Source organism: Bemisia tabaci, chromosome 5, assembly GCF_918797505.1.
Source record: "Bemisia tabaci chromosome 5, PGI_BMITA_v3".
In the NCBI taxonomy this organism is placed as follows: Eukaryota; Metazoa; Arthropoda; class Insecta; order Hemiptera; family Aleyrodidae; genus Bemisia; species Bemisia tabaci.
In genome coordinates, this window is record NC_092797.1 from 3,060,722 (window position 1) to 3,868,878 (window position 808,157).

Consider the following 808,157-nt stretch of genomic DNA (forward strand, 5'->3'; position numbering starts at 1 on the left):
TAACGTGCATTTTGATGTACATATTTTAAACGCTACACCTTGTGAGAGATGCAAATTCCATCCATTTATCCGCGATATTTCACACATTGTTTCGTAACTTTCTGATTCCACCAGTGGCGAGGAAGGAGGTGTCATAAAAGTTCCACTCATATAGGATTACTCGTAGAGTCGAAAGCGAAAGTGCCGATTGGACGAGTTTTTCTTCATTTCATCATAAAAAGGCACTAATCAATGTTATTTCTTTTCAGGGTAGAGTGGCACATCCGCCCCTTAATTTTTCTATTACTTGAGGAGAGAATCTGGTAACCAATACCAGGAGACCCAAGGACTTCTATCTCCTGCGGCAAAACTATAAAATTATAATTGAACCCGCTTTATGCAAGAATTTTGTAGAATTTATCCATACACAAGGCTCATTCATTTGCTTTTTATAGCAAATATGTTTTACAGATTAATAAAGATATTCTGTTATTCTTTTTTTCTTCTGACTTACTTCGTTAAAAACAATAGAACTCTTTTTGGCTCTCTCATTACGTAAGTTGAAAGATTCAAATTTTAAGCATTCGTGAAAAAAAAATCGGTAAAATTACCAATTTTTCCAGCTCATGTAGATCATTAGGAATTGTCGATGAATACATATGACGCGGTCTCAGTATATTTATCGAGTTCTTAGTACTATTTCAATTTTTTTTACTTTTTATTTTTTTTCATGATCTTCTTTATTTTGTCGGAAATATAATGAATTTCTTGATGAACGGTCGAACAACCGAAAATTGGGGCATTTTTTGATAAAAGGGCGTAAGAGACTTCCAATGCTACCAAGATTGCGCGAAGTAGTTTTCAGTTGTAAGTAACTTTTCCGACAGTTCTGCTATGAATTTTTCCTTGTATCTGCTTCAGCTTTCCCCTCACTTTTGTAAGAAAGTAAGTCGACTGTGAATAAATCTCATCTGCCGCAAACACTTTAAAACATTGCACAATCTTAGCAGCATTGCAAGCCTTATACGACCTTTTAGTGAAAAATTCCTCAATTCTTAGGATCAATATCCTTCGGATTTATCAACTTAAAAAAAGGGGAAATTGAAGGTATTATACGAGCTGTGCAAGCACTAAACCTATTTTGAAGCTGCTAGTTTTTTTGCGATCCTAGGTCCGGGAAGCAGAGCATATTTGACGAGGGTGTCTGACAAAATATTGGACCAGAGGGCTCATCAAGTTTGCTCAAAATTAAACTTGATTAAAGTTCCTAAATGCGAGGATGGTCTCTCATTGCCAAGCGTACAATAAAAGACGACGTTGATTTTTTTTAACCAAACCTCAATCATGATGACCCCAAAATATCATAAGAGCTGGCAGCCATGTCCGGAGGGTAAATGCTCAGTTGCCTAATTGTCAATACAAACTATTAAGTATCGTTGTGAAATTTGGATATTTCTGATTCGTGCGATTGCGCAACGTTCGTCTCTGGTGGGTCGAGCACGCCCTCAGTATTTACTCAACGATTATTCGCTCATGAAACCGTGCTCTTCAGATTCGCGGCACTTGATGGAAAAAATAAACAAAATAACATAAAGTGGAAATCACGGCCCGCTCTCCCATTTTTCCGCCCTTCCCGCCAACTCGCGTCGCGGTGCTCAAATCGACTACAATTTTAATTCAGGAACTTAGAAACTTCAGAGATTTCTGGCTCATTAGAAGTACAATATATAGATTGTGGGCTGTTTGGAACGGGAAAAAATGAGTGAAAGAAGAGGAAATGAAAAATTAGGTGAAAGAAGTACAGAATAAAAAGAAACGAGGGGAAAGGAAATTAGTCGTTTTTAAACAGCTTGTTTCGTTAGGAATCCCGATTTTTTTTTTTTTTTTTAGTATGACTAAGGGGCTTTTAAGGGGATATTTAACACAACATTACAAAAAGTACGATTTTTTGAAAGCTGGGGTGAAATAAAGAGCGCAATTCTGGAAGAAGATCCTTACAAAGGATGTAAATCAGTTGTCACTGCAAAAATTACGAATTGCGGAGGAAAAATATCAAGGGAGGTTAGCTTAACGCTGGTCAAAATCACGAAAACTTTTTCCCTGGTGATTTTTCATTGTTGTGGTGACAACTCATTTGAATCCTTTCCCAGGATTTATTTCCAAAGTCATACTCCATACTTTTACTTAAAACTCGGAAAAATTGTACTTTTCGTGATCGATAATGCTATGCCAAAGGCGTCTTCAAAGATCCTTTAGTCATAAGGTAATAAACCATTCGGGGCCCCCCAGGAAAAGGAGCTAAGTAAGAACAGTGAATAGGACCCTAAATTTTGCAATAGGGAATTGATATCTCTGACGCATTTTAAGAACAACGTATGTGCCGCTATTAATATTCTTATGCAGACAGATGATTCATCTCTCTCTCCTCTTCGTCTTCTCTTTTCTTATTTTTCCTCGTTCCCCTCTTTTTCCTTTTTATTTTCTATAATCTGTATTTCTCGCACCTACTTTTCCATTTCTTTATCTTCTTACTCACAACTTCATTCTTCCTCTTCTTCTTCATTATCTCCTTTATCTTTTTATCCTTTTTTTTGACATTTCTTCTGGGTATTTTTTCTAACGCAATGCTACATGAGCGGGGTGCGTGCTTTCTTAGCTTGGTAGAATAGTGAAGAACTGGCGCAGTAGCTATTTTGCAAGCTGGTAACATCGTTTTTCCTCAATTTAAATCAATCAAAAATATCGGTTTGGGCGAGGCAAGTTGTCTCACAAACATTCGATTGTTATACATAGAATTAAATGGAGAAAAAACAGCGTTTACTCTCAAGAATCCTCACGGGACTGGTGGCACCTCGCAGTCCCAAGAATTGTGTAAACGTAGCTCCACATGGTCCTATTTAAACTCCACGGTTCTACCATTTATTTTTCTCCGTCGAAAAATGACCCGAGAAGGAGAGGCAGTGGGTCAACTTTTTTTGTTAATACCGAAGGAATGTGAAAATCCGGTGAGATAAGGGTTATTTATTGCTTCATTACTGTCACTCCGTCAAGGCTCTGGGAGCACACGGAACATCCAACCCCTTTCTTAACCGTGAATTAAATTGACACTCTTGTAGCCTCTTATTTCACGCCCACGCGAGTACGTTCGAGCGTATTCATTCATGAATCAGACGCCCAAATAGATTTTTATTCTGTTCGACCTCTTCCTTACGATCAAACGGAGAGCATCAAATCGTCGCTTTTCTGACGTAAGGGCGTATCTCAATTTCCGCATGAGCCCCCAAAAGCGTGGATTTAAATGTAAAACAGGACTCGCGATAAAATTTTGATACGCTCTTACGTCAGAGAACCGACGAAATGGGCTTATCGATGCATTTTCCAGCCTTCTGATTGGCCACTACTGCAAGTCTGAGTTACCTATTTCGGGTTCTCAAGCTTGATCGTGGGAAGATACTTTTGAAGGTGTGTTCCTTATGAGAGTTCAAATAAATGTAAAAAAATCGATATTCAGAAACGAACTGCCTCACCCCGAATCAATTTCTAGAGTGGATTTAGATCCAGAGAAAAGAGTGTTGCCAATTCGCAAGAAAAACTACTAATCAACGAAGATTTTATCTTCATTCGTTGTAAGTTTTACGAAAAAGTTTATGAGAAAATGGAGGATTTGCAGTTAGCTGAAATTTGATGGATTTTGTGTTTAAGTGGGAACTATACTGAATGAACTAAACACCACCCGAGAAAAAATGGATCATTCAAGCTCATTGAAAAATGAACGATCCGGATCATTCAATTTGAATGAGTTTTTCGTCAGCTCATTCAAATTTGAATGATCCAGATCGTTCACTTGATCATTGAATTTTAATGCGCCCGAATGAGCTTGAATGATCCTGATCATTGAATTTCAATGAGCTTGAATGATCCGGATCATTGGATTTGAACGAGCTTGAATGATCCGGATCATTGGATTTCAACGAGCTTGAATGATCCGGATCATTGGATTTCAACGAGCTTGAATGATCCGGATCATTGGATTTGAACGAGCTTGAATGATCCGGATCATTGGATTTCAACGAGCTTGAATGATCCGGATCATTGGATTTCAACGAGCTTGAATGATCCGGATCATTGGATTTCAACGAGCTTGAATGATCCGGATCATTGGATTTCAACGAGCTTGAATGATCCGGATCATTGGATTCCAATGAGCTTGAATGATCGTGATCATTGAATTCCAACGAGTTTGAATGATCCTGATCGTTGAATTTCAACGAGCTTGAATGATCCTGATCGTTGAATTTCAACGAGCTTGAATGATCCTGATCGTTGAATCCCAACTAGCTTGAATGATCCTGATCGTTGAATCCCAGCCAGCTTGAATTCTCCTGATCGTTGATTTCCAGTGAGTCAAGGTCTCGGTCTGATGAGAATCTATTATAAAAAGATTGTAAATAGTATAGAAGCAAAAGTACATGGGTATCCATTCTCACTTTGCAGTTTTTTTTTCAACAGAAAAATGAAGGGGAAAAAACCAAAAAAACATATGATGATAGGAAAAGTTAAGAAAACACAGACTCACCAGAAGTTTATCCAATTCCTCCAGAAGTAAGCTCATCCTCCGCCCTATTACAGCAACAGTGTGAATGTAGGTACTATAATAAAAGTAGTTTGAAGGTGAACATTTTTGCTACAAACCATCTCCCACACGCTGTCAAGAATTCAAACCACACAACAGTCATTGTGGGAGAGGCTCGTAGCTTTGCCGCCGAGTTGCAGAGCTGCTGCGGGGATTCTTTCCATCGAAAACTGAAAAATTTAACTAAAATGGAACATATTAAATTAACAGCATAACCAGAAAAATGTTGAATTGAAGAATTAACCGCGCGTTTAGAATTGCATAAGCGATGTCGCTGTTTTACTCTGATTTAAAAGAAAGAAACAAGCAAAAATTACATTGGGATACAGGGGTATAAAATTGGCTTTGTCTCTGAAATAATTAATTTACCTTAGATTGTGCTTTGAAGTGAAATAAGGCAATAGTACTTACAATTTTGTGCTTGCGTGTTTGTTCAAATGAAGCGTTATCGATGGAGAAAATATTGAAGTAAAATTGTGTCCTCGGAACAAAAAGCAGTGCATTTGATGGCTGGAGCACAACTCACAAGTACAAGGTAAGTTTATACTGATAACTTGTTAAACAGTCCAGCGAAAAAACAATAAATACATAGAATTTAAAGCAACACAGACGAAAAAATCTGAGCGGCGACACGCTAATGATACGCAGGCAGCAAGACTGATCAGTACCAAGTGGCGAATACCGCGACCCCTCGGCCTTTACAGGTTCGGGGGTGGAATTTCCATCTTCCTTGGCTCAACGGTCATCTTCTTTTGTTTTCTTCACGCAGCAAACGAGTGGTGGGAGGCGGGGAAGTAACGGCGTTGCCACATTGCTGAAATATTTTCCCATCCTCCTGTCTTAAGGATTGCTATGATAATGTCAATTTCTCGTCTCTTTTTTTTTATATTATCATGTAAGGCTCATTTTTTTTACTGTCATAAGGCTAATCTTAAGAATTTTCAGAAAAGCTAGTGAGAGAGGCCCTACTTTCCTCGAAAATTGAAATCCTCTGTTCTGTAATTTCTCTTCTATGTCCGCTTTAAATTCTATTTATTGTTTTTTCCCTTGACCGTTTAACAAGTTATCAGTATGATGTTACCTTATACCTGTGAGTTGTGCTCCAGTCATCAAATGCACTACTTTATGGTCCGAGGACACAATTTTACTTCAATAAAATTCTCTCCATCGATGACACTTCATTTGAACAAACACTCAAGCACAAATTTGTAATTACCTACTGCCTTGTATCACTTCAAAGCACAATCTAAGGTAAATTAATTATTTCAGAGACAAAGCCAATTTTTATACCCCTGTATCCCAATATAATTTTTGCTGGTATCTTTCTTTTAAATCAGAGTAACAGCGACATCGCTCATGCAATTCTAAACGCGCGGTTTATTCTTCAATTCAACATTTTTTTTGGTTATGCTGTTATTTTTATATGTTTCTTTCTAGTTAAATTCTTCAGTTGTCGATGGAAAGTATCCCTGCAGCATTGCCGTGCTAAGGAAGAACGCCGGATGAACATCCGAGAGTTGCCAAATTTCCCTTGATAAAGCATGTATTTTTGAAAATATTCATGTATTTTTTTTTTCTAGAAAAGTTCAGATATTTTAGATTAAATTGCGTACAAAATTGTCTAAAAATTTTGGAAAGTAATATTCGCAATTTTCCTAGTAAATTTGGTTTTTATCGGAGGAAACTTAGCAACGTCTGAAGGCTAATATGGCGTTTCTTTCTTAGCACGGCAGAGCAGCTTTGCAACTCGGTGGCAAAGCTACGAGCCTCTCCCATCATGACTGTTTTGTGGTTTGAATTCTTGACAGCATGTGGGAGATAGTTTGTAGCAAAAATATTTTCACCTTCAAACTACTTTTATTGAAGGTACATTCACACTGTTACTCTAATAGAGCGGATGATGAGCTTACTTCAAAAGGAATTGGATGAAATTTCTGGCGAGTCAGTGTTTTTGAACTTTTCCCTTATTCCTTCATTTTTCTGTCGAAGAAAAACTGCGAAGTGAAAATGGCTACCCATGTGCATTTGCGTCTATACTTCTTACAATTTCTTTATAATAGATCCTCATCAGACCGATACTTGAATATCCGAATCTGCTGAAGTGATCATATCATTGTGGTAGGTCCCAGAGTTTGACCCGATTGAGTATTTATTAAAGTTACATAGCAAAATTATATTAATGTAGAATAGTGGGAGGTAAAAATTATCCAAGTGACCCAATCAGACGCTGGCATAGTAGTGGCTTATTCAACTTTAATAATCTGGATCGTTGACCTAATAAGCTTGAATGAGCTAGCATGTTGGGCCGTTCAATTTTAATGCTCTTAATGATTCAGCTACGATAAGCCTGATCATTGGCCCAATGAGTTTGAATAAGCCGATTAATTGAATCATTCAAATTGAATGATCCTGATCATACAAGTTGAACGATCCAACAAGTCGGCACATTCAAATTGAACGATCCAACCAGTTGGCAGATTCAAGTTGAATGATCCAATGGGCCAGCGTATTCAAGCGCATTGGGTCAAAGATCCGGATCGTTCGACTTGAACGATCCGGATCATTCAAGTTGAATGATCCAACGAGTCAGCGCATTCAAGCTCATTCGGGATCATTGATGCTCATTGAAGAATCATTCAAACTCATTCAGGATCATTGAAAATCGAACGATCCTGAATGAGCTTGAATGATCCATTTTTTCTCGGGCAAGATTCCCTCGGTTCATTAATTGAAAAATAACTGGAGAATATATGACAAAATGATCTAGTCTGCTAGAATTCATGCGTTTTAATGGGAACTGCCGCCAGATGACGTCACTGGGCAGTGAATTTTCTCACTTTTAAATCTACTTTTAGAATATTTCCCATATTAGAAAAAAAATACAAAAAATACTGCGAAATTAGCTCTTTCAGCATTCTCAGATGAAGCATCAAAAATTTGCGCACACATTCTCTATTAGACAAGATTTAAATGCGTTCTTCGCTCTTAAGTTTATTTAAAGACGAGAAATTGTCACAAAAAGATAATTGTCCGGAATACTCCCGCAACTGCGGCTTCTCCAAGCGCGAAACGCACGAGGCAAGGCCGATGGGCAGTGGCGCAACGGCGGATTTCTCGCTCTATAAATCCGAGTTGGAAATCCTCCTTTTGATCCGGGGAACGGGGAGAAAGCCCCGTCTTGCTCTTATTAATGCGTCGGCGATTCAAATTTTAATTACAGGCCGAAGCCCTTCATACTGGACGAGCAGCGCCGTCTTCCGGAGCAGCCGTTCCCTGTCTGGAAATAACCTGCCTAACGTCAGGGCATCCGTCAACGTTCCGAAACCAGAGCTTGAGAGCTCCAGATCCAGGAAACGGTAAAGCTCCGCCGAATACTCACAAAGCTTAGGAGCTTTCACCAAAATACGCTTACCGGTAGAGATACATGATACCTTGTGTAAAAATTAAGCCCACTGAGAAAGAATAAACAGTGGAGCCGAAAAGTATAGGTAGAATCCTGAAAAGTTACCCGAACAGGGTGATCTAAAAGTCCCGCACCATCCCCCTAGTCCTTAGGGTTCTTGCCCCTTTTAAGGGTGGTCCCTTTAGAATATTGCGTTCTCAAGCGTTCTCAAAAGTTGTTTTCTTTGACCTAGGAGCATGCACTCACAAAATTTCAAGTCCCTATCTCAATATTTTCAAAAGTTACAGTGGTAATGCTTGGTGTTGGTGAAGCGAGACTTTTGAATCAATCTGTAAGTCGATAGCCAAAATACGGAACCGCACATCTCCGTGTGTGAGTTGTGACATAGCAGACTTCCTTCCATACTTTCTTTCCCCTTTGGAGGACTGGTCAACTTAATGCTTGGAAAATTCCTCGAGTGTTCTTCTCTGTTAGCATGAATAGTTTGTATACATTTGAGGCTATAAAGTATTATTTATCTTCGAAGAAATGAAATATGAGCGGGACTTTTGAAACATCGCAACGGTTTCGCCCTTTAGCCATCGATTTAGACTACATTTCATGATGAAAAAACCAATTCCTCTCATTCATGACAGCACCCATCTGCATAAGGAAACTAATGGCACGGGTATTTTTTCTGAAATGAACCAGATATTCCAAAAAATGTCCGATAAAGCTCTTTGTCAAAGATTTTTACTATATTCGGCATGACCGGATTTACCTACTTGCCGCCCATGGGCCACCTGTATTTTGCCGCCCTCTTCTCATTCATTTTGAAACATCAATAAAAACCATCAAGTGAACGTGCCGGAGGGAGAAGGGTGCATAAGACGCGTTCACTCGTGTTGGACATATTTTTTGCGTAAGCCCTGTCAACACTACTAGCAAAAGTTCACGGAACTTCGCGAGAAAGCTCAGTTCCGTAAACCTATCTCTGTGGGGACAAGGCCTTTCATTTGTAAAAAATGAACTAAAAAATTAAGAAAAAACAAACATAAATGTTGTTTAATAATTTTTACTTCCGCCGCCGTGCCGCGCTGACCACACTGTGTTTGGCGCAATGCGTGAAGTATTCATGTAGTCTTGTAGGCACTATGCGTTTCACGCCGCGCCGACCGCTGTTGACCGTGCTGTGTTTGACGCAATGCGTGAAGTATTCATGCAGTCTCGTAGGCGCTAAAATGTGTTACATGCTGACCGCCGCGTCGAGGGCTTCTCCTTTTCATCTCAAGTCCTCGTCATCATTTCTCTTTGCGCCGCGCCGCTCCAGGCCAAATTACGTGTTTGGTTTCTCTCTTAACTCAACTAAGTAAAGGTACGCAGTCTTTTGTATTACCGAAATACGACAAAATTAGAAATTAATGAACTCTCAGGAAATGAGAGATTTTGTCACCTTTTCTTGTTTGTAATTTTTTTCTGAATCCGATTTTTTCGTACTTGCATTTAAAAAAATTGCAAAATTCGCCGCCTCCTAATTTTGCCGTCATGGGCCGCGGCCCATGTGGCCACCCCCTTAATCCGGCCCTGATATTCGGCAGAGAATTCTTTACTGACGAGGTGTATCCCAATGGGCACAAAACGTTTTGACAAGGCCGAGAATGATCACTTGATAGCAGAATAACAATCCTGCTGTTACACGATATGTACACGACGGTAAACCGAATTACCGCGCATTTAAGTGTCCATGTCTCAACGACGTCAGCGAGATGTGAAGTGGATGCCGTACAAAAGTTGAGTGCCGTTTGATATCAGAGTGTTGAATTTTCAGTGAAGCCCCAAAAATCAAGATGACACCCGATAGGAAACGGGTGAAAAGATTGTCACGCTGCGCGACGACTCGACAGCCTCGGTGCGGTCGAGCTAAAAGCTCAAAGCCCGAGGGCGTCCGTCGTTTTACGCCCACATATTTACACAATGGGCACTTATTGAGAACAGTAGGTATCGTTGGCTCAAAGAAACAATAAGTATCAATTGGACTACATTTTGCAGGTAGGACCTACAATTTCTGGCTCAGCTTTGAAAACACTTGTGCGCGTAGGGGAACTACTGGTACGTACGTTGTTTCTAGACTGAGCCACAAACTGTAGTTCCTAATAAGCCTATTGCAAACTTCAGCTAGAGCTAAAAGAGTTGGATCGCATTTAGCAAAAAGAACCAGCGAGATTACAGTGTTGTAAAAATGTTGCTTCTTCATAACTATCTAAAAAATCTCCCAGAACAGCAATCAGCTTTGACTTCCCACAAAAAAAACTGTTAATTTTAAAGAAAAATAATTGTGTAAATTTTAATATTGTTATTATATTAAGTATTTTTAAAAGAAAAAGAGAAATTGCACGATGTCGAAATCACTTTAATATCACGGGTTCCTTTTTGCTAAATGCGATCCAGTTCTTTGTTTAAAAAAATGCCTCAAAAATCACGATGAGCGCATCAAAAAAGTCTGAAATGCACTCCTAGCTTCACAGTCTGCTTCAGAAATACTGTGTTTTTTAAGCTCCCTGCTTCAAAAACATACTTCGGCACAGACGAACATTTCGTAGAAGAGGAGTCGTTCCATCCAGCTCTTGCGCCACTGTGAAGGCCTAAAAAATGAGAGCCAATCAACGATGAATTCCTTATGTAGTATGAAGACTATCGTAACGTAACCGAAATTGGACGCATTTCTGCCAAACGGAACTATGTGCATTAGGATATGAGCCCTGAGACCCTTAAGAATATATGCAAAACAGGGCTCACGTCATACTGCACATAGTTCCGTTTGGCAGAAATACATCCAATTTATCCTCGTGTAGGAAAGCGGATATTTTGGCAACGCTGCTTGGAATGTTGAAGTACCGGGACAATTATCCGTAACGTCCTTTGCAGGAAAGACGCATGGGCACTCATGCGCGACTACGCACGCGTGTCCCTGGAGCATCTGTCCCTTCGAGCATCCACCTCCCGATCGACAACGAAAAAAACAGTTGGTCGCCAAAGTAAAATGAAATTAAATGGCCCCAAAACAATGAGTCGGTGATGGCTCGCCGGGCTCAGCCCCGAGACCAAAAGGATCGCTGTTGTTGTCAAAGCAAGTCGAATACTCGCACTTTCGCTCACATTGCACGCCATGGAGGAAAAAGGGCCTAAGTTTCGAGCTCACTCTCTCAGCGCAGGGTGCCTCTTAAAGATGAAAACCATGAGTCAGAGCACAAACCATGGTTTTTCATATTCTCATCGAACACGCATGCTATTTGGACCGAGTTCTTTTAGAAGGGAACCAAAAAAAATTGAGTTAGGAGTTTTTTTGAGTTCCACTAGTCCTGGATACTCCCCTGCCAAAAACTCAGATTTGAGAAAAAAAAATTGGTCGGTGTTAAGAGGGGTTAAAGTTTATTTTCTACATTGAGCCTTATGGAGAAATAAAACTTCAAACCTCTTTTTCTCAGTTTCAAATTTATGTGGGATGGTTCCTTTCTGTTAAATTCGGCCCATTCGACAGTCATTTTATACTGCTAAAAGTGACAGCACCAAGCGGTCATGTGGAGGAAGGGTGTATAAACCAGAATCTTACATTTTTGTATTTCTCGTCTATTTTCTTCAACCCTTCTCGTGTGATCCTGGTCTTATTACAGAGGGTATATAAAATGGAGAATTAGCATTAAAAAAAAATTATATCTGAATCTGAGAGTGCTTACTGAGATGCGATCGCAGTATTTTCCATAATTTTTTTGTATATAAGAAATTGTAGAATAATAGAATTAAAAGTGAAAAAATCTGCCGCCATGTGACGTCATCAGGCGGAATTTCTCGTTCAAATACATGTATTTTAGCATATCAGATCACTTGGTTATAACTCCTCTAATCCTAATCATTCATTTTAGAAACTAAGGATATCCACATGCTCATTGTCACCCAGTAGTTTCTACTTAAACACGCAATTTACACAATATCTGACACCTGCAAATTCTCTAAAAAAATCGAAATATTTTCATGTTTACCGAAAGTTGACTTCCGTCGGTTACGCCCCTCTTCAATGACCCGTTCAATTCTGTCCTCGTTGGACATGGGCGGCAACGTGGGAGTGCATGTTGCAGCCCCAAGCCGCGGAGGGCGCAGCCTAACGACTGCTGCTGGCTGAGAGCACGAGCTATGGGTGGTTGGCCAGGAACCGGAAACGGTGTCTTTGAGGCGCGCGCGCGCACCGGAAACGGTCTTATCAGGGGCACCCAAGAATGGCCCAACCGGTATCATCGCTCTTCGGAGCTGCTCGAGCCTCGAGACAACTCACCGATAGAGGCGTCCCTCGCCACAGCCTTGCCACGATTAACATTTTATTATGCATAAATAAACGTATGTCGTCACCTTCCAGGCAAAGTATCACAAGCGCCATGCGACGTTTAAAAATTTCCGCCGCCATTTTATTTTTTTACAGAGAAACGTTCAACGAAGCTGTCCGAAAATTGCACGAGTTTTCTATTGTGCTGCAATGAAATTTCATGTGTAAATTATCCACAACAGATTCACCAATGAAATCTTGCTTCTAAATTGATCAATGGCGGCGTAATTTTTAAACGTCGCATGGCGCATTGGTGATGACATTGCTGGAGGGTGGCGATGTATTGCTGCAAATGAGCTATGTTGCTCACTCAAACTTATGCTCATGCTCATAGTTTCTTTTAGCATACATAGCGTCCAATCATATGAATGGAGAGTTTGCGGGTGTATGAAATGTAAATTCATGTTTAAAATGAAACCACTAAGAGAACTGAGCACAATGAAATCCTGGTTTCTAAATTGACTCCAATTATTGGATGAAATATGACAAAATCACTTAATCTGCTGAAATACATGTGTTTTCAATGGAGTATACCGCCAGATGACGTCACAAGATGGCACATTTTCTCATTTTTGAATCTATTTACATACAATTTCCAATCTCAGAAAAAAATTACAAAAAATACTGCAAACTAAGCTAGACTACTTAGAAGAATCAATAAGATTTACTGTCTGCAATTTCTCAATCCCGACGTACGTGTTCGATGATAATATTTCAAATCGTATTTTTTATTCTTATCCATGGTTTTTATCCTGAGAAATCACCCTTTGCTGTGAGAGATGGCGCGGAAGTGACACCCTTTATCCACCAATAGGTAGACATTCAAATGTGAAAAAACATGTTTAGAAGAGCAATTTTGGTACAATCGCTCGATAATGGGATGCGTCTTCCCTTAAAGAATTGTATTCCGCCGAAACTAACTTTCTGAAAATCTGGCGGCTTTAGTCTTTTTCAAATAAGCCGTTCAACTAAAACCGATGAGATACTCAAATTGCTGCAAGCAACTATTACTGCTCCTGAGTCGCTTACATTGCCTACCAGCTTATTGAAGGCGAACCGGTGATAATGAGCGCTAAACACGATGAGTGCATTAATTAGGCACCTTTGGACGGAAACTGAAACTGATGAATCGCTCAAACTGCTACAAGCAACTATTACTGCTCCTGAGCCACTCACATTGTCTACCAGCGTATTGAAGGCGAACTGATACGAATCACGTGCTCAAGTAGAATATCGTTTTTTCTTTGCGCGGAAAGTTTGAGTTTATTCATGGAAAAGCGTTAACATCTTGGTTGGGAGTTAGTTTCATTGATTTTCGTCGTGTAAATCGCGCTCTTTGAACAATTTTGATGAGAAAACATGTGTTATAATACTTAACGTCGCACCTTGTTTAGTGGTCATTATCATCGAAACTTCACGCTCATGAGAGATTTTTATGCTCGACGCGACGGATGGCGCGAGGATGTAATTTTAGCGTGAAGAACCATTTGCGTCCCGTAACATCCGCTCTTCTTGAGGACCAGACGATATTGACGGCTTGGGTAAATATTTGAATCAGATTTGCCGATCTCCCTTCTATTTCATTCTTTCCCATGCGGAAAAAGCAAAAATCTATGTATCCATACGAGATAAACTGACAACATCGACTGGGATGCTGCTACCATTTTTCCCACGGCTCTGCCCTGCTAATCCGAAACCACATAACTCCATCAAGAATCTAATGTACACACGCGGTTTCCGATTAGGGCGGCGGGGCTGATTGGCCATGGTTAGTCTCGATCAGCTCCGCCACCGATACCCGGTCTTCTTTTACTGCGTTGTTGCCGTTTCAACGAATTAATTGTTTACTCTAAATGAGTATTATCAAGTTTTCTGCCCAACTTTGCACTTTGTGTGGGTACTATCATACACTGAGAAACGTGCAATTTATTACAGAAAATGAATGGATGAGAGTGATGTTGAATGAAAATTCCCCTCGGTGTAAAATTGAGTGTTCCTAATCTATGAGAACGAGAGCACGGTGGCTTGTAGGTTTTTACAGGAGAAACACACACTGAACTTTTGGCAAATTAATAATAATAATAAGAGATTTTTCATGAATTACGTTAAGTCTTAAGAGCATGGGTCTAAAGTTTCGTGGTGATACGCGAAAAACCCCTTTTTCAAAGAGTCTTTGGGAACTGAACAGCAAGCGCCAAAGACGTTTCCCGATCACTTAAAGATCTAAGTTGAATTCAGTTTTTTTTTCGATCAACTGACTTGTTCTATGTTTCGATGTATGATATGTATTAATGAATTACTCCTAATAACCTGTTTTTTAGTTTTCCATCGTCATGTTCAATAGTGTGCCTTCGTAAGTGAAAAAACCAAATTTCAAATGCAAAGACGTAGAATTGTATCAAGAGGCTTAAATTCATTTTTTTCAGTTCATATTAAAAACGTGATTACTTAGAGAGAAAGTAAATAGTTTCCCAGGAAAGATACATTTAGTTTTTTTGAGTATCACACTTACGCTGAAAATTAAGGAATCCGCGTTAAATCCTTGATCTTGTTTAGTGCCTCAAAACATCATTACGTACCTGCAACACATAGAGATACAAAAATATTAGTCACGTAACTAGGAAAAGTTGTCATTGATGTAAAAATGGATTTAAGTCATTGAAATCTGTAGGTCTACCTTCCTGGCCGATATTCTAGTTTTAAGATTAGCTTCACCTAAAGTTAGGATCATTTTCCATTCATCAATTTGAAAATCTAGCCACAAAATTACAAAAATGGCAAAGTTTCTTCTTTGTCCCACAAAATCGTCAGTTTGCAGATAGGCGCTATTGTTCCTTAATCATCGATATCCAATTCAAGTCAATTTCTCATCTTCTAATATTAGAAAACGTCATTTGCAATCATATACTGATTAAATCTAACCTGGCAATGAGGTTCTTTAAATAAATTATTCAATGTGTGCTCCAAAAACCGAAGTCATAAAATATTTATTCGTTTTATTTTCGCATTGAGGAAAATCCTTTCATCCCGTCCTGATCGGACGTGAGAATCAATAAGATTCTCGACTCCTAGGTACCACGAAACCCATTGACCGCTGATTAGTTTCTTAAAGAACAATCAGCGAACAACAAAGGGCAATACACGTGAACCGCTCCCATAAATCGTTACGTCACATAAATCTGGCCAAGGAACTGCACCGGACTGATAAGATTTTTCTTCTTTCTTTTACAAACGAGTAACATTCTCTGTCAAAAGCTTTAAAAAATCACCGCACGTAGTCTCGGAGCCGAGCTCTGACTTAAACCCTTCTCCTTTCAGCTTAGTTTTAGCTGGAAAGAAAATTCCTCGGACTTGGAACTTCGAACTTGGATTGATGAGAATTTTTTTTTGCTCTGAGGTTAGACCTCGAAGGGAAATACTCTGATTTCTCCTGAAGGAATTAAACGTCCTCGTTTTTATCAATCTACTTAATTTCGCCGACAAGCTAAAGCTTGTGGTTTCTGGTAGTTTAAAATTGACACATATTATCGGTGAGAAGTCTGATGGATTAACATATTGATGACGTTATCAAAATTGGTCTACATTTTACAATACGCAACACTTTTTTGGGCTTATCCCAGAGGCAACATTTCGTTTTTTTCCCAGTCGATGGAATGTAAATCCATTTCAAGGTTGCAAAATTGACTCAAATAATTCAATTTTACGTATAAATAGAATATAATTGTGCAATGTGAATTCAAAATTTTCCTGATTTTTGTGTGTTAAGAAGAAAAATCAGTCATTCTTAATTAAAATTTCTGAGAGTTTCCTGGCAACAATACAATTAAGAGTGGGCATTTTGCAACTTCGAAATGCAGTTATGTTCTTTCGTCTAGAGGACGAAGATATGAGAGAAGAGGTGGCCCAAATTTGGCAATGTCGGACTTTTCTTGATCTTACCCCTGAAATTGATTAATTTGATTACCATTGGCGATCCCCTTATCGAAATAATTGGACTGCATTTTCTACTAAGGGATCCCTCACCTTTGGCTCATCGATTTAAATATTGCCCCTCACACAAACAGTGGTAGAACACAGTTAGTAGAAAAGGTAGTCCAATTATTTCGATAAGGGCATCGCCGACGGTATTATTTGTCGTGTGCCAACAATTGAAGGAAACCATATAAAGTGCTCAAGCAAGCCAAGAATATCCACATGGACTGGTTTGAAATAATAGGTAAGTATTGCACAAGAGCTGTTTTAGCTCATCTCACAGTCGAGCAACTATTTTAACTCCGATGTAGACATATTGCATATCCTCGCAATTGAAGGCAAATCATACATCCAGACATTATCGCATTTGAACCAAGTACTGCAGAGGAGCTGTTTCACTTCATCTCCTGATCGAGCAACTATTTTAACTTCGGTGTACGCATATTGCCTATCCTCGCAATTGAAGGCAAATTATACATCCAGACATTATCATTTGAACTACGTGCTACACAAGACCTGTTTTACTTCATCTCACTACCAAGCAACTATTTTAACTCCGATGTAGACATATTGCCTATCCTCGCAATTGAAGGCAAATCATACATCCAGACATTATCATTTGAACTACGTGCTACACAAGACCTGTCTCACCCCTTCTCACGATCGAGCAACTATTTAAACTCCGATGTAGACATATTGCCTATCCTTGCAATTGTAGGCAAATCATACAACCTAACATTATTACCACACAATCATTATCAACATGAACCAGAAGGGTTCTAAATGAACGTGGTGAGTCTACACAGAGCGCATACATTCGCTTAGCGATGATTGTAAAAAAAGAAGGAGTTGCCTTATGCACTATTGATTTTGAATTGCTCTTAATATGAAGTAAAAACATATTTTACAATTTATTCGAGAAATATTTATCAATGAAAAGTGATTGCCCCCTAGGCCGATGATTTTATTTTAAAATACTTCCTGGGTAGCTTCGAGAAGTTTTTTTATTTTCATTTTTGCCTCGAGACGAATTTTACATCATTGCTACTTACATACTTATTCCCGTGCTTGTTTTTCCAATCAAAGAGTCACCAATCACGTTGACCACCACTCAGATCAGAGGATAAAAAAGTATCTCCGATGGTCCCAATTTTCTCAGCACATCTTCTCTATTTTCCTTTGAGGCTGAGCTGGGGACGGGAGGGGGGGGGCAAATTAGGAAATTAGGTCCTTCTTTCCGCGAAGGACTGCACAAAACTCCCACGAACTAACTCAATTACGCATCAATCAAAAAAAGCGCTCATACATGAGCAAAGACTTGCCAGATCGGACACTTGAAAATAAGAAAAAAATAAAGGATCCGATCTTAGACCAGTATTCTTACAAGTTAACAAAGCTAGCAAGCGGAGAAAAAAAAAACTCATTTATGTCTTACTCCGTAATGTAAAACCACCGAAGAATATGTCACGCATGACTCCTGAGGCGCAAAAAGCATCGGGGGATTCGACCGCGAAGAGAGAACTACACTATTGCACTTAGATCTTTTTTTAAAATTCACGAATTATATATGCCTAATTTGCTCAACGCCATCCAAATCATACATACATTAGAATACATTTTGCGATGAGGAACTACTATTTCGGCCTTAATCATAAAAACATCTATATGAACTTAAAATCTGATAGCACATACAGGATTTCTGCTGGTCCGGAAAATCCGGAGGCGGCACTTACATTTTGAAGACAATCCGGAAGTGCTGAATAAACACGGAAATCCTTAAAGAAAATCCGGAATGTTCCGTTTTATACCACGCGTGTTCTTTAAGCCAGCTTGGAAAGTATGCAATCCCTTGTGCATTGCAGTCATTGCACATTGATTCTTGTTGTAGTCTTTGCCCGTTAGATTGCGCTTCATGTCACAAATAAGCCTTAAATTTTGTAGCTACCTTATTTTTGTGGCGGGCCGCGTGTTAATTTCGAGAAGCACACAAAGGTGTACTTTTTCCCGTTGAAAAGGTACTGAATTTTTGGGCAAGGACCGGAATGTACTGATTTCTGCCAATTAGTTTTAGTAAATACCTTGCACTTATGTTGTTTTCTTAAATTAACCAAAATTAATAGTTCTTTACTAAAAAAATGTAGTCCGATTCATGTGGCAACGCGGCAGTCGACATTGGTCACGTCTTAACATTTGATTATGAACACCTCCACCCGGAGCGCTGCCGGCGGTGATTTTTCAACCTTCATCGCGGCTCCCATTATTCAAATTGGCCCGGAATGAGCTGCAATCCGGCCCGGTGCATAGGGTCCCGCAAACAAAGGGCAAATCAAGGGGCAAAAACTTGATGAAAAATGGGAATGCAACAAAAACGCGGCCACGGGAGTGTGGTCCGGAGCGTGAACCTCTAGCGGACGAAGACTTCTCGGGGGCCCCAGCCTGGATGGTGCGCGGCGCAGCCCCCGGCCACTTTTAGGAGAGTAACTTTGGCTCCACCACGATCTAGCCTTCTCTGTGGAGCATTATTTGGATTGCATTTTGCAAAAAGGAAACCGAGAGCATTCCAATGTCGCTAAGATTGCGTTAACTTTTTTACCTTACAAATATGAACTGATCATCTAACAAGTTTTGTCTTTACTCCCGATAAACTATGAATCCAAGACGAACATTGCCTTGATAAATGTAATTTTTTCCATGATTTAAGTCATTTCTTGTTAAGAATGTAAGTTGCACAATCCTAGCAACATTGGAACGCTCTTAGTTCCTTTCTGCAAAATGCAACACATTTAATAGAGGTAGGGTGAACATGTGGGATCCATTCTTGATTGAAATCGAGTTTTTCGTGATTTGAATTGCTCAGCGACCATGTTGCAATGCATTAAAGGAGGTTGAAACCACGCATCGTCACTTTGCTGACAAAAGGACATAATTACACCTAGAGATGAGCCCGGGAAAGCATTGCGTCATAGATAGAACAGGGTTCATTGCAAGATGCAGCTACGTCCTTATGTCAGGAGGATGACGATATGAAGTCATCTCTGTGTGAATGGGCCTGTTGCAAACTTTTGCTAGAGCAAAAATATGAGTTGTTTTTTTCAGTGAATGTCTCAAAAATCACGATTTTCGACATTGCACTCCTAACATCACAATCTGCGCAAGAAATGAGCGCTTTTTTGAGCTTCCCGCTTCAAAAACGATACCACGGCACAGGTAAACATTTCGTTCTATTCAACCCTTTCGCAATAGCAATACCCAACATAGCTGACGTTTCCGTGCGCAAATCGCAATCCGAAAGCAAATGTGTCAATCAAAGCGGATCTTTATCAACGCGAAAAAATCGTGAGTGTAAACACGCTGGGTTGTTACCAAATCGTTAGAATCTCGTCCAGGCACATGCGTTTTGGCGGATTGGCGTCGGCCATGTTCAATTTTGTGTAATATCCTAGTGCATAGGGGTTGGACGAAACGACACCTCTGACGAAATGTTCGCCTGTGCCGTAGTATCGTTCTTGAAGCGGGAAGCTCAAAAAAATGCTAATGTCTTACGAAGATTGTGAAGGTAGAAGTGCATATTTGGACTGCATTTTGCAATTTGGAGCTATAAATTCTGGCGCATCTGAAAAAACACTTATGTGCATAGGGAAACTAAAGGGACATAAGTTAACCGGGCCGGAATTTATAGTTCCTAATTGCAAAATGTAGTCCATTTCAAACTTTGCCAATGCGCTCATCGTGATTTTTGAGACATTAACTGATAGAGACATCTCTTATTTTTGCTCTGGCAAAAGTTTGCAACAGGCCCATTGCTCTACCTTTCTGGTTCTGAGGATGACTAGGGAACCAAAAGTCCATTGTCTCTCTTTTACGGTTCTCTAGATGCAGGCCTTGACGTGGCAACCCGGCTAAGTCGGACGGACGCACCGGCCGGATTTTCCGCGGCCTCACCGAGGCTCCAGACTCGCTCCTCTTTTCATTTTCATTTTCTCGGGCTCCCGTGGTCCCCGTCCCGAGCTGTCCCGGGGGCCGGGGGCCGGGGGCTCCTCTAATTCGATCGATCCAGTTTTTTTCCTCCCCCCCCCCCCCCCCCCGCTTCGGCCGCTGCGCTTCTTTTGACACGCCGCGTTAGCTGTAGGTTTACTGGAAACGCGGTTAATCGATGACGCAGCCACCCGTAACTAAGGATAAACATCGCTCATCGTTTGATGTTTGATGACGCCGTTCGCGACCTGGGTCCCGGCTCCGAGGGCGGGAAACCAGGTTGCCACTTTTTCTGATCCAATCTCAGGGTTGCAAGTTTGGGGAAACTTCAGCTTTCTCCATCCGCTCCCTCTACCCAGGATAGCAAGCTTTCATGAAAAATAAAATCTTGGAATTTCATGTGAAATATTTCATGAAATTCCAGATATTTATGGAAGATTTTGAAAAATACCGTTTATGTTTCGTAAATGTAAAAATTGTGATTTTCTTTTATTTTTGAGTACTTGAGTGCGAGTTACATACTCCATCCCCTTAAAAATATGAAAAATTTCACAGCCTCGTGATATTTCATGAGATATTTCACTGAAATTTCAAATTTGTCATTGTTTTCTTACTTTTAATGCCACCCTGCCCCCACCCTCACTCCCCAATAATCGAAAACATTTGGAAGTAACCATGAAAAAATTTCCTGACGTTTTCCCGAATTTTTTCCTACAAACAGTAAAAATCTCCGAGAGACAAATTCTGAAATTTTTTAACTTCTCCCTGCATTTCCAAACCTTTCTTTACGCAAGGCTAGAGCGCTTGGAAGATCAGCAAAAATAAAATATGTCACACACGTAATTAGACCAAATTAAGGGCTGCAATGCACACTGTGCTTGTGTTCGGCTCTCTATCGTGAGCGTAAGGGCGTATCTCAACTTCCATATGAGCCCTATTTTACGTATAAATCCATGCTTTCTGGGGCTCATAAGGAAATCGAGATACGCCGTTACGTCCGAAGAGCGACGATGAGAATTAATGCTAAGTGGATTTATGGAATACATATCGACGGTGAAACTACCAGACCACTATCTCAGTTTGTAACGTTGCAGACTACCTATCAAACTTTATTTTATAAATGGAAAACTACTAAACGTCAATTCGTGATAACTTTCAAGATTTTTCTTCTCTGTGCGAGGAAAACCCTCTAAAAATTACAGGTATGATATTGACTCGTTCTCCTTCAAAAAAATAAAATGGAAGTGAAGATTTTCCAAAACCGCAAACGAGATACGTGGTTTGGTGGTTCTGACGTCAACATACAGAATTTGCATAGTTCATGGTTCATTTATGCCCACATAGTTCCTTTTCCCATAATTATGTCCGATAAACCATCAATATCATCCCATTTTAATCGTTCCATGTTATGTATCCTCAAATCGAAATATTCCACCGCCACGTACAAAATTTTGTGACTTTCCGAATGTATCAAAATTTCCAAATTTTCTTAGTCTCCTATGAGTCTCACACCCCTAATTATATATTCATTTCACAATATGACAAGTATTGATTTTTCTGCACGGTCTGGCACCCACGGCCGGAAAATTCCCTTAATAAAACGTTTACAGTGGATGAAGAGGGAAGGGGTGTCGTTAACGCCCGCGCGCCCAAAATCGGGCCCGGAGAAACCGTTCGCTTTTGAGAGCTCATCGATGGACGCCGCGCAGTGGGACCGCGCGCGCTCGTTTCAAAGGAAACTCCCGGGGGACGGAGGCAATTTGATTGGTGACGTCATTATAAATAGCCTAGATCGTTACGTCATCCTGGTCTATTTCAATCATTAGGGCGTTACCACGAGCATCCTTTGAGGTGAGGCCTAATGCTGAGTAATTGTATTGCCGGCGCAATATGACGGGGAAAGAGAAGGCTGGTCGTCACACACAGAGCAATACAGCCGCGCTAAGGAAGAACGCCGTATGAACCTTCATGCGTTGCCGAATTTTCTATGATAAAATACACATTTACTGGAAAAGTTATGAGTGCTTTCCTTCGAAATTTTCCGAGAACTTCGTTCGCAATTTAATCAAAAATATCTCAAAATTTCAAGGAAGAATTTGCGTAATTTCTTCGAATATACATGTTTTATCCTGGGAAATTTGGCAACTGTTGAATGTACATACGACGTTTTTCGTTAGCACTGTGGAATGTATAAGGGGGGGGGGGGTAAAAAGATCTATGAACCACACAAGCGATTTGTAATTTAGGGGCTAGGTTAACACTAATTCTGGCTCATCCATCTGCATGGGGAAACTGATGCCGCATGCGTCATTTCGAAAGTGAGCCAGAAAGAGAAGGTTCCCTACTACAAAACATACTGTGTTTAGCAGGAAGGAACCAAGTCACATCACACCGAAAAAAAAATTGAAGTTGATTTAACATTCTAGATGTAAAAAAGGTGTGCGAGAACTTGAGAAATGCTGAATTACCCGCCACAGCAGTTAGTTTTACATCTTAGCATTGCTAAAGTAACTGCTGTATCGGTTAATTCAGCATTTTATAAGTTCTCGCACACTTTTCTTACATCTAGAATGTTAAATTAACTTCACTTTTTTTTCGGTTGCCAAATTTAACCGAGCAATTTGATTTTTTACCATTAAAAATTCATTCTCTTTGTTTGAGTACTATTGGAATTTGAATTCTTAAATTGAATACTATTTTATTGGAACGCTGATATGGGGCGTCTCTATTCACCTCTGGACATGGATGGGTCACCTGGGTTTTTCTTCCGAGATTGAACAAAGAACGAAACTTTAGCTTCTAGATTTAATAGTTGTGACATAGCTCCGTTGACGCCTTTTTTCCGGACAAAGAATAGTGGTCGGCCCGTTGTGCGAGTTGCATCGCAAATCTGCCGTGGTGTGGGAGCGAACCGTAAGTGCGCATTCTGGGATGAGCCTCGATACACATAAAAGCATGTACTAACCATAGCTCATACAGAAATGGACTTACGGCTTTCTTCCGGAACGGAGGAGAGATTGAGTACTCTTCATCTGCTGTACTGAAGAAAAACGCCTCGAGATCACCCGGGCGTTGTCGAATTTCGCCCAGTAAAATATTTATTTTCTAAGAAAATCGTTAGTATTTTTCCGTCAATCTTTCAGATACTTTAGACTGAATTATGAATGTAACTCTCAAACATCTTGGAAAAAAATTATTCACAAAGTGGCCTTTAAAATTCGTCTTTTATCAAAGGCAAATTTGGCATCGTCCAAATACCCATACGTCGTTTTACCTTAAAATAGCGAATCATCATCGGGCAAGCGTGGGCGGGTCCGCTTCCTGCTTGATTGCGGATTCGACTGCATTTCGCAATGCGGAAGTGTAAAAACTCATGAGCCGTCCCAAACACTATCAACGACGGGTGCCGAGGCTCATGACTTCTCGAATTTCCGCCTGTTTGCCAGTTTCGATCCATTTCAACGGAGCTCAGGTGACAATGATGACTGGTTCAGCGACCTGCCGATCCGTGTCATTCGGACGTCCGAGGCGTCGCGACGCCGGAACCACCGCGTCGTGACGCTGGATTAATCGCCCCGATTAACCGCTGGCACACTCCCGTATTATTCCCAAAATATCTCCTGTTAATCCGTTTTCAACAAAGACCCTATATTTTAAAGACCCCACACTATCAATCTAAGCCATGTACACGGGAAAAAACGGATTGCTGATTTAACGATTAAATTGTTAAAAAATATGTCCGACATGTTTCAAATGATCATTTTACAATGGAGGGAAGCTAATTTAATCACGGGGGTGGCTGAATTAGCATTTTTTTTTAAAATTGTAAAATCTACATTGGCTTCCAGGACTTTATGTCCACCTACCTTTCGTCGATTAAATAAATGTCCACCGCTATTTATGTCCACTAAACGTTAAGTCCAGTCTTTATTAAGTCCACATGATTTAATGTCCAACCATGAATATGTCCAAAATTGTCCAAATTGTGGACGTGTTATGTCCACATTTTTTTCTTCTCATTTAAATGACATGGACCACCTCAAAAATAAATGCATACTACTACTACCTTCATTCTTAAAACCATTTCATTCATGAATCAAGTCATGAAAGAGAACAGACTCTAGGAGCAGATAACAACATTTGTTCACGTGTACAGTGTACAGATATGATAAGATGGAAACCAAAGCGGGAGCCTAGGAAACGCTCCAATGCCAAAATAAACATTTTTCAGTAAGTTCGTTGTCAGTAAAAGATGCAGTCAAAATTGAAAGTCCTCTTTGACTAGTTATTTCGTGCGCCTTCAATTTTGTAGGATACTGTGCAACGCCTCTGACGCGAAATAGTTGCTTCAAGCTTTGCGGCGCGGCAGGTAACCAGCGTGACACGCGCACAGGCGCCTACAAACCTAACGGGATACTTCACGCGTTGCGCAATGCGTGAAGTATCCCGTTAGGTTTGTAGGCGCCAGCGCGCGTTCTGCACTGCTAACACGCCGCGCCGCTCTGTGTTAGGCTCTAATATTTAAACTCGCGGAGTCAGCGTTTTTCAACTCATGATTTTGAAATGTTTGCACTCTCTGCATTGATTATTCCCTTTTAAACTGATGAAAAAGAAATATGTACTACTGGAAAATATAATGTGTTTTTTGTAAATATTAGTGATTCCGTGTCAAATTTAATGATTTCCAAAGCATTCAAATTTATTATTTTATGTTAAGGGCTTTTACGCTGCACACACGCTGCAACACAGTTGTTGCAGCGTGGTGTAAGCTCAACTAAACGCTCTAAATTGGACGTATTTGACTCAAGAAGCCTAAAGGTAATACCTAAGGGTGTTGCGGGACTTTTGAATCACTCTGCATACTGGTTGCGATATTTACTCGAGACGTATTTTTGGGGTTATTCCAAAATATCTCTTAGTCTATTGGTCACATGATCTGTCATAGCGTATAATGTGACCTTCGGAATTTTTTTCTAAAATAAATGATTCAAAATCCAGAAAGTGTCGATTTATCGATGAACTATCAAATCGTGCAAGTGCAAGAAATTATACATTAACACTTGAACGTTTCCTTGAAGCCGGAAAGGAACCGCGGATAATCCCTTGAATGGAAGATTCTCGCGATTGGTCGCTTGACGAGCGGTTTTTTGCATGTGTGGCGAGCGCGAGAGGGAGGTTGAATATTGCACCGAGGGCGGTTTTGGATAAATCCGGTATCTTATTACATTATCAGTGTCGACACCGACGCAGCGATCAATCACCTCCAAGAAGCACCGTTGTCACAATGTCAGAACAACCCCGAAAATTTTTGCTCAAGCAGCCCCTTCATTGACAAAAATGGTTGAAAATGTCGTAAATAAAATGAAGATTCTGAATTCCGTGTAAAATGTTTTTAATATAAAGAAATATTTGTAATATCCCCATATAACCCATTTTCGAATAACCCTTCCCTTGTGGAAAAATGGTTTTAAATTTCTTCAACGTAAAGAAACTTTCATCAGTTTGCTTTTGTTTTGAAGTAGGTAAGGTTCATATTTTTGGAGAACCAAAACCAATTTACGAGTGTTTTTCCCCTTTAGAATCGTGTATTTTTCCAATAAATTAGAGGAAATTTAAAATTTGACTCCATAAAAAAGCTATTTTTTGAAAAAGGAGTGGATTTGTGAGGCTTTCTTTAACTTGAAGAAAGTTACATTTCTCGTCGTTGACACGGTTACGTTTCTTCGCAAATTGAAGAATAAAAAAAAAAGTACTGCACTTGCATTCAAGTAAGTTTTTCACTGAAAGAATGTTTTCTTTGAGGAAGCAACACTTATCTTTCTACTAATGAAATTTGCATCTTTTTTTGAGTCGAATGCATGTTTTTATGAATTAAAAAAAATAATAAAAACAACTTCTTTGAGCCATTTTTTTAGTGTGTGTTATGTGCTTGCCCGTGACGGATTTGGCATCCTCTGGGCCCTAAAAATAGTTTTGAGATCAGATTTATTTCTCCATATATTTATTTTCCATGCAATCCGCTAGTCCACAAAGGCGGCGAAAGTGTGGAAACGTGTTGAAAGTCCGGGTAATGGGCCTGTTGCATGCAAGAGATACAGCCGTGCAAATAGACTTTTTAGAGGTTAAATGACACGAAAATTACGATGGTCACATTAAAAAAGTCTGAAATACACTCCTTACTGCGCAATTTGTGTTGTTAGGAACGCGCTTTTTCAAATTTCCCGCGTCTGGGGGCAGTTTTCTAACGGAAACAATTAACGGCAACTCGCGGCTATTTCCGGTCAACTAAAACTGACAACATAACCTACAAATCGGAGCTCCGGACATCGTGAAATGAAATGTAGAAGGATTGCGTTGGATATTTAAAAGTTGATCGATTTGGTTACCGCATGAAACGTATATGGACCACTATAGGAGATCACGTTGGGTTTGTAAACAAACTGAAGGAAAAAATAACAACAACAACAACGACTCGGCATCTTCCGGAAATCACCGAGCCCGCCGTTTGCTCGTTTCCGGTGATTAGAAAATTGCCCCCAGACGCGGGAAATTTGAAAAAGCGCGTTCCTAACAACGCAAATTGCGCAGTAAGGAGTGTATTTCAGACTTTTTTAATGTGACCATTGTAATTTTCGTGTCATTTAACCTCCAAAAAGTCTATTCGCGCGGCTGTATCTCTTGCATGCAACAGGTCCATTTAATTTTGGATACATCGTTTATCGTATTCAAATTTGGCCGAGAAAAGCGTCTCCCCGCTGGCTGACCAAAATGCGAGTTACTCACCATGGATGTCAAATTTAGCGGTTTTCTTTTCTCTTGTGAACCGCGTTTAGCAAAAGGGAACGAAGCCACATGAGCTTTTGCCAAAAACCGAGTAATTTAATTTTTTGTAATCAGAGCTTGAGAGTTCCATATGCAGGAAACGGTAAAGCTCGGCAGAATGCTCGCAAAGCTTAGAGACTTTCACCGAAATACGCTTACCGACAGAGATACGTGACACAATTGGTAAAAATTAAGCCCTTTGAGAAAGAAAAAATGTCGGTAACGCCGAGGAAAGGACCACGTTCAACAAAAAGGAACCAAGCCACACCAGCTATTACCAAATTGAACTGGGAAATTTGATTTTTTACGAGAGAAAGTTTGTGCGGACTCTTTTGGAAATTTGAAGATTTTATTTTCGTACTATACAGAAAATTCAGTGAAATTTGCTCAAAAATCCTCACAAACGTTTCACATAAAGAATTTAATTGTCCAGTTAAAGGTCTTACCAAATGTGGCTTGGTTCCTTTCTGCTTTCCGCGGCCCATTTTAAATAGTGAAAAATCGACCCAATCGTCCAATTTGCTCACTTCTATCCATTTTTCCCCCTTCATTCAATATTCAATGCACGCACCTCGCATTGTAAAGTTGGCGACAAGGCGCAAAGACCCTTCCGCTGAACACACATACAAGACAAATGATACGGCCCGTAAGGATATGTTAGTAACGGTGATTGCCTATCGCAGTCCCTTGTCGTTCAAGACCCGGCTCCTTTGCTTACGCGCTAACGACTTGTAATTTTTTATCGCCTATTTGATGGACGATAATTTCCCCCTAACTGCATATTAGGGCTTACTCGTGAGCCTCTATAAGGTTACGCTCCGACAATGTTGCCAAGCGCTGACCCAGAGGAATATGCCACCGCATCTGGGAGAAGAAAACTTTTTTTCTAAATGAACGTCAACGCGTATCTCGTTGTTTTCTGGACAGAGACCTAAAAAATAATGTAGGGCAGGAAATGGTCATTTCGTTTCGTTTTATGGGCTACACTCGGACAGACAAGAGCGTATCTGGTAAAGGTGAAAGTTATAATTTTTCGAAATGACGTCAGTTTTAGCAGAGAATGCTCGTACCTGCGCGTGCAGTAAAATTAGTGACTGTACTTGGATGTGTTTCAGATAGGCAACTAAAATAACTTCCTGGCAAAGCGGAGAGTATCACCAAGATTTGAAGGTGCTCTAACCCGAATTCGTGTTTTTAAAGTTTTTCGCGATGAAAATTTTACTAAGTCGATGCGAATTATCGCGATTTGACGAGTCAACACGCTTGCCGTCTGCGTATTTCCATTGATTTCTAGTAGTCTGCAACAAAAACTATAGTACTCCCAACTCATTTTTCCCCCATAATGTAGCTTGCTTAGTGTCTGTTAAATTTGGTCCACATCGATGCCTTAGGAACAATGCTGCTTATCCTCAAGCTGACACTTTTAAAGGGCGGAGGGAAAAATTCGCCATTTTTGTAATTTTGAGATTAGGTTCGCCATTTTCGTAATTTTGGGATTAGATTCGGAATTTATTCATTCGTTACGGCGTTATTACAGCGCAAAGTGGTTCATCCGTTTACAGTTGTAAAAACTGAAAATATCAGCTCGCGTATTTAATACTTCAAAATGCGGCAAAGTCGGCAACTTGTTGTTGCCCAAATATTCAGATACACGGTATTTTTCCTTAGCCCTCGTTATGGTATTTGAGTTTATAGGTAAATTTGGAGTTAAATAACTAATTTCAGTTCAAGAATAACTCAAGAACTCAGCTACACGATGGCGATGAAATAAAATTTCCCTCTATCTCTCAACGTTCACGACGAGCCTCCAACAGTGCGACTTTTTCACCCACCCGCAAAATCATCACCGGCTGATAGTGCAAGCGCCGATGCAACTCCGCTGAAATTCGGAAACACTCCTAGCATCATGTATCACGACGCGGCGGAGATAGCGCGCCGAAAGGAAACCATTATTCAAAACACTCGTATGCACAAACGAGTGTATTAGGACGCTGAAAGGCGGGCGTCAAAAGATAAAAGCTGCGGCAGAAAATAATACAGCCCCCCCCCCGACCCCCTTCGAAAAACCCTCAACCCTCGTTGATGGAAGGTTGTTGGATTTTTTTTTATTTTTGTTTTTTCGCACTTTGCCGCGGACCGCTCTCGGCAAGGAATTAGGTCAACACGTCCTTTGGAAAATCCGCGGGCACGGGCTATTGTGGCCAGACAGACGGGATGAGATGACTGCAAAAAGGTGAGAAAACTATGTTGCCACGTGAGTGAAATATGTTTCAATCAGGGGGGCGTTGCGCGGCCTAGACCACTGCAGCTGCCTCGTAGGGAATAAAAACGTGAGTTAAAATTCGAAAATTTAAGGGCATACATTACTGAGAAAAACCCACGGCTTATAAACCAATTATTAGTGGTTCATATGGAACACCACTAATAGTAGTAAAGACAACATATATAATAATAGCACTTACACCATAGTTATGGTATGTGCACCTGAGTACGGTACGAGATACTTTAGTATGGCTCATTGACCGAGAATTATTGGTTCATTTACGACTACTAGTGGTGTTTCATATGAACCACTAATTGGTTTTAAAGTTATAGATTTTTCTCCATGAGCCGGCATTTTATATTAACAAGAAAAGTGGAACACTCCCTGGTAAAAATTGGCAGTAGAATCTGTGTTCCAAAATACCATAGACCTACAGCCGGCTGTAAGATTTCCAATAGCTTCTATAGCCGGCTACACAATTTCTTATAGCCTTTAACAGCCGATGGCGATTAAGCAACAGCCAGGCGATAAAGTGTATGCTAAACGTTACTAATTACGGATGCTAGGACTTAGTGAGCTTTTGGACTACTGCTCTCTTTTTGGGCCGTAGTATCTTGATTTATTTTGCGAGGAAAGCTCCGTACTTTTGATGGATGCCTGCCATTACTAATATATTAGAGCGCCTTCAGTTTCGTATGATACTGTGCAATACCTCTGGTGTGAAATATTTGCTTCAAGCGCCGTGGCACGCTGCGGCGCGGCAGGCGGGCAGCTAGCGCGAAATGCGCTTTGGCGCCTACAAACCTAACAGAGATACTTCACGCGTTGCGCAATGCGTGAAGTATCCCTGTTAGGTTTGTAGGCGCCAGTGCGTCGCCGCTCCGCTTTGTGTTAGGCTCTAATATTTAATCTGGCGGAGTCAGCGTCATTCAACTCATGATTTTGAAATTTTTGCACATCCTGTATGGATTGTTCTCATTTTAATTGATGAGAAAAAATGTGTATTATAGGAAAATATAATGTGTGTTTTGTAAATATTAAGGTGGTTCCGTATCAAACTAAATGATTTCCAAAGCAAATGGTTTTCTACACAATGCTTATAGCCTATTATAATCGATGGCGAAAAAGCAACAGCCAGGCGATAAAGTGTAAAGCCCGGCGATAGGAACTATAGCCCGGCTACACAACTTTTTATCGCTTCGTATAGCCCGGCCGTATGATTTTCTCCGCATTCTACAGCCAGCTGTATGATTTTCTGTAGCCTTCTTTAGCCGGCTATAAGAATTCCTATGGTTTTTTGAAACGTAGCTCTTATCGCCAATTTTTACCAGGGATAAGTAACCTGGCGTGCGATTGAGATTTTTTAGTTCGTGCTTCTTTGGATTACATTGACCGAAGATTCGAGTTTCATTGACCGAATCTTCCAATTTTATCGATCGAATCTTTGAGTTTCGTCGATCGAATCTTCGAGTTTCATCGATCGAATCTTCGAGTTTCATCGATAGAATCTATGAGTTTCATCGACCGAATCTTTGGGTTGAATATTTGCAATAACCTCGTTGACAGCCAGGATCGAACCTGGATAGCAGCGGTGATAATTCAGTGCGCTAGCCACCCTCAAGTCGCAATCTCTGGGTTATACCGATAAAAAAAGAATAAATGAGCTCAACAGAACACGCATTTCATCCCCAGATGTTTCAGAATAACCAAAAGTTGAAGTGATTTAACGAAATATTTGGTCGAACAGCCAAGTCCTTTTGGTTGACCAGACCGAAGAAAAGGTAACTCGAAGTAACCCGAAGAAACCGTAAAGACGAGAATTTTAACTGCGACCCATTCGTCACTTTTCTGACATAGGGTGTATATCTATTACAAAATGAGTCCTGGAAAGCATAGAGTTTTGTGGGGAACACGCTCACAAGGGTATTGAGATACGCCTTTACGTCAAGGAGCCACGAATTTTGCGACGACATCGCTCCGCGATCCCGGATCATCAATAAGACGTCGCTCCTTTGGCGTATCCCGATTTTTGCATGAGCCTCAGAAAGCATTTATTTACATGTAAAACAGGGCTCACCTGAAAACTGAGATACACCCTTATGTCAGGCGGGCGATGAAGACTGCAACACAATCGACCGTCCGTGCAAGCAGCACTATCGAAATTAAAAATCTTTATCAGAGGTGTTGACCGAGTTTCCTTCGAGGGATCCTAGGACTTCTTTATGCTGAAAGGAATTATGTGAAAATGAATAAAATCAAAAGAATTTATGTAGCACGCAAACCCTTTGCACATATTTCCTTTTGACGTATGTACTTTTCACGTAGGTCCTTTTAGCATAAATGCGTCTTCTTCATCACCATTATACGTCGGTAAGCGCGAGGTTTTTTCCTGTCACCAAGAGAAACGAGCTGGATTTTTGGACCACAAGACCGAGGACAAAAGCTCTAAAATAAGGTTACACTGGTTGTTTCGTCGTGACATTGCTGTTCCCTTGATTTTGCAATGATGGTCTCTTTTTCTTTACAGTGGTTTTCTGGTTGAAAAAAATGAATTAATGTACCGTATGTTTCTTGCTCTCTTCGGTATCTGTTCCTTAAAGTTTTTTTTCAACAATTTCTCAGTTTCTTTCATTTTCTTTCTATTTTTAAGTTATGCTAGGTCCTTTATTTGAGAATTTTTCAACCTTGCAAAAGTGTCGGGCTAGGGAGTTTGCACAGCTCCATGTTTCAGACTTTCTAAGAATCAAATATTGAGGCCGCAGGAAGTCTGTTTTTGCTGATCCAATCGTTAGTTCTGTGAACATTTTGACGTCACCATTGGCATCTTAATCCGGGATCTGCTGACTTAAAGTCAAGCTTGCTGACTACCATGCCGACATTAATGCCATTTAGACTCCATTTTGCAAAAGAGAACTACCATTTCTGGCTCACTCATAAAATCACCTACATGCATAGGGTGGCATTGGCACATCCTTTTGTTTTAAATGAGCCAGAGGTGGTGATTTCTTTTTGCAAAATGCAGTTCATTTAAACTGAAGTCCAAACAGTTGTGTTTCACTTTGACTGTTTCTATCCCCTCTTAATACCATTTGTTACTGTTCTCACCTCGTACCACGCAGGCTGCATGGCTTAAAATTACTCGTAACTACTCGAACTATACATTTCTCAACAATTAAGCACCATTTAAGGCTCATCTATAAAAGTACTTATCTGCATGAAAAAACGAATGACACTTATATTGCTTCTAAAATGAGCTAGGAATTGTGGTTCCTCATTGCTAAATGTGTGTTTCCTCCACAAAATGAGACTTGGTACCTTATTTTTAACTCAGTCCCATTGGATTGCGTTTCGCAATCAGAAAGTCCTACCTCTGACTTGCCTATAAAAGTACATATGTATACCTAGGGAATCGAATGGCACACGTGTTGATTCTAAAATGAACCATGTACATAGTAATTCCTAATTGCAAAATGTATTCAAAATGAGTTACGAGTGATTTTAATGATTAGTCCTAAGTGCAATCAGTTAGTTACTTCCGTCATTCCGTGTACGTACCTCTATGTCCTGCATTCAATTGATATCCCATCTCTCCTATTCTTAAATGAAAACCAAAGAGTTGAAAAACAGTTGGCGAACCCACAGAAGTAATCAAGACCTAACAGCCTCTAATTTCCAATATTAGCTATTCTACTATAAAAACGTGTATATATAATGAACGGAATCAATTTCTTCCGGGCACACCTCTAGTTTATTCAATTTCTCCGATTCTGAGGGCCACAATCCACGTAATCCATGCATTGTCCACGGCTGAAAGTCCTCGTCAACCGCCAAGATACCATGTAAATGGTGGAGTGGAACCCTACAATTATTCCTCCGTGATAAGTCAAAAGAGCGCATCTCCGTTAGGTTTCACGCAGGTTGTTGCGCGGTTCTCGGGTAAATGGGCAGTATCGCCCTCTTCGAAACCGGAAGTCTGCAATGGAGGCGTACTTGAACCAGCATAAAGCAAACAGGGTCGCGGTAAAGGGATTCGGCCAGGAAATTAAAAAAGAGGGTCCCATTATCCCTTTCTTCTGTGTGCCGAAATAAAATAAAGTACTGATAAGGCGCCGGTTCTCAATTTTGTCCTTTTGGGCGACAAGTCTATTCACATTAATAATAAGTGATGCAGGGCCGTTAATTTGTGTGGAATAATTGATTAATTATGGTACAGGGTGTTTATCTGTCCCATATTACATCACTGCAGCGGAATCAATGGATGGATGTTTGAACTGACCAAGGAACTCCGCCATAAAATCTCAGGAAACTTAAAAAAAAAAAAAAAAAAAAAAAAAAAAAATCACTCGCGCTGCTTTTCTGAGTAAATTGGGTTTGTTATTTTGGAAGTCACAGTGAGACGTTTTGCAGTTGATAAAATAGCATAAAGGTAATAATTTTCTCCCGGGGCCTTTGAATCTTTACAAATTTGGAAAGAACTGAGGTCTACTCGAATCGAATCAATCAACACATTACCTTCCATACGTTCTACGATGCTGCAATAATTGCCTTCGTAAATGCTAATTTTTAAGAGGTTCGCCTGAAGGATCCTAAGAGTTTCATAAGTTTGTTACATTAGAGGGAGGGGGAAATTGTTGCAAAGCAAGCATACAGATTATTTGCCAAATATTACAAGATTGTATTCAGTTACGGATTTAACCAGCGTTTTTATCTTCTTAATTCTTTATATTTCGAACCTGGAGGTTCGAGTAAACTGATTTCGATGTGAAAAATAATCATGAATTCTTCACTAATATAGAAATTTTGAAAAATTTTGACGTGTTCAATTTTTTGGCCGCGAATTTTTGATGGAAAAACGTGCCTTTAGAAAGTTTAATTTTCACCCCATACTGCTGTAAAAAATACTCCAAACTGGGAAAATATGGAACTGGCCAAATATTTTCTAAATATCGGAGCTCTTATAAAGTCGTAACTCCAAGACTCAGAAAAATTCTAACCCAGTTCCCATATTAACGCAATTTGAAGAATTTTTTCTATCATCATTATCATTATTTTTCTTAAAACTGTGCACCTAGTGGTCCATTCTCTCTTCATACAGGTACTTAAAGTAATATTGACGATTCTGGCACCTCTTAGGAACGAACTGGCACCTGAGCAGTGGGCTGGCCGCGAAAAATCATATCACGTTTTCCGTGTCAAATGGCACGACTCTTTGACAAAATAATACCCAAGCCCTCCCCCCCCCCTTCCCGGGAGAACTTTCAAGACAAGCGCAATGCAAACCGCGAGACGGCCCCAACTTTGAACTTATGCCGTGCAGCTCGGCGCTGCGCTGTGGCCGCATATCAGAAGCCAGAGTGCTGGCACGCCACCTCAAATATTGCACTTTCATCGAAAATGAATCACGCTCCATCTAGCGCGGGTTCAGGTGCCACCTTGCCAAATTTCTATTTAAAATATACATATTTTACTGAAAATTCATTACAGGTATACGAGATAAAAAGCGAGGTATGGCGACGCATGTTGCAAATAAAGCAATCCACACGATCAGTGCATCTCTCTTCCAATGGGGATTGATTTTTTTTAATGCGAGTCCAATAACGTGAGCTGTATTCGTGGGATGTCTGCTGTATGCCTTCATTTGAAGCACGTAGAACTCAGTTTGGGTCCTCCTTATTCAAGGATTATTACAATGAACATTAGGGGCACACACATTTTCATTTACGAAAAATAATCAATGTTGGCTATAGTTGTGGCTGAAATCTAATTTTTCGGGTGGAAACATAATTTATTGGATGAGCTAGCCATTTCTAATTTAATGATAATTGACCCTTACTTGTGATTGATCCGAATTTCCTCGTGGTTGGGCGGCAATTAGTTGGGGTTTGGACCGCTGCTTATTGTGGCTGAATTGAGGTCTAGCCACAATTAATTAGAAATGACCATCTCCTTCAACTATTATTACCTATTAGGCCTCGACCACGTACGATCTGTTTCTTTTCCGTGTTATATATATAAAGTCGCTTTATAACGCACTCTGGCGTTCTGCGACACCCAAACGCCACATATGCCTGTCTTCCCAGAGGTTATCGGGCAACTGACAACGCAACATCTCTTCGTCAACGCCCTGCCGCCAACCCTTTACGGGACGTCCCCGCCGCCTCTTCCCAGGTGGTACCCAATCCAAAACTTGTTTGGGCAACCTCTCCTCCGACATTCTTTGCACATGTCCATACCAGCATAACTGCCTGGACATGACGTCGCGCACGATATCTTTCTCAACCTTCATCACCTGGCGAATTCTCTCATTGCGGACACGGTCCCGTCTCGAAATGCCGGCAGATCGCCGCCAAAAATCCATTTCAGTTGCCCTCAACATTTCTTGCGTTCTTTTCGTCAAAGGCCACACTTCACTACCATAGAGCACGATACTTTTAACGATGGCGTCATATATCCGGTGCTTGTTTGCCTTTGAGATGCTCTGATCCCAGAGCACCCCGTTCAGCATCGCGATGGCTCTCCTGCCCTGGATGATCCTGTCCTTAATTATTTCTTCTTATTTCTTTTCCGTGTTGCTGACATAAATCAAGGAATGTTCATATGCACTACAACTTTCCACCACTCGCTACTCTTTTTACGCGGAAACCCGCATAAGTTCTCCATGTGATCTTTTGCGATTCAAAACAATTTTACCTCATAGCCATCAAAAGCGAGGGGTTTATCACACAAGATTTTTCGTCACACGCAAACAAATACATAAACTACATGGTATTTGTGAGACATACTTGGGGAATACTGCACTGCGGAAAACTCAAAAATTAATTTTGCTTCCGCAGGGTAAATATTTCAATCTTAAAATTTACGAGCAATTCGAATTCTCAGCTTGAGTTCAATTCCCAACAATATCTCTTCGATTTATAACCACTTATCATGGATTTAAGATAAACAAAACACTATGTAGTTCAAAATTGGCTCATGAATTGTAAACCACATACACGAGCCTCTTATTTATGGGGTTTGCTGAAAGCGAGGATGTTGGCCTGGTTTTGAGTTACAGCCGGTAATAGCTCAAACGTACCCCTCCTGCAGAGATACTGTAATCTGGATTGGTGAATTTTCGGGATGAGTACATGTATCTTGCATGAAGCCATCTGATGTGGATTTGGGAGCATGTAAATTGGCAATTAAAACAACTACGCTCTCTCCAGGCAAGTGTTCAAAATAGTTCCAGCGTTGCCACATCAACCGTATGTTTGTGGTTGTGCGGAAAATGAAAATATACGCCTCACAGGAACATATTGCAGTGGCGAGGCGTGAAAGGTCGATTATCGATATTTCCCCACTTGAAACTAATTGTAAAGAATCAATTATTGAGGTGTTCGTTGCGAACATCCTGTTAATCGATCCTTTTTCGTAGGTTTAAATGGCAGAACAATCGATATATCACAAAGCACGCCACACCACTGATGTAATGCAGTGCAGCGGTTGAGCACAAACCGTAAATGCAAAAGCTTGGCTCTCCAAGTACACCCCCCAAAAAACGGAAGTATCAAGCCATTGCGTAGATTTTAATGGGTGGCCTGAAACTTTATCTTTCACTCGCATAAATATTCTACGTTCAGCTTTTTTACCGAAATGCAGCCTGGTTTTTTTTCAACATTTATGCACTAATAATTTACAACCCTCACGCGCTCGGCATTTTTGTGTATACTACCGCCTTTCGTGGCGAGACGGTGTGCCTGAACCCTTTCTTTAATAAATACACACTGAGGGTGTGAAACTTCCAAACCACGTAGTTTGATTTGCGACGTTGTAGACTTCCTCCCATGTTTTTTTTTTGTTAAATAAAAAACTGCTTTTAACGTCAATGCTTAAAAACTTACGAGATTTTTCTTCTCTGTACGTAGTTAATTTCGTGAGAACTTTACGGAATAATGATGATTTGTTCTGCTCTACAAAATTAAAATGAAGCCTGAGATTTTAATACACCGACAAACCAGAGAAGTGGTTTAAGGGGTTCACGGTCGATATTTAAATTACAAAAGACAAAATTAGAAAATGAGCCACCAATAAATGTAATCCTTATAGACAAGAAAACTGATTTGCTTCGTCAAAATTTTGGGGACATGAGACCATGAAAGACAGTACCTAGCTCAGAGCAAAATTCGAATCTGATCGAATTCAAAGTCAATTTTTTGTTCCAACCATTTTTACAGCCGCGTTCCTGGACTAAGTTGTTACTGAATGATAAATTTGACGTAGCATCCATACAGAAACCATCTCTGGCAAAATATTTTTATCAGTGCACCCTAGTTTACAAGCTCCTAGACTTTAAAAGCCTCGGCATGTACATAGAACTTTAAAATAGAAAACATTGGTTATCCATTGGTCGCATCCTGGTTTAGCTGTAATTTCAGCTCCTAGAAGTTCAAATATTCGAGATTCTGGTGCTGGATGCTTCGCCACGCGGTTAATTTTTTCTATGATATGGTCGAATGGTCACCAAATTTAAGAATTGATTGCTCGAACTCGTACAAAAATATGAGAGACACGATTACGATTTGGAGCGCCTTCAATTATGCGTGATACTCTACGCCTTACTTTGGAGTTAGTTTAGTTGCCTAGCCGACCAACTTCCAACTCTGGTCACATCGTAGTAGCATTGCGGATGATCCAGGATGAACGCGCGGAAGAAGTGGCAATTGGCGATATCAAACGTCGGAATAATAAGGGGACCTCGCTCCCGGAGCAAAGTGGGAGCTTCAACTTCCATGTAAAGAAGGACATATTTAAGCTAAAAGGAACTAAGTGAGTAGGATTTGTGTACAGCATAGTTCTTTTTAGCATAAATACATCCAAATTTGAAAAAAGTCCATCCTAGATTGTATTATAATCAGGTTCAGCTCCAGATTTGTGACGCCCGGGAAAAAATTGCGATGGATTATTTGAGAAAACGTCTCAGAACAAAAACTCTTATCTGTCTCCCAAAAATCAATCCCGTTCAACTTTGGAAGACCCTGTACATTGGGACTTAAAACCCACATGATAAATATTTTATTAAGCTAATTTCACTCCCCCTCGTTCCCCCTTCTTCTCTATTTTGCCACTCTCTTTAATCGGTTCGGGGAAGGAGGCGTGCCACCAATGCTGCTGTGCTACCAACGTCGTATGAACCTTAGGCGTAGCCAAATTTCTTCTGATAAAACACGTACTTTCTGGTAAACTTACAAATATTTTCCTTCAAATTTTACAAATAATTTTGCCTGCAATTTCACCTAAACTTCCTGAAATTTTCAAGAAAAAATATTCATAATTTTCCTCAGTAATAAACATTAAATTGAAGGAAATTTGGCAACTCTCGAATGCTCATACGGCGTTCTTCCTTAGCACGACAGAATGCCACCACCCTTCCCCCACCCCATGGATCCGCCACCGCATCTTTAATGCAAATTTCCTAATGAAATAATGCTCTCATTTACAAGAGATTTTGGCAGCTGCGCCCGTAGGAGTAGTGTCTAATGGATGATTCGGTTTAGTTGGGCAAGCTGCGCTGAAGCATCACGGGCAATGTTAACGAGGGCGCCACTAATTTTGTTGTCATGGATTCAATTACGCCGAATCCATTAGCTCTTCGTAAGCTTCCTCCGGCAGGGCGGATAAATATTTATTTTCCGAAATTGTTATGAATTAAAATGCGTGTTGCGTTGCGTTACGGAAAGTGTCCAGTATGAATAGCTTCCGGGCCGTTTCATGATAGGTTAAGGAAAGGAGCTGGCTTCCTTGCATGTTTTCTCTACAAACACACCAACTTGTTGGGAACATCCCTAAACTAGAGCACCGTCAATTTATAGTTTTTCGGTTTATGCTATACCCTACATTACCGATCCTTCCTTTTTCCTGAGAAATTTTAAGAAAAATCACCTCAAATAACATTTAAAATGTTTAGAGAAAAAAAAAGTGTTACTATAGAGGGGCATCCCTTATGTGCATAAGAAAACTAATGGTAGACACGTCGTTCCTAAACTGAGCCAGAAATTGTAGTTCCTATTTGCAGAATTGAATCCAAATATTCGATTCAATTCCCATTGAATAGCATTTACCAGACTATAATTCATGCATTACTGCTACAAAAAATTGTTCGAAAATTTTTGATAGCGTTTTCTACTCGTGTTTGCTCCTTATTATTCAACATCGTATACTAGGAGGACTGCGCGAAATGGAAGCTCCACAGAATATAGAAAGCTTCCTCACTCCTTCGTGCATGGATGATGTGTGTTTCGGTTTTTTGGATAGCTTTGTGTGTCCACGTAACAAAAACTGCCTTGAAGTTAGTTCGGAGTTAAAATTAGGTGCAACAGAAGCGTGAATATTCAGCTTGTAGAGGGCAAAACCCAGAAGACACAGGGGACAAAAAGTGTTTAAGTGGCTCTGACATGAATGCAGATTATGCATCATGAGGCGAGAGGAATGTTTACAAATTTATCTCACATTGTTGTCGTCCTCGCATTACCTCGTCTGCTTTCCGTCCTCTCTGTGAAGAAGACTCCAGGCTGACTCTTGAAATTGATAGACAAAGCCATAGACAAAGAAGACAAAAGGGATATGGAATGTCCTATGGAAACGTCTGGTTTCAATGCGGTATAAGGGTGGTAATGGACTAACCAACGGTAGCCCATGAGAGATCCTGTAGCTAGTCCATAATTTTTTCCTTAGTCTAAAACAAGCACCCAATTGAACTGAAAGAAGCACTGACATTTTCTTCTGTCTTCTTTGCCTATCGCTTTGTCTATCAATTTCAATAATTAGCCCGCTCGTTAATATGCGCTAATTAGGAACCCTTGGAAAACAGAGTGATTTATTTGTGGAGACGGTTTGGGAAGGAGAAAGAGGTATAACCAATAGGTTTATGGCAACAAGAGAGATCCTACATATAGTTCATTCGCCATTTTCCCTCTCAGTCCATAAGAACCATCGTTTCAACCAAACGGATTCCTGTATTTTCTCTACATCAATTTTGTCCATTGCTTTGTCTGTCAATAATCAGCCCTCAGATATACACGAAATGTATGTGTCGAAGGCAAGTAGTTAAATCAGGCATTTTGTCAAATGCCCAAGCAAATAGTCAAATATCCTTGCTTAGATTGAAATTTTGATTTTTTACCCTGATAAATTAGCTTAATTTTTTTTAGACAAAATAATTCGTTGCTCCTTTAAGAAAGAATTCTCTGTAAAAATATGCAGCACACAATAGTATTTTAAACGATTTTAAGACCCTGAATGCACATTTTTCATAAAATTTCAGCACGTCATAAAACATGGAATTTTTAAAATTTTAACATTTAAATGGGCTAAAGGCATGTAAAAAGGAAGGAACAAGGAGAGTTCGCAGATTTGAAGAGTTAATCTTCCTAAAATATTGAAAACACGTGAACTCCTCACTCTAAATTTCCAGAATTCCGTAAACTGTCAAAATTTGACTACCGACCTGGGCATTTGATAAAATACCTGATTTGACTAATTGCCTTTGACATACGTTTCATTTAGGAATTTTTCCATAGTTCTTTGGAACCAGGGTTGGCAACGGCGGACGGTTCCGTTGCGTCGAGGGTGCACGTACAAGTGCATTGTGCACGGAGACCGCGAGTAATCGGGTGGACTAATCAGTGTGAAACACACTACAAAAACGGGGAAAGGAGAGAAAAAAAGAAACAGAAAAAACCCCCGCTCGGACACATCCGACCGCGATCTCAAGAGGGGAACAAAGTCCCGCCGCTAACCGACTTCAACAACTGTTGTTTACGAACACTTAATTAAAAAACACATACGATTGCGGTCCCCGCGCGCCGCTGTTTTCCACGCCGCTGCACCCCCCCCCCCCCCCCCAGCGTGCCCCGGTGAGGGACTACTAGAAAGCGCGACCGGAATTAAGGCGGGGGCGGGGAGGATGCATTTAGATGCATTTCGAAGCGGTCAGTGATGATGAAGATACAAAGTCGGTCAAACTATGTCCGACAGGCCGAAATAAGTATACAGGGCCGGGACTATTTTTTTTTTTTTTAGAAAAAAGTGAATCGCGAATAGCTTTGACCTCAACTAGATTTTCATTTTCTCTTGCATTATTTTCGATGTTGAGAGGAGGTATTTCGGGATCGCGAATAGAGATTGAACTTTATATTTGACACTAATTCCTACGGAGGGATGGATTTCAGACTTAGTCTCGAATTGATGTTGTCAATCACAGGGAAAAAAATGCAAAAGCGCGGTTTTTGGATTTCGCGTGACGAAAGGAAAGTCGCCGTTGGAATCGAAATCCCCATCTCCATGTGCCACCCGAAATTTTATTGAAATCGAAATTTTTTTGGATTGTTACGGAATTCTACAAATATTATTATTTTTCCAAATTTTCCTAATTTTCGGAAAATGTTGGAAGCTTTATGTTGGTTTATTTATTTTTTTTTTTTTTTTAACCAAAGCTTTCCTTGGATATCCCAGAATGTACGTTCGAGCATTTTCAAACTTTTTCAGCAAGTTTTAGGCTATTCACGTCTTTGAAACAGTTAAAACATTTAATATAAATTGTGGCAAAGAAATCGTGGCTGCTGAAAATAGTTTAACCAACCGAATTCTTCCGCCAAAACCATTCAAATTTTGGAGAATTTTAAAAACAATTAGGTTTTAATGTTATTTGAGAAAAACACAGATGACTAAAGTTGAAAAATGTGCATTTATTCCCATCGCAACGTTTTAAAATCTTCCACTGTTTGATTTTTTCCAAAAAAAAAACCTATCAAAAATATTTTTACAGTTGTTCTATAAATACGTACTTTCGGCTGCGTGAAAAAGATTAAAGAAAATGTTAAAAAAATGATTTGTTTACTTTTCAAAAGAATAAAATAAAACATACACAATGATTTGCATTATCACAATTGGAGAGTGGTCTTGTTATGCTGCAGCTATATCAAAGCGGTTTCCTAGTGCTAGAATACCTTTATAATTCAGATAAAATGTCTGAAACGAATTTGGGCGTGTTTGTCGCTGTTTTATGGCTCCATAGAAATTTCCAACTCCGAGCGAAAACTGCTGGGGGTGTCGCAGGTCGAGAAACCGACTATAAAGGATTCTCAAATGCGAGGAATAACTTTTGGCAAAACTTGCCCTAATTCAGTGGAGGTTAAGAGGTTAACTTCGGGAGTGCAAAATCGCGGTGGCACAAAAGAGAATGTCAACGGCAGACCCACTACTCTTGAATGAGGAGCCCGTCAAGTGGGTACAAGTGGAAAACATGAAACGAAGAAAGGTTCAAGTAAATACAGGTGAGACTTGAACTGCTGCCAAATTGAATAATATTACAGTATCTCTCTACTAGGTGTATGAAAAAAGTCTTCATGTGTTTGAAAGTTCAGAGAGTATCTGAGCAATATTTAGCAAAAGTAATCAAATCCCTTGAGGGAGACGAGGTGCGCTCGTTAAAATGGCTGGCGATATTCTAAATTTTTTTCGTAAAAAACGGTTTTTCAAAAGTTAAAGGTAAACTTGTGTTCGCTCTTTTCCAGAAGAAAATGACTGCTGAAATTATTCAAAACCGCTTGAGACTACAATGTTACACGTTATCCAGTGCCGATTAGTAAGTTTTAAATTATTTTTAATAATCTGGAAAGATAAAATTAACAGTTTCGATAAAAAAAGAAGAAAAAATCAGTGTCATTCAAGAGCTGAAGATAAAGGTCTCTTGTTCTTGAATGAAATCACGCCTGCGTTCAAAACTGTGGTCAAGTTTTTGAAATATTGTAAGAAACTATCACAAATAATACTTGGAAAAGAGACTGGTTGAATCAATTTGAAAATTAGAAAGTACTTTCAGCATGAATTATCATCTTCTGAAGCTTATACCTTTGAGGGTAATTATAACGTCATTTTTGTGTTGCCATCTCATCTATCTTTCATTTTTCATTCGGGGAACTTGCAAAACTCACGCTGCTTTTTTATCCTAAAACAAGGAAGGCAAAAAAGTCCTAACGAATTTACGCGAATCTGAATGATGAGAATTAACGATGGTGAAGAAAAAAACTGAAGCTGTGCAGGAGGATGAGCGGTAGAAGAAGGCTGAGGCTGGAAAGAGAACAAAGGGAACAAATTGTAATTTCATTAAATTAACATTGACAAATGAGCGTTTTGATGAAACGCTGGATGCGCGAATTTTATTACTTTTTACTGGGAACACTCAGGTCGTCTCTCGGAATTGGAAGTTTTATGAATAAGAAAAGTGCAAAAATCTCCTTTCTCACTGAATTTATTATGGAAGAAAAATAAAACGCGAGCGTTTGCGACGTCTGTACTTCGCAACTTCTGAACCATTGCTATTGCCATAAACAAGACATTTCCGCGATATTTAAATTAAAGCTATGGTAAAGTATCGATTTTTAAGTTGTTCGTCACGAACAACCTGTTAATCAACCCTTTTTCTTAGTTTTAAAGGACAAATCAATCGATACATCGCAAAGCACGCAACGCCACTGAGTTGAACCCCTCCAAGCTCCCCTCCTTCGTCTACAAGCCTGTTACCAAACTTAGAAAAGAAGATCTTTACCGTCACGTATTGGTTTTTCCCCCCTTTTTTTCTCTTTTTCTCTTTTGCATGTACATTGATAACAGTATGATGACAACTCGCAGAAATCGCCACTTAGAGGAGGATGACCCACAAAAATGACAGTGAAATCAGTCGCCCGAGTGACTGGTTCGTGCCCAGACGACCACAGAAAAGTATTTACGCTTTTTTGTCAGGAGCGACAAAATAGTCACCCATCTGACATAAGGACGTAAATGCACTTCCCGATGAACCCTGTCATTAATATTAATCAATGCTTTCCCGGGCCGGGCTTATCTTAAAGTGCAGTTACGCTCTTTTGTCAGCCAGCGACGAAGTGTGCCAAGTGCCCAAGCATGTCACATGTGCTAAACACGGCGCTCCCAGCGACACACTTATGCAGAAAGCACTTAACTACAATGGAAACTCTCTGCAGTTACGTGGTTTTTACATTTCGGGGGCCCACTCGCCCACGTAGGGCGATTCGCGAGGGGCCAGGGTTGTTCGCGTGGGGAGAGGGAAGGGTGAAAGGGGGGCGCTATTAGAGCAGATGATTCGAGAACGGCGTCACATTAAATTTAATACGGGCGTCGGCAGTTTTCGGAAGCACGGAAAGTTTGATGACGATCCGCCTGGCGCCATTAACGCTCATCATCACTCCTCTAATGTAAGAACATACTTCAATTTTGACATGAGCCGCGGAAAGCATTCGGCGATGTAGAAAATATGGTTCATCTGTAAAAATGGTTAAGTTTTTATGTAAGAGAGACGACGTTTTACCCATCGGCCCAACTCCTCGGCTTATAACTTATGGAGGACACGTCTCAAAGTTACCTGGCGTTTGGATTATTGACCGAGTTGAAACAAAGTCAAGATCGAAAGGGTTTGAGGGATGGGGAAGTCGGTGGGGATGATTGGTCGTGGGGAAAGTGATGAAACGGGTGGTGCCGATTGGTCTCAGGGTGTCGAGAAATATGAGCTTCGAAACAGGGAGGGATAAGGAATGATGGGTGCAAAGTAACGAAAACGAAACCGACATTTTGTGTTACATGGTAGAAAGATCATAAAGTAGCCTAAACGTCCGGTTAATATTTTTTGATTAGATTTTCTTTGGGTTGAATGGGCCAAATCCTTGGATTGAAAATTGCGATCTCGTTGAACCAGGTACGAACCGTCAGGATTAAACCTGGATAGGATATTTACAAGTCGCAACCTTTGAGTGAATTTAGTGAACGAGAGCACATTTGTTCAGCAGGACAATTTTTTCGCCCCTCGGATGTCACAGGGTAACATTCGGTTTGGGTCGATTTAACCAAGAATTTGGTCGATCAACCAAGTCCACTATACACAGAAAAAATGGTATGCTGTTGTAGCACCTAGGATGTTAAAAATGTGATGTGATGTGTGATGTGATGAAATGTGATGATCCTAAGATGCTGCCTTCATTGCCCACGCAATTGAATCTGCATTCACAGGATGTAAAGTTAACTGCGGGGCAATAAAAGCAGCATCTTGGGATCACCAGACACATTTTTGACATCCTAGATGCTAAAACAGTATATTATTTTTTTCAGTGTAATAAACACGCTGCATTTGCGGTTTACTCTAAATTAGAAATCCTTCACATTCACTGACTAACTTAGCATAACAGCATATTCTCGCAATCCTCCCTAATGTCAATGGTTACATGCACAGCACAGAAGGCTTTTTATTGGGATTGGTAAATCTGACCATATTCACCCCTATTTTAAGCGCTTGGGTAGCTCTTTAAATTGTCTCCATTAATTATCCATGGATTGCACAAAAATCGCAGCAACACGGCGTCGAGTCTTATGCAGCTGGTGCGCCAAGAGCAAGGGAAACGGAGGAAAATGGGCGTGGGAACTTGGTCACAACCTTTGCCACGCCGAGCCAACAAATCGACAGAATATCCTCAGGGTCTCAGTTGAAAATAGATGATAAATTGCCCGATGTGGCAACTGAGTCGGGAGCGGCCTGCATTTGATTTTATGCGCAGCCCGGCGAGAGAAAAATGAATCAAAAGCCCTCTAAGCTTTCCATCGATGCCAATTTTTTTCGTTCAAAGTTTCATAGTAGAAATACGCCTCTTAATTTGATGACACTGACAATAAAGTAAAGTATAGACTTTGACGTTAGATCTTTTTAAAAACCGCAAACCGAGAGGATTTTGGCTTGAATTCAGTCCTATGAAGGCTAGGATTTCGGTAATTTGATGCTCAAATCCACTTGAAAAGAACCCTGCACATTTAAGGACCTAAATGATAGCTTTAAGAAGAAAGAGAGTTTTCCCATCTAAATTTCTACAGATAGGTCCGTTTTTCTTAACTCACACTAAATATTTTGAATCATTGTATAACTCGCGCATATGCCAATAGTTTCCCTGCACAGATAGGTGCTTTTATGGATGAGTAAGATACAGTATAGTTCCCTATGGAAAAATGAAGACCATATAAATGCCAAAAGTTCTTCTGCAGCGACAGGTGATTTCATGGATGACCAGGAAATAATAATAATTCCTTTTATTGCAAAATTCGACCCATGTGTCCCTTTTTTCAAGTTCTATTTCGATGGGAGCTCAGAAAGTTGCTTTATTCACTCTTCTGTCTTATTCGAAAGATTATTACCTAGCTCGTTTATTATGCAGAGGCAAAAATACGGTGCATGTGTGATTCTCATCATCGAGGCAAAAAAAGGAGTAGGGTATAATTTCGGATGAATTCAAAACGAAACGTAAGTTCAGGAGCTGATATAAAAGAATAAAAAAGATTTACGACGCGAGATAGCTTACAAGAAGCTCCAATTGAAAGAAGCACAAAACAAACACTAGCAGAAATAAAAAATTCGCGACTGAAATTTTTTGATATACGTCGTAAACCATGGCAAAATGAGCTGGGCCAAAGCGAGTGAAGCAGATTTTGCAGACCCGTGAAAAAGCGCGGAGGTAAAAAAACTCATGAGCCTTGACTGCCGTTCGTAGCTCAGAAAGCTAGGACTCATGATTTTTCGGGATTCCGCTTTTTCCGCACGAGTCGACTTATTCGCCAATAACACGAATCCCGTAAATTTTACGTGGGTTCTTTATGAAAAACCACACCCTCTCTGGTCGATCCATCCCCCGCGAATGTTCCAACAGCACGGATGTATGACAGTGGCGTTTCGTGATTTGCGATGCATCGATTGATCTGCCATTTAGACCTATGGAAAAGGGTCGATAAACAGGGTGTATGTAGCGATCACCTTAACAATCGATTCTTTACCATAGCTTCAAATAGGGATACATCGAAAATCGATCACTCGCTCCTCGCCACTGTGTATGACGTAAACCTCGCGCCTGCAGGTATAATATAAGCGAATCGTATTCTTTCATCAGTCGTGATCGTTTTTTTCATGTCAGGCTTCTGGGTCCCGGAAATGAGAAATTCTGCATCCCAGTTTTCTAAAGAAATTATATATCAATGATGGCTGAAGTCGGAAAATGCGTATCCAAAATTGCAAGGTTGTAAGTTTGATTTTTTAGAGGAAATCTAGCACACATTGCAATGGGTCAGTTGTGCTGGTCATAGAATCGTGTTTTGATGCTTGATTATCGTACATTAGCTAAAAATAATGAGATCCGTCCAAACAGCAAACTCATGCCCTCAATAATAACCGAGAAAAGGTCTAAGAAAAATTCAGTTTATGACGTCATCCACCGCGGCAGGTAATGACACCCTTGCTCTCATCTGAGTTTCATGTTGAGTAATTGGTGCAAATGTATGTCTCACTGATTGATGAAAGCAAAGTAGAAGAAACGAAGGGTGTCACTACCGCGTTGGATGATGTCCTGAACCGAATTTTTCAAAGCGCGATATCTCTGTCAATATTGAAAAGTTGCTGTTCAGATAATTACTTTTATTTTCAACCAATCTACAAGAATCAAGTCCCAAAACACGATTCTGTGACTAGCGCAACAGACCCATTAGGTGCGATTTTTCCTCACTCTCTCTATAAAAACGCACGCAAAATTTGAAGGAAACCTTCTGAATCGTTATTCTTGGAGTGCTGAAAGAAAATTTAGTCGGCATTTTGGACGAGAAAAATTCATATTGTCGGTAATACTGCCAACCTACGCATCTCTTTTGCAGTGTTATAAATTCTCTACTTCTGTGTTACATTGTTTTAATAGAAAACAAGTCAACATGATTCCTTGAAATTTTTACAGAATTTTTTTCGCATGGAGAAGAAAAATCGCGGAAATTTTTATGAATTGACGTCGAGTAACTTTCCATTGAAAAAATAAAGTCTAAGAGGAAGTCTGCGACGTCGCAAACCTAAAAACTTGGTTTGGGAATTCCACCATCGATATGGACAGAGTATTTTTTGCTTCATTCCTGACATTATAGACAGTCCGGTAAAAGCTGTGAGAGCCGACTTCAATTATTATTAGAGTCGCGGTTTATTTTTATGAATGCTTGGCAACCCAACCACCAGCTGAAATGCCAGACTGCACTTGACTCGAGGTTGGTGACTGAAATCGCTTGCCATAAAGCGTTGCCAATCCAACAATTTTTAGTCGAAAATGAAAAGGGAGATGACCCCAGGGAAAATTCTGACGAAGCCGACACCCAAATCGGCGCTCCTCTGACGCGAGGGCGTATCTGTATTTTCGCATGAGTCCTAGAAAGGATGGAGTTATACGGAGGGCTACGATAGGAGTGCGCGAATGCCCCCTTATTTACCTTTTTGGAGATGCTTCGGATTGCGCGAATTTTTCAGATACCGACTGCACTGCGTTGGGCGCAATGCGAGAAGTATTCACGCAGTCTTGTAGGCGCTAATATGGGCTTGACGCCGACCACACCGTTTGGCGCAATGCGTGAAGTATTCTTGACCGTTTGGCGCAATGCGTGAAGTAATCTTGAAGTCTTGCAGGCGCTAATATACGTTTGACGCTGGCCGCACTGTGTTCGGCACGATCATTCGAATTCGAATACTCGTGGCATCGAATAATAAAGCTTAAAAGTCCTACGTTGTGTTTCGACGATGTGTGAGCATTCCAACGTTGCCTCGTTTCTCCCGATTAAATATTTTTTCTGAGAAAACTTAGGAAAGTTCTTTACACCCCAGATCATTATTCGATATTTTCACTTCATTTATCTTTAGAAGGTAAGATATCGATGACTTGTCAACAAACTAACCTAAACTAGCGTTAACATAAAAATGCGTTTATTTTCCAACTGTGTCCTGTTTAGCCAAACTTCTAACTTAAAGAAATTTCATTTTAAATTCACGCATTTCTGTAGCAGATGCTAAGGTTTCTTTTCGCGCAATCCTCATATATTTTCTTAGACCTTTTGCGCAATCCAGGATTACCGATACGGAAGGCATGGATCACGTGGAAATTGAGATACGCCTTTACGTTAGAGGGGCCACAAAATTAGTGAGGAGTTTCTACGCATACGTTTTGGAGGCACTGACTCTCAAAAGAAATGTAGTTTTTAATGGAGATGTTGCATGTGTGAGGAATTTACGATTTGGCCATTGATTCTTATGTAAAAGATCGCAAGAAACACGATGGTGCCACTCTGAAATCAACTCCCAAGCTCAAAAAAAGCTCTCAGGTTGAAGCCAATATGGGAGGGATATCCCACACTATCCTGAGAGTCCACCTCTACATCAAGACGAACTCTCCATGCAAAGATAGGGAGCAAATATATCAGCAGTGATGCCGTGTTTTCAGTTTTAGAGTTCCCAAATAAAGTGGCAGCCCTGTTAATGTACTTGCTCCCAATCTTTGCATGGAGAATTTGTTTTGATGTAGACGTGGACTCTCAGGATAGCGTGGGATATCCCCTCCATTTTGGCCTCAACTTGAGAGCTTTTTTTGAGCTTGGGAGTTAATTTTAGAGAAAACCAGTGGCATCATCGTGTTTCTTGCGAACTTTTACATAAGAATCAACAGTCAAATCGCAAATTCCTCACACATGCAACATCTCCATTGAGGTATTTTTTTCGGTAAAAGGACGTATAAGGCTTCTCTTTTTTTATCAATTCCATAATCATCCCGGTGGTCCTCGCCACTACGATTCGAAAGAGTGGTAGCGCCTAGAGTAATTTCCGAAAGTATCCGTGAATGAAATTAGGTCTGGAATGGGGCTGCGTGACATTGACATCGAGAGAAATAGGTCGCGGCTAGCGAGACTTAATCCCGGTTAACATATCCGCTGCGAGGCATTCAAGACGCCGGGAGGAAATTGTTCAGTTGAAAAGCTCGCTGTATTAAGAAAACAATTGAGGGATTGCACGAGACAACTTGATTGGGTGGAATGAAGCATCCGAATCGATGTTATGCACAAATGCCTTGTTGCCGCTCCCTTCCTGTTAGACATTTTGGAGAAAAACCCGAATTATACTGCCGTGCTAAAACGCCGAATGAGCCTTCAGGCGTCGCCAAATTTCTTTTGATAGAATACAAATTTACAGTTAAACTTATGAATACTTTTCTTCCAATTTCGTGGTAAACTTATGAATGTTTTCCTTCAGATTTTTCAGATAATTTTACTCGCAATTCCAGCGAAAAGTCCTGAAAATTTCAAAGAAAAATATTTATAACTTTTTCCAAAACTGAGCATTTTATCGAAGGAAACTTGTCAACCCTCAAATGCTCTTACGTCGCTCTTCCTTAACACGGCAGTATAGCTTGACTGCATTTAGCAGGAAGGAACCAAGTCACATCAGCTATTGCTAAATTTCATTTTTTACAAGAGAACGTATGTGCGCATTCCTTTAAAAATTCAAGGAATTTACTTCGCACAATGCAGAAAATTCACTAAAACTTGCAGAAAAATCCGCACAACCATTTTTATGTAAAAAAGTCAATTGCCCAATTAAATTTGACAATAGCTGATGTGACTTGGTTCCTTTCTGCTTAACGCAGTCTTGTTGACTCCTGGGGCTGATCATTGAAACTGATAGAGAAAGCGATAGACAAAGAAAAAGTAGAAAAGATGGAAAATGGAGCACTTCTATTGGTTGTAACTGGAGGTTGGTATTAACTATGGAAGAATATGACGGACTAACTGTAGGTCCCTCGTGGATGGCCGTTGGTTACATCAATTACTTACATATTTTGTCTATTGCAACCATCCGCTTCCATCAGCAGGATCGCTTCGTCATTTTTTCGTCTCCCATGTCTATAATTTCAGCGATCAGCCGACTTTTTTCTTTGGTACAATTTAACCACAAAGCTCCCGATGTGAGTCAATGATGGTAGCGAAGTGTGAATAACCAACCGTCCATATTAGAACAACAGAAACTATCTGGAAGTTGCAAACTCCTTAATAATCGATAATCGCACGGAAAAAAAAATTGCTGATTCAACAATTCAATTGCTAAAAACAGTGAGTGCAATGTTTCAACGCAGATTTTACAACAAAAAAATGCTACTTTAACCACATTGAAAACTAATTTAACCACGGGGGTGGTTAAAGTAGCATTTTTTTGTTGTAAAATCTGCGTTGAAACATTGCACTCACTGTTTTTAGCAATTGAATTGTTGAATCAGCAATTTTTTTTTCCGTGCGATCCTTTTCTATAGGTTCATCAATCGATTCAACGCGAACACGGCACGCCGCACAATGGAACGAGTCAACAGAAGAAGTCTGACAAAATCTGGAAACTTTGAAAGCTTAATTAAGTTTTCGAAAATATGAAACAAAAAAGTTTAAAAGTGATTCCGTTGGTTTTTCGTGAAATTTACTTTCAAAAGCACCTCTTGATATTGACTTCATGACAAAAGAAACATGAAAATTTGAAATTTCTTCAACAAATTTCATGTTCGACCTCTACTGTTGGTTCGTTCTACTGTGCGCCACTGTGGATCATAGACTTCAAAGGCTCAAGCTTTAATGGCCAATAGTAAAGATATGCGAAACCCATACGTCGTAAATTGAGACGTGACGCGAAGTAAAATCTGTTGTGTTTCAAAATAAATCCGAAGTCAATAAAATGGCGTGTTTTTCACTGCGACGAATGACAGAGCCCGGGGGCTCAATTCGGTGGCGGGAAAAAACTAGGCGGGGGCGGCTGACAGCTCTGTTCATCAATTAACGGGGAGGTGATTTATATCGCTTTTATTTTTACTTTTTCCGTTCGATATTGTGAAAAATGTTTTATGTCCGTGCCCCACCTAATTGAGCTATCAAAAAAGAATTTAGTGTTTTTGATTTTCCACCCGTCGCCCGGTGCATATTCAAAATAGAATTCAATTTCGAGTTTCGTAAATTGGTGATTTATGCTCCTTTCCTAACGTTTAGTCAAGTTCATTTCTGAGTGAATTTATCGATTGCAAAACGTTTTGTCATGATCCTCAGGGGTGGGGTCTTGATTGAGTTAAGATTTAACTGCCCATACGTTGCCTAATTATTGAGATCAAAACTTCGTTTCCCTTACGAAAGAACGTAACAACATCTGAACGTTGCCAAATTTCCTCTCGCGAATTGCATTTTTCACGAGGAGAATCTTTGGCATTTCAAACTGAAAATTTTACTGATTTTATTCCTGATCTCATGCAAAAACCGGACAAATTTTGAATAAAAATTGCACATGTATATTCCTGTAAAATATTTTATTGTTTGAGTCAGTTTTGCAACCTTGAAAGTGAGTTACGTTAGTTCGTTCGGCAAACGACAAAAAGTCTCTTCCCAGAGCAAAATTGACGTTTTTTTTAAAAAAAGAGCCAAAAATAGTAGTTCCCAATTCGTCGCTTGGCTGACAAAAAGGCGTAACTTCAATTTGAGATGAGCCCAGGAAAGCATTGAGTTATATGGACAACAGGGTCCATCGTCAAACGTAGTTACTGCCCTTTTGTCAGGGAGGTGACGAGTTGCAAAATGCAGTCCCTTCTAAGGAAACTACGAATAACTAATTCGGGACTACATATTCATTGGAAAGTAGCCTTTCCGCCTTGTTGAAATCTTCGCTCTTCGGACGCAAGGGCGTATCTCTATTCCCGAGTGAACTCTGTTCTCTATACAACTGCATGCCCTCCAAGGCTCACGCGGCAATAGAGATACGCCTTTACATCATAGGAGCGACGAAATGCTCACAACTTATCACGGAATAAAAGTAACAGATAATATTAAACACGTGCCACAAACCATCCCGCTTCTCTTTAAAAAGAGCTTTCGGAATCCTTAGGGTTCGTGCTAGGAGTGAAATTCCCACGTTACATCTTCTCCTCGGGATGAGAATGATAAGCGCGCTGCGATTTGAGAGGGGTGAGAGGGTGAGAGGGGTGAGAGGGCGCGGCGGGGAAGAAAAGTTATAAATTAGTTTAAACGTGAAGTTTGGTGTTTTGAAGTCTTATTTGATAAGATGTTGCCGGAGGAATTCGCGAGCACCCCGAGTATTTTCAGATTCGAAAACATTTTCTTCTCAAGCTCGCCTCAGGTCAAACAAACGCCCAACTTTTACTGTCAAGAGCAAACAAGACTTAAGCATCCTTCCAAAATTGTTCGCGGGAAGAATCGTAATTATTTATCAGGCAATAGAAAATAATGGAATTTTAATATGCGGTGTGGTAACACCGTGGAGCAGGAAATCCTCTCCGTCTCTCATTTCCACTGTTTTGGGTGAAAACATCGTATCCAACGATGTTTCCCTGGTGTTTGGTGCTGATGATCCTGACTCTTTCACCGTTTTTTTCTCTTTTCGGCTCCAGGAAAAAGTTTTAGACACTGGATGTTCTCTCTCTCTGTGAAATTTTTGACAGTTTTGACTCTAACATAAATTAATTCCGCAGATGATAATGAATTCTACTAGACTGAAATTTTGCGTTTGAAAAAATTTGACCCGACTGGAGTTTGTGAATTAACTAGGAACATTCTGTCACGAATTATGACCAGACTGAGGAAAAATATTATGTTCAATCTAACCATTATCCTTTTTGAATCCAAAAATTGAGGCATTTTCCGACGATAGGGCGTATGAAGTTTTTAATGCTGCTGAGATGGTGCAATTTTTAATAGGGTTTGCGACAGATAAAATATATTCACAGTCGACTCACTTCCTTACAATAGTGTGGAAAAACTCGAAACAGACTCGGAGAAAATTCATGGTAGAATCGTCGGATAAGTTTATATCAGATAGAAAACTACGTAACACAATCACAGCAGCATGGAAAGTCTTATACGCTCTTTCAGCGAGAAGTACTTCAATAATTATAATAAGTCTAATTTTGGAAAAAGAAGGCAAGAGCAAATATTTTGAAACACCTTAATCGAGGGTAAAGGTTTTTCTCTGAAGATAGCAAGAACTATTTTTAGCGTCTTAAATGCAGTACGTCATGTTCCTCCAGCCTGAACTTAACCTAGAAAAAACATGGCAGCTTAAACCATTGCGCAGGTCCGAGGCAGAGGGCTGAAATTTCCCTATCTCTGCCGTATCCGTTTTGCGTAAAAAGCTAGTTTTGTCCCGCATGTTTCATTCCGACATAAAGTTCATCTAGTCGCGGACCGCAGGGAAAAAAATAATAACTGTATCCATTCAACTATCCCCCGTATGTACAAGATACTCTCCAAAGTTTTTATTTAATTTTTTTTCTCAGCTCAAGCAAACACATAGCTCAAGCGAAACTAGAACAAAATAGAGAGAGGGAAAAAATTCAGCGAGAGGCTGTAACCACAACTTATGTACATTGGAGAGAAATCCTGAAAGCTGTGTAACATTCATTGAAGACTGAACATCATTCAAGTACTATCGAAAGTCGAAAGTTGAGCATTTTTTTAAATCGAATGTCCGCAAATTGACGATTATAGACGGCAAACCAGGTCTATTCGTAAATTTTAACGGTGATATTAGACTTAATATTTTAGAGAGTCAAACTTACGGCCCTTTGTGCAAAAATGTAAGTTTACCATCAACAAAATTTGAGCACTGACCAACAATCCATGCAAGTTATGTTTTTCATGTAATAAATGATGGACTGCAAGGATTTTTCAGATGCTGAGGTAGACATTTCACCGATGAAACGTTTATGTTTTACGCAAAGGCAAAATGATAATTCTTTGACTAGAAGTCTGATTGAAATGCTAAGTTTTCACGATTCAAAACAAGCGTTTAATAAACACTGGTTGTCGGCTCAATCCGAAATTGACAACTACAATGTGTTAACATTTAATTACATTCTTCTTGGCTATTCATTATGTTTTCATTCGAGGCGGGTCAAATAAGTAAGCAAGTTTGTATTACTACAGATACAAGCAGAACTGAAATCACCTTACATAAACAAGAAACAACAATTAATATCGACAAACATCAGCAAGTATGGGGCTGGAGGGGTCTACCCCCCCCCCTCTCCCAGAAATTTACTTTGCTCCCTCTTGAAAGCTGAGGGGTTTTAGTAAATAATTGTTTGACACATAATTAATATTTGAAAATTTAATTCGAATTACATGTTGGTTATGCAGCTCAAAAGTTTTCAAAATTTTCCAACAGAAGCCCCCCGAGTCCCCCTTTGGAGATAGGGTACTCCCACGAACCCCCTTTTGGAGCTGAGGGAGTCCCACAAATCATTCTTCAGGGGTTTTTGTATTGTCCCCTAGATCTCCCTTGATGATGTCTTTCCACTTCCCTCCCCCCATCCCTTCCCTCGCAAAGCTCCTAGTATGCCCCAAGTCGACGAAAAAGAAATTAAAGAGAGAGGGAAAAAATTGATCTCATCTCACCTTTTATTCGCTCCACGTGTAGGTAAATCAGAAGAACGAGTGTGAGAAACTTCTTGAGGCTGATATCACTTAAACTTTGAAAAACAAAAACCATTTTGGCGGAAACTATACACAAAACCAACAAACAACAAAACTAAAAACAAGGCCGGAAACTCGTCAAAAGTCGCGATACCATTCGCGGAACTTTCTTTCCTAAGTGAAAGAAAAATGAAACAGGTACAAGAAAAAACAGAAACGAGCTTTCAGAAAAACGTGGTTCGAAGGGGTAGGAAGTTTCATCGCCGAACTAGGACCGCACTCATCTCGACGTCACAGAAGGGTTGAATCCCTCGAAAGATGGGGCCTCCGAAGATTACGCGAGAAGGTAAGGTTAGGGTCGCTTCGGAGCGGTAAACAAGCGGCGTGGATAGGAAAGCGCGCCTCGCCCGCTTTGAAATCAAGCGCTTACTGGATTACGAACCATGTTTTGAGCCAGCGTCTGACAGTGCCGCGACACTAGCGCTCATAACTAGTACTAAATAATCTGATATGAATTTCCGCTTCCCTTCCTGAGACACCGCCGCATTTTTTACCGCTCTTTCTCGCTGCCCCTCGCGCTTTCGGTGCGGTGTTTTCGTTAGGGCTGATTATAGCATCTCATTAGGAAGTCACTGCTCAGCGGCAGTCGAAAGGCGAGCGTGGTGCCGCGGTAATTCTTAAATCGAATCGGTTTTCCGTGGAGAAAAAGCACCGTGCTCGGGAACTGGTTAAGAGCGACTCAAGCGTTTCGACATACGCGGTTGAAACAAGAGGCTTCATTAGGAAAAATGGAAATTAACCATAAATTAAAGAGGAAGAAGCAAAAAAATAGAGAGAAAACTGCGGGCATTTGCGAAACAAGCAAGTTTGCCTTCATGCCAGAGAAATAGACATTTTTTAAAGTATTCGTGTTTGCAAATCATACGCATGCACGAAGAAAAAGCAAAATGCAATTTTGGAAGTGCGAGCTTAGACCTATCAGATGGTCAATGTTGAATGGGTGTAAAATGTTGAATTTCAGAGTGACGTAATATATGAATGGCCCTTTACTTTAGCTGCAGATTTGAGAACAATTTCTGATTACTAATTTTTATTGATGCTTGCAATTTGAGGAGGGCAACAAGGGTATAGACGAGTTTTCGCGTATTGAGCCACTTTCGTGACACTCTCCACCGGTGACATAGTCATCCTCTTTTTTTCGTCAAGATTTGACCCAAAAGACGATGCTAGAACAGATGAAAATTATGACGGTTTGTGACCTATGTTACGGCTATGTTTTCGCCTCAACTCAATCAATACCCTGGTAAAAATTGGCAGTAGAATCTGTGTTCCAAAATACCATAGACCTACAGCCGGCTGTAAGATTTTCATTAGTTTCTATAGCCGGCTACACAATTTCTTATAGCCTTTAGTAGCCGATGGCGATTAAGCAGCAGCCAGACGATAAAGTGTATGCTAAACGTTACTAATTACGGATGCTAGGACTTAGTGAGTTTTCGGAATACTGCTCTCTTTTTGGGCCGTAGTATCTTGATTTATTTTGCGAGGAAAGCTCCGTACTTTTGATGGATGCCTGCCATTACTAATATATTAGAGCGCCTTCAGTTTCGTATGATACTGTGCAATACCTCTTGTGTGAAATAGTTGCTTCAAGCGCCGTGGCAGGCGGGCAGCCAGCGCGAAACACGCATTGGCGCCTACAAACCTAACAGGGATACTTCACGCGTTGCGCAATGCGTGAAGTATCCCTGTTAGGTTTGTAGGCGCCAGTGCGTCGCCGCTCCGCTTTGTGTTAGGCTCTAATATTTAATCTGGCGGAGTCAGCGTTATACAACTCATGATTTTGAAATGTTTGCACATCCTGTATGGATTATTCTCGTTTTAATTGATGAAAAAAAAATATGTACTAAAGGAAAATATAATGTGTGTTTTGTAAATATTAAAGTGGTTCCGTATCAAACTAAATGATTTCCAAAGCACACGAATTTCTACACAATTTCTTATAGCCTTTTATAATCGATGGCGAAAAAGCAACAGCCAGGCGATAAAGTGTAAAGCCCGTCGATAGGAACTATAGCCCGGCTGCATAATTTTTTATCGCTTCGTAAAGCCCGGCCGTATGATTTTCTCCGCATTCTACAGCCAGCTATATGATTTTCTGTAGCCTTCTTTAGCCGGCTATAAGAATTCCTATGGTATTTTGAAACGCAGCTCTTATCGCCAATTTTTACCAGGGTACAAGTATTTTTCATACCCAGCTGAACGAATGTTCATTTTGGACACTAGTCATCAATTTACGTATGAAGTGTGGAATTATTTGTACATAGGTAAGTGTTGTGCTGAATTAGCTGAATTACACGGATTCAAATGAAAAGGAACTATATCCATTCTGACATGAGCCCTGAGATCCATATCAGTATGACATGACAAGGTTCACGTTAAAATGGAAATAGTTTATTTTGATTTAAATACGCTCGATTTATTTTAACTTATTTTTAATATCGTGAAAAGGTTTGGTTTCCGTAGAGAGCTCCTCCAAGTCTTTTTAAATGATTTTTTACGAGATTGAAAGAAAAAAACTTAAAAACTTAAAAAAATCAGGTGTGAACAAAAACAGGATATTTTTTCAAGGAAATTGGCACGCAGTTTTAATCTGAAATAAAAGCTCCATAAAAAAAGGAAAGTTTCGCGACATTTCAGTATTTTCTCGCAGTTTTTCATGCGAACGGATAGCTGGAAGGTAGGAAATTGCTACAGGAAGCCAATTCCCATCCACCATCCAGAGACAGAGAAAAGAAAGTTGAAGTTTTCAATGCACTACACCCCAGCTCTCCTTGGGCTCTTGAATGTAAGCCAGGTGCTAACGGAAATAAATTCAACGAGTCAACAGCAAACTTCAGCCCCTCCCACCCTCCCTCACCTCGCGACTCATTTTCCCTCCTTTTTCCACGTTTAAGCGGAAAATTATGAGCTCCGAGAGCGGAATAATGCCTCAATTTTTCTCTGATATAAAAACAAATCATGAGGTGGAACAATTGACGTGAAACAGGATTATCTGATTTGCCCCCTCCCCCGCCTCTCGCCCTGTTTTCTTTTCTCCCGGAGTGACGTCATAACTCCTCCCGGACAGCCACTCTTTCAATTTTAACGGCGCCCCCAAGTTAACTCATTAATGTAAATGAACATTAATTTTCGACCGGGAAGAATTAAAGGGTGGTCGGGGGGCGAGGGGGTGGAAAAATATGCTGGCTGGAATCTATAATGCAATTTGCCGCGGAGCCTTTGCAGAATAAAATATGGCAGTTTCACTTATTTCGTCATTTACTTAGCCGACCTAGCTGTCTCGTTTATTTTCCGTCCCTTTTCCCCGACCTGGTGTTTTTTTCTCGTGGCTTTGCTACTCTTGTTTGACTTTGTGCGACGTTCTTCATCCCCCGCCCGCCCCTCCTCCGACTAGGCTTCAGTCTGTCTGTATTTCAAAGCAAACTGTGTCATCATTCAAACAACCTTGCCACATCTTCAGTATAAGTTGGCAATATTGGAATGCTTCTGATCAAAAAACGGAAATTGTGAGGCTGATACTGAAATCCAGTTAATTTTCTTCTTTCCTTCTCCGACTTTTCTATGTATCTCTTAAGGTGGTCATAGTTTCTAAAGGACCGCTTCAGAAAGAGCTAATACTACTACCGCTGCTACTATTTTTCTTCCTTTTTCTGTCTTCCTCTTCTTTTTGTTTTTTTCTTCATGTTATTATTTCTATGCTTTTTTCGTTTTTCATCCTCTCCTTGACTTGTCTCTTCCTCACCTTTTCCCCCTATTTTCCATCCTACCCTTCTTTCTCTTTTCTATTTTTTATCTCTCTCTCTTCATTTTTTTCCTCTCAGTTATGGAACATTTCTATTTGTACACAAAAAAGAAACGTTCATTGAGAACTAACTAACTTTTTCCTTCAAAACTTTCAGTTGCCTTAAACATAAATGAAGCAAAGTTCCGTTGTTCTAAAAGGAATTCCACGCGCGATTTTAAAAACATAATTTTTAACACTTTTTCACGCAAATTGAAATTTTTTAAAAAACTTAAACTATAACTATAAAAACTATAATTTTTAAAACTTTGGAACTTTTTTGAACACTCAATAGAAACCCATTTGGATCCAAGAAGAAATATTTTTCATGTGTTACCGTCCCTCTTTCCCCGATGTTTAGCTCCTTCCTAGGTATTGTTCGTTTTATTCTTCTTTCTTTGCACTTAACTTTGCTTAATTTTTTTTCTTTATGTGCTTCACACCTGTTCTTTTCTGTGCACTCCCATTTCTTTAATTTTTCATGTGCTTTTTTTCCGTTCCCTTTTTCCCTTATTCTTACCTCTCTTCCTCCTTCATCCCATTAATTTCTTACGCTAAAAATGTGCAACATAATTAATTACTTAAAACAGAGTTTAGGTTTCAGTCCCCCGTCAATCCACAAGACACAACGTTAATGCACATGCGCAATTCATATCTCCTGTATCCCTGGGTACACGACCCTCTGAAAAGCCTAACATTTTTCATAAATAATGACAACGCCGCCATTAGGATCACGCAACAGGGCTGTAAATTCGCTCGGAAAAACTCGCCCATTTACTGGGATTTGATACGGAAAAGTTCTGATTTTTCACCCGCCATTACAGCTATGTGAGGCAGGAGTGTGATTGTGCCGACCTAATGTTGCTGAAGGAGCAGATAAAGATTCTCCTGCTTTCTCCTCCATTACTTTGTGACGATCCCTTTGCCGGGATTACGGCCGTGTCTAATGTTTCCCGCTTTTCCACAAAAAAGGAAATGGGACGGATAGATATTCGAGGAAAGCTCGGCTTTGAAGCGCGGCTCATCCAATTGTCCAAAGCTTTGGTTCGGCTGCACTTCGCAACTATTTAAGTAATCAAAGGAAACTGGGTTGTTGCCTAATGAGTTTTGTGAGGTTCTCCGAACTTTTCAAGTCTTTTTTCCGGAAATTGTCCGCGTTTACTTCAAATGAATTTGTACTGAGATGACACAGTGCTCGCGATTGGTTCGATTGAGAGGATTTCTTTTCGCCCTACTTTCCGAAACCTAGTTTGTAAAGCACACGATTTTGAGGTGAATATACATACGATCTTCCAATCCACCAATTTTTTAACGAGATCCAACGAGAATTGAATTGGTTTGTAAGATAATTATTTATAATCCAGTTTTTATATCCAATTTAAGAAATCAAGAACTAATCTTAAAATTTTAAATAAAGTAAATGTGAAAAAGCTGTAAATATGTTAGCAATTTTTTTTTTAAAAAAAAAAAACTACTCCCGATATACATGTAATATACTCGTAAACCAAATTCATACCCTTAATTTTGAACAAAAAGGTTTGATTTTACGTGTCTGATTCATTAAGTTTCCATGAAAAGTTAAAATGAAAAAATATCAACAATTAGTAAATGAAAAAGCTCTCAAAAATGAATCCATTATACCACGCTGCTTAGTTTTAAACCATACAGATAATCAGATTAATATTAACATCAATACAGCAGTTAAAATATTATATTACATATTAAAGAATGGTTGGTTTCTCCTGTTCCAATAGCGAGTGTCCTGGTACGATCATGGTGTGATTGATTTGATCACTTTCTTCGCTCGATTTTTTTGCCTACATCTTCGCGTGATACCAACAGCACGACACCCGTGGTCGAATAGTTGCGCTGCTGTGATTTGCAAACACAATTTCACAAGAAATCAGAGCTAAATGCTACGTAACGTTGCACCCAACGCATTGGAAGGTAAATCTTAAATTTGGAATGCTAGGAATAGCATTCCTTCAGCATTTTCTCCGTCATTCAGTTTTTTCGTGGCTCATAAACATAATGGATAAGATACTTTCTTCAACCCGTATTTTATAAGACTGATCTCTCCTCGATGTTATTTTTTTTAAAGGAGAACAAATTGACATCATTCCTCGAAGCTTTTGCAGAATTTTCTTCTCACAGGTTAGAAAAATCACGGCAGTTTTAAAGAATTGCCGTTGAGCAGTTTTCCGTTTACAAAATAAAGTATGAAACGAAGTCTGCGACGTCGCAAACCGATTCATGTGATTGCCGACTTCCACCGTCGACATGTGTTATTGTGAGGGCATTCATCTACTAGATGCATTTCCTAATATGAAACAACCCAGTTCTTTATTTTTGCTCAGAAACAACTCACCTGCCTCTAATTGCCATGTATAACACACATTTTTTTATTTTTATTTTTTGTGAACGTATCCTGGTCCTTTTCACTAAAACTCTATTAACTCTATCCACCCCAAATTTTGGTCGTTTGCCCTATTCCCCTCAAGCACCACTTCCACGCGGAAAGCACTACGAGTACGGGCCCCAGGGTGTGCCCAGTTGTGCGGAAACAGGATTCGGCGTGGGGGCTCTCTTGACTCTTGACGGAAGGGTGACGTAGAAGGAAGATCGACCCGAGGGGGGGGGGGGGGGGTTAAGGGGGCTACGTCATCGGCCTCGCGCCAGGTAGCGATAACAGGTGGCGAAGTAACGCGGCGGCGGTGTTGTCTCGGAATTATGCTAGACTGGCCAAGCAATGCGGTTATTTCCGTTTATTCCATTTTCTGCCCCCCTCCCCCCCAACCCCCAGCCCCCCGCCCTCTCATTCGCGCCCCCGCACCCGCGCAACCCCCGGTGGCGGCAACCGCTGACATGACCGCGGCTCACACTTTTGCGGCGTTGCCGATTGGCACGTGCGTCATGAAAAATGATATTCTTCCTCGCGCTCACTTCTCAATTTGACTACATTTTGAAGTCAGGAAGCACGATTTCTGGCTCATCTGTAAAAACACTTATGTGCATCGAAAAACTTACGATACGTACGATGTTTTTAAGCTGAGTCTGAAATTGTAGTTCCGGACTGCAAAATGAAGTCCGATTGGTCACTCTACTATGCCGAGGAAAAACGTCGTATAAACATTCGAGAACTACAAAATGTCCTCCAAAAAACTATTCATTTTATAAAAAGATGTGGATTTGCTCTCCTGAAATTTTCAGATAATTTAGATCTGACAGTGGATACATTTTCTGAACAATTGAAGGAAAAACATTATCAGATTTCTAAAAAAATTCGTAGTACTTCGAATGAAATTTGGCAATGTCCGAATGCTCATACACCGATTTTCCTTAGTTCAGCCGCATTAGGCAAGTATAAAATAGAAATAAACGACGGATCGATGGCCAAAGTGGAGAACCACGTAATCCCATTGCGGTATTTTAATATTCCCGCTTCTATTTAACTTTTTCGAAGAGATACAATCTAACTTCATAGCTCGAAACTTTATGACAGAATACACTGCAAACAGAGAAGGAAACCAAAGGCGGTTTTCAAGAGGTTATGTCGTTTTCCGAAGCAATAATGAAGTATGGCTGGAAGTCTGCAGCGTCGCAAACTAAGATACTTCGTTCGGGACATTCATCGCCGATTTGTGAGGTTGTAATGTAGGTGAAAATGTGGCGAAATGGGGACTTTGTCGTCGAGTGCATCGTGATTTTTGAGCAATCTCACGCATGAGACACTTTCCTCTCCAGTGGCGAGGCGTGAATAATCGATTATCGATAATTTACCAATTGAAGCTATGGTAAAGAATCGATTATTGAAGGGTTCGTTGCCGACACCTTGTTAATCGATTCTTTTCCATAGGTTTAAACGCAGATCAGTCGATGCATCGCAAAGCATGTCACGCCTCTGCTTCCCTCAATTCTGGCAAAAGTTTGCAACTGCAGTTTTACTGAGCTACTTAACGTAACTTCATTACTCAAACTTTGAAATTCACTTTGGAGTCTGAGACAGAGCAACATCATCACACCAAAGAATTTGTCTTCGTTTTACATGTAGGACAGTCTCTTAAGCCGCTTACCCAATTTTGTTGTATTTATGCTATAGGAACTTTGTAAAAGTGAAAAAAGAAAAAAAGCGAACCACGGAGCATGCAAATCCCTAATAATGTTTTTGTACTATGTCCCTGCTAGGAATATTTTTCATATATTTTAATTCTTATAGATATTCTGCGGTGCTTGGATAGCTAGCACGGCGGGATCCACCATAGGTTTTTGTTAGACGGGCCTGAAGTTCAAAAAATCGTGAGCCCTGGCTTTCGTTGATCACGTAGGATGCTGGGGCTCATAAGTTTTTGGACCTACGCCCGTCTCACAGAAACTGATTCGATCGTACTTCACAATTCACTAACGTCTAAAAGCGGGAATACCGTGAATTGAAATTTGGGTCGGTTAAATTATTTGAAATTTTAGGGGTGAAGAATATAGGGGTGTAGTCTTCACAGACAACGCCTAAGGGTCGAAAAAATATCTCAAACCCGGTCCTGTAAATATCTATTCGACCAAATTTAATGTTCAGCTCTCATTCTTAAAAACACATCTGTATCTCCAACATCTTGAAGCAAAGTGATTCTTGTGAAAAGAATTATGCAAAGTTAACTCGAGCATAGTTAGCTAAGCACTTTTCTTAATACAGTCTAGTGGTTCAGAAATGAGAAAACGAATTGTTGCGAAATATGGTTTTCGTGCGAGTGCACCCCAAAGTTAAAACGCGCTCAAAACTCATTCTCGGTTTATCTCGTCCCTAGCGTACGTCACGTTGGGACATCATGGTCGAAGCATTGCTTCTACGCGCCGGAAATAAGAATGACGTCCATAAGTCCAGTGATGCCGGCTCACTTAAATTATACTGTATTTTTCAATAAAGAACTACTATTTCTAACCCATCCTTGCAAGTCCCAATCTGCCTAGGAAAATAAAAGGCACATACGTTGTTGCTGAAATGAGTCACGAATAGTAAGGGCATAGTTCCTCACTGCTGAACATGGTCCACCTACTTCCTAATCCCTTGACCCAATTCAACCAAAATTTCTCCACACTGAAAATTTATTTCCCCCTAGAAGTTCACAAATCCGACCGGATCTGAGCAAAAGCACCATATCTTCCACTCGAAAATTCTCCTCGACTATTTCCAAAAACTTAAACCATGTTTTTCTGCAACCAATTATTTTTGTCCTGGAACTTTAGAATTCACATCTCTCAATTTTTGAGCTTTCAGTCTGACTTGAGTCAAAAATTCCAGATTTCTTTCCTGCATGCATTTGCAAGTAGTCACGGAAAATGTTCTCACAGAAGAGGGTCCAATTTCACACAGATCCTGTCACAGATATACACAGTTAAAAATTTCCGTGTTGGGTATTACTCTTAGTTGTTACTTCGCCTTTGTTTCAGATTAACGCAAAGGACTTTGTTACTCAACACAAATTTGTGTTAAGTCGACCCAAACCGTAGGTTACTCTGGAACATTGGAGCGTGAAGAAAGTGTTCTGTGGAACTTATTTTCTCTTGTGTTCCTCCCCGTCACTCAGACGTTGTGACTTTTGAGTGGCTAGCGCTTTAGATTACCGGTGAAGCGATCCAGGTGCCTTCCAGGCGGCTACCACGCAATTTTTTAACGAGGTCGCAGATTTTCAACACACAAATTTAGTCGTATCAACACAAAGATTTGGTCGATTTGACACAGGGAAAACTCACACCAAAAAATTAACCAACATTAAACTTGTGTTACTTCGTGTTTTATTTCCTGTATTAACACAAAATGTTGGTTGCTTTTTCTTACCGTGTATTTTATTGCACATTTTAGCGTGGTGCAATTTGGCAATTGAGCCGCCTAAAAGGGAGTAACTCGTGAAATTAACACACACAGACAATAATCATTTTTTATTCCCCAACTTGGGGAGCGGGCGCAGTCGGAATATTAGCAGTAAATCAAGAGCAGCTTCGGCGAGAGCAACCTCCTTGCCGCCACGATATCTTACTAAGTTTATGAAAAATGCAAACACTTTTTGTCGCCCGGCGTAGATTAATTAGCCGATTATATTCTGCCCCGTAAAACGCTTAACAATCTAATAATAGCGTCGCGGGATTTACACAAACTTTTAGCGCTTTTTCAGCCCCCTCAACTCGTCGTCCCCGGACGAAGGGACGTAACTCCATTCCAATGTTGCCATATCGACTCAAACGATCAATTAATTTTGCAAAAACGTACTTGTGCAATTTTCATCCAAAATTTTCTGATTTTTGCATCATATCTGAGGAATAATCAGTGAAATTTTTAGTTAGAAATGTCCCGATTTTTCTGATTAATATGCACTTTCCGAGAGGGAATGTGGCAACACTGGAATGGAGTTACATTCTTTCATGAAGGGTGCGAAGAACTGTAAACTTCTGCGAAAGCTGGATTCTGGTTCGCTAGTCTCGACCAAATTGGCCGCACATCCAGTTTCCTAACTTCCATCGTCTGTGGTGGGCCCAAGGCTCTGAATTAAGAATTTAAACTTTTACCGCACAAAGTGAAATTCCGTTCTCGAATTAAGATTTTCTGATAACCCTCCTCCACCCCAGCATAATCATGACTTTGGGGTTTTCCCAAGATTTGTATAAGGTTTTTCTTTCGAATTTATGAGATGTTTCATTTACGATGCTTTTCTCTTTCATCTCCAAAACAAAGATATCTTCGCTTCTCGGGAGTGAAGGCACAGGGCCGGATTAAGGGGGTGGCCACATGGGCCGCGGCCCATGGCGGCAAATCTAAGGGGCGGCAAAAATTTGAAATTTCTTAAAGTGTAGGTATTAAAAAAAAATCGGATTCATAAAAACAAAATTACAAACGAGAAAAGGCGACAAAATCTCTCATTTCCTGGGAGTATAGTAATTTCTAATTTTGTCGTCTCTTAGTGATACAAGAGACAGCACCTTCAATAAGTCGAGTTCAGAGAGAGAGACCAAACACGCAATTTGGCCTGGAACGGCGCGTCTTAGAGAGAAATGATAACGAGGACTTGAGATGAAAAGGAGAAGCCCTCGGCACGGCGATCGGCATGTAACACATATTAGCGCCTACGAGACAGCACAAATACTTCACGCATTGCGTCAAACACAGTGCGGTCATTGCGGTCAGCGTGAAACGGATAGCGCCTACAAGACTGCGTGAATACTTCACGCGTTGCGTCCAACACAGTGCGTTCAGCAGCGGTCGGCGGCGGAAGTTAAAATCATTGATCCACATTTATGTTGGTTCTTTCATAATTTTTTCGTTCATTTCTTATGAATGGAAGGCCTTGTCCACACAGAGATAGGTTTACGGAACTTAACTTTCGCGCAAAGTTCCGTGAACTTTTGCTAGTAGTGTTGACAGGGCTTTCCCAAAAAATGTGTTCAACACGAGTAAATGCGTCTTATGCACCCCTCCCCGCTGACACGTTCATTTGATAGTTTTTATCGAGTTTCAAAACGAATGAGAAGGGGGCGGCAAAATACAGGCGGCCCATGGGCGGCAAGTAGGTGAATCCGGCCATGTAAAGGCATATAACTATTTCCACATGAGGTCTTCGGCCCGATTGTAGAAATTATGTCGATACGACAAGTCAAGATATAGCCCTATCTAAACCATGAAATACATCGTATTTCGATGCCTTATCGTGCTGCTTTAAACTTTACAGAATCATCCCTCTGTAACGCACGGACTACGGAGGGACAATATGGCTACTTTTTTTTCCAACTTTTACTCAACTCAACGATTTTTTCTAATTGAAGGTCTATATTTTAAAGGATACATCATAATTCGGTAATTTTCGGTCTCAATTCGAACCTAATACTGGTCTGAACATAGGTCTGAAAATCGATTTTGGCGAGAAATGTGAGTTTTGTGTGTTTGAAGGTCAAATGCTGAAAAATCTGCATTTTTATCGACCTTAGTCAGACCCATGTTTAGGTCAGTGCTGGACATGTAGAGCGATCAAAAATGACCAAATTATGATGCATTCCGTAACATGCAGATTTTAATGAACAAAAAATCGTAGATTTGCAGAAATTCAGAATGGGCTTACGACCCATATCGATACCCCTCCTTTAGATGAAAAATCACGTCTTGCAGTGATTTAATTACTTCCCTGTACGTAGTGGTCTATAATGTGACGATGTATCCGTTTTGCTTTTACTCGGTCATAAAGTATGTGTCGGGAATGATGCAATAATTTCCAAGACACAGATTTAAACACCCGCTGCACCGCCCAGGGGGTGGTGTATGAGTGATTCAGGTGAATTTGTCGAAGTTCATGTGCCTCACCCAACTTAAAATCACTTCGGCGCATAACTGTTGCGCACATTCGTCTCGCAGGAAACTCAACTATAGACTTCACGTTGTTTGAAACAAAATGTTTCTCCCACCGAAAGTTTCTGCACTCAGAAAAACGTGTCCCTCGTCAAGCAGCAGTTTGTTACGCGGGGTATAAGTGAGCGTTGTTCGACGATTCTCGCAATCGCGTTTGGTGGGAAACTTAAGTCAGTGGTACCAACTTTTTATCGAGAGTTGACGGTGATTCATTGAATGAGTTTGATACAGTTCTATTATCCGTTGTGAAACACTGTCGTCTCTAGATAATTTGTAATTCAACGGAATGAGAAATTTCTTCAAACTGGAAATGTTTTAAATTAACAGGAATGCATACTAAAGAGGGTTAACAAGGAAAGTGTAGTAAAAAGGAGGGAGTTTCGATGAAAGTGTAAAACAATGAGTTTAATTAAGTTTAAATAAAAATATTTTAGATTAAACTCTCTGTTTAGGGAAATTAATGGCAGATGTTTAATTTGAATTAAACCTAAAAGAGTTGGCTCTTTTTTGTTAAACTCTGTACGAATAAATGTTTTGAGGATATTTGTTTTTTTTTTTTTTTTTTTTTTTTTTTTTCTTGTAGATAATAATGTTATGAGAGATTTATCCCTAATATAAACATTGAAACTTAAACATGATTGAAAATCTCGACAAATTAGAACTTTTTTATGTTTTTACATCCTTAATAGAACATGGATGATTGTTCTATCTCTTTTACCTATGCTTCTCTTTCTCTCTTCAACGTCGTCTGTTTGGGCCCTAGTTGGCGAAAAGGAATAAAACACGGTGAGTACACGTCATAAAACTATGTTTTTTGAGAAAAAATTAAATTACAATTATAGAAATACAAAACCTGAATCTTGAAACTTTCGAGGAGCTTTTAACACAATTCATTCCATATTTGATCAAATGAAAGACGCGGTAATTTTTATTTCAATGAAGCAAGTGAATACAATTTTTAAAAAAAAATTGCGTACTCATTTGCATCAAAGAATGTTGATTTAGAACACGTGTCAGAGCACCAGGTTCTATCCTCAGCCGTTAACCAACGCAGCGAAAATTTCATTCATTCTAACTTGTTCTGACCTCGTTTATGGTTTTCCATCAATAAAATAGCCCTTTGTGCTGGAATGATGATTAAAACATCCGAATGTAAATTATAAGCCTCAATTTTATTCCTTCCGGGAAAACTATGTCGACATACCTTTCGTTTCCCTTCCGAGTCGGGGGCGCTGTTTACGAGGAAGGGGCGTTAGCAGCGTGGGTATCAAAGTCTACACAGCCCCTATTCCAGGTAACCTACGACCTCGTATTTTACATGAGGAACGGCCCATCCGACGCGAATTAAGCTGAGCAGGGAAGCGTATTTCTTCGCTCTTGCAACTTTTGTGGAAAAGCATGGATGGTCTCAATAAGAGCCAAGGAGAATTTTAAGTTTCCCCTCAAAACTGGCATATCAAGACCTATCGCGTGTCGAGGAGAGCAACCTTCTACGGGTTTCTCCAATTTTACGGTCATAACGAGCTTGCCAGTGCTTCAAAATTGTATTTAAAAAAGGGAAATTTTCTCAATGTGGTTTCTTTAAAGAAATATTCGCCTTGAGATGTAGGTAAAAAGTATACGGTTCTAAGAGAAAAGGGGAAGTCCCCAGCTTTCGGTTGACGCCATAGAAGTTTCAACCGAAGTATCGAAGTACTTTTCATGCATGACCTGAACTTTGGTAGCTGGACCTTAAGTTTTTCGATGCAGGATCCGAAATCTTTAGAGCAGTGGCCTGGCGTTCTTTGCGATGTATCCATTGATTTGTCATTTAAACCAATGAAAAGAATCGATTGACAGAGTTTCCGCAACGAACACCTAACTAATCGATTTTTTACTTAGCTTCAAATGGGGAAATATCGATAATCGATCAATAATGCCTCGCCACTGCTTTGGAGATCTATATGACCTGAACTTCGAACCCCATGCACATGGTAGGGGTCTGGTTTGGAAAATAAATTAACAATATGAGGCATATCGAATGAAATGGAAAATAAAGCCTTTAAAAAATGATCAAAACTATATTCAGTTCAAAAAATTTAAAAAAAATATATTCGAATTCAAGATTTTTTTTCTCAGAAGAGGCTCCTTAGCTTTCAAAACACAAGTTCTTATAATTTAATCGAATATTTTTTTCGTCATCGATCACATAATTTTTCACAATAAAAACCTTCATTTAAGAAATTCATCATTGATAGTTTTCCTTAGTCAAAGAGATGTTTCTTTAAGTCAAAGAACCACAGTAACATTGTATTTCTCGAGTTCGATTTTCAAAACTCCAGGATATTCGAAACAATTTGTACACTGCAATCTGAAAAGTTACTGTAGAAACCCTTGTTCATGGTTCTTTCCCTCTGTTTTCTTACACTGAAAAAAACAGTTCTGTTCACAGGGCTCCTGTACTTCTTTTCTAACAGTCGCAGAAGCTTCCGTTATGAGGACAGAGTACTCTGTTCCCACGACTAAACTTCTGTTCTTACATCAGAAAAATTCTGTAAGTGTTACAAAGAAACTGCAGGAGCCCTGTGAACAGGAGGTTCTGTTGTCAGTACCTTCTATTTTTTTCTGTGTATGTTCTGTGACCTTCGAATTATCCGAACTTTTGGTTATTCGTCTCCTTAATTGGACGTATTTCTATCAAACGAAACCATGAGCATTATGACGTGAGCCCTGTTATGGTCCTAGGGCTCATGTCTTAATGCACATAGTTCCGTTTGGCAGAAATACGTCCAATTAATTGTCTCCTTGTCTAATGCGATCTCAAATTCCAAATATTTGATAGATTCCAGCCTGCGCACCACACACCAATAATGTAAATTCACTGAGGAAGGATCGATCAAAAAAGAAACAAGCAGTTCCAACGCCCAAGCGTTGAAGGGCGCTTCTTTGACAAAGCATATTACTACCAACTTATGTACCCGAAGGCTGGCGAAGATGGAATTTGAAGAGGGATTCTTTATACGCAAAATCCTTCAAAGCTACAGATCGACCGCGAAGATCTGAAACTTCCCACAAGCACTTTGTGACAAGCGTAAGTTGGTGGTGAATGGAAACATAAAGGATCCACTGTAAATCAGACGACGGGAAAGAGCGGCGGAACCTCTAAAGCTGGTGCGTCAACGCGATCTAGCGGACAGCGGCGTCGCGACGCCGCGAGGTAGGGCGCGCAGGTCGCGGGGGAGCGGGGGGCCGCGTGAAGAGGAGTTCAGCCAGGGGGAAGGGAAGCGCGGGTCGCGGGGAAGAGAGGGACCGGCCGGCCGGCGGTGACATCGGCCATGGATGAAAATATAGGCAGCGCTAATGTCTCCGCTAACTGGAGTTGGGGGTCCTTATTCATTCTCATGGTCCATGACATAACCTTAAACCTTCCGCTCAATGCCGCAAACAGCTGACGTGTCGATGCTGCGCCAATAAAATGAACCAATCACAAAGTAGCACAGTAATACGTCACTAAAATGAAGAGATCACGTGACTGTTCGTAATATTTTCAAATCGATCTGAAAGTACTGCCTCGGATATAAGTATTTAAAGCATTAGGAGGCCCTAAAATACTTTAACCAGGTAATACGTTCGTGCGAGATTGTTATGCTTAAAAGCAAAACATTTCACGAAAACTTTTACGAATACCAGATGCAGAAAAAAATCAAATTTTCCCGGGTGTACCAGAATGGCGTCATTACCCATAAGGCAAAAGGGCATGTAGTATAGTACATGTTACATCGGGGGAGTCGAACGGTTGGAAAGGGCGCATCTGGTACCCAGAAGCGCCCAACAGAACGAAATAAAAGCGAAAAAGTAAGTCACGAATAATCTTCTCATCTGGATAACGAATCCTGGCCGCGCCGTAAAACAAATGCACAAGTATCGCTGTGTTTGAATAGCAGGAGAGGGGATCGCGACTAGGTTCTGAGGTGTATGTGTACTTAGGATAGCTCGTAAAGTTCCCCTTGCTTGATAGGCCACATTACGTACCTAACGAGTAGTTCGGTGTCACTCCAATTATGAAGGCGAGTTGGTTTCATTTTACTTATCGTCGAGTATTTTATTCCAGTCACGTTAGCGTGTTCCATCGTAGAAAAAAAGTAGTTTGATATTTCTGCGTTTGATTATTTCAGCAATAGTATTTTTTTGTGTTGCTAATATATTATATTCATCTTTGAAACATGTGCAAAGTGGAAAATGCACGTGATGTTCAAAGATTTATTTAAAATCATTAATGTCATCAAAATTGCGACGTAAAAATACGCAATTTTGACGTAAACATAAATTCTTCTGTCATTATCGCAAAAATGACAAATCAGGGTTAGTATATCACCCCAAAAGCACTCAGTTCCTACAAATCACTTGAGAAAAATCCAAATGTAATGTATTTCAAACTGATCATAGAAAATAACATTATATAGTGCAGGAAATTCTTAGTTTTTACATGAGCACGATTGTACCTATTCTCTTGATCATAAAATTACAAGCATGTCAAAAATAATTCAGCACTAATATGGTACTCTTTTGTCGTAAAGCACACTGAAATGAGCTTCCGGCTCAATTTGATCCAGAGAGACTTAGATTTTTTTGGCAAGTGAGTTTCTTTACGAACACAAAACATGCAAATTTCTTACGAGAGAACTGTCTGAAACTTTCAAAGTGTTCACTTTATTGCTCATATGTGAAATCTTGTTGAATTTACACGAATTGTAAAACATAATTTTTTACAGTGTCTAGCTGTCCAATACAACCACCAAGCATAAAACAGCCCGGTTAAGATTGAGCTAAAAAGTCAATATTGTTCTGGCTACGAAGTCAATATTGCCATAATATTGCAAAATTTATCAGGCATTATATTTTCAGGAAGGATCTTACATGAATTTCCAAAGGATATTGTTCAAATCTAAAAACAGTTTTTTAAACAAATATTATCATCTAAATCTTGAAAAATGATCAGAGTAAAACATATCTGGGATATGCTTTTAAAATATTTTAAAATACTGTAACAGCATTTTAGTAGGTCTTATGTTAGTCTTAGTATCCTACTGAACGTTCAAAGAATACCAGAAAAATACTCAATAAATTTGACCAAAACACTACCATGATGCATCTCTCTGCCCCTGACTCATTTTGCCAAGATAAAGGAAAACGACTTATGAGCATTCGAATTTTGCCACATTTACTCTTTGAAAATATTTAAATTTCCAAGGAAGTTTTGAATAGTTTTTGCTGTCAGTCTCAATCAAATTATGGACAAAATTCTCTAAAAAATTGAAAGAGCAATTCTCGCGAATTTTCCCAAAAATTTGTGATTTGTCAAAGGACGTCATATGCAACGTACTCAGGCCCACTCGACGTTTTTCCTCAGTACGACATCTTTATTGACCTAATCCATTTAAGAACTTTGCACATAAATATTGATCGAATGTTGCCTAAATAATTTCATCTAAACTGAAATTCTACCTCACAGAAATTGTTTTGGTAATTTCTGCCTTTTGCAAAACCTCCACCACTCGACCATGCACCATCACCTTACCCGAATCAAGTTTCCGAATGAATTGAATCTCGGAATGGTGCCATCGTTTGCCTCTCACCCACGCATTCTACCACGTTAGTGAAAAACATCGTATGAACCTTCGTGCGTTGCCAAATTTCCTCTGATAAAATACTAATTTATTAGGAAAGTCTTGAATATGTTTCTTCTCATTTTTCAGACAATTTTGTCCACAATTTAATCTAAAATATCTGAAAATCGCAAGAAAACTATGCATAAATTTCTATTTAAATCTAGTTTGTATCCCGGGAAATTTGGGAACATTCTAATGTACATACGTCGTTTATCTCTAGTAAATAACACGACGGTATTAGGGTCAAGATAAATCAAAAGTGTCGGCAGGCGTGTGCCGGTTGTCAGTCTTGGGCGTTTTCAACGCGCATATTAAAATTATTTACACCATCCGTTCATAATATGTAGTCGACGCGGTCCGGCTTTCAACGAAGCCGCTTACACCTCGCGAGGAGAGTGATGACGTAAATATGTCCGGAATCCGTGTTATTTGCGCATCTCCATTGCACTTTTTCGAATCGTAAGCACGGAGTTTGCCGTTTGGCATTGATTTCCACTCAGATATTTGTGAAATTCTTGATATGTTGCAAGCTTGCATGATTGAACATGCTCAGTTCAAATTTTCCAACTTTCGTGGAAGCAGAGTAGACTTCATAACAGGCCCAACGTAATGCCGAGTTGAGGAAAAATGTCGTATGATCATTCGAAGTTTTACCAAATTTTCCTTGATACAAATTTACTTTGGAAAAAACTCAGGTATATTTTTCCTTGAAAGCACGATAATGTTTTGTTTATGAACACAGGTCTAAGCTGATACCAACCGCGCAACTATTCGAACTCCAGAGTAAGTTTGTGGTATCACGCGAAAGTGAAGGAAAATCTTAGCTGTTCGCCTTCCTCAAAGTACTGACTTTTATGAATGAATTTATTATGCTCGCAACGTTAATTGCGAAAATCAAGCGAGCAACTATTCGAATTCCGGAGTAGGTTTGTAGTATCAAGCGAAATTGAAGGAGAATCTTGCCGTTTTGCCGTTCTGCCGTTCACAAATGACCGACGTTTCTGGATGCTAAGATATTTATGAAAAAATGCGAAACTCTTCCTGTCTTTACGAAATCGCTGGAAAATTTGGACACATCCTTTGATATTGAGGTGAAAATTGCGTAATTCTTTAGGTTTTTACAAACCCGTGGAAAAAATACCGTATTTAACGCGGTACTGAGAAAGGTCTTGTACATGTTCTCATTTCAAAACCGCTGAATTAATCGTGCATCTTTTTAATGTTCCCGGAAATTTGCATAAGAATGTTTCATTTATCAACACTGGTCTTAATTTAGACCGAGCTTGCATTGCACCTAATCAAATCCTGGAGTAATATACGTGGTATCGAAAGATAGAGAAGGAAAATCTGAGCTTTTTGTCCGTCTCAAATTACTGATATTTGTTAATTTCTCGTATTGTTAAATTCGAAAATCAAGCGCGCAACTATTCGAACTCTGGAGTAGGTTAGTAGTATCACTCGAAATTGAAGGAAAATCTTAGTTTTCCGCCTATCTCTACTTACTGACGTTTATGAATGCCGCGATATGCATGTGAAAAATGAGTAATTGTTTGTTTTTACACAACCACCAGTGAAAACGCGTATTTGACGCGACTCTGCCATAAGAATCGCGAATAATTTCAAATGCTTTTACAAAACCGCGGGGAAAATCATGTGGTGCCGGTATATTTGGACGCTATCTTGCCCGCAGCTAATCTTTCGCGCGCGTTTTGAATGAGAGCTTGAAATACGCAAGCGCGATATTGTTTTACGTGGATTATCATAGTCGAAAAAACCCGTTATGATTTCTGTTTAGTAAATTGGACTCTTTTCTTTTCAAAAATTGAACAATCAAAAATGATTGAACAGGCTTATTGTGACTTAAAGTCGCATTCATCCCTTCCCTTCAGAAAAGATAGGAAGGAGTCAATTGGTAAGGCAGACTGTGTTGAGAGAGGCTTTCTGTACACATGGTATTTATCCGAGTCGGGTATGACATTTTTAACTTTCCTCGCCAGAAAGGGTTTTGTTATCCGTGGCGTGTCATTTCTGTTTCCTCAAGATTGTGACATAGCGAACGTGCCCAGCATTGAGTGGTCCTTTTTCATCCCTTCGCTGGCCCTGTCTCCCTCCACCCATGCTCCTTTTACATATGCCTGTCACATTAATGCCATCGCTTAACTTTGCCCCCGATTCGTACCCCCCCCCCCCCCCGCCGCTTTCTTTTACTCTAGTTCTATTTCCGCAGCAGGTTTTTCAGCTGCATCAAAACTTCGAGAAACTCGTATTTGAAATATTCTTGTGAAACTTAATTGTCAAATCCGGTTTGGTGTTTGCGCTATTCTTTGTAATGGATTCGTCCAAAGTTTTCAGTCTTTTGAATGTCTGTTTACGGACATTTTTGCCATTTTTACGGATTTATTTGGAATCAGCCTGACTGCATCTCACGTTTCATAATTGAATCTCATTTCTTTTGCTTTTGTTTTTTTTAAAATAGAGAAGTAGACTTGTTAATGTCTTTACATTTACTTTGTAATGGCTTTAGCTTAAAAGGAATATACCTATTCAGTTTTAAATTTTAGTGTTGCCTACTTTCCTGTTCAAAAAACAAAACATTAAAACAAATTAGACGACGTCTGATGCTGATGTTATGAGGATTATTTTTGTCAAATTCGTTCAATTAGTGGTAAATCTTAAAAACTTTTTTTTTGTGTGTGGAAATGACTGCTCTCAACAGTTTCGCAAAGTTTCTTTCATGAAATACGTTTACAACATTGAATTTAAAGTATGATGGCATGAAACTAAGGCTACTCTCGTGAAAAAACGCCAAGTCATATCAATGTTTTAAAAATATGAGTAACTTTCAATTAATTAAATTTGACAATTTCTGACTAGACTTAAATGAATTTCGCCTTTGACTTACGTAAATTTGATAGCATTGGACAAAGTGGGGTACAAATGTTACGAAATGAGCGATAATTTGTTTCCATTGTATAAAACGATGAAGTGGAACTGATGAAAATGTATTTTATCAAAAAAGAAAATCTGTAAAAATCGCCTTCCAAAACACAGAAGTAAAACTTGTTCTTATCAGGATACATTACAGGGCCAACTAATTTACTATCAACTACTTAAAAGTCTCATAGAACATATTTTAATCAAGGTAAACAAGGAGATCAATTTAAACCGTAAATTAATGGGCTACTTTCTTTCCAACACCTCAATAATCAAAGAGATATTCTCATATCCAACACGAGTACAAATGAGTGCACGGTGACTGTTTCAAACATAGAAAATAATGAAATGTAAACAGATTTTGATGGGCTTTGTCTATTTCCAATTTCCATATTAATTGTGAAAGAGTTACGAGAAATTCAATACATTATTTGTAGAATGGGGACATTTTCGAATCATCTGCAAGCTTTTGCCCGTCCCACACTGCAAGCTAATTTAGATCTTCATCGCGATTTGATTAGTTAGTGCATATGGTGATATATTAGGGGCTGAAAATTTAATGAGCACAGAAATGCGCCATGCGCTTGGAAAAGGCATATTTTGATTGAAATGTCGAAAATGAACGCTTTGCTCTGTGCAGTATGCTTGGTCATCAATACCTGTTCTTTAGGTCCTACCAATAATAGAAGGAGATTCCCTTATCCGGAAAGGTTGCATAGCTTTAAAACATGCACAAATGCCTCGATGGAATTCTTCATGCATTACGACTGTCCGTATATTGATAGCTGAGTCAAAAAATATGGAGCTACATTTCGTTGTTTCAAACACGCCACGCCACACAATGGAACAAGTCTTCGGGAGAAGTCGGACATGAAATTTTGAACAAAATTCGTAAAGAATTACGTTTATCTCGTCATAATTTTAATTATAAGAGGTGTTTCTAATTGAAACTTATACAAAAAAACCAATGAAACTTCTTTCAAAACACCTACAATTCATATAACTGAAGATATGCGATTCAGAAGTTTTTAAATAATGTCTGACCTCTCCCATTGACTCGATCCACTGTGCGCCACTGATACTTATTTGAAAAACTATATTGTTCAATAATTTTCCTCCATTATAATTAATGCGGCAAAAATCTGCAAAGTTGCATGTTGATACACGTGTTTGTTGACTCCCACCGATGCAATTCCATGAATAAGTGATCTGAGGTGCCGTGGCGACACGCGTGGTTTTCTAGCTCACTACCCATCGCAAACTTGACCCAAAGTTGGTCCCTTCCAGAAATTAAATTAGTGCGACGTTGTCAGATCTTCCGAAAATAAAGGTCTCATTGCGCTGTTTTCTTCACTGGATCCCATTGGATCCATGCACGACGTGGCGAGCTGTAGGGTGACGAAAATCAAGGAATTGAGCATGAATTAACTGGTGTCCCTACAGGCACATGATCCCGAAAACTGACGCGATCAAGTATTAAAAGGTTCTGAGAATTGCGAGGTTGCTAACGTTTCGAGACTGGATGATGCGTTGTAATGTATTAGTCCTCCGCGTTACCTCGAGTTAACGCGGAGGACCGCGTTACCATGATAAGGAGGATCGCCGTGCCAACATTTAACTGTTGCCAAGTTTCTTTTCGTATTTCTTCTTCTTTTTTTAAGAAATCAAGTATAATTTTCATTGAAATTTTTAAATGTATTATATGTATATATTGAATACATGGAGCAAACATAATCACTGACTATTCTCGCAACTTATCTCGATAATATGAATGTCTTTAAAAACCGGGGAAACGGGAAAATATCAGGCAATTCAATATTATCAGGAAAAATCACGAAAATGTCAGAAACATTGGTTAGGGATCAGGGGAGTGCGATTCTGAATGCGTTAAGAATTTTTTAACCATCATGCAGTTTATGGCTAGAGGAAAACACAAATATTCAATTCTTTAAATATGGACGATGCAAACTACCAGACCACATATCTCGATTTGCGTCGTCGCAGTCTTCCTGTCATTCTTTATTTTTTAAAGCGAAGACTACTCAACGTGAATTTTTTAAAACTTCCATGATTTTTCTTTCTCCTGATGAGAAAACTCTGTGAAAACTTCAAGGAATGATATTGATTTGTTCTCCCTTAAAAAGAATAAAATCGGAGCGGAGATTTTTAAACGCCACAAACGAGATCCGTGGTCTGGTAATTTCGCCGTGGATATGTTCGTGTGTAAAATCAAACAACTGTCACTTTATTCGCGCAAAAAATCAGGAAATTGCTTTTGAAATATTATGGCTTAGTTTAGGAACAACGAATGTGCCATTAGTTTCCCTATGCACACAAGTTTTTACAAATGAGACAAATATTGTAGTTCCGAATTGCAAAATGAAGTCCAATTGGAATTACCTAACCTTTTTTGTAAGTCACACCTCCCAGTTTAGAGCAAAAACTGTTGCAAGTGAACGCAAAATAAAGTTCTGCGTTGATTAATTTTTCCCCATTTTCATCACATTATAGACGCTCTTGTTTCTGGAACATTCTGGAAAAGTTCATTTAGAAATTTCCTCTCTTTTTCGCCCCTCCCCAAAGGGTTTTGGGTCAAGTATTTTTCTTTTTTTGAACTTTTACGGACTTTTACCCCTCCCTTCCCCAAAAAATACATCCTCACAGCGTTCTTTTCGTTTCTTATTGTTTACACAATTTAATCCTTTTTCATTGTTTTGTAGTCTCGAAGTTTCTCGAAGAACAGAACAGGGATTTTCAAATCCTGTTTATAATAAAGACGTCCCTCCGCCTCAATGGAACAAAAGGGATGCATTTTTGTCCTTTTGTTCCGTAAAATTCGGGTTCCCCGCCACAGGACAACGAGGAAATAGTTTCTAAATTACATCCTAATTGCAGGAGGGGTCAGCAGAGGGGGGTGGGAATTTTGGAGGTGGCTACAGACCAACCGAGCTTACAAAAGGAGACCCCTTCCCTAAAGTTCAATCAGTGTGAGTTTAGAGGAGCGAAGAAGTTCCATGGGTGAACAGGTCAGAGGGTCAGTGGTTCAGTGGCTTAGTTGTTAGTGGTTCAGTGGTTCAGTGCTTCAGTTGGTTCAGTGCTTCAGTGCTTCAGTGCATCAGTGATTCAGTGCTTCAGTGCTTTCAGTGTTTCAGTGGTTAGTGATTTAGTGGTACACTGCAGTCAGCAACCGGAATTCCAACATTTGTAGTAACTCAATTTGGATTAAGCTCCTAATATGTAAGTGAACCTTATAGCTTACTCATACCTTCTATTTTTATACACTTGAAATTTTGATAGTTTTAATTTTAAATTTTTTATTTTTCAAATTTTTATTTTTCCAATTTAAACATTTCAAATTAAATTTTTAATTTACAAATTTCAAATTTTTAATTTTCAAATTTTTAATTTTTATTTTTCAAAGTTAAATAAAGCAGTCATTTTTCAAATTGAAATTTTTTCGCTTATAAATTATAAATTTTAGGTATATTCTATAGTATTTTATCATTACTACGGCCGTACCAGGTTTAAATTTTTATTAATCATCGTTTTAGGTACTCGTATTCTCAGAAAAAAGATAAAGGAAAAAAGAAGGTAAATAAATAAAAAAGAAAAGGAAAGTAATAATATTTTATTCCAATTCATTCGAATTCTATGGATCAACAGTATATTAAGGTGATTCGATGGACGCCATATTTTGTGTCAGAACGGCATGCGATATATCGCATCAATTAGTTCCATTTTTTTAGGTACTTGTCATTTTTCTCCAATTTTGAGATCGCAATTCTGTTGTCAGGAGACTAAAGTACTCACTTACCAATTTTAACAAAGAAATTCAACGTAATAAAGGCGTGGTTTTTTTTTTAGAGAGAAAATATCGCATTCGAAAGCAGTTTCGATATCAGTATCGAATGCGATGTTTTCTCTCAAAAAAAACCACGCCTTTATTACGTTGAATTTCTTTGTTAAAATTGGTAAGTGAGTGCTTTAGTCTCCTGACGACAGAATTGCAATCTCAAAATATAGAAAAATGACGAGTAGCTGAAAAAATGGAACCAATTGATGCGATAAATCGCATGCCGTTCTGACACAAAATATGGCGTTCATCGAATCACCTTCATTGTTTTCCTGCAATTTGCACAGATCTACACAACCAAAAAAAACCCTTAGATTGTGAAAACTTTCTTGAATTCTTGAGTAATTTTCAGCGCTTATTCTGAAAAAATAAACGAGAATCAACCCTCAAAATCGCAGATTTTTTAATAGAAGTGAACATTCGTTTGGTTAAAGTTTAAAAGTAATCAATCAAAGTATTTATTAATTGGACTGCATTTTGCAATATGGAACTATAAATTCTAGCCCGGTTTAAAAACAACGTATGTGCCATTAGTGTGCACTATGCACATAAGTGTTTTTTCAGATGAGCCAGAATTTATAGGTCCAAATTGCAAAATGTAGTCGAATTGTCCAATCGCTCTCATGCTTTTTGACTTATATTATTGCTATTTTTCTTTTAGGTCATTTTTTTGCATTCTTGAATCTTGAGTAATTTTTAGCGCCTAGTCAAAAAAATAAACGAAATCAAAATCCCAGAATTTTTAGAAGAAGGTCATATTTGCTAGGTTAAAATTGATTAATAATCAATTCAATTATTCATTAATTTCCCAATTATTTTCATGCTTTTAGACTTTTAATAATTCTTTTTTTTATTTTTGTTTGTTTCAGGTCATTATTTTGCATCCAGAATCGCATCAAAATACATTGATTAAATAAAAAATGCGCAACTACACCTCCACGTTTGAAAATCTCCGATGGTGTTCCACTTTCAGAAAAGAAAAGTAACCGAGGAATCTCCCTCAAATTCTCCGTAAATATTATAGAATGAGTGAAAAACTCATATTAATGAATCTTAATGAAAACTGCTGATTAGTTCTGGTTGAAAATAATAAAACAAGAGCAGAGATTTGCGACGTCACAGTCAAAGATAAGTATTTTCAACCTTCAGCTATCGATATTCGAACTCTCGTTAAAGTTTTAGTAAAAAAAAAATTGCGCACAGGCTATAATTTTAATTTACATTAGATCTTTAGCAGCTCTGCTTCCTTCATTTTTCTATTTTTCCAGATCGGCAAAACAGTAATGAAGTTTCCGGCATTTTGCTTTTTGAATGAAATCAACTTATTTTATGGGACTAAATTTTTATTTTTCCTCTTCAAAGGCTTCATGCTAATTTTTCTTTCTCCTTTCTCGTGTATTTATCTCTTCTAAATTGACAAGAGACAGGGTCAGAGCACAAGCTACTTTCAGCATACTGATCGCGGATAAAATTGCTTTACAGAATTGGTAGTTTTTCTCAAACATCATATATTTTTCTCTCCGTGTTTTTTTCAAATCTTTATCATGTTTTTTCTTTATCTATTTCTTTTTACATCGATAAGAAACGAACACAGTGAAAGTTGTTTCATCTTCTTTTTTTTCTTTTTTTTTCTTTTATATATTCTAAATACCTTAAACTAATTTTCCATTTTTTCTTCTTCTTTCAGATTGGCAAGAAACGGGTGCAGTGAAAGCAGTTCATACCTAATTTTATTTTGCTCTCTTCATTTTATTTCGTAACTACCTCTTATTAATTTCTCTTTCTTTATTTATTCTTTCTTCCATCTTTCATTAGCGTCTCCTCTGAAGACCCAGATACACCTGCGAATTAGAAGCGCTTGTTGAAAGTGAAACACCAATAGGAAAGGAAGATTTTGATAGCTAGACGTCGAGCGATTGAAATCCCGGTTTCCTATTGATGTTTCACTTTTAACAAGCGCTTCTAACTTGCAAGTGTATCTGCCACTTTACACCATTTGCAGTTTAAGTACATATTGTAATTGGACGTATTTCTGTCAAACGAAACTATGTGCCTTAAGACATGAGCCCTGAGACCCATAAAAATACATGCATAACAGGGCTCACGTCATAATGCACACAGTTCCGTTTAACAGAAATACATCCGATTGAAACTATTAATTCTTTTTCCCTCACAAAAGCACTTATCTGCAAACTGCTAATATTTCTGAAATAAGACAAATAATCAATTCCTCTACTGTACAGCATGGTCCAATTTAGACGTATCATAAAGTCACATTTTGATCATTGAATCGCTCATTAATGATGTTTGATATTTTAAGTATTTAAAATCAGAACAATTATAATTGGACTGCATTTTGCAATTTGGAACTATAAATTCTGGCTTATCTGAAAAAACACTTACGTGCATAGGGAAACTAATGGCACATACGTTCTTTTTAAACCGGGCAGACTTTATAGTTCCAAATTGCAAAATGCAGTCCAATTATGCTGCGTTCAAAAAGCCACTTGAAATGACTAATTATTTGCTCACAGAATAAATAGCTCAGGAGAACAAATAGCGTAAAAACAATTGCACTAAGGTGATTCGATGGACGCCATATTATGTGTCAGAGCAACATGCGATATCGCATCGACTGGTTCCATTTTTTCAGCTACCCATTATTTTTCTCGAAGTTTGAGATCGCAATAATGTTGTGAGGAGACTGAGGAATTCACTTAACAATTTTGACAAACAAATTTTACTTAATAAAGCCGTGGTTTTTTTAGAGGAAAAATATCGCACTCGATACTGATATCGAAACTGCACTCGAGTGCGATATTTTCTCTCTAAAAAAACCACGCCTTTATTACGTTGAATTTGTTTGTCAAAATTGGTGAGGGAATTCTTCAGTCTCCTGACAACAGAATTGCGATCTCAAAATTCGAGAAAAATGACGAGTGGCTGAAAAAATGGAACTAATCGATGCGACACAAAATATGGCGTCCATCGAATCACCTTAAGTTCCAAATATTTGCACGGAATGAATTTAGCATTAGAAAAGAGGAGGTATGAGTTTTGACAAATATATTAAGCAAAAATCAAAACTAATTTGTTATAAAAGTTTTTATTTTCAAGTTAGGTTTAGGTTAAGAACTAATCATTCCTTTTTTTTCTTCTTAGTCTGTTTCAGGTCGGAAAGAAACGAAGAGGATGGATGCTCCGCATGTTGAGTCATTGAGGACGGAAGTAGTGCCCTCCTAAATGTGTATTATTTCCATATAATTTAGAAAGTAGTAATTACTAGTATGATTGAAATTTTATCCAATCAATTTTTAATTAATTTCATTCATAAAATCCATAAAAATAATTATATTTTAAACGTGTCGTATCCTTAAGATGATTCAACGGACGCAATTTTTTGTGCCAGAACGACGTGCGATATATCGAATCGATTCGTTCTGAAATTTCAGCTACCTGTCATTTTTTTCGAATTTTGAGATCGTTCTTCTGTTGTCATGAGTCTGAAGAATTCATATTCCAAATTTGACAAACAAATTCAACGTAATAAAGGCGTGGTTTTTTTAGAGGAAAAATATGGCATTCGATACTGACATCGAAACTGCACTCGAATGCGATATTTTTCCTCTAAAAATACCGCGCCTTTGTGAAGTTGAATTTCTTTGCGAAATTTGGTACATGAATTCTTCAGTCTCATGAAAAGAGAAGTGCGATTTTAAAATTCGCAAGAAATGACGAGTAGCTGAAATTATGAAATGAATCGATGCTATATATCGCACGTCGCTCTGACACAAAAAATGGCGTCCGTCGAATCACCTTAACTTGAATGCCCTCAGCTGTTTAAAGGGATATAAGAAGTATTTGCTATTCCTTCCAGTTCTGCGCATGGTTCTCATTTAATTCAGTCAAATAATATTGCATTTAACTGGGAGAAATTAATCTGCATTACGCAAAAATAAATTATCTTTTTCGGTTCACCGTAGAAAAAACACGAGTTTCATTTTTCCAACATAAGTAGGTGAATTTTGAAGAGCCAAGAATATTAATTTTTTTTTTGCGTAATGCAGTTCAATTACTACAACTGAATGCAAACTTGTAATTGGATTACACTTTGTAATTGGGAACCATTATTTCTTGCCAATTTTAGAAATAACACACATGCCATTGGTTTCCCTATTCAGATATGTGCTTTTATGAGAGCTAGAGATAGTGGTTTCTCATTGCAAAATGTGATCCAATGATGTTGCAAGTCCAAAGAGAGTATGAAACTGCAATTTAAATTAAAATTTGGAAAAATAACGTTTGATTCATTATGGCATAATGCATCGACTAAAATCTTGGCGAGAGAGAACTGGACACATTTAGGCTAGAAGCAACTATGTTGCAGGCAAATCCTAAGCACATAGTTCCTTTTAGCATACATGGGTCCAACTAATTTAATTGCTGATAACAAGAAAACTTCTAATTATAATGAGGGGTTTAATAGAGAATTCTAAAAGCCAGTTTTGTCACCCATTGCAAACCATACTAATAACTCTCGATTTATCTTGTTTGTTCCAGAAGATGCGGCAGAAGAAGCGGGGGTTTTGGGGGAGGGCTCGCTGAGGGGGGAGATTCCCGGGGAACGGGGGGTTCGTGGGGTTGGGAAGAACCGCGAGACGAGGATTCCCAAGGGGGGGAGGATTCCCGGGGAAAGGGGGGCTCGTGGGGTTGGGGGCGGAATCGCGGAGTAGGGTTTCCCAAAGGGGGTTCCCGGGGAGAGGGGGGACTCCGTTGGGTTTATGTAGGATCGCGGAGCAGGGTTTCCAAGGGGGGAGGGGCCGCGGAGTAGGATCACGGGGGGAGGACTAGGGTTTTTTTTTTTTTTTTTTTTTTTCTCCGCGACTGGCTTGCTGAGATCCTCCGGGGCGTTACGTCCCGGGGTCTGCCGTCGCCGGCAGGGGCGCCCGCCGGGACCCCGTGGGTCCGTTGGGTGCCCCTGCCCCCGACCCCCCGCGAGGGGGGTCACTTTGCCCCCCCGCAAGGGGGGGCTTTTTGACCCCCCTCGCGGGGGGTCGGGGGTGGGGGCGCCCAGCGGACCCTTATGGGGTCCCGGCGGGCGCCCCTGCCGGCGACGGCGGCTCCGGGGCGTTACGCCCCGGAGGATCTCAGCAAGCCACGAGTGGAAAAAAAAAAAAAAAAAAAAAAAGGGAGGAGGTGGGAAAGGAACCGGGACGCTGGAAGCCGGGGTTGGGGGAGGCCGCTGCTGGTGGACACCGTCGTACCGGGATCGTCGCATTTTTTTTTTTTTTTTTTCCCCTTCTTTTCTTTCTTTTCTTTTTTTTATTCTCTGTTGCAGGTGCTGCTGCTGGGTGCCATCGTACCGGGATCGTCGCATTTTTTTTTTTTTTTTTCCTTCTTTTCTTTCTTTTCTTTTTTTTATTCTCTGTTTCAGGTGCTGCTGCTGGGTGCCATCGTACCGGGATCGTCGCATTTTTTTTTTTTTTTTTTTTCCTTCTTTTCTTTCTTTTCTTTTTTTTATTCTCTGTTCCAGGTGCTGCTGCTGCTGCTGGATCTTCCCGCAACCGAAGGTAAGATACTGTTTTATTCCTCCTCCATAATCAGTTGCGGAGGGCGCTACTTTCGTCTTCTGCGGGCACAGCTGTTTTTAGGAGTATCAAAAACGGCATGGAGAAGTGACAGGTGGAGATGCATCGGCGTTGGTGAGTGTATTTTTTTGTTTCCTCTTCCCCTTTCCCTCTTCCTCTTTCCTCTCCCTTTTCCTCTTCCCTCTCCCTTTTCTTCTTCCCTTCCCCGTGGATTAGGGCTCTTGGCGACACCACGTTAAAAAAAACGCGCCGTAAGCTCTACCTCCAGGAGCAGCACCGTATCCTCTACCTGATCGGGCTTTCCTAAGGTGGTGTGGAAACGAGCTTGTCAAAATATGTTCCTCTATTCCTCCTCTGAGTAAGTAAAATCAAAACCTGAGAATCTTTTCATCAAGTGCTTTTTTATCTTTTTTATAGGGAGAGCATAAATTCAAAACCTGGCAAGTGCCCCCAGGTGTTGCTACGATTGAGCACCAGTTTCTATAAGGTCAAAGTTCATAGAACATTTCTTCACTAAAATTTAATGAAGGGAAGTATTCAGGTCCTTTTACGCTACGGAGCAAGATGCACAATTTTAGCAATACCGGATGACACTTTCCAGATTTTGAATTTCCACTCTTCACGTATCAATGGCTAAAGGCGAAAAAGTAAAACCTCAATTGTAACGCTTAAGGTGATTCGACGGTTGTCATTTTTTGTGTCAGAGCAACGTGCGATCAATATATGTTCAAATATGTTGTCTGAGGACGCTATTTTTCCGCGGTGCGTTGTTTTTCTCCTTAACTGCTTCTTCATAGACACGGTTTCTTATGCTTCAGAAAAAAGATTAATAATTCTTGTCTAAAACTTACTACACCCTCCAGATGAGCGCCCCTCGCAAATGTTCGGTATAACGAATTTTAATGTCGCAAAGAAGGGCTCCGCGTGCTCCAGATTTCGAGTGCAGCAGATTTTTTTTTAAATTTTTTATCGAAAGTGCAATGTTTAAGAATTTTTTTGGCGGAGAGTTTGGTTTGATACAGCAATTCCATTGGGCGTGGGAAATTTTTGAAAAGAGCATGAAAAAAATGTTTAAAACTCTGTCAATCACTGGAAAATTGTCCGATTTACATTCGGTTTGGACAGGGTGGCTTGTTTTTCTGCGTAAAATTGATTTCTGAAATAAAAAAGTAGGGGTGCCATTTGAAAAGTTCGACTTACGGGTGGGGCACCCCCCGCCCCGCGCCCCTCCCGCGGTTTGGGAAAATGTCGAATACGCCAAAAGGTGTCCCCCTTGATATAAACGAACACGTCTTTTACCGTTTTTCGAAATTCCGACGCGTTCGGCAGATATTCAAGGTGGCTCGTTTTTCGTGAGACACCCTGTATAATTTGGTTGAAAAATGAGAATCCCGCATATTAATTTGAAGACATCTAAGAGCACTTTTAGTGGACACCCTGTTATAGGAATGCACGTAATGACGAAGCACACTATTCTGCCCTGTTAAGGAAAAACGTCGTATGAACATTTTAAAGTTGCTAACATTCCTTCAATATAATATTTAATTTTGAAGAAAATTAAGAAAATATTTTTCCTTGAAATTTTCAGGAACTTTAGGTGCAATTGCAAACAATATCATCTAAAAAATTGGAAGAAAAATATTCCTAGGTTTACCAGGAAATTCGTGTTTTATCGAAGGAAATTTGGCAACGCCTAAGGGTTCATACGGCGTTTATCTTTGGTATGGCAGTATTCTGGAGTCCTGGAGGCCTCGACAATCCTCCATTGCTTCCCGGAAAGTCCGGCAACCTGGACGAGGATTTCTTTCTTTTGTCTCCCTTGCCGATATTTTTATTTGCTCTCAGACTGCAAACTCGCCATCGACTTCTTAATTTAATCAAGTTCTCGGTGAGCTGTCTCTTCGACAAGCGGGATCTATTTTCGGCCGGGATCGTTTCTTCACTTGGTCCCCGCAAGATGACCATAAATTAGCCCCCAGTTTGTCCCCTATGCCGCCGGGCCGCGGATCGATTCATGCATCTGTACTTTCCGCTCCGGGGTTGCCAGTTCGAGGCGAATTCCACTTCCGCGTTCACGACTACAAGATTTTTACTTAAATTCACCTTTACAAGAGGACAAAACTGATCGCGGTAGACGCACGAGTCGTATGGACAGCAAGTTGGAAAACAAAAGTCGAGCTTATAGCCAATTTTACAAATATTTGCAATGATTGCGACTCAGGCCATGCTTTAATTAAAAAAAAAAAAAAAAAAAAAAAAAAAAAAAAAAAGTGCAAGAGGATGTTAATATATTTACAAGTTTATGTTTTTACAATTTTTCATTGCAGATATTTGTAAAATCGGCTAATAGCTCAACTTCTGTTTTCACATTATGAGTAGCCGAAAACCGAAAAACTTGTAAGTTGGAAATGTAGCCAACGTACGTTAAAAATCCAGAAAACTGGAAAACTCAATACAGAGGGAAAAAGCTCATTCGAGCACAATTTTCCCTCACAGAGATACGCCGTTTGGTGCAACACCACCCTGGTAAAAATTGGTGATAGGATAGGAGCTGCGTTTCAAAATACCATAGGAGTTCTTATAGCCGACTAAAGAAGGCTATTGAAAATTATGTAGCTGGCTGTAGAGAGCGGAACAAATCATATAGCCGGGCTGTACGAAGCTACAAAAAAGTATACAGTCGGCTAAGCTATAGTTCCTATCGCCGGGCTTTACACTTTATCGCCATTGGCTAAAAAAGGCTATAAGAAATTGTGTAGAAATTCGTGTGCTTTGGAAATCGTTAAGTTTGATACTGATAAAGTTAAGTTTGATGCGTTAAGTTTGAAAATGAGATAATCCATACAGAGTGTGCAAACATTTCAAAATCATGAGTTGAAAAACGCTGACTCCGCGAGATTAAATATTAGAGCCTGACACAAAGCGGAGCGGCGACGCACTGGCGCCTACAAACCTAACAGGGATACTTCACGCATTGCGCAATGCGTGAAGTATCCCTGTTAGGTTTGTAGGCGCCAATGCGCGTTTCGCGCAGGCTGCCCGCCCGCCCGCCGCGCCGCAGCGTGCCACGGCGTCTGAAGCAACTATTTCACACCAGAGGTATTGCACAGTATCATAAGAAATTGAAGGCGCTCCAACATATTAAGAATGACAACATATTAATTTTTAACTAACATCATGGCTTGATCTTCATATGGAGTAGAAAAATCGCTGAAGACGTTCACTAGTTTTTAAAGTGGAATATAAAATACGACAAAAAGTCTGCAACGCTGCAAACCAAGATATGCATTTTTACAGAATCACCATCGATACACGCTTTTAATATGTAAATTTTTAAAAAGTTTAATAACATCCCAAAAAAGTTTTATGAAAATCTTTTAAAATGATATCCTGAATAGCCAACGACTCCTCTACCGCTGACGGATATTTTTGGACGCCATCTTGGCTCTCTCGGTGAAGTGCATTTAGTTGAGAGCTAAAGATGCGCAACCTTGCACTTTTTTCCATGCTTTATAATTATTGAAAAAAATCTGAGAAAAATCCTGTAAACTAAGTGCGATCTCTACTTTTCAAAAATGCCAGAATCGAAAATTACTGAAGAAGCTATTTGTTTGAAGCTATTGTTCTCTCTCGGTGAAAGCTGCACATTTAAAGTCGAGGAGTCTTCAAATGATGCATGCACAATCTGGCAACTACGCGGAGACTTTTATCACAAGCATTTCATTTCCCACTCAAAGAGTGCAGCGCCGAGATGCTCTTAAGTTTACCGCTTTTCGTGTTGAGTATTTTATTGCTTCGCCAGTGACGAACGCCTTGCAACAAGGAGCTCATGCGTTGCCATTTTGTCAGTTTTTCGTCAAAGCATGATCAATTTTATCTCGCCACCGTTTTAAATGAATTTGAAAAGATATCAACAAGTGGCAACCTCGAATGACATCATCTGAAGAGCCATTGGACGCTATACGTGTAGGTCCTTCCAAATTTAGCTTCGCTTAAATTTTTGATGAAACACTGAAAAGTCAAAATTGGAGATTCTAATTCGGAGAGTTTTAATGGATCGTATTCGATGCACAAAATAAGCGATTTATCGCTGAGCTTGTATCGATGTCGATTGGTTCAACGTTTAATCAAAGCCTCAAAAGTCCAGCAAGTAATCTGTGGGAACGGAATTTTGTGATTGATTTTTGACTCTTATGTTTGTAATATGGCAATGAAAAATGAAATTGGCAGACACTTCCTATTTTTAAGCTTTTCTATCTTAAAAGAAGTGAAGCTTTTTTTTTTTTTTTTTTTTTTTTTTTTTTTTTGAGGTTATTGTTTTGAACCAAACGATACATCAAACCACTATCAAATACAATCCAACGATTCCGTAATCAGAGGTAGCTGAATCAATCGGATTACATTCTGCAATAAGGAACCACTATTTCTGGCTTCTTCATGAAAACATCTCTCTGCATAGGAGAACCCATATAGGTTGTTTCTGAAATGAGCCAGGAATAGTGGTTCCTTATTGCCAAATATAATCCATTTGTAGGGATCGCTCCTAGCGCCCATTTTTAATCCACTGTAATTTCTCATATAATTCCGAATGCCTCTCCGGCACTTCTAAGTTATATTTAGTTGTATGGATCTTGTCCACTCCTCTAGTTTTGTTTGCTTCTACAAGCGATGTTTGAAGTACGTGAGGAAAATTGAACGTTGCGTTTAACTGCCTCTATAACCGGAGAGCTAAAATCGAGCCAAAACCCAATTACCCTCATTAATTGAAATGGAACCGTTTGATAAAGAGCATAGAATTTCCATCCGTGTTCGACGTAACGGCTCCCATATGCGCCTGCCTATCCTACATGCCTCATGTCCACCGCTGACGTAAAGGCGTAACTCAATTGCAACATGAGCCCTGTTCCCCGTATAACTCTATGCTTTCTGGGGCTCATATGGAAATAGCGATACGCTCTTACGTCAGAGGAGCGGCGATGCAACATGTGACGTCAACGTTGCAGTGGCGTAACATATTTTCGATCCCCCCTCCTCCCCCCCCCCCCCCCGTAAATACCATCATTTGACAAAGTAAGGTATTCGACATAATTTCTCAAGTATCGACTGTTAACTTTCAGCGTGATTCTAAATCCAAATCATCATGATATTTTTCGTTTTTACAAAATGGACTATTTTTCCCACGTGATATAGATGCATGGACGGTCAGCGAAATAAACCGAAGACGCCTCTTAACTTGTGTCACCGCGCGCTTGCATTCGTAATTTAATTTCGCGATGCTGAGCTGCCTCCTGCTTTGTGGCTAGTAAAATATCTTATGAAAAGTGAGCTAGCCTCCAGTGAACGAGAATGAATAAATTCACAGCAGAAAGACCGCACCAGATGTCGCTGCAGAGAAAATGAGAAATACTGCCTTGCTGCCAAAGTGTGTCTAAATCATCAGAACTCTGTTTTTTTATTTTTTCTCATTTTTCAAGTGACCGTTTTTTCGTGTTGATATCACCAGCTACAGGAATTGGACAGTAGTAGCTGTTACAGGAACAAGCACATACTTTTATAGACGAAAATTGAAGTAACACGAGATAGACTCCGACTGCACTCGAGTTCATTTTACCAAACTCTATATAAAGTTCAGTTTAGTTTGTAAAAGTGCAGTTACATGAACTGAGAACGCGGTCGCGTGAATCGAATAGTAGGTTACAATAACCAAATATCCCGGCCCACGTGACATGTCGTTCTACGGTTTAGATGGCCAACCTATTAGACCGTGGGCCAGCAGGGGGTAACCCTCCCCCCCCCCCCCCCCGTGGGAATTTTGAAGATGGTGATTTTCTTGAAGCTCTCAACTAGTAGAATAAGATTTTCCTTGTTTACGCGAATTTTATCGTGGTGGGGGGGAGTAGGCCCCCCCTAAACCCCCCAAAATTGCTCAGAATTCCGACTTTTCCGCGAATTTTCCCACTTTTACCCGAAAAGGCTTGATTTTAGGGCAAAACTCCACATAACCATTCTGAAAGCTCGTAAAATTCTGGTCTAGAAAAGTCTTAAGTGACTTTGACCAGGACCCGCGGTCCCCCAAAATGGGGGGGCTTAAAATGTCAAAATATCTCAATTTTCCGCGAAAATGACCGTTTCGCCGCGATTTCTCGCCAATAACGCGAAGAAGGTTGGTATTATCGTAAAATCGTTTACCCCTATAATAACAGAGCATTAATTTTTCATTCTAAGGGCGGCCTAACCCCTCGTGGGGGGGAGGGGGGCCCCCCAGCAGTACCCACCCTATAAAAACCGTCAAGATTGGCCGCTTCCTTGAAGTAGCGTTATGCGCAAAAATGGGCGGCAAAATGAAAACAAGTAGCGTTTGTTCTGAGAGAACATCAATGTGGATTCTTGTGGGGGGTGACAGGGGGGAGGGAGGTACATCCTCCTCCCTCCCCCTCCCCCTCCCCCCAAAAAATAATCACGAAAAACGTTAATTAAACGCGAAAATTCCACTTTATGAGACGACTTCAGGGCTTGTCATTGACACGCTTACACTAACATAATTTAACGAGGGGGGAGGGGAGAGGGGGCCCTCCCCCTCCTCTCCCACCCCCTCCCCCTCCCCCAAATAAATAATCACGAAAAAATTTAATTAAACGCGAAAATTCCATACTCTAAAAGGCGACTTTCAGGGCGTGTCATTGTCACGCTCACACTAATATAATTTAAAGAAGGGAGGGGGGGGTGTTAGACATCTTAGCCTCCCCAGCCAACATTAAAAAAGGGTGGGGGAGGGGTAATTTACAAACGTTACTTACTTAATAATAGGAGGGACGGGGAAACTTAGCTGCAGTAGGAGAATTTTAAGATTTGAAGGGATACGGAATTAAATCAGGGAACGTAGAGATACTATTTTATTTTTTGGAAATGACTGAAACTGAGGGGAGTTTATTCATAATTGACGGAAATGTACATACTTAAGCTTATGTCAACATTTTTGAAACGTTTGGAGAATAGGCTTAAAGTGTATTGGATCGTTTGCCAAAGTATTCAATCATTCATTTGGTCATAGACAGAAACTGCAGTGATAAATTCATCAAAAACATTAAGCGATTATGGGGGGGATTAAGGGATACTTTTTTACGAATGGACCCCCAACCAAAATACCCCGTAGTTTGAAAAGTAATTTAGGCAAGTGTAAAAACAAGAGCCAGCTTATCGATCTATTCTTAACTGAATGGAACCGAAAGAAATACACCCAATATACTCACTGGGAAAAGTATATTTAAGGCATGGAGATGGGTCTAGCCAGTTTACCTCCGCTGACGGTGTGAAAGTTGACTTCATCTTGCAAACTCAATGAAAATCAAACCAATAAGAAGCAAACATTCAAATAATTTTGCTTTTTTCCGAGTCGAACTATCTTGATAACTATTCGTCAATCAGAGTTCACTGCAGTATCTGTCTGTGACCAAATGAATGATTGAATACTTTGGCAAACGATCCAATACACTTTAAGCCTATTCTCCAAACGTTTCAAAAATGTTGACATAAGCTTAAGTATGTACATTTCCGTCAATTATGAATAAACTCCCCTCAGTTTCAGTCATTTCCAAAAAATAAAATAGTATCTCTACGTTCCCTGATTTAATTCCGTATCCCTTCAAATCTTAAAATTCTCCTACTGCAGCTAAGTTTCCCCGTCCCTCCTATTATTAAGTAAGTAACGTTTGTAAATTACCCCTCCCCCACCCTTTTTTAATGTTGGCTGGGGAGGCTAAGATGTCTAACACCCCCCCTCCCTTCTTTAAATTATATTAGTGTGAGCGTGACAATGACACGCCCTGAAAGTCGCCTTTTAGAGTATGGAATTTTCGCGTTTAATTAAATTTTTTCGTGATTATTTATTTGGGGGAGGGGGAGGGGGTGGGAGAGGAGGGGGGAGGGCCCCCTCTCCCCTCCCCCCCTCGTTAAATTATGTTAGTGTAAGCGTGTCAATGACAAGCCCTGAAGTCGTCTTATAAAGTGGAATTTTCGCGTTTAATTAACGTTTTTCGTGATTATTTTTTGGGGGGAGGGGGAGGGGGAGGGAGGAGGATGTACCTCCCTCCCCCCTGTCACCCCCCACAAGAATCCACATTGATGTTCTCTCAGAACAAACGCTACTTGTTTTCATTTTGCCGCCCATTTTTGCGCATAACGCTACTTCAAGGAAGCGGCCAATCTTGACGGTTTTTATAGGGTGGGTACTGCTGGGGGGCCCCCCTCCCCCCCACGAGGGGTTAGGCCGCCCTTAGAATGAAAAATTAATGCTCTGTTATTATAGGGGTAAACGATTTTACGATAATACCAACCTTCTTCGCGTTATTGGCGAGAAATCGCGGCGAAACGGTCATTTTCGCGGAAAATTGAGATATTTTGACATTTTAAGCCCCCCCATTTTGGGGGACCGCGGGTCCTGGTCAAAGTCACTTAAGACTTTTCTAGACCAGAATTTTACGAGCTTTCAGAATGGTTATGTGGAGTTTTGCCCTAAAATCAAGCCTTTTCGGGTAAAAGTGGGAAAATTCGCGGAAAAGTCGGAATTCTGAGCAATTTTGGGGGGTTTAGGGGGGGCCTACTCCCCCCCACCACGATAAAATTCGCGTAAACAAGGAAAATCTTATTCTACTAGTTGAGAGCTTCAAGAAAATCACCATCTTCAAAATTCCCACGGGGGGGGGGGGGGGAGGGTTACCCCCTGCTGGCCCACCACGGTCTATATTTTTATAGTGCTGCATTCGATTTAATGGACCCATTTTTTTAGAAATTAGGCATATCGATGGCTAAAATGCGAAGCCACGTATCTGCATTGCGATGTTAAAAAATATCCGCTCCCATATTGTTTTTTGAGTAGAGACAAGCAAAATGTATAGCTTGAAATTTCAACAAAATATTCTACTAACACCACTAACAATAAGAAAAAATCAGGGAAGTGTCCGAGAAATTACATTGATACAAACATAAGAGTCGCTCTCACAGCGCTCTCCGACGCTCTGCGACGCCTAACCACTAGAAAACTCGGTTCTCTCACAGGTCATCAGGGAGTTTATTACATTGATAAGTTTCAAAAAAAAAAAAAAAAAAAACAAGACAGTATGACGTCGCAAACGAAGATACGTGGTTTTACACTTTGGCCATCGATATCTTCTTATTTTTTTTTTTTTTTTTTTTTTTTTTTTAAAAAAAGAGGATGGTCAGCATTCAGAGGATAGTACCGTGAGTTTCATGAACGTTTTACTTTAATGATACATTATTTTGGAATAGAATCCAAAACAACTTCTTTCACACGGAATATATCATTCTTTGCGTAATAACATGCCCGTCGAACATGCCTAGATTTTATTCAAATAATGCATAGTAAACTCACAAAATTTGAAACCTCGGCGTCGATTGGTTCTACTCTTCAAAACAAAAACATAAGAGAAAATTTTGCGACGCAAAATGTAGTTAAGATGATATCGGCTGATACTGTCTGAATACTTACACATATGATAGCGGTTGCTATCTTTTCAATCCATCACTTCTGCCCTTCCCCCCCCCCCCAAAAAAAAAATGAAGTAACACGAGATAAACTCCTGAATGAATACAATTTGAATCGGTTCCTAAACTGAATACCTCCTGAACTACTCAGATGACGTGTGGGTTACATAGGTCGACTCCGGAAATAGCCACTCTTGCACTCTCGCGTAACGCGGGTTGCATACTTCGACGTGATACCCGTTAAAATAGCCGGATTGAAGCGTAGCGTCGGGAATAGCCGTTTGAATTTCAGCTTTTTTGCGGCTCTAATTGAGCCGAAACGCGCGAGTTTTATTGGCAGTTGAGGGTAATTACAGGCTCTGCTGTCGTTCAATCTCGTTTCGGGGAAGTTTCCGGGCATGTGATTAGTATGCTCTTGACGGAGCGCCCTCCGCGGGCTAGGGACGGTGTCGTTGCTTGCTATGCGATACATCGATTGATCTGCCATTTAAACCTATGGAAAATGATCGATAAACAGAGTATTCGCAAAGAACTCCTTGATAATCGATTTTTTACCACAGCTCAAATATGAAAAAATCGATAATCGATCATTCACGCCTCGCCACTGGCAGGGGACGAGGGGGTGACTGCATCTCCGTCACCCCCTCGTGCATGTTTTCAAATTACTTTTTCTACCGCATTAGGAGTTGAGTAGGGTGGTCATCCGCCTGGAAAGTTTATGGCGTCGTAGAGGTTATGTCGATGAGATTCGAAATGCAGCATTCACACTATGAGAGCAGATGACTTATCGTTATTGCAGAATTGAAAAATGATCCGTTCAGAGGAGATGTGTAATGTGACTTTGTTCTCTTTCGAGGAGACGATTTGTGATGGAGTTATGCAGGGCGGTTTTTTTAAAGTGAAAACTCAAACTGTTCAGCTCAGCGAAAAAAGCAAAAAGGGGTCGAAAGAAGTCGATTTTCAGTTTTCAATGTTGAACGCTCTCCATTGCCCTCAAGAATATCGGGTCCATCCCACATTTCAAAATATGATAACTAAGTAAATCATCTTGTAAGTATTTAAAAGGGATCATCTTTGAAGCTGATAACTGGACCGCAGGCTCCATTTGAAATTTTCTGAAATTTGCGAACATTTTGTTTTAAATTGACATTTCCGGCTGAATCATGGGTTTTCCCAAGAATGCAGCCTCTCGTCCCTTCCGGACTCTACAATTGCCGAATAAGTTGCTTTTTCAGCACTTTCCTCAGTTTAAACCCAGGACAAATATTCACATTTATCGCACAATCTTGTAACCCCACTGGACTCGAATCGAACGGCAAAAATCCCTACGAGGAAATCTAAAAGTTACTGGAAACAAAACTTAGTCTCAAACATGTTCGGCACATCAATTTAGATAAATAAGAATGGGGGTTATAAGCAAACTATACGCGAAGGAGCTAAATATTTTTGTAAGGGCAAGAAACCTTTAGTAAAACTTAAAACACTCAGAGGCAAAGTTCATTATTTCCTTACACGGAACGATAAACATTTGCTCTCGTTTTCCTGCGGAAAATTTCCTCAAGTTTTCTTGAAGACTTGAGGAAATTTTCCGCAGGAAAACGAGAAATTTTCAATGACTGGTCAACAACAAGAGCTTTATCGAAGGAAACATCCTTGAATTATGCGAAATATTTTTCTATTGTCAAAATCATGCTGAATACCTACGGAGTGTCTTCTATCCCAAGTAGCACAAATTGCAATGAGCTGAAATTACATAATAAAATTATTGCTACAGCGTCGAAGCGCTGTGTATGTTGCCTATTTATTGATAGAAAGGACACGGCTTATTGAAATTTATTGTGAAATTATTGAATTACTCATTGATGAAATTGAAATAAGTTCACTATATTCTATTCACCATTAACTATATTCACCGAGAGAGTCCAAATCATCGTTCATTGGTTTGATGATCGAGTGAGAAAAATGTGGGTTCTTGAATAAATGGAATTAATAGTAGTGGTAAGTATAGTGGCAAAATAGGAAGCGAACCCAAAGTAGACGATACCGAGAAGACCATAGTGATTAAACGACGAGGACTCAATCTTACCATGTAAGTATGATCTGACTGCTCCCAAAGCGAAGGAATCAGCTATGACAATCAGGGCACAATGCGCCTTCAAAAAGGATAGCTATGCCACCATACTCCACTCACTTTCCCCGCGCTTGTGTAGTTGCCTGCTAGCAAGGATGAACTGAGGCTAAAAACCATGGACTTGGACAGTGGACTGCCTGTGCGTATAATCGCTGAGTCGTCTTTTCACTCTAAATTCTGACTGAGCGATCCTTCTTTTATTCGTTTTCTCTATTCCTCACACTCTATTAAGTGAAATCCGAGTAATCCTAATACTTGTATGTGCTTTTTTTTATCTACAGAATTTAAAAAAAAAAAAAAAAAATGTAACACAGCAGCAGTTAACCCTGTAATTTCGAGGATGACTTGCTCGAACTTTAATGCAGTTAAAGATTTGATTCGATATGCTCGATTGTGATAACTTACGAAAAATTCTGAAACTTTCATATGGTTATTGACGGGTGAAGTTGGCGAAACGCGTAAGTTCTATGTATGTGTCCAGTGCATTCCTATATCGTCGAACTGAACCCGGGAGTTGTCCATGTCACGCATGCTAACGAGGCAAACACTTTAGAATGTTCTTTCAAACGGGCAATCTTCGTAAGGTTTTAGCATTTCAGTTGAAAATTACGAAAAAAATAACGTAAAACATAAAAAGCTGCTGGAAATTTGTATTGTCAAAAAGTTTCTTCGCGAAGTCTGCGTAAAGTAAATTAAAAATTTAGGACGAGAAGCGAGAAGCGATCCTTAGAACGGCATTAACAAGACTCAGCTTAATTGCATCAGTCGTTGTCCAATTTAATTTAATGTCTCAATTTTAACAGAGAATCTCGCAACACATCGTAACTTGAGATTCTGTGACTTAATTATAATGGCCTAATAGAAAACCCGCAACAAACCTAGAGACATGTTTTAATCGGCACGCGGCATGCTGATTACTTTGAAAAAAATAATATGCTGTTTTAGCATCTGGGATGTCAAAAATGATCCCAAGATGCTGCCTTTACTGACTCACATCCTATGAATGCAAATTCAACTGCGAGGGCAATTAAGGCAGCATCTTAGGATCACCAGACACATTTTTGACATCCTAGGTGCTAAAACAGCATATCATTTTTTTTCAGTGTAGTTGCCCGAGAGGAAAAATAAACAAATGAAACACGGAAATAAATTAGAGCACTTGAAATGCAGTTTGGCTCATTTCAGTTAAATCGTACTTCTTAAGCTTACCCCAAAGACTTTGATGTCCATCACCAAACCATACAGTGATCAGCCCTGAGCAAATGACATCGCAACCATATCACCAAATCCTTCTCTCCAAGCTTAAAGCCATTGTCCCCGGCGTGTTTGTTCGCTCAGCGCTCACTCAACTCGTTATTTATTTCCAGCGGGACTCAAAGGCGAAGGAGATAAAGGGGTAAGGGAGAACGGCAGGGATAGAAGGAAGATAACGGGGATCGCAGGGGGAGGGGGGCGGTGGCCGCATCCCTGACCGCGGAGGGGGGAAATAGAGGGGGGCGAGTCTCCCTCGCTTCGCTGGCAAGTTTTTATCATGCTTGATTGCTACTTGAATGGGCTAAAACAGTGTGATAATTACGATTTTCAAGATCCAGTTCCTCGCCTCCGCTCGGCACCGAATGAAAGCTATTATGACAAACACTGGGAGTGATTCGATCGGTCTCTTTTTCTCTCGCCGGTGGCGGTAATCTCGATTTACGAGTTCCCGAGACGATTTGCGGGCGGCGAAGACGGATTTAGAAACCTCCTCCGCGCTCCGCCCTTTTCGCACTCGCGAGGATTAATGGCGCCGGGTCAAGGTCACGCGAGGGAGGGTGTCGGGGTCCTGATAACGGGGAGGTCTCGAAAATAAAACACTTCAAAGAGAGCGATGCACACAGAGGAAAAACTTGGGTCGTCCGAACCGAATAGCTCAATGGCGAATTTGCACCAACTATTTTTTATTGCAGTATGCGTGCGATCCGAAGTTTAGGTCATATGGATCTCTCAATGTTTTACGTAGCAATGTATACAATGTAGCAATGTATACGTAGCAACGAATTAAGTAGCAATGTATACATTGACAATATTTGATTATTAAGATTGCTTTGATCTAATAGCTTGTTATCAATTGTTACCACTGAAATCTGTTACCTTGTTTGAAATTAAATTATGGCCTGTGTGATATCGATTATGTGACCCTGATGATGAAGCGTTTGCTTCGAAAAGCTTCGGTCAAAGTTTATTAATTTTTTTTTTTTTTTTTTTTCTAATTTACTTCTGAATTACGCCTACATAGAGTATTAGTATTTACTCCCTCAAGATGCTTAATGATCTGCCTTCGCAATGTTTTTCATAATTTTTTTCTGATAGGGGAATCGTAGAAAAACAGATGTGATAGAAAGAAAATCTGCCGCATTGTGACGTCATCAGGTGGTATTTTTCATTTTAGCACGTGTAGTTTAGCAGATTAAGTCATTTGGCCAAACCTTCTCTAATAATTGTTCATTTTAGAAACCAAGGATGTTCTCATGCTCAGTTCACTCAGTAGTTTCTTCTTAAACATTAAATTCACATAATCCCGAACACCTCTAAATTTTCCATTGGCATTTTAGCTCAGAGGATTTATTTTCGGAAAAGCAATCTGATCGCTTCAGTTGACGGAAATGAATTACAGTTCTACACACCTATCTTATGTTTTAATTATTTAATATCTAATGGATTATGATGAAATGTTTTTTTGTGTTCCAGGTGAACCTATTTTTGGTGTTTTTGGTCTACTCCTCTCCTTGTACGAAAATGCATCTTCGGGTCAGTTTTTTGTAACATGGAGAAATAATTGTTAAATCAGGATTTTGATCTTTTAAATGGCAAACACGTTTCCTCATTGCGAAGCGAGGTTCACGTCGATGGCCAAAGTGCAACCCTGGTAAAAATTGGCAGTAGAATCTGTGCTCCAAAATACCATAGACCTAAAGCCGGCTGTAAGATTTCCAATAGCTTCTGTAGCCGGCTGTACAATTTCTTATAGCCTTTTATAGCCGATGGCGATTAAGCAACAGCCAGACGATAAAGCTTATGCTAAACGTTACTAATTACGGATGCTAGGACTTAGTGAGTTTTTGGAATACTGCTCTCTTTTTGGGCCGTAGTATCTTGATTTATTTTGCGAGGAAAGCTCCGTACTTTTGAAGGATGCCTGTCATTCTTAATATGTTGGAGCGCCTTCAATTTCTTATGATACTGTGCAATACCTCTGGTGTGAAATAGTTGCTTCAGACGCCGTGGCACGCTGCGGCGCGGCGGGCGGGCAGAGAGCGCGAAACGCGCATTGGCGCCTACAAACCTAACAGGGATACTTCACGCATTGCGCAATGCGTGAAGTATCCCTGTTAGGTTTGTAGGCGCCAGTGCGTCGCCGCTCCGCTTTGTGTTAGGCTCTAATATTTAATCTCGCGGAGTCAGCGTTTTTCAACTCATGATTTTGAAATGTTTGCACACTCTGTATGGACTATTCTCATTTTAATTGATGAAAAAAAATATGTTTTAAAGGAAAATATAATGTGTGTTTTGTAAATATTAAGGTAGTTCCGTATCAAACTTAATGATTTCCAAAGCACACGAATTTCTACACAATTTCTTATAGCCTTTTATAGCCAATGGCGATAAAGTGTAAAGCCCGGCGATAGGAACTATAGCCCGACTGTATACTTTTTTTATAGCTTCGTATAGCCCGGCTATATGATTTGCTCCGCTTTCTACAGCCAGCCATATGATTTTCAATAGCCTTCTTTAGTCGGCTATAAGAACTTCTATGGTATTTTGAAACGCAGCTCCTATCGCCAATTTTTACCAGGGAAAACCACGCAACTCCAATTGTGACGTTGCAGACTTCCTGCCATACTCTATTTATTATTTCACTTTTGAAAAACTAGTCAACGTAATTTCTTGAAAACCTGTCTTGACATTTCTGTTCTGTTCGTAGCATATTCAGTAAAACTATCAAGTTACAAAGCAGGCTTCGTTTCTTTGGATAGAAATAAATAGAAGCGGAAATTTTGAAGCATTGCAATGGAGATGCGTGGTTTTGCACTCGTGCCACGAATATGTAAATTGAAAGAAGAAAACTTTGCAACGCAGGGCGTTAAGAGAGTCACGTACGTCATTTGCTCGACATAAATATGACGTTGTCAGATGGGTTGTGAAACTCCCGAGAGATTCGAAGACGAGTTCGCGAGGGATTCGTTCGATTGCGCTGAAACGCACAACATTGCCGGAAAGCGGGGCACAAAATTTGGCACGTACTCGGCACATTTTTCTTGTTTTATTATGAAAATCTCTTGTGTCGCACAAAACGCTTGCCCGACATTCACGCATGCTAATCTTGTGTCTGTCTACAATGTTCCCACCGCACCCGAGCCCGGCCCGGCACCGTGGATCAAAAACGCACCAACAACATCAATGGCATAGCGTGCTTTGCGATATATCGATTGTTGTACCATTTAACCCTATGGAAAAGGATCGACTATCTAGATATAGCTCAATAATCGATTCGTTACCATTGCTACAAGTGGGAAAAAATCGATAGCCAATGATTCACGCTTTGCTCCCTCCATGTCGTGCTCGGCGATGGATTGATTAACTGCCATTTAAACCTATGGAAAAGGATCGATAAACAGGATATTCGCAACGAACACCTAATAATCGATTCTTTTCCACAGCTTCAAATGGGGAAATATCGAAGATCGATCATTCACGCCTCGCCACTGACAAACACTCCAGAGCGTGGAGGAGCGGGGTTTTGACCCAAGGTGAATGATTATTCTCAGATTGACTTGTCACCTCATTTGAGGCGTCCGATGTTTTGTGACATTTCGGCATTTCAAATAACATGTTTATGTTTTTTTCTAAGAGGACCAATAATTGAATATGTGAAAATGGAAGCACGCCGACATAGAAACTTGAAAATGACCAAACTTGATTAAAAGCTTTCATAAGTTGGTCACTTGCTTGGGCCTTTAAAGTATCCCAAATTAATTGTCCTTCGGTACTTGGCCTAGAAGCTTTTCTATGGCCAACTTTTTCACCAACTGCGCAGTTTTTTTTTGTTTTTTTTTTTGTTTGTTTTTTTTGGTCTCTCGAACATTTTCATTTTTCCGAGTAGGTCTGTTTTCATTTTCACTGATTCAATTTTCGTCAACTGGAATCTACTTTCGTGGTCTTTTTGATATGGGGGTTGTTCGTTCGTAGAATTGGAGCATATGATGCTACTCTCAATCAGTGGGAATGGTTCACTGGGCAAGGTACGAGCTTGAGCATCATGACAAATGTTTTCTCTCAAAAATTGCAGGAGCGTAGCGTGATTGGCGATGAGTCGATTGATCTGCCATTCAAACCTATGAATATGGATCGATCATCAGGACGTCCGCAACAAACACCAAAGTTGTCGCGATTCTTTACCGGAGCTTCAATTGGGAGAATATCGATAGTCGATTTTTATGCTACGTCTTTGTCGAACTGAACATTTTGGCTACCCGGACCGAAAACTTCAGTGCTCCACGTCAACTCTACCGTGCTAAGGAAAAACGCCGCATGAACATTCGAGAGTTGCCAAATTTCCTTCGATAAATGTTTATTTTTTAGGAAAGTTATGAATATTTTTCCGATAAATTTTCAAGAACTTTAGGTATAATTGCGAATCAAATTATCTGAGAAATTGGAGGAACAATATTTACAAATTTTCCCGAAAATTCGTGATTTACCAAAGGTGACAACGCCCAAAGGTTCATACGGCGTTTTCCCTTAGCACGGCAGAACTGATACTCATTCGTCGCAAAAGGAGTTTTCTCTCTCTGTTCACGATCCAAGACCTTTTACCTGGAAAGTGAAAATCCGCCGTGAATTTTCCACTATCGAAATAACGGAAACGCACTCACTTCAATCCTAGAAAAGGACAGTAAATCTGCCGTAGATTCCAGGATAAAAAAAAAAAAAAAAAAAAAAAAAAACTATTTATTCCTCACTCCTCGCTTTTCCACCGAAAGCTCCACCCGGGCGATCAGGGCCTCTCTCGATTCCGATCCCTCACCGAACCGCCGCACAGTGGATCAAGTCAATAATTAGAGAGGTCGAATGCGAAATTATTAACATGAACTGCGAATTCCGATGTTTATTTCGTAACATCTCAAAGTTCAAATGGTGCTATACTAGAAAAAAATTTCACGAGGACACCAATGGAGTAACTTTCAGAACTTCAAGGTTTGGTATAAACGGAGTCATAAGCGTTTAAAGTTTCCGCATTTTGTCCGACCTCTCCAATCGACTCGATCCACCGTGCGCCCCCCCCCCCTCCTCAGAGCCCCGTGCACACAGCCCCGGGAAAAACGGCGAAAGTCGCGGGAATTCATGGGTCCGCAGATCGAAGTGAACTTTGATTAAAACATAAGGTCCGGACGACGAATTCGCCGGGCAGGCGATGAAATGGAATGGCGGAACTTGGAGGGATCGAGCGGGGGAAGGGGCCAGGAAGGGATCATGTCAGGTTGAACCTGTCGCCCGGGGCTGCTCCCTTATTAGGTCCTGCTCCACTGTTCTATCGGACTTCTCTTCAAATAATAGTCGGCTCGTGAATGGCTCTTCAAACACCATCTTTTTATGCAGCGCGGAGGATGCCCCGCGTTTCGACCCTCTTTCAACGTAAGGCGTATCTCTAATTCCAGCTGAGCCCTGTGGGCTGATTATTGAAATTGATAGAATAAACGATAGATAAAGATGACATATGGAGTGTGGAGCGATCCTGTTGGTTGAAATGGGTGGCTCCTATAGACTAAGGCCTTGTCTCGACGGCGCAACTGTTGAGGGAATCAGGTGCAACTGTTACGAGTTTGTTGCACCAACCGAAGTTCCCTGTCTCCATGTACAAGCATGTGTTCCTGGAACCTTTTAGGCGAGAATATTTGAAAAACATTAATTTTTTTGGGTTAAACGATGTTATTTGAGGTAACTGAACTGATAATTATGAACAGGAGGTGAATATTTTGCGTTATTTCGACCAGGTATAAAACAAAAAACAATTACATAACACAGATATGGATAAAAAGAAAATATATTTGATAACATTTTATTTTCCTGCTGTAGTGATATGCTACAAACGAAAATATAAAATTGATACTGAAATGTGTACAAATATCTCTAAATAATAACCGCTCAGAAATAAAACACCCGTAATAAACTCCCGCTTCACGTGTAAGCAGCGTTTATCAATTCAGAACACAAAGGTAAACAACTGTTGAGGTTCCAGGTTTCTGACCTTGAAAGTTTCACTTATAAGAGAAACATTTTTGAGACAGTCCCTTCCTTCAACACTTGCGCCGTCGAGACAAGGCCTAATGATGGACTAACTATAGGGTCTCGCGTGGGTTGCCGTTAGTTAGGCTGTTACCTACCTCCTTTGTCCATTGCAACCACCCACTTCCACCAACAGGATCCCTCCATATCCCTTTTGTCTTCTTTGTCCAAAGCTTTGTCTATCAATTTCAATAATCGGACCGCTGGAGATCCTGACCGCCGACAGAACTGAACTTTATAATTCGGTGAGCCGTGGGTTAGGTTGGACTAGGTTGGCTAGTAGGACTGGAATGGGGTCTCTAAGCGATGGTCGGTTCAATTTGTGGACATACGGTCTTAATAGACCTCATGAGAGACCTTTAAACATATTTCTTCCTTTTCAAAATGACTGTTGATTTAGACATACCATAGCATATCTCGGGCAAACTTAACCTTAATTTATCTCGAAATTCAAAAAGAAAAGGCATCTAAAGTGTAAACGCGAAACAACTATTTGCGCAAGATGGATGTCCACATTGCATATGAAAAATGTAAGACGCGATGGCGTGAGTCGTGAACTCGCAATGCTCTGCTATCTAGTTTGATATCTATGCTACTAGTTTGAAGCACCACTTCGAATAAGACAAACGCAAGCAAACACAACATGGAAATAAAGCGAGGGAAAAGATGAGTGTTAACGACGGCGCAGAGATACAACTATTCGTACTTGATGGACGTCCGTGCTGCATCTAAAAATTGAAGGCGCGATGACGCGAAGCGTGAGCTCTCAATGCTCTGCTATGTGCCGTTAATGAATTATCGCTCAGATTCGAGAGGAAAGTTAAAAAAGAGGCCCGAACACATCTCTCCTACCTTCGGCTGCGTTACTTAAGTAGTGCTTGAAGCACCACTTCGAATAAGACAAACGCAAGCAAACACAATATGTAAGTAGAGCGAGGGAAAAGATGAGCGTTAACGACGGCGCAGAGATACAACTATTCGTACTTGATGGACGTCCGTGCTGCATCTGAAAAATTGAAGGCGCGATGACGCTTATGCTGACAATGATGTGAACGTGAACCTCGAAATACCGTAAACTTTTGCCACTTTGCCAAAATTTACTGCACCCCTCTCCACGGGGACATATCACATTACGCCCCTGTAATCAGCCAAGGCTTTACGCCCTCAGATGCGAGCCAGTCCGACCCTGGCGGAAGGAGAGTTTTTCGTTTATTAGATTATTTGACTTTTTGGATGATCGAAAATTCATTGATCGGTTCCGGTCCGAATCAAAATTGATCGATTTATCGTAAATATGCGCATTTTGAAACGAAACATTTTCAAAATGACATCGTGTATCCAGAGATGCCCACCGGGGTTCCCAAGTGGAAATCACCACTTGTGCGAAATAGAGAATCAAAAATCATATACGCTGAACATTTTCGATGATAACGAAGCAAATACCTGTACAATTTTTTTTTTTTTTTAGTTTTTCCCTGAAATCTTGCTTTTCCTTAAAGTGCTCCATTATGAAAATGATAAAAAATAGAAAAAAGAATCGTAAAATATTTAGCTAAACTTACCTCAAAACTTTCTCCAATAGGAAAATTTCTCTTGATTTCAAAATTAAAAAATTGTTGTGCAAGTTGTCTGGATGTATGAAGATGGCCGATTGAGAAATTAGTTGTTGGACGTTGAGATACCTTCTTCCCATTTTCAAAACTAGGTTTATCTCTTTTCCCGGCTGAGAGTGCCTTGAAGGCCCCGCAGGAACTCCTACATCCCGGTTGGAAGAGGAAATGACCATCAGCTTCTTCCTGCAAAAATTTTAAGGAGAAAGCAAATCTGTAACAATTTGAAAGAACTAAGGAGGAAAGATTTATTACTGCAATCCATTAAGAGCGGAAAGAGGAAAGAAGCCAAACAAAGCACACCAACACAGCGATGGTTTCGTGCATGTTTTAGTCCAAAGTAGAGCATCAAAGTCTGACTATTGGAGTGCAGCGTTTCGAATGTTGAATTAGCAGACCAATACCAATAAGATTACGCACCTCGTAAAATATCAGTAAGCAACTGAATGATTTAGTAAGGTTATTCCAGATAAATAATCATGTTAAATAGGAAAAGTAGTGTATTTTTATTCCAGACTAACTGTGCGTGCTCGTGGATTCGCCCAACATAAAAAGGATATGGGTCAATGAAACCCACTTTTGTCATTCGTTTTCTGAGAGTTCGGGGTGGATTATGCTCCCGAGGATTTTTCAGATTTTTTCAAACCATAAATGGCAAAAAATAAACCGTTTTGAAAATGCCAAAGATCGGACTGGTCGGATTTTGACTAGCTTTTTCTCCCAAAAGAAATTATTTTTCGAACTTTTAAAAACTATACTACAGCCCTGCAAAAATCTCCTGCCATTAACCCATTGATGCTAACTGATTATATGAAGGCGCATTCCAATGAGAAACATTAATTAATAAGTTTGGCGATAAATGAACTGCAGTTAGCAGTAGCAAAATCGGCGAAATTTGGTGAATATAATGGTTGAATATATCTTTACACGTTTTGATTTTGTTATTTATTAAGTGAAAAGCCCGTGAAAGGAGGCGTCTAAAGAGGCGATTTTAATCTTTAAAAAAAACCCGCACTGGCGGAGTTTTCTCGTAACTCTCATGCAGTTATTTCGGAAATCATTTGGATCGCATTTAGCAAAAGGGAACTAGCGCAATTATTGCAGTATTCTCAAAATTGTGCGACTTCTAATATCCTTTTAAAAATACTCATTTTATGTACATTCTGATGAATTACACAATTATTTTCCTTGAAAATTAACATTTTTTTGGGAGGAAGCCAAATATATTCGATATTCTTGGAGATTTTTTAGAGAATACTGACGAAGCAACATTATAACAACACTATGATAGCACTGGCTCCTTTTTGCTGAATGCGAGGCATTTCGCCTTTATAGGGTCATTTTCGCTCATTTTTTAACATTTCAGATGTCTGCAGTAACATCATGTAGGTTGAGTTATGTATCCTCAGAAACCAATCTATAACTTTTCACTGTGAACGAATTAAAACACATTGGAATAGAGTCCGCAATCTTAAAAATCATCGTGACGTGAATAATCAAGTACTCTTGCCATTTGAATCATGGAATCTAGCTTAAAGTCCTCAAGAACCATAATCGCTCTTTAACTATTATGATCGATATATCGCATTTTGCATTGAATGCAAAAGTCCAATTAAATCAAAGTTACTGTATATTTCATTTTGCTAATTGTTGTTAAAACTGTAAATTTGACTCATGCCAGAGCTTTTTACTATAGGCTGTATGCATCAAAAATTTCTTCCATCAATCAATTAATACCTCAAACCCAAATGGAGTTAAGAAGGAACCACGCAACCGACCATCCTAGGTCCTGCAGGACTCCTGAGCGCGCACTCTACACCTCGAACCGGGGAACGGTGTCGCGGAGCAGCGCTAGCGCCCGCGGCGGCCGCGCTCCTAACTAAGCCGCCGTCTGCGCGATGAGAAGGGTTGCAAGTTGCATCTTCGTTAGTTTGATTCGATGCTCCGCGGATGCGTGTCGCGCCCGGCTTTCCTCCTCCATCGCGTGTTCGTCGAAGTTTTGTTTTGATCGCGAAACACGACATCCCGGCCTTTGCGCGGACACTCACTCGGTGATAAATTGTGCTACTCCTTTCTCAATCCAAGCTTTATCTCGACTATCTCGCGTGTTCAATTAATAAGACCGATGTGTGAATTCATTCCGTTGATCGGATGACAAGTTTGTGAGGTGTCCCGTTGGGGACCCAAGTGTTTTTGCTCAAGTGTTATGCTGTGAATGTATATTTATACTCTTGGTGTTTTGAGTTGTTTCCCGGGGGTTTCGTCATGAACGAGGTTTCACCTGTGCGAATTTGATGTTTTCCAGGGTGTCAAGTGTCGCGTTCCTGGCGGTTGGATTGTCTTGCGAGGGGTGGAGTGTTCCTAGGAAGATGCATTCGGCGCTCCGATGGTGTCTCGCTGCCACCTGCTTCCTCCTGTCTTCAGTGCAAGGTAAGAAAGTAAATCTTGAGGACTTCCGTGCATGATTTTTTTAATTCATTCCGTTTCCCCTCGACCGGTGGAACGGCTCGTTGCCCGGCTATCGCAGACTAATTAAGCACTCGGGTTTTAGTGCATTTCCTTTCGTGCGGTCTTCGGCCGGGACAATGCACGCTGTCGTGTGGGTAAAAAACGAGTTGGCAGTGTTCCCACCGACCGATCGCCCCTGTCGGCCGTCTTGCGTCTCGTCTAATCAGTGCAGTGGCACAATTTCGCCTTCTTGAAAGCCCTCATTTCCTGTGGATGTTCGCCTGAACACGGCTCAAGCAACTGGAACTGTCGCTTGCATTGCCGGCTACTTTCAGGCATGAAAAATATTGGCAACAGTGCCATTATTCTGCCCTGTCACAAATTCATCTTATTTAGTGCATAGGTAAATAAATAACAAGGTGGTTGAATTGTCTTGGGTACTACCTACAAACTATTCTACGGGAAAATCAAGGCCATGATATTCCTGAAATTTCAATCGGAGTCAAAATTTTGAGCTCTAATTAGACTCTGATTGAAATTTTTGAGCCTTCATTTCCCTGGAGAACAGTGTGGACTTAGCACTATACACCCACCTTGTTACACATTGTTTGGGCCACATTTTTAGTGGTATTTTATTGTTTATTGTTTATGAGTGGATTTTACAAAAGTCAGTGGTCTTAGGTGTACAATTCGTCGTTTTTTTCACGAAAAAACGTAACTACATTTCAATGCTGCCAGATTTTTCCGCGAAAACTGCAATTTTTACCAGGAGAATTTTTCAGAATTTCTGACTGAAAATTCCACTATTGTACCTCTGATCTTGTGCAAAAATCAGACAAATTTCGATGAATATTTTGCAAGTTTAATCCTGTTTAAAAACTGAATTGTTTGAGTCAATTTTGCAACCTTGGAATGGAGTTACGTTTTTTCGTGCGAAAAGGACGAATTGTGACCGGATCTGTGAAAAGGGACTTCATCCTTCGGAAGAAAATTTTCTTTAGCCTCTTTCAAAACCTTCTACCACGTTTTTCTATCCACCAATGAATTTTTAACATAGAACTTCAGGACTCAGATTGATGGGTAAAGCACGAAACCACGTATCATCATCGCAGTGCTACGAAAATTCCGTTCCCATTTTATTTTCTTGAAGAGAAATAAGCCAACTTTTAGCTTGAAATTCGTACACGATATTTTCCTAACAGAGAGGAATGACTAAGGAAGTTTTCAAGAAATTACATACAGCTTTCCAGAGGAGAAATTAAGCATGACAGGAAGTCTGCAAAGTTGCAAACGGAGATATGTGGTTTTGCACTTCAGCCATCGATAAGTATCCCTTCAATTTTTAAGCTTCCAGGATCGAGCTTGCATCAAATTTTCCAGATTTACTCTCTCCGTGCATTTGAAAAAAGTGAAAAGTTAGGGAAATGCGACGGTGAAACTATGCACAAACGCGTATCTAGGTTTGCGGCGCTGTAGAATTCCTGTCATAACTTATATTTCAAACCGAAACATACTCGGTAAACTTCACTTCTTTTCTTGGGAATTTTCTCCCGTCTAGTCTGTAAACGCCCCGTAAAATCAATAGTCCATGATAATTTTCTAGTTGCCGCCTTTAACAACTCATTCAAGTAACCAGGTAATTTAATTGCAGTCCCGTTTCAAACTTCTCTGAGTTTTGCAGGGGTTGAAAAATACTGCGACTGATGCAAATATATTTGTGGCAAACTCGTGATTAGCTGGAATTCTTTATCGCATCCTCGCTTGACTGCCGTTACTTCCCTTAGCCTTGATTGTGATTCTCTCATATCATTTGTTATGATACCCGCCATTATTTTATCACTCGCAACTCGGTGATCCAGGATTGCGCAAATTTTGCCCAAATAAGGATTGCAAGGATTGCGCGAAAAGAAATGTAAGGATTGCGCGAAAAGAAATGTAAGGATTTTCGCCAAAAATCTTTGACCAATTTGCATTTTCGCAATCCTGGACTTTCGAGAAGGGGCCATTTGTTCGTCATTTGCGCAATCCTATGGAAGCCGCGCAACGTCTAATGAGTGCGACGGATACAACTGTCCTTAAACGTGCAAAGATTCTCTGAATTGAATCCGTCTCTGAGATGAGAATCATAAAATCCAGTGTTTGTGTGTCAAGTGATGCTTTCGTGGAAGAGGCGACGATGTGAATCCTCTGAAAATTCCATTGTATTACTTTCTTAAAGACTAAAGAGTCACTTACTGAACAAAATTCAATTCTAAAAGTTTTTTCCCAGCCGGGAACTTACATGTTTTCATTATTTTTCCGCGTTATCATTGTATACTTCTCAAATCACTTTCGAGTGGAAAAATCTTGTAATATGCGCTTTGCTCTTTTCTAAACCTCTTCACATTATCAATGCGTCAAAGGGCGTCACTGCTTGAAAAAACTCGGCCACTATCAGGAGCTAATACCTTTTTGATACCCGGAACGCTGCATTTAACTCGGATTAACATTACATGCACAAAGGAGGTAATGAATAAAGTGGAATGGTGGAGGATAATGATAGACTCTTTGATCCCAAAGCGCTCGCTTGTGCAGGTTTTAAGTCAGTCATCCTTGTTTTCCCCACTATTAAGAGTCGCAAAGGACGCCCGTTTATAGACCCGCGGCAATTGCGGGATGAATTCCCTTATAACTCAGAAAATCAAATAGAAACTGTTTTCAGTGTTTTATAACCGTATTTTATATACCGCCTTCTATTTTTTTGTTTTATATATTTAAACTTGTCACCGGCAAACAGTCAAATCGGGCATTTTCCTCAATACCTTTGCAAATGGACCGCGTTTAGCAGGAAGAAACAAAGCCATATCAGCTATTTACAAAAACAGAGCAATATAACAGGTATCTTACTTGAGAACGTTCGTGCTCATTTTTTAAAAACTTTTTTTAAGGAATTTGCTTTGCACTGTGCCAAAAATTCGCTGTAGCCAAGAAATCCGCACAACCTTTTTCGTAAAAACTAAAATTGCCCAATTGAATTTTACAATAGTTGATGTGACTTATTGTTAGTTCCTTCTGCTTAACGCGGTCCAAATATTCTTACTTTGATTGAAATTCTGAATTCCTTGACCAACTTTGGATAAAACAACGATGTGTTATTATAAAGAAGAATTCTGCTCTGTAAAATTTGGCATCACACAATTAGCTGTAGTCCTGAAGAGAGCATTTATCTCTGAATTCCAGGCCATGTCGTAAAATTTACAATTTTTAAAATTCTAACAGTCAGAATACATGAAGAGCATTTGGAGAGCGAAATAGGTACGAGAAAAGTTCTTAAACTTGATGAATTTTTACTTTTAAGGAGTTGAAAACTCCGGTGCTCTTCGTCAATAAGTACAAAATTTGTAAAGTGCCTTTTGACTATCTGCCGAGAGATCTGATGAACGGTCTGATGCGAATACTAGCCTGCGGCAGATGCGCTAATGTGTTTGGTGAACCAACCATGATAAATTGGAATGAGATACCTTTGCGACGAGTCCTTGAGTCCCATTAGTTTCACTGAGCATACTCGTAATTTTACTCATGAGCCAGAAAAAGTGTAACTTTCCTTCTTGTAAAATTTGGTCCCCAAATATTGTTCCGAGATCGAAATTGTAAGATCAAAATGTAATTTTACAGCTCCCTTTTGCCCATCTCATATCTCCCCCCCCCCCTTCCTTCTCCATTTCCACCCCGAGCTTCAAAAATAATTTTTAAAAATTAATGCCGCCACGGAAAAGTAATCGGTGTTCCGAATTATTATTTCTGCAGCAACAATTTATTTTCTGGATGCAGTTATTGAAATTCCCAGAAAAAAGGAACATCGGTCAAAAATTCCGCATATACTCTGTCTCTCGCATCGTATTTACCCTACTTACCAGTCTCGTTTTCGATTCGAGTTGAATTGAGTTGAGCAAATTGAACACATCGGAGAGCAGTCCAATTTAACTGCAGTGAACTTTGATCCTTAAAGACATATTTTGTTTGGACTAATCGCACGATAATCCCTGGCTAGATCATTGGCCGGATAGCGTAATCCGGGCGAAAGTTGCAGTGGTAGCGTGGATTTGACAAAGGGAGACAGGTACATTGAGATATTCAGCGAGCCGAAATGAACTTGTCAAAAGTACCGCGATTGCATCACGAAGCCCGGAAAAGTGAGGCAAGCTCGAGTTCCAGGCTGCCAAATTTAAAGGCACCAAAGGCCCTGTCAAATAGGTTTAGAAAAGCGTCTTTTTCCTGATACAGGCACTCACTTTTACTCCATTCCAAGGCTGCAAAATTGATCCGAATAATGATTTATTTATTTTTGGTCTAAGAAAAAATTTACTTATTTTTACGCACTCATACGCACTCATAATGGCTCCTTATATTAGGTTGGAATGGCGATCCTGTCCTCATGACCAAGGAATTTGAATTTCCTAAAAGCAAAAAATTTTATGATAAGCGATTTTTTAGCCATTCAGCCATTCTCCATTACAGTCTTCTCTCCTACTCGCGAATAGTTTGCCATTCCCCCACGAAAGAACGTAACTACTTTTCAAAGCTGCCAAATCTCCCCTCGCAAGTTAAATTTTTCCCTGGAGAATCTTGGGTGTTTCTAACTGAAAATTTCACTGATTTTTCTTCTGATCTTATGCAAAAATCAGAGAAAATGCTGGACACAAATTGCACGGTTACATTCTCTTAAAAAATTGTATGGTTTGAGTCAATGGGTCAGTTGCGCTGGTCACAGAATTGTGTTTTGATGCTTTGTTCTTCCAGATCAATTAAAAATAATAAGATCTCTCCGAACAGCAACTTTCTTCGTTGGATATTAACCGAGATATCGCGCCTTGAAAAACTCGATTAATAACGTCATCCACCGCGGTAGTACTTACCATGTTTTGCACTACCGCGATGGATGTCGTCAAAAACTCGACTTTTCAAAAGACGATATCTCGATTAATATTCAACGTAGAAAGCAGCTGTTTGGACATATCTTCTTGTTTTTAGCTAATCTACAAGAATCAAGCATCAAATCACGATTCTGTTTCCAGCGCAACTGACCCATTCGGCAATCTTGGAATGCAGTTAGGCTCCTCCGTCCGGGAATGGAAGATGGCGCCCCCGTGTGGCGGGGGTCTCGATGGCAACTACGCGGGGTGTTTGCGCCTTGCGGTCGGGCTGATAAAGTCAGCATCGGGATGATTGACAGGGAGGTGTTAAACAAAGGGCACGCTGCAACGATAGCGCCCAACTTCAATCCGACGCCGGCCCGGCGCAGCGCTCCCGCACTCAAATCCGTTTCGCCCAATCACCACCGCCGATTCCCTTCGACACTATCAATTTGGCCCACTGTTTTTGGCGCTATCGCGGAAACCCCGTTTACCTTAGGATTAGTACTTTAAAATACTGCCGTGCTAAGGGAAAACGCCGTATGAGCATCCAGGCGTTGCCATATCTCCATGAATATAAAAGCAAATTTACTGGGAAAATTCTGATTATTTTTCTTTCAATTTTTCAGAGAATCTTTTTTTTTATGACGATTGAATCTAAAATATCTGGAAATTTCAAGGAAAAATATTCAAAAATCTCTCCAAACAGACGTGTTTTATTGGGGGAAAGTTGGCAACTCTCGAAGGTTCATACGGCGTTCTTCCATAGCACGGCAGAGTAACCCTGTCAACAGGGGTGCAGAAAGTAGTCACTCGACCAATCGCGGAGCAAATTTGAAGGTACTTGAAAAGTGGTAAAAAATGTGAAGGCACCTGGAAAGGGGGATGAAAATATAAAGGCATCAATCTGCTAAGCGCATGGCTTTTTGTGAAGGAAACTTGGTAAGTAACTCGCTTTCTTATGCGAGGAAAATAAGTAAGTGCGAGCTTTTATGCGAAGGGAACAGTGCAGTGTGCAAGCATTTTGCGAACAGCTGTAAAGGTGAAGATATTTCTGCACGCCTGCCTCAGTGATTTGCACATCACAGTGAGAAAAATTAAAACCAAAATTTTGTGTTGATAAGGGAAAGTAGAGCACTAAGCAACCTAAACGTGTGTATTAAAAAAATTCCAATGGTGAACCACTAAAATACAAGGCGCAGATGCCTGGAAAAAACCCATGTAGGTATCATTCTCAGTTTTCACATTGTGATCATGCTTTCGCTAGTTCTTACACTTTGTGATGAAGAGCGCTAAAATTAGACCTTCCGTCGAACAGGTCCAGGCGGTGTCAGGGAAGTTTCAGTAATGAATCAATAACACCATCGGTAATTCTATACGCTGTGGATTATCTTGGCTCAGGGCTTAAACACTAAAATTAAAAGCCTCGTTGACCCGATCCCGGTGGACTTCAGTTCAAAACTGGATTAAAGATCATCCGAGCAGATGTAGTATCTGATCTGTTGATAACACCAATTTGTGCCCCGTGTACAAGTGTAAGAAGATCCAGGACCCTGTTTGCACTTGTTTCACTAGCTATTGATTTCGTCATTTTCTCCGGAGTAAGTTGCCTCAATATGAAATAGAAAGTTATTGGAACCGTAAAGATGAATGCGTGCGATAGAATAACACTGTATATTTTTATAGAATTTGTTCCTATTACTGTTTTTTCTCTTTCTTTCTTTCTTCCTTCCTTCAATCGTCTCTGACTAAATATTTTGATCGGTCAAGTGCATCTGTATTGTGTAAGACACATTTCAAAATGGATATATGCATCGAATTTTTCTCCGTCTTACCTTTTGTCTGTCTCTTATTCCTACCATCTTCTTCCTTCCTTCTTCCTTTTCTATCCCTCCCCAAACTTATCAAGGAATTGTCAAAATTGCGCGATAACCAAAAATGACCAATTTGGTGGCTAGTTAGGTATAGTTAATTCACTATGACGATCAGCTTATGGGTATGAAGAAAATATTCTACGATTTTGACAAACTTCAAGGTACCTAGTCGCAAACTCTCCCTAAAATTCTTAAAACTCTCAATATATTTTCTTCCGTAGCTTGGACTTTTGCAATGGCAAATATTGTGTGTGAATTTTCATCACAATCGGCAAATGCAATCCTTTGCAATAATTCATTTTTAAAGTTAAAATGTTGAATTTCACTTGAGGTCGGCAAAAAAAGTCAATTTTTATGATGCAATGTTAAGGATCGCCTTAAACTTCCCTTAATCACAATGTAAACTAAATCAGGCCTCCTTAAGAAAAGGTGCTGCATGATTCAGGAACGACTGATAAAGATGACCCTTTGGCATTGATTTAGATTCTAAAGCTTTTCGAATCAAAGCTCTTTGGCCCAAAAGTAGACGCCGGGGCACACAGTTCCCGCATTTTTTACAGTAAGCAGAACACATTGAGAGCATTCCGGAAATTTTTGAAAGTTTGGCAGCCGCTCGACGCAATTTGTTTTCTGGCCTCTTCGACAGTGACAGTGGCTGTAGTGACTTTGAGATTCGAAACATTCCGCAGTTGATTTCAACCCGCCTCCGGTTTCAAAGACGCCTCAGCTCAAGTGTTTTATTTTTATGAAGCCTTTGAACTTCCTCACTCGACTAATTTGTTGCGTCATAACACGGAATTAGAATCGAGGGGTTGCGTGGTTTGCCAACGAACCCGTTCGGAAAAGTTAATTTTAATCACCTCACTTTCATCAAAGTAGCTAAATATTCGTTACCGACGATGCTTTTTGTCCGGCCATCAATATAAAGACGTGTCGGCCATGTTAGATTCTCTACAGGCACTATTCGTGCATCTTTCGTTTTTTTAGCTTTTAAAACTGAATTTTACGCGTAAACTCTACGCTTTGAGGGGAGGCTTTTTGGGTCACTGGACGACTTGCTCCAAAGAGAGGACACGAAACTCAATTGCATTTTCAAAATTTCGACTCATCCCTGTAAAAAGATAAATGAAGTTGATTTTTCCGTCAAGTTCATAGAACTTTAGACGGAGGTAGAAAAATTATCAAAGTTAATCCAACCCTGTCGAGCTATTACTTTAAAGCAGATTTCAGTCAGAGTCAAGACCATCAAAACTTCGATTTACCCTATAATTTTTTTCTCTGACCTCAAATTGAACCGCAATCATCAGCTCCAAATTCGATCAATCATCATTGCCTCCTCGAATTTCACCCGCATAGGTGGATCCAGACACTTCAAAAGGGGGTCCAGGGAGCGCTTCCCCCAGAAAGTTGTCGTAATTTTAAATTATCTAATATGCAGTTCAAGTCAATTTCGTCATGAAAAATTACCAAATCCGAGCATCCTTCATTTTTCCTCCCTCCGTCCCTTCCTTTTGTCTACCTTCTTCAGGGTGTCTACAAGTCCGGAATTTTCGGAAAGTCCGAAAATAGTACCGATCTTATTAAGAGGGTCCGGAAGTACTGAAAAAGTGCGAAAATTCCGCCTAAGGTCCGGAATTTTTTCATTTTTTGGTCATTTTTGTCTCAATTTGCACGATAAATTCAAATTTTTGACATTACTCAAATGGAGGTACTAAAAAGTACTGAATTTTACTATTGAGGAAGTACTGAATTTTTTGGGAATGCACTGAAAAAGTACTGTAAAAATATTGATTTTTGGCCCACCTGTTTTAGTAGATACCTGTTCTCTTTTTCTTCCCTCTATTCCAGGGCGTGCGTCCCCTATGCCCCCTGGACATCTATCCTCGGCTTCCTCATTCAAATTGTATCCGCGTCCCCGATAATACCCCAATTTTCACCCCTAAAATTCATTCCCAGGTCGATGAAACCCTCTCGAGCGGTCTGTCACGAGCGACTGGATTTAAAAATAGGTTTCGATAGGTATTCACGTGCTTTGACGGCGGCAGCGCGTCGCGCGTCGCGTCGCGGCTCGATTGAAGACGCAGCCAGACAAGCTTGGCCGAAAAACCGCGGATCTCCGCGAAGGTGACGTGCGGAGTTAGGTTGTTTTGGGAGGTGTCGGGGCGGCGACCGCGCCAACCCGACCCGCATTCGGGTCCACATTCGCAACCGCACTTACACTCACTTCCACGCTCGCTATTTTCACTCTCATTCCACCCGGCCCGGCCGGCACCAGCCAAGTTCAACAGTCGCCGCAGCAACAGCGCCAGCCGCACGCTCCGATGCCGATTCTCGCGATTAATCATCGATGGATCCAAAAATGCAAAACCACTTAATTCATTTGCGATTTTTCACGTATTGAGCCTTAAGGAATTGGCTAAGAAGCAAGCAATATTCCCCTTCGATTCGATTGATATGCAATATTTCCTTCTTGGAAGTTCAAATAGTTGTATCTTTCATTTTGGAGCTCCTGCAGCTTTCAGTGGAAGACGAAGTGAACACCGTCATTTGAAGATCAACTGGACTGCATTTTGCAATTTGGAACTATAAATTTTTGCTCTTCTGGAAAAGCACTTATGTGCATAGGGACACTAATGGCACATACTTTGTTTTTAAACCGGGCTAGGATTTATAGTTCCAAATTGCAGAATGTAGTCCAACTGTACAGAGGTGAACTCCTCTGTAGTCGTGAATTTTTCTCAACCTTAAGAGGTCTTTTCCCAAGTGCTAGAGCCGATTTTAAACAAGAATGAGTAGTGTCATCGTGTTTCACGACATTTAATCGGAGTCTAGATCAGATGTCTTATTTCGCCTTCAATTTTGATGATACTTCAAGCACATCTATAAAGCACGAATAGTGGTATCAAAGACCCGTGTGAGTTCGAGAGACTTGTTCTGTTTTCATCTCTTGATTTTCCTCATCTCAACGGTATTTTTTCGGCATGTGATTTTTTAATGAGTTTTCAAGGTGTTCCTTGTTTGTCATCCTTAGTAGGTCTCTAGGTACCTCTATGTTGTCGTATTTTCTCGTCCCCAGACGCAGAAACGTGCATTTTAATTTTGCAACGTTTCCATTCCTTGGTGGCATTTTTACACTAGGTAGACAACTTTTTGACATTTGTAATTAAATATTTCACTCATATTTCTATAGATCACACGCAAAAATCAATACAATTTTGGACAGAAATCACACCGTTACATTCTCTCAAAAAATGAAACATTTAAGTCAATTTTGCAACATTAGAATACAGTTGAGTTCTTTTGTCTGGAAAACGACAATTTTATTCACGACAATGTTCAATTTAACGACAATTTTCAACCTGTTCAATACAAATTCACCAAAATCAGTAAAAAAAAGTCAAAATTGTAACATATTAGGCAGGAAAATGTCCTCCTCCTCCACCCTCCCGTCCACAAATGGTATCTTGGTCCCTTTTGATCGTCAGTCATACCGAAAGATTAAAAAGTCGATACTCACACTCAGCAGCTTAAAAAATTACCCCCGACGATCCGCCTGTTCTCATTTGAGCCCCCTGGGCGGACTGTTTAAGCCATGATCTTCGGCTCTGAAAAGCGGAGGAAATATTTTCCCGCGGCGGCACTCCGCCCTCGCACGCCCCTTTATTTGAATTTTTAATAAAACGTAGGTGTCTCTCCGTTGCTTTTTATTAAAATGGAGGCAATTTTTCACGCTTTATCAAGATGGGTCCTTGTATTACCCTTGGCAGCGCGTCGGGCGTCGCCCCGGAATAAGGGTGAAAAGGCCCGGGAACCTCAATTTACCGGAACGTGCGAGGTGTTCGAGCAAGAATGCGAGCCAGGAATATACCCACCACTTCCATTTCATCCTTCAAAGTGCTCCTAGCCATGTCCTCTTTTCAGGGATTCTTCCAGTGAGCTGATTATTGAATTTGATAGACGAAGCGATAGACAAGGCATAGGTAAAGAAGTCAAAGAGAAAATGGGTCGATCCCTCCAGGATCAAAGAGAAAAAGGATCGATATTAACTGTGTTCGCCGGTGGTCTGGAAAACTAGGAAGTCGGGGAATTTGAGACGACTCAATAAACCTGAGGAAAGTCACGGAATTCACACAAAATCAGGGAATTATAATAGAAGTTACTTAGTATCTTAAACGAAAAATAACAGTGAAAAGTTTAATTCAAATGCCAGGGAAAGTCAGCATCCGAAAATTTTAGAGTCATGGAAAAGCAAAAATAGTCAGACTATGTTCGACTCTGCCGAGCTGAGGAAGAGCGCCTTATGGGCATTTAGACGTTGCCAGATTTCCTTCAACAAAACTCGCATCTTCTGGAAACTTCTTCAATGTTTTTCCTCGAATTTTTCAGAAAACTTTTCGCAATTTGATTCTAAATATTCCTGAAAATTGGCAAGAATACTTATGACTTTCCATGAAAGGAAATTTGACAATTATCGAATGTTAGTTACGCCCGTTTCCCCAAAAATATACGAGTCCAAAATGTGCTAAAGATGTAGAATAAAACAGGAACCTGGCTTGTTCTACCAGAATTTACCTTTTCATTAATAACGAGTAGTTAAAATTTCTAAGGGGCTCGCAAGTAGTTCACTTTTAAAAGCTCTAAGCAGCTGCTTTCTGTCGCGCTGGAAACTATCTCTCACTGCCAAGCGAACCTCTCCCCTCTCCTTTCTCCACCCTCCCCAACCCACCCCCACGCTTTCATCTCGACTTCTTAATCGTAATTTCGTGCGAATAACTAAGCGAGCCTCTTTAGGTAACTTCGATCGAGCCGCCCCCTTTTTATCTCCCCCCTTCCACCGCCCCACTCCCCATCAAGCATACCAGGAGTTAATCAGAGCACGAAGAAAACTTAGCCCAGAACTTAAAAATGGAAAAGTTTCTACCTCTTCTTGAAGTTTTACAGATTTTACACACTGCTTTTTGATAATTCGTGTTAGGTCCGCGCGTCTAGTTTGGTGAGAATATTTCGTGCCATGGAAGAGAGCAGAATGTACAAGAAAGAGGTTTTTCAACTTTGTGTGAAAATCAAGGAGGAATTTTGCGCATTTCGAAGCTATTTCAATGGATAGTGAGCTTATTACTGATATTGATAGACAATGGACACAGCGATAAACGAAGGAGACACAGCGATTTTATATGTTGAAACGTTAACGTCATCTGCACAGCGATTTATGATACAATTATATGAACTTCTGTGTGAGCAGCGAAGTATCTCGCGAAACTGAAGGCGTTTCCGACTGGTCACAACAGTTTGACCGTCAATTAATTGACACCAGTCGGAAACGCCTTCAGTTTTGCGAGATACTTCACCGCCCACACAGAAGTTCATATAATTGTATCATAAATCGCTGTGCAGAATCCTCCGATTTTTGAACATTAATGAACGATATAGCGTCTCGCATTTCAGAAAAACCTTTATGGTAACTGGCAGCATTTTTATTCCTTATACTTCAGGAACTGTTCGCGGAAAGTTTCGTAGCGTCATGTTTCTTATCTTCTCAGTGAAGAAAATGTGGAAAATAGGAGTAGTTGAATCGGTGTTGGGAGAAAGCGAAATTTCACAGGATAAAAATTGATTGTCTTGTCAGTAGGACGACTACAAATTTTCTGGAATGTTCACAAGATAGGTCAACATGTGTCAAGTATATGGAATTGCACCCCTGCTTAAGAAAATGAGCGATAAAACTTTCAAAATTTACTTTAAACCATTTTAATATTATTTTAAAATGTAGCAGTTTTCCCTCATTTTCTTGGGAAAAGGCATAAGTCCAAGATTTAAAACTATTCTAAAGAGGTACTAAAAATTTTCCCCCTGAAACATTTTTTAAGTATTTTAAAAGGTGCCATTTGTCCGAACGTTTCACGCGACCCGGAATTTTTTTCTCACTCGTTTTCGAAAAATTTCCTCACTCAGCAAAATTGTTCAAAGTAATGACTTTTTTTTGCTCTTCACTCTTAGTCTGCTACAAACGTCTCCTAAACAGTCGAAAAGATCGATAAATTTTTCCGAATTTTTTCAGAAATTTTTTTCGATGTCGTTCTGGCCAAAAATTCCTCACTGATCACACGATCCGCGAATACCTGTACTCGAGAAGTTTTACGTGTTTTAGTAGAACATGGAGGTATGATCTTTAGATAAAGATAAAAATTTAGAGACATTTTTTTTTTTTCGGATATTTCCGGGATTTCGTTAAATTCCGTGTCTGAATTTCCGGGGATTTAAGCCACTGCTCGTGGCGCGATTTTCCGTTACTCGAGCAAGGCAACCGACGGAAAGTGAATTCCCAAGACAACAAGGGGTCACTTACCGGGGTCTGTGATGTGGGTCCACGGTTCTCCCATCCGTTGAATACTAAATAATGACCCGCGAGTCAAGCGACAAGCGCCTCGCTTTGCCACCGTCCAGAATGAAGAAGAATCAAAAGAAAAATAACTTACTTCCTCTGCAGCGAGATCAGCTCCCAACGAGCTACCTCCTCCATGAGATCAAGGTGACTTGCTCCGTAAAATGTTTGATATTGCAATGACAACCCAATTTTTTTTACTGTCTCAACTAGGATTTTTTCTCTGATTTATTTTTATTTTTTCTAATTTTTTCATTGTTTGGATTTTTATTTTTTATTTTTTTTTTTAAATTTAAATATCTGGGGGTCCTTAGTGACCTGTTTTCGCGTCTTATTAATACTCTCTATATGTATATTTGGTATGGTTCTCTAATGGTATATTTTTTATCCCGAAAAAGTACGCCATAACTTAAATTTTTCTAAAATTTATTTAATTCAAAAAGGATTAATCCTATATAGTGCAATGGTCACACACATTTTCGATTTTTTTTTTAAATTTATATGTTAATCCTGAAGGCCATTGACCCCTCTGCATCAGTGGTCAGTTACTTAACTTCTCCATTTTTTGTTGGTTTTTTAAAAAAAAATAAACAACGAAAAAATAACTTGTACCTATGGTAGAGAATTTAATCGCTCCGGATCTGTTAAAATTCATGAAAATGTCCGAACTATGCAGTATTTCTGCAAGATGTAAAATTTGGTGCTTATGAATCACGGGAAATTATCCGATTTCTGGAAATAGCATTTTTAGTAGCTTTTACCGAACTATTTTCCTTTTTTTCGTACTCGCTCGTTTCCTAGATTTTAATCTAAAGAGGGCTCGTTGAAAGAGGCCAAGACGACGTTATAATGCGGGTGTTCTTCAGTCGGCATTGTCAATCCGCACAAAATTATTTACATTTTTCCCTAGAAAACAATGTAATATATCTGAATTTTTGATCAAGAATGGCAACGTTGTATCTTAGAGCCACTGATCCGAGCAGAGCTCATCCGGCGACACCTGACTACGCGACAACGTCCTGGGTCGCTGCGCTACGTTGCCAATTCGCGAGAATATTTATGCATTTCATTTTCTTAATAAAAGCCGTTAATAAAATGAACGATGATGATGATGTCGCACACCAAAAACCAATATTTAACTGATTTTGAATCAGTTAGAATGAAGTGTGCCGCGCACCGACAACTAACTTCTGGTTGACCATAAGGCCAAAATGAAGGTTGATGTAAGACAGGATCTCCACCCAGGTGATCTTAAAGGAGTTTCAATGGTATAGCAAGTACAAAAATAAGTACAGGAAGAGAAATTAATAATAAGAGTCAGAGTAATCAAAATTAATCCAACAGAAAACTCAATATTCATAACCTATATCTAAAATACGTATGCTGAAAATAGTGGAAACAACGTTATTTGAACCGCGTTAAGCAAGATTGAAACAAGCCACATCAGCTATTGTCGAATTCAATTTTGTACATGAAAACGGTAGTGCGGATTTTTGTGCAAATCTCAGTGAATTTCCTGCAAAGTGTGAATAAAATTTATTGAAATTTTCAAAGAATCCGCACTAAGAACGTTCTCTTGTAAGAAATTAAATTGCCCAGTTAAATTTACCAATAGCTATCTATAGTTTGGTTCCTTTCTGCCAAACGCGGTCCAATTCTGAAGGAGAAGGGATGAATTCCAGTTCTACATGTTTTTTTTTTTTTTTTTTTTTTTTTTTTTTTTTTTTAAGGATGTGTGTGAGGTAAAAAACTTAGGACCAAATTTTATTGAAAAATCGTTGGATAACCGCCGAGCCCTAGATTTTTACGGAAGTACAACTCAGCAAGTATACAACTCAATCAGAGTTGTAAACGCCACGCTACGCATTACACTTTTTTCCTTTTTATTGAAAAAAAAAATCGACCCCCCGGTCAGCAACACGGGCGACCGACAAAGGTGTTTTCCTGGCCAGTGAATCGGTTAACTAGTGTGTTTTCAAGTCGGAGTCCAGTTAACCGGCTCGCGAATTCCTCGCTTCGGCTGCCGAATTGGACCCCGCAGGTCCGCCACGCTCGTTTTCAGTTCTAATCTGGGATTCCGCGGGTTTGGCAACGTCGCTCTCGGCACCCCCGCGATTTCGTGGGCCCCGCCGCGGGGGCGCCCCCCCCCCCCCCCTCCGGCGGGAGGTTATCGGAGCGCGAGAAATGGAGCTTTGTTCCTGTAGGCAAATGAATGAGGTGAAAAATGAAGATGTATTAATCGCCGAGGTCGGACGGCGCGGCGCAGCGCGGCGGGTGAGGAATCGGCCAACTGAGGAGAATTGACCGAAAATCATGGTCCCAGAACCTGGAACAACGAGGAGGTACCGAGGCTACTAGGGGAACGAAAAATCTCCGGAAAATAATTTTATTTGCAATATCAGGAAAATCCAACTTGAAATTTTAGTACGACCCTGCAAAAAGAACATGTCGCGATCCTACTGGTTGAAACGGGTGGTTGTTTTAGACGAGGAGGAAAATGATGGACTAACTGGACCGCGTTAATCAGAAAATAACCAAGCCTCCATCAGCTTCAGCCTTTAATCGGGCACTTTAATATTTTTCATAAAAACTGTTGAACGAATTTTTTTTGGCAAATTTCAGTGAATTTTCTGTGTAGTACGAAGCAAAGTCCTTAAAATTTTGAAAGGGATTCGCTCAAAACTTCTCTTGTGAAAAAATTAAATTGCCCAGTTGAATTTGGCCATAGCTAATGTGGCTTGGTTCCTTTCTGCTAGACGCAGTCTAGATATGTAGGTTCTCGCAAGGGTTGCCGTCAGTTAGTCTATTCGTAACCTCCCATGTCCACTGCAACCACGCGGTTCGACCAATGGGATCGCTCCATGTTCCCGTCTTCTTTTTTCTCTACAGCTTTGTCAATCAATTTCAATAATCTGCCCGCCAGCATTTTTCCTCTTCTCCTAGAGGAGATTAATCCTTTATAAAATTGGTGAGCTGCGTCGACCTGGTGCTTCAGTAGCACCCGAAAATGGGGAAAAAATTAAAATATTTTATCTTAATCTCCCATGGAAAATCCAATTTTTCATCATGGATGCATTTTAGACACTCTTTTCAAATAGGGAACAAGCAAGAGAAAATTTAAGTCTGAAGTAATAGTAAACGTGATACCCATTGTTATGAAAAAAGCAGCTCAAATTATTTCTTCCTTGTATATAAACAGCTCAAAATATTTATTCCTCATCGGTCCTATCAGACGTGCTTTTCGCAGCTTCGTCAATCAATTTCGTTTTCGTAACAAGTTCGTATACTCGGCAGGATTATTCCAAATACAAAGCCACAAACTGATAATGAATTTATTTTTATTAATTCCAAGAAATTCTCATTACGATAGAAAGTATGGACCAGTTTACAACGTGTCTTTATTATCAATTTAAAAAGAAATCTCATCTCTCAACCTCGATATCCCTGCTGAAGGAAAATTTCAGTGCATGGCGAGGCGTGAAAGATCGATTTTCGATAATTCCCAACTCGAAGCTATGGTAAAGAATCGATTATGAAGGTGTTCGTTACGATCTTCCTTTTTATATCGATCCTTTTCCGAAGGTTTAAATGGCAGATCAATCGATATATCGCAAAGCACGCCACGCCACAGGAAGGAAAAGTACACGAAGGTTCTTGGAATGAGAGAAACGTGTATGAGCCAGATTTCTCAGAATTTTAAAATCCATTGCGGCAACTATATATAATTCTAAGAAATCGTCAAAAGTCTTTTAACCAAGGGAGCTTGTATTTCTATTTTACGAGGATTTTTAAATGATAATGGAGAGAATAAATCCCAGTAGGTTTCTGTACTTCAAGATGAAGTTCTGTGGATAATATACCCGACCTACGTATAGATTAAACTTAAGTTCAGGGTGGAATCTAGCATCTCTTGTGAGGGATTTAGGGCGTCTCCACGAACAGTTCTATACATCTATGCATTGATTATTTAAAATAGGTCGAGGGAGCTCAGTAAATATTATAAGAAGAATTGGATTTCACTTTGCAAAGAGGAACTATACAATTTCTGACTCATCCGTAAAAACACTTATGTACATAGGGAAACTGATGGTCAGACGTTGTTTCTAAACTGACAATAAGCCAGAAATTGTAGTCTCGAATGGAGACTTTGCAGGAGGTGTTTGAAATTTTGTGAACTGAATGAACTGAGGATGAGAACATCCGTTGTTTCTGAAATGAACAATAATTAGAGTAGATACGACCAAATCACCAAATCCGCTGCAATATATGTGCTTAAATGGGAAATACTGCCTGATGACGTCACACGGCGGCATATTTTCTCACTTTTCGATCTATCTTTCTACAGTTATATATCGCCATTATCGGAAAAAATAATGACAAATACTTCGAACGCAACTCACTACGCACTATTAAATTGGATGCAGCAATAACTTTTTGTGCGAATTCTTCATTGCCAATTTTAGTCCAACTCGTCGCTCCTCTGACGTAAGGGCGTAACTCGCTTTCTACATAAGCCCTGCTCTCCGTATAACTCTATGCTTTCCAGGGCTCATCGAATTAGAGATATGTCCTTACGTCAGAAGGGCGACGAATTGTCCTAGAAGAACGGCGCTCAGTGGATCGAGTCAATAGGAGAGGTCGGACAAAATTTGGAAACTTTAAACACTTATAACTCCGCTTATATACAAAACGTTTAGGTTCTAATTGTGGTTCCATTGGTTTTCTAGTGAAATTTTCTGTCAGAGGCACGCCTTAAAATTAAAAATGTGACGAAATAAACATCCAAATTCACAGTTTTAGTCAAAAATGGCTTGCCTTACCTCTCCAATTGACTCTTAATCCACTGTGTGGCGGGTCAATAAATCGAGGTAACCGAATTTATTCAAATTCGTCGGCGACTCCTTTCGTCAACGTAAACGCGGCGGCCGCACCTCTCGGATTTAAACGAATCAGTGAGGTCTGTGGCGCTCCCTGGTGGAAACGGTCAATCAGGGCGAATTAGAGAGACCGGGCGAAGTGAAAACTGAAAAGTGGTTAAGAAAGCTTTCAGTTTGCCGAGTTAATATTGGAGTACACAATTCCCTCATTTAAACTGACAAAGAAACGCGCGGCGTTTCCCGGCTCCTGGCCCGCTCGACCAGCAGTTTTCATATTTAAATACCGCACGCCGCCGCCAGATAGCGCTTCCGACGCGTTTACGACCGTCAACTCGAGCCAGGCGAGATTTGTGGCGTGGCAGTGGCGCCCGACCACACTAATAGCATGAAGGATTAAATAAACTTATATTTTAGGTCAGCTCTCGAACCACCCACCCTTGATCCCAAGTACCGAATCTGCTTTTATTTGCTTCACTTGCGATACGCCACCCCCTCCCCAACCCCTTCAACCCTCAGGCTCAGTTGAATTCAGAGCGGGCCAAAAAATGGAGCTTAGTTCGTCTACCGGAAGTTGCTGCTGAGATAGGGATGGGAAAACATGTTTTCCTCTCTAACATGTTTCATCAAGTTTATCAACTTGAGGATTTACACAATCGGAAATATAATGAGAACAAGAGTGCTTTCTCTGAAATTTTTCCTGGGTTCGTGATGGAAGGAGGGTGGGGTGGGACTTTCGAAGTTAATGAGAGATTTTCAAATATACAGAAAAATGTTCAAAAGTTCAAGTTAATGCTCCACAAGTAAAAAAGAAATCAGGCCGAGGAAAAATTCCAGGAGATCCAGTATTTAGGTAGTATACAGTTAAGATACCCTCCTCTGGCATCTTAGCCCTATAGTCAGGGAAATTCACCAGGTCAGGGAAATCAAGGAGAAGTTGAGGCATTTGATGGGAAAAACTGGAATTTTGAAACAAAAAAAAGTATGGACTTAGTCTGACCATCTTGTATTCCAGGTTAATAACAGAAATGAAAGTTATCTTTTCTTCAAACGACTAAAATATAAACTTGCTTGCATTTGATAGCCCACATCGACGTGCAGTGTGAGAAATATCCGTATTTCTTTCCCGATCGAGACCTCCAGTAGTATTTCACCGTCATAAAATATCGGTGAATTATCGGAGTTTGGAAGTGGCAGGCGTCATAAAAACGTTGCAGCTTTCAACACTCAACAGTCCGATTGCCGTAAAAGTGACTAGCGCGAGCGATGACTTGGCGGTGATAATGGGCGGAGAATTGAGTATGACTAAAACGGTAACATTTGTTGACTTGACAGTCATATTAGCACTGCAAACGTCGACTCTTCGCTCTCCGTCGCGGACGTCTATAATTTATGGTCCCATGAAAATTGGAAAGCGTGCCACTCTCTTGCGCCTTCCATCGGACAAGAAGGAAAGACCTTGAGTTTGGCGAATTGTTATACCCAACCAGAGACATGAAAAATATGGATTGGTTGATCCATGTTATCTAGATTCTAGAATTATTAACCATGCTCATTCCCTGATTTTCCTGATTTTGAGGAGCTAGTTCCCTGATGGGAAACCGAACTTTTCTCCCACTTCCTGGATTTGCTTGTGATTAACTGCACCATTTCCGGAGCTCCAGATATGAGTATCGATGGTTCTTAATCTCATAGCCGATTTTTTGACACATTCAAATTTTTAATTCCAGATGCGTTCTAGGTGTTTTTATATCTGGTCAACGAAAACCTCTTTATTGTTCTGATAATACATATGAGGATTCGAATATTTCATTCAAGAGGTCAAAAATGGCAACCCAGGTGTAATGACATAAACTCTAAGCGGTAGAGGACGAGATTCTCGATTTCTATAACAGATTTCCTAATTTACCCTAAAATTTTTAATTTTCGGTCGGATTCGCACGCTATACTCGATCCGACCAGATCCAAAAAATACGCTTTTTTAGGGCCTAGAAGGGTACCAAACTATAATTTCGAATTACTCGTTGTTGCACACGTTCATTCCAGTTTGTATATCCGTCAAAGATCACTTGAATGCGAATTTAAATGATGTTTCACTTCTCGATCATTTTTGACTCGCACACTCTTCATATATCATGTTCTGTGTCAATTTTTGAAACGACTGAATTTAATTTTTACGGCTTTCATGGCTTTTTTACGGCTACCAGTCTACGGCCGTAAATATTCTCATGCAGAGTCGTTAAATCCATTTTTTTATTTTTCATAAAATACAACTTAAATCATGCGGATATGCGCGTTATTGTAGTTTGATCATCTGTATATCGAGGATACTTTATGCCCTGTAAAAAAACACGCGTGAACTGAGGAGGGAGGAATAAAAAATCCAACTTCCGGACTTCCTTGGGAGTATCTCGTCGTCTTTTCTGAGGATCCACAAAAGGACCCTCTCTTGCTCTCTGGTGAGAAAAGCCGGGACATTCAAGTCTTTATCCTCGCGTCTCCAGTCCGCATTCACTCCGTCTAAACCCTTTTGAAGGATAGCCTTCAGGAAGACGTATATGCCGAATTTCTCCTCCATGTATGACTATCATGTTTATTTATTCGAAACCATTTCTCGGTTACCGCGTCAAACGAGGGCATTGAATTTTTCTCTTTGTTTTCTTTTTTTCTAACAACCTGTCGTCAGAGCATCGATTTATTTAAAATATAGCCAAAGCACGAAACCACGTATCTCCGTCGCGGCGGTGTTTCATAATTTCCGCTACTATTTTATTTTTTTGCAGAGAAGCAAGCTAACTTCCTAGCTTGATTTGCACAGATTCTTCTGAAAAAGGAAGAAAAATCAAGGAAGTTTTCAAGACATTACATCAAGTATCAGTTTTCCAACGGGAATAAATTACCACAGGAAGTCTACATCGTCGCAAACGGATATAGGTGGTTTCGCACTTTGACCATTGATGTATGGAGTAATCATTAAGATATATGAGTCCAGTTGAATATTTGGACCTCAAAGGCTGAAAGTAGTGTTAACATCGTGTTGATTTAAGAGGAAAGATACGTAGGTCTGAAGTGGTTGCATATTATTCATTTGAAAAGCGCATTTACAGAATCCACAGGTTGGCTCTGCTGTGCACTTATTTTTCAAGTGCCTCATTATGAGCAGCCATATTCACCACCCTGAACTTAGAGTATGAAAAAGTTCCTATATGAAATATTTGAACAGTCGATTTATTTTGGCAATCTTCCGGATAAATATTTCATTTATGACCTAGCTGGTGCGCTTTTGAAGAAGAAAACCCTGATTCAAGAAACGCTTCCTAGATTCAGAGAAGGCTATGAATGCACTTTTGTGCTCATCAACTATCGAAAAAAAATATCCCAATTTTTCAAATATAATAAACTGTAAAAGCCCTATGTCTAGGAATTACACGTTTTTCGTATTGCTTTTTGTGATGATGAGAGTATCTTGTCGCGTAAAATATAATCGAGGATTTTTATTATCTAGCTTTTTTGATAACGTGTCACAAGATTAAATGAAATTCGCCGCCCGCCCCTCCAAGGGACAGTCTCGTCACCCTGATTTTTTAGTTTAATTGGCAGATTGAGGGGGTTGAGGGCAACGAGACTTCTCCTTCCCCATCTTTTTATCCGAAAAGAGACGATGGGTAGTGAAATAGGTTAAGTTGTGTGAAAAACACCACTTTTTGGGTCAGGAACGTGGGTCAGAATCGTTGACGACGTCGGGAACAGGTGGCTAATTTGGGTCACATCGACGGAAATCTCCACCAATCCCGCCAACGCACGGACATTGTGCTCCCAAAAGCTGCGCTGGATCTGAGCCTTATTAAAATAATGGAGTTCGGTTACCCCGCGGCGAAGTGGTGGTCGAGGCGGGGCGGGGGTGCTGAGGAAACAAAAAACCGGGGCTTATTGAAAGTTTGTCGCGTGCTCCGCTCCAAGTACCCGCAAGTTCCTCCTAAAGACGGAGCGAATGTGTATCCCGGGTTGCCGATGCATCAGGCGATCTCCTTGTTTCAGTGATCTAGATCGTATTCCCTCCTGCGGGGTGCACACTGCACAGTACCTGTTGTGTCATCTAAGAAAGAAGTATACGTAAACATTTTTAAGAAACTGTATATTTTTGTGTTGAGAGATGAATGGTGTTGCAAAAATCCTTCGTTTTGCATGAAATTCTCACCAATCATAATCGCGCTTCCATAACTTCGGTTCCAAGGACTTAGGATCGTAATTATCCTCAGTCCTCGAACACCTCCTTTCCATAGGAAGCCTCTTATGCTGCCGTGCTAAGGAAGAACGCCGTATGAACATTCGAGAGTTGCCAAATTTCCACCCATAAAATGTTTATTTTTTAGGAAAGTTATAAATATTTTTCCTTGAAATTTTCAGATCTTTTAGATTAAACTGCAAACAAAATCTTCTGAAATTTTCGAGGAAAAATATTCACCATTTTCCCAGTAAATTTATTCTTTGCTGAAGGAGATATGGCAACGGCTGGAGGCTCATACGGCGTTTTTCCTCAGCACGAGAGCACGAGAGCATGGTTTTAAAGGGAGGTTTAAGGAGATTCGTGCCAGTGAGCGAGCCCCTGACGTTTCTCCTCCAACCAGGGGGTACGCCCTCTGACCGCTTCGCAGTTCAATCCCACTCATTTGATATTTTTTTATAGAGTACGACAAGCTCGTCGAAAAAAACTCGCGTTTAAGCAGTTGCGCGGTGTGACCTACGCGTGACGTCATGAAGCCTCCACCGATGGCAACGATGTCGCGCAGTTTCGGTGCACTAATTTTCTATTCAAATACTGCTTATAGCACGCCCGGGCCGGGGACACCCGTCTCGGCGGAATACGGAATGCGCAAACCACAGGGGTGCGTCGTCCCCCGAAGTTGCCAAAACCCCCGACTCCCACCGCCGAAACTCAAGGAAAAACGCAGGCTCTCGATGGAAAATCGGCATCGTTGCGCGCAATATTATTCAAATCAGGGAAGTTTATAAGTTTCGGGAAGTATCAACTCGTGAAGAAGCGCGATGCAAGCGCCCCGCGTGGAGTCCTGGGGAAGCTCGCCGCTATTTGCTTTGACAAATCATATTTTCCACGCATCGGGCCCTCAACTCTGCCTCTCCGCGCCTCGCACGCAAGATACCCCCTTCAGTGGCGTGCCGTGCCGCACAGTGGAGCAAGTAGATGGGCGATGTCGGATATGAAATTTTCAACCAAATCTGCTATTTTCGTCACATTATAAATTTTAGATCATTTTTTAAAATTTTAAACTTTTAAAATTTGGATTTTGGGTGTAACTTCTTCTATAGACTGAGCTGTCGCGACCAAATTTCGGGAGTGCTATAAAAATTGTGGAGATAAATGTTTTCAGGTTTTTGTCTCTTGTTGAATAATACCACTTTGGCACACATCCAAAAATTCAGCAACATTTTGATCACTGTATTGAGTTACGCGAAAACCCAGCGCATTGAAAATAATTCGGAGGCCTAGAACAAACTGCACCCTTAGATTTTTTGACCCCCCTCTCTCCCCTCGCCACGCTTTAATGTCACATAGATCTCTATCTGAAAGCGTGTAAAAACAAAAAAATTAACACTCCTCTCGGCTCTCCTGTATTTTATTAACAACCACCTTTGTCATGAACTTTAAAGGAAATAAATAAAACAAAAAATCCTGAGTAGCATCAGGTACCACTTATTAACGCCTTCTTGGAAAGCTTCTTAGCCGTTTCTGCTTTATCCGCCTTAGAAAGACTAGGGATTTCAATATAAAGAAGATACTATGCAAAACCAAATCGTCTTACAATTCGGGAGAATTTAACTATGAGCGAGCATATGGGAGCTTTGTGAGTAGACTCGCACCTCATTCCTCACCCCTCGATTATCAAGTTTAATCGGTTGTTTTTATTTCAAACGGCTGCGTGAGCGCTTCGCACGTGTATCGCTGATTGCATTAATTCGTCTAATTCGAAGTACACTGTTTTCTTAATCCCTCCGCCCTGCCACACACGAACGTGTTTATAGCATGACGGGAGCCCTTCCCTGTTTTTTTAGGGCCCGCGGCATCCCAGATCGCCCCTCCAACTTCGAGGCTCGAGCCCTATTTCGAGGTGCTCGCTTTGGGGGAGGTTTTTCCCACCGATCTTCTTTCCTTATCAAAATCCGTAGTTTTACTCACGAAGAAACCCAACTAAATTTGGATCACATTTTTCAATTAGGAACTAAATTTCTGGCTCATCCGTGGAGAATTTGCTTACAAAAATTGTATTACTTCATCTGAGTGTGCTTAAGGAGCCAAGTTCACAGTTTTTTCCATAATTTTTTTTCTGACATGGGAAATTGGAGAAAAATAGATTTACAAGTAAGAAAATATGCCGCCCTTTGACGTCATCTGGCGGAATTTTTCATTTAAATACATGTATTTTAGCAGATTAGGTGATTTTTTCGTAATTTCTACAATAACTGTCCAATTTAGAAACCAAGGATATCCTCGTACTCGGTTTTCCTAGCAGTATCATTTTAAAGATGAAATGCACAAAATGTAAGACAACCGCAAATTCTCTATTGGCAACATCGTTTTTCTCCATTTAAACCAATGAAGATGTATCAATTCTTGGAGCGGTTCGGTATTAATTCCGACCAGAATCGATAATTTAACATGGATTTAAATGGAGGAGATCCGATGTTGCCAAATTGCTATATCCGCTTCTGATTCGTATAAACGCACATACATGCTCATCGCTCAAGGTAACTAGTGGTACATACGTTGTTTCCGTAGAAACAGTTCATAAACTGGGACGGAAATTGTAGTTCGATGATTGCGAAATGCAGTCCAAATGTGTGATTTGATGGAAACTGGGTGAGAACGATCGGGACGCGGCAATGCGATTAATGGGAATCCGAAATTGCACTTTCGTAAACTCATCTCCTTGTAAATTGACGAATGGAAGATTCTGTGTGGAGACGTGGAGCCCGAAAGTAGAGCAGAACAATTTCTCAGAAGTACCACGCGCCGATGCGAATTCGAGGAGACATGGAACTTCGGAGCTTCTATTGATTTAAAAAGATTGAGTTCAACTGAAATTCTCATGGATTCTATCACTATGTACTGGAAATAGGTTTTAAGCTCAGCACACGATTTCATATTTGATTCAGGGAATTTTTGTGGCTGAAATTGCGGTTTTTCTTTTTAGGTCAGAGAGTATCAATCGGTGAAAGGTGCTGATTTTAGAAGAAAACTTAATTAATGTACCAGCTAAATCAGTGAAATATATAGTATTATTATAAATATTTTATCGTTTTTAACCTTGGAATCATTTTCTTTGTTACAGGTACGTTGATTTCATGACAATATTTCCGCTCGTCAAAATCTCAGTTTCTTAGAAGTGAGGTAGGTTGTATTTAATATTTATTTGAAACTTTCAATCTGTCAAGCACCATGATACAAGATAGAAGTAGAGTTGACATTTAGAGGGAATGTAGGGCCCATCGCGCCTCAATAATCCCTCATGGACTCATTTTTGAAAGCTTTCTTTGAACTTAAGAGTTCGTTTCTCTTTATAATTTCCAAAAATTTCGGTAAAGTTCCCGGACCCCTTCTCCGCCCCCCTCGTTCGCGCTGTACGGATCTGCCTATGGCCTAAACTCCGTATTTTATTAGTAACTATGGCAGCGCCGCATTAAAATTGCATAATCTCGAAAAGGGGGCTCTGAGAATCCCCGAGCGTGGCATCCCCGCTGCAGCCGAATGACGAAGCATGTTGGTGTCGAAAGCAGGGCTGCCAACTCGAGCGAGGCACCCCCGGAGCCTCGCGCCCTCCCACCCCGCGAGCCGCGACAGTTGGCAGGCCTGGGCGTGAGGCAATATAGGGGCGCGGGGCAGCATGGGAAAATATCATCAATACGAATTTCGCGGCTGTCCGGAATGGCTGCCAACCGCGTCAATGAATACTCATTATTCCGCGGGGGAGGGGGGTTGTGTTAGCGGGGGTTGAAGGGGCGGGGGTGTTGTTCATGACAAGACGGCCAGACAAAAATGAGGCGAATCAAAACAAGAGAAGGTCAAGAACAATGGGGCCCGGAGGGATCGCATCGCGTCGCGTCGCATCGCTCCGGGAAACGGCTGCTTTCATAAGTTGTGCGCGTCGTCGTCGTATCGTTAGCGTAACTCGATTTCAACTTGAGCCCTGATCTTCGTATGACGATATGATTTCTGGGGCTCATGTGGAAACGGAGATGCGCCCTTCTGTCGGGGGAGCGATGTAAATGCCTCGAGTTTTCAAGCTCTGCTTCGAAACGGCGAATTCTTCACGCACTGCATATTTCGCACAAAAGGGGAAAGGGTGGATGTAGTTTATGGAGAGAGTGCGGATACTACATTGTCGCAGTAGTGATTTAAAAAAAAAAAAAAATTCTGAACACGTCGTGTCGCTTAGCGTTCAGTGAACAATCCCCGAAAATCCGAAAGCTTCCTCCCTCCGAAAGAATTCTGTAAGCTCCAAAAATCTGGGGATCCAAGTGCGCGGTGCATTTGAATATTTCTCCGTATCACGGACAGGTTGCTAAATTGACTCCAACGATTCAATTTTTAGCAAGAATGTCCCTGGACATTTTTCGGTCAAAATTGCTCTGATTTTTGCATGAGATGAGAAGCAAAATCAGTGCAATTTCCAGTCAGTAATGCCCGAAATCATTCTGGTCATGTGCATTTTATGGTCATAGACTCTGAAAAGTCACGAATAAGTCAAGGAATTTTGAATTTAACAACGTCATCCAACGTGACTGATTCTCTTTACCTCCTCAAATTTGTATGCGTTCAAATCTGACACATGAAAGCAGCCTCTATCTATTATATATCTTTTTTCAAATATCTCAATGCGAATAGATTTTTTTCGTTCATATCAAAAATATAGGAGAAAAAACGGGAAACAAGGCTAAAATAGGTTAAAATAAGCTAAAAGAAGGTTTTTAGCCTAGTTTCCCGTTTTTTCTCCTATGTTTGTGATATCACCATTGTCACGGCTGCTGTTTTAGAAATTTTAACCTATTTCTTTCGTTTAAGAGCGTTCAAGTACCTCGTCTCTGATCACACCTCCGATGGTTATTAATATTAAGGCATACTGGTAGAACACTTTCTTCGGACCCTTTTTCTAATCGATTCGGGGACGAGGGCGCTTCGGCCCTCGCTCATCACTCGGAAAATATGTTTCCTCAAATAGCATCCAGTCGGAGACGAAGATCCCGGTATGAATATTAATCGGGGACAATTAAAAGGCCCCCCCTCTCCCCGCCGCACCTCGGCCGGTGCCGTCTCTTCGGAGACCCATTAAAATATCGATTTAGCGAGCGTTTTCACACCGTCTTAGCAGCGTCCCGTTTCGCGGATTTTCCTCTCGAGCGCTTTACATAATTTGATCCGCGGAATTCAGCGCGCGGTTTCCACCGGCGGCAGCCCCCGTTTCCTTCGCCGCTTCCCAGAATGTTCCCGGAAAGGCGTGCATAGCCAACAGGGTCAAAGTCAATGTTTACGCCCTCTTATTATTTAATATGACGTGTGCATTTGAGCTTTTAAGTTCATTTTTGAGGGCGGGTTTCCGTGGGTGTGCCTGCAAGGAAAATTTTCGGCTGCAGAGCCCTGGTAGGAAATGGGCCTGCTTCCGGGGTGTCTTCTAGCCCGGAATTTTTGGAAATTCCGGAAATAGTACTGAGTTTTTAAGGGCGGTCTAAAAGTACTGGAAAAGTGCAGAATTTCCACAGATCCGGCATTTTTCCTTTCATAGCGCGCATGTATTTTAATAAGATCTGGAAAGTACGCAATCCCTGCGCGTTGTTTTTTAGAGTAGTATTTGCGTGCATGATCAGGAGTGTGCAGTTAGTTAATCTTCAAGCCATCAATGAATTTTCGTGTCTACTTCATGTTTGTCGCAATTCGAACGAAAATTTCAAATTTTTCAAATTTTTTCGAAAATCGTCAAATGGTGACACTAAAAAATTACTGCATTTTTCTGCTGAGGAGGCACTAAATGTCTTGGGAATGTAAATTTACTGAAAGAGTATCGTAAAAATACTGCTTTTTGTCCAGCCTGTTCTCCTGTTATTACATACACGCAAGTAATACATACACAATTGACTCGTCGTTAGTCAGGATTTTCACAAACGTTGCATTGTCCGTTAATCGGTGGATTTAACTTAAGATTTGAATGCAACTATTCGTGCTTAACGGATGTGCGTATTGCATATGGTAAAAAATGAAGGCGTTTTGGCTTTGAAGTTCACGGAGGCAAATATGGGTCTATTGCACGCAAGAGGTACCTGGTACAGCCAAGTGAATAGACTTTTAGTTGTAAAATGGCACGAAAATTACGATGGTCACAATATAGTCTGAAATCCACTCCCTCGTGCATAATTTGCGTAGTTTGGATCACGCTTTTCGAATTTCCCTCGTTATTCTGTGCCAAAACATAGAACCGTCTTGGAAAATTCAGGGAATTTTGGAATTCAAGATAACGTCAACCAACTTGTTGCTTCAACGAGGTGGAGAAATAGTGCTGGGTCCCCACCATATCACGGGGAAAACAAAGCCAAGTAGTTCCAAAAATTCTTCAATTAGAGCCACAAAAATATTTTTTTTTTGCTCATATGAGCAAAAGTGTAAGAAATTAGTGTTTTTTTTTTCTTGTTTTCCCCCTCACTTAGTTGCTTTTAGAGTATCTTACGAACACTATGAAGCAAAAAAATCCGAAAAATCCACCCAATTCCAGAGCGATGACGTCCGTAGTTTTGAACGCGTTATTGTGAGGAAAAACTATTTGAATTTTTCATCTGCTGTGCTCGGATTTCAAAATCGTCGGGTAAGAGTACAACTTTACGCCCTGAATTGGAACAGAAATGAACGAAACCGCCGACTTTTTTATTAATTTTTGGGATAAAATGCTCATAACTTATTTTTTGGACTCCTCGGAATACAGCTCTTCTATCAAAAAATAAATTTTTAAACATTCATCCGATTCGATCAAAATGACACTCACAACAATTTGCCTGTCATGAACTACTTTTTTTAGTTCATTTCAGAAGCAGCACATATGTCATAAATTTCCTTTATGCAGATTAGCGCTTTTGATGCAGATTGGTCCGAATATTATCGACCAGAGTTTTGTACCGCTGTGAAGCAGCTTCTTGAAAGCACAAAGCACCCGCCTTGGGTCGTGCTGCGTAGCGGCCCGGGGACAACCCCTATTCTGTACTTTCCTAATCCTAGCCATCCAATTACGAAAAAAAAATACCTAGGGCGTACGCTTCATTAAAAAATTCACATCCACCGGTGGAGCGAGCACCGCGTTGGAACGTCACGCAAAATTTCCTATGCGCCGCACATTGGAACGAATCTGAGAAGATTCGTTCTGACCCTCTTGAAGAGATTCAAGAGGGTTCAGACATGAAACTGTTGGCTATAACTTCAAATTTTGACGTTTATTTCGTTACATATTATATTTTAAGAAGTGGTTTTTCAAGGAAATTTTATGAAAAAACCAATGGGACCACTTTAAAACGTCTACGTTTTGTATCGATGAAGATTTTCACGGTATTAGAGTGTCCATAATATGTTCGACTTTTTTCACTGAGATTCGCTCCATTGTGCGCCACGTTGATACCGAAACGCATGCGGGGGAAGCCGCGGATTAAGGTTGGCAGGTTGTGCGATAAAATGAGGATATTTTGGGAGAAAGTGACGATTTTTCAGCATGATTTGGCGACAATGCCGGGACTGGAACGAACGCGACGTTGAACTAAAATAGCCATCACTCATCCGATAAAGATGCAACCCGAGTTGATTCCTGGGCGGGCGCCAACCCCTCTCGGATTTAGCCCGGATCACTCTTATCGTAAATTAGAAACAAATTCGAAAAGAAAAGGAGACGAACGGAAAATCGGAGCCACCGCTCGCGCTCGAGCGCCGGCTAGTGCAGATTTTTCGTCGCTCGTCTGGCGTTAGGGCGTATCTCAATTTTCTCGTGAGCCCTATTTTACATGTAAATCCATGCTTTCTAGGGCTCATGTGGAAATAATGATATGCTCTTACGTCAGAGGAGGGACAATTTGCCAGCGGCTGGCAGTTTTGGCAGACTCCGCGTCGTACAGCTGTGGCTGAGGATCGGATGTCCATCGCCGGAATTTGCAATGAAATTGGTCCGGATTTTAGGCGAAAACTGGATTTCGATTATGGGTGGAGAATCGAAACACTTTAGTTTTTTGGCTCATTCTGTGTTACTTTCTGTTAATTTTTTTGCGTCAGGTCGACCTAAAGGACTTGGTTTCTTAACACACTTTTGTGTTAAATCGACCCAAACCGTAGGCTATTCTGAGACATCGGATCATGAAGAAAGTGTTCTGCCGAATCTCTGTACTCTGGTTTTCCTCCCAGTACCCATACTGCCGTGCTATGGAAGAGCGCCGTATGAGCCCTCAGACGCTGCCAAATTTCCTTCGATAAAAGCCGAATTTACAGGGAAAATTGTGAATATTTTTTTCCAAAATTTGCTGTCAACTTCGTTCGCAATTTAATCTACGGGTTTCTTCCTTAGCACGGCAGCATAGATTGATTTGCAAGTTGCTAGCGTATTGGACTACCACCGATGTAATCCAAGATCGATCCTGGGGGCTGGCGACTAATTTCGAACGAGGTCGCAGATTTTCGACACCAAGATTCGCTACCTCAACCCAAAAATTTAGTCGATTTGACACAGGAGAAACTAAAACAAAAAATCAACCAACAGCTTGTGTTACTTCATGTTTTACTTTCTATATTAACACAAGATTTTGGTTACGTTTGTGTGGATCATCTTTACTTTGTTAATCACCATGTACAGTAATTTTCATGGTGAAGCCAGAGGAAATAAGAATCAGGTAAATTTTTAGTCCCTCTACTCGTCCACCAAGAACCTCAACTTTCTATAGCCAGGGTGTCTACAAGTCCGGAATTTCCGGAAAGTCTGGAAATAGTACTGATTTTTTAAGGGTTGTCCGGTAGTACTGTAAAAGTGCGGAAATCCCACCAGGAGGTCCGGAATTTTTTCGTTTTTTTTGTAATTTTTGTCGCAATTTGAGCGGGAAATTCAAATTTTTGAAATTTTTCGAATTTCGTCAAATTGAAGGTACTGAAAATGTACTGAATTTTTCTGAAATGCAGGTACGGAATGTCCTGGGGATGTACCGAGAAAGTACCGTATAAGTACTGATTTTTGGCCTGCCTGTTTTAGTAGCCACCCCGATATCCTCCCTCAATTTGGCAGCGTGGCCCGTAATCACGCACAAAACGTAGGGAATTATCTGTTGGTTTCCATTTGCCGTGCGTCCGTCGGGCGTCGGTTTCCGGGAGTCTTGCCCGCGGCTAATTTATGGCGACTTTTTGTCGTTGTTTCCCCCCGCGAGACCCCCCTCCCCCTCCTCCGGACTCGGACTCACGAAAGCGGCAATTAACACGGCCTCGTTTGAGTGAAAATCTTATCGGCCGCCCCCGCCCCCGTCCCTGGCCCCTGCACGCCGACGGAAGCAACCCGCACCGCACTCGACCACCGAAAGCTCGCCGCCGCGGCCGCTCTTACATGGGTTTCCATGTCGTGTCGTTGCCGGATCGTGCTGGAAAATTATTTATCTCTGCGGAATATAAAGTTGGGTATGAATTTTTCTCGGCATAATTTGGCAACGGTGCTCTGTCGAGGTCCTGACTCTTTGCATTGCTGTTGTAACGGGGTTAGAGAGGGCATGCACCGAAAGCTACCGTCTTATTACAGTGGATCGAGTCAATGTGAGAGGTCGGACATTATTTTTCGGTCAAAACTGAAAATTTTGATGTTTATTTGATCAAATCTGGATTTTGAAGGGGTGTCTCTAAGAATCAATTTCATGAAAGATCAATGGAGCCCTTTTGAAACTTCTGCAATGTATATTAACGATGATGTTTAAGCCCTTAAAATTTTAAAATTATGTCCGCCTTCTCTCATTGACTCGCCCCAATGTCCGTTCAGATTTATAGTACCATCAGAATTATCTCACCAGTTCGCCTTCAATAAGTTGGTAGGCAATGTGTGCGGCTCAGGAGCAGTAATAGTTGCTTGCAGTATTTTGAGTATTTCGATTTCAATTCGAGTCGCTTATGACGGTACTTCGCGTTCACTCTCACCAAATCGCCTTCAATAAGATGGTAGGCAATATGAGCGATTCAGGAGCGGTAATAATTGGTCTTAATGGTGAAAGTCATGAGTAAGGGCACAAACTATAATTTGCAATAATGTTATTGAACACAAGTACCTAGTGCTACTCGTCTGTCATATAATACTGCTGCAATTGACAATGCTGAGCGATTTTGTGGAAGAAGGGCATCCGCACCAAAATACAACACAATTTTATTTTTACTGACCATGTAATTTTTCTTTCCGATTTCCTGCGCTTTTTTTAGTTGAGGTATGTCTACATTTCGGGACCCTATGAGTCCATTCCTCAAAAGAAAAAGTTACCAAGTAAGGGAGAATGAAATCCGATGACCCTTTTCATTGAAATTCTATTTCTTGCCCAATTTCACCGACCCTGCTCATGTGACCATGATCTTACACGGAGAAAAGAACTTCGTGCGTGGGACCCGAAGTTGAGGTCATACGGATCTCTGAAGTTTTCAGATCACGTATCTAAAAACTTGAGGTCGAGCTGCCGAAGTTCGGGTCAGACATCTGAAGTACTTCGATATATATCGAAGGGTTTGGGTCACACATCTGAAGTACCCCGGTACATATCGAAGTGCCTCGATGTCTAACCCGAACTTCGGCAGCTCGACCTCAAGTTTTCGGATGCGTGATCAGAAAACTTCAGAGATCCATATGACCTCAACTTCGAGTCCCATGCACGAAGTTTTTTTCTCCGTGTATTACAGATGAGCATTAGTTCATTTTTGAATAGGCAAAAGAATTGTCGACGAAATCGAGTTGTTTCCAAATTTTATCGAAATTAGAATACTGACGGATACAGGATACACCCTTCTTCAACCAACCCGTTCAATTTTGTCTCCCATCTCGGCAGCGCACCTGCGTATTTTCAGCACGTGGCTTCACATAACCTATTCTAACGTATTGTTAGCCCGTGAAAACTTACATGACGCTAGTTGCGAAATGTTTCGCGGAGATGAAGAGTGGGTAGCTCGTTGCTCGCCAGTGCAGTCGGTTGCAAATCAAATGCATGCTCACGATCATCGGAACCCTCCCGATCGGGGTTGAAATTTCGTTTGGCGCTTTGGGGGAAACAATCCACTTGAACGTACCCAGAATGCATTATTCAACGCTGGCGCCCTCCTTACGACTGGACAGGGGCTTCGAGCGCGCTCCTCCCACCGCCCTAACCTCACCAGCACCGACCAAAGCGTTTAGTGACCATCATATTTTTTCTCTTAACCACTCGCCAGCACCGTAACCCAATTCCCGCGGTAAATTCGACGGTCGACCCTTCTTTACTCAGCGGGAGAGGTGTAGCCTTCAAGTGGCTGTTCGCGGGTCGTATCCACACTGAAACAACGGAACACGCCTCTAATTTTTGACTTTGTCATAACCTTGAGTTCATGTTCGAATTTTCTTGTACTTGAATATCCTTGGGAAATTTTACAAGTGAGAATGCTTGGTAATATTTAAATTTTAAAGTATATTACACGTTTTGTAGGTATACGATCGGTCGTAAGATTGACCTTTTTTTGGTTTTCTATTGCAAATTCTGCAGTGTTACGTAGCGTTATTAATTTTCTTGTGCAGATAGGTGGTTTCATGGATGAACCGGAAATAACAGTTCCGTACCGCAAAATTCAGTCGAACTAAACTACATTTTGTAATTAGGAACTACAATTTTTGGCTCATCCGTGAAGAAGCATATGCCTTTCGAAAAACTAATGGCACATACGTTGTTTTTAAACTGAGCCAAAAATTGTAGTTCCTAATTGTAAAATGGAGTTCAACTGTGAAGCACGCAAATCCCACGCACTCTTGTCCTTTCAATTTGGTCCAAATTTTGCGGTAAGAACTGTTATTTCTGACTCATTCCTTGAAAACATCTGTCTGTGTAGAGACACTGATGGCACGAATGGTTTTTCTAAAAGTAGCCAAATTTGATTAGTTCCTTATTTTTTTAAAATGCAGTCCATTTCCTCTTTATCGTAAGACATAATAAATAACTTACATTCAACTTACGAGAGGATATTTCCAGTTTTAGTGTTCATCTTTTAACCGTTTTTGTGCATCTTTGAAGACACTTGGAGTTTTTTTCAAAAATGATTTGGAAGATCCTTAAAATTCCTTAAGTTTACAAATAAACTCATTCGAAACTCTCTCAATATTGAGTTTGAAATGCTCTTTTGAGCCCTGAGTGTATGAAAGATATATTGCCTTTGCGTAAGATTCGTAATTTTTGGACGCCCTCCTAAACGACCCCTTGCCTCCCAAAATGCACTGAAAATAGAATGTCCCCAACATGTTCCAAGCTGGTCTAACAACCAATAACAAGTGTTAAGTGACCCGGTGAGGGACAAGTTCGAGTCGGGGTATATTGTCCCGGCTACCCGCAGGGCCGCGAGGCCGCGACCCTCCGAGTAAGTGAAAATTTAGCTCGACAAGAGAATACGTCTCCCAGTGATGATTTGAGACCTGCGACACCCCATTCTCACTTCCTGCAATGAAATAACAAGGACTGCCCCAGAATAGGACGACACGCCAGACCGTAACTAGTTTTACAAAGGCATGTAAACATCCCTGTAACGCTGGCGGATATTAATATCCAGGCACCGAGGGAGCCGCGACCCTGGATGCCGCTCAGCCGCGAAAAGTGTCGCTATTCCAGGGATTTCGGCAGAGGAAATATGTTTCAGAACCCTCCACTAATTATCAATAATGCAATAATGTTGTCAGGCAAGCATTGTTTAGCCAGTGTGCAAACCCTTTTAAAACGACAAAGTTTTTAAAAAATAAAAATGTAACCGAGGAAGGAAAAAGTTTAATTCGGAGGTCAATACAATTTTCCCTTTAATGGGGTGGTTGATGAATATTCTTTGAGCATACGATAAAGTAAAATACGGGGGACAAGGTTGTTTTCAAGAAAATACGTAGCTCTCCAGAGAAAAAATGAAATATGACAGAAAGTTTGCAACGTCGCAAACGGAGGAGACACTTGGTTTCTCTTTTTGGCCAACGCTTTATGTATAGTATTATCATCTACACGATCTTTCCAATGTCACATCAATAATTCTTGGGCAAAATAACAGAAATCCTTCTAGCAATCCGAAAGGAAATTCACTTTTCGGCCGATATTATTTGACCAAAATTTCTTAACTTTTTCCAGCCTTATATTTCAAGATTTTCTGGGGAAACACCGCTTTACTTTCGAGAATCTCGGTTCTTGGTTTATTTCTCGGTGGACGTTGAGTTTTTTTGCGCACATCAAACTGTATCTTCTCGAAGTAAAATAGCGCTTCACCAGAAAATCTTGAACTGGATGGCTTGAAAATGTGGATAAATCTTGTTAAAAAAAACTTTATCACATCTTACTTCAACTCAGCTTCAACTTCATCTCTGTATCAAACATTATCTTATTTTTATGGATTTATATTGTTTATATTATTTATAAGAGGTATCGTAGTTCTTTTAGCTTACATGTGTGGTGTACTTGTCATTGAAAAAATTACTAGAACCTACGAATTTTATATGAGATTCATCTGAATTTTAGTCTTGGCTATTCTACTTACTCAAATTATTAAACTCGATTTAATTTATTTTTCTATTTGTAATGGTTTATCTTAATTCTTGGATTAATAATTAAGATAGGAATGTTTTCCTTTCACTTTTGGTTTTCCAGGGATTTTTATTTATTTATTTTTTTAAATAAAAATGGAGATGCCAAAGTTTTACAACACTGTAATCGCTCCGGCAACCTTCTCGTGTCCATTTATTACAAGACACATCCAGCTAACGATTATCCGCGAGGGATAATTTACCATCCGTCGATGCGCCCCTTGTTCGAGATTTCGCAACATCCCTAATATCTCATGCCTGTACTTTGAAACTTTTTGTTCTGGCCCCCTCAAAAATCAAGCGAGCCGATTCCGGAAAACGGGACTAAAACTAACGACCGGAGCATTCCTGTTGGTTTTGGGGGGAGCGCGCACAAGAGCTTCGTGCGTTACGAATGAGCTTAATGTCCCGCCAACAATAGGCCTCATCCCCCCTCGCCATCGCGACGGAAGCGACGGGATCGAGAAAGCCTCCCTTTCCTCCCCTTTCCCTCCTCTCCCACCCCCTCCCTCCCGCTCCGACCGCGGGAAGAAGTGACCACGGGGTTGCGATGCCACCAAGATGAAGATGTCACGAGAACTGGCTTCGGTTTCGTTTTATGACGATTGTAAGCTTGTATTCATCTGATGACAAAAAAAATGGATCCATTAGACGCTATTAGTGGTGACATCACCATAGGGATTCACCATTATATGGAATTGGATCCAAACAATAACGATGACGTTACCTCTTTCCATGCCACGAATGAGAATAAATCGATTTATATCGTTTTTCTGTGACGTGGCACTAATAGCGTCTGTAACAGTGCTGTTGAATGAAATCTGGACCACTTGATGGGAAAATAAAAAGTGACGATTTTAAAAAATTCAAGTTGTTCAGTTTTCATGTATTTTTCAACAGATGCTTCCCTTATTGGGCCCCATAGGTTTATATTATGAAGAGAAGGTTAAGGAAGCCTCAAAATATTATCATGTATCGAATAATTTTTGCCAACTTCGAAAAAGCTGTATAACATTAGGAATGGATCTTTGCAAGGTATTACAACGATTTGTCCATGCAGGAAGTACAAACAAGGGATGAAACTTCTATGATTTTGATGAACTTTAAGGTAGGTGCAAGCCTACCCTAAACTTTATAAAACTCGCAATGTATCTTCCGTATTTTGTATTTTTGTTAGTGGCAAATCATCATAATTCCTCTCAAGGGCCCATTCCCAAAGTTTCACAGCTTAGTTTTACTCCAGGTCAGCAAAAATCGTCCTTTTTATGATGGTATGTCAAGGATCTCCGTAAACCGTCCCTAAACGCAATGTAAACCATAAGGGGCCTCCCTAGGAAAAAAGCTGGGTAAGAAACGACTATTTATACGGCCCTAATGCCCTAGGGGCAGGTGGCTTTCTATAACTCAACTTCACCATTCTTACTCTCGCTAGTGGCGAAGCGCGCTAAGTTTCCAAGTCTAAAAGTCTCGGCTCATAACTAACGATATCTTGATGCTGATTTCAATTAGACCATACACGAGGCCACCCCACCCCTCCGCGGAGCAGGAATCCCGCCGGTCGCTGGTGCAGGAGCCCCGGAAGTGTTGCGGGAAGGGATGGATGCAAATGAGAGAGCGATCGAGTCGGGTACAACGCGGGCCCGGGAGAAGATGCCTGGGTCGGATCGGGAACGGGGCGCCTCGCCGCCTAGCGCCACCCCCAATCTCGATACGCACGTTTCATTCATTCCACGGGAATGAATCACCAGCCACCCACCCTCCCGCGCCTTGCCGGATTTCGCGCTTTTTACCCCTTTGAACCCTCAGGAAAGGGCAGTATGTGGACCTGTAATGTTGAATACAACCTGCTGAACACTGGAAAAAAAACACATTGGATCTAGAGTCCAGACTCTTAAAAACATCGACAAGAAAAAATACTTTTGATTCAAGCAGATTTCAGCTTAAATCAAGAACCTAGCCTCTTAATTTGAGCGGATTTCCTTTTGATTTAAGCTGAAATCTGATTGAATCAAGAGTTCTTTTTCATCGTCAATGTTTTCAAGAGTCTGGACTCTAGATCCAATGTGGTTTTTTTCCAGAGAAGGTAAAAGGAATAGGATAAAATTTTCGGGTTTTAATATTAGTTACCGAATGTTAGGGATTTCAGGCATACTGAACTGCTTTTTAGCAATTTGAATTTTTTATTTTGATTTTTTCGGTACAATTTTAAATTTGTTACACATATGAACCCTCTGGAAAGGGTAGTAAATAGGTCTGCAAGTATTGGGCCGCATTTAGTTTTGTACTGTGTTTTGGGGCGGTTTAAGGAAGTCCTCAAAAATACCATCACATAATTGCGTACAATTTTTGCCATCCTTGGATAAAAGTCAGCAGTATAACTGTGTAAATGGGTCTTTAGAAGGGATTTCAAGCATTCATAATCATAAAAAATTAAAATGCGAATGAAAATTCGTAGAGGGTTTTGAAAATATAAGGTAGGCTCGCACCTATACACCCTAAAGTTTATCAAAATCATAGAATTGTTATATCCGCTTTTTGTACCTTTTGCTGTAGCAAATCCGTGTAATCTATCGCAGGGATCCATTTTCAAAGATATATACTCCTGAATTTCATTCGAGGTCGGCAAGAATTATCATTTTTATGATTACATTTTGAGGGCGTCCTTAAATCTTCTTTAAAAAGCGACCATGAATACGACCCTCAGATCCAGACTATACGGATTACGGAACCAGGGAACAATTTCCATATTCATTCGTTTTTTGAATGGTTGAGTTTGGCAACAAGGGAACTTTAGAAATTAGGCACGGGATTACTGGAACATTTCCGTGACTGGATACCCTCCCCTTCCCTCCCACGGGGCATTCCCTCAATCGCGCCGTTTTGCCCACCAAGTTATTTATGGTCGCTCTTAGTTTTAATTTCTTTAATTTACATTACTTCCTTTTTTATTAAAAGTTTTATGTCTAATACCAAACGGGAATACGGATTCCTCCCGTCTTATGCACCTCCACTGCACTCCACCCCTGCTTTTGGACTGTACTCAGACATTGTTGTCTGAACGCTATCGTAGATATAATAAACTATCGTAAGCATCGGAATACCATCACGAGAACCAAAGTAAAATAATATTAATGACATTCTCGCTGTGTTCGAAATATCTTAAAACTCATCAGATGTTGCCATTAAAATGCACAAATATCTCTCTGGTCTGCCAATGATACTTCCTAAGAAAGATTATACTTTTTGAAGAGTTGAAATTCAAAATAATCCCCATGTCATCATGACGTTATTCATCGGCATCGAGTTGATCGTCGAAAGTTGTGGACGAAGAAGTCAAAGGGAAAAATAGAACGAAGGTGGAAAATGATGAATCGACAATAGGCTTTCTTGTGGGTTGGCGTTACACGGAAAAAATTGATCCCTTATTTAACAATTCAATATTTAAAACAAGTGACTGCAATGTTTTAAATTTACATTTTACTACATTGGAAAGCTAATTTAATCACGGAGGTGGTTAAAGTAGCATTTTTCCGTCGTAAAATCTATATTGCTCAAAAAGTTTCCCGGTAAAGAGTTCACAAAGTGAAAATACGTGAATAACACAAAGTGCAATCATAGCAACCGCTGGTGGTATCCAGGATGTTTTGAATCTCTTCCTTCATCTCAAAATGTTCCACTATATAAAATAAGAATTCAGGCATCTCAAGATATTGTTCTTCGTCAAAAGTCCATACAAAATTATCATATCGAACATTTTCAAATCCTCTTTTTTCATATCTAATGGAGTCTGCAATCAATTATTAAACTCAAAGAGAACTTCTGAATGAAACACTCGTAAAGCTAAAAACCACTCAGCTTGAGGTTTAGAATCTTTTTCATCAAAGAACCCTCCGAGATAAGCCCCTAATTCTGAAGAAGTCAAGCTTACGGCACCTATTTTATTTGTGATAATTGAATAATATTTATGAAATGACGAATTTATACTGCGTTTGTCAACTGTGCCTAATCAAAGTTTGATCGGAAAATTTATTGGGGGGCTGCGGAATAACAGCTTGGCGGTGCGTGGATTTTATTGCCACCAACGCCTAGCGAGTGTTATTTATCGATTGTCAATAGCTAGTGGGTGCAACGAAATATTCTAATCCTCGCCTCCTCTTTTCGCCCCTTTTTCCGAATTTGGAATCGAGTTCCTCGATGAGAAGGGGTGCCTCTGCCCTTTTACTTTGCTTTGCTACTTGTAGTCAAGGTTCCTCCCTTTTTTCCTCGGGATTGGAGCTTTAGATTCGCTTTGAACTTCGAAGAGGCTGTTTCTTTATACTCAGTTTTGAAAAAAACAATCTGGCTCCGCTCTGTGCAGAGGAAGGAAAAAGAGACGCTAACCTGCAGCCGAATCCATGAATTGTTGAAGAATCGGGCTACATCTACTTACTTGTACATAGACTTCTCAGTGACATGGTGTGAATTGCAATTTATCGATTTTTATGCCGTTCAAACCTATGGTAAAGAATGGATTATTAAGGTTTTCGCTGTGAACACCCTGTTTATCGATTTTTTCTATAGGTTTAAATGACATAACAATTGATGTATCGCATAGCACGCCACGACACTGCTATTTTTTGCAAATCCACACCTATCTTCAATGAAGTTTTTTGTTTCGTGAATGAGCTAGAAATAGGAGCTCCTAATTGCAAAATGTAGTCAATTTAGACCGATAGGTTTATTTTCTACCTTAAAAACTAGATCATCTCTAACTTAGAGTATTTGGACTGCATTTAGCAAATAGAAACTACAATTTATGGCTTTACATTAAAAACGAATATTGTATCATTAGTTTCCCCAGGCCCGTACAGATGAGCCAGAAATCGCAGTTCCTAATTCCAAAATGTAGTCCATGTACTATTCCCAACTCATTTAAAAAAAAACAACGTAGGTATCTCCCATCATAGCTTCCTTGTGCAGATAGGTAATTTCACCAATAAGTTAGAAAAAGTGGCGTGGCGTGCTTTGCGATGTATCAATTTATACCTACCGAAAAGCATCGATAAAAACGGTGTTCGTAATGAACACATTCACGATCAATTCTTTGCCGAAGCTTCAAATGAGGAAATATCGATAATCGATCATTCACGCCTCGCCACCGGTTAGACATAGACCGGTTGGTTATATAGTTCGTATTCCTAAAATGTGGTCCAACTTCCTCTTCCACCCACAAAAAAGAGAACGAAAAATTGCGTTTTGTCATAACGTAATGGACCCTTCAAGCCTCACAACAATCCGAATTATCAAAGGACCCTTATATACGTCCACTGGTTCAGGGAACTTTCACGCATCTCAAACCCTAGCAAACTATCTGATTGAGTCCTTCCTGTATTATCACCTTATCACCCCCCTCTCCGTAAGGACCCTACCCCACCCCCCACCCTCTCCAGGGAGAGCCCACGGGGGCGAAACATGGGCGCGTATCTCAATAAAACAGGCCGGGGCCCGATCTCGCTGCGTCTTGATTTATGTAGACGCACATAAACCAAATAATCTACTTAGGGTCAAACCGCAAAATGAATGACACCCCCGAAATCCAAATCCGCGGCCTTATCCTTATCTCCGCCGCGCGAGTGCCACCCCTCCTTTTTCGGGGCCGAACCCACCCTTTTTAATAAATTTCCACGGCGCGCTCATTAAAACCACCCCCGAACATTAAATTAATGCTGTTTAAAATAATTCATTCCCGGTCGCGGCATGCTTTTCGATATATCGATCGATCTGCCGTTTAAACCTATGGGAAAGGATCGATTATTAGCGTATACCTTAATAATCGATTCTTTACCACAGATTCAAATGGGGAAATATCGATAATCGATCATTCGAGCCTCGCTACTGATTCATTCCCGGTCGCGGTGAAGATATTGCCGCCGATCGCTACCTTTATCGTCGCTCCTCGTACTTGGGGTGGATTTCAATTGCAACGTGAACCCTGTTCTCCGTATAACTCTATGTCATCCAGGGTTCATGTTGAGATAGAGATACACCCTTACGTGAGAGGAACAACGTTATGTCCACGATTATCCCGCAGATAGAGATCTTAATGTCTCGCTCGAACGTTAAGGAGGGTTGCCTCCGTTGCCGGCTCGTCTGCAATAAGGGTGTTCATCCCTTCGGAGGTCATTTTCTCTGTATTTGCCGATTTTGATTTTGCAACGCTCTTCGACTTCAAGGAGGGTGCGGGCGTCGGTAAATTACGCGATGGACCTCGCTGGATTTTTGACCCCCTCTTTCTCTTCCGGGCGATTAAAAAATTTGTTTTTATGATTAGAGGTTGACCCGGTTGACCTCATTTTAAATTAACACAGGTTTTTTTTCAGTTTTCCTTTTTTTTTTCCTACCCTCGAATAGGCGCAGTCAAGTCGAATTTTTCTGAAGATCAAATCGTCTGATATCACCCCCCCCCTTTTTTTGCGAAGTAAAATTGGAATAGATTTCGCAACGAGGAACAACTCAATTGTGAAAGAACTTATCTGCATCGTGGGAAGTAATGGCACATTTGTTACCGTAAAAACCACGTATTTTATCCAATAAGATCTAAGACCCCTAAAATTTTCCTAAAACTTGATATCTCGATAGAAATTCACGGATGCATTCAACGCTAAAAATTGTATGGATGATAGCCATTTTTTCATGAGTTCTCGTCTATGAACATTGATTATGGCCAAAATTCGAACATTGATCATCGCAAAATTCAGAAAAAGTTAGACTTTTCCTGAAACATATTCTCGAATTCCTTTTCTCCGTGCTTCGTTCTGTTCGTTCTCAGACGTTTGCCCCTGATTCATCGGTCCATTCCATTTGATAATCTTTGCAATCGGTAAACAAGTAATCATCATTCCATTTCTAACTCTGTGAAGGTGTAAAATACTGGAGCCAATCAGAAATGAATTCTTTAAGTCTCAACTCTCAGTATGGGGGACTCTATCAAAGACTTGACAGAATCCGGACCAAGGTTGCCAAGTTGTACAGTACATCAAGTGAAATGGGGTTTAGCGCTGATTTTTTCAGCACCATCTGTCAACAATGGCCCGGGCGGTCATACAGGAGCTTCTTGAGCCGAACTGAGGCGGAACCGAGAGTCCTGTCTCTTCTCCCTTCTCATCCCTGCGCTAATGTGTGACACCCCTCCTGGATCCTTGCCCCCTCCACCCGTCCCTCGCGGAGTCCTGGGCGCGGACTTCTTTTCATTCTCTTGAGCAATACGCTCGCCCAGCGACGCCCTTTTTAGTGAGCATCTCGTAAACTTTTTATTTCATTCATTCGGGCTTTGATTACGTCACATTACTGCCGAGCGGAAACCGCCGACCCTTCGCAGGTTCGCCATGGCACTTGTGCGGTTTTTGACGGGACGCGATCGTGTCCGCGTTTTCTCCGCGGTCGAGGAGGGCTCCAAGTAATTAATTTGGGGTTGGACGTCCGTCCGAAGGGGGAGGGTGTCCCGCCCGTAAAAAGACGATGATTCGTTGAGTGTTACGGCCTTGATAATGGGCGCAGACGATGATTAGGGTTGTTTTATTCGCCGCGCTTTGGACTTCTATCGATCACCATGTCGGTGGTCTCGTAGAAGTTCCTGAAAACGGTGACGCATGGCGATGTCCATCTTTTAGACCATATAGAGTATGTTTTGTGAAAAATAATCGAAAATAATTCAATTTTTTCTTACTTTTTCTTTGTACCGGACGATGTTTGTCTTTTAAAAAGGGGTTATTAGACAAGGTCTAAATCACAATACAAATCGGATGTAACGACCCTCTAGGGACCGGCTTTATTTGGTTGTCAAAGCCAATTGCGTCATTCAACGCGGTGCCGACAAATACATCGAATCGATGGATCTCACAGTCAGTGCTGACGTATACGTCGCTGTGATCGACGTCTATGTGGTGTCGCAATATCCAAGTTATATGAAAAATGATAAAAATTTACTTTTTTCTCAACAACATCTTAAGTGGATAATGATTTTACACAGCGAAATGTTCGGAAATCGACTCCTAAAGAAGATATCTGTAACAAATCATCTTTATACAAATCAGATCAAATTAGATTATACATAATGGCATTGTATGTTTGTCTTCTCATCTGTGTGCATGTAATCATAAAGTACTTTTACCCTGTTTCAGTAAAAATTCTAGGCCTTGTCTCTGATAGTTTCTCCGTGAATTTGAAGAGATACCATGTTGCATTTAGTGTACTTTATTGATTCATACATTGTCAATGTCTCAAAGCTCATTTTTTTATGTTTATGTTTCTTATGTTCCTTATGTCTTCTGTTTCAGGTAAGGACTATGGCGAAATTCTTCTGACAAATATTCCTCTGTAAGAAAACATTTGGCTATTCCTTTTGCATCCATTTCCTCTTCGAGAGGACCTTCCAGCTTAAAGCCCCTAGGAATTGAAAAATAGCAGTGCTTTGACTGAAACAAATTCCAAGTCCCGCAGCCCCTAAATTCTCTAAAGTCGCTCCTCTAACGTAAGAACGTATCTCTAATTTCACACGAGCTCCAGAAAGACTCAAGTTACACGGAGAACAAAGCTCACGAGGAAATTTAGATACGCCCTGGCGTTAGCGGAGTCCCGAATTGTCTCTGAATTTTCGATGAACGTATATCGCCTTGGAACTGTAGTCACGTTCTTTCGCATACATTTTCCTCTCGAAAAAAATTTTAAGCGTGAACTCTTTTGAAATAAAAAATAGCAATATCTTAGCCAAAAAAATTCAAGGTTTCGCAGCGAAATCCCCTGACTTTATCGCTATTTTAAGGTAAGGACGTATCTGTATTTCCACACTGGAAAAAAAACACATTGGATCTTGAGTCCAGACTCTTGAAAACATCGACAAGAAAAAATACTCTTGATTCAATCAGATTTTAGCTTAAATCAAGAACCAAGCCTCTTAATTTGAGCGGATTTCCTTTTGATTTAAGCTTAAATCTGATTGAATCAAGAGTACTTTTTCTTGTCAATGTTTTCAAGAGTCTGGACTCTAGATCCAATGTGTTTTTTTTTCCAGTGCATACAAGCTCCGGAAAGACTTGAGTTACACAGAGAACAGAACTCACGAGGAAATTGAGGTACGCCCTCAGCCCTTACGTTAGAGGAGCCGCGAAATGTCGCCGACTTTTCGAGGAACTTGTTATGGAAACCACAGTTATGCTCTTTCGTCTTGTAGCTGACGGAATGTTACCCGGGACACAGAGAGTATGGATTGGAGGCCTGCGGCGGGCGTGGGATGAGGAACGAGGATGTTGGATGTTGGCCGCAGTTTGATAAACACATCAAGTCGGGCTCGGAATCAGGGCCGGGGCCGGGGAGCATTGGCTGAGTCAATTAGTTTTTGTTTCCCCGGGATTCGCGATTCGGCTTTGGCTCGGCGTTGCAATCTTGCATCTTGCAATGCGGGAGGTATTTTAATTTGATCCGGAGACGAGCCACGAGCGCCAGAGCCAGAGCGGGCCCAGATATAAATGAAGTTTAATTAGTCGTATTAGTCTCCTCCTTTTAATGAACCCACCAAACATACACTCCCTTGTCGTCCCCCAGACAAGATCCACAATTTCGCTGCCTCCAGTGTCTTCCTTGAATTGTTTTAAGGTTTGTGTAGCCTGAGAAAACGAAAATTCAAAGGCTGTCAAGTGTAATGTTCAGAACACTGAAAAATATGGCCGGAACTACATGTAAGAAGTAGTAAAATAGTGCTGGGCCCACCACACTATTTAGTTGGGAAAGCAAGACCTAAAAGTTTACAAATGTCAATTGGAATCAAATTTGTTAGCTCTGATGAGTATCAGTACAAGATTGAGGGGAGCTGAGGCAGATGTATTGGAATATTTGACTGGGATCGCTTGCACTGGTACTTTTCATGAGAGCTTACATTTTTGACTGTAATTGACATTTTTGAACTCTGGCCTTGCTAACCTCGCAAAATGGTGTGGACCGAGCACTTATTTACCACTTCGTTACGTAATTTTTAGCGTACTTTACAATTTCGATCATTATGGATGATAATTGAGTGAAGTGAAATACAAAGCGGCATTTCACGAAAAATGCAATACACTCATAAAATTTTTTAAATTCAACTAATTTTTTAGAATTTACAGTTTCCCGTAGTAGAAGCTCAAAGTGGCTCCTAAACTTGATAAAATTTGCAAGTACTCGAAGTAAAGTTCATACACAGCAAGTTTTACAAGTATCATGATTCCGAGAATCTTGCCCAGTTTTGAAGTTGTATCTCGTTCTTGAAAGTTGAATTGGTTGTCAAAAATTGAACTTTTTGCTCGAAAACAGCCAATTTTTAAACACACGTGGCACAACTTGACTGTGAGCGTATATATGCACATTTTCCAAGCATCTGCAAGAACCATAGGCACTAAAACTTAAGAACTAAGCCGAATTTTCAATATTTGAAGAATTATAGTAGAAATATTTTAAAAATTAGCCATTCAAGGCTGTTAGAGCATTTCAAAAGTTCAAAGAAAAAACCATTTCCAACCATGATACAATGAGGTTCTTTCGAGGGTTCAAGTTTGGCCATTCTGAGGCTGTCTGCCGATATCCTTTACATTTTCCTTGTGCTTAAAGGCTTCCAAATATCTCCAAACTCTTCTCTTTCCACATTTCCACGCCAAAAAAAAAAATGGTGAATACTGGAGCGACACGTGTGGGAGGGACCGCTGGAGGTGCCCGTGAGTAATCCAGTAAAACCATCCGTGAAATTCTCGTCCGAAACTTTGCGTAAGTTGAGACGACCCTCCATCCAAAGTTCTCCGCCTCCTTGTCTTCTCATACTTAGCGTTGAAGAATTGTTGCGTAGATAATCCTCGCGGATTAGCAGCGCCCGAAACTTTGAAGAGATTGAAACGAACTTTGAAAGTGGCACCGAGGCGATCGACAAACACGCCCCACGCAATACATAACTTCAAAATATTCTATCCTCTACCTACGAAGCGGGGAAGTTGTGCTTTGGGTCCTTGGATTTGGGACTTTTCTCGCATTGCACGCTGAACTTAAGCCTTAGCGCGACCCTCCTTTCCCTTTTCATAACTCGGTGTAATGAATCTAGACTATCTTTTCTGTAGGTATCAAGTTGAAAATTTTAGCATTTGAGCATGGCTTTTTACCACTTTTTGTGTCATATCCTTTTATGTGACGTTTATAGGCCAAAAATGTGAGATTTCGCGTTTTTAGGCATAGAGCAGCGGGCTCATCCAGAAACTGTCTCCAATCGATAGTTGCATTATGCATGAAAATCGGATCGATATATTTCAGATCAGTCTCGATCAGTCGCATCACGTTTTAAACACTCGCACTTGTATCCCTCAGTTTGCTTATCGAAGGGACAGAAGTTAGTCTGTACGGTAGCAGATGTAATCAGGATACTCGAATCACCAATAATTAATGCACTAAATCTTAACTTAAATCTAAATCCGGGTAAATTTTTCTGTTTTGTTTTTTTTCAAAAAAGGAGGAAAAGGAACGAAAATCCAACTCAACCGTTCCGCATAAGCAAGCATCCCATATCCTTTTAGAGGCCTCGTCAGGGCTAAACCCGCGAGACACAAGAGAGGGGTAAATCCGTCGCTCCTCTGACATAAAGGCGTATCTCGACTTTCGCATAAGCCCTCAGAAACCATAGATTTATATGCTAAACAGGGCTCATGTAGAAAGTACAATACGCTCTTAAATCGGAGGAGCGAAGAATCGTCTAACCAACGCACAGAAAGGGCGCTTCAAAGACGATTAAAACAAGGCGCATTAAGGGCCCAAGATATTCTTCTTCGAAAGTCTCCTCGGGGGTGGGCTCCGAGGGGGAAAGTTTAGAGGGGTGAAAGTCACAGATTCGCCCCCAGTCGCTCGGGCCGTCGTGGAGCGTAACTCGATTTGAAGCACTTGTGATTTGATTCAGCAGAATTTTTTCTGCAGCAAGGGCAGGGGCACTCGTAAGCTCAAATCAAGCGTTGACCTGACCTTGCGCCCCCCCCTCACCCCTTACCCCCTTCATCCCCCCTCGGCGGCGGCGGCGAAATCCGTCGAGAGTGCTACTCGGCGCGGCAAGAATACGAGATACGTCCCCGTTGTCAGATTGGGGATCCTCAGGGAGAGAAAGGGATAAACTCGAGACCGAGAAAGAGGGTGTAAGCGTTTTCCGGAGGCATTTTCTTCGAGTGGGATAATTTGAGCTTTATTGCGAAATTGAAGGAAGGAGGGTCGCCGCACGTTTTTTTGAAATATTCATGCCGCACTACAAAATTGTCTGTTTTGGGTTAAAACGCGTCAGGCCTTTTTTGGGGGAGTCTTGAATTCCTCTCTCGCGATGTGAAATTTACTGATGCTAAGGTACACTTTTTTCAAGTTCTGCAGGATGGATTTGCAATTTTTTTTTTTAATTCCTCAGACTTCCTTTTGGTTTCGAATTAGAGGATTTTTGAAACTTCTATATGTTGAAATTTTTTCGTCGAGTTTTTAAATAAAATTCATGAAAATTTCACTCGAAGGGCTCTTTAGACTGATTTTATTTTTCTTGAGGAGTAATTAGATAATAACCCTTTCGAATGAACTTAGGAAAGAAGATTCGGGGGGAAAAAAAAGAAAAAAAGTTTCTTTAAAATCTATCCAATATATCCTGTGTGAAGTGTACCATAAGGCCGAAAAATTTTGTTTTGAGAATAACTTGTTTAAAGCTTTGTATATACATAGCAATGGCGTTATAGGGTGCCAGAATTTCTCTCTATCCATAACTTTGTATAATTGATGAAATCACGCTCAGATTTAAAATATAAAGAGGGGGGGGGGGGCTTAGTCCTGAATTACAGTAAAATATTGAGTATATGTAAAATTCGACCCGACGAAAAACTGAAAAAACTTTTGTTTTTCAATTGAAATTATTCATAGTTGTCATAGTTGCTGTCCTTTAGTTATCAGAACGTTAAGCGTGAAATGGACCGTCATGTATGAATATCCTATGAACACCAAACCATAAATCCTCGCAGACTTGCAAACGCAAGACCGAAAGAACGCGCCGAAAAGCTGAGCTATTTCGTCCAGCCATCGGATCGGCTGAGCTTGGCGACCGAGAGGGTGGGGGAGGGGGTTGTCGAGGGGTGATTCTGCGTCGCATCGCGTCGTGGACTCGAGGATACTGCGGTGGCAGCAACACTTGTCTATCGCCCTCAACCAGTCAATTATGTTAATCAGCCCCCCCCCCCCTTCTCGACCCCTCGACGTCCCCGCCTTCATTATTCATTGCCCTCGCATCACGGGCACATCGCCGTGCTGATTGATTTCAACGCCACTCGTTACCGCATCCATGCCGTCCCGAGTCCGTATCGGTGGTGAAGTGTGAACCGTCGACTTTCGATATACTCCAATTCTAAGCTATGGTGAAGAATCGATTAACAATGTATACCCTGATAATCGATTCTTTGCTATAGATTTAAATGACTCATCAATCGATTCATCGGAAACCACGACATGCCGCTATTTTGCGATCTCTTCCCACGAGACCATGAGGGGCTTGGAGGACAAGGCGCTTAAGTGCAGTTTTTGCTGTTTCGAGGAATGCGTGCTGGAAGTTTCAAAAGCATGATACTTACGGCGGAAAGAAAGTTCAAACTGATCTATTGATGCTTAAAAATTGGAATTTGGGAGCAAATTTTTTACAGAATATGCATTAAGACTAGTTGTACTTTGAACCATTAACATCTCATTTTTTTTCAAAATCTGCACTTACGCGCCTTGTCCTCCGAGCCCCTCATATATTTTAGAGACCCGCGCACCTTCAATTATAGGCAATGTAATCGAGTGTAAATTTCGGAGGTTTCTTTTAGTCCGATGATAGTTGATGGGCAACTTTATTACCCCGAAAAATTGGAATTTGAACACCTAATGTACGCAGCGGGCTGATTTTTGAATTCGATAGACGAAGCTATGGACAAAGAGGCCGAGAGGGAAAATAGAGCGATCCTATTGGTGAAAGCGAGTGGTTGCAATGGACATGGACAAGCGACAAAAGGATATAAAAAATAAAGTATTTAAACCTAAGGCAATTCACGAGAGACCCTATAGTTAGTCCATCGTTTTCCTCACATTCATATCCAGCATCCATTGCAGGTGCAATTCATTTTACTGCATCCATTCGACGTCCAACGTTAGGCAGCCTCCGAAAGCTCAAAGCTCCTACGGCTTTTTTCCTCGGCGTCTCCGGAATCGGGACTTGCGACGCGATTTCTGGACCCGGAACCGGCGCTCGAATTTTCCCGACGAGTGCTCTCCCCCGGGGGGTGCGGGACCCCGGAAGTAGGGCAGGAGCGCGGCGGGAAATTGACGAGTCAATACGCGGCAATTTGAGCGGGCAATTTTTTCGGCGGGGGCTCGCAACGCCACGCAACGCAAGGCGGTCTCGTTTGGACGGAATTGTTGAGATCGTCCGAGTGCTTCCAGCTTTTCGCATCGGTGCCCAGAGCCACGGAGCTGGAGTCTTCGTCCGCCGCCGCACAGTGGAACTTGTCTACAAGAGGGGTGAAACATGATTTGGAAATTATAAACGCTGTCTCTATTAGTAAGGAAATTTCAGTCAAATATGGATTGTATTTTGCGAAACGTAATCATGAACGCAATGCAACCCCAATTTATTTAAGATTGTGCAACTTACATTCTTTGCGAATAATGTTCTGAAATCATGCGAATTCAAAATCACCGATACCTGAAGGTTAATTAGACGTATTTCTATCAAACGGAACTATGTGCATTGTGACGCGAGCCCTGTAATGCATATATTCTTATGGGTCTCAGGGCTCATGTCTTAGTGCACATAGTTCCTTTTGGCAGAAATACGTCCAATTTGACCTTGATCTTTAAGTATCCGATTAATATTTAATATATTTTTTGGACATCTCTGGGTGATTGGGGGTTTTATGTTTTTACTATCAAATTTGGATTACTTTTTTTAGAGTTTTTTTGTCTATTTTGTTCAGGCTTTTCTATTTTCTGTTTTGTCAACACTTGATGGTGGTCCAACTATAGGGTCTTTTTGGGTTGCCGTTGCTTAGCCTTTGACTTATTTTCTTTGTCCAATGCAACCCCTTGCTTCCAATATTATGGTGGCTTCATTTTCCCTTTGTCTATCGCTTTGTCTATTGATGTTGATAATCAGCCCGGTGTGCGGCGCCACCGCCGTTGGGCTTCACTTCCCAAGCGTCCACCCGCCCCCGGCCAGGGCTCCCGGCGTAGGTCGTAGGGGCGCTCGGGTTTCCTGGCTAGTTCTCAAACGCGACTAGGATCAAGGATGTAGGTCCTCATTAACATGGAAAACGGAGAGAACCAGGAAAGACAGAGTTATTTGCTAAAAATGCCACGGGCAGCAGGCAATTGGCAGAGAAATTCGTGAGAAGAACTGGCTGAATATGTTTCCGTTTACCGGATGGTTCTCCCCTGATGTAAGCAGAATTGCAGAAGTGGAATTTGGAGAAAGCAGGGAGCTCATATTTGAAATTTTTGAAGCAAAATTCGTCAATTTGATCTCGTCAATTCGTCTATGTAATTCTTCAAGATTGTGTGAAGCTTGGCTGCGTCGGAAAAGCTGTGCTTGCCCACGTTCTAGAAAAATGGAAAGGAGAGAAAAAAGAAGAGATGGGGAAAGGAAAATGGAAAGAATGGAGAAGAGAAGTAGAATAAATAGTGAGAATTCCTAATAGATCAGAACGAGGAGAAAGGAGAGGGAAAAAAGTCAATTGGAGGAAAATAAGAAACGAGGTGGAGGAGAGTAGCAAAGAGGTAGGAAAGAGAGAGCGAAGAAGAAGAAAAATGAAAGGCAAAGGAAGCATCTGTCTACTTAGGAACATTTGGACGCCATTTTGCAATGAGGAACTACAATTTCTGGCTCATCTGTAAAAACACTTATTTGCATCCATTATGTACACTTGTTACATATTAACCCGGTCCAGAAATTGTAGTTCCTCATTGCAAAATGCAGTCAATTTAGAGTACCTACGACCTCTCTATATGGTGATCCAGAAGTTTTGCATCACCAGCTTTACGCATAGCCCCTGTAACTTTTGAATAAACTGAAATAGAGACTTGATATCTTATGATTGCTCCCCGGTCAAAAGAAACAATTTTTCGGACCCCCCTCCCCTAAAAAGAAAAAATTATTTAAAGGTACCACACTGTAAAGCGGCGAGAGCCTTGGGTAATGCGTAACTTTTGGATCATCCTGTATAACGAGCCAGAAATAGTAGTTCCTAATTGCAAAATGCAGTCTAGTTGTACCTTATTTGAATGTCTCCGGTTGGGGGAGACGCTGCGGCTCGAGGTTAACGGACCGAAGACGAGGACCTAGGAGTGTGAGAAGCCGGTGAAACTGAGAACCCCTGCTCTATGGACTCCTAGGAGTGCACTTAGCTTCCTCGAATGACTCCAAGCAGCAAGGAGTCCAACCGGCGCGGCGCGGCCAGCCGCTCAAGGTTGATGAAAGCACCGAGCGTGTCCCCCCTCGCCCGCCCCCCACGCCCCCAGGCCTACACCTGTCGCTCCCCCATTCATCCCTCCACCCCCGCAGACCCCCAGGACTCCCGCTAGTCCCCACGCAGTTTTCCCCGCCCCCGTCGCCGCTCTAAATCAATCGCCTTTTTTGTTTGCTTATTTTCCCAAGTTTTTTCCTCCGGTCCGACTAGATCCGCCCGGTTGCAATATTGAGCAAGATCTCCTTTTTCTAGACGTGGAAGAGTCAGGGAATCTCGCAAGCAGCGTCCAGCAGAATAGAATTTAATTATAAGGGTAAAAATATAACTGAAAGTTTTATTTTAATGTCAGTAAATTCGAAAATTTGAAGATAGAGAATTGGGAAATGAAGAAATTGTGGAAACCCTGGAATCAAAAGCTGAAACGTAAAGGAAAGAGTCAAGTTCAGTTTTGGTGGAAAAAAACTTACCTACTCGGTTACAAGGACTTAACATTAGCTCATATGGAACTATAACGTTTTCAATCCAGGTAACTGAATTCAGTCCCATTTTGGTATATCAGTCCCAGATACCGAACTTTCGTTCAACTCTCCGGAGTCGGTCGTAAAGAACAAGAGTATGGCTAACAAAACTTTCGGTTCCTCTGACGGAGAATTTTAGTTACCTGGACTGAAAGCATTGGTTTCCTCTTTGGACCGAAGTTTTATTAATGATAAATCGTCATGAGCTGAACCAGCCGCCAGCGATATAGCAAGCTCTTCGGAGCAAAGATTAGGGTAATTTAAGTTTCAGAATTTCCTCGTTTCCGGAAAAATGTCGGCTCACTTTAGAAACAACGTAAATGCGATTGGTTCTCCAATACAAGTACGTACTTTTAAGGATGAGCCGTAAATATCAGTTCCTGATTGCGAAACGCAGTCAAATTATTATCGGGCATGTTTAAAAATCGAAAGCTGTAAAATTTTGTCATTTGCTGATATTTGATTAAATGCCTTGGCATTTGGGCTTTACCACCTCGGTCTAGTAACTATATTCATAGTCTATTTGCTTTTCAAGCTACGAGAGAGGAATACTTCAAGACATTTCGACAACAAGGCACAGGTCTTACGTCTTTTCATTGAAGATCAATCAATCTCAGTTCAAAGACCCAACCAGTGTTGTCAGTTTTCAGCAAAATACAACGCTGACACTTGGAAAGTGCTGGGAAGTCGGATATTTTCACGAAGTTTCGGCAACGCACTATTTGAACCGGTTAATCGAGCGAGAATTCATATAATTAGGGTCACACGCGCTTCCCACCTTAGGCAGGGTCTACGTGAGTATTTTGGACATGGCTAAAAAATCGTCACGCTCGGTGTGGGTGACAAATTACGTCAGTATTGATTATTCGGTCGTTGCGTCCATTTTATTTGCGTAGAAATAAACGGTCAGAAAACTGAGATTGCGTGTCTGTGGTTCGGCCCATGCGGAGTGGTTAGCTGACCGGTCATCCAACCCTCCAAATTGGGATGAATCAATTACTCTTGTCGCGAAATCGTGTTTGGATCGTCGATTCTCACAGATTGACAAGAAATAAACTGGAAAACATTTTGTAATAAGGAACTAGTAATTTTAGCACATTCATAAAAGCACCTATCTACATAGAAAAATCAATGTTACTTATGATGTTCCTTACATGAGACAGAGATACTTGCTCCTCATTGCAAAATGTGATTCAACTGTCAGTATTTGAACTGCATTTTTTTTCGTATAGACCTACTGATTGTGGTTGTTCAATCTCCTAACTTTCGATGACATTCTAGAGGAGTGAGAGGCATTTCCCACCGATTCCCTTTTTTTCTACATCTTGTACTTGCGAGAATATTAATCATCGATCCAATATCTCACAATCTGATTTGGTAATCAAGGTTCTCTTTTACAGTAAAACGATACTTTCAGCCGCAAAAAAGAATAAGAGGAGGGAGTGGGCGAAGAAACCGCCCGCTGGGTCAGGTTCCCCGTCATAACACGACAAGCATTTCATAAACGCAAATAGTTCTAGTTACTTGCCATGCAAGTTGTGGTTTTTTAGGTATCTCATTTTCTTCAGAACCGAACGTTTCCAAAATGCAATTATTCCTCATAACCAATATTGGACTTTCAATACTTCATATAAAGGGACCTCTGAATCAGAAAACGAGCCTAAAACATTAATACTTTATTGCAAAATGTAATCCAATTGTTCATTATCCTGACAAAAGAACGTTTATAATATGCCCCTCACAAATTATATTTATACCAGGAAAATTTTGAGCAAAAATTTAGCTGATTTTTCTTCTGATTTCATGCAAAAATCAGACAAATTTTGGACAAAAATTGCACAGAAACACCCTTGTAAAAAATGTAATCGTTTACTTCAATTTTGGAACCTTGAATTGGAGATACGTTCCTTCCTTCGGGAAACGACGAATTTGACGTATTTCTTTCAAACGGAACTATGTGCATTAAAAAATGAGCCCTGAGGCTCATAAGAATATATGCATAACAGGGCTCACGTCATAATGCACATAGTTCTGTTTGGCAGAAATACGTCCAATTATGGCGCAGCAGCCTCTGAACTTTTGTTATTTTGACTTTCCTCTCCCAGATTTCTGTAAAAGATACTCTAGACTTTATCAATGGGGTGCCTTGGCCCGAAGAATGCTTTTCTGTCGATAATACAAGTGCACTGTCCGGTTTCCAGTCGCTCAGATTTGGCGGTGAATGGAACTGACCCTTCCAACGGAGGGTCGAAAACAATGTCTCCCGACGAAAGGCCATCGACAAGCTATTTTAATAAAGCTGGATTGAGAGGTGGTCGTCGGTCGGTGGGAAAACGACGCTGGCGTCTGATAGCGTCGCGACGACGCGATGCAACGTTGCCACATCGACCGATTTCCCGCTACATCGTCTGCTGATTCTGTTAAAAATCGAGGTTATAATTTGAGTTTTGACCTCTCAAATTATGATTTTTGAAACCGGGTTTTTAAAAGCTTTTTAACATTGTTTTGGAACAAACATTTTAAGTGTCAAAGCAGATTATTTTAAGAAAAAGTGGAAATTTTGTTCAAAAATCATGGAATGTCGGAGAATTGGGAAAGTTTTGGAGTCAATGAAAAAGCAAAAATAGTCGGGAAAAAATCAGGAAAAGTGAGGGAATTTGAAGATGAAGAAATTATGGCAAGAATTTAGGTGCTCTATGCCAGAATGGTTGTGGTTCGACAAAGGGCAGCGATGGTTAGGTGTCGTAGAAGAGCGCCAGGGAGTGCCATAAACCGACTTATATGTACGTGGAAATTATGGCATCCCTATTCATAGCTTAAGTTCTTTTGGTAGCTCGAAGCGGCAACGGGGAGCAGGTTGTCGCGGTAGCAAGGATCTAGGAAAGGGAGCGTGTGAGAGTAGGAGAGGTTCCCATGAATATTGGGGAATGTGGAATTAGACCACATCAGTGTCAGTCCACGCTGAATACGCGCGGCGCGGTGCCCACCAGCCCGTGGTCGCCTCGCTCCATGCACTGTGCCCATCTCCCTCGGCCAAAACCGCGCCTATACCCACGGCTTTTTATTGGAGTTGCGTCGTTTTGGCTCAGTGTGCCTGTGTACTTCACACATGTCTTGTCCTTTTCACGCAGGTCAATCCACTCTTCGAAATTTTTTAGAGGATCCTATCGCTTAATCCCAGGTGCACGTCGGTGCGTCGCGCCGTACACTGGAACGATTCAATCAGAGGTCGGACAACGCATGTGGAAACTTTGAAAGCTCATACTTTTCTTTATTACAAAAACTTAGAAGTTTAAAGCTACATTTTTTCTTTAATTATATTTTAAGGAGCACCCTTAAATTAAAATTTTGACGAGATAAACATCAAAATCTCCAGTTTTAGTATAGAATATCATGTCCGACCTCTTACATTGGTTTGTTCCATTGTGCTCTGCGTGAGTTTATTGCCTTGATGCAGAGACTTCCCGCGGATAAACAAGAATATTTTAAATACCTTATCAAACCCTAGTCTATTTTTTTATTTTTAAATAATGTTAGAACAGTATGTCCAGAAACTTGTCTTTTGAAAGACTGGCGTTGGGTCACGTGCCAAACTTTCGCGTTAGAGTAAATATCGCGCGATGATCGCTAAGTCTCCGATAATTTCATGTATTGATGAGTATAAAAAAGAAGAACTCCTCTTTTTGAACCAGGAAAAAATTAAATAATGAGGGATTTCGGATTCGAACACCGTCCATTCTCCATTGCAACCACCCGCTTCCACCAACAGGACAGCTTCATCTTCCATTTGTCCATTTGGTCTTCCGCTTTGTCTATCAATTTCAAGAATCAGTCCGCATAGGAATTTTTGAACCTTTATCATCATTTCGGTGTTAACTTTCTCCTTGGTTCTGTATTGAATATTTGGCAAGAAAGAGAGGTGCCAAAAAGTTGAATGGGAGAAAAACGAACTGCGTAATACTGCCGTGCTAAGGAAGAATGCCGTACGAACATTCAGGAGCTGCCAAATCTCCCGTAATAAAACATGTATTTTTGACGACACCCATGCATATTTTTCCTTGAAATTTTCATTTGTTTTAGATTAAATTGCCTACAAAATTGCTTGAAAATTTTGGGGGAAAATATTCTTAATTTGCCCAGTAAATTCGGTTTTTATTGAAGGAAACTTAACAACGTCTGAAGGCTCATACGACGTTCTTCCTTAACGCGGCAGAACAGTAAGCAGCAGCCAATCAACCGCACGCAGAGTGGATTTTAGACGTTTCAATCGACTCCTCTGTATTTTCTCACATACAGTATCGCTGCTCTTCTGACGTAAGGGTTTATCTCTATTTCCCCATGAACCCCAGAAAGCATAGGGTTATACAGAGTATAGGGCTCAAGCGGCAGTTGAGATACGCTCTGACGTCAGAAGAGCGACGTTACGTTAGCGGTGCATTGTTTTCGGGGCGTAGCGTAAGGGGTCCTAATTACGGCCGCATTGTGGGATACAGAGCAAGGAGAAGTCTCCAGCCACCCGGGTAGCTGCGGAGCAAAGGAAAAACGCCGTATGTACATTCGAGAGTTGCCAAGTTTCCTCTAATAAAATGGTTATTTTTGAGGAGAGTCATGAATATTCTCGCTAGAAATTTGCAGATAATTTGGATCTAATTGCGAATTAAACTTCTTGGAAAATCAGATAGAAAATATTCAAATTTCCCTGAGAAAAAAGATATGACAATGTCTGGTGGTTCATGTGGCGTCCTTTCCTAGCACGGCAGGCACGTCTTGGGTAAGTTTGACAATCAGTGCTTTTCTGAGTTTCGGATGAATTTCGTGTCCAGTCCGCCGTAGAAGTCTCATTCGGTTTCCGTCGAGGATGGTCAGAATTCACCAGCTCCGCACTGTCATTAATGGCATGATTTTAATTTTCAGTGTTTATTTGCCAGCCATAAATCTGATCGAGTGTAAATCAAACGACTAAATAGGGAGAGACAATTTTTCAAATGTGTTTAATTGTCAAATAATAGCCCATGAGAAATTTAAGGCTCCATCGGCCTTTCTTTTTCAAAAAAGAAAAAAGAACCAATATTGTCATTGTTAGATTACTTTCATTCTCCTTTCCTGAATCCTTTTTTATGTTTTCAAATCTCTAACGTGTATTTTTTTCTGTTTGTTTTAGGTCAGTTCACCAGAAATGTACTATCGATGACTTTTCGAATTACCTGTTAGTCTCCTAACTAAAACAAGCAAGTACGTTCTACCTCTAAAATGTTTACGTGTGGATCAAAAATAAAAATTAAAGAATTGGCATACCGTTTAGAGAATGGAGGCAAGTGACTTTCCCAAAAAAATTGAGTCTAGGATTTTTCAAGCTTGGCTAAAGTGCCTTTTCGAATAAACTTAAAGAGTGGGAGACAGGAGGAGAGAGAGAGGAGGGGGTGAGACAGAATATTTGAGAAACGACCAGTTCGTATTTTTTTGACCTCCAAACTGCTTCAACTGCACAGTAATTGAAATGGAAATTGACTGCCTAACCGAATGCACGAGAATGATGCTTGATACAACTATATTTCAACGTCCAAGGAGGTAAAATTGCATACCCACTGAAACCAAGGCGAACACCGTGTCCTTCGTTGCCACGAGGATGTGTGACACAATAATTATTCCAACTTTTAAATTACATAACCACTGAAACCAAGGCGAACTTAATGTTATACGCAAATTCTCTCCCGAGTCCACTGGTTCACGAAAAGCATACAATAAATTCCATAGAGCACAAGTAGTTGCACTAAGACATAATTATTACCATGGCATTTTTACAGATTGTATGAGGCACATCGGTTAATTTTTTCCAGCAGAAATATGAAGCGTTGTTGACATGGTGTCTAGCATCAGGAATTTTCCGATTTTCCTGACTCAATCAGGATTTGAGAAAATATCGGTCGTAAAATCAGGATTTGAGGAAAGTCGGCCGTCCGATCGGATTTTTTTTTCCGGATTATTTTCGTGAAGTAACATTTGCCTTGCCTGAAGTGATGACGTTAACTGACCTTGATTGACGTGACTGACTTTGCATCCTTACGCAGAAATTTTAATTTTTCTTAAAAAAAAATCAGGATTTGGAAAAAGTATGAAATCAAATTTAGCAGTCAAAAATCAGGATTTCATCAGGATTTTCCGAATTGAAAAAAAAAACAACAAAAAACTAGACAGTGAACACCATGTGTCGAAGAAATCAAGTGTTTTCATGTTTTTACGAAACTTAACTGTTGACGGTTAATACGCCACCTTCTTCAAGTGACCATTTCACTCACGTCACACCTGGACGCGATGACCGTTGTCCCTTGGGGATGAAAAGGACTTGTTGGCCCCTGAGAAGGGATCCGGTGACGTGCGTTTGAACTCGACCACGTTTCGGGAGTGACGGAAAATTTCATACGTCCGCCAGTTCGTTTACACGGCTCTTAACCTACATTTCCCGGTCGCGCTTCGTCGAGGACCCTTCGCAACCCTTTCACCTCATCCTCTCTGTCCTTTTTTCGTCATGATCGGCGGGTTTTTGGAAGATGCAGCATTGTCACTTAACGCATGGGAATTCCCTCACAGTCGGAGATTTAATCGTGGAATTTTGGATTTTTTTCTACGCGTGGCAACAATGGGAGAGTATCACAAAATTGCATCACCGCTCCAGGAATTTTTGAAAAGAGCCCTTTACGGGTCGTCACCCTTGCCGCGTCTGTCCGTTGCCAAAACTGTGTCGGAATAAAATGATTTGTTAATGTGTGATCGTCCTTACTGCTGCGCTAATAGGACGTATAAACATTTGAGTGTTGTGAACTTTCCTTCATTAAAAGCTTTATACTCAAGGAGAGTTATGCATCATTTCTCTTGTTTTTTTCTGATAATCATCTGACTGAGAGTGAAATTCCCTGAAAAATTGGAGGACACATAATCCAAGATTCTTTTTTTAAATTTGTATTTCATCAAGGAAATTCGGATACGTCTGAAGGCTTCTTAGGCATTCTTCCTTATTAGCACAGTAGCCTCGTAAATCGATCGTTAATGCAGATTTTTCAGAGGTGTAATTCCTGTAAAACGGTGGAAAATAAGCTCCTTTTATGTTAATGGGCCACTACACAAGGTGCTTATTTATGCATCATGTTATACGTTTTCTCTTAAAAATTTTACTTCGCAAAAAGTAACTTTTGTAGCGCGAAGCGGGTTTTACGTGGAATTTTGAAGAGGAATTATGTATCAGAATGCTTAAATTTGTACCTTGTTCACTGGCCCATTCCTAGGGATGCAAAAGTTCTTGTCTCTCCTAATTTTACATGCTCAACCCCCTGTTTTGAAAACCCCTTTTCCCTAAATAATTTCAATGTGATAACCTTTTCATGGCTCTGTACGCATAAGTTGCCAAAAAAAACATGCAGTTTTTACTGCGGTTTTTCGCGAAAAAAATCGTGATTATCTCCGTCATTCCATTTTTAACACCGTTTTTGGGGTCCTACCATTTTCGCTCTCATTCCCATATTTGCACCACCGTTTATTTCTATCAATTTCTCTATAACTGTGGGAAATAAACTTATTTTACGTAAATCCGTGGGTCCATTTCGTCTTGGTGGAGTGTTCATATCTTTTTGTTTCGGGTTCAAGAGTGTATTTCCACGGTGTAGCCGGCTAGAGTTGAGCAAGTCCAAAGTTGAGCAAACTTTTCTATGGCTCTCGCGCCCCTCGCTTCCCTGGCTTTGGCTACGTTTCAGTGGCTCGGAAAATGTGGACTTTTTGAATTCTTCCTTTTCCCAACTATCTCTATCTCTCTTCCTCTTTCCCGTTTTCTCCGTCTCTTCTGTGCTAAGCGATGCGACGTGGAAGTTCGTGACCAAGATGTGCGTCTTTGTTTTTAGCCGCTCTTAATTTATTTGCCGAAGTAGGTTAGTGGATTCTTTTTTTTCCCCGTCCCGCCCGACTTTTGTCTTCCCTGAATAAATATCTGCAATGAAATTAACCTTATTTAAACTCGATCCGAAGTGCATTTCGACGAAGTTTGTGGGACTCCAGGGAATTTCACCTTCCGCCTCGCCCCCTTTTCCCGATGACAATACCTTCGATGTAGAACTGGAGAGGAAACCGACCGACTTACAATAAACGAGGATCCGCGAGGCTCTCCTGCTCGCCTTTATTTTATCAGGGGTTTTTACGATCTCGCTGTGTACCGACTCTGGAAAATTGCGCTGAAATTAAAAAACACACTGGAAAAAAAAGAGAAAAAAAAGACACATTGGATCTAGAGTCTAGACCCTTGAAAACATTGACAAGTAAAAATACTCTTGATTCAATCAGATTTAAGCTTAAATCAAAAGGAAATCCGCTTAAATTAAGAGGCTTGGTTCTTGATTTAAGCGAAAATCCGATGGAATCAAGAGTACTTTTTCTTGTCGATGTTTTTAAGAGTCTGGACTCTAGATCCAATGTGTTTTTTTTTCCAGTGCACGTATCAACGGCTGAGGAAAAAAGCGCCTAGCTGAAAATTTTGGCGAAAATGAGTCCGGGACTTTGCCGCATTAACAGTATTAAATACGCAAGAAGATTATTTTAGCTCTTTCCAATTCTGTATGGTAGCGCTATGATGACGCTGTAATTTATAGAGCAATTGCGAACCAACCTCTGAATTACAAAAATGGCAAAGTTTCCCTTCATCCTTTGAATTGGTCAGTTTGTGTCGGTGCCTGGATTTAAGATTTTGCAAATGGCTTGTCTTATTTGATATTTTTAAACCCATACCATTTTTGGTATTTTTTAATGGTTAGTCTTCATTGCTCTTTACAGGATTTTCTGAAAAATTTCGAACCATCGCATCTGCTCTCTCTACTCTTTTAATAAACTTACAACCATACGGGACGTTTTGAAACGCCTCAAGCGAAATACGTGTTTTTTGTCTTACACTATCTATAAACCGTCTGTTTTAGTACTTTTAGTCGCAAAACAATATTATTAAAGTGTAAAATTCAAAAGTAAGAGAATAAGACAAACGCAAACAAACACAACATGGAAATAGAGCGAGGGAAAGGATGCGCGTTTGACGACGGCGCAGAGATACAACTATTCATACTTGATGGACGTCCGTGCTGCATCTGAAAAATTGAAGGCGCGATGTCGCAAAACGTGAGCTCTCAATGATCTGCCTTACGTTGTCAATGAAGCGTCGCTCTGATTCGGGAGAAAAGTTTAAAAAAGGCCTGAAGACATCTCTCCTACCTTCGGCTGTGTTATTCACGTAGTGCTTGAAGCACCATTACGAATAAGACAAACGGAAACAAACACAATATGGAAAAAGAGGGAGGGAAAGGATGCGTGTTTACGACGGTGCAGAGATACAACTATTTGTACTTGATGGACGTCTGTGCTGCATGTGAAAAATTGAAGGCGCGATGACGCGAAGCGTGAGCTCTCAATGCTGTGCTTCACGTTCAATTTTGCAATTTTTACTCCGTGCGAACAATAAACTTTGAACCTGAAAAAGCGTGAGTTCTCAATGCTCTGCTATATGCTGCCAATGAGGTGTCGCTCAGATTCGGGAGAAAAGTTAAAAAAGAGGCCCGAATACGTCTTTCTTGTCGTCGGCTGTGTTGATACTCGTTCTTTCTTTTTTTTCAGGTTCTTGCCTGATTCTTTGCACTTACTGTTCTACAGCGTGGACAATTCGATAATTTTTATAAGTGTCTATTTTCGAGGACCTAAAAATAATATAATAAAAATCCAAATTAAATAAATAGGTGAAATAGGAAAAAGCAAAAAGGCATACAAGATAAAACGGAAGCACTCGTGCGCCTCTATTCGGCGAAAGATCACGCATTCGTGTTCCCGATTTAAAGCGTCGTTGTCGAATTTCTTCTCTCGATTTTGAATAATTTAATCCACGTCGAAACCTGACAAGTCTATATAACGATGCGCTCTGAGCTTAATAAGAACGCGTGTATTATAGAGCTCAAAAGATAATAGAGATGTTCGGTTTTAATCTCGATTTAAATTCGGTGGCGGCGCGGCAGCGATGGGGGTGAGATTTAAATTTTACGCTCGCTTTTTTCTGCCGTTCAATTAAGTATTTAGGAGGGTTAGCTTTGGATACTGTTTGCACTGCTCTCGCTCTCAACTGCCCCAAATCGTAATCGACCCCGGGTTTTTTTTTTTTTTTTTTTTTTTTTTTTTTTGCCCGGAAAACATCCTGACTTGTTCGATGTCTATCAGACACCCTCTGGCGTGTACCTGTGTTCGCCGGGTTGCCGGCATGTCTTGTCCCTTGTTACTAATCCTTGTTCACTTAACGTAAGGGTGTAATTCCAATTTTAATAAACCACCAGACAAGATGTGAAGTAAGCATCATGACGTATGTTTTCTCATCAAAATTTCACGATTTTAACAACAAAATATACCGAAAGAAATTTACAACGAAGATACTCATGTTTTTCGATGCATAAATTCGAGCTTCCTGCTCATAGAAAATGCCTTTATCTACTTCGCTACCATCTTTAAATCTTTGCTTGGCTTACAAAAGGGCGTAACAACAGCATTGAGTTATAAAAACGGCAGAGTTTATTGCGAAGTGTAGTTACGTGCTTATGCCATGAATGCCTTGAAACATACAATATACGCTATGCCTTTCGCGGTCAAGCTATCTCGATGCTGTAAAAGTTATATCTCAGAGAAAACTGCTTCGACTTTTCACTGTCTTGAAGATTGTCAGAGGAGCAGCAATTTTAAACAACATTAAAAATAAATACAAACCCCCTACCATTTTATGCTGCAAAATTGCTGCTCAGGCTTTGGGAATAAAGACACTTTGCAGCATAATCCGTCGTTCTGGACGAAAGAACGTAACTTCATTCCAAGGTTGCAAAATTGAACCAATTAATTCGATTTTTTACAAACATGCACCTGTGCAGTTTCCATCCTAAATTTTCTTGATTTTTGAATGTGATCATATGAAAAATCACAGAAATTTTCAGTAAGTTATGCCCAAGATTCTCCTGGTAAAAATTAAATTTTTGAAAGGAAATTTGGCAACATTGAAACTTAGTTACGTTCTTTCGTGGGGGAACGACGAATGATGAGAACTTCTTATTTATTTTTTTCTCCACAGTCCGGCAACTGTTTCGTTCCCTCATCTCTGCCCCGTCCTTCTGCTCCGTTTATTTGTGTTGTTTACTTTTTGTTGATTTTTTGCCCGATGTTTATTTATTTCTGCTTTGATTCGGAGCGAGGCCCCGTCCGAGGAAGAACCACGTAACTCGAATGTAAAATGCGCGTAAAACTGCGGGTTTTGCTCAGTCGTTTCTAACTCGCGCCTTATTTTCGCCCTTTGATCCTTCTTAGCCCCTGATCATTAGTAAATTAGGGCACGAAACCGTCGTATGAATACACTTTTCGAATTTTCACGGGATTCCTTCACCTGACATATTTTTTCGTGTTTAAGCTAATGCCTTTGAGTGATAAAGCCCCCGTCCCCTCTGCAGGGTCTCCACTGGCCTGGAAAACTTGAAGAGTCACTATTTTTTCTCACCCAGAAATGGGCCTTTTGCAAACATCTGCTAGAGCGAAACGAAGAATTCTTCTAGAAAATGGCTCAAAAATCACGAGGAACGCATCGAGAAAGTCTGAAATACACTCCTAACTTCATAATCAGCGAAAGAAATATGCCCTTTTTGAGCTTTTCGCTTCAAAAACGATACTACGGCACAGATAAACATTTCCTAAGAAGAGACGTTCTATCCAATCGTTGCGCACTAGGATGCTGTGCAATATATTCAACATGGTCGACGCCAAACCACGAACATGTACAAAACCAGACGGGATTTTATCAATCGGCGTGTTATATATAAATTGTCCTGCGTTGGTAACCGTCTGCGACGTTGCAGACTTCCTGTCATAATTTTTTTTTCTCCCGCAAAACTGGTCACTGTATTTCTTGAGAACTTTTCTAGTTCTTACTTGAATATTCTGTATGAATTTCAAGCTAGAAAGTTGAATTCTCTCCCTTCGAAAAAATAAAATTGGAGCGAACATTTCGAAACACCGCAATGAAGGTACGTGGCTCCACACTTTGGCCATTGAACAGCACATACGAGAAAAATCAATCAGTTTAGCCGAAGTTTCAGAATATCATCTACAGGTGAAATCCTAAAGATTGAAACATAATGATAGCTAAGGAACAGTACCATCCGCAAACTGTCAAGTTTGCAGGACAAAGAAGATACTTCACCATTTTTGTATTTTTTGGTTAAATTGCTAATTTTTTTGTACATAACATCGTCTTTACAGCGTTCCCTTGCGGAATCGGAAAAAAACTAAAAAATCCACGTGCGTATTTAATATACTGAAAAAAAGTTTGGCAGAATTTTTCATTCCCTCACGCTGTATTTCACACAGCGTGAATTCAAAGTCGATTTTGCCAGAGGAATGTTGACGTATACTAGTATATAGTAACGTTTACCTTTTCTCTGGCAGAATTGACTCTGAATAATTGACGCTGTGTGAAATACAGCGTGAAGGAATGGTAAATTCTACCAGTTCTTTTTTTTTTTTTTCAGTATACTGGCGAACGCGGCTAAGTCGCTAACTCACTTTCGCCAAGATTGTTAGTTACGCGGTATTGTGCCTTAGCCCTCTACATATAAGCAAGAGTAGATCAAGTTGACTTCTTAGCGATTCTTGTGGCATTTCAAGCTGTGGCCTCTTAAGAGTATCCCCCGCTCACAAAAGGAGGAAATTTTCTCTCCGCAATAGGACCGCGAAGCCGTTTCAATTTGGGGCTTAATTTTCGACACCCTTTAGAGGGTCCGGCGGCGGAAAAGGGGAGAAAATATGGTGACGAGGGTGGACAAATGAATAAGCGAGAGGCTTAGCTCGTTTTATGACTATTTCGTCGCGCGTGACGCTCGCAGACCATTTACTTATCGCTGATTGCGGACATCATTTGGGCACACCAACAACCCTCCCCGCGGCTGTTGCCACGTCTAAGGGGGAGGACCCTGGATCCGGTGGACGTCATCAAGCTCATGTCATACGTCCACGTCGCTTTCATCTAAGAGAATCAGTATTTCACGAGTTCCTACAGATTGTAGCCATCAAAGTTGAAGCTCTGCATTGGTTCAAATTGGACCATGAAGTGCGGCTCGGTTAAACCAACGTATAGGCCCATTAGTTGCTCCATTTGATAGTAAGTGTTTCTTCAGATGAGTCAGTATTTCAGAGTTCCTAGATTGTCACAAGAAAGACCATTACCTTGGACGTATCAATATTACTAAAGTGGGTGAATGGATCACTAAACAAGGCACAACATCTAAGAATTCTGCTATCAAGGGGGAAAAAATTGATGAGGTAATTTCCCGGATGTTAAAAATCTGCGCGACAACTCTTGAATGTTGATATGAACGCTACGGTTGTTAATTCAACGTAGCTAGGATGTTACTTTAACAGCCAGAGTGTCCAAAACAACATCCAAGAGTTGTCGCGCAGATTTTTAACATCCTGGATGTTACTTCAGCAAATTTTTTTTCCGTGATGTTTCCTCGTATAAATTCACGTTGACAACGATTTGCGCAACGGAAATAGCTTATATTAACTCCAGATCAAGATAATAACTTTAGCAGCACTGGTTACGTAAAATTTGAATTTCCCGCTCTTCCCTGTGTTTTTAGAAGCGTAAACAACGTGCAACAGCTGAGCCGAAGCGCTGAGATCAAGGTTGCTATATTTTCATACCCTAAAGACTGTCACAATGACGTTTAGTGAGCGATTTAACTCGAGTAGATAATAGTTTTTTCTGTGCGCGAGAAGCTTGAATTCATCCACCGAAAAACTTTAATATCTTTATTAGGTGTCACTTTCAGTGGCATGGCGTGTTTTGCGATGTATCGATTGATTTGTCATGCATACCTATGAAAATACACACAAATTGATGCAAAAGGTGTTCGTTTAAGAATCGATTCTTTCCCATAGCTTCAAATTGGAAAATATCGGAAATCGATCACCCACATCCTCGCCACTGGTTCATTTCAGTGATTTTCGTCGTGGGAATTGCGTGTTCTCCGTGAATTTTGATGAAATATCATGAATCATAAAACATAATTGGATTGAATTTTGCCAAAAGAAACCAAGAGCATTGCAATGTTGCCAAGATTGTGTAACTTCTTTTGTCTTGGAAGAAAAATCTGATCATCTATAAAAAAATTTCTATTTTACACGCTAAAACCTGTAAATTTAAGACAAAAATGTTCATGTAAATGTCATATTCTTTCACGATTACAGTAGTTTTATGGGAATGGTGAAGTTGCACGATCTAAGCAACACGGCGTTCCTCCTGGTTCTTTTTTGCGAAATGCAATCCAATTTGCACCTTGTTCATTGGTCCATTTTTACCTGTTGATAGGGCCCTACGGGTCGTCGAAATCTCGTGAAAGAAGCCCGTTTGGCAACGGCGGGCGGAATGCCCTCCACGCTGACGACCGCGAAATCGTCTAAGGTCCGTCGCCCCTTCGGCGGGTCGTTGTCCATAAGCCTCCCCCGCCACCCCCAGATCCGCGCCCCAACCGCATATGTTACCCTAATGTCCATTACAGGATTGCTCAGTTTTGCGGTGCGCATTAGGAGTAAGACAACAGGCCGCCACCGCTCAAAGGCGACCCTCGTGACTGACAGAATCTGGGCCCTTCTATCGGAGACCATTTTTGGGGCCATAAACTGAGAAATTAATCGACTCGGCCGCCATTCCCACTGATTAGATCTAATTTGGATCTTGATCAATGCCACGACGCTCCCCATTGAGCGCTACTATAAGGAGGTCGTGGAGGTCGTCTCGAGGTCCCACGAGAAAGGTGAAAGCCCTCCGTATTCCGAGGATTGACGTATCCTAAATTGAGGAATTCCTCATGTTTGGGTAGTTAAAAACCTTAATAAGATTAGGGGGATGTTATTATGAGATTAGAGCCTAAGGGTCGTTTTCACAGTTGGACGTATTTATGCTAAAAGGAAGTATGTTGCACGCAACCCTATGCACATAGTTCCTTTTAGCATAAATACGTCCAATTTTTCCTTAGACAACTCCTTTCCTTACTTTCCGGAAAAAATACTCTTGAATTCAGTGTCTAGACTCTGAGTAAACTCATATCAAATTTTTAAGCATCAAAAGGTGAGTTTGAACATACTTTCTAGCGTAAGGTTTCGCAAGTTTTCACTTTGAAAATTGTATCACGTATACTTCTTGAATTAAAATAAATTGCAGTTATGCGTTTTGACTTCCAGAGCCCCTCGATTTTACTTGAAAAAACAAAGCCCTAAAAGGATTTCCTCAATGAGAAATTAACAGTTTTTTTTTAGAATTTTCGATTTTTTTTAAAAAAAAATGTTCGTCGTTCGCCCTCTCAGAAATGAACGTACCTGCGATTCAATGTTGCCAAATTCTATCTTGTAGATTACATTTTTACCAGGAGAATTTTGAGCACCTCTATTTTTCATCGATTTTTCTTCTAATCTCAAGCCAAAATCAGAAGAATCTTGGACAAAAATTGCACACGCATATTCTCGTAAATAATTAAATCGTTAGAGTTATTTGGACGTATATCAAACGGAACTGTGTGCATTAAGACATGAGCCCTGAGACCCATAAGAATATACGCATAACAGGGCTCTCGTCATAGTGCACATAGTGCCGTTAGGCAGAAATACGTCCAATTTTGCAACTTTGGAATGGAGTTGCGTTTCCTCGTCCGGGAAACGACAACTTATTCCTCCAAGCTCTCAATTTTAGGTACTTTAGAGAGAGAAAAAAAAAAAAAAACACAGCCCAAAAGAATTTCCTTAACGAACATCGAAACGGTTTTTTAATACTTTTTGAAAATCGCTTTTTCATAGTTATTGGTTATCGTCACGAGGGCTATCGTCTCGGTTTGTATCTCTCGGATCGATAAAAACGCGGATTCGGCGGGAATTTTTCGTCGGGGCTGGGGAAGACGGTGAGCCGGGCGGGGGCGGGGGCGGGGCGCTCCGGGGACTTTGAAGACGCGGATCCCGTTGTTTCCCGGGCTCGGAATTGTGTTTGACAGGAAACACGAAAGCTCGCGAGGTAAAAAAGCGGAGGAAAAAGCGCGGCGAGGCGGGCGAGCATAATGCAAGCGCAGCGCTTCACACACGCGCCGACCCGCCGCGACGCCAGATTTGGCCGGAAAACCGAATTCCGGAACCGGGGGAGCGCGGCGTCGGGGGTCCGGTCCGGCAGGGGGGCCGGCGTCTCCCGAGTCGGGCCAAATTGATTCATAAAGGGCTCACCTTTTTACATAATGAAGCGAATTCGGAGCCGGGCGCGGCGGGTCGGGCGGGTCGGGCGGGTTGCATAAGTGCCGCGGCGCGACGAGCAGATCAATGCACCAGTATCGGGAGTGCATGCTTCACCCGATCCCGCGGATGGCTCCATTGTCGGAGGACCTCTGTCGAGTCGGAGATGCCGCTAATTGCGGCTTCAAGTCCTTTTCGGGTCCATGTCGCAGTATCGATTTATCGATGAGGATCGATTGGGATTGGCGAAGGAATCGGCGTTTTCCTCTCGAAAGAAAGTGACTTCATTTCAGTGTTGCCAAAATCGTTCGCCTCTGGCGTAAGGACGTATCTCAATTATCACGTGAGCCCTCTTTTGCACATAGGCCTTTGAATGGAGAGCTCAAGAGCAATATTCAAAGAGTCGTGAACTCGCAATGCTCTGCTCTAGTTTGAAGCAACTTACAAATAAGACAAACGGGAACAAACAAGATATGGAAATAAAGCGAGGGAAAAGATGAGCGTTAACGAGGGCGCAGAGATACAACTATTCGTACTTGATGAACGTCCGTGCTACGTCTAAAAAATTGAAGGCGCGATGACGCGAAGCGTGAGCTCTCAATGCTCTGCTATATGCTGTCAATGAGGTGTCGCTCGGATTCGGGAGGAAAGTTAAAAAAAAGGCCTGAAGACATCTCTTCTACCTTCGGCTGTATTACTCACGTAGTGCTTGAAGCACCATTACGAATAAGACAAACGGAAACAAACACAATATGGAAAAAGAGGGAGGGAAAGGATGCGTGTTTACGACGGCGCAGAGATACAACTATTCGTACTTGATGGACGTCCGTGCTGCATCTGAAAAATTGAAGGCGCGATGACGCGAAGCGTGAGCTCTCAATGCTGTGCTTCACGTTCAATTTTGCAATTTTTACTCCGTGCGATCAATAAACTTTGAACCTGAAAATAGCGTAAACCTGTGCTGATTTGCCAAAATTTTCTGAACTCCTCTCCACGTAGGGAATGCCCTACCAGGAAATATCACATTACGCCCCTTTAACCAGCCAAGGGTCTACGCCCTCAGATGCGAGCCAGTCCGACCCTGCTGTGAAAACTTCGAAAATGATATTGATTTGTTTTCCATGAAAGAAATACAATCAGACCTGAGATTTTCAAACACTACAAAGTGGTCTGGTAGTTTCACTGTCGAGATGTGTGTTAGAATTATTCGTAAATTTTAGCTGTACCCATTGCTTCATCGGGATCAATCAATTCCGCAATCCGAACATTCCGCACTCATGATTTACGGAGAAGAAAAATCCACGTTCACATTCAACCAAGGGAGACCCCCAATAACTGAAAGCCCCTACCTCAGTCTCTTCACTACCTTTAGAATAGTGTTGTGAAGTTGGATAAATCAGAAGAAGCGCATGTGGGCCATTCAAAACCCACCATATCCACAAATGCTGGAGTCCATTAAAACAATATATTCAAACCTCATCGAGTACAAATAATTTTTCAGGGGTCGCGCAGGTATCATAGCGGGCCCGCGCCCTTTCCCCCTGAAAAGCGCAAATATTTTAAGGGCGACCCCGACCCCCGACCATAGGTCAAACATCTCGCTCTATTTGTCCGGCCCTCATCATCCCTCCGTTTCTATTGACCGTATCTCCTTTCCTTTCATTACACAGCGCAGTGCGTCAGGTTTCAAAAGCTTAAACATCGCTAATTAAACCCAGCGCCTTGCCGGAAACCCAGCCTTTCATGCACATCCCGCTTCTCATAATTCTCCATTAAAAATCAATTTTGAATCCCTTTTCATACCTGCCCCCCGCCCCCTCAGGAAGGGGGGGGGGCGTAGGAGCGAGGGCTTCCGTGCCGAATTTCATCCCCGCTTCGGCTAATTGTAAGCCGGTAATTGGTTCCCGGAACAAAGAGAAAAATATTTGCACGGTATTTTGCTCATTAATACGGTAGCGGGCGCGGCAGGGATTTATCGGGGCCGCCGGATAATTCGCTGCGGTAGGGATAACTGTCAATAACCCGATCAAAAATTAGCCTTCGGATTATCCATTATGATCTCGAGCCCCGTAACTTACGATGAATACACGGTCTTTTTTTACAATGGGCTAGTTGCGCTATTTACGAAATGGGCTAGATTGAAGCACAACGTTGCATGGGCGTTATCAAATAAAATAGCTTTCTACATCGTAACTATGGCCCTTCGGCGCACAGGCTTAGGCATTTTAAAGTCTATGTTTCAATAAAGATAATTCCTTTTGACTTAACTACACCGGAAAAAGTGAAGTTGATTCAACATTCTGGATGCATAAAACGTATGTGAGAACTCATAAAATGCTGAATTGCCCTCCACGGCAGCTAGTCTTACATTTTGGCATCGCTAAAATAACTGCTGTAGCGGGTAATTCAGCAGTTTTCAAGTTCTCGCACACTTTTTTCACATCCAGAATGTTAAATCAACTCCACTTTTTTTTCGGTGTTTGTCAATACATAGATGGATCCACGAACAGAGAATTCGCATTTTTTTTTTATTCAAGAGTGATGGAACCAAGCTATCAAAAGTAAATGAATAATACGGAAATTTGACCCTCTTGCCCGGAAATAAAGTTTCTACACTCAGTCCATAAAAGTTAAAATTTCGTTTCCTACGTGAAAATAAAGAGAGGGAAAAAATTGAAGAAAACAAAACTATTCAATCTGCGGAATTATATTCATTTGTTTCCTCTTTTATATCGCACGTAGAGACGCGGATACCGCTATTGTGGCTCCTGTGGGCCCGCTTTTGCCTATCTCGCGGCTCGAAGGCGACTTCACAAGACGTTGTCGCACAAGGTTTCGTGACATGGTGTGCGGATACCACTATTAAGGCGTCTGTGGGCCCGCTTTTGCCTACCTCACGACTCGAAGGCGACTCTACGGTCATTTACACGCACCATATAAACTGTATCAAGGACCAAGAGGATGGCTCCAGGCTCCCCTGGCGATAAGTTACAGAACCGAGCTGCAATTTATTATTGGAGGCTAAATCTGGAAATCCACCCCAGTGGCTGTTGCGTCGGATAAGTGGGGATTAGAATCGCGGCCCGGGGAGCGAGGGGTCGGAGGGTCAAGGGATAGGTGCGGCGATCGACGACAATGCGACACGGGACACGCAAATAAGCCCTGGGCACGGCCCTTTCAATAGTTTCAACTCGAATGAAAAATGTATTAATCTCCTCTCCACTTGAAAAATTAATACTTCGGAAGAATGGGAACGCACGACCCCGACACCGTTGCCATAGTTGGGTCTTTCAGGTGGTCCTATTGTGGAGCGCCCTGTGTTTATTGCTTTTGTTGGCTGTGGCTTTTGCTTTCGTCTCGTTTGAATACGCTAAATAAAATGTCCAAAACTTGTTCATCATAGAGAAAAATCATACTTTATGAAGAGGGAATGGACACTTAGTTTTATTTAACCGCAATAAACGGGTAAAACGGGCACATGGGTATAAAAACAAAGTAAAAAATCAGTACGCCTTCAACTAAAGAGATATGCAAGTTGGGCTACTCGGGAGTTAAAATAGTTGTATCGGCCAGTTTCGCTCCTTAGCGCGTGCTCCAGCGATCAACTCATGTTTTTTCTGAATATTTTCCGTTATAAAGCCGTTTTTATACTTATGGATCTTATTTTTTCAATCAGAAATTTCGACTAGTAGTCGCCCAAACAATTACTCCATTCTACATTTTCAAATCGTCGTTTTAAAAAGAAATGTCGACCAAGCTACCAAGTAAGTTTTGATTAAACGCGCATCTTCTGAAGATACCTATCGGTCCACGACGATGCTCTCTTTCTGACATTCAGAATACCAAGGATGAAGCCAATAAACTGGAGAACTGGTATTTTAGGCAGTTCAGTCGTCATTATAAAACAATACATCGAGGTGACGAATCTAAGAACAAGCTAGCATGTTGAGCTTTTAAACCTTCGAAGATCAATGAATCAATTACTCTGAATCATTATATTTGTGAATTCCAAAACATTTTCATTCGTGTCCGACTATTGCGTTTTTTGAGACACAAATACTTTTGTCAATCCATTCCCTCCCTCATACCGGAAGATCTCCACTTAATTGCATAATATCAATCAACATTCAGTCGCTTATTCTTACAGTCACAGGGGTTCTCCCTAAATAATTAATTCGATTTACTTCGTCCCAGACTTTTTTCATCTCTCATTCTTTTGGCTCCCGCATGAAGATTCTTTAACAGCTAGTGTCAAAACGCTCGTTCCTTTCTCTGATGTATCCCGCACAAACGCGCCGTTTAACATTCAAATCCAGCTCAATTTGTCAACGTCAACCTACGGGGACATCGGAGCCCCGGCGCTCAAAAATACCCACTACAACCCTCCATCCCTTACACACACTCATCGTCCCCCACCCCCACCCCGGAAGTTCCGGGGAGCCCACCCCTTTCCCGGAGCAAAACATCAAGTGTCACTCCTCAGACAGCTTTTCAAATCGTCCGATTCCGAGTATCGCGCACTGTTGCCACACCGACCATTTTCCATTAAAAACTCCCGTTGAGAGACGATCCACTTGGAGCGAATCGGCAACAGCGCAGGATCGATGCATTTCCTATTCTTCCCCCAACCCCTTCACTTTCTTTCGCTTAAATTGTTCGCCATGAATAAATTATTCGGAATACTGTACCACTGTACGATTCGAAATTGATACAAACCAGAACCCCCGCCCCCGTCCAAACCGCACCCGTTTACAAATTGCTCTTTCGTCTTTCGGGGTTGTTTTTCTTTTTCGGGGCGTCAAGTTAGTGTCGGCTCGCTCACCCTCGGACAAGTTTTCTGCCGTCCTAAGGAAGAACGCCGTATGAGCACTCAGGCGTTGCCATATTTCCTTTAAAAAAACGAATTTACCGGTAAAGTTATGAATATTTTCCTCCAATTTTGAGACAATTTTGTTCGCAGTTTAATCTAAGATATCTGCACTGAAAAAAAATGTGAAGTTGACTCAGCATTCTGGATGTATAAATAAAGTGTGCGAGAACTCATGAAATGCTAATTAACAGCTACAGCAGTTACTTTAGCAATGTCAAGATGTAAAACTAACTGCCGTAGCGGGTAATTTAGCGTTTTGAGAGTTCTCGCACACTTTTCTTACATCCAGAATGTTAAATCAACTTCCCTTTTTGTCGGTACGTTTGAATTTCCAGGTAAAATATGCATAAATTTCTTCAAAAATACATGGTTTTTCCGAGGAAATTTGGCAACTCTCGAATGTTTACACGACTTTCTTGCGTAGCATGGGAGTTTTGACGGGATCGGGCCTGGAAAGTGTCTCGGAGTGACCCCCGTCGAGAAAGGGTTAAAGTTTTCGTGATGGATTATTCATAATGTTTGGCGTGTCCGTTTTGTCGAATCCCTTGTCCCGCGCGACGCGACGCGCGACTCCCGATTTAGAAAATTCGGGTGAGGGTGCGGGCCGGCGCGGGGACATGGCTATTGTCGCGTCGCGGTGCTCAACAAAAGGGTTTTTCACTTTTTCCTCAATCGCTTGATTGAAATGTTTACGATGGAGGCGATTGATACGTCCTCCTTAAAGCCCATCAGAATAACAAGCCTGAGACAATATATTTTAGTGTCTCCACACTCACAATCGAAGCACTTCAATCGAGAAGGCACAAGTTAAATGCGTAGGCCAGTGTTATTCTTCGCTTGATGGTGGTTGATGAGTAACTTGTCGAGCAAATCAAAGGAAATGAATGGAAAACATCAATGGAAATCAATCCTTATCAATCAATGGAAAGTGTAATGATGACTGATGAATGACGAAGTTTATTATAATTGTGTGGTTCGCTCTATAGGCCTTAAAAAGTAGCAATGTAGGTAGAAATATGACTGAATATATGGTTTTATTCAGGAAAATTCCTCCTCGGAAGTTTTTCCGCCTGGATTGAGATTTATTCTCAACTGAACGCTGGCTCTTATTATAGAGTAGCACCTGTGCACACAGATCACGCACTCTTCAGAAGTGAACCGCAAATTTTCCCAGAAATTCTCGTTAAAATGGTCGGTATTTAACCTCTCTACGGACCGTTCAACTCTCGCTAAGTGATTGATCGCCCCTAAATCGGCTCATTCTTAGAAAATCATTTCTATTTCCAGGGTAGGATCATACTATGTTTGCATGATTTACATTTGGTGGATTTTAATGAAATGTTCGTTTTTTTTTTGTCACAGGTAAGAACCATTCTTGTTGTTTTTGGTCTACACTGCACTTTTCATACAGGAACGCGTATTCGGGTAAGTTTTTGTAACACAGCAAACTAATTTTTCAATCAGCACTGGAAAAAAAAACACATTGGATCTGGAGTCGAGACTCTTGAAAACATCGACAAGAAAAAATACTCTTGATTCAAACAGATTTAAGCTTAAATCAAAAGGAAATGCGCTCAAATTAAGAGGCTTGGTTCTTGATTTAGGCAAAAATTCGATTGGATCAAGAGTAGTTTTTCTTGTCGATGCTTTTAAGAGTCTGGACTCTAGATCCATTGTGTTTTTTTTCCAGTGTAGGCTTTTGATATTGAAAATGATAAAAACATGTTTATTTGGTGACATTTACCCACCCCAACCCTTGAATTATATAATCACCTCAAGTCCGGAACACTGCAACCTAACGAGAGGGAAATCATGTAAGTGTTCTGAAGAAAATTCTCAAACATGTAAATCAATCTCTGTCGCCCTATGATGCCATAGTGGTTCAATTTATTTGAAAAAATGACAAATCAGTTTTTTTTTAAAAAAATACAAATGAAAGACTGAACATGTTGTGAAATTGTACACAAAGCTATGAGCAATATTTAAAGAAAGAAGAAAATATTTTACTTATTTTATTGAGAGGGTTTTTGAATGTATCGACGGTGGAAGTTGGCAATCGCATAACTCGGTTTGCGGCGTCACAGACTTCCTGTCATACTTAATTTTTTAAACGGAGGACTACTCAACGGCAATTCTTCAAAACTGCCGTGATTGTTCTTCTCTCTGCGAAGAAAATTCTGCATGAACTCCAAGGAATGATGTCAATTTGTTCTCCTTTAAAAAAATAACCTAGAGGCGGAGATTTTCAGATACCGCAAACGAAATATGTGATTGCGGACTTACGCCGTCGATATAGTCACTGTTCAGGGTGTCAACAAGTCCGGAATTTCCGGAAATAGTACTGATTCATCAAGGACGATCCGGAAGTTCTGAAAAAGTGCGGAAATTCCGCAAAAACGTCCGAAATTTTTTTGAATTTTGTGTCATTTTTGTCGCAATTTCAACTTTTTGTAATTTTTCTAATTTTGTAAAATGTAGGTACTGAAAAAGTACGGAATTTTTCCGTTGGAGGAGGTACTGAATTTCTCGAGAATGTACTGTAAAAGTACTTATTTTGGACCAGCATGTTTTAGTAGACACCCTGCCGTAGATAACTGCGTTTTGCCTAACGACATGAAAATATCTCGGTAATGGAGCATCGAATCCAAAAATGCGTCCGACAGGGCAATTCATTGCAGATGCGACAAAGTGAAACTAGCCCCGCGGGTCGCGGGTCTGTGAGTCACCTCTCTCCCGGCTTTCGGGCCAGCGGTCAGCGACAATAAAATCGAGTGCGTTCCGGAAAAATCGTGGTCGACGCAACTGCGGCCTTTAATTGTGGTCTGCGGATTAGTGGCTTCGATCCTGATTTACGACGCCGTTTCCCCCGCGTCGATGATATCCGGCCCGAGGCCGACCCTCCGAATATTCAACAGTCAACTTTCCCGAACGCCAACCGGGCTCCATCAATCATCGCTAATCCGCTCGAGATGCACTTGCAGCACACAGTCCAGAGGTAAGAGTACCCGGCTCTTCGTTTCCAAATAGTGCTGAAAAAACGGCCTTTCCCCCAATGAACCATGTATTAAATATCGAAATTAAATCGCACAGCATGGCAACCGTGGCTCAACTCTATGCTGGAGTCTTTCATCTTCGCTTGGGTGGTCAGCGATCCCCCCTTCCCAGGGAAGTTTTTTTTTTTTTTTTTTTTTTTTTTTTTTTTAATGATTTAACTATGCACTGGAAAAATTTATCGGTCAAATGAACGGTTTGGTGCTGCATATCACCCCCAACTATTCGGTAAGTCGCAAAAATCAGAATTTAGCACCGACCCCATGCGAATGTCTGCATAATAGAGAATTTACAGGTGTCTGAAATTTGATGGATTTCGTGTTTAAGTGGTGTTGAAGACTACTGAGTGAACTGAAGACAGGGATACCCTTGGTTCATGAATCGAACAATTATTGGAGAAGATATAACACAATAATCTAATCTGCTTAAATACGTGTGTTTAAATGGGAAGTGCAGCCGGATGACGTCACTAGGTGGTGCATTTTCTTGCTTTTAAATCCATTTTTATACTTTTTCCCATATCAGGAAAAAACTACGAAAAATACTGTGAAATCAGCTCTTTAAGCACTTTCAGATAAAGCAATAGAACATTTGCATGCAAATTCTCCATTGTAAGATGATGTGAGAAATCAAGTTCGCCTTCAACTCGATGGACGCAATTTGAGCGGCTCGAGAGTTCAAATAGTTGTATCACGCATTTTGGTTCAGCGTGATGTCCTCACGTTAAAATCTTCGTGTTTTTATGGACCTTCGCAGCGAACCGTCCAGTAACTTTTACATGATTCTCCTAGCAGGAAAATATTTTGATAGTGACCTTGAGTTAAGTTGCAAATTTAGAGTCTGAAGTGCCACTCTCGCGCTAATTTCGGTATAACTGAAAACGGGAGTGAGAAATCAAGTTCGCATTCAGTTTGACAGAATGTAAGCACCACCCTTTGCGACCAATAGGATCGCTTGATTTTCCCTTTGTCCTCCTTGTCCATTGCTATGTCCATCAATTTCAATAATCAGCCCGCTGATGCACAGCCCCTAATTGGTCAGCTTGATCCAAATCAGCCATACCATTGGCGGAGAGCATACATTTTTTTAAATCAGTACATCGCAAATCAGACCACGAGACTCGTGTGCGAACAGATTTAATATTTTCACGAAGAGTTAAATGTATTGAGTGTAAATTTTGAAGAAGTCAGTCATTATAATACAAGTCCTTTGGACCGGACTCCCCCCCCCCCTCCGGCAATATTGTATTTCCTATAAAATAACTTTTGATAATAAATTCGGCGTGGCCCGCTCTTGGAAAAGTTAATTGACGCTACAGAAGTTAATCGAAATTCTTTTTAAAGTTCCCTCCTTCGTCTCGTGATGCTCAAGGCTCCATTTAAAAGATTCTTAGCTGCAAGCAGATGAATTCTTCGGATATTAATTTAAGGGATTTCCCTAAAATGTTCATCATCGAGATCATAAAGCGCGGCTAAAGATATTGTACAAGTTTGTCAAGTGTTTGATCCTGTCCCTTTTAACCTTAAGATTTTCAATAATTAATATGCTTGAAAACCCGACTTGAAGCAAGTTATCAAATGATCTTTCGCCTGTCACCTATGGATGGATCATGGATATAGACTAATCTGATGAGGACATTATGTTGAGTTGGTTGAAGTTTTAACTTGCAGATATTTTTTTATCTACCTCCAAAGGTAATTTTGAGAAAAAGAAAAGATGCGTTCGGCAGGCACAACGCACTCCTCAGTGTGTCGTCCATCGCATCATAATTTTATTGGACTACATTATTTGCAATTAGGAACTTTTATTTCTGGCTCGTTTTAGAAACAACGTATGTGACATTGGTTTTCCTCAAATCACAGCTTTAACGATACAGATAAAAACTTTAACAAATGAATCAATCAGAAATTTTAACTCTTAATAGCAAAGTGAAGTCCTCTCACAATTTCTCCACAGCTAAAGTTTACCATTTGAATGTTCTAAGTCAATTAGTGCGATTCTAACCATTGATCTTGAAACAGCTGCTTCAAACTATAACACTTCAATTTAATATGCTCCACCAAATGATTTTTATCGACTCCTTTTTTCAAATTAATGTGCCACTTTTGTTCGTCTGAATCGTTCAAAAATATAGCATGTGCCAAAATTTTCAATTTTTTTCCTCTATGCCTTTGCATAAAGTTAAGGAAATTTTCTCCCGGAACACAACGTTCCTTTTTTTTCAGATGAGGTCACATAATGATTTTATACACAACTTTATGAATTTATAAACTCCTTTGAAGCGCTTCGCGCCTCAAGCATTACGCATTACTCGTTCCTATCATGATTTTATATGATAGAGGAAGACATGTAAATTATGCAATGAAATACTCTATTATTCTGTCGGATAATTAGACAACATTTTTCAATTAAGAACTTCAATCTGGCTCATTCGTAAAAACACGCATGTGCATACGGAAAATAATGGCATATACATTGTTCCTAAAACAAACCAGAAATTTTATAGTTTCTGAACGAAAAATGTAGTCCAATTTCACCGCTATTATCGGCAACAGTGTGACAGGGGCTTCATCGTTCATCCCCGCAATCGCAGACGCAGCGGCGGATCGCGGCGAGACGGGGAAAAATGCAAGCTCAGGTTGATGAGAAAATTGAAAATTTGAGAAACAAAAATAAACGCTTTAAGTCTTTAGCTGGAAGACGTGTTGTTACCAAGCAACGTCCGACGGCTCATCCCGTCCCGATACCCGCGCCCCGCAGCGGAGGGGTGGGGGCGGGGGTAGGTGCAGCCTCGGTTTAAGTGGTCGTCCCTAAAGGGTGGCCCGGATAATAACATACAACTGCGCGGAGCGGGGGATGATCCGGAATCCACCCTTCCGCGCCGAGGCAGGGTCGCAGGGACCGAGGGAGGGGCCCGAAAATGAAAAACACACGATGTCATTAGTCGTGCGAGTTAACAGATTTATTTTAGCAAATCATGCCCCGCTTCAAGGGGTGTCCTGCGTGAGGCCGCCGCTGCGTTGCCGTGTCCCGGAGGTACGTTAGGGGTAGGTTTTTAATAGGGGTGTCGGGGGTTTTGTGGTGGAGATTTGGCAACGGTGTCGGGTGTGTTTGCAGTGGCGTATCGCGAGGGAGCACGCGGCACGCGTGATCCTGGAAAGTTGCTAGGTGATCGGAGCGTGCGGGTCCTGAAATGTTTCAGATTTAAAGGTGAGGGTTGGGATTCACAGTTTCGCATGTTTGTAATAACACTTCATCGCTTAATTTTCAGTCGAAGATGACGTTCCATGAGGAGCCTCCGTTCAATACTGTTAGGGAGCAGCTAATAAACAAAGTACACATTTCATCATTCCGATACTTGTTTCTCACCTTGGAAAAAAAACACCTTGGATCTAGAGTCCAGACTCTTAAAAACATCGATAAGAAAAAATACTCTTGATTCAATTAGAATCTAGCTTAAATTAAGAACCCAGCCTCTTAATTTGAGCGGATTTTCTTCTGATTTAAGCTTAAATCTGATTGAAACAAGAGTCCTTTTTCTTGTCAATGTTTTCAAGAGTCTGGACTCTGGATCCAATGTGGTTTTTTTTTTCCAGTGCACCAAAAATTTCACAGACACAATTTGCGCAACGGGAATAATTACTGAAATTAATTCCTAACTAAGATACCAAAGTTTTCGTTTCACATCGGTTACAAGAATTTTGATTTCAACTCGCAACAGCAAAGCCGAAGCACCGAAATCGAGGTTTCCATATTCATACCGCAGAGACTGCCACGGTAGCGTTTAGTGCGCGATTTGACTCGCGGAAACTTGTGTTGTTTTTATGCGCGGGAGGTTTGAATTTACGCATCGAAAAATGTTGAAAGTTATAGGAGTTAGTCTAGTAATTTTCATTGCGCAAATCGTGTTTGCGAGCCATTTTGGTTGAGAAACATGCATCAGGATGCTTAAATTCGTACCTTGTCCACTGGTCCAACCGTTCTTCGCTTGCCTTGTCCGTTTACCTCGCCCGAACAATTGAAGTGGTAAGAAGATTCCAGGATACATCATGTTGTCTTCGATACCTCCTCCGCAACCACCTTTCCCTTCCTGTTTCGCGCTCCATCTCATCCGAACACGAACACAAGTTTACACAGAAATATGCTAATTTCCACGAGGTTACCAAAAACCTCGTATTTGTGCATCATTTACATTGCAAATACGAGGTTCTTGTCGACCATGGTGGAAAAGCGTATTCACGTCCGGCGAAACGGCGACACCGCGCGGCGCCTCAGCCGCAATACGAACACGTTGGGCTTGATTGCGATTGAAAGTAATTAGCGGGAGGAAGATCAGCCGGGCCATTGTTTCCGCAGTCCTCAACTCTTGATTACTTTTTTCGCTCTCGGTTTCGTCCGGCCGTTTTCGAGGCTCGAAAATCGACGCCATGCTAAATTGCCGAATGAATGGTGTGTTTGTGTTGTGCACGAGGGTGTTAGGTAACGAAATGCACGGCGCTGTGTTCGTGTGGGAAATGTCGTAACCACGTTCTCATCAGCCTCCCGAAAGGAGCGGTTTTATTTGTGATGCATCGGAACGAACAGTGAATGTCTGTCGCTCCTGGGCCTCTTCTTAGATAACTGCAATTTGATACTGAAGGATCGCATATTTGAATCTATTGATCTGAAGGAGGTGGAAAAATCATGTCTCCAAATGCAGTTTTAACAATGACAACACAACACACAATAAAATAAACCGCTTTCAAAAAGAGCATCTACATACATAATCTTTCAATCTTTATCTCCAATCACAGATCTACTCCCCTACAATCAACAGAAATACAAACCCACTTACATGCGATGAACCCAATGTTACAACCTGCTACTACAAACTACTAGCATAGTTCCTTTTAGCATAAATACTTCCAATTTGACTTAAGATAGCACAATAAACCCGTATAGATCATCTCGTCTAAAACCACGTCCTACCAACATCTCATTCCTCAAAATCATCCCGCTCTTTTCAACTACCCTTCCTTTTTTCCTTATCCCCACCTCTGAAACGGGGTCACCCTTCCGTTTCTCGGAGGCGCGAAAATCGTGTAAAAATCCGACGGCGGAAAAAAGTTAGCGAACGGGAGACCGAGGAAAAGGGGAGGAGGGGGGGGGGGGTAAAGTTGGAGACTTAAGCGATAAATAAGACACAGAACTGCGAAAAAGAATAAGCGATAATCCGGCCGGAATGTGGACCACGGGGTGAAGCGCTCTTGAACTTTTCTCCCGGGCCGGGCGGGGCGCGGGCGGGCGGCGTGGGGCACTTTTAATCCTCCGCGGTGAGTAACAAAAGTATGAGCTCCTCGAGAATTAACTGATAAACTATACGTATACGGGGTGTTCCCAGCTTAACGCGAAAAATGTCAGGCCGCTATTTTTCGGATGTTAATACTTTTTCTAGTATTTCTTCTATGTCTTGTTTTTTGCTCTTTTTCTTTCCTCTTTTTCTGTCCCTCTCTCTCTCTTTCCCCTTCTTCCTTTTTTTCCGTCATCGACTAATTCTGACAAACGCAACACCCCTGCAATGAGCTTGCATGACCAACATTTTGATTATATTTTTTCAACTAGAATCTACTATTTCTCGCTCTTTTTACTAAAAAAAAAAAAAAAAAAAAAAAAAAAAAACATACGGACTTAATTCTACATCAAGGAACCACTGTCTTTACCGTACGCTTAAGGGCTATACACCCTTGAAAGGATTACCTTTGGTTTAATAGAGAATAGTGGTGGTTAGAGGGGTCGTAAAGGGGACAGGAGCACTATAAAGCGACGAACAAGAATGTAACTATTATTTTAGGCCCATTTTAAAGATAACGTATGTGCCGTTAGTTCCCCTATGCAGATAGGTGCTTTCATGGTTGAGCCAGTAACACTGTTTTGTTCAGTGGCGTAGACAAGAGGGGGAGTGTCCAGGGGGTGTGCCCCCCCCCCCAACCTCGTTAATTGTACATTTTTTTTTACTTTTGGAGGGTAGACACAAAATATCATCAGGGACGTACACAAAATAATGTAAATTTACTGTCACGTTACTGAGTGGACCCCTCCCCTCCCCCCTTAAATAATTCCTCATTACGCTACTGATTTTGTTGGCATACTGCTGAGTCCATAGACCATCAGATTCATCATGCATATAGGAATGAGCTAGAAATAGTAGTATGTATAGAAGGAGCTTTCCGAAAAAAGAGGTTTTGGCGAAAAAACGCTTTCACGCCGGTGAAAAATGCATTTAATGTTTCCATAATTACTTTCTGACCACTAACGGTGATTTACACCGGAGCTTGGACTCCAATTTTCGATGTGAGTCATAGTCAGTATATGGATACTGACTATGACTTCCATGGGGAAGTACGAGTAATGAAAACAAAACTTGAAAAAGGCATTCTTCTCAAACGTAATTTTCGGCATGGACCCTTTTTCGGAAAGCTTCTCAATTTCTCATCGCAAAATGTAGTCCATTCCCTACGTACACTGCGAACACTCTGTAGACTGTTTTCGTACAGTTTATGTACCCAGCAGGGAAAGGGGGGTGGCGAACTCACGGTGTTTCTGGGTAGCTTTTTATACAGGCCGGGACCACACGTAAATCCGCGCGGGTGACTTTTTCTCTTCCTCCTTCTTTCCTCTTTTTTTTTACTTCGAGCGGCCGAAAAGAGGAGGAAAAGTCGAGTCGTAGGTTATCTGCGGTGTTGGCGCGAACTTGAGCCTATTAGCGCCTCAGTATACCGCGGCCCTGTTTACTCTGCTCCGCGGATTCCGCTACTTAATAAATAATACATGACATCCCGTTTAGCCCGCCCCGGACCCCGCACGACGCGACGGCTTCCTCAACCGCCGACTTCGATAGGTCTCGCCTCCTTCGAGCCTCGCAAACTCGGCCCGTTCTGCTGTGTAGCTGCCCATTCCGGAATTTTGAGCCCTCGGACGTGATACTATCCTATATTACTAAATTTTTTTCGTCGGGCACTATGGAGAATTCGCACACCAAAATTTTAGTGCTTCATCTGAAAGTGCCTAATGAGCTGAGTTCGCAGTATTTTTCATAATTTTTTTCTGACATGAGAAATTGGAGAAAAATTGATTTAAAAAGAGAAAATTTGCTGCCTTGTGACGTCAACCGGCGGTATTTCTCATTTAAACACATGTAATTTAGCAGAATCGGTTATTTTGTCATATCTCTTACAGTAATTGCTCAATTTATGAATCAAGGGTATCTTCGTGTTCAGTTCACTCTATAGATTCTACTTCAACACGAAATTCATCAAATTTCAGACCCTTGCAAATTCTCCATTCTGAATGTCGGACGAAAAGGCATCCATCGTTTTGATAACTGAATTGCTTGTCCTAAAAGTTATATCTGAATATACTGGAATTTTGCTCTCTCGTAAATGGTAACTTAGCTAAAAATGTTTTTTTGCGAAAATTGTTTGCTGATTTTGAGACTGAGTAAGTGATAGTTCACTTGTTAGAATCTTACTTTTGATAATCATTTCCCATCCCTGGTAAAAATTGGCGATAAGAGCTGCGTTTCAAAATACCATAGGAATTCTTATAGCCGGCTAAAGAAGGCTACAGAAAATCATATAGCTGGCTGTAGAATGCGGAGAAAATCATACGGCCCGGCTATACGAAGCGATAAAAAATTATGCAGCCGGGCTATAGTTCCTATCGCCGGGCTTTACACTTTATCGCCTGGCTGTTGCTTTTTCGCCATCGATTATAAAAGGCTATAAGAAATTGTGTAGAAATTCGTGTGCTTTGGAAATCATTAAGTTTGATACGGAACCACCTTAATATTTACAAAACACACATTATATTTTCCTTTGATACATATTTTTTTTCATCAATTAAAATGAGAATAATCCATACAGGATGTGCAAACATTTCAAAATCATGAGTTGAATAACGCTGACTCCGCCAGATTAAATATTAGAGCGGAGCGGCGACGCACTGGCGCCTACAAACCTAACAGGGATACTTCACGCATTGCGCAACGCGTGAAGTATCCCTGTTAGGTTTGTAGGCGCCAATGCGTGTTTCGCGCTGGCTGCCCGCCTGCCACGGCGCTTGAAGCAACTATTTCACACCAGAGGTATTGCACAGTATCATACGAAACTGAAGGCGCTCTAATATATTAGTAATGGCAGGCATCCATCAAAAGTACGGAGCTTTCCTCGCAAAATAAATCAAGATACTACGGCCCAAAAAGAGAGCAGTATTCCAAAAACTCACTAAGTCCTAGCATCCGTAATTAGTAACGTTTAGCATACACTTTATCGCCTGGCTGTTGCTTAATCGCCATCGGCTATAAAAGGCTATAAGAAATTGTGTAGCCGGCTATAGAAGCTATTGGAAATCTTACAGCCGACTGTAGATCTATGGTATTTTGGAACACAGATTCTACTGCCAATTTTTCCTAGGGATGGCTTATTTTTTCTTATGCATTATTTCATTACCTAGAAAATTTTAGCCTTTCTTAACCTTTCCTTTTAAATTTCTCCCTCATTTTGATCAAATCCTATTTCATGAACTCTAATATCCCATTCAATTTCAGCCACGTCGAGAAAATCTGTCAGAACCAAAGAGAACTTCTTTTGTATTCCTCGTTTAAATAACCGCAAATGTTTTGAAAAAATCATTTAAGAAGTGCGTAGTTGTTTCAAAATCAGACGTATTTCAATCAAAAGGAACTATATCGATTGTCACACGAGCCCTGTCATGCTTGTAATGTTATGGATCTCACGGCACCTATCAGAATGAATATAGTTCCTTTTGATTTAAGTACGCTCAATCAGTCGATCTAAAATAAATCATCTATATGGAACATATGCCATGATTTTTCCGGAAATATCACGTAGTATGTCCTTTTGATTGGAATGGAAATTTGTCCAAGTTTGCAAAATTGCTCTCCAACACAGTTAAAATTGAAACTCATCATGTCCCCGAGAAGCTCAAATTAGCAATTCTTTCTATTAACAGGAAGAAGGAAAAGGAAATATTTAAAAGTTTTCCCCGCCAAAAATTATCTTCACTGGAAAGAAAACACGTTGGATCTAGAGTCCAGCCTCTTAAAAACATCGACAGAAAAATACTCTTGATTCAATCAGATTTAGGCGGCTTAAATCAAGAAACAAGCCTCTTAATTTGAGCGGATTTTGTTTTGATTTAAGCTTAAATCTGATTGAATCAAGAGTCCTTTTTCTTGTCAATGTTTTCAAGAGTCTGGACTCTAGATCCAATGCGTTTTTTTTCCAGTGTTTACTTCTTCCATTTCTCCGCAAGAGGTGATTTAAATCCCCTGTTGGGCAGCTACCGCGCCTTGGTCGGCAAATCCTTGCGGGAGCGAAGCCCCGGCCATCTTCCAGAGCCTGGTGGGCTGCCTCCAGACCCGAGGTGGGGTTATTAATTGGCGGGACCTTCGTCGGCGCTGGCGCTCACCTGGGGCCGGAGCCGGGCGAATGGCGAGGCCGCGACGCGGGCAAACGGCGCGGAATGATGTCGTCAAAGTGGGAGGAGTCCTCATCGCGGGCCTCCAGCCGCCAGGAGCAGGTCCCCGATTGGGAGACCCAACCGCCCAGACAGCCTCTTCACCCGAGAGGATGCTATCGCGCCACGCCAAGGGCCGAGGGTCTCCACGCAGTTGGAAACATGTAAATCGATTTGCGATGCGTTGCCAAATTGCAAGTGATCGGCTGCGTCGTTAAAGCGGTGTCTCCTACCTTGAATTGAAAATTATAGAAACTGATTTCACTCAGACTCTATACTAGAAATAAAGACACCCCGGGGGATTATTGAAATTGATAAACAAAGCGGTAGATTATGGAGACAAACGGATAAAGGGGCGAACCCACAGGCCTCCATAGACGATAAAATTCGGGAACTAACCCCCAGTTAAGTGTTGGGAGTCATCTGTCTACTTCATATCTTTTCAAATGATAACTTACAATTAATAGAAATAATTCTCGCGGTGAGAAATGATGAATGATGGTTGAATCGAAAAAGTGTTGACAAATTTGATCGTCTATCGAGGCCTGATTATAGTTGAAGCTGGTGGTTATTATAGACTAAAGGGGGAAAAGGGTCTCTCGTGGGTTGCCGTCAGTTGTTAGTCTATTTCACTTACCTCCTCTGTCTATTAAAACCGCCTGCTTCCACAAAGATGATCACTCCATTCTCTCCTCATCCTCTTTGTCTATTGTTTTGTCTATAAATCTCAATAATCAGCCCGCAGAGTAGCAACTGTTTGCTACGACGTCTGACAAAGCCTCCAGTGGGGTCTATGACTAAACATCCAAAGAGAACAAGATCGACAAAGATGGGAGAATGGGAGTTTCGTGTTTTTCTGGTTCGCCTTCAATTTTCCAGGTAGGCCACATAACATCCTTAGAGCATTAATAGTTACCTATTCGACGCCTTGTGACCTCTTTTCCGTTGGGGTGAGTGGATGGACACTAGTTCACGTATTTTCGTGTACTTAGTGGTTTTTTCGTCTGCGTTAGGAGTTTTAACCTCCGACTTTTAACAGACTCCGACTATTTTTAATCGCGCAGAACATTAAACTTAACCATAAATGTTACAAATTAGGCCCCATTTGACGTTTTTATTTTCTGCGGTGAGTCTGATGGCTCCTACTAAATTTTTTGGGGAAAGCAGACCTTTTCTAGCAACTATGCAGACAATGTCACCGAAGTCCTCATACGATCAGCGAATAAATCGCTGAATTTGGCAACGGGGATGTCCTCCTGCTCGGGTTGATCCGAGCGGAGGGGGTGGGGGGCAGGCGGGAAATCTGGCCAATTGAGGAAGAGCCTCAAATTGCCTCGTGAATTTTAATATTCCGCCGAGTGCGGCATGGCAGGAGGGTGTGGAAAAATTAGGCGTACTCCCGTCGCGCCGAGAGGCGAGGGAGGAGGGGGGGGGGGGGGTTGCACCCAAGGAAACTCGTGAAACGTAGCCCATTTAATTACGCGCCGGCTAATCTAATCGCACTCGATACAATTCGATACTTTGGCCGCGCCGCGCCGGGGCTTCGAGGGGGAAAAAATACCTCGATCCTCGGGTCTAATTACGCGAGTTTATTCGCAGCGTGAACCTCTGATTGCCAATTTTCGGGGACTCCGCGCGTGGTTGTCATGCGCAAGAGGGAAATTAAAGTGAGGTTAGAACCGCCCCCAACGGCCTGGGGATCAAGTGAACTTCCGCCATACTCCATGCCGTATGCGAAGTCAAGCAGTAGTAAATCCATATTTTTGGGTAAGTCCGCTGATTGCGAAGTATAATTCGCCACCCGCCGATCTCTGCGAGACCAATATCGAACGGAAAAATTTATTTGAAATTATTATTAATACAAACCACCTAGTGCTCACCCCCCCCCCAAAAAAAAAAAAAAAATTAACCCCGAAATTTTGAATACGTGTCTGAACCTGTCGGATGTTTTCCAGGTCTGAAAAGTGATAATAGGTTCCAAATCGTCCTGTAAATGTAAATCAACGTTTTTGGTGGCCTAGAGACCGCGAAAAAGACAGAAAATTTTCAACCATAGGCGGATCCATTCACTTCGAACGGGAAGGGGGCAGTGGGAAAAATGGTCCAGGGGGACCCCCTCGAAAATTTTCGAAATTTTAATGCATCTAACATGCAGTTTGAGTCAATTTCCTTCCTTTTTTTCTCCGTTCCTTTCTCTTTTCTTTCTCTTCTTTTTCTTAATTTTTTTTTTTTTGGGGGGGGGGGGCGAACCGAGGGAGAGACGTACGGGGCGTACGCCCCCCTGGATTCGCCTATTTGCTTTTCAGCGACCGAGGAAAGTCATACTTAGAATGTGTCGTGGAGCAGCGTGCGATTTGGATCGAATGCAGAGAAGTGGATGGAAGGAGAAGATTATAAATTCACCGATCAGTATTATAAAATCGCCGGTACGATGTGTCGTTTCTGAAGTGAGTGAGGAAAGTTGTTTCCCCCGTGGTGAACTTTGTCCATTTGAAGATTAGTTTCGGGCGGTTAAATTGGCAACGGGTGTTTGCCGGAGCTAATCGTGTTTATTCGGCGAGGAAAGACCAGTAAACATTGATGACGGGCCGAGGCAGAAGGACCCTCGTGCATCTGTCCACCTCCCGTCGCTAATGACGTCACTACTGCATTACTAATCGAATTTGCTTGGCTCGCGCCGACTTTTTCCGGTCGCGCGCAGTTTCGATTTCCGCTTAATTTTTCGGCGAACGCCTTCAGGAGATTTCCATCAGCCCGGGCACATTCATGAAAATCCTCGTGAGAAATGAACCGAGTTTATCAGAAAGGAACCAACCCACATTTTCGAAAAAATCGAGTTAAGAAGGTTTTTGAGTTCCACTGGCCGTATAACTTCTCCCGCCAAAAAATGGAAGTCGAAAAAAAGAAATTAGTTTGTGAAGAGGGGCATAAAAGCTTATTTTCTGCATTGAGCCTTATGGAGGAATAGAACCTCAAACCTCTTCTTCTCAGTTTCAACTTAATATGGCTCGGTTCCTTTCAGATGAACTCGGTCCAAATAAAGAAAGTGTCCATTTTTAGCCTCATATTTATCGAAAATTTCAAAGTGAGGCAGCGAGGACACGCACTCGAACGGCGACGAGCACTCGAGCGGGCGTAAAAGGAGTGACTTGGCGGCCATAAATGAAGCGTATGCCCTTGATCGAATCAGGTATCACACCCTCAGCCACGCAATTTCCATAACATTCGCTAACTGAGGGGACTTTGAATTAAATTAAGAGCTCAAGGGTACTAGGCTAACAAGACCACCGTCTGACCGAACCCAGCCGAAGCGACGCGATGCAAGGAAGTGCGCTCTAGGTCCTCTGCAGCTTCAAAGTGAATGAATTTCACTGAATCTGGAGACCGCAGCTTCCGCGCCCCGTTGCCTAATCGGCGACTGCGCCCATTCAAATACAAGGAAATTATCGACGTATATCGCTATATCTATTATCGATTGTTTAACATTGGTTTAAATGGAGAAAAATCAATAGTGCCAACTTACACGGAAAAAAGGATTACAATCCCAACCATACTTCTAGCTGATTTTGGCGTTAGTGATTAGGGTAGTTGCATTATCCAGAGGTATGGTTGAGTAAGCCAAAAGTGTGGTTGGATCAACTATACCTCTGGCTGGTGCAACTACTCTCATGACTGGCGCCAAAATCAGCTAGAAGTATAATTGAGATTGTGATCATTTTTTTCAGTGTACGCGATGAATTTGAATAGTGAGAGGTGAACCGGCTCTCCCTAGTAGGCTGATAAAAAATTATGGCGATTTTCATTAGAAGTATGGTAAATTCTGGAATTTGTCTACTTGATTTTTGACTCTGTGATACTAAAGGGTAAAGTTCACCGAGCATTTAGGAGCACTTCATCTGGCTACATCATTCTTGTAAAATCCAACGTATCTTTTGCGGTGGTTCAAACCGAAACAATTGAACCTCATGTCCAAATTCAGAGTGAGTCAATTTTAGTAAATCCTTATAATTTTGCCATCCATAAGTCATAAATTAATCAATGACTCAGAGAACACTAGAAAACTATATTGCAAGAAACACTTGGACGCATTTTTACCACCATGGAGCGAATACGTCAAAGGTCATGTGTTTGTTTTACAAACAGTACCATCGAACTGCGACATGGCGTAGCCTGTAAATCAGTCTATTGCCGCACGGTTAACTCTGGCGACAGGGTTCCCCGTGGTATTATTTTTTAAGAAAGCGTGTATTGATCATGAGGACATTGCGGTCACGAGGCTCAGGTCAATGTAGGGGTGGAGGGGTGGTGTCATGAAACCTCGAACATGGTGCAGAAGTGTAAAAGATAGGGTTGACGTGAGGTTGCCAAGTTTCGAACAAAATCAGCACTAAGGAATCGTAAGCAATCCAAGATATATTCAGTGAATGATGACATTATTAGTAACCGAGAATAATAGCTTTGTTGTACCTACTGAGAAATTTTCAAATTTCGAAAGATAAAGGGTTTTTATTTATGTCTTTACTTTAATGGACCACTAGGAAGGGAACGAATTTAAGCGTTCTGATACATATCTACTCTTCAAAATTACACGTAAAGTACGATTTGCGCAACCAAGAGTGAAAATTTTTCCAGGTCTCCACAATTTTCTGTAACGGGTTTACGTGAGAAAGTAAGCACAATGCGCAGATCAAAAGTTTTTTAAATCTCTGAATGATTTTGGATTTGTGCAAAAGCCGCTTTATTCTACAAGATTTGAAAATATGAACCCTTTCGAAAAATAAAATAAAATAAACTCAGCCTCCACAAATTTTAGGGCACTTCCACTAAAAGGTCGGATCGCGATTACGAGACCTAAAAACAGCCTAAGCGTCATTAGTTTCCCTATGCAGATAGGTGCTTTTACAAGAGAGCCAAAAACTGTAGTACTCAATAGCAAAATGTGACCCAATTTCTTGGTAAAAAGTTACTTTCGACGATGTTTATCACTAAAATCGTGCCCTACGCAAAATGGATCGCATTTAGCAAAAAGTAACCAACGCGATTACACTGTTTTCAAAATCGTGCAACTTTTTCTTTCATTTTAAAAATACACTCAAAATATGTACAATATTAAAATTAACACCTATTCTCCTTTAAAATCAACAAATTTTTGGTGAGAAACAACAACTATTTGCTATTCTGAGAGATTTTTCAGAAAATTATGAAGAAGCAACATTTTTAAAACACCGTAATCGCGCTGGTTCCTTTTTGCTAAATGCGATCCAAATATCCTCCTACATTTGGATTACATTTTGCAATAAGGAACCACTATCTCTGGCTCTTCCATAGAAGCACCCTCCTGCATAGGGAAACCAATAGCATATATGTTGCTTCTAAAATGAGCCAGAAATAGTGGTTCCTTATTGCAAAATGTGGTCCATCGGAGGTCGCGCAACGCGGTAAGGCGCAAAAATTTCGTGGCCGTTCTACGCGACCAGGTGGACGTGGAAAAGAGCTCGACGGTGCAGTGGTGGCGAGGTGAAAACTAATAGGAGCTATTGAATTACCGGTCGGCGCGAGGGCTGAGGGCGCGACAGGGATCCACCCGCCCGGGGGGCGGGGGGGGGGGGCGAAAAAGGACGAAAAAACCCGAAACAAAACCACTTGATCATCTCGCCGATCGCTCACGTCGCCCACCGAGCTTCGCCGCAATATCTTCCTTGTCAATTCCACCCTGTTGCACGCTTGCACTCGGATAAGACGCTGGAGTCGCACCAACAATAGAACTGCATTTGGACTGTAAAAAGGTTTGTGTGCGTAGGGAAACTAATTGAACATACGTCGTTTCTGAACTGAGCTAAAAATTGTAGTTCTAATTGCAAAATGTAGCCCATTTTGCTTCTAGGAACTACAATTTCTGGCTCATCCGTGAAGAAAATTGTGTGCGTAGGGAAATTAAAGGGACGCACGTTGTTTCTAAACTGAGGCAGGGGCTGTTGTTCCAAATTGCAAAGAGTGGTCCGATAAACCAAACTACGCTCGAGGCGAAATCTCACTCAAGTCGAAAATTCTCTCGGTGCACACACATCGTTTTATACATATGATTATGACGAAATTGTGACCCTTATCGTGGAAAAAAAGCTACCTTAGTTGAAGTAAATTCAGTTTCAGTCATTCGACTAAAGAAATTTAAAACTTATTTCGATAGTTGTAAAATTTGGAAAAATTAGCCAGAGAATTACTTATAAATGACTAAAAATAGCTCAATCCGAAATTTTGAGATTCATTTGTGCTCAGCTGTTAAGCTGATAAGAGCTAAAGCCGCTCAATCCGAATTTTTTGTCGACAGAGTGACTTAGCAAGATTTCACTGTATTAAAAAACAGTTAATGTACGATAGGTAATAATATTTCGTACCCAGGAAATTCGCACACTCGATCATCAATACAACATAAAACTAGACACTATTTGGAAGTGGAAACTACCAATTCTGGCTCATCCGGTACGTTCCTTCTCGAGCAACTATTTTAACTCCCAAGAGATCAAATTGCATACCCAATGAATTGAAGGAACTTTGATTGAATCCACCGCTTGTCGTCCAATTGAAAGCGCCGCGCGTTGATGCTGGCAGTTTCCTTCGTCACGAGCAACTATTTTACTTCCCGAGAGTCAAATTGCATACCAAACTAGATGAAGGATTTTTGAATGAATTTGCCCATTTAAGCATCATTATTATCCAACTGTTCAACCAAAATATGAGAAAATTCGGATGTCAACAACTTTTCTTATTTAGAGAGCTTGAAATTAAGTGTTAGAATGGTTCTTCACTATTCTAAAGAAACATTCGGAGAGATTCCCTCCCCCTTTCATGTTATATAATTATTACACTGAAAAAAAAGATTTGTAGAATTTACCATTCCTTCACACTCCTCCACACAGAGCGTGAATTCAAAGTCGATTCTGCTAGAGGAATGTTTACCTGTACCGGTATATAGTAACGTTTACCTCTTTTCTGGCAGAATTGACTCTGAATTGACGCTGTGTGGAAGCGTGAAGGAATGGTAAATTTTACCAATTTTTTTTTCAGTGTACGGAAGGGGGTGGTGCAGTACCCTGCAAATGCTGTGCTATAAGTTGTACCGTTTGTGTTCGCGTGGACAGCTTTTCTTTGAGTACAACATGGCAACCCTAGTCTTTTCCGGAGTCACTGTCTCCGCAAAACGACATCAGCTCGAGGGGTATTTCTCCCCCCGTGAGGGGTAGGGGGGTTCTGAACGCCCCCTCCCGCTTTCTTTTTTCACTATTTTCCTTCATTGCATGAGTATTAAGAAATCTAGCCTCCGGTCACGGGACGTGCGTGTTGGTGATTTATTTTGGCCTCGCGTTTTATTTGACCTCTGATGGCTCTGTAATTCGCTCACTCCATTTCCAAAAAAAGTTTGCTTTCATCAAACTTATCGCCAGATTTTGGAAAATTCATCGAGTTTTTGGATTTTTCCAACTGCCGCATCCCGTCTAGGAGAAATTTTAATGTTCACTGTTTAATAACCGATGGTTAATTTTAACCGGAAAGAAGAAAGGAAAAAAAAACCCATGATTTATTCTAAATTTAAATCCAAATGAATTTAAGTGATTATTTTCCTGTTTTACCGTATTCCATTTAATAACTTATAAAAACATATAGAAACTTATAAAAACATATAGAAACTTATAAAATCATGTAGAAAAAGAAACTACTGAGGCAAAACCTCCTTTTAGGTGAAGTGTTTCACGATTACAGCACTAAAATTATTGAAGACGCAGAATGAATCTAATCAAAGAAAGTTTCATTCAAATCGAAACCAATCAGATAAAGAGGGGATGAGGGAAGAGGTAGGCGATAATTTTTTACTTAAACACCGACGAATCCATGACTTTTACCATGCACTCAAAAAAAAAACTACGGCCGTGGGACCCGGTTGCTCTGAACACTGGTGATCCCGGTGTTAACGTGCCGTTAGCCAGCTAGTACCGGACCCGATGGCCGATGGCCCGTGGACCCCGCGCGGCCTTCGTGGCCGTAAGACCGGATAGGAGCCGAGCGTAAGTTACGGGTTTCAGGATCGGAACCAACCGCTTCCACGGCCGTTGGCAGTGAGGTGAGATTCAGTTTTCGGGAAATGGCGTCACCATCAGATTAAAATTGAGACGGCTCCGTGTAAATTCGCAGAAAATTATAATATTTTACGTCAATGTTATTCAGTGCGTGAATTTAAAGTTGCCGCCAGCCTTGACAATATTCGGGAGCGATCGAGCCACCACTCAGCGTTGTTTATTGAGGTTAGAATCCAGTCACTAAATTGCTTGGTCATTGATGGTCATTGCTCATTCGTGTGTTCGTTTTTCGTTTAATTTTGGAGGTTTCCGATATATTTTCTTGATTCTGTGTGGTGCACGATTGATTCTAAAGTTCTGTGTGATAACGCTTGTCAAATACTTTCGGAAATGCGACGAGAGTTAAGTGAAAATTGTCAGTTTTGGTAGTACCTACGCACTGAGCTCATATCCTCTCCCCCTGTAAGTTCGTTTGCAATTCACTTATTTTCCCCATACTATACTAAGGGAAAGAACTTAAATTAAAGAAAAGCAATCAATTACCTGCCACATATCTTCCCACAGAGTAAATTAGCGCCACACTAAAATACTGATAATGTAGGCACGAGAATGTCCATTTATTGCTGACTGTAACATTCTATCATCACTTTTGCTTTGTTCTGCCTGTGTAAGAGGATACAGTTTTTATTCAATTTCGATCTAATCTCTAACTCATAGATGTTTTCAACTGTGAGTAGTATTGCAGTCTCTGACATCTTCCCTCTCTGTTACAAAAACAGCTGTTTGATAGCGGAAACTGTACAGATCCCATCCTGCGCAGATTATCTGATACACGGAAAAAAAAGATTTCCTGAATTTAAGTAAACGCGTCTACTTGGATTTTTTACTTATTTCAAAACGGGTTTGACTTGGAAGAAACTAACGGTTTTCTTAATGTAAGACAACATGATTCGCTGAAACAAGCGAATCGTGTTTTCTTAAGTAAAATAAACGTTGTTTTAAAATAAGCCAACTTTTGCTGAATGAAGAAACCAGTTTCTTTAAAATTAGTAAACGGGGTGAACGCCTTCTGAGTCTGGCCGTTGCCTCTTTTTAAGTCAACAGCATGCTTGGTAGAAGAAAATACGTTGTGTCGAAAGAAGAAACCGGTTTCCTCAAAATTAGTAAACGGGGCTAACTCCTTTCGAGGCGACCGGATGCAATTAGCAATACGCCCGTTGATTTTTTACAATTCAACAGTTTGCTTGGTACAGTGAAACACGTTGCGTTTAAAGAAGAAACCGGTTTCCTCAAAATTAGTAAACGGGGCGAACGCCCTCAGCGGGGGAGGATGCAATAAGCCAGACGCTGTTGCCTTCTTTTAACCCAACAGCTTGCTTGGTAGAAGAAAACACGTTGTGTCGAAAGAAGAAAACGGTTTCCTCAGAATTAGTAAACGGGGCGAACGCCCTCAGCGGGGGAGGATGCAATAAGCCAGACGCTGTTGCCTTCTTTTAACCCAACAGCTTGCTTGGTAGAAGAAAACACGTTGTGTCGAAAGAAGAAAAACGGTTTCCTTAGAATTAGTAAACGGGGCGAACGCCCTCAGCGGGGAGGATGCAATAAGCCGGACGCTGTTGCCTTTTAATAACCCAACAGCTTGTTTGATGAAAGAAAACACGGTACGTCAGAAGAAGAAACCAGTTACCTTAAAAGTAGTAAACGGAGTGAGTCCCTTCCGCGGGGAACGGATGCGGCATGGGACATGTGCGGTTGCCTACTTTCAATATAACATTTTGCTTCGAAGAAGAAACCAGTTTCCTTAAAATTAGTAAACCGGATGGTGACGCCTCCTATGAGAATGATACATGCAATTGCTACCAGATGCCGTTAGCATCTGCTTAAACCAACACCATTTATGACGGAATAAAAGGAGACGAAAGTTAAAAAATCAAGATGCCCATTATATTTGTCTACAAAATAATTGTTCTTTAGGGAGAAATTCATTTAATGTGTCCTTTGAGAAATCACTCATATGCTCGGCGTCGACAAAAAATTAAATAAATAAAGAAGTAAAGAAGGAGAGGAAGAGGAAATATTTGCGTTGTTTTAAATAGATCGCACTGTGCATTTGAAGTTTTAATTTTTATTTTTAAATGAAGGGGGCCTCATAAAGAGGACTTAAATACTTAAGTAGATTGAAGCCGGGAGTTTTTTGCATTGCCTCAGTTCAGTTTCATCGGACAATGTATTTCCTCACACTAAAAAATCGCAATTTTTTTTACTTATTTTCTTCCTTACTTTTCCTGTCCTGATGAATGAAAGATCCTTCGCAGATAGAATTAAAAAGGGTCAAATAAAATGCATGCTTATGCTAAGGGCCGAGGAAGAAATTAAAAAATGTGGAGAGAATCATACTTTTCAGCATGTCACCCACCAAGTTGTCAGATGAAGATAATCGAATAACTCTGCTGCTACGTAGTGTTTACACTGTTCAATATCGATTTTCCCGGGTCCCTTTGATTTATGAACGCAACGATGGAGTGGATCGAAAACAAAATACAGTTTTTTCTGTATTTTTGAAAGGAATTTGCGAGTGCAAAATTGTTGATATTTAAAAACTTTTGATTCATTTGTGTCCGGGGAAATTTTGGGTCGAAGGGCCTGTCGGGACCGATCTTTCCGCCCCCCCTCCCTCCACAGTCTTGTACGGATACTCATAAGAGCTCAACATTTGTTACCGTTATTGAAGCATTTGACCCTTTTTACCTTGTTTCCCTGCAAAATAGGGTGGATCCAGCACTTCTTTACCACCTTCCTATCAACTTTAGAGAGTGTAACGAAAATGAAGTGCAGCTATACAATAAAATATTAGAACGTCACGCGTGTGATTATGTAAACTGAGTAAAATATAAGAGTAATCGAAGATTGAACTTTTTTATGAATAAATTGTGACTGTCCACGGAAAAAGATGCCTTAATCCAGAAAATCTCAAAGCATATTTTTCAAATATTATTTTTTAAAGTAAGGAATTAGAACTATTAATGTTTCTTTTATAGTGCTCACCTTCTTCCTTTTCCGCCCGATGTGAATTAATTAGAACGATTGAATAGAACTATTAATATTCTAATTGAAATAGAAAAGTCTAATAAATGGTCCAGAATAGTCTTGGATATTATAATCGAATTGAATAGAACTAGTAATATTTAAAAAATGTAACAATCTCAGTCATCAAAAATAAAAAGTTATTGTGTTACAAACATTTTCGAAGAGTTTCATTCTTTATTCTTATTTTTTTAAAGTCAGCGATTCTTCAAGAAAAAATGAAGAGAGAAAATTTTAAAAAAGGCGCATTGCTTAAAATTCTTTTTAAAGAGATTAAAAAATTAATATAAGATGGGAAAAGAAACAAAAATAAACGTAAAAAAAGTGACAACAGTAACACGCGTATTTCTTTTTTGCTCCAAATTCATCTTTTCGGGTTCAAAAAATCTTAACCCATCAGGTCTCACGCATATTTCACTATCACAATAATGGTGAGAGCCTAAGTCAATGACTTATATAGTGTAAATTCGGCCGACGTAGACATAAGCCCCGATGGCTAAGTAGGTAGGGTGTTAGGTTCGTAAACTGTAGGTCTCAAGTTCAAATCCCGATAGGTAGGCCAAAATTTGCAAGTCGGTACTTGCCATGTCGAGTCTTCGATACTTGCAGATATACAATTGAAAATTTTTTTCATCAAAAATTCGATAAATTAAACCATTTTTTGCTATTATTGAACAATAATAATACATATGATATGGGTGCAGTGTGCATACCTGCAGTGACTATTTACTAAATTTAAAACAAACACATTGGCTAGAAATAAGTAAACACGCCTGGGAGTTAGGCAACATCCATTTATGCCGGGCGTCCCCGTTTACTAATTCTAAGACAACCAGTTGGTTTCAATACAATAAAACGCGCATTCCCGTCCAACACGCCCGTTTACTAATTTTAAACAAACCATTAACTTGAAGCCAGTAAATGCACGTGGGAGTTACGCAACTGTTTCCTATTTCTAAGTAAACAGTTTACCTAGATCAATACGACGGATACTCACTTCAAACCAACGATAATTTCTTAAATTTAGAAATATTTTCACGGCATGGAATGTTTCCTTTTTTAAGTAAACGCTTTCTTCTTTTAAGGGGACGTGGAGCGTTGGATTGAGAAAAACGCTATTTCTTGATCCAAGGTAACTCCGTTGTCTTAGTTCAAACCTCCGTTTCTTGTCGATACTTTTTAAGTATCCAGTTTACTTGGTCTAAGACGGCTTCGCCTTGTATTTAGGAAACATTTTTTTCAGTGTAGTGAGAGCAAGCTCGAACGTTGTTGCTGTGAATAATCTCTCCGATTCCATATCCTAATTCTAGGGAGCTCAGTGTTACTGTAATAGTGGTAAAATTTTGTGTTAATCGCGCTTCAGTTTGCTGAAGGGAAGATCTATAATTTTAACAAGTGTGACAATTTTTCGGTGGTATATTTCTTCGCTAATATTTTGTGGAAATTGTATCCGGTAGTTATTGCGGAGAGTTATATCTTGAAGTTTTGTCAACTTTTACTACTGAATTTACACTTTGAAATATTCTCAACCTCATTTTCAAGATTCTGAAGCTCTTCTAGTCTTAAGGAGTAAAAATCTGTAAGTACCCAGACCTACGCCTGTGGTTTTCCTTTGTTAATCATTTAGGTGATTTCCTACTTTGCATTCGTATTTTTTATTGAGGGATGAACCAGGTTTTGTTTTTGACAAATGCTGAATTCTCATTGAGTGAAAGTAATTACATTTATTGAGAACGGGCTGCCAAGTGATAAAAATGATTTTTCAATTTACATTTTTCGCTGCAATGAGTTTTAGCAATTTATCATACCTTGGGCAGTCTGTTCTACATTTAAAATAGGTAGCAAGAATTTTTGATCTATCTACATTTGTTCCTTCCAGTGCTTCCCAGTGCTTTATTTATTTCTAGGAAGGCTTGCAACATTAAAGTTAGGTTTTTGAAAATTTCTCTTGATATCTCTACACGATGAATAAGCTAACATTCATATGCTGATTTTCTTCTCAATACGCATCATCTCTTCTCTAATTTTCATCTCTTTTCTCAAATTGACTTGCTGAACTATCAGCCAAGGAGTTCAAATCCCTCTTGATATCTGAAACATGATCAACAAGCTAACGTTCATATGCTCTTTTTCTTTCTCAGTCAGTGAATTATTCATCACTTTCCTGAAACTAAATTGTTATGAACTATCAACAAAGAAACATGTACCTATTTTAAAAAGAAAGGAAGAAAAAGAAATCTTGTTCAGAAATTGACACAAGATAATTCATTCAAGGTTTAAAATTTTGCTGGAAAGTTTTACTTTTCTATGTACTTTAAAGGTGAATTTTCAGCTGTAGTTCCGAAAAAATCCACCACGTCGCGGACAGCGGCGGCGCGCAGAGCTCCGGCCGTCCAGCCCGTAAGTAGCGCCGAGAGCGCAAGCTGCCTATGCCGCTCGAGGCCGCGACTTACGGTTTTCATATCCGTAGGACTCCGCGTCGTCCCCGCTCGTAGCACTCCGGTCGTCAGGGGCGTAGGCGAACGGTAGTGCCATATAGCCCATCCAGTCCGTGCTCCAGTCCGTTGCTTCTGGCCTCCACGGCCGGAGCTTTTTTTGAGTGTGCTTTGAAGCTACTGAAAGGACACAACTTTAAAATATTCTAAGCAGTTTATGAAATTCCACGAAATATGACTTAAATACTTAATTTTAGCCACGCGTGTGTATAAAAATTTCAAGCCCATTTCTATTGAAATATTCTCTTTCCTCTCGAAAATGCGCTGGAAATGGGCCTCTAGACTATATAGGTGTGAATTAAAGCAGTACGTCGCATGTTTTCTCCTCAAAATTTCTTTGGGGAAACGAATCGCACAATACGAAGCCTGGAAATCAACTTTGGTACAAGATATACGTGTTTACAACTCACATAGATTGAATGGAAATGGTATAAATTATGTCTTTTCTATAATCTAACTTCCGTTTGATCTGTGTCAAAAATACTTGAAAGTATCTATCTCGTCAAGAGGTAGAATTTGAAACTCCCAGTCGTGTGCATCGTTTTCTACGTATTTTTTTTTTCAACTGTGGTTTGCCTATTCTACAGTTTGACGCATAAAAATTCGCTCGTGGGTAAATACCGAGCAGCAGAACTTGAAAGTGAAGTGTTTTCTTTGGCAGGACCACGCGATAGACGTGAAAGAGAAATTGCAGTTGTCAAAAGAAACGGCTAAGTTTATTTATTATCGTTTCATTTTTGCATCTAAGCCTCCACGATCATACGCTTTATGAAGTAATGATCTTTGAAATTTACCAAGCAGAAAATATTTTACACCTGGAAGACATGTCGTCAGTTCTGTGTGCCAACTTCGATAAAATTCAGTTGTATTAGTTTGGAAATGGATCCATGAAAGGGATTACAAAGATTTTCCTCTACTAAAAGTACAAAGTACGGCAGAAACTTTTTTTTTTGCCCTCTGCCATTTTACCAATATGGCAGCATTTGGACATTTCGGATGTTTATACGGCGTTTCTCCTTAGCACGGTAGAATACGGAACTGCCATACTGGAAAAAAACACATTGGATCTAGAGTCCAGACTCTTAAAAACATCGACAAGAAAAAGTACTCATGATTCAATCAGATTTAAGCTAAAATCAAGAAACCAGCCTCTTAATTTGAGCGGATTTCCTTTTGCTTCAAGCTTAAATCTGATTGAATCAAGAGTCCTTTTTCTTGTCAATGTTTTCAAGAGTCTGGACTCTAGATCCAATGTGTTTTTTTTTTTTTTTCTCCCAGTGCACCTAGTTCCACTCGAAATTTTTACAAACCTATATTTCGCACTTACTATACTCTCCTCTACAGCATGGGAGCGAATGCAGAGCTCATTCGATCCACCCCTCTCTCAACAATCGTTGAACTGTGAATCGATGGCCAAAACTTGGCAGCGGCCCCGTTCGTCTTGAACTCAATCAAGTTCAAGATTGACTCGTCTGTTGAACGGAAGCTCGCGGGGAGACAGACTCGAGCGGCGCGATCGGTGCCCGAAAACGGGGAAAGTGAGGGAGAAACCGAGTAATAGGCATGTTTGCTGTTGATTTAAACGGTTTTAATTGTGCGTTCGTCAAAGGTAGCCATGCGTGAACTCATCTCCGACGTAGCCAACCTCGCCATTGTTGTCACGCTCACGTCCTCACGTCCTGCTTGACGGAGAAGTTCTTGTGCACCACGTCACGTCAAGGATCTCTGATCGAACATGCGTCTTCGGGCAAGGGAGTATATTCTAATGTCCAACTAAAAACCGGAGACATAGGCTCTCCATTGGAATCTTGGCAGTGGTTGAAGCTTTTGCTTCGAAGAGAGTCTATCGTCAGGAAAAACCGGAAAATATCACTCAGGAAGTGAAGTTTTTGCCATTGCATGAAATACATGTTTAAAGTCTCAAAATAAAATGGTTTCTTATGGCGGTAAGAAAGTTCAAATTCACTTTTTGATGCTTAAAAATCGGATTTTAGTAGTCAATTTTTCTTTGAATATATTTTCAGATTAGTTTAAGATAAAATCATTACTATTTCCATTTTTTTAGTTGAAAAGTGCACATTTTCGACATTTCCTTCAATCAATAATAATGGTCGATTTTTCGCTTTTTTCCGATTATGGGTATTCTTCTGGATTTTGGATTCTCGTTTAGGACCCACTTCATATGAAAACTCCGGCGAAAAAAATTTCCGCTCTCAAAACCGCATAAAAATGCCAAATCGTCCCTCCTCTAATGTAAAGGTGTATTTCAATTTCTACGTGAGCCATGTCCTCCCCTACGCCTCTTCGCGTTCCAGACCTCATGTGGAAATAGAGATACGCCTTAACGTCAGAGGAGAGCGCCGAAGTGACTTGACTATAGCTCAAAACATTCATTGTGCGTTAACATGTCCCGTTTCGTTTTGGAAATAGAGACACGCCTTAACGTCAGAGGACCGACGAAATGGCTGGACTATAGCTCTAAACTTCCATTGTGCGTAAACATGCCCCGTTTGGTTGACTCCAAGAAATTATGGCGGAACTTTGGCAACTGCGCCGCGAGGGCGCGGGTGCTGCGCTGTCAGCCCCCCGGTACATCTTGGGGAGCGATTCCCGGAGCCCCTACCTGGTCGGCTCCTCCGGCTCCCAAACTTAACCGCTGAGACCGGAAATCGCACCGAAAAACTGAGTCAGTAGTTTTTTTGTAACCCTTCCTCCCTTCCTCCCTCCCTCCACCCCCTCGGCGCACGCTGTGGATCCCCATACACCTCTGTCTCCTTCCCGGATCCCTGAACATTCCCTCGGATGCGGAACCTGTTCCCGGCCCTTAATTTCCATCTCGCGATTGCATCGTCAGCGCTCCTTCAACCCTTTGTCTTAATGATGATTTCCGTTGATTTCATCTCTCGTTTCCCGCGAATCATACGCTCGAGACCACCACCATAGGACGATCCAGACGCCATGCTCAATGCTGATTGCTGATCCTAAAACGAGGACTAGAACCAGAGACAAGAGACCCTCCACTAGTATCTTGGCCATGGTGGAAGCTTCTACTTTCGGAATTTCAGCATTCTACCTACACGGTCGATGTTCAACAACGTGTTGGCAGTTTCGTTTTGCAAACAAACCAAAGTTTGGGAAACTTGTTTGACTCATGAAATGACGCCACTCGAAGCTCATCATCCACCATGTAGGTAGGTCAACAGCCGAAATTAGGGTGATGACTGTTGCTCCCTTAGCATTGTCCATAAGGAATTGTTGAATCCCTGAAAGTAAATAAAGCTTCTACCTGTCGCCAAGAGGCCAGTGGAGGGTCTCTTGTCTCTGACTAGAATACATTTGAATCGGCCTGTGCGAAATAGTCCGATGTCCAATACAGTGTTTCAGAATTAGAGTGGACGCTTTCGTTGTAACTTAAAGTCGCAAGATGGTTTCAGACGTTATGAATGTAGAGCAATATTACAAATAATCTCTTAAGTATAATTAAACGTCTCCGAAAGAGATCGATCTTATTCCTCATTGTCGTAGGGCAGAAGAAACCACCGCAATTATGAAACAATTGTATTGGACAACGGAGGTCTTCGTTCTGCATGAGGCGATTCATTTCGAACGGGCCTGTTGCAAACTTCAGCTAGAGCAATTAGCACAGTTGTTTTCTTAAAAAATAAATAGTTTAAAAATTACGATGAACGCAACGGGGAAGTCTGAAATACAATCCTAACCTTACAATCTACGTAAGAACTATGCGTTTTTCAAGCATCCTCTTTCAAAAACTATATTATGACAGGTGAACAACGGATTCGATCAACGTAACCCAAAGAATAACTAACCAAATAATATTGATCTTACGTTTAAGTTACTTTGTTTTCTTTTTCTCATATTCATAAAAGTTTTCGGTTGCTTTTCTTCTAGGTCCTAGGTCGTTCTAGACCTTATAACGACGTATCGTGCAAGCAATTGTATAGGTCAAAATGCCTAATTACTATTTGGTTTTTTTAGGAAAATTTCTGCGTGGAATGTTTTTTTGCCGTGCACTGAGGTCTATTCTTAACTAGAGGCTCCTGTTATACAGTACATCACCTGTGCGGACAAATCACTCACTTTTTATACATAAGTAAATCGCAAATTTTCTCAGAAATTCTCGTTTTAATCATCGCGGTATTGAACCTCTAAACGCAATGTTCGTCTCTCGCCGGAGTGATCGAACGTTCCTATAAATCGACTCATTCTCTGAAATTCATGGAATTATTCATATTTTTATGCTAGGATCATACTATGTTGTTGGGATTGAATCAGGAATGAATCGATTTATAGAAACGACCGATCTTTCCAGCGAGAGATGAACGACGCGTTCAGAGATTAAATACCGCGATCATGAAAACGAGAATTTCTGAGAAAATTCGCATCTGAAAAAATTCCATCTAATGGATTCTAATGAAATGTTTTTCTCTCTTTTTTGTTGCAGGTAAGATCCGTTTTTGTTGTTTTTGGTCTACTGCTCTCCCCCAGAAGAGAACGCATGTTCGAGTAAGTTTTTTGTGACTTGGAAAAATAATTCCTTATCAGGCTTTTGATCTTTCAACTGTCAAAAAAATTCATTCATTTTATATTATCTCAAGCCTTGAGTCATAATAACCTCACGAAAGTGAAATTTCATTCTACGGATTGAAAAAACCTTCCGCCATCAGGGCGAGTAACTAGACCAGCCAAGAATTTATAACAATCTTCAATTTGTCGAGTCATTTACTTGTTGGCGTGATTTTACCTGAGCAGATTATTGTTCATCTACTGCCTACTGCGTTCAGGACGCATACAGCCGTGTAGGTGCTAATATGCGTTTCACGCGACCGCATTGTGTTTGGCGCGATGCGTGAAGTATTCACAGGGTCTTGTAGGCGCCAATACGCGTTCCAAGCCGACAGAGCCGACCCGACCATACTGTGTTTGACGCAATGCGTGAAGTATTCACACGGGCTCGTAGCCCTGCTATTCAATGCAATTTAACGATTAAACCGCTACTGAGTGTTTTGGCGCTATTATTCAAACGGACGGAGTTCGAGGCAGTTTCTTGTCGCCTGATTGTTTGTGCCAATGCACGAAGGCCAAAGCCCTGTACAAAGCAAAAAATTCAAAGTGAAAATATAAAAAGAACTTGTTACTGAGATGGAGTTTTTGCGCACATTGTCATTTAAAACGCGCTACATAAAATCCAACTAATCTTCTTATCTGGATTTACATATGTATCGATACTCTTAAATAGAGAAACTAAAAGTGCATTCCTCACTGGGTAATGCTCTTGTGTTAGGAGAGAATAAAGTTTCGTTCCTTTAAATTTTCAGATACTAACATTAAACTGCGAATAAAATTCGGTGAAAAATTCGGAGAAAAGTACACAAAAATTTTCCAGGAAATTCGATTTTATCGAAGGAAATTTGGCAACGCCTGGAGGCTCATGCGGCGTTTTACCTTAGCACGGCAGTGCACAACGTCACGAGTAGAAATACGTGCTTTTCCAGTCCCTCGTCGATAGGTCGTTTCATCGTGGGGGAGGCGCGGCTGGGCCCTGGAAACGGCTCTTGGCTGGCTGGCTCCGTAAGGCACTCGTACGGTGCGATGGCGTAATTGCACGATGGAGTAATTGTCACAGACATATAAATACGCTGCGCGCCTGCGTGCCGCGATGCCTCGCATCGTTCCGGAAACTCATCAAATTTTCCGCTAGACTGCGCTGCTCACCGTAACACCGTGCACCGGCTCATCGGGTGAAAATCCCTTCCACTACAATCCACAGGTCTCATTGCGGCTAAATCCACTCGTAACTCACACTCATTGTGACACCACTTTGCAGCAATCAATAGTCACTGATGAGTACCAAAATCGTCCAAATGACTGACCTGATCTTCAAAACGTTGCAATATCGCGGCTCCACAGAATTTAACTTCAACTCGTTCACGGAAAATCTCTCCACTGCCGATGGTCATCAAATACTGCCGTGCTGGGGAAGAACACCGTATGGACATTCGAGAGTTGCCAAATTTCCCTTGATAAAACATGTGTTTTTTATAACATTCATGCATATTTATTTTTCCTTACAATTTTCAAATATGTATGATCAAAGTACGCACAACATTTTCTGAACATTTTGGGAAATAATATTCACAATTTTGTCCACTAAATTCGGTTTTTATCGGAGGAAAATGGCCAACATCATGAGAGCTCATACGGCGTTCTTCCGTAGCACGGCAGAATAATATGCAGTCGTTTCTTGAAAGCTGTGGCAATCCGATCCGTAAAATCCCCGTCTTTAATTCCCTCCTCGTGAATGGTTAAAGTATAAACTGTGAGAGGTCGATTTGCAATTTGATGAACCTTTACGTACGAGATATTGCGTTACTTTAAGACTGGTCTCAATAACCTTCAAGCAGGCTGATTATTCAGATTGATGATAGACAAAGCTGTAGACTAAAAAACGACGGGGACATGGTGGATCCTATCGGTCGAAGCTTCCGAAAAAGCTGAGACTAAGGAAACTATGATAGACATAGAAATGCGATTTATAAGAGGTTGTTAATTATACTTTTAGCCATCATCTTTCAAAATTTGAGCTCATTTGGTTGAAATCTCAAAGCAATTAAGGTACTCTACAAGATTTTCCACTAATTTTTTATTTTATCCGTAAGGTTGTAAGAGCAGCGCGTCCAGTGCTATAGCGACGTTAATTATGAGCCGTTTCGTTTTTATGACCAATAACACGGTTGCCTAAGCCGAAAAATTTGAGGTCTAATCAGGGCCCCGCTCATGTCACCGATTTTTTTTTCCCCTGTGCAGTCGTTGTGAATATACCACCTTTACGTAACAGCACAGTCAATATCATTCTCACAAAAGCTCCGACGAGAAAATCAAAATTGTGCAGCGCTTCATGATACTCCTTGATCATCCGTCAATTTAGAACCCGCGCCGCTTTCCAGGAATTCCGTCTATCCCCGCTTTTTCATCGCTTTTTTCGTCTTTTCTGACTGAAAGAACCTTGCACATACGCTCAATGCGTAGCGTATTCCTTAGAAATTTAATTTCCGATTGGCCATAGGACTCGGGACTCAAAGCAGGTTACTAAAAAAGCCGTGCGGCCCCGCTCGAGGGGGGGGGGGAGGGAGGGGGGTTGTTAACATTACCCCTTTCTCGTTTACAACATGTTCCGCCTCGACCTCCCCGCGCGAACAAAGGGCGAGCGCGCAATGCAGGCTGCCGACCGGCCCTCACTGCAGGCGCATTTTGTTCCGCAACAAGAGTGTGCGGCGGGCTGCGTCGGGCCCCTGTTTTTCATCTGTAAGTAGCAGTTAATGACGATAAATGATCCCGTCGCCGGGGGCCCGGGGCCGGGGGGGGGGGGGGGATCGGCACGCAACCTGGAGTTGCATTCAATTTATATTAGTTTGAAACTAACTCATTAATTCAAATCTCGGCGAGGAAACATCAAACCCAACCCTCCCGGAACAACGCACGCTTTGTCACCTCTCCTTTTTTTGTGCCACCCCCGCGGCCACATCAGAAGGAATCCTTGCGCGCCCCCGTTCGACCTATCGCCCGGCCGCGTCGCAGCGTCGCGCAACTTTTTGATACGCCGCGAAGTTTTGTTCGCTCGTCTCTGTTATTTTTATTAAACGCGGAGGCCTTTTTTTCAGCTCGGGAGCAATTTATAAGCCCTGAATCCCCTAATTAGGGCCCCTCGCGTGTGCTAACTTTTGAAATGGTGTTTTATTGTTTCTCTCCCCCCCCCACCTCTTCACCCTCCCCCCTCTCCCCACGTTCTTGTTACGTTTGTTAGTGTGTTTCAGCCCCCTTTTTGTTTCCTGCGGTAGCGGATTTTTGAAGCGACGCGCGAATGGCGTACGCTTTGACGCGCACGGATTACGTGGAAGAGAAGTCGGAAAGTGCTGAAAAACCAGCCTTTTCCCCCTTTAAAACGCATGTGAAATATCCACTTTTTATCGCCCAGTCTGGCAATCTCGGCGGAGGAGTTAACGCCGTTGAAACAACGGCTCATTATTGTGTTTTCTACGTATTGGCACTTTCTCTGTCGTAGGGAACTGTATTCGAAAATTAACAAGCTGACAGGAACTTTAGTTTTTTTTTGTCGCGTATGTATTTTTAGACCAAGGCGTATGCAAATGGCAGCGATTCTATTCATAGAATTACTTTGATGCCGGTTCCTATCTAAGAGTGAAAGTACGGAAAATCGGGGTATCGTTGATTCAAGAATACATTGCAACCCCCCTACCCCGAACCGCCTGCCATCGCTAACACCCCCACCACCCATTTTCAGGTTTCGCTTTCGGGGCAGAGGATTATTCTCGTACGAGATACACTTTCGATTAAAAAAAAAAAAATTGATGGCCTCTTATTTTTTTTTCGTTCTCCTCCGCCTCCCCCTTTTTTAAAATAAAAACTTTTTAAAAAATAAAATAATGCTTAAAAAAGTGAAGTTTTTCTCGAAAACTTTCACGAATCAACTTTTTTTCTACAAATAATTATCATGCAAAATGACTAGACACAGTATTTTCCCGCAGGACATATTTTTCTTTTGGTCAAGAAAAACCGTCGAAGTTTCGAAAAAAAGAAAATGTTTTATTTTAAACATATTGTTTTTTCAATGTATGGTATTTTACGAGATGAGGCAGTACGAAACGCAGCCTCATACCATGTTCATGAGGTCTAAAGCCAGACATTTCTCACGAGAGGGTCCCTTTTGATGGTTGAATATGCCCAAAAATTGTGGAAAATTAACTTATCTGAGGAAAAATTTTAGGTCATGTTTGTGGTGTACATCCCTCCGACACCCACTCTATTTTTGTGGTTTTACCTCTAATAATAAAGAGAGATAAGACACACGAGTCTCATCGCTGTTTCGAAATGATGAGTTTTTTAAAACCAAGTACTGACTGCTGAAAAGTAACATTTTTTTTAGTTCTGTAAGTATACGAAATATATTACAGTTCCGTGTCCTATAAGAACGCTCTGAAATCCAAGTTTTCATCTGCGAAGTAAATTGGATTTGTGTCAAATCGGCATTCATGGAAGGGTGATTATACAAGTCGGCAATATTGTTTTTCCTCAATTTAAATCCATTGGAAATATCGATTTTACCGACGTGAGGCAAGCTGCCTCACCAAGAATCGATTGTTTCACATGCGCTTAAAGGGAAGAAAATCAATTTTGTCAACTTTCAAGAATCATCATTGCATGCTTGCCGAGGGAGGATTTAATAAATCGTTCAAAGAGTCAAAATTTATTCAGACAATATTACTTAAATAATAGACTCCCTCAAATGTCATACAATGTCATATTCGGTTGCAATGCAATAGGAGGGGTGGAAGAATATCTTCGTTAATAGCAGGTTTGAATGCATCAGTTTGCATGTGTTTGCCGAACAAATACCAGCTATAAATTTCCAGACCTGGTCATAATTAAATCTAGCAGTTGGAAAGTTTCACATTAATGGCATGTTTTCCTCATGAAAAAGTTCACTTGCATTCACGGGGTTTAAGTTTCCGTCAAGAGCAGTTTTCTGAATCACCGAAAAAAAAGGAATCTTAAATTTGCCGCCAAGAAGTATTTTTTTTCTTGAATCAAGAATTTTGCTGCTTAATGTAAACTACTTTTCTGCTTAGCCCGAGTATTTTTCCTTGTATCAAGAAAAATTCAGCGTAAATGAAGATAAGAAAAATTCTTGGCGGCAAATGCAAGAATCGCATCATGCTTGAAACAAGCACAGTTTTTTTCAGTGATATGGTCGTGAGGACGTTTCGTCATAATCAGGTTTCATCGTGCATATCACATGTGAATTTGTGAAAGCATTCCAATTAAAGTCAAGCCCAGGACCTCATAGATCCCAAATCTGTGGAAATGCGTTGTTTCGGCGCTCTATCCTCTCGAGTTCACCTTGATAGGCTCGTATTTGGTACAAAATATCTTTCAATGGTTTTGAATGTGATTGCGGCGGGTGCGTGCGTCTTTGCGTGAAGTAATATTGTGCTTCCTTCGAAGTCAGGTCACATTTGAAAGCGCAGCTCCAAGAGATACTACTTTTTCTGGGATCATGACGACAATCGGGGCTCCGAGCTTTAGGACAGACCTGTAAGAGCGGAAAAATACTGAGTTAGAGATGTTACGCTCTTATACCGCTGCGTTGCCGTGCTAAGGAAGAACGCCGTATGAACATTTGAGAGTTGCCAAATTTTCTTCGATCAAATGTTCTTTTTTGAGGAGAGTTATGAATATTTTTCCTCAGAATTTTTAGGTGAAATTTCGAACCAAATTATCTAAAAAATTGGAAGGAAAATGTTCATGAGTTTCAATTCAGGAAATTCGTGTTATATCAAAGGAAATTTGGCAACGCCCAAAGGTTTATACGGCGTTTTGCTTTAGCGAAATCAAACCTCCAATACTTCGACACAATCAGCATCTTTCACGCTATAATTTAAAACCTATGAGTAAAAACCTTAAAAAAAATCAAGTTCTTGGCAAGTTTGATCAAAACATTTTATCTGATAATATCTGGCAACTATCGAATGCTCATACGCTAATTTTTCTTAGCGCGACGTGGGCCCCGCGACTCGAACACATGAAATTGAAAAAAATTGCACGCAATGTGCACTCTGTGCAGTCCAAAGGCCAGACCATAATTAGTGACTAACTCGTGACACACGTTTTTACTTTCTCGCTCCCCTAGGGTAGAGAGGAAGTATTGTCATCCTCCAAGAAAAAAAAAAAAAAAAAGTTGAAATTTCATCATTTCTAGACGTTTTAAGGTCCCAGGAGTCAAAATAACCATACTTGAAAAAATGTGTGTCCGTCCGTCCGGCGTCCCCCAAATCTGTCTACAGCGATATCTCAGAATCTATCGGTTCGATTTCATTCAAAATTCTCACAGAACACCATATTTATGGTCTCCTTATGCACGTCCAACGATTTTGGGGTACGCTAAAATTTGGGGGGGGCTAGGGTCAAATTGGGTTAAAGGTCCATTTTCAGCAAAATCACACGGAAAGCTCATTTTGAGGGACCGTAAATTTTGAAAAATGCCTTTAATTCTTTAAAAGTGGGCATCAAGCACATCACCTGGGTCATTAATTTAAGTTCCTAAAAGATCTTTGGACTAAACTCAAAATTCAAGGGATTACGAGGCCCAAAATTAGGGCACTTTGCTCCGCGACATCACACAAACAACTCATTTTCAAAGACTGTAAATTTGAAAAAAAATGCCTTTCATTTCTTCGACAGTTGGCATAAGAGCACCACCTGGTTCAATAATGTAAGTTCCTATGAGGTCTTTGGACTAAACTAAAAATTGAAGGGTTACGCGTCATATAGCGAGGAGAGCACTTCGGTCACACCGAGAGCTCATGGACTGTAGATTTTGAAAAAATGCCTTTAATTCTTTGAAAGTTGGCTCAAAAGCACCATCTGAGTCATTAATTTAAGTTCCTAAAGGATTCTTGGACTAATCTCATAATTGCAGAGGGACCGATAGGAAACGCTCAATTCTCTGATAAGTGAGTCGGAACGCTTCTAGATAATAGCAGCAAACGCTTTGAGTCAGGTGAAACCCAGGAATTCAAATGCATTATATAATGCATCATATACTATTTCCAAAATTACTCCGTAGGTATAGACCAAGCAAAATTAGACAACTAATTAGGTACTCACAATATATCAAAGGTACTATGAATCATCAAGCTAACGCCAAGAACTGACACTTAGATCTTTATTAAAAACTAATATGTTTTTGTTAATGAATTTAGAATCCCGGCAGATTCCATCTTTCGCGGTTCCTTTTTACGAGGTACTAAGCACAAATATAATATAATAATACGGCACAAATATGACTGATTTAATGCTCTTTACTTAATAAAGGAGGTTATAAATTGTTAGAAACCGAGGTTTGTTGACAGCAGCAAGGAGATGGCGCTCTCAGCGCTCTCTATTGTTTTCGCTTTGAATTACAGGGATACGCAGTAAGGAGATGGCGCTCCTGGCGGGCGTGTGGTGAACCTTCCAGCAGGTAGATTCGCCCGCCAAATTTAAAATTTGGGAGATGCTAAGCGAAAACCGTTTAGTTTTAAGACTATTTGAACATCGAATAGTCATTCTACCCATTCAAGTAGATATTTGATGGCTTTTGACCGTGCTTAAGGAGAGATTATAATATAAAATCGTATCTGAAGTATGATGTCAATGAATCTAATGGATCCTAATGAATCGTAGAAAAGCTAAGATTTTTACGGATCGCCATCTTTGACAGGAGACTTTGTTAATCAATTACATATTTAATTGAAGATGCCTCATAAAATGAACAAGTCGAGTCCGAATATATGAATTCATCACATATCGCGAAGACATTTACAATAAAGTTCAGTGGTTTGAATAAAAATTTCATAACTAATATCCTGTGATCAAAATTCCAATCAAACTTTATGATATTGTAAAATTGGCAGTATTTTTCTAAATATTCCAGTAAAAGTGTCTATGCCGGCGCGAAGCGCCGGCTCGAGCGAGAAAGTCCCGTGCGGTCCCCGCACCAATCCGCTAAGCGGATGGGGGGGCGAAGCCCCCCAAATGCCGGCGCGTAGCGCCGGTACGCGGCGCGAAGCGCCGCGCATAAATTGGCCGGAGGCCAATTTTTTCCTTTAAAGTCGATAGCCTTACATGCATCCACGGTGTGACGCATGTCAATAATCATGTGGCAGACAATCATTGTCCGTGTTTTTGCAGATTTATGTGGTCAAAACTTGTATCACGATTTTGGTTGCAATGGTCAAAGGAAGGAGCTAATAGACTAACCATACCGACAACTCACGAGAGTCCTTTTAGTTACTCCATCATTTACCTCCTCAGTCCATCCAATATGATCTCTCCATGCTCATTATGTTCTCTTTGTCTATAGCTTTGTCTATCAGTTTTAACAATCACCTCGCAGGGTACATATGGAACAGCATCAATCAACGGAAATTCATGCAGCCAATGGGCCAACTGCGGGCTGATTGTTGAAATTTATAGACAAAGCTATAGACATACAAAACAAAGAGGATACGGAGGGATCCAATTGATGGAAACGGGTGGTTACAACAAACAAAAGAGGTAGGTAATAGACTAACTAATGGCCCCCTACGAGAGACCCCATAGTTTGTCCATCATTTTCTCCCTTAGTCTGTAGGCGAACCACCCACTTCAACCCCTATGTCTTTTTCGTCCATCAATTTCAAGAATCAGCTCGCAGGAGACTTACGAGGTTATGCAATGTACTAGTGTGAGTGATCGTTTTACCGAGGCTAAAGAAATTAGGCATGACACAACTCACATGAGACTTTACTCCCTGCGAGAGCTGTTTAAATGCCTTGAAAGCGTCTTTGCAATCCCCAATGGCGGGGGCTAGCATTCTTCTCTCACCGGCCCTGCAGGAGAGGAGCTTGTACTTGCATTGATCCTGGTTCATTATGGTTGTCATTTTCTCTATAAGGGACTCATCGTCAGCATTCAACTGGAAAATGAAGAAAAGAAAAGAAGATAATTATAAAAAGAAAAATTCCCAACTCGGAACACATGCGAACCGAATTTTGGATGGACTTCACTCACGTTATTCAATTTTTCGCACAATAAACTGCTTTTTTCCGCCAAGTTCAATGCGGAAGGATGGCAATGTGAACATTTTCTACTAATCCAGCAGTACGAGAGCTGTTCGTACCTGTTGCAGTACTGAGACAGACGCTTCAATGGAAAAAGAACGGACACTAAAGGAAATAATTTTTTTCCCCCGTTATTTTTACGTCTTCTCGTGGAAAAAAATTAATGGAGTGGCTTCTAGTTTCCTGGGTGTTTGAGATCTCCATAATTACGGAGAGCGCATATTAGATATCATACTACTTGTGATATCTTTTAAACTAACATGAGGCATGCCAGTTGAATTGCATTTTTAAAAAAAAGGAACCAAGAGCATTTCAGTGTTGCTAGGATTGTGTAATTCACATTCTTCGCAATTAAATTACTAAAATCGCTCAAAAAATTAACAAGGCTAATTTTCGTTTTGATTTTATAATTTATTGGAAGTAAGGGTGAAACTTGTTTAGATGGCCAGTTTATATTTGCAAGGTGAAAAAAGTGCACAGTCCCTCGTTCCAGCGGCGTGTGAATGGTCTTCGTTCCTTTTTGCAAAATGCAATCCAGTTATAACTAGTTTTACATCAAAATCTACTTCTACCGATTAAATTTTCTGGGAAACAAATACAATCAATAATCTAATTTGTTTTATTATAATTCTTTATTCGCGTACAATTTTTAAAAAATGAGATAATGTTGTCTCCTTATGAGTAAATATAATGTATTATTAATGTAATTATATGTTTCATGCAGAACTATGTTTCTCTTGCGCCACGCAGACATAGTTCCCATGCATTCGTTGTATGAAAGTATCATAATTGCCTTTCTCAGACATATCCATGATTCGCGAAAAATGTCAAAGAAATTGAATTCATCACAATTTGTTTCAACACGGGATCGTTTTCGAACGGGAAACACTGAATATGAATGCGAGTTGGACTTCATAAATACGTTACGCTTACAATTTAATTTTTCAATTTTATTTTCAGTATACCCGTAATGTCCCCTGGTTATTAATTCCCCATTTTAAAAATATTCATGACGGCGTCTCCGTGCCGTCGGGGCTTTTACGGGATGCTGAGCTGAACTCATTAATGAGTGAGTTCTACTGATTAGTGCTAAAAATTCCCTAATTGATAAGGATTTTTCGCCCTACAACCCCAGTTTAGTATTCCAGTGCGTGTGCCTCAGGTGAACAGGAACACCCTCCCTCTTAGTCTTACACTGATACTGTTCAATTTTTTTACTCCAATGAAAATTTTGTAATTTTTGCAAAAATCACAGTATCATCTCGAAGTTTTTAATTTATACCACATGGTGCGCACCCTGGCCGCTACGCGGCCCAGTCCCTATGGAAAGATTTTCCTCCTCTGAGGACCGCTTGAGGGCCTCCTTGGGTTAATTTGAATAGAACGGGCTCGTCTAGAGACTCCTATCGTGGAAATCGGCTACGTAGATATTTATAGCGAACTGTGACCAAAAAAAGAATATTTGCATTTTTTTGAAATGCGATGATTCACAACTTTATCACGTAATATAAAAATACTCAAATCATATTTGCAAAACCTAAATAAAGTGGGATCATCTAGTCACAATCACCCGCCGGAAAAAGATCATACGAATCTCCCGAAAAGAACTGAAGCGCAAACTGTGGCAAAAAATGAGATTCCGAGGGGTCAGAGAGCTTTCAGGAATGATTTTGATTATAAATGCAAAAATCAGTTTCTGCAAACACTTCATTCTACAAATCAGTCACCGAATTCGGAAAAAGAAAATTTGCATCGCACAGTGTTTTTAAAATGATTGGAACACATTGAATTCCATTTTATTTTATTTATTTTTTTTTTTAATTTCTTTATATTTATTTTTTTTTGTGTGGAAAGTTTGGAGACCAGATTTTATCCTCCTCAAAAACCATTTGTAGTTTTAATGCAATTTAATGCCACAGAGGACTGAAGCCAAAAAAACGGTTATTGCTTTCCCGCAACGCTATGCAATTAAGATTTAAACCGGTAAAAATTATACAGTTATCCTCTGTTTTACTCACTGTTATCGGGTGATCAAAAATCAATATGAAGAGGAGAATCAGCGATCTGAGGGAAATACCAATCCCCATTTTATTCTCAACGCGTGAAGATGTCTCCGTGGGTCGCATCCTCAGGTCCATTTCACCAGCCCCCCCACTTCCACAAAATAATATGAAAAATATGCCATCGTTTTGTAAGTGTTTTGTAACGTTTTGTAAGTCTAAAAAAAAATTTTGTAAGTCACTCCAAATGGTTCAAATGGATAACTTCATTTTGGGGGGGCTGGAGAAATGGTATCCCCCCCACTTCGCGATCGATAAATTCTGACAACGCCAACGTTTTGTAAGTGTTTTGTAACGTTTTGTAAGTCCAAAAGAAAATTTTGTAACTCAATTTTTAGGGGGGATACGGCTACCCAAAATTTTGGGGCCAGCCCCCCCACTTCGCGATCGATAAATTCTGACAACGCCAACGTTTTGTAAGTGTTTTGTAACGTTTTGTAAGTCCAAAAGAAAATTTTGTAACTCAATTTTTAGGGGGGATACGGCTACCCAAAATTTTGGGGCCAGCCCCCCCCCACTTCGCGATCGATAAATTCTGACAACGCCAACGTTTTGTAAGTGTTTTGTAACGTTTTGTAAGTCCAAAAGAAAATTTTGTAACTCAATTTTTAGGAGGGATACGGCTACCCAAAATTTTAGGGCCAGCCCCCCCACTTCGCGATCGATAAATTCTGACAACGCCAACGTTTTGTAAGTCCAAAAGAAAATTTTGTAACTCAATTTTTAGGGGGGATACGGCTACCCAAAATTTTGGGGCCAGCCCCCCCACTTCGCGATCGATAAATTCTGACAACGCCAACGTTTTGTAAGTGTTTTGTAACGTTTTGTAAGTCCAAAAGAAAATTTTGTAACTCAATTTTTAGGGGGGATACGGCTACCCAAAATTTTGGGGCCAGCCCCCCCACTTCGCGATCGGTAAATTCTGACAACGCCAACGTTTTGTAAGTAAGTGTTTTGTAACGTTTTGTAAGTCCAAAAGAAAATTTTGTAACTCAATTTTTAGGGGGGATACGGCTACCCAAAATTATCAGGGTCAATCGCACCGTTCAAATATCCCGCGCAAAGACCACCGGATCTCGCCCGGATCTTTCCCGCCTCCGTGCCATGTTGCCGCAAGACCGTTTCAGTGGGACAGAGATAAATCGTGTTCCTACGCTGCTTAGGGTTACATTAGGTCAGGTTATAGATTTTCTTCCCCGATTTTTGTTCTCGCTGTTTTAAGAGAAGCGTATATTATTCAGCTAAAATTAAGAGGGGTCAGGTTGTTTACATTTCATGGGCACTTGGAAATCCGGTTGTTTCGCTTTAGACAGGAGATGGACCAATGAACATGGTCTGCATTAAATAATTAACGGCACTTATTTTCTCTTCAAAATTTATTGTAAAAAATGATGCACACAACGAGAGGTTCGGAAAGCAACCGCCGAACGGGATACTCTTTAGTTTTTTAAGTCAAATCACATGATGGTTCAACGGCACAAATGATGTCCTTTATATTTTTTCCCTGAAAATAATGTTAACTGTGAGCACTTATTTCTTCTTCAGTTGCTCATTTCTGGACTCCAAGTCGTGCGATTCGTTTTATACTTGAAATTTTGAAGTTGGAACGCGTTGCGTGGTGTTTCAATTTATACCGTGTACAGTGGTCTATTGTTTGACGGATCCGGGTCAGGGTTAGGTTTCCTTAACATTTTTTGAGGGTAGGTCGGTAGCTTCCTCCCAAGAGGAGAAAACCAATATTTAAAAAATCACTTTCGTCTAGAACCTTATTTTGTTACATTTTTAGTATTATGAACTAAAACCACTCAGAGAAAACAATCACTGTCATTCATAGGCGGAACAGGACACTTCAAATCGGGGATGGAAGCGGGAGGCCAGCGGAGCTTCTTTCAGAAAATTGTCGAAATTTAAAAGAATTTAAATACAGGGTGATCCAAATGGCTCTTCCACCCCCTGTAACTTTTTACCTTATAGAAGTACTGATTTGAAACTTAAAGGATGTGCCTAGGTAAAAATGAGCTACTTATCGGTCCCTTTCATCCTAGGGTTTTCAGGGGGACCCCTTCGGAAGGTGGGAGGGAGAGGGAGGGAACGGACCCCAACTTTTCGTTCAAGAGAGAAGACCATATTCGCGATACCTCGTTCGAAGGAACATAATTAAAGAAAACTTTTTACACAAATCCGAAGTCATTTCCTCAGAATGTTTCAAAATGGCGGCCTGTTAAAAGTTCAAAATGGCCGAAAATTGGCACCGGTTCTTCGTCCATGAATTTGCGCGAAAATCAGCGACGGAGAGTATTTACGTCAGATTTTTTTTTTTTTTTTTTTTTAAAAAAAGCCAAAATTTTCGAAATGGCAGCTGCATTAATTTCAAAACGGCCGTAAATTGCCAACTCGGTTTTTTGCTGATGGATTTGCTTGAAACTTGTAGCCCAGAGGTATATTGGCACGAGATTAACAAATTTGGAATTTGATTTCTAAGGGAAAACGATCAAAAAAACCATACAATATTTTCTCACGGTTAAAAGGTAACGCCTTTACATATTTATTGTATCACAAGAAGCATCTAAAAAGCACCCAATGCTTCTTATGATACGGTGAGGATGTAAAGGGGTTACCTTTTAGTTGTGAGAAATTATAGCACGGTACTTTGACAGTATTCTCAGGCGGTATAATACCTCCATGACCGCTTCTTAGGTCAAACAACTACAGCCAAACCTCAGAGAAACCATTAAAAACTCGACAAGAAATTTTTTCTCACGTTTATCTTATAATTCACTTTAACAACCAAAATTTGCCTCAATACGGGCCTCGTGGGCCTCAATTAGTCATTCTAGGGGCAGACGCGAAACACAAATTGCAGTCTAAAAAAAAAATTTCGAATATTTTTTTTTTCGAGAATTATGTTTTTAAGCGTTTCTGTAGAGCTATTTGTGAAGGACAGACTTTTCGGTCAATTACAGCCAATGTGGTTCGAAAAATAAAAAACCGTCGGGCCCCGTAGACCCGGTTAGTCATCTAAGGGTTAAAGAACCGGAGTTCTCCATTCTGCGGTTTGCGAGTTTTCCAGAAATATTACTCAAGAATAAGACGACCTTCGTTCCTACATGCCTAATTTTATTTTTCACCAATGATAAACTTAAATTGGACTACATTTTGCAATTTGGAACTATAAATTCCAGCCCGGTTCAAAAACAACGTATGTGCCATTAGTTTCCCTATGCATATGAGTGTTTTTTCAGATGAGACACAATTTATAATTCCAAATTGCAAAATGCAGTCTAATTACTCCTTGAAACCGTTCGTTGCTTCCCACCGCTTTTTCTCGTGAGCTACACATAGAAGAATATTGCTCGTCAATATTTATCAGTTTTAAAGTTGAGGAGAGGGTAGGTGTCCAAACTTTTGGGGTCATATACCCAGCAATTTCTACCTTTCAATATTTGAGCGAATCGGGATCCGTCAAACAATAGACCTCTACACACGGTATAAATTGGTTATAATTAAATATTGGTTTTCTTCTCTTAGGAGGAAGCTACCGACCTACCCTCAAAAAATGTTAAGGAAACCTAACCCTGACCCGGATCCGTCAAACAATAGACCACTGTACACGGTATAAATTGAAACACCACGCAACGCGTTCCAACTTCAAAATTTCAAGTATAAAACGAATCGCACGACTTGGAGTCCAGAAATGAGCAACTGAAGAAGAAATAAGTGCTCACAGTTAACATTATTTTCAGGGAAAAAATATAAAGGACATCATTTGTGCCGTTGAACCATCATGTGATTTGACTTAAAAAACTAAATAGTATCCCGTTCAGCGGTTGCTTTCCGAACCTCTCGTTGTGTGCATCATTTTTTACAATAAATTTTGAAGAGAAAATAAGTGCCGTTAATTATTTAATGCAGACCATGTTCATTGGTCCATCTCCTGTCTAAAGCGAAACAACCGGATTTGCAAGTGCCCATGAAATGTAAACAACCTGACCCCTCTTAATTTTAGCTGAATAATATACGCTTCTCTTAAAACAGCGAGAACAAAAATCGGGGAAGAAAATCTATAACCTGACCTAATGTAACCCTAAGCAGCGTAGGAACACGATTTATCTCTGTCCCACTGAAACGGTCTTGCGGCAACATGGCACGGAGGCGGGAAAGATCCGGGCAAGATCCGGTGGTCTTTGCGCGGGATATTTGAACGGTGCGATTGACCCTGATAATTTTGGGTAGCCGTATCCCCCCTAAAAATTGAGTTACAAAATTTATTTTTGGACTTACAAAACGTTACAAAACACTTACGAAACATTGGCGTTATCGGAATTTATCGATCGCGAAGTGGGGGGGCTGGCCCCAAAATTTTGGGTAGCCGTATCCCCCCTAAAAATTGAGTTACAAAATTTTCTTTTGGACTTACAAAACGTTACAAAACACTTACAAAACGTTGGCGTTGTCAGAATTTATCGATCGCGAAGTGGGGGGGCTGGTCCCAAAATTTTGGGTAGCCGTATCCCCCTAAAAATTGAGTTACAAAATTTTCTTTTGGACTTACAAAACGTTACAAAACACTTACAAAACGTGGCGTTGTCAGAATTTATCGATCGCGAAGTGGGGGGGCTGGCCCCAAAATTTTGGGTAGCCGTATCCCCCCTAAAAATTGAGTTACAAAATTTTCTTTTGGACTTACAAAACGTTACAAAACACTTACAAAACGTTGGCGTTGTCAGAATTTATCGATCGCGTAGTGGGGGGGATACCATTTCTCCAGCCCCCCCAAAATGAAGTTATCCATTTGAACCATTTGGAGTGACTTACAAAATTTTTTTTTAGACTTACAAAACGTTACAAAACACTTACAAAACGATGGCATATTTTTCATATTATTTTGTGGAAGTGGGGGGGCTGGTGAAATGGACCTCGCATCCTCGGCGAAAGCACTCCACAAACTACTGAACTCTCGCATGCAAATTCTCAAATCGGCGCCTAAGCCGTAATGGGCCCGTCCTTCTCGGTGACTCACTAGTACAACGTTTTTATGGACTAACCCTCTATACAGCACGGTGGAATCGTCACCACTGAAATTACTCTCGCGTTTCAGTGACAGACGAGAGATGTTATGAGAAATAATTTTGAGTGATAGCTACAATCGTCCCGCACCAGTTGTCTGGTGAACGTTGAACATAAACTTTTTTCAGCAAAAACGCTTAATTATACACACAGTTTGGCTCTTCCAGTGAAAAAGTCATGGAGGCCAACAAAATACAGCGAGGGAAAAGTCGATACAATTAAACCGAGATTTACTTTTCGCTGAACGCAGGTGTGATTTATCGAGAGACATCCCTTATCGACCATGTAAAATACATTTTTTGCCTCCCTCCCACCTATTTATCCGTAGATCCGTTCATTTTTTAGGTGAAAAATTACCACGCAAAGATGGCCTCGTTTGCATTATCGGTGTTACAATATTTCCAGGCCCTGACTTCGGTAAATTAAAGCAGACATTTTCTCATCAGGAGAATTTTTCATTAGCGGGTCGTTTATTGAAATTGATAGACAAAACTATAGACAAAGAGGGATCCTATTAATGAAAGCGAGAGTTTACAATGGAAAATGAAGGTAGAGGTAGGTAATAGACTAACTAGAGGCAACCCGCGAGAGACCCTATAGTTAGTCCATCATTTTCGCCCTTAGTCTATAGGATCCACCCATTTCAACAAATAGGATCGCTCCATACTTCCTATGTCTTCCTTTTCTATCGCCTTGTCTATCAATTTCAATAATCAGCCCGTAGAAAGGGGTCGGAATACGTACATTTTCAGGCGTATTGTGAGCCATCAATCATTGACTGCGTGAAGTTCATTTTTTGTCTCTCTCACCCACCCTGCCTGCTTGTCCAGGATGAGGTACAGTGGTATTTTTTCCGATCACTTTCTAGGTTAAATATTCATCACGCAAAGCTGTCACCATTAACATTACTCGGTGTTAAAATCTTTTCAGGCCCTGACTTCGATGAAGGGCGCCAGAAATTTTTTTATCAGAAAGGCGTCAGAAGTCAGACAACTTCGTAGTCTAAATTGCCGGCTGTCTGGAAAATTGTGAAGGTCAGGAAAATTCAGGAGATATTCGCGGCGACCGAGGAAGGTCACAGATTGTTGTGAGGTGCATTCAGCAGAAGTGATTGTAATTTAAAGGGGGAAAATAAAAGTGAAAGTTTTATTCGAATGTCAGAGGAGTCAGGGAATCCAAAACTTTTGGAGTCAGGGAAAAGCAAAAATAGTCTTTGTTTTCTTTTAGAGAAATACCATCCACTCCGTCGTCTTCTTCGCGGAAGAACGGAACTGCATTTCAATGTTGCCGAACTTCCCCGCGTGAATTGCGTTTTTACCCTGAGAATCTGAGGCATTTCTACCTAAAAATTTCACTGATTTTACCTCTGATCCCATGCAAAAACCAGGAGAATTTTGGAATAAAATTTGCACATGTACATTTTTTTTTTTAGAAAAGTTGAATTCTTTGAGTCAATTTGGCAACCTTGGAATGATTTTACGCTCCTACGTGCGGGAAATGACGAATTCTTCTGCGACTTGAAATCACGAAGAAAGAGCATTGCTTGTGAAATAGCGTTGCTCCTCTCGCATGAGAATAGACAATGAACCTGTAACGCGTTCATCATTGGTTTTAAAGTTCTAAAGAGTCCCTTGTTTCCTTATCGCGGTGAAGAGGTCGGCAGATTTTTATTCGAGGAACTTCCGGAGTGGCGGGAGGAAAATTCAAGGCAATTTCCGGCGGTTTATTAGTCGGAGGCACTCCTGCCGCCGCGCTAAGTAAAAACGCCGTATGAGCATTCGAATGTTGCCAAATCTCCTCACAGAAAATCTGTATTTTTGAAGAAAGTTATGAATATTTTCCCTCGAAAATTTCAGACTTTCTAGATCGAATCATGAACGAAAAGATTCCCTGGAAGATCAGAGGGGAAATAATTACAAAGTCTCTTGAAAATTCGTGATTTTTAAAGGGAATCTGACAACGCCTGATGGCCCATACGACGTTGTTTCTTAGAGTCATCGTTAGGAGAAGTGGGTCGCCGCGCCGGCCGCCGCCGCCACCTCGGCCGCCGTCGCGTCGCCACGATAATCAGCCCCGAAGCTCGCGAATTTGTCGTCGTAAAATTAAGCGAAATTGAAGGCAGTAAAAAGACCTCCCTTGAGTTATGACACGAGAATTTGTCATGAAAATAACTTTTTATGTCGCCCCCCCTACCCTCCGGGGCGGCGGCAATAATAAAACGAAAGGCGAGGTGAAATAATTACTCCTGAGCCACCGTCGATCCGTCGAATCGCCCCTAATTTTCCGACGTCTTCCCGCGGCTCCAGATCGCCCGCGAAACTCGCGGATTTCAAATTTTTCCCCGCGGCAAGGATTGACATTTTTATACTAGTCGGGACGTCACCGCAGGGGCTTTCCGTCGCATCCAATATACTGATTTATTGGCTACATCATTCTTGGCAGGGGTGCAGAAACTTCCAAGGGTTCCCCCAAAATTAATCTAAGTTCTCAAATTTTAAGTTTTCGCAGCATTTTGCCCGACACATAAAGTAATGCGGTCGACAGTTGGGTTCCTTCAAAACAGCGCGGTCAACAGTTTGGTTCCCCCAAAAACAGCGCGCTTGAATGTTTTGTGCCCTCAAAAATAGCGTGCTTAAAAGTTTTGTTCCCCCAAAACCAGCGCGCTTGACAGTTTGGTTCCATCAAAGTAGCGCACTCTACAGTCAAGTTCCCCCTAAACCCTTTAGAAAAAAAAAACCTCCCAAGGTTCCCTCAATTTTTTCATCCTCCCATGGGTTCCCCAATTTTTCTCGTCCTCGCACGGGTTCCCCCATTTCACGCGAACGGCCGGTCGCATGGTTGGGAAGTTTCTGCATCCCTAATCTTGCGATGCACGACGTATCGAGCCGTAATTATGTTTCCAACCATATTTCTAAACCATTCTTGATTCAGAACACTGAAAAAAATCGCGGGGGCGAAAACCATAGTTAGGGACCGTCCCACATTGGGACGAGCCATTACAGAAACGGGACATTCACGGTAAAAATGAAAATCATTAAAAGCAAGAACCAAAGGTGTAGAAGTTACCTGGAGGGTCTAAACTTCCAGAAAACGAAGATTTTAACGATTTAATTGAGGAATATTCAAATGACAGGCGTAGAGAAACGCGTGTTTCGGAAAGATGAAAAAAAGAGGTAAATGCGCACGTATACAAAAGTTGCTCCTTTAGCTTCCGAGATGATTTTAAATGCAATTTTTTGTTATAACAATTGAATACAAACATAGACTATTCGTTTACGTCTTTGGTGATGATTACTTTTTACTTCCTGGGGGTCAGAGAGTGAATTCAAAATCGACTAGTCTTAAAACTAAAATTTAAACTTCAATTAGAGTTTTAAAAAAATGTCCAGACTTGTCCAAGAAACGTTTGCAAATCGAGATTCTACGTATCCTTAGCTTTCAGAATCATATTAGTTTTCATCCGACTTCTTCCGACTTTGGAAGTTACAAGGGAAAACATGAGCGCGGTTCGCTTAAAACGAGCGCTTTCACAGGCCAATTGACGGTTGAGGTTGAGTGCAACGGGCTGCGTTGCTGGCCGCCGCGCTGCAGCTGCGTTGCTTATCAGCTTGCTGCAATGCTCATTGATATCTAGGATACTGATTGCTATTGTCTTTTTTTGTAGACCGATTTTTTATTTTGAATTTGCAAAGAATCGGATGATGTCGTGATGGAAACGGTGCTTAGAATCGAGGCTGAAATTAAAAATTTAATTTCAACCAAAGTAGACAGTTTGACAGTATGTCCCATGATTTGTATTCCACCATGTTTGATGGGAAAATTTGCAATGTGTAAGTGGCAATAAATCCTCATCTCATGAACGATATTCAGAAGTACAGAAAAGCCCTAAGAAACTCGGAGTTTTCTAAGTATGAAATTTTGCCTTGGCATCTCAAAATTAGAACTTTTGAGTGTCTGTTGCATATTTCTTATAATCAGGATTGAGAAAATGGCACTCCAAAACAGAAGAAGAAAAAGTCCTTGAAAAAAAACCGAAAAAACAGCATCTGTGTCAAAGAATGATAATATTTGGGAGCAACTTATTCGTTTATGATACTCGGATTAACTTTAATATCTGCCCATTGGTAAACTCATTCCCCTATAGTCAAATATCGCTGCGGTTTTTGCGATATCTAGGTAAGAAGATAGTGGGGGTGGTGTTTATTCTTAATAAAAGGATTTCTCAATTTCAGAATGAGTGAATTCATTTTCTTTTTCAATGAAAAAAAGCAAACGACACGCGCGTTAATCTCTACCATAATCATGGTAATCTGTTTATAAAATAGATTAAAACAGAGACTTGGCAACACCATTTTTTGGGCAGGATTGTCACTATGAACCAAATACTGAGCATAATATTGGATTTCTTTTCCCAAAAAGATCGAAAATGTCAAGATTTGAGAAGATCGGCGAAAAATTATCGTCTAATGTGCGAATGTCCCGTTTTGACACCATTTCGTCCCACTGTGCGTCCGTAGCACTACCGTCCATTTGTGGGCTCAGAGGCTCGGAGTTCTGGGTGCTGGAGCCGTAGCTTCAACTCTTCCAGGTGCGGAGTCTGGAGCAACGTCTTCACCACCCGTAACCTCTGGCCTCTCAGCCCGCAACGGACGGAAGTACCACGGCTTCTACTCCCCCCCCCCCCCAAGTTTTCTTCAGTGAAGGAATTGCTCTTGATAGCAAACTCTACTAACTATTCGTCACCTTCCAGGCAAAGTATCACAAGCGCCATGCGACGTTTAAAGATTTCCGCCGCCATTTTATTTCTTTACTGAGAAATTGTTGGTTGAATCTGTTTGGAAATTTCACTAAATTTTATCGGCAGCACAAAGAAAATTCAGTGAAATTTTCGGACAGCTTCGTTGAACAATTTCTCCGTATAATAATAAAACGGCGGCGGAAATTTTTAAACGTCGCATGGCGCTTGTGATACTTTGCCTGAAAGGTGACGATTTCTCGTATGGAGTTTTCTGTGTTAATGTTCCGAAATTTTCCCCTCGGACTCGGTCTGAAAATTTTTACGCGTGGACTTGCTGCTCCTCGATAAAACGGCAGCTGAGGCTGGACTACATGCGGTGAGCCGGAGGATCATAGCGCACACTCCGTCCGGAAACGGAGGCGACTCGTGCGTCCACCGGTGGCGTCCCGAACTCCCGAAAGACGTGACGGCCCGCTCACACCTGGCGACCGGCGACCGGCGTCGGCGCGACGCGTCGCGTCGCGCCGACGGAGGACACCGCTCGCTCGTGCGGAAACCGCCCGCCCGTCCGCAGACAACAGTCATTACGTGTGAATTTGGAGCCCCCCCCCCCCGGCAGTAGTTTACCCCGTCCCGGAAACGTGACTTACCTGATGACAAATTTGTTTTCGATCCCGGCCATCGGAATCGGGCCCGGGAGAAATATCGTCCTCGTCGCGGTTGTATGGGCTCGCTTGCCAAGTCGGTGGCCGAGGTGCGGAACTATTGCGATGTTTCAAAATGTTTGCCCCTATTTTGATCTTTTGGAAAGAAACAAGTTCACTTTATAGCTTGTTTATGCAGCACACTGGAAAAAGGTCTCTTGGATCTACAGTCTAAACTCTTCAAAAAATTGACAAGGAACAATATTCTTGATCCAATCGAATTTTTGCTTGAATCGAGACGAGAGCCAAGCCTCTTAATTTAATTTAAGCGGCGTTCCTTTTGATTCAAGCAACAATTTAATTGAATCAGACGTAATTTTTCTTGCCATTTTTGTTTAGAGTCTAGACTCTGAATCCGAGAGACTTGTTTTTCAGTGACATTCTGCCAACAGAGCATGAAAATGAAGGAAGTTCCAAGGAATTACGGTGACTAGTTTACGGAAGGAAAAATAAATTTTGACAGGGAAAGTACAACATCCCAAAGGGAGATATGTGGTTTCCCACTTGGGCCGTCGAAGTAGCTCGGGGACAATGTGCGGTGCCTTAAGATTTGGTGTTCAGGGTGTAGAGGAATTGGGGACTTCCAGGAGTTCCTGGGAGAATATGAAATTTTTTTTAAAAATTAAGGAATTTGTCGAGACATCGATCTCAAAACCACGGAAACGGTGTCCTAAGAATGTAGTGTCCAAGCTTGGAGAATTTAAGAATAACCGGCATTCCGCGAGAAGAAACAAACTCGCGATAAAATGAATTCATTCGCTAATCGCACTGAAAATGCTGGCTAAGCCAAGATCCTCTTCAGCGAAAATTTTCGGGAAAACGCTATAACATTTACATGCTGTTACATTACAGAGGTGTATTGAAATGGCTGTACCCATCCCTTTAAGTGCAATACACACATTCGTCTTCGTGAACTCTGAAGCCAAACAATACCGCGTAACTGACAATTTTTGCGAAAATGAGTCAGCAACATGTGCCGTAGGCTACCGTAAAACGCGCAAGCCGATACTTTTAGTTTTCCAATTCTGTGGGGGAGCGCTGTAATGAGACTATTGTATGAAAAACATGCAAATCCAACCTCAAAATTGCAAAAAAGGCGATGTTTTCTCTTCGTCCTGCAAAATCGTCAGTTTGGAGGGACGCTGTATTGTTCCTTAGCCATCAATGTGCAACACGCACATCCATTCGACACGAATAGTTAAGTATTCAGGTCTCAAAATTGAATCCATTAACGAGCAACGCAAGATCTGCGAACATTTTTTCTGACTATGAGTCAATTTTATGCTTTTCAGTTTTTTCTTGACCTGCGAAAGTGTTTCTCCATTAATTCCTGTCTGAAAGGAACAACAGGTCTGCTCTTTTCAACAGGTCTGCCGTGATAGCGAAGAGAGCAGTAAGTGCAAAAATGAATTTTTTAGGGAACGGGCTCAGACGCGTCTGAGCGGAAAATTTTATTGAAAGAAGCCTCCGTTCTTTGTCAAATTGCCACTAATCATCCAGAAGACTCCGAGAAAATCGTTTTGATGATTAAACATCGACTGATTTTATTTCAATTACATAAAAAGGGTACTTCTCATTTTCATGCCAGGATATATTTTTCGGCAAGACAGCCGTAAGTATCATCTTCTGCATGCTTTCGTGGTTGCGTTTTGGACAGACGACAAACGCATTTTCAGGTAAGAAATTGGCAGAGGAGGGCGGCTTTTTACTTGAAAGCAGTGTTTTCATTTGCTCTCTGGAGGAATAATGACACTTACTGCTGTCTTGCCTGAAACTACGTCATTTTTTGCGTACTTACAGCTTTCTCATATGTCTCGTTTTTGTACAGTTAAGATAAATTTTCCTGTTTCAGTTATTTCATTAAACGAGACTAGATGAATTTTGAAGATTTGCAGTAGCGTGGCGTGAAAGAGCGATTATTGATATTTTTCCCATTTAAGCTATGGTAAAGAATCGATTAGTAAGGTGTTCGTTGCGAACACGCTGTTTATCGATCCTTTCCCAAAGATTAAAAGGCATATAGATCATTCGATATATCGCGAGCCGCGCCACGAAAAATTTGACTCTTACTGCTCTCTTCGCTATCATGGCAGAAGGTGCGCATTGGAAAAAAAACCATGTTGGATCTAGAGTCCAGACTCTTGAAAACATTGACCAGAAAATGGACTCTTGATTCAATCAGATTTAAACTTAAATCAAAAGGAAATCCGCTCAAATTAAGATGCTTGGTTCTTGATTTAAGCTTAAATCTGTTTGAATCAAGAGCATTTTTTCTTGTCGATGTTTTTAAGAGTCTGGACTCTAGATCCAATGTGCTTTTTTTTCCAGTGTGGTCATTACTGCCAGTCGCGGGAATTTTTCTGCGGCACGATTTGGAGACGGTGTCCATTATTGGCGACTCATGATTCGAGCTCCGGTCATTGCATGGCCCAGTGACGGAACGAGGCGACGTATGACTGAAAGCAGATCACAAGCTCCCGTTCCCTCCTTCGCTCGATAGAAAGCGCGTAACTGCAACGAGAACCCCGCGGAGTTACGTCGTTTTGGCTGGAGTCATGCGGAGCCATCCGCGTGTCCAGCCGCTAACGGAGATTCATCGGGGCAATCTCATCCTGATGGATCGAAATCGATTGATCAGCTTTCTAGGTTAACCATAGAACCATACCGTTCGGTTCGCGCCGGCTCGAGGTGTCGAGAACGGCCTCAGGCTAGTTTTTAGCGAAAAATGCGCGGTCTTGCTTTGTTCTGTACGAGAGTGCTGTCTGCGTTTTGGTTTGAGATACGGTAATGGGTTGGGCAAAAAATTAGATCTCAGACCTGTCGAAGAGCTGTATAAAAGGTCATTAGGATCATATTTACGTCACGGAGTGTCAGGTCCTGTCATACGCGAGAGTTTTATTTTTATTTTAGATTTTTATTAGTTTTATTAGATTTATTTTTATTTTATTAGTTAGATTTTTATTTTTTCTTCGAATTTGGCCCTGCAAATGCATATCGACGGTGAAACTACCAAACCACGTATCTCGTTTGCGGTGTTTAAAAATCTACGCTCGCATTTTATTTTTTTGAAGTAGACCAAATCAATATCATTCCTTGAAATTTTCACGGAATTTTCTCCGCACGAAGAGGAAAAATCACAGACATTTTCAAGACTGGACGTTAAGTAGTTTTTCATTAAAAAAATAAGGTATGACAGGAAGTCTGCGACGTCGCAAACCGAGATACTTGGTCTGGTAGTTTCACCGTCGATATAGAATTGATGAAAGTAGGAATTCATTTTTCTTCGTGACAATGATGCCTCCAAAATTATAGTCTGACGCCAATCAGAAAACTTGAACAGTAAGTTTGTACTTTCGGCGTACAATTTCTTTTTTGGACATATCTACGCTAAAATAAACTGTGTAAACAGGATTTTCGCGATGCACAGTTCCTATTGATTTTACTGATTTACACATAGTTTCTTTTAGCACAGATAGTTAAATAGTCCAATTGACATTCAAAGCTGTCACGAGTACATACTATTATCCTCTTACTTTTCGTTATGTCTTATGTAAGTCAGAAATTTTAAATCTTCTGATATATTTGTACTAAGTGTGAGCAGAGTATACGGTAATGAAATGTTGAAAGTATACAGTATTCTGATTACTATTCTGGAATTCTCAAGAACATGCAGCAAATTCCAACGAAAATGCACACAATCAATAAGAACGATTTAAAATTTTGTCAAAACCACGATTGCACTTTTTCTGCTTCTGTACCGCGAATTTCGATTACTAGCATGTACGTTAAAAGGTCATAATTGAAGGGGAAAGAGAAGGAGAGAGATCAACTTCCTTTGCATTGCGACCCTCTTTTTCGGCCAATCTTAATGAAGTTGGATCAATTTTAGGTACTTTTTCGAGCTCTTGTCGAAATTTCGTAAAGTTCACCTCTGCCTGTATACTTTCACCCCTGTCCCACAAGTTTTGACCGAAATGTCGCCTCTGTCCTGAAAATTCCGAATGGAAATTTTCAGAGTAGGATTTCCATGGCATCTGGGACAGTGCGACTTATACACCTCGGTACAAGCGCGGGAAAAAATAATTAGGATCGGGAGGAAACCCCAACACCAAACGGGGGTGGGGGATGAAGGAGGGGGAGAGGGGTCGAATTCGCGATCGAGCGGGTTTCTCTCACCGGTCAGTGAAAATTAAATTAAAATTCTCGTTGAATGCGTCCATAAGATAAGGCAGTCGGCCCTCACCATCGCCGACGTAGCTTCGCACAGTGGAGCAAGTCGATTTCAGAGATAGAAATTTAAATTGTTTGCTGAAACCACACATTTTCACGTTTATTTTGTCAAACTTTACATTTTAAGGAGTGTATTTTGGAGATTTTACGAAAAAACCACCGGTACCTCGCGTTAAACTCTCTACGTTTCGTATTAAGGAGAGCTTTTAAAGGTTTCTCGTTCTAATCGACCAACCCTATAGACTCGCTCCAAACTTGCATATTCTGAAGTTTAATTGTCCTACTAGACATTTTAAGGAGTGGATTCAGAAGGAAATTGTGCGATTAAACCATTGGGACTATTTTTATACCCATACAATCCATACATCTTATATCAACGAAGATATAAGTTTTTAAAGTTTCCAAATCAATCACATCATATCCGATAATCCTTATTAACTCGCGTTCCAAAATTGCAGATTTTCACGTTTATTTCTACCTATCGTAATTTTAAGGGGTATTCTCTGATAAAAATGTTATCCCCCCTCCCCTTTCAAAAAATATTTTGAGCCCACTTTTAAACCTCTGCGTTTTTATATCGACGAAGATATAAGCTTTTAAAATTTCCACATCATATCCGACCATCCCAATTGGATTCAATTTTTTAATGAGGAACCACTGTCGGTGGCTCGTCCTCAAAATCACCTTTCTGCATAGAGAAACCAATGACATATATGTTGTTTCTCTGAGCCAAAAATAGTGGTTCCTCAACGCAAAATGTGTTCCAATAGAACCGCTCCGAACTTGCAGATTTTGCTCCACTGTGCGCCGCCGCTCGGCGAAAAAGGAGGACGAGAAGGGGGGCAGGGGAGAGGAAAAATTATTTCAGCGAACCACCCGATTCAATTTTTCTCCCGCTGGATTTTAATATACAGAGAACTATCCCGGCCAGTGGGCTTTTCCCGGGAATGTACTCGCCTATTGTTTTTCTTAAATGTTCGGGGACCGTCGGGTCGTTGCCGCTCTTGATTTTTTCCTTTTTTCCGCCAAGTGTTTGACCTCATGTTATTTTTTTCTCGTCAGGAAAAATTAGAATCGTAACGTAATGTAAAAGTCCTCAGACAAAATTGCTAGTCTTTAGGCAGAGCTTCTATTCGTACTTTCAAAATTTTGAATGGGCCCCATTCGCAATCTTAAAACTCGGATTTTGCACTAGATGCGTCTTGTGAGCAGCATTTTAAGGCCTAAACTTTCAAGCGCTGGAGAAAGTTAATTAAATGAGAAAAAAAACACTGAGATGTGGCCCGAAATTGTATGTAACAAGGTGGAGAGATGGTGCTGGGTCCACACCATTGCGCGGGGGAAAAAAGCCATGAAGATTCAAAAATTATAATTATAGTGTCAAGAATAACTTTTGTAAAAGTCAATTAAAAGTCAGTTAAATAAATAAGTTAATACATTTTAAATTTAAAATTTAAAAAGAATTAAATTGAATCTACGATTTAATTAAAACTTTAAATTTTAAATTTGTTAATACATTTTTTAAAAGTCAATTAAAGTCAGTTTTTTTAAAGTCTATTAATTTTTAATTCTAAAACGTTGAGCAGTAGGTGAAAGAAAGTGATGAAATTTTCCGATTAGAAACTCGTTTCACTGTGCTAGACAGATTCTGTCTTCTCACTCTGATTCAATTTTCTATTTGCCAGATATGAGCAGAAAAAATCCATGACTCATCCAATTAAAAATTTAGATGGTAAACTTTTCTCATGAAGATTCCGTAAAATTTTGGCGTCTGTTTCCAACGCGCAGTCGCGCAGTTTTCTTCCGAGAAAACCCTGTCGAAGTGCCAGGCCCTCGAACGCTCAAGTTCTGGGAGCCAACATGGTTTCGCACGCGATTTTCGTCGAACCACTTTTAACCATGTTAAACCCGGGTTATTGAAATTCTGCGGATGAAGTATTACCAATTTATGTTTCTCCGTATGCAGTTTAATGACGCATCACCTGTGCTTGAGAGGACATTTTATTCGGCGAAATTATTATGTGCATTCGCAAATGTAATGTTAATTTGTCTGATATTGACGGCGAGATTCTCAGAAAGCGGATGATCGAGCTGGGTCAAACACAGACAATTTTGACACTTCACACGATAACCTAGCAAATGTAACGTTTACTCATTTGATATGGACAGCAAGATTCTCAGAAAGTGGATGAGCTGGGGAAAACACAGGCAATTTTGACACTGCACTCTGAATTATAAAATTCCCTGCTAAAAATGTTCCGTGTGGATGATTTCCATGAAGTTGATTTCCATGAAAAAATGACACGGAAAAATGGAACAGGAAATATTTCCATGTGGCTGATTTCCGTGTGGCTGATTTCCATGTGGCTTATTTCCATGAAAATTTTTCATGGAAACGAAATCACTTCCGTGAAAATTTTTCATGGAAACGAAATCATTTCCGTGACAATTTTTCATGGAAAGAAAACCATTTGCATAAAAATGATCACAAGAAGGTTTCAGTACCATCCAAATTGCTCACGGAAATTAAATAAATCTTAGAATCAAGACAAAGGAGACAAGCGTCCCAATGGGAACACATGATATTTGGACCATGCAGACATGCTCAGTAAAATAGAAAATGAACAAACAACACTCACCAACTCGCTCAAATCTGTAATCCACTGGGTCAGAAAAATCCACTTGAAGACAATGAATCCAAATTTCCGATTAGAACTGGTGCAGGTACGAAGGAACTTTTGAAAACACGATGAGTGCATTGTAAAAATATCTAAAGCACTCTTTAACGTAAGAGAAAAATTAGCACCATGAGTTACTAGGTGATCAATACAGAACACCACTCTCAGAAAAGCACTGACACAACACGATTTTTCAGTTTAGTTTTAAAGGAGAAAGCATTTTTCAAAAGCGACATCATAGATCCACAGCTTAAATAATTTCACGATTTACTACGATCATTGATGATATTAAGGTAGCCATCGATTCTCTACCCGACGTTCCTTCCACACATGACAGGAAACATCTACAGGCATAGAGCAAATGGCACTGAGCAGCAATGTACATCTGATAAGGCAAGCTCTTGGAAGTGTCGATCTGCAAAAATACAAAGCGGGAGACAGATCATCAAATTGATCTACCTATGGTTAATGGCCGTCCTTGGAGACAGACAATAAACTACGTAACAATATATCAACCACCTTTTGATAACAGAACGAATTTAAAATGAGAGCAAGACCCTTCCTTATGGAGGGAGGGCCAAGAAACATTTAAAAACGGAACATTTTACTACTGACAGGTCTGAGCCACTGAATAAAATACATTCCACCAGTCAATAAAATTTTAAATGTTGATGGATAACCTGATTGCCAGTATACATTGAGTTGAAACATCTGATACGTAGAGCGGTTCATTCTCATAGAAGCTTTCGTAAGTAGTTCCAGATAGGTACTTTAAAATTAGACACCGGTCAAATGTAGTACAAGAGAGGAAATGGGTGCAACAAAACTTTAATTGTCCTTGATTCTTTTGAAGACACAAGGAAAATGCAGGCAGTATGAGGATGTTCCAACAGCACTCGCCTGCAAGAGTTGGGAAGTTTCTACTTGTGATGAAGTCTGCGGATAATAAGATTTGCACTTAGAGAGTGCAACAGAAGATCCACCATCTTGATTCTGGTCTTTCCCTTCAATGCTAAATAGATGAAAGATTATCTCCCTTCCCACGGAAGGAGTGGATAGATTTATTAGACGTACACTCTTCGATCAACTTCGTAACCACGGTTAGGAATAGCACATGGTAGTAAATGCATTCGCAAACCAAGAGAATAGAATTCACAATTACCTCGCTCGTTAGAACATATCGACTGAATCGTAAATCGGCAAAGAAAATTAAACTCGAGTTACTTGATCAGTATAGCTTGACATGACAAATGTGTAATGTAAGTACAAGGTGACAGGCTCATACTTAGGTGTGTCCGTCGTCAAGAATTGAAAGAGAGATAATTTACCTGTGTTCGATGAAACTGAGTATAGTCAAGTAGACGCCGATATTACAATCGATTCTTCGTTAAGAATCATGAAAAGTAGATCAAATTAAGTTTTCATTTTGAAATTCACAGCATGGCGTGGCTTGGCTGGCTGGGTGGATTGAATTGAACAATGGTCCGGAGTTCCGAGTGCGAGTTGGACATCGAACAGTTGGACGAGGGACCATTCCGCGGTTCCGCCTTTTGCCTTTTTATCGAGGTTGCGTATGAAAATGAGTGAAAATCAGCCGCTATAATGATTATAGAAAGCCAGTTTTTGTATTTTAATCCTTTTGAAAACATTTGCCTGATAATTATTTAGATAATAAATAGAACCCTGGAAGTATCGGCAAGGAACGATTATTCCAGGAACTAGGAACGTCTTCACAACAGTTAGGTTATATTTATCTCTCACTCTCACAGTCTCACATCACCACATCACCTCAAGTAAGTAATTTAATGAATAATTTTTCACTTTCACACCTTTCACAAAAGAATCAAGGACAATTAAAGTTTTGTTGCACCCATTTCCTCTCTTGTACTACATTTGACCGGTGTCTAATTTTAAAGTACCTATCTGGAACTACTTCGGAAGCTTCTATAAGAATGAACCGCTCTACGTATCAGATGTTTCAACTGGTTTCAACTCAATGTATACTGGCAATCAGGTTATCCATCAACATTCAAAATTTAAAATTTTATTGACTGGTGGAATGTATTATATTCAGTGGCTCAGACCTGTAAGTTGTAAAATGTTCCGTTTTTAAATGTTTCTTGGCCCTCCCTCCATAAGGAAGGGTCTTGCTCTCATTTTAAATTCGTTCTGTTATCAAAAGGTGGTTGATATATTGTTACGTAGTTTATTGTCTGTCTCCAAGGACGGCCATTAACCATAGGTAGATCAATTTGATGATCTGTCTCCCGCTTTGTATTTTTGCAGATCGACACTTCCAAGAGCTTGCCTTATCAGATGTACATTGCTGCTCAGTGCCATTTGCTCTATGCCTGTAGATGTTTCCTGTCATGTGTGGAAGGAACGTCGGGTAGAGAATCGATGGCTACCTTAATATCATCAATGATCGTAGTAAATCGTGAAATTATTTAAGCTGTGGATCTATGATGTCGCATCTTTTGAAAAATGCTTTCTCCTCTAAAACTAAACTGAAAAATCGTGTTGTGTCAGTGCTTTTCTGAGAGTGGTGTTCTGTATTGATCAGCTATTAAATCATGGTGCTAATTTTTCTCTTACGTTAAAGAGTGCTTTAGATATTTTTACAATGCACTCATCGTGTTTTCAAAAGTTCCTTCGTACCTGCACCAGTTCTAATCGGAAATTTGGATTCATTGTCTTCAAGTGGATTTTTCTGACCCAGTGGATTACAGATTTGAGCGAGTTGGTGAGTGTTGTTTGTTCATTTTCTATTTTATTGAGTATGTCTGCATGACAGATGTCATCCATTATTACTTTGCATGATGCATATTTAGCTGAAAGATTCTCTTTACACATGCCTAGTGGAAGATACATGTGGGTTTGGAACTGCTAACATGCGAACTTTGAAAAACTACGCTGCTATGATATAGAAAATCCTACAAGTCCAAGAAGGTCTATGCGCTGATATCAATTACATACTGACATATACCCGTCAAACAAGTTCCCATGGCTGTCATAGATGGCCTGCCCACAAAGTATGTCTGAAAGGGTGGCCCTAATTTTCATCAGGGAGCTTTGAGTACACCATGTACTTTTTAAGATTATTGTGCTTATTATTGCTTTCACTTGAGTGTAGATGTAAGTACATACTAAGCTTTTATCCATCATACATTTTGGCACATTTCTTTAATTATTGAGCTTCATAAAATTTCAGGTACTTGATTTTCAGGGGCTGAGATCGAAATCATATCATTAAAAAAAATTGGTTCCAGCAATTCTTTTCAAATTCTTTACAAAAAAATTTAGAGGATTTAATAACTGAAGATAAAAACATAACATGCTAAACACTACCTTCTGATGAAAAAGTACTTAAGTGATGACCAAAATTGAGACTTTTTTCGATCACCCTGATATGGGGATCTTCTTCACCTCCTTTCTAAACATACGCCTGAGAAGAAAAAATTTGACTGCTAATTCAATCCGCAACAATGATCGTATAGCTCTTCTTTCGGTTTTTTCCTTTTTCCCTTCATTCCCCCCCCCCCTTCCAAAACTTAAGATTTTTCCTTTTCATGTCATAATGAGCCCATAGCAAAGAAGTTTTCAAAAATGATTGGAATTCACGAAATTTCATTTTATGAAGTTACATATAAAATCTTGCATCTCTGGTTTGAACCGTATACCGAGTATAATTCCTTGGCGCGCACCTTGCGGAGCGCCTTCAACATCGTAGTTATGCTTCAAACGCGACACTCACGCTCCGATGTGTAATTTTCGCATGTTGCGCATGTCGGAGCGTATGTCCAGTTTAGAATTGCCCAAAAATTGAAAGATTTTAAAGCCGCGAAATTCATGTTTAAATCCGCAATTTTTATTTCCATGCCGAACTGAGAAGGGGATTTTCAATTCCATGAAGGCTTGATGGAAATGACTTGGTTTCCGTGTGAGTTGCATGGAAGTGTTATGAGTTCCATGTCGAGCTCACAAGGAAATATTTTCATTTCCATGAAGACTTGATGGAAATGACTTGGTTTCCGTGTGAGTTGCATGGAAACGTTATGATTTCCATGTCGAGCTCACAAGGAAATGTTTTCATTTCCATGACGGCTTGATGGAAATGACTTGGTTTCCATGTGAGTTTCATGGAAACGTTATGATTTCCATGTCGAAGGACATGGAAGTCAGACGATTTCCATGAAATCACATGGAAATCGGGTCATTTCCACGTGAATCCACATGGAACATTTTTAGCAGGGTTATGATCGCCTTTGCTGTATTTCCAGCTATAGAATAAGTTGGAAAAAGTTTTTGGAACGAATTATTTGCCTGGAGGTAAAACTTCAGAGTAGATCCAAAAATTAATCATTATTTTAATCGCAAAATTTGGTCCAAATAACGGTTCCGCCGGTCAATGGCATGGCTCTAACGTTGATTTCTGTCCTTTTAATTTCGGTATCACCAAAGGAAAGATGGGAGCTATAAAAAACTCGAGAATATTATGAATTTTAGCATATCGAAAAGCGGTACTTTTTTGAACCAAATTGTCAGTTTTTTTAAAGCAAATATATACCTATTTGTACATTATTGTTGCTTCGCTTCCAAGGGTCATAGTGCTTTACTTATTTTCCAGTTAGAAAGGCACTGTTACGAAATCTTCAGTTTATACAGAGGTCCCACAATGGATCGAGTCAACAGGAGAGGTCGGACAAAATTTGGAAACTTTAAATGGGAAAAACTCCGTTAATACAAAACTGAGAGGTTCTAAAAGTTGTTCCATTAGATTCCTTGTGAAATTTTCTTCCAGCAGCTCCCCTTAAAATTTAAATTGTAACGAAAAAAACATTAAAATTTGCTGTTTTAGTCAAAAATTTCATGTCCAACCTCTTTAATTGACTCGATCCACCGTGGGCCCCCTTCAAACCGGAACCACAATACAATTTGTAAATACCCGCGATTCTATCAAACGTCCGGATTCCCAGAAAGTCAACTGAATTGGAACCCAACCCAATAGGAGACGAATTCATTTTCAATTAATTCACACCCCCTTAAAACGAACCTTATGAATATGATCATCGGAGGAGACGTAAATAATTTTATTTAAATCAAATCGAGTCAAATCAAATCTTCTCCCCTCGCAAATTCGAATTCCCAGTGGAAACTTCCACGCGTCATCCGCGCTGCCATTTCCAGCCTTCCCACCGCACAGTGGAACAAACGAATAAAAAAGATCGGACATATGACATTCTCTGCTGAAATTTCAAATTTTTATGTTTATTTCGTCACAAATTCGATTTCAAAGTGTGTGTCTGATAGGAAAATTTCACGAAAAATCCAACGGAACTACTCTTAAACTTCTTTCTTTCATATTTTCGAAAATACTCGTAAAAGCTTTCAAAGTTTCCAGATCTTGTTCGACCTCTACCATTGACTCGGTCCAGTAAGCGCCGTGTAAAATTATCAAAAGCTCTGTGACCACCTTTCCCATCATTTGTTGTATTTTTTTCCAGTTATCTAAAATGTCAACGACTTTTCCACAATTAGCAGGTAAAAAATTCTAAATGAGTTCGTTCTCTCCACACGCTCTAATAATGGCACAAGTTCTCATTGGCCTGAAGTGGCTTACTGTAAGCGTGGCGTGCATTTTGAAGGTTGGTTTGAGCGACGAACAAGGAAGGGGAATGGGGTTTTAGGTTTAATTATAGCTGATCCAAGTATACTATGTAGATAGGTGTTTCACAGCATGGTGTCTTGTCCAGGACCTGAAAAACCCGAGAATTTCCTGGATTCATCAGGTAATGGAAGCTATCCGGAAAAATCAGGCAATTTCTCAAGGAATTGATGTTAAAAACGGAATTCTCTCTCAACTTCGAGGTTAAAATATTCTTAAAATCGGCGATCTGTTCCAATTTGGCTTTGAAAAATCAGATCAAAGATGAAAAGTGGATTTTTCTGCAAACTTTGGAGAAAATCTTATTTTTTAAAAGAAAGTCAAGGATATTAACAAGTAGAAACCCGGAGTATACGAGGAGTCATAGGAACAAAAAGGGGATTATCAGAGATGAGAAAAATCTAGAATTCTAGACACCTTATTTTACAGATGAATTTGAAATAGTAGTTCCGAATTGAAAAATCTGGTTAAATAATATCAAACATTGGAGAAAATCTTGTTTTTTTAAAAGGAAAGGGAACTCAAGTGAGAATCCTGAGTATCCATCTTGGTATTTCTCCGAGGAGAATCAGGAACAATAAGGGGATTTTTACCAGAGACGAAAAAAAAATCGAGAATTCTAGACACCGTATTTTCAGATGAACTTGAACTGGTAGTTCGGAATTGGAAAATTTAGTTGAATAGTGGCAACGGTGCTTCGCCTTTGTTTACAGGAGCATTCTTTATGCTTCGGATGCGCCGTGCAACACATTGCGAGCAGAACTTTTGTTGAACTTTATAATGGAATGCCTCGCTCGCTCGGGTAGCCGGGCGCCGGGTCCGAACTCTGCCGTGCCACGCAAAAACACCGTATAGGCACTCGAATGTTGTCAAGTTTCTTCTTTGAAAATATTTAATTTTGAAGAAAATCATGAATATTTTTCCTTGAAACGCTCAGACTTTTTGCATCAAATTACGAACGAAATCCTGTGAAAAATCGGAGGAGAAATATTCACAAATTTGTCTAACAATTCATGATTTGTCGAGGTAAATTAGGCAACACCTGATGGCTCATACGGCGTTCTTACTTAGTACGGAAGAACTCGAGATAGGCTTCCCGCAACGCCTTTCCCCCGTATCATCGCACTCGTGTTAATGTGTACTGTATACCGTGCTTGCCAATTAAAATTGAACAAATTTATGCTAAAAGGAACTATGTCGCGCGTAAAACCTACGCACATAGTTCTTTTTAGCATAAATATATCCAATTGAAGAAAGTTACGAGTCGAATAATTATTCCTCTCTTTAGAATTCGAAAGAAAGGTTACGTCGATTGACGTTAGACGCACGTTAGTTTTTTGTGAATATTGATGACTGAAGTCGAAAAAATATGTATTTTAGATTGCGACGTTGCGAATCTCTGCTTTTATTTCATTTGAAAATAGTGTCGAGAGATTTGGAGTGTAATGCATCCCAGACCGTGGCACATTTTGCTCCGCATCAAAGTAGAGTTACTGCGAGATGATTCAATTCGCTTCTTTTGACCTCTATATACTTTCTCACGTCGTATTCCTATCTAAATGTTTAATAGTGTATTCACAATCAATCAAAGAAACTTGATAAAGGAAAATGGAGCTGTAGCATCAAAATAATCGGTGGGGTAAACTCTGAGGCAAGATTTTAAGATAGAGCATGAAGATTATTCGAGTGCGCCACCATTGCTGCACGTATGATGGCTTCTTGCCTACCTCGAAAATTGAAGGAAAAGTAACAATGTGGACCGAAACAGCGTCACTTGAATCATGGAACACTCGAGCTCGTAGCATTTACTTCCAACATCCATTTTAATTCATCCGCCAACTGTGACACCTGGATTATTCCAGCAGGCTGACCACCACTTAACGCAAGAAAACGGTTGTCAGCTTCATTCAATTTTAAGTAGCTTCGCCGACGACTCTCTCGAAAAAGAGCCTAATTGCCGCGTGAATTACATCTCACTTAAGTCCTTCTTCCAGCGAGCCGTTTACTCTACAAGCAATTTTTCAAGCTACGATCCGACAGTCTGTCCGCCGGGGGAGGGTGGGGGGGGGGCGATCGACAAGCGAAAAAGTTTCCAGAGGAAAAGCGGAAAAAAAAACTCCCCAAGATGAGAAGAGAGCGAGGGGGTGGGGGTGCGAATTTTTAATCAGATAATTGAAATGGGTGTCTAATTTTACTATCCGTGCACTTTCGGGAGGGAGCGCATTATCCCCGGGATAAAAGTATTTATGCAGTCCCGCTCCGACGTTGGGAGCGAGGGGAAGGGGAGAAGGGGGCCGGGAGTCTAAGCTGTTTTACACGCTAAAGCTTTCCCGTGATTGTCGACCGGGATCGGTGTCATCGGTGCAGATTCGGTTCGAGTAACGAATGTGTTTACGCTCTTTCATCGCTCCGCGCGCCAGCCGCATCTGCCCGGCACCACCTCCGTGCAAGCGATTTGCCCCGCGTTGCCATGCTCGTTAGGATACTACTACTGTTACTACTGTTACCGGCATATAATCAAATCAGACATTTGATAAAATGCCTAGGTAGACAGGCAAATTTTGACAGTTTACGACATTTTGTAAATTAATGATGAAGAGTTAATAAATTTGTATTATTTTGGATAAATAACTCATCGAATCCTAAAACTCTTGTCTCTTCTTCTTCAACTACTCCTCGTGCATATATTAAAAAGTAAACATTTTGAAAATTCTGTATTTTATGACATGCTGAAAATTTCCTCCTAATTCCTCCTCTTGAGAGATTACAACTTGGACGTTTTTATTCGAAATGGAACCATGTGCAAGTGGAAAGATGGGGTATGCTTGTTAGTGCTCGGGCCATAAGAATGAATGGGAATTTAAATGCGCCAATGACGTCAACGGCAACGACCGAGACGCGGCACGACGGGGAGATCGCGATCGGTGGCGGGACTCATGAGCCCTGTCTGCAAGGCTCTTGTCACATGCCCACGGCTCACGAGTTAGCGCTCAGCTCCTTTTGATTTAATGTCAGATACCGCTATTCCATTTTCTCAAAAGGAGCTATATACCTTTACATTATTTCTTATCCAGCTCACCATGAGCACACCCCATCTTCCACTTGCACATAGTTCCTTTTAGCATAAATACGTCCACTTGTGAGTGGCTAGCGTATTGGACTATCATCTATCATCAATGCTATCCATGCGGATACTTTCTCTTACTCTGCAGGGTTTATGTAAAAAAAAATTCTGCTTCACCTAAAAAATCGCACAAAATTCGATTTGAGCCCCAGGAACAAGGAAGGCGGCGTGTGGATGCAGGTATTCAATTTGACGATAGGATGGGGAGGGGGGTTGCCTCAAGGGTCCGGTGGCGGGGACGGCGATGGAGCGGGTCATCATCGGATCGGGGATCGCATCCCGGCGGGTGATTAAGTGGCCGAATGGCCGAGTCCCCGAATAATGGGCCTCATCTCCGCCAATGGAGCAGTCGTCGTCGTTGTCGTCAAAGCACCCTGCCCGCTGCCCGGCTCCCCGCTCGAGGCCGAGGTGGACGCGATTCTATTTGCCCACCGCAATCCCCGCTTCCGCCCCCCCCCCCCCCCGACAACCGTCGTTGTCAAACAGACGTTACCGGCCCACAGTGGATCGAGTCAACTAGAGAGGTCCGAATCGAAATTTTTGACTGAAACTCCAAATTTTGACGTCTCCTTCGTCACATTTAAATTTTTAGGGGTGCATTTTGGAGAAAATTTCACGAGGAAAACAATGGGACCATTTTTAGAGCTTCAAAATTTTGTATAAACGGAGTTATGAGCTTTTAAGTTTCCAAATTTGTCCAACCTCACCTATTGCCTCGATCCAATGTGCGGCCCCCGATTGTTCGTTCCTTGTACAGATCGGACGAATCGAGGAAATGGAAACTGTGGAGGAAGTAGAATTGACGGGCATTGCGATTTCGCCTTCAAGTTTCAGAGTAGGCAAGATGGACTAATTCTTCATTGATTTGACCGAAAAAGTATCTGAAAGTAATCGATTCGAAAAAATGAAATCAACGCATCCTGGAGAAAGTGGAATTGGCGCGTTTCGTGATTTCGCCTTCAATTTTCAAGGTACGGAAGATCAACCAAGTCCTCTTGGTTGAGCTTGCCTACCTTGCCTTGCCTTGCCTAAAAACTTATCTTCAAGTAACCCAAATTAATTGTAAGCTTGGAAATGTTTAACTGTGTATACAATCGTAACTGAGCTTCGAACTTGAAGCTAATGCCATTGCTCTCCAAATTCGACGAACCAGTGAGTTATTGTTAAAAATGATAGAGAAAGCAATTGGTAAAAGAGGACCAGAAGTGAATGAAACAATCTCTTCGATCGAATCCCCACCTCAAAACAAGGGGTTGACAGCAACTATTTTAACTTCTAGGAACGCTAATTACCTATTCGAGTAATTGAAGGCGCAATGAGATACTCCTTTATTGTATGACAAATCCATATTTGTTATGGTTGATTTCCAACCCCATCGAGTGGCTCATTTTAATAAACCTCTACAAAACTGCAAGATGATAGTTGAAATCGATTTACAAAACTCTAGATTAAGAAGGCACAGGGAAAAGGAAGCAATCCAATTGGTTTAAACGGGTGGTAATTACAGACTGACAATGGGAAATGATGGACTAACTTGTCGTTTCCAGCAAGAAAGAACGCAACTGCATTTCAATGTCACCAAAGTTCTCCTCGAAAATTTCATATTATTCAAAATAATCTTGGGCATTTTAACTACAAATTTCACTGATAATTTCTTGGATTTCATGCAAAAATCAGGAAAATTTGGGATAATAATTGCACAGGTAAATTTTTGTAAAATACATCAATCGTTTGAGTAAATTTGACAACCTTAGAATGGAGGTACGTCCTTTCATCCGCGAGACGACGAACTGGATTACATTTTGCAATTAGGAACTATAATTTCTGCGTGGCTTCATCTGGGAATAGCGCATGTACCATTAGTTTCCCTATATACATAAGTGTTTCTACAAATGAGCAGGAAATTATAGTTCAGAATTGCAAAATGTAGTCCAACTGTAGTGTCCCTTGTGGGTCGCGGATAGTTAGTCTATTACTTACCACCTTTCTCCATTACAACCATACTCCCTTCCATCAATAGTATCCTCTATTTTCCCGTCGTCTTCTTCGTCTATAGTTTTGTCTATCAATACCGATAATCAACCCACATTAATGCCATCATTCTCCAAAGTCTGCGCACCAGACCAGACCAGTCGAGCCGGGGCTTGTCAAGTGCATTGTTGCAGTAGCGGGGCCTGTCACGGAGCGATCAATCAGGGCCGAACGAGGAGTGAGAAGGGTCGGCGATAAATATTCATGGGCATAATTTTTTATTTAAACTGCCCTATTGCCTCTCCACGAATGATTGATCCGGCTCCTTGGCCACTGTTTATTAGCATATTTTCAATTACTTCATCACCGGAGTGCTCCCTCGCTCTGCTTTGCTTTATTTAATTAGCAGTAAGTATGCTTTTATGACCTCATGCGCGGTCACCACCCGCCACCCCCCTCGCCCGCCGTCCTCCCGCGATCCTGCGTTGCCGCAAGGACAGGGTTTCCGAATGAAATTTCACGAGTCGGAAGGATTGAGATTTCGGCGGAATGTCACGAGGCCTCGAAATATTTGGACGTGTTTCAGCTAAACGTAACTATAGACGAGTCGGAAGGATAGGGTATGCTCCAGAAAGCTGGATAAGGCCCTGTCCACACGAACGCAGTTCGCGGAACTTATTCCTCGAACTGCTCAATTTCCGGAGCTTATTCCTTGAAACGAGGCATGCTGTCCACACGAGTTCGCCCGAACTGGAACCGGAACTTCAATAAAACTATACAATTATCGCAAAATAATAGATTATTACGGCCGCCAAAGTAACAAAAATAAATGTCAAGACATGTAAAGGTCGTAAAAAACGAAAACAAACAAATTCACATCGAAAAAAACATATGTAGAAGCTCGGAGTACGGGGAAGTTCCGGGTTTTGGAGGAATAAGTTTTTAGCTCAGCTAAAACTTGTTCCGGGAACAAGTTCCTCGGAATAAGTTCCGCGAACCGCGCTCGTGTGGACAAGGCCTAAGAAATTCTGTAAAAGTGGGCGTGATTCCTTTTGAGGGAAATGGAAAAGCGGGATTCGACATTCTACCAAACGAAATTGAGCGCTAAACGTATGCGGTATTCATGAACCGTGGGCATGGGCAAAGAGCGTTGTGGACAGGGCTCATGAGTGAAAGACGACATTAGCATGATCGTATGTGACTCCACCTTTTATCAATTGGACGTCAATTTGCAATTAGGGACTACATTTCTTACTAATTTGTAAAAACGCATACGTCTATAGAGAATATAATGGTACGTACGTTGTTTCTAAATCAGCTGAAATTTGTAGTTCCTAATTGCAAAATGCAGCCCAATTGTATTCTTGCGAATGCGAATTCTTGTAATGCGTAAGAACTTGGCGCTTGGATAGAGTTTATTGTTCTTTAAACAGCAATTGGATTTACCAGGGAAATCGTGATTTTCAAACCCTAGTAATTAAGCCATCATCCGTTAGTAGCCGCAGGATATTGCTTTATACCTCGTAAGAAAACGTTTTATACCTCTTAAATTAAAGGAAAAACCGTCGAACCCCTCCCATTCCGAAACAATGCCAACACTATCGTTTACCCATTTTCCGGGTACAAATTGGCAACAACCCTATCGCTTGAAGCCTTCTACCACTTGGTATAGAGCGGGCAGAGGGAAGGGGGCTAAATAAATCTGCTCTCAATTTAAATTTAACGATCCCTGAAGGGATGGCCGTGTCCCGGGCCGGGGGTAGCGGGATTGCGCCACATGACAAGTTTTCATTATTAATGTCTGCTACAGTAGTTTCTTCCTTTTTTTCGCTCTTGTCCGCGTTGTCGTCGTTATTTTTTCACCCCATGTTGCGGCGTGTAACACTGTAACACGTGCGTGCCCTGATGAGGCACTTTTAATGTCTCGCGTGACTGCGGCGTGTTCAAGGTCGCGCCAATGCGGCTGCATCGCAGAACTCGGGTGGGTTGGTGCGTTTCCCGCTGGAAAATGGCGAGGATGGCCTATCTAGCAGGGTGATTCTACGTTGCAATTTAATCAATGAGAATGGAAACACACCGACTTAGAAAGTTGAATTTGCCCGATTTTTATTGATGATGCCCAATTTTCTTAAAAATCATTGAAGATGGCGCATTTGCGCATCGACGTCAACTTGGGCCTTTAAACTAAAAGTGTCCTAATGTAATTCATTGTCCTTTAGCTTCAAAAAGCTTTAATCTATACCACCTTCTGTGCCTACCTCCTAGAAGTACCTTTACCTTCTTGGAGCAGTTTTCAGTCCTCTTGAACCATTTTCATTTTTCCGAGTTGGGGTGTCTTTAGACTCACTGATTCATTCGTGGAAGATTACACCTCCTAAGATTCTTACATAAAGAGCCATGCACAAAAAGGGCCAAAACGGCCCATTTTTGGGCCCTCGAAATTGGGGTCGGAGTGAGGTTTTTTTTCATCCTTAGGGTGACCCTTTACACATACTAAAATTTCAGATTGAGTATACGCACCGTTTCCGAGTTATGGGGGGGCAAGTCCCCGATTTTCACCCATTTTTGCAGGTGTTTTAATGTCGAACACCGGCTGTTACGAGGTACCAGATCTAGATATTGAAGCGCGGTTTGCGGTGATTTGTTCAGCTATTCCTGTAGTATTTTTCCACATCTTTCACAAAGCCCCAAATGGTTTTTCGGGGAGGGGGGAGGGGGGCTTTATTCATAATATCACGACCGTTAGCGCATCTTACTGACTTTACTTTGATCTCTTCTCTCCACGCCGCGGTCATGATGGTATTTTCTGTTGGGGATTTTTCTTCTTCTTTACATTTTACCAATTTTAGTGTCCTTCCTCCCTTTTCCCCTTTTTACCCCCTCCCCTGCAATCCAAACACTTCATCTCAAGTGCTTCTTCCCGTAAGGCAGATGACAGGGTCATATGTGGGGGATTATTTTTCTTTCAGGACGATTGATAACTTTGACCCAACTTACTTCTCCTTACCCCTGTATTATTCCCCCCCCTCTGGCCTGCTCCACTTTACTTGAAGCATTTTGCTCCCTCCGCAGCAGAAATGACGATGTTTCTGGCAAATAATTTTTTACTTATGTTTAGGTACTGAAATACTTCTACTGAGGCTCACACGCCATTCATTTACGATAGGTATTATGAATGCTGTAAATAAATCTAATCTATTTACTATTTATTTTTCATCTACCTAAAACATTTTTGGTGAGGCGTCAATTGCTGTTGAAAAAGTAAATTTTCGTGCTTCAAAATTGGAAGAAAGCGGAAGAGAATGTACCTAGGACAGAATAAATCAAACATAGAAGTGGAAAAGAGAAACGTGAAAAATATGAATAAGAAAAAATTATTCACAGAAAACATCGTCATTTCTCCTGCGGAGGGAGCAAAATGCTTCAAGTAAAGTGGAGCAGGCCAGAGGGGGGGGGGGGGAATAATACAGGGGTAAGGGAGAAGTAAGTTGGGTCAAAGTTTATCAATCGTCCTGAAAGAAAAATAATCCCCCACATATGACCCTGTCATCTGCCTTACGGGAAGAAGCACTTGAGATGAAGTGTTTGGATTGCAGGGGAGGGGGTATAAAAAGGGGAAAAGGGGGGAAGGACACTAAAATTGGTAAAATGTAAAGAAGAAGAAAAATCCCCAACAGAAAAATACCATCATGACCGCGGCGTGGAGAGAAGAGATCAAAGTAAAGTCAGTAAGATGCGCTAACGGTCGTGATATTATGAATAAAGCCCCCCTCCCCCTCCCGAAAAACCATTTGGGGCTTTGTGAAAGATGTGGAAAAATACTACAGGAAAGCTGAACAAATCACCGCAAACCGCGCTTCAATATCTAGATCTGGTACCTCGTAACAGCCGGTGTTCGACATTAAAACACCTGCAAAAATGGGTGAAAATCGGGGACTTTGCCCCCCCATAACTCGGAAACGGTGCGTATACTCAATCTGAAATTTTAGTATGTGTAAAGGGTCACCCTAAGGATGAAAAAAAACCTCACTCCGACCCCAATTTCGAGGGCCCAAAAATGGGCCACTTTGTGCATGGCTCTTTTTATTGTAATTTAAATTATAACAAGGTTGGGTGAATTTCGTCCCCTCTAACCATTTTGTATGTTTTGTTTCAGGTGAGAAAACAATGCTGTCCTGCAAAATTTCCTGGTTTTGGTTTTTGGTATGTTGCTTTTGTCAGTAGATATGTTGTATTATAGCTCCCTCAAACAACTACATGATTCTGTGGTCCAGCCATAAGCAGTCCGTTTCTCTGAAAACTTGAAATATTTCCAAAAACTTGAGATGAAGAAGAGGGAGAAACATTTGTGTGTGTAGCAACATTTATAACACATACGTTGTTCCTTAAATGAGCCATATGGCCTGGTTACACGCTCAAATGTCCGTCAAATTTCGATCAAAATGATGACCAAGATGGCGGTCGAGAGTTATCTAGATGATGAGTAAAATTAATTAAAAAAGCGTGTTGGTTGAAATAAACATGAAATGCACGGTTGTGTGGAAATCAGATGAAGGATGAGCCCTACAGTTCCATCATCAACCATCAAATTTTTGCAGGCCGCAGAAATTTAATGGTAGATGGTGCGCAGCAGTCACCATTTGATCGAAAATTGATGGGAATTTGAGCGTGTAACCAGGACATAAAATATTAGTTTCTAATCGCAAAATGTAGTTCAAATTTCCCTGCGGATCTCAATAAAAGCGAAAGTTCGTTTGACCCAGGTGGAGGCGCGGTGTGCAACGTCCCAGTGTCGCTCCTCTGACTCAAGGACGTATCTTTATCTCCGCATGAACCTTGAAAAGCATGGAGTTACATGGAGAACAGGGCTCACGTGAAAATTAAGATGCGCTTATACGTCAGAGGAGCGACTTAGTGTCGGCGCCCGAGATGTATTTTTGGCGACAAGCAACGTCGTCGCCCACCACCCACAACCGACCGGCCGTGACACCTCTGTTGCAAACTTATCAACGGACTGTAAAGTTTAGCGAGCTACAATTAGGCTTAGTCATGGAGGGGAAAATTGGAGCTGTGAATTCTCGCCAAATCTTGCAACCTTGTACGGAACGTCCACTTGGCATCTCTCCTCGGACAATTTATGCTGGGAATGACGTCATCATATCGAGTTGTTACGTACCGCCAAATTCAGCCGGGTCCATCGCTCGCAGATGCAAAATTCAGCGACGTTGCCCGATTGGGTTGGAATATGGAAAATTGACTACATTATGCAGTGAGGACTGACGGTTAGTCGGATCGCGAAGAGCAGAAGGGAACCAAGGCACATCAGCTTTTGCTAAATTTAGTTGAGCGGGCATTTTGATTTTTTACATGACAACGATTGTGCGGATTTTTGTGCAAATCTCAGTGAAGTACTGCATAGTAAGAAGCGAATTCCTTAAAATGTTTACAAGAATCCGCGGAAAGTTCTGTTGTAAAAAATTAAATGGCCTAGTTAAATTTGGTAATAGCTGATGTGGCTTGGTTCCTTTTTTCTTAACGCGGTCCACTTTTCCCCCTCAAGAAAATTAAACATATGCAGATATATGCGGTGTCGCATTTGGCAATATGCTTTCTCAACTTAAGCTTTGTACAATTTTTCGAAGTTCTCATGACGCGTAGGCCTTATATTGGACATTTTCTCGAAAATAAGACCTCTATGGGGATTTTTAGAGTAAGACGATTTTTCCAGCATTTTAAATCCTTCTTCCCAGGACCCCATTAGCATCCCTGTAAACAGACTGTACAATAACATAGTTCGTGACGTTTTGAAAAGTTATTGAATATACTTAATTTTTTCCTATCTTTCTCCTTTCATCTTTTTTTTAAGTCTCAAAATCCTCGTAGAGTAGATCCATAAATTCTGGGGAATTGTAAGAATGCGCATGAAAGTCTCAGAATGTTTTGTATTTTTGTGTTTCTCTCCTCAACCAAATCTGCCCTCACCATGCAGACTTCCAAAATGTCGAATTTTGACTCATATCCGTAATCAAGTCTGCTGTGCATGTAGGAAACAGAGCGCGAGTGGTTAGAAAGGAGGGAATTTCTATTTTTGCTTTTGGGAAACTGGCATAACCATATAATTAACATTCCCCCTCATCTATGCAAAAATTGACGCAACCTCATCTATAAAACACCAAATGTGTATCTGTTTCTCCTTTTTATGGCTCAGACGCTGTAATTGGTCCAGCAATGAGAAATTAGAGAGGGTCTCGTCTAAAAATGTGTCTGTAAAACAGTTCATTGGGCAACGAAACACAGTAATAAGTCATTAAGGGAGGCCAGGCATGAAACTTTTGACTAAAATTGCAAATTTTGTCGTTTACTTCCTTAGCTCATCAATTTAAGGGTTGCCTCTTGGAGGGAGTTTTACGAGAAAACCAATGGAATCACTTCGAAATCTCTATGTTCCATATCAACAAATGCACTTACCAGAAGCGGATCCAGCAATTTAGCAATACCGGATTTCCTCCATTTAAACCTATGTTAAATAATCGATTCTTGTCGGAGCATCTGCCCCCTCAAAGAATCGATATATTTCCATCGGTTAAAATGGAGCAAAACGACGTTGTCAATTTTCTGGATCCACCAATGATACTCATTTAATAAGCTTTTAAAGCTTCCAAATAATGGCCAATCGCATTTTTTGACTTGTTCCACTGTGCGGAGAACGAAACATACCATAACAAACTAGCCTTTCCTTTTTCTAAGGCGGGCCTCAAGAAGCTCGAGATCCGTCTGGCGCTGGAATAATTACTCGCAAAGAGGTGAAATTTGAGTCCTCCCAATTGAGTGGTGAACGATGTTAGCTGAGGCAGCTGTCATACGTCACAACGTCTGTTAGTCTTTTCCCAAGAACGAAACGTCATAGCACGTCACCACTTCATTCCACCCCCGAGAAAGAAATATTTTATTCTAATTTCTCTCGAGCAGTCGAGAGAAAAATAAACTGCTTTTTTCCACCTTAAGAAGAATTTTCCCCAAGAATTTACCTTAAGTCACTCTTTAGTATGGACCTCTCGACAAAGTGCCTTCTCAAGCATTATTATGTATTTTTTCTCATCAAGATTTCACGAAAAACACGATTAGTACAACGAAAATTACTGACAGTAACTCCTAACCAAGATACCGACGTTTTCCGATGTAGGAATTTGAACTTCCTGCTCAATAAAAACTTAATAGACTCGAGTTAAATCGCACAAAAACGTTACTGTGTCAGTCCCTGAGGGTATCACAACTTCAATATCGGTGCTTCGGCTTAGCTACTGCTCATTTTTTACAATTTGGATGCAGATTGGGAAAAGAAAGTTGCCCATGGAGAGCCTGCCAAGACGATTGTAGTGTGCGATATCATTCAAATACAGGGTGATCCAGGATTAAACGTCCAGACTGCATAAACGTGTTCTATGGGTCAAAATGAGACTTTTTTGTCAAATAAAGTTTTTATCAAGAGTGCCTTCAGTCGGAGATGACCCCTTTTCCTATCCCTCAAAAAAATTTCGGATAGTAAATCCTTTTTTCTGAATTTGGCAACGGTTTTGAATCGAATCTCATGAAAATGTGTACTTCTTGGTACTTTTATGCCCTGAATTCATAAATCATCTAAATAAAATCGAAATCTCAATTTAAAGAGGGGGTTTGAGAGGGTCTCGGCTCTTGCAGTCTGGCCTTTTAACCCTGGATAACCCTGTAGACCATTCATTCTTGTCAGTGGGGAATTCAAATGGAATGCTAAATAAAAATTTGAAGTTGAAACCCGTTAATTTCGTTGCGCGAATCGTTTTCTACGTGAAAATGTTATGAAGAAACGTACGTCAGAAGGCTCAGATATGTGCCTTATGTACTGATCCATTGAAAAAGTGCACCTACTGTTTTTTCGTTTTCTGAAAGCTTCTGCCTATTCTGTTCTTCTCCTTGCGGTTGCCGCGGTAACCGAAAATTAGTGGGTATCTTGTTTCTCCGGTCATGAAAGCCGCTAATTTTCCAGCCGTTTCGGCAAAAGTGGATCCCGTGCAGACAGTGCGGTGTGGCACGGTGCCAGTTTATCAATTGTCATTCAGATGCTTCATTTTCTCCGGGCGTGAGCAGAGCAGTAACCTGTCCCATTGCTCGTTGCCCCCGCGCCTTCAGAAAATTAGAATACCTCCCGTCGTAACCGTATCGCCCGATTAATTGCTCGCCGCTCCTTCCGTTTTTGGAACGCAACAGGTCCGACTCCGTTCCGCTTTGAGATTTGATGCGCGGCGAGTAGCATCGGGTCGTTCAGCGATTTTGCCAGCATGGCGCCTCTATTTTGACTCACTGTTAAGTCAAGTTTCAGATCCTCAACGGTGGTTGGAATATTGAAATTGATAGACAACTTGAACCATGTCATGTGCTGAATTTTTCCAGGTTTTCTTAAACACCTCACGTCGCCCCCCAGCCCCCCTCCCCCAAAAAAAATAGAATAAAATAAAAATAAGAATAAGAAGAGAAAGAAAAAACATGGCTCTTTTTGAAAAGTGCTCCGTTGATGAGTCAAAAACCGCTCTCAGTGAATTGAACTTTCCAGCTCTCGAAAGTGATAATGTGTTTGTGTCATGAAACACGGAGACATCGCCGCACAATGAACTCGGAACGATATCTTCCAAACTTGATCTGCAAAAAATAATTCAAGTACCTATTTTTGATCCCGACAATATAGTGAATTATAACTTAGCGTTTAGTAGAAAGGAACCAAGCCACATCAGGTCTTGCCAAAAACTGGGCAATTTAATTTTTAATGAGAGAAAGTTTGTGCAGATTTTTTTGAAAAGTTGAAGGAATTTGCTTCGTACCAGGCAGAAAATTTGCTGTAATTTTTACACAAAATCCGCACAACCGTTTACGTGTTAAATTCGGCAATAACTGATGTGGCTTGGTTCATTTCTGCTTAACTCGCAGTCCAAATATCCCGTTCAAAGAAACCAGGTATTCCTGTTTGAATGATCGGTGTCCTTTCAAAGCCCAACATCCCGACTCGCGGATCACTGTGCACCGTCGCGGTGGACACGGACGCTCGGAAGGGTCACCAAAGCCCCCCCCCCCCCCCCCCCCCCCCCCCCCCCGGCCCATGGCTCCCTCCTGTTGCACCATCCTCTTTAGCTGAATGACAAAATTATACTCCATTAACGGCCCCGGAATCGCCCGTTCACTTAGATTACGATACGCCGAGGCCCGCTCCACGTCCACGCTATCTCCACATTTTGACCCCCCGCAGCCCCCCATCCCCCCGACCCTCCAGCGTCGTTCTGTAAGTCTTACCTCTATACTCGGTGAGTTTCGTCTCCTCGTTGGTTTTTATCCTCTTCGACGACCGCGGAAAGTCTCTGTCCGCGTCACACTTTTTTTAGACGTCCGAGTGACTTGTAAAATAAGAATACTAGGAGGCTACTCCCTGTGGCCGCTACGCGGCCCAACACCCCGTTGGCGCTTAGCGCTTTCGAAAACCCGCTTCGCGGCCCCTGTGAGTTAATCTAAGTGTAGCAGGCTCATTCAGAAACTATTTCCTGTCCAGGGTGTCTACAAGTCCGGAATTTCCGGAAATAGTACTGACTTTTTAAGGGGGTCCGGAAGCTTTGGAAAAGTGCGGAAGTTCCACAAGAAGGTCCCGCATTGTTCTAAGTTTTTTCTCATTTTTGTCGCAATTTCAGCGAGAAGTTAAAAAATTAAACACGAGAGAAAATGAGGCAAGTGAATTATAGTGTAGCTAGATCTGGTTAAACGGCGACTCTGCAGGAGCGAAAATATGAAAATGGTGATTGAATCTCCTAGCCGTTGAAGACTGCGAGACATCTTTCAAAAACTGATTTAACTTTATTTTCTCCCGCTGTCATTCTTGTACCGCCCGCACAGTGGATCAAGTCGATGGGAGAGGTCGGTCACGAGACTTTTGACTGAAGTCGCAAACTTACTTTTTATTTTGACAACTTTTATATTTTAAGGGGTTTTTCTAGAGGAAGATTTTACGCGAAAACCAATGGAGCCACTTTGAAAACCTCAACTTTCGTAAAAACGGTGTTAAAAACTTTAAAGATTTGTCATCTTGTCTTGCCTGTTCAATTGACCCCATCCACCGTGCGCCGGATCTGTCAAGTTTTCATTAAAATCTAAAAAAATTAATGTCAATTTATGTTAACTTACGTTTAGGACGTTATTAATTTGTGTCATCCCCCTCAATGAGGCGAGGGTGAGAATGTTAAAGGTTCGACTCACAGTTCATTGAAAAGAAACTATTCTTCCACGACGAGAATTTAATTTTAAAAAGTCAAAAGCGAAAGAGAATGCCCGCAGACTAGAGCACAAGGGTGGACTTATGCTCCGTAGATTGTCGACGGCTCACAACAAGACGCGGACGCAATCACAAACGGGTTAATGAAGTCAAAGCGCGTCATAAAGTAAGGTCGACCACGGTGACACCGCACAGTGGTACGCTACTCTCGGAGAGTTCGGATATAAAATACTGTAACAGCAAATTTGTATGTTTACTTACTCTGTTAAGATTTAAGGGGTGCTTTTTGAATGAGGTTTTGTGGAAAACTTCAATCATCCATGTTTTGAATTGTAAGGACGATTAAACGCTCAAAGTTTTCATGTCCAAGGTGTCCATAGACTCAGCGGGAAAAAAAATCCTTCACTTTTCCAGGTTTCCTAACCAAACTGATGAAAATTCCCTAATTTTTCACATCGACAATTTTTCACGCGTATGACTTACAATCAAGAATTTTCGGCATTGATTGCACTGCGAATGACAGAAGCATGTGAGCGAGCTTCTCCAGGTGTCGATCGAATGATACTGTTCGATTGGATCGCATTCAGCAAAAAGGAACCAGCGCGATTCCAGTGTTGTGAAAGTGTTGCCTATTCATAATTATCTAAAAATTCTTTCAGTGGAGCAAATAATGTTGGCTTTCACGAATAATTGTTTATTTTAAAGGAAAATAATTGTGTAAATTTTAAAATTGAACATATATTAGGTATTTTTAAAAGAATAGGGGGAGTTGCATGATTTTGAAAACACTGTAATCGTGCTGGTTCCTTTTTGATAAATGCGATCCAATTTATGTTACCTAACACAAGCATGTTTTGCCTTTTCCCATAAAACTTCAATTTGAATCCAGAGATAAAAAATTCTTGGCGCCAAATTCAAGAATCATCATGCTTGAGCCAAGCACTTTCGATTTCAGCGACAGTGCGGCGGCGGCTATCTCATCACTATTGCGGAGCGAATACGTTTTCATTACGCGTTTGCGTTGCGTTGCCGGCGGTATAATCTTGCGCTAAATATAAACCACGTACTTACATACGGTTTTAATTGCAGTTGTGTGGGTTTCTTCCCAGCTCGGCGGTTGTAAGAGCGAGAAACGGCGGTAAAGAAGGCGCAAGGGGGCGCAAAAAGGACCGGGATAAAAGGGGCAAACCACCCCCGCAAAAGGAGCCATACGTCGCGTACACGGGATCACAATTCCATTTGCACGACCCGAGTGGGCGCCAACGTTCGTCGCTGTAACTCTATTTTAACGTGGGCCCTGTCCTCCGTATAACTCTGCGCTCCCCGGGGCTCATCTAGGTATAGAGATACGCCCTTACGTCCGACGAGCGAGGCTTTGAAGTCCTCGATTGCTGAAATAAATAGGTAACCCCTAAGTGAAATCACCGAGTCAAAGATCGGAAGTACACCTTGTCGCCAAAGCAACAGCTTCTGACTAAAACAATTCTTTATATTACAAAAATGTACCTGTGCACTTTTTAACCAACTTGTACTATTGATAATAAATAGATACTCTACGAGTAACAAGTAACATCCAAATTGTCATTACAAAGCAGCGCATACCAATCCTTCTTACTGGGAACGCTAGTGCACTTGGTAAAATGGACGTGAGAGACTTGTTCGGCTCCCGGTACGGTAGGAGCGTGGAGCTCATGCACCACGGTCGAGCAGTTTTTTTCTTTTGAAAACACCTGTCTCGAGCAGAACTCGGAACGCCGCAGAGGAGCCTCCAAGCCGAGAGGAATTATCGTTAAGAGACAGGAAACTGCAGACAATTATCATACGAAGCCGGCTATGAAATGGAGGGTTTTATATTTTTATAATTATCTCGCAAAGGCCCTTCACGGAGGTGTTCACTCGTATGTGACCCTCATTTGCCGGGTCGCCCTCGAAAATCCCGCAGCCTCGCTTTGAAGTGGATCCACAATGGAATCGCTCATTCTTGAAACAACTTAAGCGCCAAAATTAAAATGCGGGGTATATATACAAAAAAACTTCCCAATCAATCCGTTTTAGAGATCATTATTGCAAAATAAAACGTTTTTAATCGATTAATCACATTATTACATACTATAAGATTTTAGATTGGTCGATTCGTACAGTTCTTACCGTTTTTCCTGCCATTTCATTTCTGGCACTTACGTCTTAGTCTAAGGATGACCAATTCATGGTGCTGGCAAACGTCATACAATAGTCGCAATCGATCCATGGATATTTCTTGTATTTTGAAAGGATCCCTATAAATATAAAAAATAGTGCTACCCTATTCTGCCGAGTTAAAGAAAAACGCCGTATGAACATTCGAGAGTCGCCAAATTTTCTTCACTAAAATGTTCATTATTGAAAAAATTTATGATTATTTTCCCCTGAAATTATCAAGAACTTTGAATGAAATTGCGAACAAAATTATCTAAAAAATTGGAAGAAAACCATTCATAAGTTGACCGGTAAAGTTGTGTTGTATCAAAGAAAATTTTGCGACGTCTAAAGGTTCACACGGCGTTTTTCCTCAGCACGGCCGTATTGTTAATTGCGCAGTTCACTGCCAAAACTTTCTTGTTGAAAAAATACTAAACAACAATTTGACAACCACGTAATAGGGTACCACGGGGGTTTTCTCGTACCCGACAGATAGAGCGCAAAAATACCCTTAGCCCCAGCAGGCAACTACGATTTTCGAAGGGTGCGTGGCAACGGCGATAGGTTGGGGGTGGGGGCGTGAGGGGTTGTCTAGGGGTTGTAATCGTGAGAATCAATGAGGAATCCTTGCTGAGAGCCGCGGTCCCATTCATAGTATCACCGGCTTGGGGCGGCGGCGGCGGGCGGCTCTCATCCGAAAACAATTAAAGACGAGGAAGTATGTCCGGTGTGTGTCGCCGTCCCACGAAAGAAACGACCAACTCCGCTTTGGATTGAGCCTCGAATCGCGTAAGGGCGCGGGCTAACCGCGGTCCAAGTTCGATCGGAGTTGGCGCCGTCTCGCGCTGTGGCCCTGAGTCGGGGCTTACGGGAGCATGTCTCTGCACTGTAATAGTGCCGTAATGAAGAGGCTTTGCCGTCTGTCGCCGCGCCGCGCGCCGCGCGCCGCCTTATTTTTACCACGCCACCCGTGGAAACCACCCTCTACTCGAGTGGGTGGAAAACGGCGATCCAATCGAACTTTCACACATCGATTCCTGGGCCCCGCTCGGAGATGCAAGTGAGTGGTAATGCTCCACTAGGCACGGTGAGAACGGACCCTTAGATGGATTGCATTTTGCAAAAAGGAACCACTAGCATTGCAATGTTGCTAAGATTGTGCAACTTCTTTTGCCTTGGAGGATAAACCCGATTATCCATTAATAGTTTCTATTTTACTCGCTAAAAACTGTGAATTTAAGACAAAAATTACCATCTAAATTTCATAGTTTTTCACGATTTCCGCAATTTTATTGCAAAGGATGAAGTTGCACAATCTTAGCATCATTGCAATGCCAGTGGTTCCTTTTTGCAAAATACAATCCAGATAGGGTATGAATATGACTGCATTCTGCAATTATGAACTACGATTTCTATCTGATTTTAGAAATAACATTTGAACTTTTAGTTTCCATGTGTGTATAAGTGCTTTTACGGATGGACCAGAAATTGTAGCTCCTAATTATAAAATGGACTGTTTCTGCGAAACAGAACGATGTGAACTATGACGAGAGCCCTGTTATGCATGTATTCTTATGGGTCTCAGGGTTTTTGTCTTAAAACACATAGTTCCGTTTGACAGAAATACGTCCGAATGAGATCTGATTGAAAACAAAATATTTCTTGGCGGGGAATGTAAGAATTTCTCCTTCCAGTGCATTGCGTGGTTCCTATGGCAAGAATTAATCGTGGATCTGGGATTTTGAGAGACACAAACCTATGTTGTAGCTCTTGTAAATGAGAAAATGTTATCTCAAAATTACAACTTTGTTGTAATAATTTTTTCTGAAAAAATATTAATAAAAATTTGCAACATCATGCCACAGTAAGAGTAATTCTATTTTCAAAAAACCAAAAATGCGTTGTTACGAACAAGTAACACATGTAACATGTTTGTAACATGTTGTATAAGTTACATGTTGTAAGAAAGATGTTTGAATAAGTAACACCACGCCATTAGAGGCAATAAAAGCCCTCAATACCGCGCACTCGGTGAAAGAGCGAGGACAATTCTCACAATAGATGACGCTTAAACTCAGAATCAGCCCCGAATGTAACGAGAAGAAGTGGATGTTTTTTACGCGGGTGGCTGGATGTATTGGATGCTGAGGACATTATGTGAGCCCAGCGCGAGGAGCGGACGAGGGCAGGATGAATGACACGCCAAGCACCATTAAGAGCCAGACCCAGTAAGGAAAACACCGTGTGGCGGGGTGATCGGGTGGTGCTCCTGAGTTAAGGCTAAAGTCACGCCGGTAAGCGATTCCTACCCCGATTTTTCAACTTCACTTGACACACTCTTCCAGTGTTGTCGCATACCGTCGAAAACTTTCACAAACCTTTTGTTCCCACTTTTTGGGTGAAACGCACTGCGGGATAGCGGGGAGGGTCGTAACTCGTAAATTTTTTAAATCGAGTTGTTTTTCTCAAAATAGATCGTACTCGGTTGTTGTTCGATGTATAGTTTGGTTCAAAACAATAGAACAGAGTCTCAAACAAAAATGTTAAGATTTAACTTGGAAAAGCTGTAGATGAGAAAATTCCTGACTCTTTCACTTTTAATGACCATTTTATACCCATACGTATCAAAAATCTATCAAAAAACCTCGCTCCCTCAGATTACTTAATTGACTTTTAAGGCTGTACAAACATGACGAACCAAGCTATATCGGTACAATCTCACCTGTTTGATGTAATCGAATACGATCCATTCTACTAATCTTTCAAGCGACAGAGCATGCGTCATTGCTGCCGATTCTCTGATGCGACTATTCGTGCTCCAAGGAGGCGCGGGTTGCATACGGAAAAATTGAAGGCGCGCCGGGTTTATTAGTGTGCTTTGCATTGCACGTAGTAGGCATACGACATGATGTGGTGGCTGTTTATTGAAATGGACTTCATTTTGGGATTGAAAATTACTATTACTGACTCATTCGTAAAAGCACTTTTCTGCCTAGGAAAACTAATGGTATACAAGTTGTTTCTAAAATGAGTCAGAAATGGTTCTTTCTTGCAAAATAAAGTTCAAATCACTGATGCAGCTAAAACCGTCAATTTTTTCAGTGAAGTTACACGTGGCAGCCACTGAGACGGGATAGTTTCGGGGGGCTCGACGCACGATCTGGGGGCAACGCGGTGGAATTCCTCGAGTCGGGCACGCAATTCGTCGTTCCTCAGACGTAAGGGCCTGTCTCGATTTCCACGTGAGCCCTGATTCACGTACAAATCCACGCTTTCCGGAGCTTATGAGGAAATAAAAATACGCCTTTACGTCAGAGGGAATAGTAGCGGACGCCTCGCGGATGGAAATTGATTCGTTTTCGATTTCCAGAGCCCGGGCCCCGGGTTCCCCCATTTTAAGCTCGCACAAAAGCGACCTGCCTTTGTCCTTTCCACCCGCTTTGAACTCGTGTCGCTCCGAGAAAGCTACAAGTCGCCCAGGGAAGCAAATAGCTTTCCACACACGCTCCGCTTCTCCAAAACCGATTTTCGATACTTTTTCTCACCTTTGTAACCCCCCCCCCCCATCACTCTACACTTTTCTCGACCCCCACCTCCTTCTTTTTCCGCCGTGCCCTCCTCCGCGAAACCGCTGCGGTGTGGGCGAGAAACGCGGTATCTTGAACGTGGAGTCTTTTCCGGTTTTAGACGGTCCATTGAGGGATGAGCCGTTCTGATACGACGCATTTAGAATCTTGGATTGTGTCTGTCTGAAGATGTGGATAAATGGACGACATAATGCGGTAAGGATCTACTGTTTCTGACTCATCTTCGAATCAACCTATGTGCCACTAGTTTCCTCATGTATTGTTTTGCAGTTTCTAATTGCAAAATTTGGTCCTAACGGACTAGGTACATTATTTAATTGGGATTTAAACCATTTCTGGCTCATTTTAGAAAGAATATTTGTATTATTAGTTTCTCTCTAACGATAGGTGTTTTTGATTGTGAACTAGAAAAATTTGCTCTTAATTCCAAAATGTAGTCCAAATGAATAAACCTTTCAGCTGAAAATCCTCTCTTAAATCACGATGAGATTATGATGTCTCAAATTCTTTCGTGGACGCCAGCAATAAAACCATGTTGCAGTACGGAATTTCTAGTTCCACCTCATCTTATGTAGCAGGGTCGGACTGGCTCGCATCTGAGGGCGTAAAGCCTTGGCTGGTTATAGGGGCGTAATGTGATATTTCCTGGTAGGGCTTCTCCTACGTGGAGAGGGGTGCAGACAATTTTGGCAAATCAGCACAGGTTTACGATATTTTCAGGTTCAAAGCTTATTGATCACACGGAGTAAAAATTGCAAAATTGAACGTGAAGCAGAGCATTGAGAGCTCAAGCTTCGCGTCATCACGCCTTCAATTTTTCACATGCAGCACGGACGTCCATCAAGTACGAATAGTTGTATCTCTGCACCGTCGTTAAAGTTCATTTTTTCCTTCGCTTTATTTCCATGTTGTGTTTGCTTGCGTTTGTCTTGTTCGAAGTGGTGCTTCAAGCACTACTGAAGTAACACAGCCGAAGGTAGGAGAGATGCGGCAACTCTCGAATGTCCATACGGCGTTTTTCCTTAGCATGGCAGTATAGTGCCCCGCTCTCTCCGAAGCGCTTCCTTTTTCGTGAGCCCCCGATCTCCGTGGCACAACGAAACCTAAGGTGGAGCTAAGACTCACCTGAACCATCATTGCACTGTAGCATCGACGTCAAGTGTTTCCATTCCTTCGTCTCGCGTACCCTTTCTCTCGCTCTGTAAGGCATCGTTCAGTCGCTAATGGCCCACGCGAAAAAGGCCGTTTCGAACGAGAACAGAAACATGCACCGGGAATAATGGGCATTTCAATCGGCCCATGCTCAAACCTAACAATTTCTATTTTTGACGAGGCGTATGTTCCGTGAGAATGCTTGTATTCCATGGCTCTTCCGGGAATGGATTTGCTCGGTCTCTATCGTCCGATTATTCATTTCTTCGAGTTGTATGTTGCACTCGCTGAGTTTGAAATTCTTGCGTCGCGTCGTCCCGTTTCGGATATTTTGAATTTCAGCGAGACAAAGAACGCGGGAGGGTTCTATTTTTCCTCGCTTTTGGGTCACCTGGGTTGTGTTCAGCAGAAAAAAAACTCACGCAAATACAGTGTTTCCAAACTCGTGGATTTTCTTAATCACTCGAAAAATATGTTTCTTTTTCCTTCTTTATCGGGTTGTATCAGTATAATACTTACTTTTCCTTTTTCGTCCGGAAGGAAAAGTGAAGGAAAGCCCGGAAGAAAGGAAAAGTGAGTATTATACTTTGAAAATACTCAAATAAGTGTATGCGTAGTGATAACATAAACAGGATAGTTTTCCTTTAAAAATCACAATATACTTAGAGAAAAACAAAAATTATGTGTTGTCTAGGCATGTTTCGTATGAAGTTGAGGATTCACGGTTTTTACAACACTGCAAAGGAGCACACTGGGAAAAAAAAAAAAAAAAAAAAAAAAAAAAAAAAAAAAAAAAACACATTGGATCTAGAGTCCAGAGTCTTAAAAACATCGACAAGAAAAAGTACTCTTGATTCAATCAGAATCTAGCTTAAATCAAGAACCAAGCCTCTTAATTTAAGCGGATTTCGTTTTGATTCAAGCAAAAATCCGATTGAATCAAGAGGATTTTTTTTTTCGTCAATGTTTTTATGAGTCTGGACTCTAGGTACAATGTGTTTTTTTTACCAGTGCATGTGAAAAGTCAGAGATTATTCCTTATTCATTGCTTTGGTTGGGGAAACATGGAACAACTCGGGCCTTTTATCCTACCAAATGTATAGACTCCCTAATTCCTATGACAATATTTAATGCTCATGAGAAGTATTTCTTCGGCACAGCCGTAAATATCAAGATTTCTTCAAAATTACGGAAGCACAAGGTCTCGGCTGTCCCTAACGACTGTATCCTCCGGATGCGTCCCTTATTAAGTGAGATAATCCCGGTGGCACAATGATCTGGTGGCACCGCTGTCCTGGAGCAAGGACCACGTAAGTTCAGTAAGAACCCGAAGTAGAAACGCGGTTTTGCTGAGCAGAGGAGGGCAGGTCTCCTGATCAGATACCCCTAGAAACCTAGTTGGATGGCGTCTCGGCGTTATAATCTCTTCATTCAAGTTACCAGCTCGATTCGATCATAATTGAGAGGGCGTTCCGTCCCAGCACCCCCGTACAATTACCCGCGTTGCCGCTTTTATGTCAAATTGAAAGGAGGGCTTCTTCGAAAAGAAGAAACGCTCGATAGAATCAGTGAGTACGCAAAGAAAACAGTTCTGTTTTTTTTCCCTTTTCTGCGGCTTACTTCTTAAAAAACGCCGAGTGGACCTCTTAATCATTGTTTATTAAGTTTGAAGTACTTATGTTTATTAAGCTTGTTAAGTTTCACTTATTCGTGAGAACAAATGTTTTTAATTTAGCGATTGAACTTCCACTCTGTGGCATGATGTCGTATATTGTCATCAATGCATCCTTTTTTGAAAAAATCATCATACTGAAAATTCGAGGAGAAAATTCGGGACTGCATAGCCGTGTCATATAGATGTGTATATCTCTATACGAAACACAAAATTAATTCATGCCATAGAAGTTTAATTGGATTACATTTCGCATTAAGGAACCACTATCTCTGACTCTTCACTGGGAAAAAAAAAACCACATTGGATCTAGAGTCCAGACTCTTAAAAACATCGACAAGAAAAAATACTCTTGATTCAATCAGATTTAAGCTCAAATCAAGAACCAAGCCTCTTAATTTGAGCGGATTTCCTTTTGATTTAAGCTTAAATCTGATTGAATCAAGAGTCCATTTTCTTTTCTATGTTTTCAAGAGTCTGGACTCTAGATCCATAATGTGTTTTTTTTCCAGTGATCTTTGAAAGCACCATTCTGCGTAACGAGACCAACGGCATACATGTTGTTTCTAAAATTCAGCAGAAGTAGTGGTTTCTCATTGCGAAATGGCTTCATTCTTGCTAAAAGGAATTATGTTACACGCAAATCCGATACACATAGTTCCCTCTAGCATAAATACGTCTAAATTTGGTCCGATTGGACTAAACTTTGCAATTGAAAACTACAATTTCAGGCTCATCTTTAAAACACCACCTGCATAGGGATTATGGCGCGTATGTTTTTTTCTAAAATGAGCGATAAATTGTAGTGCTCAATTCCAAAATGCAGTTCAATTCGTCGCTCCCCTGACTTAAGGGCGCATCTACATTTCTGTATGAGCCGCAGAAAGCATGGATCTATGTGTAATACGAGACTCTCGTGGCAATTGAGATACGCCTTTAAGTCAGAGGAGCGACGAATTTTGACAAAAACTGTAGATTTGGGGATATTTTGGACACATTTTTGATGACCACTGCCCATCCGAACCTGAAATCTGGCTAAAACCAAATCGGCAATCCCAGCACCGAAAAATCCGGCAGCTGCGGCCCTGAATCTGGACCTGATGGAAACGTTGCAGTGCGCCGTGCCCTGAACGTTCGAAAAGTTGGTCCGACAGGGCGGGGGGGAGGAGGGGGGGCTAAAGTGGGGGTCGAGAAAAGTGGTCGCGGATCGTTGGTCGGAGGCTATCTCTTCATTGGTGTCCGACTGTTCATCTCAACTCCTCGGCTCAACGGTAATTTGTGACTCACGTCGTATTATTGTGTCGATATTCGATTATTTATCGGTTTAATCGGATACTGTCCTCCGCACTCAGAGTTGCCGAACTTACGGATATTGTACCGTTTTTGTGTTCCGTAATCGTTCTCTACCGTGCTGAGAAAAAGCGGCGTTCAATAACTTGCGTGTTGCCGGATCTCTTCCTAGATAAGTAAAATGTTTGGAGAAAATGGTGAATTTTTTTTTTTTTTTTCAACATTTTTCTGAAAATTTTAATTGAATCGACGAAATGAAAACACCAACCCGGAAGAATGAAAATGTTCAAGAGGCACAAAAAACTGTACAGTATATAGTTGAAGAAGTTGGTCAGAGAAGATTTTTGGTGCCAAAGGACAAGCACCTAGGGACACTTTAAAGGCCCAAGTTGACGCAGATGCGCCTTCTTTAATGGCCTTTACTCGTATGGAAGTTGGACGTCTTTAATGTAATTTTGGTATTTTTTAGTTTCCGGGTTGGTTTGTTTTCATTCACTCAGATACAATCCCAGTTTGACCTAATACACCTGAAGATTTCATTAACTGACATGCGTTTTAATTGTGTGATGTCTTGTATCGATATTTTTATGTCATGAGAAAACAGAGAGACAAACATATTGAATCCACGCATTCGCGATTCATCAGTCCCAGTACCGAAATGAAGGAAAAGTGCTAAGGAAAATTGTGCTTGAGAATTTGAATGTTGTCATATTGCCGCTTACAAGGTTTATTTTTGGAAAAACATGTCAATCAAATTTTCATGTACAGCCTATAAAATTACAAATGAAATTTTTCCTAAAATATATTGAAGAAAGATCCCCAAGTTTTTAAAGTATTAGGTATTTTTCAAAAGAAATTCCGGAACTTGCGAATCTTCTCAAGGCCGACTCCTAGAGCATAACAGACCATGGCAACGCTGTATCACCCCTTCCCGTCGCCCATCCTGAAAGTCATTCAAGCTGTTTCGTGCGCGATAATCTTTAATTTATTTTTCATTCAACTAATTTACCCATCGTCCCGCAAGTCTTTTTATTTCTTTTTTAATATTCTATCCTCCTCTCCGGGTAGTATTACCCGGTAACTGTCTCATCGCCGCTTTCAGAATGCATTAACGCCGCAGCAAGCTGAGTTCCTTCTTTAAACCGCCAGAAGTCTAAAAACCCGAAAGTTCAGACATTTTATGGGGAACCCTACCTTTACTCTTTGCCTAATAGTTGCTCTAGGCACTTTTCATAACTGAGACAACTGGTTTTCATAATCGGCTTAGGTTGTGGCAAATCGAACATCTGTAAACAAATATTTAGACTATTCATCATGGCCTGCGGTAAATTTTGCCTCTATTTTAGTCATTACACAAAATATTGATCAAAAGGTCATGTGAGGAGCTTCAGATCTCAAATGGACGTAAGTAGTGTTGCGCAAAACAGCTGAACTCCACAAGGGAAATACTCAACGCAAGCTTTTGACTCTCTTGTGGCGTCACCTACGGGTTGATTATTGAAAATTATAGACAAAGCCATAGACAAAGCAGACATAAGATACATGGAAAGATCACATTGGTGGAAGCGGGTGGTTTTAATGGACAAAAGAGGTAGGTAATTGACTAACTAACGGCAACCCACGAGTGACCCGACAGTTAGTCTATCATTTTCTCCGTTTGTCTATCGGAACCACCCATTTAAACCAACAGGATTGCTCGATACTCCCTCCCTATGTCGTCTTTGTCTGTCGCCTTGTCTATCAATTTCAATAATGAGTCCGCATCATTGTCTATCATTTTCTCCGTTTGTCTATAGGAACCACCCATTTTAACCAATAGGATCGTTCCATATTCCCACTGTCTTCTTTTTCTATAGCTTTGTCTATAGCATCAAATTCAATAATCAGTCCACGGGGCTGATCATATAATCAACCTACATCTTCTTACCTTGTAGACTCTAAATGAGGGTTTTCTTTGCCCGAGTCACGGTTTTTTAAGGGAGCAACAGCGCTCGACGGGGAGACTGCCGAAACAAAGGTGGGTCCCAGGGCGCGGAAGTGATAAAGCGGGAGAAAGGAACGGATGAAGAAGGGTGAATTTTTAAGGGAAAGAAAAGAAGAGATGAAGACGAGGCGATAAGCGAAGGTGCGTCGCCGTCGGAGCCAAGACGCGGGGGCGCGGGTGGAATGGAGGGAGCGGAAAAAGAAAAGGAGTCTGTGAAAGGAGCTAATCAAAATTAAATGAGGGGCGGGTGGATGTGGAGGTGCAAGTGGAAGTGGATGAAAGGTCAAAATCTGATCGCAAGGTCGGTCGGCTCCTGAGCTGAGCAACTTGGGATTCCGGTCTAAGATGCGAGTCATCCGGTTTTGGATATGCGTACTGCGTAGGGATATCATGAGGGACCCCCAATGCGAGGATATTCCGTTTCCGCAAAATAATATTTTTATGAAGATGACCCGCTCAATGATTTGGATTTCTTCTGTGGAATTGAGCCGAGTTTTGGGGGTATGCTAGTTTAGGGGCATGCCTCAGCGGAAACTTTCCGGTCCCGGAATCGGAAACTTTCATTGGAAAGTCTTCGCACTGGAAAAAAACACATTGGATCTAGAGTCCAGACTCTTGGAAACATTGACAAAGAAAAAGGACTCTTGATTTTATCAGATTTTAGCTTACAATTAAATCAAAAGGAAATCCGCTCCAATTAAGAGGCTAGTTCTTGATTTAAGCTTAAATCTGATTGAATTAAGAGTATTTTTCTTGTCGATGTTTTTAAGAGTCTGGACTCAAGATTCAATGTGTTTCTTTTTTCAGTGCGGGAATGACCGCTTAAAATATACTTTTCTATACTGACAATGAGTGAAAAATTAACCCCATAGTTCAAATAATACGGAAATTGGAACACAAAGTAACCCTAAGCCTCTGGTTGATTCCGCGGTTTGCCGGTTTTCGCCATGGTTTTTATGGTAGGACTAAATTTTTCAATTAGAAACTGTACACTCTCTGGCTCATTCCCAAAAGCATCTGCCTAGGCGAACTAGTGGCGTGTTGCACACGTTGATTGTGGAACGAGCCAGTAATGGTAGTTTCTAAATGCAAAATATAGTTCGATCCATTGACCCTCGATGTGTTCATGAACTCTTTTTCGCTCAAATATGGTCCATATACAGACATGCGATCCGTATATGGTCTATATTTGAGCGGCTATGGGTTTAATCATGGTGCGCACGATTTATTCGTCCCAATGTTTTCTCTGGTAATGAAAAACATATCAGTCTCAGGATCATCGAATACATAACGAATGATCATGTGTGTTAGGTACCAGCGAGCCTCACTTTAAAATGCTTTTAATTTTCTGTTGCAGGTAAGCAGCCTTTTTCTAGTACCATATTGTCATTCGTCCTCAGTCATCTGCGGTGAGTTTCGTCTGCACGTTTTTAACGATGTATTTAAATCCGTATGAGAGTATCAGAGACTCTAGAGAAAATGTGGATTTCACTTTTCTGAGCATGTTTTTTTCTGAAAACATGAAAAAAATAAAAAGAGGAAGGAGTTACAGTTGTACCTCGTCATAACGTTCCTCGAAATAACGTGTATTCGGTATGAACTTTCATTTTTTATGTTCTCGATCAATGGATCCGTTCGTTTTAGCGTTTCTTCAAATGAAGTTTTTTTCCGTAAACAATGCTTTTCCTAGAATTTCCCCTTGTCATCGTGATCACGAGATCCAACTGTGAATAATAATTTTACAAAATGTAACTCTTGTAATTTTTACCCAGACGAAATGGAAATTTCCCTTAAGGTGCGGATAGACAAACCCTCCTTCCATAGAGTCGTCCGTGCGTCATCTTTTCACCGACCTTTTTTTCAGTTCATCATCAATGACAACGACCCAGCAGCAACTCTCGGCCGACGAGCGATGACGAAAACAGAAGTTACGTTTCTTATTTCGCAGCCGTCGCCTCCGAGAGCAACGAGGGAGCGCCGCCGCTGCTCTAGGTGTTTTCGATTAATTTCAAAGCCGCGATTTTAAATTCACCTCAATTTGCCTCCGCGGTGACTGCGGAGCCGGGGGCGCGGGGGGAGGGGGGGGGGGGGCTCCCTTTGATCTCGCGGGGTCCCGGACCGACCCCTAAGCGAGAGTACTTGGAGACCATTCGCGACACCTTTGACAATGACAACTGCCAAGATCAGGTGTTGATTACGTCTCTTTTCATTCCTCCGTCCGCGGGAAAATAAGGGACGCTTTCCCTTCCCTGTTTGTCTAACGCCGTTTCAATCACATTTTTAACCGCTTTTTCGAGCCCGCCCCCTCCTCCTCTCCTTCTGGCTGAGGTTATCTCATGCAGGGTTGCCAGAGTGTGGAAAATTTTAAACCAGGAATAGGCCACAAGGCAAGATCCGAACTATAGGAAAAAAACATCACATCACGCTCCCTTTCCAAAATCTTACTTGGTAAGTGTGTCACACACCAGGGAGTCGCTTGGAAACAACTCCACCGTCCTGAAGTAAAATCCTTGTTTATTACTCGTTTAAGTTCAATGCACTGAAAAAACAAGTATCACAATCGCAATTATACTTCTGGCTGATTTCGGGGTCAGATGTATGAGAAGTTGCTGTAGCTAGAGGTATGGTTGATGCACTCACACTTTCGGTAAACTAGCACCTCTGACTGGTGCGACTACTCTTATATTTGGCGCCAAAATAAGCCAGGAGTATAATTGGGATTGTGATTATTTTTCTTCCGTGTGAGGAGTTAATAAGTATTTTTAACACAGCTCAAATTGAATATCAAATCATGTATGATCAATCATCAAATGATGTAATTTTTATTTTCCCATTTAATCAATGTTCACTGTGAACCGAACAATCGGAAAATAATAAAACAGGTTGGTTAATATAAGGAGTGCAATACAAAGTATCTCAGGTACACGGATACTTCCGCTCTATGTGACGCACCGCAATCCCGGCCCTTGTAAATTTAGAGGGAGAAATAGGTCTGTTTTAATATAAGTTCAGAAATTTGGCAATGTTCACTTTATTTTCGCATTCATGCTTTTTTCCATTCTTTTTTAATTCCTTGTATTCTGAACTGTTTGGAAAAAATGTTAAAAGTCTACAGTGATATTCAACACAGTCAGTGAGTTTTGTTCAACATTTTTTCCTTAAAATTTACTTAAAAGAGTTTCCTAATACGGACGTCTAAACAGGTTTTTAAGAGTTTTTTTAAAAAATGTTTTTAAAGGTCATTGCTTCCAGGGTTCCCACGAAAATCGGTTTACTCGTGGGATAACAGTCTCGCGAAATAGGTAAGGTAATTCAAGGCGGCAATTAAGGATAAAAGGTCACGACGAAATTTGAAAAAAGGAAACATCGGAGGGAAAACCCGTTGAAACTTAAATTGAATTAGATTGAGGGAGCGAAAGAGGTGAGAAAAAGCAAAAGAGGGAACTAGTCTCTAAAGTCAGGCGAAAGCTCAAGAGAGGAAAGAGGGCCATTTCCATACTTCCAGTAAAGAAATCTCGACAGCAGTTTTATCATTGAGGGAAACAAGACTCAACAATGATTAACATAGTCGCTTAAGTAAATAAATATCCTTAAATTCCCGGATTTTTTCTTCTTTTTTTAATAAACAACCTGGGGAAATTGCTTTCGCGCGAGTCGCGACATTGTGAATAAGGAAAAGAGCTGCTGCACTTCTTCCCGTTTTTTCATCTGTACATACCCCTCTTTTTTCTTCCACGAAAAAAATCTTCGCCGGTTGTCTCTCCCGCGCTTAATCTTCAAATATCCAACGCGACATGCTATTAAAAATGGAAACAATTTGGTTTTAAAGTGGCCCACTTTTTCACTGGACCTCGCTGTCTTCCTCCCTCTCTAATTTTAGTTCCCGGTGCTGTTGGAGGCATATTTGGGAAAAATGCTTTTACTCAATCTTTATGTCCGGATTTTGAGTTAACTGGAATTCACAATTTGACGTATTTCTGCCGAACGGACCTATGTGCATTAAGACATGAGCCCTTAGGCCCATAAGAATATATGCATAACAGGGCTCACGTCATAATGCACATGTTGACAGAAATATGTCCAATTGAGGAGCATAGAGAGCAAGGCGCGTAAATGCAATTTTTGAAAAATATTAGGTATTAGTGACTTCAACTGAAACTAGTCACAAAATATATTCTATGATTAAAAACCCTTAAGCATAATATGTTTTTGAGGAGGCCAAACTTCAAAACATCTCGTAAATTGTTCTAAAATGTATTAGTTTACACAGCCATCCGTCTTGTATCTGGTGTTTCTGAAACCTTTGCTTGTCAAGGCTTTGGGGCCATCCTAAATTATACGTTACTTACTTTAGCATTTTTGACCCCCCGCCCTTCCTCCTTTGTAACGCTTTTGCGACGTATATGGATCCTATCATTGCCTATCATTTACCCCATGCTTTAACACGTAAAAACAAAATAGCGGGTAATAGGACAATTATCCAAAGTCCAAAGTATAAAAATGTCCAAAGTCATTAAAGTCCATATCTAAAACAAGTCCAAATATCTGGAATGTACATGGAATTACCGACAGGTAAATTGTAATATTAATTAAGACTCACAGTAACCGGCCGTCTTGGGCATTTTTAATTTTGGCGATGGTGCCGCCACTGGACATTCCAGATACTTGGACATTTTTTACTCATGGACTTTTCATATATTGGACATTCTTTTACTCTGATCATTTGTTTTTGGACATTCTGACTTATCACCGAATAGCGTAACGGTCTCCTCGACCCCCTCACTCCTAGAGCGTGACGTAATTCAGGGACAACCCCTCGGCCCAATTTGACAACTACTTGGCTCTCGGGCGAGATTTCGCGAGGATAACGCGTTTAATTTCCGAGTAGTCCTATTTTTCAAATCCGGGCGTTTAGCAATTAAATACTTTAATCGTTCCTTTCATCCACTTTACGGCGCGGCAAGACGGGGGAGTCCTCTCAATTGTCGACTGCATTATTTTAATGACTGTAAATCTCGGCTCCCGAGTTGAATCGGGAGGGGGGGGGGGGGCTAACGTCCCGGGGCCGGGAGCGCCCCGGAGCGGCGGCGGCGACGAACAAGTTTTCAAACGGGGAAAGAGCTCGCTTAATTCACTATTCATAGTTTAATTAATTAATGTTTGCCTTTGAAAAGGAGCGTTTGCACAAAGTCGTGGTGACAGGAGCGGGAAGTTGCTACGGATCTCCCCGAAGAAGTTCGGCCATGACCATCCGAGTAATATCCAGGGGAGGAACCCTAATCCACCCTGTGCTGTGGGAGTAACATGCATCATGTCCCGATGCCACTTGAATATATTTTCACTGGAAAAATGGTATGCTGTTTTAGCAATTAGGATGTCAGATATGTGTATTCTAAATGAAACCCTAATACACCCTGTGTTGTGGGAGTAACATGCATCAGGTTCCCGATGCGACTTGTATGTATTTTCACCGGAAAAATGGTCTGCTGTTTTAGCGCTTAGGATGCCAAAAATGTGTCTGGTAATCCCAATATGTTGCCTTGCCTGCCAGCACAATTAAATTAGCTTTCAGCGGATGTAAAATTAACGATGAGGGCAGCATCTTGCGATCACCAGACACATTTTCGACATCCTAAGTGCTAAAATAGCATATTATTTTTTTCAGTGTTGGGCTGGTCATCATGTCAGAGATGCAGCGATTTTTGACGAATCCAAGGGAATTTGTCAAAACTTGGGAAATTTGTCTCTCTTCATCCTGAAATGAACGTATTTCTGTTAAACGAGACTAAGCGCCAAATTGAGTTCCTTTTGAGGATTTTAGAATCCCGGATAGCGCGTTCTGTCAAACGGAACTAAGCCTCATGGAAAATCATTGCGAGTATATGGACGGAACGAGCATCGCGTTCCGCAACAACCGCCAATCCAAGCCCCCCTCTCCCTTCCTCCCCCTATGGCGCTTAGTTCCAATTGATAGAAATACGTCCAAATCAAAGTTTTGTCAAGAATCAGTAGTTCGTGATGCCCTGCTTTTAAAAAAATAGACGCGAGTTTACTTTTCCCCGAACTTCGGATTTTTAAATCATATCAATTTCCACGATTATTATTAGATAACGAATCCAACAATATACCGCGACAATTAACTATGATTTTAGTACGAAGGAATATAAATCCCGTAAGGGATTTCAATTAATAATCGCAAAAAAGAGAATTAAATTGGAGCACCAAATGGATAATCCGAAATATGCACATCACGCATCCTTGTGGCTTAGGCACTCTCCTAGAACTCTCGGCATCCGATATCCACCTCCCTTGTCGCTCGAACCACCTAATCCTCAATGATATTGATAGCTCGTGCAAAAAAAAACTTAGGTTTTTTTTTGAATTCGGAAACTTGGGTAGTTCATCATCTAGAAGTAATTGAATTACTTCCGCGAGACAGCTATGAATTTTAATGCATCGGTGTTCGGCAGACACATCGGAGGGTGCGCCGCGCCACGGTCGCGATGCAAAACGCAACGCATCAAACGAGGCCTCGATGCCAAATCGAGTATTTTTTGTGGAAAAGATGATTCGAGTCTTGTTTGAACGGGAGCTCAGCAGGAATGATGAACGGTGAATAAATAGTACGTAATAACTGAAAGGTGCGCGCGGCGCGCAATTTGGCTTGGGCATGGGGGTCCCAGGGTACAGAAAACGCATATGAAAATTTGGAAAGGCCCAAAAGAATGTGGAAATATAGCAATGTGCCAACGGTTTTCCATCCGTTTCCAACAGATTTTCAGATCATTTTAACCTGGGCCATATTGCCTTATTTTTATAGCTTTTAATAAACTTTAAACAATTTTGATGTTTTCAAAGGAATTAGCAGGAAAAAAACGTCATCCCTCTTGAAAATAATAGGGAAAATTTGAAGAAAACCTACGAAATATCTGCTTTTAAGACCATAAACTCACGGTTTTCTTTTGTCATGAAAGTGATTTTCGGGAGTCAGCGGTGTTTGTTGCATCTTGGCGGTTGATAAGAAAAAAGGTGAAATTGTAGATCGATAATATTCTCTGTTTGACGGTCAGCAGTCACCAACGGATAGAGAAAATGGTCAGCACGTCACTCATCAATCACCATGAGATGGGCTATCTTGTTGTTCACCAAAATTAACTTTTGTCTCAACTAGTGTTTTGATAACCAATGTAGAATATTGAAAATACTTCGATTTCAACCATTCTGCAAGGATTAAAAAAAGTCTCGTGATCTTTCGAATTTTGCTCAATGTTTTGTGCTAAGAAGTGTTAAGCATATTTTTACTTCAATTTTTCAGGTGTTTTTTTTTTTTTTTTTTCTTTATTGAAAGAATAGAGGACTACATGGTATTAACTCTATTTCTTATAACTAGGAACTAAGAACTACTTTTACAATAATGGGTAGGCTGGTACGACACCGGCCCTATCTAGATTACAGAATGTACAGGTGCTGTACATTACGATTGAGATAATTGGTGAACTCAGGTGTACTCAATTAAATTGATAGTAAATTCTTGGCCATATTCAGTGAAATAAATACAAGTCTCCTAAAATCCGTTGCTGTCGGAATAAAATTGAAAACGTCTGATTACAATTTCGATTTTTTTTCTTAGGAAGGCAGCTTAACACCAATCTCTATATTCGGTTATGACGTCATTAAATTTTTTTCGCTTGTGATTTGGCAACACCGAGACCACCGCCCGCTCAGTCAGAGCCGTTCTTACGGGGAATCAATTTATCCGACTGTCATCGTAAATCTGGTCACGTGGCCTGGCCGGCAAAAGGGTTGAGCAGAGTCATTAAAAGGGTGTGCAACGCTGACGCCAGAACGCCTACAAAAAATCCGCCTCGTTTTCGCGTGACATCATCGTCTGACATACAGTGATTTTTTCGCCCAATTTGGCACCGTCCGGATCGTAAGGTCAACTGGATGGTCCAAATTTCAATTACTCACCCTTACGCCGCCTTCGGAATCCTGTTTTTGCGTGCTCGGTGAAAATTGCTCGACAGCACCCTGATTGTCTGACGGCTGTCTCATCCCCCATTCCAGACATTGACCTCGGTTAATTTTAGAAGTAGGGAGTCACACTGAAGTATCATCACGGAAAGTTTCTTGATTTTACTAACTTTAAACTTTTATTATAAGTACACCCAGCGATTCAGTACTGCCGTGCTATGGAAGAACGCCGTATGAGCCATCCGGCGTTGCCAAATTACCTTTAAAAATAAATCACGAATTTTCAGGAAAATTTGAGAATCTCTCTCCTCCGATTTTTCAGAGGAGTTTGCTCGTAATTTGATCTACGAAGTCCCACAATTTCAAGGGAAAATATTCATTACTGTCTTCAAAATAAATATTTTAAAGAAAAAAGTTGGCAACATTCGAATGCTTACACGTCGTTTTTACTCAGCACAGCAGAGTAGGTCGATTCTCTGAAGAGACATATCTATTTTGAAGCCATTGTGAGGATTATAAGTTTTTTTGGATACTTCTTTGGAAATTCTGAAACATTTCTTTAAAACCATTGATTTTACTGACCAGCACACTTCAAGAATTCCTTAGAAGTATGATTAGAGGGTTGAGGAGGGAAAGTTTCCATTCTCAATTCGTTTGTAGGCCCAAAAGTTTTCTGTCTATTTTTGGAAATCCTTGGAATCCCTCGATTTTCCTCTATTTTACTAATTAGAAACTTAGAATCCTCTATTTTACTAATCAGAAATATGTTACAAGTCTCGAAATCCTTAATTTCATTTCAAAAGGCTATCAAGAGTCCTGATTCACATGAAAACATCGTGCTTAGAGCATCCTCTTCAAGGCGTTCATGTCGGCGCCGCGCGGCGACATGAAGGCCATCAATCGCACAATTCGCTTCCAGCGGCGAGGCGTGAATGATCGATTATCGATATTTTCTCATTTGAAGCTGTGGTGAAGAATCGATAATTAAGATGTTCGTTGCGAACACTCTGTCTATCGATCCTTTTCCACAGTTTTAAACGACAGATCAATCGATAAATCACAAAGCACGCCCGACACTGTTCGCTTCCCGTCTTCATTTCGGAGAAAGTGTGGGAGCGGAAAAGGAGAATAGGTGTGCTTCAGAGTCCCCTCCCCTCCATCCTACTCGAGCAAAGAGCGCGCAATTCGATGCAGCACAGAGCCGCTACCGGAGTAATATGTAATAATTATGAAAAAATCCCCTCCCATTCAACTGCGTGCGCTCGTCGGAGATGTAGTCAAACTATGCCGCAGTCGTCGGAAAAATCAGGCCTCGCAGGTGGAAATCACTCGATTTTGCAGCCGACGAGCGCTTCCTCCGTACTGGTTCTCATATGTTTAATGAATAAACGAGCCTACGTAAACCGGTTGCCCGATCTCCGGGAAATTGCGGATTTCTCCACATAGTTGAAGAAACGTTCAAACGTCTAAAGTTACCCTCTGATTTTGCGAATTACGTTCTGGACATAATCGATGTATTTCAAATTTTAACGGTTTGGTGGATTATTTCGGAAAAATCTTAATTTTGATCTCCAGATCAATCATTGAAGAATGTTCATGCTGAACAGCAATCCTCCAAAATTTTGAATCGAGGTCGAAATTATATTGTCTTGAGTCATCTATCAACATTGAAATCGATCTTACAATTGGTATCAGTACTTTAAACTTTTTTTTAAGATTTTGGAGGAAAATTTTCTGCACGAGCATTCTTTAAAAATTAATCTGGATACTAAAACTCGGATTTTCCCAAAATAATCCCTCAATATCTGGTACCAATTTGAAACCTTTCAATCATATCCAGGACGCATATCGCTACAGCTGAAGACTGACCTTAACAGTCGACGTTCGGAATTTCAAAACTTGGTAAGCAGAATTAAGTGCTGCTAAGATTGTAAATGGTGTTCATCAATTTGAGCGTCGTAGCTTACACTTCGACTGTTGTCATGCAATTAATTAATGTATCACATATTCCACAATAAACTATCACAACTCCTTTTGGTTGAAGAGCATAACTGTCGTCAATGCCTAAAATTAAGATGGACACTATCACACAATTATCTTATTCAGACCACGCCTAACACCAGCAGGAAATTACTCAACACGCCTTCAGTTATGCTTGCATGCGATACGCACAACCACTCATCACGTATAGCTTCATTCAGGCGTTCGCATGAGGAAAGCCAAAACGCCTTCATTTTCCTGCACGCAACACGGCCAACTATAAAGCACGTATAATTGTATCCATGCGCAATGTCGATTTAGTTCGTACTTCTAATCCACTGTATGATGTAATTTGAAGCGATCAATAGCGCCTTATAAGGCAAGCCAAAACGCCTTCATTTTTCTGCACGCATCACGGCCAATTATAGAGCACGTATATTTGTATCCATGCGCAATGTCTATATTGTCCGTACTTCAAATCCACCGTAAGATATAATTTGCAGCGATCTTATAAGGCAAGCAAAAACGCCTTCTTTTTTCTGCACGCAACACGCACAACCGTGGAGCAGGTTTAGTTGTATTCATGCGCAACGTCGACTGAATGCGTATTCCTCGGATCGAACCTTCAAGAGTTTTTTTCATCATCGATGGAATGTCAAGACGTTATTGGTCCATAAAAATGACGGTTTTTTCTCCATGCGTGTGTTTTCTGCACACATCGGCAACAACGCAGCGTACGCGCTCCGATTTCGAGGAGATGCATTGAAGGGAGCCGGCACTAATAACTATTAAAATTAAAGTCTGAAAGGAGGGAAGATAGAAAAAGTGCGTGAAATTAATTCATGCTCGGAGAAATTTCCGACGAGGAACGGAATCCGTGAGATTCTGCCGAGCGCCATCCTCCTTCTCCCGCCGGAAGTATCCGTTTAATGATTTCTACTCGTGTGTCGCCAAGTTGAGGGAGCGCGCCGCGCTATCACCCGCGAAGCCCTTCCCATTTATTTACTCATTAGTATTCGATTAAAATTGACTAAACACCCGCATTTTTAATTTCATGTCCGCTCACGAGGCAGAATCATCTTCATTAAATTTGTTCGTCGAGAGCTTCAAAGCTGTTAAATCTCGATATAACGCTTTTCCTAGCAGACTGGAATTATTCTTTCAGGTAACGTCAGGAGAAGGGTATGGATGAGGGTCGTTTTTGAGCCCAACCCAGGTTTCCTCAACTCCATGATTTTTTACTCATTGAAGGTCTATTATCTTTGGAATGCATCAGGATTTGGTCATTTTCGGGTCGAATACTGGACTACCCGAGGGTCTGAAGGCCGATAATGATGGAAAATTCGCGTTTCTGATCGAATGCCGAAAAATCCGCATTTTCCGCCAAAATTGACCTTCCGACCCATGTTTAGGCCAGTATTTGACCATAGGACTGAAACCGGAAATGACCAAATCATGATACATTCCGTAATATATAGACCCTCTGTGAGTAAAAAAAAACGTACTTATATGAATCTTAACTACGATCGTAGCGAAAAATGAAAGTTTTGCGGGGTTGCGGCCCTAGCCGAATAATCGACATTTTTCGCCAAAATCGGCCTCCAGACCCGTGTTAAGGTCAGTATTAGACTTAAACGGAAATCAAAAATGACCAAACCAGAATGCATTCCGTAAAATGCAGACCCTCAATATGCAAAATACGGTGAAGTTAAGCAAATCCAGCAGGAGTGGTCCCAAACTGGCCCTTATCGATACCTCTCCCGTTGTTAAAAAGTTGAAATCGTCGTCACGCAGTTAGAGTACCTATATAAAGAGAGTATGGCCACAGGGCCCCATGGAGAAGGTTAGGACCCAAAAATGGCGGTGCTTTGTTTTGGTATTTGAGGATGGAAGGGGAGTCATTGCCAACTTTTGACGGTTATCACCAACCGCACTTGCTGCCAACCTTAGATCTAAAGTAATTTTTAGATCGCTGACATTGAAGTCTTCCCTAGGCTACGTGTTTGTCTCCCATGTGGCCTCGCCGCCCTTTTCCCGTAGCGTGCAAGTGTTGCACAATCCGATGTGCAACACATCCGATGCGCCCTGTTCCAACACGCAAAATCGAGACGGTTTCGGATGTGCGTTTGTCGAGGTGCGTGCCTCAGCATAGTGCGCCTTCAATTTCGGATGATACTTGGAGCACCTCTCCGAAGTTGGTTTAGTTGCGTGACCTAACCGAACTCAATAAGGATTGAACATTGCGCTATCTCTGTCGCATTCGGATGTGCGTTTGTCGAGGTGCGTGCCTCAGCATAGTGCGCCTTCAATTTCGAATGACGCTTCGAGCACCTCTGCGGAGTTAGTTTAGTTGCGTGACCTAACCAAAGCCAATATGGATTGAACATAGCGCTATCTCTGTCGCATTCGGATGTGCGTTTGTCGAGGTGCGTGCCTCAGCATAGTGCGCCTTCAATTTCGAATGACGCTTCGAGCACCTCTGCGGAGTTAGTTTAGTTGCGTGACCTAACCAAAGCCAATATGGATTGAACATAGTCCTATTTCTGTCGCATTCGGATATTCGCTCGTCGAAGTGCGTGCCTCAGCTTGGTGCGCCTTCAAAACTGGATGATACCTGGAGCACCACTCCGAAGTTTGTTTAGTTGCGTGACCTAACCGAAGCTAGAGTACCTATATTGAGAGAGTATGGCCACTGGGCCCCATGGAGAGGCTTATGACCCAAAAATGGCGGTGCTTTGTTTTGGTTTTTGAGGATGGGAGGGGCGTCATCGCCAACTTTTGAAGGTTATCACCAACCGCACTTGCTGCCAACCTTGCAACATCTAAGATAATTATTCTTGAAAATTGCACACGATTAGCTTTAAAATTGTGTAAAGAAGTCGCAATAGTGCAATTGGGTAAATTTTTCGTTTCGATAAGCAAAGAAAACTACATTTTGAGTCATTTTGCATTACATCAACTTATGGCGTCCGCCATTTTTGGGTCCTAAGGGCTCCATTCAGCCTAAGATGGCTGAGCCAATCAGAGGTGGTAACACCAGTGGCCATACTCTCTCAATATAGGTTCTCTACACCCAGTATCACACCTTTTAGCGAATTCAAGTCGGAACGATCGTCCTTCAACCTGAGGGATAGACCCAGTCCAGCGAGGCGACGATTCGAACGACCGCGGTCGGAGGCTCGAGAATCTGCGTCAAAGGGACAGCGGGGCCTTTTTCCGGGGGATAATTCGCAAAGGACAAGAGGCCGGGGCCCGATTCGGAGAGCAGGAATGCACAAAGCTCAGACTGTTAATCACTCCGACACCGGCCTCCTCAACTCCTACTCCCGAGATAGCAGTAAGCGCATGCTGGGGTGAGCCTCGAGACGCATCAAAGCATGTGCTAACCATGGCTCATACAGAAATCCACTTACTCCTCTCTTCGGTATCCGGTGGTCTACGTCCGGGTCTCGGCCGATTTTCCGACTCAGTAGTTCCTCTGATCGCCGCGACGAGGCCCTTGACTCCTCCACGCTCGTGCCAACCTAAAACCAGAACAGAACAACCTAAGTTCATCCGAAAACCAGGGATGCGTGCGCGGTTTTTCATTAAAGGCCAAGGATTGGCTCTCCAGAATTAGGCCAATCACGAGGAGCTCGGATTCCGTTCGGCCAGGGGGTGTCTTTCAGGACACCTGTGCTCCCGTACTAAGGGAGAACGTCCTATGAGTACTCAGATGTTGCCGGATTTCTCCCGATGAAATGCTATAATTAAATGGAAAACTTTTATTATTTTCAATTTTAATAGGGGTGGAAAATTTCACCCGCAACTTTTTCCGCTGGTTGTAAATATGGACTTCTAGACATGATAAAGAGAATTGGACACCAGGGTATGTCTTCTCATCAACATTGATCAAAAATGCATTAAAAATGTCAGTTAATTGTGTTTCCAAAATCAAATGATAAATAAGGAAATAGTACTCACAATGCACATTAGGGATAGAAGATTCTCCCCCGTTTTCAAAAAAACCAAAAATAAAGTACATCTATTTGGTCACTCCTTTAATAATGCATTTTTTAATGGGGGAAAATTGGCAACATATGATTGCTCATAAGACGTTTCACCTTAACACAGCAGTGTGAAACGAGGCTAAATCAAAGAGGAGGATTTCAACTTAAATGATTTGGACGCAGTCATGCGTTTTAGGGTTGTGCCTACGCATTTTGAGCAATGCTCGTAAGAGGTGCGGTCTTTCCCAGCCATTTCTACCCTTGAACGGACCAATGAGACATTGTTAAATTACATGTAGAGTACCTTTGTAGAGAGGCAATTGACACTTAGCGCCACAGAAACTGACCCATAGACCCTTAAAACAGTGGAATCGATCGCAGGTAAAATCAAAGATGAGAATTCCGCCTTTAATGAATTGGATGCCATCGGCCACCGTGCATTAGAATCGTGTCTGTATTTCAAGCACAGCCTCCTGAAAAATGCGGTCCCAGTCATTTTCACTCTAGAATGGACCAATGGAACGTCGTTGCACCATGTGTAGAGAGCCTTTGTTGAGAAATTATGGACATTAAATTCCACGAGGACTGATTTAAGGCCCAAACTGGTGACGACTGAACAGAGATAGGATTATCACTGTCTTCTGACAGATACTGTCTGCTTTATTAAATGGACCTTACTTTGCAATGAGAACTAAAATTTCAGGCTCATCATAAAAGCGCTTACCCGTATTGGGAAACTTATGTCACATTTGCTGCCTTTAAAATAAGCCAGGAATTTTAGTTACTGGTTGCAACATGGAGTCCACATGTTTGCCATATGAATTGCGAAACACATTGCTGAGGATACAAACAGAGGGTAATTGCAAGGGTTGAAGCTTTAAGCGTAGAAGTTTATCTTTGTCACCGAGAGGCATGTCTCTATCTTGTTTTAGGTTATTGTTCCCATCATTCAAATTAAAATACCGCTTATTTTCCGGTGTCTTGCACAAAAATATCTCAAAATTTCGGCCTAGCTCATCATTATCATTCCCAACGCTTTCCACATAGAATGCTGCAAAAAAGTTTCAATAACCTCTTCATGCAAGAGTTTGTGAAGAACCGTGGGAACATTTTCAAGAATCGTGGGAAACAGGGGAAAACCTCTCAGTGTCAAAAAGCATTTGCGGTAAAAACAAGTAATGAAAGTTAGCGGTAATCCACGGGAGGATTTTTAATTCAGTTTAATGAACGGAAAATCTCAGTCAGACTAAGAACCAATCCAAGAACTTTCACAAAGACAGACGGAGGACATCGCGCTAACCCGCGACTAATCGTTCCATCGCACCGATTGCGTGATGGATTGTCGTTGCCGTACCGGACCGAGTTTATCAAAAAGAACCCAAGTGCATGGACGGATTTATAAAAGCACCAATCCGTGTTGGGAAATCAGTATCATATACGTCGTTTCTGAGCTAAGTGGAAAACGTTAGTTGCACTTGATGGATTGTCGTCGTCGTAACGGATCAAGTTTATCGAAAACGATCCATTTGCTGGGGTGCATTTATAAAAGCACCTATCCGTGTAGGGTAATCAGCATTATACACGTTGTTTCTGAGCCAAGTCGGGGAAGTTGGTCCCTTTCCGCTGCACTCGATGCGATTGTTTCCCGCTACCTCCATCACAGAAATATTAATTCCTCAACGCGCTTCGGATCCTGAGGAAAGCTCGGATTTCCGTAAACTTTCTTTTTTCCGGCAGGGGTAAACTTTTGATCGGTGCCCGGGCATCCCAACACTCCGAAGCCATCGAATTCAAATAAGCTGTAACACGGACCGTTTTATTAAAAGAATAAAGCGGGGAAATTTATCCGACTAGTAGTCCACGCAGCGCTGTTGCCAGATGTCCCGATCAAATATTCAAGTTTCACCAGAATCAAGGCATCCGATTACGAATTCTGATATTAGGATATGAGATATGGAAAGTTATTTATTCGCACGTTGCATCTATTTATCATGATTAAGAATACAGGAATGGTCAGCTAAAGATGCATGTTTTATTTTAAAATGAAATATTTAATTTTCAAAATTTTAATTAAAATGAAATATCTTCACCTTCCGGTCGGAATATCACGAGCGCCATGCGACGTTCCAAAATTTCTGCCGCCATTTTATTTTTTTACAGAAAAATAGTTCAACAAAAGTGTCCGAAAATGTCACTGAATTTTCTTTGTGCTGCCGATTGATAGGATAAGGTAAGCAATGTTGTCAATTATAATGTTTAATTTTCCCCCAAAAAATATGATGTCTTTTCGCGCAATCCTTGCCTTTTTTTCTTCGCGCAATCCTGCCATTATCAAGGGATATTCGCGCAATCCTTGAACTGCCTTGAGCCATCGCAGGCTTTTTTTCCCCTGAGAGAGACACGGAACTCAGCAAAAAATTGAGTTGCACATTCATGTCAATCGTTTATATCATGTAGTTGCGTGATAGAAACTCGATTTAACTAACTTGGGCCGTCGCAGTCTTATTTTCTGCTGAAAAGAGCACAAAAAATTAAGTAGGCAATCCAAGTTCTAATTCAAGTTTCTATCACTTTGTCTACCGCTTTGTCCATCAGTTTCAAGAATCAGCTCGCTGAGAAGACCTTGGAGACTCAGTAATTTCCTGTTCTAAATTTTTGTGGCCCCTTATCACTATCTTTTTTACGATGAATTGATGAATTATACGAGGTAAAATCATGATTTTCCAATACGATTCGGCGCCAGAGAGTGCCGACTCGGAATACGAGAGAGACAGAGCAAACAGAACTGTTGGAAATTATAATTCTTGCCGAGTTTCGCGGAAGACTTCGGATCCGGCGAGAAAAAAAAAAGTTCCCGATACCAAGCTTTATTATATTTTAATTTCCCGGTAGAACTAAATGAACGGGGAACGAGCGAATCGCTTCCGGGGAGGAATTTAAGAGTTTTGATAACGGGTTCGAGGATGCACTCACGGAACACCTCTTAATGTTTTTAATCCCGCCAAAACGGGAGATCAATTCGCAGCCTTATGGAAAATCCCCGCCGGGGAAACGCCTTTTTAAAACGTTAAGGTAACCTTCGGTGTCAAAATGAGTTTTCGAGCGGGGCATTTGAGAGAATGAAAAAACAGGTAAATATTACTCTCCGAGTGAAATATTCTGTATTTTTTCTGAATTAAATGCAGGAAAGTCAAGAAACAATTTACATCAAATATTTTTAGCGCAAACATTTCTTAATTTTTCCATTAATCCCTTCTAGTTTTTTTTTCGTTTATGTGAAAGATTTCCGTCAAATGAAAGAAAAAGAAAAGCACCAAGCACTTCAAAATAGATCCGACAGTGGATGTTGAATACACACAAAGTCGATGTTGGCCTAAATACAACTATACCTGCTCCGTAGTTGTGCGAGTTGAAGGCGCTTTGGCTTTCCTCATAAGAGCACTTCAAATCATATGTTACAGCGGACATGAAAGGCGCGTCACGTTGACACTGCGTTTGGATACAACTATACGTACTCCGTAGTTGTGCGTGGTGCGTGCACGAAATTGAAGGCACTTTGGCTTTCCTCATAAGAGCACTTCAAATCATATCTTACAGCGGACGTGGAAGGCGCATCACGTTGACACTGTGTTTGGATACAACTATACGTACTCCGTAGTTGTGCGTGTTGCGTGCACGAAATTGAAGGCGCTTTGGCTTTCCTCACAAGAGCACTTCAAATCATATCTTACTGCGGACATGGAAGGCGCACCAAGTTGATACTGCGGGTGGATACAACTATACGTGCTCCGTAATTGTGCGTGTTGCTTGCAGGGAAATGAAGGCGTCTTGGCTTTCCTCATATGAGTGCCTAGATGCAACTAAACGTGATACGTGATCGGTGTTTGTGTGTATTGTCCGCACGAAAATATGACGGCGTTTTCCTTTTTTCTGCACTATTCGCAATAGGCGCGAGTGGTCGCGAAGCCAAAGCTTTCCCCTACTTTTTTCAAGTTCCACGCATCCAACAGTCAAAAACGCCAACAGACCGTTCAAAGGACCAGACGCCGAAACCGAATGACATAACCGCCGCGAAAACGTAAGAGGATTTCAAAATCCGTCGCCAGATTTCGTTCATCCCGCGACAATCTATTACATTGATGCGCGCCAACCCTTGCGCTAACCAGGCAACCCCGTTGACACTGGACACGGACACAACTATTAGGTCTTCGTCTGGGGTCCCCACCCCGTCGGCGGCGGCGTTGGGGGGGGGGGGTCTACCACAAAATCGGTCTCGGAGTCGTATCCTCATAAACAACAGCATGTTAATCTTGTTAATCCATCGACCAGCAAATCACCTATCGCATTACGCACTATTTTGTTCGGCTGGACCCTCCGACTTCGCCCTGGCCCTGGGGCCTCCCTTCCGGAAACCGACCCCCCCCCCCCTCCCAAACGGTGAGTTTCCTTTCCAGCGCTCACGCTCTGCGAATATTTATACTTTCCTGTACTTTTATGCCTTGAAGTCATAAATGATCTAAAAAAAAATCGAAATCTCAATCTAAAGAGGGGGTTTGGGGGGTGTTTCAGCTCCTTCAGCCTGGCCGTTTAACCTTGGATCACCCTGTATTGGAGATTCGACACATCGTCACCTTCCAGGCAAAGTATCACAAGCGCCATGCGACGTTTAAAATTTTCCGCCACCATTTTATTTCTTTACTGAGAAATTGTTGGTTGAATCTGTTTGGAAATTTCACTAAATTTTATCGGCAGCACAAAGAAAATTCAGTGAAATTTTCGGACAGCTTCGTTGAACAATTTCTCTGTAAAAAAATAAAATGGCGGCGGAAATTTTTAAACGTCGCATGGCGCTTATGATACTTTGCCTGGAAGGTGACGACATGAGTTTGCCTGGACTCCTCCTGGAATGTTGATACGGTGTGTTCCTTAAACGCGACAGAACTGGGAGGGTTAAGTTGGCAACGACCCGAGCGGGCCAAGAGGCTCGGGAGCGATAAAAAGTACTTGTTCGGCTAATGCGCCCGTGTTTTCAGGCCGCGGTTTTTGTGTTCCCCGGGCTCCGCGCCCGCTCGATATTCGCTCCAATTCTGTTTTTTCTCCTTCTCGGATGATTAGCACCTCCGCGCTCCCTTGTAACGTCACCTTCCGGCCGAAGTATCACAAGCGCCATGCGACATTTCAAAATTTCCGCCGCCATTTTATTTTCTTACAGAGTAATTGCTCAACGGAGCTGTCCGAAAATTTCACTGAATTTTCTACGTGTTGTCGATAAAATTCAGTAGAATTTTTCAGACAGATTCTACCAACAATTTCTCTGTAAAACAAATAAAATGGTGGCGGAAATATTGAAGCGTCGCTGTACATAGTGCATGTACTTCCGTTTGGCAAAAATACGTTCAAGTGTCCCTTGTTTTCTAGTTACCGTCGATGAAAAATGAATCCTGTATTATCTTCCATGAGGACCCCAGAACTTGAGCAATAGGCGAATCAGCCAATCAGAGACGACTCGTGAAAGTAAGGGGTGCCATTCGGCCTGCAATTACCAATTAAAATTGCTTCTCCTGTTTTATGTTTGGTTTTTCCTCCGGACAGTGTGGCAACCTCTGGAAGGAGGACGCTGAGGGAGTAATCAATCCAGCATGCGGGAATCCAGCGTCCTATTTTTCGCCTCCAAGACGGAGACGGCCCTACTTGTCTCTTTGCCAAGAATTTTGACGCTAAATATTATCACCATTACTTATCCACTCATATTGAAAGCAGCCATAAACTCCTGATCGGGCTTCGAGCATCCACCCACGCCACGCCGCCGCCGCGACGCTCTTCGATACTTCCGCTCCTCGCATCAAGCATTACCGCTTCCCTATGAAGTGTGTATTAACTCGTTAAGAGTGTAAAAATAGACTCTATTTGTGCTACGTAACATTAAAACGATTCATATCGATTTATTCTCATTATTGGAATTGCAAAAGTTTGTGTCATATTTATATTTGTTATTTATTTATTTGGAGATTTTTTGGCTCCTATTTCTTTTATGAGATATATTGGATGCCACGCAGCCCATAACAATATATACAATATTAACAATCGGTCAGATCACTGGTCACAGAATCGTGTTTTAATGATTGATTCTTGTGTATTAGCTACAGATAATAAGATTTGTCCAAACAGCAACTTTCTACGTTCAGTATTCACCGAGCTATCGCCCTTTGACGTCATCCACCGCAATAGTGTGACACACTTGGTTTCTTCCGACTTGCTTTCATCCGAGTTTCACATTGAGTCACCAGTGCAAATGTGTGTCTTGCTGACTGATGAAAGTACGGTGCAAGAAACCAGGGGTGTGACTACCGCGGCGGATGACGTCGAAAACACGACTTTTCAAAGGGCGGTACCTCGGTTAATATTAAACGTAGAAAGTTGCTGTTTGGGCAGATCTCATTATTCCTAGCTCAACTCAAAGAATCAATCATCAAAACACGATTCTGAGACCAGAGCAACTGACCCATACAAACAGCTGGTAACACAGGATGATTGAAAATTATTAATACAGACTCGCGGCCATGGCGCCTTCAACATTGCGCGATACATTACGCATCACCAGGAGGTTAGTTTAGTTGCTTAACCAAGTAATTTGCAGGATTCCTTTTTTTGCGATCCATTTTAACTACCTGAGGCTGCGATTCCGTCTGGTTGGGCCAAGCACAAAGCCTTGATTAGGAGAAAGGAGTGCAGTGTGATCATAGGTGAATCCAGGGGGGTTGTAGGGGGCGCACGGCCGTACGCCCCCCCCCTTTTGCCGAGAAAAAAGGGAGAAAGAAAAATGAGGGAAAAAAGGGGAGAAAGAAAAAGGGAAGGAAGGAACAATGAAAAAAGGAAGAAAGAACGCTTATTCTTCGCAAATATTCATGACGAATTTTACTCAAATTGCGTATTAGATGCTCTAAAATTTCGACAATTTTCTGAGAGGATCCCTCGGGGCCCCTCTGACACCCCCACCCCACCAGCCGTTCGAAGTGCCTGGATCCGCCCATGAGTGTGATGGTACGGTCTAACTTCGTTTTTTCCGTGCGGAAAATTCCTTTCGAATATTTCCTTTCGATCCGGGTATGACGTCAAGTCACCCCGAAGTTGGAGCCCGTAATTTACGACGGGAAAGCCTCCCTACAGTTTTTAATTAAAGTTGGGGGAATTCCGGGCCCGAAATGCAAACCGGGGGCGGATTCGCACTCCGAGTTAAGTAGGTTAGCAGTTAAGTTGATTGATTTTGTTCCCTGAGCTGCGGCGGCGGGAGAGTAACTGAAACTCAACCGCCGTTTGAACAGTTTCAGCGAGTTCGGGAGGGGGCGAGGAGAGGGGCGGAGGTTTCGCGCACCGGAGAAAATCCACAAAAACGCAATTACAGCTGAACAACGGAGTGAACTCACTCTTGATCAGTTACACCGCAGTTTTGCGGGTTGCATCGCGCAGCCGAACGGCGCGGCGTGCGGGAGATAGCGTGCGACCGACGCTTCATTTTCGGTGGCGCTGTGCTGTGAACGAAGCTAATTCTGTCGTTATTTTCGGGAAAGTTCATTGTGCAGGCCCCGAGGTGGAGAGAGTTGGGTCGTTCATGAACCGTTGGATATTCCAGAAAGGCGAGTTTTCTTGGCTTTACCAATTTCCTTTCTTTTCCTCGACTTTTCAAGATTTCTGAAATGAAAATTTTCCAACCTCTCTCCGATTTTCATAGGCTGTTGAGCATAAATGTCTGCATAATCTCTTGTTGATTCGACAATGAAAGAAGCGAAAAACTTACACGATGGCCATTTCGGCTTACACCATTGTCAGGTGTTAAAACAAGTTTATAATGAAGACATGCACGAAAAACGAAACGAAATTATATTTACAGTTGTGTTGATAAACTCGGAAAATCACAAAAAACTATTATTGAGTCGCACAAAAGGTAGTTATGTTGAAGAGATTATTGGAAAGAAACTCACTTATATGCTGGAGGTTACCATGTATAAATAAGAGCGAAAAGCAAATTGAGTAGCCAACAAAAACCTATTAAAACAATAACTGAATCCGGGGAAAATTGCTGCAGAATATGAAAGATTAAATACAGAAAAGCAAGTTAATCACAAGCTCATTCTCAATTTGAAAAGATAGCAAAAAGTTTTGATTCGTCGTGACCAAGACAGAAGAGAGAAGATTATCCCGAGTCACAATTTTTTGCTCTTTTTGGTTAAAAATGAGTTTGTAATCAACTTTTGAAACGATCCGTTTTTTTGTATGTGATCGTTTGTACACTGTAGCTGCCTTTCTTGGATTAAGTTGTTATTTAAAAAAGAAAAAGAAGAAGAAAAAGAGAGAGAAAGAGCGAGGAAAAAAGTGTAAAGCATGCAAATCCTGCTTCTTTTCATCCATTCACTTTTACATACTCCTACAAGCATAACTATGTCCAATGTAAGGTTTTTTATTTTTTTATTGTGTTTTTTATTATCGAAAAGCAAGACCTCCAATGAATAGGTTACCTTGACGTAATCATATTTTCCTTCTTATTCTAAACGGATTTGTATTATTATTCAACCAAGATAAATCTCAAATTCTGGGGGGAAAAGTCTCACCTCTCCTCCGAATTTGGGGGTGTTTTTTCGTGGCAAATCGTGCAGGACCAATGTTTTTGTGGAACAATTTAAATCAATTTAACTTTTCTCTTTCTCTCTCTCTTTCTGTATCCCTGACTATTTAATTTTGTTAACATTACAAAAGTCGATGTTTCAAGTGTATGATCCCGCACACAAATGAAATAAAACATATTCGTCGGTCTCTTTTCGTCCCTTCCTAAGCTGGAAAAACGCAGCCGACACATAATGCTCCCGACAACATCAGAGATAAGAGCACAATAATTGTCGCAAGACGATCGTCTAAACTGTCTTAACGGCGTTTTGAACGAGGCTTAAATCAAAAGAACGGAGAGGAAATAATGACATCAGATGGCTGGAAGTTTCATTGAACGTCTTGGAGCACTTGCTGGAGCCTTAATCCAACCTCATTTATTACTATTGTTTTCATCTTCGCGTTTTTCTCACTTAAGAGCATAATTGTCTAGTCTTCAAATCCATTACTCTCCATTTTTTCGCCTCTCTCCATTTCCCTAATTTCCCCGACTGCTCCGGGCTGCGCTGAATGCACCAAGAAAAATGTAGGTTCCGCCAGGCGAGTCTCCTCAAAGGGGGTTATCACAAAAAAGAGGGAAGCAAGAAACATAAAAGGAATAAAAGTGAGAGGCAAAAAGGGGAAGATTACATTTGCAATGTAGATAGCACTGGCAAAGGCAACTCTTACCTACATAAAGGTTTTCCAACTCAGCTTTTCGCCGATCCATCTTCTTAAATACAATAATAAATCTTGAATGAAATACAGTCTTCGCAACTCTTTTTTCGGAGCAACAGTATGTTGGGAGCTACTCTCCAGCTGGCAATCTATAAAGTTTCTTATAATCTTAAAAGGCAAAGAAAAAGTAGCAGCTATAAAAATTAAACGCGGCTCTTAACGCACTAGGGTGTTATTTATTTTTTTTGCCCATAACAGGCGCTTCTAATTATAATTTGCTTGATTCGCTCTTACAACATTCTTATCGATGAAAATTCAGCCCAAAAAACGGTTGGTTAATAATTATTTTTCCACGTTGGTTTTCAGCCGATTATAATGAAACTAGAGGAATTTATGACGTGGAAAGAGCTCTTACTTTCTGTCATAGACGCCTCCAGTCTCTGATCTCATAATAAAGAGGAACTATTTCTCCCTAGAGTTGCGACATTCACCTTCCTCTGAAATGAAGTGGAGTTTATTTGGTAAAAGGGTGGTAAACGTGTGTCTAGAATCAATTTCCAATTTTCTTCTTTTCTTTTTTTGACCCCCTGTTTAAAGGAATCGAAATGGTCATAATTCAAAAAGAAAATAATGGATCTAAGAGAAAACTTTAACCATAATTTTTTGGGTAGGTAACGGATTCATTAAGTTTATATTACTACTTTTTTCTGTTACGAAATCAACGATTCCGAGACCAAACCCGTTTTAGTTTTTGGTGTGCAGAATCGTGCAGATGCAATCCAAAAAACCTCAAATTAACAATCAAGCCAGGCAACCGTGAACCCACGTTGGCAAATCTTCGTACAAATCACAAATGAACGGAATTATGACAGTTAAAACGGCGAATTTTCCATGCTATCAGGCAGCTACGTTCCACGTTTATTACCGCGTTAGCTTATGAGACGACTGGTCGCGTGATCTGCCCCGCGAATTGAGAACCACTCAACTCCACAGAGAAGCGCAACGTCGTTAGGTGTTTTTTGTTCCTTACCACCGTGATGCGATATGCATATTGCATACGTCTCGGGCGCAACGACGCTGCGCTGCAGGAGACGGGGCCGCGTGTATATCTCCTTAATGGTCCTCCTACATCACCGACGGCGTTGTCGGATTTCACGGATTACTATCGCATATCCAGCGCAAAAATGTATAAATTTCGCTGAATTTTGCGCTCAGCGTGGCAGGGTAGTAGAATCAAATGAATTCGTCCGCAAAATCTCAAGAGAAATAAAGAAATTTGGCAACCGTGGATGTTACCTGCGACGCGCCTCGAGAGTGAGCTGTAAAGGCATCGCTCATTCCCGTTTGTAAGTGCAAAATGTGCCCGGAATAAGAGCTCAGAACTAAAGTGCTAAGGAGGAACCCCGTATGAACTTTTGGACATTGCCAAATTTCCGTCGATAGAATACTGTGGCGGCGGGTCAATTCACCTACGACGTCTAACGACAATCGCGGATGAATTGATCCGTCAAACTCTCACTCAAAAACCGAGAGCTCCGCACCGGCACTTTTCAGCGCCGTTCGTAGCTTCGTGGATTTGAGCGAGGGCTGCCTAAAATGATTGATGGGGACGATGAAGGATGAAGAAAGAAGAATGTGAAATTTAGCTTCACTTAAAACAACCGAGCATCAAATAAACTCTCTCAATAAAACGCTCTCGTCCTTCTCGTCGGGAGGACCTTACCGGACTGCCTGACCACAGTCCGGTCGCGCGCTGGTTGCCCGAGAGCGCAACTAGCGGCCCCCTCCCGATCGCCGCTCGGCACCGCGCATGTGCGCCGTTCGGTGCTTCTCCTCTCTAGCGGCAGCGGGGAGTATCACATACCTCCCGCTCGACTAAAGGAAATCTTGCACAAGATTTCCTTTCTATTTTATTTGATGCTTTTTTGTTTTCTCTATTTATTTTTATTTTTTTTTTCAAGAGTAACAAAGAAAATAATCTTTTTTAATAACAAAGTTTACCGTTAAATTACATACAATAGGAAAAAAAAGAAAAAGTTTACATTACATTTTTAATACAATTTTCAATACAAATTTACAAATACAATTTTCAAAAAAATTTGAAATGTTTATTATACAATTTAAATTGTATACTAAAATTCCTTTTTTTTTTTGAAAATTGCAAATGTTTACAAGGAGAAGAGAGGAAAAAAAAAACTTTTGACAGCTTTTTCAGTGTCTTACACTGTTCAATTACATACAATGCAATAGAAAAAAAAAGTTTACAATACATTTTTAAAAAAGTTTACAATACAATTTAAATTTTATAATATTTTTTCTTTCTTTTCTTTTTTTCGAAAAAACGGAAATGTATACAAAAAGAAAAGGAAAAAATACAAGAGACAATTTTCAGTGGCTTTTTGGTGATTTGCTGTGTCCTCTGAAGTTTCTATCATGCGACATGTCTGTTCTATTTTTTTGGAAAATTGTTTTCGGTTTTCCCACATCCATCATAATATCTGCTCCTGTGCCCATTTTCTTCTTTATTTCTGTCAGAATACTGATTTGTCGCTTTGACCGCATTCACCTGTTTTTCGAGCTGTATATTTTTGATGAGCCGTGATAATTCATCCAATTTGCTTTCCAAATCTGAAGTTTTTTGTACAATATTCGACTGAACAGATGGTTTATGGGCGGGTTTTCCTATGGTTTTCGCTTGTTCCACTTTTCTGACATTTTCACGCAATTGATGGATAGTCTCATTTTGAAGTAGATAGACTTTTTCTGCCATTTCCGGTCTAAATCCACTTATAATTATTTCAATCAATTCCTTGTCGGTTAATCTATCCCTTATTGTAGAGGCTAGGTATAATTTTTTTTCAAGATAATCTCTACCACTTTCGTCTTCCGTTTGCACTCTTGTCTGGAATTCCAGAAGATCATTCCCCAAATTTGTCGTCTCTTTAAATTCTTTGACAAATTTTTTCTTAAATTCCTCAAAGGATAAAGTTCCTAGATAAGTTCTATTGTTGATGTACCATAACACGTTTGCCTTTTCTAACGCAGCTGCTAAACAAATTTTTTTATGATATTCGTCCCATCCTGCTATCTCCGCATATCTTTCAATTTGTTTCAGAAACTCGATCGGTTCTTCTTTTTTGAATTCGGGTGTTCCTAATTTCGGCGGTTTAACATAAATGGACGGCTGATTTGCAAAAAGGTTATCAACATTTCTAGGATAGGTAAATCTTGGAAAATCATAAGCTTTCTTAACCATTTCCTCGGGACATTGTGTATGTGTGTGATAAAATGGATTTTGTGGCAGAGGGCGAGAGTACTGACTACCCAGTTGATTCATTTCGTACCATTCGGGTCTGCGGTTTTGCATTTGGCTCAATTGATCTCCTTGTTTTTTATTTGCTTCCAAACTTCGCTCAACGGTTTCTCTTAGTTGAGCAATCTCTCGATGTATTTCGCCAACTTCTTGTCGTGTCTGGCTGAGTTTTTGTCTAGTCTCAGCAATTCCTAGCCCAATTGTTGCCATCTGTTGAGTTTCTACAAAAGAGTCCTGAAATGTGAATTGACTGTCTATTTCAAAGGGATTTAGAGTTACATTTTTGTCTGGGTATGGTTTCGATGTTTCAGCATTTTGTGTATTTGATTTCCGAAGTTCATCCTCTAATGTCTGCTGATTTTTTGTTCTCCTTAATACCTTTTCCAATTTTGATAAAGTATTTAACGAGTTCTCTAAGGGAGTTGTATTAACCTTTAACGTGCCGTCCTTTAATTTTGCCAACGCATCCGCAGCGTCTTTTGTGCGGGCATACACATATGGAATTCCAAACGTGGCGAGTTCTTGCTCTAACTCATCCCTAGTCATCTTGCTACAATGCTTGGAATTCCTAGATTGACTCAATGGGGGTAACTCACTCGAAAAGTTATATTTTCCTCCTTGGTTTTCTAAACCCAAATTGTGAGTCAAATTTTCGTATTCGATATCTAAATCATCCTCTAAACGTGGTTTAATTCCAAGGAATTCTACCGTATCCACTCCACACAGCTCCTTTTCGGCTGAAGGAGGTAAAAGAATGTTCAATTCATCTGCCAGAAAGTTTAAAATTTTCTTAGTGTCGATTCGTTGTAATGCCAACAACACATTGATTTTGTCTTCTGTAAATTGCAATTCAGGTAGTTCTTTCCGAATGAAGGGTAGAAATTTTCTCGATTCTACTGTGATATCCTTTGCTTTTTCAAATTTAAAACACAATTTTTCTTCCATTTTTTTTTTTTTTTTTCAAAAGAATTAAACGCTCGAAAAGAAAAGTGAGAGAAAAAATAAAGATTTCCTGTCAACGTGGCACTCCAGCACACATGAGAAAAAAATTAAGTGAAAAAAAAAACTGCAGTGATTTTTCAGAGCGCGGAAGGGATTTCCTCTATTAGCGTAGCAAAAATGAGACAAAAACACATACAATTTTCCAGAATCTAAATGTGACTCAAAATTTCATGAGACCAACACATACATTTTTCCGGAATTAAATGTGATTTAAAAATTCATCTTCTACTTTACCGTAGCAATTTTGAACACTTAAACTTATATGTGCTCAAAAAGAGAGAAAAAAAAATAAAACTGTGAAAATGAAGCTTGTCTGGCAACGTGGCAAAAAAAAATGAAAATGAAAAAACGAATCCTTCCTCTTTTTAAAAAGTGATCTTCTTGGCAAATAATCAAAGATTTCCTTTTCAGGTTTTGAATAACCTTCTCACTGATGTAGGATCCTGTGAGCGCATAAGTTTCCAATCGCAAACGTAACGTGACGATTCACAAGAAATGACTGGAAATATTCCCCTGCTAATATTAAACCTTTTGTCTCCAATTCACAAGCACTCAAATTCTGTTCTTCTTCAAAAGGAATGAATATGTGGGAAATTTGCACATTCACTCCACTTTGGTTCTCTTCTAATAGCCAAGCAGCCACTCCTAAATTCGTAGTGTCGCAAACTACAGTGATATCGTTTAGTGGCATTTGTCTTGACAAAAAAGAAGAGAGATTTCGACAAAATATAAGTATGTGAGCAGCAGGAAAGGGGGGATCTAAATAAATCAATCGAGTTCTGAACTATCGTGATTAAAAAAAAATCATCAATTTGGGATCAATATTACATCGTTTTCGTGTACATTGGCTAAATGTAGAACACGATGCAATTAATCTCCCAAAATGACCCGTTTAACTACCGTGGCTAGGTGTAGTTTCGGTTATGAAATAACTGTCGGAAAAACAGATCATCAATTCGGCATCGATTTTACATCGTTTCCGTCCACATTGGCTAGGTGTGGAACGCGATGCACTTTATCTAAAAGAATCATCAATTTCGCATCAATATTACATCGTTTTCGTCCACATTGGCTAGGTGCGGAACGCGATGCACTTTATCTCACGACCTTGACAGATCGAGCGTACTCCGGATCGCCCAACCTCCACCATGTGGCGGCGGGTCAATTCACCTACGACGTCTAACGACAATCGCGGATGAATTGATCCGTCAAACTCTCACTCAAAAACCGAGAGCTCCGCACCGGCACTTTTCAGCGCCGTTCGTAGCTTCGTGGATTTGAGCGAGGGCTGCCTAAAATGATTGATGGGGACGATGTAGGATGAAGAAAGAAGAATGTGAAATTTAGCTTCACTTAAAACAACCGAGCATCAAATAAACTCTCTCAATAAAACGCTCTCGTCCTTCTCGTCGGGAGGACCTTACCGGACTGCCTGACCACAGTCCGGTCGCGCGCTGGTTGCCCGAGAGCGCAACTAGCGGCCCCCTCCCGATCGCCGCTCGGCACCGCGCATGTGCGCCGTTCGGTGCTTCTCCTCTCTAGCGGCAGCGGGGAGTATCACAATACGATATTTTTGTGTGTGGCGGATACCCTCCCCTTTTAAGATATCAACCATCGTAGGAAACTGTCGAATATTTGTAAAAGGTGGATAAAATTTGAAGTAATTCTAATAATAAACGGACCGTGTTTAGGAAACTTGTTGGAAATTTGCTTCGTACTATGCAAAAATTCACTGAAATTCGCGCAAAAATCCGCACAACCGTGTTTTGTAAAAAATTAAATTGCCCAGTTTTTGGCGATAGTCGACGTGGCTTGGTTCCTTTCTACTTAACGCGGTCGTAATGACGTCAATGAATGAAGGTTTGGATTTGATCGACATGAATTGACCGAATAAAAATGTGAATCGATTGATACCGATTCGATCGGTAAATTATGAAAAAGCCGGTGTCGGTTCGATCGACATGTATCGATCAAAAAATAAGAATGTGAACCGGTTGACGTGATTGGATGGCAACAGTCGTAAATCGACTGAAAAACCTGTAATCGACTGAAAAACCTGTAAATCGACCGATAAACCCGTGGATCGATCGATAAACCCACTAATCGATCGAATTTTGTCGATTGAACCGGTGTTGGTTAAATCACGATGATCGAATCCATACCCTTCTCAATGATTCCGGCAAAGAAATGAGGATGCTACGTGCATTTCATTGATCGTGCTGTCGAAAACTTACAATAGATTTTTAAACACCCATATGTGTATTTTTGACCCCTCCCCTTTTTAACGCAGCTTAACGCAGGCTCATGCTCCTCCCCCCTTCCAAAGAGCGTTACGTAATTTATGGACGCTCCCTAACTTACTACGAAGTACATCAGCGATGGACGTAAAGCCCGGTTGAAAATCTGCCGTGCTATGGAAAAACGCCGTATGAACATTCGAGAGTTGCCAAATCCCCTCCAGTAAAATCTTCATTTTTAAGGAGAGCTTATGAATATATTCTCTTGAAATTTTAAGGAAATTTAGAGCTTATCTCGAATAAAATTCTCCCAAAAATTGTAAGAAAGATGCTCTGAGATTGCCCTGAAAATTCGTATCTTGTGAAATAAAATTTGGCAACGCCTGAAGGCTCATACGGTGTTCTTGCTTAGGAAGATAGAAATCTTGAAACGCGAGCGCGGGTTGAGTGAGCGGATTGCCAACTGCAATTAATGATACAATTAATTAAACGAGACGCATGCCTAAAAGAAAACAGGGGTTTTTAAATAAAAAGGAGCGGGGAGGTACGTACTTATCGAGATTACGGGACGGGGCGTCAGGGATATCCCACCACGGCGGGATCCTCAGAGGGAGAACCGGTGAACAAGTAAATTAAGTGATTATAATTTACAGCGGCTAAAGCCATCTTCTATCTAAATCCATCTTCTATTTCAAAAGCTTCAAACGTTCCAACCTTGATAAGTCTCGTTTTAATATTATTACGTCAGACGGGAGAATGCTCCACCAAGTGTTTTTTTTTTTTTTTTTTTTTTTTTTTTTTTTTTTTTTTTTTTTTTTTTTTTTTTTTTTTTTTTAACACACTCCGGCTTGTTTTTTTCTCCCATGTGCGATCTTTTCAGTGAAATTGAAACCATTCGTCATGTATGAAGTTTATTTTTCACGAGAATTGAGATAGGACAAGCGCTTGACATGTGATATTTGCTCTTCTCTTTCTTTTCTAATTTTCGCGGGCCCAAATCTTGTTGGCCACATGGAAAAAGAGATGATATGGACTTTTCCAATTTATTGCGGTAGTATCCCAATTAATTGTGGAAGTACCCCAATCAGTTGTACTAGTATTCCAATAAATTAGTTCACTAATCCAAATGTTGTGGACCTGCCGAAACTTGAGTTGCGTTACTACCAAAATTTAATTAGAAATGTTCATATCATCCAACAACTCTCGGCAGTACCACAACATTTGGGAATAACCCGTAAAACTTTTTTCCGTGCAGTTAATAAATTCACTCAGTTTTCTTTCTTTTCGACAAATCTTTCCCTAAAATATAAAATCATTAGAATTACGCATAACCCCTGAGGCGCGAAGAGCTGTAGAAGGGAGGTAGAAGGGGGGGGGGTTAGCTGCGCAGTCTCTTAAAAAGGGGTTTGACGAATTTGGTAGGGGAATTCCAACTGTTTTCCAAAGCACGAACGATGTTTCTAAAAAAAAAAAGCCTCCAGACAGCGTAATCTCGCGCTGTATAGCATCCCTGGACTTCGTGTTAATTTTAGTCCAGCAAATAATGGACATGCAGCGAAATATTGAAAAGCTGTTATCAAACCGTCCCAAGCGCTCACTTGTTGCAGCGTCGGCTTTGTCATTTTCAACGGGAGGCTTCAAAAACGCGTTTGCCTAATTACTTTTTAAGCTCGAGATTGAAGCTCACATTAATCGTATCCTGTTTTTTTGTCTCTTTGTTCCAGGTGAGCTTTTGCGTCCTACTGATTAGCTGATGGAAATTCACTTATCTCCGGTAATAATTTGACAACGATAATTTTCACATTAGCATGATTTGCTCCACACCCATGCACAGGCACACTCACACCTCCTGTGTGTATTCCCTTTACCCTCAAGGGCCGCATTCATAGTCGTTCATATCATGCGATTTATCAATTGATCTGCCATTTAAAACCCATGGAAAAGGATCGATAAACAGGGCTTTCGCAGCGAGCACCTTACTAATCGATTCTTTACCATAGCTTCAAATGAGGAAATATCGATAATCGATATTCACGCCATGTCACTGCTTCCCGTAGGATGCCTCATATGGTTTACATTGTTACTAAGAGAGGTTTAAGGTGAGCATTATAAAAAGGGCGATTTTTGCAAACCTCAAGAAAAATTCAGCAGTATAACTTTCGAAATGAGTCCTTGACAGGGATTAGAATGATTTATCACTGTAAAAAATACAAAATACGAGAGAATATGAATCGTGCTAGTTTTGTAATTTTAGGTAGGTTCGGACCTACCTGAACGTTGGTCAAAAGTATAGCATTTTTTCCTCCGTATTTTTGAATTTGGGAGCAACAAATCATTGTATTTCCTTCCAAGGATCCATATCCAAATTAATACTACAGAATATCACGTCATTTCTTAGGCAACGTGTTGTCACGAAATAATAGAAATCGCTCCGGCCGATAGATATGACAAGTTCTTGTAAAGTCAGGGTAAATCTAGAAAAGTCAGGGAATGTAGCCCAACTCTGAAAAGTCTGAGAATGTAACCGTGGGACCTTCATCTCGCTGTAGTCAAAACAAATCGCGTTTTTCAATTTTAAGGGACATTTTGTTTAGTTTTTTTGTGAAATTATCTTGATTTTTTATATTTTAATTTTTTTAAGAGAACAGTTGAAAAGGATAAAAAGTGAAAATCAAGGTTTTTTTTTGGAAATTCATGAAAACTTGTCATTTTGTAAAATTTCAAAACCTAAAAATATGGAGAGTTATTTAGTTTATTAATGACTTAGAATTCGTGAGATACGATATGTCGCCGGCCGATGGATTCACTCGCGGAATTGCAACCGAGAAGCGTTCGAGTTTTTTTTCCAGGCACGCGTCTTTGAGAGTGCGACCAGGAGCTCGGGAAAGGGTTGAGCAACCGCAAACGTGAACAACCCCTCAGATGACGAAGGGGATGATGAGAGTCCGAGCTCAAAGGTGGTTATTTTTCGGAATCATTCGAACGCCCCGCCGTAAGTGGAAAAACATAATGCAAATGAAGATGAGGCTCAAAGAGGCCGCGCGCACTCTCGCCTTTGCTCTCGCCGCTCCGGAATGAAAGCACCGCCACGTTAAGTGAAAAACCGCGTAAGTTCAACGGGTACTGAGCGGAGCTTCGCGTTTTTTAAAGGACAACAGGGTATGGGGTTGCAAATGAGGCGAGGGTGTGAGGAGCAGACCTAAGTCGTTCACGAGTACGCGGCTCAAGATGAGTGATTAAGGATCAGACGCCTATGATTTGTGTCATGAGCTTCGGTCGTAATTTGCGATCAACTTGACGAATGGAAAATTGAAAAAAATTGAAAACGTCCTAAGTGCCGTCAGATGGGACTGAGATTTCTCCCTAAGCAGCATTTTCCAACAGAACAATTATGCGATATTTTGAAAAGTCGCGATTTCTTTTATGATTTTTTGGCGATCAAATCGCGAGAATCATCAACACCTGCGGGCCGATAATTGAAATCGATAGACAAAGCGATGGACAAAGAAGACATAGGGAGTATGGAGCGATCGTATTGGTTGAAATGGGTGGTTTCTATAGACTAAAGGAGAAAATGATCGACTAACTATCGGGTCGCTCGTGGGTTGCCGTTACTTTGTCTATTACCTACCTCCTTTGTCCATTGCAACCACCTGCTTCCACCAATGGGATCCCTCTATATCTCTTTTGGCTTCTTTGTCTATAGCTTTGTCTATCAATTTCAATAATCGGCCCGCTGGGCGATTATCCTCAATCTTGTTGCAATTTTATTTCCCTGAAATCAAGTTCGATAAAATCGAAATTATATCTCAATTTATCACGATTTTTTTTCCCGATATCAGCAGAATATTCTGCTACCCTTGTATTTTAACACACACACACGTATTTTTTATAACTCGTATATACTTGTCTGATCTAAAAACCAAGGATATTTTCATTCTCAACCCACCAGGTAGTTTAAATATTTAATGTCCAAATAAGTCAACATTCCGACCCTGCCACCACCTCATTTTAAAAAGCGAACATGTCGCATAGTGTGTTATTTCATACCTCATCCAGAGGTTCATTTCTAAGAGTGTGCAAAATCACAAGGAATTACTAGAACCCTGACTGACCCTCTCGCCTCATCGGGGTGGCATCGATTTTCCATGAAGCGAACGACCGGACGAGGACGGGGTGGCTCGGGTGGCGAAAGTTCCGAAGTTGGGTGGCTCGTTGGAAATTAAAACAGCACAGGTTAAGCGTGTCTCGGTGACCGGGGCTTGAGGAGGCCGGGCCGGGCGCTCAACTTTTCTCATTTCACTCCATTCACAAGTTTCAATTTCACGGCGCGGAAAATTCAGTCCTCTTTATCCGTATTGAGTCGCTAAATCGACCGCTCGGCCGCAAACCGGACCGGACCAGACCGGACCCGGCGCCCAACTCTTTTGAGGTTTCGTCGCCAGGAAAACTAATATTGAAATTCCTAATATCGCCCACGCGCTGCCAAATCCCCGGAGCTTTCTCGTCCATGTCGGTTGTTCATTCGGCAGGAATGAAGTGATTCTGACGTTGCGTTCGGGTGAACGCCGCGGCAAACGGATAAACCAACATGTATACTCAGGGTTGCACGAAACGTATGAAAGACTGGAAATTTCAGTGAAATATTTCATAAAGTTTTACGAGGCTGTGAAATATTTCATATTTTTCAGGGGCTAGAGTATGCAACCTAACTCGAACACACAAAAATAGAAGAAAGTCACAATGTTTACTTTTTGCGAAACATGAACATGAACCGGTGTTTTTCAATATCTTTCATCAATTTACGAAATTTCATGAAATATTTCTTGGAAAATTTCAAGATTTTATTTTTCATGAAATTTTGCCACCCTGTGTATACTGCCGTGTCAAGGAAGCACGACGTATGAACGTGCAAGAGTTTTCGAATTTCCTCCAGTCGAATGTTTATTTTTGGAGAATACCTCGCATTTTTTTTTTAAATTACAATCCTCAGTTATTTTATATCGAATTTAAAGTAAAATTGTCTGAAAGTTTGAAGAAAAACATTTCAAATTTTCTCAGTAAATTTACTTTGTATCGAAGGATGTATGACAATATCTGAAGGCTCTTACGGTGTTTTTTCTCACCACGGTAAGATATTAGTGTGACCGAATTTAACGTTCTCCTCAACCTCCCTCCCCCTAGAGCGTTACGTATTTTACGAACAACCTCAAACAGTATATTTGAACTTGCAGGTTTGTTTTCTTGAAACAAGGCAACATACGGAGGTTCGTCGACCCGGGATTTTTGGGTTACGGTTGTGCATTCAAAAACCATACTGCCCGCGCTCGCAACAAAGCAGAAGCTCACTTGAAACAACCCTCTATGAATTGCCGGTCATTCACGAGCAATCTCCGAGCGCACTGCGACCCCCGGCCATACGTGACGTCATGCCGTCCGTGATTTTCAATGCGCGCTCCTCCACGCTACGTGACCGAAACGTCAAGCAGGGAGGTCGCGACGTCAACGGCCGGACTCCGCCACGGAAACCCGGAAATTCGATACCGAAAACCCCGAACTGGCAACGTGTATCCCACTTTACCTGATTAAACCCGCCGGCTGATTATTGAAATCAGTAGACACAGCATTTGCCATACAGAATTTAGAAAATGAAATTTCCTGAAATCCCCCTGATTTCCCTGACACACTTGAATAGAATTCCCTGAAAATTGCAGATATGTCACATGTTTAAAAAAACATACTTCCAGATATTTTTCGGGCAAAATTTGTTGTTCAAAGTGACGAATCCCTTCTAAAAAGCAAATAAAGGTGAATTAACAAGTTTTCCCTGATATTCATGTCATTTTTTCTGACATTTTCGTCATTTTCCCTGCATTTCCAAGTTTTCCCTGACTTTTTAAATTTCCCTGCTATTCCCGGTTTTCCCGGGATACCCTGACTGTGGCAACCTTGGATAGCGAGAATTTTATTGCATCTGCAATTGGTTGTGTAATTCCTACAATTAAAATTTTATTTGGACCTTTACGTAATTGTAAGTAACCAATCATTTTTCGTTCTAATAATTAATGTAAAAAAGCCGCTTTCCGGGCGGGCGCGTGAAAATGTGGAAGGAAGGAAAATTTTAAGGGGCCGAAAGTCGGAAATCAAAGGAAAACAAGAGAAAAACGTCATCTTTTTTTCAGATTGGTGGGAAATTTTGTTGAAAACCGATGAGAAAATTGTGGAAAGCCGGCCGGCGGGCGCGTGAAAATGTGGAAGCTTGGAAGATTCTGCACCCCTGACTGTTTGTAGAATGCCTATGTATACGATCCTTAGGGAAAGACTTTCGGTTTTTTGGTTTTTTTTTTCGTTTTGTTCTGTTCATATTCAGCTCCAACTGAAACAACATGTAGCAACGAGTGGTAGAAGGATAGGAGGGGGTGTGTGGTGGGGAGGGTGAGGGTGGTGGTGGTGGTGGTGGTGGAAAAATGAATCAATCAGTGGGTCCTTCATTAGCATGAGCCACCATCCGCGGCGCAGTATCAATATTCAATGACAACAACAAACGATGGCCGCCGCCGCACACTGGACCCAGTCAATCAGAGAGGTCGCTCGTGCAATGTGTAACCAAAACTGAAAATTTTGATGTTTATTTCCTCACTTTTTAAATTTTAAGGAGTGTTTCCACAAGAAAATACAACGAGGAAACCAATAGAACCACTGTAAGAACCTCACAATTTGGTATAAACGGAGTTAAAGCTTTTAAAGTTTCCAAATTTTGTCCGACCTCTCCTATTGACTCAATCCACTGTGCGCCGCCGCGTAATTAAAGTCCTCTCATATTTTTAGCCGCTCCCGTTTTCAATCACACCAAGCCGCGCGGCTAAAGCTTGGGGTTGCTCTGTTTTGTGTCAAAAGGCAACCATTTCTCATCGTTTTCCTGGTACTTCTATACCGTTTGACAAACTTTCACCGAGAAAAAAGTGCGGTATGAAGATACTGAACTTCGGTTCATATTGCGGGACTATATATTTTTGGATTTAAGAACTACAATTTCTGGCCCAATTTAGAAAGAACGAATGTACTATTAGTCTCCCTATGCACATAGATTTGTTTAAGGATAGCATAACATCAAAGTTGTGAGGATTCTTTGATTTATATCGGAAACTCCCATGAGGGACATCGCTGATTGCCTCAATGTGTAAGAGAAAGAGCGTTATAAAATCTTTCTCTTACAGAATTCAGTCAGTGATTGCCGTCCGCTATAGTGGTTTCTGATATAAATTTCAACGATTCTTCACAAACTTGATGTCACACTACTCACTACTCAGTATGAATGCTGTTACACGTAATGGATCAGGTTCCTGCGGCATCAATTCGCACTTTACGATAACTATTGCTGCTCGAAGACAAACCGTGAAGAAGCACAACTTATAAGTGGTGGATCTCGTCCTTTATCACTAAGAATGACCTTAAGCAGGAGTTAAAATTCTCAGAGCAGCGCTTGGATGCAACTATTCGTGTTTATGGGATACACGGGTTGCATGCGTGAAAATTGCAGGAGATTTTCAATGAACAATACACAACATGATTACAAAATGTGTATATTACACACACATGTATTGTGTATCACGCATGATACACAATATGATTTTACACTACTAAAAATCGTTCAACAATTCCGTTCAAGGGATGTATGATATCCCTCTCTGGGTCAAATTGTTTCATTAACTCAATGGAAATAATTATTGTTAAGAGCAGCATTTTCCCAGTTCAGTCAATACGGATTATTCTCATTAAAACTACCCCATACTCTAATAATTTAAAGTTTGCGCTCTGAGTCATGACTCATGACACAGCACATTTAACACAAGTTAATAAAAAACCCAAATAATAAACCAAAAACTAACAAACAAATACATTTCCCCCCGCCGACCGTACAATAACTTCCGAACTCACGGGCTTCAGTGTCGGCAGCAGAGAACTCATGTGTGGTGCAAAGGAAGAACGCTTTATGAGCATTCGAGAGTTGCCAAATTTTTTCCGATAAAATGTTTATTTTTGAGGAATGTTACGAATATTTTCCTTTGAAATTTTCAGGAACTTTAGATGAAATTGCGAACAAAATTATCTGAAAAGTCGGAAGGAAAATTTTCACAAGTTTACCAGGAAATCCGTGTTTTATCAAAGAAAATTTGGCAACGCCTGAAGGGCCATACGGCGTTTTTCCTTAGCACGGCAGACATCATCCTCGCCCCACTTGTTGAGCTCGACAAGCGAGAAAAAAAGCTGAACGGAATTTTTTCGCAAAGGCCCCGCCGACGTCGGACCTCGCCGGACTCTCGCGTTTGCGGGGGCAGGAGGGGTGGTTGGGGGTGGCGAGGGGCAAACTAGCATCATTTCATCGCGCTAACATCATAACTCAAATTTAAATGAGTGCGTCTGGTTTTTTATGGCCCGGTAGACACCAGACAATCATCGGGCATCCCTTTATGCAAACATTCCCTTTGTTTATAACGCTCTGTCGTTTCGTTTCACTCGAAATCGGGATTAAGCGCCAGCTCCGCACAGTAGATCGAGTCTACGGGAGAGGCTGGACACAATTTGGAAAATTTAAAAGCTTATAACTCCGTTTATGCCAAATTTTAAGGCTCTGAAAGTGGTCCCATTGGTTTCCTTGTGAAATTTTCAGTTAGAAACTACCCTTTAAATTGAAAATATGACGAAATAACACAGAGAAAAAAAAGGAGGTGTTTGCATCTTGAGGTTTGTTTACCCTGTGACGTAGGTCGGTACAACCTGGCCAAAGAAATCCGGAATTTGAAATATGAAAAACGGACCATTATGTCCCATTTTTTTTGCTGGAATCAACTCATGATATAATTTCAAGCACTTTTTATAGCATGACTTTTTTCCATAAATTACACCATTTCAAAGGTAATCGATGATAAAAGTCGCTGTGCTGACTTACGTCATCAAAAAAATTCCAAGATGCCCGAAATGCAAACAAATGCAAACTAACATTGAATGTCATATGCATAATTGAACATAAGTTACTATGACTCTCCAATTTCTGTTTTTTTGACGCTTAGAACATATTTTAACATGGTTATACCCTCAAAACGGGACGAGTCGATATAAAAGTTGTTGTTATAAGAAATACGTATTTTTAATTAACTTACAAATTATTCTCAGTTACAGTCGAACATTGATAGAAAAACATATTGAAACAAAAAGTCAACAGTTACGAGTTTTTAGAGACAAAATAAGTGGGAACCTCACAACCTTTCCCGCTCCCTTTTGAATGACGAAATAAATATTAAAATTCGCTGTTTTAGTCGAAAATTTCATGTCCGACCTCTCTAAATGACTCGATCCACTGTACTCCGAGCGGCGAACGCCTTTCGTCGCTTCGTCCCGCTAAAACCGCGTAACGAACTGTAAGGATCACGGGAGGATACGTCGTTTTTTCCTCAGCGCGGAGGCATATTGCTGTCCGTCACCGCGCTAATGAAAACATTTCATCAACTTGTCCGAACATCGATTGTTCCACGAGGTTTTTTGTTCGCCAACCACGCGCGGTGTCCGTTTCAAACGACTCGATTCGCTCAGATTTTTTTTTTTTTTTTTTTTTTTTTTTTTTTTTTTTTTTTTGCGTCTCCCAGATTTGAGGTTTTGAGTTTGTTTTTCGAGGCTTAAGGAACAGTACCGCCTAACTGACTTTGGCGAAAATGAGTCAGTGGCTTTGCCGCATACTACTGTATTAATTGCAAAAATCGGTGTTGTTAGTTTTTTCCAATTGCGTACAGGAGCGCTGAAATGAACTTAAAAAATGGTAATCTAACCTCAAAACTACAAAAATTCCGAAGCTTTTTTTCCGTTCCGCTGAATCGTCAGATTGTAGAATAAGCGGCATTGTCCTGCAGCCTTCGTTTCTAGCGAAGAAGGTAGAAAATGAAATTAAACTAGATTTGAGTTTTATGAAACAAGCAAATATGAGCTTTGCGGTGTTGCGGCAGAGTCGGATCCAGCAATTTTGCTACACCGAAGTTCTCTATTTAAATCTATGCTAAATAATCGATTCTTATCGGAGAACTTGGCCCCTTCAAGAATCGATACATTTCCATAGGTTTAAATGGAAGAAATCCGGTGTTGCCAAATTGCTGGATCCGCCAATGTGTTGCGGGGGCTAAAACGAATGTGCGTCTCTCCACCTGCATTCACGAGCATACCTGCCGCAGGCAGTCAGCAATCGCCGGAAATTTGCCAGTGGAATGCGCGTTATTTCGTCAAATTGTATTTATCCGCATTGACATTGTGTAGAGAATAATTCGAGTCGAGTTTTGTTTTACTTGTAAGCCGGGAATTCAAATTTGCTGTCACCAATGTTAATAATTAAAAACATTAACATCTTTATTAGGAGTTGATTTTAGTAATTTTTCCTGCGCAGATCGTGTTTTATGTGAATTCCGGTCAAGAAACACGAAGGCCGAATATCTGCACCGCACAAAGTACATTTGTGGTAATTTTTCCGATATCGTTGCCGCGCAAAATCTTTTTCGCACAATCAGATCTCAAACATCTGGTAACATCGCACAGCAGCTGAGCAGGACATATCATGCTCCCTCTTCACAGAGTACATAGAGTCGTAATGTGAGTGGGAGAGCCATATTTTTCTCGACGTTGCCACATACTACAGAAAATCATTTGTGCGATAATGATTTTGTGCGGCAACGATAATCGGAAAAATTACCACAAATGCACTTTGTGTGGAAAAGATAGTCAGCCAACACGAATCAGAACTGCAATCTACCAGTAACTGCTAATCGTCAAAGGCATATCAATTCAAGGTAATTTGGTTAAAGGGTATCCCTGGGTAAGGGTACCAAAATGCAACTCCTCAAGGATTTTGAATTTAATGGTCTAAACGTTTTTAGGACCTCCTGGAAAGGGTTTAGACCATTAATTCAAAATCCGTGAGGAGGGGCATTTTGGTGCCCTTACCTAGGGATACCCTTTGAATCGATTTTAGGGGATTTTTGAATGTTCTGCCTCACCTCCTCCAATTTTTGTGCACCTCACCCGACGCCCATGAACCAGGAATTGGATGGAGTACCGCTGTCTAGCGGGTTGACCACAAGATTTCCATCGGGCTTCGAACTCGATATCAGAGTTGGCCACGCTCAATTCGTCGCCTTCCTGATATAAGGGCGTAACTGCACTACACGATGAGGCCCTTTGTCCATATAGCTCAATGCTTTCTCGGGCTCATCTCAAACTGTGGCTACTTCTTTTTGTCGGCCGAGCGACGAATTGTTGGCTGGATCTCGGCTGTGCAATGGTCGTTTAAGCGTCGCGTCGCGGCGTCGCGGCGTCGCTTGTTGACAATAACGGTAAAGCACGTCTCTCGTCTTGGGCCCGTTCCTCATCGATCCCATTGAAATGGCTTTTTAAATACTTACTTAAACAATCAAATCCCGTTTTGCATGTGAATTTATCACCCGCCGACCGCTGAGCCAGAAACCGATGCTACGCGCTGTTGTCTGATTGTGTGATCATCTGAGTCTCATCCGATCTGCCTTGAATAGTTGAGAACCTACCAAATTTTCCTCTGAATTTCAAATTAATGTCATCGAGTGGAGAATTGGCACAAAAAATTCGTATTGCCTCATCTGAGATTACTTGTACTAAGCCGAAATCACAATATTTGTCATAATCACAGGAAAAAAAGTCGCTTAGACCAAGAGTCCAGACTCTTAAGAACACTGACAAGAAAAAATTCTCTTGATTCAATCGGATTTTTGCCTAAATCGAGAACCAAGACTCTTAATTTAAGCGCATTTCCTTTTGATTCAAACAAAATTCCGATTGAATCAAGAGTATTTTTTCTTGTCATTGTTTTCAAGAATATGGACTCTAGATACAAGCGACTTTTTTTTCCAGTGATTTTTTTTCTCATATGGGAAACTGTGAGAAAATGTACCGACCTGTGACGTTATCAGGCAAAATTATACATATGAACACGTTAAGTTATACACATATTTAAGTTATTCAGTCATAACTTCTCCAAAAATTTTTTTCCGGAAAAACCAAGGATATTCTTGTGCTCAATTCATTTAGTTGTTTACTACCTTTAGTAGTTCCACCTAAACATGAAATTCATCAAATTTCAGACATCTGCAAATTCTCTATTGGGAATTTGCTGAAAATATCTGTTCACAAATTAACTAAATCAAAAAGAACCTAGGTTTATTATGACTCCTTTTCATTGAATTCTATTTTAAATAGTTCCTTTGAGCGAGCATACACACGTTTAGTCTGGTGAAATTTAGTCAATATCCACGAAATTTCTTTAATTTGGGCAATTTTCTCTTGCAAATGAGATTTCCGAAGTCGGAGAGCGCAGTTTGCAAGAGAGTCACTTAGCACTCTTTAAATGTAGGTAACAGAGAGATATGAAGACAGAAGAAAATTTCACTCGTGAGATGTTATTAATTTATTTATTATCTATTTTTTCTTAAATTTTTGTGTCAGTTTTTGGAAATACTTCAAACTTTTCACGGAAGTAACCCTCGGAAGTCTTTAATTTTAGCGAGTTCATGAAGTGTTCTTAAGAGTTTTTTTATTGTCATTACAAAATGCTACTATTGACTCGAAGTATATGGACGATTTTCATGAAAAAAGCAAGTACGACAAATGCAACCATATCGCATCATTGGTCTTACTGCCAATCGTTCAACGCAGTCACTCTCACCAGCGTCCAACTTTAAAGTTGAATGCATCATAACTTTCGGCGTGCAGCAGAATGAGATATAGTTCGGTAACGTTCATCATACTATTATCATCGCTTTATTACTCGATATTTTCAATTCTTGTGTTTTTAGAGAAATTTGGCAAATATGGCACAGACCAGAACCGCGAGGCGAGGCATAACCAATGACTGATTAAAGCGTAGCGTGTTTCGTATCGGTGAGTGATATTTTCGGAGAATCGTATGTCTCCCGAAGCGCACTGCGCATGCGTCCTTCAACAAAATTTTTCCCAATGGTGTCTATGAGGTCCCCCGATGTTTTTCCTTCTATTTGATCCTCCCAAAAAAATAAAAATTCATTTTCGTACAAAAATTTCGTCCAGATCCAAAATTTCACAACTCTCGAATGTTCACACAGCGTTCTTCCTTAGCACGGCAGCATATGGTTCAGGTTCGATCCTTAGCAAGATTGCAAATTTTACACCCGAAAATGAATGTGACCTCGATGAAAAGCCAACGGAAATATATCAGTCGACCTTTTCGGTTGGTTTGTGTCGCAGTGGCGTAGCGTGAATGATCGAGTAGCCGAACCTCGTTTATCGATCTTTTTCCACAGGATTAAATGGAAGATCAATCGATATATCGCAACACACGCTACGCCACTGTTGTGTTTTACTCTCAACACAAAATATAGGTTACTCTTTCTCACTGTGTAGAGAGAATCTCGAGTGCCAACCACCACATCGTCCAAAATCTCCACAAATTAACATATCTTGGAGCTGTGTCGATCCGGCACACGGCGCGCCAACTTCTAAATCACAAATCACCGCGATCGGAGGAAACGGAGGGAAAAATCGGAGCGCCAGGTGCCGAAAGATAATTTGATCAACTCGAGAGGCGGAAGGCGGGATTCCGGAAGAAAAATTGGAAGGAGGAAAACAAGGCGAAGAGGGTGCCACGCGCGAAGGGTCAAAAAATATTACTAATGACATTCAGATTGGTTTGGAAAAATAATGAGGGTGGGTGAAAAGGAGGAAAAGGTGGCAATCATTTTAATTTACATGAAAGACGCCGGCCCCATGCAAATGGGTCCTCGCGTCGAGAGGTGTGAATCTTGGGGGGTGTCACGCGCCGCGCGTCGGGCTGGGGCGGGGGTGCCGGCGGGGTGTCGCGGCGATTAGGGGGTGCGTTGCAGCGTGTCGCATGTGGTCTTGAACTTCTGAAGTCATCGCTTGACGAGTGAATGATGAGGCCCGCTGAAACCGGGCTGAAACCGTGTCGAGCCTCCGCCGTTGTTGCAGCGAGAAAAATTGTCGAGAAACGATTTCCTCGTTTCATACACGGAAGAACGTTATTGCATTTCCACGTTGCGAAGTTTCCACTTGAAAATTGGATTTTCCTCGGGTATCTAACTGAATTGATTACGGTTTTGTTTTCTGAGGAGGGGTATCGATGAGGGCCGTTTTTGGGCGCACCTTGAATTTTCTCGACTGGACGATTTTTTGCTGATTGATGATCTATGTTTTACAAAATGCATTATGATTTGATCAGTTTCGGTCTCTTCTCACAGAGTCCGAGTTAGAGTCCGAGGGCTGATTTTGGCTAAAAATGAGAGTTTTGTGGATCGGCAGTCAAATGCCAAAAACTCGGCATTTTTTCCCACGAAATTGGCCTTCAAACCCTTGTTGAAGTCAGCGTCAGACCTGAGAAGAGGCCGAAAATGGCCAAATCATGATGCATTTTGGAATATATAGACCTTCAATGAGCAAAACATCATAGAGTTGAGGAAATTCAGCTTGTGTGGACTAAAAAACGGCCCCTATCGATACCCGCCCTCCTTACATTAGAGAATCAGCAAATTTTCGGACAAAAATGGCACGGTCGAACCATATTTGGACGTATTTCCATCAAACGGAACAATCTGCATTAAGACATGAGCTCTGATACCCATAAGAATACATGCATAACCGGGCTCACGTCACAATGCACATAGTTCTGTTAAACAGAAACACGTCCATTTTGCAAACAGGAACTGAACGTTTTAGTTCATTCGAGAAGTTCATAAGAAAAACCAATGGCACACATGGATCGCATTTTGCAAAAAGGAACCAGAATCATTGCAATGGTGCTAAGATTGTGCAACTTCATCTTTTGCGATAGAATTACTGAAACCATGAAATAATATCAAATTTACATGATAATTCTTGTCTTAAATTTACAGTTCTTAGCAAGTAAAATAGAAACTGTTAATGGATAATCAGGTTTTTCTTCCAAGACAAAAAAAGTTTGCACAATTTTAGCAACATTGCAGTGCTCCTGGTTCCTTTTTGCAAAATGCAATCCACATGTTGTTTCTACAATGAGCCAAAAATAGGGGTTCCTAGTTGCAAGGTGTACGTCTGATCCCCGAAAAAATTAGGATCTCCGTTGGTCCCTTTCGACGACAACGCTGCATCTCTCAAGCTGCGGTCCTGGAGGGCGCGGCGGAGGCCTTGGAGATAAACAGTCCAGAAAAAGCCCTGATTAAATCATCGAGAGGACGGCTCGGCTGTGTTTTTCACACCTATAATTAAATGTGGGTGAAAACAGGGCCCTCGACTCAAAGGAGACCGGAGCACTAATGAACCCTTGTAACACGCCCTCCAAGAGCTCCACCGCGGCTCAGCGGTAACTCCGAGTTGAACCGTTCAACGTCAACTTGTCACCGATTCCGTCCGCTCCACGCGGGGGCCCGTGCTTTTTGCCGCACCCGCTTCGCGCTGCCGCGTTGAGGGAAAACGCCGAATAGACTGTTTTAAAATATTTAAAAGGACATAATGTACCGTACAATGATAGGGTCATAAATTGGACTGAGTTAAGCAGAAAGGAACCAACCCACATTTTGGAAAAAATTGAGTTATGAGTGGTTTTGAACTCAACTACTGTTCTACTATCTATCGCCAAAAATTCAAAGTTTTTGTTGGAGCAAATTTTGCAGAAATTGAACTTGAAGTTTATCTTTTACATTGGGTCTTATGCAGGCGCCAAACTTTAAACCTCTTTTTCTCGGTTCGATCCCGATGTGGCGTGGTTCCTTTCTGTTTAACTCCGTCCAATTATGAAATGCCTAGAAATTATTTAGGCCAGTTCACTTTTAAATATGCAACAGCAACAAGGCAGTCTGATACTAAGCCTCTGGTTTCTCCAAGCCGAAGTCGCAACTCCTGTGTCCATCAAGTGAAAGAAGAAGAGTACATTAGTTTAGCAAGACGATTGGACTACATTTTGCAATTAGGAACTACTTTTCTGTCTCATTCGTAAAAACACTTATGCGCATAGGTTAGCCAATAGTAAATAAATTGTTTCTAAACTGAGCCAGAAATCGTTTTTCCCAATTGCAAAATTTAGTCCAGTTGTGAAAAGGAATGTTGCTCTTTTTCAGAAATGTGGTTAGTTGTTCATTAGTATAAATATAAAAATATCAATTTCGAGATGTTGAAAAAGACTTCCTCATATAGACTGAAAGTTGAACATCTGAAACATTCGAAAGTTGCCAAATTTCTCCGGATAAAACATGTATTTTTTAAAGTTATGCATATTTCTCCGTGAAATTTTCGTATATGTTAGATCAAGTAGCGAACAAAATTATCCGAAAATTCGGAAAAATATGTTCAAAATTTTTCCAATCAATTCGGTTTTTCATAAAGAAAGTCTGGCAACGTCTAAAGGCTCATACGGCGTTTTCCCTTAGCATGGAAGTGTATGCATCATGCCATAAGTGCGTCCCGTAGAACTAAAACTCCTCCAATCCCTTTCTTCTCACTACTCCGGTGCTTTTTTTTTTTAATCGAAAGTTCAATCGGCGACATTGTTCCTTTGCGCGAGAAGAGCCGTCAGGCCGATCGGCGAGACCGCTAATTCACTCGAAACTCGAGACATTAATTTAATTTTTTAAACAAATTGAATTTGCGAGATTTTCCAATTAGCGCAACGCCGTTTCACCAAGTTAATCTTCCACTCTTCCGTGGAAGAACCGCCCGAGACGAGCCCGCCGTCACTGACAGCCAACGCACAGAGAATCGAGTCAATAGGAGAGGTCGAACGAAATTTGGAAACTTTAAACGCTTATAACTCCGTTAATACAAAACTCTGAGGTTCTGAAAGTGGTTCCGTTGGTTTCCTCGTTAAATTTTCTTCTCGGAACACCCTTTGAAGTTTGAAATTGTGACGAAATAGATGTGAAAACGTGCAGTTTTAGTCAAAAATTTCATTTCCGGCCTCTCCAATTGACTCGATCCACTGTGCGACAGAGAGGTTCTTGCGATGCCGTGCGAAGGATAGACACAGCACGAACTTTCGAATGTTGCCGGATCTCACGAAATAATATTGAGTTTCAAGAACAATTGAGGAGCTTGGAGGACAAGGAGCGTAAAATCAGTTTTTGCTATTTTTAGAGATACCTACGTGTTTGAAGTTTCGAAATTAATTGGATCCCTACGGTAGAAAGAAAGTTTGAACTGACTTTTTGATGCTTAAAAATTGGAATTTGAGAGCGAATTTCACACAGAATTTGCAGTAAGACTAATTTTACTTAAAATAATCATTATGTCAATTTTTCCACAACTGCACTTTTGCGCCTTGTCCTTAAAGCTGCTCAATTCTGAATATTTTCTATCTATTATAGGCAACCAGCAATTGTCGGTAGTTTTCAATCCACTGATGAACGTATAGAAAACATGAAATCCACAAATGAAGGAACATGATTAGAGTACTAAATATTTTGCGTTTAATGTATATAGACCCTTTTTTCCCTTAAAAACATGGTATAGTAGCGGGTATACTTTGGAAAACGTTCATCGAAAACTATGACCCTACAAGAGTTCAGATCGGACACGCACCTACACTAACACCGTGACGAAGTGTAGAGTATATCACAAGACATAAAGTCTAGGATCCAGATAAACCAAAAAATACCACGAGATTTCTCAGGGAATTAAAATTATTCAAGATTTTTGTCAGGAAATCGGTGGCAAAATCCAAGAATATTCCCCCCTTTTTGCTTCAAAATCCAATCTGATTGAATACTCTTATGCGGTCCAATTTCGCGAAAGAACCAGATGGAAAGATGAATCAGTTTATCTTCCTCCGAACTTTTACCTTGAGAAAATCTTGTTTTTTCAAAATGATTTGAGCAAAATACCCAAGTTTTTACCTGGGAATTTTTTGTGAAAATGTACGAATAAACCAATAACCAAGAATGCTAAACCCTCTGTTGTAGATTCAAAAGTTAATAAAGTGGATTGCATTCTGCAAAAAGGAACCGAGAGCATTCCAATGTTGCTAAGATTGTGTATCTTATATTCTTTCAATAAAATTACTGAAATCACGCAAAAAATTAAATTTACAGAGGTAATTTTCGTCATAAAGTTATAGTTTGTTGGGAGTAAAGATAAAATTAGTTAAGATACTCTGTGTATATATGCGAGGCAAACAAAGTTGCACAATCTTAGCAACATTGGAATGTTCTTTGTTCCTTTTTGCAAAATGCAATCCAAATGATCTGCAAAATTGGAAGGAAAATATTCATTAGCTTCCCAGAAAATTTACGGTCCATCAAAGGACGTTTGGCAATATCTTGAAATCCGTACGGCGTTTTTCCTTAGCTTGAAAGCTCGTTGAAGCCAAAGCAATTAATTACGGCATTAAGGTCCCGGATTCACTTTGCATGACGCCACCCCCGCATCGGCTATCGATATTCTCCCACTTTGGGCTATGACAAAGAATCGATTAATAAGGTACACCCTAACAATCGACCCTTTCCATAGGTTTCATTGGAAGATTAATCGATTCATCTCAAAGTGCGCCACGCCTCTGATAATTTATAAATAGCCGCATGTTCCTCACACATTGGAGCCGGGCTCCACTGTCGAAACGAATTTTTCGCACGGATATGATTTCATCCGGAATTTATTTTTGTCCCAGATGAAACTCCCTCGGATATATTTAGCGGCGAACGGCTCGGGAACATTGTTAGTTTTAGAAGAATCCTCGCAGCGTTCTGATTATTTAAAACGATAGTTAAAGCTATAGATAAAGAAGACACATGAAGACAAATGAAGCTACCCAATACGGTCAGAACCTCTAACCTAACTTTAAAATTATCTTAATAACTTCACTATTGTGCTAATAGCCGATTTAAAAATAGTGAATATAATAGTTAATTAAAAAGTAGGGCGAGACGGGTGATTATTGTTGTGCTTACGTAACTAAGGGGGGAAATGATGGACGAACTTTAAGGTCTCGAATGGGTTATCGTCAGGTGGTCTAATACTAATCTCCTTTTTCCGGAATCGACTCACAAGAAAGACTCACTATAGGAAGAGGTCAAGAATTGGACAGAGTTTATCAGAAAGGAACCAACTTAGATTTTCAAAACAATTTAGTTAATTGAGTTATTGATCTTCACTAGCCACATATTTTCTCCTGCCTAAGACTGAAAGCCTAAAATCAAATATTTGTTTGTGAAACGAGGGGTTAAAGTTTATTTTTTACATTGAGCCCTATGCAGGAATAAAAATTCAAACCTCTTTTTCTCAGTTTTAACTTAGTAAGGGTTTGTTTCTTTCTGATGAACTCGGTCCAATTGAGCGTTAGCAGGAAGAAGACCTTACCTGTTCAGGCCATCGAAATTCCACGAAGAATACTTAATGGGCATTTTGAACTTTTTCGGATTCAATTCATTAGTAAGAATAATTGGATTTATCTGCAACAAAAAAGTCTATCTAAATCAGGAGGCCTCAGAAAAACCCCGTATCTGTTCAAATGGCGGTAGGAGGGTTGACTTCTACAATTAGAGTTTAGAAATTAAGTGTGCAATTAGATGCCTTATTGCAAGTGGATGACCAAGCAGCAAACAGTAACTAATTTGTCTGGAAGAGAGAGAGAATTTTTTCCACAGTTTTCCATGTAGATAAAATGCTTTGCGCAATGCGTCTTCGCTTGTGGAGCATCATGTCTATCTATGATACAGTTAAAAATCCTGAGCTGAGATGAAATAGAAAAACTTAAAAATCATGATTTTACGGTCACTTAATTTCCCCTGCATGCGAATCGGCATCAAATGGATACTATGCTTACAATTTCGACCATTAAAACTGAAAAAAATAACATCAAAATGTAACTAACATGTCTCGCTCAATCTTTGAACTTCATTCCATCATAATTAACCGGGAAACAATGACTAGTGAACATGTCGCTGGCAAAAAAATAACGCGATCATGAAATAAGCTTGCTCCATGCATGGAAACGCTCCGTTTTTTCCTCCCCCTTCTTTTAGCCACCGCTTTTTACGACTCCGAACTATAAACTCGACACTTTAACTTCTGTTTCCCCCATCCACCCCCACCACCCCGCCACCCTCATCCAGTAAATTTCGCAACTACTAAAAAGTTGACGATTATGACTTTTTGAAGTTGGAACTTGGGCTATTAATATTTTCGCTTGTCACAACAATGTTTCGAAAATGTAGGTTCCTGTCTGCGAAAATAATGCTGTGGCGAGTGAGGGAGCAAGTTGCGCTGCTCGCGACTTCTGCCGTCCTCAGAAAAAACGCCTTATGAACATTAGAGAGTTGCAAAATTTCTCCGGATAAAATATGTAATTTTAAGGAAGTTATGCATTTTTCCCCGTGAAATTTTCAGATGATTTAGATAAAATTGCGAACAAAATTATCTGAAAATTTTGAAAAAATAATATTCAAAATTTTTTTAGGAAATTCGGTTTTTATTATGGGGAATCTGGCAACGTCTTGAGGCGCATATGGTCTTCTTCCCTAGCGCGGCAGACTTGTGAAGTCTCATTTTACGCTTTTCAAGTTCTCCGTCGGTGTGGGGTCGCGAAACGGCGTGATTCGAGGTAAATGGTCCTAAAGGGAGCCATGCTAAAAACGCTCGATTACGGATAATACTCCGGTGAGAGGAGACGTAATCTAACCTATAACTTCAATTCGTTTTAACGTCGGACGAAAACAGTCGAGGGTAGTTTTCTCTCGGTAGGGAGGAAAAAGATGAGTAGAGTTGAAAAAAGTCATGGAAGCATTTTAGTATCAATGATTTGAGTGCCATCGAGCTGAATGTGTGTGGACTTTAGCTTGCATATCGAGAAGCGAAACATTCTGGGATTCAATAAAAACGCGGATAATCTCTGCGTAAATCGAGAAAAACATCAAGGAATATTTGTGGAAAACTGGGAATCTATTTTCTAAGACGATCCGTCCATTCAAGGTGGCTTTCACACGGAGAAAAAAAACTTCGATTAAATGAGTAGTTAATGATGGTACATGTATTTTTGATCCGGGCTTCGGAAAAAAATATATTTTTTCAGGAGAAGAAAAAGGATAGTGGGAAGGCACAGGAGTTTCTATGGACTTACCCCCTTAAAAATAAGGAAATATCAGGGAATTAGATAGTTAAAGTGCTGGTGAATTGACTGTCTCAGTAGCGATCCTTGCAAGTTGCTTGAACTGAGTTTCGTTCGTCTTAATTCATGTAAAACAACCGAAATGTATTCTGCTGTGTTAAGGAACAACACCGTATGAGCCTTCAGACGTTGCCAAATCTTCCTTTTTTAATATTTATTTTCAAGGAATGTTGTGCATATTTTCCTTGGAAAATCTCAGATATTTCAGATACAATTACGATAAAAAATGTCTGAAAATTTTTAAGAAAAATATTCAGAATTCTACCAATTTTTCCTTTTTTTTCTTTTTTCTCCAAATCTAAGTGATTATGACTGTAACCGAGAGCTTTGACGGCGTTGTGCCAAAACTCTGCAATATTGTGGCAGGTTGTCTCACCTGGAATCGATTATTTTAATGGATGAAAATGAAAAACCAGCGTTGCCAAATTCCGAGAATCCCTGTTAATCCATGCAACAGGTGCAGGCCCGGGAAAATCGGAGCTTGACCCGAAAACCTGACAGCACCGCCGTAAATGCTGCCTAAGATGCACCACGATCCTGCTTTTCCCGCTGAAAAAGTGTCGCTGAAAAGTCTTCGCGACCAAGAAAACAACGGCCTTTCAGCTCTGTAATCCCAGGAAGTGCTCGTCTCTCCAATCAATAGGTTATGACACTGCGGAAACTCGGACAAAAAAGTTTGACAAAACCGCGCTCCTTTTACGTAAAAGCGTATCTGCTTGTTGAGTCGAGCCCTATTTTCCGTATAACTCTATGTGTTTTAGGGCTCATGTAGAAATTGAGATAGGCTCTTACGTCAGAGGAGCAACGAAAAAAGCTTCAACGGGTGATTGAGCGTCGCGTGAATTCGGGGTAACGAGGATAGGTAAATGAGGGCTGAAAGGATTCCTGCGCTAAGGAAAAACGACGTATTGACTTTTGAATATTGCAAAATTTCCCCCTTAAAATATTTATAATGAAGAAAAATGTTAAAATATCTCTCTTCAAAAATTCCTGATCACGCCGCACAGACTGAATTCTTTGCGAATAAATTTCTTTTACTAAGTCAGGGGAGAAGCAATTTGTATTTTTCGTAGAAACTGTAAATTTAATCAAGATAAATTCGCCAACGCATTTTTTGAAATACGATGCTTTTCTTTAACTAGTAGATTGAGAGAGCTCTGTGTGACAGAGTTCCTGCAAATCTGGGACCGCATAAGCCGCTCCAGTAAATAAGTGCTGAAAGGTCTCCTGGCTTGCTAATAAAAAAAGACGCAACAAAATTAAAATTTTGCCAAAATGTTTCTGTAATGTGTATATATATATTTTTTTTAAAAGTTATGTATCTTTTTTCCAAAAATACTCAGTTAAACAACATAAAATTGCATATTAAATTCTGTGAAAAAGGAGGGATTCTATCAAATGGCTGAAAATCCACATTTTCCCCCAAATCGCCCCTAAAAAACATAGTTAGGCCAGTACTAGGCCCAAAAAAAGACGAGAAAAGACCAAATTACCATGCTGTCCGTAAAATATAAACAAAGAAAAATCAGCAAAATCAGCAGTCAAGATAAGCAAAAATATTGTAGAGTTGAGAAAATTAAGATAGGGTATGGTCCAAAAGAGGCCGTTTTTGATAACCCTCCTCTAGCAAAAATTATTCGCAAGTTTCTCAGAAAATTGGAATATCCTTAAAACAAACTTAGCAACATAAGATTAGATGTACAATTTTTTCCTTGAAGCGGAAGATACGGAGATCTCTTTTCAATGGAGTTTGTACAACAGTATACGAATTCGGGATTGGGGAAAGCCTCAGGCTGCCGGAAGGATTGCTAACGCGATGAAGAAAAAATAATGACGTATGAAAGTTGGCAAAAAATTCGTATTTTTGAGAATTAGCTGACAACGCTGGGAGGAATATGCCCCAGATCCCAGGGCGCGATGAGGTGGTTCCGGGGGGCATTGTCCTTGCCGCTGAGGTGTCGAAACTAAGGTTGCATGAATCACAAAAGCCCTCCTCGTGGAATTAAATTCATTTCACATAACGGAAAAGCTCTCTGTAGAGGGCGAAAAAAAAGAATAAAAAAAATGATCAGCTTTTTTTTATTTTATTTTTTTATTTTTTTTTACGGGGAAAACAAAATTCTGTTACAATAACTTCGATCCATACGGTCTATAGAATTGTATAGTAGTTCAGGTGTAACCGACGAGCAGCATGTGCGAATAAAATATCGATGGTCATAGTGCTGAACCACGTTTCTCCGTTTGCGATGTTTCAGACTTCCTGTCATTCTTTATTTTTTCCGTGGAAAAGTATTTTTCGTGATTTCTTCAAAACCTCCTTGATTTTTCTTTTATATTAGCAGAATTAAAAAAAATTTCAAAGCTGTAAAGTTGGGGTTGTTTCTCCTCGAACTATTAAAATAGGAGCAGGCATTTGGAAACACCGCAATAAAAATACGTGGTTTTGCACTTTGTCAATCAATATACAAAATCTAGAATAGAGTTACGGCTCTTTTGCTTTGGACGGCAGACCAGTACTCTGTCGTGCTGAAAAATGCCGTAAGTACCATTGAGAATTACCAAATGTCCTTTAATACTTTCTACATTTTTGAGGAGAGTTATGAATATTTTCTCTCGAAATTTTCAGATAATTGGATCTAATTGCAAATAAAATTTCTCTGAAAAATTTAAGGAAAAATATTCACAGGTTTCCCCGAAAATGTATATTTTAACGCGAGGAAATTGGCAAAGTCTGATGGCTAATACGGCGTTCTACCTTAGCACGGCAGTACTATGTTTCTCCTTAGCATGGTATTACTGTGCTTCTCCCTCACTGCCGTGCTAAGGAAGAACACCGTATGAACATTCGATATTTTCCAACTTTCTGCGGATATAACAAATAATTTTGAGAAAAATTATTCATACATTATTTCTTATTGATATTTTCAAATATTTTAGATAAAAATGCGAACAAAATTGCCTGAAAAATTTGACGAAAAATATTCCCAATTCTCCAAGAAAATTCTGGTTTTATTGAAGTAAATCTGGCAACGTCTAAAGGTACATACGGCGTTTATCCTTAGCACGGCAGAGCGGGCAGCATAGACGAATCTGTTTTATCGAACGCGACTAACAGAAGCACGCCTCAACATCGCAGAACGCTCACGTACAGTAGGCAGGATCGCATCTCCGGACGCGAAAACGGCATGTCTCACCCGCAATATCGCTTCATCCAATCAATGCGCGTTTAAAAAATGATCCGTTGCCGCAAATTAACTCATCATCCGTCGCTCGATTACCAGCGCGGTGCCCCGTGGCCAGAGACCGCAATAGCTCATATCCGAGTTGCCTCGGCCTCAGGTATCAAGAGGCAACTGTACCGGGAATTCCCTCGGTATTGAAATCTGGACGGGGATCGGAACGCGTACCGCGCTGTCAACCCCTTCGGAGGCGCGAGGGGATGTGGAACGCATGCGGTTAAAATCAGGACCTCGGATCGGTCTCTTCTCCGATGAAAGTGAAATCTTGAGTTAACTATCAACGGCCGGATAGTTCGCTCAGAATCAGCGATTTCGAGTTGATTCAACGGACGGCGACAATTCGCTCAACCTCCTCGATTTCAAAGTCTTGTCCAGGCTTTGAATGGTGGCTCTAATTCGGCCGCGTCTTCTTGTGTTTCATTTTCGTCCGTCCGACTGACAAAATGATGCATGAGTGCAATGACATCTACTTTTTCTACGGCATTTCATCATTCCTTCTCAAATTTCCTTAACTGTTTATGCTCGCTCATTTCTTTATATATTTAACACAATAGGCTCCTTACAATTATTATGTGTCATAAAAATTCACGATCGTGAAACGGGTTTACCGCAGGGAACGGATATTGAATATCTTGAGGCTTATTCAATTTAAAAAAAAAAAAAAAAAAAAAAAAAAAAAAAAAAAAAATTGCTTAAATATTATTAGACAACATTACATTGTTTTATTTTAAACAAATGTTTTGATTCCTAATTAGTCAGTCTACAAAAAATTGCTTTCAATTGATTTGACCATAATATCAATGATCAACGATCATGGCGTATTTTTTTATGTTATTTACCCGTCGCTTTTACAGTGCTCCCGGCGGCGCTTTGCTACACCTAAGCGCCATCCTTGTCTATCGGAATATAGGTCATCTGGTAAATAGATCCTCGAAATTTCATTTTGAATGCCACCAATCCAAGATTTTGCTGGGCGTCTCCAATACGTTTCCTTCCAAGAGGAAATCATTTCAGTACCTCCTCAGGCAGTTTTTCATCCGCCATTTGTTAAATATGACCATACCAGATAACCTGATTTTTTTACACGTAAAAGAACTAAAAATTTAAATTTTCCCTAATTTAGTTAAAAGAGGAGGGTGTAAAGAATAAATGCAACTTCCCCCATTCGCAATTTTATCGCGAAAGCCTGGGCAGATCTTAGATTTCGCCCGCAAAATCAAGCGTATCCAACCCGCACTCCGCAGAGTTGAAGTAGTTGCATATCGACGGTGAAATTACCAAACCACGTATCTCGGTTTGCGACGTCGCAGACTTCCTGTCATACTTTATTTTTTAACTGAAAAACTACTTAACATCCAATCTTGAAAATTTCTGTGATTTTTTCCTCTTTGTGCGGAGAAAATTCCGTGAAAATTTCAAGGAATGATATTGATTTGGTCATACTTCAAAAAAATAAAATGTGAGCGTAGATTTTTAAACACCGCAAACGAGATACGTGGTTTGGTAGTTTCACCGTCGATATTTGGTTTGAACCCAACTTTGTACATAAGTATATTCATCGATTATGATATGCTCCCGCAATATTCAATATAACGAGGGTATATTTCGGAAGGGGATCTCAGTTAGTTTATGTACGTCATTTTATTTGTGATGAGTTTTCTTTATTAACTGAAAAGCCCGTCAGGAAGTTAGAACACGGGATGTTCTCGGATATTTCCAATCCAAAGAGAGTAAAGGAAATGAATTTGAAAAAAAAAAAAAAAAACCTGAAAATCGAGTTACTTTAATTAATTTTTTGATGTGGAGAGGGATTGGAATTATACTTAGACCACTTCACTTGGATATGACGAGAGCCTAAAATGTTAGTTCAAAAAGAGAAAAAGAAATAAAAAAAAATCGGAAATATAGTCCCAATTGTTCAATCTTCTTCGCTTAACCGCATACCATTGTGCTTTCGATTTGTTTGTTGCATTACGTTTCTTCATGATTTCTCGATACTTCACATTAGACACTAATCCCCGTACGTTTGACCGCAGAGCAGCGAAAGGCGGACCCTCTGGTATTCTACTGTACTTAATAGCGAAGAGATAGTGACTGCAAACATGAAATTTTGATAGAACGGGCTCAGAAGCGTCGGACCAGAAACTGTACTGAAAGAGGCCTCCGTTCTTTCTCAAATATCACTAATCGTCCGAAAGACTCCCAGAAATTGTTTGGATGATTAAAAAATGACCATTTTATTTCAAATTCAATAATAGGGTTGTATTTATTCGTCATGTTGGTGCCTGAGTTTTAGGCGATAGAAGCGATCAATGCTATGGCGGAATTAAGTACCGTGTGGGCCCCACGCACGAGTGAGCGTTGACATGCTACTCGGTTCCGGCCCGTCACTAATGGATGTTGATATACCGCTAACACCGAGTTTAACATTAAATACTCAACAATTTTCCTGTACAGACTGCACCCCTAAAACCGTTGTATAATCACGAAATACACTCGACCAGCAGTCAAAGTGCATTTAAACTGAAAAATTAAAAAACTGCGACATTGACAACCCCTTGTATAAACCATTTCTAGTCACCGTGGTCATTTTTTTCTATACATAGACATAATAGACTTCTGATCATCTTGCGAAGTTTAACAAATGGTGGGCTCATTAATGAAATGTTCCGTTTAAACAGCACTAGCCCATTTCCTTGATAACATTCAAAATTTGGACTAACTGCTCTCTCCGTAATCCAAATACGCCTTGCTGTACCTTTCCCAACCCAACAATACACTCACTTCCTCAAGCCATATCATCTCCCAACTTGATCCTGTTTAGGCGTTGTGTGGCAGTGACAAAAAAAATGGCAGCTTTAGTTCTGATAATTAATTGATTTGCTCTCCTCATAAATATTCAGAATACCAAACATTTTTTCTCCTGGTGAATAATTGACTTTTTGATTTTTTTTTATATCACTTGATTGAAAATTTTATGCAGAATCCGAATACATTGATGAAAAGTTAATCCCAGAAAATGAGAAACAAAAAATTTTCCTTGACTTATACTTTAGTTACCCGGCAAGAGCATTCTGGGAACGGGAAGCGACGCAGGCTGAATGAGCCTTGCCGCGGTGCGAATGCGAAGGGTATCGGCGAGGACCTGCCGTGTTGCCATTCACATTGTTCGCACATTACTTTCATCCCCTAATGACTGATGAGAGATGTCGATTGAAACTCCATCTTCATCCAATTCCAATCTCTGGCTAGACCGTTGCCGTTGCTGTTTTTTGATATTGGGCTAGTGACAATTGATAAGTCCTTTAGAGGCATAGTTCCATTTACAATGTCTCACCACTGTTGTATTGACCAACTTTTGGGTTGTTTATAGCGTCGCTTCTTTGACGTTAGGTGTACCTCGTTTCTATATGAGCCCCAAAAGCATGAACTTATATTAACCGCAGCTCACGAGGAAATTGAGTTACGCCCTTCCGCCCGAGGAGCGCAATATCTTCCACTTACTCAAATTTTCTAATTTTCCCCTTGAATTGATGTCTTTTCCGGAGGACCTCACAGAAAAAGAATGGTTTTAACATCATTTTTGAGAGTCCAAGGTTTTTGGGGTAATGTGGCTCATTGCGATTCCGCAAATTATGATTTCTTTACGATTTGCTATCTCTGTTATGTGCCTACGACCTGATTAACAGACACATTGCGTGTTCGGCAAAACTTTTTTTGATTAATCTTACTGGAAGCGACCAAAAAATTCTCAAATTGTTGACTAAACCTCGACCAATGAAGTAGGCTGAAAATTCTATGCGTTCAACGTGATTCGCAAAATTAAGCAATTTTTCGCTTTGGTGCTCACTCGAGTGATGATTCAAATTCCCACGAAAACAGAGATGTGTTCCGGTGCACTTCCTTACGAACTTTTACGTGACGGCAACGAAAAATTTCTCAATTTTTAACGAGCCTAGTGTATAATCTCTCAATTGGCTCATCAACAAAATAGGTAAGCCCAACACTAGGTAGCATTCATGATTTTCCGTCATTCGGTGCCTACTTCAGTAATGATAAAAACATCACCTCAAGGAGAATTTTTTCAGCATTTTCTCACGTACATTGACGCACACGAAGCTACAAAATATCTTCATGATTTTGAAAATCCCTTTTTTTCGAGAACCAAGAGCAACTTTGACTTTTGTAGTGGGGAACTTCTCTCCATAATCTTTAACAGGTTGCATTGAAAATACCCACCATCCTCACTTGAAATTCACTTTTATCTTCAATGACCTTAACACCTCGTTTTGCAACGTCATTGGGTTTTTCAAATGGAAAGAAGCACTTAAAAAATGCCCTGATCTGTTTAGTATCGGAATCTAGAATAGTGCATTGTAGATTAGCACTGGGCCCATACTATTCTGCATGGATATATATCAAAGTCAAATGGACTACATTTTGCATTTGGAACTATAAATTCTAGCCCGTTTAAAAATAACGTATGTGCCAGTAGTTTCCCTAAGCACATACGTGTTTTCCAAAGAGGCAGAATTTATAGTTCCAAATTGCAAAATGCAGTCCAAATATTCGACAACATTTTCATTAAAGAGAACCTTTAATATGAGTATCAGTGTACGACTGAGACGGTGAATATTCACTCTGGCTGATACATTGGAATACAAAGCAAAGTCACGCCGAGGATCCATATTCGGGCCAGATTCCATATCGATTTGAGTTTTGTTATACTTCATCAGTTGGCCACTTAAGAGCCATAAATTGGCTTCTCAATAATCTGTGAATTTGCCTTCTGTTATCGCGCTAGGGTCCACAATACCTGTACCGAAACTTACGTATCCCTGTCCTAGGCATTAATGATCATCACTTACAGCAGCATCAAAGTGAAAAACTGCTTTCTTCGCGAATCAAGTTGGGCGCATAGGGTTTTGGCTTTGGCCCATTTTGCCCGCCGCCGGATGCCGGGCTTTTCAAAATTTTTAGAATTTGTTGCAGTCTTGCCTGTCAATTTAGCATACTTGTCATATACATACAAAATACTGCGGTATATTTTTGAGGAATCAGCCAGTGAATTTTTAACAAAAAATTAACAGCCAAACAATAGCCAAAACATATCTGCATATTAATCGACAGCCAAAAAAATCTTCGATTCATATAACAGACTATGGCAAATTCTCAAGAAACATACTTTGCGGAAACGAAAAGTACAAAAATTGCTTGTAAGATACTCCTCAGACACCGCTAATAATCATTTTTCTCCATGAAACCATCTTCCCGAAAATTACTTATCATCAGTCATCGATTCAGCGGGTAATACCATGAGATTTTACACAACATTGAATGAGAGTCACTAATACTTCCACGTGATGTAATTTAATAAAATGAGTCACGCACCGCGCCCCCTCCATTCCCTGAGAAGTTGTCAAAATTATTAAAATGAAATAAACTATCTTTATAATAACCAAGATCTGTCGCAAATGATTATCATAAAATATTTCTTTAAACTTAGATAACTGAATTCCTGATCTCTCGATCATGCGATGCAAAATCCGTCGCTTTGTCGCAGGCCCCTTGACTTGACCAACCAAGTCGCCAAATTGAGCCCAAAGATTGAACATACTATAAAATCGAGATGTCCACGAGCGCGTCGTCAATTAAGGAAGCAGGACTTCATACTGCTTCGCGGCCGTCATTTCATCAAGATCGACGGAAACACGGAAAGGAAAAGTTAAAAGTGAAAGGTAATGTATGCGGATCGTGCCACGGCCACGGAGAAAGGTCGCGAACAAAGATCATTTGACTCAATGGAGAATTTGCAAGGGTCTGAAATTTGATGAATTTCCTGTTTAAGTGGAATCCTTTGAGGAACTGAACACGAAGATACCCTTGATTCATAAATTGAGCGATTATTAGAGGAGATATGACAAAATACCGATTCTGCTAAAATACATGTGTTTAAATGGTAAATGCCGCCAGATGACGTCACAAGGCGGCGCATTTGTCTCCACTTTTTTAAATCAATTTTTCTCCAATTTCCCATGTCAGAAAAAAATTATGAAAAATATTGCGAACGCAGCTCATTAGGCACTTTCAGATGAAGCAATAAAAAAATTGCGTGCAAAATTCTCCATTGCCCACCGCGCGCACGGTTTTCCAGGGTGGCGTCTGACCAGATTTCGGTCAAGTCTAGCTCTCGTTCACAATCGAGGCTGTGGCTGTTCGCCTGGAATTAAAAGGCCAAACTGGCCGGTTAATGCGGAATTAAATGCACAAACTGACACATGAGCAGCCGGCCACTGTCATTTGTTGAAGGGATGCATAACGTCACCTACCTGACCATTTGGCGTAATTGCACTCTACAATGAACCCTGACTTCCATACATTTCAAAGCTTTTTCGGGCTCATTTCAATGTGCAGTTACGCACCTATGTTAGCCAAGCGATGCATCGTCCTTGCATAGACCAAATCGTGCATTTATCCAAATGGACCCATTTTACTGTCGGGAATATACCAACTTTTGCTGTGGTTATACTAATCTCTTTCTGTCGCAGAAAATATGCTGCCTCCGCAAGCCTTGAGCTATAATATAGAGTAAAATAACGAGAATAAAAATATTTGAATAATTGTGTGATCCAGTAACCGCAAAAACTTCAAATTAAGCGCAAGAAGTAAAATATGACAGAAAAGCTTCGAAAAAAAGAGTTGCCTCAAATTATTGTTTAAAAAAACTGTCGAAAAAGAGGAAAATCCACGAATTTGTGTCATGTGCTGACGTGTATTCTAATTTCTAATAGGCAGCTCACGTTGAACTCGATGGTTTAAGAAAAATCAACCAAGGACTGGCTGTGCGATCAACCACAAATTTGTATATTTTAGTCGTTTGCCAGACATAAATTAAGTTAAGATTTGTTATTGTTCTGTGTTCACCTGCTCAGAGACTACATATCGATGCCTAAAGTGCGAGACCGCATATATCTGTTTGCGAGATTCTAGACTCTCAGTCATACATTATTTTTTTCTTGTAAACTTATAGTCAACGTAATTTTAACAAAACTTCTTTAATTTTTTTCTCTGTTGTTTGGATATTCTGTATAGATATCAAGCTATGAAGTTGACTTGTTCCTCCTTAAAAAAATAAATTATAAGCGAAGACACCGCGATGGAGATACGTGCTGTCACACTTTAGCCGTCGATATGATATGCCTCGATATTTCAGAGATAAGTGCATCACGTCCGGTAATGGGGGCGGAGGCGGAGGGCTGATCTGATGGAGGACCCGTCTGATAGATTTTTTGTGAAGCGAAAAATTCGATCAAAATACTACACCATGAGAAAATAAAGAGAAAATGTCATAATCTACGATTTAATACGCTTTTGCTGATTTATTTAATATGGTATCGCCGTCGAGAGGGAAGTGCGTCTACAGTTTCTCTTGCACATTTCTTGGGCCATGAAATAGTCTCAGTGGTACTATTAACGCCAAAATTGTGTGTATTTGATCACTGTGCGATTAGGGATTGTTCAGAAAATACGTAACGCTGAACTCGGAGTTTCCGAACCTCCCCCTCCCCGCTTACCTAGCTTTATGACGTGGGCCCCAATCCTTTAAGATGTAAAAACAAAATTGTCTAACGCTCTCTCCTCACTGCTGTCATAGCGTAGAGAGCAGTAAGGGTCAAATTTTCGAAATCAAGGCTCCTTAAAAATTCGTCTAATCCATTTAGATGAAATCACAGAAATAGCTAAAATAGGAAAATTCATCTTATTTTCATGGAAACGAGACATATGAGAAAGCCGCAAGTGCGCAAAAATGACGTAGTTTCAGGCAAGGTAGCAGTTCTGCCGTGATAGCGAAGAGAGCCGTAGTGCAAACATTTTCGAAATCGAGTTTTCTTCAAAATTCGTCTAAATTCTTTTAGATGAAATTACTGAGACAGCTAAAACACAAAATTCATCCTAATTTAATGAAAACGAGACGTATGTAAAAGCCGTAAGTGCACAAAAAATGACACAGTTTTTTTTCAAGACAGCCGTAGATGCATGAAGCCAATGAGAACAGTGCTTTCCAGTAAAGTGCCGCCCTCTTCTGCCAATTTCTAACCTGAAAATGTGTTTGTTGTGCGCCCAAAACGCAACCACGAAAGCATGCAGAAGATAGCACTTACGGCTGTCTTGCCTAACAATAACCTAGCATGAAAATGAAAAATACCCTTTTTATGTAATGGAAATTAAATCAGTCGATTTTAAATCATCCAAACGATCTCTAGGAATCTTTCGGACGATTCGTGATAATTTGAGAAAAAACGGAGGCTTCTGTAATAAAATTTTCCGGTAACATGCCTCCGACCCGTTTTACCAAAACTTCATTTTGGCACTTACTGCCCTCTTTGCTGTCAACGGCCCATCACGATGACACACATTAATCACCGCACCTGTGGGTACTGAAAAGCAATATCGTGATCTATTAACTCAAAGGCTCCAATGAATCATCATTTTCGGAAGTGGCTGAAATCTCGGGGATGGTACTTAATATATTAAAGGGAGTAGTACTATTATTGTGGGTATAATTAGGCCGGGGAAATAACCCGAAAATGACGCGAGGTAACAGTGACAAGGAGCGTATTGAGAAAGGTGATTAAGTGATGGAGGTGTAAGGTTTTATTCCTCCGCGCACTTCATTGTAAAAGAAAACTTTTAATTTCTGTGTTCGCAACGAAAGTTTTGTTTCACATGTATGTGAATCTACAAGTCGGGAGAAAGAAGAAACGCAAACCTACCGTATCTTTTCTAAAACAAGAATTTTTTTTCCCCTAGGCTCTGTCAAATTTTTCGCAGGAAATATCGATGAGACTTTTCTTCCCAATAAATTAAAACCAATAATTCCGAAATGCGGTCAGGGTAGAGAGGAGGGCTCTACACTTCTACAATCAAAAGTATAAACAACACTATGAAGATGATTTGACCTAGTAAAAGCGAATACGTGAGGCTTTTTTCACAAACTCTTAAAAAATTTGTCAAGAAGTATTAATTAGAATAACACTTTTGGTATATTTTTAAAGGAAAAATGCTTCAGGACTTTTACATAATAGATCTCTGAAAAAGAAGCCTCCCGTGTTTGAAGCATTATTATGATTTTTTTCTTTCAATTCTTTCAATTCTGGTTAAAACCAGATTAAGTAAAAAGTTACAGTTAAGTCACATGTTTCAATTTCTTTACTGATGTAATTTCAATTATTGATATAATGGTTCAAAATTGCACACTAAAAAGGGCTTTATTAGAACTACTTTTAAACAATTTTTCTTGTAATTGTCTGTTTAAAATTTACGAGTTTCTCGATGCGAAGATCATTTGAGAAGAAGAGAAGGAGGAGGAAGAAGAAGAAGAAGGAGAAGAAGGAGAAAAATAGTAGGATTGTAATAATAGTTAGAATAGATAACGCAGTAGGAATGGAAGCGCCGCGCCGCGCAGCGAGGTAGCGGTAGTCTGATTTACGCGGGAAATTCAAATATCGGATAGGTTGAGCGAACTTGCCGGGGCCGGCTAGTTAACTCCAAAGACTGGATTTCGTATATCATTGCCGGGCAATGGTATTTAACTCAGGATCTAATGATCACCCCCGGATCGATCCCTCAAATGTCAAGATTTCAACCGCATTGCCGGCCCGTCCCATCCGACTACCTGAATTCTGATCGCAGAACAAAAGAAAGGGAATCCCATTCAGATTTGAAGCCAGTGCCCGCGATGAATCGATCCGGCCTCTCGACACTTGACGTGATACGTGCCTTTATGAGCTATCGAAGCATATCATATGCAGTCTCTGCCCGTGGCAGGAGAGTGGCTGATGAGCCAAGTCCGCGGCAAAGGTGATCCGGATTAACTCGGCCCTGGATGGTGGATGGTGGATGGATAGATGGATGGGTGAGAGTGTCCCCCTTCCCCCCGCGGAAAGCCCCCACCCGATCAGGTGGAGGGGGGGGGGGGGGTACGGCCGGCCCCGGCAGAGACATCGTGGGACCCTCCGCGCCCGGAACCACGCTCCGCTGAGCGCCGGCAAGACGCTCCAGCTATGCGCTGTAAAAACCGCGAATCTCCACATGGTTTTCCTTGGATTTAGGGGGTTTTTCGTCCGGAGGGTAGAGTGTGGCATGCCGTTGCGGGTGCCGAGCTACAAGCTTCGAGTCTGCAACGCTACTCACCCGCACCATGTTGCCAGATATTCCGATAAACTTGTAAATTAAAATTTAATCGGGTTTTGGTAGAAGGGGCTGTGTTAAACCCATAAGTCCAATAACGAGCTTAAATCCGTAATGGCTCGAGCACCTTATCGGGGTGTCGTAAGATGAAACGTCCAGACTACGGGAGAAATAACGAGGTTTTCCTCCATGGGGTTTTCACCGAAAGTGCCCTCCAGTTGGAGCTGTAAACGTATGGGTCCCTCAAATTTTCGGGAACATTTTCGTTTTTTTGGATGCTGGTGACAGGTTTGGATCAAAAGTCGAGGAGATTAGGTATTTGCCCTGATGTTTAGTGCTTAGTTCTTTCATGTCTTCAAAAATGTATCAAAATCTCAAGTGAAGTGACCGTTAGACCTCCATACACTGAGAAAAAACTATGGTTTATAAACCTATTAGAGGTAAATATGGAACACCACTAATAGTAGTACCTCTACATATAATAATAGCACATATACCTTAGTTATGGTCTCTGTACCTTAATTAGGTACAGAGACCTTAGTATGGTTCACAGACCGAGAATCATTAGTTTATTTACGACTATTATAGGTGTTCCATATTTACCTCTAATAGGTTTATAAACCATAGTTTTTTCTCAGTGTAGAATAACTATAAATTTGGACACCGAGAAAAAAAACACGGTTACTCCATGGTCACACGGGATTCTACGGTAGCAGAACCGTGGACTTTGGTAAGATTCTTGTTGAGCATAGTAGCATAACTTCGTAGTAGAATTATTGTGCTCATAGTAATATCACGGTGGACACGGTAGCATCATCGTGATCATCATTACAATTATCAAAACCCTCGGTTCTACTATCGTGGAATCCCGTGTGACATTATTACCGTGGTCACTGTAGAACGACCTTGCTTTTTTTCACCGCGCAGACCAATGAGGGCAGCCAAGATTTCTGGCACTGAGAAGATACAGATGGCTCTTTCTATAATCATAGAGGCATCCCCCGACGAAGCGGGACACACTGGAGTGAGTCGAAGGGAAAAGTCGGACATAACGTAAAAACTTTAGAAGCTTCATCTTCGTTAACACGAAACGCAGAAACTTAAAATTGATTTTTTCGTACGATTTCCTCCAAAAATAACCCATTGAAATTGACAATTTGACAATGAGAAATCAGCAAACATCAAAATTCGCAATTGTAATCGACAACTCCATGTCCGATTTCTCCCTATAGCTCGTTCCAATGTGTGGTGTCTCTGAAGAACCTCGATCGGAGTGCAGTGGATTTTTCGTAAAATTCCTCTGAAAATCGCCGATTGATATTCGCACAATGTGACAGACTAAACATCAAAATTTTCAATTTCAGTCAAAAATTTCATGTCCAATTACTCTTAATGACTCGTTATGTCGTGCAATGTCTCAAAATAACCACAATCAAAGCGCTGTGGTTTTATTCGTAAAAATCCCCTTCAAAATCACCCTTTAGCATTCACAATTTGACGTAATTTATTTTTTTTTTTTTTTTTTTTTTTTTTTTTTTTTTTTTTTTCCTTCAGGGACATTCCCCATCTGACTTTATTCAGTTTTAATGTGATACAAAATAAATGAGTGCGCATATAATAATTGTTTACGTGGTGAATTTGACGTAATGAACATACAAATTTACAATTTTAGTCGCCAAATTTCATGACTGATATTTCCTAATGGCTTGTCCTATTGTGCGGTGGTAGGGAAAAACGCCGTATGCACTGAAAAATAAAATCTCGGTGTATTTACTAAGAAAAGGATAAAATTACCAAGAATTCAGGGTTCTATTTGATCCCAGTTTTTTCTTGGTAAAATTACCCTTTATGGAATTGGTAATTTTACCGAGAAATCTCGGTAAAATTATTGAACTTCCTCGATAATTTTACTGGACCTTGGTAAAAACGCCAATATTTTTTATCGACTGTGGTAGAATTACCGAGGTAAAATGGCAAAGTTACCGGGAATTGATTACCAATAAAAGTGGTATTCTTACCTGAAAAAAACAGTAAAAATACCGGTTTTTAGGTAAGCTTACCAGTCTGTCTTGGTAAAATTACCAATAATTGGTAAAAAAAGTGAGATGGTAAAGGTACTAACGGACCTTGGTAAAAACGCCGAGAATTTTTTTCAGTGTGAACCTTCAGGTTTTGCCGAATTTCCTTTGATAAAACGTGAATTTTCCTGGGTAAATTAATGAATATTTTCCTCCCCATTTTTCAGATAATTTAGTTCGCAATTGTATCTTAAGATTATGCAAATTTCAAGGAAAACATTCATAACTCACCTAAATAATAAACATTTTATCGACGGAAATTTGGCAACTCTCGAATGTTCATACGGCGTTCTTCCTTAGCACGGCAGTATTGTGTGGTTTCTCAAAATAGCCACGGTCGAAGCCCAAAGCGGGCAGTAGCTCAATTTTCGCGGGGGAACCAGCGCCGCGCATCTTGCAATTTTATTTCGTGTGCATCCTGCGAAAACAAGGAGGAAGGGGGGGGGTCATAATTTATAAGCGAACACAAACTTACCTCAGGTGCCCCGGTTAATGGTTCAATTGTGCTTCAGAGCTGGGGTGTCGTTGAATGGTGCCGTTTCCGTCGCCGCGTTGTGCGCTGCGCTTCCTTCGCGGCCGCGCGAAAGTCCGTTGTCAAATCAGCCGAGAGCAGAACCGGACGAGGACTTTCTACCTGTCAAATTCCAGAGGAAAGTTGCCGGGCAGTAATTATGGATAAATGCTTCCCGATGTTTTTATAGTCTTCTAGGGCTGAACTCCTAATAGTGAGAAAAATGTGATTTCGTATTCAAGAAAGGCAGTGGCGCACGGTGAATCAAGTCAATGGGAGAGGTCGGACAAAATTTGAGAACTTTGAAAGCTCATGACTCCGTTTTTACAAAATTTTGAGGTTTTATAAATGGCTCCATTGGTTTTCTCGTAAAAGTTTCCTTACGAATCGCCTCTCAAAGTTTAAAATTTGATAAAAGAAACATCTAAATTTGCGGTTTTAGTGAAAAAATTCATCTCCGACCGCTTCTATTGATTCGACCCATTGTGTGGCGTGGCGCGTTTTTTGATAAATCGGTTGATCTGCCATTTAAACCCATGTAAAAGGTTCAATGAACAGGGTGTTTCTTAATAATCGATTCTTTACCATAGCTTCAAATGGAGAAATATCAAAAATCGCCGCGCTCAATCACGCCTGGCCGCTGAAGAAAGGAAACCGTTTTTCTGAGAGTGATTCGTCGAGCTCAGTGGCGTGCTTTGCAATATATTGATCTCTTTGCCATTTAAACCTACGGTAAAGGATCGACGGTTTGAGTGTTCGCAACGAACGTCTTAATAAATCGATTCTTTACCAGAGCTTCAAATGGCACAAACACATAACATCTGTGGCATTGTGTGAATGTATATTCGCGGGAAAAATGGATCGCTGATTTAACAATTTAATCGTCAAAAAATACGTCCATCATGTTTCAAATGTACATTTCACGTTAGTGTAAAGCTAATGTAACCACGGGTTTGTTAAATTAGCAATTTTTTATCGTGACTTCTTCATTGAAACATGTCGGACACTTTTTCTAACTACAAAATTGTTAAAGCAAAAAGCAATTTCCTTTTTCCCCTGTTTCGCAAAATTCTGTAATTAAGAGTAACCCACGAGAGTAGTTAATCACTAGTTAATCCTTTATTTTCAGGGATATATCTTGTACGAAACATGAGGATCAGAGAGTGATCCGCTGAATCCTAGGATTGTTTTGCCTCGCGACAACAGTGGAGCGACACGAGGCAAGTGCAATCGGACGTATCTCTGCCAAACAGAACTGTGTGCATTAAGACATGAGCCCTGAGACCCAAAAGAAATATGCATGACAGGGCTCACATCATAATGCACATAGTTCCATTCGGCAGAAATACGTCCAATTGTAAATCGGGCCCCGGGAATCGAGAGCGGAAATCTCTACTTTTCGACAATTTTGAGGTTATGGCTGTAGCCGTCGCTTCAGAAGTATTTTATGATATTCGAGGGAAGCTCGTAAGTTTTATGCCCTAATCCTTGGTGTCTGGCTGAGAAGTTAATAGAATTATCTTCCGGGGCGCATCCAGTATTTTATCCACCGCCACGCCTGCAGCCGGGTAATGCTCACCTCTATACTCATTTTCATGTTAACTTCCACCGACGATTGCAGTAACGAAGCCTGAAAAAGCAGCCATCGATATCTCACCATTTGAAGCCACCATTTTTTATTTTAAAAAGTCGATCATCAAGGTTGCGAACGCCCTGAAAATCGATTCTCTTCCACTGGTTTAAACGGCAGATTGAGCGATTCTTCGCAAATCTCGACACGCGACTTGACAATTTTACACCACCCCCCTTCCCCCCATCAAATCCCATATTTTATTCGTTTGAGGTATTTTTCTTTTAATAGAGAAGACTCCAGGCGCGTGGTCTGATCTTAGGTTTTTTTTTTTTTTTTTTTTTTTTTTGTTTATACATTTTTTAGTATCACAACACGATTCGGTAGTCGCAAATCCACCAAATATTTTCCGTCATACAAAATGTAGAGCCGACTAAACGTGAAGAATTTTCGACCTATTTTTAATTATTTAAAATGGTCAAAAAGTTCACCCAGTGAATGATAATGGAGTAAACATTTCTCTCCTGAGCAACTAGTTTGTGCTTAGGAAAGGATACATTCCTCTCCTAAGCACCAATTAGTTGCTCGGGAGAGAAAACATTTCTCTCGTAAATAATTAATCGATGCAGAGGAGCAATCGGGCAATTTAATTTTTTGCATGAAAATAATTGTGCGGATTTTCTTGCAAATTTCAATGAATTTTCTGCATAGGAAGATTTGCCAATAGCTTATGTAACTTGGTTTCTTTCTGCTAAACGTGGTCCGAAGAATATCGAAGATATTTTTGCTTTATTAAAAGTCGTTTTCAAATCTGCAGCTATACCCCAAATATATCCCTTTAAATTGATCCGATGTGCATCTAAAAATAAGCGCAAGGATTTTCTCAGTTATGGGTAGGAGTAAGCAACGGAAAGACCGTAAAACAGAATGCGGAAACATGAAAGCGAGGAGAGTTATTCGAATGTACCAGCAGAAGCACTGCCGTGCTAAGGAAAAACGCCGTATGAACAATCGAGAGTTGCCAAATTTCCCTTGATAAAACTTGTATTTTTGACATAAATCATACATATATCTCCTTCAAATTTTCAGATATTTTAGATTCAATTGCGTACAAAATTGTCTGACATTTTCGGAAAATAATATTCGCAATTTTTCCAGTAAACTCGGTTTTTATCGGAGGAAATTTGGCAACACCTGGTGGCTCATACGGCGTTCTTCCTTAGCACGGCAGAGCTGCTCCCTAAGCAGTTGCAAAATGCACGTGTCCCGTGCATAAAACTATGCCGAAAGCCCATAACTTTTTGGCGTGTGAATAAAACATGCCGCCCAACGCCGCGCCGCGCCGCTCCTTGCGAGAGAGCCTTTACTCAAGTCACTACCTTTTTTCATCACCTTATCCATATCCATAATAAGACGAAACAAGGAGGACAAAGACTTCTGCTGTAACTGTATTTGGACCACATTTTGCAATGAGGAGCTACAAATTCCGGCGATGCGTTAAGATGCCTGATTAAAAAAAATCTTTCAAAATTATATACGCGCACTTTCATAAGTTTTTTAAAAAAAAAAATCAATAATGCTGTTCAAATTTCATGACGATTGGTCGTGAAATCGAATCGTGAAAAGTTCGAGTCTAGTTTGTATACTGCCCCATCGCCCATTTTTTACCCCAAACCCAACGAACGAAGTACAGCTTGCTGATATCTCCTAATTGATTTCATATGTTCGTCAAGCGGATCAGAACGAAAGAAGGACTCAGCTGGTGGCATTTTAGCCGACAACCGACCGGGCGCAATACAAATCAGATTATGTTTAATCCTTAAAAGGGTTCCCTTCGCGCAACCTACTTTCAGATTTACGAAAAGCTGTCTAAAAGGGAACAAACACAGAGCGGGGTGCGGCAAAGTCTCACCGGCAAAATTGAACTCAATATTCGCAAATTCTATTGAATCAGGTGCAAGTGAGAAAAAATTCTATCCTCGGTATTTTTATTCATTTTTCGTTTAAGTCAAATAAAAGTATGAGCCTTTTTACCAGAGAAAAGAGCGAAAAATCCCAAGCGTGCGGTAGACTGAAAATTGGAAGCCGCAGGACCGCTTTGTGTCGTACTTAAATAACTCCTGAAATCTGGTGAGTATGCAACCAGCCCCGCCACCGAGTTCGATTAGTTGCTCGTCTGATATCGCTTTACCATTACTCGAATTTCTTCCAATAGACGAAATTGAAAAGATATAGACTATAGAGAACGTTGAAATGATTTCTCAGTGAGTACATTTATGATCAATATTTATATCTTTGTATAATTTTAGACGTTTTGGTGTCGAGTTTTTGGCTTTCAGTCCGCAGCACGCTTCAAAGTCCCAATTACTTAGATTGAGATCGGAACTCAAATCGATACTCAAAATTATTGTAGCATCGAGTGATTTATATAGTCCAGCTTTTCATCATTTGTATAATACTTCAATGCGAAGGAAAAACGGCGTATGAATATTTAATAGTTGCCAAATTAGATTAAATTGTGTACAAAATTGACCGAAGACTTTGAAAAAAAATGTTTAAAGGTTTCCTTGAAAGTTCGCATTTTATCGGAGGGAATTTGGCAACGCCTATAAGCTCATACGGCGTTTTTCCTTCGCACGGTAGAATAGACCTGCGTCATTTTGTAGTATAGTCGTGAAGCGATTAATAAGTTTTTCTATTAGCATATTTACTATCGAAAAGTTTACTCCAAAATATATTATGCTGTGTTTTAAACCACCTTCCGAAGCGCACCCTGTATCACCAACGAGCCTCGTTTGTCTACCTATCATCGTTACCCAAAAGTGTTGGGCCTATAGAATATTTTATCCCCAATTTAACCTCAATAACTTCATCTCATCGATAGAGACCAGAGACCAAAATTCGAATTTGCACCATAGATAGCCGACGGTTAACGACTTAATCCGTTCCCGATGACGATGAATCTCCATAGAATAAGTCAATACTGTTTGACATGCGAGAGGGGAACATCAAAGCCAGATAATACTGCCCTTGCTAAGGCAAAACACCGTATGAGCTTTCAGACGTTGCCAGATTTGCCTTACTAAATACCGAATTTACTGGCGAACTTGTGAATATTTCCCCCCGAATTTTTCAGATAATTTTGTTCGCAACTTGATCTAACATATCCAAAAATTTCGCGGAAAAATATGCATAACTTTCCTTTAAAAATGCATGTTTTATCCATGTTTATGCATGTGTTAGGAATTTGGCAACTCTCGGATGTGCGTACGGCGTTTTTCCTTAGCGTGGCAGAATATGTTCGGGAGGATGCTAATATGCATAGCAAGAATATCGGCGCTGGGCTGTTGGCTGTTTGCTGTATCCAGTATTCCAGTGTGAGGCTGTGAGGTGGTGATCAGTCGATCGGAACGTCGTCGCCGGTTGGACCACATCGGATGCTGCTGTTTCTTCTCGACCAGATGTCAAATCGGGCGACAAACCACCAGACGGTGTAATTATTAGGGCATCGTAAGGGTTAGTTCATCGTTGCAAGCTCAAGGCTGACGCTGTGGGCGTTTTTGCGAATGAAAAACAGTTTGTGTTCGATTTAAGGAAAAGGATTTGAACTCAAATCCATTCTTTTATCCACAAATGTTTAAATTGAAGAAATACAGCAACATGTGTGTGTGTGTGTTTTTTTTTGTTTTTGTTTTTTTTTTTTTATTTGAACGTATATGGAAACGTGGATTTCATGGATCTGAGTATATTTTTCATTTGAGCCTTTTTTCGAGCTGGTTAAACAAATCTCACTTCAAGTTTAGGAAAATTTATTCATTTTTCGAAAGACTTCATTATGAGTGATATACTTCATTTTTATATCAAAGAAGGCGTAAGCTGCCTTCGCGCAAGTTTGATTTGTAATGTTTGAATATTAATATGCAGTGGTATAAATAACTCAATTTTGGAATTTTTGGCATTAGGTCTCATTTCCTATGAACAATGAAACATTTTTGGTTTCTGGTTCCATTTTGAAAAGCTCACTCTGCGTATAATACACCTTCAATTAAAGTTAGTTCTTTTTTTTTCTTTATGATTTTGGCAACAATGGAGAAGACTCTACGATGAGATCAGCCCGTGAGAGATTCCCATCGTCCAATTTCGCGTGCATTTGTCAAATCACCCTCGTCCATGGTCAGCGGTGAGCAAACAATACCTCTTAGTTTATCAGAAACCGCGTACATGTAGTCCATTTCTATCGATTTTACGCGGTTTTTTCACCAGGGTAAAGTGCACCTGTTTAGTGTATTACTCAAGAGCGAGTATACAGTGGCTTGAAACTGATCGGTCACTCGCACGTCACAAGGAAACAAAACATAAAAATCATTTTGTCGAAGAGTTCTGGTTGCATCACGAATACCGAAAAGTAGATCATTGGGCCAGTTGCATTCGGAAATGATGCACTGCAAACGGAAGAGTTGTATTACGTGGGGACGTGAGACATTCATGCTGGATCGTATTTTATGAGGAACGGTACAGCAGCATGATGATTACATTTATGCCAATATGAGTGATGGTGTTCTTAATAGAATGCTCAGTCCCCAAAGTAGATACTGACCAACCTACTTATATTACTCAAGTAGTTTGTAGACAATCTCCGCATGATATTTCACAGTGAAACGTTCTACAAAGTAGAAAATTCAATGTGAGAAATTAGGCTCATCCATTTAGCGCATTGAGCAAGGTTAATCCCCATAATCACCGCGGTTGAAATAAATGTGTCCTATTAGCCAAGTTATTGACTCAATTTAAACAGAGATGTTAGTCCCTCTGCCGCATTTGTGATTTCTGGCGGGAGCATATTTTCCCGTAAATCGTGCTGATTTATGGTTTTGGATTTTTTTCTGTATGTCTCGGACCGCAAATAAACTCTGCGGACCAGGCAACAGTGCCTATGAAATGAAGCTCCAAGAGCCGTGACATTTCATCGTCTGCCTACTGCCTAGCGATCAGATTGAATCCGTAACGTTCAATCACCGTATTTGCATTATTAATGTTTTGTACTTGCGTATGTCCGCACAAAAGAATTTCCCCGCCTAAATTTGTGTAGACGTATTAATTCGATCGCCAAGGACCTTGAAACTGAGTCAATAAGAACTGCCTGTAATTGATGGTGTTAGGCGTGCAGGCTCATCCTGTCAATCATTGGATCATCACCTCACCTTTATTTTATTTTTTTCCTTCTAAATTGACGTCTATGGAATATTGAGTGCAAGCTGGGAAGTTATGGAGCATCGTGGGACCCGTTGGCGGATACAGAAAATTGGCAAAATTTGTTTTCTCCATTTAAACCTATGGAAATGCATCGATTCTTGGAGGGGCCAGGTGCCCTGACAAGAATCGATTGTTTAACATAGGTTTAAACGGAGGGAATACAGCATTGCCAAATTTCTGGATTCGCCTCGCATGGGACCAAAGGTTCAATTTTTTTTATGACTTGGTAAAATTATCACGGAAAACTTGAAAAACGCGTGCATACTGAGTCATTCACTGAACCACGGTGAGCTGAAGTTAGAGATGTTAGTTAATATCTTCCTAGTAAATTGTGATTGCTGTACAATTTTATTGAATTTCAGCCATGAAAATAATAATAAAGCTGTATTAAATCTGATATGTATTTCTTTCCACGTAAAATAATCTGCAATTATTGAACTAGTGCTACGGGCTGATTCTTGATATAGATAGACAAAGCGATTATCAAAGAAGAGGACGGAAAAATGGAGGGAACCTAATAGTTGAGACGGATGACTACAATACAGAGTTGCAAAGGTCAAATTAAAAATTCATCAACTTCATGAAATTTCGATAAGTTGTGAAAAACATGAGAAATATTTCCAGGAGCTGGGTGTGCAACATGCACTAAAAAAACACATTAAAAAGCAAATACAAGTTGCCTCTCATTAAATTTTGCGCTTAATTTCAAAAGCTATTTTTCAATATTTTTCTTATTTTTCTGAAATTTTCTGAAATATTTCTCATATTTCAATATTTCATTTTTCATGAAAAATTGCAACCCTGCTAAAATAGAGTAAGGAGTGATGGACTAACTAGGGGGTTCATCGTGGGTTTCTGTTAGTCAGTATGTTTAAATTACCTTCGTTCATTGCAACCACCCGTTTCCACCAATAAGATCCCTCTATTTTCCCCTGGTCCTCCTCGTCCATCGCTTTGTCTACGAATTTCAATAATCAGCTCGTAAAGGTAGAACCATGCACCCGTTCCGGAAATTTGAAATCCGAGCCCCCGGGGGATGCAGCCCCTAATTCGGGTCGCATACCCGAGAATTTTTCCGGACAAGCGAGTCGAGGGGAAAATTCCCACGGCAAGTGGGGAAAAAAGGGTTACGCCGCGGCGCACATACATTAACCTTCCCGCAGCGAACAACGGAGAGGAATCGGAAACTTTTTTAATGAGTTCACTTTATTTCCCCGTTTATATTAAGAAAATTGTCTTATTATATTTATGGCAAACAAGGGGAGAGAAGGACGGCCGGACGGCGAGGGGGGATAGGGGGAGGGGGCTTAGCCGGAGGAGCGCGGAATCGAGGAGGAACAAGAGAAAAATATCCGCACTCTTAAAAAGTAAACCTTTTTTAAAACTCCGGGAAGAGCGAGGTAAAAGCTTTATGTAACACAATTACTTATGCTATTAATGTAATAAGTATTTTAAAAGATCCAATTTAAAGTACGGAGCTTTTCCCTCCCTTATTTATTTACCTTCGCCGGCTCTCCTCGACGCTATATAATACACTATAGGAACATAAGTTCGAGAGTTTTTATCGCTCGCCGGTTCCCTGCGAAATCCAACAATGTATCTGTATTATTAATAGTGGGGGACGGCTCCCGTAATTGTTGCTTTTTCGCAGCCGCACGGTGGATCGAGTCTATAGGAAATGTCAGACAAAATTCCGAAACTTTAAACGCTTATAACTCCGTTCATACAAAGCTTTGAGGTTCTAAAAGTGGTTCCATTGGTTTCCTCGTTAAAGTTTCTTCATTAAGCACCCCTTGAAATTTAAAATGTGACTACTCAAACATCAAAATTTGCTTTTTTATTGGAAAATCTCATGTCCAACTTCTCTGTGTGACTCGACCCACTGTGAGACGCTCCGGCGGAATCACGTTCCGAAAATCTCAATTTGAGCCGGGCTTTAATAACTGCGCCGAGTGCCGGTAGGAATCCCGGCTGAAATATTAAAAGCGCCGTTATTAAGGCAGACGAATCCGCGAGCCGTCGCAGAATGGAACGCGTCAATAGGAGAAGTCGGACAAAATCTGGAAACTTAAAGCTTATATTTTCGAAAATATGAAGCAAAAAAGTTTAAGGGTAGCTCTAAAGGTTTTTTCGTGGAATTGCATTCCTGAAACACCCTCTGAAAGTGAATCTGTGACGAAATAAACATGAAAATTTGAAATTTTACAGGGTGTCTTACATCAGGATTTCCCCGCTTTTCCCGATGCTGTCAGGATTTGGTGTTAATCAGGACTTAATCCCGATTTCATCAGGATTTTAGGAAAAATCGGTCGTAAAATCAGGATTTGAGAAAAGTCGGTCGTCCGATCGAATTCTTTTATCAAGCTATTTATGTGAAGCTAAAGTTTCTCCGCCAAAAATCAGGATTTAAAAAAAATTATGAAATCAGGATTTAGCAGTCAAAAATCAGGAAAAATCAGGATTTCATCAGGACTTCCCCCAATGATAAAAAATAGACACCCTGTTTTAGACAAAAATTTCATGCCCGATCTCTGCTGTTAGTTCGTTCCACCGTGCGCCGCCCGGGCAGATCGCGTCGAATTAGGTTAATAAATTCTTCAGCGCGACATATTTTCGTGGCCCTAAACTGGCGGAACAAATTGGAGTACATGTAGACTGAAATTAAGCCACCGAGCGATTAGTGTTGGTCTTGTTTTAATTATTCTCGAGATGATTACGGGGGGCTGAACTAGTTTTCAGCGCGAAAGTGGGTCGTTAAAGATGTCACGGCTCAAATCCTGGGGAATTTTTTGAAAAATGATTTTCCCGGGTTCGTCTAATTGCGGGAAACTTCGCGTCGCGGGGGTAATTCCCTATTAGCGGTAGTTTTAAATGTCATTAGCACGTTCGGATATTATCTTACGGAGCCAAGTCAGTTCTGTCGTCGGAATTACTTCGTTAGAGCCTCACTGTAACAAGTTTCGTCTACTAGTGACGTTCTCTTGGGGATGGTCCTTCGCAACGTGGAGAGAACGATCCGCGTTTCGAAAAAGTTGAGATAGTGGTGGATTCCCATGGAAACTGATACCCTTTATTTTGAGCGGTTCTTCACTACAACTTCAAAGCCCCGAAAGTTGAGTTTACAGATTTAATGATCATCTTATTACCTAGTCTTACTAGATTTACAGACTCATAGGACTAACTCACACGGTTCCTTTCAAGGAAATACCAACCCACGCAGTTTCGTGTAAATCATCCCTATCAATCTCACATTAGGGCGGCTTAAAGATATTGTTAAATAAATGCAGAAATCTCAGAAAAGTTGAACTTTAACGTTTTTTAAGTATCACTACAATAGAATCTATGTCGATGATGAAACTACAAATATGCGTATCTTGGTTTTCTGCGTCGCGGACTTTCCTGTCATTTTCTCCATGAAGAACTACTGAACGTCATATTTTCAAAATTTCAGTGAGAGTTCTTCTCTTTTTATGAAGAATATTTTACGGAAACTCCAAGCCATGATGTTGATTCGGTCTCCTTTTAAAAAATAAATTAGTTGAGAAGATTTTGAAACGCCACAACCTAGATACGCATTTTTATAGTTTCACCGTCGATGTGTAGAATAATGCTTTAAGTTCACACTATCCTAGGGGCACAATGAAGCCTAGGAATTAGGATTGTTGATGACTGAATCCTCCCCTCCTCCCACAGCTACACTGCCGTGCTAGGGAAGAACGCCGTATGAACATTCGAGAGTTGCCAAATTTCCTTGGATAAAATGTTTATGTTTGAGAAAAATTATGAATGGTTTTTCTTAAAATTTTCAGACACTTTAAATCAAATTACAAACAAAATTATCCGAGAAATGGGCAGAAAATTTTTCAAAAATTGTCCTGAAAACTAGAAATTTATCAGAAGAAATTTGGCAACGCCTGAAGACTCATATGGCGTTCTTCCTTAACACGGCAGTGTGTGCTGATAAACTTTTTGAATCCGTGTTTAAACATTAATTTTTTTCCATGAGCGTTTTGATTTTGGTTTCTCCATGAAATTGAATGGATGACGCAATACTCCACAACCGTCAACATCTCATCCTGCTACAAACAGCAGTCCTCTTACAACCCTCTTTTTGTTCGCTCAGTTATTGTCGAAACTCAAATGTTACAAACTTTTTTCCCGTTTCGTTCCTGTTTGAAATTCTCCGTTTTGCATTCTAACACTCTCCGGTCAAAAGACTCCGAGAACGAAATGAATCACGAAGGGGTTTTTAATTAAACATTTAATGTTCCGAGTTGTATTTCATCCGGGAATGTCCATCCATCCCGGCAGCAATTAGCGCATCTGAAACATTCGTCTTGTTGTTATCAGTTCGTCAGTTTCGGGAGTTTCAAAATTCGAGACGAAGACAAATGAGTTTGAAACGCAACAAAGTTTAGGCGTAAAAACTCGCCATGAAAACAGGAAGTCAGACACGTTGCGGAAGTTGAAAGCAGCGGGGGCGGGGGGTGAGGGGGGTGAGGGGGGTGAGGGGTGGTGAAAAAATGTTGCGCCCGAGCACAAGAACGGAGGTGAAATTAATGATGAATGTAAGTTTGTAACGAGTATAAGAGCCATATCTTGACAGTCAGATGCATGATTTTGAATTAATTACGGAGCGCGCGAATGGAACAAAACGCAGTGGCGTTTTCGGTCAAAGTTGAGAGTTGGGACAAGGGAAGTTATGACCGGGAAGTTCTGCCTTCTTTCACGCAGGCAAACTTTCACACTTAATAATTTGTCTAATTTGCGCCGGTGCCGAATGGAGGTTCTTTTTTCAACTGGTAATTTTCTGGTTCTGTTCTTACCACCCTGTAAGGGAAGTTGTAAACCGGCGTCAATTCCAGTATTCCCTGCGTACACTGAAAAATCTCCCTCTTTTCTGAAAAAAGTTTGCTTCATTATGATAAATTATTAATTATTCAATAAATTATTAATTGATGATTGAATTGATTTGTTTCAGGTGCGTAATCTTCTCATGCATGTCTCAAATATTACTCAATACTAAATGGCAGTTATGTGAGTAAATATTGTTTATACGTACATTTTTCGTTTTCTGTAATCATGGAACTTTTTTCCTTCAGAGCTTAAACGAATTAAAGCTCTAAGACAAAGTGAATTCATCAAAATGAAGAAATCTGAGACATTTCCGTTGTTCTAGGGGACAAGGAGGCTACCGCGCCACGTGAAATATTAGTTAGGGTAGCGGAGGTTTTTCCTAATAAAATTGTGTAACAACCAAAGAAATATATTCGCGACAAAAGTTCTGTAGCGAGAGGATACTTTCATCACCATTGAAATTTTACTAGATGAAATTATTTAGCCTTAACAAGTCTATGCAGTCTATGTTCTTCTTGTTTCTCACTTTTATTTATTTTTTTCCCTGAATAAAGTCCTCTCAATCAAACGTTTCTCGTGAGAATTAATAAAATAGACTTTTAGGGGATGTCAATAATCCTAGCAGTTTTTATATCATATTCAGGAAGGTCAACTAAAGGCACAGATTCTTCATCCCCCATGAGCTTCTCCGAAGCTGAACAGAAGAAAACCACTTTATAACCTCCTGCACCCCAGCGCCCTCCATAAACAGAGCTACAACGAAAGTCCCATTAACATGGTATTACTAGTTTCAACCGTAATGAAACTTCCCTCGTTGCAGTTCTAATGTCCCTGCAGTGTTGCCAACAAAAATAGAAATCTAACCCTTCCTAAATTTTTCATTAAATTATCCGTAACTTCCACCCTAAAATCTCAAAATCCCGCTAGATCGTAACCAGGGTGAGCCAGCACAGTGCTGCGTCTAATTTTAATACTGTCGTTGGTGAAAGTTCAGGATTTTTCCGTGTTTAAGTTGGCAATGCCTGGGGCGGTTTGCCCGTCTTGGAGCAGTAACTTATAATTACGACCCTTGGACTTAAATCACGGCCAGCCTTTTCGGTGCTCCGCTGACCTAACCCTGGAGATTGGTTGCCACAGCATTATCATATTACTGGCTCGTAGCGTTGCACCGGTTTCTGTTGTGCTTCGAGTTATGGGTTTCTCAGCTCACCCGCAGACAGTACCGCAACCTACATTTTCTCCGGAAAATCATCGAGCGACGAGACAATATTGCGCTGAGCTTTTGACTTTTATACAAGGTGCTTACATATAGATTATTATAGAGGTGCAGTTCTACAAGTATCAAAATAATTTGTGCTCGTCTCTGTGAAATGGACCTCAGTGCACGATGACCGATTTTGCCAAATGCTAAGTAACAAACAAAGTTAGTGGAAAAACTCATGTTTTTTAATAGTGAACATTACCATCGGTACTCGGTAACACGCAAATTTAATGGAAAAACTATTGATTTTAATAGTGGACAATACCATTGTTAACTCAAGTTAGGTTGTATCAGTTGATTCAAGAATAAGTAGGTGCTCTGGCCAAAATCCATTTACCGATCCTTGCCAGCTAAAACAATTAATTTCGATCGTTTGACGAAGGATTTTTTTTTCTCAATGATCTCATACCTACAGTTACTGTCAGAATAATGAATTAACTCCTAGGAAAATAAGAAACGCCTCTTCACTGGGAATTTTGCACTACGTCTCAAAATCGCAATTCACTAATTCCATTGTAAAACGCCGTCCCCGCCAAGCATATTCATATTAATCACGCCACATTCCTGCAAAAAATCCATGTCGGATCTCAAGTAATTTTTAGATCGCTGAAAGTGAAATCTTCCCTAGGCTACATGTTTGGCTCCCATGTGGCTCGCCGTCCTTTTTCCCGTAAAATGCACGTGTTGCACAATCCGATGTGCAAGACATCCGATGCGCCCTGTTCCAACACGCAAAATCGAGAAGGTTTCGGATGTGCGTTTGTCGAGGTGCGTGCCTCAGCATAGTGCGCCTTCAATTTCGGATGATGCTTCGAGCACCTCTCCGGAGTTAGTATAGTTGCGTGACCTAACCGAAGCCAATATGGATCGAACATAGCGCTATTTCTGTCGCATACGGATGTGCGCTTGTGGAGGTGCGTGCCTCAGCATACCTAATGCGCCTTCAATTTCGGATGACACCTCGAGCACCTCTCCGGAGTTAGTATAGATGCGTGACCTAACCGAAGCCAATATGGATTGAATATAGCGCTATTTCTGTCGCATACGGATGTGCGCTTGTAGAGGTGTGTGCCTCAGCATACCTGGTGCGCCTTCAATTTCGAATGACGCTTCGAGCACCTCTCCGGAGTTAGTATAGTTGCGTGACCTAACCGAGGACAATATGGATTGAACATAGTGCTATTTTTGTCGCATACGGATGTGCGCTTGTAGAGGTGCGTGCCTCGGCATGGTGCGCCTTCAATTTCGGATGACGCTTCGAGCACCTCTCCGGAGATAGTTTAGTTGCGTGACCTAACCGAACCTGAACTTTTTTAAAAATTACCATCAGTATTTATTGGTAGCTTCAAAATTCAGAATTATAACCATCGCTTATAAAGTAAAAGTACGAGTGAAAAAGCAGATGACTGAGTATTCTGATACAGTTATAATATAATACCTCTAGAGGGAGAGGACACGCAGGTTAGGGTCAAAATGCCCTTATCACAGGGAGAGGGCCGGACCGTTACCTCCAACCCTTCTCTGCAATTCCTAAGATATAAGAGAGCCCCTGACGGATATTTTAGGACAAAGTTGAGGGAACTTTAACCTCCTACACCCCCGGACCAGTTCATGATCAAAAATAGGAAAAAAATTGAAAGTTTCGAAGCCTGGTAATTTCGCTTATACTTAATCAGACATAACGCGTGGACGTATGCAAGGATTATTGGAAAAAACATTTACTTTTTTATAATTCTTCCCCCACCGTTGGTTGCTTTTACGATCCTTCATGCTTTCGCGATCGAGCATTGTGCGACCCATTTTATTCTTCCAGAAGCCGATTGCTTCGCTGCTGAATCGCTGTTGTATTTTTTAATCAATCGCGTTGCGCACATTTTTTTTTCCACCCCGGGAAACGACTGCTCATAATGCCCGACTAAACAGAGAGCGGCTGTTGGCACTTGGATTTCCGCCTGGTGGGCGTGGCCCTCGATAAATACTGTCAGGCCGGTGTTTAGCGCTGGAGATTAATACCGTGTTTTGATAATTGAACACGACCGCACGCGGGGTTTCGAAACTGTAAGGAATCCTCCGATATTACCATATTGCCCAATATCGTAGCCGCTTTTAAGACTAAAATGTGGCTACCCCTGTCAGAAGACTACCTTTAGCTTTCCCGCACCCGTTTCCCGAAGGCGTTGTCACGTTGAGTCTCTTTCACGAATGCTCTTTTGCAAAAGATCTGTGAGTCAGCAAGTAAACGCGCTGTATTCTGTTTGACATTAAGTAACTACGAGGGCCTCAACAATGCAACCCAAATGTCGCGAAAACACGCACTCGAGCCTTGTGTTTTTACGACTTTTGATTTCTAAGATGATGACGAACTCTTCTGCAGGATAAATGGTGTTTTTAAAACTTCGTTTGGAAAATATAGAGTATAATTATAACTTATAGATAAGAGTCCTCCTATTATTGGTTATGGCAACTGCCAATTGGGGTCTATGAAATACTACAAGTAACAGTGGTATTTCTAGCACTACGTGATTAAAGTTATCCCATATCGGTATGAGTATACTACATTTTTGGTTATGGCTTTCACCAATCAGCAGCTCGTATGAAACACCACTAATATATATAGTAATTTTGACCGTACATAGTTTTTTTTCTGTGTACCGAAAATTTCCGAAATTGTAGACCCGGCCGCCGCGAGTTACCTGGCACCTACGCCCTGGTATCATTCCGGGAAGAGCCTAATTTTAATTTGAGTAATTTATGTCGTCGGAGTAACTTTATGGTTGCCGTTTTATGATCGCAGCCGGTTGGTTCCCCCGGCGCTTCCGCCCGTACGGCCCGGCCCGGGCTTTCGACTGTATTTATTTACGTACCCTATCGCTCCCCCACCCCGCCCCGCCCAAGAACCCGCCCCTTGCCACCGGCAACCCGCACATCAATTCCATTAGAGGCGCGACTCGGAAAAATCATTTCATTCCGTTAATGTTTTTCGATCAATTTGCACTCCTCGTTGTCGGCACACGAAATTGAATCCGTCCGTATTAAAACCGCGTATGTCCACCATTCCACTAGCCCTAAAGTGTATGTATTATTGCGGAGTGCAAGGTTCGTGAGGAAATGGACTCGAGTGGTTTCATCATGGACTGATTCGATTCGGCAGCGACACGCCTGTTTCAGCCCTTTCATTCCGTGTCTTTTTAATAATTGATAGTGCGATCTTCGACTCGAACATCGTGTCGTCGTGTCTTGTTCGGGTTTCGAGGAAATTAATTAAAGGCTCTCGCTTTGATGACTGAGCTTTTATGGCGCGGGACTGTGACAAGGACCTAAAAAGGTCGTTTTTATCGGTGGAGTGGGATAGTCCGAAATGAACTAAGGCTAAAATTATTTGGTTCCCGTCTATAGAGTCGTGATACGGTTAAGTATATGTCAGAGCTGTAAAGCACGGTGTCCGAGACCTCGAAAGAGAGGCTTACCTTTTACTGATATTGGTAACAACACCTGTAAATTGATATTTATTTCGCCTGAAATTCGGTGCTTATGCAATCTGAGATACGCAGGAGTTGATACAGTTGTATCACGAAGAAATATCCGCGAAATTCTTAATCAGAGGAGTCCAATTGTTTTCTAGTTTAAAAAAAAAAGAGTTGCGTGCCAGACTTTTACAATTTTCGAATGTAGTTACGTTCTACCGTCTAAAGAACGACGACATCGACGGTGTAAGTCGGCAATCACATAACTCGGTTTGCGACGTCGCAGACTTCCTGACATAGTTAGTTTTTTTTAACGGAAAATTACTCAACGGCAATTCTTTAAAACTGCCGTGATTTTTCTTCCCCGTGCGAAGAAAATTCTGCAAAAACTTCAAGGAATGATGTCAATTTGTTCTCCTTAAAAAAATAACACAGAAGCTGATATTTTCAGACACCGCAAACGAGATATGTAATTGCGGACTTACGCCGTCGATACGCAACTTTCCCGCGAATTTTCCAAGGTTTCAATTTTCATCGTTATCAAGGCGGAGGGAAAAAACAGTAGCTCTCTTTGATGTCCGGCAGTCGAGGACCTTTTTCTTCCTTACGAGAAGCGAGCGATGAAAATAATGACCGAAACTCAGGGAAACAGTGACGTTATTCAAAACCTAATCGGTCGGAAACGCTCGTTTGTCAATTTTCAAGACGCGACGAGACACACCGCATCGCCGAGAAGGGATACTTTCGTAAATAAGTAGGTAATTCCGTTCCTCTTTGAAGGGTCTTTCGATTTTCCCGCTAATCTCCAATAATGCGTCCGGACCGGGGGTAGGGGGAGGGGGGGGGGGCTCCACTCTATCACGGGGTGGTCCGCGGATTGAATCTGAGATCAAAAGCAGCTGAGATTTTGTTGATAGAACGCATTTTTTCCGGGCGGCGGTTGTCAGTTGCAGCGGAGCGATTAAAGGCCACGTGAATAATGGAGCCGCACCAAGGAAGAACGTCGTATGTCCTTTTAGATGATGCCAAATTTCCTTCGATAAAATATGCATTTTCAGGAAAGTCTGTTAACATTTTTCTTTGAGGTTTTTTAGAGAATTTACTCCGCGACCAGATCTAAATCATCTAAAGATTTCAAAGGGATGTATTCATAACTCTGCGTAAAAATGAACGTTGTATCGGAGGAAATTTGGCAACTCTCGAATGTGTATAATGCGTTTTTTCCTCAGCGCGGCGGAATGGTTGACGGAAGCCAAGATTACGTTTCCCCGCCGCCGGAAACGGAAGAGGAATCGCGGATTCCAGGACTCAAAATCCGACTCCGCAGTCCACACGCGACCGCTGTCCCACCGTCCTGGAAGAACGCCGAATGAGCCTTCCGACGTTGCCAAATTTCCTTCGACAAATCACCATTTTTCGGGAAAATTTGTAAATATTTGTCGTCCAATTTTTATGAGAATTACATTCGTAATTTGATCTGAATAGTATGAAAATTTCAAGGAACAATATTCATAACTAACCTTAAATCTGAGTATTTTCTGAGAGGAAATTCGGCAACATTCGAATGCATTTGTGGCGTTTTTACTTAGCCTGGTAGTGCGGGAATGCGGGTTTACTTCCATCCTGTCGGTCAGGGCTTTTAATTTTTTGGTTGCTCCGAGAGAGTCGGCATGAGTTTTCCGTCCGTAGTGTACTGGCCAGCGGAAAGCGCTCAACCACTGACGGTGAATCCTTAATATTTCGCTCTTTTCGTTGCACCCACATGCGAATAGAAAGTAATTTGCGTTAGGCAAAAGTATACATGAATTGTAAGGATACATCATTTGGGCTACACGGAAAAATGGATTGCTGATTCAAAAATTCAATCGTTAAAAAAAGTGACTGCGATGATTCAAATGTACATTTTACAGTAGTGGAAAGCTACTTTAACCGTGGGGGTGGTTGAAGTAGCAATTTTTTTGTTGTAAAATGCACATTGAAGCATTGCAGTCGCTTTTTGTGACTACAAAATTGTTAATGAGCAATTTAATTTTTTCTTTTATGGTCGTAGAATCGTGTTATACTAGTTTAAAGCTTATACACGATTAGAAAAAGTAACCAGAATTAAATTTAGATCAAACTAAGGAGTTTATCTCAACCATTGTTGTCGTTCAAATCGGGTTCTGAAGGAAATTTTGATAGAAAACATTTAAAATCACAATAATGGTGAAACTCGTAACCATTGTCTAGTGGTCTATGCTGCCGTGCGAAGGAATGACACCAGTGGCGTGGCGTGATATCGATATATCGACTGATCGGCCATTTAAACCCATGGGGAAGGATCGATAAACAGGACGTTCGCAACGAACGCCTTAATAATCGATCCTTTACCATAGCTTCAAATGGGGAAATATCGATAGTCGATCATTCAAGCCTCGCCACTCACCGGGAAAAAAAACACATTGGATCTAGAGTCCAGACTCTTGAAAACATTGACAAGAAAAAGGACTCTTGATTCAATCAGATTTAAGCTTAAAACAAAAGGAAATCAGCTCAAATTAAGAGGCTTGGTTTTTGATTTAAGCTTAAATTTGATTGGATCAAGAGTCCTTTTCCTTGTCGATGTTTTCAAGAGTCTGGACTCTAGATCCAATGAGTTTTTTTTTTTTTTTTTTTTTTTTTTTCCAGTGTTGACTGACACCGTATGAGCATTCGAATGGTGTCGAATTTCTCCTTAGAAAATGTGGATTTTTGAAAAGGGATATGAATATTTTTCCTTGTTATATTCACACACTCCAGATCAAATTACGATGCAGATTCTCTGAAAAATCGCAGAAAAATATTCACGAATTTTTCCGGAAATTTGTGATTGGTCCGAGGAAATTCGACAAAGTCTGAAGGCTCATAGGGCGTTTTCCCATAGCACAGGAGCATGCCTTGACGACGCAGATTTCCTTCGAAGAAAACTTTGTGTGGATGAAGTGAGGAGGTTAAAATTGAGGCAGGGACTAGACGGAGGGATGGTTAAAAGAAGTCCTCAAGAAGCCACGTGGAAAGGGCTCCGGTTCGGGGATATTGCCAAGTGCAAAATCGAAGCCTGAAAGTCCGGCGTGTCCGCAGACCGGACTTATTGATTGAATAGGTTGCATGCCTCCGGGACATCCGTCTTTGTTACAAACCACCTTCCTCGCTTTCGTACCTTCGCTCTCGCTAACAGTCGTTGACGTGCCTGCCTTTTTTTGTTGTTTTTTCGCAACGCTCCTTCTTCAACCCTCGCACTCCCCCGTTGCCAAGGTGAGGGATCTAAACGTGGACGATGTCGTGCTAAGATACAGTGCAGTAAGTGCGAAATGGCTGTCTAAGAGAACATGGAGTGTTAACCTAACACCGCAAAGATAAGATCAAATCATACTCTCCAATTTGAAATCAGAGTAATGCATAACGCTTAACGCCTCAGGCCATTTGACAGGTTGGATCGTAAAGCGGTCGGGGGCTTTCATGAAGTGCGTAACGCACTTTTTCGACACTTTAGACCCCCTTCTCCCCTTCTTGTAAGGCTTTTCTAACGAGGCTACTTTTCTTAACATGTAAAAACAAAAAAAAGTCACCTGAAGCCCCCGACCACCCCAGCGTTACGTATTATGTAAACTGACCCTTACATTAGAGACCCTGCCATCTCCGTTGGCGTGACAACATTTTGAGAAGTTCGGGGAAATCTTGAAAAATCGTCGATTTAATGCATTTTTGCGTGAAAGGGTAGAACATGATGGCATCAGACTTTAAATTTTACCAGCATGTTTTCATTTTCGTAATTTTGGAATGACTCAACTGATAGCCACGTTTTCTTTCAGCACATTCCCACTGTTTCTCTCAATGTGTATTGTGAAACCATTTTCATTTCCAACATTCTCGCGGAATCTGGGAAAATTCAGACCCGTTTCACTTGATCTTCACTATCGAATTTTCAGAAATAGACGGAGAATTCGATTGAACCAACCCAAATTTGAAAATTTGCGCTCTGTCTCAAATTTGACGAAGCCCCGCGGGATCTGAGCCGGCAACTTAGCGAAAGTTTTTCCTCTCAATAATCTCCCCTCCTTCGAAAATCGGAACAATAAAAGCTCCGTTCAACTCTTGGAAGAACTTTCATTATTTTATCCTCTTTGAGTCTTACCTTCTTTCCTCGAGGGAGGCAAGGTAACGCAGGGACACGATGGCCGCGGGTGGGTCGGAAGTGTGTGACACTTACTTGGAACTAAGTATAATGCACGTATATTGACACTCATCCCGTTCCATCCCTGCTCTGCATGCGCGTGTTTTAGTCTCCTCTGTCCCTTTGAAGGGATTCTATACCCTCCGAGAACGCATCTGAGAAGGCCCTGGCCATTTCTTGCCCTTCGTTTCCGCGAATTTTCCACGGAGATTCTTTCTAGTATCTCCGTTGCCTCGCCTTTTTCTCGCGTTCCTTTTTTTCAGAGGGCCACTCTCGTTCCAAGGAGCAGGTTCTCCATTTGTTTTCGGTGGCTGTCCAGGACTTTTCTTAATGCACTTTTTTTCGTCTTTTTGATTTTTATGCTAAGATTCATTCTCTTTTTGCGATCAACTAAGTGTTTCGGGTTGATCCATAACAAATTCGGTGTCTCATACATACATGGGGACTTTAATTGCATGGTTAAACTTTTTTGTCTTCTTTTAATTTTTTTTCTTCGACGTTAATTTTGTCTTTATTTGGCCCTTTACAGTCCGGCAAGCCGGGCAGAGTCCACTTCAACTGCTGGAATACAGTGGCTAGGAAACAAGTATGAATGAAATCTGTTCCTACTAATCCATTCGTCAGTTTCGTGAAAATTTGTCACCAGATACCGGGATTCGATCTTAAGACCCTTTGGCCTAAAAAAAAGGAGAAAATATCGATTGTATTTCCTTGAAGTTTCCAGATATTTGGATCAAATTAAGAACAAAGTTGTTTATAAATTTGGAATTAAAATATTTGCATGTTTTCTAGGAAATTCTTGTTTATTAAAAGAGGTTTGGCAACGTCTGAAGGTGTATACGCCGTTTTTCCTTAATACAGCAGAATGCAACCACGTCGCGTTCTCCGACGCGAAGTTCAAACTCCATCGAAAATCGATACTTCCGCGGGTCTCCCCGGGTGAAAAACTTCCTGCGGGCGGTCAAACTAAGTTGCCCGTCGCGGATGAAACGGCCCATGTCAAAACCGCGTAAGTCCGTATCCGACGAGCCCGAGAATACAAGGAAATTTATGAACACCGAAGCGTAGTGGAAAACGAAATCGCTCGGTTTTAAGAGGGATTAATGGAAGTAAACAAGGACATTCATACAATCCTCGGCTGTGGGGTAGTTCATAGTCTCCCGGACAAAGAACGTATCTCCATCCCAAGGTTGCAAAATTGATTCACAAATTAATTTATTTTACAGAAATGTGCGTGTGCGATTTGTATACAAAATTTTCGCATGGAATCAGCGGAAGAATCAGTGAAATTTCCAGTTAGAAATGCCCAATCGTCACTTTCCGGCCGAATTATCACAAGCGTTTTGCGGCGTTTCAAAATTTCCCCCGCTATTTCATTTTTTTACCGAGAAATCGGACGTATATATGCTAAAAGGAATTATGTACATAAGTTGTGTGTGCGACAAAGTTCCTTTCAGCATAAATACGTCCAATTGTTCAATGCTGCAGTCCGAAAATTTCGCTGAATTTTTTTTGTTCTGCCGATAAAATTCAATGTTTTTAAACAGATTCAACCAACTTCAGCATCATTCGAACTCATGGAAATGATTTTATGAAGCCATCAGTAGTATTGAAATAATACAATTTTTACAGAAATATTTCGGACAATTTCACAATTAATTTCACATGAAATTAATTTAATCGTAATCGTAATCACTGTGATTATAATCACAGAACAAATCTAAACAAAAGTATGTCAATCATACTGATAAAATGATTAAACTAATTATCTTTGTCTTTACTATAAACGATTAAAAATAAAATAAGATAAATGAATAAAAAAAAAAGTTCTTCAGATAAATGAAGTTCAAAAATATAAATCCATTTCTCTGTAAAGAAATAAAGTGGCGGCGGAAACTTCGAAACGTCGAATGGAGTTTTTGATACTTTGGCTGGAAGGTGACGCAATATCCTCTTGATCAAAATGCGATTTGCGAGGGGAAATCCGGCAACATCGAAATGGAGTTACGTCCTTTCGTCAGAGAAGCGACGATTTCTGTGCTTGACACGATGGCGAAGTAAGGTCGCGGCGAAGTTTCGAGCTGACCGCGGGCCGCGAAGTTCATTGCAGTCGTCACCGGGGGAGGGGGGGAGGGGGGGGAGGGGGGGAGGGGGGAGGGGGGAGGGGGGGAGGGGGGGAGGAGCAAGTGCTTTAAAAATCGATAGACTCCCTCGGCGGCGATTAGACAGGAGAGAGGAGAGAGATACTATCAGCGTGGGGTGACTCGACGAGGAAGTAAATATTATGTTTTACTCTCGAGTAACCTGTAAGTTCAAAGGCTTTCCTTGTTCACTTGCTCACCGGTCCCCGGCTTCGGCTTCTGAGCATGTTAGATTATTGAGTTGACAATAATATGGGCCTATGCACAGCTGCGTTGTCTCATTGCACTCCATTTTCCAATAAGGAACTCAAATGTTTCCGACAGGGAGGACCCTATCATCTGGCATCCTATGCACATGCCCATACCGGACGAGCTGTTTCACGGGGAAAAAGTACCACAATCCCAACTATACTCCTAGCTGATTTTGGCGCCGTATATTAAGAGCAGTTGCAAAATCCAGAGGTATAGTTAAGTCGCCTAAAACTGTGGTTGTATTAACTATAACGATGGCTGGTGCCTTTACACCTCTAGCCAGTGCAACTACTCTTATGATTGGCGCCAAAATCAGCTGGAGGTATAGTTGAGATCGTGATGATTTTTTTTTCAGTGTTCGTGAAAATACCATGCACTATGTTGTTGGGTTCCCCGTAGTAGAAAACGTAAATCGTGAATGGATGGAATAAGGCAGGAAATGAGGAGATGCGATTTACCGGAGGTGTTTTGGCAGGATCGCTATCAGTGGTGGTTGGGTGTCGTAGAGTGCACGGAAGCTTTATAAGAGCGGCATGTTATAATAATAGTAGTAACTAACATTTTAGCTCATTTTAGAAACAAAATATTCGCCATTAGTTTCTGTATGCAGATTTGTGATTTTATGAATGGGTCAGAAATGTTCGTTCCTAATTGTAAAATGGACATTTATATACAAAATGGTACTATGTGCAAGTGGAAAGATGGGGTGTACTCGATAGTTGAGTGTCATAAGATTGAATGGGAATTTAAATGCGCCAGTGACGTCAGTGACGAACGAGAGCCGCACGACGGGGAAATCGTTAGCGGGACACTTTAACTCATGAGCCCTGTCCACAATGCTCTTGTTACATGTCCACGGCTCACGAGTTGGCGCCCAGTTCCTTTCGATTTAATGTCAAATCCCGCTTTTCCATTTTCTCAAAACGAACTACATATATATCCACTTTTACATTGTTTTTTATCCAGCTTCCACTAGCACACCCCATCTTTCAATTTGCACGTAGTTCCTCTATAGCATAAATACGCCCAAATGACGTCCAAACGAGGAGCTTACCTGTAAAACAGCCCATATCAAATAATCGCGTCTGGAGAAAATGCATTTGAAGTTTTCGTCATTACTCTCTGACCACTGACCGTAATTCACATTGGAAATTGGAGCGCAAGCTTCGATGTAAGGTACAAGTCACAGTCAGTGGCTCAGAATTAATTATGGATTGTCAGGGTGTCTACCGGTCCCCAAAAGTCCCCAAAGTCCCAAATGATACCAGATTTTAGAAGGGTGTTCCCGATATCCCCGAAAGTCCCCAATTTACTTGTTCAGGTCCCCAAAAAATGACAAAAATCGTCCTAAACACCGTAATTTTCAAATTTTCCCGCCAGTCGCGGCGGCGTGATATAACCAGGAATAAAAAACCGAAGTGTTACTTGGTTTTCATATATTTTCATCGGTTTAACATGGCTTGTACAATCAGTCGTATAAAATACGCCTTTTAACGCTCCAACTAGGTCCCTTTATCTTACTTTTTCGAGGGGAAAAGTCCTCGATTTTCTTGAAAAAACGCCCCTGAAAGTCCCCAATTTCAGTTTTTTATAACTGGTAGACATCCTGATTGTATTCCATACTTATTTCCTGATACGCTCGTCGTGATTTTTTCGCTGCAAGAAACAACCCATCCTTTTTACTCTAGCTGAAGTTTGCGACAGGCCCATTGATTTAAATTGCGGGAAAAAGCGTCGGTCAAGTTGGAAAAATCGGCTCTGATTAGGAAACGGAGCAGAAACTCAGCAACTGCGCTTTCTGGCAGGCAGCAGGGATCTAATCCCTCCCTGGAATCGTGAACGTCCCTGTATGTACATGACGACTGACCTCACGTCGGTCTGCTTGTCCTGTTTAAACGCCATGAAAAAAAAAATACGCGTTTGTAGGGCTGTGTCGCAACAAATAGACGCACACGATATCGATGCATGTAACATGACAGTGTGGGTTTTTGTCCATCGGTGCCACATGGAAGCATTATTATTCAATGATGATATTTATACAACTGTAAGGGCTCTTTTCATCGCTGTAGTAGGTGGTGTTTGCTGAGTTTTGATTTTAAACTGGCTGCTTTAAGACTTTTCACGTAGTTCCCTGAAATCAGATGTTACTTTTCAAGAGTTCAGCGGGTCGATTGTTGAATCGTTATCAAATGACCTTGATCGATAACCCCCTATCTTAACAATGCTATATATCGATAGCCCCCTATCTAAACAATGCTATATATCGATAGCCCCCTATCTTAACAATGCTATATATCGATAGCCCCCTATCTTAACAATGCTATATATCGGTAGCCCCCTATCCTAACAATGCTATAAATCGATCAAGGTTATTCGATAACGATTCAACAATCGATCCGCAGGCATGAGAGGTAGTGCTTTTGGGATAGGATGATAGATATCTCAGTGATGTTTCATTTTTAATAAAATGATCGAAATTTTTGAAAAGCAGTAAAAGCTGTATTAAAACTTTTAAAACTTTTTTGAAAAACTCATTTTTAACAAATTAGTGGACGCGTGAGTTTTTCAAAAAAGTTTTAAAAGTTTTGATGTCTCATATCACTGTAAAAATGTTAGTGGACGTCGAAGGAAGGGAGGCCTCATAATCAACTTTTTCGGCTGTTGAATGCATGTATGTATGTATGAAGAGGCAAATCAAAGGCAGATTTGACATTTCTGAACTAAGTTCAAAAATCAGATATCTCTCAGGGTCATTCCAGACGAATGTTTATTGATCTCAGCTCACATCCTGAACCCGTTTTCTCTTTTTTTTGCATACTGTCAGTAGTTGTATTGCGGAGAATGTAAGTGGCACAATCTTAGCGGGATTGGAATGCTCACGGTTCCTTTTTGCAAAATGCAATCCAATTTCAATAACCTCAAAAGCAAAAGTTGCACTCAGTTGGCAACTATGAACTCCGAAGAGCAGATACGATTACGGTGCGTCACCGGTGGAAGTCTGATATCGGCATCTCAGCCAGCGTTGACTGATCTCGTCTTCTACATTTGCAAGCTTCAAATAATTATCGAGCATACCCTGTTTATACATTTTTCAGCTAATTGACAACACTGTTCAAGCAGTTTGTCTTGATCCCCTATAAATGCCCCTCCAGGTTTTGTATGGTTGTTGGGGCCGGGGGTGCACTCAACTGTACCGTCTAGTTTTTCTGCTCATTGTTAAACGTAGGGTAGGTAGTTCATATTCCGGCGTTTATGCTCAGATTGTGCTGCTTTTGTATGGATGCTTGGTGAACCTGCCCTATGAAGTCTAGAGCTGTTTCGTCTCAGGTGTATCAATCGTGCAGAAGCTTATACAGATTCACACCATCAATTTAACACTTTCCCACGGATGAAACTATTAGAAAGACATAATTAGTGATTTTTGCTAGGGGGAAAGGTATTCCTTGTCATCATCCGTGAATCTCAGGCGAATCCTCAAATCAGGCGTTTGTCGGTCAAATGGAGAATGGACTATATTTTGCAATAGTGAACAACAATTTTCGTCTGATTTTACACACAACGTAAGTGTCACTAGACCTATGTGGATAGTTGCTTTTCTGGGTCAGCCAAAATTGGTTCATTGTTTCCAATATACAATTTAGTCAAATTTAGACCATTTAAATGCAAGTCAATAAACCTACATTCATCGATATATGCATGCTGCTCTGCACTTGAAATCAGTCATTCATAAGCGGATATAAAAGAGGGAAAATAGTGCTTGCACCTTGCAAAAATCACCTCTTGTCGATACCTTTTTTTTATTCATTTTCGAGTAAATTACGATTTGTACACACTTTTTTTATATCTAATCAAACCATACATTTTAATTTTCTTCCAAATTATTTTTTTAAAAACTTGATTTGATCTTTCCATTAATTCTTGTACGAAAGTGATCCACTGGATTTAAAATCTCGCCACCAGTTAGACACGGAGCGTTTCGTCGTCTTACGAGCGTCTGTGTACACGCCTTCAATTTTAAGTCCATGCAACCTTGACCAACCGCCGAACACGAATAGTTGGATTACGTGTCAATCCCCCGCAGATTATTGCCCCATGAAACAAACTGGAATTTCATTGCTCCGCGAGATGCGGGGCATTGCAATAAAACTTATGTTGCGGGGCAATGAAACAAAATTTTTGCAATCCCCCGCAGGAATGAAATAAAATTGTTTCAAAGCCCCGCACCAAGAATTGTAGAATTTTTTCCCCCGCAGATTATGTTATTGACTTTTGATAACCTCACCTGGTGAAAAAAACCATCAAAGTCAGCAAAAAATTCCTAATGCCATTTTTATCACTTAACTAGTTTCATTTGACAGCCCTCCCTCTTATAATTGGTTGATATCTCATCAGTTTATTTTGCAAGGAAATAATATCCATTCAGCAGTCCAGTCCATTTATTTGTAAATATATGAGTGGACGGCAAAACTTGCATGCAACAAAGGAATAGTATGAGAAAACTCACCACCGAATGCATCGAGCTCTCCAACAAAGGTAAGATCTTTAAATTTCAATCATCCGATATTGTAAAACACTTAGAAGTACCGAAATTCACAAAATTCTCAACACTTCCAATGTCCTTTTTATTCATAAAGGAGTCAATATACTCATTGAAAATTATAAACTAGCCTTTTTACTTTTTGAAAGTAAAGAGATAAAAATCTTACACAGTGCTTCTGCTGTTTCAAGCATTTTTTAACGTAAATTATCAAGATCTCGATGATGGGATTTTGCTGCTAAATCTCTGTTAATGACTGATCATATGAAGAAAAAACAGTCAAATCACAGAGTGCTAGTAGCTTTCATTTTACCAGGTTGGACTCCAGGAAAGCAGGCGCAGGGTGGATGAATTCTAAAAAAAAAAAATTACATAACAGGCATTAATGACTTTGTTCTCGTTGAACAAAAAATTTCAAGAACTGACAAAAGACCCTCGATAGTTTGGTATGTTGAACGACATGTTAGATGTAGATTTTAGTGAGTCCGGAAAGAAGGAGACTTGTGGGTAGACATGAGCCGAAAAGTGTTTTAGTGGCCATCTGGAGGTTTGTCTGAATTTAAAAAAGAAAAAACTAAGTTTTTTGTCATTATAGTGATGAATTTCAATTATTCCTGGAAGTTTCTTTGCCTCTTTTCTTTTAGTTTTTTTTCTTTCTTAGTTCAAAACATTTCTTCTTTTTTTCAAAATGAAAGTCCGGTTGCAGATTTCCTACTTAAAATAAATTAAAATCTAGTGTTTAACTATTATCCAATATTTTTACACTGTGTTCAAAATTGGTAAACATCGTGCAATTTAAGAGCCAGAATCTCATCTTTCAAAATTGGGTCAATTTTTTCTCTCTCTCTATTTTAAGTTTTTAAATCACATACTGACTAAAGGCAGAACTAACATCTCATTTGGAAGGAGCCTGCAGCCCTTAGATATCAAAACTACATGCCAAATTGCATTGGTTAATCCTTTTAAGAGAAATTTTATTAATCCCTAGGACTATTTTTCCCCTTATGACAGATTTTGAAGGTGCTGTGGCTGAGTATGTGACTTGAAAAATCCAAGGGGAAAGTAAATTGATGATATAAACCTTCTCAGGAAGGAATCAGTGTAGTTTGAGGTGTCCATCATTTCCAAACTACATGCCGAATTACGTTCAATAAGCCCTTTGAGAGATATAATTTATTTACCGCTAGGAGTATTCTTTCCCTTTTGACAGATTTTAAAGGAGTTCCTGTAGCAGTTAGTAGTATGTGACTTGAAAAATGGGGACAAAATATTTTAGGTCTCTATTAGCCAAGAAGACCATCTATTCAAAGTATCAGCAATTTCTAAGTGGGTCATGCATAACCTCTCGCTGCTTTTGCATGGAATAAACCTTACAAACTGAGAGAGTTTTAACTTATATGGGGCGAAGCTGTAACCAGTAATTTTTAGATCTGCGACCAAACAAATCCAAGAGGAAGGGGCAAGAGATCGTATTAGTCAACGTCATCCATCAATGGCAATCATGATGTTAGATTTGATATCTGGTTCACAAGAAATGGAAGACCTTAAGCTACACGGACTTGTTCTTTCTGAGTATAGGTTTCCAGCAACACTCACTTTACTTTCCTCTTGGCTGTTCAGTAATGCATCAAACAGTTCAAGGCCTGACAAAGACATTTTTAGCTGAAGGGTCCAACAATGACTCATCTTGTTGTTCACCAGCCAGTGAAATGTTCCCATAGTTTAGCGGTGAAGCCCCTAGAGTGAAAGTCTCAACCTAAACCTGTTGTCCAAAGGCTATAAGTATTAGGGCCTTTGAAGGGTTTTAATTTTTTTTGGCTAATGCATTCAAATTTGTCCTATCCATGTTGAACAATAGAAGGGAAGTATCAAAGTTTAGAGATACAAGATATCCAAAGAAAGCTCAAAACAATGAGATGATGAATCGAAGAGGAAGACAACCAAATATATCACTGATTTGTGGGGGATATTATTTACGCTGTAAGAGCGACTAAAGAGCTTACCATTCATTGATTGCAGGGTGGCAAAAACACATGCTTGCATTTACTAAGAACTTCACCTTACTGACTTCGCCGAATTATGACGAAAATAATTTTCTGATTTCGCAAACAATTTTGAAGACTTGAAACCAATTTCAGCCAAGAAAAAGTAGGAGAAGATACTTTCAGAAATTAGAAGAGGAGTGAAATGAAATAACCTAAAATTAATAACAGGATTGTTTTGTAAACATCTGCTGCAGCGAGGCTGCCAAGTTGATGGGAAGAGTTTCTAGATTTCACCGATAGATGCGCTAGACACGCTTAACGAGATCGTAATTCTGTGAAAGCACTTATCTACAAAGGGAAACTGATACCACATAGGTTGTTCTCATGTTCGATTGTCTAGTAGTACAGTCCAATTATGGAAGGCTGACCTGTATTTGCCTTTTAGTCCTAGCCTTTAAGTGATTTGTCAAGCTCTCTGACGTGGTCGAACTGGCATGCGATCATGCGATACAGCGCATCGATTAAGTCCAAAATCTCTGTAACAGAGGCGTGCGAAGGGGGGCCGCCCCCCCCCAGAATTTGAAATAGTCTCATTTGCCCCCCCCCTCCCCAGAAATTCTGGATGGTGTAAAAACACCTTCTTTGATGCACGAATAACTTGTTAAATGCAACAATTTGAAAGTATTTTAACCTGTAAATGCATAAAATTGGGTAACTTGGTGTAAAAATTGTAGGAAAATTAGCGCCACGGATACCTATAGAGATGCGCTCAAATAGAGTTAAAATTTCAAAAATATTCCCCCTTCCAATGGGGGGGGGGGGGATAGCGAGTAGTGCGGGAAATGATCGATATTTATCCCCCCCTCAAAAGAATAAAAATAATTTCAAAGATCCCGGAAATTCTCATACTAAACTTAATAAATTGAGAATGTCTGTCCTTGAAACTAGATAGTTTCAAAACTTTAATCGGCCGCCATTTTGAAATGATGTTAGACAGATTTGATCTTCCAGTATGCGCAATAAGCCCCTTTTATGCCAATTCTAACCATATGGACCGAAAAAACGATATTTGAAAATACTGACCCCCCCCCCCCCCCCCCCCAGCACCGTGACTCATTTTTCTTCAATAAGAATTCTCCCTTAGTGCAATGAACTATATGGAAATACACTGTATTTGGGTTTTTTTTTTAATGTTAACCCCCTCCCACCCCCTCCAAAAAAAACACGTGCACCAAAAAATAAAAATCCGCATCACCAAATAAGTGCTGAATAAGAACTAAAGAAAGCAAGCTGTGTTCAGATGCGTACATTTTTTGCGCCCGGCTTGTTTTTTCTTCCTTACTAATGATTTATCGCCTTTAAAAGTGTTTTTTTTCCGATTCCTCGTGAAAAATAGTGCATATTCGTCGACCCGGATGGGCTTTTAAACAATTAAAACACCCCCGTTCGTCAGATAAAATTGAAAATGTTCATTGCGAGAATTTAAGTATCAGAGGATTTCCCGCTAAAAAAATCCCCGCGATCTCAGTATAGCCAACCTCATTAAAATATTACATCCATTGAATCTCTAAATTTTCACTTTATCTACGACTAAGGGCTTACTAAGATCGACTTTCATTAATAAGCTGAAGATTTTTGGCATAAACTTGTTGTTTCTTTGTAGAATTAAGTGATGAGCTGATGAGCTCGGCAAATCGTATGGTGCACATCTGATTTGGAAGGTTGGGAAAGCAAAAATAACAGTGGAGCCAAATTGGAGGTAATGGGCTACAGATAGATTTTGTAATTTCAACACAAATGGCATGTACTTACTGCGATTACAGTGAGACGTGTCAGTAATAAAGTTAAATTTACATTAGTTATGTCCAAAGTTGACTTATTACCTATTAAAGAGCTTTTAAAGGAATTACCATATGGCAACAGCGAAACGAGAAAACATCAACATAACCTAAAACTCTCTGCGTCATTCGTAGCTTTCTAAATACTAACTTCATGCCGGCTGGCCCGAAACTCAGTGTTTATAATTATCTGGGCATTACTTTTCTGTTGTGATAATTTAAAATCAATTTTTCAACTCTTCCTCGTTTATGGTCCTTATTTTATACCCACTTCGAAGGAAATCTAAGCTTCTTCATTCTTATGAAAGAATTGATAAGTGTACTTAGAAACTGCAACTAGTTTCGCAACGACAATTCGAAATTCTTCTGAAAAGACTGGCATTTCATGCAGTTTCTGATGGTAAGCAAGTATTCCTTTTAATCAAGTATCTCAAGTTCAACATGAACATAATAATAGGAATCTGATGTTTTGCACATCGTAAGTAGATACTCCCTCTGGCAGTCGATGTACCTATGGGCAGTGCAAAGACCATGATCCCCACTAGATGATACAGTGTTCTGATTCTGTAACTTATTGCAAGCCCTGGAATTGTACAGGCTATGGTGCAATGTGGCATACATCTTGATGCCACAATAGTCCTCAACAGAAATCCGAAAAGAATGCCTGTGGCTGCACCAACACATGCTCAAACGCTTTTTTGCAAGCTTGAAACTGTATAATGGCTGGTACAACCTGCTTAGAAGTCCAACCTTAAGTTGACCATCCATTGATTTTTAAGTTTAGATGGTAGTTATCTTTATAACAGTTAAAAATCAGTTGGCAGTAAACATAAGGTAGTACTTTAACCAGCCTGTGGCAGATTTCACCTAGATGAAAGAGACTTGAAATTTGCGATCATACCTGGTGCATGGTGCACACACTGTAGTGCATTTTCCAGATTACTATGGTGATCTTGAGCCTGATGCGCAGATCTGTGGCACATCGCACCATAGCCTGGTGATTTACCAATTTTGTCAAACGTTCAGCCTCAAATGATTATGAATATTGTGTGGAAAATGCCCATCTGCGAATTTTGGGTTCAATTATAGATTATCTGGAGTGAACTTCCTGAACCCTCACTTCCTAACTCTATCACCTCTACTGCTACGCTCATGCCCTACCCCTCCTCCAATCAATGAATCTCTCATTAAGTTCCTGAAAATGCTCAGTAGCGCAAATCGACGGTGTAAGTCCGCAATCACATATCTTGTTTGCGGTGTCTGGAAATCTCCGGCTCTATGATATTTTTTGAAAGGAGAACAAATGGACATCATTCCTTGAAGTTTATGCTGAATTTTCTTCCCACTGAGAAGAAAAGTCTCGGCAGTTTTAAAGAATTGCCTTCGACTAGTGTTCTTTTTAAAAAATAAAGTATGACAAGAAGTCTGCGATGTTGCAAACCGAGTTATGTGATTGCCGACTCACACTGTCGTAATACTTCGAGTGTGATCGAGTAAATGTAGGTTTACATGAATCCAATTGTAGTAGATACAATGAGATTTTCCTGACAATAAATTACATGGTTTAAATATTGACTAAGTCACAGATAAGATCATAAAAAGCTGAAGGGATTGCTCCTAGAAGCTGAGGTTGGGTTTTCAATTTTCACTATGCTTACCAGTGGTACTTATCAGTCAATTGTCAAACATTAGGTTTCAATTATTTTAAGTAGGAAATCTCTGTGACGGGACTTTCATTTAGGAAAATGAATTGAATATTAAAAATAGAAACGCAAGAAAAAATTCAAATACAGAAATTTACCTATCATACCTAACAACAAATTTATTCTTTATTTAGCATGACTTAAAAATCCAGCAGTCACTTATTTTTGCCTCATGTATGCCCTCTATCTGTTGTTCTCAATGTTATGGATGTAATTTTTTTGGTCACTCACTTCATTCTGTATCCAACATGCCAAGGTGTAAACATTTCAAACGATGGAAGCTATTTTGCAATTTCTTAAAATTATTTGTTCAATGAGGAAATAATCACTAATGCCTGTTTTTTTATTCTTTTTTTCTAGAACTTCTTTACGAAGTGCTTGGTTTGCTGGGATCCTCATGGAAAAATGAAAGCTACTAGCACTCTGTGATTCAACTGATTTTTCCGCATTAGATCAGTTATTAACAGAGATTTAGCAGCAAAATCACATCATCAAGTTCTTGAAAATCTACCTTAAAATTTATTGAAAGATTGACAGAAAAACAATGCACTGCATCATAAAAGTGCAATCTCCTGGAAGGCATTTGTTTCAAAGAAATTTAGCATGTAGGATTTTTTTTTATTATTATTACTTTCTTCCAAAAGTACGAAGACCAGTAATAACTTTGAATGAGCTTATTAACTTTCTTATGAATTGAAAAAGAAGAAATTGGAAGTGTTGGGAATCCTGTGAAGTGCGATTCTGAAAGTGTTTTTAAAATATAGGAGGACGATTGGAATTGAAATATCTTACCTCTTCAGGAGAACTAGACACAGTGAATGGTGAGTTGCTGCAAACTGTTTTTTTCTTGCATGAAGTTTTTAGAAGAAATAGACCAGGCTGTTGAGTAGAAACTCCAAGGAATGGAAAATGTCGTTCAGAATTTTATGATGACTTTGAAAGAATCTAACTTTATCAAAAATCAGCAATTTAATTTGCGGGGGAATGAAACTCTAAATTTTTTGGTGCGGGGCTGTGAAACAATTTTATTTCATTCCTGCGGGGGATTGCAAAAATTTGGTTTCATTGCCCCGCACTAATTTTTTAGTTGCATTGCCCCGCGCAACAGCAACAGGCTGAGTTTCACGGGGCAATAAACTGCGGGGCATTGCTGTGATACGAATAGTTGTATCCATGCGTTGGTAAGGGCGTTAAGCTCCTCTGTGCCGGCGAATGGATCAGTGCACGTCTCAAAATGAAGTTTTCAGGAAACTGTTTAATGCAGCCCCATTCTGAACATTTGATAGTTCTGATCGCAGTGATCTTTTCGGTAGCACACCATTTGCGTTAAGACGAGTTTTTCCCGGAGTTAAATAACGGTGAGACTGCATAAAATTATCCAGCCGGTTGTGGAATGTCAAAAGAGGAACCATGAACTCGGTGATCAGAATTATTTGGACGCATTTGAATCAAAAGGAATTATATCTATTGTGACATGAGCCCTGCCACGCATGAGTTCTTATGAGCCTCGAGGCTCATGACAAAATGGATAAAGTTTCTTTTGTATTAAATACGTTTATTTGCGAGGCGAGGCGGTTGTGAACGCGTGAAAAAGGGAGATGCCGGGAGGGAGGTCACTTCCTTCGCTGCCGTGTTTTCCTCGTCATTCTTGAAAAACTGGCACACACCATGATCAGCAAGTCAGGAGAATGTGCAATCAGATGCGACAGTGACTGCATCTGTGCAAGCAGTGACGTGGCGAGTTATACGCTCCAATCGCTCTTTGCATAAATGCTGTTGAAATAACGACCGTCTCATCATCTTTCTCTGATAAATTCAGCGCAAAAGGTGAAGATTTAAGATGCGTACCAATCGTGAATACATGCTGAACTCTGAAGTTTTTTTTAAATTTTTTTATCGGAAACTTACAATTGAAAAAATTCACTTAGTCATCTACAGACTGCCTTAGTCTTTACAAATTTGATCTCATCATGAAATAATCGAATATAAATATTGGCTTTACATAGAATGGAGATGTTGCATGTGTGAGGAATTTGCGATTTGATTGTTGATTCTTATGTAAAACGTCGCGAGAAACACGATGGTGCAGCTGGTTTTCTCTGAAATCAACTCCCAAGCTCAAAAAAAGCTCTTAAACTGAGGCCAAAATGGAGGGGATATTTACGCTATCCTAAGAGTCCACCTCTACATCAAGACAAACTCTCAATGCAAAGATAGGGAGCAATTGCTTTGACAGGTTGAATCCAGCTTTAGAGTCCCCAAATAATGTGACAGCCCTGTCAATGTATTTGCTCCCTATCTTTGCATGGAGAGTTTGTCTTGATGTAGAGGTGGACTCTCAGGATAGCGTGGGATATCCCCTCCATTTTGGCCTCAACTTCAGCGCTTTTTCTGAGCTTGGGAGTTGATTTCAAAGAAAACCAGTGGCACCATCGTGTTTCTCGCGAACTTTTACATAAGAATCAACAGTCAAATTGCAAATTTCTCACACATGCAACATCTCTATTTTCGTCTGGGAAACATTAACTGGAAAATTTGTCTTAGTGTTCCTTTAGTTACTCTTTTAAAGCGGAGGATTTTGAGTCTCTGTGGAAGTATTATTAGTGTTCCATCTTCATTTTAAGGTCAACTCGTAGTTCCCCACTAACCTCACCATACTGACACTGTTCCCATGCGCAGACTTCGTGGAGTCCCTTGAAAATGAGTTTACTCTAATGAGACGAGAAATTCGCCCATAAACTGCAGAGGCAGTTATCACAGAGAAGAAAGAGGATTCCAACACCTCCAGTCTCCCAGAAACAACAGCACGACGCCACTTGCGTTGATAGTGCCCTCTTTCTCACGAGCAGTATTTATCCCTGACCTTCGATGAATTGCCGTGTCGAGGAAAAACGCCGTATGAACTTTCGGACGTTGTCAAATGTCTCTTATACAATACTTTTTTCTGAAAAACTCGCGAATCTTCGTCTCTCAATTTCCCTAGAGGATTCTCTTCGTAATTTTTTGAGTTCCACCCAATTTCAATCACAATAATTTTTCACAAATTTTCTTAAATGTATCAATCTAATTCGGTAGATTTGGCAACATTCGAATATTTACACTCATCTCTTCCATTGCATAGTGGTGAGCTCGAACTTACTTAGTTCTTGTCGCAATTTTCACAGGTTTTTCGCAACATCTTCAACGAACTCTAAACTTAAGCCAAACAATGGTCCTTTAATATGTCTCATCTCTCTTTCCCATTCGCGATTCATCAGTTCTTTTCACCTTCCTTAATATAACGAGATCTCTTATACTGTTGATTTTGATCAAATGTGTGAATGAACCGCATTTTGCAATAAGGAACTAATATTTCTGACTATTTTTAAATACACCTACCTACGCAGGAAAACCATAAAAGCATGTGTATGTGTTGTTTTAAAAGTTGCAGTATGTATTTGGTGACCAGATCAAAACTCCATGCATATATACAAGTGTATAAATCGTCACCCTCTGGCCAAAGTATCACAAGCGCCATGCGACGTTTCAGAATTTCCGCCGACTTTTTATTTTTTAACAGAGAAATTGTTGGTTGAATCCGTTTGAAAATACCACTTAATTCTATCGGCAGCGCACAGATAAAAGTCAGTGAAATTTTCGTTGAACAATTTCTCAGTAAAAAAATAAAAAATCGGCAAAAATTTTGAAACGCCGCAAAGCGCTTGTGATACTTTGCCCGAAAAGTAACGAATATGTCCACTTCATAGGATCAAAATTGAATCAGTGAGAACGAAAGTATATGTACACCAACTCGGTAACTCGAAAATGTTCTATTTTCATTAAAGACAGTCATTTTTCATTAAGGTCATTGAAGTTAGCATATCTGTTCCAACTTGGACCTTTAAAGTGTCCTCAAGTATCCATCTTTCGGCACCAAAAATATTTTTCTTAGACTAACTTCTTCACCTACTGTGCAGTTTTTGTGTGTCTAAGTATCCATCTTTCAGCACCAAAAATATTTTTCTTAGACCAACTTCTTCACCTACTATGCAGTTTTTTGTGTGTCTAAGTATCCATCTTTCGGCACCAAAAATACTTTTCTTAGACTAACTTCTTCACCTACTGTGCAGTTTTTTGTGTGTCTTGATTATTTTCGTTTTTTCGAGTTGGTGTGTTTTCGCTCTCCCTGATTCAATTTCATCTTCCAGCTCCTACGACCACATTAAAAACGCGAAATCATGTGTGCAAGAGCTTTCGCGCTTTAGCTGCAGTGCAGACTTTTCCGCGCCGCGGCAACTGCCGGAGACAGGGGCATGATTCCGTTATCGAGGCCTTGGGCCAGGAAAAAGCTCGAGTAAACGGGGCACGATCGGCGGGTGAGTATCTCGTCGGGCAATTTCCGAAACACTCCCGATTTTAAACACGGGAAAGTTTGGTCGCTACGGAGGCGAGCCGCGTATACCTCCGCCAGGGGTCGGCGACTGCGGTTTAAAATTTGTTATCTTGGCAAGTGTAACTTACTTGTTTGACTTCCCCGTTGCACTTGGCCGATCGAACGCTTTAATTACTCCTCACTCCGATCCCACGCCAGGTTGTCGGCATTCTCTCAAGTCCGCTTTATACTCCTTGCTAAAGAAGAACACCGTATGAACATTTGGGAGCTGCTGAATTTCCCTCGATAAAATATGTACTTTTGACCATTTGTATGCATATTTCCTTTTAAATTTTCAGGTAATTTAGATTAAATTGCGTACGAAAAAGTCTGGAAATTTTGGAAGAAAATATTCACAATTTTCCCAGTAAATTCGGTTTTTATCGGAGGAAACATAGCAATGTCTGAAGGCTCATACGACGTTCTTCCTTAGTATTGCATACTCCCGTGTCAAGAAAGAACGTAGCACTGCAAGCTGATATTTATAATGCATGGACAAAGTGAAAATCAACCATCACAATGAGAAAACGCGGATCTGTCATATCAAGGAAAGAGTTTCTCGCCGCGCCTTCAATTACTCGAATAGGCAATTAGCGCTCCAAGGAGTTAAAATAGTTGCTGTCAGCCCCTTGCGTTGCGATGTGCGATTTTACCTGCGCTCATGTGGCTGTGTCTCATGAGTGCAACAGTGGGCTAGTTGTTGAAATTGATTGACTCAGAAGACAAAGGGAAAATAAAGGGATCTCACTGGTTGAACTGGGTTTCCGGTATTTTATCAAAAAAAGGCATCCTTCAGTTTTTATACGACGTTCTTCCTCAGCAGACATATGGAGAGGGTTAATTCTATTAATTTCGTAATTTAAGGGTTGTGGCCTGAGCAGTGGCGATTTTGCAAGCTGGCTACATTGTTTTCCTCCATTTAAATCCATTTTAAATGTGGATTTTAGGTTAAGCAATAAGCTGTATCATCACGAATCGTATGTTTTACATGCATTTCATTTGAGGGAAATGATTGCTACTACCTTCCAAGAAATCCACTGAGGTAAGGAGTACATGCATAGATTTTAATTTTTAACCATTGAATATCTTGCTCTGAAAAATCGGTCTGAAATCAGAAGTAACTTTTGTTTCTTCTTTTTTTCTCTTTTCTTTCCTTTTTTTTCGTTAATGCATTTTAAACCAAAAAAAAAAAGAATCTTTGTTCTCGTAACTATGACAGCCTTGAAAATCCAATTCATAGTAGCCAAAGCTTTCAACGAAGAGTCTAACTTGCCGAACGAAAAATAATTAAACGGCGGCACAGGCTTAAAACCCTCTTCCTCGACCCCTCACCCTCGCGGGTGGGCGGTGAAGAGCAAACCCGGAAACCAGAAAAACACGAATACACTACTAGGAAACGTGTTAAACAAGTTTCAGTATTCATAAAGCCTTTCCAGCTAATCAAATTGAGAGGCAGGTAGCATGCAAGCCTCCTTCCCAGCCCGAGCTCCGAGATAAAATTCGGAGACGGACCCAAGTTTCTGCAACACTTCTTTCAAGTTTCCCCGTCAAGTTTTTTTTTGAAAGTTCGTGGCTGATGAATGAGGGCTCATTGCCGGCTGTCACGCGACCGACCGAACTTGGAATTATTCCATTAGACGGTGGTGGTTAAAGTCTGATAGTTTCTAAGGCAGGCCGACAAGACTTAACGGCACGAAATGGGCCATGTTGGGCTGACGCGATAAAAGGTGGCTTTTCCCTTCGAGAAACTGATGTCGGAGGCCATGCGCTCCAGGGCTGGATAAAAATTTTGGATAAAAAACTCGCATTTTGTCGGAAAAATTTTCATCGAAAATGTTAGCATTATTTTAAAAATATTCTTTAAAATGTATTGTATCTCACAGTCATGGAGCCTGATTTTTTTTTAAAAGAAATGATGGGAGGGATGCGGGTTTTTATGATCCCTTCACGTAACACGCGTTTTTGTGAGCTGTGCTAAACTCTTGTCACCAGACAAAAACGCCTTCAGTTTCGGGCGATACTTCACCGCTCACACCAGAGTTAAAATATTTGTATCTCAAATTACCTTGCAAAATCCTCCAATTTTCGAACATGCATATATATTGTCTCGTATTAAATAGGAAAAACCTTCATGGAAACTGTTAGCATTATCAATACATCAGAATGCTCAAATTCGAACCTTGTGTAGTAATCCATTCGCGCATTTACCCAAAGAGTGTTGAATGCGATTTACGATGAATAAATTAATCTGTCAATCAGTGGCTAGGCGTGAATAATCGATATCTTTCCCATTTAGAAGCAATGTAAAGAATCGATTTTTGAGTGTCCGTTGCGAAAACCCTCATTATCGATCCTTTTCCATGGGTTTACATGCGGATCAATCGATGTATCGTAGAGCACGTCATTCCACTGGATTCTCTTGGAAAAGGATCGATTTCCTCAACCAACACCTTAGGAATCGATTCTTTGCCGTAGTTTCAAATAGGAATATATCGATAGCCGACGGGATTCAGACACTTGCTGCTAATTTGATACTGATCCCCGGGCCGGTGAAACGACCTAGCTAGGGTTCCCGCGGCGGCAGGTATCGATTCCGAGCGAATCCCTTCCGACAATCCCAGCGCCGATGTCCTCCCAATCAATTGATTTAATCTTCTGTTGTCTCAACTGCCAAGCCCCGCGCCCCCCGCCCCCACCCCGTCTTGTAATTACCAGAAAAACCGCTTCCCGCCTGTCACGCTCGCGCGACAGTCTTCCTTTAATTACAGCTTTCCGTCGTCCAGCCCTGCCAAATCGTCGCTCTTCTGGCGTAAGGACGTATCTGAAACTCAGCATGAGCCCCAGAAAGCATGGATTTATATGTAAAACAAAGCTCACGTTGAAATTGAGATACGCTCTTTCGTCACAGGAGCGACGAAAAGTGTCCCTCAAGTGGACCAACACTGGCGCGATAAGGGAGAACGACCTATGAACTTATGAGAGTTACCAATTTTTTTTTTTTTTCAATTAGATGTTTATTTTAAAGAAGAGTAATGAATACTTTTCCTCGAAAATTTCAGATAATTTAGATTTGATGATGAATTAAATTCCCTGAAAAATCCAAAAGTTCTTCCCGGAAATTTGTATTTTATCACAGGAAATTTTGCAACGTCTGAAGACTTATAAGACGTTTTTTCTTAGCATGGCAGAGTAGCTCTAAAATGTGTGGTTTTTCAGTTCATCTAGAAGGTCGGAAAGAAAGTAGAGAGAAGATAAAATTGTCGACATTCTCAGGAGAGATTTATTTTCAAATTGTATTGTTCTCTGTCTGTATTGTTCTCTGTCTTGTATATGTCTCTCTCCATGTAGGCGTTTTGTGTCACGTAAAGCATCTCTTGAACTCCCTCCCTCCCCTCAGATACCTCACCCAGGGACGCAATTTTTCTTGAAAAACAAAATCTTGAAACTTCATGTGAAATATTTTATGAAATTGCAGAAAAATATGAAAAATATTGAAAAAAATCTTTCGAAATTAAACAATGGTGACTCTGGTTTTTGCTTTTTGCTGTTTTTTTGTGCTTGTTGCATACTCAGCCCCTGAAAATATGTTTCATATTTTTCACAACCTTCGTGAAATTCCATGAAATATTCCGCGGAAATTTTTAATATTTCATATTTTTCATTTCACCCGTGCAACCTTGGCTTCACGCACTTTATGAACTAACCTTTAAAATTTCCAGGAAAGTCTTTAAAAGCCCTTGATTTTGGTTTTGAAAAGATATCATTGACCTTGACCCGCATTCAATGACCGATTTTGTATTTTACAATTACTTCGTCCGTTAACTTTACAATCCAAGCATCTCCGTTTGAAACGAATAACGAAGCGAAAAGAAGAAAAAACTGAATTTACAATTCGACGATTCCCGCAAAAAGCCGCGGATCCGATACTTCGGGACAGATCGTCGCCCGGCTGCCAGAAAGTCGTAACTCAATTTGAGATGAGCCCGGGAACGCATTGGTTGTAATGCCTCTCGGGCTCATCGCGAAGTGTAGTTACGCCCTTTTGTCAGAAAGGCGACAAGATGACTCCGAGCTCGACAGCCACGACTCGGTCCATTCAAAGTTGGCGCGGAGCAAAGTTCAGCAGTTTATGATTTGAAACAGATCTATGTTTTGGTCCGTCGGGAACTTATCGTCACCCTCCAGACAAAAAGCGTAACCGCCCCCCAGTTGAGCCCCACCGCACGTATAATTCAATGTTTTTCGGGGCTCACGTTGAGATGGAGATACGTCCTTTCTGAAGAAACGTATTTCTCCGTCGAGCTCGTTTTGAACTTACGACGAATCGCAGTGAGGGAATCCAGCCGAGAAAACTGGAGCAATTTCGAGTATAATTTTTTCCCCGGGCATTCGTTCTCACGATAAAAAGTGTGATTTTTCCGAGGAAACGCACTCGAAGCCGGCGAGGGAAAAGTTTTCTAATAAACACTCTCCGTTAAAAAGTAGGTTTGACTTGTGGAGCGCCTTTGAAGAGATCGTTGCTTTCTTTGTGTCGAATCATCATCAAAGAGGAGCCCGGGCAAAATAAGAAATAGTGGAGTGCTTAAGATCCAGTTTCCCCAGTGAAAATTTACGAAAGCGCCTAAGTCGATCATCGTGCGAGCTACGGGAAGCCCGAGGTCATATGGGTGACTGTGAACATTGTAAAGTGCACTTATGTTCTTTTTTGTTAACGAAATGACGTGGGAGAAAGGAAACTGGAAGTCGGCGACGACTTGATTGTGAAGGCAGAAACACGTTTACAGTCGGGTTGGTTCTCGCTTGAATATTTTAGCATTATAAGAAGTTGGGAGGCGGCACCTAATTGAAAAATAATAACCTCAGAAAGCTAGGTAGCTTTCTGCTAGAGGAGGATCCGAATTGACTTTGAGACAAAGGCCGTGCGACGGAATAATGACGCTCGCAATCAGTTTTTGTCCTAAAACTCGTGCCGGTCGACGCTTGGCGAGATGGAAAATTTTCAATTTTATAGTCACTCGGAAAAATTTCTGACTATCTCGTTTAGAAATCGTCTCTCAAAAAGGAGGTAGCTACAGTTGTCTTTTAAGTAGCAACGAGATAAGTAGGGGACACACTACTATTTCGCCTTCAATTTTCGACGCAGAATAAAACTTATCCCCCGTGGAGCAGTAGTCATGTTTTTGGAGAAGTTGCCTCTTTTTTTCCAACCAAGAATCTTGCCTCGCAGTTAACATGTTAAACTTCACCTGATAATTTTGATGTTAGCTTTATTTAAAGGCTAAAACAATTTCTAAAAAAACTCACCACTTTTACTGTAAATCTGTAGTCTTTCAAAAATTGTTTTGGCCTTTAGTATACTTTCATTGTTTGTTTTAAAATATTATCATTTCGCTTTATTTGTATATCCAAGTTCTTACGAACTTTATCGTCACCGGAAAAGGAATTTGAGTCCGTATAGTCGTTGTCAGAACGTGGAATCGAAGTAGACTTGTGCTGAAGTTGTATTTCTTCGTGCATGAAACTAATGACTTTTCGTCCCAATCTTGCGACGATGTCCATCGGAAGTTCAACGGAAGCATAGGAAGCTCCATCCAGACCGAAGAATGTGAAGTGGCCGTTTAAAAATAAAACGCACCGAGACAATAGCGCGGATATTTTTAAGACTCTCCGTAGCACGACCGAGGATATTTTTGGGGATTGGTGACGTCACTACCAGGACTTGAAAATTTAATTTAGTCGAGCTTACGACGCCAGATAAGATGACTTCAGGTGGGAAAACCGCGGTGTGATCTCCCAGCTGTTGACAGCTTATCCCAACCCCGAACGAAACTCAGTTTGTCAGACTTTGTAAGCCGTCTAGATCGCTTGACTTCCGAGCAACTTTGTAAGATTGCAAAATCGCATGGATTTACCCGGTGGACAAGCGGAAATAAGAATCGATTCAAGGCTCAATCCTTGAACTGAGGGAACTTTCAAGTTTTTTTCTATCGATGGGACTTGGTGAGCAAAAAGTGGCGTGCTGAGTGCAGTGGCGTGGCATCTTTGCGATGTATAAATTGATTTTCCATTTAAACCTATGGAAACCGATCGATAAACTGGGTATTCGATCGTATGGGAAATGCCGCCGGATGAAGTCACTAGGTGGTGCATTTTCTTACTTTTAAATCTTAAATATCAGAAAAAAATTCTAAAAAGTACTTTGAAATCAGCTCTTTAAGCACTTTCAGATGAAGCAAAAAAAAAAATTGCATGCAAATTCTCCATTGTAAGATGATGTGAGAAATCATGTTCGCCTTCAACTCGATGGACGCAATTTGAGCGACTCGAGAGTTGAAATAGTTGTATCACGCATTTCGGTTCAGCGTGATGTCCGAATGACCAGTGACTTTCTGAAAAAATACTTTGAAATCAGCTCTTTAAACACTTTCAGATGAAGCAAAAAAAATTTAGCATGAAAATTCTCCATTATTAATTAAAAAATTGTTTTCACTGAGCAGTGATCCTGAAAATGAAGAGGATGAACGTTCATAGGTTTTCTCGTGTGAAACTTTTCTTGCGAGTGAAAAAATCGAAAAATCCAAAGTGGAGTTACGGGTTTTCCTTCTTTCGACGCCTTTGTTCGCTCGAGCTCTCGTCGAAGAGAGTCAAAAGATACGCGACTCGAAGATGGCGGCATTATCGCCTATTTCAATAGCGTACTTACCGCCATTAACTTACTTTCCCCTTGCCTACTCTCAAGTCTGTATCGCCCTCGGAGCACCGAGCTGAATCGTGTTAAGGACGCATCGTTTTTTTCTCACCCGCCGTACAGCGGGACGAGGTAATGTAACAAGTCGACATGATTTCAAAACTTTGAAAGCGTAATTCAAGGTAACCATAAACATTGATATTACTAACTGTATCGTGGAATCACTTTAAAACCTAGCCAAACATTTAAAACCGAAGTATCAAAGATAATTAATTACCACTCGTTTAATTGTAAATCAAAGAAAAGGAGGAAACCCAGCAATCCCTAGACCATAAACAAATACAATCAGGTTTTTAAGTAAATCTATCAGATTAAATTTAAGCTGATTGATGTAAAAAGCGCCGTATTTATTTAATAGATTGACTAATCATCAGAGTATACATTTATAACTTATAAAAGAAAAAGAAAATAAGTTTAATCTAATTCTTAGTCTTTAAACCGCGTTTTCTATCGGCGATTCTAGGATACAGGTAATAATGTCCGTGTTTATGGTTATTTTGGGTCGCTTTGAGTTACGAGTACTCTTTTTCGATCAGATTAACAAGGGAACTTAGTCGATCGACCAAATTCTTGGTCAAATCGACCGAAACCGTAGTTTACCTTGAGATATTTGGGGATGAAGAAATGGTCCTGCTGAACTGATGTACTACCTCCTAAATTTAGTCAATGTATATCGTACTTGTAGAGGTTGCTCTACATCTTTGAGTAAAATTTTTTTGAATAAACGACAGAAAAAAATGCGTATGTACGTCTCGAGTGAAGAAATAGCAAATCGTTTTGCCCTTCGACTTTCGATGTTCATTCGGGACGTAATTTTAAAGCTATTACAAAATTGTCCTCTGTAAAATTTTACGCATAAATACCTAGTGCACTATGCCGGGATATGGTTTGACAGGGTACTCAGAAATTCCCCAGAAATATCCTAATATCTGGAAATTATCGATCGATTGATCAACCATCGAACCGTCCTCCAAATTGGACGTATTAATGCTAATGTAAAAGGAACTATGTGCATAGGGTTTGCTTGGAACATAGTTCTTTTTAGCATAAATACGTCCAATTATTGAAGAGCCCTCTCAAGAAACATCTCCTAAAATTTAAAATGTAACGAAATAAACATGAAAATTCTAAGTTTCGTCGAAAGTTTCATATCCGACCGGAGTCTGTGTGGGTTGTTCCACTGTGCGGCGCCGGCTCCGAAATCAAGAATGCAAATGCTCGCAGTGCGATTTTCTCGCGATACTTTGAGGAGCCGACTAAATCTTAAATTTCGAGTTTAATCTCAAAAGCGCGCGTTTTCCCACCGCGTTCCCTTCAATATCGGCCCCCGCCCCCCTCCTCCGCGCCAGCTTGCACTTACTTCTGTGTTGTACAAGCAACTTTATCGAGATGATTGCGAGGAGGGCACGCTCATGCGAAAAGAAAAATCCTCATCAATTCGGAAATGTTACGATGCAAGAACGACGCCTCAGACCTTGTCAGCTCTGTTGCCGTTCTTGTCCCCAATTTTTTTCTCTTCTTCATTTTTGCTTTTTGATTTTTACGTTCTTTTTGGGGAAAAAATGAACAGACAGGGTATTAAGCGCACTGAAAAAAAAGATTGGTAGAATTTACCATTTCTTTACGCTATTTTTCACACAGCGTCATCTCAGAGTCAATTCTGCCAGAAGAAAGGTTGACGTTACTATATACCGGTACAGGTTCGGTTTTGAATTACGCTGTGTGAAATACATCGTGAAGGAATGGTAAATTCTACCAATCTTTTTTCCCGGTTTGTTAAACATTCACTGCAAAAAAGATATCGCAATCTCAACTATACTTCCAGCTAATTTTGGTGCCAGTGTGAAGAGTCTAGTTACACCATACCAGCAAAGACACCAGTCAGTGGTATAGTTCATCCAACCACACTTATGCTGACTGTGAGGGCACCAACTAGGGTTATGGTTGATCCAACCACATTTTCTGCCGACATAACCATACCTCTGGCTTGTGCAACTACTCTAATATCTGGCGCCAAAATCAGCTAGGAGTATAGTCGGGGTTGTGATACTTTTGCCCCCTTATGATAAGTTCTCGTGTGAAAATTTCAAGTAGAAAAATTTTATTAAATCAGATGTGTAATATCGGATATTTCACAAAGGAATCCATGCTTAAATCGCTAATTTCCGACACATGTAAGGGCTTTATAGTGTGTAAGCATCATCATCCCTCCTTTGTAGGTTTGAATTCTGGAACCTCTAAATTTTCAGTGAGGAAACGCTACGGGGAAGCTTTTTTTACGTCAATGGCGGCAACGTTGCAATTACGCTTACGATCGGGAGATAAATTAATTCCGTCGATCCGGGAAAGGCGAAAGGAAAAGCTGGAACGAGCGTATGAAAAGTTCCGGGCTCTAACAACTTTAAAAGCTCCGAGCGAGTAAACAATGTCCGCCGACCGCGCTCCGGTTACGCAACTGAAATGACGCCGCTTAATTGTGGAGCAGCGAATTTTTGCACTCCGCTCAACCTCCCTCCCGGTGCGGGGGCGCGAAGGCTAATCATAATGGTCACGGCAATCATAATTGAGGATTGAAACGCTTGTTTACTGGGTTCGGAGGGTACGTTGCCAGCAGTCGCGTTTTCCGACTGGAAAGAGCTCGCAGAATTGATACGGAACGGCTTGTAAATTGGGTCGCATTTAGCGAAAAGGAACTAGCGCAATTACAGTGTTGTGAAAATATTGCTCCTTAAAAATAATAGACAAATCTCCCAGAATAGGAAGTAGTTTTTGCTTTCCACTAACAAATCGTTCATTTTAAAGGAAAATAATTGTGTAAATTTTAAAATTTTATATGTATATCAAGTATTTTCAAAAGGAAAGAAGTAGTTGCACGGTTTTGAAAACACTGCAATCGCGCTGGTTCCTTTTTGTTGCTAAATGTGATTCTATAAAATTGAGGTAAGGAGCTGTTCATTTAAGCAACGCTCATGGGGCAGCAAGCGTTTAGGAGAGCGTTACCATCATTTTATTATTGCATGTGAAAAGCATTACAAGGGTGGAAGGGGGGTGAAGAATTTCGAAAAAGTGCGTTACGTAATTTATGAACGCTAAACTGAATTGCTCCTCCTCCGCTTTCAATTTTTGACGCTGGCTAAAAACACTCTTGGTGCAACATTAGTTATCTATCCGAGGATTTGCATCTTGGGTTGTATACAAATGGCCGGTTTATTTGAAGAGGGGCTTAGCGCGAAGTCAAATTTTAGGAGAACATGGAAAACCTTGATTTCTTGGACGATTCTTCATATTTCTGCTCAAAAATATTACCAACGCATCATCTGAGATAAAACTACGGTCAAACTAGTAGGGTCGGAGGAATTGGGCAAACAATTATAAATTTTTAAACTTTGGTGGAGTGGCGGATGACTGTCTTGAATAAAATTACCAAAACATACTGATCTTAGGCCAAAAAACGAACTTCCATTTTTTTTTCACACCAACGCAGTGACTTGAATTTTCCCCCTGAATCTAGCAACATTGTAAAGAAGCCCGTCTGCATCCTTTGAAAAAAAGCACTGGATCACGAAAATTTTAACGAATACCCTTCAGGTTCCCTCACTGACAAAACTCCTCGGCCCTTGTTTACGGAATGTTTTTGCTTTGATTGCCTTCACTTTGCTCGTAGCGTTTGACTCGTTTCTTCTCTGCTATCACAGTATGAGTGTGGGCAAAGTAACAATTAGTGCTTCACGTGTGAAATTTCCCTGACTTTGTTCTAACTTTAAAATTGCATAAACACCGCTTTTACAATCAACCCTTTTCCTGTCAACCATGAGAGATGCCTTTCAAGGATCGAACTTGGTTGGAAAAATTAAAATCCTGCACAACTCGTCGTTCCCCAGACGGAACAACGTAACTGCACTCTCAGATTACCAATGGGATAACTTTAGATATAGGTCTACAAATTCATCCTAAAAAAAGAACCAGTCATCAAATTTAAGTGGAAAAAGGAAAAGAAAAAACGAGTGTTAACACAGCCGAAGATAGAAGAGACATAATCGGCCTTCTTTTCTTAACTTTCCTGCCGAATCTGAGTGAAACCGTATTGACAGCGTAGAACGGAGCATTGCGCGAGTTCTTGTTGCACGTCATCGCGCCTTCAATTTTGCGCACGCAACACGGACATCCATCAAGCACGAATAGTCGTATCTCTGCGCCGTCGTTAACGCGCGTCCTTTTCCCGGCTCTCTTTCCATGTTGTGCAGGTTCCGTTTGTCTCATTTTTAGTAACACTTCAAAGGCTACGTGAGCAACACATTCTACGGTAGGAGAGACGTAATCGGGCCGCGTTTTTCTACTTTCCTCCCGAATCTAAGCGACGCAAAAACTCATCGACAGTATAGAGGAAAGCATTGCGACTTGACACTTTTTCGCCTTTCGCCTTAGGAAATTCTGATGTGCAAAGGAGCTCCAAATGAACATTTGCGAGTTGCAAATTTCCCTGGATAGAACATGTATTTTTGAAAAAAAGTATGCGCATTTTTCCTTGAAATTTTCAGACGTTTTACCTAGATAAAATTGCGTACAAAATTGCCTGAGAAAATTGAAGGAAAATATTCAAAATTTTCTAGTGAAGTGTTCATCCTTAGCACCGTAGAATTGTCAATAGCATTTTTGTTGGTTCTCCCTAAGTTTAAATGACTTGGATTTAAAACTCGTCATTTTCTAGAAAATATAGTTTACTTTATTGTATATTAGCTCCAACATAAAAGAATTTAGCGAACCAACTTGTGTGAGTTACGTGGCATTTACCAGGTAGGTCCTGCTATCCTACCCTCCCCGTCTAGGAAAGAGAGGAAAAAATACCAATTTGCTCTGAGAGTAAAATTTGCTTATTTCATGGAGGAAAAGAAGAAAAACAGGAAAAGAAAAAAAACTCGTTGCTCAAAAATATCCGTGCAATTATATGGTAGCGACACTATAGTAACGAACCACCTGCGTGACACTCCTAATAAAGAGCACCGGGTCATTACTTTGATTTTTCTGTGCCCGCTCTGGGACACGTATAAATGTCAGTGTAATCGACGGAATCGAATGGCAAAAAGGGGTCGAGAGATGGGGCGGGAGGGTGGCACGAAATAATGCTAAATTAGGGGAGCGCGTTGACAAAAAGGATGTAGTTGATAGCGTCACCCCTGCCAAGCGGAAAGTCGTAAACGTAATTAGTCCCATCCTTAAGAGTAGCGCAGTACACGCATAAAGGGCCAACCTGCGTTTTTTGTCATTTTTATTTCAACCTTTTCGGGGCGTTATTACGCACGGTAGGTTGCGCGATTGAATTATTCGGACTTCGTACACCCAGAGACAATAAGACCCGTTTCCATAGTGGTTCCATAAACAGCTTTTCATCAAGGGGCCTCTTATGGTTAACATTGTGATTTAAGAGAGTTTGAGGATATCTTCAGCATACGATTATAAAAAAGACAATTTTAGCAATTCAAGTAAAATTCAGTGATTAAACTCTGGAATCGAATCCTTGCAAGGGATTACAATGGTTTGCCACTGCAAAAAGTACAAAATACGGGAGAAAATAATCTGTGACTTAGGTAAAATTTAAGGTAGGTGCGAACTGTGAACCTACCTTTAAATTTACGTACAACTCGCAATATATTCTCTTCCGTATTTTGTAATTTTTTTTCAATCAAATCGTCAAATCTTCGTATTCTCTTGTAAGGATCGTCTTCCAGAGTTTGATTACTAAATTTTACTTGAGAACTGCTGAACTAGATAGGAGCTTGAAGGACAAGGCGAATAAGTGCAGTTTTTTTTTTTTTTTTTTTTCGTGAAAAATGCGTGTTTGAAGTTTCGAAATTTCATGGATCCTCATGGCGGAAAGGACGTTTAAACTCACTTTTTGGTGCTCTAAAGTTGGATTTTAGTTGTGAATTTTCCACAAAATATACTTTCAAGCTAGTTTTAGTTGAGCTCATGAATATCTCAATTTTTTCAAAAACTGCACTTATGCGCTCCATCTCCTCCTAACCGAACTCAATTGTCCTTTTTATGATACTATGTTCAGGATTCCCTCAAACCTTATGGGGCTTCCTCTGGACAGGAGCTGTTTACGTAACGACTATGAATCCGTATTTATTTGATTTTAGTGATTTTTTTTTATTTTAGTTTGATCCCCTTGATTTTAGTGACCTCGCACTACTATCTCCCCGCATAATGTAACGATTACTTTTGGATGTCAACGCTCAGATACACCTAATAATGCGATTAATGACTCAAGTGTTGAGCAATTGATTTACCCAACCCAATTCACCACTTCGAACCATCGAGCCTTTTCGATGCCACCAGCCTTTTTCGCAAACCCCGTCAACCCACGAGTGATAGCCCAATTTTGTCGGCATCCTTGCCCGCGTGCCTTTCGCGCTGATTTTTCATTTTATTATCGGCGCAGCAAACATTTCACCCGGACGACTAATCTGCCCGCCGGAGTGTGCAGATGTGACTCGGCCGCGCGCGCGCGGGGGTGGAAAGTTGCGCCGCCGCTACACCTAGGACCCACCGACTGTCTACTCACTACTCGGAGCGGATTAATTTATTTACGTGCATTACGCCGGAAAAAAATGTTAACTCATTCATTACCGAACCGTCAAAATGTGCGCCGCTGTAAAATCAAGCTCGACACGGGTACTTGCAGGGCCGTTTTTTTTTCAGTCCAGCCCCCCCCCCCTTCCCCCCCCCCGGCCGACTCTTTTTGTGTTATTAATAACCTGATTTTTCTCTGTTTCGCCCTGTTTATTTATGCCCGGTTCTTTGTTTTTTTTGTGTTTTGCAGGTGAGTTCCCTCCAACCTTTGAGCTTTGCCAAGCGCTTTTCCGCTCCACTCGGACTTGGGTGAGTCGCACCGCATTTGGCGGAAAAGGAACTAGCTTTTTTTGGTTCGTTCACGGAAACTCGTATCTGCATAGGGAATCCGACGGTATGTACGATGTTTTTCGAGTTGAGCTATGGGAGTTGGTCCTTTTTTGCATAGTGGGATCCAGTTGTTCAAAAGTCCGACTCGGGTTCGTTTTCCAGTTGAACTGTCGAGCGGCTGCAGGTGTTATCAGAAACTACTGCTTGTGATAAGTGGGCTCATATTTCCAGGAGCGGGATCAGTATGCAGGCCAGTTTACTTTAATGGACGGAATGACCGGATAGGCATAGTTTTCAATGGTCGTCGATCAGAAGAACTCAACTCCCGAGGGAAACCTAATTCAGATTAGTTTGTTTTTTCCTATTTTTCCTCTTTTTTTTCATATAAAAGTGCCAGCACGGATCGTTCATTTCAGAAGAGATTTGTCCTGAATTCATTTGCACGTTGCGTTTGCTCTCGAAATGCGAGAAAAACTCGCCCCGTTTCCCGGAACTTTTCCATCGCTGACCCATAAAAGGGATCGTGGGCTGGACCCGGACCGTTTACAAGAGAGCAAATATGAAGGGGTCGACCGAAACTAGTAGATTGCGAATCACATATGTAGGTTTGCAGTGTTGCAGAATTTACGTCAGATTTAGTTTTAACTTGTGATAATAATTATCTTATTTCCAATAAAATTGCCATAATTTTTCCTCTAATTTTGAACAATACAAATATTCTGTGAAAATTAAGAAGTATTAAGTTGATTAAGTTGGCTCGGTTTCCTTCGAACAAATAATGTAGGAACAAAAGTTACAGATCATTGCAATCCTAGTACGTGGTTTTTGATCTCCGCTTTACTGCAGTGCGAATGCCTCAATCGAAACGTTTATACAGTCACCAACGGAGTCATGTTAGAGGCCGGTAGAGCAATTAATCCTTCTGTTTTCAACTTTTATTTGTAACATTCTTTAAGGGTTGCTTTTAGGAAATTTTTTAAAGGGTTAAATACAGGGTGTTTTTTGGAGTTTAATCCGCTCCTATGATAACAGGCTTTGTCTCCCCTCTGTTATCATTGTACTACCCCTATTTGGCTGAAAAGACTTGCATACTGCAGATACTTCTGATAGTATTGGTACCATCAAAAGTACGTGCACAGATTTTCAGTTACAATTTTAAAGAAGCTAATAAAAAGCACGATTTTAGTGCTCTGCTGTGCTTGAAAAAAATCACATAAAAAGGCACGAAATCTAAAACACCGCATTCCGAGAAACGGAATTTTTCCAGTTTCACCATCGAAATATGTTTCAGCTCTACTATTAAAATTACACGCATCAGCTCGACGAAACTTTAATCCGTACCAATACCCGTCGCGGGCGAACCGATCCCGCGGAATCACACATTCGCGATTTTCGCAAAACTCACTTTGACCCATTTCCACCCCTCCGCGATCGCGAGTCGCCCGAGCCCTGCACAAAGGGACCCGGGACCGTAAATGAAGATTCACTCACCCCTCCGCACCCCCACCCCGCACACTTCAAATTACTACGCTCCTTTTTTCCCGCCGAGGTCATCCGTGTAATGCCGAGCTAGAAAAAGTTATCCGCGCAAAAGTTCAAGCAACTTTCTTGAAGTTCGCTCACATTCGACCGGCACGGAGCCGTAAATAATTACCGCGGATTTTTTCCCCTCCCGCACCTCTCCTCGCCCCCCTCCACCCCCACGGTCGGCCGAGCCGAATTAATTTAGTCCCCGAGCGAGGCTCTCTCGCCGTGCCCGGTGCACACACTGAATATCATACGGAAGAAACCACGTGCGCCAAGTTGTCTATGTCACTAATTGAAGGCGTTTGTAAAGTAATTTTCCCTCCCGTGACGTTTACCTACTTGAGACGCGACGAGTTCTCGACCGGGCGCCCGTCTCGCTCGGCTGTATCTCGTTGCCATGTTGCCATGTTTAGCAGCGTAAATTCCTTTATTGGATGGTTCGACGTTTATCTTCAACTTTTTTTTATTTTTTAAATCAGGTGTATTGACGTTTTCCACGTTTATGAGTTTGGGTTGGTAGCCAAGTGCTAGAAATAATGCAAAAAATGTTTTCAAAAAACACTTACATTTTATTAATAACTTTATTTATACCAAACCACCTTTTTCCACGTTATTTCGTCACCTTCCGGCCGAACTATCACAAGCGCCATGCGACGTTTAAAAATTTCCACCGCCATTTTATTTTTTTACAGAGAAATTGTTCAACGAAGCTGTCCGAAAATTTCACTGAATTTTCTTTGCGCTGCCGATCAAATTCAGTTAAATTTTCAAAAAGCTTCAACCGGCAATTTCCCTATAAAAAATGAAATGGCGGCGGACATTTTTGAACATCTCATGACGCTTGTGATACTTCGGCCGGAAGGTGACGATTTGTGAAAAAATCCAGTCCGTCACGCTGCTTGGATCTGACTCACCAATCAGCAATTGCTGTAGTAGTATGTTAAAATCAGCGTGTGCTCAGGTGTTGACAACCGGCAATGAACCATCAAAGCGTTGCGAATTTAGGCGTGAGAAATATTCCTGATTTCTGTCTTTTGCAAAATTGACGGAGCGAGGCGTGAACTTGCAATGTCCCGCTCTGTGATACCAATAAGGTGATTCCGGAGAAAAGTCATAGAAGGTGGTCTGAATACGTATCTCCTATCTATAGCCCTTACCTGTAGCCCTTAAAGTACCCTTACAAAATAAGACAAACGGAAACAAACCATAAGGAATGAGGACGCGCGCGTCGATGACGGCGCAGAGATACAACTATTCGTGCTGGATGGACGTCCGTGTTGCATCTGCAAAATTGAAGGCGCGATGGCGCAAGGCGTGAGCTCGCCACGCTCCGCTCTATGCCCCAATGAGGTGTGTATCAACCTTAATTCGGGAGAAAAATGTAAAAGGAGGCCAGATTATGTCTCTCCTGTCTTACACTGCAGTGTCTCTCGATCTTTTTTCTTTTTCCCTTCTGACGTCCGATACGTTTTTTAGAATGTATTTGCAGACACATATGGACCGCTTTAAACAGAAAGGAACCAAGCCACAACAGCTATTGCCAAATTTAATCGGCTAATTTAATTTTTTTAATGAAAACAGTTGTACGGATTTTCGTGCTAATTTCAGTGAATTTTCTTCATGGTACGAAGCAAATTCCTCAACATTTTCAAAGGGATCCGCACCAACGTTTTCTCGTAAAAAATTAAATTGCTCCGTTAAAATTGGCAATAACTGATGTGGCTTGGTTCCTTTCTGTTAAACGCGGCCCATAGCTGAAGCTCGTAAGCTCCTCGTAAGTTCCAAGTGGGAATGTATTTATGGTCGATTATTCACGCCTCATCACTGTTCTCAATCCATGAAAAAGGTTGACGCGGCTGGATGCGGTATCCACCTTGGTTTCCAGAGATCAATTTTCACGTAAATCATAGAGGCTTGGTCTTTCGACCAATCTTAAGTATTACCTTAAATTCTTTCAAAGTTACAAAATTCAACTTCCAGGTCTTGCAACGCAACGGAACCGATGGCTATGAAAACTCTGAGATCCCTTTCATAAACGTAAAAACATTTCATTTCCTTAACAAGGGACATACCTTTCAAAGTTTTATATACCAATTGCAACGTCTTTTTTTACAAAAACTCACCTTTCCTCAAAGATGTGGCACCGCCATCTCCGGAAGTACGAATCACCGGCCTGCCAGGACTTACAGTTTTGTCGTCAAAAGATATTTTATTTCACTCAGTTTTATTCTAACTCGAGTTTTTTCTTCTGTATTTAATTCAACCCTTTGATAAAGTTGAGCATCTGCGTGAGTTAGGTCCTCTCACGAGATGAAGTAACTTATTTTCTATTCTTACAAAGGGAAAGTTTAAGCTCGTCCCGCTGTGCGCGACACTCACACGAGAAGTTTCCTGAATTCGGCTGAGAAACTATACCAAATCTTCTTTCAGCAGTTTCAGCCTCGGGAGGAAGAGGAATTCTCTATTCGCTTACGATGAATAACAATAATATTGCATACCTATTAACTTTGCATCGTCATAATTGTGAAATAAGGTACAAGTTTTCCACTGTTGCTTGGGGGTTGAATTAATTCAATATTTGATTACTGTTTACTGAAAGCCTGCACCAAGATTTTCTTTAAAAAAAAATAACTCTCTTCCTTTTCATATTAAATTACTTACAGGAGAGAGTATGGTTTTTTGGTAATATTTCTCTCCTCGTGCTCAGTTTGACTACATTTTGCAATGAGGATCTATCCTGGCAAGTATGAAAGCGCCTATCTCCATATGGAAACTAAACGCACATATAGTGTTTATAAAAGGAGTCGGAAATAGTAGCTCCAAAGAGCCTCCCAAAATAAGAGCTGACTTTCGCCCCTTTTTCGGTATTCGATTCGATCATCAAATCAAGGTTTAAGTGGAAGCTTATACTATCAGAAAACTCAGGAAAAAATTTCAAGATGAGTATAGAAACCGTTTTCGAGTTACGGGGGGGGGGGGGGGGGGCAAAGGGGTCAAACTCCGACCTTATTTTGCGCTATTTTCTTGTTGCCCTCGGCTCTGGCTCCTTAGGTGCCAGGTGGGCAGCCCTCAGGGGATTGGGCCTGTTGGATGTCAGGTGGGTCAACTCCGGAGTTTTTTCTCCCTAAGAATATCGAATGACATAGCTGTAATTCGTACCCCGTTACCTGAAGTCAATGATTCGCCTTCAAATGGCCGGGTATGCAAAATGACTGCCGTGACGCGCGAATAGTGGTATCAAAATTTTTCATTAAGTTTACGGATTGATTTGAAGGCGCTCTTCTGTATCCATTGTGAGTGGCCTTGTATAATGATGTTGACCAAAAAGTTCATTATTCTGGGTTTAAAATTGAAAATATTTGATATAAGTGATTGATATAACGACTCGTTAACGTTAAAAATCGATTCTACAAGAAGAAACACGCAGGTGTCGGTGTACTACAGTCATATTAGGTGCATTTAGTCATCCATGAGTCAAAAATGAACAATTTCAATTTTAAAAAAATCGCCGATTTTCCGTAAAGAATCTTAAAAAATCGATAATGTGATGTGTAATCAACGATAACAACCCCGTAAACACTTCAATTCAACAAGTAAATAGCGAAAAATAAGGCCGGAGTTTGACCCCTTTGCCCCCCGTAACTCGAAAACGGTTCCTACACTCATCTTAAAATGTTTTCCTGAGTTTTCTGTTATTATAAGCTTCCACTTAAACCTTGGTTCGATGGTCGAATCGAATACCGAAAATGGGGCGAAATTTTGGAAGGCTCTTTACGCAATGTCGTCCAGTTCATCCAGTTGTTCCGATGTGGACTGCGGTAAGCAGATAATAACCGAGTCATATCAGCTATTATCAAATTCAATTAAGCAGTTTTTTTTTTTTTTACATGAGAGATTTCATGTGAAATTTAATCTTTTAGTGCGCTTTGTACATTGATTTTTGGCGGATTTTTGTGGAATTTTCAGTTAATTTTCTGCAAAATACGAAGCAACATCCTAAAAATTTTCAATGGAATCCACACAAACGGTCTCTTGTTAAAAATTAAATTGCCTAGTTAAATTTGGCACTAGGTGATGTGGCGTGGTTCCTTTCTGATGAACGCGGTACATTTAAGAATGCAGTTCTTCAAATCTAAGATACTTGTAAATTCCCCATCGAACCACTCAATGTTCAAGAGATCCATTTAGTTTCTTGCTCTTATTGAATGGCAACCCTGCTCGCGGTTATGTCTGGGCTGAGTTCGGCCCGCGGGCCCAAAGGAGCTCATCGCGGAAATTGAAGGCACAGCAGTGGCACTTGCGCTGCTCTCTCAAAACCGCCATTTAATATGCCTCCGCGATGAGGGGAAATTGTGTGGGAAAGAGCATCGGAATAACCCCATCGAGAAATATCGCGGAAGCTAGGCTTCGCGAATTCGCTTCGACTGTTATTCCTTCAAGACCAGAAAAAAGCGAGATATTGTATTAGAATAGAGAGAATAATGTGTACTTTTTGACTGCCTCAGAAATGAGGTCATTCTATGTTATGAGCTGATATGAGCGATTTCATGAGAAAAATGCGAATTTAAGTTTCGCGGAATATTGAAAATACCCTAAGTAGCATTGAAATAAATGGACCGCGCTCAGTAGAAAGTGCACAAGCTGTATCAGCTTTTGCCGAATTCAACGGAGCGATTTCATTTTGTACAAGAAACTTTTGTGCGGATTCTTTGAAAATTTTAAGGGATTTGCTTCGTGCCATGCAGAAAATTCACTGAAAGCACAAACATCTGCGCAAACGTTTTGTGTAAAAAATCAAACTGTCCAATGAAATGGCAACAACTGATGTGACTTGGTTTCTTCCTGCTTTAACGTGGTCCAAATTGCAATTGCATGGGAAAATTATTGCTAATGTATCAAAGTATTTTGTGTGGTGTCTATAAACAGATTTAAGTTACTCCGCTTCTTAAAATTCATTTCAATTAAAATAAGATACAACTTTTATTCCTTAAAAATTGCCTACCCTGCTCATACTCGTACATGTGACTCATTTTATTGATCGTTTAAAATTATCTTTAATTGACTGATACTAGAAAGTTCAGATGGGTTCAAAATCAATCGTTCCTTGTGATGGCTATCACTCTCCTTTCTCCTTATGTAAAATTTCCCCGAACTGCGTTCTGTTTTTAATATAATTCTTTCAACGTGGTTTTTTGTGTGTCAATGTTGCCAGTTTATGGGTAAAGTAGTAACCATAGAAAATTGGCAACAAATTCCTACCCCTTCCGTAAAAAAATCGACACAACCTGGTCTTGAATATAACTCCACGATCAGGGCCTCTTAAAAGTATTCCAATCCTTTTACAACCCAAATTAACCGTAAAATCGTTTGACAACGTTGCAAAGCCAAGTCCTTAAAACTTTAAAGTGGACCTATTTAATTTGCAGGTGGGAATCAACTGCTCAAAGAGATCCGGGGAGTTTTACAATCAATTATTTTTAGCCTTCCAACATCCGCGGGACTTACGGAGCCATTGTCATCTGGTACCGAAAAATCGAACTCTCCCGCGAGAACTTTCCGAAAACCTCTCGAAAAGTGGCAAGAACGTCGAAAGGTTGGTAAAATCGACACGCTCGAGCGCGCAAATTCAAACAAAATTAAGATTCGAACATCAAACGATCGCCGAGTATTCTGATTCGATGCCCGCCCCACCGCTGCCACATGAGTCGCTCTGCGTTGTTGCAGGTTAGGATGAATGGCCGGGAAATGGTAGAATTGGCAGCGTGGGGCTTTTCGTCGGTGTTTGCCTGCAACAATCGTCTTGTCGCCTGCAGCCAGTTCTGGGAGCTCGGGAATTCCCTGATTTCGTTCTCGAGTTAATGAAAATTCTTGGCATTTTTCGCGAGCGCTCGCCGAAATAAATTGAGCGCGAACGCAAGCTGTTTTTGAAGTCGGGATTACACGCTTCGTTATCCCCCGAATTTGAGCCGCCTTTGTAGTGCCTGTCCTTTGCATCTTTGTTCCTTCCTCCGCGAATAAATTCGGCCCGGAGGGAATGCCGGCTCCCAGTATTTAGGCAGCGTGGGAACTCTGTCCTCCGCGAGGTTGGTCATTTGATCGCAACCCAATTCTCGAAAATTTTGAAAAGTTACTGATCACAACATTAAAGTTTACTAAATTGTACCCGGTTCAATCCGGAATGTCATTCATAATCGTTTAACTTTTATTTTCATTCAGTGCTCATAATAGAGGTACAGAGTCTCCTCTGGGATCATAGTATTGGTTAGCCTTACTCCGCCTCAAACTTTGACTTTTTTCCTGAGAGGAACTATGTGACAGTAAATTAAACCATAAGGTACTATGTGCTTAGAATTTGTGTGCTACCTAGTTCCTTATGATTTTATTCATTATCAGACAGTTCCCAATACGTCCAATTTCAAAACCTCTTCACTAGCTGTCGGGTTTCATATTAAAAAGCAAGTCCAACAAGGAACTTGTCGTTCCTTTGCAATGATGAAAGTACTATTTCTGGCTACCATCTCGATTAAATTTTACTTTCATTGTTTTAACTTAAGATGCCCAAAACTTGACGATGACCAAACGATGACCCGAGGCTTGTTAAAAACGCGTGCCTCGCGGGGTTAAGATATAGGTCGAAAAATATAAATACATCTAATTAAAAAATATGGGGGAAAAGAGAAAAAAATCTAGTGCCAACTCAGCTGAAGATAGGAGAGACGTCTCTTGGCCTCGTTTTCAACTTTTCCCCCGGACCCAAGTGACACCTTATCGGCAGCATCATAGAACGAAGCATTGCGAGTTCACGCCTAGCGCCATCGCGCCTTCAATTTCGCAGATGCCACAAGGACATCCATCAAGTACGAATAGTTGTATCTCTGCGCCGTCATCAATGCACGTACGCACGTCCTCTACTTAGCTCTATTCCCATACTTTGTTTGCCTCCGTTTGGCTTATTTGGTGTGGTTCTTGAAGGGCTACGTAACAACCCATTCGAAGATAGGAGAGACGTATTCTGGTCTTGTTTCTTAACTATTCTCCCGAATCCGAGCGACATCTCATCGGCGGCTAAGAGTTCGCGACTCGCGCCATCGCGCCTTCAATTTCGCAGATGCCACAAGGACATCCATCAAGTACGAACAGTTGTATCTCTGCGCCGTCATCAACGCACGCACGCTAGCTCTATTCCCATACTGTGTTTCGCTTATTTGCTGTCGTTCTTGAGGGGCTACGTGAGCAACTCACTCGAAAATAGGAGAGACGTAATCTAGTCTCTTTTTTTTTCAACTTTTCTCCCGAATCTGAGCGACATCTCATCGGCGGCTAAGAGCGGAGCATTGCGAGCTATGCTCCGCGCCTTCAATTTCGCAGATGCAGCACGGACATCCATCAAGCACGAATAGTTGTATCTCTGCGCCGTCATAATCTTGTGTCCTTTCCTTTGCTCTATTTCCACATAACATTCTGTTTCATCCGTTTGTGTTATTTGTAGTGGTGGTTCAGAGACTATATGAGCAACACAGTTGAAGATTCGAGGAAACTTTGTTTTTAAAAAAAAGTCCCGGGGATCTGAAGGGTTAACGGGGATGAAACAGACACGTAACACATTTTTATTCCAACTTTCCCCGTTTGATGAACAAGCGACAACGACGCCTGGCACCGACTACACATCCCTCAAGAGCGTCGCTCAAGACTCATCCGCTTTTGGGCGACTCATTTCCCGGCGTCGGGTGTTGTGCCCCCGGGCCGGCTTCCAGATCCTCCGCCCGGGGCGAGTTGTCTCCGCCGTTAATTTCGCTCCCGCCAACATCCAACATCCAACGCGATTAAAACACTTTTTTCTTCCGCCCGCCCACGCTTCCTGCCTCCTCTCACCTGCTGGCTCCAGCGCCGAGATTCCAGTCACCATCCTCCGAGAGAGGCAGCTTCCGCATGCCTCGAGGCAGACGTTTTCACACTCGAGAAAGAAGGAAAACGTTTCTGGTGGCAGAGTGACGAGTTTGTAAAAAGTCAGGAGAAATCTATAGGTTTTCTTAAACGCCTCGGAAAGTAGAAAGCTCGAATATGCATTAACTAAACCACATTTCGCAGTTAGAAACTTTAATTTCCTGCTCAGTCCAAAAACAACGTATGTGACATTAGTTCCCCCATGCTGACACAATGGCACACTGACCAAGTTCCACACTGGTGGGTTATTGACCCTTGAAGACGATCGCTGTTGATCGCGGGAATTTCGCATTGTTAAAACAATGACATACTGACCAAGTTCCACACTCATGTATAGAGAGGTCATTCACTCCTACAGTTTCTCACTGCTTGTAACATGCCGACCGCCATAAGGTGACCAAAAACAGGGCACGGCAGGGGTATTTCTAGCGGGATGATAATTGAAATTGAACGTACTTCTGCCAAACGAAACTATGTACATTAATACAAGAGCCATGAATTTCATGAGGATACGTACATAACAGGGCTCACGTCATAATGCACACAGTTCAAATTGATAGACAAAGAAGACAAACGGCATTGTAGTTGAAGTTGAATTTCTACGGACGATTTGTTTTGGGCGGAAAATCCAGATTCAAGACTAGAAAGAGCAATGCAATCAGTCGATCACATTTTACTTGCTACCGATACATTCGAGTTCATTCGAGGGATTTGTCTCAAAATCAGTTTTTTATTTATTTTTGGCAAGGGATTTATTTTTCATTTTAATTTTTTCCTTTCGAGTAAGTTTTTGGAACTTTTTGATGATTATTAGTCTTAGTGGACCTTGGGAATTCATCAAAGATTTTCGCCTATCTTATACTTGATTAAAAGGAAGTGACACGTCAACTTCCTCGACCGGATTTTTTGCCCGAAAATGTTTTTGAGGGTTTTTGTAGTTTATAAGAATATACGCGTAACAGGGCTCAAGGCTCACGTCATAATGCAAACAGTTCTGTTTGGCAGAAATACGTCCTATTAATCTCTATCCAAGTGATGCTATTAATCAATAATTATAGATGTCGTTTCATTGAAAATCTTTATCCTTGCAGTGATTTCATCGATCAAGGTCATTTAGACAGAATTATGTATTGAGGAACTACAGTTTATAGCTCATCGACAAAATCACCTATCTGCATAGGAACATTAACGGTACATACCGTGTTTCTGAACCATGCCAGAAATAGTAATTCCTATCTGCAAAATGCAGTTCATTCTATAACGGTTCAACAATCCAGGTCCAGTTTGGCAACGTTTCGCGGACGCAACGCAAAGTCCTAAGAGCAATAACGCGATTATACCGACGACCTTCGCTCCCCACTACAATCTAAAGTTTCATTTTGATCGTTATTTATCACTATCCACCCCCACCGGAGCCCCCCTCCCCCCGCCCCGTTGGAGCCGGTGCCCCGAAATCGAGACAACGAACCCGCGTCCCGGGATTAGCATATTGGAAAGTAAACTGATTATCCACCCCCCCACTACCGCCCCCTCCCCCCGTCCGATAGCCCGCAGGTGCCGCCTCGGCCGAGGCTGAGCCGTGCTCATGAACATAATTAAGCAAACGGCATTGCGATTGCGAAACGAAAGGCAAATCTTCCTCGTGGATCGTTCGCACGCTGTTCCCGGACTCGGAATTGAGTTCCGATGTGTGACGGGATTTTCGCTGTAATTGCTTTCACGGCGGAATGCTGTTCTGGTATCGGGGAAAGAGCCTGTCGAAAAAGGTCTTTTTGTGCCCCTTTTTTAGGGGAAACTCGAGGGTTTTCTTCAAATGAGGCCTGCATGAAACCTTATGATGATTTCTGATTTGGGGGAAAGAGCCAGTAAAAAAGGTCTTTTTGTGCCCCTTTTCCAGGGAAAACTTCGGGTTTTCTTCAAATGATGCCTGCATGAAACCTAATGATGATTTCTGAGGTCGGGGAAAGAGCCCGTCGAAAAATGTCTTTTTGTGCCCCTTTTCCAGGGGAAACTGAGGGGTTTTGCTCAAATGTGACCTACATGAAACCTTATGATAAGACGACTCTCAATGATGTTTTATTTTGAACTTTCTTGTCTTGTCGAAATTTTAGAGCATGGTTTCTAGGACCTCGAAAAAATGGGAATCACCGGAATTTATCAGGGAATAAAAAACGTCCGGGAAAATGAAGGAATTGGTGCTGGAAATCGGGAAGTTCTTCCTTCTCTGTTTTGAGATGTAACGTATCTTAGAAATAATGTTAAGGAAGAAATACACGTATTTTAGAAATAACGTGAAAATGCAAGAGAAAAGAGGAAAACATTTCGTAATTTTCAATTTGATAACGATAAAAGCACTTTACCCGATGATGTATAGTCTCTCACAAAATCAGCACTCCTCAGCAGCAACTTTAGACAATCAAATTTGTCTGTGAATATCCTGATGAAACCCATATTTTGCGTGAACATTAAAAAAATAATCTCAAAATTGTGTTTTTACATGTATTCCTCTCTTCGGGAACACATCAGAGACTGTCATCGTCGCCAACGCCTGCAACAACTGAATACAACTATTCGTGTTCTGTGGTTGTCCTGGCTGCATATTCAATCAATTGAAGGCGTTTGCAGACCTTCTGAACGCACGAGATTTCATGTGTCTCCACGCGTAATAGGTGATTGTAATTCGACCAATGAAGCAAAAATCGAAGATTTTGATCAAAGGTAGCAATCATGGGTGGAAGAGAGCGTGGTCATTGAAACATAAGAAGGTATTTGAAGAATGTATGTTCATTTTAACCAAGGTGTTGGAATAGCAAGACGATTGAAGGTGTAACATCTCTTTATGTTAAATAACTTCACCCAGATATATTTATAGGTAAGATGGAGTATAACGCGACAAATATCTTCATGATTCTATCTTACAAGACCATCGCTATAACCACGTACCGATCATTCTCACAACGTGTTTTATTATCGATGTACGTCCTGTAATACTTTGTCGCTGATAGCATGTCCTTTGAACAAAAAATTACATTTCAAAATTTCATCTCCGTACGTATCGCTCTCATCGATGTCACGACGGATATGCATCATTCATAGCCGAGCAGACGAAAATCGTGCACACTTTAGATCCGACGGCTTCATACATATCATTTCACAGATGGTCGAATCCGTCCGCATCATTCGGGTCTTAATGATTCGTCATACGGATCGGACCTCACAAGTTTATGGGCTATCGATATTTTTCCATTTGAATCCATGGTAAAGAATCGATTATCGAGGTATACCCCAGGATTCGATTTTTTCCCATAGGTTGAAACGGCAGATCAATCGATACATCGCAGTGCACGCCTCGACACCTCCTCGCCGTGCGTTTGACGTAGCCGGCATCCGCAAGTGGCCCTCATGACTCCGGGCGCCGCTCCCGGGAGATGGAGAACAGCAATCAGCGCCGTTTAGGAAAAACCACGTATCCGTATCGGGAAACAGTGTTGAGATACGTGGTTTTGGATTGGGGCACGTCCGTGCCGGTCGCTCATTGCTCTATTTCATCGTCCGCTGGAAGAGCATGTTTTCATCACCATTCCAAATGCGCTCCTAAAAATTCATAGCCTCTCGTCGGGCGGGACGGGGCGGGGGAAGGGGGGTGGCCCGGGATGACCGCAAAAAAGGGAAAAAACGAAGGTAGATAAATAAAAGGAACGAGTGTTCCGATGTCGGACTTGATTTCAATTCCGAGTGCCCGATCGATGGTGTAATGTCTCCGTTGCCGGTTTCGCCGGTCCGGTCCGGTTCGGTTCGCGGGGTGTCTACAAATCCGGAAAACCGGGAATTATCATCAGGCCAGGGAAATCAGGAAGGAGTCAAGGAATTTCACAGGGGTGCAAATTATTCTAGGCCTTCGCAATTTTCCAGAAGGCCTCCGTAATTTTCTGCGACGTGTTGGGTTTCGCAGAAATAGGTCAACACAACACGCTGATCAAAATTGTGATATATTTTTGGATAATTTTAGGATGTGTGCCAGTGTCCCATCATTCCACAAGAGTTGAAAATCTGGAGACCCTCGAAAAGAAAATAAACAAAAGAAACATTTTTCCTCTCTCGCAGCCTTTTCAATTTTTAAGGCGAAATTGTTGAGCTTGCTTCACTTACAAAGATATCTGTGGAACTAAAAGTAACTGAAAATAAATGGATCTAGGGAGTTTTTCACCAGTTTATACCACTTTTTGCAGGAAGTTCTTGTGCGCCCCATTTTGAAAACCCCTTTTTCCTCAGAAATATCAAAGAGATGATGTTCTTATGACTCCGCACGCGTAAATTTCTCCGATTTTTACCACGGTTTTGCGAAAGAATCGCTATATTCCCATCCTGCCCATTTTTAAGCCGCTTTCGGAACCTCCCCATTTTTGCATGGAACCAATCGCGTCTCGTCCGGTCGTGTCACATGGTCGAGAAGTTTTTACACCCTTAAAATTTAATCTCAATGTCTTTAAAGACCCACTAAAAAAATCCAAGCGTTTGATTAAATATACCGAGCTCAACAAAAAGAGACTCCGTATGTACATCGTTAATGAATATTGTGCACGATTATCGAAGGACCTACATAGAAGAGAAACAGTAGCAAATATTTTTTTCTTGAGGTAAGCCAAAGAAATCGATTCCTCTCCACTGAAGTTGGCCCATATCGTCGTTATCCTCGCGAAAGAACGTAACTCCATTTCAATGTTGCCAAATTTCCCATCGCAAGTTCCAGTTGAACCCAGCAAATCTTCGGTATTTTTAACTGGAAATTTCCCTGATTTTTCCTCCGATCTCGTTCAAAAATCAGAAAAAATGTGCAACCATTGCGCAGGTATATACCCGTAAAAAAGGAATTGATCACTGGATAAAAAACACATTGGATCTAGAGTCCAGACTCTTGAAAACATCGACAAGAAAAAATACTCTTGATGCAATCAGATTTAAGTTTAAATCAAGAACCAAGCCTCTTCATTTGAGCGGATTTCCTTTTGATTTAAGCTTAAATCTGATTAAATCAAGAGTCGTTTTTCTTGTCAATGTTTTCAAGAGTCTGGACTCGAGATCCAATGTGTGTTTTTTTCTTTTTTTTCCAGTGATTGTGTCAATTCTGCATACTTGGAATGGAGTTAAGTTCTTTCGTCAGGAGGTGACGATATGAGCCCAATATGAAGTTAAATAGCTCTGGAGGGTAGAGGACAGATGCGAAAAAAGCCGGCAATGGTGCTCGACATACTCAATTTGCTCATATCACGAGGAGCCGGAGTTTGTCAACCTGCCAAAAATCATCACCCGAACCCAATACAGCGCAAAATAGTCAACCTGCGATACCCGGGCAATCGATGCTCTTGCTCTCCTCCGGAGTTTTGTTCCCTCGCTTTTTATCATCTTACCTACCCTCCCTCCCCCTCTCCCGGCCTCTCCACCCTCGTTCGCACTTCTGCCTGCCGCCTCCCCCGTTTCCTGCCCGGAACACCCTCGCAGGAGTTGTTATATCTCTCTCAAATCCTACACGATTATCTTGCCTTTCAAGTTTTCACCCCGCCCCGCCCCCCGCTTCCAATTTCCCTCCTCTCGAAGAAAGTTGATTTTGAAAGCGTGAGCTTTGTTAAGTTCTCCCACGCTTTAATGTATTGGTCTTTTTGAGCGGGGCGATTATTGAAACTGATAGATAAAGCGATAGATAAAGACGACAAAAGGGATTTGGAGGGATCCTATTGGTGGAAACGGGTTGTTGCAATGGACAAAGGAGATAGGTAATCGACTAAGTAACGGCAACCCACGAGAAACCCGACAGTTAGTCTATCATTTTCCCCCTTGGTCGATGAGAACCACCCATTTCAACCAATAGAATTGCTTCATACCCCCTATGTCATCTTTGTCTATAGCTTTGTCTATCAGTTTCAATAATCGCCCCGCTGGTCTGTTTGATCTTATCAGTGGCGTCGAGTATGTTTCGATTATAGATTGATCTGCCATTTAAACTCATGGGAAAGGATCGATAAACAGGGTAATCACAATAGACACTTTAATAATCGATTTTTTACCACACATTCACATGGGGAAATATCTAAAATCGATCATTTTGGACTGGAGTATAGGACTTTTTTTTATTTTTTTTTATTCTTTCTTTTTTTAAACGAAGGGCCGTGTTCTTTTTGTTGCGATGACATATCTCCTTAAAATTTTCACGAAGCCATCCAGTCGGCCAGGTGGCCTAAGTTTGATTACCTCAGGGAATGGTTAATGGAGGCTGGGGTATTATACGTGATTTATTAGACCTTCAGGCTACTTGAAAATTTTAAAAAAATTATGAAAATAAAAAAATAAAAAATACTCGATTGATGTGAGTTTTGAATCGATTTTGATGAGCCAATGAAGAAGTTATCCAACACGTCATCGTTTGACTCGTAACATTCAAACTCGTGACTAATGCGTATGAGCCTGCGGAGGTGTATTACTACACGGGAAGCTGTTAACCCCCGAACGATAAGTCATCGGTCAAGTATTCTGTGTCATCGATTAGGTGCTCCAAGTTATTGGAACGATCAACGGTGATGTCATTAATGGCGTTATGAATGACCTAATGAGGGTCGAATGACTGAGAGGAAAAAGTTTAAAAAATAAAAAAACTTGCATCACTCTGCATTTTAAATGAAAGTTTTGGCGAAAAGATGAATTTTTCTCATCCGGGGAAAGGTATACTAACATGTTTTGTCTTTTTTCTTCGTTTATTTTTTTCTTCAAACCTTAGTTGTATCAACTTCGCGACTAATAGAGGGGGTTTAATTTACTGATTCTTCGAGAACTGTGGCCCGTCGGATACGCCGCAAACGGACCTTCCTCACTTTGTCATACAGCCACCGTACCCCCACATTCTCCGACATCCAGAGATCCAGAGAATCGAAATCACGCTCGACCCGGATTCCCAGAAGGAACAGCGAATGTAGATCGCATCTCAACGAGGCGGCTCCTCGCCCCTGCAATCTGCGGGCAAGCAACCCGCAACTCGCCTCCGTGCTCCGCGCCCGGCGAGGAAGGGGGGCGTGCGTTCCTTGAGTTATTACGATCCTTGTTACGGATCCCGAGGGACTACTCCTCGTCTTTTGCCCATTTTTCTTCGCCTCTAATTGTCGCCTCTGGATAGACCCACACTCCGCTACTAAGCAATAACAGCTTTGACTCTCATGAAAACCGCGAACACATACGTGGTTCTTACCGGACACGCGACTCCGAACACACGGGTCCCGGGATGTACTTACCGAAAGTTCTTCATACGGAGGAAAAACGCCGTGTGAACATTTTAACGTTGCCATATCTCTTCACATTAATTGCGAATTTTCGTAAAATTTGTAGATTTTCCTAGTGATTTTTATAAAGTAATTTCATGCGGAGTTCAATCTCGTATGGTCGTAATTTTTTAAGAGAGGTGTTCCCAAATTTTCTCGGAATTGAATGTTTTATCGAGTTAAAGTTGGCAAATATTTGAAGGCCCATACGTTGTTTTCTCCTCGTACGACAATTCATGACTTGAATCTTGACGCGATTTGCTCAGTGCGGAGTCTTGACGCTTGATCAAAACCTGCTCTGATTGGACCTGACATTGAATTGAATTCCCTGTTGAACAGGAGAGAAAGCGGGGCTTTTTCGAGGGCTGCAATGTGCTTCTTTCAGCCAAATTACAAGTAAAATGCTCCATCAACATTTCTAGAACTTCAAAATGAATTTATTTTGTTCCCGATGAGTTGCAATCGGTTCGATCTTAGTCTTTCGTTAAAAATGTTGTAATCTTAGCTAAATTAAAATTTTTTAGCAGTCTTGTCCTCCGAGATTATATTATTTACTTCCGACTAATATGACCGACAATGTTACGGACCTTAAAATTATTGAGTATACTTCTTTGAGCTGGTACTTACATTTGGTTACTTCTCTCTGTTGCAGGTAATTTGAACGACGATACTCAATGCAACCTTTTCCATGGAGTGTTATGAAACATTGTCCAAAAATCAGATACTTGAATGATGGTTGACGTTTGGTGAGTAAAGTATGGGCATATCTCATTGATTTGCGTTATTACACCTAATATTAAACACGCGAGGAGAACATCATGCCAAAAAAGGAATTCACCGTTGAAATACATTTCAAACCTAACATTAGAAGTCCAAAAAATCTGCTATTTAATTTCTTAGTGAGCAAAATTGAATCAGTTTCTGTTGGACGAGTGTAAGTCCAATAAATCATAAGGCAAGTGCAGTTTTTAAAAAAATTGAGAGATTCATGAATTCAACTGAAACTGGTTTAAAAATATATTCTGTGAAAAATGTTCAACTAAAATCCTACTTTAAAGCATCAAAAAGTGAGTCTAAACCTCTTTCCTGCCATGAGCCTCCATGTAATTTTGAAACTTGAAACACGTTTTTCTTGAAATAGGAAAAACTGCACCTATGCGCCTTGTCCTTCAAGCCCTTCATTTCAAGTTTCCAAAATTCCCATTCCCAAATTGAATTTTCACCAGAAGACTGTCCGGCATATCTAACACAAAATTTTACCAGCTTTTCTTCTAATCACGCATAAAAGTCGTAATTATTCTTAGATTCGCACCTTGTCTAGTAGTCCATTTCCACCCTCAACCGGCACAGTCGGCACCATCCAGCAACAGCGCCGAAGATCCCGGGTGGAGTCATGAATTAGATTAAAGGAACATTATCGGAGACACGGGTGCCAACCTGCACGCACCACCCAGTGCAGCCCCAGCGATCGGGCTCACATCGGATTCCGTGCCCACCCAACTACGCAGTCGAGGGCTTCAAATTTTAATGAGCTATTGTGATCCGTCTTCTCCTCCTATCGATTGTCGAGTCCTTATTGAAATGACTTTCATTCGACAGATAGCGTCGCCGGGATAGGGATGTATCGATAGAGGGGATTCGATAGCGGTTCGATTATCGATCCGCTGGCCGTGTCTTCGCAATTAGTTAACGTCTCTGATATTTCGTCGTAAGCTGATTATGCGGACTCGCAGAGCAGAGCATCCACCCGCGGAGGAATCAAAGTTGGCGATCGATTCCCGCGCCATGATGCCAAATCGTGCTTAATTTTAAATAAGGGTGATTCTATCAGTTGGCAACACCGTTTTTCCTCAATTTCAAGTCTATTCTAAAAAAAATCCACCAGCGGGAACGGGCCGATTATCGAAATTTATAAACAAAGCTGTAGAAAAAGAAGACAAAATGGGTATAGAGGGATCCTATCGGTGGAAACGGCTAGTTCCAATGGACAAAGGAGGTATATAGGTAATAGATGAAGTAACGGCAACCCACGAGAAAATATTTTTCACTATTTTAAAATTACCACGACCTATAGTTGGTCTAATTTTTTCTCCCTTAGTCTGTAAGAAGCATTTCAACCAATAGGATCGCTTCGTATTCCTTATGTCTTCTTTGCCTATCGCTTTGTCTATCAATTTCAGTAATCAGCCCACTGGGTTGATGTTTTTCACTGGAGAGCTGACGAGGCTGTCAAAAACATAGATTCGAATGGAAGAAGATCGAAATTGTAAAAATCAAGATTTTTCTATATTTTTTGAAGAATCGATGGCCAAAGTGCAAAACCACGTATCTCCGTTTTCAGCGTTGCAGACTTTCTGTCCTGCGTTTTTTTTTTTTCGTCGGAAAACTGATCGATGTAATTTTTTTGAAAACTTTCTTGATTTTTCTTCTCTTTATGCAGAATATTCTGCATACATTTCAAGCTCTTCAGTTGGCTTGTTTCTCTGTGAAAAAATAAAATAGGAGCTGAAATTTTGAAACACTGTAATGGAGATAAGTGATTTTGCACTTTGGACATCGATATTATAAATCATTAGAAATTCCAAATTCTTGAGAAGCCAATTGACTTATTTTTGCCAAAAAATCGGCTGAATCCGAAATGAACCATATGTTTTCTCTTTCCCTTGTTACTTTGTCCGTAAGAAATGTAAAAAGGATCCTCGGACGTCGATGGCGTCTGATTGGCTGACAAAAAAAAAATCAGATGTTCAAGCACTTCTTGAATTCAATACGGGTTCCTATTTTCTTTTTGATCAAATATAAAACGAGCCACAGGCAAGAAATTTTCAGCGTAAATTCGGTAACCGGGCGAAAACTTCTTGAAAGCGGTGACAAATGTTTCTTTGGCGAATGCAAAAGGTCAGCGCCTCGACGCGGCACCCTCTCGCTCCGTGGACCCCGAGACCCTTTTTCTTTCCCGACTCGCCCCTCGGATCTCGACGAGCGAACTTCCTTTTGCAAGGGAACCCTTTTTAGGGACGAATTTGGGCAAGTCGCCCCGGATACGGCCGCGAATCATACGAGCGAGGGATTAAAATGTCACCCCCGGCCAGGGCTCTTGGCCCCATCCTCTCGCATCCAGATTAATTCAACCGTTAAACTCTAAAAAAGCGTAACTCTCTTTGCTTTATTTTCGTTTTTACGATCCGAATGTTGTGTATTTTAATGGTTCAATACGGTAGTTTAGTCAATGTCGCCAGATCAAGGCCCATTCTGCCATGCTAAGGAAGAATGCCGTATGAGCCTTTAGACGTTGTCAAATTTTCTCAGATAAACATGATTTTTCAGGGAAATATGTGAGTAATTTTCCTCTTTCCCAGAGAATTTTATGGGTAGTCAATTCTAAATTATCCTAAAATTGCAATAGAAAATACTCGCAACTCTCTTCAAAAATGAACATTTTATCGGAGCAAATTTGGCAACACTCGAATGTGCATACGGCGTTTTTCCTTGGTACGGTATTTTGGTGCACTCGATGATTCGGTCGAAAATAATTCAAGCGTTATATTCTCAAAAAGCCATTCTCGGATTGTTGGGTCCTTGTTTTTTTACGATCGAAATGTCTTATTTTTTTTAATGTTTGAAAATATTGGTTTTTTGGATGTCTTTGCGGACAATCCATCATCGTGTAGTTTACTCGCTTCGAGTACTTTCCGTCAAGTTTTACTAACACTTAAATGCCTCCTTTGAAGATTCTAAAGGGTAAAAAAAAAAAATATAAGAATAATAAGAAGATGATGAAGAAGAAGATAGAGTAAATATTGAAGAGGGAACGAAAGGAATAAATGCAACTCTGAAGAAATGAACTAAGAAATGAAAATATCATTATTCATCCTTACTTTATGCTTGATTTTCGAACAGCAACTATTCGAACTCTCATGTAGGCGCATTGCAGACTTCGCCAGTTGAAGGCGAAATATGCGCGGCTTGTGACCGAGAATCTGAACCTTCATCACGGAAGAGTTACAAATATGTAGTTGATATTTTTAAGACCGTTAGTTGTTCCTGCACTCACAGCCAACGTTATCAGGGAAAAGAACCTAACTGTCCTTTGTTTTCCCGAACACTTGGATTCATTTAACTAGGCACTATCCCTTTTAGAAATTATCTGCAGGCCGCTTATGGAAACTTATAAACAAAGTAATAGACAAAGAAGTTGAATAAAAAATGGAGCTATATAATGGTTGGAACGGTCTCTCGTTTGTTTTGGTTAGTTAGTCTATCACTTACCTCCTTTGTTCGTTGCAACTACTCACTTCCACCAATACGATCCTTCCATTTTCTCTTCGTTTTCTTTGTCTATAGTTTCGGTCATCAATTTCAACAATCCACCCGCCGAGTCTGCTCGTTTAGAAATGATCAGGATTGATTATGTTTATAAAAACCGACAAGAATATGGAGGTAACTCCATCTCGAATTAAACTGACCTACGCTCATCTTCTCTCCATCCGGAGAAGAAAAAAAATCCCGAGAAAAGAAGACGCGTAGAAATTGAAAATAAAAGTGATTCTGAGGAGAGCGGTTCGCTCTGTGCCAGGAGCATCTGTCCAGATTCTCACGAGGTTGGAGTATTCATGATTCCTCATGCCGGCGACCGGGTTTGCCAAACTGTGCAATTCAATGAATACTTCATAAGGACCACCAGAAAAGGTACACATTTCATCATTTTGATGTGGTTCATCTTCAAAATTTCAGATAAAAAACGATTTACACAACGAAAAATGCTGAAATCAATTCTGAACAAAAGTATCAACGTTTTCATTTAGAATTAGTTACGAAACATTTGAATTTCCCACCCACATGATAGCTAGAAAACAGTTTTGACAGGCACCTAGATTTGGCAATGTTCTTTTCCCACCCTGTGTTTTTTAAAGCGTAAAAAAGACTTGCAGCAGCTGAGTCGAAGCGCTGAGACTGAGGTTGCCATGTTTCTATTATTGCAAGGACTGATGGCTGTCACGGAAACGTTTAGTGTGCGATTTAAGTCAAGTAGATTTTTGTTTTTGTATGAGCGGGAAGTTTGAATTTATGCGTGGAAAAACTACAATATCTTGGTTGTGAGTCACTTTCAGTAATTTTCTCTGTACAAATCGTGTTTTACGTGAAACTTTGATGAAGAAACTTTTAACACAATGCTTGAATTCGCACCCTGTATAGTGGTCCATTGGGTAATTGTTAATTTTTGGAGTGGTGCGGCAATGGTGCGGTTCGTTCATCCGAGGCCCTGCCGCAAGAAAATCCCATCTGGGGCGGTGGAAACAACAACAGTGAGTTAGCGGTCAGATTGACGCCTTCGCTTCAGCCTCGACCGCGCGCTGTATCGAAGTTCATCGGATTCCGTTCCATTTCCGGACGTTGGAAATTGGGTCGTTTCAGGATCGAGGAGGACCCGAGACCTTTCTTGAAACGTTGTGTTACGGAGACAATATATTTTAGAGATTCAACACTAACGATCCAAGCAATGTAATCGAGTGAGACGGAGGTTTTTTCGGAGATCCACGCCAATTTTCGTCTGGTGATGATTGATGAGCCTATTGTTGGGCAAAAAATCAAGTGAAATTCCCCTAATGGTGACTATTGAATGTCGGGGTAAGCGCATTCCTAGAAGAGATTTTGCTAAATCGGTTGCCCATTGGTCATGAGTTATCATTACGTGAACCTTAGCTATGGCTTTGACTTCCGATACGACTTTTACACTGTAGGGAGGGTGGTGTGGGATCTCTAAAATTTATTATCTCTGCTTGATTTTTTGTCATCTTGTGTTGTGGAGTGATTAGAGATGCGAACCTTCTTGCCGAAAAGAAAGGCCAGCTCAGGATAATCATATTGCACCGTGACAATAGACAAACGCACAATGAGTTCGGATGACGTAACGCATAATTTCGCTGCACAATAACTTAACACCCGCAAAAGAAGAGGCTAAAAACATTTTCGCGGTTTCGTGATAAATTCAAAATTTTGATTGAAAGTAATGTTGTGAAGTGAGTGTTAGAGATTTATTTTTTTCAGAATTCACTCACTGGAAAAAAAAGTCGCTTGGATCTAGAGTCCAGACTCTTGAAAACATCGACAAGAAAAAATACTCTTGATTCAATCGAACTTATTGCTTGAATCAAAAGGAAATCCGCGTAAATCAAGAGGTTCGCGGCTCTCCAGTTCAAGGAAAAATTGGATTGAATCAAGAGTATTTTTTCTTGTCAATGTTATTACGAGTTTGGACTCTAGATCCAATGTGTTCTTTTTTCCAGTGAATGTTGATTTAAGAGATAATTGGTCGTAGCGGGGAACCAGCGGGACAAGCGCCATGGCGCCTACAAACCTAACGAGATACTTCACGCATTGCGCAATGCGTGAAGTATCCCGTTAGGTTTGTAGGCGCCAGTGCGCGTCGATTCGATTTACATGGAATTTCCCGTTAGGTACGGAAAGTTAATTTTCAAATGCTGATTCTGAGTAGTTTCACGCCGTTTTTGCCGGATTTGGACTCTAGATCCAAGCGACTTTTTTCCAGTGCTTTAAAGCTGCAAGTTTCATTCATAACTGCGTTGCTTTTGAACATAACTGAAAATGTTAATTTTTCACCTGCAAAAGCTCCTTCTAAGGTCATCGGTTTTATGTTACACAAATCAATGGCCTGTTTACGTTTATTCCTCAACTTAGTTTATGACTTTCTCGAGAAATCCCGCACAGGAATAGCCGATTTGAATCGGAATCCGCGACATATATCGCAATACCATAGACTTCGTGATTTCCGATTTTGCCATGCAAACATTAAGGAATCGATCGATAGTTATCTGTGTGTTTGTAGGCTCCCTCTGGTTACCAGTTCAAATTTTCGCTCGGGCGTAATCCGGATCTCAGCTCTAAGATGCTCATTGGGCGTGTATTATGAAGCATTCTGGAACCGGAACACGGCTCAGGAAGCCCCACTGCGCGGCGGGTGGTGCAACTCCGGGCGCTCTCAAAATTTCACAGCCGAACGAGCGGAAATTGTGTGGATCAGTTCGCTCGATGGGATTCTCAACTTGATCCCGAGGTTGCCACAGATCTTCCACGGAAGGCTAGACGTTGTATCGACCAAAATTTACTTACAAATCGGCAGGATGTTGCAGGTCATATTTTACTCCATAATATAAAATCATAAGAGTAAGGCATAACGCCTGAGGTACGAAGCGCTTGGAAGGAGGAAGGTCAGGAGATGTGACCCCCTAGTAATCATATAATCATGTAAAGTCTTATAATATTGCCATATTTTCATTTCGATCGTATAATTATATGACAGTATAAAATTGTCATATGTTTTTTGCGTGACTCGATGAATCTTTGATAGAGTCCTTGACAAATAAGTTTACTCACTTTTAGACTGTGACAGACGATCGTCTGACATTACTTTTATATGTAAAGTAAATGCAAGGAGCCAGGTGGAGAATCTTCTACCACAGTCTAAAAGTAATAAGTCAAAGTAAATAGTACAAGTAAACGTAATCAGTTCACGCACTTTTTTGGCGTGGACTCTAGCCTCTAAGGGAATGAACAGATCTCAATTAGAGAATCAGTACTTGTATCTTCCTAAGATTGTAATGTCATAATTGAACGTAATTTAACTACATTTTGCAATGAGGAACTGCTGTTTCCGGCTCATTGTAGAAACGAATTTTGTAGCAATAGTTTCCCTATGCAGGTACGTGTTTTTACAGATGTGCCAAAAATAGTTCTTCCAAAATGCCATTCCATTACAAAATGTAATCCAATTGTTTTTATAGCACAGTTGTCGAGAACGGTGGAGCTGGCGAGAACGAGACTAAATCGTCACTATCATAGATATTGGCTGTCTGTTTCAGTTTACCCCTATGATTGCCGGGTCAAGGGTGTTTCGGCGAGGACGCTAGGCGGAGGAGAGTGTTAGTTACGAGCCCTCGCGGCCGATCTAGAGGCATCTCTCGATGCACTTTGATGCCTCTATTATCGCCCCGCGCCAATTCACACTGCAGCACGGGACTCAATTTGATAAATTTGCCCTGCGAGGCCGCGAGTATAGGGTCTGAGCTACATGCTCTGTCTTCTGTCTCATTCTGAAAGCAAGCCGGTTCTCTCAGAGACGCCAGTTTCAATGTCGTGACCAGAAGACCTCGATAAACGATCGAATTCCGAACCGATCCCGATCAAAATAGATCATTTGATGACTGTTGGTCACCGCGCAAAAATTTCTTTTTGGAGGAGCAGTACCTTTCATCATTTCTTGCCGCACAAAACATTTTTGCCAATTTTTCCTTCGAGAATGAAGTTGAGTAACGATTTTAGGACTGATGACTCCCAACACTCGGATGGGAATTGGTTCCGTAATTCGATCGACTATCGAGGCCTACGGGTAACATTTTTTGTGGAGCCCGCAATAATGTAAAAGTTACCTTCGGGTATCAACGCTGAGATTCGCTCGACGATGACTTTTGATCACAGAGTTGAGCACCAGGATCGGAATCCTCACCTAATTTGCAAATCGCATAGCAAAATGCTCACACCGACATTCACCATATCATATAATTGAGGAAAAACTTCGTTTGAACATTCAAGGGTTGCCAAATTTTTCCCTAATCAAATGTTTATTTTTAAACGAGAGGTATGTATATTTTATCTTAAAATATTCAAATAATTTCGTACCGATTGCGAATTAAATTCTCTGAAAAATCAAAGGGAAAACAAATGAAGATATCCCTGAAAATTCGCATATTATTCGCATTATTTCTTATATTTATTGCAATGATTTACTATGTTTTTTTATTTGTTTCTCTCTTTCATTTTTTGTGCTGAATTAATGGTTGTTATAGTTGCGTCTTGTTCTTGTTTTAATTTATGTCAATGTATTTATGTTATTACTTTTTTTTCTTGTATTGTCATCAGTTGAATTTAATTTTATGTTTGATCCGGCAGAATAATCGGGTATCCTAATTTGCCGGGTAGATTAATGTTTTAAATTGTAAATTTGTTAAATGTAAATTTTTTTATTTTATGTTTCACATTTTGAATAAATATCTTATCTTATCTATCTAAACAAAGTAACTTTGGCAATCCCATAAGGGTGTTACGGGGTTTTTCCTTAGCCCGGCGCGGAACGCCAACAGCGCGGGAGGAGCAGTTAGCAGTGGGTTTGCGAATGGCGTAACACGTCGCGTCGCAACAAGATAATTTAATTTGCGAATTCTTTACGAGCCGCGCCGCCCCGACCGAGTTCCGCGTGAAATATCGCCCCCGCAACTTCCCGGCTAATTTCCACCTTTTTCCCGCCACCACTCCTGTGTCCTGCACCTGTGGATACGCCCGTGTTTTCCTGGTCCTCAGAACTTGGATTTACATGTCCGGATTACGGTCACGTCCAACACCCGGGACAAGAGGAAAACTGTTTCGGAAGAAGCCAAAAAAAAACTCAAAAAAAAAAAAAAAGATGTCAACCAGGATGTTGGAAAATTGTGCGTGAGGGCTTAAATGCTGCTTTAACTTAAACGCTAAGTGTAGCATTCGCATCTCAAGATGTTTTACGGCTTTTTAATAGGACGGCAAGTTTTATGAAACTTGGATTCAGGTGTTTGGATTACGTGATATCTAGCAGACGGGGCAAGCGAGAAAAATGTCCCGAAAAAATATGTCAACTAGAATGTTGAAAATTCTGCGATATCTCTTGAGGAGCTGGTTCAACTTTAAAACGTTAATTCAATGCTCATTTCATGCTCAGTATCTTTGAAAAGTCTGTGCATAGTCGAGAAAGGAGACGTATCGATAAGAAACGATTTTGGGCTCACCCTGAATTGCCTCAACTTTACGGGTTTTTCCTTATTGAAGGGCTACATTTGAAGAGCTGCATCCTGATTTCGTCATTTTCGGCCTCTTTTTGAGTTTAATATACTGTTCTAAACATTGGCTGAAGACTGCTTTTGGCGAAAAATGTGGGTTTTACGATCGAATGCCTGAAACCTACATTTTTCGCCAAAATTGTTCTTCGGTCCATGCATGTTAAGACTGATATGAAACCAGAAAAAAAGCCAGAAATGACCAAATCATGATACACTCCGTAAAGTACAGGCTTTTTATAAGTTAAAAATTCTACAGTTGAGAAAGTTCAGCTAGGATGGGCCCAAAAACGACCCTTATCGATACCCTTTCTTTTATTTCAAAAACCATGAAAGGTTAGAAATTTCGAAATCCAAAAAAACTTGTCTCGCTGTCTCGGTTGAGGCCAGTAAAACTAGGAAAGACGTTTTGCCCGCTTACCTTTATTTTTGATGAAAAACTCACATGGTTCTTTGTTTTCATAGGACAAATAACCCGAAAAATACGACAAATTTCCACGCTGAAAACTTCAAATAATTATAATTGTGAGAGTACCAGACGTATGTTCTTAGAATCACCTCAATTTTTCGATGGCTCAACAACTCTGTATTTCAAGCGTCGCCTTATCAAGCGACAAACAACGAGGAGCTAATTCCCGCGACTTTGAGTCTGCGGAGCTTAAAAGGAACGTCACGAACATGTGACGTCGAAAAGCTCCCCAGTCCGCCCTTCTCTTGGGTCGCACCAATTTCCTGTCGATTCAAAGTGACTCGCTCCCAGGGCGGACAGATCTAGACTCGAAGAGAAATGATCCTGAAATTCGCTATTCTACGTCAACACGCGCCCTCCACCGTATCCAAAACTCCACCGGTCTAACTTCAACAATGGACCTCTACAGAGTTTACAAAATTACGAACCACAATGTATGTTTCCCGAATAATACAAACATAATGTACATAAAACAAACAAATTAGGCTTCAGAATTTAAAATTTAAAACAGGCCTTCGGGCTGCATCCTGTTAAATGCAGTTCCAACTTGTATACACGCCAATAAACAATCTGTTCCTCATAAAAAAAAAATGTATGTTCCCCAATGAAATTTTACGCAGAATTTGATGACGCATTCAAATTTTACAAATTCAACTCGAAAGTTGGAAAATAACGGGGTTTTTCACGTCAATTTTCACTTTCCGCCCAGAGGAAAATCGGATTCTACTCGCCTGAATCAAACACCAAAGCAACATTGGTATTTTTACGATGAAAGGTTTATTTCTATGCACTAACTTTATTGGGACAAAATTAAATATAACCTGTATCAAAAAAATGAGGGAATGTATGCGAACTAAGCTTGTAGTTATTTGCCTGACATGTATGTTGATTTCAAAACCTCGAAATCGTATTGAAATCAAAATCAAACTTAAATGAAAATTTAAAAATTCATTTTCCAGAACCCATCGGTTTCTCTAATTTGAATGTTCTCCCACGTGTTTTTAGAAGATGTTCGTTCTCGCAAAATTGATCCAAAGAGGCTTTAGACCCTACCAAATCTTGTAAGTAGGGATCTATGTTTTTTTCCGTGTTAAAAAGTGTCGTATTCGATTCCACGGAATGAATGAGCATATTATAATCGCGCAACTTAAACCCATCATAATTGGTTCCTGGAACTCTTTTCTCTTTTATTGTTTTTTTTCTGCAGATGAATGTGAAATAAATATGAAAAAAAATGAGCAAACGGATAAACAGATAGCGTGAAATAAAAATGGTGATGTCTTTAAAGGAACTTTGAATCGAGACCGTTCTTGCGTTCAAGGGTAATCAACCAACCGCTCTATTATTACGCGTTTATTTATCTCTGCTCGCTAGAAATTAATAAGCAAAAAGAATGGTGAAGGATGGAGAGAGGGGGAGGGAGAAGGAGCGAAAGCGCAAGACGCAAGGGGAGGATAACAAGAAATTCAAGCGGGAGAGGGCTGGAAAGTGGATTCAAAGAGGGTTTGATCATTAGAGGAGCACAATAGAAATTAAAAGCTCAAAAATAAATAAATAAGTTAAGTCGTGATGAAAGCATCGGAGGAAAAAAAAGCGAGAATTACGTAAACGAGTGGTGAAAATGGAGTCACTGCCTGCTTTTCTGAGAACCTCGCCGCATCGACTTGTGACATGTACAAACGGTGTTGCCGAATTTAATTTAATTTATCCGTTTCATCAATATCAAGTCTCTCTCATTGCTCCACGAAGGAGGTATTGATCGTGAAATAAAAAAGCTCGTATCTTTATCGCTGCGTTTTAATATCTCCGCTGTGTTGTATCTTTTTAAGTAAAAAACTCTGAACGGAACTGATTAAAATTTTGTGCAAAATTGTCCGTTATTAAGATGATAAAAGTCAAAGCGACAACTTTGTTTAATGGGGTAATTATAATTATTTCTATAATGATTTCTTTTGATTTTCAGGATTTAATATTGAATATAGAAGAACCAGATTTATAATAATCTTCCTTTCAGAATATTGTAGTATTTTAATTATAAGATCACTAACTATTTTTATATTTACTAATCTAGAGCCAAATAGTGCAGAATTTTATGTTAGATACATAGCTATGTGCTTTATCTTTGTATGAACTCGAACAACTTTGCCTCGATTTCGATACGACAAGCTTATAAAACTAAACTGAACCCAAATTCTTCCGTTAACAACCCTTATTTTGGTCAACCAATATTACTCAACCAATCGCAGATGCAATGAAGTTAATTTCTAAGGAGGTAAACATAAATCATAGTTCAAATCTTGGTATATATATATTAGCTCCAATACTTAATATCATCTGCTCATTAGTAACATGAGTTGTTTTTCCACTTGAATATTCATTTAATTTTATGAAAATAGCAGTACTGATAATACTAAGATGTATAGCATTTAGTGTAGTAACTATCATAATAATAAGATGATCATCAAACTCGAGCTATTCCTTTATTGGAGCTTTATATCCTTGAATTACTAGAAAATATATTCCTAATAAGATAGATATTATTAAGTTAATTCTTGAATTTTTAAATCTGTTTATGGTTAAACTATAATGAGCTCAGGTAAATTTTAATAATAAAAATGAATTAATGTCTAACTAAAATCTAAAACTGGAATATTAAGTCATCAGCTTTGATAAAAATCATTAAGTAATACCAACAAGTTAAACTATAAATTAAATCTTTAAATTTTAATTTATTTAAATTTATTTTGCCAAATTTAACTAGAAACAAATATGTTTTATATTCACTATAAGTAACTAAAACCTAATTATAAATTTTTATTTTAGTTTTAAAGTTAGAAATTAGATTAAATGTATATAAACTTAAAAAACAGATTTAGATTTAACTCGAAACAATTTTTGATTAAAAATAGTAAGAATTCTAAGGAAAAAATAGCATCCTCTTTTCTCGATCATTGGAGGTTTCAATGGCTCTATTTACCAGAAAAGAACATGGGAGCACTTATAAAAGCATAAGTTAGTCTAGAAAAATCAGTTATAGGTATGTAGCGTCAAAAATAAATCAGATTAGTTTATGAACTAGTATCCTAACTTTTTCCTCCGAAACTAAGTCTAACTCTTATTCCATAATCTGGATCTTTAGTTTAAAGTACTTAAGCATACCACGAAATACATTACCCCATCCTCATTTTACGAGAAACTTGTTGAATTTATTTTACTCGTCCAAAATCAACTTGTAACTGAGGAAGTAGCGTGAAAAGTTTACATCAAAATCAGTGAATTCAATTTTCTTCCTTGCGAAAAAACTGAAATGTACTCAGATCTAATCGGCTGTTGAAAACGAACAAGTACGTCCGGTGAATAATCTGATTTCGTCCTTTGAAAAAGCTTTTTTCTCTTATGATCCGTGGTATTTTCCAGAATAGTTCAGCTCATCAGAAAGATCATCTAATCTCATACCAAATTACAATTTTGTAATATTGTCGACTTCAAAAGACTTTAGTTTGCCAGCTAACCGGGAGTTTAAAAAGACGATCAAATGAGACACTTATTCTTCCGTAAATAAGACACATGCGAGGGTTTAATGTGACCATCGTAATGTAGATGAGACAAAACATGTTCTGTATTGCATAATTTCCGCTTCCGTATGGTGGTCCATTCCAGTCTCAGATCTGTGCGTATTAATCTCAAGAGGTACCATATCCATTGTCACATGAGCTCTGACATGTGTATATTCTTATACATATCAGGGCTCATGTTATAATGGATATAGTTCCTTTCGATTTAAATACGTCCATGTATACCTCTCTCTCTCTCTCTCTGTTTCAAGATGGCTCCATCAACGGAGGTGCTTTTTATGACGGCGCACTAAAAACGGACGGCCATGAATGCAACGGCCCTAAATTCACGTAAACGCTAAATAATTTATGCAGCGAAACCGTGGAGGAGACAATGCCTCCCGGATGTGTGTCCTGGCTCAGAGGAATCGCCTTCGCACACCTGAGATGCAACCCGCACGGCACGTCTCCGGCGCTGTTATTAACGGCTCCTCGCAGTTTGTGGACACCTTCGCGAATGTCGGTTTGTCTCGGCTAATATTTAACCGAAGGCAAACACGGATGTGTGTCAACATCTAAACTACAAAAACCCTCAAAAACATTTTTCGGGCAAAAAATCCGGTCGAGGAAATTGACGTGTCACTTCCTTTTAATTAAGTATAAGATAGGCAAAAACCTTTGATGAATTCCCAAAGTCCACTAAGAATAATCTATCAAAAATGTCCAAAAACTTACTCGAAAGGAAAAAATTAAAATGAAAAATACAAAAACAAACACAAAAAAACCTTGCCAAAAGCAAACAAAAAACCGATTTTGAGATAAATCCCTCGAATGAACTTGAAATCACAAAATCGGTCGAGGATGTCAACTGAAATTTTCCCCCCTTCAATTATGAGCTCTGCAACAAGCGTGACTCGCTTGAACCTTTTCATACACGAGCCGCACGAATTCAGCTCTTCTTCTCTCCTCTCCTTCCGTCCATGGACAGAGGTCCAAAATTTTTCGGATTTACTGACGCGACCGGCTGCGGCTCGATGCTCTCAGTGAATCGGTGCCTTCTTATCCCTGAAGTCGGCTTCAAGTCGGTTGCATGCAGTCGACCCATTTTTCCATAACCACATGTTAGACTTTTTCGAAACATGATTCACCTGAAACATGGATTTTTTTTTAAGGGAGCTTACAATTTGCTTTGGACGGTAGGTAGGTTGAAAGTAATAATTGTTCTTATACTCTATCAGTTAAGTATAGGATACATCATGGATGACATTTCAACGGACACGTTGGGTCCGGAGAAGTGAGGGGATTTCTGAATCGCCAAATTATTAGAGGAATAGTTATAGTGGAGAGAAGTTGAGTCCCCTCACGGAATGAATCCCACTTAAGTCGACAGGTTGTACGTGTTTCCCTCTACCTTTTGTGTCATCTTAGTAATCCACCCATGTTTACGCATCAAGCCGCAGCCGGTCGCGTCAGTAAATCCGAAAAATTTTGGACCTCTGTCCATGGACGGAAGGAGAGGAGAGAAGAAGAGCTGAATTCGTGCGGCTCGTGTATGAAAAGGTTCAAGCGAGTCACGCTTGTTGCAGAGCTCATAATTGAAGGGGGGAAAATTTCAGTTGACATCCTCGACCGATTTTGTGATTTCAAGTTCATTCGAGGGATTTATCTCAAAATCGGTTTTTTGTTTGCTTTTGGCAAGGTTTTTTTGTGTTTGTTTTTGTATTTTTCATTTTAATTTTTTCCTTTCGAGTAAGTTTTTGGACATTTTTGATAGATTATTCTTAGTGGACTTTGGGAATTCATCAAAGGTTTTTGCCTATCTTATACTTAATTAAAAGGAAGTGACACGTCAATTTCCTCGACCGGATTTTTTGCCCGAAAAATGTTTTTGAGGGTTTTTGTAGTTTATATCAGGTCGTTTTTGGGTGGATTTCTTAAAGCGACCTCCTCATCTCCCCTTATAGTCGCTCCTATCCTCGCCAATCAATTTTAGACACAAGATTTATTCAGATGATTTCCTTTGTCCGTTTTTTATTAGTGGTACAATTTTTTTTCTTGTAACCTTTGCTATGAGACCTTGTAAAAAAGAAGCATCATTGAAAGATGTCTGGCAAAAGTAACAAGTTCTCGTCTTGCAGCTACTTTCCAGACTTTTTTACTCAGTCACTACTTTGATGCGTGTAAGTTTCAGTGTCATAAAAAAAATATAAAGCAACCTCCTCATCTCCCCTTATAGTTGCTCCTATCCTCACCGACTACCATTGGACAAGGCAGTTTATGGATAATTCTTTTTGTCCATTTTAAGAACTAACAGTGAAAGTTTTCTTGAACTTTCTTAGAAAAAAGGCAAATGAAAGCAGCTTTCGGTCTGTTTGCGGCTGCTTTCCAGAATTGGTTTCTTTTTTCTTTTGCCAGTCCTTTCTCCGTAACTGCGACTTTATTCCATGGTAATTGAGAGGAAGTCTGTGTTAAACGGATTAGTATGTAATTGGGTTGATAAGACTATAGGGATGCAATCTTTCGGTTTTTTCCCAACATTCAATTACTCCGATGCTACAAACTTTTCTTTCTCATACTTCTCCCTCACGGTTGGAGCTTGGTGTAAATTAAGAGATACGCGGAAGAGCAGCCTTGATTGCTACACCAATCGTAGGATCTTATGCTCTCATCGTCCGCTTCAACGTACTGTCCAGCGGTCTGAATTACAGTTGTGTAGTGTCCAGACTCGATACTCGAACCATGGTGACGGACATTTGCGTGTAATTCGTACCGATCTGCCCCGAGGGTAAGATTTTTTGTCGGAAGCTCTGTCACTTGGAATCTATCATTTTTCACGAAAATACCTTCCTGAATTTCAGTTGTGCGGAGAATTTGAATGGCCAACACATTGCCTGGGTTTCGTACGACTGTGCGGCTAAAACATTTGCCCGAGCATCTTTGGCCATCCGCTGATATATTCTCACAGCGGATGTCATCGTTCGGAGACCAAGCGCTTAGGGCGGAGTAGAGTCCCTGAATATTACTTTGCAATCCTCGTATTGGCATGGAAAGGATGTATTGGGTGGACTCGATAGGTCTGACAGTGCTGCAATCTGCACATTTCAGCTCTAATACCTCTGTGAACTTAGTACTATCCATCAACGCAGCGTTATGGAGAATCAAGTAATCCATGAATTCCCTCGCACATTGCTGCTGAGCGAGCATGAACTTTTCATCCGTTTCGATACGAACGGTATAAGCAGAAAGCAATCCTCTTCGATAGGTATGATAAAGATTTGCAAGGTCTCTCAACGCACTGCGGCTGGGATAGTTTATCAGAGCAGACCTCAGAGGTTCTAAACTTAACAGAGCTTGTAATGTTGCATTAGCGTAACAGGACACTTTACTCCCATTTTCTGGCATGTTTTGAAATCTTGGGAAAGTAGACAAGTCCGATTTCTGGGCGAGGAGAGGAGGAGCATGGGACCTCTTCGGTGCGTCCGAAAGGGGACCGGCAGTGGTTGCATTCGGAGCGACATTTTTACTCCTGGACTCTGTTGAGGCGATTGTAGCGTCCAACTTCAGTCGCTTTCGAGCTGTTTTGTCAGATCTTGTCTGCGGTGGAATTTCCCCACCTCGTTTGGCGACAGCAGAGGGCGCTGGGGGAACAGTCTTGTCCGTAGCATCCTTCACCGGAGCAGGTTTTTTCTGCCTCGGACCAATATTGGATGGGTCCACTCTGCGGTAAAAGAGGAGCTGAGCATCGACAGACCCTTTCGGCCATCTTCCTACAGCGACGTTACAATCGTCGGCTGATATGAATTTCCTGCCAGACACGACAAGAGCATCGCAGTGGCCTGTTTCGAAATTCGGGCCGTGATGGAATAATGCTCCATGCAACCTGTAGCGATGACCACCGACTGTGATAGTGGTCGTCTGAAGCGCCGGTGATCGAAATTTGGTGTTTTTCACAAGCCTTCCGTCAGGTTTCTTTTCCCACAGTGGCATCTCTACGAAGAGTACATCTTGCAGTTTCTGCAACTCCGAGCACTGAACCTCGCTGTTTCTCTTGCAAGTAGAGCATGTTGAGTTCGAAATGGGGGACCAAGAGAGAATATTTTCTAATAATTCCGTGACCTTGTTCTTGTTCTGTCCCGTAGGTGGTAATCGCAGAATGTACTCGTCCAAAATGTCGACGCTCTTGGTGTCGCAGGTCTTGCATTTTTTCTGGATTATCAAAGCGAATTTGCACATCCCTTGCAAGGTTTCACTCCTCTCGACCAAGGCGTGCAAGAAGAGGGAAGGATTTTGCTCCTGTTTCTCGACAAACCGATGCCCCAATTCTTGGCGGATACCTTCGGAGGAAAGCGAAACTTTTTGTTTAAATTGAAATTGCTTGGCGACAGCTCGCAAAGAAGTCATTCCACTTGAGCTCCGCAATGAATTTCGCACAGGCTCGTAGCTGAGTAAGCATTGTAGATTAGCGTTTGCAAAGCTCGAAACACCATCGCTGTTTACGAAGGCTGGCCAATGAGTGGCGGACGCTCCCTTTTTGGGAGTGGGAGAGTTACCGTAAATGTTTGGGGCCTTCGCATTTTTGGGTGCCCATTGATTATCCGGGAGGTGTTTATTTCTGTGCGTAGAGTACTGCATGACCAGATGTTTTAAGTGAGGAGTCATCTGTCGGAGTCTATTGTACTCAGCGATAGCCGCCTTGTGGGCTTTGATTTTCTCTGGATCGAAGTTGATCAAATGTAAGCCTTCCAGGGTTCTGACCCTGGACAGGGCAACGTAAGATTGTCCGGCGCAGAAGATACGATTTCCAATATCTGCGATGACCGTATCCATGGACATCGCCTGGCTTTTATGGATCGTTCCTGCGTAAGAGAGTCTTAGAGGAAATTGTTTTCTATGAACGAATATGCCTGGCTGTAGTTCAAACTTCCCCACTTCGGGCTCCCGCATTTCCAGGGAATCTTGTTCCGTCCGCAAGGTTACAGCTCTGGGGCGCTTGTTCGAATCGACAACTATATTCTGTGCGGCTCCCGTTGTACCATTCACGAAGCCTGTGGGAACATCCATGTTTTTTGTCAGCATGACTTTGGCGTTCTCTTTGATGACAATCAGTTTTTCTAAACCAGCTGTTCGGGTGGCATCTTCCTCCAACTTTTGAAGCTTGGCGAGCGCTCTGTTCTTGTCCGTCAGTTTGCACTCGATCGAGTCTTCAGCGACGAAATGTATCTCTTCTCCCGGTAACTTCGAGAGTGCTTTTCGGTTTAAAACGTTGCACATTGCTTTTTCGGGCATGAGACATAGTCCCTCTTTTTCTTTACTGAGAACAAAAGATGCCAGTTCATCCGCTCTCTCATCGGGATCGGAACTCTTGAAGGAAAACAAGCGACTGCGAAGAGTCTCTTGATTTTCAGCGGTACAAATACCGAGACGTGCGTTGTCCAACAGTTGGCAGAATTCTGGGTTACTTTGTTGCCGCATGTTGATCAGGAGCTCGTCGTAGTCTTTGAAATATTCCGTCCACAAGTTGATGTTGACGCCACCGGAGAAGTGCTTCTTAAACTCTCGATCGGTCATTTTCTGGAAAATGAACCGCCCCTTCACCGGGCTCAGCTGAAGCAAGTCTCCTACGGCTAGTATATTTATGCCGCCGAAGGGAGCTTTTTCGTGACAGTCGTAAATCTCGGACAGTCTCAGGTGTATCATCATGAAATTCATACTCGAGACCATGGAGATTTCATCGATGACTATGAGAACTACGCCCTCCAGTTCTGCTCTCAATATCTCCAGAACATGATCGGAGAGGCGAGTGTATTTCAAGCTGTCGCCGTGCTCTACAGGCAGTTGAAGCAGCCTGTGGACTGTGACTCCTTTGATTTCGGATGCAGCTGCACCAGTAGGTGCCGTCAACGCAATTTTTCTCTTCAATTCCTGCTTGACCCACTGGGTGAGAGCTTTTATCAAATAGGACTTTCCAGTCCCTCCAACACCGGAGACGAATTTCCTCATCGGGTCCTTCGCCTCGTAGTCGTCAGGATTTTTCTCGTGACTCGTGACGTATCGAGACAATCTTCCTTTTATATTCTCGTAGACTCTACGCTGATCAGGGTTCAGCTGCGATTCCAGCCATGCCAAATCGTGCTCGGGCTGTAAATTTGCAGCATCATGGAAGTCTTGCATTGCCCGTTGCGCTTCCACGCGTCTGAATTCCAGTGCCTCAGGACCTAGCAAGTTGTCGTCCGGCAGTTCTGGATTCTCTTCTCCGAACTCTCTACATTTGGCCTCTATGAGTTCGGTTACTGCATCATGGGCAGCGATGATTTCGGAGACCTTTTCATGGTATTTCATTGCCTCCTGAAGGGTGTGTTTTTCAGCGTCGAACGCCTCCGTATAGGTGTCGTACTGACCTTTCAACGCACCGATTCTTCGCCACGGTTTGAATAGCAACAGTAAACTGTAAAAATACTGTTCTGGCTTTTGTTTCGGGTCGCATCTGTAGTGCTGGATGATGTGCGGTCGCTTCCTTTTGCGCACATATTTCTGCCCGTAAGGATAGAAGGTAGGGAGTGGTTCTCTGATCGGTCGACTCTTAACGATGTCCCAATATTTCGCATAATCGTACAAACAGACGTCGTTCATTTCGCACGGTCTGTTCGGATAGTGGGTGTCGATTATACTAGGACAGAACACGTCAACATCGTTAGGATCCATCTTTTCTATCTCTTTTTTCGGCTTCACCCTCCTGCTGCGAAGGATACTGGTATCGACCCATTTGAAAGTTGTATCGGGGTCTGTTCTGTAAAGCGGTATACTCATTAAAGTATCAGCAGCCTCGAAGGCCCCGCACTCGCGGTTCGCCAGAGATCTGAGCCCGTAATTCCACAGACTTCGGTTCACATCTTCGACGCTGGCAATGGAGTCGAAAACGTCCGTCATGTGACTAGTCTCAGCTTTGGTCTGGTACTTGGAGATGTACTTGCCAATTATGGCGGCTTTGTCACCGACGTACTGTAAGTCCATATTGCCCACCCAAACGAGCATAGTGGCAGGGTTATAATCATTGATACGTTCGGCTCCGTTCGCACGAGGCAAATCGTACAGTCTCGAATTCTTGACCAGATTTCTCCTACCAGCTATAGCGGTAGGTGCATCGCGCAGTTCGAAAGTAGACCGAGCGGCGCGAGGGAAATCAAAGCGGCATACTGTTTTAACACCGTTTTTATAAGTCTTTTTCCGCTTGCAGTAATTGTTACAATGGTGTTGCTGGTATTTAGTGACCTTGGCATGTAACGTTGGGAAAGTCTTTTTGTCCGGAATTTCACAAGTAATGTGATCCTGGATGAACTTGGCTACCTCTTCGCTGGAGGACTTGCCCAGCACCGGTGCATCTTTCACCCAAAGGAGGGTATGCCAATGTGGAGCTCCTCTGGTTTGATATTCCCTGCGCCAAACAAAGTGTTCAATGACGCCCAGAGGTCCTCCACCGGGCTCTGCCAAGAAAGCTAGCATAGCCGATAACTTCTGATGATAATACCTACAGACAGGACCTACATCACCTGCGATGAGACCTGCTGCCTGTTTGGTGTTTTTTTCATCTCCGTCGAGTTCTTTCAAGTACGCCTCGAGATCTTTGTCATCGTAGTCTGCCGGTGCCAAAGTGAGGAAGAAAGTGGGCGGCCCATACGTCTCGATCATTGATAAAATTTCACTGTGGGGCTTTTTCCAGTATTCTTCCGTGTTCCGTACTCTACTGAAAACACTCGTCAGGTCCTTACTGAATTCTCCTGCCTCCATTTTCTTCAGAAACTCCGAGGCGGTCATATTACCGTGAACCACATTCAGAACCTGATAAATGCCAGCCGCCAACTCTCGCATGGTGGCTTGATTTAACAGGTAGAAGAGGTATTGCGTGTTTTTCCTGAACTGAGGTTGCCGATGGAACAATTTCGCATGAACGAAATTCGTAAAGTCGACTTGGACCTCTCTGTCCACTTGGAAATAGTTTTTCCCATCGGGGAACAAATCAGGAAAACACATCGCATCCAGCTTGGCACTTCTCGAGTTAACGCTGGGCTCCTGAATTTTTAACATTTGGTACAAATCTTTGGCGCGATGATTTTCTCTCTTACCGTAAATGGGAAAAATAGTGTAAGGAGCATAAAACTCATCCTCTTTGTCCCGCTGGGTAAGCATGGCAGCTATGTTCTGCAACGGTGGCAGCGAATCATTCAGGCGGTGACCAGGTCGGAGAGGTCTTTCTGGACCTGTTTCCTCGGCTTCGGCTCCGACAATCTCGTCACCATCGATTTGGCCTTGCCCAGCGTCAAGGGAGACGTTCGATTCTTCAAGAAAACAAGCAGGCTCATTATTGACTTCTTGATCGGCATCCGCGTCCGGATAAGAAGTGTCTGCCTGCAAGAGAGGTTCTTCTCTGGCAAGTTCGTGATTCAGAGAGTCGCTCCTCTGCGGAGAATCATGATGTTGCGGTGCATCGGTGGAATTATTTATTAAATCCTCTTCAACATTCAAATCCGCAGCAAGGACATCTGCCGCGTTGATTCCTGTTGAGTCGTGAACAGCTCTTTGATTGACGGACTTTTCTGATAGATTCCTTGCGCCATGCTGAATGTTTTGCGGCTCGTCATCAGAGATCTCTGTGTCCAGACTAGCTTCCGACGGTGCAGGTTGTGCCTCATCGGATTCCGAATCGGGCTCATCCGGATCAGAATCTGCATCAGGTTCGTCCGAACCAGAGTCTGGATCAGGCTCGTCCGGATCACATTCGGCATCAGGCTCGTCCGGATCAGATTCTGCGGTTGAGCGATCTCTTCCCGCAGTGCTTTTCGGAGCCGTTTCTGTGTCTGGGAGGTAACGCAATAGCTCCTCAGCCGATTTCGGTATTTCGACTTTCTCGTACAACGGATTATTCTTCTTCAGCCACTGTAAAGCCCTCAAGACGTTAGTGACGTTCACCACGGACTCCCAGACTTTCCTGTTTTTGGTGGGAAGACCTCTCACTAGAATGAACAATTCTTGGTTGGGCAAAGTTGTTTGCCCTGACTCTAAAACTCTTTTAAGGGTAAGTTCTAAGGGCAGCGGCAAATGGAAAGTCCTCCCCACAACCTTGGAGGTTAAGTGGGCCGACGGTATTTTCCGGTTCATTACCGTCCCCGCTTTGACCACAACTTGGAAGGCTTTAACGAGTTGAATGAACATTTTCTCGAAGCTGTTCAAACATCCAATTTCTGGTGGAATCGGAGGAACTTCCATTTGATTGATGGATGCGATCGGAGGTATGGTGTTGTTTTGTATTTTCGAGTGACAGTAGTCACAGATCCAATCGCAACACGCATCTGTTAGTACCGCGTATGCGAAAATCTCCAGCCACGTCTGATTCTCGATCGGCTTCATCTTCTCGACGGACTTTAAACTTCGCAGATGCATGAGCCTCTCGCAGCACAAGCAGTAGTTTCGCGGGAGGTCCTCCATTAATTTCTTATGGGCTTTAAAGCTTTTTTGGAACTTAACTTGGATTTCATCTTCGGAAACGAATTTTTGTCCGCCCACTTCGAACTCTCCGCCTTTTAACTTCGCTGCTTCTGCCACAGCGGCCAACTCGGATACGTTTCCGTTATATAATGCAAAATCAAGGTCGTCAATCTTATGCAAGAGTCGTTTTAGGGTTTGCAACTGACGAAGTAATGATCTTACACGAGGGTAATGAGGCCCCAGGTTCTGCAACACGACGAACGGAGCTCCTTTACCGTCATCGAGTCTGCAGGATAGCGTATGGCCTGATTTAATAGGGCTCTCAACGCACACTCTATTGGAGCAATCATTCATACTCACGATAAAAAGGACTATTGCCTTTAAAACGACAGACTGAGATAGTTCGGAAAGTATTTTCTTCACTTTATTTGTCGCATCTGCCTCGTTCACTTTACAGACATCACTTTCGCAAGGCCACTTATGAGATTTCCGCGCATTTTCCCAGTATCGAAAGACATTTTGAACAACGCCTTCGTTATCGAAAATGAGGGGACCACGAGCTGAAGGGATGGCCTTGTAAGAGAGCTCATTAAAATAACTCTCAGTGAACGAGGTATGTTGTTTGGGGCCCAAAATGGCGGCACAACAATCGTCTTCTTTCGAGAGATTTCTAGCGATGGTGAGTCGAGTATCGCATTCAGACACCAACTCTTTATGAACACTTTTGAACTGAGCGAGTAACCTTTTACGATGGATCATACACCATTTAACCAAGGTCTCGGCTTCCATCGCTGCGCTTACTTGAGAGCCCTTTAAACGAGAAGAGATATTTTTTTCTATCATACCCTCGGGAGATTGGAGTATGAAGACATTCCTTCTTAATTTACCTCTGGAGTAAACTTTGAAACTTTTGAAAGTTTTATTGAAAATCGGTCGGTTAATCCTGGCTTTCGGTACATTCCTCCGGAACGTAGAGGGCCTCGAAAGTCGGGCTGCTAGCCTTGAAGGATGATTCCTCTTTGAAACCGAAAGTGGCTGCTCACCGATCCTGTCAATCGAACAAGTCTGGACAGGCCCTGGTCGAGGTGCAGAGGAGTCAGGATTCTCGATATTCTTTTCCACCTCCTCTTGAGCGGTGGTATTTCCTACTCTTATCGGTGGAAAGTTATTTTGATTCGGAAGATCATCTTCAGGCGGTGGAGCAGCATTTTTACGCATGGATGCACCGTTACCTTTAGATGAAATTCTTCCTTTTTTCTTTCTACCAAGAGAAGATGATTTCTGCTTGGAGCTACGCTTTTTTTTATTCTTATCATCGTTGTAGCGTCTGAGAAGCCCTGCACTGGAAAATGCTTCCGACACATTTTTGGCAACTTCCTTGCGAATCAGAGCGTACTGCTTTTTGTACCACCGACTTTTTCTGGCTCCCCAGAAATGCAGTTTTCGCTTTCTTTTTGTTGGCACCGGAGAATCAACTCCAATAGAGAGAGATTCATTTCGAGCTACAGTTTCAGATTCACTTTCTGAAGTGGAAAGTGAATGTTCTGCAGCATATGACTCGATGAACTCTTGTGCGCTGAGGTCTTGGCTGAGAGCGACAGCCTCAACCCCAGAATCCATAGATAAGTCCGTACCGGAAAGTTGGACTACTAAATCATTTTCATGCTGATTTAGTAGGTCACAGCTTTCGGAATTGGACAACCTAGGTTTTTTCTTCCGGGGAGATGCTACGGTGACGCAATCAAAGAGTTCATGGCTGGAAGTAACAGCCTCATCTTCAGAATGCATAGATATTTCTGGGCTGGAAAGTTCGACAAGAAAATCATTTTCTTGCTGACTTAGTTCATCGTACCAATCGGTATTTGTTAACCTAGGTCTCTTTGCCGGAGGAGATGATACAACCGAGCCTTCTTCGTTACCATCGGCAGGCACAGAGAGAGAGTCTGCTGAGGGAACGGCTCGGACTCGAATACCCCGATATTCTCCTCCTATCCGCGTTCTTATTTTCTTCATGAATCGACAGATAGGAGTAAGAGGCTCTAAACTAAGATGCTCTTGACCACTCTCCGTATGAGGAGGTGCATGGGGTACATTGACAATGTCACACATGGTGGAAGCACGAGGAGCCTGGGGTTGAACATAAGACCCAGAAATTGGGTGGCTGCTCAACTGATCCTGGAGGCAAACAGACGCCAAATCAGGAGAACAGTTGTAGTTGAGGTTTTGACTGACCTGAGTTTCTGGACAGATCATTGGAGGAGAATCTCTCGGCTCCCCAGCAAGAGAGTGACTACGAGTCAACTTTAGGAGATGAGGCGTGGCCTTCTCACTCAAAATTGAATCATGACAAGTACGGTCATTATTAACGTTAGTTTCATGTCCAAAATGGAGTGGTATTTCGTGAGGACACAAACCATTATCTGATATGTTGTCATCTGCAATTTCTGGAAGGCTGACATATCCAAATTTAGCACCAGAGGCTCCTTCCAAATCGCAGGATGGTGAATCATCTTCCCGTTCAGGCTGATTTTCGCCTTCGGTAGGATCACATTTTGAAAGAGCCTTTCGTACTTTATCGTAGGCTCTTTTTCTAAAGGATTTTTCAATAGTCTTTTCATCAATTCCCTGAATTAACAAAGAGGTTGAAAGAGTATTGCAATCCTGATCGTTAGTACCTGTAGGAAACACAACATCAGATCGCTTAGCAGCATGCTGTGCCTTCCGCTTGGCTTTCAATCGTCGAGCTTTGCTTGGCATTGCAATAAGTGTTAACTACCAAAATATAAGAGGTAGTGGGTGTAAAGAGCAGGAAACTCAAATTACACAAGTACGGATAATCTGCATAAAGAGTGAAACTCAACTTATGCGATGAGAGATAATGCGTATGAAGAGCGAACTCAACTTATACGATTAGAAATTATTTGCATAAAGAGCGAACTCAACTTATGCAATAAGAACTGGTGAGTGTAAGGAGCAAGAAACTCAAATTACACAAGTGCAGATATTTTGCATAAAGAGTGAAACTCAAATTATGCGACAGGAGATTCTACGTATAAAGAGTGCAATACTCAGCTTATACGATTTCAAAATATTTGCATGAAGAGCGAACTCAACTTATGCGATAAGAACTGGTGAGTGTAAGGAGCAAGAAACTCAAATTACACAAGTGCAGATATTTTGCATAAAGAGTGAAACTCAAATTATGCGACAGGAGATTCTGCGTATAAAGAGTGCAATACTCAGCTTATACGATTTCAAAATATTTGCATAAAGAGCGAACTCAACTTATGCGATAAGAACTGGTGAGTGTAAGGAGCAAGAAACTCAAATTACACAAGTGCAGGTATTTTGCATAAAGAGTGAAACTCTTCTTATGCGACAAGAGATTCTACGTATAAAGAGTGCAATACTCAACTTATACGATTTCAAAATATTTGCATAAAGAGCGAACTCAACTTATGCGATAAGAACTGGTGAGTGTAAGGAGCAAGAAACTCAAATTACACAAGTGCAGGTATTTTGCATAAAGAGTGAAACTCAAATTATGCGACAGGAGATTCTACGTATAAAGAGTGCAATACTCAGCTTATACGATTTCAAAATATTTGCATGAAGAGCGAACTCAACTTATGCGATAAGAACTGGTGAGTGTAAGGAGCAAGAAACTCAAATTACACAAGTGCAGATATTTTGCATAAAGAGTGAAACTCAAATTATGCGACAGGAGATTCTGCGTATAAAGAGTGCAATACTCAGCTTATACGATTTCAAAATATTTGCATAAAGAGCGAACTCAACTTATGCGATAAGAACTGGTGAGTGTAAGGAGCAAGAAACTCAAATTACACAAGTGCAGGTATTTTGCATAAAGAGTGAAACTCTTCTTATGCGACAAGAGATTCTACGTATAAAGAGTGCAATACTCAACTTATACGATTTCAAAATATTTGCATAAAGAGCGAACTCAACTTATGCGATAAGAACTGGTGAGTGTAAGGAGCAAGAAACTCAAATTACACAAGTGCAGGTATTTTGCATAAAGAGTGAAACTCTTCTTATGCGACAAGAGATTCTACGTATAAAGAGTGCAATACTCAACTTATACGATTTCAAAATATTTGCATAAAGAGCGAACTCAACTTATGCGATAAGAACTGGTGAGTGTAAGGAGCAAGAAACTCAAATTACACAAGTGCAGGTATTTTGCATAAGGAGTGAAACTCTTCTTATGCAACAAGAGATTCTACGTATAAAGAGTGCAATACTCAACTTATACGATTTCAAAATATTTGCATAAAGAGCGAACTCAACTTATGCGATAAGAACTGGTGAGTGTAAGGAGCAAGAAACTCAAATTACACAAGCGCAGGTATTTTGCATAAAGAGTGAAACTCTTCTTATGGGACAAGATAAAAAGCGCAGTATAGAGAGAAAGGTCTCAACTTATACCATAGCAAAATATGTGTATAAAGAGTAAAACTCAACTTGTGGGATCTTGCCCACAAATGGATTGGCACAAAGAAGAGAGTCTTAACTCATATAAAGTAGGAAAAATAGGTTTCTTTTCCAGAGAAACGAGGAGACACGTTATCCAAGTGTTAGAAAAGGGACTTGGAAAGTTGAGTGTACTTCCTCTCTCAAGCAAAATATGGAATGTAATAAAGCTTAGATATTTTACCTAATTAACGAAGGCACAAATAATTAATAGATCACTAATAGAATTAATAGACTAGAAAGAAATGGCACAGTGACACAGTGTTCACTCAAACTTCACTAGAAGGAGATGGAATGAGGAAAATATGATGAAATCAACGTGTCGTTTTATCTTATATGACAAAACGATAATAAAAAAAGTACGAACACCGTTTGAAATGCACCAACAAGAGTAGATTTTTCTTTATTTAAATCAAAATTGGTTAAAATGATTTTTCTTTGTGTGAAAATGAAAATGGATATAATCTTAAAATCAGTGATCTGAGTGATCAGGTTATGTTTTGTTCCTGTTGTTGGTTTCTATTTGCTGTCTTGTTCGTTCCGCGGTTCAACAATGGGTTCAACAGAGGAAACGTAAAAAAAGGAGCCAATCAGAAATTGATTTCGAAAGACGCTACTCTAGTTAGGACGACTCGAGTGTTCATTGGTTGACGAGAAACTACGTCATTAACAAGGTGGCAACCACAATCGATTTTTCACTGAAAGATGTGTAATAATTGATCAAACGTTTACAGAACTGCTGTTGATCTACATAATGTAAATAATGAATAATAATGTAATCATCGTAATTTTTATTTAAAAAAAAGACGCCAGATTAAAGATCAGGGGGAAAGGAGCCCCTTGAACCTATGTGTCGCGGATAGTGTGTTCCGTTGGTTGGAAAAAGTTATGTTGGTACCAAGTCGTGAGCTGTCTACGTCATTTTCGTTTTGGCGGACTCTGAATGTGATGATCGTGGAATTTTGAGTCCTTATTTTTACTGAACTTCAGACAGTGGGAAACGCACACAGAACTGTTGTCAAATTAAATGATGTTTCTAATTATTAATAATGGAACTATCGTGATCTTTTTATCCAAAGGATTGACGCCAGATCACGGATCGGTTGGGAACAATTAAATCTATGAATCGCTGCGTTGCAGCTAGTGTCTTTTGTCCACCCAATAACAAAAAATTATGTTGGTACCTGCACTTGGTATAAAGATTGACAACTGACTTGACCTATTTAATTTATTATCTTATGTGTTCTTAATGCAGTGAATAAGTCTGGAGATCTAAGTATTGGCATGAGTTCATTAGAAAAAAAGGCTCATCTGAATGTGAGAGGCCAAAGCGGTACTTACGGTCACCATACCTGGGTTCGTAGGCTCACCCTCGTACCTACTGAGACGGCAATCTCCATCTCTTGATCGGAGGATATGCCGCACCTAGTTGGTAAGAGTGGAGAGGCATTTATGATTACATTGATACCATGGGGTCTAATTGTATTTAGCCTTGATTAACACGATCACACTTATTCCAATGGAACTAGGCAGGAACACGTACCTACGAATCTTACTACTGTAGTCCTCGTAACAGATAAGCAATTTATTCCGTTACGCTTTTGAACAGAGGAAGAATGGACGCACCCATTTCACACAGTAATCGATGCAAGAAAATGAAGCCTTCATTGTATTTTTATCATCAACTTATGAAATTATGAGAATAAAACGGGTACATACCTTTCATTAAAGACCTTGTTATACATTGTTGGGCAAAATGAAGTTTCTAACAACTCCTGACGCAAAATCAAAGAGACTCAGAAGAAACCAATTTGAGCAAATGCTCACAGTCAAAGACCTTTGATTATGTGACATTAAGTTGACCTATGATTGAACTGTTCCGAAAAGGGATGGAATTGTGCCTCACATACTCAGGTTCGCAAGCCACGCGTAACAAGAACGGTAGAAGAGATAGGAGGATTCCAAGATAAATCATGAAGGAAACATGTTCTTAATGTAAATAACATACACTTCAGAGAAGCATAATCACTCCAGTGCACATAGGTTGATGGCAAGATATAGAGCGAATAAATTTTGGTCGACGTTCAGTGACAGTCGCATGTGAAGGCCGAGGCTCATATTCCAGTAATTTTTAGACTTTAGTAGTGAGAATACATTCTGTGATGTAAATGCTGCTTCCTTTGGAGAGTTTGGCACAATTTCGGTGTAATTTCGTTAACATAATTTACCTGAATTACATCTATCGCTTAGGTCAGGTACTGACATCAACAAGACGACATAACCTCACTTAAAAATTTGTCACATTTTCGTTCAATAAAATAAAGATACCACTTGAACATTTTAAGAGAAACTAAGGTAATAGAATATCGGGCTCCAGTAGAACACGTGAGACGTAATAATATGAGTATGTAAATATAGTAGTTAGCATCTACAAAGAATTAAACTCTTATCCAAATTAGGTAAATCTATTCACAACTAGTTAAAGTAAAGAGGTTGGTAACGACCGACCAGAAATCACTTGAGATTTTTAAGAAACCAATGAAGTAGTGTATCGGGATAAAAGTGGGCGTAATAATATAAGTGTGTAATATTAGTTAGGATCTAAAATGAATTGAACTTTTAAATTAAATCTGTTCATTATTCACAAATAAATACAGTAGATGGAGGTTGATAACGACGACAGGAATTTCGTTCCCGAAACTCGGACGAACCTGAACAGAATGAACCAATGGCGTTGAACCATTATATTACTGGTTTTTTTCTAAATTCAAAAATTATAGCTAAAATTTTGAAGGATGTAAGCGGATGCTGGATTATCCGTGAGATAAAGCGCTTTTTTATGTGGCAAAATGAAATCCTCACATCTTCACGGAGTGCCCTTTACATAGGCTCCATTACAATCTGCGGCCGGGTAAGCGAGAAATCTGTTGTTAAAGATGGTCATGACGGGCAGTTTAGTCGTATTTTCCGTAATTTCTCTTTTGGTTCACTAGGAATGTTAGAAAACTGTAAAAACCCATGGACACGGTAACATGACGATTCTTTAGGTACCCACTTTTATGGGTCTAAGGTTTACCGTTATCGCGGAATTTGAGTGACTTTCTCAGGACCCTGGATTCTTGAAATTCAAATTTCCCGGCAAAGTAAAAAGTAAAATTTTCCTTGTTTTGGGTCATTAAGTGCTTATAACTTTTTGAAAACTCGATGGATCTTAATGAAACCCTTAAACGCCATCCGGCTAACTTAGCTGCGTCCATAGACACCAAGATCGTTGGAATCCGTGCCGCCGTTTGCTCTGAATTCCATTCTAAATCGAATCAATTTTCAGATTAAGGGAGTTGCCTGTGACTAAGAGTGTCGGCCACCCGTTTGTTATCGGGACTTTAGTAGGACGTCATTTTCCTCGACCGGGGGTGGCTACCGCCACTCTTGATACGCTGCCGTGCTAAGGCAGAACGTTGTATGGATATTTCGACGTTGCCAATTTGTTTCTGATGAAATTTGAATTAACTGAGAGGAACGTGTTCATTTTTCACGGACTTGAACGGGTTTTTAGGTGAACAGCGTAACTGTCAAAAGCCAGGTTTTGAGAGAAATGTGAAAAAACTTGATTTCTACGAAGATTCCTCGTATTTTTTACCAATCGAATAGAAGCGGAGACATTTTTTAAAATATACGTGGCATTTAAAATTCTCATCGTTGACTTAAATGAGAAAAACATGCCGTGTTAAGAAAAAACGTCGTATGAGCCTTCAGTTGTTGCCAGATTTTCTCTCAAAAATACGATTTTTCAAGGGAGCTCGTGTATATTTTTCTCCCAATTTTTCAAGGAATTTCACTCGCAATTCAATCCACCATATCTGAAAAATCCAAGGAAAAATATTCATGAAGTTCCTCAACAATGAATGTTCCAAAAAGAAAATTTTGGCAATACTCGCATGTTCATACGACGTTTTTCTCAGCACGTCAGAATACAGCGAATGAATTGAAGAAAATTCGTAATTAGATCAAATTGATAGCCAAAAACTTAAAATCGGGAGCTTCATTTCTAGAAAAATACAAAATAAATTAAAAAAAAAAAAAAAAAAAATGTGGGTTTTTTCAAAATAAAATTGATCTTCACACGATGTTTGTCATTATATTTTCAGCTCGGAATCGCCTCACCTTTTCATGTGGAGGAATCTATCGGAGCTGCTACATGAGGCAACCCGTGCTCGACGCGGTGTCCTAATCTGTGTCTTGTACCGCCGCTAACACCTCTCCCCCGCCCCCACCCTCCCATGTGTGAGGCATACATATTTTATGCTGGGGTTTGTTCACAGGTGAATTTCGCGCAGGCAAAAGCGGGTCTTGAAAAACGGTCGGCGACGCGCTGGGTGGGAGCCGAAGGAGGGGTTCCGGGAGGGGGGGTCGTACCTGATAAACACCTCCGGGCAAGGTGTTCTTAAACTGCGATAAATAAATTCGGAATGTCTCGTGAAAGATTTACGGTCCTCCTAAATGTGCCGCCTGGATTTAGGCCCGCGTCTTGTCCTGGGTCCTCACATGCGTTGCCGTTTTGGCGGGAAATACGAACAACACCGACTCTCGCAGGTTCGTAAGACTTACTTTCGTCCATTGAGATGCGTGCAAAACAATCGATTTTTATCCAGGTAGGTTGCCACCTCTGGAATCGATTAGTTTATTGATATTCACCGGAGAAAAAAATAGTTTTGCGGAATTAGCGAGAGCTGCGACGGAATGGGACTGGCTATTTTTCAACGTCTGAGCGTTGACCGAGGGTTTAGCCGTTTAGATTTGGCTACGCTGAGAAGGATTAGAATGTTATCTTTGAGCCATGACGTTCACGGAGTTTTTAGTGGCCGAAGAATAAGGAGGGGAAACTAGGAAAATAGAACGAGAGTTTAATTCGGCGGGAAAAGCAGAGATACACAGGAAATGGAAGAGACTCTATCAACACAGGGAACTTAAGATATCTGAAGAGCAGGGATTTATAGTAGAGATTCTTCACAGCATTATTCGTTTAAGAGCTTTGAAGTTTTAGCTTATAAAATGGTTTTAATGCTGATTTGTGCACATTTCATCTGCTCTTAAACGCATGACAAACCTCGCGTTCAAGAGGTTCTCCTTCCCTACACAAAAATACGCGCTTTGATCACGGCGCAGAGATACAACTATTCGTACTTGATGGATGTCCGTGTTGCGTCGACAAAATTGAAGGCGCGATGACGTGAGGCGTGAACTTGCAATGTTCCGCTCTATGCTGCCAATAGGATGTCATGTCTCAGATTTGGGCGCAAATGCGTACGATGTGTTGACACTCGATTTTTTCACTTTTTTTTCTATTTAATGTCAGCGTTATTTTTTTTAGGATGTATAATAGACACATATCTAAAGCTCGGATGTACCGGTCCTAGGCAACCCGCAGGGCACATTTATTTGCAAGCCGCAGGTAAATTTGAACCGGTTTGGGCATGTGAGGGTTAAGTTTATACTTAAAAAGGAACTATGTAATTAAGAGTACACTTAAATGGCTGCATTCAGTATTTAAACCGCGCAAAGCCTAGCTCTTTTTCAAAATCTGTGATAACAATTGGGATACCCCGGACGAAAAAGTGAGAATTTATCAGATCCTCTTTTTCACGCTGAACTCGGTTTCAGTGCGACCCCACCGAAATTGTTGGGCGTCACAATAACGGTGGATGACACGCACCCGCGCGTCCTTTGACCGGGCCTGGAAACCATTAATCTAGGCGACGCGCCGCGCCGCGACGCATCGGGGCGTCAAAAGGCGTCGCCGAGAGTGATCGCCCAGCGCAGCGCCGCGCCGCAAATGATAATCCGAAATCAGTCATATTATAATCAGTGTAATGTGACCGGGAGGGGTTGCGTTCGCGCTCCCGGCTGGAGCTTCGGCACGTTAGACCCCGTCGTCGGAGGGTAATTGATGGTGGCACAAGGGCGCACAGTGGAGCCTTTTAACTATAAATAAAATATTATACGTTTTTTCTGTCACATGTTGAAATTTTTTACTGTAAATACACATTTTTATAAGTATATTTCGTCACATGTCGAATTTTTTGACTATGAACATAGATTTGTTAGTATATTTCGTCACATGTTCATCTGTATGTTTGTTTTCGTCAAAGGAAATTCTACGAGGTAACCAGTGAAACCACTTCTCGTTGGTTTCCCTCCGAAAGATCGTAACTACCTTTCAATTTTGCCAAATTTCCCCTCGCAGTTTGCACGTTGCTTCGAGTATCTTGAACATTTCCAACTGAAAATGTCACTGATTTATCCTCAGATCTCATGCCAAAATAAGACAATTTTTGTCTAAAAAAAATAAACAAAAATAATTGCATAGGTATTCTTGCGACAAAATTGAATGGTTTGATTCAAACTTGCAACCTTAGAATTGTGTTCAATTCTACGCGTGCATATCGTCGATGTGAAAAGTCGGGGGATTTTGTTCATTTTGGTCGGGAAAACCCGTAGAAAAGACGGGGAATATTTTCACACTAAGTATGTTCCAGTTATATACATCAATGACGTTGTACGAATGATAATATATTAAAACCCATGTTTATTGGTTCAGAATGTAAGAGTGTTCTAAGGGAAATACCAATTAATCTTTTTCAAATACCGGAAATAAAATATAGTATTCCTATGTCTTTGTGGTTAGTTGAAAAAGCTTGCAAAGTTTTTATATCGTGTCTGAATTTCTCATCGACCCGTTTCACTGTGCGCCGTCCCGGGCCCGGGGTGTCTGATCATCTCGAACGCTAAATTTTCGTCTTTTCCAGTATTTAACTCAATAAATTTCTCGAAAGTACATCAATCACGCGTGTCAGCCGAGCAAAAAGCGTTTTTTCATTCATTTGTCTCGTTAATGTCACCAGCACACGACCGTCTAGCGTCGCTTTTTGCCTTTTCTTCGTCGGCTCTTAACGGCGTTGACCTCGCAGATTCATCCCCGTGAGCTTAGCAGCGTCGCGACGTCGCAGGTAATCCTCGCCAAGCGTCGTTAGCGCCTTTAGTCAATAGGTCATCAGGTCAACCGCTGGAGGTTTTTGTCTCATTTCTCGTTAGTGCGAGAGAGAGAGTTACGCGTCTAGGTGCGTATCATCCTCAATCATACTCGAACTGAAATCGAATCTGGATGGCAGCTTTTCACCTAAAATTCATCACATAAAGCCAATGGACCAGTTAGAGACAAGGTGCGAACCTAAAAATTCTAATACGTGTTTCAACAGCAAAATATCATGTAGAATACGACTCGCGCCATGAATATTATTGAAATTAACTCCTATCTAAGATATGTAACGTTTTTCGTTACGTAAATTCAAATCTTTTGCTCATGAAAAAATAGAAGTCTGCGCGAGTCAAATCGCGCTCTACACGTTACCGTAACAGTCTCTGCGGTATGAAAAAATGGCAACCTCCATTTCCGTTTGCAGCTTAGCTGTTGCACGTTGTTATCACTTTGAACAGCATAAGGAAGAAGAAACAATGCTCGATTAAGAAGCTTGCCAAATAACCGTTGTAGTACGCGATTTCATTTAAAGATACCATCGTTTTTCATGTAAGTGGGGAATCTCCGTAACAAAAATAATCTTAAAACATTAATATCTTAGTTAAGAGTTCATTCCGGTAATTTTTTAGTTAAATTAGTTTTTCACTTAAATAAAATTCAATCGGAGGAATCACACATTCACTTGCTTTTAATAGTAGTAAATAAGTGTAATAAATGCTAGCCTGAAGTAAATAAGTGTCATGATGCAACCCGCACAAAAAATTCGAAACATAATGTATTAGAATTCTTTAATTCGCACCTTTTCTATTGGTCCATTCAAGAGAGGAAGGTTGGATTAGAATCAGAATGCCGGTTCTCACTGCAGAATTTGGTCCGAGCATCAGGCAACACCATGGCTCCGGAATGCAACACGAGAGGAGTATATTTGCCCGGATACACATTCATACTGTTGTGTGTCGGTGCCGGTGCGATACTCTAAATATGTAAATATTTCGTCTGTGTTTGATTTATGAGTGCCAGTCTCGCCGGCTTCGATCTCAACTTACTTCCCCGTCTCGCCACTCACTTCCTCAACATCGCCCGAGATGTTTATCTTCTCTAATTAGTCAAAATCACACGGATGCTCCGTGCAATATTGGCATGCGTCTTTCCCTCATCAATTTGAGGATTAGCCGACAACAGAAGGAAATAGTCTACTGTAATATATCAAAGAGCTGACAACTAAGATTTATAGGCGAAAATATTGTTTCAGCTCACGCATATCGCATATGTTACTGTATAGGTACAAATTTTCACGAAATAGCCCGAGAAAATGACAATGAAAAAGCAAGGGGAAAAAACGGGAAACAAGCCTAAAAATATAAACACTGAAAACTCGAGACGTTTCGGCTCGAAACTGAGTCCTTTTCAGTCGGAAAATAAATTAAAATTAAAAAATTTCGAAGAAAAAACTTGAGACCTACTTACAAATACACAGATAAGACAAAGTTATAGAATAAAGCGATCCCATCGGTGGAATCGGGCGGTTGCGGTGAACAAAGAAGGTGAGGAATAGACTGACCAACAGTTAAGATACGCGCGTTGATGACGGCGCAGAGATACAACTATTCGTGCTCGATGGATGTCCGTGTTGCGTCTGCAAAATTGAAGGCGCGATGGCGCGAGGCGTGAACTCGCAGAATGCTCCGCTCTATGCTGGCAATGAGTTATCGCTGGTATGAAGTTAATACCGGTTTTTTTGTTGAGTGAATTGTGCTTTATGCGAATTTTTTGAAAGGTAACATTACAGAATACTTACATTTGGACTGCATTTTGCAATTTGGAAATATAAATTCTGGCTCTTCTGGAAAAACACTTATGTGCATAGGGAAACTAATGGCACATACGTTGCTTTAAACCGGGTTAGAATTTATATTTCCAAAGTACAAAATGTAGTCCATGTGTACCCTGTCTAGTACCACATTTCCGGCGGTAAAATTCCAGGACCTTATAGCAACGGGGTACCAGTGGTGAGGCGTGAATCGTCGAATGTCGATATTTTCCAATTTGAATCTGTGGTAAAGAATCGATAATTAAGGCGTTCGATGCGAACCTTCTGTTTATCGATCCTTTTCCATAAATTCAAATGGCAGCTCACTCGATACATCGCAAAGCACGGCACGCCACTGCGGGGAGCCCTTGACGAGGTTACGATAGCGGCGTCGGAGGAGTAGATCGGAGCATTAATTTACCCCCTCAATTTCAATGATTACAAAGCAACTGGCGACTCAATATTCTCCGCTTTGGGTCGAGGGGGTCGCTTCGTGGCGGCCGGGGATATTGATACAAATAGCTATTGCATCGGCCACCCCTGGGAAGGGGAAGGGGAAGGGGAGGAGCGGCAGGGGGCTGCTCTGCCTCTAAGTCAGATAAGCGAGTAGCCAGATCAGCCGATTATATTCCGGAATTGTCCGCCGAGTGTGGGTCGAGTGGAAAGTCAAAACCTATCGAGAACCATCGTTGAGAAAATAGGTTTCATAAACATTCATGGTTGACCAACACAAAATGTTAGATTTTATCATTTATTAATTTATTTATGTAATATTCGCACCTTAGGTGTTATGCATTACACGGTAAGTGCCGAAGGTACTCTGAAAAAAAGATTGGTAGAATTTACCATTCCTTCACGCTGTATTTCACACAGAGTGAAGGAATGGTAAATTCTACCAATCTTTAAGTCGATTCTGCCGGAGGAATGGTAACCTGTAACGTTTACTTTTCTTCTGGCAAAATTGACTCTAAATTGACGCTGTGTGAAATACAGCGCGAAGGAATGGTAAATTCTACCAATATTTTTATTTCAGTGTAATCAAGATTCCGTCATTAAAATTACTAAGCCTTAAAAATGAGATCACGAAAGAGGACAAGTGAATAGGTAAAACAGTTTTTTTTTTTTTTTTTCTTTTTTTCCAATTTTTGCACGTATATATTTTAGCTTTTTTGTGCCCATTTCTTTCGCAATTCTCTTCAAAAAGTGTATTAACAAGCAATTTTTAATCAGAAGGAAAGAAAAATACAGAAGAGGAGTTAAAGGAAAACGAGGACAACAAAAAAGAGAAAACGACGAACAGGAACGAGAAGAAAAGCAGTGACACACTAAAAAAAAAGTCTGGTAGAATTTACCATTCCTTCACACTGTATTTGACACAGCGTCAGATTCAATTCTACCAAAAGAAAGGTAAACTTTACTACATACTGGTACAAGTTACCATTCCTCTGGGAGAATCGACTTTGAATTCACGCTGTGTTAAATACAGCTTGAAGGAATGGTAAATTCTACCAATCTTTTTTTTCAGTACAGGAAGGAAGAGGAATAAGCAAAGAAGGTGAGCAAGAAGGAAGGGAGGCATGCGCATTTGTCAGCGTAATAACATGCATAGCAAATACGTCGTTTCTTAAATGAGCCAAGATAGTAGTTAACAATTGCAAAATGTGGTCCGAACGTACTCCGAGACCACGGAATGACGATAATGCTACTCGGAGAAAAATCGAAAATATTGCGCGGAAGAAAGTAATAAACATACCTCATCCCTCATACTTCCTCCGATTTGTCTTCATTTCAGGTCTCTCCCTCGGCGCGGAGGGGGCGTCACTTAGGGTCGCTGACTCAAGTCTGAAATTATTGCTTTGAATTCATTTAGACAAGCCTCTAATTAGTGTTCCAATCGTGGCTTTCGTCGTAAAAGACCTTTGCAGTATCATCCGAGCGCCACAATAGCCCCGACCTCGAGGAGGGAGTAACTTGGAGGGCGGGTGGTGGAGCCCACCCTTTTTGATGATGCGCTAATTCCACCTTTTACAGCCCTGAGAAGGGTGTCTTTGTTGCGATTTGCATGACCTTCAAGGAATTCACCCTTTTATGATTTCTCGGGACGGCGCCAGGGACACGATAGACGTCCCAGCGATTACTGTCCCTTTCTCTTAGGTAGAGTATTAAGCCAATATTGTCGTAATGTTGTCAACCCTCTATTAGGGGCCAGCAAAAACAGCGGAGCTCCACTTCAGTTGTACAGATGTTTTTTAAGACAGAATCTATCTTAAGAAGAACGCCCCTCAGCAGGAATATTATTTTAATCTCCCAAGATGCTTACTTTGCACCCGCAAACCTTATAGAGTGTATTTGGAAGGAAATAATAAGTAATTTGAGATTTGATTTGTCTTATGTAGATTTTCTATTTCTTTCTTCAAAGAACTTGCTCGATCGATCAAATTTTAAGTTAAATCAAACTAAACCGTAGGTAACTCTGAGACGCTCAGGGATGAAGAAAGTGTCCAGCTAAACTAATTTCTTCCGTGCTAAGGAAGGATGCCGTATGAATATTCGGGAGTTGCCAAATTTCCATCGATAAAATGTTTATTTTTTAGGGAAGCTATGAATATTTTTCGTTGAAATCTTCAGGAACTTGTTTTAATTTGCGGACAAAATTATCTGAAAAATTGGAAGGAAAATATTCATGATTTTATCAGGAAATTTGTGTTTTATCAAAGGAGTTTGGCAACGCCTGAAGGTTCATACGGCGTTTTGCCTTAGCACGGCAGTAATGTACATACACTGGGAAAAAAACACATAGTCTTTTTCTGGATTTTCTGTCAGAAAAAAATAATAAAAAATATTTCGAACTAAGCTTTTTAGGCTCTCTCAGGTAAAGTACTGATAAATGTTCATGCAAATTCTCCAACAATCAAATCCAGTGTCTCCATAAAGTTTGCTCGAGCAGGTTACCTGATAATTTAAAGCAATACATTTTTCCCGTCAGTATACCTCGGTAAATGTCATCGTAAAATGAGTTGAATCTGATCTCTTTCTTCTTCCATTCTACCTTTCGGGATATGAAGAATTTAAAATCGCAAGAAAATCCGGCAAAAACGGCGTGAAATTACTCAGAATCAGCGTTTGAAAATAAACTTTCCGTACCTAATGGGAAATTCCATGTAAATCGAATCGACGCGCACTGGCGCCTACAAACCTAACGGGATACTTCACGCATTGCGCAATACGTGAAGTATCTTGTTAGGTTTGTAGGCGCCAGTGCGCGTGTCACGCTGGTTCCCCGCTACGACCAATTATGTCTTAAATCACACATTGAATCTGAGTCCAAACTCTTGAAAACATTGACAAGAAAAAGGACTCTTGATTCAAGCAGATTTAAGCTTAAATCAAAGGAAATTCGCTCAAATTGGCTTGGTTCTTGATTTAAGCGTAAATCTGATTGAATCAAGAGTATTTTTTCTTGTCAATGTTTTTTCCAGTGTACAGAGATCGCGACTTGCGAGTTACTAGCGCATTGGACTCTCCACCCATGTGATCTAGGTTCGCGATCCTGGCGTTTTGCGCCTGAATTTTAACGAGGTTTGCAGTTTTCAACCGACAGATTTGATCAATGTGACCCAAAGAAATACTAATCAAATTATAGCTCAGGGCACTTTGTGTTCTACTTCCCATTAGATCACCAAATGTCGGTTACTTTTCCTAACCGTGTACGGAAAACTTCAATCAATAATTTCATCGGGAAAAATGTTCAAAAACGGACGGTCCTGCAACCTCCTTATCACGACTGTGCGAGTCCGCATACATTCATCTTCAACTGATCCTTTCTGTGAAAAATAAGGAAGGAAATATATAATAACTAATCCTCTTCTAATGAAGCAGGTATGGCTGAAAGGGTGACGGCAACAGAGGGATATTTTTTGCAGGGACCTTTTTACCTTTGAACGATAATTCCGAGCGTAGCCTCCGATGAAGCCCGTGAACGCTATCTGTTATGCGTGTTTTAATCGAAATAAGTGCTTGTCCCAATGTCCCGCTCGCCGGTCGGTCCAAGTTAATATTTCATCCGACGTCTTTTAGGGCTTAAAGCACAGGTTCCAGTTCGCGCCGAAAGCTTAGAGTTGCAGAATTTTTGAATGGGACATTATCAAGTTTCATCTCAACAGGCTCAATTCTAGTGACGTCTCCGCGATGCAAAAATCCTCGTGAAAGGACGTCGAGAAATGAGGCAGTGAAAAAGGTTCGAGGTAAATCCCATACAAGATATCGCGAAAAACTGAGCCGTGTAAAAAAAGAAACAAATTGTATGGGACAGATTTTTACTAAAGCTGACTTTTTTCATGCAATCTTTATTCACAAAATTTGTTTCACTCGTATTATCATTTCTATATGATTTTTCTTTTCTTCAAAAAAATAATTTAAAAGTTAGTTCAAAATGATTCTTATTTTAAAGAAAATAACATATTCTGGCATAGAAATCAGTCGTGAAGCCTGGATTTCTTATTTTATGTAAAAACACAAAAACCGTTCATTTTTTTTGTACGTGCGGATAAGTGAGAATTCATCAAAATCGGCATTTACGTACAGTAAATACGGTTTCTAAATGTGTGCAAATTCGTTTTGCTACTTTAAACGCACGCTTATTTTATTTTCATGTAAGTAGACGCAGGTATATGCAGTTGTTAAAAATTATTGAGCAGGGAACTTGAAAGTCTCCAATAATTATTAAAATAGTTGTAAGTGAACAGTGGCGTAACGGACTTCCGCTGGGCCCCCCCGCAAAATTTTTTCTAGCCCCCCCCCCCTCCATGTCGATAAAATTCCAAAATTATCCCCCCCCCGCCCCTTCCCATTGTTTTGCCCGAGACATCTCAAATCACGGACTTGGAATGCCTCACCCCTCACCGTCCCGGATCCCTACCCGATTAAATGGGGCCCCTAAAGGATCAAGGATCTAAAGGGTGGCAGGGGCCCAGCCCAGGCCCAAGGATCTACAGAGGGGTGTAGGCCCAAGAATCAAAGGGCCCCCAAGAGCCTTTACGAAAAGTGACAAAAAAAGAAAAAATGTTCAGTAATCACTGAGTGGACATTGGAAGGCAGGGGCACTCCAGCAAACAAAAGTTAGGAACAGTCCGAAAGAAGTATAAAATACCCCGTGCTAACAATAAAAATCAGAGGAAGAACCCATCTCGTAAGTAAAGGCCCATAGTTTGAAACCAAAGCTAAGCATCAAAAAGAGAGAGTGAAAAAAAAAATTGACGGCCGAGGGCCCCCTTGGCGCCTGGGCCCCCCTGCATAGCAGGGTCTGCGGGGGCGCCCGTTACGCCACTGTAAGTGAAGTATCCATTCAGTGAAGGAAAAGAACTTCAAAGACAAAAATCATCACGTTCTACCGACCATAAAAAGTTTGATATAGTTTTGAAGCTGGATAGTAAGGTTTTATGATCAATTTGCAGGGGCAATTTTCGAGAATTAATTTTCAGAGTTTACCCTTGGACTGTGCTATAAAAGTTTCAAATGTTGCAATAAATAATTATTCCTCATTACATTCATGAAATTCTCGATAAGTAGTCCGAAGTAGTGTTCAATCGAGGAATTTCGTCTGATTTCAACTCCTGAGCCTAAAATAGAACACTAAATCATGGGTTAAGACCAAGCAGCAGTATAATTTTAAAAAAGCTGATTTAGACTCATTATTGTGTTTGAGTTAAAATCCTATCGTATATGATTTTATATAGCTGTACTTCAGCATCGATATCTTCTCTCATTTTTTTTCACTAATCGACCAACCATGTGTTTCTAAAGATGTACAGCAGGAATATTTTAACTAACATTCCCGCCGCGCTTGAGTTATTTCTTGGCACTGTATCATTCGCCAACCCATAAAATAATGACATCTGATGCAATCTTCAACGGTTAGTTTTTATTTATGCTCAATAAATGGAGGACAAACTGGGTGACTTCATATATTCACATGTATCTGCATCTTGAAGCGATTTTGATCTCTTAAGATGACTTAATCTTGCGGTCTGGTATCTTTGCTCCTCTTACAATTCACTGTTGCCAGATTGTGCTGAAAATTCGGCACATTTCCCAAATTAACAGAACGTAAAGGATCCAGAATTTTTCACACAACTTGGGAACCTTGTCTGGCGGAAGGGTGTATCTCAATTTCTCCGTGAGCCCTGCTTCACATATAAATCCATGTTTTTCGGGACTCATACGGAAATCGAGTTACGCCCTCTCGTCACACAGTGGATCGAGTCAATCAGAAAGGTTGGACATAAAAGTTTCAACTAAAACTCCAAATTTTGATGTTTCATTCGTCAATTTTTAAATTTTAAGGGGTACCTCTGTAAGAAAATTTTACGAGGAAACCGATGGGACCACTTTTAAAACTTCAAAGTTTTGTTCGAACGGAGTTATAAGCTTTAAAAGTTTCCAAATTTTGTCCGACCTCTCCAATTAGTTTGTTCCATTGTGCATCAGAGGGGCGACGGTATGTGAGTATCGTTGACAAGAAGCAGACAGGGCCGATTTTTGGGGCGTGAATGGGCGTCTTTCGGGAGATTATTGTCTCGGCTGACAGACAGCTCTGTTCTAAATCATCGACAAATTCAATTTATCGTGAGTCTCCTGTTCTTGTCGCGACAAATCTTTATTTGTGTGTCATCTCTGAGACGTGTATCATAGGGCGAACTGAGGAACTGGCATTTTGTCTCATGCTCCGATATTTTGAAAAGTGTAATATTTTCAATTCTAGGAATGTGTGAATTGGTAGATTTTAAAATGCACAAGGTCCAAAAATTCAAATTTTGCAGGGAAATAAGTGAAAACCCAGGCATCAAATGGGCTTCATTTTTCCATCAGGAGCTGCAATTTCTGGCTCAGTTTAGAAACACCGCATGTACCATAAATTTCCTAATACACACAAGTGATTTTACGGATGAGTCAGAGACTGTGGTCTTTCTTGATTGCGGAAAGTAGTCCAAATGAACAACAGCAAGGAAAATTAACGATTTTGCATGTGTGTGCAGAGTCGCAATTAATTTTAAGCATCCTGTTTAATTTGTATGAATCGATAAGCAAATTGAATCCTGAAAGTGTTAGACTTTTGTCCATATTGACTTAAGACCGTCAAATATAAACATTATATACTTATTTTTTTTCAAATTTCTTTATAATAGTTTTACCTATTGTAAAAAAATATTTTTAAACCATCAACTGGTTCAAGTGTATTCATTTCCTTTCATGACACGATTTATTCCTCCTCAAGCTGTCTCATATATATGAATCATGTTTGTTCCAGGTAAGAATCATCACCAGATATGCCTACAAATTGAACTTTTTACAAAAGCTGCTGTATGTATGCGTCATATTTGCTTTCATGGGAGCAGGGACCTTCTAGCGCGCGTCAGACATCATAATTAATATCATGTGAGTTGAACATTCCTTTTTTTATTTTTCTCAACGAGACTGCACGTATAACCAATTTTAGTGAAATTTTTGGAACCATTTTGGAATAATTTTTAAGTGTCAAGGATAATTTTTTTATAACCTGCTATGCATATGCTCATAGAACGTCAAAATTGCAGACACGTCAAAAAATAATTTACGCAAATATTACTCTTAAGACAAAAAATAATTTTAAAGAGTCCGGGTAAAGAAAGCTCTAACAGACTTAATTTAAACAGCTTTATGGGCGCTGACGCTCAGACGAGTGAAAGACGAATCGAAGCAATAGAGGAAAGGAAGAAAAATTAATAACGAAACGATTCATACCTGTAAAAAAGCTCCCTTTCAAAGTACTCGGCTTCCGAAGCTATTTTCTCTGGCTTATTCATTTTCGTTTAGATTTCCAGCTGTGAGAAACAGCGCGCATGAAGGAAAAGGGGGGGGGGTAACCCGAATAATTATTGTGTTCGAGAGAAAATGCCATTTCTCTTGATTTATTAAACGGGAACTGTTGCCGTGAAAGACACCAGCAGCCGGAAGCTGAAAATGAAGTAAAGATAGACAATGCGAGGTAATGCTGGAAGGGGAGGGTGGGGGGTGCCTGCTCCAGTAGATATAATTTGAAAAAAAAAGAGTCTAATCCTCTTTTTCTTAGATACTTACCTGGCGGTAAGTTCTTCCGTTGAGATGGGGAGGGGTGTGGTATTCTTTTGAGAAGGAAATATACTCTTGAATAAAACGCACGATTAAACCTATTTCAGTTCTGAGTCGAAACTGGGTCAAATCTCGATTATATTTTCTGAATTTATCCGTGTATTCGCATTCCCAGAGTAGATTCAAACACACACAGAAAATTCAGGTGTAAAAAAATTTGGCTCGGAATTAGTTTCCGGATTTACACATTTTTTGGATTAATTTTAAAAGACCATATGCCAGCTCAACACATTTTATTTAAAAAAAAAAAAAAATTAAACACACAAGTAAGTTGGTATTGAGGTCACGTTAAAACATTCATTTTGCCAACGCAACGGGATTGCATCGTCAAATTTTCAGTAACTGGTCATTGCAGCATGAATTTTAGTGTGCATCACAACATGATTTCAAAGTGAATAAAATGGATCAAGTCCAAAATTACTGTGACTTAATTCAACTTGATGTTCGTTTGAAGTTCCTTTTCGTTAGCTATGCTCGTTGCGCGAACCGTGTTCGTAAAATTTTTAAGAAGAAGCAATGAAGCATGCATCAGAATGCTGGAAGTTGTACCTCATCCGGTGGCCCATTAAATCAAACGGAACCATGTCCATCGTGACACTTCGGCACATGGACCACATTTTGCAAATAGGGTCACATTAGCAATAGAGAAGGAGAGGTAGAATAATATATATATTAATCATTAGCAATAGAGAAGGAGAGGTAGAATAATATATACATAAAGTAATATAGTTATTAATATTTAAGTGCTGATATAAAACAGCACTTAAATATACTAAATCTATAATTAAAAAATATATTAATCATTAGCAATAGAGAAGGAGAGGTAGAATAATATATACATAAAGTATTTAGTTATTAATATTTAAGTGCTGATATAAAACAGCACTTAAATATACTAAATCTATAATTAAAAAAGATATTAATTTCTGGCTCATCCGTAAAAGAACATATGTCTATAGGGAAACTGAGGTACTTACATGCATTGCTCTTAAACTGAGCGATTACAGTTCCTAATTGCAAGATACAAGCCATACATTTATGTGGGTCTCAGGGCCCAGGTTACCATGGAGATACTTCCTCTTGATTCAAACACGTCCAAATTTGTACTCGTTTTCTTTGAAATTACCAAAATATCACTTAAAATATATCATCCATGACACCCTTCAAATCTCTCCTCCCTCGTATCAACCTTTCTCATCCACGCTTTCATCCTCGTCTCGCAGGGCGCTGCCCGAAAATCTCTAAAGCCCGAGGGTGGGTGCAGGGTTTTTTGCCGTGTCGCGGCGGTGTCGGCGGCGGCGCTGCTGAGGTGATCCCGGGAGCAGGGATCCGGGACAGTAAAAATGAAGTCGGAGGGACACGGAAACAAAAGAGAGACACGTTTCAAAATACATGAGCTCTTATCTCGCGAATCCTTCAGAGAGCGCTGTCGGTCTCTCTCTTTTTTACGAATTCACCAGTTTTCGGGACGAGGACGGAGTCGGGGGTCCGGAGGAGGAGGAGGAGAGACTACCCGGGCAGGAATAAAAAAGTAAGACGAAACGGTGTTACTATTAGAAGATGAATACATTTTCTTTCTCATTGCTGTAAGTGGGTTTTATGTCACGGCGAGGTATCTGCTCCATGGAGAGTGGAATAAAGCCAGACTCAAGTGAGTTGCAATCGCCCTCTGTTGCCGGGTCCTCCCACGGTCCAGGAATATCCATCATGAACATGAACATGGCTGACGTCGAGTGCCAAAGTGCGAAACCTCGTATCTCCATTGCGGTGTTTCCAAATCTCTGCTTCCATTTTTTTTTTTTTGGGAAAAAATCAAGTCAACTCAATGGCTCGATTGAAATTTAATTGGAATGCTCTACTGAGAGAGCAAAAAAATGAAGGAAGTCAGGTCCTCCGACGATCGAAAAGTATGCATCATGGAGGTAAACAAGGCTGACATCGATGGCTAAAGTACGAAACCTCGTATCTCCTTTGCGGTTTTTCAAAATCTCTGCTCCTATTCTATTTTTTTGGGTAGACACAACTCAACTATAAAGCCTGACCTTCATACGGATTATTCTGTTAATGAAGAGGGGGCGTTAAGGAAGTTGTCGAAACATTATGTTGACTAGTTTTCCAAAGGAAAAATAAAGTATGACAGATCTTCTGCAACGTTATGAACGGAAATGCGTGGTTTTGCAGGTTGTTCATCAATATGTCGTTATCTAGGCTGACAAGTTCACGAAAAGTTCAGATAAACATGGAAAAGTCAGGGAATTTTCCCAACCTTGAAGCGTCCGGTAAAAGTCAGGGAATTTTGCAGCAGAACGTTGGCATTTTTACCTCCAGTCAGAACATTTTTCAAATCGAAGAGACTTCACGCTAAAAATAGTTTGTGAAAATAATTTTAATGAGAAATCATGCCCCGACCCCCTCCAAAAAGTCAGGGGATTTCATGTTCAAAACCCTTGAAAAGACAGGGAAAAGCCGGTGGAGTTTGGAAGCCAAGAAAACCTGTCACCTGTAATTCCAAAATGAAACAAATGCTAATCCAACGTTTGGCGTTCAATATATTGGTTCATCTAATTTGTTTGTCAAACCGGGCATTCGCTTCAGGAACCGAATCTCTCTCACTGTATAGAAATTCGACTTAATGGACCGAAAGTTTGATTTGACACACTGAAACTTCAGCAAGACAAACAATAATGTTCGCTGTCCGGACCGACTAATTTAATCTGGTCTAGAAAAAGCGTTATCGGAATAAACTCGAGTTGAAAACAACGCCTGGATGCAACTATTCTAACCCGATGGATGCCCGCATTGCATGCACAAAAAATTGTAGGCGAAATGGTTTATGCTTACAACAACGACGGAGCGAAAACTACTAACCTAACTTTGGTTATTGTAACGGAACTTTTTTTCAGTATACAGTCAAGGAAGGACTATGTGCCCTTCAGCATTCATGAAACCTATCCTTTTTTACGATACGGCTCAATTTGAAATTCAATTTCGCCGTTTTGTCGACGGGGTCTGTTCTTGGTGATGGAATATCAGTTTTGATATTCACCACTTAGTTAGATTCAGCACAACCATTGCAGTGGTTTGAAATGTCTGTTAAAATGAATTTGTCATGTAAAAAGGAATTGAAGAATCATTAGTCGCCGAGCGTTTTGTGGAATATAGTTGTAGGGCCAAAATAAAACTCCACGTGCAATTCTATGGCAAAATATACATTTTTGTGTTATGAAATAAATTAGGATTGAAAATTAACACCATCTAATGCCTTGATGGCGTTTTCTCTTCACTCATTTTATATGGCACAAGGCTATTGATTGACCATAGTTACAGCAGATTCGTTGGCTTTTTGAAATTCTCAAAAAAATGCGAGTTTTTCCTTTTTTTATACCGTAGATGAGTAGGAAATTATCAATAACTCATGCATTTTTTGGAATTCTTTTTTGGCAATTGCATAGCTGCATAAGTAAAAGAACGCAAAATCCATTTTTTATGTCCTGAATTGCACGAAGCGGCCTCTCGTTCTAAGTATGCTAAGCATTCAACTTCAATGCGGTGAACTTCACTACCTTCTCGTTGTGGCAGGCAGTTTTCGTAAGTCCTTAGTTTCCACACTTACGACTTATATAAAGTGTTCCGAGCTCTTTAACTATTTTCTCTCTTTTTCCCTTTTTTTCCATCGACGAAGCATATTTTCCCAAAGGCGGTTTTTTTTGCTCGGTTGAACGGTTCCAAAGGATCTTGTTATGCGACTCGCTCCGTCGTCATTGTAAGCGTAAGCCATTTCGCCTACAATTTTTTGTGTATGCAATACGCTCATGCATCGAGTTAAAATAGTTGCGTCCAGGCGTTGCTTTCAACTCAAGCTTGTTTCGATGGCGTTATCTCTAGACCAGAACTAGGAAAACGCCTGATATTTGTGAAACATTTCAATCGCCGTAAAGATAATCAAAATTGCATACATTTATAAACGCATGAAAATTTATTTTATTCATTTTTTTCTCTTGCATAAAATCGTGACCTCTAACTAGCACATGGATTTGGTAATTATTGTAGCTTCTGATTACAAAAATCAATCTTTCCGCTTCTGCAACGTGATCGTAAATTAGAAATAGACACATTAATTTTAAGTAGTCTATCAACGTAAAGTTTAAATTGCACATAGACTCAATCGCGCAGATGTGCCCGATCATAGCTTTATCTTTTTGCAATGTGAGGTCGTTTGTAAAAAAACAAAAAACCAAAACACAACAGACAAATTCAGTATAATAATACGAATTATTCAAAACAAAAGGGAAATTAAAAGCTTCAAAAAACTACGAAGCAACAATCTTTGAACATTCCTTGAAGTAAGGACTAAAACTCATACTGAATAAATGCCGAATACATCGAGACCGGATTCATATTAAAGTTGTAGTTTCATTCAGAGCTTTCGATAAAATCGAAACTAGACACTCTTGATTGGAAGAAAATGTGAAGATGAATTTCAAGAACGTTGATAGCGTCATCAAAAGTATCCTCTTTTTCAAAATTAGAATCAAACTTTTTTGACTCCCAGGCTCTGTAAACTACAATCGCGCATAACAGTTTCAAAATAAATTAAGCAAAATCATTATAGTATCATTCTCTTATTTAGTGGTTTGTATAATTTCGCGGTTCTTAACTCATAAAGTGTATAGTACTTCCCACAGAGGGGCTACATTTTGCAATTGGGACCTACAATTTCTGGCTCATCCGTTAAGATTTTTATGTTCAAAGGAGAACGAATGGTGCACACGCTGTTCCTATACTAAAAGAAAATTCAGTTCTTAATTGAAAAATGCAGTCCAAATATGACCCCTCATATGAAGTTAAAGAGATAAGCCTCTGCTAAAATTATAAAATTGGGCATTTTCGTGATCAATTATGAGGAGTTATTATTTCGTACAATGTATAGATCCCTGCACTACTTCCAGCTCTATTTGTTTCTAATTTTGCAGATTTGATATTGAAGATAACGGAATTTTTTTTATTTTCCTCTCTCATTGAATGCTTGACTGAATGATGTCTTTTCCACCAATTTGAGTCTACAACTTTGGGGTTTTTTTTTTTGTTTAAAAAAAAATCTTACTCTAATATTACAAATAAATTTGGGCTCTTTATGATACATCCTCGTAAGTCACCACTTCATGCAACGCATGAGCATGTCCTCGGGTATAGGTCGAGGAATTTTCAACGGCAGTCTGGCAACAAGGGAAGCTCTTCCCCGTAAAAAACGATCGGAAAGTTCAAGCGCGTCAGGAGCGTAAAACCCCGTCATTTGTCTCCGAAAAAAGTTCACCGACTCAACGGTGTAAGTTTAAAAAGAGAAACGTAATAACAAAGGGAAAGACATTGTTTTTAATCTTGAAAGCCACGGGTTGGAAGTTTGCATGGCTCCGCGCCACCCGCCACCTCCTCGGTGCTGTATTTACGGCATGCTAACCCGGATTCCACTTTGAAGTATGTGGGAGCCTCGTGCGGAAACTTCGAGAGGAAGTCTGATTTTTGGTTCTCTGGCTCCGGTTTTTGTTCCAGCTGAAGATCCTCAACGTACTTCTGCTATTAGAAAGAGCCAAGCCTTGCATCTATAAGGAATGGAGTCATTTTTTACTGTGTGAATGCATATCAGGGTGTCTATAGTGTCTACCGACAGTATGAACCGTAAAACATCAGGAAATGATGTCATCATGAAAATCAGACGAATATCAGGATAATACCGTGAATCAGGAAATTTTGAGTTTGTCAAGCATTTTTCAATGTCATGCAGTTTCGCACATACAAAACTGAAATACTGTTTTGTGATATCAAACGATTGCCAATTCATACGCTAAAAAAGTGAAGACATTGCCTCTAAAATATTAGGGAAATCCAATATGAAATTTTTAGTGGACGTCCTGGTTAAAATTAATAGCAAGCAAACTTAAATACTCAAAGGACGACGCACCGAGAGAGAAAAATCGTATGGAATACTGTCGAACTATAATATTTACTTTGTTAAGTATGGTGCTTCTGACAAAATATGTACTGAGAAGCAAACTTCTCTAAGATTTCAACTGTTACATTTTATGACGATTCGACAATCTGAGTCAGAAGGTAGTGACAAAAAGTGGGAAGGAGTTGGTCAAGATCCGACCGGTGGCTCTCGGTGACTAAAATGAAACGGGAGGGATGCGGCGTCCTGCGGGAATAATATCGGAATGATTGAGTGGAGTCTGCTAAAGCGTCACTGATTCTTTCCACTCCTTCAACTCCGTCTTACCTTCCCGCGAGAAAAAAGTTTTAAGCGCCGTTGTCGCGCATCCCCATTCGTGCTTTCTTCAAGAAAAAAATCATCGCTCAAATGGAACACCCTCTCCAATAGACTGATTCAATGACTACGTCATTCGCTATAACATCGAACTCTTGTTTCAAACCAAAACAAACTAACATAATTTTATGTACGAATTCTTCATGAGTTAATTGTATTAATTTATTAAAATTTAGTCATTGACCTGTCATAAAGCAACTAAAGACCCATTAAACAGGAGAACTTTCGATTTTAAAAAACACCTGGTCCGTTTTACCAGGTTCTGTGTTTGTATACATTTGAGCCAAGGGTTCGATACTATATCGAATGACGTAGCCACTAAATCAGTTTACGGGCATCCAGTGACTTCATTTTAGCCAAACATTGGCGTATTATTCGGCGAGGGACAAAATTCTAGATAACTAGAAAAATTCACTCAAATCGACCAGCGGGCTGATTATTGAAATTGATAGACAAAATTATAGACAAAGAAGACACAGGGAGCACGGAGGGACCCTGTTGGTCGAAATGGGTGGTTTGTATATGATGGACTAACTAAATGGTCTCTCTTGGGTTGCCGTTCGTTGGTCTGTTGCCTATCTCCCTCGCCCACGACAACCTCCCGCTTCCACATGGATAAAAATCTGTGGCTCTTTAAACTTATCAGTGGCTCATATGGTACATCACTAAAAGTCGTAAATAAAGTAATGATTCTCGGTCTGTGAACCATACTAAGGTATCTCGTACCATCACTAGATATCTGTGCTATTATTATATGTTTCCTTTACTCCTATTATAGTGGTGTTCCACATGAACCACTGATTGGTTTATAAGCCATAGCTTTTTCTCAGTGCAGTAGGTACCCTTCATATGACTTTTGTTTTATGTCTATAGCTTTGCCTATCAATTCCAACAATCAACCGGCAGACCGTCTGAAAAAACTCCAACCTCCAAGCTGTCGCGGGGTTTATTCCAAAGTATGAAAGCCATAGGTAACCACTACTTTAATCCAATTCTTCGAGAACAATGCTCGCCATCCGCTCCCGGGATCGGCGAGAAATAAAATGCAAATAGAGTGATAATAAGATAAACCGATCCCGTCACCCCCCTCTCCCCGCAGGGCTCACCGAAAGTTTTCGCGACGGCCAAACTCGGCGACAAATTTGAATCGGGGAGTTCGGGGACTCGTCCAACTTGGAGTCCCTGCAATCCCTGGCGCGAATTGATCGAGTTTTTCCCAGGTGCCGCGCCGCACCTGTCGCCGGAAAAATCCCCACCGGAAACGGCGGGATTCCCGTTCAATTTGGCAACCGCGCGCCTCAGTTCGGGAGCGAGGGAGCCGATACACATCTTCGACTTACTTACCCGGAGCCGAACTTACATCTCAGACGTGTTAACTTGTAAACCGGCGTCGCGGTGCCTCGAAGCTACCGCACCGGGCAAAAACAACGTATCTGTACGACGTTTGTCGCCGGACAAACGCGGTTTTTGGTTCGTAAGCTCCGAGGCGGAACTGAGACTATCGTTCCCGGTGAAAGCGCGTATCTTAAAGGCTATTACGTTGGACTTACGAGGTTGTGTTTTAAGGAAGTGAAGGTGTCCTGCCTCCACCGCAGCGCGTTTTCGACAAGTTGCGCGTTGAGGCTTCTCGACAGTTCGAGTGTTTAATTCGTTAATTAGAGTGACGGGTATTGTTTTATCGCGATGGGATCCTTCATACCGCCTTGGTTTCGTCTGCGTGGAAAGTTTGCGCTCGTCAAATCGGGATTTCGTCATTCGGCTTACGAGATCCAGCGTGGTGAGCTGATGAACTGGAAAACAGTGCTGAGGACAGCGGAAAGAAAACAGTCTTTTTAAATAAGATAATTTGTCAACATTCTTTATTTTTTTAAATTAAGTTTCAGTCAGAGTTAATGAGATACTAATGCTGATGATAATGGTAATGCTATAAGTTAGTAACGTTTTTCGTGATCTTTGGTCAACTCATTCCCGGATTCCTTTCCTAAAGTCCCTTTCTGTTCCTTGTCGTCCCCTTAGTTCCCTGCGAGCTGACTATTGAAATGGATAGACAAAGCTTTAGACAAAGAATACGGAAGGAACATGGGAGGATTCTATTGGTGGAAGCGGGTAGTTGTAATTAAAAAAGGAGGCAGGTATTGGACTAACCAATGGCAACCCACGAAAGACCTTATAGTCAGTCCATCATTTTCTCCCTCAGTGAATTAGAACCACCCATTGTAACCAAAAGGATTGCTCGATACTTCCTATGTATTCTTTGTCCATCGTTTTGTCTATCAATTTCAATTTACTCCGCTGGTCCAGTCCAGTTTATAATTTTTGTAACTGATGAAAGGGTGATCTTTTTGCCATAATTGACATTCATGAAGTCCAAAACCGGGAGCCAATAGGAAATGGATTCTTCCATGACTCTACGGATGCTTTAAAAGGTCCGGTTAAATTCATCCAATTGGACGTATATCTATCAAACAGAACTAAGTGAATTATGACGTGAACCCTATTATGCTTGTGTTCTTATGGGTCTCAGGGCTCACGTCATAATGCAAATAGTTCTGTTTGATAGAAATACGTCCAATTTATCTTAAAGACGTTAGAGCGGCAACCCCGACGTCCAAAAAACCACCCTCCACCCTTCCTGCATCGGTGGCGGCGAGGAAGGGGATGGAGAGCCGGCTCTGGAGCTAACAATGGTGATAAGTTCATTTTCAATACATTTATATTGCAAATGATTTGTTGGCACGAGGCTGAGCTGCGGCGAATCCGCAATCGCTATTTCCTCGGCGCGGTTGCAGTGTCTTAGCGGGCCTAGCCGGCAATTTATCTTCCCAGCATCCGAGGCCCCCCCCCTTCTCCAGCGCTAAGCCACCGTTGTTCGAGATTGCGTTTTGAATGAGTGACGAGCCCCCCTTCCCCCCTATCCCCGCGTTCCGGGGCGTTTAAAGCTGCCACGTGCTAGTTCTCCGCCTCCGATTCTTGCGGACTGATTATTGAAATTGATAGACAAAGCTATAGACAAAGACGAGAAAGAGAACTATCCTATTAGTGGAAGGTGGTGGTTGCAATGGAGATAGGTGGAAAATGATCGACGAACCAAAGGGCTCCTCGTAGGTTGCCGTTTGTCAGCCAATTACCTACATCCTTTGTCCATTGCAACAACCAGCTCCTACCATTAGGCTCCTTTCACATCTCGTTTGTCTTCTTTGACTATAGTTTTGTCTATAAATTTCAATAATCAGCCCGCTGCCCAGCGGGCGATTTATTACAATTTATAGACGAATCTATAGACTAACGGGACAAATGGAAAATGGAGAGATCCTATTGAAGGGAGAGAGCGGTGTCATTAGACATATGAGGTGATCAATAGACTAATAAACGGCAACTCCTGGGAGACCATCTACTTAGTCAATCATTTTCCACCTTTGTCCATCGCAACCACCACCCTCCACCGATAGGATAGCTCTTTTGCCCCTTTGTCCTCTTCGTCTATAGCTTTGTCTATCAATTTCAATAACCAACCCGCAGTCAAGGTACACGTCTCTTGGCAATACTAGAGCATCAGTCATTAAAAAATATTGAATTTGTCGATTGAATGAACCGATGCTTAAGTTATTACATTAATCTTTTATGAAATCATCTAATCAATTTTTATCAAGAATTTGTTTTGTATTTACTTTCCAATTAACTTCTAATCTCTTATTACCTTCGTGTCTATTAAAATATCTCAAAAAGAATCAAGAGAAAAAAAATTCTTAGGAAAATTCTAGGAAATTCTTGCGAAGATGTATTGCTGGCAGTAATAGAAACGCCCGGACTGGGTACAATTATTTTAACTCGGTGGATGTCCGTGTTGTATACACAAAAAATTGAAGGCGGAATATCTTTCGCTTGCAACAACGAACGACGAGGCGAAAAATTGGCATGATCTGTGGGAATGGGAACCACTCAGCCAGACACGAGTCCATCACCTTCAGTCGAGAACTTGATAATCTGGTGAACTTCGGTGAAAATGATTTTACACTATGTAGTATTTCTTCTTCTGCTTCTGCGTTTAATTTTATTCAGTATTATACCATATAAATTCTTGCCATAACATCAAAGATTATAGGGCGATACAAGTTTTGTACATTTAATTCGCTTCTCAGTAAATTTTTTGCCCATGCGCTAAAATTGGGGGCGATTCTCAAGTAAATGTTAATCAATATGTATTCAGAAACCGCAATCTTTTTTCAAGAAGTTACAAGCTAATTTTTTGAGCAGTTTTTTCGGTACATGGGTCTATCTTGACAAAGACGGTCGGACATGAAAAAACATTGTAATGCAACACATAAGAAGCATTTTGCCTGAAAAAAAAATTGAAAAAGTAGTCGATCGGAGATACGACGTTTTTCATGTCAGACGGCTGAATTCCTATGAAAACAGCTGGAAATCTCGGCTGGGAATCGAACGCGGCAGCCCAGCCCCGCTCCCTGGGAGCTCCGAACGGGGAGGAACGCGTCTTTGCAAGGTGGTTGACTGCTTGCTCATCGCTCAAACGCTTATTGTCAGCCGAGTTTACCACAAGCGCCGCCAGATCGCACCACCGCCGCAACTTCCACCCGAAACCGCGTATCCTCATACCATTCCCCATTCAATTTGGGCGTTCTATGGTTTCCCGGCCGGGAATCGCGGGTTTTCGGGGGCGATCCGGCGGCGGGGGCATCGATTTTCCGGAGTGTGTGCTCCGTGCACGGCGCGCGGTATTATGACGGGGTAATGTGTGAAATGTAGATAATGTGTCCCGGTTCGGGCGTGTGTCTTCCGCTCCGATTCAGCTTCCTCTGTCTTAGTTTCGACATCAAGCGAATTTCGGTCTACGGCTCCTTGCGTAATTGAAAGCCCCCCCCCCCCTTCGCTTCACCCCCCACACACCTTTACCCCCCTTCCCCGGCGACGCTCCATCGACTTCGCGGTTTGGGCTTCGGTGAAAATTTGACCTCGAGTGGCCTCCTAGAGGGATGAGCCATTGGGCAGGGTCAGGAATTACACAGTTACGATGCTCCATCCTGGCGGCTCGTGCCTCATAGGCTTGTTGCAAACTTCAGCCAAGGGCAAAAAAAGAGTTTTTTCTTATATAAGATGACTCAAAAATCACGATGAACGAATCGGAAAATTTTGTGAAAAACGCGGTTTGCGATATGCGCAAAAAATATGCGTTTTCCTAAGCTTCCCGCTTTAAAAAAGATACTGCGGCTTGGGTGTAAAGACTTTCCTGGTGCGCTCACCGTGGTTTTTTAGCCATTTCTTTTTACTCTGGCTGAAGTTTCCAACAGGCCCTCTATACGGTTGTTGCCTATTCGCCTTCAGCTGCGTCTGCAGCAGTTGTTGTTACAAGCATGTTGTGCGTGCTGATTTCAGCCTATTACATAAACGACTCTCTGAAGGCGTTTTATGTGCATGTAATTCGCCTTCAGCTACGTCTGCAGCAATTGTTGTCAGGAATATGTTGTGCGTGCTAATTTCGGACCATTACATACATTACTCTCTGAAGACGTTTTATGTGCATGTAATTCGCCTTCAGCTACGTCTGCAGCAATTGTTGTTACGAATATGTTGTGCGTGCTGATTTCAGACCATTACATATGTTACTCTCTGAAGGCGTTTTATGTGCGCATGTTATTCGCCTTCGGCTACGTCTACAGCAATTGTTGTTACGAATATGTTGTGCGTGCTGATTTCAGACCATTACATATGTTACTCTCTGAAGGCGTTTTATGTGCGCATGTTATTCGCCTTCGGCTACGTCTACAGCAATTGGACCATTCTCTTTTCATTTTCGCCTCAAATCAAATGTTTAGCAGTTTCTTTGTCTTGAGTATGTGGTCCTGAATTCATTCAAGAGTTAGAAGTTCACCATTTATTTAGTATTATAGCCTTTTGACCTCTCAAGCTTTACCGATATGATCTCATGTAGTTCGAGGTTTCTTTGGCCCAAACCAAGTGATTACACATCTGATGTGTGTCTTATGGCTCTTCAAATTCGCAGTTTAGAACTAAATCAGAAACTACAGTTACTTAATCCAGTTCTGCTCTCTTGTTCAATGTTTGTCATAAGTGTTTGTTCGTGTCTGTTCTTTATAAGTGACCACTGTAGTGCATATACACAGTTATGCTATCGGTACAGGTATTATTTCTTGTTTTCTACAGTCAGGACTTTCTCTTAAGCGCAATAATTTACCAAAGAAATTCACCTAGTTGCGTAAATAATTTGGTGTATAGATATTCTGTTAATGTCTCCTTGCGGTGATGCAAAGTTTCTGAGATCTGTCATAAGTGGATTTTGCATTTAGACGGTCACTCTTGTCTGATAAAATTACTGCTCTACTTAGCAGCTTCAAATTTATACTTTGATCTCTGATTCATCACTAAATGACACTCGTGCGGTGTCATTTATCTTTAATCAGTTCAAAGCTATTTCGACAATGAATCATCAAAGGTCCGATCGAAGAAGGAATTTTCTTGTGAGTGCTGTGGCTGAACCGACATCTCAACTCAACTTTCAAAAGCATCAACTCATATAAATTTATCAGGAAGTGGTAATGGTAAGTGGAAATCATGGTAGTGCTCGCTTCTTTCATAAGCAAATTGTGCGCTCAAAATTTCAAAATCTACTCACCTGCATGTATATTTGAAGAGGAATACGACATGATATGTAGCAGGCTACACTTCATCTATGAATAATACATAAATTGTTGTTACGAATTTGTTGTGCGTGCTGATTTCAGACCATTACATACATTCCTCTCTGAAGGCGTTTTATGTGCGCAAGTAACGCACTCTGTTGGAGAACAAACGAAGTAGAGATTGAATGAATCTCTCAATCCCTATACTTTGTTTGTCCTCCAACAGAGTGCGTTACTTGCGCACATAAAACGCCTTCAGAAAGTAATGTATGTAATGGTCTGAAATCAGCACGCACAACATATTCGTAACAACAATTGCTGCAGGCGTAGCTGAGGGCGAATTAAAAACAACTGACTAATTCACGTTAGGAAGCATTTTCAGGGATGTACAAAGTTCTCGATCGGCCGATCGCGGAGCAAATGTGAGGGCACCTGAAACGGGGTGAAAAATGTGAAGGCACCTGGAAAAACGGGTAAAATGTGCTGACAGAAGACATACCTATAGCCTTTTAGCGTAGGAAACTGTGTAAAACGCTCTATTATGCGAAGAAACTAGTGAAACGCGCAAGTTACATGTTGACAGTAATGTGAAGGCAACCTCCAAAATGTGAAGGCGAAGGAATTTCAACACCCCTGTATTTTATCCCACATTTCTTACGCAGATACTAAAGTTAGGAGTATATTTCAAACTTTTTCGATGCCGCTCATCGTATTTTTGAGCCATTTTCTGTAAAAAAAAAATAGCTTTCCTTTTTGTTCTAGCCGAAGTTTGCAACAGGCACAGTACAAGTTTTGCTCTTGGCGGCTACCACCTTACTTTTAACGATGTTGAAAATTTTCAACACGAAGATTTGGTCGGTTAAACTTGCTACTTTCTGTGATGAAACATGTATGGTCATACTGTTGTACTGGTCGTAGAGCTGATACTGCCCCGTCATAAAACAATACTTCCGCTATCACGACTAAAATTTTACTCGACGTAGAGTCACGTCATCCCACATCAGACCACCTTCAACGTGACAAAAAATTGCCCAGAAGACAACGTTTATTGATCTAAAGAATCCATTTTTCTCAGCGTGCATTTACGTTACAATAGTTCTTTCACTCTCTTCGACTTTTTAACGTTAACAACACTTCCCTGCCATGGGCGTCCTTCTTGAAGTCAGTCTCTAATTATTAACAGTGCTCGAAAGTTTTACGAAAAATACGAATTTGAATTTTCACATCGTGTATAATTTCGACTCTTTCAAAGCGTGAAATTTCAATTAAGGTCCCGGATAAGATTGCGCAGTTCATCGAGAGGGCGGATTGACTGATCGGCGAAAAACGCTGTCACTTGGCGAAACAATTAATTGGCAGTTTCGCAAATTGCGTTCCGAAAATTACGAAACTTTTTATTCGCACCATGGCTCTCATTAAGCGAGCTGCGACTCAATCTCAACTTCCCGCGGGAGGTCACTCACCCGTGGCTCGATTATCGAACGACCTGCTCGACCGATAAATAACATTGCTAAGATAGGGATATATAAATCGAGATAATGTGATATAACGACTCATCAATCGACCCGAGATTCAACTGTTGATGGAGGAACGCGCGCGGAATATGAATCGGAAAAAATGGCGATGGTCGGGAGCTCGCTGAATTCGGGGGGCGGGGGTGGGCGGAACGGGCGCCTGGGAGTTATGCAAATCGAGTCCTTAAATGAAGTTCAAAGATTATTAACAGGTGGACGCCCCGAGAAGACAAAGAAAGAAGAGGATAAGAAGAAGCACCGCTTCGCGAAAAGTCTGTATGAGCAATGAATAATTACCCGCTTGGAAACCCCGCCTCACGCGCTGTTGCCAGTGGCGAGTGATCGAAAGGTGTCATATCGATAGTTAAAGTGCGATACCACGTATGTCCGTTTTTGACGTTGCAGACTGCCTATCATACTTTATTTTTTTTTGGAAAACTTATCAACGGAATTTCCTGAAAACTGCCTCGGAGTTTTTCTCTCAATCAGCAGCATAGTCTGCACTGATTTCAAGCTTTTAAGTTCGTTTTTTTCTCTAAAAAACTAAAGAGGAGCTGTAATGTTAAAACATCGCATATAGAGATACATGGTTTTGCACTTGGGCCATTGATATGAATGGATTGAACCGGTATCAACCTGATTTTTAGACGTGCCTCCCATAGGATGCTTGTACGACTTTTTTTTTTTTTTCCCCAAAATGACTATTGATTTTGACACATCATACCATGTTTTGAGCGCATTTACCCTTAAATTTCCTCGAATTTCTTAAGTGAGAGACGTCCCAACGCGCATTGGTGACAGCGCCGAGGTGCGACTATCCGTGCCTGATGCATGTCCAGTGTGATGCATCTACAAAATTGAAGGCGCGAAGCGCGAGGCGTGAACCCCCAGTTGTAAAGCAAATCCGAATAACTTTATGATTTCTTTTCTTTCTCTGTTTCAGGTCAGTTTTGGTTTTGAGATGTTCCTACGCTAGATTGGCGTAACTACCGTAAGTGTTGCATTAGTTAAATACCAACCAACCTAACTACCCACCTTACCAATACCACCAACTTACCTTCGTGAGTGATGGCCATTTAAACAGCCCCCATAACGCGCTCTGATGACGGCGCAGGGATACAAATATTCGTGCGCGATGGATGTCCGTGTTGTATCTGCAAAATTGAAGGCGCGGAGAGTGCGATGCGTGAACTTGCAATGCTCCGCTCTATGCTGGCAAAATTAGGTGTCTCTCAGATTCGGGGGAAAGTCACCTATCTTTGGCTGTGTTGATACTAATTTCTTTTCCATTTTCTTTCAATTTGACGAACGATTTGTTTTCCTTCTTTATAATATGTATTTTGAACACCCATCCCCATATCTAAAGCTTGAATGCACCAGTCCCATAGAACCCGCGGTGCACGTTGTCTTTAGCAAACCTCGAGTCAATTTTACCCGGTCTGAGCACTTGAAGGTGGTTGGAAAAATAAAGTGGACAACGTAAAACCAATAAAAGTGTAAAGAAGGCTTCATCCTCGCTTAAATCGAATTGTAGTGAACTTTAGAAGTACAAAACTTGGCAACGATCAAATCGCGCCTTCAGCACTTGAGGAGCAATTTTGCTTTTTCGCCTTTGCCAATTCACAAAAACAGACTTTTGAAGTGTGAGCGCGAACGCGCCAGAATTTCACGAGTTTGGATGGGGGGGGGGGGGGGGCTGGGGGCTCCTTAAACTCTCGCCCATCTCAGACCCAGACTCCCCAAGTTGTATTTAAAAGTTAGATTCCTCCAAGATTTGCTTCCTTACTTTTAATTTTCAACCCCCTCATCCCTGCTTCTTTCCCCAGCCCCCCTACCCCTCCCGCTCGAACAAGAGCGGTGTCAATAGGCTAATTACGAGGTAGGCAGGTCGCACAGAGCGGTCCGCGAACTTCTGAAGAAGTCGTGAAATTTTTCATTTCCCGCCGTCTTTCATTTCATTTTTCCCATTTTCGCAGGTGATCGCAGTTGGCCATATCGGCGGTTGTCTACTGAACGAGAGATTCTTACATGGTTTACATAATTTGATCTATTTGCTTGATTTTTGACCTTTTCACGCGAGAAAATGACCTTAATGAAATCCCCAAAACTGAATTATTGATGTCCGTGCGTAGGAGAGTATTCTACTTATATCTATTTCGTGGGGTAGTTTTACCTTCAAAAATGTCAAATCTATGCTTGAGGGGGCTTGGAGGAAAAGGCGCTTTAGTGCAATGTTTGCTATTTCAAGAAATACGTTTTTGAAGTTTCGAAATTGAATTGATCCTTATGGCGGAAAGAAAGGTCAAACTGACTTTTTGGTGCTTAAAAATCGAAATTAGGGAGCAAATTTCTCACAGAATATGCATTAAGACTAGCTTTACTCGAAGTCATGAATATCTCAATTTTTCCAAAAACTATTCTTATGCGCCTTGGCCTCCGAGCCCCTCAATTGAAGTCATGTCCACGCGAATCGCGCATTAAGAAGTGTATTTCCGTCTTTTTCACTGTGACCATCGTAATTTTAGTGTCATTTTACCCTCTTGAAGTCTATCCACACGGCTGTACCTCTTGCATGCAACTGACCCATTTGATGAATTTCAAGATTCTTGTCAGTACCAAGAACTATTTACAATATCTCGCCACACTTTCTGAGAACCGTCGAATTTCTCATGTTCCCTCGAAGGGTTTCGAGCATCCTTCCTGCGGCTCATTCAAAGCATCTTGGTTCGTTTTGTCGTTAATCTTCCGCTTTGCCTTTTGCATTATTATTGCTTTCTTGCATTTAAGCGAGATACCCGTACCTGCGGAGTGCGGCTGGCTGAATCGGCTTCGGCGAAGCAATATCAAACGAATATCCTCCGTCAGTCTTCCCGCGGCTTCGCGTCCGACTTTAATGCAGGCGGTTTCGTCGAATGGATATTTCACGCCCGCCGCTGATGTCAAATTTGAATAAATTTGTTAGGCACAGGTGCCCGTTCACACAAAAAATTAGCAGAATAGTGCTGAGTCCACACCATTTTGAGGGGAAAACAATGCCAAAAAGTTTGAAAATTTGAATTAGAGTCAAAAATGTTGAGCTTAAATCGTTTTTACATAGTCGTGTTAATTGCATCTTGAATGAGAATCGGGGGCTACGCTGGGGAGGTTAAATACCAACGATTTTTCAAATTCCGATCTGGCTCGGTATTTTTTCTTTTTTTTCTTAATAGGTAGTAGGGAATCGCATATCGAATCAAACAGTGGCGTGGCGTGAATTGCGATGTATCGATTGTTCTGCCATTTAAACCTATGGTAATGAATCGATTATTAAGGTGTTCGCTGCGAACACCCTGTTTATCGATCCTTTTCCATAGGTTTAAATGGAATAACAATCGATTTATCGCAAAGCACACCACGCCACTGGAATCAAATCAGACCAACGCAACAATGCTCCCTCTGCAACACTACACAAAGTGGCAACCCTTGGAGATTATTATTGCGCCGCGCCGTATCTCTACATAGAGAATTGTACTGGATATAGAGATGGCCTCTTCAATACCGACTCGGTGTTCTTTATTATCATAGTAACGCCAAGATCACCTAATGAAACCTCAGAAATAATTGTAGAAGCATTCAGTAGCAATAAAGTTTTCATCGCAGAAAATGGCCTAAAGTAGTCTTTCAAGTCAAAAATTATCGACTCTTTCGCAAGAAGTACTCTTTTGCCAAGTTCAGTTAGGCATAACTTAACGACCACTGGAAAAAAAAACACATTGGATCTAGAGTCCAGACTCTTGAAAATATTGACAAGAAAAAGGACTCTTGATTCAATCAGATTTAAGCTTAAATCAAAAGGAAATCCGCTCAAATTAAGAGGCTTGGTTCTTGATTTAAGCTTAATATATCTGATTGAATCTAGAGTATTTTTTCTTGTCGATGTTTTTAAGAGCCTGGACTCTAGATCCAATGTTTTTTTTTCCAGTGAAAAAATGGCGGATTTAGTAATTAAAACTTTCTGAAAGCTTCTATGATTTGCCATCAGAAAACTATAAAACACTAATAAGATGACGGCGAAAAAGAGGTGTAACGCGAACAACATAGTAAAATTCAACATTTTGCCGAGACACCGGCAACAGTGGCACTAATGCCGTATTTATTGCTCCCAAGGTCTTTGATTCGGATGTCCGAAGCCGTGTTCGATGGGTCTTTATGAGGATATTCTATTTGAATGGGCGGCTTATCTCCGGCATCAATTAGATGGCAAGTTCTCAACTTTAGCCGGGCCGGGTCCCTTGTGTATCGCGGAATTTCGGGCCGACTTGGGTCACCTCTGACCCCGGGCTCAATAATTTTCGGACCGGTCTCCGGGTCCTTTCCCGGGGTCGACACTTTCGGCCCAAGTTTCCAGTTGTTCGCGAAAGTGCATCGGGAAAGGAATCGGATATGCAAGCTGTTCGGTGGGCCTTTGCGACCCAGTTAGGATGAAAACATTCCGGCAAACTAGGTCAATATTTCTGCAGAATTTTCCAATTTACTTCGTAAACTAGAAGGTACGCCCCCTGAACGCTTCGCGGTCCAACCCTCTGAAGCACTTTGCGCCTCAGGAGTTATGCATGACGCCTAACTGTCGTGATTGTATATTATGGAGTATGATTTTTACTCAATACTGAGGGAGCATCAAAAGGATAATATTACTGACTTTTACAAACTATTTTTTTAAATGTTTTATTTTAAATATTCAGTATTATAAAAAGTTTTGCTGCAATATCGATTTGGTACTTTTTCATATTTTTTATTACAATATCTATTCAAGAATCAATTAAATATATTTTAAAATATTGTTACTTGAGAAGTGATTTTGAAAATATTCTTCAAATATTCACACAATACTCTATGAAAAACTATTATAACTGATACTATGACTGATTCTATTAATATAATACTTTCTCAAGAGATGTTACACCCACTCGGAAAGAAATAAATTTCTGATTCAACAATTCAATCGCTAAAAACAGTGAGTGCAATGTTTCAACGCAGATTTTACAACAAAAAAATACTACTTTAACCACATTGTAAACTAATTTAACCACGGGGGTGGTTAAAGTAGCATTTTTTTGTTGTAAAATCTGCGTTGAAACATTGCATTCACTGTTTTTAGCAATTGAATTGTTGAATCAGCAATTTTTTTTTCCGTGCAGGAAGAATAATATTATTGTGAATGTATTGGTTAAATGCAGTTGGTTTAGCTAAAAGGGTTCGACCGACCTGGGTAAATCGTGAAGTTTTTAGGTGCATTTTTGACATCAGCGAGAAAACAGTCCTCACATACTCGTACAAAGGTCCCTTATCTACTGTGCGGATGATTTTGGTTCAAATTAGACAAATCACAGTTTTAACCCGCACCATCGGGTGAGAACGAACTGGAACTATTCTTTCAGAAAATTCGCATATAATCCTTATCAAACTCCTTTAAATTTTTTCTATAAAATTGATGATAACGGGACCAAACTTAGACGGAGCTTGATAAAATGTCAATCAAGTTTTTACTTTATTGAACTTTGATTATCAGTCAAATTTGATGATTCTTATTCTGATGAAAATTTCAGATCTTTGCTTGACTCAATGTTGAAAACTAAAGGTTTTACCTGTTCAACTCCTATATTCACTCTCCGCCCTCTTTCTCGATATATTCCTCGTATCAGAACTCGATCGAAATACTCGTTCGTAAGGATTAGCATTCCAGTCTTGGAATCCCTCTCTAACCAGGAGTGAGGCATGAATGATCAAGTATCGATGTTTTCCTATTTGGAGCCATGGTAAAGAATCGATTATTAAGGTGTTCGCTGCGAACACCCGTGTATCGATCCTTTCTCATAGGTGTAAATGTCAGATCAATCGATTTATTGCAAAGCACGCAACTCCACTGTCTCTAACCTCTTCAGAACGCAATCCGCTCGAAAGCTCACCGGGATAATGAACGATCCTGACATTTTCTGAGGCGGTCCCGTCTTTTGCGCAAAGGCCGCAAGAGGCCTGATCCAAAACCTCGCCGCTGAACAAGTCTTGTTACCATTACGCGGATTAGGCCATTAACGAAGAGCCGCTCAATACAAGTCACAAACCACGCAACTCGATCGTTAACCCTGCGAGGATAGGAGGTTTTTGCGGAGCGCGGTGCGACCCCATCGCAGGATGCTCCCAATTTTCCGGGCGGAATTGTATTTTCTCCGGCGGCGCACAACAATGGCCCACAGGCGAGTGGCCCCATTGTCCGCCGTCCGTCGACCGATTACAAATACCTACAAATTGATAGCAATTCCCGCTTTATTGGCTACTTTCAATTTTTCACCCATATCTTTTCCCCCCTCGCCGAGTGCCACCGACCAATAAAAATACCGGCCCGCTCGCATCGCAACCCCTACGCATTACGTAAGGTAAAAAACATCAAAAGTTGCGAAATTGAGCGAAATATTGTTGGAATTAGAGTAGAATAATTTTGAAAGATAGCCTGGTGACCAGTATTTGATATGACTGGAAAAACTTGCAGAATTCAAGAAATTTTACCTAGCCGTGATAATTAGTGTTACTAGCAAGTAAACTAGCAAGTCAGAAAACGTTTCTATTGAAGCTTGAATTTTACACCTTATTGATGATTTTTCTACTCAATCTCTTTGAATGCATAATTCAATCGATTATACATTTTAAAGTTGGAGGAAAATTACAAAATATGCCCTTGCGATCGTTTGTGTACGATGACGATATCCAAGGTTGTTTCGTTCAATTCTACATCTTTTCTTCCTAGGATCCAACAGAACGTGATAGTGAAAGAGCATATTTCGGTCCAGGGTTCCCAACATTTTATTTTTATAAATTTTCAAGGGAGCTAGCAAGAAAAACGTTCTGGAGCTCTACACCATAAAAAAAGTCCGACAATTTGAAATTACAATCTATCGCTCCTGATACGTCAGGTCCACGGTATCCCACGATCGAATTTGCTCAGCATAATATATTTTCTTGAATCTCCAAATATTGTGACGTATTTATCTTGAATTGTAAGGGTGTTAAAAAAACTCCGTCATCTTTTACGTCCGGAATACTGATGCATACCTCTACCTTACTTGAATCAGTGAGAACGAAAACACACCAACTCGGTAACTCTTAAATGCTCAATTTTCATCAAAGAGAGTTAGTTTTCATGAAGGTCATTGAAGTCAACGCATCTGTTTGAACTTGGACCTTTAAAGTGTCCTTAAGTACTTGTTTTTCGGCACCAAAAATCTTTGTCTTGTGCTAACTTCCTCAATTACGGTGCAGTTTTGCGTGTGTCTTGATTATTTTCATTTTTTCGAGTTGGTGTGTTTTTGTTCTCACTGATTCACTTATCTCTTTCACAAGAACTTGATTAAGATACTGTCAATTTTTATTGTCATTAAGTTATCTTCCTATTGGAGAATAATTGACTTCTTGCGCTATTGTTTTCAATGTTCTCATTCCTGTCGATAATTAATTTTTCACTCTTCCCTCCTTACCACAAAAGCTCTCAAAAATTGAGTGCCCCGATCAAAATTTGACAACGCAGCGATCTCTCCTCCGCCAGGAATAAATAAGCTTTACATTTGAAGAGATAGTCGACTACGGAACGCTAACTTTAATGGTCCCCATTATTTTCTGCAGCTAAGGAGAGCCCCCCTCCCGGCCCCTCCACCTGCAGTCCTCTCTTCCTCCCGAAAATAATACGCCCTTGTTCTCCGCTCCTGTATAATAAGTAGCGAGCACTTGCGACTCTTAATCAGTTCCCATTTCGCAAAGTTGATAAGTTGAATCGAGGATGAGCTATCCGCCATGGTAAAATCGCGCAACTTCATCAGATTTCTGGTGTAGATAGACGGTTTTTTCCTAGCGTGGAGGAGTTTTTGGGTTTCGGCGACCCATCCTCATTCCAGACGACGAATATCGAGCTACCCGAAATTTATACTGCACGCGCTGGCACTTGTCTTGACTTCTCTAGCAAAATCACTCGAATGAGATTTTGGAATAATTATCAGAATCCAATTTTATCCGCATGTTGAGAAATTCCTAAATCCTTGGAACCTCCTTGAGAACACCCTTGACTTTCCAAACTTTAAGTGTATCTATAGTTTCAACGAGCACAGTGATGAAGACAGTCTGTAGAATTGCCGAGAATACAATAAAGTTTTGGAGAAAAGTTTTAAAAATTATTGGGAGCGTAGTTAAGGAACGCGGAGGATAGATGACTTATCAGATATTTCTGATTTTCCGTAACTTCCGGGCAAAAGATTGTCCCTCTTTTTTCTCTAGATACTATACACCACTTACACTGACAATGAGAAAAATGTTGTAGTTAAGTATGTCGTTACAGAAATTCTCGTTGACTCAGCTGGATATCCTCTCTCAGCGGCAGGACATCTCTTTTAAGTGAGAGGGATGCTACTTAAAACAAGGAGTTTTCCGGTTGTTTCGAGGAGAAATTCCTGGCCTGGCATATCTAACAGGAATCCTGCTAATCCAACAGAAAATTGTTCTCGGTGTATCTGTATATTCCCAGAAAGAGCGCAGAGGCTAAGGGATAGGTACGTCACCTCTTCACATTTTTCATCATTTTGTAACATTTTTTGCGCCCAATTCACCCGTGTCTTTCGTCTTAAATGTTATTCAATCCAAAGATATTATCGATGATGCCTAGACTTACACCTTAAAAAATACATGATTTGCTCGTGTCAGCTGCATTGATGTTGATTTCCTCCACCCGATATTCTACCAAATCCACTCTCCCCACTTTAATCCTCTCTGCGTGAGAAGTAAAAACTTTTTGATTTTTTCGTAAGTCACGATTTCATTTAAATTCAAGCCTCAATTTGAAGCGCATAATTTTGACGGCACACCTCATCAGCCCATCTCGTCTAATTTTGTCACATAAAGCTCGCGCTTCTATAATGAATCAATTTCTGAAAATGTGTGATGTCCCCTTACCATCGATGACTGCGTCTACAATCAATAGAAATCGAAACTCGATTTTTACAATCGGCTGATTTTATATGATTTAAATTGAAATCGGATCGATAAGTCCAACGTTTCCGATATATCGCTGTTCCTGCGGAGCGTGAACATTTGCCTAATGAATTCAAAGGAGGGCGAAGACTACATTTAAATCATAAACAGGGGGAAAATAAGACGTTTCCTCTTTCGCTGTTTATTTTGATCCGTTTTCGCGGTTGAATGATCAGTGGTGCCACCCCTCGCCGAAAAAAATCACCACCACACGGAAATATTCAGACATTCTTGATCAGATTGGCAACCCTGCGGTCGGATTCTGAGGGAAAAGGCAGTTGTGAAGATAAAGGGAAATAAATACCATATTGGTTGAGGAACAAATCCCCGGGAAAAAAATAAATAAATAAAAAAAAGTCAAATAAAGGGGCGGGGGAGAAGTTGGAGGCAGATAAGATCCCGGGAGCCGGGGTGTGGGGTAAACCGCTTTGCAGCGCCTACGGAATCGGGGAGCGGCAACCCCCGCGACACTTTTTATTGAATAAACGTCGCCGAGCCAGACTGACGCGGGCGTGACCCAAAGTTTTGATAAACACTTAAACGCAGTCAGACGTGGAGGCCTCTGTATAGTTTCCGTGCGGCTTCTTTGGAGGAGTTTCGGAGGGTTAGCTTGTCTCACTCTGGGAAAAACATCTGATTCTCCCGTCGGGTTGTCTCCATACGAAATAAGAGATATATCGTCGATCCCCAACGAAGGAACGTAATTCCATTCTAAGGTTGCAAAATTGTCGCAAACGATTAAAATTTTCACAAGAAAAAGCCTGTGCAATTTTTTTCTAAATTTGCACTGATTTTGACATGAGATCAGAGGAAAAACCAGTGAAATTTTCAGTAAGATATTTTCAAGATTCTCCCAGTAAGAATACAATTTTCAAGGGGAAATTTGGCAACATTGAAATGTAGTTACGTCCTTTTGTGAGGGGAACGACGTTATGTGTGTACGATTCAGAACCTTGGGTCGTTTTCAAAGCAGAGAAAGGTGTCGTCGAAAGAGTTAGGGGTCTAATACACGTAAGCAAACTTTCTAGGAAAATGAGTTTTGTCCAGTGGAATTGAAAAGCGGAAATTAAAGTTTTCGACGAAACATATGCCGCTGAATCCCGACGAATGAGAGGCGATCAGTTTAATTCATTCCATCGCCAAAAGAGATTTTTACTTTATCTATTTGCAGTTAAAGTTAAGTTGCATTATGTAAGAATTAATGCCGTTGAGAGAGACAATAGTACATTAGTTCAGCAGAACACTATGTTCATCCCATGATGTCTCAGGAAACCTATAGTTATTTAACAAAAAATGGTCGATCATCCAAGTCCATATGGTTGACCGAAAAAAGAGTAACTCAAGTAACCGTAAACACGGACATTTTTAACTGTATACGTTCGATGTTGAAACATCTTTAAATCAGCAGGAACACTCATCGTGTGCTTTAGCTGGTTTTGGACGAACGTGGTCAGAGAGTTGTGAAAATTATTAACAAACATAACTCAAAACCATCGCGCCTTCAACGTTGCCCGATACTCCACGCATCACCGCGGAGTTAGTTTAGTTGCTTAACCTAACCAAACCTAAAACATAGCCTAGCTCTCTGTTTTGCAGTGTCAATCCATCGCGCCTTCAACGTTGCCCGATACTCCACGCATCACAGCGGAGTTAGTTTAGTTGCTTAACCCAACCAAACCTAAAACATAGCTTAGCTCTCTGTTTTGCCGTGTTGAAGAAGGACGCTGTATGAGCCTTTAGGCGTTGTCATAGTTCCTTCAATATAAAACGAATTTAATGTGACAATCGTGAAAATTTTTCTTCAAATTGTTCAGACAATTGTTTTCGCAATCTGATCGAAAACATTTGGAAATTTCAAGGAAATATATGCACATATTTACTCAAAAATACCTTTTTCTCCGGGAAAATTCGGCACTCTCGAATTCATAAGCAGTTTTTCCTTAGCACGGAAGTGTTGTACTCATTGCACTGTATTGAGCGGTGACTTTGTCAAGTTCACCTTACGACAGTTCGCACCCTAAGAACGTCTCAATTTCCAAAATTTTCTCGGGGCTTTCAGATTCTGTATTGAAGCTGAGGGGGAGTCCTTGGGTGCCTTTTCGTGCCCTCCTACACATAAAATTCCTAGTCCTACCCCAGACTCATTCATTTGCACGTTATTAAACGTGCTTGAATAGCTAGGAGGCGCGAGGAATAGTGTAAAATTGATGGCCGGTTTCCTTTGAAGCGAGGGCGATGGTGATAAATAGTTGACAAGTTGTTGGGACTAGTTGTCGGCGGCCGAGGCCGAGGGCCGAGAGGGCAAGACAGAGATTATTAATGACGCGGGCGCCCGGTTTGGGAACCCGGCACGCTCTCACTCTGACTCAGTTAAAATAATCTTTGCTCTCGCCAACTACGCCTCGGGGAGGTATTTGTCCCAACTCCACCGATCCTCCACAAAACTTCGGGCCCAAGTTATGCCTCCTTGCCAAACTCCCCCGAAAAAGTGAAGCATCTACTGTTAGAAATCTCGGAGCTTATTTCATTCTCCTGTCGTGATGTAAAGAGAGCCGTCTCACAGTGGATCGAGTCAATAGGAGAGGTCGGAAAAATTTGGAACTGTGTTTATGCAAAATTTTGAGGTTCTTAAAGTGGTTCCATAGATTTCTTCGTAAAATTTTCTTCTAAAAGCACCCCTTGAAATTTAAAATGTGACGAAATAAACATCAAAATTTGCAATTTTAGTCAAATATTTCATGTCCGACCTCTTTCTTTGACTCAATCCACTGTGAGTTTGTGCAGAAATGAAATTTTGAGAAAATGGGCTCTGAAATGTCTGAGCGGGAAATTTTATTTCAAGAAGCCTCCATTCTTCGTCAAATTTCCACCAATCATCCGAAAAACTCTCAGAAATCGTTTTGATTACGGAAAATTGACGAATTAATTTTCAACCATAGAAAAAATATCTTTTTAATTTTCATGTTAGGTTAGTGTCAGGCAAGACAGCTGTGAGTGTCATCATCAAGTGCTTTAATCGTTGCGTTTTGGACGCACAACAAACTAATTTCTAGGTTAGATATTGCCAAAAAAATACGGCTTTTGACTCAAAAGTACTGTCTGATTGGCTTTTTAGCGGTATAATGCTCATTACGGCTGTTTCACCTCTGAGGCGATGTCAATTTTTGCGCACTTCCGGGTTTTTCATGTGTCTCGTTTCCACACAAATAAGACAAATTGTGCCGTTTTAGATGTTTCAGTGATTTAATCGAAAAGATTCACCTGTTGGGTGAATTGTTTTTCTCGTGCAATTTTGAGGATAAAACATACTGCGCCCATTACGCGCATCAGGTTACCTGGCTATATTTAGTTCCTTTTGGTTTCATCAATTCGCACATTGTTACCTTCAGCATAAATTTGCCCAATTTTGGTTCGTTTATTTGGCTGAGGTTCTTTTTCCTATGCACGCTCACAAACAGCTGTGTCCGATCCGTGAGTAGATTGTACTTGAAAGGGGCAAATAGTAGTTTGAATCTGGCAACATTGTACGGTCGGAGAATCAAAGCAAAGCACTGCTCCGATGGCTATCATCTTCCGAGCGGAGCTCCCAAGTCCGAGGATCCGAAAGCGTGTCCCTTCTTTTTTATGCTCCGCATATCCCTGTCAAATTTCAGTTTCTATGAAATTTGTTGTCGTTGACTCCCAACTTTGATCAGTTTTTTCTCTCAACCACTGCACCCAGCATGGAGTCCTGCAGTCAAATCTCTCCAGCAGTTGCCATGTCTATCATAATATGTTCAATGTGTCCTCATGGCTGTAATGGACGATTACAAACCGGTAAAAAACGGGTAAATTATAACATAACAACGTAACATTTTATGATACTATTCTATCGGTCATTTTCAAAATTTAGTACCGAGGGAATTTTTGAAAACTGTAAACTTGTATCTCTTATCAAGAATGTGAGATCGTGATAAGCTTTTCGGCAAAGCCACTTTCAGCCACGATCATGGATTGGTCCATATTTTTACTATTTTTTGGCTCGTTTTAAAAACAGCGTATGGGTTATTAGTTTATTCATGCAGATAAACGATTCTATGGATATGTCTATGGATGCGCCAGAACTAGTAGTTCTTATTGCATAATATAATTAAATCAAATGAATATCGAGAAGACATGCTGACAACAACATTGTGATGTTAGGTTAAACAGGGAACAGTGAAAATCAAACAGTGAAGCACCTATTTTTTTATTTTTAAAGAAAGTTTCATAAATTTATTGGCGATGATTATTTTCAAAAGTGATTCTAGCACTATGATAATAGATCGCAGGATGTAACTGATGTTCACGTTTAGGGGGGAAATTCGCCCGATATTGTAATCTAAACTATGCTTATGCAGAGGGGAGAGGATTAATTAACTTAGCTCTTGAAGGCCAAACGATTCAGAAAACTGAAGTTTTTGGTATACGAACTGAAATTATTTTCTTGTGGAATAACTGAAAATTTTTTTCCATACGAGGGTCATCGATTTTCAAATTTTTTTTTGTTCGACCCCCAATGAAACACTTCGGACGTGTCATTTTTAGCTCCTCGAAGCTTTTCATGATTCACGATTCTGAAACAAAAAGCTCGACCTTATTTCGTCTAATAATGAAGGCAGTTATAAACTAAGCGTGGGGAAGGGCAGAGACCCTGTTTTTATCAATAAACTCAACGTTGAGATTTCGCTCACTTTCGGGGAGCCTTCTCCACACATTTTCCGTAATTCTTTGGCACAAGCGGCAACGCTACGGATCTCACTTGTCATTACGCTCCGCTGGACACTTGTCATCAACGTCTCCAATCACCCCCCCCCCCCCCCTTTAGTGCTTAGCCCCCTCCGCCCCTTGCGAGTAGTCGGACACAAAGGCCACTTCACGACTGACATTTTTTTTTCTTTTTTAACGAAGCTCACATTTGACAGTCTTCAGTTGCGCGCCACGCGAGCCTCTCTCTAAAAGTCTGACAAGCAGCACCAGCATTATGAATATAGGGCAGATATTCCCAATCTCAATCGCTTGTAACCATAGGCCTTAATGTTTCGGTATTTATCACCGGTAATCAGCAAACGCAATTTTATTCCGTTCCCGCCCTTTATTTGAATTTCAAACTTGTCCCAACTTTGCCGCCAATCCTTCTGCCAATAGGAGAAGTGGCTTCATATTTTGCCCCTAGTGCTCCGTCTTAAGTCTTTGGCCAGAAATCACCCCTGAACAGTATTGATATCTGCTCAAGTATTTTCGTTTTGGGCTGTCTAGTATTATTTAAAATATATTTATATGCATTTTTTCCTAATATTCATGATCTATTCGCTAAAGCATAGAAGAGCAACTCCTCTTTTAGCCATTTTTATAGCTGGGTTTGAATCAGCCGGTGAAATGGACTAAATTTTGTAATAGGAAACTACTATTCGAACTATTTCTGTCTTATTTTAGAAGTGACATATGCGTCATCAGTTTCTCAGTTCAAATAAGTGATTTTATGATAAACTGGAAATTATAGTTCCTTATTATTGCAAATTATATTTGCAATAATGTAAATACACAAATTGGAATAATCGCGATAAAAAAATAAGTAAAAAAGAAATTGATTAAATGGAGTGTCTGTTGTGTAAACTCTCAAGTATAGATTATTTTATGTTGCACCACCGATTTTGGACACGTAAATATCATTAATAGACCATCAATACCGTAATTTTTTTTTTGGAGATTCTAAAAAAACCTAATTCATATAATTTGAGTTCACTTGCCATGAGACATTCTATTCTCCTTTAAAATCATCGCAGACAAATTGAGCAAAGCTTGAAAGATAATTTTGCTCCAACTTGGCAGGAGTGTAATCTGTTCTGCGGGTTGCCGACGAGTGTCATGCAGGGGAGCGGGGCGGGGAGCAGCTTCGATTCTAAATTGAATTACAGTGCTATGCGCTTTTGAAGCTTAAGCATTCGAAATCTCCGCTAATCCGAAAACACTCCACGCGCTAGGTTTAACGTTTCTATCGTAGAGGTCTATCATAGTTCAGTCCACCGCTTCCCAGCCCACGATCGCAACGTGTTGACGAACCTCATGCCCGTAGAGCTTTAAGGTTATAGGTCTTGACCCAACCTCGTTCTCTATTTCCTCATCGATGTTCAATCCAAAATTAGAAATTAAACTCGTCGTAATAATGATTTAGTTGCGGTAGTCACAAAATTGCAGATTGATGGTTTGAGCTTGTACAGATTGGATAAATAGAATCAAATTTATTCTAAGGCCAAGTTTTTACGTCCACCATTGACGGAACTATCGCCCTTGGAAAAACAAGGTGGACGACGTCATCCACCGCGGTAATACGTAACAGGTGTTCTCCACTTTAGATTACTCAATGGAGAATTCGCATGCACAGCTTTTATTGCTTCATCTGAAAATGCTTAAAGAGCTGATTTCACAGTATTTTTCATAATTTTTTTCTAAAATGGGAAATAGTATGAAAATAGTTCTAAAAGTGAGAAAATACACCGCATAGTGACGTCATCTGGCGGCATTTCCCATTTAAACACACGTATTTTAGCAGATTAGATCATTTTGTCCTATTCTAAATAATGGTTCAAGTCATGAACCAAGGGTATCCTCGTGTTCAGTTCACTCAGTAGTTTCCACTTAAACACGAAATTCATCAAATTTCAGACACCTGCAAATTCTCCATTGGACGTATTTAAATGAAAAGGAATCATATTCGTTCTGATATGAGCCCTCAGATCCGTATGAATACATGTCTGAGAGGGATCATGTCACAATGGATAGAGCTCCTTTTGACTTAAAGGCGCCCAATTAGTAATGCACACATTTGCATTGGTCACTTGACTTAAAACATGAATGAGACCAAAGTGGAAGACCGTGGTATACACCACCGCGATGGATGACTTCATGCTGTGTTTTTTTATATGCTCATTAATATCGGTCGTGAAAACTTTTTGTTTGATCGGATTTCATAATTTTCTACTGATCTATAGTGTAAAATCCTCAAAACACGATTCTACGACCACCGCAACTGACCCACATTGCACCATGAGTTCAGCCACTTTGGATTTATCAATCAAGGATGTACACATTTGCACTGTTTGCTTCACCTCAAATACGAATAAAACCAAGGTGGAAGCAAAATATCGACGGTGTAAGTCGGCAATCACATAACTCGGTTTGCGACGCCGCAGACTTCCTGTCATACTTTATTTTTTAAATGGAAAACTACTCAACGGCAATTCTTTAAACCCGTCATGATTTTTCTTCTCAATGCGAAGAAAATTCTGCAAAAACTTCAAGAAATAATGTCAATTCGTTCTCCTTTAAAAAAATGACGCAGAGGCGGAGATTTTCAGACACCGCAAACGAGTTATGTGATTGCCGACTTTCACCGTCGATATAGTACTATCGCCGAATTTAGTTTCACGCAGAGTCTCTGGTGACTATTTAGCGACGGCGCGGCGCGGCGCGTTGCCTGATAACGCTCTCATGAAGACGCACTGGTTCCTCTGTGAGCGCGTAGTCACTAACACAGACGCACATGAAACACACACAGACATTTCCACTCATTCACCGTGAGAATTCACGTTTTTGGCTCTTTGGAATGTAAACAAAGATTCGTAATGACGTATCGCGCATCAATTCCAATTCTCACTTGCCTCTTGTTCTTGTGACTAGAGCAAGGAAGAAAGGGCCTCATTCCAAATTGTCCGTTTCAACCTTGGCCTGATCTTCGAAATATTTTCAAAGTTGATAGAGGATCTCCTCCCGAGTCTAAAACACTGACGCATTTTGAAATCGGACGATCACGGAGGGAGGGGGAGGGGAGTCAAAGTAAAAAAATTAAACTCGCATATCTCGCTAACGCTTTGTCGTAGAAAGTTGATATTGGTCTCAAAATGTAGAGAAAACCACCAGCTTTCAGGCGATAATTACAAAATTGGTCCATTTTGGAAATTTCATCCATTGTTGTTGAAGTTCAAATGTTCAGTTTTTCACCTTTTTAGCTGCGACGTTGAAGGAATCGCACAAAAAGTAATCTAACTATTTTTTGATGAAAGTAGACCGTTTAAGCTTTAAAACAAGCACAAGTTCATCCTGGGGAAACAAGTTGGAGGAGAGATATGATTTTTCAAAGTGGATGTGGTACACTTGGACCTGGTTTGTTCCGAGTCCCAAGATCACCAAATGCCCCCAAACCAATCACGAATTGCAAGGTTGTGCATTTTTATACCCCATTATAGCTAATTCCCGAAGAAAATTATTAAAAAAGAACAAAATATCGAGACATATGAATGTTACAAGACTAGCCTCAGCTGACTCTCGCTGCATCAACAAAATTTCATGCTTCTTTTTCAAATCGTTTCTGTAGGATGGACTTAAATTTAAAAAGCTCAAATGGTACGATTTTATTAGCAATTCCTCTTTTTTCCTCTTATTTCTACCCAGCGAACCGTTGAAGGTAAACATACATTGTTTTATGATCGAAAACTTTGATTTCCCTGTATCCATTGCATATCACTCATTTATCCTGATCTTGTCATTTTTGACGAATGATTTAATCTAGGAGTGACCGATAAAGGTATCGCCCCAGCTAAAAATTGAAAATTTGAACTACGGCAACGTGACAGCAATGGATGACATTTTCGAAATGGACCAATTTTGTCATCATTGTCTGAAAGGTGGTGGTTTCCTCTATATTTGGAGACTAAGATCATCGCTTTACGACAAACCGTTCACGAGATATGCGAGTCGAAATATTTATCTTTGAACCCTTTTCTCTCTATCCGTACTTGTTTGATTTCAAAAATCGTCGGTGTTTTGGACTCGGAAAGTGATCCTCTATTGCGAAAAATTAAAATCGCGATGGCTGAGTCGTGAGGCGTGAATTCGCAATATGTTCTTCTCTAGGCTGTTAGTCAGATCCGCGAGAAAAGTTAAAAAGCGAGGCCGGATTACGTTTTTCTTACCTTCGACTGCGTTGCTCACGTAGCCTTTAAAGCACCACTACAAGTGAGACAAACGAAACCAACACAATAAGGAAATGGAGCAAGGGAAAGGACTCGCGTTGATCACGGCGCAGAGATACGACTATTCGTGCTTGATGGATGTCCGTGTTGCATCTGCAAAATTGAAGGCGCAATGGCCCGGGGCATGAACTCGCAATGCTCCGCTATGTGCTGCCAATGAGGTGTCTCTCAGATTCAGGGAGAAAAGTTGAAAAAGAGGCCCAAATAGATCCCTCCTTTCTTCGACTGTGTTGATTTGATACTCGATTCTTTTTTGGAATGATTTGCAGACCAACATCTAAAGCTCGCGTGAACCAGCCCCATCCAATCTGCGGGGCAGGTTTTGTTAGGAAGCCTCGCAATTTGACCCGGCTTCAGCATTTAAGGGTTAATAAAAATATCATTAAAAGGACTGCACCTTCCTCGCAAAAAGTCAGTATTCAACATTGGATCCAAAATAGGCCATTCAGTCTGTGAATTTCAATAAAATTTGGTTAGGCTATCTCACAAAGTTAGGCTTCAATTGTTCGGTCACGTCTGAAAATATTCTCATTTCCAACAAAATTATTGCTGAATGGATCTTCCTGCCGTATATACCTGATGCATTTAATTGATTTGTTCCTATCTCTTTTTTACTTGCCTTACTGAACACCTTGTCCTTTGCTAGACTCAACAATCTTTTTCCCTCTCTCTCCTTCAAAATTTCACCTTGTACTAACTAGATTGCATGTTTATACAATGAAAATACAAAGAAAATACAAATGCATGAAAATACAAAGGTCGATTCGGGGTCAGAAGCAAAAAATAAGACATAGTAGCTCAATTATAGCTATCTGAATAAAATGATTTTCTGTCCTTCCGGACTCAAAACAACGGATCAGTTTTATATAGGATTCGTGGGTGGATAATGCCATTTTGACCGGAAAACTCTCATCAGAAAAAGGGAGACATGTTTTTTGGACATGCGGTATGCAATACATGTCTGGCTAGTGTCTATGTATCCTTGGCCCCTAAATTCAAGAATTACTTCGGTTTATCTCGATCATACATCAATTTCCAGAAAATCAAATTTTCCTTGGAAAATTCATTTTTAAATAATCCCAATTTGCCTGGAAAATGGCATAGACAGGGACAAACCGAGGTCATACTTGGACCCAGGGCTGAATATTACACGAGAATTCGCTAATGAAGCATTCATTTTTTTTTTTCGGTGTATACTTGTGTAATCTTTCATATTCAACAGCGGACCAGCTTTGCGTCATTTTCAAACTTCCTGCGCGAAGAAGTATATCCTGAATTAAGAAGTCCTTTGGAACAAGGGTGTGTACTCAAAAAGGTAGTTCCGCGGAAATCGCATTTGAAAGTTCAGAAGTGCATAGCGTTGGTACTAGCCAATATCTTCGCACGAAATTTAATTAGTTTGAAAGAACAAGTCTTTGAGAGTATACTTGCAAAAACGGAACATTGTGACTACATTCCCCTATGATCCCTACAAGATAACGTGGATCGTTGTGTAAAAAGGGTGGGGGGGGGGGCACGACTTTTTAATACACTATGTATATTTCCTGAAACTGGGAAGAATCCAGTTTCAGAAAACGCGTTCTCCCGAAAAAGGGCGGATGCGCGCATACGCCTTTGTCCCAAAGAACTCCATGTAACCTACCGGCACGGCGCGGCGGTGTCTAGAAGAAAAAAATCAGTTGCACCTCATGAAATTTTAGCTCTACTTTCGAGTGATCGCGGTGTTGCGCTGTCTATTATGGGTTTGCACCTATAGATGCTTGTCTGAGGGATATTTTCTTGAAAAAGTAGCAGATTTGTCAATTGTTCATGTGCCTCCGTTTTCCTCGTCGGCATGAGATGAGATAGGTCCAGTCAGCACCCGATATCTCCGAAACGCGCTTCGCCGCGCTGCGCCTCGTCGCACAGTTTACATTTGATTTGGAGCGGCCTATGCGTGAAACTAAATTCGGCGATAGTACATAGAGTCGTAATGTAAATGGGAAGCTGGCGCCATGTTCTGCTCGACGAGTTCCGAGCCCGGAGTGCGGGTCATTTTTTCGATACATATTCGATCCAAAATGGCGGTGTGGAATACGGCCGGGCCCCCGTGTATCGCAAACAATCGATTATGTATCGAAAAAGTGACCCGGCGCCGCACAGGAGTCTCGAAGTTCCGGACCTGGAAATTGCCTAAAAGTGGCGCCAGCTCTCCCTCCTACATTACGACTCTATGTGCGCAACTGACCCGTTCTCGCTCATCTTTCCCCCATTGGTATCCATTGTAAATTATCGATTCTGCGTAAGGTAGTCTGCCTCGATATATTTCGATTGTTCACACGCATTTAAATAGGAGTAACCCGACTCATGAGCTTGACAGGATGAGTCGAAGTTCGGCAGCAGCGCTTGGGCGAGGACACAGCCACGCAGCGTGGGACTCGAAGACATCTGGTGGCAGTTTTGCACTCGACTGGCTTCCCGCTCAAAACAAATTCGAAGTCTTTTGAGGTGTAAAGCTTCACTGATTTCATATAACTTTAAGGTCTCTCCCGCCTTAAGCCTCCCTCGACCCCCCTCCCCCCCCGCCCTGCCGGCGTCCCTTAAGCCGGCCGGCGCCCCACACCCCGAAAGCGCGGGCACTTGTTCATTTGGAGCGCCCAAGTCACTCAGGGCCGCGATGGTTCGAGGGTCTTGATTTATGGCAGACGGACGCAGATCTAGAGCCACCTTTTTCAATTAGAGCTGAGCATGGAAAGTAAGAGACTGTTGGAATCGTAAGTATGGCTGAGGTGGGGTTAAGACTCAAGGTGAGACCTTGTTGTCAAGTTTCAGTTTTCGGAACAAGAAAGCGGTCGCAGAGTATATGAGCTGTGCCCTTCTATGCTAAAGAAAAATGCCGCACGAACATTCAAACGTATCCAGATTCCTCGTGATAAAATATTTATTTTTGAAGGAAATTCATGAGTATCCTTTCGTAAAATTTTTTAGATACTTCATATCAAATTGCTGATAAAATCCTCCGAAAAATTGGGAGAAATACATTCAAAAATTTCCCCTGAAAATTCATATTTTATCAAGGGAAACATGGCAACGATTGAAGGCTCTTACGGCGTTCTTCCTTATCACGGCAGTATCGATTCATGCTTCATGCGGCCTTGGAAAATACTGGAATACTTACTGTGGAGATACACTGTAAGAAGAAGTAACCGAAATTTTGTGTTAATGTGGAAAGTAGAACGCAAAGTAACCTGAACGTGCGGTTTCTATTTTTTGTTTTCCGTCATTCTCCGGGTTACGTTGACCACATAATATTTGTGTCACATTGATCTCACATTTGAGTTGCAACCTCCTTAAACATCAGACGGGAATTAGGATCGAACCTGGATTATATTGGTGATAGTCCGATGCCCTAGTAACTCAGAAGTCGCAACCTCTGCGTGACTGTCCAAACTAAATAAATTACCTTTTTTTTTCAAAAAAAAAAAAAAAAAAAAAAAAACCCTCTGTGTGACATCGAGAGAAACAAGAGTGCATTTAGGGATTGCGTGTGACATAGTTCTTTTTAGCACAAATACGTACAATTGTCCAGCGGGACACTTCCGCTCCATCCTCAGATATCTCAGAGTAACCAACTTTTTGATTTATTTGACCAGAAAGGTCGATCGACCAAGTTCTCTCGGTTGATCTGAACAAAACAGAGGTAACCCAAAGTTACTACGAACACTAAAATTTTGAACTATGTGCACTCGACGATACAACATATTTTAATCAGCAGCAACACTCATCGTATGCTTCTGCTGGTTTTGAACGTAGTGAGAGAGTCGCGTGAATATTATTCACTGTTTATCACTCACGTTTATCGCGCCTTCAACACTGCGTGATACCCAACGCCTCGTCGCAAGGTTAGTTTAGTTGCTTAACCCAACGAGACCTATCTTAGCTTACCTCTCTGCTGTACTTCGTTGAAAATCAAGCGTGACTCGCCAGGATCGAACCTGCGACTCGATTGTTGAATCGATATCGATCGACCATGATCGATGAAATGCATTGCTAAGATAAGGAATTATCGATTAGGATCGTTCGATATCGATTCAACAATCGACCCGCTGGACGGCATTGGTGATACTTCAATGCGCTAGCTATCGAGAGGAACAAGTGCACATTAGTTCAGCAGGACACTTCCCTCATCTCCAGATGTCTCAGAGTAACCCAATTTTAAAAGCATCTTGAATCGAGGATCGAGACTGTACTTTTTCAAGACACGGAGGGGAAAACCGAAGGAACCGGTCTTTTGCTGTCGTTTTCAAGCTCGTAGTTAAATTTACCAATAATGAGGTCATGGCGGTGCACATCATTTCCTCGCCGAAAAATTTATGACCAGACGAGCTGCCAAGGTTTCTTAACACTGAACAGCGCTGCACTTGTCTTATTGGAGCTTCCCACCGCACACCGAAGTTCGATCTATCGAATCGATCGATAGCACATCGCCAAAAGCCTGAAATATATCGAGGTCAATCGATCATTTGCAGTTATCGACGCTCCTATATCGAGACCACCGACGCAACCTGATTCTTTAACGAGTTGCAACAAGGAGAATCGATCATTTTTCTCCGGTAAATTCAAACGAAGTACCCCCTCGTACGACCGCCATTTTTTATCGCCGTCCTTATCACGAGTCCTCTCCCCGGCTCTTTTTTTAACGCACCCCCCCCCCCTCCCGGGGTACATTATTTCCCCTATTCAGCTCGTATTTCTCAATTAATCTTTCCGCGGTCCAATTTGGCTTATTATCCGAGCTATTTGGATTCTTTTGTCGTTCCGACGTCGGAGATAACTGCCAATTCCGGGTAATTTTTCCCCGCTCCGAGTACTTATTTCCTCCCCTCTCTCGGACTTTCGCGGTTCGTTTGCCTAATCAAATACGACGAGACGGACAGCATTATTGGTCCAAATATGTTGAATTTTCCAGCAGCCTGATTATTGACATTTTTTGTTTGTCGGATCGACATAGATGACATAGGTTAAAAGGCGGAGCGTGATTGGTCGGCTATGTCTTATCGCTGCCTTATCGTGCCTTTGTCAGGTGGAATGATTGACATACTGTCGGAAACTTAAGAGGTGCCGTTAGCTTGTCGATCATTCCACCTGACAAAGGCACGATAAAGCAGCGATAAGACATAGTCGACCAATCACGCTCCGCCTTTTAACCTATGTCATCTATGTCGATCCGACAAACAAAAAATTTCAATAATCGCCCCGCTGGAAGGAAATACGTTATTTCCTCAGAAATTAATGAGAGGTTGCCTCTTTGTGGAGCAAACCCTAATGGGATTCAGCATAAAAAAGAAAAATTCTCTAGGGAAATGGGGATTCTGAAACGGGGTTTTTGAGTTGTATGATTTTTGAAAATCAAGTACATTCTAAAGGTTTTTGCTGGCATCAATGAAACAATCAAAACTTTCATATCTCGTAGAACTCAGCATGCGATGAATTAAATGCTGTAAAAAAAGATGTACCTGAATTTCTAACGATATAAATCGGTATTTTCCGTGAATTCCTAATCTTTAGATATTCTAGTGCTCTATGTTTAAAAATTAATCAAATTGGTGTAAAAATTTAAAGTATATTCAAGTAAAATAAGATTATTTTAACGATAATTCCGTAATTAGTCCTCAATCAGAATCACGCCTTTAGTTTTTGGTTGAATTTTGTATTCAATGATGAAAATACACGATACAATTGTTTTAGAGTCAAAGTAGCGTAGCCTCTCAATCGTAGGAAAACTTGGTTTCTCGGTCGTTACAGCTTGTAGTATGACTCTAAGCAATTTGAAATGATCATAACGCAACGGAAAGTCATCGTATAAGAGCGTAATAACACTTTTTTTAAAGTACGAAACCATATTGCTCAACGAATATCTTGCGTCAATCAAGTTAGGTTTTAGTTCCTGGTTCCCCGAAACGCGGGTCACTGGGGCAAAAAAAAAGGAAGAAAAAATGGCCGATTGAAGACTAGATTTATGATTTAGATCAGATTATCACCCTGAAAGTAAAAAAGTAGGAAAATAAACTTTAGACTCCTTGGAAGTTAGAGAAGCGAGAGGTTTGTTTTATCGACGATGCCGCTTCCCCGCGAGACAAAAAGCGCATCTGGAAAACTATCGGGTCCCGATTCCCGCTAATGATAGCGATTTCCGTCGCTCAATCATTGTCCGGAGTTTTCGACTGCCCATAGCATCTCGGCTGCCTTTTAAACGGCCGGAAAAAAGGGGGAAAACTTTCGATGATTAATATCCCGTTTTCGGCGACTCCTTTGAAGTAGCTCCCGGAAAAAGTTCACTAAATTGGATCACAACGGATTCAACCTAAATTATCCCCATCAAAAAGTAAGAGGCTTCAAACTTTCCTAGTGACTCGTAGGAGCGGTTGCCAAATGGTTGATTCAACACCGATATCAGCGACAGAGCACAGGGGAGAATTTCATGAGCCGCCCTGCGCCGTCCGCAGCGCGCATCTAGCGTTGAGAGCTCACTAATTACTTCACACGACCAGTGTGTAATTTTAAAAGTCGAAAATTTAAAAAAAAAAAATTAAACGCTGTACGAGTTTCTCTCTCCCCGCAAGAAATCGTTCACCTCCCGCCCGTCAGGAGCGCCGGCGTGCTGTTAGCGCGGAAAGCGCACTGACGCCTACAAACCTAAATGACTACTTCACGCATTGCGCAATGCTTGAAGTATCCACTTAGGTTTGTAGGCGTCTGTGCGCGTTTACGAGCTGACCGCGCCGCAGCGTGCCATAAACTTGCCCACAATTAATAGGTCAGGGTGTTAAAATGTAGGCAATTTTACATCAAATTCGAAATTCGAAATCTTTCAATCATTATACAACTTATTTCTTCCTATTCTTGAGTTTTGGACCATAGTGGGTCCACACCATTTCGAAAGGAAATCAAATTTTTGGAACTTCTTGCCTTTGATTTCCCCGTGAAATGGTGTGGTACCAGCACCATTTCACCACCTTCTTACATACAGTATTCGGGCCACTTTTAAGTGTTTTTTCCTCATTTTTATTTTCACCAAACCGTATTGCGTATAACAACTGCGTACTGAAAAGATCAGTAATGACCAAATTTCAAGAATTGAGTTTTCATTCTCTCAATTTTTATTTTTTCGATTTTCTCGTGTTTCTTTCTCAGCAATACAGATGGATGCGAATTAGGTGCTTATTGCTTAAACCGAGACTGGATAATACACGCCATCAGGCTATCGCTCATCACCAACCAGGAGGGAAAAGGCCGCGAAATCGGGGTAGGTTACATTAACGACTTTCACGGTACGTAAGCATTCGTGCCGATGGGCTCGACCCCACTCACCCACCACTATCATCAACGCGTCAGCTGAGACCCCCCTCCCCCACCCCCGCGACCCCCACCGCCCTCCCTCCGCCGAGTTTAGCGGAGGTAGTTCTTGAGAAGATTTGCGGAGTAGACGTATTATTCGGAGCAAACTTGTGATTCCATTGTGTATCTTGATTAAGTTGGGCATGCCTCCCCCGCTGCACCCTCACCTCCCCCCCCCCCCTCGTTACGCTCAGATATACGGCCGGTCGTGGATGCGCGGATTTGTTGTTTAAATTAGAATTAAGTTATTGTGTTTGCTACAATTTGTTAGTTGCAATTAATTGCGCTCATTCAAGTCTCCGCTAGGCGGATTTTCCGAGCGCCCCCCCCCCTCCCCCAGCCCTTAGCGCGCGCTCCCTCATTATCCGCCGCCACGTATCGTGCTAAGGAAGAACGCTGTATGAATATTCGAACGTTGCCAAATTGCCCTCGGTAAAATGATCAATTTTGAGGAAAGTTACGATTATTTTCCCGCGAAATTTCCGGATATCATAGATTAATTTGCGATCGAAATTTCCCCAAAAAATTGATTGAGAATAATCGCAATTTTATTTGAAATTTCGTGGCTTGTCGAAGGAGATCTGGCAACGTCTGAAGGTTCTTACGACTTTTCGTCCTTAGCATGGCAGCGTTCACGAATTTTAAACTTTCTCCTGGCGGGAAAAAGTTGGGCCGCGCGCGCGCTTTCAAAGGCGCCTTCCGTTTTTCCGGGGGGTTCCGGGGCCGTCTTTGTCTCCCCCGGCGAGGCGCGACAAAAGGCCGCCCCCCCCGCGGCCCCCCTCGAATAAATTAGCCGGTCAGGATCCCCCGGAATAATGGCCGACTCGTCACATTCATTATCGCTGCCCTTTGCTGCGACGCGGCGTTCGAGAAACTCGAATTTCGGCGGGTTTTCGGGGGAAGTCTGTTCCGCCGCGGTGGCAGCGCATCGATGCCAAGTAGTGCTGAAAATTCACCAATTTTTCTCTATTTAACCCCGTATCAAATTTCCACATTTTATAGTAATATCTGGCAACGATGGGCGGCGCTGACACGCAAAATCCTTGTCCGCATTTCTTAGCGCCTCAGCTTCGAACTTCGTCTTCTATCCTTCCTCTCCCCCTCCACTCCTTTCCCTGAGATAGCATCTACTAATTTCAATGGCGAACAAACATAACTGACTGCCAACAAAAGGGAATGAGACTCGCGATGACGTTAGAGGATTACAGCTATTAATTGACCGCCCGGGCTTGCTTGATAATATTTGAACGGATTAAACTTGAATCAGCCTAACTATTTCCAATGTTGCCTAGTTTCCCTCGATTTCTTATTTATTCTTCAAACATAAAACTAAGCAACACAAGAACTTGAGCAGCGTGAAAGTTCTAAATGTTTCTTCTCTTGAAAGTGTCAAACAGTGGCGAGGCGTACACGATCGATTATTATCGATACTTTCCCCTGTTTTGAAGCTATGGTAAAGAATCGATTATCAATCCTTCGTTTATCGATTTTATTCCATGGATTTAAATGGCAGATCAATCGATATGTCGCAAAGCACGCCACGCCACTGCCGCCAAATTCAAAGCGTCCTGCGTGTCTTGTAAATCCGTACCAACAACCTCAAACGTAAGTGGCTTTGTTCTTTGCGCTGCAAGTACTCCAACTTTTTACTTTTCTTTAAAAAGAAAGAAAAAGAAGGAAAAAACTTTCCGAACTGTTTGTTTTACGGCGCACCTTAATAAGGTTCTCGGCTCCCTTGCGGAGTGCCGCTAGCCTTTTCTGAAAACTTTCGAAAGAAAATCTGTCACCGAGGAGAGTTCGTTAATTAACACCCTTCGAATCAATCCGAGTGTTGCTTCGAATTCTGAGTGGTGAAGACGGATTTTTTTGTTTCCGCAATAATTTTAGAAGCGATTAAGCGTACTTTCGTGCTTAGGAAGAACGCCGTATTAGCCTTCAAACGTTGCCAAATTCCCTTTGATAAAGTCATGAATTTTCAGGAAAATTGTTGAATATTTTTCTGCTGATTCCTTAAAGAATTTTGTTCGTAATTTGATGTCAAGTATACGAAAATGTCGTCGAAAATATTCATAACTTTCTTTAAAAATAGATATTTTCTGAGAGAAAATTTGGCAACATCCGAATGCTCATACGGTGTTTTTGCTTAGCACAGCAGCTTAGGCTGGAAACAGGCATCGCGAGAGCGGCAAGCGGCGAGGGGCGGGAATTCACGAAAGAAACTTTTAAGTCGCGACGCGCCACGCGAGGCTTTGGAAAGTATTTAAATTTAATTTTTTTGCTTTTTGCTCTCTAATGTTTTTAGAAAGCGACACAGAGCAGCACTGAGTCGAAAAAACACTTTCGGAAGTGAAAAAAAAGCAATTTTCATACTTTTGCTCGGATCCCGGTCCGCATTCCCTCAATTCATCCGTGCTCTCTGCATCTACGTTTTGGCGGTGTAATTCTCGGTAATGGCATCGCGCAGCTTCCTTACCTGGACGTTGCCGCTACGTCGAGAAAAGTGACGGATTCTCTATGACGTCATCGCGCAATCTTTGCCCTGATTCGACGTTTTCCTCACAAGAGACCGTAACTACATTTCAATGTTGCCAAATTTTTCCTCACAAATTGCATTTTTGTACGAGAGGAATTATGAGCAATCCGAAATGAAAATTTCAGGAACTTCTCGTTTGATCTCATCAATCAAACAAATTTTGGACAAAAATTGAGGCGTTGGGTGCATAAATGGCATTTCTTGGTTGCGTGTCAGAATCATTGCTAATTTATATTATCGAGAGGAAACTATCCAGTCATCAGCGTATCATTCATATTAGCATTGTGAAATTATAAAAAAATTCAGTTAAAATTTTCAACTAATTCCATAAATTTACTCCCGTCATAATGGATGAAACGTTAGAGGAGGTTCTGAGACTTCGCAACCGAAAAATGCCCCTTCTGCACCCAGCGCCTCAATTGCACAGGGACATTCCATTAAAATAGCGAATTGTTTACGTCAGTTTTGCAACCTTGGAATGGAGTTACGTTTCTTCGTCCAAGAAACGACGAATTTTTTTATAAGATATCTACTTTCGATTCAGTGGCGAGGCGTGAATGATCGATTCTCGATATTTCCCCATTTGTAGGTATGGTAAAGAATCGATTATTAAGGTGATTGTTGCGACCACCCTGTTTATCGATCCTTTTCAATAGATTTAAACGGAAGCTCAATCGATATATCGCAAAGCACGCCACGCCTCTGTTCCGATTTTCTGTGCATTCACCTCTAGGTTAATCAATTGTTGAAGGGAGTGAACTTTTTTTACTCGTGACGTAAAGTGAATTTGCTTCCCGCTGATCCAAAAAACAAATGTAATTATTTAGTACACAAAGAAGACTGAAAGCATTGTCCCCTCAAAAGTTTAAACCTGTCAAAAATATTCCGAGTTTCCATTCTCCTAACCTACATTTTCTTTGAATGTTTCACCCGCAACACACAGTCAGGTCAAAATGTCTGGCAACTGTTCTGAATACTCATTTATGCGTAGTTAACTTGTGACAAGGAACTTAGCGAAAATTCTTCACAACATTTGCAGCGTTGCCGGTTGCCGCAATTGAATGAAAACTTTCTTAATTTAACGATTCAAATATCGTCGCTCCTCTGACGGAAGGGCGTATTTCCATTTCCACATAAGCCACGGAAAGCATGGAGTTGAATGGACGACAGAGTTCACGAGGAATTGCAGATACGCCCTTCGGTTAAAGGAACGACGGTTTTAGATGATGTTAGAGTACCTTTATAGGGAGGGTATGGACAACTCGAAAATTTGGAGGTTAGGTTTGATCAGGTCATGTAGCCCTTGGGACCCTAAAAGGCAGCCAACCTATGAACTCGAATTATCCAGTGGTACTAATTCAAACTCCGAGAGTAGGTACACTGATCAAAAATTTTAAAAGCACGTAAAAACTTTTATTTCGTATACATTTTTTTAGCTTTGCTAGTTATTTGTGGGGTTTTTTTAGGGGGAATGGGGAGGGGGTCATATTTCAAACATTCGGGTTACTCTAATCCAATTTTCAGATTGAAAAATTGCAACCTTATTGAAAACGAAGCACGAAACATCAGGATTCAACCTGGATCGCAATAATGATAGTATACTGCGCTAATTACTAGCAAATCGCAATCTCTGATTGCGAGTGACGTCAACAGAGACAAGAGTCCATTTGTTCAGCGGGGCATTCTCTTCATCCCCAGTTGTTGATCAAAAGATCGATTTAGCCAAAAATTTGGTGGAGAAACCAAGTCCCCTCGGTTGATCAGATCGAAAAAAAAGTAGCTCAAAGTAACCTAACGTAACCATAAATGCCAACAATTTTAATCGCACAAGACGGTCACACATGCTTTTCTCACCGATTCCGATATATCTAAGCAAGTTTCGGCAACACCGTAGCTGAAAATCGAGATAATAAGAGTGCGGCGCGCAGTGCACGATTCTCTCACCCGTTTAATCGTGTCATTCATCATTTCGCTTTTCTTCTCGCCGCTTCTCCCCCCCCCCCCCACCGTGCCCCGCTCGCGAAGTCTCGGAGCGAAAAAAAGGGAAAACTCATTATTTTTACATTATTATTAAATTTATGTGAAATTCGTGTTTTATCGCAATATGTCGAGAGGCCTTTGATTTTGCCCCGCTCCCAATTCGGCGGCCCTCATCCCTGTCATCCGATTTCCCGCCCCGGCTGGATTTGACAGCTAAATTCAAATTGTTCTGTTTTTCCTTCTGTTACAGGTGAGATCCCGACCGAAATTCCAATTTTTGCTCCGTGGAATGAGCTCTTGTTTTCAGGCATTGTGAGTCCTTTTTTCATTTTCTTCCTTATGCTTCAAGTCCTCCCTTCCCTTTTTTTAAACAGCTAATGCCTCTTATCTTTCAGTCCTATTTCTAAATGGCGTTTAAGATTAAAATACTCACGGAGTCTGATGAAAAACGTTGCGTGTCACCTAATTTTCTAACATGCTATAATTTTGCACACGGAACTTAAGTGACTCAATGCCTCAAAATGTTTTCTTAAGTATCCTCTTTGAGATGATAGCAAATTGGGTGGCATGGATTGGTAGATAGGCTGATCCTCAATATTGCCGTTCCAGTCATACTATGTATTCCTAGTTAATTGTGGATCTGCATGATCAACATACGTGATACAATTATATCAACCTCTAAGTAGTGCAAATTGCATAGCCTCAAAATTGAAGGAAAACTAGGTTCCTGGATCGTATTAAATTCACTCGCTCGCTTCATATGATTGCATTCCCACTCCTTGCATGTGCCTTTTATTATTATGAGCTCTTACTCAATCTTATTCTAACTGCATCGTTTTACTCCGTAGGCAGATTATGATTACTCCCGTCCAAGAAAATTTCATTTTTCCTGAAAGAAAACGTGATGCTTCGATCCGCGATAATTAAAAATGGGGGAGGGGGTATCAGTCGAGCCTTACGTTATTTTTAGAGGTGACGGGGGGTAAGGGATGCTTTACGGTGCCTTACGAAGGGGAAGAGGGTCTAAAAATGGGAAATAGTGCCTTTTGTAATTTATGGATGGGCGCCTTAGTGGAATAGTTCACTCTGAACCTTCAAGGATTGAACTGACCAGTAATTCACTGGCCGAAGTCAACACTTAAAACGATGGGAGACGGTGGACGCGAGGTGTATCTCGCGTGGCTCAGGACCATAAATTGTCTTTCATTGTATGAAATTATCTTTGATTGGCCGCGCCCGAGCATAATTTACCGCAAACATTATTGCGAATTACTGACCACTTTGTATTTTATACGACTGATAAATGCTCGCATAAAGTACTCTTAATTCGTGACAGCTCGATTTGCAGCTGGTGTGTGAGAGGAGAGTTTCCGTCAGGATCAAGATTACTCGCAACTTGCTCCGTCGTGTAAAATTGCAAGGCGCACGCCTTATTTCACTCCGTCTCGTGTGGGTTTGAGTACGCTCGAATGTGACTTGATTTCTCTAGAATCCTTCGTTGTACTCAAAAATACTTAAATTCGAAAAATTGTGACTAAAATCTTTCTCTATAATGTGTATTTTTATGTATTTTGATTGGGTGAGCCAAGCAATAAACAATGTTGGTACAACAACACATTGACTCACCCAATTTAAATATGTATTAATTATGATGTTGCTAAACTCACAACTTGTTCAAAATTACTCTGTCAAATAATTAGGATGTATGTGGCAAAGTGTAAAGGGTGTCTCAAAGTTGAAAGAAAATTTTTTCAGAATCGATTTTCGGGATCAAAGTTTGGGCCAAAACCTCGTTTTTTCATTGTGACGACAGTTATGAATGAAAATTGGTACTTGTAACTTGTTTTACGTGCTAAACACACTTTGATCACAAATAACCAAAATCGTATTTTAAGTGAGGGTTTTGGGGGTTTGGATTTTTTAAAGAGGGTTTTTAGGGGGCTTGCTATCGAAGCATAAAATCTTATTTTAATGCCAAAAATAATTTTCAACTTCGAGACACCATATGTAGTGCACTGGAAAAAAAACATTGGATCTAAAGTCCAGACTCTTGAAAACATTGACAAGAAAAAGGACTCTTGATTCAATCAGATTTAAGCTTAAATCAAGAACCAAGCCTCTTAATTTGAGCGGATTTCCTTTTGATTTAAGCTTTAATCTGTTTGGATCAAGAGTCCTTTTTCTTGTGAATGTTTTGAAGAGTCTGGACTCTAGATTCAATGTGTTTTTTTTCCAGTGTGCAGCTATTCATCGCGTGAATCAGCACTGATGATCGCTGATCCTCCACGGCCAAAAGTTAAACCGAAAAATCCGCGTTCATCCATCTCCACTGCAGAGGGCTCCAAGACGCTAGGCAAAGTTTGAAGAGGTTAGGGCGGGGGTGAGAACCCCCGGCTACAAAATCAAAGACCGAAAGGGAGCTCGGATGCATCTCAGCGGGGGAGGGGGGCGGGGGCACTTGAGGAAATAAATCCGCGAGAAGGAGGAGGAGGAGGAGGAGGAGGGAAAGGTGAGAGACGGAAAGCAAACATCAATAGGTCGGTGGAAAAAGGACGCGGTGGAGTGAGTAGTGAGACCCATGGGCCTCGTCAAGTTGACGCGGACGGAGGCGGTAGATGGATGACCGAGCGGCGAGCGCGGCGGGTTGCGTCGCCGCCGTGTCACGGCGCTCCGGGCTCCCGCATCTCCCGAGGAGCCCCCGCCCGCCCCGGCCCCGTCGAGCGCATCACCGTCGCGCTATCCAGATGCCAGCCCGGAGATACGACTCGGCGCACTGTTGCCGAAACCATTTTTACATCAAGTTTCAGCCCTTTAAAACACCAAGTAATCGGCCACTAGACAAGGTCTGAAGTAAAGGAAACACTGGAAAAAAAACACATTGGATCTTGAGTCCGGACTCTTAAAAACATCGACAAGAAAAATTACTCTTGATTCAATCAGAATCTAGCTCAAATCAAGAACCAAGCCTCTTAATTTAAGCGGATTTCGTTTGATTCAAGCGAAAATCCGATTGAATCAAGGTCTTTTTCTTGTCATGTTTCAAGAGTCTGGACTCGAGATCCAATGTGTTTTTTTTTTTCGGTGAAACATCACTTGTCTTTTCTTGGATGCCAGGTGAGCAGCCCGCGGGGGGTTGGGCTCCTTGAATGTCAGGTGGGGCAGCCCCCAGGGGGTTGGTCGACTTGGATGCCGAAGGCGGCAGCCCCTAGGAATTGGGCGTCTCGGATGTCAGATGGGGCAGCCCGTAGGGGTTGGGCTTCTTGGATTCCAAGGGGGGCAGCCCTGGGGGGTTGTATGTCATGGATGTCAGGTGGAGCACCCCCGAAGGCTGTGCTTATTGAATGCCAGGTGTGGCACCCCTGGAGGTTTTTTCTCCTTAAAAAACACGTATCACACTGCTGAAATTCGTACCCTGTTGCGCGGGTCAATGATTTCCCTTCAATTGGCCGGCTATGCAAAATGACTGTCGTGACGCACGAATAGTGGTATCCGAATTTCGCATTAAGATTACATAGTGGGTTGAAGGCGCTTTTCTGTATCGTATCTGAGTGGCCCTGTACAACGATGTTGACCAGAAATGTTCAGAATTTTGGAGTCTATAATCGAACCGTAATTTTGAAAAATACCCGAAGAACATGATTGCACGTTCCAGCATTACCGACTTGTCCGTAAAGTCCCATATAGGTACTCCATTTCAGACAAGCAGTATCCTAAAACCTCGCGAAAACCTTACGGGTCGAATCAGGAGGAGTCGTGACTCAAGAGTTTCTATCTTCACAATGCAAAATGGATCACCGCACGACATTCGGATTTAATCATCCTGATCAATGTTTCTCCTTCACAATTTCACGTCGATTACGATTTGCGCAACGGAAGAATAAATCGTAAAAAATGCGAGCCCCACTGGCACGCTCAAAATCAGACGTCAAATTGAAAAAAGAAAGAAATCGAGTTTCAACACAGCCGAAGATCGGAGAGATGTAGTCGAGCCTCTTTTTCAACTTTTCTCCCGAATCTGAACGACACTTCATTAGCAGCATAAAGCAGAGCATCGCGAGTCCACGCCTCGCGCCTTCAATTTTGCAGATGCAACACGGACATCCATCAAGCACGAATAGTTGTATCTCTGCGCCGTCACCAGCGCGTGTTGAGTTGTCTTTTTTATTGCTTTAATTCGCACCTTGTCTGGTGGTCCATTTACAGATGTTAAAGTAAACTTGTCCTAGGCTTTACTGGATAGATTCTATGGGATGTTTTGCAGGTTTGTCTCCTCAGAAATGTATGTCCCCGCGCTACAACCTTTGTCATTCTGCTTACCCAATTTGACTAAAATAATACCCATGATATCTATACCTTCTTTGGTGGTTTTTTTAAAAATATTTTTCAAATGTTCCGGACAAGGTTTAGTAAAGCATAGCCCGAGATATGGGCTGGAATGAAAGGGAGGAAATCTCAGACCAATGTTCAGACATTTGGACGTATTTCTACCAAACGGAACTAAGTGCATTAAGACATGCGCCCTGAGATCCATAAGAATACATGCAGATCAGGGCTCACGTCATAATGCACATAGTTCCGTTTCACAGAAATACGTCCATTTGGAAGGCGCGCCGAGACTCGAATGCTCTAGATTTCAAAATTAAGAAGTTAAAATGTTTTTTTCATCAGCTGAATGGGCATTCAGGAGAACAAGACAATTTTAACCGAGAGTTCGTTCCTATTTTTCTTATTTTTTATTTATTTATATCGCGCAATACATCTCATAAAATGAAGGAAAAATAAAAAATTGTCGAATCGGTATAAAACACTCCTTTCAAGAAGGCATCAACCAAAATGAAGCTCCATTCTGGAACTCAAATGTCAACTTTTTAATTTGTTTGTTATCTCGGATTGCGTCGTTATTTATAATTTTTTGTGTGTGAATATCCTGCGGCTTCTCCATTCACATCCCCGACAGAAACTCGAGGGCATGACTTTTAAAAATCCCCGACCGTAAAACGAGAGCGTCTTTAAACACACTTTCTGCTTATTGCAGATCGAGGAGCACTGTTTCTTCCTCGAGGAGCAGCGATTCCGAGCGCTCGAAAGCATTCAAAACCCAACTTTTGATCATTACGTGACGCGAATGTTGGTGAAAACTCCGTTTCCGAATAAAATGAACCGCGGCCGTGTCTTGACACTCATCAAAAAGTTTCGCGGGAAAATAAAAAGGAGCTAAGCCGGAAACGGGCGGTAAGGAAACATGGAAGTGTGGATGTTCTCCGTTCCCTTTTGAAAGTTGCTACAGGGTGCTTTGTTGCTCGCAAGAAAAATTTTGAACTCTTATTGCCGAAAATATAGATTGAAAGACGATACGTCAGTTGCGCCAGTCTCAGAATCGCATTTTGATGGTTTGAGCTTATGGATTTAGCAGAAATTAATAAGCTCTGTGTATGTAACAACGTAAAATTACTCAGAAACTACACAACTGATAGCCGATTTGTGTACTTAACCCTCATACTATGACTTTGCAATAAAGAACGAATATTTTTTGCTAATTTTAGTAACAACTTATGTGCTATTAGTTTCCCCATGTAAATAAATACTTCGATGGATGAGCTGTAAATATATCGACGGTGTAAGTCCGCAAACACGTATCTCGGTGAGATATCTCACGTACGAAGAAAATTCTGCAAAAACTTCAAGGAATGATGTCGCTTTGTTCTACTTTGAAAAAATAAAATTAGAGCGGGGATTTTCAAACACCGCAAACAAGATACGTGGTTGCGCGCTTACACCGTCGATATGTAGTAGTTCCCTATTGCAAAATGTACAGTATAGCCCAATTAATTCGTAATCATGAGCCAAAAATCATTTAATTTTAGCTCATGAAGTTGCTCGTCAATTTGTATTTAGGCGGAAAACAGCGTTGACTTCTATACTTAACTTCTGCCTCACCCGATCAAACCGTCGCGTCACTCCAATGATGAAAGGGCGTATTCGATTCCCACATGAGCCCCAGAAAACATGGATTTATATGGAGATCAGGGCTCAATCGGAAATTGAGGTACGCCGTTTTGTCACAGAAGCGATGAACATTTCTTCGATTGCTTGTCAGAAGTCAGATATTGTCTTTGATCCAGATACGCGTTTTTGTACTCTCGCCGTCGTTGTATCTTTCCAAGCGCACCGACAGGAGTCTTAGGTGTGACGGTCGGTACCGATTTCGTGAATTTTGAGATCAATGAAGAAGACAAATTAGGAAATGGAGGATGAATAGACAATCTTATGCTCACCTCTGAAGATGCCGTTTGAAAATAAACGGATTTCACGATCACTTTGATGCTCGACAAACCGAGGCTTCGCCGGCTGCTTTTCTTCGTCTGAATTAAAAGCGCCCGCGTCGCCGCGCCGCGCAAAGAGCAAGCGAATTCTTCCGCAAGAATTACGTATCCTCGCACAAACGAACTCTAAAACTTAAAGTGGGAAACAAACAGCACGAAGAGTTAAGTAAATCTCCGTTCTCTGGCGCGTCTTAAAAGTTGCCGTTTGACGGGATTGTAATTAGCATTTGAAACGGTGTAATTTACATCGAATTAGGACTTCCCTTTCAACGTCCGTTGCCACGTTTACGGCTAGACCGTCTTGACACGGTGAAATACACGACATTTTCCGTGGGTGAAAAACTAGTCTTACCATAGAAGCCGAGTTAAGTGGAATTTGGGGATCCACCTGACCGCTAAGCTGCCTTACAAACCAATTGCATGGCACTCCGTGGCTCCGTGCCCTGAAAAGGCTGCTTTGCTTTAATTTTAAAAAGAGTGTGTCGCAATCTAAACATTTGAAGAGAAAGGAAGCATATGAAGGATGTTACCTATCGGCAGACAAAAAATCATGGAGATCCGTAAGGTAGATTTCTAGCTGTAACTATGGGGTTTATAAACGAAAAATAAGCCTGCAAAATCACGTTTAATTTGCATAATCGCGTGAAAAAGTAAGCGTTTTCGTTGGTTCATGGTGAACTTTACATGCTTTTCGCAAAATTGCGGTAATTTATACGTAGAGAGCCATAAAAAAGTCCTCTTTTTGAAATTAGTAATGAAATGAGGGCTCTTAAAATGGTAATAAGGCCAATTTGAAAAATGGGAAGGCTAAGAACTTTCTGCATCATTCCCTGGTCTGGGTTCAAAATCAAAATGTAAAACCATCCAGGAAAATTACTTATTCCATCCTTTTTTTCGCGGTGGCAACAGTGTAATGTTAAAAAGTAAGTATTTTTATTAGTTACCTTTGACTGTAAACGTCTTAAGATTTACGACTGCCACTTTTTACCTTTCACAACGAGATGTTGAGAGTCAGACCTGGTGGCCTATATTTTTTTCTACAGGTCTGACCGAGTTTTTTTAATTAAGCGAAAAATTACCTTTTTACGAGCATGTCTCACTTTTTTGCATAAGAAATCACGTGATCGATATTATGAATTCCCTGAAGGATTTGTTAGTTCGTGACGCGTCAAATTCATCGCAGTGAAAAGAATTCGGGGAGAAACGCTAAAATTCATGCTTAAATTGTGCAATGCCGCTAGGATTAAGCATTGTCATCTTTTGTCCTGTAAAAACCTTCCTCCCTATAGTAAATGTTATTTTTGGTGTACAAGAATATTGCAGTTAAGATACGTGACGTAAGTAGCGATGAAAAAAATTCTTAAAATACTATTCGTAACCGGAAATTTTCAGTTTTTCCGCTTACATCGTATTTTTTTAGACAAAAAAATAAATCAACGTTTTAAGCTAATGTTTTTACCCGATGATTGTGAAATGGTAACAAAAAATGCGGCAAAAAATTCTAGCTACAATATTAATGTTATCTGTTTAAAAAGAAGTTACACGCGGAAATTTTGTAACGCTGTAATTGATTAACGTGGCTCTGGACTTCACCTGACTGTAAATTGCAAAAGGGTCGCTTCAATTTTCAATTAATTGAAAACCGAACTGCAGTTCAGGAAGTGAGATCGCTTTTTAAAGACCAGGATCAAACGCTTCTTGAGGTCGTTAAATGTGACCATTAATAAGTTCTATTTCTTTTTTACGTACTTTTATTTTTAAAGACGGTGGCGGAGATTTCGCGCTTTTATCGCGAAACGGGAAGCAGCGATCCTTTACGAATATAAACCGGAGAGGTAAATCCCAGGAGAAAGCGATGAAAAGCCGCCAATTTCATTAAGAATAATGGAAGGCTTAAAGAATGGCAAAACACCCAAGTTAGAGCAGCGAAGGAAGCTCGTCCAACGCAATGACCAATCGTTAATCAGCCCCCTCGAGTGGGTATACAGGGTGTTTCTCGATTAATCAGTCCGACTTCAAGAGCATATTATATGGTTAAAAATCAGTCTTTTTTCCTACATTAGAATTTTTTTTTCAAAGTACCTTCAGTGGAGTTACGCCTCCCTTCTGAAAATGTTTACGGAAATCATGTATTTTCCTCCCGCCCACAAATATTCGTAGGAGTTTATGACTCAAAACTCATGAAAACTGGTCACTATCAATAAGTTTTAGCGTCAAATTCATGAATTGCCTCAAAAACATCGTTTTTAAGGCATTACGTATATTTGGAGCACAGTATTTCAAAAATGGTCATAGATTTTTTGATTCCCCACGGCTTCGTTTTGAGAATTCGTGTTGATGCACGGAAAACCAAGTACTTGATATTGAAATAAGTGATTGAGTATTGACTTCGATAGACTAAGCGATAGACGAAGAAGGCAAAGGGAAAATGGAGCGATTCTTTTGCTTGGGACGTACGTCCTCTATAGACTAAGGGGGAAATGGCGGACTAACCGTAGGGTTTATCGTAGATTGCCAATAGTTAGTCTATTGATTACCTCCTTTGTCCATTCAAACTACCCGTTTCCTCCGTAGGATCGCAGCATGTTCCCTTTGCCTTTTTTGTCTATTGCTTTGTCTATCAATTTCAACAATCAGCCCACCAGTACCGACGTTCTCGACAGTAGGATTCAAATTTTGGTGAGCTGAATCGAAATTCGGTTTTCCGACCGAAAAGGTTCGCCATTCGATACGAACCAAACTTTTTTCTCCATCCAGCGGGTTGATTATTAAAATCGATAGACTCTATAGACAAAGAAGATATAGGGGGTATGGAGCGATCCTGTGGATTAAAATGTGTGGTTCTCATAGACTAAGGGAGAAAATGGTGGACTAACTGTCGGGTTTCTCGTGGTTGCCGTTAGTTAGTCCTTATAGTCCGTAGTTTAGTCATTAGTCCGTAGTACCTTTGTCCATCGCAACCACCAGCTCCCACCAATAGGTTCCCTCCATATCCCTTTTGTCATCTTTGTCTATGGCTTTGTCTATCAATTCCAATAATCGGCCCGCCGTAGTCGTTTATCGTTGCGACACCCTGTATATCCTCGAGAGTATCCGGGGGTAATTAAGCCAAGGAAATAGCCGGCCGCGCCGGTAATGATTTTAAACGAACTTGAACCACCGCCATTTGTAGATATATCGCCGGCGTAACTCGCCCGGAAAACCGCGTCCTTGCGGCTTGCCCCGCGGATTCCAAGGAGCCGTCCGGCGGGGGGGGGGGGGGGGCGCCGAAGTTCAGACGGTGGCCGCGAAAGTCGACGCCCGGACAAATGGAGGTAGGCAACCGGCGGGGCTCCGGTGCAACGCCGGCGGCGGAAGTTGAATAATCATGTGGGCAAGACGCCCCTGACGCGCCCTTTCATCTTAATCCATCACCCCGCGTAACGCGCCCGTTTAAATCTTACCGCTTTTAACTTTTCTCCCCCGGAGCCCCAACAGCGTTGCCGGATGGCGGCATTATCCGCGCTGTCAGCGCGGGAAAACGCATTGTTTTTGGCCGCGGCGCGGCGCCGCCGTCGACATTCCTCTTAAATAATAAAAAAGAAAGGAACTCGCTTCTCGGAAAGGGTCGAGGGGCAGCCGAACACTTTTAACAAGTTTAATCGACCTCAAAATCCGCTCCTTGTCTTAATGCAGATACAGTCGAGTCGCGCTCTGGCCGTTTCGGTTCTCTCGTCTTTCCGTCCTCTTATTTTTCCTCTCCCCTCCTTATTCTTATTCTCGGCTCCTTAGTTTTATTCTTCTGCCAGCTGGGATGCGATGTCGGTCTCACCGGTTTCGATGGACGAATTTGAAACTTTGCTCGCCCGGAAGGAGCGCAGATGCTGCAGCGAGCCACGTGGAAAATTCGCGTCTGATCGGAGTGTTGATTAGTGAGTAATGAGACTTCTCTCCGGTGTTGCCGCCACTGCCGTTTTCTGATCTCGGGAGTTTTTTCTCGAAGAAAAGTGGATTGCATTTTGAAAAAAGGAACCAAGAGCAATCCAATGTTGCTAAGATTGTTGCCAAGACTTGCATTCCTTGCAATAAAATTACTGAAATCCTGCAAAAAATTAAATTTACAGGGTAATTTTCATATTGAAATTACAGTTTATTGGAAGTAAGATAACGACGGTGAAAGTCGGCAATCACATAACTCGTTTGCGGTGTCTGAAAATCTCCGCCTCTACGTCATTTTTTTAAAGGAGAGCAAATTGACATTATTTCTTGAAGTTTTTGCAGAATTTTCTTCGCATTGAGAAGAAAAATCATGACAGTTTTAAAGAATTGCCGTTGAATAGTTTTCCATTTAAAAAATAAAGTATGACAGGAAGTCTGCGACGTCGCAAACCGAGTTATGTGATTGCCGACTTGCACCGTCGATAAACTTGTTTAGATGATCAGTTTATATTTGCGAGGTAAAAAAAAAAAAATGGCACAATTTTTAGCAACATTGAAATGCTCTTGGTTCCTTTTTGCACATGCAATCCAAGTAATGTTTCCAATAAGCCTGAAATAGGGCGGTTCCTTATTGCAAAATGTGATCCAATTGACGGAAGAACCCCTAAAGCATCCTCCGTCTTGTAATCGTTATGTTTTCTAAGATTTCTATCTTTTTCTGTCCATGAATCTTGCGTAATTAATATCAAACTCAAGCTGTAGATATTGATGATGTGTTTTATGCAAGATGTAGGATGTACAAACATAATTGAATAATTTTTGCAATCGTGCGTGGTAGAAAAAAATGTTAACTTCCATCATTTGTGGACATGGATTTACAAATAAACTTCATTTTGCAGTAAGGACCCACTTGCGATAAAGTATCTCTGACTCGTCCTAGAAAAAACGTCCTTGTCACTGTTGTTTCTCTGCGTAGATAACACTTTACGGAGGAGCCAGAAATAGCTATTTTTTTTATTTTTTATTTTTGTGCAAAATGCAATTCAAATGACAGTGAAACTAAAGAAAGTCTGTGTGTACGCAAAATTTACAGGTTCCTGGTTAAACAGCGCGGTGTTTTAGAAATAAAAAGGCTTGATTCAAGTAGTTGTCGAATTTGCCGCTAAGAAGAGAACTTCTTAAATCCGAAGGAAAAATGCAGCGAGGGAAAAAAATGCTTATCCAGAAAAAAATCGTCTGTATGAAAAACATAAACCTGTTTGATTCCAGCGATTCATTTCTTCATTCAACATTAAATCGTATTGACGGCAAATTCGAGAATATCTTTAAATCAAGTCACTATTTTCCTAGTGTGCGTGCAGTGATTTTAATGACACCAGAATTTCTATCAGATATATTAGTAAATCACCGGGTGGACATGTTCCGAAGCTCAACATACTTTTCGGATTATCGAGCGATTTCAAATCGTTGAAAATTTCTTTCAGATCATTTTTTCGGGTCCTTACTAACTTTTGCCGCCTCGATCGGAGAACCCCGAACCCACTAACGTAAAGGGATCTTAACGGCGGTGAGATGGAATAAAATATGAACGGATACTCTGGAGGTGCTCTATAAATCATTCACATTTTGAGAAGCAATACCGGGTAAAAATCCATCACGAGATAAGTTCAGGGGGACGGGGATCCTTTGGGGTTGAAGCGGGGGTCGGTGGAGGGGGAGGGGGGGAGGTTAACCCGGCGAAAGAAGCGAATGTGTGACGGGACGTCTGTACAATTCAAATTACGCGAACTTGCCAGCCATCATTCATCATTTCATGACAACTGTCGCACTCTTCCAACCCCGTTCGTGACTAATTTCTCTCCTTTCCCGGTGCCGGCACGGTCGCCGATTTTGCTAAGATTCCTACTATGCTTTTTTCCCCGTCTCGTTTAGTGGGGTAGTAAATACTGGGGGCACGCCCCCTGGCCGCTAGGCAGCCCGCGCCCTCTAAAGCTCGCTTCGCGAGCCTTCGCAAGTTTATCTTACTAGAACGGGCTCATCTAGACACTCCCTCCTATTCGGACCACATTTTGCAAAGAGGACCTACTATTTTTAGCTCATTTCAAATACATGATATATATGCCATTAATCTCCATTAAGATATAAGTGTTTTTATGAGTGAGCCAGAAATTCTAGTTCCTTATTGCTAATATGGTCCATTTATAGCCGTTATAATCATGAAAGTCGACTCGGTATACATTATCAGAAGAAACTATGACAAAAAATGAACATTTGCATTGTTTAAATGGGAGAATTCATAGCCCCATCACGTTTTACAAAAAAAAAATCTGGGTCTTATTTTCAAAATCTGAATGAAGCTGGCTCATCACCTATAAACAGTCGATAGTTGAAAGTAGAATTTAGGAGTCAGAGAGCTTGGTGAAGAAATTATGATACCTTTTTTAAGAGACACAAATGAGACTTGAACATCCCTTTATCAATCGGTTCAGCCATCTTAAGCTTTCGTAATCTCTCCCGAATCGTAAAAATGGTGAGTGTTATAAATAGATGCAGGGTAAAACGCACCAAAGTAAGGAATAAAAAACTTACCCACGTTTTTAAACAGCGATCACGTTAGGTATAATTTTTAGCTCCATTATCGGTAGTTTTTCTACTTGTCAAAAATTCATGTGTAAAATGAAATATTATAGACGTAAAAATAGGAATTGGACTTCACCTTTGGCATTCAGTTCTCTGTAGGCATAAAACTTGAACAAATAGAAACTGTTTGAATTTGAAGGTTCTTCTCGGAAGGTAAAAGATGTCGCAAAATCCTGGCAACATTGCAATGTCAATAGCCCTTCAACGCAAAAGAGACTCTAAATAGAAATAAAATTCCTCAATTTTTAATTCAAGACCTGCTCTTTCAGACTTTGTAATTTTACGAAGACTCCCAGTCGGAGGAAGAGGCAGAGTAAGTGATTGAAATTTCCAGTGACGAGAATTTATGGGCCAATCGTCTATAATAGTTTAGCTCCGTCCTTTATTCGATTGTTGGGCTTAAAGTGAAAATAAAAAACACACGGAGAGACCAAAAACCCCTCACTTTTGATTCGATCAATACTCACGCGATGGGTACTTACTTCTTTCCTTTTGTCAAGGATAGGTAATCTTTTTTCCGGTTGACCCTCCTCGGAGCCCTTTGCCCGCTTTGATCATCTTAATACAACCCTGAAAAGGTATCCCGAAAGACTTAAGAGGTTTCTAGTTTATTATTTTTGTTGCAAGCGCATGTTGGAGCTTTGTTGTCAACAAAGTTGAGACTTTGGCCTTTGATATTCGACATCCATGAGGTCATCTTAAACATGAGCTTCACTTTCTCTGTATGCACTCTCTTTTTAAGCTAAGATCAGAAAGGACGGTTTATTTCCTTCTTCCTCTCTTATTCTTTTCCCCTTTTTTTTCAACGAAATAAGCTTTTGCGTCCTAGCCGAAGGACTAACTCCAGCATGTCGTCGTAAGTAGACTCCTTGAGCCGAGCGTAGGTTTTGAGTCTCGAAGTACGGAACCTCCCTAACCCAGACCTGACCCAACCTCCTAACCTTCTTGGCCTAAACCTGGCCTAACTTCTTGATCAGAAATCTCGTCTGCTAAGTTAAGAAAAAAGTTGCATGAGCGTTCAAACGTTGATTAATTTCCCCATGTGAAAAGCATTTGTTTCTTAGAATAGTTATGAATAATTTTCTCTCAAGTCTGGTCTCCTGTGGTGTAGTGGTTGTAGCGCTGGTCCTCTGACCAAGAGGTCCCGGGTTTGATTTCCAGCCGGGCGCATCTTGAATCTGATTGTCTCAGGCAATGGTCATCTGGGGCTAGGGTAATATGCATAAGATTAGCCGTGTGCGAGCTGCTTGAAAATTGGTTTTTTTAAAAAAACAAAATTCAAAGTAAGTCTGCAATGAATTGCATAGCGAAACTTTGAATTGGAACATCGTTGTAAAAAAATAGTCGTCTATCTGCACAAAAACTTCAGGAAGAACCCCATATCCTCTGCAGGCGGAGTTATGTCTTTTAATCACCAAGCCCTTACTGAATGATATTCATTTTGAAAGCAAAGGAGTCTAGAAATCAAAATTGACCAACAACGACTGTTTTTTTTCAATTTAGGTGAACTTATTATGAACAGCGTGTTTTTAGACCTAACTAAGGTTTTAGCTTTAGTCGGGGATGTATTTAGAAACTCCTCTTTTGATCTCAAACTCTTCAATTCTAAAATATTTAGTTCATCCTCTAAACAGATAGGTCCTTTCGTAACGCTCCGACTGTAGATTTGTAGACTTATTGTTTATTTATCTGTGTGTCCTCCTTGGACTCCATGGCTTGTGTTAAATGGCATCTTTTCTCTAAACATATCGGTAAATGTCTCGAAATTAGTTTCCGCCTCATTCGTATCTGTCTTGAGTACATTTTTGACCATCTGAAACGTTGATTCTCCACTCCTACAACATTCAGAATCGTCCACCGCTCAGATGAAGACCCACCCTCCCGAAAGGGAAACAAAGCGGTCCATCAACCCCCTTTTGTAGGGCTTTTTAACGACACCAATATTATGTGCTTGATGAGTCATCGCCTCATTATTTTAGCTGACGCAATAACTCGGTCCAATCTAAAAGCGGCAGCTTTTACTTCCTGATCCGCGAAGTGGGCACTAAAATCTCGAGATCGTAAAATCTGCCCCGCTACCAATATTGCATCGGTCACATTATGACGTCATCAACCCCTCCCGATTCAAAATCTACCACTTACAGCTTGGTTTTTGTGACCCGTTTATCGAGGAATTCGTGGATTTTACACCCGGTTAGTCAACTATGATGGATGATATGAAGCGCGCGGCAAGAGTCCGTGCAGCCGTTATGTTCAATCATTAAAAAGAGATCATAGTTATTGCTCTCAAACGCACGTTGAGTGACCGCAATCAAAAAATTGACGAAGCCCGAATGTCGACGTGAAAAGATGTGTTCGATTCCAAGTTTCTAATCCCCCTCTCTTTTTCTGTCTTGGATTTTAATTAAAAAATCAATCATTGATAATATTATGAAAGGTATTTTTGAAATTTTTTATTGAAATTTGGATCTTAATGAATGAGGTTCTGCGTGGGGCATAATAATTGTGTGTTATAAAGTATTTACATACAAGTTTTTGTTCATTAATTATGTAAGGAACTAATTTCATTGAATTAAATGCTTTAGAGCGTTGTGCTTTATATCACACTTTGCCCAGAGGCCAATTTCGATATCGTCAAAATCCAAAATCTATTAATTCGCAACTGCAGGACTTACATTTTGGAATAAAGAACTACTTTTTCTGACTCATTATATAAACTACGCATGTGTCTTTAGTGTTCCTAAGCAGATAGGTTATTTCATGGATGAGCTAGAAACAGTAGTTCCTTTTAAAAAATATAGTCCAACTGTTCTTCGAAATTGCTCATCAGTAATCAGTCACTTGAGCATGCGCTCAAAGTTCAGGCACCCATTCTTACATAGGACTAGATTTTTCAATTAGGAACTATCATTTCCAGCTGACTTAAGTACTAACGAATGTGCCATCAGTTTCCCTTTGCAAATAACTCCTTCTAAAAATTATCCAGAAATTTTAGCCCCTGATTGCAAAATGAAGTTCTATTTTCAAGTGAGACACATTTGCAGAAATCACGATACCTAAGACTTTTGCCATGCAGGAACTACTTTTATCAGCTAACTTAGATACTAACGTACGTGCCGTCAGTTTCCCTATGCAAATACGTCGTTTTACAAATAAATCAGACATTTTAGTTCCTAATGGGAAAATGAAGTCCTATTATTCAAACGAGACACATTTACAGAGAGCTCAATAGCTTAGGATTTTCGCCGTGCAGCGAATTCGTTCACGAAGTTCCGAATACGGAAGACTTAAATCCATACCTGCGGCGAAATTTCCGTTGAATCTCAAGAGAGCGAACCGGAAGAGGAGTACGTCCGAGGAATCGGTGTCCGCACCGTTACTTAACTACTGTTCTAAAGCACCGCCTGAAGTGCGCCTGGAAGTTGATGAATATTCATACGTATTAATTTGATAATACGAAAAAAAAACCGCTTCGAATACGATACGGTTTTGAATTCAATTCCTCGCGAGCCAGTGTCCGACCATCCCTCCCCCTCCCCCGCGACTCTTGGATTGTCACCCGCGGGGCGTCAGTCTTCCCAGGGTTGTAAAATTTGTTCATTCTATCGCTGGTTGGTTTTACTCATCGACGATATTGGAATTGGAGGAATTAGTGTGAAAACGGCCGGAGGAGCAAAATCGTGGTTCCACAAAACAGCGATTGGATATTTCATTATATTACCAGTTTGGTACATTATCAGGTACAGTATTGGCTGAGGTCGAAAAAAGTTAGTCACATCCTCAACTTCAAGTCGGCACGAAATACAGAAAGATATTGTTGGAAATGAGCAGTAACAGAAATTAAAAAGTTGTACTTGGGCCATTTTTGCAAAGAACGACTGATTTGAGCAGTAAATTTTGTGTTTAAATGCCAGAAACTTGAGCTGTTTTTGCATAGAATCACGTTTAACCTATGTGGGGTAGTAACAAAAAAGAAAAATACGAAAGGAAAACTTGAATTAAAAAAAAAAAAAGTCTAATAATGACAATTTGAATAATCCGAAAAGTTGTTCTCTGCAAAAATGGCCCGACCTCGCTTGTGAATTTTCAAGATCGATGGATATTCAATCTGGGCTAAAAATTCTAGGAAACGCCTTCAAGCAATCGAACATTTTACGGAGGAATTTCACCCACATATTTGGATTAATTTCTGCCAAAATGTCTGAAAAATTTTGATCTTAGAATAATTTACACTTTGCATAAGCACATATCGACGGTGTAAGTCCTCAATCACGTATCTTGTTTTTACGGCGTTTAAAAATCTCCGCTATTATTTCATTTTTTTAAAGGAGAAAAAATCAACATCATTTCTTGAAGTTCTCGTAAGATTTTCTTCGAACAAAATATGACAGGAAGTCTGTAATGTCGCAAACCGAGATACGTGGTTCAGAAGTTTCACCGTCGATATGGTAAAATGCCCGATATGAATACTAGCCAACGGCAGACACATTGAATAACGCAATAATCACACTCTGAATGAATCGATGGTTGAATATCTTCGGCACTGGCACGCCAACGCCGAAACTTCGCAACAGAGACACGATTCGAACCATCCGTGCTTCGTAGCATCTCACAGTTTAACGAAATGAAATCACCCGTTGGAGGTGTAAAGGGGGGCGTATTCAGCACAACCACCCGTCTCTTGCAGTTAACAATTTCAACTGAGTCCGTAGCCCGTGGGCATCGGAACGTTTAAAATGTATGAAGCAAAATTACCTGGTCTTCTACGCGGTCACCTTGCTGGGGGTGCATTTCGAACAGCGCGAACGGTCCACACGCTCTGTTTTAATTACAAAAATTAAATCTTAGAGATGGCGATGAACATGCTCTGAAAGAGCTCTGAAAGAGCTCTGATTCTAGCCTCCGGCCAGTGGTTTCATGCTCGCCGTTACGTTTAACCTACCTCGCAAGCTTTGTTATCTGCGTAATGTGGGTTTCCTAGGAAAATGATTCACATCTTTGGAGCAAAAATAACAACATTTCGGACGCACAAACGAGTAAAATCCAATATGAAAACAGACCAAGAGCAGTTCGTGCGTTGATGACGGCGCAGAGATACAACTATTCATGCTTGATGGATGTCTGTGTTGTATTTGCTAAATTGAAGGTGCGATGGAGCGCAACGCTCCGCTCTATGCTCGCTAATGATGTGTCGCTCAGATTTGAAATCGGTCATTTACGAAAGGGCTTAAACGCTTAAAAATCGAACATTGAGTTATTGGCGGATTATTATTGCCTGGACATAGATGCTTGCAAAGCATCAAACGAAAAATCGTATTTTTAGGGCCTAAAAAAACCATATGAAAAATCCGTTCATTTATAAAACGGCTCAAGCGCCACTTTGTTTTTTTCCTTTTACTCGGTTCAAATATATTCCACAAACATTTTTGAAACAACTATATTCAAACCTCAAATTGCTCTTTTTACACATGAGAATTTTTCCGAACTCAAAGATTAAGAACGGGTTTTAGTAAAAACTTTTTATCGTTTTTCGCGAATTCTCATTTTTGGCGCTTGAGCCCTCTTGTAAATGACCGATTCATTTGGAAGAAAAGTTAAAAAACGAGGCCCGGCAACATCTCTCCTATCTTCGGACTCGTTACGAACGTAACCCGTGTAGCACCACATCAAATAGGACAAACCGAACCAACACAATATGGAAACAGGGTAAGGGAAAAGTCGCGCGTTGATAACGGCGCAGAGATACAACTATTCGTGCTTGATGGATGTCCGTGTTGCATCTAAAAAATTGAAGGCGCGATGCGTGAACTCGTAATGCTCCGCTCTATGATCTAAGGATATTTGGGGGAAATTCTAAAAATGAGGCCTTAATACGTTTCTTCCGTCTTCGGCTGTATTGGCACTCGAGTTTTCTTCTTTTTTTCAATTCAACGTCTGAGACTTAATTTTGGGATGTATTAATTTTGTAGATCTATATCTATAGCTCGCATTTACCGGTCCCATACAACCCGCTGGACCTAAGTTTTTAGCAAGTCTCAGGTCAATATGACCCGCTTTTGATAAGCTACAGTTACTGTTAATGTAGACGTACATGCTTTTGTTCTGTCTCACTCATCAGTTTTTTCTAATTTCCTCGTTATTCTGAGACTCCTGTTTCTTCTGAATGGTCCTGTACTTTTGTTTAGCTATTTGTACATGTATTTTGAAAAGAATGAAGGCTGCCCCGTGCTTCGTAACATCCAGAGAGCCAACTGAGTCACATTCTCGCCCGAAGGTGTGCATTAGTGCCGATTTTTCCGCCGTAAAGGTCGGCTTTTCCGCATTGATACCCATAAAAGAAGAAAAAAGCGTCCTGTGAAAAATGAAGCCCTATCTACTGCCATGCTAGAGAAAAATGCCGTGTGAAAATTCGAGAGTTGCCAACTTACCTCCGATAAAATGTTAATTTTTGTAAAGAGTTATAAATACTTGTTCTTTATATTTTCAGATAATTTAAATCTGATCGTGAATTAAACTCTCGCAAAAATTCGGAGAAAAATAATCACTGATTTCCCTGAAAGGTCATATTTTATCAAAGGAAATGTGGCAACGTCTGAAAGCTCATACGGTGTTTTTCCTCACACGGTAGTAATACTCGACACAGGATCCGCGAAAAAAGTATGAAAGCCCGAGTCCTGAATTCCTGGCGAATTTGAGCGTCCCTCACAATACGCAGCGGCGGTGCAAGACGGCACAATGCCGTAACACCGCACACTGTGCTCCTCTGACGAAAGGGCATATCTCCATTTCCACATGAGCCACGGAAAGCATGTATTTATATGTAACACAGGGCTCGTGTGGAAATTCAGGCACGCCCTTACTTCAGTGGGGCGACGATAATGCTCTGTTTTCAATAGTTGGGCCTAGCTCCTCGCCCCCCCCCTCCGCGAGAGGGCGCCGTGGGTTCCGGGACAGGGATGAGACCCCGGTGGCGGGAGGGGCGAGTATTGTGAACGCATTGATGCCCCGTGGGTCGACGGAACCCTTTCTCCGCGTGTCTCTCATAAATAATGCTTCAGCTTCAGGATTTGTGCATTTTCTGCTTTAACCCCTTTTCAAGACTGTAAAGACCACCTGTATTTACCCAGATTTCCAGTCCCGCACGCGCGAGGCTCTTCCTGTGTCCGCCAATACAGGGTCCTTCGTCGGGTTCGTCCGCGGTCATTTTTCCAATCCGTGTATGAGAATTCAATGTTGCGAATTGGGGGCCAGGGGATGAGACCGCTTACCTGACGAAAGCGACTATGATGATTCCTCGGTATATAGTACGCAATGCTGATCTTTTAGTTTCTTCCAATTCTTTATGGAAGCACTGTAATGACTCTGTCATGTACAGAAAAATTGCAAACCAAACCTTAAAATTACAAAAATTGCGAGGCTTTTTCTGCGTCCTGTAAAATCCCTGAATTTTTCCTTAGCCATTGAAATGTTCTCTTGAATTTATTCGCGTAGATTGTAAGGCCCAGGGTGACAAGTTCTTGCAATAACACTGGAAATACCATTCCGGAACTTAAGCTCATGTGAAAAACCTAGTTATTCAGTCGGATAACTTATGTTTTAGGTGGCGCGAATTACATTAGGCCCAAATAACTGAAGTCTCTGGTAAAAACATGAGCCTGCGTATGCCTTTTACAAAAGCTTAAGTCACCTTAACTAAAGTTCGGCCCTGCCCTCCGATGGAAAACTTCGGTCATCTGAACTAAAAACTTTGGTGTTCCGTATGGATTGCAAAAGTGCAAAACCAAGTATTTTTTATGGTAATATTCCGAAATTGTCGCTCCTTTTTAATTTTTCCAACGAGAAACAAGCTAATTTTATAACTTGAAGTTCATACAGAATAGTCTGCTAACAGGCAGTTTCAAAAAAAAAAATACGTTGATCAGTTTCCCAGAGGAAAAATGAAGTATAACGAGAAGTCTGCAATGTCGCAAACGGTGTCGCAAACGGAGGTACGTATTTTCACACTTGGCCATCGATATGAGCCGAAGTTTTCTTTCTTCGTGTGGAAATGAAATCGGAACTTTACCTCAGTAAATGGCAATTTTCCGTTGAGATAGCTGAGTCGAGTAGGTAGAGCTGCATTTAGAAACACCCTGTAGACCGTCCCTGAGAGCGCAACTCACACATACGTGCGTAAATACAAGCAAACAGTGCAAGGGAGCACTCATCCTCTATTCAGTATTCCAACTGTTGTTCAAGAGGCAATGTTACGTTGCGTTTTTGAGTCGTTGCGTCGAGTGGCCATGTATTGCGGGTTGCGGGGTGGACGGGGCAGGGCGGGCGGCGGGCGGAGGGGGTGTACCACTCTCTCGAGTATCTAAGCACGAGGATCCTCTCCAAAGCTGCCAATCAACCGCGAGAGTCGCGGGATAACTCCAGTGTTGCCAACTCGTCCGATGAATATGAACGGATTTTACGAGAAAGTTTTCGCCACCGCTCTCCCTCAATGGACGACCAGACAAGGTGCTACCTCAAGATTTATGATGCATGTTTTCATAAATTAAAATTTCACGTAGAACACGATTTGTACAATGAAAATGTTATAAAGTAATTCCTGACAAACATATTAAATTAAGTTTTTCTATGCTTCAAATTCAAACGTCCCGCTCATGAAAAAAACAATCATCTACTGAAGTTAAATTTCACCCTAGACGTATCTGTGGCAGTTTCTGCAGTATATGACTATATGGCGACCTCAATTCAGGCGCTACGGCTCAGCTGTTGTCCACTGTTCACAATTTTTCCAACGCATATGGGTAAGGAACACTCTTTGTTTCGAAGGCTGCCAATTTAATTCTAGTAGACTCTGGTTTTTCGTGTGAGCGGGAAATTCAAATTTCTCGTAACAAACGTTAAATTAAAACTTTATTATCTTGCTTGAGAGCTTGTTTTAATAATTTTCATTGCGCGAAATGAGTTCTGTGTCAAATTCGGTAAAATTTTAAATACATCAGAATGCTTAAATTCGTACCTCGTCTAGTGGTAAATTGACCTAGAAACATTGAGGAAGTTACAGGGAAAAAATAAGAGGTTTGGGTTAAGTTCCAACTGACGATCCGGACATTTTCAATTGGACGTATTTCTATCAAATGGAACTATGTGCATTAAGACATGAGCCCTGAGACCCATAAGCATGTGTGAATAACTGGGCTCACGTCATAATGCACATAGTTCCGTTTGATAGAAATACGTCCGAATTGTGGTAGTACCTCAATAAATTAGGTTATTTACCCAAGTGTTGCGGTACTCCCCCAACTTGAGTTGCGGTACCACCAAAATTAATTGAAAATGTCCATATCATGCAACAAATAGGGGTATTACCACCGTTTTAAGGAATTATACCTCTAATACTTTTTTCCCTTGTGGTTTATCATTTTATAATGCAGTGTACAAAGCTCGTATATCTTGAAAAGTTTTTCACTTTCTGACACCATTGCACCATTGACGAGAGCCCTCGCTTGAAGCTTTGCATGAAACAGGTGTGTAAATTTATTTTTCCCACCCTCACTGCATAGCTGGAATCAATTATTGGCTGCCGCCTCTGAAAATCATTTTCCCGTATGCACGTAACGCGAAGTGTAAACTTCCTATTCGGCGGTTAAACTTCCGATACATGGACCGAACGTTTACTCCGGGTGATGGAAAATAAACAAGAAACAATTTTCTTGCTTCCATCTAATCCTTGTCTGCCTTGTGATGGGTATATTATATGTGCTTCCATGTTTTGCGGGAGAATAGTCAGATCATGCATATTGCGAAGTGCTTCGGTAGATAGGTGAGGCATATCATGCCTGAAAGTTCAGCGGGCAGCCTATTGATTAATAGACAAAGCGATAGATAAAGAATACAAAGGGAATTGGAGCGATCCATATTGGTGGAAGCAGGTGGTTTCAATGGACGAACCAGTTAAATAATAGTCAAAGTAACGGTGACCGACGAGAGGAAAGACCCTTATAGTTAGTCCATCATTTTCTCTCTTATTCAAAAGTCATCTGTTTCAACCGAAGGGTTGCTCTATTTTCACCTTTTCTTTTTTGTCTTTCTTTTTGTCTTTCAATTTCAATTATAAGCCCACATACCTAAAGAGACGTAAAAAACTTGTACCATCATAACTTATTATCCTCTTTGACGTTAATCGCTATAAATTTTCTAACTTTCATCTCAAAAACTGTTCCTTTACTTGCGCCGCTTTGTCGCTGCCAATTTCGGCGACATTGCAGTTGAGAAAATCATGATTATGTATGAAATCATAATTTTATTCGGAATTGGCCACTAGACGAGGCCTTAACAAGAAGAAAAGTCAAATGTACTCTCTTCATAAAAGTCCGGATGAATTTACGAGAAGTCCAGAAATCTGCCCCTAAATGAAATATTAAGAGCCGTTTCTAACATAGATCTAATGGAATTTAAATTATTCAAATGACGTCATTTTTATCTTTACCATTCAACCATTGTCGATTGTAAACGCTTAAATCCTGTTCAGAAATCAATTTCCAAAATGCTGGTGTTTGGCTAATTTTTTTTCGTGAAATTTGCAGTGATTTCACGCTGCTGAGGACTTCGATCCATACCTTGCGTAGAGAGGCTCATTCAATGACAATTTTATCGATAGGATAAAGCTGAGTGATATCGCTGTGAGATCGGATAAAATCGTTTTTTTCATCCCAACAATTTTACAATTTAGCAACTAAGGCACTAAAATTTCAACTTTTTCGTTGACATGTACTTCTTGGGAGGGACGCTGAAAGAATAATGGCAACATTGGTTGACCTGGAACCTCTTTCGCAGGAAGCACCTCTGAATCGTAAATCCCCACGGAGCCCCTAACCGAGCCAGTCCATAAATGGTATCCTTTATGCGTGTTTTAATCGCAATAAGTGCTTGTCCTCCTCTTCCGGTCGCTCGAAATTAATATTTCATCCGACATCTTTGGATCCTCAATCCCAGCTTATTCCGGTCCGCACCCAAAACTCAAAGCTGCACTTTTACGCGAATAAACGATTCTGTTCCTCATCTGACAAATCTAATTAAAGTCAATCCTCCTTGGGTTAGAGCTGGTTATAGGTCATTGAACTGGAAGAGTAAAATTCGAGTGAATTAAGGTATAGCAAACGCACACCTCAGAATTACACTTATCGTTAGATCGATGCTGATGAAATGGTCAAACCGAAACTTAATTCCAGAATAACAATTAATTATCGAAGAATATTTTTAAGTGAAATTTACAGTTGAAGTCTAACTAATCTAGAAGGCAAATACGCGTATGATGAAGTCTGATTTATGTTAATAAATTAAACCCCACTATATTCCTCTATACGAGTTTACGTCACAGGCAAATTTTCTGATCCGTCATTGTGTCCATTTTGCAGTAGATTTGTCCAATTTTGTAAAGAGTCTCCCTGAATTTCGCCCCTTTTTCGGTATTCGATTCGATCATCGAACCAAGGTTTAAGTGGAAGCTTATAATAACAGAAAACTCAGGAAAAAATTTCAAGATGAGTATAGGAGCCGTTTTAGAGTTACGGGGGGGGGGGGGGGCAAAGGGGTCAAACTTCGGCCTTATTTTTCGTTATTTTGTGGCTGAATTGATGTGTCTACGGGGTTGTGGTCGTTGTTTACACATGTTATACACACCGGTTCCTACGCATTTTTACACGAAAAATGGAGTTTTAATGTTCACGAGACGATCTATTGATCGGTTATATCGATTTCTTAAGATTATTTACGGAAAATCGACGATTATTTGAGATTGAAATTTTTCATTTTTGCTTCATGGATGACAAAATGCACCTAATGTGACTGTACAGATGAAGGATACATTTCCGGTCGATTAGAAATAAAGATTTTCGATTTCCGATCAAGTGAAACTTTGGGTGAAGAACACATCCCGTTGATTGTGGTAACCGGTCGGTCAGATTTCCAGGTGACAGGTGCGCAGCCCCCGGCTTTGGCTCCTTAGGGGCCTGGAGTTTTTTCTCCCTAAGAATATCCAATGACATTGATGTTATTCGTACCCTGTTGCCTGAAGTCAATGATTCGCCTTCAAATAGCCGGGTATGCAAAATGACTGCCGCGAGGCACGAATAGTGGTATCAGAATTTTGCATTAAGTTTACGGCTTGATTTGAAGGCGCTCTTCTGTATCCAATGTGATAGGCCTTGTACATTGATATTGACCAAGAAGTTCATTATTTTGGGTTTTAAATCGAGCCGCATATTCGGAAAATGCCGAGGAATATTATTTTGAAAAAATAATAAGATTGTGTTTGGTCTCTACGTCTTATTTCAAAGAAGAGAGCGCAGGCGGCTGGATCCAATTGTGTATTTGAAGTCCCTTGGTTCGGTCATCGTATTCTGAAGCGAAACTGAAAGAGTCGCCGTTTTCAAGATCGCAGCATACTCAAAAGCGGTTGTAAATTTTCAAGTTGACCATGTTTTTTTTTTTTTTTTTTTTTTTTTTTTTTTTTTTTTTTTTACGAAATAATAATTATTTTTAGTTCAATTTCGGGAGTCAACTTAAGAACGAAATTTTAACAAGTATTCTCAATGAAGGTAAAATGGAACCTAATTTATACAAATGACGTCGTTTGTATTATTTCCATGCAACCAATGGTAATTGTAAACACGCATAGGTATCATGTTTAGAAGTTATCTCGCGACCTTGCTTCGTATGATTCGTTTTCCTCTGAGATTTTGAAGAGAACACTTTCTGTATAGTACGTTGAATCAAAACCCATTATCTAGACGCTCATTCCGTATTAAAGTTGGTGTTTTTACACAGAATAAAATTAAATGATGATTTAGCATTTGAAATGCCGATAAAAGTGGCCGATAGGTTTCAAATGCTGATTTTACAATACAAAAATGCTAGCTCAACCTTTGAATTTGTGAATTTAACTGTGGATGTAGTTAAGTTAGCATTTTTTTTAAAAATGTAAAATAGACATTTGATACTTTTTGGACATTTTTTTAACAATATAAATGCTATATCAACATTTAATTTTTTTTCGTGCACGCTGCACAGGAGCTTGAACTTTAACTGGAGTTCTATTGTGCGGCGGACAAAATGCTGCGTATCAAAACTTACTCATAAATCGGTGGACGACAAGTTAATGGGAATTCCGGCCGGAGCGAGATGGAGGGTTCAATCGGGAGCCATGACAATATGCGAGAGGCATGAGGGTGGAACAGGGCTCGGAGAGAGGGTGTGATTGAATTGGGCCACCGACGTTGACAAATTTTTCCAAAATGTACACAAATTTCACGGAGACATACATGCAACGTATTATAAATGCTCGTTCATGAACACATCGATGGCCAAAGTGAAAAAGCAAGTATCCTCATTGCAATGTTCCAAAATATTCGCTTATATTTTATTTTTTCAAAAACGAACAAGCCGTCTTAATAGCTCGAGCTTTTCGCAGAATATTTTACTAACACAAAAAAAAATCAAAATATTTGATCAACAATACTGAAGAAAAAATAAAGTATGACAGGAAGTCTGCAATGTTGCAAAGGGAGACACGCGGTTTTGCACTCTGGTCACTGATGATTAAGATGAGTGCCCTTCTGGTATAGATATCATGATCTAAAATTGCAGCTCCAAGTTGCTATTCTACCCGGTTTTATGTTTGTTTTTGATTTTACTCCTACATCTTAGTGTAAGTATCGAACACCGATTGTAATTGCTCGTACTTTTCACAATATGAAGAAGATTCAGCTTTTGTTTAAGTTCGTAGTTGTCTTTCTGAAAATACGGTTTGCATGTTGTAAGAAACACAATTATAATTAATTGGATCCAATTTTTGTATTAAGGCACTCCTAAGCCTCAGACTGCGTGCCATAGACTTGAAAGGCCCCAAGTGCAAAAAGCAGATATCTTGGCAACGCTGTTCTAAGTGCAGCATCTCGTTGGAGCCCCGAAGTCGAAACGTTTCAATATTGTAATTTGCAGATAGAGATAATAAGAGTTATGACCAGATCACTGACGAACAGGCCCAACGTCCAGCGGCCGCGAAACCTCTGCCACGAATCGATGCCTTTGAGTAAATATTTCATGCCCCCCCCCCCCCCCACCCCTCCACCCGACTTTAGCCCTCGCTCACCCAGTTTGACACGACCCCACCATTTGCACGCAGTGAAACGGCTGATGAACTTCTAACATCCAAACTCACAGAAGTGAAATCCATGCAGTACGAGAGGATTAAAATGTTTTCTTGGATCGAATGATATTGCGTGTAAACAGTGGAGTTGTTTTAGGTTTCTTTTTGAGGACCAGTTATTGGAAATTGTTGTTCAATACATGTATTTACAGGTGCTTTGATGATATGCTACATTCCAATAGAGTTGTGGAAGTGTGTATTAATTGAGGCATGCAATATAAATTTACGATGCTCTTCAAATCTGGTAAAAAAAAAGTAACCGTGCCGATCAGTGACGCCCGTTTTATCGTGCTGAAGAGAAAAATCGCATTGGCTTTCACACGTTGCCAAATTCCTTTTTAGAAAAGGAGAAGTTTTAGGGAACTTATGAATATTTTTTCTCCAGTTGTTCAGATAATTTTGTACGTTTATTAATATGAGGATAACGCATCTGCAAAGAGGGTTATTCATATAGGCGAAAAATGTACCCAGCCCGGAATGTACGAAACTTTGTGGGCTGATAGTACTAGTTGAGAGAGGCTTATCCCTAGCTCCGTTTTTGCAGGAACCCCAGGAAACAGCGTTGCCATTTTTTAAAGTCGTAACCTTCAAACATCCATAACTTTCGGAGAAATGCAGTTACAGAGCTCGTATTTATACCAAAAGATGCAAAAAATTACGTTCTATCGACCTATGCCAAAGAAATTTTAATTTGACTCCGTTGTTGCCACGTTTTGGCCATTTTATTAATTTTCGTAATTATTTAAAAATCACGTTACCGCCTAAAAAAGTGTTTGCGGTGGTGAGGATTGAATAAAAACATGTCAGAATTATTGTTCGTTGATTCCGCATCCATTGATATATTATACTTTTCTGAGAGACTTAGGGAACACGAGTTATAGCGATTTGAAAATTCGGCAACACGCCCGATACCCCGATATTGACGCTCGTTTAGGTACGTTTCGCAACTCCGTGTTAAAGCAAAACGCCTAGACCAAACAAAATTCGAAAAGTCAGTTCATGTTTTGCGCTTTTTTGAAACTTTCACATGATTTTTAGGAATTTAAGTAGCGGCGGTGTTGCCGGTTTTCAATGAAAACCACCGCTGCGATCACAATTTAAAGCAGTACTCATTTAATCTTATCCAGCTACATTTGTTAACCTAAACTGACCATTTGCGACATGGTGTTGACAACATTGCCTAATTTCCGTCGGAATTCGCGTAGAGGCGGGGTTGCCAGTTTTCATAGAAACCGCCACCGCAATCAAAAAAAAAAAGTATTACTTCTTTGATCACGTTCAGCCTTATTCTGTAGTTGGAATTGTTTATTTATCGAATCGATGGTTTCCTCTATCTCTCAGCAACGGCAGTGGTGCCTGACAGTGCCGAAATATCGATATTGTATAGAGATCAAGAGCAATGGATCTAGGCCCCTCGCCAAAACTACTCATCGGACCGCTTGAGTGATTCGGTAGCTTTAATTTCGATATCTCGTACTGTCGGCCACCACTGCCGTTGCGGAGAGATAGAGGAAACCATCGATTCGATAAATAAACAATTCCAACCACAGAATAAGGCTGAACGTGATTAAAGAAGTAATACCTTTTTTTTTTTTTTTTTTGATTGCGGTGGCGGTTTCTATGAAAACTGGCAACCCCGCCTCTACGCGAATTCCGACGGAAATTAGGCAATGTTGTCAACACCATGTCGCAAATGGTCAGTTTAGGTTAACAAATGTAGCTGGATAAGATTAAATGAGTACTGCTTTAAATTGTGATCGCAGCGGTGGTTTTCATTGAAAACCGGCAACACCGCCGCTACTTAAATTCCTAAAAATCATGTGAAAGTTTCAAAAAAGCGCAAAACATGAACTGACTTTTCGAATTTTGTTTGGTCTAGGCGTTTTGCTTTAACACGGAGTTGCGAAACGTACCTAAACGAGCGTCAATATCGGGGTATCGGGCGTGTTGCCGAATTTTCAAATCGCTATAACTCGTGTTCCCTAAGTCTCTCAGAAAAGTATAATATATCAATGGATGCGGAATCAAACGAACAATAATTCTGACATGTTTTTATTCAATCCTCACCAACCGCAAACACTTTTTTAGGCGGTAACGTGATTTTTAAATAATTACGAAAATTAATAAAATGGCCAAAACGTGGCAACAACGGAGTCAAATTAAAATTTCTTTGGCATAGGTCGATAGAACGTAATTTTTGCATCTTTTGGTATAAATACGAGCTCTGTAACTGCATTTCTCCGAAAGTTATGGATGTTTGAAGGTTACGACTTTAAAAAATGGCAACGCTGTTTCCCTGGGGTTCCTGCAAAAACGGAGCTAGGGATAAGCCTCTCTCAACTAGTACTATCAGCCCACAAAGTTTCGTACATTCCGGGCTGGGTACATTTTTCGCCTATATGAATAACCCTCTTTTCTAGGAAAAATATTCACAGCTTTTCAAAAATTGAAATATTTTCTAAAAAATCTGGCAACGTCAAATGCTCAAACGACGTTTTTCAATAGCATAACAGCATATTTTCCACGGAATCAAATTTTATTATAGAAACAGGGCATATTCCACAAAATCTTCCAGGAAAGATATGCACAACTTTCCTAAAATTGAAAGATTTTCCAGGAAAAAATCTGGCAACGTCAGAATGTTCATACGGAATTTTTCCTTAGCGTAGCAGCATATGCTCTACGGAATTCAAATTTTATCATAAAAAATCATGATCTATTCAACAAATATTCGATGATAATCGTATCGTGACGCCCACAGTGCGTTGAGACTTCATACGTATCAACCGCATGGCCTAATTCTACGTTCCGGGCGGCCCGAGCGGGGACTATCGCGGACGAAATCTGCGGAAAGTAGGTGAGGCCTAATCAGTAAAATGTACACCCGACGAGACATATTACACCGAGTGATTTGCACTTGACATGCTCATGCACCAACCAAAAAGCCCCGATCCGCCACCCTCTCATCGGACGCGAAAGCGGTTTTTGCGGTGCGCTACTCAATTGAAACAGTGCGATGAGCACGAAGGGGGGGGGGGGGGGGGGGCTGCACCACCGATCCGCATAATTATGATTCCGACGATCACTGCGTACGATTTCGGCGCCCGGTCTGTTGCCGGATGGGTCCAAAGGCTGCCTGAGAACGAACGCAAAGTTGACGCGCCTTCGTTTTTTTGCGCACGCAATGCGCACAACAGGGGAGGGAGTTTGGTTGCGTTCTTGCGTTCGTTCAGGCGTCCTCTTTAACGCACATAACTTGTTCAGAATATGCCAGTGCACCTTCATTTGTTTTGCTCTTGCAATTTGCTTATCACTCGAGGATTATTGATTGCCTTCCTTTTTTGGCGCATGCAATGCTCACAACGGGGGAGGGAGTTTGGTTGCGTTCTCGCGTTCGTCCAGGCGTTCTCGTTAACGCACGTGGCTTGCTCAGAAGCTACGCACAATCAGTGCGCCTTCATTTTTCTTGCTGCTCAGAAGCTACGCACAATCAGTGCGCCTTCATTTTTCTTGCATGTTCAATTTGCTTATCATTCGAGGATAATTAGTTGCATTCCAGCATTCATTCAGGCGTTTTCTCCAGCATAAACTATCTGCTAGGTATCAGTTAACAGCGTTTGCACGGAAAAAATGAGACAGGGGTTGTTGAATGATGCGGACATTTCCGATTAATTATGGTAATACCCCAATGAAGTAGGTTACTAACCCAAATGTAGCGGCACTACCATGATTAATGGGAATTGCCCATATCGTCCAACCAATTAGGGTAGTACCACCACTTTAGGGATGACCCCCAACACTTTTTTCGTGCTAAGTTCCTTCGAATTTTAGAGTATGCAATGTGTGTAGCTATGAAATATGAAAAAAGTTGCATTCAGATATATGTCGGTCAACGAATTCTGGTATTTGTCGGTTCGGTTACGTAAGCGCAAAACTCGTGATTTTTGGAAGGACTTTTGGCAACGTCTGAAGGCTCATAAGGTGTTTTTCCTACGCACGACAAAACAGTCCTCAAGAGTAGCAGTTTAGGTATAAGAATCAAGCATCTCATGGAGGAGGAAGGAAAAAGGGAAGTTAGAGACTATTAATTTTTAAACATAATAGTCATATGGGTACCCATAATTCTGCTGTGAAACGCCAAAACGCCGTAAACGCAATTTTACATTTTTTGGAAACAATGTATCATAGCAGAAAAACTTTAGTGCCTTGGGACAATGTTTTTACAGAATTCTTTCGCAAATAGCATCAAAAACTTAACATGAAAATTTGAGGTGTATGGGTAAAACCGTTTGTATTTTATAAAGTGTTAAGTTCCAAAAAACGAGGGAAAATCTCGATAGATTCACGGCGCTCTTGCTTAGCACGGCAAATTTAAGTTATCAACGCCACAATACTATCTTCCTCTTCTATACATTTTAGACATTATTAAGGAGCTGCACTCTTATCAGCCCTTCGTCTTTACAACGGCAGCATGTAGATAAATAGATCAACATGTAGATGTGTAGACAAACGTAAACTCATCAAACTACATCAAGCGTTCGTGCAAGGAATCCTATCCGCTTGTCGAAACAACCCGAATGTAACAGTCCGTAAAGAGGCAACGACGTGACATCCGACTATCAGTTTACGCAAGGATGGCACCTCAGCTATGCACCGTGCGGTAGGCCCTCATAATGTTGTTTGCTCCGATAATTAGGCGGCCTTTTATCGTCACCTATATGACTTAATGACCTATCTCGATTTCCGCATGCGTCCTAGAAAGCACGGATTTATATGTGATCAAAGGCTCACGTAGAAATTAAGATGCGCCCTTACGATAGAGAGGCGACGTTATGTGCACGACTACATAATATGCATCGAATTGGGTCGACATGGACGTTTGTGCAGATCAGCAGGCTAGGCCATAACCACGCAACTCCGGTGAAAATCGCATGTAGATACGCGGTTTTTTGATAGATAGCCGCGTCTGTTGCGATCCTTTTGTTTCGGGTGGTGATCGGAATGATGCGGATGGCTAATTGGACTGCATTTTGCAATAAGGAACGAAAATCTCTAGCCACCCATAAAAGCACATATCTGCACGGGAAATCATAATGGCTTAAATGTCGTTTCTGGAATAAGCAAGAGATTGTACTTCTTTATTGCAAAATGCAGTCCAATCGGTTTTAGTCTCTGTGGTGGAGTTTTGTCTTCTGGACTGATTCGAGGATGTGTGTCTTTGGTAAAGGTACATATGTATGCAGACTCTTACACTCAAATGAATACATTGTATTTAAAAGAAAATTTCTCATATATCAAGATAAAACGTATAATGAAATTGGATGATTCCTTAACACCCCGAAAAATTTTATTTCACTGCGTAAAATTTGATCGTCTTAGCTCTTGATTGATTCATAATTTTTTTTTTTTTTTTGAAAAAAAAAAAAGTTTTGGCTTCACATTGAACTGCCTCCCATAATCGCACCACTCCTAAAAATAAAACAATTCATTGTTCCTATTTATAAATCGAATGAAAACCGAATATCTAGAGGCATTCTCTCAAGCAAGTTAAATCCATCCCATATGAATATTCCTCTTACTCTACCTGAAGCTAAAGTTCTGCGATTGAATTAAATGTAGGAATATGGGTGCCTGGCAAAATAATAACACTCCTACTCTCCCCCTTCCTAAAAAATTCCCGCACTTTTCATGCTGCCTCGGTGTGGTTGATTATGTTTTCAACTCATTTGAAATGCAAATTTGTAATTGTAAAGTAGATTGAATCAGTGCCTCGCTCTGTATTTTACACACACATGCTCTGTCCTGTAATCAGATGCAGCATCCATCATCAGCCAAACAGGTGTGCTTTATTTCAAATATTTTGTCGATGGTTTTTACTGAAATGAGCATTCATCCAGGCGGATTATTGAACATATTGACCAGTGACGTGGCGTGAATGATCGATTATCGATATTTCCCTATTTGAATGCGTGGTAAAGAATCGATTATCAAGGTGTTCGTTGTGAACACCCTGTAAATCGATCCTTTTTCATAAGTTCAACTGACAGATCAATCGATTTATCGCAAAGCACGCCACGCCACTGATATCGACGGTGAAACTCCCAAACCCTGTATCTCGGTTTAAAACGTTGCAGATTTGTTGTCATTCTATATCTTTTCAATGGAAGACCGCTCAGCGTTAAATTTCAAACAATTCAGTGATTTTTTTTTTCTTAGTACAAATAAGCAAACTCTGTAAAAAACTTCAAGGAGTAATGCTGATTTGTCCTTCTATAAAGAAGTGAAATAGGTGCGAATACATTGAAGCACAGAAAACTAGATACGTGGCTGGGAAGTCTCAACGTCTATATGAATTTTATCCAAGTTATGTTTCATATGAACTTCATAAGATTCTAAACGTAACAAGTGTCGGAATTATTAGGTTCTAAAACTTTAATAGAAGGGAACATTAAAATCGAAATTCTTCGGGAAATAAAAAAAAATGCGGAACCAAAAAAAAACTTATTTTTTTTCTTTTTAGAAGTTTAAACCCTGATCGTATCTGATTTATCTTCGCAAAGGCGTTTCTATCAGATTTTTAGGCGTAAGTTTTCCAGTTGTTAAGCGAATCCTAACAAAAGTATAATTTTTTCTTCCTTTGTTTCAGGTGAGTTTTGGTTTTGAGAAGTCCCTATGCCAGAGATTGGCGTATTTACCGTAAGTGACACATGATTGAAATACCAACCAACCTAACAACCTACCTTACCAATACCTGCAGCTTACTCTCGCGAGTGATGAACACATAAGCAGCCTACCATAAACGCGTTGATGACGGCGCAGAGATACAACTATTCGTGCGAGATAGATGTCCGTCTTGTATCTGCAAAATTGAAGGCGCGATGGCACGAGGCGTGAACTTGCAACGTTTCGCTACGGGTTGCATATTAGGTGCCTGTTATCGCTCAGATAGACAAAGGAATGGACAAAAAAGAGAAGAGGAGAATGGAGGAATCCTAATGGTTATAACAGGTGATTGTTTTAGACCGAAATGGAAAATAGTGAACTATCGGCAACCCATTATAGTCGGTACATTATTTTTGCCCTCGGTCTACAAGAATCGCCGATTCCAACCAATAAAATTACTCCATTTTCCATTTGTCTTCATTGTCCATCATTTTGTCCATCAATTCTAATAATAAACTCGCTGGAGTTGCTTCAAAGAGCACTAAGCAAATACTCTTGTGGGAGGTATAACTAGGCGCAGAGATACAACTATTCGTACTTGATGGATGTCCGTGCTGCATCTGCATAATTGAAGGCGCGATAGCGGGAGGAGTGCACTCGCAATTCTCCGTTCTATCTGTCAATAATGAGGTGTCCTTCAGATTCGGGTGAAAACTTAAAGAACAAGGCCCAATTACGTTTCTCCTACCTTTGGCTGTATTGACAGTCGATTTCCCCCGCTTTTTTTCAATTTAATTCTTTTTATACCATGTATTTGTAGACATCATTTAATGATCGTAATATACCGATCCCATACAATCCGCGGGCACGTGTTTCATAGCAAGTCTCGGGTCAATTTAACGGGGCTTGGGCGTCTAATAGGGTTTACCCTCTTTTTCTTTCTCTTATTTTTCTTCTTCGTCCGCTTTCTATTTTTCTTCCCCCTATTTTTCTTTATTCTACATCTTTTTTGTTTCTTTTTTTCTATTTCTTTTTCGTTTTTTATTTTATTTTCGCTCTTCTTCTTTTCTTCACACGCTTCTCTTTTTTCTCTATTTTTTGGTTACATGTATATCACAATGATTAAAACGAGAAGGAACTCCTTACGGAAGTTACGTTCCGAGGAAACAGTCTTGGAAGCCCGGTGATTATGACAGTCGTGGCTGCGGGAGTCTTGATGGCGGTGGCGTCGGCGGTGGAGTTAGCGAGTTGAGGGTTGAGTTTACACTCGACCGATGAACGCGGACCGGGCCGGTTCTGCTGCGGCGACAGGCGAATTGCTATTGGCGCAATTTGTAACGAACGCTAATCCAATCAGCCACCGATTCTCGGCCCGTGCTCATGCCAACTTCCACAATTTTGCGTGTCCACCAGCCGTTCACCGCGTTGCCGCTTGCGTGCTCCGGACGCAAGAGCTTTGCGCCTTCTTTCTGTTAGATAGGCCAAAAATACACAGAGTATTTGCACTTTGTCGATTGTGATCTTGGTGACGTGTGTGCACCTTTCACACGGACCGTGATCATTTACGTGCTCATTGTAATACGCCAATGACTACAGTGCAAAACCACCTATCTCCGTTTGCGACGTTGCAAACTTCCTGTCATATTTTATTTTTCCTTCTCAAAACTAAGCAACGTAATTTTTTTAAAACTGCCTTGATTTTTCCTCTTTATGAGCAGCCGAATCTGTATACATTTCACGCCATGAAGTTTGCTCATTTCTCTTCGAAGTAATAAAGTAAGCGTGGATATTTTGAAACACCGCAATGAAAGTTCGTGGTTTCGCACTCTGGCCATCCATACGCGTCACCAAAAAAGGGAAGAGAAAGATATGAGAGGAAAAGAAGGAATAGAAGGAAGAAGAAAAAATATGAATTTTTCTGTTAAAAATTTCCTCATCAGGTTTACATTTGAGACAACCAGATTACCTTGTGTCAATGGAATTCTTGCTACAGTCATCTCTTTGACTGTACACTGGAAGAAAAAGTCGCCTGGATTTAGAGTCCAGACTCCTAACATCGACAAGAAAAAATACTGTTGATTCAATCCGATTTTTCCTTGAATTGAAGAGCCGAGCCTCTTGATTGAGGCGGATTTTCTTTTGATTCAAGCAAAAAGTCCGATTGAATCAAGAATATTTTTTCTTGTCAATGTTTTTAAGAGTCTGGACTCTAGATCCAAGCGACTTTTTCTTCCAGTGTATTTCAAATTTTTCCAGTGTGATTTACGTGTTTTTCATTTTCGGTAATAAATGTTTTACTCCTAAATTTGGCATCCAGGATTCTCATTTGAAGTAAAATAAATCGGCACGGCGCTGCGCGCGTCTCCCCCGGCGCGGATCCTCGCTTACGCAAATGTCTGCTCGGCTGTTGACAGGATTAAAATGTACCTGCGTCTTGGATTACAAAAGCAGAAGCGCTACAAGTTCATCCGCGCTCCTGTTTTTCTGGCTTTTTCCCCGTCCAAAATACGCGTCTCCTTAATTTTTGACCCCACCCGACGCCGACTCCTCTCCAATATCCGCCCCGGATTTTCTCCGATGCGCGGTTTCCAGCCGGAGCTTATGATGCAACTTCGCCGTTGCCAGATGGGGCTGAATAATCAGCAATCTTCGTTCAAACCTGTGTAAAGTATTCACATTTTACCATACAGCCGGCAACCTTGAACTAACTCGAGTCCCTCTTTGTCTCTTTCAGTTAGCTGCGTTTGATTTTCGGCCCTTGGTTTCACGTGAAGACAAATCCTAAACGAAAGCCGCTGACTCATTACTGAAATTGATAGATACAGCGATAGGCAAAAAAGAAAAACGGAGAACGGAGGGATCCTTTTGGTCGTAACGGGTGGTTGTTTCAGACCAAAGTGGGAAATTTTGGTCTCTAACGGCAACCCATAGTCAGTCCATTATTCTCGCCCTTAGTCTGCAAAAACCACCGGTTCAAACCAATAGGATTACTCCATTTCCCCTCTCTCTTCTTTTTCCATCAGTATGTCTATTAAGTTCAAAAATCAACTCGCTGCTGGAGTTGCTACAACGAGCACAAAGGTAATACTCTTGTAGGAGGTATAACTAGGCGCAGAGATACAACTATTCGTACTTGATGGATGTCCGTGCTGCATCTGCAAAATTGAAGGCGCTATAACAAGATGCGTGAACGCGCGATGTTCCGCTTTATGCTGCCAATGAGGTGTCACTCATCAGACTTGGGAGAAAAGTTGGAAAACGAGGCCCGAATACGTTTCTCCTATATTCGGCTATGTTGGCAATACATTTTTCCCCCTTCTATTTCAAGTTGACATTTGTACGGTGTATTGGTAGACCCATATCTAAAACTCATAGGCATTGACCACGCACAACCCACGGGGTATGTGCTTAAAGCAAACCACGGGTCAATGTGACCCGCCTTGGGAATCTAAGAATTTTTTCAGACGTTTAAACTTACATTTATAAAAACGGCACTTTTGTCATTGAGGAAACTATCTTCGGAAGGCAATATTCAACTTTAAACGTCGTGTCTATCGCTAAAGCACATTTAAGATCAACCAAAAGTGACACTTTACGAACTTTTTCATGAGGATTCGTCAGAGCTTTTTAGTCAACCGGGTGCCTTTTCCCTCGTTTATCTATTTTGGAAAAGTGTGGGGTTCTGAGAGGGATTTTTAAGCAAACATTCTCCAATATGACAACGTTTTTCTTAGCTCCCTGAGTGGCATTTCGTGTCTAGACCGACGCACCTGTCATTTTTCGTCGCCCGGCACAGACGGATGCCTGCAAATTTCGTCGTGGAATCTGAATCTGCGTGGAAGTTTTTCACTCGTGAATGCGGTTTAAGTTCGCGACAAGGCGGTCGCTTCTCGTAACTTTGTCGTCGTTTCCGTTGCCAAATTGCACGCCATCTTTGGCGCTGATACAATTGGATACACAATTTGATATCATCACACAAAAAGGTCGTATCTACATTTACCCTAATTTAACAGATCCTATTAATTTAGCGGATGAATTTTGCTTCAATTAAGTTGTGCGAAGGTTGCATTTGGACTTTTTTCCGCCAAATGGAATGAGAGACAGGTGAAAGAGAAAGGGTATGCTTTTCCATTTCCCCAAAAAGAATCACGCCCTCTTTTTCATTGTTATGCAAGATTCTTATGCAGATTTCTGGAGTCCATCTTTAGCACTCGTCTATAGTTCCGTTTAGCATTAATACGTCCAAATGCTTTTTTTTTTTTTTTTTTTTTTTTTTTTTTTTTTTAAAGTTATTAGAGATTTTTAATCCATTTTTGAAGATTCTGCAACCTTGAATAAGCATCGGTTTAGGGTTAGTACACATCCATGATCCAGACTCTCAAATTTTCAGGGATTGAGACCGAGTGGAGTCTGTTTCTGAAGATCCTCTCGTCAGTTCCTTGAAAGTTTGTCGTCGTCACCGGGATTCGAACCCGGGACCTATTGGTCGAGTCAGATGCACTGACCGCTAGGCCAACCTGGCCGGCCGTCTAAATGATCGATTCCACTAATTTAGGAAAATACATCTTTTTTCATTCAAAATACGTCGAATTTGAAATGGGGGTGAAATGAGATTCGGCAACTAGGTCGGGGGGCGCGAAGGAAGGCGACGAGGCGGGTTTGCGGTCCCTGGAGAGGCACGTGCCACTCAAAATTAGTCGGCGGCTCCGGCCGTTTTAACTCTCCGAGTCCCACAACTTTTTCACCGCCAAATTGTTTCTCCCAGCCTCAATTTATCCCGCCGTTTAGTCTAAATGCTAATGAGCCCAATGTTTTCCTAGATACTCCGCCGTCGCTCCTCCAGACCGCTCTTCCAATCTGACGCCACGTCTTTGACGTTTGCCTTTTAACGTCAATCCGTCCTTTCCCAAAACAAAAGCGTATCTCCGTGGCTAGCTTGAAAAATTCACTCAAATTCAATTTTTTATAAGAATTTCACCATGCCATTTGTTACCTACCTCAATTTGTTTATTTTTTGTGGTATTTCGAAGAAAACCCGGTGAATTTTTCAGCCAGGAGCGCTCAACAGTCTCCTAATAAAAGTAAAATTTGCGAGAAGAAATGTTGCATCGTTGAAATTTAGCTACGTCACTACGTCTGAAAAATGACGTCTTTCCTAAGTGCTCTGTTTGATGTTGATTGGTTTAGTGGCACCATCGCGACATTTAATTCAGGACATTGGGGTAGGAATTAAAGAAATGAGTTACGGGAAAAAACATTTCCCGCAAGTTTTGAGTTGTGAATGGCACTGGATACCGTTTGCAACATAATCATCCTCACCCACCGAAAAGAAATAGTTGCATGCAGGCACTGCGATGTCGTTAACATCTTTTCCTGCATAATGAACATTATGTTACGAGAATGTGCCGTAATCTTCTCGCACGTATGCAACACGTCTAGGCATCCATTAAATGGACAGCATTTTGCAATATGGGACTACTATAATTTCTAGCTCACCCATAAAAGCACGGTGCTTTAAGCACCTATCTGCATAAGGAAAATAATGGCACATGTTTCTTAATTAAGCTAGAAATTGTAGTCCCTATTTGAAAAATGTAGTCCAAATAGAAAGAGTTTCATGCGGTTGTTGTCTTTGACATCCTAACTTGCTGATCAACACCATGGTGTGAGGATCCTTAGTGCGCCTTCATCTTATCGCGTATGCAACATTGACAACCACCGTGCAGAAATAGGACGCTGTTGACGTCATAGACAGCCAATAAACGCATAATGCAAAAGTGCTCCTTCTTATTTTTGTGTATGCAACACGGCCATTCGCCAATAGTTTCACCGACTGGAGTCGACTCAGGGCTCGACCCAGATTCCTACTTATGTCTTCTCACGGAGGACATTTTCAATAATATTTCAATTCACTCGACTCTAACGATTCCTCAGTGTTGTTAGGCCGCGAAATTGAAAACCGCTCAAGAAAATTGGGAGCAATTAAAATAATAGAAAATCCTCGCCTGGAGGAGGAGTGTTTCTCCGTCATCTTTACTAAGAAGCTTGCCAAGTTGTGCGATAAAAGGTGACTGTTTTAAGCAGAGTTGAAAGAGAAAAAGGCGCTGATCTGGCAACGATTGCCGTCGGTGGGGGCCCGAAAAATCGGGGCGTCTGAAGGGGCTCGGGATTCCTCGCTTCTAAGGAGCCCCTGTTGAATATGCAAAAACCTCGCCGAGCTCGCGGTGTTTTCGTTCGGTTGCCGCTGCGAGAGCTCCTTTTTATTCTATTTGAAGAACGATATAATGAAGTCGTAAGCCGCCGCTTTTCGCGCATCATTTAAAGTGTTTCCTTCGGCACCCGACGCCAATTCTACGGATATCCGCGGATTTTCCCAGAAGACCCTCCACTTTTCCCGGGGAGTCTTTGACTTTCCGGAGAGAACTCTCGACTTTTCGAGGGAAAAAATCCCAATTATGAGATTCGAATTGGACGCATTTCTATCAAACGGAACGATGTGCTTTAGGACATGAGCCCTGAGACCCATAAGTATATATGCATAACAGGGCTCATGTCATAATGCACATAGATCCGTTTGGTAGAAATTTGTCCAATTTCAGCTGCAAGAAGTTGACTTTAGTTGCAGAAACCGAACTGAACCTCGGTTGCAAAAATTGGCCCACGGTTTGCACTCTGAGAAACTTTTCCAGTCAATAATTTCTCGACGAGACTTTCGGTAGGTACCACCAAAAGTCTCTTGAAATTGACAGCACGTTTCTTTTGAATACTAGGTTTACCATTCAAAGCAAAAATATTTCCTGTTGTCTCGATGGGTATTCTCCTCCCGGAATCAATAATTGGAATTTATATCCAGCAGAAAGTTTTTTTCCTGGTTTCAAACTTTCAAGTTATTGAGCAAGGTAATCGATGTTTTTAGTCATATAAACTGAACTTTGGCTGATGTATAATTAAGGAAAATGAAAGTTAAAAGTCAGAAATCCGATAGAAATGATGATCTATTTTAAAGGACTTTTCAAATTTTCGATGGTAATGAGAACAGTGCATGATTTGAAGGGGGATGGAAGCTGCTATTTTTCCCTCTTTTGTGTCTCTAAATGTATTCAGAAGCCCGCTGTTTAACTTTTTTACTCAGAGTAATATTAAGTTCAAGCCTCATCTGGCAAACTGAGCCGTGGATTTGGCGCTCGCCTTTCTATACCGCGTAGAATCAAACAGGAGCATTTAAATCAAAAGGAACTATATCCATCCTAACATGAGCCCTGAGATCCACAAGAGTACATGCTCGATAGGGCTCGATTCAGTATGTGTACAGTTCTTTTTGATTTAAATACGTCCAAATGATGCCAGGTTACCATCTTTCGAGTGCTAACTGCTCAGAAAAAAAAGGTGACTGATGGTGGCTTGATACTTGCGACCTATCTGACAACACGAACTTCAGCTTCGTTTTCTTGAGAGGGATCCCGCCTCTTATCTCGTAAATCCTATCTTTAGTACAACATTTCTATCATTAAGACGCTCCACAATCATCCACAATAACAAGGACGAGGAATGAATTATGAGGAGGGATGAAATCGGATGCAATCCTTATCGTTCGGGAAAAAGGAGTCGCTCTTAACTAACAAGGCTTTTAATTCAACCCTTCAAAAACGGACCGAACCCTCGATGATTTGACTGTGTACTGCCGTGCTTAGGAAAAACGCCGTATGAACATTCGAGAGTTGCCGAATTTCCCTTGATAAAACATGTATTTTTGACAACATACATGCATCTTTTTCAGATATGTCAGATTAAATTGCGTACAAAATTGTCTGAAAATTTGGGAAAACTTTATTCACAATTTTCTCAGTAAATTCGGCTTTTATCGGAGAAAATTTGGCAACGCCTGAAGGCTCATACGGCTTTCTTCCTTAGCACGACAGTGTACACATTCTGCCGAGTTAATTATTTTCCGCGTGTTGCTGAGATTGAGATTTGCCAACGGAAAGGATTCAAAATCTACGTAGAGTACTCGTGTTTCATCTTTGGGGTGTATTTAAAGTTATTTTGAGCAACTTCATTGATTTTCTCATTTAATTGATGGACTATTAGAGCTGAAAAAATAGGCATACACATGTTTCTGCATCAAATTTTCACGTAGGATAAACGACAACGGAGTTATGGCAGTTTGAAATTTGCAGTTCAGGAGATGTAGCTATGGCATACTTGACCGCTGGGCGCTGAGCACTGAATATGTTTCTGCATAAGCATATATTTGAAGAGGGGAATGTGAGTTTTAACTGAAAAAAATCAAGGGATTAGATTTTCCAATTTAGAAATTGAGGTAAATCGTTTTGTCTATCGATAGATCGATGGGCAAAGCGATAGACGAAGAAGACGACGGGAAAATGGAGGGATCCCACCGGTGGATGCGGGTGGTTTCAATTGACAAAGGAAGTCTTTTTCGTCCACCCCTTCGTCTATCAATCCCAATAATCAGTCCTCAAAATAAATGTTCTATCTGCAAAAATTTGGGCCTATTCAAAACTGACACGGCAGGAGGATGTAAAATGGAACATTTCTGACCGGACGTTGGGATGGTTGGAATGCGTGGTGATCGGGACGGGTTCGGGGGAAATGATTCCCGATGTGTGATGAGCCTTCTCAGTTTCCAGCGTGTTTGCTCCCGCGCCTCACCGTCGCCTCCGTTCCCATTCCCACCTCGAAGCGCGGACAAATATTTACCTATTACAATTGAGTTATCTTTTCATTTCCCTCGCCCGTCTATTAGTTTCGCGTAATTAAATTTCGCATATTTTTGTTTGTCCGTTCCTCTACCACCAGCGCGAATCTTCCGACGCGTCGCGAATCCGGAATGAGACCACACTCAGGAAAAAATGCTGACCATATCGTCGCTCCTCTGATTAGAGAGAGTGCCTATATTCAAGGTGTCTGCAAGTTCGGAAAATCTGGAGATAGCACTGATTTTCTAAGGGCGGTCCGGAAGTACTGAATAAGTGCGGAAATTCCGAAAAAAAGTCCGGAATTTCTCCAAATGTTTTGTAATTTTTGTCGCAATTTCAAATTTCTAAAAATTTTCTAATTTCGTCAAATTAATGGAGGCACTGAAAAAGCACGGAATTTTTCTGTTGGAAGAGGCACTGAATTTCTCAAGAATGTACTAAAAAATTACTGTAAAAGTGCCCTTTTTGACCAGCCTGTTCTTGTAGACACCCTGATATTGCAACATGAGCCCTGGGAGGCATGGAGTTATTCGGAGATTTGGGCACTTGTGGATATTGATATACGCCCTTACATCAGGGGGGTGACTATATGAACCGTAAGTAAGCACGGTGTTCCATATTGGCCACACGATTGGGTCATGTATCTGTACTCTCGGCTCAGTGGCGAGTCTTGAAAGTTGGCAACACCGTTTTACTCCATTCAAATCCATCGGAAATATCGATTTCAAGGAAGGTAATCTGCTTCACCGAGAATCGATTATTTTGCATACATTTAAATGGAAGTAATACAGTGTTGCCAAGTTTCAAGAATCGCTACCGCCTCGGATCATGCAAACGAGCTTTCAAGCCTGACCGGACTATAAAAAAAGCGATAATATATAGTAAGAAGTAACTGAATTTTTGTGCGTTAATATGGGAAGTATCACACAGAGTAACCTAAACGTACGGTTAATAATTTTTGATTAGTTTTCCTTTGGGTCACATTAACCAAATATTTAGTTGAAAATTCGCAACCCTCGTTTGTCTATCGCCTTGTCTTTCAATTTCAAAAATCGGCCCGCAGTTAAACTATGTCAGGCAATACCGGATTAGCTCTCGAATTTGATTCCTTATAAAAGAAAATTACGCGAAATTCGAACTTAAAATTTTGTTAGGTCTTTTATAATGCATGAATAATTCATAGACTACTTCAAAGCGGTAGATTGTTAAACTTTTTGCTAAGATAGGACACATTAGGAAATTAAGCATCGCAAATTCTTACCATCCTCACGGCAAAAGTTGGCTGTTGAATTCCAACCTCTACGACTGCAATAACTTCCTTGTCGACTTTTGCATAAAATATTGGCCAATTCTTCTGGGGACAAGCCTTTGTGAGGTGAAATTGATAAGCTCACGCGCTCAATACGGTCTGATTTTGGCGGAGAGCTAAGCTAAGTTAGGTTCGGTTGGGTTAAGCAACTAAACTAACCTCGCGGTAGTGCGTAGAGTATCGTGCAATGTTGAAGGCGCACTAGACTCGCGTCTCTGAATTACATTCACTACTGCCTTACCACTTTCGTGCGAGACCATTCAAAGCATACGATGAGTATTGCTGCTGATAATCCAAGGATGTTATACCGTCAAACGTTGAAGTTTCCATTTTTGCTGGGACTAGTAATGAGTACTCATTGTCAGTTGTATTTCAATCTGTTCTGATGTTCTTGTTTGAGTGTGCATGTCTTCACTCTTCGTACGAGCATATTGACATGATCTTAAGCAAGGAGTTGAAAATAAAAATCCTCGTGATAGAATTCTTTCGATGTACTATTATTTTCAGCTTATAGTCATGTTTGATATGGGTAAATGCTCTTGAACTCTCCGAATTTTCACTCTAGTCGCGAAGTCAGTAAAAGTTAAAATTTTCCGATTTTTATGCACTGTCAAAAAAGCAAACAAAAAAACTACCAGCCAATTACTTTGACTCGAATCAGTCAAACTTTGAGGGGGGCTCAAATTTGCGAATTTGGTCGTAACTGCTTTGGACTGATTTTTGGTAATCATAGTCAAAGCGATGGACATAGAAAACAAAGAGGAAATGCAGCGATCGTATCGGTGGAAGCGGGTGGTCGCAATGGAAAAGGGGGTAACTAATAGACTAATTAACGGCAACCGCAACCCACGAGAGACTCTATCCAAGTCTATCATTTCCCCCCTTAGTTTATGACAACCACTCGTTTCAACCAATAGGATCGCTCCATTTTCCGTTTGTCTTACGATTTATGTATTAATTTCAATAATCAGGCCGCCGTCTGTGGAACCCGGCAGCCCAGGTCTGTCGGCCCCACCTTCAAACGGTGCATCTCGAGAATTGTTCGGAAAAGCCGATTCGACCCTGATCCTTTGCTTATTACCCTGGCACCCCCTCCAGCCCCCCTGCACTCGGTGAAAATTAAACTTGGCTATCAGCCGAGAAGGAAACTTAGTCGAAAGGGCGATCAATCTAATGCCCCTCTCTACCAAGTTTTAATCTTATACTCGGCCGAGCTTGCCTCGTTTCCGAGTGATATCCGTCGAAGCCGTGCTTTGTCCCGGGGTACCCGGCCAGATTTGACACCAGTCCGTGGCTTCCCGTGCCAACTCGATGCCCAATTCGGACGCCTTGGTCCCTAGCGCCTTCAGATTCACAAGCCACAACCCGCCGCACACCGGTTCGAACCGAGGATTTTCGGTCACCGCGAGAAGGGAGCTAGTTGTTGCAGTGAGGAACTGCTGTTATATCTCCACTCACCATTGCTTTACTCATTTGTAAAAGCGCCGACGTGCATCGGAAAATTAATGGTACAAGTGTTGTTTGACACCACCATGCTTAAGACACAATAAAAAAAATATACGGACAATGTCTGAATTAGGAGAAGACGTCACATGTTTCCTCTTCGAAATCTTACTGAAGGAACGATTCACACAACGATAAGAGCGGAAAGCAACACATGTACTAGATAACTCGTACTTCCAACAAAGATCAAATGAAAATTAGATCTTTCGAATGGCGTCATTTGTATTTTGCCATTTAATCACTGTTATTTATTGTGACTATCAATATCTTGTTTATAAGTTGATTTCCAGAATTGCCGTTGTGTGGTTCGTTTTTCTCGTGAAATTTTGACGAAGAGACATGTTACGCAATATTCCAACTCATACCTTGTCTAGTGGCCCATTCAATTCCAGTTTTGGCTACACTAACTCTGTCAAAGTGGCTTTCCGTTAGAGCATATTTTATTGATTTTCGCCAGTACAAAATATTCGAATAGTGAGAATGTTTAACTGGTGCTCTCGCTTCGGAAAAAATTCCGAACTTGTCGATTAGCTCCACCGTGCGCCGGAATCAATCCTCTTTGCGAATCGTCTACTTGCGAAAGTAAATGAACTCGTTATGCGCTGATTAAAACATTCAAAGTCTTAAGCACTGAGTTGAACCACTGAATTTCAGCGCTGAGGAGGTATCTGGTCCCTGAGCCCCAAGTTTGAGAGTGAAATATGACGTCTTAGCACTCCCCTCAGATTCTTGTATCAACCCTCTCTTAAATAAATTATTTAGACTCCGGGAATCATCGTCTACGAACTTATTTTTTAACCGGACGTTTTGAGTTTTCTGTTTGATATCAATAAGTATAAATCGACGGAAACTTCTAGACCACGCATCTTGTTCGTGGTGTTTAAAAATCTTCGCTCCTATTTGCTCTTTTTGAAGAAGACCAAATGAACACCATCCCTTGAAGCTTTTTCAGATTTTAATTTGCACAGAAAAGACAAATCATGGAAGTTTTTAGAAATTGACGATGAGTGGTTCTTCCTTTTTAAAAAAGAAGTCCAGAACGTCGCAAACCGAGATCCGTGGTCTGGTAGTTTCACCATCAATTTGTTGATTAGTGGTCAAAATAGTAAGAGTTTTTTTTTCGTAAAATAACATGAAACATATCTTCGTGAGGATACGGAAGTTGAGATATATGATGGGAGGATTTTTCGTTTTATATTTTAAAATCTTGCCTTTTCCAGACGGCAAGCAACGGGCAGGTAGAGTTACCTTAGGTTAGAAAATTTGAGGTGAAATAAATACTTGATCATTTATTTGTAGAAAAAGACCCTTACAATCTCTCAATACCATTCATCATTTATTTTCAAAAGTTTTAACCGAACGATACACATCTCTTACCGTATTGAAGTTCGTCATTTTGAAGTCGAATCACCCAATAAATATTGGACATAAATCTGTAAGTAGAGCTCGCGCACTCAACCATAATCATTGTTACGACCGTTCTAAGTTTATAAATATTTCAACAAAAATGAAAAAAGTATTTGTTCAAAAACGACGATGAAGTCAAGATTGACAAAGTTGAAGCTTCAAAATAGTTGAATAATTTAGCTCGTTCGATTGCTGAGCGCATTTAACCAGTGACGTGGCGTGCTTTTCGATATATCGATTGAATTCCCATTTAAAGCTATGGAAAATGATCGAAAAACAGGGTATTTGCAACTAACACCTTAATAACCGATTCTTTACCATAGCTCTAAATGGGGAAAAAACGACAATCGACCATTCACGCTTTGCCACTGCTTCAACCCGAAATCTGAGATAATTAGAGGTTACTAATTGCCATAATCGATCTACCTGTTGTTTTATTCTTAACGCAAACGGTGCTTTTTACTTATGACTACCTTGTAATATTTTCCAAGGGAATAATCAGCGATGAAATCGCAGTTAATAAATGAAGAGTATTTTTCTCAGCTTATATCGGCGAGAGCTGAAATTTGTAAAGTAGATGGGAGGAAAGTGACGGGATGGGGTAGGGGGTAGTGTCGCAGAGAAAAACGTTGAAAAACAAGCCGAGAGCCTAGACCTCGGGAAGGAGCGACGGGAAGTTTTTTCCGGAATTAATGGGAAGAAATTTATTAAAAAGTTCGCAATTGCGCCTTTGGTTCCCCGGGGGTTGGCGGTTTGTCCTTAATTAGCCAGTGGTAATTAAACTACTGCTCCGATGAAACTGATTTGGCCATGGTTAATTCCTTCCCGAGGCTAAAGCGTCCTCATAATTCTCGAATAAACAGCTCAACCTATTTTTCTCGGCGGGTGATTGAGATGGCACCGCTACAGAATGGATGGATATTATTAGACACAAACAATTTTTCGAAACCATCGTCTAGTGTATATAGTTTGCTGTCTTTCATAAATTAAAGAAAAATCGAAGTTTAAAATTTAGTTGTTTGAAAACTGGTGAAACCCTACGGAAAATTAATTTATATTTTTCAGAAATTAGGTCTTGATTGAAGGAATATGGCAACGTCTGCAAGCTCATACGGCGTTTTTCCCAAGCACGACAGGACAGATAAATACATTTTCCTCAGAGGAACTTAACCTTTTTTCTTTCTTTTCGTTAATATAGTATTCTTATACACATTTTTCATTGCTTCATCTGAACTTGCTTGTTGACTCTGCAGTATTTTTTATACTTTTTTCTGATCTGGGCTATAGCGTAAAAATAAATTTAAAAGTGAGAAAATGCACAGCCTGGTCGTTATGGTGGTGTAATTTTCCATTTAAACCCATGTATTTTAGCACATTAGAATATTTTGTCAAATCTCATCCAAGAATAGAGCATTTGAAGGTGTCCAAAATTTGATGAATTTCGTGTTTAAGTGGAAATTACTGGGTGAACTGAACACAAGGATACCATTGGTTCATCAATTTAACAATTATTGGAGAAGAAATGAAAAAATGATCTAATCTGACAAAATACATGTGTTTAAATGGGAAATACTGCCAGATGACGTCACTAAGCAGTGCATTTTCTGACTTTTAAATCTATTTTTATACCATTTCCCACATCAGAAAAAATTATAAAAAAACTGCGAAATCAGCTCTTTAAGCACTTTCAGTTGACGGAATAAAAAAATTTGCATGCAAATTCTCCATCGTTCAATTTATGAGCCGAGTGTATCCTCGAGTTCAGCCCTCTCTGTAGTTTCCATTTTAGCATTAAATTTGTCAATATTCAGACACCTGCTGATTCTCAATTGATATTTACATACAAATTCACAAGTTTTTTGTATGTATCAATGAGTAAAAAAAAAAAAAACCGAACCAAATCGATGCAATTTTGCAAGCGAGCGTCTCAACCATCGTTACTTTGAGTTAGCTTTCCCTGGAAGTCGTAAACGATTGTTCCTTGATGACGTATCGCGCTGCAGGGTCGTCAAGCTCGACACTTCGCACGTTTCGTCTCAGTGGCCCCCTCAAATTCGGGGCCAGACTCCCCTTTGACCCCTCCGAGCCACTTGAGACGCTGGGTCCTCAAGTCCTCGATCCCCCCCCCCTCGCTTTTTCCCGCCATTTCTCATCAAGGCGGATTTGCTCCATGTTTTGTCTCGGGACCAAGTGTGCGGTTGAAAAAAAATTGAGACGCTAGTCACCCTCCCGACCTCTTCGAACTTCTGAATCTCTGCAGTTTCTTGAGATTCGTGAGATTTCAGCACTCTGCGCTGAGATAGTTGAAAATTCGCCCGGCTGAGGTGTTCCCACCCTTTGTTTTAATCACTCTCTTCAGAGAAGTTTTTGGTGTTTGATAGTGTCCCTGGAAGAAAGTCGCTGATTCACCCATGCCACCTACCTACTCGCAGTATTAGACTACATTTTGCGAAGAGGGGCCACTAATTGGACCGCGTTTAGAAGAAAGGAATCAAGCCACATCTGTTATTGCCAAATCTAACCGGGCAATTTAATTTTTTGCAAGAGAACGTTTGTGCGAATGCCTTTGAAGAATGTGATGGAGTTGCTTCGCACTATACAAAAAATTCACTGAAATGTGCACACAAATTCGCACATTCGTTTTCATGTAAATATAATCTTGCCCAGTTACATTTGGACGTATTTCTATCAAACAGAACTATGTGCATTAAGACGTGAGCCCTGTTATGCCCATATTCTTATGGGTCACAGGGCTCATGTCTTAATGCACATAGTTCCGTTTGACAGAAATTCGCCCATTTATCAATAGTTGATGTGGGATGTGGCTTAGTTCCTTTCTGCTTAACGTGGTTCGAGGCTTAGTGTTGCGTCTTGATCGAACTATTCGAATTGTCAAATTTAACTTTCGATTCGTAGAACAGGCTTTCAATTCTAGAGCCAAACATTCAACTCGTTAAACCAAACTTTCGATTTGTACTCGTTTCTTAAAATGTTTGCTGAATCTAACACCTCATTGGCAGCACAGAGCAAAGGAGTGCGAGTTCACGCGTCGCGCCCTCGCGCCTTCAATTCTGCGGACGCAACACAAACATCCATCAAGTACGAATAGTTGTATCTCTGCGCCGTCATCATGCGCGTCAAATTTGACAATAGCTGATGAGGATTGGTTCCTTTCTGCTTATAGCGCCGTCCAATTCTAGCTCATTTTAGAAACAACAGATGTGCTGTTAGTTTATCAAGGAGATAGGTGATTTTAGAGGTAAGTAAAAATAGTTCGGTATCGCAAAATGAAGTCCATATTTAGTGAGGGGTGATTTTGGCTAGTGTAGCTGTCAATGAGATGAAGGCAGCACAATCTTGGTGCATTGTTAAGGTGAGTTTGAATGAATAGTGATGAAGGAATTAAGCCTGGAAGAATATTGACTCTCAGTTTTAATTGAAGGTGAAAATAGTTCAATGAGATGGTGGTGAATGGTGGTGAAATATATTTAATTGAAGCTCACTTATTCATTGTCAGTGCACTACCATTTGGTAACGACCATTGGAACATGAAGGGTTGCGAGGGGCGAGTTTTACTCAAATAAATTTAAGAATGAAATTTTTCTCATCCTAAAAGTTAAGTCACTTGACTTATAATTCTAAATTACTGCTTCAAGAGGAGACCATGAACTTCATTTTGCGATAAGGAACTACTATATCTGGTTCATCCACGAAAGCACTTATCTGCATAAAGAAACTAATGGGAAGTGCATTGTTTCCATTATGATTCAGAAACAGTAACTTCTTATTCTAAAATGTAGTGCACATCGACCACTACACTACATTCGGCGTGCCGCGATCAGTGCTTTTAAGCTCTTGGAAAGATGTAAAAACGAATCGCAATTTATGCGGTAGCGAGGAGTAAATGATCGATCATTGATATTTCTCCTATTGGAGCTAAAGCAAAGAATCGATTATTAATGTGTTCGTTGCGAACACCATTTCTATCGATCTTTTTCCATAGGTTTAAATGGGAGATCAATCGATACATCGCAAAGCACACCACGCCTCTGAGTCTATGTCATAATTCACCAAAATACTCATCGTGAGTTAACTGAAAGAAAAACCTTTCATTTAGCTTGAGCAGAAGTTCGCCCATTTAAAGAGCAGACACAGCACATGAAATTCACCGCAAAACCCTGAAAAAGCTACGTGAAAACTTTGAAAAACATGATGAGCGACTGCATATCCCCACCTCTGCGTGTGCTGCTCTAGCGTAAAAAATTCCAACTTTTACGAGTACGTAGCCCGCAAGAATACGTTGTCTCTTAAAAAAACTTAAGAGCGCTCAACTCAGTTACTTGAAAGTTGTGTCGGTCACACAACTTAAGGAGCTCACAAGGTAACAAACTCCGGCAAACTCTCTCGGAAGCTATATTTTTCCGAGTCTTATTTTGAAGTTTTGAATCATCTCCCGCCCCCTGTTAATGCGGTTCCGCTAGTTATTCGGGTCGACCGAATAGACAGCTTGCTCGGCGCACTAAGGGTTGCCCCAGAACTTCTTTCACTAGTGCAAGGCATCCACACAAAGTAAACGAAATTTGGTATCCCACAATATTTGTGACCGTGAGAGGAGTTAAAACCTTACCACCGAAAATGATTTTTCAAATGATGGGCTTGGAAGACAAGGCGCATGAGCATAGTTTGTGAAAAATTTCAAATATTAATGATTTCAAGTTAAAATATTCGTATTGCATATTCTGTGAAGTATTCGCTCCCAAATTCCAAATTTTAAGTATTCAAAAGTCAGTTTGAACTTTGTCTCCGCCATAAAGATCCATGTAATTTCGAAACTTCAGATGACTGATTCGTTTGACGTACTGGTGTCACTGCTGAAAGCGCAGTGTTTTGCAAAGAAACTAAAGGAATTGCTTTTTTGGATAAAGGTAGCTCGCTGATCACCTTTCATTTCAGAAATTGATTTTTTAGGACAGGATACCGAAACCCAGGTTTTGACTCAGGTATTTTTCAGCATTTTATTTTCACCCCAATCTATTGTGCGCCTCAGAGGAAACATGAAAAATCAAATTGCGCTCACTTTCAAAAACGTTGTCCTTATTCTCGCTCAATTGGTTTCAAACCTCCAACCATCACCCCGCGAAGTCTTTCTGTTCCTTGAACATTTAAAGCTCCGCTTTATTTCCGGATCTCATGACCAGAAACATTATTGTCAGATCATTTCATAAACTATTGTTTTTTAATTTGATTAGCAAACTTTTGTGTCCTTGAGAGAGGGGAAAAAAAAAAAAAAAAAAAAAAAACGTGTCAATAATCTCAGGACATAGGCGCAATTTCGGCTATGTAATTATGCATTTTAGTGAGTTACGTGGTTGTGTGTATATACTAATGGAGGTTTCCTCTAGCCCTAGTGGGACCACTTTGCATATTACGATTTCCAGTATCGTCGCTCTTCTGACATTAGGGCGCATTGGGCTTATCTCAATTTTCTTGTGAGCTCTGTTTCACATATAAATCCATGCTTCTCCACTTGAAGCTATGGTGAAGAATCGATTATAAAGGTACTCGTTGCGAACATCCTGTTTATCGATCCTTTTCCATGGGTTTAAATGTCAGATCAATCGATATATCGCAAAACACACCTGGTCCACAAGTCAGAGGAGCGATGACACACGTCAACTGGAAACGCATTAAAAATTGAAGACAGGAAAGAAGAATAATTATAAAAAAGAACAAGAAGAAAATGCAGGGAAAGAAGGAGAAGATGAAGGAAAAGAAGGAGAGATGATGATGATGATGATGACGAAGAGTATAAGAAAGTTATGAAGATTCCTAATCTTCCCTTTTTCCACTATATCATCCTCTACCTCTAGTTAAAAAGTTCAAAATAGCGTCAAAGGGAAGAACCGCAGGCAAATCAATCGACACCATTTATCGATCTCGAAATTCCCATTTTAAAAGAGGAGGGTTCAGCAAATCCAATAAGACATATTTAATGAATAGTAACCATGTGCTCTCCGATCAAGTAAATCCGTAGTTGAATCAGTGAGAACGAAAACACACCAACTCGAAAATCTGAAAATAATCAAGACACACACAAAACTACACACTGGGTGAATAAGTTAATCTAAGAAAAATATTTTTGTTGCCGAAAGACAAGTACGTAAGGACTCTTTAAAGGTCAAAGGTGGAACAGAAGCGCTAACTCAGATCACCTTTTTGAAAATCGACTGTGTTTATTAAAAATTGATCATTTTTGAGCACCGAGTTGGTGCGTTTTCGCTCTCGCCGATTCAATTATCACCATGGGTGATAAGATTCGTATCAGTAAATTTCACTTCCACCTCCGCATTCAATATTCGGTAGTTTTTGAGAAACTTGGCAACTTTTATCCAGAGTTGTTCCACCCCCCTCCCCCGGAAACTCTTCGAGGAGCGTTATTATAAACGTATATCAGCTTGCATTAATGTTGCTCGGTAGGAGCTTCTGTTCCGCCTTCGAGGATACAAATCTCATAAGCAGATGATGGCTTGAACGATTCAAAATCCTGGATGAGAATTATCCCTCGGCTCCGAAAATTATTTCAGGAAGTGCCCTTGAGTTAACAAGACACAAAAATAATGGAGCTGATTTACCGTTTCCGAGAAGAAAATACTCGCAGGCTCCGAGTTGTAAATTTTCGAGGGAATAAACTTACGACCGTATCTGTTTAACGGTTCTTACACATGGCAGTCACAAAAAAGGAACCTCTCCAATTCCTTTTTCCCCCGTACGAAATTTAATTGAAGTCTACGAAGATGAAGCAAGAAATGCAATGAAGAAAAAAGGGCCCGTTTTTCCGGAAAAATGTATCGATGGTGAAACTACTAAACCACGTATCTCGATTTGCGACGTTGCAGACTTCCTGTTACACTTGATCGTTTAAATGGAGAATTACTTAACGTCAGTGCTTAAAAACGTCCGTGATTTTTATTTTCTGTGCGAGGCAAATGCTGAGAAAACTTCAAGAAGTGATGTTGATTTGTTCTTTTTTAAAAAATAAATCAGGACCGGAGATATTTAAACACAGCAAACGGGATACGTGGTTTGACAGTTTCAATGTCGATATTCCGTCGTCCCTCTGACGTAAGGGCGTATCTTGATTTCGACATGAGCCCCGGAAAGCATGGATTATTATATGGACATCAGGGCTCTCGAGGAGATCGACATACGCCCTTACGTCAGAGGGGCGACGATTTCCTTGCTACTATATGAATATATGTAACTAGGAATCCATTCAAATTTTAAATGCTGCGGGTTTTGAAGGTCTTGAGGCTCATCCTAGATTGGACTTACGCCTCTCTGGCGTATACCGATAGTCTCTTTAGTCAGCGAGCTTAAAGAAGCGGAATTTTGAGGAGAATCCGGCATCGTTTTCCGGAGCGCATTCCGGATTCCAGGCGCGGAGTCATGGTTAACGAATCAGTTTAACGGCGAGAAAAAGAGCTCGCGAGAGGGCGTCTGGGGGCGTCCGGGCCGGGGCGGCGCGGCGTGCCGATAAGTGAGCGATAAATAAATGGAATTAAGAGCCGGAGCCGCCACCGCGCGGTTCTGCCCAATAACAACCGGCAACTTATCTAGTTAGCAACCCATAAGTATCCAAGGGACCATGCGCTGCTGCTCACTCTTCGATCCTCATACTATGAGGAAGGGTCGTAAATGGACCTTTAGACAAGCTACTCATTTAAGTTTTCTCATACACGTTTTCTCCCTAAAATTTCCATTCAAAACATTTTCGGTTCAAAGCAGGTCGATTGAATCTCTCAGTTCGGAACGAGGATTTTTACGACGTCCATTTTTTTGGCGTAGAAACATTCCTTTTCTGGCTGTTTCGCAGTTTTTATTGTTTCCTGAGACATTTCATCTTGTCCAGATGGGTCATCTGCGAACTGAAAGACTTAGTTAATATTCGTCCATGATATGTCAAAACGAACGAAATTTTTTAACTTAAGAGCCAAATCCAAAATCTTCAAGAGAACGTGTATCTGAACTTTCCATACGATGAAATAAAAATTCAGGCGTCTGGGCGAGGGTAGGAGGTCAATTCTATACAACGAAATCGTTGATTCTTTATATTATGAAGCCTACTCTACCGTGCTAAGCAAGGACGCCGTAAATCCATCAAGATTTCCCCTCGTTTTTTGGAACTTAAGACTTTGTAAAATATAAACCATTTTACCCATGCACCTAAATTTTCAGGTTAAGTTTTTGATAATATTTGCGAAAGAATTCTGTAAGAACATTGTCCTAAGGTACACACGTTTTTCTGCTACATTACATTTTTTCCAAAAAATTTAAAATGGCATTTACGGCGTTTTTGCGTTGCACGACAGAAATTTGACAACGATTTTTCGATGGCGGCCGTTTCTCCTCTCAAAGTTGACATTTTCGATCTGTCCCATGAAGTATTTCAAATGATATGATTTTTATCTTAAGTTTTTGAGAGGAATCGACAAAATATACGGTTTTTTTTCATTTTTGTGGCAAACATCGTAAGAGCTGTTAATCTCTCCCACGAATGTGTGTTAGAGATCATCAACAAAAAAGTGTCATCGGGAGAAATGCTATTGCGTGGCGCCACAATCAGTGGGAAAAATCTTGGACGTTTCACTAAAGCTGTAGTTTGGGGCCACTCTGGCGCGGTTAAGCGCAGCCGAAAACTTCTTCACCCTCAAATTCTATAATCGCAATGTTATTGGGGTTTTCGACTACTCATAATGAAAAAAACAAATATAGAGCTTTCAATCGATTTTCCCTTTAATAATATGAAAATTCAGGTCATGCTAGTGTGCAAGAGAAGCTTAAAGCTCAATATTTTTTTCTTAGATTTTATAATTGTTATCCCATCCCTGTTAATTTTGTGAATTATAGGATTAATACACGAGAAAATGAAAATTCTAAGTTATTCGAGAGCTTTCGGGCGATTTTCCCTTTAGTAATATGTAAACTCAGGTCATGCTAGTGTGCAAGAGAAGCTAAAGGCTCAATATTTGTTTTTTTTTTAATTGTCACCATCCCCGTTAATTTTGTGAAGTATAGGACTAATACACGAGAAAATGAAAATTCTCATTTACTCGAAACGTTGCAGCGTAGCAGGCGCTCTAAAAGTTAAGAGAGTGGCGATTAAGGAACGGGCGGTGGTGGGGGGTGGGGGCTGCAAGTTGCACTGTGAGGGGGGGGGGGCAAGGTGAGAGCCGCCCGAGTACGTGGCTGTAATAGTAATAGTAATTTATTTATGGCGAAAATAGTAATTTCCGTTCGGTATTTTTTAGATAATAGCGCGCGAGCGACCTCGGAACTCTTTTCGCTTTTATGTGTGCTCGTGGCTTTTCCGCTTTCCCCGTCGGCCAATCCTCGCCCGAGTGCATTTTCTCGCCGCCGAAAATGACTGCACCCGAGCCAAAGGCATTTGCGCCACTGAAATACCAACGGAAGTCCTTCTGCTAAACAAAGGGCCCGTGGACTGGATTAGGAATCGTATTAAGTAGATGAAATTTTATTAGAATATATTATCTCTAAGAATACAGAAATTGTTAGCCAAAGATGCATATTTTATTTTCTATTCCTATGTAATAGCTAATAAGAGAGCGAGAGACACAATAGCCCGAATGCAGAAAACAATAAAAACACACTAAAATACAAAAAACAAATGGGTATACAAGGCTAGAGGAGACATAAAACAACCAGGACGTTTTGGGCCAATTATTAATTTAATTAATTAATTTTATATAATTTAATTTTAATTTTTTTTAAATTTTATTTTAATTTAATTTTATCAATTGTTTTATGTCTCCTCTAGCCTTGTATACCCATTCGTTTTTTTTTATTATAGTGTGTTTTTATTGTTGCAATAGCTAATGCACTTCAGGACTCACCCCATCTATCAACAACTTTCGATATGATATTTCTATTTCTAAAAAACTGTCGTTTTCAGCATTTTCCTCGAAACTTTTGAGAACAGCAACGCTGTCGACTCGCCAAGAGATGAAGGAGAGCTTGTAAAAGGAACTTGAAGGTGTTGAAAGGTTTTAAATTGCGGAAGTAGGTGCTTGTGCTTTGCGCCTTACGAACATTAAGGACTTGGGTGTTGGCGTCGCTTCGAAATCCGAAAATCTCTTTCGACTTCGGCGCCGCCTCGAAGACTAAGACCTCCATCATTCCCAATTGGACGTATTTCTATCGAACGGAACTATGTGCATTAAGACAAGAGCCCTGGGACCCATAAAAATACACGCATAGCAGGGCTCACGTCATAATGCACATAGTTCCGTTTGACAGAAATGCGTCCGATTGAGTCGCGGTGCGGATTTATTTTTGAGTTGCTAATGCAAAAACTTCCTCGTGAATATGTATCGATGATCGGTGCTATAAATTTTCGACGAAAGTGGGTTGCGTCCCAAGCAAAAAGTTGAATCCGCTGTTATGTCAAAGGATTTGGCAGTTAGTCCATCTAAGGGAGTTTCCCTGTGCCTCTACCCCCGATGGGCGCTTTGCGCCCTCCAGGAATTCGTGGCAATTAAATGTGCTGCGGGGGGATTGTTGAAATCCACAGACAAAACTATAGATAAAAAAGACAAAAGGGGGATGAAGGCATCCTATTGGTGGAAACAGGTGGTTGCAACGGGCAAAGAAAGTAGGTAATAGAGTAATAAACGGCAACCCACGAGAAACTCATTGGCCAGTCCATCATTTTCTCCCTTAGTCTATAAGAACCACACCAATAGGATCCATAGGACCACCATTTCAACAATTTTTAATCAGGCTGTCCTGCATATTGTTTTCTTTTTATCTATCGCTTTTGTTTATCAATATTCTCAATCAGGCAATTCCTTAATTTTCAATCCGATAATATTATGACGAAGGAAAAGGTATTACATTAGTTGATTTCACTTGCACTTTTTTCTGACTTTATCAACAGTCAAATCGCAAAATCCTCACACATGCAACATCTCCATTTTACTAATTTAATAGCCTTAAGTTTATTTTTAAAAATCTATCATGAACCTTGCGTCTTGCTGCATGCGACATTCCAGCAAAAAATGCTGTCAAAATTTCGAATCCTAAAACAACCCTCCTCTCTGACATAGGTCGCGCTAAAAGCATCACGCCAAGCGGAAAGTCAAGTCAAATATTTTAATCATATTAACTTTCATTGCTGAACACGTGTGATGGGAGGGGAGAGCAGAATCCGGCGGGAGAATTTCCCCGAATTAAGTCCAAGATACCGATACGGGGTCGTGACGAACACGCCGCGCCTTCAAAGCTCGAGGACGCCACCCTCGCTACCTGCGAAGCAGAAACCTCACAACTCCTACAAATGCCCTTTGTACATATGCGTTTTTTTCTTCGCTGCGACAGTGAGCCTCTCCAGTGAATGGAGATCGTCAGGGTAATTAACTCCACGGTTCATAACTCAGCTCACGTCCAGGAGCGTCCGGTCGGCTCCAGTGTTGCAATTTATGCTGAAATATCGGCATTTCACCGGTGGAATATTGAATCTGAAGGGCATGCTTGGCAGCAGTTGTACATCCAAAGCAAAGGGATGTACCCAATGGCGAGGCGTAAATGATCAATTATCGATATTTCCCCATTTGAAGCTATAGTAAAGAATCGATTATTAAGATTCTCGTTGCAAACATCCTGTTCATCGATCCTTTTCCATAGGTTTAAATGGCAAATCAATCGATGTATCGCAAAGCATGCCGCGCAACTGACCTGAAGTGTAGAATTTGAGGCCCGCGTGACCTTCTTGCCTCGCATTCCAATATTGTGTTCAGCCGAGGATAGCATGGTGCAGGAATGCCTCTCATTTCGTCATCTCGAGCAAAGTAGGTCAAATTTGCACGATGATTATCTTTAAATGCACGCTTGAAAGCTGCAATTTTAAAAACTTTAATAATTTAGGAGAAAATTTGGTATGAAGTAGTTAATTTGGATAATCTGACAAAAATTTGGATGGGCCTTCTTTTTTAATCGGAAATAACATCAAACCGAAGGGGCCGTTCGTAAATTACGTAACGCGCAGGTGAGGGGGGGGGGGAGGATCGAGCAGAGTGCTACACCGCTTTATTTTTAAGTGTCAAAGGTTGATCGATTATCGCTATTTCCCCATTTGAAGCTATTGTAAAGAATCGATTATCAAGATGTTCGTTGCGGACAGCCTGTTCATCGATCCTTTTCCATATATTTAAATGACAGATCAATTGATATATTGCAAAGCACGCCACGCAACTGACCTGAAGTATAGAATTTCTACTGAAAGTAACACAAAAAATATATAGGATCTCTTAAGCAGGAAATGTTCGTGAAAATAGCGCTTCCAGGACTTTATGTCCACCTACCTTTCGTCCATTAGATAAATGTCCACCGCTATTTATGTCCACTAAACGTTAAGTCCAGTCTTTATGAAGTCCACATGATTTAATGTCCAACCATGAATATGTCCAAAATTGTCCAAATTGTGGACATGTCATGTCCACATTTTTTTCTTCTCATTTAAATGACAGGAACCACCTCAAAAATAAATGCATACTACTACTAAACATTTCATTCATGAATCAAGTCATGAAAGAGAACAGATTCCAGGAGCAGAGAAAAGCATATGTTCATGTGTAGTGTGTACACTGTACGGATATGATAAGATGAAAACCAAAGCGGGAGCCTAGGAAACGCTCCAATGCCAAATTAAACATTTTTCAGTAACAGATGCAGTCAAAATTGAAAGTCCTCTTTAACTGGTTATTTCGTGCGCCTTCAATCTTGTGGGATACTGTTCAACGCCTCTGACGCGAAATAGTTGCTTAACGCGTTGCGGCGCGGCAGGCAACCAGCGTGACACGCGCACAAGCGCCTACAAACCCAACGGGATACTTCAAGCGCTGCCCAATGCGTGAAGTATCCCGTTAGGTTTGTAGGCGCCAGTGCGCGTTCTGCGTTGCTAATACGCCGCTCCGCTCTGTGTTAGGCTCTAATATTTAAACTCGCGGAGTCAGCGTTTCTCAACTCGTGATTTTAAATATTTGCACTCTCTGCATTGATTATTTCCTTTTAAACTGATGAAAAGGAAATATGTACTACTGGAAAATATAATGTGTTTTTTGTAAATATAATAGTGGTTCCGTGTCAAATTTAATGATTTCCAAAGCATTCAAATTTATTCTCTTATGTTTTGGGCTTTTACTGTGCTGCAGCGTGGTGTAAGCGCAACTAAAGGCTCAAAATTGGACGTATTTGACTCAAGAAGGTTGATGTACAATTAAGTTAAAAACAAAAAATTGCGTGCTTCTAGTTTTTTTCCTCTTTTATTAATTTTTGTATAGTTTCTTTCATCACAACTACGGCTCATTGAGATTTATATCGATGCCATTGCTTGGAAAAGGTTCTACAAATATTTACCACGTTTTAAAAATGTAAATGTTTTGAAAATGAAGTAATCAATTTCATTTAAAAAAAAAAAAATGTACATTTAAGGCATATTTTATATCGGAAATTTCAAGGATAAAAATGAAACCAAGTATTTACCAAAGACAACTTGAAAAGATGAATCAAAAGAAGAAATTAACATTTCATTTAAAATATGAGTTACGATAACAACACCTTATTCTCTCTTAATTTTCTCATTTCGGTATTGTCAATATAATTTTACACACGGACTAAAATATAACGCTTGAATTTGATTTTAGTGGACTTTACTTAGTGGACGTTTAAGTAATGGACTTAACAATAGTGTGGGCTTTAGAACTGTGGACGTAAAAATTGTGGACGAAAAGTCTGTGGACGTAAAAAAAGTGGACATAAAGTCCGTGTAGAAAAAAAGCCACCTTTTTCATGATTAAAGGCATGTGCTACCTCATTTAAATTTCAAATCTATATAAGTTGCTTTAGCTTTTACCAGTGTTGTAAGTATTAACGTTTCGACCATTCTAACAGTAGTATCATGTGGTATTTCTGTACAAAGCCAGATATGAAGTCTCTGTTCTCGACAACGGGCTTTTTGCGTTTCTGGAACCAGATCCGTCACAAACGGGTTCGCGATAATACCGAGTTCATTTTAAACTTTTTTCTCGTTATTGCAGCGTTGATTGGATCATTTACCGGTCAAATGAGTAATTCCCAAACGGGGGTTCATGAAAGGATTCCATTCAGAACAAAAGCCTTCCCGAAATGAAATCAGGAGTACGAGCTGTCACCGCTGAGGGAAAAAACTAAATTTCGCGGCACTTTTTTTCCGACAATTTTCGCCGGGTGTTATGAGTGAATAATGCGCGAGCTTAAATGTCAGAATCACAATGAACTTAGCGGGACGCGAATTTTTTCGCGCTTTATTTGTAACCGCCCGAAAGCTGATTAGGACTTTTGCCGTGCGAAGGAAAAACGCCGCATGAGCATTCGAACTATGCCAAATTGCCTCTTAAAAATAATTATTTTTGAAGAACGCCATGAATATTTTTCCTTGAAATTTTCAGACACGTTAGATCCAATTACCAATAAAATCCTCTGAGAAATCTGAGAGAAATATTTCGAAATTTTCCCGAAATTTTGGATTTCTCGAATGAGATTTGGCAACGCTTGAAAGCTCATACGGCGTTCTTCCTTAGCACGGCAGACTCGGCATGAGTGACGTCATCCTTGCCGGATCAGGTTCGAGAGTTATGACCGCGCCCCCACGCAACGCCCATAAATCCGGCGGACTGCATACGGTGCAACGGTGGGCGGGGGGGTTACAGGGCACAAAGCCCCATTCATGCGAAGCCCGCGATTAGATAAATACAAAGGGGGGAGAAAGTAGCTCAACATTTTTCGCGCAACATCAACTTCAATGTTAATTAAACTCTTAACACACACGAGCACACATCCTTGAAAAGCCGTGAGCTCTCCCTTCAATCTGCGGCGGTGCCGCGTCTAGGCGGTCAGCGTTCCGGTCATCACCGCCAATTCGCGTAATCAGTGGCGTGGCGTGCTTTGCGATATATCGATTGTTATGCCATTTAAACCTATGGTAAAGAATCGATTATTAAGGTGTTCGCTGCGAACGCCCTGTTTATTGATCATTTTCCATAGGTTTAAATGGCATAACAATCGATATATCGCAAAGCACGCTACGTCACTGCACGTAATCCTCACCGACCATCGGCAGCGGCCTGATTATTAAAATTAATAGACAATGCAATATAGACAAAGAAGATAAGAAACGGAGTAATCCTTTTGGTTGAAACTGGTGGTTGTTATTGACTGAGGGCGACGATAATAGTCGAACTATAGAGTCTACTATGAGTCTGCCATGAGTTAGTACTTTACTTACGTCCTTTGTTTATCGCAACCACCTCTCTGTTCGTCGTTTCCCTAACAAAACAACGTAACTCAATTTCTATGTTGCCAATTTTCCCTCGCAAATTGCATGTTAACCTGGAGAATCTTGGGGATGTCCAATTGAAAATTTTACTGATTTCTCCACAGATTTCATGCAAAAATTAGAAAAATGTTTGTTAAAATTGCACAGGTACATTTTTTAAAAATAAATTAAGCGTTGGAGTCAATTTGGCAACCCTGAAATTTAGATACGTTCCTTCGTTCGGGGGACGATGTATTTACCCCTAACAAAGGTTATCACCCTAAATCAAAGGTTATCAACACTGAAAAAAAGATTGGTAGAATTTACCATTTCTTCACGCTGTATTTCACACAGCGCGAAGGAATGGTAACTTCTACCAATATTCAAGTCGATTCTGCCAGAGGAATGGTTACCTGTACCAGTATATAGCAACGTTTACCTTTCTTCTGGCAGAATTGACTCTAAATTGACGCTGACAGTGTCTACAATACAGCGTGAAGGAATGGTAAATTCTACCAATCTTTTTTTTTTTCAGTGAAACAGATCCAACCGGAGTTAGCCGATCCCAATGGTTTTTTCTAAACATTCTCTCCAAAACACGAGTTCAATTATTTCGATCTGATTTTACAGCACCGCTCGCACGGTTTTCCATCGATTTTCTCTTCGATAGCGCTGGATTTCAACGATTTCAATCCGATCTTACAGCGAGGCTCTCGGCGAGTTGCTGAATGGGCCGCTAAGTCCCGCGCTCGGCTCGAAATATGAGGTAAATGACTGCGCGTCGCGTCAGAACCCGGCACAATAAAGATCGCGCAAGATAATAACGCATAGTCGCGCTGAATGGTGAAAAGCACCCCCGCCCCCACGCACCCCGCGCTTCTGCCCCCACCACTCATCCCCCTCCGGCTCGCTCCGGGACAAACAAAAAACAACCATAACATAAATGTTTTTGAATGTGACATTTCGATTTTTTCCCCTGCCACCGCCTCCCGCCTACGCCGCACAGTGGGTGGAGTCAATGGGAGAGGTCGGATAAAATTTGGAAACTTTAATCGCTCATGACTCCATCGATTCAAAACTTTGAGGTTCTGAAAGTGGTTTCATCGGTTTCCTCGTAAAATTTTCCTTTAAAATCACCCCTTGAAATTTAAAATGTGACAAAATAGACATCAAAATTTTCAGTTTTAGTCAAACATTTCATGTTTGACCTTTTTGATTGACCCGATCCACCGTGCGCCGTCGACGAGACGTCCTGGGCACCGGGCTGATATACTTTTCACCCCTCATTTATTTCGAAATTCCGGCCGAGGCTCCAGGGGTGAAAGGGAAGGGGAGTGATTAAAGCTTTCTTGCTCCACGCACTACATTGCCAATTCGCGCATAATCCGCATGTTGCGCGACGCAGAGGTGTTTTCAAAGGGTTGCAACATCCGGGTAGCATACTTTTCTGGCCATATTTAATATTTTTTTTTTAAAATCTCCATAGAGCAAGATCATATTGTGTATCAACGTTGACCCCAAGAAAATGACTTACTAAATTGCGGTGTTCCAGTACTTCCGCTTATTTTCAAAGAAGTGTTACTAGATATTCATAATAATTGCTTGCACTTGAATGTCCAGAGTCCGTTGATCTGATGTAAGAATTAAAGGAAAGACCAGGGGGTTTCTAATTTTAAATGAATGAGATAGGAAATAATGTGGACAGGTGCGGTGCATGACAGGCACAATGCACATAGCATGTTCCTAGACATTTATTTACACAATTTTTTTGAAAATATTCATGAAAGACAAAATAGTAGAAAAAAATCACACGAAATTTCGTTGAAGTAATAACTGGACTATATTTTGCAATTAGGAACTACAATTGCTGGCTCGGTTCAAAACCAACGAATGTACCACCAGTTTTCCTATAGACATATGTGTTTTTACGGATGGGCCGGAAATTATAGTTCAAATTCCAAAATATAGTCCAACTCACTGTGATAATTTTTTTTCTTTACTTCTCAAGTCTCAAGATATGGTGGTGTTGATCGAGACTCGAAAGCGTGAAATGGATTGCATTTTGCAATAAGGAACCACTATCTCTAGTTCTTCCATTAAAGCACTTTTCTGCACAGGGAAATCAGTGGCATATATGCTGCTTCCAAAATGAGCCAGATATAGTGGTTCCTTATTGTAAAATGTGGTCCGAGTAATTTTTGCTATTGTCCGCCTAATGGTGTATCTTTGATGGATGTATGCGACCGCGAGATGATCTCCTAACTTGACTCCTAAATTTCCCCGCGAAAATCGTCAACACCGGGACACACTGCCATTCTGCGTGGAGTCCCCGAGCGCTGACTAATTTCACATTTACAATTGGCAAGTGGGGGGAGAGCCCCCCCCCCCGGCCCCGGTTCCGCGACCCCTCCTCCTTCTTCTTCCTCCTTTTTTTCCCATGCATGCGTCGTCCCACTTATTGTTCGCACTGGATCAAGCGTTGAGTGCAGCTCCCCCGTTCTATTAGCTTAAGCATTTTATACGCAAATATTTGACTTTCCCCCGGTATTAGCTTTTCTATTTAACCGGTCTGATTATTGCTTTAAGCTTCTCAGACGAGGGTTTTTTTTTACCCCCGCGTGCCCCCGAGTGGAGCTCTGATTACGCGCCCGTGGATGGATCGAGCACGTTTTCAAAAGGGGCACTGCACCCGCCCCCGCACTCCGCCCCCCCCCCCCGGCCCGAGCCACTATCTGCATGTTTTTCGCGAGGACGCATGGAGCGTGCATTCAGGATCCTGGCTTTCATCCGTCCGGATATGGCTAATTATGAGTCGCGGATGCTTCAGCTCAACTCGGAAAAATCACGTTGAAACTAAGAGTTTTTGTCGGGGAAAAAGGGTTGTGTGGGTATGACCAAAATTTTAAGACCGGTTTGAATATATTTCGCAGTTAGGAACTTCTATCTCTGGCTCCTATTAGAAACGGCGTATGTACTGTTAACGTTTCCACGCAGACGGATGCTCTCTCTCCCTCTTGTTCTTATTCCTTTTTACTGGAAAGAAGAAAAAAAAAAAAAACACACACATTGGATCTAGAGTGCAGACTCTTTAAAACATTGACAAGAAAAAGGACTCTTGATTCAATTAAATTTAAGCTTAAATCAAAAGGAAATATGCTCAAATTAAGAGGCTTGGTTCTCGATTTGAGCTTAAATCTGATTGAATCAAGAGTATTTTTCTTGTCGATGTTTTTAAGAGCCTGGACTCTAGATCCAATGTGTTTTTTTTTTCCAGTGTTCCTTACCTTCTCTTCCACCCTCTACTCCATGCTTTTTTTCTCTCAGTTTGCCGTTTTTCTTCTTCTTTCACTTTGGTGTTCTCCATTTTTCTCATTTTTGCTTCATTTTTTCTATTCCTCTTTTTTTTTCCTTTTCATCTCTTCACCTTCTCCATCTTCTCCTTCCTCAAGAATACGATCAAATAAGGAAATTAAAATTCCAGCCGTAACGAAGAAGTTCCTTGGTGGTATGATACAGTTCTGATCATCCTGATTGTACTCATTGGATTGATTTTTTTTAATGCAACTAAAAGTTGCCAACCTAACCAATTTGTTGTTGCGCATCTGTTTTTTCTCCACGTAAATGGAATCGATAGTCAGTCATTGAATATTTTGATTAGGCAACTATACTAACTCTTGGGAGCCCTTGTTGCCTCATTTTTCAATTGAAGGCGTACAAATCTCCTGTCAACTTTGCCTTGTTTTACTAACTTAGTCGTTTTTGTTTTGCAGGTTGGTGAATTAAAATGTCTGTAATGAAACTCATCGTAGTCATATTGCTCTGGACTACCGTCTCCACAGTAGTAGGTGAGAAATAAACATTTTACAACTATCACCGTTGTTACCGTAAAGGTATCCCTCCATTCGCAAGCGTTCCCATCAGTTTTTTTGTTGTTCTCAGTTTAATTTAAGTTCGTGATATATTAGTCTAATGGGAAAACTCACAATTTTATTACGTCATTTAAAATAACCTGGGTTATATTTTCCAAAAATAGAATGGGCTCATCTAGAAACTGTCCCCTGTCAATTTCAGCAAAAATCTTGAAAATCAGCCCAGTAGAGAGGTAGAACAAACTGTGTCAAAAAATGAAAACTTAGAAGACCAGAGAGCTCCCATAGTAACGATGTACACTGGAAAAAAAGTTCGGTAAATCCGAACTAGTTAGGATCATATGGAACCACGATTTTGTTCGGTACACATGACCGAATTATTCGGTCTGCTCAGCCGAACTGTTCGGTCCACTGAACCGAACTGTAAGAATTTATTATGGTTCGGTCGCACAAACCGAACAATTTGGTTGTGCGTACTAAACAAAACCTGGTTCCACATGATCCTAACTAGTTCGGATTTACCGAGCTTTTTTTTCAGTGTACGTCTCTCGAAGCTCCTATTTCAAAGTGTTGAAATTTTTTTGCAAAACAATCTGACAAGTCGGGGTCATTTCTCGGTATCGTGCTCCTCGCAAGCGAGCGCACATATGTAAAAATTATGGCGGATTTTCCGTGAAGTAAGTAGATCGTTAGCCTGAATAGCTTTCATCACGCGGGGAAATAACAATTACGTTTAATGTCCCCTGCGATCGCCCACGAGCTTTCACGACGAAATTATTGGGTGATTTATAAGGCTCGGCGTCTTTCACCCAGCTCGATTATCTACCTTGTCTATCGATTATCCTTTTATCGCGAGGACTAATTGCTCTATGCATCAAAGTGCAGTTTTTAACCGTAAAATTTATCACCGTTATATTGACCGTATGGTTCCATAATCCTGACGTGCCATTTTTTTTCAAGCGCTTTCGGATTTGAAGTCAAATTGGATTACATTTTGCCATAAGGAACCACTATTTCTAGCCCATTTTAGAAACAGCACACATGCCATTGGTTTTCCTATACAGATATATTGCTTTTACTGGAGAGCCAGATATAGTGGTTCCTTATTGCAAAATGCAATCCAATTGATCTTATCGATGATGAGAACTGCAAAAAGTATAAAAGAATGATTTACAACGTTGCTGATTTCCTGCCACACTCTATTTTTCAACATGCATTATTTGTTGGAATTGTATTGAATTATTATTCATTCTAAAAAGAATATTCTATGAGCATTTCTAATATATAGTTTATCTTTTTTTTATCATTTTTTATTACGAAAAATAGAACGGCATCAATGATTTTGAAACGAAGCAATTAGGATATACTCGTTTTGCGACTTTTACCATTGACGCTTGACCATCCCCAGGAAAGGGACGTTTCTCACACAAAACTGAAAATTGAGTTACTGTCACCTGTCACCGTTGCGTTATTGAGTAGTCTCCGTATTTTTTGGCGTGAAAAGTTTTCAACGTATCCAGTGGAATCGGAGCCATTACTTCTGATTAATATTGAAGTTTCAATACGGAATTTTTGGGACCAAAATATTTAGATTTTTCATCTGCCATAATCGGGACTCAATATTGTATTCGATGAAAATGAAGGCAAAAAGGATGAAATGAGTGAAGGCTAAAACACAACATCTAGCGGAGCTCCAACTTTTTTTTAGCGCTAAAAGGAGAGGTTGCTTTAAAAAATCTAAATTAGATTTTTTCGCTCTTATCTCGAAAAAAACGCATTCCTGAAGCTTCTAGGAATTGATGTCTTTTTTATCATAAATGAATGTATACTATATTGATTTTCTATTATGTAATTTAATTATCTATAAATGTGAACCAGAAATGTGTTTTGAACACCAGTTTTGCAACAGCAAGATTTACTTTTTTCCATCATGTTTTTGCCATTCAATTTCATAGCCAATTATCTCCGATTACAGTGAAGGGATGCAGTGTGTATTCATTTTTTTGTGTATATCTTGTTCGAACAATACATTGCAGTTACTAATTTGTCGAATTCAAACTACAGTTCAGCAACATTGCAACTCAAACATTGCCCGATAACTAGAGCAAATAAAAATTCCCTCGGAGCACAGATGATTGACCCCTTATTCATGTTAGCGATACCAGTAGTATGTCGTGTGTTACGATGAATCGATCAATCTGCCATTTAAACCTATGTTAAAAGATCGATTACCAGGGTTTCTCTTAATAATCGATTCTTTACATAGCTTCAAACGGGCAACGATCGATAATCGATGATTCATGCCTCGCCACTGGGTGATACACTCGGAGCCAGGGAAAAAATGAAAAAATAACTTATTTAAATATGCTCAAGCAGTGTGAGCTTTTGAGCATGGAACCGAAGCATGGGAAATGTAAAGTTTTATTCGTTCAATTGCGATGAAATTTCATTTGTATATATATAGAGCGCTCGATCACAGATTCAACTCCCAAACTTTTATATCAACTTAAAGTAGCGCTCACAAGGTAACTCCTAGATTCTCTGATAGAACATATGCTTGAGTAATTTGTTGCTTACGCAAACTCTTACTTGAACTTTAAAGTGAGTAGACACTCATACAGAAGTCATAGATGAACATAGTTCTGGAATTTTTTGAATCATCGGCGTCGTATCGACATTTGGACGTATTTCTATCAAACGGAACTGAGCGCCATAGGGGGAGGAAGGGAGAGGGGGGCTTGGATTGGCGGGTGTTGCGGAATGCGATGCTCGTTCCGTCCTATACTCGCAATGCTTTTCCATGGCGCTTAGTTCCGTTTGACAGAACGCGCTATCCTGGAGTCTAAAATCCTCAAAAGGGACTCAATTTGGCGCTTAGTTCCGTTTAACAGAAATACGTCCATTTGACACGCAGAAACCGACAAAAATCCGTGGCGTCGCATGGTTTAGGAGGGAGGGGGGTTGGAACCTGTTGAAAAAGCTCCCCAGCCAGCGCGACGGCGACCAAAGCGCTTTGGCGTCATTGATGAAGATCTAGTGACTCATAAAACGAAAATTGCCAAAAGGATTTCGTCCGCGCATTATTGCGAGTTCTGCGGTATCGTACCTTTATTGTTGTTTTTCCGGCCACCCGCTCTCCAGATGGTCCCGTTTTTATCGTCCTCCCCCCTCCCAATTCCCCCTTTCGACGGGCGGGGACAAAGGGTGAATCTTTTACTATTCGCGTTCACTCTAAAGGTAACGATCTTCGCTTCCCCGACGTAAGGGCGTATCTTAATTGCAACGTGAGCCCTGTTCTCCGTATAACTCTATGAAACTTGCGGCTCATGTGGAAATGGAGATAGGTCCCCACGTCAGAGGAGCGTCACACAGTGGATCGAGTCAATAGGAGAGGTCGGACAAATTTGAAAACTTTAAACGCTTTTATCTCCGTTTAAACAAAACTTTGAGATTACAAAAGTGGTTTCATTGGTTTCCTCGTGAAATTTACCTCCTCAAACACCCATTGTAATTCAAAATATGACGAATGAAACATCTAAATTTGCAATTTTAGTGAAAAATTTCATGTCCTACCTCGCTGATTGACTGATCCACCATGCAATGGATTGAACGAACGTTACCGTAAAAAAATGCGCGGACAAGGAAGACCGAGAGGAAATTTTTAATCCCTAAATACCCCCCCCCCATTTTATCAACAATTTTGATCTTGCATGAAATCATTTCTTCACATCTTAAGTGGACACAGGCACGCAGTCCCCCTCATGTTTTTCTACAATTTTCCATAGGAGAAAAAAATCCTAAAAAATACTGCGACCTTGGCTCATTGAGCACCCTCAGATGAAACAACACATTTTTTTCGTGCTAACTCTGCATTATCAACTGGACAATTTTGGTCGGTATAATAAATCTACTTTTTTTCAATTTTGAATCCTGAGATACCCCATTTCGTGAACAATTTCAATCTGGCATGGAACCATTTCTTCATAACCTCCGTCTCGAGCGGACATGGGCACGTAAGCCGGCTCATGTAGGGCTGCTCCCTAATTTTAATAAGTAGAGGAGCGTACAAATGGGGAGTGACTTTTTTTCGTGGAGTCACGCTTACGACTTAGGAGGCGGCTAAACGAGCGGGAGTCGCTCTCTCGAGAGCGCACTCAAAGGCGGATCCATCATCGCCGTGAATGGCCTCGACTCCTGCCCCGTCCGCTCACATGTCCGGGCTCCGGGGCCGGGGCAAGGAGCGAGGGAAAAAATGTAATTCCACACCGACTCCGAACACGAAATCATTTCGCCGAGATAATTTAAGGAGGTGGAGCCCGCGCCGAGACGCTCCCCAAGAATTCCCAGTGATAAATCCGACGCCGGGCCCTCGCAGTGTTATCGGCTCGCACGCCCACATTCCCTCATTTTAAGGGAAAATAGGAATCATAGATTTAATCATGTTTACAGCTGATCTTTCAAGAACTGCAGTCGAATTTGACATCGTTGAGATGACTTGAAATTTACAGATTTTCCCACCAAAAAAAATAAATGATAAATGCAATGTACACTGGAAAAAAACACATTGGATCTAGTTCAATTGTATGTGGAAAGTACTCTGACAATCAGAATCTACTTAAATACCAGCGGAGCGGATTTCGATTTGATTGCAAAAATCGATAGATCAAGAGATTTTCGTAGGAAGAGTCTGGAGCAGATCCTATGTGTTGACAGGTTGGTTCTTTTAGACTAAGGAAGAAAATGTTTACACTATCTTTCAAGAACTTCGGTGGGTTGCCGTTGAGATGACTTATTACAAATTCTCCCACAGCAAAAAAATAAATGATGAACCAATGGTCACTAAAAAGACACATTGGATCTAGTTCAATTGTATGTGAAAATTAGACATGCTCGGAAGTTACTGAAAGTATTGACCTGAGAGGTCCTCGTAAGGTGAACTTGATAAGCTTACCGCTCAATGCGCCTTGAATACAACGGAGAACCAAGCTGAGTTAGGTTCGGTTGGGTTAAGCAACTAAACTAACCTCGCGGTAGTGCGTAGGGTATCGCGCAATGTTGAAGGCGCGGTAGACTTGAGTCTCGGTGAGCAATCTTCACTGCGCTCTCTTACCACGCTCGTCTAAAACCAGGCAAATCATACGATGAGTGTTGCTACTAATTGAAAGATGTTATATCATCGAATATAAAAGTTTTTTTCAAGTATAACAATTAGTTTTCCGTTCAAATAATATGACACGCACTGGAAAAAAAACACACATTGGATCTAGAGTCCAGACTCTTAAAACATCGACAAGAAAAAATTCTCTTGATTCAATCAGAATCTAGCTTAAATTAAAAACCAAGCCTCTTATTTAAGCGGATTTCGTTTTGATTCAAGCAAAAATACGATTGAATCAAGAGTATTTTTTCTTGTCAATGTTTTCAAGAGTCTGGACTCTAGGTCCAATGTGTTTTTTTTCCAGTATGGTATCAATATTGACCATTTTTGGACTCACCCTGAATTTCTTGACTATACGATTTGTCGCTCATTGAAGGTCTATATTTTTCAAAATGCATTTAGATTTGGTCTTTTTCGGCCTCTTCTCGGGCGTGATCATGGGGCTTTAGGCCGATTTGGTTAAAAAAATCCGTGTTCTGTGGCGCGGATTTCCGGTCGAATTCCGAGAAATCTGCATCTCGCGCTAAAATTGGCCTTCAGACTCATGTTTAGGCCTTTTTAGGCCTGGAGTGAGACCACTAATGAGACCGTAAATTACCAGATCACGATGCGCTCCGTAGAATATAGACCTGCAATGAATCAAAGATCGTTGAGTTGAAGAAATTCAGCTTAAGTGGGCCAAAAAACGCATCTAGAGTTGCCCTCCTGACTGGTCGTGCCTTGTGTTGCACCAAACAGCATAACTCACTCTCTTGAGAGGAAATTTGTGCTCGGATGAGCTTTTTCTCTCTACAATGAGGCTCCAGAATTAGACTGAATTCTGAGCGCACGTTGGCGATTTCACACCAATACTCTACTTATTTCAAATTCCCTTATTGATGACTGATGAATGGCGGAGTGAACGGATTGCTAGGCGAGTTTTTGCAAATGATGTTAAAACTGCGAATCAATTTATCAACTCTTTAGCCATGAGTTATCATCAGGCGAATACGAGCTTTACTTCCGAAAGCTCTCTTCACTGGAAAAAAAAACACGCTGGATCTAGAGTCCAGACTCTAAAAAACATCGACAAAAAAAGTACTCTTGATTCAATCAGAATCTAGCTTAAATCAAGAACCAAGCCTCTTAATTTAAGCGGATTTCGTTTTGATTCAAGCAAAAATCCGATTGAATCAAGAGTATTTTTCTGTCAATGTTTTCAAGAGTCTGGACTCTAGATCCAATGTGTTTTTTTTCCAGTGTCCTCACTGTAGGGATCATAGGGTCCCTAACAACTTTTGTTTTTGCCCCAAGCCTGGGTCACATGATCAAACTGAGCCATCAGTCTGGCAAAGTCAGGTTTCTGATTGGTTCTAAGAATACCGATCAGAGATCTCCATGTCATCAAATTACTGCGGTCCGTGGTAATTTAATAGCACTGATCTCTGATTGGTATCCGGAGAACCAATCAGAACCCTGACCTCGCTAGTTTGATAGCTTCAGTTTGATCATGTGATGTGACCCAGGCTTCTGAGCTGCGTGTGGAACGGGGCGGCAACAGAGGGTGGCGCTCAAACGGTGGGCCAAGCAGAAGGAAATTGCAGATAAACGAAAGTTACGATAGCCCGTCGTAAATATGCGAAACGGCGTTCGGGACGGCCGAGGGGTCGGGGGCAAAAAAATGAATAATAACGCTCGGTTATTTGTTCGGTCCCGGAACCGTTTTCCCGGGCAAATATGAGCAGTAATAAATGTGCTACAAATGCGTGTATGCTCGCCGGAGGGCGGGAGGGGGGCCTCGCGTCTTGAGCGTTATCAATTATCCGGCGGAAGGTCCGGCACGCTCCCTCTCCCGAGGAAAAACCTCGTAACTCCAACGCGGTTCCTCGCACGGATACGTGGTTTTGGCGTGGCGCATCGTTTCGTGAGCGGCGACCGTAGTGCCCCCTGGCGGTGAGGGTCCGAAGCTCGGCTGCGTGCATGCGAGCGGGTTCGCGGAAAAATCACTCGTAGCTGCACTCCGGCCGTGCAACGGGGAAGAGCAGTGTGTGGATTTCGGGCGCCGCCCGCGGTGTCTACGTCCTGTTATGCGCCTCGAGGCTCAGTGCATTGTGGAGTTACTGCTCTTCGCCGTTGTACGGTAGACTTGCCCGCCCGGGCCCGAATTAATGTGCCCAATCAGGTGTTTGCTCGAGAAATTTCGTACTTCCTTTCAAGATGCTCCGCTTCCACGTTTTTGCACGAGCGTTGCCGAAGTAACGCCGAAATGTTGAAGGGCAGTGATCAAAGCAGACATTTTATCGAATGCTGAGGCAAGCAGCCAACTGGAGTATATTTGGACGCATTTATGCCAAAATGAACCTTGTGCGTAGGATTTAATGCAACCTAATTCATTTTAGAGTAAATGCGTTCATTTTGCAAGAATTATGGTGATTCGATGGACGCTGTATTTTGTGTCAGAACGGCATGCGATATGGATCAATTAGTTTCATTTTTCCAGCTACCTGTCATTTTTCTCGAATATTGAGATCGTAATTCTGTTGTCAGGAGACTAAAGTATGCACTTACTAAGTTTGACAAACAAATGTAACGTAATAAAAGCGTGGTCTTTTAAAGGAAAAATATCGCACTCGATACCGATATCGAAACTGCACTCGGATGCTATATTTTCTCTCTAAAAAAACCACGCCTGTATTACGTTGAATTTGTTTGTCAAAATTGGTAAGTGAATTCTTTAGTCTCCTGACGACAGAATTGCGATCTCAAAATTAGAGAAAAATGACGAGTAGCTTAAAATATAGAACTAATCGATGCGATAAATCGTATGTCGTTTTGACACAAAATATGGCTTCATCGAATCACCTTAACCACCATTTCCGGCGTATTTCCGGAAATAAATTCGCGCCATAACTTTTCCGATGTATGCCTCTAGGTGAGCCAGAAAGATTGTGGTTCTTTATCGCAAAATTAAGTTCCATTGGGCCATATTTTGCAATGGCAATATCACTATCCATGCCTCATCCATATAAATAAGCACATATCTGTATAAGTAAAATTGACCTGTAATATTTATATCTAGTTAAAAGACGAACCAACAGCAACGCACTATAAGGGACCTTATGGTTAGTCTATATCATTTTCCTCCTTAGTCTCTAACGACCACCCATTCCAACCAATAGGATCGCTCCATTTTTCCTTCGCCTTTTTGGTCTATCGCTTAGTCTATCAATTTCAAGAATCAGCCTGCAGTGATCTTTTCCAACGTAAACCACCGTCCCGGTACTCAGAGTTTGTCTTCAATGCGCAGCAGGGCTTGTGCATGTACTGTACGATTGTACATACATATAGAATTATCTAAAATCCAACCCTAATGCGACTAATTAATCCAGATGCATGCTTAAAATATATAGTTAGTTAGTTAGTATATTTCAAGACATTCAGCGTCCCAGGCTATTAACGTCTTTACAGAAAATTTGGAAAATGGGAGTGGCTCCTTTCGAAAAGACTCAACGTATATGTATTTCGTTTCTATAGCTGTATCAACATCTCAACCGGCCACCAGCTAGTCTTCATTCTCTTCATAGACAACCACCACCACCAACCCCCCCCCCCCCCCCCCCAATGAAAAAAGAGGGCAAACCCACGTGTCGGTGGTTTGATCCGTTTTACATTTTGATGCCCCTCTGACGCACTAGCGCATCTTAATTTCCACATGAGCCCTGTTTTACATATAAACCCATACTTTTTGAGACTCATACGGAAATCGAAATAAGCCCTTACGCCAGGGAAGCAACGATTTCAGGGATCGGATGTGGGGTTTCGAATACGACTGAAACATTCGAGGCTGCGTCGTTTGCATGCTGGCAGCATTGACTTTTCCGGGAGGCATTCCGCCCTACTCAGGAAGAACCGCTCAACTCCTTCAGGGGACTTACGAGGTCACGTCGTTTTCGCTTGAACAGAATTGCCTCCTTCGACAGGACGCCTGACCAACCCCATCAGGCGTGAGATCCGACTCCCTCCCAACTTTCCACTTACGTTTCAACCCCCTGAGAACACGCCGATACGAAACTTTTCCGCCCGCCCCCCGCTCGCCTGGCCCTTCAAGCCCCCCAACCCCCTCCCGTCTTGATCCCTGTGAGTTATCGCCGGGTAGAGGGCAAACTCGCAAGCCGAGAATCATTTCGAGCATTAGTATCGCTAGGAATATGCGGAATGTCCGTCTGTTGGTTCGGAGAAGCCGAAAAAACGAGTTAACGTTTGATGATTACGCATAGGAACCCCCGCAGAAAAAGTTCCAAGAATATAGGTACCGTTTATGCGTGATTGAACGTGGAAGTACTCCCTTTTTTATATTTTTCGACCCTATATTGATCTCAAAGTCTGGGAAGTAATTTACTGTTATGTTTTAGACAAGCAAATTATAGAGTATTTTTGAACGCTTTTACAAATTACTATTTTAGTTTTCTATTACCTTTTTCATCTATTCGAATCTTGTATTTGACAGATGAAATAAAAAATCCTACATTAGCATGTAATATACTAAGACATCAGTGATTTTCAAGATATGTATATAGAGATTTTGGTGTTTTGAGTTTAATTCATACATAATTTTTTTATTTCATTCGGTTAGTAGGAGTAGATAATTGTTTTGTTATTCCTCTAGGTCTAAAAATACGACTTCTAGTTTCATCTGTGGATGTTCTTCATTCTTGAACTGGTCTTTCCTTTTGGAGTAAAAGTTGATCACATGTAGTAAGGGAAAATAACCATGATTATGTGTTAAAACGGGAACGAGAATACGTAGTAACATAAATTATCGATTAATTTTTTTCGGTTAAATGGAGCTAATTCTTTATTTAAGTTAACCTAGTGGTTGAAAAAAAAAAAACCTCCGAATCTGTGAAACTGGACATAGACAGCGAGAATCGACCCAGATTTTGTGGCTGAAAAACCAATGAGCCTGTCATTCGCGTGTTACAAGTCATAAAATTTGAAGAAAATGTCAGTATATTAGGTCAGTAGGACTTTTTTTTGTCCTGACACGTTTTCCTGTGTAATTTCAGGTTTCGGTTAATACATAACAGCAGTATGAATATCCGTGACATTTTTCGAAAATAATTATTTCGTGGAGAGAAAAGGCATCAACCAACCGAATACTTATAAGGCTTTTCTCCTTGATGAGGTAGAATATAGCAGATGCACACTACTAAATCCAAGTTTAATCCCTAGAACAACCGCAACTTTTCGGAAATAAGTTTCTCAAATTGTGTCTCAGTCCTGCAAACTTATTGTTTTCAAAAAGATGATTGAGACTCAGGGAAATGGATAGTTGATTTAATATTATTTTTTGTGAGATCATCATTCAAAGAAGCACTACATTAAATTTCACGAAGATCCGAGGGAAAACCAGCGGCGGTAGAATGTGACCCTTCATCGGAGAAGTTGACACAACATTCAAACGCCTTCATCTCGGACTGATACTGCCAGGTGTTACACAGGAGTTGAAATAGTTATCGCCAGCTTAGTCGTGCTACCCCTGGTAAAAATTGGCGATAAGAGCTGCGTTTCAAAATACCATAGGAGATCTTATAGCCGACTGAAGAAGGCGATAGAAAATCATATAGCTAGCTGTAGAAAGTGGAAAAAATCATACGGCCGGGCTACACGAAGCGATAAAAAATTAAACAGCCGGACTATAGTTCCTGTCGCCGGGCTTCACACTTTATCGCCTGGCTGTTGCTTTTTCGCAATCAGCTATAAAAGGCTATAAGATATTGTGTAGAAATTCGTGTGCTTTGTAAATCCTTAAGTTTGTACGGAGTCACTATAATATTTACAAAACGCACATTATATTTTCCTTTACTACATATTTGTTTTCATCAATTAAAATGAGAATAATCCATACAGAGTGTGCAAACATTTCAAAGTCATGAGTTGAGCAACGCTGACTCCACGAGATTAAATATTAGAGCCTAACACAAAGCGGAGCGGCAGCGCACTGGCGCCTACAAACCTAACAGGGATACTGCACGCATTGCGCAATGCGTGAAGTATCCCTGTTAGGTTTGTAGGCGCCAATGCGCGTTTCGCGCTGGCTGCCCGCCCACCGCGCCGCGCCGCAGCGTACCATGGCGCTTGAAGCAACTATTTCACACCAGAGGTATTGCACAGTATCGTATGAAATTGAAAGCGCTCCAACATATTAGGAATGGCAGGCAACTAGAAAACTGATGAATATTTTTCTCCAGATGTTTCAGAAATTTGTCCGCAATTTGATCTTAAATATTCGAACATTTACAAGAAAATCTTTCTCTTGACTTCCCTGAAATATTAAAGTTTTATCGAAGGAAATTTGGCAACAATCGATTGATCATACGGCGTTTTTCCCCAGCACGGCATTATGATTGAAAATTTGAATCAGTGTCTCGTATTAAAAGTGAAAAATTCATGGAGAACCTCAGGCAAAGGTTTTTATTTTGAGTGACGGTCATTCCGTCCTTTCGAACGGAAGACTACGATATTTGACCCATTTTTTAAACATACTTTACTCATTATTTCATTTCATAGTTAATTAATTCGATCGGAGAATATTTCCTGCTGGATACGAAGGAACCGAGGCTTGCAAATTATTATTGAAATTGAAGAATTGAGTTTGCAAAGGGGTTAGTGATCTTCCAGCAACGAAGTGTCTAGCTAGGATAGGCAGGAACCGAGGAAGGGAAAGGAAAATAAAATCTTCCGCTTCTCGACGATATTGATAAATTGTTTTCTATTAAAAATTGATGCGCAAGGTGTTAAAACTTATGATTAATGATTGTCGGGTCTCCTCTAACCCATATACCTCGGTGCCTTTCAGGTCACATCTATTTATATTGGTAAGTCAGGCAGGTTGAGATCAATGTTGTCTCTCCGTTGGAAAAAGTATCATTTTCTACGGCGATAAAATGTCTCAAGGATCGATCAACAATTCCTCGCATTTCGGTCAAAGTATCGCAAGCATTATGCGAAGTTTCAAAATTCCCGCCGCCATTTTATTTTTTTACAGAGAAATTGTTCAACGAAGCTGTCCTAAAATTTCACTAAAATTTTTTTGTACTGCCGATAAAATTCAGTGAAAATTTAAAGCAGATTTAACCAACAATATCTCTTTAAAAAATAAAATGGCGCCCGAAAATTTGAATAGTTTCATGGCGCTTGTGATACTTTGGCCGGAAGGTAACGATTTCACTTTGGATTAAGTTGGAACAAATATAAATCAAGTCTCTGTTAGACTGCTTCTCTATAGTTGATATCAAGATAATCGTATTTATCAAATTAGGGTAATAATTGTCTATTTTACGATATAAAGCTAGAGTAAAAGTCCTCCTAGACCTCAATCAACCGTAGTATATAAACCATTTCAGACTCACTTTTTAAAAGCACTTTCTGCATGCAAAAATAAAGGCACATACGTTGTTTCTAAAACCAGCCAAAAATAGTATTCCCATATTGAAAAATGGTGCCCATGTGTCCCTGAAATTTTTCGATAGAGTCGGCAGAATATCTGTACCGCACAAAGTAAATTTTTTGCAATTTTTCCGATCATCGTTGCCGCACAAAATCATTTTCGCACAAATCAGATCTCAAGCATCTGGCAACATCAATAAATTTAATCTTTTTTCACTCATTTTTCTTAAATATGCCTCATATTTTTCTCGACGTTGCCACATACCGCAGAAAATGATTTACGCAAAACTGATTTTGTGCAGCAACGATAATCGGAAAAATGACCACAAATGGACGTATTTCTGTCAAACGGAACTATATGCATTAAGACCCATATAGACATGACCCATAAGACATGAGCCCTTAGATACCCATAAGAATATATGCATAACAGGGCTCACGTCATAATGCACATAGTTCCGTTTAACAGAAATACGTCCAAAAGTACTTCGTGCGGAGAAGATGGTCAGCCATAGAGTTGAGGAGTCGGCTTCACAACCGCCAGTAAGTAGTTATTTATTCCCGCGGCATAAGAAGAGCTGTACCATGTTTTTGATACCAGGTCGAGGAAATTAATTATCCTCCCTGTAAAACAAATTGCCCCTCTCGAAACTGCACTCGAGTGGCGTGCATTGAAATCCGTAAACGGGACAGAATCAACTGTTTTACGAGGAGTGGGATTCTCGCAGACAAGCGACCAAAAGCAGCCGGATAATGCGGCCTCTTTAGTCGCCGGATAAAAATTCCTCGAAAAAGATTCCTCGCGGCTCATGACGTGAAAAATGGGGGATAAATATCCGCCGAGAGCCGGGCACAGTTCATTTATTCGGCGCTTCATTCAAGAAAATGATAAGCCCATGAATGGGTGTCTCGCAGCCCGCACGCATGAATGTATTCCCGACGCGAGTAAAGGATAAATTACGTGGAAATTCCGCGTCTTTCAGAAAAAAAAACTGAAGAAAAAAAACTGAGGAGCAAAGTTGCCCCTTACTGTTCTCTTCGCCATCAGGTATGCTACCGTGCTAAGGCAACACGTCGTATGAACCCTCAGGCGTTGCCTAATTTCCTTTGATAAAACACGAATTTCCCAGTAAACTAATGAAAATTGTTCAGATATTCGTTCGCAATTTCACCTAAACTTCCTATAAATTGCAAGGAATAATAAATTTCCTCATCACTGAAAGAAAAATCTCGGTGTATTTACCAAGAAAAGGGTGAAATTACCAAGAATTCAGGATTCTATTTGATCCCAGTTTTTTCTTGGTAAAATTACCATTTATGGAATTGGTAATTTTACCGAGAAATCTCGGTAAAATTATTGAACTTTCTTGGTAATTTTCCTGAACCTTGGTAAAAACGCCAATATTTTTTATCGACTGTGGTAGAGTTACCGAGATAAAATGGCAAAGTTACCGGGAATTGATTACCAATAAAAGAGGTATTCTTACCTGAAAAAACCAGTAAAAATACCGGTTTTTAGGTAAGCTTACCAGTCTGTGTTGGTAAAATTACCAATAGTTGGTAAAAAAAAAGTGAGATGGTAAATGTACCAACGGACCTTGGTAAAAACGCCGATAATTTTTTTTCAGTGGCTAAAATAAGCATTTAATCGAAGGAAGTTTGGCAACCCTCGAGTGTTGATACGGTGTTCTTCCTTAGGACGGTAGTGTGGCGCTAGGTAGGGAGGTATTATTTCGGAGGAATCGCGAAGTAGGAGCATTAACCCCTCTCCCCGCCTCCTCGTAGCCTCAGGAAGAATAAATCGCTGACCTCTTCACTCCGGGCTCTCTCTTGAGTTGGCAAGTCCCTTTCAGAGCTGAAAATGATGAGAAAATGGCTCTCGAGCGATACACGCTTTTTTTCGCATCGCTCTCACTCCCTTCCTTATATTTTTTAAATGCCCTCGTTTTTATTTATAATTTTTTACATTCCTTTCATTAGTACTCGTTTTCAATTTGCCTTTCACCCGGCCAGCTCCGTGCACGTTCTCTCATGAATAGATTAATTCTCGGGGCGGATCTTCGGCGCTTCTCGGACAAAACCACGTAACCGCACTTCGAGATGGACCCTGTGGTCCGTTTGACCTTATCCTATTCCGGACTAATCTCGCAGTGAATGACGCTGCTTCAGAAAAACGACGTTTTGACTCGAAGCTATCCGTGTCTTTTTCGATACGAATGAGGGACACGAGATTTTCTTTCCGCATGTCGTCACTCCTCCGATATTAAGCGCTTCTATATTTTCACATGAGCCCTGAAAAGTATGGGATTAAATAGACAAAAAGGCTCACTTGAAGATGTGGCTTACGACGTTACGCCAGAGGAACGACCATATGTGGGGGTGGTTTTTCTCTGTCGAGCGCGGCTAGCTCAGCCAAGTTTTTTGCATTTGACACACATTCCGAGGGATTTTCGTTGCATTCAGAAAAATAAAGCAGCTTTCCAAGGGATGTCCTCGTTCCATTGAACAGCTTCTCGGTAAAAGTACATTCAGAAGGGATCGTCAGCCAGTCCATGCGATCATTTTTCTTGCGTCATAAGGGACGAAAATGAAAAAAAAAATTACTTACTAAAGCGTGATAATATTCGTAATAGCAAGTGGAAAATGGTGCAAGGACTTATGAGGGATCAAAATTGCGTTTTTTTCTGAATCCATTAAACAGGGTATGTACAAACTTTAAGACGAAGAAAAAATTAATTTTTCAGGTTTTCCCTATCCAGAAAAACTAGTTCCTCAACTTTACCGATAAAAATCTACGGGAAACTTCAGAATAGCGTCCACAATCGACAGGTCAATGAATGTCAAGAAGGGATATTACCGTCACAACATTCCAGTTTTCGCGTGATAAAATGGACCTCTGGATCGTTGAGATTAAATTAAGATTTCCCTGAAACTTCAACCCTTCAAAATCGACTTTCTTGAGATGCAGTGCTAAAGAAGTGGGTAGGTGAGAACGGTTTGTGGGTTCCCACTAAATTATCCTCTGTGGTTTTTGGTTACGAACAGTTTACGCGCAATTAATTATGACGATAAAGATTTGTGTATCATTTTTGTTTGGTTGTTTCGTTTTTTTTATTTGGTATCATTTTTGTAATGGTGGTTCCGTTTTAACTCTTGTATGCCCAGGCAAGGTCAAATTAACCCTAGGCTTGCCAGAAACACGTGCTCCACAAGTTGTAAGGGGCCGGTAACACAAGCTTTAGATGAAGGTCAACTAATGCATCCTGAAAATAAATCAGACATCAAACTATAAAAAAATCTAGAAAAATCGAGTGTACGTACAAGAAAAGATAGGTGAAATCTATTTAAGCCTCATTCTTTTTTTATTCCGTTTTTAGCAACACTCATCGTATGATTTGCCTGGTTTTAGACGAGCGTGGTAAGAGAGCGCAGTGAAGATTACTCACTGAGACTGAAGTCTACCGCGCCTTCAACATTGCGCGATACCCTACGCACTACCGCGAGGTTAGTTTAGTTGCTTAACCCAACCGAACCTAACTCAGCTCGGTTCTCCGTTGTATTCAAGGCGCATTGGGCGGAGTTATTAGAACGTGAACCTAAAAAATCTACTTTAATTACAATTTAAACATTATGAGGCCTCCTTTGGAAATGAACATTGAAAAAAAAGTATGGTAGATGTTACTTTACTCTAGAGTCCCTTTATACCCAGAGTAACGACAACTCACTTTCGGTTGGACCAGGATTGGGCTGAAAGTGGCCTAAAAAAAAATCCAATTCTGATTGGTTCTCGCTCATGGAGGCCGAAACTAGTGCACCAAGATGGCGGTACCTCGTATGTGAACAAGAATAATGAAAATATTACCTAATTGTGGTTTATCAAGAGTAAATTGTCATTGCCATCGGTCCAAAATGAAAATAGATTAAGAAATTATTCACAAACCAATCTCATTTTCTTTTTAATTGATCAATTTGTTGATGTTGTTGTTTCTGTGTGACAGACATCGCAGGATTCCTGATCCTTATCCCCCAATATCGTTCGTTTGAGTGCACTAGTTTCGCCTCCATGGCCAGCCAAGGTCGGCTGCCAGTCAGCTGATAATCGAGTTGTCGTTACTCTGGGTATAAAGGGACTCTACTTTACTCTATAATACAGTGATACGAGTATGATACGAGTATGCCAGATTTCATGGTAGCATTTACCATATTTTGGTACCAGAGTTCTGATAGATATTATTATAATTCTGATTTTCACTAAATAGTATCACTGAGTGAAAAATCAAGTAGACTCATAGTAGATTTTACAATTTTTTTTTTTTCATTTAACTTTCTAAGAAACACCCACCGGAACGGTCGTAAGAGGTTAACGGAGATCAGACGTTGACACATCGCTAAAATCTATACCCGCTTGTTCTGTCGTGCTAAGGATAAACGGTGTATGAACATTCGAATGCTGCCAAGTCTCTCGCAATTAAGTGTTTATTTTTAAGAGTAGCTATGGATATGTTCTTTTGAAATTTTCAGATATTTTAGATAAAATTTTGAATAAAACTATACAAAAATTGGAAAAGAAATATTCACAAGTTCCCCAGAAAATCCATAGTTTATCAAAGTAGATTTAGCAACGTTTGAAGGCTCATAAGGCGTTTTTCCTTAGCTTTTCAGTATAGGTAAACCTAGTGGATCTGTTTGTCACTGAACTTCAGCTTGATCTTGTGGGGTCCATTTCAGCCGGGGATCCCCAACTCAAACACGACCCCCTCAAGGAATTAATAGGGGAGCGTGGCGAGCTGGGGGGGGGGGGGATTGGCGAGAAGGGCTGGAATCGGGCCGGGCCGGGGAGGTTGAGGAGGGAGAGGGGCGCGTGCAGAAAGTGAAATTGAAAGCGGGGGTATTAATAAGCAGCCGCACTGTTGATGATGTCAAATTAATGGCTCGGCGCCCCATTACTTATATAGAGGGCGGTCGCATAACACATCTGGCTCCGATTAGAATCGACTATTAGCATTTCAATGAAGCTTCTTAGACGCCCACTCCCCCCGCCCCTGCTCCTACCCGCTGTCTAATTGCCGGGAGGTGCGTTTGGATTCGAGACCCTTCGTACGCGCACGCAGTCACGAAGATGTTTGAGTCCCCCCGGTTTTTTTTTTTGGGTCTGTCGAGCGGCCTGATTTTAATTGTCTTAAAAAATTAAGCGGTGTCGTGGCCAAACATTAACCGTGAGCTTTCACGCAATCTGAGTGGAAATTATCGTTTCTGCCCTAATTTTTCCTCTTACAGGAGAGATAAAACCAGTCGGCTCATCGACGGCTAAAGTGGGACTCCGCGTTTCTCCAATGTGTTGTTTCAAAATCTCCGCTCTTAAATTATTTTTTCGAAAAAAAAGAAGTTAATTTTATACCTAGCTTGAAATTCATATAGAATATTTCACTAACAGTGAAGAAAAATAAAGGAAGTTTTTACAAAGTTACGTTGACTAGTTTTCCAAAGAAAAAATGAAGTATGACTGGAAGTCTACATCTTCGCAAACGGAGATGGTCTCGCACTTTCGCCATCGTCATGGATGTATCAAACGGGAAAAATATTACACAGTGTGACGTGTTTGTAATCTTTGATCAACTCACCTCCAAATTCTACTCCTCCGTTCCCTCTCTCATGTCATTTGTTCTGTACCGTGTCTCTAATTTTCTGGTCCATTTCAGCTCATAATCTTTGCAATGTTTAAAATATTATCTTTATTCTCTTTTGAGACACTGTGGAGGCCAATCGGATATGGATTCCTCGTGTCTAACTCGTCAGAATAAAGGAACTCTAATATTTTTGTGTTATCTGATGATGGGACTCTAAACTAGGCATGATTATTAGCATTGCGCAACGTCTTTTCTCTGAATTTCACGAGAAAAATGAACCACAGAACGAGAAGTCTGAATATCAACTTTTAAACAAAATATGGACTACATTCTCCAATTACGAACTATAAATTCTGGCTCAGTTTAGAAAGAACATACAGTTAGTTTTCCAACTCTTATAAACGTTTTACGGATGAGCCAGGTATTGCAGTTCCTACTTACAAAATGTAGTCCATATGAGTGTTAAGCTAATTGCATCGCATTTTGTAATTAGGAACTATAATTTCCGGCTCCTCTGTAAAAACTCGTATGTGCAAAGGAAAACTAATAATACATACGTTGTTCCTAATTTGAGCCAGAAATTGTGGTCCCAATTGAAAAATGTAGTCTAATTCTCCAAAAAGTGCTTTATTTTTTTTTTACTCCTGCTGTTCGAGAACCATGGCTGGTTTTTTCTGGTTTTGACGAAATCACTTGATTTTTTTGATTCTTCGTTTTGTTGTGTACTCAGGCTGGCTTCAGAGCAGTTCACTCCCTCAACGGAGTGCGGGTCTGTAAAACTTTTCTTCCCCGGTCAGATGAGTTTCCTGGAGCACACATGCACACCGTGTCTCAAAACGCACGTCCACTTGACAGCGCGTCTATTTGGTTTGATGTATCTGTGCTCGGGCGGTATTGTTATTCCTGGTGTGAACAAGATTGTTTAACCCGCTCCCTTGTTTGGCCGTAACTGTTGACTGTTGACCGTTGGCTGTTGACCGGTCGCTGTTTGATGGGGTCTTGGTTCCGCCACCGTCGCCTTGATGTCGTCAAGATGTTGACCCTGCCTCGGCCACCGGAAACAGCCCTGTAATCACGCCGCCGAACCTTTGACCCTTTCGTCAACCCTCTCGCGCTAGACTAGAACCCCGCAAGTTTCATTGGAACCGTATATGCAGTCACGCGCTTTTGGCTTAGCTTCGTGGCAAAGCTCTTCGGTGGGTTTGTTTGCTGTGATGACGTGTGTACAACTGCCCCGGAATTCGTGTTGCAGCACCCTGAAAAGGGACTTTTATGAAAAAATCTACAGCAATTGAGCTACATTCTGCATTATAAGGAACTACTATTTGGACGTATTTCTGCGAAACGGAACTATGTGCATAAAGACATGAGACCTAAGACTCATAAGAATATATGCATAACAGGGCTCACGTCATAATGCACATAGTTCCTTTTTGCAGAAAAACGTCCGTTCCTGATTTATTTATGAAGGCACCCATCTATGTAAGGAAATTAATGACCTTTATCGACGGTAAAAGTGTTAAGACGTATATCTCGGTTTGCGGTGTTGCAGACTTCCTGTAATACTTTATTTTCTAATCCGAAAACCACGCAACATCATCTCTTGAAAAATTTGGTGATTTTGCGTTATTATGAGAAAAATAGTCTGTAAAAAGTTCAAGGCATGAAGTTGATGTGGCCGCTTTTGTAAAAATAAAATAAGATCGAAAATTTTCGAACAACGCAATCGATGTACGCGTTTTTACAGTTTCAGTGTCGAAATTTTGTTTCTTAACTGAGTCAGAGATGGTAGTTCCTAACTACGAAATGTACTCAAATAAGTAAACATTGTCTGATTTCTCCTAAAAAAAGTTAGTTTTTTGCCATCCTATGACTTGTTTATTGTTTTTTTTCTGTGGGAAGTCTCTAATCAAATATTATCAGTTTTTTACTTGAAATAAGTCGATCGCATATTAACGAGTTGCATCAAAAATGGAACATGATTATTTCAGATGAGCTTTGGGCTATGTAGTAGCATAAACTTTTTGAAGCTAATCTAAAAATACACATGTTCTTTTTAAGAAATGGCTCCTTCTCACACACACAGATCCAGATTTTGGGCTATGAATGAAGAACAGCTGCGCTAAGCAACATTACAATGAGTGCGCCAAACGCAGGCCATAGACGTAGCAACGTATGTTTAGATCAATGTTTAATTCTATACGGGTCGTGTGCTTGTAAGGATGCAACCTAGGTGCTTCAGGCCCAATCTTAAAGTGCTCTAATTCGCACCTGCTACATTGGCTCCGGAAACTGTTACAAACTTCCTCAATTTAGGACTCATCAACCTTCCTGAGTTGCTCCATTTGCGACGACTAATTTGTTCGCCAGATTACCCTGACAGTCTTGCGAGTATAGGAACTATATCTATATTCAACAAGCGTATTCCGCCACTCGCGTTTTTAAAGAGATTCTTATTTATTGTCGGAGTGATAAGGGATGGAATACAAAGGGAACGTTTATAAGAATTCATTTCTGACAATTGTATCTATAATAAAAACCAAATTTCAATTTTTTTCACTTTAAAATCCAAAATAAATTTCCTGGAAAATGTGGACATCAATTTTATCCAATGTTCACAACCTGTTTGAATCGGAACCAAATTGTTAAATTGATTTGCAAATGAAACTAAATGTCGATGTTCGGCACAATTGTCGAAAGCACGATTACCTAAAAAATTTGGGTCCCAGTTGTGACGAAAGGTCAAAAATCGGATGGAATTTTTCAAAATTGGAATTGAGTCGCTATTGTTAATAATCGCCACAATTGCGTAAATTTGGACTGGACTCAGCAGAAAAGAGCCAAGATTTATTTTTAAAGAAAAACTAGTCAGAATTTTTAAACTGAATTGATCGCTTGTAATCTCAGCTCAAAAATTTGAAGCTGATTTTTTTTTAATGTGTAAATTGACGTTTAAATCAATCTGTAACACTGAGTCTTATTGAGAAATTAAGGTTCAAATTTATTTTCTCTGTTCTATTATATTGTGACTTGTCATTTCTTTGTAACTGAATAAATTTTGAAACAAAATTGTCATAAAATATACAAAATGGAATAAAAGAAATCATAAAATAAAATTGAAACGCCTAGAAATGATGAAATTTCAATTTGTTAAATTTTTTTTAGGATGATTTTACCTCCTTTATCCGCCAGAAGAGTGCGAAATCAAAAACATAGCCAATACAAAAGTTACAATGCACACAGATTCTTGAAATTATCATCGTTTTCTCTTACGGTTGTGTTTGGGATGCGATCTTTAGGGTGTTAGCTCCCCACCAATATCCCATCTTGCCAACGCTGTCATCAGTGATTGGCCCGTTAATCAATACGTGAACGTGAGTATGAAAATACTGCGGAAGCGGAAAACAATCTAGTAACGTGAGCGATGCGACTGGCAGAAACAATATTACAACAAGCACCGATTGAGGTGCACAGCTGCCGCGGTATTTGAGACCTCAATCATGTGCCTATCTCAATGAGGCAGAAAGAGGAATTATGTAATAGATCTGGCAATGCTTTTAAAACCCGGAAGGAACGAATGGAATACGCTGCCAGACATGAACTAGATCAAAAAGCTTCATCTAAAACCGACATTTCTGTAGAAGAAAAATTGAAATTCTTATTCTTACAACCATATTCACAATCAGAGGAATTTGCAATTTTTACAATTGAGGAATTCGTATCCCCTTGAATCTCTCTCGCCAGTATAACAGTTTTTCCTGTCTTCCTGATCTATGTCGATGGTCTGTGCATGTCTTGTGATGCTGTCTAAAAATTATCGTCAAGTGCAAGATTTCACGCAGACTCCACTACATACGAAGGAGTTTACGGAGCGATACTATTTGTGGAAGTGGGTGGTTGCAGAACTGAGGAAGAAAGTAATATACGAGCGAACGGCAACTTACGATAGACCCTTTAGTTGATCCATCATTTCCTCCCTTACTCCATACCGTCCTCTGTGTCTACTGCTTTGTCTATCAATTCAGTAATCAGTCTATAGCCAATATATTAAATATTATCAGGCGTTACCGGATTCTCTCTCATATTTTATTTTTATTTTAACAGAAAATTAAGGAGCATGCTGGCTTCAAATTGTGTGAGTTTTTTTCATAACGTATGGATAATTCGCGGCAAGATTCAAAGCGGTAGGTTGTGGAATCGTCTGTGAAAATGAGAAATGCTCGGAAATTACCTAAAGTATTGACCCGAGAGGTCTTCGTTAGGTGAACTTGATAAGCTTACCGCTCAATGCGCCTTGAATACAACGGAGAACCGAGCTGAGTTGGGTTAAGCAACTAAACTAACCTCGCGGTAGTGCGTAGGGTATCGCGCAGTGTTGAAGGCGCGGTAGATTTGAGTCTCAGTCTCAGTGAGCAATCTTCACTGCGCTCTCTTACCACGCTCGTCTAAAACCAGGCAAATCATACGGTGAGTGTTGCTACTAATTGAAAGATGTTATATCATCGAACATAAAAGTTTTTTTCAAGCATAACAATTAGTTTTCCGTTCAAAAATTAAAGTATGGCAAGAAGTCCGCGACGCGACGTCGCAAACCAAGTAGTGTGATTGCCGACTTACACGGCACCGTCGATATGTTTTGTTAATTCGATGTGTTTACTAAGTTGCACCTTCACTGTTTCATATTTTCAAAGTACTAGTCCTAGGTAGACTTTATGCCAAATATTTTACCGAACGGAGCCCATGCAAAGGTGCAACAACGCCTCAAACCCAGAACCTCGGCATCGAAAAATAGTTATTTTCGTCGACTTTTTCGACTGTTATCACTCTTTCAGCAGATGCTTCTTATGTATTTTTTTGCGTACTTTCCGTTTCTGGCCTTTTCAAAGGCCTCCGATGAATTTTAAGGGGCCTTATGGCCCATTGTTGCCATTTTTGGCCCATTTTTAGGGGTTTTTTCAATTTTACACACCTAGAAATCAATTCAAACTAAGAACCGTCTACGTTTTTGAAAAGAACGCAAAAAAATGAATAAAAAATGTTCAGTGAAACTTTTTCCTACGTTGCCAAATTTTCGAGAAAAATCGTCCCAAAGAGCCAAAAATGGCAAAAATTCGATAAATTGCCACGCTTAAGGTTCAAGAAAGTGGAGTACAACTTTTATATTGACGTACGTAACAGCTCTTAGCTATAGATACAACATATCAAAAAATTACAGTTGTACCTGGATTCCCACGATGTGAAAATTGACCGGGATGTCGATTTTAGCGGCCTTTCTTTACTTGAAGGTAGCTCTTTTGAATGTTTCTCGACCGTAGTCACCCTCTATGGATGTGTACTATAAGTATTTTTCTACGTACTTTTCATATCTGGCCATAACAATGGCTTCCTGTGAATTTTAAAAAGCGTAACGGTCCATTGTTGCCAATTTTCACCATTTTTAGGGGTTTTTTCAAGTTTACATGTGTGAAACTTAATTTAATCTAAAAACCGTGTATATTTTCGGAAAGAACGTAAAAAAATACATAAAATGTGATTTGTAACTTTTCTCTACGTCGCCAAGTTTTCGAGAAAAATCGTCCTGAAGCGCCAAAAATGCCAAAAATTGGATTAATCATCACGTCGAAGGTTCCAGGAAGTGAATATTTAGTTTTATTTCACTACAAATAACGTATCGGAAATGGAAAATTGCAGTGCGTCTCACGGAACATGTAATGGCTCAGATGAACGTGACAAAACGGCCCCTCAAGGTGCTTTTACCTTATCCTTCACTCCAGTTCACCTCTTTATTCCTGTAACCTCGAGATAATCCTTGGTTCTCAAGATGCTTGCTACAGGCTAAATATACCAAACAACAAAAAACCCAGATAAGACAGGAATATTTAGCCAATATTTAAACAATATTGTTTTGGTATTTATGCAAACATTGGGCCAATATTGGTTAAATATTGAGCCAATGTTAAAATCGTACACCATCTTTCCTTTTGGCATAAATACTGTGCCAATACTTTGGCTGAGAATACTGTGCCAGTACTTCAAAGGGAAAGTATTTGGATATCAATATTGAGACAATACTACACCAATATTGAATCAATTTAGGGGTTCGCAGCTAGGGGATGGTGGAAAAGGGTTAATTGTGGAAATAATTTTAGAAACCATGAAAAATAAAAATAATGAAACCACTGGGATGTTATTGAATCGATTTTGCAGATTAGAAATTTTTCATCCACCTTGGGGATTGAACCCGGGACCTACCTAACACTAACCGACGACCCTACCGATTGAGCTTCACTAGACGATGTATTTTAGTGACTTAAAACCGGTATTTAACGTCGAGTTGGACGGGCAACTAGGATATTTTCCATCTGCCTGGATTTGTCCGTGTATTTATTTTACTTTTTACTTTACTATATTTTTTAAATTTATTTTATCGTTTTACTTTGTTTTATTTCCTTGCTGACTCTATTTTTTTCTTCACTCTATTTTTTTTTTTTTTTTCAAGCACTTCATTTTTTTTCTTTAATTATTTACTTCTTATTCCTTTACTTTGTTTTGTTTTACTGTAATTTATTTTAATACTTCATCATAATTTTTTTGACTTCAGTTAATTCTTTAAATTCATTCTATTCTTTAACCTCATTTAGTTTTTTCCCTTATACTTTATTTTTTTCTTCATCTCAGTTTTTTTACTTCATCTCCTTGCTCCCTCTAATGTTTTACTTCAGTTTAGTCTTTGACTTCATTTTATCATTAATTTGATTTACTTCATTTTATTTCTCTTCTTTTGTCTCTGTTATTCTATTATTTCCACCATTCTATTATTTTATTTATTTTTTTCTCTTTAAATTTTTCATCGACATTCTGAGATGCATTTTGCATTTGATTGCAGTTTGATGTCTTCCTCATAAAGACTATGCAGGTGCGATTGCCATAATCTCACAGCTGCACAGCTACTAAGTGCAAGTTCTACAGGAGACCAATAAGCACACGAGATCAAGAATTTCTTCTTCAGTTGAATTTAAATGTTTCATTTGAAATTTGAAAAATAAAAAATAAACAACCAGATGTGAATGAATGATAACATTCTCATTCAATGATAATATTCACAACAGTACATGAACTACAAACGAAACAAAAAAAGAAATAAACTGAGATCACGCGCAAATACATTGAAAATGACCTCAAGGAGGTGGAAATTCAACAATTTCTTGGGAGGCAAAAAAATATATATTATATTATATTATATTAAATTTGACAACAACTGCAATAACCTTTATGAATAATAAGGTTGAAAATAATGGATAATTGTTCAGAAAGAACACATTTGAGCTACGTCTTAAATCTAAGCCTTATTATGTTTAATACTTTTCGTTATGGGCAGGCATTTAGTATGATGACTTATACCGATTAGGATATTGAAAATATTTTAAAAATATTTTGAATAGCAGTATTATTGTTTAAAATATTTTCAAAATATTTTGAAAATACTTACCAATGCATTACTGTCTTTTAAAATGTTTTTAAAATATATAATAAATATTTTGAATATAAATATTATATGTACTGATATTTTAAAAATACTCTCACGATATAAATTTTTACAGTATTGAAATACAAATATTTTGAAAATATTTTTATGATGTTTTGGGTAAACATATTATTTTTAAAAATACTAAATGATGATTCTTTAAATATTTTCTAAAAAAATAATTTTGATTATAATATTATCAAAATATTGTCAGTATTGTGTAAATATTGCGACAGTACTGACAATATTTGCCCAATATTGTAAAAATATTATGTCTTATCTGGGAATGCGTGGGAAAAGTGTCCCACGATCCGCATGAAAGTCATAATTCACTTCCTGGAACCTTCGACGTGATGATTAATCCAATTTTTGGCATTTTTGGCGCTTCAGGACGATTTTTCTCGAAAACTTGGCGACGTAGAGAAAAGTTACAAATCACATTTTATGTATTTTTTTACGTTCTTTCCGAAAATATACACGGTTTTTAGATTAAATTAAGTTTCACACATGTAAACTTGAAAAAACCCCTAAAAATGGTGAAAATTGGCAACAATGGACCGTTACGCTTTTTAAAATTCACAGGAAGCCATTGTTATGGCCAGATATGAAAAGTACGTAGAAAAATACTTATAGTACACATCCATAGAGGGTGACTACGGTCGAGAAACATTCAAAAGAGCTACCTTCAAGTAAAGAAAGGCCGCTAAAATCGACATCCCGGTCAATTTTCACATCGTGGGAATCCAGGTACAACTGTAATTTTTTGATATGTTGTATCTATAGCTAAGAGCTGTTACGTACGTCAATATAAAAGTTGTACTCCACTTTCTTGAACCTTAAGCGTGGCAATTTATCGAATTTTTGCCATTTTTGGCTCTTTGGGACGATTTTTCTCGAAAATTTGGCAACGTAGGAAAAAGTTTCACTGAACATTTTTTATTCATTTTTTTGCGTTCTTTTCAAAAACGTAGACGGTTCTTAGTTTGAATTGATTTCTGGGTGTGTAAAATTGAAAACAAGCAGTTCCAACGCCCAAGCGTTGAAGGGCGCTTCTTGGTCAAAGCATATTACTACCAGCATAAGTACCCGGAGTCTGACGAAGTTGGAAGTTAAAGTGGGATTCTTTAACCGCAAAACCCTACAAAACTTTAGGTCGACCGCGAAGGTCTGGAACTTTCTACAAGCACATTGTGCTGAATTTTGGTTGGTGGTGAATGCAAACATAAAGGATGCACTGTAAATCAGACGACGGGAAAGAGCGGCGGAACCTCTAAAGCTGGTGCGTCAACGCAATCTAGCGGACAGCGGCGTCGCGACGCAGGTCGCGGGGGAGCGGGGCCGCGTGAAGACTGAAGAGGAGTTCAGCAGTGGTGAGGGGAAGCCTGGGTCGCGGGGAAGAGAGGGACCGGCCGGCCGGCGGTGACATCGGCGCTGGCTGGACCCATATTCACGGCGTGAACGCAGGCAGCGCTAATGTCTCCGCTAACTGGAGTTGGGGGTCCTTATTCATTCTCTTGGTCCATGACATAACCTTAAACCTTCCGCTCAATGCCGCAAACAGCTGACGTGTCGATGCTGCGCCAAGAAAATGAACCAATCACAAAGTAGCACAGTAATACGTCACTAAAACGAAGAGATCACGTGACTGTTCGTAATATTTTCAAATCGATCTGAAAGTACTGCCTCGGATATAAGTATTTAAAGCATAAGGAGGCCCTAAAATACTTTAACCAGGTAATACGTCCGTGCGAGATTGTTATGCTTAAAAGCAAAACATTTCACGAAAACTTTTACGAATACCAGATGCAGAAAAAAATCCAATTTTCCCGGGTGTACCAGAATGGCGTCATTACCCATAAGGCAAAAGGGCATGTAGTATAGTACATGTTACATCGGGGGAGTCGAACGGTTGGAAAGGGCGCATCTGGTACCCAGAAGCGCCCAAAACCCCTAAAAATGGGCCAAAAATGGCAACAATGGGCCATAAGGCCCCTTAAAATTCATCGGAGGCCTTTGAAAAGGCCAGAAACGGAAAGTACGCAAAAAAATACATAAGAAGCATCTGCTGAAAGAGTGATAACAGTCGAAAAAGTCGACGAAAATAACTATTTTTCGATGCCGAGGTTCTGGGTTTGAGGCGTTGTTGCACCTTTGCATGGGCTCCGTTCGGTAAAATATTTGGCATAAAGTCTACCTAGGACTAGTCCTTTGAAAATATGAAACATTCAGCAAAATCCAGGTGGGACCGGAAAAGGCCCAAAACGATACTCCTCCTTTCGCAATTTGTTGTCAAGTCACAAAACATGAAATGTTTTTGTCTTATCTTATACCATTTTTTTTTTGGGGGGGGGGGGGGGGCTATCTTAGTTCTAAACTGGAAAATGGAGTGGAATTGATTCGGGAGCGCGAGGGGAGGTTAGAATGAGCAGCGAGGGAGTCGGCCGCCTGCTACTCCGCCCGGCGGTTCATTTGTTTACCTTTCGAAATGAAAACGGGACTTTTCTCACTGCACGCTCCGGCTCTTCGCCTCGGATCAAATTTGGAGAACCTAAGTGCATCTCGCTATGCGCCACGTTTATCACGTATTCTTACGTATCTCGAGGCTCATCCCATGATGCACTTACTCGTTTTTTCCGGAACACGGGAGCCCAGGCTCAGCCTCGAGTCGCGCGAGATTAACCGATTAGCGCGCAAAATTTGAAATGGTTGACAGGAAAATGAACCCATTGTTCTCCCATTTTTTCCCCCGTCCGATCCCTCATTTCCGCGACGGGACTTCTTCATCTCCGTCTCCCTTCTCCGAACAACCGCGCAAGTGCGATGGTATTGCGGCGGTATTTATGTGGTTTTATCGGGAATGCTGCGACATTCCGAACTTTTCCTGACCTTTTGTCTCTTGACCCTCTTTTCGCTCGGAACTCTGCAGCGGCGTGTCATGTTGTGCTTTGCGATGAATCGATTGATCTTTCATTTAAACCTATGGAAAAGGATCGATTTACAGAGTATACGTTAATAATCGATTATTTACCATGGTTTCAAATCATACTTCGTTTTTGAATCTGGATGTTGGTTGATACGACTGCAAAGGATTTTATTGAAAGGTCTCCCCGAGAATGTTCGTGTTATTGTTTTGCCGAGTGATCAGTAAAGCAATGTAACCGGGGATCATGGAATGTTCTATTCTTATGATTAAAAACGCTGATTTGAGAGCGCAGGGTTCGAGGGATTCCATTTTTGTTTTGAAGATTGAGAATCGCTATGATATAAGTGAATAGTGAGTAATCCGTATTTGTAATGCAAGAAGCTAGAAAATGTTACACTTGTGAATTTTTTTAAAAGTTGTCAAAAGGCACCCTTTCAATTTTTTTTAAAGATGCTGATAACTTAAAATATAAAATCTAATAATATAATTCCGAGCATCAGGAGAGATGCTCCTGGTGCATCCCAACTGCACTTATTCCGCATCTGCATAAAATCGGCGAAAAATGTATTTATATTTGCTTTGATTTCTGTTTCAGGAGCGCATCAAATGGACATGTCGGGACTCGTTGGAGAAACGGTGCGACTGCCCTGTTCGGTGAACACGGAGCGGTGCGGCGACCTGCACAGCATCAAATGGTACCGCGGCTCCTCCAGGGTTTTCGTCTTCAGCGAGATGGCCAACATCGCCAAGGCCGAAGGAGACTACGCTGAAAGGTAAGTTCTCAAAACTCGAGAAATGGGGTCCGGTTTACCGTCGTTTTGGAACGTCGTACGTGAAGTGAACCTATACAGAATTTGCAGGTGTCTGAAATTTGATGAATTTCGTGTTTTAGTGGAAAACACTGAGTGAACTGAACACGAGGATACTCTTGTTTCATGAATTGAACAATTATTGGAACAGATATGACAAAATGATTTAATCTGCTAAAATACGTGTGTTTAAATGGGAAATGCTGCCAGATGATGTCACTAGGCGGTGCATTTACTCACTTTTACATTTATTTTTATACCATTTCCCATATTAGAAAAAAATCATTAAAGAAATACTGCGAAATCAGCTCTTTAAGTACTTTCCAATGAAGCAATAAAACATTTGCATGCAAATTCTCCATTAGAGAGGTCGGACATGAAATTATATACTATATTACTGGGTGTTTATTTGGTTTATTACTGTAATTTTGGTGTTTATTTGAAACGTATCGCGTAAAAACGCCACATGAGCATTTGAATGTTGCCTTCTTCGAAATTTCTAGACTTTTTCGATCAAATTACGAGCAAAATTCTCCAAAAAGTCGGGAGAAAAGTAGCTACAAATTTTCTTAAAAATTCGTGATTTGTCGAAGGAAATTTGGCATCGCCTAATGGTTAATACGGCGTTCTTCCATAGCATGGTAGTGTAGGAAGAACACAGGATCGACATTTGGAAGGGGCCTAATGAAGTGGAGCGGCGCACACTGTGGTATTGGACCTGAAAAGCTGGCCAAAACTATTTATCACCAGATATCGCCGAGTTTTAAAAATATTTTACAATCAGTACTTCTTCTTAAGTGATAATATGCACAATTTAACCACCTAACACATCTTCTGACAATTTGCGGAGAGTTTAAAGAGGGTGCAAGAAGCCCTCCAAAAAGCCTTTAAAAGGACGCAAAGTATCTGAGTAAAGCGGTGCTTTTAGACGAGTTTCGCCTTCACCTAGGGTCTACTTTTCGAAATAAGGACTTTCTATTGCCTCATTTATGTTTTTTTTAAAAACAGCGTAAGTCACTTCAAAATTTTTGACGAAACAGCCGATCTCTCAAATTGAGGAGTAATTTTACATACATACATACAAGTCGCTTTACAGCACTCCCTCGCGCTCTACGACTCCTAACCTCCACTGCTCTCTTTCAAACCACAAATCTTGGGGGATTGAGCACCTCAACATTTCTGCTTCAATCCCGTCCCTCCAACCTTTCATTGGGCGCCCTCTGCGTCTTCTCCCAGGAGGAACCCAGTCAAGGACCTTCTTCGGCAACCTGTCTCCTGCCATTCTCTGGACATGACCATACCAGATGAGTTGTTTTGTCAACAACATTTAAAGTTTAAGGAGTAATTTTACATTTCTCAAACAAATTAATATGAATCATTCTAGATATTACATTTTTGACAGTTTTGAATCAAAATTAGTGCTAGTATGAAAGTGCCGGGACCTCCATATGATGATTTGAGGTTAAATTATAAGATGAAAATGAGTTTTATCATAATAAGAACCATTGTAAGGACAGAAAGCACATGTGAAAATGATTCATTTTGATGGGTTCCTTCCTAACCCATGATCCACATTTCAAAAAGAGGGCACTACACTGCGAAATTCGTAACAAAACCACATATCTCACTTTTACGAGGCTTCAAATGTGCCTCTAAGCGTAATTTCATGCCAGAGGTCCACTTTTAAAGCCCCACCCCGCGGCCGCATGAACTCAAATTTGTCTGTAAAAGTAAAACATGGCATAAATATGTCTATACTCAAGGATAATGCACGAAAAGATTGTTAGATAACGGATTAAACACTTTTGCAAGACTTTAAAGTGACCCTCCCATCCGCTTTCAACTTATTTTTTTTTATCTCTCTTTCGAGGGCGTAGGGGCCAGAGAAACAGGTTGCGTGACCAAATGTCACCCAATTTGGTACTAAATGGGTCAGAGCTGTTGGAAAAATACAATTTCAGTCGTTAGTATCGACATAATTTTTCCCATTCATGTTTGTGAAAATCGCTCAAAAGTCCATCTTTAAGGTCGAAAATTTCAATTTCCTCAGTTTTCCTCAGTCTGTCACCCTTGAATCCTGAAAGTACCCACTTTGGACTATAACATTCCGCCTTAAACCGCTTGAGCGCAGTTGAGCGTAAAAAGAAATCGGACTCTGAATTTCGAAAAAAACGTTTACTTTTACATCACTTTTCAATCTCCTGTGAAAATCACTAAAAAATGAAATTTCGAAAATACTGTGGTTAGTTGTGTAGAATATACCCCTAAGAATGTGTTGCATATCGCCGAAGTTCCCTTTTATGGCCGCACAGTTGAAGTAAACTGATCGACGAGTAGCGCGCCAAAACATATCAAAATAATCGCTGAGAATTAGGTAACTTCGTGGTCTCTTCACGGGAAATTAAGCCACTCGAAAAATGGTACATACATGTCCACCAGGGTAAAAAACAGTGTAGATTTCGAATATCACGTTGGTTTTCCAATAAAAAAAATTTTAAAATTGAGGTTTTGGCCAGGTTTTTCGGTCAAATACCACAGTGTGCGGCGGGAGCAAGGAGAAGTTTACATAATTCACCGCTCGTCTCCTTCAATCGTGATTAATTCTTTCCGAGCATAGGTTAAGTCCCCCGCAAAGTATAATAGAATCCCGAGCAATTTCCGGCCTTTACCCGTCGAACAAGGGACTTTTTCCGCGCTAATGAGGTTCCGCCGAACGACAGCAGAGCGCGCGCCGAAGAAACTTTCCCACGCGCGGGAGGGGGGGGGGCTTTGATGTGGGGCGCAATGACGCGTCTAATCGCGCGATGAGACGCTCTTTCGCGTTTGAAACATCTCCGAGGTTTCAGCATGTCATCAAGCCGCGGTTTCGCGGTAGAGAGAGATTTCGTCGCTTTTCTGACGTAACGGCGTATCTGTTTTTCCGAATGAGCCCCAGAAAGCATGGATTTACATGGAAGGCAAGGCTCACTTGGAAATTGAGATACGCCCTTACGTCAAAGAGGCGACGATTTCTAGGAGTTGAGGAGGAGCGATCAACTTCGGTCTCAAATTCGATTTGCGCTAACTTTTCTGTGGTGCTTAGGAAAAACGCCATATGGACCTTCTGGCGTTGCCAAATTGGCTTTGATAAAACACGAATTTCCTCGTAAGCTTATAAATATTTCCCTTCCAATTTTTTCGATAATTTTGTTCGCAATTTCACCTAAAGTCCCTGAAAATTTCAAGGAAAAATATTCATAACTTTTTTCAAAAACAAACATTTAATTGAAGGAAATTTGGCAACTCTCGAATGTTCAAATGGCGTTTTTTCATAGCACGGTAGTATTGTTGCAGTTTTCTCAACCATTGGTTAAAGCATGTGAAGTTTGAACGGTTTGAAGCTTTCTTAGAAGGGATATGGCGTTAATTTTGGATGAAAATACTTCGGGTTTGGCTGCTAAATGTTCTGCCTCTAAGCCGTATGTTTTTCGATGGCAAGCTGTGATTCCGGATCGTAATAATTGATACCTCGTCATTTCGACCATTGCAACTATTACTTTTCAACGATGTGGACCGCATTTTTCCTTAGGAAGTACAAATTCTGGTTCATTTTAGAAACAATGTATGCGCTTTTGGTTCCCCTACGCAGATAGGTGCTTCTATGGATGAGCTAGAAATTTTAGTTCCTTCCTGCAAAATGCAGTCCATTTAATGGTAAAAATGTCGCTTCTCGGAGCTTTGCAGGGTCACTAAGAAAATCAGCCGCGTTCTTGTGTTACCTATGATTGGTATAGGAAAAGAACGAAATTGTGTGCTAATTTTAGTACATTATGCGTTGAATTTAGCCCAGAAAACATTTGGTATAAACCAAGGAACCCCAAAATCAACCAAAGATTGGATTACACTTCGTGTTTTACTTCCCATATTATCCGAACTTTGGTGTTACATATATTTTTTCTCTCACTAATCCTGCGAGTCGATTGTCGAGTAATATTGATAGAGAAATCCTCATCTTGATCGCGATTTGAATCGATCAATCGATAAAGATTCAACAATGGGCCCTTTGGCAGGCTGGCAACGCGGAAATGGACTTTGAAGTGAGCTGGCGGCCGACAAAAGCCGACTTACACCGCTCATTCATAGCCGGTAATCACAATCGCGAGCTACCACTTCCGGCGCCGCGACCGCGGTAAAGAAAACATAAAGTTGTAAAGTTGTGCTTTTAATTGAGCCGGGCCCTTTGACTTATCGCGAAAGTTCAATCTCGCGTAACGACCGTCGATTTGTTCGGATCAAACTTTCATGCGCTCTTTTCTCTCGCTCGCGCCCTTTGTCCCGCCGGAAACGAGCGCTTCCATGCATCCGGTTTCCGGGAGCGCCGTTGCCTTTCCGCACCGAATGTCGATGATTTATTTGCGGGAAAATTCTTAAAGAATTGGAGAAATTTTGAACGTACATGAATCTATTTTCGGATTTTCAAGTCCTTGCACATCTTTAATTATTGGATTATTGCTCCTAAAGGACTCTCAAGCACATTAATTACGTCAGCCACTTGGAACGGGGGAGGAGGTAAATGATAAGGATTTCATATTTCATGCTAGGAATTTGTTATGAAATGGAGTAAATTTTGCAATCAGGAACTACAATTTCTAACCCATCCATAAAAACAAGCATGTGTGTAGAAAACTAATGGTACTACGTCGTTTCTTAACTCAGCCAGATATTGTAGTTCCAAATTTCAAAATGCAGTCCAAATAATGCCAGCTAAGCAATTTTTTTGAGCTAAGCATTTTTTTCTAAACATTCTCCACCGAGTATCATAAATTGACAAACTTGGACTAAACGGAAAGTTCCAACACCGTACGTTGCTAAAACTCGTATCGCTAAGTCTTATTCAAAACAATTAAATTTTGACGGCACAGCATTTTCCGTGCCATTCAAAATTCTGAAAAAGAACCGAAGCAGTGTCTCTTGCATTCAAAATTTATGTATAAATTAAGAAATTAAAAAAAAAAACCCAGCACAGAATCTGAGTCCAAGTTTGTCAATTTATGATACTCGGTGGAGAATGTTTAGAAAAAAATGCTTAGCTCAAAAAAATTGCTTAGCTGGCATTATTTGGACTGCATTTTGAAATTTGGAACTACAATATCTGGCTGAGCCCTGAAACTGTCTAATTTTTTAAAATATGGCAACACTGAGATTCAACGACCACATTCAACTAGAATGACCTAAATGCCGTCGATTCCTGACGAAGATAGAGCCTTTATGGCCGAGTGCATCCGATGTGCAATCGATTCCTCTCATTTCCATTCGCGCGCCGCAGTTTCCTACCTGCCGTCCCGAAGCGAAAAAAACCGGGCGAAAAGTAATTAAAACCACCGATTGAACTACACGAGAAAAGCTCACACTGCGTTTCAGTTCGGAAGGGGGGGGGGGGGGGCTCTACTGCACCAAGGAAATACGGCGTATGAGCTCTTGAAAGTTGTCGAATTTCCCCCGACAAAGTATGTATTCATGAGCTTCAATATTTTTCTCTAAAATTTGCAGACACCATGGAACCCTAGTTCGACTGACATGGGTCTCGGAACTCTTAACTTATGTTTGAAGAAGACCCAATAGAAATCGATAGGAAAAGAGCGTGAGAAAAGGAGGAGAAGAAGAAAAGAAGGAGAAGGAGAAAAGGAGGATGAATAACAAACAGAAAAAAAAGAAACGATAAAGGAGGAAGATAAGGTTGCCTTCTTTTCTTTGAATTTTGTTTTTTTTTATGGTTCAGAATGATTCTATATAGGCTCATGTGCGAAAGCTGTATCTTCCTCTTTTCGGCTAAAAATTCCAAATCTGCCGAGATTATCTGAATTAATCAATGCAATACGTCACACGCCAGTAGTAGCCATAAGTGGACCGCGTTAAGCAGAAAGGAACCAAGCCACATCAGCCATTGCCAAATTTAACCGGGCAATTTCATTTTGTAGATGAAAACGGTTGCACGGATTTGTATGCAAACTTCAGTGAATTTTTGGCATAGTACAAAGCAAATTCCCTAAAATTTTGACAGGAATCCGCACAAACGTTCTGTTGTAAAAAATTAAATTGCCCAGTTACGTTTGGCAATAGCTGATGTGGCTTGATTCCTGTCTGCTAAAAGCCGTCCATGTAGAAGTCCCTGAAAAGCTCAGCGGAAAAAACCAAAACATCCGGAAAATTTCGTCCTTTATTTAAAAAATAAAAAAAAAATGGCAGCGTTTGAATGTACATAGGGCGTTCTTCCCCAGCGCTGCAGAACGAATGTTTGACGTGAAGCGTGGGTGTGTGCTGTGTGTGGCTAAGAGGCGTGCCGGTCCTTTCTCGGTCACGCTTAAGTGCGAGCAGAGCAGAGCTATGAAATTAAATTTAAATATTTACTGTCTCACGCCGATTCGCAATTAATTATCGATCCCCTCCCTTCCTTCCTCGCTTCCTCCCTTTCATCCCTGGTCCGTATTTCGCGGCTAGCCTTTGAGCTGCAGTATTTTTCATATCCCAGCTCTTATTCTAACCACGGGTTTTTCTCCCTCCATGTGTGTTGCCGGCTGACAAATTAAACGGAGCTGTATGACGATCCCACATGTTCAGTTGCTTTGATTTTGTTCAGCAAAAAAACTAAATCCTTATTGAAATTGGCGTGACTCAATTTTTCTTGTTTTTGATTCAGTGGCGTGGCGTGAATTGCGATGTATCGATTGTTATGCCATTTAAACCTATGGTGAAGAATCAATTATTAAGGTGTTCGCTGCGAGCACCCTATTTGGACGGAGTTAAACAGAAAGGAACCAAGCCACATCGGGATTGAACCGAGAAAAAGAGGTTTAAAGTTTGGCTCCTGCATAAGACTCAATGTAAAAGATAAACTTCAAGTTCAATTTCTGCAAACTTTGCTCCAACAAAAACTTTGAACTTTTGGCGATAGATAGTAGAGCAGTGGTTGAGTTCAAAACCATTCATAACTCAATTTTTTCCAAAATGTGGGTTGGTTCCTTTCTGCTTAACTCAGTCCATTTATCTATCCTTTTCCATAGGTTTAAATGGCATAACAATAGAATACATCGCAGTTCACGCCACGCCATTGAATTTTGATTCTGATCCTCAGCGGTAACTTGCACACTATCACGGTCACAAGCATGTAAGTTACTGTCGTATAAAACACATGGATTAACTGAAAAAAAGTATGGCAAATTTTACCGAAAGCGTGGTGAATTGTACCGTGAATCCTCTGGATTTGTTGACCTGGTAATACTGTAGGTGTGAAGATAACCAGACATCTGGTATCATTTACCACACTTTTGGTGCTACAGTATTTGAGGCCAAGGAATATTTTGGCGATCTCCGTACTCATATTTCAAATTATACTTACCTATTCAGTGTTGTATTGAACACAAAACGACCAAGTCACATTTCGGGAAAAAGTGAGCTAGGAGTGGTTTTGAGCTAGACTTCCCGTTTAATTTTCTCCTGTCGAGAATCCAAAGTCCTGCAAAAATATTTGGAAGTATTAAAAGGCGTTGAACTTAATTTCTAACATCGAATCACCTGGAAGAATAAAACTTAAAATATTTTTTTCTCCGTTCGATTCGAACCCGACGAGACAGAAGTCACTATTGCAGTTACTTTCAGAAACTGCTTAAATGCGAGAGAAAATTCATCGTGTAGTACATTTTTCAGCTTTTATTTTAAACCCTTAAAGTAGTGAATTGTGCAGGAAAAGCTTTCTTCCCTCCATGCGTAAATTGATTAATAGATTTGTGCTAGAGCTCTAGTCCAGTCCGTTGCCTTTAAAAGCTGCCAATTAGGAGTAGTTAGCGCTTTTGACGACCAGCGACCGTCGATTTTTGAGTGGCACGCGGTGTTGCCGAGTTGAGCACTTTCCTCCGATTTTAAATCGATTTTACCGGTTTTTTCGTCGTGGTTCGACAACAAGGATAGTGCGCCAGAGCAAGAACCGGCCAAGAGCGCGGAACGCTGGAAAAAATAGACCATTGAAACGAAACTAGGAATTCAGCTGAGCGGAGGGACCGGGACCGTAGTTTCCCCGTTGTTTTAACTCTCGGCCTTTTCATTTTTGTTCCCGGGGTTGAACTCCTGCTACTCGCGGAACGTGGCTGAACCGTAAAAATGCACCCACACACGTGTCTAATCCAGCTCTTACCCTAGTTCCACCACTTGTGCTTTTTCGAGCTTACCAACTATTTCTTTGTTCCGTTTTACTTTTTATTACTCGTTTTTAATTTGCTATTAGTAAGTTTTTTATGGGTTCGTGATCTTGACGCTTTTTGTCGGCGTTGCCTCCTCGTTTCGCTCCACTGATTGCAGAGTATTTGTTTCCTGGATTGGTACTTTTAAGTTTATATTCTTTGATGCTCTAATTAATCGATTAATTAGTTTTTCACTTCCCCAAATGCTCCTTGAATGTACGTTTACAATATTGCATATTAACCCTTAGGTGCCTAAGGAGTTTTTTATGAGTAAAGTCTCAAGTTGGGTCGTCCCAAGTTGGTAATATACTGGTGCTTCCTGAGATACTGACAGATACAACTATTCGTGCTTGATGGATGTCCATGTTGCGTCCGCAGAATTGAAGGCGCGATGACGCATGGCATGAACATGAACTCCCAATGCTCCGCACTATGTTGCCAATGAGGTGTCACTCCAATTCGGGGGAAAAGTTAGAAAACGGGACCTGATTACATCTCTATAGTTCTTGGCTGGGTTGCTCACGTAGTCCTGAAAGCGCACCTTCAGAATTAAAACAAACATAGACATACACGATATGAAAATACGGTAAAAGAAAGGTCACGCGTCGATGACGGCGCAGAGATACAACTATTCGTACTTGATGGATGTCCATGTTGCGTCAGCAAAATTGAAGGCGCGATGGCTCAAAGCATGAACTCCCGATGCTCCGCTCTATGATGTCAGTGAATTGCATCTCATATTCGGAAGAAAAGTTAAAAAACAAGGCCAGATAACGCCTCTTCTATCTTTGGCAATTCACATACCTCTATTTGCAACGTTGCAGACTTCCTGTCATATTTTATTTTTTCTTTGGAAACTAGTCGACACGGTTCCCTGAAAACTGCACCTTGTTATTCTTCTTCATCAGCAGAATCTTTCAAAAAAACAAAGTGGGGACAGAAATTCTGAACCACTGCAATGGAGATATATATAGTATCGCTCTTCGGCCATCGACATATTTTATTTTAAGCATTGTGATTTCAAAGCGATCCCACCCAAGAAAAATCACTCCTATTTTGTAGAAATATTGAGGGACTTGGAGGACAAGGCGCATAAAATTGCAGTGTTCAAAAAAAATTGAGATAATAATTATTTCAAGTAAAACTAGCCATAGCGCATTTTCTGTGAATAATTCGCTCCCAAATACCATTTTATAAGCATCAAAAATTCAATTTAAACTTTCTTTCCGCCATAAGGATCCAAGTAATTTCAAAACTTCAAACACACATTTCTCGAAATAGCAAAAACTGCACCTATGCGCCTTGTCCGCCCAGCTCCTCAATTTTGCAGTAGCCTTATCGTATCAGCAAATACATTTCGCTGAGAAACCCCGCGCGAATAAAAGTGCTCAACACATAATTCGCCATAGCTGCTCGGCACGGGAAAAAAGTGAAAGCACTCGTATCTCATAATCGAAGGGCACATAAAGTAATGACCTCAGAAGGGAAGCTATCCAACCTCGGTCATGTTAGAAACAGTGGCGAGGCTTGCTTTGCGATATATCGATTGATATACCATTTAAACCTATAGAAAAGGATCGATAAACAGGATGTTCCTTAATAATCGATTCTTTACCATAGTTTCAAATGGGAAAATATCGATAATGGATCATTCACGCCTCGGTTAGAAAGTCGAGTCTTGCATCAGGACACTTAACGTCGCGGAGCGTTCGTTTTTTGTGAATCAAGATATTTCCGAAGCCTCGGTTTTTCCGAGGGGGACAGGAGAAGGGGCGGACTGGGTGGGAGGGGGGTCTGGAAAGCGCCAAAAAGAACGCCTCCCGGCTTCTGATTTGTGACTGCCATTAGTCCCCGCCTCCCTCTGGCTTTTGACCAAAATATATTTTCAATCTTATCTCGGACCCCTCCGATTCCTTACTTCGGAATATTTACTGAGAGTGTAAAGACGAAGGGGTTTAAGGATTGGCAGTGTCGCCGGATCCTACGTTTCATTCAAGATTTTTCATGAGTCAGTGTGCATTTGTCTGTACCATTTGGCAACTTTAGGTGAGGGGGTGCCGACTGTCGCGCCACTCATGCACAAAAACTTTGACTGCCCCTCCCCCGCCCCCTATCATTTTACGAGGAGGTGCTGCCAAATGGTTCACAGGTTGGCCTTTAGTTTAGCTACTCGACGGAATGGTTGGAAAGAGACATAAAAATGAAGAGTAGGTGCCCACAGTATTAAGTGAGGCAAATATTCTCAGATATTGTATGACCGTTTGAACGAAAATTTTGATGGAAACAATGAAAACAGTAAAACTTTAAGAATGGCTCCATAAGTCTGAAATATCGAAACTGTATGAAAATTGAGTAATCTGAAATCAAAGCTTAAAATTAATCGTGGGAATTTTCTCTCTCCATGCGTGTTGATAGATCTGTGATTCATGAAATACTCAACGGATTCAAACGATCAGAATAAAATTAAAATAAAAATAATCTACGAAACTTTGACATGTCATCAAGAAAAAATCTGAAAGTTACCGATTTTTGGGGGAAGGACGTGAGGGATTATTTTTTTATCACTTAGTGATGACATCAATTTATCGAATAATTCATGTTAAATGAATATCAGAAAAGTGAGGAGATTACTCATCTTTTGATGTTGTATCTGAAAGTTTTTCAACATTTTTCAAATTTTTTTCAGTCCTCATCGAATATTATACACTTGCCATCAAGCTGAAAACATGATACACTCCCATTTTCAGTTTTCGTTCTTCATACTTTTTATGTACTGCGCAGATTATATATGACCACACTCTGACTTTTTGCTCAAAAACTCTGATTCTTTCTGTGTGATGAGAAATTAATTTTTGAGGGAAAATATTTTGGGAGAGGTGATTTACGCTATCTGCGTCCCTGCTCTTAACGAGCAAGGAAAGAGCAGAATTTCTCAACTTTTTATCGGCAGGGTTTTACCTGTTTTTTCTTGGTTTTCGAGGTTCAGCTCATCTGAGCAAAGCACTTGCCCGGATAAGTCCCTATTTTGTTTTTAAAAAAAGTATCTTATTGTTGAAATCTGGCAACATTTGGTAGCGCTCTCCCGTCAATTCCTTTTTGAACCACATCGTTCCCTAGGCATATTCTCCACAACTTAAAGCCTCTTTACCGGGCAGTTTCCTCCGAAATCACATTTTCTGCGTATAATTTCTCGTGTTCGAGACGCAAATGGACATCGAAAAGGCCACCGCCTGGAAACCACCGGATTGAGTGGGCGGGAGTGAAAGTGTCATTTAAGAATAGATCGATCTCCTCTCAATCCACCGCATAAGGAAAACACAAGAGCAAAGCTAACAAACACTCAAATACCTCTGCTTTTGCCTTTAATGCCTTTGCGTAATTTACGCGGTGAAGTTTATATCCAATAAAGTCCCCCATAAATTGCCAACTTTCCTGCGGTGAAAGATGCCGAGCTTTTCCATTGAATCGGTCATTCTTAAAAATACTCAAACGCCCAAAAACATCTAAGATTGAGTATTTAGGGGTTCGGTACTGGTTAGGCATGAAAAATCACTAAAAATGTGACCCAAAGGGTTCTGAACTAGGAAGTACCGAAGCACTTCCCGGCCGCGCAACGCGGCCCAACTTCAGGAGAGCGTTTTGCGCCCTCTAACCTCCTCATGAGCGGGTTCATCTAAGGATTATCAGTAGCCGCAAGAATCATGAAAATCGGTCAGGTAGATCAGATCTTAAGATCAAACTGTGATACGTCAGTGACGAAGCAGGTATTTTCGAATATCGATATTTTCCCATTTGAAGAGATGGTATGAAGATTTGATTTTTAAGGTGTTTGTTTCGAACACCCTGCACGGAGAAAAAAAAACACGGGTTTCGACGCGGTTACACGGTTGTAATGTCACACGGGATTTCCCGGTAGTAGAACCATGGATTTTCGTAAGATTATTGACTAGGACACAGTAATATGACCATGCTTGTGGTAGCATTATTGTGCTCGAAGTAATATTACGGTGGACAAGGAACAGCACCGTGCTCATCATTACAGTCACCAAAATCCACAATTTTACTATCGTGGAATCGTGTGTGACATTGTGACATTACAAGCGTGTAACCGTCGAAAAACCGTGTTTTTTATCTCGGTGTGTTTACCGATCTTTTTCCATAGGTTTAAATGGCAGATCAATTGATGTATCGCAAAGCACACCATGCCACTGGGATACGTGATTTCGCACTATAGCCATAGATACGTTTTAGACGCGATAATTCGAAAATTGGCAAAGCGGTGTATCTGCGGCACCCAAGCTGGAGGAAATAAAGATGTTGAGGTAGGATCGAAAGGGTTGACGTTGACCTTGTCTCATCAGTATTCGTGAACGGCGCAGGCGACCCTCCCTCTCAGATGCCTTTTAACCCCGCTTCAACGCAACGCTAATCCCCGTGTAATCCCCCTGTCCCTGTCCAAGGACCCTGTCACCCATTCTCCCGCTTCACGGCCAAGTGGTTTTTTTTAGTCACTTGCAGAAAATTGTAGTCATTTAGTCGAAGGGGACGGAGGCCGAGCTTCCCACCCAACCGCACTGAGAAGGAGCTATGACTTATGAACCAATTAGTGATTCATACGGAACACCATTAATAGTTGTATATGAACTAATGATTATCTGTCTGTGAACCATACTGTGGTAGCTCGTATTACATTATGGTGTATGTACCATAACTAAGGTATATTTACTATTATTATATGTAACCTTCATAACTATTTGTGGTGTTCCATATGAGCCACTAATTGATTTATAAGCCATAGATTTTTCTCCGTGTGAAGTGGGGGAAAAAACACTTTTGATGTCTTTCATGAACTCCTATTACTCGTTCGGTTACCTAAGTCAAGGCAATTAGCAATGACCGGCAAATGGACCACTAGAAGAGGAATGCCGTTTTATGTGATGAAATCTGTATCTGTGAGGAAAGTTAAGCGTCTTTTTCCTTAAAATTTTCAGATATTTTTCAATAAATGCCGAATAAAGTAGTCGGAAAATTTTACAGGAAAATATCCACAATTTTCTTTGTAAATTCGTGTTTGATTGTACTAAATATGGCAACGTCTGAAGGCCCATACGACGTTTTTTCTCAGCACGACAGTAGTATGGTCGGGTAATATGCTGCTATTCGAGCACTCACGCACTCGTAATTAGCCGATGCGACCAGGTTCAAGCAATTTCGAAAGAAGCGGGAACATTATCCATATTCGCTAATAGCTTCTTGCCAGGCTGCCTCCGCTCGAAACGCGCAACTTCTTAAGCGTCGAGATAAACCGTAAACCCCACCTGCTGCGATACCTGCCACTCAGATTTCCCCTGAATTGTTCTCGAGCAGTTTTCTTGGGCGCAAACTTACCCCCAAAGTGGAGCAATTCCCCTGCCCAAACTGCCGTGCTAAGGAAGAACGCCACAAGGGTCCTCAAATTTTGCCATTTTTCCTTCAGCAAGAAACTTTACAGGGAAAATTTTGAATATTTTTCTTCAAATTTTTCAAATAATTTTGTTCGCAATTTGATCCAAAAACCCTTCGAATTTTTAGGAAAAATATGCATAACTGTCTTCGAAGAGAAATGGTTTAGCCGACGAAATTTGGCAACTCTCGAATGTTCTTATGGCGTTTTCCCTTAGTGCGCCAGCTACAAGATGATGAAACCGCTACGAAAGATAACGACCTTTTTGGTCTTCTCATGAGTGTTTTTGTTAATGGCTCCTGCGGGTTGATTATTAAAGTTGATAGACAGAGAAGACCAATAGAAAATGGAACGATCCTTTTTGTGGAAGAGGAAGGTTGCAATGGACTAGGAAGCTAAGCAATATACTTTATCTAGGTGCAACCCATGAGAGACCTTGTGGTTAGTGCATTGTTTTTCCTTTTGGGCTGTGACAAATACTCGCTTCAACCAATGATATCGCCCCATTTTCCCCTGTACTCTTTTATCTATAGCTTTGTCTATCAATGTACATAATCATCCTGCTGTCTTGCGATGGTGTATTAAAAGCCCCACTCGATTTAGTCAGAAATCAACCATCAAAAATTTGTATTTGTCATATTAAGAGAAGAGTCTCGCATTGCGCCTTCAATTACTCGAATTGGCAATTATTGCCAGACGGTGAATTGTAGAGTGGAGTAGGAGTGCTAGGGTTGGATGGACTGGCTCTTCTTACTAAATGTTCATCGGTGCCGTAGTATCATTTTTGAAACGAGCAACTTACGAAAACACCCATTTCTTACGCAGATTGTGAAGCTAGGAGTGCATTTCGGACTCTCCCGATGCACCCATCGTGATTTTTGAGTCATTATCTGTGAGATTCAACTCTTTTTTGTTGTAGCTGAAGTTTGCCACAAGCCCACTTTACGATTGTTTTCAATTCGCCTTCAAGCTGCATCTGCAGCAATTCTTGTCACGAATTTGTTGGGTGACAGATTTTAGTCCTATAACATACGTGACTTCCTAAAGCGTTCGATGTGCGCAAATAATTTTCCCTCTGCTGCGTCTGCAGCAATTGTTGTTACGAATATGTTGTGCGTGCTGGTTTCAGTTCATTACATACTTGACTCTCTGAAGGCGTTTCATATGCTCAAGTAGCGCGCCCTGTTGGAGAATAACAGAAGTAGAGATTGAATGAATCGCCTAATCCTTAATTCGTTCGTCCCCCAACAGAATGCTCTACTTTCCCACAAGAAACGCCTTCAGAGAGTTCAGTATGTAATGTGCTAAAATCAGCACGCACAACATATTCGTAACAACAATTGCTGTCGACACAATTGGAGGCGAATTTAAAACAACCGAATGATTCGCACTAACTGAAGTTTTCTTCAGACTTTCCAGATCCGCTCATCGTGATTTCTGAGCCAGCTTCTGCGAGAATTAAATCTTCTTTTTGCTCCAGCTGAAGTTTGCGACATTAATGTTTCAGAAAATTCTGAAACAACGTTTCAGTGTGAGCTCCACCTTATTTTCTCAGAATTTCCACTACACACAGACTGTGTTCTTTTTCAGTACGGCAGCCAGCACTGACGTGCTACGTAAGAACGCCGTATGAACATTCGAGAGTTGCCAAATTTTCTTCAATAAATTGTTTATTTTTGAGGAAAGTTATGAATATTTTTCCTTGAAATTTCCAGGAACTTTGAGTAAAATTGCGAACGATATTATCTGAAAAATTGGAAGAAAAACATTCATACGTTAACCAGAAAATTCGTGTGTTATCAATCAAAATTTGGTAACACCTATAGGTTCATACGGCGTTTTTCCTTAAAACTGTGGAGCAGCACACCTTTCCCCGCGTTTCGAAAAAGGCAACGTCACGCTACGGGGATTTAAACCCGCCGTCTGCCGTGTTTAGGGGGTGCGTTTTTGTCGGTTTAATTTAGAAGTAATAAAACAAGAATTCAAAACGCGCCGATCCCACGCCGGCTAATCGTTCCAGACGTTTCTTCCGCCAAATGAATTATTCTCCCGTTAACCTACTCTTCCACCATACCCCTACCATATACTTCCAAAAATTCTACACCCCTAATAACCCAACCTCCATTCATTCATCTCATTTATTCCAAAAAACCACAACCACCAATCTCCTAAATAACTCAAAAAATTTCATTCAAACTCCATTAAATAACATAACATTTTTTCAACTCCATAATTCCCAACAATTCCTACAACCATCCCACCCCTTCACCACTATATTTCCAACATCCCTAACCCATATAACATCACCCCAACACCACCAACAACCATACTCAAGTTCTACTTCTCTACAAACCTATGACTTCATATTTACCACACTTCTAAATCCCTCCCACTACAAATATATCTCTCATCAAACTTTTATCCAGTCACTTCTTTCTCACCTTTCTCTATTTTCACTTTCCATACTTCACTATCTACACTAACCCTACACTCTCCTAACAACCTCTTTATCTTAGCACATCTCACAGACTCTAACTTATAAACTCTATCTAGTTTTCATTAAAAATTGCTTCTGTACGAAAGAAAACTAACTTAGTAAATTACTACTTAAAATATTCATTTTAAACTCTTTCATTGTTTTTAAAAATGTTACGTCTTTTATCAATATTATAATCTATGTCTCAAAAGATCAAACAATACCCAATACCCCTCACTAACAAATTTTAAAACATAAATTAATTATAATACAATACCCTAATATTTACCCATACTTCATTTTTATCCACTCTACTCATCCCTCTACCTATACTCCTCCCTTCCATCAATCAATATTTCATTCTCCTCTTTTCTTCATTCTTCGTTATTTCATCTCAATTTTTATACCACACACATCTATAACTTCTCATGCAGACAATTTGCGTCCTAATGAAAATTTTATTGTAAAGACGCCATCGAAGTTCGAGTAACCCTTAATGGTATATGTATACAGATAATTTGAGAAGATCAGGGAGTCTAGCATCTGTACGGGTAACTCGAATCTCTTTCTTAAGAGGACTCAAAGAAATTCATGCGAGCTCTCCGCCGCAGCGCACTTGGTCCAAAACTCAAGAATAGAGTAAATCAGCCGAGATGTATTATGAGAACTGACGCACGAAAGAGTTATCCTATTACGACAAAGCTATCGTTAAAGACGTGAATGTTAGTCTAGATTCAGAGTCTGCATCTTTATCATTTTTGGAATTTTGATGCCTATGAATTGGACGTTACGAATTCTCATAGATACACACCCTCAATTATGTACATATGTAATATCTTGTCTGACGTCCAAGTTACGGTATGAGCCAGACGGCTGCATGGGCGACTCAGGGCCGACTATCTCTTTGCTAAGAACTTCTAGCCTTCCCTGAATTTAAGTTAACTCGCAATTGTTTATCCGATCCCCCCCCCGACCCCCCCCCCCCATCTTCCCCCCCCCAATTCCTAACGTGTTTGTGACTAGGCGTGGGTTCAGAGCATATGTAATACTAGGTCTTCTCGAATGATTGAGTTGTAGAATTCGCTAATGTCCGTTGGTTTTGTTACCGGCAAAGCGCATGATCTTCTAGCCCCCCCCTTTGGTAAGTCTGTAGGACTAGGCAGTAGAGGAGCGCGCATTCATAGCGTTTCGAGTCAGGACGAAGCACTGTTGATTCTAGAGCTTTCGTCCTGCCAAGGTAACAACGACGGCGGTACAAAGACTTTATCTACTTTCATACAGAACTATGGGGGTGAACTAGATTTAGCTATGCCTTGGGGCATGAGCGTACCTTAATGGCGGAGCACTTCTATTTGCTTGGAGATATAGGTTAGACGGGATATTTATTTATTTTATGTGTGGTTTGGATCACTGTGTATATGGTTGATGATTAGGTACCATTCTAATTTATTCGACCGGGGATTTTCATAGAGGTTACACCTTTGTTGTTTTATGATGAGAAGTAAAGACAGAAGTGGGATCTCTCATGCCCCCCTTCGCTGAGATTGTAGTGGGTTATGGTTGGTGTATTGACTGCTTGAGAGGGCATATGGAAGTGTGTTGACGCTGCATTCGCTTCAAGGGTCGGGTAGATCATGAGGAAGACGGCGCAGGGTGGCTCATGAAATTCTCCCATGTGCTCTGTCGAGGAGCTTAGAAAGGGGGGCTAAATTTGAACAAAGCGGGAAGTGTTGAATTTAGATCTATCAGTAGGGTATAGTAAGTGAATCGAAAGTACGCTCCTTTGCTACAGACTATAAATCCAAAAGCGACGAAACGCTCCGTTCCATTCGTTCCGTTTTGTTTAAGTCTTGAGTCTTCTTAAGTCTGCAGTTTGAAATAAATGACGATTTTTTTTCATACGATTCTTATTGGCCCAATCACTCCCGGCTATAGAGAGATTGGACAACTGAGAGTTGGGTATGAAAATCTTTTCATTTTTTTGGTCGCTCTTTTGTTGAAGCGCCCTCTCGGGGTTGGGCCGCGTAGTGGCCAGAGGACATAGCCCCCTAAATCTGTATGCATTTCAAGCTATACAGAGTTGGCTTATTTCTCCTCCGATAAGTTAATAGGAGTCGTCGGAAATAGTGGCCCAGAGGACATACCCCCCCCTATATTCTGTATGGCATTTCAAGCTATACAGAGTTGGCTTATTTCTCCCCGGATAAATTTAATAGGAGCGGAAATTTTGAAACATGCGATGAAGATACTCCGACGGTGAAACTATTATACGAAGTATCTCGGACTAGCATACTTGAACTGTCTTCTATGTGCGAAAAAACTCTGTGAAAACTTCAAAGAATGATATTGATTTGTTCTCCCTCAAAAAAATAAAATAGGATTGGAGACGTTTTAAACATTAAACGCGTATTTTTTGAAATAGCAAGAACATCACTTATGCGTCTTGTCCTCCCAAGCCCCTCAATTCCGCCTCCTGTATGTTCTCGGTTCAAAATTGCCTTTGAACACAAACAATTAAAAGTACGCTTACGTCCCTTGGAAAAACATCCTATGAGTGACTCGTGACATTGAATGTCTTTCAAAATCAGCCGTCTCTCATCCTGGTCCATTTTTGGCGTGAGAGCAAAAAACAAACCGCGAAGCGTTCAGACGCGACACAATAAATTAGTGGAAGCACTTGAAACTGGAATCTTGAACTTGGCGCTGCGGGAGAAAAATAGGGAAAATAACTAAATAAAAGGAGGGCGGGCGGGCGGCGGGGGTTACATTATTAAAGCTGTCGCATGGCGGAAGCTGCATAATCAGCACGGATAAACTATGTTAGATTAATGGCCAGGACCAACACAAGGACGAGCCGCGCTCAAGGAGCTAACAAATTAATTTGGCTCCTCTCCCAATTTCCCTAGTTCCTTTTTTTCGCCACTCGGTTCGCTGATGAAATTTTTTCAGCGCGACGCGACGCTACGCTGAGTCGGCGGTTCGAACTCAGAGTTGCGACGAATGCTTGCTGAGACCAATCACCACGAGGTATCGAACCTAAATTGATTGCCAAGGGAAAATATTGCCTATCTGCAAAGTGAGACGGAACAAAGGAGAAACTTTGCAAAAAAAAAAAAAAATATAAAAAATTGTGATTTTGAGGTTAAATTTGCAATTTTCTTACACATTTCAGCGTCTTTACAGCGCTTGTATGTGGAATTGGAAAAAACTAAAAACATTAGCTCGCGTATTTAAGATGACCCGACGGTTGCATTTTTTGTGTCAGAGCGACGTGCGATGTATCACATCAATTCGTTCCATAATTTCAGCTTCTTGTCATTTTTTTCGAATTTTGAGATAGCACTTCTGTTATCATGAGATTAAAGAATTCATGTAGCCAATTTAACAAAGAAATTCAACGTGTCAAAGGCAGGGTTTTTTCAGAAGAAAAATATCGCATTTGATGCTGATATTGAAACTGCACTCGAATGCGATATTTTTCCTCTGAAAAAACCCTGCCTTTAATACATTGAATTTCTTTGTCAAATTGGGTACATGAATTCTTTACTCTCATGACAACAGAAGTGCGATCTCAAAATTCGAAAAAAATGACAAGTAGCTGAAATTATGGAACGAATTGATGTGATATATCGCACGTCGCTCTGACACAAAAAATGACATCCGTCGAATCACCTTAAAACTGAAGAATGCGATTGCCTCATTTTCGCCAAAAGTGTCAGTCAGGCCGTATTATTCCTTTTGCCCTCGATATACTGCTGCGCTAAGGGAAAACGCCTATGAATATTCGAGAGTTTCCACATTATAAATTGTTCATTTTTGAATTGAGGTATGAATATTTTTTCTCGAAATTTTCAGATAATTTAGATCCGATTGCGATGAAAATTCTCTGAAAAGTTTGAAATCAAATATTCATAGATTCCCTCACTTTATATTTTAGCAACGGGACTTTGGCAACCTTCGAAGGCTCATACGCTGTTCTCCCTTAGCAAGGCAGTGAAGCCGGCAGTTTTGAGCTCAAACGTTAAAAGTTGTATTCATACGCAGTTAAAAATGTCCGTGATTACGACTACTTTGAATTACTTTTTTTGGAAGAAAAGTTTGTGCCAAAGTCGCCACTGTTTCTTCTCCATTTAAATTCCGTGTACGCAATCACTTCTATGTGAGACAGCCTGCCTCTGCTTTTTTAAAAATGTTTGTGTTTAAGGTCCTTTTGGGTTACTCTTCACAGTGTAAGAGAGAGCTAACGGCTAAGCTAGGCTTGGTTGGGTTAAGCAACTAAACTAACTTTGTGGTGATGCGTAGAGTATCGCGCAGGGTTGAAGGCGCGAAAGACGTGAGTTCAGAATAATTCTCACAAATCCTTTACCACGTTCGTTTAAAACCGGCCAAAGCATACTATGAGTGTTACTGCTGATTTAAACATGTTGTATAATCGAACTTACAAGGTTCAAAATGTTGTGTGTTTATAGTTACTTTAGGATACCTTTTTTTGTCAGATCAATCAAAACTGTTTATTTTGAGACTGTCTCATCACTTGTGTCGAAAAAAATTGCTTGTAACTTTTCATCGCCGTCCCATGAATATGGTCTGAGAATATCGCACAAAATTTCGAAAAATATTATCCTAAACATGTGACATCAAATTTACAGCAGAAACCCCAAGACGCTAGAATCGAAGTACGTTTTTCTACGATTTAATCGTGCATATATTTCACCTTGAACTTGAGAACAGAAACTACGACATATTTACGCACTCCCTCATTTTATCCTTTCGACGTCAACGCACCCATGCTGTAAGTTCGAACACCTCAGAAACACTTGGAATAAAATAACCGTAACTCCCACTCCACCACCCCCAACCCACCACACCACCCCGTCTGGACCGCAGAACGCAGAAAATCACTGAAACGAAAACAATGTAACGCGTTTCGCTTTTAAACCTTTTAAAGAATCGTGCCTGCAATCCCACGTCCCCCCACCAAAAGCACTTAACGCCTATATTTAATTGCTACTTGAGACTAATTGCGAGTCTATGCCGTTGTTCCCTCCGTCGAACTGGAGGAAACCCAAGGGAACGCGGCAACTAGTTCCTCCGTGGAAATCGAGCAAGCACGGAGAGACTCGAGTCTCTAGAGCGTCTACGCATATCGTTAGTCGTGTCGCCCCTCGCAGGTAGGCAACCCGCTGCTCTTATGTCCGCCATCCGGGAACCCTCCTTAAATTCATGAGTTTTAAGTGTCGGTCCTTGAGTCCTCCAATTGTGCGTTACGAGGCTTTAATTATCGTCGTGTGCGAGAGTTTTCTTTTCTCTCCGCCAGGGGCGCTAGGGGGAGGAATACCCACGGCGTGGCTCCGTATTGTTGGAATTTGAAGGCAGTTAAGGCAATTTCCGGACGCGTCTAAGTTTTTTTGTTAATTGCACTCGATGGGAGTGGGGTGGAGGCATTTATCTCTCCTCACTCCACTCGAGCAGGAAATGAAATACGAGCTGGTAATATCTCGGAGAAGTCGTACCAGCTCGTTAAAAAAAGGAAAAAACCATTTTTTGAGCAACATACTTGTAAGACTGCCTTATAGAGCTATTAAAATGGGATTCCCTTCGTTTTATGAGGTAGGCAAAACGAGTTACATGCTGCAATGGTGTGATTCATACCTGCCCTCTCAGAGGTATATTAACCGTGAACGGAATTCTAGCTGATACTTGCAAAAAAACGTATTGCTTCTAGCCCACCGCGGCTGTGAAAATTCGTATGACTGCATTTTCCAGAGTTTTAGAAAATACTGTCTTAGAAACTTAGGAAAGTGTCATATCTCTCCGTTGTCTCCGATTAGCTCCTGTACTGCTGTGCTAAGGAAGAACGACGTATGAACATTAGAGAGTTGATAAATTTCCTTTGATGAAACGTTCATTTTTGAGGAAAAGTATGAATTTTTTCCTTTCAATTTTTAGGAACTTTAGATCAAAATACGAACAAAATTCTCTGAAAAATTGGGAAAAAAATATTCATAAGTTTACCAGAGAATTCGTGTTTTATCAAAGAATTGCTACGCCTGAAGGCTCACAAGGCGTTGTTCCTTAGCTTGGCAGTGTAGATGACAGGAATAGGTTCCTACTTTTAGTTATGACTATCTTCACAGAAATCGTCTTTTGTTATCTATTTCAGCAGCTTTTCCAGTCAAAAATGAACTATTTGCCGTGGATTATGTAACTTTTTCCAGCAACATTACCAGATTTTTGTATTCGGCGACGTTATTTCCATATCGTCCAGTGAATAATTACCCGTGGGTGGGAGAATATTTTTGATTGGGGGTTTCTTTCATTCTGATGAAGGTTCCTATTAGCGAGATTTTACTGAGATTACATTCTAGGAACAGCTGTGCGATAAGATTTGAAACATGTGTAAAAAGGAAATTGAGAATTTAAGAATCGCTTCCTCGTGCCTTGGAAATTGTTACCTTTTTAATGTAATTTCAATAAGAAGTAATTAATTAAATAATGTAATTTCAAATCATTCATTCATTCTCTCGTAACAACTTGTTCACAGTTTCCAAATACGCTGGATTTGCACGAGCCGTTGAAATCTTAAGTCAAGTATGAATGCTTGAATGAGATGAATGTCTCGTCGAAGGGCATGATTACCAAATTCTGGTGATAATTATCAGCGACTCGTTTTTCTAAATTCAGCGTTTCTCGAGCGTCTTTGAAAGATCTTGATCGAGAAGTAAAATTATCTTCAACGGTCGTTCAGAGGGCCCGAAGGAGGCGAGAGATAAGAGGGCTAAGGATGAAGAGGAGGAAATTGAATGTTCAAGTTTTTAATTTTTCGGTTCTGAAAAAGCAGAAAACAGCGCTGACAGATCTTAAATATTCCCGCAAAAAGTTGTTTTATTTCAAATTGCCGCATTTGATTTTGTCGGGTATTGTGTCGAGTCCTTTTGAAATGAAAGCTTTCAATGCAGAAAGAGGACATTTATGTTTACAGGGTCCGTCAAAGCTGAGATACTTGCAAACCAAAAAACCGCACTTGCTAATTTTTTTCGTTTTCAGTCTGTGGATCGTTGTATGAAAAATCTGAAAATAAAGTCAAAACCTTTGTTCCCAGTTTGCAATCGATTTCAGTGTATCGACATCAGTTGTTAATGCTCAATAGTGCTTCCTGTTTATATTTAAATTTTGAAATATGGATTTCGGCAAGAACATTTATCAATGATTGATTTAGAGACTGAGATGAATCGATCGCACCCAAGATGTATTGCGTTGAAGTTGTGGATCCATCTGAAACAGCGCTCCAAAGTGATCAATATCCAAACGATTCATTTGCTCTGAGTGGAAGTTAACGAATGAAAAATTACAATAATATTTCTCATCATGTTTTGGAAAAATCACGGCAGATTTGAAGTGTTCATTTTTGTTTACTCGAATCGTGATCTTCTGCCGTCAAGTCGAAGCGACACAGCGTAAGGCGCTCTGAGCAACTATTCCGCCTCAGAAGTATTGCACAGTATCAGACGGAAATGAAGGCGCACTAACGTGTGTAAACTGACTTGTATTGTTTAGTCCTGCGTAAAGTCCTACTGATCCTACGAGATGCAGTTTCTGTTCAATCGAATTTTGTATAACTTGGTGCCACTGAAATATTGTCAAAAACATTTTAACAATATTTTAACAATATCGAAATAATATTGCTGCAATAGTTTGTTGTCCGCCCCCCTGACAATATTGCAGCAATATTGTCAAGGTAATATTGATAATATATTTTAAAAATATTTACTTGCGATGAGGTTATCATATTCCATATCCGTGTGCGCGCACTCTAGGAGACGTCTTTGGTACTAATTTTCTTTCTAATGTACACATGCGTCCAGGTTGTGGATCGTAGAGTTGTTACTGACCTTAAAATCCGCGCCGTCCTAGTCGGGATTAGAACCCACGCCTCGGGGTGGAGTTGATATCCGAAGTCCAGTACTTTACCACCAGACCAGCCAGGCTTGATGTAGATGGGCCCGTAAATTCAATCTCTTAACTATCGCAGGCCTCTGAGTCCGTAATATGTTTGTTTATTGACGGATTCTTATAATATTTTACCAGAATTTATTATTTATTATTTATTTATTATTTTTTATTTCATCCTGTAATTTGTGTTTCAAATTCTTTATTAATTGTACTCAACATATTCCTATTCATGTATTACAAATTTTCGTTTTTTTTAACTCTCTCTCATTTTTTTCTTTACCAAATTACTGTTTTTTATAATTGCGTCTTTTTCCAGTTTTAATTATTTGAGCTTTTTCCTAGTTTGAATTTATGTCGATGTATTTATGTTATGTTATTTATTTTTTTCCCTTCTTTTTGTCTTTTCTTCCCCCCCCCCCTTTCTTTTTTCTAGCGATTGATTTTAGTAAGTTCCGCAAAATAATTGGTAAACAGAGCAAAACCATACGCTAATTTGGCAAACATTTTGAAAATCTAGCAAAAATTTTAGCCATAATAGCATAAACTAGTAATGTTAATTTCGCAAAAGTATAGTTTGCCATTTTCGCACAATAAAATTACCACTTTTGCAAATTGTTTTGTCGTTCTCGCCACGAGGGTGGGCATTTTAGCAAAAAAAGCAAATTGCAGAAATCGCAAACCATTTTTTGCCATTTTAGCAATTAATTTTTAAATATTACAAAAATATTTATAAAATATTTTTAACATAATATTAAACAAATATTTTTAAACTAATATTTCTAAAATAATTTTAAAATATTTTGTAAATATATTTTACAAACTGTTTTAAAAGTAATTACATAAATATATTTTGTAAATATATTTAAAACATTTTTATAAATATATTGTTACAATATTGTCATGAAATATTTTAGCAATATTGTCAACATATTTCTGCAGTGTATTTAAGGAAATATTTACATGACAATATTGTTTCAATATTGACAATATTGCCGCAATATTGCTGCAATATTTCGTGTTAGGCGGGCAGGTGGCATTCTCTTCACTTGTAATTTGAATTTCAACTAAAATTTTCTTATCGAATATAGAATAACGTGTAATTAAATGAGTCTATTTCGGTGGAGATACCGTGAACGCACTGTGGTTCGAGTCAATCAGAGAGGTCGAACATGAAATTTTGTACCAAAACTGCAAATTTTGATGTTCATTTCGCCACATTTTAAATTTTGAGGGGTGCTTTATGAAAGAAAATTTCACGAGGAAAGTCCCTTCCTCTTGAATGTCACGCCAGTGTTGATGAAGGATAAAAGTAGGTGCCTCGCAGCGCCACACAGTGGATCGAGTCAATTGGAGAGGTACGACATGACATTTTTTACTAAAACTGCAAATTTTGATGTTCATTTCGCCACATTTTAAATTTAAGGGGTGCTTTAGAAAGAAAATTTCTCGAGGAGAGTCCCTTGAATCCTCTTGAATGTCACGCCAGTGTTGATGAAGGATAAAAGTAGATGCCTCGCAGCGCCACACAGTGGATCGAGTCAATTGGAGAGGTACGACATGACATTTTTTACTAAAACTGCAAATTTTGATGTTTATTTCGTCACATTTTAAATTTCAAGGGGTGCTCTAAGAGGAAAATTTTACGAAGAAACCAATGAAACCACTTTTAGAATCTTAAAACTTTGTATGAACGGAGTCATATGCGTTTAAAGTTTCCAAATTTCGTCCGACCTCTTGTATTGACTCGATCCACCGTGGGAGGGTGACACAGGAGTTGGTCATTCGGGGCGGAAGTGGACAGTGAGCCCAACAAGGGTCATTGATGAGCGCGGAATACATTATCGAGTGCCCGCGGCGGTTGTCGGCCTAATCGCCTCGAAATGAAATACAACAAATTAGATTCCGGGAACAGATAGCCGCCAATCCGATGCCCTGCAAAAAGCTCCGACATACCTCATTACGGCACTTGCAGCGGCCTCTCATGGACCCGCTCCGAAATTTATGAACCATAATTGATTTTATGATATATCTCCCCGTTCGGACTCCCCCGAAAACACCCCGAGCGCTTTCACCCCTTCGTTCCGACACACCCACTCCGTTCATCGATAACCGGCGTGAGTCAAAACGCCGTAAGAGCATTCCGACGTTGCCAAATTCCCTCTCAGAATGTTTTCATTTATGAGGGAAGTTATGAATATTTTTCCGTGACATTTTCCGACTTCTCAAATCAAATTACGAACGAAATACTCTCGACAAAAAATTGGAAGGGAAACGTCTACAAATTCCCTGAAAATTCCGGAGAGTGGAAGGAAGTTTGGAAACGCCTGATGGCCCTTACGCGGCTTTTACTTAGCGCGGGTGATCAGAGGTCCGGTGAAATATTTTCCCACCGCTCGTCTGCATGTCCCTGCGTTGTGTTTGTATCTATCTTAATAGATAGCGGCCCTTTTTGCCCGGCGGGCGACGGCAACGTTGTCAGATTGTGCTGTACAATATGGATCTTTTACTCGGGTTTAAATGAGGGAAAAGTACTGATTTTTCAGCACTACTTTTCGGCAATGGGCGATGGTTATCGGATGTGTGAACAAACGCCACTGGTGAGTCATCAGCGAAATTGAATTCTTCCTCCTGAAAGTGGCCCAATTCAACACCTCCTGTTAAATTGGCAATAATATTACGCTAATAGAGAATACCCATCACGACATTTTCAGTTAGCTAAATAAATAACATATATTTCTAAGGGAGAGAAAATGTCACACAACTTCAATTTTAAAACATTTTACACTGCATCTGCCGTAGTGGTATGGGAAAAAAGGAGACAAGGAAAAATAAGAATACGGAGAATCTAAAAGGAATAATATGAAAATGAAGAAGGAAAATGCCCTTTTACTCGTCTTCTTTTTATTCTTCTTCTTTTTAAGAACATTCTTTGCCATCTTGGTTTGATATTGAAATCGGAAGATTGGTATTGAAATTTTTTTTGTTAGAAGGTGGCTGCCCTTTTGGGCCATAAGAGCTCCATATTGTTCTTGTCTGTGCACGCCCTATATAGGTACTTTAGTCCAGTGGTCCATTTCAGTAATGAGCCTGCAAGATGAAAAACATGACGGCATGGCAACACCGGGAGGGCTCTCGGCCCGATGAGGCAGCATTGTCGGAGCCTGAATAAAAGCTCTAATTTACTCGAGTTAAAAATCCGGGCTGAGTGGATGCAAGTTTGAGGGGCGTAACACCGGCGGGAGGGGGGAGGGGGCTGCGGGGGTGGCGCTCGTCAAGAAGTTGGAGTCACTTTTTCGATCTACTCAGACCTTAATTAGCGCGCTGAAGCCTCGGCCCAGCCCCCGCCCCCGCCCCCGCGGCTCCAGGCTCGAGGGCCGTCTCCGTCGCCGTCGCCGAATGTGAAACGGACGTATTTCTCCCAAACGGAACTATGTGCATCAAGACATGAGCCCTGAGACCCATAAGAATATATAGCATAACAGGGCTCACGTCATGATACACATAGTTCCGTTCGGCAGAAATGCGTCCGAATGCGAAACGCGAGTCGTGTCCCTGTCCCCGCGTCATAATCTCCGACCCTTCGGTCCTCGGCCCTCTTCATCAGCCGCCGCCGAGCCACCCAAGAGGATCCCTCAAAGATCCCTGAAAAATTCCGTGTCTCTCAAATTCCGCGCCGGGGTTCATGGAGGATAAGGGTAGGTCCCGCCAAGCGTCGTCGCGAAATATTTCACAGATACAGTACTCATAAAGCTGAGCATTTCCTTGTTTTCAGAGTACTATGGGTTGGTTTTCGTTCGGTTTCATTGACCAAACGGATTCGGTTAATCTACCAAATTTTTGGTTTGTCCCTTTCGCTTGAATTTCACGCCAGGGTTGATGAAGGATAAAAGTAGGTGCCTCGCAGCGCCGAAAATAATATTAACAGAAAATATCTCAAAGATACCGTGCTTATAAAGCTGAGCATTTCCATGTTTTTGGATTACTTTGGATGGGTTTTGTTTGGATTAATTGATCAAAAGGATTCGGATGAACAACTAAATTCTTCGTTGAATCAACTGAAACTTCGACTTGTTTCAAAAACCTAATCCACGTTATTTTACCATTTGAGCATTTTCAACGGAAAAAAGTGTTAGGGTTTATCCCCTAGCTATAACTGTGGTACCACTCCAATTTATTGGATGATATGGAAATTTCCAATTAATTGTGGTAGTAACGCAACATTTGGGTTAGTTATCTAATTTATTAGGGTGCTACCACAACTGATTGGGGTACTACCACCATTTATTGGAAATGCCCAATTTGTAACTTAACCCTTACCTCTGTTTTTCCATGATCATAAAAAGAAGATGAAAAAGATTTTAAAGGGTTTCACAATCCAAACCGTGCCGCTCTTCAGAATGATCGCCGATGACACTGTTTATCCCGCACACCCACAAACTAATTCCGCTTGTGAAATGCTGAAGTAATCCTACTTTCCTCAGCTGTTTATTGCATGTCATGCATCTGCGGATCTGCCGAATTTCGACCGCTGAATCTCGTAACACTATCGCGGATTGCGTGCTTCGGATCTCGCGAAAATGCACCGCGCTATATTCTACGTGTGCAAGGTCTACAAAAAGCCGGAGCTTTTATTTCTTTCCTAGTCAGACAAAAGGCGTTTTCGTTCTCAACGAAATTGCACACAACCTGCAAAGATCCGTCATTTTACGAGGCACATCAATGTTGAAGCTGCTCTCAAGCCGGCGCAAAATGTGGACCTTTTACCAAAACCATTCTCGTCCAAGTTGCCAAATTATACACATATTCTCAAGATGATGTAGATACAAAATAGTCTCACCGGAGTCGTATCGAACTGCATATTTTATTTCAGGCACCGCCGCACAGAAAGAACTTAGCTACATTACACCGTTGCAAAATTTTCTTCTCGCAAATTGCATTTTCATCAGAAAACTGGTGGTCCTTTTTAACTTGAAACACAGAATTTTCTTACGATAATACGCTATAATCAGCAAAATTAATTGAACAGAAATCGCATAATAACATTCTTGTATGAAACATTGAATAAGTGCAGCCAGTTTGGAATTTAGACACGTTTCTTCGTCTAGGAAATTATTAATGGACCACTAGACAAGGTCTAAACTACGTAAATACAGCATATCGACGGTGTAAGTCAGCAATCACATAACTCGGCTTGCGACGTCGACTTCCTTTCATTCTTTATTTTTTAAACGGAAAACCACTCAACGGCAATTCTTTAAAACTGCCGTGATTTTTCTTCTCTGTGCGAAGAAAATTCTGCAAAACCTTCAAAGAATGATGTCAATTTCTTCTCCTCTAAAAAAGTAACACAGAGGCGGAGATGTGATTGCCGACTTATACGCCATCGACATATTTCCTCTTCAAAATCTTACGGTTAAAACGATTTACACAACAGGAAGCTTGGAAAGAAACTCCTGAATGAGATATCAACAATTATTTTGAACGTAGATTTAAATGGAAGTCAGATTGTACAAATGACATCATTTTTATGTTTGTCTTTTCACCAATGTTAAGTTAGTGTAGTTAATGTTTAAGTTAAGTGTAAACGCCCATAAGTTGTTCAGGAGTTGATTTTCATACATCCCATTGCATGATTTGTTTATCCCAGGAAATGTTGAAGAGAATATTCATGGCAAATGCTTTAATCCATACTTTGTCCAGAGGATAATTCTTGATTAAAAATCGGAGTTTACATGACAGCACAATGTAATTTCCTCTTTCATGCCGGGAGACTAATTCAATTCTTTATTTTGTTCCAGATCCGAGCTCATTTACTTTCCGAACAGCACCGACTCTTTTTTTCAAATCCAGAACGTAGAGATTGCAGACGAAGCCATGTACAAGTGCGAAATCACGTACTTGGAAGTGAGGGAAAACTGCCAAGTAGTCCAATTCATCAATTTCACGACACTGAGTAAGTTCCAACATCTATTAATTCTACAAGTCACTCGAAATCGGGCGCAGTCACTTTGCCGCGAACCTTTTTCCTCGCGGCTTTCAGGGCTCGCTCCATCGACTTGGGCAGCTTTGACTTCTTGGCTTATCTTGAAACCACTTTTATGTTCGGGCTTTCAACTTGAGCGCTTCCGACACATGCATGGCAAGGACTGAGTCCACGAATTACTTTTTTCTCCCAGTGAAAAGTCATTTTTTGAAACTACTGTTTACATTTGCCTCGACCCATCTCTGTGAAGATTTTGAGGCTCCACACAATGGATCGAGTCAATGGGAGAGATCGGACAAAATTTGGAAACTTTAAACGCTTATAACTCCGTTTAAACAAAACTTCGAGGTTTTCAAAATGGTTCCATTGGTTTTCCTCGTAAAATTTTCTATCAGAAAGCACCCCTTGAAGTTCAAAATGTGATGAAATAAACATCAGAATTTGCAGTTTTAGTCAAAAAGTTCATGTCCAACCTCTCGAATTGACTCGATCCACTGTGCGCCTCAAAAGAGAAACGCGTCGCTACAATGGCGTCCTCAGCAAAAACGCCGTAAATCCTTTCTAATTATTTTCAGCTTTTTACTGATGTAGTGTTTTATCGCCGAAAAACCACCGACCTTTTGGACTTCATTTTGCAATTTAGAACTGCAATTCCTGACTCATTCTAAGAATCACATATCTGCCCAGAGAAATCAATGACGTATCCGTTGTTTCTACAATGAGCCAGATATTGCAGTTCCTTATTGCAATAATGTGGTCCATTTGTTCCTCCTAATTCTAAAATAACTGTGGTATACCATTAAGAATTCAAATACCAAATGAGGCGTCATGATGATCAAGTTTTCTTGTAAAAGAACAGAATGTGTGGAAGGAAAGTGCAATGCCTCGATAATAGTTACGGCGGTTTTCCTGTAAACGGAAATCGCAACCGCATAACCCACGTGTGACATTGAGAGAAACAAAGGCACATTAGTTCAGTAGAACACTTTATTTTTCGTGAGATGCCTACAGAGTAACCTACGTTTTTTATTCGATTCAACCATATTTTTGGTCAAATAACCTTTTGGTTGATCTGGCCGTAAAAAAGTAACTCAAATAAACACGAAAGTTTTTAACTGTGTGAGCGAAAATTGGGAAGGTTGGAAAATAAAATCGGGCTCAGAATAGATGGCGAACACGCGATTCCACCGAGATGACGGACTAACAGATAAAACCACCTATCCCTGTTGGGAAAATAATAATAGATCCGTCGTTTCTGACCTGGGGAAGCCGGTCAAAGTCTTTTCATATTCGGACAATGGAGACCAAGTGGAGGAGAAGTTCGCAAAAAACAAGCGAATTGGTCGGTTTGAAAACCCAACTTGTCCTTTTTTTTAATAGCTTTCGCTTGTGTGCATTCTTATCGGCTCTAGAGGTCTTCGTTAAATGGATTTGTCCGGTTTTCTGATCCAAGCTAATACGGATTTCACATTAGGGCCCTAGCCAATCAACAGCTTGCTCTATCGAATAAATAGAGCCATTTAGCTGTCTAAATAAAGCTCAGTCTTTTAGTATTCCGATGCACTGTATTGTTCAGGTTACCATTGCTTGCTCTTCCCTCACGATAGGCACCCGGGTAGGGGAAAAATCAACGACTAACTCGAAATTGTTTAATGTATAGTTATAATTGGACCTTATTTTGCAATTAAGAGTAATTACAGTTGAGTAGAGGTACAATTTCCAGCTCAGTCTAGAAACAACGTTTCTACCATTAATTTCCCTGCGCACATGCGTGTTTGTATGCATGAGCAAGATATTGTAGTTCCTCATTGCAAAATGTATTTCAATTGTCTCTCCTTTAAAAAAAAAAAAAAGAAAAAAAAAAGTAAAAAATCTTTGTATGATCTGTGAACTTCGGCAAACAACGTCCTAGTAATAATGCAAACTAATTAAGAGAACGATTTTCATTAAAGAACTCACAATAAATAATCAACAATCGAAACAAAAAAAAATGAAAAACTTGACTCGCAGAAATCAGTATATTTAGGCATAAGGTGCGTAAAATAGGAAATTTGGATCAGCTAATGCACAATCAGGAGAGAAAGAACGGGACCAAAACATACTTTATCGCAAGATGAATTTTGCAAGCTGCCTCGTTTAATAAAAGATATAAAGTCTCTCGACATGGATTTTTGGTCTGGGGGTTGAGAGGTTTGATTATTGGCCCTATTCGACAAGTATGTAAAAAAATGCACGCACGCAGAGGTCTCTATTTACAATAGCCGAGGTACTTGAAATTGATGCGCTGCCCCCGCCCTCTCCTCCACTTATGCGGAGGCAGAGATGCCAGTTGAATATAAATTACCCTTTTATTTGACAGATTTTACAACCTTCCTCTTGTCCCACTAAGTTCTCTATTTATTAGTTTTACTCATCACATGTGAGTACCACTGACACAGGCAATTCTGCACTATGTTTAAGGCACGATAGAGAAACGCCGTGGTCACTGGGAGATTAAATAAGAGGAAAAACGTATTTTCAAGTGATGGAATTTCAAAAACTATACAAAAATGTGAACCACCGCAGATTCAAATATTTAGAATTGAAGTGATTTGAATCGGCGCGATTTTTTGAATGTGATGTTCTAGTCACAAGGCAAATAAGTAACACTTTCAATGCCCAAAGTGAAAATTAAAATGATGATGAAATTTGCAGTGATATATTAAGCAGCGGCATCTCACTAGGAAGCCCATAATCAGTCCATTATCCCCTTAGTCTATAACAACTACCCGTTTCAACCAATAGAATCGCCCCATTTTCTATGTATCCTCTTTTTCCATTTTTCTATCAATTTCAATAATCAGCCCGTTGTCGCACTTAAGAGACACAGCCAACCGAGCAGACTCCACCTAAGTAAAATTGCCTATCTCAAAAACAAGTGGCTGACAGCAGTTTTTTAACTTATCGTAACGCTAATTGCCTATTTGAGTAATTGAAGGTGCAACGAGAGACTCTTTTCTCGGTATGACGAGTCCAAATTTTCTGATTGTGATGGTTGATTTTCAACCCTATTAAGTGGCTTACTCTAACATACCGGTCTACAAAATGAGATTCTTGAATATGGCATCGTCGCAAGCCTATCCCTTCCATCTTGGCAATGGCATAACCCTCCGCGAAGCATAATAAGCGGCCGGGGCGATCGCGGAAATGCGCAACCGAGACGCTTGCATGTGTAGCGCATTTGCAAGCACCTAAGTGTACATAATAGCCTCACATCCTCGTCGCACCCTTGCCAGATCCCCACCCTCACCGCCCCTCCAGGACGCAGCCACCCGCGCGGCGAGCGCGAATCCGACAACAGCGCTCTCTCGCGGTGGAGGAGTGTAAATACTGGTGGAACAAGGGGTAAGCGAGAAAAAAATCGCCGAGGCGGGTCGGAGCGGATTTTCGCTTTAATTGGAGGGCAAAAAAGAATCCAGAGCCCTCCTCCCTCCCCCTCCCCCTCGCGGGTACGGCTGAGACAATAGGCCTCGGCCCCCCAATTAAACTTATAGACGACTCATCCGATTTGAGCCGAGGAAAACAACTGAATCACCCCGTGTTTAAAACCTCTCAAGTCTATTAACTCACGAGCCCTGAAATATGAGCGTTCTCATGGGCTGTGACGCATACTAGGCAATGGATATAGTTGGTTTTAGCGTTCGCCAATTCGACGTTGGTGAAGGATCGCCGCCCGACCCTGTGAAAACAATGGGATTCAGGCGAATTTTTGCAGGGTTCAGGCAACCGTGAGACGGAGTGGCTCTCTCGTAAGCCTTGCCCCTCGAGCACCTCGGAAAGGGTGGAGGGACATGCTCATTTCGTGTTCGCTGTTATTGTTAGCAGTTCCTGGGGTCGCCAATGAGCTCGCGGTTGTGACGAGGAGAGGGGGGCTTGGAAATAGTTATTCAAAAGGATGAGCAACTTGGAATTATCAATCCGGGCGGATAGAGAACTGCAACAAGACGATTTTGGAGATCCTGCTTCTTTGATGGGATATGATGAGGCTGTCTAAGGGATGGAGTCATTGTTTGGTCGAGTTCAGTGTTTTAACTAAACTTGGGTAGGATTTAACCGAATTAAACGGAGAGGGGCCAGGGCTTATTTAATTAGAAATGGGAAAAAGAGGCTTGAGGTTTTGTCCCCTGTGATATTCAGTGGAAATGATACGTGTTGCGTTTCTTATTTAGGATATCACAAATTGTTCGTGGGCTTTGGTTTTTTCACAGGAAAATTTAACTATTTAATGAACTTAAAATCTCCCCACAACGCAATTTTCTCGACAATGTGATCTGGTTCCTTTCTGTTAAACTCAGTCCGATTGGGCTACTTTTTAAAATGAAGGGGGGCCGGGGGCTCCCTCTGGCTCAACCATGAAACGCCTGTCTACATTTAAAAACTGATAAAAATTCTAGATTTCTATTGCAAAATGCTGTCCAATTTCACATTGATTATCATGGATAATCTTGCGTACCACCAACTAATAAGGCAGAGCTATGGTTTATAAACTTGGTTCATAACACACGAGAATATGATTAGAAAATTAACGCTCGTTTTATGAGTTGTCATATTTGATGAAGAATTATGTATCATAGTTAAATATCAACATGAAAGTCTAATTTGAAACTACGTCAGGAAAGTGTTTTTACGGATAAGCCAGAAATTTTAGTTCCTAATTGCAAAACGTGGTTCAATTCCAGTTTCTTTTTCTCTCTATCATCCTCTTTTTTCCTTCTTCTTCTTTTTTTATTTTTTTATTTTTTGCTGCTCAAATTTATTCCTTCTCGAAGAATCAATTTTTGATGCAACTTTGAGTCATATGTTGTATAATATATTTCTGAAAAACTCCTGTAGAAACATAATGAATTCAGCAAACTTTTTCTGTGTAAATAGACCCGAAGTGCAAGTATCAACTTACAACGCGACGGTTGCTCTGCAATTTCGTCGACGATATTTTAAATTAATTTATTCATGTTGCACTCTCTCGAGAGAATGGGGTTCAGGCTAGATGCTCCACGAGGCCCACTCGGTTCCAAGGATAATTTAATTAACGATATGTATCCTTGCCCGCAAAAATAACCGGCGTGCGGTGTACTTTAGATGGAGTATCCGTCCTTTTTACACACGAGTCCTCACATGTGAATTTCATACACGGTTGCAAGACCAGACGAACACGCAAAACCGAAAATGAGCTTAAGGGCCTTATTTACGGCCATTTCATAAGCAGGTGCTTTCTTTAAGAGACCCCATATGGTTTATATCGTGATTAAAAGAGGTTTAAGACCCTTAAAAAAACACCATATAAAGGACAATTTTAATATATTGTGAATAAATGTTCAACAAAATAATTTTGAAAGTAGATCCTTGCAAGGAATAGCAATGATTTGCGTCTACAAAAAATAAAATATATACATATGGAACTGCACAAGGAACGTCAATGGATACGACCCCTAGAACAGTTTACCGCTCAATACGTTCTGAGTACAACGGAGAGTTAATCTGAGTTACCTATAGGTTCAGTTGGGTTAAGCAACTAAACTAACTTTGCGGTGAGGCGTAGAGTATCGCGCAATGTTGAAGGCGCGATAGATATGAGTCTCTGTGAACAATTATCACTGCTCCTCCATCACATTTGAGTGAAACCAGCCTTAAGCATGCGATGAATGTTACTGCTGAGCATAAGATGTATCATCGCCAGACGTAAAAGTTTCCACTTTTGCTGAACCTCCCAAGGAAAGACGTTGTTTTAGGAACGAGTATAAATACGGCCCACGGAGTGCTAAATGTTTCAGCATTGTCTGAATCTATTAAGTATTGAAGGAAAGTAGAGTGATCAATTCCTCCAAAATTTTCACAGTCTTTCAAAAATTGTGTCAGGTTTCGATGAAATGTGTATCATGTAGAATTTTATGAACCATGCCTACTTTCAATTACATATTCTTATCTCCCAAGTTAATTTTCCTTCTCCTTCTCTGTCAACTACTATCATCTTTTCTCTTTTAAAAGTAAATGCAAACCACTCTTGTTTCTTCCTCATGAAAAACGCCTCTCAACTCGGCAACGCTCCCTAGCGGCGGCAGAAGGAGGGATACGTAGTCCAGCAAATTTTCTAGAGAAAAAGTTCCCTATTTTTTTCATAATTTTTTTATTCATCCTCTTAACTTTTCGTACAAGTTTTTAATTATTATTGAGCATACTCCGTGCTGCCTCCATTCATTTTCGCTCCGCAGCTCAAACGCATAGTTTTATATTTCAAGTGATGCCCTCGAAAAGGCTTTATATAATCATGGGAAAACAAATCCCGTATTGTAATTAAAGGGAGAGTCGGTCGGGGGCCCGGGGGAGGGGGGTAGGAGTATGTGTAAGCGTAAAAAGTGAAGCGGAGCTCGCACAAGTTTGCCAGATTATGCAATGGAATGTTGATATTTACTATAGAGCTGAGTAGGGGAAGTGCTAATTTTTTGCACTATCTGGCAACAACGAGCTCGCATAATCCCCCAGACGTCTGCCGCAAGCTGAGTGGAGTTTATTACGCTCAAATACGAGGTTTCTGCTTTTTACGCATGGCGCCGCGGCAGTCTCAGCAGCCTGCTCTCCTTCAGTTACCGACCCTTAGCCTCTTGTTACACGATCAAATAGACGTTTCTGAGCAAATCGAATGTATCTCTAAAAAGGAAATTTTGAAAAACAACATATCGTTCAATCCAGGTTCTAAACGGATAAAAGAAGAATCGTGTTTGTGTAGGTGCTAGTTTACTGCCTTGCTAAGAAAGAGGGCAGTATCTAAGAAAACATAGGCCCTTTTAACTCTTATCGAATTATGTCATTCCGATCGACACATGAACTGCGATCGACACATGAACTCCGATCGACACATGTACTCTGATCGACACAAGTACAGTGCTCTGATCGATACATGACCTCTTATCGACTCTCCAATCGACGTATGTCCTGATAAATCCAGAATACCTGATGGACGTTACCCACACGAAAGACCGTAACTACACTTCAACGTCGCAAAATTTTCTTCAGCAAATTTTATTTTATTTCCATAAATTCGTCGAAAATTTCCATACCGAGTTATCTTCCGCAGAGGAACAAAAATCGGCAGAATTTTGGACAGACATTTCACGTCATGTTCCTGTAAACACTTAATGCTCGGGTTAATTTTGCAACTCTGAAATGAAGTGACGCTTTTTGCTCGGGAAACGAGGAACTGGAGAGGGGAGCATGATTTTATCACATGGCAACTCCGTGTAGGCAACTCTCAACAGGAATCCTGCTTCCATGTAAGCGATGTCACACGGGTTCAAGTCGTAAAACACATCCGGTCGGCGAAACGAAGGTTGAAGGCGCTTTTAAACAGAGAGTAGGGCGCTCCTTCTGCAGTTTTGCTTACTTGCTACTATTTTAGTGTCTTTGCAGTCTGGCTAGTGGTTACGCAATGAGCCAGTCGCTTCAGTAGAACTGAGTTCGAAGCTGGAATTTTACAATCAGCCCGAATATAGAGGAAGAAAAAAAAGATTGATTAAACCACCAAGCTCCCAACATCAAAGAAGATATCATCCCTAAGTAAACCTGATAATTGACTAAAGATGTGTCATTTGGGGACGACAGGAGAATTTCCGGCATTTCTAATAAATTTACCGGCGTTTTTCAAGATTTCATTAAGCCTTGTCCTCCAAGGAAAGTTTCCCTCCATCTCACAACTTTTTCCTCTTTCTCGCCAAAATTTCCAAGATTTTGACTGAAATGAGGCTCATAATCTGGACCTTCAGGAATTCAGAGATTGGAGTTTTTCAGGAATGTATTTTTCCTTCGAAATTTGCATTTACCCAAAATATGTTTCTTTTCCTCCTCTGTTTTTTTGTATTTCCTACGGGACGTGGAAACTTGGTGTTTGAACAGATGTCTTTTTTTTTACTAATCTATAATCTGAAATCGCCAAAACACAATTCAGTAACCAGCACAACTGATCCACTCGACTTACTGAGAATGAATCTCGTCAAAAGTGCGGGCATCTACAGGCGGACCAATCACCCGATACCACCGTTAATTAAATCGGACTATGCAAACATTCGCAGAGTGGAATGACTGCTACTTTAGATAGGCGACAGTCGCGAGGCGTGAATGATCGACCATCGATATTTCTCCATTTGAAGCCATTGTATAGAATCGATTATTCAAGCGATCACTGTGAACACCCTATTTTTCGAGCCTTTTCCATAAGTTTGAATGACAGATCAATCGAGATATCGCAAAGCACGCCACGCCACCGAGGCGAGTGCTTTCACTCCGACCTCCATCTAACATTTTTTCCACCAGCGCAGTTGACCCGGTGCCCGGTGTTCCATTCACCTGTCCTATCAGTATCAACCCCCCCCCCCTCATACAACCCCCCGAAGGGGGGAGGGGGGTTAAGCGAGAAAACTCTCCGCGCCGTTACGCCTCTTCATCAATCATTAATCCCCTCTTCTATTCATCCGTGCTAAGGAAAAACGCCGTATGAAAATTCCAGAGTTGCCGAATTCCCTCCTATAAAACGTTTATTTCTGAGGTTAGTTATGCATCTTTTCCCTTGAGATTTTCAGATTTTTTAGACGGAACTACGAATAAAATTCTCTGAAAAATCGGAAGGATAATATTCACAAAATTTCCCGAAAATTCGTGATTTCTCAAAGGGAGTTTGGCAACGTCTGAAAGCTCATACGGCATTTTTCCGTACTACGAGAGTATTCATCCGTCTCCTCTCCGGAGTCCGTACTCGCACTCCACATCCTCTCCATTTTTCCTCATTGTCTTTAAGTGAATCAGTGAAATGTTAAAACCCAATATGAGCGTTATAACACGAACCCTAGGATAAAGGCACGCTTGCGGATCTCAGGTCTCACGAGAGAAACGGACTTTTTCGGTTTTAAAACGGATCGATTCAAGTTCCTTCCCGGGAGCGAGCGAAGACCGTACTGCAACAAATAACCTCAATCCGCCGATATTGGCCGGGGTGGGGGGGGGGGGTGGGGGAAATTGATGGCGAACTTCGCGCGTTGAAACAAAAAAGTTGGGTGAAAAGTTTACGGCGAGAAAAAAAGACCGAAGCTGAGTCAATACGCAAGACAGCAGTAAGTTCGTCTCGGTTTGAGCTCGGGGGTGGATAAGGATACGTGGTGCTCGTGGCTCGGGGTGGGGTGTACTTACTACTGGCTGGCCGTTGAAGCGATTTCTTTTCGAACGCGGTTTTGATACGGTTTATTAGCTCCAGGCGCGAGCGCAACCACTTCATAATTAATGTTGATGAATGAAGACGATGAGCTGTCAGAGGAGGGAAAATTACCATCGATAGGAGATTGAATTCGGGGTTCGGATCCGATTATTATTTGAGAGTTCGGGCTTTGATGAATGGATCAGCTGCCAGCTTTGTGTAGAGGGTCAGGCATGGATTTGAACTATTTTCTATAAAAATCGGTTGGTAATTTAATCAAAATAGGAAGGAGAAAAATTAATTGGAGCACTGTGTAGTATAATTAATTTTGATTTGCTTTATTAATCATTTGCCTCGAGCACGGCATTGCTAAACCTAATCTTTAAAAATAACTTTAAGTATGTACGGACCATGAAATTAACACCGCATGAACATTAAAGAATTGCCAAACTTCTCTTCAGAAAATATTTATTTTTGAAGAAAGTCACATTACTTTTCCTTGGAAATTTCAGGCGCTTCAAATCTATTTCAGAAAAAAGTCGGAGGAAATTTTTTTTGCAAATTTTCCCGAAGATTCGAGTCCCGTCAAAGGAGATTCCGCAATGTCTGAAGGCACATACGAACTTCTTCCTTAGAACAGCAGCGTAGGGCTGCCATTTCAGGCCAAGTTTAAAAAGGGTGAATAAAGGATATCAGTGGGAGACAAAATTTTCTTCTAGGCAATGCCTGATTCATCGGAAACCGTAATATTATGAATTTACCTCATACCTAGAATTTTCACAAATCATGTAATTCGAGGCTTATTAAAAAATTTTTTTGTGTGTGTTACAGTAAAACCTGAATACATCCGGATAACGCGAGGGGATGGTCACGAGCTGCAAAATTCCACCCTGATCGGCCCCCTAAGCGAAGACGATCAGCTAACGCTGATTTGTGAGTCGGGAGGTGGCAAACCAATCGCCGCTGTCCACTGGTACAACGGCACAGAGAAAATGAACTGTAAGTATCTTTTATCAGATAAAATCATGTGTTATGGACATGTATGTGGCACTAATTAGGAATATCAAAATTGTCTGTTTTTTCAAAAAATAATACTGAGGTCTGCACACAGAAATTTATTGTGTAATTCTGTCCAATTTTGATAAAGTGTTCCTGAAATTTTAATTAATTTTCAACTAATGTGACCGTACGAAGAAAATGTAATCTCAATGCCGAAACACTCAAAATCGGACTCAAACGGTACCAGCATAAGATGAAAATAGAACAAGGAAAAAGACGCGCGCATGATGACGGCGCAGAGATACAACTATTCGTACTTGATGAATGTCCGTGCTGCGTCCGCAAAATTGAAGGCGCGATGGTGCGAGGCGTGAACTCGCGCTGCTTTGCTCCGTGCTGCCAATGAGGTGTCACTCAGACTCAGCAAAAATTTTAAAAAACGAGGACAAATCGAAAGTTTGGTTTAACAAACTGGAAGTTTGGCTCTACGAATTGAAAACTTGTTCTACTAATCGGAAGTTAAATTTGACAGATCGAATAGTTCGATCAAGGCGCAACACTAAGCCTCGGTCCACGTTAAGCAGAAAGGAACCAAGCCTTATCCCACATCAGCTATTGATAAATTTAATTTGGCAATTTGATTCTTTACATGAAAATGTTTGTGCTGATTTTTTTTTTACACGTTTCAGTGAATTTCCTGCATCGTATGAAGCGAATTCCTCAAATATTTCAAAGAAATCCGCAGAAACGTTCTCTTGTAAAAAATTGAATTCCCCGCTTAAATTTTACAATGGCTGATGTGGCTTGGTTCCTTTCTGATAAACGCGGTCAATTTTAAAAAAACTAGTACACATCGAAAGTTTGGTTTAACGAATTGGAAGTTTGGCTCTACGAATTGGAAGCCTGCTCCACGAATCGAAAGTTAAATCGAAAGTTTTTTTTAAATATACGACCGAACCTCAGTTTCCAGAGTAAGTAATGAAAAAATTCCAAGTTTAAAGCCTTTAAATAAAGACTTAGAACCGCGTCAAAATGAGTGCATCAATGAAAGCTTCGGTCATGGTTTCAGGAGTACAATTCCATTTACAAGTGAGCGGCGCAAGACGCGATGTAATTTCCAGCTCAAAAGCGTCACTTCTCGGAATCAGGTTAATGCGAATCGGTCCCTCTCCATCGAATCGAATCGAATCCGATCTGAGCTTCGCCGCCGACGAAAAAATAAGATCCCCGCTCGAAAGAGAGTGCAAAAAAAGGCGGGCGGGGAGGGGAGGGAGGGGGGGATGTGGCGAAAACCCCACCTCTTCGCGAGCTCTTTGATCAATAGAATTTAAATGAGCAGTTAACATCCTTTATCAGCACGCGAATGGACTCGAGGTATTTTCCAATCAGTTTTCCGGAAAACTTGATTTATCCGGAGATTTGTACCCCCTCCCCCGACTCCGGCCCCCGCCCCCGCCAGTCATTCCCGATGCATTGGTGGATGCACCACCCTCCTGAGCCGAGGAGAAACGCCGTACGCACAACCCGAAGTTGCCAAAGTTCCCTTTTGATAAAACATTTATTTCTTAGAAAATTTATGGATGTTTTCCCGTGACGTTTACAGGTTTTGTAGATTAGATTGCGAGTGAAATTCTAAGAAAAGTTGGAGAGGAAATTTACACAAGTTTACCGGAAAAGTTATATTTTATCGAAGGAAATTTGGCAACCCCTAAAGGCTCTTACGGGGTTTTTCCTCAGCCCAGCACCGGTGTGGCGCGGTGGAGCGTTGACAGCTAAAAATAACATTTCAAAAGAGTTCCGCGCGCTTCGCTTTGATCGCTCCCGCGCTCCCGAGAAAATGCACTCGGATTTACAACAGAGAACAAAATAGCTTCGTCCCGACCCGAACCCCCTCAACTTCCTCTCCCCCCACCCCCGCCCTCCGTAGCTTCCGAAGTCGTGTCGCAACATTTTCGGTTCTCTAAAAACTTAATAAAATCCGTAACAAGGCGGTGAGAGTGCCGAAACCGCTTTGCTTGTCGGGTCGCTTTTCGGCGATGGGGGGAGTGGTTGAGGGAGGGATAGAGGGAGAAAATTGGAAGATCAAACTTTGCGATGGTCGCTTTTTTTTAACAGTGTATGTTTACGTTCGGTTCGATCGAAGAAGTGTTGATTTTTCACGTCCATCCGGCAGGTGCACGAAAACCACGCAGATTTCCCGGATTTGCGCGGATCGAGTTTTCCCGTGCTCCGTTTTCCGAGCCCACGTTTGGCCTCGTTCGGTGACGTGGCGGACTTTGCGATGTATCGATTGATCTGCCATTTAAACCTATGGAAAAGGATCGATAAGTAGGATGTTTGCAATGAGCATCTTAATATTCGATCTTTTACCATAATTTTAAATAGGGAGATATCGATAATCGATCATTCCCGTCTCGTTACTGGCCTCGTTCATGCGTGCGGGGGTGCTCGAGCTCCGAGAATTCCATATGAGAACCTATTTTTATCGTCCTGATAGGAGAGATTTTCGTGATATTAAATTTCTCAGAAACGCAGCTCAATCCGCCCAAAAAAAATCCTCTAAAGAGGTGAAGAGTCGGATCAGGAAAATCGTTCAGAATCGTATTTATAGTCGTTCTGTAAACGGCTCTTTTCCCTGGGTAGTCTCATTTGGTGTAAATTATGATTAGGGGAGGTTTGAGGGATAACTCAAACTAGCGCCAGACTTCGCGCCAATAGTTTGGTGAGAAGCATTTTTATGTAAAATCACGCCCAAATTAAACATTGAAAAGTTACGGAAAAGTCGAGGAATTGTGTTCAAAACCCGTGAAAAATCATGGAAAAGTCATTGAATTTTGAAATCCGAGAAAACCTGTCACTATATAAGAAGAGTACTAGTGGCGTGGCGTGCATTGATGTGATTTATCGATTGTTATGTCATTTAAAGCTATGGAAAAAGGATCGATAAACAGGGTGTTCGCAGCTTAATAATCGATTCTTTACCATAGGTTCAAAAAGCATAACAATCGATACATCGCATTTCATGCCACAACATTTGAGATTACGGACATGTCAGTAATTTTGGTAGTTAGATTTGGTAGTTAGAGCTCTCAAGGCCCGAAAGGGCAGCCAACCTATGAACTCGAATTGTCCAGAATGATTTATTATCAGAATTGTTATGACTCATTGCTTGCACAGCACGTATTCGACCTAATTTTGCTTAAATCGACTCTTTTTGTGGAAGAACGCGCATTTTCAAACATTCTTGCACACTTTGCTTCGATATTCAAATCTAAAATCGGAAGCGGCATTTTTCTAATATTTTTCTTGTTAGCGAATGTTGGCTGCCTTTTTGGCCTCTAAAAGCTCCATATCCTGGCATGTCCATACTCTCCCCGTATATTAGGGAATGGTATTCTACCTCCCACCTGCTGCTCGATTGTGAAATCGATATCGAATGACCATGATCGATGAAAAGCATTTCTAAGATAGGGTATTATCGATCAGGATCATTCGATAACGATTCAACAATCGATATCGAATGACCATGATCGATAAAAAGCATTGCTAAGATAGGGATTTATCGAGAAGGATCATTCGATAACGATTCAACAATCGATCCGATTCACAATATGGGCGCTGAGTTAAACTGACCACCATCACATGCTTCCCTTTCACGATGACCAAGTGCCAAGGATTTCGTTTAAAAATCAAGGTGGCAACCCGGTAAGAGGCTTAATCAGAAAATGATTGGGAGAGTCAAAGTAGTACTCCGTGAAAGAGATCCCCCCCCCCCCCCGCCACGGCCACCCGGTCATAGATTCGACTCTTTTTTAACGCTAGGAAACTTTTCCCATTTGTTTCTCCTCTTTCCGTTTCCGACTCGTTTCCTGTATACTTTCATTTATTTATCTCATTTTTCGTGCCTTTGTAAGTTTCTCCCGGGTGACTGTGGCTCGACCCTTTCCTTGCATAAACAGGTTTTAATACCGTTTTGATTGGAAAACTTGGCCGCGGCGATGCCGGAAAGCCCCCCGACCACACCTCGAACCCTCCGGGATCCGGAATTTTAAAGGAAATTCGGCAACAGGGCGCGTATGACGCGGACCGTGGCTGGACGCTCTTCGCAAACTTGAAAGACAGCTTCAGAATTTTCGGACCAAGACCGGTCGTCGAGCTTCGAACTCCTCTCTTTTTTTCTCCTTTTTTTTTGCCGGCGACTTTTTTCTCCCACGCGGTTTGCGTGAAAGAAATATGAAAGTTTTCCTCCCTCTTAGCGGACCTTTAACTCGGAAGTTTTTACGCTCCGCGAATCTGCGTTACTTAAAATATTTGAGTTATTTTTGACTGGATATTTCGAGACGGCGGGGTGGGATTTTTATCGTTGTGTTCAGCCGCGAAATACTTTAAAGTACGGACGGTAAATATAGCGATCGATTTTCATTCCTGACGAAAGTAAGTGCTTTAGTTTTCTCAAGCACTTCAACTTTGAAAGATCAACCATCAAGGTCTCGAACTTGGAAGTTTGAGGCTTTCAAAAGGCTGGAATGAATCAGCAAAAAATTAACTTTCCTTATTCTCTTCATGGGTCCCAATAGACTTGTGGAATTCCACAAATTCAGTGTTTTCATATTTTTCTTTTCTTTATTAACTAGTGTGTTCAATTTTTCATTTTGGTTTGCCCTTATAAAATAAGAAGTGGAAAACTTGCAACCTCGCAAATTGAGGTATGAACCTTCAATGATGACAGAATGTGTAACTGCACACACACTAGAATGTAATTTGGGCAGTAATCGTGATTTTCTGTCATCAAGTAAGCGATACTGTTGAAGGCGCTCTGAGCAACTATTCCGCCATAGAGGTATTGCACAGTATCAGACGGAAATGAAGGCGCTTGAAAGTATGTAAATTGACGGGTGTCGTTTACCCTTGTGTAGAGTCCATCTGATCCTACAATTACTCCTGTTTGATTTTATTTTGTGGAACTTTGTACCAGGTGACTTTCTTTGACGAGAAACTTGAATTTCACCTCACATTTTCAAAATTCAAAAATCCAAGATAGTGAACGTGATCTGAAATGCTATTTTGGCTTTGTTTCGATCAAATTAAGTCCCCATGGCAAAACATCCTGTCACTTATTTTAGCAGTGCTATAGACCCAGTGGCAAGACGACTTTCCATTACAAGTTCTAATTTGAGCCACTAGAGCGCTGCATTGACACCATTTGTAACTCAAAGGCGAGCTCTAATGTTCTATTTTACGCTGCTACAATGAGGTTGATTTTGTTGCAATTTTTGACGACTTGGAAAGTAAAAATGCGAAAAGTTAAAATTGACTCAAGACGGGAGCCCTATTGAATCAAATAACATCATTGAAATTCACTAGGAAATAATTGGATCATTATTTATGACCACCACAAGTCGACAGTGTAGAGCAGAAATGAAAACAGAAATATATTCATCGAACCTAGAGTTATTAGTATCAGCTGTTATGACTTGACAAGCCCCATAATAATGCTGAAATCTCTGGGTCTGAGGCGGCTAACTTTTTTTCATAATTTTAATGACAAATTTATCCACTTCTCAGTCACCGTCCAGAGACAGGGTCTTCAGGGGAGTGGACGAGAAAGCTGGAACAAAAGGCTCCGAAACAAAAGCTCCGACTGAAACATTTAAAACCGTGGGGCACGGGGAGGGGGAGGGTGGGAGACTAATGGGGGTCGCGTCTCAAGGATCGCAACTGGGAGGGTGGTTTCCGGACTCCGGTGGCCGGTCCAGTCGAGAAGATCTTCACCAGAGGCGGAAGTTGTATCTTAGCCCCGGCGAGAGACTTCACCGCGGAGCAGCGAGCGCCAATGACCATTTTCGGGATTGAGAGAACAAGTCCGGGCTTCGCCGTCCGGTCGAAAAGTATAAATTAACCCCTTCGGCTTTTTATCGCTCCCCGGCTCAAGGGAATCTCGTCCTCCGCCAAAGTTCATTTGGGAAGCAGGGTTTTTAAATGCTTTAGGGCCGCTTTTAGTCCTTCCTTGAGCGCGTTCTTTTCCTTAGGAAACCGCAAATGGTTTAAATTGTGATTAAGGGTCGTATCCATAGTCGATCATTAAACAGATCCTTTTCTCAGGTAGCCCCATTTGGTGCACATTGCAATGAAGGGAGGTTTCAGGAAGCTCTCAAAATAGCATCGTATGTATAAAGGACGATTTTTGCGAACCGCGAGGGAAAGTCAGTAGTATAATTGAATCCGTGAGAACAAAAACGCACCAACTAAAAAAATGAAAATAATCAAGACACACAAAAAACTGCACAGTAGATGAAGAAGTTATTGTAAGAAAAATATTTTTGGTGCCAAAAGATGGATACTCGAGGACACTTTGAATATCCAAGTTGGAACAGATACGCTAACTTCAATGACCTAAATGTAAATTGACTGTCTTTAATGAAAATTGAACTTTTTTGAGTTACCGAGTTGGTGTGTTTTCGTTCTCACAGATTCAATTTTAGAGATAGATTCTTGCAAGGGAGTAAAATGATTTCCAACTACAAAAGATTCAAAACACGATAAAAAATAAATTGTGAGTTTGGTTAATTTTGAGGAATGTTTGTCAAAACCTTAGAAGTTTTTCCTCCGAATTTTATACTTTTTGCAATAGCGAAATCCCTTGTAAGGATCCATTTCTGAACTTCTAGTGCTGAATTTCACTTGGGTTTGTAAACTTCGTCCTTTATATAATTGAAATCAATTAAACCATTGGTTATCGAAGACACCACCCCATTTGTACAACAATTGTAGAATTCATCCTGAAGTAAAGTTAGAGCCCTCCAATACCCGTAGGTCGTACGTTGATTCTTTGTAATAGTCATAGGAGTAACTTTTTTAAGCCTCGCTCTGTTGTACGTTTCTACTTTATATTCAGGACCTTTTTACTTCAGGTTGAAAACATCATTAGAAAGATCAACACGCACAGTATGTTAAACCTCAAATCAAACTTTGAGTAAGAAATTTATTCCAGAAAAGAACGAACGGCTATTTTTTTATTTAGTAAAATCAACACATAAATGAATTTGATGAAAAAAAGGTCGTGCATCCACTCCGTATAAAAGAATAAAAACTACGCGAGCAATGCATGCTGCATTTCAAACCGGTTTAATTCGAGATGATGCACGTGCAAAGACCGCTTTAACCTTCTCGGAAACGTTTGATGAACCGCTCTCTCATGATCTCATCAGCATACGAGCCCGTAAAATCGCATCCGCACCGAAAGAGAAAGAATAGCAACGCAGTTTCTCCGCGTATCAGCCGAATCAGAGCTAATGAAATTTCGCCGGCTCAAAATTCTCCTCCGGTCAAAATAAACGTTCCTTCCGAACGGGGTTCTGCCTCTACTCCTCCGCGATTTTTTTGCAAGCAACGGTTTATTTTTCGCCGGGAATAAATACCTGGGTATAGCCCCCTCCCCGCCCCCCGTGGCGCTCTCTGTTTGAAGAGCGGCGAAGCTTAGCTCCGATTGAATTATAAATCACTCGGAACGATGCTGCTTTGCATTTTTCCGCCCCCGTCGAAGGGGCCGACTCCTTGAATGTATGCAATAAAAGTGCACGTTTACAATGACGCTAAAAGATGGGGAGGATGTTCGGAGCGCGGCTGAATGTTATGCGATTTAGCGGATTAGAATAGTTTTTCAATATTGCCAGTGATTGCTGCGCTGTGTGCATCGACTTGTAGCCGGAATCTGAAAAGCGTGGGAAGTGAGTGCAGTTTAGCGAACCCAGCAAAGCGGATTCTATTATTTCGTTACCGTGATACATGGATAGGTATCGGAAACGTTGAATTGGTACCGCGTATTGGGTCGTGTCATTACTGAATTTTCCGAAACAAATGGACTGCATTTTGCAATTTGGAGCTATAAATTCTGGCTCATCTGAAAAAACGCTTATGTGCATAGGGAAACTAATGGCACAAACGTTGTTTTTAAACCGAGCCAGAATTTATAGTTCCAAATTCAAAATGCAGTCCAAATGAGGTTCGCGATTGAGCGCACTTGAGCTCTGGCAAGGTTTTAATAAAATGAGAGGTTGAGGTGACTCCTTGCTTGTGTGAGATGCCACAATTTGTTGTCCTCCAGAAAAAGGAACGAATCCGAGTTGGACTCCATTTTGGAATTGAGAGCTACAATTTCTGGCTTATTTCAGAGGCAACATCTGCACTATGAATTTTCTCGTAGAGCTAGGTATTTTAATGGTCGAGTCGGGAATTAATGTTCCCAATTGAAAAATGTTATCCAATTTCTAGATTGTAAAGTTGTCTTTAAAAAATCAATTTTTTCAAGAATATGACTGAGCAATATCCGCCCATTTTGCCAATTTCCCCTTCGCGATCAGGAAAAAAAATTTAAAAATTCAGTGAGGTTTTTAATCAGAAATGCCTGTAGTTTCCCGGAGAAGATCCAAATTGCGACTGGAAATTTTGCACTGCTGAAATTTAGAATTTAGTTACGTTTTTTTCATCCAAGAAACTACCAATATTAGACTGCATCAGTAGAGATCTATCTTGAAATATGATTTTGGAAAAAAAGCTGATATTTTAAAACTCTACAGTGAAAGATACGGCAAATTTCAAAACTGCTCTTATCTATACGCTCGGCTCCGTTGAATGTCTTTACCAAAGAGTGTAGCCAACTTCATACTCGAATGTCTCCCATTTTGTTCATGTTTCTCCTCTCATCATCAGAGGATTGAATCCTGAAAAAGTTTGTCATTTTTTCTTCCCATTTCGGTTTTTGAAAATAGTTTATCATCTTATGGATTTTTGTTTTTCAGCCGAGTACGAGATGGAACTTGGTTCAAACGGAGTGGGGACCGGTCGAAATCGAGCCGAAATGACCCTGACCCGGGGTGATCTCGGGGCCAAATTCGAGTGTAGAGCCTCGAACGATGCTCTAGAATCGCCACTGATCTCGTGGATAGAGGTCGATGTCAACGGTAAGTTTTTGCTACCTGCATAGCATGGGTATTTTTGATATTTTGATATTTTTTGGGGGACATAGTGGAATTAACAATGGAGGGCTCTCTGTTCATTTGAACGTGTTAGGGTTAAATTTTCAGTCATTTTTGGAGAAAACTGATTTTTCTTGATGCAGCAACACATTTCTTAGACAGTCTTGACCTATGACGAAAAAAACGTTATAAAAGGTTCAGGTAGGAAAGGAGTAAAAAATATTTTCCGGATTCTTCAGCTGAACCCATATGTATTGAAATTACGTCTTTTTTGCTGAAATCATAGGGATGTATGCCGTACCAAAAATTGTTTGAAGTGCCTCCAGATTCGCGAATGAACCGTATAATCAAAAGGAACATCATTGGTCATCATATTGATCATATAATGAGATAGTTACTATGAGGAAAAGAAACGAAATAGAAACATTTTTTTAAGTATCTTCAGAAAATAAAGTAGAATAAAAAGAAAAAGATCCACATATTTTTTACCGAGAAAACTTTATTGGAAGAAAATGGATTCCATGTTACGAGAGAAATTACTATAACTATAAGTAACATGTTCAGTAGGGTAGTTTTAGGTAGAATTAGCTATTTCCCACCTTCCCTAAATGACGCCCACGTGATGTTTTTTTTATATCGTTGAATGGAATGATCCAGGTTCACAGCTGAATCACTGTGTCCTTATGACTGTTGTTTCATTATTTGAACCACCAATTATTCGACTGCTTCGATCAGATGCAGAAAGAGGAGAGGAAGATTAGCTCAATCAAAAGGATATTAACCTAATTCGGGGTTCGCGTGCCCTCAAATCGGATCGGCCGGGGGGATGAAAAATCCTAACAAACGAAAGCAGGAAGTAATCAAGATCGCCGCTCATCCCTCCCCCGCCCCTAAAATACCCCTGTGCAAGTCTCATAAATACTTCACTGATTACGCGTGTCATTTACTGGGCAAGCTAGTGTTCCTCTGTTGGATTATTATCAAATCAAAAGCTGCGCTGCAATTTAAGTGATGTTTCCTAACTCTTCACTCTAATTTCACAAATAACTTATAAACGCTGTACAAATTATTAATTTCCTCTTAGAAATCTGCTTATTAGAGTTGAATTACAAACGCATTACTGAACCTCCAGCTACATTACTACCATTTTTCTGTTTTGTTTATTGCTAAGGTAAACTCCTCTACTTTTACTTATTCTCTGGGGAATGTTGAAATGATATTCGGAATGTAAAAAATCGCGCATATAACATTCATATTTTAGCTGATTTTATGTTACGAATATGTTACTTTGACATCCGAAGAGTTCATATTCATATTCGTTTCATTATTACGACGCATTTGTCAATGTGATGCAAGTGAAATCTATGTTGATTCCAATACCTTCGCCTGTAAAGTATAACTGGTTTTAATTGTAATTGCTTGGTTGCGTTACAATATTTTTCACAACTCTCGTCATGATTATACACAAACGATGAACCGGATTAATACTTATACCCTGAAAGAATTTTCATTAACCTTTTGAGCATTGACTTTAGTGTCATCACAAGATTAAAATATTTTTCTAAACTTTAGTATCCTCAAAAATTTCTCTCAAATCTCGATAGAAAAAAAATCCTTGTACGATAAATTATAATTTTCAAACAGCTGAAATAGTCAACACTTTCTTGTAAGTTTTTTAACCTCTTGCACACATCAAAATAGTTGGTGCTGATTTCAAATTACTCTGTTCTTAGGGCTTCTGTCATTTTTTGTTAGGTTACAGAGGTGTTTGTTATGAGGACAGACTACTCTGAACTTACGACCGAAGTTCTTTTCTCACAACAGAAACATTCCTCATATAACAAAGAAGTTGCAAGAGCCCTCTGAACGCAGAATGTTCTGTTATCAGCACCAACTATTTTTTGCGTATAGATGGTTACTTTTTTCCTTCCAGATTCAATTAACCGATTGCATAGCTATAGTGCAATACATCTGCAATTCCTATGCATTAATTCAAGAAGATGTTGAATTTACTTTTCTCCCATATTGTATCAAATTAAGAATTACTGCCCTCATAATTTGGAGTGTCTCCATTATTTCATATATTTTATAGACTTTTGCCCTCAACAGTAACTAGCATCGCGTATAGAAAGGTGGATTTTTCAGCATCAAAAAAGAAAAAATCCCATCCTCAGCTGGCCCGGTAGCAATTAAAGGAGATGAGAAGGGGGACAAATCCCCCCTCTTTCCGCAACGTCAATTAATGGTTTGGCCGCCTAGAAGTTCTCTCAAGCTCTGGCGCGTAATAAGGAACGAAAAAGATTTACTTCGCCGCAAGTTTTGTGAACAGGTGGAACGTTCCTTGTCGTAACTTTTTCCGACTCCCTGTGCAAACGACCCAAACGTAATTGAGATAAATTAGAGCGTGGCTCATGTTTTGTGCGTCAGTGCTGCGCTAGAAGTCTGGAGGAAGAAGTCGGGAGACATTTCGTGAAGAAAAGCTAGGAAAGAAGGGGAGAAGAGAAAAAAGTACGTGGAAGCTGGAAAATGGGAGGAAAACGGATGAATCGCTGCGAAAAGGATGACATGAAAGGGAGACGGATATTAGGACTTGCAAATAATATCCAGAAGTGATCTAGGACTGTAAGCTTCAAGAGGGTGCATTTACGAGAGAATCAGGGGAAAATATTAGGTTAGCCAGGGAGGTCACAGCAGTGGCGTGGCGTGCTTTGCGATATATCGATTGGTCTGCCATTTCAACATATGATAAGGATGGCTAAACAGGGTGTTCGCAACGAACACCTTAATAATCGATTCTTTGCCACAGTCTCAAATGCGAAAATATCAATAATCGATCATTCACGTCAGGCCACTGGGTCACAGCTCTATAGGAAACTCTAGAAAACCGAGAAAAGTTGATGGATTGAATAAAACTGACCAAAAATCATAGACGTCATAGAATCATCTTGTTCCATTTCTTTCTCCTCTACATTGTTTTTTTTCGTATGCATGTAGCTACAGTAGAGTCTCAATTATCCACGATTCGGATAAGCCACAAGTGTTTTTCAGTGGCTTTTTCCCGGATGGAAAGAAATCGGGGTGAGGGGGGGGCAATTTATATATTTAACTTTAAGAAAATTTCTCTCAAACGTATCGGAAAGATCACAGCCCCTACTTTGAAAAAAAAATCCAGTTATGTTCGCCAAAATAACTTCCTTTAAGATAAAATGTATTCATTTTTAACTAAAAATTACATATCTGTCCAATATTTAACAAGTGGTTTATTAGAGTTGTTTTAGAATACAGTCATCTTGATCATTGTTGCCAGGCAAACAGCTTAGTTTCTCGTTATCCGCGGTCCTCGATTATCCGCGGTTTCTCCGATCCCAATCACCACGAATAATCGAGACTACTATATTTTTGAGACCGAGCTTGAAATTGACGTATTCCCTGTCAAACGTAGTCCAATCCAAGGCCTGGGTACACGATCAGAATGCCCGTCAATTGCCGATCAATGGTGACTGGTCCAGCCATCTACCTTCATATATCTCGCATGCAAAATTTGATGATGTGGCGCTGTGGGCTCATCCTTCTCTGATCCCAGAACCGTGCTATCTGCATTCTTAATTCCATCAACACGCTGTTTAAACTCAATTTGACTCATCAGTTCTAGTACTCTCGACAGCAATACTGTCCATCATATTAGATCCCAATTGACGGAAATTTATGTGTACCAGCACCAACTCTGCGCGCGATCAGAGCGCTGCGGCGGGTCGCGCGGCGAAAATCGGAACTTGATTCGGCGGAGCGGTCGAAGCGCGAAATCGGCTCAGCTGGCGGCATAAATTAACGGGACGGTGGAAATAATAGAGCTGCAACGTAGCTCCTGGATGGAGCTATCCGCGGAGCCCGTTAACTCGCGAGGCGATATGAAATATGATGCATGTGCCAAGGAGTGCGCCCCGCCGCGCTACCGGCCGACTTCAACTTGTCGAATATTTTCGACCGAGAGGACCTGAGCGTGGAGGAATTTTTTACCCTCAGGGACAGGGATGTCGGCTTGGGCTCAATTCTCGCTTTCTTGCCTACATATCCTTTGTGGTTGTTGGTAGATACGTTTATTTGGTGCTTTTAACAATTGAGCCATTAACACTCAGATGAGAGATCAAAATATATGTGCGAATTAAAAATTTAAAAGGTAGGGGTTACAAAAGGTAGTACAAAATTAAAAGTTAGACACGAAAGATACATTAAATTGGAGATTAATTCGTTGAAAAAGAGAGGGATTTCATGAAAATACTTTGAATGCTTTTATCAAAGAACAGTGAACGTGATGACCTTTTATTGGTCTTAAATTTGGCTATTCATTTATTTATTTATTCATTGATTTATGAATGTGTTTTGCACGAGAGGGTTTTGATATTCCCAAGAAAACACACTGATCCATAGAAAAAATGCTGAAGAAAGTTTTCTCGTGAAAAACAGTTCCCTTTACCGTCATAATTACAAGACTCAAATTCTTTTTTAGATTGTCTTTTTAAACTAAACTGAATCCTTTATCAGTTTTACCCAAAGATGGGTCAAATATTTCAATGCTTGTGCTAAAATTTAAGTTTAAGCAAAAATTTGCCAGTTTTTTCCTACATTTAATGTTACATTATGGATTCTATCGTGAATAATACCATATATCCAAATTATCAAGAGTCGAATTGACGCTCGTATATGATACAAATTATAAAATAACAGGAGAAGGCCCAATTTTTGACAATGAACGTCATCGTCAACCTGCGATGCATTTTTTTACGAACAACCTTAAACTGATGATCAAAAGTAAAACTTGCCCTCGTGAAAATGATTTTGAACACATATGAAATTTTCCCGCCAACAGAGTCTCCTATGGGGATCCGTCCTTTCGTGTGTGCGAAGGCATTGAAAGACGATTCAAGCGCACCGCGCCTTCAACTGCGCCTGATACTTCACGCCTCATCGCAGAGTTAGTTTAGTTGCGTGACCCAACTGAGCTTATCCTAGCTTGACTCTTCGCTGTTTATCCCTGAGAAGGTTACCAAACAACGATATTTTCGCTCAACGAATTCATGAACTCGTTACATTATAGCATTTTTATAAGTTCTATCGCAACAGGAATTGAATCAGTTAGAATAAAAACGCACCAACTTGGGCTTTCTTCGATTATAGCTTTTTTAAGGTTCAGTACAGTGCTTATGGGTAATTGCATCCCCACGCAAAAAGAAATGTTTTAATCTTATCATTCTCTTCTTAATAAGAAAATAAAGGACAAAATGAAAAAATAGGAAGAAAAATACGGAAACGAAATTGGAGAAGAGAACGGGAAGAAAAAAGAGTGAAAGAAGAATACTAAATAGGGAAGGAGAGGAGCCAAAACAAGGAAGAAAAACAGAAGAAAAATACTGAAACGAAATTGGAAAAGAGAAAAGGAGGAAAAAAGAGAGAAAGAAGAATAAGAAAATAGGGAAGAAGAAGAGTCAAAGAAGAAAGAAAAACAGTAAACCACTAAGGGCAAGAAAAGCGAGAAGGAAAAAGAAGAAGAAATGCAAGATGATGAAGGAGGAAAGATAGGAGAAGGTGAAGACGAAGAGGAAAATTAAGAACGTCTTCCTCTTCTACTTCTCAATTTTCCTCTTCATTTATCTACGTAGTAACATTAATAGCACATACGTTGTTTTTAAGATGAGCCTAAAATGGACGTGTTTCTGTCAAACGGAACTATGTACACTAAGACATGAGCCCTGAGACTCATAAGAATACCTGCATAACAGGGCTCATGTCATAATGCACATAGTTCTGTTTGACAGAAATACGTCCAAATATAAGTACCCAATCGCAAAACTTGGTCCACTCGTGTTTCTTAATTTCGTGTTCTGTCTAGCGGTCCATCATCTTTCTCTCCATGCAAAATGGTGCGGAAGCCGACTCAGTTTCGCGGGAGATGTGTCAGCAGCGGGCGGAGCGGGCGGACATTTTTACGAGGGTGTGAGGCTCGTGTAGCGTTTAATCCGGGCGAGTGGGCGCCCACTGCAGTGGCGCTATGCGGCCCTGGCCGGGGGCCGCGTCGCGCGCTCCCCGGGCGGTCCCCCCCCGCCCCCCTCCCCGCATCGGCAGGACAAATTGCGCCCGGAACTCCTTCCAAAAAACACCCTCCGGAACACCCCTTTCACCGGGCGCCGCTCCAGGGATTCGGCGATGATTCGGTAACGCCGCTATCGAGCCTCTGCCAAGTGTTTCAACTGCAGGCAACACCTACACTCCCGTGCTAAGGAAAAACGCCGTATGAACATTCGAGAGTTACCAAATTTCCTCCGATAAAATGTTTACTTTTAAGGAAAGTTATGAATATTTTTCCTTTAAATTTTCAGGATCTTTAGGTGAAATTGCGAACAAAATTATCTGAAAAACTGGAAGAAAAATATTCATATGCTTACCAGGAAATTCGTGTTTTAAGGAAATTTGGCAACGCCTGAAGCTCATACGCCGTTTTCTCCGTAGTACGGTAGTACGGAGGAACCCACTTCGTGGCTCTGTCAAAGCTCGCGGTGGGTTTCCGGGAGCTCCGTATGGGGTTGCTCATGAATTACGCGGAGGGATGGGGTCGGCTAGCGTAACGGACGCGCGTTGAAGCATGGAGAAGAAAAACAAATACGGGCATACCCGTTTTCGCGCAGGAGTGCAACTTTAAGAATGGACCTAAAATAACGTTGGGAATCATAGGGAATTTTTTTGTGAGGGGGCAGAAGGGTCCTCTTGAGGGGGACGACTCCGAGGAAAAATTTCGAAAATTAAAAAATCACGATTTTTTATGGAACATTTGAAAATATTTTGCTCCCGATTTTTCGAAGAGTTTATTTCGTAGTTTGATCTAAAATTTGTGAAAATTTCGAGAAAAATGTTCATTAATGCCCTCTAAAACAATTATTTTCTGAGAGAAAATTTGGCGACCTCCGATTGCCCACACGGCGTTTTTCCATAGCTTGGCAGTATATTGGTAAACAGACATAATTTTGCTATTTGTAACTAAAATTTGTGTCTCACGTTAAAAACAACATAATGCACCAGTAGTTTCCCTCTGCTTATAAGTGTTTTTACCGATGAGCCAGAAATTGTAGTCCCAAATAACAAAATGAAGTCGAAATAATGCCGCAATCACACGCTGAATGTGAAAGTCAACAGTCATCGCCCAACGGCTGAAATTTCGCAAATTCGAGTTATTTTCATCCAGATGTGAATCAAATCTACTCGAATAGTTCAGACAAATCCAACTTAGTCCGATGGTTGCTGAATTTTGCGGGTCTGCGCAAAATTCAGGCATCGGGCCGATGACTTCCAAATTCAAGCCACATTCAGCGTGTGATTGCGGCATAAGAGGCGGCGGAGTCAAGGTCAAAAATCTAGCTCCAGGAGTGGTTTCCGAATTCGTGCTCGGAAGATGGTTCATCAATCAGGTGGTCTTTCGAGACAATGGTGGAAACTCGGGTGAATTGGGAGAGAGGTGAACTAGTGTAGCGCGGGAAGGCGGAACCATAAATTGCGAGGTCGTGTTTAATGATGACCGTCTATGATCCCCGAGGGACCGGGTCTGAGTCCATCGAGAAGCGGCCCAAGGCTGGATCCACCGCCGGCTCAAATCCAATGACCCCTCTCCTGCCACATCTCCCATTTACTCGATTTTTATCAGAAATCGGCGTACATTCCAAGTGTGTAGGATTAAAGTCCCTTCATACTGAGAGTTAGGACAATGTGACTCCATTTCTGATTGGTCACCGTATTTTAGGCCTCCACGGTGTCGCAAACGGGAATAAAAATTAAATTTTCACCAATTGAAAATATTATAATCTGGAATGGACCGAGGAATTACGGGTTGACGAAACGGGTATAACGGAATGGGAGAAGGAACGGAGGAAGGAATTTGAGAATGAGCCGACCAAAGATTACGAAAAACGTTCAATTTGTGTAATCTTTATTCCCGTTTGTGACTCAATGAGGGGGTGTTGTCTTAACTCTTAGTATAAAGGGACTCTATGTAGGATCAAAAGGGAGCGGGAGCACTTTTCGATGAAACTTTCACCTTTCAAACCGCATCCAAAAGAATGAAAGTAAAATCCGCCTAGGAAAAAATACACGGCTGAGTGTGTCTATCCAGGGAGAATTATATGCTTTTTCTCAACATTTGCGATTTAATTTAAAAGAAAAAAAGTCAACATGTTTGATACCATGTAATGAATTCGACAAAAACAGAAAATAATCACTTTTCGGCAAAACTTACAATTAGATAGTATCACCACTAAATTTTACCTTCTAACCCGTATCCAGATGAATTAAAATACATGTAATATCCGCAAAAAATTCGGTTTAGTGTTTCTGTCTAGAGAGGATTTTCAGCTTGTTCTCAATCTTTGCGCTATGATTTAACAGACCTTATTTTTGAAAAAAGTCATCATATTTGAGATTACAAATAAATCGACAAAAAAAGAAAACATCTCAATCCCGCTCATTTAAGCTTAGGAACAATCATTGGTTTTTTGGTTGCATTTTAGTGTCTGGTTTTTTGTAGATTTTTTTTTATTTTCGTGGATATTTTGATGAATTTTATTCTTCGAAGTCGTCAGATGACATTATTCTCGAATGTAGATACATTTTTCTTACCTTCTGATATTCCTGTCACCAAAGCTCATTTCCCTTCAAAAAACATTTCGTAAAGATTCTTCCCATCAGCACGGCATTTTTACTACCCTGTTTTATTCAAGAAAAGATCATCTCCCAGACATTTCAAATGTTTGCTAATGATATTCACTGTGTAACATTATGCCCTGAATAGTGGTTCAAAATGGTCATTACCTGAGAGTTTCCAACCTCAGAACCTGAAAACTGATTTGAATTACTCCTTTCGTTGTCGAATTAACATCCCGGGAGCAACTTTAGAATTGTCGTTCAGAGGGAGATCCTAACCAAATTTGTTAGCGACGTTTTGGAATCAAGATAACGCTATGATTATTTTTAAGGCTGTATTGCAATTTATGAAACAATTTTATCTACCACTGGATTGTCAGCATCCTAAGACGACTCGCAGTTATTTTATTTTTTTTCCATCCAAGTGGCAACCATAGCCCATATTCAACGTCTAGTCAGTGCTCAAGATTGATGGGTGTAGGAGTAAGGTTCGATTGTCCATCACATCCGTTTGTTTCACGCGTTTTCCGTTCCTACGTACCTCGCGCGCCCGCTTTTTTATTTGCTTTTTTTTTTGTATTTTCGCCTCGGTTGAAAAAGTAGAGGGTTATTCTGCACCTCACCTCTCCATCGTTGAGACGATTTGAACGGCAATCGGTCTTTTGCGTTTTTTCACCCACATCTGTCTGACTTTTCAGCGCTATTTTTCGCAACCATATATCGTCCCGAGGGTTGGTTCTTTAACGGAAAGGTTTCTAAAACTGTTCCTCCTTTGCTAATAACCCTCACCAGTTGCATTGGAAGTCTTATTGCGTTGCTCATTCATACTGACCCAATATGCAATTAAAATCTTCAGAGTTTATTTTTCCCTTATTTTCACTTGATTTCTGCCTTGATCCAGGCTTATTCATGGCTTAAGAAAACTTCAACGTAAAAAAATCACTATAAATATGGATTTAATTCTTCAAAAACGTATCATGGAGTCTTCTTCTAACGCATACCATTTCTTCATAGTTAATTTTAAATTGTAGTTTTATTATTTGCCTAAATTATCACTACTCTTTAATTTCATAGTCTGTACATAAACGATCCGATTTTTTTTTAAATTAATTTATTCATTATTATTTCAATGTCAAAATTGAATTACCTTATGACCTGAGACGGAAAATAGGCAGCCGAATAATCAAGCGGAAAAAATAAAGAGCTTTACTTCTTCGTTAAATCATTTCATTGATTTGCAACATTGAATAATCGATAATGAAATTTTAAAGATGTATGCACATTTCAAGAAGTAAAGTATACCAATGCCTCTTTCAACTTTTTTGTTTTTCAAAAAATAGCAATCTGGTGTATTCGCATGACGATTTCAAAGAATATTTTTACTAATGACAGAAAAATCCGTCTATATTCTAGTTGATTTAGATGGGTGATTTTTTATAAAATAAAATGTAAATCGTCAATTTAATAATTTTTCTATTTTAACTCTAGAATACCAAGTTCTTGTGAACGGGAATTTTTTAGTACAACTAAATTATTCTTTTTTTTGTTCCAGTGAGGCCGTTAAGATTAGAGCTGAGTGGTGTAGAGAACCACGTGGTCTCAGGGACCAAAGTCGTTCTTCAGTGCCTTGTGACTGGCGCCAGGCCAGCCGCCAACGTCACGTGGTTCAACGGCACTCAGATGGTATCCACGGACGTCATAGAAAGCAACAGTGTTCAGGTGAGTTTTCCAGAACCATTCAAAACCCCGCTTTCCTCTCTTTAGAAATCTGACATGGAATAAATTCGCAAATATGTTCATTCTAACAGCCACATTCACACAACACACTCGGCATGAAATCCAGAGTTATAATCACTACATATATTCTCAGTTTGTGTCGAGGAATGTGGGTGTCCACCAAGATCCCAAACCCTCCAATTTGAAATGTTCTACCTTTTCCATGCCTGCAAGAAATCTTCTCAGACGTCTTTTTCGTTTTCGCCAAAATTCTCTTATTTGAGGAGAGTCCAAATAAATTCGTGTATGTGCTTTTATTTGGAACTTTATTTCGTAAGATACAAGTTTTGCGTGACGAGCAACACATTGTTTTCCGCGATATCCGTGAGACGTCTCCAAAACAGTCCCAAGGAAGAACCTTAAGCTTAATAACTAAAACTCAAAACTAACCGAGACCCAAATTGATGTAGATCTCTAGACGAGACCCCAGCTAAGCAGCAGCGCTTAGTATTCCAGAGAATTTCCTTGAGCTGAACAATCCTTTCCTTCAGTTTAACACTGACACTCATCGGAGTCCAAATTTTTGAATATCATGAAAAATTCTCGAATTTTTTTGCATTGATTTCCCGCAAAATAAAGTGAATCTAGCACTGTTGAAATTACTTACAGTTCGGGTCTCATTTTTAGTGCTATCTCTTGTCTTACTAACTAAATTCACATGAGTGTGTCTCTAGCATCACACTGTTTTTATCCTAGAATGAAAGGTCCTAATAAACACACCTGTGGGTCGATTATTGAATCTATATCGAATGATCCTGTCAACATATCCCTATCTTAGCAGTGTTAATTGGACGTATTTATGCTAAGAGGAACTATGTGCAAGTGGAACGATGGGGTGTTCTCGTGCAAGCTGCATAAGAAACAATGCGGTCAGTGGATATAGTTCCTTTTGAGAAAATGGAATAGCGGGATTTGACATTAAATCAAAAGGAACTAACTCGTAAGCCGTGGGCATGTAACAAGAGCCTTGTAAACAGGGCTCATGAGTTAAAGAGTCCCGCCACAGATCTCCCTGTCGTGCGGTTTCTCGTTCGTTGCCGCTGACGTCACTGGCGCTTTTAAATTCCCATCCATTCTTATGATCCTCAACTAACGAGCACACCCCATCTCTCCACCTGCACATCGTTCCATTCAGCATAAATACGTCTAATTATCGATTAAGGTCATTCGATAACGATGCAACAATCCAGCGCTGTGTGTTCAGGCGAGATTTTATGAATAGTGAAGAACTCGTGTTTTCAATGAAGGGCAGGCAAAAATTGGACCTTGAAAAAGGCTCCGTCAACTTTTTGCCAGGCCCACGTTTACTTTGATCCAAGAGTATAATAACCCGGCCGTTGAATCGGGCGAAAAACACAACACGGTGTATCCTGGATTCCATTAATTAACACATCCGCGCACAATGCTCTTCCATGCCGATGGTTTTTGATCAATTTCGGGGCCCGACTCCCCAGCTCGGGTGTTTGCTTAATTACCTTCATTGAGATTAAAAGATTAAAGCAGTCCGAATCAACAACTCCGGGGCCGGGAACAATTAAAATCTGTATCCGCGTCCGACTCAGGAGCAAAAATGAATGGCTCCCATTTTTCAAAAACGTCCGATTGAATGTTTTGCACGTTTATCTGTCGGATCGCCGCGTCAATGATGAATGTTCCGGGGAGTTCATTCGAAACAAAAAATAGCCGAATGATTGACGATTGTATCGCGGGTGGAGCCGGGGGGGGGTCCAGGTGGGGCTCGGGGGGTCGAATGGGACACGGATAGGGGGGTCGAATGGGACACGGATAGGGGTCAGCGCGCGGTCTGCCGGGAATCCGGGAATGCGTTGTAAGCATAATTACACCACCATTGCAGGCTTGCGCGGGTTCAACGGATAAGCGATAGGTCCAGGTCCTCTTCGCCGGGTTGCAACGTGGATATAGCTTCATAAATGGACTGTATTTTGCAATTCGGAACTATAAATTCTGGCTCTTCTGAAGAAACACTTGTGTGCATAGGGAAATTAATGGCACATACGTCTTTTTTAAACCGCGGTAGAATCTATAAGTCTAAATTGCAAAATGTAGTCCAAATAATGGGCCTCTAGACTAGGTTTGAATTAAAGAACAACGTAACATGCTTTCTCTTCAAATTTCACAAGGAAAACAAATCACATAATGCAACAATCACATAAGTCTGAAAATCAACTCCTGAACAAGATATATGAGGCCTTATATGTAACAATGGCGGATGTGAAAAATTACATTTTCAAAACACGCTTAAAAAACCGTTTTTTCACACAAAAATTTAATATGTTTGGCTCTGGCATAACGTACAGATCTCGAGGATCACATCTCAAGTATTTTCTCAAAAGTTTTTCGATGCCAAAACGGTTTTTTGAATATGTTTCGAAAAGGTCATTTTTCACATCCGCCATTGTTACATATAAGTCCTCATATGTGCATTCAATTAACATTGTTCAAACATTTTTGGAGTATTACCATTAATTAGAATTAAAAAATTACATTTAAAATCTGGGCAAGATACATTTATTATAGGTGTTTTTTACTTACATAGTTTAAAGCTTTTTCGGCCCACCCCGAGCCATCAAGCCGAAGCTCTGAAGCTCTGATGATGGCTCGGGGTGGACCGAAAAAGCTTTAAGCTATGTAAGTAAACCTATAATAAATGTATCGTGCCCAGATTTTAATTTTAATTTTTTAATTCAATTAGCATTGGTTTAATGTTACAAATACAAACGATGTCATTTGTATAATCCAATTTTCATTTGAACCTTGTTAACAAGGCTTGTTGATATCTCGTTAAGGAATTGATTTCCGAACTTCCCGACGTGTAAATACATTTTTATGTAATATTTTGAAGAGAAACTATGCGAAGTCTTTACTTCTAATTCAGACCCTGTCTAGTGGCCTGCAAATAGCTTTGGTTAGGTCAAGCAACTAAACTAACCTCGCGGTAATGCTTAGAGTATCGCGCAATATTGAAGGCGCGATAGATTTGAGTCTTCGTGAAAAATTGTCACGAGAACAAGAAGAAAGAGTTCATAGACTTGATGAGTTATATTTCCCGAAAGAAAAGAAAAATTGCGAGTTCTTCGCCATAAATTGGCATAATTTTGTAAACCGTCAAAATTTGACCATCTACCCAGGTATTTGATGAAATGCCTGATAGACTAATTGCCTGCGACGAATTCAGTTAGACTCTCCACTAGTATATCCTTGCAATTGTTGAAACTTTTACGTCCGGCGGTGTGACAATTTTCAATCAGCAGCAACACTCATAGTAAGCTTTGCCTAGTTTTAAAGGAACGTGGTGGGAGAGTAGTGACAATTATTCACGAAGGCTCAAATCTATCGCACCTTCAACATTGCGCGATACTCTACGCATTACCGCGAGTTAGTTTAGTTGCTTAACCCAACCAAATTCAATTAAGCTTAGCTCTCTGTTGTTCTCAGGACGAACTGAGAGGCAAGCTTATTTTGCCTTACCTTACAGCGATTTGTTCTTCAAAGGAGTATCCAATACTTAAAGCTGAAGTCAAGGAGGAAGATATTGCAATCGTTGAGCGATGGAGACATGAAATGTAATGGAACAGTGAACCTGCGCGCGCCTTTAATTTTTTAAAAAAATTAAATCGCTGATTTAACAATTTTGTAGTTAAAAAAAGTGACTTCAATGTTTCAATGTAAATTTTACGATTGAAAAATGCTAATTTAACCACTCTTAGATTTACCCTTAGTTAAATTAGCTTTCTACCATTGTAAAATGTACTCTTGAAACATTGCAGTCATTTTTTTAACAATTAAATTGTTAAATCAGCAATCATTTTTTTTAACTTCAATGTCCAGAAATCTGTGTCTCTCTAATAAAATGCATAGAATTTCTCTCCTTTACCTCTTTATTCATAAACAATTACTCGTATTTTGAGAGGCACGGTGCAACTTGGCAACCTGCGTGGGAATCAGAGCGTCATTAATTAACAGGGCGAGGTATTTATGTTGCTATTTATTTCAATGAGTCATAATTTATGTACTTTCACCCCTTTTTTCGGGGTGAGGAGCACTGCAATTCATTGGCCGCAGATAGTTCAACCAAGTGTAAATAATAACAAGCCATTTTCGCGGCTACCGGCACCGGCTCTGATTGAGGGCTGAAACCATGAAAGGGTTCTCTACCCCGGATCCCGGCTTCAATAATGGGCCCAGATACGGAAATGAACCTCTCGCTGCGAAAAATACTCCACGCTGAAAGGGATATTACTTTTTGCCAATGACCCTATATTTTAGCTGATATCATTATGATTTTTTACCAGGCGCTCTATAAAATATTTTGATAATTTTTTCGACGGTAATACTGCGAAAACGCATATTTTGATTCGTGACGCTGTGGTGTGGTATAATATCAGGTATCATTGTAGTGTGGTATACCCAAATATCAGTGAAAATCAGAGTATTACCATGTTCGGTCGGTATCAGTAATTACTCGTCAAATAATCAATGAACCACCAAATTCGAAACTGACTCTGCATTCGAATTCATAAATCCGAAACGCACTGGCTTGGAAAAAAGCGTGGTGCTTTTGCAACAGGACCATTATATAGTTGCTTTCAATTAGCCTTCAGCTACGTTTGCAGCAATTGCTGTTACGAATATGTCGTGCGTGCTGATTTCAGCTCAATACATACATGACTCTCTGAAGGCGTTTCATTTGCGCAAGCAATTCGCCTTCAGCTGCGTCTGCAGCAATTGTTGTTACGAATATGTTGTGCGTGCTGATTTAAGTTCATTACATACTTGACTCTCTGAAGGCGTTTCATATGCTCAAGTAGCGCGCCCTGTCGAAGAATAACAGGATTGGAAGTAGAGATTGAATGAATCGCCCAATCCCTATTTCCTTCATCCTCCAACAGAATGCTCTACTTTCCCACAAGAAACGCCTTCAGAGAGTCAAATATGTAATGCGCCAAAATCAGCACGCACAACATATTCGTAACAACAATTGCTGCAAATGCAATTGAAGGCGAACTGAACAACATCGGAATCAATTCATTCCAGCTGATTTGCAACAGGTCCATTCTTCAATTCCTTTGATGCTGTTTGGCTACGAGCACAAACGTGTCTCTTTCTGATTAGGATATAGACCGCAATGCGCCGAAAGGAAACAAGCCACACCAGATATCGCCGAATTATATTGACCAATTTAATTTTTGATAAGAGAAAGTTTGTGCGGATTTTTTCGACAATTTTAACGAATTTGCCTCGCTCTATGCAGAAAATTTACTGAAATTTGCAAAAAACGAAAAAAAATTCGCACAACCAGTTTCGTATAAAAAATTAAATTGCCCAATTAAATGTGGTAATAGCTGATGCGGCTTGGTTTCTTTCTGCTTAATCACGGTCCATATCTCTGCCGTGCTATAAGGAAGAACGCCGTATGAACATTCGAGAGTTGCCAAATTTCCTCGGATAAAGCATGTATTTTTGACGAAATCTATGTATTTTTTTCCTCAAAATTTTTAGATGTTTTAGATTAAATTGCAAACAAAATCGTCTCAAAAATTGGAAGAAAAATATTCACAATTTCCCCAATAAATTCGTATCTTTCCAGAGGAAATTCGGCAACGCCTGGAGGTTCATACGGCGTTTCTCCTTAGCATGTCAGATCTGGTATCCTGCGTGAAAACCACGGATCTACGTTCGATCCTCGCGGGAGTTACGATATTTATACGTAGCGTTCCGGAAAAAGCCCCAAAGTCGAGGACCAAATGGACGTATTTCTGTCAAACGGAACTATTTGCATTATGACATGAGCTCTGCTATGCATACATTCTTATAGGTCTCAGGGCTCATGTCTTAATGCACATAGTTCCGTTTGGCAGAAACACGTCCAAATGCAAAACGCCCGCGACCTCCACGGAGTTTATTCAAGGATCATCTCATTAACTCGCAACTCGCTACTCGCTATTCGCGACTCGCGACCGCTTCTTCACCCGCCCCGTCGTCGCGTCCTCCCGAGGAGGTCCGAAAAGGTTGCGAGCGGGGAACAATGCCGCCCCCCGGGGGGAGGGGGGACGGGGGGGCGAAAGGGAAAAATCCGCGCGCACTAATTGCGAGTACAATAACATCCGCTCGTTTCCATTAGTCATCGGGATTCCGGAATCTTTTTCCGGAGCTTCGCCTTGTTTTATCGGGCGCAGTCGGGCGGCCATTGTTCCGCGGCCCCCGAATGCTAATCCACCGCTCGCGCGTTGTTTTTCATTACCTGAGCCCACGCCGTCTTGCCAAACTGTCCACTTCAATGCCTTATTCTCTAACACCGTAAAAAAAGTATGTAGCGTAACATCTACTATAAGTCTACTTGATTTTTTTACACAGAGATACTAGTTAGTGAAAATAACCAGAATTATGGTAGTATTGACCAGAACTCTGGTGATACTTACCGTAACATGGTAGATACCACCACTGAGCCTGTTGTTTTTTACCATACTCTTATCACTGTGTCAGAGTCTGGTAAAATGTACCATAAAAAAATGTAAATGGTAAAATGTACCATATTTTTTTTTTTCAGGGAAGTAAGGTATGACCAAAGGTTCAAGTCAAAAAACTTTGAAAAATTGTACTCCTGTATTTCCGAGAGAGTACATTGCTAACGACCTTTTGAACCCTTTTACAATTTTTGTTACCCTAGTTGAAGGTGCAAAATTTCAAGGAATGTTTCAAAATGGAATTGCATGATTTTTTTTTAATTATTTCAATAAGCAGACGAGCAGGAGGTCATGAAACGCGTAGAAACAGTCAAAAATCAACAATCAATTTTTAAAAAAATGTAAGTAAAAAAAATAATTTATGAGCCATTTCTACTGAATAATTTCCTGAAAGTCTCGATCATTCGTCGCGGATCGCATTAGGAGCTCCGAAAATCTCATCAAATATTAAGACACTTTCTCATCCAAAAACAAATTTCATTTTGCAGCTCCAATTCTGAACCCAGGGTGGCAAAATTTCATGAAAAATAAAATCTTGAAATTTCACGTGAATATTTCATGAAATTTCAGAAATTTATGAAAGATATTGAAAAATACTTGTTCCTTTCTATGTTTCGCAAAATGTAAAATTTTTGATTTTTTTCTATTTCTGGGTGTGTGAGTGCGGGTTGCATACTCTAGCCCCTGAAATATATGAAATATTTCACAGCCTCGCGAAATTTCATGAACTATTTCAGTGAAATTTCCAATCTTTCATTGCTTTCTTACCTTTCATGTCATCCTGTTACCTAGGAATCAGCACATTCAATCCAAATGCCTCGATTCAAATATTCGCGGAAAGCATTTTGATATCAGATATAGTACTATTCAAGCACTCAGTGGCGCGTTTTGCCTACTTCGTAAATTGAAGGCGATTCTTCGGAAGAATGTACGTATTTGTTTCATGCCACCCTGCCTGAACCACCCCGTATAAAAACATGGAATTTTGTGTGGTTTGGCAAGGGTGTTACCTGCTCTATTGTGGGAGCCCCCTTCCTCCCCCGAGATGGCGCTTGATCCGCGGCTATTAGATAAATAGCTTCCTTAATCAAGCGAGCTGGGGCTGGGGCGGACTTGCCCGCGCGGCCGCGGCTCCGACGCGGGCCCGCCAACTCGACCCGTCCGCGTCCCATTCAAATTTTATTTCGTTCCTTCATTATTTTTTGCCCCCCCCCCCCCCCCACTCTCCCGCCCCGCCACCGCACCTGATTTGTAAATTCATGAGGACAAACCCCGAGATTTTTATCTCCGCGGCTTTTGTCAACCCCGGTGTCTCGGCCCTGTTGCTCACGGGCGCTTTCCGGTTTTTTTGGTTCCCCTGAATGCGGATTTCGAAGTTTTTTTCTCCCAGCGAAATTTCCGGGGTCTAGAAACCTAAGAATTACTACGGTGTTTTGTTAACGTCGAATTCGACCCAATTTTCTCAGGAAAAAGTGGGAAAAATGTTAAAAAAGGAAAGAAAAGAGAGAAAAAAAAATCAATGGGAGTATTTTGGGGGCATGTTGTTATGGGATCAGAGAGAGATTCACAGGCAGTGATTGGAGAAGTCGATTTCCTTTATCTTAGAGGTGAAAGCTATCAAAAACTCCAAAATTGGCTCTCTTTAATTGAACTAAATTCGCCAATGGATCTTCTCCATTTATAGTTACGGGAGGTTTAAAAAAAAAAAAAAAAAAAAAAAAAAAAAAAAAAAAAAAAAAACCAAAGTCGCTCATGACTCTGGAAACTATTTTTCTGAAATTTAAGGACTGCATTCTCTGGCTTTCTTTCCCTCTTTTTCGCTTTCTTGTGTTTTCACTTTCCTTCACAATTTTACTTCTCTCCTCCCTTGTCTCTCTCTCCTTCTCTCTTCTCTTTTTCTTCTTCTTCTTCTTCTTCTCTCTTTTACCCCTTGTTTTTCATTTCGTTCGGTGGACCTAAATAAAATTCAGATTCTGCGTAATCCTCGTCGGCACATGATGTATATTGACGGTGGAACTACCAAACCACGTATTTCGTTTTGCGGTGTTATACTTTATTTTTTTGAAGGATAACAAAATCAATATCATTTCTTGAAGTTTTTACATATTTTTTTCCGCTTAGAGAGGAAAAACACTGGAAATTTTCAAGATGCTTAGTAGTTTTTCTTTAAAAAAAAGTATGACAGGAAGTCTACAACGTTGGATACCGAGCTACGTGGTCTGGTAGGTAGGCCGTCGATATCCAAGTCAGTATTGAGACTAGCCCACTGTGTGAACCTCATCGAGTAATGGTCATCAGAGTTTATCCTAGCGACCCTTTCTCTCTCCTGAACTATCGCAGTTTGCTTGTTCCCCGCTGTGACCCATGGGACTTCCTTCGGAGATTTATTAGCAAAAATATATTTACATTTGTAAAATATCTCTCCAAGTTTGCCTCTAAGCGCGTCGGAGAGGTGTTATTTTCCTCGATATACGGTAAAAATCAAAACATCGAAAGAACTTTCTCACTCTGCTCTTGGACGTATATGAAAATTTTCAGACTCTTATGTGCTCTTGTGTTTTCTCAATGCACGTCCGATTTTTCGTTTATTTTCGGATGTAATCAATTCAAAACCATACTTCAAGCCGTGATTGAAAAAATAAAAATGTTCCAAGTCTAAAAGCTCTGACTCTAACTCATGACATTCGTTCGGATCTGGTCCCAGTAATTTTTTTAAGGTCAATTTCTACATTTAAACCAATCGATTTCCTCATCGAAGATGCCCAGACTGGAGACTCTTAGCGTCTGACGACGGAAGAAAATGAAACGCAGTCACTAAAAATATCCTTCTGTACTGAAAATCTTGAAAATAGATAGAAATTTTCCAAGAAATATACTTCTTTGAAAATTTAAGAGGAATTCTACAGTGTCCCAGCGTGTTTTTGAAAATTTATTCACCTTTTGCGAAATTTTTAGGGTAAATTTCTCTCTTTTTCTTACAAAGCAAGGGTTGCATGTGAATTCGTAGTGGTTTTTCACGGGCAGCCCGGTACTAGGGACCCAGTATCCCCCCCCCCCTTGTGGCGGGCCTGACGGCAGCGCAGCAATGCCAAGCGGGCGTTACAGGAAGCTAAAAGCTATTTCACGGAGGGCCCTAAAATCCGCGAAAATCAAAACCGCAGCTTTTTCCGCGATCCCGAAGCGACAGCAACGGAAATCGGACTTCACCTCCGCAACGTTACAAGACCGACGTTAAAACGTTACCACTTACGGAGGGGGTGACACGGACGAAGTGGGCGGTAAGTGGTTAACGATGTCCTCCAGCCGACGGCTCCATTAATAAATCCACGGGCAAATCAGTCGGGCGACAAGCTCTCATCGCCGCCGGGTCGCAAAGCCAACGCAAAGAGTGGGAATCATCCGGGAGTATGACAGGAGGTTTACTCCGCCCCGCTAAGCAAAAACCACGCACCACCCATGACAACCCCCATTCAGATACGCTGTTCCGGCGATTGACGCAACGCATGAGCGCGAATAAATTAACGGATAATGCAAATCCGTGACGCGGGACGGTGGGCCTCGTGGCGGGGGTGTCGGATCGCGGGATTTCCCGGGGGCGGAACGGGGTTTTCCCGGGGTTTCCCGGGGGGTTCGACAACGGGGGTTCTCGGTTAAGCGGGCGCATAGTTAACGTTCTCGTAAAACTGGAAAGTCGGGATTAATCAACGCTGAAAAATGTGACGCGGGGATACATCAAGCTCCGGACTCGGTGTACTTTGCGGGCGCGCGACCCTGCGCGTCCCGGGTCCTGGGTCCGGTGGTGAAGGCGATGTACGCATGGTTGCCGAAGTGCGAGGGTGCGCCGTCGAGTTTGGGTCAGAAACCACGTATGGAAGAACAAGGTGTCTACAGGTCCGCAATTTCCGGAAAGTCCGGAGATAGTACTGATTTTTCAAGGGCGCTCCGAAAGCACTGAAAAAGTGCGGACATTTTGCAGGAAAGTCCGGAATTTTTTTCATTTTTGTCGCAATTTGAGCGGGAAATTCAAATTTTTGAAATTTTTCGAATTTCGTCAGATGAAGGTATTGACTGTACTGGATTTTTCTGTTGAGGAGGTACTGGATTTCTTGGGAACGTACCGAAAAAGTACTGCAAAAGTACTGATTTTTGGCCAACCTGTTTTAGTAGACACCCTGAAGAACTTTGAGATGCTGTCCAGCTAGGAAGAAAAAGTAACCGACGTTTTGTGTCAATACATATAGGAAGCAGATACGAAGTACACCAATAAAAATTTTGGAGTGTAATTCTGTGCAGGAGTCTATACAACAGAGGCGTGGCGTGCTTTGCGATCTATCGATTGATCCGTCATATAAACCTATAGAAAAAGATCGAAAAGCCGAGTGTTCGCAACGAACGCCTTCATAATCGATTCTTGGCCACAGCTTCAAATGTGGAAATATCGATAATCGATCATTCACGCCTCGCCACTGACAGCGCCCAAAAACTCCGACTCATATGAATCATAATATGTCAACCCCCTGTAGTCTGATAATATGTCAAGTAATAATTATTATGTCCTTTCCCAAGTAGTATATAGAATATTCAATCAGTAGAATCAATAGAAAGGTCGTTATCGTAAAGCAATCTCTCAATAGACCCAATTACCCCTCATGTAATAGATACCTCCATCCCAGGTTTCATGGCACGCACTTCGCTCCTGCAGACCTACAAACTGCAACCTGCAACCCCGATAAATCAACAGTCACCATCCAGCGATCCGAAATAAGACGCGGAAAAGGAGGAAAGTTCAATTAGAATTTATAATTCTTGTTAATACTCGGGGTTATTATTCATCTCGAAGCGCTCCAAGTTGGCGGGTGCCGGTGCATATGCGCATTGATGTTGCCGGACGGTGCCGGAAAACCCAAAATACGTCCCCGAGAGCTGTGATTAGTGGGGCTACGTGGCACCGCTGCCCTCCAAAAAGCGATTTCGAATGCAATTATTACCGGAAGTTTCAGCTGTTGCCCCGGTTCGGTTATCGATGGCAATCGACTTAGAACGTATCTGCGTCTATGCATCTTTTATTATTGCTTCTCTTTGTGAGGATTCCCAGGCGGAGTCGGTGCGAAAAGGGTGTATGAAACGGGAGGCGCGCTCGTAAGAGAGCTCTTGAATAATTGCATTATCTTCGATTGAACTGATTGTTTGGAAAATGTGTAAGTGCATATAGTATTGGGGTCAGCATGGCTTCGCGCCCTCTATCTAATAAGCCGTTTAATTAGAAAAAAAGCTGAACTGAAACAGGGTATCTACAAGTCCGGAATTCCCGGAAAGTCCGGAAATAGCACTGATTTTTCAAGGGCGGTCCGGAATTGCTGGAAAAGTGCGGAAATTCCGCAAGAAGTTCCGGAATTTTTTTAATGTTTTGTCATTTTTGTCTCAATTTGAGCGAAAAATTTAAATTTTTGAAATTGCTCGACTTTCGTCAACTGATGGTACTGGAGAAGTACTGAATTTCTTGGGAATGTATCGAAAAAGTACTGTAAAAGTACTGATTTTTGGTCAGCCTGTTTCAGTAGACACCCTGTGAATATTTTGAGAACTTTTTTTCATGGATTTTTGGTGATGCCTGAGTAATTGATTTCGCCGTAGAAAAGGCAAGCAGTGTGAAAATACTCACTCTGTAGAAAAAAAATATTTCTTTGAATAACGATGGAGGTTGATGCCCTTAGCAGAATTTAAGCTACAAGGATGTGCAATTCATCACCTATTTTCATGCTTTAAACACGTTCAAGTCTGCCTCAGCAGCGAGCGCTCATGTTCTGCGCGTCACTCTTTCATTTTTCGTTTCTTGGTGTAATCGCCCAAATTAAATTTCCCCAGAGTGGTGATTTTAGTTTATTTTCAGTTCGCCTTTGCGCTGTAGTGAAGCGAGCACACGCTTTCACAAAGGCGAATAGTGGTATCATCCTCTGATGTCACGATCCTTCGAGGGAAATATTGCTGATAGGATTTATCGAGCGTAGAACAGTGACTTTCGCTCACCATTAGTTTGCCTTCAGTTTCCAGTGTAGGCAACACGAGCTCCCTCGTGGCCGAATAGTGGTATCGTCCTCAGATGTCACGATCAATCGAGGGAAAAATTGCTGATAGGATGTATCGAGCGTAGAACAGTGCGGCTTTCGCTCACGATTAGTTTGCCTTCAGTTTACAGTGTAGGCAATACGAGCTCCCACGTGGTCGAATAGTGGTATCACTCTCAGATGTCACGATTGCTTGAATAAGAAGAGAAATGGGAAGTAAAGTATGCTAATTCGTCGTTTCTCGGACGAGGGAACCTAATTCCATATCAAGGTCGCTAAATCGATTCAGTTTATTTACTTACAAGAATGTACCCGTGCAATTTTTTCCAAAATTGTTTGATTTTTGCATGAGGTCAAAGGAAAAATTGGTAAAATTTTCAGTTAAAAGTTCCCAAAATTCTCCTTTTAAAATGCAATTTAGGATGGTGAATTTGGCAACATTGTAATGCAGTTACGTTCCTTTGTGGGGAAAAGGTCGAATTGTCGGTCGTCACTTTTTTGGCGATTTGCTTTTTATTTATTTTTTATTTTTTTTTCTTTGCAATCACCGGTTTCTTTATCTTTTTACACAACACTGCGTTCCTGACCACAGTTTATTTGCAAGTACAAGGAAGAGAAATGTAAAATAAAGAGTGATAATTCTCGAGTATTTTCTGTTTCCCGCGAGTAATCAAGGTGTCACTCCTCTCGCGCTGGCCCAGTTTTTCACTTAATTAGGCTAATGAGAGGATAAGTCGTAATCATGATTATGAGGGGTTGGCTTTTCGTACTTCCGTCGTCTTTGAAATTATTAAATTATAAGTCAGCGCAACTCGGGACTCCATTAAAAATTAACCGGACCATCTTTTGCTCCACTTTCTTCTCCAAGCGTTGCCATCCGACGTTGTCAAACTCTCATTTAAAGCTGTCTTTACATGGTAAAATTAGGAGCTTTTAAAGTAGGAATAATAGTCGTTATTCAAAGGAAGTCTGAAAAGGTTTATATATATTTCCTCCATGTCCTAGAAACATTTTGGAGAAACATTTATTTAGTTTACGAGCTTGGATCTCTGTGATGATCATGCATAGGCAAATGAAAATTATTCAGACCCTGATAAATTTGCTCACCCATTAACGGTCAAAACCTACATCTAATAACATCACTTTGAAGAAGCCATTTTTACCGATCTTTTCAGACTTTTTTTTAACGTTTTTCAATTGAATTTCAATTGTTTTTCAATTTGAAAAATTTTACCTCGTAAATTTTACTTAGCAAAATAACCAAGGCGTCCTATAACGAACGTTTTGATAGTCTTTTGAAGAGTTATCTTTTTAAATTTAGGAATTTTTGAAAGGTTTTCATTTTTCAACAATCGTTGCTTTAAGCGGAGCTTCGGTTTGCGACGTCGCAGATTTTCAATGCACTCAACACTGTTTTTCTGCACTTTTTAGTCTTTGAGTTGTGACTAATCATCGGCATACCACAACTATTTGTGTAAATTTTCTTCGCTCTCCGAAGAATATTCCCTGGGTATTTCATTTTGAAATTCCAGGTTATTCCTATATAAGTCCATAAAATGGAGCAGACATTTTTAAACATCGCCGACAAAAGGCACGTGTAATGCACGGGTAATGCAAAGGGGTCAATTTATTTTACGAGGAAATTCCGTATGATTCCTTGCTCGGAGATGCTTGTTTCCGAATATTTTTCGGTCGGTGCGGCAACACAGCGCAAAATTTGTGTCGTCGCGTCGCTGCTTTTGCACGGTGCAGATACATCCATTCTGCAACAGCCAACATCTGCGTTTTGTCTGTGGCGAATTTTGAAGCCTTCGCACGGTTGCCGAATTATCTGAACGACCTTTGTTTTCGAAATATTTGAATGTTTCGCAAGAAAGAAGCAATCACCGGTACTTTGCATATGCATAGTGCCCGTAGAGACATCCATGCTCCATCCATCCATGCTTTCCAAATGGACCAGTGGACAAAGTGCATTTTCTTAAAGTTTGATTATATACAATTCATCGACGAACGCTCATTTTATCCTTGCGAAACTTATTGAATTCACAACCGTTTTGAGTAAGTTGCGATCTTGTAAACTGCGACTCTCTCAGTTTTGCATGAGAATACGATGACCAAAGCACACAAAACCACAATCTGAACCGCGCGCTTTGGCTCTCTGTTTTGAAATAAGACTTACAGACAAAAAAAATCTTAAAACGCAAAATAATGTTCTTCGGGCATTTTTTCAAATAACGGCTCGGTTGAAGACTCCATAATGATGAACATTTTTGGTCATCAACATTCTACAGGGCCACTCAGATAGGTTACAGGAGAGCGCCTTCAACCCACCGCGTAATCTTAATGCGAAATTCTGATACCACTATTCGTGCGTCACGACAGTCATATTGCATACCCGGCAAATTGAAGGCAAATCATTGACCCAGGCAACAGGATACGAATTTCAGCAAGATGATACGTGTTTTTATGGAACAAAACCTCGGGGGGGGGGGGGTGCCCCACCTGGCATTCAATGAGCCCAGCCTTAGGGGGTGCTCCACCTGACATCCAAGAATCTCAACCCCTAGGGGCTGCCCCCCTTGGCATCCAAGAAGAACGGTAAAAACAGTGTTAAAATACGTCGAATACGATTACCTCTGTAAGACCTTTCAAAGTATTTTTCAGACCTAACGAATACCTCTGTAAGACCTTTCAAAGTATTTTTTTTCGAGACCATAAAATATTCCCTCATTAGGACGGTAAGAATTGGATTTTCACTTTTAATTTTGAAAAAATTAAAAGTGATTAAAACAACACAAGCCTTCTCACTAAAAAGCGCTATCATGTTGCAAGGCGGATCTGCAGAAGACCCGGAGACGTTCTCGAAAAGTATGCTCCGCTTTCGGGGCGAGACGCTAGAAAGAGGAAACAATGTTCTCCGGCGGACAATTAATCATTTCATTTTTCAGCTTCGGGGAGGACGAAATCCCTTTCTCTCCCCCCCCCCCCCCCGCGTTGTCGCGAGTCTCCTCAGTGTACACAAGGATTGTTTGCTCCAACTTTAATAATAATGTTGAAGCGATTATATTTTTATCCTTTTATGCATCTGGGGATGCACCAATTATCGTCATAGCGCCATTACAACATCGTTGCCCGCTCAACTGGAAACACCGGATTTCTCAACACATCAACAACTGGATTGCATTTTGAAAACAGGAACCAGGAGCGTTGCAATGTTGCTAAGATTGTGCAGCTTCTTTTGACTCGGAAGAAAAACCTGATAATTCAGTAACAGTTTCTATTTTACTCGCTAAAAACTGTAAATTCTAGATAAAAATTACCATGTAAATATCATTTCTTTTCATGATTTCGATAATTTTATTGCAAAGGATGAAGTTGCACAATATTAACATCATTGCAATGCTTCTGGTTCCCTTTTGCAAAATGCAATCCAACTTAAAAACGTGATCTTACTTGGCGGCCTTGATTTTTTTGTTGTTATTTTATTGTCGGCTCTAAACTTTGAAAAATATTCTGAGTTTCAATGTCTCTTTCACCGTGGGGCATTTTTTTTTTTTGGGGGGGGGGGGGGTACGGAGATCACATTTTGACACTTTAAAGTGTCCCAAAGAGTTAATTATTCGAAGGAAAAAACAAAAAATCCTTAAATCCACAGGTAGAGGATCCTTTTCTTCCCCTCAAAGTTCTATTAAAAAAATAAACGTCAGAAAGAGCCATAATGAAAAATTGAGCGTCGCCGCCATTACACATTTTGGACATACATTTTCAGAAACTATTTCAAAATTTTATTTCCTCAAGCACATGGAAGCACAGCTGAGGATATACCCCGATGAACAATTTATCTTTACTTTTCAAAAGGACCTTTAACGCTTCTGTTGCGCCTAGTGTTTCCTAAACTTTCAGACTTTTACATTGTGAATTTTGGTACAGTCGTATAAATTCTCGTAACGATCGCTTTCCCTTTCGGATGTTATCATCGAAGTGTAAAAGGCCAAGTTTCCAGGGAACTCTTCATTTGAAGGACACACTGCCACGATCATATTAGGATCTCTGTGCGAAAAACATAACTCAATAATATTGATCCACGCCGCCACGGCAAAGTTAAGAAAACTCAATGGAAGTTTGCAAATAACTTGAGGAAAGTTCGCTGAAAATTTTAAGCGAGACTTCGCGGTTGTACTTTCGCGGGAACAAAGTCTCATGGTTGTCACGATTGCCTTTCCGTCCCTTCATTGTCTTTTTGTCAATTAACATTAAGTCAGAGCGTAATAATGCCCTCCAAGACCCTCATTTTTTTACACGCAACCCAACTTGAATGGGAAACTTTTTTCTTGTTCACAATTTTGGAACCCTCAGCGGAGGGGAATGTCAGGAACACTCCTTTCTGCCCCTCCTTCTTTTCGCTTTTAATCATCTCCCTCTCTCCGTGGGGTCTCCTTTTATCTTTTTCATCGAGGATTAAACATTCTTAAGCCCGTTTGCGAATATTTAAGTTGTATGTGAGTTGAAAAATAATTTATGAAGACAGTACGATTCAAGCGCTATTTGAGTATACTGAAAATTGACAGGGAAAGAAGAGTCTTGAGTCCGCAGATTGAAATGGAAAGTTCGGTCCTTTGAGCAGAATGCTTGGTGTTCAGCATTGATAAAGCTCTTCGGTTTGGAAAATGTTTGGTTTGTGTATCTGGACGTTATTTTCGGTTCAGGCCAGCATGGTAGGTTTTATGAACTGAAAAGTTGGTAGCTCAAACTAAAATTTCAATTTTATGCACCAAATAATTCAGATCACCAAGCGTTCAGATTCATTGCAGCAATATTTGCAAATTTTTTGCGATTTGTCTCACCGAAAATTTTGATACTGTTACCTCATCTCATTCGTATTTTTATCACAAAAGAAGTTTCATTTCAGATACCAATAAATTCATTCGGCAAAACGAATATATTTGCGAATCATTTCCATGACTCCTTGGTAATAGTCAAAATTATCAAACCTGCATCCCTGTCTTTAAGACATCTAATATCTTATTGCCAAGCTTCTCACAATATTTTCCCCTGAATTAATATATAGTCTGATGTTCTTGTGTGTATGCTCTTTTTAATTGGTAAACAATTGTTCCTTAATCTCCTTCCATTTACATAATGCTTTTTCAAACTCTTATGCGCCCTTTAACAAGTTCTTAAATGTATTTTTCTGTTTTCTTGCTGCTTCTTTTGGATTACTAAAATGTAGACGCCCAAAACAAGAGTTATCGCAACAGTAAGTATCGTAATTTTCTCTTCTTTGTTTTTCATTTATCATCTTTATTCACTTTTTTGTAAATCGAGACTATTCACTAACTGCTCTTTAATTGCTGTATCGTATTTTTGAAACCAACTTTGCTAGTATCACAATATCCTCACGAATAATTAGGGTTTATCGTCGCTTGTTCATACTCATGTTGCACTACGTTTAGCAATGGATCCAAAAAAGTGGATCGCGCAGACCTGTTAAAATTTTATTGTCAAATCCAACACGCTTTTTCAGACTCAACTGAAGTAAGTCTGAAATTTCTATCCCATAGTTTAAAGAATGAGATATTCCTAATCTCCAACGCTTCATTTCCTTTGCAGTACATCAGTACGACATTCTGAAATTTTGAATTGTGTTATACGAGCTTTTATACGAGCTTATTCTCAGTGAGAATGAGACATTGAGAGAAGAATGAAAGGAGAAAATTTTCGTATAGGCAAGCTTTAATTTAAATTCAACTATTTATTGTGCGACTTTGAATGACTCGAAGTTTCGCAGTCTGACGTCACTTATCTTACTCTACGATATAAAATCATATTAGTAACGTGTAACGCGCAAAGCTGGGGTAGTCCAGCGAAGCGGTCAGGGGGTGTTACCCCCTAAGTTGCCTAAATTCGCACACCTCATCAGTTATGTATTTTCTCAATTTTTTTCTTCGCACATTTTGTTTTCTTCATACGTTGTAACTGCACCAAAAACCCACCCCTCCACCATCGGCGAGTAGTGCTTTGCGAAGAATCGATTAGTCAGCTATTTAAACTAATGGAAAAAGATCGATCATCAGGAACACCATAGAAAGCGATTGTTTACCATAGTTTCAAACGGTAATATATCGATAGTCGATTATTCACGCCTCATTACTGTCCTCCAATTTCACTCGAAGTCTCAGAAGGTTGATTTTGAATTTGATAGACAAAGCGATGGACATAAAAGACAGAGGGCAAATGGGGCGATCTTATCAGTGGAAGCGAATAGTATGCAATGTAAACAAGCAGTTCCAACGCCAAAGCGTTGGAGGGCGCTTCTTTAACTTTGCGCATGCGAGGAACGTTTTCATACGGCCAAGCGAGAGTATTGCGGACGGACGATGTATAACAAATTGCCTACGTGAAGGTGGTCCGGCAGCAACATACCCGCCGCTAGTCTCTGGAAAACAATAGAAAATAGTAGTTGCGTACGTTGCCAGCGAGCGCGCTGCGAGCGCATCTGTTTCAATTACCTAGCATCGAGTCGGGCCTCTAACTTTCTATTCTCTCTGACGTAACCTTAAACCTTCAACCCAGAGCCGCAAACAGCTGACGCTTGACGATGCTGCGCCGAGAAAATGAACCAATCACAAAATAGCACAGTAATACGTCACTAAAATGAAGAGATCACGTGACTGTTCGTGATTTTTTCGAATCAATCTGAAACTACAACCTCGAATTTGAGGCATTTAAGCATAACGAAGCCCCAAAATAGTTTAACCAGGTAATACGTCCGTGCGAGATTGTTATGCTTAAAAGCAAAACATTTCACGAAAACTTTTACGAATACCAGATGCAGAAAAAAATCAAATTTTCCCGGGTGTACCAGAATGGCGTCATTACCCATAAGGCAAAACGGTATGTAGTATAGTACATGTTACATCGGGGGAGTCGAACGGCTGGAAAGGGCGCATCTGGTACCCAGAAGCGCCCAAAAGGAGGCAAATAAGAGGCTAATCAACGGCAACCGACAAGCATAAGCGGATCCAATAGGGTAGGGGGGGGACTTACGCCCCCCCCCCCCCATTTGCCCGAAAAGAAGGAGGAAGAGAAAGAAAAGGAAAATGAAGAAAAAAGGAAGGCACGGAAGAAATAAGATGAAGGAAAAACGCTTTCATTATGAAATTGACTCAGAATGCAAATTAGACGCTTAAAAAATTCAAAAATTCTCTGGGGGGGGGGGGGAGGTCCTTACGCCTACAGTTCGAGGTGTCTAGATCCACCTGTGCCGACAAGAGACCCTACTGTAAGTCCATCATTTTCCCTCTTAGTCCAAAAGAACCACCCGTTACAACCAATAAGATCGCCCCGTACTCCTTAAGTCTTCTTTGTCTATAGCTTTGTCTATGAATTTCAATAATCAACCAGCTGGTGCCGCAAAGTTGGCATCCGCGCGTAGCCGACTTATTCCGATTCGGAGCCCGTTTTCTCCGGGAGGGATGTGTTCGGGATTAGTCTTATCTGGAGCCGGTGTATGCTTCTCATGAGGGATTAACTTCGGTGGCAACCTCCCTCCCTCCCCCTCCCCGCCTTGGTTGCCGAATAGCTAAGAGGGTAAGAAACTCGTCCCTCCTCCCTCCTCGCCAACCGAGACAGTGGCGTAGTGTGCTTTGCGATAAATCGATCGATCTGTCATTTAAACCCGTGGGAAAGGATCGATAAACGGGGTGTTCGCAACGAACACTTCGATAAGCGATTCTTTAGCATAGCCTCAAATGGGGGAAATATCGATAATCGATCATCTGTACAGTTCTCCTGTCGCGTTGCCGTTTCCGCTGAGGGTGACTCGGTTGAGAGTGGGTCGGCATCCCCGCTCCAGTATCGTCAATTAATTTCAGTCAATCAATCCGCTAATCTGGGCCGCGATGTCACAAATGGAGGCATTTTGTTGCTTCATTAAGCATACGTGTTTATGTGAATGAGAAGTGTGAGCGCCGACTCAAATGAATACTTCAGCTGAAATTAATTGATCGAGCCCGGGCACTTCCGGAGGTACACGTATCTCAAATTTCAGCGTTGCGAATTTCCGGTCTCGTTTCAGTTGGTAATGAATGGAGGGTACGTGCCCATGAAAGTCATCACGGGTTCTGAAATTTGTCGAAAATCTACCGTGCACAAAGAGAGTTTTTTTCGTGGCAAATTTTACTGTTTAACAGCATTACTTGAAGACTTTTGCTCAGTTTTGAAGTTTTAGCACGTTGTTTAGGCAGTATTCTGAGTTCTATAAGTCGAGAGTTAAATCGCACCCTGAATGTTACGATGACAGTTTTTGCGGTGTGAAAATGTGACAGCATTAATATCGGCGCTTTGGCTCAGCTGTTGCAAGTGTTTACATTTTAAACAACAGAGGGCAAAGAAGGAATTCTGCTAATTAGAATACATTTTGCCATAACGATTTTTCTGGCTCTTCCATAAAAGAACTTTTCTGCATAGGAAAACCAATGGCATATATCGTCGCTTGGCTAACATAAGGGCGTAACTCCACAATGAGATGAGCCCAGAAAAGCATTGAATAGTATGGAGGACAGAGTTCATTGCAGAGGATAGTTACGTCCTTATGTCAGGTAGGCGACGATATGTTGTTTCTAAAATGAGCTAGGAATAGGTTCCCAATCGCAAAATGTAATTCAAAATTGAGAATCTCGCCAAAGCCGTTGTAGTGGTTCTCGAGGATGCATTTGTATATGGACTGCATTTTGCGATTTGGAACTACAATATTTGGCTCAGTTTAGAAACGACGTACGTACCATTAGTTTCTTCATGCCCTGTAGTGAATTTACAGATAAGCTAGAAATTGTAGTTCCAAATTGCAAAATGTAGTGCATATCAGAGTGCTTAAATTTACACCTTGTCTGGTGATCTATTATGCACAACTGTACATTAGTACGGTGTGCAGGTATGAGGTCTCGCAAAAATACCTCGAGAATCATGGTTCACACCCTGTTCAGAACAGTGGCGAGGTTTTAATGATCGATTATCGCTTTTTCCCCCATTTGAAGCTGTGGTAAAGGATCGATTATGGAGGTGTTCGCTGTTTATCGATCCATTCTCATGGGTTTAAATGACGGATCAATGGATGTATCGCGAAGCACGGCATGCCCCTGGTTCGGAAGTCAATGCGGCAACATGGCAACATCGCGGAGCAGCCAGGACGTTTTGACAAGGACGAGACTCGCCAAAGCGGGAGGGCGGGAACACGTCGCGCCGCCACCCCCTCGTCCTCGGAGGGCGGCCGGGGGTGGAGTGGCCGGGGGTGGAGTGGCCGGGGGAGGGCGTGTGAATAAATTTATACTTCTTAAAACTGTGTGTCGCGCTCATTTTTAACCGTGTTCCCAGGAGTCTAGATTGATTGCAGCCTTTGACGGCACGCTCGAAATCAGAGGTGCCTTATCTGCAAGCTCATAACTCGCGCCCATTTTTCTCCGACCGGCCTCGCCATTGCCGCCTCCACCCCGAATACGCTCGTTTTCCGCGGATTCCCGGGTCTTGGTCGCAATGGACCACTAGACAAGGTGCGAATTTAAGTAATCTGATACATGTCTCTTAACCAGAATTTCACGTAGAACACGATTAACGCAACGAATATTACTGAAACGAACTCCTAACGAAGATATTAACGTTTTTACTTCACATTGGTTACGAGGAATTTGAACTGCCCGCTCACAAGAAACTCAAAGCTCTACGTGAGTCAAATCGCGCACTACAACAGTTCCAGCAAGCTTCTCAATCGAGCAATGTTCATTTCCCACCATGTGTTGTTCAAGATATTAGCAATTTGCTATAGCTGAGCCAAAGCGTCAAAATTGAGGTTGCCAGATTTTAATATAGCAGAGACTGTCATGATAACGTTTAGCGCGCGATGTGAATCACGTAGAGCGTTGAGTTTTCGTGAGCGGGTGGTTTGAATTTACGCATCAAGAATCATTAAATACCTTCGTAAGGAGTTAATTTCGGTAATTTTCGTTGTGCGCGCCGTGTTTTACGTGAAATTTTGTTTAAGAAACATGTATCAGAATGCTGAAATTCGTACCCTGTCTAGTGGTCTATTCCGTCGCAGCGCCGTCACAAATGTCTCGCTTTCCTCCTCGTTTTTTGTAGAAGGCTCGAGTTGGGAACTTATAACTCGAGGTTCCTTGCTTTTTGTAATTTGCCGTAGACGCTCAGAAATCGTAGGCAATTTTCAAGCGGTAACTAGGTTACAAGGTTAACTAGTCATATTGCAATAATTTGCATCGACAGAGGCAGAGGCGTCATCGGTAAAGAACTTCAAAGCGCCATCTCAGCGCGGAGTGCCTTCAAATCCGGTGATACTTCCCGCATCGCCGGTAAGTTAGTTTAGTTGCCTATTCAAACCACTGAGCGCACTTGCGATTCGAGACAAGTGAGACGGAGGTCTTCTCTTCGGATTCAGACCGTCCAAAATCGAAAGGGCGCTTATATATTCGCCTTGATTTTATTTCACTTTTGGCGGGCAGTTCGAACAGGGTTCCAATTCTGCACAAGTCGATTCTGATTTGTCCGATTTTCGCCAATGCGAATTCCAATTCTGCTATATTCGATTCTTATTGGTTCTCCATTCCCCACGGGCAAATTTCCCGCGAAGACTAAAACGAAACCAACGCGGTCTAGCGGTTTTTTTTTTTCGATTTTTGGTGCTTGAATAGGGGAAGAGCATTAGTTCGTTTCACTCACCCTCGCTCATGAGTGTGCTAGCTGGCCTACAATGGATCGAGTCAATAAGAGAGGTAGGACATGATATGTTTGACTAAAACTGCAAATTTTGATGTTTATTTCGTCATATTTTAAATTTCAAGGGGCGCTTAAAAAGAAAATTTCACGACGAAAGAAATTGAACAACTTTTAGAACATAAAAGTTTTGTATAAACGGAGTTATAAGCGTTTACATTTTCCAAATTTTGTCCGACCTTTCGCAGTAGCTCGTACCACTGTGTGGCGCCAGCAATCAAAAGGGAGATAGCATATGTTTGTGTACAAATCTTACTCTGTAATATAAAGTCATAAGAGTAACGCTTGATGCTTAACGCCAGAGGCGCGAAGTGCCTTGTGGGGTCGGACCGCGAAGCGATCAGGAAAAGTACACCCTAGTATTTGTGCAACTTGCTCATTTTCAGCCAAACTCAATGAATTTATTGGCAGGGACACGTTTTGCAACAATGTAAATGCCCCATATATTTTTCTTCGTCGCTATTCACGCCCTTTACGGCACTTCGCATTTCTCTCGCCCTCTTTTTGTCATTTTATTATTCCTGAACGGCTCTCAATTCGTTAATGATGTTATCGCAGTTTCCTCAGCTCGGAAAGGTCGACGATGATGAATAAACTCATTTTAAAATCGGAAGACAAAGGTCCTTCAAGCAACGTTTCCCCCAACAATCATCGCTCAGTCTAATAATCATCAGTTGCTCCGGAAATCGACTTCCAATCGTTTTGTTTCCTTGTCCTGAAGGATGTCCCCAGTGAATTAGTAATCACACCGTTGCCGATTCCTTTTATTCCTACCAGAGAGTTTTAATTTCATCAACCTTTACCAACCCCACCGTCCGAAAAAGCAGCCGACATTTTTTGTTAATTCGGGAAGTAGAACACAAAGATAGCTAAACGTGCTGTATATATTTTTTGGTTATTTTTTCTTCGAGTTACATTTAGCAAATTTTTGGTTTGAAAATTTGTAGCCTCGTTAAAAATCAGGCGCGAACCGCCAGAATCGAAATCTCATTGGTAATACTGCTGTGCTGAGGAAAAATGATGTATGAACCTCCAGATGTTGCTAAATTTCTCTTGATAAAATAGGAATTTCCTGAAAAACTTGAGATAATTTTTCTTCGGATTCTTCGAAGAATTTTGTCCTCAATTCGATCTGAAGTATCTGCAAATCTTAAAGCTAAATATTCATAACTTTCCTTAAATGAAAAAAATAAATATTTTATCGCGAGCGATTTGGCAACGTTTGGAGGCTCATACGATGTTCTTCCTCAGCTCGGCAAAGTAGTTCAAAGCGCTAGCTACTCGCAACGCAAGTCACAATATCCGCGTGTCATCGAGAGAAACAAGAATACATTAATTCATCAGGACTTTTTTTTCAGCCCTGGAGTAACCTACGGTTTTGCTCGATTTAACCAAAAATTTGGTCGATCAACCAAATCCCCTTGGGTTTAGGTGATAGAAATAAATGTAACCCAAGTTGACAATACTTGTACATTTTTAACTATGTATAGAAGTAGAAGTATTGAAAAAAGCTCAATATTGAAATTCTGAGAAATTAAATAATCTTCTCCTCGAATTAACGAAATTCTCGTCGCGGGTTGCATACCAGCCCCTCAAAATTCACTAAAAAATCACAAAAAACTCTCTCAGCCAGGAAGAGACTGAATAAAATTTAATTCTATCTCTGAGACTTGACTTAAAATTTGCAGAGCTGTTTTCCAGGAAGCCAGCAGCTCCATGATATCACCATGCAATCGGGTGTAGCACCCAAGTTAATTTGCTGCGGCTCCCCCCCCCCCCGGCCCCAGCTCAAGAATCCCTCGCTCGCCGCGGCTCGATATAGGTCAGATTTCAGAAGTCACTTGTTGTTGTAACCCAATTTAGGGGCCGGATTAAGTTATTCAGCCTCGATGATCCCCAGATTACCGGGCAGTTTAATTTGAAGCGCAGTCTAACGCAAAGCCCCCCCCCCCCCCCCCCCCCCCGGTCCCCCGGTTCTCACTCCGGCTCGTCTCCGTTCCTTGGATCAATTTCGTTCCAAGTGAATCTACCTGATTACGCGATAGTCTCGTGTTATCCCTTGTAGTTTCGCCCCTTAATCCCCCCTCCCCCCTCCCGAAAATTAAGCGGGGGGATAGAGTTTTGATTAGACGCGAACCGCCGAATATTACTTATTATAATGTAAAATCACAAGGGTAATGCGTATTGCGCACAACGCCTGATGCGCGAAGCGCTTCGGGGAGCTGGACTGCGAAACGGTCAGGAGGCGTACCCCTACCCCCTGCACTGGAAAAAAAAACAAAAAAACACACATTGGATCTAGAGACCAGACTCTTAAAAACATCGACAAGAAAAAGTACTCTTGATTCAATCAGATTTAAGCTTAAATCAAGAATCAAGCCTCTTAATTTAAGCGGATTTCGCTTTGATTCAAGCAAAAATCCGATTGAATCAAGAGTATTGTTTCTTGTCAATGTTTTCAAGAGTCTGGACTCTAGATCCAATGTGTTTTTATTTTCGAATGTGGTTATAATCTAAAATCACGGTCACTCTTCAAGTGAACGTCATCAGGCGTACGGAATAATATAACAGAAAGAAACGAAGTCACGTTCTCAAGAGATATTAAAAATTCTCCCAATTACGAGTAATTTTGAGAGCTTTAACTGACCTTAAATATTCCTGCTCAAAATTCAAAAACGGGGAAAAATATTTTAAAGAGGCGTTGAACTTCATTACCAACATTGAGTCTTTTGGACGACCTAAAGGATGAAACTTCAAACCCCTTTTTCTCAGTTCGATCTTGATGCGACTTCGTTGCTGGACGCGATGATGACGGCGCAGAGATACAACTATTCGTGCTCGGTGGATGTCCGTGTTGCGTCCACAAAATTGAAGGCGCGTTGGTGCGAGACGTGCATCCCAAACGCTCCGTTCGATGCTGCCAATCAGGAGTCGCGTTGTTCGGATTCGGGAGAAAAGTTGGTAACCAGGCCCGAATACGTCTCTCCTATTTTCAGATGTGTTGACTTTCGGTTTTATCTTTTTTTTTTCAATATCACGTCTGACTTTTTTGTAGGATGTTTCTTAGAGGTAAAACTTGCACGGAACCTGTTTTAAGCAAGCCGTGAGTCAATTTTACTCATCTTGAGCATCTAAGAGTCGAAACATTGTTTTTTTAAAAAAATTTTCAAGGATAATTTAGTTTCATTTGTTTAAAAAAAAGTATTTAACCAATTTTTCAGTGTGTATAACAGGTTCAAGTGAACCTCATCCAGCCGGGGTAATTCACCTTCTCTAATTGATTCATCGAGCTTATTTTATTTGTTATCACGTTCCTAGTTTTGTATTCAAATGTCTTTGCTCTTCGTTTAGTATGTTTTAATTTTTTCTTCTTATTTTTTTTGTTTCTTCAGCCGGATGGAACATACGCAACGCAGAGCCAACTCATGTTTCCGGCAAGTCGCTTCGAGAACGGCGAGACTCTAAGCTGCGAAGCGAGCAATCAGGTCATGAGGGATCGAAACGAACAGCCCATGCGTAGTGCTCTTACGCTCGAAGTCATGTGTAAGTATCCAAAAAAAAAAGTTAAATTTTAAAAAGGAATTTAATGGAGGTATACGAGTGAGGAAGAGTTTTATTGCATTGCGACATTGCAAGTTTTGTTCGAAAATCGGACGTTCATGAATGAGGAATTACTATTCGTAGTTCATTTTGAAAAAAACGCATGTGGCATGGGTTTCTTATGCTGGCAGTTTTTTTTGTGAATGAGCCAGAAATAGCAGTCCCTTATTGCAGAATATCGTCCAATTCCTTGTTCTCTCAAGTACAATACCCTTTTTTCTTCCAAACTTATCTGTGGTTTTCCTCGTAATATAAAGAGAAATTTTTTGAACTTTTTGCTTTAAGATATGCCGGTTAAAGAAGAAACAACTTGTTGGGTAAAACTTAGAAAACTCGCAATCCAGTGAAACTTTTCTGTAGCTCGTCCCTCTAGCTTAAAACAATTAAAATAATTCCAGATTTCTTTTAAATTTTGAAATAAATGGTTTGCTCTCTGTCATGCTTCGTAAAAATGAATTTAAATGAAATAACATCAATGAATTCGTCGGACTTTTAAAAAAATCGTGAATCCGCTGCATAAGAATTGGACTGCATTTTGGACCTATAAGTTCTGGCTCATCTGAAAAAACACGTATGCGCATAGGGAAAGTAAGGGCACATACGTTGTTTTTGAACCGGGCTGGAATTTAAAGTTCCTAATTGCGAAATGTAGTCCAATTGGAGGTCTCTTCTCCGTTTGATTTCTATAATTTTGTCCGAGCTTCTCCGAATTTCCTGCAGGCCGATAGTTGGATTACATTTTGAAATTCGGAACTGCAATATCTGGCTCAGTTTAGAAACGAAGTTATCCTTAGTTTTCCTATGAACATGATGTGTTTTTACGGAAGAGGCAGATATTGTAGCTCCTAATTGCAAAATCATTCCAGTTGAAACTTAAGTCAACTCAAGAGTATATCGCAAATCGACAAAATGTATAGTAAAAATCGGTTGTTGCTTGGCTATTCGCGTCGATATTCGTTCAACAATCTGCTCGCTGAAATTTTTGACCGGACGATTTCGAGAAGCTCGTTGCTCCAGCAGAATCGCCCCAATTACAAAACTTTCTGCCCCGAACAACTGGTATTTTTTACATCGCTAGCACATAAAACACACGAAACTTCCAAATTCGTCGGAACAACGCTGTCGTCCCCGTAAACCGTTGTCCCAATTAACAGAAACTAACTCCGCGCCCAACAAATTGGGTCCGATCAATCGCCCCCTCTCTCCGCTCCCTCCTCACTGCCAACCCCCTCCTGCCCCGACCATCCCCCGCGAGCACGTAAACGTCGTCTTAATAGTTTTTTAAACTACAAAAACGTCGAGGTGGCGCAGAGGTGCGGGGCAGAATTTATAATTAGTTTTTAAAACTCGCGTGTAAGGAGATCGTTTAATTAGACACGGTAAAGATGTTTTCAACTGAACTCGCTAGCAAAACTTTGCTCCTGGAGCTTGAGTTTTCTTTTCTTGCCACCCCCGCCTCCCCCGCGGCGGGGGTGGAACTTCTCGGGGGAAACTTTTAGTTGAAACTTCCAGCGGGGGGATGGGGGAGGGGCACGAGACCCACTGTCAACCCGGCCCGAAGGGCAACGAGCTGTTAGACCATTCACTCCATTGTATATCCGTCATAATTGCGGCGAATAATTTATGCACGCCTAGATAGGCCCGGCACCTCTTAGACATCCCGGAGGTTAATTTTATTAGCGCGCAGAGCGCAGCACCGTCGCGCCTCCCCAAGTTTGCGTCACTTCGAATGGAGACTCCTGCGTTGGTAGGCAAACTTTACTCCCGAGTTATGAGGTCACTGATCTTGTTCCTATGTCCTGAGCGGGTGGTGCTCATCTGAAATGGGTCAGTTGCACCAGTCACGGAATGGACCTCTTGCATATGTGGGGGATTTCCGATTTAAGGTGATTCGGTGGACGTTTTTTTTTGTGTCAGAACGACACACGATATAGCATCGATTAGTTCTATTTTCTCAGCTACTTGTCATTTTTTTGGAATTTTGAGATTGCAATTCTGTTGTCAGGAGACTAAAAAATTCACTTACCAATTTTTACAAAGAAATTCAACTTAATAAAAGCGTGGATTTTTTAGAGGAAAATATCGCATTCGATACTAATATCGAAACTGCACTCGAATGCTATAATTTCCCTCTAAAAAAACCACGCCTTTATTAAGTTGAATTTGTTTGTCAAAATTGGTAATTGAATTCTTTAGTCTCCTGACAACAGAATTGCGATCTCAAAATTTAAAAAAAATGACAAGTATAGCTGAGAAAATGGAACTAATCGTTACGATATATCGCGTGTCGTTCTGACACAAAAATTAGCGTCCGTAGAATCACCTTAAGTACTTCGTCTTGCGTAAAATTTCTCGAAAAAGACGATGGTGCCACTGATTTTCTGTGAAACGAACTCCAAAGCTCAAAAAAAGCTCTCAAAGTCGAGGCTGTGATGGAGGGGATATTCCACGCTATCCTGAGTGTCCACCTTTGTATCTAATCAAACTCTCCATGCAAAGATAGGTGGCAAATACATTAGCAGGGTTGCCGTGTTTTAAGTTTTTAAGACCCCACACAAAGTGGCGATCCTGTTAATGTATTTGCTCCCTGTCTTCTCCGTATCTTCGTCGAGGTGTTAAATAGATATAGAGGTGAACTCTCAGTATAGCTGGGTGGCCTCAAGTTTGAGAGATTTTTTTCAGTTTTGCAGTTTGTCACAGAAAAAACCAGTGGCATCATTGTTTTCCTCGCGAGATGGCAGAACTGGGGAAAGAAAAGAATACACAAAAGTCTCATCAGTCTGAATGCATCAATCATCAGTTGGCCCATTGGTTAGTATGTAAATATCTGTTGAATGGTGCAACTTTTGTGACATTTATCTATTCTTCTCTTTCCACAGTTCTACTTAGGAATTAGTACATTTAATCCAAATGCCTCGATTCAGATATTTTTAGAAAGCATTATCATATCAGATATACCACTATTCGTGCACTCGGGAGCGCGTTTTGCCTACTTCGTAAATTGAAGGCGATTCTTCGGAAGAATGCATGTATATGAAAACATTTCTTTTTTTCAGATCCTCCAATCGTGAATGTGACCCCGGAGAGCATCAAAGTTAACGAGAGCACGGATATCTTGCTCTTTTGCCTGTACGAAGCCAATCCAGCCACGCTCAAAACCGTCCGATGGTAAGTTTTCTCTCCATCATATTAGCTGTTTAGTGTAAATCGCAAAAGGCTACTATTCTTTTGCGGAGAACTTCGACATTCATTGGACTACTAGATAGGATGCTAATTTAAGCATCATTATGTGTTTTCTGGTAAAAATTTAATGTCGAACACGATTCGTACCTCAAAAATTACCGAAAGTAACTCCTAACCGACATATTGATGAATTTTAATGCATTAATTCAAACTTCCAGCTCATAGAAAAAAACAATAATCTCCTTGCGTTAAAGCGCACACTAGAAGTTACAGTGAAAGTTTCTGCGGTGCAAAAGTATGACAAGCTCGTTTTAAACGCTTCGACTCAGCTGTAACAATCTGTTTACACGTGGAACAATGCAGGCTGGAGAGGAAACACTGCTTATTGAGAAGCCTGCCAAAATCGTTATACTGCGCATTTGATGCATGACTTTCACATTTTTTATAAAAAATACTAAATGAAAACAATATTATCTTGGTTTCGAGTTAACATTGGTTATTTTCGTTGCGCAAATTTTGTTCTACGTGAGATTTAAAGGGAAGACACATATCAGAATGCTTAAATGCGCGCCTTGTCTTGTAGTTCATTGCAGTGGCGAGGCGTGAATGATCGATTATCGATATTTCCCCATTTAAAGCTATGGTAAAGAATCGATTATTATGGTGCTTGTTCCAAACACCCTGTTTATCGATCCTTTTTATAGGTTTAAATGGCAGATCAATCGATGTATCGCAAAGCACGCCACGCCACTGGTCCGTTGCGAAAACAGATACCATCATCTAAATGAAAACAACCAAGAAAGCTTATTATCATTAATTCATGCATGTTACTCGCGTTGAGAAAGCTTTTTATTTTTCACCCTTTCACGATAACCTTATCAATAATTTAGAAGTTCCTCGAAAATTCTCAGCCCGTTCGAATAAATAAAGAGCCGTGTCTAAATTTTCTTGGGCTTTGCTGCGGAGCTTTCACGCGCCGTAGGAATCGGGGACTTAAGCGTGTAATCTTTTGCGGCAAAAAACACGTTGTCCACTCTCGAGCTCAGAGAAAGCTTTTAAACCTGAGCCATGACATGACATGACGGGTGTGCTCCCTATATAATCTACTTTTCCTGGAACTTTTTTCTGATTGGTTGAAATGTTGAGCGATTTTTTCGTGACGTGTCCTGACGCGCAACGTTTCGACCGCAGATATTCGAGCGTCCTTTCTGACGACCAGTACGGTGATAGGGAATATTTTTAAAGCGGGTTGATGGTCGAAACCAAGACATAAAGACGGAGCACTAAAAGCAAAAAATGAAGCTTCTAGAGCTTCTTTCAATCACCTCTACTATTGGCTAGAGGATTGGCGGCGAAATCGGGACAAGTTTGAATTCAAATGTAGGGCGGGAACTAATAAATAAAATTGCGGAAACAAAGTATTTTAGGTTGATTTTTGCAAAATTCAGGTACACACTCATATTTTTTTAACTTTAGGTTAGTTTCAGTCCGTCGTCGACCGATTAATTTCATTTGGGAGTAACGTTGATCTAGAACTGTAACGGCCTGTTTGAACCTGCAGAACCACCATGAGCAGAAGAAAAACTAACTTTATCTGAGATTACTGCCTGTTACCGAGCAAAGTAGGTGTATTATATTAGGACGCAGATCGAACTTTCTTAGTATATTCGTTTTAGGAATTTAAAATACGTTTCAAGAAGAAATGTGGAAAAATCAAGAGGACAAGTTCAAATCAAATTTCCGTTTGCCGCCATGGATTCCCGCGCTCATTTACACACTCACACAAGCGCGCAGCGCCGAACCTAGCTTCACTTTTCCCCGTGCTTTTAGATACGAGCGCTCCGTCTTTATGTCTTTGGTCGAAACTCGATCGGTAGCTAATCGGACGATCGTAATCAATAATCAAATATCTAGAATTGCGGAATAGCGTTTTATGGATCGAGATGAGTAATGATTATAGAGACGGAACCTTTTCGTTATTGAACCCTGTTTTCCTCTAACTGCTATTTTTATTTATATTTTGCACTTTCGTTTTCCGATTTAAATCGGTAATATTTTATCGAGGAATGCTTTTGAAAGAATTTTTTTCTAAATTTTGCAATAAGAAACTGCTATTTCTGGCTCATGCATAAAAAGACTTATCTACATGAGGAAACTAATGAAGCTCATGTTATTTTGAAAATGAGTCATAAATAGTGGTTCTTAATCGCAAAATGTAGGCTATAAGTGGGGATTTTGGGACAACAGGGTATAATCGCGTTTAAAATCAGGCGTTTTATCACTGCTCAGAATCTTTAAATAAGGTTTACCCGTATACTCATGTAGACATTTGCCGTAACATATTTTTGGGGGTATCGCCGCTATGGGTTGTGAGAGGTGTAAGGAGTGATTTTCCTTTTTTTTTACCTCAAGTATCCCTGAGGGGGTAATCTCACACTCACAGTTAGTGTCCTATCTCCCCTCAGGGTCCCTAATCAAGAATCAGCCCCGGGCATTCCTTGTTTGAAACCAGGAAATTCGGGTTGCCTGGCCGGGATTCGAACCGAAGACCTCCTAATCAAAGAGCCAGAGCTAAAACCACAACACCACAGGAGACCGAATTCAAAGTATGAAAGCATTCATCGTGTTTTTTGAGTGATGTTACTCAAACATTCATGAAAAGTATTCTTGTAACTCTAGCGACACTTCGCGAAAACCTCATTAACATTGATCAAATAATGATGATTGAAATTGTTATCAGGGTAGTGGAATCGGAGTGGCCTCACTCAACGCTTGCGCAGAGTCACGAAGGAATGACCGCGGCGCGAAGGAAAAAGGGGGGAAAAATGAAGTGGAGAAGTAAGTGAAAAGCGCTTACTGCGCCAGTAACGACAGGTTAAATGCACGTGCTGCAGTAAGATCCGTTTTCATTATTTCAATAAGCCTTCGCCTTGCCCACGGCTCTAGTTTGGACCCATAATTAAGTTTCAAATGCCGTCGTTTAAGTAATTTTTTCGCTCTCACTACACTTCACTACCTTCGCTCCTTTCTCTCTCGCCGTCCTCTCTCTTACAGTGTTGCCAATCCACTCACGAAAAAAAACCTCTCCGTAAATTTCATACTCAATCGGCATTATCTGTCCGAGGGATTTGTTTCAGGAGGGAATTTGTAGGTGTTAGCAAGGTGACACATTTCATCTCTTCGTAAGAGATCCGGTGTTTCACAGAGCCCCTTTGTACTGAGAGCTAAGACGTAAGTAATCGATTCCTGATTGGCTCTCGGTTTCTTGGTCTCCACAGCGTCTTACAACCGCCTGTGTCACACTATCAAAACACTCCATCAAAAAGGCAAGGTAAAGTGCTGTGATTGGTCCAAGTCATCGAATAAGCCAATCACAGCACCTGACCTTAATTGATGGCTAGCTTTGATAGTATGACACAGGCCAACGAAATGATTATTGCATTTTTACCAATTGCAAAGATTATGAACTGGAACAGACCGTAATTAGGGGTACGTTAGGAAACAAACGGAATGAAAGAGGGAATGGGAGAAAGGAATACAGAAATAGGTTGAATGAAAATTACAAAGAACGACACAACTGTGTAACCCTTATTCCACGTTTGTGATATCCACGAGCCAATTGGACTGCATTTTTCAATTTGGAACCGTGAATTCTGGCTCCTCTGGAAAAACACTTATGTTCATAGGGAAACTAATGGCACATACGTCGTTTTTAAACCGGGCTAGAATTTATAGTTCCAAATTGCAAAATGTAGTCCAATTTGTCTTAACTCGTCTGCCCGAGAGACTCTAGTGTATTGATATATTTAAGGACATTTTTTATAAATATTAGATTCAGCACTCTTATGATCGAGTTAATGTATTTTGCAGTAGAATCGGATGTTTAGAAAATTGTCATCGATGATTTTCTCAGTCAAAATCAGTAGATACCTTTTTTTCAACCAGGAAAACCCCACAGGATCGAGATTTGAGCATGCCGTGACGACGTTTTTACGAGCTTACGGAAAATAAAATGTTTTGGGTGCACTAATCGGCAATTACGCTCTTTGGTTTAATTATTAGAGTCTTTTGCGATTCCCTCGGCGACAGTTTTTCAGCATTTCAGAGACAGCATCAAACGCGGTATCGCGATGAGTGCTGCCAATTTTCCATTTTAATTAACGCTTTTATACTTGCGGTCTGTATTGAAATTCTTAGTCAGTTTAATAAAATTGCCAGCTCCACTTTTAGTCGGTAAGGCGTTTTTACGCTTCTCGCTCACTCGAACAAATAAAATCGCACCCATGGCAAACAAGGAATTTCTTTTTTGTTTGTCAAGGTTTAGCGTTGCATCTGTGGAAACACCTGGTTTTTCTCCTTTCTTTTTTTGTCTCTTTGACTTTAAGAGTTGGCTATTTTTATTTAATGTTTTGATCTGATGATCGATCAAACAATTAATAGTTTCTTGATTTTAGAGCATGTTTGCAAAAAATCGTAATTTAGTGATATTAGATTTTAATGAAACGATCTTGATGCTATCTCTTTTTATTGTGGCATTTAAAGCGATGCTCTGGAAACTTAATTTCTTTAGTTCTACATTATAATTATAATTATTTCCTGCTCATTCATGAAAACTGGTGTTTTCAAAATTTCACTGCCAGACTTTTGAAGTCGAAAAATGCGTATCTGAATCCCAACCTTTCAAAAGCTCTGATTTTTTAATTTTTTAAATAAAAATCTAATCAAAATATCTCTTTAGTATTCTCCTTGAGTACTTTAAAATCATCGGACAAATGTGCCGAAAATTTCAAGCAAAACTGTTGGATGGTCCCACATGTTTATTCATTTATTTTTTTAAAAAGAGTAAAGTTTGAGGCTAGATTTGCAACATCATAATCAAAGATACTCACCATCAAAATTTAGCCATCGATCTACAGGGTATACTACCCCCTTTTGTATCACAGCCGAAGAGCTCTAAAACAACAAGAAGAGTAATGGAGTTCGCTTCCGAGATGACATTTTCGTCTCAGCTTTAATTTTTGTTCTCAACAATGAACCGGAGGTACATAATTCCCCGGAAATGCATCGCAGATGATTGATGGATGGAGTGTCGATTGCCGAAAGACTTATTAAGTTCCAACGGTAAACTTCAAGAACCGAAGAGGTGGAGGGGTGGGAGCGTAAATTTAAGGAGAGGAGAGAAAGAAGAATGTAATTTCGTTTGAAGACTTAAATCTTATTTGCTAAACTTGTCTCCCGACCCCTCCTATCCGCCCGCGCAACATCATCCAACGCTACAATTTTAGATTGAAAATCGGAGAAAACAGGAAACAGTTTTGCACACTGTCGTCGCAACCCCCTCCGTTCACTTCTCCTCGGTTGAAAATCACTCTTATAATTACTTTCTCAAGTTTTTGTGTATATTGATTTTATAATTTAGCGCGGCAGATTGTTTTAATATCGGCGGGGAGCGAATTGAAGGTCGCCCCCCGAGCCCAGACACGGGGGTCGGTGATTTTTGTGCTAACGATTCCGCCGGAACGTACTTTTGAATGCCCCTAACCCGGTCTCCGTAATTACTACGAATTCGCCACCCTGTCACCCTCATCTTGTCGGTAACTTTCCTCTCCTTGTTAGGGATGAGGACGGCATTGTTGTCGTGATTCGCGCACTTCAACATTTTAAGGAAGGTAGCGTTGTTTTATAGTCAAACCAAATTCCCTTCATACAAAGTGTGAAGAGATCGATGACTTTAGTCGAGAAACGCTTCAATCCATTGTAATTTTTAAAAATCGCCGAGTATGTCTCATTTTTTCTCCAAAAAAAAAAAAAAAAAAAAAAAAAACAACTTGAATATTCAAATTCAAATTTACTTTATTGCTCTACATTTAGCCATGGTAAGTTAGGCTAGGTTACAGGTCACAATGGGTACAATGAAGATTAACAGATCAGCTTGTTAACAGACCAGTCAAATAATCCACCATCACAAATTTTCTTAAGTTTTATCAATCTATCTTACGTATTAACAATTATCTCAGGTTTTAACAAATTATCTCAGGTTTTCACAAATTAACAAAATATCTTTATCTAAGATCGTCGATAAATTCCTTTAAAGAGTATCGGAGACAGTTCCTAAGAGCCTTTTTCTTTTTAAACTTGCCTATAATTGACTTTCATTGAGTGGAGAAAAATTATAAAAAATGTCAAGAAAACGGCTCGTTAGATTATTTTAAAAATATGAATACGGGAGACTTGTAACGTCGCCTTTGGAAATACTCGTTTCTCAACTAACACTATCGACGCGGAATCCATTTCTGATTGGCTCCCGTAATTTTAATGGTTGCAAAAATTATACGAAGGACGATTGGACCCAACGCAATCTAAGTGCTACAGAGGGTGAACGGAATGAAAGATAAAAATAGAATTGAACACGAATGGATGAGAAGGAATGGTGAATGATAATAGATGAGTATGAGTAGGAATGAGCAAGGATTATTGAAAACCGTTAAAACTGGGAAGTTTTTGCCACGTTTTGTGGAACCCTGCCTCTCCGTACAAAATGACGCTTGACTAAACGACAACCTATGAAGCGCCGCATCTGAGGAACAACGTTTTTAAATTTTCCGTGTAGACTTTATCGTGCTTTATTTATTTAATTAAGAAAATAAATATTATAGTCAGAAAAGTTCACACCATTGTCAATCAACCAATTGATCAATGGTGAACCAGCGGACAATCGATAACAACATTGCCACACAGGCGCCTGAATGCAATTATTCGTGCTTCATGGATGTTTGTGTTGCATATGTGAATAATTGAAGGCGTTTTGTATTTTCCTAATTGTGTCCTCAGTATGTGAGGCCGAACGCACGCGTTTCATCGGGAGGAAACTGTGATTACGTTCAAAATGTCTGCGTCTTTGGGTCCGGAAGCTTGCGAGGAAGTCTCAGGGATTCAGTTTTTGTGGATACGCAAAAAAAACAGATGTACTCATCCTTGAATTGTGTTATTACCGTCATTCTTCTGAGCCAAAGAAAAAAGTCGTGCGGAAATTATGACATCACGTAATTGCTTCTGACAGATGATGGGTACCCTGGAAAAATTAGGCATTTTTCTCTTTCGAGTTTTCACGTAATTGTATTTGCGATCGCACCATTCGTATCTGAAATGTTCCTAATTTATTAGAACAAAAATTATTTTCACAAGGAAAATTAGGCAACATTCAAACGCTCACCCAGCTTTCTTCTCTAGCAGTCCAGCGTTTCTCTAATGTGTCTGAAATCTCCTTGTCCATGTCTCCTACCCCTTCTCGCCCGAAAATTCACCTATCATCGTTAAACCTTCCTGCCTCCTAGAATTTCGCACCACGCCAAGGACTCGCGCGCCTTCGGAACATTCATGATAAGTATTCTCACTGTTTTATAGGCCATAAACATGTTTAGCTCAGACTAAATTCTTCACGGGACCTTATTACGGCCGACTCAGTCGCTAACAGTACGACACCGGCTCCGTGTGGTGGCCAGGTCTGTGTAAATAAGTATGGACGCAACAATGATACGGGAAAGATGGCGGCTATTGCGTACGCCCATCAAAACTGCTAAAATATGTTTTGTTTTGGAGCTCACACGCTGCTCATAAAAAATATGGACACAATTATATTGAACATAAAGCATAATTGGACTTTCAATGCACAAGAATGTAATGGGTCAGTTACGCTGGTCACAGAATCGTGTTTTGATGCTTGGTTCTTGTAGATTAGATAAAAAATAATAAGTTCTACTCAAACAGCAACTCTCTATGTTCAATATTAACCGAGATATCGCACTTTGAAAAATTCGTTTTATGACATCATCCACCGCTAGAGTGGCACCTGTGATCTCTTCCACCTTGCTTTCATCAATCAGTGAGGCACACATTTGCACTGGTTACTTAACGTGAAACTCGGATGAAAGCATGGTGGAAGAGATCAACGGTGCCACTACTGCGGTGCATGACGTCATAAACTGAAATTGGACGGAGTTAAACAGAAAGGAACCGAGCCACATCGGGATCGAACCGAGAAAAAGAGGTTTAAAGTTTAGCTCCTGCATAAGACTCAATGTAAAAGATAAACTTCAAGCTCAATTTCTGCAAAATTTGCTCCAACAAAAACTTTGAATTTTTGGCGATAGATAGTAGAGCAGTGGTTGAGTTCAGAACCACTCATAACTGATTTTTTCCCAAAATGTGGGTTGGTTCCTTTCTGTTTAACTCAGTCCAATTTTCAAAGCGCGATATCTCACTTAAAATTGAACTCAGAGAGTTGATCTTTGAACAGATCTCATTATTTTTAGCTAATCTACAAGATTTAAGCATCAAAACACGATTCTGCGACCAGTGCAATTGACCCGTTGAAGAAGTTCATTTGGACTCCATTTTGCAAATGTTTCTGGCATATCAACGAAAGTACCTGCCTAGTCCCTAATAGTATCGAATATTAGGAAACTAATGGCCTTTACGTTGCTTTTATAATGAGCCAGAAATAGCCGCTCAATGTTTTCCATTCATCAAATGCTTGAGTCGGACACAATTTGCAACAAGGAACTAGATACATCGATGTAAAAAATGTAATTTAAAATAATTGATTTTTCCGCGTGATATTGCTGATGTTTGATCTTTAAAGATTTTTACTGCGGAAATGATAGAGTTCGGTGTGAAACTGTATTTGCACGGTTTTCGAAGCATCCTGTGTGTTAATACGTCCAAAACAGAAGGTGGTTAACATTGTATTTTTATGGTCGTATAAAAGCTTTGCGCGAGTCTGAGATAATAAATACAATAATGTAACCAGACAAAGAGTTATATTTGGTGGAAGAAACGACCGCTTTCATTTTGGCGTTAGGATGTAGTGCCGTGCTAAGGAAAAACGCCTTATGATCTTTCATACGTTGCCAAATTTCCTCGGAAAATATTTAATATACTAGGAAAGAACGAGTGTTCTCCTAAGAAAATTTTAGATACATTCGATTAAAATGCAATTAAACTTCTGTGAAAATTTCAGAGAAAATTGTATTTAAATTTTCAAGACAATTTGGGTTTTATCCATAGAAGTTTAGCAACGCCTGAGTGCTATGCAGTGTTTTTCCTTAGCACGGCAGTGTATTAGGAGAGTTATAAAGCTTCCGGTGGTAACTGTCGCTCCCTTTCGCTGTTTTACGCGAAATGCAAATTTTCAGCTCGTTTTATAGGCCTTAGAAGAGAGAAAAGCAGTATTTTAGACCTTAAGAAATAATCCGTCCAGGACGCACCAAGCGCTTGCTCGATTCATGAACAAAATGATGTAATTTAAAATCAAACTTCGGTGACCAGTGTGGAATTAAGCTCTGCGCTCGTTAAGTCCACGCCAAATAAGTTAACGCACTTCTGGACTTTGAAAGAAGATCCGCCGTCTTACTTATTGCATTTACGTCACATAAAAATTTGAAGTCAGACGATCCGCTGTCGCTGTCAAAAAGTGCGTAAACATGTTAGGCATGGACTCTTACCCAAGTCAAACTTTAAATTGCTCTGCTTCCAAGGTCATGAGTTTAAAAAAAAAAAAAAAAAAAAAAAAAAAAAAAAAAACTCATTTTATGTTGACTCTTATAAACCTAAAAAGTCGGTTTTTAAAACTTATCAAGGCTTAAAAATAGGTGGTGTAGTAATTTGAATCTCATACTTACGTATAAAAGCCATTAATATGGAATTTCTAGACTGCATTAACAGCGTATCTAAGAATTCATTTCTCCTGTGCAGATAGGCGATTTCGTGAATGAGGAAGAAATAGTAGTTCATTATTGCGTAATGCCGTCTATTTGACAGCTATTTTGCCTGCATATGTATAATCACCAGGCATGTAAAAAAACCATGCTGCATTTGCGAAAAACTAGACAAGAAGAAAAAAAAAGAAATTATTAAGTCCCTTTCGTGAAATCTGAGCAGAATTTCGGTCATTGGTCCCATGCGTAAATGCAAATTCATTCATGTAGATAAAAGAACACTCCATGAAATATTTTACACCGAGCACATTAAATCATGAATATTATAAAAACAAAGAAAAAGGTAAATATAAAGGACTCATCAAATCAATAAAAAAAGATATAAAATACTCAATCATCCTCAAGAGAAGAGAGCCAGCTATGAAATATTTTAAAGTCAAATTTAACGCGACGGAAATTCTAGTATACTAAATACTCCATCTTGCTGAACGAGCAAATCGTCGTTACCGCAAGATTACTTATTGCCGATTCACACGATTCCTTCTCAACGAGTACTTTAAAAAATTTATGAGCGAGAAAGTATTTTTTTGGCATCGGGAAACAATGCATCCATAGAGGGCATATCTCATTTCATCCTGTTCCAATAGCTCGTAAATATCCGAATCCACCTAAATCAGTCGAAAATGGAAACTACTCGGGCATTCGGTCAAATACGTCGAAAATTGAGGAATGTGCCTCAAAAATTCATTCGGATATTGCATCCACGTAGCTCGCCTCTCGAAAGTCAGATAAAACTACCTGGCGACGTCCTTTTGGGGTTTCTCGGAGCACCCGAAAAACGTAATATTTACGTTACGAAAGGAAAATAAGAGAAATGCATCCCGGCTAGGTCCTTTGTCCTCGCATCTTCGCTAGTCACCAATGCACTCGTATTTTACGAGTTTCCGCGGCCGCCTTGCCAAATCTCCCAGGATTGTCAGCACGATCCCGCTTAATATATTCAGAAGCAGTCTATTTCAGAGACCCTGCTCTGATATTTACCCTGTCGTGTAAAAATTACTTTCGGAGATTCTTGCCTAATGATGACTTGTGACCAAAAAGTAGTTGACCAAAAAAGTTGAGTAATTGGTGTAGCAATCCTAAAGTAATTTGCAAACAAAAAACAAAAAAACTCGCCTAATTCTCTCCCCGAAATTCATCACTCATCATTGATTTGATTTTTCGCTCAACAAGTTGCTCATCAATCATCAGCGTTGACCTCTGAATTTCGAAAAACACTGGGAAAAAAATCGCTTGGATCTAGAGTCCAGGCTCTTAGAAACATCGACAAGAAAAAATACTCTCGATTCAATCGGAATTTTGCTTAAATCGAGAACCAAGTCTCTTAGTATAAGCGGATTTCCTTTTGATTCAAGCAAAAAGCCGATTGATTCAAGAGTATTTTTTCTTGTCGTTGTTTTCAAGAGTCCGGACTCTAGATCCAAGCGACTTTTTTTTCCAGTGAACTGCACTCAGATTTTTAGTGCGGGATTTCAAAAATATTTTGTCTCTGGATTAGTCAGATTTTCCGAGTGCATCTGGCAACGTGGGATCTTGGTATGGCATTATTAGAAGGTGAAGAAACCCGGCGGGCGGGACCGAATTGGGAGAATAATCGGTTTCGCGGCGATGGAGGTGTTGATTCCCGAATCTGGGAGCGGTAATAAATTCAGCGGGCCTGTCAATGAGCCCAGAAATATTGTTTTTATTTAAGCCCGACTTTTGATTTAGGGATGTTTTCGCTTGGCTCCGTCCTTCGCCCCGGTCATCTCCTGATTTACGGTCCTCCTCCCTTTCTCAAAACATTTTTTGATTCACACGCTTTTTTGCACCGGTGCATTTCTCGCGGCTCAGTTTCTCTGTGCATATAATATCGTCTAGAAAACACCGGCACCGGCTCGTCCATAATCGAGTGCCAACGGAAATGCTAGTTGAGTGGAGCCATGAATCGTATTCGATAGGTAGTGGTTCGATGTATCGTTGGCTTCAAAACGAATGATCATAACCCCAAACAAAAATGTGAGGATTTAAGTTGGAACAGGTGAAAATGAGGAAATTCCTGACAATTTCACCTTGCATTGCCATTTGATACTTAAAAGAATGAGAAATCTATCACAAAAAAACCCGTTCCCTCAGATGTCTCAGTTGACTTTTGAGGCTATGTTTACACGTTAAAGTAAACGATATCGATACAATCTCACCTGTTCGATGTATCAAATACGATCTATTTTGGGCTTTTTCGAATGGACTACTTCGGTTTCTGAAATTGACAGACAAAGCTATAGACAAAATAGATTAAGGGTATATGAGGTGATCCTATTGATTGAAACGGGTGGTTCTCATAGACCAGAGGGGCAAACGATGGACTAACTGTAGGGTAGGGTCTCTCTTGGGTCGCTGTTAGTTAGTCTATTACTTACCTCCCTTGTCCACTGCAACTACCCAATTACATCAATAGGATCTTTCATTTGTCCAATGTCTTCTCTGTCTATTGCTTTTGTCTGTCAATTTCAATAATCAGCCCGCAGGATAAGATCTACATCTAAGCAACCTAAAAGTTGTTTTGTATTCAAAACAAATAAGGTCATACGAGCTTCTGCAGAGAATACAAAATTTGAAATAAAACATATCGCGAGTTCTGTAAATTTGAAGGTAGGTTTGTATTGATGACGGCGCAGAGATACAACTATTCGTACTTATTGGATGTCCGTCCTGCGTCTGTAAAATTGAAGGCGCGTTGGCGCGAGACGTGAGCTCCGGAATGCTCCGCTACATGCTTCCAGCAACGTGTCGCTCAAAACCGGGAGATCCCCGTCTCTCCTCTCGTCGTTTGTGTCGATACGCGATTTTTTTCTCCAGTTTGACGCTCCATTATTTTTTAGGATTTGTCTGTAGACCTATGCTAGCTCGTTAGCATCGGCCCCACACAACCCGCAGGACACGTATTTTTAGCAAGTCTTTATTCAATTTTGAATTGAATTGTCTTTCATAACAGCACTCCGAATAAAGAGGAAACATGTAACAAAAATGTGCTGCACACCAAGTAATAACTGCACATAATCACTCACCCAGTTTTTATCTACGTCCAAATGCAATTCTGCGGACTTGTTACTAAAATCGATCGACAATGTGATAAACAGAGAAAACGACGAGAAAATGAAGCAATCCTACTGGTTGAAACAGTTTTTGTGATAGACTAAAGAAGAAAATGATGGACTAACCAAGATAATTGCCCGAGATGGGTCTCACGGTCTCTTGTGGGTTGCCGTTATATTTTCAAGTCTTTTGCTCACCTCCTTTGTCCATTACAACCATCCGCCGTCACCAATGGGATCGCTCCATTTTCCCTTTGTCTTCTTTGTCTATCGCTTCGCCTATCTTTCAATTATCAGCCCGCTGAGTACAGTAAAATCTTGATCGAGATTCACTGTCAATTCGCTTAGTTTTGGAATACAAACGGCAATGTCGGCAGCTTTCCAACGCTCCCAACATTTGATAACAAAAACATGCAAACCACAAAAATCCGCTCATGAGCGGGCAGTGACTACAAGTCTAATTAAGTTCACCTGCATATTGCGCAATCCGGACAAACAAACATCAACCGGTGTTGCCGTTGTGAGCCGTTTGTTCGGAGTTCATCAGAATTTTAAAATTTTACTTCTGAATTAAAACTCTACGGAAACATAAGAAGCCACAAGAGATCATTCACTAAGCGACTCGGGCTACCTGATGGTGATTAGAGAAGATAATTTGCAAGATTTAAGTGAAACAAAAGCTCCTTCATTTTAAGAGGATACCGCAATGTTTTACATAGGAGTCTGAATAGTTGCCAGTTTCGCCGTGCAGCTGCGTCGCTTAGATGGTTTTTTAGTCGAAAAATACGTAACTCCATTGCTAAGTTTTGAAAACTTCAACTATTATGTTCAACTATTTTGAAAGGAAATCAACTATCTTATCTCATTGAAATGTTTTGTAAATGTATTTGAATAAGAGAAGAAAATTCTTAGAAAATTTCGAGCACGATTAGCTGGTTTCTTTTTAAAAAAAAATTTAGGCGGATTTTTGTAACGTCATAGTTGGAGTTACCCATTTTTGAATTTTAGCCGTCGATTTATTCGTTGATTTCTTAGCTCAAACTCGTGTTTGACAAACAAAAAAACCATCCCTAACTTTTGTGTAAAACAAACATTTGAACAATGAAACCGACTAGAATATGAATCAATAGCAGTTTTTCCTGTTTTACATCTTCATTTTCTTAAAAGTAAACAGTCAATTTCAGGGAAAGTCTCTGAATTTTCTTCGATAGAGGAATGAAAAACAATATATCAAATTTTGATGTACAGCGATGACAGGTTTCTTTTTGTAAAATGAAAAGTTTCCAAAACTTCAGGAAATTAAGAAATCTAGGAATCCGTTTATGTGTTCTTACCGTCAGTCCTATTTAAGACAAAAAAAAAATCCGATCAGCGTCAGTGGGAACAGATTAAACTTTGGAATTTGCAAAAAGGCAACACTGCAACAACTGCAATAATACGAGAGGAATGAGGTGCAATGATTGCATTCCGATTCAATGCGAACAGATTCCTCGCAATGCAGAGCGATTTAACATTAGTTAAAGCGAGATGAATCGGCGTGTATTGTTAACTTTGACAACATTGGTTCAGCTTTGTCAAACCTTTGACTAGAATGCGGAAAAAATGCGTTCGTTGGCGTTGTGAAGTATGCAGAGCGAGGGTTTTTTTTTATTTTACGATCGTTCAGGGTGTCGATTGGATCCAGTGGCGTGGCGTGCTTTGCGATATATCGATTGTACTGACATTTAAATCTATGGTAAAGAATCGATTATTAAGGTGTTCGCTGCGAACACCCTGATTATCGATCCTTTCCCGTAGGTTTAAATGGCATAACAATCGATTTATCGCAAAGCACGCCACGCCACTGATTGGATCGGAGTCATAGAGCCTAAATAAAAATTAGGATTTATGCCTTTTTGCACAAATAATGCTCCAATCAGTGGCGTGACGTGCCAAGCTATATATTGATTGATCTATCATTTAAACCTGTGGAATTGGATCGATGAACAGGGTGTTCGCAGCGAACACCTCACTAATTGATTCTTTACCATGGCCACACGGAGAAAAAAAACACAGTTATTCGACGATTACCACGGTAATATGTCACACGGGATCCCACGGTAGTGGAACCGTGGATTTTGGTAATATCATTGATGAGCTCAGCGGAATTGTTTCGTTACAATGCAGCCTTTAGGTAAACTGACGAGTTTGCAGGACGAAAGAAAAACCTCACCATTTTTATAATTTGAAGATTAGGCTTGCGATTTTTTTAAACGTCATACAAAGGTGTTTATTTCATGACTCTTTAAATTTAAAAGGATGTTCTATGAGCGCAATTTTGCAAGAAAACCAATGGAACCACTTTTTAATTTTTTCGGCTCGTGTTAACGAAGATATAGGGGCTTTTTTAGTTTCCAAATTACGTCCAACTTCTCCCATTGACTACACTGTGTGTGTCGTATCCGGAATCCCACGAAGGCAACGGGAATTGAATTGGTCATCCTCAAAAAGACATGAGCTCCAGAAATGAAAATTCAAGAAAAGCTGTGAAAACTGTGCAAATTAACCTCAATCGTTTAAGTCTCAAAATAAGTAATAATGTAATTAGTCAATTATATGTTCTGATATGTGGGAGCTACAAGATGCAAAACGGGTCGATTTCCTCGTATTTTAATTTTGTCACTTAAGTCTTTTTGAACATCACTGTAATTGATTCAGGTGGTTTCAATCCAACGATGAGCGTATCGTTGGATCTTCTCACAGATGCTGTGCATGTGGGATTTGTTTCTACCTGCGAGATTTTCCAAGACTATCAGGGAAAATTTTTATACTATACTTTTTTACTATATTTTTTCTAACTGTTTTTTGTCGGCAGGTTTCGGAACGACCAAGAGGTGGATATAAACTCGGACCACTACGAAGGAGGCTCAGTGGACCAACCAACGCTGCTCATCAAAAACTCGACGCGACACGATCACGGCATCTACACTTGCGTCCTCGAAAACGAAGTCGGAGTCTCCGAATCTATAAACGCCATCAACGTCTCTATTCTTTGTAAGTTCCTTTTACATTTGGCCCCAGTTTTAACAGAAACGCACCAAGTTCCATCTCGGAAAAAATGAATTGGGAGTATTTTTAAATTCAATCGGTCGTAAATTCTCTCCTGCCAAAATTTTATGTCGAAAAAAAAAAAACAAAAATTTGAAGTTGAAAATATTCGTAAAAGTTTACCCTCAACATTTAGAGTATCTGTTTCTCGGTTCAAACTTGACGCCCTTTTGGTACGTTTTTATTCAATTCTGTCCATTTTAGGTATCGCGAGATGAGAGAAAAATTCAATTTAAAATTAAGGCACGTACATGCTGACCGGGCGGAGATAATATGCTAGAATTTAAAATTATCCGGAAAAATTCTAAATGTCTCAAAAGTAAAATTAAAAATTTTCGAAATTCTATTAATTGAGGAGTTTGAAGGACAAGGCGCATGAGTGCAGTTTTTTTAAAAAATAAAAAAAATGAGGTAGAGTAGTCTCTCCGTATAACGACTATCGATATAACGAGAACCTCTCCATAGTGAGGAAATCGGACCGGTCCCTCGATCCTCCTGTAACAAATACATATATTTTCCTCCCAACGTAACGAGCATGGCAACGGAGCAACTCTCTCTGTGACGCGCAGCCGTCGACCTCTGCCATGCTCAGGATAAACGCCCTATGAACATTCAAATGTCACCTAATCGCTTCCCGGAAAGTATATATTTTTGGAGACATTTTTCCTTGAAATTTTCAGACCCGTTAGATAAAATTGCGAACAAAATTTTCTGAAAAATCAGGAGAAAAATACTCATAAATTTTCCCGAAAATTCTTGATTTGTCAAAGGAAATTTGGCGAAGTCTGGATGTTCATACGGCGTTTTTCCTTAGCTCGGTAGACCTGGCTCACGGGTCAAACCTAGGCACTTGCCTGCTCTAGAGTGTAAGCAATGACTACTGCCGTTGTTTACGAGTTTCCAGTGGCTGACAAATTGGTGGAGTTTCACAAGAGGCGCGGGCTGTGCGGGCATGGTGTCAACCGCTTGTAAATGACAACAGGCATTAGAAAGATTTTATGGATTTTTTTTCTCCTTTTTTTATCATTTAAATGACAGTAATTTTTACACACAGTGTGCAAAAACTTAATGGCAGGGACAAGTTGAAAAACGCTAACTCGGCGGGTTTAGCTAATCGCGCCAAACACAATGCGGTCGGCGTAAAAAGCATATTAGCGCCTATCAGACTGTCGGAATACTTCACGCATTGCGCGTACACTACGGTTGCGTGCTGAGCGCATAATAGCGCCTCCAAGACCGCAGGAATACTTCACGCATTGCGCGTTCACCACGGTGGGCGCTATAGACGTTTACAATTCTTAATTTTTCGGTGCCAAACCGACCGTGGTGCACGTGATTTCCGACCAGTGCACTCTGCGAGCCTGCAATCCTAAGATCGAGGAATCGCACGTCATAATGAGAGATTTAAAATTAGTGGTGAAATATAAATTGTGAAAAATTTATCACAAAAATCCGATTTTTAAGCATCAAAGAGCGAGTTTGAAATTAAACGCCGCCGTTCGGCTCCATGAAATTTTGAAACTTTAAACACGTATTTCTTGAAGTAGCAAAAGCTGCACTGATCTCTCTTGTCCTCCAAGTCCCTCATTTTACCTTTGATGTAACTGACGTTTCACCACAAAAATCCTCTGAAACAAATTCTGCTACCAGTGCAAACCTGCAGACAACCTAGGCTTACGTTTCTATTTCAGCGTTAAAATCTCCTACATGCCACCCAAAAGCGCTAGGCGTTTCCTGATGGTTGGGTCGCGAAGGAGCCAAGAAGCTTCAGCCCAAAATCTTAATTAGACTAGAAAAGTTTTGAAGGAGACTAGATTTCGAAAATTTGAGCTTTGCTTACTTCCTTCCGCCATTACATCAACACCAAGACCATCTGCTCAGAACTTGTATTCTGCACTCACTGCTCTGCCGGATGCGATTTAATCGTCATGCGCGGGAAAAAATGAATTGCTGATATAACAATTAAATTGTTAAAACATATGTCCGACATGTTTCAAATCTACATTTTACCCTAGTGGAAAGCTAATTTAACCACAATGCTAGTTAAATCAGCATTTTTTTATTGTAAAATCTACATTGAAACATGTCGAACACTTATTTTAGCTACAAAAATGTTAAATCAGCAATTCCATTTTCTCCGTGTGTTATTGACGCACTGGAATTAAAAGTCGTTTGAATCTTGAGTCCAGACTCTTGAAATCAATGACAAGAAAAAGTACTCTTGATTCAATCGGATTTTTGCTCGAATCGAAGGGAAATCCGCTTAAATTAAGAGGCTTGGTTCTCGATTTAAGCGAAAATCCGATTGAATCAAGAGTTTTCTTTCTTGTCAATGCTTTTAAGAGTCTAGACTCGAGACCCAAGCGACTTGTTTTTCCAGTGCGGCTTACGTTATCGGGGTACTGAGATTTGGGCGTTGTGTTTTTGACTTTCAGTCAAGCCGGTGGTGAGGCTGCTGATGGAGCCGGCGACTCCGGTGAGCGAGCTGACGCGGGCGAACATCACTCTGGTCTGCCAGGTGGAGGCCGGGAACCCCTCGCAGCTCCAGGCGGTCAAGTGGTACCTGGACGGGGAGCTGCTCAAGGAACTCCCCGACTGCGACAACAACACCGCCAACTGCGACATCGACCCGAGCAAACTTCTCCTCCAGATCGTCGAGCGGACCTTCCACGGCAACTACTCCTGCATCGGCATGAACGAGGCCGGCTGGGGCCCCCTCTCGCCCAACACCGAGCTCATCGTTTACTGTAAGTCCAACGCCTTTTTCCAGTCAGTCTCGAAAACAGAGCGGCTTAAACCTCATAACTTCTCTTTCTCTCTTTCTGCCTCTTCTTCTTCATCATTCTGTCTTTTTTACTTCGCTCTATCCTTCTTCCTCTCCTGCTCCCCTGCTTTCCTCTTCATTTCCATATTCTTCTGTTCCTTCCTCTTCTTTTCTCCTTTTTTTCTTCTTACCCTCTCTTCCCTTTCATCTTCTTCATCTCCTCTTCTTCCATTTTCTTCTTCCTCTTCTTCTTGGATTTTTATTTACAAAAAAACCGAACTTTTCAAAATTGCGGCCTAATCAACCTTAGAATGGCGTTTTTTTTGGATTTTTTTTTGGTTTGAGAAAGAAGAATCTAACGTCAATTTGTTTTTCTCGCACCGAAGTACCACCTAAACCAGGTTTCCATCGCAAAAATCCGAGGTCGCCAATTTTCCGCCATTTTTAAATTCAACAGGCCGCCATTTTGAAAAATTCAGAAAAAAAAAGATCGTCAAATTTATTTTTCTCGGGCCAAAATACCCCGATTTGAAATTGAGGTTCTTCCATTTGAAAAAAAGAGTTGGGGTTCGTTACTCCCTCAAGCGCCCCCCCCCCCCTCCCTGAAAATTTTAGGTGAGCCAGAAAGTAGCTCCTTTCTACCTAGGAACATCCTCCAAGTTTTAAGTCTTTGCGTCAATTAGGTAAAAAGTTTGAGGGTGGAGAGGGGACTTTGCGGACACTTTGCACGGTTGCGACTTTTTGAATTTCCCGCGCCTTTTTTAAATTTCGTGCAAGTTTTATCCCGCCAAATTTCTTATTTCCTCCCTTGCCCACTGGCGCTACTTCCGTTTCCGGCCGCGAAATCAGTTTGTGTGTTTATGTTTATGTATGACATGTTTGAGGTTATGGTTATTATTGGTTTCTTAAATTCTCAATTTGCAATCAAACATTTGTCAATCACTTGAACCAGGTAATGATAATCAGCTCTGGCCTTGCCTCTATAGTGTTCTTTTCTTTTTTTTTTCTGAAGTACGTAAACCAAATAACTTTGCATCCATCTTTGACACTGAAGAGCACAAACTTTCGGTTAATATATATCAATTTACATACCCAAAGAAATGCCCTACTGTGCTCAAACATATGTCTAATAAACGTAAGGTATTCTTAGCCATATCAAGTTACCTACATGCTCCAATTGCTTTCATCTTGATTGTCGATTCCAACTTTTCATTTTTTCCATCAAACTTACCTACTGCTCAGTCTACTTACGAAGCATTCATTGGCATTCTCTTACTCATCAATGAATCTCAGTGTTAGTCTGTCGAATAAAATTAATGTTAGAGCCTGTTTTAGATAATTTGTGCTCAGACGTGCAAGAATCCTTATTTCCCACTCACAGCGAAACAGGACAAGTTATCTGGAATGGGCTGTAGGTTGCTGGTCTACAACCCACTTTATTTTTAATGAAGTTTATTCTATGGTATGATCATATTTTGAAAAATTTCTTGTTACTCATTGCAGATCCCCCAGGGCCAGCAACACTTGTATACGAGCCGCGGCGGGTGGTGAAGAACGGTGCAGTAACATTAAGCTGCAGTGTGGAGGATGTCGGGCGGCCAGAGTCAACAGCTTTTCGCTGGAAACGAGGCAACCACATTGTGCCAGATGTCACCAGTGGCAACTGGTCCATTGAGCTTGTCACTCTTGAGTCTGAGTCCAATTTTACATGCTACGCTGTTAATGAGGGTGGTGATGGCCAGCCTGCAACAACATATATCGATGTACTAGGTATGTTTCCAAACCGATGGTGTAACTGCAAAAACGCTTATCTCGGTTGTGGCGTTTGAAAATCTCCGCTCCTATTTTATTTTTTAAAGGGAGATCAAACCAACATTATGGCTTGAAATTCTCACACAGCATTCTTCACGAAGAGCAGAAAAATCTCCAAAAATTTCAATAAATGACGTTAAGTGGTTTTCCATGTTTATAACATAGCATAACAGTAAGTCTGCAACGCCGTAAACCAATATACGCATTTCTGCAGTTTCACCATCAAAATACTATCAGTTTTTCTGTAGTACTAGAGTTGGCTTTTTTTAACAGTATCTATCTTTCAAACAAGACATTTTTAAAGTTAGGTACTTTTAAACAAATTCTCCACAAGTTGGCATTACAAAAGGTAGAAGTCAAATTGGACGTATTTCTGTCAAACGGAACTAAGCGCCATAGGGTGAGGAAGGTAGAGGGGGGGCTTGGATTGGTGGCGAAACCGGGCGTCGGGCTCAATCCGTCCTATACTCGCAATGCTTTTCCATGGCGCCTAGTTCAGTTTGACAGAACACGCTATCCGGCATTCTAAATTCCTTAAAAGGAACTCAAATTGGCGCTTAGTTCCGTTTGACAGAAATACGTCCAATTGTCACCACATACCTACTACTTTCGGGACGATTAGCTATTTAAGAGAAATTGCTCCTCTGTTGTCAGAAAATATTGATAGGTATTGATACCTATTGGCAATATGAATGAATCAAGGGATTATTTGCAACAAAAAAATCTGGCAACATCTAGGACATTATGATGAGATATTTTCAAATATTTTGATGACTTGATCTCAATAACTTACAATTTCTGAAGCATTACAGTATTTCTAACGAATTTTCTTTGTACTTTTTTTTCCAGCTCCTCCTGCATTTATTGAAAGACTACCTCCTTATTATGGAGCTCTAATCAACGCTCAACACATTAGCATATCCTGCCGGGTGGAATGTTCACCCAGATGCTCAATAAATTGGTTGAAAAATGGACGACCAATTGATTTCCGCCCTGGTGTGCCATCCAGGTAACTTTTCTCTGTTTAATATCTTGCTTATCAAATGGGATTATCATTGCAGTAAGGATAGAGAAGCATTTACTGGCATACTGTGCTAGGAAGGAATTGATCAGGCAAACAGGGATTACAGTTTATTTGGAAGTGCCTAATCATATGGTTTTAGAAAGGTATGTGTATATTTTCTGTATATTTTTGTATGTGTGTGTGATCAAAGCAATCAAGGAATTGATGAATGGAAGAGCTCTTGGGCCAGGAAACATTCCAGCTGAGATAATTAAATGTGGGACTGGCAAGTTGGTTAACCATCTCAGGGATTTGCTGCAGAAGTGCATTGACGGTGATAACATCCCGGACGAATGGAAAGAGGCCTGGATAACAGTGTCGCATAAAAAAGGAAGGAAGGATGACTGTGGGAACTACAGAGGGTTAGCGGTGACAGGAACGATAAGTAAAATTTATGGAAAAGTGTTGAAAGCGAAGATCGAAGAGGAGTGGACCCCGTTCGAGGCGGAGGAGCAAGCAGGTTTTAGGGCTGGTCGGTCTACTGCTGATCATCTGTTCTGTGTGACCCAGTTAACCGAAAAGAAGAGGATTGTTGGTCAGGAGCTCCATTTAGTGTTTTTGGATATCAAAAAGGCTTATGATAGTATTCCTCTTGTGAAACTTTGGGAAGTCCTAGAAGAAACTGGTTTTAGTAAAGGACTTATTGGGGCAGTCAAGCAGTTTTATCAAGGGCTTTTGCCAGAATCAAGTGGCAAGGAAGGCTTTCAGACGGTTTTTTTGTCACCAAGGGGCTTAAGCAGGGATGTTGTCTGTCACCGACGCTATTTAAGATATATCTAGAGCACGTTCTGAAGGAATGGAAAAGAAAGTGTGCCGGAATGGGCGTCCCTCGGAATGAGCAAGAAACACTGTTCACGCTATGCTTTGCTGATGACCAGGTAGTCATAAGTCAAGATCACGATGACGCGGAGTATATGACCTGTAAGTTGGTTGAGGAGTACCGCAAGTGGGGCCTCAAGGTTAGTGTCCGTAAGACAAAGAAGATGTCAGTCCGGGGTGCTCAGCAAAGCATAGCCTTGGAGGATGGTCAACATATTGAAAGTTGCGAACAATACAAGTACCTGGGGGTGAAGCTGACTTCGGATGGGAAGTTGGATCAGGCCATTCGGGACCGTAATCTTCAAGGAAGGAAAGCCATCGCCATGCTTAATGGGATTCTTTGGGACCAAAGGATTTCCAAGGACAATAAAAAGAGGATTTTTAACTTGGCTGTCAAGCCCATTATCACCTATGGCAGTGAAGTGTGGCAGTTGAAGAAGCGGACCCAAGAAATGCTCAAGGCGACCGAGATGGATTTCTGGCGAAGATCGGCTGGAATCTCGAGGAGAGAACGTGTCAGGAATGAACGTGTCCGAGAGAAAATGGGCGTTGAGAGGACGATTGTGCACGATATCATGACCAAGCAATTGGTATGGTATGGGCATGTGCAGAGAATGGCTTATACCAGGTTGCCGAAGAAGGTGTTGGAGTGGGCCCCCCCATGTAGGCGACGGAGAGGGCGTCCAGCCAAACGGTGGGTAGAGGGCATCCGTGAAGAGATGGAGAGATGCCAGCTTCCGGAGGATCTCTATCATGACAGATTCCTGTGGAGAGTAGGCGTCGCAGAGCGCCCTAGCGCGCCGTAAAAGCGGCTCATACATACATACATGTGTATATTTTCTGAGGCTCTCTCCCTCATATAGTGATATCGATATTATCGCATTGATATTTCAGTGTCGATATATTGTCTGTATCGATACATTTATCTCTAGAGATATTGAATCAATTTTTTTTTCTTTCTTCTTCTTAGTTCTGTATCGATAGTAGATTTGTACTCAATACCAACCGTTAATATCGGCAATACCAGGGGCATATCTCCACAAAATTTTCTTAAAGGGATGTCAAGAGCACAAAAGTGACAAGGAAACCAAATTTGTATAGTGTATAACATGCATAGGAGCGATTGAGGGCAATTGAGAAATATGTGTTATTGAATAAATTGAGGTGAATTTGTATTAAGGACACTCTGAGTGAAGAACGCATTCATGCATCACTCATTGTAGCCTTGAAAAGTGCTTGAAAAATGTCCTACCTATAACTAATTAAATAATGGAATCACCATAGATTCACTCCATACTTTCAGAAAATGAAATGAAAAGAGTGTGTGCCACTGACCCACTTAAGTCACAGAAAGTGAGAAAATGAGATAATTAACTACTTTGTAATCGCTGGCTAAGGAAGAAATTTCACAAAAGGTCCTGAAAATTGCATGAAAATTCTTCACAAGAACTTGCGATAAGTGCCTGATTTTTATTCTTGAAGCTGAACTAACTATGCCACAGCAATATTAATTAACATTTATCTATAGATCCTATTTTTCATTGATTATCCTTCTCACTAGTCATTTTAAAATCTCTTTTTAATCATTTTTTTTTTTAAAATTTAACTTATAATTAATTTTTATCTTTAAATTTTATCCATCACCATTAAAATTGAACAATATTACCGATTAATTTTTCCTCTGCTGCAGGTATATAATCAAGAATACCGAGATGGAAGCGGAACCCAGGTCCAATGATTTTGAGTCCACTCATTCGGTGCTCATTTGGAACATGACGGCATGGCCCGGCGGTCAGTTGGATCCAATTTACGATAATGTCAATTACACATGCCAGTCAACAGGGAACTCAGTTGGAGTCGGCGTAAAAAGTACAACGTTTTTTGGCATCGAGTGTAAGTGCCTTGAGTTCACTTTTTTCACCATGATTGAATTTAATATGTTAGGGTCTGCAGCATCGGTTTTTAAGATTCTTGTGTTGGTTGGATGAAGGGATTCCTCATCCCCCATCATCCAAGAAATCATTATTTTAAAGTTGGGGAATTTTTTTGCAAAAATATAGTGTCAAGAGTCAGGAAATGATTAATATGCTACTAATTTTAAGTTTAAAAGGTTGGCAGGAAGTGCCCTCCTCTTCTGGAGACTCCTCTTGTCTCAAATAGGACTGAAATTTTAAGAAAGTTTTAGTTTTTCTTTCCAGAGTGATCTTTAGAGCACATTACCTCGTTTCCTCATCACAGTACACTATCTCTTCCAAAAGTTCTTTACCTGCTTAAAAGTGAGAGGTACAAAAGTAGCTCATTCATACAGAAATATGCAGGGTACGGAACAGGGGGCAGAAAGTTCTAAGCCGTCTCACATTTTTAACCTAAATTCCTAAAGGCAAAAGGAAAAAAAGAGAAATAAAAACAACCTTCTCACCCCCAAAGTTGGACTTTTCCACAGCCAAATAGCTGTACTCATTTAAGTTTTCAGATAAAATTTGACAACTTCCCTAAATTTCCCCGTTGCGTGGTCAGGAAGTTTCTACTCTCCCATCAGGAAATTTGAAAGGGCCCTGAAAATTTCGACCTAGTCATCATATTATTTTATTGCAATCATTATTTTTAGATTCTAGATATTACTGTGATGTTTTGCATTTTAGCACTTTTTCTTTAGGAATTTCTGAACTTGCCAATCACTTGTTCCATTTGGGAAAAATTTGTAAGGTCTCGTCAGGATTCTAAAAAATTCTGATGGTAGAATTTTTGATTGCTTCCAAATTCACTACAATGGGAAGCCCCTCATACTCTCATTCATTCAACTTTTCTGCTCCTTGAGACTTTTTTCAATTCCTTATTTCATTTGTCCTTTGCTCTGTATACTTAATGTCATTCTTCATTTTCAGATCCTCCCGACAATTTGACGGTTTCAAATAGAGTTGTGAATGTGATCGAAGGGAATGTGCCTGAAAAAGTAGTTTGCAATGCTAAAGCATACCCTGAAGCATCATATCATTGGAAACGAGAGACTGAACCCTCAAGCATTGTCATGAAAGGCAATGCGCTCATTTTGAACTACGCAATCGCAAAGAAAGATGGCGGCAATTATATTTGTGAAGCCTACAACAGACACGGAAATAATACTATTAAAACTTATGTTAATGTTATGTGTAAGCACAACCCATCTCCTTTCTACCATGATTTAGCATGATTTTTTCCATTTTTATTCTTGTCCTTATCTTTTACGATCTACATATATTTGTAACTAGATAACATTTTTCATAAAGGATCTAGCATTTTTGGCTCAATTTAGAAACAATGTGTCTATGATTAGCTTCCCTATGCAGATAGGTGCTTTCATATGAGTTAGAAATAATGCAAAATGTGGTCGAAACGTCCACCGGCAGTAGGACCTTACTGCTAGAAACATTAATTTGAGCTATCAAGGCATCTGGTTTAAATATGTTCTACAAACATATTGCCCCAAAAATACTCAAATATATGAAACCAAATTGTTTTAACACAGATTTAGATTGTTTGAAATTTGTTTTCAGAAGAAATTAGCTTTGATAAATAAGTACCTAAAATTATAAACTATTTTAGTCTAACGATGTCGCTTAATTGAATCAGTGAGTTTGAAAACGCACCAACTTGGGTTTTTTTCGATTTTCACTTTTTTACGGTTTAGTAACACTTATTGATAGAAGCATCTGCACTCAAAAGGACATTTCGAAGTTGCAATCGGAAGTGCTCGAAACAGCGACGGGAAATGGGAAGAATCGAAGTATTTCATTGGAAATACCAATTTTTGGCCGTTTCAAGGGGAATGGGTGACCATCCGATTTTGCGGTTTTCTTTTTTCGGTTCAGCATACCTTGTGCCAACAAGTTATATTAATATTCAAACGTTATTCAGGTCGAAAAATATAAATTTTTCAGGGCAGACTATGAAGAATCAGTATCTGAAAGTCGGTGAGAACGAAAACACACCAACTCAGAAATTTTTAAACGCTTAATTCTCTGTCATCAAACATGGTGTATGGATTTCAACTTGGTGCTTTACAAAGTCTCTGAGTACTTGTCCTTTGGCACGAAACAGGTTTTTCTTGACCTAACTTCTTCGCCCGCTGCGCAGTTTTAGGTGTTTCCTGAACAATTTTTTTTTTCGGAGTTGGTGTGTTTTCGAACTCACTAATTCAATTTCTCTAATCAGCAGAAAAACAAAGGAAAATTCACAACTTATTCTCTAAAATATCATTTAGGAGAGGATGTAATATGTACTCCTAATTTTTTAACAGTTATATTTTTTTGGTCTTTTTGCAGACAAACCGGAATGTGATATTTTCAAAAGTGAAGTTGACGGGAAGGTAGTTTTATATTGCAATGCTCATGCGAATCCTTCGGAGGTGGACTTCACATGGAAGATAAAGAACGAGAACGAATCTATTAGTGAGAATGTTGAGAAAAAGGGATTACAAAGCATTTTAACCCTGGAAACTCGAGTAGAAAATTTTAGAACTTATTTATGCTATGTTAACAACTCCGTAGGGATGTTAACAATACCTTGTGAAGTAGATGTTTCTGGTAAGTCTCTCACTAGTTTTGAATTTTTTATTTGTTTCTTTAGCCTATGAACGTACCTGTTTTCATTAAATTTTGGAAGAATCTAACAAGAACCAACAAATTTGCTTTCTACTGTACCGAGAAAAATTATTGGAAAATTTTCAACAAACCAATTGAATACCTGAAGTTTTATTAGAGACTGATTTGTTTCACTAAAATTAAGGTTCTGGGTTCAAGAAGGGCTTGTTTCAGTTAGGTTTTTCTAGAATATTCGTTGCTAATTCATGTCTAAAAGAAGAAATTGGTAATTTTTCCAGATTTTTCTCCCCAGAAAATCATTGAATCACAATAATTATTCATTTAACTTTTAGTGAAATGCATCCATTCATCTTCCTCATGAAATATTAGCAGAGATGCTGAAATACCGCAACTGTGCTGTGGCCCTCTTGCACCTAGCGCCCTAATTTATATCGGTTCAAAATCGGGAGAACCCCAACTTTCCTCCATTTCTGGCGTGATTCATGCGTCATATATTGAAATAGATTCAGAAAATGCCATTTTTTTTTAAATGAGATTTTTTACTTTTGATTTTGCTTCTTATCCCTGATATTATTCCCTATATTATTCCTTTATCGTGCAAATGAACCAATAATTTGCCTGCAAAGCATATTAATTCTTCCAAAATGCTGTGCTTGTAAAGTCCTTAAACTGACTCCAAGTAATTTTAAATGATAAGAGAAGCATAATAATAGCACGATTTAACAATAAAGTACAAGAAACAACCCTTCAAAAGTGTATACGAAAAGATTACTAAAGTAAAAAAAAAAAAAACAGCCAGGACGTTTTGGGCTTAATTTTGAACTGGAAACAAAGCTAAAAATTGATACAAGAAATTCAGCATGCAACTAACACCGAAACTAATCAGTATTTTCAAGTCCCAAATTTTTTTTGAAAGAATGATAGTGTGAAATGTCGGAATGTCTTAACACCACAATACGAGCTTTCTGCTAGCCGCAGCCCTAACCTTTGTTCCAATTAAACTGAATTTGAAATGATTTTTTTTAGCTCACGAGGAAAAAAGTAGTAAATTTCTTGACGCAGGTAGGATTCTTGAATGTTCTGTCAGCGTTCTAGAGAGCTTGCTGTTTTCATGTGCTAATCATGTTTTGTTCATCCCGAGCTTTTAGAACCAGATTGTCGTATTACGACACACATGAGAAGAGAGAGAGAGAGCTGTTACAGCCTATCCTAGCTCATCCTAAAATCTCCTTCCTCATCCTTAAGTAGTACAGGTAGTAATATATTGTTACTAGGTACAAGGTAAAATTATTGCTATTATATTGAAGTGTTGTGTATGTTGACTACCCACCAATTGAAGGGGCTCCTGCTCCTCTTTTTGTAATTTATCGCATTTAAATTGGAAAAAGTTGCAATCGTTTTACCACCCTGCTTTCTCCCACATGGAACTCATTTCATTGATCGTTTAAAATTGGCATTTATCAACCGAATGATGGAATACTATTGCAGTATTATCGCAAAATCATTTTAATATCCTCGCTCAGTCGTGCTTTTTGGACCCAAAACCCAATTGATTTAGAGCCAAGGGGATGTCTAATAGGCAAAATGCTACAAAAAATTATTTCTATTTGAACGTCTAAAGGCGGTACACCTCTGTTTTGTAGGGAAAGAATTGTGATGCTTCTCTGTGACGGGCTGCAGACTTCCAGGCTGCCGAAATGATTTAGGAAACAATTTAACTCCTTGTCTTCGTTTCATAACTGTGTTTTTAGAATTTACTCCGTATTTCAAATTCTTTTTGATTTTTATACAAAAAGATAACCTTTTTATAGGCTAGATTGAAATATCAGATGAGTTTAAGTTCTAATATGCAGCTGTAAATTCCATCCCTGCTTGATAGGTTTTCAAACCAGCAAGATCCTCTTTTTACCGCAGCACTTTTTTTTTACTTCTGCAGAAAGAGGTCGTACGTCTTTCATTAGTCACCAAACTTAATAATGTAAGAGGGCGCATAAATTGTAAGGAACTACTCTTCAGTAGCGATTTTTCTTTCCTGTTCGTTTTCAGATTGGAATTTGTTTGTTGGATGTTAACCAAAATTTAGCTATAGTTGTAATAGCTTTTATTGTGTCCATTCTAATATTTTTGTAGACTGCTTTGATTTTTTCCTCTCTTTGCGCTAGAATTGTTAAAGTGCTGCTAATATTCCTGTAATTTTTTCTTGAAAAGCCTTGTTAGTTGATATTTTCTCCGTCATCTTTATCAGAATACAGAATGTCGTCCTCCATACGAAGAAATGTATCTTGTCTGCGCTGTTTTTGTATTACTATAAACATTTTATTTTTTCCGAAGAGGAACGTCTGAAATTTTTTTTGTCTCCTTTCACAAATGTAAAGTAAAATCAGTGGAAATTTCTGGCAAACTCTAGTGACGGTTCTTTTAAAAAAAAAATAAAATGTAAATAATGAATACCAAGACTTTGCAATCGGGATATGTTCCTTTGTGTGGAAGACAACGATAATACTGCAATGCTACTTTGTTTCCTGATCACTCTGAGAAGTATTAAAACCAAAACTATTTGGCTGACATTCACATCATCATCATCAGATCATTATTCTTAATAGATGGTAAAACAGGGTCAAAAACTACTATCAGAAGAGAGGCATGGATAAAACAACAAAGATAGGAAATTAGAACAAAAAACCAAGAGAAACTGAACAAAATAAAGTAATAATAAAATGAAATGTACTTTGCCGTCATTTTTTCTAGGGAATTCAGAACTTGAGGTAGATGTACAAAACATTCAAGCAATCATTGAACCCTAAACACAATAAAAATGAAGATGGCAAGACAAACAAATAGTATACAGAAACAAAGGAGAGAGGGGGCATTTTCATTTTGAAAACTTAAATGCTCAAGACTCAGCTTAGTATGAGGAGAAAATACAATAGTATTAATCACAGCCATTGAAAATTTTTTGAAGGCATTATCATGAAGTCTTAAGTTTCAATACAAATAACTATTCAGTATGCATTATAATTGGATAAGTGAGTATGATTTCCGCCTCATATTGTTCATGTTCAGCTGTAATTTCATTTTTTTATTATTGCTGTATTCTAACAAGGTCTGATTTTTTACAGGGAGCACGGCCTGGTGGCGAGCCTTAGAACAAGAAAAAATGTTGATACTTTTAGCAATAATAATCAGTGCCATACTGATGGTACTCATCATCTGTGTTGTGATCATCATAGTTTGTCGACGTAAGAGACATTCGAATAAATGTAAGTAAACCATTATTTTGTTTTGTATATTTACTTCTTGCCATCCCTTGGACTTTTTGTCCGTCTTATCCTAGACAAGCTAGGAGACAAGCTTTTTGTTTTCCATGAGTTTTGTCCTGCCAAATGCTCTAGTTTATCGGATTAAGTTGATCTCTATCAACTTTTGGCCATGCTACTCTCAAAGGTAATTTATTTTTTTATGTATGCATAAGCATCTAGCAGTAATTGCCTGCAATGTGTTACTTTTGATATTGTATAATTTTGATTAACACTTATTTACTGTGCTTATTGTTGGAGGGAGTTTAGGAATAAAAAAAATGGGAAAATATTCCCATCTGAAGCAAAGAAGAAGCACACAATTCTGCCGTGTTATGGAAGAGAGCCTCAAGTGCATTTCTATGGTGAGCCATGGTTAGCACTTGCTTTAATGGCTTTTTGAGGCTCATCTCAGAATAAACTTACAGCTTTTTTCTGTGATACGGCAGAATTTTTTGTTTGTACAGCTATCAAGTGAAATTTGAGATGAGGTATACTTAGATATTTTAAAATTGTCTACTGAGAGTCTAAAGTCTCTGAGAAGTTTCCCTAGACTAAGAAAACTTTACTCCCGAAGTTTGAAGGTGAAACTTCATTTAGTTTTCTGTTGAAAAAATAAAACATGAGAGAAAGTTAGACAACGTATAACACAGTTGGGCTAGCTCTGGTTTAATTTTGTTGCTCCTAATTTTTGAGAATCCTGAAAACAAAGTATCAGAACCACTCTAATGTCACGTTTGTGGTTTTTGCTTCGATTGCGTAGTTATATTTGTGCCATCGGTTTTTCTTTCATTTAGAAATGCTTTGCTTCTTCTACTTTTTTTTCGCATTTCATTGATTTTGCTCCTTGAGTTCGCATTTGTCATAATCTTACGGCTTGCTCTGACATCGGAGTCCATGTGTCCCTCTCGATGCATCATGATAGCAAGCTTTATTTGAGTTTGATGCTTTCTAATATTCATTTACTCCATGTGAAGTTTCCTCTTATCATGTTTCGTCTAATGTATCTAACTCAACACATATTGTATCATATTTTCACTCAACATTACGTTGGCTGAAATCGACATGACAAGCTAGGATTTTAGACTCGCGAGTGAACTTGGTTCATGCGTTCTTCAAAAGTGATTGAAAAATGTTTGATTTTGAATATTTTTCAAGGCCCTGAAAGTGCTTGAATTTTTCTATCTATTGATTGAGAACGATAAATGCTCATTGTATATACATACAAAGTTGATAATGATAGAAGAAAGCAGAAGAAAAAAACTGAAGAAATCCTCACAATTGGTACATCTCAATTTCAGAGTCAGGTTCATTATGTCTGTCATCTCTTTAGTTTGAAGGTTCAAAGTTGAGGAAAAATAATGCAATTTAATCAGAAGATTGCCCGAAAAATTGAGCCAAGAGAATGCTCAGATTTTCAATCTAATAACCCGCTACCCGTTCAGTCTTAAAGTTTGATTTGATTTTGCTTATTACCTCCACTAACACATTAAATTAATGTCTCTTCCCTTATTTTCCGTGTACAGATAATAACCCAGTGGAAATGGAGGATAGGCAGAAGTAAGTTTAAATTGATTTTGCGTATTCATTTTTAATCCTTTCTCGTTTGGGTATATGCATGTCGCCAGACCCTACCTTTCTTCTAACCAGATGTCTGTGGGATTGTTTCTCATCCAAAAATGTACTTTAGTAGGTTGAAAGAAGGTATTGTACATTTCATAGAGAGATTCTCCTTTATGGAAAATTGCAGTTCATGTATTTGTCCTAGTGGTCACTCTAGGTCAGTACTCAATAGGTTGCAGGTTCGAATCCCAGTTGTGGCAACAAATTTACCAGGAGCTGACAGGTGCATCTGCAGAAACAGACTCCTTTCAGCCCTAATCCCTGAAAATATGAAAGCCTAGAGCATGGTATGTGTGGTTCAAGTAGCAACTGGGCTCTGCCTGGTTTGTAGGACTGTAAAGCAAGAGATAGAAAAAATTAAAAACAATTTTACGACCTGAGGGGAGAAAACGCTCAATTTAGCTGAGAAATCAGAAATAATTTCAAAATTCATTTTTGGATGAGGCTTGCGATTAAAATCATGAATTTCTTCCTTTCTGTGTCATCAAAAATGAGTTTACAACCAAGGCCATGAAGGCCGAGTGCCGAAATTCCGTAAATGAAGGGTGGAATGAAACCCTTGTTAGCATGTCAATGAGCGAAGAAACCCATTTGCAGTATCCTTGATTTTAAGTGGCTTTATGTCATTTCATCCACCAAGACCCAAGGAAAGCTGTTTTACGAAAATATTGGCCCACAATTTTCTATTTTCAAAATTGCATCAAAGCTCCAGTGAAATGGAAATACATCCAACTCCACTAATATACATTCAGCAGCTAAATATGTGAACATGATAGTAGCTCATGTCTCCCAAAATATACATTGTTATTCTATCAGAAGTTTCTTAACTGGAAAAATATGGGTCAGTTGCTGTGTTGTTTGAGAAATAATTTAAAAGTTCAAAAAAATCAAAAATGGCAAGATTTCAGTTTTAATTTATTTGTTTATCATTGGAATTTCATGAAGGTATTTTGCTAATTGGGTTTAGTTCTCGTTCTCAGTAGCGGGTTTTTCTGAGATCAGCGCAGCTTCATTTTCAACAGTCAGCACTCTGCCTTCATGTCCTTGCACACAACTCTCTATTTCAGTTCTAATATTCATCAATGACTTTGGTGGAATCTAATGTATACAGTAGAGGGAAAATGATTTCGTCTTCTGCAGTAGAAGGAAAATGGTTTTATCTTCTGCCTCTGTATTTTCTCTCAAGATCAGGCAATACTGTCATTTTCTGAGCATGTGTCTGTATCTTTTTAAAAATACTTCACCATGAGATGCTCACTTGAATATTTGCTTTCATGAAGCCCCATTCTTGGATACTGCTGATAGGCAGTTCATTTCTCTCCAATAAAAATAACTACGCATCCTAAACATTGGTAGAATATATTTCGTTCAACATATAAAAAAAAAAAAAAAAAAAAAAAAAAAAATGCTTTCCAGTGAGTGTTGGAAAAAAGAAGTAGATTTTGACTGAACAATTGAGTGCGTAGGTGTACGTAGTGGGCAAGTAAAATGGGCTCAACTTGATGAGCGAGTTCTGTTTTTCCCCCACTTTTCAGTTCTTTATATGCACTATTGTTATAGAAAACTTTGGCCCTTGTAAAGAAATATTATGCTGATAAAAATGAAGGAGAGACCAATAGAAGGAGCAGCCATCTTTTAAGAGTTGTCATTCTTAGTGTGTAAAAAGTGCTGTTCTATTGGCTGCCTTGTAGACTTGTTCATCAAATGAGAACCTATAACTTTCATTTCATTTGCGTCATAACTATTTGGTTTAAGCTTAAATTTTCCACCTGTAATACATAATTATTCAATGGTAATTTGCATAGCCCAGTTCTCAAAGTCAGTAATCATTCCGTTTTTTTGTAATTTCAAGATCAACAGTATTGATTCATATCTCATGGTATATTGATTTCATTTTTTTTTTTTTTTTTTTGCGCTTTTCTTCATGTTATCCATCTTCCAACATTGATAACTATTCAAATACTATTTTATTTCAAACGCAGCCTTGGCAAATATAACATCTATTCTCCAAAGTAAGTTTCATACGCATCTCCTTTATGCCTCCTTTGCATCTATTGGTTCATGTCTTGCTTTTCTACTTTAAAGACCTCCCCATTTTATTCCCTCAATAAATTCAGGCTGGAGAGATAATTTTTACATTTTATGAGATTGTGACAGCAATTTTCCACCACTCATGTCGGAAATTTTGAGGTGCACCTTAAAATTTTTGAGCTGAGTACTAGTACCAAGCTCCCTGTAACTTCTTAAGCAAAGTTTCGCAAAACAAATCTTTAAATTTATACAAAGACATGCCATTCTTCAGGTGAATTTTAAAACAACTAGCTTTTTAATTACTTAACTAACAGCTTTACGGTCCAACCCCTACAGCGCTTAGCGCCTCAGGTGTTATGCGTCACGCATCACTCTTATGATTTTATATTATAGAGTATGATATGATCTCAAGTCAATTCTTAAACTGTGCCTTTAGTTCATTTTACATTCTCTAGGGCACTTCCTTCAAACAAACAAATTTTTATGGCATTTCACTGGCGTCGATTTTGTTTTAGCTTCGGGTTTAATAAGCAAAAAATAATCTTTGCTATGACCAATTTTTTCTCCTACTATCTGTTTCCGCACAATTTCCATGCTTCTCATGTCAATGAGTCAAGTACATCCTTTAACTTACTATAGGTAGAAGTAATATTTAATTTTTTTAAAACTGCATGCTTTGAGCTCTTCATGTAGGTAAGACTAAAAATAATGTGTTTTGGTTTCCCAAATATTTAATGAAAGATGAAAATGTGTGCACAGTAGGACGCTGTAAATGTATTTTTGACGTTTGATTCAAATAATTGCTTATTTTGTAAGGATTATCAATCCAACCTAGAAGTAAGATTTTCTCGCTGAAGCAAAATTACTGAACAAAAGGAACAACCTTTTTTCAATTATTTGTTGGTTTAACCCCGGTGCTGTCATTCATACAGTCATAAATAAACACGTTTCAAATGAAAATTTTGCTTTTCGAAAAGAAAATAAATACTCGTAAGCTGGCAATTTCAGCAAAATTCAGGCTAAACATGAGAAAACCATTTGTGATTGCGAGTGCACGCCTCTTAGTCATGCATTGTGTGAAAATTTACCCAATAATCACCTCTCAGTCACGGAGGTGCATGCATAACTACGCATGGAATGGTATCACTGTCTATTATTTCCATCTCTGCAGTTTGATGTTGCAACAACTCTTCTGCTGACATGTTGTGGTTTTGCTTGCTACGCTGTCTTATCTCCCTACTTTATATCCTTTTGTCAGGCGTATTTTCTATGTTTGAATTTCCTTGATTTGTTTTACTTTTTTCTAATTTGAGGTGTTTTTTTGCAACTAAGCATTCTTGTCATTGTATCCTAATTTATTTTTAACAGAATTTTAACAGTATAAGTATGTTGTTTTCCGCACTTGTTTCTCCACAGAAAGAAAACAAATTAAATTTCATATGCACGCCTTTTATTTTCGGGAGATGGGATTAAAAGATTGCTTTTTTATTCATTTACGAGTAATTCACCAATATATAAAGTTCCTTCATGCGCACAGTGTTTTGATGGTTACGTTTTATTGTCGGATCAGTCCATCGCTCGTGCTTTCATTCCACCTGACTTATACTAAACTGAAATTTTGGCGAGCTAGAAATTTTTTTTAAAAAAGCTAAACTGAAATTTTGGCGAGCTAGAAATTTTTTTTAAAAAAAATATTGTTTGAGGGGCACTTTGGCAACATTTATATGCTCATATGATGTTTTTCCTTAGCACAGAAGTAGTCACCACCCCCTGTTTTTTCAATATTTGAGTAGTGGCAATAATTTATGAGATGGAAAACTTTTTTCGTGCACCATGATCCCCTCAGTTTATCCAGCTCAAAAGAGGTAACGCATCAAAACATAAGGCCTTGAGAGGACTCTAGCCCTAGATTGCATCAACCCTCGGCTAATTATCCTCGTTATTTAGTCCCGAAGGTAACTCAGCCCCCCCGCCAATTCTGGTCTCACCCAAGTGGCCACTGAGGCCTGGCGTTTTGGTGCACACCAAAGCGCCACATAGTCTGAGTGTAGGGCGCCTGCCGTCAGCTTCCTCGCTTGCGCTCAACAGTAGCGCCAACTCTCGAAACTCCGTCCAGGCTCCAGAGCCGAACAATAATGGGAGGCCTGGCTTGGAGAAACAACGGCGGAGACAAACCCGCGCTAGCAGCTTGGCAGACCTTAGCGGTGAGAATCAGCACAGCCGTGCCAACCGGATAAAACATATGTTTAACACTGATACATTTCCCGGCGTTTTCCAGAACGCCTCTGGAGGTGAGTCTCCTAACTCTTTCTAAAAAAAGCTTCTATGGTTTCAAAGTTTCGAAAAGTGCAAAACCACATATCTCTGTTTGCGACATTGCAAACTTAGAGTCATAGTTTATTTTATCATTAAAAAACTAGACTGTATATTTTCTTGAAAATTTCCTCGAATATTCTTCTCTGTTAGCAAAATATTCTGTACAAATTTCAAGCAATAAAGTTAGCTTGTTCCTTTACCAAAAAATAAACTAAGAGTGGAAATGAAACACCGCAATGGAGGTACGTCGTTTTGTCTTTGGTCATCGATTTCTTCTCCCTCGAAGGAAAAAAAGACAGGTTAAAAAATAATACTGTCAGAGAGTGTAAAAATGAATTTAATTCACCTTTAATCCTTCCAAGCTTCATTTAAAAAAGACGCAGTCAAAATGGAATGAAGGAAGTATGTCATTCCACTCCTTGTAAATATTGAAAAGCCTAAGAACTTTCTGCTGAGTTCTTACAGTATTATTCCAGTAGTATTTTTGGAATACATGTATTTGTTTATCAACTAGAATATTAAAGCTTTCAGTCGTATGTATCTATACTGAGCACTTGTATTCAAAGGTTAAATTTTAGGAGATAAGAGCTTTTAAACCAAAACCCCAAAAAATCATTTCTTTGGAAAAAAATTCTAGTCACAGTCATTAATATCATCAGAAGTCCGTGAAGGTTAAACCTAAGCACATTTTTTTTAAGTAAAATATTGCATAATGTTAGGAATTTATACTCTGCAACTTATGTTTTTTCGATTTCCGTGGCCCTTCAAATTTAACCGAATGTTGTGTTGTTTTTGAGTCATTACTAATTTAGCATTTGCCGTCTTTGTTGCTTTTGTTGCTCGTATTCGTTATTTTTTTATTTATTCATTTATTTTTATTTTTTTAATTCGTCTGTATGTCTGTCCATGTTTTGCATGGTTTTGTCATGTATTGTTTGCTCATATGTATGCTTTTGTTGTTGTTTTTTTTGGTCAATGCAGTTGTTACGTTTAAGAAGCTGAACGATTCACCAAAGCAACCACTTTCGAGGAAACGCAAAAAATCAGGTAAGTGATCATGGTAATTTTAGCCGATTGGGCAGCTTGTTAACAACCTTTTCAAATAAGGAAAAGGTTCAATGAAATTTTGTGTGGAAAAAAATGAGATGTTGATCCTCTAAAGGTATCTCGGTTTTTAAATAACATCAATCAAAAATTCCCGAATTAAACTATCAAATTTTGTTAAGCATTTGGAAATAAGCATTAAAAAACTGATAATGTTGGTCAAACGGCACATACCCTTTAATGCTTTTTTTTTTTTGGGGTGGGGGGCAAAAAAATTGATATTTTTCTGAAATTCAATAACAAAATTCTGTGAATGGAATTGAATTAGCTCTTTTAAGCTGTGGTAATATGGCTGAGCAGGTATGTTCGTAATATTTTTTTAAATTGTGTCGTACATTGCATTTCTTTTATATTTCTTTTCTACTTTTTTTTATGTACATAATTGCCCAAACTGTTTTTTCAATGGAAGAGGTACCTGGTACCTACTTCTCATTTGAAGTTTACCTACTCAAAGTATGGAATATTTTACTAGTAATCATAATTCATGATAGAATTTTCGTGTTAGCAAAACAATGTGATAGAAAGCTGTTTTTTCTCATGAAAAAACTCTTTATCATCTCATAGTCATGATCATCAGAAGAATTTAATGATTGAAAGAAATTTCAGCTTGAAAAAATCAATTTATTTAAGTTGCTAGTTGAAACTAAATTTAAAGAAGACATCTAGCGACCAAAAAAATATTAAAGTTAGGAGGATGGTATTGGTCCGGGAGAGTGAGCAGAACTCCGAGGAGAGTATGTGATTTTTCGAACAACTTTCATGGTGCTTTAATACTCGATACTGAGTCCCGCAGCGCTCTCCCCCAGTCTGTAAGGAGCATCTCCCCTGAAACTTTTAACTCAATCAGATTTCTGCTTTTCACTGTACGTTAAAATTGAAATAAATGAAATTACAGTATAATTGCTCATTTCATTGCTGATAATTGCTACTTTCAGGACAAGTCTCTTAAATGAAGAAAATACATTGAAATGTTGAAGCTAAACTGCTACTTGTCCATTTACTTCATTCTATAGGACTTTGTGCGAAAAATTCTTTATTTTATGCAAGTGCTAAAAATGTCTTGTTTCGTGCATTTTTATGTCTTGTACCCTCAAAAAGTTAAAAATTTGAAAAATGAGGGATCACCAAACCTTTAAAAACTTGTCGTCGCAAGAAAAAACTTCAAAGATTAACAGGGAACAGTCTCAACTCTTTCTTTACAGATTTAAAGGCATTATTGGTTCTAATAATATACCCACTCTCAGAAAAAGGCATCTTGTTGCATGGAAGCGAGTTTCTAGGAGAGTTATCTTTGTAAAGTTATATAGAAAAATCGAACTTTGAGTTCTCGACAGATGCTCTCTAGTATCCAATAGAATAATTGCTGAACCGGTTTAGTTAATTTTTGTGCGAGTGGAAGGTATGACATAACTTCATAATCTGACCATTTTGAGCCTGGAAGATGGGAGATAGAATGAGTCAGTTGCATTAGTTTTAGGAACATGTTTTGATGGTTTACGCTCATAGATCAGCAAATTGTATTAAGATCTCTTTAAATGTCAAGTTTTGAAGTCCAATATTAATGGAGATATTGCTCATCAAGGAACACAGCATTTTTCGATGAATTTTCGTTAAAACACTCCTTTAACAGTGATACCTAAACTATGAAGTTCTCTTTTGAGTTTTTTTTTGGAACGGAAGTCCCTTGTTAGATGGATGATCACAAAGAAAAAGAAAAAATAAATGAAAAATAGGCAAAGGCAGGAGGTAGGAGGCAAGAAAATCATATTTAGAGAAATATTTATGAAACTTTGAAGTATTTGACTTCGCACATCATGACTTTAAAATCTCATATGAAATCAGTCTGGAGGACTGAAATATCGTAAATATTTTACACGCTTTTTAATTAAGTTTCTCTCTTATTTTTCAGGTCCGAATCCATCCAGTACTACCGATAAGTCAAATTTAAATTCATCTCCTAGTGATGCGCTGCTATCGCCGGATAATGATAAAGCATTCTATGAAAATCTGCCCTTCCATGGCCTACAAAAGCCTCCAAACGCAGTAAGTCCTGGTTTTGTTTTTAATCTCATCGGTTCCAAACAACCACTTCATTCACAACCTAATCCGTGTTTGGGTTTGCTCAGCCTTTTTTTTTTTTTATTTTATTAATTGAAATATGTAATTGTACCCTTAACGATTCCGCACATTGTGACGGAAGAAAATGCTAAACATTTGAATGCTCTAGCTCTCACTTTTGATTGTAACTAAAAATTAATCTTTTTATCCTCTCTCTTTATTCTTCTCATTGATCATTTTTCCTTTGTAATTTTTTTTCTAGTTTTTTTCTCAGTTGAGGAAAACAAATAGTTTGCACTTTATGTATTTGAAAATCATTATTAGACTCCTTTCTCCCAATTTTTCTCAAACTCTTTTTTCTCACTTAAATTCTTGAAGGTTTTTTTGTCTCTGAAGTTCTTTCTACTTTGTGGAAATTAAACAAGCATTAAAGTATGTCTATCCGTTGTACTTTTTGTGCTTTTAAATTTATAATTTAAAGATAACGGATTCGTCATCAGATGAGAATATTTAAAAAAAATTTCTTGAGAACATGTCATAATTTGCACCGTACCTAAAGAGCAATCTGAATAAGTTAGGCTCTGGTCTCTTGGAAACCATTTAAATGTAGCTATTTATACAGATTATGCAACTTTTTGGCTTGAACAATTATAATCAATTATCTTCGTGACAACTGGTCTCCTTTTGCTTTTAGGAGCCTTCACTATTTGAGACAAGACTTTAATTTTTAATTATTTCGTAAGTTGATCTAACTTTTCAAGCATGATGAGAGCGATTGAAAAAATTAACCCACCATGTGTATCCGATAGATTTTTTGAGTTCTCCCTTAATACACCGAGTGTTCATATTATTCTTCTCTCAGCTGAATGTTCATTGTTTGATTAATAATAACGGAGTTGGTGCACATATTTTTTTGGATAGTTCAGGTCTGAAGGTCTCCGAATTTTACTTTGGTGCCTTATTGATCAAAACAAAACAAAGGAGAAATTACATAGACAGCAATATTTGGAGCTGACTTTTTTAGTTTACTTGATACCCTTAAGCTAAGGAATTAGCTGCCGACTGCGAAGAAGTACTCAGCTCAATCGGACAAAGTGGGGGTGCTGCCTTTGATGTCCCCCAAAATGCCGCCTTTCATTTTGGGGGGGAAGGGGGAGATCAGGAACGAAATCTAAGGCCTGAGCAAAGGTGAGCAAATGATTCTGCGTCGTTTGACACCAATTTCAGCTCAATCGGACAAAGTGGGGGTGCTGCCTTTGATGTCCCCCAAAATGCCGCCTTTCATTTTGGGGGGGAAGGGGGAGGTCAGGAACGAAAACTAAGGCCTGAGCAAAGGTGAGCAAATGATCCTGCGTCGTTTGACACCAATTTCAGCTCGATCGGACCAAGTGGGGGTGCTGGCTTTGATCTCCCCAAAATGCCGCCTTTCGTTTTGGGGGGGAGGGGGGAGGTGAGCAACGAAAACTAAGGGCTGAGCAAAGGTGAGCAAATGATTCTGCGTCGTTTGACACCAATTTCAGCTTGATCGGACCAAGTGGGGGTGCTGGCTTTGATCTCCCCCAAAATGCCGCCTTTCATTTTAGTACATCTTGCTTTTTCCCTTAACCTCAGTAACCCATCATATTTTTTTAAACTCTTCTTTCTGTTTCATTTTTATTTTTTCTATTTTTTGTTTGTTTTTTTTTTTTTCGTTCTTTTTAATTTTTTTTAATCTTCTGCTTTTGTTTTGTTTTATGATTTCGAATTTTTTGTTTCTTTTTCAACCCTGCCAGACTAACACTTTGACAACCGCCACCGGCACTATCAGCCGCTCACCCTCCCAACTGAGCCAGTACGGAGGCTCATCAGGCTATGGGTCAACACGGAGCCAACTAGGACCACACTTAGCACAGTCTAACTCCACTGTTCCCTTATCCGAAGATAATAAATTCAGCTCACTGCGGACCAAACGCTCAAGACTGGACTGGCCTCAGTTCCGCTCTTTGCGGATCACGTGTAGAAACAAACACATGCGTCCCATCAAAGAGTCCTGCTCAAAACCGTCCCTCAAAGACCCCGAAATAGATGCCTTGGCCAATGGCACCCCTAGTAATTTAAGCAAAGATAAGAGTTTAAGTAGTCATGTCGAGAAAAGCGGCTCAGGAGCTAAAGTTTCGGCCACGGTAGCTCCAACCCCAAGCGTTGCCCCGCTGTCTGGCTCAAGTGGGTTAGCGCCACCCAAACCGCCAGCTCCACCCGTGCCCGCTCCTCGCGCTGTAATTAGTCAACAAACCAAAAGGTGCAATACTAAACATACCTACCAAAATATTCCTATTCCGATCACGCCAAATAACAGTAGTAATATCGAGCCCATGCATTCTAACGAGCATAACCAGGTTAGTTTTCACTATCCGTTTTGGAAATTATTTGAAGCCTCTTGTAAGTTAAGAGGGCACGTGACTTTTTCTTTTTAAAATAATTGAAGTATCAGTGATTTTGAACTTGCTTTAAGGTGAGCTAAGCAGAAAGATTGACCTCAAAACTCAATTTTCAGCATTGGTACTTAGATTTAATATTTTTATGAGACATGAAAATTGATATAATTGCTCAATTTTCAGCTCTTTTTTTTTCAAAATTATAGATTTGTCACTTGTTCACTGATGGATTCACTTGCTTAAGTAAGAAAGTACTTACTTACTGAAACTTACTGAAACTTTGATTGGGGCATTGACTGTAAAATTTGAACTTTAAAATTTTTTTAAAAAAAAGTGTTAAAATGTAGGTACCAGTTAGAATACCCTTTTTGTTCTTTCTTCAGTAAAATATGCGAAATTTACATTTGAAAAAAGGTTATGCATAAAAATCGACGCCAATATTTTGAAAAAATTTAAGAATATTTTATATTGGTGCTGCTCACAAAATCAGTTGCAAAATTTGCAACATAAAAAAATGAAATTTGTAAATTTTTTGTTGTAATGTACTAAAATAAAGTGATAGAAACGTGTAAAAGTGCCAGATGGCATTTTTACAAGAATAGAAGAGAACAAAAATGATTTTTAACTAGGGTATCTTACCAGTTTTTTTTGAAGAGTTTTTTTTTTTTTGAAAAGTATGCATTTTTCCATTTTTTTTTAAAGTAGCCAATGCTACTAGGGTTAATTGGTTCTTTAATGTTTTAAAAAGTAGTCATAAGGGAATTACGAGGGTCATCCAAAAAGTAAGGTTCCCTACCTTGTATCTTCCGAACGAAAAGAGATAAATCAAATCGGTAAAAAAATATAAATTAGGCATACTTTAAGCTTTAAAACAAACCCAATTTTTTGAAAATCGGTCCCGGGATTCACGAGAAAACTTAATTTTACTGAGACAACCCCCTGTCTCTGCGTTCCCACCTCCGGGGTCAGGCTGCGCGGAGAGCCGATTATTTCAGACTCGGGTATTTGCCTCCAAACATCACATCAAACAAGAATTTGAAGGTGTTAATTGAGTAGGTCTTAACTTACTTTTTGACGTAGTTTCCACATCTTTTTTTGACATTTTGGTATCATTACAGCAGCTTCTTGATGCCGTCCACGTAAAAGCTCTCGCCTTAGCTCCAAAACCAGTCATTGACAGTGATCTTTACCTCTGAATCGATTGGCAATCGCTTTTCATCGTGGGAATTTTTCCGTTCAGGAACAGATGAAAGTCACATAAGGCTAAATTGATAGAGTATGGAGGGTTGGGGGAAAATTTCCCGACGAAAAGCAAACTGATTTGGAAGTGCAGATCGCTGTCAATGACTGGTTCCGGAGCCAAGGCGAGAGCTTTTATGCGGATGGCATCAAGAAGCTGCTGTTATGATACCAGAAATGTCAAAAAAGATGTGGAGACTACGTCAAAAAGTAAGTTAAGACCTACTCAATTAACACCTTCAAATTCTTTTTTGATGTGATGTTTGGAGGTGAATATCCGAGTCTGAAATAATCGGCTCTCCGCGCAGCCTGACTCCGGAGGTGGGCACGCAGAGACAGGAGGTTGTCTCAGTAAAATTAAGTTTTCTCGTGAATCCCGAGACCAATTTTCAAAAAATTGGGCTTGTTTTAAAGCTTAAAGTATGCCTAATTTATATTTTTTTACCGATTTGATTTATCTCTTTTTGTTCAGAAGATGAAAGGTAGGGAACCTTACTTTTTGGATGACCCTAGTACTTATTAAAAATCAGCTGTTTAGAATGATACCTGTAATTTTCCCCCTTCACAGAAGTCTAGTGCAACCGGGGTATTTCTCTTACAATTGGTCTCAAAACTAAAGCTTCTTCAGTGAAAATTTTGCTGGCCTATTCAAACGTCCAAATACATTTAAAGATATCAAGGCGCAGACATAGATCTGCCGTGAATCATTTAGGAAGCTCCCTTTAAAATATCAGGAAAATTCAACATGAAATTGTTGCAGACATCTTGTTAAGTCATCAGCTTGGCGGCTACAGACGATTTGAGCTCAGTCATTTGCTGACCTTTTAAATTCATCTAGAGAAACCGTAATTTAAATTACCCAGTCAGTGAGTGCTTTTTTAACTGAGCTTATTTTTTTTTTTATTTTTGACTATTACCATCATGCTTGAAGTGATAAGAGGCATAGACTGTGTATTCTAATTTTTTGTGATTTTTATGATTATGATGTTCACTTTTTAAGCTTGTTTTTATCCCTAACTTACAACAGAAAAGAGCCACCAGTATCTAATTCAGAATAACTCATAAAGTACACAATGAGGTTTGTATGCTGCCAAACATAGGAAAAACGCCGTATGAGCTTATAGCTGTTGCCAATTTTCCTCTGTTAAGATACTACTCTTCAGGGAGCTCTGCGAATATTTTCCCTCCAGTTTTTTTAGAGACTTTGATTTGCAATTAGATCTAATTTATTCGAAAATTTCAAGAGAAAATAATCTTAATGCTCCTCCAAATTAAAATTTTATCAGAGGAAGTTTGGCAACTCTTGAATGTTCATTTGGCGTTTTTTCTTACACAGCAAATTACAGCTTTTGCCTTTTACGCTACTTACCCTAACAGCATGTGTTTGCGTTTTGCAGGCTTTACATCACAAACTAAACTCTCACTCAACTCTAGATATGCAAAGGCCTAATTTACCTCATAGTCTAACAAACGGGCGGCAAATCTCATCGCTGAAAAAGCCCAAATCTCAGCGAAGTCTCAAGCATAGCTCAAGTCGAGACGAATCTCTGCTTCTACCTAGTTATTTAAATACACCCCCGCCTCCACCCTATCATAATGGCTCCATTGTTTACGCAGACCTGGCCTTGTCCAGGCATCGCGTCAAGTCATTGCAGTCAATCCCGATGTATCATATGGAGTACACTGCCATCAAATTTCATGATGTCGGCAAAGAAATTGACGTTTGAGGTACGTTTTCTGAATTGTCTTCTATCCTCAAGTAGTGATTATGGCAAAAAGTTGCAGGGCAAGCATTACTTTACTGCATTTCTATGAATGCCAATTCATCGCCATATTATTAGAACCAAGAATAGGGGCACATCGCAATTTATTTCCATTTATCACTATAAAATTACTACTTCACCAATGACAATTTTCATTGATACTATCAGTGGAATTATGGTAATATATTTAGTTTAAATATAATGAAAAAATCGTCAGCTTATTGCTGATTTTTCAAGTAAAATTGCTGAGATTTTAATGGATTTCTGAGCTGTCACATACCACATGTATTAGCCGTTTGCTTGAAAATGAATGAAAAGTCAATTTTCAAGTACAGAAAAAAAAAATTGTAACCTCTAATCCATTTGAGATATCCTCTTGAAACTCCAGTGGTATCTTATTATTGGAAGGCAGGAAATCTTTTCAGCAAGTTTCTGAGCGAATAGCATATCAATGGCGGAAGTGCCAAATCTTGTATCTCCATCTTGATGTCTCAAAATGTCCGCTAATTCTCTATTTCTTTGAAGAGAAACAAGCCAACTTCATAGCTTGGAACTTGTGCAGAATATTCTGCTAACAGAGAATAAATATCAAAGAAGTTTTCAAGAAATTAATCGTCGAGTAGTTCTTCATAGAAAAAATTAAGAACGACACGAAGTTTACAAAGTTGCAAACGGAGTTGAGCGGTTTTGCAATTTGGTCATTGATATATTCATTCGTATCACTGAAATGAACGAAATGAGATAATGAATTTACGAGAGGAATCAGGTTATGAATTGACCAAAGATTACAAAAGATTTCACTAACTATAGAATCTTCCAGCCAGTTCGCAACATCCGAAGTCTGAGATTGCACAACTCTGGGTTTAAAAGGACTCTAGCTAAGTTCAAAATTTGACACTGACAGAGGAAAATCCATCGCAGAGGCTTCGTTTTTGCTGTCATGAAACTTATCTCATCCATTCGTTTAATATTGAAATTTCTCGTGTATTGCAGCCATTCAAGCCTGAACTCACTGATCTAGACTACGCAGATGTCGATTATCGATCCTACGGACCCATCAATTACAAGGCAGCCTCATTAACCAACCAGAACAACTAGTCAAGAAAGCATTGAACCATAAGCACGCAATTGAGAAATTGTAATGGTAACTTCAATGGCTACTGTAGCAGTATTGATTCTTTAAAACTTTGTAGAGAACCTGTGAAAGAATTGAGGGCGAGGAATAAATTCATAAGATTAAATAAAATACAATAACTCAAAGGAATCTGTTCAAATTTACGAACAAAAAAAAACTTTTTCTCATGCATTTAGAGTTCAGAGGGTGCGTAGTAAGTTTGTGTTTTCTCTTGTTTTGAGTTAAGTTAAACAAATATTGTATTCTACATGAATGACTCATTATTTTTATCTTAATATGGTATCCCTCTCAAGTTATCACATTTGGTGGAAATTATTTCAATTCAACCGTAAAGCCAAATGACTCTTGCTTTTCTTCTTGAATTTACCGTTCAGTTTAAAGCAACACTTTAATCATGAATGATTAAAAGATAATGAAAAATCCAAATATTTTTTTCACCTCAAAATGCATGAAAAAAGGTTTTCTAATTTGTGGATATTGAGATTTGTTTGCATAAATTTTAGGGTTTTTTTTTCCACCTGCTAAGAAAGTCTTTTCCTAACATTGAAATAATGCCCTCATATTTCTCATCAAATCTTCAATCGAAAAAAAGTAAAGAAACTAATCAAAATTTTTGATTTGACTTTCACTTGCATGTGAGACATGAGATATCTTACGATCTTTAATTCAAACTTCTTGCTGGCCGAAAAACTACTCAATCTAAAATCTACTCAAATTGAAATGGGCACTTTTTGAGATGAACCAATGTAATTTGCTTCTAAAATAAATAATTTCCTCAGTGAGATGAATTGGACGTTTATTCGCTAAAAGTATTTGGGTGCAACATTGTTCCTTTTAGCATAAATATGTAAAATTGTCTTATATAAGTTTTCAAATGTACTGCATCAGAGGAAGGAGAATCTGTTGTGATACACAGCCTTTGTTTTTGTCACAATGATGAGTTTCTTTTCAACGGCTCTTTATGGCTCCGTTGAATCTGCTTTTTCCGACCAGGAAGAAGTTTAAATTGACTTGTTTTTATTTAAGGAATAAAAGCTAATGTTTCACAAGTTGATTGTAAAAAAATTTCAAATTTTAACTTACTATACAGGACTTTTTGATGATGTCTAGAAATGCCACAGTTTTAATCTAATGGTCTGTTATTTTGACCTGTGGGACTTGTCTCTTATCTTTTCTTTCAACAGGTTTTCATCAAGTCATACGTGTTTTGGTGTGTTTCTCAATGTATTTATGAGTAAGCCCAATAACTTTGTTAACCTTTTGAGCGAGGTACAATTTCTCTCTCTGATCGATCGGAACACATCTGTTTCTGCCGATTTCATGAAAATTGAGCCTTTGTTATGTAGTGAATAATATCACAACGTGAGAGAAAGTGTAAAGCTTATTTTGTTACTCTTTTTTATCGAATGCTTTTAACATTAGTTTTGTATCTTTTGATTTTTTGGTGATACTTCTGCTCTACTCCCCTCTCATTAAGTACTATTTTCTTCTAACTTCCTCGTTTTTTTTTGTGATTTTTAAAAATCAAAACTAGGTCAAAAAGTTAATTATTGTTATTTATTTGTAAATTTATGTAAATTTTGATGCTTTGGCTATTTAGTGTTCTCCATCCCACTTCGGTTGGATTTGAATGCAAAAATCAGCCAAATTACATAGGTATACGCAATTGAATAGCGCATTTTGAGGATTCAAGTAAAAGTCTTTGTCAGTTTGCAAATTTCAAAAACTAAGAATCATCTCTGATTGCTTAAATGTTCTGTTCATTTTTAGTCTGAGGAAAATGGGGGAAGTCACTAAAGCAATGAAGCCCACATGTGTTTGAGTGCTCCCAGGACCAATCACAATGCCAAAGATTAATTTAATTTGAGATTAGTAATCGAATGATTCCTCTCGTAGCTTCACTACCTGGACTGAGTTGAATATTTTTATCTATCTGTACAGTCATTGTAAATAGTAAATCAAGATATTATATAGGGTGATCCAAAAGTCTGGTATCTCCACCAACTCTAAGTTTTGAACGAATTAAGGCAAGAGACTTGAAATTTTTTTGATGCTCCTGTATCAAAGGAACCTACTTTTGGGACCTCCCCCCCCCCCCCACAAAGAAAATTTAAAGGGGATCACCCTGAAAAAGAACAAGGAACCTTGGGGTTATAGAGGTGAGGTAGGACTTTTGGATCACCCTGCACAGCAACTGCAACTTTGTACCTGTTTGAAAAGGTTTTTCTTCTTTCCGCAACCTTTTTTTTCCTGCCTGCTTTGTCATGATTTTTAGATTATTCCTTAAGTTTGCGTTAGTTTATGTACTCCACTCTTTCCTTGTTTTTGCGAAACATTTGTTTTTCTCCTTTCAGAATGAAATCTATTAAATTGTCTCAGAAATTTCTGAATTTGACTCACTTCGCTGAATAAGTTTTAATTATACTAATTATTTTTCCTCCCCTGTCTTTTTTTCCCAAAAGTCAAATCAAGGAAAAGAACTACAGAAATTAAACTCGTCCTAAGTGGAAGTTTTATCTAATTTAAATCAGAATGGATTTGATACTAGACTCGATACCTTTTTTAATTTTTTACTAAGTTGCCTTCCTTTTCTTGTAACTATGTATTTTAAATTTTGATACTTGTATATTGAAACTAAAGTCTGTAAGTACTGTAAATTATTGTACGTAGTTTTCTTGTTAAGCCTTGTGATCAGTAGGTATATGGCGGTGCATTCACTTAAAGTTCTGTTTGTTGGCATTAGCACAAATTCTCATTTTTGTGCAAGGTAAAGATTTCCATTTTACATCCAAAGTATCCTGCACGTATTTCCGCTGTTGAAAGCTGAACAACTTTTCAGGTTGATTGTGCTTAACTTTTAGGCTGTCAAGAATTAATGAAGAAACGAGTTGTTGCAGTTTGATGTCAAGCTTTGTCCTTACGATCACTATGAATTTCAACTATTAAATCTCGGTCGTTATTTTAGATTTTTGATTTGTATTCGTCAAGTTTCAAATATTTTCATTTCTGCCCGCCCGTAATGTGAAATAATTGAGGCGCTGAGTGTGAGAAGGACCTCTTTTGGTTGTGGTGTTTTAGATTCTCTGTTGCTATAATCTATGTCCTCGAGAAGAATCCACTAAGAGATTTTTCTTGATTTTTTTTCCTGCAGAACATTGTGAAATCATGGAGAATATTCTGTAAAAATTGTATTAAAATGCATGCATCCTCTTTCTTTATTATCGAGAAAATATTAGTAGAGACTCTGAAATGTCACAACCAAGAAGTAACCTTTTTGCACCCTGGGCTTCAAGTAAAGATTTTTTTAGTTTAGTTTAGTTTCAAGTAAAGATTTAAAACATTAATGAAAATGACAATCAATCATCTCTATAGCTCCAAATTTCTGTTCATGATATATGAGGTTTTCTTTTGTTTTTATTTATTTTTTACCATCTCTCGCCCCTTTTTCTCAGTGACGAAATTGTCAAAAATTGACTATTTGAACAGTTGCCTCCCTCTGTTGCTCAATTGATTAAAACTCGATTTTGTGTAAGAAATCAAAATTTCAAGCACAGCTGATGATTGCCAACTGGCTCTCTTCTTTTTGATTTGTTGTTATTAATATATAATCTAAAATTCGACACTTGACTCATCAAGACTGAAGTCCCTCATGAATATCCGCAAAAAATATGGCTGTACTATCACTGTACATACAAGACCAATTTTATCAGCTGTAGCAAACAAGAGAACAGTATCTCTATACCAATGCTTTAGCCCCTCTAGAAAAATATTTATTCTTTTAAAAGTTGCTGTTATTTTCTGTTACTAATTTTACTAATTTTGTCAACCATGTCCTCTTTACAGCTTTTAAATCAAACAAATGTGTTAAATTGGATCCCCTCTAACGAGACAAAATCCGTTCTTAAATAAACATTGCTGTCAAAAAACAAACGAAAGTGAAACAAGGAAAATGTGTTTCTTGATCTGCAATGTTTTGAATCTTTGGTAACAGTTTTAATTTTTTAACTTATGCACAATTTTTTGTTTACTCTATGAAATGTATTTTCTGAAGTATCCATTAATTTTCTGTCAAAAGAATAAAATACAAAGAAAGAGTAAATCTTGGAATAAGCCATCAAAACTCTTTGTTCTTAGTTTGATTGACAATATCTGTGCTTGCTAAATGATGAAGCACCTTCTATTAATGTCAGTATTACTTTAAACTATGATATACAAAGACTTTATATGTTTTTCCTGTTTTTCACTCGTTTGTCATTTTTTACTCGCTGATTTAACTTTTTTCATTTACTGTTCACTGTGCTCTCTAAGGACAAGCATCGGCCTGAAATCATATAGTTGCTCTCACTTCTTTATGCATGTGATTCACGTTAAATTTCAGAAGGAATCTTCAAGTTAAGCACGTTTTTCTCCTAACCAACCATGCTAGTATTCGAAATATTTGATAAAAAGCAGAAAAAATTACATCAGAAAATTCTAGAATTTGATATTAATATGTTCAGCACCACGGCCTTCACCAGGAAAAATTAGAGAACAGATACACCTCTCATCTCTTTCTGTACTCCTTTACTCCTCACCAAATTCAGTATTGACGGCTGAACTGAGAAACCACATATTCCATTACAGAGCCATTGAGCTCACCATACTGATTTAGTGTTGAATAAAGAAAAAATAATTACATTTCTCTGTCTGAAATGTTGCAAAATTCCTGTTAGGTATACTTTATTTTCTAACAATAAAACTAATCAACGTCAGTTTTCGAAAAAATTCTGTTAATAATCTCTGTTGGAAAATTATTCTGTTAAAATTTCAAGCAGTTAAATTGCCTCAGTTTCTCTTCGGGGGAATTAAGTAGGAAACGTTTAAGTCTGGCAAACAGGATGTGTGGTTTCTAAAGTGAACCATCAATGTGTCTCTGATTTGAATGTGGCTACTACAGACATCCATTAAGAACATGGGAAACATGTTCCCACAAGCCAATCAAGACTGTTTGGAAAGATGAAAACAATGAGAGAAAATAAAATACAAATATAAGAGTGAAGGCTGCAAAAATTTGTTTTCAGGTCTCCTGTATTAATGGTAAATAATTTTTCCAATAATAATAACACAAGTGCTGTTTCATGGTGCTCCAAGCGCAACTTGTTTGATTCATATCGACGGCCCTGTTGAGCACCTACCAATGTATTTAAGATTGTAAGGAAGGAGAGAAGGCTGGTTTCTTTTCTAACATTTTCTGTTCACAGAAATATGTGTTTGATCCAATCTCTTGTAAACTAGTGTATTTTAATTTAACTGTTGAATAAAATTTTGTTGAAATCTGGGTTTTTGACTGATTTTCCAAGACCTGAGACTAGTACCTCAGTTTAAGGAGGACTCTTTTTTGAACCAGATAAGCAACACACTTAACCGCCATTTCAATCACATAAATGTATACACATATGTATAATATAAGTAAAATTTAGATGAAAATGTTTGTGAAAAGGAGTTGTCGGTCAATATCCATCAGATAGATGACCGTGGGTGAAAATATGTGGGTGGATAATCCCTCTACCTCTGGCAGGTAAACTGTGGGTGAGTAGGTTACGTGTCCAGGAATTCCGGGGACACACTAATTAACTGCTTAGGAGACGCCTAGTAGCATCTCCATTCACCAGGCAGTTGGTTTCTTCTTGTCTCTGCATTGAGTACACTATTTATTATACAAGATTTGAGAAAGAATACTTAATTGTCAACTTGGTTCCTTCCTTTTTAGATTCTGCTCTTTCAGTATTCAAGGAGGGGATTGAAGATGTTGGCAACTCATTAAAAATCAATAATTTTCACCTTAATACTGACTTAATTCACCAAAGAAAAAGTAATTTACGTCCATTCAGTTCGTCCAAAAATGTTTGAAGCAGTTACATTTTACTTATAAAAAAAAATTCCAAATTATTTCTCATGAATGAGTGCAAGAAATCTTCAGAAACAAGGTTGTACGAAAGAAGCAACCTCCATTAATGCCATATTACATCCAGTCGGGCGTTTGTGAGGAGGATCCACAAAACTTCACAGACGGGTAAAATACCCCCAAATGCCGGATATTTTCAAAAAAGGCAGCCTGGTATATCGGCACCATGTACATTTTCATGACTTCGCAAACACCATTAAGAACTTTTCAAAAAACCAAAAAAAAATCATCAGAACTCTCCAGCCAAAACTCGAAACTTCTGATAAATCTATATCCAAGAAGGTCCACTATAAATTACTTCCTAGGTCCAATTTTGTAGTCTTAAACACTCACCTAGACGACGCATTAGCGCGATGCGCGAAAAAGGAGCCATCGCGCAGCATGCACCTTACTGTCGTAACGCCAATCCTCCAAGAAACGAAGTGACTGCTACGTTGCTGAAGGCGCTGAATGCATTGCGCATGCTCTCGAGGCCCGGCGGATACGCGAAGTCCCCTGAGCCGCGAAACAGTCAAAAACTGGTCGAAAACGAGGTTTTCTGACCAGTGTCGGACTGTTTCCAGGAGTGGTTTTCCGGGGATTGCTCGAGGCGACGGGCTCGCAGAGCTTTTCCAACCGGAAAATCGCACTCAGCGGGTCCTTTCCAAGCGAGTTTCCTTGGTTTCAGCCCGATCGGTGAACTTTCGATTTCGACCATTAAAATTTAGTCCATAGTACTCCTGTCGATTTTTCTCGATTTTGGACAGTGAAAAAATTTTCGAAATTTCAGTCGCATCCTATGTAGTTGGAGGCGTAGAATCGATTCCGCACCGTTCCGACTATCGGCGAGGCATCCTGAGCCGAGAAACAGTCAAAAACGAGCTTTTCTGACCACTTTCTGCCTGTTTCTCTGGAGCGTCTTCAGCGGATAGTCCGAAGCGAGGGACTCGCAAAGCTTAGGTATCCGACTAGAAAATCCCACTCAGCGGGTCAAATCCAAGCGAGCTTATTTGGTTCCGACCCGATCGGCGAAATATCGATTTTGACGCTAAAAATTTATTCCACGTAACCCCTGTCGGTTTTTCTAGAATTTGGACTGAGAAAAAAATTTCGAGATTTCGGTCGCATCCTATGACTGGACGCATAGAATCGATTCCGCACGGTCCCAACTCTCGGCTTCTTGAGCCGAAAAACAGTCAAAAAGGAGCTGTTTCGACCACTTTTTGACTCTAATACAGGAGCGTTTTCTGCAAATCGCTAAAAGCGAGAGACTCGTCGAAGCTTTTCCGGGAGCTTTTCCGACTGGAAAATTGTACTCAGCGGGTCAAATCCAAGCGAGTTTACTTGGTTTCGGCCCGATCGACGAACATTCGATTTTAATGCTAAAAATTTAGTCCATGTAACCCCTGTCAATTTTTCTCGATTTTGGACTGAGAAAAAAATTTCGAGATTTCAGTCGCATCCTACGTAGTTAGAGGTGAAGAATCGATTCCGAACGGTCCCGGGACGCGGCGAGGCTTCCTGAACCGAGAAACGGTCAAAATCGAGCGTTTTTGATCCTTTCGAGCATGCTCGAATATCCGCGGTTATCCGCGATAGTGAGGACGGGTCGACTCGTGGAGCGTTTTGGACCAGAAATTCGGACTTCTCGACTCATTCTACAGGGGACTCGCTTCATTTCAGCCCGATCGGAGAACTTTCGATTTTGACCCCTGAATTTTAGTCCATGTAACCCCTGTCGATTTTTCTCGATTTTGGACGGGAAAAAAAATTTCTAGATTAGTGTCGAATCCTACGTAGTTTGAGGCGTAGAATCGATTGCGCACGGTCCCGAGACGCGGCGAGGCTTCCTGAACCGAGAAACGGTCAAAATCGAGCGTTTTTGATCCTTTCGAGCATGCTCGAATATCCGCGGTTATCCGCGATAGTGAGGACGGGTCGACTCGTGGAGCGTTTTGGACCAGAAATTCGGACTTCTCGACTCATTCTACAGGGGACTCGCTTCATTTCAGCCCGATCGGAGAACTTTCGATTTTGACCCCTGAATTTTAGTCCATGTAACCCCTGTCGATTTTTCTCGATTTTGGACGGGAAAAAAAATTTCTAGATTAGTGTCGAATCCTACGTAGTTTGAGGCGTAGAATCGATTGCGCACGGTCCCGAGACGCGGCGAGGCTTCCTGAACCGAGAAACGGTCAAAATCGAGCGTTTTTGATCCTTTCGAGCATGCTCGAATATCCGCGGTTATCCGCGATAGTGAGGACGGGTCGACTCGTGGAGCGTTTTGGACCAGAAATTCGGACTTCTCGACTCATTCTACAGGGGACTCGCTTCATTTCAGCCCGATCGGAGAACTTTCGATTTTGACCCCTGAATTTTAGTCCATGTAACCCCTGTCGATTTTTCTCGATTTTGGACGGGAAAAAAAATTTCTAGATTAGTGTCGAATCCTACGTAGTTTGAGGCGTAGAATCGATTGCGCACGGTCCCGAGACGCGGCGAGGCTTCCTGAACCGAGAAACGGTCAAAATCGAGCGTTTTTGATCCTTTCGAGCATGCTCGAATATCCGCGGTTATCCGCGATAGTGAGGACGGGTCGACTCGTGGAGCGTTTTGGACCAGAAATTCGGACTTCTCGACTCATTCTACAGGGGACTCGCTTCATTTCAGCCCGATCGGAGAACTTTCGATTTTGACCCCTGAATTTTAGTCCATGTAACCCCTGTCGATTTTTCTCGATTTTGGACGGGAAAAAAAATTTCTAGATTAGTGTCGAATCCTACGTAGTTTGAGGCGTAGAATCGATTGCGCACGGTCCCGAGACGCGGCGAGGCTTCCTGAACCGAGAAACGGTCAAAATCGAGCGTTTTTGATCCTTTCGAGCATGCTCGAATATCCGCGGTTATCCGCGATAGTGAGGACGGGTCGACTCGTGGAGCGTTTTGGACCAGAAATTCGGACTTCTCGACTCATTCTACAGGGGACTCGCTTCATTTCAGCCCGATCGGAGAACTTTCGATTTTGACCCCTGAATTTTAGTCCATGTAACCCCTGTCGATTTTTCTCGATTTTGGACGGGAAAAAAAATTTCTAGATTAGTGTCGAATCCTACGTAGTTTGAGGCGTAGAATCGATTGCGCACGGTCCCGAGACGCGGCGAGGCTTCCTGAACCGAGAAACGGTCAAAATCGAGCGTTTTTGATCCTTTCGAGCATGCTCGAATATCCGCGGTTATCCGCGATAGTGAGGACGGGTCGACTCGTGGAGCGTTTTGGACCAGAAATTCGGACTTCTCGACTCATTCTACAGGGGACTCGCTTCATTTCAGCCCGATCGGAGAACTTTCGATTTTGACCCCTGAATTTTAGTCCATGTAACCCCTGTCGATTTTTCTCGATTTTGGACGGGAAAAAAAATTTCTAGATTAGTGTCGAATCCTACGTAGTTTGAGGCGTAGAATCGATTGCGCACGGTCCCGAGACGCGGCGAGGCTTCCTGAACCGAGAAACGGTCAAAATCGAGCGTTTTTGATCCTTTCGAGCATGCTCGAATATCCGCGGTTATCCGCGATAGTGAGGACGGGTCGACTCGTGGAGCGTTTTGGACCAGAAATTCGGACTTCTCGACTCATTCTACAGGGGACTCGCTTCATTTCAGCCCGATCGGAGAACTTTCGATTTTGACCCCTGAATTTTAGTCCATGTAACCCCTGTCGATTTTTCTCGATTTTGGACGGGAAAAAAAATTTCTAGATTAGTGTCGAATCCTACGTAGTTTGAGGCGTAGAATCGATTGCGCACGGTCCCGAGACGCGGCGAGGCTTCCTGAACCGAGAAACGGTCAAAATCGAGCGTTTTTGATCCTTTCGAGCATGCTCGAATATCCGCGGTTATCCGCGATAGTGAGGACGGGTCGACTCGTGGAGCGTTTTGGACCAGAAATTCGGACTTCTCGACTCATTCTACAGGGGACTCGCTTCATTTCAGCCCGATCGGAGAACTTTCGATTTTGACCCCTGAATTTTAGTCCATGTAACCCCTGTCGATTTTTCTCGATTTTGGACGGGAAAAAAAATTTCTAGATTAGTGTCGAATCCTACGTAGTTTGAGGCGTAGAATCGATTGCGCACGGTCCCGAGACGCGGCGAGGCTTCCTGAACCGAGAAACGGTCAAAATCGAGCGTTTTTGATCCTTTCGAGCATGCTCGAATATCCGCGGTTATCCGCGATAGTGAGGACGGGTCGACTCGTGGAGCGTTTTGGACCAGAAATTCGGACTTCTCGACTCATTCTACAGGGGACTCGCTTCATTTCAGCCCGATCGGAGAACTTTCGATTTTGACCCCTGAATTTTGAAACATAGACAATTCAAATGAAGTTAAAGGTAGAATCTAGCCTCTAAGCTGTAGAAGAGATGTCCGGTTTCTTGATAATTGTCGGATTTTCCCTAAAATTTTTCATATCCTGATGAACCTAACATTTTCCTGGTCTGGACACAATGCGTTAAACCTGTGTTCAAGGATTCTATCAATGTTTTAATCCTACATTTTTTTCTTCTGTTTCAATCACGAAGTTTAAAAAACCAGAGTAGGACTTCAAAAGAGTATTGGGTCTGCTTTCAAATTTGGCCAAATGCGTAATTTGCAAAAATAATAATTTTGGGCAAGACCTTTTGGAACACTGAATTGATCTCAAATAAAAGGGAAATTTTACAGTAATTTAAACTTTCTTCTATCCCGAATTGCAATTTGCAAAAAAAATATTATGTGTTTTTTTTTTTACTTCACCAAAATCTTAAATCGGGATTATATGAGGCGAGGGAAGGCAAATCAATGATTTTTATTCATTGGATAAATTCTTTGAAAGCTAAATAAGTGAAATAATTACACAAAGAATCATTATGACTCATAGAAAATGAAAATGATATGAAGACTTGACTGAAATGAGAATAAAGAATTTTATTTCAAAAGTCATGAGTATTTTAAAATAAGACAGAGGGGTACCAAAACTACCCAAGATTACTCGGACGAAACAGATATGTAATACATGTTACTACATAAGAGATCAGAAATTAAAACAACGAAATGCTAGACAGAGGGAACAAGGAAAAAAGTGTTACACGAGAATATGAAGCTTGGGGCTGTGTAGACAAAGTTGTGGAAGAAAATGGGGACAATAATAACATAAGAGGGACGCATGACTATGAATATGTGCTTACTTTTCTTGCTTACTTACTTGCTAAATTGTTGAATCTTACCAGCAAGCCAAAAGTTTATCCTTAAGAATCACAATTATGACTCAATTAACCCTCAAAGATACTTGAGGTTCCACATGACGGAGTCATTACGAAATAGTCACACGTCCTTCATTTATTTCATCCCAGAATTATTAAGTAATAAAGTAAAGTAGAGAAAAAACCGAGAGGGAAATTCAAGTTCTTTTTCGATAAGTGTTGATCTTATACATAGGTATTGATTAAAAAAAGAAGATAAAAATTAGAGTTAAGTATTACAAATTACCTTACTTTTAAAGGCATGTACACACACTTACAGTGAAGCTTAACGTGAGGCTCAACTATGAACTTTAACTATCATCAGATCAATGAATGTTAACATAAATAACTTTTGATTAACCTCGCGTGATTCACTGATAAGCTAGGATGACCCTCACAATAAGCTTGACTTTAAGCCAGTAAACAAACCTTAAGGCTTTAGTGCCTTAAATTAAAAAAGTGATCAACATGAAAATCATCTCAGTTTTCTCTTCAGATAAGGATTTTTTTTCCAGACAATTAATTTCTTTAAAACCAAAAAAATGAAAATAAATGAAAAACAGACTTATCAAAATAGTCCCTGACTTTACCTCAGATTCATTGCATCTCTTTTTTGCATTCACTGCAAAAAAGAGGGGAAGGAATTCGAATGAATTCGGTATACAGAAATTATGGAGACTTGTTCAAAAAAACAGAATGAGCCTCTAGACAGGTATGAATTATAGCACTATAAAGCATGTTTTCTTACAGGAAAAAAACACACACAAAGAGAGGTCTTGAAATTAACTTTAGACAAGGTATATATAAGTGTTCACGATTAACACTAGTTAAATGGCAAAGATACATGACTTCATTCATATTATCTAAGTTCCATTTGCTAGGTATCAAAAATTATCAACTTGTTAAAATCCCGTTCAGAAATTGAATTCCAACTTCCCGTTGCGTGAATAGTTTTCTTAATAAAATTTGGAATGGGAAACATGTGACCATTTTTCTGGTTTAGACCTTGTCTAGTTGCCTTTCATTTGCTTGGTTGTCAGAGATAATCTCAGACAAATCTAACAAGATGGTTAGATATTACTATCACTGTGACTCTTCTATTATCATGCTGGCAATAAGTTTGCATCTTCGCAAGGAGGTATAAGAATTTCTGGAAATCAATACTTGTAACCAAATCTGTAAAAAGATACATTGTCTACCAATGACAAGAAAGAAACGGAAAAATGTGGCCTGAACTGAATGTAACACGGTGGTAAAATACTATGGATCTAGTACTATTTTGCCACCTTGTCTACCAATAACTAAAAATCCGGATAAGGATATTGTTGCGAACAGGAGGAATTTATGTAGATTTTGGCACAAATTAGATTAAGTGTGAATTGATGAAGATGCAACGTTTGAGGTCATAGAGAACATACAAGTTTTGAGAAAAGACAAGTTTACAAATTACATACAGGGATCTTCTTTCAAAATTGTTATCTAAGAAATAGTTTGACCTCCGCTACACTATTAGCAATGTAGCGATGGCTCAAGTCAAAAAATGCAAACCTCAGATGCGATGCTTTAAGTCTCCGCTCATGTTTTTCATTTTTTTTAAAGGAAAACAAACCAACAGTCTCCTGAAATTTTCGGTTAATTTTCACTTGTTCTGAAAAAATGACACGAAATTGAGGGAAACATTTTCATTGATTTTTTTTAAAGAAAATGAAACATGAACGGAGGTTTTCAAAAGTTGCTTTAAGATATGCACTTTCCACACTAAGCCATTGAAATACATGTTACTTACAGTAATGAACTCTGTACTAAAAAAACAAAGAAGCGAAGTATCTTTATGAGAAAAAGAATGCCTAAAAATACAGCTTTAGCAATTATCAGAGGATTTGTAATCCACTTTCAGCTCTCTCATAATGACACTCTCATAACAACAACAGAAACCGGATAAAGTTAAGCAAAAAGGTCACATCAATACTGCGGTGTTTCGAAATCTCTTCTCCTATTTTAATATTTTAGAAGGAACCCAATCAATGTTTTACTTTGATGTTGTGAGAATAACTTCTGTACAGGCAAGAAAAATTGCAACCATTTTCGAGGGAGGATGTTGGTCGCGTCCCTTCAAAGAATGAAAATGGGAGATGAAATTTTGAAACACCGCAAAGTAGATGTGACTATTTTGCTTAACTCTGTCAAATTTCTTCAGCTTATGGTAAGGTCTTCAGAATTACTAGAAGGAGGTGTTGATTTTTAGATAACAAAATGCTGAATATTTCCGAAGAGAAATGTGATTTTAGTTGGAGTTGTACCTGGTGACAGAATAGCATGCATTCTGTTCCCAAGGATTTTGTGGTATGCTGCTTGCCAAAAGAGTCAATTTCTTTATTTCTTTTTTCTCTCATGTTCCAAGATGTGTTTAGCTCAAAATAAAGTTTCCTTTCTGTCAACTGCTGTTCTTGCTGCAACATACTGTCTCATCTACTTTTATTTTAAAGTAGAAGTAAATACATTTTTATTAGTATCTATCCTATAGAGATATTGCACTGTGACAGACTGAGGATTTGAGGAATCATATCAAAAGACCAGAGCATTTCTTAGTTACATACATTTATATAAAATTTTTAGGAACTTGTTCCTTGCTGCGCATTGTGCTTGATCAATAAGATTATCTTATTTTCCTTCTATAGCTGCTGTGCAAGAGTTTAAACATTCCAACCAATCTTAGACGGATGAAATTATAATACACCGGGTTAAAAATTCTTTGTCTTAAAACATAAGTATTAATTTAGTATCATGTATGTTATTTTCACCCTTGAGAGAGAAATTGGGAATCGATCACCGTAAAACTTAGGCCTAACTAAAGATGAGTGATTCTACCACCCCTCCCCTGTATGATTAAATACAGTGAGTATTCTTTCCTTAACTTACAAGAGCCATGCTCTAGTCTTTGGTCATTTTGTTCCTTTATTATAAGGTATAAATTACCTTTAGTATTTAAGTGCTTTCTGGGGGGTTGCATGCCTTCTTCATTCTTTCCATTTTAAAGCTACTGAATCCGTCGCCTTAAGATTTACAATAAAAATGGTAGATTTTACTAAAAATTTCAAATACTAATGATCCAGAAAAATAACAAAAAAACGATGCTTGACCACCTGTCAAAAATTGTTCTTTCATTAGCTGCTCAGCTTCTCAGGGAGAATAGATGGGAAGGAGCAGAAAAGGGAGGGGGGAGAGGACACACTTCTATCACAGGTCTAAGTCATGCGAAAATCACAAATAAATCAGGATTTTTCGGAGCCATAAAGAGGCTTGCCAATCATAATAATGCCTGAAACTTTAGAGTGAAGATGGAATGCTGCTAACTCCAACTGACCTTAAAAGGGCATTAAAGAGTACGAAAGCCAGTTCTAACTCTTTTATTTAGACGTGGTAAGATTTTACTTAGAGTACAGAATCCCTTTTTCTCAGTAAATTGCTGAAATCCATCAAAAAGCATAGTCTGCACTATTACTCATTCCTGAACCATAAACCATAAGTTATTGCAAAATATAAAAGAGCGTAAGAGACAAACATTCGTTTGTTTTAGTTAGTACCAACTCGTTTCCTAGGTACCTGAGCAGGAGATTAAAGTCAGGGTTGCCACAGAACTGAGAAAACAAAGTTCCCTGATGCATAAAGGTAGAGTTCCCTGACAATTGAAAATATGAGGGTTGACAAGACATAATTTGAAATAGTTTCTACGCAAAAACCGTTGTTCGAAACTTCACATCCATTCAGGAGGCAAATAAAGGAGACTTAACTAATTTTTCATGACACCTTTCATCATTTTTCCTAACAGTTCCAGGTTTTCCCTGAATTTTTAAAATTTCCTGACGCTTCTCAGATTTCCTGGTATTCCCTGACTGAGGCAACCTTGCAAAGTATGAGCATTTTCTGAGAGGGTCAAGCATCTACATGTGTGAGAAGTTTAGGGCTGAGTGGTTCATGTTTATACGTATACAGTTGAACTCCATGTGCAAAGTTAATACTTCAAGAAAATGAACTCCAAAAAATGATCAATGCAGCGCAAGGCTATTTTAAAGTCAATAAGAAAGCAACACCAATGATCCTCTTGCACTTTACCAGAGTCTTTGTTAATAAAAAAATGTTTCAGACCATGTCCTTACTTAAATTCATCAGATAAAAAAAAAGGAAATAATGGAGGGGAAATACTGATGGTAAACCTTAATTTTTGAAGTGAAGAATTCCAGGATTGATAGTCAGAGGTGAGTACTTTTTGAAATTCTTTTGACTTAAGATAACTTTAACTTTCTACTTCCAGCTGCATCATAACAGATGAGTAATTATGCATAACAAAGAAGGAAAATATAAAGTAAAAAATGTTAGGTACAATAAAAAACGATAAGTAAATTAAATATATAAAACTACAATAAACAATGCAAAAATCTTAAAACTAAACTTAACAATAAACAATCATTGAGTATGTACACGAGATCCGACTGAGATCTGTGAACAAAGAATTGATAAATAAAACATTAAAATGGGATAATGGAAAGAATACATAAAGAATTTCAATTTAGGTGAAAAAGAGATGAATGATTGACATTGATCAAATGAAGAATAAGCTGGGTTTCTTTGTACATTGGTGAGCAATAGTTTGACCTTTCTAACTGCTTGCAAAAAAATAAACTGCTGACCATGGTAAAAAAGCTGCGGTGCTGAGGAAGAACGTCATATGAGACTTCAGAATTGCCAGATAACTTTAAAAAATCACTAATTTTCAGGAAAGTACGTATTTTCTGGGAGAAAATTTGCAAGCATTCAAATGCTCATGCAATGTTTCTTTCTCAGCATGCCAGAATGGGTCTGTTGCAAACTTTTGCTACTGCAAGCAAGCTGATTATTGAAATTGATAAGACAAAGTGATAGACACGGGCTAAGGATAAACAGAGCCATCCTATAGGTTGGTTCTTATGGACTGGGAGGGAAAATAGGGGGTGGTACGTATTGGGTCCCTTGAGAATTACCCTTAGTTTGTCTATTACTTACTTCCCTGCGTCCATTGCAGCCACCCGCTTCCACCAATAGGATAGTTCCATTTTTCCTTTGTCTCCTTCTTCTTTGTCTATCACTCTGTCCTTCAATTTTAATAATCAGCTTGCAGGGGTGCAGAAAATTTCCAAGGCCTTCCTTCAAATTCATCCACATTTTTGACCGAAATTCATGATTGGTTCTTTTTGAGGACAAAAACTAAAGAAAGAAAGAAACTTTTTTTCCAAAAACTGGACTTTCCCATTACTAGATTAATAGGGTACCTCACTATACATTATTATACATTAAAATACCTCATTATACATTAAAATGAGGGGGAAAATGTGATGGGGTTAATCCTAGTTTTTCTTCTTCTCACATACATTCTCCCATTTTACGTGACCATCCTGCTTTTCTGCCAGAGTTAAGAAATTTTATGTCGATTATTAGCTGTCAGGTTACTTACACAGGTCTAATTTTTAAATGGGTCTGTTGTACGCAAGGCATACAGCCAACTGTACAGGCTTTTCAATTTTCATACATAAAAACGCACAAAAATGATGATAAGACACATCAATGAGGTCTGATCTAGTGCTCGGACAATTCGTTCTTTTCTGTGACTTGGTCATGATGATTCGACTCACCAACATGATCCGTTCATTTTACTCATATACGGATCATCTTGTTCATTTTGCTGGCACCTCCCTTTAGATGACTCAAGCCTCAATCTAGGCTGAAGGGAAAAGGAAAGGGTTTTTTTTGCCTTATCATTGTAGGTAGAATATTCATTATGCCAGGGATTATAGGTTATTTTTTTTTTCCTGTTAAAGATTTATATTATTGACTTTTAGAAAATTAGCGATGATTTTATATATCTTGGGATCCGGGGTGTGAAGTATATATGAGACGTTAAATGGAGGAAAGTAGTTATTTTTGATTAGATTTTGAATCAATATATCTCGATTTATTAGATTTTGACATTCACATAATATATGGTTTGAGTCACCATATAGTCCACAATCGCATAATTCTGAGTCTTTCAGATTTAGTCTATTTAAATGAGATGGGAAGTTTCCATGTCCTATTTGAAGTCTAATTAAGTTTTTTATTTCACTACGATTGTGTACAATGTGTCAATGATTTGAGGTTAAGGAGCACGGTCCAACTTCGGGGTGCACGACGGCAGGGTTCCTGCCAGTTGCCTTGGCCCCTTGAGGGCGCCTCGCCGGTCAGCCAAGCCTTCCTTACTTACTTACTTCCTTATATCGTCAGACCTAAAGCATCACCTACCGCCTTCATTTGTATCTCCTGCAATTCAGTGTTGCACAATCTCAGTCTTGCTAGACAATAGGGAAACCAGAATATCCTCAATCTATGTCTCACCTAATCCCGAATTTTACCATATGATTAACTACGAACACTTTTCAGACTTAGTGCGGTTCCTCGACCCCTCCTTCCTTGCGGGAGGCGACTTCAACTCTAAACATCCAAGCTGGGGCTCTCGCACTGACAATCGCAGAGGCTGAATCCTTCGATCTGTGTTAACGCAGTTGTCCGTCTCCACGCTTTCTGGGAGGGAGCTGACCTATTGGCCTGTACAATTAAATCGCTCACTAGATTTGATAGATTTTTTCTTGTGTAAGCAACTTAGCCCACACTATACCCTCATCGAGGATACCCGAGAGCAAACCTCTGATCATTCCCTAGTAGTACTCAATCTTTCCAAATCTTTTGTGTTCAAGCAAAAAAACACTGCCTCCATAACAAGAGCTATGGGATATTTTCCGCTATGAATTTGATAAAAAAATCACATTGCCCACCTTGCCCACAACTGAGGACATAGACAATCAAATCATGCACCTAGAGGAAACGGTGAAGTACGCTTTGAATGAAGCAACCGTCCTATCAGTAGTAGTAAAATCCCCCATCAACGTACCATTACAAATTAAAGATATGATTAAGCGGAGGAGAGTATTAAGAGGACTGTGGCGACGCCAGAGGATGCCAGCTTTAAAAAACCAACTAAACTCCCTCCTGTCACGCATAAAGAAAGAACAGGCCAAGTACAGAAGGAACACTTTCGAGGAATTTATTGAAAAATTGACCCCTTTTGCAGACTCAGACTACTCCCTCTATAAAATTAGTAAATCACTTTCACGCCCCCGCCGCCCACTGCCCCTCCTACTGGACAACACAGGAGATTGGGTCTCTTCCCCCGCAAAAAAATCTCAGATTTTTGCTTCCCACTTTCAAAGAGTCTTCACTCCAGTCAGCAAAGAACCCCCCCCCCCCCCCAATTTATATCCACCTTCCTAGAATCTCCCCTGCCATTAGACTTCCCCATTAAACGTATTTCTCCATCGGAAATTCGTTCCACAGCAGCATCCCTACCTAAGCACAAAGCCCCGGGACAAGACAAAATTACGAATTTTATTTTGAAACAATTTTCTCAGAAAGGTCTAGCCGCCCTGTCGACATTATACAACTCAATGATTTCACATAATTATTTCCCAACAGCCTGGAAGATCGCCATTCTTCTCCCATTTCACAAACCTGATAAACCCTTACACAATCCATCTTCATATAGGCCAATTAGTCTGCTCTCTGTTTTTGGTAATGAAAGGCTGTTGCTGAAGAGACTGCTCCTTGATTGCCCGCAAATAGCATTACCTTCCCACCAATTTGGGTTTCGAAAAGGGCATTCTTCAATAGATCAAATCCACAGAGTAGTCGATTATATCACCAGGTCTCTCGAAGAGGGCGAATACTGTGGAGCCATTTTCTTGGATGTACAAAGTGCGTTTGACAAGGTATACCATCCTGGTCTCCTTTACAAAATCAAAATGCTTGTCCTTCAATATTATCTTTTATTTAAATCATATCTTGCTGACCGCTCTTTCGCAGTGTGCATAGAAAACGCCCTCTCAGATGCTAGAGAAATATCAGCAGGAGTTCCGCAAGGAAGTATCCTGGGACCATTCCTGTATCTTTTGTTCACCTACGATCTGCCTACCTCTCCTACGGTTTTTACTGGAACTTTTGCAGACGATACGGCATATCTTTCCTCTCATAACAGTCCTGAGACAGTATCTGAAAAGCTACAGAATATACTCCTCGAATTACAAATCTGGAGCACTATCTGGAGGATTTCCTTTAATGCCACCAAGTCATCCATGTTTAACTTCACGCTCCGAAAGCTTCCCCTCCCCCCTGTATTCCTCCACGGAGTCCAGATACCACTTAAAGATTCTGCAAAATATCTAGGCGTTCATCTCGACTCGAAAAACTATACTCGATAAAATAAATAAAAAACTAACGTAGGTTATAAATCCCACTCTAAATCATTAACTTAGTCACATTTGTGATGTCTAACATTTAAAAATCTGCCTATTAAACATTTTTCAGTATTGCAAGATATAAGTATTTTTCTGAAAAAAAGATCATTCGACTTATTTGAGTTGTCTAAACAGGATGAACGGTCCGATTCATTTCGAATCATTCGGTCAATGTAGCCCTCATCGGTCAAATGAACGATTTAACAACTACACAGATCATTTATTTTTGCCAACCTTCCTCAAGAAAATGTGAAAATAGATGCTCTTTGAATTTCATTCCACTGTTGATAAAATTTTGCATATTCATTAAGTTTATAAAAATTAAAAAGCAAAATACTTTTTTGGAGTCGAATTACGAATAAAAAAGATAGAATTTTCAGTCATGTTCTTCAAACCGTTTCATCACTCAAGAAACTAATGATAACCATTGCCAACTGCAGTTGGTGCTACTGTGGGTATAATCGGAGGTTGGTTGACGAAAACAAAACAAACAAACCGAGATAGAAGTTCGAACATGTGTTGTGATACTTGTGATTATGAATTTTTCGTTTAATATATGAGTGTTTAGCCAGTTAATTCTTTCTTGAACGGTGTGACAGTGTACTCACTTATCTATGAATAGTTGATTCTTTCTCATCATGGTGCGAGGTCTGCATAATCGCAGACATTCAAGCCCCGTTTGGGATACTTTTACCGTGACTGTAGAGAACCAAAGGGCGAGGTGCAATCATTGCAGAAATCAATTTTTGTATAGAGCTGGTTCTACTAGCAATATGACCAGACATTCAAAATTAAAGCATCCAACTATTCAGACCAAAAGACAGCCCCCTATAACCTTTGAAGATGAGGAAATGGATATTGTTGAGGTGCAAGGTGATAGCTGTCAAGCACCTCCACGGTTGCCGGTCGAAAATCAAACTGACAATGCCCAAGATACGCCTGCGACTTTTCAAGCAGCATCAGAGCAAAATCAGACTGCGGCTTCTCAAAATATACAAGGATCGTCTCAGCCCAGGATGTCTGCGTTTGTTAGAACTCCCTTATTCTTGACAAAAAAACAGAAATTGGACGAACAGCTGACGAAGATGATTGTCAAAGGTTTTCACCCATTCAGTGTGGTGGACGAGCCAGAATTTCGTAAGTTTTGTGCCATGCTTAACCCCAATTATAGCTTGCTCACTCCAAAGACCATCTCTTCAAATTTTGTGCCTCAGTATTACAAAGAATGTAGAGCCAAAACGCAGAAAGAGTTGCAAGACCAAACCATTACCATAACGTCCGATGGCTGGACATCTGCTAGCAATCAAAGTTATTTGTCTATTACAGCCCAATTCATCACAGAAGAAATTGAATTGAAATCGGTTTTGCTCGGTTGCATACCTATTAATGAAAGAAATACTGCTGATAATATCAAAAGTAGTATTGAAGTGCTGACCAAGTGGGGCCTAAAGCTGAAGGTGATATCTGCAACGACTGACAATGGCGCTAACACCAAAGCAGCCATTGAAAGAGGTCAGTGGAAGTGGGTACCATGCACTGATCATACCCTTGATTTAATTGTAAGAGCTGCCATCAAAGATAACATTACGCCAACAAAAAAGAAAGTAAAAAATATTGTCAGACACTTGAAGCTAAGTCCAATAGCAGAGGCAAAGCTGTTACAACTATCCGAGCAAATGGGGCTTCCTAAGTTGAAGCTTAAGCATCTGTGAAAACAAGGTGGAACTCAGAGTGAGACATGTTCCGAAGAATTTTGAAAATCAAGGATGCAGTCACTGCCTGTGTAGCGCTACTAAATATTACCATAGAATTACCAACAGATGAAGAATGGAAAATTTTAGAAAATGCTTGTGAATCTTTAGAGATTTTTGATGAAATTAGTCAACACACGGGCAGTGAGCAGAGAGTAACATTATTTGAATTGAACCTGATGCTTAATGGGCTACGAGCACAGTTAGCTAGGCTCTACAATAGTGAAGAGTTGCCGGAAACAGTTAGGAACATGGTAAAAGACTTGTCAGATGGCATTAAAGATAGGTTTGGTGTTTCTACTACGAAAGATTTGTATAATGAATCTATGCTTCTGGATCCTCGATTCAAAAAAGATGGATTCAATGTAAATTATCTGTATGAGGAGACGATAACAAGAGTACAAAATAAATTGAAAGCGATTCCGCATCCACAAGTTTCAGGAACAGACCCACAGTCGACAACGTCAGAGAAAAACTTACGACCTTCCAATCGAAAACCCTCAAAACTGTTCGAGCCATTTGACGAGAAAGTTGAAGAAAAAGTTATGGCGCAGACAAGACCCGAAGCTCACATCATCGAACTGCATAAGTTTTTGAGTGCTGATAACTTACGAAGAGATGAGAGCCCACTGAAGTGGTGGAGAAAAAACCGTCAATTGACAAGAAGAAGGTTATGCATTCCAGCAACATCTGTGCCGAGCGAGACGATTTTCTCTAACTGTGGACTTACAATCACACAGCGAAGAAACTGCCTAAAACCCTCCAAAGTAGCAATGCTCATTTTCCTCAAACTTAATTGGTAGGTCCAAACTTTTGTATAATGCCCACTGGCTGCTTTTGTTTTCATTGAATAGAGACTTTATTGTTATCCTGCAAGAGTGATACATTTCTGTAGATAATCGTGTGATGCCTCTATTCTCCCCTTCTTCTTTTTTCTCCATGATTAAATTATTTTAAGAAAAAAAAAACTAAGTACCTAAGTAACCTCATAAGCTTGAACTTTGTTTAGGTATCTAAATTACCTACCATGTACATAATTTATTTTTTCTGACATTGTAACTCTAGTTCCTTGTTTCTTTCTATTTACATTTTTCATTTTTAAAATAATGTCAAAAGCTTTAAGAGTCTACTGAATACTTGAAATTAATACTTAGACACAGACAATCAATAATATTCTTTCTCTGTCCGCTTCCGGTGCTGACTTTTCTATTGTAGAGAATACTTAAGCGGACCGAAGCTCTGCACAAATTCAAACGTTAAGGGATGCCTCATTCAAAGGTCTCTGTCAAACCTGTCAAATCTGTTACCTTGGAAATTACTTATTTTTCTAATGTTTCTTGTTTCTTGTTGTTGTTGTATTTTGTGTATATTTGTTATTTTGGAAAACTTCCAAGACACAGGCAATTTTCATTTCTCGTTCTTTGGCCTCTTTTGTCGGAGATTTTTCAATCGCCTGGTGATTGTGTACTTGATTTAGCATGTACATTGGAAGAACATCAACTGATGCCTAATTCAAGAGTCTCTTGGAACATCTATAGTTAGTCATATATCAATTACTTACTATGGTTAATTATTTTCCTGACTTTTCACGTTTCTTTTTTATTAAAAATTTAAGTACGCTGTAGTTATTTAGAATTAGTATCAAATGCCATGGCAATCTTCACTTCTCATTTCTTTAACCTCCTTTGTTGGTAATTTTTCTATTGCCCAGTGATAGCGTATGTATTTGCTCTCGCAAATAAATAGAAAACTAGCCAATGCCTCATTTAAGAGTCTCTTGAGATTTCTATAGTTAAAATAATCAATTACCATGGATGTTACTCATTTTCATAATTTATCTTGTTTCTTTTTCACTTTAAATTTTAAGAGTCAGTCAGAAATTAAGATTAATTCCGAGAAAGATCAATATTTTCTGTTCCTTAATATTATAGGCTACTGATTTTTCTATCAAAAAGTGAAATTGCATCTCTTCCAGCACATTAACTGGAACGTTAATTGATGTCTCCTTTGCTTAAATATATTTTTGTAAATCAAAGCTCCACCGAAAATTTTAGTCAAAAATCAAGTTTTTGGATCTTTGAAAAAAAATCTTGAAATGATGCGAAAAATCCGATGGGTAGGTATACTATTCGATCGACATGAATCGAATTATCTTAGATCCCATTTCTCAAATTGCATGCATCTAAATATTACTCACTGTCAGTCTTCAGTCTCTCTCTTTTTGTACGTAATTAATACCAGAAGATCGCAGCAATTTCAAAATAGCAAAGTAATTCAACTCTGTTTTGGAGTTACGACTAAGGGCCAAACAAAAGATCAGTTAGATCATGGGCATGAACCATAGAACGGGAGCCGTAGAACGAGAAGAATCAAAATATTCACGATGAATGAATATTAGTTTTTGGATCAAATGAGCCATGGAACAAGACCGATCACGATGAACGAACAATAAGGGTTTACAGATCATCTCGGTCATGTGAACGAGCTGGGTTGTTATGAGGTTATGACTGGCTAAATCGTGTCAAATCATGCGATCGTTTCCTAAGATCCGGTTGATTTTAGTCATGATGACTCTCAGTGAGTGCTCCCATTTCTCAGCTAATTTCTTTGATATTTTGTTGTACATTTAAAATAAAAATTGTCTGCGCAGGTATTCAGACAAGACGCAGCGCTTGACGGATCACAATGTGTCGGATTATTTGGCGTGATCCGAATGCGTGACTCGTTCATTTTCTGTATTCGTTCATATGAACAAGTCAGATCATGAACGACAGAACTCTAGCCTGATCTCACTCCATAGTGCAAAATCTGCGTTGTTCACTTGGCTATATCTATTGCAAACAACAGACCCAGTACTTAGAATGTTATTGAAGGCAGTGCTGACGAGATTTCTTAAACCCCACGATAAGAAACATCCTATAAGGCTATAGTGTACCATCAAAAAAATAATGGTGAATTGGTACATAAATGTGAAAAATATAGCAGAGCAAAACATGGAAAACAAGGCAAACACAACATAAACTGCCGATGTTACGATAAGGTTTGATTCAGAATATACACATTGTGTTCAAGAGGTAATTAACTTTTTCAGTAGAACCCACGTTATCATAAATCAGTGTCAGTGGAAGATTATTCCTAGGTGTATAAATAAAGTAAAGTAAAAATTATTTAATACTTACAAAGCACATTAAGCAGAAAAATTTAATACTGTTTTGAACGTTTTCTAGTACGAGGTATTGGGCGCTTCTTTTCAACGCATGTGATGATTTGTTTGTTCCATCTTTTGTTTTTACTACTTGAGTTGCTTTTGCTGTTGGAAGAAAATTTACCATTGCTCTTTGAAAGACCATTTTGAATTTTTTCTAGAACACCAACTTGTTCTGTCATCACAGCCTTGTTTTCTGACTCTGAAAATTAAAAGTAAAACTCACTCATTTCAAGAGACCATTAAATTTTAAATTAGAGTTGAAAGTTTATACTATGAAAATTGAATAAATTAAATTAAATTCTCCATTAGAGACCAGTAAATTCTTAATTCAAAGCAAAGAGTTTCAAAGAAGACAAGGCCTTCTGTACAAATAAATCTTTTCATTTGTAAGCCCTACTTGAAGTTTTCCTAATTTCCTATTGAGAATAGTTGATACGAACAAGATAGTTAATAGTACTAAGTAACTAACCCACAATTCCTTCACTTGACAATATTTTCGTTCATGGACAATACGATGGTGAAAATACTGGACAACGTATCTTGGTTTACGACGTTACAGACTTCTTGTCATACTTCATATTTAGGGCTTTGCGAATAATCGAAAATCTCGAATATTCGAGTTCAAATAATTTTTTCGATATTCAATTCGAACTCGAACCTAGAAACCCCGAATAATCGAATTATTCGACAACATTGACTAAGCTTCGAGTATCCAACAAAAAAGACCGAATTTTCGTACATCCGGCCATATTAATAATGTAATAGTAAGAACTTGATATGGCGCGCAGTTCAAACTACTTGTTTTGAGGTTAGGTAAACAAAGGCCAACATTTCATTGGTTCATCCAGCACACGGCACTCGCTTAAGATGGATCAATTCAAAATTCGTGCCACTTGAGTTCCACCTAATACGTCATCAACATGGCGTACAAAGGCGAATGTACCATAACCTATCGTTCTCCGCCCCGCACGGCACCCCGGTCTTTACAATGTTGCTAGACTGTCTTTACGAGATCAGCATTCAGATGTGGAGTAAAACTGAATAAAACGAATTTTCGGACAGTAAGACGTTTTACAGTTCCATGACAGTTCACTCAATTGCTCGTCCTAAAAGGAAACAATTTTCTCTCCCTTCTCTTCTTTCCCCAGCAAATCAAAATGTTCGCAAAACCATTTGATAATTAAATGAATTGATTAATTCTTGATCTTTTTATCCATAATAGTAATTTCTTTAATCAAAATTTGAAAGTTAGAAAGAAAAAAATTATTTATTCAATTTTTACTTCGACCAACACAGAGGTTGGTATTGGTCAAAAATAGGTAAAAACTAAAAATATTCGATTCGACATAAAAAAACCACATTCGCACAGCCCTTTTTATATTTTATACGGGAAACTACTCTGAGGCAATTCTTGGAAAATTCTGAGATTTTTCCTTTCTCTGCAAAGAAAACTCTGTGAAAACTTCAAGGAACGATATTGATTTCAGAAATATAACAGAAAATAAAGCAAACTTACCACTGAAGGAGTCTTCTTCTTCTTCACTACAGCTGCTGCTTCCCCAAAGCGAATTGATCCAATCATCGACGCAGTCATGTGACCGTTTCATGCTTGAAACTGAAAAATAAAAAAAAAGAGGTTCACTCAATGGCTGGCAAAAGACAACTTCAACAACCTTGAAGAGCTCAGAACAAGGAAAATAATACTAGCAAAGACAAAGGCTTTAAAAAACGAGAGGATTATGAAAAGCATTAAAATATGAAACAGTTTATTTCCTCTCGCTGTCATCTAGAAATAAGGAGGTTTCCCTTCCCCCTACACTGGGTTTTTCCTATGCCTAGGCATCTAGAATATTGATTTAGTTCAACTGTTTATAAGCCTAGACCAAGCCCTTATCTAATTAAAATTCAAAAGAAAATTAATGCAACCATAAAAAAGGTACTGATAGAGAAGAAAAGAGAAAAAAAAGACTTCTCTTGGACCACCTTTGTTGCAGTAATTAGAAAATGAAACTCCCCGATTTTCCTGAAAAATTTTGGTGGGATTCCCTGACATTTGACAATATGCAGAATGGTCAATGCAATATTTGTTGTCTGAAACGTCTAATGCATTCTAGAGAGCAAATAATCGGATTTTAAAAACTTATCCTATACACTTCTGTCATTTTCCTGAAATTTTCCAGTTTTCCCTATTATAGCTGACTGTGGCAACCCTGTTGGACCTAGGATCCAGCATATTCTTTATGGTAAATTCAATTTGAAAGCAGGAGTGAATTAAAGTTAGGATGCTAGCCTTGGCTTTCTCTGTCTGTCTACCTCCCAAATATTTCGTATTGATTGAGTCATATTTTTTAGCATTGATACTACCAATCTTCACCAAAACACTTTCAATCCTTGCATGTGTACTAATAAAAGAGAATTGGGGGGGGGGGGGGGCTATTTTAGTTTTCCACCCTATAATATGTAAAAACCGATGAAATGAGCACCTTACCCTCAAACTTAATGTCAAGAGGAATCAATTCTCTTTTCAATTCATCGCCATTGGGAATGTCTTCATCTGAAAGCCAAAAACATTAAAAGAATTAGTAAATCATCATAGAACTTGCATTCAATTGATTAAAGGGAACTCCAATGATATTCCTACTTTAGTGAAAATCATTCTGAAAAGCATAATTAGATCTAGGAACAAAATGAGAGAACAGAACTTAGATGACGTTCATAAAATATATCTTAACTTTGTTTTCTTTTCTTTGGATGTATACGAACGTTACAAATAAGGATTCAGCTGATTAGAGAGTTTTCTAGCACCAATGCCTCATTGATTTTCGAAATTTCCAAGCCCAAAGTCTTATGTCTCACTCCTACTTTTTTTTCTTGCCTCTACGCTTCCTCTGATTTAAAAATGAAAGTGCACTCATGGGGATTTGAAATTTTCCTTCTCATTACAACATGACTGTTCTCAAGACAGAGCTCATTAGACGGATGATTTTTTTGGAAAGTTTGTAACTACGAAAGAATGGTCTTACCTCAGTCGATCGATTTTAAATAGATGTTTTTTTTTATGGATAGTGATATTGAATGATAAAGTCTTTAAAATAACATAGTGCCAATAAAAGATAAATTACAGGGAACTATTAAGAATTTTCGTAAAAAAAAAAAGTACAGGGTAAATTACAGGGAACTATTGAAAACTATTTTATAAGAGAAAAATTGACAGTATGTACATTTAACTCAACATATGTACAACCGATAATTATAAAATATTACAAGCCAATAAATCTTACATAAGAGGCACAACATATTTAAATGTTATTTTCGAAAACCTTCTGCAAGATTATGGAACCATGAATGCTTGAACGCATGCTTTGAACCTTGTTTGGCCGAAGCAATTTAGGCAAATTAATAAAAAAAGAAAGTTAAAGTTCTGAAATATTGGCTTTTTTCTGAACTTTTGGCTTGTGCAAAATGTAGATTTAAGAAAATAAAAGGAATAATAAAAAGAGAAGTCACGAGAAATATCATTCTGAAAAATCTTCTTGAAATTGTGTTGAGATGATCCCAAGAGCTTCCAGTGAGGAAAGATTCACTTCACCGATTGAGACGCTGGTTCATTACTTTGTTCTTCAGTTGAGGGATGCTCTCCGTTTTTCCAAAAATTTAAAGTTGAATAAATTTATCCAAAAAACTAATTATGAAATTGAGATAAACTCTTGGACTAATTTTAGTAAGAATATTTTTAAAATTTTAATTGAAAATAAGATGTAATTGCATCGTAAAAACTACTTTACTTGTAAGGAAACAAATAGATTCTAAATTTTGATGCAATTAAAATACTTCTGTAGAGAACTGTACAAACGCATTTACGCAAAATTCACTTGAGATGAGAAGAATTACAAGTACAAGCGATGAGGCAATGAAGAAACTGGAAAAGTTAAAAGAGAATTTAAAAAATGAAAACTGTACTCATCACAAGATTATTACTGCAGTGTTCTTAAGCTCCTTTACTACTGATCTAGAGTGAGAAATTAGAAAAAAAGCGGAACGATGGAGAGAAAATTTTACTTTAACTTTCAAAAATCATTTGGAGAAAAAAGGAAAAACTAGAGAGACATCCCTTTCTTCCTGCTTGAAGTTGTGTTTTCTTCAGAATCATACACAGTTTGAGAGCCACACGCTAAGACAGTTGTTTGACCAAAACAATCAGACCTAATACTTGACCACATGAAAACTGTTTTTTGTTGAGCAAACTACCCAAATTGCACTCTTATCATAGACAGCCATGAGATTATTGGCCGTTGATATGATTGCCATCTCACAATCTCAGCTCCTAACCAGGCTGGGGTAAAACAAAACTAAATAATTTCCTTGCAATTCTTTCAACTCAAATAGGTGTCTATTAATGGACTTCAATTTTACGGAAGCTCATCAGAGAGCTGATAAGAAATTTTGAGAGGGCTACAAGACAAAATACTTCTAATTTTAATTAATCAATAATTATTTGATCAAAAAGGCAACGTTTGGACTTCTTTACAGGATGATAAGACCATAAATATGAACTATCACCGCATCCATTTCGTAAAAGCTGGATGAATCCATTTAAGACCTATTATGGCACTGCACATTAAGTATCTTTCCAGTAAATCGTATTTACATTTATATGTACATTAATTAATAAATCTAAACTCTAATTAAAAATTAGAGGAGTAGGTACTTTCAATAGTGACACTGAGATAATGAGACATTTATTGCTATTTTCTCTAGAATTTGTTGGAATTCTAAAAATTCCCATTTGAATATCTCTTTTGATAGAGATGATCATGATTAAAATGGATAATACCACCATGAAGCTCTATGGCAAGGCTAATGATGAGACAAACTTAAAACGAATACAAAAAGTTACTCTTCATTCCATTCCGTAAGCTGCGCCATTCACATTCTTTCTACGTAAAACTAAAAATAATTGCGACCAAACCAATGACGGATAAGGATAACAATGAGGTAAAAGACTAACACGACATCTTTCACCGGGCATTGTCTCGTCGGTTAGATGGATAACTACAAGTCTGAACTTATTTCAACAAAACATATATTTACTCTTGTTCCTTAAGTGTTTTTCTTTTTCCTCAATGAGTGAAATATTGTGTGCGAGGAGAAACTGCACCAAGCTTTACTCTGATAAAGAAAAGTCAAAAATATTTTTTTGACTGATCGCATTTCTCTTCTGTTCTTTTTTTCAATCAATATTTCAATCAAATTTGGAATATGTAGGGTAACCTAAGATGAAAGAGAGTAATCGGATGCTTTTCTTATGCAGATAGAATATAACCCTTTCTGAACATGGTCTACGGCTATGCAAATGCACAGTAACAACAAGAGTCTGTTCTAGAGAGGAAAAACTTGTCCTTTAAAGAACAGTGGAGCACTATAAAAGAAGAATCTCTCGAAAACCTAGGGGCTGCGATTTTGTTTAACTAAAGTTTAGGGCACCAAAATCCTGACAAAATGAGTAAAACCTCTTAAAAAACCTAAACTAAGACAGAAAATTGCAATTTGCAATTTGTCGTAGTCCGTTTTCAGCCAAGTGAGTACCCAGGTTTGTTCTAAGTCACCCTGAATTGGAGTAAGAAAAATATGAGGTCATATTCCCTGGCCAAATCCCGTTTTCCAAAAGTAAGTATGAGAATGGTGCGAATAGACAAGTATTGTCAACTTGGTTTATTGGGAAAGAAGTTGCTTGTAATTCTCTCGATTCAGTAAAATCAGGAGGATCAGCAAGCACAATGGTTTTTTAGTTAATACGAGAACATGATCCTTTTATCAAAGTCTATCTTCGCTTCCTGGTTTTAGAGCGGAGACTTTTCGGGTTATCATCTTCTTCTCGTTTCCTCTTGGAACTATCTTTCTTGTTTTTCTCTGGCTCTTTCTTTGACGCTGTGGGCTTTTTACTGGAACCACTGTCAATATTTACTATCAATGTAGTTGCAGTAGGCTGGGAAACATGAACGCTGTTAACAGAAACGGAGGGACCTAAACTCCTTTTCCCACTTTTACCATCCTTGTCTTTTTCTTTTTTTGATGACCCATGATTTGACGGGCTCTGGGCAAAGCTTATTAAGCTTTCTGCAGCCATTAGATCAGCGCTTCGGCTGTGCGTTGCACTTGAGGGAGTCTTCATTTGAACTGATTTTTGTGAGAAGGAGCTTTTGTTCCCACTACTACACTCCTCTCCCCTCCCACTTTTACTCGCTTTGTCTTTCCTTCTTTCTGAGTCTCCCCTACTTTTTTCTGCCTGTCGACTAGGAGGACTGTCATCCTTTTGCAGGATTCTAATAACTGTAGACGAGTTTGATTTTGACATTGCGTGCTCAATAGTTATAGTTCCACCTAAATTTTTTGAATTATTGGATCGTTTGGCCCTATCTTCATCGTGCTTGCGCTCGGGCACCCTAAATGCACTTTCGCGGTGAGAGTGCAGAGGAACTGTTGTCTTAATGAAAGTTCCAGAGCAGCTCGGTTGCTCTGGATTGAGCATACTGTAACTGTGAGATGGCTCTACTTTGAGGGGTTGTCTCTTGGGTGGTAATGGAGATTTACTGAGGGCAACACTAGACGGAGGACTCACCACAGCTGTGGTAGGGGTAGAAGCAATAAACCGCTTCTTCAAAGGAAGAGCTGATTCTATTCTAACATGGGTTTGGGGCTCTGGCATCTCGACATCATCACATTTTTCATTCTCAATTTCAATACTAGTACAACCACCAGACATAGGCGATGATTTCTCTGTTTTTTTGGAAAGTTCAGCATGTTTACGCACTTCTTCAGCATGTTTCAGCTGAGACTTGCGGTAGTCAGCTAAATTTTGATAATTATCTACGATGTATAGGTAATTATTCCTACAAACAGAGCATCCACAGCGTTGCTGTGTTTCAATTGGAGGTGGAAGAGGAATTTCCGACCCATATTCTATGCAATAATTATTTTTTGAGCTGAAATATGTGTTTCTGTATTTTTTCTGGTCAATGAAATGTTCATAGTCTTTCACAACTGTCTTAGCATGCAGAGTAGCAATGTCAGTAGGCACCATACCTCTAATGATTTTAGCTTCTTGACGATGCTCGTTGAATAGATATTCACCGGTGCGAGCATAGTTCTGCGATGGGAACTGTCTTGATGATGGCGATGTGCTTCTTTGAAGTTGCTTGTGATCGTTGAATGACCATAGATTGCAAGATTGTGAGGATTCACCACTGCTGTTTAAATTCATGGTTTCGCTCAAGTTCCTCTCGCTATCAAAACCAAGAGTACTAAATTGCATTAAACTTTCAGGATAACAGTTATTGCCCATGAGGATTTGATCACAGATGTCAGAATAGAACGGGTCTTCGGCGGAGGAATTAAGGTTTGAGACTGAGTCACTATTTGGCAGTTCTTCGTGAGGGTGCAAGTGGGGCTGGAAATACCTATCAGATGGAATTCTCTCCTCATCACCACTCCCATTACTGAAATCTAAATTTACCCCACCACAGTTCCAAATAGACCTCATCAAGGAATTATTATCATGAAATATCACAGTTTTATCAGTTTTTACAGGTGTGGACCATAAAGCAAACTCAGAGGAGGGTTCTTTTCCTGAAGTAGATACTTTGGGAGGAATAGGACACTTGTCTTCTTCTGCATCATGGTTGGATAATGCACTATCACAATCCGTTCTTTCTTGCTTGATTGCAATTCGATTGATGTTATCAGATGATGAGACCTCATTGTTAATTTCTGAGGAATAAAAGGGAGATTTCTCCACCTTCACTTTGAACTTGACGTTTGAGCTATCTAACGCTTGAGAATTCCTATGACCGTTCAAGTGACAAGGCCGTTCATCCCTTTCCCTAGACTGTCTTGACTCATGTGAATTTCTCGACTGATTCAATTTGTTCGGGCTATAAAGGGGTGTTGAATGAACAGTGGTTGGAGTGGTGATTTGGGATGATTTCTCATCCAACTTCAATGGCGAAACCTGTTTCCCACTAGATTCACTTGTGTCTCGATCTTGCTTAGACTTGAATTGAGATGATGAAGTGACAACACTTGGGATGCTGTCTTGGAGGGATGAGGAAACCACGGCCAAACGGGACGAAGGACTGCTGTTAGGGAAAGCGGAAGGTTTTGCTGAGTTTTTAGGACTGGAGTCTGAGTGTAGTGGGGACTCGGGTGCGGTGGAAAACGAGGAATTAGGAACAAATTCAAAGGTTGGAGATCTAATAGTACTGTGCAGGAGAGAATCAAGCGAGCTTTCTTCCGAAGCTAGATTCTTTGAATGATGTTTCTGAAAAAACAAAAACAAGGAATTAGTCAACGAGAGTAATCCTATAACTTTGCAGGCTGCACTTAAGCTTTAACGTTATAATTTATTTTGCTCTCTACGTAAGATTTGACTTGACATAAATGTTTTAGGAGAAAAATCCAAAACTATACCAATGGCTCAAGTAAAAAATTGCACAACTCAAATTGCAATTTTGTAAGTCTGCGATCATGTTTTATGTTTTAAAAGGAAAATTAACCGACAGTTTCTACTAAAATTTCTGGTAAATTTATTTTAAAACTTATCACAAATATTCGACACACTTGGAAAATTATTTAATTGTAAAAAGCACTAAAATTAGTTTTGAGCTTAATTTAACTTAGGCTGACTTTGAAATTTTGGCAAATGGGCAGTTTGGATTGAGGGCTGTGAAAAACGCTTTTTATGACATTATTTATAACGCTGTGAAAAACTTTAAATGTTTTTCACTGATGAGTTACATTTTATAATAATTAATGAGTTCATCTCATTCAAAATGGGATTTTGGTAAGGAAGTTTGATTCCTAATCCTGTCTATTAGTCCCATAAGGGATTCCGCTGGAGGGACAAAACACAAGTTTAAGGCAAATTGCCAAGGTTCTAGAAATCCCTGCATTCTGTCATGATCATATTTAAATAATACTTTGAAATAAGAGCGAGAAGTTTAAAATTCATACCTCAATTTCAGAGAATTCAAAGGAAAAGCCATTGAGAGTGGCTTCTTCCGGGGAAAATAAAGGCTGCATGATTTTTGGTAGTAAATTATCGTCAAATTCTAAATTCTTTGGATCGCGGGCAAATTTTATGAAAGCCTGTAACATGAAAGATTGATTAACATTCACAATTCTTCTAGCTCATATTTCCTACTTTGAGAATAAAACAAGGTGGAGCAATGGTGCTGGGTTCGCACCATTTCACGGCGAAAACAAAGCCAAGAAGTTCCAAAAATCATAATTAGAGTCAAAAATAATTGGTTTAACTCTAAAAAGTACCAGCACAAAACTGAGGGGGAAGCGTGTTCAGCTCAGGCATTTTAGAGAAATAAATGAGTTAGAAACAGACAACCAGAAAAGACGACTGATGTACAAAAAACAATGACTGTAGAAGTAAAAACAGCCTTTACTGCAAAACAACTGGCCAGTAGACAAGGTTTCAACTGGAAAAAAGTCATATTTTTTTCAATCCCTTGAATAGAAAACGTTTCACACTGCAAGGATTTTAGAAATCAATTTCTGAACGAGGTATTACGAAGTATATTTAAACAGATCACATGAAAGTCATAGACTATACAAATTATTTACTTAACCTATGTTCATTGTAAATACTTAAATCTTGTTTGTGAGTTGATTTCTGGACTTTACACAGGGCGATTTGTTTCTCTGATGCAATTTAAGGAGAAAACATGCTGTGATGTGCTTCGATTCATACCTCGTCTGGAAACCCATTGCTTCTACTACAATTTCAACTTCAACCTAGAAGATCATCGTTACCATACCTCGCGGTCTCGAACCCTATCGCTTACTTATACAAATCAGAGTCAAACTTATCATCCATACTGTTCTTATACTATCGAAGATCCATCTTCATTAATATCTGAAAATTCTTTTAGTCATTTTTTGCATGTCATTGTCTGCTGTGTCTTTAAAATTGAGGATGATGGGATAAAAGCAGAAAATTGCGCGAAGGATAAAATGTGCGCTGTTCTTCCAACGCTTTCTTACCAACATGCAGCTCGAGCATTCTAGCCGGGAAAAAAAAATTTGCTCGTTTCTGCCAACGACGCTGGCCGCGTGGACCAGCAGCTGGACAATGCAGCACCCACTCTCAAAAAACCTGCCAGTGCAGCGGCCCAAATAAGACTAATGAGAGCAACGAACTCGCCCATGTTTTATCGGCATTTTTCCAGAACTCATTCAATTACAAGATCAGTTCCACTAAAAATTCAACAAATGGACAGGAACAGTAGCCAGATTTTAAAAAAAAACGAGAAGTCATGAAAGTAAATTACACCAAGTGAAACAGCTTACCTGTACAGATTTCGGGATGTCAAATTCACTTTGCAGTAAATATAGTGTGACATCTTTCATTTTCTTTGGAATTTTTGGAAAAACACCAGAGATATCCTCAATCCTGGACAGAAAGTCACGTGGTGTTTGCAGTCTTGACACAGCCATTTTGTTTATTTTTATTTTCTCTTCTTTCGTTTTCACAAGTTTCTTCCACATTTTAAATGCTAAGATGTATCTTATGTAAGAGAAATTACACATGGGGATTTGAGGTGGATCACAAAGTACTCGACTGGAACAAATAGAAAAAAGAATTACAAGTTGAAATTGAAAAGGGAAAAATTTTTCTGTGAATGTAAGTGTGAAAAATCTGCATATCGACGGTGAAACTACCAAACCACGTATCTCGTTTGCGGCGTTTAAAAATCTACGCTCACATTTTATTTTTATGAAGTAGACCAAATCAATATCATTCCTTGAAATTTTCACAGAATTTTCTCCGCACGAGGAGAAAAAATCGCAGAAATTTTCAAGACTGGACGTTAAGTAGTTTTTCATTTAAAAAATAAAGTATGACAGGAAGTCTGCGACGTCGCAAACCGAGATACGTGGTTTGGTAGTTTCACCGTCGATATGGTTAGTGCAACCCTAGTAATTGAAAATTAAATTCTTGTAAAATATCTTTTGAAGGAATCTTAAGCGCTGACTTTTCATTTCCAGGAATAACAATTATTCTTTTTAAATGAATTATTCGACGGAAACTGAAAGATTTAAAAAGATCAATTTAAAATGCTGCCATCCTCAGGAAAAACGCAGTATGAGCCTTTAGTAGTTGCCAAATCTCCCTTGATAAAATTTTCATCTTTGAGAAAAGTTATACATCTTCTCCTTCAAATTTTCAGATATTTTAGGTTAAATCCTGAAAAATTAATCTGAAAAATTTGAAGAAAAGAATTAAAACTTTTTCCCTAAATTTGTTTCTTATTAGAAAAAATATGGAAATGTTTGGAGGCTTATATCGCATTCTTCCTTGACACAGCAGAGTGGGTCGCTGCAATCGAGAGATACAGCTGACTGACTGCAAAGATAGACTCTAAAAAAATAATACAAAAATTAAGGTGAGTAGAAAATACACTTTGAACATACTATTTGAGCAGTCCATTTTGCACATTTGATTTACCATGTCTACCAGTGGCGAGGCCTTCAAGGACCGATTATCAATATTTCCCCATTTGAAGCTATGGTAAAGATCGATATTTAAGGCATTTGTTGCGAACACCCTGTTCATCGATCCTTTTTCATAGGTTTAAATGGCAGATCAATCAATATATGGCAAAGCACGCCATTAATGTCTCCATGTACCCACTTCTGATAAGTTTGACTTGATTTTCATGCGATTGTAAATGGCATCAGCTGGGACATTCCAAACACCAATGGCGCCTTAAAATCAGGGTGTCCAGAATTCTTGACCATGCTCAATCCCTGATTTGCAAAAGCTCATTGCCTGATAAGAAACCAAAGTTTTATCCCACTTCTATGGAATTTTTTGGAGACAAACTATATAATTTTCCGAGTTTCGGATATGAATGTCAAGTTTTTTTCATCTTTCAGTCGATTCTTTGGTGCACATTCAACTTATTAACTCCAGAAGAGTTTCTGATGTTTATATTACCTGATCAATGAAAGTTTCTCTATTAATATGATGATTTGAAACTCAATTGAGCCATTCGAAAGGTCAATATTGGCGGTTCAGGTGCAAAAACATAAACCTTAGTGACATTAGGTACAGAAAATATCCGTAAAATTTGAAGACAAAATGGTCTCTAAGCGGTAAAAGAAGTAATTTCCGGATTCAGGAACAGATAACCTGATTTGTCTCTATTTTCTCTTAAATTTTCATTCCCTGATGAATCCCCGTTGTTCCCAGTCCTAGACACCATGTTTAGAATACATCATATGTAAAACTTATGATACTATCCAAGATTCCCTTCGATGCCACCAGGTAAATTACATTAAAAAACCTTCAAGTTTTATGAAAACCCTGAAAAAATTGTAAAAACCACAATAAAACCATGAGGATGACAAAAAGTCCCAAAATTGTGATTGAAGATGCATGGACAAATCCTCAATCCAACATGAATTGTTGTTACTACCAAATAAATATGATAGTGGTAGTAGTTGTGGTAGTCTTATTTTCCGCCCAATTTTGAGCAAGGACCTCCAGCCTGTCGAGGAAGAATGGAGGAGCTTGTTGGACCATACTCCTTATTCATGCTTATTTGCTATAATGTTCCACTTCATGTCGCAAGGATAAGTGATCATATCAGCAGCTATGGCAGAAAAGCTATCAAGGGCAGAATGAACCACTAGACAAGGTACGAATTAAAGGATTCTGATACATGTTTCATAGCCAAAATTTCACGCAGAACACGATTCCCGCAACAAAAATGACTGCAGAAACCAACTCCTAACGAAGATATTAAGGTTTTTATTTCACATTGGTTACAAGGAATTTGAACTGCCCGCTCACAAGAAACTCAAAGCTCTACGTGAGTCAAATCGCGCACTACGACGGTTTCAGCAATCTTCTCGATCGAGCAATGTTCATTTCCCACCATGTGTTGTTCAAACTATAAGCAATTTGCTATAGCTGAGCCAAATCGTCAAGATTGAGGTTGCCAGTTTTCTATATCGCAAAGAGTGTCATGATAACGTTTAGCGCGATGTGAATCACGTAGAGCATTGAGTTCTCATGAGCGGGTGGTTTGAATTCACGCACCAAGAATCATTGAATATCTTCGCAAGGAGTTGATTTCGGTCATTCTCGTTGTGCACATCGTGTTTTACGTGAAATTTTGGTTAAGAAGCATGTATCAAAATGCTGAAATTCGCACCTTGCCTAGTGGTCCATTGTGGAATACGACCATGCCTCCAACGAGTTGGACTCAGTTGTTTCAGTCTCCTACTCAAAGGTGATGCTGGCAGTCTTGTTCACTATGAATGATCCACAATGTAATCGCAACACGGTGAAACAGGGAAGAATGACCACTACCAGGGGCCATGTCTCTCCATATCCTTTGGTCCTTGAGAGACACACGATGTAATAAAGAGGCATGGTTATCCACGACCACAAAGACAGATTTTCAAAAGACCTAAAAATCCTGTTGCATCGCCGATCAAACCTGGGACCGGGCTGACTTGAACCAAGATATAATACATCATTCCGATTGCAAAAAATCTCATGGTTTGAGAAAAAGAAGGGAAAAGGGAAAATTTTTCAAATGAAATAAAATGGGCACTAACTTACCACATTATTGAGTAGCAAATATCCACGTACTTCTTAACAAACAGTTTCGTTTTCAACAATGCATCAAGTATATGATCAATGGAATGGTCTACAAAAAGAAAAATCAACACTTTCAGTATTAAAGCAATCTAAAATCAAACAAAAAACATCGGAGCTAAATTCGGCAAAGATGGGGGTTTCGATACTCTGTTATCAACACCGAGACAACTGTACAGCTCGACTGCAAAGTCAGGGAGACATACATCTTTTCTTCATACATTTTTACATTTTTGTAAGATACAATTCATTCCAAAATGAAGAGTTCCTCTTTGGAAATGCAAAAGTAGAGCTGTTGCATGATCACTGAATACCACTTTGCTATAAAGTAAGCAAAATGAAACTTCCAAGGAAGTTTATTTTATACACTGAAAAAACTTGAGACAACTTGAAATTTTAGTACAAGATAGCCAGTTTCTGATTGGCATTTCTGTCTTTCGTTTCCGATATGAATTATCTCAGACTTTAAACAAAAACACTACAGGTTGTTCTGCGATTCATTGTTGTGTGTGTATACTCATCAAAATATTGTAAGAAAGTTATTCTTTCTGAACATTCCTCAATACAGAGCTTCTAATACCCCCAAAAAGGGGGAAAAAATAAGGTAAAATTTGAAACATTATTGACCTATAGCAGATATTATTTCAACTAAAAGTATTTAAAAAATTCAATGTAAATTAAGAATGGCAGATTGCACATATATCCTATGCAGTGTAAGTTTGAATAGGTTACATTTCAAAATACTCACCAAGAAGAATATACAGCGACTGCGTCAATTTAGTCTGGATTACTTTATCATTACTAAAACTGAAAACAAGAAAATATCAATCTCTCAAATATAGATCTCAGAATCATAGCTAATCAATAATTAAAATTTAGCAAAGGGGGAAAAGTATTTAGGTCATGGGATTAAAGGGAGGAGTTAAAGAATAGCAGATTGCAAATGCAAAGGCCCATAAAACATGTTTGATTTTGTTTCTTCACTCTACCTAATCTTAACAAACAGGTAGCTATTGTCTCATATACACTGCTGCTTGTCCTTGCCATGTCCAACCGCTCCAAGAGCAAACACGCCCGGACTATTACGGACCCTTCTGTTAAAGATCTCAATTACTTAACAGCAATCCTGCCGACTGTTTTCACATGTTAAGCCTATGATATAGATTCTTTGGTGCCCCTGTCCATTTTGTGGACGGCGGAAAAAGATACCCATGTACGCAGTACGGAAAACATAAATGGGGTGTAATGTACATGGGTATGATACAGCCAGAGTAAACTTGGTAATTGGTGGCTCTTCTTTATTTTTTGTACATTTCTCCCCTCTTACTAGGAACTTCTGCATGGAAAAAGCAACTTGCAGCAAAAATGATTTTCTAAACTTTGATATGTAATTCAAGAGTACTTTTTGCTATAAGCGCCTTGTAGTTATTTTAAGAACCATAAAATAAATGACAATGCCTAAATAACCTTTCACAATGCTCAAACTATAGATGGAATACTAAACGTGATCCCTTAGGACTTAGGGATAAAAATTTAAGTAAAGTTGTTTGGAAGAAATAAACTGTGAAAATAATCTTACCGTGATGCTTTGATTTCTAAATCCAAATAAATTGCCATCAAATCGACCATTTTGTCTAAATAGCATGTGTGCTCTAGAGGCTGAGGAAAAAAAAGAAAAATATTAACCAAGTAAATGAAGCAGGTGAACTGCTTTTAGAGCACCTTTGAAATTAAGAAAAAAACAAATAAAGAAAGACGTCTTCATTACAAGATAAGCTAGTTACTCCAGGCAAATGAATGATTTTTTCAATAGTGCTGAACTGTCAGTAAAATCTTGGAATTAAGAGGAAAACTGGACAACAAGAAATTTGGTTACTTCTGTGAAATTGTTGGTAATTTGTTGGTTGAACTTTTTCCCTTTGACTATTCCCAGTGCACCCAGCACCTTAATATTCACAAATGAGTCAACTTTCCATTGTACGAGGAGGGACCCAAAAAAACCAGAATTTTGCTGTAACTTGGCAACGATAGAAAATATTCGGGTTCCACTGCTAGGAGGTGTAACCAGGAGCTATGAAGAATCACTATGCCAAATTTCACCTTCGTAGCACATTTTCTTTTATTTTGGCAAGACTTGCTTTAAGGGGTTGTCTGATGAGATCGTAGTTTTTGAAGATGGGTCAATTTCAGTAATAACACTTAGCGCTCAAGTTTTTCTCTCTTACTCGATAAAAAAACGACTTCCTCTGTTAACATTTTGAAGTGCTGCTTCTAGAGGACAAGCCTCATCAAAAACTTCAGTATGAGTACAGTTTTTCGCTTTAAAAATGGTGCTGCATTTCCCAAAACCCCTGTAGGGCTCCCTCTAAACTGCCATCGCCACTGGATAGAACCGATGCAAATAATGACGAAAATTGCATTTTTGAGAATGAGGGTAGTTATAGATCATTTAATTAACTAGCAGATATCACTTGAATGAAATATAGAAGCATTCAAAACATTTCTGTGAAAAATTTGGGCCTAAAACGCGTTGGTGCCGAATTGATCCCCCATTTAGCGTTCTAGCCAGAGACCGCCGCTGGGCGTCCAGCCAAAGTTTGAACAATATATCACACTCATGTCATGAGTGAAACATGTTCCCTGCAAGATGCACTCCAAAAATTGACAGAATTAGCCGCGTATTGCCCATGAAAATCACCCATCTTCAAAAATGACGAACTCGCCAGACAACCCCTTAAACCAAGTCTCGCCAAAATAAAAGAAAATGTGCTACGATGTTTAAATTTGGCATAGTGATTTTTCATAGCTTCTAGTTACACCCTGTAGCAGTAGAATTAGGATATTTTCACCGTTGCGAAGATACAGCAAAATTCCAGTTTTTTTTGGGTTCTTCCCCAATGTATTCCTTAAGTGTATTTTGCTTTCAATTCATGGTTAGAAATCAAGATAACATCTTTTCTTTCAAGCAGTATTTGCTAGATTAAAAGATTTCAGCTGAAAGGTTGGCCCTAGTTATAACAGAGCTGTTGCATGTTATGGGGATTTGCAATTTATGTATTTTTAGTTATGTAAAATTTCATAAAAAACACAATCCTCTCCATCATAGCCTCAACTCTGAGAGCTTTTCATGAGCATGACGTTTTCTTTCGCAAAAAACCAGAAGACGATCGTGTTTTTCGCGAAATTTTACATTAGGAAATGTACTTCAATTGCAAATTCCTCTTGTATGTAAGAGCTCTATTGACAGGTGCAGCATGAAGAAAATCAGCTTATGACCAGAAAATGTTGTAAAGGTTGGTTGGTAATCATACGAGTTTCTGACAAATAAATTGAAAAGAGGGAAGAAGTTGCTCCTAGATTCACGGATGATACGCGGGACAGATATAATGAAACGGGCATTCCCTCAGTAGCAAAACATTGTGACTTATCGATTGATATTTTGAGCTACATATCCCCTTCATTCAGTAATTTATCACAATCTTACCTTTTTTAGATCCGAATGATACAAATGAAAAAACAATAAAGCATTGTTTATATCATTTTTCAACAACGCTGCAACTTGTGTTTTCAAATATCCCTCTTGCAAACTCGATGCTATTGATCTGGAATACAAACAAAAATCTGTAAGTAAAAACTAAACAGAGGTAACATACCTGCTCAGAAATAGTAAAACTAATGAGGAAAAAGATCAACTGAAAAAGAAAACTTTAAAACCAAAATGTTAATGCTTGATTGAGATCTAAATCAGAATTGCAACCAATTTTTTCTCTTTTTTTCTTTTAAATTACCTAGAACCATTGGACAAAACCCACAAATGAAATATTTTTAGAAGATGAGCAGAACCTTTTATGGAAAAGAGGGAAGAGAAAATGTTAAAGGAGGTGGGCAAAGAAAGTGACAAACCTGTAAAATTCAGGCTCACAATCATTGAGATCATTGTTCACAAAACTTAAATTTTAATTAATATGCTCTCTTTCTTTAAATTGAAAAGCGAGATGCGTCATAATTGAACGAACAAATTCTTAATGTTACTAATGATTATAAATCGTCCAAAATCATACCTCGAGTACCATGTCATCAACTCTTCCAGGTGCTTCTCGCTTGGTTTCCCAATTGAAGCTTTGGATCTGAGCCGAAACTCTGACTCCCATGGAAAGCTAATCGGGCGAGCTTGCACTGCAACTGGAACTGATGAAGGCAATGGTGGGGATTTTGTTTTTTTCGCATTCAAATCTCCCTGCCCTGGTTGACCAACTTGATGGTTTCCCTTTTTCTGATACAACTGTGGAGGGTGAGGAGAGGTAAGAGGAGAATCGGGGTGAGAGGTAGGAGGGGACTTGATTGGTTCCTTCTTCACATTGGCGTACAATAGCTCTCTCTGTTTTTCCCTGTTTAGTTGCAACTCCACCCGAGGATCACGAATTGAAACAGGATAGGAATGCGGTGGCAGTGGACGTGGTCTACTGTATATATCCCCTGCAACAATAAAGAATACAAAATTAACTTACTACATTCTCCCGCAAAGGCAATGGAGTTCTTGCATATGTCAGGGATTTCCAATTTAAGTACTCTTCTTGATATATAATTTCATGAGAAACATGATTTTCTCTGAAACTTCCAAAGCTCAAGAAGAGCTCTCAAAGTTGAGGCCATAATGGAGGGTGCTTGAAAGTGCTGCGCACTGGCAATTCGATCCACTCATTAAAAAAAGATTATTTCATGCAAAGTAGATACCCAAGTGAAGAGCAAATTAAAATTAAAATTTGAATTAATTACCATTAAACTATAGTACTAACACACTCATCTGCTTAGTACCATAAAATTTCTCTTGCGGAATTTACAAAATATGTATAAGGGTAAAAATGGACATGTTGTTAAACTTTGGACTACCTCAAAGAGCCATCATGTCACTTGGTCCCATTCTATTTGGATTAATTTGAAAATTCATAGGCAAATGAATTTTTTAGGTACCTATGTGACCACATATAATGAACAATGGACCACTAGACAAGGTACAAAGTAATGCATTTGGATTTATGTTTCTTCTTCAAAATTTCGTAGAGAACAAGATTTACGCAGCAAACATTACTGAAATCAACTCCAAATCAAAACATCAACATTATTATTCAGCATTGGATAAGAAAAATTGGAACTTCCTAATGATAAAAAAACCAGTGTTCACTTGACTCAGATTACACACTGCAATGCTTTCAGCAGGCTTCTCAATAGGCAAAGTTCTTTCTCAAGGCTCATTTGGGGGGTTGTTGTTTAGAGTGCGATTTAACTCGAGTGAAATATTGCTTTTCCATTTTGAGCGGATAGTGAGAATAAATGCATCGGAAAACACTAGTATATTTCTTAATAGGGGTTACTTTCAAAAATCTACCCAAGCTCCAAAAAATTAAAAGATTAATAATGCGTTGATCCTTACCTCCTGAATCCATATAGTGATAGGCATCTTGAGTGCTCGACACAAGAGCCTCTTCTTTTATGTACTTAATCATGGTCACCCAGGATGAAGAAAACTCTTGATGAATCTGCAATACGAAAAAAGTTTAAATTAAATCAACTACTAGGGATTTATTTCCACGGCAATTCACCCAACAATGTTCTAGTAGGTACTTATTTTTACGTGTCTAATCTTACAGTCATCTTTCAGAGATTGGAGGTTTGGATGATTTCTTCTCATCAAGCACATTTTATCATAAAGGTAATGGAGGAACAGAAATGGGATTTGGTACCACTAATCACTCCGATCAATGATCACAGCGAACCAAAAGATTCTTCGGTACAATCGACACATAGTAAAACCCAACCTCCAAATCGACAGTAATGACAACTGAATAAATCTGACGCAGACATGTACTTCGATGGCAATCATTTAGGTACCACCAATAATTTGCTTACCAATAAAAGAAAACCCTTTATGATCATTTTACCATTACCAGAGAACCTAGACCTATGGAACCTAACCTCTACACGTATAAACAAAGTTTCTGACAAGTCAAAATCGTAATCCTATGCCTACTCCATACTTGCAAACTGTAGTCTTCCTATATCATAGCATTGTTTCCTAGTTACACCTGATTTGTAGTCGCCATGTTATTCTAGAGTGGCGGCTGGCAATCTCTCGATAGATTGGCCACAAGGTTGAAAAAGCCTTGACTAAATCGATCGTAAAGTCAGCCGAGTTGAAGACATTTCTGGAATTCTAATCATTCCAATTATAGTTCTAGAAGATGTATATGCTAATACTGCCTGTACCAATAGTGCCAACAAACCAGTTAACGAGTCAACTCTTGAAATAATGCCACCAGTAGCACCGTATACATGTACTTTGAAGTAGTAGTTTACAACAAATACCCTCAGTTCAAAGAAGAGCTGCTCCTAGAGATGAGATGTTGGCAATTTTAGCAAGTTCTGAATAAACCTGGAGTTGTGAATACTTCCCAGCTTGAGTAACATCAGCCCTAACTTTGTTCCGTCACAACATTTACAGAACTCAACTAACAATAAGTATGGAATATACACACACATACTTGGTAATTTGTAATTTAAAATTTTTGCTCTGTAATTGTCAATGGCAATCAAATAATGCTGTGATAAAGGACGGATTCCCTGGAACAAGTTGATCAGTCCAAAATTAATACCGTGGGGTAATAGACGCTGCGAGTACAGCAGTGGCATTGGCATTGAGTTGAAAATAATTGGCTACATATTTAATGCAACAAATACCTAAAAAATTATTTTTTTAAACTGAGACCACCATAATGGAAATGCAAACCTCGGCTGCCAGAGAAGTGGAATTCCCTGCAACTGCATAATGGAAAACAAAGCTTTCAGGCAGACTGACTACATTAAGTGGGGCTTGCTTGAAGATCAGTCACGAAAATTTGTCGCGCCACAATTGAGAAATTCAGGGAATCTCACAATGCACGGCAGCGTGAAATTAAAATGAGAGAGGAGAGTCCATAGAAATTTAGGTACCTTGGTGAGGAGTGCTTGTCTTCATTTCCGAGGGCAAGAAAACACGGCAGAATCAAGGCATAACTCGTGCATCACGAACATCGTGATCAGCCCATTGTGAAAAAAGGAACTTTCATCACTTACAAGTGTACCCAAAACAATAATACACTTCACCAACTTTGTTCCACTTCTAGTAAGAGGTAAATACGGAAGAATTCACGGGAAAAGAGAGTAATTTATGGGCATTTGGAAAAGTTGTAAATTCGAACGCACGTAACAAACATCCAAACATCAACCATTTTGTCAATGGCAAGCTTGTCGTTCAACAGCATCGAAATTACTCGCGCGTAACTTTAGAGTTACGGTACTCTTTTCTAATTAATTATTAATGAAAGTCAAATGCTACATCCAATGATTTTAATTTAAGAATAAATGAGTTTTTTAGGGTTCCAGGAGTTTTAAAGCATATGTACTGTCATATCATGACAAACTTCATAGTATTTGAAATAACAGGGGAAAAATGGGCAAATTAGATCTAGGGGTTGACAACATTTTACCGCGAATTTTAAAATTTGGTCGTCACCGACAGAATATTCTTCTGCGGCTTAAACGTGAATAGTAAAATCGCAATGAAAGTCAATGTTTTGAAGCTCTTTCCCTTTGCATTTTTTTTTTTTTTTTTTTTTTTTTTTTTTTTTTTTTTTTTATGGTTTTAAGGCGTTTTATCGGGTAGATACTGCGGCCTTGGATGGGGTATGGAAATATTAAGAGGGTAATTTGTTAGTTTATTTTAGGTACCTTTGCATATTTTAAGTATATATTCTCATAATCATGGGCGGAAATAGGGGGGGGGGGGAGCGCCCCCCTCCCCACAATGCTGCTCGGCCCCGTCCAAAAATGTTAAGGAACCAAGCTACTAATTAACTTTGAGGTAAAAGGCATATTATGGAATGTAATAAATATGAGCTTAATCCTAATATAATCGATCAAAGATATCAGAAAAATGAAAATTACTCGCAAAGTGTGCATAGCTTTCTCCGAGTAAGGAACATGAAATGTAATTTAACTGTACCCGGTGGTGGTTTTTCCCGCATTTTAGCACAATACTTGTTTTCATAAGAGTTAAATTAAAATATATTCAATTAAAACCCACAGAAAGATATGATATTTTTAAAAACAAGTCAGCAAAATTTCTGTCATCTGGAATATTTAATTCCATTTAATTTGTCAATGAGAATGGCTTTTTAATTGCTCCCAAGACGTTCTAATTTTCAAAAATTTTCCTGGGGAAGCTCCCCGAACCCCCCTCTACAGCTGGGGGAGTCCCCCCTTAGCACAAGCCATATATCTTTCTGTGTCCCCCCCCCCCCACAAGAAATTCCTAGTTCCGCCCGTGCTCATAATATAAAATAATAATAATAAAAGATGAGATCACGATGGCTGCAGAAAATGTATACTTATCTCGAATTTGGAAGTTGTAAGTTTCTGCTAATGTTAAAATTCCTTTAAATGAAAACCAACCCATGTTAGTAAAATTTTCTGTGAATTTTCCTCGCTCAATCAACAAAAGTTACTCAAATTTGCGAGGACAAATTTTGATTAGTTTTCTTTGAAGAAAATAAAATATAATCTAAAATTTGTAAACAGTGCAATGGAGATGCGCATTTTTCGCCGCATTCAAATGATGATTCATAATATGAACTACTTTTTGAGGATACCTACCTACTGCATGACATCACTGTGTCCATCCAAGTCTCATACTCTGGTGATAAAAGTCTTTCTCTGAGAAGAATAAAGCAATAAAAAACTTGATTCACCGTTGAAAAGGTGTGCAGTTGAACTGTTTATTTTTAAAAATAGGTCCAGATGCCAAGAATTCATGAGCTTTGAAATTAGGGATAGATACTTTTGGGAAGCAAGGTGTCTTTTACAGGACCATTTTATTAGTAAATTGTCCATCAAGTAGGTAGCTCTCCAGAGCTATAGCTTTTACCGAAAATGATAAAGCATGTACAGCGTGTTTATAAATCGTATTACCCATTATGTTATATCTGACAGCATGAGTAACATAAGTACAATGAAATTCGGCCATTACAAAAACTTTGATATCACCTTTGAATGAGGATGGAATTTTTGAACAGATTGATACTTTGAGAGACATGAGTTTTTGCGATTCTCTGCTGTGTGATGCCTACTAAATTTTCAAGGTTTTTACACAGCAGCCAGGAAAAGAGGGTTGTTGGATAAAACATTTTTTATTTGAGGAGCCACATTTCCGAAGATAGTACCAGCATGAGTTTTTAAAGAATGATGCATTGTGTTAAAGGAGTTATAAATTCAAAATGGACGTCATTTTTCATTTTTGGCTCATCATTAGAAACACTTACTTGCATAGGGAACTAACGGTACATGCGTTGTTTTTAAACTTAATCAGAAATTTTAGTTCCTAATTGCAAAATGTAGTCCAAATGTTGTCAAAAGAGTCAAACCTGCCTTTATATTTTCTAATCTTTCCCTACTTGACGAAACGTTATGGGAGGGTTTTAGATGGAAACTGCACAATCAGCATGATACTAGGAGACCATTAGTTACGTAAAACCATCACAAAAGGAGTCCATTTCACAACTCTCTGGAAAAAGGTCCATTACTGCCTTAACGGCTGATTTATCCTGTTATATTAAAAGGGCATTAACAGGAAGCAAGTTCAGACATAGACAGTTTTCTTGCTGAATTCATTTTAAAGAATCTAATGGTTTTAATTAAATGGGCACATATCAGTGTTATCAAATTTATAACAATTAGGAAGTTTCCCAGAAAAAGGCCCCCCAGCAAAAAATTTCCTTTGAGAAAAGTGCATTTGAAATTTCCAGAATTACTTTCTGGCCACAGGCAGTGACTTAAAGTGGAGCTTGGACTCCAATTTCTGATGTAAATTATACCGTCGGTGGCAGGAAAGTAATAATGAAACCTTCAATTGCACTTTTCTTAGAGGCAATTTTTTGCTATGGGCCCTTATTCTGGAAAGCTCCTCAATTATCTTAAATTTTGAAACTGGAAAAAATGACACTGTTAGAGTAAAAATGTCAAAAAATTACAAATGTTTATTGAAAAATAACTTACAAAATTGCATATATTGTGGTTACACATCAATACCTTTCTGAGTTGAAGATACAAAATTGAAAAATTATTACTTTATATTGCCAATATTTTTGGCATTTTAATTTTTTAATGGGTCTGTGGCACCTATATTTTTCCAATTCATTTTTTGAGAAAAAAACAGCGAGTGAATTAAATTTCTAGCAATTTTTTCAGATTCTTTTCAACTGTGAAGGGCAAAGAAACCCTGTTTTGAAAATGCCAAAAATGGGAGCCGTTTGAAACGATATCATTGACAGAAGCTGACAACGTAGCCAGGAGGGGGGAACCGGCTTTTGCTGATTGGCTGAAATCAGCTCCAGGCATCGCCTAGTTACATTAACTTGACCGTTGGCTCTTGATTGGTCGGATTTTGATCTCCCCTTAGAAATGATTTTTTTGGTTTATTCACAAAATTTTACTTCAGAAAAACTGGACTACAACCCTGCAAGAATTCCTTGCCACTGCTCCAATATTTAATAAATCACACATATTGAGAGTGAAATAATATCAAAACTTAAGACTTTGACCATTAGAATATCCAATAGGCATTAATTGGGAAGTTGTGAATTCTCGACGACATTGCAACGCAATCAGCTCTTGTGATGAGAAATTTTAGATTCAAGAACAAGAACTATCTCCGACGTATTAGAGATGTAACATAGACCCATGCTGATAAAACATGAGCAGGATAGACGTGTATGTACACCGCAAGAGAAAACTCAACATCTTCACAATTATTTGTATGAACGCCAGTTGCTTTGACTGCTTCCATCAGATCGTTCACGTTTGTATAAGGCATGTTTATTGGGAAACCACACATCTGCAAAAATTCGATAATATCGTAAGAGTACAGTTTAGATATTTTGGAAAATACTGCCGTGCTAAGGAAGAACGCTGTAAGAGCCTTCAGACGTTGCCAGATTTCATTTGATAAAAAAAACTGAATTTACTGGGAAAATTGTGAATATTTTTTTTCAAAATGTTCAGACAATTTTGAGAGCAATTTACTCTAAAATATCTGAAAATTTCAAAGAAAAATGTGCATGAATGTCGTTAAAAATACATGTTTTATCAAGGGAAATTTGGCAACTCTCGAATTTTCATACGGCGTTCTTCCTCAGCAGAATACTGATTGACCACTTGACAGCCCACATAGAGAAATGTTTCTCAATTGCGCTGTTTCAATTTTTCTTACATACATTTTACTCCTTTACGGAGGAACCACCTCATGAATTTTTCTGATATTTCTAGTGATTCTCCTATACCCTCTGTGGGATGAGACCTTGAAATTTTTAAATAAATTCGTGTAATGGTTCTTTCACATGCTTTCTTGTAGAAGTTTTCTTTGAGAAGCGATGTGGACTTATTACAATTTCATTGATAAAATCTTGAGCAGGGTGATTAAATATTCTCTATTTTATCAATTCAAACATTACACTCATCAGCAAATAAGTTCTATTAGATTCAAATCTTGCACTAAATGTTGCCTCTGTCTCAGCTAATTCATCTAATGTTCCTAACGGATTAATTTTCGGTTCTAACATTGCAATTTCCTTGATTTTACAGAGGCCAAAAAAATCTCAATAAATACAAGGAACATTGCTCTGTTGAAAAATTTGCCATTTAATCGGTGATAGGTCAAAATGTCCAAAAAAAAATGTCCAGAAGTCAAAATGTCCAAACCTTGAATGCCTAAAAATCTAAAAAGGCCAAATATTACTAATGTCCAGCAGACAAGTAAGTCCAAAAGTAGGTGAATGTCCAAATTAATGGAAAGAGTAATGGACCATTGGACAAGGTACGAATTTAAGCGATCTGATACATTTTTCTTCACCAGAATTTTGCATAGAAGACGATTCGCACATCAAAAATTACTGAAACCAACTCCTAACGAAGATATCAACGTTTTTATTTCACATTGGTTACAAGGAATTTGAACTGTCGAAAACTGTTGAAAAAGTCGATCGCTCTACGCAACGCCAATGTGTGGTTGTGTCCTTATAAGTAAAGTGACGTTGATAAAGGAAGTTGTTATGGACAAGAATACATTTTTTTTTTTTGGCTTTTCGAGACAAACGGGGTAATATTAGCCATGTTTGTTATGTTTGTCAATATCACTTGAAATTTGGAAAATAAATCACTAATGCGTTTTTTAAAAGTAAGAATTTGCCTGCTCTCATGCACAATTTTATCACCATTTTTGCCTAACCTGCATCTCTCCATTATTCGACGCATCTGTCTCTATGGCTGCATTCACCAACAGCTTGCAAACCTGCACCCAAAAATCCAATAACAACTCAACCGATGCTTAATCTCACATTTGGACATTTTGACTTTTGGACATTATTTTTTGGACATTTTGACCTATTACCATTTAATCATTTGAGTGTGCAGTTGGAAACTTGGCTTACTCTTGTCGGCAAGACATTTGAATTTTTTGAAATAAATGGTAATAATGCTTATCTTAAGCTTTGATACCTCGTTTAAAAGTTGATGGATGAAATTTCCGTTATCTCATTATTGATAAATGAAAGTTATACCTTGTGTGATGCAAGAATATGCTGAAGCTCTTGAATCAAATCAGCAGCTGACATTTGTTTATTGGATGATCCAGTCCACGAGGCTTGTTCTAGGCTGGGCAATAATTTTCGTAACATGGCCGTACAATATCGATTCCAAATAGTTCTGAAAAATAAGGCGGCAGATGTTAGGCTGGGTACAAAAGATATGATGAGGGCGACAGAAATACATTTTGGTGGCGGTCGGCTGACATCTCGAGACGGGACATAATGAAAGTTAAAAGTAATACTGTGCATGTTTTAATATCCAGGTTGTTAAAAAGTATGAAAAAGTGTAGAGAATGTCGGAGGACTGGAGCCACAGCAATCCTGTTACTGTATTTGCTTCCAATCCATGCATGGAGAGTTGAACTGGATATGGAGGTGGAATCTCCCTGTAATGTTAGCTATCTTTTCTAATATAGCCTCAACTTTGAGGGCTAATTTGGATTCTGGAGGTTGGTATTAGAGAAAACCAGTGACACAATTCTGTTTTTGTAAAATTTTAAAACACAGCACTAAAAATTGGAAATCCCTGCGGAATGCAAGAGCTCTTAGAAGAGTTTAAGTTCCTGAATTTACAATGGCCCCAGAGACATAAATACTGAAGTCATGTTAGTTTGTGTGTTAACACTTTACGGAAATTCATTTATTTTAACTTCATAGATGCAGTTCCAATATACTCTGTTTCAGACCCCGAAACTAAAACATTGTGGTGCTTTTGAGAACTAAAATGTAGGTATGCAGTGCTGTAAGACAATATGCAAAATGTGACATAAATGTTAAATATTTTAAGAACACTGTTAATATCAGAAAAAATCCTAAAAAAATTGATTACTTGTTAGTTGACCGCCACTTCATGATTGCATCACGCAGCAAAGTTTCCACTTTTTCTTGCAAGGAAAGCACTTCGCGATCAGGTGTTACAGGATAATCAATTACAGCCGGTTGAATTGAGCCTAAAGGCGCACTCATATTTCGTCCAAAAATAGGATTCCAGTCTGATGATTTTGAGACATCCCAGCGCATTCTGGTAATATCTTCTTGCCGCTGAATATTTGCCCATATCTTGAAAAAAATTAACCAACACACAAATGTAATGTAACAATGAGACAAAGGTGCAAACGAGGCTAAAAGGTTAATAAAACACAGAAACAGTTCAACGCTAAAACTGTCATGCTGTGAGAGACAGCAGAAATGAATAAGTTGTGCTAGTCACAAAATCATGCTCTAATGATTTAAGTTTATAGATTAGCAAAAAATGTAGGGTTTCATCGGTCGGGTTCAATTTCTTCATCGGTCGATTCCCTAACTTTACTCTGACTTTTTTGCTTCTCTCTGACAGCGAAATTTTCGAATTCCCTGACTTTTGATCAAAATCTTAATTTAGAGTATTATTCTTTTGATTACACTGACTTTTCTAGTTGTTCACATATTATTTTCACTTGTTCAATACTTCTGTTTCTGTATTTCAACAGGGTGAAAGTGACGCCTTGGTTCAGTCTAAGCATATTTCTCTCATAAAGTATTCAGCATTGTTTTCTTCAATTTTTATACATCATGTATTGGGGTATTTATTTTGGAAAGAACAAATAAGATTAAAAATGTAAAAAAAATCTTCAGTGACTAAATGATGCCACAAAAAGTGGCGGCTGAGGGATGGAGTCAGGTAAGCAGCCTGGTCTATAGTTTACGAGTTTATCGGTTTCAATAACTTTCGGTTGCATGAATGAGATAGCTTACCTGAGTTTAACCCTTTAGACAATACCCTAAGCTAGTCTATGACTCCGTCTATCGGTCACCACTTTTTATGGTGCAGACTATGGATGGAAGTTTTCAATAATATTGCATTATTTATTGAACTTACGTTTTGATCATTTATAATACAGTACACAGACTGCAAAGGAGAGAAGCTATCATGGATATCATATTTGAGTCCACTGACAGAATCCCAAATGTAGTATGAACGGCTATTTTCACGCACTAAAACATACGCTGATGGACCATGTGGTATCCCAGATCCAATGATGAGCCAGACTTTCTTCTTCAATTTCATCAAATAACAGCAAAGTAAGACAGCATGGTCATAGTTATTACCGATAAGAAGCCCGATAACTTGATCGCCGGTCAACCAAACATCTAAGGATGTTTCAAAAAGGTTTGTCCGTGATGTTGGTATCATGGAAACGTATCGAGCTATCATTGCTTCAGGGATTTTCTCTGACTCGGATAATAAATTGGGTAAATTTAATGGCTTCAGTAGTCTAGTCACACATACTGATTTGCAATTTGAGTTGACAACTAAGGTCTTAATTGTTCTCTTCGGAAATGATCTGAGTTGATTCTGTTGACAATAATCAAGATACTTGACGACTTCAGAGTTTTCATATGATTCTAACTGATGTTTCACGGGCGGAGGAGGATTGATAACTGGCTGGAGCATAATAAAAAGGGTGAGAAATGTCGCGTTACGCGAATGAGCACTGACGAGTCGCTCATAGCCAAGGAGACATGGAGGAGAATACAACTGGAAAGTGCCTTCAATTCGGAAATTATGATACAAAGTTGAAAATGGGATTGATAAACTCCCAAGCCAGTGTCTTTCAAAACGCTGATGTATCATTGTGCCTTTTAGTCGGTCATCTTCCAGAAGATCAACGACAACTTCATCAAAGAGATGAATGTAAATTACTTCATTTAACATTGACAAATCTATGTTAGTTGTTTTCAGTGAAATAACTAAATCCTGATTCCATGTTGGATTTGAACCTTCCGCAGACGTTGTGCGATAACTCTTATTTTGGAAGGATACCTCCACAAACGGATGCACGGGTATCAATTGGAACTTATCATCGATAATGGTGTCCACATCTTGTCGTATTGGTATTTCAAAAGCACCGATGATGTTAACGATAATTTTGATCTCCTGGCCAAACAAGCCTTGTGCTGGGATCTTTTTCAACTCCTTCCGATTGGGACGTAAAGGACGGTTAGGTTGTAGCCATTTCATGAACGTCAATCCGAGGGTGCCCATATCAGGTACCTGATCCTCATTCACCATATGCAGTAGAGTTCGATTTTGAGCTGCCAGGGATATTTTTTCAGAAACAGCTGCTCGTAATTTATTCAGCTGATGAATCATCCTGAGTCTGTGGACATCGACACCATTGCCAGCAGAAATATCACTTGGGAAATCTCCACACTGAGTTCTGTTCTCATAGTCCTTAAATAAAAAAATGAAAACGAGTAGAGTAAGGTCTTTGTTTTCAAGGGGAGTTAAGTTTCCCTATCTTCACCATGTAAAATTTACTGGTGCTAAGGTACACTTTCCTCAGATTCTACTAGATGGATTTTTAAAAAACAATTTTTGATCGATTTCTTGGACTTTCTTTAAGTTACAGAATTGAGGATTTTAAAAAATTGAAATTTTCGTGAGTTTTTAAAAAAAATAAAAACAAATTGATAGAATGCCTTCAATCATTTTGTATTTTTTTTTAAAGAATACTAAGAAAAAACTCTCTCATCTGTAGTTAGAGAAAAAGGTTAGGGGAAAAAAAACAGAGGAACGTTTTTGAAAATCCATGCAGTGGATTCTGAAAAAAGAGAACCTTACGGTCAAAAAACATTGTTTTGAAAAAGTCCTGCTTGAAGTTTTGAACATAGAAGAATTGCTTCATGAAAACTACTTCAATAATGATCAGATTTTAAAAAACTTGGTCCTGAATTAAAGCTGAGGATATATAGAATTTCATACGAAAAAAAAACCAAAAACAATTTTTTTTTTTTTTTTTTTTTAATTTGAAAGATTGGAAAGAAAAAATGAAAAAAATTCTCCATTATTATTGTCAGAGAGTATCATTCCGGAATATTTGTCAGAAAATCTTTCCATTTCTTTAGGCTTTTCACGGATGTTTATGCAAGTATTTAAGGGGCCACAAGAGGACAAAATTAGGACATAAAATAAAAGTAATTACCTTAAAAATATCTTTTGATATTTCTCTCTCCTTTAGTGGGACGAACCTCAAGTTTTTGAATTCAAGCTCTTCTTGGTCCCGTAATATTAAAAGCTTCAGTCGTTTAGTGATTAATTCTTCATCCACGCACATGTTGTAATCTTGCTCTATTTCATTGAATATAATTCCTCTATTCTCTTCAATTGATGTGGCTTTCACATTCTGCTCACAGAAAAATTTTTGTATTATTACAAGAATTAAAAATAGAATACATTTATTATTACATCATCAACTCTCTTCTTCCATTGATTCAACGAAGAATGAGGCTATTTTTAACAACACAAAAAGAACAGAGATTTGGGCAGTTTTCAGCCTTGATGGATACAGAAATTCCGTGGCTATCTTTTGTTTTAACTCAGAGACTATGAGGAAGGAAAGGAAAATTACTAATGAACTGTATATTGGAAAAAATAAAATGACAATAGACATTGAAAAAAAAAAGGAAATTGAAATTGTAATACATAAATATGAAAAGTTTACCTATTTTCCTCAGTTCGAAAAAAAGAGTCTTACTTGTCTGATTCAGCTTCTCAAGAAGGCAAGGAAATTAAAAATAAACAACCAGATTCTTATTTTGTTCAACAGTTTTTTTCTGTTAAACAGTCTTTTTAGAAAATCCTCTTTTCAATGCATGCTTGTTTGATACAACAGAAAAAAATAATGGAGTAATTTATTCAATTGTTCTCAGGCAGTGAAGCATATCAAAGGTAAATCGTAGTAAGATCTTAGATTTTTGAAACTTACCCTTAAAAGTTCGAGTATTTCAACGTTGTTTGGATCATTTGGGTCCAAACAAGCTTGATCAGCCCATTTCTTCATTTTTTCCAAAGTAGACATACTAGAGACAACAGGTTGGGCAACCCTCCTGCGAAAAATTACATTTTCATGAATTAATAGTTTTCAGAGAAGCAGTCATCAGTAATCAATACATAGAAGTGATCAATAAACACCCCTTTTATTTCATCTTTCACATTCAACAGAACAAGTTCTGAACTTTTCTAGTATTCTTAACTGGCTACATTCAATTAGGCATTATTTATCACTAGAGTAACTCAGAATCTAATACTGGTGTTTCCATCCTTTTCTTAGCAAAAGGAGAAACAATTAATTGATCGATTGCTACATGGACCACAAAGCAATTAAGTCTCGCATTGTCATATACTGCCATGCTGAGCAAGAACGCCGTAAATCCATCAAGATTTTCCCTCGTTTTTTGGAACTTAACTATTTATAAGGTAAAAACTGTTTTACCCAAACACTTCAAATTTTCAGGTTAAGTTCTTGATAGTATTTGCAAAAGAATTCTGTAAAAACATTGTCCCAAGGAACACAAGTTTTTCTGCTATGGTACATTGTTTCCAAAAAATGTAAAATGGTGTTTACGGCGTTTTTGCATTGCATGGCAGTTAGGAGGCTAAATAGGCCTAGGGTAGCACATTTTCGAGGAGGGGACACGAGCAATTCAAAATTTGTTTTAATAATTCAGAGGAAAGTTTTGGATTTAGAGACTATTTGGAAAAGAGGCAAATTTTCTCAGTCTTAAGTGCCTAGCTCACTAAAAAATATCAAGATGGAGCAAGAGGAAACAGCCAGCAGGGGGCAAGAGAATGAGCCCACCTCTAATCATTTTCGCCTTGTGTACAAAGGTTAGTATCTTGTCTACGCTGCTTCAGTATTTCTAAGAGAATTTTATTTTTTTGAGGGAAAATAACCGTCACAAGAGCTACTTTTAAAATTTTATGATAAGTAGTTCTGCTTCGAACACAATAAAGTGTGAGTAAAAAATACTGAAACAGCGCAACGGAGTTACATTCCTGTGTGCGAAAGACAATGTTATGTGCCAATAAAACTATAAAACATTTCAAGGAATATGAAGGAACTTGCTGAAAATGCCTCTTAAAGATACATCAAGCATAAAATGCAGACCTGGAAAGAGGAGCGACAATATTAAGTTGTTTAAGGGGAGGCGCAAGAGTAGAATTCCCAACCACACCCCATCCAGTTCGGCAAGTCAATGAGCCTGATATAAAAAGACAAAGGGAGGATTTATCATCAGGGAGGGATTTGAATGCAATGCCAGCGCCTACTCCATTGTGTTTGGTGCCATCACTTTGAACCACTTGATCGCAACTGAATTCATAACATTCAGGCTGGGCTACTTCTAAAGTCACACCGCTGAAAAAAAAGAAAGAAAAACATTTTTCACAAAGAAAAAATAAGACAAGAAAACAAATTTTCTCAGTTTCAAAAGTGATCCTTGCATTCAGTAATTTCCTTAAACAAAGCTTCCTGCAGAGAGAAGACTTCTTCATTGAAAAATGCGCTCTGTTAAAAATTTCACTTAAAAGTTGAAGGGATTAATTGGGCCTTATACTATCTTTTGGCAAAAGTGTATTTTGTCAATGGAAGAACTGCCTATAAAGCATCTAAGAAATATAATCCCTTTTTACCTGTCTAAAAGGAAAAAGAAGAAAACTCGACTTATTGATTTCAAGTGAACACATCGACTTAAGTTGTTTTTGTTTTCATTTTTTTGTAAATTATAAACTTTGGAAAAAGATACTTGATTATTTCGAAACATTTTGCTAGTTTCGAACTTAAAGGCTTCAAATGACTGTTTAAATCAGGAGACTAAATTAGAATTGGTGACTGAAACTGAAAAAAGTATCTGTTCCGCAAAACTTGATTTCACTCTTATTTTCTTTATACAGACATGTTTCTGTGCCTTTGCTCATTGTCTCCAGAGACACCAACCTGTTACCTGATATGATGTTTCCTGCTTCCAAACCTGATTCATCAGTTTTTTTTTTTTTTTTTTTTTTTTTTTTAAATTCCTTTTCCATTCATTGGTTACTTAATAAATAATTCAGACTATTAAGCTCCGTGTTTACAAATTGTTTTATTCTCTTTTTTACTTAAATAATATTTAAGGTAAGAAGCTTATGTTTTCACCAATAATCTAGCAAACTAAGACATTCTACAAATTAATCCTGTTTCAGCTGAAGAAAACAGTCGTTCTAAATTTTATGCATTCCTACAAATGTTTTTCAATATATCGACTATCATCCTCGTATTTTGACACTGGTGCTCTGCCGGTTAAAATGACTGGGCGAAGTTGCAAGGGTCCTAATTTTAGGTGTCTAAACCTGCACTCCAGCCATCAAGTCATGAAGCTGTTTAAAAAATCATAATCCAAGATCAGAGGAATATTGAACAGAAAATAACAATTACTGATTCCGTCAAAAATAAGGACAAAAATCTGACCTTTCTGGAATCGGTAGATAAATAGTCGTTAAGCTGCGTTCAGAGAAGTGGATATTCACAGAGATGGACTCAGGGCACTGTGCTATGTTCAAAGATAACCGTTCATTGAAGGACACAGTAAAACGTTGACTTAGCACTTGAGATCGCGTTCGGCAAACTTCTAAATTGTTAAAACAAATTGTCAACCAAACAATACACTTGCGCACACTGGCTTGCCTCTCTTGTTCCCTTTAACAAAAAAAAAAACAAAGCTGAAATTAGACGTCATTTTTGGGGCTATCTCTAATACCCAATTATTCAAGCTAAATCTTAATAAAAATGAAACTTAATAAGGAACACAGAAAGAAGAGAAATGTTGTAGTTATCTGCTCCTTACATACAGCTTGTATACATGCAAAATTACATGCCCCACATTTTTATAATGATTAAGAAAAAGGTGGTAAAGTAGCGTGGACCCAGAACTATTTTATCACCATGTCACTTACAGTGCAAGCTATAATTTTAGCATTTTTTCTTCGAAGATTAAATAAACTCTTGAAAAAAATCAATTCACTCGACAATTTTTTTTCCTTTTATATTTAAACTCTTTTAAGATAATGAGACGATAAAATACTCTAACGTTTTAATGGACTGAACTATTTTATCACCATGCCACTTACGGTACGGGCCGTAATTTTAGCATTTTTTCTTTGAGGATTAAATAAACTCTTGAAAAAAATCAATTCACCCTATGATTCTTTTTCCACTTATATATAGACTCTTTTAAGAGAATGAAACTATAAAATACTCTAAGTGAAATTTTAATGGACAAAATCAGACGTTTTACACTCATCGTAGTATTGAATAATTACCCTCTCCTTAAAAGCCCAGAAATTATGAGGAAAAGAGGTTTTTGGTAAACCTCTTGGATTTTTTAGTGGACTTAACAACTTTTGGAAAGATGTGCAACAGTATCAAAACTCAAAGAAATTATCTATCTACAAATGATAAATTGAATCACAACAATCGGAGTAATCAGAGCCTGGCTCTGCATAAACAGAAATGGGCCACCAGACGAGGTGCAGTTTTGAGCATTACGATATTGATTCCTCTTTAAAAATTGACATGGAACATGATTGGGGCAAAAAAAATTATTGAAAGTGACTCCCTGCCGAGATATTAACGTTTCTTGACGCAAAGATTCAAACTTCCCGCTCATAGAAAAAAAAAACAATAATCTGCTCGAGTTAAATCGCACACTAAAATGTTACCGTGACAGTCTTTTGAGTATGAAAATATGGCAACTTCAATCTCGATGCTTCAGTTCAACTCTTACAAGTTGTTTATACTTGGGGAAACACAAGATTGGGGAGGAACACTGCTAATTGAGGAACCTGCCAAAACCGTTGTAGTGTAACCCTGTACTCAAATAGACACTGTTTTTTTTTTTTTTTTTTTTTTTTTGAGAGAGAGAGAGAAAAATTAAATATCACGTAGCCTGTGCTGAAGATAAATGTTAATCTTGCTCAGGAATTGATTTCAGTAATATTTGTTGCAAATCAAGTCTGACATGAAACTTTGAGGAGGAAACATATGAGAATGTTTAAATTTGTTCCTCATCTAGCGACTCATTTTATTAGGTTCTGGTTCTTAAGATTCCATGAACAGCTTACTTACATTGAATCTTTTATCAAGTTTACTGGTGTTGGTTGAATGCTGCTCATATCAATCGTCAACTGAGGCTCATCAGGAGGTCTTAAACATTCCAATAGCTTCTCATGTACTTTCTGCGGATCAATTTCTGCAGCCTTTTCTTTGCTATGGAGGTTGGTGGGGCTTTGTTTTAAATAGCAACCAAGCTGGAGAAGAACAAACAAAACAACTAATGAGCCAGGGACAAGCATAGGAAATTTTTTGTCCAATTCTAATTAAATACAGAAGCAATACTTGTACGATGACAAAATAGTTCAAAGAGCTTCGTTGATGACCACAATGCTTTAACCCATTGACTTAAACCGACGGCTCCCAGCCGTTCGCACTGCGCTGGGCCAGATCTGAAGACACGGCTCAGAGCCGTCCGTTGATTGTTTGCGTTATTTTGGCGATTCTCAGGTAGATTGCGTTCTCATCAATGTTTATATGAGTAGTGTGGCAACCCAATGACTCAGTGTGTATGGTAATTTCTTGTTTTGTTACGGTATTTTCATATTACTGTGCGTTTGCACATGAAATAACCTCAAAATTTCCTGGTTTTCGCTGATTTTGCGATTTTTGCGACTTTGACAGCTATAAACCACAGTAGAGAAATCATTGTGTTTAAAGTTTTCACCATTTTCCTCAAACGTTGCATTGTGAATGCTTATTGTGTCAATTTTCACCCTCAGAGAAAGAATTTCTGGATTATTTTGAAGTGTTCAAAGTTACTGATTTTCGCCAAATTAAATCGTAATTCCTGGCCCGGCAGGGTCAAATTAAATCATAAGTCAATGGGTTAAATTTAGCTGAAATCAATTACTTACATCAAAAATATTTTCATTATAAATTTACTTATTAATATGAAAATATTTAACACATGCTACTGACATGAAAGGTGGAGAGGTTCTCTTGATGCAAATCCGGATAGTTTCAAAATTTTACGAAATCTGAAGTTCTATCACAGGTCTTTGAGAACTAAAAACCTCATTAAATTGGAAAATACAGGTGTCATTCACATAAATCTACCTGGGATTGCAACTGATTGTGAGTTAAAAAAGCCACTGTGGAATATTTATAATTGTGAAGATGAGTCGGTCAGAGAGACACAAAAAGGAGTGCCATGGTGCGATAGTCCTCTACAGTGCTTAGAAAGGTCCAAAATAACTCGAGTGCGAGGCAAAATTGAATCTACCGAAAAGTAATAAAAAGATTCACTCTGAATGAAATGTTTGAAAAGTCCGTGACTCCTTCTTCATTTTGCATCATTTCTAGTTCTTCCCTAAGTTCTTGAATGGTCCTGGATATGAAGGATACAGAGTTATTAGAAAATGATCAATCCTTCTGTTAGGAAAGCTGTCAACTTAGAACTCGACAATTTGAATAACTTATTGCATATTAAACATCATCCTCTCAGTTTCCATGCAATGAAAAGTATTACATAATCTTTTTAACTCCTTCTTAAACCACCAATTGAGGCATTTTTCCATTAGGAAGAAAGCAGTGGAAAATCTAGTTTTACGAATAAGGCATTTGAAAGTTCAAATCTGTATCTTTGAGGCTCAGAGTTGGGAAACAAATTATTCGGAAATTATTTGGTTGATCAGCAACGTCTAATCAATCGTTAATCAGACGAAAAATTTGATGACTGATCTATCTTTTCAGGTAGAGGATTCTGAGGACCGAGTGTCTAGTTGGAGTTGCCGCATCAATTTCAGTAATTGCCGAATTATTCGCGCCCAACTCTGCTGATGCTTTTAACCACTCATTAACAATTTAAAGACTGGTTTTAAGTATTTCCTTTGAGTGCTACTGGCCAAAATTTCAAGTATCTAGCACATAAGCTCAATATGAAATGGCATGAATAAAATGGACGTATTTCTATCAAACAGAACTATGTGCAGGTGAGAAATATGGGGTGAGCCCTAGAAAGCTGCATAAGAAACAATGTAAAAGTGGGCATGATTCCTTTTAGAGAATGGGCCTGTTGCAAACTTTTGCTAGAGCAAAACTAAGAGTTGTTTCTTATAGATAATGCCTCAAAAATCACGATGAGCGCATCGGCAAACTCTGAAATGCACTCATAACTTCACAATCTGCGTAAGAAATTTGCGGTTTTTTGAGCTTCCCGCTTCAAAAACGATACTACAGCACAGGTGAACATTTTGTAAGAGGAATCGTTCCATCGTCGGCAATAATCATCATAGCCAACGCCAAGCCGCCAAAACACGTTTGATGGGACGAGATAACACCTGAACTGGATTAGACCAGATAACAATCGGTGTGTTAACGTTCATATTTTCCACGCCCGAATTGATTGACCTTGAACTCTCCTTGAATTACGCGCGGAACTGCGTGCAAGCGTCGGCCATGATGAATATCGCCGACGATGGAGCGACTCCTCTAACAAAATATTCACCTATGCCGTAGTATCGTTTTTGAAGCGGGAAGCTTAAAAAAACGCAAATTTCTTACGCAGATTGTGAAGTTATGAGTGCATTTCAGACTTTGCCGATGCGCTCATCGTGATTTTTGAGGCATTATCTACAAGAAACAACTCTTATTTTTGCTCTAGCAAAAGTTTGCAACAGGCCCATTGGAAAAGCAGGATTTTAAATTCGGCAAACAGAACTATTTGCCAACTGAATGCGAGATTCATGAGCCATGGGTATGGCACCAGAGCGTTATGGACAGGGTTCATGAGTTAAAGCGCCCCTCCAAGATCTCCCTGTTGTGCCCCGACTCAATTATTGCCGCTAACGCCACTGGCGCTTACTTATTCTCATTTAATCTTACAGCTAGAGAACTAACGAGCACAACCCATATTTCTCACCTGCACATAAATCTGTTTGATAGAAATACGTCCAAAAAGAATCTACATATATGCCCTTTCATTCGAAAACGCTATTTTTGCAAGATATATTTGATGCTTACTTCTGTCCTTGTTCTTAATTTATCTTTAGCCATGTCGAAACTACTCTCTTGGACTGTCTCTACATAACGGCTTCTTTGGTAATGGAAAACTTCCTGTCTCAAAGACTGCTTTTCAATAGAAAGCTATGATTTAATGATGATTCAAACTCTAGGTTGGTTGAAGACCATTGTAACAAGGATCATTTGGACTTCATTTTTCAATTAGGGACTACAATATCTGGCTCATCTATAAAAACGCTTATATGTGTGGGTAAACCGATGGTACATACTTTATTTCTAAATGGAGCCAAAGGCTCAATTGGAAAATGCAGTACATTTGCTATCATGCGATTTGATAGAGGCAAAATTAGTTTTGAGAAGAGGCTAGCCTCATGCTGATACGACTTTCATACGCTGACACTGTGAATTTGGACCATTGCAGTCAATATCCCTGGAGTGGATTTGTCGCATACAAATAGTCAAATCAGGCTTTTTATGAGATGCCTCGGCAGGCAGTCAAATTTTGAAAGTAAGAATTCATGAGACAAGGAACTGTTATTGTATTTTCCTTTTCAAAATGCTTCTCACATACTTTTAACCGTCAAATTTGAAAAACTCTAACTTTTGAAATGATTGATCATTTTGAGGTTGGAAATCATTACAGCAACCATACAAAGATGGAATTTTTTAAAAATAATTCCTGTCTATGTAGAAAAATAAGAATTTTGTCAAAGATTTGCAGAAGAACCAGAGTTTCACTTTGAGAAAGAATGTTTGGCACTTTATCTGGGTATCTGATTAAATGCCTTATTTGATCATTTGCCTGCTGAAGATTCATCAGCAAAAATTGTAGCTTATAAATTCAAGGTTCAGGAGAGTTGTGGATGTTTCTTTAAAAACTATTAGCAGATTTTACTCACTTGTTTGTTTCAAAATCAAAACCATTGACTTGGTTGTAGGTATCATTACTGTGCTGTGTAATAACCAATTTAGGGGTAGTCAGTGCATATCCTTGGCTTTCTCGTAATTGTTTCAGATCCCTCCAAGTGGACAGTAAGGTTGTCAATAGATCTCGCTGCGTCTTCATTTCAAGTAAATATTTTTCTCTTGTTTCTTGAATTTCAAATATGTATCTTCAAGCAAAGAGGAAAATATAAGTAATAATAATGGAAATTATATCCTTCATGAAAGTAAAAAATAAAGCACAAAAGCACAAATAGCTAGTTTTTGCAGTTTTGTAGCCTGTTAAAATGGCTGAATTAAATTTAATCGAGATACGTTCCTTTGTGTGGAAGACAACAATTTGTACAGCAAAGGTGGTGTACAACCTGTCTCAAAGCAAAAAGTGTGTATTCTGAAGAGCTATAGGCTATTACCACCTCGTGTAAACTACTCCACAAAAAATTAACAGATGCTAAAAATAGACAGAGATGCCCGGTTTTTAGAATAGATTCCCAGATTTCCCTGAAATTTTTCTTTCCCTGATGAATCCCTCTTTTCCCCGTTTTTCCTGGTACCAGACACTACGGTTTACATGCAACACAGTTTCTCTTGGACTTTATTCTTTTGCACATTATTCCTTTTTGCTGAAATACATCGTTCACTCGAATACATCCATTTAATACATGAATTCAAGTGAGAAAGCTGCTGTGCGCCATGCACGAAGTTGCCGCAGTAGTTGGAAGGAAAGATGGCTTAGAATGCCTTTGGACTCTTTCATGAGAAATTTTAAGCCTGAACAGTCCTTGCCCAAAATTAGTTGCTGGCTATGCCACTTGCCTGAGGGAAATTTGACAGCACAATTTTCTAGTGCCTGAGCACAGGCTTCAGTTGAAGCAATACAGAACAGAATATAAGAAAAATACCTGCGAAGCCGCTGCCTGTGCAAATCTGCTAGGTCACTGTTTTGTTCTGATGCTAAAATTCTCTCTGTATTCTCCTTGGATGAGCGTAATGCCTGGAGCTTGGAGTGAAGCCGTCGACATTGACCAGTTGATATACTGAATTTATACCGTTTGAAGATGGAATTCAACTTGTTGGACAGAACATGTTCTCGTGAAAAAAGCCAATGATGGGTGAATGCGAGATCAGTTAACTCTATTTCCAAGATGAAATTGTCTTCATCCCTCTGGACCTAAATTTCCAGGTCCACTCTGTTTCCCCACCTTCAAAGGCGTCGCCTGAAAACAAATTTAGGCTGCACAATTGAAACATCCAAGTAAGTATTTTTGTTTAGTATTGGTCAAGTTCATCACTATAATACACCTCATCACGACTTAGCATCAAAGGAGGGACTTGTGGTGGTTGCCACAAATGTGAAAGATAATGCTGTAAAATAAGAAAGAGAAATAAGAACGATATGCCCTACATTTAAGCGCAAACAAAGAAAAAAAAACTTACAGGTTGAAGTTGGACATTCAAATGATTGTCGAAATCAAATTTGATGGCAGGTCGCATAGGAAGATTACGAATTGGATCAGGTAGCCTAAAAGGCTCACCATCTTCACCAAACCATTTCCTGTAAAATACAAATTGAAGCTATAAAAAAAAAGAAGAAAAAAGTTCAATTTGGACATTTGGAGGAAACGTATTAGAAGAAGGACGAAGAACAGAGGAAGTTATAAAATGTATTAGGATGTTTTTACTTTCATTTTGACTATCTCTTTTAACAGTTATTACTAGTAAGTTTACTTTTTTATTTACTCTAGAGGGGTTTTACAAAATAACTATTAGGGACAGGTTCATTTTATTTTTAACTACATCTAAAACGAACATTAAACCAAAAAGATAATGAGGTGTATGAAGAATTCCAGAAATGGGTCAGTTAAGCTCGGGAGGGATTTGCCTGCAAATAGTCGACTCTTACAGTTTTCGGTACGAGAAGAATGATGCGCATGTTAAAATTTCACGAAAAATTGTATCCGCGGAGATATAACGCTTCCTTTTTAGGGGTCCTCGAAAACGTGTTTGAACTGACCGCTGTCAATCTTCAAATCTACGCGTCATAGACGGGAAGATGGCAGCGCCAAAGCCGACCTGCTTACTGCCGCAACGCTGTCGATGTTGACATCACGATTTCTCCTTTGAGGTTAAGTAAGTTCTGTGTGAATGTTTCATATCCTACATACATCTGTATCGCATTCTGATTGAAAAGCTTAGAGAATTAAGAGCAATGGATATGAATCTCAAACAAAGTAACCGACAGAACCTCAAATTGACCAACAAAAACATACCGCCAACACGTCGCCGCCGTGTATTCTTCCACTACGCATTCCGCCGCTGTATTGATCGTGACGTGTACATGCGAAACCTACGAGTGCTCAGTTCAAACGCCGTTTCAGGCCACCCTAATTTTTGGCACTTTCGAATAAACTTTTCTCCCGTTTGCAGTTGTCAAAAAAAATTAGGAAAAAAACTGTAAGCTTCGGTCACTTACTACTTTCGAATGACAAAATAAAAAAAAAATGACTTAACTGACTCATTGTTTGGAATTGATAGAATATGATCAATGACAGGCAACAAAAATTTCAAGAGAAGAGCCTCGCCAATGCTGTAGAATTTAAGAAAAAAGTAGACTCTACTTCCACATCTGATGGTAAAAAAAGAAAGAAAAGGTGTTCATTTACCTGTTCCCAGAGGTGAGTAAACGATTTTGCAATCGATTCAAGTTTTTTTGTGATACAGGGGGCCGCAATGGCTTATAAAATCCTTCCTCTTCGATAAATCTAGGAGTGGCCCCTCCTAGTTTTGCATCCAAGGAAGCTGAAATGGAATTGATCAAAATTATAAAAAGATTATAATGAAAGAAAAGCCACTTGAAAGGAAGAATTTATATTAAGACAACAACTGCAGTATTAAATACTGTTAGTTAGAATAATAAGTATCATATTAGAATACTTATTATACGTTCTTTACTTTTAAAACTTTAAACTTATATTAAAAATAGTCAATAGATACCTTAGGTTAATTAGGTAGTAGTGACATTTATTGTATTGGTTAATATCAATAAAATTTATAAAAAAGAAAAAAAAAGGAAGAATTAAACCAATTGTTGAACAGGAGCAATTAATGAGCTAGTGATCAGATATGCGCAAGAGAAACTAGATAAATGAACCATTCTACGTGACAAATACAAATCCTAGTAAAAGACAAATAGTCCAGGCGCCTGGTAAGTCTACCTGGAATTTGGGTACACAGCGATTTTTTTGGCTTCCTTCATGTTTTTTGGGTCGCTGAATCCGAATCTGAAGTTTCCTACCGCGTATCTGATGCGCATTTTCCGCCATTTTGAAAAAATGGCCTAAAAAGACCTTTTTTGCGGTTTTTTTTATATAGCGGCTACGCATGAGAAAAAAATCCCGGATTTAGCTAATGTTTTGAATAGCTGACAAAATTTGAAAGAAAATGGTATATGAATATGCTAGGTTTGCTTAAAAATTGAGGAACCTCGGAACTCGGAACTTTGGAACGCTTCGGAACTTAGCTGACCGCGGCGAGCCGGATCACGCGTTAACGGGTGCGCCGCGAAAACGTGAATGGGCGCGATGTTCACGATGCTGTATCTTCCTTAATTTTTAAGCAAACCTAGCATATGTATACACCATTTTCTTTCAAATTTTGTCAGCTATTCAAAACATTAGCTAAATCTGGGATTTTTTCTCATGCGTAGCCGCTATATAAAAAAAAAGCAAAAAAAGGTCTTTTTAGGCCATTTTTTCAAAATGGCAGAAAATGCTCACCAGATACGCGGTAGGAAACTTCAGATTCGGATTCAGCAACCCAAAAAACATAAAGTAAGCCAAAGAAATCGCTGTGTACCCAAAATTCCAGGTAGCCTCATTTTTAGCTACCAGGCGCCTGGGCTAAAACTCTCAAAAGTTTGCTTAAGTCAAGCTGTTTCGGCAAGAAGAAAACAAATACCCAGCTTGATTTAGCTAATATCAGGGTGGGACTGAGAAAATATTGCTCCTCGTACTCAGTGCGGCCCTCTCTCAAAAAGGAAAAAATCCTCTGAATTCATGCAAAAATCCCTGATTTTCCCTTACTTTCCAGGTTTTTTAGAATCCTCGGATCTTTTCAGATCTTCCCTGACTGTCGCCACTTACTATATCTCATGAAGGGTCATGAAATTTGAAAAAATCGAGTTAAAATTCCATCTGAATTAAAAACACAGACGATTACATTTTAAGCAATAGTTTCAATACTTTCAAAATTCGCTCTGAGATTTTACTTGGTAGGCTCTTGACTGCAATGCCGATGACAATAGTTCTTTTGACAGATCAAAATGACTGTAGCAACAATTAACATGAGAAATTCGATCAAAAGCCACTATCACTGGTAATTGAAATATCAATGATGAATCTCGGTTTGTGGCGTTGTAGACTCCTGTCATACTTTATTTTCTATATCAAAAACTACAGAGCGTTCTTTTATGAAAATTTCAGTGATTTTTCTTCTCTTTATAAAGAACATTATGTGAAAACTTCAAGCGATGATGTTGGTTTGGTCTCTTCTTAAAAAAATTTGATTTTGAAACACTGCAACCAAGATCCGCATTTTTGCAGTTTCACCGTCAATATGCGCTTCATTGGCAGATTACAATGAGATGGAATTGTGACGGAATGTTGTGCTTCGCAGTTTGTATGGCATGGTCCGTATCATCGTGCCCTTGTCAGGCAAGGTTTAAAAAAAGTCATTGCAGTGACTCTAGCTTGCTTGATGACCAATACAAAAATCTGACCCAAAGAGGGCACATTTGGAGGGGACCAGCTAAATCACATCATTCCATTGTAATTTTCATTGTGACAACCCAACTAAGCATGCATTTTAATGGTCAGCTTTGCAGGGAAAATTCAAAATTTAAAAATACTCACGCTGATCAGATGTGACATGACAGTAGAGCTCTTTTTCTTTGGCAATGCGAGCGTTAATGTTTTCAGAAGTTGGGGGTATGTAAGAATCAATTATAATGTCATTATCTTGCTTAGCCAGACCAAGATAATCAGCGGTTAGCAATTTGACATGATCTTCATACTCACCACTGACAACTGCATCATCATCTACAATCAACACCAGGTGGATTAGAATTTAGCGGATACAAGCAGAGTTGCCACAGAATTTAGAAAATGAATTTCCCTGGTTTCCCTATCACATTTTGGCAATATTCCCAGACAACTGAAGATATACTACGTGGTTAAAAAGACATTATTTTAAAAAATTTCTGGGCAAAATTAATTGTTCGAAATGTCAAACCCATTCTTAATAAGGAAATAAAAGTGATTTAACAATTTTTCCCTGGCACTTTCGTTATTTTCACTGACATTTTCAGGTTTATCCTGACTTTTTAAAATTCTCTGAAATTTCCTGGTTGTTCCAGTATTCCTTGGTTGTGGCAACCCTTATTAAATTAATTTTCTGAGATTTACATGCTAGATAATTGTAAAATTATAACCAAAGTTCAGTACAAAATGTCAAAAATTTATATTAATTCGCTTTAATTGTAGTCTAAGCGAAAACACAGAGATTCTAGGACGGTGCATACAACCCAGAAATGCCCTTCTTGCAACCAGCGTTTCAATTGTAGAGCGGTATATATGTACTTTGTGCTACCTGTTGGTAATGATAGTAACTACGACTTGCCATAGTTGTTGACAAGTTGCGCTGTACTCTTTGCGAAAAACTATATTTAAAATTCAAAGAGTTAAGAAGAATTTAAGAAGAATAAAGTCCAACCGCCCCAGCTGTTGGCCATAGCTCGTTATGCTTATATTTCAAAACGAACGGTTTGACTATTGCTGAAACACACAGGGGACCAAATCGTAGGGTTAAGGGAATATTGGATGGGAGCAGAGGACCGCTAAATGCTGTTTCCTTCTGCATGGGAGATTCAAAGGGAAAATTTATCAATCCAGACCTGTTGCAAGAAAGGCATAGAGGCTACGTCGCTTTCAGCGTTAACATTATCCCATGTCTTGTGCTTGTTACCTGGAACGACTGCTGGACATCCGTTGGTTTCTTTATCTCAGGTAAACCCACGTCAGGCCCAATTTTTACACACTCTCCCCCCATAAACCCTGGTGCTATACACAATTGGTAGCATGCTTGATGCATTCTTGGATACTATGCATTCATGTCTCATTGTCTTAACATGATTAAACATTCTTGATAAACTGCGCAAGCAACCTCTATTACACGTTTTTTTCATTAAATATATGAACTTGGCACAAAAACAATTGGCAAAAGGCCTGAATGGTTTCCTTTCCTTTCAGTTCTTGTTTAGTAGAAAGGCAGTAAATCCTGATTTAACTTATTCTACACTCCAGAGGCTTCTAAGCTTTCATACACTACCACTGAACAAACAACCTACTGACAGAAGAAAGCGCATCTATCAGTCACTACAAGCTTGGCAAAGGAGAGAAAAAGAGAAAAAAAGAAAAAAGAAGAAGAAGAAAAAAATTCATTTCCATGAATGCACTATCCTGACTGGCTGTCTCAAGTACGTTATATAAAACACACGGCTGTCTCACATTCTTGATCAAATGCTCACAAATGATCAGTCTTCGACAAGCCCCGCCTCCTTCAGGTACTCTTTCTGGGCAAACCGTCTCCATTTATGATGTAGTAATGCTCTGAAAAGACAACTTTCATCCCCAGGCATTTTTCCGATTTGCACACTTCCCGCGGTCACTGATACTAGTTTTTCCATTATTGCTGACACTTTTCTGCTAAACACATACACTTTAGTAACAAGGCAGTAAATTCCCTCTTTTAACTTATTCTACACTCTAGAAGCTTCTAAGCTTTCAAACACTACCACTGTACAAACAACTTACTGACAGAAAAAAGCACATCTACTAGTCACTGCAAGCTTGGCAAAGTAGAGAAGAGCAAAAGCAAGAAGCAAAAAAAAGAAAAAAAAATTAATTAAAAAAATTACAGGGGGTGGCGACCTGGACCGCGAGCTTTGCAACAACCCAGGTAAGAAAATAACTTAAAGCAAAAACAGCAAGCAGCAATATATGTGAACAAAAAACAAACAAAAAAATAAATAAATAAATAGATAATAATTAAGTAGCAAATTTAGACGGTGAAAAGCGTGCATTAGTGCAATAGGGGTTTGATGGTAGCAGGGAATCCGGGTTGTGCTTTGGTATTTTTATACATTTGCTCGCCGGTCCCGGCCTTGTTAGGGGGCGGGGGGGGGGGGGGCGAGAAACCGCTGAGATCTGGTTTCATAAGCTCTAACTCCTAATATGCGAGGCGAGAGGACTTACTACTTATAGGTGGGGCCGGGTCTTGAATCATGCAACACCAAAGCAACTACTACCAAATCAAGCAGTCATTCCAGCACTACACAACCCATCTGGAGACCACACGAAAAGGCACTCAGAATGAAAGCTTTCCGCGGCGAAGCTATCAAATCCCACCCCAAAATTCAAAGAGTTAATAAATATAATCATATGACGAATTCCCAAGTACCATAGGTTGCAACAACTTGCAACGAAATCTTTTGATTCTTGCAACTAATAGATTGACATGCAGATTGTCTACTCTTTCCCCCGAAGCAGCCTATCATTGTTGGAACTAGTTGCAAGTAAGTTGAAACATGTTTCAACTTCAAAGTATTGCTGGTTGCTTCTTTTTCAATTTTATGGAGTGCAAGAATATTGCAAATTGTTGGTACAGAGTCAAAAGAAGTTCCAACTGCTTGCCAGTATTGCTTAAGATTTTATAGTATAAAACCTTGAACTTTTGCAAGGGAATTATTACTAACGCCTGGAAGAGATGTTCTAGGAATCAAACTTGGGGACGCTGTTAAAAAAAAATTCACATTCTTCAGAATTCTTGGCCAATGTTGGTAAACACTCAAAGCATTTCTGAGATTTTGCCGTGTTGATGAATTTATCCAGATTTTCTTGAGGAAATCTTCGGTCATATTGGTTTAAAAACTTCACTCTTTATTTCAATAATTCTGGCACCATTCGTAAAATTCTCAATTTTCGTGTTTTAGAACATTAAACAAATCTTCTCTGTTCTCCGAGACATTCTATCCGTGACAGTTGCACTATTCCCAAACTTTTTTGAGAATTTTGGCGTCGTCCGTTTAAAAATTCAAAACTTCTCACGTTTGCGCAAATCAAACCTTTTCGAGAATTTGGCAAAGTTCGCGGTCAAAATTTGCGAAAATTTAACAACGCTGACCAAAATTTTTTTTAACATTTTCTCAACATCCTCAGGCAACGTCGAAGAAGTTGCTAGATTTCATGCAATACCAAATTTCTGTATGGTTTGACAACTTTTTCTTCGGATCGATCCCCCAATCGCCGAAAAACTTGCCACTTATTGACGCAAAAGTTGACAGAGATGTTGCAACAATCTGGTTTTTCAAAACTTTTTAACAATAAATTGTTTTTACACCGTTCTTGCAACTTATTCACATTGAGCAAAATAGCTATCTTGGGTCTGCAACTGTGCTGTGCGACCCAAAATGATGAGATAGATTTTCATCCCAATATGATTAATAGGTTAATGCAACGTTTTTGGTGAGGCAACTGTTATTTTTAATATGTTGACTGACAAAACGTTCTCTCATTGCTCGATTATATAATTTTTTACAGATTAACTATAAGTTTTCACTGAGATAAGCGTATTTTTTATCCCCAGGCATGACTTCAAAAAACGGAAATTTCGAGGTAATGTGACATGTCTCCATTCCCACCATAAATAGTGGACTGTCTGTCTGCGTAAATGGAGCGATTTGAGATGCTTCCAAGACTGCTAAGATTGTCCAATATTGCACTTGAGTTACAAAATAACCCATCCAAAAGCTCTGCCATCAATTTTTCCTCACTATTCAAGTGAAAACTAAAAATTGGACTGTTAAATTTTATTTTTTCTAGGCCCAAAATGCTTACAAAAAAATGGCGACCCCACGGACCTCAGCGGCAATTGGAAGCCTCATGCGGGCCCGTCACGTTTACCAAAGAAGTCACTCATAGTTCAAAAGGGCATAAGGCCTTGAGACCTTTCATTTAGTATGTGTAAAGAAACAAGGTAACCAATACCTTTTCGACTGACTCCACTCTGAATTTCCATCTGAATTTCAGCTTCTTGAGGATGCTCTACAAAGACTTTGGCAAAAAAATCAAATGCCTCTTCACTTGATAAAATCTGAAAAGAAGCCAATAGTAAAATTTTTTGAAAAATTAAAATCTCAATTTGTATAAGAACCAAAGCCAAAATTTTGAGGCTTATTAACCATTATACTCTTCTTTCAAACATTTTCGGAAAAGGCGTAGAAAAGAGAGACCTCTTTTTCCCTGTTCTTCATTTGATCAAAATTTAGTTGAAAAATGAATTCTAAAGTCACCAAAAAAAACAAACTCATTTTAAATGTAAAAATAACTTGAGAACAGATTTAATGCCGTCCCATGAAAATCCAACTGCCATGCATCCGTTTTCATTTGCTTTTGTTTATTTACTTTTATGTCAAAATTGTAATGAGAAGTTAAATATCCAGACAATGTTTGCAATATTGTTTGAAGTTAATATTTTTGTCGGTTTTTTGACATGAAATCAATTGTTCATGATATGGATGGTGTGGCGGCTATGTTTCATAGGACTCACAGTAGTTAAAACCATGAGTTGTTGCTTCATATAGCTTCATAAATTTTAAGCTGATGAGATTTAGGAATTTCTAATAGTAAACTGAAATTCTGAATTTGGCTAGTAAATCAGTAATAAAATAAATCTAACAAGGCGCATTAGTGTAACGTGTTGCTATTTTGAGAAATACGTGTTTGAAGTTTTGAAATTGCATGGATCCTTATGGCGAAAAGAAAGTTCAAACTGACTTTTTGATGCTTATAAGTTAGATTTTGTGAGCAAATTTTTCACAGAATATAGATTAAAACTAGTTTTACTTGAACTCATTAATATTTCAATTTTTCAAAAACTGCACTCATGCACCTTGTCCTTCAAGCTCCTCATTCCTTCTACATTTGAAAACAAGTTTTGTCTATCCATAACTAAACAATTCAATTACACAATTCATTGTTTCATTGTTGCGTTTCATTACATCTTTTCATTTACTTCAAACGCTTTAGGGCAACCATTTCATGTGACACATATGTTAGAAAAATCAGGAAAAAATACCTCTTTTAATGGCTCATCGGTTTCCCTCCATTTATGTCTTAGTTTTGAGTGATTTCTTAGGGCTTTCTTTATTTCTATCTCCTCTCCAGACAGCTGGGGAAAAAAACGGAACAGAGCTTAATCATGCTAATAATTATTAGAATTCTGAGTTATGCAACTAAGAAGTCAATGATGTACAAGATTTTGTAATTTAGGGTTGTAAGAACTGGCCCTGTTACGGTGAGTCAAATTGGGAATAGTCAGTGTCTTATCGTTGAAGTATGAAGAGGCACTAACATTAAAATTTTCTTGGAAACTTTATTACTTTGATAAAATCTATTATTGCTTCCTTCAAGGCTACACAGAAGCTACTAAAATTACCATACAGAGCTCCAAAGCATGTGAATTACGCTTAGAACCCGAGTGAAATTTTGTTGAATTTTTTATTCTCTAATAATTGATTTGGTCCCAATATTTGTAAACAGCTATGCTTCAGACGAAATCCACGGATACATTCATAAATTCTATCAAGATGATAGCTAGCCATACCCTCAGCCCCTGTAGTGCTAGTTTTCAGTGTACAGGCATGCCTCTACCAATTTCGTCTCTTGAGTATCAATACTTGACTGACTGGTGAAACTGATAGACGCAAAGACTATTAGTGATCAACAATTTAATCCCAAAAAGCTAAACAGGGGGCTGACTACTACTGGATAACTCCCTCATCCAACCTATTCCAAAGGGTATCAGAATGAAACGATCATCCATGGCCACAAGGACCATTCTTGAGGATCCCACCTGGGACCTCGGAGCAGACAGCTGGTTGCCTTTCTCATAAAACTTTGAGGCTGGCGCAGGTACTTTCAGGAACATGAAAATTTAACTCACAATATCATTGACCGTGGAGAAGAGAGGCCTTGATTTCAGATCACTTTGATGCGTCCTGCTTGCATTCTGATTTATGATTTGAAACGAGGAGCTGGCTCTCTCCTGCAATGAAAAATGTGTGTAATTTCATCTGTTTAATCAAAATACTGAAAGGTCAGCTGGGAAACTAAAACCAATCAGCGCTCAATCATTTTCCTTTACCAGATGCCTTTCAGGCTCATTTGACTAAATACAATCACTTCATCATTTTTTTAAAATCATTTTATTCCTTAACACTTTTAGATGAAGAAAAATGCTGAGTGCTGATGCAAAACAAAATTCATTGCTTTACTTAAACAGTGAAATTTTAAAATTGCTTTAAACACTCACTTGAACGTTGCAAAAATAAGCAACTGTTAACTTTAAGGATCTCTAGGAAGTTCTTCAAAGCATTTCAACCTTTTACATTCTCGTAATGCAGTGAGTAATTTTATCTCTTTTCTTCATTTTTATTGTTTATAAATAATAAGTACCTAATAAAATTGAAAGTTGTGCCTTGTTGACAGTAAGACTATGAGAATTCTTCAAATTTTCTGTGTTAAGAAATTTTTAAACCAAGGCATTCACATTTACCCATATACGTTGAGAGTGATCAGGGAAACCTACAAATAGAGACAACCAATTGTTTCTGTACATGAACTTTCAACCTTTTTTAACCATCCAGCTCAATGAAATTTATTTGTCCTCACAGTTTGAACCCATCAGTTGATGTTTTTTACTTCCTCCATTTTGCTCTTCCTCCCCACCCGATCAAACAATATGTACCTGTAAGTACTACCCTTGCTCACAACCACATTTTCTTTTACAAATTCACAGTTGTAGAGGGTATCTTCACATGCAAAAGCATGTTCAGAGGATCCTTAGGATTGGTACGCAGCGAAGGAAGTCCGGCAAATTCCCAGATTTGTCTCACTGGTTCTTTGGAATACTTCATGGCTGTAGGGTCCAAACTACATCTTAAAATGATGTTTTTTTCTATCATAGAGACTGAGAAGAAAACAGAGGGAGAATTAAAAGTAAAGCAGGAAAGAGCGAGCAATACACTCATCAATTTCTTTGAAAGAGTGAGCGACTGAATTGCTTAAAAACTTTCAAAATTACCTTCACTGACTGAATTCTGTCTTGTAGCTTTTTCCGGTATGATTTACTGTCAGATTGAGTCATATTGCTTTGACTCTTAATAGACGATTCCTCTGCTGAGAGTTTGTCATCTTCTACAAGAGCTGCTTTGTCCTATTAACAGAGATTCCAAAAACGATGAGAAAAGATCATTACATCTTTGCATCTGAACACTACTAATTTGGAGCCATTAGTTATATTTGATTGTTCCATGTCAAAACATTAGTTATATTTGATCATTTCATGTTAAAACATTAGTTATAATTGATTATTTCATGTTAAAATCTTCAGTGTTTCAAAATCTTAGTGGAACGATTGGTTACTTATATTTGATTATTTCATGTTAAAAACAAATTTGTAAAGACTAAAGCAGTCTAGAAATGTGTATGTAAATAGGTTCAATTGTTAATTTACAAAAAAAAAAAACTAATCTGGAGCAAATATCTACCTGTAGGTAGTACAGGCATAAATACTCTTTGAATCGTTATGCTCTGCCACAAAAAAACATGCAATAGTTACGCTAGTAGCAGAAGATGCACGAACAAAACTACATATTACTTACTGATGAAACTACCAAAAAATATCTCGGTTGGCAATGTTGCACATTTCTAGTCACATTTTACTTTAAGGTGATTCGTCAAGCTCAAGTAACCTGGACAAACTGGCTTGCAATATATCGCACCGATAAGGTCAAAAATCTCGCCAGATTTTGAATTTTGAGCAAAACCAAGGACAAGAGCCCCTCTGGATAGGCCTAAAAAATCATTCTAAACTCAAAAATCGGCAAAATTCAGAGAAAGGAAAGCAGTGTAAAGAAAAAAACCTCCCATTCAATACAGAAATTGATAGCTGAATCGAATACGAGGTTTTTTTCCTAATACTATGTATTCAGCTTTCATTTCTCTGAATTTTGCCAATTTTTGGGTTTAGAATGATTCTTCAGGCTTAAGCGCAGGGCTATCTTCCTTTTTTTCGCTAAAAATTCAAAATCTGCCAAGATTTTTGACTTAATCAATGCAATTTATCACATGCCAGTTCGACCACTTCTTTGGAGCTTGACAAATCACCTCAAATCCTACAAAGGGAATGGAAATTTTGAGACACAACGGTCAATAGCTGTTTTATAAAGTTTGAGAGTCAGATGGAGATGGAGTTCAATTCAGGACAACTGAGATGATAAATATGATAAGTTCCATCGAAATCTACCAAAACCTCATTGGACATGAGTCTAACTAAGCGAAAAAAAGCGATTGAAAGTGAGGAGGTCAACTCAATTTACCTACCATAAATTAGTCCAGTTGCATTAGTGCCGATTCTCAAAAATTATTTTCAAAATTTTCATTTAATTTTAGACTTGCGAGAGAAAATCACAAACTGACAGAGCAAAGGAAAGAAAGGTAAACAAAACAATGCCGAAACCAGGAACATGGACAAAGAGAATAAATAGCAGGGACATGGACCAAGAGAATAAATAAGGACTACCAACCTCCTCTT

The 808,157-nt window shown here is 40.2% G+C and overlaps 7 protein-coding genes across 22 annotated transcripts in view; 1 reads left to right on the forward strand and 6 right to left on the reverse strand.

The window, feature by feature from the left end:
- Positions 1-56,172, reverse strand: part of LOC109037368 (uncharacterized) — a 212,774-nt gene extending 156,602 nt beyond the window's left edge. Inside the window, exon 1 of one of the 2 annotated variants that reach the window (XM_019051981.2) lies at positions 55,709-56,172. In XM_019051981.2, the coding sequence (XP_018907526.2) occupies positions 55,709-55,802 (94 nt within the window). In that variant the 5' untranslated portion in view covers positions 55,803-56,172. The remainder of the gene's footprint in view (positions 1-55,708) is intronic. The other variant, XM_019051990.2, reaches the window with a different exon arrangement.
- A 52,278-nt stretch (positions 56,173-108,450) lies between these two features.
- Positions 108,451-736,087, forward strand: nrm (neuromusculin). Of its 14 annotated transcripts, XM_019051835.2 has the most exons (25): positions 108,451-108,971; positions 594,771-594,948; positions 624,868-625,022; positions 635,101-635,268; positions 644,067-644,228; positions 654,478-654,644; positions 672,482-672,508; positions 681,426-681,576; positions 684,690-684,801; positions 700,521-700,699; positions 703,189-703,500; positions 705,021-705,287; positions 706,179-706,338; positions 708,902-709,104; positions 710,097-710,360; positions 711,513-711,773; positions 712,818-712,853; positions 714,911-715,051; positions 716,614-716,647; positions 720,689-721,032; positions 722,039-722,104; positions 724,071-724,204; positions 725,992-726,594; positions 729,270-729,600; positions 730,629-736,087. In XM_019051835.2, exons 1-24 carry the CDS (start codon positions 108,836-108,838, stop codon positions 729,597-729,599), a joined length of 4,590 nt encoding a protein of 1,529 aa, XP_018907380.2. In that variant the 5' UTR covers positions 108,451-108,835; the 3' UTR covers position 729,600; positions 730,629-736,087. The 14 variants fall into 14 exon arrangements, 9 of the variants coding, with proteins under 9 accessions (XP_018907380.2, XP_018907430.2, XP_018907412.2 ...); XM_019051885.2 differs by lacking the exons at positions 725,992-726,594; positions 729,270-729,600 and adding an exon at positions 724,914-724,957; XM_019051867.2 differs by lacking the exon at positions 725,992-726,594.
- Positions 217,857-225,058, reverse strand: LOC109037306 (uncharacterized). The gene is made up of 3 exons (XM_019051908.2): positions 224,953-225,058; positions 222,610-222,789; positions 217,857-219,384 (listed from the first exon to the last, which is right to left on the reverse strand). The coding sequence occupies exons 1-3, from the start codon at positions 225,019-225,021 to the stop codon at positions 219,133-219,135; spliced, it is 501 nt and encodes a 166-aa protein (XP_018907453.2). The 5' UTR covers positions 225,022-225,058; the 3' UTR covers positions 217,857-219,132.
- On the reverse strand, positions 300,027-304,455 carry LOC140224713 (uncharacterized). Its single transcript, XM_072301097.1, has one exon. It carries the CDS (start codon positions 302,833-302,835, stop codon positions 301,027-301,029), a length of 1,809 nt encoding a protein of 602 aa, XP_072157198.1. The 5' UTR covers positions 302,836-304,455; the 3' UTR covers positions 300,027-301,026.
- On the reverse strand, positions 424,701-441,537 carry LOC140224714 (uncharacterized). The gene has a single exon (XM_072301098.1). It carries the CDS (start codon positions 436,364-436,366, stop codon positions 426,713-426,715), a length of 9,654 nt encoding a protein of 3,217 aa, XP_072157199.1. The 5' UTR covers positions 436,367-441,537; the 3' UTR covers positions 424,701-426,712.
- Positions 736,088-741,630: 5,543 nt separating the features above from the next.
- On the reverse strand, positions 741,631-776,250 carry LOC109037241 (uncharacterized). Of its 2 annotated transcripts, XM_019051821.2 has the most exons (14): positions 775,949-776,248; positions 774,393-774,498; positions 773,023-773,437; positions 772,446-772,563; positions 770,541-770,620; positions 769,710-769,768; positions 768,926-769,013; positions 765,640-765,910; positions 764,290-764,424; positions 762,364-763,597; positions 757,769-757,834; positions 756,797-756,895; positions 755,252-755,479; positions 741,631-746,461 (listed from the first exon to the last, which is right to left on the reverse strand). In XM_019051821.2, exons 2-13 carry the CDS (start codon positions 774,463-774,465, stop codon positions 755,274-755,276), a joined length of 2,844 nt encoding a protein of 947 aa, XP_018907366.2. In that variant the 5' UTR covers positions 774,466-774,498; positions 775,949-776,248; the 3' UTR covers positions 741,631-746,461; positions 755,252-755,273. The 2 variants fall into 2 exon arrangements, 1 of the variants encoding a protein (XP_018907366.2); XR_002009452.2 differs by lacking the exon at positions 741,631-746,461 and having other exon boundaries at positions 755,354-755,479; positions 758,304-763,597; positions 775,949-776,250.
- Positions 776,251-779,002: 2,752 nt separating this feature from the next.
- Cc2d2a (Coiled-coil and C2 domain containing 2A) lies at positions 779,003-808,107 on the reverse strand. The gene is given in 21 exon segments (XM_019051967.2): positions 779,003-779,885; positions 781,606-781,750; positions 782,462-782,691; positions 783,491-784,846; positions 785,598-785,798; positions 786,381-786,501; positions 787,563-787,811; positions 788,901-789,128; positions 790,557-790,738; positions 791,790-791,871; positions 794,405-794,617; positions 795,350-795,615; positions 795,617-795,664; positions 795,885-796,002; positions 797,111-797,246; positions 799,358-799,543; positions 803,549-803,654; positions 804,639-804,731; positions 805,506-805,607; positions 806,646-806,777; positions 807,947-808,107. Coding segments are annotated over 21 exon segments (4,386 nt in total). The 5' UTR covers positions 807,950-808,107; the 3' UTR covers positions 779,003-779,696.
- Positions 808,108-808,157: the final 50 nt, after the last annotated feature.

Coding starts and splice junctions, on each gene's coding strand:
- nrm (XM_019051835.2), top strand. CDS start 108,836: ATGTTTTCCAGGGTGTCAAGTGTCGCGTTCCTGGCGGTTGGATTGTCT. Junction 644,229..654,477: donor GATAGAGGTCGATGTCAACG/GTAAGTTTTTGC, acceptor TTTTTGTTCCAG/TGAGGCCGTTAAGATTAGAG. Junction 681,577..684,689: donor TCTTACGCTCGAAGTCATGT/GTAAGTATCCAA, acceptor TCTTTTTTTCAG/ATCCTCCAATCGTGAATGTG.
- LOC140224714 (XM_072301098.1), bottom strand. CDS start 436,366: ATGCCAAGCAAAGCTCGACGATTGAAAGCCAAGCGGAAGGCACAGCAT.
- LOC140224713 (XM_072301097.1), bottom strand. CDS start 302,835: ATGGAAGAAAAATTGTGTTTTAAATTTGAAAAAGCAAAGGATATCACA.
- LOC109037306 (XM_019051908.2), bottom strand. CDS start 225,021: ATGGGGATTGGTATTTCCCTCAGATCGCTGATTCTCCTCTTCATATTG. Junction 222,790..224,952: donor TTTTTGATCACCCGATAACA/GTGAGTAAAACA, acceptor TTCATTTTCCAG/TTGAATGCTGACGATGAGTC. Junction 219,385..222,609: donor CGCAGGGAGTAAAGTCTCAT/GTGAGTTGTGTC, acceptor CCGCTCTTACAG/GTCTGTCCTAAAGCTCGGAG.
- LOC109037241 (XM_019051821.2), bottom strand. CDS start 774,465: ATGATTAAGTACATAAAAGAAGAGGCTCTTGTGTCGAGCACTCAAGAT. Junction 770,621..772,445: donor ATCATTCGGATCTAAAAAAG/GTAAGATTGTGA, acceptor TTTTTTCCTCAG/CCTCTAGAGCACACATGCTA. Junction 756,896..757,768: donor TCTTGACATTAAGTTTGAGG/GTAAGGTGCTCA, acceptor TTTATTTTTCAG/TTTCAAGCATGAAACGGTCA.